This window comes from Rattus norvegicus, chromosome 4 (assembly GCF_021556685.1).
Source record: "Rattus norvegicus strain SHRSP/BbbUtx chromosome 4, alternate assembly SHRSP_T2T, whole genome shotgun sequence".
Lineage (NCBI taxonomy): Eukaryota > Metazoa > Chordata > Mammalia > Rodentia > Muridae > Rattus > Rattus norvegicus.
In genome coordinates this window covers 12,318,535-13,418,699 of record NC_141537.1, presented here as the reverse complement: position 1 = coordinate 13,418,699, position 1,100,165 = coordinate 12,318,535, and the positions used below count along the sequence as shown (strand labels likewise).

The 1,100,165-nt window shown below is 42.2% G+C and overlaps 4 protein-coding genes, 6 long non-coding RNA genes, 3 other non-coding genes and 4 pseudogenes across 91 annotated transcripts; 8 read left to right on the top strand and 9 right to left on the bottom strand.

Moving 5' to 3' along the window:
• The first annotated feature begins 63,632 nt into the window (after window positions 1-63,632).
• Window positions 63,633-63,694, top strand: LOC120102614 (U7 small nuclear RNA). Its single transcript, XR_015687315.1, has one exon. It is a non-coding gene; the product is annotated as a U7 small nuclear RNA (small nuclear RNA).
• Window positions 63,695-99,925: 36,231 nt separating this feature from the next.
• Window positions 99,926-99,982, bottom strand: LOC120102619 (U7 small nuclear RNA; annotated as a pseudogene).
• A 61,843-nt stretch (window positions 99,983-161,825) lies between these two features.
• On the top strand, window positions 161,826-702,462 carry Lhfpl3 (LHFPL tetraspan subfamily member 3). Of its 3 annotated transcripts, none has more exons than XM_087655492.1 (4): window positions 161,826-162,440; window positions 529,982-530,218; window positions 643,417-643,444; window positions 700,201-702,462. In XM_087655492.1, the coding sequence occupies exons 1-3, from the start codon at window positions 161,999-162,001 to the stop codon at window positions 643,431-643,433; spliced, it is 696 nt and encodes a 231-aa protein (XP_087511618.1). In that variant the 5' UTR covers window positions 161,826-161,998; the 3' UTR covers window positions 643,434-643,444; window positions 700,201-702,462.
• On the bottom strand, window positions 165,484-165,564 carry Rnu2-12 (RNA, U2 small nuclear 12; annotated as a pseudogene).
• Window positions 195,590-203,363, bottom strand: LOC134486548 (uncharacterized). Its single transcript, XR_015686314.1, has 2 exons — window positions 203,110-203,363; window positions 195,590-197,297 (listed from the first exon to the last, which is right to left on the bottom strand). It is a non-coding gene; the product is annotated as an uncharacterized LOC134486548 (long non-coding RNA).
• On the bottom strand, window positions 307,536-336,133 carry LOC148006229 (uncharacterized). Its single transcript, XR_015686313.1, has 4 exons — window positions 336,057-336,133; window positions 314,490-314,586; window positions 311,617-311,719; window positions 307,536-309,552 (listed from the first exon to the last, which is right to left on the bottom strand). It is a non-coding gene; the product is annotated as an uncharacterized LOC148006229 (long non-coding RNA).
• LOC147994688 (uncharacterized) lies at window positions 335,202-385,053 on the top strand. Its single transcript, XR_015686310.1, has 3 exons — window positions 335,202-335,300; window positions 337,732-338,041; window positions 384,418-385,053. It is a non-coding gene; the product is annotated as an uncharacterized LOC147994688 (long non-coding RNA).
• Window positions 569,410-569,980, top strand: LOC148006228 (macrophage migration inhibitory factor pseudogene; annotated as a pseudogene).
• A 9,488-nt stretch (window positions 702,463-711,950) lies between the features above and the next one.
• LOC147994687 (uncharacterized) lies at window positions 711,951-712,612 on the top strand (annotated as a pseudogene). The gene has a single exon (XR_015687190.1). The product of XR_015687190.1 is annotated as an uncharacterized LOC147994687, transcript variant X2 (transcript).
• A 37,848-nt stretch (window positions 712,613-750,460) lies between these two features.
• Window positions 750,461-750,525, top strand: LOC120102618 (U7 small nuclear RNA). Its single transcript, XR_015687319.1, has one exon. It is a non-coding gene; the product is annotated as a U7 small nuclear RNA (small nuclear RNA).
• A 16,795-nt stretch (window positions 750,526-767,320) lies between these two features.
• LOC120102473 (uncharacterized) lies at window positions 767,321-811,749 on the bottom strand. 8 transcript variants are annotated; one of them, XM_087659661.1, is made up of 4 exons: window positions 810,190-810,845; window positions 773,251-773,342; window positions 771,848-772,026; window positions 768,856-770,638 (listed from the first exon to the last, which is right to left on the bottom strand). In XM_087659661.1, exons 1-3 carry the CDS (start codon window positions 810,364-810,366, stop codon window positions 771,936-771,938), a joined length of 360 nt encoding a protein of 119 aa, XP_087515787.1. In that variant the 5' UTR covers window positions 810,367-810,845; the 3' UTR covers window positions 768,856-770,638; window positions 771,848-771,935. The 8 variants fall into 8 exon arrangements, 4 of the variants coding, with proteins under 4 accessions (XP_087515786.1, XP_087515787.1, XP_087515788.1 ...); XM_087659660.1 differs by lacking the exon at window positions 773,251-773,342 and having other exon boundaries at window positions 767,321-769,555; XR_015686309.1 differs by lacking the exon at window positions 773,251-773,342 and having other exon boundaries at window positions 768,835-770,638; window positions 810,190-810,316.
• LOC147994686 (uncharacterized) lies at window positions 794,754-796,833 on the bottom strand. The gene is made up of 2 exons (XR_015686311.1): window positions 796,489-796,833; window positions 794,754-795,601 (listed from the first exon to the last, which is right to left on the bottom strand). It is a non-coding gene; the product is annotated as an uncharacterized LOC147994686 (long non-coding RNA).
• On the top strand, window positions 811,399-880,360 carry Kmt2e (lysine methyltransferase 2E). 26 transcript variants are annotated; one of them, XM_087657143.1, is made up of 29 exons: window positions 811,434-811,754; window positions 824,183-824,255; window positions 825,834-825,883; window positions 827,501-827,685; window positions 831,636-831,811; window positions 837,617-837,731; window positions 839,480-839,709; window positions 842,716-842,796; window positions 848,913-848,971; window positions 850,598-850,770; window positions 853,843-853,881; window positions 855,806-856,036; window positions 856,138-856,268; window positions 858,125-858,242; window positions 859,431-859,540; window positions 861,803-862,067; window positions 862,766-862,864; window positions 868,630-868,794; window positions 869,598-869,906; window positions 872,525-872,779; window positions 872,942-873,086; window positions 873,476-873,726; window positions 874,061-874,117; window positions 874,245-874,808; window positions 875,864-876,150; window positions 876,791-876,879; window positions 876,987-877,112; window positions 877,262-877,347; window positions 878,084-880,360. In XM_087657143.1, the coding sequence occupies exons 7-29, from the start codon at window positions 839,687-839,689 to the stop codon at window positions 879,596-879,598; spliced, it is 5,178 nt and encodes a 1,725-aa protein (XP_087513269.1). In that variant the 5' UTR covers window positions 811,434-811,754; window positions 824,183-824,255; window positions 825,834-825,883; window positions 827,501-827,685; window positions 831,636-831,811; window positions 837,617-837,731; window positions 839,480-839,686; the 3' UTR covers window positions 879,599-880,360.
• On the bottom strand, window positions 865,425-868,323 carry LOC147994685 (uncharacterized). The gene is made up of 2 exons (XR_015686312.1): window positions 867,302-868,323; window positions 865,425-867,135 (listed from the first exon to the last, which is right to left on the bottom strand). It is a non-coding gene; the product is annotated as an uncharacterized LOC147994685 (long non-coding RNA).
• A 2,229-nt stretch (window positions 880,361-882,589) lies between the features above and the next one.
• On the bottom strand, window positions 882,590-1,072,664 carry Srpk2 (SRSF protein kinase 2). Of its 44 annotated transcripts, none has more exons than XM_087656378.1 (18): window positions 1,061,756-1,061,922; window positions 1,061,164-1,061,218; window positions 1,000,946-1,001,009; window positions 947,302-947,453; window positions 926,131-926,239; window positions 924,820-924,907; window positions 923,371-923,458; window positions 918,950-919,056; window positions 906,227-906,392; window positions 905,114-905,139; window positions 903,704-903,950; window positions 902,336-902,803; window positions 896,377-896,477; window positions 896,170-896,277; window positions 891,157-891,226; window positions 890,465-890,557; window positions 890,014-890,106; window positions 882,592-884,155 (listed from the first exon to the last, which is right to left on the bottom strand). In XM_087656378.1, exons 1-18 carry the CDS (start codon window positions 1,061,783-1,061,785, stop codon window positions 883,971-883,973), a joined length of 2,250 nt encoding a protein of 749 aa, XP_087512504.1. In that variant the 5' UTR covers window positions 1,061,786-1,061,922; the 3' UTR covers window positions 882,592-883,970.
• An 11,435-nt stretch (window positions 1,072,665-1,084,099) lies between these two features.
• LOC148006227 (uncharacterized) lies at window positions 1,084,100-1,091,024 on the top strand. The gene is made up of 2 exons (XR_015685903.1): window positions 1,084,100-1,086,662; window positions 1,086,730-1,091,024. It is a non-coding gene; the product is annotated as an uncharacterized LOC148006227 (long non-coding RNA).
• A 6,149-nt stretch (window positions 1,091,025-1,097,173) lies between these two features.
• LOC120102743 (small nucleolar RNA SNORD93) lies at window positions 1,097,174-1,097,244 on the bottom strand. The gene has a single exon (XR_015687342.1). It is a non-coding gene; the product is annotated as a small nucleolar RNA SNORD93 (small nucleolar RNA).
• Window positions 1,097,245-1,100,165: the final 2,921 nt, after the last annotated feature.

The following is a 1,100,165-nucleotide window of genomic DNA, read 5'->3' as shown; positions in this document are numbered from 1 at the left end:
CTGAGCCATTTCACTTCTAGATTTTTAAAAAAGATTTATTTTAAATTATCTGCAAATGTGTGTTTGTATAAGGTTGTATGCAAATTAGTGCAGGGGCCATGGGGCTATTGGGTTCTTGTAGGTAGAGTAGGTGTGATTTACTCTGCATGGTGCTGGGAACTAAACTTGGGTCTTCTGGAATAACAGTATTGGCTTTTAACCGCTGAACTGTCGTCTCTCTAGCCTCCAATTCTAGATTTTTAAGACACACTAAAATAAATAAATAAATAAATAAATAAATAAAGCCCTTATCTGCATTATTCATAGTAGTTTTATTTACAATAGCCCCCAAAGCATAAACCACCCAAATTACATTGGGTAAATGTTTGTTTATTCGTGCAATCAAGTGATTTTTTTCAGCACCAAGAGGGATGTGACAACTTTAATATCACAGATACATGGGGTGGGAGAAGCCAGCAGCACTGGCCTGCGAGAGTATGGTTGTCATTCCACACGCGCAGTTTCCGGCAGTGGACTCAGCCAACCTCAAGTCAGACATACTTGGAGGGCAATGGAGTTCCAGCTTAGGAGTTGGCGTGTGCTCTGCATACGTGAGGCCCTAGGTTTGATCTCCAGGACTTACACACGTTGTACAGAAATACAGACTTTTATCAGCCCTAAACACTGCAGCATAACAACTGTTGGCAAAGTGTTCGTATTTTTACATATTAGAGTAATTAATGCAGAGATATTTAAAGTATGTAAGAGAATGTGTGTGGGTTATATACAAATACTGGATCCTTTTGCATAAAGGACTTGAACATTTGAAGGTATAGTGTTTATGGAAGTGGCCCTTATAAATTCTGAGGAGTGGTAGTTGACATTATGTGTTTCCATTTTTATAAAATTCAGATATATAACCTGTAATTAAAGTGTGCACTGATTTCATGGTGTGATGTTTTGAAAAGATATGTCCCTCATTGTCTCAGCCATCTGAATGCTTGGGCACCAGCTGATGGTGGTGTTTTAGAAGCTTACGAGGTGTGGTCTTGTTGGAGTAAATATGTCACTAGGGGAAGGCTCCAAGATTTAAAACCCTCTTGTCATTTCCAATTTGCTGTCCGTTTCAGGCTCATAGTTTCAGATGTGAGCTCTCATCTTCCGCTGCCACTCTGCCCCACCTTGATAATAAACTCTTCCCTCTGGACCAGTAAGCTCAACAAACCCTTTCTAAAATAAATTGCTTTGGTCACGGTGTTACATCATAGCAATAGAAAAGTAAAGATGTATACGGTGATGGGGAGATAGATCAGGAAAGGGAAATTAGGAAGGAGCCTGAGAATACCGAGGAAAAGGTAATAGGCAATATGACCTTACATACCCAAGATCACGCTGCACACACCATTAATAGTGACTAGGCAATAAGGCTTACTTACAACCTTTAGGACAGATCATGTTCATCATTCCAGTGGCACTGAGATTTTGATAAGAGACCACAGGAAGATACAGAGACAAGGAGAGGTCAAATGGGACATGAAGATAGAAATGGGACGGAGTGACACCTTCGCAAGCCAAGGTATGCAGAAAGTTGTATGCCTTCACCAGAAACTAGGAAGTAGGCACGGGCAGAATCCCCTCGGAGATCTCAGAACATCCCAATATCGGAGTTGGAGACTTTTAGTCTTAAGAATTGCTGGGTAATAAATTTTGTGTGCTCCAAATCAGCCAATGTATGGTACTTTGTAGCCTACAAAATTATAATAGCTACAATAATCATTATGATGGATTTATGTTCGTATACTTATTGGAATCTGTACCTTGTACATGTGCTGATCCTTGCATGACAGTCATATATCAAAACCTAAATTAAAATTGTCAATACTGATCATGTGTAATGGTCTGTAACTGAGTAATTCTATTCCACATGAGATTTATTTAAAATCCTTCATTTAGGTTAATATTTCTTCTTTATCATTATTTATTCACTTCACATCTCACTGTCCCCCTCCCAGTCACCCCCTCTCACAATCTTTCCCCCATACCCCCTATCCTTTGAGTAGGTGGGGACCCCCCACACACACACACCTGGGTATCTCCCAACCCTAGCACATCAAGTCTCTGTAAGGCTAGGAGCTTGCTCTCCAACTGAGGACAGACAAGACAGCCCAACTAGAAGAACGAGTCCCACACACAGACAACAGCCTTTGAAATAGCCCCCACTCCAGTTATTCAGGACCCACATGAAGACCAAGCTGTACAACTGCTACATTTGTGCAGGGAGGCCTATGTCCAGCCCGTGTATGCTCTTTGGTTGGTGGTTCAGTCTCTGAGAGCCCCCAAGGGTCCAAGTTAGTTGACTCTGTTGGTCCTCCTGTGGAGTTCCTATCCCCTTAGGGGCTGCAATTCTTCCTCCTATTTTTCCGTAAGAATCTCTAAGCTCCATCCACTGTTTGACTGTGGGTGTATGCATCTGTCTGAATCAGCTGCTGTGTGGAGCCTCTCAGAGGACAGTCCTGCTAAACTCCTGTCTTCTAGCATAGCAGAGTATCTTTAATAGTGTTAGGGATTGGTGCTTGTCCATGGGATGGGTCTCAAATTGGGCCAGTTATTAGTTGGCCATTCCCTCAGTCTCTGCTCCATCCCCTGTCCTTGCTTTCTTGTAGGCAGGATAATTAGGGGGTCAAAAGTTTTGTGAATGTGTTGATGTCCCTATCGCTTCATATGGGATTCCTCCTGGGTGATAGGAAGTGACCTCTTAAGGTTCCATATCCCCAATTCTGTGAATCACAACTAAGGACATACCCATTGAGTCTTGGGGGTCTCACTTATCCCTGGTCTCCGTCTCTTACTGGAGATGTCCCCCACCTCCCCACCCCTGTCAGTTACAGATTTACATTCATTCTCATCGCCATCTTGCCATCACTCCTGTCCCTTCCTACACCTGACCCTGAACTCCCCAATTCTCCTCCCCATCCCCTCTCCCACCCAGTTCCTTCCCCAATCTCATACTTATTGCTATTTTACTCCCCTTTCTAAGTGAGATTCAAGCATCCTCACTTGTGCCTTCCTTCTTGTTTAGTTTCTTTGGGTCTGTGGACTGTAGAATGGGTACCCTGTACTTTATGGCTTATATCCATTTATAAGTAAGTACATATTTTGTATGTTCTTCTGGGACTGGGTTACCTCATTTGGGATGATAACCTCAAGATCCATCCATTTGCCTGCAAAATTCATGATATCTTTGTTTTTAATAGCTGAATAGTATTCCATTGTATAGATGTACCACATTTTCTTTATCCATTCTTCAGTTGAGGGACATCTAGGTTGTTTCTAGTTTCTGGCTATTGTGAATAAAGCTGCTATAACATAGTTGAGCAAGTGTCTTTGTGGGATGGTGGAGCATCTTTTGGAATACGCCTAAGAGAAATATAACTGGGTCTTCAGGTAGAACTATTCCCAGTTTTCGAGAAATCACCAAATTATTTCCAAAGTGGTCGTACAATTTTGCATTCCTACTAGCAATGGAGGAGCGTTCCCTGTCTCCACAGCCTCCATCATATGTAGAGTCAAAGAAGTTTTTTTCCCAATCTGTAGGCTGCTGTTTTGTCCTATTGACAGTGTCCTTTCAGTTTCCATGAGGTCCTACTTATCAATTGTTTATCTTAGAGGCTGAACCATTGGTGTTCTGTGCAGGAAATTTTCCCTATTCCAATGAGTTCAAGGCTCTTTTCCACTTTCTCTTCCATTAGATTCAATGTTTCTGGTTTTATGTTAAGGTCCTTGGTTCACTTGGACTTGAGTTTTGTGCAAGATGATAAATATGGATCTATTTTCAACTGACTGCCAGTTAGACCAGCACCATTTATTGAAGGTGCTTTCCTTTTATCACTGTGTAATTTTGGCTTCTTTGTCAAAGATCAAGTGTCGATAGGTATGTGAATTTGTTTCTGGTTCTTTGAATCAATTCCATTGATCAGTATGCCTGTCTCATATGTATCAATATTATAAAGTTTTTATCACTAATGCTCTTATTACAGTTTGAAGTCAAGGATGGTGTTTCCCCTAGATGTTCTTTTATTGTTCAGGATTGTTTTGGATGTATGGGGTTTTTATTATTATTCCATATGATGTTGAGAATTACTTTTTTCAAGGTCTATAAAAATTGTGTTGGAATTTTGATAGGATTGCACTGAATCTGTAGATTGCATTTGGTAAGATGATCATTTTCACTATGTTAATGCTGCCTATCCTTGAACATGGGAGATCTTTCTGTCTACTGATATCCTCTTCAATGTCTTTCTTCAGAGAACTGAAGTTTTTGTCATATAGATCTTTCACTTGCTTGGTTAGAGTTACACCAGGCTACTTTATATTTTTTGTGGCTATTGTAAACGGCGATGTTTCCCTAATTTCTTTCTCTGCCAGTTTATCATTTGTATAAAGGAGATCTACTGACTTCTTTCAGTTAATTTTTGATCCAACCACTTTGCTGAAGTCATTGATCAGCTGTAGGAATTCCTTGGTAGAATTTTTGGGGTTGCCTGTGTATGCAATCATATTGAGAAGCCAAGCATACCCCATCTTGGGACCAGACTCCATCTTAAAAGAAAAAAAAGCCTAAGAACTTGACCTGCATCTGAACCCAAAACCCAAGCTGCACACAAGCACCAGGAAGTACCCCACGGCTTGTCTGTGGCCCATATCCCAGAATTCCTCCATTGTTACCCCCTAGCAACAGTTAATCAAAGATTAGTATGATTGTTTTGGATGCACTTTCAGACCACTTGTGATTGTTCAAGGTCAGCTTACAATAGTCATTCAATTAGATGCTTGCCAGTTTGGATACCTCTCACTTACTCCCATTTCTGCTAAAACCTTGTCCCAGTGAGTGTTCTGGGTTTCTTCACCAAACCATCCTGCTGTGTCAGGGACAGTGAAGACCAAGCTCCAGCTTGTAAATAAAACCCTAATGCGATTACATTGGAGTTAGCTCCTGGTTGGTCATTTGGGGCCCTCAAACGGGACATAACATTATCATCCACAAATAGCAATACTTTGACTTCTTTTCCAGTTTGTAGTCCCTTGATCTCCTTTAGTTTTCTTATAGCTCTGCCTAGAAGTTAAAGCACTATATTGGATAGGGAGGGAGTGGGCAGCCTTGTCTTGTCCCTGATATAGTGGAATAGCCTTAAGTTTATCTTCTTTTAGTTTGATGTTGGCTATTGGCTTGCTGTATATTGATTTGAATATATTTAGGCATGTGCCTTGTATCTCTGATCTCTTTAATACTCTTAACACAAAGGGTGTTGGATTTTGTCAAAGGGTTTTCTAGCATCTAATGAGGTGATCATGTGATTTTTTTCATTCAGTTTGTTTATATGGTGGATTATATTGATAAGTTTTCATATGTTGAACCATCCCTGCATTCCTGGGATGAAGCCTATTTGATCATGATAGATAATGTTTTTGATGAGTCTTTACACCAATAGTCATAAGAGAAGTCAGTCTAAAGTTCTTATTCTTTGTTGAGTCTTTGTGTAGTTTAGATACCAGGCTGAGTGTAACTTCATAGAATAAATTTGGCAATATTCCTTCTGTTTCTATTTTGTGAATAGTTTGAAGAGTATTGGTATTAGCTCTGCTTTGAAATCTGGTAGAATTCTTCACTGAAACCTGGCTCTGAGCTTTTTTTTTGGTTGGGAGACTTTTAATAACTGCTTCTATTTTGTTAGGCGTTATACAACTGTTTAAATAGTTTACCTGATCTTAATTTAATGTTGGTAAGTGGACTCTGTCTATAAAACTGTCCATTTTGTTAAGATTTTCTAATTTTGTGGAGTACAGGCTTTTGAAGTAAGACCTAATGATTCTTTGAATTTCCTCAGTGTCTGTTGTTATGTCTCTCTTTTCATTACTGATTTTATCTATTTAGTACTGTGTCTTTGGTTAGTTTGTGTAAATGTTTGCCTTCTCAAAGAACTAGGTCTTGGTTTTGTTCATTCTTTGTATTGTTTTCTTTGTTTCTAACTGATTGATTCCAGCCCTGATTTTGATTATTTCCTGCTTTCTATTCCACTTTGGTGTGCTTGCTGCTGCCTCTCCTCCTCCTGCTGCTGCTGCTGCTGTTGTTGCTGCTGCTCCTCCCCCTCCTCTTCCTCCTCCTTGTTCTAGAGCTTTCAGGTGTACTTTTGAATTGCTGATATAAGAAATTTCTAATTTCTTTATGGAAGCACTTAGTGCTATGAACTTTCCTCTTAGCATGGCTTTCATTGTGTCCCATAAGTTTGTTTATGTTGTACCATCATTTTCATTGAATTCTAGAAAGTCTTTAATGTCTTTATTTCTTCCTAGACCCAGAAATCAAAAAAGAGTAGAGAGTTGTTCAATTTCCATGAGTGTCTAGGCTTTTTGGTGTTTTTGTTGTTGAAGTCCAGCTTCAATCTATGATGATCTGATAAGGTACAAGGCATCCTTTCAATTTTCTTGTATCTGTTGCTGCTTGCTTTGTGTCTGACTATATGTTCAATTTTAGAGAAGGATCCATGAGGTGCTGAGAAAAAGATATATTTGGGAGAAATATTCTATAGATATCTGTTAGGTCTATTTCATTCATAATGTCTGTTAGATTTGTTATTTTTCTGTTTAGTTTTTGTCTGAATAACCCGTCTGAAAGAGTCAGAGTTGGGATCAATCTAAGGCTAGTGGGAAAATTCCACCACAAACCTCCAAGCACAAGGGCCCCTCCCTTCCAGGAAGAAAAAAAAAGTTAGTTCCTGGAACAGCTGCAAGCCAAACTGTTGAACAAAGCCACCTGTGACTCACAACCAACTACCCTTGGAAAGTCTCAAAATGGTATACTGAGTCAGTTTGAAGGTTGCCTCACTTCATAGTAAGTAGGACATAGTTCTCTGCCTAGTTACCATTGTTCAAATTCTGACCCAATTGTTTAAATTCTTCCCAGATTGTTTGAAAAGTATATAATCCCCTGTTAGAGTCTGCTCAGGGTTGTCTCCCTCCCAGAGCAGGGTGACCCCAAAGCATTGGAACAATAAAACTCCTCTTGCTTTTGCATCGATCATCACCTCCATGTGTCTCATTCAAGAGGTCCTGAAAGAGGTTCAATTCGGACCTCATATTTGGTGCATTGGCCAGGAATCTCACCTCTTATAGGGAACCTGCAGGAGGGCGATGGATCAGAGGAATGGGTGGCTCAATCAGGTACTGTGGTTGTCTGTGTTCCGTTATCTAGCTTCTTTCTGTTCTGCTTTTGGTTTGTTTCATGCTTGCAAGTATCAGGAGGGCTCAAAGAGCCTTGGAACAAGACTTTTATTCTGGCTTGGGCTGGCGAGGTCACCAGGACTTTGGTTCCAGCTTGGGCTGGCAAAGTCACCAGATCTGTGTGTATTTCTCCCATGGCAGGGGCAGGATTTAGTGTGTATTTCACCCGTGGCAGGGACAGATTGTTTGAGTTATTCCATCTGTGACAGGAAAAGATTTTCTGTGTCTTTCTTGTGTCTCTTTGTATCATTCTGTCTGTGGCAGGGTCTGTGCACTCCGCCTGTGGAAAGGGCAATTGGTCTGTGTGCTAGCTATTTTGTGTTTTGTTTGTTTGTTTGTTTGTTTTTGCATTCTTCTTTTTTGTTGTGTTCTTGGACTTGGACTGACAAAATTTTTGGACATGGGACAGAAATTTTCTACCACCTGATCCTAGAGCATTTGGGATGAGGTCCAGGGACATGCACACAATTTGTCAGATATAAAGAAAATGAAACTCCAAACCCTGTGTGCATCTGAGTGGCCAGCTTTTGGAGTCAATTGGCCCCAGGAAGGGACATTTGACCTCCCCCATAACCAGGACAGTCAAGCATAAGATCCTGGGACATGAATTTGGATCTGACGGTCACCCAGACCAAATCTCCTACATAAATGTCTAGAAAGAACTTATAATTAATCCTCCTGTTTGGGTCCACCCTTTTCCCTCTAGCAGGGTTCTGACTTTCAAGACTCAATCTGATCCACCGGCTGTCTTGGGGAAGAAGACTGTTCTCCAGGAGTTGGGGACTGCAGATTTCCTGTTACTTGATCCTCCTCCGCCATATTAAGAACAAAGTCAAGATCAAGGCACTCTTGGAGGCTCTCCTTAAACCACTAAAGGTGAGCATCATCCATTGTCCAGGCCACAGAGACATTCATACACAGGGAAAACAGCTTTGCAGATAAAACTGTAAACGTGGTTGCTAGTAAACACTTAGGCCACAGTTATGGTCCAACTAATAAAGACAGAGAAAAGGTGGGTAAATGACTGGGCTAAGGGCTGGCCCTTTCTACAGTACTCATCAGATGAAATAGTTCAAATCTCTGGTTACCCTACTAATTATTACCTTGAAAAAGATTAACAATGGAAGATGAAAGAAGGAAAAGTTACTTTGCCTCAGGTCCAAGCAAGAGACCTGCTTGCTCAGATGCACCAATGGACTCATCTGGGCACCAAGAAACTAGTGCAAGCAAAGGTTCTCAAGTGTTTATCATAAACCTGAGGTACCTGGCAGAGTAAGTAGTAGAAAGATGCCAGGTTTATCAATAAGTAAGTGCCTGACACACCAAGGTAGGGAAAGAAAAAAGACCCAGGGGAAGCAGGCTAGGTGTCTTTAGGAAAGTAGATTTTACTGAGCTCAAGCCTGGGAAGTAGATATCTTTTCACGATAGGGGTAGGCCTTCTCCACCAAAAAGGAGACTGACACAATGGTGGCAAAGATGATACTAGAGATTTTTCCCAGGTTTGGAGCACCTAAGGTAATAGGATCAGATAATGGACCTGCCTTCATATCTCAGGTAAGTCAGGGGCTTGCTAAGGCCTTGGGGACTAATTGGAAACTCTGTTGTGCATATCATCCCAGAGTTCAGGACAGGTAGAAAGGATGAATAGAACTCTAAAAGAGACCTTGACAAAATTGACCTTGGAGGTAACTGAGTCATGCTCCTTCCCTTTGCCCTGTTCTGAGCCTGGAACACTCCTTACCAGCTGAATTTGATGCCCTTTGAGATTCTCTATGGGGGGTCCACCCTGTTGGTAGCTTCTGGACCTGACTTTGAAATTACCAACTGAGGCAACCATAAACTCATAAAGTGGTTGACAGTTCAGAGGGAGATCTGGTCCAATCTGTCTGCTCTTTATGCTCCAGGGACTATGGAAATACCCCATCAGTTTTGAACCAGAGACATTATGTATTTCTGCTGTCAATGGTGCTAGTCTTTAGAACCTCGGTGGCAGGGCCCCTACATAGTTCTCCTAACCATGCCAATGGCCATAAAGGATACATAGCCTCTCATGTAAAGCTAGTTACCTGCCCCACCCCCAGTTGACCATCCCTCCTGGAACAGAGATTGGAGCCTTTTCAGCATAGAAAACCCTCTAAAGATCAATTTCACTTGGCAGCCTATGAAAAAAATGGAACTCCTTTTCCTGCCAAGAATTATCCTGATCCTGATCCCGCTCCCAGCCAAGGGGATGGCCAGAGGGACAGGCCCTCACCAGCCAGGCAAGCTGACCTGGAGCATGACTTTGACCCTTATGAGAGATGAATTGATCACAGTAACCGAGAATCACGCCCCTTACCCATAGTGGCCAATGCTTGCCTTTGACCTGTTCCAATTGGCTGTGGGACATACACAGCCAACAGGACTAAGTTAAATGGTCTTCCTACACTCTTAAATACACCAAGGGCAGTCTAGGGTCTGGTGCTGCCTTCATAATACCTCAGTCTATGTCTGTCCATGGGACAGGCCTATCAGGAGAGATCAGTACAGGTGTGTGGGAGGGTGGAGGTTAGGGGGAGACTGACTACTTCCTACTGTGGTGGTTGGGGATGCAAGACTATTGGAGATACTTACTCGGGCTCATCCTCCTCTTCGGACCTGATTCTAGACAGGAGAAACCAAGGCCACTAATTGCAAACCAGATCTAATAACCTCTTCCTGTCAATCCAGGATCTGCAACCCCCTCCTTGTTGATTTCACTGAACCAGGGAAACAGGCTAATAGTAGCTGGCTTAAGGGAAAAACCTGGGGGCTTAGAATCTATAAACACTGGCATGATGACTGACTCCTTTTCACTGTCCAGCTCAGGATAGAAGTTCCCACTGCTTCAATGGGACCCAACAAAGAAATGGCCATTGTGTCACCAAAACTGCTGGACCACCCCCCCCCATGACTCATTCAGCCTATACAATGGTCCCCCATGTTTTAAGGGATCCAACCCAGTATCCATCTGACTCAGCCCCCTTGACTGATCTCATCAAGAAAACCATCATGTGCAGAATGAATCTAACCCTAGGACCACTAATTCTTGCTGGATCTGCTATGATATATTCTTACCCCCTCCCCGCCTTATTATGAGGGCATTGCTTTTACCTCCTCAAATATCACCCTGTCCAATGCATCATCTTCCTGCAGGTGGGCTCAAAAATCAGGAATAGGTCTTACCTTACAGGTGGTGAAAGGGCCTGGACTCTGCCTAGGGCAGGTCCCACAGTCTTTGTACAATTCTACCTATTCCCCAGGTTACCCAGCTTCATACATCATACCATCCCAGATTGGATGGTGGGCTTGTTCCACGGGTCTTGTGCCTTGAATTCACACACAAGTACTGAACTGGACAAAAGATTTCTGTGTCCTGGTACTACTAATCCCAAAGTTAGTATATCACCCTTTTGAGAAAATGCTAGATAGATGGGATGGAGACCACCAAGTCAAGAGAGAGCCTGTAGCTATAACTGTGTCTCTGATACTGGGGCTGGGGCTGGGAGCAGCAGGTGTGCCCTCTGGGACTATCTCCTTAGTACTCCAGGGACAAAGGGATCAATGACTTAGAATGGCTATAGATGCAGATATTGAAAGAATTGAGACTTCCATCTTCCATTTACGAGAGTCACTGACACCTCTCTCTTAGGCGGTCTAGACCTCCTGTTCCTCCAGCAAGTGGGTCTCTGTGCAGCCCTCTGGGAAGATTGCTGTTTTTATGTAGACCACTCAGGAATAGTTAAAGATTCCATGGCCAAAATTAGAGAAGGACTTGCTAAGAGAAAAGGAGAAAGAGAACAAACCAAGGATGGTTTGAGTCCTAGTTCAATAGCTCCCCCTGGTTCACCACCTTGATTTCCATCTTGCTGGGACCCTTGATAATTTTATTTCTACTTCTGACTTTTGGCCCCTGCATTTTAAACTGTGTAGTAGCTCTTATAAGGGAATGAATAAATACAGTTCAGTTAATGATTTTAAGGCAACAATATATACATTTGGAAGTGGGGATCAAGAATATGAACTTCAAGATTGAGGCTATGCTAAAAGAAAGGTGGGAAGGAAAGAGCCAGAGTTGGGGTCAATCTAAGGCCAGTGGGAAAATTCCACCACAAACCTCCAAGTACAGGTGCCCCTCCCAGAAAGGAAATAAAAGCTAGTTCCTGGAACAGCTGCAAGCAAATCTGTTAAACAAAGCCACCCTCGACTCCCAACCGACTGCCCTTGGAAAGTCTCAAAATGGTATACTGAGTCGGTTTGAAGGTTGCCTCACTCCATAGTAGTACATAGTTCCCTGCCTAGTTACCATTGTTCAAATTCTGCCCCAATTGTTTGAATTCTGCCTGGATTGTTTGAAAAGTATATAATCCCCTGTTAGAGTCAGCTCAGGGTCATCTCCCTCCTGAAGCAGGGCGACCCCAAAGCATTGGACCTCTTGCTTTTGCGTGGATCATCACCACTGTGAGTCTCATTCAAGGGATTCCAGAAGTGGTTCGATTTGGACCTAACAGTCAGTTGGTAAGTGGGATATTGAAATTTAACACCGTTAATGTGTTATTTAAGCTTTTGCAATGGTTCCTTTACAAATGTAAGTACCCTTCTGTTTTGGGCATAGATGTTCAGAATTGAGATATCATCTTGGTAGATTTTTTTCCTTGATAAGTATGAAGTGGCCATCCTTGTCTCTTTTGATCAATTTTGGTTGAAAGTCTGTTTGATTGGATGTTAGCATGGCTACTCTAGCTTGCTTCTTGGGTCCGATAGCTTAGAAAACTTTTTTCAGACCTTTACTTTGAAGCAATGTCTATCTTTGATGCTGAGGTGTGTTTCTTGTCTATTCTGTTAGCCTGTATCTTTTTATTGGGGAATTGAGTCCATTGATGTTGAGGAATATTAATGACTAGTGATTGTTATATCCTGTTATTTTAATGGTGATGGTGGTAGTGGTGTGTGTGTGTGTGTGTGTGTGTGTGTGTGTGTGTGTGGTGTGTTCCTGTGTACTTCCCTTGTTTTTGCTGGTATGGAGTTACTTATTTCCTGTGTTTTCTTGAAAGCTCCTTGGTTTGGAGTTTTCCTTCTAGTATTTTCTGTAGGGCTCGATTTGTTGATAGTCTTTGAATTTAGATTTGTTATGAAATATCTTGTTTTCTCCATCTATGGTGATTGAGAGTTTTACTGGGTATAGTAGTCTAGGTTGGCATCTATTATTATTATTATTATTATTATTATTATTATTATTAAATTATTTTATTTATTTACATTCCAAATATTTCCTCCCTTAGTGATCCCCCCTCCAAGAGTTCATCACTCCATCCCCATCCCCTTTGCCTCTGAGAGGGTATTCCCTACCACTCACCAACCCTGCTCATGTACCCAGCCACCCCACATTACCCCCACTCCCCAGAATCCCCCTTCCCTGTATTCTCTACAGGATTAGATGCATCCTTTCCCACTGAAGCCAGACAAGGCAGTTTTCTGCTACATATATGTAGATTGATGTCTATAAGTAGGTAAGGGCAGGCACAAGTTAACTCAAGGCCATGATTGGACAATAAAAAAGTAAGGCAGGGACAAAGTTTTTGTAAGGCAAGGGAGAAGGGAAAGTGGGGAGAATCAAGATGGAGACAGAGAAGGATGGCCCAGATCTGGGTGGTCTTGAATGGCCTTAGGTATTTATGTATATTTCTTAAGGGATGGATTTCTATAGGTAAATTTATCTTGTCTAGGTGGGTGGTTTATATCTTATCAATTGGTTATGAGTTTATTGTGTGAGTGTATTGTAGATTGAGAATTTAACATATAATTCGGATTAAGTTATAGTCTATTGAGTCTTGATTTTACAGGGTGATTGGGACTGTATACCTTAACTACCAGGGGGTAGTTGTTGGGATTGTGGGCAGAGTTCATGGCAGGGAACTGAAATAGGCCAGCCCATGCTGGACTTCTAGAGCTGTCGGGAGCCATATTGGGATGAGCTAATAACTATCGGGTAATCATCCTGAGATGGCCAGCCTCGGATTATCATATCGTTTACAACTGGTTTGTCCTTATTAAGCAAGGCTGTAAGGGATTCATTTTAGGAAAGATTCCTACTGTTAAAAGGCTTTTCCTGTTATTATTAAACACATATAACAATCATTAAATAAAAGCACACCCCTTTGAAGCAGATCTCTTCAGATCTACGAAGATGTACTGTCTTGTAGTGATGATATACAGACAAATAGATGACTTCTTAAGTCTTAATGATGATCCTATAAGAATTCCTAAAATTATAATGTGATTATTAAGCTATTTTATAGTGGAACCGCTATTAAGTCTTTCTCTGATAATTAAAACTGCAGTGAGAACTCTGCCAGTCTCTCAGGTGTCACCAGTTAATTGCTCTTAGATAGTAACCAGACTTTCTCCTACTCAGAACACATTTCAAGGGGTTGTAAAACAATTACCAAAGGACATAAAGAGGAAACTAATGATTTATTATAGGTGCAAGGACAAAGGGTAAAATATTGACTGGGTTTATCTATACAAAACTTCACTAACATCTTAGGTATGTTTTTAGACCTTCAGTGAACCTGTAGAGCTGACACTGGTGATGAATGTTTAGCCAGATAATTACTCCTGATGGATATTCATGTAAGCTTCTCAGTTGTAAACTTCTATTTCAATTTATGCTTTGATCTTTCATATGAACTTGTGATGAACTTTGTAACATGTGATCATGTATTCTGAAAGATGTTTAAGTGCTGAGGACAAAGAGAAGACACAGGACAGACCCAGAAGGACATACACAGAAGGACAGACACAGAAGGACAGAGACAGAAGAACTGAGATGGAAAGTGACTGAGGTGAAGAGTCAGGTTTGAGCTAAGGAGAACTGAGCTAAGTAGAACTGAACTAAAAAGATCTGGGCTGAGAAGAAATGCAGAGAGGAATAACTTAGAGACAATAGGTAGCATAAGAGAACAATGTGCAGAATGCAAAGGAAAAGAGGAAAAAAGAAGAAGCTAGAGAGAGCAGAAGGAGCAGACAGGTTTCTCCTTACCATGGGATAGAACAGGTCATTTCTTAATAGCAAGGCAGGCTTAGTCTTATTAAAAGGAACAAGTCTTTTCTCTTACAAACTTGGGTTTTATTCATTTAGCATTAAAAGGGTAGAAGCTAGTTCTTTCTCTATGTAATAAAGATTGGAGCTCATCTTTCATCCAGAATGAGTGAGTTCTTTCTGCACCGGTGCTTGGTCTTTTGCTCCATATGCATATGTAAGTATGGATGTGTGTGTGTGTAAGTATGTAATTATGAGAATGTATGCATGTGTGTGTGTAAGAATGTAATTGTGATAATGTAGGTAATCTGGACCCAAGTGATATAAGTGGAAATGTATAAATGCACATTTATGAATCTGTGTATGAAATCATATACACTTATGCATATTTGGCTATGTAAAAGTTTTTCCTTCTGCAAACGCTATTCACTTCACTTAGTTCAATAGAAGTTTATTGCTCCAAACTTCCCCCTAGCCTGACAAGCAAGAGGCATAGGGACAAAATGGAAAAGGCTCTAGCAATTAATCCTTTACTTTATCTCCTGTTCTTTTAGAATGAGGCTCTAGATGCCAGAGACTGCAGTTTCTAGCCTCAGAGGAACACAGAAGGCTGATCAGTTACAGTAGCAGAGCATAGTGACTGAGACATAGATAAGTAAATCAGCTACAGTAACATAGTAACTTAGACTTAGATAAGTAAACTTATTATTATACAGCAAACCTAAATATCTCATAAAACAAAGTCTTACCCTCCACCGACGCTCTTCTCCCTCCGCTGCCTCAAGAGGAACCAAGATGAGAGAGAAGACTAATGTCAGGGCTGGCCCCTGGCATAGAGCTCTGATTTTACTGGGTAGCTGGAACCAGAGAGTTTGTGGCTAGTAGAGATACTAACCAGAGATAAATTATGGTTAGTTCCATATGACCCCGCAGGTGCTGGAGCTGACTCTAGACTGGTGTGTCAAGGTGCCATGCTGAAACAGCTCAAGGACTGCCTGGGTCTGAGAGTACTTGGGGGCAGCGTGGAGCTGTTGAGATAAAGATACCCCACAGTGCCACGTGGCCCTACAGGTGCTGGTGCTAGTGCAGGATTAAAGGTTCCCCATTTTTAATATTTACCACAACATGTGGTGCCCACTAGAGACCACATACCAGCCTATGTATGAGGGATCCAGGTTAGTTGATACTTTTGTTCTTTCTATGGGCTGCCATCCCCTTCAGGGCCTTCAGTCCTTCCCCAAATACTTCCATTGGGGTCCCTGACCTCAATCTAATGGTTGACTGTAAGTATCTGCATCTATCTCAGTCAGCTGGTGGTAGAGCCTTGAAGGAAGGTCCAAGTGGGAATGCTTCAACCCCCACTTAGAAGGGGGGAACAAAATAACCATAGGATGCAGAGGGAGGGACCTAGGTAGGAGAGAGGTGGGAGAGGGGGAAAGGGAGCCAGGAGATTGGAGAGAAGACCAGAGGACCAGGAAAATGAGTGGAAATAGGCAGCCTCAGAGGGTGGAGGGTACCCTAGAAAGTTCCAGAGACTTGGGATGAAAGAGGTTCCCAGGACTCAATGGGGATCACCTTATCTAAAATGCCCAACAGTGAGGAGTTGGAACCTGATGAGACTACCTCCAGTAGATAGACAGGGACCCCAGTGGAGAGATGGGGCCACCTACCCATCTTCAAGATTTTGGACTCAGAATCATTCCTGCCTAAAGGAAATGCAGGGACAAAAATGGAGCAGAGACTGAAAGCCCCTCCAGTGACTTGCCCAACGTGGAGTCCAATCCATGAGCAGGCACCAAATCTTGACACTATTACTGATGTCATGTTGTGCTGGCAGACAGAAACCTAGCATGGCTGGCATCTGTGGTATTTTTAGAGGTCGAAAGATACTCATCCAAGCTCTTCTAGCTTTTAGTCTCTGTTGAGGAGTCTGGTGTAATTCTGATAGGTCTGACTCATGTTACCTGACCCCTTTTCTGTCTGTTTTTAATATTGTTTCCTTGTTCTCTAGGTTTTATGTTTTAATTATTTTTTGATTATTACATGACATGAGAATTTTTTCTGATCCAGTCAAAGTGATATTCTATCAGCTTCTTGTATGTCTACAGGTATCTTTTGCCCCTGTGATTTTGTTGAAAATATTTCCCAGGCCTTTTAGCTGGGACTCCTTACCTTCTTTTATTCCTGTTATTCGTAGGTTAGGACTTTTCATAGTATCCCTGGCTTCCTGGATGTTTTGTGTCAGGGATTTTTCAGATTTAACATTTTCTTTGGCTGATGTATCAATTTCTTCTATTGTGTCTTCTAGGAAAGAGTCTCTCTTCCATCTCCTGCACTGTGTTGGTGACACTTGTGTCTGTTCTTTCTATTCTCTTCCCTGAGTTTTCCATATCCAGGATTTACTCAGTTCATGTCTTCTACTTCTATTTCCACTTTTCAGGTCTTGCACAGCTTTATGAAGGAAATATTTCACCTATTTAGTTATATTTTCCTATATGTCTGTAAGGGATTTGTTTATTTCCACCTTACAGACCCCTACCTGTTTGATTGTATTTTCCTGTATTTCTTTAAGGGATTTATTCATTTCCTCTTTAAAGGCCTCTATTATCTTTATAAAATTGGAATTAAGGTCATTTTCTTGTGTTCAAGTTGTGTTAGGATATCCAGGGCTTGCTATAGGAGAGTGTGTGTTCTCTGAAGGTGTCATATTGCCCTGGCTTTTGTTGATTGTGTTTTTTTTTTTTTTTGAGAGCCTTTAGCCATCTGGATGGTTTTGGTCCCTGGATGATTCTGTTGGTAGTTGGTATTTGGAGGAAGGTTAACCTCAATGGCGCTGGTTTGCAGGCTTCTGATGGGTGTCTTTGGCCTGTATGGTTTCCAGATCTACAGGTCTGTATGGTTCAAGATCTGTAGATCTGATGAAGGTAGGCAGAGAGGTGGCAGGAGAGTGGAGGCCCTACTGTGCTAGCAGGCTGCTCTGGGCAGCTTGGCTTGCTCCAGAGGACTCAGCAAGCAGGGAAGACAGTTGGGGGAGAGAAGCTTACCTGTATGGTTTAGAATCCATAGATCTGATGAAGGTGGGAGGAAGGGGAGTGGGGAGAATGGAGGTTCCTTTGGGATAGCCAGCTGCTCAGGGCAGGTTGGCTTGCTCCAGAGCAGGTTAATATTTATTTGTTGTTCTGATATGTAACTGCTTTCCCACCTATAATATATATGTGTGTGTATATATATATATGAAATACTATATATATTGCTTTCTCACCTATAATCTCTCTATATATATACATTATATATATATATATACCATATCCAAATTTATTATTTATTTCTCAAATGAATTGTCTTGCCTTCGAGGACCATCAGAGGCTTATAATCTTAGCTGCTTGCCTTTAAACTCTACTTGAACCTGTCCAGTTCCACCTCTAAAACCTTCTACGATTAATATTAAGCTAGACTTTCCTAAACATTTTTTAATGAAAAGAAAAGGTTGTTTTCATACAACATATTTTGACCATGTTCTCCCTGCTTTCCCAACTCCTCCCAGATCCTCCGCACTCATTCGCTCACCTAGTTTCATGCCCTTTCTTGATCTTAAAAAAATAAAAAGCAACATGAAGAAACACACACACACACACACACACACACACACACACACACACACACACACACACAAATCCAAACTTGAAAAACAACATATACAAGCAAAAAAAAAAACCAGTTAGACAAAAAAGTCCCAAACAAAGCTCAGACAAAAAGTCAACGAAACTATCATCTGGTTCATTTCGTGTTGGCCATCTACTCCAGGATGCAGAGCCCGTGACAGAGCACCTCCTTATCCACAAACGTTTGTCTTTTATCAGTTGGATGAAGTGACACATGACCAGGCATCCTGAACAGCTATTGGAGGGGACAAGCCAGAAGTGATGGAAGGCGAGTGGGATTAACTTCGTTTGGTGGCACATTTAACCAGTCAGATCCAGTACATTGCAGGGCAGCAGACAGCACATTTTCTTCCTTTGAATCCACACGGTCACATAGATAAATGTTATGGGTGTGTCCCATGGGCTGCCCTGAAATTCTCAGTACTGGAAAATGTCACACAAGGAGGAGATGTCATGAATTTGAAGTCTCACTCCAAAAAAAAAGTGCTGGAGATCTAATTTCAGGGCATTACACTGAATGTTAGGCATTACATTGTTAAGCAAAGCAAGTGCTTAACAGACAACCATCCCTCTGGTCCCTGCCTATTGTTTGTATCCATTTTAAAGTACTGTTGGCCTTTTCCATGGAATTGGACAACATGCTTAGCTAACCATTATGCACATCTATTGCTTAAAGAACACTGCAAGAATTTAGTCTCCACATTCAAATTCTCTACTTTTATTGTAGTATTTTTTGTTTTTTGTTTTGTAAGGAAAATATATACTACCATTTTTGCTTTAAGTCAGTGTTATAAGTGGTAGAAAAGTGAAGAAAAGTGTTATAAGTGGTGGAAAAGTAAAGATATCTAGTTAGTCATTTGGCCATGGCTTCCATTTGCTCATTTAAATGTTGGTCATCATACTGATAGCCAGAATGTTTATTCTTTAAAATATAATTAAACGGTATTGCTACCCCATGACTTGTCTTATATATTGAACAGCATACATTTTGGTAGTTAAATACCTTGGAATGACTACAATGAAAACATTCAATGCATTTATATTAGCAGTTGTGTAACTGTTTCTGCATTTAGTTCCTTGTGCCAATCTGAGTGTTTGCTCAGTTGGTCCACGTTTTTCAATACAGATGTGTTGCTAACTGGTTCCCTCAGCTTCTGTTTGAGAAGAAACCAACTTTGATTTTCAGTTCTAGCATATACTTTAGCTGAGCTTAGAGTTTTGGGAAGACTTTTGTTTCCCCAGCATTTAAAATGATCATTTCTTTGGTTTCTGGTTGAATAGCTTGAAATGGAAAGTAATAATTATTTTCCCACATGATGTATATTTTTTAGCTACCTTCAAAATGTTCTTTTCGTGTGCTTTTTAAGCATTTTGAATATGATCAAAACTTTTAATCTCTTCTCAGAGATTGTGGGATCTTTAATTTGATGTTTCTATCTTTTAAAGGAAATCTATAGTCATTCTCTCTTCAAATTTTCTTTCTCTTCTCTTCTGAATTTCAGTTACACATGATTCTGCCAAATAGAAATTGTATGTTTTTTTTTTTTTTTTGGTGCTTTAACCCATCAATCACACTCACTAGTTTATGACTTTTCAAACCTGGTAATTTCTGATGGTCTATAATCAAGGTCTTACTGCAATGTTCTTCCTTCAGTTTATCAAATATGCTGATGAAGCCAGCAAAGGCATTCACTGTCTACCACGGTATATGTGCATGTTATTATTCTTCTGTAACCACGCACCTGACGGAAGCACATTTCAGGCTTGTTGGTTTGGGCTTAGGGTTTGTGGGTGCATTCTAAAATGGTGGGGGGAGCATGACAGCAGTAGCTGCTCTCAGCCGTGGAGGCAGCAACAGGAGGCTTGTATCTGAACAGACCAGAAAGCAGGGCTCACAGAGTTACATGACACAGGGCTAAGCCCCTCAGTGATCTACTACCTCCAATATCCCCCGTTTCCTAAGAGCTCCACAGCTTCTCAGTGTCAACATCTGGAAATGGACATTTGGTGACATTTTATATCCATTTATGATACAGATGGAGTATATTTAACATGTCCATTTCATTTTTTCCCCACAGTTTCTATTTCCCTTCAAATTTCCCATTTGTAGCTTATCTTTATATCATTTTACAAATTCTTTAGCTTATTAATCAGAGTTGTTATTTGTTTTGTTTACAATTTCATAGAACAATATCCGTCACGTTCTGAGCCGTTGAGATTGGAGTAAATGGTATTTGTGCATGAGGATTATTAATATCGGAAATTCAATCTTAGGATCAAGATTAAGTTAGACTACTTTCATTGTAGGCTTATAATGAGGAGTAAAGAATTGGAGACAAGGACTGTTTTTATGGAGGACAGGGGTTCAAGCAAGGCTTTCAACTTTTCTTTTTCTTTATTTCCTCTGTGTGTGTGTGTGTGTGTGTGTGTGTGTGTGTGTAAGATGTGCACAAGAATGCATGTGTCTGAGTACATGGGTGTGTATGGTTGTATGCATGCTCCTGTTGAGACCAGAGAACAGTCTCATGTGTTGTCTTCAGGAAATCCATCTGTCTCCCTTAAGACAGTATCTCTCATTGGCCTGCTTTGGCTTGGAGTTTAACAATGACTTTAGGCTGGCTAGCTATTGAGTCTCTGTTGTCCACTCCCCAACACTGAGATTAACACACATAGCTTTATTTGTTGTTGTTGTTGTTGTTAGATCTATTTATTTGATTGTTTTATCCAGTGTTTTACCTGCATGTATGCGTATGTACCATGTGCATGCTTCTTAGAGGTTAGGAGAGGGTGTTGGATCTCCTAGAACTAGAATTGTGGATGATTTCAAGGACAAGAACCTTGCCAGCTGAGCTAACTCCCCATAAGGTGACCAGTCATTCTTTTTCTTCCAGGCCTGCTGTGGTGGAGCCTCTCTTTTCCTCCATCCTTGATCTTTCTTGTGAGCATCCAGTGGAAGTCATGCAGATAAGCTGCTTGCTGTCTGTGTCTTTGTGGTAGCCACTGCTGACTGCTACCAACTTTAAGTTGAGTGCTTTAACTTGTCCATACAGCATGTGTTGGTCTCCTCTTCACCTCTTCACCACAGGTAAGAAAGTACCTCAGAATAACTCTCTTGCTGTTAGCCTGTTTATTTTCAAATTTTAAACCACTTCGTTTCTGCGTGATCTCAGTTCTTCAATGGACTAAAGAAGAAATGTAGCATTTATCCAGCTTTAGTTGTTAGGTGGCGGGGGGAATGGACTTCCCAGGATCTCACATTATATATAGCTTGACCAGCTATTTTAAATATAGGTTCATATGTCTTCTTTTGTCTCAGGTTCCCCTTTATGCATCCTTCTAATCTTGGTTGGTGTAGGCTTAGAGTTTTCTTTAAAACCTACCTTATTTAGGGTTCTTAAATACTTCAACTTCCCTTCCAGCCCACTCACCAGAGGTCGGGGAGAAAGAAGGCTTTTTTTTTTTAATTGAATTTTTGAAATTTACACTTCAAATGTTATCCCTTTTCCCATTTTCCTTCCTGTCCAAAAACACCCTATCCCATCCACCCTCCCACTGCTTCCATGAGCGTGTCCCCCACCTGACATTCCTCTAAACTGGGGGTGCTGGGGGAGTCCAGCCTTGGCAGGACCAAAGGCTTCACCTCCCATTGATGCCCAAAAGCTCATCCTCTGCTACATATGCAGCTGGAGTCCTGGGTCTGTCCATGTGTACTCTTTGGATGGTGGTTTAGCCCCTGGGAGCTCTGGTTGGTTGATATTGTTGTTCTTATGGGGTTGTAAACCCCTTCAGCTCCTTCAATCCTTCCTCTAACTCCTGGAGACCCCATTCCCAGTTCAATGGTTGGCTGTGAGCATCCGCCTTTGTGTTTGTCGTGCTCTGGCAGAGACTCTCAGGAAACAACTATGTCAGGCTCCTGTCAGTATGATCTTCTTGGCATCAGCAATACTGTCTGGGTTTGGTGGCTGTATATGGGCTGGATACCCAGATGGCCATACTTTGGATGGCCTTTCCTTCAGTCTCTGCTTCAAATTTGTCTTCATATTCCCTCCTGTGAATATTTTCCCCCCTTCTAAGGAGGACTGAAGCATCCACACTTTGGTCATCCTGCTTCTCGAGCTTCATGTGGTCTGTGGATTGTATCTTGGGTAATAGAAGCTTTGGGGCTAAATCTGCTTATCAGTGAGTACATACCATGTATATTCTTATGTTTGGGTTACCTCACTCAGGATATTTTCTAGTTCCATCCATTGCTTATGAATTTCATGAAGTCATTGTTTTTGATAGCTGAGTAATATTCCATTGTGTAGATTCACCTCTGTTGAAGGGCATCTGGGTTCTTTCCAGCTTCTGGCTATTATAAATAAGGCTGGTGTGAACATAGCGGAGCACGTGTCTTTGTTGTATGTTGGGGCATCTTATTGGTATATACTCAGGAGTAGTAGAGCTGCATCCTCAGGCAGTGCAAGGTCCAATTTTCTGATGAACCTCCAGACTGATTTCCAGAGTGGTTGTACCAGCTTGTAGTCCCACCAGCAATAGATGAGTGTTCTTCTTCCTCCACATCTTTGTTGTAAAATATAAAAAATAGAAAAAGTATGGTTATCTTTTATCCCGCTAGGTCCAGCACCACAGTGCCCCAAGATATCTGCTAGATACCTTGGCAGAAACACATCCCAACTCCTCGGCGACCCAATGTCTCCTGCCGCCACACACTTTCCTACACTCAAACTGTCACATAAAAGAACACACAACACAATAATCTGAGATCCAATTGATAAGATATAATTGCCCACTTAAACATACAAAGCCCAGTACCATCCATCCCTTAGGAACATTGATAACAACCTGTAAATACACAGAGTGAGATCTTTATGTCAGCCTCCATCGTCCTGCCATGGCTTCTCCCCCTACCCTCTCTGGTCCAGTCTCCTCCTCTTCCTTCAAATTTCTCTCCCACTCATGCTTCCTTCCTCCAATGACAGGCCTCCTTCTATCCTGTACCTGCCCCTCACCTGTATTTTACAAATTCAATGGGGAGACATTTCTGGTGAAGTTACCTGATTCCTGAGTCCTTGACTAGGCAGCTGTCCTTGGGGCAGTGAAATTAGCATCAAAATACAGATAACACCGGGGCAAACCACAACACATCTTTGCCTGCCTCTGCTGTCACAAGAGTTTTTGATCTTAGCCATTCTGACTGTGTGAAGTAGAAACTCAGGGTTGTTTTGATTTGCATTTCCCTGATGACTAAGGGTGTTGAACATTTCTTTAGGTACTTCTCAACCATTTGATATTCCTCAGTTGAGAATTCTTTGTTTAGCTCTGTACCCCATTTTTAATAGGGTTATTTGATTCTCTGGAGTCTAACTTCTTGTATTCTTTGTATATATTGGTTATTAGCCCTCTATCAGAGGTAGGATTGGTAAAGATCTTTTCCCAATCTGTTGGTTGCCATTTTGTCCTAATGACAGTGACCTTTGCCTTACAGAAGCTTTGTAATGTTATGAAGTCCCATTTGTTGATTCTTGATCATGGAGCATAAGCCATTGGTGTTCTGATCAGGAAAATTTCCCCAGTGCCTGTGTGTTCGAATCTCTGCCCCATATTTTGTTTCTATTAGTTTGAGTGTATCTGATTTTATGTGGAGGTCCTTAGTCCAGTTGGACTTGAGCTTTGTACAGGGTGATAAGAATAGATCGATTTGCATTCTCCTGCATGCCAACCTCCAGTTGAACCAGGAACATTTGTTGAAAATGTTTTTTTTCCACTGGGTGGTTTTAACTCCTTTTCCAAAGATCAAGTGACCATAGATGCATGGGTTCATTTCTGGGTCTTCATTTCTATTCCATTGATCTACCTGCCTGTCTCTGTACCAATACCATACAGGTTTTATCACTATTGCTCTGTAATACAGCTGGAGGTTCAGGATGGTGATTCCCCCAGAAATTCTTTTATTGTTGAGAAAAATTTTTGATATCCTAGGGGGTTTTTTGTTTTCCAAATAAACTTGCAAATTGCTCTTTCTATCTCTATGAAGAATTGAATTGGAATTTTGATGGGGATTGCATCGAATCTGTAGATTGCTTTGAGCAAATGGACCTTTTTACTATATTAATCCTGCCAATCTATGAGCATGGAAGATCTTTCCATCTGAGATCTTTTTCAATTTCTTTCTTCAGAGACTTGAATTTCTTGTCATACAGATCTTTCACTTGCTTGGTTAGAGTCACACTGAGGTATTTTATGTTATTCCTGACTATTGTGAAGGGTGTTGTTTTCCCTAATTTCTTTCTCAGCTGGTTTATCCTTTGAGTAGAGGAAGGCTACTTATTTGTTTGAGTTAATTTTATACCCAGCCATTTTGCTGAAGTTGTTTATCAGATTTAGTAGTTCTCTGGTGGATTTTTTGGGGTCACTTAAGCATACTATCTTATGATCTGCAAATAGTGATACTTTGACTTCTTCCTTTCCAATTTGAATCCCTTTGACTTCCTTTTGTTGTTTGACTACTTTGGCTAGGACTTCGATCACTATATTGAATAGGTAAGGAGAGAGTGGGCAGCCTTGTCCAGTCCCTGATTTTAGTGGGATTGCTTCAAGTTTCTCTCCATTCAAACGATGTTGGCTACTGGTTTGCTGTATATTGTTTTTACTATGTTTAGGCATGGGCCTTCAATTCCTGATATTCCCAAGCCTTTTAAAATGAAGGGGGTGTTGAATTTTGCCAAATGCTTTCTCAGCATCTATTGAGATGATCATGTGTTTTTTTCCTTTGAATTTGTTTATATAGTGGATTATGTTGATGGATTTCTATATATTGTGGCTTCATAGAAGAAATTGGGTAGGGTTCCTTCTGTTTCTATTTTGTGGAATAATTTGGACAATATTGGTATTATGTCTGATAGAATTCTTCTCTAAACCCATTTGGTCTTGGGCTTTATTTGGTTTAGAGACTTTTAATGACTGTTTCTATTTCTTTAGGAGTTATGGGACTGTTAAATGGTTTATCTCAACCTGATTTAAATTTTGTACCTGGTATCTGTCTAGAAAACTGTCCATTTCATCCAGATTTTCCAGTTTTGTTGAATATAGGCTTTTGTAGTAGAATCTGACGATTTCTTTGAATTTTGTCAGCTTCTGTTGTTATGTCTCCCTTTTCATGCCTGATTTTGTTAATTTGGATACTCTCTCTGTGCTCTCTGGTTAGTCTTGTGGGGCGGGGTGTTATCTATCTTGTTGATTTTCTCAAAGAACCAGCTCCTGGTTTTGTTTTTTGTTTGTTTGTTTGTTTTGATTCTTTGTATAGTCCTTTTTGTTTCTACTTTGTTGATTTCAGCCCTATGTTTGTTTATTTCCTGCAGTCTACTCCTCTTTGGTGTATTTGCTTCTTTTTGTTCTAGAGCTTTTAAATGTGCTGTCAAGCTGCTAGTGTGTGCTCTCTCCAGTTTCTTTTTAAAGGCACTCAGAACTATGAGTTTTCCTCTTAGCTTTGCTTTCATTGTGTCCCATAAATTTGGGTATGTTGTGCATTCATTTTCATTAATTTCTAAAAAAGTCTTTAATTTCTTTATTTCATTCTTGACCAAGTTGTTATTGAGTAGAGTGTTGTTCATCTTGCGTGTATATGTGGACTTTCTGCCATTTTTGTTGTTATTGAAGACCAGTCTTAGACCATGATGATCTGATAGGATGTATGGGATTTTTTCAATCTTCTTGTATCTGTTGAGGCCTCTTTTGTGACTGATTATATTGTCAGTTTTGGAGAAGGTACCATGAGGCACTGAGAAGAAGGTATATTCTTTTGTTTTAGGATGAAATGTTCTATACATATCTGTTAAATCCATTTGGTTCATAACTTGTTAGTTTCTCTGTGTCTCTGTTTAGTTTCTGTTTCCATGATCTGTCCATTGATGAAAGTGGGGTGTTGAAGTCTCCCACTATTATTGTGTGAGCTACAATATGTGCTTTGAACTTTAGTGAGATTTCTTTTATGAATGTAGGTGCCCTTGCATTTGGAACACAGACGTTCATGATTGAGAGTTCATCTTTGTGGATTTTTTTCTTACTCCAGATTGTTTCTTGGGACCATTTGCTTGGGAAATTGTTTCCCAGCCTTTTACTCTGAGGTAGTGTTTGTCTTTGTCACTGTGGTGTGTTTCTTGTATGCAGCAAAATGCTAGGTCCTATTTACATATCTAGTCTGTTAGTCTGTCTTTTTATTGGAGAGTTGATTCCAGTGATGTTGAGAGATATTAAGGACCTATGATTGTTGTTTCCTGTTATTTTTGCTGTTAGAGCTGGAATTATGTTTGTGTGGCTATTGGGTTAGTTGAAATTAGATTTCTTTCTTGCTTTTTCTAGGGTGTAGTTCCCTCCTTGTGTGTAGTTTTCCATCTTTTATCCTTTGTAGGGCTCGATTTGTGGAAAGATATTGTGTCAATTTGGTTTTGTCACAGAATATCTTGGTTTCTCCATCTATGTTAATTGATAGTGTTGCTGGATATAGTAGGCTGAGTTTGCTTTTATGTTCTCTTAGGGTCTGTATGACATCTGCCCAGGATCTTCTGGCTTTCATAGTCTCTGATGAGAAGTGTAGAATAATTCTGATAGATCTGCCTTTATATGTTATTTGACCCTTTTCCCTTACTGCTTTTAATATTCTTTCTTTGTTTTATGCATTTAACATTTTGAGTATTATGTAACAGAAGGAATTTCTTTTCTGGTCCAATCTATAGATATGGCCAATATAGGCAATTGGCATTCTATGGGCTTCTTGTATGTTTATAGCCATCTCTTTCTTTAGGTTAGGGAGGTTTTCTTCTATAATTTTATTGAAGATAATTATTGGACCTTTAAGTTGGGAATCTTCACTCTCTTCTGTACCTATTATCTTTAGGTTTGAGCTTCCCATTGTGTCCTGGATTTCCTGGATGTTTTGGGCTAGGAGCTTTTTGTGTTTTACATTATCTTTGATGGTTGTGTCAATGTTTTTTAATGGTATCTTCTGCCCCTGAGATTCTTTCTTCTATCTCTTGTGTTCTGTTGGTAATGCTTGTGTCTATGACTACTGATCTCTTTCCTAGATTTTCTATCTCCAGGGTTCTCTTTTATTGTGTTTTCTTTATTCTTTCTATTTCCATTTTTAGATCCTGGATGGTTTTGTTCAATTTCTTCTCCTGTTTGGTTGATTTTTCTCTTTTCTCTTTAAGAACTTTCATATGTTGTCCTGTATTTCTTTAAGGGAGTTATTTATGTATTTCTTAAAGTCCTCTAACATCATCATGAGTTGTGATTTTAAGTCAAAATCTTACTTTTCTGGTGTGTTAGGGTATGTAGGGCTTGCTATGGTAGGGGAACTGAGCTCTGATGATGCCAAGTGGCCTTGGTTTCTGTTGCTTAGGTTCTTGCCCTTGCCTCTCACCATCTGCTTATCTCTGATGTTAGCTGGTCTTGCTGTGTCTGACAGTGGCTTGTCCCTCCTGTAAGCCCGTGTGTCAGCATTACTGGGAGACCAGTTCTCTTCCCAAGGGATCTGGGTACAGAGAGCTGTGGCACAGGGTCAGTTCAGGGCGCAGAGAGAAACTGGAAGGATACTGTCTCAGACTGCTCTTCAATTCCTGTGCTCTGAGGGCTCTGGGTGGGTCCCTCTGAGCAGAAGTGGTGGTCTTACCACCATTCTCAGGTGTGGTGCTCTCAGGTGTGTCAGCAGTTCTGGGAGACCAGCTTTCTCTCAGCGGTTTCTGGGTACAGAGTGCTAAGGCACAGGGTGAGCTCTGGGGTGTAGGCAAAAACAAGAATGAGAAAGAAGGTTAATAGGAAAAGGGGATTATGAACCTGTTTAATAGTAGTTCTTTGGGGCAATTCCACTCTTTTTTTAATCTTTTTTTAAGCAGTCCAGTTCAATAGCAAACACCAGAGACGAATCAGTAGTGGTGGCTCAATCCAGCAGAAACAGCAAGGCCCTGCTAAATTGTCACAAGACAGCAGAAGTGGCCAGAATCAGTCAGAATACCATAAATTCTTTGGCATATTTCTCTCTACAAAGTAAAGACCAGTGAAGACAAGCAAAGACCAGTGAAGAAGTAAGGCTAGCAAAGAACCGAAGCCCTGCACAGTATAGCAATGCAAGAGCATTTTCTCACTGTTTGTGGGGTTTTATTTAGAGTCTTTCTAAATATCACATGACCTCTGAAGTGTCTGTTTTCAGCAAAACATCAGGAGCCCTCTCACAAGACAGCATCCAGAAAACATATCACATGTCCCAACTGAGTTGTTAAGAAAACAAAATTTTCCACTTCAGGTTGGAACTTTGAAATGTTGATCATTGATTAAGAAATCCTTTAATTTTTCCATTCACAATCCCTTTATTCTCATAAAAATTTTATGCTTTTTCTGTATATAGAATAGATTCACTAATAAAACATTTAGTGATAATGATAAATAAATGTATTTAAAACAATTCCTTGGTGTACATATAATCTTATCACCTTTTACTTTTTTTTTTATTAACTTGAGTATTTCTTATATACATTTCGAGTGTTATTCCCTTTCCCGGTTTCCGGGCAAACATCCCCCTAATCCCTCCCCCTCCCCTTCTTTATGGGTGTTCCCCTCCCCATCCTCCCCCCATTGCTGCCCTCCCCCCAACAATATAGTTCACTGGGGGTTCAGTCTTAGCAGGACCCAGGGCTTCCCCTTCCACTGGTGCTCTTACTAGGATATTCATTGCTACCTATGAGGTCAGAGTCCAGGGTCAGTCCATGTATAGTCTTTAGGTAGTGGCTTAGTCCCTGGAAGCTCTGGTTGCTTGGCATTGTTGTACATATGGGGTCTCGAGCCCCTTCAAGCTCTTCCAGTTCTTTCTCTGATTCCTTCAATGGGGGTCCTATTCTCAGTTCAGTGGTTTGCTGCTGGCATTTGCCTCTGTATTTGCTGTATTCTGACTGTGTCTCTCAGGAGCGATCTACATCCGGCTCCTGTCAGCCTGCACTTCTTTGCTTCATCCATCTTGTCTAATTGGATGGCTGTATATGTATGGGCCACATGTGGGGCAGGCTCTGAATGGGTGTTCCTTCTGTGTCTGTTTTAATCTTTGCCTCTCTATTCCCTGCCAAGGGTATTCTTGTTCCCCTTTTAAAGAAGGAGTGAAGCATTCACATTTTGATCATCCATCTTGAGTTTCATGTGTTCTAGGCATCTAGGGTAATTCAAGCATTTGGGCTAATAGCCACTTATCAATGAGTGCATACCATGTGTGTTTTTCTGTGATTGGGTTACCTCACTCAGGATGATATTTTCCAGTTCCAACCATTTGCCTACGAATTTCATAAAGTCATTGTTTTTGATAGCTGAGTAATATTCCATTGTGTAGATGTACCACATTTTCTGTATCCATTCCTCTGTTGAAGGGCATCTGAGTTCTTTCCAGCTTCTGGCTATTATAAATAAGGCTGTGATGAACATAGTGGAGCATGTGTCTTTTTTATATGTTGGGGCACCTTTTGGGTATATGCCCAAGAGAGGTATAGCTGGATCCTCAGGCAGTTCAATGTCCAATTTTCTGAGGAACCTCCAGACTGATTTCCAGAATGGTTTTACCAGTCTGCAATCACACCAACAATGGAGGAGTCTTCCTCTTTCTCCACATCCTCGCCAGCATCTGCTGTCCCCTGAGTTTTTGATCTTAGCCATTCTCCCTGGTGTGAGGTGAAATCTCAGGGTTGTTTTGATTTGCATTTCCCTTATGACTAAAGATGTTGAACATTTCTTTAGGTGTTTCTCAGCCATTCGGCATTCCTCAGCTGTGAATTCTTTGTTTAGCTCTGAACCCCATTTTTTAATAGGGTTATTTGTTTCCCTGCGGTCTAACTTCTTGAGTTCTTTGTATATTTTGGATATAAGGCCTCTATCTGTTGTAGGATTGGTAAAGATCTTTTCCCAATCTATTGGTTGCCATTTTGTCCTAACCACAGTGTCCTTTGCCTTACAGAAGCTTTGCAGTTTTATGAGATCCCATTTGTCGATTCTTGATCTTAGAGCATAAGCCATTGATGTTTTGTTCAGGAAATTTTTTCCAGTGCCCATGTGTTCCAGATGCTCCCCTAGTTTTTCTTCTATTAGTTTGAGTGTGTCTGGTTTGATGTGGAGGTCCTTGATCCACTTGGACTTAAGCTTTATACAGGGTGATCTTATCACCTTTTAAAGACAACAGTAAATCTGCACACTGATTCAGTAGATTTGTTTCTTAGTTTTGATATAAACAATTAAGTATTGACAAAACATTTGATATTGTAACACAGGAAGCATCTTTAACATTTCCCACGGTTAGAAAGCAGTCAAAAATTTGACCTTACAGGGTGTCAGTGCTGATATTGCCACTTCCCATATATGTAGTTCAAAATGGCAGAAATGTATCTGGGAACATTTCAGAAATTGTTGGATATTCTGTTCTTGTCCCAAGCTAAATGCATTTTATATTTTTTATATAGAAATAAAGTTTCTACCTCACATGGTAATTTTAAAAATCAAAATTTTCTGATCCAAAGTTATGTTAATTTGACACTTTCATGTCAAGGAATAGCAGAAAAAATATATGTTATTTTCAGTAATTAAATCATTTTGTTTCTATAAGAGCAGAAAAGTTTGTATGCACATTAAAACACCGCAGTACATAAAATAAGACATGTCAAATTTGAATGGAGGGAGTGTTGTAGATGCTGCATAGTGTGATGGCATGCTCTGCTCAGTGCAGATGGTAACCTTGTGTGCTGAGAGCCAAGTCTGCAGTGAGTTGAACTGGGCAAAGTGTGTGATTGCTGCCAGAGACCTCAGATTTATTGCATGCTTGATTTTGAATTTTTTTGGCCATTGCACATTCAGAAAGTTTACGGTTGGCATTTGCTTATGTGGCCCATATGGGTCATGACCTATAGTTTAAGAAGCTGAACTCTAGGAAACCAAATCTAAGAAAATTGCATTTCTTTTTAATGTAAGCTCCAGTGTCATGAAACTTCTCCAACTTCCTCAACAAACAAAACAACAAAAACAAATCTCCCAAGTGCCATAACTTGAGATTTTATATTCATATCACATCTAAAATTTTGACCTTGTGTTCTAAAAACTCAACTAGATCAAAACATTCTGATTTGTTTCCATACTCGTTAATGCAGCATTTGCTGAGGAACAAGCATATATTGTACTAGGATACATTGTAGCCAAGAGGGACATTGTAGCTGTTCTCACAAAACCTCCAGTCACGTGGGAAGACAGAGTGAAGATGGAGCAATGCTCGTTGTTGGCAGCTCCTCTTAAGCTCCAGTAAAGCACAATTGTTTAATCTGTGTGAAAAGTAAACCTTGTGTAACTACTTTCCTTTTCATTTTACATTTCACTTAAACATAGTGTTCCCCATCTTGTTATTATTTCAGATTTTCATTCAATGTAGTCTCGTAAAACATTTGTTTTGTTGAACAAATTGTCAAAATGTAGTTTTAAGTCTTGTATTCTTATTGAAGGACCGCAGTTTCCATATGTCATATTTTCTGAGAAGTACTAGTATTTATTAAAAGTCTTGTATCCCACTGAATAGTGAAATATTTTCAGTTCATCTTAAATTTATTTCAATGATAGTTCTTAAAAATTGAATCTCAAAGAAAGAAAGAAGGGAGTGCAATAAATGGACAATCAAAGTGATCTATTTATAAATAAATATAAAGATTCAGCATCAAAGTGAAATTGCTCACGTTGAAAAAGAAACTTAGTTATCTTTTTCACTGCAACAACTACATCAATTTTTAATATAACTGCTTTTAAGATCATTTAATATTGCATTTTTAAGGAAAGCTTGACAGGCTAATTTAACACGTTAAATTTAACACACACTGCACTTAGTTTTACTAACAAATACACATGAATATATTATTCAGCCAATAAATAACAAAGCATAGCATTTAGACTGCAAGAGATTTAGGTCACAATCCTGACGCCAGGTAGTTGTAACTTCTAGCAACTTTATTTTGTAAAGCTTGCTTCCTTATCTGTAAAGCCTGTCTCCCTTCCTCTCCCTCTCCTCTCTCCCTCCCTCCATGTGTGTCTGTGTGTATTCCCAGCATTCACATAAAACGTGAGCATCACAGGCAAGAATTGCACACATATCATATCATATCATATCATATCATATCATATCATATCATATCATATCATATCATATCGTATACCACACACACAACAATCAGATACCACCTATGGAGTGGTTTCTCATTTAAAACAAACAAACAAAAAAACAGGTCAATCGTCTTTGTCTAAACCATTTCACAGTTCTTTGTAGGTCTGAGCCCACTTCCAGGTTTGAAATCCTATCAAAATTTACCAATCCCTGGGCTTGTTTTAAAATCTTGCCAATCCCCAACCTGGAGTTGTCAACATGGGAAACAACTGTCCAAAGAAACATTACTGTATAAGCCTCTCCTGCTCAGTTCCCTGGTTCTTCTCATTCAAGCACAGACAGCCAACCTCTTGGGTGAGGTTTGCTGTGCAGTGGGCTCCTAACTGCCTGGATAGCTTCCCCTAAGAGCTGTAACCCTTCCACCAGGAAAACCTCTCCCCTCAGAGCTGTAACCAACACTTACATTGGTTCCATGACTCAGACAGAGTCTCCTGGTGCCTGTGCTCGCTCCCTGTGGAGTCTGAGCTGCACTGAGACCCTATCCCTCGTTTCCAGTCTGCCTGCCATTCAGAATCCCATCCACCAGTGGCAATTCAGCAAATTTTCCCTTTGTTCAGTGGAAATGCTTCCCTGAACCCATGGAAGTGACCGTTGGACAGCCAACTCCCCTCTGGTACAATATACTAATTAGGACCCTGAAACCACCCCAAATGGAGGACAACTTCTTATGACCTACTTCTTCTCTCAAACTTTCCCTGCTATTGGGATCAAACTTAAACATATAGAGAAAGGATCCCTGACTCCAGTCAGAAGTCTTAATGGTGGCCTTTAAGGTTGACCATGGGAGAGATGAGAAAGCCTGAAAACAAAATACCTGATGCCAGCAAAGGCTTTGACCATAGCAACTTCTCCCTGGCCTCACAAAGCCCAAGAACCTCCAGACCCCCACTTCAAATGTGGCCAGGAGGGTCATTGGGTGTGGGTCTGTTTGATCACTCATAAACCATTCTGCCCATACTGATGGTGACATCCAGAGTGCCACTGGGACACTGTCCTCATGTCCTGCACAGCACGGGGACATCAAGCCCAGATTACCCTCCAACTAACCTCCTAGGTCTGGCCACGAATGAATGAGGGGTCCCAGGTTCCCTTGGTCTGACCATCACCACCTTAACAATGAGCCTCCATAGTCATCCCAGGGTCAGGATGATCCCTCTCTTTCCTTCTGGGCACCAGGGCTACCTACTCAGTCCCTGAGGAAGTTTTGGAGATTTACCAACCCTTCCTTGTTCCTCTGTTGTTGGGGTAAGTGGACAGACTTACCAGCCTCACTAAACCTCATTTCTTAAGTGTATCTTCAGGGGCATCCCTCTCACTGACTCCTTCCTAATGGTACCAACCTGTTCTATTCTCTTGTTGGGAAAAGACCTCCTAGCCAATATGGGAGCTTCTATTTCCTTTGCTTGCCCCACCCACTTGATTCAGGCTCACCAATCACTGCTGGAGTGGATGGCTTGGTCAGGGTGCACATCCCCTTCTCATTAATTGAACTCTCTCAAACAGAAAAGAGATTGAGGTCCTACTCTGCGAACCCTTTCATCTTTAGTAAAGACTTTCAGTATATTACCCAGTTTTACAACTTCACCTTTCATGATGTTTATATCATTCTGACCAAAGACCTTCTCCCTGAGTAATACAGGTGAGTCTGGGACCAAGCAGATGAAATCCTTTAATCTAATGCTGACCAAACTGCTGACTCATCCCTGACTGAGACCCTGAATGGGATCACTATACCCCAGGAGGCACCCTTGCTAAATATGAATTTGTAACTTGCTTCCTGACCAGTCTCTGCAAGGCTACCATTAGAGCCTCCCAATCACAATCCCTCTCCTCTTTCTCATAGATGGATGGGCCTCTTTAGCGTCATTCTTAATATCCCAATTACTGCTAAGCTTGCTGGTTTTCCTCACAGGATTCATCTTTCTCATCTCAATCCCTTTATACCATCATCTCAAGATAATATTCAGCCCCAACAGGACCTTGCACCCTTAAATTTCAGAAGATACCAAGATTGACCAGCTAACCTCCAGTCTCAGAAGAATGAAGTCCCACACATCTGCTGAGTCCTGAGCTCGACCCTGTTGGTTCAATCCCTACCTTTCTTTCTACCTCATCCTGCTCACTCCCATCAGTAGCAGGATTTATGTTTGGAAATTTGAGGTTCAGGAAACTTATACTCACAATTCATCTAGATCACCCCCCATGTGGTGGGTCTGGAGACTGCTCACTGGCAACTTATCCCTATAACACCTACATCGACTTTTAAAACACCTGTCCTCTATGCTTGCTCTCCCTTTGATTAAACCAGATATTACTGTTGACGTTGGCCAGAGACCAATGGAGGCAGCTCTTACTCATCCTGTAAGAGATATAATGCACATTCAGGAAGAATTCTACCTTCTATGTCAGATGAAGGATTTTTATATCAAAGTTAAGGATCCATGGCACCCCAGATGGAGTCATGGGTAAGCTTTACGATAGCATCTAACACAGCCATCCATCCAGCATGATCAAAATACAAAGGGTATACACCCCACTTTTCTCAACCTTTAAGTATATACAAGGTAGAAGAAGCCGTCCAACATTCTCAAAGATCCTTACATCCATAGCATTACTCCTATCAGACAATACCAACCTTACCGCTCTGTCCTCATGGTCACTCCTTCTCTCGTTTCAGTCTTTAACTTCTACCTATCAGCTACTAAATAATGCCCTACATGGCTGCTTTGGAGAAGCGCTGGTTGTATGTTTCTCCTGGGTCAAACTAGCAACCAATCGTAGTGTCACCTACTGGACTACTACATTCTCACCTTGTGGCTCATTAACTGATCTGAGCTGAATGTAACTATCACCCCCTATCTCTCCCTTCTCTTTCTCTTCAGTATTGTAGACTGCTTTAACTGCTCAGGGACATACTTAATGGGTTACACTGGGCCCTAAGAATGCAGTAATATTTTGCTTCTGGGCACTGCCATCCAGCCTTTATGTTTGAATGTTCACAATGCCTCAGTCTTCTACCACTCCCTACCCCCTGGTGTTCCATTTCCCCAAATTAGGAGTGGTAGCTGGTGAGGAACCCTTGCTGGTTCCCATCTCAGGGCTTACAGTGTCAGGACATGACGAATAAGTGGTTCAGATCTTACCCCCTTTGTGGCCTGGGAATAACCCTGGTGTTCCCCCTGGAGCAGCCAGTCTAACTTACCTATGTATTATCAGATTTCCTCCCAGTTTATCCAGGATCTCCAATCGGCAGCTCAGACTGTCCTTACCCTTCAGGGTCAGAAAGACTCTGGCCATGATGGTGTTATGTAATGGTCAAAGATTAGATTTACTAACAGCAGAGAGAGGTGGTCTTTGCCTCTTCCACAGGGAGGAAAGTTGCCTTTATATTAACCAATCAGGTATAGTAAGATCCAACGACTTCAGATAGAAGGCCAGAAATGTAAGGAAAAGTTTGATGTCTCTGGCTAACGGACCTTTGACAGTCTACCATGGATTTGGATATTGCCTTTCCTAACTTCTCATTTCTTCCTTTTGTTAATCCCACAAGTCACACCCTGCTTTATAAATTTCTTGTCTAGATTTCTTCAACAACAGCTTCAAAATATTTCTAAAACTATATCAGTTTTTATTGCTGGATCACTACCCTTAGTTACTTAGCCAGATGCTCATGACTCTCAGCAAAGGTCAAGCTCACCCCGAAAGGCTTCAAATGCCGGAAGTCAGCAGAAAACACTCTAATGAAAATGCTGCCCCCTTTCCCAACCCCTGGCTGTTTATTAATAATAAACAAAAAAGGAGGGAATGCAGGGTACAAGGGGCCAGCACACTTCCAGGTTTGAAGACCTATCAAAACCCACCAGTCCCTTAGCATGAAATCCCACCTACCCCAGAGCTCAAATTACCAGCAATCCCTGGGCTCGGCTTGGAATCTCACCAATCTCTACTCTGGAAAATTTCTCCCCAGAGAAACCATACCCTGAAGCTCTTACTCAGCAAAGGCCACCACCCTCTTGTGTCTCTTTCGTGAGGTTTGTTGTTCTGTGTGACTTTGTTATTCCTAGGCTCTGGACGGATGAGATACTTTCCCTCAAAGCTGTAACACTTCCACTAGTAAGGAATGCCTCTCCTGCAATGAGCAGTGGGTGAAAACATCTCTATGTATAACCCATCTGTGTGGACAGACCTAGTTCTTGCCTCTTTGGGGAGTAGGATGGTGACTGTGTAACTCATGTCTCTCTTTTCACACCTTTTACGTGTGAGAGCAACAGGATGACTGAATACATTGTTCACTTCTTATTTGGGACACTAACTGGTGTTTCTTTCCACCCCTTTTAAAATCAGAAACAAAATATAGAAGTCTGCAAAAAGCCTCATGACTAAGCAGGTTAAAAAGATTCCGAAGAACATCTCTTTAAGTTCATTTATCAATTATTTCTGCAAATAATTGGAGAGTGCAGCCATTTTAGTGGTTTAATTAAGTCTTCTTCCTGTCAGACACATTCTTTAATTTAAAAACATTTAAATTATATATATATATATATATATATATATTGTGTGTGTGTGTGTGTGCGTGTGTGTGTTTTGTGTGTGTGTACACAAGCTTATGGAAGTCAGAGGACAGCTTATAGGAATTGCTTTCTTCTTCCACCCAGTGGTTTCTGGCATGGGAATGAGGGTTGTCAGGCTTGGCAGTAAGAGCCTTTACCTGCTGAGCCCTCCTGCTGGCCTCACAAGAAGGTAAAATTCTTACCTGACAACAGCCACAGAGGTGGCAGTTTCTGAGGGCTCCACACTCTTCCAGTCAATCCCACACCAAAAAGAGATTTGAAACGAAGACAAAAGCACACAGTAGAGAGCTATTTAGACGGCAGAATTGACTGCTTCATTTAAAGAGGAGACGAGAATGATGCCCAGACTTCTGAGAGGAGTGGTGACCACCATTGAAGGAGGGGATGCTTCAGAGGAGTTCAGTTTCTAGCAGGCAGAATTGTGGGGACCTGGAAGGCGTCCAAATGGTACAGTTGCCTTGGCTAAATGGTTCTAGGGCTTAGAGAAAGTCATTTGAGCTGAACACTCAGATCTGATTCATTAACGTTTAGTGGATTATTACACAGTAACTCACTCCTGGGGAGTGGATACACAGAAGGACAGGGTGGGAATCAACATGACACTTAGCTGACCTGGGGCTTCTGCTCTGAACCAGGGAGTGTGGAATGCAGTGAGCGGTCACAAGTCAGTAATGCTTCCCGGCTCCTGGTACTCTGTAAAGAAAAGCCGTCAAGATGGCCCCATGGATAAAAATGTTTGCTGCAGAAGCCTCATGGCCCAAAATCCCCAGCACCCACACATCATGAGCACACACATAATAATAACATTTTAGAAAAATTAAAACATCTGACAAGGACTCAATAGATTACTCTCAACCAGTTACAGAGCCTGCCACTGCATAAATGGCACCGTATGAGGCTGACCGCCGTGGATGGGCAGGCACACCAGCCTAGTTCTCCTTTTTTTTTTTTTTTTTTTTTTTTGGTTCTATTTTTCGGAGCTGGGGACCGAACCCAGGGCCTTGCGCTTCCTAGGTAAGCGCTCTACCACTGAGCTAAATCTCCAGCCCCCAGCCTAGTTCTCAAACTAGAGATTTTCAGCTTGAGGCTATGCTATCCACGGCAACTTGTCTAGAAATGAAATCCCCAAATGGAGGAGGGGGACCATTGAGTTTCTGGACCTGGGCCGAGTTCTGTGGACATTTCTAGGCGACCACAGCTGTAGCAAGGAGAAAAAGCACGGAAAGACCAAGAGAGGTTTCTGAGCAAGTGTTGCTGGGCTGGAGAAATAAGTGAGAAAGACAAAAGCTAGTTTTCAGAAAATCTGCCACCTTGTGGAAGGCCCGAGAGAAGGAAGAAGGTCATGAGAAAGACCTTCCACAAAGGAGGTTGAAGAGACCCAGGAACTCTGTCCCCTCAGCATGAAAGCACGTTGTTCTGGTCTTCCAAGAAATTGCTTCTTTGTCCAGGAAGACAATAGTAGCACGCTCAGATGTAGTATTGTTTTGCAAACTAGTGCCAGCCAGACAGCGCGAGGCTCCCCCTTGCTCCAGCCTGTTTAGACTAGAGAAGGACAAGAGTGGGGGTGGTTGTCTGCTAGACCCTTCTTGCATCCCTAAGATGTTGATGCTTCCTTCCTTGAGGTAATGAGAACTCAACTCAGCAGAAAAAGCTTGGCATCTTTTGGAATTGTGACAGTCACCATGGTTCCTAGACTTTTAGCCTGGAGAACTGTCTGCATGAAATGAAGTCTGAATTTTGAAGTAGTCAGAAACTCCTCCCCTGTATCCCATCAGCAGTCCCTGTCACCTGGGAAAGGAGACTTCAGCAGATAGCTTGAGGGACCGGGGCAGGGGAGGTAACCTTGCAGCTGTCCTTCTCTGTCTCTAGATGTCGCCCTTGGTATCAAGATAACAATTCCTGTATCCAAGAAGAGTTCCTTATTGCAAGAAAAGGCAGCATAAGCTCACCCCTGGAAACAAGAGAAAAGCCTAAACGCAAAGGACTTCCTTCTTTGCTTCCTAAGTCAGATGTGTGACAAGAAAGATTAGGATGTGGAAATGCAGCTGTGACATTAGGAGTCTTTCTCACGGGTTCCAATTAGGCCTGGAGCTACTGTGACTTCCAATCAAAGAGCATACAAAGTGTTAAGCTTCTCAGAAACTTCTGTAAACAGCTAGTGTATGAACTAACATTTCCTGAAAGCTCAACCGTTGTTGTTCACTGAGAAATTCTCAGGCTTGCCCTAAGAAGAGAGAGAGAGAGAGAGAGAGAGAGAGAGAGAGAGAGAGAGAGAGAGACAGAGAGAGAGAGAGAGAGACAGAGAGAGAGAGAGAGAGAGACAGAGAGAGAGAGACAGAGAGAGAGAGAGAGACAGAGAGAGAGAGAGAGAGAGAGAGAGAGAGAGAGAGAGAGAGAGAGATCTTCACTCCAACACATTTTGGCGCGCCCCATGGCCTCAGGACACTAGGTCTCTTGAATCAGTAACCTTGTTGCTTAGTCCTTAACCAGGCTATATGTTGTAGCAGAATTCACATCAGCACACTGCCAAATATGAACACAGAGATCATTAAAGCAGTAAGAAAAGAAAAAGCCAGACATCTAACCGAAGCCACAAATAGGCTATTAGTAGACCTTTTCCTAAGCAATGACTATCAGAAGAAAGGATCTGTTAAAGTGGAGAGAGAAAAATGCCCTCTCTCACTGTGTAACTAGAAGCACTTCTTCCAAAAATGACAAAAAATAATTACCTTTGATTAAAAAAAAAAGACCTTGATTACTTGGTTACCAACAGATCTTTATACACAGATCACATCAAAGCTGTACTTAAAGAAACTATCAGAAGTGTGGGAAGTACAAACGACCTTGTGAGGAATGAAGAGGCAGCGAAATGAGGACATCTAAACCATGCTAGTAGTGAGTACGTGCTGCCTATTTGGTGGGGCTTTAAAAAGAGCAGAATTTAAACAGGGGACATGGGTAATGTGCAGAGCGAGGCAGCTGTTAGGCTCTCAGTGAGTCTTTGGAAAACCATTTTCTGCAGGGCAATAAAGTTAAGATACTGACTTAGATTTGGCTTAGTTAAAAAAGATTTCCTGAGATCGATCAAATCTCTTTCTGGTAAACGTCTTTTCTAACAAAAAAGAAACTGTGCATAAGAAAACTTTGAAATATATAGAGCGTGATGTGGAAATCTGTGTCCTTTGAAGTCCACATGTTTTTGTTGCTGTTCCTTGATTACAGGCACTGATGCATTCAACATAGATTTCTAACTTCCGTTTGCTTTTCATTCAGAGAAAATCCTGGGTCCTGTTCCGATTGAGTACATGTGTATCTAACTCGTCCTGTTGAACACTGCATGGTATTTCATTATCGAATGATGAAGTATAAATATAGCTTTGATAATTTTATTGTTGCTACTATGTTTTTTAGAATGTTTATTCGAGCACTATTTGTTACATATGGCCTATAACAATTATTATGTAACATTAATTTGCTACGATAAACATTATGATACCTATATTTGTGCCTTTTGATTATTCCTACAATATAGATTCTTAGAAATGTATCAAAAGTACATTGAATTGTAATTTTCATAAATACAGAGTTTTCCTTCAATTCATAATTACACAGAAAACATGTATTAGTTCCTTCATACAACTTAACAATAAATATTAAATATCACCTGCCTTTTTTTCATGTGATAAACAAAACAAATTTTAAAATGCACTATTTTAGATTATTAAGGAAGTTACCTTCTTATAATTTATTGGCTATTGAATTGGCTATGCATATCTCTTATTTATTTTTATTTGTGGTTAGTCCTGTTCAAGTTCATTCAATAAGTTTTTAAAAGTAGAACTGACTTATTTGAGGTACGTAATTGGATAAATTTTGAGTACTGCTTGTGAATTGCTACGACAATCTATATAACGACTATAACTGTTACTTCATGATGATGATTTATTATGACTCTTCTGTATTGCATCCTGATATGTTCTGTTTCAGCTTAAGTTCACCACTGATCTGTTGCTGTGATTAAAAATTAGGTTGTATTTTCTGGAGTTATATATAAATAGACTTGGACTTATTTAATATAAATGGACCTCGGTTGTTTATAAAAATAGTCTCTCTCTCTCTCTCTCTCTCTCTCTCTCTCTCTCTCCTCTTTGTGAGTTTCGCATCATGCACCCCTACCCTATTGATTTCCCACTGTCCCTGTAACAGCCCTTGTAACTGCCTCCCTCAAAATCAAAATAAAAAACACAAACAAACAAAAAAAAAAAAAACACAGACAACATCTTGTCATGGAGCTGTAGTGTGTAGTGTATGGAGCACAGTGTGTTCCATAGTGTATCCCTCTGTCCACACATCTTCACTTGGGAATGTTGGTCTGGTTCAAGGTCTCTGGCTTCCGTGACGCCATCAATATTGGATCCTCCCCGGGCTTCCTCCCAGTTATCCTGTTGTTGTTGCCCTGGGTCATGGAGATCCTGCAACTTTAGCTCAGTAGAGCCTTCCCTTTCACATGCCCCAACAGTTCACAGATGGTGTAGCTGCTGGGTGGGCCAACTCAGAGCCTTAGATCTGAGCCTGGGTGGCAGCTGAGTTGGTCAGGCTGCAGGCTCTCCTGTACCTGCACCACTCTGTGCGCTCTCCAGCAGTGCTTGGCGAGGCCACCGATGCCTAGTATCTTTTGATCTGCCCTTGTGCGTTTAGCATAATTATTTTTAGAATTCATCCATGTTACAGTCGATGAAAGAGAGTGCTCCTTCTACATTATTAACAAGCATTCGTCTTTTTCTGTCCCACATAAATCACAGATGTTTAGGATTCCGTCTGTATCTCTTTGTGGTTTTGGGAAGTAGATCTTTTTTTTTTTTTCTATTGTAAGAGATTAATTTTTTTAAATAGTAACTTCTACTGGTATTTTTCCCTATGACTTGAATTGTGGGTATTGATTAATAATTAAAGTGACTATTTCATTACAAAATTTAAAAATGAGAAGCTTAGAGTTTCCTAGTTTGTTTCCATTGGAGTTACACGGCCTTTGTAGTTGCAGGGGGACTTAATCCCTGTAGAGCATTGGGCCTTGCTCTTTCCATCTCTTCACAGTCTTTCACTAATATATCCTTTTTTAAAATAAAAGTTCTTCCTTTTCATTTTTACTCTACTTATATGAATTATACTTTAGGATAATTATTGGTAACAATCTTCCTCTAGATTTTTTTTAACAAGCTAACTAATAAAGTTATGAAGTACATTTTCATCCTTCTCCAGGATATTTATAGATATCAGCAACACTCTAATTCAGGACCCAGTCCCTCCTTCCTTTGGACAGTTATCATCTGCACACATACCAGTTGCACACTTTATTTAAAAGCAAGTTTCCTGACAATCAGGCTCCAGTTTCCGTTTCCATGGAGAGTTAACGTGAGCGAGTGCACGCAGTGCGCAGTCCACAGTCAGTCCGTGAACTGTGGCCACAGACACACAGACATCGTGCTCAGCGGTCAACCAGGTGACCTCTTTCTGTGTCTGCTCACGACTGATGATTGTGCATTTGTTATTAACATGTACAGAAGGCCATATAGATGTATTTATTGCTTCCCAGTCTCCCAGTGACAAACCCACATGACATTTTATGAATGAGTGCTCAAGAGATGGAGTTTGCTCAACAAACAAGAAAGTGCAGAGAAGTGAAGTCATGGGTGAGAAGAAATAGTGTGGATGATAATGTTACTCAGGAGACATGAAGGCAATTCAGGCAGGGGAGGTCTGTGAAGGTGACTTACAGATACCAATAACGATGGGCAATGAAAAGTGTGGAGATGTCCCAGAGGAAGGGACACTGGTGAGAAGACAGACAAACAAGCAAACAAGACAATATCACTGCCTTTAAAGGAACACCCAGAGATGTTTCCCAACATTGAAAGCACAAAGGGTAAAGATCAGGAATGTTTTCACACAGCAGTAGCAGCATAAAAATATAATTTGAAAAGATACTTATGCCAAAGTGATAATGATAATGGCTTTTCAGCAATGTATTTAATAGGAAATTAGGAAGAATGTTAAACCATGAGCTCATCTGGAAACGAATATATAGACATAAATGCACATGTGAAAAATTGGGGGTGATTTGCTCCAGTTGAAGTCACTTGGAAGCGACACCTACTTAACCGTGGGGGTCATTTGCAGAAGGCTTGCTCTAGAGGATGAGAAGGTAGACTAAGAAGTCCTAGTACAAATCAGGACACTTATTCCCATGGGGGAATACTGGGATTATGCATTGCCCCTTGTTAACAGCAGTTCCTGGGTAAACATCTGTGGCCCATTAGGAATGTGGAGTGATAGCCTGAGAATCCACCGATGGCATCTTCACAGGCTACAAGTGTTTGTGACGTCCTGGCAATGTTCTGCCTTCAGACAGCTTTAATATAGAAATAACTGTTAAGGCCCAGCACTTCTGTCTTTGCCCTGAATATCTATACTACCTAGCAATGTGAGACATGGGGTATCCTTTCAGCTGTGGATTTATTGAAGAAGCATTGCCCTTCTTTTCACGTCTCCCACTGTCATTTGTTTGTTGTCAGCCCAGCATCAACAAGTATAAACCTACCAGTTGCCCAGTCTCATACTGGATTCCTGGAGCCACACTCCAGCCAAGCCAGAACCCCACGTGGGAGAGGAAACAGTAGCCAGTGGCCTCAAGTAGAAACATATACAATGTGCTTTACTGGTCTGTTTGGTTTACTGCTTTGTATTATGCAAAGTCAATCCTGGCTTTCAAATGTTCATCTAGTTTTGTCCTATTGGGTCATGTCAGTGTATTGTGAGAACGATTGCTCTTTACCAAGAAAAGAGATAGCGTAATAGAAGAAATAAAAAGAAGTGGAAAGTATAAAAAGTAAACATGTATGTCACTTGTGGGTTTTCAAAGTAGAGAGGTAATATGTCCGTAAATAAGCAGACAAAATGTTTTTTTTTTCTTTTTTTCCGGAGCTGGGGACCGAACCCAGGGCCTTGCGCATGCTAGGCAAGCGCTCTACCACCGAGCTAAATCCCCGACCCCGACAAAATGTTTTTTAAAGGCAAGAGACAGAGTTTGATAAAGTAATGACAGGTACGAGCGAGCCACATCGCCTCAGTTGGTTTTGAATATAACTGAACATCATTTTAGCTCCAATTAATAGATCCTTTCACCCCAGGCATACGGAAGTGCCTCATCCTCCCCATCCCTTGACGTGCACGAGGGAACCTGAGATTTAAGTGCAGGTGGCCCCCCTTTCTCTAGTCCATCCAGTTTACAACCAAAAGCCTTGTTGGACTTGAGCGAGACTCTTCTCATTCTTTTTTGTTCACTTGTATTTATGTATGTTTGTGTGTGCATGCGTGTTTGCTTGCTTGTGCATCTGTGCACCACGTGTGTGAAGTGCCCGTAGAGTCCCTTGGAACTGGAATTGAAGATGGTTGTGAGCCTCAGACTGGTGCTGGGAACTGAGCCTGGGTCCTCCGAGAGGGCAGAAAGTTCCTTTGACTGTTGAGCCGTCTCTTCATCCTCCGTATCTAATTTTTTGGACTTGGGAATCTCTGCCAAAGCTAGGCAACAAGGCAGAAAGACTCCCTCTCAGCTCCTATTACCACCCATAATCCAACCTCAAGTCCCTACTACTGAGCCTGTTGATTTCCAAATTTTCTCCTGGCTCTGCAGGGGAAATCCACCCCATTGTTCAGTCACCACCAAAACTATCTCTTTTCATCTATTTCCAAGTCAAGCTTTAATACACACACACACACGCACACACGCACATATATGCTCTGTGGGTTGTCTATACAGGCAACCTTCTTGGAACTGGGTTGGGAAATCTCTGAATAACATTCTAAGTTAACATCTCAAAAATACTGTTTGCATTAAAGTCAAAGACATGTTGCATAATCCAGCCAGATTCAACACCATAAGTAAGCCACCGGCAGATGACACAGGAATAGGTATTTAAGTTCCTCAGACTCCTAAGCACCGCATGGTGGGTGAAGATGCCCAATTACAGTGCTAGCTGCACAAAGCCCTTGGCAGACATTAGTTGAATCGCCAACCACTGCGACTGTCACCGGTCAGCAGTTCATCAGTACCTTCTGTCTGTAATACAGACCTACAGCTTAAAAGAATCCAGAGTAAGCTCTGAAAACTAAAACTTTATATAATTTGCAAGAAATAGTTAATCCGCCTTGAAGCCATTTATGTTCTCGTTTGATTTACTCCGTGTGACTAGTTTTCTATCTTGCTGGCGGGGCGGGGGCGGGGGGGAACAATGTGTTTTGTTATTATGTGCTATCCCAGACTTGCTGAAGTATTGAATCATGCATGCATGATCTGAGTGCTATATTTCTTTACACAGTCCTCAAAATTATGGATTTCAAAAAATTCAACTATAAAGATTCTAGAAAGAGAAGTGTGGAGCTATCCTTTTGTCTTTCTGGTTCACACACAGGACTGTTGTTCCAGATAAACTTCAGTCACTATTTCTAATAAAACATCCAAGCAGAGGTGAAGGATGATCTCTCTGGAGGTTTGTTAATTTGGAAGCTTAGGGCAAAATCTTGTGAGGGGAGAGGGTATGTGACTGGGCACCCTGGGCTCTCTATGGAGCAAATGGACCTACTTGCCAAGGAAACAGGACAGATCCGTTGGCCTGATTGTGTTCAGGCGGTGGCAACTGTAATGAAGACAGAGGTTACTCTGTGATGCTGAAGAGAGAGGCAAGGGGTAGGAGAAGCTGGCATTCAGCCACTAGGATCCAGCCTGAAGCTTGTTAGAAAGCAATATTTCAGGATTTGGAACAAAAATCTAGGGCTTGCCGCTGCTTTAGTGCAAAAGACCACACGGTTATTTTGTAAGAACAAGAAGCAGTACCTAGGAAAAAGAGACGACTGAAGAAAATTGAGTAGGACGGTGTTTCTGTCAGACCTAACATTCCAAGGGATGGTCCAAGAAGATGTACACAAGAACCCAAGAAAACCAAGGAGGGGATGCTGGCCAAGTGGCCCTTACAGCTGTTTGAGGGCGTGGAACCTAGGGATTACCCACATACACAGCTCGAGGATGTGCAATGGAGGCGAAGACCATTTTACGAGGAAGTTTTAATTTCCCTCCTTCCAATGCTCTGGAGAACAGGGTAGATATAAATAGACTCCATTTATAATTTAAAAATATCTACCATAACAGATATCATAATAAGCAAACAGTATGTTTCTTATGCAACAGCATTACTCTGTTCTGTAAAAATTCACCACAGAGTTGGCCAGCATTGGGCTTCTCGTCACCTAGGGATTCTCGTGAGCTCTATGTTCTACAGTAGTGTTTGCCACCACATGATGACCATTCTCATGAAGCAGGCAGAGAAAGAAGTGAGATCATGATAGGCTTACTCGCTGAGCATATCAGAGTAAGATTTAGGCAATGTTTCCATCTTCCTACCTTGGATGTATGCCCCTTCCCCCAGGTCCCTGGTGGGTTTCCAGGACAAGCTGTAGAATGGGCCCTTGACCTACTTTTACATGCTGCCAGGCTCTTGGCTGACCTTACTTCCAGTGTCTTGCTAACGTAATCACTTTCTGCTTCTGGCTGTTTTCTCACTGCCTTGGCTGCTCCTGAAATGGCTGTCTGCTCACCCCGCTTTGTGTTTTGCTCTCTGATTACCATTCTGTGCTGTGCTACCCTACCCAGTGCCTCCTACCTATTTATATATCTAGAGACCAGAGACTGTCATGTGATTCCCTTAAAGTCTGTACAATGCATACTACGTGACTCACTGGATTTTTGATAAATCGAGAATCAAACCAGCCAAATCAGTTTAAACATTGTCTCCAACCAGTTATCGGTCTTGAAAATGCTTTAATGAGTGAGGGCTGCACGTTTTTTAAACTTTTTTATAAAACGAATTAGGGCTCGATAGAGTGAAGGACGCCACAATTTCATGAGACCCAAGCTTCACAGAGGTTGAGTGTCATAGAATAAAACTCTCTAAAATGGCGGAGGCTGTAAATGAACTTTTGAAGACTGTGAAGTTTAATTTTGACTGTCGCTTTGATGGGGTCAGTATCCAACGGAAGGGCACGTCTCTGGGTTGTTGCGTAAGAGTATTTTCAGAAGAATTAACTGAGTGGAGGAGGTCCCTGGGGAATAGCACGTATGAGTGGGTGCTGTGGAGAGACATTGAGCGCAGCAGTGCCCCTTGTTAATTTTTGTTGGCGAACCCATCTAGCCATGTTGTTGTTGCTGCTGCTGTTTTCCTTTGCTGACATTAGACTCCAACCTCTTCAGCTTTCTCCCGGGAACCAAAGACTTCACTGGCCTCTCCTGACCTTTAGCCTTAGGTTGGCACTGCTGAGACACCCAGTTTTCAGAATGAAGCAGCCCCCAGGTTTTCAGCTCCTCCAGCTCGTAGATGACTATTATTAGGTTATCTAGCCTCTAGCACACTAGCCAGTCTAATACTCTCCATGCCCCTTACACAGACGTGGGTGCACACGTTAGCAGTTCTGTTTCTCTCTGGACAGTGTTTACTAATATACAGACCATGACTTATATTGCAGAGTGGGTCAGATATTAAGTAGACATTTGATCATTTTGTATATCTAATTTCTTGTCCTACTTTATTTCTGGTCATAGAACCCCTTATGAACATAATTCCTTAGACCATAATCCTTACCTGAGGAAGCCATATGAGAAAACAGTCATTACAGCCAGGGTCCTCCTTGGGATTTTGTGTGCATTGTGCTCCAGAGGATTAGGATCAGCCCTTTCTTTCCATAGTGGCTAAGATGATGAATTTGAGGTGAGTTTAAGGCTACCCATTGGTATATTGGACAGACTTGGCCAAAAATCCCAGTTCTAAGCATTATTTGGAACTTTTATATTACATTAGGAAAATCTAATATCTATCTATCTATCTATCTATCTATCTATCTATCTATCTATCTATCTGAACTTTTAAATGGTTTACTTCATATATTTTCCCCTTTGCAACCCAGAGTCCTAGTCAATATAAAGAACATGGAAGGAAGAGTTGGAAAATCTGGATTTTGGCTTCACAGTGCCTCACATTGGATATATGATTCATGGAAGAATCTCCAAAATCATTTTCATCCTCAGTCAACTTGTCTACAGTAAAGGAAGTGACTCAGGTTGGTGGTTCCCAGTTCTCGCAGTTCCCAGGTATTCCAAAACAAACCTGGGAGAGCAGAGATGCCAAGCTCCATGCTAGCCTTTTGGGAATCAAACGCTGTGCCAGTGTAGACAGAGCAGGCACTTGGAATTATTTTTTTCATTTTACGCCTACGGGATGTTTGCTTACACATGCGTCTTTGTATTACATGTGTGCCTTTTGCTCTTGGAGACCAGGAAAGGGTCTTGGATCCACTAGACCTGGAGTTCCAGATGGCCGTCAATTGTCAAGTAGGTGCTGCGAAATGAACCTGGTTCCTCTGGAAGAGAAGTCAGTGCTCTTACCTACTGAGCCATTTTTCCAGACCCAGGCACCTTACATGGTTTTGACCAATCACCAAGCTAGGTTAAGCCTGAACTATATTATTTCTATAGAGTTTCCACATGTAATAACACTCAGTGCTCTGTATTTCCAGAGATCACCCAGTTTGAATGAATTCTTAGCAATTGGTACAGTGACAAATGGAGAATATGAACTCTGTTTTTGTTGACTGACTTAAGATAAACGATGTAATATAGATGGTGATGATGACGAATGATGGTATGTGCTGAGGGTAAATGCTGAGGGTCTGTCTGAGGGTATGTCTCAGGGTATGTCTGAGGGTCTGTCTGAGGGTATGTCTGAGGGTATGAGCTGAGGGTACGTCTGAGGGTATGTCTGAGGGTATGTCTGAGGGTATGTCTGAGGGTATGTCTGAGGGTATGTCTGAGGGTATGTCTGAGGGTATGAGCTGAGGGTACGTCTGAGGGTATGTCTGAGGGTATGTCTGAGGGTATATCTGAGGGTATGTGCTGAGGATATGTTTGAGGGTATGTCTGAGGGTATGAGCTGAGGGTACGTCTGAGGGTATGTCTGAGGGTATGTGCTGAGGGTATTCTGAGGGTATGAGCTGAGGGTATGTCTGAGGGTATGTCTGAGGGTATGAGCTGAGGGTACGTCTGAGGGTATGTGCTGAGGGTATGAGCTGAGGGTGTGACTGAGGGTATGTCTGAGGGTATGTGCTGAGGGTATGTCTGAGGGTGTGCCTGAGGGTATGTCTGAGGGTATGTCTGAGGGTATGTCTGAGGGTGTGTCTGAGGGTGTGTCTGAGGGTATGTCTGAGGGTATGTCTGAGGGTATGTCTGAGGGTATGTCTGAGGGTATGCCTGAGGGTATGTCTGAGAATGTATGCTGAGGGTATGTCTGAGGGTATATCTGAGGGTATGTCTGAGGGTATGTCTGAGGGTGTGTCTGAGGGTGTGTCTGAGGGTATGTCTGAGGGTATATTTGAGGGTATGTCTTAGGGTGTGCCTGAGGGTATGTCTGAGGGTATGTCTGAGGGTATGTCTGAGGGTGTGTCTGAGGGTGTGTCTGAGGGTATGTCTGAGGGTATGTCTGAGGGTATGTCTGAGGGTATGTGCTGAGGGTGTGTCTGAGGGTATGTCTGAGAATGTATGCTGAGGGTATGTCTGAGGGTATATCTGAGGGTATGTCTGAGGGTATGTCTGAGGGTGTGTCTGAGGGTGTGTCTGAGGGTATGTCTGAGGGTATATTTGAGGGTATGTCTTAGGGTATGAGCTAAGAGTATGTCTGAGGGTATGTCTGAGGGTATGTCTGAGGGTATGTCTGAGGGTGTGTCTGAGGGTATGTCTGAGGGTATATTTGAGGGTATGTCTTAGGGTATGAGCTAAGAGTATGTCTGAGGGTATGTCTGAGGGTATGTCTGAGGGTGTGTCTGAGGGTATGTCTGAGGGTATGTCTGAGGGTATGTCTGAGGGTATGTCTGAGGGTATGCCTGAGGGTATGTCTGAGGGTATGAGCTGAGAGTATGTCTGAGGGTATGTCTGAGGGTATGTCTGAGGGTATGTCTGAGGGTATGCCTGAGGGTATGTCTGAGGGTGTGTCTGAGGGTATGCCTGAGGGTATGAGCTGAGGGTATGTCTGAGGGTATGTCTGAGGGTATGCCTGAGGGTGTGTCTGAGGGTGTGTCTGAGGGTATGTCTGAGGGTATGTCTGAGGGTATGTCTGAGGGTATGTCTGAGGGTATGCCTGAGGGTATGTCTGAGGGTATGTCTGAGGGTATGTCTGAGGGTATGTCTGAGGGTTTGTTTGAGGGTATGTCTGAGGGTATGTGCTGAGGGTGTGTCTGAGGGTATGTCTGAGAATGTATGCTGAGGGTATGTCTGAGGGTATATCTGAGGGTATGTCTGAGGGTATGTCTGAGGGTGTGTCTGAGGGTGTGTCTGAGGGTATGTCTGAGGGTATATTTGAGGGTATGTCTTAGGGTATGAGCTAAGAGTATGTCTGAGGGTATGTCTGAGGGTATGTCTGAGGGTATGTCTGAGGGTGTGTCTGAGGGTATGTCTGAGGGTATATTTGAGGGTATGTCTTAGGGTATGAGCTAAGAGTATGTCTGAGGGTATGTCTGAGGGTATGTCTGAGGGTGTGTCTGAGGGTATGTCTGAGGGTATGTCTGAGGGTATGTCTGAGGGTATGTCTGAGGGTATGCCTGAGGGTATGTCTGAGGGTATGAGCTGAGAGTATGTCTGAGGGTATGTCTGAGGGTATGTCTGAGGGTATGTCTGAGGGTATGCCTGAGGGTATGTCTGAGGGTGTGTCTGAGGGTATGAGCTGAGGGTATGTCTGAGGGTGTGTCTGAGGGTATGAGCTGAGGGTATATGTGAGGGTATGTCTGAAGGTATGTCTGAGGGTATGTCTGAAGGTATGTCTGAGGGTATGTCTGAGGGTTTGTCTGAGGGTATGTCTGAGGGTATGAGCTGAGGGTCTGTCTGAGGGTTTATGCTATTACTATTTCAACTTAACCTTCTAGAAAAGTAATATCAATAAACAAATTAAAATGTCTCAGTGTACCTAACCTGTAGAACGGTCTGCACAACTACAAACTTTTATTCATGGAGCAACATTATAGAAGCAAAGTTAGAAAGAACAGAGAAATTGGGTGGCTACATTTGTTTCGCATCATTACTGAGATTTATAGTATCCAGGGGTGTCACATTTCCTGTGTCAGACCATAAATGTAAATTAGAGATGTGAGGCACGCAATAATACAAGGCCTTGGTTAGCCTAAGTAATTTTCTCCTACCCAAAGTTTTCATTCCATATGAAAAATCACATATTTCTGTCATTAATTTAAGAAAATCCACAGAAAGAAGCCTCATTATCCCAATGGGTTTGTGTCTATTTCCCTCTGTAATATGTTTCAGGACAATTTATTAGTCTGTTTCTTTTTCTTTTTTTTTCTTTCTTTCTTTTTTTTCTTACAAGAACACTAACATGACAGGCAGACTTGACGCCCTTTGGGAGATGGAGGTCTCAGTATATTTTCATTATGTTTCTCTCTCTGCTCCCATTAGTGGAAACTGCAGAGTTATGGGATATCTAGAGACAAACGCACTGCCATCCAGAACAGAGATTCATCTCTTTCTTCTGTGTCCTGGGGGCTCTGAGATAGTGGCCACAGAGGCAGAAGAGTGTGTAGTCTCCATTTGTGAAGAGTTAGAAAAGACCTTGGGAGAAGAGAGGTGCACAGGGACATTCGAGAAGCAGGAGGTATTTTACACCTAAGAAAATAACCATTTTTGAAATATTAGAGTAGCTTGTCAGCTTTGACTATTTTTTTCAGCTTCCCAAGAAACTAGGATGAGCAATTCCAGGCAGTGACTGTCATTGTCAGGGTAGTGCCAAAATTAGAGAAATACAGAACATGTCTCACTCAGAGGCACCACAAATAGAGCTGCTTTGGTAGCTGTCAATTAGCAAAGGTTAATCAAGTCAGAAGAGCCAGATGGTGGAGAAGTTGAAGACTATAGATGTTCTGTCCTCCTTAAAACACAGGGCTTCAGCAAACCCAGGAGAAATGGGTCCTGAGTTCTTCTGTAAGTTGATGGGATCGCTGTGGAGATCCACCAGAGACCACTGCTTGGACATGGGCTTAAGCCAATACAAAGTCACATTAGCCTTTCTCTTGGGGAGCTTTTAAGCACAAAATCCATGTTCTGGGTTGACACACTTCAGTTAACAAGAACAGTTAGCCAGAAGCAGAACTACAGAAGCTAAAAAGCAAGGCTAGTATGTTTCGAGACTTTCCAAGAACTGTGGACTTTTTGATGGATTAGGCCTTGGTTTTAGTTTGGCAGGAGGTGCTGTCTACGTGCCGAGTTTTACAGCCTGAATGATACCTTCCATCATGGAGTCAGTCGTGCTAAGGTCTGGGGCCCTTTTACATGTTAAAATTTTTCCTTTAGATTCATAGAGCAGTTGGACTCCATCTTCACTTATGTAAATTTCACGAAATGGCTTAAACAGGGCACCTTGCTATCTTAGCTGCTTTTCCTGATGCTGTGATTAAAATATTGCAAAGAAAGCAGCCGCAGGCAGAGATGGTTTATTTTAGCTCACAATTTCCAGTAAAGTCTATTGTGACGGAGAAGTCTTAGCTGTCAAACTCCTCCAAGAAGGCTGGGGAATCTGGGTGTACTGCTTCTACAGTTAGAAAGGAGAGAGGGGCAAATGCTGATGGCCCTTTATGCAACTGAGAAGTTAAGCTCAGGGAAGGACACCTGCCACTGTTTGGATGGGTCTTCCCACCCCAGCTAACCGAATGAAGATGATCTAGTACAGTATGGCTGGAGGCCCTCCATTGGTGTACCCAGCAGCCAGTCACCTAGGTAATTCTCATATCTTGTTGATAATTAATATTAGCCATTACATTGTCTAGATCATTTTAATAAGTGGGCATTTAAAATGTTCTGCTCCCAATTTGAAAAATAAACCAGAGATCTTCATCTAAGGAAGTAAATACCTGTGAACCAAGGTGCAGTTTGGAATGATGTAATTATTTCCTTCACAAATAGGAGAAGTGGCTGAATACGGCTGCCTTCAGGCATCAAGTTCAAACTGCTGATTCTCAAATACACGCCCTGTGCGCCAAGAAACAGACATAGTCAGTTATCTGTTGCCTCGTGTGCATAGTTTCTCGTTTTATTCCAAAGCCTAGAAAAACCTCTTGTTTTTACCACACAAGTCACGGGAACTTAGGAGAACACATCTTCAGGTTTTGATACAACCATGAGCTCAAAACTCACATATTTGAAAAGTCCATTGTAGCTGAAGTTTGCTATATAGTCTGGCGTGATGATTTCTTCTTCCCTTTCAGGTCTCTCTGTTCCTTTGTGTTGTATATTTAGGATAGGGAGTCTGTATAAGTAAGATGTGAGAACTGTGTGAAAATTATATAAAAATAAAGTTTTGCTCAAGACAGCTTTATTCATCAGCTACAAATAGATGTGATATTTAAATACTAACAATCGTATCATAGTTTGCACGTAAGAATAATTTTAGAAGTTAAGCTTAAAAAGGAAACCCAATTGTCAAAATTTCTGTTGACAGAAGGGTATCTTCCTACGTGTAAATTTTTCCATTCTCATGAACTTTCGGGGTAACAGTGGCTGCTTTCATTCTATACGTAAGTCAATGACGACAACAGCACTCAGCTATCAGGTGATTGATTGACCTGCCAGGAGGTCCCTGCAGGTCTAGATGACTATTACTAAAGGTCAGTGTGTAATTGTGGTTGTGATTTTCAAAAACAGAAATAGCTAACATTTAAATCGCTGTGGCCCAGTGTGTTGATTAAGTTTAGCATCTCTGGTTCAAACAGAAATGTTAATTAATTGCAAAAAAAAGTGAAAATGGTGTACCTCGTAATTACAACCTTGTATTTGCAAGCCTTTGACATAAAGTACCTTTGGATATGTTCTATTTCTGCTGATTGACCTTCTCCACTCAGAAGCTGGGAAATGACATCTATAGATAGCTAAATAGAATTTCCAGGTTTTTCCATCTGCAAACACGGGGGAGCTCTTTCATTCCTCAGACATACACTGAGACACTGAGGCAGAAGAAGGAAAATACAGTGGTCTTGCTTGTTAAGAAGCCCCAACTTTAGTCAGGAAAGGCATTTGCAAATGTGTGTGTGTGTAAGGTCAAACACACATAGAAATTTATCTGGAGGCTGAAGAAGCCTAATTCTTGGTTGGTGGGCAGGGAGTCTCATGTTCCGGAAGCCTGTAGGGTTTGTGTAAAGACATGAGTATTTGAGAGTATTAAGAAGTTGAATTTGGTTAGAATGGGTTGAAGGATTAGGGAGGACCCAAAGAAGAGAATAGAAAGATGAACGGAAACCAGGTACCTTAGCCATGGTGCTGAGCCTCAGTAAATACACTTAGATCGGACCACACAAGCAAGATCAATTCTACTCATAGACTTTCTCCACATTTCTCACCTTCTGCCAGGCCTCAGGTTACCGACTACCGAGCTGCTGAAGGGAGTGTAGAGTACTGCAGAATTTCGAGGGATAATTTACAACAAACCTATGTGTCTATGACAGCGTGGAGACTGTTAAGTGATAACCTTTCAGGTATCAGGTTTGAAGAGGGACTGACTAGAGACAACAGATGTGCAGCGATACCACATCCGTTCAGAATTCTTCAATATGGCTCTTGTTTCCATGGGTAGCCAGGGCATTCAGATTACAGAGCACCTGTGTGTCTTTGTTTATAGCACAGTTTCTTCAACTTGCCACACCAATTGAAGGTCCTCCTGACCCCTAACCTTTTGAGTCACTGCCATTCCAATTAATATTTCCCATTTGGCAGGAAACGACCCAAGTAGTAATCAGTTCCAAACTTCATTTTGGCACAGCCTCGAGACTTTTCCCACCAGTGTGTTTGCCTCATGGCTGACTCACACCAGAGTTCTCTAGTCTTTGATCTGGTTCCTGATGGGAAGGAGGTGATCATACCGTGGGTTAAAGCCAGCACTAGGGTAAACAGACAGCAGTGCTGTGGGTTCTGCCCACTTAACTGGTAGAGCAAGACTCACCAACCGGATAGCGAGAATGAAGGTCGGAATGGCGAGGCTTGGTGACTCCTAGGTTGAGAGACTGAGAAAGGGAAAGGCTCTCCAGCGTATCAGGGTCAGGAACCATGTGCTGCTTGTCTGCTAAATACTTATGAGTCCTGTGGTCAGGTTTCTTGCCTTGTCTCATCTTTTAGACTTTGTGCATTCTTATAACTCAACCTTCACTGCTTGTATGCTGGTCTCCTTGCTACTCGAATGTTCTCACTCCATCCCGGTAGTAAGAACTCAATGAGTATTCACTGGATAAATGAATTGTGCTTGTGTTGCTCCACCTTACGTATTTTCCAATACTTATAATTCTAATACTATACACACACACATATATGTTCTCTCTATATATAAAATATGTATATATGTGTATATAAAATATAAACATATTCTAATGTAATATATACATTAGCCTATTTTCGAACATGGAGACATTTATGAGTCTGAAATTCAAGATTATAGTCATTTTTGAGTCGAGCATTATTGGTGGCAAATTGATGAATACAATATCAGCAATGGATTAGTTCACTCGTGGAAAATATATGGAGAAGAAGGGTAGTAGGGTGTCAATAATACTGATGAATTGAGAACAGGAAAATGAAGTTGGGTAAAGAAAAGAGTAAAGGGGAAGGCAAGAAAAAACCAGGGAATATGGATATGAACAGTTTAGATGAAAAGGCCTTTTTCCTCTGGCCATCCCCAAACCGCAGGGTGTTACCGTTTGAGTATAAAACATAGGCTTATGTACTTGAACACCTAGTCTACAAGTTGGTGGCACTGATTTGAAAAAGTTGAGGTGATTCTAAGAGGTGGAGCTTCATTGGAAATGGAGAGTCACGGAGGGCAGGCCTTGAGGTCGCACAGCCCATCACCTCTTCCTGCCTATGCTCTGTCTGCCCTGGTGCGGTATGACTAGCCACCTCATTTCACCCCTCTACCATGTCTTCCTGGTCATGCCAGACTGTATACCTTCTCAAACCGTAAGCTAAAACAAAGCACAGCTTCCTTAAGTTGCTCTTGTCCGGCGTTCTGTCACAGTGATAAAATGGAGAGCTGACGTGTGAAGTTGGAGTCTGTATTTTACAATGATTGAGCGCATAGGAGAATTTAATAGGCTTCTGTGTTCCCAGAAGGAAGGACAGATGGTTCTGACAATGGATAGGTGTGAGCGGGAGTGGAGTGATGGTGTTTGGCACCAGTCCTGTGTGACTGTCACCACTTTCCAGGTGAGTACTTTGGCGGGTCACACCTGTACAACGGAAATTTAGAGGTACTGATTCTGAGAGGGAAACTGTGTCCACTATAAAACAAACAAAGTCTGTTTTACCACAAACTGTGACTGCTATTTGCGCACCTCTGAGAGCACCCATGATGGAGAACCGCCATGTTTGCAGTTGACTCTGATTCTAGAAAAAGGTAATGCTGAAGAATTGGTGCATGGAGGGATGTATTTGAAATGTAGATGACCTGCTATGATATCATTTGGTACCTCCGTGCCTGTTTTAATGGTGAACGAAAAGCTGTAGCAAGCTCCTAAGAGCAGTAAACCAAGAGCAGCAGAGCTGCAAGCTGAGGATGAAGCCTAGGATGATAGTGAGGAAAGGCTGTGACGGCACCAGTGGCACTTGGAGACCAGAGAAGCAACATGGTCATGATTCATCAGTCTGGTTGTCTTGCTTTGTTTCCCCATGTGGCATAGTCCATCAGAGCTTAGAGGGCTGATTTAGAAACATGAAGAAGGAGGCCCAGGTGGTAGCCGTTGTCCACTGCGTTAGGTTCCTGGAGACACCGTTCATGTTGCTCTTTGGAGAAGGTTTGTTGAGATGCTTGCCAGGAATGCTATTTGAAGAGGGTGTTGATCGCTAGGTCCCCTCAAGGATTGACTCAACTGTCCTCAGGAGGGTCACTTAAGGTCATGACTCTCTCCAGTCCAGTTAATCATTAATTGACTTAGAAGTATAAAAGTCTGGACATCTTCACCCAACCCAGGTCATGTGGAAAGTCTGTTCTAGCCTCAGTCTTCCTTGTGTAGTTAGCCAAAGCTGACACTAAGCCTTCACCACAGCCTCAATCTCTGTCATTCCAGACCTGCTTCCTGCCTTTCCCTTCCACAGCTACTAATATCAAGGATTCTTTTCAATAAACCATGCAATAAACTGCCAGATTCTGCCAGGATGTCAAAGGATGACATTTCTGTTGTATACAGTCCTGCATGCAGCTTTCTTCACACCGCTGTTCCTCATACTCTCAGGGATTAGCTGTCCTCTTTAGGGATCCCCTGCTGTTGGTCTCCGTTAACAGGGTCCTTCAGGTCATCTTCTAGGTAGAGGTCCATCAGATCTGACATTGCCTTAGTCTCAATAATCTACATTTTCTCTGGTATTACTTCTCTTGGGTAGTGGAGTGCCAGAATGCACTGTTTCTCTCTGCAGGGGCTACATTTTTCTCAGATCACACAGAAGATGAATCAATTCCAATACATGCTTAGTGCACACCTAGTTCTACAGAAACATGCAGAAACATCATTAAAGAGTTTACAGAGATAATTTAAGTCTTTTCCCTGGAGAACTTACAAAGATGTGTAGAGGTAAGCAGTTTCCTCTATGAGCAGAAAACCCTTTCAGGTCTGCACATATAGCATGCTCCCTACCCTGGGAGCCCAGCTTCTGCTATCAGTTTCAGAAGTAACATTCAGAGAGGATGATTGATATGCCCCAGCACATATGTCCCTGATCTTCTCAGCCACAGAAGCAGATTCCCATCGCATCTTCCTAAATGTGCTTCATTCTTGAGTCTAGATGCAGAATAACATTTATTATCCTCTGAGCTACTCTCACAGACTGGCGTATGAGAATGGTATTTGTCAACTGAAATTCAGGAATAAGAACTAGTCATGGAGACAGTTCTATGTGTTAAGTAATTCCTAGAGAATGAGCGGCACTCAGAGGCCATTTCACTGGCCCCTATCTCATCACGGTGTGATGAAGGAAAGTCAGTATTCTGACTTTGGATGAGCAATGTTCCATATTGTACATTGCACATATTCTATCTATATAAGTATATTAATTATATATTATTTTTATGCTATAACATCACAGGATGTCTTTTCTGGAGATCAGCCACATTACTGATGTACATCTTAGGCTTTTATTTTACTAGAGTAACGGTTTTAATTCCGCCCAGGTGAATAGGGGGCTGCTAGAACCTGTTGACTAGTTGAAAAAATAAATATAAAAATGCAGCTTCTTGAGCTGGCCAACTGAAAGCGCGTGAGTTCATTTTATTACAAAAACAAAAACATAAAACTAATGGTCTTGATCACATAGTCCACAGTCACATGTGTTTTTGACAAAACCATGTTTTAAATTCTTTCTGAAATGAATGACAGTCCTCTATGGATCTAATGCCTGTCAGACTTCATTAATTTCCATAAGCTGCTCTTTTGACTTTCTTTGCTTAAAGAAATGTAAACTATTATTTTGCTATTATGTTGCTAGTGCTTTCTAAAGAAACTGTTACAATGATTCATGCAACATTACAAGTGTCTAATAAATTCTAATAAATTCAGAAATCTCTGTATGTTGACCTCAACTGCTTGCTATTTGTTTGCTAACTCACCGAGCATTGATGTAGTATCGTACTCCTTGCTTTATCTCAGAAGTCCAAGAAAGTGTCTGGGACATTGTTGATGCTCTGTAAGTATTTTCTGGGCCTAATTTAGCCAAATGGGAAAGAACGGAGGTCATTAAGATAGGGTGGATATTAAGAGGAAGCAGATACAGAACTGAAGAGAATAATCAAAGTAAAACAAACGTGGAGGTAAGTGGCCAAGTAGAACTTGTAATTAATCTCAATAAGAGAAAATAGAGACATTACACCATCTGGACAATGCATCAATTCCCAGAGCAGCCAAGCCTCCAGTGGAAGAGGTTCTAGGAAGAGAAATGGAATAAGGTTCTTAAAACCCTAAACAACAAACCACAGAGGGCACATATTAAGAAAGAAGAGTCCTGCGCCTCACCTGGTAGCACAGTACACATGGTCCTAGATGTGGGGGTCTGCAGGTTAGCTGGCACTGAGGGTGTGAGCGTGGAGGGCAGGCCCTGCCTCTTGCCTGTTGGGCAGTGGTGTAGATGAGGGAGAGATGCCATCCTCTCCTCCCTCATCCCTCTCCGTCTATGGCACGTGGGAAAGCTGCCCCCATGCACCTCGCTGACTGCCACACTTGGGAAAGAATGAGTCGTGTACTTCATCTGGGCAGCAAGGCAGAGTTGGTTTCAAGGTTTGCAGGTGAGCTGGCTCCCTGGGTTTGGAGAGCAGAAGAGCCAGTAGGCTGTCCAGTCTAGATACCTCTTAGGCCCAGATCCAGGGCTTTGAGTTGGCACACCCCAACATCTACCCCATAGATGAACCGCTTGAGTGCATGAAGAAGCCAGTCCTACAGATTCAAACCTAGGATCTCATGACACAGGTCAACAACAGGAAAGCCGAGAGGCGTTCCAGTAAGGATCCAGTATTGGTAGAGTAGTAGAAGCCTGTATCAGACCAACGAGTCATGACAATGAATATTTGCAAGCAAAGAAATGCAGACAAAAAGGTATACTGTGGGGCACCCTGGGACACACTATAACTTCCATAAAGAGTTTATTTTCCTCTTGGTGGAGAGGTGGAACGGATGGTGGGTGAGTATGAGGGGTTGGGAAGATGAGTGGGATTGGGGTTCATGATGTAAAATTCACAAAGAATCAATAAATAAACAAGTAAAAGCAGAACCTTTGAGTATTACTCTTTAGCAGACAATACCTGGGAATTTAGAGAAGCCATGTGCTACATGTGTGCACCAGATTGAGAATTATGACATCAGCTACCTGACTGCTGGCATGAGATGCCCGTTAGGAGAGGTTGCATTTGGTCTATTTCTGTACTATAAATGAATTGACTGGTTGGGATTATGTCACCCAATACAGCCTGGCCTGATGTGGGCAGACTAGGCAGATGGGACAAGTTTGTCAGCTTCTAAACGTTCTCTTGCATTTGGCTTCTCAGGGTCTTTTGATTACTCTGTGCATTAAGTCTCGACCTTGATTGAAGTATTGCTTTCCTCAAGCTACGCCTACACTACTAATCTAGCTCTCTCTCCCATCTCTTTCCACACGAAATTCATCTCTCGTTAGAGGCCCCCCACTTAAGTGTCAAGTCAAATTACAATTCCTACTGCAATGATCCATCCTGTGCTGTCATTCATGGCTATGTGTGGCTTCCTCCATCAGAATGTTCTCAGGCCATCAGATTGCACTTTTCCTGAAACTGGGCTTGCTCTTTTCCTCATTTGCAAGGAACTCTTCAGTTTCCCTAATAGTTATTTTTAGTTTGAAATCAGAGTGCAGTTTATGGAAGTCCTAGCATAGGGATGCAGCGACTCATTGTCCTAGTTAGGGTTACTATTGCTGAGGTGAAACACCATGGCCAAAAGCAAGGGGAAGAAAAACTTCAACTTCCACATTGTAGTTTATCGTTGAAGGAAGTCAGAACAGAAACTTACGCAGGATAGGAACTTGGAGACAGGAACTGATGCAGAGACCTTGGAAAGCCAATGCCTACTGGCTTGCTCAGCCTGCATTTATAGAGCTTGGGACCACCAGCCCAATGCTGGTCCTTTCACAATGGGCTGGACTCTCCCCCATCAATAAGAAAATGTCTTTCAGGCCTGTCTATAGTCCGACCCTATGGAGGCTTCTTTTCCCTGATGACTCTTGTGTCATGTTGACATAAAACTAGCTAGGACAGTAATGTTTGACATGTTTGCCCGGGAATATGGTTTCATACTTTCTGGAAGGTCATGCATCCTATAGTGAGGAAAAAGCAGATGCCTCCATATTCCACAGTATTGGTCATCAATTAAAAGGTTGGCTCTTTGAACCCGGACAGTTTATTTGTTTGTGCATTACTCATGACTGTTTTCATGTAATAGTAATGCTAAGTAAGTACCACACAAGCTAAACCATGTGGGCCAGAAAGCACGATATTAAAGCTATAAAGTCAAGCTCCGTATAGAAAATGTTTGCTGACACGGGACCTAGAGCTTTTTCATTTGTTTCAGCCTATCTGGTCTCTTCCATTAAAATGGAGGCTGCTCAAGGGCATTTGGATTTCTGCGCTGCAACCCATTACAGAGAAAATGTAGGGTTTCTGATTGAATGACAGGCATTCATCCTGACACATTTTTAAGTGTGCCAGTTGAGCAGCAAAATCTAGATATGATGCATATTTTATGTGATGGAAAGGGTGTTCCCCTGCCTCTTCTCCACACATTAATTCTTATTCCGTGGGGATACTGTCAAAAAAATTCCTTGAACTTTCTTGAAGTAGTTTTAAGGCGCTTCCCTCCTTGAGGGAAGGCTGCAGCTTCTGTCCTACTGTAGGACTTGGCACAGAGGTGTCTCTAGACACGAGTAGTGAAGTGAACACTGACTGAATGAGCATTCTTTTCTGGTTCAGATAACTTTATTTAAAATACGTTGTTTGAAAACATATGTAAACTTGAATTTCACAATGTTCATAGCTCCATGGTTAATTAAATAACACCCAGGCACATGCTTGTTTAGAGAACACCCTTGTAATTTCAGGGAGATTATCTAAAAGCAGAAACAGATACAAGGGGTTCACTGGGCAATTCTGGTACACTGCAAAGAACTCTAGTCTGCTTCCGAAGCAAGAGGAGCCTGAGGGTCAAGGGAAGCAGAGGCAACCTCCACATATAACACAAACCTGTTTCAGACATTGGCTTTGACCACATTTTTTCCTTCCTTCCTTCCTTCCTTCCTTCCTTCCTTCCTTCCTTCCTTCCTTCCTTCTTCCTTCCTTCCTTCCTTCCTTTCTTCCTTTCTTCCTTTCTTTCAGTTTCTTTTTCTTTTCTCTTTTTCTAAGGTATGTTTTTGGCTGTCCTAGAACTTGCTCTGTAGACCAGGCTGGTCTTGAACTAAGAAATCTGCCTGCTTCTGCCTCTAGAGTAGTTGGGCATGGTAAAGCATGCCTTTGGGAGGATCTGTGAGTTGACAGCCTGGTTAACTAATCGAATTCCTGGACAGTTAAGGCTACACAGAGAATCCTGTTTCAAAAAACAACAAACAAAACAAAATAGATATTTATTTTTTTATGGACCTATCTTCTAAGGAATGGCTAGATTCTAATACTGTGTGTGTGTGTGTGTGTGTGTGTGTGTGTGTGTGTGTGTGTGTGTTGGGGGGAAGAGCTTTGAAGGAAAGCAAGTCAGTCACCTTGGACAGGTTATTCTCTACTGTTGCATCTCTGGGCTTCTCTTGTAATTGTTGATTACATCTGAGAAATGGGGGAATGCTTTTGGGGTAAGTAAATGTGATTAAGTAACAAACTAATTTTGATTATTCCTGCCACAATACTTTTTCTTACTGTTTTTTCTCTTTTTCCAGGCATTCATGGTTTATATTTGAAATTCCCCCTAACTTTCTACATTCCTTTTTCTCCCCTATAGCTAAGGGATTTAAATAAATTCCAGGTAGATTTCTTGTCCCCACATACTCTAGAGAACAACCCATTTTCCATGCATTTGATGTCTGATTTTTGTCTATGTTAGAGAAGGAAAGTGATCTGGATAGACTTACACATGCTAAGATGTTAACAGCTTATCTTTCCCATTTTCAAAAATGACTATTTATTCACCCAAATGAATCAGAGATAAACCAGTCAGCCTCCACTTTAGGCTTGAAAGTCATCTTAAAGTAAAGAAAAACTAGGTTCATGCTTGTTTATTATTAAATCTGTTTGTCAGATTTGTCACCTTAACTACAAAATGTTCTGTGCTGCCAGTCCCAGGAAATGTCAACTATGCCTTTGTTTCAGAAGAATATTATGACCACCTGTTGTCATGACTGCCTTGTTATGTCCACCTTGTAACCACATTGTTGATCAGTTGTTATCACCACCTGTTATTATGACCACTTTGAAGGTCTCAGATACTGAGTTCTGTGTGACCACAGAAGGGATGTCATGATACAGTTCCCAGCCCTGGAGCAGAACCAGCAGGACATGGGGCTCCATGAGTGTTAACATTTGTTTGTATAATAATGTATATATTTTATGTCATGTTCTTCCTTTGGGAAATATGCTCCCTTCCAAGGTTGATGATTCTATGATAAATAGAAAGAGCATGATCCCAGGAAGCTAGAATGCTGAAACCTTCAAGACAGCTCTTAAGACTGTGGGAAACAACTCTGAAAACATGAGTCTAAGAATACTTAAATCAGTGTAAGAGCTGTCCTTTGCAGAATTTCTCAACTATGCAAAATATAAGGATGCAATGTGAATTGTATGAGGACAATCACTGACTTAAAAGAATAGAGACAGCTACACTAATTAACCTGCTTGTCAGAAAGATATTAGGAAGGAGATAAAGAGATTTAGAGAATGGTTATCTCAGGTCAAGATCCCACCCAGTTTACAAAGACAGGCAGATCTCTAAGTTCATTTGGTATGTTAAAAAGAAATGTATTTGCTGTCTTTTTCTAAGAATCCAGAGTCTAAGGCCATAAAATGCTGATTCATGGGATAATCAAAAGAGAACCTAGGGTAAATGACTGAATTAATACATAAATAAAAGACTGAGCTTTGGTCTTCAAGAGATAAGCTGTCTGGAGAGCAGTCGTAGTTCTTTTTTGGAATTTGTCTGGCAGTTTTTCTGACTTCGGTTGAAAAAAATGGTATGTAGAGAGCTAACACAGCTCTTTTAGAATTTTTCTAGCAAGTTTTCTGTCTTTGGTCAGAAAACCAAAAAGCTACTTAGAGATCTATCTTCAGCAAAGAGCTGTCTTGAGAGCCACCTGGAGCAGACTACAGAGCTGTCAGCTTGCTTCCCATCATTGACTTTGAGTTGTTTCTTCTGCCACTCCCAAACCCCCACTTCCTTAGGACCCCCTCTCCAAGGCAAGGCTGATTCTTGGCACACCCAGACAGCAAGTTCTTAGCACATAGGAAATTTTACTACCTGGTAGGAGACAAGAGGGGTGAGTTCCTCTAAGTTAGACAACAACATCAGCAAGTGTTTCTTTCTGCAGGAGTGTGGGTTTTTTGTTTGTTTGTTTTTATTTTTTGGAGAAAATGGGGAAGTCTGTGTAGGATGAGTTGATAGGTTCTGATTGGACATATTAGTATAGCCAAATAATTCATTTTGATTGCTGGACTGTTGTGTTTTGATAGTTGGACTTTGGCAATCAGCCTCAGGAATGAGTCAGGCATAAGAAAGAGGCTAAATAAATAAGAGAATAGACATTGGCTAGCTTTAGAAATATATTTAACCTTCTATCAAGGGAGAAGGAAGGGGTGAGGTCAAGATCACCTGGCACTATGTTTCCAATGTTTGGGCTTGTTAGAGAGTCCTTCAGACCTTGAATCGTTGTAAGGCATTTGGAATTTTTTTTGGAGAGAGAGAGAGAGAGAGAGAGAGAGAGAGAGAGAGAGAGAGAGAGAGAGAGAATGCAGAGGAGCTGTTTTTGGGATAGAATACAAAAGTTATGTTAGCTTTGGAAAGGATATCGCTTTTTAGTAAGGGGTGCATAGTTCAAGAAGGAAAGAAAGAGAGTGGAAAAATGAAATTCTGCTGAAGGGAAGTGGAGGTAAGATTATATCTACATCTATATCTTTATCTCTCTTTCTTTCTTCCTTTCTTTCTTTTTTTCCTTCCTTTCTTTTTTTTATTTTTCTCCTCTCCTCCTGCATCCTTTCCCACCTCCCCTCTGCCCCTCTACTCATTCACTCCTCCTCCATTTCTCTTCAGAAAAGAGCAGGCTTCCCATGGAGTGCAACCGATCCCAGCACATCAAGTTGCAGTAGGACTAGGTTCATCCTCTTTTATTGAGGCTAGAGAAGGCAACCCAGTAGGAGGTGACATCTCCTGCTCCCACTGTTAGGAGTCTCACAAGAAGACCGAGTTATACAATTGTAACATATGCACAAGGCCTAGGTCATATGCACAAGGCGTAGGTCATATACATGCCAGCTCCCTGGTTGGCAGTTCAGTCTTCGTGAGCCCCTATTGACTTAAGTTGGTTAATTCTGTGGGTTTTCTTTTGGTGCCTTTGTTGACTGTAGCTCCTATAATCATCCCTCCTCTCTTCTGTAGGATTCCTCAAGCTCCACCTCATGTTTATCTGTGGGTTTCAGCATCTATTTCCATCGGTTGCTGGATGAAGCCTTTCTGATGACAACTGGGCAAGGCACCAAGGCACCAATCTTGAGTGTTAAGATGGATCAGAAAGGGTAGTAGAAGGGAGGCAAGCCTGTAATCCTAGAACTCAGGAGGCAGAGACAGGTAGATCTCTGAGTTTTAGTGTTGGCTTACAGACAATTCCCCTAGGTTCCTCATAGGGACCTAACAATAGTTTGTACCCTTGTCTTACAGCCATTGTGGGCCAGATGCAAGCCAGGTGCAGCAGCAAAGGCAGTGTATAAAGAGGACTGCTCACTACCCTCCCCTTCATCCTCCTCCTCCTCCTCCTCCTCCTCCTCTTCCTCCTCCTCCTCCTCTTCTTTTTCCTCTCTCTCTCTCTCTCTCTCTCTCTCTCTCTCTCTCTCTCTCTCTCTCCTTCTATATCCCTACTTTATCTGCCCTCATGGCTGTATCTGCCTCTACACCTTCTCCACGTTCTCACTCCCCTCCCTCCCCTCAAATAAACCTCCCTTATACAAAGTTGTCTTAGTGTGACACCTTGCCATAGGTCAAATTCTAGGACAGCCATGGCCACACAGAGAATGTTGTAGGGTCCTGAAGTCACCCACAAACCATACAAACAAGATCTCAGTCTGACAGGGATGGTATATTGAACACATACCCTAAGACTGATCGCTCAGAATTTGGGACTGAGGCTACATTGATGACCATTTCTCATGGGGCTGGCTTGTAAAGAAAAAAAACCACAATGAGCTCATGTGTGAGTTCAGGAAGTGCTGCCTGGTGGTCGGCTCTGACTCACACTTTTTGGGCTGGCTTGACAGAACAGTTCTTATTGAACTTTATTCTGATTGGTCCTACATGGAGCTTACAGATGTTGAATTTCTTAAGATTAACAAACCTCAGAAAATATAGAAATAACAGGGTATGTGGTCAGCATGACCTTGCTCTGAATCAAGTTATTTTTCTGTGTCAATGACTGGCAGGCATATTATAGCCACAATATGAAATCGCTGTAACAGAAAACCTAGCCTTAGAAGACAAAAAACAAAACAAATAAACAAAAAGATGCACTAGTAATGTTGGCTGTGAATTGGAGTTTTTAGCTGCGATAGAGAGACTGGATTCCTTTGGCTATGGATGGCCAGGATCCAGGGTCAAGAGCAGAGGGCACCCCTAGGGTTTCAAATTGCCAATAAGGAGGTCTCTGTGAGGGAGAGGGTGTTACCCAAGCTATGTCACTAAGAGAGGGACCCAAGAGAGGATCTGAGGAGAAATCCAGGACCTGTTGACAGTATTTTCCAGTCGTTAGGAAAGGACACTGGATTCCTGCAGAAGGCCATCAAAAGTAAAAGAAAAATTTCCAACCAAGCAGACCTGCACAGAGAACCAAGGGAGTCTACTATGCCTACTGAGGGCTATGGTGAGGTGTATTATTTTCATCCTGACAAGATGAAGTGGGGATGACAGACAGGATAGATAGTAAGGGAAAACTCACCAATTAGCCACTGCCTGAAGACATGAACTGGCACTGGCTGGTTGGAAAGCTCAAGAACTGAGTTGGGGATCCTGTAGGCTGGTCTGAGTTATGATCTGATTCGAGTCACAACACCAATGTATGGGATTGTGTGGGTTCCTTGGAGTCAGTACAGGACATACCTAGACACCAAATTCTCAGCACAGAAGAGATTTATTACCCTGGAAGGACAAGTAAGGTAGAGAGGCTGTGTCTGGATCAGGCAAAGGCAGACAGTAAGCCACAATACCAGCATATATATATATATATATATATATATATATATATATATATGTATATATGTATATATATGTGTGTGTGTATGTATATGTATATATATGTGTGTGTGTATGTATATATGTATATATGTGTATATATATATGTTTTGCAGGAGTAGGTGTTCAAGGAGAGAAATGGATATGCTATACTAGGGTGAAATGGTAAATCCTAGCTGGACAGTTTAGCCAGTGTAGCCAAATAATGAACTTTGGTTGTTGGAACTTGGTGCTTTGTCTCAGGAATGAGTCATTGACCAAATAAGGGAATAGACTTTGGGGACTAGTCTTAGCAATGTAGTCTAATGGTATAGCAAAGGGGCGAGAAAGAGACAAAAAGGCAACACTTTTAGGCTATATTTGCCATACTGTGCTCAGGCCTGTTAGAGAGCCCTTCAGTTATGACCAACTTGTTATGCTTATGTTCTGCTTCTATAACTCCGCCTACATGCCAAATTCCCCATTTGGAAGCCCCCAACTCATGAACTATAAAAACCCTGCCTTACTCATGTTCAATTCTGATCTCTCAAGCCCCACCTTTAGGAGAGACATCCATATATGTGAATTATTTTTTACAAAGCTCACTTTAATTAATTTACTGTGATTTAGATCAGTGGTCTTCCCCCTCTAATCTGTTTGATTAACATCAGGAGCAATCAAATTATAATGCAAGCAGAAAAAAGAAAGTACCTCTTTAGTTCTACTTTTAAATGGCCTCCTAGGCTAGAGAGAAAGCCTGGGGCAGTGATGAAGAAGTCATCTCTAACCCCAGCTCCGGGGAAACAAATGGCCTCTTGGAATGAGCTGGGCAACCAGCCTAATCAATGAGTGGAAAACTTACAGAGGCTTCTTACCAAGACTACCTAACTCCTCCCCAATGCTCCGCTGGCCCCTACCCCCATGCTGTAGATAATAAATACCCCGAGTTTCAGGTTGTTGGTTCTCTCCACTAAAGTAAGCACAGCCCCATCCTCTGATCTTGGCTTTTCTGTACTTGTGTCTGTGTCTCTGATTTTCCTTCATTCCCTAGCTGCCCCTATCGAGGTTCCAGGACTAAGGCCTACAGTTCATGGCAGCAGAGAATAGAGGCAGACACCTGACACTGATCTCTGGTCTCTTCAGGTACCTGTGCATATGTCTGCACACACACACATGCACACACACATACATATAAACACATATGCACATACACATACACACATATACACAATGTGCATTCATACACACACCTACACAATGTGCACACACACACAACACACACACACAATGAGCACACATACACATATGCACACACATACATATAAACACAAATGCACATACACATGCACACATATGCACACATACACACACCCACACAATGTGCATACATACATACACCTACACAATGTGCACACACACACACACACACACACACACACACACACACACACACACAGACACGCCTGTGCGCACGTGCTGGTTTCTCTATTTCTCACTTCAGCATTGGATTGTTTTGTTTGGGAGGCTGCTTCTCAGTTCTATCCTTGATTTTCTGTGGACAAAGGGCTCTGGAAATGCCCTGATCTGTGTGTGAAGAATCAGAGGTGTTTGTTTCTGGGGAGAGGTCGTTAGCTTCTGTTAGGAATCCCAAGAGTGATAATCCACTGTACCTCCAGGATGGTTGTGAACCACGGCTCTCAGATGTAGATCTGTCTATACTGTACACGTTTAGATCTTCTCAGAGCTCCCCCGCTGTCAGCACCACAGTCTGGAGTACTCTTGGTGCTGAGAGATGGGAGCACAGACAGCACAGGGAAAGTACTTTCTATTTCTCAGGAACTTACTTAAAATGTAATGTTTCCATATTAAAGGTACAAACTCTCACTGGAGAAAATTTAGAAGCTGAGGAGACATAGGAAGAAACAAGAAAATGCGTGTGTGTGTGCCATTTTAGTAGCTGGGTGGCTGTGATTAAAAAGCACAGTTTCCTCACTTTCAAAGCGGGCATGCGAATAGCATCTATACCATATGGCGCTGCCTCTGCACTTGGCAGAGTCTGCTGTATGGTTGGCACTTAATACATTAACTACACTCGCACTCACATGCCTGGCTTCTTCTGTCTGTAAAGTTGGAAAATTTTTCCATAATCTGAATACCACTTATTATGTAGTACTTTCCCTCGTGTAGATGGTAATTTATAAAACGATTTCTTAATATCTTCTAAATTTCTTACAGGTTCAGATGTTCAGTACATTATCGTCAAAGTGGGAGCATGGCACCGTTGCTGTAAAATTATTAAAAAAAATGGCTTTCTTTTACCCAAACACTAGATCCGGCACTGCAGTGCCGCAAGATATCTGATAGATATCTTAATCTCAGTCAGCAAAGTGTCTCATCTGTTTGCTCCATCCCATATCATACCGCCAAAGCCATACCTCTCTCTGAGCCTGGAAGCAATCTCTCTACCTATCTAGTTCCTGAGGCAGATTTCCATGACAGAAACACACATCCCGACTCTGTGGCGGCCCAGTGTCTCCACCACCACACACTCTCTTAAACTTAAATCACTACATGAAAGAATACACAACACAACAACCTCTGATCCAATTGATAAGATATAATTTCCCACCTAAACATTCAAAGCCCGATACACATCCATCTCTTAAGAATATTCATAACAACCTGTAAATGTGCAGAGTGGAATCTTAACATCTGCCTCCATGTTCTCTTGGCCACTTCCTCTTGAGTCTCCTACCATTCCAGTCTCCTCCACTTCCCTCAAACTTTTCTCCCGCCCATCCTTCCTTCTCATCCAATGACAGGCCTCGTTCTATCGTGTACCTGCCTTCAGCTGTATGACATCATCCTACATGGCACCACCTACATGGCAGGTACAGTGCAGGAAGAGCTGAGAGTTCTATATCTTCATCTGAAGGGGACTAGTGGGAGACTGACATCTAGGCATCGAGGACTAGGGTATTATAGCCCCTGTCCACTGCGACACACCTCCTAGTAGCGTCACTCCCTGGTCCAAGCCTATACAAACTACTCCAACATTCATTTGCTTCTTCCTTTCCTCCTAACCAGAGAAAATGCTTTTTAATGACAAATGTATGGTCATGCTTAGGTTTAATCTTTTTATTTTAATCTTATTTTTTCCTTTTATTGAAAATTGATTTTTCAATCACATAATATATTCTGATTATGTTTCCCCTTACCACTCTTTCCAATTCCTCCCCACCTCCCTTTTCATTCAACTTCTCCCTGCTATTGTTCTGTCATTAAAAAAACAAACAGGTTTCTAAAGGATAATAATAAAATAGTGCAAAATAAACTATAAGATAAAACAAAAACTAAAACATTGGAATTGCACAATAAAAAAAAAAAAAAACGGGAAAAAGCCCACGAGAAAGCACGAGAAACGGAGACCCGGGGATTCCATAAAGACACTAAACTGGAGGGCATAACGCAGATGGGCAAGGGATGTGGTGCAGACCTATGCAAGCTGCCTTCATCTCCGAAAGTTCCTGGGAGCTTTGGTCATGATGATTTAGGAGATTTTTGTTTTCTTGGTGTCTTCCGTTCCTTCTGGCACTTACAGTCTTTCTGTCTGCTCTTCCTTAGAGGTTTCCTGAGCTCCTGGGGAGGGATTTAATGGAGACATGCCTTTTAGAGCTGAATGTTCCAGGACTTCCATTCTCTGCGTCGTAGCTGGCTGTGGGTCTCTGGATTCGCTTCCATCCGTGGCAGGAGGAAGTTTCCCTGATGACAGCTGAGCAATGGTATGGTATGGTTGACTAGGTACAGCCTCACAGACTCATGCTTAAGCCATACGGAGTGGCGCTATTAGGAGGTGGGTGTGGCCTCGTTGGAGGAAGTGCGCCACTGTGGGGGTGGGCTTCAGGGTCTCCTCTGCTCAAGCGCTGCCCATTGTGGATCCAGTCCTCTGCTGTTGCTTGTGAAGGAAGACATAGAACTCTCAGCTCCTTCTCCAGTACTATGTCTACCTGAATGCTTCTTTCCGTTATGATAATGGACTAAACCTTTGAAACCGTTAAGTCAGCCCTGTTTTCCTTTACGAGAGTTGCTGTGGTCATAGTGTCTCTTCACAGCAATGGTAACATAGCCTGGACATACTGCTGTCATAGGCCTAACCGTGCTTGTGCTTGGAGAAACATGGCCTTTGAGACTTTGGATTAGAAAAGCAGTTGAAAACTTGGAGTGGGGCTTAATGGGACATCCCAGTAGCGACACGGAAAACAGTGATACTGAGAGTGGTTTGAACCGTGGGGACCTGGCTCAAGGGGCTTCTGAGAAGAATTTCAGTACGTTGTCTAGAGATTGTTCTTGTGATATTTTGGGGCACTAAGAAGTGGAATGGAACTAAATCCTGTGTTTAAGGAGAGTAATAAAGACAGTAAATAGAATTAAGAGAGTGGTGTCCTTGGGGCAAGATCCCGCCCAGCTAAGCTTCCATCTTGCTTAAAGGAATCAAAGAAAAGCTTAGCAAATTGATGGAACTAGAAAATAACACAAAGCTTTTACAGAAGCTTTTCAATTTTATGAGGTCCCATTCGTTGATTGTTGATCTTAAAGCATAAGCCACTGGTGTTCTGTTCAGGAAGGTTTCCCTTGTGCCCAAGTAGTCTAGGCTCTTCTCAACTTTCTCTTATATTAGATTCAGCATATCTGATTTTATGTGGAGGTCCTTGATCTACTTGGACTTGAGCTTTGTACAAGCAGAAAAGACGGGATTAATTTGCATTTTTCATGCAGACAGCCACTTGAACCAGCACTATTTGTTGAAAATGCTGTCTTTTTTCCACCGGATGGTTTTAGCTTCTTTGTCAAAGATCAAGTGGCCATAGGTGCGTGGGTTCATTTCTGGGTCTCCAATTCTATTCCACTGATATACCTGTCTCTGTACCAATGCCATGCAGTTATTTTTAATCACTATTGCTCTGTATTATAGCTTGAGGTCATGGATGGTGATTCCCCCAGCAGTTCTTTTATTGTTGAGAATAGTTTTCACTCTTCTGGGTTTTTTTTTAATTCTAAATGAATTTGAGACTTGCTCTAACTCTATGAAGAGTTGAGTTGGAATTTTGATGGGGATTGCATTGAATCTGTAGATTGCTTTTGCTAAGATGGGCATTTTTCTATATTAATCGTGCCAATCTTTCCATCTTCTGAGGTCTTCATTAATCTCTTTCTTCAGAGACTTGAAGTTCTTGTCATACAGATCTTTCACTTGCTTGGCTAGAGTCACACCAGGATATTTTATATTAGTTGTGTCAATGTGAAGGGTGTCATTTCCCTAATTTCTTTCTCAGCCTTTGAGTAGAGGATGGCTACTAATTTGTTTGAGCTAGTTTTATACCCAGCCACTTTGCTGAAGTTGTTTATCAGCTGTATTAGCAATCTGGTAGAATTTTGGGGGTAACCCATGTATGTTATCATATCATCTGCAAATAGTGATATTTTGACTTCCTTCCTCCCAATTTGTGTCCTTTAGATCTCTTTTTGCTGTCTAAATGCTCTGGCTAGAATTTCTAGTACTATATTGAATAAGTAGGGAGAGAGTGGAAAGCCTTGTCTAGTCCCTGATTTTAGTGTGATTGCTTCAGGTTTCTCTCCATTTAGTTTGATGTTAGCTGTTAGTTTGCTGTATATTGCTTTTATTATATTTATGCACCTTGAATTCCAGATCTCTCCAATACTTTTAACATGAATGGGTGTTGTATTTTATCAAAGGCTTTTTCATCATCTAATGAAATGAACATGTGTTCTTTTTCCTTTGAGTTTGTTCATATAGTGGATTACATTGATGGATTTCTGTATATTGAACCATTCCTACATTCCTGGAATGAAACCTACTTGATCAAGGTAGATGATTGTTTTGATGTGTTCTTAGAGCCAGTTTGTGAGAATTTAAATTGATCTGTAGTTTTTGTTGATGGATCTTTTTATGGTTTAGGTATCAATGTATCTGTGGCTTCAAAGAAAAATTGGATAGTGTTCCTTCTGTTTCTTTTTTTGGGGGGGGATAGTTTGAGGAGCATTGGTATTAGATTTTCTTTGAAGTTCTGATAGAATTCTGTACTAAAACCATTTATCTGGCCATGGGCTTTTTTCGTTTGGAGACTGCTGATAACTGCTTCTATTTCCTTGGGGTTATAGGGCTGTTTAGTTGGTTTATCTGATCTTGATTTAACTTTGGTACCTGGTATCTGTGTAGGAAATCATCCATTTCACCCAGGTTTTCTAGTTTTGTTGAGTATAAATTTTTGTAGTAGGATCTGATTATGTTTTTAATTTCCTCAGTTTCTGTTGTTATAGCTTCCTTTTCATCCCCGGTTTTGTTAATTTGGATACTGTTTCTGTGCCCTCTGGCTAAGGGTTTATCTATCTTGTGGATTTTTCCAAGAACCAGTTCCTAGTTTTGTTGATTCTTTGTATACTTCTTTTTGTTTCTACTTGGTGATTTTAGCAGTGAGTTTGATTATTTCCTGCCATCTACTCCTCTTGGCTTTATTTGCTTCTTTCTCTTCTAGAGCTTTCAGATGAGCCATTAAGGTGCTAATGTATAATCTCTCTAATTTCTTTATGGAGGCACTCAGAGCTATGAATTTTCCTCATAGCACTGCTTTCACTGTGTTCCTTAAGTTTGAATATGCTGTGCCTTCATTTTCATTGAATTCTAAAAATCTTTAATTTCTTTTTTAAAATTGACTATTTTTAAATTACATTTCAAATGTTTTTCCTTTTCCCAGTTTCCCATCCATAAACCCCATATCCCATCTCCCCTCCCCCTTCTTCTATGAGGGTTTCCCCCACCCCACTCTTCCTACCTCCCCACCCTGACATTCCCCTACACTGGGATAGTCCAGCTTTGGCAGGACCAAGGCTTCTCCCTGCACTGGTGCCCAACAAAGCCATCCTCTGCTCGATATGCAGTTGGAGCCATAGGTCAAGCTTAAATAAAGACTCTAGTGAGATTACATCATAATCAACTCCTTGGTGGTCCTTTGGGGTTCCCAAATGCTTCCGAAATGAGCACAACAAAACTAGGAAAAATTACCTTGTGTGAGGTGATCCAGATCCAGAAAGTCAAATGTGGTATGTATTCCACATGTGTGTGTGTGTGTGTGTGTGTGTGTGTGTGTGTGTGTGTGTGTATGCTGTTAAGTCAAAGATAATCAAGCTATATTAAGGAGAACCACAGAGGTGAGATGTTATGTATAGAGTAAGGGACTGGAGGAGGGGGTTGGTGGCAGATAGAGTTCCTCTAGAAAGAAAAATGGAGTAAATAATTAGGACGAATGGGGGAGACTAGACTGAAAGGATCAAGTGGAGGAAGAGGGACAAGGGAGAGAATACTTTATGGAAAGATAGCTAAAATTAAGGACCATTTGAGGGGTGGTATAGAAACCTAATACCAGAGAGACCCACGTGACTTCCAGTTACCACTTGTACCAGGGACCAGAGACCAAGCTCAGGGCCAATACCACACAGTTCACACCCGAGTTGTTGCTAGACTCCCCAGGAATTCTGACACACCTAGATTCACAGGTAAGACCCTAAATTCTGCCCCCACACCAGGCATACCAGGAGCCCTGTGACCCCAGGAAGCAGATTCCTTGCCCAACCAGAGATCCTAAAACCTTCAGGTTCCCACCAGTGTTGGGGACCAGAGCCCTGGTGCTGGAACAGATCACACACAGCCCAAAACCCAGTTGCAGTTTGATTCCCCAGGTATTCTGACACATCCAGGATCAGAGGATCACAGGATCTCAGGCTCACAGGCTCACAGGAAAAACAGGCTCCAGTCAGAGACAGGAAGGCCAGATAACACCAGAGATAACAAGATGGCAAGAGGAAAACACATAAGTAACAGAAATCAATTTGACTTGGTAATATCAGAACCCAGTTCTCCCACCACAGAAACTCCTGCATACCCCAACACAGATATATGAAGCAAGATTCAAATCTAAACTCCCATTTCATGAAGATCATAGAGAATTTTAAGGACATAAGTAACTCTCTTAAAGAAATACAGGAGAATACAATTAAACATATAGAAGCACCTAAAGAGGAAATGCATAAATCACTTAAAGAAATACAGGAGAACACAATCAAACAGGTGAAGGAATTGAACAAAACCATCCAGGATCTAAAAATGGAAATAGAATCATTAAAGAAAACTTAAAGGGAGACTCCCTGGAGATGTAAGACCTAGAAAAGAGAACAGGAGTTATAGAAGTGAAAGGAAAATTATACAGATTTAAGGTTTAAAATATGAACTTAAAAGAGTAAGTTTCAAAATTTACAGACTCAGGGCTAAACACTGTGAAAAGCAAGTCCAGGCATCCCCGCCCTGCCGCTAGGACTAACAGACCATAAAGATAAAGAAAAGGAATGCAGGAACCAGCCCGAGTTATCAGGACTGACTCAAACCATCTGGCAGAAGGGCACCTCCCCCAGCTTATTCAGAGTCACACCTTAACCAGATGTCCTTCAAACCCTGATATGCCCCTAGCTTCTAAAATCCTGTATGCTCCAGTCAATACGTACTCTCCTGCTGTGCTGTAATCTCACTGCCGTGTTTAAATGAGCCAATCACTTATAGCCGAGCCAGAAATTAGCCTATTGTGTGTAACCGCGCCAAACCCCCTAGCCTTCCCTATATAAACCCCTGACTTTTGAGCTTCGGAGTTGACACCTCTGTCTCCTGCGTGGGATACGTGTCAGCCCAGAGATCCCCGTAATAGATCTCCGTAATAAACCTCGCCTTTGCTTATTACATCCAAAATGGTCTCTCTGTGTCTGGGGTCCGCGATTTCCCAAGACTTTAGAAAGGGTCTCTCTTCAAGGATCTTTCATTTGGGGGATCGTCCGGGATCGGTGTTTCCTGGGGCGCGCGATCCTGAGACTCAGCTAGGATCTTTCAGAAGCCAATCACCAACAGAATACAAGAAATAGAAGAGAGAATCTCAGTGGCAGAAGATACAATAGAAGACATCTACACAGCAGTCAAGGAACAAACAAAAGCAAAAAGCTCCTATCTCAAAATATTCAAGAAATCCACGACATAACAAAAAGATTGAACCTGAGAATAATAGGTGTAGAAGAGAGTGAAGATTCTCAACTCAAAGGGCCGGCTAACATTTTCAACGAAATTGTAGAAGAAACTTTCCTAACCTAAAGAAAGAAATGCCCATAAACACACAAGAAACCTACTGTACACCAAACAGATGGGACCAGAAAAGAAATTCTTCTCCTCACATAATAATTAAAATACCAAATGCACAGAAGAAAGAAAGAATATTGAAAGCAATAAGAGGGAAAGATCAAGTAATATATAAAGGTGGCCCTATCAAAAATGACACCAGACTTCTCAACAGAGACTATAAAAGCAAGAAGATCCTGAAAAGATTTCATACAGACCCTAAGAGAAGAAAAATGCCAGCACATGCTAGTATACCCAGCAAAACTTGCAATTACCATAGATGGAGAAACCAAGGTATTTCAAGACAAAACCAAATTTAAACAATATCTTTCCACAAACCCAGGCCAAGAAAGAATAATGGAAGGAAAATTCCAATACAAGAAGGGAAACTACACCCAAGAAAAAGCAAAAAATTAATGTTTTGAAAAGAAATCCAAAAGAAGAGAAACACACAAACATAATTCCACCTTTAACAATAAAAAGAAAAAAAAACAGGAAGAAAAAGTATTGGTTCCTAATATCTCTCAACATCATGGGCTCAACTCCCTCCAATAAAAAGGCATGGGCTAACAGACTGGATACATAAACAGGGTCCAGCATTTTGCTGCATTCAGGAAATACACTTCATATGCAAAGACAGACATTACTTCAAAGCGAAAGGATGGGAATTTTTTTCCAAGCAAATGGTCCCAAGAAACAAACTGGAGTAGCCCTTCTAATATCCAACAAAATAGACTTTCAACTAAAAGTTATGAAAAAGATGGGAAAGGACATTACATGTAAATCAAAGGAAAAATCCATCAAGATGAACTGTCAATTCTAAACACGTATGCCATAAATGCAAGGGCACCCACATATTGTAAAAAAAAACAAAACAAAACACATCACTAAAGCTCAAAATACACATTGAGCCTCACACAATAATAGTAGGAGATGTCAACAGCCCACTCTCACCAATGGATAGATTATGAAAACAGAAGCTAAACAGAGGCACAGTGAAACTAAAAGAAATTGTGAATGAAATGGATTTAACTGATATCTACAGAACATTTCACCCTAAAACAAAAGAATATACCTTCTTCTCAGCACCTCATGGTACCTTCTCAAAAATTGACCATATACTTATACACAAAACAAATCACAACAGATACAAGATTAAATTAATCCCATGTATTCTATCAGACCACCACAGACTAAGGCTGGTCTTCAATAACAACAAAAACAACAGAAACACGGAAGCTCAACAACTGAAATTTCAAAGCCTCTTTAAGGCAAAGGGCACTGTCATTAGGACAAAACAGCAACCAACTGATTGGGAAAAGATCTTTCCAATCCTAAATCTGATAGAGGGCTTATATCCAAAATATACAAAGAACTCAAGAAGTTAGACTCCAGAGAGTCAAATAACCCTATTAAAAATGGGGTACAGAGCTAAACAAGGAATTTTCAGCTGAGGAATATGATAATGGTTGAGAAGTACCTAAAGAATTGGAGGCGTTAGAGAACAGATTGAAGGAGCTGAAGGGGCTTGCAATCCCATAGGAACAACAATACCAACCAACCAGAGCTCCCAGGGACTAAACCATTACTGAAATAGTACACATGGACAAAGCCATGGCTCTGCATATGTAACAGAGGATGGTCTTGTTGGGCATCAATGGGAGGAGAAGCCCTTGGTCCTGCCAAGGTTGGACTCCCTTGTGTAGGGGAATGTCAGGTTGGGAAGGGGGAATTGTTGTGGGGGGGATATCCCCATAGAAGAAGGGGGATGGGGAATGGGGTGGGGGCTTATGGATTGGAAACTGGGAAAGGGAATAACATTTGAAATATAAATAAAAAATGTCCAATACAAAAAAGATTCTTATGTAGTTTTTGTCTTTCAGTTTGTCAACATGGTGGACTACATTTACTGACTTTTGTAGACCATACCTGCTTCTCTAGGATAAAGCTTACTTGATCATGGTGGGTCATTTTGCTTTGCTTTTTATGAAGAAGTTTTGTGTCTATGTTCATAAGGAATGTTGGTCTGTAGTTTTCTTTTTGGGGGGAGGCTATGTGGTTTGGATATCAGGGAAACTGTGGCCTCATAAAAGGAATTGGATGATATTCTTTCCATTTCTATTTTGTGGAAAAACTTGAGGCATTAACTCATCATTGAAAGTCTAGTAGAATTCTGTGCTAAAATCAGCTGGACTTGGGCTTTATTAGTTGGTAGACTTTTAATGACTACTTTTGAAAGACCCCAGCTTAGCAGCAGTAACGCCATTTTGCAAGGCTGTACTTAAGATGACTGGTTCAGGGAAAGGTTAGAACACTGAGTACACAGCGGCTGCCAAGCAAGATGTGTGTGGTTGAAGGCCTGGCAACAGGACGACTGTGGTTGAGCGCCTGACAATGAGAAAAGCCCCGGGAGAGGTCCCACACCCTGTTCCAGGAAGGTAGCTAGGAAACTTGCCCCCGGGCTGAACCCTTGGGGGGCCGAGTCAGCCGTTATGTTCCAGGAAGGTGGCTAGGGAACTTGCTCCCGGGCTGAACCCTTGCCACATTAGAATACACCAATTATATCCCTGTAACCATGCATCTGCTTCTGTATGCTTGCTTCTGCTCCCCAGAATCCTATAAAAAGCCCATCCTTGGTTCCGTGGGGCGCGCCAGTCCCCCGAGTGACTGAAGCGCCCACAGGTGCCTGTGTATCCCGACAATAAACCAAATCCTCTTGCTGATTGCATCCTGTGGCCTCGGTCTGGTCATTGAGTTGGAGGGTCTCCATCCCGAGGCAAAGTTCTCCCTGAGAACTTTTCACTTTTATTTCCCTGTGTTTAAATTGTGTAACTGATCTTGATTTAACTTTGGCAAGCAGTATTTATTAAGAAAATGATCCATTTATTTTAGATTTTCAGTTAGGTGGAGTCTGTTTTTAAGATGCACTCTATGACTCTCTGAATTTCCTCAGTGTCTGTTGTTATGCCACCCTTTCATCTCCAGTTTTAAAATTTAATTTCTCTCTCTGCCTTTTAGTTAATTTTGCTAAAAGTTTATCAATCTTATTGATTTTTCTAAAAAACAAAACCCAACTCTTTGTTCCATTGATTCTTTATGTTGTGTTCTGTTGCTAATTTGATTCTTTTATTTATTGATTTCAGCCCCGGGTTTGATTATTTCTTGCCATCTACTTTCTGGGTATGGATTTTTTTCTTTTTGTTCTAGAACTTTCAGGTGTATTACTAAGTTGCTCTCTGGTTTTCCAATGAAGGCATTTATACTATGAACTTCCTCTTAGACTTGCCTTTATTGTGTCCTCTACGTTTGGGTATATTGTATTTTTACTCAATTCTAGGAAGTCATTAATTTCTCTCTTAATTTTTGTTTTGACACAACTATTACTCAGTAGTGAGTTGTTCAGTTTCCATGAGTTTGTAAATTTCCTGTTGTTGCTGATATTCAGCTTTTTGTCTTGGGGTTTGATAGCTGTGAAGAGGCACCATGACCAAAGAAACTCTTAATTGTGGCTGGCTTACAGTTTCAGACACATTATCATGATTATAGCATGATGTGGTGCTGAAGAAGGAGCTGAGAGTTCTACACCTTGATTCAAAGGCAGCCAGAAAGAGACTGTCTTCCCTAGATAAGAGGGTATTGGAATTCTACACTGGGAAGAACTTGAGCATAGAACCTCAAAGTCCAACCCCACAGTGACATACTTTCTTCAACAAGACCACACATACTCCAACAAGTTCATTCATCCTAATAGTACCACTCCCCATGAGCCAAACATTCAAACACACAAGTCTGTGAGGGCCAAACCTATTCAAACTATCACAACAAGTATAAAAGCAAAATTTGGAGTAGTTCCATGAGGTACTTAAAAGAAAGGTTTAAAATCTATATTATATCTTGGCTAGCTTGTATACTATCTGATAACTACCCAATAAAATATGTATATTCAGAGTTAAATAGCCTAATAGGCTATGAGACTATAATTGGTCTTCAACCCTGTCAGATATCTGAGAATACACAAAGGAAGCCTAACACAGCTTCCAGAACTGAGAGGTTGTAGAGACAAATCTCCACTAACATAGTCCACTGTTAGCAAAATGTGAGCGCAAGTCTTCAGCCTTCTGGCCCAAAATCAACTGACAGACTCTTGAAATGCAGATTTTGAAGGGCCGATCACCCTGTCTTGGCAGAGTTTATCAGTCAACTATCTGCATAATCTGTCCTTTTCTGGACAGTATTAGTCTACAGATGAAACAGGCAGTTTTGTCTAGTGGCTGCCTCACCACAAAGTATTGCCTCATCTGGAGGTAGAGATGTTCAAATTCTTCGTTAAATCCGCCAAAGGGAAACTGTTAGGAGCAGATATGTCTCAATAAAAGATAAATAACTTTAAATCTTAAATTTTGTGGATTTCTGACGTTTTTGAAAACCATCTACCTATATAAGACAATCTGTACTGTTGTCTTTATATCTTAACAATTTCTTGAAAGTACTCTCACAAAGTCAGCAATATGTTTGCTATTTGGCCCTTAACTCACATGTTAAAAATCAACTCAGAAGTTCGAATGACATCAATAGAAGGACTGGCTCTAAACCTTTGTACTTTTAAACTCTTTTAACAAATAAATTCTATATCAAAACAAAGATATGATTTTAGCTTAGTTACCAAATGAGATTATGACTGTACAATTCAATCTACCTAATTCCTCCCTGTTAAATTACAACCAATTTTAAGTTCCTCATAAAAACAACTTTAGAATAACCACTTCCAGCCCCCCAAAAGTCCAGGGAATTGGCACAACGACTCCTCTATAACTTCTTCAAGTTGTACATGGACGTTGAGATATCCTTGGGGGTAAGGGGGTGGGAAGAATGAAGCAAATGCTGTAGCCGATGTGTCCTGACTGGACCCAGCTGAAAGTCCTTGAGACCAGTTATCCAAGTGGGCACACTCTGTAAAATACAATTCTCAAGACAAAAGTTTAGAATCGAGATATCTTGTTTGATTCTCCTGAATCAATTTTTCAGGTGGTCTACCTCCATCAAATCTGATTAGTATGACTCCGTGAGGTTTCCAGAGCCTAATCACACTTTTTAAAAACACAAAGACAAAATCTTTCTCCCAAAATACTGTGTTCATTAGTCTGTAACCAGAAAAGCTTGTATCTTGCACTCTCTCCCAGAGTAATAATACAACCATAAAACTCAAAGTCACACCCATTATGAAGATTAAACTTTTTTTTTTAAAGTAAGCTAAACAATGAGCCTGATAGGTTTTTGTACTCTGTGATATCAGGAAATGAACCCAAAATTCTGGTTAAGAGAATCTGAGCTTCCTGTTGTGGTAAATATCAAAAGTAACCACAAACCCTCGCTAGCCGGCATCAATGGGCCATATGGGATAATTCATAAAACAAACCAAATACCTTCTATCAATTCCAATATCAATAAGCAACATATCAAACCAGGACTTTAGCCCAAAATATATCCATCTGTTAAGCTGTCTACCCGGAGCCACAGATTTTCCTTTAACCTTAATACTTCTATAATATATGTCTGCATTCACTCTCCCTGGTGTTATAGACATTTATCACAACTCTCTACTTGGGAGTTAGTGACCAATTTTTCCGTATCTAAGTTTTGAACTGTGGGTGAAAATCCCCACCTGATTCAGGTAACCTTTTTACTCTCTTATTTCTAAAAACAAACTTAATCACTTTTTAATAATACCTGCAAGTAAGAAGTAGCTTGTCTAACTAGGATTTCAACCCAAAATTCCTGTGGAGCCCACGTTAAAAGGAATATGAGTATCCTGAAAGACTTTCTAAACAACTTTCTTTAAAAAGCAGCTTTTAATCTCTAACTCTCTGAGCTGCCATTACTTCTCACACAGCAGGGGACCTACAGCCTGCCAGCCCAGGATGCTTCCCTGTTTCTTTGTTTGAATTCCCCCCTTAAGCTATCACATGACTTAACATGGCACTGGCCTCCTCTTAGAAAATAAAAACTTTCTCTCAACTCTTAGGATTACTAGTGGATTCTTGCACATCACATTGGTTCACTATCTGTTGTTGTAAAACTATAAAAAATAAAAAAGTATTTGTGTCTTTTACCTTGCTAGGTCCTGCACCAACTTCGCCATGGTGACCCAGTGTCTCCAACCGCCTCACACTTTCCTACATTCAAACCCTGTAAATACACAGAGCAAGATCTTTACATCAGCCTCCATTGTCCTGCCATGGCTTCTCTCTCTCAGGTATATTCTTTTGTATTTGGGGAAAATGTTCTGTAAATATCTGTTGGGTTCATTTGGTTTATGATGTCAGTTAGCTCCATCATATTTCTGTGTTTTGATTCAGATGACTTGTCTAGTAAGAGGTATATATGAGGTCAATAGGTGATTTAAGCTATAGTAGTGCTTCTTTTACAAAGTGGCTGCTTTGTGAAGTGGGGCATAGAGGTTAAGATTTGAAATGCCGAAACCCAGCCCTGAGGAGTGACTTCAGGCCCGAGACCAGAGGTAAGACCAACTTTTCTGCTCCAAGTGATCTGCCTGGTGGACTCAGGACACACAAAGGTGAAACTCCTCTGGGAGTTTCCTAGCCCACCCCTCCCTGCTCCCAAACCCCGTGGGAGAGAGAGCTCATCGCCCATACCTGTGAGTACTCCTGAAACAGCAAGGCAGGAGAGACCACCACTTCTGCCCACCTTTGCCCACATCCCTGGCTAAAGAGGAAACTGTATAGGGCCTCTGGGAACAGGAAGATAGGGGCACTCAAGCTGCAGGAGCCCTGTGGTCCAGACTGTGACTGGATCTGAAGGGACCAGATCAAACAGCTCCCTGCACCCAAATCCCGTGGGAGGAAGAGCTAGACCTTAGAGGGGCAGACATGCCTGGGAAACCAGAGGAAACTACTCTCCGCCCACATTTCAGACTCTAGAGGAAAATGCCTAGTGCCATCAGGGCCCCCCATGCACAAGGATCCCGGAGAAGGAGGGGCAGGCCCTTCTGGTTGCTGCCCTCACAGAGAGCTGAAACCCAGCCCTGAGGAATGACTTCAGGCCAGAGACCAGAGAAGTGACCTGCCTGGTGGACTCAGGTCACACGCCCACAGGAACAGCTGAAAGCCAGTGGACAGGAATGACTACACGCCTGAAGCAGAAAACTCTGTTCCCATAACTGGCTAAAAGAAAACAGGAAAACAGGTCTACGGCACTCCTGACACACAGGCCTTATAGGACGGTCAAACCACTGTCAGAAATAGCAAGAGGCCAGCACAGGAACACAAGCAGCAGCAGAAACCAAGACTTCATGGCATCATCAGAGCCCAATTCTCCCACCAAAACAAACAATGAATATCCAAACGCACCAGAAAAGCAAGATCCAGATTTAAAATCACGTTTGATCATGATGGAGGACTCTAAGAAAGACATAAAGAACTCCCTAAAGAAAAATGCAGGAAAACACAAGTAAAACAAGTAGAAGCCCTTAGAGAGGAAACACAAAAATTCCTGAAAGAATTACAGGAAAACACAATCAAGCAGGTGAAGGAATTGAAAATGGAAATATAAACAATAAAGAAAGCACAAAGGGAGACAACCCTGAAGATAGAAAACCAAAGGAAGAGACAAGGAGCAGTAGATACAAGCATCACCAACAGAATACAAGAGATAGAAGAGAGAATCTCAGGGGCAGAAGATACCATAGAAAACATCAACACAACTGTCAAAGATAATGTAAAACAGAAAAAGCTCCTAGCCCAAAACATACAGAAAATCCAGGACACAATGAGAAGATCAAACCTAAAGATAATATGTATAGAAGAGAGTGAAGACTTCCAACTCAAACAAATATCTTCAACAAAATCATAGAAGAAAACTTCTATAACCTAAAGGAAGAGATGCCCATAAACATTCAAGAAGCCTAAAGAACTCCAAATATATTGGACCAGAAAAGAAACTCCTCCCGTCACATAATTGTCAAAACATCAAATGCACAAAACAAAGAAAGGCTCAAAGCACACATTGCACCTCACACAATAATAGTAGGAGATTTCAACACCCCACTCTCATCAATGGACAGATCACGGAAACAGAAATTAAACAGACGTGGACAGACTAACAGAAGTCATGAACCAAATGGACTTAACAGATATTTATAGAACATTCTATCCTAAAACAAAAGGATATACCTTCTTCTCACTATCTCATGGTACTTTCTCCAAAATTGATCATATAATTGGTCACAAAACAGGCCACAGCAGATACAGAAAGATAGAAAAAATCCCATTCCTTCTATCAGACCACCACGGGCTAAGCTGGTCTTCAATAACAATAAGGGAAGAATGCCCACATATACATGGAAGTTGAACAATGCTCTACTCAACGATAACCATGTCAAGGAAGAAATAAAGAAAGAAATTAAACACTTCTTAGAATTCAATGAAAATGAAGGTACAACACACCCAAACTTACGGGACACAGTGCAAGCTGTACTAAGAGGAAAACTCATAGCTCTGAGTGCCTGCAGAAAGAAACAGGAGAAAGCATATATCAGCATCTTGACAGCACACCTAAAAGCTCTAGAACAAAAAGAAGCAAATACACGCAGGAGGAGTAGAAGGCAGGAAATAATCAAACTCAGAGCTGAAATCAACCAAGTAGAAACAAAAAGGACTATACAAAGAATCAACAGAACCAAAAGCTGGTTCTTTGAGAAAATCAACAAGATAGATAAACCCTTAGCCAGACTAATGAGAGGACACAGAGAGTATGTCCAAATTAACAAAATCAAAAATGAAAAGGGAGACATAACTACATAATCAGAGGAAATTCAAAAAAATCATCACATCCTACTACAAAAGCCTATATTAAACAAAACTTGAAAATCTGGAGGAAATGGACAATTTCCTAGACATATACCAGGTACCGAAGTTAAATCAGGAACAGATAAACCAGTTAAACAACCCCATAACTCCTAAGGAAATAGAAGCAGTCATTAAAGATCTCCCAACCAAAAAGAGCTCAGGTCCAGATGGGTTCAGTGCAGAATTCTATCAGACCTTCATAGAAGACCTCATACCAATACTATCCAAACTATTCCACAAAATTGAAACAGATGGAGCACTACCGAATTCCTTCTATGAAGCCACAATTACTCTTATACCTAAACCACACAAAGACCCAACAAAGAAAGAGAACTTCAGACCAATTTCCCTTATGAATATCGATGCAAAAATACTCAATAAACTTCTTGTAAACTGAATCCAAAAACATATCAAAACAATCATCCATCATGATCAAGTAGGCTTCATCCCAGGTATGCAGGGATGGTTTAATATACGAAAAGCCATCAAGGTACTCCACTATATAAACAAACTGAAAGATAAAAAGCCACATGATCATTTCATTAGATGCTGAGAAAGCATTTGACACAATTCAACAACCCTTCAAGATAAAAGTCCTGGAAAGAACAGGAATTCAAGACCCATACCTAAACATAGTAAAAGCCATATACAGCAAACCAGTAGCTAACATTAAACTAAATGGAGAGAAATTTGAAGCATTCCCACTAATATCAGGGACTAGACAAGGCTGCCCACTCTCTACCTACTTACTCAATATAGTTCTCGAAGTGTAAGCCAGAGCAATCAGACAACAAAAGGAGATCAAAGGGAAACAGGTTGGAAAGGAAGCAGTCAAAATATCACTATTTGCAGATGATATGATAGTATACTTAAGTGATCCCAAAAGTTCCACCAGAGAACTACTAAACCTAATAAACACCTTCAGCAAAGTGGCTGGGTATAAAATTAACTCAAATAAATCAGTAGCCTTCCTCTACACAAAAAGAGAAACAAGGCAAGAAAGAAATTAGGGAAATGACACCCTTCATAATAGTCCCAAATAATATAAAATACCTCAGTGTGACTTTCACCAAGCAAGTGAAAGATCTGTATGATAAGAACTTAACTCCTCTGAAGAAAGAAATTGAAGAAGACCTCAGAAGATGGAAAGATCTACCATGCTCATGGATTGGCAGGATTAATATAGTAAAAATGGCCATTATACCAAAAGCGATCTACAGATTCAATGCACTCCCCATCAAAGTACCAATCCAATTCTTCAGAGTTAGACAGAACAATTTGCAAATTCATCTGGAATAACAAAAAACCCAGGATAGCTTAAACTATCCTCAAAAATGAAAGGACTTCTGGGCAAATCACTATCCCCAAACTCAAGCAGTATTACAGAGCAATAGTGATAAAAACTGCATGGTATTGGTACAGAGGCAGGCAGATAGACCAGTGGAATAGAATTGAAGACCCAGAAATGAACCCATACACCTATGCTCACTTGATTTTTGACAAAGGAGCCAAAACCATCCAATGGAAAAAAGCATTTTCAGCAAATGGTGCTGGTTCAACTGGAGGTCAGCATGTAGAAGAATGCAGATCAATCCATGCTTATCACCCTGTACAAAGCTTAAGTCCAAGTGGATCAAGGACCTCCACATCAAACCAGATACACTCAAACTAATAGAAGAAAAAGTGGGGAAGAATCTCCCCACATGGGCACTGGAGAAAATTTCCTGAACAAAACACCAATGGTTTATGCTCTAAGATGAAGAATCGACAAATGGGATCGCATAAAACTGCAAAGCTTCTGTAAGGCAAAGGACACTGTGGTTAGGACAAAACGGCAACCAACAGATTGGGAAAAGGTCTTTACCAATCCTACAACTGATAGGGGGCTCATATCCAAAATACACAAAGAACTCATGAAGTTAGACCGCAGGGAGACAAATAACCCTATTAAAAAATGGGGTTCAGAGCTAAACAAAGAATTCACAGCTGAGGAATGCCAAATGGCTGAGACGCACTTAAAGAAATGTTCAACATCTTTAGTCATAAGGGAAATGCAAATCAAAACAACCCTGAGATTCTACCTCACACTAGTCAGAATGGCTAAGATCAAACTCTGGCAACATAAGATGCTGGCGAGGATGTGGAGAAAGAGGAAGACTCCTCCATTGTTGGTGGGATTGCAGACTGGTAGAACCATTCTGGAAATCAGTTTGGAGGTTCCTCAGAAAATTGGACATTGCACTACCTGAGGACCCAGTCATACCTCTCTTGAGCATATACCCAAAAGATGCTCCAACATATAACAAAGACACATGTTCCACTATGTTCATCGCAGCCTTATTTATAATAGCCAGAAGCTGGATAGAACCCATCTGCCCTTCAACAGAGGAATGGATACAGAAAATGTGGTACATCTACACAATGGAATACTACTCAGCTATCAAAAACAATGACTTAATGAAATTCATAGGCAAATGGAATGAACTGGAAAATATCATCCTGAGTGAGGTAACCCAATCACTGAAAACACACATGGTATGCACTCATTGATAAGTGGATTTTAGCCCAAAATGCTCGAAGTACTCTAGATGCACAGAACACATGAAACTCAAGAAGGGTGACTAAAATGCGAAGGCTTCACTCCTTCTTTAAAAGCAGAACAAGAATACCCTTGGGAGGGGATAGTGTGGTAAAGTTTATAACAGAGGCTGAAGGAATGCCTATTCAGAGCCTGCCCCACATGTGGCCCATACATATACAGCCACCAAACTAGATAAGATGGATGAAGCAAAGAAGTGCAGGCTGCAGGCTGACAGGAACCAGATGTAGATCTCTCCTGAGAGACACAGACAGAATACAGCAAATACATAGGCGAATGCCAGCAGCAAACCACTGAACTGAGAACGGGACCCCTGTTGAAGGAATCAGAGAAAGGACTGGAAGAGCTGAAGTGCCTTGAGACCCCATATGAACAACAATGCCAACCAACCAGAGCTTCCAGGGACTAATACCACCCAAAGACTATACATGGACTGACCCTGGACTCTGACCTCATAGGTAGCAATAAATAGCCTAGTAAGAGCACCAGTGGAGCCAAGGCTGGACCTCAGTGAATGGGATTGTTGGGGGGAGGGCGGTAATGGGGGGTGAGGATGGGGAGGGGAACACCCATATAGAAGCGGAGGGGGAGGGGTTAGGGGGATGTTGGCATGGAAACTGGGAAAGGTATTAACATTTGAAATGTAAATAAGAAATACTCAATTTAATAAAGATGGAAAAAGAAGAATTGAAATGCCATCTTGGTGAATTTTTCCTTTAGTGAGTAAGCAGTCTCCTTCCTTATTTCTTCTGATTAGATTTGGTTTGAAGTTTGTCAGTTATGAAATGGCCATACTCGATTGCTTCTTAGGTCAATTTTCTTGGAATATCTTTTTCTATCCTTTTTTTCTGAGATGATGCCTATGTTGATGTTAAGATGTGGTTTTGGATTCAGCAAAAGGATGGATACTGTTTTCACACCAATTCTGTTAATGTGTCATTTTTGTTGGAGATTTGAGACTATTGATGTTGACAGACACCAATGAGCAATGTTTGCTGACTCCTGTTATTTTGTTGTTGGGAGAGGTGTGTGTGTGTGTGTGTGTGTGTGTGTGTGTGTGTGTGTGTGTGTGTGTGTTCCTTCTTATTTCTTCATCTGGGATTATTCCTTGGTTTTTTTTTTCCTTAGGTGTAGTTAACCTCTTTAGGTTGGAGTTTTCTTCTAATGCTTCTGTTGGGCTAGATTTGTAGAACAGATATTGCGTGAATTGATCTATCATGAAATGGCTTACTTTTTCCATTTATTTTCACTGAAAGTGTTGGTAAGAATAGTAGTCTGGGCTGATATCTGTGGTCTCTTGGAGCCTGTGTGGCATCTTTCTATGCTCTCTGGCTTTCATAATTTCCACTGAGAAGACAGGTCCTATTCTACTAGCCCCTTGGCTTTTTCTTCATGTAGATTTTAATATTCTGGGTTTGTTCTGTACATGTATTGTTCTGATTATATGCCAAGGGGAATTTCTTTCCTGACTCAGTCTATTTGGTGTTCTGTGTGCTTTTTGCACCATGATAGGAAACTCCTTCTTTAGCCAAGGGAAATTTTCTTTTATAATTTTATTGAAAATATTTTCTGTGTTTTTGACCTGGGTTTCTTCTTTTTCTTGTATTCCTATTAATCTTAAATTTGGTCTTTTTATAGTGTCCAGGTTTCCTGGATGTTTTGTTTCCGGAAGTTTTTAGAGTTAACATTTTCTTTAATCAAAGTCTCCAGGTTTTCTATTGTGTCTTCGAGGTCTGTGATTTTCTTTTCTCTACCCCGTGTTCTGTTGGTGAAACTTGTCTCTGAGTTTCCCATTCAGGTTTCTCAATTTTTCATTTCCAGATTTGTCTCAGTCTGGATTTGTTCTATTGACTCTATTCCCACGTTCAGATCTTGAACTCTTATATTAATTCCCTGCTACTGCTTATGTTTTCATCAAGGGTTTATTAATTTCTTCTTTTGTAACCTCGTCAATAGTATTACTAACAGCCATTTTAAGGTCTTCGTTTTGTGCTTCAACTATGTTGCATTTCTCATGGCTTCCTGGGATAGACTTGCTGGGCTTTACTGGAGACATATTGTCCTGGCTGTTATTGACTATGTTCTTATGCTGGCCTTTGGGTTCTGGGTTTGGAAAGATTGTAATTCTGGGTGCTGATAGCTGTTCTTGTCCTTTTGGGTTAGGTATTTGGTTCCCTGGTTTCCGTTGTCCTCTCTGGTTCTTAGGGAGTGCAGTGCTGGTTTGTGTTGCTTGGTAGAATTTGTTTCTGAGATCCTACCAGTTATGGCCTCTGAGGGAGAGGTGAAGATGTGCCTCTGAGGTCCTACCAGTTATGGCCTCTGAGGGAGAGGTGAAGATGTGCCATGATTCCACCACTTCCTGGGCCCGAGTGGCCTGAGAGTTCCCACTGAGCACCTTAGCTTTAGATATTTTTATGTTCACTCATACTCTAAGGGGTGCTCAGCAAATATTGTCAAGAGAGACTTATTTATGTAGTTCATAATTCCTAATGATTTTTTAAACAAAATAATATTTCTTTGAAATTGCCACAACTGTCCACGCACTTCTGGTTCAGTTGTTTTATGTATTAACTTTCTCTCTACTATAACTTATTTTTCCCTCTCAGCAGAATTAGAAATAACATATTCTGCCTGAAATTACATGAATAATAGAAGAGAAAAATTAGACTCCAAATCCAAAATAATCTACTTCTCTGATTTTCATTCATTGAAAGTAGAAAGAATAGAAGTAATTGGAATATTTCCAATTGTTTTACATAGATATTAATAAGTAGATTTCACTATAGCATATCCCAATGAAGCCAAAAGAATTGAGAATAAATGTCGGTAGCCAAGGAAGAGTTCATAATGGCAATTAATATTTATAATAATCACCATTTGACTATAAACTGTTACTGATTGTTTTAGCTAGTAAATAAAATCTAATTTACTTCCTCAGGACTAGTGCAGTACTGTCATAGTCTGAAAATTATGTTTTAAAATGGTAATCATTCTAGCCTAAATGGAAGATTTGCATCCAAAAATTCATCTAAATATGAAAATATTTTTATTTGGCTTAATTCAAGTGACTTCTCTCTGAATTGTGCATCATAAAATACTATTAAAATTGTATGAATAGGAATTAAGAATGGGAACATCAGTGGCAGGGCAGTCTCTGAGTTATAGGCCGGCCAGTTCTATATAATGAGACTGTTTCGAAAGACAGACAACAGGAAGGAAGGAAGGAAGGAAGGAAGGAAGGAAGGAAGGGAAGGAGACAGAAGGGGAGGAAGGGAGAGAGGGAGCGAGGGAGGGAGGGAGGGAGAGAGAGAGAGAGAGAGAGAGAGAGAGAGAGAGAGAGAGAGAGAGAGACTAGTACATGTGCCATCTATAAGTTATCAAAGACTACAAGGGTTAGTACTCTAAGTGTCTAGTTAAGCAGGAACAGATTTATGAGTTTCTGGAACCCTCCACATGTAAAGAGCAAGGTTAATCACTGTATTTGTGTGTTGATTGAATAATTTGTTCCATTAAGTCAGCTTCCACATTCTCTTATATTTGACTGCAAGTTTTCTATGCACCAAACAGAACGAAAACTTCCTGTTTCTTTCTGTATTTGCTACCCTTTCCAGGAAGTGTTTTGATGAAATAAAGGGTCCTCAAAACAAGGAGTTAAAATAGACCAAGGTTCAAGTCCAACTGCTGCATATTATTGTAGAGGGAGGTACTAATACTAAGTTCTGGTTCCCTAATTGGTTCTTGACTTGTTAATAAAGAAGGCCAGGAGCCAATTGCTGGGCAGAAGAGACAGGGGGCACTTCTGGGTCTCAAGGGGGAGGGGGAGAGAAGCTTTTTGGCCAGGCTTCAGAACAAGAAGCACGCACTCAGCAATCATGTAAGATCTCTGGGAAGCTAGTACCAGTGGCCTCCACTAAAGGCGGATGGTCAACGAAGTTGACAGGGCCTAGCTGATACAAACCACTAAGTTTAGGGCCAGAGGAGAAATGGAGATAATAACTGATGAGGGTATGCCTTTCCGGGCAGAAGCTTCTGTGCCCAGCAATTGTGCCAAGCCCATAAGTTCTAAATAAAGCTGTTTGTCCTTTATCCATGGAGTCTAGGACCTTGGGAGTGGGCTGGTGGAGTGGTCGACCCCTGGAATGTAAGGCGGGTAGAGAGAGAGGCTGGCCTGGGCTTGATTGAGGTCCATAGACCCCTGAGCTAAGGTGGATGGGACAAAGGGAGCTGGGAGGGGCTGGGTGCAACAGCTCTGGATGGGCTGTCACCAGCACTAATGGGGGCTTGCCTGAAAGCTGTTGTGCTCCGGCCCCCCCACCCGTTTTTTCACTCCCTTCCCTTGTTGGGCTTTACTAGAGAACCGGTGACTCTTCTTAGTGTTTAACCAAACTCCAAGCTTCTCAAACATATTTCCTCTAAATCCTTACACGTTTAATTTTCCCTTTGCTCCCAGGAGGACCAAGGTTAACACACAAAGTTGTTGAGCTTTGAGGGGAGATGGTGGCTATGAGGTCCAGTATCTAAACCAAAGCTTTGGCAGCGTTAGATGGTGAGATTCTGGTGTTCTGTTGGAGGAGAGTTGTACAGACAGACCGTTCCTTGCCCTGAAGTATATAGACCCAGGCAGTTTCCCTGTACTGTTAGCATCATGAAACTCATTCATCAGATTTTCATTATCCATAACAGCTTTCTCCTAATAAGTAGAAGCTCTTTATACAAAAATCATTTTAAAAGGCTCAAGTAACCAAACCACAAAACCAACTAAGACCTGGAATGGGTTTTATGTACCAGTTGGGCTGGTGACTCCTAAAGTCCACTCAGTCTAGAACAGGGACTGCTATCACATGGCACAAATACAGCCATCAAAGAGGTGATTCAATTAGTAAATGTAATTAACATCTACAGCCATTTAGAATAAAAGTTTAACTTTTAACTTTTTTTTTTGGTGGTGGTGGTAGAGGTGAGGTGATGGTGGTTGTGATGGTGGTGGTGATGGTGGTGGTAGTTGTGGTGGTGGTGGTGGTGGGTGATGGTGGTGATGGTGGTGGTGATGGTGGTAGTAGTTGTGGTGGTGGTGGTGGTGGTGGTGGTGGTGGTGGTGGTGGTGGTGGTGGTGGTTGTGCTAGGGATTGAATCCAGGGACTGTAGTAGGTAAACCCTTTATTATAGAACCATATTGTTTCTATCTTTTGGTGATTTCTAGAAAGCCAGACACCCAAATGAAATTATCTACAGAAGTATTTAAAACCTGAATACCTCAGCTCCACAAGCTCTCTGAGATTTCCTTCAAGAGAGGCACCACCTGGTCCCCTGACTTGAAGAGAGGAGGTGACTCTGATGAACTCCCCTCTGCTTCCCCCAGGAGAACCCAGTGGTCCTTCAGCTAGGACTGCACTGTTTCTCATCACCTGTGAATTTTCCCTTTTATTAGATCCCAGAATGCTAAGCTAAGCAAATGCAAAGTCAAACCCAAGAATTGAAGTATCACATACAAAAAGGACGAAAACACTTTACTAATTCGTGAGAGAGGAAGGAAGGGAAGAAGCAGGGTAAGGGGTCAGGGCAGGATCAGTTATCAGAGAGGACAGGAGAGAAGCCCTGGGGGCCAGGAGAATGAATGAAAATATGATGCAAGGGAAGAGTAGTGGAAGGGGCTGGGGTGAACCCTTAGAGAGTCTCAGAGACCTGGGATATGAGAGGCTCCCAGAACTCAGTGGGGTTGACCTTAGTCGAAATGTCCAACAATAGAGAGATAGAACCTGAAAAGACCACCTCCAGTAGAGAGACAGGGCCCCCAGTTGAGGGATGGGGCCAGCCACCCATCTTCAAAAATTTTGACCTAGAATTTTTCCTGTCTAAAGGAAATGCAGGGACAAAAATGGAGCAGGGACTGAAGGAAAGGCCATCCAGTGACTGGCCCAACCTGGGGTCCATCCCGTTCACAGGCAGCAAAACCTACACCATTACTGATTATATGTTGTATCTGCAGACAGGAGCCTGGAAAGACTGTCTTCTGAGACGCTTTATCAGCAGCTGACTGAGACAGATGCAGACACTTAAACCCAACCATTCGACTGAGGTCGGGGACCCCTATGGAATAGTCAGGGGAAGGACTGAAGGGGCTGAAGGGGATTGCAACCCTATAGGAAGAACCACAGGTCAACTAACTCGACCTCTCAGAGCTCCCAGAGACTAAGCTATCAACCAAAAGGCATAAATAGGCTGCTCTGTGCCCCTAGCACATATGTAGTGAAGGACTGCCTTGTCTGGCTTCAGTGGGAGAGGATGCACTTAATCCTGTTGAAATCCCCCAGGGAAGGGGGATTCTGGTGGGGATGAGATGGGTGCGAGTAGGTGGGTGGGGAAGCACCCTCTCAGAAGCAAAGGGGAGGGGAGAACTTTTGGAATGTAAATTAAAATAGTTTAATAAAAAGGGGGATAAAAAGAGACAGCCTTTTTAGTGGTCTACGTTTATTGGTATGGGTATGGGTATACTTATCAGAGTTTCTGGATTGATTGAAGAAGTCAAAGTGGTATAGTCTTCTGGGAATTCTTAGCATGTGCCCCACTAAAGATTCCCTGGATCACCAGGAAGACAAGGTAACCCATGTCTATGACTAAATGGGCTTACAGAGGACAACCAAGTCAGTTAGAATTGGGTTCTATCGTTTGAAGTTGAGAAATCTGGGCAAATTCAGCATGCGTTTTTGTTTGTTTCTTTGTTTGTCTACATCCAGAACGCTGCTGCACTCCAGATCTTTCCCTTACAGAGTCCATCCTCCCATCCCCCACCCCTTCGGCTCTGAAAGGGCGGGCTCCCTCTCCGCCACCATATCAAGTCGATGCAGGACTCGTGCATCCTCTCCCACTGAGGCCAGACAAGGCACAGGGACAGATGCTGCCCTAGTTTTGGGGGGACCCACAGGGAGACTGAGCTGCGTTTCTGCCACACTTCAGTCCAGCGCATGGATGCTCTTTGGTTGATGGTTCAGTCTCTGAGAGCTCCCAGTGGTCCATGCTGGTTGACTCTGTTGGTATTCCAGTGGGGTTCCTATCCTCTTCAGGGCCTTCAATCTTTCTCTTAACTCTTCCATAAGAGTCCCTGACCTTTGTCCAATGTTGCTAGATGACAATGGGAAAACCAAAGAGTAGATCATCCAGTTTGGTAAGGGACAAACACACAGATAGCATTTATTGAGGTTCAGAGAGTGATTTTTTTCTCTAGACAAATGGAGACTCATAGAAGAAAACATACTCTTTTCTTTGAATTTAGTCAATGTTATCCCCTCCCCCTGACGTTAGGGTGATAAAGGCCCTATAGATAATACTCATAAAAATTTCTGGCAAATATAAACTCAAGTGAGATATAGAAAGTCAATGAATTAAATTATACTCCTGAAAGCAGCCTCATTATAATAAAAATCTGTAGAAAAAGAAGAGTTATCTGTATGCATTATGATATAATTGTTTGACCTTCCTTGAACTGAGAATTTCAAGGACTCTAAAAGCCAGAGGAAAATCTATTTAGTCTCACTGAAGGCATTGTAAGGATATTTTAAAACTCAGCTTGGACTTAATGTTTAAAGTGATCATTATTCAGTGATTCAGAACAGGTTTGTGGCCACTGACAGCAGTGCATACTGGTTTCAAACCTTGCTTGGCAGGTCAGAGCCCACAGTCTTCACTCTGGCTTATGAACAAGGCTGGTTATTCTCAAAGCTGTCATAGCAGTAAATGTGTATTTTTGCTTATCTTTAATGTGTAATGTTCTCTAACAATTACCCAAATTACCCTCAGACAATTATTGTTTGAAACCATCTTCAGCCCTTTACTAATAGAGGTGGGTATGGCAGAATATGGCACTGTCTCTTGTATTTTATTTCCTAGTTCATAAATGTCCATGCAGTTTGTGACTTTTCCAGCAGATGGCAGTGTTTTAAAACTTCTTCCTTTCACAAACAGAACGGCCAGGCTATGTATATTATATATAGATTAGTCTATATTAGAGAATCATGCTTTCGCTTTCTCACTTGCTGCTTTCTGGGTAAATGATAAAGAATGGTGAAACTTACATTTGCTAACTTCATATCTGTTTGAGAGTTGCCAGATATTAGAGGGGGAAGAACAGGAGATTCTTGGGAGCTCGAAAGGTCAGAGTCAAATCATATTAATAATGGTTGTTAGTGAGATTAGGTAGAGCTCCGATGAATCTATTTAAAGTATTTTAAACATAGAATAATAGAGCCTTGGTAGCACTGTGGTTTTAAAAGAACCCAATAGTGATATACAGTTCAATACAAGTTAGATTTCATAAAATACTGGGCATTTATTAGACCCAGAAAAGGTAAACCAGTTCTAGTCATTGAAAAGTATTTCTAGCACTCAGGGTTACATTGGACATCTCTAAGGCATGCTTTTGGCTGAGTATTGTGCAGAACCAATCACATTTTATTTATTTTTAATGACCATAATAGATAAGTGTGTCCCTCCTTTTCCCTTAAAAGCACTTAATTATTATTGTTTTTAACTACCACGTTCGTTTTTTTAATTATATAACTATAATGAAATACAGATATCCATTATCTTCATAAATAGTTGAAGGGTTCTATAAAGACAGGGAAACAACTGATGAGGGTTTGTGGCAAGCCATCATGCCTGTCAATTACTTATTTGGCAGAGGTAGTTTCTTATTGTTTGAGGATATCAAAGATGTACATACATATTGTGATTAACCCTGTCCCCTCATGCCCCTTCCCATCAGTTAGGCATTTTGTGGAATCCATCTTTCTCTAATCTGGCATTTTATTCTAGCACTGCCTGTTCTTGCATGCAGAGTAATAAACATTTTGATAACTGATCCCATGTAGTGATTCTGCAAACTGCTCTATTCATACTCTAAATGGTCCCCCACCCCTGGTTTAAAATAAAATCCTGTGTTATGCTTTCAGTACCACTTCTTTCTGGTTTGGGAGAACTCTGCTTCCTTAATTAACCTTTCTGTTTCCTTTCAAACCTCTCATTCCTCATCCTTGAAAAACCAATCTTGCCAATTTTAAGTAATATTTTAAAGGCAATTTCTTGATATACCATCTCATTTTGGTTGTTGCCTCGATTGGACTTTGACTGCTATAACAAAGCATCATGCCTTGGGTGGTCTAGTTTTTTTGTAACTTTGGTATCTACATTGTCTGTCTGCACATGTGTGGCCTGCATGAGCCATACTGTGCGTGGAGGCCAGCAGACAACTTAGGGAAAGTGGCTCTCCCCTTCCACTGGGTCCCAATGACTGAACTCTGGTCTTGGGCTTAGCAGCAGATCCTTCTATTTACTCTGACTATTTTTCTGACTGAATGATTTAAGTAGTAGAATTTTCAGAGATGTAGAGGCTAGAGGTCAGAGACCAAGCTTATACCTTGAGTAGTTTCTTATGAGGAGTCATTTCCTTGTTCATTGCCCCCCCCTTCTCATTTTTTAAAATTAGATTATTTGATACATAGTCTCACTCTATATTTCATACTGGTTTCAAACTCTTGATCCCTTAAGCCTCCAAAATGCGTGTATGACGACTTCCACTCATTCTTTTGTTTTATGTACATTAACTTTATTTTTAACTGATATACAAAAAGACAGAAACTATACACACTACCCGATGGTTCAGTGCATGCAATCATTGTATCACCGGTTAATCATGCCTATGTCTTCAAACACCAATTATTTATAGCAAATATGTTAAAATCTATTCTTCTAGCTTTCTGAGAAGTGTAGTACACAAACACCATTTGGCCACCGAACCATACAATAGCACACCAGAACTTTTGATTCATATATACAGTTTAATACTCACTGGCCCACCACCAATCTCTCATTCTGTATGTCTACTAACCCTACCATAATCATTCTGGCTTTGTGACCCAATTTAACCTTAACTTTCTCACTAACATCCCATCTCCAAGTATCTTTACAGAGTAGCTTAGGGCTTCAGCACTAGTTTGGAGCTGAGAGGAAGTCAAATGTTAAGGTCACAACATTGCTCCTATTTTTCTTCTTCTGGAGCTTTTCAGATAATAATTTGGGATAAAAATAACCTTCACAGATCCCCTTTCTCACTTCTCATTTTCTCACAACCCTCCATCATATGGTCTATATATCCCTGAATTACTAATCACAAATGCCCTTGTATCTGTCAAGGCCACAGTCTGGGGTTCTTCTCTCTCTTGGCTGCCATCAATGCTGCTTGCTGTTTTATTCTGTCTTGGTATCTTTTTCTGACTTCTACAAATGATGCCGTCTCTCTTTCCTTTTAGATCGCCTCCCAGTTCTACATTTGTCCTTTCCAGTCACTTCTCAGCCTTCCCTCATCTCCCCAGGGTCAGAAGTCTATTCTCAGAGATCCTTTTTTAATCTGTATCCTTGCCTTCAAGTCACGCCTACTAACTGCACACATAATGTTGTGGTAGCCAAGTCTCACCTCTATTGTGATGCAAAGAATGCCTTCCCTTCCTGGCCATCCTTATCAATGACCCAAGTTCCTCCAGCATTTTCTCAGACTGAACTGAAGTCAGCCCCTTTCCTGATTTACTTTTTCCGTTATTTATGGCAACGCAAGCATTTTTGGTCTCTGATTTCTCTAGGAAAACGATTCAATTGTACGGTTTGTTGTTGTTGTTTTGAAAACATGTCTGACTTTCATGCTCAGGCTGCCCTGGAACTCACTACATGCTCCATTCAAAGCCTCTAAATCCTGCTGTTCCTCCTACCTTCCCCTCCCAAATGTTGGGTGTAGTGGTTAATAGAGCCACATGGCACCGGCGGGGTATTTTCATCTCAACCCCACACTACCACCAGCTACTCTCTGAGCCTGGCAGCAGCCACCCTCTTGCAACTCTCTTGCTGCAGACTCTGCTCACATTCCCGGCATCTGCTATCCTCCCCTCCCATCCCCCCCAACCCCCCCCCCCCCCCCGTGCTATAGTCACAACTCCCAGTAACCTGTTAAAATCAAAACTCAATCTATCAATCAGATTTATATCTTAAATTCTCATTCCACGAAACGTCAGTACAATAAACTCACAACCAATTGATAATGCTATAAACTGCCCACCTAGATAAGACAAATTGTCCTATAAAAATCCATCCCTTATGAACTATAACTACCGGCGGCCCTTTGAGGCTTCACAGATCCGGCCCTTTGAGGCTTCACAGATCCGGCCCTTTGAGGCTTCACAGATCCGGGTCGTCCTTCTCCTCCTCCATCTTGGTTCTTTCCCCTCTTTCTCCTCTCTCCCTCCTCTCTCCAAAACTTTGTGGCCACCTTACTCTTTCACTGCCCAATCACAGGCTTGTCTTATCTTGTGCCTGCCCTCACCTGCATATAGACATGAGCCACAGTTGGGCATACAGGCGTGAACCACTTTATAATCTTTGTGCTTTAAAATCTCTTTTTGGATATTTGTAGTTTCCCCCACACTAAGCGTTGCATTGCCTTCTGTCAGTCTTCAAAAGTATCATTTAAATCATGTAAGTCAAGCCTGGAGACTTCACTATCAATCCTTAAAATGTGATGGTAAGGGGAAAGGGGATGGTAGAAGGGGGAAAAGGGATAGCATTTGAATTGTAAATACATAAAATATCCAATAAAAAAAGAAAGAAAATATAGCTAGTATCATCAGTCAGCACTGATTGGTTCTGGACAAACTGAATAAATGTTCATCCCAGTTGAGACCTGTCTTCCTATTAAAGCCATACATTTAAAGGAAGGATGAACAAGCAAAGTAATATATATATATATATATATATATATATATATATATATATATATATGTATATATATATATATATATATATAAAGTATTTCTAAAAATAATCGCGATGGTAAGCCAGTGACACGCCATATTTCATATCTGTGCTCCTTAACCTGAAAGTTGAGATGATTGGTCATATGATCTTGACCCTCACGTGTAGGAAGGTAGCTACAGGTGTGTTCATGACTGCAATGGTTATGTCATATATCAAAAATACAGCATTTCATAACATTTTCCTCCATGTTGTGACTCTTCTAATTTTTCTGTTTTATTTTTTAAAGATAGGATGATTATCAAGGATCAGTTTTGGCTTGGAGAAGTTTGTTTGTGAGCAGCAGAAGAAATGACTCGAAGTCAGTCATGTGGGGTACAAGCTGATAGCTCTGTTCTTTGCTTGACCTGGTTCTCCAGACAGCTCTCTGCTCAACACAGCTCTTTCTTGCTACAAAAAAATCTAAAAACACTGGATAGCTCATAGGTTTTCTGACTAAAGTCAGAAAAGCTTCCAGAAAAAAAGTTACTGAATTTTTCTAACCAAAATCAGAAAAATTGATAGAAAAAAATTAATAGAAAAAATAGTGGATTTTTCTGACCAAAGCCTGCTAGAAAAATTCTAAAAGAGCTGTGTTCACTTTCTAAACAGCTCTTTCTGGGTAGATCTATTTCACAGACCAAAGCCCAGTTTTTATCTACATATCAAATCAATCATTTACCTCAGGTTCCCTTTGGTTGTCCTATAAATCAGTATTTTATGACCTTAGCCCTTGATTCTTAGGAAAAAACAGCAAGTACAGTTTTTTCTTTCAACATTGCAAATGAGTTCAGAGATCTGTGTGCCTTTGTGAGCATAAACAATAAGCTAACTGGGTGGAATCCTAACCTGAGATTACCATTCCTACCACTCGGACCTCTGTCCCAGGCTGACCTTGAACTCAGGAATCTGCCTGCCTTTGTATCTTTCTGATAGGCTGGCTATTTAGTGCAGCTATAAAGCCCCTCATACAATTCATATTGCATCCTTATATTTTGCATAGATGAGAAATTACGTAATTTTGTACTCATGTTTTCAGAGTTCTTTCCCACAGCTTTAAGGGGTGTCCTGAAGGTCATAGTATTTACCATTTTTCCTGAGGATCATAGACACACGCTTGACTCCCAGACTCATGTTGTTTCTAATTATCATTAGTGTCATTAACCTTGGCATGGAGTATATTTCCCAAAGAAAGAACATGAAATGAAATATATACATTGTTATATAAACAAGCCTCATGACCAGCAACCATCCACACTCGTGGAGGCTCATGCCCTGCTGTCTTTGCTCCAAACAAGAAACTGTGCCACACAGTCCCTTCTAAGTCAATGCAGGGCTTGGCAATTGGTAGCCTGTGAGATGTTTTGGGTCATAGTCATATCAATATATTTCCTAATGCTGATTCACACAAAGAATTCCCCTCAGTGCTAAACAGCTTGTTTCCAAGTCATACTTCCAAGTAATTTTTAAGTGATAAATACAGGGGTTGCCATTTATTTATATTAAATTTTTACATATAGATTTAAATCTAATGTAATTTATTTTGAATTGTAGCAATATAAATAATTTCATAATTGTCTTCTGTGACATAAGTTTTAACATTTGAAATAGGGCCACTTTTAATTTCTGGGACTTTACCAAATTTATTGATTTTTTTGGAGGGAGTTGGTTATTTCTACTGGGTAATAAACCTAGTTTTCCCAAACAGAAAATCAATGATAGGCCAAAAATCAATACTACCGCCAAACATTCTTAGCTCCAAATTCTTGAACTGAGTGAAATGAAGAGTCTTTCTGACATTAGTGAAGGGGCTGTCCCCCTGCAATGGTGTGGCTTTACTGAGGAATTAATTACTCACAGAGTGGGCTGGCAGACATGATGTCACTCAGAACACCAACTGTGCTTGCATGAGATCCCATGACTCATCATCAGTGTTGTCACATCAACAACCCATTCATGAGACTATTATGAAATTCCTCTTTGAATACCTATTAAAAACCTTGGGTATCAACACATGTAGTATTTCCATGCTCCACCAGTTTTATTTAAAAATTTATTTTAATATAACCATTCTTTATTGAACTCAATTTTACATCCAATGACCTCTCTAATTCCCAATTAAATATTCTACTTTAATCACACATTGTAGGCATAAATTTTCTCAATTTACTTTAATAAGCATTCAACCTCCCCTCTATCCCACTACCTACCAGAGGTAATAGAAAAGAAAAGTTATCAGGACACAGGGGAAGTAGAACTGTTTAGAAATTGTTCTTTGGGGGCAAGCCCAGTCTTTGTGGTCAGGATATCTGAAGTTCAGTCCAGTAGCAAACACCAAATAAGAATAAGCAGCTGCAGCCCACTCCACTTGGCAGTTACCACACAAACCAGCAAAGGCAGTTCAATCCAGAATAAACCACAAGCCTCTCCAACCAGCCTGAGGCTGCAGAAACAGTGAGAAGCTGCGAGAGTCTCACAAGAAGTTTTTTAGTGAGTTTTATCTCTACAGCGTTATCACAAATAAAGCTCAGCAATGCAATGTAAGGTGAACCAATTCATGCCTGTCATTAGTGAAGAGTAGAGAGGTGGAGCAAAGCAAACCAATGCTTGAGCTCCCACTGTCTTGGGGGTAACATTTATATTACTTCTGAACATCATAGATCATTTCACAGGTTTGCTATAGCAAAACACACTTTTACCTATGTCTGCTTCAGGAAAACATTCATGGGTCTGCTTTAGCAAAACATCCTTTTAACTGTGTGCCCCAGCAAAACATCAGTTAACATAACTGACTTTCCAAAGAAACCAGTTCAATATGTCTCACACTTTCCCCCTTTATCTTGATTTCCAGACAAATTATTACTTGTTTTTCTCTTTTCTTTCCATTTTTCCTTTGTAAGACTATTGTGATAGACCAGGCCACTGGCCAAGGGAATTTCTTCGTTAGGTATTATTTGATTCTGGAGTATTTTGCTATTTTTGGTTTTGTAAAGCTTTTGTACATTGAGCAGGCAAATGGTTCATGATATGATGGGAAACTCTTCATAACCTAACAGATATGGATTCCTCTTCTTGAGTAAGTCTTGCTACTATGTCACTCAACGGTCTTCCCCAAACATAAAACCTACGCTTTGATTGTTGTTGCAAAACAGCCTCACAAGTACAATAATGAGCTTTAGAGTGCATATTTTCTTCAATATTTTAATCTTAGACATATGGACAAGAACATATTCCACAAACTATGATTAGCTGTATTGTAAGTTTTTATCACACTCTGTTATGCCTATTACAAACACTTTGATTGGAGTATAAATGCTTAGCCTCAAGATTCATTTCTACATTCTAAAACATTGCCTCAAAATCAAAGCCAAAGAATCTCCTAATTGTTTTAACCCCTTGCAAAAGCACCTTAGCCAAGAATAATACATGTGTATCACCGTCTTTCAGTTAAATTTTCTCTTAACTTTTTTTGGCTTGATTTGACATTTGTGTCTTGAGGACCAAACATCATGAGGTGCTCTTTTAGCCTCTTAACACTTGCCTCCTTGTGAAAATTAATCCTTTCCTCCATCACTGACACATCATTGCTGGAACATCTTTCTTTTCCAAGCCTTCATAATCAACACCCAGGAATATCTAAACTCTCATGTATAAGGAAGTGTAAGTTTTAGATGTTTGCCCCTGGTTTGTAGCTATGAAACTTTCAATTCCTGTGAAATTAATTTTGAACTATAGCCGGCAGGTAGAATAAATATTTTTCTTAGGAGTTACTCTTCTCCTTAATCAGATTTTACCCAATGATATCCCAGAAAGTAAAGCTTCCTTAGCAAACTATTCAGTTTCTAAGATAAAGTGGTGCTTGCTCAGAATGGACAGTGGAGATTCTGGGCCAGGCACTTGAGGCTGAGTGGAAATAAAAATAAAAATACTACCATTCCTACAATATTGTTATATGTAGCATTTATTAAACCAGTCATTTTATTTGGGTGTTGACAGCCATATAAATTAAAAAGGTCTAGGAGAAGGAATAATAAAGTATCTTCAGAAGAGAGGAAACTAAAGTTACTATTTGATATCTAAAAGAGAATTAGACAACAGATGTCCCCTTCATGAATTAGAGATCCTCTTTAGTTACTGTACTGAAATTGTCATTTTTTTCACATATTCATGGGTGTAATGAGTTGTTGGGTAATGTTTTGAGCCACAGTGACTAAAGTTGATATTATGTGCCTGTTGGGGACATAATACAATATCATTTCTGATAGGATAAGTTGTAATTCTCAGTGATGCTTGTAATGACAAAAATATTGTCCCTCCTGACAAGTGGCCATGTTGAAGATCAAGAGATGATCCATTGTCCCTAACTAAGGTTCTGTTGCAGTACTCTATATGACAAGACATTGGTGATTCCGCATGCAAGACTAATCTTATTGACAAAAGAATAACTAGGAGGTATGGAAATAATCTTTCACTCATAAAAATCAGTCTATTGCTGAAACTCAAGTCTTGAAAAATGCACTATTTCATCTGGGAAAGTCAAATTAAACCTTCAAAATCCAATGTGTTAAAAAAAAGTGTCATGTGGATAAGGCTAACATTAAAGGAAACAGACATGCTTCTTTTGGTTTCTCAGTGTCTCAGATGTAAAACCCAACGAAACAGGCTCATATAAATACTAGAACAGATTTTCATAGTATGTGGGTGTCTATAACATCATGTTTAGGCTTGTATGTAGGTGTCTTTAATATCGTGTATCTTAAGCTTATCAAGCGATGGACTTCAAGTTGCGTAGTGTTTAATGACTCAAGTAAATGACATTACAGGAATTCTTTATCTTTAAACAATCCGTAGTCTGTTGATCTTAAAATAACTTAGTATTTCCAATAATCACCTAAGTTGGTTTTGGGGAGTGCAGAATTTGCATTGGAAGTGCATTAAAAAAAATACAGGATCACATTGTAAATGATGAAGGAAAATGTAAACCAAGCTCTTCCATAATTCCCAAAGCTATTGAAATCAACCTCTTGTTGAAATGATAAAAGAAAGAGTATATACTCCATATGTGTGTATATATATTTCTACTAATATTCCTTAATATTTCTATAACATGCATACATATACTTTGTATATAACTGTGCATTCAGCATTTGCTACTAATTGTACTTTAACCCAGTTGCATATTGAATAGCTATTACAGTCCTTCAAGATTATGTAACATTTACAGCAATATGATTTATTTGCAAAGAGCTTCTTTGATGTTCTGTTTAAGAGAGCCCAGTGAAGTTGTATGTCTTCCATCCAAATACTGTTTAATTTGAATTCCAAATTAAGTCCTGAAAACGAGTGTAAATAGTCAAGAACATCTGCCTAGGGTTTGGGACATGTATAAACCTCAAGTCAGCTGACCTCTTTGGGCCCCTTAAGGCTTCATATTACTGTCTTTTTATTACTTTGGTTCACTAAAGGCAGTATTGGTATATATCCTGTCATACTTCTATACATAGATCCAGACATTATTCTATCAATTATGTCCCAGTTTTGCTCTACAGCAATGCTTCTCAGGTTGCATATCAGCTATCCTGCATATCAGCTATTTAAATTATGATTCACGATAGCAGCAAAATTATAGTTATGAAGTAGCAATGAAATGTTTTTATGGTTGGGGATCACTGCAATATGAGGAACTGTATTAAATGGTTGCAGCATTAGGAAGGTTGAGACCTACTACTAGGATTATCCCTCTCTCACTGGGGACAGACATATTGGGTAGAATAGTTAATATGCCATGCAATCCCTTAGCAAAGAATGATATCCTGATATCTATGGGGTGACTCAGCCCAGGTCATTGGAGACTTAAGTTGAACAGAGACATATATAGAATTGAACTCTAACAGTGATAATCCTTTGAAGAAATTTCAACTGGTTCTTGTTAGATTGAGATCCTCACCATTCTCTGGACCCTCTTCTTCTGACATGCTTACTTCAATTTGTAAACCAACCTGTCAGTACTGCCTTTCTCCTTCCTTCATTTCTTTGTTCCTTCCTTCCTCCCTTCCTTCCTTCTTTCCTTCCTATTTTCTTCATGTATGGCTATTTTGCCTGCATGTATGTCTGTGTACTATGTGCATACCTGGTAACCACTAAAGCCAGAAGAGGGCATCAGAGTCCCTGTAACTGGAGTTACAGACAGTTGCGAGCCACCATGTGGGCGCAGGCAAACGAACTCAGGTTCTCTGGAAGAACAGCCCATGTTCTTAATTGCTGAGACATCTCTCCAGACCTTCTTTATTTTTTGATTAAATTACTATTTTTCTCTTCCTCACAAACAAAGAGTCTGAGTCCTGCTGCTCCGGCTGTAGAACTTTCTGGAATACCTCTTTCAAGCCCAACACTCTTTACTCCCTTTCCACTCTTTATCTCTTGATGGGTGGCCTGAGGACACAAAGTAGAGATCCTTCAAAAGAATACAGTAAGGACAGGGTAGGAGGTAAGTGAAGATCTTAGTGACAATAAGTTAAGATTTTAGGCGTCACTTTCCTTTTTTGCTCCTAAGCTTCCTTAAACTTCTGAATTCCTGATGTACCAAAATTAGATCTGACTTCATTAGTAATTCAAATAAGATGTTCATCATGGACCATCAGCAATTCAAATAAACACCTGTCCCAGTACCAGAGGAGTACCTGTCCCTGCTGCTTTTAGAAGTAATCCCTAGTTAATTTTCCTTAGCAAATTAGTAAATGTGTGTTGGTCAGGCTTGAATCAGAGGTGTCCTATCAGAGATGGTCTGCAACCACCTTTGTGAGCATGGAAATGTCTCCTTCAATGTTTTCTCCTTCCCTACTTTCCTTCCTAAATGTTCTTGTTTTTCAGTTTCTTTCTGTTTTTTCCCCCTCTGGATGCCAGGCTTGGGGAAGCAAAGCAGATTGCAGCTGCTTTTTCAGAGGTCTCCCTTTTCATTACTGTTTGAATTTATTCTTCCTCATCAGCCTCTTTGCTACCTAGCATATTTTCTGATGATGTTAGAACACAATACAACTTCACCACATTTCATTAGGAGTATATAATCCCCTGCAAATCTCAAAGAACATTCTTCAAACTATGGATCAAAAGCCATTTGCAGCTTGTGAAACCAATGTGGATGTATCTAGAATTCTGATAATGGGGCCTCCTTGCCAAGGACAACTTCCTTGCTGTTGTTGTAGCCAATAGAGAGCTGATGTGGACTTACTCTTCAGGCTATGGAAAGAGAAATCTGGATACCAACAAAACCCTCCACCTATAATCTGTCCAGCCTGCAAGATATGTTGGGGCAATGATGACACAGAACATGTGGGAGTGAGTGGCTAATCAATGTTTCAGTTAACTTGAGACCCATACCCTAGTCTGCCTGGATAACCCAAAACTGGGGACCACTTAGCTCAAAGGTACCCTTCAAGTTCAGCTCTAGGGTAGAACCAAACAAAAAATCAAGGAAATAATTCCTAATGATATCCTGCTATACTTGTAGATCAATGCCTTGTCTCATCATTATTAAAGAAGTTTCTGCCAGTAGCAGATGGGAGAGAGTGCAGAGATCACCATCCAGACATGAGGAGAGAGTCTAAATTGGAGATCTCTATTGGGTACTTCCTCTTGGAGAGTGGAAAAACTTGCAACCTTGCAGAAGAAGGGGGGGAAAGATGATAAGAATCAGAGGGGATTGAGGATAACAGGAGATCATGGCCCACTTGAAGTGGAAACTTCTGGTTTCTTTGGAAAGTCAATTCTGTCAAATGATGTTTTTCTGGGGCACACAGGTGAAAGGATGTTTTGCTAAAGCAAACACATGAAAGGACAGGTGATGAAGGAATATAAATATGACCCACAGACATGGGAGCTTGGGTGCTGGTTCACTTCGCTCCACCTTGCCATTCTTTGTTGATGGCATACATATATTGGTTTGCCTTACATTGTGTTGTTGAACTTTACTTATGGTGACATCATAGAAAGAACTTCTCGAGTAAAGCCCTGTGGCTTCCTGCTGCTTCCACAGACCTGGGCCAGTTGGTGAGCCTTGAAGTTCCTTTTGGATTGAACTGCTTTTGCTGGTTCATGTAAGGTGTCTGCTGAGTGGACTGGAATGCAGCTGCTGATTCCTGTGTGGTATCTGCCCAGTGAACTCAACTGCAGCTGCCGATTCATGTTTGGTGCTTGCTAGTGGACTGGACTGAGAACAGTGAAGATTGGAATTCCACCAAAGAATTTAACATAATTTAATTTTTAACTGGTTTTCTTCCCCCGTATCCTAATAACCTTTCTTTTTCATTATCTCTGGCAGGTGATGGGCTAAAGGGGAGGTTGAATGAACCCTCATTAAAGCCGGTTGAGAAAAACCTATACCCACTGAATCAATTAAGTGGTGCTTACATGGGCTCACGGAGACTGAGATGGCAAGCACGGGGCCTGCATGGGTCTCTACCAGTTTCTTTTCATGTATATTATGACTGTTAGCCTGGTGTTCTTGAGACTTCTAGCAGTGGAATATGCTGTGTCTCCGACTCTTCTGCCTAACCTTGAGAGTCTTTTGCTCCTGTTGAGTTGCCATCCAGCCTCATTATGAGGACTTACACCTTGTCCTATTGTATCTTGTTTTGCTGTTGTCTCTAGGAGGCTTGCTCTTTTCTGAAGAGGAAATGGAGGGGGGAATCTGTTGGGGAGGATAGGTGAGGGGGGGTAAGGTGAAGCTAGGAGGAGTAGAAAGAGGGAAGCTGTGGTTGGTATAGGTTGTATGAGAGAAAAAAAAACTATTTTCAATAAAAAAGTTCACACCCATACACAGAGACACAAAATAGAGTAGAACTGGATGTTTTCTTTAAAACAGAACCTTTTACAATGTTTTCTTTTGCTGTTGTTACCAGCACTATAGCCCCAGCCTTTCACGTCATTGGAAAAGTCAAACTTTCCAGAACAAAAGTTTTGTAATAATGCTGTGAAATTCAGTCTAGTCTGCTTGATGATGTCAAGACACAGGTGAAATATCTGACTGACATCTTTTCTGGCCTTCTCATCTTTCACCCAACCTGTCTGCCTTATCGAAGCTGTTGTGAGGCATTGTGAGCTGTGTGACAACAGGAGAACAGTGTAAGCTGAGCCCTTCAAGTTCAGTAGTAAAGTCTCTTTTCAGTAAAATAACATGGACAGCAAAACTATCATGTTTTTGCTTCACTTTAATTTACACCAGAAGTTAAATCTCCGAATGTTGCTTTGTTCATACCATGCATTCTCATTCTCTCAGATGCATGCCTGACAGTTGGATACCCAGGTTCAATGCAATGATAATTGAGAAAAATCACCTTAATCTAATATCTATTGTTAGACTCCTCAGATAAGTGTTACCAAACCGATAGTGTTGACATATTTCTCTGAAAGAGGGTTTTGGCATGATGGCCTCTAATTTCAACTCAAGCTTATTTAATTTTAAGATTGCACCATTTCTTCTTCAAGCTTCCCCCACTATAGCCTTCTCCACCTCTCTAAGGGCTCAGCACCCCTTTGCTGTTATTTTGGGTTTTATTTCTCTGATTAGTAACCCACCTGCACTTTTCATAGTCTTTTCTTTCTGGTGGAAAATTTGTTCTAAGTCATTTTCTGTCTTTAAAAAGATTCAATGCTGTGCTCACCCTCAATTTCCTCTTTCAAAGGCCCCATGGCTAACGCGACACATTAATCCTTGGTTTTCTTGCTGGTTGATCCCCCTTAGCTAGTCTTTACTTTCCTTACCTAGCCTCCATGAATTTACCAGTCTTGCATCTGACAGCACACACACTGCCTCTTGTCCGCCTATAAGCACTGTAATAGCCAAAGAAGTTTACTTGTCCCACTCTTCCTGCATTTGAAGTCTGACCTTTTTGTCTGGGCTCAGAGTTTCACCTTCCTTCACTGTTTGTCTTTCTCCATGTTTAAAACAACAACAGCAACAACAGCAACAACAACAACAACAACAGCAATAACAACAACAGCAACATCAACAACAGCAACAACAGCAATAACAACAACAGCAACAGCAACAACAGCAGCAATAACAACAACAACAGTAACAGTAACAACAGCAATAACAACAGCAACATCAACAACAGCAACAACAACAACATCAATAACAACAACAACAACAGCAACAACAGCAACAGCAACAACAGCAACAGCAATAACAACAGCAATAACAACAACAGCAACAGCAACAACAGCAACAACAGCAATAACAACAACAGCAACAGCAACAACAGCAGCAATAACAACAACAACAGTAACAGTAACAACAGCAATAACAACAGCAATAACAACAACAGCAACAACAACAACATCAATAACAACAACAACAACAGCAACAGCAATAACAACAACAGCAACAACAGCAACAACAACAACAGCAACAGCAACAGCAACAACAGCAATAGCAACAAAACAGCAATAGCAACAACAGCAACAGCAATAACAACAACAGCAACAACAGCAACAGCAATAACAACAGCAATAACAACAACAGCAACAGCAACAACAGCAACAGCAATAACAACAACAGCAACAACAGCAACAGCAATAACAACAGCAATAACAACAACAGCAACAGCAACAACAGCAACAACAGCAATAACAACAACAGCAACAGCAACAACAGCAGCAATAACAACAACAGTAACAGTAACAACAGCAATAACAACAGCAACATCAACAACAGCAACAACAACAACAACATCAATAACAACAACAGCAACAGCAATAACAACAACAGCAACAACAGCAACAACAACAACAGCAACAGCAACAACAGCAATAGCAACAAAACAGCAATAGCAACAACAGCAACAGCAATAACAACAACAGCAACAGCAACAACAGCAATAATAACAGCAATAACAACAACAGCAACAACAGCAACAGCAATAACAACAGCAACAGCAATAACAGCAACAGCAGCAGCAAGCACTCTCCGCAGCTACCAGACATAGATTGTTTGCATTTTTCTCCCAGTTTCCAGACATAGATTGTTTGCATTTTTCTCCCAGTTTCCAGACATAGATTGTTTGCATTTTTCTCCACTGTCTCCTTGATTTGGAACATAACCCATGGAAGCCTGTAAAATCACATGATAGTTTACAAGTCCTTTTGAGACATGAATTTGCACTTCAAGGAATATTGCACAGAATTTCACTTAATTTTTTATTTTCTTTGGGGGGCTGCTTCATATTAAAATTATAGTTTTATTCAGGTTTGATTCTTAACAAATGTGTCAGGGAGAAATCCCTAGGAATGGGCAAAGCTTCTGGGGGCAAGGTCTTCCCAGATGCCTGAGGAGGAATCATGTCCCCTCCCGCTTCCACTTCTCATCACCCTTAAAGGGGGTTGGGAAGATACATAGGCAGGGAAGGGGGGTGGTCCCCAGTCTGTACAGTGGTGCTTGGGGGGTGAAGGACTAGGAGAACAGGGGACCAGATTGGGGATGAGTGGGACAAAGGGCACAAGACCATTTTCCAGAATCCACAGCTTTCTGATTCTAAATTGATTTTAAAAAGAAAAAAGGAGAGGGGAGCCTAAATCACAGCAGTACCCAACTCCATTTGCCTCCACCAGGGCCTCAAGAAAAGAGGCAGGTAGCTTCACCAAGGCCATGACTCCCTCATTCCTGGCCAAGGGAGCTAGGTGAAGGGCAGGTTCTCTCCAACAGTTTGAGGGGGTGAGGAAAAGCAAAACAAAATGTCAAATAAATTGAATAGGAGTTCAGTCAAGGGCCCAGCCACAGCAGAACCTGTCTGGGAGAGTGGCCTCTGTAGGCTCACTGATCACTGCTGACCCACCACTACCCTGGAAGCCAGTTGTTTTGCCATGGCCTTGATTACAACAGCTGCCTCCTCTGTCATGGCAGACAGCACTGTGATCAGGATCTCTTATCCACAGTCATACTTCTCCTTGCCAAGGTCTCCCTCAGGCAGATGAAGGTCCCTCCCCACTGTTCTGGAGCAGGGATAGGTACCCATCCTGGATGCCAATCAGCTGGAAGTAATATCTTTGGATGTTGGGGACATCCATAGTATGAATCAACGGGCAGATATCATCATATTTCTTCCCAGTACAAAATCAATACCAACCAGATGGACCTTGGCATGGCCATGTTTGCGAGTCTTTGAAGTAGACATCTTGAGGATCTGACATGGCCAGACTTTGAGCACCACAAAACCATTCTTATGTAATGCTGTCTTCGAGCAGGAGAGGCCGCCAAACAGTCACACCAGGGTGAGGGCCTGTGGCCAGATACAGTAAAGACTCCTGTGCTGTTGAAGACTGGTACTGTGCTGTCATGGGAGTTGGAATTGAAAAGCCTCTTAAAATGGCAGATGACTTGGACTTCGAGACAGAAGATGCAGGGACCTCAGCCACCTTCCCAATGCAGTGTCCAAATTTTAATAGTGAAACTTTTGATATTTCTGTGACAGTAAAGAAACAGATGGTTTGGGCCAGAAAAACATCTGATAGCCCCACCCTGTCTCCATTTCATATGTGTGTGTGTGTGTGTGTGTGCTGATCTTACACTACAATACTTACCTTCCTGGAAAAGGTCTGATCTCTAGTAGGAGCAGCTTGTTTTGTGTCTCTTTACAAAAGCTGGAGCCCAAATCTGTGAAGCAGGTGTTAGAATACACTCATTGACTGATTTGTTCATTGAAATCTCTTGACTCTAAGCACTAATATGTATCCTTTATTGTTTTATTATTCTCAAAATTTGCAAACTATCTTTTAAGAAAAATTTATCCCCCAAATATCTTTCCAAGTGGTAATTATTGTGTTTTGATATTTATATGAATCTCTTTATCTAAATAGACTTGGAAGCATTTTGCAAACATTACCTATAGAGCGTGTCTAAGTCAATTAAAGTCAAATTCAATTACAAAGCAGCCAGCTCCAAAGTAGGGCTCAGCAGATGTTTAACAGCTACACCTCGCAGCGACACCTCACAGCGACACCTCACAGCATTGCAGCTTAAGCAGCAGTCGATGAGCAAAAAAAAAATGAAGAATTCCATTTTCTATTTAAGCCACAAGAGCCACAGGGAGACGGAGACGCAGAATGTAATTACCCAAATTAGAAGTTTTCTGTGACACTGAGGTCAACATCTCTGCTATTCATGGAAGGGCCAAGGGATATTTATTGATCACATGCAGCCAAGAATACTGCTTTATGTCTCTGCTGATGGACAACCCCCTCAGGCATTCAGCCTCTAAATACCTAGCAATGAAAATTTATGACATAGCCAGAAATGTTCTTCAGCATTTCAGAAAGGCATCCCCACCTCGTGTGCTCCTGCCTCTGACTTGAAAGAGGACTCAACCACTAGACTAGCTACCAAGTGATGGAAACAGGGGAGAGTGTAAGGGATGGTATTCATAGCATAGGGTAGCAGTGATTTTACAAGTGTTTAATTTGATCCTGAATCTGAATGTTTGGGAAACCTGATCATTCATTCATTTCATGATCATGGCTACCAAGACTGAAAAGGGGCAGTTTTTGAGGTGTGGAGATGATGTGGCTACCCAATAGAAAGTGACCTTACCAAGACCGATAAAGAAGAAGCAACCCCATCACTATACCAAAAGATGCTTATGTGGATAATTGAATATCCCTTCCTGCCTTTCTGCTGTAAGCCAGCTCAGTATTCACGAGCTGGTTTGATTGTCCTGCATGCACTGGCCTAGTGACTATCACATATCACTTTAAAATTAAGCATCAGATTAGGTTTCCAGACAGAGGGGAGAAAAGAAGTTAGGGCGTGGGGCTGGGGATTTAGCTCAGTGGTAGAGCGCTTACCTAGGAAGCGCAAGGCCCTGGGTTCAGTCCCCAGCTCTAATGATTTGCACTAAATGATCATCTTACCCAAAGCTACTTTAATTTGATAATTAATCTAACTCCAAAATCAGAAACACATTAATGGATTTATCTCTGGGTCAAATTTCTTGATCAGTTTGCCACCGCTATGCTATTATTTGATTCGTTTTTTTGCTAATGGCTGCTTACAAATAGCACGCGGAATTGAAAATGACTCTGTTCCTTCACACTGATAAAAGCACGTCTCTGCAGCCTGGAGAGAGAAGAGCCAGGAACTTCTAGAGATACTGTTTCATTCTAAGCCACAGGCTGTTCAGATGTCACTATAACCATTTTACACAGTCGAAATTCAATGAGGGATTTTTGATATAATGGTTCTGTCTCACCTATAGCATGTGGGTCACAGGGATTAAATACCAAGCTAGAGCGTTTCCTCTTCTGCCAGAAAAATAAAATACTTCATCAGGATTACAGTGACCTGTGCATGCACTGTCACCTTTATAATACACCCACTATGTGAACAAACCGGATGACTGCTAGGCAGGTAGAAAGATGAACATAATCATCTCTTGAACTCTTAGTATCTCTGGGCGTAAGGAAATAGGAAAGAGCCAACAGTAAGCAGAGGAGGGGGCTCCTCAGTGTCCCAGCATGCACCTGGAAGTGGTGTTATGCAGACTCCCTTTGCAATCTGTTATCAGCTCTTCAGGAGCAAAGTTTTAAACCAGGTTTAGAGAGATCAAGTTTGCAATAACACAAGGAATGATAGAGCTGAGGAGGGCACTGCCCTTTCAGACAGTAAAAGCAGAACCATCCCTGGTCGCACAAAGAAGATGCTAAATTTAGAGAATGAAGTAAGGGTGTTCATGTCTCATGCAGTAGAGTTTTCTTCTGTCATCTAATGTGTTTTCTCCCATCAACAATGCTTCTGTTCAGAACTACCTCCCGCTCCTGACCACTAGGTATCTCTCCATCTTTCTCTTTCTTCTCACGGCCAGACTTTGGGAAGGAGCTGCCTAGACTTACTGTCTCCGTTCATTAATTCAACTGTTGCCTCAAGCGCCACCATTTTAGTGCTGTAGGTCCATCCTGATAGCTTCCTCCTTCTTGAAGCTATTTCTTATTCCTGCTTCTGGGGCAACAACTCCCTCAGGCCTCTATCTCTTATGACCTGAGGTTTATTTCTTTCTCTGCTTACTGAGATCTTTGGGTTTCCTTTTCCCCCTAGGACTCTGTTGCCATCCACTTATTTGGTTAATTTCCCAAGATAGTATGGAACATAGAATAGTGTAAGGCTTGGACAAGGACATTGATCTACCCATTGATCCTACCACTCAAGAGTGTGAGCCCAGACACCGTATCTGACTTCTCTAAGCCTCTGCTTCCTTGTCCTCAATAAGATAGGAATGGACTGTGTTTAATTCCTCTGAAGAAATGAATGGGATACCATAAGGGAAGAGGCGATCTCAGGCTCGCTGCATGAGGTACGTGCTTATTAAAAGCTCACTCTGCGGTCACTTCTCCCCTTTGTGTTGCCGGTACACTAATTCATTTCTCTAGCTCAGCCTTATGCTGTTTCTATGGCAACATAATATCTCATCAAGGCCTGCAACTAACCTGGTAGATAAACCTTGTCACCTAGGGTCTCATTGTCCTAAAATCTCTTAAATCAACTGTCTTCTGAGTTCGTGGTAGCTTGGGCTGCCTCAATCCAACCTGTATAAATCTTTATTAGTCTTCTAGTGAGTGGATCTGCCTTCGTCTGTTTCCCCTCCCACCTACCCTCCATCTCCGTCCTTAGCTATGACTGGTGCATCCTCAGTGGAGGGCGTGTCTCTGCTCCCTGCTGTGTAGAGAACAATGCTCACAGAGTTCCCCTTACTCTAGTGACTCACCTTTTCTCCCTCTTTCTTCACAATGGTGTGCTTGGCATTCTGCGGCTAAATTAACTAGCTTGCTTGTCCTCACATTTACCCTGTCTTATGGACACTGAATCCTCTGTTGGCGTGCCTTGCTTATCTCTGTCATTCATAACTCTCAGCTCATGTGTTTCCTTTCCCATGGAGTCTTTCCTAACACGTCTGCTCATTACCCCACTTCTACCTGTTACGTATTCTTAAAATTTCAACGACTGTTTATTCTTATTCAATGCATCTTTATTGGATAACAGATTAGTTATTTACTGCTCCATAACAAATCATTCACAAACTTAATGGCTTGAACAAAAATTGATTAACTAGTGACAACTCCCAAAGCTCATGAATTTATAAAGTTTATCCAACTGCCACAAGCTAAATTAAGGTGTTTTCAGTGATGTGGCCAAGTTTAGACTTGACAGGGGAACTGGTCTTCACACTCACCCAGGGTGTCAGAATGGAGTTGCTGCTGGGAACTTGGACTGAGAGACCCATTTTCCTCGGGATGCACACTCCAAGGCTGTTCTCAAGTTCTGTTGTCTGCACCAGACTAGATCAGACCATGAAAGCATACTTCATCCAGGAAAGCAAGTAGAAGAGAGAGGGATGGGTGGTGAGGAACAAGGATCATAGACCATTTGGACTGTTGCAACACAAATACCATAAGCTGGATGACTTAAATTAATTAGTAATTGCTCATAGTTTTAGAAGACAGAAGCTTGAGGTCAAGATGCTACATGGTTAGGGTTTTGGGCAGGGTCCTATCCCCACCCCCAGGGCATTATTTTTACTATAATATTTTCATATCTGTATCTAATAGATAGAGAAAGAGAAAGTAAAGTAAAACTTATATTTATTATAAGGATATTAACCTCATTTCTATGGGCTCCATCTTCACAATCCATCTGCCTCTTAAAGGGCTTACCTCCTAATATGATATCATATTTGGGATGGACATTCCAAAATATGCATATTAGAGGGAAAACAAAATTTTAGTCCATTCCAACCTTTAGTAACCCAATCCCAGAAGTTATATCCTCTCATTTTCGTTATAAATTATCATGAGTAAGAAGTTACTATTTCCAGCACTCATCCAATGGTAGAGAGGGTTCCTATAACTAGGAGCAGGGATTGGTAGGCACTATGGGACCATGTACTGGGCTGTGCTTTCCTTGGAGTTAATAAACACCCAGTTTACTGAGGGGAAAAGAGATGAACATAAACGAGTAGTATTAACAGATGTACAAATCCAACGATATTGATTAGAAAGGTACTTGGCTGAAGTTACAGAAAACCTGGTAAACAGTATTACTTTTCCCATATAATGGGTTTTAATTTTCCCAAAGAATGGGAAATCTAGGAACAGACTGTTATTGCCACTGGTCCTTTGACACTAAATAAGGATTATCGTATGTCTCACGTTTTTGCCTACTTTTTAGCCCCATGATGACTACTGAACCTCCAGATATTTTATTTTGTTTTAAGGCAAGACAAAATGGGTAAGGCATTTTTTTTTTAGCTAGCTTTTCATCTCCAGGCATTGGATAGGTACCTCATCACCCTAAGATCAAGAGATGCCACCCACCTCCTAAACAAATTGGGCTCTGTTATCAAGGACCAAGGTGACTCTTGCAGAGGCTAAGATGACTTAGAAAGAGATGGGCAGTGTAGCACTCAAGTATGTTGATGTCCAAATCCCCCGAACCTATAAATAGGTTTTCCTTTACATGGAAAAAAAAGTCTTTGCAGATGCTATTAAATTACAAATGTTTAGATGGGAAATTATCTGATACTTTTCAATGAGTTCAGTATAAAAACATTGTTATAAATGAAAGGGGACAAGATAGGTAAAATCTAAGAGGAAAACCAGAAACAGTTATTGGGACCCTGTGATTGCTGGCCTTGAAGATGAAAAGGGAGTCATTAGCCAAGGACCATTGGGTATTCTGGAAGCTGAAACAGACAAGAAAATAGATCCTTCCCTGGATTTCTAGACTGCATGCAGGCTTGTTAATACTTTGATATTTGTTTACATTTTTTAGTGTCACTATGACCACTATGACCTCACACAACCAAAAAAAAAGAGAGAAAATGTTTATTTTAGCTCATGCTTTTAGAGAATTTTGGATCATGGTCAGTTGGCTCTGAGTCTGGACAATTGCTTGCAAAGTAAGAGCGGGGGGATATGAAACAGAGGCTACCCACCTTGGGATGATCAGAAAGCTGAGAAGGAGGAAGAGATTTTCAAGCACATAACCTCAATGACCTGTGTTCTGTAGCTGGGTTCCACCACTTACAGTTTCAGAACCCCCTAAAGTAGGGCTGCGGGCTGAAAGCCGAGCCTTCAGTGCATGAGCCTCGAGGGGGGGGGGCAGTTCATATTCAAACCCATAACAACTTTTAGTTCAGCGAGATTCATGCTGCACGCTTCTCCTTCATAATTACAAGGTAATAAATGGTGCTGCTCCGAGCCAGCAAGTGTGTGACGGTTTGTGGTGGAAGCATTAGGAAAGCAAAACATGTTGAAGATGGCGCCCCAAATCTGCTAGTTTCTCTTTTCCTTGGCAACTTGGAATTGCTTTCACCATGATACCAATACCTCCCTCAAACAAGAATTATTTTCTTTCTTTTTAAAATTTAAGTTGGATTATTTTTAACAGACTTTTAAAAGCATAAAAATTGTACATATCCGAATGTTTCACTCCTTCTTTAAAAGGGGAGCAAGAATACTCTTGGGAGGAAATAGGGAGGCAAAGTTTAGAACAGAGGCTGAAGGAACACCCATTCAGAGCCTGCCCCACATGTGTCCCATACATATACAGCCACCCAATTAGACAAGATGGATGAAGCAAAGAAGTGCAGGCTGACAGGAGCCGGATGTAGATCTCTACTGAGAGACACAGCCAGAATACAGCAAATACAGAGGCGAATGCCAGCAGCAAACCACTGAACTGAGAATAGGACCCCCGTTGAAGGAATCAGAGAAAGAACTGGAAGAGCTTGAAGGGGCTCGAGACCCCATATGAACAACAATGCCAAGCAACCAGAGCTTCCAGGGACTAAGCCACTACCTAAAGACTATACATGGACTGACCCTGGACTCTGACCTCATAGGTAGCAATGAATATCCTAGTAAGAGCACCAGTGGAAGGGGAAGCCCTGGGTCCTGCCAAGAGTGAACCCCCAGTGAACGTGATTGTTGCGGGGAGGGCGGTAATGGGGGAAGGATGGTTCTTGGTTTACAATTCTGCTCTTTCATGGGTCCTGCCACATAGAACAACCACATAGAAGGGAAGGGGGAAGGGCTAGGGGGATGTTGGCCTGGAAACCGGAAAGGGAATAACAATTGAAATGTAAATAAGAAATACCCAATTTAATAAAGATGGAGAAAAAATTTAAAACAGGAAAAAAATTGTGCATATCAACATGACACCATGGTACACTTATTTAAAGCAGGTTAAACTTATCTGGCACCTAAAAATCTGTCATTTTTGCATGCTGAAAACTTAATGCTCCTTTTACATCTCCATCTTGTGACCTAGAGCACACCAATATTTTCAAACAAATAAATTGAAGAAACTTTCAACTACATAAAAGTTCACAAAGTGCTTTAATAAAGGAAAAATCAAGATTAATTTTCTGACTGTAGCAAAGGAAATAGCGGGACCCATGAAAGAGCAGAATTGTAAACCAAGAACCAGATTCGCAGTGTGTTAAATTAGATATATCATTGTATGCTGCATGCACTTTTTTGCATGTATATGTTCCCTTTCGTGAATAATACACAATGCGAGCTGTGGAGTAGAGGGCAGAACAGATAATGAAGAATAAAAGCCTCATAGGCTCTCGGGCTCTTGAATGATGTTTAACCAGTGCAGTCGATAAGATGAGAGACATTTCTTGTTTAGATCATTAGGGCTTCCCTAGACTGAACTCACACATAGGGATTTAAAATGTTGACTATGTGACAAATAGGTTAAGTAAATGGCAGGTAGTTTCTATGGACTGGTGGTATCTTAATGGCTTCCAATTTTCAGGGACCAATTCTTTGAAAAAACTACAAAAGTACAAAAGTCGGATGCTCATTCTTTTGAGCATCCGACTCCCTAGAAAGAGCTGTTATTAATAGCAATTTTAGACAAGAACTATAGCGTTCAGCACCACCAAGCCTGGAATCTCAAAGCCTGACTTCCATCTGTTGTGCATTTAATTCATTTACTGGAACCACTTTAATTCTGTTGAGAATCTAGAATAATTACAATGAAAGGAAATAAGCCTCTAATTATTTGTAGAGAACATGATCATAGACTCGCATTGCCTCTGATTTGATTGCTCTAAAAGAACATTTGCTTAGCCAGTTTTAATTGGGTGGTGGTGGGACCAGAGGGGAAGATTTCAAAAAGTTTTATGTATCCCAACCAGAACCTTTTACTGTTTGTGACAAATGATTTTGATGTTTGATGTTTGAGCAGTGAAAGAATTTGGCACGGCTCCTATTTCCCTTTGTTGTCATCTTCTTGACTTTTTCTTTCTCACTGCTGTGTATCCCAAACGTAGATACAGATTGTACAGTTGTCCCTTCTGGTCATGAAAGAAGGTCCACTTTCATGTCACCTAAGAAATGCTTCCTATTGGACATGAGCGTCCTAAACCATGGGAATGAGTATCCATTTCTCTACGCCTCAAATTGTAAGAGCCTAGGCACTGTACTTTGACCCCTGCTGCAAGCTTTTCACTTGCAGAGTGGCCTCGTGCCTTGTGTGCCTGGCCTATAAGGTAGATAACTATGATAACTCAAATAGAGCCTGAGGCATAAGGGCTAGCATTGCTTTTAAATGCAAAAAGTGTTTGATAAAGCACTCAGAACAGTCCTCTATCTATAGTGGCTTATCGACAAGTTAGCTTAGTATCATCTATGACTGTTTTGAGTGGTTATTAAACTACTTGTGGTTTATTTCATTAAATCCTGGAATATTTGTGTTGGGATGGTAATCTTTAAAAAAGTCAAATAATCTTAGTTCATCAAGCTTACTCTATAATCTGTTTTCCACACCTGTTCCAGGAGGGATAGCATAGGGGGTTTCCGGAGGAGAAACAGGGAAAGGGGATAACATTTAAAAGGTAAATAAAGAAAATATCCAATAAAAGAAAAGAGAAAAGGAAGGCAACAACACCAACAAAAAGTAAAAATACCAAGATGGTGAATGACTCAATACCCTCAGGATGAAGACCGATCTGATATTGCCTGATTTTTAACTTCACCTACTCCCGCCCCAACATCAGCCATTGTCTTAGGTAGAACTTCTATTGCTGTGAAGAGAAATCATAATCACGGCAACTCTGATAACTGAGGCTGGCTTATAGTTTCAAAGGTTTAGTCCATTATTGTCGTGGTGGGAAGCATGGTGGCGTACAGGTAGACATGGTGCTGGCAGACATGGTGCACGTAGCTGAGAGCCCTACGTCTGGACTGGCAGGCAACAGGAAGGAAGAACGCCATCCTGGGCCCGGCTTGAGCATCTGAGACCTCAAAGCTCATCCTCAGTGACACACTTATCCCAACCAAGCCACACCCACTCCAACAAGACCACACCTCTTAATAAAGCCATACTATAAAGGCCTGTGGCGGCCATTTTTAGTCAATCAACCCCAGAGATCAATACTTCGAGTGTTCTATTTTGAGGAAATCTCCTCTACTGTGACTTTCCTCAGTAGCTGTTGCTTTGTGTGTGTCACAGTCCCCTTTGTTCCACCTTTAGGTGGGAACCCTTGTATGTGCTTGCTCACATGGAACCCGCTTACTTCATCCATCAATTCCTACCACATTATACTGTACTTGCCTGTCCTAGTCAGCTCTAATTGTCAATTTGACACACCCTCATGTCTCCTGAGAAGGGACTCTCATTTGAGGGATTGCCTAAAGCAGGTTGGCCTGTGGGGATTTTCTTGACTTTCGATTGAAGAACCCAGCCTGCTGTAGGCAACACTTTTTCCTGGGAATATAGTCCTGGGCTACACATATAAGGAAGCTAGATAATGCACACTAGAAATTACGACAGTATAGTTGCCTAAACAAGACCCCACAATGACACCACCAGTTGACATGCCAACGTGGATGGGAACATTCACAAGGCTCTACCCCTATGAATTATAGGTAACTAATGGATGCTGAGAAAAGAAGAATCAGTCTTCACAACCTACTGATGAGTTATCCAATCCCAGTAGTCAGCCCTAAACACACGTGCAGACACACCACACTAAACATATGCAGCAGGCTATATTTATAGCTACATATGTATATATACACACGTGTGTATAACAATATATATATGCATATATATGTAGCAATAATAATTAAAAGAGAGTTGTGAATTTGAGAGGGAGCTGGGGATCATGGGGAAGATGAGTTGGAGGGGAAGATGGTGGTATAACTGATATAAATACAGTATTTATATACACGATTCTCAGGAGATATATTAACTTAAAGAAAAAAATGAGCATGGACCTTTGAGGTTTCCTAGGGTATAAAATTCCTTCTTGGTTTCTGTTTCAAAATCTTGGTTAAGCTCGTGCTCTGACTTCACTCAATGATGCCCTGTAACATGTAAGCCTCCCTTAAGTTGCTTTTGGTCAGAGTGTTTTTACCATAGCAAGACAGGAAGCTAGAATAGTTTCTTTTGTCCAGACCAACTCATGCAACCAAGTTCTATGTGCGGGAGGACTATCTCCATAATTCTTAAATCTCAATTGAATGCAGAATGTGAAACTTAAGTGTTTGTTTTATGAATGAATGCTTTTAAACCAATGGTTCTTCTTATCAGACCACTCAAAGAAAAACAGACTTAGAGCGCAGAATTTTCCTCCATAGTTACTGATGGTCAATTCTCTGAAAACCTGGGAAGGCTTTTGAAGTTGTCAAGAGAAATATTTTTGTTATCCAAACCAAATACACCATAGGAAAAAAGCAACCAAGGTTATACACTAAATTTATTCTTTTTTCCTATGAGAAGTCTTTATTGTAGATTCTTAGAAATGTGAACATATTTTAATTCATCAAAGATTATAAACTTTCCACTTAGCAGATAATTGCCTTTTGTATCTATGTGCTCATATTTAATGGATCTTGGAAAAATAGGATAGTTTTTCTTAATAACTTCAGTTTCCAAAGATTCTTGTTACAGCCAAACATCTCTTACAGGATACTTTATCAGTAATTAGGAAAGGAGAACTTTTATGCAGAGGCAATGGATGCCCCACAGTTCCCTGCTGTTGCTGAGAGAAAGAGGATAGAATTGTGCACCTGCCTCTATAAATGTGCCAGGAGCTTTAAGTAAGGACTCTTCTCTCCCCGTGAGACTGAAGAGGTAATCTCAGAGCTTACAGTGTCTGGAGCTTGTATGTGATCTCTTCATTGGGACAGACCTTACTTCCACATTAACAAAAGGAAACGGCACCCACGCAGCATTCTGAAGGTCCCAGGCAGAGCTCTCACCCACCCTCCTCCTTGTCGTTAGCCTCTTCATCTCCAGGTTCAGCATCTCCAGCCTGCTCAGCCTTGACAAGTCCAGGGCTAATGTCTTTATCCTTGTTTTCTTTAGCAACCAGTAGTTCAAGATGCTACTTCCTAGCATGGCCTTTCCACTACTCTAACACCAAGGCTGTTGTATGTCTGGCTGTCCAAAGCTCTACCTCATTACTTCCCTTTTAATCAATTCTTGGAAACTTATGCTCTAGCTTGAAATTTTTCATTCTTTTATAGACAATTATTTTGCCCCATTGCTATCACTAAACACTGGTGATTTCTTCAGAACTCTCAGATGATGCCAATTTCCTCTTCTTCGTGGCTGTATAACTGGGAAATAATCCTGCTTCCCATCGCTAATATTTCTCTCTTCCTTCCTCCCACAGTACAGCAGCTCGCGCTTAGACTCTTCAGAATCTGCTACCTACTATTTCTCCTATTTGACATTAACTTTGGATCCCACTCATAATTTAATGGCATTACTTCAGATCCATTAAACTGACTCTCTGTAGATAGTTATGTGCAGTATTATGTAGGAAACTACACATGTGAGTGGTAGTGAAGAAGGCACAGTCTGGGGGTTGGGGATTTAGCTCAGTGGTAGAGCGCTTACCTAGGAAGCGCAAGGCCCTGGGTTCGGTCCCCAACTCTGAAAAAAAGAACAAAAAAAAAAAAAAAAAAAAAAAAGAAGGCACAGTCTGAGGACAAATCACTGTCTGTCCCAGTTGCAAAGAGGCCTCAGTTAGCTTATGAGAAGGCGAAAGATGGCATGTTCCTTCAGTGTGGTCGCCTAGAGACACAAGGGAAACTGGCTGAATCATACCACCACAATAACTCACCTTTCTGAGGTATTGTGCTTTGTGAAGTTTTCCAGTGCACTTAATATTTCCTATTGAACAAGTCTGATTAGTTTTTTATTGGTACTCTAGACTAATGTAATAGTGTATGGAATAATGTCCAGATAGTCCATTTCCTTCAAAACAGGATTGAAGAGAGTTAATAACATTCTTGATCAGGATACCAATGTGTACTATTGTCTAACCAACATTAACATAGATAAATCCTGATCTTCCTTTACCAAGAGGGATGAAACAAGAGAATTCACCAGACCAATGACTATAAACATAAGCCACATTAGTATTTTCTCAGCAGCATACTACATCTGGCATTGTACCTCCTACTTGGTTGAATTCTGGTAGCCCATTTTATTCACTGGGATATATCTAAGTGCCAGACTAATGAATAGTATGTGAATGGTGGGCTGTGTTCCTATATATTTAGGGGCACTACTAATCTCTGTCATTGTCTCTTGGCTGTGGTAAAAATTGTCCTTGGTTAGAGAAAGTAACAGACTTAGTCTTATTTTCATTTTCTAATGTGCCTTCCACCAAAACCACATCACCATTTGTGTGTGTGCATGTGAATGTGTGTGGGGGGGGAGGAGGGTAAGAGCTGACTACCAATACCTATGTCCAGAGAAGCAAGCATCGTGTTATAATAGCAGGAGTCTCAGATATAACTCCATGACAGAACATCTGCATGGCATGTGTTGGTGATGCTAAAACTACATCTAGCATGTGTCAACATATTTGGGGATTTGGAGGGACAGCTAGACTAAAAGCAAACAAATAAAACAAACAAACAACTTGTAAAGAAGTTAAAGAAAACAGAGAGGAATTGATCTAACACACAGTAGGTAATATTTTGAGAACTGTTGAGCAGAACAGTGACTTGGTAAAAGCAGGACATCATAATAGAACTATTCCGAACATGGAATGAATAGAACATAGCAAAGACCTGGCCTGGGATTCTGGAAATAGCACAGGCATGAATTAATAGGATTGTGAACCAAGATGGCACTGTGGCAATTGGAATGGTGAAATACGAAGACACATTTTAAAAAAATTGGAAACATCTTGATAATGTTAGAATCTGGAGTCTTGGAAGGAGAAAGGTATCTATCAGAACTGATGGGAAAAAGTTATTCTCTTTCAGCAGCTCAGGAATGGGAGTGGGTGGGGAGAAGAAACAGGAAACATTTAGAATACAGAACAGTGAATTTGGTTTGGTCACATCAAATGTGAGTTGATAATAGACCGGCACATTGGAATTGTCCCCTACCACACATAAATGTGAAATTATAGACTCAGATGAGCATTAAACAAAACTATAAAGCTTTAAACCTGGAGAAGATCCCCTTTAAGGGACTGATTAGAACCTATTCAAGTGCTTCAATAAAGGATGACAGTGGTGATTTTCAAGAACTTGTGGAGTGTTTGCGAAGTTCATGCTTGAATAGTATTTGGAGATGTTAGTGCTTACCTTTCCCACAGCATTTTCCTGTCCATTTCTTTCTATTAACTCAGCCTTGATTCTGTGCTTCATTGCCCATGAGAGACTGGAGAAGGCAAGGAAAAAGCCCAGGAGCTCTCTCTAGGATCTAGTACCACTGAATGCGCATGGCCGCTGGTAGAGGTGAAGGGAAAGACAAACAGACTAGAAGGAGAGAGGTCCCCTTCAGAGAAAATAGAGCCCAGAGATTCTGGAGCAGGAAGATTTTGTCCTTTATTTCCTCAGAGAAGAGACTGCTCAGCCTTAAAGAAAACAAATGTCCTAAACCGTGATGATCCACCACAGTGGTGCATCTGACCATCTGATTTGTTTCAGATTCAGGGAATCTGTACATATACCAATATCCAAGTTTTTCTCTGTGGCAGTTTGGATGAAAATGGTTCCTGAAGGCTACACTTGTGTATTTGCATACATGGTAGGATTGTTTGGAGTGGATTGGGAGGTGTGACAACGTTGGAGGACATGTGTTCCTGGAGATGGGCTTTGAGATCTCAAAAGACCCATGCATTTCCCAATGGGCACTCTGCCTTTTGCCTTGGGTTTGAGATGTGAGCTCTCAGGTATTTGTTTGTTTGTTTGTTTATTTGTTTGTTGCCATGCTCAGCCATCATAGACTCTAATCTCTGAAAACCTACATTCAATTAGGTGTTTTAACTTTATTTTGTAAGCGTCTCTGGTCATAGTGTTTTATCACAACCACAGAAAAGTACACAATACAACCTCCAAATATCTTGGGGTTGAATCATCTGGGTTGCTCACAGAAATCCAAGTGTCTCCAACAGCTTCTCTAGGTGATTTATATGGTAGCTACATTCACTTGCTTAGGGCAGGGTTTCTCAACCTTATCAATATTAATATTTGAGTGAGTAATTGGTTTTTGGCATCAGGGACTGGAAATAGGGAAAATACTTTTTTGAATTAATATTCCAGGAGAATTCTTGGCCTCTAACCACCAGATTCCAGAAACTTCTTCCCACTTTTAGTTGCAGCAATAAAAAAATGCCAAACATGCCTCGGGGTTTGAGGAGGAGGAGTACACAAAATTCTTCCAATTATAAACAAGTGTTCTACATAAACCACTGGGCCTACTTTTCCTGGCTTTAGTTATATAGAACAAAGAAGCAGCTGAGAGTGTTTGAAACTTGAGGAGACAGTGGCTGAAACAAAGAAAATGTCTGAATACAATGAATTACATAAACCAATGGCTGATGATCAATGAACCATTCTTTCTATTTCTCAAATGCAGGGTCATGCACTATGACAGCATCTGAGGTCTCAGTACCCTTTAAAGGTGAAGGTGGTTGATAGTATTGGGGGAGGGTCTGTGCTGTTGGAATTTATTGCAAGCATAATGGTATAAGGCTTAGGACTTGGAATACTAGCAGAAGTAGGAGACTGACATTTCTTGCACAACTGAGTTTGTGGCCTGATTTTTATGCCTTATACTAGCTCAGGTCGTCTTACCTTATGTTATCAGAATTTTATACCCTGTGTTATCCTACAGTGCACTCCAAGCATGTCCGTGTTAATTAGGTAGTAGACTAGATGACCAAAATGTCCTCGCTAAAAGGGAAACAGAGTAAAAATTCTATAAGTGACATCTCAATTTTGATGCTAGACATTTGAAATGCCATTGTAAAATAAGTTTAGGAGGAGGGGTGATTCTTTGTCGTCTTCTTCAGTAGCTACAGAGCCTCATTTTGCTTTCTGGGGCTAGTTAAACTCTCCTAACACCTAGAAAGGCAGTAATTTCAGGTGGAGAGCTTTAAGTTCAAGTAGACGACTGAATGAAAGCTGCAATTTTTGTATGAATAGTACAGCTGTTTCATCCAAGGTTCATAACTCCAGAATAAATGTCCAACTCAAAAGAAAATATCTCTTCCTTTTCTTTTTTTTTTTTTTTTTTGGACTTATTTATTTTATATAAGTACACAGACACACCAGAAGAGGGCATCAGATCTCATTACAGATGGTTGTGAGCCACCATGTGGTTGCTGGAAATTGAACTCAGGACCTCTAGGAAGAGCAGTCAGTGCTCTTAACCACTGAGCCATCTCTCCAGCCCTCATCTTTGGTTTTTATAAGTGGATTTGTTATCCCAATTGCCCTGAGAACCAAGGTATCCTTAATACAATCCAGCGAATGCATATGCCATTCTTTGATAAGTGGTGAGAACTATACTTGTCTGTGGGTACAAGAACAAAAACTCAGGATATAATTAGAGATTATACTGATTTAGTAAAATGGTTGTTCTAGGTTCTTCTCTAAGATTCCTGATTTCACTAGTTCTGGGTAGTTGGCTGCCATGAGTTTCCAGTACAAGATGGAGACCATTACAGAGATCTGCTAACAATCAAAATGATGAATTGTAGAGCCCAGTCCCAATGGCTACATCTGCCAGACAAATCCCACACTGCACACGATATGAACAATGACAGCAGTAGGCATGCCAAAGTGGACAGGCAAGCCCCGCGGCCTCAGCTCTGTGCAAAGAACTACCAGCAACCTAGGACTGGTGAAAGTGGGAGCAATAGTCTTTCCCAGGGAAGAGACACCAGCTGGTTTTCCAATACAAGTGGTCAGTGCTGAAAACACATACAAGTAACATATAGACTGTGCAAGGAAATATGTATGTATGAACATATATGCATGCAACAAGAATTAATTAAAAAAGAGGCCAAGAATTTGAAAGGGAGTAAGGAAGAGTATATAGGAGTTTTTGAAGGGAGCAAAGAGAAGGAAGGATGATGTAATTATATTATAATCTCAAAAAAACTAAGAGGTCTGTGGTTTAATAATGGAAATAGTATCCAAGCTAAATAGCCATGTTCAACACTGAGCACCTAGCATCAAGATTGGAGTTCACATCAAATGATAAATAAAACTGGTAGCTTTCATATTCAGTAGGATTCAAAAGTCTAAGTATAGAATTCAAAAATATTTTTTCTATTTACTCCTAGTGATTTAAAAGAGGGCAAGACAAGATGTAATATGTATAAAATACTATTAAATAAGAGCCTATTTAAGGTAGATGTCTTCATTCAAACACACACTGCACAACAGGGACAAGAAACAGCCCGTACACTTCAATGAGACGAAAATGCCTACATTTCCTAGGCCTATGAGGGGTGAAGGTGTTTACTACCCAAGCCTGTTAGCTCGAGCTCAATATTTGTGTCTTAGTAGAGCTTCTACTGTTGAGATGAAATACCATGACCAAAAGCAACTTGGGTTGAAAAGGGTTTATTTGGTTTACATATCTTGAATCACAGTGTAATCCAAGGCATGAATTCAAAACAGCAAGGAGCCTGGAGGCTGGAGCTGATGTAGAGGTCGTTGGGGAATACTGCATACTGGCTTGTTTCTCATGGCTTGCTTAGACCACTTTCTTATAAAGCACCAGTCCAAGGATGGATGTATAAGCCATAATAGGTGGCAGCTTCCCACATCAATAACTAATTAAGAAAGTGCCCCAGAGGCTTTGTCTCCAGCCCAAGCCTATGGAAGTATTTTCTCAGTTAAAGTTCTCCCCCTCAGATGACGACGTTTTGTGTCAACTTGACATGAAACTAGACAACACATCCTGCAATTGACTCTGCAGTACTGTCCTCTGTCCTCCAGTGGAGAACCATGGCTCACATTGCCCTTTTGCCACATCATGGGCATACACATAACAATGAGCAAGCAAGCAAGTAAGAACTCATGGATTTCCTGTTCAGGAGATAAATAGAAAAAAAAACATTTCCCCATCTCCATAGTCAAAGTTCATATACAAAAGAATTAGTGTATAAACTAGTGATCAAGAAAAGTTACTTTAAAAATCATCTGCACCTGTTTGCTTCTATGTAATATGTTTTCTTACAAGACGTGGAAAGGGCCGTGGGGAAGGCTTGGCTTATCCCCCTTCAGGGTATAACACCCCAAAAGAGAATGATGGTGGGGAGTTAAACGCATTGTAAAAGAAGTGGTACCAATAATGCAGAGAATGCATCTGATCAGGGACACATGTCCTCCTTCCAAGCGTAGGATGGTTTCTGTGGTGGTCTTCTGCAGCCATGACCTCATGGAACAGTTCTTAAGCTGTGGTGGCTGAACCCTTCAGGGACTTACTGCTTCAAGTGAACTCTCAGGATCACAGACTGGATGGCTTCATGGTTTCTAAAGCCCAATTAGCTGTGCTGCACTAGAGATTAAAGGTGTAGAAAGCTGTAAGCTATGCCAATTGGTGGTGCTGGGGCCAAAGTAGAGTGAATCTAGAGGTGGGCACTGCAGGTAACCTTCTAGGCTGAAGTTATTTTGGAATCAGAATGGAAAAGGGTCATATAAAAAGGTCCCTGAATGCAGCAGCACCTGCTGGAGAACTGATCCGGCATGGAGGACAGCATAATGGGTCAGCTGATCTGGCATGGGATGTGACAGCCTCACTGGTCAGCCGATCTGGTGTGATAACCTCACTGGTCAGGCTTCCACATGCTTTCAGTTAACCTTGTCTTCTGCAGTCCTAACTGGATCATTTTTGGACACCCTGGAAGTACAATAAAATCTGCTCTGTCCATTAAGTATTTAAGGAGTTTTTCCTTTACAAGGACATTTGCATTTTATAGTAGATTCTTTGTACCGCGAAGCCCTCATTCAGACTTGCTATCTTACGACTTGAAAGCAAACAAAACCAAAACTCCTAAAACTATATGTTTAAAACACTGAAGTATTGACAAAACTGTAGAGAACCATCCCTCGAAAGTCTGAGGAAAAGCCTGACCTTAGAGAAAAGAAAAGAACTGAGCACCAAGGCTGCCCTTGGGTTATCTGCCAATGTTAAGATAGATAGTAGGACTCTGGGGCTTTGTTCAGGAGTTTCAGGGGTAGGAGGATAGAGATCAAGTTTTTACCAAGAAAGTCTGCCAACCCATTTGGTGAAGAAAAAAATTAACCTGGCACAAACTCATGTAGAAAGTAGAAAAAGGGAACAAACTCTAACTGCTTTGACCAGATAGCCCATCCCGATTCTGAAACTCAGTAAGAATAACATGAGATGGGAAAATAGAGTCCAGTCTCATAGAGATATCTTTGTACCACCTGGGAATATGAGATTGAGTTAATATTAAAATTTAACCAAAATGTGACTCACAGCAATAAAAGACTAAAGTAGGAAAGTCATATAGGTAACTCAGAGATGAAGACAGTATGGCACATATATCCATTAAACAAGATAATAAAATGAATTACTAGTCATCAATGATAGTGAACTAGCAATATATAAATGTCACAGCATCAGTAGATTTTACAGACAGTGAAGGGGGCAGGGGAAGATGCAGAGGGAGAGCGAGTGGGAAGATGAATAGCAGGGTGGAGCAGAGGATGGACCATATGAACCATATGAACTTCAAAGCAACCAATGTGGCAAGATACGTACATGAGTGAAACAGTGGCACAGGTGTCATGGAGGTAACCAACTAATCTAATTGAATTTAAGACCCCTCTCCACAGGTAGAAAACTTATCTTATACTAAACATATGGTTCAGAACCCACAACCCCAGGCCTGAATTTGCTATTATTATTATTTTGCTAAATGAATATAGAATTATATTGACCTCTAAATCTATATGTCCATGTAGTCATAGATCAATGCAGTTCTCAGATCTCATCAGAAAAGTTCCTTAGTGCAATGATTGGCACAAGAGATCAGAGAGCAGAGAACAAGTATCTACTTGAGTAGTACACGGTCATAAATGGGACATCCATATCCCTCTCCTCGAGGTCCAGTTGCCATCCTGGAAAAGGAGGTGTAAAGATTGTAAGGTGGAGGAAGACTGTGTGAAACCATGTCCTCTGGCCATGGGAGGACAAGTGTGGTTGCTTTCACAAACCTGCACAATATCAAGTCACTCAATATTCCAGCAAGGACAGGGGGTCAGGAGCACTGCCCATAGCTGAGGAACCAGCAGTTGATAGCTACCGATGGAGAGAAAGAATATGTTTTTAAAGATGTGTCTCTGATAGGTGAACCATGCTCCAATGGATGACCCTAGTACAAATTGGACTCGATGGCTTGTAAGAGAGATGGAGAGATAGTGAAAGATCCGTGCTTGACGTTGGTACAACCATTTCTTTCTTTTTTTTTTTAAGAGTTAATTTTTTTTATTAACTTGAGTATTTCTTATATACATTTCGAGTGTTATTCCCTTTCCCGGTTTCCGGACAAACATCCCCCTCCCCCCTCCCCTCCCTAATGGGTGTTCCCCTCCCAACCCTCCCCCCATTGCCGCCCTCCCCCCAACAGTCTAGTTCACTGGGGGTTCAGTCTTAGCAGGACCCAGGGCTTCCCCTTCCACTGGTGCTCTTACTAGGATATTCATTGCTACCTATGAGGTCAGAGTCCAGGGTCAGTCCATGTATAGTCTTTAGGTAGTGGCTTAGTCCCTGGAAGCTCTGGTTGGTTGGCATTGTTGTACATATGGGGTCTCGAGCCCCTTCAAGATCTTCCAGTTCTTTCTCTGATGCCTTCAACGGGGGTCCTATTCTCAGTTCAGTGGTTGGTGCAACCATTTCTTAAAAATGAAGTTGGCCTCTGCTTAGCCCCTAGACGTTAGACCAGAAAGTACAGAAAGCACATTCCCACCCACTCTCCAAGAAGCTACCCAGACACAAGAACAGATGACATAGCTGTGGTTTTGTCTTGGCAACCCCAGGACAAAAAAATATTTGTCAAGTCCTTGGTACTGGAATAGCTGTGCTGATATGGTTGCAGCCTTGTCCCAGGAACTCCAGGATGAGAAACACCTGCCTAGTCAGATATCCTTGCCACCAAAATAGTTGAGCTAATGAAGCTGTGTGACCTTGTAGAGACTATATAGACTGTGTGTTCCTGCTGTCCCGGACTCTTCACATCCCTCCTGCGTGAGGACCGTGTGGAGCCCAATGCACTGGTATCCCAAGTAAAACTCTTGTTTTTACATCAAGACTGAGTCCCGTGTGTTCGTGGGGTGGTGGGTGTCCTCAGGATTGGAGTGAGAGTCTCCTATATCTGAGGGTCTTTCAATATGAGTGATCGTGAAGTTGGGGGAGGATGGAGTGGGTCTAGAAGGAATTAAAGGAAAGACTATGGATATTCAAAGGATAAGGAATATATATATGTGTGTGTATATATATATATATTCAAACAACAAAATAGTAAATTAAAAACAAATATAATACTGTACTAAAAAGCAACAATTGAAAGAGCACCTATACCATAGTTACCTTTGTGTAAGTTTTTTTAAAAATGGCAAAATATAATTGCATTGTTTAGGGATATATGTGTGCTGTTTTGTATGAGAATGGTTCCCAATGGCTCCCCAGTTGGTGGAACTGTTTGGGAAGGATTAGGAGGTGTGGCCTAGTTGGTGGAACTGTTTGGGAAGGATTAGGAGGTGTGGCCTAGTTGGTGGAACTGTTTGGGAAGGATTAGGAGGTGTGGCCTAGTTGGTGGAACTGTTTGGGAAGGATTAGGAGGTGTGGCCTAGTTGGTGGAACTGTTTGGGAAGGATTAGGAGGTGTGGCCTAGTTGGTGGAACTGTTTGGGAAGGATTAGGAGGTGTGGCCTAGTTGGTGGAACTGTTTGGGAAGGATTAGGAGGTGTGGCCTAGTTGGTGGAACTGTTTGGGAAGGATTAGGAGGTGTGGCCTAGTTGGTGGAACTGTTTGGGAAGGATTAGGAGGTGTGGCCTAGTTGGTGGAACTGTTTGGGAAGGATTAGGAGGTGTGGCCTAGTTGGTGGAACTGTTTGGGAAGGATTAGGAGGTGTGGCCTAGTTGGTGGAACTGTTTGGGAAGGATTAGGAGGTGTGGCCTAGTTGGTGGAACTGTTTGGGAAGGATTAGGAGGTGTGGCCTAGTTGGTGGAAGTGTTTGGGAAGGATTAGGAAGTGTGGACTTGTTGGAGTTGGTATGTCACTGGGATATAGGCTTTGAGGTTTTAAAAACCTCTTATCCACAATTAGCTCCTTCCTCCCCACCCCCGCCCTTTTTCTCTACCCCCTCTCTTGTAGATCAGATGTAAGTTTCCATCTACTGCTACAGTACTGTGCTTGTTGGCCTGCCACCATACACCCTGCCATGATAATCATGGACTTTAACCCTCTGGAATCATAAACACAAGACTTTCTATTTATAAGTTGTCTTGGTCCTGGCATCTCTTCACAGCAATGAAAAAGTATCTAAGATAACAGGATAGCTGGAAAGTTCTAAAGATAAGAAAGGATATTATAACTATAGAAATCTAAAGCTTTGTCAACTGTAGGAAGAACGAGGAACTGAGTTGTTCATATGACAGGTTTTGAGAGGACCACTGCTGTTTTATTTCTTGGTCATCTAAATGTTCAGTTAATAATTACTGTAATTGTTTAAATGTCATCTTTCACTGTAAATATCTAAATATGTGTCCTATGTTGTCACAATTTTTTTTAAGTAGAAATATCTTAGGAGTCATAGAAATAGAGCTCAAGCAGTGACATTAGTGGCGAGTAACAGGGGTCATGACTTTGAGTGATATGGGAAGGCTCATAATCCTTCTAGCCAGTCTCCACTTCCAGATAGACTGCACTCATCTAGAAAGCCTTGTCTGGGTCTCAATAAACAAGAAAGCTCTGATCTGGGCCATTTATACTACATTCTATTGATTTTGCCATAATATTTTAGAACCAACCAATATTATGAGCAGCACAACCATAACACAGCATAAATTTAAGTTGGAATCACCATAATAATTTTTGTCTTAAAAGTAATCTGAATTACACAAACCAATGCATGCGATTCCAAAGCAACAGCATAATTATTCACGCCATGTGGTTTGTTGGCCATGAGTCTTAAGAAATTAAGTTTAAAAACAAAGCAACAAAACAAAACAAAAAACACTGCAAAAGTCAATGAGAGAAAGTAAAACTGTGAAACTTACTATTGTTTTGAATGATAGTTATGGCTCCTGAGAGTCTAGAGATGTCATAGCAACAGTAATATAGGAAAATAAGCTGCTGCTGCTGCTGCCTCTTCTTCTTCTTCTTCTGCTTCTTCTTCTTCTGCTTCTTCTGCTTCTTCTTCTTCTTCTTCTTCTTCTTCTTCTTCTTCTTCTTCTTCTTCTTCTTCTTCTTCTTTTCTCTCTCTCTCTCTCTCTCTCTCTCTCTCTCTCTCTCTCTCTCTCTCTCTCTCCCTCTCCTAGGCTTTGCACTCAATAGTAGAGAATGGTCCCAAATGATGTGCAAAAGTCATAATGTTTATAAATTAGTTTCAGTTAACATGTGCAGAAACTTTGAGCTTTTAGACAAATAACAGGCCACTGAATGTTAAGAGGATAGAGACATCTTTGACGAATGTACGATGTATCTGGATTCCATAAAAATAAAATAGTATGGCACATGGTTGGTTTTATTGGTGGCTTTTCCATATCAAGCTTGAATGTCATCATGTACACTACCATCTCTGAATTTGTGCCATCGATTCGACACTTCCCTAAAATATCATGTCACTAAAGCCACAATGTGTACTGAACATTCACTTACCTTTTAGACAATAATTTGCAAGTGTATATGCTGGTAAGAATAGCTTGAATCAAATATACCTAAATTCGAATTCCAGCTCTGCTACTTTTGTGCTGAAAAGTCTTGGTTAAATTATTAAATATTTGATAATATTCTATATTTCAAGCTTCAAACATATCACATATAAGATAGAGATAATTATAATACCTAATTTAGAGTTTCTACAAGGTTTAAATGAGATAATCAATTTAAAAGTACTTCACTTAGCACCTAGTTTATATTGTATACTCCAGGTATTAATTTATTATTATTATAAGTTACACACTACCCATGGACTGTGGTCATAGACATCTCAATTTTCAAAAACCATAGAAAAGTTCTTGCAATTGTAATTTCCAGGCACTTTGTTCTACTTGTGTTTCTAGTTTTGTTTAGTTTTAGTTCTCAGGTAGTACTTGGGGACTTTACCCAAGAACATTATGCCACCATCCATATACTGCTCTCTGTGCTTTATCCTGCTTCTGCCTGGACTCCAGTCATATCCACAATAAGGAGTGGCATGTTGTGAGTGCCAAAGCACAGCATACTCCCTATTTTGGCTGCAGTTAGATAGGTCAGATAAATTATGGTATGTCTGGGAATATTAAAATGGGAGATTGAGGAGGAGCTGCCCCAAAGCTCAAGTCAATAACAAGAGTATGAGATGAGGATCCCCAGAGTTTGTCAAGAGTGCAAACAATACTTGGGAAGGTCTGAATAGAAATAGGATTATAGTAAGGCTAATTATGTCTGCTCATTCAAAAAAGAAACGTTTTTCTTAGTTACCCTGGTGCTCCGTTTGGTTGCTGGTCTCTAGGAGTAGACCCGAGGTGGATTTACAGAACCACCGATGCTCTCTTGACCCTAAAGCACAAACCTGCAGCATCAGCTTGTAGACTTGAGCTGAGCTGCTTGCTCTTGCTCCCAAGTTGGAGCAGACCTGTACAGGGGAAATCTGTTTATACACCAAGGTAGATCTCCCCAAAGTAAACATCTTTGTGTACTTGCTCCTGGGGTTAACAAAATACAGTTAACAGACAGGAAGTCTTCCTAGTCCTTTTCCTAGTTCTTCTCTACTGTTATTGTTTAATTTAGCTTCTTTATTAGGAGAATTATTACAACATGTATTTTTATTGTATTTCTCCTGTCTAATAACATGCTTGTGAATGGCTGGAGAGATTACTCTGAGATTAGCAGTGTGTACTATTGTATATGAACTGTTTGATCTTCAATACCCATATCAGAAGCCTCACATTTACCCGGTTCTCCAACTACAGGAGATCTTATATCCATGGGCAACTGCCCACCCCCATACACACATAGAATGTAAATGTATGAATATAGAAATACAACCTGCTCAGCTCATTTAGTGTTTCATATATATGATTTCAAGGCTTATCAGTTGGTATTGGGCTGACCAATTAGGGGGCTCATTTCTGAGGAAGACTATTTCACCAACTCCCAGCATTGCTTAACTACCTGGGTAGTTCTTTGGTTAGGGGTGGGGCCCAGTTAGATTTCTTCATTCCACGTTAACATGTCTATTGGTGTTATAATGGTTTAGACTTTGTTAAGGTAGTCATATTTTGAGTTACTGTCACACTCTTCATGGCTCCAGGGACTGATTTAACTGGGGCTGTGAAGGAGTGAAGAAAACACACAGGCACATATGGAAAAGCTTGGGTCCGGTGGTCTAGGCTCTCCAATGGAGAATCTGCAACATCCCAGAAGCCAAACTGTATTCAGTTTTATTAAAGATACATTAAATAAACAATGATGTTATTTCAGGATGGATATGGGTAGACAATCATTAAAAGGATATTAGGGTTTTCCTGTATGGACTACCAAAAGCAGAAAGCCACAGTAGAATCCAATGAGGTGTATATTTGATGCTTTGGACACAAGACTTAGAGTGAGGGCTGACATTTCACATAAGCATCCTGTGTTAAAACAAGCTGACCTTGACTTTCAGGGAATTAAATGAAAATGGCAGCACTTTCAATCTGAAGGTCCACAATCTTTCAGAAAAGGAAACACTGGTCTTCTGGGGAGCCATTCTAATGATGTCACTGCAGTGTCTAAAATGCAGACACACTGGTAAACGGATTTAGAGCGTCTCTGGCTTTAAGGAAGTTAAGTGTATGCTGAGGAGCAGTATCCAGTTTTGCCATTTTGTACCATGTGTGTTAGCCTCAGAAACTCTACCTGCCAATCAAGAGCAGTTTTTCAGAACTATCAGGAAAGGTGTTTCTCCCACATCAGTTTGGCTTGGAAGACATTTTATTAATGACACATGCTCTTGCCCAATCCCTATCACATGCAAAATACTAAAACAAAACTGAATTTTTATTAAACTTGATAAATAGTATTTCAAACTGTAATCGCCAGAAGTCCACAGTTATCAGAAAGGCACATGTTGGCCTGGCGTCTCCAGTACTTTGGCTTTCTCTGCCTGGTCTGTTGCAGAATACCCCTTCCCGACAGGGTTATTCCCTACATGGCAGGACCAGCATTTCCCTTTTCCAGTTTGGTGCCATCTCTTTCTCCTTTGCAAAGACCTCTTAAGGCTTCCACTCTGTCTTTGGAGGAGAAAATTTAATGAACAACCTCTTCTTGCAGTTCTTCTCTGTGGCAATCCCCCTGCCTCAGGTTTGTCTTCTCTGCATCCCTTTTAGTCTTTCTTTTGGTTATAGCTGCAGTGATGGGAAGGAGTGTCTAGGGGACACAGGTGCGGAATGCAGGTGTGCTAGCTGTCAATCTGACACTACTCAGTGTCATTTGGGAATGGGACCCGCAGTTGAGAAATACCCCTACCAGTTTGGCCTGCTGGCAAGTTGCATTTTTCCTGATGATGGCTATGACAAGGCCAAGCCCACTGTGGGTGGGGCACGCCTAGGCTGAGGAGGCTGGCTGTTATAAGAAAGCAGACTGAGCAGCTACAAGGAGCAAGCCAGTAAGCAGCACTCCTCTATGACCTCTGCATCAGCTCTAGGTTCCTGCCCTGTTTGAATTCCTGCCCTGACTTCCTCAGTAATGGACTGGAATGTGGAACTTTCAACCAAAATAAACCCTTTCCTCCCCAGTTGCTTTTGGTCATGGTGTTTTATCACAGCCACAAAAGCCATTGCTCAGCCTGCAAGAGTGTAATAGCTCAAGGTACTTGCGTAGTTGCTGGTTCCTCGTCACACGTGGTTATCCTCTTTATAAACATCCCATCCAAACACTCTGACCATTTCTCCATTGTCTTGTTCTGTATACATCTATACCTCTAAATATCTGCTATGTGTGCACACGATGTACATTGTGAATGCAGACATTTACATGCCGTGCACCATACGTGCATCAAAGTCAGAGGACAGCATTCGGGAGCTTCCTTCTTTCTACTGTGAATTCCAAGGATCCAACACGGGTCATCAGGATTGCACAGCAAGTGCTTTTAGCCACCGAGACATCTTGCTGGCTTGGAATACCCTTTCATAATAGTTATTTCTGAAAGACAGACAGTATTAATTTTAATGCAATACAAACTATCAACAACATAGAGATAAAGGAAAGCTCTGAGGTTGGAGGTTAGTACCACAGTTATGACTCCTCCTCTGCCTGTGTGACATAAAAAATTATTTTATCTCTGCAAGCTCAAGTTTTTGCACATACGAAATGAGAATGGCCGTCTTATCTTCTAGAGGATCATGTGCTAAAGATGAAATGGGATCATTTTCATGAAGCACTGAGAATGGATGATGTGTCAAACTGTGGCTGTATTATACTAGTCCATGGCACTATCAAAGTGCTACTCATTATTTTATCCCCACGTTGAAGTATGTGTGTGATAAAACTACAGTTTTAATAGGATCACATCATGGAGTAAAGGAAGTAATTTGCCACATTTACCGTCACATAGAAAGATGATTTTCTAACACAGATATCATGTTGAATCCTGCATCAGGGAATGCTGTTAAAGAGAAAAAGTCCTGTAAAAAAATAAAAGTAATGAAAGAGGAATCTATTTTCAACAAAAAGAAGAAAAATAAAATAAAGCTAAAAATATTTTAAAATGGAAGAAAATAAAATGTTCTTTTTGTCTAGAATCTCTGTGATTTAGCATTTAATTTATTAGCACAGTTGATTTGGAATATCCAGTCAGCATACTTTATAATTGATCAATCATGACATACATAATGAACTCCACTGTACAATGTAGACATGGCCATGATAAAAGGAAATGTCTACTTTGTTTTTCTTTCCACCTCACTAGGAGGTAATTCTTGTGATTGCATTAAGTACTTCATCATCTAGATGATCTAGATAATAAAACCTGAGTTTTATTAGCCAATGTTCTGAAAGTAAGGTGTGAGTTCTCTGAAATTTGTTGAAACTTCTGTTACTCTTCAGTGCTTTGAATACTTAGTGACTTCATAGTTCCTCAAGCTATACTTGAGTTAACTGAGTGAGTTGTCCTTTGGCTGGTGGAAAATTACAGCAAACAGGAAGATACCAATTGAGGTGGAAAAGTGAATTGATGGTTGGACATTGTGAGAGAAAGATTTAAAAATTTAAACCTTACGTGTTTGTTTTGAAATCGTCTCACTACATTTTAGAAATAACAACCATGCAAATATTGACCATTGACCATCTACAATAAAACTGTCAGTTGGAAGTCATGAGACAGTACATAGTCAGGCTGAGTACTTTCCACAGCTGTGGTCTATCTGCTGCAAACCTTGGTGAGCTATGCAAGCTGGGCTACCACTCTGTACACACTGAGCAGCTAGAGAAACTGAGCTTTCGGGACGACCAAGAGTGTAAACCCAAGTAGCCTTGATCAAGATCTAGAATGCTTTATCCATGACACACTATCTTCTCCTTAGAGTCTGTTAGTAGAAGGAGCTCTTGCAAACAGGTTAAAGTAGAGTTTATGAAGCTATTCTCCAAGGAAAAGGTTAGTTTTATAATCTCTATCACATCCATAAAATCTCTGCGGCTTAATCAACAGTCGAGTTGCAGCAAAGTTCCTCAGTTTGTGCCTATCCAGTAAAGCACATGAGACAGAGCAGGCAAACACAGTATCAAGAATGTCAACTCTACCGACACCTTTGTTTACAAGAGATGTTGCTGAAAGTTCTTTTGATCTCATAATAGTGCTAGTTCTTGGATGGTCTTTTAAAATGCTTCTCTGTCAATCATGACTTCAAGAAGGAGGCAAGTTAATAGATATAAGTGTCTGGGGAGAGACAGATGAAGGCAATGAAGAAGGACTGATGAGGAATGAGAGCTAGGTTATGATGTAGATTTGGTGAAAGACACACTTTTTTTTTTAACCTGGAAAGGATCTCACTGTGCCTCTATGATGTTACATTTGGATGATCACCCCTCTATTTTTATGGTGAAATGGTTGAATGAAGAACACTTTGAGGGTTGTTAAATATTCAATTGATGTGGTCATCATTACCACTTGATCTGGAGTATCCAGTTAGTTAATCTCTTTTTTTCCCCACATAGTTCTTTCTTGCTATGTAACAAATCACCCCAAACTCCACGATGTAAAGCAGTAATCACAACTTTCTTGGGCCCAGAGCCTTGCTGGTATGTCTCGTTGCTGCTGTGTATACATTACTACATGGAGTGGCTCAACTAGGTCTAGTGGATCCATTTGACAGATTGTGCAGACACTGCCCCAAGATGAGTGTTGTCCTTTGGGAGTATGGCTGAGCTGCGAACAGTTTCTAAGCTTCTTGTCTCACAGGCTTCTCTACAGACATTTGGACATTCCCACAACATAGTTCTAAGAGCAACAATTTCAAAAGACTCACACTGTAAGCTGTTGTCTTTTCTGCTTTAGTCCCAGAAGTTGCATAACATTGTATTCAGGTCATCGTTACACTCAAGAGCTGGAGGTAGCATTCCCACTGCCCATAAGGAAGAGCATCAGAGTTATAAGTGAAGTAAAACACGTTGAGTAGGAGACATCATTGGGCACTTTTGGAAAATTCCATCTGCCACACTACATGCCCATCAATTCACTCATTCAACAAATAAATGTTTTCACTCACTTAAGGACTAAACCTTATTTTCTCCGTGGTGAGGAAACATACAGTTACTGGCATTACAGGAGGAATGGTCATTAGAACAGTCATATAAATAGACACGTAATTACAGCAGTAAGAAGTGCTAGGTTTTTATTTTATTTTATTTTTTTTTTATTTTTAGGAGTGGGGGAGGGGATTAAATGGACATCTAAAGGACAAGTACTTCGTCGGGGTTTTCCATAAAACTGAGCCGGAAACTATTAAATGGGGATTTCTTAGATTGTTTCAATCTTATAGAAGCTGAAAAACCTCATTATGGTTTGCAAACTAGAGAACTGGGGGAACTGGTAGCTGCTTGGTCTTGAGAGGACAGAAGCTTCAGAAAAAGAGAGACAGTGGTGAAGCCCTGGCCCTAGATAAAGGCCTGGGTGCTGCTGGAGTACTGCTCAAAACCATCCGATTCAATCACTTAGGGAACAGGAGGGTGACATCCACCGGCGGCAGTAAAGGAAGTCCCATGAGAGAGACGAGTCTAGTGTGGTGATAGTTGCCCTCTCTCTCCTGGCTTTTCATTCCATTCTAGCCTATGGGATGATACCACCCACGTGGCCATGAATCTCCCTCACTTAACGCACGGACCCTCTGTGCCAGGCTCCTCAGGAAGTACTCTCATAGACTTATCTTTACCCGTTTTCCAGACATTCCTCAATCCAGTCAGTTGACAGCTGTTAACCATTACGAAAGAAAAAGCCAAAACTTTCAAAGAGCATTTTAAGTGCAAGGAAGAGCATTTGGAAAGCTCCGTAAAAGGAAACAGAAGATAGTGTGAGCAAAAACCCAGAGCAGGCTGATGTGGGGAAGGCAGGGCGGGGAAGAGATTGCTGGGTGAGATGGCTGAGGTGATCAGTCAGCAGGGTAAAGTGAAGGTCTACGAGTTATCTTTAGCCTCAGAGCACATAGAAAACACTCGAGTGTTCCACTCGACGGCCTACTCCAGTTTATATTTTAAAACGCCTTTAGTGCGAAGCATGAATAGGAGAGAATGAAAGCAGGAATAGTTGTGGCTTCTATAGAAATTCAGAAATTAGATGACAAAAGAAACTTCTGGGGTAAAGACGGATAGAACAACACAGACCAAGAAAGAAGCAGTTGTATGGGCACAAAATAGTCAATGTAACTTGCTATAAATTCCCAGAAATAGTTTAAGACTCAACAAACAGGAAGTTACAAAAGGAGGCATACTCCTAAGGAGTAATGATGTTGAAATACCAAGAAAAAAAAAAAAAACCCAGTGAAGAAAAGCCCAACACATTGGATTCGCTGGAGAATTCTATCGATGTCTAAAGATGAATTAATACTAAAATCTTTTCAAATTCTTCCAAGGGCTTGATAGAGAAGATTTTTTCTGGGTTTTTGGGGCTAGGGTCATTCTGCATGATCTTAATATGTAAAGACTTCAAAGACCCCAGCCATCTACACAATAATTTGTTGTAACTAATTCTGAGAAAGTAGGGGAAAAAATCAATATATAAAGCCAGACACATTTTAATAGTAAGAGCAGACAATCTGAAAAGGAAATTAAGACAACAACTCCAATTACTATAGTATTGCAAATGATAAAATATATCAGTATAAATTCAATTAAAGAGGTGAACCATTCATACACTGAAAACTACACACATGGGTAAAAGATTTCAAAGAAATAGGGGTATACTTATACAAATATATATACATATACATATATGTATATGAATGATGTCATCCTGTTTAAAAATTTATAAAGCTTAATTTTAGTGAATTTTCCATGCCGATCAGTGAAATCCGAAGATTCATTATAATTCCTATTTATTTCCTTATGGTATATTGTGCATAATATGGAGAAACTTTCCTAAAATCATGTTGGAATTTCAAGAGACCTGAAGTAATGAAGGAAAAGAATAATAAAGTTTAGAACCACATATTTCTTCATTTCAAAATGCACTATAAACCAAAATTAATTAAGGTAGGACGCTGGGCATAAAGACCTATGCATGGTGGCTACTGGAATAGAATAGATACCCAAGAAACCATCATTATGAGTAATTTTCAACAAAGGTACTGTCTTAGGGTTTTTTTTTAGAATAATAATCAGTTTATACTTAAGGGTCAATATGAAATATTCCATGTGAAAAGACAACATTGGATGGTGTTTGTGCTTTCCAGATTTTGAAAGCATTTCTTTTTTTTTTTTTTTTAGGTTAGAAATTTAATTCATTTATTCAAGAGAATACTTAATTTTCACATTAAAAAGAGCACCACTGTTTTATGTCACAAACATTTGAAGACTTTGTTTAAATAGGTTGCCTTGATTTTCACCTTCATCTGTTATATCAGGAAATGCAGCACTAAGTTCATTCAAATAAGCACAAGTGGCTCATAGTAGCCCAGGTGTGCTGGTAGCTACTTTCTTTCCCAATTTTATTTAAACTTTTACATATCACCTTTTTTTCTCCATCTTTATTAAATTGGTTATTCCTTATTTACATTTCAATTGTTATTCCCTTTCCCAGTTTCCAGGCAAACATCCCCCAACCCCTCCTCCTCCCCCTCTACATGGGTGTTCTCCTCCCCATCCTCCCACCATTACCGCCCTTCCGCCAACAATCACTTTCACTGGGGGTTCAGTCTTTGCAGGATCATGGACTTCCCCTTCCACTGGTACCCTTACTAGGCTATTCATTGCTACCTATGAGGTTGGAGCCCAGGGTCAGTCCATGCATAGTCTTTGGGCAGTGGCTTAGTCCCTGGAAGCTCTGGTTGCTTGGCATTGTTGTTCATAAGGCGTCTCAAACCCCTTCAAGCTCTTTCAGTCTTTTCTCTGATTCCTTCAACAGGGGTCCCGTTCTCAGTTCAGTGGTTTGCTGCTGGCATTGGCCTATGTATTTGCTGTATTCTGTCTGTGTCTCTCAGGAAAGGTCTACATCCGGTTCCTGTCAGCCTGCACTTCTTTGCTTCATCCATCTTATCTAGTTTGGTGGCTCTATATGTGTGGGCCACATGTGGGGCAGGCTCTGAATGGGTGTTCCTTCTGCCTCTGTTCTAAACTTTGCCTCCCTATTCCCTTCCAAGGGTATTCTTGTTCTTCTTTTAAAGGAGTGAAGCATCCGAATTTTGGTCATCCTTCTTGAGTTTCATGTGTTCTGTGCATCTAAGGTAATTCGAGCATTTGGGCTAATATCCACTTATCGATGAGTGCATATCATGTGTGTTTTTCTGTGATTGGTTTACCTCAGGATGATATTTTCCAGTTCCAACCATTTGCGTATGAATTTCATAAAGTCATTGTTTTTGATAGCTGAGTAATATTCCATTGTGTAGATGTACAACATTTTCTGTATTCATTCCTCTGTTGAAGGACATCTGGGTTCTTTCCAGCTTCTGGCTATTATAAATAAGGCTGCGATGAACATAGTGGAGCATGTGTCTTTGTTATATGTTGGGGCATCTTTTGGGTATATGCCCAAGAGAGGTATAGCTGGGTCCTCAGGAAGTGCAATGTCCAATTTTCTGAGGAACCTCCAGACTGATTTCCAGAATGGTTGTACCAGTCTGCAATCCCACCAACAACAGAGGAGTCTTCCTCTTTTTCCATGTCCTCACCAGCATCTGCTGTCACCTGAGTTTTTGATCTTAGCCATTCTGACTGGTGTGAGGTGGAATCTCAGGGTTGTTTTTATTTGCATTTCCCTTATGACTAAAGATGTTGAACATTTTTTAGGTGCTTTTCAGCCATTCAGCATTCCTCAGCTGTGAGTTCTTTCTGAACCCCATTTTTATTAGGGTTATTTGTCTCCCTGCAGTATAACTTTGTATATTTTGGATATAAGCCCCCTATCAGTTGTAGGATTCATAAGATCTTTTCCCAATCTGTTGGTTGCCTTTTGTCCTAACAACAGTGTCCTTTCCCTTATAGAAGCTTTGCAATTTTATGAGAATCCCATTTGTCGATTCTTGATCTTAGAGCATAAGCCATTGGTGTTTTGTTCAGGAAATTTTCTCCAGTGCCCATGTGTTTGATATTCTTCCCCACTTTTTCTTCTATTAGTTTGAGTGTATCTGGTTTGATGTGGAGGTCCTTGATCCACTTGGACTTAAGCTTTGTACAGGGTGATAGGCATGGATCGATCTGCATTCTTCTACATGTTGACCTCCAGTTGAACCAGTACCATTTGCTGAAAATGCTATCTTTTTTCCATTGGATGGTTTTGGCTCCTTTGTCAAAAATCAAGTGAGCATAGGTGTGTGGGTTCATTTCTGGGTCTTCAATTCTATTCCACTGGTCCATCTGTCTGTCTCATGCAGTTTTTATCACTATTGCTCTGTAATACTGCTTGAGTACAGGGATAGTGATTCCCCCCGGAAGTCCTTTTATCGTTGAGGATAGTTTTAGCTATCCTGGGTTTTTTGTTATTCAAGATAAATTTGCAAATTGTTCTGTCTAACCTTATGAAGAATTGGGTTGGAATTTTGATGGGAATTGCATTGAATCTGTAGATCACTTTTGTAAAATGGCCATTTTTACTATATTAATCCTGCCAATGCATGAGCATGGGAGATCTTTCCATCTTCTGAGATCTTCTTCAATTTCTTTCTTCAGAGGCTTGAAGTTCTTATCATACAGATATTTCACTTGCTTGGTTAAATTCACACTGAGGTATTTTATATAATTTGGGACTATTATGAAGGGTGTCATTTCCTTAATTTCTTTCTAGGCTTGTTTCTCTTTTGTGTAGAGGAAGGCTACTGATTTATTTGAGGTAATTTTATACCCAGCCACTTTGCTGAAGGTTTTTATCAGGTTTAGTAGTTCTCTGGTGGAACTTTTGGGATCACTTAAGTATATTATCATATCATCTGCAAATAGTGATATTTTGACTTTTTCCTTTCTAATCTGTATCCCTTTGACCTCCTTTTGTTGTCTGATTGCTCTGGCTAGGACTTCAAGAACTATATTGAGTAAGTAGGGAGAGAGTGGGCAGCCTTGTCTAGTCCCTGATATTAGTGGGATTGCTTCAAATTTCTCTCCGTTTAGTTTAATATTAGCTACTGGCTTGCTGAATATGGCTTTTACTATGTTTAGGTATGGGCCTTGAAGTCCTGATCTTTCCAGGACTTTTATCATGAAGGGTTGTTGAATTTTGTCAAATGCTTTCTCAGCATCTAATGAAATTATCATGTGGTTTTTATCTTTCAGTTTGTTTATATAATGGATTACCTTGATAGTTTTTCATATATTAAACCATCCCTGCATACCTGGAATGAAGCCTACTTGATCACGATAGATGATGGTTTTGATGTGTTCTTGGATTCAGTTTACAAGAATTTTATTGAGTATTTTTGCATCTATATTCATAAGGGAAATTGGTCTGAAGTTCTCTTTCTTTGTTGGGTCTTTGTGTGGTTTAGGTATAAGAGTAATTGTGGCTTCATAGAAGGAATTCGGTAGTGCCCCATGTGTTTAGATTTTGTGGAATAGTTTGGATAGTATTGGTATGAGGTCTTCTATGAAGGTCTGATAGAATTCTGCACTGAATCCATCTGGACCTGGGCTCTTTTTGGTTGGGAGACTTTCAATGACTGCTTCTATTTAATTAGGAGTTATGGGGTTGTTTAAATGGTTTATCTGTTCCTGATTTAACTTCGGTACCTGGTATCTGTCTAAGAAATTGTCCAGTTCCTCCAGATTTTCATATTTTGTCGAATATAGGCTTTTGTAGTAGCATCTGATGATTTTTTGAATTTCCTCTGATTTTGTTGTTATGTCTCCATTTTCATTTCTGATTTTGTTAATTTGGACACTCTCTATGTCCTCTGGTTACTCTGGCTAAGGGTTTATCTATTTTGTTGATTTTCTCAAAGAACCAGCTTTTGGTTCTGTTGATTCTTTGTATAGTCCTTTTTGTTTCTACTTGGTTGATTTCAGCTCTGAGTTTGATTATTTCCTGCCTTCTACTCCTCCTGGGTATATTTCCTTCTTTTTGTTCTAGAGCTTTTGGGTTTGCTGTCAAGCTGCTTATATATGCTCTCTCCTGTTTCTTTCTGCAGGCACTCAGAGCTATGAGTTTTACTCTTAGCACAGCTTTCATTGTGTCCCATACGTTTGGGTATGTTGTACCTTCATTTTCATTAAATTCTAAGAAGTCTTTAATTTCTTTCTTTATTCCTTCCTTGACCAGGTTATCATTGAGTAGAGCATTGTTGAATTTCCATGTATATGTGGGCATTCTTTCTTTATTGTTATTGAAGACCAGCTTTAGCCCGTGGTGGTCTGATGGGACGCATGGAATTATTTCTATCTTTCTGTATCTGTTGAGGCCTGTTTTATGACCGATCATATGGTCAATTTTGGAGAAAGTACCGTGAGGTGGTGAGAAGAAGGTATATCCTTTTGTTTTAGGATAGAATGTTCTATAAATATCTGTTAAATCCATTTGGTTCATGACTTCTCTTAGTCTGTCTATGTCTCTGTTTAGTTTCTGTTTCCATGATCTGTCCGCTTATGAGAGTGGAGTGTTGAAATCTCCTACTACTATTGTGTGAGGTGCAATGTGTGCTTTGAGCTTTAGTAAGGTTTCTTTTATGTATGTAGGTGCCCTTGTATTTGGAGCATAGATATTTAGGATTGAGAGTTCATCTTGGTGGATTTTTCCTTTGATGAATATGAAGTGTCCTTCCTTATCTTTTTTGATGACTTTTGGTTGAAAATCGATTTTATTCGATATTAGAATGGCTACTCCAGTTTGCTTCTTCAGATCATTTGCTAGTTGTTTTCCAACCTTTCACTCTGAGGTAGTGTCTGTCTTTTTCTCTGAGATGTGTTTCCTGTAGGCAGCAGAATGCAGGGTCCTCCTTGCATATCCAGTTTGTTAATGTATATCTTTTTATTGGGAGTTGAGTCCATTGATGTTGAGAGAGATATTAAGGAATAATGATTGTTGCTTCCTGTTATCTTCATATTCGGATGTGAGATTATGTTTGTGTGCTTTTCTTCTCTTTGTTTTGTTGCCAAGACGATTAGTTTCTTGCCTTTTCTAGGGTGTAGCTTGCCTCCTTGTGTTGTGCTTTACCATTTATTATCCTTTGTAGGACTGGATTTATAGAAAGATATTGTGTAAATTTGGTTTTGTCATGGAATGTCTTGGTTTCTCCATTTATGTTAATTGAAAGTTTTGCTGGATACAGTAACCTGGGCTGGCATTTGTGTTCTCTTAGGGTCTATATGACATCTGTCCAGGATCTTTTGGATTTCATAGTTTCTGGCGAAAAGTCTGGTGTAATTCTGATAGGTCTGCCTTTTTATGTTACTTTTTCCTTTAGTGTTTTTAATATTTTTTCTTTGTTTTGTGCATTTGGTGTTTTGACTATCATGTGATGGGAGGAGTTTCTTTTCTGGTGCAATCTATTTGGAGTTCTGTAGGCTTCTTGTATATTTATGGGCATCTCTTTCTTTAGGTTAGGGAAGTTTTCTTCTATGATTTTGTTGAAGATATTTACTGGTCCTTTGAGCTGGGAGTCTTCACTCTCTTTTATATCTATTATCCTTAGGTTTGATCTTCTCATTGAGTCCTTGATTTCCTGTTTGTTTTGGACCAGTGGCTTTTTCCGTTTTACATTATCTTTGACCGTTGTGTCGATGATTTCTATGGAATCTTCTGCTCCTGAGATTCTCTCTTCTATCTCTGGTATTCTGTTGGTGATGCTTGTATCTATGGCTCCTTGTCTCTTCCTTTGGTTTTCTATATCCAGGGTTGTCTCCCTTTGTGCTTTCTTTATTGCTTCTATTTCTATTTTTATTCCTTCACTGGTTTGATTGTGTTTTCCTGTAATTCTTTCAGGGATTTTTGTGATTCCTCTCTGTAGGCTTCTACTTGTTTATTTGTGTTTTCCTGCATTTCTCTAAGGGATTTCTTTATGTCTTTCTTGAAGTCCTCCATCATCTTGATCAAATGTGATTTAAAATCTAGATCTTGTTTTTCTGGTGTGTTTGGATATTCAGTGTTTGATTTGTTGGGAGAATTGGGCTCCAATGATGCCATGTAGTCTTGGTTTCTTTTGCTTGCCTTCCTGTTCTTGCCTCTCGCAATCAGGTTGTCTCTGGTGTTACCGTGTTCTGCTATTTCTGACAGTGGCTAGACTGTTCTATAGGCCTGTGTGTCAGGAGTGCTGTAGACCTGTTTTCCTGTTTTCTTCCAGCCAGTTATAGGAAAAGAGTGTTCTGCTTTCAGGCGTGTTTTCTTTCTTGTCTACTGGTCTTCAGCTGTTCCTGTGGGCGTGTGTCCTGAGTCCACCAGGCAGGTCGCTTGGAGCATAAAAGTTGGTCTTACCTCTTGTCTCGGGCCTGAAGTTGCTCCTAGGGGGCTTAGTTTCAGCTCTCTGTGAGTACAGCAACCAGAAGGGCTGGCCCAGCCTTTTCTCGGGTCCCTGTGCACAGGGGGCCCAGATGGCACTAGGCATTTTCCTCTAGAGTCAGAAATGTGGGCAGAGATTATTCTCCTCTGGCTTCAGGTGTGTCTGCCCCTCCGAATGTCTAGCCCTCCCTCCCACAGTATTTGGGTGCAGGGAGCTGTTTGACTGAGTCCCTTCAAATCCGTGCTCAGTCTGGACTGCAGGGCACCTGCAGCTTGATTGCCCCTATCTTCCTGTTCCCAGAGGTCCTACACAGTTTCCTCTTGGGCCAGGGATGTGGGCAAGGGTGGGCAGTACTGGTGGTCTCTCCTGCCCTGCAGTCTTAGCAGTGCCCACCTGTCTGGGCAATGAGCTCTCTCTCCCATGGGGTTTGGGAGCAGGGAGCTGTGGGCCAGGTGTCTTAGGGTTTTACTGCTGTGAACAGACACCATGAGCAAAGCAACTCTTGTAAGGACAATATTTAATTGGGGCTGGCTTACAGGTTCAGAGGTTTAGTTCATTATCATCAAGGTGAGAGCCTGGCAGTGTCCAGGCAGGCATCGTGCAGGAGGAGCCAAGAGTTCTACATCTTCATCTGAAGGCTGCTACGAGGAAACTCACTTCCAGGCAGCTAGAGTGAAGGTATTTTTTTTTCCGTCTTTTTTTCGGAGCTGGGGACCGAACCCAGGGCCTTGCGCTTACTAGGCAAGCGCTCTACCACTGAGCTAAATCCCCAACCCCGAGTGAAGGTATTAAATCCCACCCCTACTCTACAAGGCTATTCCTAAGCTAACAAAGCCTCAAAACAGTGCCACTCCCTGGGCCAAGCATATACAAATCGTCACTGGTGACAATCTTTTCAACAAACAGTTCTAGCCAAATTTCATTCCCATGAACAAAAGAAGGAAACCAGGCTATTAATTTACACCATACACAAAAGTTAAGCCAAAGTGGAGTAAAGGTATGCAAATATGACTCTAAACAAAAATAAACAAGCACCACCAACAAAAGAGACAGGGGGAAGCTTTAGGACATTGGATCTGGCAAGCATTCACATTGAGTACAACACCATAGGCACAGACAACAAAGCCAGTGCAGATATAGAGAACCACACCAAAACTCTCAACTCCTGCACGTCAGTGGAAACAATCAATGGAGAGGAAAGGTGAGTCATCAACAGGAGAAAGTATTTACAGATGATGTAACCGGTAAGGGACTAATATCCAGAATGTATAAAGAATTTCCACAAGTCAACAGCAAAATAACAAGTAAATTGATTCTACAAAAGACTTGGGTACACAGTCTTCAAAAAAGGTCCCTAAATGGTAGGTATGTCAATGGTCCTGCCCGTGGAAATGGAAATGCTATAGCCACTATAGACAGCACTCTGTAGTTTACTCAAAGAAATAAGAAAGACCATACAGTTGTGCAGTAGTCCCATTTGTTGGTGTATACGTGGAATGATTTAAATAAGAGTCTTGAGGAGACGCCCTCACATCAAGATTTATTGCATCTGTACTTAATTATGAATAATAGATGGAAGCAATCCAGATGTCTCTGGACAGATTAATGAACTAAGCATTAGTTCCAGAAAGATGGAATCTCGTTGGAGGGGGCAATCTTAATGAGTCCTCCAAGGCTTTCTGCTGTCTAAAGCAAGCTAGTCACAAAGGGACGTGTTGGATGATTCCAATCATGGGACCCATCAGCAATTGTCAAAAGCATGGAGACAGGAGCAGGGTGCTGGATGTCAGGGGCTGAGGGGAAGAGGCATGGTGGAGTGAGTGCTTCTTGAACATAGGAGTTCAGTTATGCAAGGTGAAATGCCTACAGATTTGTTGTAGAATGAAGAATGTAGTTAATACAGTACACTGTATGGTTAAAATGGCTGACTGGTGAATTAAATGTTAGGTGAAAATCTAACAACAGGAGTGCATAGGGGTCCTGTGTTAGTTGGCTCTCACATGATACACTGGATTCTTGCTTCTTTAGAATAAGAGGGCTTTGAATCCATAGCGCTTGGAACGATGACTGACATTTGACAGACACAGCTCTCTTGCCTCTGTGCCTCTTGCTTTTCACGCCATTCTTCATGCTTATTCTCACCTCTGTTCTCCACACCCTCATCAATCCACCCCTTATCAAGGGAGCTTCTGAGAGTCTCAGGAGACTTACATACCCCCACTCTATGCTCTCAGAGCTCTCAAATGTAAGAGCTTCCCTTACACACTGTGGTGCAATAGCTGATTTTACCTGTCTTTTATCCCTGGTTATGTGAGCTCTTTCAAGCAGGAGTTGAGTGTTTCCCACTAAGGCCTGTAATCTCAGCACCAAAAGGGCACACACCACAGCAGGGGCTAGTCAGTGTTCATTTATATCAGTGAAGGAAGCGTTGAGATTGCAAGTCCTGAAAAATAGGGAGAATGAATTGTCTTTTTGATGTTCTCTCAAGTACCATGTCTTCATTACCTTTTTTTCTTTATCTTTTTCCCCTTTTATTGGAAATAGATTCTTTTCTCACAGAATCTATCCTGATTATGGCTTTCTCTCCCAGGCCCCCACTCCCCATCTCCTCTCCCATCCAGATCCACTCCCTTTCTGTCTGTCATTAGAAAAGAGCAGGCTTCTAAGAGATAATAATAAAACATAACAAAATATATAATAATATAATATAATATGTAATAAGATAAAGCAAAAGGTATCACATTGAAGTTGGACAAGTCAAGCCAATAGAAGGAAAAGAGGCCAAGAGAAGGCTCAAAAATCAAAGATTCACTTGTTTGTATACTCAGGAGTCCCACAAAAACAATAATCTGAGGGTCTGCAGTGCAACAGTAGATTTTTCCCTGTCTTTTATCCCTGGCTATGTGAGATTTTTCAAGCAGGAGTTGATTGTGTCTCATTAACACCTGCAAGATGGCTCAGCAGTTAAAGGCTAGATTCACAACCAAAATTATAAATACCATGTCTTTAAAATGAGATTTGTTATGTAAAATCTTTGAAGAATTCTCTGATAATTTTCGAATGACAGTGCACTACTCATACGGTTTATTAATCTGTAATTCTGTGTGCATAAATTCCAAATTTAGAGCCAACATGCTGAGGACATTTTGCAATACACTTATTCTTCCCTAAAGGGCTGCCTTGTTTCTGTGGGGATGGAGCCAAGGTTGCTGGAGAGCAGCCTTCACTTTCCTTGACCTTCCCTGGTGTTCAGCCATCACACACACACACACACACACACACACACACACACACACACACACAGCCACCACACACACACACACACAGACACATACACACATATGCATACACATACATACACACACACACATATTCATGCACACACATACTCATGCACACACACATACACACACACACACACACATATATGCGTGTGCTCATGTGCACTCTCGGCGCTTCTGCGTTAGGATTAAGGAGTGCTTCGCTGAATTTTCTGTTTTCCTCTGTAAAATGTAGTAGTAAAAAGCTCATAATAAAAACATATTGAGAAGTAGGTGTTTTCAACAGAAGAGTTAATAAACAGAATACCCTTCGCGACAGATTAAATAGTTGAAAAACTAGTTCATGCTTTTAATGAGAATATTAATGAAAAATAATTACTTACAACATTGGGAAACAATGCAGGTAAAATGTGAATGGATTTAGGTCAGTGTTTCTTAAGCCAAGACCCAACTGGCACATGGCGCTGCCAGGAGAACACTGTAGTCTAGACATTGCCACCTTCTAGAAGCCAAAATCCTGGACCAGCTCACTGATGACCAAACTTACACTGACAAATGAGTCACGAGATAATCTTTTGGATATCGAAGTTTTGAACGTTAACTTGTGCATTATTTAAGCAAATAAATAATATGCAATAAAAGGTTTTTCTTAGGTGAGCCTTTGAATGTTATCAGTTATACTCTGTAATTATCCATCCAAATTTTATTAATTTGGTAGCTTGACCTAATGTAACTTGCAAATTTGGTGAGGGTTGATAGTTTCACAGATGGATTTTACAGGAAATAAACGTATTAGTTTAATTTTAACTTTGTAAGTAGTTTCACTGATGTATAATTCAACATAAAATTATTCTAAGATGCTGTTTAATGGTATCTTTGCAAATGTGCACTACTGTGGAAACATTACCACACCCCAGTTTCAGTACAGAATGCCCTGTTGTGCCACTTGGAGTCAATCTGTGCTCTAGCTCCAGGCATTCATTGATCCACTTTCTTTACAGATTTTCCTTATTTTAGAAATGTCATAAAACACAATTATAAAATTTTATTTGGCGTCTTCAGCTTAGCACAATGATCTGAATCCACTTTTCTTAAAAATCATTTTCTTTTTGTGTTGGACCAATCAGTTGTACTCACTGACATTTTGTTTATCTATTTCCAGCTGAGGAATAGTTTAGAGTTTTTTTCCCCTTGGCAGTTTGAAAATCTTTCATTTTAGTTTAATGTATTTGTTCCATTCATTTCCTTAGAATTACAATGTCTACACATTTTTGTTCTTTATAATGTCAGAACCTAGTCTTTCATTTGAGATAACTGTAAATTCACACGAAATCATATAAAAGGGTATGTGGAGATCCTTGGGTACCATTTACTCAGTTCCCTCCAGTTAGTAATGTTTTGCAAAACTCTGTTTCAGCAGAACTGGGCACAGGCATTGATCCAATCAGCATATAGACTAGTTCCACCAGCATGGAGCATCCCTCAGGCCACCCTTTTTTGGTCACAATCATTGTCTTCCAAGCTTCACCACTTATTGCCCCTCCACCAATAACTATTTATTGATTACCCATTTCTGTAATTTTGTCATTTCAACAATGTTGTACTTAACAATGTAGAATCTACTAGGATTGGCTTTTTCATTCAGGATACTTAGAGACCCATCCAGGTTCTTCCTTGCAAAAATAATAATTGTGTGTGTGTATGTGCGTGTGTGCGTGTGTGTGCATGTGTGTGTGTGTGTTATATGCATATATATGTATGCCTTTATGTCCCTTTTCTTCACAGAATAATTTCTGTTGATTTGTTAACTATGGGACTGCTGTGTTCTTTCTTTCCTTCCTTTCCACTTTTCATAGTTTGAGTTTCTCTATCGTGTTTCTCTATTTGCTGGGTGACAGTTATCAAGTTTTCTTTCAAGTCTTTAACTATGGTTTCTTTTCTTTCTGAATACATCTTAAGTAGCCGCTTCAAAGCTTTGTCTCAGAAATCTACCCAGGTCCACTCAGAATCACTTCACACAGAATGATTTTTTTCTCCCAATGAAAGAGGTGACTCTTTTTTGATATTCGTGTGTGTCTCATCATGTTTTGTTGAAAACTGAACATTTTAGATAAGAAATAATACCAGTTCCAGAGTCTCATTTTCTATCTTAAAGATTTTTTTTTAAGAAAATTGATTGAACTTTAACTGATGGTGCATGGCTGCTGATGTCTGTGCTCGTTTTTATAGTTACTATTATTTTTTATTTTATTTTACGTGTATTGGTGTTTTGCTTGCATGCATGTCTGTGTAGATCTAGAGTTACAGACAATTGTGAGCCACCATGTGGATGATTGGGAATTGAACTCAGGACCTCAAGAAGAGTAGTCAGTGCTCTTAACCACTGAGCCATCTCTCCAGCCCATATTATTCTCATCTTAAATCTTAGCCTGGTTTTTAAAGACTCCAAGTCTTCATACACTAGTAGTTGGAGCACATTATGCTGCAACACATCAAATCCTGAGGTCGCTATCCTCTGACATCCCCAGGGGCCCCTTAAGTCTGTTCAGGGTTTACCTTTTAACCCCAAGTCCTCTTTGATTCTCATCTCTCTGTTGTTGAGCTACGTGGAGGCTTACCTAGCACTTGTCACTTCCAGGATACCCCTGTTCTGTTTCTCATTGCTTGCAACCTTGGACCAGGAGAAGATGAGTCTCTGTGCTAATTCCCCATGAGCTGCCCATTTCCAGGAATACTCCTGTCTCTTTGTCTTGAGTCTTCTCCCTCCAGCAAAAGGTTCTCCTGCTTCAGTTTCGGTCCCGCCCTAGTTAAAGTGATCTGCTGACAGCACATTAGGTGAGCATAAAGGAAGCCATCCAAGCAAGAGACCACAGACTCCCACCTTGTAGAAACTTTTATTTTTTTTACTAATTAAATATATTTAATAATTCGATGCATATACAACAATACGTTTTGACTATTCTTACCACCTATGCTTTCTAGTCTCTTTTCTACCCTTGTTAACCCCTCTTCCTGAAAGAATCCTTTTCCCACATTCCTGTCCTTTTGTTTTGTTTTCTGACTTGAAGAGTTTAACCCAGGCCTACTGGATGTATGACAATAGGTCTGGATCCATTGGAGTAGAGTGAGCTCACCAGTGGGTACCCCAGCAGACCACCCGCAAGAACATCCCCTCCCTGCTGCCCCCACCTTTAGTGGAGCACAATAAAGCCAATTTCCTTCCCTGCATGCATTGATTTATCCTGGTCTCCAACTCAGGAGGCATGGGTGGGGGTGACAGCCAAGGCTACTGGGGCAGCAGGTGGATGAGTTAGCATCTTCACTCTTCCCTTTCCCCATATGCAGTTTTCCGGTCTTCTCTCCGATCTGCTGCAGACTGTTGTGGCTTCTCCTACTTACTCCCAGATGCTATTCTCAGGGGATGAGCAGGTTTTGGTGGTGTATCCCGTTCTCCTCCCATTCTAGCCTATCCTCATTCCTAAGTGCCAACCCTTAATACTTAGATATATATTTTGCTCCCCACAAACTGACCAAAAGCCACATCGCAGAAGGCAACAGCTACAGAACTCACTGAACACGGAGAAGTTGAGTTGAAACATACACAGAGACTTCACCCCTGAATTCTAACATCTTTGGTACAGGAAGGTGGTCTGTACACACCGAAGGAGAGGCATAAACAGCAACTCAACAACAAACCCCTTGATCTGCAATGGCGTGTGGCCTGCAAGCTGTGCTGGTGCAGTGGCAATACAAAGCTTGTGGAAGTGACTAGCCAATATGTGATGTAACTTTAGGCCCACTCCACAAGATGGAACCCTCACCTAATTCTACTTGAGTGACTAAGACCTTGAGACTCCACAGCCCAGGGACCTAGGGCAAAACCAAATAGTACTGATCTACTAAAAGAACACAGTGACTAAAATGGCCCTTAATGACATTCAGCCGCACCCATAGATCAGTACCTTTCTCAGTCATCATCGGAGAAGCTTCCTCCTGTAGCAGATGGGAAAACACACAGAAACTCAGCCAGATATTATACAGAGAACAAGTGACCGACCTTGGAACACTCTGTCCTAAGCAGGTTATCTCCATCAAATTCCTTCCCTCAGGAACCCTCGGGTGAAAGAGTTAGAAAGAATGTAAAAACCAGAGTGGATGGAGACACCAAGAAATCAAGACTCTGAGTCACAGGGACTGATGCACTCATGAACTCACGTGAAACTGGCAACAGGCACAGGGCCTGCATGGGTACACACCAGAGGGGGTCCTAGAGCTGAAAAGGGAGGTAGACACAAGCCCTCATCCCTGACCCAGAAGATCTTTCAATCCTTTAGAAGCCAGTTTGTTTTCTAATGAAAGGCAAAAAGGGGGTGGATCTGGTAGGAGGAGATGGGGAAGAACTATGAGGAATAAAAGGGGGAGAATCAGTAATCAGGGTATACTATGTGAGAAAAAAAAGCCAACTTCAATGAAAGGAAAAAATAAATGGAATTTTAACAGGCCTAATCATACGGCATGTCTGAATATTGTCCTTTTATCACCTTGTCAATATTATTTTATCATAAACCCCACTAAAGTGCACTTTCTCCTCATTCAGATGAGATATAATGGTTATTTAAAATAAAATAATCCACGGGATTTAAATAAAGCTTAAATATGACTATAAGTTTAGGAAATGCTTGGAAAGCAAGTTAAAACTAAAGGTTGTTAGAATTGAAAATAAATATAGTAGATTATATTAAACATCTCAGTTGTTCACTCAGCTCCTTGATATGACATACTACGGTTTTATTTATAGGCTCACAATTTGCCTGAGCCATTTCCACCTCTGTTCTCTTCCTGAAAACAGCATGGAGAAAATAGGAGCTTCTCTTTCAACTCAGATCTGGGGGATGTCAAGACAAATGCCCTGTCAGGGCTGCTGCGTGGGACAGAACCGCTGCCAGCCAGGGATGATCGTGCGGTGTAGATCAGAAGAAAACGGCCGTGATTATGAACTGCCGAGAGTTTGGATGGCTTCTGCAGCAGAACCCGAAAGGCATTAAAGTGTGCCCTCATACCCAGAGTACTGAATCATTAGTGTTAGCATTTATGTATGACTATGGTGAGAAACCACCTTACGAATAGGTTTTCTTATTATTCAGAAGGGCATTGGGATTGTAAGATCTTAAAATATGGGCTTTGTTAGTTGGAGAGATTCTTGAAAATCTGAACCTGAGATTTCAGAGACCCAAATGATTGCAGAACAGGGAGACAAGATATGTATTTAAAGATGCTCATAGCAGAGGATCCAAGTAGGAGTGCCTGCTAGTCTGATCCCCACATTGAAGGTGTGCATTTTCTGTGAGGTTTACCTTTTCTGGAAATGTCCTTAAGATGGTTTCAGAATGAAGGGTGGATTTTTTTTTACATATATGCATTTGTTTTACGTATGTTTGTTTGTTTGACTAGGGTGGCACACTCATGTCCAGTAGGTACACATGTGGAGATCAGAGGATATCTTTCAGGGTCCTACTTTCTCCTTCCACCATCTGGATTCTGGGAACCAACACAGGTCATAAAGCCTATTTATCTGCAGAGCCATCTTACCTGGACCTCAATTTGCTCTTGACTTTTTGAGAGCGCTGAGACACTCGGGTCATCTGATTGCCGCTACTAGCCCAGTGGTTAAGTAATAAGTTGTAGTCCTGATTTCTAAAATTCCCGAAGGAAACTAAAGGGCCAAGGGGAGAGAGGAGAGAGCATTGGGGGTGAAGAGAGCTTAATCATTAGAATCTTTGTATTCTGCGATGAGATCTAATGACCTTGGGCATAACTCTAAAAATCTATTAACCGACTGAATTTATCAATCCTCACTTTCTTTAGGACCGTGATCATAAGCAATGACTCATCTGAAAATGCTAGGCATCCACTGAGTACAAAATTACACCTATGCAATTTCAGAAAGTTTTAAATAAATTGTCCGCCTTGCCTTAATCTGATAAGTCTCCTATTTTTTCAAATAATGGTTTCTCTCTTTTACATTTTTTTTTTTTTTGGTTCTTTTTTTTCGGAGCTGGGGACCGAACCCAGGGCCTTGCGCTTCCTAGGCAAGCGCTCTACCACTGAGCTAAATCCCCAACCCCTCTTTTACATTTTCTAAAGAAGTCATTGTAGTCTTTGTAAAATAGAATTTTCTATAGCATGGACCTTAGAATGTATTTTCTGTTCTTTCTTCCTCACCACATTCCAGAGAGGGGAAAGGGAGCCCTCAAGAGCCTGGTCTGGCCAGCAAGGCTCCATCTTCTGTGCTGCAGCAGGGTAGCTTGTGATCAAAGAACTTGGTTCTTTATTTCACATCGGACCTTAGTGGGGGTCACACAACCCAACTATTGTTCGGTTTCTCTATCTCTTATAGTCCTAACTAGCATGTCCGGAGACAGTTTGTGAAGGCTGAGTTTCATTCCTGCACCTCTGTGGTAGTAAGAGAAAAGCATTTTCAACAGTGAGATTTGAGATTTGAGCATTCAGTGTTTCTAATTCTATGCTGTCAATGACAGACTTCTACCAGTTAATTTAACACTTATGAATCATACTATAGTTTCAAAATACCTTTCTATCAATAGCAACATTGTAGCATGAATCAGGCTAGTTTTGTTATTTCCTCCTCCCCCAAACAGCTATCCTGGTGACAGAGGATGATTTCAGAGTCTCACATATGTTTTGTTATTCAAACTCTTGAAGTCTGTCTATATCAGTGGTTCCCAGATGGCGGGTTGTGACCCTATGGGGATTGAACGACTCTTTCCCAGGCTGCATATCAGATATCCTACATATCAGACATTCATATTATAATTCATAGTAGTAGCAAGATTGCAGTTATGAAGTAGCAGTGGAAGTGATTTTATGGTTGGGTCACTGCAACCTGAGGAACTATGTTAAAGGGTCATAGCATTAGGAAGGTTGAGAACCACTGATGGATATGGAGCAAGTCAAAAGATTTTAGATGAAGGATGGGATCAATCTTACCTGTGGGGTTTCTAGGTGCTAAGGTCAATCGCCAGTGGCAGGGCAGGTTGAAGAATGGTAGAGAACTCATGCTTGGATGGCACAGTGGAATTTATCATTCTGGCTCATCCATAGTTCTTAGAGTCTGGGAAGACCCTACTTTAGCCCGAAAATCTGCTATAGTATAAGACGCTGTGGAAGTCTACTGCCATGGTCTAGTTCATGTCTTATTGATCCTAACTTGAAGGGGAAAATGATGAATTCTTCGGGGAATGCACGGGAGCACTTTAAACTAACAGCATGCCAACTCTGGACTGTTCTCAGTGGTTGTTGACAAGAGCGGACCTTTGAATGCGCCTGTTGGTATATGGATTCCGAGCACAAACCTGGAGGCGATCCCAAACCTGGAATAAGAATAAGGCTTTCCTTTGGCGTGCCTCAAATAGAAAAGCTCTTTGACTCACAACCTTTGAGTCTGAGTCATTCACCAGTCTTTTCTTTGTCCTGGAAGGCAATTTAGGCATCAAGATACAAACAGGCTTTTTCATTCGCAGCTTTCTCTTCTCAGCAACCTCCAAACTCAATCCCAGGAACAGTAAGGGTTTTTTCAAGGTATTGATTTCAAAGAAAGACCACTTTTTATAAGCATGGTTAGGGGAGTTGAGGGCTTGGGAGCATCATTAGAAATTACTGTCCTTTCTCGCCTTGAAGCTTTCTCTGCCCTAGGACACACTGCCTGCCAACTGGCCCTACAAATCTTATTACTGGCTTCTTTTCTCCCTCCCAAGTTAAAATGCTGATTTACCAGCAGCCTTAGGGGAATTCAGAAATGAAACCTAACAGAAGTTCTGACCCCTCAATACCACCAAGCACACAGATGTATCTACTTGAGTTATATTTTTAAAGACATAATGTGTCCTCATTTAGGTCACCCTCTATATCTGTCCTAAATCGCTTTGATATTTTAAAGGATTTCTGAAAGGTTATAGCTACACCTGATAGGAATTCTGGCTTACCTCAGCAACCACATTCCCTGATCTGCCTAACGATGTCCTCTTTTCAAAACCCTGCTCCACGGATCTTGAACTGTAATACCGCAGCTGGATGCATAGGAAACGCTCCCTGTGAAATCCCCACACTTGCGCTTTCAAATCTTCCACAGTTGCAGCAGAAGCTCCTTCGTTACCTTCTGTGTCCCTTATCCAAAGGCCTCTTCCCCCCCCTCCCATGATTGCACATCCTTGGGGTATCAGATCAAGAGCATAATTCATCTCCATCATTAGACTTTGCGTCCATTTTTACTGAACGGCCTTTTACATAGTGCAGACTTTGGGATGAAAGTCTATGGGTGCATTCTTCCATCTGCTCAAAGAATCCAGCACTCGCGGACTTTAAAATTACCCAAATCTATCCCTACTATTGAGCATTCTGGGTTCACTATTCAGTTCAGACGGAACAAAACAGTGACCGATGGCAGTAGAAGAACTAGAGATAGAAATGAACCACTCGCTTCAAAAGGACTGTTAAGAGAGCAGTGGCAAGAATGCAGAAAGGAAGGGAAAGAAGGAGACAGTACAAAGTACATGTTAGCTGTGCAAGAGATTGTTTGCAAACGAGTCAGGGAAGTTAGGCTAAAAACAATGCTCCGGTTAACCCGAGCTTTCGGTTGTGGGAGAGGTGGAAGTACTTCGCGTTAAGACACACATCCCTCTTTCTCTTTAGCACATGCTAGCTGCCAATGAGTATTTGTGCAATAAGTAGGACACCTGCTAAGTTATCCGATGTTTTCAAACAAACTCTAAAATCCGTGACAATTACTTCTGTACATGCAGGTCCCATCTATTGCAAGCTCCGTGGGAGAGAAAAGGGTTTGACTTCAAGAGAAGCTTGGGGGCTTCCATTGGCCATAGCTCATTTGGTTGCATAGTGGGAAAGTGGGACAAGAAACAATAGAGCATCACCCTCCAGGTGTGACTTCTACATTATTATGTGACAGACTTCTGCCCAACTTCTCCTGTCTCCATCTGTCAACCTGAGGTCACCTAAGAGTTAGCCAGGGGCAATTTTGTGGTTTTGACAGGGACGCCTCCCTGGGGCAACCTCATCTCCCTTCCTTTCTTGCCTACACCTGCCATACTGCTGCCTCTTTTTTTCTCTGCAGAGATGCAGAGGTCAAAGCACGTTCCGGTGCGGTGATGAAAAGCTCTCAGGATCAGCCTCGTGGCCCGCAGCACACCCTCCAGGATCCAGGGAGTGCCTCTAGGATTCCTGTGGGCGCGCTCTTAGATTCCCCCAACTCCAGGGCTGCTTCTCTGGCTCTGACACTTCGGGAGCATCTCCGAGTAGCTGCGGTCCCCTGCGCCCCGGGGCACCAGCAGATCCCTCAGGAAAGAGTCAAAGGCGGGAAGAAGAGTGGGGGTCGTGAGGGCTCGGAGGCTTCAGCTGCAGCGGCTGCAGCAGCTGCAGCAGCGGGCAGAGGAGTGGAGGGTGCGGAGCAGGGCTGGAGTCGGGGCCAGGAGGGAGGGAAGAGGCGGGCGGGAGGCTGTGCCTGGTGAGCCGGAGGGGTGCTCCACGTTCCCCCGCCCTCCTTCCGGGAGCGAGGATGCAGACTCTAGAACTGGTGCTTCTGGGCTGAGGCGGAGGCAGGGGAATTGCTACGCGCGCGGCTCGGCGAGTGTGTCTCCTGCGCGCCGAGAGGCGGGGGGAGGCGGAGGACCGGGAGGCGGAGGAGGAGGAGGGGGAGAATGCCCGGAGCCGCCGCCGCCGCCGCCGCCGCCGCCGCGATGCTCCCGGCTCAGGAGGCTGCCAAGCTGTACCACACCAACTATGTGCGGAACTCGCGGGCCATCGGCGTGCTGTGGGCCATCTTCACCATCTGCTTTGCCATCGTCAACGTGGTGTGCTTCATCCAGCCCTACTGGATCGGCGACGGCGTGGACACCCCGCAAGCCGGCTATTTCGGGCTCTTCCACTACTGCATCGGTAACGGCTTCTCCCGGGAGCTGACCTGCAGGGGTAGCTTCACGGACTTCTCCACGCTGCCCTCGGGCGCCTTCAAAGCTGCCTCCTTCTTCATCGGTCTCTCCATGATGCTCATCATCGCCTGCATCGTTTGCTTTACCCTCTTCTTCTTCTGCAACACAGCCACCGTGTACAAGATCTGTGCTTGGATGCAGCTCACCTCCGGTGAGTGCGCGCTCACCTCCACAGAGGCTGGGGACCCCTGGGTGTCCGAGCTCGAGGGAGGCTGGAGTGGGAGGGACCGCTTCCTGAGCTCTGCCTGTCCGGGACAACTTAATCCTCTCTCAGGCTGAGGGTGTGGAAGGAGGAACCCTCGGTTCCTCAACCTTGGCGCTGGCGCCAGATCCCCAGGCGTTTTCGAACCTTTTGGATGCTAGGAACGCCACCCAGAGGGACACCCCGGAGGCTGAGCTGTTATTGGGTAGAGTCCGCTCAGAACTAATGATGGGGTAGGGGAGCGGAGAAGTGACCGCTTAGAGGCCGGGCTCCGTGTGTGTGTGTGTGTGTGTGTGTGTGTGTGTGTGTGTGTGTGTGTGTGTGTTTATGTGTGTGCACGCGCGCTGGGGACTAGGGGCGACTGGTACAAGAGGGTGAAAAGAGGATTTAGAGACGTTGTAGTAGGAGCAAGCCAACCTGTTCAGTCTTTCCCTGGGATTATTTCCGCCTTTGCTTCAGGGTGTGTGCGTGTTGGGGGGGGCGTGTAAATTTGTCTTGGGCAAACCATAAATATTTTATCATCCATCTGGCGATGAGTAAATCCTAATTTTGTTTAGGCAATACCCCCACCCCCGTTTTTCTTAAAAAGAAAAAAAATGTAGCTTAGGGTGTTCCTTAGCAGTTCCCCAAATGCCACACCTCCCGCGTCTCCTTGCCAGCCAAGGTCCTTCCATTTCATCGCTAAACAGACAGGGAGTCTCGAGGGAATCAGGATTTCTTAAGATCTCATTTGGGAGAAGTGGTGTTCGGAAAGCAGGTGAAAAGAACACCCCTTTCCTCGGCAGGGGTGACCTCTCCTCCATACAGCGTAGGTAGATGGTTACCAGCTGAGGGATGTGAAAGGACACCCCTTCCCACTTCCGCCAGGAGCAAAGTTACTTTCAATTAAGAAAGAATGAGAGTGCCTTCTCTGCTGCCTTGAAGAGTCCGGAAACAAACCTGCTCTTTCTGCACTTCTGTTGCCCCTTTCTGTCATCTCCCTGCCTTGAGTCTAAGTCAAGGGTCCTTGGGTTTTGACACATTGATGAAGCCCTTTGGAATGGAGGGATCTCGAATGTCTCCAGCAGTTAAACATCTTCATTTATGATTTATTAGTATCATTATTTAAGTATCGTGCCCTTAAGGGATTGTTTACTCTATTTTTTCGAAAGCTTCCGGGAGAGATTTAATTACTGAGCTTATCAGAATGTGTAAGATGAGGAAATGCTTAAAGATGCCAGGCCATGCTAAAGTTCCCGTTGTCATTCTGTGAGCCTGGGTCCCTCTGTGCAACACAGGCTGGCCTCCAATTCCTGGTATGCTCACCTCAGCCTTCTAGTGTTGGGATCACAGGATCTATAACGGTGTGTGGAAAGGTTCTCGATCTGGTTAGTTTCATCATGGGGGCTTAACGTGGGCTGAAGGGCTTGTTTGTGCTTTGTCTCGCTAAATTGCATTTGCGTTCACTGTGGAAGTAAGTTTGTGAGAAGCAGGAAGGAGCGTTCTGTCGCCCTCCTGCATGTAATGAGCTTATTACCTTCCCTCTCTCCCCTCCCCAACTAGAGTAAATCCCTAGCTCTGTGTCTACACTGTCCTTAATCCCATCGGTGTTCCAGAGCAGAGTGACTGAGATTTGCCGTCGACCTTTTCATTCTGCTCCTCCAGGATACTTTCTCTGGTTTGACTTTGAAGAGAACGGACACACAGGCTGCAAATGTTTCAGGGAAAGACTTGACCCTACACTGCTAATTTTAATTCTTCTCAGTTAAGTGATGACCTATTTAGGCCGGTGATTGGAATTAGATTGTTTTTCAAAGGTCTCAGAGTTGTTTGTGGGTACTTCTCCAAAAACACATAGTTGAGTCTTTTATTTTGTTGAGGTTTTATATTCTAAAACTGTTTTTAAGTAAAAATAAAGGAAGCAAACTACCTTTGGAGAAAATGATCACTTTTGAAGTAGCATAAACTTCAGACCGTACAGTGTGGCCTTTTACTTTTCCAGCAGTGTATCACACAGAACACGATAAACCCTGCACACGTGCTGTGATGTCTGAGTATATGACATAAATGTACCATTTTCATTTCCATACCATTAAATGTGCTGAAAGTTTTTGTACTGCGGTGCGTATGAGGGAATTTTCTTCATCCAGAGAATTAAATATCCCTAAATATTATACCTTTAAAAGCCTTTGAAATTTGTTATTTTGCTCTGTTTTCAGTTATTAACCAACTATATTAATAAAGTAATCAATTATGCAGAGAAATCAATTAAGAAGTATGCGAATTGTATTTACAGATTTTAAAGAAATGTGATGAGACCTAGGAGATATTTTTGAAGAATGCTATATTCAATGTGGTTTTTAGTTTTTTGTTTTTTTTTTTAACCTTCAGGGGTGTGAGAAATGGGAGATAGTACATAATGTAATAAACATTGTCCGAGAGTGATGAACTTAGGATGTCTCCTTCTAGTGCTCTGTAATGTTGCATAAGCTTTTCATGTTTATAGTCTAACTACCCAGAATAATCTTAAGGGAAACTTTCTAAATATGAAAGGTGAGACTTAGTGTAGCATTTGATTATTGGATAACCTTTAACCTTAATTTGAAGCTAGCTAGCCTAGCTTGTGTGTGTGGCTATCTAATCATTTTAATATGGTAGCATTGGAAGTCAGGTAGAGTATCCAGTCCTACATGAAGGGATACATCAGATGATGAATGTAGACTGTTTTGAAGTAGTATGATGCCTAGAATGTTTTAAGGAGCCTGGTGCAGTGATGGACACCTCTAATTTAAGCACTAGGGACACAGAGGCAGGTGGATATATCTGTGAGTTGGAAGCCAGCCAGGACTACATAATAAGTCCCAGGACAAAACAAAACAAAACACCAAAAATGAACAAATCAAACCAAACCAAACCAAAATAATGAAGAAGAAGGAAGAGGAAGAGAAGGAGGAGGGGGAGGGGGGAGAATTATAAGCAACAACAACAACAATAACAATAACAACAACTTTATAATGGTTCTGGAAAAGGAACAAGAAATATATTTAATTTATTAGATCTGCACTTGATCTTAGCCAAAAGGCTGAGAAGCAATTAATTTATTAGATCTGAAATGGTAATTTCCACTTGTCTGTATATGTGGCACTCATATTGGTAAGGTGAAAAGGTTGTGCCTTCCCACCACACCCCTTTAAACTATTGCCAATCAGAAGCCAGAGACCAGGAAAAGCAGCGTTAGTAACTAATGATACTCTGCCCTTTGCAGTAATCTTAGATACATGGACTATACCTACTTCAAAGACTGGGGACGTAACATAATGTATGAGGTAAATCATGATAACCAGAGATGCAAGCCTTTCCCACATCTTCAGACAAGAAACTCTTTGAAAGGAAAAGAGAAACTTGTTTTTCTTTTTTGTGATTTCTATAACACTTAAAGGTGAAAGAATATATCTGTAATTGTCAAACGAGAAAATGAAGTCCTGTTTCTTCCTTAAATCTACAGAGAGGGAAACTTTACTTCCCAAAAGCTCCAGTCCCTGTTTTATTGTCTGTAGAAGTGTTTCAATGTTTCCAAGCCCAGGAGTAGTGGAATCTTACAGAGATGTTGTGTTTGCTCGTTTCACTGACTATAGATCCTATCTTAGGTTGTTTCTAGAAGCTTATGTGATCAAGGGAATATTTCCTTTCTCATCAACTAAGATATGATAGAATTTAAGGCTTTGCCTCTGCCGTAGACTTCTGGGAGGAAGAGAGCTAACAAGGAAGTATTCACTTTTATCCAGGATGTGGAGGAATCTCACCCAGGTTGGGTTTTCTTACTCTGCAGACTTTGGAATACAAGTGGGTTTCATTTCCCCCAGCCCATCTTGGGCTCATCATTCTGCAGGAAGCGTCACCATGGTGACAAGGCCGTGGAGTGAGGTGCTGGGTCGCTTGCTCAGTGCCTCCCAGCTTCTCTGCCTTAGTTTCCTCAAAAGGATTTAGGCACCTTACTTTCTCCACTCTTTTTTTAGGTGTGACAAGAGTCACCAAAGTTGGTTACTATCATTCCAAATCTGTATGGGCTTTGCAGTGTTATCTGTTCGCCATTTGAAATTAAAGATTGCCTGCGTGCTTGTCCCCTGTCTGTCTTCCCCAGAGCATTGAACATCAGACCTCACTTTTTTCTTTAAATGATAGAGAAGCCAAGAACATATACATCCATGCATGTTGGGATTAAAAGATCCATGGTCACAGCCTGGTTCTGGAACTTACATCCTTAGCAAGTAAACTTGTTTCTGTGCCTCCTCAGTTGCTCACCTGGAAGACTGATGTCATCGGGTGAACTAATGAATGTAATCACTATCTGGCTCATGGAAAACCAAAACAACACTATGTGATTGTTAGAGATGGCTGCCGTTAATACTATAAATGGCACACATTATATATTCAATAAGTTTTCTTCTGAGTTAATTGGTGAAGAGGAAAATGATTATTGTCTTGAAGAAAGAAGGAGGAGGTGTTAGACTTCTCACCTGCAGCAGTGAGGAGAAAATAGCCATGAGAGTCATGGTATTCATCTTTCTCTGTGACCTCACCGGCAAGTTCACTCAGAGAGTTCTCTTCTGATCTTTAATGGCTATGGTTGTGCCTTGGTGGCCTGTTTCCTGATGAGATTTTTTTTCCACATGGAGGGTTCTCTAATGGTCAGGTAGTGATCTTTATTGCAACAGCAGAAAGCACTCAATCATATGTCTCAGTCTTTGGCCCATTTTCTTCTACTACCATTTAGTTTTTCATGAAGAAAAACAGCGGCAAAAACAGCTGCAGGAAACAACCCCATTCAGAATGGTGGAATTCCATGAGAGTCTAGAGATTTGGCTGTCTTCGAAGAGCGGAATCTGTTCTAGGTTGGTTTCTTATGAACTCTAGGAGCATGCAGAAGAGAGCGTGTTCTCCAGGCGTTTGAGATCCTTCCTTTGGGGTACTGGTGCATACTTACTCACAGTGGACTCTGAGGGAGCTTTCGGAACCTGTTCCATGCCTGTTCAGATGTGGCATGTGCAGGGCTTGGAAGGGGCTGCTTGCAAGACAGGACAAGCTTAGCATTTTCTCAAGTGAAAGCTCAGTGTTCAGAGAAATCAAAGGGCCTTGCTCTTTGGCTAGGGCTAAGCATCTGAAAGGAGAAAGCTCTTGCCTCAAGGAGAAGTGAAACCATCCAAGTTCAGTGTCAGAAAATTCCCCCAAAGGAACAAATTCCCCCAGAGGAGCATGAGAAGTGTCCCTGTAGGTAGGGGAGGGAAGGGTGTGTGCCATAAAAGAGGGACATCTTCGTTTCCTAACAACGTCTTCTAGTTACATTTTACGTAGTGAACACACACAATTTTATCTGTCAATTTAAAAAAATTAACACCCTATAAAAAACACTTTCTATTCAGCACTCCAAACAGGCAAGAAAATGATTAGAAATAATTTTAGAAACTGTTTTGTTCCTTATATGTAGTATGACAAGGAAAGTGACAGTTGAATGAGGTTGTAAAAGATATTAATACATGTGTCAAAACAAACAATTTTTGTAACAGCAGGATTCTAAGGGAAGATGTGAGAAACATAACAGGTCCCATGTAAACCATATGACAGACATTCTGTCACGAGTCCCACTACTCTTGGTACGAAGCCGCACATTAGCTTTTCTATAGTAAAAATACCAACAATCTGTTTCTATGTTCATAAGTAACTAATACATATGACAAAAGCCTGACTAGATGTGAAATAACAGGAGCTCAGCATGAAGACACCTATCTAGCAGTTGCTGCTTTGGAAAGATGCCATGACCTGGGAAAGAGTCCTGTAGACAGATTGGCATGCTCTACTGTCCATATCTCAGAAAAAAATTCAAAGTAAACCATTTTTAAATGAAAAACAAGCACAGAGCCTACGGCTAGGTTTGCGCACAGTGTGTGATCCAGACCACTTCTGATTGGGGTGAGAAGAGATAAGTTTGGAACACACCAGCATGAAGCAAAGAATATTCCAGAAGAATTCCAATTTACGGGTTTAATGGCATGATAACTAGAGCAATTTTAAAGTAGGATTTCTATAATATAGTTGAACTTTTGGGGTCAGCACCGTCTTTAATTAATGTGAATTTTCCTTATCATAATGAGTCAACTGGAATTTTTATTTGATAGGGTGAAAGACAGATAGATTGACCTTTCCTCTTAATAACATCAGGCAGATATTAGTGCTGACAGAAAGAGGCTGTCAGCATTATTCAGATACAAATAGTAGATAAGCTATTTAATGACTTAAAGATAGTGCTGTGATGAAAATCACGGGAGCATTTGGAAGCTACATAAGAACAGTCCTCAACGTCCCGGGTGCTCACATAAGTTTCGTTGTAATTAAATACAATTTGAAATCATGACTTGGCTTCTGCTCTGTTTTGTGCCTATGGCCCAGAGTCCTGGCCATTCAAAGTTTTAATCATTCTAGATGTCATCTTAATAATCTTTCTTATATTTTCCGCTAGGATGAAATGGAAAAATGAGTGGCTTACAAGAGGAAGGACTTTTTGTTTTGTTTTGTTTTGTTTTGTGTTTTTTTCCCAACAGACATGAACTCTGACCTCTACCCAGAAGAAAAGGGAAGGCAGACATATTTGTTTTTTTAAGATTTATTTTTATTAATGTATACCATCTCCCACCCCCGTGTGTGTGCGTGTGTGTGTGTGTGTGTGTGTGTGTGTGTGTGTGTGTGAGAGAGAGAGAGAGAGAGAGAGAGAGAGAGAGAGAGAGAGAGAGAGAGAGAGAGAGAGCATCAGAAGGCAGACTTTTCTGAAGTAGATTTGCTGGTATGGAATTGGTCTCGCTTAATTCTGATCTTCCTTAGCCTAATGACATCACGATCTATAGCAACAAAGGGGCTGCCTATGTGTGAGCATGAGAGGAAGAACCTAAAGATTAGTCTGACTGACGCTACTTTACCAGCATTATATCATTTTGAGGTTATGGTTTATCAATGAAAAGACAATGAAGATTAAGGAAGGGTAATGAAATTAGCAGTTAATAATTGTAGACGTGAAAAATGCCCTTAACTCAGAAGTGGATCTGAAGAACTTAACTAAAACAACTTTCCCCATCCTTTGCCTTATTAGAAAGCAGTAGCTTAGAGTAATTTAAAGAGCCTGCGTACTTATCTAAACTATAGAATGTCATTGGCCATTGGGCTTTTGATTTAAAGATGTGGGAAGAGTGTTGTGCACGGTTCTTAGTTGGTTTCAAAGGAAATCAAGGTGCAGCACTGAGAACCTGAGGTGCGGGATGTGTTATATTCACAGGAGGTTCCGTATTCAACAAACAGGAAAATTGATCAAGCTGTGGTGGACGGCAGGGACATCAAAGAAGGATATCAAAAATAAGTGGATCATCAGTAAAAGGAGATGGTGAGGGTCAAGGTTGAATAGCCTGTGGGACTTAAGAACATCAGAGGCCTGCTAAGTTTGGTATCCATCACTTAAAATACGTTGGCATGGGACAGAAAGTGGGGAAGTACATTATGGTACGGAGCTGTGCGCAAACCCTACTTACCAAGAGAACACCTATGGCTCCATTCCTTGTATAAGGAGCTATGCTAAACTGTAAGATCAAGCTGTTCATGAGGAGAGATGGTCAGACTTCTTGTGTGGTAGCTGGAAATGTTGAATATCAAAACAAGGCAATATAAGAACTGAAAAAGTCACTATGGGATGCAACAACGTATTCCTACATAGTCTCACCTTGAAAAATCTAGGCAGAGGACTGAGAGGCTAACCTGATTGTTACAGGGTCTCCAAAGGAGAAGGAGAACTTAGCAAGTACTCAGATGAGTGTGTTCACAATACTTTGCAGAGCATGCAGTTACACTAGATGGACTTAATTAAGTCAAGATTATTAACAGTAAGTAATGCCTTGGGCATGTGTGTTTATCAACTTAGTTTTGACAAGTTGATGAATTTTCTATATTTCTAACGACTTATTCTATCATACAAAACCTTTATAGAGAAAAATTCTGTATTTAGCATATGAAAAGCCATGGGTAGTGATCCTTTGACAGTTATGACATCTGTTTAATAGATTAATGATCAATACTGGCACTTGATTAAAATAGAATGAAAATGCACTGCAAATACTAAGGCTCTTATTTTAAAATATTTTAAAACCATTTGAATGAGTACACACATGTGTGTGCATTAGGATGTACTGAAGCATACGCATACTGATAATTGTTGCCTATCCCCAGCAAGTCTGAAAGACACTTCCAGAAGTGTGAATGATTTAGTATGGTTTTAGAAAAAATAATTATCCCTTCCTTAGAATTCTTTGAAATATTTATAGCATTGATGTATAGTTATATGTTTATTAGAAGGAAGATTAGAAAAAATATACTTGACAAGAAATTTGACAATTTTTGGTATTCTTTTTTCACCTTTATTTAATATATTAATTGATTAATTAATGAATTGTTATATACCTCAGTTAGATTTTGAGTGGATTAAAAATTAGAACTATTTCCCCAGTTGGAAATATTTAATATTTAATATTGCACTATTAAAAAATTTATAAGTCTATCTTTGAGCAACAATACAGCTTTTAAAAAAATCAACTTAAACAAGTGTATGTAACCTTGTGTCAAACAGATATAGGTTCATAGACTTCTTTCTGTAAGGACACTGAAAATTAGCATTTTGTTCTCTTTTATTTAATAAAAAATAATGTTACACACTGTTGATCAATTCACACTTGCAAAACATTAGGCTTGTTAAATGTAGCCCACAGAGGAATCCTATGTTAGTATAACTACGATCATCTTTTTAGATGAGTAAATTGAGTTTTACACTGCTCAGTATTCTTCGGAGAGTTGTTCCTTGGTGGTGTGAAACTAGAGATGGTGACCATAAGTGTTAAATCGCAATCACAGTTAGACATCATTTGGGCAATTAAAGTGACAGAAGAGAATCAAGAATGTGGTCACAATATTTGCACCTTGCCTCGGTAACTTACTAGCCGAATGACTTTGGTTAGGCCAACTAAATACTTCTTCATTTTCTTGGCTTGGTTTTTCTTAGGCCTATACAACTGTATACATCTTATCAGATTAGAAAAATATTTCCAAAATTATGAACATTAAGAATATTTTAACCACTAGTCATGTTTTGTTGTGCATTTACCAAGAAATCAAATAGTAGGAAATCCTCAAATGTAGGTGAGATTAAGGCAGAAAGGGAAGAGGAGCCAGCTGTAGCCTGAGAGATAGGCAGCAGTGCCAGGCTCCATGGTCTAAGACAGAAACGTTTATCTTTTGGGTCCTTGGGACAATTGAATCGGACCATGAGAACTGGACCCTGAAGGAGCCCTATAGTAAGCTTTGCAAAGCTTAGCTGTCTTGGCTGTTTTATTGTTTGTACCGTCTCTGAAGAGCTCATAAATCATAAGGATTCAGTCACAGAATTCAGTGTGCAGAAACAATTGCAATCACAGTATGCCACCTAGCAGGTGACGATTAGGCCACATGTGTGATTGATCTACTGTGTCTGAGGATTAAGGAGGAAAATGGGGGATACATTGTATAGCATTGATTAAAAGCCAATGTGCTTCCTTTACTGAGTTTTATACATTACTAACAAAGCATATTCAGTTAAGAGTTTAACTTTGTGTTAGTAAGGCTAGTCATTGACATTTTATTTTTCTGGAGGAACAAGTAATGGGGGAGGAAAACATTTTGGAGATAATTGTGAACTCTTTCATAAACTTCAACTGGATAGACTTGAGAAAGGAAGGCATATTTTAAAAATTGTATTGAACATTTTTTAACTGTTCAAGACCTAAGCACCTGGGACTTTATATTAAGCTCTTCCAGATGATTAATACTCTTCACTGCTGTCAAAATCAAAGTTGAATACTTCGATCTTCCATAACATCACTTAACATCAATATTTTGGAAGTACAAAGTTTGTTTTCTGTGCTATTTTCAATGGAAAACTGGGTTCCTTGGTATATTTTGTATTTTCGAAGTGAAGAAGAAAATATGGTCAAATAAAGACTAGGGTTATTTATAAACATTTTAGTTCCTTGTATTTATTTTGCTTTTTGAAAAGTAAGCCAAAACAAACGTTTGCTGATGCCTCTTTCCACTTTACTTTGGAAATCATGAGGTCAGGGTGAAATGGAAATGTTATTTTGCTAGGACTGCGTCTCTGCTTGGGACCCAAAGAAGGGTTCAACAACAGATCATGAATGTTCTGTGCTCGATGTGGTGTCAAGGTCCATTGCGTGGCGACTGTCCAGCACTGCCGTGGACAACGGAGCTGATCAAATAAGCCCCACCAGATTGCCTTTGGGGCTCCAGGGAGCATGGCCGGATCTTAGTGCAAACCCTGTTCTTTCTAGCCTCCATGTTTATAGGGGCTTTCCAAGGAGAGGAGCTTAAACCAGGAGATGGGCCAGCATCAACCCGCCCAGTTGACTGCTGAGGACCCCTCTCCTGACCATAGGATGGTCTCTAGAGGGAGCTCCAGCCCTGTCATCCCTGTGCTTCAAAACTTTGCCTTTTATAGGGTCATCTCAACACTTTCTGATTGACATTACTCTCAAGGTAACACTTGGGAGGATAGAGAGCGCATAATGACATGTGAAAGCAGAGAAAGAAGAGAGAATGGGCCGGAATGTGTGCAGTAGTAGGGGAAGCCCCTTTACCTGCATAACATGTCTCCTCCTCTTGGGTATTCCTTCATTGTGTGTTCCTACATTGGTGTTAAAATTCAGAGAAACCAGTTTCTATGATTTATGAGAACTTTCAGTAAGCTGTTGCTACTTCTCATTGGCTGTCTTTTTAAAGGTATGATTGATAAAACTGTCCCCCCTTCAGGACATTTTGACAAGTCACTGAAAAACAGCCAACGAATTCAGAACTAGAACTCTGTAAACTGTCTAGGTGGTCCTAAGCTGCACGCTATGTCTGCACCTCTGCAGTAACCTTCAGCATGTATTTGTGAGTTCAGAAAACAGAAATTCCATTTCTTGAGAAAAAAATTGAAATTTTCAAATTGAAAATAAACATTTTTTGATAACTCAGGAACATTGATCTTAGCCACAGGTAACAAAACAAACAAACACAAAAAGTGCTGGCTTCAAGAGGAAAAGAATGAGTTCCCACTTTCTCCTTTGGATGCCACTCAAAGGAAACATAAATTCTACCCCATTTTTCCTACCCCTGCAACAGTTCCTGAACATTGGTTCCTATTTTATCTCTTTGGTAACCCGAGCAGACAGTTCTTTAGATGGAACCTCTAAGCCAACAAGCACTCTTTCTGCACAATGTCAGGCCTTTTCCTCCCATCGCATACCTGGACTATTCTAGTTAATCACAGCCAGAGTCCTTCTCATTAGCCTTGATGCCCTCCCACAATCCCAGAGCATCAAGAGCTGAACAAACCAAACAGAAACTCTGAAGCGACATGGATGCTCCAACTGTATATAGCACAGCAGCATAGCAGTGGAACCTCTTAGGTGTGTTTGTGTGTGTGTGTGTGTGTGTGTGTGTGTGTGTGTGTGCGCGCAAAATTTAATATGTAGAATAGAGGGGGAAAGTCTGCAGTCAGTGTAAGTTAATTTGACAAGGACTATACATTCCTCTGCCTGTTAAATAGTTGAGCTTTTAAGAAACATCTCTTAAAAAAAAAAAACCTAAAGATTACCAGGGATAGCCTTCATTGCTGAAATTTTAATTTTAACAGGTTTTTTGAGGGCATCAAAGTCTTATGCTAACACGAACAGTTTGTTAATTTTGTATTTATTCCCCAAATGTGTTAGAGATGCCCACGTTTAGTATAAAAATATGGCTTTTAGGAACTCAAGCTTGGACCTAACATCATGAGGGGATTTTAAATGTTGTTTTGGTAGTTATGTTATTTAGCTCACCCATCAGTTCTGTTTTGTTTGTCACTTAACAAAGTGAATTATTCTTTCAATTCATCTGCAAACAGACTATGAAAAACGTGCTTTATATTTGGAAGTGTCCTTACGATGTGTTTGTACACACCACACACACACACACACACACACACACACACACACACACACACACACACACACTCACCGCTCTTGATTCTCTGTGTGTGATTATGTTAGCATGTGTGTTTTGTTGGGAATTGGACTTAGGACCTCTTGTGTGCCGGGAAGGGCTCTGCCACTGAACTGTGTTGCCAGCTTTTTTGTGTATGCTTTGATTGTCTTTGTTTATAATTGTTGTTGGCTTTGTGTGAATATTGGTGGCACTGGGGATTGAAGTTCTTAACTCATGAATGGTAGACCAGAACTCCACCACGGAGCTCTATGGCCAGCCTCACATGTGGAAGGAAGCAATCATTTGTCTCCTTGCTAATCACTGTCTGCTTTCTCCAGTTTCAAGTTATTTAAACTTTGAGATGTAGTTTTATTACTAATATACTTATCATAGTAAATTACTTAATTTTAGAAAAATTATTTTAATATTTTACTATTCATTGTGACATATACTATAGATTTTTTTATAGATTATTATGTTTTTATAAAGATTGCCCTATGGATTGTTAGCAATCACTATTGGATTAAAGAACTTTTATATTCCTTCATTGAATAGAAAATGTGTATGTTCAGTTTTACTGAACACATTTTGTCCTTCTAGTGAGATGATTATGCTACTTTGAGTAATATGATTTGATGTGATGAGTTATGATAGTAGGTTTTCAAATATTGGAGTAATCATGCCTTTAAAAAGCAAAGTTTACTGTACAAAACTCAGACTCTAATGATTGGCTACTCTTTGTCAAACCATCTTTATTTGGTGTGAATGTCAAGGTTATGTAACATTTATAGTTAAGGCATCTTTCTCTTTCCTTCTTTGAAGCAGCTTGTATGTGACCAGAACATTTTGTCCTTGAATGTTTTAACACGGTTTTCATAAAGCCTCCTGGGCTGCTGTTTCTTTGTTGTGGGGTTTTAAACAACTGCCACTGTTTCTCTTGTTACAGAATCGTTCATATTTTTGAAAATTACATCTTATACAGATCTATTTTTGTAAAATGTATCAATTTATTTACATTTTCAAATTCATTGATATAAAGCGATTCACAATATACTCATAATTGTATGGGCTGATTCTGTCTTGATTTTCTTTTTTATATAATTTATTTGTTTTTATTTTATGTGCATTGCCTGCGTGTATATCTGTGGAAGGGTGTTGGATCCTGGAATTACACACAGTTGTGAGCTACCATGTGGGTGCTGGGAATTGAACCCAGGTCCTCCGGAAGAGCAGGCTGTGCTTTCAACCACTCAGCAATCTCTCCAGCCTCATGTCTTGATTTTCCCTAGATCAATTTGCGCCAAGACTAGTTTGATTTATCTTCCTAACAGAATCAATTTTAAGTTTGTTGTTCTTCTCTAGTGTGTTCTCATTTATGACAATGATTTTTGCTTTGGATTTTTTTCTTGATTTTCCTTTGGATTTTGTCTTTTGTACCTTTTGTGACTTCTTTATCTTGTTGCCAAATGTTTAACTTTGTAGTTTCTTCATATTTTTATTAGAAAAACAAAAAAAAATTCCAGTTGCTTACCAGTTGTAATATCTTTGAAAAGGACATCATTAGAAATGTCATGAGGAAGGGGCTGGAGTGGACACCCACAAAGTCTCATCAACACGGTTGCCCAAATGAGACCCAAACAAAGATGACACCATCAGGCTTGTTAATGTGGAAAGGGAACCCTTGAAGGACTCCAATCCTAGACAAAGAGCTATAAGCCAACTAAGGAATGCTGAGAGCAGGAGAAATAGTTTTCCAAAAGGAAGAAACCTCTAGTTGATTATCCAATATCAAGTGGTCAGCTCTGAAATCACATACATATAAGTATGACTATAGAGACTGAAATTATAGAAATTGATGAAAAGATGTCAAGAATTTGAATACTTGTGACAATCTAATGGGTAAAGGAAATTTTATTTTATTTTATTTTAACTTTAAAGTATAAAAAAGTTAAACTTTCATGCATATGGGTGTTTGGTCAGGATGTATATCTGTGGATCATGAGCGTGTTTGGCTCCTACAGAAGCTGGAAGATGTCAGATTCCTTGGGACTGGACTTATAGATCAGTGTGATCTGCCATGCAGTTGCTGGAAATTGAACCCAGATCCTATGGAAGAGCAGAGAGTGCTTTAAACTCTGAAATGGAGACATTTCTCCATTCCCTCAATCCTTTGTTTAGGAATTACATGTAACCATTTCAAGCAAAACATAAAGTAATAAAGATGTTCATAAAAATGTGATTGTTTTCATAAAATCATCTCTAAGTACTTCAGTGACATGATTTAGATAAATTAAATATGCTTACTGTTAAGTGTGTGCTCGCTATAGTTAACATTGATTAGATTCCATTCTTATGCTGTCCATAGTACATGCAATGTATGTTTTTACAAAATGGTACATGTTCATCTGCTTAATGTTATCATTTTCTGTGATACACATATGACAAATTCTTGGCCATTAATAATCATTCATTAAGTTAATGTCGGCTGTAATGCTTGATTACTTTTCTAGATTAAAAAAAACCTTCTCCCCCTTATGCCTCATAATTTATCACATTAAAAATAAACCTTGAAGTTTTTCACTTAGAAACCTTTGATTTTTCTGTTTGGCAGAAATTTGGGAGGATCATCTGGTCAACCTGCTTCCCAAACTATAAGCCCTTTGGCTTGTATGTAGCTGGTGTGCTACGGCTTCATTAAAAACTGAAAACACTGGGACATAGCCTGTTGGTGCCATTGCTGAAAAAGAAAGGATGGGAAACATGGGATGGTGTGAGCAAACTGTTGATAGTCTCTGAAGAGGCTACTCAGAAACACAAACCTACAGCCAAACAACATCATCCTTGTCTAAGGTAAACTATATTTCCAGCAACCACTGTATGGAATGGAGTTGACTTCTTTTAGTTTACCAGAAAAAAAAAATCAAATGAGATCAAAGAAAAACTTCACTTGGGTCATCAAGTTATTCATTCATTCATTCATTCATTCATTCACTCACTCACTCACTCATTCTTTTTTTTTTTTTATTAACTTGAGTATTTCTTATATACATTTCGAGTGTTATTCCCTTTCCCGGTATCCGGGCAAACATCCCCCTCCCCCCTCCCCTTCCTTATGGGTGTTCCCCTCCCAACCCTCCCCCCATTGACACCTTCCCCCCACCAGTCTAGTTCACTGGGGGTTCAGTCTTAGCAGGACCAAGGGCTTCCCCTTCCACTGGTGCTCTTACTAGGATATTCATTGCTACCTATGGGGTCAGAGCCCAGGGTCAGTCCATGTATAGTCTTTAGGTAGTGGCTTAGTCCCTGGAAGCTCTGGTTGCTTGGCATTGTTGTACTTTTGGGGTCTCGAGCCCCTTCAAGCTCTTCCAGTTCTTTCTCTGATTCCTTCAACAGGGGTCCTATTCTCAGTTCAGTGGTTTGCTGCTGGCATTTGCCTCTGTATTTGCTGTATTCTGGTTGTGTCTCTCAGGAGCGATCTACATCCGGCTCCTGTCGGTCTGCACTTCTTTGCTTCATCCATCTTGTCTAATTGGGTGGCTGTATATGTATGGGCCACATGTGGGGCAGGCTCTGAATGGGTGTTCCTTCAGTCTCTGTTGTAATCTTTGCTTCTCTCTTCCCTGCCAAGGGTATTCTTGTTCCCCTTTTAAAGAAGGAGTGAAGCATTCACATTTTGATCATCCGTCTTGAGTTTCATTTGTTCTAGGCATCTAGGGTAATTCAAGCATTTGGGCTAATAGCCACTTCTCAATGAGTGCATACCATGTATGTCTTTCTGTGATTGGGTTAGCTCACTCAGGATGATGTTTTCCAGTTCCAACCATTTGCCTACGAATTTCATAAAGTCGTTGTTTTTGATAGCTGAGTAATATTCCATTGTGTAGATGTACCACATTTTCTGTATCCATTCCTCTGTTGAAGGGCATCTGGGTTCTTTCCAGCTTCTGGCTATTATAAATAAGGCTGCGATGAACATAGTGGAGCACGTGTCTTATTTATATGTTGAGGCATCTTTTGGGTATATGCCCAAGAGAGGTATAGCTGGATCCTCAGGCAGTTCAATGTCCAATTTTCTGAGGATCCTCCAGACTGATTTCCAGAAGGGTTGTACCAGTTTGCAATCCCACCAACAATGGAGGAGTGTTCCTCTTTCTCCACATCCTCGCCAGCATCTGTTGTCCCCTGAGTTTTTGATCTTAGCCATTCTCACTGGTGTAAGGTGAAATCTCAGGGTTGTTTTGATTTGCATTTCCCTTATGACTAAAGATGTTGAACATTTCTTTAGGTGTTTCTCAGCCATTCGGCATTCCTCAGCTGTGAATTCTTTGTTTAGCTCTGAACCCCATTTTTTAATAGGGTTATTTGTTTCCCTGCGGTCTAACTTCTTGAGTTCTTTGTATATTTTGGATATAAGGCCTCTATCTGTTGTAGGATTGGTAAAGATCTTTTCCCAATCTGTTGGTTGCCGTTTTGTCCTAACCACAGTGTCCTTTGCCTTACAGAAGCTTTGCAGTTTTATGAGATCCCATTTGTCGATTCTTGATCTTAGAGCGTAAGCCATTGGTGTTTTGTTTAGGAAATTTTTTCCAGTGCCCATGTGTTCCAGATGCTTCCCTAGTTTTTCTTCTATTAGTTTGAGTGTGTCTGGTTTGATGTGCAGGTCCTTGATCCACTTGGACTTAAGCTTTGTACAGGGTTATAAGCATGGATCTATCTGCATTCTTCTACATGTTGACCTCCAGTTGAACCAGCACCATTTGCTGAAAATGCTATCTTTTTTCCATTGGATGGTTTTGGCTCCTTTGTCAAAAATCAAGTGGCCATAGGTGTGTGGTTTCATTTTTGGGTCTTCAATTCTATTCCATTGGTCTATCTGTCTGTCTCTGTACCAATACCATGCAGTTTTTATCACTATTGCTCTGTAATACTGCTTGAGTTCAGGGATAGTGATTCCCCCTGAAGTCCTTTTATTGTTGAGGATAGTTTTAGCTATCCTGGGTTTTTTGTTATTCCAGATGAATTTGCAAATTGTTCTGTCTAACTCTTTGAAGAATTGGATTGGTATTTTGATGGGGATTGCATTGAATCTGTAGATCGCTTTTGGTAAAATGGCCATTTTTACTATATTAATCCTGCCAATCCATGAGCATGGGAGATCTCTCCATCTTCTGAGGTCTTCTTCAATTTCCTTCTTCAGTGTCTTGAAGTTCTTATTGTACAGATCTTTTACTTGCTTTGTTAAAGTCACACCGAGGTACTTTATATTATTTGGGTCTATTATGAAGGGTGTCGTTTCCCTAATTTCTTTCTCGGCTTGTTTCTCTTTTGTATAGAGGAAGGCAACTGATTTATTTGAGTTAATTTTATACCCAGCCACTTTGCTGAAGTTGTTTATCAGCTTTAGTAGTTCTCTGGTGGAACTTTTGGGATCACTTAAATATACTATCATATCATCTGCAAATAGTGATATTTTGACTTCTTCTTTTCCGATCTGTATCCCCTTGACCTCCTTTTGTTGTCTGATTGCTCTGGCTAGAACTTCAAGAGCTATATTGAATAAGTAGGGAGAGAGTGGGCAGCCTTGTCTAGTCCCTGATTTTAGTGGGATTGCTTCAAGTTTCTCTCCATTTAGTTTAATGTTAGCAACTGGTTTGCTGTATATGGCTTTTACTATGTTCAGGTATGGGCCGTGAATTCCTATTCTTTCCAGGACTTTTATCATGAAGGGGTGTTGAATTTTGTCAAATGCTTTCTCAGCGTCTAATGAAATGATCATGTGGTTTTGTTCTTTCAGTTTGTTTATATAATGGATCACGTTGATGGTTTTCCGTATATTAAACCATCCCTGCATGCCCGGGATGAAGCCTACTTGGTCATGGTGGATGATTGTTTTGATGTGCTCTTGGATTCGGTTTGCCAGAATTTTGTTGAGTATTTTTGCGTCGATATTCATAAGGGAAATTGGTCTGAAGTTCTCTTTCTTTGTTGTGTCTTTGGGTGGTTTAGGTATAAGAGTAATTGTGGCTTCGTAGAAGGTATTCGGTAGTGATCCATCTGTTTCAATTTTGTGGAATAGTTTGGATAATATTGGTATGAGGTCTTCTATGAAGGTTTGATAGAATTCTGCACTAAACCCGTCTGGACCTTGGCTCTTTTTGGTTGGGAGATCTTTAATGACTGCTTCTATTTCCTTAGGAGTTATGGGGTTGTTTAACTGGTTTATCTGTTCCTGATTTAACTTCGGTACCTGGTATCTGTCTAGGAAATTGTCCATTTCCTGAAGATTTTCAAGTTTTGTTGAATATAGGTTTTTATAGTAAGATCTGATGATTTTTTGAATTTCCTCTGAATCTGTAGTTATGTCTCCCTTTTCATTTCTGATTTTGTTAATTTGGACGCACTCTCTGTGTCCTCTCGTTAGTCTGGCTAAGGGTTTATCTATCTTGTTGATTTTCTCAAAGAACCAACTTTTGGTTCTGTTGATTCTTTCTATGGTCCTTTTTGTTTCTACTTGGTTGATTCCCGCTCTGAGTTTGATTATTTCCTGTCTTCTACTCCTCCTGGGTGTATTTGCTTCTTTTTGTTCTAGAGCTTTTAGGTGTGCTGTCAAGCTGCTGACATATGCTCTTTCCTGTTTCTTTCTGCAGGCACTCAGTGCTATGAGTTTTCCTCTTAGCACAGCTTTCATTGTGTCCCATAAGTTTGGGTATGTTGTACCTTCATTTTCATTAAATTCTAAAAAGTTTTTAATTTCTTTCTTTATTTCTTCCTTGACCAGGTTATCATTGAGTAGAGGATTGTTCAATTTCCAAGTATATGTGGGCATTCTTCCTTGATTGTTATTGAAGACCAGTTTTAGGCCGTGGTGGTCCGATAGCACGCATGGGATTATTTCTATCTTTCTGTACCTGTTGAGGCCCGTTTTTTGACCAATTATATGGTCAATTTTGGAGAAAGTACCATGAGGAGCTGAGAAGAAGGTATATCCTTTTGCTTTAGGACAGAATGTTCTATAAATATCCGTTAAGTCCATTTGGCTCATGACTTCTCTTAGTCTGTCTACATCTCTGTTCAATTTCTGTTTCCATGATCTGTCCATTGTTGAGAGTGGGGTGTTGAAATCTCCCACTTAATTGTGTGAGGTGCAATGTGTGTTTTGAGCTTTAGTAAGGTTTCTTTTACGTATGTAGGTGCCCTTGTATTTGGGGCATAGATATTTAGGATTGAGAGTTCATCTTGGTGGATTTTTCCTTTGATGAATATGAAGTGTCCTTCCTTATCTTTTTTGATGACTTTTAATTGAAAATTGATTTTATTTGATATTAGAATGGCTACTCCAGCTTGCTTCTTCTGACCATTTGCTTGGAAAATTGTTTTCCAGCCTTTCACTCTGAGGTAATGTCTGTCTTTGTCTCTGAGGTGTGTTTCCTGTAGGCAGCAGAATGCAGGGTCCTCGTTGCATATCCAGTTTGTTAATCTATGTCTTTTTATTGGGGAGTTAAGGCCATTGATGTTGAGAGATATTAAGGAATAGTGATTATTGCTTCCCATTATATTCATATTTGGATGTGAGGTTATGTTTGTGTGCTTTCATTCTCTTTGTTTTGTTGCCAAGACGATTAGTTTCTTGCTTCTTCTAGGGTATAGCTTGCCTCCTTATGTTGGGCTTTACCATTTATTATCCTTTGTAGTGCTGGATTTGTAGAAAGATATTGTGTAAATTTGGTTTTGTCATGGAATATCTTGGTTTCTCCATCTATGTTAATTAAGAGTTTTGCAGGATACAGTAACCTGGGCTGGCATTTGTGTTCTCTTAGGGTCTGTATGACATCAGTCCAGGATCTTCTGGCCTTCATAGTTTCTGGCGAGAAGTCTGGTGTGATTCTGATAGGTCTGCCTTTATATGTTACTTGACCTTTTTCCCTTACTGCTTTTAATATTCTTTCTTTATTTTGTGCGTTTGGTGTTTTGACAATTATGTGACGGGAGGTGTTTCTTTTCTGGTCCAATATATTTTGAGTTCTGTAGGCTTCTTGTATGTCTATGGGTATCTCTTTTTTTAGGTTAGGGAAATTTTCTTCTATGATTTTGTTGAAGATATTTACTGTTCCTTTGAGCTGGGAGTCTTCACTCTCTTCTATACCTATTATCCTTAGGTTTGATCTTCTCATTGAGTCCTGGATTTCCTGTATGTTTTGGACCAGTAGCTTTTTCCGCTTTACATTATCTTTGACAGTTGAGTCAATGATTTCTATGGAATCTTCTGCTCCTGAGATTCTCTCTTCCATCTCTTGTATTCTGTTGGTGAAGCTTGTATCTACAGCTCCTTGTCTCTTCTTTTGGTTTTCTATATCCAGGGTTATTTCCATGTGTTCTTTCTTGATTGCTTCTATTTCCATTTTTAATTCCTTCAACTGTTTGATTGTGTTTTCCTGGAATTCTTTCAGGGATTTTTGCGATTCTTTCAGGGATTTTTGCGATTCCTCTCTGTAGGCTTCTACTTGTTTATTAATGTTTTCCTGTGTTTCCCTAAGGGAGTTCTTCACGTCTTTCTTGAAGTCCTCCAGCATCATGATCAAATATGATTTTGAAACTAGATCTTGCTTTTCTGGTGTTTTTGGATATTCCATGTTTGTTTTGGTGGGAGAATTGGGCTCCGATGATGCCATGTAGTCTTGATTTCTGTTGCTTGGGTTCCTGCGCTTGCCTCTTGCCATCAGATTATCTCTAGTGTTACTTTGTTCTGCTATTTCTGACAGTGGCTAGACTGTCCTATAAGCCTGTGTGTCAGGAGTGCTGTAGACCTGTTTTCCTCTCTTTCAGTCAGTTATGGGGACAGAGTGTTCTGCTTTCGGGCGTATAGTTTTTCCTCTCTACAGGTCTTCAGCTGTTCCTGTGGGCCTGTGTCTTGAGTTCACCAGGCAGGTCACTTGCAGCAGAAAAGTTGGTGTTACCTGTGGTCCCGAGGCTCAAGTTCGCTCGTGGGGTGCTGCCCATGGGCTCTCTGTGGCGGCAGCAACCAGGAAGCAACCACTGCACCGCCCCTTCCAGGAGCTTCAGTGCATCAGGGTTCCAGATGGCCTTTGGTGTTTTCCTCTGGCGTCTGAGATGTGTGTACAGAGAGCAGTCTCTTCTGGTTTCCCAGGCTTGTCTGCCTCTCTGAAGGTTTAGCTCTCCCTCCCACGGGATTTGGGTGCAGAGAACTGTTTATCCGGTCTGTTTCCTTCAGGTTCCGGCGGTGTCTCAGGCAGGGGTCCTGCCGCTCCTGGGCCCTCCCCCACGGGAGCCCAGAGGCCTTATACAGTTTCCTCTTGGGCCAGGGATGTGGGCAGGGGTGGGCAGTGTTGGTGGTCTCTTCCGCTCTGCAGCCTCAGGAGTGCCCACCTGACCAGGCGGTGAGGTCTCTTTCCCAAGGGGTCTGGGAGCAGAGAGCTGCTGCGGGCCGGGATCCGTGGGTTTGGGACCTCACTCACTCATTCTTATATTCCCTGTTGTATGCATATGTGTTACTAGGGAAAGTGGGAGGGTTAAAACACTTCCTACTCCTAGTGATCTTTTTGTGGTTAGTTCTTTTTCTCCTATTGTAAAAAACTTTTGCTTTACTGAGGAAAAATGTGGAGGTAGTCAACCATGTTAGATAAGGCATAAGTCAGTCCTGATATCAGAGTGTCTGGTGTCTGTCATGTCTTCTTCATGTGCATGGCCATTGCCTAACCTTGGACCACTTCCTTTGTCTGTCTCTGCCTCAGTTTCCTCCTTTCCAAAACAAAAATAAAAGTAGACTCTGTCTTGTGTTCATCATACACACACAAATGGAGGAAACATTAGCGGTCAGGGCCACCATCGCTGGTGCCTTCATCGCTACCATCATTCTAGGGCGCAGTGCAATGCATAAAGGATCCACCAGTTTGCTGTTCCATGAAAACTCTGGGTGACCTCAGTAGTTCCTTTAATTTTTAATCTTGAAAAGGAATTGTGTGCACTCTGGATTTATCCATTTGATGATTCTGTTATATCAAATGAGGCCATTGCTTTTCATCCTAGCCTTTTGGGGGGATTCAGTGGGAGTAAGTAGAAAACACAAAGAAGTGAACATCTCTGGGGTGGTTCTCTTTCATTCTTCTTTGGGGTAGATACCCACTGGGGAAGTGTAAGAGTGAGCCATTGCAACCCCTTATGACTCTTACATTGCGGCTTCCCACGGAGAGGATGTGTTGCCTGTGGAACACCATAGTAACATCTAACAGCCAAGGATGCTTGCTTTTCCAAGTTTGCATTTTCCTCCCATGTATGGAACACGCACAACTCAGAGTTCTCTCCAAAGCACAGCTCTAAAGACAGCTTCTCAGCGTTGCTTAGAGAAAAGATCAACATAGTGGATTATCCCACAGACTCTGTGCAAAAGATCTTATGTTTGGAGGAGGTAAACTGTTCAAGAAATGAGTTCTCTTTTCTTATTATTACATACTCTCTCTCTCTCTCTCTGTGTGTGTGTGTGTGTGTGTGTGTGTGTGTGTGTGTGTGTGTGTGTGTGTACAGGTATACCACAGCACTCAGGTGGAAATATAAGGACTACTTGCAAGAGTTGGTTTTCTCCTTCCACCGTGTGAATTCCAGGGATCAAACTTGGATTGCCTGGCTTGAGAGCAAACACTTGACCCACTGAGGCATATTGAAGGTTCCAAAGTTCTATTTTTAATTTAATGTTTCTAAGTGATGAAGCATGAAACAAACTCAATTATGTTTTAATATCTTGGGTACATGAATATGTATGCTGTGTATACTAAAAGACTCACGTTAATCAGAAAAAATGCACTGGAAATATGTATTTTGTTAAAATCAGATATGTGTATCCTGTGGTTCGTACATTTGACCTTAATATACAGAACCAGCATAGAACCAAGTAAACATTAACCTATTTGGGTATGAACCTTGCTTTTAAATAGATTATTTTCCAAAAGAGATTTTGTTCTTAGCCATCAAGGCAATGGCCACAACATCTGAGAGCTAAGAAGTGTGGGAAGCTCTAGAAGACAAAAGCCAAAGACAGAAAACCACAGAGTGCACAGGTTAAGGCACAAACAGAGGGGCTAACCTGAGACAGAAGCAACGGCACACTGAGCATGTGCTGAGCAGCCCCGACTGTCCCTGTGGCATTTGAGGACATTTATATAACGGATGTGGGGAAAGGCTGGCCAAGAGCAATGTAACCAGAAGCCAAAGAGCCTTCAAGTCCCTCGCCCCCTCGTCCTCTCAGGCTTCCCTTCCACTTCCTTCTTCCTTTTCCTGACATTCCCCTTCCTCTCCTCATCCTCCTCTTCTCCTTCCCCTCCTCCTATTTTTCTTCTCTTCCTCCTCCTCTTTCTCCTCTCTTACGTTTTCTTCTTTACATGCCTTGAAGTTCAAATTCTCACAGAAGACAAAACAAAGACAAAATTCAAAAGCCAAATTTATAAATGAAAGACAAATAAAGTGCTACATAGGTAAGGGACAAACATCCTACTTAGAAACTAACAAGAAGATACAAAGTCATAGAAAAACTTCAAGGAAACTTCAAAATACAAGATCATTTTGCTGCTATTAGGGTAGTAATAAAGTACAGCCCTGGAGATACTTCATAATCATTTCTCTTACACGTTATTTCCCCTTTTCACTGTTGTGAATCTTTAAAAACCAGACATAATTTATAAATAAAAATGTAAAGCACCTTGGGTATATTTATTCAATTTTATTTTATTTTATGTTTATAAGTGTTTTGCCTGCATTTCTGTGTACTACATACAAGCCTGGAACCCAGGGAGACCAGAAAAGTGTGTTGGCTTCCCTGGATCCAGACTTGGAGGTGGTTACAAGCCACTACACTGATGCTAAGAGTTGAACCCTGGTCCTCTGGGACCAACCAGTAGACCTAACCACTGAGCCATCTCTTCTGACCCTTTGGTGAATTTAATGTAACTGCAAACTAGCTCTGTTTGCCCTTGACTATACCATTATTGAGGGCTCATGTTATACCAAGTACCCTAGGGCTTCACATTTTATCTCATTTATTCCTAATATTAGCATTATGAGATGGTATTATCATTTCCCTTCACTGGAAAGGAAATGCAGGCATAGAGAAATTAAGCCATGTTGCTCAGGGTTACACAGCTAGATTTTGCTGTTCAGTACAGTATCATTTGGAATATGAATTAATTTCACTTAGACTTAATTTAAAGCTGTGTGATCCTGAGTAACATGTAGTTGGTACAACACAGAACATGGGCTCAACCTGGCTCCTTTTGTTTCTCATACAATTGTGTGCAATGGAAATTTCTGGAAAAAACAGAGAAACTCTGCTTTACACTCTCCAATATTACTAGCGATGGGCAAATGGAAGACTTGTAGTGTGGGCAAGGCAACCAATAAACTGAATTTAATTAGGTCTAAGCAAGCCCATGTCCTGTGGCGGCTCTGGAGTTCAGACTTGGAGTTATTACCCACTGCATTTCTCTCGTCTGCTGACAATTCAAGCACTTGTGTAAAGAGTCTATGATATATGTTAACCCACAGGATAAACGGCAAGAGGTTGGACAGAGAGTGAGTGGGAACTTTCTTCCACGAAGTGAACCTTATGACACAGGAGTGGACCAACAGGATGGGTTCTCTGGCCTCACAGAACTGTGATTTTATTCATGTTAGACTGAAATTTCCAAATCACCAACAACGCAATCTATCATGGAGTCACACCCATCCAGAGAAAGGCAGTCAGGGGAAGAACAATAGTAGATAGCAAGTTCTGATACCAAGGTTTCCTTGGTGAGACACATTTATAGAGGAGACTGAAAAGAAAGGACAGAGGTGGTGAAGAGGAACAGATGGTATACAACAGGCACATGGTACATAGATTCGGGGAACAGACGCTGTGAATTCCATACCACACAAATGGCCATCATGCTAAGCACCCTGCTTCTTTCTTATTGACATGCATCTCCTGTCTGGGCTTCCTCTCTCCTCCTTGGCCACTTTTCTCCTCCTGGCCTCTATTCATCCCAAGACTTTATGTACCTTCACTTGCACCTTGAGGAATGTCACTTTTGTAGTTTTCCAACTTGGTAACAATGCAAACCTTAACCTTCTGTTGACGGAGCTTGACTTGAGATTGCAGGCTACCTCTGCCTGACAGTCTGTGTTCTCAAGGACCCTGCCTAACAAGCAACTATGAGTCTATCAGCTCAGAGGTGACTGCATACAAGGAGATGCTGATAAGTTTATTTTTTAAAGAAAAATAAGATGAAAATCCACCACACCTTCTAAAACCAACTTGTGGAATTTAGGTTTTGGTTGTGAACACCTTGACAAAACAGACTCCTAAGGCTTGGAGCAAAGTCCAACTTTTCAATATGACAATACATTGATACCCCACACACATAAACTCAACTTTTCACTTGCTAAGCATTAGGAAAGTTTTGATTCTTAGGGCGATCTTTGGAACTCTGCATTGTGTCCTCCTTTCCTGGCCATCACTATTGGGTCTACATCATGTTTGGTCCAAAGTCTGCTTCTGGCTCTATTATGACATTGTTCAAGCAGATGACCTTTGACACCCTCTACCTGTCATCAAAAGAAGAAAAATGCATTAATGCATGTAGAATACTACACTGATGTTCTAAATATTTAAAAAATAAAGTGTTTTTTTGCATATAAAGTTTGGGGGATAGAATCATGCATATGTTAAGAACTCCAAAATTATTAGCTTCTATCATTTTTATATTCTCTGAAGCAGGTCTCTTCTAAACACACCATTCTGTACCTGACTTTCTTCTCCAGCCCAGCCTCTATTGTCCTGCACAGCTCAAGTGCAGTGTGTGTCTCCTATGCTAAGCATAATGCTAATGGCACTCCCACTCCACTCTGCAAACTGGAGTTCCCAAAATCTCCCCCCCACCTCCCCAAAAACAAACTTAAACTATTAACTAGACCTATTGAGATTTCTTCTCTTCACTACAAACACCTTATACTCTGAGAAAAAGGACTCGAGGCAGAGGAACGTCAGCCTCTTTCTCCAGGGAGCTGAGGTTTCTCCATCCTCTCCCTTTAGTTTAGGGCACATTTTGTGGTCTTGATCCACAAAAGCCAAGCATTCTGTGTCCAGAGAGTATGAGATCCAGGTAGACTCAGCCATGTGGTTTTTGGCTCCTCTTCCAATAACAGCGAGGGCTTCCCAACTCCACTTAAAAGCAGTCCAGAAAAACCAAAGAGTTGGCAGCTAAGGATGACTGCACTGTCCAACTGCACTGGGCAGGTGCCTGATTTCACTGGGGGAGCCTGTGACCCTACCCAGAAAGGCTATTTTCCCCTCTGCAGACCTGGATGGCTCACAGGAGCTCCAAAAGAGTTGAATTTTACTGAGTTTTGTTTACAATGCATTTGTGAGGAAGCATTAACTCCCTGAAATGGTCATAAAACTAAGCATTTTGTGTATTATATTATATGGACTAGCCTGCGAAGCGTCTTTGATTTTCTGCAGAGGCACACAGGCTGTAGGTATGGGCAGGATTCTGGCTGCTGATCTGTGATTATTATTGTTACACATCTATTTTTATTTTGCTAGATGATGCTACATGCTTTTCCTTCACTTTGCTATCCATTTATTTTGGAAAGGTGTCATGCAGCACTGGGTGTTGAAGACCCTCTCGCGTGGCTGCACAGACTTCTAGTGTGTTGCTGCTGTCGGCTGCATGGCACTGCATTTTCTCTGCACACCTGTTCATGGCCTTGTGTTTGCCTCTAGATCTCTGCCATACTCAACAACCCTGGGATGAACAGCTTGTGCACACTCCTTGATGAACGTGTATGGAACTATTTGGAACTGTTGGCTCATAGGGTGCTAATAGCCAGACATGGACTGTTGCAGACTTACTGCTACATGGCCTGACTGGTCAGGTACACATCGAACATTCCCTCACATTACATTGTAGCAGTGCAGGAATATACTTGCATTCTCTCATTCCCATGGGTATTCAATCTACACTCTTTTTGTTTTTCTAATTTTGATCAATCTGATCTGAAAGTATTCATTTCTCTAAATTATTGCTAACTTTTGGGTGGTTTTAAAAGTAATCTCCTTATATGCTTGTTAATTGGACCTCTGTTGCTACCCTGAGCTGCAGTTTAGAAGAAGATCATAAATAGAGCCCTTCCAGGGTTTCTGTCAACCAAAATATGTCATAGTGTGTAAATTCAAATTCTCTAGTATGCACGTTAGAAGAGAAAAAGATAAGTGAAATTAATTTCAATAATATATGGCATTAATAACATTAATTTAATATACCTAAAAGTTATCAATAAGAATTTTGTTATTTTCCTTTGTACTGTCTCTAAAATCTGAGTACGTATAGCATGCTTTTACTTTTCTGCTGCTGTGATAGAATGCCAGGGCCAAAAACAATTTAAGGAAGGAGGAGTTTCTTTTGGCTTCTGCTCCAGAGGGCTAGAGTTCTAATGGGGAGGAAGACCATGGCGTGCTCTCAGGAACAAGAAGCTAGGTCCTACAGCTCATCTGCACATAGGAATCGAAGAGAGGGCAAGTGGGGTGAGGCTGAAGAATCAAAGCATACCCCCAGTGACATAGTTCCTCCAGTAAGACCATACCTCCCAAAGTTTCCATAACTTCAAATTATATTCTGTACCTGGCTTGTTTCATTTGACATAATGATCTTCAGCTCCATCAATTTTGCTACAAATGACAGAACTCCTGTTTGAGGTTGAGTAGTATTTCATTGCATATTTACACTATATTTTTGCTATCCATTCATCATTGATGAACAGTCGTTGATTTAGTTTTTTTTTATTCCATGATAAAACAACCATGACCAAGGCAACTTATAAAAGAAAGCTTTTGATTTGGGACTCACAATTCCAGAAGGCGAGTCTATCACCATCATGGTGGAGAGCATGGCATTGGTGCAGTAGCTGAGAGCTCATGTCTGATTCACAAGCAAGAAACACAGGGAAAAACTAACTAGAAATGGTGTGGGCTTTTGAAACCTAAGCTCACCCCTAGTGACACACTCCCTCCAATAAGGCCACACCTCCTAATCCTTCCCAAACAGCTCCACCAGCTGGGAACCAAGCATTCTTTTTAATTTGATGTTGTCTTTTTTTCTACATTTGTTTTGGCTTCCTAAATTTTTAGGGGTGTTATAAGATTTTCTTGCCCACTCCAATGTCTGGAAGCCTTTCCCCTTTGTTTTATTCTAGTAAGGCATTGTTATATCCTAAATTCATTTTGAAATTGGTGAGAGATTGGTGAGAGCCAACCCCCACACTCCTTAGACATGTGGGTGCAGTTTTCCAGGCACCATTTATTGAATCCTTTTTTCTGTGCTTACTTTAAACAACTCTAATAAAAATAAATTGGCTGTAGACACACGTGCATTTCCTTCTGGGTCTCTCTTCTAGTCTGTTGCTCTGTGTGTTTGTATTTATGTTATGTCAGTAATATTCTGCTTTGGTTCATGTGCCAAGTTTTTGAAAACCAAAATATATGTGATGTTTTGCTTTTGCTTAATAAGAATGATTTTATGCTGTTTATAAAATTTCAAACATACCTGCTTATTAGAAGACCCTTCCCACATTGAGATGGAATCTCTGATTTGTACGCATTCACCTTAGTGCTTTCCATGACCACATAAAAATGTGTCGTCTGTGAGTTACTGTTATGACAAGTCCTTAAGGTTCTCTTTTCTCAACTTTGTCACCAACATCTCCATTTCTTCAAGCTGCAGTTGTGCCTCATATAACAATTCTTCCACCGTACTACACAAGGATCATGAATTGTGTATGCTGCAGACTGTCTGAATCTACTCCAAAATGGACACAGCCAGCATGGCGCTCTCTCTCAGTCTCTGTCTCTGTCTCTGTCTCTGTCTCTCTCTCTCTCTCTCTCACACACACACACACACACACACACTCTGCCTTTGTCTCTCACAGTGTGTGTGGTAACAAAGAGATGAGATTAAAAACAAATTCTTCCTTGTTTCTTTTTACTCTCTGGTGCTGTCTTGAACCTGCTTCTGATGGAGAACTAGAAACACGTGATGGAAAGGAATAACCAGGAATGGTGTGTATATATATATATATATATATATATATATATATATATATATATATATATACCTAGAATAATTCTGAGTTCTTTTATTTCTAACATTTCCAAGAATAGCTACATTGCGATTGTGGTGGCCAGAGAATGCAAATGTTAACTTTAATATATCTAGGAATAAAAAAATTGCATTAAAAGAAACAAATTCTGACCTTTGAAGATTAAAATTCACTCTGGCAAATGACCTTACAGATGACACTATGGCTCCTCTTGTTGGCCCTCACAGGTGAATGACATGTCCCCTGTGTAGTGTGGGGGGATCACCACCCCATGGATGGTAAAAATCGATAGTAGTACACCAAGCAGCATTTCGAAGGAAAGACTCCATATTTATTTGGGGGACTGGGAGTGAACTATTGAGTGACTTAGTCCTTGTGATGGACTGAAAGGGCAAGCTGTATTGCTAGAGGGGAAAAGTAAGCAGATTCATGAAGTCGTTACTTCAGAGGGACGAGCTAGGTGGTATTACATAGACAGGTACTTCTGTTTTCCTGAGAGGAAACACTAACTAGGAAAGGAATCTCTTTGTCACATGGTCAAAATTTCATGAAAATGTAAGATGGTTTTGGCTTCCCTACTATGGGGATTTGACTAGGTTTGGATCCCATATGCTCACGTGTTCAAATACTTGGTCCTAGAAGTGACAATATTAGGAGGTGTGGCCTTGTTGGAGTAGGTATGGTCTAATTGGAGGAAGTGCTTCACTGTGGGGGTGGGCCTTCAGCTCCTATGCTTAAGCTCCACCCAATTCAAAAGAGTGAGTCCCCGCTTGGCTGCCTTCGGATCAAGATGCAGAATTCTCAGCTACTTCTCCACCGCCATGTCTTCCTGGGCTCTGTCATGCTTCCTTTTATGATGATAATGGACTGAATTATGAAATCGTAAGCCAACTCCAATTAAATGTTGTGCCTCACAAGAGTTGCCTTGGTCATGTTGTCTCTTCACAGCAATAAAACCCTAAGGCATCTACCAAGTTTCATGTGGTCTTGGCAACAAGTTATAACTCAGCAAATATGAGCTGAGCTGAGGAGTGAGCTTGCTAATGGCAGCTAGTAGTTATTAACTGGGCTGTCTGGGTAGCTGGCTGCTGTGCTCGTTATTTTTTTTTCAGCTTCATACAAACTAGAGTCCCAAGGGAAGACAGAGCCTCTGTTGAGGAACTGCTTCTGTTAGATTGGTCTGTAGGCATGACTATGGGGGTACTGTCTTGACAAATATGCAAGAACCCAGCCTATTGTGGGCAGTGCCAGCCCTGGGTAAGTCCTTTTGGGCTGTATAAGAAAGCAAGCTTAGCAAGCCATTAGAAAACAAGACAGAAAGCAACATTTCTCCAATCTTTTCTTCAATCCCCACTTCAAGTTCCTTCCCTCACACCCCACCTCTGCTTCCCTCAGTGATTGACTGTTACTGGACAAATAAACCAAATAAATACTTTTGTCTACACATTTTTTGATGTCAATATTTTATCATAGTAACAGAGAAACAAACTAGAGAAACTACTTAAAACATCAGTATGATACAGGACCTCTTTTTTTCTTTTTCATATTTAATGTCCACTGTATTAGAACACCTGGCAATAGTCTTTTGATTTTTTTGTCTTGAAAACATATTTATATTGCTTTAAGACTCAAGCATCAAAGCCCTCCTCTACCTCTCCAGTCTGTAGATTCTCAGTCTTTTCCTCTCTAAGTAGCTCTTGAGCCACATCTCTAAAACTCTTCTGCATCTAAAAACACCCAATTGTGATTCACTTTATACTCTACTTTGTACTGTCTGTGAAAGACAATCTCAAAATGCACCGTCAAAATTAACTTTTGATAACTCAGAGTTAATGTTGAATGTTTGTTCCCTCCTGCTTTAGGTCTCCTGGGCTCAGAAGGCTGGCAGCTTTGCATGATATTGGCTTACCCAGTGCCACCTCATAAGATATGGCACTGGCCTATAGTGTCTGTATGCTCATCAGATAGGGTGCCCAGTATTTGTGATAACCAGATACAGGACCTCTTTAACTCCACCATGAGCATGAAGTTTGGGGGCAGATAATGTCAGTAATGAAGGGAAATTGTAATACCATACATTTGAGTCTGTTTTTTCTCTTGTGTCATGGCTTCATCAGGGAAATGAAGCCTGTGGGAGGTAGGGATTAAGGGATGTGGCCCAAAGAGCTGGTTTGTACTGTTGTGAAGACCAGGTAGGTAAGTGTCACATCTATAGCTCATGCTCTAGGAAAGACTACACTAGATTATGAGCACATGTGTTTCTCTGGAACAGTCACCACTTACTTCAAAGAGGAGCTTCTCTGATGAGGGGTGAGAGCTACATTTACCTGTGGACATAAGCAGAGAACAAGTGATCGGCTAGTGCCCATCCCCAGATGATTCATCTACAACACAACCCCTACATCTAAGGCTCAAGGTCCATCTCAGAAAAGGGGAGGATGGATTGTAAAAGCCAGAAGACCAGGATGTCTTCTGTGAAATAGTAATTTAGGAGAAAGAGGAGGGAGGAAGAGGAGGACAAGGAGAGAGTAGGATGAGTTGTCTGATTATAATCAAAATACATTGTAGCAAATTCTCAAGGAAATCATGAAATGTTTGTTATACTGGACAAAGCAATAAAAAAATAATAAAATCTTACTTCACGTGCCTGGGTCAGGGGCAGCACTAGAACACACTTCTCTGTGTGTTACAGCGGTAAATGTAGTGTTTGTCCTTACTTCAACAAGTGATGGCTGCTTCAAGCCTTAGCCTCTGTTTCTTCATACCACTGAGCGGGGCACTGAGTCCTGTTGTTTCGAATATCCAGCTCCTGGTGTGAGGGCATAGGTAGGCTTGACTGTGCCAATTCCATAACAGTTGAGTGGTAAATGTGCAGCAGGATTGGGTGCCTTTCACTGGGCTGCTGCTGAAGGTCCTAGACTTCAGAAGCTTGGCTTTGAGTGTGTCAGTTGTAAGGGTAAGCACGAATCTCCATCCCGTTAGAAAGAGTGATATTTTGGCTGGGCTGCTGTTCTTGGGTTCCTGGAAATATTTTACTGGTGTGGGTCCTTTCCTTTCTTGTAAGTTCTTGTTCCTTATTTAGAGCTCAGACACGTGGAGCCTCTCCTCTGTGTGTGGCACAAGCTCCCACACTGTGTGGTGGCTGGCAGCGTAATGATCCTTTTGCAATGGTGGCAGTTCGTAAAAATGATTTAAATTTGTTGCTACTGATAGACATAGATGAATTCCCATGCAGGGTTATGGATCACCGAGAAAAAAAGACCAAGACAATGCCACACAGCCAGGGAGTGACAGGAGCATCCCCTGTTAGAGGATCTGTGTGGCAGAGCTTCTGAAGACTGGGCTCTGAGGGACCCTATGTTGCCTCCTTCTTTACTGGAGCAACACACTGGATGGTTATTGCCCTAAAAATAATGATTTTACCTTAAGAATATTTTCAGCTCCTTGGGAGTAATATTAAATACCTGAGTGTATCAATGAGGAATTTACTTACCAGCGAGAATGAGACATTAGTTATCTGGAGATGAAAAGACTTTTGGAAAGTTAGACTTTATGTCATTTTACGAATGAAAACTGAAACTTAAAAATTTTTATTTACTCTTCTATATGTCACCGTTAGTTGGTTTCAGCAATTGAAAGACAGATACTAAGGGGGTTAATTTTCTAGATACAGATCTTCTCACTCAGAATGACTCAACAAAAGTGATTAAAGGACAGGATGGCTTGGTGTGGTCCTCTCTCTAAAACTGACCCAGACAGATATCCATGGTGCCAATCCTCTGATGTATGAAGGTTTCTGAGTCTTTCACATAGTGACAGCGCCTGCACCGCCAGTGTGGGAATATTGGGCATAGATCTGGGGATTGAAAGAAAACACGTGCACGGGTCACCCATTTTCAGAGAGTGCCACCAAGGCTTTATTGAGATTTCCTTATATACCCGAGGCAAAAGCCGTGGAAAACAACAAGGCAGGTGAAAATCCCCAACCAGGAAAACAGGAAAAGTCTGTGTGGTGGAAAGTTCCGGGCCCAATCAGGGGCATAAACAACTTCTTAGCAACAACAAGCTGGAAGGCTAGGTGGGGAGGAAGGGTGTCATGGAAAGTCCTGGTCCCAAATCAGGGGCTAAGAGCAGCTGCCAAGGGTGTAAACAACTTCTTACTATAGCAGGCTAAAAGGCTCAGCGAGGGGGAAGGGAAACACCCCAAGGTAGGGCCTGACAATTCCCCCTCTTTTATTTTTTTTAAAGTAGCGCCTATCTTAGGATCAATCTGGAGTTCCAAAACTCTCTTTCCCATTTCTGAAAACCCTGCCAGCCTCAGGGTTTCTGTCTTAGGTGAGTATGGTCCCAGAAGGTTGCCCGTCTTTGGCTAACCACTTGTCATATAAACTGAGCCTAATTTGGGCTGATGGATTATTCCCAGTCAATGAAAACCAAACCTGTTTGGTTTCAGCCTGAGACTGGATCTGTTGGTACTTTAAAATAGCCCAGGGGCAGCTGCTAAGAGCGAGCAATCAAGATAAGCATTCAAATCCCCAACAGCCTTGCTGCTATTAAGGACCTTAACAGGGGTTACACACATAGAATGATAAAGGTAGAACAAGACATAACATGGGTTTCCCAGAGGAAGTCCAATAGAGAGCAGTTTGTTGGTTGAGATTAAAAATGACCAACTGAATCTGAATTTTAACGCTATTCTGTACAGTCAATGTCGTGGTGACTTTTCCAGGGCGTATCCGCAGTCCCAACGATAGCTGTCAATTGAGATATGGCCACACCAACCACTGCAGCAGTGGTGGCTGAAATGGCGATGGCAGCAGTGGTGGCTGAAATGGCGATGGCAGCAATGACTGTCACAGTAATGCCAGAAGTCTCTTTTATGCCTGTAGAGTTCCACTGGGAATCAGCCTTCATCCAGAGGTATGGAGATCACACCAGGAACTCAAACAATCCATGCAGAATCTTCCTGTTCCCAGCAACTGGTCAGTAGGATAGGACCTGGAAGAACAATTGAGAATCTCCTCCCTTGACACTGCCTTAGTCCTATTCCGAACCAAAAAGAAAAAGGGCTGCCAACACGCGTGGCACAGATTTTTTTTCTCTTAATTGGGCAAAAATGTAGGGAGGTATCAAAAATGGCAAGGGGCAGTACTTAGAGGTTCAAGCCAGCACCTATGTGCTGGTCTAGAAGGCAGATAACTATCATTTCTAATAAGGCTAATGGGGTACAAAATATCTCTCAATCCTATTAACACTAGCATTGGTAACAGAAATATTAAAATCAGCTATGGAAACATTACTAAAAGTAAACATGAATGACAAAAGGAGCTATTTAACGAGGCTTTATAAAAATCTTAACAAAACATAGACTATCTTTTAAGATGAAAAGTAAGGTTAAGAATCATTCGTTTTACCTTTGTGTGAGCTGCCATTTTACCTGTTGCGTGGTTTGTTGTAATAACAGCAGGCTGTGCCGTGTTATGTGTTCCCCCTGGCATCAGGATCAGGGAATTCTTCACGAAGCTTTAGTATATCTCCAGGTGGACTGTCATCCACAGGACGCACACAATACTCAGGGACCCAAACAGGGGCCTCAGCATCCTTGGGAAAGATGCAAACTGATCCTCTTACCCTGATTATGATGGGGTCAGGTCCCTTTCAGGCTCCTGAGGCCAGATCTTTCCATTTAACTAAGCCATTATGTCCTCTGTCCTTCCTCCAGTGCCTGTCAGCTGCTGAGAGACCAGCCTTATCCACAATTAAAAAATTTAAGATATAAAGAGTAGTTGATAATTTAGGAGGGGCTTATACTCTCCCTCTTTTATTCTTTCAAGTTGGTTTGGTGAAATGGGTTCGCTCTACAATTTTTTGACCTTGAGAATTGTAAGGGATACCTGCTTTATGAAGAATATCGAAATAAACACAAAATTGTTGAAATGTTTTGCTGGTATATGCTGGTTCATTATCAGTTTTTATTTGCCTAGGCACATTCACAAAGGCAAAGGCTTGTAAACAATGGCTTTTCACATCTTTGATCTTTTCTCCACTGTGAGCAGAAGCAAAGATCAATCCTGAATAGGTATCTATGGACACATGGACATATTTCAATTTCCCAAAAGAAGGTACATGTGTGACATCAATTTGCCAAATGTCATTGGGCATCAATCCTCTAGGATTGACAACCAGACTAGGCGAGGGTATTAACGGAGCACACGAGGAACATAGAGTAACTATCTGAACAGCTTGCTCCTTGGTGCATCCTGTACTATGTTTTAAATATTGTGAATTTATATAAAATTTTCTATGTAATTGAAGGGCCAAATCATAAGAATCAAGAGCTGCAGCTACAAATTGTGGCCTAGTATACAGATCAGCAGCAGCATTACCTTCTGCCAAGGGGCCAGCCGATCCAGAATGACCTCTGATGTGCCCTACATAAATAGGCTCTCTGCGTTGCCACAATAACGCCTGCACTTGCAAAAGACAAGAGCAAATAGGAGACACAGGAGCAATATATGCAGCAGTTTCCAAAGGTAAAATAATATTAGATACATAAACATTATCTGTATAAATATTGCAGGGCTCTTCAGGAAACAAGGATAGTGCCAAAGAAGGGCCTTTAATTCAGCCAACTCTGTTGAGGTGGAATCAAGCATCATTTTCTCCACTTTGCCCTCTGAAAGAACCACAGCGTATCCCTTAGAGGAACCATCAGTGAAAACTAATCTAGCCTTACTTAAAGGCTGATTTTTTACTATAGAGGGAAAGATCACAGGATGTAACTTAAAAAACTGACAAATTTTATTTTCAGGATAATGGTTATCAAATTGACTAGTAGTGGAACATGAAAAAATAGACCAATCATCAAAAATTCCAATCAAATTATTTACCTGTTCTTGTTCGTAAGGTAAAATAATAAATTTAGGCTCCACCCCCAAAGACCTGAATACTCATTTTTTTGAGCTTTAAACGTAACTGCATCACTGCCTGATAATAGGCCATCACCACCTTGGCTGGAGAGATCTGAGAATGGACCCATAATAGGGGACCATCCTGCCAAAAAATTCCAGTTGAGGAATGTGAGGATGCAAAAATAATCAAGGAAAAGGGCTTGTTATAATCAATATAATTAAGATGAGCTTTCTCCAAAGCGTCTTGTACTAGTTCTAAATACTTACAGCCTTCAGGTGTTAAAGTTCTTAAAGAAGTTGGAGAAGGTTCTCCCTTCAAAATTTCAAATAATGGTTTTAGCTGTCCTGTACCAAGATGTAACAAGGGACGAAGCCAATTTAGATCTCCTAATAATTTTTGGAAATCATTTAAGGTTTTCAGATTATCTAATCTAATTTTTTATTTTAATGGTTTTATTCCCTTTTGCAATAATTGATTTCCCAAATATTGATAAGGGAAATTCTCTTGTATTTTCTCAGGGGCAAGGACCAATCCTGCTGATCGTAAATTCTCCCGAAGGTCTCCAAAGGCTTCTAGAACCTCACATTTATTGGTCCCTGACAGTAAGATATCATCCATGTAATGAACAATATACAACTGAGGACATTTATCTCTAAGGGGCCTTAGGGCAGCAGCAACATAAATTTGACAAAGGGTGGGGTTATTAGCCATACCCTGAGGTAAAACTACCCAATGAAAACGATGGGCCAGTTCCTTTAAATTAATTGAAGGCACACTGAAGGCAAATCTTTTACAATCTTTAGGGTGCAAAAGGATAGTAAAAAAGCAATCCTTTAAATCAATAATTAACATGAACCAAGATTTAGGAATTGCTACAGGGGAGGGAAGGCCAGGTTGTGTGGTCCCCACAGGTTCCATAGTCTTATTGACTTCTCCAAGATCTTGCAAGAGGCGCCATTTCCCTGATTTTTTCTTGATCACAAAGATAGGAGTATTCCAGGGAGATGTAGATGGACCTATATGTCCTGCTTCAAGTTGTTCCTGCACTAAAAGATGAGCAGCCTCCAATTTCTCTTTGGATAAGGACCACTGCCTAACCCACGCTGGTTAATTAGAATTCCATGCAATGGGTAAAGGTCGAATACTCAGAGGCTGTTTAGCAGGGGCCCTTAAGATAAATTTCCCAGGCCACTCTTGTCCCAGGGATGGTGTATAATGTTTTTCCTCACTAATATTGTAGGATTTTCCCCATAAAACATTTTTTTCCAGCGCCCTACCTGGGCTCCTCCCCATACTTTTCATCATTCTTTGGGCAGGTTGTGTAATCAAGACAGCTCCCATATCATGAAGAACATCCCTTCCCCATAGATTAACAGGAATATTATCGATGATAAAGGGTTGAAAATATCTTATATGTCCTTCCTCATCTTTTCATTTAAGTATTTTACTACCCTTTTGAGGGGCTGTAGCTGTCCCCACTCCTTGTAAAGTATGTAATGACTAATTACATTTTTAGTTGTTTCTCCTGTTAAAGCAGTTGCAACCAGAAAGTCTGAAAAAGTGTCAATCGTCACAAATAGATCTAGAAACACCAGACTATTGTCTCTAGCTATTACTATTCTGATGATGTAAAGAAAGAGATTATCTAATTGTTCCTATGCAAGGCCCAAAATCTGCCTGGTATATAAATTTATTGTGACTTTGCCCTCACTAAGGGGTCCAGGCAATCCAGTCAGAGTTCTTAAATGGCCTATAAAGGAACAGTACATTTTCTTAAATCAGTTGTATTAGCACAAATAGTTGTAAAAATCAAGGGTTAAAAGTATCTAAAAGAGGAAAATTTTTTAATCAATTATAAACCATAAGCTATACATTGTCTATCAGTATATGAATTGAAAGCTTGATTTTTTTTAACACTTTAACAAGAGTGGCTACAGCACGTAATTCAATAATCTGTGTTGAAGCAGGGTGAAAGTCAAGAGAATGAACATGTGATCCGATTACATGTGTTGCCTTCTCATTAAATAACCAATTTAATTGCTGGTTGGAATAAGGTATGTTTCATCAGGTTCTTTTTCTAAAATACTTCCTGACTCAATCTTACGATTCTGTACATCTAGCTCTCTTTACTTTCTATAAAGCTATTCAGTCACTCTGCAGTTAATTGTCTAGGGGAATAGAATTTGCATCTCCCTTGGGAATATCAAAGGCTTAAGTCCTCCTGTGGTAAACTTAAGGTAAGGTCTTAGCCAATTAACATATCTTAGAAGCTTTTAAAAATAATTTCAAGTAAACTATATTGAATTTTCTGTGCCACAGTTTGTTTAGGATATAACCAATGTCTCAAATATTGAAAAGGAATATTGAATCTTTTCTGGAGCAGCAGCTACTCCCCAAAATTTAAAGCACGTAAGAGTAAAGGCTTATAGTAAAATTAAAATGTCTATATAATGAATAATATACACTGAAAGATTCAAAGTCTTAGCTTCTTGTATTGAAGCAGTGACAAAAAAATTTTACATCATCTGGGGCCAAAAGTGATTCCTCGAGGCAAAACTTTCCAATGGTGTCACTTCATGGGCTCTCCAAAATTATAAGCACACTCACTAAATGAAAATCTTTCACAATCGCCAGGATGTAAAGAAAGAGCATAAAAACAATCTTTTAAATCTATAGTAATTGTATATGTATTTCTTGAAATAGCAGTTGGAGTGAGCAAACAGGCTGTAATGCTCTTATAAGTTCCATAGCGTCATCAACCTTTCGTAAATCCTGTAACAATCTCCACCTGTTTGATTTTTTTTAAATTACAAATATGTGTGAGTTAGAATCCTGAGCCTGTCTGTGATTGAACTGTAAACTGTGGCCAATGTAACACTGGCAATCATTAACCACAATCTTTAAGTTTCCCTTGTAACACCAGAGCACAACCATAACTTTGGAAAGCAAAACTCAACCTCCAACAAACCATCTATTCTCCAAAATCCAGTCTCTCCAAAACACCAAGTCCATTCCCCATGCTCCAAAGTTTGACTGCCAATTCTTGCATATGAACAAACGATGGTGTGGGCTCTAATTCCTCAACAAAGATACATTGCCCTAAATTCTTTTATAAGTGTGGTTTCTAGGATAACAATTATATTAAAATATTATTCCAATTTAGACCTGTTTCCCTGGCTTGGCTCATGCCACGTGTTGTCTAAAATTACTCCATCTGAATTATGAGGTTTAAGCCAACTTTATGTTACCAATGTTACAAATTTTTAACCATACCCTATAACTTAAAAGCCAGTAACCTATAACCAAGACATGTAGAGCATATTATACATTTAAAACCAATCAGAAACAAAAAATGAAGTGGCTACACATTATCTTTAATATTTAGATCAATCACCATTTTTACTTTTTCTAGCTGTAGTTTTAAGAGAAACACCTTGTCACCTGTTGAGTCCAATAATCAGAGTCAAAGATTTTTCTAAGAGAAACAGCCATCAGTTCCATTACCATAGATGCTGTGAAACTCCTGGTGCCTTTAGGATTGGCTAGTGTAAACATTTAGCCAGCCCCCTGGGGAGCTTGCCCAGTGGACTTAGGCTCCTAGCTACAGATGCAGGGCTCCAAAAGACAATTGAAACTGCTTTTTGTTTATTTGTTCCTTTCTTGAAAGGAGTTAAAACTACATCAATGGGTGAATCAACCAGCATTTAAAGTTTTAACCATTTTTTTTCTTTTAAACACAAAACATTCAAGCAACGAGAAGAAAAACCCAGACATAAATTGACATACATGGACATCTTGGTGCACCAAGGACAGACAATAGACATAGAGGAAAAGAACTAGATGGTGTCCCACCAAAGGGACCCAGATATCCTACCTAAAGGACCCAGAACCAGAAATAAGCACTTCTCCAAGAGGAGCCAGCAAGGAGGCAAGATGTCTCCCACCTTCTTCTGTCCCCAGGAGAGCTCCAAAAAAGCTTAAGCTCATTTTCTTCTTTTGCCAAAGCATCTGTGGAGAGTTCGGGAGGACTGTTTTTCTCAACCCCATTCTCTCTCTTGTCTAGGATGTAAACTGTCTCTAGTCAGGGTCCAAAGACTAAAAGCATCTATGAGAATTGACTTTGCTTCTCTAGACTTTAGCATAACTCTAAAAGAACACATACACAAAAACATTTTACCATTATTACCTTGTCCTTTTTCACACTTTTTTTTTTTTTGGAGCTAAGGACTGAACCCAGGGCCTTGTGGTTGCTAGGCAAGTGCTCTACCACTGAGCTAAATCCCCAATCACCTTGTCCCTTTTAACCTGTTTCCAATCCAGAATATTAAAACCGCCACTAGCTATAAACCAAGGACTGACTTGTTCTATAGTTTTAACAAAATCTTGGGCTATCTTTACCTTAATACCAGTACCTTGTTGTTTGAGTAAACTTACAAGCTGATCTATGACCAATAACTTGTAGTTCCCATGGCTAAGGCAAAACCTTTGTAGTGCTACTTACTTTTAGCTTTGCCCTGTGGTCACCCCTTGTCCCCAATACATTCCACTTCTTTGCCGGCCGGCCTTTTGGAATGATCCCGTCAGGTTGTCCCCTCTTTCCCGATCTTGGTGGAACCTCCAAATGACGGCGCCTGCCACCAGTGTGTGCATATCAGGCATAGATCTGCGGGATTGAAAGAAAACACGTATACGGGTCACCAGTTTTCAGAGAGTGAAACCAAGGCTTTACCCAAGGCAAAAGCCGTGGAAAACAACAAGGCAGGTGAAAATCCCCAACCAGGAAAACAGGAAAAGTCTGTGTGGTGGAAAGTTCGGGCTCAATCGGGGGCATAAACAACTTCTTAGCAACAACAAGTTGGAAGGCTGGGTGGGGAGGAAGGGTGTCATGGAAAATCTCGGCCTCAAATCAGGGGCTAAGAGCAGCTGCCAAGGGTGTAAACAACTTCTTGCTATAGCAGGCTTTAAAAGGCTCAGCGAGGGGGAAGGGAAACACCCCAAGGTAAGGCCCGACAACATAGGGATCCATGAGAATGCTCAATCTGTACGAGAAAAAGAATTCTACCCTAGCACAGTGTTCCCATACCCAAGCCTAGAACCTTCTGCTCAAGCTGGCCTATCTCTCAGACATAATAGGGTCAGGTTTATTTCTTAATGTGGTATAGTGTGCTGAGTATGTGAGCTATTGTGGATCTTTCATTCATGTGATTTCATTTTCCCAACAGTTTTGCCAGTATTTATTATATTATAAAACCAATGCTGAGACCAGAAAGTAACAAGTCCAAATATCGAGGGACAGAACTCTCTTCAAACTCAGAACAGTTTGGCTCTCAGGATTTCCTCTCTTCGTTGTTCTATATGACAAGGGCTTTCTGGATGGTTAGCCACAAGACTGGTCACAGGAGATGGGTCATGGGACAAGGAACATTTTGAAGGGATTGAAAAGGTAAACCTGGGAAGTTGCCAAGAGCAAGAAGCCATGTCTAATCTGCTCCATCTCCTCTTACTCAGCTCAAGTGTTACCTCTCTATATGTGGCTTTACTGCGCATGCCCAGCAGTTAGCGCCTGACCCCCCTGCACTTGCTATGATCTCCCATGTGCCTGTAATCACACCTCCTATGCTTTATGTGGCTGGCACTGAACCTTAAGGAATCCATCTGACAAAGGCACCCAGATACCTCTCAGAGAAGTGGAGGGAGGAGTCTGAGGAGGTGATGTAGAGGCCAGGCAGTAGCTAACTGGACTTAGAGACGAGCTTCCTGTTTCTTCGTTAGCCGTAGGAGAGACTCAGTGTGCACGCCGAGAGATAGGCATGTGGTGAAAAAGCCCGCACTTTGTAGCTGTTGTGTTTTCAGGATTAGCAAGCTTGGGTGGTGATTTTGTTATTCTGAGAATATGTTTTTTTATGTGTGTGTGCGCGTGCGTGCCTGCACGTGCACATTTAAAACATTTACATACATTCTTGCCAAAAATGCATTGAGAGAAAGACACTGAGGCAGAGTGAGACATAAGGAGATCACTGCTGGGAAGGTTCAAAAGAATCCACACTTCATCTCTAAGCCCGGGAGCCACAGACTATACAGCTCACAGTTCAAATCCCTTTCACAGTCTGTCTTCCTGAGTTAAGCTAGTTAGTTATATGTGTTTTCATTATCAAAAATAAAATCAAAAGGAAGCTATTTGGTGGCATAAAGAAAGAAGGTGGAATTCCCCTTTGCTGAGCCACGCCCCTTCACTAACGCGCTGCCTACAGCGGCTTTTCTCTTATTTACCACAGAAGCCCAAAACAGTTTCAATCTGGTTCCTCTCAGAAAAAAATTTCCAATCACTGCTTTAAGCCATAGTAGCGTCCCTCTTTGAGGCTGGGGAGAAAACAGAAACATTGTTTCCATTGTTTCAGGAGCCTCGCAGCCGAGTTTATAGATTTATTAGATTCCTCTTGAATTTTTGCTGTTTCTTTAATCTGTGTTGGCTGAAAGGTCTGGAATAATTGTACCTTGTGAAGGTGCATTCTAAGTACTTTCTGGAAAATCTCTCATGATTGATTTTGGTGAAGGAGTTTTAATTTTTAAATTGCCTTTGACTTTTCCATCTCTGACTGAGAGCCCAAGGGAACCGGCTAGGTGATCGATACCGACCATGGTTCTACAGCCCTCATGGCTGCTCTGAGGATTGATCAGGTAAAAATGTATGGGCGGCTTACTTGGGAAAGGGCACTCCATAACAAAGACAGCATTATCAATAACACATCTTTGATCTCTGACTCATAAAATAATGTTTACACAAAAATAACAATCTTGATTATTAAATGCATGCTTCTAAATGAGGCCAAAGTAGTGAGTGGTTTGGAACAAGGTAATCAAGGGATAATAAAAGAGATCATTGTGGTGACAGCACGCATTGGGCTATTCTTTCAAAAATATTTTTATTGAAAATAGTTTTATACAATATATTTTGATACTTTACTATGCCCCCAACTCTGCCCAGATGTTGCCCACCTCTGTATGCACCCAACTGTATTGCACCTTAACAAAGAAAAACGAAAAGAACAGAAAGCAAGAAACAATAACAAAACAGGAAACACAACTTCCCACCCTGACAAAGAAACCCTGAACATCTAAGCAAGCAAGCAAAAGCCAAAACAAAGCAAACTCTTTAAGTCCACATTCTGACACTCAACTGCTCCTGGGCACCGGGTAGGGTGAGGGGGGATGCCATGAAGTATGGTTGATCCACCCATTGGAGAAACCATACTTCCTCTTTCCCAGCAGGCATCAGTGCCAATAGGTTCTTGGTTAGGGGTGGGACCCAATGCCCACTTCCTCCTCCTGTCTGACTTAAACTTGCACAGTTCTTGTGAGTGCTTCCAGTCTCTGTGAGTTCATGTGTGCATCAGCCTTGTTTGTGTTGGGAAGATGCATAACAGTCTCTATTTTTAAGAAGACAAACTTTGTACAAGGCAATAAGAATGGGTTGATTTGTATACTTTTATATGCTGAGCCCCAGTTGCACCAGTACCATTTGTTGAAAATGCTGTCTTTTTTCCATTGGATGGTTTTAGCTCATTTGTCAAAGATCAAGTGACCACAGGTGTGGGGGTTCATTTCTGGGTCTTCAATTCTGTTCCACTGATCTACCTGCCTGTCTCTGTACCAATACCATGCAGTTTTTACCACGATTTCTCTGTAATACAGCTCGAGGTTTGGGATCCTGATTCCCCCAGCAGTCCTTTTATTGTTGAGAATAGTTTTCACTATCCTGGGTTTTTTGTTATTCCAAATGAATTTTCAAATTGCTCTTTCTAACTCTATGAAGAATTGAATTGGAATTTTGATAGGGATTGCATTGAATCTGTACATTGCTTTTGTTAAGATGGCCATTTTTATTATATTAATCCTGCCAATCTCTGAGCATGGGAGATCTTTTCACCTTCTGAGATCTTTCTCACTTTTTTTCTTCAGAGACTTGAAGTTCTTGTCATTCAGATCTTTCACTTGCTTGTTTAGAGTCACACCAAGGTATTTTATATTATTTGTGACCACTGAGAAGGGTGTCATTTCCCTAATTTCTTTCTCAGCCTGTTAATTCTTTGATTAGAGAAAGGCTACTGATTTGTTTGAGTTAATTTTATATCCAGCCACTTTGCTGAAGTTGTTTATCAGGTTTAGTAGTTCCCTGGTGGAATTATGGGGTCACTTCAGTACACTCTCATATCGTCTGTAAATAGCTCAAGCCGAGTTCCTTAAGGACCTCCACTTAAAACGAGGTCCACTGAAACTAATAGAAGAGAAAGCGGGGAAGAGCCTTGAACACATGTTCACAAGGGAAATTTTCCTAAATTGAACACCAGTGGCTTACGCTCTAAGATCAAGAATCGACAAATGGGACCTCATAAAACTGCAAAGCTTCTGTAAGGCAAAGGACACTGTCATTAGGACAACACAGCAACCAACAGATTGGGAAAAGATCTTTACCAATCCTACATTTGATAGAGGACTAATATCCAAAATATACAAAGAACTCAAGAAGTTAGACTCCAGAGAATCAAATAACCCTATTAAAAACTGTGATACAGAGCTAAACAAAGAATTTTCAACTGAGTAAAATCGAATGTCACAGAAGCACCTAAAGAAATGTTCAACATTCTTAGTTACCAGGGAAATACAAATCAGAGGGATTTGTACTTTACAGCAATCAGAATGGCTAAGATAAAAAACTCCAGTGACAGCAGATGCTGGTGAGATGCTGATGTGGAGAAAGAGGAAGACTCCTCCATTGTCGATGGGATTGCAAGCTGGTACAACCATTCTGGAAATCAGTTGGGAAGTTTCTCAGAAAATTGGACATAGTGCTACCTGAGGACCCAACTATACCACTCCTGGGCATATACCCAAAAGACGCTCCAATGTATAATAAGGACACATGCTTCACCATGTTCATAGTAACTTGTTTATAATAGCCAGAAGCTGGACAGAACCCAGATGTCCTTCAACAGAGGAATGGATACAGAAAATGTGGTACATCTACCCAATGGAGTATTATTCAGCTATTAAAAACAATAACTTCATGAGATTCTTGAACAAATGGAGGTAACTAGAAAATATCAAACTGAGTGAGGTAACCCAGTCACAAAAGAGCACACATGGTATGCACTCATTGATGAGTGGATATTAGCTCAAAATCTCAGAATATCCAAGATATAATTCACAGACCACATGAAGCTCAAGAAGAAGGAAGAACAAAGTGTGGTTGCTTCAGTTCTTAGAAGGGGGAACAAAAATACTCATAGGAGGAATTATGGAGACAAAGTGTGGATCAGAGACCAAAAGAAAGGCTATCCAGAAACTGTCCCAACTGGGGATCCATCCTATATATAGCCACCGAACCCAGACAATATCGAGGATGCCAAGAAGTGCATGCTGACAGGAGCTTGATACAGCTGTCTTCTGAGAGGGTCTGCCAGAGCATGACAAACACAGAGGTAAATGCTCACAGCCATCTATTGAACTAAGAAGGGGGTCCTCCAATGGAGGAGTTAGAGAAAGGACTGAAGGAGATGAAGGTGTGTACAACCCATAAGAAGAACAACAATATCAACCAACCAGACCCCCCAGAGTTCCCAGGGACTAAATCTCCATCCCAAAAGTACACAGGGATGGATCTATGGCTCCAACCACATATGCAGCAGAGGACGGCCTTGTCGGGCATCAATGGGAGGAGAGGCCCTTAGTCCTGTGAAGACTCGATGCCCCAGCGTAGGGGAATGTCCAGGCGGGGAGATGGGAGGCAGTGGGTGGGTGTGTAGGGGAACACCCTCATAGAAGCAGTGGGAGATAGGCACTTTCTGAAGAGGAAACCAGGGAAGGGGATAACTTTTGAGATGAAAATAAAGAAATATCCAATGAAAGAAAAAACTTCAAAATAATAAAAAAGGACAAATTTTTTTCTTCTTTCCTGACATGATTATCTCAGTAAGAATCAATGATGTTACTGATCAGAAATCATGTTGGGAGACCTTCTTCTGATGGGTTGGTCCCACACTGTACAAACAGCCCATCAGGTAGACTCTCAAGGAGTTAGAACATAAAAGATATAGATGTGGGCCCCTGTCTGGCCAGACGCACTGGTTCCTAGAGTTATCCCTGGAATCCTGTGTGGGTTTCCCTCATAGCAGATGCTGGGACAAGGACGTAGGTGCTTTCACTTTCTTTGGGAGACATTCCTCAGAATAAGGCTTGAGTGCAAGATGAGGAGAGTGAAGAAGAAAGCCAAGAAAGGTTGCATTCCTTGTCTGGGTAACCAGTGTACAAGTTGGGTTCTATCTGCTAGGAAGCCTAGGAGACACTGTGGGGGATTAGCTTCCGACTCTCCTTGCTACAGAGACTAGAGTTCATCAAGACACACTACTGCATAAATAACCATGGTCAGGTTCTGCATCGTGTGCTGTGTGAGGAGCTCTATCTAATACCTTCTGTTTAATTAAAGCAATCAAGATCGATATCATTAGTCGGGAAATTGAAGATGTTGATAGAGGTTCTAGTAGGTCATTGGTTCCATACGTGTTAGTCCTATGATATAGATCCAGGCTTTCTTCCAGAAAAAAAAAAAAAACATTGCTTGTTCCTCTGTGCTGTATAAGGATGCAGCTGCCTCTTTATTGGCTGGTACTTTTAGAGTTTTTAAATGTTATTAGTTTGTAATGATGTCGTATGGGTGAATGTCATGACGTTCTGCTGCGGTAACAAGGGACCTTTGTAGCTGTGTGGTTTAATTGCCTTCTCTCATTATATAACATGTAGGTGACAAGATGGCGCTTTGTTAATATGACTCTCTATTGAGAATCTAAGCTGAATGGACAGCTATTGTCCTAATGTTTCTAACTGCAGGTTATGGCAAGCGTTCTAAAGCCAACCTTGAATTGATATGGCCTTGGTAATAAACACTTAAGCAGTCTCAATTCAAATCCTGTCCCCTGGAGTCCTGTCACTCACAAGGATCCAATGAAGCTTTGATTCATGGGTAATTTGGTATTTCTGTTTACCTTTTACTAGAAGGACACTGAATGTTGGTGATCAGTAGGAAAGTCTCTCAGGGTAGGCTTGATTTAATTCATTTTTACCAAAGTCTTCCTTTTTCTGTTCATAGGCTAGCAAGTTTCAGTTATAAAGTAGATCATCATAACATGGAATATATTTAATTCTAGTGTTGACTTTGTTGTATGGACTCACGAAAATTCAGAGGAGTCAGTGCTGTGGGCATAGCCCCTGAATTTGGATATTAGAAATTAAATCAAAGGAGAGTGATACTCAAAAAGGCCTACCTCATAATCAGTCACCCAAAGCTCATCTTAAGATTGACCCATTTCTTGTATCACCATGAGAGGCAGCGCTCACATACACAATTATCACCCTAAGACTTCTTCTTGAATGCACAGGAAGAGCCTCGGACCATAGGCACAGTCTAAGAATATTAAAAGCACGGTGGGTGGGGACGACTGACTTCGGGGTAGTTCTCCTTTGCAGCATGAGGTTCAGAACCTCCTTTTGTTCTGCAACACATTTTCTCTTTGAGCTGAAGTAACAGTCAAGGGTAAACGTAAAGGGAACGGCAACTATTGACATACACATCTCAAAGAGGCACACTAGGAGCAAATGTGGCTTTGGTCAAGTAACAACAAAGCTGGGAGCAGGTATCAGATTTTAAAGTCTGTTCAGCCCTGTTCATGAGTTTCAAGTACTTCTACCAGAAGACTACCTTGTCTTAGGGGTGGGTTTTAGGAGTGGAGATCATGGGTTTCAGGGGTGGAGATGGAGGTAGTGTGGTCAGGAGAGGACAGGTTATTAAAAGGTGAGAGATTGTTGTGGTGGAAGCCTAGCACTCCTTTGTGTCTTGTTTACTCCAGCACGAGCCTGTCATATAACCCTGGCCATGCCATTAACCTCACTTTCCTCATCTTTAGGAGGAAGTAAGACAAGATTGTACATCAAAAATATCAATCAGCAAGTTTTAAAGTTTTTTCAATTCAGAGACATAGAAGGATGAAGACATTTTGATTTTAGACTAATAGAGACTTAGAATATTTGGACTTTAAGAAAGTAAGTCATTTTCCAGAGGTGCTAAAGATCCAGGGAAAGAGGATAGTCCCAGTGAAGGAGTAGGGATTCTTTGCTACAAGCATGTGGTATAGATTAAGGAAAGGAAGCTTGGGATACTTGGGGAATCCTGAAATCCAAACCACACTCATGACGGAGCCTAAGAACAGAGACCCGAAAAGGATACAAATAAAGCAGCAGTGAGTCTCCTGTGAGATGCCTGAGAAGGGACTGGGCTGGAGCTGGAGAGGGGGAGGGGCTCAAGGTCTGCACATTAGCATTCTAGCCATTAGCGTGTTGCCTGACAGGGTGTGGTCAATGAATCTTGTAAACAAAGATAAGTACTGTCTAGGATAGTGAAGGATGGAGTCCAGAATCAGACTCAGAAATGAGCAGGGAGTGACCTAGTTCACTCTGTCTAACACCCCATCAGGGGCTTTCCCTTCCTCTATGACTGATCCCACAAATAAGAGGTCATTGTCTGAGTGAGAGCAAGGTGAGCCCTCTGCATCTACAGTCAGGGTGTGTGTGTGTGTGTGTGTGTGTGTGTGTGTGTGTGTGTGTGTGTGTGTTTATACAAATGTATGTGAGATATTCTTATCTTCACACTAATGCAGAATTAAAACTTCCCAGTTGCCTGTAGGAATATATTTTATAGCTGTGTCTTGACTACATTCTTGATAGTCATTCTTAAAGAGCAAATGTAATATACAGGGAATGAAACACTAATGAGGCCTGGGCAATCTGCATTTTCAGGTTGCCGAGTTTAAAAGGTAGGCTGGACAGAAAAAACAAATAAATCAGCCAGCAGTCTTGAAGACAGTTTTTTTTTTTCATTTTGCCAGTATGCATAGTTGTTCATTACGTACTTATATTACTTCATAGCTTACTTATGAAGGTCCTGTAGCATGTTTCCTAGGTATCATGAAGTTTGGGGGTGCATGGGAACCTCTTGCTTCATTCTGCTGCTGTAAAGTTTTTTCTAAGGAGTTGTTTAAGATGTTATGCATGATAATGTTGGAATGGGTTTCGCCAAGTTGGAAGAATAAAACCTAAATATATGCTTAGCCTGTGAAAAATTCTATTTGTACCTTTGCTGCATGCTTATGACACATTTGATCATCAGAACCATTTGGAGATTGAGTCCTAAAGGCTGTGGGGGCCCTAAAGGTCAGTGTCACCCTTGTGGCTACAGAGATGACTAGGGCTCAGATATCATTTCGTTTGTAACCTGAGAGAGTATTTTTTTTATTTTATTTCTAAATTTTAAAAAATGCTATATTCAGTTAGAAAATTAGTATAGCCTGCCTATGAAAAGTCCGGATTCAACTTTTCCTATTACCTGGTATCGCTGTTGGTCAGATAAAATGGGTTGCTATGGTGTTGGGTTGCTATGGTGTTGGGTTGCTGTGGTGTTGGGTTGCTGTGGTGTTGGGTTGCTATGGTGTTGGGTTGTTATGGTGTTGGGTTGCTATGGTGTTGGGTTGCTATGGTGTTGGGTTGCTATGGTGTTGGGTTGCTATGGTGTTGGGTTGTTACGGCGTTGGTTTGTGCTTGTCAGGTGGGAAGCATGGAAGATGGAGCGGCTGGAGCTTTATTGGTGCTCACCACCGAAGGGGTGGATCTGGAAACTGTCAACGTGCATGTGTTTTCTCACTTGGAGATTCTGAGGCTACTGAGGTAGTGATAAGTTTAGAAGCTACGTGCATTCATTTCACTTGGCTGTGCTTCGGGAGTGTCCAAGTAAATTAAATTCTGAGTTGTGGTGACTTCAAGATGGCAGTGGCTATTGCTAATAAATTGCTAAGAATTTAGAAGGAGCGAAGTATCTCATAATGATTTTTTGGTTATTATTTCATCTGAAGGCAGAAAGAGAAAATTACAGCTCTGCAGCGGTTCATTGCCTGGAAGTTACTATGTCCCTCAGGCTTCCCCTCCTCCACTTCTGAACTTAAACCTTTAGCCCAGAGCGCTTAGAAATCTGCTAGAGTAAATGTTTGGCTCTTGTATCTTGCCCATAAGCCCAGCTCTTCTCTCAAGAGCATTGGGTACTCTTGATGTATTTTTTATACATAGAGAGCACTACTGAGTACGGATGGGGGCTCATTAGCAGAGAGATATGAGGTATGACTTGAGGGGACCCTCACCAGGCAGCCTTTGCTATAAATTCTATACTTGCTTTTCCCAGCATGAAGTTTGTATTTGAATCATATTTCCTTTATGGTTAAAATCTTTGCCTAGTCTTCCCTTGTGCTTGGTGTAATTGTTATAGGAACATGAATTTGAGATACATTGTCCTAACATAAAGTTTTAAAGGAAGGGTTCATGAGAGAGGAGAGGAAGGATCTGTGTATTTCAGTTTGGGAGTTTTAATACTCATTTTGTCCCAGTAAGAACCTCCAGGACCTTGATCAAGGAAACATGTCTGCAAACATCCAGCATTGGAACTTGGTGATTTGGGCGCCTTCTTTGCCTTGGGATGTGCTTGTTCATTTGTGTTCACCAGCGTCTCTCAATTCATTTGCTTTTGCCTTTACCTAAAACTTTCTTCTTTCATTCTACCACAGAATGAGTGATTTCCAAACAGGGTGTAAACACACACACTCTTTGTATGTTTCCTTCTTCTTTCTCTGCATGGCGCCCTTACAGAAAAGTTGTATGGATTTCATGCCTCATGGAACTATAGTGTTTGTACCTCTGTTCTGATCTCCTACAAGTTCCTGGTCAGTTTGTTCTCACCATTACTAGCTTCTAAATACCTACTGCATGAAAGCCATTATTTCAAGTAAATTTATAATATTATAAATTATAATGTGTAAGTATAATATTTAATAAGTATATTATACATAAACAAATAATATACTTAATAATTGTATTAAAATAATATATACAATTACAAATATATTTATAATATTTAACTTGTGATGGTACAGAGAAATAATAAAACACACTCGTACTACTTATTTATATGCCAGCACCATTCATATATGTACTGAATATTAATTTTTTAATTGGATATTTTATTTATTTACATTTCAAATGTTATCCCTTTCCTGGTTTCCCCTCCAGAACCCACCTATCCCATCCCCCCTCCCCTGCTTCTATGAGGATGCTTCCCACCCATCCCCTCCCCGACATTCCCCTACACTAGGGCATTGAGCCTTGACGGGACCAAGAGCCTCTATGCTATACATTATATTCATTGCATACACAGTTTGATGTACAAATGTATGTAGTGCAAGGATTTTAGCAACTTTAGAGAGTTATAGTTATCATCACATTATAGTTTTATAGCATGTCATAACCACCCATTGCCTCCAGCCTGTCTGCGGTCACTATTCCTCCCCATATTCCACAACACTGGTCTGCTTCCTATTTCCATGAGTTTCCGTTGTCTAGGGAGTTTATGTAACAGGTAATCCTTTGCACTTGTCTGTGCTCACCAACATGCTCCTCTGAACTCATACTTGGTACTGTGTAGTTCTTAGGACATTTTGTTTTCATTGTTGAACAAAATGTTATTATATATCATATTAATATATAAAATATTTTGTATAAATAGATATTTATACATTATATAATATATAATTTATATATAAATAAATATAGCTCACATTTTTATGAATATCTCAGCTTATGGACATGAATTTTTTTCCTACTTTAGGCTTTTACCAGTAATGGATGAATATATGTTTTAACGTCTTCTGAATAGATTCTTAAGACTAAAATTACTGAGTTGAATGCTAAGGTTATTTTTAACTTTCAAAGAAAATGTCAGATTGCTCTTAGAGTGAATATGTAGCATGGAGTTATGCTCCCAGCGGGTCACATGCTTCCAGCCACCCACTAAGGAACTCTTTGGATTCATGAATGAAAGACATGCACGCACGCACGCACGCACGCACGCACTCGCGCGAACGTCAGTTAATTATAAAATGCCTAGGCTACTTCAAGGACTGAGCACTCCTCAAAACTTCCCTTGATAACTCAGGCCCAATCGTGTACTTACCCACTGGCCTCCCACCTGAATTCTTGTATGGCTTGTTGGCTTCTCTCCTGCAGCTCTAAATCTCCTGTCACCACCGTCATGGCGATCCTCCTCCTCCTCCCCCTGCATCCTAGCCCTCACAACTCTAAGGCTCTTGCCTCATCTCCCTTTGCTCAGGGATATATTTTTTATACTCCCTTGAGTAATGCACAACAGGGACGGTTTACTCACACTTGATATCCCGTCTTTTTAGTTATAAGCAAACCACTAGGCGCATAGTAATATTTTACTTCGGTTTTGATTTGTAAATGAATAAACGAAACGCTTATCAGCCATTCATATGTCTGATTTGGGAAATTGACTACTTAAGCAGTTTAGTAGCTCTTTGACTTATTGGGCCTTTTATATATTTCGCATAGTAGTCTTTATCAAATACATAATTCACGAATGTTTTTTGTCGTAAGTGGCAGTTATATTATTCATTAAGTCTTTAAACAAAGGGGATTTTAAATCAAAGATTAACATGTTGGTGTACATGTTAATCATCTATCTATTGGAGAATCGGAAACACTGAAGGATTCCAAAGGCTCTGGGAGCTTGTCCTGAAAGAAAAGCTAACACCCCTAAGCATGGAGGAGCACAAGGGAGGGGCTGCGTGGTGAGACAGGGGTTCTTGTCCCGGGCTCTGACACTTAGTCCTCTGAAGAGGGGAAGCCATCAACTGCTAATGTTGCCAGGGTTGTGGCAAGACTGCTTTGGAAAGAATGAAGGACTGTGAAGAGGTCAGCAGCTGCCACTGCGGCTGACTGACAGAGAAGAGAGCTGAGGTCTGATGAGAAAGCCACTGAACCCTTTCCTCCTCAGCTTTTTAAAAAGGCTTTCTCCTCCCCTCCATCGACACAGCCTATCTAGAGCAGGTAGCAAAACAGAAATGCGTCTTTTGGTCCCAGCTCTACCATTAAAAATCTGAGTGCAAGGAAAGTGGTTTTGAAGTGAGAGACATGAACTTCACTTCAGTATAGGCAGATGTGACCGTCACCCTCGCTTTAAAGATGAAGAAATCCAGGCACCAGAAAGTTGCGGTGGACATTAACACACAGAAGTGCACGTAAGCTGGAGTCTGAGCTCACACGTCTGGCTGTGGGCCCACTTTCTTACTCATCATATTCTTCTGCCTCTCGAGGCAAACATACGCTGAAGTAAAACATACAATTTGTGAGCAGTGACTTGTTATGCTCTGTATTCTTGGATTGGTTTTGGATATGAGATGTTAATTTTAAAAAGGTTACCGCTGAGCCACTGAGTTCTCAACTATAGAGTCAAACTATAGAGTCGGAGATATCCCACTCTTCAAAGAGAAGCCAGACAATGAACGCTAGTTTCAGGCTTCAGGAGAAATCAACCCAGCTGGTTTACTCCAGTTTTTATTTATATTAATTGAGTGGTTCGAAACCTTTCTAATGCTGCGACCCTTTAATACAGTTCCTTATGTTCTGGGGACCGCCAGTCATACAATTATTTCATGGCTACTCTACAACTATGATTTTATTACTGTTATCAATCAGAACGTGGCCTGATGTGACCCCCCCCCAAAGAAGTAGTGAGAGCTACTGCTTTATAGCTTTAATTCCCATTTCATCTCCTTACATTAAAAACTTGCTTGGAAAGGGCCATGGTTCTTCCCTTCTGGTGGTTGGATGGGAATTATTTGAGCAGGGTTCTGTCTTGAGATGGGAGGCTGAGTCGCACGCTACTGCATGAGTCTGATTGTTTTCTTTTTCCTTGTTTCTCTTTTCCTGGTTAACTATGTCTTTCCTGCTTTCATTTTGGATGTGAACTTGGTGTTCTTATTGCTTACTTATGAGTTCTGGAATAGTGATAGCACCATGGCTTTCCACAACTCAGAAGCAAGGTGAATTTGGGGGCGTTTTCTACACGAGTCAGACTAGGAATGCTATGTATTCCTTATCAGTTCAGTTGGCTGTGTGTGTGTGTGTGTGTGTGTGTGTGTATGCACGTGAGTGTGCACAAGTGCATGTATGCCTGGGTTATGTGCACAGCACACCAGGACGTCCTCCTCTCTTACAAATGCACATGTATATGTATTTTTTTTTTTTGCTTAACAGACTTTTCCAAATTAATAGTCTTAGTCAGAATTATCTCACTGCAGATAGAAAACATTAGGCAGGATAAAAATGTTTGGAGAATAGATTGTTAATAACTAGTGAACTCACATTTCTTCTCCGTGAAAGTTGTAGTCTACTTAAGAACGACCTGGAGCTTCCAGAGCCATCATCTCTTAGGTGATTGTTGATGCTCTAAACAGACAGGACAAACAGTACAGGTACCTTGTAAATGTGAACAATCTTGTGTGTGAATTTTTGAAATAGCACAAATGCAACCAGAAAGGCTGCTACCTAAACATGACTATTATCTTGTAGCTGGAGGAGGTGCCCTATGTCTACCCCATAACCATAAACTAGTACCTAGCAGCTGCAATGGTGGAGAGAAAGCTATTTAATTGAGTATATTTTGACCTTTAGATGTCTGTCCTTTCACAGTCAGAAACCCTGTGGAATGAAAATTCAAGGTCACAGTTTTAAATATATGATGTGATTAGAGACCAGGAGAAGCAAGTAATCTAATTCTCTCTTCTAAGGATTAGAAGAGTTCTTTATACACCATACATCATGGTTGCTGCTTGCAGGATGCACATCCTGGTGCGTCTAGATCGTGTGGTTATGATCGGTATCGATGTGGGATTTGGTCTACAAGCTTGGAGTGGTTTCTGATACGTTGAGGAGACAACGTGCAGGGGTTATATGCCGGAACTTAAGATAAAGCTCTTTTATGTCAAGAGGTTCACATGCAAGCTGCACCCAGGAGATCTCCCTGAGCAGAACCTGTGAGATAGGTCCCAGATTCGTTAGTGCATTCTAAGGGCCAAGGGAGATAATATGACAGTAGTAGCAAATTTTGAAATATTATAAGAAGACATAGTTATAAATATCTTTGTATGGTAATTTATAAGTGTTTGGATAACCCACAGGGTGATGAGTTTCTTATTAGCTTGTTTTTGAAATGTTTTCCTGAGTTATACATGTAATAAACATTATACATATATATATATATATATATATATTTATACATCCAATAAACATTGCCCAGTGTATGGCCGAATCCTGAAATAATCGACATAGAACAATGTGCATATCTTTGACCAGAAAAAAACAATGCTTAAACCTGCATTTCCCAAAGATTTCCTGGGAAATCACAGTTCTGTGGAATGTCCAAATTTCTGAACCCCTGCACTGCACCTCCTGGAAGTTAATTCAGTATACTGATCTGTAATAAAAATTTTTGGTTAACTTTGTGGATGTAACTTTCCCTCTCATTTGAAGGTCTCTATACCCAGGTACTGCTAATGTAATAGTGTAACAGTGTAATATAATAGTGTAACAATGTAGTGTAATAGTGTAACAGTGTAATGTAATGACGTATGCATTTGATATATTCTTTTTTTTTTTTTATTAACTTGAGTATTTCTTATATACATTTCGAGTGTTATTCCCTTTCCCGGTATCCGGGCAAAAATCACCCTCCCCCCTTCCCTTCCTTATGGGTGTTCCCCTCCCAACCCTCCCCCCATTGCCGCCCTCCCCCCACCAGTCTAGTTCACTGGGGGTTCAGTCTTAGCAGGACCCAGGGCTTCTCCTTCCACTGGTGCTCTTACTAGGATATTCATTGCTACCTATGAGGTCAGAGTCCAGGGTCAGTCCATGTATAGTCTTTAGGTAGTGGCTTAGTCCCTGGAAGCTCTGGTTGCTTAGCATTGTTGTACATATGGGGTCTCGAGCCCCTTCAAGATCTTCCAGTTCTTTCTCTGATTCCTTCAACGGGGGTCCTATTCTCAGTTCAGTGGTTTGCTGCTGGCATTCGCCTCTGTATTTGTTGTATTCTGGCTGTGTCTCTCAGGAGCGATCTACATCCGGCTCCTGTCGGTCTGCACTTCTTTGCTTCATCCATCTTGTCTAATTGGGTGGCTGTATATGTATGGGCCACATGTGGGGCAGGCTCTGAATGGGTGTTCCTTCATTCTCTGTTTTAATCTTTGCCTCTCTCTTCCCTGCCAAGGGTATTCTTGTTCCCCTTTTAAAGAAGGAGTGAAGCATTCACATTTTGATCATCCGTCTTGAGTTTCATTTGTTCTAGGTATCTAGGGTAATTCAAGCATTTGGGCTAATAGCCACTTATCAATGAGTGCATACCATGTATGTCTTTCTGTGATTGCGTTAGCTCACTCAGGATGATATTTTCCAGTTCCAACCATTTGCCTATGAATTTCATAAACTCGTTGTTTTTGATAGCTGAGTAATATTCCATTGTGTAGATGTACCACATTTTCTGTATCCATTCCTCTGTTGAAGGGCATCTGGGTTCTTTCCAGCTTCTGGCTATTATAAATAAGGCTGCAATGAACATAGTGGAGCACGTGTCTTTTTTATATGTTGGGGCATCTTTTGGGTATATGCCCAAGAGAGGTATAGCTAGATCCTTAGGCAGTTCAATGTCCAATTTTCTGAGGAACCTCCAGACTGATTTCCAGAATGGTTGTACCAGTTTGCAATCCCACCAACAATGGAGGAGTGTTCCTCTTCCTCCACATCCTCGCCAGCATCTGTTGTCCCCTGAGTTTTTGATCATAGCCATTCTCACTGGTGTAAGGTGAAATCTCAGGGTTGTTTTGATTTGCATTTCCCTTATGACTAAAGATGTTGAACATTTCTTTAGGTGTTTCTCAGCCATTTGGCATTCCTCAGCTGTGAATTCTTTGTTTAGCTCTGAACCCCATTTTTTAATAGGGTTATTTGTTTCCCTGCGGTCTAACTTCTTGAGTTCTTTGTATATTTTGGATATAAGGCCTCTATCTGTTGTAGGATTGGTAAAGATCTTTTCCCAATCTGTTGGTTGCCGTTTTGTCCTAACCACAGTGTCCTTTGCCTTACAGAAGCTTTGCAGTTTTATGAGATCCCATTTGTCGATTCTTGATCTTAGAGCGTAAGCCATTGGTGTTTTGTTTAGGAAATTTTTTCCAGTGCCCATGTGTTCCAGATGCTTCCCTAGTTTTTCTTCTATTAGTTTGAGTGTGTCTGGTTTGATGTGGAGGTCCTTGATCCACTTGGACTTAAGCTTTGTACAGGGTGATAAGCATGGATCAATCTTCATTCTTCTACATGTTGACCTCCAGTTGAACCAGCACCATTTGCTGAAAATGCTATCTTTTTTCCATTTGATGGTTTTGGCTCCTTTGTCAAAAATCAAGTGACCATAGGTGTGTGGGTTCATTTCTGGGTCTTCAATTCTATTCCATTGGTCTATCTGTCTGTCTCTGTACCAATACCATGCAGTTTTTATCACTATTGCTCTGTAATACTGCTTGAGTTCAGGGATAGTGATTCCCCCTGAAGTCCTTTTATTGTTGAGGATAGCTTTAGCTATCCTGGGTTTTTTGTTATTCCAGATGAATTTGCAAATTGTTCTGTCTAACTCTTTGAAGAATTGGATTGGTATTTTGATGGGGATTGCATTGAATCTGTAGATTGCTTTTGGTAAAATGGTCATTTTTTACTATATTAATCCTGCCAATCCATGAGCATGGGAGATCTTTCCATCTTCTGAGGTCTTCTTCAATTTCCTTCTTCAGTGTCTTGAAGTTCTTATTGTACAGATCTTTTACTTGCTTTGTTAAAGTCACACCGAGGTACTTTATATTATTTGGGTCTATTATGAAGGGTGTCGTTTCCCTAATTTCTTTCTCGGCTTGTTTCTCTTTTGTATAGAGGAAGGCAACTGATTTATTTGAGTTAATTTTATACCCAGCCACTTTGCTGAAGTTGTCTATCAGCTTTAGTAGTTCTCTGGTGGAACTTTTGGGATCACTTAAATATACTATCATATCATCTTCAAATAGTGATATTTTGACTTCTTCTTTTCCGATCTGTATCCCCTTGACCTCCTTTTGTTGTCTGATTGCTCTGGCTAGAACTTCAAGAACTATATTGAATAAGTAGGGAGAGAGTGGGCAGCCTTGTCTAGTCCCTGATTTTAGTGGGATTGCTTCAAGTTTCTCTCCATTTAGTTTAATGTTAGCAACTGGTTTGCTGTATATGGCTTTTACTATGTTCAGGTATGGGCCTTGAATTCCTATTCTTTCCAGGACTTTTATCATGAAGGGGTGTTGAATTTTGTCAAATGCTTTCTCAGCGTCTAATGAAATGATCATGTGGTTTTGTTCTTTCAGTTTGTTTATATAATGGATCACGTTGATGGTTTTCTGTATATTAAACCATCCCTGCATGCCTGGGATGAAGCCTACTTGTTCATGGTGGATGATTGTTTTGATGTGCTCTTGGATTCGGTTTGCCAGAATTTTGTTGAGTATTTTTGCATCGATATTCATAAGGGAAATTGGTCTGAAGTTCTCTTTCTTGTTGTGTCTTTGTGTGGTTTAGGTATAAGAGTAATTGTGGCTTCGTAGAAGGTATTCGGTAGTGATCCATCTGTTTCAATTTTGTGGAATAGTTTGGATAATATTGGTATGAGGTCTTCTATGAAGGTTTGATAGAATTCTGCACTAAACCCGTCTGGACCTTGGCTCTTTTTGGTTGGGAGATCTTTAATGACTGCTTCTATTTCCTTAGGAGTTATGGGGTTGTTTAACTGGTTTATCTGTTCCTGTTTTAACTTCGGTACCTGGTATCTGTCTAGGAAATTGTCCATTTCCTGAAGATTTTCAAGTTTTGTTGAATATAGGTTTTTCTAGTAAGATCTGATGATTTTTTGAATTTCCTCTGAATCTGTAGTTATGTCTCCCTTTTCATTTCTGATTTTGTTAATTTGGACGCACTCTCTGTGTCCTCTCATTAGTCTGGCTAAGGGTTTATCTATCTTGTTGATTTTCTCAAAGAACCAACTTTTGGTTCTGTTGATTCTTTCTATGGTCCTTTTTGTTTCTACTTGGTTGATTTCCGCTCTGAGTTTGATTATTTCCTGCCTTCTACTCCTCCTGGGTGTATTTGCTTCTTTTTGTTCTAGAGCTTTTAGGTGTGCTGTCAAGCTGCTGACATATGCTCTTTCCTGTTTCTTTCTGCAGGCACTCAGCGCTATGAGTTTTCCTCTTAGCACAGCTTTCATTGTGTCCCATAAGTTTGGGTATGTTGTACCTTCATTTGCATTAAATTCTAAAAAGTTTTTAATTTCTTTCTTTATTTCTTCCTTGACCAGGTTATCATTGAGTAGAGCATTGTCAATTTCCAAGTATATGTGGGCATTCTTCCTTGATTGTTATTGAAGACCAGTTTTAGGCCGTGGTAGTCCGATAGCACGCATGGGATTATTTCTATCTTTCTGTACCTGTTGAGGCCCGTTTTTTGACCAATTATATGGTCAATTTTGGAGAAAGTACCATGAGGAGCTGAGAAGAAGGTATATCCTTTTGCTTTAGGATAGAATGTTCTATAAATATCCGTTAAGTCCATTTGGCTCATGACTTCTCTTAGTCTGTCTACATCTCTGTTTAATTTCTGTTTCCATGATCTGTCCATTGATGAGAGTGGGGTGTTGAAATCTCCCACTATTATTGTGTGAGGTGCAATGTGTGTTTTGAGCTTTAGTAAGGTTTCTTTTACATATGTAGGTGCCCTTGTATTTGGGGCATAGATATTTAGGATTGAGAGTTCATCTTGGTGGATTTTTCCTTTGATGAATATGAAGTGTCCTTCCTTATCTTTTTGGATGACTTTTAGTTGAAAATTGATTTTATTTGATATTAGAATGGCTACTCCAGCTTGCTTCTTCTGACCATTTGCTTGGAAAATTGTTTTCCAGCCTTTCACTCTGAGGTAATGTCTGTCTTTGTCTCTGAGGTGTGTTTCCTGTAGGCAGCAGAATGCAGGGTCCTCGTTGCGTATCCAGTTTGTTAATCTATGTCTTTTTATTGGGGAGTTGAGGCCATTGATGTTGAGAGATATTAAGGAATAGTGATTATTGCTTCCCGTTATATTCATATTTGGATGTGAGGTTATGTTTGTGTGCTTTCATTCTCTTTGTTTTGTTGCCAAGACGATTAGTTTCTTGCTTCTTCTAGGGTATAGCTTGCCTCCTTATGTTGGGCTTTACCATTTATTATCCTTTGTAGTGCTGGATTTGTAGAAAGATATTGTGTAAATTTGGTTTTGTCATGGAATATCTTGGTTTCTCCATCTATGTTAATTGAGAGTTTTGCAGGATACAGTAACCTGGGCTGGCATTTGTGTTCTCTTAGGGTCTGTATGACATCAGTCCAGGATCTTCTGGCCTTCATAGTTTCTGGCGAGAAGTCTGGTGTGATTCTGATAGGTCTGCCTTTATATGTTACTTGACCTTTTTCCCTTACTGCTTTTAATATTCTTTCTTTATTTTGTGCGTTTGGTGTTTTGACTATTATGTGACGGGAGGTGTTTCTTTTCTGGTCCAATCTATTTGGAGTTCTGTAGGCTTCTTGTATGCCTATGGGTATCTCTTTTTTTAGGTTAGGGAAGTTTTCTTCTATGATTTTGTTGAAGATATTTACTGGTCCTTTGAGCTGGGAGTCTTCACTCTCTTCTATACCTATTATCCTTAGGTTTGATCTTCTCATTGAGTCCTGGATTTCCTGTATGTTTTGGACCAGTAGCTTTTTCCTCTTTACATTATCTTTGACAGTTGAGTCGATGATTTCTATGGAATCTTCTGCTACTGAGATTCTCTCTTCCATCTCTTGTATTCTGTTGGTGAAGCTTGTATCTACAGCTCCTTGTCTCTTCTTTTGGTTTTCTATATCCAGGGTTATTTCCATGTGTTCTTTCTTGATTGCTTCTATTTCCATTTTTAATTCCTTCAACTGTTTGATTGTGTTTTCCCGGAATTCTTTCAGGGATTTTTGCGATTCTTTCAGGGATTTTTGCGATTCCTCTCTGTAGGCTTCTACTTGTTTATTAATGTTTTCCTGTGTTTCCCTAAGGGAGTTCTTCACGTCTTTCTTGAAGTCCTCCAGCATCATGATCAAATATGATTTTGAAACTAGATCTTGCTTTTCTGGTGTGTTTGGATATTCCATGTTTGTTTTGGTGGGAGAATTGGGCTCCGATGATGCCATGTAGTCTTGGTTTCTGTTGCTTGGGTTCCTGCGCTTGCCTCTCGCCATCAGATTATCTCTAGTGTTACTTTGTTCTGCTATTTCTGACAGTGGCTAGACTGTCCTATAAGCCTGTGTGTCAGGAGTGCTGTAGACCTGTTTTCCTCTCTTTCAGTCAGTTATGGGGACAGAGTGTTCTGCTTTCGGGTGTGTAGTTTTTCTTCTCTGCAGGTCTTCAGCTGTTCCTGTGGGCCTGTGTCTTGAGTTCACCAGGCGGGGTGCTGCCCAAGGGCTCTCTGTGGCGGCAGCAACCAGGAAGACCTGTGCCGCCCCTTTCGGGAGCTTCAGTGCACCAGGGTTCCAGATGGCCTTTGGTGTTTTCCTCTGGCGTCCGAGATGTATGTACAGAGAGCAGTCTCTTCTGGTTTCCCAGGCTTGTCTGCCTCTCTGAAGGTTCAGCTCTCCCTCCCACGGGACTTGGGTGCAGAGAACTGTTTATCCGGTCTGTTTCCCTCAGGTTCCGGCGGTGTCTCTGGCAGGGGTCCTGCCGCTCCTGGGCCCTCCCCCACGGGAGCCCAGAGGCCTTATACAGTTTCCTCTTGGGCCAGGGATGTGGGCATGGGTGGGCAGTGTTGGTGGTCTCTTCCGCTCTGCAGCCTCAGGAGTGCCCACCTGACCAGGCGGTGAGGTCTCTTTCCCACGGGTTCTGGGAGCAGAGAGTTGCTGCGGGCCGGGATCCGCGGGCGTGGGACCTCCGGCAAACACAGGACGTGCCCGGTCCTAGATGAACTCTGCCTCTGTGTGTCCCGATCTCACCAGGCAGCTCTCTTGCAGCAGACAAGTTGGTCTTACCTGTGGTCCTGAGGCTCAAGTTTGCTCGCGGGGTGCTGCCCAAGGGCTCTCTGTGGCAGCAGCAACCAGGAAGACCTGTGCCGCCCCTTTCGGGAGCTTCAGTGCACCAGGGTTCCAGATGGCCTTTGGTGTTTTTCTCTGGCATCCGAGATGTATGTACAGAGAGCAGTCTCTTCTGGTTTCCCAGGCTTGTCTGCCTCTCTGAAGGTTCAGCTCTCCATTTGATATATTCTTGCATAAGCTAGTATCCTATGACCATAGATGTCTGCACTTTAGTTGGAAAAACCTAAGCTGTTTTCACAGTGACAGCCATATTTAAATCAAAACCAGGGGCGTTTGCTGGATGAGCTTAGGAAATTTAAGTTCAGTTCCAAATAGGAAATGTATTTTGATTGTTTTAAAAAACTCAGTTTTCTCTCTGTTTGTCAATGGTCACGTGCTGGAATGTAGTGTCAGTTTATATCTTAGATTAAAGGAACTGTGTCTTGAGTATTTCAGATTTGAAAGATAATTCTATCATCCATGGAAACAGCCCGAGAATGAGGCATGTCTGGGAGATACAGGTAAAAACTGAAAATTAAGATAGCATTGTCAGTAGTGTGTGGAAGGTGCTTGTGGTATTTAAAATACGCAGAAGCTTGCCTCCTGTGGGAAGTTTTAGTAACAGTCCCAGACTCCATGGCTAACCTATTATTATTCCTGGGACCAGCAGACTGCGACTGACACTGAGGTAGTTTTAAGTCTACAGACTTAGGATCCTTTTAGATACACTGGGTAGGCGATGTGCAATGAAACTATTCTAGATTTCAGACAGATTTAAGTTGTGAACATCCACGTTCTGCCTGTGTGGTCCCCTGAGCATGGCACCCAGGGGACTAGCATCTATTTTGAGACAATTTTGGAACTCGATAGAAGAATAGCTTCGTCCACCAAACTATAAGCTTCTCAAAGCTGGCTTTATGCATCTTTCATATCCATTAATCCTTAGCACAGTGAAAGGTGTATGGGACATGTGAAATTATTCTTTGAATAGTCAATGAGCTAGTAGGATTGACAGGAGAATTATTTGGTCTCATCAGCCTCCCAGCACATATTTATTTGTGCTGTTGTCATGACATAGTTGTAACATAAGAGTGAGTGCAAACTTTATTTGAAATCAGTTTATAATGAATCTCGTCTGTAGAAATAATAATTTGGAGAAACATGGCACACTAAACATCCCGTGTGGTAGAATTGGGTGTGTTTGACAAGGTAGTTGTGAAGGTGAATCTGTTTAGTAGAACTGAAATCTGTGTGAACTGACCCAGGACAAGTTGGGCTTGTTGGAAAGTAATCAAAATATCAGACTAAGAGTCTCAAAATCACACATTTAGGTTTCCTACTTACCAGCAGCTGGCAGAAGAATGAGAGCTTAACATTTAGATTTGAAAAACTTGACCCTAAAAATAAAGAATTTGTAGAAACAGTGTATACCATGGAAACCTCACAGGGCCTACTCTTGATCCTCCTCTAAGCAGTGGGATTCTGAAGGCATGCCTGGATGCCTTAGATGGCTCTCACTTTCCTAGATGTTTTCTAGGATGCCTATTACTACAGTTCTCTGGCATTCTCTGTTGCCGTGCCTGCTAATTGTAGCTATCTGCCTTCATTGTCAGTATTAAACTATTTCACACCATACATTCCACACACCATTGGTTTTTAAGGGCTTTAACATCACGTTTGTTACCTCTTAAACATCTGGATTCTTCAGTGCCCACGTACCATTGAATTTGAATCTATTAAGATTTGGAACAGCGACCTATGTCTTTATACATATCAAGATGCTCTCATGAAAACTAAAGTCTGAAAGCTACTGTTTGATGATGTAGGAGTCACGATTTAAAAAATAAACACTTGGCATTTGACATGGGGAGGGACATAAATGGAACCATTGCTGGTGGGATGCCAAGATAAAACAAAGTCATTCATTTGTCAGTTTCTTCAGTCATTCAACACACTGTGAGGGTGTTGTATATGCCAGGCTCTGTTCAATTTGCTAGGAGTGTGGTGATCAAAAAGATGGAAATCTGATCTATCCTAATCAAGTCTACATTTGACTTTGAAGGAGTAAAAATGAACTATTTTCAGGTAGTGATTGTTGTAATGAACATACCCTAAGAAAGATTTTACACAAGACTTTGTAATGTATCTTAAAAGTCAAGAGTCCAAAAGAAGTTGGATACATTTAGCTGAAATATCCAGAGGTTAGGCATGGCCTCCCGTTGACGGATGGGGCCACCCAACCATCTCAAAATTTTAACCCAGAATTGCTCCTGTCTAGAGAAAATACAGGGACAAAGAGTGGATCGGAGACTGAAAGAAAGTGCCATCCAAAGACTGTTCTACCTGGGGATCCATCACATCTGCAGACACCAAACCCAGTCACTATTGCTGATGACAGGAGCCTGATATGGATGTCTCCTGAGAGGATCTGCTAGAGCCCTTGGAGCCTTACTGATACAGATGCGAATTCTTGCAGCCAACCATCAGACTGAGCACAGGAACCCAGTGGAGGAGTTAGGGGAAGGACTAAAGGAGCTGAAGGGATTTGCAACCCCATAGGAAGAAGAACAATATCAACCAACCAGACCCCCCTCTTCCAGAGCTCCCAGAGACTAAACCACTAACCAAAGAGTTCACATTGGGGGACCCATGGCTCCAGCCACATAGAGGATGGCCTTGTTTGGCATCAATGGGAGGAGAGGCTCTTGGTCCGGTGAAGGCTCAATGCTCCAGTGTAGGAGAATGCTAGGGCAATGAGGTGGGAGTGGGGGAGTGGGGGAGCACCCTCATAGAAGCAGGGGGAGGGGGTGGGATAGGGGATTTTTGAAGGGGAAACAGGTAAGGAAGTTAACATTTGAAATGTAAATAAATAAAATAACCAAAACATTTTTAAATAAAAGAAGTTGGATATTAGCAGAGACCTCCCAGGTCATTTATCTCCCCAGCAGAAGCAAACTCCCCCTTCTGTTCTTCTGATAATATACGTTCGTCCTCTCATAGAATGTTGGCTTTCATGGTGAGAAATGGGACTGAGTGGCAAGTGGGATCCTGACCAAGAATGCTCTAGGAAGGCTTTTGTCAAAATCTATTCCTTGGGCGGATATCAAGAAGCAAATGAAGTTGTTGACTTATCTACAGCCTCTGGGAAACGAGGGAGGCTTTGGCCAACACTGCTCCTTACCCTTGCCAGAATATACTGGCAAATCTCATTGCTGATAATATTTATACATCAAAAATTCATTATATATGGCTCTTTCCTTGAAAGTTGCAGGCATCTTGCAGAGAAAGTCAATGTTGTTGGAGCATTGAATTCTTTGTTTATGGCTTTAAAATTCTGATGCATAAGGAACTGTGAAGTTTAGTTTTCTAGTTGGAAATTTTGCTTGCTAAGGACAAAAAGGTAGCATTGCAGATTGGCTGCAGTTTTCCAAATATCTGGACAGTTTCCAGTGGCCAGTTCAGTTAGGGCCACAGGACGGTTGTGGATGGCAGAGGGCTGGGTGTCTTCTGACACCTTGTAAAGTTCCATTCCTTGTTAAATCACAGGACAAGGAGGAGAGAATTCGCTGACTCACTTATTATCACCACAGGTGTCTGGTTTAAACTATCCCAGGAAGGGTGCTGCAGAAAGCCGAATTCCTCAGGGAACACGTGGGCCTGCTCAAAACGCTTTTTCAGGCTTACTCATCATTGGAGGGAGGTTGTCTTCTATTCTTTGACATGAAAGGGGAAATCAGACCTGGATGTGTCACACAGACGCACGTGAACAAGGCCAAAGGGGGAAGCTACAGGAAAAGAGTCTTTTAAACCCGAATGTCTTTATTATAGGCATGCTTTGGGATAGAATTTTAAAGGCATAACAAAAGCTTCGCTGTTTAGAGTATTAAAAACCATCTAGAAGAGACAAGAATTTGCCTGTACCAGTGAAGAAGTAGGTCACCATTTTCTCTGGCAGCTGACAACACCACACCGTGACTCCTTTGCTGCCCACCTCACCCAGGCCAGATTACCACAGAACCTTCTTAGCCTTGCGCAACTCCTGAGAAGGATGAATCTGCACATTTTAAAAACTAATAATGTTTTCTAAGTTTCCCCATGCCTTCACAGTAAGCCTAGACATTATTTGCAGTTCAACTAAAAATCCACAGTTCACTTGCCTATGGTTTAATTCCCATAAAAACCCCATCTGGGAAAAGTAAAATATGTGTAATACTGCTACATGGTTTATAGCTCTCCCACTTGACCATTTCTTTTACCTTAATTTTTAAAATTAACTCTGTAGAGGTGTAACTTACACACAAGAAGACACATCCATTTCATGCATGCAGGTCACAGAGTTTTGAAAAAGCAGTATATCCATAAACACCATCATAGTCAAGAATATTTGTAACACACTTAAGACTTCTTTCTTGTCCCTTGACATCCTGCCACCACCAACTGCAGACCATCACTGATATCAATGAGTGTACTGTACCCAGAACTCCATCATGAGTGAACTACGTAGCATGAAGTCTCCAGTCTGTTTTTCCAGCATGCTTTTCAAACGTGCTGCTGTGTTCATTTGCTTTATTACTGAATAGTTTTCCATTGCATGGGTACAGCACACTTATTCTACTGTTAGTGGGCATTTATGTTCTCTTGGGTTTCAGCTATTAGGAGTAAGGCTGCTGTGAGCATTCTTTGCACAAGCCTTTGTGTTGACACACATTTTCACACTACTTGGACAAACATGGAGGAGTAGAATTTATTGGACATATGGCGAGTGCTTCTTGAGCTTTGAAGCAACTGCCAGACTGTTTTCAAAAGTGGCTGCACAGCTTTCATCCTGACAAGCCCATGGGGGTGGGCTTTACCTTCTCTATTTCTTTACATTCTGACAAGCCATGGGGGTGAGCTTTACCTTCTCTGCATCTCTGAACACGCTTGGTATTTGACAGAGCCATTCAGTGACTATACGGTGCTATTTCATCGCTTTCCAGTGAATCTCCCTGATAGCTAATGGTTTGGAGTCTCTTCATGTGCATAGCGGTTTGGTATGAAGCTTCTTTTGTGTCTTGAGTACAGTCTTTGATAGATATGTAGACCTGGAATGTTTTTCTCCCAGTCAAGCTTTGCCTCAGCAGTGGAAAAATGGACATTTAAGATAATTTATTCACCACTTTCCCCCTTTTCTCCCCTTTGATTGAGAAAGCTTTTCCCCCTTCACATAATGTACCCTAGTTACAGTTTCTCTTCCCTCTACTCCTCCCAGTTCTTCCTCATTTCTTCTCCCATCCGGATCCACCCCCTTTTTTTGTCTCGTTAAAAAACAATCAGGTTTGTAAGGAATAATAATAAAATACAAGATAAAACAAAGCGAATAGGTTGGAATAGGAGAAAACAAACAGAAGGAAAAGAGCCCCTCCCCCAAAGGCACATGAAACACGTACCGAGACCCACTTTTTGAGCACTTAGGAATCCCATAAAAACACTAAGCTGGAAGCCACAACATATACTCAAAGTATTTGTATGGTAGAGAGGGGAAAGGAGAAAGGAAGGGTGAAGGAAGGAAGAAAGGAGAAAGAGAAGTAGAGATTAAAATTAAAAAAAATAAGAGATAAAAAACCATTCTGGGACAAGGACCCTCTAATGGGTCCTTTGGGGCTTGTTTTGTGTTGACCTCCTGGAGCTGGGTGTGTGTCCTACCCTCTAGAGTAGTTTGCTTCCCTAGTGAGGCTCTGGAGAATATTACATTGTCATTTGCAAGTGGTTATCAATGAGGCATAGCTTCTGAATTAGGGATGGGGGAAGGTTCCCCTTTTCCTCTCAGCTCTAGGACTCATCTAGTACAGACACATGCAGACCCTATGAATGCTCCCGCAGTCTTTGTGAGCTCACTTGCCCATGGATCCTACTGATTTAGAAGCCTTGTTTCCTTGGTGTCCTCCATCCCCTTCCTCTTCAGCAGGGTCCCCTGGGTCCCGAGGGGAGGGATTTAATGGAGACATCCTGGTTGTAGCTGAGTATTCTAAAGTCTCTCCTTCTCATTCTCTGCATAATGTCTGGGTGTGGGCCTCTGTTCGTTCCCATCTGCTGCAAGAAGATGACTGAGCAAGGCACTGATCAGAGAGATTAGTATAGTGGCAATGGAAGCCATTCAATTGGACTTTTTTAAAAAAAGAACGGTAGTCTTTTGTAGTATTTGGTTTTACCCTAGGTCCCTGGGCTGTCTAGAGTCAGGTTCTAGATTCAAGCAATGTTGGGTAGGGGTACCATCTTGTAGAATGGGCCTTACATCACAACAGATATGTGTTGGTCACTCCCACAAGCTTTGTGTCACCGTTAGCATGTCTTTTAGTCAGGACACCATTGTAGATCAAAGGGTTTGTGGCTGGGCTGGGGTTTGTTTCTCCTTTGGTAGCATGAAGGATGCCTTCCTGTACCAAAGATGCTGGAATATAGGGGTGAAGGTTCTGTTAGACACCAGTGAAACTTCTCCGTGTTCAGTGAAATGTGTATGTGTTTTCCTCAGCAAGGGGGCCTTGCTATCAGTTTGTAAAGAGCACCCAACAGCCTTGCCAACAGTCTGAGGTCCCATTGACCCAACAACTCCATGTTACTCAAAGTAGATGTAACCCAATCCCAACACTTTAAAGCTTTATTTGGTGACAAGAGATGTCCAGGTGTGGTTGTTTCTCCCCTGATATTTGGCAATTTCATTTAGATCTCCTTTGTGCATGTATGCATTTTAATAAAATTCTGGGGTTTTATGGTTCCATCTACCCTCACATGGCCCTTAATGTTACCTGACTCTTACTGTATTACTCCCCCATATACCCCTTTACACTTGATGCTCTCTTTTCAGCCACCCTCATCCATCTATAAATATTCTATTTCCTCTTCCGGAAGAGATCTGCCCACCCCCATCTTTACTATATACCTAGCCTCTGTGGTTCTCTGTTGCTTATCAATAGCTAACATCCACATAAAAGTGAATATATACCCTTTGTGTCTTTCTGTGTCTGGAATACTTCGCTTTGGATCATTCTTTCTCTAGTTCCATCCATTTACCAGTGAATTTCATGATTTCAATTTTAATTGAGTAATATTCCTTTGTGTAAATGTATCCATCCATCTGTTCAGGGAAATCTAGTTGTTTTCAGTTTTGACTATAATAAGTAGAGCAGCAGACAGAGAACATGGCCGAGCAAGTGTCTCTGTGGTAGGATGAAGTATTCTTTGGGTATCTACCCAAGAATGGGTAGCTAGATCTTGAGATAAATCCATTCCAGTCTTCCTGAGTTACTGTCACAGTAATTCCCATAGTGACATACAAGTTTGCACTCCCACCAGCAATGGAGGAGTGTTCCCCTTACTCCATATCTCACCAACATGCGCTGCCATTTGTGTTATTGATCTTGGCCATTTTGACAGGTATCAGATGAAATCTTTGTATTTCCCTGACGATTAAGGATTTTCAGCCATTTGAGATTCTTTTTCTGAGAATTCTTTGTTTATATCTATTCCCCATTTATTAATTGGTTTATTTGTTTTCCTGATATCTAGCTATTTGAGTGATTTTTATACTTTGGATATTGACTCTCTATTGGATGTGTAGCCAATAAAAATCTTTTCCCATTCTGTAGTCAGGCGATTTATCCAAATGACAGTGTCCTTTGCTGTGCAGAAGCTTTTCGGTTTCACCAGGACCTATTATTGACTGCTGATTTTAGTGCCTGGTACCTGAGAAAGTCCTTTTCCATGCCCGTGAGTTCAAAGTTCTTTCCTACTTTTCCATCAGGTTCAGTGCACCTGGTTCTGTGGTGAGGTCTTGGTCTATTTGGAGTTGAGGTTTTTTTCAGGGTGATAAGTATGGATCTTATTGGATTCTTCTGCCTGCAGACATTCAGTTTGACCAGGACCATTTCTTGAAGACACTGTCTTTTTCCAGTGTGTATTTCTGGCTTCTTATAGATAAAGAAACCAGGTATCCATGTATGTTGATATATATCTGGGTTTTCAATTCGATTCCACTTATCAGGCTGTCTGTTTCTGTTCCAATACCATGTGTTTTGTCTGTTTTGTTTTTTTACCATAACTCCGTACTACAACCTATCATTGGGGATGGTGATACTTTTATTGTTCAGGATTGTCTTACTATTCTGGGCTTTTTGTTTTGTGTGTGTGTTTACTTCTGTAGCTGAAAATTGTCCTTTTAAGATCTATAAAGAATTGTGCTGGAATTCTGATAATGATTACATTCAGTCTGTAGATTGTTCTTGGTAGGGTGACCATTATTAATCCCATTGATCCATGAGATCTCTCCATTTGATATATTCTTCAATTTCTTTTTTTAGTGTTTTAAAACTTTTATCATATAAGTGAAATATATGTGAAACATGCTTGGTTAGAGGTAACCCAATATGTTTTGCATTATCTGAAGTAATTGTGACATGTGTTTCCCTAATTTGTCATTCGTTACTGATTATGGACTTGTGTGAGTTAGCTTTTTACCAGCCCCTTTGCTGTAGGAATTTTTCAGGTGGACTGTTTAGGGTCACTTACATATAGTAGCATATCATCTGCATATAAAGATACTTCGGTTTCTTCCTTTCCAGTTTGTAACCCTGTGATCTTCAGCTGCCTTATCACTCTAGCTAAGACTTTAAGTACTGTATTGAATAGATATGGTGAGGGTGGACAACCTTGTCTCATTCCTGAATTTAGTGGAATCATCTCAGTTTCTCTTCTTAAGTTGATTTTGGCTATGAAGTGTTGCTGTAAACTGCTTTTATAATGTTACGGTGTGTCCCTTGTATCCCTAACCTCCATAGGATTTTTTTAAAAAAAACATTATTTTATTTATTTACAATACAGTTGTTGCCCCACAGTCCCCTTCCCCAGTTCCTCATCTCATTCCTCTTCCCCTTTGCCTCCAAGTGGGTGCTTTCTCCCCAACCACACCTCTTCCTTTGCTAAGGCCTCAAATCTCTCAAGGATTAAGCACATCTTCTCCACTGAGGCCTGATCAAGCATTGACTTTTATAATGAGGGGTGTTGGATTTTATAAAAGGTCTTTTCTGTATCTTTTAAGGCTTATGTTCTAGTTATCCTTATCTCCTAACATATTATCCCATGCTTTTCTCTTCAGTGCTGAAACAGGAAGCAATCATTTAAAGTGACTGAGTTTATATTTTATAAGCACAGAAATAGGGCCAGGTGCAGGGATTGTATAAATCTAGGTTGTCTCTGCCCTATATAGTCCAACAAGGGCCAGTCTAAGGTTAGCATGGAAATCTGGATTGACTAGCAGACCTTGGACAAGGTCAGCCTGACAAATTAGTCTCCCAGGGAATTAAAAACAATTCCTGAAGAAGAATTTGCCTTTCCTGGGCCTTGCTCAACGAGAATCTGTTTAAGGCAAACTAAACTAATTGCCAGCATTCGGAGTTTCCCTTCTCTGTACTTATGGTACTTTCTCGAACATTCCCTCTATTCCATTAGATCCATAAAGAACTTTCTTAAAAATAAAGATGCATCTGAGAAAAAATTATCCCAAGCTGGCTCTGAAGAAGAAAACCATCTTAGAGGTGGGACAGTTTAACAGACGCACTTGGTGATGGACTTCTCTGTGGATGCACTGAGTAACTGTCCCAGTGCAATTGTCTAATAAAGCAGAGAGCCCCAAACCATTTGAGTGGAAGCTGCAAAGTTTCATGACTGCTTAGGCCCATCATTTCACAGTTTGCCTTGTTCTGGTGCATAGCATGCTTTTCTTAGGAATGTGCTGGTTAACCACAGGATTCTAAACTTTGACTTTCCACCACTTAGAGGTCTGCAACACAGACCGCATAATTGTATCTTTTTTAAACCATAAGTTTCTCAGCTATAAAATGGGAATATTATAGAGCCTATCTCATAAAATTGTTTTATGAAGATTCATTGAGATAATTCATGTGAGTCCACAATAAATGTTAGCTATTACTTTAAAATTCTATGTCAGATGAAAGCAATGGGAAGTAAGAATCCAGAGGGTAGATACAGTATTCATGGATATAAACTGAAACTTTAAACAAGCCAGCAAGCAAGCAAAATAACCACCTTTACAGGATTCAAATCAGACTTGAATCTGCTGTTTGAAAGATGTTGCCACGTTTTAGTAAAAGTTAATGCAAATAGTGGGTCATTTATGTAGATGCTGCTTAGTATATTTGTGTTCAGAAGTAAAGAAGAATTCTGACAGATATTCAGTAAAGCAAGAGCTCATGCAAAGCTTCAGACAAGGACAGGATTATGTTAGCCTTATTTCTACTCCCTGGGATGGGAGCCATGAGAGAAGGACCCTTTAATGACGTGAAACTTTTAAGCCCCAACTGCCTGAGTGGATCAGAAAGACATCGTCAGATCTGGAAGGCCTTAGATAACATGGTATTGACAAACAAGCTAAAAATTGACTTCTAGGCCTTCTGCAGGTAAAACAAATGAATAAAAGCAAGAGAAGGAATAGAGACTTCATAGTACAGAATTATTATTATAAGATTGAAATCAGCTCTGTACACTTAATACTTAAATGTTGAAAATTTGTTTACCAGGTACAGTAGAGCTATACTAGTCATTCTTACAAAACAAAATAAATGCTAGTTTGCTATTTAGAAAGTTGATTCAAAAATATTGTATTTTAAAATGTCAACTAGAGGAGAAGCAGGGGAAAGAACATATACGTTAATTTTTTAATCAGAAGAACAGGAATTAGTAAGTATCATTTTGCTCTTATGATAACTAGTATCATAGTTTCAATGTGTTTTTAAGCAGTGAAGTACTTAGAAGGAGGATCTGTTAAGGCCAACATAAAATATTAAGGCCTAAGTGACTGTTACTTGGATAGCCTGCCTTTATAAGGAAACTTTCCCATATGTTTCTGCTGCTAGTCTAAAGACAAGATTGATTACATATTCTATTATGTTCTGTCCCTGGAAATCAACCATGATAGATGTCAATACAGAAAACTGAAGAATTACCCATAATAATCCTGGGTCAGAACCACCTACCAAACAGCACTTGCTGCGCTTGTGTGGTGTAAGCCGCCCCTAAGATAGAGTCCAGCAGAAGAGAGACGCCTGCACCAGTATAGGAAACTGGAAAAGACTGCCATTGTGAGTAGAGGGTCAGAACAGTTTAAGCTCCCAAGAGCTCCCTGGAAATCCTACTTGGCAGAATGAAGCATGTGCCTGGGTAACTGACATCCTGGTTGGCAAGTTCAAAGTGAATATTAGACAAGCCCCATCTTGGTAGACAAGTTAGGACATGAACATTAGACAAGGTGAGTCCCCTACCACAGTTGAATACCCCAAGCAATGGGAGCAGTATTAATGTACAGTAGAGATATGTTCCTAAGGAAATCCCCCAGCCTGAAATCCTGATTGGTGAAACAACTTGGCTGTGGATTTTGAGCTTAAAAACCCTGTAGGGTCTTAACTCAGTGTCATGGTTCAGTTCCTGAATCTGGACCATGGCCCTTGTTGACCAGTTGGTCCTGTGGTGTGTGCTCAATAAACTGTTCTTATTAATTCTCTGAGATTAATAATAAAGACATGGAATTAATAAAGACACAGAAACTGAGATCAGTGTCCATGTAGTTTGTGAGGCAATTCTTGGACCCCAACAATGTCCTTTATATTTGCATAGAAATAGCAAATACTATAAAATATAGTGGGCCATTTAAAAATCATATAAATTATATTTACATAAAAGTGATTTTTAAGTTATATTTCAATAAAGTTGGTTTTGAAATTTTATTTTCTATTTAAGTATGTCTGTTTTTCTCTCTCTGTCTCTGTCTGTCTCTCTCTCTTGGTCTGTGTGTGTGTGTGTGTGTGTGTGTGTGTGTGTGTGTGTGTGTGTGTGTGTAAGTGCCCATGGATGTCAGAAGGGGCTAAAGTTGTAAATATGTGTGAGCTACCCGGTTTGGTGCTGGGAACCGAACTTCTAGTTCTTTGGTAGAGCAATAAGTTGTCTTAACCCCTGAGCCATCTATCCATTCCCCTAAGGATGTTTTGGTTTGGTTTGGTATTTTATGAGTAGAGAAGCATGGGATGTGATTCATGTTACAAAAGATAGACTGGGAAGAAAAGATCAAGATGCTACACAGACTAGATACAGGTAGACAAGATGGCAGTGCCAGGACCAATGCACTCATGAACTCACAGCATGTGTGGTGAGCCCGTAACAGTGTCCTGGATGGTGGGAAGGAGTTCCCGATGATAAGATTAAAATCTGATTGCTTTCACCTTCGGTTCTTGCTTGATTCCCTGCCTTGACCACTTTCAATGGTATATTGTGACCTGTAAATGCAAGCAGAAACAAATCATTTCTTCACCCAAGTTGCTTTTGTTCAAAGTGTTTTAGCATAGCAACAGAATAAAACTCGAATATTCCACTGTTGGTTTTTGTTAGGTTTGCCACAGATAAGTACGAGTAGATATTGCACATTTCTCAGATCACTCATTCTCTGCCTTATGTCATAATGAGAAATTAAAAATATAACCGTAAGAACTAAAAAAAAAAAGATTAAAATCTAATGATCATTTGTGTGGGAGGTGGCGGGCTGTGAAAGGTACCCTGATTCCTGGTTAAGATAGGTCGAATCCCCGGGGACCCTAAAGGGACAGCAGGAGCATTCCTAGTCTTCCAGGAGATCAGGCCCCTCTCATGTAGCTACAGCCCCCCACAGTCCTCTGTAGAGAGATTTGAGACAGATTAGTCATGTAGGGCAACGCAGGGGACTGACTAGCTGGTGAGGGGTACAGGAGTTTCTGGCAGCAATTTCAGGAGAGCAGATGAGAACATGACCACGTGTCACATAGGCTCAAGACAGATCAGTCGTGTAGAAGCAGGACCACATCCCAAATCTGTAGATGAGGTCTTCCCAAACTCTCAGGCCAAACCAATAGGAAGTACCTGCTCCCAGGCCTCACCCATCCCCAAACTGTATTTAAGAATCCTGTTCAGAAGGATTAAAGGTGTGCAGGAATTCTTCTGAGAGCTCCTGTCATAGGAGCTGTAACACCGCCTCTAGGGGAAGAGATCTGCTCTCCTGAAAGCCCCTGTTCCCCTGCCAGCCAGTCAGTCCCCTGCTGGGTCAGCCCAGCCAGAAGCAAAGGGGCAACAGAGGAAATGGAGGCAGAGCAGCACCAGCAGTGGAGGTGGAGAAAACAGTCTCCCCTCCCTACCTGAATCCTCTCCCCTTCACAGGAACCCGCACACCTAGCTGGACCAGAGGTCTCTGTGGAAAACCTCCTACACAAAACCCCACAACTTTCCCTTCTGCACAAAGCCCCACACTTGTAATATTTCCTTATATGACTAAATTCACTTAGGACTATAAAAGCAAAGTGGGTGCTATTTCTTCACGTACTGACAAAATACAGACCAAGTTGTGTAACAATTCAGCGAGATGCTATATGTATGGGCAACCATTAAACAGTGCGTCTCAAAAAAATCTCCTACTATTACTGAGCACCGAGCAGTTTTTGCTTCATATCATCAAAGTTTTCTTTTTTCATATATATATATATATATATATGAATCTTTTATTGAGAAGCATACCCTTTACTATATAATAATCCCCCTGTATTCTGTTTTGGCTCCTCTCGACATTTGAATGGTAGATCTTCTGGCTACAGGACAGAGCCATTTCCTCAGAAGGGAGCATGGCAGTAAAGAAAGACAGTTACTTTGACAGGCTTGCTATTCAGAACATACAAACTCTTGTTCTGAGGCTTGGCCTCAAACTGTGGCTCACTAGTACACGTAAACATCGGGATTATGAAACATTTGTCACCGTGAAGTTTCTGAACATGCTGTAGTAATTTTTTAAAAAGCAAATGTGCCATGAACCAGGGCATCTCTGGTAGAGCTTGTCCATGTTGCGTCTTGGGAGTTCACAGACACTTTAATTGTGTACACCAGGCAACGAGTTACACTCTAGAATGTTGTCACACCACACAACTCCAGCAACTCTGCCTCGAATGGCTCTGCTCAGACTCGAGTCTGTTGTCTGTTGTGAGGTGCAGTGTTTTTACTCCATGTACACAGATTTCTGCTGTTATGGAAACATATGGTTTAATTATGGAAAACAGAGACTTTCAATATTTTCCTACTGTCATTCCTCTGTATGTAAATATCAAGTCAGTATATCTCTGAGTGCACTGTGCTAGAATACTGGATTTTTAAAATGACCCAGTTGGTGATTCAAATTCCATAAGAATTTGTTAAATGCATTTTGGCTTTGGATTAGAACAGAATTTCCAACCATTTCTGAAATAACCCTAGGCATACTTCTGCCATTTTCTAACGGCTACCTATCCAAAGTAATATTAGCACTCATGATGATAGAATCAAAGTACCAATCAGCTCTGGGAAATGTCGAAGGCGCTCTGCATCCTTTGGTAGCAAAAACTCAGCCAAGATTTATTTTATGTGGAAATAAACAAGCACATTCATCTCGTTGATCTTTAATAGTGAAAGATTATGTATATCACATGTATATACATATATATATACATGAAATGTACATATATCAGATAATTGTGTTAAAATAATTTCTTTATAATTTGGCTTAAATATTTGATTTTATAACTCTTTTATATACAAGGTAATGTGAAAAACGTCTTGAGCTTAGCCCTGTCCTGAAGGGCCATCTTCCCAGGAGGCTGACTCAGGACAGGAAGTGATAGGTACCTGAAAATCACCAAGTGCCTTCTTGCCAGGGGGAGTTTGGGGCCATGTGACACACACTGGTTCCTAATTGCCTACCCACAGCTTTTTCTTTCAGTTCAGTAAATCTCAAAGCACTTGGCAAATCAGGGAAATACTTGGCCTGGGCCGCCTGAGCACCAAATGCAGGGCAATATAAAAGCAAACTGTACTTTCCCTGATGTTTATGAAAGAAGAGTGTGAAACTCAATAGGAAGCTGGAGAGACATGGCACTCAGCCCCCCTTTCCTCTCTTCCCGCCCCCTTCCTCCCTCCCCTTTTTTCCCTCTTTCTCCTCAGGTCGTTATTGAATATTCCTATGTATCAGGCACTATCCTGCTCTAGATACGAAGCTGTGAGTGGATCAGATTCAAGTACTTACTTTCCTGGACAATAATATCTAATGGCAAATTAGATAATTTTCATTATTTGCCTGACTAACCTTGGATGATCTGTTTGCACTGCACGTAAAACGTGCACAGTGTCATGGCTAATGAAAGTTGATTTTTGAATTTTTGAAAACACAAATCAACCAATTTATTTCATCAAAAGTCTCATTTGGGGGTGGAAAACTGTAAGGCATGGACACGGATGCATAGAGACGATGAGAGATGTTAATCCGATTTGAAACTGTCAAATGTGAGCATGGAAATAATGGAGGGCCACCATCTGAAACAGCTGCGGTAAAAAGTTGAGCAAAGGTCAGGAGTTTTGTTCCAAGTCCCTCTGATCAGTGTTCAGAGAAGGTAGCCATGTTACATTCATTTTCTACCTACAGTATTTTCAGGTTGCAATGATTGGTCTGGATGTACAGCTTTGCCTTAGGTGAAGGCAAAGCTTTGCCTTGCTGTGAAGAATCACCATGACCAAGGCAACTCTTATAAGGACAACATTTAGTTAAGGCTGGCTTACAATTTCAGAGGTTCAGTCCTTTATCAACATGGCGGGAAGCCTGGCAGCATCCAGGCAGACATGGTGCTGGAAAAAGGAACTGAGAATTCTACATCTTGATCTAACTGCATCCAAGAGAAGACTGACTGTCTCCCAGACAACTAGGAGGAGGGCCTCAAAGCCCACCCCCACAGTGACGCACTTTCTCTAACAAGGCCACACCTCCTAATAATGCAATTCTTCGGGCCAAGCATAGTCAAAGCACCACACTGTCATTAGTTGGGAGTTCCCTTTCACAAATGAAAACACAGAGGCAGTGCTAGTGCAGAGTCGGGCTTTAGATGAAGATATTGCAATTCTAAAGACCATGCTCCTGACCACTATCCCATCGATGACTGTCTTAATGTCAATGACATTGATACTTTATGGGGATTTTACATAATATACATGAGAATTCCTAGTAGTCATTTAATAGCTGCACCCTCTTCACCCATCTTTATCTTGTGAACCATGCACATTTGAGTGTCTATTTTTAGAGACTTCTACGCAACACTTCGACTCTGATGTGGTGACTTCCAAGTGATATAGGTACAGACTATAAGCAATGTCGTGGGCCGGGAAGGTTAGCAGTGTCCTGTACAAATTAATGACTTCCCATTGTCCTTAAATGTTAGCCTAGTCTTGTTAATCACCATTAAACTTAATGTTTAGCAAGATACATGCATACCAATCGGCTCCTCTAGATTTATTTCTTGTAGCAAGATATTCCTATGAGCCTGCATTTCACCACGGTCGGACTACCGATTTTTGCTCAGCAATGTTAGCATTGCCTTAGCATTTGCTGCCTGAACGCACAGCAGTGGCTTCTCTATCTGAGGGTTGCTGTGAAGGAAATAATGGTCTTTTCTGCTAAGAAGCCACATTTTAAATTTACTTTATTTCTAGATAGTGACGGCTTACTTTGCTTTTTTTTGTTCCCCGATGCTTTTTAAAAATGGTGTTTGTTCGTTGGTTAAAAGGGCAGCCTCTGAGGACCCAACCTGTGTTGGTGCCACCTTAGCGGAAGAAAGCTCAGCATATCCACTTGAATTGATTTGACCGAGAGAGCGCAAGTTTGAAGCCTGTACCTCTGTCTCCAACAGTCCATCTGTCTGTAGCTTGTGGCTTGTGGCCTATCTAAAGTCTGTAAGGGGGTGTGGCTGACCTGTTCTGACTACCCAAGTGTTGTCCCTAAAAAAGAGCTTTCTCTCTATTCATTGGTCAGTACAGGAATCATGGCATGGGAAATAAATGAGGGAGACTTTACAGAAATTTTAATGGAGTTTTACACTCAATTTAACTTACTGACCACAAAACACTCAGAAAACTAAATGCACCCTTTTCCAGCCATACTCATACAGTGTTTCCAACACTTACAGTGAGTATTTGTAGTAGACGTTACCTTTGACCTGTTTGCTGCTTTCTGGAAATGGCTGCCATGCATGCACGCAAACACATGTGCATTGCTCTCTGGTTCAGAGGCATGAAATAACGCACACTATGCCATAGTACAGCTATGCCATAGCTTAGGCTGTGCTTGCTAACTATATGGAAAATCCAGGGCGAATATAGTTGGTTACATTATTCTCTTAAAGGCAGGTTAAACAGGCAGCCTGAGCACAAGGCAGGATATCAGGTTAACTCTTAAATGACCCCCACACGTGGTTGAGTTCCCATCCCTTTGAACGTGAAAGATATTTTCATACAAATGCATTACCACACACTTGACATCCAAAAGGAAGATAACAGAGGTTTCTTGTCCTCTTTGAAACAGAAGGTGAGAAAGGGTACAAATTAATGGGAGAACTGTGAGTCCCTCTTCTCCCTTTCTTGGTCTCGTCGACAGGGAAAAGAGGGTCATACGAACACTCATTAAAGGTTACTTTTGATTCTTGGTGGTCAGTGGAGCTTGCTTCTTTACACACCTCGTGGAAATATTTCAGGGCTTCTCATCAGCTCTCTGACCTCTAGCAACAGCATTATTTCAGAGGAGTGAAGTGTCTTGTGAAATCGGGAAGCTCGGTGCGCCTGTGTATTGGCTACTTAACTTTTGTCCATTTTGCCAGCAACCTGCCCAGGTGGAAGAGAGGGAAATAGGAAAAAACATTGAATGATTGGAGCAGAGTGGTCAGGAGAATGAGTTAAGTAGAGTACAGTGGTACGATGATGCTGACTGGGGAAATGAAAGGGCAACACCCTAGGATCACTGAAGGTGGATGGGAGGAAAAACGCTGTGAGTGGGCGTGTCGGAAATTATTAGTAACTCCAGGAACTGAGGAAGACGGAACAAAAGATTCCAGAATTAAAGGGAGCTAGAAGACTGTTCTCTGGGAAAAGGAAAAAGAGGAGAATCTGGAGTATTTTTATGTTATCTGAATTGAAAATGTCACATAGCTTGTTTAACGTAAATAGAATAAATATAAAAGTTAGCAATAGAGGTAAAATGTGGCCACAAAACTGAGTTGACTCAGAAAAAGCATCTAGCTGTAAAGTTGATTTGAGGGACTTGAAGTCAAAGCTTTTAAAATACATCCATCAAAGGGTGCTGTCCAGGACCAGCCTGTCTAAATAAAGTCCTCCACAAGGAGAACACTATCAAGGGCCCCAAACCTCACAGAATGGAGACAGCACTGGCATCAGAGAAAAGGAGAAACTTAAGACATTCAAGTTCAGTCATGTTTTATAATGAGGGATCTTACACATTCTCTAATCCAAAGAAGTTGGACCTCTGGTTTTGACCTCGTGGTTTTCACTTTCAAAGCTGGAGAAGGACATTCGGGCACCTGGAACCTCTGGGCAGACAGGTGTTGCTCACTTTACAATGTTCACATCTCTGAGAGGGAGACACAGGCCTGTGCCTTTTGAAGGACCACTGTTGGAATACCTGTTCCCTTCCCATCTTTCTTAGCATCAAAGAAACTATGTCTTCTCAGGTTGAACTACTCCTTTTTAATGTCAAACATCACCCCTCCCCCACTCCACCTGAGAGACTGTACCAGCCTAGCTTCTCCTGAGACTCTCTCTTCTAAACAAAGACTGAGGAGACATAAGAAGAAAGAATAAAGAATATTCCCTCTTTCTCCTCCACACTCTCTTGTCAGGTAAGAGCCTCAGATATTAAATGGTAAGATAAGTTTCCCATTGTTTCCAGTCTCCTGTAAGAGAAGGAGAAATTAAAGTCTTAATGGATAATTGGGCCTTGCTGTCTCAATGCTACCAGGATTTTATAACAATTTTTGTTGTTTTGCTTCTGTGTTTCACCTAGAAAATTCTTAAAAGTGTCTTACCAGATTTCCTACATCAGGAAAGTACAGTAGACATGCTGGCACAATGGCTGTGGCCCTCATAGCGTTTATCATTCTTGTCATGAATTACTAAGTTCATATTCTGATCCATATGGTCTGGGTTAATGAGAATGTGTCTCAGAGATGTGGCCCCACTTAGGCTGTGACAGATGAATTTTAGCTGAGTCTGCAAAGCTGAAGGCCAGACTTGGCACCAGAGTAGAATCAGAGATAATGATTGTCTCTCTAGAAGGCATCTTGGTAGGCGGCCAACCTACCCCTCTGTGGCATCTGAGCTCCTTGAGAACATGGATAATCATTCGTTCATTCGTTCATTCGTTCAGTGGAGATTATCTCACACAATGCTATGATACAATTATATTATGAGGCCACATGGGTCTCTGCAGCAGATGAATAAATGCATTGTCGCAATCTGTTCATTAATATATAAGTACACTTTTAAACTCTGATAAAAGGAAGCATTTCCAGAATGGTTAGTGAGGACAGCCCCAAACTACTCCAGAAAAGTAAGAACACTTGCAGAAGTTATGAAAATAAACTTTTTAAAGCCTTATTTAAAAATATAAAATCTGAGAAATATCAGTGACCTTTGTGACATTTTTACTTGTCCTTCCATTTCTGTGTGTATGTGTGTGTGTGTGTGTGTGTGTGAGAGAGAGAGAGAGAGAGAGAGAGAGAGAGAGAGAGAGAGAAAGAGAGAGAGAGAGAGAGAGAGAGAGAGAGAGAGAGAGAGAGAGGTCTGTACGGTAACACTATCATTAGCAGACTCACTACTGTGAAAACAGCAGCATAACAGCTGCTGGCGTGAACTGGTTTTGAACTCTCCAGAAAAGTCCCTCCTCAGAGCATTCCCATTACTTGATGTGCCTCATAGTTCTCTAGAGAAGTCCCAATTCACAGGACATTGTTATTAATTAACCATACTTGGCACCCATTCTAGGATGCTGACTATATCTAGCAAATTTTTGAAAATAATAATTGGCAATTATTTAATATCTCAGGAATTGACTGAAACTTAGAGCAAGAAATATAGAGTAAGTAGTCACAGAGGTTTGGAAAAGCTCATCTATATTCCTGGCAACCTACAAAGTCATGTGCATGGGCTTGGCCCTGTTCATGCTCAGAGAATACCGGAGATATCCTACTCCCTTACCTCAGGATGCCCTCAACTCTCCTCTAAGCAGGACACAAAGGCACTGAGATGGAGCTGGAAACAGCTGGAGCTTTGCGTGTGCTCTCTCACACATGCAGACTGAAGCATTGCCTATGCTCTCTCACACATGTAGAGCCCTCTGCAAAGCAAGGGCGAGTCAGCACTAGGGGCAAGTGTGCATGGTTTGTTCAGCCATTAACAGACACTAGGATATCTGAAGAGAATCTCCTCAGCTGCACACAACCTAGATTTTAGTTTTCTCAGGATTATTCCAGGAATGTCTCTAAACAAACACGAACAACAGGAACAAAACAAACAAGTAGACCAGAAAGATAGGAACGGGAAGTGTCTGATTCACAGAGTTATCCCATTAGATCCCCTAAATTTTCAGTCTGACAGGAAAGTTAAAGGAAGCACAAAGAACCAGGCCACTATATTTCATATAAGCCTGACTCTGAAGGAGCTGTGATGCTGGATTAACCACACAAAGGATTTAAATTGGCTGCCACGAATACATCTAAAGAACCAAGGTTCCGTGTCTACAGAAGCAAATGAAAATAAGAAACGATGACATAAAAATAAAGAATGCCAATAAATTAACATAATAGACTACAAAACAGATGACTAAAAATTCAGGAGTTGGAAAAATTGAAAACGGAAATGAAAATTTTACCAGAGAGACTTAAAAGTAGAGTTGAGCTGGCAGCAGGGAAGACTGGTAACACTGAAGAAGGCTGAGGCCTGGCTCTGTAGTCTGCAAAACAGAAAGGAGAACAGAATAAGATAAGCAGTACCTTCGAGGCCTCCAGGGATCTCACAATATGCAGGATGAGGCCGGAGGATGAGAGAGGGGAGCCAGGACAGAAAGAGACAGAGGCGTATTTGAAAAACACAGACTGCCTGAGATGGACTCTACAAATTTCCTCTCCCCACTGTTGGACATTCTATCTCTTTGAGTCCTGAGAGTCTCTCACCTCCCAGGTCTAGGGTGCATTCTAGAGGGTGCCCCCACCTCCTACCTCCCGAGGTTGCCTGTTTCCATTCGTTCCGCTGGCCCTCAGGGCTCCAGTCCCTTTTCCCACCCAATACCTGATTGTGTTCCTTTTTTCCCCTCCCTGTCCCCTTACAACCCAGGTCCTTCTCTCCCTCTGCCCCCCCCCCACAATTGCTTTCTTCTCCCTCCCAAATGGGATTGAGACATCCTCACTTGGACCCTTCAGCTTGTTAACCTTCTTGAGTTCTGTGCATTGTATCCTGGGTATTCTGTGCATTTTGGCTAATCTCCACTTATTAGTGAGTACATACCATGCATGCCCTCTTGGGTCTGAGTTACCTCACTCAGGATGATATTTTCTAGTTTTATCCATTTGCCTGCAAAACTCATGATGTCCTCGTTCTTAAAAGCTGAGTAGTATTCCATTGTGTAAATGAACCACATTTTCTGTATCCATTCTTTTATTGTGGGACATCTGGGCCCAGCTCCGCTACCATAAATAAGGCTGCTATTTACACAGTTGAACACATGCCTCTACAAGTTCCCTCTGCCCACTTCGAATCATGGGGCATCTTTTGGGTATATGCCCAAAAGTGGTATAGCTGGGTCTTTCCAGTTTTCTGAGGAATGTCCAGATTGATTTCCAGAGTGGTTGTACCAGTTTGCAATCCCACCAGCAATCGAGGAGTGTCTCTCTTTCTCCATGTCCTTGCTAACATGTGCAGTCATCTAAGTTTTTTTTTATCTTAGCCATTCTGATTGGAATCTCAGGGTCATTTTGATTTGCATTTCCCTGATCACTAAGGACTTTGAACATTTCTTTAAGTGCTTCTCTGCCATTCGAGATTCCTCTGTTGTGAATTCTCTGTTTAGTTCTCTACCCCATTTTTGATTGGATTCTTTCCTTTTCTTTTCTTTTTTTCTTCCTTCCTTCCTTTCTTTCTTTTTATTTTTTGGAGGTTAGCTTCTTGAATTCTTTATATATTTTGGATATTAGCTCTCTATTGGATGCGGGGCTAGTGAAGATTTTTTTCCCCAATCTGTCCTATTTACTATTTACTATTTACTATTTACTATTTACTATTTACTATTTACTATGTCCTTTGGGGCATCAAGGGAAGAGATAGGGCTGCCATCCCACAGTCAAAACCTGTGACCCAGAATTGTTCCTGTCTAAAAGAACTGCACGAACAAAACTGGAGAAGAGACTGAGGGAAAGGAGGTTCAGTAACAGGCCCAAATTGGGATCCAGCTCAAGGGAAGGCTCCAAGGCCTGACACTATTTCTGATGCTATGGTGCGCTTACAGACAGGAGCCTAGCATGGCTGCCCTCCAAGAGGCCCAACAGGCGGGTGACTGAGACAGATGCAGATAGTTATACCCAACCAATAGTCTGAAGTCGGAGACTCCTGTGGTTGAATTAGGGAAAAGCTGGAAGAAGTTTAGGGCAAGGGTGACCCCATACGGAGACCAACAGTCTCAACTCACCTGGACCCCCAAGATCTCTCAGACACTGAACAGCCAACCAGGCATCACACATGAGCTAGTTCCAGGCCCCTGACACATACAGCAAAGGACTGCTGGGTCTGGCCTCAGTGAGAGAAGACGCACCTAACCCTGAAGAGACTTGAGGCCCAGGGAGTGGGAAGGTCTGGTAGGGTGGGGGTGGGGACATCCTCTTGGAGATGGGGGAGGAGGAATGGGATGAGGGACTATTGGAGGGAGGATCAGGAGGGAAATAACAACTGGACTGTAAAAAAAATTAAATAATAATGGTAATAATAATTATAATAATAAACATAGACTACAACTTTCTCAAGTTAGATGACAGACAAAAATAATAAAACAACTTCATGTGCTGTACCTAGACACAGAGGCTATAGGAGGAGAAAATAGGACCTTAACATACTCAGGAGAAGTCAACCAAGAGTATATGAAGGATTGCTAATAATAGAGAGGTCTTTTCTCTAGAAGCTGTTAACGTGGGGTAAGATGATGGTATATTCAAGGTGCTGGAGAAAAAGAACACCATGCCAGTGCTTTCCAAGCTTCCCAAGCAGAAGAAAAGAATGGGAAGCTTTTCAGCTCAGGCTGATAGAAAACAAAAAATCTAAATCATCCTTTATATACAAGCACAAGAACACCAGCAAAAGTCTAACGCACTGAGTGGTCACACACAAGATAATCATATAAACCATAAACACATGGCACTCAGGAATATAAAGCTTGCCAGATATGTACCAAGTACCGTATTCTTTGACTAAAAGACAAAATGCCATATCAAGACACACAGGACAAGAACTTGACAAAGGGTAATCCCCTTTTATCATACACACACACACACACACACACACACACACACACACACCCCAAATTAATACACTGGAATTTTCTCAAACTTGGAAAAAGATATCTATAAAGGTTTTCTGGTGACATAGTCCTCAATCCTGGAAGTCTGAAGTCTTTATTCTTAGACTTTAATGTGAAATAAGAATGCCCAGTCCCATTTATTACTGTTCAACACCGTCCCAAAGGCTCTGGCTGTGTAGTTCACCAAGACATATAACAGAAAGCATAAAGGTTGGTAAAAAAGAAACACCACTGTGTATTTGATTATTTATTTGTTTACTTATTTCTCTCCATAAGTGTGTTTACATACAGAAAATCATAAGGAATACACACCACAAAGGCCAACTCATAAAAAATAATGAAGTTTAACAATGTGAAGTCTACACAATTAGTAAACAATAATGAACTGTATTTCTGTATACTAGTAATTAATGGTATGAGAACAAAGCCAAGAAAATTATATCATTAAAAGTAAATTGAGAAAAAAATAACTGTAATGTTTATACATTTGAAACTGACGACACCTGTGCCGTCAGTGTGTGCATATCAGGCGTAGGTCTGCGGAATTGAAAGAAAACACGTACACGGGTCACCTGTTTTCAGAGAGTGCCACCAAGGGTTTTACTGAGATCTCCTTATATACCGGAGGCAAAAACTGTGAAAAACAACAAGGCAAGTGAAAATCCCCAACCAGGAAAACAGGAAAAGTCTGTGTGGTGGAAAGTTCCAGACCCAATCAGGGACATAAACAACTAATTAACAACAACAAGCTGGAGGGGGGAAGGGTGCCACAGAAAGTCCTGGCCCCAAATAAAGGGCCAAGAGCAGCTGCCAAGGGTGTAAACAACTTCTTGCTATAGCAGGCTAAAAGGCTCAGCGAGGGGGAAGGGAAACACCCCAAGGTAGGGCCCAACAGGAAACTACAAAATATTTTGAAAGAACTAAAAGACAACATTAAAATTCAGTGTAACCCCCATTAAAAGCTTAGGTGGCTTCTTTGAAGAAATTGACAAGATAGTCTTAATGGTGCCATGATCCCAAGTAGCCAATTATCTTAGGAAAAAGTTCAAAACTTACTGCAAAGCTCTATTTTCCTAGAGGGTGTAGCATTGCAAAAGGATTGAGGCATAGGTCAACAAACAGAGCTGAGAATCCAGATGTCTTTGCTCAAGTGAGTTTCCACCAATGCCCACATCATTCAATGGGGAAAAATAGTCTTCAAAAGTTCCACTGAACAACTGAGGGTTCACATGTAAGAGGGCGTTCAATGTAAGAGGGTGAAGTGGTGCCACAGGACTTGCTCTGTTTGCATGGGTTAACTCTCTAGCCACAGACGTAAGTGCTAGAATTTAAAGTTTTAAATTAATAGAAGAAAATGTTACTGAATGTTCCTGAATGAAAATCTCTAACAGTGTTAAATTGACAATAATGATGATATATATTTAAATAAGAGAATGGTTTCTTTAACATAATATCAAAAATATAAACAGCAAAATAGAGATGTTAGATTTCACTGAAGTTAAAATGCACATGCTTCGAAGGGTATCAATAAGAAAACCAAATGCAATCTACAAAATGAGAGTGACTGCCACTGATTTCTGATGTGGTGTCATGGGCCTTGTTACCATTTGTGATTCTATCTGCTCTTCAAAGTATCAGGCCATCAAACCAAGAAAAATAATATTATCAAACTATCAACTGTGATGGAATTTCAGTAATTATAATTTTCTTTTCACACTAAAATTTTTCTTGAGATTTTTGTTGTAACACTCAAAAATAACTTCCAGAAAGGGAAACAAACCCTTGACAAGCATATTTTAAAGTAGCATTAGCTTTCCAGTTTATATTCACTTTTATGTGAATTAATTTGTGTGGAGATACTGTACATAAAAACTTAAATATACCTTAATGTTGTTATTGATTTCATATTTCCTTTTAATTCATGCTGGTGGCATTATCAAGTTGTTGAGATTAGTTAGTTATAATCACTAGCTATAATTTCCAAAGGGTCAACATTGCCATATGCTATAACTTGTTCATGCCCAGTGAGATAACTTTAATTCTGCAATTACTCAACATCTATAAGCCTCACAGCTGTGAATGACCTAAAACACAGAGATTCTAAACCTCACAGAAAAGTGTGTGTAGCTAATAGGCATCAGGTAGCTTGCAAAAATAACAAGATTCATTGTAACATGATTAGCATGACAGGGATGGGCGGAGTTCATTGAACTTTTCTCTTAATGCCCTGTATCTACAGGCAATTGTGAAGCTCAACCTGTGATTTGTCATCTCCGAGGAGGAGTTTGGTTGGCTGGTGTGGTGCCTGGATGCTCCCTTCTGCTCATCAGTTTTCCGAATCCCAAGTGCACACACTCGGCACTCTGCCAGTTTGCCACTTAGTGTCACTTGTAGCATGATAAGTAAAAAAGTGATTTTTTCCCCCCTGAAGCTGACAGCCAGTTTCTTTGCCTCCTACACAGCCTGCCATCTCCACTCCTACCACAAAGACATTCTCCCCATTCTTATGTCCTTGGTTATTGGAAGGACTAACAGGAGAAGCAGTGGGAGGAGACGTGGGAGGAATGGTGCAACAGGTTGAAGAACTAAATTTCTTGCCACGGAGACACTGCGTTTTCTCAGCATTGTTCAGTCTCAGTGTCTGCGGTTTCCCAAACAACCAGTACTTTATGGAAATAAACTTTCTTACTGGGGGTCTTTCTAAGATATCAAATGGCTTCATACATTGGATGAAGTCATAATGACATTTATTCTTTGCTTTCTAGCCTTTTATGCTGTTCTTCTTGATTTAGCTTTTTTAGAAATCTCAGAAATAAAGCCTTCCTTTGCCTGAATGTGCAATAATCCAGAGATTTCAGGCTATAAATGACAGGAATAGACAAGTGTGCCTCAGCCCAAAAGATATGTAGAGGTATGCAATGCCCCTAGTATAAGAAGACCGGCAAAGAAAACTCACCATGCCTCCTTTTTAATCTTTTCTCTCTTCAGAGAGCTTTTCCTGTCCTTGGGTCCAGGGTGAGAAACATGGTTATTTTTGGGCATTCATATGTGATAGAATTTATCATGTGCTCTCTGTCTGTCTCTCCCTCCCTCTCTCTCCCTCCTTTCTCCCTGTTCCCTCCCTTCCTCCTTTTCCCTTCCCTTCCTCCCTTCCTTCCTCCCTCCCTCCCTCCTTTCCAGCCTTTCTCTCCTGTTCCAACCAGCTGCCTTATGGCAGGGGCACATATAGTGAAATGGTTGCCAAGGATCCATGACCAAGTCAAGAAGGTGGTCAAGTAGAGGGGCACAAGATGGCACAAAGCAGCATTAGTACTGCAATGGTTATGCTAAGATACAAAGACACTTTGTAATAAGCCATGGTAATGGGCTGAAAGCAGAGGGTGGCCACGAGGTTGGAACTAAAATGCTATAACTCCTGGTTCTGCAGAGGAAGAACCCACAGGGTCACAGTGGATCATCATAGGGACAGCAGCACTGTCTTCCTTTCTTCTGTTCTTGTCTTTAATCAGTTCTCATGCGTATTTGCCAAGTAACAGAGAGCAAAGCCCGATAGTGAAGAGCTCACAACAGAAAAGGAAATGTGAAGATGTTCATTCATTTTCTTATATTTTTAATTCAAATTAATATACCTAAGAAGTTGCTATGGAAAGTCAAAAAGCAGAGAAGACTGAAAATAGGGTCGAAAAGTACAAATAGTTTACAGAATTAGAATATATGTAATTAAAATGGTTAATAATTGAATTTTCTAAAAAGTACACAGATTTTCAGGTGAAAGTTATAGACTATAATTTTATGTTATGTGATATATTTATCTTAAGAAACATTTCATAGCTCTAACCCCAAATGTAGAGAATGTTAATACTATTTCTTGGGTTTCATCAATTCACTATATTCCTTTGAAAAGATTTTACTTGATTATTTTTATGTGTCTGTGTGTATGTGCACCATGTGAATGCAGGTACAAACACACAGAGGCCAGAAGAGGGCACCACACATCCAGGAGCTGCGATAAGAGTGCTTGTCAGCCGCCTGGTATGGATGCTCCAAGCAGAATTTCAGTCCTCTGGAAACACAGCCATCTCTCTAGCCCCAATAAATCATCATAGCCCTTTTAATTTCTCATTGTCATTAGTTTTTAAGTTTATTTGAAATTACACTGAGTTGTATTTTATTTTTGTCCTTTGACCATACTACCTAAGAAAATCGGGGAGCACAGGTCTTCCTGTAAATCCACGCCCATGTTTGCACAGTAAAGCATTGAAGCCCTGTAAAGATGGTTACGAGGCCCCCAACTGCACCATATCCATTCCCTTGTGGGTTTCGATAGGCACACTTCCTCATCGCTCCTTCCCCGGGAGCAGTGCCTGCAGCCCAGGGTATCAGAAGGCACATTCCTTACCTCCAGTGGTCCACCTCTTCAGCTCATACTTGCGGAGTATCTACTACAAGAAGGGTAGGAAAGGGTGCAACAGCCGTAAGAGAAGCAGTATGCAATGTCAGCCAAGGAGCGTGTGTTTTTAAACAGAGGTTACACTAGAGTAAGAATCCAGAAATGAACATTCCATTAGACAAACAGCATATGCAAAGGCTTTTGGAACACTGTGGAGGTGGACAAAAAAAAAACAAACAGAACAAAAGAAAACCTGTGTTCCTCCAGAGAGGGAGGGAGCCTTAACTTTGTCTTTTAGGACAAGAAAATAATAAAACAAGGAAATACATCTTATTTAATTTAACTAACTTTAATTTCCATCTCCCATCCATCCATCCATCCATCCATCCATCCATCCAATGTACCTCTTACTTTTTGTGACCTTTCCAATTCGTCCACAACTTTCACTTACTATTAAAGAGTGCCAAGTATTTACCGTTCTCCTAGGTTTCGTTAGCGGTGGGGTGTAGGGTGAACAAGTCAGTATGTCCTCATTGCCTTGAACAAGGTTCACAGCACACTTTCCACTCACTGTAGGCCCCTCCCCTTGGGAAGTGGCTCTGTCTTAACTTCCAAGAAGCGTGCGGGGGATGGGAACAGAGCCTCAAAGATCAGCAGTGGCATCCACAGTCCTTTCTTGCATGAGGAACAGGTGTTTCACATAACAGACGTAACCTCGCTAGAGGTAGAACTAGTTCTGTTCCATCTAGACAATTTTCTTCACGTTCTTCACAGAATTGTTGTCACTTTTCATGGAATCAAGACAAAATGGAGAACTAATGGCAAACCGTCTTAGTAAAAGAAGAAAGTGAAATGTGACACACTTTACAGTTTACAAAGCTGTGCTACATGAGTTTCCTGTTCTGCCTCTCACATCTAACGTGTGTTTATTGTCCCATTTTACAGAAAGGAGAAGTAAAACAGAGAAATCAGGAAACTTTCCAGGAACTCCCAGACATAAACAATGAGTACAAGGCCAAGTCTTCTTGTCTTTTCACTAGTACAGTTATTCCCACTCCCAGAGCGGTCACCTACCCTGTCCTTCCCTGGCAAAACTCTGTTGTTGTCTCCTTTGGGACGAATTCCCTAAAGCCCTCTGCCCCCTACCTATTTCCAGGAGTCAACTTGTCTGATTTGTTTGCTTGGCTTTCTCTTGAGGATAGACCATCAGGTCTTACTTGTTTTGCTCTCTGCAGAGTACTGCATAGCATCAGATGAAATGTAGCTATTTAAAAGCCACCTCATTTTCCTCCTAATGGCATGTTTTGTACAGCAACACTAGAGTATTCAGAAGTATCTATATTCTGCTAAAATGTAGCATAGTGGTGGAGGATGCCACCTTTCTGTGTGATTCTCTGGAGGCTGTTGTCCCCAACAACCTCTTACTTCTCCTGACATAAGTGAATAATCCCCTGGTACAGTCATAGCTTATGACAATAAGCAATTAGGAAAAAATTGTCCTAGATTACAATGGACGCAGTTGTAATTTCACTGAGTAATTTAAGACATTGATTTATAATTTATTATATTTCATGTGTTTTTTTCATATCTATCCTATTACTACAAGAGATCAAGATAAATTACCCACTAGTCCATCGTTCCCCTTTGTTCTGAAGGTAATTATGTTACACTGGAGTGTCTCCAAAGGGTCATGTTGAGAAGGCTGACTAAAGGCTCTGTGACAGAAATGAAACCTGATCTGCCAAGAATTTTGGAGGTGTATGTTTCTTACCAGTCACTGTGGTCACTCATGGCTGAGGGACTTAAGCTCAAAAGAATACAACATGCATTCTCCCAGAACGAGAAGATCTGAATCTGCTGTCATTATGAAACAGTAGGGCACAAAATCTACTGAAGCTGTAGTTGAATTTGGTAGATTTTTTCCAAATATGAAGGGTACTGTAGAATTCCATCTAGTAGATAAATTGTATCAATGTCCTAGAGGCATATTTGTAAGGTAGCAGATAATGATTGGGATGCCATGTTCCCAGGATAAAAAGAATCAAATCTTCTCCCTAGGACGCTCTAAGGTTTCATACTTGATCAGTAATTCTACTCCAGCTTTATATTAGCCATTACCTTACTTTTACCACATTGTACAAGCAATAGATAAGAGATCTAGACACATGACTCCCAAGATAGTATTCTTTCTACTCAGTCAAACTAGAACCTCATGTACCTTGCACTGTCTCGCTTCTTCTTGGCCTCTGTAGATGCTGCATGGGCCACAAAGATTGCAAAGATTTTACCCACGTTTTTACCTTACACTTTTCAGCCTCCCCCACCCCATTTCAAGCCTTACAAAAAGAATGACTGATTTGTTTAAAAAAATTATCCCTCCTCTAAATAGGTTCATAAATACTCCATGCAGACAACCACTATCTGTCCAGCTTTAGTGAACTCTCGGTGTATGCCTCATTACACTACTGGAAGTCATTTAAAGCTATACATTTTATTCGACACTTACACAGGATTCCTGTAGAAGTGACAAAAATATATGCAATTTTCTGGTTTACCAGGTATAGAGGAAGCCCTGAGACCATTTCTACCCTGAAGATTGTCTGAGAGTGGCTGATGTGTTTTTTACCTCTCTCTTGATCAGTGGCCATGCAAGTGACTTAGGAACTTACTGTAGGTTATGGTTTCCTCCATGTTTGCCCATTTTCATTGGCTCCTCTGTACCACGGCTAAGGCCACTCGCTGAGCTGATGGCCTGAGTTCAATCCCTGGAGCCAACACTTAAGAAGCTTGGGTAAACATGTATGTTTCAATGTCTTATTTCCCAAAGACCCATTTTTTTTTAACTAGGATCCACTTTCCACAGTTGAGCTACTTTCTAAACACCTGATTTTGATCCCTTGTACAATGGATTAAACCGTTGATTAGGTCAACATTCTCATAATCTGATCATCTCTGGAAACACTCCAACATAATTGGCTAACTGTTTCACCAATCTCCTGGGTTTATCTCAGTCCAAAAATCTCATCATCAAGAGTGACTGTCCTTATGACTAGAGTTTGCTGAGTGATTAAGAGCATGTGTTGCTCTCACAGAGGCCATAGGTTTTGTTTCCCCGCACCACAAGGTGACTCACAGCCATATGTAATCCCAGTTCCAGGGGATATTGCTGCGTCCTTCTGGCTTCTGTGGAAACCAGACACTGACATAGTTTGGTTGCTAAAGGACTTACTGTATAATCATGAGGATCTGGGTTCAGACAACCAGGTAAAAGTCATCAAGGTGGCAAATGCCTGTAATTCCAGTTCTGTAGAGATTGGGGCATCTCAGGGCTTCTCAGGCCAGCTCTTCTTACTGAATTGGTGAGCTAAAGATACAGTGAGAGAATCTAACTCAAAAATAAGGTGAACAAAAAGGAAGACAGTATTAACTCTAGACTCCTGTCAATGCTTTCACATATGTGCATGCACCTCAGACTCAAATATATGTGTGCATGAACATGTGTCGATGCCCACACTGACATGGCACTGAGAACCGGGCGTAAGCCTGTGGGATTAAAGCACACACACACACACACACACACACACCCCACACATGGGTTATTCGTGTTAAGAAAGAATGCCCATTCTGTAGCTTTATTTACCGAATATATATCCCAAGTTGACCAGATAGAAAAATCTAGAAAGCACAGTGGGAAACCCAATTTACTGGGGAGAAATCTAGGAAGACCAGCCTAAATCTCAAAAACAAAAGACTGGGAAGACAAAAGACAGGATTGACCATCACTCAGGTGTGTCTACTGGGCCAGACTGCTCCTTTGTTAGGAACAAGAGGCTTCCACATGCATCAGCAGGGCTCAGCAGGGGTCAAACCTCGCAAGGGACCCAGAAGGGTCTGACAAGGGGGGTGAAACACTGCAGGGGACCCAGGAGGCTCTGACAAACATGTCCACGAGCACATACAAAATTAACTACCCCAGTAACAAGGATCATTAAGATGTTCTCTACAGAGCAGTGGGAATAGCAGTGATGCACATGAGGAGAAAACCCGAGATGCTCATCCACAAACATCGCACACAGTTAAACATTGCTATTTAAGGCCCATTCTTCATATTTATGCAAAATTAACTTATAAAAAATGTGTTATTGTTTGTAGAAAATGAGGACTGAGAGAAAACGCTACTTTGTGAGTTTTTCAGAAGCTGTAGCTAACTATTTCATGTGTGTCTTGTAAACAATGACTGGAATCTTTCAAAAAATGTTTAAGCTCACATTTTCACAAAATGAAAACAGTCAAATCAATTTCAGCAGTGTTCCTAAAACCAGAAAGTAATTTGTATTTACCAAATAAAGAAGGACAACGACTAAGAGAGAGGAGAAAATATGAACATAACCTTTTGCATGACTTGGAATTTGAAGAACAAAAGCAGGAATTCTAAACTGAAATTTAATTTAAGGAAAGAAATGGTCGCCAATGCTAGATAACATTTCAAAAATTCAATTTAGAAAAAAAGTCGAGAATGCACCAGCCAAGACAAACTAGATTTCTTCTGAAAACAGCAAAACTTATTCATTATTGTGTTTTGTGGCTCAAATGTGAGCCTATTAAGAGAGAAAGATTGAGAATACTAAAACATGAGTCCAATGAAGAAAAACAATAATAAAAACTGTTAAGAGAATTTATGAGTAAAGATTGAACTAGCATGTTAAATATGCTTTGCTATTTGCCACTCGGGGGTTCATAACAACGTTCTACAAACATGGTGTACATGTGAAACTCTGAGAAGGCCAAGGTGCTATCCACCGTGAGGCCACACAGGCGTAACTAACATTCAGTACTTTTTAGAAGGGGGAATAAAATACTTACAGGAGGAAGTACGGAGACAAAATGTGGAAGGGAGACGGAAAGAAAGGCCATCCAGAGACAGGAACAAATGGGGATCCATCTCACATGCAGTCACCAAACCCAGTCACTATTGCGGCTGCCAAGAGGTGCACGCTGATAGGAGCCTGATATAGCTGTCCTGAGAGGCTCTGCCAGAGCCTGACAAATACAGAGCTGAATGCTTGCAGCCAACCATTTGTTGTTGTAAAATTATAAAAAATAAATGGCTGTCTTTTCTCCCCCACTAGATCCGGCACCTCAGTGCCCCCAATATATCTTTTAGATATCTTGCCAGAAACACATATCCCAACTCCCTGGCAGCCCAATGTCTCTGCGGCCACACACTCTCCCAAAGTCAAACCACCACACGAAAGAACACACAACCCAATAACCTCTGATCCCATTGATGAGATATAACTGCCCACCTAAACATACAAAGCCCTGTACACATCCATCCCTTAAGAACATTCATAACAACCTGTAAAGGTACAGCATGGAATCTCTTTTTTTTTTTTTTTGGTTCTTTTTTCCGGAGCTGGGGACCGAACCCAGGGCCTTGCGCTTCCTAGGTAAGCGCTCTACCACTGAGCTAAATCCCCAGCCCCAGCATGGAATCTTTACATCAGCTTCCATGTTCTCTAGGCGGCTTCTCCCCCAGTCTTCTCCCTCCTTCCGTTCCAGTCTCCTCCTCTTCCCTCAAACTTTTCTCCTGCCCATCTTTCCTTCTTATCCAATGACAGGCCTCATTCTATCTTGTACCTGCCTCACCTGTATGACATCATCCCACAACCATTGGGGTCCCCAATGGGGGAGTTAGAGAAAGGCCTGAAGGAGCTGAAGGGGTTTGCAACACCATAGGAGGGACTAAACCACCAACCAATGAGTACACATGGAGGATCACATGACTCCAGCCACAGATGTAGCAGAGGATGGCCTTGTCAGGCATCAGTGGGAGGAGAGGCCCTTGGTCCTGTGAAGGCTGGATAACACATGTAGGGAAATGTTAGGGCAGAGGCGGGAGGGAGTAAGTAGGTGAGTGGGTGGAGAAGCACCTTCATGGAGTATTTCCAGAGGGGAAACTGGGAAAAGGGATAACATTTGAAATGTAAATAAAAAATATTCGATAGAAGAAAAGGAAAAAAATGTGATCAATAAATATTCCAAACAACGAATAATTTAGATGGCTACTTATGCTCACTCATTCATCATGCTTCTCTATGCTACAATAGTTTAATTTGGAGTTTGTCAAGGAGATGATGTACGTTACAAGTAAAGTACCTCTGGTGCCAAGCCCTGCCCCATAGAGTTCCAGCCCACTGTTGACAAGAAGGGTATTCAGTGTTTTGGTCAACTCATGAAATGTCTACATAGTTATTTTTTAGAACTATTTAACAGGCACACCTGACTTCTCCATATTTTTTTCTCATCAGAACAGTGTCATCTATGAGATTCATGCTTGAAAATGACAAAAAAATCAAGAAATTCGAAGTGGACTGTTTTTTTGATTCAAATATGATTACATCTAGTCAAATGTCCCTGGGGTTAGATTTTAACCAAATGGAGCAGTGTTTTATAGTGCTCACATGATTCATTAGAGATCAATAATAATTTTATTAAAGACTCATTTTTATTGGAGTAGAATTTTTGAAATGTGACAGGCATATTTTAGAGACAGAACTAGGCAGTGATTGACTCGGATGCATAGTATCAAATTTTTCTGGTCACTTCTGCAGTCATGGAAGGAACCATAATTGGGCAGTAAAGTGTAAGACAAACTATGCAAACACAATGTAGCCATTGCGTCTCCCTCGTGTGCTGCTTCTGTCATCCCAAACTAGCATCTCTTCTTTGTGGAGTCCCAATCATTAATGATGTACAAGTGAGTGAAATAAAACATGTTCAGTGCTGACTTAGTAATACATTTAATACTTACTTTGTCCAATGACTGTCAAATTATACAAAAAACTCAGATATTCCTGAGAGATTAGTAGTTAATATGGAGAAAATATATGCTTGGCATTTTTTGAGTGTTTTATATAATGTTTCTCTTTTTTTCTTCCAATGATCTGGTGAGGTAAATGCTGTGATGAGCTGTGTTTTATAAACCAAAGCAGAAGGAAAAAGGCCAAGTTATCTAGCATCACCTAGTAATAGTAATGGTAGATTCGGGATTTAGATCCAGAGTGCTTATCATTGAGTCTATGATTAATCATGACATTCTACTGCCACTCTGTTATCTTCCTGTCAACCTTTAAAGTATAAATTTTCATATTAGAACTTTAGGACAAAGCAGAACACTTAAAGTACAACTATGTTGGAGAATATTGGTGTTTGGCACATATTAATAAATTGCTTATTTTGTGTTAGACCTTCAGTCAGAGGAATTCTGCTCCCATAACTCTAATTCTTATAATGGTGTTGTATACAGGATTTAATATTCTTGTTTTATAAACCAGGACATGGAAGCTTTAAAAAGTCACCAAATTTACCTGCATTAAACAGGCAAGATGAAATTGGTAGAATCCAAATGCAGACTAAGTATATCTTTCTGAGTATATCTGGCTAGGAGACCCTTTTCCTGCATCCTCCTCTAGACAGCATCTCATGCCTTCCCATAAGTGTGTTGTCAAGTTGCCGTCATTCATTCCAGTGAAGAGGTTTCCATTAATAACCCAGCTGCTCTGTACCAGAACCTGCTGGTTAAGGACATCCTGGCACTGGGGCATGGATGAGTGGAGCTGTACTTGTGCTGCAGATAGATGTTTGTCTGGAGTAGACTGTAAGTCTAAAAAACATGGATCTGAACCAGCAAATATCCTTTCAGAGGCAAGATAGAATAAGCACTGTAAAATACAGTCTGCACTGAAAATGTTTGGGGAATAGTTCTGGACCCCACATTAGCAGCTATCCAAGAAATGTCAAAGAAAGATGATGAACACACACTGCCTATCTAGTAGTACATGTCAAGAAATGAGAGTTTTTGTCATTTCTCAAATCATTCCATTTTTCTAATAAATGAATTAATGTAAAAAAGGTGACTGGCGTGGCAATAATTACGTGGTCAAACTCATACCCAGGTCCTCTGGCTCCAGAGCCCATGACTGTATTGAAAAGAAATATGTTTATTTATGACATGTAAGTTCATTTCCAGGTTCTAGTAGCATTTAAAAAAAGATTTATGGGGTTGGGGATTTAGCTCAGTGGTAGAGCGCTTGCCTAGGAAGTGCAAGGTCCTGGGTTTGGTCCCCAGCTCCGAAAAAAAGAACCAAAAAAAAAAAAGATTTATTTCATTGGTATTTATATATGTGTTGAAGTTCTAGGTCTAGTCCCCCTGACCTAGAACTGCAGGTGTTTGTGTGCTGACTAACGTGGATGCTAGGAACAGAACGTGGGTCCCCTAAAAGAGTAGCAAGCATTCTGAACGATTGAACTCTCTTTGCAGCTTCCTAAAGTTGTCATAGCAGTGTTCATTGCTGTTGCTGTTGTTATTGTTTGATATTGATAGGTGTGCTGATTACCCATCTTGATGTGTGGAAAACATTAAGAATGATAGCTATGGTATCTTGAGGTATTTCCTTTAAATAACAGCTACTTGTGCTGGGTAGATTGGAGTAGAACAACCAGAGAGTTGATTTGCATATCTATTTGACAAAAAGCGGCGGAGACATAGTTTATTTAACATATGTATAGCTTTAAATTTTAATATTCTTTTTTTTTAAAGATTTATTTATTTATTATATGTAAGTACACTGTAGCTGTCTTCAGACACACCAGAAGAGGGCATCGGATCTCTTTACAGATGGTTGTGAGCCATCATGTGGTTGCTGGGAATTGAACTCATGACCTCTGGAAGAGCAGTCGGGTGCTCTTAACCACTGAGCCATCTCTCCAGCCCAAATTTTAATATTCTTAACTCTTTGAGACTCGAAGGTAACATTTCTGCAAGAAGTCTACTTTCCACTTAAAACCACCCATTTTTCACAGCAATGTCCACACATACCCAAAATCTCAGAAAGTATAATTGCATTATAAACTCCTTTAATCTCCGTGAGTTTGCTCAACTTTCTTTTTAAAGATCATCAGCCTGTCAGTAGGACAACCCAGCTGATGCTCAAGCAAGGTTCAAGCTGAAGCCAGTGACATAGGTTGTTTTTGAGCTATACTGTAATTCAACTGTTAAAAATTTGATTGAAAACACATATTTAAGTTGTTAGCCATCTGTGGAGTTGGATATGCTAACTCCAGAAAGCATACAAGGAAAAGAAAAACAGAACTAAATATGTTTCAGAAGGGGTAAGTGTAGCTCTTTGTGCAAAGCTGTAGGATTTTGTGTTCTGTAAACAAGAGCAGAATAAGGACATTAGCATAAAATTCAGGTGGCAAGAACAAAATCCTTCCCATTTAACATGTCATCTCTTTTGACAAGTCACCAAATGCCACTTATCTGAGATTCATTGGGCTCTCCTTTACCATCAGTAAGAGTGTGCTTTAGACTTACCACAGTTTTATTACATATTATGTCATTTACGTTTATTATAGTGTTCATTTAGTTTTCACAACAACCCTTTGCGGAGGCTTGGTGGTCTGTGTTTAGGGGTGAGGGGGCCGTGGTAAAGACAGCCAGTGAATGGTGGACACACCAAAGCCTCTCTCTTCATCCATCCCCCAACCCACCTTCACGTAGAATTACCTTGCTATTATTTTTTTACAGAGGGGAAAATGAAAACAAAATGTCTCCACACATTTAATATGAGGCTAGATAACACCCGAATACCAAGTAGTAAAATTCATAGAAACACACACATAGAAAGCATGCCCAGAATCAGAGTTAGCTATTCATTTCAATGACATAAGTTACCGAGGCAGAGCAATGAACAGTCTAGGACCTCCAGTGTAACACACCAGCACTTCTCCTATCACAGGAGGATCTGCTCCTAAAAGTATCACAGGACAGGCCAAATGAAAGGTGCTGCTCATAGCACTCGTACAGAAAGAGAATCTCCATTTTCAAAAAATTTATTTTATGAGTTCTTCACCTGTTCTCCTTCATGCACATGATAAAATAAAAGTTATTGTAAATATGTTCCTTAGTAATACACTCCATGGAAGCTCTGAAGAAATGACACTTGCCAGTCTCTTCAAAATGGCATCCTTGGCTTGGGACGAGGACAGGCAAAAAAGGCAGAGACAAGCCTTGACTTGTTGCTACCTGTATGTTTCTCCCATAACGTAAAACATCAGTGTAACTTCCTGTCAGGTTAGTGGCCAGCATCAGCCAGGTCGGACCACAGCTAGTCTTAATTTGCTTCTTTACTGAAATGGATTTGGTGATGGTAAGCCGGCACCGACACTGGGTCTAGATGTTGACATAACACCTCCACCATGCCGTTGTCTTTGTCCAGCATGGACTCTCACTCTTTGGTTTTGCTCTGCTTCTTCAATCCCTCATTTCCCACAAACAACTGCACTGGCTAACACTCATAGAGAACTTTAAAATATTTTATTTAATAGTAATACTTGTATATAATGTGTTTGGATCCAATCTATCCCCCACTCCCTTGCCTCCACTTTCATCCACTTTTCCTTCCAACTTCATATTCTCTCTCTCTCTCTCTCTCTCTCTCTCTCTCTCTCTCTCTCTCTCTCCCTCACACCCATCTACTGGAGCATTTTCCTCTCAGGACTTGCATCCCTAAAGAAAACTGACTGTCCCTCTCACCATCCCCCCTCATTGGGCACCAGCTGCCAATATCTCTGATGACATTGCTGTGGCTTCTCAAATCCCTCTGCCAATCTAGGTTGTGAATTAGACTGATTGAATTCTGCAAGTCTTGTGCACATGTGAGTTCATGTGTACAGCTGTGCTGTAATGTCCAGCAAACATCATCTGGCTGCAGGTCCCCCTTCCTTCTGTGTTTTACAATCTTCCTATCTTCCCTTCCACCGTGATCTCTGAGCCTTGTGGGAGGGGGATGGGATGTAGATGTTCCATTTAGCTTTGCATTCTGTTGCCTCTTAGTCTCTGTATGTTGACTCATTGTTGAACTCTATTAATAGCCGTCTGCTGCAAAAAGAAGATTTTTCTGATGAGGGCTGAGTGGTGCATTAATCTATGTGTGTGAAGATAAGAATTTAGGGGGCAGTTTATTACCCTATTTGGCAGAATTACAGTACTAGGTTGTCCCCTAGTGCCTGTGACCTAGCCAGTCATGAGTATTGGCCCAGTTAATAGTACCAGTCATGAGGTCAATCTTATGAAGCAATCTTTAAATCTAATCAGAAAGTAGTTACTCCTAGAACATTTAATCCACTATTGTACCAGTGGGGATTTCTTGCCAGGCCCGTGATTATTGTAGCTCTCAGGATTCACAAGTGGCTATGATTCATTATGACTTTTCTTGTCTGGTAGCATGCACAGTAATTTCCAGCACTCCAAACCTAGCCAGTAGGAAGCCAGTTGAATTTCTCCTTGTTCCTTGACTTGAATATATGATGTCTTCAGCAATAGGACATTGTTGTTGTTGTTGTTGTTGCTGTTGTTGCTGTTGCTATTGTTACTATCTAGTTCTGGTGGACAACCAAGAGAAATGGCAATAGGCTCTAATGTGTAATAAGAGGTAAGACACACCTGGCACTGGGCTGTTTATTTGACAGCAAATGGTGTTTGGGAAGATATTTCTCTCCCCACTCTTATAAGTTAATTCCGTTTAAGCCATCACACTCACACACACACACACACACACACACACACACACACACACACACACATTTGTGGAGCTGCTATGGTTCTACATTTCCACATAGCACTTTCAAAAGCCTTTAGTGTTACTCATACTTCTCCATATTCTCTTCCTTTCTCAACCCATCATTCCTCTTTGTTCCACTATTTGCCTGACCCCTTCTTGCCAACTACATTCCATTCTCTTCCTGGTGACCCTCACCTTCATGGCCCTGTCTGTTTTCTTGCCTTCTGTGGGTTTTCCAATTTAAACACAAATATCTAAATTTTCAAAGCTACCATCCATATATGAGATAGAATATATGGTGTTTGCTCTTCTGGGTTACCTTATTCAAGATGCTTATTCCCGGATCTCATAATTCCATTTTTTCCTTACAGTTGGATAATATTTCATGTTGTAAATGAACTGTATGTTTGTCTTCTGTTGGTGGATATCTAGATTGTTTCTACTTTCTGGCAATAGTGAATAGAGCCATAATGAACGTTTTATATATGTATACACACACACACACACACACACACACACACACACACACACATATATATATTATATATATATATATGGAGAGAAAGAGAGAGAGAGAGAGAGAGAGAGAGAGAGAGAGAGAGAGAGACTCCTATGTGGGAATTGGCCCAGGAGTTGAACAGCTAGATTATAGTTAGATTATGTGGTATATTTCTTTCTGGGTTTTGAGGACACCCTACACTGATTTTCATAGCAGCTATGTCAATTTGCATTTCCTTCAACAGAGAATAAGTGTTCACCTTTCTCCACACACATGCCAACATGGTTTGTCACTTTGCTTTTTGTTTGTTTGTTTCTGATCTTAGCCATTGTGACTGGGATAGAATGAAATTCCAAAAAATAGTTTTAATTTGCATTTTAAGGATCCTACTTTCAAGGGCTCCTGAAATATTTTTTCCTTAACATTAGCTCACTTCATCCTTAAAACAACCCTGATGTTGTTTGGATCTTGGATGTTTCTATATGCTCATGTATTAAATAAAGTCTTGATCCCTAGACTCTTCGGAGGTGGTAGAGTTCTAGAATGTGTAAAAGGAGGTCCTCATGTCACTGGGAATGAGCCTTGGAGGGACACACTGGTATTCTCCTTCCTTGGTTTATTTTCCTGGCCATGAGGTTGAAGAATCTCTACTGTGAATTATAAACTCTCACATATATATGCAGAAATATTGTCTCTCGCTGGTTTTAGCATCCAGAATAAAGCATGGACCTTATCTATTCTTGTAAGAGTATGAAACACCCAGAAAGGCTCCCTGTAGATAGGATTACCTGAGGTTTGTTGATAACTTCTTACAGAGACTGTATTTCTCCTTTCCATTAGGCCACATGGCCAGATAATTTGTTTTCAGCAGAAAATGTGACTTATAATGGAAGTCTCTCAAATCCTACAAAAGACATGTTTCCCAATAAACATTGTGTTTCAGTAGAGACAGAGCATTTAATATTAATCCAGTCCCCTCTTTAAAATGTCACACTGTATAGTCTACTATTTCAGTCACAGAGAATTGTGTCATTCCAAAGCGTTCTTTTTTCTTTGAGACTGAAACATTGGCCTTTACTGTGAGTTTTGGAGAATCAGGGTTCTGATGCAAACAAATCACACAGTCACATGTAAGAAAGAGTGTCATAATTAGAACCCCCTCTTTTCTTTTAACTAACATGCAGTGTTTCCAGATTAAGAAGAGAAAATTGCCATTGAGTTGTTTAAGAGCTCAGCAACGGTAATTTCAGTGTGAATTCTTAAATGTAGCTAGAGGAGGAGAATATTGCTAGGTTCTTCCTAGAGTTTCTTTGGTGCCTCTGTATTCAGAGCACCACATGGTCATGTCCAGATCTGAGGACAGGGAATTCTGAAATGAAACACAGCTGGCCTGATATTTTTAAGAAAATTGTTAGGGAGACACTATGAGTAATCAGTTGAATTGTTCTTTTTCTTACCCTATTTCAGAAGACAGAAACAATTTGTAAATGCAGAGTTGGTGTTCAGAATGTAAATTGGCAAGAGAATCTGTTTATGCTGTTAGATTTATGCATAAGCTCTAGATGCACAAACAAGGTCTTATTGACCTCAGCAGCTAAGCAGTGATCCAAAACAGGCTCATTGCAGCCAATTCCACACTGCCACACAGCAGTGTTAGTATTTCAGTTTGAGGAGTGAAGTTGTATTCTTTTGCTGGTTTAAAAAACTCTTTGAAAAATCTCGGTGGTGAAAAAAAAATTCTTTGAGAAATATAGATTTATTGCCCTCAAAAATTTTTAGCCAGCACTTAAAAAATGTAGATCCAATATTTAATGCTGGCATTGCTCAGCATGGGATTGGATTGAATGGGAGTTAACATTAGATTTTTCAGGGTCATCCTGAAAAGAAAATGAGTTACCCCGTATAGTTACACCGCTGGTAAATGTTAACGCCAATTAGTGTATGACCGAGATCATGCTGAAAAACAAGTGAGTACACAAATGGATTTAAGAACATCACTTTAAAAAATTACCAACTGATTGCATCTGAGCTGAGCCCAGAAATTGGAAATATAAACAGAAGAATGAGAGAATGAATTTTTAAGCCTACCTAAAGGATATTTGCTTTCTCAAACAATTGTTAATAATTTACTGCTCAGTGAGCGCCTACCAGTTAAACAGGTTCTATCGGTAATGCCTGTGCCAAGAAGGACAGCAGAAAGCTTCACATGGAATTTCTTCCTTGAGAGCTTGAATAAGTGACTGCCACTTTAACCATACCATCAATGAGACTTTATTCTTTGTCTTTCGTACACCAAAATATTTCGTGTCTTGAAATATGAGGTTTCACATTTCTCTTAAGAAAGTTACCACTACCCGTCAAATATGTTTCAACTTCTAGTTTGTAGTTTCATTTGCGGTAACCAATACTTTTATGCTTCTAAAAGCTGTATGTCATTATTGGTTGAAAGAAACGGAGATGTATTCAATGTAAGTAGAAAACTGACAATAAACCAGAGCATGAAGAAGAAGGACATTTTATCACTATCAGCAAGGACAAGCAGTGACATTGCAGCTTGCAATAGACATACGGGCCCAGGTCAATAGATCCACCTGCTATGGGTTACACTGTGGCCACGATATAAAGGGATTTTGAAGTCCTAACACCAATGCTTCAGAATGTGACCTCATTTGAAATTAGGTACAGATGGATGACACTGACTTTTATTTGAGCAGGTAGTTCCTTTTTAAGATTTATTTTTTTATGTGGTGTGTGTGCCTGTTTTGTCTGCATGTATGCCTGTGAACCGCATCATACCTGGTACTTGAGGAAATGGTGAGCTTCCATGTAGGTGCTGGGAATCGAACCTGGATCCTTTGCAAGAATAATAAGTGCTCTTAACCACTAAGCCAACCATGAAGCTCAAGAATCAGGTAGTTCTTGATCCAATATGACCACTATTCTCTTAAGAAGTCAAGAGAAGTCAAAAGAACTGTCCATGGCGGCACATAGTTTTAGCCAGCATTCAGTAGGCAAAGACAAGCAGAACTCTGTGAATCTGAGGTCAGCCTGGTCTACACAATGAGGTTGAGGACAACAGAGACAAGGAGTAGAGAGTTAGTCTTTAGTTGAGAAAGTTAAAAGATTGCTGGCAAATACCAGAAGCTAGAAGTGCCATGGGATGACTCTTTTCTACAGGCTTCAAAGGGCAGCTCTACCAAAGCTTGACTGTGCTCATCAAAGCTCCACCACTAGAAGACAACAGATCTGTGTTTCATGTGTGCCCCTGAGTTTGTTGTGCCTCATTAAGGCAACCAAAGCAAATGAGGATCCCACCTGCTACCTTATCACCTACTCACCATCCCCCAACTACCACAGGGAGGGGAATGTCACCTGGCCTCTCTTTCTGAGTCACCAGTGCCCCATTGAAGGCTTGGTGAACCTTTTGAATGATGAATCTGTTGTATGTGTCCCTGTCCCAGCTGAAAGGAAGGCTGGGAGAAGGGATCTGGCATTTTCAGAAATTTATAATGTAGGGAATTTTCACAGAAGAGGAAGAAGCTCATATGCTGGGCAAACAACATTGGTGGTAGCTCTCCAGTAACACCAGTGTTAAAATTATAAATGTTATAGAGGCATAACAATCCATTATGTTAACATCACAATTATTACTGGAGTTTTTAGTCATTTAATTAGCAAATCGTTGTTGCATTGTGTGCTGACATGTGTGCACCTGAAAGTTTAACCCTCTGTGTTCTGTTCAGCCATCTCTTATCTCAACAGTCTTCTTACTTTCAACTTCCCTGTTCATGAGTTTTCAAATCTTTTTCCCAGGTTACGATTTTCCAGAGAGAATGAGAGTAGTACCCAAGCCACCATAACCCCTGTGTTGGGTGGTTTTATAAAAGTATCCGTTTAATGTACTTGAAAAATGGTACCTTTGGATTTATTTGAATGACATTTACTCAATTTTTTAGGAGAAAATACTATTTTTTCTACAAGAGATTCATACTTTCCGTTTCTTTTTGTTTTGAGTTATTTGAGTCTCATTGTGTCTTAAAGGACATAATTAACCAAGCGCTTTTCAGATTACCTTTAGAGGCACTAACTCACTGTGGTGGCTGTGTGTGGTTGTCAACTTGACTCTAGCTGGAATGAACTACAATCCAGAGATGGAGGGTACATCTGTGAGGATTTTTCTGCTTGTTTTGAAGTGAATGAGTCCATTCCTACCTCTGAGTCAGAAAGACACACACCTTTAATCCAGATCTTGAGGTGGGATAGCCCTGACTAATAAGTCACCATCACCATTGCTGACAAAGACCAACAAAGGTTTATAATTCAAGAAAATAATAGTTGTGAATGTTTTTTTTTCCTTTCAAAATAGTTTCCCAAGTTACATTAACTGAGAAGCGGTTTGAGGCAGTTCCACCCTTGAGCGTGAATAATACGTGGTCACATGCTTCCCAGTGCCTGGCCCATGATGAGAATATTGGTGAATTCAACAAAATCAATGTTACCGTCCATTGATACATTTTATTTTATTTGTATTTTCTATTTTTCTGCTTAAGAAAAGTGAAATCAAAGGTTCATTATTTCAGTAGCTCTTGAAGGCAAGAGGCTGCACCGGGCACGGGAGAATCCACAGTGAACACGGACCAAGGGTTTTAAGTCAAATGGAAAAATTGGCAAGTTTGGAGAGAACCATGACACAAAGAGATCAGCTCCATAGAAGTAACAGGAAAGATTTTTGTGGTTGTGTTTGGAGAAGCCACTTTAAAGGTTATTGGCTGCAGTAGACTGTTACTGTCTTTAAGGAAGAACATGATTAACAGGAATAAAAATGGAGCAGAATTACTGAAGGGCGCAGAAAAGCACGAGAAAGGGACAGATTGTAGCACATGAACTGTGTTCAAAGGTCAAGAAGTGATCCTAACTAATACTCTAGTTTGAAGACAGTGAATCCTTCTGGTATGTCAAGCACTGTGCTAATCCTGCGTTCACTTCCTTAACTGCTAAGAGCAGGCCTATGAGGCAGGAACCATTATGATTTTCTCTTCATTGGTAAAAACCTGAGGCTGTGGGAGGCCTTATACTTTATCCAAGGTCATACAGCTTAAAGTGGTAGAGTTTGTAGTTTGAATCTTGTTCATACTCAAATATGAGGAAATTGTCGGATATATTAAAATCACAAGTCTAATATTGTTACAGTTTAAGTTACAACTTGAATATTAAACTAGGAAATACATACATTGATGAAAAACTATGGATAGTGCTTAAGTATTAGGAAGAAAATGTGACATTCATTTAGTAGGGGCAAGGAACATCTTTGTGCTTTGAGCAGAAGAGTGACAGATTCAAGTGTTCTAATATCATACAGAGACTATGAGAGTAGATTTAAGGAGATTATAAATTTGATTTTAGCCATTGATTTCGAGATTTGAATCAAATATCTCAAGGGAAGAATGAATCTAACATTGATTTGATATTCTTCCAAGTAGAGATAATAGTTGAAGTGTTAGTAGTTGAAATCTTAGACACATGTTTTCTCCAAAGACAAAGGGAGGAGATGGAACCTAGAAACCAGGAAGAGAAGGCAGCAGGAAGCAAGGGTGCAGGGAGTTATACAAAGGAGTAGCATTGTACTCCAGGGGTTTGCCAGTGTAATGGGCTGGAGAAAAGGATCCAGAAATGCCCACTTCAGTCCCAGACAAACAAATTCCCATCTGTAGACTCCAAGGGTAAACTAATGTACTGAAGGGTCACAGAAAGGCATAGGAACGGTTCACTACTTAAAGCTCAGGTTCTGACACCATGAATTACTTGAGGGCAGAACCAGCTCTGTGGACCGCTCCCACCTCCCTTAGCTCAATAAGCTTAGTAGCCTAGACCAACACATAGTGAAAGGCATTTTATTGCCTTCTAAGAGTAATATCAGGTAATCCTAGTGATTTTGATGTACAGAAGGGAGAGGAGCAGAGGGTCTCAGGGGGGAATGATACCCTATCCACTGGCAAAGTGATTGATAAAATATACAAAACAACCTTCCTTCTCATCTAGGGGGAGTCTCGTCTCGACTGGGATGCAGCATGGCGATGGCTGTTGATTGGTTGCTTTTGTATTCTTATGAAAGGAAGAATGTCTGCAAAGGGAAGAGTTATTTTGACTCACAGTTCCAGAAAAATCTCAATAAATTATGTCAGGGGAGGCATTCCAGAATTTGTGGCAGCAAGAGTATGTGGTGGAGTTCCTTGATATCATTGCCGACCAGGAAACAGACAGCAGTTAGAACCAGGTGCTTGGCAATGACCACCAAAGTTCTACCTCTCCTGACCATCTTATGTTGGCCATGTTCTACTTCCTAAAGGCTCTACGCCTTCCAAAAGATCACCAGGGGACCAAGCACTGAAACGCAATCTGGTGGAGACATTTCATATTTAAACCAAAACAACTATCTACAGCCCTACGTTTAATAAAGAGACAGCACAAAGAGAAAGGTGGGTAACAAGGAGGCTGACTTAAAAGATGAACTTAGAAAGGGAGGTAGCTATACATTTTAAATTCAATATAAAAGTAGAAGCATGTGAAATGGGAGAATGCTGGTTTTCTCTTGGCTATGATGACCTTCTGGAGTGGAGAGAGTAGAGTAGTAGATTTAAAGCAAGCTGATGAGACTGAAAATGAAGCATGTGGCAAAGCCAAGGGAATAGATTAATGGACTACACAGTTTGGTAACATGAGTCAAAGGGAATTAGAAAAACGGCTAAACATGGGCACATTTAGGCTGAGAAGTTTCTAGTTGCTTTAATTGATTTCTTGGAAGATAAAGAAACTGTGAGAAAGAAGAATGCAGTCAAGCTAGAACAGTAGTCCATGCAAAAGAGAAAAATCACATATGTAATGATGAAAGCAGGAGAAAGGATCCACCACTAAATGTAAAGAAAAGAATAAATGCAAAAAAAGAAAGAAAGAAAGAAAGAAAGGAAGAGAGAGAGAGAAAGAGAGAAAGAAAGAGAAGAATGGATTTAAGGAAAAAAGACATGAGGGCAAGTTGAAGTAAGGGTAGGAGGGTATCAAGGACAAAAGGAAAAGGAGTTCTGGCCAGATAAGAAATTTTATGGCAGGGAAATCTTGTCATGTCGCTGCTGATATTAAGGGAATGTTGCATGAGAATTAAAGGTCCAAATGATCTCCTCAGAGTAGAGGAAATGGGTTCAGAGTGTGCTCTGTAATGAGCAGTAACAAGCAATGGGAGAACATCTTTGAAAAGACACTGAAGATGATTTTTACCATAGAATCTTGAGCAGAGAAAATGAAGTCCTCTTGAAGGCTGGAGAGCCTCAAGAAGGAGAGGAGAGATGATTACAGCTGTCAGCACTGAAAATTACTTACAGCCCAGGAAATGATATCTTCCCAGGGGAAAAAACATTACAGGAGAAAGAATAAGGTAATTCACCAAAACTAGAAGAGAAATGGATAGGAAGGGACTGTAAAAGGCTACAGGTTTGTGTCTTTCTCTGCTTCTAATGGTAATGGTTTTAGGAGATGGAACTCCTAAACTTTGGGAAGTTATTAACTCATAAGCATAGTGCCCTCAAAATAGGTCTAGTATCCTTTAATAAGGTCCCAGCCATCCTTCTGCTATGAAAACACACACAATAATGACTGACTAGAAGACGATTCACCAAAACCTAACCATGACGCCCCCTGCCTCACTCAGAATGCAAGCTCCAGAACTGTGGGAAATATGTTTCTGTTTATAACCCACCCACTCTAAGATATTTTCACAGTCCCTTACCTAAGATAATTGTTTTTGAATTTTTTTATTACCATCTACCACCGTGTAAATTATGTCAAAACATGTGGCTTATAGTGACTGACTTACTTTGACTAAATTTTGTTACAAAATGGCTCAGCATAGGTTTCTGATATTACACTGCTTGAAGTGAAGTCGCAAGCTTACTGTGTACAACCTTTATTTTATAAGCCAGTTATTCTTATTCTCCTTCAACTTAGCTGCTCTAGCCGTACAAAAGGTATTAGAAACATGATGCCAGGGGTTGGGGATTTAGCTCAGTGGTAGAGCGCTTGCCTAGGAAGCACAAGGCCCTGGGTTCGGTCCCCAGCTCCGAAAAAAAAGAACCAAAAAAAAAAAAAAAAAAGAAACATGATGCCAGCCTCATAAAGGATAAGGATTATGGTGCACCAAGAAGGGCCATAGAGAGGCAGAAGGAACACCCATTCAAGACCTGTCCCACATGTGTCCCATACATATACAGCCACCCAATTAGACAAGATGGATGAAGCAAAGAAGTGCAGGTCGACAGGAACCGGATATAGATCTCTCCTGAGAGACACAGTAAGAATACAGCAAATACAGAGGCGAATGCCAGCAGCAAACCACTGAATTGAGAATAGGACCCCCGTTGAAGGAATCAGAGAAAGAACTGGAAGAGCTTGAAGGGGCTCGAGACCCCATATGTACAACAATGCCAAGCAACCAGAGCTTCCAGGGACTAAGCCACTACTTAAAGACTATACATGGACTGACCCTGAACTCTGACCTCATAGGTAGCAATGAATATCCTAGTAAGAGCACCAGTGGAAGGGGAAGCCCTTGGTCCTGCCAAGACTGAACCCCGAATGAACGTAATTGTTGGGGGGAGGGCGGTAATGGGGGGAGGATGGGGAGGGGAACACCCATATAGAGGGGGAGGGGAGGGGTTAGGGGGATGTTTGCCCGGAAACCGGGAAAGGGAATAACAATCGAAATGTAAATAAGAAATACTCAAGTTAATTAAAAAAAATACAGGAAGAAAAAAATCACAAGAAAAAAAAAAAGGGTCATAGAATGACTACTAACACTCCTTTGTTAAATTTTCTTAACTTTGGCCCCAGTGATTACAGTAATGTAAAATATATTGAAAATTCGCAGATGAATAAGATCCAATGTGTATCCACAGGGAACTCACGGGCTATGAAGATGGAAATTAATGCATTAGAGAAAGCCAACAGTTAAAATAAATTAACTATTTGAAAGACTAGCAGTTGTTTCCCATACAATGTCTTAGTCACTGAGAACACATTCAAAGAGAAAGCCTACTGAGATACCCTGCCTTCATAGAACTTGGAGTCTAGTGAGAGGAGAGAGAAAATAAGGGATAAAGAAAAATCAGAATGTGGAGAAAGTGGTCAGAGTAGGGCTTTAGCATTGTTTTCAAAAAAGGAGAAGGAGGAGGAGGAGGAGGAGGAGGAGGAGGGGGAGGAGGAGGAGGAGGAGAAGAAGAAGGAGAAGAAGAAGAAGAAGAAGAAGAAGAAGAAGAAGAAGAAGAAGAAGAAGAAGAAGAAGAAGAAGAAGAAGAAGAAGAAGAAGAAGAAGAAGAAGAAGGAGACGATGACGACGACGAAGACGAAGATGAAGACGAAGAAGTTGTTTTGATGTTCCCTAACACTCTCGTAAAGCAAAACTTCATTTTAAAAATAGTCAAAGCCAATAAAAATCAATCATGGTTTTTATGTTTGGTTCCCTAAAACTGTAGTTGTTCTACCAAGTGTGTGTTACACCAGTGTTGTACCGTGTAACACCAGTGTTACACAGAAACTGGCTTTCCGACTGAGCTGTCTCTTCCCAGGCACTTGCTGTGCAAGAGGTGGCAGAACCCCACTGGACTGGAGGATCTTTTGCTGGGGAATCAGAGGGCTGTCTGTTGTGGCTCACAGAAGTGCTACTGTGTGACAGCACAGAGAAGGAAGGCCTTCCACAGAGGTACAGAGGAGCTCTTATAGGATCTGCTGCACAACTAGACAGCTTTACAATTTGTTTCAAAATGCTCACAGATTTCTATCACAGAAAAGGTTAAATAGGACCACAGAAAGATAGGGAAAGATGACTAACTCAATAAGCACACTGTAGCCCCCACATGATACATCCGAATACTGCTTTATCTAGAAAGGTTAACCAAACCAGATGATGTAGTTGTCACAGCTGGCTGGAGGATGGGACATGGAAGCTACTGAACTGACTGAAATAGGCAGGGCCGTCCCCCACCCCAAGAATTATCAGGTCCAAAATGTCCATTTTACTGAGTTCTGAAATGCTATTTGTTGCACAGAATTTTATCGGGAGAAAAGGGAGGTTGGAGCAGCTGAGGGAGGAGGAAAATGGTATAAACAGTCAATCACAGGGCCCAGACCCTGTTCCAAAGCACTGAAGGTCTTAAGGGGAAGGCGGTAGAGATGTGACAGAAAGAAGGTTTAGGAGCGGAAAGTAGGCATGCCTGACATTGGGATTCGGAATAGAGGGTTGTACTTACTAATACTGACGAAGGATGTTCACACACACATGCTCATATACACAGACACGCAGACATGACTGTTTTCCTATCGTGTAGCACCTCGACATCTGCTGTCCTTTCCCTATTATGGAGCACCATGACTTTGCTACCCTGTCTATTAGTGGTCTTTCCCTTTTCTATGGAGACACCGATGATAGGCAACTTGGAAAGGGGGGCTTTCATTTGGCCCATAGTTTCTTGGCAGGGAAAGTATGAGAGCATGTGGTAGGATTGTGAAGTTGGAGATCGGGATGCAGAGAAAGAAGTTTTGGCCAAACCTGGGGTTGGTTGTAACCCATGAACCACAAACCTTATGATTTCTGCCAGCTGGGTTCAATGTCAAAAAGGTTCCACGACCTCCCAGAACAGATCCACATGCTGGGGACCATGTGCCTGAGCCAATGGGAGACCATTTGCACCCCAATTTTAATAATTTTGTTCTCCTTTTTAAAGAATTGAGTATTTCTTTCCTTTGTCTTCTAAAAAGGTGAGAGGGGTTCATTTCTTCAGACAGTGCACCTTGATACATCCAAAACTTGTTCAACAGATACTGGCTATGTTTACGACTGTCTTGGTAATGACAAGGCAAACAACTTTAGTGACCTGACACTTTGAAACTCAAGGGGAAGAGAGAGTCAAAAACGGAAAGAAAAAGAAAACGGAAAGAGCAAATTTATTTTAAGTGCCATTTTTAGAGATATGCTTCTTCCTTGGTGTTATATTGCTTAATCACATTTCTAGTTTCAGGCCTTGATGGTGCAGTTGTATTTATATTTCCAAATTTGAGAATGTTTATGGGACTCCTTTAACCGTAAAGAAAGATGAATTGGTAGGGTGATTTCCTAGAATGTGCATGTGCATGCATGCATGTGTGTATGTGTGTGCATATGTGTGCACATGTGTGTACATGCGTGCGTGCACACATGTGTGTGCATGTGTGTACCTGTGTGTGTGTACACATGTGTGCACATGTGTGTGTGTCTGTATCTGTGTCTCTGCGTGTGTCTCTGTGTGTGTCTCTGCATGTGTCTGTGTATGTAAAAGGTGTGTCTGTGTGTGTAAAAGAGAGATTACCTGTATGTGGGATATGTTCTTCTAGCTGCCTTGTCTGGCCTCAGTAGGAGAGGAAGCACATAGCCCCACAAACATTTGAAGTACCAGGATGGGACGGGGATACCTGGGGTGCCTCTTCCCACACATAAGAGAAGGGAAGGCGGAAAGGAAGGATGTGTGGGGGGACGGTGACAGTGAGTGAAATGTAAGTGAATAAGAAAATTAAACTTAAAAAAAAGAGATAGAAAAGAGGGGAGGGAGAGAGGAAGACAACCTGACAGAGAGATAAAGAGAGGGGGAAGACAGTGAGAGGTAGAGAGACAGAGAGAACTAAATAAGGGATTTTATCTTTTAACTTTTACTTTCAAAATAGATAGCTCTTATCCCTTCTCGTCTGTCTCTCATTGGCCTGAATGCCTTAAACTATACATAGAATATAAACTTTCTGTGTCTTTTGACATGCTGTTCAGTCTATATTACCTATTACCTCTGTTCACAATGACTAAAGCAAAATCATAGCTTCACCCTCTGTGATGGATGCGGTGGCTTTGGGGTGTTTGCCTGTTAAAGGCACAAGATTTGCTGCCCTGTCATTTGAGCATCCTGCTGAAGCACCCGGTTCTGGCATATGGTGGAACTGGAATTCCTGAAGTTTATTCTAGCTGAAGTTTTGACCTGGTGTTCTATAGACTGCGTTTAGAAAACTAGTTCTGAAGCTCCAAAAGTAAAGAAAGCTGGTGTTGTAGAAAGGCCCAGAGTGAGAGCAGACTGAAGGCTGTGAAATCAGGTATAAGTCAAGGCTGCCTTTACCCTCACTGTCCCCACCTTGGATGCATTTTGTGAATATTTCTTTCCTCGAGGTTTATTATAGTCTTTGAAAAAATTTTCGGGTTTCGTGACCAAGGAAGGTTAAAACATTCTCATTGACATCTGGTTTCTGACTCAGTTTCTTCTGCCCTGCAATGCTGAACTATGTCTGATCTATCCAACTTCTGGAGAGGTGTGTTTTATTTGTAGTCTCCGTCTACCTCCACACGACTGAGCTGTCTTCATAGCCATGCATGGCTGTGACTGACGGGATGGGAGGAGACTTGGAGGAGAGAAGAGAGCAGTCATACCATGGTCTTTATTAGCTTCAAGGAGGTCGGTCTAGTTCCCAAATGAAACCTTTGTAAACTGAAGCTAGAATTGTGGATTCCTATACCATTCTTCCTAAATTTACTATGAATTTTCTCATTATCCACTCTGCACTAAACTGTCCAAATAAGCAGGTCTCCCAAGAAACTGACAGGTAAACACAGTCAAAGAGCTTCCCTCAGCCTCCCCAGGCTGTGCTGTTTCTTTCAGTTATTCATGACAAATAGAGTGCTGATGTCAAGGCATTTCTTAGAGTATCTGGGGCACTATATTTGCTTAAAGCTATTTTCTCACAATGCAGTTTTAATGGCCACGTAGGTTTGAAGGGTATCAGCCATATACTTTAAATGTCATCAGGTTTTGTGCTGCCCTAGCCTGACTCACTCTCTGCCTGTGTTGGTTCCTATTAGAGCTCCGTTTTTACAGTTAGTGTAAGGCATTTGCTCTTTCCCTATTTAAGGTTCTAAGTATACCAGTGATTGATATGGAACCAGAATTTCTGAATTCTATTTCAAATTCAAATTGTCTAGTTCTTGAAGTACTTGACATTTTTATACTCAGGGTCAAAAATAAAGTAACCCAATAGGTTCGATCAAGCAGCCACAACTGGTAAAGCCACACGCCTTAGGCTTTGCTAGTGATGAGCATCAGGCATTAGAACATCACTGTAAATCCTATCTATCTCCTCAAGATATGGAAGCCGTTATTATGTAGGATATGTTAAGATAGAACTCACCTAATTAAAATGTTCCAATGATTCAGATGATGCCTCTGAATCACAAAGTATTGTGCCAGGAACATAATAACATTTCACTTCTTCACTTAGCTTCTGAAGGTGATTTAGAAACTTGGCATCACAGTCACAACATCCAGTCTTTGCATAACAGTGCTCTAACACAGCAGTTTTGTAGGTGGCTATTCAGAATTATGCTTAAAGGGGCATACAAAACCTAGTGATATGGTCCCATTTGGCTAAACTCTCCTCCACTTAGGAAGACACAAAATAGTTCATGTATTGAAATTCAATCCTAGAATAATCACGAGTTAAGCTATTTTTCCATACCTCCAAACACATGCTATTATCCAAGTACCTATTCAAAAAATCTATATCCCCTCCCACTTTTATTCAGAGTTGACAATAACCAAATATTATTGATGACTTGGGGATTACTACAAAGTAAGCATTTTCTTTACAGGTTTGACACTTAGCACATTCTCCCAATGATAAGTGGTAAGTACGAATGGCTGACACACTAGTGGTCTTTGTATTACATACATTTCTCTGACTGTTGGTTCTAGAATTTTTACTTAGCCATAACACAGTGAGCTTCTTGTTACACTGAAATGGCCACATGAAACCAAAGTCAAGGCTTTGGTTTTCTTTTAGTTAGGAATTGTTAGAGCAACTGCTTGAGTTTATAGTATAATTATGAAACTCCAGAAACCAACTGTTTTCATATTTCCATTTTCCCTTCTTTAGAAAATAAAAAAACCACTTTCCTTAAAAAGGCTGGTCTCAAGCTTGTCGTGACCACTCATGACCACTGGTCATGTTGCAGCAGTGAAACTTAGGCAAGTGGTTCTGATTTTTTCATTGTTCTTGGTCTGAATACTAAGACAACAATGCACCCAGTTAGCTTGAAGATTGCACGGAATTACATTTGTATATGGATGCATATGCATACAACTGGGGGAAATCAGCCAGGAGAAATGCAACGTCTTTGAAGTCCAAGCCTTGACTGGAAGAAGGTGATAGATGTGAGCTTGTGCTTCCTCAAAAGCAAGTTACAGACACTGGCGATTGAGCTCTTCTTGAATGCAAGGACAAATCAAGGTGAAAACGCTCAAGGATCCCCAGGCTGAGGAGGCTGTTGTAATGTAATCACGGCCACTTAGAAAACATGATTTAAAAACAAAACAAAAATAAATCAAAAATGAAATAAGATGGGAAACTCCTAAATTTAAGACATTCTTTTAAAGCTGTGTACAGGAAGCAGTCTTCATCCTTTCAGGTTGGAGTAATGGATTCTTTACTGACTACTGAGTGGAGATCCACATGCCTGGGCTATAGCATAATAAGAAAAGCAGTACATGTCTGTATGAATATTTCCTTGGTCACTTAGAGCTGTGGACTATTTGCCTGTGAGCAACCTGTCTTAGACAGCAATAAATTAATGGTGGGGTCAGAGGACCAGAGAAAGCATTGCGTGGAAATTGTACACAAAACTTTTGCACATATGAACTTCTCTAATGAAGTGTGCGTCCCTTCATCTTTGAAAGAGAACTAGCATTCAGAAATGTTTAAAACCTCATTTCATAATTGATGAATTAGTCTCCTCGTATAATGGGCTATTTTATTTAAATAAAAAGTCACAGTGAACTTAGGTTGAAGATCAGCCAGAACGCCAGGTGCTTACTAGGACTGAACATTCTTTAACTTGTAGAGTTCTATACTGTATGAAATATAAACTTCCAAGGACGTGAAACTCTTTATATCAACCAGGCAGCTATTTTGCAATTAAACTTGAAAACTCGTTATAGACGAATCTGGACATAGATTTTCAAGCTGACCCTACTAAACCAAATTCAAAAAGACTTACATAAGGAAATCGTTATGTAGGATCAGATTTCTAAATTGCTGATCAATTCTATAGACATTTAAATATCTATAAATGTCAATGTCATTTTCATTTGGATAATCATTAACAAATTATTAGTCATTCCTTAATGTATCAATATGTTATTTTATTGCACATATTAATTTCATTGTTTTTCATCTTGTATAGACATATATGTGTACACACACATACATATATACATATGCCTCATGACTTCTTTTATCACTAGTGAAGCAGTTATTGAATATGCTGCTACTACCACTATGTCCTCCTCCCCCTCCTTTCTCTCCTCCTCTTCATGTATATATATATATATATGATTTTATATATATATTATATATTTGATTAAGTAAACATGTATACATATATATATGAAGTTGTGATCACCTTATTTGATAGCACAACATTAAGGAACAAAATGAACATAGATGAAAACAGGATCAAATGCCTCCCATCATCGTCTTTTACTATTCACTTATGAAAAGACAATACACTTTGATATTTTCTTTCTAGGTCAGATTCCTTTTCTTATTTTTCCTGACTCTCCCCACTTAAGACATGCAGCTCTTTTTAGTAAGGCTACTTTATTTAATGTATTAGAGGATGAAAGTGTCTTCAATCAATGGCCTTGGGCTTAGGTTATTATTTTCCCTTTTTTCCTATTTTGAAAGCTCACCTCAATAAAGTCTTTTTTTAAAGCAAGGTACTGTCTAAACATACATTTTCTCCTTTGTTTATTTCAAGTATTACCTTACTATGAAAAGAACTAAGTATTTATAGACTGGCCCTTTGGGCTGTAATCCAATCTAATAAGTTATCTTAATTGGCTTTGTTTTCAAACAACAGAAATCAGACTGTTTTTGAGATACTGAAAGATAAATAACAGAGCTTTAACTGCTGGACTTAATATGAGAAGTCTGGGTATCAGCATTTGAGTATGAAGCTATCTGGCTTTTATGTAACTTACAATAGTAGTAGTAGTAATAGAATATGTATATATATGATCCCACTGCATTCTGCAGCTGTACTGACTACTGTGTTTCCCTCATGGCTACTAAGAATTTGAAATAAATTCACATTACCTGATGAAAGAATAGCATTTTGCAGATATTTGATTAAGTGAAATGAATAATTAAAATTAGTTTCACTTCTAATTTGTATTTTAATAAGGTAACATAATTATTTAAAGTTAATCTTCTGAGGGTAACCCTGTCAGCATTCTGACCTCCATTCTTACAGCTACTCCATGAAGCATATATTTTTTTTCTTTTTAAAATTTTTATTAGATATATTTCTTTACTTACATTTCAAACATTATTTCCCTTCCTGGTTTTCTGCCCATAAGCTCCCATTTCTTCCCTCCCCTCCCCCATACAGATATTTGCCCTATATATTCCCATTATTACCCCCCATATTTCCCTGCACTGGGGGTCCAACCTTGGCAGGACGAAGGGATTCCCCTTCTACTGGTGCCCCAACAAGGCTATTCTTTGCTACATATGCAGTTGGAGCCCAGGGTCAGTCCATGTATATTCTTTGGGTAGTGGTTTAGTCCCTGGAAGCTCTGGTTGTTTGCATTGTTGTTTTTATGGGGTGAAGCATATATTTTTAATGTAGAAAGAAACATATCACCATGGAGACAAAATAACTCTTTCAGGTTATTCTTGATGGATCTATGAGTTCTACCCTTTCCCTGCAGTCTCTACTGCTTCATGGATGCCTCATGACTTCTTTTGTCACTAGTGAAGCAATGTGGTTTAATTTGCTGTTACTACCACTATGTATTCCTCCCCCTCCTCCTCTCCCTCCTCCTCTCTCCTCCTCCTGCTTCTCTCTTACTCCTCTTTCAATCTGAGTTTCTGACTGTGTACATAATTTAGCAACTTAAATTTTAAGGTTATTCATTTATATCTCTAATGGCCAAAATATATAGCCCCAAAGACATGGGTATTCTCACATTATGAGGAGGGCATCACAGACTGCACTTAGCATGCCCAGCATCTCTTAGTCTATGCATTACTACACAAGAATTTTACTGAAATTTAGCTAGTAGAGTTCTATCCATCCTGGTGTCATTAAGTTATTCTTGCAAATTTATTAGGTGACATATCTTAATATTTTTTTATCTCATGGTTTCTACTGAACTCTTTGTTTGAAAGATCCTTAAATATCGACTTTTTAAATGGTAGGGGGTATTTAGAGATGCGTATAATTTTTTTGTAGAACAAATGGAAAATTTCCTATTCTTATCTTTAAAGTGCTTTCTGCTCTCACTGCTAAAATTTGTACCTTTATGTTAAAATGTGATTCTTAAAATGCCTTGGTGCCGTGCACACTGTTCTCCCGTGTCATCAGATGACAACTTACTACATCTGATCTCTCTCCTAATGTGTACATTCTTACTTTTAAATGCCATCTTCATTTTTTTAATTTGACCAAGGAGACTAAAGGTACAATAGTTATAAAAACTATTTTATTGTAAGTATGAAAGTTTACATTTTATATATTGTTTATATTTATAGCTATAAAAGTTAGCACAATCATATTACAACTGATACAGACATTGTACAAGAGTCTACATGAGAATATGTACTGAGTTCACTCATTGGTGACGCTGTGTAGAAAAATAACAAATTAATTACTATCTCTTGTTATATTCTCAGCACAAAGCAGGATACTTTTGATATGATGTCCATCCCTCATTATGTGTCAGTTCTTTGGTAGACACCTACTGCGTGCCACTGAGTGTCTGTAATTCAGTTAATTCTCGTAGAGATTAGAATCGGCACAGATATCGCATTTATTGACTAGTCCCTAAGTTGTGTTTCTCTCCACTTCAAATTCCAGAGATAAGCAGTAACTTACCAGCTTACCGACACCTATCCAACCTGCTATGGTAGACTCTCATGATACCTCCCTTGAGTCTCATCCCTTTCCTCTCAGGAGAGTGTCTTATTTACTATTACTCATTGTAAAGGTATTCTTCAGAGAAAGATACAACTCAGAAGCACCGGATGGAAAGGACAAGGGTGTGCTGGGAGAGCTCAGCTTGCACACATCTGGGGACAGCGACCTTCCACCTTCTAAGTGCTCAACATGAACACTCTCCAGGTTACAATTTGACGTCCATTTTGTTGACTTAACCATAGATTATTATCTTGATACCCAGGACTTGACCTTTTTGCGAAGATTTAATAATTCATTGGTCCTTCAAGAAAGTAGTTCACACCCAGTAGCTGATGCGAGGTCACTGAGGAAAAAAAAGTACATTCCTATCACCTAAAAAGTTCAGGGAATTTTGTTAGGGGGAACTGGCCCCCAAAACCGAATACTAGAGCAAGTAATGTATCAAGCACCTCATCAATCAGGAAATTACAAGCATTTTAGATACCAGACTGGAGGCAGAAATCGAATATTCATTGTCTATTAAACCACAAGGTCACAATGAAAATTTGCTACATCATGCACTTTGGGCTTCTCTTGTTTACGATGTCAGCTTGGCTGTGCTGAGTGAATTTCACAGAAGATGCTTTATCTGTAATCTTAACTTTAAAAATAATTTTCTAAAAGTATTTTTCACCTATAGAATATTTTTCATCAAGCACCATTCTCAATTATGAGAGGGTAGATTATTTGACCAATATACATGTATATATGCTATCAACTTATAAAATTTATTTATAGGGATTTTCTTTATTGAAGTAATTTGTATATGAGATAAATCAGAATATATTTTAAATGAAATGATAATGAAAATGCAATGCACCAAAATTTGGAAATGCAGGTAAAGTGCTGGCATCATATACATACATATATATATATATATATATATACACATATATATACATACACATATATATATGTGTGTGTATATATGTGTGTGTGTGTATTACATGTGGAATATATATTCCATATGTGTGTTGAATCTATATGCAATTTATATGCTACATTTTATATTTGTTTATATATAAAGTAATGTATATACTATGTATAAAATATTTATATATATATAATATATTATGCATATATGTGTACTAGAAAAGAAGACTTTGAAGAATTCATGATTCACCAGACTCAGTAACAAAACACCATATGTTGTCTCTTATTTGTGAGTCTTGGCTTCTAGGCTTCGGTTTTGTGTTTGGCTTGGTGCATCTCTGGATGCCAATGTGCTAGAAAGACCTTTGGGGAGGGGGGACTTAGGAGAGGGAGGATAGTAAAACACAGATAGTATTGAAAGGGAATGCTGGGGGGTGAAAGGCTAAAGCAGTGAAGGAATTGGGGGATGAGGGAGAAGGGGAAGGGAAGGAGGGGGTTAGCCATGATTGGCTGTATGAAGAAGTAACGAAACCAAACCATCTGGTAACTGAATTTAAAAATATTAGAAGGAATTAAAAGAGAGATACTCAGCATGCCTAGTCACATCTTAGAAGCAGTAAGCTGCTGGATAGAGATCCACTGCCAGTGGGGAGTCTCCAGAAACCCCAAACAGTACAATTTCTTGCCAGCCTTCTGGCTTGTTTACTCACCAAAACTTAGACGTAAAGACCACAGTCCTTGTGCTTGATTGTTTTATGTCAACTTGACACCATCTGAAGTCATTTAAGAGGAGGAAACCTGAATTTAAAATACACTTCTATAAGAGCTGGCTGTTTGCAAGCCTATAAGATGTTTTCTTAATTAGCAATGGATGGGAAGGTGGGGCCACCCTGGGCTGATGGTGCTGGGTTCTATAAGAAAGCAACCTGAACAAGCTACAGAGAGCAAGCCAGTAAGCAGCACCCTCCATGGCCTCTTCATCAGCTCCTGCCTTCAGGTTCCTGCCCTGTTTGAGTTCCTGTTCTCACTTCCTCAACTGATGGGCTATGATCTGGAGGTGCAAGCAGAATACCCTTGTTTGGGACCCAGCACTTAGCTGTCATCTATTCTAAGCACACTAAGCAGCTGGAGATTCTACACCACTGCTTCTCATCTGGCCTTGAGGCTGAAGGGAGCCAACAGGAGTAGGAAAGAGTTTAAAAATGGTGGTCCAAAGAGCAGTTGGAATACATTTTATACATGCACAACATTGTCAACAAATTGAATCTTTAAAAAGACAAATAAAATCAGTAGTTTTTGTTCCTAAATAAGAAAAAAGATGTTTAATAAAATAACCCACAATTTTTTTTAAAAAAAGCAATACAAGTGAAGATCAATGAAATGAGCTATAAAAAGCAGAAGAAAACATATAAAAATACATACATATATATATTACATATATGTAAGCCATAGTCATGTAGTGCAGTAGGTCTCTTGGACCTCTCTTGTAATGACATTGTACGTTCATTTCTATTGTCCTTGGCAACCCTCACTCATCTCGTCTATGACTCTGACTATTTTACTTATCTCGGGAAGTAGAAACTGCAATATTTGTCCTTCTGTGACTGACTCAATTCATTCAGCATAATAACATCTGGGTTCTCTTACATTGCTACAAGTGGTGGGATTTCCTTCTCTTTCACAGCCAAATCATGTTCTTTTGGATGTACACTCATGATGGATATAGATTTTTGTATTTTAGCTACTAGAAATGATGCTAGAGTAACTGTAGGAGAGCAAACATCCCTTCAAGACCCCCATTTCCATTCCTGTGGACATACATCCAGCAATGATTGCCAGATCAAATGTAAATTCTCTCTTTTAAAAAGAATTTACACTGTTTTCCACAGCAGATAAAACATTTAACATTCCCGTCACCAATGGGTAAGTGTCCTGCCTTTTTCATGTCTTCTCCAATCCTTGCTGTTTTCTCAAATATTACTGAGAGCAGTCTAGCCAGTATGAGGGCACATAGAGGTGCACGTGCACATAAGCACTGGGCTTTCGATTTGAGTTTTCTCAATGACTATATCCTTGGAGACCATTTGCCATTGTACTATATTTGTAAATGTTATTTACATAGTTGGGAGATGTTAATTCCAGGTCCATTCAAATTCTCCTAAGAAAAGTGAAGCATCGTTGCTGTTCTCCAGTTTAGCCTTTATTTCAGCATCCGGAGTGAAGGGGGCCTTAGCCAATGTCAGCAGTCATGTCTGGCTAGTGGTAACATGGAGGTTTGGAACAGAAATTTGTTGTTTGTATGTTTGTTTGAGTGAGGGATAAATGGACTGGTATGTTACGTGTGCAATTGAATGGAGTGGGAAACTTACAGAGGCAAAGTAAAGACACATAACATCTAGAAGAGAATATCTACAAAAGGTAGACGTCTAAAGTTTATCAACTGTTATCATGAAAATGGAGCTATTCATATCTGAGACTCCAGCTTTGTGGCCCACTGGGTAGAGTCTGGGTTTTGAGGTTGAGAATTCCCTGAAAGTCTCTTCATCCAGATGGTTCTGCAGATGATGAACCATCTGACCAGGCAATGCTTAGTCACACCATTTAACTCTGCGCTCATTAAAGCTTGTGCTTTCTGGCAACATACTATATCTTTCTGAAGCCTTTCCTTGGCGAACTGCTCAGATTTGCATCATGGGTGATTTTTAGAGTGGTTGATTTCACAAGGATTACCAGAGAGCACTTCATCTTCTCCAGGCCTGTGGAGAGAGCCAAGAATTGGGCATCTGTTGCTTTGCCACACACTCGACCCCATACATAAACACAGCTGGTTTGGTCTGTAAGACTATGTCTGGATTGCTTTGGCACTAAGAGGTAGTAAGGTTCGTCAATAATCTTGCAAGTGATGGGTGACGCATGGGTCTGCTCATTGGCTTGGCTTATCTCAGGTGAGTAGCAATAATCTATGCCTGACAGTTGGTAATCAAGTCGGGATTCCATTTTCATAAAATGTAAGTGTTGTATTAACTTTAGAATAGATGGGGCAGTGTGATTGGTGGAAGCTTGGAAAGTTTTGTGGTCCTGTGACCAACTGAAGAGGATAGGAAGTACACAGCCTAAGTGTAAGTCTTTTTTCCAAAGTGTACATGAGAGCGTTATTGTGTAATATTACCATCCCCTAGCACGTCACGATCATCAACATTGGGAGGCACAGGTTAGAGTGGATGAAGTGTCAGAAAATATTGAGCATTATTTATAGTGCATGGATGTTTGGCCTTCAGGGTCTGTATTTGTCTGTAAACTCTGATCATTTTTCTTTTGTTACTAGACATCAAAATATTTAATTTTTTGACATGAAAACCCTTCCCGTTACCACTGCTACATCTACCAACAAAGATCAGGCACAGGCTTCGGAAATATCCAGAGTTAAAAAGACCTCCCTAACAGAAACCTCAGAAGACAAAGAAACAAAGAGGGGACAAGTGGCTCAGGCACTGTGTCACCAACAGGGACTTGCAGTTAAAAACCTTGTACTCTTGGAGCATCTTAGTCTCGATGTCTGGAACGTGGTTGAAGCAAATGGGTCTGTAATACCTGTTTCCATTTCGGAGTAAAGTTGTGTAACAATATTTTCTGTAGGCTTAAGTTTTTCAAAACCTACTTTAACAATACTTCAATGTCCCTTTGTAGCCCACCATCCAAAGGTAGGGGGAAAAGGATGGGAAATAGGACAAGGGGATGTGGACCTATTTAGAAGTAGTTCTTTGGGGCAATTCCAATCTCTGTTGTCAGGATACCAGCAGTCCAGTTCAAAGAGTGTCACCAAACAGGAATCAACACAGTCACCTGATCCAGCAGAAACAACCAGGCCTCTGCCAAATTGGCACAGGTCAGTGAGAGTGACTAGAGTCAGCCAGAATCCCAGGAGATGTTCTCTGCCATGCCTCTCTCAATGAAGTGAAGACCAGCGAAGAAGCAGGACCAGCGGTGCGTTGTGCGGCTAGCCGTGCAAGCACACCTTCGCTGTCTCTTGGTCCAACTTTTACTCCCACAGGTCTTGCTACAGCAAAACGTCACATGAGTCTGCACCGCATGACACAACCAGAAATTCCCACTTCAATTTTCTAAATGCCAGTGACTTACACTTCCTGCATGTCAGTCATGAAAGTCAGCCTGAAGATGTTTTTCAGGGGTCATAAAAAGCTGAACGGTGACATTTATTTTAGATGCTGAAAGTAATAGAGGGTCACATAAAGAGCAAGACAGAAATGCTAATAATAAAGGGATTATTTACTGTAGCATCATCACAGACTTACTGAACCGAGATGAAGAGTAATAACGCAGGATCCATCTCTTAAAAGTCAGTTGATCTTCACCACACGCAGTAGATTGTTTGCACATCTTATACAGGGAAGAAAAGCTGCTATGTGGCGTGCAGATACTCTAAAACTGGATTCCATCTGGGAGTTTGCCCTCCCAAATGTGGAATAGCACAAGAGTAAAGCAAGACTTGTATCACCCAAGGGGCCATTTGCAAGCAGGAGAGCAGCTGTCACAAGTCTGCAGTGTCACTTGGCTATTCACTGAAGGTGTCCAAGCCTGGTGACTCTAGCTAGAGGCATATTCCCCTGAGAAGCAAGTAATAACACAATAGGTGTGTGTGTGTGTGTGTGTGTGTGTGTGTGTGTGCGTGTGTGCGTATGTGTGTATGTGTGTGTATGTATATGCATGTGTGTGAGTGTGTGTATGTGTATGTGTGCGTGTGAGTGTGTGTATATGTGTGTATGTGTGTATGTGCGTGCGCATGTGTGTGTTATCAGCAGATTAATATTCATGTCAGTTGAGGAAGTGTTATGCTGTGGGCTGCTCTGAATTCCTTTGTACACATGTCAGAAGCCACTCTACTGTTTTCAGAGAGGTCTACACATGGCTTACGTTTAAAGGAATTTAAGAATGCTCTATAGAGCTTTGATTGTTTCCAGTGTGTTGCTTCCTGCCGACATTGCTTTTGTCCAATAATTCTAAGCCGTTATTTCTGAGTTGCAGCAGCTGTGTTTATTGGGTTACAAATATGCAATGGCAGATTGTAATTTGAGATACTCTAGAACTTGGTTTGTGAATAATGTGGTAGGTTTTTGAAGGAATATTTGTCATGAGTGTGACAAAATCTCTGTCTGACTATATTCTAAGGAATGTCAGCAGAGGTGAAGACCACTGGCAGCACCAACCTACAAGGAATCTCTCTGGTTCTCTGGGGACAGCCCTTGGCATCTATTGTTAACCCTGAATTTTATAGTGTAGGCTATTTTGTGGTTGTTTCTGAGGTGGTTCTTCCTGTCTTTAAAGCCTTGTCACTCAGACATGCAAAGATGTTTGCATGTAGTTGTCTTCTACGTGCATTTATTCTCAATCACGTGCAAATGTTTTATGTTAGTCAAACAAGGGGTATTGTTTTATGGTACTTAAAATAATCAAGTTTACAAGTGCCTGTGTTTGACATAATCATTAAGAGCATGCATTCTGAAATCTGAGTTCCCGAGGTCAGCCACACGTCCCTTCTTATCACATAAGCCACTTCGCTTTTGTTTCCTCATCATTTTTGATTGCTTGCTTATTTGCTCTGGGATAGTATCTCTCTGTTATGTAACCGGCCTGTCCTGGAACTTGCTATGCAGAGCAGACTGACCTTGAGGTCACAGAAATTCTCCTGCCTCTATACTGGGACTAAAGGTGTATGCCACCGCACCCAGCAGTCTTTGTTGTATAACAATATACTAAGAGCGCCTGCTCCTAGGTGTCTACGGTTTTTGTGAAGGTTAAGGAAGTCTGGGATGCAGCCTGTTTTTGGTTGATTTTTCCATCTTATCTGTTTACATACGTGAAGTACTGAAAGGTGGTATGTGTAAGTACACGGTTAACTCTCTTATGTAATTACTGGATTTCTGTGAAAGAAGAGTAAGAGTGTATACCGATGTCTAGGCAGGTGCCTTCTTTTCTTCATTATAACCAGCAAACTTGTGTCTAGACAAAGCTGAAGACCAGGCATTGGAAGTTCATCTTACTCTTTTGAATATGATTTTTAAGAGACTTTATACAGTGTAAAACATCTTCAGGCACCAGTGGCAGCAGACTAAGGACCAGGGCCACTTTCTGCACTCTGATTCAACCCAAGCCTCCTGACACAGAAGCATAAAGCAGGATAGTTCATCTTCTGCAGAAGTGTCAGAAGACACAGTTCTCATCGTTAGGAAGGCTTTCTGGCCAATGCCTTCTGAGGGACACAGAATTATTGTACAAAGCAGATTCTTGTTTGAGAAAAAAAAAACGCCTTGTGGATAAGTTTCTGTGAGTCTTTTCTAGAGATTCTTGGGAAATAGCCCAAAAATAAATGAGAAAAATATCTGTGAATTTGGCAAGTCATTTTCAGTGGAAACTGACTTGAGCTGATTCGACTTGAGAAGTAAGTTCCCCATGTGGTAAAGAGGGAGATTCTCTGTAGGGTTAGGAGGTAAGTTCTCTGTATGTTTTTCTTTTTGGCCTTTGTGCATCTGGAATAGTCACTTACATGAGGAACTGGTATCTCAGAAGGCAGGGGGCAGGTAGAAAGTCAGAGGCCCAAATGGTCCCAGATCCTGCAGAGCTGTGCGTGCTGTCTCTGTCTGTATGAACCCTCTGAGCAGAAGTTTTCAACAAATCAATCTAATCCATAACCACTGTTAGAACCTTAATACACACACACACACACACACACACACACACACACACACGAAAAGAACAGACTCCATCACCTAATGTCAGCCCCAAAGCAATAGTCCCACTTCAATGCACTGAATTCCTTAAGGAAATTTTCATAAACTCAGAAAACACGGTCATGGCAGGCACAGGGTTAAAGCCTGTGGCTAATTCACTTTTGATCTTGACTGAAGCCCTTACTCATTTCTGCACCTTTTGTTCTATCCTATTACCTGACCAAAGAGCAGATTATATACTCAGAACAAATGGGAACTCTCTCTGAAAGTTGTGTTGTTACATTATTCCTATTTAAAAAGGAAAAGTTATAATTATTCTTTGTCAACATCATGGGAGGTGTTGAAAACGCTTACTTGTTGGTCAACTAAAACATGTGAGGATGCCAGGTGTTGTCCCAGAGAACCAGAGAGATTCCTTGTAGATGGTTGGTCTTCACCTCTGCTGGCCTTCCTTAGGCGTTGTTCCTTTGAATTGTATCAAGCCCACAACAGTGTTTAGCAGAAGTGGCTACTTCTTATTCTGAGACAGGCGTTGCACCAAAGGCAGATGTCCCTTACATTTTGATTTCTACGTTCCCAAGAGATTTTTTCCCCAATGTGTCCATCTTAAACATTTAACTATTTCCTCTTCTATTTGAACATTTGAAATATTTACTAAAATGCTATTTTGTTGTGTATCTCCGTATACATCAATTTAAACATATAGAAAAACCATATGAAAGCAACAGACCAGGATTTATATTCTTTACTGGTTAGTTTTTGTCAAAGTGATATGGACTAGAGTCTTTGGAAAGAGGGACTGCCTCCGTCAGAACTTGCCTGGTGGGCACGGCTGTGGCATTTTCTTTATTGATAAAGGAGGGTGCAGTCTGCTGTGAGCTGTGCCATTTCTAGGCAGATGCTCCTGAACTGTGTGAGAAATAGAAGGACTAAGCCAGTGGCTAATGTTCCTCCAAAGTCTCCAGTCTCTGCTTCAGTTTCTGCCTGTGTGTTCCCCTTGGCTCCCCTGGATGCTAGGCTGTTACCTGTAAGCTAAATGAACACTTTTCTATCCAAGTAGCTATTGGTCGGGGTGTTTATCCCAGTAACAGAAAGAGATTATGCACTGTGTTAACTTGGACTGTATACCTTAGCACACCTGACACCATGTTAGAGGAACAAGGCACCATTCTGACCTAAGAGCCTAGCACATAGACCGTTCTCTGAAGGAGTTGCCTCTCACAATCAAATGCTGTCAGCTTTCTTTCTCATTTATGTTATTATTAATTTTCCCTACTCTTCCATGGAAAATCTATCTCTTAGGCAGTCTAAGTGAAAATAAGGTTTATCGTTAGTCTTCCAAATAATTTAAACTTAACGAAAAAGAATATCGTTTTCAACTAAACATTTATATGTCGAAGGTTTGCTTTCCTTTTCGAGCTGTGCGGACACCCTCCATCTTCAATGCCAGTAACACTAGAATCACGGTTTTAGCTGATAGACTCTTTGTCTTCACTTAAGGAGTGTTGATGACAGAAAAACCCGGGGACGCCTTTTTCCTCCTTCAGTCATTCATCGACATATTGTCTGCTCATTCTTGTCTGCTGTGCTAGAGTTAGAAATAACCAGAGCCAAGTTTCAAGGCCTTCCCCGGGTAACAGGTTCATCTCGCTCCTTGGCAGGCACAGACAGTACTTTATATGATGACTCCATAATTACCCAGTTTTGGTAAACACACATTATTTAGCCAGTGCAGGAAAATGGCTCCTTCAGCACCAGTACATTGCAGTTCATCAAGTAAATAGTCATTTAGCCATTTTCATGAAAAATGTGTGTTATTTTGTTGATAGCTTGTCAATCCACTGCATTCAGCTAATTCCCTCTACTCCTTTACGGGCATTCTACAGCGCTTTTGAAAAACCATTTCTGTACTGTATGGAGGCTGTTCAATGCTCTATTTCCATGTAAAACTCGGTTGATGTGATTGTTTTTATAGATATTTCTATTATGAACAGCCCCTCAGCATTGGAGCTAGCAGGAAACAGCACACGGGCTATTAGACTGAATAGCTTTGATGGAAAACAAGACGCTTGATTGTCCTTTCAAAATAGAATGAAATGATTTTATGCTTAGATTCTGGCAATAGTTTTGTTTGATCATTTAAACGTGAAGTAAGTTACTGACAAAATCGTAAGACGCATTGAAAACAATGCTCTTAGTCTAGTCTGTCCTCACGGTCTGCACTCAGGTGCGCACTCGGTGCTGATGGAATTGTCTCACAAATGTACTCTTTGGATTAAAACTAAGATGGTGTTTTACACATCTTTTAGAAGGACTAATCTCCTTCAGGACAGTATTACAATTGAGGGCTTCCCCAGAAGCAGGTGCCCAGAGGTTGACTTCTAACTCAAAGATAGAGTTCCATAGAATTCCATAGAATCTTCTCCCATGAAGAGAGCATGCCAGTTTGTTTTTCTAGTGATGCATGAAGCAGGGATCTCTAACAAAGCAGTACATTAGGATGGAGATGGAGTCACCACCCTCTGCCATACTGTGCTTCTGGGCCTTGATGGAAAACGTCACATTGTTTTTGTTTCTTACCCTGGTAACACTGTGTGTATGAATGAGTGTATAATCTAAGTATATTTAGCGAGTCTCAGTAGGACACAAAGAATTGAGAAATTAAAGCCCTCCTGCTTCTTATTTATGAATTAACAGTGGCTTGTAGATCTTTTTGGCTGTTAATAGAGTTTGTCTAAAATACCTTATTATATCCTGTGTTGCTAATCCATGTGTAGTTTACTCAGAGCAGAAGCCTGGGCTGGAGAACCACTTCTCCCTGTGGCTTTTCCATTATCCTTTGAGGAGAGGCCGGTGATGATTATCCCCAAACTCTCTTTCTCCAGTGTCTTCTGCTAGCTTCCAAGAAGCATTCAAATGGCGGTGAAATTTCCATCTTCTATTATCCACTTTTTGACAATCAGAGATGTCAGCCCAAATTCTCTTGTTTGGTGACACATGAGGAGGCTGATTCCCTATAGCATTTCAGCTCAGTTGCTCGGCTCAGACAACCTTCTCTGCTTATTTTCACAGTTTTCTGTCCCTGTTTAATATTGAACTCTCTCTCTCTCTCTCTCTCTCTCTCTCTCTCTCTCTCTCTCTCTCTCTCTCTCTCTGTGTGTGTGTGTGTGTGTGTGTCTGTCTCTGTCTCTCTGTCTGTCTCTCTCTGTCTCTCTGTGTCTATCTTTCTGTCTCTCTGTCCCTCTCTGTCTCTCTCTCTGTCTTTCTGTCCCCCACCCTCTCTCTCTCTCTCTTCCTCTTCCCACTTTCCCTCCCTTCCTTCTCCCTCTTTCTCTTCCTCCTTCCCTATCTATCTATCTATCTATCTATCTATCTATCTATCTATCTTTCTTTCTTTCTTTCTTTTTTATCAGTTTAAAACATTTCACTGTTTATCGGGAAATATTTAAATTGTTTTCCAAAGTGATGGTGTTAGACAGTGAAAACTCTTACCTAATTCTTTGGTTCATTACTTCCCCTTATTTTGAGAGAACATTTTTAACAGAGTTAACATTTTAATGTGTTAAGCATCCATTTGTATCTTTGCCCTTTAATAATATTTTGAGATTTACCCTTTTTATTTGTATTTTTGTGAGTTTCCTCATTTATACTTTTTCTCCATTGTAAAAGTTCTTTACACAGCCTATATTGGCCTTATATCTGTTATGTGTATTTCATGTTTGTAATGTTTTAGAATATATAGTAATTGTTGGATTCTTGATTTGAAACTCACGTGTTATGTAAAGGAAAATTTCTACTGGACCAGTTGAACAGCAAGGTAGATGTTACTGAAAGATACTGCGCTGAAACAGAGATTGAACTCAACTTGAAAAATATTTTTTCAAAGCAGAGCACAGGAAGGACCTGGAAAAGCCAAGCAGGGCATTACAGAGCAGGGAGTGTTAAGTCTGAGGTTGAAGAGTGAAGGACAACAGTGTTCACTAATTGGTGCTTACTAAAATTAGCTTCCCACCCTCATGCTGTGTACTGAGGCCACCAGGGCACTACCTTCTGATGATAGCATTTCAAAGAAATAGTGCTCAGGTCTCTAAGAAAGGCATTTCTAGATGTAGAACATTTTCATCTCTAAAGAGCTCAAAAGACATAGACTTGCTTTTTTTCTCAAGTAACTGTGTTAATAAAGGGGCTATTTAGAAGGGGCTGGAGAAATGGCTCAGCAGATAAGAGGAATAGATTTCAATTCCCATCACCCACAGTGCACTTCCCAGCTATTCCTCTCATGTCTTCAGGGCACCAGGCGTGTGCTTGCCACACAGGTATACTTATAGGCCAAACACCGATACACATAAAATGACAAGAGAAAAAATTAACAGGGAGGCTTAGCGATCTACAGTTAGGAATCAAAAAAGGACAGAGAGGCATGCTAGGCTGTTTTAATTCCTTGGGAAGTGATGTCATTCTCAGGACCATAGAAGCAAGTCAAAGAGAAAGGCCAGGGGAGAGCTGAGAAGCTGGTGTGTGCAGAGCCCTGGGTTTTGGGTTGATGTCAGGTGCTAACTGTGCTGCTGAAGTGAAAGGAACAGGAAAAGGGTGGGGCATATGTCTCATAGGTAAGGAGGCAAACTTTGTCTCCCTAAACCTGCCACCAGGTCAAGTGGTAAGTAAATGACAGCCCAAATATATACTGTCTTGGTGTGTTTGGGTCCTTACTTACAAGATATGAGGATTAACAGAGCACTGCTATGGAGAAGTCTGCTCGTCCCTACATGAGCAACACATCCTCACCTGTCAAATAGCCCTGTAGGGGAGAGCCAGGCCTGAGTCGCAGTTCCAGTGTTGCCATTTATTAGTATATGATAGAGAAGCAATTCAATTTGCACTAAGGACCAGTGGCCTCCCCTGTAAAATGTGGACAGTAACTCCATTCAGTATTTTTGGGACAACTTAGTAAGCTGCCATATGCGAACTATCTGACTCAAATCTTTCACCTAGAACAAGTCCATTCCATGTTCCTTCTCCTTCCCATCTGATCAGCTTTGATTAAAAAGCAGGAGGAGCAGATTCTCACTCCAAAGTCCTTGGAAACTCACTCTGTGTTATTGGGGCCATCCGGTCTTATTAGCTGTGATCGGTGAGGTAGCCTCGTCTCTTCGACTGCCGTTTGCCTCAGCCCTCCTGAGTGTTTTTCCTTAGAGGTTCATTTAATCTTCACATGCAAGTGAGATGAGGATCGTAGATTTTACTTCATCCTCAACACCAGCATTGATTTATACACAGTCCTGCTCACCAAAAGTCATGAAATGATTGTCTTGAGTCTATAACGTTCAAATTGGTGAGAAACGACCATTTGAAACCTTTTGGTCTAACATGTAGAGAATGTATGTATGGCATGTGTTTCCCAACTAAACAGAATCTAAAACCACAACTCAGGAAGGATTTCCACTTTTAATTCTCTCTATATATTTTTATATTACTTTAAAGCAATTTTCAGATCTACATATATTTTGATCATGTTCTTCTCCTCCCCCACGTGCATTCAAATCCTCTCAATTTTATATATATAATGAATACCCACTGAAGTTACTGAGAACTGTCAGCTCAAGACAGTGACAAAATACATTCCGTGTACAGCCATACAAATATTAAGAGTATTTGTAAGAAAAAATATTCAAAGTGTCAGAGCAAGCCCTATTTTCATAAATCATGGCAGGCAATTATTCAATTAGTAACTACTTTATATGTTGTCTCCATATATTAATGTTTAACTGATGATAGAGCTTATAGCTTGCTTTCTCTTCTCTCCTTTCTTCTTTCCTCCCCCTCCTGCTTCTTCCCACCCCCCACCCCCTCCACTGTGCAGTGCAGTAGAAGTATGGAGTCCAGGCCCTGCTCTTCTGTTCTGTGCTGCTCAGTGGCCTTTCTCTGGTTTGACTAGTCATGTCCTGCCTAGGTAAATGAAATGTTTATGCAGCTTTAACACCACACGGATGATGAAAGAGTAATGCCAATGTGTGAAACTCTTGCCTTCGAAGTTGTTTTTAAAAAGTGTGAAGTTTTACGATGGTGAGGGCTCAAAAATTGTGAACAGGTACCCCTTTTAACAGACTCTGGTGTTCATTACTTCATTCTCCAGGGAGATGGATCTGTATATGGTTCTACCTAGAGCTGGGTAAGAACAGTTGTTAGTCTCTCTTTGTCTTCCCTGTAGTAATGTTACAAATTATACAGAGGGTGAATCAAAATTTGGAAATTATGTACTTGTAGATGGAGCTATGAGATGAGTTATGAGAATTGTGAGAGAAGACATTTTCCTAGGAGTCTCGGGGTCCCCTTGGGTAGCCTACCCCCTACCCCACCGCAGCATGGAGTTTCTTTGGGGGATACTAATCCTTAGGCCCCTGCTTGTTACCACTGGCAGCACAGCTACTGATTCTGATGCTCTCCTTCAGAAGATGTGAGTCTGAAGTCAAAGAGGAAAATACCATAAATCAAAGATTAACAATGTATGGTTTTTAAAAAATAAAAGAGCCTTAGGAATTTTGAACCAAGAAAGAGACACATTAAATGTATGAGACTACCCAATGGTTCCCAGGTACCTTTCAATCTATAAACAGGAGGGAGGGAGTGATGCCAAGACTCAGTTTTATAAAGGGGCAATGCTTTGTGTAGGCTTTGATTATTCTAGGCCTGTTTTCACCCTTTGTACCCAACTGAGCTTAAAGATGTTTGTTTGTTTGTTTGTTTGTTTGTTTGAACTCCGCATGCTCTTCCTATCTACCCAGTCAGGTTATCTTCTGTAAATTCACAACACCCAACACTCAAACTGTATTTCTCAAATCTCATTGTCACCAAGCTCCTGTTAGACTCTGCTGATGAGAATGCAAGTGCTGTCATTAGAGGATTGAGAGATAAAGAGATGGAAACACCCAGTTTCTGAGATATCACCATCACCTCAGCCACAGCAACAGCACTGCCAGCCTTAGCCAGGGAGAAAATGGCCGGGGCAGCAGAGGTGTTAGGAATAGGTTCCTGGAATGAGACTCACCCAGCCAGGTATGGGGCAGAACCTTCTCTCCTTCAGCCCCGGACAGCAGCTTCTCCTGCAGTTACTGACCACTGCAGGACTCCATCTTGTTCTCTAGCATCTTAAACACTTCCAACACCCATATAGCCAATCCTTCATGAGACCTTGTTTTATAAATGCCAAGGGTGGCTTGTTTTCTGATGAGTTGCTAATACAATATATTTACTCTGCAATTAAATATCATTCAACATCTGATAATCTGTTTTGTGTGAATTTACCTAAAACAACTTCAACAGAAAACAAAATTAAAGAGGCTGGCATGGAACTTATTGTAAGTCTTCTTCAGAGAAGTCGATATAATGAGAGAGAAATGGCAGGGACACTGGTCTAAGATCAAAATTCACGGCACAATTAGCTACCATTGATCATCTAGAGTTCCTCTGTGGAAGATGTGGAAGGCAGGAAGAGAGCCTAAGTGTTGTTTTTATGCCTGGCTCTACTCCATTCTCTTCTTGGCTGTGTCAGACACCACTTGTGGACTGGAAAATCAGATGAGGGCGAAGGACCACTTAGACACAGGTGCCAGTGAGGACACCAGGGAAGTAAGTGGCTAGACGCATTTCTCCTTGGTTTTCATTTGCTTTGCATTTGTTTCTGGATTAATACTGAAATCTAGCCTTTGCACAAAGTGTATTCCTTTAGCATAACATTTCCAAGGACAGTGTCGACCATAAAAAGTGTCATCTTAATTATTTGGTCAGATTAGAGAAAAAAATTTGCCAGTGACCTTTTACCAATAACTGAAATTTTACATTGCTTTAACTATTAAAAAAAAAAAGCAAGATGGTTGGGCTATGTAGAGACATTTCTGATTTCGGTCTTTTAAACATGTGGCTTTGGGAGATCTGCAGTTGGCCAAGGATACTTCTGAAATGATGTGGGAGAATTGGGAAAGTTCATCATGTAAATGTGCTCTTACTGCAATCTTCACCCTTCTCCAGGGCAGGACATTTCAGCACTGGAAACAAGGAAGTGGCTTTCTGTATGTTTCGGACAACCGCATTCATGCTTCCACTAAAAGTCTCCAGGTAGCATGCAAAGAGCTCACACAGCTAACACGAGGCCATTGCAGCTCCACCGCCTCGTGCACTTAGGTCCGCCCCTACTTTGTTGGCAGCGCCGCCCAGCCACCGTCAGTCATGGCTCCCACAGCTAACACGTGGCCATTGCAGCTCCACAGGTTTACCCCTACTTTGTCGGCAGCCGTGCTTAGCCACCGTCAGTCATGGCTCAGTCACCAGATTAACCCAAGGGAAACAAGCGTGTGTGTATGTTTTGAAGTGTTTATTTATTTCACTGGACCAAGGCTTTCTGGATAAACATGATGGATGTTTGAACTAATTGTAATCCTGGCCTGTGGATTAAAGGGGATTTTAGCAGGAGTTGGAATCTGTTGCTGAGAATCAAGTAGAAGCGCGTTGCAGAAGTTCGCAAATGGCGTTTGCCCAGATTCAGCATCAGTGAGAGCTTAGGTTTTGATTTCATGTATTTCTTGGAACTGTATTTCTGATGCTTCCCTTTAAGTCTCCCTGTCATTTTTGACCTCCATCCAAAGTCTTCCTCACTGCAAGAGCAACTCACAATTCTCCAAGTGTTCGTTTCCCCCTTAGCCCCACATCGCTGCTGCTGCCTCCCAACATGCCTCCTCCAAAGATTTTATTCTTATTGTACCTGCTGAGTTCGACAGCAGTGTCTAAAGGGCAGAGCAAGGACACTGACCTTGACTTTATGGGTTAGTAAATCTGACTTAAAGCGGAGGGGAGCAGTCATTGTCCATCTGCCTCACGGAGTCAGTGTGACAGAGTGAGAAAGGATTGTAAGACCCAGAAGGGTCAAGGACACCAAACAAAAATCCACAGAATCAACTAATCTAGACCCACAGAAACTGAACTGACAACAGACAGCCTGTACACAGGGCTGACCTAATGCACTGTGGTTATGTAGCTTGCCCTTCATGTGGGACCCCTAATGGTGGGGATGAGGACTGTCTCTGACTCTTTTTCCCTGCTTTTGGGATCCTTTCCCTCTGACTGGTTTGCCTCATCCAGCCGGTATGAGGATTTGCGCCTAGTCTTGTTGTAACTTACTATGCCATGTTTGGTTGAGATCCCTGGGAGACCTGCTCTTTCCTGAAGAGAAATGGAGGAAGAGGGGGTAGGGGAGGGGCCTGAGAGGGGAGGAGGGGGAGATGCAGGAACACTGGGTATTGAGAAGTACCATGGGATGGCGGAGAGTAGAGAAGCTTAGTGTAACCATACAGTGCGGTGGGATCTCCAGCAATGTTAGTTCCTCCAACCGGGAGGCAGCGGTAGTGACTCCTAGTCATCTCTAAAGGCTACTCAAGAGAAAAGTCAATGTGTGTAAATGCACTTTGTGTACCATAAAGTTCCATAAAATTTGAGTTATAAGAGCTTATTTCTGTTTAGGAGAACAATGGGAAATTGATTCCGGGGGATTATTCATTTAGTTATCCATGCGCTAGACTTTGTTGCATAACAAATAGAGCATGTTCTATTATTTGGCACACTGTATATAGCTGCATATCCAATTTAATAATCACGCTTGGGTTGATTTCTCCACATCCAATCAAGAAATTAGATACATACGGACAAAGCTACGTCTGGGAATAGATAGAGAACTGAGATTGGCAGTGTTTGAGAATTTGCTTCAAAGTATTTGTTTAAGCATCCACAAAGTTGGTTACTTTCTTTCCCCCTCTCCTTACTTCTTCCTTCCTCTCTCTCTTTCCAAGATGGATCTCATCTGGTCCACTGCTTGTGCTGACTCAGAGATTCCCTTAGTTTCTGGGAGTTTTTCCTTCCCATGACATTAGTCTCTCTCTCTCTCTCTCTCTCTCTCTCTCTCTCTCTCTCTCTCTCTCTCTCTCTCTCTCTCTCTCTGTGTGTGTGTGTGTCTATCTCTCTGTTTCTCTCTGTCTGTCTCTTTGTCTCTCTTTGTCTCTCTGTGTCTCTGTATCTGTGTCTGTCTGCCTGTCTGTCTGTCTGTCTGTCTCTCTCTCTCTCTCTCACATGTGTATGTGTGGTACTCTGCATAAATGTGTACATACATGCATGTAGAGGCCAGAGGTTGACATCATCCTCCATCCATCACTTTCCATCTCGCTCATTGATGCAGGAGCTGTCAATTAAACCTAGAACCCACCCACATGGTGGTCTCACTAGCTGCCTTGCTCTAGGCATCTCCTCTCACTTCCTTCAAGACTGGACCAGCCACACTCATCCAGCATTTTATGTGGATCCTGGGGACCTGAACTCTTGTCTTCACATTTCTATGGCAACTATGTTAGCCAGGAACTGTCTCCCAAGTCCCAGGATAGGTTCTTTCCCAACTCTCACCCAGGAAAACATGTACCTGTTAGTCTTCAGTGTATGCTAGGCATTCAAAGCAGAAAATTTATTCCCAGTATTAGATGTTTGCTGTGACTTGTCTCCCTTCTTCCTACCTCAGCTGGCTGTTAGCCTCTGAAACTAGTGAGTAGACACTGTTATATGGGATCCAGTTCTGAGGTCGTGGCTACTTGTCTCATAGGCAATTAGGCATGGGCATTTATTTCAGTGGTAGCCACAATGCCAGCTGCTGGGGACCTCGGAACACTGCTCTCCATTTCCACCCTCGTGCCTATGGAGTAAGCATGGCAGCCACCGCCAACTGCTGGGAGCTTCAGCTCTGGATGCTGGCCGGTTCTCAGAAACAGAGGTAGAGAATAACTGACACATCATTTGCACCCCGGTGAAGAGTGGCAAGGATGTGAAGATCTGTTCCTGGGCCGGGAGCCCTACAGACATGTTTCATCATGAAGCAGTTTCCATGGAGAATGACAAATTTCCCAAGTAGTGAGGACTTGTGAAACTATTCCTACCTTTAACCATTGAGGTGCTTCCTGGGGAACGGAGCTTTGATTCTCTCGGTTTGAGTGTCAGTCATTCCACAGGAGTCTCCACCTTAACTCGTTCCACATCAAACCTTTGCCCTGCAGATACGTGGACCATTTGATCCAACCCGTCACTGAGGTACATAATGTTGACTTCAGAGCTCCCTGGTTTGTTTTGAAATAACAGCTACAACTTACTGCCGAGGCTGTCTGGAGTCAGCACAGCTTGTCATGAACGAGCATAAACACAGACTTCCGTCCTCTTCCCGGCTCACTGGAAGTTCTTTTATGCATGGCGGAAGAGGATTGGACTGTCTTCGTTCTCTGTCACATTTTGTGTAAAAGGCCCTTAAAAACATCAACACAGTTTAGGATGTGGCTTTGAAGTACTGGCCAGGGACTCATTGCTGGCCTACGTCCCAGTAGATATTAATTGAGAGATGCGTCTAACTAGACTTTATGATTTTTTCTCTTAATAAAAGCTTCCTTCTGAAAGGAAAGCCTATTATGCCATTCTTAATTTTATTTAGCAGATTCAGCTAACATGCTGCAAATCTAATCCAGGACACAAAGGTAGCTAACTAAAATGTGCGCGTACACACTCACACACACACTCACACACTCACACCACATGCACACACACTCACACACACACCACACACTCATACACACTCACGCTCACACACTCACATACACACATACACACTCACACACACTCACACACTCACACACACTCACACACTCACACACACACTCACACCACATACACATTCACACACACTCACACACACACTCACATACACACATACACACACACTCACACACACACTCACACACACCACACACACACTCACACACTCACACACACACACTCACATACACACATACACACACTCACACACACACTCACACTCACGCACACACCACACACTCACACACTCACACACTCACACACTCATACTCACACACTCACATACACACATACACACTCACACACTCACACACACTCACACTCACACACACACCACACACTCACACACTCACACACACACTCACACTCACATACACACATACACACTCACACACTCACACACACACTCACACTCACACACTCACACACTCACACACACTCACACACTCACATACACACACACTCACACACTTACACACACTCACACCACATACACACTCACACACACACTCACACATACTCACACACACTCACACACTCACACCACATACACACTCACACACACTCACACACTCACACACACACTCACACATACACACACTCACACACTCACACACACTCACACACACACATACACACTCACACACTCACACACACCCTGTTTACTCCACTAAAATTTAGTTTCCAGGGATATTTGGTACTCATGAAAGCTTCCCTTTACAAGTTATATTTGGCAGTAGTTGAACTCAGTTTCCCCAAACAAGCAACAAAGTCTGTTGCTGATTTCCAGAAGTCCATGGGGATGGGGACACACTCGTACGAAAGAAACTAGGATCAAAGTAGCACTTGGAATGGCATTTGGCAAAGGACTTATTTCTCAACTTTCAGAGCACAAGCGAAGCAAAAATATTAATTGTGAGATGAATTGTGTATTAATACCTACACCTAATCCGGCATTCCTTTTGAGCACAATTAAAGCACAATTTCAGAAAAGGGAGAGGAGGTAGATGGTGGCATTTGAAGCACCACACTCGGAGAACACCAAAATGCCAGGCAGGTGCTTTGTGAAGCTATGCCGTGTGCTTAGAACACACACTGCCTGGTGCTTCATCCTGAAGGAAAGAACAGTTAGCTATATGAGGTTGCAGGATGAATCAGGTGGGAGATGGGGCAGAATTGGGATGCTGTCCTCTGAGCTCTTTTTTTTCTCTTCATTCATTTGTACCTAGCCCCCTATTTTCCAAGGGGAAAAAGAAATCCGCTAAATAGCCTTACCCGAGAATTGGCTTTTCTTGATAATTCCGTTCTTCTTTCTTGTGGAATAATTCTGAGTTTGAGGAAATGAGCTATTTCACAAGAAGAGGTTAATCTCTGTTCATCCTCTTATTCTCGGTAGCCACTCATTCTTCGGGATCCCATGTCCCATGGGGTCCCACTCACATTCTGAGGGTAACAGGATTTAAGGTATTTGTAAGATCTCAATTCAAACAGAACTTGGCTGAGAGAAAGATTGTGTCTACTGACCCACGCCTGGGCCAGGATCAGTAGCAGCAGCACTCAGTCTGCAAACACTAACAGCTCTATAAGCACAAACACAATTCCTGGACTCTGCTAACCACCACACTTTTCCGTGCTGTGCAGTGCAGTAACTGGGAGATAAAGAGCATAGGAAAGTAAACCAGGCTATGGCTCGGGAGAGTCAGGTAGAAACCTGAATCCAGACACACAGCCCTCAGTCTATGTTCCCAAACATTGCTGAAGTCTATCCCAGCCACATGCAGCTATGCCCGCCATTCTTTTCATTGATGGTTTGTCTTTGTTAACCTTTGGTTTCTACATCTCTTCCCCTTTAATCCATCTCTGATTTCTACAGTTCAAATAAGACATTCCCTTGCAACCTACATACCCCAGTGAGGACACAGGCTTCCAGTAGAGCTGACTGGGTACTAATTTCAGTCTGTTTCCTTATTGAATCCACCAGTTTCCCACAAGTCCCAGAAGCACAGTTTTTCTGAAAAGACAATTTGTGCTTTAAGAAGACCATGCCTCCTTATAAATATGAGCGTCCCCTGATTTTTCTCATTTTTCATACTGCTAATGCATGACATGAACAAGTCACATAGTTCTTTCTGTAAAATGTGCCATGTGGCTTGAATGTGCTTCCCATGTTGCCACTGATGGTCACCTAAACTGCAGAAGGCAGGAGGCGCATTTGCACTTCAGAGCAGCCCTCCGACAATCACAGTAGCTATTAATGATGACAAGACAGAGTCGTGAAACGGGAGGGTGGGGGAAGATATTCTGTTGTCCCCATTGAAACAAAGCAAAATGGCTTCCTTTCTGTTGTCCCCTGCCATGCCCTCTACAGTTGTGACTGAATATTAACAGTGAAATCTTTCACTTAAGTCTCATCGCCAGTGTGAGATGGATTTTACAGTCATCACATTACACATGAGGAAACATTTTAGGGAGCTTGCCCTAGCTTTTGGATGGCAAACTCCATTCAAAGAAGGAATAGCCACCTTGAAGTCTGTGGTGCTGACAACTATGAAAATAGCTTATAGAAACCTCAGGCCAAAGGCTCTCTGCTGTGGGTCTTGAAAAAGTTATGCAACCTGTCAGTGTCTCATCTTTCCTGCATCTTGTTTTAACTAATAAAATCAGAAAGATGCAGTAAGCAGCTTTGTACTTAATATTTACTATTTGAATTTTTCCCTTGAGATGGAATTCTATTAATGCGTATGTACAGTGTGGTTGAGAAGTTGGACCGTGAATACCTCGATCAAGTATTTCAGCTTAATATAAGATTTTCATTACTCAAAAGTTAGTTAAAAAATTTTAGTCACTGTAATCAAAACATGTTTGTGTATGTTTAAAACTGGGTTTGTCTGTTATCCTCATATCCTAACCACCTCCCACCACTTTGAATTTTATAGACTTTTAGTAAACAAAGGTGAGATATGGAGAAAGCTGCAATTTTAAAGAATCCAATCTTCTTTGCCGTCAAATAGAGAGTGAAGTATTATCCTCAAGACTACTTTATTTCATTTTAAGATAATCTTTAAGAACTATGTGTGCTCTATGAAATATTAAAATGTAGGTGGTTAGTAAAAGAGGACAATGGGGGTGACTATAACCAAGTGTTGCATACAAACAGGAGAAGTCACCATGAACTCCATCATTCAGAACAATTAGTGTGTGTTAATAGACATGCCGACAAAAGGTACCTAGAGATCATCACCGATGCCTCTCCTCTTGAGCTGTAACCTGTATTTTTTATACATCACACATGTGTAAGCGTTTTTAAATATTCATATTTAATTAATCCACACATTGCCCTTTTGCATTCATTATTATGTGACCTTTACTTCAACTAGTAATTTTCTTTCTATTTAGATAAAATTTTATCTTCCCTAAAACCAAGTCCGTATTCTTATTTCTCCAGCTGACTAGTATTTTTCTGTGCATAGCATATTGAAGTTAGCATCATTACTTATTCTTATCACTCCATAAGTTCATTTTGCCTTGATACCGTTTCTTGGGCCTGGAGTGATGGCTTAGCAGTTGAAAACAGCCATTGTTCTTACAGAAGGCCTGAGTAGTTTGGTTCTGAGTTCTTCTCTGGTGGTAGCTCGCAACTGACTGCAACTTCAGTGCCAGGGCCCCTGAGATCTTCCTCTTACCTATGTGGGCACTAAGCATCTGACTGGTACACATGCATGCATGAAGGCAAAATACTGATGCACACAAAATAGAGACAAATACGTTTTAAAATGCAATTTCAGAAGAGGCCACAGCTCCGTGGGGAAAAAAAATGCTTGCCTTAGCAGGATGCCTGGGTTTCAGTCAGCATCATAAGAGAAGGACAAAAAGCAGTGTTCTATTCTAAAATACTACTGCCTAGTCCATGACTGAGAAGCTCGAAACTTAAACAAGAGAAATCCAGTGAGAAAGTGCAGAAGCCTACTGTGGTAGACCTTCCAGAAGACAGTACCGAACATGAATCATTAAAGTGTCCCTCAGCCCTCGAGTGAGTGACATTAACATTGCATTATTCGTGGAAGTAGGAACCAGTTTCAGGTAAGTAGTTTAGAGCCACCGGAACCCAGTCTCTGACTTAGGCTTTCTACCTATGTACTCTGTGTGAGAACTCCCTGACCCCACAGGGAAGAACTGCTTCTTTCAAATGATTTTGAGCTCATTAAAATGCTTTCCAAACACTTTATGATTGGCCTTTCTAGCTTCTTCTCTCACAGATTCTTCCCAGTTAAACGTAAAAGTAGAGTACCTACGGACCCTACCATGTTTTACTTGTGCGTACCACAGAATGAACAGCAAATCCCAGGCACATTCAGCACAATTATGTTAGGTTCCTGGAAACCCTTCCATCCCATGACTGCTTTCCTATTGCTCGTCAAGAGAATGGAGATATATGCAAGATGCTGCAAGCCTCTTCCCATCAGCTGTGAACTTAGGCTTGGAGATCAATCGGAGGGGCTGGCCTTTAAGCCCCGCCTCTGTTCTTGGATCTTGGGCAAGTTCCACAGCCACTGGGTCTCAGATTGTTTCCAGACTGTAAAAATTAGAGTAAGACTTTCAATCTCATGCTGTGAGAGTTACACGCAATGCCATATGAAGTGTGTATCTGGCACATAACAATCAGTAAAGTGCTTTCAGAATGAATTTGCTTTAAATGAAATGGAGTTGGACAAACTGCAAAGCGCTGCTCTACAAACGTTCTTTGACGCTGTCTCTTTATTATGAACTACAGTCCAGGTAACAGGTAAAACATCTGCTTGGGGTGAGTTTATGTAGCTGCATGACAGCCTCCTGTACTGTGTAGGTGTGTGCACACTTGATGTGTGCAGGAGCATACACACTTGGCGTTAGTTTATTCCCCAGTTAGAGGCGCATGCTATTGACCCTCACGGTCCCTCCCTGCCCTTGAAGCTGCTGTTTCCACCAAGCAGGAAACCCACCAAGCCAGGGCCAGGGCCACACATCTGTTCTGTAGAGCCATGAGAGAAAATCCAAAATTCTCCTGCCTCTACATATAAGATAACTACCCAGAGTTCAGTGTAGTCCTCCGTCTACCTTCTGGGAGATGGGGATCCCTGACCTCTAGCACCTTATCTGTTTCTAAAACATGCCAGATGTATTTGGAACTTCAGTTCTAGTCAGCTGGAAAATGAGTGTGTGTGTGTGTGTGTGTGTGTGTGTGTGTGTGTGTGTGTGTGTGTGTGCGTCTGCTATGAAAATACAGTGTTGGACCCAGAATAAGTAAAAGGATTAAGGAAGTATTATCCTTGACCTTAAAGATCTCAGAGCATGGGGAAGTAGACACCAGGCTGGTTTCAGGATGGCAGAGAGGTGGTTTCTTCTTAGCATAGAATGAGGAAGATGAACATTCCAAGATAAAGCCAGAAGAAGGATGGGAGGCCAGGGATGCAGTAAACACTGTGTTTATTACCCTGGCATGCACAGCATGAAGCACTGGTTTTCAGGGGGAAAAAAGGAGATGCCCAATCAGAAAGGACAATATTCCTGTAAGACCCTTTTTTTAAACATACTCTTTTTAAGGTAATTTCTTATTGACTATTTGGGAATTTCACATATGCACCCATGTAACTGTTACCTCCAAGGTCCACCCCCACATCCTTATGGCCTCCCCTCATGAAAAAAGCAAAGATTAAAATGTCAAATTTGTGTCAATCACATAGTCACTGGAGCGTGGTCAAATTCCCAGTGGCAAGCAAACCCCTTAAAGAAAAGTGAGTCCTTCCCATCCCTACCTCGGCCTGTAGCCTTGTGTTGTGGAGAGCTGTAGCCTTGTGTTGTGGAGAGCTGTAGCCTTGTGTTGTGGAGAGCTGTAGCCCTGTGTTGTGGAGAGCTGTAGCCTTGTGTTGTGGAGAGCTGTAGCCCTGTGTTGTGGAGAGCTGTAGCCTTGTGTTGTGGAGAGCTGTAGCCCTGTGTTGTGGAGAGCTGTAGCCTTGTGTTGTGGAGAGCTGTAGCCCTGTGTTGTGGAGAGCTGTAGCCTTGTGTTGTGGAGAGCTGTAGCCTTGTGTTGTGGAGAGCTGTAGCCCTGTGATGTGGAGAGCTGTAGCCTTGTGTTGTGGAGAGCTGTAGCCCTGTGATGTGGAGAGCTGTAGCCTTGTGTTGTGGAGAGCTGTAGCCCTGTGATGTGGAGAGCTGTAGCCCTGTGTTGTGGAGAGCTGTAGCCTTGTGTTGTGGAGAGCTGTAGCCTTGTGTTGTGGAGAGCTGTAGCCCTGTGATGTGGAGAGCTGTAGCCTTGTGTTGTGGAGAGCTGTAGCCTTGTGTTGTGGAGAGCTGTAGCCCTGTGTTGTGGAGAGCTGTAGCCTTGTGTTGTGGAGAGCTGTAGCCCTGTGTTGTGGAGAGCTGTAGCCCTGTGATGTGGAGAGCTGTAGCCCTGTGTTGTGGAGAGCTGTAGCCTTGTGTTGTGGAGAGCTGTAGCCTTGTGTTGTGGAGAGCTGTAGCCTTGTGTTGTGGAGAGCTGTAGCCTTGTGTTGTGGAGAGCTGTAGCCTTGTGTTGTGGAGAGCTGTAGCCCTGTGATGTGGAGAGCTGCACTTCAGGTTTCTTCTCACCACTTTCTCCTCAAAGGCTTCCTGTCTCAGTTGTTACTTTTGGAGGTGGGTGGCGCTTCCTGACACAGACGCTTTCTATGTCTTTCTCTCAGCTGTGAGTCTGCAGTCATCAGAACCAGCACAGAAACAGCTTCCTTGTTCTTTTCAGTCTTCGGTCAACAGAAACAAGGACCACAGACTTCCACATGGCATCTGGCTAAAACATGGACCAAGAACATCCACCAGGCCACCATGCATCGTACCTCAGCATGGTCTCTGGTGGCAGTACAGACCACAGACATCAGCACAGGGACAGGGACACTATCATAGTCCTCAGTATCAGCACGTACCACAGACCTCAGCATGGCCCCTAGTGGCAGCACAGAGCATAGACATCAACATGGCCTCTGGTGGTGCTCAGTCCGTGGACATCGACAGGGTTCAGGATCTCTCTACAGCCCCATTCTTCCAACACAAATTCCTTTATCATGGGAAACTGCAGCAACACAGTATATTTTTTACCCACACAGATCTGCACACAAATACTCATTGCTATGAATCTTTGGTCTGGCTCAAGGCCTCTGGTGTCTCAAGTACTACCAATACCGATCGTTGTGAAGACTTCTTTGATCACTGCCGTGCTTCACTTTTCATCTTCGGATCTGATTCTGCAGTACCCGCTCTTCCTCCCAGTCCAGAAGCTAGTAGACAGAATGAGTGTTGAGTTGACTGACTCAAATCACTAAATCTGGGCCCGGATTGCAGTTGAGTTGGTCCAGCTGATCTTCCTGAGGCAGTGGCCTCTTCCTGGCAGCTGCCCCACAGTGGCATATGCCGGTCCACCAGTTGAACAGTCTTCTGAGGCAGGAGTGAGTATTAATACTAGGTAAGACAGAAAGAAGATACAGAGACAAGAGATAGATTGAGGAGGGCTGTCCAGTGAATATTTCTCATAGCCTTTTTATACCCCACAGTGCCGTGAGAAGCAAAAAACACAAGTTAGCAGAAGCAATGGCTATGTGCACACAGGACATCTGTTCCCGTCCGGAGGCCTCCCTGTTCCTTCTACCAATGTTAATAGAACATACAGCCCCTCACCTTGAGCCTCAAGTGTATTTCCTCTTACTGTTCCGTGTGTCAGCATGCCAGGAACTCCACCTACCTGCAGAACATCCTGCTAGGCCAGCAACCCCTGACCTGTTTTGACCCAGCCTAACAGGCAGACTTGCACAGAAGCAGGCAAAATGGCTCCTGACAGAGGCAGGCTCAAGCTCTTTATTCTTTATGTAGTAAGTCATGTGATCTTTTGCAGTTTGTGTGTGTGTGTGTGTGTGTGTGTGTGTGTGTGTGTGTTTGAGAGAGAGAGAGAGAGAGAGAGAGAAAGAGAGAGAGAGAGAGAGAGAGAGAGAGAGAGAGAGGCAAGACACAGGAGAATTCATTTACCAATAGTCTTCTCTAAGACTTCCTAAAGAAAAAAGAAATCCCACTCCATGGGACTCTACTGTAATCTTTTTTTATTGGATATTTTTTAATTTGCATTTCAAATGTTATCCCCTTTCTTGGTTTCCCCTTCAGAAACTCGCTATCCCACCCCCCCCACTTCTCTGAAGGTGTTTCCCCCTACAACCACTCACCCCTTCCTACCTCCCTGCCCTGACATTCCCTTACACTGTGGGAAATATCATTAGCAATACATTTTGTTACCTTTAAGTTCTCAATACATATAGCAAATTCATTGTTTTCAGTAACATTTAAGCATTATTACCAAATTTTTATTCTCTAGTTAAAAATAGACAGTTGTGGGGCTGGGGATTTAGCTCAGTGGTAGAGCGCTTACCTAGGAAGCGCAAGGCCCTGGGTTCGGTCCCCAGCTCCGAAAAAAAGAACCAAAAAAAAAAAAAAATAGACAGTTGTGAGGGTCATGGCATAGACAGAATTGAAACCCATTAGTGTCGAACAAAAACACTAAATATTTCTCATTAACAATCTCTTTAAATATTTTCACATTATCGCTTGAAGACTCTGGTTCTTTGATAGAATAAAGTTTGTGCCGAAAAAGGTAGCAAGAAGATTGCCAAAGGCTGGAAGAGGAGAATGGTGTGTGTGGCTGGCTGAGCACCTGCCATTTAAGAAGCACAGAATTTCAGACGTACAAGTTCTATGATGTCTGGGTATCTGTTGCATTAGTGTGGCTGTGCTTAACACTGCTGAACTGTACCCTTGGAAATAGTTCGAGTGTTAAGTTATTTACTTATTTACTTTTATTATAATTAAAAATAAATGTGGCTGGAGAGATGGCTGCTCTTCCAGGGTCCTCAGGTTCAATTCTCAGAACTCACATTGGCTCACAGCTATCTGGAGCTCCTCTTTCAGGGTATCCAATTCCATCTTCTGGCTTTCATGGGCACCACACTCACAAATGGTGCGCACACACACATATGCAGGTAAACACACACACACACACACATACATACATAGTCACATACATACACCTTGCACATACACACACACCCCACACACATACAAACACAGACACACACACACACACACACACACACACACACACCAATTTTAAAAATCATAAAAAGGCATACCTTATGGGGAAAGCTTTCTGGTCAAGTATAGCTTTGAAAAAAATTCTGCTGATGATTTCATCTTGGGATTTCTGGTTCAAAAAAGCTTTGAGAAGCCTTGCAATAAACAACACCATTTAACTTTACTCAGAGCTTAATTCCCAAAAGCAATAGTAACAGATTAAGGTATCTTCATTGTCCCCATCTACACCATTCTAGGGGCTGTTGAGAGTCTGTTTCCTACTCTTTCTAGAACAGGACACGAAGTTCACTAAACAGTGTTAACTTCCCAATCTCCAGGTAGAAGCTTTTAACGCGTTCTGTTGCTGACATGGTGTATCTCACAAGTCATGCACCTTAAATCCATGCTTACTGAGCTTGGAGCACCGCATCTGCCAGTGCTTGTCCCTCGTCGGAAACACTTCTCAGCGGTTGTCTCAAGCTTTCTTCACAGTTTTATGTCTGGATACCACTAGCTAAAATTGACACACCCAAAGAATATTCTTTTTCAGATGTAGAAAAAAGGAATAAGCACAAAATCTCTTCACAGTCTTTTTTATAATTTAGAGACACTGCTTAATAAATAAAAACAACAAAAAGTAAAATAAAAAATCTGGCGAGCCATCCTTAGACAAAAAACATTGGAAAAGCAGGCTTCTGGCCAGGTCAACTGTTGCTTTTGTTCCTGACACTTTCACTTATAGAAGGCCCAAATATTAGGGGGTTGGGGAGGGAAATTATGATGCTTCCTTCTAGAATGACAGACTTCTACAAGGCCAATGGGCCAGCACTTCTCGTTATTACCAAATGATTGTTATTACCAAATGATGGGGGATGGAAAATTTTTAACTCAAGTCTTTCATTAAATAAGTTAGACCTTCCCTAAGAGTATACTTGATAGGAACACAAAACTCAAGCAATATTAACTGCTTTGAGCTTTGCAGATGATGTGTCCAACTTCTTGACTCTGTGATGAGATGTTGTTTACAGAATTCATGCTCAAGAATCATGCAATCTGCTTACCAAGATAGTCACAAGATGTTTTCATGGTTTCAATCAGTTCATGGGTTTTCATTACAGCTACCCCCCAGCTCCACACACCTAGCAGGCCTCATAGTAGACATGAGGCCTGATGCGATTATTTGATAAATTGCAATTGGTCTGTGTTGTAAACTTTATTGTGATGTCATTGTCTATGGAAAACAGTAAATAGAAAGTTTCATTATTAATTCGTTCCTTCAGTAAGTATTTACCAAGGGCTTGGTACACTCCAGGCACTGTGCATAACGGCCATCCACTATGAGCAAATTCAATATTTTGATGCATTCTACCATTGCCAAGAGGGGAAAATAATCTTTAAACAAATCATAGGAATAAGTTGATGGCGGTGGGCATAGTCATGACATTGGAGGAAAAGAACACCATGCTGCAAGTGTAATCAAGTTGACCTGATGAATCAAGACTCAAACAGGGCTTCTCACAGGAAGCAGACCCAACTGAGAGGAAGAAAGAGTAATGATGCGTGCTCAGAAGAATTGCTTAAGAAGAGGAGTAAGGGGGGCTGGAGAGATGGCTCAGCGGTTAAGAGCACCGACTGCTCTTCCAGAGGTCCTGAGTTCAATTCCCAGCAACCCCATGGTGGCTCACAACCATCTGTAATGGGATCTGTTGCCCTCTTCTGGTGTGTCTGAAGACAGCTACAGTGTACTTGTATATGATAAATAAATAAATCTTTAAAAAAAAAAAAAGAAGAGGAGTAAGGGTTAATCCCTGTGGAATCCCATCCTGGAAGAGTAGTTACTGAAATCCCTGGGGTGTTTTCTGTATTTGAAATGGGCTAGAAGAATCAGTGTAGAGCTATCAAGTGTGCCGTGTGTGTGTGTGTGTGTGTGTGTGTGTGTGTGTGTGTGTGTGTGTGTACACATACACATACACATTGCCTTTCTGGTCCTATTCTTGATTATTATTATTATTATTATTATTATTATTATTATTATTATTATCAGTAGAAATGTGTAGCAGTGAGTTTGGGCTAGGCTGCTTTGTGTTGCCGGCAGGTCGTGTGCTTCCAGCCATCCACCCATTGGATCCGTGAATGAAAGACACTCACACATTTACTTATCTTTGAAGTGCTTTGGCTACTCAAAGGCTGGGCAGTTTTAATCCTCCCTCGTCTAGCATACTTTTCCCTCCAATACTCCTGGCTCAACCCCTAAATCTACCTTTAACTTTGCTGCCCTGTTACCTTCTGTGAGGTTCATTGGTCTATGCTGCCCAAGATGCTTCCAGGCAGCCCTTCTGGGATCATTTTCCCTTACCATCTAAGCTTCAGATGATCTTCCCTATTCAGCTCTAAATCTGATCCATCTCCCCCAAGTCATAATGATTCTGCATCTCCTCTCTCCTGTGTCCTAGTCTGCCTGCCCCATTTCCCTTTGCCCAGCCATTGGCTTCTGGGAGTTCTCTTGGCCGGTCAAAAACCAATTGGAGGGGTTGGGGATTTAGCTCAGTGGTAGAGCGCTTGCCTAGGAAGCGCAAGGCCCTGGGTTTGGTCCCCAGCTCCGAAAAAAAAAAAAAGAAGAACAAAAAAAAAAAAAAACCAATTGGAGATGAGGACTTTCAGCATTTGGGAATACAAATTCCCGTTAGAATCAAAACATTAGAACCAATCTCCAACAAAGATGTAATATTTTACAGGCCAAAGCCCTTATAAAAATCTCCATAAATCAAAAGGACTTCGATTAGCTTGTCCCATAAGAACATTTTTTGAAACTTCTAATGTCTTAAGACTATAATGTCTGATAAAAACCCTAATTGGTTAAGAGATTTTTCTTCCCATTTCTACTGAATACTCGAACAGGAAATAGAGGTAGTCTGAGACTTATAGGCCTTCAGACACCCGCAATTCCCATATGCCATAGCTCCTGAATGGGAGCACTCCTCCTCCCCCTCTCCTCTCCACTTGCCACTCACTTAGACATATAAAATATTAATTAGTAACAGAGTCCAGTCCTCCAAAGACAACACTACAGGAAGTGGAGATGAGGACACCCAAGGCATCCAGTACATCTGTGTGCATCTGTGGTCGTCTTTTCACTTTTTTTATACCACCCTCTCCCAAAGGTGAAGACCCCAGGGAGCAGGGATTTAACATCTTCTATGTGGTACTTTACAGGTATGCCCTCTGTTCTGTTGTTGCGTCTTAAGTCAGATAAATACTTAGAGACTACTAATAAAGTACATTACCAAGTTTCAGACATGCTCCAGCTGCACATCCAGCTCTCAGCTATCAGGTCTTAACTCCAATGAACAGATGAAGCACACTGGGGCACAGAAGAGTGTCCTGTGAAGACAGGGAGTCCTGTCTGGAGAGGCGATAGCAGCAGGGTAATGCTGCCTCAGAATACAAAATAGAGAGCAACAATATGGTCAGCTAGTCTTTCAGAGGGTGTTTGGAATAACTGTCAAAACTTCATATGTGCTCTGTGACAAGAGAGCTGCTTCCTTCAAGCGCGAGTGGAACCTGAGCCAAGAAACCACAGCTTTCGTTAGTCTGTTGTCTCTGACTCACAAAATGGAGCTGACATCATGCCCAAAGAAACCCCTAACAGGGTCTCTTATCTGAAAGGAGATGGGGGAAGTCGTAGTTCAGTATTCTTAAATGTACTCCCCGTGAACCCCTCAGAAGTGTAACATACAAGACTAAAAGTTTATTATGCAGTTGTTTTTCCCAACACTAACTGTGGGACCAGTTTCCCAACCACTAACTGTGCTATCTCTACACAGCTCACTATGTTATCATGAGGTGTTGAGACAGTGTATGGGGCACCTCTTCTCCTGCTGACACTTGAATCACACAACTCTGGACAGCTTTTCTTTGTAAAGCCTCCCAGTCCCGGTGTTTCATTAAATTAATGAGAGTGGTCTAGTATGTGGTGCTAGTGAATACCGTACATACACGGATACTTTCTACTTATAGCACAGGATTCCACCCCCGCCAAAAGGTTTTCTTAGACATGTCTTTTGGTCTTCACAATTTGTATGTGAGATTAGTAAAATAGTTTTCATTACTTTTAGCAAACTAGAAGGGGGTAACTTTAGGATGAAAGCCATGTTTTAAGCTCTATGTATTTCTCACAGTTTTATATTAGATCAGATGATTGGAAACAGTTGTTAAGGATCCATCAAGTATCTTTGTAGGGATAGAAAGAAAAAGAGTTGTATCGTAGCTGCATTAGGGCTACAGACCCCATTGTGACTCTTAGTGCTGTGGAAGCTGTGATTAATCACTTAACCTCTGGGTATTCTTCACTGTCACAAAAAAAAAAATACTCCATATTTCAAGGACCCATCCTTACACACTGAGGTTATTACCATATCCTAGGTTCCATGTCTCCCATTGCCCTTCCTCAGATCTGTTCAACACTGAGAATGCTCAGAGTGCCGACCAAACTCATCAAGTCACTTTTTGATGTCAAGACTTTGTATATACTGGACTGAAGGATGTAAATGGTGTTTAAGGTCTTCATTCTCTTTCCTGTTTCACATCTCTTAGCCCTGAAGTTCTGATCACACAGAGTTGCTTAAAGCTCTTCAGCACACCTGGATAATCCCTTTCTGCCTCTAAGGACCCTCTGCTTATGATTATCTCTCTGCCGAGTGTTTGTCTATTCCTATAAATTTCCTTAGACGTTTCCCCCAAATGATAGGAACACTATCCCATAATTAAATCTGTCCCCTTGGGGCTGGAGAGATGGCTCAGCGGTTAAGAGCACCCGACTGCTCTTCCAGAGGTCCTGAGTTCAATTCCCAGCAACCACATGGTGGCTCACAACCATCTGTAAACAGATCCGATTCCCTCTTCTGGTGTATCTGAAGACAGCTACAGTGTACTTATATATAATAAATGAATAAATAAATCTTTTAAATCTGTCCCCAGTGGTAAGTTCTATGTCCTACATACCAATGCCCATTACTCAATGGAAATAAATGAATGATTGGGGTCTCAGTTGCAGACTTGCCCTTTACTCATGAGCTTTACGTTACACCGTAAACTGCTCCCACGAAAGCAGTTTTGCTTATGGCTTTGTTGGTAATTCTAAATACCAGGTTTTGTGGAGGTTAGTAGTATGGGGAGAATGCTTCTTCTGGTCACATTCTTCTCTTGTAGCAAGAAAACTCTAGGCTCTGGTGTGTGTTTCTTTCTATAAAGTAGTGGACCCATTGCTGGAAGAGGTAAGTACCAGGCACCAGGAGTCTAGTGTCCTTGGAAAAATGAAGTATGTCTGGAAACTGAGTATCAAAACAGAAGGTGAGGAAAGAAAGAGGGATCTTTATTCACCACAGGCAGAAGTGTAAACTAGTACAGTCATTATGGAAATCAGCATGGGGAGTTTCTTTAAATAACAAACTAAAAATATAGCCATGGTATGACCCAGCTTGGACCACTGCTGGCCATATATTCAAGACTCTATGTCCTAACACAGAACTATGTGGACATCCATGTCCACTGCTGCTGTGTACATCCTCGCAAGTAATTAACATCCAACCTAGAGGTCTACCAAAGGATGAATGGAAATTGTTCATCTGTAAAGAAAAGTGAAATTATGAATTTTGCAGGACCTAGACCAATCTAGAAAGTGCAGTATTAAGCAATGTGATACAAACTCAGAAAGAAAAACTGCATATTCTTTATCATATGTAGATCATAATGTATAATGTATAAGAGTGTGTGTGTGTGTGTGTGTGTGTGTGTGTGTGTGTGTTTAAAAGTGAAAAGAAAATAGGAGAATAAAAATAGTTCATGTTGAAGGACAAAGATGGTGGCTAAAAGGATACGTGGGATGTGAAGAGGGAAAAAGGAGGGGGGAATTACAAAGAGGGCTGGTGGAGGAGGGAGGAGAGTCTGCTTTAACACGGTTTGTTTGAAAATACCAGAATGTTATCTAATACCTTCTGTGATAATAGAGAAACGGGCGATGGACCTTTGGGACATGCTGAGGAACCCAGAACAGTCAGGAAAACATTCTGAAGGACAATATTACTGTACAGGATGGGAAGTGGAAATTTTTAAACTTCTGTCAGACACTCAAGAGCATATATGAGTGTTAATGCAAGGCATTGCTAGAACAGCAATCTTAGGAAGGATATAGGCTCCAGGACTCAGTGATGGATTCTGCAGACCAGGAACACAAATGTATAGTGGTGGCCACAGGGTCTGAATGCTACCTTTGCCCCTATTCCCTTTCAGTCCACTCACGTTTCCTGCTAATGGTTCACAGCTTAACTTTTCTCCAATGAATGACTCCTGATGAAGGCAAATTATCTTGCCTGGGTGATACTACTCTATTCACTAAAGGCTGTCCTGTGAGTGACAACTGGTTGACTCAGGAACTCAAAAGCCCAGATCCTTTTCTTTGAGGTGAAATAATTCACTGGTGCTTGCATTACGAAATCTCTCCTGGTGATTATGCTGAGGTCAGATTTCAAATAAATTATCTTGGCTTAGCTCTTTCCCCAGCCACTCTCCCCTTCCCCAAATCCCTGCCAAATTTGTCTCTTCCTCCATGAATCACTTACAAAATCACCTCTCCTGGACTCCCCTTCCAGGGAACCCCTGGAATCCAGGAACCCAGTCTAAGACACTCTGATAGGCTGGAAGCCTCCTGTGGTGTATGTTCCTGATTAAGGCGATGGAGATGGCTGTGGCCCATCATTTGCTTCCCAGAGAGAGCTGCTTTCCAGCCACGTTTTTTACTTTGAACAGTTGTTCCATCCATGAAGGAGTTGGGAAGGCTCTTCTCTGAGTCTGTCTTCAGGACCTTGGTGTATAGTCCTTGTGATCACCATCTTTTAGTGTTCATAGTAGTCAGTGACTCAGGCATTTGTCACCAACAGAGCTAAAAGAAGACACTGTCTGTGCCTGCTCCTGTTGTTTTTCTCCCTGCCTTCTCCTCCTGCTCCTCCTCTTCTTCCTCTTCCTCCTGCTCCTCCTCCTCTCCCTCCTCTTCCTCCTCCCCCTCCTCCTCCTCTTCCTCTTCCCCCCTTCTCCTCCTCTTCCTCTTCTTCCTCCTCTTCCTCCTCTTCCTCCTCCTCCTCCTCCCATTTCAAAGCAGCAGTTGCTTACATTTCATGAACATTGAACAGATTTAGAATCCAAAAGGCAACTGGCAAGCCACAGTGCGCCATATGTCACATTTACCCACTGCAGGTGTTCCGCCTCTAGACTGGCAGCTCGCAGGCTGGCTGTGGTCCAGTCTAAGAAGGAGAGAAGAGCTTGGAAACTGCACTCACCCTAAGCCTCCATGAGGGCAAGTCGGCATCTGGGTTTAGTTTACAGAATGGTGGTCATCATCTACACACATGCAATTATTGGAAATGTGTTTGTTGGTGAACTTTGGCTCCTCATTAAATACATACTCTTGGGCAGGGCCGCTCAGGACCCCAGTTTTGCAGAGTTGAGAGTGATTCAAGAATTGAGGTACTGACTCCAAAATAGATGGCAGCCAACAGATTCTGTAAAAATGTTTCCAATGTGATTAACTCTTTAAAGTTGGGTACAACTGCAGCAATCGATCAAGGTGTAGGACCCAGTCACTTCTTGTCACTCTTGCTCCTGATTTGTTCTACAGTATCAGTCAGTGTCCCTTACACATCTCTTAGTGCATCCCTTAGATGCTCTGTTCTTCTCAAACTGAGATGGGAAAAAATTCTCTGCAATGAATGATGATAAATTAATTGTTGATGAGCCAACCGTTTGGGGTGCTGAGCTTAAACAGGAGAGATATAAATAAGTATGACGATTTATATCAGTATGGAACTCTAACCATTCCATAAATTTTAATATCAGTTGTAATTTCCTTTACTGTCTCAACTAAAGAGTGGGATTTTCAAATAGATCTCCTATAAGCTTTTTAAAGTATTTATTTTTATTAATTTTATTTTTTAAACAGTGATGTAAAAGTAAACAGAATGTAGTTTTGACACATTTTGAAATATTTATGTTTTTGTAAAATGCTGAGTATTTTAGGCATGTAATCATTTCTGTACACCATGCATTTACACACTCGACGCTGCCTTTTCTTAACTGCCACCAAAGCATGGTGCTTCCTGTAAGTATGGAGACTGTGAAACACATGTCCAGTTCCTCTCTGGTTTTGGGATTAAAGTAGTCAGCCTACAGCCATCCCCACCTCCACTGTTGCAAACTGAGCTTTTAGCATCGGGAAATGTGTCTTCCTCAGTGCTACTGCCCCCCCCCAAGCTGAGTTCTTGTCATAGAGAGCTGCACTTGGATCCTTTCCAGTTCCTCTGTGCAACTCATGAGTAAGCTTGATTGATTTGAAAGATGCTTACAAATATTTTGGAAGTTTTTCTTCCCAGTTTTACCCCCTGCTCCCAAAAGTGCACTTTTGGGTGCACTTCCAAGGGAAGTGCTAAGGCTGAGTTATATATAAAACCATGAATATATCAAAACTCATTGTTGGTCCTTAGGGAGCAACTCTCTTTTCATGGGTTCCGTTTACCTTAGGGAGCAATAAGCTGTTTGAGATGAAAAGGCCAACAAGGCAGTCACATTGCTTTTCGTCTGGTGCACTGCAGTTATAATCCAGGATGCTTCTTTGCTAGGGCTATAGTTATGCAATTCCCTTTTCCCTTCACACCATCTCCAGAGCCTAGGAAATTAAAGGCACCGTACTCGAATTATATCTATTCTTCCCTGCCCTCCTTGAGAAATCACACATGATCATGAGAGGTCTGGATACCCAGAAGCTAGAGTATCTCAATGGAGAGCAGTGGAGGTCAGGAAGTAGTGTGGTATGGGGGAGACACACCTGCAGTGGCGTCTCCATTGAGAGAACTGAGCACTTGATACGGTCCTCAGCAGGCGATAAAGTCCATCAGCACTGTGAGATCAGATCTGGCACAAAGAATGAATGGGAAGACAGGGAAAGAAAGCCTGATCTGAGATTTTAGAAGGGGGGGCATTGTTGTTGTCTTGTTTCATTTTTTAAGCACAGGGGATCAGTGTGGTAGGCAGGGCAGTATTCACGACCACTCAGCCTGTGAAGCAATAACACGCACTCACGGAGCATCTGCCTAGTTAACTGATTTACTGCATCTCAACTATTTTCTAAGTAGGGGTGCTGCATTTGAATTTGCAGAGTCCTGAGAATTCCTATTGCATATACTGTGTATATAGCTCAGGAAAGAGTGAAAGGAAGCCATATGCCTGTTTTATATTTATGTTTAAATACATAAATGACCTCTGTTCTTCCAACACTTAAGGTACCCAGGTATGCATTTATTTAATATGTTAATGTACATGTTACCAGAAGGACAGGACATGGCCCAAGCTATTAATCTTGAGCTCTTTCAATACTCCTTTTGAGGTGGGGTAAACCCAGGTTACCCAACTCTAGGTTCTGAAATAGATGCTGACCCATTGAAGACCATTCGTGGCTGCAAACAGTAACAAGACTGGCAATATGCCCCCAATCACCCCAAATCTAGGAGCTATGTCCTTTAGGTTCACGGGGCAATATAAAGACAAGCATGCTCAGGGAGGGGATAAGCTAATGTTTTTTCCACGTGACTTGATAAGCAGCTATGTCACTTTCTTTCCCTCTCACAGCTGCCACTGTAAGCCTCCCCAGTCCATACCTCTCTAGTGGTGGTCCACTGAAGGTCTGCTGTAGTTGTCCATGAAGGAACATGCTTGTACATGCCAACACCCATGAGGACCGCATGAGAACCAGAAGGGCCCCCCAGCTAGAGTTCTATGCCTGCCTTATCATCGTGGCCTTATGATACAGTCATGTATTTAATTTCCAAGTAGTTTCTGGAGTTTTACCAGTAATTCCACTTTTCACCTTCAATCAGTCTGGATTCTTTTTATTAGATTATCCTCTTTCTTGTTTAGCTATTATCTTCCTACTGAAGCTCAACAAGGACACAACAAATAAAGCACTAGATTAAAAAAAATCTAGCTCTGCTCCCAGACCCCGTGGGAAAGAGACCTCACCGCCTGGTCAGGTGGGCATTCCTGAGGCTGCAGAGCGGAAGAGACCACCAACACTGCCCACCCCTGCCCACATCCCTGGCCCAAGAGGAAACTGTATAAGGCCTCTGGGCTCCCGTGGGGGAGGGCCCAGGAGCGGCAGGACCCCTGCCTGAGACACCGCTGGAACCTGAAGGAAACAGACCGGATAAACAGTTCTCTGCACCCAAATCCCGTGGGAGGGAGAGCTAAACCTTCAGAGAGGCAGACAAGCCTGGGAAACCAGAAGAGACTGCTCTCTGCACACACATCTCGGACACCAGAGGAAAACACCAAAGGCCATCTGGAACCCTGGTGCACTGAAGCTCCCGAAAGGGGCGGCACAGGTCTTCCTGGTTGCTGCTGCTGCAGAGAGCCCGTGGGCAGCACCCCACGAGCGAACTTGAGCCTCGGGACCACAGGTAAGACCAACTTTTCTGCTGTAAGAAAGCTGCCTGGTGAACTCAAGACACAGGCCCACAGGAACAGCTGAAGACCTGTAGAGAGGAAAAACTACACGCCCGAAAGCAGAACACTCTGTCCCCATAACTGACTGAAAGAGAGGAAAACAGGTCTACAGCACTCCTGACACACAGGCTTATAGGACAGTCTAGCCACTGTCAGAAATAGCAGAACAAAGTAACACTAGAGATAATCTGATGGCGAGAGGCAAGTGCAGGAACCCAAGCAACAAAAACCAAGACTACATGGCATCATCGGAGCCCAATTCTCCCACCAAAACAAACATGGAATATCCAAACACACCAGAAAGGCAAGATCTAGTTTCAAAATCATATTTGATCATGATGCTGGAGGACTTCAAGAAAGACGTGAAGAACTCCCTTAGGGAAACACAGGAAAACATTAATAAACAAGTAGAAGCCTACAGAGAGGAATCGCAAAAATCCCTGAAAGAATTCCAGGAAAACACAATCAAACAGTTGAAGGAATTAAAAATGGAAATAGAAGCAATCAAGAAAGAACACATGGAAACAACCCTGAATATAGAAAACCAAAAGAAGAGACAAGGAGCTGTAGATACAAGCTTCACCAACAGAATACAAGAGATGGAAGAGAGAATCTCAGGAGCGGAAGATTCCATAGAAATCATTGACTCAACTGTCAAAGATAATGTAAAGCAGAAAAAGCTACTGGTCCAAAACATACAGGAAATCCAGGACTCAATGAGAAGATCAAACCTAAGGATAATAGGTATAGAAGAGAGTGAAGACTCCCAGCTCAAAGGACCAGTAAATATCTTCAACAAAATCATAGAAGAAAACTTCCCTAATCTAAAAAAAGAGATACCCATAGGCATACAAGAAGCCTACAGAACTCCAAATAGATTGGACCAGAAAAGAAACACCTCCCGTCACATAATAGTCAAAACATCAAACGCACAAAATAAAGAAAGAATATTAAAAGCAGTAAGGGAAAAAGGTCAAGTAACATATAAAGGCAGACCTATCAGAATCACACCAGACTTCTCGCCAGAAACTATGAAGGCCAGAAGATCCTGGACTGATGTCATACAGACCCTAAGAGAACACAAATGCCAGCCCAGGTTACTGTATCCTGCAAAACTCTCAATTAACATAGATGGAGAAACCAAGATATTCCATGACAAAACCAAATTTACACAATATCTTTCTACAAATCCAGCACTACAAAGGATAATAAATGGTAAAGCCCAACATAAGGAGGCAAGCTATACCCTAGAAGAAGCAAGAAACTAATCGTCTTGGCAACAAAACAAAGAGAATGAAAGCACACAAACATAACCTCACATCTAAATATGAATATAACGGGAAGCAATAATCACTATTCCTTAATATCTCTCTACATCAATGGCCTCAACTCCCCAATAAAAAGACATAGATTAACAAACTAGATACGCAACGAGGACCCTGCATTCTGAGGACTACAGGAAACACACCTCAGAGACAAAGACAGACATTACCTCAGAGTGAAAGGCTGGAAAACAATTTTCCAAGCAAGTGGTCAGAAGAAGCAAGCTGGAGTAGCCATTCTAATATCAAATAAAATCAATTTTCAATTAAAAGTCATCCAAAAAGATAAGGAAGGACACTTCATATTCATCAAAGGAAAAATCCACCAAGATGAACTCTCAATCCTAAATATCTATGCCCCAAATACAAGGGCACCTACATATGTAAAAGAAACCTTACTCAAGCTCAAAACACACATTGCACCTCACACAATAATAGTGGGAGATTTCAACACCCCACTCTCATCAATTGACAGATCATGGAAACAGAAATTAAACAGAGACGTAGACAGACTAAGAGAAGTCATGAGCCAAATGGACTTAACGGATATTTATAGAACGTTCTATCCTAAAGCAAAAGGATATACCTTCTTCTCAGCTCCTCATGGTACTTTCTCCAAAATTGACCATATAATTGGTCAAAAAACGGGCCTCAACAGGTACAGAAAGATAGAAATAATCCCATGCGTGCTATTGGACCACCACAGCCTAAAACTGGTCTTCAATAACAATCAAGGAAGAATGCCCACATGTACTTGGAAATTGAACAATGCTCTACTCAATGATAACCTGGTCAAGGAAGAAATAAAGAAAGAAATTAAAAACTTTTTAGAATTTAATGAAAATGAAGGTACAACATACCCAAACTTATGGGACACAATGAAAGCTGTGCTAAGAGGAAAACTCATAGCGCTGAGTGCCTGCAGAAAGAAACAGGAAAGAGCATATGTCAGCAGCTTGACAGCACACCTAAAAGCTCTAGAACAAAAAGAAGTAAATACACCCAGGAGGAGTAGAAGGCAGGAAATAATCAAACTCAGAGCGGAAATCAACCAAGTAGAAACAAAAAGAACCATAGAAAGAATCAACAGAACCAAAAGTTGGTTCTTTGAGAAAATCAACAAGATAGATAAACCCTTAGCCAGACTAACGAGAGGACACAGAGAGTGCGTCCAAATTAACAAAATCAGAAATGAAAAGGGAGACATAACAACAGATTCAGAGGAAATTCAAAAAATCATCAGATCTTACTATAAAAACCTATATTCAACAAAACTTGACAATCTTCAGGAAATGGACAATTTCCTAGACAGATACCAGGTACCGAAGTTAAATCAGGAACAGATAAACCAGTTAAACAACCCCATAACTCCTAAGGAAATAGAAGCAGTCATTAAAGATCTCCCAACCAAAAAGAGCCAAGGTCCAGACGGGTTTAGTGCAGAATTCTATCAAACCTTCATAGAAGACCTCATACCAATATTATCCAAACTATTCCACAAAATTGAAACAGATGGATCACTACCGAATACCTTCTACGAAGCCACAATTACTCTTATACCTAAACCACACAAAGACACAACAAAGAAAGAGAACTTCAGACCAATTTCCCTTAAGAATATCGACGCAAAAATACTCAACAAAATTCTGGCAAATCGAATCCAAGAGCACATCAAAACAATCATCCACCATGACCAAGTAGGCTTCATCCCAGGCATGCAGGGATGGTTTAATATACGGAAAACCATCAACGTGATCCACTATATAAACAAACTGAAAGAACAAAACCACATGATCATTTCATTAGACGCTGAGAAAGCATTTGACAAAATTCAACACCCCTTCATGATAAAAGTCCTGGAAAGAATAGGAATTCAAGGCCCATACCTGAACATAGTAAAAGCCATATACAGCAAACCAGTTGCTAACATTAAACTAAATGGAGAGAAACTTGAAGCAATCCCACTAAAATCAGGGACTAGACAAGGCTGCCCACTCTCTCCCTACTTATTCAATATAGTTCTTGAAGTTCTAGCCAGAGCAATCAGACAACAAAAGGAGGTCAAGGGGATACAGATCGGAAAAGAAGAAGTCAAAATATCACTATTTGCAGATGATATGATAGTATATTTAAGTGATCCCAAAAGTTCCACCAGAGAACTACTAAAGCTGATAAACAACTTCAGCAAAGTGGCGGGGTATAAAATTAACTCAAATAAATCAGTTGCCTTCCTCTATACAAAAGAGAAACAAGCCGAGAAAGAAATTAGGGAAACGACACCCTTCATAATAGACCCAAATAATATAAAGTACCTCGGTGTGACTTTAACAAAGCAAGTAAAAATCTGTACAATAAGAACTTCAAGACACTGAAGAAGGAAATTGAAGAAGACCTCAGAAGATGGAAAGATCTCCCAAGCTCATGGATTGGCAGGATTAATATAGTAAAAATGACCATTTTACCAAAAGCAATGTACAGATTCAATGCAATCCCCATCAAAATACCAATCCAATTCTTCAAAGAGTTAGACAGAACAATTTGCAAATTCATCTGGAATAACAAAAAAACCCAGGATAGCTAAAGCTATCCTCAACAATAAAAGGACTTCAGGGGGAATCACTATCCCTGAACTCAAGCAGTATTACAGAGCAATAGTGATAAAAACTGCATGGTATTGGTACAGAGACAGACAGATAGACCAATGGAATAGAATTGAAGACCCAGAAATGAACCCACACACCTATGGTCACTTGATTTTTGACAAAGGAGCCAAAACCATCCAATGGAAAAAAGATAGCATTTTCAGCAAATGGTGCTGGTTCAACTGGAGGTCAACATGTAGAAGAATGCAGATTGATCCATGCTTGTCACCCTGTAGAAAGCTTAAGTCCAAGTGGATCAAGGACCTCCACATCAAACCAGACACACTCAAACTAATAGAAGAAAAACTAGGGAAGCATCTGGAACACATGGGCACTGGAAAAAATTTCCTAAACAAAACACCAATGGCTTATGCTCTAAGATCAAGAATCGACAAATGGGATCTCATAAAACTGCAAAGCTTCTGTAAGGCAAAGGACACTGTGGTTAGGACAAAACGGCAACCAACAGATTGGGAAAAGATCTTTACCAATCCTACAACAGATAGAGGCCTTATATCCAAAATATACAAAGAACTCAAGAAGTTAGACCGCAGGGAAACAAATAACCCTATTAAAAAATGGGGTTCAGAGCTAAACAAAGAATTCACAGCTGAGGAATGCCGAATGACTGAGAAACACCTAAAGAAATGTTCAACATCTTTAGTCATAAGGGAAATGCAAATCAAAACAACCCTGAGATTTCACCTCACACCAGTGAGAATGGCTAAGATCAAAAACTCAGGGGACAACAGATGCTGGCGAGGATGTGGAGGAAGAGGAACACTCCTCCATTGTTGGTGGGATTGCAAACTGGTACAACCATTCTGGAAATCAGTCTGGAGGATCCTCAGAAAATTGGACATTGAACTGCCTGAGGATCCAGCTATACCTCTCTTGGGCATATACCCAAAAGATGCCCCAACATATAAAAAAGACACGTGCTCCACTATGTTCATTGCAGCCTTATTTATAATAGCCAGAAGCTGGAAAGAACCCAGATGCCCTTCAACAGAGGAATGGATACAGAAAATGTGGTACATCTACACAATGGAATATTACTCAGCTATCAAAAACAACGACTTTATGAAATTCGTAGGCAAATGGTTGGAACTGGAAAACATCATCCTGAGTGAGCTAACCCAATCACAGAAAGACATACATGGTATGCACTCATTAATAAGTGGCTATTAGCCCAAATGCTTGAATTACCCTAGATGCCTAGAACAAATGAAACTCAAGATGGATGATCAAAATGTGAATGCTTCACTCCTTCTTTAAAAGGGGAACAAGAATACCCTTGGCAGGGAAGAGAGAGGCAAAGATTAAAACAGAGACTGAAGGAACACCCATTCAGAGTCTGCCCCACATGTGGCCCATATATATACAGCCACCCAATTAGACAAGATGGATGAAGCAAAGAAGTGCAGACCGACAGGAGCCGGATGTAGATTGCTCCTGAGAGACACAGCCAGAATACAGCAAATTCAGAGGCGAATGCCAGCAGCAAACCACTGAACTGAGAATAGGACCCCCGTTGAAGGAATCAGAGAAAGAACTGGAAGAGCTTGAAGGGGCTCGAGACCCCTTATGAACAACAATGCCAAGCAACCAGAGCTTCCAGGGACTAAGCCACTACCTAAAGACTATACATGGACTGACCCTGGACTCTGACCTCATAGGTAGCAATGAATATCCTAGTAAGAGCACCAGTGGAAGGGGAAGCCCTGGGTCCTGCTAAGACTGAACCCCCAGTGAACTAGACTATGGGGGGAGGGCGGCAATGGGGGGAGGGTTGGGAGGGGAACACCCATAAGGAAGGGGAGGGGGGAGGGGGATGTTTGCCCAGATACCGGGAAAGGGAATAACACTCGAAATGTATATAAGAAATACTCAAGTTAATAATAAAAAAAAAGAAATCCAGTATTTTATACAATTCTATAGATACGTTTATATAGATACATGCATCAATATAAATATATACACATATATAGGTAATGAATCTAATAAAAGTGCAAAATTATATATGTATGTATACATACATATACATTATATATTATATATAATAGAGAGAAAGAGGGAGAGAGAGACAGAGAAACAGAGAGAGACAGAGTGAGGGAAAGAGACACAGAGAGAGGGAGAGAGGGAGAGAGAGAGACAGAGAAAGAGAAAGGGAGAGAGACAGAGAGGGAGGGAGGAAGAGAGGGAGAGAGAGAAAAAAAATCTAATGAGTATAGATCTTGTTCATAGATAATGAACAAATTCTCAATGAACATACTATCTACAAAAATTCTTAGCAGAATGTTAGCAAATCCAATCCAAGGGCATGAGAAAGCTATCTCCAGTATTAGATTAATCCAGTGATAATATATAACTAGGTTTACCCCTGGGGGTGCTCAGGTCCAGAAAAGCAGGCTCCAGAGCCCAGAAGGCATAGACACTACATAATCTATGAATCTGGGATCACTTAGAGTTCCTGATAGATCACACAGTCTTACTTACTTCTGTCCTGACACCCGGTTCATACGTCACGTCAGCAGTGAGGAGAGCGAGAATTTTGTCATCACTTTATTTTCCTAAGGAATGCACAGTTTGGGGGAAACAAAGTGGGGGCTGGTCACTTCTGATCAACAGTGGGGAGCTGCATCATGGAGGCATGCTGTGCCCTCACCATGACAGATTCTAACTGAAGTCCCACGCTCACCTACTTTCTGTGTTCCTTTGTTTACTGTTAGAACTCAAGAGCCAACTCCATCACCTTTGGTGACATGCCAAGTCATTTTTCACGTTAAAAAAAACCACAATTATAGATGCTGTTGGGGTCTGAGCACCAAAGCAATATCCCTCTCGTCGTCTCACGGTGAGTAGGGAAATATCAAGGGAGTGCTAGACCCTGAAGTGCATATCAGATCACAGTAGGTGAGGATCCACTGCACAGATCCACTGGGGTCTCCTCCTATCCTGCTTCTTGCTGTAACTCCTAGGCAACGGGGCAGGAGGAGTGCTCACAAAATAAATTCCAAAGTACAGAGTTGTAACCCTTTACATTAGAAATTGATTTCCAGTGTAGGGATCTTCTATATGCCCCTGTATTCTTTGAATTAAACATTTAAGATATCTATATTATAAGAATTTCTATCCAAACTACACAGAATCAACACAGAAATAGATATATATATACAATTATAGTTGGTCTTATGTTCCCTTGGATTCATCCCATCACACATTTATCACAAATATTATCACTGAACAGTCATAAAAAAGTAGGCTTCCATTTCAAGAAGATGTTTGTATGTATTCATGTGACTGCACACCATGTACATGTGTGCATGTATATGTGTGCGTTCATATGTGCACACACCATATACATGTATGCATGTTCATTCATTCATATACCAGTGTTAGAAAGTCTGTGTGGAGAATTAGGGCTGACTGTTTCTCCCTTGTGGAATATGCACACTTTACTAATGGTTAGTTTATTTTAAAATTGTTCAAAGAGTCTCCGCTCTAGGATAATTTCTCATCAGTGGATAAGGACTAGAGAATTGCTTGAATAACAATGCTTTCGTAAATTGAGATTTTTTGATATTTCATGAAATGAGTGTTCCCCTTTTCCTATTTTTAAGAAGTTAGTTAAAAAAAAGAATCAGATTTCTTGATTTGGGTCACTTTTGTGGTCAGATACTGGCCCTCTTTTTTTCCTCACTTACAAGTTTATGTTTCTCAACCGTGTGCCAGTGGGAAGCCACACATCCAAGAATATTTGGGCAGCAAAAATTGGCCTTGATTGGAAACAGGGAGGCAAAGATACACAAAGTTCGGTGGAAAGGGAAAGGGGGTAGACCTGGGAAGAGTTGGGGGAGGGAGGGTAAACATGGTCTGTAAAATTCTCAAAGAATTAATATAACTATAATGCACGCATGCACACAATGCATTTTAGAGTTCTTCTTACCCACCCTTCCAACTGCTCCTAGGTCTGCCCCATTCCGGGTCTCCTCCCGGAATGTCCTTTAATGTCCTTTCGTTTTTTTTGCTCCAAGGAAGAGACTCTCCCTTAACTTTCTTACCGAGTAGTTTTAGGGAGAGAGGTTTAATTTCTAGTCGGTCATCTCAAATGGACTCATTTAGAGTGTGATTGGGGGTCTAGGTTTAGACCCTGTGTCAGGCTGAATCCATGCAGGTACCCTGTCCAGCAGCACTAGACAAGTCTACTTTTGTCTCATGTATCCTAACTGTTCTGTTCGCTATGCTGCCATCTGGAGCCTTGCACAGGAGAGCCTAATAAATACTGTATAATAATAAATATTCAAGGCGTATTCAGAATTTTTATGTAAATTCTACAAAAAAATCTCTTCTGTTCCCACATTCATTTGTAACTACTATGCCTACTAAATATAAGAATGCTAAGATTTCTTGTTTCCAACTTAGAATATCTGTATTCTCGTTCTCTCTCTCTCTCTCTCTCTCTCTCTCTCTCTCTCTCTCTCTCTCTCTCTCTCTCTCTCTCTCTCTCTCTCTCTCCCCTGCCTAAAAAGAGGATGCACACGTTCCCTTTGTTTCTTCTCATTGCACCATTGACCTGAGTTATCACTGTTGTTCCAGGGCTTTCAGTCACGCAGCACCATCCCTCACACACCCCTCCTGTTCCACCCGATTCCCCTCCTGAATCTTTACAGAAGCAGTGGAAACAAATCTCTCAGGTCCTGGAACTTTCTCTTTAAATCACAACAAAACCACATTATATCCTTATTAATTTAAGTTTCTAAAGAATAGTAATTGTATACTGCTTACTACATTTTCATTCATTATTTATTCTCATCTAGATCAAAGCTTCCTTTTCCTCCTCTCCACCCTGTTCCTCCCTTTTGCCCCTTTCCTCTCTCCTCATCCACCCTTCCTCCCTTTTTATTCAGAACAAAAGGAGTCCTCCCATGGATATCAGCCAACCTTGGCATAGCAAGTTGCAATAACACTGGACATCTGCATCTTCTCCAATTGAGGTTCTGTGAGGCAGCAGCCCATTTAGGGGAAAGGGTTCCAAAGGCAGGCAGCAGAGTCAGAAACCGCCCCTGCTCTCTCACTCTTAGGAGCTCCACATGAAGGCCCAGCTGCACATCTATTACATATGTGCAGACTGCCTAGGTCCATCCCATGGATTATTTGGTTGTCAGTTGAGTCTCTGTGAGCCTCTTTGGGCCTATGGTTAGTTGATTCTCTAGTTTTTCTTGTGGTGTCTTGGACCTCTCTAGCTCCTTCAATCCTTTCTCTCCCTCTCCCTGAACTCTGCCTAATGTTTAGCTGCGGGTCTCTGCATCTGCTTCCATCAGTTGCTGAGTGAAGCCTCTCAGATGACAGTTATGCAAGGCCCTTTCTGCAAGTATAGCAGAGTGTCATTAACAGAGACGGGGTGGGCTCCTCATAGCATGGGTCTCAAGCTGGACCAGTCATTCCTTCAAGTTTTGCTTCCTATTTACCCCTTCATGTCTTGCAGGCAGGACAAATTGTGGGTGGAAGGTTGTGGGTGTGGTTACATTGGTGTCCCAATCCCTCCACTGGAAGTCTTGCCTGGTCACTGGAGGAGATGGCTGTTTTAAGCCCATATCCCCCATTGCTAGGAGTCTTAGCTAGGGTCACTCCCATAGATGCCTGGGAATTTCCATTGCCCTAGGTTTCTGTCTCATCCCAGAAATGTTTTCCCATTCCAACTGTCTCTCCAATACTCTCCCTCAATCCTACCCTGTCCTGATCCCTCCTGCTACCATCCCATCCCCTTCCCAACCCAGTCCCCTCCCTCTATTCATTCCCAATGTCTATTCTATTGCAACCTCTCAGTGGATTCCAGAATCTCCCCTTGAGCCCTCCTTGTTACTCTGGGTCTGTGGGTCATAGCATGGTTATCCTGTAACTTTAAGGCTTTTGGGTGCATAGCATGCATGTCTTTCTGGGCCTCAGTTACCTCACCCAGTATGATCTTTTCTGGTTCAATCCATTTGCCTGCAAATTTCGTGACGTCATTGTTTTTAACAGCTGAGTAGTACTCCATTGTGTAGATGTACCACATTTTCTTTATCTGCTTTTTGGCTGAGGAATATGTAGGTTGTTTCGAGTTTCTGGCTATTGTGAATAAAGCTGCTAAGAACATAGTGAAGCAAGTCTTCTTGTGATTGGATAGCGCATCCTTTGGGTATATGCCCAGGAATGGTATACCTGGGTCTCTACGTAGATTTTTTTTTATCTTGTCATATTTAGTTAGCGTGACACCCTGGAATTCTAGAGGTGGTTAATTAACTTTTAAAGAATTTCTCTTATCCCTCTCTTTCTATAAACTGTGACCCCTCCCAAACACGTGGTTCTGTTTCTTTCACTGTTTTTTTTCTCCATCTTTTTTATCTCCTTCAACCTCCAAGTGTAGGTTATCCTTGGTGTTTTCTCTTTGTCCTCATGGGTCCTTCCCTGAAGTGTCAAACGGCATCAGAGCTAGTGTCTCTGCCTGTGATAAACTCCTCACCTAAGTGTCTCTCTCATTGGTTCTGCTTACTGTTTTTCCCCCAGGGATTCTTCCGAACTTCACAACTGAATCCAATGTCAACCAGCCCTTCACTAACACACATACATACCCTGGCTTGTTCCCAGGGCTACTGATGGCCTCTACTCCCACATCATGAAATCAGAAGCATTTGTGTGTAAAACCCTCCCCCCCGTTCATCTCAGTGTTATCAATTTTACTTCTGCAGTAATTCTCTTTTGTTCTTGCTTCCTCTACTGCAGTCTGGATTTAGACTCTCACTATCTGTCTCCTGGGCCACTAAAACAGAGACTTAGCGTTTTATATCTTTATGTCATGTTATAGACTTGTACTGCTAATAAGGAGCTACAGAGATGTAGGACACATGAAAAATGTGCAATTGGATACTTAATACTAGACCAATAATGTAAACATCTCATTGATAATTTTCCATCATTTACATGTACATTGACTTATTTTGTGATGCTTGGATGCTTTTACTTACTTATGGATCTTTGAATGCATTCCTATTAGGTAGCACCATTAACACAGAACCTGGAGAACCTTTGTTGCTCTTTTCAATGGTACGAACAGTTTCTCGTTGTGTGAAACGTCACTGACCACAGAAGCAATGACTAACATACATTACTTGTTAAATGTTTTCAATGTGTACCTCCTTTAATCTCAAACCAAAACCTATCAATTCCACATTCCATGGCCTGGACTATCTCATACCAACCTAGCTACAGCAAGAAGCAGAGACTAAGACTGCAAGTGTTTTTCAAATTTCCCTCTGTACTTTTCCCTGTCCTGTGGAGTTTCAATGATCTGTGAACCTCCATGGAGATGTCTGAACCTCCTTGTACTTCTGATCCCTTCTCTCCAGTTTGTTCTGAATACATGTTATGGCTCTCTCTCTCTCTCTCTCTCTCTCTCTCTCTCTCTCTCTCTCTCTCTCTCTCTCATAAGGTAATTAACTGTGATAACACAGAGAACCCAGGATTTTAATAAAGTCCTTCTGGTCCCTAAAATTATGTTTGACTGTTAGCCTGGATTGGTTTAATTTGGTTGTCTTAGGTAAACTTTCTAACAGTGCATTTCATTGTTACCAGATGCTAGCAAGACTACTCTTCCTGTACCTAGCATATAGGTTGTGAAGGGAAACCATTTATGAAGAGAGAGAAAAGAAAGCTTAATTTAAACTCTTGTAAATTCTACCAGAGCACCAACTGGTTTTCACTTGTCTTCATATAATATAAAATGAAATAGTCAAAGTGAAGAACAGTGTCTTTTGCCTTTGCTCCTTATTCCTACCCACACATTCCCAATCTCCCTAGTACCTGTTTCTGCATTAAAGTCCCGGATTGTGACAGGTGACTTGCAAGGAGGCTGAAATGCTGGGATAGTGAACTGATGGTTCATAGGGTTCAACCCCCAAAACAAAATATCCATTTGAACACTTTCCGCATAAACAAAATTGCTTACATGCATACATACAAATAGCTTGAGAAGATACATATTTTAAAGGTATTCCTAGTTATTTAATAAAGTGATTTTAACCCCCCCAAAAAATTTCCTTTCAGACATCATTAACAAAAGACATAAACCAGTGTATTATGTTAGCAAATGCAAGAATAGAATAATAATAAATCCAACTGGAAGCTGTATCAGATGTCTTTGTCTTCCTTTGTGAGAGCTGGCGGACCTGCCACTTTTAGTAAACAGCCTATGATGTGCATTTTGGGGGTGGGGTGAAATCTCATTTCTCTTGTTCTGCTGTTGCTATGGTTACCATCCTACAGAATCCCTGCACACACCAATAGAGAAGAAAGGAGAGGAAAGCAGACTACAAACAGAAATTTAAATATCTAACCACCCCTGCCAAACTGTGGGGACCTCTAAAAGAAATTGCCTAGCATAGGGTCAGGAACCTTCAGCACCCACATCCCAGGATTACCCTTCAGTCTGAGATCCAGCATCACTAAACTAAAGGAGAGACTGCAGAGTCCATTGTGGCCACAAACTCCTAAGTTACAAACAAGAGTTCCAGTCTGTCATAGATTGACAAGCAGAACATGAGAAGCCGAGGTCCAAAGGGTTAGTTTGGGGAATAGAAGAAAACATAGGAATGGAGGTAGGGCTAATGTAGATCCCCAGAACCCAAATGAGCTGGAAATGGATCTCAGTCCTCACTCATGTACTTCACTCTTCGTATACAGGAGCAGTGGTTAACGAGACATTCTCTTCTCTTGGTAATAACCATGATCAGAAATGACACCTCTTAAGAAGAAAATCAGTCCACAGCCCATGCAAAGCTACAAGTTGGAACATTAATGCAAAAATTTTAAAATACAAAGCTTTATACATCCCATCCTTTGAGAAAGAATTCTATAAACATTCAAAGAACTTTCTTCCACAAAGAGCTAATATTTTCATGGGAGGAATAGATAATAAATCTAAGTTTTAGATGGAAAATTCTCCAGCTAGAGTTATTTGTTTAAACTCAATAAAAGTGAGGCTTGGCAGAAAATATTTAAAAAAAAGAAAAAAAGAAACATACACAAATTTACCTTGTTCTTTCTCATGGGAGAGGGCAAGTACGTCATCCTATCTGCTTTATAATGAACAAAATACCTGAATGAAGCAAGAGATGAGGAATCCAGCCTTAACTCTGCCATCAGCTTAGTTGAGCAATGTTAGGAAAAAACAACTTCACCCATATTTGCCTTTTTTTATTTGCAAGTGAGCTACACTTTCATTATTCATCCTGCAACCATTTTTACTGTAAAATTGAAGGACTGAAAACAATGTGTTTTGAAGTACAAACGTTAAGACTATGCCAACATTTTGTTGCTTGAACTTAGTATTTGTTCCTGAGGAAGGAATGTTTATGGTTGTAATGAAATAGCTGAGATCTTATCCAGAAAGTGACCTTAGAACATCCGGAACGTCCCCCTCCTAGTCCGCCTCAGTGACCCCTGCTCTGGGCCTTTGGAGAGTGACTTTAAGAAGAGATGAAGGCATCTTTTGGTATACGAATATTGTGTCATGAATTACAGTGTTTTCCCTTCCCAAGGAGGCCTGGTGAGTACTATAATATGAATTAGCATAATCTATTACATTAGTTTCCTTCTAGTGGGAGGTTTAAGTCATTAAATTAATGATCTAATCCATATTTCTATGAAGTTAACAAAATGCATGCGGTTAAAGTTGCACTTAATCCCCAAATGATGTAGACCTTGATAAATGCCCACATAAGATTCCATTATTCCTCAATAAAGAAAATTCTGTGAGAATTAAAAATAAAAATAAAATTAGGCCAGCAGATTAAACAGGTATTTTACAACTTTGATTTTCCCACATGCAGCGGCTTGCATTAGACAGAGCTTGACTCACAACGTTGGCGGCTGTAGGTGGAGGGATCAATGTGTGTGCTGACTATATGTCACTATTGATTACATTGCTGTAACCGTTCAAGAAGAATTGGAAATGGGGGTGAAACCTCATAAGCCTTTTTTTAAAAGTGTGTTATAGCTCTTTTGAGATCTCTGTGTCTCAGAAACACTTGAGAAGGACAGAGAGTTTTGGTGACTGTCTAATCAGCCTGCTGATTTTATCAGTATCCCTAAGGTCAACGTTACAGAAACCACAAAACCAAACCAAGAAAAAAAAATTGTGCCTTAGTTCGTAATTTTATCAAGTATTGCCAGCTATTCTAATTCATAAATCTGGAAATGTGAGCATTTCACCTTCATGAAAATAATCCTGAAAGAAAGTGGGGGAGGTGGGGCAGAGAGACAGAGAAATAGCAATAACTTCACTACTGAGGGATTTCCATACCTACAAGACGCAAGCTGCCCCTGGATGGTACGGTGTCTATATCCATTCTCTTTGTCTTCCCTTTTCTCTGAACTACTAACTTTTTTTCTCCCCTAGGCCACTGTAATTAACCTCACCCTTGACCCTCTGTCTCATATCTTTTCTATTTCTATCGCTTCCTCTTCCTACAGAAGACTGATCGAATTTCCTGAACACAAATCAGGTCACTCGTGGTCTAAAATTCTTGAGACAGCCCTCACTTGTGTTCAGATGCAATCTGTGCCCTTCCTTAATGTCTCACAGCTTCCTCCACAAGTGATATCCTGACTTACCTTTCAAGTGTTTTGTCATCTGTCAAGGGTCACTTGTCTCTGAGATGTTCTGTAACCCTGCCCCATCCCTCTCTGTGTCTAGGTAACTCAGCCTGTCTACAGCGAACGTTTACATTACAACCCTGAACTTACCTCATCTCCATATCTCCATCCTGAACATAACCCATAGCTCATTACAGTGCCTTGTGCAAATAAATGTTCAATAAACACTGACTGAAGAAAAGACAAAGGGAGGAATAAGTTGCAAGGTTTGTTGTATCTGTTTGAATTTCAAATATTATTCCTTGGTTATCGTATGCATATTTTTACAGACTCCTTACTATATGATAAACCACACATTACTTTAATGCTGCTTTCCTTTCAACATTTTTTCTACTACTTTAAAAGCTATTAAGGCAGACAAATCTTTCAAAACCAGTCAGCTGAATTGCTACAGTCACTTGGGAGCTGTTAGCGTTCTGCACAATTGCAAATACAATTTAAGCTATAGGTAAATCTTTTTAGTTTTTAAGTTAAGAGCAAATAAAATGTTAATAAAAGCCGGTGCTCCACCTAACTACGTCCTTTGCATGTGTTTTTATAAAGAACTGAAGAGCTGGGGATGCACCTGTGTCCCACAAGCGTTCATAGCTCTTTTGTGTGGATCTAGGAAGGCTGTGTGTCTCAGACCCGATCTTCCCTGTGTTCCTCATAAAGTACCCTACAGTCAAAAGTCACTTGAACTGGGATAGTCTGGATTTCAATCATGTTAAAAATAACAATAAGTTGGAAATGTAGATATGGCATGTTCCAGTTTAAAATGGAGAAAAATAAACCCCTAAATAAAATATGTTCTATTAAAACCATGCTAATATTCTCCTATTCAGTTGAATCTACCAGAGTTGGTTCGTGTGTGTTTGTGTGTGTGCATGATGATCTAATGTCTTTTTCTGGATATATTAACTAGGTTCTGAAAAATAAATTAGATCAATTGTTGTCTGTTGGAAATCAAATTAGCTGAAAGAAACTTCAGAACAGATTGTAGTCCACTGACTGTAAATGCATTTGGACAAAGGGGTAATAAATGGCTTCCTAAAGATATGTATAAAAATGATTTCATGAAAATAGACACGAATTATCCAACATTATTCACATATGCAATTAAGAGTACACGTGAAGTGACCCATGGCTCCAGCCACCTTGGACCCATGGCCTTGTCGGGCATCAATGGGGGAGCACCCTCATAGAAGCAGAGGGAGGGGGGATGGGATAGAGGTTTTCCAGAGAGGAAACTGGGAAAGGGGATAGCATTTGGAATGCAAATTTTAAAAATCCAACGAAAAGAGATCTTATGACTATCAAAAATTAATTTTGACCTCTTCAAGTCCAACAGACTGTGCGTGAGTCTGCCCGCCACACGGTATATCGCTTTCTACGTTATGCAGTGATGCGAGATGCAGTCGGCTTGCTAACACCTGAAGTGGCTAAAACTTGTTCTCATCCTCCTGTGTTTTGGGATTGAAAATGAATTACGTTTCTTCCTAAATGAGTCAGAAAACACCGTGTGGTGCTTCACTTCTAAAGGAAGCAGAAAGGCGAAAGGAAATCAGTGATGAGCATAGAAATCGTGACAGTTAAGTGTGGGTCCATGTATGTGTTGTCTAAGCCATCTGAACTCCGACCACAGAAACAGCTGTAAGTTCCAATACTGAAAACATTTATAAGCTATTCTAGTTGTTGTCTGTGTGTGTGTGTGTGTGTGTGTGTGTGTGTGTGTGTGTGTAAAACACAGAAAAAATGACTCTAACTTGTGGAATTAGCTATAGACAACACAAATATCTCTACCCCCCCCCACACACACGTACATTTTCACCTTTCTTCCTTTCTTTCTTCCTTTCTTTCTCCCTTTCTTTCTTCCTTTCTTTCTCCCTTTCTTTCTTCCTTCCTTCCTTTCTTTCTCTCTTTCTTCCTTTCTTCCTTTCTTTCTCTCTTTCTTCCTTTCTTCCTTTCTTTCTCTCTTTCATTTTTAAGTTTCCTAAATGGTGTCGACTCACTTTATAAGATACAAAAGAAACATTTTCATTGGTACAAAGCAATGTTCTGGTGTATCCTGCTTCATTTCTTTCTTTTTTTTTTCCTTTTTTTTTCTTTTTTTTCTTTTTTTTTTTTCGGAGCTGGGGACCGAACCCAGGGCCTTGTGCTTGCTAGGCAAGCAGCACTTTACCACTGAGCTAAATCCCCAACCTGCTTCATTTCTTAACCATTATCACATTTACAGTTTTCAGCTTAAGTCCACCCAACAGGTCTGTAACGCTCACGTATGCGCATTTCTTTCTGTTTGGCTCTTGTCTTGTTTGTCTGACTGAGAATGGACAATAACCAGTCAGCACCCCTGCACAGTCCGTCCTGCATTTGAAGACATTAATCAAATCATTTACCATTGGTCTTTTTTTTCTCTCCAGACCAACTAGACTCCATTCCTTTCATCTCCTGTCACGAGCCCATTTTATATTCTTTTCATCTTTACTTACTGTTCACCTCCGAACAGCTGCTGCTTTCTTTCTGTAGAATTGGAATTGCCATGACCACACGGGTGACAGTCATGGAGAAATGTGGCTAAGGGGACAGATGACCAGGGAAGGAGTTACTTGTCACACGTACCTATGGAAGAGCAGTGTCCGTTTTGGTGGATCATTGTCAATTGTGCATTCACTTTAGCTTTATAACCAGTTACAACTTCTCAGGGTTGTATCCTTTTTGCTTAAACTTTCTTCATAGTCTTTGCTTCAGTTTTTACTGTCTGATGTTAGGTTTTTGCATAAATGTTTTTGCATTTATATGCTCATCCTCAGAACGTTTAATTGCATTTTTGATAGAAAATTTTCTCAAAAATATCAAAGTCATTTGGATTCCATCAGTGGTGTTAAAATCAAGGGTAATCCCTCCTGATTGGAAATTCTCTGCAGGGCTGGTAAGTGTATCGCTGATTCTGGGTCATGAATGTTGAATATGAATACTGTATGCTCAGAACTTATTCTGATAAATATGATATCACTTCCTCCTTCGGGTGATTTAGCTGTCTGATGCCATGCTCAGCAGCCAACCGATGAAACTTTTTTCGTATGACATTAACAAAATGCCCAGAACTCAAGATAAATAACTTGAGTCACTACAATTCTGTTTTATTGTGTGACAATGGCATAAATATAAACATAAAAAGATGCAGCGGGATGTAAATTCTACTCATATTTACCACAGAGGATTTTTCTTCAACATTGTCAATTATGTCAAAAATGGTGCTGGGCCCCAAAAATCAGCATTTAGAAAATGAAACCGGGGTTGGGGATTTAGCTCAGTGGTAGAGCGCTTGCCTAGCAAGCAAGCCCCTGGGCTCGATCCTCAGCTTCAAAAAAAAAAAAAAAAAGAAAAGAAAATGTAACCATAGAGACAATATAGCCAGTGGAATTTTTGCCCCCTAACTGTATGATTATATTCAGTCATGGACAGAGGAGAACATTGTACTAGGCCTGCACTTCTCAAAAGGCTGGCCTATTCAAATGAGCTACAGAAATGAAAGGCTTTCATATACCTGATGCTGAAAAGCAAATTAAAAGCAAATGGTGATAATTACAACGTTCAACCCTTGTTGTCTTCAGGCTTTGAAGCATAAAGGGAATGAGAAAGTGGAGAGGGGAAAGTTGGAGCTGGTAGAGATGGAGGGTGGTGAGCTGGCCGCGAACTCCCGGAGATGAAGGCAGAGTAACCGCGTTGTTGTTGCTTCATTTCACGAGAGAAATTGTTAGACTGTGGATGGCAGTGGTGTTTGAGAAGGGGAAAAATGAACTCATTGCGCGTATCACAATCAGTTAATTACTATATACATTAAGTATATTATATATTGAAGGAGATAGGCAAATGGTGAAAAATGATGATCAAGGTAGAAGAACTCACTCAATATGAACAAATACAATTAATGGAACTACTGTTAAAGTTGCAGAAAGCATGCGTTCGCAATGTAAAAGCTAAGCCTCCTCAGGTACGTGGATTAAAGTCTGTAGAAACGATTCTGCTCCATCCCCAAGCTCGACAGTTACAGAGCAGAAACCACACAGTGAAAGGACAGCTTGTACTCTCTCTTCCTTCAGGGGCCAGTCTAAAATGGACTTGATTACTCACATACACATTGCTTTGGAAAGGAATGCCATCAGTTCACTGAGTAGCACAAAAACTGGCTTTGTGAGGAAGGTGTTCTTCCCTCTAGTGCTTCAGTGAGGGCAGCACATCCCATCCATTGTTCCATCGATGACCTGCTCAGTCTGTAGAGGGGGCTTGATGCCTCTGCAAAGCCTTGTCCCAGCTCTCAGGTCTCTGAGTGTTCTCATGGCATGGATGTGTGTGTGTGTGTGTGTGTGTGTGTGTGTGTGTGTGTGTGTGTGTGTGTGTGTGTTCCTACTTCTTCCTATGGTTGTCAATTTCTCCTGGTCTCTGCCAGTGGAGTATGGCCGAGTCCCTGAATTTATGTTTTACTCACTGCTAAATACTCACAGCCTGACTTCGATTGGTGCTCATTAGATATATATGATTTTAGTTGGACCTCAGTTCAGCCCTAAAAAGCACAGATCAAAAGCTACAACCCCAGTTTTATAGTGAGTAAAATGAGGTCCTCAAAGTTTCTGGATTTTGCACAAGGTGAAAGAGCTGTCACTGGAAACATTTGGTCTTGGAAATCAAGGGAAATAAAATGTTAACAGGAGCAGCCAAATAATTTCAACGGCAGTAGTCATTTTGATTTAGCTAAAAGGAACAGGCTTGAGAACAACCTGTGATCTGTGAGAGAGGCATCAGCAGCAGACTGAGGAATGAAAGACATTTAGAGAAAACTTGAAATTACAGAGAAGTCATAGAATCAGCTAATTAACAACAAAGAAACAGTTAATTAATTGGCACCAAAATGTGGATGATCATTAAGACAGCGTGCTAAGGAAACAATAAAATTAAACAAAAAGAGGTTATCAACTTGAGAGGGGAGAGGCCAGTGTGTGTGTGTGTGTGTGTGTGTGTGTGTGTGTGTGTGTGTGTGTGTGTGAAGGACAGCAGCTGGGAGGGGCTGCAAGGGTGGAGAAGTGATGTAATTCTATTCCAATTAAAAACATAGTCATAAATGAGAAACCCCCCCCCTTTTTTATGAGGGAAACAGTATACATTCATAGCATGTTGGCCATTTCTATTTCTGGGAAGACAGAATAAATGTGTTTCCCTATTAATCCACAGCATTGCATACAGAAAAAAAAAGACATAAGCAGACTTTGATTATGGAGGAAAGAAGGCAGACAGGCAGGGGAATTCCTGCCTTAAAGTACAAAATTTCAGTAAACCCCTCTGTTTTCCCAAACTTGAACCTGAAAGGCTAGAGGTATATAAATATCCGTGGGCATAGATCAAACAAGAGACTAACAAAAATCAATTTCCTCTAGCCAATAGGTCAGGAAAGGGGGGACTTAGTATGACAGAATACTTGTAAGTCTCTCACGGCAAATACTACAGATAAAATGTGTGCACCTCCTTCTTCACACCAGTAACTGTCAAGTAAGAAGAATACGCCAACACTATCTTCTTCTGAGGGCATCTAGAGGCCGTACGAGTAACCTAGCCCTACTCGTACAGATGAAGTACGCCTTCCCCATTCACGGACAGTCAGGGAGGTCTACTGTGTATTCATAAGGTAGAGGTGAGGGAAGATAAAAGCCAGTCCAGTGAAATTGTGTCTGTATGGCTATATTTGAGTAGCATCCTTCAAATGACAAAGCCATAAACTAGAGAACAGATTAGTGGTCGCCAAAGGTAAAGGTGCAAGATAGGGACTTAGAGCTATCGAAGAACCATGTGGCGTGTTCTTGGACTGAGAGAAATGATCTTGCACGCATTGATGTCAACATCTGAGATGTCATACTGTCCTACAGTTACGTAAAATGTTACCTTCAAGGGATCTCTTGGTTATTTCTTCCAAGTGCATACACACCTACAATAATCTAAATATAGCTTTTTTTATTTAAGACACACAACTCTAAGAAAGGGAAAGAGGTAAGGAAGGTAGGGAGAATTCAATGTTGCTTTACATTTAGAGCTCTTCCTGGCGTCCCTGCAGTTTTAATTCCAATCCTGCTGTTATGGAGATGCTAGGGCACAAAGGCGATCCTCATCGTCGCATAGGGAGTTCTGACGCCTCAACCGGAGGCAATAATTAAAGACAGAGAGTGCCAAACTCAAATACAATTTATCTCTTCCCTCTCAAATTCACCTTGGTGAAGCTCTCAGCCTAGAATAACACTTTTTCTTGGCTGTACTTCAGGGAAATCTTTAACAAATACTAGTGTAAAGATTCCACCCCTAAAGATTCTGATTGGTCTTAGATATTTCTAGGGAATCTAGCAATTGCAAAATGCATCCAGTCGAAGGCCACTGGCCAGACAACAAGCCATTGTCTGTTTGACCCTCACTTGCGGTTACATGCCATGTGTTTGCCAAAGATAGAAAGGCAGGTTCATTTCGCCGCATGAGTGACAAGGTTGTTAGGTATGTGTTGGTGTGAAGAGTTGGCTGCTAGACCCCTAAGGACTTCCCTGCCTCATAAGCCCTTCAGCTTCTCAACATTCCATATGGTTCTTCTTTTTAGCACGTACCACCCTCCTAAGTAGATCAAGAATGATCTTCCTCTGTGGCTTCCACTCCAGCTCCTTTCTCTCTCCTTTCCTCCCCCTCCCTCTCTGCTTTCTCTGCCCCTCCTCTCTCCATCTTCTCTCTTTTTTTCATCCCCTGGGTCATTTCTCTAAGTCAAAAGACTTACCTATGATTTATCATTAAGATTCCATTCACTTATCACTTCTCTAGAGAAGTCATTTTCCTGTGACTGTCCCCTCCCTTATATGAATCAATTGTCTTATCGCTACTCCATTGGCAATTGATTCATCAAATCTGAATTCCATGGAGACCGAATCACATTTGTTATTGTTCACCATTTTTTTTCACACTCACAAGTCTGGTGCTGGAAAAACAGCAGTTGATTTGTAAATGAATGAACTGAGCAGTCTCTAACAGACCTGGAGAACATTTATAACTAAGATAGATGTCGTAGTTAAAATACAAGTCTGGGTGTGGTCCTTCTGAAGAGTACTGTGGTGCTTGGCCCAGGGATTGTCACTATTAGGAGGTGTGGCCCTGCTGGAGAAAGTGTCTTGCCGTGGGAGTGGGCATTAAAGCTCCACTCAGTGCAGAAGAGACAGTCTGCTCCTGGCTTCCTTTGGATGTAAATGTAGAACTGTCAGCTCTCAAACCACCACAAGTGGGAAAAGAAAGTTGCTAATGAGGCCTCGGGCAAGCCTCCAAGTCTTTATGGAATGTGTACATCTTGGGAAATGAATGACTCTCAAGCTTGGATGAGAATTAGAATCACTGGGGAAACCTTTAGAAACATTGAAGACTAGGACGTAAGCCATATGTGCTCATTTAACTGGCTTGAGGGCACCCAGACACTTTGAAATTCTCCAGGGTAACTGAAGATGCAGAATCCAAGAGCCATTGGATGTAGTCCATGATTGTCAACAGTCTGCCACAAGTACTAACTTTTTAAGATCTTATGCACGTCCTTTGGACTATTCTCTTTTCTTAGGATCATTTACACTAGAATACAACCACTTTTATGATAACTTGAGAACAGACACTGTGTAAAGGGTGTCAATGGCCTACCATGCCAGTGTTTACATGGTATTTTGTGAGATTGGAAAACAATGGTTGACACAGAAACAGAGCAAAGGGAAAAAAACCACTCTGCTGATTGTTAACATTCTCACTTTCAAAATAGCAATTAAAAACACATCTTTCTGCCCAAAGTCCCAGAGGGATTAATGTACATCAAAGATGACCCCCCCGAGATGTCTCTATCTTCAACGGTTTCTTGGTTACACTTTTAGTATTCAGTATTAAAAACAGTCTGGTTCCAAATTTATTTCTTGTCACCTTTGGTTGGTAATTGACTCTTGGGTATGAAGGAACTCATCAGATGCCACAGCCTCTGTCCCTCACGAAGCAGTGCTCGGTCCAAACAAGAGCTTGGTCTATGAGGTGCTGCTTCAGACGTGAAAACCTGGGGGACCCTTCCTCCAGCTCCTCTAACGTGCTGTCTTATTTTTGTTGTGTTTCCTGGGTTGAGCCATAAACCTTGTTTTATTTGATTATTTTGCTCTGCCCTATGACAAGGTCTCATATATCCAGATTGGTCATAAAACCACACAGGCAAGAGATGACTTTGAACTCCTGATCCTCTGGCTTCCATCTTCAAGTGCTAGACTAAGAGTGTGCACCACTCTCCCGGTATATATGATACTGGGATTTGAACACAGGGCTGTGGGCATGCTAAACAAGCACTCTACCAACCAAGCCCCATTACCAGCCCAAACCTCAGCTTATTAATAACAGCATGATGGCTTTTAGATGAATCGTTCTTTGGAATGTCTTATTTCATCTTGATTAGAAAAGCTAATAGACATGATAAACATAAACCATACAAAAGCAACATTGTGCCCACCTCTTTGTAGCCCCTGAAATTCAATCCACTTCTACAGCAGCTCATTTTGTAGGGTGCCTAAAAGCTTCGTGTGCAAGATGCCAGGACACTATAAATAGTGAGCTAGCCAATACACTGCTCAGGGATACATTGTATGTGATACGGACTGGTACTCAGGAACCTCTTCATGTACTTAAGACATTGATTCTCAGAGGAGAGCCAGGCCGTGCCCTCTACTTCTTGGAACCAATACTACATGAGCCCTTAGTGTTGTGATTTTGTTTCTTATGTGGAACCACCTTCCCTGGATGCTTCAGTTACTACTGTCAGATAGTAGCTCAACGTATTCATCATAGAGGACATGGAAAAGTTTTATTTGTTGCTGGAAGGCAAATCAGTTGCTGAGCTAAAATAAGGAAGCTTTCTATTCTTCATTTCCAACACACACACACACACACACACACACACACACACACACACACACACACACACAGAAACACAAATACAAACACCCACCCTGCCACATATATATATATACATACAAATACAAACAAGCACCCACCAACTCCCACACATACAAACACACATGCACACATTTACACATGCACACATACACACACGCACACACGCACATGCACACATGCACGAACTCATGAACACATGTAGGTTTATTGGAGCCCTGTCTGCTCCATCACAGGGCTCAGTTACTCAGGGAGGCAGGCAGCAGGAAGTTGACTGAACTTACCCCACACTGCCCTCAAGTGGGTGTTGGGCTATGAGAAGTTGCAGGCCACTGTTCTGGGGGTGGAGAAGCATGGTCTAAGGCATGGGACAATCAAAGCTGGCTTGGGTCTCTGGACCTGCAAGGGGGCTGGGGCCATCTGGTTCCCAGGCTCTCAGACACCCAGACACAGCTGGATGCTGCGGAAGAGATGAGAACAGAAGTGTGTCTTCTCGTCCCCCCACCCCCAGTAAGCTGGTTCTAACCCAGGGCCTAGGGAGAGAGAGGGGAGCTCCAGCAGGTCCCCATCCTTGGCTTGAGGGCTTGAAGCTGCAGGCTTGGGTTTGGCTTGGTGGTGGCCACAGCTGGGAGCACATTGAGGCCTTCTATAGGAGATTAGAGGGCGGCTCTTGTAGGTGAAGGGCTTCTCTACAGCTCCCCACAGCAGATCCCGATAAAAAGAGACAGTCCATGGTTTTAAGACATTTATTGTCATTGCGGAAAGTGGATGAGTAAAACTTCTCAGGGTTGGTCTGAGATTAAACACCTTTTGCACGGAGGTGTGTCTGGGAAGGGAAGGCTATTGGCTAAGCCTCTAGACCTTTTTAGGTCCTCATTATAATGGAGATCTGTCTTGATCTATGTGACCTGTGGTCAGGTCTTCTACCTGTGAAGGGGCTTGGGGCATTGCCCTTAGGTAACTGATGGTCACAAATCTATGGAGGGCTGCAGGCTAGTGACTGGCCTGGTTTCCTGGGAGTCAGGCAAAACACCTACCATCCCTTAGGGTCACCAGGGTTTCTAGCCTTAGCTCAACCAGGAACCAGGATGCTTTTCATGATCCCACAAATACACGCATACACATGCATACAAACTAAAAATCAAATACAAAAAGAAATGAAGTTTCAGAAGCTCTGGAAGGAATCTTTCATCAACCCCTCTTTTATAACAAAGGCAGCCTCATGGGCAGTGAAGCACTTAGGAAGCATGATGAAATTTAGGGTTACTTTCAGAACATAAAACAATGGGGACCTACAGTGGGAGAATCCCATAGAATCAGGAGCAGTCTGACAGCGGCTAACACTTGGATAAAGGAGAGAGGTATGGGGTTGAGCACATCAGACATGCCAGGTTGAAAGCCACTCAGAACAAACATTCACATCACCTAGAAACTGAGGGTAGCCGTTTAGTTATGTAATAATACAAGTTAAACTGCCTTTTAAAAATTACTTTCTGTATATGTCTGTTTTGCCTCCTTGTGTGTCTGTACTCCACATGCGTGCCTGATGCTCAAATATGCCAGAGAGTGTGTGGAAATCCTTGGAACTGAAATTACAAATGGTTTGGGGCTATCATGTAGTGCTGGGAACTAAACCCAGATTCCCTGGAAGCACAGCTAGTTCTCCTAACCACTGAGCCATCTCTCCAGCCCCTATACTTTCTTCTGCATGACTGTGTACATTGACGATGGCAGATAAACAAGTTTGACTTTTAATGCAATAAAACGGGAAGCATGGCTGACCTTGGAAGAACTTGTACAGTAGTAAAAGTGTAACCAACTCCTCTTGGCCCCTTCATCTGGAGATCAGAGGATGTTAATGCTGCCTTCCATCACCTTCAGTATCCTATGTCTAATGGATGACACATTGGGTTACAGTGATCTCAGAATCGAGACTATGAATGTCAGCAAACAATGAGGGAACTCATTTACTGGACTTCTCATCTGGAGGGGGCTCGTGGTTACCATGATCAGGCACTCAACAGAGTTTTTTTTCCTGCCTGTCCTTCCACAGACATGCTTCTTCTTTGCAAAAGAAACTCCTCTTTCCTCCCATCATAATCTTACTATGGTGACCCTCAGGGCACAAATCAAATGGATATATCAACAGCTCTTCCTGTCACAGGCCATGCATGCTGTCAGAAAACAATTGCTCAGGTCTTTATGAGCATGCTCTGAACTAATGGCGATGCTTTCTAGTTGAAGGATTTTATTTTCCCCATCCTCCTTGCTTCTCATCAAAGCATGTGTGCCTCATGTGACTAGGGCAAACTAAGAAGCACCGAGGGCAGCCATGTTTCAGGTCTTCCTTGCAATATAAGCTTGGCAGAGTTCTGTGCCCTCTCTGTCTCTGAGAATCCCATGCAAAGGGAGGGGACTGACACACAGATGTGTACTAATACACCTATGAGGGCGAAACATGAGACCAAAGTGTTTCTACAAAAAAAGTGAGGCTGTCAAGCCAATCGTTTGCCATCAAGGACTGACCTGTTAATTGTGTTACATCAAGAACATCCTCCAATCTACTGGATCTGATGCCCCAAGATTGTGACAAAAATTTAATATGTTGAAAATTAGTATGGAGGGTAAAGGTTTTTTTTCAAACCATTTCTGAGTAGTTACGTAAGTGCCTTTAAAGGAAAGAAAACTGGACACCAATGAATCACAAGTGCGAGCGCTCCCTCTCTCTTTTTCTCTCTCTCCCCTTTACTCACCCTCTGTGTGTGTGTGTGTGTGTGTGTGTGTGTGTGTGTGTGCGCGCGCGCGCATACGTGTGTTTGTACTTACGTGTTGTATATGTAGGATATGTAGATGGTATATGCACATATGTGCATGCATATATGTGTGGAGACCCAGGGTCAGCACTAGGTTTTTTTGTCTTTGTTGCTGTCTGCCTACATCTTGAGGCAGAGTCTTTCACTAACACTGAAGTTCATCAGCTGAGCCAGGCTTCCTAACCAATGGACTTGGGGTATCTGCCTGCCTTGGATCCCCAAGGGCGGGGATTACCCAGATGTACCAGTTTACCCAGCATTACACAAGTGTTCTGTGCATCTGAAGTCAGGCCAGTGCTTCTGCATAGCCCATCTCACCATCTGAGCCACCTCTTCAGTTCATCAAGAACTTTTAAAAGACAGTTTTTATCTTCTGAAGTTAATGAAAGGACTAAATCATTAAAGTGATCCTTAATCATTAATGTTAATTAGCTAAATATTACTAACAAAAGACAAATGGACATTAATTTTATTAAATAAAATCATAAATAATTTCTATGCCAGTAATGTAAATATATCGTGTTGATATATGATACCACTATGATAAATCAATAGTTGTAGAAATAGCTTGAAATAAATACATTTAAATTTTTCAATTTCTTTTTATTCTTTGGAATTTTATAAATGTATCCAATGAAATATGACCACATTCAGTTCTCTTGTTTTCCCCTCCAAATCCCTCTATATCTCTCACGGACTCTCCTGCCAACTTCATTCTTTCTGATTCTCATCCTCCTCATCACTGTCCTCTTCCTTCTTCTTTGAAGACCTACTATGTCCTGTTAGTGCTGCCTATATGGGTGTGGGGACGCCCACTGGAGCCCAGGGACCTATCAAAGACCACACCATGAGCAAAGAATGACTTCCCTCTACCAGCTTTGTTAATAGCTCCTTAGGAATGGGTACAACCTAGAGAACATCCCCCACATCTATACTGTGATTTTGGCTGGCTCAATCTTGTACAGTCTGCTATGTGTGAAGGCCATAGTACTCAGAAGATTGTTCCAAAACACTTCTCCTCATCCTCTAGGTCTTATATATGTTCTATTTTCTCTTCCAAAATGTTCTCTAAGCCTTGAAGAAAAGGGGTATGTATAAGAAAGATGTGCCACTTAGGGCCGAACACTTGGTCTCTTATTCTTAGCACCTTGATCAGCCTTGACTAGTGCTTATTGCAAAAGTAAGCCTCTGTGGTCAAGCTTAAGAGCAGCCAGGTCTAGGAGTATAAACTAAATACCTAGATGGCAATTTAACAACAGGATGACCTAGCAAGGTAAGTGTATCAGTTTCTACCATAGGGCCCGTGACTTCCATAACCATTATTTCCAGCTGGGTTTGCAATATCAGTCATGAAATTCTCTCCTGTGGAACAGGCATCAAATCTGATCAGGAATTAGTTAGTTCCACCATTAGGTAAGTCTTGACTGGCAGGTTTGGAATGTAGCATTCTGGGTCGGGGGCTGAGTAAGAAGAATTGTCCATCACAGTGCTTTCTGGCAAGAGGAAAATGACCCAGCAGGAAAGGTATTTCCCAGTTGGCTTTAGGATGATTTCTCCATGTCCTACCAAAGTATGTGATCTCTTCAGCAGTTGGGTCTTCCCATGTAGTGTGGTGGGTGGCCAAGGGTAATGTCAGCAGCCTATGTTATTTTCAAGACTCAGGGACCTCTCTCTCACTCATAGGCAGGAATCCTATGTCTTACACTGTGATTTTCATTGAATAACCATGTCTTCTGAGCATGGTATTGTCCGCCCATGCAGGGAAACTCTGTTTCAACTTTTCAAAATTACTTATATTTTGAAATTAGATTATTGACTAGTAGCTTTCCCCTAAGCCTTTCCTAAACATTTTTTAATTTTGGTCAACCTATCCACTATCTGCCTCTCATCCCTTCTCCAGGATTAACCTCCAGGATTCTCTTGATTAATTAGTACCACATATATCATAGAATTTCTCCAATCTTGCATGTGTGTGAAGGTCAGAAGACAGTTTTTAGGAGTTGATTTTCTCCTGTAAGTTCTTGGGATCAGACTCAGATTATCTGCCTTAGTGGTAAGTGCCTTTACCCACTGAGCTATTTCAGTCTTTTATACTTGGTATATAATTAAATATAAATCCTTAGTATTATTATGTAATGGATCACCATGATTCAGGGAATATAATTTTTAAAATAGTTTAGCAATTGATTGACATCATTATGAAGTAGGTGTATCTACTTATTCATGTAATCACCGTTCTTAGTGTAGGCCTGTAAGGCGGGAAATGAGGTGAAGAGATAGTGAGCTCTGCCCATAGGGAAAGATTACATGAACTCAATGAATCAGAACAAAATGCATTAAGACTAACATTCTCAATGAGGTTTCGCTTGATATTTTTTCAAAATGTATAATCTACATATATGACATTGTTCATCTATATGCTACCTGTACAGTCATAGTGTTAACTGCAGTTTACTACTGATAAGTGTAGTTTCTAATTGAGGAGAAAATTTTCAACTTTCTCAGGCTGATATAACTTGACATTTTAGAAATGTTTTTCTTTTCTTGGGAATTCCATACGGTACAGAATGAAATGCGGTCAGATCTTCCCCAGCGTTTCCCCTTCATCTGTCCCCTTATACTCCCCAAACATGCTCCTCTCTCAACCTCATGGTGTTGAAGTATGGATAACTCATGAAGTCCATTAGCACTGCCCATGAACTGTGTAAATTCTTACTTATTATTTTCATTTATTGTTTTGGGAACCAACATTAAATGTTCTCAATGCAAATATATTTGAATAATAGTAAGAGAAGAAGACAAACAAATTAAGGGGGAAAGGGAAGTTGGTTAGAAATTCTCATTAAGAGAACATAGACCTGGTTTCTGCTGTAGTGAGTAATGGCGGACATCCATTTTGTATAATTTAAGTTCCATTAGGCACATTAAAAAGAGTGATGACAAATTTTTATTTTAGAATATTGATGTTTCCTTTGCTTAAGTTTAAAATAAAATTTAGGCATTTCCTAGAAAAGTAAAGGTGAGGCACAGTAGACCAAAAATAAGGGAAGGGGATGGATGTTTGAGCATAGTAATATTTGCGGTTCATCCCAGAAAAACTGTCCCTCAGTTCCAATAGCCTCCTCAGGATGTGGGACAGCTGGCTTTGCAAGGATAACTGTTAAGTGCTTATGCTTCCTAAGGACACTGTCCTTGTTGTAGGTGCTCCTGGAAATAATAGTATAACCCAGGTTTACTGCTGCAAAGGGAATCATCAGGGAGGGACAGGGGCACAAGTGGGAAGAAGGGAAGCTCTGAAACATACACAGATCATGAGAGGCTTGCAGAGGAAGATTGTGAGGAAGGCCAGTCAGAGGAAGATGTGAGCTACTCAGTAAGTGGAGTTGAACTAGGGGGTCAATTTTCTTGTGACCGAAGCAGTTAAGCTCTCAATATTTCAAGATACTTCTGATGTAGTTTCTCTAGTACTTTGATAGGTATGAATACACAGTCAGAATATGATTAGAACCAATTTAGGAGTGGAGGCAGGACAACCAACACCTTTATGAAAGAAACATATCTGTCTGTATAATGTTATCTGACCCAGAGACCTATGATTTCAGAGCTGACTGATATTAGACAGCCAATTTATGTGTTCTTCCTTGGGAAAGACCAATCCTACTCTCTCGATATCCCCATAATTGATCATAGGTCTTTGTCTAAGGTCAGAGTCCCTTGAGCTTCCCTCCTTCTGTGTTAACATGCCCACTTGTGAAGAATGTGTGTGTGTGTGTGTGTGTGTGTGTGTGTGTGTGTGTGTAAGAGAGAGAGAGACAGACAGACACACACACACACACATAGACACATACACTCACACAGTGACACACACAGACATACAGACACACACAAATACACAAACACACAGAGACACACAATCACAGACACACAGATACATACAGAGAAACATACACAGAGACACACAGAGAGACCTGTAGACACACACATCAACATACACAGAGACACACATAGAGACATACAGACACACATACTCACACACACAGACACATACAGAGATACACAGATACAGACACATGTACAGACACAGAGAAACATACACACATACAGACACACATACACACACCCAGGCACACAGGCACATACAGAGACACACAGACACAATCATACGTACAGACACACTGAGAAAGACATACACACACTCACACACAGACACACACTCTGACACACACACACAAACACACACTCAGATACACAGACACATACCGAGAAAGACATACAGATACATAGACACAGACACAGACACATGCATACACACACACACACACACACACACACACACATACACAGACATATACAGAGAAAGACATACAGATACATAGACCCAGACACATGCATACACACACACACACAAACATATACACTCAGATACACAGACATAAACAGAGAAATACAGATACACACACACACACACACACACACACACACACACACCTCTCTAGTCTTTCTGTTGCAGTGCTGGCTTGTCAGAGAAGCAGAATGAGCCATGGCCATATGCATCCTTGTGGGAACTGAGAAGGTGCTGATGATGTAACAGTTCCCTCAGCTTGTGCTGGAGAACAGTTCTCATAAAGCTGTGGTGGGTGTGTTTGTTTCCCACCGAAGCCTTCAGTATGTAAAACACATCTTAAATCTGGACATGCTCCTCACTGCTTTAGTGCCCAAGCCCAACAATTTCAAATTGCCCAGAGAAGAGCAACTTCCTTAAATGCCTGACTCACCGTGTCCATTTGTAATTGCGTCGCTCATAATGGTAAGAAATGAAGTCAAGCATTAGATCTAGGGTGACCAAGAGCATCTCTATAGGCCTATATGTTAACATTTAAGACCCTCCTGAATTTGTGTGTGTGTGTGTGTGTGTGTGTGTGTGTGTGTGTGTGTGTGTTGGGGAGGTTTTTTTTTTGTTGTTGTTGTTCATTTGGAGTTTGTTGTTGTTTTGTAGGTTTTACTTGACTCTAAGATAGTGAATTTAATATTGGTTATAAGAGAAAAAATTCAAGTTAATTTACTTAGCACACAAAAATATGTCAGTTATATAACAGACAGGTAATCGCATGACTTAAAGAAGAATTAAGTAGCTGGACCTTGGGAACTAGTATAGAGGAACTGCCTCCAGGTCATCTCTTGTCTCTTCTTGACTTTCTCCTGTGGATGGGTGGCTCTGTCCATTTAGTGAATAGAATTACTGTTACATCTAGAGTCACACTTTCTGTGCTTGCCATTTTTTAATACAAGGAAAGCATAGTTCTCTATGTATCCATCCAAGAAAGTGTTTATTTTAGAGCAGTCTCACAGAAGCCCCGTTCCCAACTGTCTGATCAGCGTCGCACAGTTCTCACTACACATGACGAATGCCTCAGGTACTTCTGAATATTCATGTTCCCAAATAATACCACTAGGAATTGTTTATTAGTGACAGCAAACCAGACGCAATAGGATGAAGTGTGGTTTTATAAAGCAAAGAAAAATATCCAAATTAAAAGATAAGTTCATAGAACAGCTACATTCAGGATTTGTGGTTCTATGAAAATGTCGTCAGGTGTCTGTGTGGCATAGCCGTCGTGCTGTGATATAAATGTGACCAGGTGGTGTGGTCTGTGCAGAAGATATCACAAGGTTCCTGTCTATCTACATTTCAGATGATGGGGTCATTAATCACTTAGATGAACTACGCCTTTCTGCTTGCATGACCAAGGTCTGGCATCAGCTTGAAAAGAAGTTTTTAGGAGACCATGACAACATCAACTGCTAAATTATATTTCTTTGTGACATTACTTGGCATTTTTAGACTTTTAAATTTTTAGTGTGTGTGTGTGTGTGTGTGTGTGTGTGTGTGTGTGTGTGTGTGTGTGTGTTTGCCAATGTGAATGTCTGTGTACCACGTGGGTTTAGTGCTCTGGGAAGCCAGAAGAGGGGGCCTGAATCCCCCTGGTACTATGAGCTGCCGTGTGGGTGCTGGAAAACTGAACCTGGGTCCTCTGCAAGAGCAGCCAGTGCTCTTAACTACTGAGCCATCTTCCTAGTCATACGTGGCATCCTTTAAAAAGTCTGACGATCAATCATATTGCTGAATGTGAGAAATGTTATTTAAGCTTGCTAATTCCATGAAATTCCTACTAGCAAAGTCAAAGAATTACTCTTCGATCAGCTCTATCAGATACCAAATAAGTAATATGAACTGTACCAGTGCTAAGGAGGATTGTCTACCCTTGGGAGCTCATGCTCTAGGAAAGAGACAGACAGAGCATATACCTATAAGATGTTCAAGCGAAGCCAAATGGAATGAGGAGCAGGAACTGCTTCATAGATGAGGCCATGGTAAGATAACACAAAGTAGATAATTCTGGGCTTAAGTGAAAACTGTGGCCACAGAGACCTGGAAGGCAAGCACGAAGGCAAAGTCACTGAGGAAGAAGCAAGAGCCATGTGCTCACACTTGGGGAGGAAGGTGGGGCTGTGGCAGTAGGTGGACTGCAGTGGTAGACAGGCCGGAACCCATGTGGTCCATGGCTAGGGCCTGAGTCTCTACTCTGTGGAAAAATATTCTTGGAGGACTTGGTACCTGACTGTGGTGGTAATTGGTTCTCAAAGACCTTTTGGGTCTCTTAGGTGGGTGTGGGCCATGTGGATTGCTAGATTCCTTATAAACCTTGATCTCAGGTCGCGCATAGTGCACACAGTAACACATGAACGCATCTGGGATAAACATTCAAGGCTGGGCATAGAAGTTATGTAAATAGAGTCATTTAGCTTCCTCTTGGAACACAGGCAGGGTTTCAGTGAGAGGACTGAAGTTACTCTGGGCAAGTAATACTGGTTGCATAAAAGGTTCTTTACTTCCCTTCCCCATCTCTTTCTTACCTCAGGCAGGTAAACAATTTTAAAATGTTTCCTCCGTGCAGAGGATTGTTCAGAACATTCAAACCGATGGGCTCATCCACCAACAAGAGAATTAACAGTAGCCAGCACACAGGAACCAATGAAAAATGATCTAAAACAAAATATGGAATTAAGGGTTAAACCAGGTTCAGGAGACTATGTTAAAGAAAGCTTCAGTCATAGGAAGTTATGTCTGCTTCCTGAATACGGAGGATCTTTTAGGACAATAAAAAGTCAAAATGACTTCAGTTGTGATTGAGATAGTGGTACTTGATGCAGCTTCCTTGTCCTCAAACCACATCTTTTTATTTTTTTAGAGAAGCCCAAACACCTTAATATCTGGTATATACAGCTAAAACATACAACACACACACATGCATAAAATATATATATATGTATATATATATGCACATATATATTCCTAAGTATAACCTGTCAGGGCAGTATAATGTTTCTTGTTTTAGTGTGTGTATATATTTTCAGAGTTGACCATTTAGCTATGGACTACCATTTGGTGTGCATTTCCCTGGGGAAGACCATCTCTCCTGTTCCCAGCTTTCCTCAGTTGTGTATAGTTCTTCACATAGGGCTCAGGGCTCACAGACTTTCCCCTGTCCACTGTGGAATGTCATCAGTGCTGCCCTTGTTTGGCTTTCATTTGGACAGTCACGCTGGTGAGACCGCATGAGGGTAGCTTCTGATATCACTCAGACACAGTCTCACCGCACACTCCTCACTCAGACACGGTCTCACGGCACACTCCTCACTCAGACACAGTCTCACCGCACACTCCTCACTCAGACACAGTCTCACCGCACACTCTTCACTCAGACACAGTCTCACGGCACACTCCTCTGGCTCTTATAATCTTCCCAAATCCTCTTCCGTCTTGTTCCCTGAACCTTCGATCAGTAAATGATGGTTCACTGAGGCAGGCAGTAGTCTGCTGTTGTTCTAACATAAAACATAAAGATGACTTTGAAAAGACAAAAGAGAGCATATATTTTTAGTAGTCCTTAGAGAGAAGGGGAATTGAGTTGGTACATGAGTTAAATGCCATGTGTTGCAGTGTTAGATGCCACTACTATAATTGTAAGTTGACAGGTTTTTAAAAACTGGACTATGCAATACGCCTTAGACTACTTATTAATCAAGATAAGTAAAACCAAAAATGCTTCAGGTGACTGTAGCGGAAGAGGAATCTGAATGACTAAAGAACCAAGACTATGAATTTGATATTCAGTATCTGATCATCTGGTACCATTTTAAATAATGTCTGTATAAACTTTTATATATTATAACAAAATACATTTCAATATTAATATAAAGAAAAGATATGGTGCATGATGCTTTCATTGGCCAGACCCTAAGCATCAAAATGACAGTACCTTAAGCCCCAGAACCTGCGTGATTCTGACCTAGTGTCAGCTTCTGCAACTGCCTGGCCCCTATGTTCCAATCACATGGAGCTCTTCTTCTCTGGAAGACTTTTCCAGTACTATGACACTGAAGCTAACTATTTAGTCCCCAGTGCCTATAATACACTTCCTTTTATTCAAACAAAGCTAAGTCCTTTGATTTTTAAGACCCAGGTCCCTCCTGATATAAACTGCAAAATCATCCTCTGAGAAATGTAGTAAGAACATAGACTAGACATTGGCCTAGGGCACCCTCATCACTGAAGCATGTTTTTCTAAAGAAGACAGAAAATCATGTTGAACAATTAATCAATCAGATAGATTAATCAAGGAGGTGGCAGGTGCGGGTCAGAGTGAAAGTGGAAAGTATTTATTTAGGGCCATTCCAGCAAAGGCTGAATCAGCACAGGAGAAGGATGTGGCAAATGGGAGTCCAAGCCAGGCAGGTGTGGCTGGGACGAATTATCAAAGTCAAACCTGAGACTTAAGACACATTCTCCGAAGTGTGTGGACTTCATTGAAGAGGAAGGATGTTCAGGTCGTGGAGCCAAGACCAAATTGGACAAGTGTTCTCCATCTGAGAATGTAGTATGCTGTTTCTATCTTTCCAACCTATCTAGGCCTTAGTAAAGCTTCTATCCATGCTTACAGTAACGTAGTAACAAAACAAAGATCTGACATTTTAGAAGTAAGCGGTGTGATAACCAGTGTGGTTGTAACTCAGAGATTTGGCCATAATTCTGGATCTAAGTCATTTTAGCATTTCTGTAGACTTCTACACGAGTCATTCTACATCCCAGTGACTCAAATGTAGCCAAGCATGCTTTGTATGGAGGTTGCAGGCCCCTGCATAGCTGCAAATAGCAATCATCTTGCCTGAGAGCCCTTCCTTTCCCCAGCAGTCTTATTTCCAATACACCCAGGGTCCAGCACAACCTCAGATGCAGTTGATGACAGAACATAAGGCTGCTTGTCTGCTTGTCCTTGTAAAATGCAGAGTGACAAGACAATGAGGGGTGGAGTCATGCCTGTTGTTAACACATTTAGAATTCAAGAAAGGCACAGTGTAGATTCAAGCATCTGATTTGTGAAGCTCATAACTATTCATTCATTTTCTAACCATAGTTCGTTAAATTTAACAGTTGTACGACGCTGAATTCATGAGAGACAACAAGGACAAAGTTTGTGCAATAAATTACTAGCTGCTTTAAGGAACAAAACTGATTTCACATTGTATTGTGGAATACCAATAGAAACACTAGAGTCTGTCTTTCTACCTCCAAGGGGTTTGTTTTAAAGGTTTAGATTGCAATACTAAACATCCTCTAATCTTTCTCTCTGCAAGCAAGTCCACTTTCTGAAGCATCCATTGGCTTGCTTGGTAATAAACAGTAATTTATGATATGTGATATCGACTTACATCTGTGCTTTTTCTCTATGGCAGGGACATAATGCTCTTTGATTGTTCTAGTGGAAAGTGCTTTACAATTGTCTCACATCTAAAACAAAATATTGCTGGTATTTTAAAAATAAACAAGGCTCTGCCAGTTGGAGCTGGGCCTGGGATAAGCATGAGCTATGAAAGCACTTGCTGGTTAGCACCGAAGGAAGTCCACGTAACATTTGCTTCTTGAGCTAAATGCCACCCACATACATTTTTATGTTGATTGTTCATATTTTTCATTTAACATTATTTATAACAGAAACTAGCGGTCTTGTCTTCCCTCCACATATCTTTCCTATCCCAGGAGGCATCCAGACAAATTAGTTCATTAATTAATAAAAGTAGGATATAAGCAGCCATAGCGCACTGTAACAACAGCGTCTATTAACCCACTAAACAAAATAGGAGTTGGAAAGGCCACTAAGTCTGAAGTGGTTATTTTCTTAGTGAGAGGGTTAAATTCCTGCTGGTTAGCACAATGCAGATTGTGACTAACTTTCCAGTTTGGTGCTTAGGTAATCACGCTATTGATCTTAGAATAAAAACCTCACTGTCACTTACTCTTCAAGATACCATTGTTTTATTTGGTCCTAGATACTAAGACCCCACAAAGGCTGTCTACTCTGTTTGCAACCACACTATTGTTTCAGGATTTCCCTAAGGGTTGCATCCAGGCATATCACAGAGGGATAACGATACAGTTAAGTATGCACAAAGAATTATAAACTCAAAGGTACCAGAGGCATAATAACTCTGTATTTTTCTGTTAACAGCTTCCATTGAACTCTGACAGGTTGAAACCTCAGCCCTCTGCCCATGGTGGTCTTGCTAAGATTTAGTAAGCTAGAATAGGCTGCCTGAACATCAGGTATCCATCCTGACATTAAGTCTGTGTCATCAATACACAGATTGGTGACTTCAGGCACAGGGAAGCCATTCCAAGACCAGGAGTTATTGCTCTGAGGTTCTTTATCTTGCTGCTATCAGCGATAAGCTTGGAGATCCAGATGCTCAGGGACCATGGGTAACTGTCCATGTCCATCTTAGATAACCTGATTTTCCTTTCACCAAATCTGTCCCCTTGCCTTTGTCTTTCTGTCAAATGTATACATAGAAACCTCTCTTTCTCTTTTCATCTTGGGGAAACCTCTTTCTCCCTGCGTTTCCTCTTAAGTCTGACCATCTCCCTGAGTGCCATGAGATTTTGCTTCTGAAAACAGAAGTCAAAAAAGAGAAGTTTCTCTCTGTCACAACAAATTATCCTAGTATAGATATTTAAATCTATTTTAAAACTGCAAGGCTAAGTGATTAATTTTGCCCTTGGATTGTGTGAAGGCATAAAACATGTCACCAAAGGGACTGTAGGTCTTGTACATTGAGTAATTTATAATTTTGACAAAATGTCCAAAGTAACAGAAGCCATGTTAAGTTGAGCTTTACTGTGTAAAAGAAAGACATGAATGAAGAGGAAATCGACTTCCTAGGAGTCTTCCAGGAAACTTAGCTCCCCAGATCACACCTACACACATGATTATATAATCTTGTAGCCATCTTTCATCCATCAACATTAACCAAATATTTTGCCTCGTAATTGTTTTATAGAGACTCATTTTATACACATAAACAAGAGCACCAGCAGTTACTCTCCTGTCCTCTGTCTGCATGATAGACTAGCAACCTTTCTCTTTGAAATCTTGTTCTCTTCTAGATCCACAGAAGGACTCTCTCACTATTATTCTCCAGCCCTTTGATCTCTCCCCTGTGAAATCTTCCTTGTGTACCTTTTCCTTTATCTCTATCCAAATATTTCATCCATGTGCAACTATAACCCATTATTTTTCTTCCTTTTCTCTCACAGGATGACCTTCCCTGTTCTAGGCATTTAACCACCAGCAATCTGTTAATGACTCACTCCTGCCCAATTACCTTAATCTAGGACCCTTATATCCAAATATGTGCAAAACAGTTCTACTTGAACTTCCCACATCCCTCAATTCAGAATCCGTGCTCCCCCTTTTGGCTCCCTTTATTAATCACAGAGGTGTAATCTCCACCTCACGTCTTAGCCTTAATCATCTAGGCAGATCAAGATAATCTCTATTCTAAGTAGTTGCTTGAATTTCTCCCGGTTTATCCCCAGCGCAGTTGACCTTGCTTTTGTTCGGCCATCTCCGAGACGAGAATGACTGCTTGCTTTGCATCTGGGCCTGACAGCTGACTCTTCAGCCTTCCATCTTGCCTCTTGGACATCAGCTTCACTTTCTTTGCTTGGCTTTTCTGGTCTCTTTGATTGTACAATCTCAGGAAATTTTAGAAGAAAACTACCTTGACCATCAAGGCTTATCTTCTCTTCCCATCCTGATGATGGATTAGCTAGACATCCAAAGTCCTACCCCATCAATTTAACACTGCAGCTATCATTGGACCTGCTCATACCCTTGCTGACACGACTTTAATTGAAGCCCTAATCTTCTCTTTCCTGGATCATTTAAATACTTTTCAAGTGGTCTCTGGTCTCCTGCTCTTGGCAGCTAGAATGAGTGTTAAAACATAACACTAATCACTCCTCTGCTTAAAAGCTATCAGTGGGTATCTGTAATCTTGATATCTCCTCAGAAAAAAATAAAAATTCATGGACTATTTAAAAGGTGAGGCAGTTGGCTTTAACTCAAGAGGTAGTGACTTAAACGAGGGCTCCAACATTTATAGAGAGAGCTCTTTGGGGAGCTGAGATGCAGGCTTGCTCACATGGCCTGCCTCTACCCACATTTTCATTTCTATCTCCAGGAAAGCCAGAGCTCAGTAATATTAAATGCCACGGGACTCCTAAATTTTAGACACAGAAATGTACCTTTCTGAATCCCCAGGCCTTTATAGTGCCTGATGTTCAATGACGTTAACTGGATGGCCACAGGATGACAGGAAGCTTTTTCAAAGAGCCAGAGGTGTTTCTGAAATCGTTAAGGGCCCTGGAGGCATAGTTAAAAGAATCCTTCTGTGGTTGTTCACACTATAATTCAATGCATTCCTTTTCTTAATTCCCTGTCGGTGCTATTCCTGTAAAGTACTAGACAAAATAATTCCTCACCCTACTTGGTATTTACACCTTTAAAGTATTTATAGAGCACACGTGTAGTCGCACTTAGTCACCATTTAACTCAGCAGTATGCAGTCTGCTCCTACACTACTACTTCAGAAGTCTCTCCATAAGGGGAGGATTTTCCCTCAGTTGTTTCCCTTCCTTTCTAATAAGACTCTTAAGGTATAAGGCTGTGATAATAAATTGTAAGACCTTGGAAGATAGTTTTGACCGAAAATCATGTTGGCATCACCATTATTTCTCCTGTGCTTGACATTGACCTGGCCATCAAATGTGGGGTGGAGAAGAAAGAGATGATTCACGAGGAAGATATAAAGACTGTGCTGAGCAATCTCAGTTGCCAAGGCAACAAGGTCTAGAATTACCAGGTTTCTGGATATGCCTATGAGGAGTACCTCCAGTGAATTAATTGTAGTGGAACGGTCCATGCACTGAAGGTGGCACCATTTTCTGGTCTGGAGTTGTAGTTTGTGTTAAAAGGAAAAATAAGCTAAGTATAGGCAGCCATTGCTCTCTTCATCTGGCTTCCGATGTAACATGATCAACTGCTTCAGACTCCTGACATTTTGGCTTGCCCACAGTGATAGGCATACCCCAAAAATATGAGTCACAACAAACTCTTCCCTCCTCAAATTGTCTGTGCCAGAATAGCTCATCACAGCAGCAGGAAAAATAACAAAATAGCCAGTAATTTATGACTTCTTTCCTGGATCTTCTTCTTGTTGTCCTATTAACCCTGGTAAGATGATTGTTAGTGTTTCACGGATTTTTTTTTTTATAAATTCTCTGCGTTTCTCTGACTGAACTGCAAATAAGCTTATTTTGATACATTAGGAAAATCACGCTAGGAGGAAGAGAAATACTTGGCATTATTTTACATCCTTGCAAGCGATTGCTCACATATAACTTGATGAGAATTTGCCAAAATCTCAATGACACTTCCATCAGGCAGAGAAAATTCTCGTTCTGGATCTCTATTACAAGAAGTCATATTTGGCTACAATCCAACAAAAAGTATAACAGTACAATTTCCAAGACATTCAAAGCTGTCCCCGTCACTTGATTCTTTGCATTCCCAAATAGGAACTGGGAAAAAATGTTCATTAAGTGTCTGAATGACTTAAGTAACTGAATAGAAAACCAAGGATATAGTCCAGAAAATTCTTAATAGTCTGTATCCATTCTTCTTCCTCCTCTCCCAGCAGCCCCTCCTCACACAATCATCCAGTTATTTTCAGGCATATGTGAAAAGAAAACAGTTTTGCCAGAAAGAGAGTAAGTTTTGAGCCAAGCAACATTAAATTCCACAGAACTAAATTTCAGACACGGAATGTTATAACTGGTTTATGGGCTACAAAGAAAATCACTCTTCCAATAGAAGATGATCATTAAGATTAATCTAGTCTTGGGGCTAAAGGTTTAGTGGCTAAAGTACTAAGTCACATCCCAAGTTCCTATTTAAGATACATGGCACTGTAGTGAGCACTGGAGCTGAGCAAGTGGAGAAGGGAATTCTTTGGACTCATTGGCTAGCTAGTTTAATCTGGGAATGCTGAATTCACTGAGAGATCCTGTCTCAAAGAATCAAATGAAGAGCAATAATGAAAGACGAGTGATATCAACTTCCGGTCTCCTAGTATACCATAAACCTATTAACATGCATGTGCACACACATGTGCATGCACACATACACACATACACACACACACACACGAGAGATAGAGAGACAGAGAGAGAGACAGAGAGAGAGACAGAGAGAGAGACAGAGAGAGAGCTATCAGAACTGGTCTTGAGAGCTAAAGACATGGGAGAAATGTAGACATCCAAAGAAACAAGAAAGACTCTTCACATGAGAAGACATGGGAAGAAAAGTCAAAAATCTAATGGAAGCCCTGGAAAGGCAGAGTAGAGAACTGTTACTTGCTGAGAAAGAGAAACATGCAGCATTACCTCATGCCCTGGCCACTTGTGCAGCCATGAGAGTGCATGGTCTCACAGCTAGTGCTGCTCTGCCACAAACTGAAGTAGGACACCCTCTCCTTTTGTGGCTCAGGCTCTCTGCACCTGCATCTACAGCATGAACCCAAGTGTATATCATGAGAAAATGATGTATTCTTTTTCTCTGTGGAATAAAGCATCGAAGTAAATAGAACACATTAAAGATCTCTAAATTTAGAACATTGAATATAATATAAAGAAATCAAGTTAAATCAACCCCTAGGACCTATAAATTAATGTACCTGTAGATTAATACATGTCCTAACTCTGATCAGAAACTTTCTGTTTGTAATAGATGGCAGTTAACACAAAGACTCACAAGTGGTCAAGGAACAAAGAATAAGGACTATGGAATACTTAGCCCTAAGTGGGCCCTTATATACACTCTCTCCTCCCAATCAGGAATCATTGAAGAAGAGGAAACAGAAAGAGTGGCAGAGACAATGGATGACTACAAGGAAACCGTGTCTTGTACACATGGCCTGGGAGCCACACTTGTGACCTCACAGGTTGTGACACCATGCACAGGCCCGTATAATTTCAAGTCAGACAAAACCCCAGCAAGGGGGGGAAATGGGAAGACCCATTCCTGGCCAAGGAGCTATTGGTCATCCATAGCTCCTGGGAGAAAGAGAGTCAGTTTTCTATAAGGACATAGTCCCTAGTCAAATGACTACACCCAGTAGAAGGCCACACATCTAAGAATGTATGAGCCACACAAGTTGATGGACTTAAACTCAAAAGCGACAAAAAGTCAGATAGATAGAGAAGGAGAGGTTCTGGGAGAAGTTGGGGATATAATCAAAGCAAATTGTACAAAAATTTCAAAGAAATAATACAAATGAAAAAACTAGACTCAAAATTGAGGCTTATAACCATTTGATAAAATGTCCCAAATATGTAAAAATCAAGCATGAAAAGAAGCTTGGGCTCCTTCTACATTCTTTAAATATTTAATCCAACCCCATTCTTGAAGCAGTCCACCCCCACTTTAATACATATTATTTCACCCCCAGAGACATTTAAAAGTTTTTCTAAGTACAGTTTCCCCAGACCATCACAACAAGTTGTTCTATAAAACAAGATAAATGATTGACTCTTTCCCAATATTAATTAATTGATAGTTCTGTCAGAAAACTGTTGTTCAAGTCTATTGTCACCGAATCTCACTCAGGCACCAGCAGGTAGAGCTTCTGACCCCTGACTCCTCATGCTTCAGCCTCAGACTCTCTTTCATTTAATACTTTCATAGTGGTGATAAGATGCCCCTGCCTTGGCTCACTGACTACAGCTATAGGCTGCCTAGCTCAGAATATTTATAAATTAAGCTTGTATTTCCTACATGTACACAATTCAAGAAATCACATTTATTATAGAGTATGACAAAAGAAATTTCAAAGCATGTCAATAGTAGGGGACAGCACAATGTTTCCATGACCACTGAATTCGTCCTCCTCGTAGATGTCCCCCTACAGTCCTTGAGTAACAGGAGCTAATCTCCGCACTCCACCTTAACCTTTTCTGAGGTAGCATAAAAGGCATCTGTCATTCCCAATGTGAAGATTAAAAGAAATTCTAACCAGTAAACCCTTGCAGCTTCTTTAATGAGCCTGGCTGATCTTTAACCCAAGAAACAGGCAATCCATCTGCTTGAAGGAGCTCAGCGCCTGCAAATGGTTAGCTCTTGTCACAGGAGGCATTTCAGCACACTGCTTCCATCTGGCCACTGCTGCTTACTAATCTAAAAAGGGACTCGGGGATATGGGGGAGAGTGACATTTCCAGTTAACAGTAATTATTTCTAAAAGCTCCCAGCTTCTTTTTACTTCTCCTGCTCCTTCTGACTCTTCTGTTGCCCATGGAGGGCTTTGGAAAATGAGGTTATTGGTATAATCTTCAGGCTATTTATAAATAGGATATTCTTCTGCCAAATCTTGCTTTTGATCTTTCTTTTGTTTATATGTCAATTCCTCCTACTCAGTTGTTTGGTTTTCTGCCTTAATAGTTTGATATTCCTGGTACTTTGTCCCTCTCTGGAGAACATGTGTTGAAATAGAGCAAGCCTGATTATGACCCATAACTATGATCCTTATGCTATAAATCTTTAACTAGAACCGACTCTGATGACTGCCAATGGGCAGATCATGGAAATCCATGTCATCTTTGCCCAACTTACATACAAGCTTTTGATTCCCTACTTTGTGTTGCTCAGATGGCTCTAGGTATCGCATAGAGATGTACTTTAGCAATGCCACTGCCTCGCCAGCCTAATTCAGAGGTAGCATTCTTTCCATGGTGGTCTCTAGCCAAATGGATACAAGAAGTTGAAGAAACCCATCTAGGACAACTTGAATGTAGTCCTGCTTATTGATACGCAAGTCCTCTCCTTGGGTAGGTAAATGTGTTCTGGAGTCAAAGGTAGTTTGGAAGACTGTCCAACCACCTCGACAGATTATAGGTCAGAGCAAAGTATTGCCCAGAAGAGTTCTTCCTGAGAGTCTCTAAGAAAAATGAAACTCTAAAATTTGGGTTTCAGTTTGGTGGAAATTAGTGATGAGTTCTGCCACAAAGACAGTACTTAGCACACTATTATGTTAATGTCTTGAAGTACCCAAGGCCTGAGTCACCACTATATAATCAATTCTAATACTTTAAATAAAAATAGCCCTTTCCACTTTATATCAGTTTTTTGGATCTGAACAGTGTAACAGCTAAAGAGGAGCTTTAGAGAAGCATGTACTTAGCCAGTACCACAGAACACCCAACTTGAAGGTCTCAAGATGCTAAAGATATACTGACATGTAGGGATGAGGTTTGCCCAAATCTGCAGAGCTAAAGTATAAAAGTCAGAGCCTAGTTATGAAGAATTGGCCTTTCATATTCTTCATGGCTGTGTACCTTTACTGCGAATGCACACACCACGGGCTGAGGAAAGCATCAATACATTGTCAAATAACATCAGGAAAGCATCTTTTCCATTGTTACAGTTGTCACGTTATGTTTAGCCATTGCACATGGCAGTCAGCAGTACACAGGGCAAATGTGTTTGCCATTGTTTTCCTATAAAAATATTTTTTACACAATATATTTTGATCATATCCTTTCCCCTCTCGCAACTGCTCAGAGTTCCTCCTACCCATCTACTCAACAACAACTTCATGCTCTTTTTCTAGAACTAAAATGGAAAACACACAAACACACACACACACACACACACACACACACACCAACCAAAAAACAAAAGTCAAAACTAAAACAAAAGAGTAAAACAAAAAATCAAAACAACAACAACACACACCAAATATAGAGTTCATTTTGTGTTGACCAACTATTCCTAGGTGTAGGGCCTGATATGGGATATGGTTTGTATATCCAGTGACAGTCCACTGGAGAAAACTGATTCCCCATTCCCAGCAACTGTCATTGCACATAGTTTCTCAGGTAGAGGTGAGGCTTTGTGCCTATAACTCTTTCTTAACGCTAGGATTCTGTCTGGTTTGAGCTCATTCAGGTTGTATGCATGCTGCCGCAGTTCTCTGAGTTCATATGTGTATCAGTCCTGTTCCATAAAAGGATTTGGAAGTAGATTGGAGTTTACACAACATGTCTGCAAAGCTTCACTTTTTTCATTTATTATTTTTGAACTATGACTAATTTTCTAATGTGGAATGGAGCTCTCAATGAAGATAAAGTTTGTGTATTAATAAAGAACAGTGAGGATGGATCAGATAAGCAGACTGAGAGCCTTCAAAGATGTCCACAGCCTCATCTTCAGAACTAGGAATACTTTAACTTACCTGGTAAAAGTACCTTTGTGGGTGTGATTAACTGAGGAAGGAGGAGACAGACGGTCCCATTCTAGGTTCTCTAGTTGTCTCGGCCTAACCATGCAAGTACAACCAGAGAACCTTCCCTGTCCAAGTTCACACCAGCCAGAGAGATGACTATGGTTAGAGAAGTGCAATGTCACCGGCCCTTACAATGACAGGAATAGGCCAGAAGCCAAGAAATTCACACGGCTTAAGATGGAGAGATAGAAGAGACTGGTTCTTCCCCAGAGAATCCAGAAATCAGTACTGCCCGTCCAACACACCATTGAGGCCTACATCAGATGCATTGTCTACCTAACTGTAAGACGCTGAGTTTCTGAAGTGTTTAACAACTGAATTTTTACTCAAATCTGATGAAAGCAATAGGAAACTGAGAGAGTGTGTATTCCAAGTGACATAAACAGAAAACCCAAGCTCAGAGTCAACCACTCAGTTCAGCAACTGCACTCTTGGTGTCAATTGCTACATGGAAGGACCTTTTCCTACAAAGGTGGAGAGACGGTGATGGTTGTAACTGGTATAAAGGAACAATGGGTAAATTAAGCAAACTTAGCAGAGGGAAGGACTGCCTCTGGTTTAGGGCACAGAAATTTTCAGCGCTGACTTAGAAATGAGGAAGAGGTTTCTAGGGTGCAATGAATGGGGTGAGGTTAGGAGGGTGGGAGACCAGAGGACCCTGGGCTGACAGCTGCAGATCAAGGAAGAAAATACCATTGCCAGATCTGATAGGGCAGAAAATGAAAGCAGTTCCCAAACTGCTCTTCAGAGGGTGCACAAATTCGAGGGCCCCAACAGGCATGGTGATAGCTGCTGCTTAGTGAGGGGGAGGGGTTGGTTGCAATTTGTTGGTAGCATTGGTCAAAGAAGAAACAAAAGGAAGGAAGTGAGATTCTGTGATCTCCTCCTTTATCCTTGTTTCTCTCCTATCTAGCGTTATGGGGTGAAGCAGGGAATCAAAGGTGAAAAAAAGAAGAACCCACAAAGTAGCAAAGACCAGCTGTACATACCCACATGCCTCTAACTCCTCTAGTCCCAACACATCGACACTGGCTGTACTAAGTGCCATCCCAAATGATCTCAGGGTCCTGGGACATCATTGCCTTTCTCACTGTAAGTTACTTGAGAGCAATGACAACGTGACTCTCACTTGGGAACCAAGAACATGGCCAAACATAACGCTATGTTTCTCTTCCTTGGCACATAATGAGCTAGGGAGCTAGTGAGAGTCCTGACTAAGGTTTTTCACCAAGAGGAAGGGCAGGGAAGATGTGAAACAGTCTGTGAAAACGAGACCAGAAGACATGCTGACAGACTGACAGTATTAGTGCACACAGCAAGTTTATTGGAAAAGATTCTATTGTTGTTGTTAATTTTACGTTAGCATACACTGCAACGTTCATCATGGAATTTCTGAATATATGTTTTCTGATACTCCTCGAACTTACTCCCTTCCCCAGCTCCCTCTCCAGTATCTCATGTTCTCTCTTCTCCCTTTGGTATACGAAGCCCTGATTCACTTTCTCTAAGGAAATACAAATTGTGAAAACATAGCCCTCCATTTATTTTAGTGGTCTTAAAGAGCTACGAGACAGACAGCAAGGAGCTGACTGACAAGAGCAGGTCTGAGGGCTGATAGTTTTTAAAGCCTGAGATCCTATCTCAGACTCAGTCTGTCCTTTGAGACTTCTCAAACTAACACTGGTCAGAACATGCTCTAAGGATTACCATGACTCCACCTCTCCAGCATAGAATCCTGGTTGACACAGCCTGGTTCTTGATCAGAAATGACCCTTCCTCCTCTCAGGGGATGGGTTGGGCCATAAAACAAAATGTTCCGGCTTCCTTCTGCATCTTCTTTTCCCAGGATTAAAGGCCTTTAAATATCAGTCGGTGTCTGAAAGTTTATAATTCATTCAACCTACAGATGTGGGTATCATATTAATTCTCTAGCCAATTTAGGTACCATTCTGAACAACTAGATATCAGGGTAAGATAATTTACATGCTTGGGGTGGGGTGACATAAAGAGTCTACAACAACTGGAACTGTAATTCCTTTTAGTAATAATTACAATGGTTTTTATGGCCCTATGTGTATAAGACTTGATGCTAAGTCACACTGATAGTTTTGGAGAGAGACTCGTGTGCTGTCAGGCCCATTTGGAATGTGAACTGTGCATCATACATCACAGGATGCCTTTTAATAAATGGTTATTAGGCCTTTTAATAAATGGTTATTAGGCAAACCATCACAATATCATAACTGGCCTCCACAAAGACAGGAATTCAGAGCATCACAGGGTCAGATGCAGTTTGATGGGTAACATCTTCTTTTCCTATTAACCCAGAGCCCTGAATCATTTCTTTCTGCTTTTTCTAGGACAAGCAGGACTTTTAGCTGAGAAGGGATGGGTAAGCACCAGTGAGGAGGCCAGCTCTACCACCTCTCAGTCTCTCACACTGGATTCCCAGTGAGCCTGTAAAAATGACTCCAGAAGTACTTACACGGAAAGTGGGAATGACTGAGGCAGAGGAGAGTATACAGTTTGGGTCCATTGGAATCACAGACTCTTTTCCTGCTTCTTGAAGGAAGCGAGGCTGATTTAAAACTATCGCAAAGACAGACTCTAAAACACAAGAAAAGACCCTTCTTGGAAGTATATCTGATTTCATAAAGGACAGTAGCACTTGTGCTAAATGTAGCATTTCTGAATCAGATAAATTAGATAAACCTAATAGTTAGTCCACTGCGATTTAAACCAAAATAGAAATCCCCTCATTGCACCTTGAGTCCAAGACTTGATGCATCCCTTGCTCCTTGAAATGCTCTTGAATCATGTTTGCCTTTTAAGGTTATCCTTTTCTTTTTTAAGTTTGCTTAGTTCCAACTGAATGGTGTGAGAGCTGTCTCCCTTTCATTGTTCCTGTAAAAGACACCCTTACCCATAATCACCACCCTTTTGTCCTTTCTGTTCCCTGGCTTTAGTTACTCGAACAATAGAAAAGACTGAATATCAAGTATCACCAGATAGCAAATGCCCAGCATGGCCTCATGCATTAGCATCAGTGTGGCTTGTTCTTGACCCTCTCTCTTATGCTCCCCTGTCCTGCCTACCCTCCCAAACCACCTCCTGCTCTTACTCTCACCCATTGGCCTCCAGGGAGCATTCACATCTCGTTAATAATCTGCTCAGTACCTCTGTGCCTTTGCCTGCTAATTCCAAAACCAGTATGAAAGAGGGTCCTAGTCTTCCAGAACGTGAATTTGTGCCGAGTGAACCTAGTAGAGTACCATGCAATCCACACCTTTCTCCTCCCACTGCTATGTGTGGGTAGCTCTTTGGGATGCTCATGTGCTGGGAACGAAGACTTAGTTTAGGCATTTGATCTTTCCAGTCAGGGGTTCCTGCTCCTTATCCTTTGATAATCGTCCAACGCTACTACAAACCTAATTAAACTGTTACAAAATGAGGAAGCAGTCCTTTTACAGATCAGCCTCTCCCCTTCTCCCAGCCCCACCCCCAGACCAGGTAAGGTAGTATGGCCCACAGCAAAGCTCTCCTCTACGGATGGGCAGGCATCATTCCTTTCTTTCTCAGCTCATGTGAAAAAAATCCTGAGACTTATATGTTTAAAGGAGCATGCTGTCTATGAGTCCTCAATGAACTACAGGACTCAGGATAGTTGAAAACATAAAGCAAAATCAGGAAAAATTTGTGCTGATACCAGCAAGCTAAGTTTCTATTTCAAAGCCCCTAGTCCATGTGATATGGAAATATAAATCTTTTAGCTGTCTTTCTAAAGGACATATTTAATGGATCGTTAGTGAATCTACACTCTTTTGAGCCTGACTTTGAAAAAAGAATGGAGAAACGACTTAATACCTCATTTGTAGTTTGTATTTAATTGTATATTCCAGTAGGAACACAAGGATTCATAAAAATATTTAATCTAGCACCTTCAGATCTGTAAGCTACCTTATCTTCAAAGTCCTTTGATATATAACCAAGACAGTTACCAACTGCTTACAAATACAAGCTAAAGAGTGAATGCTGCATATAGTGTGTGTATACAGTATATACTGTACTAACACTGAAGGAAGGGAAAGAGAAAAGACATCCTTAAAAGGGACACAAAGAGTTAAACTCACGACTGATGTGAGGATTGTTTCCTTAGCCTCGGATCAGTCACTATAATGTGACTATGTAGGTTTCTTTAATTATAGCATGAGTTCTCTCTCTGCTATAATATCCTCAGTAACACATCGGATGTCTAACACACTGCACACCCAGGGAATCAGTGAGATCATTACCTACAGTAAGTGCCGGGATCTTCCAGAGGTTACCTATAAAAGCCCGTGCTTTGGAATTGGAAGACCAAGATCAGGTGCAGGCATCTTGGCATCTTCATGACTGCTCTTAGACAGTGGTGTGACCTTGTTTGCACCTTGGTTTCTTTTTTTCAAAAATTTGGGGGTTTTTTTGTTTGTTTGTTTGGGGAGATTTTGTTTTTGTTTTAAATTTTTATTGGTTATTTTGTATATCTTCATTTCAAATGATATCCCCCTCCAAAACCCCCCTATATCATCCCCTCTCCCCCTGCTTCCACAAGGCTCCTCCCCCACCTACCCACCCACTCCCACCCCATTTCTCTAACATTCTCCTACATTAGGACATCAAGCCTTCACAGAGCCAAGAGCTTCCCCTCCCACTGATGCCAGACAAGGCCATCCTCTACTACATATGCAGCTAGAGCCATGGGTCTGTCCATGCCCACTCATTGGTTGGTTGTTTAGTCCCTGGGAGCTCTGAGGGTCTAGTTGGTTGATATTGTTGTTCTTCACATGAGGTTGCAAACCCCTCCAGTTCCTTCAGTCCTTCCCCTAACCCCTCCGTTGTGGTCCCTGGAGCTCAGTCTGATGATTAGCTGCAAGCATCCTCATCTGTATCAGTAAGGATCTGGCAGAGCCTCTCAGGAGACATCCACGTCAGGCTCCTGTCAGAAAGCACTTCTTGGCAGCAGCAAGTGTCTGGGTTTGGTGTCTGCATATGGTATGGATCCCCAGATAGGTCAGTCTCTGGGTGGCCTTTCCTTCAGTCTCTGCTCTACTCCTTGTCCCTATATTTCCTTTAGCCAGAAGCAATTCTGTGTTAAAATTTTGTGAAGGTTGAGTGGTCCATCCCTCAACCGGGAGCCATGCCTACCTCTGTATATGGTCTCTACAGGGTCTTTCTCCCCTTTGTTAGGTATTTCAGCAAATGTTGGGTCCTGAGACCTCTTGCTTTTCTGGCATCTGGGACTTTCTGGTGTCTACCCCCAGTTCCCCATCCCCCATTGCTACACACCTCTGTTTACTTTTCTGATGCTCTGTATATCATCCCTGTCTCCTCCCATACCTAATCTTACTCTCCTTTTTTCCTCTCCCTCTCCTCTCTTCCTCCCAAGTTCCTCCTACTAAGAAGTTCCCCCTTCTAAGAAGTACTGAAGCCTCCACATTTTGTTCTTCCTTCCTGACTTTCCTATGGTCTGTGAATTGTACTATGGATATTTTGAGCTTTTTTCCTAATATCCACTTATCAGTGTTCTTTTGTGATTGGGTTACCTCACTTAGGATGATATTTTCTAGTCCCATCCATGTGCCTGCGAATTTCATGAAGTCATTGTTTTAATGGCTGAGTAGTACTCCATTGTGTAGATGTATCACATTTTCGGTATCCATTCTTCTGTTGAGGGACATCTGGGTTGTTTCCAGCTTCTGGCTATTATAAATAAGGCTGCTACGAACATAGTGGAGCACGTGTCTTACATCTTTCCAAGCTGTTAAAGGGACTTAGTGAGAAAAATTGTCAGGATTTATGGCACATAGGTCTGACAAAACTCCAACAAATTATGACTTTATGTGTAGTCCACATTAGTGAATCTCCTTGCTTCCTGATGGAATTGATCTATTTATCTGAAAGTGTAAAGGGCTACATTGGTTACTTCAAACACTCTAAGAATATAGCCCTGTTCCTTTGCAATTGTGTGTCTGCAGTTTGGAACTGGGAACATAGGAACATAGGAACCATAAGAAATATGAGGTCTCAGCTGTGGATTCTGAGGTGATTCTTATAAATGTCCCTTAAATCTAAAAGCCATTTTTATACATCTGCATAAAGTCATGATATCTGGTGATGCTGATATGGGCAGGGTTTCCTACCTGGCTGTAGGGCTGTGTATCTGCTCACCATCCCCGGGTTCATTATCAGACGACAAGCAGGTCAACTGGATAACCCTTTTCCATAGCACAGAACATGAGGAAAAGAGCAAAATGAAAAGGAGATTTAGATGTTATACTGGCCGGTTTCATGTGTCAACTTGACACAAGCTAAAGTCATCGGAGAGGAAGGAGCCTCTGTTGAGGAGATGCTTCCGTGAGATCCAGGTGTAAGACATTTTGTCAATTAGTGATCAAGGTGGGAAGGCCCAGTCCATGGTGGGTGGTGCCATCTCTGGGCTGGTAGTCTTGGGTCCTATAAGAAAGTAGATCAAACAAGCCAGGAGAAGCAAGCCAGTAAGCAGATCCCCTACATGGCCTCTGCATCAGTTCCTTCCTCCAGGATCCTGCCCTGTTTGAGTTGCTGTCCTGAATTCCACTGGTAATGAACAGCAATGTGGGTATGTAAGATGAATACCATTTTCCTTCCTAACTTGCTTTTTGGTCATGGCATTTCATCACAGCAGAGAAACTCCAATTAAGACATGTTTTGAGTTCCAGTAGCCTAAAGGGCCAGCCTTCTTCAGCCTTTATACATATCAAATGTATCTAGCCATAGGTAATATGGCAATCACATACAGCTAAAAACATATTTTTAAGACAAGAATGGGTTTTCTTTGTTCTTACAGTACATAGAAGATAAATCTCAGTTGTTTAAATCTGGAAAAGTGACACAGCATGACTTCAGATGTATGAGATGCGAGTGAGCAAATGTAAAACTGTACACAATCCACAAGTGTGCAGCTTAAGGAGTTTGTATATTTTAGAATGACATTTTGGTCCTGATCAGTAATTTCATTTTGCATTTAAATTTAGTATATAGCAAAAAGTCCTAAGCTGATTTTCTTATTTTGCAAATTTTTAAACTAAAATATGATACATGATCTACTCCTCAATGTCCTCCCATATTTTTCCTGTAATTCCTTTCAAATTAATGGCCTCTTTTTTCACTAAATATATACATAAGTGCATAAATATTTAAATAAAACTTGTTGGGTCCATATCGTGTTACTCATATATATATGATTTCAGGGCTGATCAATTTATATTGGATAAACAATTAGGAACAGTTCCCTGGGGAAGATGAATTGTTCCTTTTTCAGCAACCATTAGTTACCAGAAGTTCTTTGTCTAATGATGGGGACCTCTGAGATCCCCTTCCGTACAAGCATGCCACTGCCACCATTGCTTAGGTCTTATTTCGGCAGGGATACTGTTGAGAGATCATGAGGGCAGCCTCCCTACCATGTCTTGAAGACTCGGTCTCACAGCACATTTCTTGTTTCTCTGGCTTTTACAATCTTTCTCCCCAACTTCCTCAAAGTTCCCCGAGCCTCAGATGCAGGAGATGTGCTGCATGTGTATCAGTTGTGGCCAAGAACTTTACTTAAACATGTCTGTGTTGGCAAACTGCGCTCCATTATTTTGTTTTATTTTATTTGTCTATTAAGACACATCAAGTTTGATGGGTGGAGGTGAGGGTGAAAATCTGGGAGGAGCTGGGGGAAGGGATGAATATGAGCAAAATATATTGCATGAAATTCTTGAATAATAAATACAAACTGAGACTTTTTAAATGTGTGCATGTGTGTGCACGTGAGTGGTGTGTCTGTGTGTGTGTGTGTGTGTGTGTGTGTGTGTGTGTGTGTGTGTGTGTGTGTGTGTGTGTTTGGAGGTCATGAGAAACCATGAGGGACATTGCCCTCAAAATTTTATATCTAAAATAGTGGAATAATGGGAAGAAGTGACGAAATTAGGGGATGAAAATTAGTCCCTTTAATAATCTTCTGAATCAGTCTATTACAAAATATAACTTTTGCTTGATTTCTGGATTCCTGTGTCTATATGGGACCTCAGCTGTATATATTCAATAGTTTATGTTGGATGTGCACTGGATAGTATGGGTACCATAGAGTCATTAGTATGTTATCTGAGCCTCCTGAAACTTACCAGGCCAGGGGTATTTACCAATAAATACAACGAATCATCCAGATGGTCTATCTTGGGCCCACAAAGGTATCATCAAGATGTCAATTCCATAGGGATCCGCCAAGGAGTGGCATGGCTGGTTCATGTGGTAGACTTGTTTTTAGCTTTTGAGAGCTCTCCACACCAATCTGTAAAGGCAGCACCAGTTGAAATCCCACCAACAGTGAAGGAGGGTTCCCTCTTTCCCACACCCTCTCCAGTATTTGTTATTGATTTTTGCTGTTCTGAATAGTAAGACAAAATCTCAAAGTTGTTTTGATTTGCATTTCTCTAGTTGCTAGGGACAGTAGACATTTTCAAAGACATTTCTCTGCTACTGTTTTCTTCTTTCGAGAACATTTCCATTGCAAGAGCAATGAGTTTCTGTAAGATTTAACCTTGCTTCCTTGCCATGCTCTCTACCCTCAAACCACCAGCTCAAACTCTTCTTTTCTTAAGTTATATCCTGAGAAAAGACTTTTTTAATCACAGTGAGAGGCAAATCAATACAATTATGGAGAGCAAATTGCTTTACTCAAAGCTCAACTATTTAAATTGTAATCCTTCACCCTACGTCCCCAGAAACCTCACAGAAATATCCAGAATAATGTTTGACTAAACATCTGAATACCATTGCCCAGCTAGTTGACACAAAATTAGCTATCACAGCAATTACTTTTGCCCCAGTAAGAAGAACAAAGGGTAGGACAAGTCAATCAAGGGACAGTGTGATTGGAAGGGAAAAGAGTTTGAGTAAAGGCACAGTCTTCATGCTTTGTGGAAGAGGACACTGTTGAAGGGCATATGTTGTCACTTCAGGTCATGTGAAGGAAAGCAGCGGAAGACGACCCAGAACACACAAAGTTAGAAATGAAAAGCTGCAGTTGCCGAGGGGGGTTGGATTTTCTCCTACAAACCACTGCGAATCATTGAGGAGCTTTGCAAAACGTATCCTGGTCATCTGCGTGTGTTAGGAAGGTCACTCTAACCTCTGTTCTCACAAAACAGCATAAAATTGTCGGCTCTATTGAAACCTGTGAAAATGACTTAAGGTCCTTAGAGAAAAGAAAGAACACTGGAATACAGACAGCATCATTTTTATGATTTTTTTTCAAAAAGGAAGAAATTATTATAGAGTTGCCTTTAAAACTACTTGTATAAGAAATCAGAGTTGGCCTTGATACCCCTCTCTTTTTCAATTAAACATTTCATAGTGAACAAAATCTCTTCCAAAAAATGCTCTTATCTTCAAAACAGTATGAAAGCCTCCCAGAATTCCCCAGATTTCTCCTTGCTTGCTCCCTCACTGAGCTATATATACTTAGTCATGCTATAGACCTTGACCTTTTCAATAGACTGTAGGGCATGATGTACTCACTAATTGAAGCATTTCTTAATAGACTTGAATGAGGCTAGTGGACCTTGTACACACACACACACACACACACACACACACACACATTCACACATGCACAAATTCATTGTTGTTTGAGGCATTCTGGGAAATAACTGTCGAGTTAGAAGCCAAAGGAAAACAGATGTTTTATATTTTATAATTATGCAAACAAATTTAGCTTTATATTTTTTGAGCTCAGGGAAAGCATAGATTTGTATTTCTTCCTTTCCTGGGAAGCTTTTCTTCCTGTTTGAATAATATTGGCATTTTTCCAATTGCTGCTAATCTTTTGTTGAAAAGCTCTCCATTGATTTTCTTTCTCGGCTATGATTTGCTTTACCGGTGGGATCTGTATGCAGAAGCTAAACCTATAGGGACACAGTACCCTTCTTAGATGTGCGACCCCTCCCTCTTTTATGTTCCACAACCAAGCTTCCCTACATCAGGTAAACCAAAGCTTTACCTACATCAGGTAGGTTTGCTTTGCTTAAATAGGCTTCAGTGACTCCATCACAATATTTTAATGTAGAATTCAGCACAGCATTTATTATAGAATTATCAATAACACTAGTTACAGCACTGATGTCAAAGCAGTGGGCTAGGTAGGCCCTACATCCCTAGGTAACATAATTACTTAAAAAGATTATCCTAAACCAGAAAATCCTATTCAGATTAAACTAATTGATGAGCCTTAGAATTCAAATAAATAAATAACCGGGAGAAGCGCTAAGAATTCTCCCAGGAAGGAGAGTGAGAAGGAGAGGCAATTTAAAGCCCATTCATCTCACAGAGAATCTTGCTGGTTATGGTCAGCTGGGCCCTTGCTGCCTCCACTCTCAGTGTGCTTGGCTTGTCAGCCATGGTCTCCTCCACAGAATTCTCTAGGTCTCCCTGCTTCTTTTTTTGTTTGTTTTGTTTATTTACTTTACATCCTGATCTCATCTTCCCCTTCCACTTCTCCCAGTGCCTCTGCCTCCCCTCCCAATCACTGACCCTTTCTCCTCAGAAAAAGGGAGGCCTCTCACGGATATCAACCAGCCTTGACATATTAAGTTGCACTAAGACTAAACTCATCTTCTACTGAGGCTAGAAGAGGAAACCAAGTTAGGGGAAAGGGGTCTAAAGGCAGGCAACAGAGTCAGAGATAGCCCCTGCTCTCACTGTTAGAGGACTCCTGTATGGAGACCCTGCTGCATATCTGTTATGTGTGTGTACAGAGGGCGTCTTGCTATTTCTACTCTAAGCCTGAGTAGCTTTTTTTAGGGAGGGCTCTGAGGAGCTGTACGTCTTGGCAAGTTATTTATTCTCCCACGCCTCTATTGCCTAGAGCAGAGTTGTTAGTTGTAAGAACCACAGACCCTGATTCCACGGCTGCATCGAAGTTTCACCAGACACCTATCTAGTGAAAAAGACCTGAACTCCGCCATGCCTGTGTGGAAGACTGGCACGCAATAGAGGTCAGTCAGAACCATGGACAGCTCTGAGCAAGCCAGGCAGTGCCCCCAAAGGAAGACATTTCCTTTTGATTGCTTAGGTCTCCCAGACTTTCAAGGAGGCCATAGCGTCACCATGCATGGTGCTGAGGTGTTTAAGTCTCCTGACGGGACTGAAAAACAACTGAGAGTTCTGTGAGGCCGATGTAGGCTTCCCGGAGATCAAATAGAGGCAGGAAGGTATATCTTCCTCCTCTCAGAACAAATTCAAATCTTGAACATCGCTACGAAGCCTACACCTAGAATTAATCCCTTTTCTGAAATTTGCATGCAAATATTGAAATATTTTAGAAGCATCAGGTTTTTAATCTAATTGCAATGTCATGAATCCAATGAAGAAAATGGCTATCTCCTAATGAGAGAGTTTAGTCTCTTTTCAAATCACAACTTTATTATCTAGAAATATAGAATAGAAATTAAACACCCATTTTAACTCCTTATCTTGCCTTTCCTTCTCTGTGTAACTGCTGTGAGAACTTCTCTGTACTCTAGCTTTTTCTCTGTAAATGGGGATAAGAATGGAATGTATATTTATAGTGTTACTTTAAAGATTTGGTGGGTTAATATTCACAACGTACTTCGGCTGCTGCTTCATTAAATATTAATCTGTGTATGATTTTGATTATTTATATGTAACATTTCTTTGTTTAAGGTGCCTTCCCACTCTGCCAGCTCAATACAGTAGTTTTTTTTTTCTTTTATCATGTTGTTTTGATACTGAATCTAAAATAAGAAACAGATCGTGTTTTATAGATGTTTTTGCAATATAATTTCCCAAGAGGAACAACATTTTACATTCTGAGAGTTTACACCCTTTGAATTGAAGCCAGAGTCTGGCCTTTGGGATAGAAGACAGCCACATAAAATCTACTAAAAACACAAAGACATGTGTTCTCTCTTGCTGTTTTGCCCTTTTTTAAGGTTATAAAATATTTAATGTCTTCAGCCCGAGCAGCATTAAGTCCTTTTGCCATTCCACACGGGAGGGGATGACTTGGAATCGCATCACTTCTTAATCTCTGAGCAACTTTAGAAAAGTTTCTCACTCTAGGCCTCCTGGTGAGGTAGAAAATCACCTCTGCCCCCAGTACACTTAGGAATCCAAATATGAGTAGAAATCCTAAATTCTTAATTCTCCCTTTCAGTCAAACTTTCCCTCAGCTGAGCCTTCCTGATTCACGTCATGCTCCGGCAGCCTTGAGGCAATATACAAATTAAAAGCACAGAACATTGAAAACATTGCACAGTCCACAAGCAGGCAAGTCCATTGCACAGTCCACAAGCAGGCAAGTCCATTGCACAGTCCACAAGCAGGCAAGTCCGCTCTAGGCAGGACATGCATCTGCTGCCACTGCACACCAAGGAGTGGTCACCAGAGCTTAACTCACCAAGCTCCTGGGATCCCTCATTTCCAGGAACTGGTATCTGGCTGTGTGTGAGCAGAGTAGTGCTGACTTACTCTCTCCCTCTGAGATCCATCCCTAAGTCCTCCACAGATGACACTGCAATTCCTCATAATGTGACATCCTCTGGCCGAAAACAATTAACTCGTGACAAATTTCTGAGCCTTTACGTGCTACTGTATTGCATGCTGATCTTATAGAAGGTCATCTTTGGTCACTTTCATCTTAACAAACAGTTCAATACCTTGAGAGTGAGGTTGGTTTTGCCTGACTTTTGTTTTGCTTGCTATCTATCTATCTATCTATCTATCTATCTATCTATCTATCTATATCCCAAATGCAGCCTTCATTCCCCCTCAGAGAGTCCCTTTTCCCATCCCCATCCTCTTCTCCTCTGAGAGGGTCCCCCCAGCCCAGGTATCACCTCCAACCCTGGTCCCTCAAGTCTCTGCCAGATTAGGCACATCCTCTTCCACTGAGGACTGACAAGGCAGCCCTGCTGGAGAACGAATACCACAGTCAGGATACAGATTTAGGGAGAAACTCTGCTCCAGTTGTTGAGGGACCCAGATGGAGACTGGGCTACACATCTGCTACATAAGTGTTGGAGACCTCGTTCTAGCCCATGTAAGCTCTTTGGTTTGTGGCTCAGTCTCTGAGACCTCCCAGGGGTACAGGTTAGTTGACTCTGTTGGCTTTCCTGTGGGATTCCTATCCCCTGCAGGGCTTTCAATCCTTCCCCCAATTCTTCCACAAGAGTTCCTGCTTTCCCTTCAATGTTTGGCTGGGGGTCTCTATAACTGTTTCAGTTAGCTGCTAGGTAGAGTCTCTCAGAGAACAGTCATGCTAGGATCCTATCTGCAAGCACAACAGAGTATCATTAATCCTGACAGAGATGAGTGCTTGACCATGGGAAGGGTCTCAAGTTGGGTCAGTTATTGGCTGGTCATTCCTTCAGTTTCTGCTTTATCTTTGCCCCTGCATTTCTTTTACACAGAACAAATTTTGGGTCAAAAGTTATGTGGGTGGGTTGGTGTCCTTATCCCTCCACTGAGGGTCCTGCCAGGATATAGGAGGTGGCCTCTTCAGGTTCCATGTCTACACTGTTAAACATCTTGACTAAGGTCACCCACATTGACTCCTGAAAGCCTTCCCTATCCCAGGTCTCTGGAATTTCCTGGAGATCCAGCCCCCACCCCCACCCCCCACCCCCAGCAGCTACAGATTTCCATTCATTCTCCTGGCCCTCTGGGCGGCTCTCCTGTCTTTCCCCATGCCTGATCCTGCCCTAATTCCCCTCCTCCTCCCCTCTCCCACCTAGTTCCCACCTTCCCTCTGCCTCCATTGACTATTTTATTATCCCCCCTTCTAAATGTGATTCAAGTGACCTTTGGATCTGTGAGGTGTATTGTCATGTGTTCTTGTTTTTTGATTGTTTAGCTTGTTTTGGTTTTGGTTTGGAGGGGGTATGTTTTGAAAAATTTTTTCTAATCTGACTCGATTCACTCTAACTGGATCTCTAGCTAGAAATCTGATTGGAAGATGCTGGGGATGTGTTTCACCCTTTTGAACACAGCATTGTGTATACAAGGCAATCAATATAAACCAGGTCAGCCACTGCTGTAGAATGAATGTTTGTCTGCCCCTAAAATTTGTATCTCGAAACCATAACCCTTGAAGTATGATTTTTTTCAAGGTTCTTCAGAGAAAGGGCCAGCAAGCTAGACAGCAGATAGATAGAGAAAGAAAGGGGAGAGAAAAGAAAGGAAAGGAGAGGACTGAGAGGGGAGGGGAAAGGGAAGGGAGGAAGAGAGGGAAGAAGAGGGGAAAAGGAGGGGAGGAAATAATTCATAATTATGGGCATTTCAGTGCAGTCTATCTACCAGTTAGAGAACAGAAAATGACATGGCTTATTCTGCATCCAAAGACCTTGAAACCAGGGAACCAGAGAAAGTAAAATCAGTGCAAGGACAGAAAAGCCCAAGACAGCAAGGATGTGAATGTCACAGACCAAATAGAGGTGTCTAAGGGCAGGATAATCAGGTGTCTGAGTCCTGGGAAGAAAGAGGAGAACAGAATGGACTCACTTTCCATTCGGTTCCTCTTTCTACCTGGACAGTGGGTGACCAGAAGATTCACGGCCATGCTGAGGGTGAATTTCCCCACCCAGGTGGTTATCTCCCCTACAGATTCCCTCTGGAGATATTCCAACAACTACTCCCAGAAGAGTGCTTGACTGTCCACGTAGGTACTCTTTGATCCAGACAAGTTGACACTAAAATTAGTCCCAGGAGGTGATTAGGTTATGGGGACTTTTGGACTGGATCACTAACCTAGCCATGGACTGCAGAAAGCCTCTGCAGACCTTTCATCACTGGAGGGCACATGGAGGCTGTTATATAATGACCATGATGCTGGGGTTGCCTTAGAGCACATCTGCCAACATCTTCATCTTCATCTCCAGGTTCCCCTTTTTCTAAGCCATCTAGTCCATAGGATTCTGCCATAGCAGCTTGAATAAACTATGATAGATGAGTGGATAAAAATATTAAAATAGTTTTCAGTGAAGAAATTCATATGTGGGTGTTAAGAAAATGGAATTATAGTAACAGGTTGTACTGGCTGGTTTTGTGTGTCAACTTGACACAGCTAGAGTCATCAGAGAGGAAGGTGCCTCCGTTGAGGAAATGCCACATAAGATCCAGCCATAAGGCATTTTCTCCATTAGTGATCAATGTGGGAGGGCCTAAGCCAGGGTGGGTGGAGCCATCCTGGGCTGGATGTCCTGGATTCTATAAGAAAGCAGGATGAGCAAGCTGGGGAAGCAAGCCAGTAAGCAGAAACTCTCCATGACCTCTGCATCAGCTCCTGCCTCCAGGATCCTGCCCTGCTTGGGTCCCTGCTCCTACCTCCTCTACTGATGAGCTGGAATGTAAGCTGAATAAATCCTTTCTTCCTCAACTTGATTTTTGGTCATGGTGTTTCGACCCAGCAATAGAAACCATAACTAAGACACTGGTCTTCTAGCCACAGAAAATGTTCAATCATAATGACAATAACTGAGTCTGCTTATCATGTGTCATGTATACTATAAACACTTAACATACAGTACTGATCCTTTAAGAACATTATGACATGACTACTTTTATTTTATAATAGAGAATACTGAATGATAGGTACTAAATAATCTAAGATAGCATACCTGGTAGGATCATGATTTATAATTACATTAAAATATGTATCCATACCACCACGTTATGGGTTCCCGATTGATGCGCAGAGATCTGAGTTAGGGTCACAGCTTTGCTTAGTATGCTGTAGGCTCAGTAATTCTTGATGAAGGAGACCTCTTCTGTGGACTGTAACACCTGCCCCCAAGTTAGCGAAGCAGCCAGCCAATAGGAGCAGATAGAATGCAATTGATTCCATTCCGTTTAACAAATATTTATCGAGGCCCTGCAACTAGGAAGATCTAAAGCTGGCTGTTGCAAAGGATACAAGGATAAGGGAATAATATAATAAATTGACCTGGACAACTCATAGAATCTGAACTAAACAAACGTTGACTCTTTATATGAGAAGGAAACAAAACGGGCAAGTTTGGATGTAGAGTCCTGAGCCCTCTGCATCATTTGGCTGAAGTTCATAAAAGCTGAGTCCCCAGGGATGGATGGGTGCAGTGTAAAGGAGATGAGGATAGAAATTAACATTGATTCCAAAGCTACAGACCCTTGCTAAGGTGTCTGGTTCTGAAAGTTAAGAGTAGCATCCAAGACACTGGTCACGGCTCTGGGTAAAAAGTATTCCAGGGTGCCCTGAGGTAGAGCAGGCTGGGAAAGAAAACAGCAGCTCAGATGTTGACTGCACCTGACTGACCATGTGTACTATTCCCATCAGCATTGAGTTTCCGCTCATGATGATGAAATATGGACTGATGACTGCCCATGATGGAATCTTGTGACCCTGGAACATTAAGTAACCGCATGAGGTTTATGTTAATCTGAAAAGCCATCTGCAAATGACCCAATTTGTTATTAATAGAAAATAATAGTCTTAATAGAAATAGAATAATAGAAAATAATAGAAAAGATCAGTAGTCTTGAGAAAGGTACAGATAAATCTTTGAAATCATTTAAACACTCAAACACATGAAATGGCAGATACATTGAAAAACATTAAGTCCTGTGGAAATATTTTAGTCAGTGCAGTGGGTCATAGATATTTTGAAAGAAACTAAAGAGCTCCAGATAATCATCCACTTGAGTCCACTTTGAATTAAGAAATCTCTGCAGTGTAAATAATAGATTTAAAAGACTAATGCATAAGATAAAATGTTATTTATTTGAACACTATCTAAAGGTTATGTGTTTAAGAACCAGGACAAATAGTGACTATTAAAGTATGGTGTTAAGACAGAAGGAGAATTTGCAGGAAGTTGAAGTGGAAAAATAAAAGCTGTCAGAAGGTTTATGTCTTAGGAAAATACCAATTTGAAATGCAAGATTCCTTATGGCTTGGCTCTTTAATGAAAAAGACCTTTCAACAATGTGTGCACTTCGTCTGCTTAGAAAGCAGTTACTCTCAGTTCTCAGTTTTCTATTAGCAAAACTGGCCCCTCTGTTTTCTTGGCTCTCTGTATGTGCTTCTCAGCAATTTTGCTATAAAAACTTCCATACAACCAATTTCAGAACAACTGTAACTATGAGTCTATCTCTTGTAGCATTGCAATTTCCAATATAACCAGAAAATATAATAAGTGGATTTACATAGAAACAGAACCCATCGGGTATAGAAGACCTTTCCAAAGCTCTTCTCTATTGGTAGACATTCAAGTTTTATTCAGCAGCCATTCTGGACACCCATCTTGAGACTGCTGTGACTGAGAAATGACTGTTTGTGACTGTATGTGAGAGAGCCAACAATCATGGTGTGCTATTAATATTAAGATCTAATGTGATTCACTCACCATTAGATTCACTCACCTAATGTGTTTCCCACCAGAGAAGCCCACTGGAAGATCAACTCCAAATGATCCTGTGACTCAGATCACACCATCTTCCACTCTTGTCTCTGCTGCTTCCCACATCTGGCAAGATGATGATGATGATGATGATGATGATGATGATGATGATGATGATGATGATGATGATTCTCAAGACAAGCTACTTACGTTTAGAAATTGAAATGTAAAAATAAATATTTGTATAAGAGTTTACAGAATTATTTTTAATACTAAGACAGAAACAGGAAAATGGTGGGTTTTCAGGTGAGAAGCAAAGTCTTATGTTGCTGAGACTGACAGTGTGGAGAAATCTGTAACACAGAGTTTCCTCACTTCTGTCTTCCCATGAGTCCGCTCATTTCATGGGGAGTCAAACCTTTCCTTCCCAGTGAAGGATCTGAGGCAATTGTGTTACTTTTTAATGAAGACTAATTGCATTTTTTGGAAGGTGCAAAGTCTGAGTAAATGCTACATAAAGCTGATCCAGCCTGTCTGCACTAGTTCTCCGACTAGCCAAGCACCAAGGGAACGTACTATTTCTCTCTCAGAGGAAAGTATTCAGTCTAGATCTGTTTTGCACAGGGATTCATAAGAACTGCTACAGTCTTTCAAATAAACCAAAAAAAAAAAAAAAACCACCTCACCTCCGTTACTCTGTTAGGATATTTTTCTTTAAGCAATGAATGTGGCTAATTCTTAGATCCTCTCCGTTCCCGGTGCTTGCTGTATTTGCCTCCAACTTGATTTCATTTGCATAGTTTCTTGGGGGTAGCTATAATTTTTATGCAAAGCAGTCAGCTTTATATTAGACTACGTTTGTTGATGTCCTTTTTAACTCACATGACTTTTAGGAAAGCAAGTTTCCCAAGCAATTTCTACCAAGCGAGAGATCAGCCATATTTTAATTGGTTCCTTTATCAATGAGCTTCGTGATTAATTCCCATTAATTATATCTAAAAGACACATGTGCCAAGGAGGATGGTTTGTCATAGAGACTTTTAGATCCCACAAACTGGGTGTTGTCAGGAAATGTTTCTAATATAAAGGGAGTCATCTCCTGCTCTTCCTCCTTCTCCTCCTCTTCCTCCTCCTCCTCCTCTTCCTCCTCCTCCTCTTCCTCCTCCTCCATATCTCTGTTTCTCTATATGTCTCTCTCTGTTTCAGTCTGTCTTTCTGTCTCTCTCTGTCTCAGTCTGTCTTTCTGTCTCTGTCTGTCTCTGTGTCTCTGTGTGTGTGTGTGTGTGTGTGTGTGTGTGTGTGTGTGTGTTTATGTGTGGTATAGTGTGTGTGTGTGTTGTGTTGTGTTTCATTGTGTAGCTCTGACTGGCCTGAGACACATTATGTAGACCAGGTTTTGAGCTGACAGAAATGCCGTCCTCTGCCTTCCCAGTTCTGGGGTTAAAGGCACTGCCATTACACCCCACAACTTCTTATTGGAGAATCCTTCTTTAGGAGGCGCTAGGAACCTTTCATTCACCTCATTTCGCCCACACAGTCTGAGATGTAGACATTTTTATATTCTTTTCTTTTATTAAACGGGCATCCTCAAAGCAGGTGTGCTAGCCCACTGTGACATCAAATGAGCATCTGGGTGAGCTCTAGGGCCAAAACCAATGTGTGATAAGGACACAGGTGTTCTGCTGTCACACAGTTCATTAAGCCATTTCCCCTTTAGGGAGACATTTTTGTTCAGATGGTATGAGGAAGCTGTTTTCACTGAATTGTGTATTTTAAATGGGTGAATTTATAATCTGATGATTATATATCAACAAAATGGATGTAAGAAAGGAAGGGAGCAAGACAGCTACTTTGTCGGGTATATAATCCATGGTGATCAGGAGACAAAGGAAGTGAGGTTAAGGAATGTCTCTCTGTATTTGTTCATGATATTTCCAGTGACTGAGCTCAGCCTTGTACCTGCTCCTTCTGGTCCTGCCTTATTCTGTAAAGCTCACACCTTCAGTACAGACTAACAAGCACTGTGTTAAACACAGGCTCTCATTAGCACTACTGCCCTGACCACCTCCCTCATCTCCAATAACTGGGATTCTTTCCCATTCGACACTCACAGCTTTAGTCTTCCGATGGCTTCCCTGAGAGCTGTGCTTGGCTCTCAACTGGGTCAAAAGGTCACAACTGGGCCTGAGATGACACTCAAATGCCTTTGTTTGAATTACCCTCCTCTTCAACCACATCTTGTTATGCACCTTCAATGAACCCTGGAGACAAACATCGACAAAATGATTCTTAATACACAGGTACCCAAGAGTCACCCAGGGAAATTGTCAGATTCTCCAAACTCAGGCTCCTTGTGGAGAAACCAGCTTGCTAATCGTGAGAGTAGAATTCCCAGGGTGAATCTGACGTGAGTCCTGATTAAGCATCTTTTATAGCAGGCAGCACTCACCCTCTTCTGCTAAAGTACTTGTGTTGTGTTCATTTCCCTCTCCAAACTCTGAGCTGCTTGAAGGCAGACATCACACTCTGGTCATTATTGAGTCCTAGTCCTGGTATCTTATGGTAGCTTCTTGGTGTTTACAGAAGAGAGGTTGAACAGTAACCAGCCACACATGGTTGTCACCATGGCTCCAAGCACCCTGTTGCCAGCTCACTCTTCTCTCTGTGACTCTGAAACAGACTGTCTACGCTTATCTGGTCAGCTTCACTTTCTGTTCACAGGAAGATCTATTCTGCTCATGTATCGGCTGCCAATTCTCTACTTGTGGCGTAACAGAGATGTTTATCGCCCCCAAACTCACTGGTATTATCCCTCTCAGAAGTCAAGAAGTCAGCATTTATACCCCAAAGGATAAATGGCTTTATACTTTGTCATCAGATTATCCTTAATAAGCAATAAGTACAACACAAATATTCATGATGATGGCTAGCATTTTTAGATGTGCCAGGCACAATGCTCAGCGGTAGATACCATTTACCTCTGAAAGCAGATTCTACAGATGCTATAGATCACCATGCTGTGTGCGCAACGCAAAACCGGAGCTTAGTAAACTGAGTCACTTGTCCTGAGCCTGTAAGTAACAGAAATAAAATTCAAATTCGTCTCCTTTTGTCACCACAGACTATGTTCCCAGCCACTGTGCCAGATTGTCGCCTCTTCCTTCCCCTAATAGTCCTGATTATCTTCAAGACAAGCCATGGGAAGCGTAAATATTTGATAGAACAGAGATATGATTCACTGTGTTTTGGAACACTAGTCATATGAAAATGCTAATTTCTCCCAAATACAGTTGCTCTTACATATTTTAAAGCTGGCTTGAGTTAGATTAGACAGTTCCTATATTGAGAAATTTGTAATTCCACCAGGCATTGGGAAATTCTGGGGTTGTTGAAATGAGATTTCTCATCAGAGTAAAGAGGTAATCAATATTGATTGGTAGACAGAAGGCTTCTCATTTTTACCCTTTGCCCGATCTTTCTAGGACTGCTCTCCTCTCAGAAGGCCCTTGTGCTAGGCCCATATGTTGGATAACTGTGCCTTGTATGACAGCCTTCCATTGGATGATATGTATTTGTGAGTGCTGAACTCAAAAGAATGATTTTCTACAGTAGAACTTAAGATGCTCAACTAAGGGGCTGAAGAAATGGATCTGTGATTATGAAAACTGACTATTCTTCCAGAAGACCTTGATGCTAGCACCCACAACCATTTGCAACTCCAGTTATATGGGGATTCAACACCCTCCTTCTGGCCTTCATAATCACTGCATGCATGTGGTACACAGACAAACACGCAGGCAAAACATCCACATACAAAATAAAAATACATGTATCTAACCAAAAACAAACAAAAATATATTCAACTGTGAATGTCCTCGGTGACACTTCTGTCTACTCAACCAAGTTTACTTCCAAACACATCTTGGACTTGATGAGATAAACAGCATCTGCACTATGCTACCTTGGGGATCCATAGGTAATGGGTAGATGCTTTACTGAAAGCCAATTTGTTTCTGGTGCCTACTCCCTGTTCCTCTTAGAACATGTGCCTAGCAGCCATCTTGTTGGTTGCTAGTTCCCTCCGATCAGCAAATTCCAATCAAGTTCTATCTTGGTTTTGTATGTCCTCGTGTACACGGAGACACAGACGGCATCCTAATAACGCTGCTTTCGCACCTCTGGTCACTCGGGGATGCTAGCTGTTCTTGTCCTGGGAGGACGACACTGTTTTCCCATTATTTAGACATCCTGCTCTTAGTGTGTACTCACCTTGTGAAGAGCCATTTTAGAGAACTCGGCGAATGTGAGCAGGAGAAATGCTTAAATTAAATGTTAATTTGATTATGTTTTATACTTTGCTTGAATTTCTCTGGCCTCAATATTAAAAAGCTCTTATAAACCTTTTCAACCACTTCACCCTCAATGGCTTATGATGTCAGTGATTGATAATTCTCAAAACCCATTTTACATGATGTCCCAAAGTATCTAATTTAGAATATATAATGAAAAGAGCATCGAAATTAAAAATATTTTATTTAATGCAGTTGAGGGACCAAAATTGACATCTCCATTAAACCAAACTATCTCTTCTGTATTTTCACCCTGTGCTCAGTGGCTGATGGTGAGACGTGGGATGAGCTCAGTGTCTCCACCCACTGCCTGTTCTTCCTTATGGAAGGCCTACAACCTGCAGCTCCTCCCAGCTCCTCGCTCTGCAGCAGGGAGTTTCTAGCAAGTGCTTCCCAAGATTTTCACAAGCACATCAGTTAATAAAAGGAATTTTGTATTTAAAGACGCCACCTATAAGAAAAATGGAAACAAAAACCCATTCCCCCAGTCTGTCCATCAACACTGTACCCAGAAGAAATACCATGTGTGTGGCAGTCTCTTTGCCCCCTCCCGTCCCTAGCACCCTGTAGGAGTTTGCAGACCACCAAGTTTTCTTGAAGTTAGGCATCCTCCACACCCTGAGGTAAGAACCACTCTGATCCCTTTGGTAGATATTCTTCTAGCTACTAGTTTGTCTTCACATGAAAATTCCAAGTTAATAATTCTGTTCCCTTAAAAATATGTGCCATTTAAATTTGAAAAGAGCAAAGTTACCATATCAAAGAGTGTGATGATATTGTGAAGTATTTCCTTTCATTCCCTTACATTTTAATCTTTTTAATATTACTTTTTTAAAAAAATAACTTACAGCTAAAATTTTAATCTGACCTGTGGTCAGTCTTTTGGAAATGTTGCTATGGCTTAAAAGAGAGATATGGATTTAGGCTAGACAAATGGCCAAGTCTATTTTAGCTCAAAATAAGTAATAATCTGATGATGAAGAAGAATAAGAATTGTATATATTCTTGGCCTTAATTAGGGGTGTTTGTCAATTTTGTGCTCAGGTGACTAAACATCTGAGGTAGTCAAGTTAAAAAGAAAGAAGTTTTGTGTGAGCTTGTGATTCCATAGATTTCAGCCCATGATCACATAGTCATGGTGGCACTACATGGACTCAGAGTTCGCACTTTTATGCCTGTGCGTCTTTGAAGGGAAACGGAAGAGGGGTGTACCTGGGGGAGAAGTTATATAAGGGTGGGGCTGGGAACAGAGGAGGGAGAGAAAACTGCAGTTAGGATGTAATATATGAGAGAACAATTTTTTTAAGTTGACTACCTAACTAACAAAAAGCATTTCAGTATCTCTTGTTAAATTTTGATTTCTTAGAGGAAATCCCCTAGTCTTTAGAAAACTTATGAAGTTGCCTAGTGGCTTTTCCAGTAAGCAAACAGGAAAGTTCCAGGAGCTTCTTTAAAAACAAAATCTGTCTTTTTATGCCAATAAAGAAGGAAAGGAATTGGGACCCTTCAGGAACACAATTCCAATAACTTAACTTCTAGGTTCCATCTCCCTGGACTCCAGCACTGGCCAATAATGCCACAGGCTCATGACCAAACCTTCAACACAGGCCTTTGAGGTCTGAACCATAGCTGTGATATGACTAAAATCAAGCCTTTTGGGAAGCATTCTCTTCCCTTCTAACACAGGGGACATTCCTAATAACCTCCAGGTACTTTCGTATAACCCAACTTCTTAAATTACGTTTTCTTTTCTCTGAGTAGTTGACCTCTACAATGTCATAGGAGAAAGGGGCTCTGTGCTACTGAATTAATTAGCAATCCCTACTAATAGTCACTTCCCAGCAGTGCCCAGCTTTTAAGGATCAGTCCTCAGTGCAGATCACAACACACTAGTGTTTTCCTAATTCTGAAGCTTCGCCCCAGAACAGTCATTTTATAGGCTATAATGAGTAACATTGAATGCTAGGTGAGAAAGGTGTTTCCATTCACACCTATTAATTGAGAGAAAAACGTTGCCCCATGTTGCGGTAAAAATAAAAAATGGATCAGGCACGCGGATCTGCAGGAGCCACGCGCTGTGGCTGTTTCTCTGCCAGCCCCTTCACACAGTGTCCTATTGGCGGGTTGTTACCATGCCTGACACACACATCTCGTTCCGCCGGCTGTTCTAGGCGTGGCACCACACCCACTAGCCCCAGGCATTCTATAGCCTAGCACGGCTTCCAGAACTGAAACAGGTTGTCTCTGCCCCGCCAGGAACTTTGCCCACATCCCCTGTAGCCCTGTAAAATCAAAGCTCTAGAAATGTGTAGTTTAGCAATTAGATTTATATGTTAAGCTATCAATCTACAACACATCCACAGAATAAATTCACTGCCAATTAATAAAAATAGAATAAAAATAGAAACCTCCACTAGACAAGATAAAATTGACCTAGACCACCTGGATCGGAATCCTCCTCCTCCTCCTCTTCCTCTGTCTCCATCTTCCTTCACTCGCTCCTCCTCCGCCCTCCTTCCTAGACTTTTCCCTGGCTACCCTTCCTTCTCTTTCAATGATAGGCTTCGCCTTATTCTGGACCCACCTTGCTACAGAATCCTACAGCCATACTGGTATTACTATGACATAGACTATAACATTAACCAGATCCCCTTTGTCTAAAAAGATTAGGTCTGTGCCACCGTGGTGTTTGCCCAATGACAAGATTTATCTGGAATTAAGTAGTTATTTTACTTGCACTCTCTGCATTTGTCACGGTTGGCAGTCACTTCCCCTTAAAGGAGGCGGGAGAGGGAGGAGTAGAGGACATTTCCCTTAAGCCAACCCATTTGGAGAAGAAACTTGAATGCTGTTTTAAAATGGCAAATGGCGACCTTAAGAAACTGAGGAATAAATAGAGAGTCAACTCAGATGACTTCGTTTCCCCTGGGACTTGGATGGTTGTAATTCTTATTTTATTCACAGCTGCATTCACAGATTTTCAGTCACGGAAGCTATCAATCCTTTCCTCCCAACAACTCTGGCCTGAACGAGGGCTGGGCAAAGGCTGGGCGAGGGCCTCTTACTGGGCCAGCCTTTCTTCCTCAGTGGCCTTTGCTGCTTCCCCAGGGTTATGTGGAGAAATTCCCCTCCTGCCTCAGTACTCCATCTGTGCTTATCACGGGCTTCGCCTTGCTCAACCGCATGCCTCATTTTCCTCTCCCCATTACGTTTTCTCTTTTGTCTTCAAAAGCAACAAAAAAAAAGCTTCATTTTTTTTTTTTTTAGTGTCAGTGAAGATGACACCCATCCTCATGAGAGCACAGATTGGAACAGATCAGAGGCAGAAGAATTGACATGTACGATAAAAGATTACTGTGTGAAAGCTACTTACTGCTAGGTCAGATCTTGTGACTGTGTCCAAGCAGTACAAGCAGATATAAGAAATCGGTGACCAGATATAAGATCCAAATGAAGAAATTATGGAAGTTCCCAATAATACAAGTGTCCTGTCAAGTGAGCCTAATTGTATACAGCACTCATGATTGTCAATTTATGGAAGCCCAACCAAGAGGCATGGCTCAACTCTCAGTGCAGAATGCCACTACTTCAACTCTAACTGGAAAGATAATGTCTCATCACTCCATCAGCACCCATCCTAGCATACTAAGTTCTACTAAGGATCAGGGACAGGGGTAGGAACAGGCTGTGCTAGCAAAGAAATGAAATTGCCTTAAATATCAACGAATCATTGAGTTCTAGAAAAATCATAATAGAACAAAATTCCTTCATACAACTCTGCAGGAAGTATATCTATCACCGTTTTATTCAGAGAGGGCTTCCTTACACGCTAAAGGCTTGTTTGTGTGTTTTTATGTGTATGGCTGTGTTCCTGCATTAGGTTTTGTGTAGGACATGAATGTAGTAGTCCTTGGAGGCCAGAAAATGACATTGGGCTCCTTGGAACTGGAGTTATAGGCAGATGTGACTGCATAGCCAGTAGGGCTCAGAGCACCTAGTTCTAGGGGAGATTTCTAGGGAACTTAGGGGACTTCCTACAGAAGAAAAATAAAACAAAAAGTCCTGGAGGAACTTAAGAGTGACAAGCACACAGTGTGTCAAAATCCTTACTTTTTCTTGGCAAGTAGTAGTACACTAAATACCCTGAAATGGTATATGATAAATTTTTGACATCACGAATTTTACTTTACTTAAGAGATAAAGTGTTTTTTTCCATCCATGTCTTTTTCACGAGTAATGTTTTTCACATGCAGTTCTTAAAGCAAGAAAGGCAGAGCTGGGGGTAGAGGAAATGGACAGTGGAAAGCTGGAAGGAAAGTACGATACTCCACACAGAAAGGAGGAGCGAGAAATGGTACCTGGGCGTTGTGATCATAAAATAACCTTTAAGCATTTCACAAGGAACTAGTCAGGGCCTCACAAATGATGCCTGCTACATTAATAAACCAGTCGTGCATTTCTCTTAGAGAACGGAAATGCAGCACTTACAACAGTAAGAAGTCAATGCTAGTCCCGCCCCTGTAATATCAACTACAGGGGAAGGCAAAACAGTAGGACCACAAATCCCAGGGCAGCCTGGGCAACCTAGCTCGAACCCATCTTGAAACCAAAATAGAAGAAGAGTTCTAGGACCTCAGTTCAGCAACAGAGCACTTGTTTAGCAGACACAGAACTCTCCATTTAATCCTATATCCATATATCCATATAAGTAAGTAAATAATAGAGGGTGGACATACTTTGCAAGTTAACAATTCTTTACATTTGAAAACCTGGAGGAACTAGTGAGTCAGAAAGCTGAGCTCAGAGAGACGACGTCTGCCCTGATTACGCAGTGAACCAGGGTAGATATCAAGATTCCAGGCTTTCAATCAAATATTGCTCATTCTGTGGTCTACTTTTCCCTCTCCCTGACTTACACGGGTTCTCTTTGAGTGTCTGCACAAATTCTACTTACTCCAGAAAGAATGAATGTCAAAAGGAAATTTGAAGGTTATTTAAAAGATATAATGACAGAAATCGAGTATGACTAGCTAAATTATTCCAACCATAAATTTTACTGCAAGTGTTAGGTGCAAGTTTTATACATTATTAACAAATAAGTTTATTTTTAATGTGTGAAAAGCAAGTGGGCAAACAGCTGACAGTGCCCTGAGAGCTTTAAGGAAACAGACACAGGCAGGCTGCAGAGTGGGCTCCTTTCTGCATCCTTCAAATATGAAAAAGAGACTTGCTTCTCTCCTCTCCTTTGCCAAATGGTGGTTTATTTGTTTGAGACAAGGTCTGACTGCATAACTCTAGACTCATCCCCACTACACAGACCAAGCTGACGACAAACTTTCAGCGCCCCTCAATGCCTCTGCCTCTCAAGCTTAGAGTTACTGAATTGAGCCACCACCCTGTACCCCTGCTGATTTCTTGAAAGGCTTTTATGTTCATATATGCAGGACATCTGTGCAGAAGGCACTGAAGGGAGCAATCCTTTGGGAAGAGCAGTTAGGGAATTTGTCTTATAGCTGAGGTTGCAACCATGTTTGTATTCACTCCGCTAATTTTCAGTGGTTTGGAGAGAGAATTGATGGTAGTGATAGGTGACCCTTCATCCTCATTGCCCCTCCCAGCCATGGGGGGTGATCAATAAAGGATAGACTTGCCTACCTCAGTGCCATAGTGAGCACAGGTTGTCCTATTTAGTCTTTTTTCTATTGGAGATGGTATTGTTTTTGCTGTGGCCGACACTATTTCGCAGAATTTGGACCCTCAGTTGGCAGTCTTATATATTTACATCTTGACCTCAGGCTTTTAAAAGAAAGGGATTAATCTCAAAATCTCTAAAGCCATCAGTCCTGTCTGTCATGGCCCCCCAAGATCTTTCCAAATGTATTTAACTTCCTGTCAGTCCCACATGGGGTCCTTGTCCACAAAGAATCTTTCCCCAGAGGTTCTGTTTTTACCTTCCTCAGGCTTTCCAATGAATCTCATTATCATAAAATACTTCAAAGTCCAAAGAATCTAGGTAGCTTCAGCTTTCCTGTATTGCAAGAAAACACCCAATCTTCCTTTGATTTAGATGCTGGATAAACCAAATATAAACCAGGCACTGCAATTCTACGGATATAAAGACTCCATTCTTCCCCTTGAGAAAGAGACAATGCAGACTGGAGAGATGGTTGAACAGTTAAGAGCATGTTTTACTCTTGCAGAGGACCCAATTTTGTTTCCAGCACCCACGAAGGCCACTCCACAATTGTTACTCCTGCTCTAGGGTATCTGACACTCTTTTCTGGCTCCCATAGGCACTGCACACATAGGCACAAACCCACATTCAGACACACATATTCATAGAATTCAAAAGAGAGAGAGAATGTGAGGGGGTAAGAGAGGATTGGAGGGGAGGCTCAATTAATAATGTGCTTTCTATGCAAGCATGAGGATCTGAGTTTAAATTCCCAACTCCTTTGTAAAAGTCAGGCTCGGCAGCATGCCTCTGTAACCCCAGCACTAAGCAGAAGAGGACAGACAGGTGGGTTCCCAGAGCTCACTGACCAAGCAGTATAGCCAATCTATATGCATATATACATTATTCATATTATAAAAATATTATACGAGGAAGATACTTATTAAGCAGGAAAATGTGATGTCCGTATTAAACAAATAAAGAAGATATTGTGCACTAGGAAAAGCACAATTCTTTAGAGAAATGGTCAAGAACATGACTAAATCCCAATAAAATTTTCCTGGGAGAAGTCAATCATTAAAAAATTAAGAAATAACTAGGCAGGAAACAAATTATGAAGAAAATATCCAGGCAGAAGGGAAAACATTAGCAAAGAGCAAAGGACTGGATGCAAAAACTGGGCAAGAGCATACGGAAAATTTCAAAGGGTTTCATGTTAGAAGCATTACATGTTAGGAGGAGTGGGAAGTCGTCCCTGGGGAGGTAGACGATGGGGGCACATCAGAATGTGCTAGGAGGAGTGGGAAGTCATCCCTGGGGAGGTAGAGGATGGGGGCACATCAGAATGTGCTAGGAGGAGTGGGAGGTTGTCCCTGGGGAGGTAGACGATGGGAGTATATCAGACTGTGGTCTGTGCAAAGCATGTTCTCTAAAGACTGAGGATATACAAAGCTGGATTTAGGAAATAAATGAGGAAGCTGTGGATACCACCCACAAATAATAAGTAAAAATGGTATACAGGTCTGAACTGACTAGGGAGAAAGCTATTTGAAAACTCCATAAAAACCCAGAAAACCTTTGTGATTAACTGGCCTTGTGGTATACAAGAAAGAGGCAGGAGCCAAATTCGCACTAGACATCTCATGTGAAGATTGATGGATGGGGCATTCAAGGAGCTGTACAAGAAGGATAATGAATTTGGTTGGGTCTGAAAGCAGGGGATACTCAAACGCACAAGTGTAGCCCTCAATTAGGAATGCAGACAAGTTAAGTAATCCTTCATAATACTTGAGTAAGATTGCCAGAAAGATTTCAAAGATTTAAAGTGAGAACAAAGCCCTGGGAACTACCCACATTTGAAAACCAAATAAAATAAGATCCAGGGAGTGGTGGGAGGAAGGGAAAGGAGAGAGGGAGGGAGAGAGGGAGGGAGGGAGGGAGGGAGGGAGGGAGGGAGGGAGGGAGGGAGGGAGGGAGGGAGGGAGGATGGGAAAAGGAAGGTATAAGAAGTTTTAATCCCAGCACACCGGAGGCAGAGGAAGGAACATCATTGCAGGCTATGGCTAGCCTGGGCTAAACAGTGGGTTCCAGGCCAACCAGAGCTGTATAGCAAAACTCTATTTCACAAAACAAACACAAAGGTTGAAAAGAGAATGAGAGAAGCCAGAAGACTGCAGTAAGAAAGGCAAGAAGGTGAAGCAGTTGGAGAGTAGAAGCATCATCACCAGTTTTAAGTCTTACAGGGAGGTTCAATGTTTTGGAGAACCGAAGAGTGTCAGCCAATGTCAAGGTGTGGCTGGTAGGATTGGTTAGAGAACAAGTATGACCCAAATAGCAAGGGGTGTTACCTGCGTGTCTAGCTGAGTAGAAGAAGTGTGGGTGTGAATCTGGAATAAAGGTAAAAGACGGAGAATGACAACTAGAGAGAAACAGTAAATAGAAGGAATGGGGTCTAAGGGTGGTGATGATGTCAGAATGAGACTAATTTGGTTGAAAGTGACAGAAAGTCAGGCTTATTTTTATGTTGTTTTCAAAGACCTACTCCCAGTAACCAGTGACAAGACACAGCGAGGGGCCAACCGTCTAGCAGACCAGCCTCTTCGGCTCTTCCTTCCGACCCCTCCTTCTTTCTCATTTTCTCCCAAGTCCCTCATTTCTGGATCTAAATTTGGTCTGTGATTCTGAACTCCCTCTGATGGAACCATAAGAGCTTAAGCCTCCTTTGTTCTAGTGCCAATTCTATTTTAACTGATGTCAAAGAAAGCACTTGAGCTCTAGCAGTGAAGAAAGACTCCAGTGTCTGCCTCTGGGCAGCTGTTGACTTGGGCAGCACAGAGCACTTCCCTCCTGGACGGAGGAACTCATCGGAGAAGAAAGAAGATACTTTCAGTGTACTGCATCAGATCGCATCACTGGAGAAGTAAGAACACATGGCTTGAACATTTCTTTCTCTCGAGATTATTTTAAAAATATATACACACCATTATGTTGATTCTGTAGTGTGATCCTCATTCAGGATCAAAAGCAGGCCTCCCTATAGAGCAGGTTTCTTAAAGCCAAAATTATACAGACATATGTATGTGTCTATGATGTATATTATATGTATTGCTATGCTGACTCAGTTCAAGGTTCTTCACTACTAAAAATCTCTAAAAATGAAAACCAGAAGTGACATCATAGTCCTGGAGACAGAGGTCACTTTTGGAGCACTTGGTCTGGAAAGCCCATGGATATAGCACTTCCTTTAGTTTGTTAACTTCTCGAAACATTTATTTTATTTATTCCTTTTGAAATTTTCATACACATATGAATGTATTTTGATCATATCCCCCTCTTCCTTTCCCCAGGATGTGGCATAAACTCATATCCTCCATTAATATTTATTTATTTTCTTGGAACTGAGGCCAATCAGCCCTTCCCATATGTGTATGGGCATTGGGTCATCCAGTGAAACATGGAGAATCTTCCAGAGCTGCATTCCTAAAGAGATTTCTATCCCTCCCAAGACACCATCAACTATTCCTCAGCTATGAGTACAGCCTTGGAGGCCCTTCCCCTATCCATTCTGAAAAATTTAACTGAATTGACCTTGTACAGGTCTTCTGTAAGTAACGACACCTCAAATGGAGTGCTGTAGCTGTGTTGTATCCAGAGGACACATTTACAGTGCTCTTTGTCACTCTCCAGCTCTTCCACTATTTCCACCTCAGCTTTCATGATGTTTCCTGAGCCTGGTGGGAAGGAAGTTCATATAGAGTCCTACCTAGAGCTCGCAGCTGCTTGCTCTCAGCACTTGGACCATTAATGTGTCTCTTTGTTGACCACTACCTACTGCAGTAAGAAGCTTATCTGACCAATATTGGGATTAGCACAAGTCTATGGGTGTAAACATAAATATTTAAAGGGCAATTTGACAACATGACCATTTAGAAGAGCAATACTAATAGGTTTTCCCATGGGGCCTTAATTCCCTAGCCATAGTTTCTGGCCATGTTTACAGCATGAAGCATGGATTTCCTGTTATAGAGTTGGCCTCTATTCCAATCAAGAGAGCAATTGGTTGCTACCATAAACAGTTTTGCCACTGTTGTACCAGTAGACACATCATCATGTCAAATGAGTACTATGGCACGCAGGGTCCAGTGTTGAATAATACTATTGATGTAACACCCTTCAATAGCTTACATAGCACCTTCTCGCACTATAAAAGCTAAACACCAGGGAACGATTTCTAGTCAGTTCAAGATTGATTTCTCTTCATCCTACAACCAAAATGTATGCTGTGTTCAGCAAAGGGCCTTACCATCTAATTATGGTTGACAACCAAGGGCAATGGCAGCAACTTATCTAATCCGTTTCACAAGACTGTGGCTTCTGTCATTCAACAAGAGTTTATGAGCACCTAGCATGTATCCTGGCTAGTGCTAGGCACAGTCATTCACAGGGAAGCAGTCATGGAGAGCGTCTTCCTCATCACAGCAGCTTGTGGTGAACTCTGTCATATGAGGTTACTTTTGCCTAAGTCGGATTGGGGTGGCAAAGGAAGGTGGGGGCAGTGCCACTATCAGATTTCTGCTTTGAAAAGCTCATTCATGCTCAGGGATTTAAACGGTTCAGCCAGGAGTCATAAGCACCTGACTAATATCTTCAGGCAATTAGTAGCTCCTGCAGTCCAGAAATAGCAATGACAATAAATGTAACAGTTCAAGGTTTCTTTGCACTGAGTGAAAGGACGGCTTACACAAATTAGATTTTCTCAGTTTGTTTCAGCTGACAAAATACCCACAGAACCCAGAAATTATTTTTATTTTCAACATACCACTGATGGAAACTTTAAGGTCAGCCTTACAATCTCCATCGTTTCCATTCCCCTAATATAGAAATATGAAGAAATATAAAGTCATACCAGAATTCCCACTCTTGTATCCAAGATTTCGTCCCCTCTCTGACTCCATCCTCTGCGGTAGACTATCTGACCACGTGCTCACGTGCCTAACGCCATCTACTGTGGCAGCCTGCCTCACATCTCCTCAGCAGTGGGCTGCCTTCACTCCTCACGTACTCTGCATCTTGTCTCGTAGCCCAGTCACCTTGTGCTAATCACTTCCTACCACTTTTCCTGAAGTCACGCCAAGTCGTTCTTTCTTGACATCCTTTTGACATTGAAAGCTCTAGCTTCGGTTGAGAGTTATCATGCTATGAGAGGAAAATAATCATCCTTCTGCTGTGTGCAGAGACGTGGGGCCATTGTGTTTTACTATAAGATCACATGTAATTTGTTTTCTATCAAGGTTCTCAAATATCAAAGGTTCTTTTCAATGGATTCCCCTCTGTCCAGTAATTGCAAATTGAATTATCTGGTCCCCCTGCTCTAATAGTTAGTGTTGCCTGCTGTGTTGGTAAACTCCTGTTGAAAGACAAGCTATAAAAAAATTTAAATTAAGGTTTTCTAGACCACTTTGGCTGTGCCAGAAATTTTTCTTAGTACATTTCTGAATGATATTTTTTAGTAGTGAAAATTGACTCTCTACCCTGAATAGATTGTGACCAGTAATGGGCAATTTATGTGAGTGTGAGGTGAGGGAAATTTTCCACATGAGTGTGTCCTTCTGAGAGATTTAGAAGAGTGAAGAAAGATCTGTCAAGGCAGGGAAACAATGTCCCCTCACCTGCAAATGACCGGAGAGTCCTATCAGGAAGACATGGCGTGCACATGTGTGGTTATGTGAGGCCCAGCTCGCCTCACTAAATCTGCCCCTGACAGAAGCTTCGGCTCATACACACAGATTGTATTACACTTTTCCATTCTTGGAGTCTAGTGTAAAAAATGCTGCTGCCCACGGCCTTCACTTGCTCACTGTGTTTGTGGACTCTCCACGACTGTAATACATCAGAGAGAATCAACTGAGGGAGAGGAAAGGGTTTGCTTTGGCTCCTAACTTCAACAATTTCAATTCATGGTTGTCTGGGCACATTTCTTCAGGACTGTAACTGTTTATATACTATAGTGACGTAGCCAGGAAACAGAGAGAGAAGAGTGGGCACCAGGGTTCCAAGGTTTTTTTTTTTCAGGGATGTGTCATCAATGAGCAAACTACCTATCCTTGGTCTCATCTCCTAAATATCCCACCATCTTCATGGGCTAGAGACCAAGCCTTCCATGTATGGGCCTTTGGGGACTTTTAAGTTCCAACTCTAATATTTATGAAGGCTCCTGGGTCACATAAAACTTATATGAACTGTATTTATATATTCTTTTATTTTAGTCATCCAAGCAAGCAAGCAATGTAGATACAAATGATATATTTTCTTGTCCAACGTATTTAATCACTAAAAATCATTACCATTGGCTTTTTATTTGAAGAATCTAGTTTTGTTAGAAGTCTGACTTCTTATCAAAGATAGACTATTTCATGTGAAGCTTCCCCTTGAAAGAATTTTTCGGACATTCTTTTGAAGTCCCTTTGAGGGCAGAAAAAGGCTCAGTTTTGGATCTCTGCATGATTTCCTGTGTAAAAGATTGTCTTTGTATTAAAAGATTCACACAAAAACTGCAGGGTATCTTAGTGTACCTTTCAAGGGAAGAGGGAAGGAGCCTAGGCCTCAGTAGCTCTCCCCTTAGTCACACGACTGCACCAGGAGCTCAGGCCTGACCTCTACTCTGTGTCGTTTTATCTTCAAACTATCATGTATGTGACAGAATATCAGGAACACAGAATTAGCTGCCTGAACCAAGTAGGGCATTTTCTCTAGTTCTGTATCTGAAATAGAACCACTTAGCCCTTACAATGTCAACTTCGTGATAACTTTATAAAGAGCTGTTGAATTTCATTCAGCAAATGTTTGCCAAACACATACTCTGTGCTAAGCGGTGTAGCTGGTACCTTGTTTAGTCTTATTAAATAATGTGAAAACATGTATTTGATTTTGATCAACAGTTTGACTCAGCACCTTATGAAAAACCCACAAAAGTTTACAAGAACTTTCTTCAGTATATTTTTCATTTAAGTTGCTTAAATATCAATTATCTATGGCATCTATAATCGTTGTTAGGTTTAATGGGGCAGGCAGAATAGAAGATAGCTTTTACCATTCCACCATGAACTCCTCAACGCTCACCAGTCTGTGAAAGTGAGGCTCAGGGAACAGCACTGGAACAGACATAGCCACACTTGGGAGTAGACTGAGGAAATTTAACCCAAGAAGTATCTAAGTAAGAGTATGATTATCTGGTTTGTTTTTATTAAAATGTATATATAATACATGTGTGAGTAGGTGGTGCATGTGTATGTGTGTGCGCGCGCGCGTGTGTGTGTGTGTGCGTGCGTGCGTGCGTGCGTGCGTGTGTGTGTGTGTGTGTGTGTGTGTGTGTGTGTGTGTGTGTATTCCCTCTGAACAGAATGGATTATTTCATATGAAGGGCTTAAACCTGTAAGTGGGTTATCTTAGTGTCCCAATGATACTCACTGTTGGGACAGGAGTTCTCTTGTCTCATAAGCTATATCTTCTAGGGGCCAGAGAGCCCTCTTAACTCCCAACTCTTCTGAAGGACTGGAGTTCAATTTCCTGTATCCACATGATGGCTTACAACCATATGTAACTCCAGTTCCAGGAGACCCAACACTCTCTTCTGGCCTCCTCCGGTACCTCAAGCACATGGTGCATGGACATACATGAAGGCAAAATACTCATACACCTAAGCTAATGAAATTGTAAACGTTGATACCTTTCATACATGTCAATGGTCAAGCAAGAGATGGAGTTTAGTCTTCATAACGTAAGGTATGTTGAGCTTTGTCTTAAGTGGTCCCAAGCTGGCAGTCTCTTTATATAAAAGCAGCCCTATGCCTATTTGCCCAAGGTCCCTAATGCATTGTCTTTAGTCAATGCTTAGTTTTCCCACAGTCAGACAGGCTTCCCTTAGCTCCTCAATCACGGAGAAGTGAGAAAAATATATCTGGATCTGTTTCTCCATGGAGGAAAAAATAAACTCTAGTTGGAAATTCTGTCAGTCCGTCATCATTTATTATATAGATTATATAGACTATCAGGAAATTGTGTCACTGATAAATAAATAGAATAGAGGATATTATTTAAGATAGTTTTTCCAAGCCACTTGCATTGGTTGTTTTCTGGCCAATGTGTCAAGAAAAAGTTATGACCACTAGCATTTCCAGGAAAGAGGTTTGGGAACCTGTGGTTTGTGTTTTATAATCCAGAGTTATAGACTCATTCTGAAATGAGTATGGTGTGACTCCCACCGAGCCTCCCCTCCCCCACTGAGCTGCCTTTGATGGGTTTGATTCAGTTGGAGTCTTTGTCACTCTCCATCTACCTCACGAGGATTTCAACACTGGAGTTTCCTGTCTGGGAAGGACAGGCTTAACCTTTTGATGCCGTGCCCTACTTAATTCTTTTCAACACCAGGACTCCTATTCTCACAAGGTTCCAAGCAAGCATTCTTGGGTCCTATGAAGCCTCTGAAAACTGTGATTGGGCATGAAAATGCCCTATGGCTATGTGATTGTATCACACTATCTCACGTTATGCCCAGCATTCTGGCCAACTGCTATAGTCTAAACCCTGCTTCAGCTTCCCTGATATCCAGTCCTCAGCATTGTTCACCCCATGCAATCACCCAGGGTGCGATGGGTGCTGCTTCCCCTTTCTCACTGTGGATTCTAGTCTGCAGAGATTGAGAAGTCAGAGTCAAGTGTGTTACAGCTCTGTGGTATCAAGAATGAACAGTGTTAGTCTCTCCTTGGCTACTTCTGAAACTATTTTATTGAGTCTTCCAAACTTGACTTTAGGGCATTGTCATGATCTTATTAAGTATTTGAGAATTCTAAATAATGAATCTTGGAAGCATTTGAGAGACCTAATAGACTGAATCACACCACATGATCTCAGCTTACAGTTACCAGCATATAGCTTGGCTATGCCCCATTTTCTAAAGACCCTGATAAATTAGCTCATGGGTCAACATTAGCCATTGTTGTTGTCAACACTGGGACTTCACAAAGACTGATACCTGTATTTTACAGATAGCGGAATCTATTTAGATGTCAACCACATAAACAGAATTAGAACTCTAAGAAGAGATCTGAATCCAACTCATGATAGTATTTTTCCATTCAATTCAGTGAATATTTACCAATTACCTCCCAAGTGTAGGGCACTGTACAAGGGCTTTACACATAGTGAATTAAAGCAGACTTCTAGCACTGACTGTGTAACTGACATGGAGCTGAAGCTGATTGAAAAAGTTACATACTCAAAGTCAACTCTGTAATAAGGCATAGATTATTAATTATTGATGGTAGATTTCTGTGTTACAAATATAAGACCTTTTAATATTCAGTATTGGAAAGGTAAAGTGGCCAGCAGTGTTCCTGGAAAAGAACACTTGTAATTTCCTTGGGGAAATTACAGAAATCAAAATACTAAGTCATCTTTAGTTAAAACAAGTTCTAAGAAGAACAAACTCCTCTCAACTGACAATTCAGTTCCCTCTTCAGTGCTGATGTATCGACCTTATTGATAACTATTTGTGAAGACCTAGAACACAGTCTATCTTCAGTGTCAATGGGAGATCACATGCTAGTCTTTGCTCTTCTCAGGCATCTCATTGTGAAATTTTTCAGACACAAGAACAGTTGAGGGACTATGCCTATGCGCCAACCATCTTGCTACAGCCAGCTGTGCCTATGTGCAGACCATCTAGATTACAGATTGACAAGCGTGTCCTTCCTCCCATATCTGGTCTCTATCCATCCATCAATCTATCTTACTTTTTTTACATACACCAAAGTGAGCTGTAGGTGTAGTGACATTCAGCATTTGGAGCTCAGCATTTCACTGTATAAATAATGTGTGCATTTTAAGCATTCCAGTTAATGAGTCTTATTTGTTCCTATCCTATACATACCTCAGTACCATAAATACCTATAAATATCTGTCACGGTAGATTCCCATCCCAACATATGCAAAGCTATCACTTTTCTTGTTTTTTTGCACAAGTTAATTTCACATGATATAAAATTTGGTATTAACTGAATATTATTTCTTTGCATAAAGCATGTTTATGAGACTTATCCAAGCTGACACATGTATAGTAATTCTTTGTCTCAATAGGTAGCACTTAATGGATGAATAAACCTGGTATATTAATACATTCTTATGCTCATAAACATGTAGGTTATGTGTGATTTATAATTTAATAGATAATATTATTTTAGCTTCTTATGAGTACACCTTATTTCCTTGAATTACAAGTTAAAACACAGGGTCAATAGGTAGGTATGTGTTGCACATTTAGTTTTAGAAGAGATTGTTAGAACATTTTCCAAGGTGGTTGAACAATTTTATAGCCCTATTGGGAACATGAGAATCTTATTTGTCCCATATCTCTGACAAAATTTTGTGTTTTCCGCTTTTTTTAAAAAAAAATTCATCTATTCTGAGGATAAGAAAAATCCCCACAATATCTCACCATGAGCTTTCCTCTGATAACTCCAAAGACTAGCAACACTGAATGCTTTTATATATATTTACTGCCCATAATACATACTGTCTTCTGTGGAATTTTTCTCAAATGTTTTGTATATTTTTATTGTTTGAAAATATGCTATATATTCTGAACATGAGATCTTTTGCAGTTTTACATTTTATAAATGTTTCATCTCATTGTTTTTTTTCTCATTATGTGACCATACACTTCATTGCCTTAACATTATAATTGGATGAATACAGCTTTTGAATTTTGACTAATAACTTACCAAATGTTTAATGTGCTTGTTAATTTATGTATCCTACTTCATGGTTATGAAACTTTTGTCCATGTTTTTTCTCTAGTAGCTTTATAGTTTCGTCTTCTGCATTGAATCTGTGAATCTCAAGATAATTTTAGTACGTGGTGAATTTACTTTTTCTATATAGATATCAGGGGCTGTTTTCCTGTCAAAAACCAACAATTGAATAAGTGTGGGTCCATGCCTGGGCTCTCTATTCTGTTCTTTGATGTAACTGTATTTTTACAAGAAAAAAAGAGTAATGTATTTTTATTCTATGTATATAAGTGTTTTGCCTGCATGCAAATCTGTGAGCCATCTGTATGCATGCCCATGGAGGACAGAAGAGGGAGTTGTATCCCCTGGAACCAGAGTTACAGACTGTTGTTAGCTACCATTTAGGTGCAGGGAAATGAACCTAGACCCTCTGCTAGAACAGTACGTTCCATTAACTATCGAGTCATCTCTCCAGCTCTAGTTGTCTACGTGTATGCCAGAAGCAATGGTCTTTCCTTATTTTTTATTGGATATTTTTTACTTACATTTCAAATGTTATCACCTTTCCAAGTTTGCAGTCCATAGCCTCCCTATTCTATCTCCCCCTTTCTTCTATGAGGGTGTTCCCCTTCCACAACTACCCACCCTTTCCCGCCTACCTGCCCTGACATTCCCCTACACTGGGGGGGGGGGGTTTTCCAGCCCAGGCAGGACCGAGGGCTTCTCCTCCCATTGGTGCCCAACAAGGCCATCCTCTGCTACGTATGCAGCTGGAGCCACAAGTCTGTCCTTGTGTACTCTTTGGATGGTGGTTAAGTCCCTGGGAGCTCTGGTTGGTTAATACTGCTGTTCTTATGGAGTTGTAACCCCTTCAGCTCCTTCAATCCTTTCTTTAACTCATCCATTGGGGACCCTGTTCTCAGTTCAATGGTTTGCTGCTAGCATTCGCCTCTGTTTTTGTCATGCACTGGCAGAGCCTCTCAGGAGACAGCTATATGAGGCTCCTGTCAGCATGCACTTCTTGGCATCAGCAATATTGTCTGTGTTTGGTGGCTGTATGTATATGGGCTGGACCCTCAGGTGGAGCAGGCTCTGAATGGCCATTCCTTCAGTCTCTGCTCCAAACTTTGTCTCCATACCTCCTCCTATGAATATTTTTGCTCCCCCTTTAAGACGAACTTTAGTAGTCCTTCTTGAGCTTCATGTGGTCTGTGGATTGTATCTTGGGTAATTTGAGCTTTTGGGCTAATATCCACTTATCAGTGAGTGCTTACCATGTATGGTTTTTCTGTGATTGAGTTACCTCACTCAGGATGATATGATCTAGTTCCATGCATTTGCCTATGAATTTCATGGTCATTGTTTTTGATGGCTGAATAGCACACCATTATGTAGATGTACCACATTTTCTGAATCAATTCCTCTGTTGAAGGGCATCTGGGTTCTATCCAGCTTCTGGGTATTATAAATAAGACAGCTATGAACATAGTGGAGCATGTGTCCTTATTATATGTTGGAGCATAATTTGGGTATATGCCCAGGAGTGGTATAGCTGAGTCCTCAAGTAGTACTATGTCCAATTTTCTGAGGAATCTTCAGACTGATTTCCAGAGTGGTTGTACCAGCTTGCAATCCCACCAACAATGGAGGAATGTTCCTCTTTTCTCTACATTCTCACCCGTAGCTGTTCTCACCTTAGTTTTTTTTTTTTTTTTATTTTAGCCATTCTGACTGGTGTGAGGTAGAATTTCAGGGTTGTTTTGATTTGCATTTCCCTGATGACTAAGGATGTTGTTGAACATTTTCTTAGATACTTTTCAGCTATTCGATAGTCCTCAGCTGAGAGTGTTTTGTTTAGCTCTGTACCCCATTTTTAATAGGTTTATTTGACTCTCTGTAGTCTAACTTTTCGAGTTCTATGTATATATTGGATATTAGCCCTCTATCAGTTGTAGGATTGGTAAAGATTTTTTCCCAATCTTGATTACTATTTTGTCCCAGTGATAGTGTTCTTTCCTTATAGAAGCTTTGCAATTTTATGAGGTCCCATTTATCAATTCTTGATCTTAGAGCATAAGTCATTGGTGTTTTGTTCAGGAAAATTTCCCCTGTGCTCATGTGTTTGAGGCTCTTCCCCACTTTTTCTCCTATTACTTTGAGTGTATCTGATTTTATGTAGAGGTCCTTGATCCACTTGGACTTAAGCTTTGTACAGGGTGATATGAATGGATTGATTTGCATTCTTCTACATGCTGACCTCCACTTGAACCAGCACAATTTGTTGTAAATGCTTTTTTCCACTGGATGCTTTTAGCTCCTTTGTCAAAGCTCAAGTGACCATAAGTGTGTGGGTTCATTTCTGGGTCTTTAGTTCTATTCCACTGATCTCTATACCAATACCATACAGTTTTTATCACTATTTCTCTGTAATACTACTTGAGGTCGGGGATGGTGTTTCCTCAGAAGTTCTGTTATTGAGAATAGTTTTCGATATCCTGGGAATTTTGTTATTCCAAATGAATTTGCAAATTGCTCTTTCTAACTCTATGAAGAATTGACTAGGAATTTTGATGGGGATTGCATTGAATCTGTAGATTGTCTTCAGCAGATGGCCATTTTTTTCTATATTAATCCTGCCAATCCATGAGTATGGGAGATCTTTGCATCTTCTGAGATCTTCAATTACTTTCTTCAAAGACTTGAAGTTCTTAACATACAGACCTTTCACTTGCTTACTTAAAGTCACACCAAGGTATTTTATATTATTTGTGACTATTGTGAAGGTTGTCATTTACCTAATTTCTTTCTCAGCCTATTTATCTTTGGCTAGAGGAAAGCTACTGATTTGTTTGAGTTAATTTTACATCCAGACACTTTGCTGAAATTGATTAACAGCTTTACGAGTTTTCTGGTGGAATTTTGGGGTCACTTAAGTATACCATCATATCATCTGCAAATAGTGATATTTTTACTTCTTCTTTTCAAATTTCTATCCCTTTGACTTCTTTTTTGTTGTCTAACTGCTCTGGCTTGGACATCAAGTACTACATTGAATAGGTAGGGAGATAGTGGTCAGCCTTATCTATTCCCTGATTCTAGTGAGATCGTTTCAAGTTCCTCTCCATTTAGTTTGATAATGGCTACTGGTTTGCTATATATTGTTTTTGCTATGATTAGGTATGGGCCTTGAATTCCTGATCTTCCAAGACTTTTATCATGAAGGGGTGTTGAATTTTGTCAAATGCTTTCTCAGCATCTAGTGAAATGATCATGAGGCTTTTTTCTTTGAGTTTCTTTATATATTCGATAATGTTAATGGATTTCCATATATTGAACAATCCTAGCATCCCTGGGATGAAGCCTATTTGATCATGGTGAATGATTGTTTTGATGTATTCTCGGATTCAGTTTGTGAGAATTTTGTTGAGTATTTTTGTGTCAATGTTCATAAGGGAAATTAGTCTGAAGTTTTCTTTCTTTGCTAGGTCTTTGTGTGGTTTAGGTATAAGCATAATTGTGGCTTCATAGAAGGAATTGGGCAGTGTTCCTTCTGTTTCTTTTTGTGGAATAGTTTGGACAGTATTATTATTAGGCCTTCTATGAAGATCTCATAGATTTCTCTGCTAAACACATCTGGTCCTGGGCTATTTTTGGTTGGGAAACTTTTAATAACTGCTTCTATTTCTTTGGCAGTTATGGGACTGTCTAGATGGTTTATCTAACCCTGATTAACTTTGGTTCCTGGTGTCTGTCTAGAAAATTGTCAATTTCATCCAGATTTTCCAGTTTTGTTGAATATAGGCTTTTGTAGTAGTCTCTGATGAATTTTTGAATTTCCTCAGATTCTGTTGTTATGTCTCCCTTTTCACTTCTGATTTTATTAATTTGGATACTCTCTCTGTGCCCTCTGGTTAGTCTGGCTAAGGGTTTATCTACCTTGTTGATTTTCTCAAAGAACCAGCTCATGGTTTTGTTGATTCTTTGTACAGTTCGTTTTGTTTCTACTTGGTTGATTTCAGCTCTGGGTTTGATTATTTCCTGTCATCTATTCCTCTTGAATGTATTTGCTTCTTTTTGTTCTAGAGCTTTTTGGTGTGCTGTCAAGCTACAGTGTATGCTCTGTTCTGTTTCTTTTGGGGGCACTCAGAGCTATGAGTTTTCCTCTTAGCACTGCTTTCATTGTGTTCCCTAAGTTTGAGTATGTTGTGCGTTCATTTTCATTAAATTCTAAAAAGTCTTTAATTTTTTCTTTATTTCTTCCTTGACTAAATTATCATTAAGTAGAGTTTGTTCAACTTTCATGTGTATGTGGGCTTTCCATCATTTTTGTTGTTATTGAAGACCAGCCTTAGTTCATGCTGATATGATAGGATGCATGCAATTATTTCAATCTTCTTGTATCTGTTGAGGCCTGTTTTGTGACCGATTATATGGTCAGTTTTAGAAAAGGTACCATGAGATGCTGAGAAGAAGTTATATTCTTTTGTTTTAGGATGATATGTTCTATAAATATCTGTTAAATTGATTTGGTTCATAACTTCGGTTAGTTTCTCTATGTCTCAGTTTAGTTTCTGTTTCCATGATCTGTCAAATGATGAGAGTGGGGTGTTGAAATCTCCTACTATTATTGTGTGATCTGTAATGTGTGCTTTGAGCTTTAGTAAGGTTTCTTTTATGAATAAAGTACCCTTGCATTTGGAGCATAGATATTCAGGATTGAGAGTTCATCTTGTGGATTTTCCTTTGATGAATATGCAGTGCCCGTTCCTATCTGTTTTGATAACTTTTGGTTGAGAGTTGATTTTATTCAATATTAGAATGACTACCTCAGCTTTTTAATTTGAATCATTTGCTTGGAAAGTTGTTTTCCAGGTTTTCACTCTGAGATAGTGTCTGTCTTTGTCTCTGAGGTGTGTTTCCTGTGTGCAGCAAATTGCTGGGTCCTCTTTATGTATTCAGTCTGTTACTCTGTCTTTTTCTTGCGGAATTCAGTCCATTGATTTCAAGAGATATTAAGGAAAAGTTATTGTTACTTCCTGTTATTTTTATTGTTAGAGGTGGAATGATGTTTGTGTGTCTTTCTTCTTTTGGTTTCATTGCAAGGGGATTACTTTCTTGCTTTTTCTAGGGTGTAGTTTCCCCCCTTCTGTTGGTGTTTTCCATCTATTATCCTTTGTAGGGATGGATCTGTAGAAAGATATTGTGTAAATTTGATTTTGTCATGGAATATCTTGGTTTCTCCATCTATATTAATTGAGAGTTTTTCTGGATATAGTAGCCTGAGCTGGCATTTGTGTTCTCTCAGGGTCCATATGATATCTGTCCAGGATCTTCTGACTTTCATAGTCTCTGGTGAGAAGTATAGTATAATTCTGATAGGTCTGCCTTTATATGTTACTTGACCTTTTTCTCTTACTGTTGTTAATATTCTTTGTTTTGTGCATTTGGTGTTTTGACAGAAGTAATTTCTTTTCTGGTCCAATTTATTTGGAGTTCTGTAGGCTTCTTGTATGTTTATGGTCATCTCTTTCTTTAGGTTTGGGAAGTTTTCTATAATTTTTTGGAGACATTTACTGGTCCTGTAAGTTGGGAATCTTAGCTTTCTTCTATACCCATTATTCTTAGGTTTGATCTCCTCATTATGTCCTGAATTTCCTGGATGTTTTGGGTTAGGAACTTTTTGACTTTTACATTTTCTTTGACAGTTATGTCAATGTTTTCTATGTATCTTCTGCCCCTGAGATTCTCTCTTGTATCTCTTGTAGTCTGTTGGTGATGCTTGCTTCTATAACTCCTGATCTCTTCCCTAGGTTTTCTATGTTTAGGGTTGTCTCCCTTTGTGATTTCTTTATTGTTTCTATTTCCATTTTTAGATTCTGGATGGTTTTGTTCAACTCCTTCACCTGTTTGGTTGTGTTTTCCTTTAAGGGATTTTTGTGTTTCTCTTTTAAGTGCTTCTGCTTGTTTACCTGTGTTGTCCTGTATTTCCTTAAGGGAGTTACTTATGTCCTTTTTAAAATCCTTCTATTGTCATTATAAGATGTGATTTTAAATCCAAATCTTGCCTTTCTGTTGTATTTGGATATCCAGTATTTACTTTAGTGAGAGAACTTGGCTCTGATGTTGCCAAGTAGTCTTGGTTTTTGTTGCTTAGGTTCCTGTACTTGCCTCTTGCCACCAGGTTGTCTCTGGTGTTAGCCGTCTCTTACAGTGGTTTGACCCTCCTCTAAGCCTGTGTGTCAGCACTCCTGTAGACCTGTTTTCTTCCAGTGGGATCTGGATACAGAGAGCTGTGGGCCCAGGTCAGCTCCAGGCACAGGCAGAAACTGGAAGGATCCTGTCCCAAACTGCTCCTGGGTTTGTGTGTCCTAAGGGCTCCAGGTGGTTCCCTCAGAGCAGAAGTGGAGGTGTTACCTCTGCTCTCAGTGCTGACTCCTGGAGCCTGGCTTTCAGCTCTGGGTGCAGGCAGAAACCAGAAGGATCCACTCCACAATGGTCTTTCCTAATGTAACATGGTATAATAGGTTAAAAAGTCAGTTTTTAAAAGCTTTTATATTTAGTTATTTTTAGATCCTTTTGGTTAGTCTAAGTACTTTTTCCTTCTACATATAATTTTAAATAATCTTGTTCATTTTTATCAAAGAAATAATTGAGGCATAGTTTTCCAAATTGCACAGAATGTATGACCAATGTCAGAAAATATGCTGCAACCAAACCTTTCCCAATCAAGAACCTGGGATCTCTCTCTATTTCTTTAGTGGTTTTTCTTTTCTCTAGCAATACTGTGAGTTTTCAGTGGAGAGAGCTGTATGTCTTTGTGAAGTAGATTGCTCTTTGTAAATCATTTCTGAAGTCTATCAAATACAGCTTGTGTTGTTCATACACTGAGGTGTGGCCTTTGCTGCATTCAACTTGCCTGGGATCATACCCTTAAAGAAAACTGGATGACACTCGCCCAGTAGTTATCAACTACCAATAGTCCCTTAGCTAGAGATGGAAGAGTGTTCAACTCCCCCACATCATCCATGATGGAATTTTTCTGACCTGAGCCTACACAGGTTTTGTGCATACTATATCAACTGCCATGGATTCACATGTGCAACTGCTCCATGCATTCGAGCAATTAAACAGAAATGAAAGACCACTCAATCTTTCAGCAAAGCTGGGGCATAATTTTATTCCTTGCACAAGCAATTAACTAAAAGATCATAAAAAGTCCCTCTTTAGGGATGCAAAATTCAGTTTTCATCTATCGTATTGGAAGACAAATAACCAAATAAAGACATACACACCTCCTGTGAGTCCTTAATGTAGAATCTTAGGTAAATACAAGGAATATATTTTCTAAAGAAAAAAAATGTTACTTCAAAGGGAATAGTAATACTCAAAAGTCATCAAAATAAAGGAATCATTAAGGAATCCTAGAACAAGAACTCAGAGTTGAAAGTGGGGCACAAAATAGGTAGAAATGAGTAGAGGAGCCAGTGAACTTGAGTCTGTCCTGGGTACTGAGCAGGACAGTGCATGTGGCACTTGTTGGATGGTGTTCCTCTTTTGTAAACACATGCTTTGGTTACTTATGCATGAAAACCTTGTGGAAACATATGAGGGAGAGATTCTGCTTCACTGTGTTCTCTCTGCAGGGTAAACCCTGTAGCTCTCTGTCATGATCAACACTTTCTCCTCCTTCTTGTTCTCCATCCTTACCCTCCTCCCAACACCTAGCCTTCCTTTCCTCCTGCCCTCTGCCCTCTGTGTCACCATTTAGCATAGTTAATGCATAAATTCTTCAAGCTGCCATATTCTGTATCTACCAGTGCCTTGCAAATTAATCAAATCACTGTAAAGTTACTTGGTACCTGGGAATCCCAACAGGTGTCACTTCATAGAGAGAGGTGGATAGTACTAAAAGGAGCCTTGTAACCAAGTCTTTAGTGCTTCAAAAAAGACAGTTAATATTTATCAAAAAAAAGCATCACAGATTATTCTCCTCAGTGTTTTTATCTGATCACTATATTCCAAAATGATGCAGTTAATAAGAAAAGTGGAACAGATCAACCCCCCTCTCTCTGTCCCATATCACAGAGAATACGAGTCTTCATAATGGTGTAGTTTGGGAAGAATATATCACTCTACACTTGGGAAGGATATATCTCTCTACACTTTATTTGTTGATAACTCTTCTTTCCTCAGAGTCATTATATTTTCCCAAAAGACAAATGTTTACCAAGCTCTGAAAATACACAGGCTTTACAGAATTGAAAAGTTATTAAACCAAGATTATATGGGAATTTAGAGAAATGTTCTGCTTGTAATTCTGGGGGAAATAACTTAGAGTGAACCTTTGAAAGCTCAACAAATTTACTTAGAAATTTACAGGGAAATAATAAGTATTTTAAAATCTGACCTCCAAGGATTTCATTAATCTGTTAGATCTTGTTGCTGAAAAAATAGTTAATGCATAAATTCTTCAAGCTGCCAAATTCTGTATCTACCAGTGTTTTGCAAATTAATCAAATCACTGTAAATTTACTGCAGACGGTGAGAAGAATTAAATATGTTCAACGCTTCTATGGTAATAATTACAGATGAAAGGGTCAGTCAGCTGAGAATTAACTGAAAGTGAATAGAATGAGGGTCTGAACTAGGATATCAGTGTGCATAAATTGTGGAGAAAGTGAACCATGGAAATAAAATTCATTTACATTCATTTAGAAGAAAGAAATAATAGAAAGTATGTAGAAATTAGAGCTTAGGGAAAACTTAAGGATCAGGCAATTCTGGTAGAATAAAGGAGAAGAGATGCAGATAACTGGGAAAGCAAGTGAAAGAAAATAGGACATTCTTAGTCCAAGTGTCTAATTCAGGAAAAATCAGCCAAGATGACTCATGGGTTATTCCCCACACAAGTTTCTTCTCCCTGGTGTAACCAATATGCAAGCCTTCTGCTTCTTCCACCATAGTTTTAAATGAAGATAAAATGCAGGCTATCAATTTTGTTTATTCCTCAAAAAAAATGATGGAAAAATTAGGAAGTTGAGCTGATTTAAAGTAAAATGTGTTTTTTTTTTCCCTATTATCTATCATGTTAACCAATTCTCCTTTCCAAAAGTTAGAAAGGTCTGGGTGGTTATCTTTTAATGAAGTTACTTTAAGTGTTTTTTTTAATAATTTACAATGGATGAAAGCATCATTTGTACTTCTCAACTAGTAGATACATTTTCATAGAAGCCAGCTATAATGGGCAGTTTACTGACTTTAAAAATGAAACTCATTGGTTCAGTAAACACATGTGTATCTTCTCTGCAAAATGGTAGCAAAGATTTCCTAACCAATCATAATAGAATAATTCTTAGGGGCCTCACAGTTAAGTCTTGATGGTACAAAGCAAAGACGGTTCTAGGCCCATGAACTGTTGCAACAAGACACCACTCTCCCGTTATGTCCCAGCTCAGAGACTTAAATAGAAACGTTCAATGTATGAGGTTAAAATGACAAATAAATTCCCCCTTTTGATGTCATAAGACAGTCAAGAGGTGAACAGTTGAATTATTCATCTGTTTGACCTCCATGTTAATTATGTTTAGGAGACTATAGGCATTGTGGTTGGGATGTGAGACACAGAAATGAACGTGAAAGTATGGCTCCTGCAGCTATCAGAGAGGTCCAACAATTGGCAATTTCACATTTGTATATAATGCATTCTGACCTCATTTTGTTAGTTGCTAGGAAGGCAATGGTGTTGATGATTGACAAAGAGGATCCCTAGTGTTCTCCTGTTGCATCAGCACATCACACAGCAGCTAAAACAAGAAAAGGGTAGCTGCTTTCTACAGGGTACAGCATACAAGTTTTCAGATGGTTCTGTAGATTACTCTGTCACTCAAGACAGTTTTGTGTCAACTTGATACAAACTAGAGACATCTGAGAGGAGGGAATCTCAATTGAGAAAATGATTCTGTAAGATCTGACTGTAAGGCATTATATTAATTAATGATTGATGGGGAGGGCCCATTCAATTGTGGGTGGTATCATCCTTGGACTTGCCATTCTGGGTTCTATAAGAAAGCAGGCTGAGCAAACCATGATGAAGAAGTCAATAAGCAGCACCCTTTATGACTTCTTCATCAACTCCTGACTCCAAGTTCCCACCCTTCTTGAGTCTCTGTCCTGACTTCCTTTGATGATAGACTTGAAGTGATATGGAAGTATAAGCCAAATAAACCCCCTTTTCCACAACTCACTGTTTGATCGTAGTGTTTCATTATAGCAATAGAAACCATAACTAAGATACATGTTAATTTGTTTTTGATAACTAACAAAACATGCCTTTCAATCATATATCAGAGCCACAGTCATTACACAACTACCATCTCTCTTAGATTTTAGGGAAAGAAAAAACCTCATAGGGTGTGGTGTGGAATAAAGAATGACTTAGCCTAAAGAAGTGTCATTTTATCACATTATGCAGTTTTAAGCCTTATTGTGAAGAGAATATCAAACTATTTCTGGAAGGCTGAGTTCCTGACAAATATAAATCTAGAAAAATCTGCATACTACAATGATATGAACCACTTATTATGAACTTTGTTATCTGCATGACATGTGACTAAATTCATACCCAGTGGTACAACCTCTCCCTTGTATAGACTCAGTTTCAGGAGAATACCTTCAGAATATCTGGCCTACTCCCTGAAATTGAACTGCTCTAGAAGCATGATCCCTTAGAAATTGACTCTTACCAGTGAAAAGCGGTCTTCAAAAGGCTTCCTCCTGCCCCTCCTAACAAGAGGAAATTTCTTTTTGAAAATGCCACTGAGCTCACTGCAGAATTTCCAGCACAAAAACGTCGCAGTTATAACCTTGAATGTGTATGGCAACCTTGCCACTTTTGGCAGAGGACCATGAAGAATGCACTGTTATATCACTAATTGAACAAATTTGTATGCCGACCCCACTGTGCGGGTGTTAATTGTGTCTTACTCAATTGTATCTGAATGTGAAGTATCCTATGTTTCCCTCTGCAGAGTGTCCCATTCATTTGTTTATTCCCACAGCTGTGCACAGTCCCCAGTATGTGAAAAGTGCTCAGTAAATTCTGGTTGAATGCACTAAGAAGGGATGTCTAAGTGTTAGGGTATCAGGGATTGGACAACAACAGAGGAAGGAAAGGCATTATTGAAGAAATTGGGCACAAGAGAGGCAGTATTTCTCAGAGGAACCTAAGCCAGGAATTCTTGTATTCATGGATGCAGAGATTTATGGGGCTGTTGAGGTTTGGGCTTTTGCTATGTATTGTAATGCTAACTATTGGCCCCCAGTACCCGGTTGACCCCAAAGATGAGATAATCTTCAGGCCCAAATAACACTATATGACCTTGCCCTCCATGTTATCCCTGACTGGTTAATAAAGATGCCTATAGCCTATAGCTGGTCAGAATGGAGAAAGATGGGGCTTGGGGTAGGAGAACCATGAGGAGAGGGAGAAGGAAGGGAGAAGGAAGATGCCATGGATTAGGCAAGTGATAAAAGAATGGCCATGAGGGCTGACTGACTGACGAGTTGCCCAGACAGAACATGGAGAATTATAATTTGGGGTTATTAACTGAGAAGCAGATTCTCTAGTGTAGATTAAGGCTTATTATAATAATAAAAGTTGGTGTCTTTTATTCAAGAACTGAATTATCAAAGATGGGGTAGAAGCCTCCTGATTGAGATTAAATAATTTCTACAACAAATTAACAGCCAACATGAGGTGCCAATACGTAGTCGAACCAATTTAAATGTATCCCTATTTAGTTTATGAATGAATGAGACTCAGACTATGGTTATTTTAATTGGCTTTGACAATTACTGGGGGAAGGGTCACCCCTAATCTACTTTTCTAACTGCTGGCCTGGTTACCTCCCCAGCGGTATACCCCAGATACTTGCTGTTTCTCCTGGCTGTGAGCTCATGGTCTATCTCCCCTTATGGCTGCTTCCTCCTCTCTCCTTGTTCTTTCTCCTGCTCCTCCTGGCCTCTCTCTCCCTTCTGCACTCCCAATCATGTAACTTACACCACCCTACTCCCCAGTTGTGTTTTATAAAAGGAGAGTCAGGGTATATTTGGTAGACTTATGGTGTGGTGGGAGGGGTGCATCTGTGAGCCCATGCTGAGGCATCCCTTCCCCCTGAGGTACCAGCCATTCAACAGGTATAATATAAAATAAAGTCAGACAGAGAGAGAGAGAGAGAGAGAGAGAGAGAGAAAGAGAGAGAGAGAGAGAGAGAAACAGAGAGAAACAGAGAGAAACAGAGAGAGACAGAGAGAAACAGAGAGAAACAGAGAAACAAAGACAGAAAGACAGAGAGAGGAGAAGAGGAAGAAGAATAAAAGAGGTTGGTCAAAAACACATGGAGAAAAAGGGAGATGGGGAAGGGAAGAGAGGGAGAATGGGAGTAGAGAGAAGAAAACGAGAGAGGATAAGCAAGAGAGGAGGAGCTGAAAAATCCCTTTTATAAGAAGTCAGGCCTATCTGGCTGTTGATGTGTAACTGCTGGGCAGAGCACAGAAAGAATGCCAAGACCCCCTATATCTAATCCTTCCAGTGATTGGATTTAGCCAATTTAATCTAACCAGTAGTTCTAAACTAAGGAACAAAGTTTGCACAACAAAAGCTTGTAAACTGAGAATTCACTCAAAGGCCTAGACCTTCTAGTATAGGATTTAGCATTACAATACAAAGCATTAGGCCAAACCTCAACAGAGGGCTCAACTGGCCTGGTCTCTCTTGTTTTCCTTTTCAATCAACCAAAATGCCTCTGCCAACCGGAAGTCACTAGTGATTCATGTAAGACTACTTGATAACCAGTAAGTCTGAGCTGGCAAGGTACACCTGGGCTGTTCTCACTTTTGATTAAAACCCCAGGTTTCTTAACTTCAGATATCCCGAAGAGCTTCCTTAACTTTTCAACCCCTTCCCTTGGAGAGCCTTGTAGACTCACCATCCTGTACCCGAAGCCTTGGACAAGAAAGGCCACACTGCACCAAGTCTAATGTCTGTGGCTACTAACTACCCAGTATTCCTTAACACACTTTGATTTCAGTAAGACCTTGGACATCTGGGGCACCAAAGATCCATGATTGGAGGTGAGAGGTAGCACCTAGCCTGGGCAGCACAGTCAGAGGAGTTGTGAGAATGGGAGAGCCATTAGAACTATAGGGTAGTTTTAAAGAGCTATTGTATGGGTGCAGGAGAGCTCGCCCAGATGATGTGAGCATGGGAGAGCCAGTCCTGTCTTTGGAGAGCTGCTGTAAGCCCAACCCCATGTAGGCAAAATGGAAGAGCTGGCCCTGGTAACAGTGGCAGAGGAAAGCTGACAGGCTAAACAATACAGCCACCATGCAGGCCCAGATGCAGGGCTTTGAATTGGCCCACCCTAACATCTACCCCATCTATGAACTGCTGGAATATGTAGGAGGGCTGGTCCTGCAGATCCAAAGCTGCAGGATCTCCATGACACAGGGCAATAACAAGATATTCTTGAGGAGCTCCAATGTGGATTCAGTATCAATAGTACAGCAGAAGCCAGAGGCCTTGAACCAGACCAATGACTCATTGTGGTGATCATTTGTAAGTAAAGATATGTGGACAAAAGGGTATACTGTGTGACATACCAAGCCCTACTGCAGTTTCCATAGTGAGATTTTTGTTTTGTTTGTTTTTATTTTTGACCTTTGTTTTCTTTTGAGGGAGAAGTTGTAGGGGTGGAGGGCAGATATGGAGGGATGGGGAGATGAGGGGATTGGGGTGCATGATGTGAAATTCACAAAGATTCAGTAAATATTGTTTAAAAAGAGCTCTCTGGGCCGGCTGCTTTTGAAGAGTTTATCTATCACCTTTCCGTTCAGCAAATATTCATTGAGATTCTGAGCTCTGCTCAGTGAAGAATCAGACCCTCAGGAGCAAAGAACTTGCATTAATTCTGCAGACACTCTGTATCACCAGGTTAATCTCTACACTGTGACTGAAGACCATTGCAGCCCAGGTTCTACTGCTCAGTCAAGCTGTCACCAGGGCCACCAGGGCGGCCTTTTGAAGCTGGTGGCAATGATGACAAAAATTCTCATGTGTTCTCATGCTTTTCATTCCTACAGGCTGTTTTCTGAACTATTGTTTCATTTCGTGTTGGGGAGTGATGAGGTGGATTACACAGATAAGATCCACTTTTCTATTGGCAAAAATGAGACACCACACAGACTTTTAGCTCAAGGCAGGGGCAAGATTAGAGCTCCTTCAGGTTGATAAGAACCCTATAGGCCTTACATTATTTTATCATTCAGAATCCACAGTGACCTCTTAAGAGTGACCACCGTTTTATAGATAAGGAAGTTAAAGTGCACAGAGACACCATTGCTCCCCCAGGTCTTGAACAGTCACAGCTCCATTAGAAGAATTAGGCAATCCTTTTGACCAGGCACTCTGCTGGGTAAATCCATCTGAGATGTCTCATTTAATCACATTGCAGTCTCCAAGTGAGGAAAAATTATCCATATTTGGTGGAGAGGATAAGCAATGAATTGCTTCAGGCCACCTCTTACTGGTCTTGGAACCAGTCCCTAAACTCCTTTCTGGTGTTTTCTATTTTAAACCGGCAGTCCATGACCTTCCCTGTCTCCGTTTATCAGCTCAGCACACAGTCACCGGCTATGTCTCCTCTTACACCACAGAGATGTTTCACATGAGGTCTGTTCTCTTGAGGTTTATCAGAGTCTTCTTGGGGGAGGGAGGATAGATAGGAAGAGGAGCTCTCGTAGGAAGGTTAGTACTCCATGCAGTGGTGACCAAACTATATCATTTAATGACGAAGGTCCAGTTCGTCTCTGTTTTATCCTGCCATCAAATGTGTTGAGTGCCTGCATGGACCAAGTGCATTCTGGGTGCTATACATTCAGCACTGACCAAAACTACAATGTCCCAGCGCCTGCGAAGCATCTCCTGTAGGTAGTGACAGGAGCTCATTGGTGATGAATGGGAGTGGCTGCCACACAGAGTACTGAGGAAAGCCCTCTCTGAGGGGTACAAGATTTGGGCATCTTCACAACTGACCTTGACAGTCTACCTACACACACAGTTTCCTGTCGACCCCTCAGTGACTCATCTTCTGGCTCCAGTGCATTTCTTCACATCCAAAGCAGCCACCTGGCCTGGTCCTCACCAGCCTTCCTAATGCCCAAGCTTAACCTGACTCGGTCCACATACACTTGGGATCAGAGACAGGGTTATGTTTGTATCCAAAGCTCCTAAAATCATTAAGCTCTTTCCATCTTCAGCAACGTGAACTCCCAACTCACAGAATGATTGACTTTAGAATGTCAGACTTTAATCAGTCATTATTTTTTAATGTACAATCTGTCATCACTAAAGGTTTCCCTTTCCCCATCCTCAGGGATGTTATGGGGGCTAAAAGATCCCAGGAGGCTCCTTTAATTCCCCTACCTCCACAGGTTTCCCCAACCTCTACCTCATGTTTGGATGTGGGTCTCCGCATCTGTTTCCACCAGTTCCTGGGTGAAGCCTCTCAGAGGACAGTTATGCTAGACACCTGTCTGCAGCACAATATCATTAGCTGTGTCAGGAGGACTTGGGGATGGAGGAGGGGAGGGAAGGAGGAGGCAGAGCTGAGATTAGAATGTAAAGTAAATGAATTAATAAAAGAAAAAACATTCCAGAAAAGCATCTTAGCTTAGTATTCCCTGGCTAGAGTGGATACAATCCAAATAGGCCCACAAATTTTGCATGTACTGCGATTGCGATTGTGAGAAATAAGTTCTGCTCAGTATAGGCCACAGTAACGTTCCCTGTGATTAAATGGAAAAGGCACGGAGTCAACATTTCTCTAATATTCAGTAGATGAGTTTCGTGCAAATCAGTTGCTGATGTGGCTCGGTCTAGGACTTACGGCGAGTGCAAGTCCATGTTTCTATAAATGAAAACTGAACTTTAAACCCAACTCAGACATCAGTGATATGGGAAAAGAAAGGTCTCTCTTTGGAAAGATCTTTCAAATTAACACTACTTTCTTTCTACTTAGGAGGGAAAATAAACTATAACTGTCCTGGGGACGTCCTCTGATACGTTCTTGGCAAATCATCATGCTCAGCTCTAATAATGGTCAATACTGGAACAGAGAGAAAATTCGTGAATCGTTAAAGAGGTTTTCTGATCCTGTACCTAGTTTTATTGCAATCCAAACTTGAAAAGCACATACACCTGTAACTTATGGAAGCTGTTGAAGTTTGTTCTGGTTCTTCCTCCCAGCCCCATATTCCCAGAGATAAAACTAAAACTTAGCAGTTGACTTCTCTGTATCCATTTGTCCTTTCTAGACAGATTTGTCTGTAGTTGAAGCACAGACATTTTCTTTGCCCAGGGGCTACGATTGAAGCAACTCCAGTGAAGGTTATTGATGCTCGCCGTCTTCCAAATGGGAGTACTGTCAAGAGCAGACCTGCCTCATTATTAAAACGTCTTTAATAATGAGACAGCTTTAAATGCCATTTTCTGTGGATCTCAGAGGTTTTTGAAGATGAATCATCTATCTACAGTCAATCTGACTTGTCAAACATTACTCTTAGCTATTTACTACCCGAATAACCTGGAAAACATCCCATTGTAATTAACCAAACTAGTGTCTAATATGACCATATGTTTAACTGATTATTAATTTGTGATATATCCCTGATAATTCATAAAATCAGCTTTTAAAAGGACTCAAACTTTACATTGTATCTTTAAAAATAATGCAGGCATAATTTTTCACATAAAAATTTTAAATATATATTATGTATATCGAAATTGACTTTAAATTTGTATTTATATAATAACCCATACCAATATATCAAAAATAAACTTATTTCTGTATCAATATACAAAATTCTGTACCAATGCAACACAATATAATCTCAATTTTGCACCAAAATGCAAAGTTCTCTACCGATGTAAGTTTATGGCTATAAAATAGTTTTTAGTTCAAGAATAGATTCAGTAATCTATCCATTTTGTCTAATATTCTTATAAGATTTCTACATCCCCCTTTTCTTGTCAACCCCCTTCCCCGTGCCTAAGAAAGAAAAATTAGAGAAAGAAAAGGAAAGAAAGAAATCATTCAGTCTAAATCTCTAAATTTTGCTTTATCACTGTCCATGATTATAACTTTTGTAACCAGGCCCTATTAAAAGATACCAAACATCCAACACCCACTGAATGACCAAAACTCAACTATCCACCTCTTGAGAATGGGGCACAGTTTTCATAATTGCTTCCTGCTTATTTTGGACATAGAACTCCTTTTGGATGGCCCAAGAAAATTAGAAAAATGGTTAGGCTTAAGAAAGCTAACTGCAAAATGTGTTGTCTGGTCTCTACGGGCCTTAGTTCAGGGCTTAACTGAAGTCCTGATTGGAACAGTCAGTGGTGCTGGACAAAGTTAGGTAGCTGTTCTGAAGTCCTGGAAGCAAGTCTTTGGAGGAAACAGCATTGATGTAGTCTGAGGTAGGATCAGGCAGGGAGCTAGAAAAGTAAGCTTCAGCGTCTCAGCATCCTTCAGGATGAATCTTGTCAGGGCTATATTCTTGGTAGATTTTTTCTGTGCACATAAAACTTTCAGGGGTGATATATATTTCTGTATTAACATGATGTATGAATGTACAATGAGTACAAATCAGCTAGAGATAATTTTCTGTTCCTTATTTGAGCAGGTGAAAGACACCTGTCTTTCTTTATAAGTTAGTTTGGATTATATAACCAAACTGTAGTATAAGTCTCCATTCATGTCATATGAGGGGATGACGTGTAATAATCCATCAATTCTATAGCCAACAAGATTATTTTCACTGCATAGCTGAAGTTTTGTCTGGAGATATTTTTGTGTCTCAGTCAGTTTCAAAGTGATTGTCACCTGGAGGGATCAACAAATACATCGCCTATTTGTTTGGTCCTGATTTCTTTTTTCCTGTCTATAGCCAAGATCTTCTCTCTCTATCAAATCTGATCCTTATATGACTTTGGGAAGAATCCAAAGTCTTTTCTTACTTTTTGTTGACACAGAAACAAAACCTTTCTCTCAATATAACGTAACTTTGTCTAGCAGTTTGAATTTATCATAAGTATAGACTGATCTAATCTAGTAGTTCCCTTTTTATTCATGTCTGCAACCATTTTGACCTCTCACAAAACGGATGTACAACACCACCATTACCATTAACACATGACCGCATTCATGTTGCTAAATCAAGCAAGACTGTATGGAGTCCAAATATACTCCTCTATAATGATATATGTTTATTATTATTTATTGAGAAAGGGTTTCTCTGTGTAGCCCAGGCTGACTTGAATTTACAAGGAACCTATATGTCACTGTTTTTGTCTACCAAATATTGGGATCATTTATTTAGTATTAATATTGGGATTATTTATTTAGTATGTGTGTACCCTTACAAACATCTATATCGATTTTTATCTCCTTCTCCCTTCTTTGGAGATTTACTCTTCATGCGGATTCACTTATCCTCCTTTTCCTCTTTTTAACATTCTTCACTGTATTGTACTTTATTTAAATTCCTCTTCCTCTTGGTTCCCAAGCATACTCTCAAGCATATTATAAAACAGTATCACAAGGTCTCTATGGCATGTGTGTTTATTTGATTTATTTATCTTTTCTGACAAAAGGCATTTGTATTCTGTAATGCCAAGATGATAATTAACATGCAGTACAGTTAATAAGCTTATTCTTTATTCTCTGTCCAGTGGTTTCTGATTCCTTGCTTCGATTTTTTTTTCTCATGGGAAGATAAAAGCAAACAACTCTACCGTAATCCTAACTCCGGATCCTTACACTGACAAGCAGAAATTATCTTTCCTAGAGCAAAATGCTTTTTGAGAACAGAAAAGGGATTATCTTTCAAAATCCCCTTTCTTTTTATATAAATTTAAGATTTATATGTATTTATTGATGTTTATTGTTGACAGGTGTTATATCCATTCAGTCCCAAGATATTCTTTCTACAAGAAGCTGTTTTAGTTATTTCACTATTACTATGATAAAAACACCATGACCAAAGTAACTTAAACAAAAAAGAACTTAATTAAAAGAATTAATTTAGAGAGTTATAGCTCATTATGACAGAGTTAAGAAAATGTTGAATTAAGGAAGAATTCACATCTTGATCCATATTCTTGAAAAAGAGTAAGATACAGGGAAGAGAAAGAACCTTTTGAAACACCAAAGCCAACCCTGGGAGGCTCATTTCCTCCAACACCACATCTTCTAATCCTTCCCAAGCAGTTCCGCCAACTGAGAAACAAGTATTTAAATATATGAGCCAATGGGGTGAATCTCATTGAATCCACCAGACATCTGTCTGAAGTAAATGTTTGTTCACATCTTGCTGATACACAGTTGAAACTGACCCCTTTCTGCCCTTCTGAAATACATGGTGTGTAAGTAATGACTTCACATTTATAATGCATTTTACTTATGTAATCTTTCTTAATTAGAAATTTTGTCTCTGTTAGTTCATGGTGATGGCATGCAGTCATCTTTCTCTATCATCGTTCCCACAGTGTCTTGTACATAGACAATAAAGATTCATCACATAAAATTTGTTATATTCATTTTTCCTAACCCTGATATTTCCAATCTTAGCACTGATGTTTCTTGGCAAGCTTAATTTCTAAGATGAGTTTTCTCTGGGGGCTAAGACAGCAAGTTAGCTTGACCATTGTTTCCAGAAATGTCCATCAACATGAAAGTGTATTGAACAGATAAACTGTCCTTACGTGTGTGCTGTTGCCACTTTTGACATCCAAGTAAATCCAGATGTTTTAATTTTGAGGGTCTTTTGTTTTAAAGGTGTGAGGATCTCATCTGAATCCTCTCAGTTCGGGACACATTCCCAAACTAGCTCCTCTAGGATGACAGAGCAAATAGTGTCCTTCACTAGAATAGTACTCTTTCTGCAACTTTAGGGAAAATCAAATAGCAGAGAAATCAAATTCCTCAAATGATGGATTTTTCCACTCGATTATTCAGCTGCCGAAACTGCTAGGCCATGCAGAACGGCTCCAAGACTGCGCCACTGCAGGATGAAGTTATCAGGATTGTCAGTCCCCAGGGAGCTCAGGGAATGTTTCAAAGTGGTCACCAAGGACATCAGAATTAAATGTACTTTACTGAGGAAAGCAGTCATTTTCCTGCTGGGATTTTCCAGCAATATCCTCCATCATTCAAGGTTCTGAAATGACTTTTTGTTTGTTTGGGAGGGGGTGTTGTATTGTTTTGTTTTACTTTTGCACAGTTAACCAATATTTGAATGTTTATTTACTGACAGATACTTATCTAGGTATTTTCACATGAATTGTTTGATTTAGACCTTGAAAATAAATAGACAATTATGTTCAGGATCTCAGTATCAGAATATAGTTGATATGGGGTGCAATACTGATAGAGGGTTTGTTCAGTAGGTAAAAGGCTCTGAGTTCTATACTCATCGCTGAATAAATAAATGACAGAAAATTGTATAGAACCAGAGTCTATAATCTCAGCTCTGTTAATCAATAGTTGTATGGCCTTGGACACACGAGCACTTACTATTCATCCTTAGACTCTATTTAACATTTGAAACTTTCATAGTGGTGTGTGTGAACTTGTACATAGAAATCCACAGACAAACTATCAGAAAACGGTATCTATTAGTACTCAGAAAATAAATATCTCTTTGGAACTTTACATAAAGATATTAAAATATAGCCAATATACACAACCACTTCAACCCACATCGTTAACAGGACTAACTTTGCCTGTGCAAAAGCATGCATAGCTGCAACTGTCTAATTGCCGTGCTGTCTGGTGTTGATCTGAGATGAGGGGAGCTGAAAGCTTCAATTAGATACCTCTGAAATGGGGGGTTTAGATTAGAGACTTTCAAATGCTCGCCAACATTCCCCCTCCCAACATGTTTAGTTCATACTTGGTTATTTAATAACTACCCAAAGTCAACCTACGTAGCAGATTAAAACTGATTATACACAGACATGCACACAAAGCCACTGCCTAAGCTAGAGAGGTGGAACACCAGTGATACACACTTGCTGCTCTCATAGACTATCCAGGCTCAGTTTTCAGCACTTAAATAGTGGCTAACAACCATCTGTAATTCCAGGTCCAGAGAAATCAATGCCCTTTCCCAATGGACATAGTCATACATGTAGTAAACATATATACATGAGGGCAAAACACATATATACATTAAGTGAAGTGAATCTTTTAAAAGCACTGCCTATGATAAATTATTTTTAAAAGTATAGATGTTAAAGTGTATTGTCTTCCATTCATAGATATTTCTTTTTCTATCCCGATATTTCAGAGTTCGCATGAATTCAGTTGATATGGCTATGCTAAATAGATATCTAAAGTCCTAACCAACACTGCAATAGTCCTGCCACACTGTCTATGGCATTCTTTGATAACATTAATAGTTACATGGGCTACTCTTCTTATGCCTCCCAATACTACAAAAGTTATCGTTTAATCAGACTGAGTCCGTAGCTCTTGTACCTGCTCTCCTACCTTCGCCAGATGGAAAAGATATGAACAGGAGAAGGAATATCACAATGAAACATACTCAAAACCGGAATTGTTGAAAGACAATATTGATATTTTTCCTTGAGACCCTCAGTGTTCCAAACTCCACTGTGATCTCCCTCCCAAGTGTGAGTGACGACCACAATGGGCATTCTCCGGAATGACTTTCAGTGAATGTGATTATGTTTTCTTCAGTTGCCTAATTCATGCATCTATAGTGAAATAAATCGTAGGCTTGGATAGTCTGGAGAAAAATCTTTTTTTCAAAATTCATAGGAAGAATTCCACATTATCAAATAAAGGTCTTAAATCTTAAGACACCTTTAGTCAAAATGATTTCGCTTCTTCACTTTACATTGTCAACACTTGAACTTTCCTTTCCTTTTCAATTACCTGGTTATCCAAAAGGTCATTTCCTTACTGAAGGGCTAAAGAAGTAAAGAATCATCTCCTTTTAAAGTAACCACGGAAGCAGGGAACTAACCCGGGGTATCAGGGATAGCAGCATTTAAAAGACTCTATCTTTCATGAGCTTGGAAATTACTTGTCCATTTGTAATTTGGGTCTTTTTAAATTAAAAACTATGTAAAAAATGGAGATTATGAAAATATCAGTCTGACTGTCTCAAAGGGGGTTTGAAGAGAATCAAGTGACCTCCAAAATGATAGGAGGCTTTGAAACCTTAATGGTCTCCAAAGACCATCTACAAAACACATTAAGCCATCCCAAAACCTCAACTCCATGAGGAAATCATGTTTAGATCAGTCATTTCTGTGTCCACAAAAGGGTTCGCAAAACTTCTTACATAACATTATAGTTCGTCTACAAAACATCACCATTGACAGTCCAGCAAGTGTAAGGATTCAAGGATCACTTAACATCTGCTCCCACTGGCAGTCTAAGGCTGAGGGAGCTACGCCTGGCAGTTAAAAGGGGGCACACTTCCTTGAAGTAGGAACAAATTGTATATGAAATGTGTTAGATGTAAACTAGCCTGGTACATAATATTTATTTTTTCACGCATTCGTTTACTCATTCATTCATTCATTCATGGTGCTAGAGATCAAATCCAAAATCTCATTGAGGAAGTATAAGTGCTGTACCAGCTGAACTATACCCACAGCCTCTAGTACATAATTTTATAAATGATGTTCTAATTGCTCACCAAAGTGGGCAGACAAGAAAACCTCTCTGTGTCTCTTATTCTTCATAAAAGGACGTGCTAATAATGCATGTCTAATGATCTGTTTAAAGGACTGAAAGCAACAAGCAGTGCCTACCACAAAACAAGCTATATTCAGTCTTATTTTATATTTAATATTTTATTTATCTTTCTATTTTTATTGTTTTAAATTCCTTTAATTCTGTTGTCTTTCTATAACATAACTAAAAGAAAGTCCCCATTTCCTGGGAGGACAGGACTCTTTCTTATGGGTCATGAATACCTTTTGATCACCACAGAGACACTTTTTGTTTTGAGGGAAATTATTTTAAGAGACGCACTCTTTGGATGCAAGAGATTGGACACTCTAAGAGACCTCTTCCTAAATGAGAGGAAATCAAGCTTTGTTGGCAATGAAAATGGTGCAGAGAACATAAAACCCCAGAAGAATAGTAAAACACATTTAAAACGACAATATGGGTATCACACGGTGCCCATAAAACAGCTACACATGCAGCTGCTGCCAAGCTTGTCTGCCGTTGCCTCCTAAATTTGGCTGGTAAGCAAAGAAGACATCTGGAAAAATAGTTAAAACAAAACAGTGTCTAATTAGTTTTAAAATATTTTGATTTAAAAGTACAGTAATTAAATAATGCAATTCCGATGGGATAAAAGGAAGCAGTTATTCTGGGAAGATACAATATTGTGTTCCCAGACGTTTCCAATAGAGACATTTGGAGCTTTGAAGAGGAAACATGGTTATTTCTCGTTTAATTTGTAATTATGAGGCTATTCAAACTGGAATAAATTTCCAAAGTAACAAAATACCTTCTTTTCTCACTGTTAAGTTTAAATAGGCATCAATATCTGGCTTTACAACCATTACTAAAACCAAAATTATATTCAAGTATTATTTTATCTGACCTTCATTTTAGTACTATCAATGATAGTAACAAATTTTCTATGGCTAAGACTCAATGCAATATAACTAAGCCATGGCAGGATGTGAAATTCTGAGTCACAAAAGAGTCTCTCATTGACTCTTCTAAGAGGCTTGCTAAATATGTGGGCGATTTACTCAAGTTGGTTGTTTTATGTTTGGTTGGTTTTCATTGATTAAAACAAAGCCAAGTCCTCTGTGTTGGCCCAGGTCATATGTTACATATACAGGTTTGCCTGAGACAATTAGAGGGGAAATGGTGTTAGAATACTTGAAAGTGTCAATCAAAGGGCAAAGCTAGATGAGCCACCAAAAGTCAACTCAGAAAACTTGGCAGTGAAGATAACTTATGCTCTGAAGGAGGAAAAAGAAAAGAACAAACATATATATATATATATATATATATATATATATATATATATTTCCACTAAGATGAGTTAGTTAGCACATTGTGTGCTCACTGAAACACTGTGATCCCTTTATGAAGCTGAATCCTCACAACTTTCCACTATTAGATTGGAGTCTAACTTTTCTTCTTTCACAGTTGTATAGTATATGAAACATTAAGGGTCTTTACCTAAATTCAAGGCCAAAGATAAAGAAATGGACTTTAAAATAACAACCAGTTTTTAATCACAGGTCCTCCACCCATTAGCTCTGTAATGCTAAACATGTTGCCCAATCTCCCTAACTCTCAGTTGTTAACATATAAACTTATCTTTAAAGTCATCTCTAGTTGTTGTAAACATTGAATGAAAGATACATAAATCAAGTATTATCGAGACTCCTTGGTAAAAAAAGACATAGTAAAGAGTGGATGATGGAAACAGAAATAAAATATAGATACCTTAAAAAGAAAGGAACTCACTGGGCAGTGGTGGTACACACCTTTAATCCCAGCATTTAGGAGGCAGAGCCAGGCAGATCTCTTGAGTTCAATCAAGGACAGCCTGGTAAACAGAGTGATTCTCAGACAGTCAAGGCTACAAGGGAAATCCTGTCTCAAAAAATAAAGAAATGAATATACTTAAGAACATCCAAGACTGACTTAGGAAAAGCTCTGTGACTTTTAAGAGGGTACAACCATCTATTCCATACATATTAGTAGTGTTACAAATATTTCAATGACAGCGTGATGTGTTTGGCTTCTGAAATAGGACCATGAACTAGACAGTTTAGAAAGAGCTCTTGAGGAAAGCTGTGAGGATGCCTGGGCTTCCACAAGCTTCAAGTGATTAACTGTGGAACTCTGGGACACTATAGGGAGATTGGCACCTGGGTAGGAGAATGGCACTGCATACGCTGGAGAGACTGGCATTTCATTTTCCTATCTGTCTAGCCAAGTGAGTCCCTTCTCCTTCTACAAGTTGTGGTGTCAATCATGGCTGGCATACTCGGGAACTTCTCATATCAGTGATTCCCATGCTGCACCCAGCCCTCGTGTGCACTTCCGCCTCTTTTAGAATTGGAAGTGGAGCGATTCATTTGGAAAGAAATATGCAAATAATGGTATTCAGCAATCGAAGCACTTAAAATGAACGTCCCTCCTGAATGCAAGGGGGAGCTGGATAAGTGAGCAGCTACTCGGCGTGTGATGGATGTGCTTTCAGCGTGTCCCTCAAGAGGTGAAAATGGTCAGCTAAGGTGTCCCTTGCTAAAGCATTGCCCTGCCCTGTGGTGGCACCTTCAAAGACAGCCTTTTGCTCGCTTTACAGGAGTCTGTTCTAAATGGTCTCAGAACTCATAAAGCACAATGCCCCGGCACAGCCTTCCCACCGTCTCAGGTACATCTGCTTCAGAAGCAACTGAAATGTGTGTCTGAAGAATGAGAACTTTATTTCCTTGAATCCTTTCTTTCTTTTACTAATCTTTGGCTTTGAGAGTTTTTGTTTTTAATCTTCTGTTCTTTGGTTGGTTGGTTGGTCGGTTAGTGGGTTGGTTGGTTGGTTGGTGGATTGGTTGGTTGGTTAGTGGGTTGGTTGGTTAGTTGGTTGGTTGGTCGGTTAGTGTGTTGGTTGGTTAGTTGGTTGGTTGGTTGGTTGGTTGGTTGGTTGGTTGGTTGGTTAGTTGGTTGGTTTTGAAACAGCCCTTGATGTCCTGGAACTTGCTATGTACATCAGGTTGGCCTTTAATGGCCTCTACTTCCTGGGAGCTGGGATTAAGAACATGAGCCCTCTCTTACTTATTTCTTGAAGGTTACATTTCAAGTGAATGCCTCCCCCCACCCCACCCCACCCCAGAGAAGAACATTCCAGTGTTGTACAACTGACAAGGCACTGGGTGGGGTTTATTTCTCAAAGGGGTCAAGAGACAATTGACAACTTTTCTAAACCAGAGCAAATGACCTGAGAAGATCCAGGGCCACAGTGAGGAAGAAACAGGTCAAACTGAAGGAAACATTAAGGCCTCCAAGCCATCCCCCTCCCGCCGCCTGTTAGTTGATCTGCTGTCACTCAGTTTTATTAGAAATGGTTGTTTAGGCTGTAATTATACACTGTGTCTCTAAAGGTGGGCGAATTTACAAGCTTGATGAATATGTCATAGGCTCTGTGCTGGGCACTGCAACCAATTTGTTGAATGCCTGTCCATTTGGACAGAAATAATGTCTATTTTTCTTACCAGAATATCCCTTGTATGAACTAGATACAGAACACTTGGCACATACTCTGCACTCAGAAACAATTTATGGAATGGTGCAAAGTTCTAAAAAATTTATCTTTTTTTTTTCAGAATTTCTTCTGTTTTCTTGGCATCACACAGTTAAAAGATTCATTTGAAATCTGGCACAGTAGGGCCCACCTTTACTTAGAGTACTTGGAAAGTTGGGCTTGGAAAGTTGCAGGGAGTTCAAGGCTAGCCTTGGCTTCTTTAAGACCCTTTATTAAACAAAGGAAAAAGGTTTTATTTGACTATTAACTGAATGGACACCTGTCTACTGTTTCTTTCCTGATTTATCTTTTAGAGAAGTCAAATAAATACATTTTGTCAAAAATGTATGTAAGATTTAGGAAACGTTTTCACATGTGTGAGTTGGCTCAAAGACATGTGACAAATTTTTTTCATATGTTTTCTGACTTATGATGATTTAGGGGAAATGACTGGCATATGTCTCTGTGTGTGCACATACATATGTGTATACACTCATGTACCTGTTGAGGCCGGGACGTAACACTCCTGCCTTCCTCAGTGGCTCTTCTTGAACCGTGCTTACTGATTGGTTAAACTAGCTTTATCTATCTGCCACTCCCCTTACTCCCACATGTCATGGGCTAGAGTTATAAATGTGTGTGACCATGACTACACTGTCCTTTTACATGGGTGAGGTGCCCGAGGTCCAAACTCAGATTCCCATAGTCCCACATTAGTTGTTTAGCCCACTGACACAGGTCTCCCCAGCACTGCCATAGGTCTCTACAAAGAGTTATTTGGAAAAATTTGTACTAATACCACTTTCCCTCTCAAAAAAAAAATTTCTTCCAAAACAAGTTGAAGTGTTAACAAGCACTCCATTGATTGCTGCTTTTCAGAAATCATCAGTGCATTTCTATAAGCCTGTTAAGTAATCACTCCAGTCTACCTGGATGAGAAAAATGCTCATTATAATGAAATTTAAATATTTCAGAACCTCAAACTTTATATAAGAATTTCTCTAAATGTAATCATTCAGCTGTTTTGTTTTTCTTTTTATTGGATATTTTATTTATTTACATTTACATGTTATTCCCTTTCCTGGTTTCCCCTCCAGAAATCCCCTATTCCATCCCCCTTCTCCCTGCTTCTATGAGGGTGCTCCCACCCACCCCCACCTTACTGCCCTGGTGCATCGAGCATTCACAGGACCAAGGGCATCTCCTCCCATTGATGCCAGATAAGGCCACCCTCTGCTATGTATGAAGCTGGAAAAATGGGTCCCATCCTGTGTACTCTTTGGTTGGTGGTTTAGTCCCTGGGAGCGCTGAGGGGAGTCACACAATGGAGTACTACTCAGCTATTAAAAACAATGACTTCAAGAAATTCACAGGCAAATGAATGGAACTAGAAAATATCATCCCAAGTGAGGTAACCCAGTCACAGAAGAACACACATGGTATGCACTCACTGATAAGTGGATATTGGGCAAAAAGCTCAGAATACCCATGATACAACTCATCGACCATATGAAGCTCAGGAAGAAGGAAGCACAAAGTGTGGAAGCTTCAGTCCTTCTTATAAGGGGGAACAAAATACTCATAGGAGGTAAAAGGGGGAGGGACTTGGGAAGAGGAGAGGATAGGGAGGAGGAAAAGGGGAAGGATAAGCTATGGGAGGAGACAAGGATGATACACACAGGGTCAGGAAATTGAATAGAGATGTGTAGCAATGGGGAATGGAAACTGGGAGTAGCCACCTGCAAGTCCCAGATGCCAGGAAAGCATAGATTCCCAGAACCCAATGGGAATAACATTAGCTGAAATGCTCTAAAAAGGGGAGGAAAAACCTGTAGAGATCATATCCAGAGGTTAGGCAAGGCCCCTGGTTAGGGAATGGGGGTCACCTACTCATCTCCAAATTTTTAGCCCAGAATTGCTCCTGTCTAAAGGAAATATGGGTCAAAGTGTAGAGCAGACACTGAAGGAAAGGCCATCTAGAGACTGTCCCACCTGGAGATCCATCCCATATATAGACACCAAACCCAGACACTATTGCTGATGCCAAGAAGTGCTTGCTGACAGGAGCTGGATATAACTGTCTCCTGAGATGCTCTGACAGAGCCTGATAAATACAGAGACAGAGGCTCCTAGTCAACCATTGGACTGAGCATGGGGTCCCCAATGGAGGGGTGAGAGAAAAGACTGAATGAACTGAATGGGTTTGCAACCCCATAAGAAGAACAACAATCAGCTACCTTTCAAACAAAGTAAAAAAAATGATTGTAATTTGAATGAGGGTCCCATAAAAGGGCCTTGTTCACAATGAAACTGAGCAAGGAGTGGTGACTCGTGTCTATCCTCCCAGCATTCAGAGGCATGAGTTTGAGACAGTCATCCTGGGCTGCATAGTGACACTGTTAAAGAGAGGAAGGAGGATAAGAACAGTGGGAGATAAAGAGAAAACAAAAAGTGAACCCAACACATCTGTACCTTTTCTGGCTTCCAAAAATCACTCAGGTTTTCTCATGCATGATATGAGCAATGACCATAAATCCACCCATGCATGGTGGCACATATTTATAACTTAACTCCAGCATTTGAAAGACTGATGTATGAGTATCACGAGTTCCAGGCCAACTTGTGTTACATAGAAAAACAAACAGAATGTTTCCTGTTGGCCAACAACAATTTGTAAATGTACTATTAGGACAACAGTGTCCTGTCTATAATTAGTATGACCTCGCCAAAGCTTCACTGTGTAAAGTATTCCAATAACGGCATTGTGTATTTTGTTTTTTTTCTAGATAGAACTCATAAAGTACTAAAACAACTGCTTTAAAAAATCTAATATATTTTTCTAGATGGTCCCTAATGTTCAGGTATGTTCAATTTTCTTACCACAATAACACATGTTATCAATAACAAGTAAATGGCTTTATTTTTGACAAGTGGTCCATTTCCATCCAACCCCAAAGCTGACTTTTCTGTGACTTGAACAATGGCTTCAATTTCTGACTTCAGATTTTTACAGTTTTCTTTATCATAAATACAATAATAGTTAAATATTTAGTTTATCAAAGATAAAATCTGAGTCAGTGTCTGCATAACTAGGAATTTGCAGTCTAGATTATGGTGTGTCAGTCCCCTGTGATTGCCAAGTGTCTTAGTCAGCACCTATTGCTGTTAAGACAGTACACTGTGGGAACCCTTATAATAGAAAACCTTTAATTGGAGCTTTAGTTCATTATACATTTAGTCCATTATCACCATGGTGGGAGGCATGATGGCAGGCCTGGTGCTAGAGAAGTGGCTATAAGTTCTACAATCAGATCTGCAAGCAACAGGAAGAGAGTGAGATACTAAGCCTGGCTTGGGCCCTTGAAACCTCAAAGCACAAACCCAGTGAGTTTATGGTCTTCGTCCATAAGACCACACCTCCTGATCCCTCTCAATTAGTGCTACTCCCTGATGATCAATATTCAAACATCCCAATATTCAGACATATGAGACTACAGGGGTCCATTCTCATTCAAATCACTACACTAAGCCATAAAAACTCAAAAGCTTATGTAGTAAATGTTTCTACAAAGCTCCTTTCTGAAATTTACCATGCCCGGTATGATACTTTGACATACTGTGTGTTTTCTAACCAACAGGAAAAAAAAAGAAAGAAATATAACAGGGTAGTACACTCTTCTATCACTTAAAGCATGATGCAGGAGAATTGCAATTTATAGACTAGACTGGGTTACAGAATGAGATCTTCCCTAAAACTAAACAAACAAATATGCACAACACCTAATCTGATCTGTGCATGCTATGCACATACATTTGCGTATGTGTGTGCATGTGCACAGAAATTCTACAATGAAGAAATTAGCTTGATCGGTGCTTGGTTAGCCACTGTGACTCACCTCATTTTTAGCCTGTGCTTTATAACAGTTACTCTCATGGGGATCATCACGGCCCTGTGGGGAAGTTTTCGCTTTATTGTCCGTTTTATTGTCCCTTTTTAAGTGAGGAGACAGGGGTGTACAGGCCTTCCCCAAAGTTCCTCAGATGTTCAAGTGTCAGGTGTGCGATTCACACTTAGGACATCTCTCCCTGGAAACCCCACTTAGCTAAGTCCAATTGCTAGCTTTACAAACACTTTTTAATGAAAATCTTACCTGGATTGTGACATAGACGTAAGTAATCCAAGGAAGGCCTGAAAATTTCTTTTCAGCGAGAGAGAGAGAGAGAGAGAGAGAGAGAGAGAGAGAGAGAGAGAGAGAGAGAGAGAGAGAGAGAGAGAGCAGCCCTCTCCTAGGAATCTGAAAAGGAGGGATAATGTGCAGTTCACAGGATCCAAAATGGTCGTGTGCCTTGGCCAAGGTCTCATGGCCCCTCAGTGATACAATTTAAACTAGAATCTATCTGTCCTGGCATCTCTTTCGATTGTGTTCAGAACCTCAAGCAATGTCCTGCACATTAACTATGTCAGTAGAATGCAGGGCATCAAGGAATGGGCTCCTGTGCTTTCTCAGATGGTTGTCCCCATCTGGTAATTCTTCATTTCCTGACCAAACAAAGCTATTAACTGTGATTTTTTTTAGCAAAGGCTTTTTAAGGTGGTTCAAATGGAACTTTATTTTTAGATATGTGACTTTAGTGAGAAGAAAACAGTTTCTCATATTCACAGGGTTCTAAAGTCACAGCTTAGAATCTCCTTCATTTGTCACCAACACTGCTCACTTTTTGGACTATTTTAGGCCACAGTAGATAGCTATGGCTTTCCCTCTTCCTTCTCTCCATTTTTGACATTTTCCCATAGTCTTTTTAGAATGACTATTATAAAACTTTGTAAACTGCTGGTGGCATTATAGTCTTAGCTGTCAGCTTGCAATAATAATTCTTTTTATTTGTTTCATAATTTCTTTATCAATGCTCATCAGTCTTCGTTTTCTGAAAGCAGACTAACGTTATTATTCTCCTGAATGACTGGGATAAAAACTTTCTGGTTAATATAGTGATTGATTCTATGTTTATTCTAGTTGTCAGAATTTTACTTATTTGTTAAATCTATTGATTTAACGATCACTCGTGTATCAATTTTCAAATAATTCAAGTTAAACATACTCATTGTTTAATGATTCCTACAACCAGAAAATGTCTATTCGGTGGCTCAGGCAGAGTGTTCAGTGGTAGAGAATAATACCATCATGCTTTTGATCCTTAGGGAGTTTGCGAGCACATGGGGGTGCTCAACAATGTATGTGCACTGTGGTTAGGGTCGTGAGATAAGAATTCACAAACGCCTGTGACAGAGACTTTGGCCATCAGAGGAAACACATTATAAATTTAATTCCGTCTTAAACAATTCAAGGGGAGCTTGGAGGTCAATGGAAGTGACTTGTCTATGGATTCACAAAGGTTGTGTTGAGTTCGGGATGGAGCAGTGGTGAAGAAACTCTTGTGTCTCTTCACACTATGCCATGTCCCTGCTTCTCCCTTTGTTTTCAAGTGGGACCCACTTTGCTTCTGTTTTGATCATCACTGCCTGACAGTCTCCATTTTCTCTTCCCATTTGTGATTCATTGGATACTTTCATCAATCAACATCCATTTCACTCGATATGCACTTATCTGTTCTAACCTGACTCCTGGCCTTGTAATTCCCTGGCCTGGCCCCTTGTCACATACAGCACCCCTGGACAGATAGAAATGCATAGGCTTTTTGTCCTCAACGTGTCTCTTTCTCTAGAGATTTTCTACTTCTAGTGAGTATCTGCTCCGAGTCCAACCTCATCATTAGAGACCTTGAAATATCAACAGTTCCCATCTGTGGGAGCCCAGTTGGGAGGATTAGTGTTTCAAGTCTAGCAGCCAGAGTGCTAATACAGACAAAGATGCTGTGAGACCATGATGTTAACCTTTGATCCCTGAAGATAGAGGGGACCCTTTTTCTTGTTTTGTTTCTATCTCCACAGAGGAAGACTTCTTTGCAGCTCTGTCACTAATTTATATTCCCTTTAGGAAAGCTGCTCCCCTCTGTTCACAGAAGTTGGCCTTATGGACATTTATTATGATTTGGGAGTGGACTGTCCCCCATAGTCTGAGGTGTTTGGGATACTTGGTCCCCAACTGGAGAGCTTTTCAGGAACAGTGTAAGACTTTTATGAGAGGGGACCTCTCTGAAGGAAGTGGGTCACAGGGTAGAGGCTGAAGAACCCTCCGCTTCCTTCTTCACTGAGATGCAGAGAAGCTATACTTGCCCCATATCCACAGAGCCCCCTACAGTATGCCCTCTCTGCTGGCTCCTTTGAAATCATGATCCAGAACAAATCCTTCTTCTCTTATATTACTTTGAGTTAGGTATTTGGCCACAATGATGAGAAAAGTAGATAATATAATAATTTTATTTCACTGCTCTATTAGAGTCTCAGGCAACCCATAGGTCACAGATAGTCTGGCTTCTGAAAACTTCCTTCACCTTCTCACTCCTGGACCAACTCCCTAAGTCTCTATCCTTAGTCTCCTGTGAGTCCCCTTCTACCAACCCAAAATTTAATGAGACCCTATCCTGACAGTGAGTTGTGTAACTCTTGGGTCCTAATGGCATTGGAGTTTCACTCTAACAAGTTAGCAGAATCACTTAACTAAAACTCTGAGTGAAATTTTGCTGAAAATGCTGGCCACCTCAGACACGGTCTGTCAGGCTGTTCTATCATGCTCTTTTCTAAAAGTGTGATGCTGATAAGTGATCACCCAGAGATAGGCCGTGGCACACTGAGTTACCACCACACGGGACTCACTAAAAGAAGCAACTGCTACTGTAATATCCAACAAAGATGACTAAGGGGGGGGGGGGGGCAGTGGCAAACCGTTTCTACCAGAGCTTCCAGACAGAGCTACTGAAGTTGACATCTTTCCCTCCAGGGAGCTGAGGGATCAATTCATTGTGTTGCCATCTGCAGTGACAATGACATGCTTGGAAATTGTTGCCTGTCTTGCAAGAGGGTTGTAAGGAGCCTTTAGCTGTACATAGAACTAGGAAAGGATTAACAGTGTGCACATTTCAACTTAGTGCTCCTACTTACCACATCATTGTTCAAAGGAAGAAGGCTGGAAGAAATTACTCCTTTGCAGATAGACGACTGCACAAACCTTTAGCTTTGTAACAACTTTGATCTCAAGGTCACAAAGAAATAAAAAATAGGTCTTGCATTGTTCCACCTTCTGGCCTTTAGTAGCTCTGACAGAAAACATCATCTCCCCACCAAAAATTACTTTCCCCAGTTCCAAAGCTTGGGCTACATGTGGATAAATAAATTCTCTTAGTGCGGACTCTAACGTGCCACCATGTAGGTCTCAGTCCATACAGTAGACTCGTTTGTGATGGCCGTGACAATATCCCACATCACTCCTTTTTCTTTTCTGGGATATAATTCACACCCCATGAATTCTGCCCATCTAAAATATGTCACCCACTGTTTTTAAAACATTCAAAGGTTATAGAATCATATCATAATTGGTTTTCACTTGGAATATTTTCATCACATTCTTCAAGTTCAAGTTCTTTGCCCATTTTTTAATGAGAGGTTTTACTATTGAAGTTTAAATGTTCTTTCTATATTTAAAGTTCAAGTCAATATAACAAGCCCAACTAGTGAAAATAAAAGACTTTTTCCAAGTAATATCTGTGCTTTATAGATAGAGAAAGATATGCGACAAATTAGGAAACTTCTACAAAATTTCAGCCACTAAAATAATTTGTCAGTCAGTAACAAGTCATTTTATCTCCAGACAACCATTCTCTTCCTGAGCTCCAGAGTCTCCTAGGATACATGGAGATGCTCAGCTCCATTTCTGGTGGCCACAGAGATGGGATTGAAGACAAAGCCATGGCTGGGCTTTCTCATCCCCATTCTTCAGCCACAGCAGTTCTTCTTCCATATATTGTACAGATAAGAGACAAAGAAGTCCTTATCATAAAGGAAGCGAATGATAGGTGGATGGATAGAGAGGCAGAGTGTCTTGGTTAGAGTTTCCATTGCTGTGAAAAGACACATGACAAAGGCAACTCTTATAAAAAGAAAGCATTTAATTGTGTCTGGCTTACAGTTTCAAAGGTTTAACCCATTATCTCGACGTGTCAGGCAGCATGGGAGTGTGCAGACCAACATGGTGCTGGAGGAGCGGAGAGTTCTACATCTTGAACTTCAAGCAGCAGAAAAAGATTGTGTGCCACACTGGGCATAGCTTGAGCATTAGAGACCTCAAAGCCTACCACCTCAGTGACACACATCCTCCAACATGGTTGCACCTATTCCAACAAGGCCACACATAATACTTCCACTCTGTGTGGGCTAAGAATTCAAATAGATGAAACAACGAGGGCCATTCCTAGTCAAACACCACCCAGAATAGGAATAATTTTCTTAGACGAACCACTTAATGATATGCCTCTAACTAGAAAGTAAAGGGAACAGAGAAAGTGGCAAAGCAAGATGGGGGGTAATCCTTTCTTTGCCTATTGAAAAATATGGGATATATCGTCCATTTGCTATGTATGAGACTTACTTATTTCCAAAAACAATATTAAATGGCAAGAAGAGGAAGGTTTCTTGATTCATATTTTTAAATAACCTCTGGTTTTCTGGATATTAATTAGTGAGGTGGCTTACAATATAATCAGCATTGTGGTTTTCATCTCCTTAAAGATTGTAAAGCCAATAGATTACCTGTGAAGGGAGGGCCCCTCGAAGTCTAATGTATGAAAACATCACTGAAAATCATAGTCAAAAAGCTCTTCATTAATGCTGCTATTACAGTAAGTCCCTACTTATATAGCTGTAAGGGCCATGCATTTATTAAAAAGATAACAATTATCTCACCTATCTTTGTTAAACAAAATATAAAAAGAATGTACCCCTTCGGTCTGATTTAATTATGTCATTCATTCAAAAATAATGACCGTAATTACATCTGGTATTTATGGGCTTCCTATCACAGAAAACAGACAGTCAGAACAACAAACATTACCTCTTTGTTCCATGGTTGAAGTGCTGTGTAGCTCAGTTCCACAGAGTTGGAGACAGAGATTCTCCCAATCAAGGGCACAAGACCAACAGCAAAAAGCTGCAGAAAGAGAAATTAGTGCTTGGCATTTTCTATCATCTGTTTTCCATATCCCCCCACACACCTTTTGTACCATTGTATTTTAGCTGTAAAGGAAGGATAAGACCGTATCATATTTTTCAGCCTTTGTCTTTGAGACTCAACTAGTCATTTATGATGACCGTTCATGGAGTCAACTCAATCTTTCTGTCCCACTGGTTGCCTTGCATCTACAAATCACAAAAACTCTGCAGTCACCAACAGGTCAACTTAGAAGCTTAAGGGTACATTTTTTGCCAGTTCTTAGATTCTTCTGTTCAATGAAAATAATTTCACTAACCAAATGTAATCAAGGTTATTATACAAAGAAGGCACAGTTTTAAACCTTCACATGGCACTCACGTCACGAAATTCTTTAAAACAACACTGCAGCCAGCCAACTGTCATCTTCCCTCCCATGGCCCTGCCACAGCCAATTCGACTGACTAAGATTAAGAGGCTCCACGGTTACACTTGGCATATATTCAGAATAGACAAGCAGCACAATGCGCTGTGGTCCTCCCTGTCATACACATAAGAATGGAAGAAACATTTCTGAGCCTGTGCAATTTTTTCCTTTTAATGAAAATATGTGCTAGCTGCAAGCTTAACATTTCAGATAGGCGCCTGATTCTTACACTGTGTCTTACCAGGGACGGTGGTGTGTGAGACTCATTATCAACCCAAAGGATACTTAATGACAGGGCCCTGAGAGATGTCATAACAATAGTGTGTATAAGGTCCATTGTCAATCAAGCCTTAAATACTACACTAGACAAAGTCTTTACTAAATCCCTGTAATGCCCAGCTAAGACAAAGCACCAGAAGTCAAAAAAGCAAAATGGCACAGCTCTAGCATACATAATCCTCTGCCACTGAAAAATCTAGTTGTAGAATTGGACAAGTGAAAGAAAATCAAATGCTCAATGATTTTGTATCTGATGATGTAACAAGGGTATTTATCAAGTATGTCTTGGGGACTTGCCAGTGATGACATAAATAACATTTGCTTGGAGATTCTGTCTTAATAAATCTCTTCTTCAGTCTTAGGTGCAGTTGTCAAGGAGCTCCCTGTACGTGCAGGAAGAATTGTTAGATTATTTGCAAGAAGGGGCATTGTTGGCTCAGCATTGTGAATAAGTAGCAATATTTTATGAAAGAGAAAACTGTAGCCCTATTACTGAGATTTGCTCTGAGATAAATTTGGGTTTTCTCAAGTTTTTACAAGATTTTCCAGTGTGATGCGAAATAAAGATTTATTCTGTTCTTAAAGATATTAAATGTGGACTCCAATTCTATTTTCACTGATTAATGATGACATCTTTGGTCACTGGGTTGCACATTTTAGAAGCTATTCCTTACATGGTAGCTTCCTGATCTTGAATACAAAGCAGACTTCTCAAATCTAAGGGATTTATGCCTGTCTCCAACAGTGCTTATAGCAAACATTAACTTAAGATATTCTCAAACTATCATTTAACCAAATGTCTGAAGTGTTGCTTTAAAATACTACCTTGCTTTTTGTCAAATACATCTTGTTTGGGGGTTATTCCTTTCATTTCTTTTGTGTAAATGTAATACAGCTATTTATATAGCCAAAAATAGCTTATTCGTGTCACCAGCTGATAATTGGCAAAGCTGTCTTTTATAGGGTGCCGGTGTTCCTTATTCCCTGTCAGAGTGGCCTCTCTCACTCTGTCCTTTGTATTCAAAGGTCACTGCTGATGTCACTGAGATCAGTGCGGTGAATGCAGATCAGAAGCAATCTGTTCCTTGCATTCCTTTCTATAACTGGAGGATTCTCAAGGTTCAAAGTCATGTAATTTGCTTCTGGTGGCAACCAGCCAGTGTTGTTCACCTTGCAGTACTTACCGAGCTGTTAGCAACTCTTCTTCTTCAAGAGATCCTCATTGCATCTGTCCTGCCTGCCTTGCCCAGCTCTGCTTGGAAGCTCTTGAGCAAGCCTTCTGTTACCTGTCATTTTAAATGTCCAACCATGCAGATTCAGTGTAACACCAGGACTGGCTTCAGTGCTGATAGAATGGCTGTATTCCAGCTCATTACTCATGGCTCAGACCTACTGCATAGAACGTGTTGAGGAACTCTTTAAAGTTCTATTTATGGTAATTTCCATGGGCAGCATACATCAGTTAAACTGGCCTTTTAAACTGGCGCATATGTTTCTGTGTTTAATTGACTCCTGTGTTTAATGTACTGTTGGTTCCCCACTGGACAAGGTAAAAAACTTTTCAAGTGCACCGTGTATATTTTTAATGTTGCATATGCCTCAAGGATATGGTGATTCTTTTTACATTATACTTCTCCTGCAGCAGTGAGCCCCAATTCAGCACCATGCCTCCAATGAGCAAAGAACAGCTCCCTCAAGGAAGAAATACAGGAGACATAAAAGACAAAGCACCTGCTTTGGTGACATTAGTGACTTCCTGGAGGAGTCTTAGCAGTTGTGTAAACTTACATTCATATGTTACATTGAATATCACATTAGGGTTCCCGCACACATTTATGAGGAGGTTAGTAGATTGAGTCACATGACCACAGAGACTACAAAGTTGCGTAGGGCCATCGGCAAACCAGACATCCAGGGGAACTGGCGGCTGCTTAGTCTGAGAAGCTGGAAGCACCAGAAGAGGAAAAGGATGAGTGTCGCAACCTTAGTACAAGACTAAATGTACAACAGCCCTCAAAAGCAGAGCTAGGACAGACAGCTTACAAAGTCTGGCAGCAATAAAAGACATTGTTCAGATTGAGGAGGGAGAGCATGGGCAAGAGCTGCCTCTATCCTCTACCTCTGTACACAAGTAACTTAAAGAAGGGAAGTTTCAGTGGCAGAGCACTGAACCAGAATACAAAAGGCCTTAAACAGACTGCAGCACTGAGGAGAGGTGAAGGGAGGAAAGAGAAGGAGCAAGGCAAAGGAAGGATTAGCTAAATAGCAACCTGCTAAACGTGCCCCATCCTGCCCAAAAGTACTTTCCGGATTTCTCCTGATGCCGTCGGTGGCTTCCTGAACGATGAGAAAACTCAAGGAAAAGCTCTTCCCCATCTCCCAGGACGATGACCCAGGTCCTGTTGGAGAAGAGGAAAAAGCATTGACTTGTTGAATTGCATGTGGTTCTGTGTCGTGCTGTTGGATTTTCTGGAAATAAGCCTTTGGCTGCCTGGCAAAGTTATTAACAAGGGAGTTCTCCTCTTTTGCAATGCTTCTGCGATATTAAATATTTCATACATATATGAATTTATCATACTACTACTCTACAAAGGCAAAGCTCTTACAAAGGACAAGGTAAAAATTTTCTGAGCAAGCAAAGAAGTATGAATTCATGTTTAATAAGTGAGACACTGTGCTTGCCATTTCCCAAGCTTATCAATATCCTCTCTCAATATCAAACTGAATGTTTATCAATATCTTATCTTGATCTCACACTGAATGTGCTTTTAAACTACTCAACTATGTCTTATTAAGCCAACCATGTCTCTTTCAGAAACCCTATTTAGTCTTTGGGGAGAGACTGAGAACAGTGGTCTAAACTAACAGAATTATTTTCATTAAGACTACAGATCACCCTCTACACCAAGGGCAGAGGAAAATTCCTTTAACCATTTTATGAATTGGATAAGTGGGAGGGATGGCCATTAGTTTGCTGTTAGCAAACAATGAGCTCACGGTTTAATGTGACTCCTAACGAGGCAAACAAGATCCATTGGTATGAGTCAAACCAAGTTTTCAACCTCAACCGTGCCAGAAAGAAATTGCAGACAGCTTCAGGAGATAGAAATAACCTTTCCACAGGATGGAGCATGCACCTTTGGGTATATATCTTTCCTGGTCATTTTTGGGGTTCGTTGAGTAGAACAAGATAGCTTTGATAATCTTAATGCTTCTGCAAAGAGAAAAGGCTCAGCCTTCACAATTACTGTAATCTCTAAAACCTTTGTCCCCTGTGAGCCCATGTCTCCTTTAAGAAGAAAATAATGGAGAAACCTCCAAAGTCAGACTTCCAATCTTCCTTGAACCAGAAACAATTTTCTTTCACCATGGAACTAAGTATTGGTGCCATCTCTGACAAATAATTATATTCAAATAGCTAATTTCCACCATACAATTATATAGCATAGGATCTTTATCAACACCACCATCCTAATGTGCCCTTTAGGATAGAGACACTTTAAGTGGAGTTAAAGAAGTGATGGGCCGTTTTAAGCTGTTCTATAAAATTTAACCTACACACTATTATATTCTCTCAATGCAGACAAATTTTAATATAAAATAACCTGGTAATTTAAAAAGTAAAAAAATTGGTTATTTTATAAATGCTTTCTATAAAGCATGATTTGATTCTGCTTTTCTATACAGATAACCCTTTTAAATGGGGTGTTCCAGTTAGACGTCAAATTAAGGGTGGGTATCTGTGGAAACTATGACTCCTGTGAAAGAGATTGGTTGCCTTCAGCTGTGAGTTATGCAGCTTAGAATGAGAAGGTTTTCTAATGGTACAAAGGAAGACACTGATAATAATAACACTGGTGGTGACGAAGTCCAGAGATAATGTCTAGCTCTGTGAGAGGCTGTAGGAACCCTGTCAGCCCTCACTAAGGCTGCTACTGTGGTTGGCTTATATTACTCAATTTCTCGTTGTCAAATGCTCCCCCCATCCCTGAGCACATCGGTCAGTCCTAAGCACTAGTTATATACTTAAACGCAGAATTTAGTGATATGTCTTCCCATCAGCAATGCCAACTTTCTGAGGGAAGACTAGTCATACTTCTCTACAACTGGCAGTTGAACACCCACCTGATGATAAGGCTTTTGCTTGCCAGTTTCTCTTCGAGTGGCCAGGAAAACTGCCAGTAGATTACCCACACCCCCAATTTAAAGTCTAATTTTAGTTAGACCTTTTAGCCAAATGTTTCGAGCATGATGAACCAGGGACAATTTTCTTTGGATGTGGAACTAGCTATTGATGTGATTTCTGGCAACTTCCATTCTAAAACTTAATGTATGAGTGTCTTAGTCAGCATTTTACTGCTGTAAAGAGACACCATAACCAGCGCAACTCTTATGAGGACAACACTTAATTGGGGCTGGCTTACAAGTTCAGAGGTTCTGTCCATTGTCATCAAGGTGGGAACATGGCAGCATCCAGGTAGTAATGGTCCAGGCAGAGCTGAGAGGTCTGTATCTTCATCTGAAGGCAACTAGGAGAAGACTAGCTTTGTCTTAAAGCCTAAGCCCACAGTGACACACCCACTCCAACAAGGCCACATCTCCAAATAGTGTCACTCCTTGGGCCAAGCATATTGAAACCATCAGAGACAGAGTGTGTGCTTGTTCACATTCTGTTCTAGGAACGGTGGAGTCATATTCAGACACCTTCAGTTGATTGATTGGTTGTATAAATACTTTAGTGGAGAATCTTTCATCTCAGGTTAGCCGCGCTAGATGTAAGCTCTCATTGCAGAAGACTTCACTTTGCGTATTCTTATGTTTCATAGTTGGGTCCTGAAAAAGACTGATTCCCAACTTCCTGAGGAACTGTCACATTGTGTCCATTGTGGCTGTGTAAGTTTTCACTCCTGCCAGCAACAGAGGAGTTTCTGTTTCCCTTGTGCCACATCTTCACCAGCATGAGCTGTGACTTGCATTGTCGATTTCAGCCATTATGACAGTTTAAGGTGGAATCTCAAAGTTCTTTTGGTCTGCATTTCCCTGATGGCTAAGGATATTAAACACTTTCTTTAAGTGTTTCTCAGCCATTTCTCAATTGTAATGGAGTACTACACAGCTATTAAAAACAATGACTTCATGAAATTCACAGGCAAATGGGTGGAACTAAAAAATATGATCCTGAGTGAGGTACCCAGACAAAAAAGAACATACATGGTATGCACTGATAAGGGGATATTAGCCCAAAAGCTCAAAATACCCACAATACAACCCACAAACCATATGGAGTTTAAGAAAAAGGAAGACCAAAGTGGAGATGCTTCAGTTTTACATAGAAGGGGGAAAATAATCACAGGAGGTAGAGGGAGAGAGAGACCTGGGAGGGAGAGAGAAGAAGGAGGAGAAAGGAGGTAAAAGATCAGGTATTGGAAGGGACGGGGAGAAATACAGAGGGTCAAGAAACTGAATAGAAATGTAGCAGTGGGGGTAGGGAAGTTGGGGTGTCCTCTAAGTCCCAGACGCCAGGGAAATGAGGGGCTCCCAGGACCCAGTGGTGATGACTTTAGTCAAAATACCCAACATCTTTAGTCATAAGGGAAATGCAAATCAAAACAATCCTGAGATTTCACCTCACACCAGTGAGAATGGCTAAGATCAAAAACTCAGGTGACAGCAAATGCTGGCGAGGATGTGGAGAAAGAGGAACACTCCTCCATTGTTGGTGGGATTGCAGACTGGTACAACCATTCTGGAAATCAGTCTGGAGGTTCCTCAGATAATTGGACATTGAACTACCTGAGGACCCAGCTATACCTCTCTTGGGCATATACCCAAAAGATGCCCCAACATATAACAAAGACACGTGCTCCACTATGTTCATAGCAGCCTTATTTACAATAGCCAGAAGCTGGAAAGAACCCAGATGCCCTTCAACAGAGGAATGGATACAGAAAATGTGGTACATCTGCACAATGGAATATTACTCAGCTATCAAAGACAATGACTTTATGAAATTCATAGGCAAATGGATGGAACTGGAAAATAGCATCCTGAATGAGGTAAGCCAATCACAGAAAAACACACAATGGCATGCACTCATTGATAAGTGGCTATTAGCCCAAATGCTTGAATTACCCTAGATGCACAGAACACATGAAACTCAAGAAGGATGACCAAAATGTGAATGCTTCACTCCTTCTTTAAAAGGGGAACAAGAATACCCTTGACAGGGAATAGAGAGGCAAAGTTTAAAACAGAGACAGAAGGAATACCCATTCAGAGCCTGCCCCACATGTGGCCCATACATATACAGCCACCCAATTAGATAAGATGGATGAAGCAAAGAAGTGCAGACCGACAGGAACCGGATGTAGATCGCTCCTGAGAGACACAGCCAGAACACAGCAAATACATAGGCAAATGCCAGCAGCAATCCACTGAACTGAGAACAGGACCCCCGTTGAAGGAATCAGAGAAAGGAGTGGAAGAGTTTGAAGGGGCTGGAGACCCCATATGAACAGCAATGCCAACCAACCAGAGCTCAGGGACTAAGCCACTACCCAAAGACTATACATGGACTGACCCTGGGCTCCAACCTCATAGGTAGCAGTGAATAGCCTAGTAAGGGCACCAGTGGAAGGGGAAGCCCTTTGTCCTGCCAAGACTGAACCCCCAGTGAATGTGATTGTTGGGGGCAGGGTGGTAATAGGGTGAGGATGGGGAGGGGAACACCCATATAGAAGGGGGGGAGGGGCTAGGGTGATGTTGGCCCGGAAACCGGGAAGGGGAATAACAATCGAAATGTAAATAAGAAATACTCAAGTTAATAAAGATAAAAAAAATTAAAAAAAAAACAACAAAAGGTGATACCTAACAAAGAGAGATAGAACCTGTATTGGCCAACCCCCAATTGCAAGATGAGGCCACCCACCCATCTCAAAATTTTTTAACCCAGAAATGTTCATGTCCAAAGGAAAGATAGGGACAAAAAAATAATGGAACAGAGACTGAAGGAAAGGCCATCCAGAGACTGCCCCACCTAGGAATCCATCCCACCCGCAGACACCAAACCTATTGCTGATGCCAAGAAACTCTTGCTGACTGTAGTCTGGTATGGCTGTTCCCAGAGAGGTTCTTCCAGCACTTGACCAATACAGATGCAGATACCCACAGCCAACTCTTGGACTGAGCCTAGGAACCCCAATAGAAGAGCTAGGGGAAGGACTGAAGGAGCTGAAGGGGATTGCAACCCCATAGGAAAAACAATATCAATTAACCAGACGACCGCCCCCCAGTACTCCCAGAGACTAAGCCATCAATCAACAAGTACATGGAGGGATCCTTGGCTCCAGATACATAAGTAGCAAAGGATTGCCTTACCTGACATCAATTTGGGAGGAGAGGCCCTTAGTCCTGTGGAGGTTTGATACTCCAGCATAGGGGGATGTTACAGCGGTGAGGCATAGTGGGTAAGTGGGTAGAGGAACACCTTCATAGAGGAAAAGGGCACAGGGAAAGGAGGATGGGATGGTGGGTTTGTGGAGGGATAACTAGGAAGGGGGATATCGTGTGAAATGTAAACAAATAAAATTATTTATTTGAAAAAAGAATTATCTGTTTAGATCTGTTCCCATTTTTTTAATTGAATTATTTGAGGTTTTTTTTGATATTGCGTTTCTTGAGTTCTTTATATAGTGTGAATATTAGTCCTCTATTGAATTAGTAATTGGTAAAATCTCTTCCCATTCTATAGGCTGCTAGGTGTCCTTTGAGTTATCTCCTGTGCTAACATATTCAAGGCTTTTCCCCACTATCAGGTTCAGTATATCTAGTTTTGTGTTAAAGTCTTTGATCCACTTGATCTTAGTTTTGTGCAGGGTGATAGATATGGGTCTATTTGGATTCTTCTACAGTGTGAACAGCACCATGTGTTGAAGATGTCTTTTTTCAAGTGTATATTTCCAGCTTCTTTATAAAAAAAAACTAGGTGCCCATGTCTTTTGATTTATGTCTGGGTCTCCCATTCAATTCCATTGATCAACCTGTCTGTTTTTATACCAATACCATGCAGATTTTATTACTCTACCTCTGTAGTACAACTTGAAATCAGGAATGGTGATACCTTCTTCAGTCTTTTGCTGTTTATGATTCTTTTAGCTATCCTGGAGGTTTGGGACTTTTTTATTTTTTAGGTTTTTTGCTGGTTTGGTTTGGTTTGGTTTGGCTTCATATAAAGTTGAGTACTGTCTATTCAAGGTCTGTAAAAAATAGTATTGTAATTTTGATGGGGATTGCATCGAATCTATGTTAATCCTACTTAACCATGAGCATAGGAGATATTTCCATCTTCTGATATCCTCTTCAACTCTTTTCTTCAGGGATTTGTAGCTTTTATTATACACGTCTTTCACTTGCTTGGTTAGAATTAACCCAACATATTTTATATTATTTGAGGCTACTGTGAAAAGTGTTGTTTCCCTGACTTCTTTCTCAATTTGTCATTTGTATATAGGAGGGTTACTGATTTTTTGGTGGTGCTGTTAATCTTGTATTCAACCAAGCAGCTGATTGTTTTAGGAGTTCCCTGGTGGAAATTTTAGGATCTCTTGTAAATATTATCTTATCATCTGCAAGTAAAAATACTTTGACTTCTCTCTTCCTTTCCAATTTGCATCGTGTTTGTCTCCTTAATCTTATCTAGAGCTTTTAATGCTCTAGATAAAACTTAAAGTACTATATTGAAAAGATATGGAGAAAGTGGACAGACTTGTCTTGTTCCTAAGTTTAGTGGAAATTGTTTTTATTTTTCTCTCCACTTAATTCGATGTTGGCTGTAGGCTTCTGTAAATGTCCTTTATTGTGTTTAGGTATATCTTCTGTATCCATAGTCTCTCCAGGTCTTGTATCATAAATGAGTGTTAGATTGTCAAAGGCCTTTTCTACATCTGATGAGATGATCACATGATTTTTGTTTTTCAGTTTGTTTATATGGTAGATTACATTTACTTATTTTCATATATTGAATCATTCCTGCATCTTTTGGGGTGAAGCCTACTTAGTCATGGTGAAAGATCTTTTTGATGTGTTCTTACATTTGCTTTGCAAGTATTTTCTTGAGTATTTTTTAAATCTTTGTCCATAAGAGCAATTGGTCTGTAATTTTCTTTCTTTGTTGATTCTTTATGTGATTGAAAGTTTAGTTTGGTATATTAGTCTAGGCTAACATCTGTGGTCTCTTAGAGTCTGCAAGCCATCTGCCCAGTTCCTTCTGGCTTTTGACAGAACCAGAGTCCTTGAGAAATCTGTAATCTTTATGCTTTTACATGATTTCTGGGAAAGAGTATAGCTTTAGTTCCTAAATTATGATAATTTTAGTAGCCTACTTGATAACTGGGCACTTGACTGTTAAGTATTAACTAACTCTATTCAAGAAAGGCCTTTTCCCAGCAGCAAACCACTGAACTGAGAATAGGACCCCCTTTGAAGGAATCCAGAGAAAAAACTGGAAGAGCTTGAAGGGGCTCGAGACCCCATATGTACAACAATGCCAAGCAACCAGAGCTTCCAGGGACTAAGCCACTACCTAAAGACTATACATGGACTGACCCTGGACTCTGACCTCATAGGTAGCAATGAATATCCTAATAAGAGCACCAGTGGAAGGGGAAGCCCTTGGTCCTGCTAAGACTGAACCCCCAGTGAACTAGATTGTTGGGGGGAAGGCGGCAATGGGGGGAGGATGGGGAGGATGGGGAGGAGAACACCCAGACAGAAGGGGAGGGTGAGGGATTAGGGGGATGTTTGCCCGGAAACCGGGAAAGAGAATTACACTCGAAATGTGTATAAGAAATACTCAAGTTAATAAAATAAAATAAATAAATAAATAAATAAAATAAAAAAAAGAAAGGCCTTTTCCAGATAACCTAAAACACTGGATGAAAAAAACCTATCTTTGATATTGGGCTGTATCAGAGTACCTAGAAGTATGTCTATACTTTACATAAACTTTACTTAGGAAAACCAATGCTTAAGCAGGTTTTCCATTTTCTGAGAAAGCATATCCTGTAGGGGAAGGGTACAGAAAAGGTTAAAGAGATAGGACATATGATAAATAAGTGCATATCGCATGCTTTGGTAAAGTAAGTTTCCTAGACCACATATCTTCTTCCCAAGGGATGGTGAATAACTTAGGAGCAATCAGTAGCAATGGTGTTTGAATATCTAAGTATATCAGATATGTTATGTGGCAGGGAAAAAAATCTGGCAATGCCCAACTTTATATCCTTAACCAATGAGTCATGAGTAGCTTCTCAGTCGAGCAGGACTGTACTTAGCTTAGCACACCCATAAGGAGGATCACACACACACACACACACACACACACACACACACAGGGGCACATAAGTGGACTGATTTTGTTATTAAAGACAACTCAGTTCTGTAATAACTATAAGGAGTGATTATCTTCCAATAACATCTCTCTCTCTCAACAGTCCTCATTCGTTCTGTTTTCGTTGGGGCTCCTCTAGAAAACCAAAACTGATTTTTCTGGGGAGAGAGTATCTGAGGAAAGAATTCTCTTTCTGAGAAATTTTCCTTAGCTTTAAAAAAAATCAGAGGGTTTCCTTGCTAGCTGATCACTCTTTAATGGTGCAGTTTTAGTGACATTTTCTGTCTTACATTGAGTGGATAAAAACTTGGTGTGAATGAGGAATGGTAGCCACCACAAAGCTTTATGCCAAACTGCTGACCAGATCTCTACTTGCCTCCAATGGTGAGTTCCCAGACCTTTCTCTGTTGTTGTTGTTGTTGTTTTTGTTGTTGTTGTTGTTGTTGTTGTTGTTGTTGTTGTTGCTGCTGCTGCTGCTGCTGCTGTTTTCAAAGAGAAGAAAAGCAAACCAAAACTACCTCGTGGATTTGAAGAGGGTCTGTCCTCCATGCCTTTCTATAGTAACTAATGCTTTTGAATAATACATAAATGATTGAAATCAGCCCAAGTTTTGTTCGCAGACATAGCAAAACAAAAGCTAAAAATAGTAGTTTGGGATGTTGCTTCTTTGAAATTTCTTGGAAGCAGTACTTAAATTCCTTTGCTGTGGGATGTTCCATTCCCCCCCACTCCCCGGAGTAATCTGGTTGTTCCAAAATAAAAACAGTAGAAAACAAGCACAAGTGAAAGTCCCCTATCTAAAATTTCTATTTTCATCTTGGCTTCAATTTCCAGAACCCATTATATCTCATATTTACAAAATAGTGGCTCTTGTGAATTTCCACTTTCTTCTCTTCCTGGTAAAAACTCTTCTTTCTATATAAAAGTAAAACCCACTTCTTCTCTTCCATTAACCCAGGCCCCACCTCCCACCCAGGAGTGACAGGAGAGGATCTGACACAGCCTGTTCCTACATGCTGAAAATCTTATGATAAGGTGTCATCGGCTGGGGTCCCAGCTTCTGAAGGTCCCTTTACCAACTGGCACTCCTAGAGCCAAAGTCTACTGGCCTATACCCAGCCCTTGGATCTGAGTTTGTGCTGGCTTAGGGATGACTTTAATCTTGTAAGATTCAGTGATTTTCTCCAGTCGTGTATAGTTAAAGTTCATGCCTATTCGTTTCTAACATCAGATGCATGCAGCCAAAGGTTTAAACTTTTAATTTACTTCCTTTGTTCAGGGTTTTTTCCCATACAGATTCTTCTGCTTTGGGTTTGTTCTGCAGAGATGGTAAACATAGCTACAAGGGGTTGCCTTCAAAACTTTGTATAACATCTCATCAGGAAGGCATTGACTCAGCAAATCTCCATAAATTGCTCTTCTTGGTAAATCTTCTGAAAGGATCAGCATTGGCTCAGGACCCCCCAAGACCAAGTTCTCAGCACCGGGAGATTTATTTGCCCCAGAGGGGCAGAGGGCAGGGAATAAGAGGCAAAATAGGTTAGTAAAGGTGAGTTTTTGATTGCTGGTGCTTTGATAGCTGGACCTCTGAGACTGGGGTAGCCTCAGAAGGAGGAATTGGCCTAATAAGGGAATGGACCTGGGGAGCTAGCTTTAGGAATGTGATCCGATGGTTTATAGAAAGGTAAGGGAATGTGGGAGAAGGAGAACCTGTCAGAGTCATGCTTACCGTTCTCCAGCTGGCTAGAGTCCCTGAAGGAACTGCATAAACTATTGATACCTGGACTCCAACCCCAAAGGTATTAAATTATTTGATCTAGAATGCAGTATGGACCCTACAGAAACTCCTTACAAGATTCCAGTGGGTAACAGTGGCTAAAAGTTGCCGTTTCTGTTTACAATCCGGTTCAGGCCATTTCAGCAAAAGAATGCTACGTTTTTTACAATTTTAGCTTCTAAAGATCCCAATACATGGTGCAGGTCTTCTCACTTCCTGTTATGAACTACAGTCTTTTGGAAGAGGATGCTGACCACATGAACCATGATCTTCTCCATGGGAAACTGAGAAATCTGTTAATTGCCTGGTAAGCCAATGTGGCTCCAATCCAAGCATTATTAGTGGGTATCATTTTTGCTGGATATTACCTACAGCCATTGATAAAATATTTCGTATTTCTGAATTGTCAGTAGTCAAAATAGCCTGTCATTTATGTCACAAACTAGTTAAAATACTAATTATCAAGTGTCTCTTTCCCTATCAGATAACTATTTCCCTGGTGCCATCATAAATCACAGTTGTGGTCTTTACAGCTTTCTAGTGGACTAGGACCTCTGAACTGAGGTGTGGTTAATCTTATCGCCACAGATATTAAAACCTCCTCCATAACCTCTCACTCGGACCTCTTATCAAAGCGCTAGTCTGATAGATGCTGTAGCCTGCAAATGCTCAGAGTTTCTCTACTAAACGTCTTTAACCCCACAGCCCCTCCCTCGGGGAGCCCTTCTGCCCCAGTCACTCACAGCCACATAAACTGTGAAATGATTGTGAGAATTCAGGCACACTAAGGCAGAGACAAGCCTCTGTCCACTCAGAGAACGCAACAGCTGGGATCTGCAGGAAGACATTAGTTAGTACTATTTTCCTCACACACCAAACGGAGCATTGATGATGCCCAGGGCTACAGAAAGGCTCCCGGGTCCCAGCAGCATGACCAGCAGGAAGAATTTCTTTATCCTTAGCTGTTGGAGCCGCACTAAGAACTCTGAGGTATGGAAGCCCCCAGGGCACACTCTCCTACTGCCTGCCTCCCCTCAGGACTCTTCTGTCTTCCCATTCCCTGCTGCCCATATGTCAATCATCTCTCCTGGTGGGCTCACAACCTTGGCCAAATACAAACATCGCCTGGGGGAGCTTTTAGACTATAGGAATCCCACACTTCACACCAGATCAATAAAACCGAAAACTCTAGCCACAGGCATTTAAAAAAAACCTGCACCTTTGGTTTTAAAAAATATCAGTCATTGAGAATCGCTGACCTATATTTCTCCTCCATCATCCTACCCCATATCCCCTGCGAATTCCCAACCCGTTTTCACTCTGATAACACCATAAAAATGTGTTATTCCCATCATATGGTCTAGATTCTCCATGTGGCTTTGCCTGTGGAGACACACACACTCTGAGCTGTTTGTCCCCAGCATCTGCAGAGCACTCAGCAGGGCTAGGTGGGCACTCCGGAAAACATTACGGTAGTAACAACTGTGATGGGACTTGGGAGTTTTAACTCCCGTTTTATTTTCCTGATCTATTTTGATTCACAAAAACTTAATTTTGCTGAGCAATTATTCTAACTGATTTATTGTTCTTCCTACTTCTTTCCTTTTTTTTTAAATAAAAGGAAACAGGACAAAAAGGAAGTGAATTGTGGCAAGGGCGGGTTGTGGGCTGTGGGCCATGGCAAGGGTGAGTTGGGTGCATAAGATGCAGACGAATAAAGGCAATGGGCACTTGGCATAGCAGTGAGGCTGCAGGAGCATCCATTCCCCTACAGGACGTTCTGTCAGGGAGCTCTGTGCCTGTTTTATCGAGTGACTGTTTCGTTTAACACCAACTGCTGTGTGCACCCCTGGAAACTGAAGATGCTTATTTGAATAAGAAATAAGCCACCAGGACCCTCCAAATAACTTGAAAGAGTTGTAACTATAGCGTAAGTTCTCAATGTTGGGTGAGGGGTTACGGGCATGTGTATGTAAGGGTGAGTGAAGATGTGCATATGTAAGCACATATGCATGTTTTGTGGATAGGGGAACATGGGAGCGCTCCTGCGCATGCGCATAGTCCAGAGGTCCACTGCGGGTTGCCATTCATCAAAAGTCATCCGCCTTGAGTTTTCTTCTTCTTGCTTGGTTGATTGATTTGGTCTTGTTTGTTTCGGAGGCCGGATTTCTCATGGGAACCTTCAGGTGACTGAGTAGGCTGCGCTAACTGGACAGTGAGCTCCAGAGGTCATCTGTCGCCACGCCCCAGTACTGACATTGCAGGTGCATGCCACCACCCTGACTTTTTATGTGGTGCTGTGTACCGAACTCAGGACATCCTGCTTGTAATAGCAAGTTCTTTGACAACTAAGCTTTCTCCTCAGCCCAAAATTGTACCTTTAGTTCTTTCCTTGGGCTCTCTGCTTCCTCCAGCCCAAGTTTAGTGGCAGCATCCCCAAACAGCCCGGGGGCCTCAAGTGGTGGAATCTGACTCCAGTAAAGATCTGAGAACTGAAGCTTGGGGGTGGGAATAGAGAGAGGATTGTTCATTTGTTTTGGTAGCCAGGGCCGCTCCCTGTTGGAAACTAAGCCTTGTTGAATGGCTGTGAATCCTACTTGGGCTGACTAACTCCTCTGTCCCCCATCTCTTCCACCCAAGAGCAGGTGGCAAAGAGATCTGCTCCAGGAAGCCTGATGGCTACAGCAAACAGACCAACGCCAACCTCCAGGTTGGTTTAACTCTTCCCAGTGTCTCTCAGGAGGTAAGGGAAACAGAGCAAGCCCTGTAGCTACCTCTCCTGACTGAAACTTAACTTTCTCCGAACAGTGAACAGGCGACACATTTAACTCATCTTTGCCTTAGTGTCCACAGCCATAAAAGACGTTGACGTAGTGTGCGCGATGAATGAGACAACACGTAAAATGCTCAAACTCAATACCGATAAGTGTGCAGTGGGTGTTCATTGATGCTATTGGTAAGAATTGAAGAAACTCTTTTCAGTTGGGGAGGGAGGGTTCTGTTTCAGTTTCTCCATATTGAAGAATTAGGATCGATCATTTTGTATGGCAACATTAACTAGATGAGTTGAAGAATCAACTCACTGAAGCTGTTTCTCTTTCCCAAAAACACCACAAGACAAAATATTCAACAGGGTTAGGAGGAAGGCACGCAGCCTGGGAAGGACCAGAACATACATAAACAATCATACCAAAGAAAGTGAATAGAAAATTCAACAGTAGACCCAGTATATATAACATTTATATACAGCAAGATGACACTGTACATTAATAGGATGAACTAGTAAACAAATGATGTGTATAAATATGTACAATAATTATATGTTAACAAGAACACTTTAAATATTTAAGAAGACAGAATACTTGATCATTCAATATCATATCCATGTCTTAAAATTTCACAGTGTGCCTTATAATTTTGCAGAATTAAAGTAATAATTATTTTAAGTGGGGTTAAGACAATTTAGTGCAATTTAGAAAAAAATAAATTTGACTCCTGTCATACCATACATGTTCAAAGGATTAAGATCACATTTAAAAATGGTGTGTGCACAGCTGGAGGAAGGCTGGGTTGAGTGGGCAAAACACTCGCTGTGCAAGTGTGAGGACTTAAGTTCAAATCCCCAGACCCTCGGAGCTCACACAAAAGCCAGCACAATACAGTGAACATCTGTGAACCCAGTGTCTTTATAGTAAGACGGGAGGTCAAGACAGAGGAATCCTGGGAGCTTGCAGTCCAGCTAGCCTGGCAAACACAGCAGAGATCTTAAGCATGGTGGAAGGTGGATTTGCATGTTATAAGTAGGCATTCACCAGAACATACACACACATACCATAAACATGCATCAGACACAGAAAAATAGTGTTTACAGTAAAAAGTAATGTTAATTTTAAGAAGCATTTGCAAATAAAATGATCTAGACGTACATACACCAGAATCATAAGCTAGTGCATGGTTTCCTGTTTTTATTTTCTATGATAAACAAAATGGTGTCTTTTGATTAAGAAGAAAAGTAAAGTTGTGCCATTCTGGTACACACCTGGAATCCCAGCATTTAGGAAGTAGAGAGAACAACATATTAGTTCAAGGTCACCTTGAGACCTATAGCAGACTTTGACTAGAAAAAAAAGGAAAGTAGGTATGCAAAAATGTTTAGAGAGAACCAAAAGAACACCAAAAATAAACAATTAAACCAAGATTGTTAAACAAAGAGGTCTTGAAGTTTAAGAAGGTAGCTTGTGTTTTCTTTATGACAAAAGATAGTTTTCAAATATTAAATAATATCACAGCAAGATATTGTGAGTTTCTATTGTGAGTTTAAAAATCAATGAGTAATGGATAAAATGCTGATATAGTCAAATAAATGAAACTTGAAGAACTTCTCACAGGAAAATTACCTTAAGCGAAATCAAACTTTAAACAACAAAACGGGAAATTTTTGTAACTTATACCACAGACAAAAATCTATGTTTCAGTATATGAAGAGCTCCTAGGAACAAACAAGGAAAAAAGAGGTAGAAAAAAACAGGCAAAATACTGATGAACTAATACCAAAAAATAATTACTAGTGACTTAAAATGGATAGTATTCTAACTTACAATAAGAAGTAAATTCAAAATGCACCGTGAAAACATTTTTAACATATCAGATTAACAAAGCTTCGCAAATGTGTGTTGATAAGGCTGTTAATGAAGCCATGGAAAGATATTTCCATGTATACTTTATGCAGAGAAAATTAGCTCAATTTCTATGAATACCCTTGACTATCAGGCTGCAAGTACACACATCCTTTGGCAACTTTCTAGAAACTTTTCCTATAAAGATAGACTAGAACATCCACACAAGATACTTACTAATTTAGTTGATGGAAATGTTTTTCTCTTTCTTTTTCTAATTGGATATTTTTTATTATATGTTATCCCCTTTACCAGTATCCTGTCCATAAATCACTTATCCCATCCCCCCTGCTTCTATGAAGGTATTCCCCCACCCACCGACCCCTTACCACCTCCCTGCCCTGACACTCCCCTACACTGGGGCATTGAGCCTAGGCAGGACCAAGGACTTCTCCTTACACTGGTGCCCAACAAGGCCATCCTCTGCTACATATGCAGCTGGAGCCCAAGGGTCTGTCCATGTGTAGTCTTTGGATGGTGCCTTAGTCCCTGGGAGCTCTGGTTGGTTGGTATTGTTGTTCTTATGGGGCTGCAAACTCCTTTAACTCCTTCAATCCTTTCTCCAACTCCTCATCTGGGGACCCAGGTCTCAGCTCAATGGTTGGCTGTGAGCATCTGCTCTGTATTTGTCGTGCTCTGGCAGAGCCACTCAGGAGACAGCTATATCAGGCTCATATAAGCAAGCACTGCTTGGCAGCCACAATAGTGTCTGGGTTTGGTGGCGATATGTGTATGGGCTGGATCCCTCAGGTGAAGCAGTCTCTGGATGGCCTCTCCTTCAGTGTCTGCTTCAAACCTTGTCTCCATATTTCCTCTTGTGAATATTTTTGTTCCCCCTTTTAAGAAGGACTGACGTATCTACACCTTGCTCTTCCTTGTTCTCGAGGTTCATATGGTCTGTGGATTATATTCTGGGAAATCTGAGCTTTAGGGCAGATTAGTATCCACTTATCCGTGAGTGCATACCATGTGTGTTTTTTATGATTCGGTTACCTCACTGAGGATGATATTTTCTAGTTCCATCCATTTGCCTGTGAATTTCATGAAGTCATTGTTTTTTATAGCCGAGTAGTACTCCATTGTGTAAATGTACCACATTTTCTGTATCCATTCCTCTGTTGAAGGACATCTGGGTTCTTTCCAGCTTCTGGCTATTATAAATAAGTCTGCTATGAACATAGTGGAGCATGTGTCCTTGTTATATATTGGAGCCTTTTTGAGTATATGCCCAGGAGTAGAATAGTACTGTGTCCAGTTTTCTGAGGAACCTCCAGACTGATTTCCAGAGTGGTTGTACCAGCTTGCAATCTCACCAACAATGGAGGAGTGTTCCTCTTTCTCCATATTCTCGCCAGCACCTGTTGTCACCTGAGTTTTTTATTTTAGCCATTCTGACTGGTAGGAGGTAGGATTTCAGGATTGTTTTAATTTGTGTTTCCCTGATGACTAAGGATTTTGAACATTTCTTTAGGTGCTTCTCAGGTATTCAATATTCCTCACCTTAGAATTCTTTGTTTAGCTCTGTACCCCAATTTTTAAAAGGGTTATTTTACCTAGATTCTCTAGAGTCTAAACATCTTTTCTCAATCTGTTGGTTGCAATTTTGTCTGAATGACAGTGTCCTTTGCCTTACAGAAGTTTTGCAATTTTATGAAGTTCCATTTGTCAATTCTTGATCTTAGAGCATAAACCATTGGTATTATGTTCAGGAAATTTTCTCCTGTGCCCATGTGTTTGAGGCTCTACCCTACTTTTTCTTCTTATTTTTTTTCTTTTTTTTTTCTGAGCTGGGGACCGAACCCAGGGTCTTGTGCTTGTTAGGCAAGCGCTCTACCACTGAGCTAAATCCCCAACCCCCTACTTTTTCTTCTATTAGTTTGGGTGTATCTGGTTTGATGTGGAGGTCCTTGATCCACTTGAGCTTTGTACAGGGTGATAAGAATGGATCAATTTGCATTCTTCTACACGCTGACCTCCAGTGGAACCAGCACCATTTGTTGAAAATGCTATCTTTTTCCATTGGATGGTTTTGGCTCCTTTGTCAAAAATCAAGTGACCATAGGAGTGTGGGTTCATTTCTGGGTCTTCAATTCTATTCCATTGATCTACCTGCCTGTCTCTGGACCAATACCATACGGTTTTTATCACTATCACTATTGCTCTGTAATACAGCTTGAGGTCAAGGATGGTGATTCCCCCAGAATTTCTTTTATTGTTGAGGATAGTTTTCTCTATCCTGCATTTTTTGTTATTCCAAATGAATTTGAAATTGCTCTTTCTAAATCTATGAAGAATTGAGTTGGAATTTTGATGGGGATTACATTGAAACTCTAGATTGCTTTTGGCAAAATGGCCATTTTTATTATATTAACCCTGCCAATCCATGAGCATGGGAGATCTTTCCATCTTCTGAGATCTTCAATTTCTTTCTTCAGAGACTTGAAGTTCTTGTCATACAGATCTTTCACTTGCTTGATTAGAATCACACCGAGGTATTTTATATTATTTGTGACTATTGTGAAGAGTGTCCTTTCCATAATTTCTTTCTCATCCCATTTATCCTTTGAGTAGAGGAAGTTTGAATTAGTTTTATATCCAGCCACTTTGCAGAAGTTGTTTATCATCTATAGTTCTCTGGTAGAATTTTCGGGGTGACTTAAGTATACTATCATATCATCTGCAAATAGTGATATTTTGACTTCTGCCCTTCCAATTTGTATCCCCTTCACCTCCTTTTGCTGTCTGATTGCTCTGGCTAGCACTTTGAGGACTATATTGAATAGGTAGGGAGAGGGTGGGCAGGCTTGTCTAGTCCCTGATTTTAGTGGGATTGATTCAAGTTTCTCTCCATTTAGTTAGATGTTGGCTACTGTTCTCCTGTATATTGGTTTTATGTATGTTTAGGTATGGTCCTTGAATTCCTGATCTTTCCAAGACTTTTAACATCTAAGCATCTAATATGATGATCATGATTTTTTTGGAGTTTTTTGTTTTTTGTTTTTTTGTTGGTTTTTTTTTTTGGTCTTTTGAATTTGTTTACCTAGTGGATTATGTTGATGGATTTCTGAATATTGAACCATCCCTGCATCCCTGGGATGAAGCCTACTTGATCATGATGGATGATGATTTTGATTTATTCTTGGATTTGGTTTGTGAGAATTTTATTGAGTAATTTTGCATTGATATTCATAAGGAAAGTTGGTCTGAAGTTTTATTTTGGGTCGTTGTGTGGTTTAGGTATAAGCATACCTGTGACTTCATGGAAGGAATTGGGTAGAGTTCCTTCTGTTTCTATTTTGTGGAATAGTTTGGATGGTATTGGTATCAGGTCTTCTATGAAGGTCTGATAGAATTCATCTGGTCCTGGGCTTTTTTGGTTGGAATACTTTTAATCTATATCTATATCTTTAGAAGTTATGGGACTGTTTTAATGGTTTATCTTATCCTGGTTTAACTTTGGTACCAGGTATATGTCTAGAAAACTGCCCATTTCATCCAGATTTTCCAGTACTGTTGACTATAGACTTTTGTAGTAGGCTTTTTTGAATGTCCTCAGTTTCTGCTGCTATGTCTTCCTTTTCATTTCTGATTTTGTTAATGTGGATACTCTCTTTGTACCCTCTGGTTAGTCTGGCTAAGGTTTTCTCTATCTTGTTGATTTTTCTCAAAGAACTAGTGCATGGTTTTGTGATTCTTTGTATAGTTCTTTTGTTTCTACTTGGTTGACCTCAGCCCTGAGTTTGATTATTTCCTGACGTCTACTTCTCTTGGGTATATTTGCTTCTTTTTGTTCTAGAGCTTTCAGACGTGCTGTCAAGCTGCTGATATATGCTCTTTACAGTTTCTTTTTGGGGGCACTCAGAGCTATGAGTTTTCCTCTTAGCATTGCTTTCATTGTGTCCCCTAAGTCTGGGTATATTGTACCTTCATTTTCATTAAATTATAAAAAGTCTTTCCTTATTTCTTCCTTGACCAAATTATCATTTAGTAGAGCACTGTCCAACTTCCATGTGTATGTGGACTTTCAGTCATTTTTGTTGTTATTGAAAACCAGCCTTAGTCCATGATGATCTGATAGAATGCATGGGATTATTTCAATCTTCTTGTATCTGTAGAGGCCAGGTTTGTGATTGATTATATTGTCAATTTTGACTAAGGGACCATGAGGTGCTGAGAAGATGGTATATTCTTTTGTTTTGTGATGAAATGTTCTATAAATATATCTTAAATCCATTTGGTTCTTAACTTCTGTTTCTCAATGTCTGTATTTAGTTTCTGTTTCCATCATCTGTCCATTGATGAGAGTAGGGTGTTGAAATCTCCCACTATCATTGTGTGAGGTACAATGTGTGCTTTGAGCTCTAGTAAGGTTTCTTTTATGAGTGTAGGTGTCCTTGCATTTGGAGCATATATATTCAGGATTGGGAGTTGATCTTGGTGGATTTTTCTTTTGATGAACATGAAGAGTCCTTTGTTACATTTTTTGATAACTTTTGGTTGAAAGTCAATTTTATTCGACATTAGAATGGCTACTCCACTTGTTTCTTGGGACTATTTGCTTGGAAAATTGTTTTCCAGCCTTTTACTCTGAGGTAGTGTCTGTCTTTGTCAGTGAGGTGTGTTTCCTGTATGCAGCACAATTCTGGGTCCTCTTTATGTATCTAGTCTGTTAGTCTATGTCTTTTTATTGGGGAACTGAGTCCATTGATATTGAGAGATATTAGGAACCAATGATTGTTGTTTCCTGTTATTTTTGTTGTTAGAGGTGGAATTATGTTTGTGTGGCTATCTTCTTTTGGATTACTTGAAAGATTATTTTTGTGCTTTTACTAAAGTGTAGTTTCCCTCCTTGTGTTGGAGTTTTCCATCTATTATCCTTTGTAGGGTTGGATTTGTGAAAAGATAGCATGTAAATTTGGTTTTGTCATGGGATATCTTGGTTTCTCCATCAATGTTAATTGAGAGTTTTGCTGGCTATAGTAGCCTGGGCTTACATTTGTGTTCTCTTAGGGTCTGTATGACATCTGCCCAGGATCTTCTAGCTTTCATAGTCTCTGTTAAGAAGTCTGATGCGATTCTGATAGGTCTATCTTTATATGTTACTGATTTTTTTCCCTTACTGATTTTAAAATTCTTTCTTTGTTTTTTGCATTTGGTGTTGTGACTACCATATGATGGGAGGAATTTCTTTTCTGGTCCAATCTATTTGGAGTTCTGTAGGCTTCTTGTATGTTTATGGGCATCTCTTTCTTTAGGTTAGGGAAGTTTTCTTCTATAATTTTGTTGAAGATATTTACTGGCCCTTTAAGTTGGGAATTTTTTTCTCTCTTCTATACTTAATTATCCTTAGGTTTGATCTTCTCATCATGTCCTGGATTTCCTGGATGTTTGGGGTTAGGAGGTTTTTGCATTTTGCATTTTCTTTGACTATTGTGTCAATTTTGTCTATGGTATCTTCTGCCCCTGAAATTCTCTCTTCTATCTCTTGTATTCTGTTGGTAAGGCTTGTGTCTATGACTCTTGATCTCTTTCCTAGGTTTTCTTTTTTATTGGGTTTTTTAAATTTACATTTCAAATGTTATTCCTTTCCTGGTTTCCTGGACTTAAGCCTCCTAACCCATTCCCCTCCCCTTCTTCTATAAGGGTGTTTTCCTAGGTTTTCTATTTCCAGGATTGTCTCCCTTTGTGATTTCTTTATTGTTTCTATTTCCATTTTTAGATCCTGGATGGTTTTGTTCAATTCTTTCAACTATTTGGTTGATTTGTTGTTGTTGTTGTTTCCTCTTTAAGGGCTTCTAATTGTTTACCTGTGTTGTCCTATATTTCTTTAAGCAAGTTATTTATGTGTTTCTTAAAGTCCTCTAACATCATCATGAGTTGTGATTTTAAATCAAAATCTTGCTTTTCTAGTGTATGCAGGACTTGCTGTGGTGGGTGAACTGGGTTCTGATGGTGCCAAGTGGCCTTGGTTTCTCTTGCTTAGCTTCTTGCCCTTGAGTCTCGCCATCTGGTTATCTCTAATGATAGCTGGTTTTCCTGTCTCTGACAGTGTCTTGACCCTCCTGTTCACCTGTGTGTTACCACTATTGGGAAACCAGCTCTGTCCCAGTGGGATCTGTGTACAGAGAGCTGTGGCACAGGGTCAGCTCATGGTGTAGACGGAAACTGGGAGGATCCTGCTCCTAAGTTTCTGTGTCCTGAGGGCTCCAGGCAATTCCCTTAGAGCAGAAGTGGTGTTCTTACCTGTGTTCTCAAATGTGTCAGCACTCCTAGAGATCAACTCTCTCCCTGCAGGAACTAGATACAGAGAGCTGTAGCATAGGGTCAGCTCTGGGCACAAGCAAAAACCGGCAGTGAGAATTGTCTTAAAGTGTAATTGGAATGAGTCAGTAAGTTGATTAGCTGGGCATGGAGAGAGAGAGAGAGAGGGGGGGGGGGGAGAGTGTGATAAGAAAAAAAGTTGTTGGACATTTAAAATAGTATAAACTAATTTTTCATCAGGTGAGAGTAGTAATGTTTATGACACACTTATACACTAGAATATAGGGCAGCTGTGAATGGATGTGGGTCAAGTGGATGAAGATTATGAATGCTAGGAGTTGGAGGGGAGAGAAAAGAGGGACAGGGAAGGGGAGAGAGAGAGGGAGGATAGAGAGTGCTCCCACATACATTTGTAGTTTCTTGGTTTTGCTTTAAATCTCTCTGGGAAGCTAGAAACTTATTCCATCTGCTGTCACCTTATTAGTGAAAGAAGAGCAAATGGAACGATGAGCCCAGGGCTGGGAGAGAGGTATGCAATATCAGCATCTGATTTCATTTCTGAGCCATACAAAATATTACACCCTAACCCAAATCTCAATAGCTACATCATTGAAAACATAAACCTAGACACAACATGTTGGACTGAAGTGCATTTGCTTACATTTTTTAAAATAGAAAAAAAGGATCTGGGAAATGGGCACGCACAAATGGGAAGCCGAGTTTAAAACACAGAATCCATGCACAGTAATGCGTACCTGCAGTACCAGGGCCCTGACAGAGACATGGGAGGCAAAAAAGCAAAATCTCCAGGAGGGTGTGGACCAGCTCAGCAGTGAACAAGAAAGCAAGACAAGGTGGAAAGAAAGCACTGAATCCCAAGGCTGACCTCTGACCTCCACAGGCACAAGTTCACACATACCGAACATACCAACACATACAAATATGCACATACATGCACATCATAAGTACAAAATTGAAACAAGTGTCCATATGTATTTGTTAATTTGATCCAATCGTAACCTATTTTGACTAACTTCTCCACAGCCCTAACCCTCAATAAACTCTTTCCATATAAATCCATTCTTCACTTGATTGTGCAAGTAAGAACCAGACTGCCTTGAAGCCTGACTTCCTCACATAAAATATAATTACCTGATATTCAAAATTCCTTTATGAATTCTATGTCCCCTAAGAATCCCTGGAGGGGAGTGTAAAGTAATTCTGGGAGGGAAATGATTTATGAGCACAGCAGAGAGACATGTCTCCATCCTGGTAGGAAGTGAAGGAGCTCTCCTGACTGTCTATGGCATGGATTTCTTAAAGCAGAATCTTCTGACAGGCATGCTCTTTGGAATCAGGCTATTACTTGTTTGAAGAGCCTCTCTTCAGCTACCTGGGTAGGATCCAGGCCTGGGCTGGACTTCAAGCACTGCCTTTTACCAAGTAACCAAGAATGAAGTGGGAAGCCTCTCCAACCTCATATCCCAGGCATGGTGATTTATATTCATTAGCGACCTGCTTGGGTTTGAAATCACCTAGGAGACACACTTCTGGTTGTGTCTGTGCTTAGGGTCCAAAGAGTTTTAATGGAGGAAAGAAGACCCGTCCTGTATGGGCAGCACCCAAAGGGCTGGGGTCCCAGACTCAACAAGAGGAGGGGGCAAGTGGAATGCGGGCATCTCTCTCTGCTTCCTGAGGATGTGGTGTGACGAGATACCCCACTCCTCTTTCATCAAGCCTTCTCTGCCGTGAGAGCCCACAATCCCAAACTGCGAGATGGAACACATCCTTTCTTCTGTAAGTTGCTTCTATCGGGTGTTTTGTCCTAGCAATGAGAAAAGTATGTGATACACCTAGTTATATTTTTAGTACCTTAAAGAGGTAATAATGCTGGGACAGATACCACAGCCAAGAGCAACTTAGGAGAGAAAGGGAATTATTTAGCTTGAATTCTCAGGTCACAGGCTATCACTGAGGGGAGGGGAAGATCTGAAGCAGAAACTGAGGACAGGACTTCTTGCGAAACAGTACCCCCAACCACAGAACTCATTCACAGCCAAGGAAATACAGCAGAAACCATGGAGGAATGTTGCCTGCTGGTTTGTTCATATAGGCTTATGCTTGTTAGCTTCCTGATACAGTTGAAGAGCACCTGCCAACTGAATGGTACTACCCACAGTGGGTTGGACCCTACCTCATCAGTTAACAATCAAGACAGTCTTGACAGAGACTTACTCAAATTTCCAACTCACTGTCAATAGAAAGTGTTTCTGTTAGCCAGGTGGTGGTAGCACACACCTTTATTCCCAGTGCTGGGGAGGCAGAGATAGACAGATATCTGTGAGTTCAAGGCCCAACTTGGACTATAGAGCAAGCTCCAGGGCAGCCAGGGCTACACAGAGAAACCTAGTCTCAAAAAACAAAGAAAAGAAAAAAGGAAGGAATAGAAAGAAAAAGAAAAGCTCTTATTTTATTCAGTGTGCCTGCACATGAGTACCAGGACACCGCTTCTCCCACTGGCCTGCTTCTGTCCCATCCTCCAATCTCCAGGCATTCGTGATGCAGGACTACAAGGAACATGAGTTCTGCAAGCGTAAACAGGCAGTGTTTATCCCAGAACCATTCCTAGGCCAACTCAAAGGTGCCATAACCACCTTTCATACCTAGGACTGTTGTGACGTGCCAGGACAGATATGTCTACTTACTCATTTATTAAACCCTATTGGCAACACACCTAGATGCCTTTCTGCTATTGGCAACATACCAGTTGCCAATGGTCGCTCATTATTGGTCGCTCATTTGCTCATTTGAGTTCTCAAGAAAGGGAAATCCATCTGTAAGGATAACACACGCACTTTCGCACGTGCACACACACACACATACACACACAGGCACACACATGTTTAGAAATGTTTGTGTAATCTGAGCTATCACACACATCACTGCCAATGCAAAGCAGTTCTAGACTTCTGAACAGTGGATTTGGGTTGAGTTACTGCTTGCTACCTAAGGAAAACATTCTTTGAGCCTCCAAGGAAATGAAAGGAATTAGACTTGACCTACAAGCGTGAGTTCTCCAGCATCTGAAAGGAGCCTTGAGTGACTGGTCTGTCTTCCTTCTGCCACACTATCCACATCACACATTCATGTGCTTTCCCACACATTTAGCATGTTGTGCCATAGTATTTCAGAACGTATTCTCACTTGAGCAGCAGTCAATCAGGGAGACTCAAAGGATCTTAATAGTTTCCATTCCAAGAACTTCACATGCCAGTGTGGGGATTTTTTTTTTGTCTTCTTGTTGCCCTTATTGACCAGAGTTCCTCACATATTTCTTATGCTGCATCAGGAAAAGTGAGGAAAAGAAACAAGCAACATTTGAAACAGGAAAGCAAATCTTTCCTAGCATGCCTACAGCAGCCATTTACCAACAAACCCAGTAGCACACCTGAGGAACAGAGTTGAGAAGGGGGAAGAGTCGGACAACTACTTTCAAAACCCTAAAGAACTCCTGGTCCACAGGGCAAACTGGGTGGAGAAGACGCTGTCCATTCATCTCAAAGATGCTGATGGCTTTGAGACGGATGGGCAGTGATTGAATGAGATTGAGTTCCATTGGTAGTACTACCAGACCTCCCAGGAAGGCTCCAGTGAGCCGGCTGGAGAGAAATGCTTCTCAGAGATCTCAGCCTCTTGTTGAATCGTGGAGAAAATTACCTCTGAAGGACCATCTCCTCTATGCAGGGAACCATTGGCAGAGTACTGAAGGTGTATCATTCCAACTCACGGGCTGCTTATGTTCTCAACAGAGATGGCGACAGCTGTGTGCACTGTGTGCCTGCTGTCACACACTCCATTCAGGAGCTCCCAAGAAACTCTTCATGATCCCACTAAGCACCCATTCTTCCTCAGTTCTAAGATACAGCTCTCGGGTGAGGTGTTCTATTAATATCTTCTCTCTCCAGTCCTGCACAAAAGGGAAGTCTGCCCAGTAAATCATGAAGGATCTTTCATGATAATTACTCCCATCTCAGGCTATAAAGATATAAAGGTAAGGTAAGTCTTGGTAACATCATTGATGTCACTCCAGACACCGGGCTTCTTTTATGACAGTCTTTCTCAGAGGCATGGGAATGTGCAACACAAAGAAATACAGTTTGGATGGCACTTACATTATGCCAGCCCTGACATAGATGCTGGTCATGCAGCCTACTTCGGTCTCTCAACAGCTGCCTGTGTAATGAATCCTGTCATGTAAACAGGCCTTAAAATTAGCTTTGCTTACTCAGATCACAGCCACACCATCTAATCCACGGTGCCATTCTCTTCCTGGCAATGCAGTGCTGCCTTGCAGGGAACATGCGAGAATATGTCGGAATATGTCATCCTGCTGTGTTTAACACATCCTGCTAAGTGTCCCGCCAAGAAACCACAGGATCTGCAGAGAGAAATCCTGCTTGGGCCATCAAGTTCTGTCTTGGTTGTCCTCACCCCTTGGCTGCTAATCTAGTGAGCTGATGGACAGCACGACTGGAATGGTGCTCTCCTGCCCTTGCAATCTAGGAGTCAAGAGAGAGAGCCTCACTGAGCTGAGGAGCCATACATTTGCAAGCAGAATTCACTTTATTCCATTAATTTGAAGAGCTTAGAAAGGCTCTGCATTGTGGTCTAGGAATGAAATGTACCTTCAAGGACCCAAAGACCACATAAAGTGCAGGGTGCCTGCGGGAGAATGAAACAGGTAAATGAAGGAAATAAATCAGATCTGGCCGCACACATGCACACTAAATATGTTAAGTAATTTTTTTTCTAAATTAAGCATCTAAATAAGCAACTTCAAGGAGTCAGGGAGGTCAACAGGAACAGCATTTCCGTGTTCTGAGTTGGAATCTGGAGTTTTCATGAGGGACTCTACTTAAAATGCTTTCAACAATGTCATTGAATCCAAGGCCTTACATTCAGATGGGCAGTCATTGGTCCACATGGACAGAACTGAAGTATGTTTAAGAAACCAGAGTCTCAATCCTGTCTGAGAGTTACTGACAGCAGATCTCTCTGCAGAACCCTGCATCCTGCACTAGAGGGCATCCTGACTAGAGCTAAGAGCACTTCTCTAACACTCACAGGCAAGGGAGGAAGCCTTGTCATGGTGCCTTCTTTAAAGCTACAAAGCAATAAGTTCCAGTAGAAGGCTTGCACAGGGGCTGGTGGGGGCGGGGGTGGGGGTGGGGGACAGTAGGAAGACATGCTCACCGTTGCCCACATAGAGGGAATGGCTACAATCACCTGCCCTAAGCTATGGGCTGTGAACTTAGAAGCAGCATGTAAACCAAAGCCTATCATGAAGCCTCCATAATGTGAGAATGGCTTCATCAGGGACAGCTGGTGCAGTACTCCAAGTGAGGCCATATATTTCCAGTAGACTCAGAAGATGCTGGAGAACCCATAAATTTGGCCCCGCCATAGAAGAAGCACATCAGCAGACGATGCCCATGTGGAACCAGGGTACAAGGAACAACTGCTCCTCCATGCTTCCTCTTCTTTAGCAGATAGTCCTTTCTAGAAGAGTTCACTAATCCCCTGCTTACTATGTATGAAAGTGGTTTATACAGTGAAAACAATGACCACAGCTATCACTAAGCAAAATTAAAATAGTCTGTTATTGCAACCTGTGAGCTTGAGAAGGTCTCTACAACCCGATGAAGAATGCTCATGCTATAAGCTACTGGCTGGCTACCCTTTCCTTGTGTTTAAAAAGCAAAAATAAAACAGTTTGGTGAGTAGATATTCAAACAGGTAAGGATTGAATGGTGCCCTGGAATCCTGGAAGTGTGCAAAAGAAACCAACAGCAGAAGAAAGGGAAGAGCCCGTAAAAATGAAACCAGGCAACCACTCGGAGCGATTCGAACATTCTTTGGAACATCCCAGTAGAATCTGTCAAATGGATGATTCAAGTTGTCAGGGAGTAGTTTGGCTTTAAAAAAAAAAATTCAGTCTCCTCAGTGACTTGCTTCAGTATGAGACTGTCTCCGTCTTAACGGGCTTTTAAGAGTCCAACTAACCATCTTCATGTGACCTCAGGGTCACTTCGTTGTGAAGCAGTAGGGTGAGGGAGCAGCCACCACAAAAATAAGCCAGACTGAGTAGCCCAGCAGGGGTTGTGGGATGAGTGAATTTAAAGCAAGCCACAGAGAGGAGTTATCCAATCTTTGAATCGTGGAGCCAGGCTGCAGTTTAATGAGCCTGCTGAGAAGCATGGTCTGTGGTGACATGGCTTCCTTCCAAGACCTAAGACTTCAAACTTCGTCAAGCTCTAAAACGGGTAGACATTTGGACAAAGGTTTGATTGCCTGGAATGCTCACTGCCAGGGTTTTGAGATGAAGATCTTTAAGACTAGAGTAGCTACCTGGAGTTCACTCTGATCTGTGTGAACCCGAGGTGCTCAAAGGGTTAACAAGGCTCCATCCATCCCCCACCCCAGAACCATGACTGTATTCAGCCCCCATTCCCAGGGGCCTTTGCACCTGCTCCATGGTACATCTGCGCCTGGCAATAAATCAAATCCTCATCTTGGCACCTGCCCTTGGCTGACAGAGTATAAAGGAAATTGGGGTGGGTGCCTCCTTTGTTTTCCGTGCAGGCATGGCTGAGTTTCTGAGCGCTTCAGCAACATAATTATTTCATACAAACAGGTCGAGTGACTTGAGCCAGGTATCCATTCCCATGTCCGTCTGTGCTATAATGATACATTCCTGGTTTCACAGTCTGTCCTTCCAGCCTGTGTGATCACTGCCATCTTGCCTATGAAGCACATAGAAGTGAACATTCTAGAGTACCTCTACTCCTCATTAGTGGTGAGCTAGGAAAAGCAAGCATCCCGTCTGAGCCTCGAGTTGTTGATTTATAAGATGGCTCTTATTCTAGCCTCGGAAGTTGTTGTGAGGACTGATGATGTTACATATGTCAAGCACACAACACGGTAGAGAGAGTCAATGGGTGACAGCTATCCATATTCTCCCATAAGATACAGGGCTTTTTATAAGATATGGGAGAAGAGAAAAATCTGCATTTTTAAGTGTCTAAATGTCTAAGATGACTTCTAGCTTAATAAAGGAAGGAGGATTCAATAGGGAAAAAAGGACTGGGACAGAAATTGATATCAGTTTTTTTTAAGTGACTATACACCCAGAATGGGGATCCGGGGGGGGACCACAGAACCAAGGTCCAAAACCAGAGACTGCCCCTAAAGTTTTTCTCTTAAATTCCAGATAGTAAATACTCTAAGCCACATATGCTCATTTGCATAATCTTTCTATTCTCTTATCAGCCCTTTGAAAACGTACACATTATACCAAGCAAGATGATTCAACCATTAAAACACTCTCCACACAAGTAAGAGGACTGTGGTTTGGAACCCCAGAACCATGTCTGTGCCCAATGGGCATGGCAGTGTGTCTATAATTTCAGCCTTGTGACGCAAGATAGGGAATCACTAAAGTGGCTACCAGTATATGTGATACATGACCCTGACTCAAAGATTAAGGTTGATGAAGAGCTGTTAGGGAAGATTCCTGACCTCTCTCTCTCTCTCTCTCTCTCTCTCTCTCTCTCTCTCTCTCTCTCTCTCTCTGAGTGTGTGTGTGTGTGTGTCTGTGTCTGTCTCTCTCTCACACACACCTATGCATGTGTACAACTATACACGCACATCTGCCCCTATACATGTATACACATATACACACAAATACACACCACACGTGCAAGAATCAAAGAACGGAAAAGGGGTAAGAGCTACCAGACAGAGTAAAAATTCCAGCACCTGGGAAACTGAGGCAGAAAGATTGCCGTTGAGTGTGAGACTAGCCCTGGCTATCATGAGAGAGCCTGCACCAAAATCATTATTAGCCTATGGGTTGGCCCTTATCAAGAAAGGCTACAGCCGCTTTTGGTATCTTCCCCTTGCCTACCTCAGTTCTAAATTGGTTCGAAACAACGTATTTATGGGGGTCACCCTTCAAATCCCTCAGACTAGCACAGAACACTGTGACATTCCACCTGCCTGTGAGTCTTCCTCAGAATGTTTGCCCATGAAAGTTCTCCCCCTCCTTCCAGCCAGGAAAAGGAGATTACAGCCTCATCGACTAGATGCCGAACTAATTTGTCGCTTGGCATTGCCCCAAGTCCACAGGCCTGATTCACTCCGTCAAGCTGTGTGCCAGCAGTCTCCATTCAGAGCCAGGTGATGCTGTGTCTCTGGAGACAGTGCTTCTTTGCCCACTACTTAAGCTTAATTGGGAGCAACTTCCTGCATGACAATGCTCACATTAAAAATACCTTAGGATGGCACCTAAGGTCTGCCCATTCACTCCATGCCAAGAAATTCCTGACTTGCTTCCAAACGGAAACCACAAGCATGCATGCGGCTCCAGGTCTTCTCGGACTGCTATTCCTCGTGTGCTGTAATTAGCGGGCTTCTTACTCAGTTGCAGTGTCTAAGAATGGAGCTGGGAAGGCAGGAGCGCCATTCCGCTGTTTCCTCGCCATGGTAGCATTGGGGGAAACACCTGGCGTCTCCCACGTCATGGAACTGTCCAGATTTGGGGGGGGGGTAAGGAGGGGGTTGTTTTTTGATTTTTGCTTTTCTGTTTGAAGTATAAAGACATGTTTCCAGGAGTAGAGGGAAGTGAGTGGCCTGACATGAGCAAATGACTTTTTATAATCAGGACTCCCTGAAATGAGCTTCCCAGGAAGGCAAACAGTGTCTTATAGAAAGTATTGTGGTCTGATGAGAATGTACCTCATGGGGCTCAAGGATTGGATGACATGGTCCCCGGCTGGTGGAACTGTTTGAAGAGAATTAGGCAGCTTTGGAGCAGGTGTGTCACTGGGAGTGGTCTGTGAAGTTTCAAAAGCCCAGACCGTCCCCAGTTAGTTCTCTCTCGAAGTTAGTGTCTCAAGACTTGAACTCTTGGCTAGAGCTCCAAGACCATGCCTGACCACCTGCTCCTCTCCATGATGATCATGGACTCTACCCTCTGAAACCGTAAGCCAGGACAAACACTTTCTTTTACACATTGCCTTGGTCACGATGTCTTATAGCAGCAATAGAAAAGAGACTAAGGTAAAGGGAACAGCCTGAGTTGGAAATTGCATCTCTGTGTCAGGCCTGCTTGACCTTGGGCAAGTCAGCTGACTTCTCCAAAGTGTAGCTTCTCATCTGTGATGTGAGGAGAGCTGTGTCTGCCTCGTGAGCTATGAAGACATGCCATGTACTTGTGGCCTTCTGAATGAGGCTCTTGGCACCAGAAAGCACTTAGTAAATGTAATGACAACGTGTGTAAGAACATAGAATCTCATCTCAGATAATAGAAAAAAGAATGAGGTGACATTTACATCGAGTGCTCTGGATATCTGTCTGCCTAGAAATGACTTTTCTTAAAGTCCCTCTGTGTGTGTTTGTGTGTGTGTGTGTGTATGTGTGTGTGTGTGTTTGTGTGTGTTTGTGTGTGTGTATGTGTGTTTGTGTGTGTTTATGTGTGTTGGTGTGTGTGTGTGTGTGCTCTCGAGCTAGCAAGTACAAATTATACATGCTTGCACACATGAGTAAGTACAAATTGTTCACACTTATTTCTGAGAAATCACACCAACACACTTTCGGAATCTTGTTCCAGCTGCTTCCAGCCCTTCCCTCTTCCCTTCTTCCTTCAGCTCCTTGGGGATGCTACCCACGTACACAGGGACTCTTGTTCCACCCCCACCTACCCAGGCTCCTGGCTGGAAAGGCGCCGTGCCTATCCTTTTCCCAAAATCAATTTTTTGTCTCCCCTGCATGTTTGCAGTTCCTGGGCCCATGGTTCTGTTCCTTCCTCTTTATCTTCCTATCCAGTGGACTACCAGCTTGCTGTGACTGCTTTTGACTGGTAATTAAAATGGAGAAAGATGGCTGTCTAGACAGGCAGGTAGGTCTACATCTTGCCATAGCAAACTTGACAGTGCTAAATTCAAAGAGTGATGACTTGGCCATCGCCGAAGCAAGTCAGTGTTTAGACAGTGATTGACATCAGATATATACGTCAGAGCAGCAGTCCTATGAACAAAACTGGGGATCACTAAAGAGCCACAGACAGAGTGAAAAACCAAGTTGGCTTTATTATCACTATAACTCCAAAAGTCAAAGATATGTATTCTTTGTGCCATGGTGCTGGTAACTGTGGATTTTTTCCAGAGGAATAGAAAAAGTGTAGCTGGAACCGGTGCTTCCTCAATCCTCCCTCAGTGAGACGTCCCCTGCGGTGGGATTCTAACCTGAGTCACAGTATCTTCCTTCTGCCTCCTCTTATCTTGCTTTAAATGAGTTCTGGTGACACACAGCCATTTGCCACTGGTTTCCTTGGTTACCAATGACTTTCAGATTTTTCCATTTGGAAGTTTCTGGTGTTAAACAAAATATCTCTCTGCTTTTGTGTTGTATTGTGAAAGGTTAGAACGAGTGATTGTGCTTTTGTCTCCAGAAAAAGCATTGCATTTTGTTTTTTTCAATAAAATCACTGTGGCAACAAAAGCATAGAAAGGCCCACAGGCGTCTTCCTCTCACGAGAGGTTTCATTTCTCCTGTCACCGATTTCAAAAATTTCACATTTGACTTAAAACTCTGTATAACCAATCTGGTTGTGCCCAAAAAGAGCAATTTGAGCTTCTCTAACTAAATAAAATATACAGGATTACAGCTGCTAATATTTTTTTTAATTCAACGTCCTTGAAAGGGCTAAGTGTCCTTTATGTTAATTCCAGGGGAAACAAGTGAAACGGAAATGAAGGAGTGTGGACTACAAAGGTCATTCCACACAGGTTAGGTATGGTTATACAGTGGTACCACTGCCAAGTACCATTCTATACCATGGTGAGCTTGGATGAACTTTGCCCTAGTGAGGCCAGTGTGGACCACAGAGCAGTGAAATGAGACCTGGAATGGCTCCTCCTGGGACTTGGGAGCTGCTTTCTGGAGTGTGACGACGCTGACTCTCTCGACAGCCCCGGGGATCTGCTGACTACCACCCCAGAGGGATGCTGTACAGAGCAGGGTGTGGCACACATGTTGCCCCCACTCCCTACCTTGTGTTCCTGAGAAGATACTAAGGGCACCCTTTTGGACACAGTCAGCATAAGAGGGCCTGCCCCAAGAAGATCCATTAGCCTGGGACCAGGAGCTCTCACCTTTGAACTCCCCCAACTCCTGCAGGACTCTCATTGAGGGGTGCAGATATCTCTGGCTGAATACCTCCTAAGACCACTTGCAACCATGTAATTTCCTTTCAAGGTACATGAAGCTAGAGTGACTCTTGTCCTAGAAATAATGCTGGTGAGAAAAGGAGGCCTTGAACTCTGTGGGAAGGTAAATTAATACCGTTACCACAGAGAACAGCACACAGGTTCTTCAAAAAAAAAAAACAAAAAAAACCTCAAAATAAACTTCCAGCTAAAGTACGGGAGGTGTAGATCTAAAGAAAATGCAATCTATGCTGCTGCACAAGCACTGGTATTACAGGTATACAGCACAGGGGATTCGAACTCAGGTCCTCACGCTTGCTTGACATGCACTTTACCCACTGAGTGATCTTCCCACAGTCTAATATTTGAAAGAAATGGGATGACCACGCATTGTTATTCACTCATCTTGACATATGTGGGACACGCAGTTTTTGAACCAGGGTCTCCCTAAACAGTACAGGGTGAAGTTGAACTTAGAATTAGAAAAGAGTTAGCTGTGTATTGATGCACTATTTGTAACAGCCAAAATACGAACTCAAGCTAAGCATTCCTGAAAGAAGGAATAAGAAACAAAATCTAATTTTTGGACACATAATGAAGTACTGTCCACCCACAAGAAAAGAATAAAATTCTGTCATTTGCCACAAATAGGTGGAATTGGTGTCAGCATTTTAAGCGACTTAACACAGCTCCAGAGGATGAGTGGCTGTGGTTTGAATGTGCAAAGTCTCTCATAGGCTCTCCTGTTTGAGCACTTGAACCCCAGCTGGGGAGTTTCCTTTAAGAGGTGATGCCCAATTGAAGGATGTGGACCCCTGGAGAGCAGACCTTGGGAGCTCTAAGTCCTGGTCCAAATCTTTCCCCTTCCCTGTCCTTTGAAATGTGGGCAAGTTTTTCACCTGCACACCAGTCTATTTCTCTTTTAAGCAAATGTCATGGTAGATATCACCTCTCTTTGGAGCCCAAGTCACTTACATTCTCTAAATGTTTGAATACCTGTAAGTCCACATGTGAAAAATGTCTAGCTATTAAATCCGGGGCTCTCACCTATCTTTTTCAAAAGTACCTTTCCCCACCTCCTTAGCTTTGTGAGTGCTAGGGTTACAGGTGTGCACACCAAGCCTGGCCAGGCTGATTCTGGGAGCTCAGTCTCTTGACATAGCTCTATTTATTTATCTTTAGTCATGCATAGTCCAACTGTGAGAGTTAAGAAATGCTCTGTGCATACTAACTGATATTTGAACCTCTCCATGTGGTGTTTAAGCATCAAAATATCGTCACCAATACGTTTTTACAGCCATGAATACTTTAAATTAGTATCCATTTATACAGCCAGCCTTTGGAAACTTCAGAAGCAATGGGACTCTGCCCGCGAGCACTCTGCCTCTAAAAGCATGCTCTGGTGCTTACCCGTAGGTTGTATCAACTCTTTAAGGCCCGAGGAATTGGGAAGGTTAAAATCAAGTTTGATTCCTTAGGCAGAAAGCCACTGGTTAAAATTCACTCCAGGGATCAAAAATAAAACCAGTTTTTAAAAGGTTTCTGTTGCATGTATAGAATCTGGGTTTTTTTTCTTTAAGTGTACAAACTACACTTTGAATCCTCAGAGCAGCAGTGTGAGGCATTGCCAGTGCATGAAAAACACCTGACACTGTCTAGTTGACTTCTCTGCCAAAGCATAAAAATGTCTGGATGGCAACAGTGCCCTGCTTCCAACCCCACAGCCTTTCCAAGCTGATTCATGACCTGGTCCTCTTCTCTCCTTCTCTCTCTGTCCTCCTCTCTCCTTCCTCCTCCCTCCCCACCTCTCTGACAACATACACACATGCACATATACACATAAACACACACATACACATGCATACACATTCACACATACACACACTCACGCATACTCATACACACACATACATACCCAAATATATGCACACATACACACATACATATACACACACACAATCTAACACACATGCACTCTCATACACACTCTCACACACTCACACACACACTCTCACACACACACACTCTCACACTCACACACTCACACACACACTCTCTCAAACACATGCACTCTTACACACACACACTCACACACATGCACTCACACACATGCACTCTCACACACTCTCTCACACACATGCACTCTCACACACACACTCACACACATGCACTCACACACACACTCTCACACACATGCACTCTCACACACACACTCACACACATGCACTCACAAACACACTCTCTCACACACATGCACTCTCACACAGTCACACACACACGCACCTCCTCTTCTTTCTTCACCCTTCCTCCTGCCTCCTCCCTCGTTCCTGTTTATAACCCTCCACTCAATCACCCTCTGCCCCTTCCTTCTTCTCCAGAGCTCCTGGTTCAATCTCCTACAAACTTCGCCTTCCCACACCAGAGATGTCATAGTTTTAGACTCTCTCTCCCCAGCAGGTTGGGAAGGTCCATAATCACATTCAACTTGAACTATTGTAGCAATAGTAAATCCTCAGCCCTGACAACTGAATAATATCCCATTTTATTTGGCTAGTAACTTGCCAGGAGGGAGCAATTACGCTGATATGTGGGCCACTTAATCAAGTATTTTTCCGGAGATACTAATACAGCTTTTTTTAATGCTACGATTTTGGCAGGAAGAAATGAGGGCATAACATTAAATCATAGAGTGCTCACTGAAAGAAAATGATACAAGATTTCAAGTAAAATTATGGAGAGCTCTCCAACTTCTTGCTGCCTTGCAGTCAGGACTCCTTAGTATTTAGTGCTGACTTACATAATATTCATGTAACACTTTCTGCATCATTAAATATAGATGCGCACACATATATATTTATTCTTGCAAGTTCTCAGTCCTGACTTCTCTTAAATATGAAGTGCGTTTTTCAGTTAGAGCAGGAAAAGACTCGGGGGAAATACCTTTTCCTAAGACGATGCACATACCTCTTCCCATATTCTTTTTTGCTCCGGTAGAACTTTTACAGTCTAGTCCCTCAGCCACACAGTGAGTCTGTCAAGTCAGTGTGGCTCATCTCTGAAGTGCTCGGGATGCACACGGATGGCGTCAGTGGCCCTCCGCCTTCAGTATCTGAAACATGCATTTAAAGGCAGCTCGTTGGGTTGTACCCCAAGATTCAAGTTCAATTTATCTAGATTAGGTTCAAGACCCCCGATTTCTAGGAAGGACTACAGGCATCTCTGGCCCCAGTGGCCCCGGGTGCTGCTTTTACAAAGCTACTTGAGATGAGAGAACAAATCCAACAAGCTCTACATACTGGACTAAAGCAGGTAGAGCTGTCCTGAGGCTCAGAGAGGTCTTCTTCCTACATCAATCGTCTCACTTAGTCATGTGTCTTTCCTCATGACCTTCCCATGTTGAAACTGGATTATTCCTCTCTGCCTGGTAAAAAAAAAATTAACCTTCAGAAGCAGCTTGGGATAGGCAGAGTGTATCATCCTGTCCCTACTCAAAGCATCATGCTTTGCTCAGATATGTGACATGTGCCACATTGAATAAGACACCCGTGCTCCATTAACTGGTTGTTCCTCTCTTGTGGGCTTCATCTTATGTATACAGAGATCTTCCGACCCCAGTGCCTGGAAAACAGAAGTTATCTCCTATATATAACACTGTGGTTGTAGAGCCAAAATCTAGTCCGCCATCATCTTTCACACCTCCTCCTCTGATAACATAGCCCCTGCTTTCCCTAGCAGCTTTGTGATACCTCCCAGATGCCCTTGACATGCTGGATAGCCACGTGCTTTCTGCTTTTGTTTTTGGCTTGTTTTGCTGGATGCTTCTAGTGACCAAAATACACAGATTGGGAGGGGGGGTTCTTAACATAATTAGGAGAATTATTTGAGGATCCCAAACAGACTGTGTTTCTCAACACAAAAATTAAAACAAATAGCCTAAGTACCCTGGCGCAACACTTTAAATGAGCAACTGAACTGCACGCAAGGTGGCCTTCTCAGTTGCTGCTTCTCAAAACCCCAGACAGCATATCAGGGTCTCAAAGGCCGCTCTGCCTCATCCTGGTTTAGCCACAGTTAGATAGTACGTCTATTTCTTTTTTTTTTTCTCCATCTTTATTAACTTGGGTGTTTCTTATTTACATTTCAAATGTTATTCCATTTCCCGATTTCCGGGCCAACATCCCCCAACCCTGCCCCCTCCCCTTCTCTATCGGTGTTCCCCTCCCCATCCTCCCCCCATTACCACCCTCCTCCCATGAATCACGTTCACTGGGGGTTCAGTCTTGGCAGGACCCAGGGCTTCCCCTTCCACTGGTGCTCTTACTAGGATATTCATTGCTACCTATGAGGTCAGAGTCCAGGGTCAGTCCATGTATAGTCTTTAGGTAGTGGCTTAGTCCCTGGAAGCTCTGGTTGCTTGGCATTGTTGTACATATGGGGTCTCAAACCCCTTCAAGCTCTTCCAGTCCTTTCTCTGATTCCTTCAACGGGGGTCCCGTTCTCAGTACAGTGGTTTGCTGCTGGCATTAGCCTCTGTATTTGCTGTATTCTGGCTGTGTCTCTCAGGAGAGATCTACATCTGGTTCCTGTCGGCCTGCACTTCTTTGCTTCATCCATCTTGTCTAATTGGGTGGCTGTATATGTATGGGCCACATGTGGGGCAGGCTCTGAATGGGTGTTCCTTCAGTCTCTGTTTTAATCTTTGCCTCTCTTCCCTGCCAAGGGTATTCTTGTTCCCCTTTTAGAGAAGGAGTGAAGCATTCACATTTTGATCATCCATCTTGAGTTTCGTTTGTTCTAGGCATCTAGGGTAATTCAAGCATTTGGGCTAATAGCCACTTATCAATGAGTGCATACCATGTGTGTTTTTCTAGCACATCTATTTCAAGGGGAAAATTTAGAAATAGCCCCTTCGTGTGCCTGCTCTCCCCTGTCTCTCAAGAAGGGTCTCACTGTCCGCGTGTTCCACGACTGCAATGCGCCGTTTCACATATGTTTCTCTCCAGCCCCAGAGGACCTCACCTCACTTTATGTTATGGAAACTGATATGCAGCGAGTGATCGGTCCACCATCTGCTCTGTCAGCACAACCGGCCAACCTCATCCATCTCTGATTCCTGGCCACCATCCCTTCTGGATCAATCTCGGCTTGAAGAAATAATGAATTTTTCCCTCCACCGGGACCGGGAGTTTACTAGTCACGCAGGGCCACCTGTTCGTGCTTAGCTGTCTATTTCTATCACCTGGATGCAAATTTAACGGAAAGTTCATGGTTCGTGCGCCAGAGGGGGTTAGCCAGTTGCTACATGAACACGGCAGTGTGAGCTTCCTGTTTGCCTCCTGCTGTATGTGACAGCATGGGGAAGGCTACTCCTCAGTCAATGTCAATTGAATCACCCTTGGAGAGTTTCCGTCTTTGCCTGGAAGGTTCTATTTATAACCACATTTGCGTAGCTTTTTCTTGTTTGTTTTTCAAAAACTGCTACATTTGGCCTCACAACACAGCCCTTTAGGCATCCATAGTCACCTGACTTTGCATAATGTAGGAGTCTAATTGGTGGTTAAGTACACCGTCATACCTCTCCATTCCGTGCCTCTTTTCACTGCACTACACTATTTTCCCTACGAGTAGGTGCCACACAGCTTCCTAGCATCCTAAGAATTGAAGCTCAGGCGGTCTGCATCTTAAAACTTGAACACTTGAGCTGTTGTTTGCTGTCTAAGGGGAACACAGTTGATTTTCTTGATGGAAAGGATGTCTTGGGATCAGACTGTATGAACACTGGTATCGGGAAGACTTGGAGTGCACTGAAATAATGGTCCCTGGGGTTTCCGAGCCTGCGGTTCGGAAACACTAAGATGACGTCAAAGGAAATTTAGGTTCTTCTGAAGAGATGATGGTAGCTGGAGGTGCAGTTGTAAACTACGTCGAGAAACCCCACTGATCTCCAATGTTTGATAAACGTACTTACATTGCCTTTTATAAAATGCTATTGTTTGGCCTCACAACCTATCCCTCTGGGCATCCATTGTCATGTTGGTTTACATAGTGTAGCAGTCAGGCGTTTCCCAAGCACTCCATCGCACACCTTTACTCTGCTCCTCTTTTCTGGGAGGTGGGAATGTGGCTGCCCCACCCAACCCACCCAAGCATATTCTTTCTTAGAGACAATTTAAAAAGAAATAAGTGCAACGTCAATATTATGATATGCCCTGACTCACAATATGCAAAGAGAAGGGAACACTAAACCATCCTCCTGCATGCTTCTCCACTGAACTCCAAACGAGAACATCAGAAATGCAAACACCTAAATCCTGACCCTGGTCCCAGTTTACTTTGTCCAGAGAGACAAAGGAAGATTCGATACTGTTGTGCTACGTTCAGATGAGGACAAGGAACAATAGTTGGTGTCCTTAGCATGAAGGGCACTTTGAGAGCAGGTCACAGTTTGTGGTTTTTACCTGTCTACTTCTGATGACGTATCCAAACCGAATGTCCTTACAGATGGTAATTGCTACTTCAACCAGGTACTTTTCAAAGATCATTTCAGTTAGTCCATCTAAGGACACAATGATGTAGATGCCATTGCTTTTAATTTCTATTTTCCAAACGAAGACATAGGTCCAATGACCTTTGATACCACTCTAAGCGTCGCAGGGCTAGGAAATGGAGGTACAGAGAGTAGAGTTGAGGTGTGTTGAGGTGTCTGCCGAACAGTTAGTTTTGTGGCCGCGTGTAACTCATGAGATGCTCGGCTCAGAGCAATGCTGAGGCTTTTCCGGCCCTTGATGAAGTGCGTCAGCCAGATGACGCCAATCCTCTGGTGAAGAAAGTGCATGGATGCATGCACAGAGAGAAAACGAGTTCTGAGTTTGTGGGAGCTTTGTAATTCATACTTACTAAAGCTGGGGAAAGGATCTTCCCAAATACTGGGTTAACATAACTTAATAAAGGCATAAAACTACATATGGTTGCTGTTAGATCACTGATTTTCAACATTTTGAATCAAATAAAATGTTTCCTTTCCCAGAAACACTACAACTTTCAGGAATTTTATACTCTCCCTCCCCACCCCCCTTTCTCAGCTGCCATGGCCATCTCTGCTTACAAACACTTTCCTCTGTGTTGTAGTTCACGTAAGAGCAATAAGCCACTGGTGTGCACTTTCTAACTTAACCATGATTGACACTATAAAATAGTATTTTTTGAATGTTGGTTCTGCCAAAGTCAGCTACAGAATATAAAACAAAGTAGTAATTTGAACCAAATTTAGAAACTTGAAAGTTTTCTAGTTTATCCTCTCGCATTTCGAGTTAAATTCATTTGGGGTGCATGTAAGTTAGAACCTGAAATATTTTTTGTACAGTTTTTAACTTGGTTATTTTAGCTACACACTGTAGATAAGACCCACTCATACATCCCAACGAACAAATCAAAACAAAACCCCCACAAACATCCAAAGTAGTAAACTTCAGGAAAACATTTTACAAAAAAGAAAACAAAATGTTCAGGGAAAGAGAATCCTTTTCCCCAGTATCTTTGGGTAATACACGTTAGCATTCAAACCCAAGAAGAACTGAGCTTTTATGTAGAGGACCAAGCTAAACACCAGCAAGCCCCAGTGCTGTCTAGAAGGTCACTCATCACATTGATGTAGGCTCTGACCACAGTGAAACACGCCCACACCGTCTGGCAGAAGGCTCCCTGCTCAACATGCAGAGCAGTACAGAGTTATGGCTTCTGCCAGCATCCTCGCTGTCAAAAAGACTAAGAAGGTTTGGGAAATAAGCCAAACTGTCCAGGTAGCCATGTGGGAAAGTTTAGAAAACAATATAAAAACAGAGACTATATCTGTGCTATTTTGACTAAATTAAAATTTATTTTTATAGTACATAAAACATGAAAAGTTATGCTGTACATATTAGTGACCACGTGACGTTTACTATGTTTACACTATTTATGGCTTTAAATTAGTTTGATCGTATGTGTCTCCTTAAACATCTTTTCTCTGCTGTGCAAACATTCAAAATACTCTCTTCTAAGTACACACCACCGTCAGAAAAGTAAACTGAGAGCTAAAGATCTTATATTTTATATATTAGAAAAGTAAATACATCTACTGTTCCGGAATACCAGGCCTCTGCTTTAGGTCTGTGTGAACAGGAAGTCACTGGAAATGGGTCCTCAGCAATCACTTAATCACACCATTATTGTTCCAGTCCTCCTAACACCATCTACTTTAAAATGCACAAAGACTTTCTTCTGTGTGTGCTCCGAGACGATGGACTTAGAGGGGGCAGGTCTCCCTTGGGGTTCTCTTCTCAATGTGTACCCCCCCTTAGTTTGACCTGCTATTTACTGTAGACTAAAAAGGATACCAACATCCTGGAGGTTGATCGTGATAAGAATTATTCTAGTGTGATAATATTGCAGTAAATTTTATCCAGTACAAATAGAAAAATATGTGTCCTTTAGCATTTCCCATAGAAACAGGAACTAGAAAGTCATTATTTTTACTAACCTGGAACATTAGCCAGCTCGGTGCCCATAGCAATTCCACTCACACATTCTTCTTTTAAGTCACTCTAGAGATCTTTACTGCAAGGGCTGGATGAAGCAGCTTCTCAAGCCTGTAGCCCTAGCCCAGAAGGCAGCCATAGGCAATGACGGAGCGGGCTTCATCCCAGTAAAACTGTTTATAGAACTGTGTTCTGCCTACATGCTACGTCTTGCTGACCTCGGGTCTTTGCATCTCCTTTAGAACATGGGAAAAGATGTGCATACTTCCTCTACTAAAGCCACCTTGCCCCCAGAGTGTCACATGCATCTTCCACTGATGGCAATCATCGAACCTCATGACTCATCTTAAGCAATGGTTCCTGCAAAATGTGTGTCAATAAAAAGCCACTTCCCAAAATCGTCTCTACACCACGGAAGAGAAACAGAGAGAGATGTTTAGACACTTTAGCCACAGAGATCTCACACACACACACACACACACACACACACACACACACACACACACACGAGAGTCTTGCTGGTCCTATAAGAGGAGGGCACACTACTTTCAGATTTTTCTCAATAGCGATGCCATATTTTAGCATTTAATCACTACTTTGCTGGGTTTTATTGAAAGGTTGACATTAATCTATCAATGCGGTATCAAATAAAAAAGTATTATTAGCGTGATAAAATACCATTGACAAAAAAGCAACTTTACGGAGGAAATGGTTTATTTTACCTTACATCACAGAAAGGAAAAGGGGCAGTCGGTCCAGTGGAAGGCCAACCAGGCAGTTAGGACGCAGAGATGACATTTCATCTTCCCGGGAAAGCAGAAAGACAACAGGAAGTGGGGCCAGACTACAAGCCGTCAAAGCCCACCTCCGGTCCAACCTTCCTCTGTAGTACTAGGAAGCATTCGTGAACCCCAAAGACCAATCGGGAGCCGATTCAATGCAATCACACCAGGGTCTTTATTCGCAAACTCCATCTTGGGCTTAGCTCAAGACTGACCCACGGGACGGTTCCGGTGGAGAAAGCCCCGAACACTCGCTGGCACAAGGTTTTAGAGAAAATGGCAAGCGAGGAGTGTTTCTAGCCTGGCAAGCATCTAACTGGGGGCGGGGCTACTGTGGCCTTTAACGTAATTGGCTGGTCCTGGGAACCAAACCATAAATTTAACTTCTGATTGGTGGTTGTTAGGCAGGGGTGGGCTTGTAACCTGGGGGTGCAGATCTTTGAGGGGAATAACCTGGAGACTGGTGCTAGACGTTGGGTTTATTAGGGGTAACCTGGAAACGGGTGCTAGATACCAGTTTGTTAGTTTACTTGAGTTCAAACCTACGTCAGGTTCTCTAAGATAGAGTCTGAACCTAAAACATTTGTTCTCTCACCTCCAGCAAGGTTTCATCTCCTAGAAGTTCCATAACTTCCACACTCATCAACGTTTCTCATCCAAACTACTCCTGTAGTGGCTTGTGCATTTGTAATTACCAGTTGGCTTCTCTGTATAGTTTTCTCTAGGCTACTCAAAAGGTGGGGCTGAGAAGATCGTACATTGATGCATTTTTGTGACTCAAGTGCTTTCTGTCGGAGAAAAGGAAACTCTGTCTCAGACTAAAAACCTAATATTGGTTTCATTCAATTAAAACTATAATATTAAGATTTTTCATTTAAAAAAAAAAAACAAGAAGTTTTAAGTAGTTTGGTCAGTGACTGAAATGTCCCTGCACGTCAATCCTGTTTTGTATGACTGCAAAACAATTGCCTTAAGACCCGAGCTGTGTCTAAAGCAGCAAGAGCTGTGACCATAGACAACCGGTGCACACATATACCTTGGTAATGGTTTGTTTAGCATGAACTGTGACCTTTCAGTCACTATTTACATGTGCCTAATATCTACTCAAAGCCCGGCTTCTGTAGAGACATGAGGAAGCACTGACTTATCTCTTCTGGACTACAAGTGAGGGAAGAGTGGATCTGCTTTGTGTGGCTTTCTCCCTCGCCCTGTCTTCTTAACTAGGAAGGAAAACTTCCTGCCTCCAGGTCATGTCGTAGCTTCTCCACTGTTAATCTCCCACTCAGAGTTCCCCCTTAGACAGAGAACTATAAACCGCAAACTGCAGGCTTTCCTGGCAGGTTCTCCTTGCTTTACTGTTACAAATCTGATCCATGCCTTGAGATCGGTTCTGATGGACCATTTACAAAGGTGCACGTTTACAATCGTAGAGTCCTATAATTATGTGTTTCATGGGGGGTGGTTCTAATTGACTTATATGCTACGTGTTACGTAAGCGTGTATATCGGCTCCTGTGGGGGCTGTGCCCACATTCTTGTCACCACCAATCACGCTCCCGCTCACCGACTGCATTAAATACCACATGCCACGGGCCATTGCTGTCACTTCACGGATTTGAATTGTCAAGGCTCACGTCCCTGCGGCTGCTTCTATCCTCCTGGGTGTTTATGCCTGTAATTTCGATTAGCTGCTCCAGTGGGATCGGAACCGTCTGGGTGATGAACCTGTGGCTACGTTCCCTCTCTTCCCGTACCGTCGTCCTAATTGAGTCAACAGTTTGAATGGTTAATATTTGTTATCCAACATTAAACATCCCAACAGCCGAGGGTAATGATAACTCAGGTTAACGTAGCATTATATTTGCAATTTACGACTTACAGAGTGTTTGTTTGGTTGTTTGTTTTTGTTTGGCTTTGTTTAATACACATGCCCCTAACCAGTTTTATAAACTTCCCATTTCAGCCTCAGTGTCCTCACTGGAAAAAGAAAAGCACAGAGAGCCCAGATTTACTCAGGAATAAGCAAAAGGGGCAGCCTTTCTCTGGCCATTATTCAGTGTCTTTCTAAGATATTATTAGAATATATTACCTAGTACTATGTACATATATACATTGTATACTACATATTATATATCATACATTATACATGATCTATTAAGACATTATTATACTAGTTTTATAATTTATGTGGAAAATTGATGTTTGACTTTCACTTTTGCCATCAGTGCCATATTTTATTTACATTTTTACCTCCTTCCCTTACCTTAGGAGAGCTTAATGGACATACTCAGGGCTGTTGGTACAAGAAAGTGGAAGAAGGTTTATTTTTCATATCAATTAATTTTTTTACTTTAATTTCCAGCTTCGCTTATTGGGGGTGCAATAGTTGCTTATAAAAAATTCCAGAGCACGACTTCTATAGGATGGGTTCAGGACTGGCGCTCAGCTCAGCAGTAAGTGCCAGCCCGACAGAGTGGTGGACAGACGGTTTGGGTTTTCATAGCTTTATCCCGCCACCTCATCCATGTCATGCCAACTGAGAGGTCAGGTTGTTTTTATTTTGTTCCAGGATGAATGATCTGAGCTCCTACGGCTCCTCTCCTCTGTTTACACGAAGCATCTTACTTTGTAATCCAACTGCTGGAGAGCCTGTAGACAGATGGGGAGCTCCCGAGGCCACAGTTCGTATCCCATTTCATGGTCCTATTCTCTGCTCTGAACACAGTGAGTGTGTTTAAGAAAAGCTTGAGTGAGAGATCTGAGCCTGGAGAGTGACAAGAAGCCAGGTCTGAGAGCAGTGAATAATCTCCTCAAGGTCACCTTCCAGAAAGTGACAGAGACAGCTCAGCATCTCTTCTTGGTCTCAGGCAGGCAATGAGCGTTATAGAATGGTGACTCTGGCAGACATTTAGCCTGCATGTCAGTGACAGACCTTCCTCCTCCCTGTCAAGTTGAGTTACGCATCTTGGGCCTGAGGACAGCTCACATCATGGCGGATGTGAACGCCTTGCCCAACCACCTGCATTGTGGGGGTTTTCCAGTTCTCTTTCGCCTGCATCACACACACACACACACACACACACACACACACACACACACACACACACCCTGTGCATTGCTTTATACGTGCATATAAAGAAATAGTTGCCTATCATTGCCCTGCTTTAGAGAGCAGCCAAGCTCTCGGAATTCCTGCATCTTTCTCTCTGCCCACTCAATAACAGAAAACACAGTCACTTCTCAGCTATTCAAGTCTGCAAAATAATGTTCCCCACTTAACCTTTCCAGCTGTGCCTCACTTACTGATTAATTTATATTTATGTATGAATCTCACTGTGCCAGCCATGGAACCCCCTGTGAGCTCACAGCCTGTCCTTCAAGTTAGGGCTTTATAGTTTAAAAGGCTCAGATGCTTTGAAATCTGATGTAAATCATATTTTTGAATGCTAGGAAAATAGGGAAGATTTTATACACAAGCCCAGGGTAACTTAGCGACACCCTCATGAAGCTTTTGTTCGACTTAAGAAGTTCTGAAGCTAGAAGATTAAATATAAGAAAACTTGGTTTTGTCTCCCATGTATTCTCCCCTCACAGCGTCTGAAGGGCCATTGATTTTATACTATCTTATGCTTAAAATGGCCGGTGAGTGAGCAGAGATTCTTTTAATCAAAGGTGACGTGCAGGAACCTTCTAACTGATGGTTACTGCCCTTCTCTGCCCTTCGCTACATGCGCTGCATGAATGGGAATCCAGATGCAATGCTTTTCTGATGCTTTTTCCAAAGCAATGTATATTGGGTGGGAAGGGGAGTCTTTGTTTTTCTTTAGGGAAATAGATATCACATGTGGAACAAGGACACCACACTCCAGGACATGGTCCAGGTCTGTAAAGACTGTAGGTGCCACAGGAGCTGGAAGTCATCGTCCACGGAAAGCTGTGGGTGTTATGGGTTGAAGCCAGAACATTGTCAAGTAGTATGAAAAGCTCCAAGCTTTGAGAAAACAATAAAGACATATTTGTGTTTTCATGTTAGAGCTTACATTGTCCCTGGGAGTGAAATAAAAGCACAGCGCCTTTAGCCACCGTCTTAGAACCGGGTGTATGTGGCGCTTTGCTCGTCTGAATCAAACACACTGCCTGACGCAACTAAGAAATGAAGACAATGGACTGTTGAGGGTTTAGCAGGGTCCCTGGGGATGGAGACACACGGTACATTCTCAGATTTCACACGACCTTCTTGCAGTTGAGGCCTTTCTAAAAGCAGACAGAGCCCAACAACAGTTACTAGAATACAGCTGCTGCCAGGGCACCATTAAGAAAAGCTCAGGACATGCTCTGTCATTGTAGAATCAATAACGCATTCTGAAAACCCCTGGCTTCTCCATTTGGTTTGATCAGCACTCATATACTCACTGCCAATCACCACAAACAGTAAATGAGATTCCAAACAGGGCATTTTTTTAAGCTTGAAATTTTAAAAAATACATTTCTTGATTCACTTTAACATGGCAACATAACTTGTTGCCACCTGAAAATCAGGAGCTAAACTATGGATGAAAATGACTACACAAAATTTTAGTGTCTCTATACTCCAGAGAATATAATCAATCAAATTTAAATAAAAATATTTTTAATGCTCTAAGAAAATAGGAAAGACTTTAAGTGCAAGTCCAGGGTGACTTAGCCACACATGAAATGAAGTTTTTGTTTGACTTAAGAAGTTTAACTTGAAAAGGTCTCAGCCATATTTTCTCATCTACATTTTCTTGGGGGGGACATTGATTTTATACAAACTTATGCTTGAAATGTCTGTTTAAAAGTTAGAAAAACTTTCTACATAAAGAAGTTTTCTGTCAGTATACAAAATACCTGAGATGATAAACGTACAAAGGGAGAAGTTTTTTTTTGCTTGGGGGGGGGTGTTTTGTTTGTTTGTTTGGTTGGTTGGTTAGTTTGGTTTTAATTTTTGAGATAATTTTTCTCTGTGTAACCCTGGTTGTCCTAGAACTCACTCTGTAGACCAGGCTGGCCTTGAACTCACAGAAATCAGTTTGCCTCTGACTCCCAAATGCTATGATTAAAGATGGGCACCACCGACACCATGCAGAAATGTTATTTTAGTCCGTGGTTTTGTTAATCTGGTTCATGATCAGTTGGCACCTTTGCTTTACGTTGGTGGGGAAGTATTGTCATAGAGAAATGTGTGGCAGAAATGCGCGTATGTGCACACACACACACACACACACACATGAGAGAGAGAGAGAGAGAGAGAGAGAGAGAGAGAGAGAGAGAAAACGGAGTTACCCTGTAACAGGACAGCAATGCCCCTATAAGATACCAAGACTAACAAACAAAGAGCACAGTGCCAGGAACGAGTTACTTCTGTTGGAGTTGTTGGCCAGTGAGGTCCCATATACCTGTAGACATTAGGAACTATTGCTGTTGGTCTTGGTTTCCCCCCAGAACTTGACAGGAAGCCCCTATGGCTGAAGATGCCATATACTTGAGTCATGGAAGATAATTAAATCATGTGCGTGTAGACCTAAACGCTCCACTGGAAAGGATTCATAGTGCTAGGAGGTGCTATGTAAGCTACTGAAAGACAAAAGTAATTATCAATCTTTCCAACTGTGAACCCAGCAAGCTACGATAAAGACTGGCCTGGCCAGATGTGTCAGTTGGTGCGATACTGACATACACGTCATGGGAGGAATCAACCACGTTTTTGATTGTATTTGTCTCACTTCAAAAGATAAAGCCCATGCCTAGCATCATTATCAGGTCAATAATCTGTATGCAGACAGGCCATAGACCAGTACAGGTCGCAGGGAGAGCTAAGGGGACATCGTGTTATGTTTAACGACTTTTAGTTATACAAATGGATTGATGCGTCTCAGAAGCGTCTATTTGCAGTAGATGATGATGAACACAGAGATCCATAACTGGCCACGGTGCAGGAAATAAGAGACCAAGACTCGAAGATCATTGTGGAAAAGCGGTAGAAAGGTTATAAAAGCCAGAGATGTTGGGTGATTATAAGAAAATATCTTCTGGACAGCTAGGCAGCCTCACATATGAACACATGGCAGTTGGGGCAGCATACACAAAACCTGTGTGTCTTAGTTACTTTTGTACTTCTGTTAAAACACCATGAGTATAAGGCAACTTATAAAAGAAAACATTTAATTTGACTCATAGTTTCAGATGGTGGATTAAAGGAATGACTGAGAACTCACACCTTGATCCCCAACCAGAAGGCAGAGAGAGACACTGGGAATGGTGAGGCTTTTGAAACCTCAAAGCCTACACCTAGTGACACACCTCCCCAACAAGGCCACACCTCCTAATCCTTCCCAAACAGCTCCATCAACTGGGGCTAAGTATTCAAATACATGAATGTACAGTGGGCCATTCTCATTCAAATCATAACATCTATTTCCGGTCCCACGAGCTTATTCTCAACATAGTTTGTAAGTCCAAAGTCTTAAAGCAATCTCTTAATTGGAACATATTACATACATCCAATTTACATTGGCACAGAGTATAGATTACCATTCTCAAGCCAGGGTATTGGGAATAATGAGGAAATACTCAACAAACCAAAAACCAAAACCTAGATAGTCAAACTCCAGATCCTGTAGCTCCATGTCTGATACCAAAGGGCTTGATAGCTCTGCCCTTTCAGCTTTCTGCATGCCACATACTTCTATCTCTTGAGCTGGATCCAACACACGCAAACTGTGGAAGATATCGTATGATTCTGACATCTTCAATACCTTGAATATCCAGGCTTCATTTTTACAGCCTTACACAATGGCCTCTCGGGGCCTCTATGCAGGAGTTGCCCTGTCACATGCCTGGCATCAGCATCTCTTTTTACCTGCAGAGGAAGATTCCACAGCTGTGATGTAATTCATCACTATAAGCCAGAACCACATGGAGCACACTATCAAGTTCAATCACCCCTTTGGGTGATGTTTGGCACCTTTGCATCCTGTTTGGAGTTTTCCTTGGTTGTTGCTTTTTAGGAGCAGAAAACTACTCAGGCTTCTCTTTTTCATGAGTTGCAAAGCTTAGCTGGGTGGGGTCTTGCCCAGAGGACACCACTCCCTTTATTCTATTTTATATCAAGCTTCTCTTTAATCATCTCATCTCTTTCAGCACAAGCCCATCGACGTTCAATTTTCTAGATCTCCTTTTACTCTTTGAACTGTTCGCTTTGTATTTCTTTTTGCTCTACTTGCTCCTCTTCATTTCAAACTTGAATAAGAGTGATTAACAATTAACCACTCAAACATGGTCAGTATACTGTCTTCAAATCTCCTCTATCAAAATATTAGTCATTACTTTTCCCTGTAGCCTCAGGTAGATTCTCAAAAAAATTACAGAAAGCAGCCACAGTCTTTGCCAAAATATAAAAACAGTCACTTGTTCTGTTGTTAATATTCTTCCTCTCTGAAATCTTTTTTGCCCACACAGCCCATGTTGCTCTCAGTACTACTCTCTACCAAGACCCTACTAGGATGAGCCACTAATGAGTTCAGCTGTTTCCCTATTCCAAAGTCTTTCACATTCAAAACCAAACAAGCAAAGCCAGAGTGGACAGGCCTTATCACCACAGCAGCCCACTTCCTGGTACCATCTTCTGTCTTAGTTGCTTTTCAGTTGCTGTGATACAACAGCACTGTGACCAATGCAACTTATAAAATAGCCTTTAATTTGGCTTGTAGTTTCAGAGGGTTAGATTTCATAATGGTAGAGCAAAAAAAAAAAAATTAAGAGCTCACAGCTAGGAGCAAAGAGAAATATGGGGAATGGCACAAGTCTTCTGAAATCACAAAGCCTGGCCCAGTGATACTTCTCCTCTAACAAAGGCACACAGTCTAATCCTTCCCAAACAGTTCCCTCAACTAGGGCCAAGTGTTCAATTATATGAGCCTATGCAGGGTAGGCATATGCTGTGCAAGCCTAAACCAGATCAAATCCCTGCCAGGAGAGAAAGATTAGACACACAGTCTCACCTCACCCTAGAGAAGGAGCTATTAGCAATTGTTAGTTGTAGGAAGACACAGAGAGTGGGGGAGGGAGAGGGACAGGAAGGGGAAGAGGGAGAGAGTTTTCTCCAAGTGTAGCCCCTAATAAGTCAACTACTCTCTGGAGGAAGGAAGGCCATCAAGCCAGGGATATTTGAGCAGCACAAATTGATCTTGAAGGGTTTCCTTCCTTTAAAGAAAGAAATCTCATGAGGTTTCAACCCTAGACAAAAAACTACAGGCACCAAAGAAATGTTGAGAGCTAAAGTTGGTCTTTCTTAGGGAAGACCATACCAATTGGATCATCTCTGAAAACATACTTACAAGTAACTTAATACAACACTATGTGTGTGCATATGTGTGCACATGTGTATGTAATGATAATGTATAGAAATGAAGTCATAAATTTTGAAGAGATCGAAGACAATCAGGATAACATTGGAAGGTTTGGATGGAGGAAAGGAAGGGAGAAATGATGAAATTACTTTATTATATATTATATAATATATAATATGCATATATAATGTTTGAAGGATACAAACTACACAAGCTTGGATGGGTAAATTTAGAACACTTGAGGGAGGGGAGTGAACATAATCAAAGCATGTTATATAAAACTATCAAATAAGCAAATAAAAAATAAAGAGAACAAGGCCAAGGTCCCACAGATCACTTCAGAGAATGTCCTCAGTGATCCTAATATCTCTACTAGGTGTCACTTCTCAAAGTTCAACACCTCCAATAGCACCAGACTTTAATATGTAGTCATTTTGAATCCTAACTATAGCCATTTCCATTAACATAGTCAAAGTATAAATCAGTCTTATTGAAGAAAACCATTGCAGACTGGAAAGGAAAGAGAGTGGCTGATCCTGGGCAGTCCACAGGAGAAAACAGAAAAAATACTCATTATGCAACACTAACCATGCTGCAGAGGATTTCTCTGTGCCATGGGATATCATGGCAGACAGAAGAATTGGGGAAATATTTGATTTGAAAACTCAGATGAAGAACAAATTTTAAAAGTAAATAGATAATTTGTCAGAAAATGGTAAATTCCTTAGGGAACAACTAAGCAAAACAGAAAGAAGCCTGAGGTAGGCTGTGTACTTGGCTAAGAAGGTGTCGTTTGAAAGAAAGAAAGAAAGAAAGAAAGAAAGAAAGAAAGAAAGAAAGAAAGAAAGAAAGAAAGAGAGGGAGAGAGAGAGAGAAAAAGAAAGGAAGGAAGGAAAGAAAGAAAAGAAAAGAAAAGAAAAGAAAGAAAGAAAGAAAGAAAGAAAGAAAGAGAAAGAAAGAAAGAAGAGCATGCCAAGTCGATATAGATTTAATAAACAACAGCAAGTTCAAATATCCCAAGTCTGAATCTTGTAGTATCTTCACTATAGGAGTCGTTAGAGTCAACGGAGCAGAGTGAGTGGGGGAGAGCAGTGGCCAGTGACTCGGAAGGACAGCAGAGTAGTCCATTTCTCCCTGCTTCTCTGGAGCTTTCTGCCCTGACTGTGAAAGAGATATGAAGCCTAATCCCTCATTGAGCAGAGGAATGACAGAACATGGCCTCAGGTTTCTAGGGGTCACTGTTCCAGTTCCTGTGTGGGAAAAGAATGGAGGTGACAGACCACAGCAAGGACTGGGTAAGACACTGCAGCAGCTTGGGCGAGTGACAACAGGGAAGGTAAAGAGAAGCTGCCAACGGTGAGTTTTGTGGGCGGATCAAGAGCAGAGGGTGACGAGAGGTGTTTCAAAGAACGCCTGGGTTCGGGCTTTTTGCTTTTTCGCTTGAGCAGATGAATGAGGTTCAGGTTTGGGAAGACTTTAAGGTCATAACCGGTTTAAGAGACAAAAATAAATCAGAAATTTGTTAGTAGAGATGTTGTACTTGAGGTGTGCCCCCAAAGCTGTTGAATATGAGAGTTTGAAGCTAAGTGTGAGGGACAGGGTTGTAGGAAGGCATGAGAAATCCTTGGGCTATGGACGGTTTTAAAGCCTAGAACAAAAGATGAACTTTGCTCAGCGGTGAATACGGGGAGAAAGGCAACGCTGTCTAAGTCTGAGTCCAGCTGCAACAACTGAGAACCATGGAAGAGTGCCGTTCTGTAAGTCAGCTACGGCAGTGCTCGCAATGCTTCATTTATTCCCTTGATCTATGTTCCCTTAGCCCTTTGTGCTTAAAAGTATTTTCTACTACATGATAAATCCACATGTACAGGTAAAGACTGACATCGAAAGGAAAACTTTAAACAAAGGCCCTTGTCCATAAAGGACGCAAGATTCCCTAAAAGCATTATTAACACTTCAGTGGAGGCCTAGACATCCGAGCAAGTGTGAAGTCAGAAAATTATAGGCTGTAATGTAGTATCGTTTCAGAACTGGAGAGACGGTTTTGCGGTTAGAAGCACCGCTGCTCTTTCACACGGTCCACGTGTGGTCCCAGCACCCACAGCAGGTTGCTCACAACCACTGAAACTCCAGCTTCAGGGAAGCCTACACCCTCTTCTGGCCTCCATAGGCAAATACACTCAGATGCACACGCCCACATACAGACATATACACATGTACATAGTTGAAAATCAAATAAAAAATAAAGCATTTTAAAATTTGCTTTGGCTTCCAAATAACTAAGATATAAAAACTTCCCTAAGTATTCATGTAAAACTGAAGACAGAATGAAATGTCTCAGTGTTTTCCTGGATAATGTGTACATGGTATGCACATTCTTTTCTGGTACCATATATTTCATTACGATACCTGATCTTTTACGAGACAACCACATTAGATCAAGCACCTACAAATGCCATTGCTGAAGACTTAGAATACTTAGCCTCATTCATTAATAAATGTATATCAAAATGGCATAGAACCCAGAAATAGGCCCCCCCAAAAAAAATTTCAGAGTCGACTAGACACAAAAGTGTTCTTTCTGAAATAGTGCTGGTGATCTGTAAATGTACACATTCACCTGGAAAATATATATAAGTTGATCAAAACCCTGGAAACATGCAGTTTCTTTGATCCTACCAGTCAAATTCTAATTTGATTAGAAATCAGAATTCTGGCAGAATCAGTCATCACAGAATGAGGACACATGTTTACCCAGAAGAATATTATAATATCAATTGTCGGAAGTGGACAGAAGTTTGACACTGCGTAGTCAATGTAAAATTGCCTAATAAACACTAGAATGTCATAGGATAAAATGATACACAGTGGTTAAAAGCAGTATCACTCATGTCCTAATGTACTGAGCCCACTCGACTCATTTGTATTTGCAAATGCTTGGAGTACAGCCTGGGATAAAAGAAGCCAAAATTTTACCCACTAGTCTGGGTGGGAAAAGAGAAACGATTTTAAGTTTATGAGATTTGATTGTTCTGATTTCCCTATCCTCTGAGAGTCTAATACATGCATATAAAGTCCATTATGGTTTGCCTACCATATATTTAGTAATTACATTTGCATGTGGAGCAGTCACAGAGAAGGCTAGAGTTTTTGCAAAGACGACACAAAAGCAAGGCTTACTGGGTTGTTCACTGGAGTGCTCCACAGTGAAGGGAACATTCTAGGGCTGTGCTGACCAGAGCTATACCCTGTGCCTAGTGAGTACGTAACTAGCTCAGCTAAGAAACTGATCTTTTATTTCTAATGAACAAGAATAAAAACTCCTTATTGTTTTTCAAGACCAGCGTGGCATTGCATGCTTGTGGCAAAATGAGATTTAGTGAGCACGCTTCTTTGTTCAAGGAGACGGTGCTTTTAACCCGTTAGTTCACATTTATGGAGCACCACAGCCCACGAGGCTCCTGGACTTTGCATTTCTGTAGTGAACGGGCCTGGAGCACGGTGAAAAGGAGGAGCAGATATGGGTTTTATTTTCTAAGATTTGTTTGTGTGTTTCCTTTTTAATTTATTCTTCTTGCTGGGGTTCAGGAGCCACCCCACAAACCACATGAACACCAATCTCGGTCAGACAGGGATAGTTTATTGAACACACACCTAAAGACTGATGGATGAGGGCAACAGCTTCAGACTCTGGAGCTGAAGATGCCCATCGGTACCTTATCCAGGGTGAGCTTATGTAGGGTAAAAAGCATAACGAGCTCATCAGCAGGTCCAGGGGCGCTGCAGGGTGGTTGGCCTTTCTGCCACACTTCTTTAGATGTAACAGTTCGAGCTGACCCCTGTCCTGACTGGCACCGGGTAAAGGCTGCAGCTGGGGACTTTCCAAGGAGAGCAGTTCTCAAACTGCGATAACAAACCTCTGAGTGTAGCAGGATATATGGTCAGTTTGACCTCACTCTGAGCCAAATTATTTTTCTGTGTCTTATGGTCAGGCTTAATTCTTAATTTTTTTTATCAGCAATGTGGAATGGCTGGCAGGCCTGAAGCGAAATGGTTGTAGTTATTTCTAAGAAGTACTCTCAAGGAATGTCAACACTTCTCTCACATGCTACAAACTGACTCCAGTTTCCCCTCCCTCTCCTTCCCCAAGTCCCTCCACCTCCACCTTCCCTCTTCCTCCCACCCACCCCCCGCTTCATTTCCCCTCAGAAGAGAGCAGGCTTTCTGGGCACATCAAACAAATCTAATGTAACACATTTGCTTGTTATTTTTATGTGATGTGTGTGCCTGCATGCATTCATGTTCACCAGGAGTCCATCCATGGAGGTTGGAAGAGGGCATCAGGTCCCCTGGAGCTGGAGTTACAGACTGTTGTTAGCCGCCATGGGAACAGAGCCAGGGCCCTCTGCAAGAGCACTAACTGCCCGTGACCTCCAAAAGTGAACAGAAAAATGTTTCCTTTCCTCGTACCTTGCACTACAGTGTGTGCTTTAAAAGCTATTTTCTCCAGGTCAAATTTAATATATTTAAGAGCTTTAAAAAGTACATGCTACCTTTTCTTCACTAGAAAAGAAAGGGACACAATTCTTAATTCTTCTTAACCAGGATTATTAGATTTTTATAGCACTTAGGATAATATAACTATTATACTCTAATGAGAGAATAATGTTTTTGAAATAATGAAATTATGGCAGAACCATTTAGACATAATTATATAGCCAGAATAAAATTTTCAATTAGGCTTTCATTACATTGCAATTAACTCTGCACTTGAACACTAACATTAGTGTGGCTAGTTTTGCTTGTGTCTTGCATTTTTTAAAAAATAGCATTTTTTCTCTTTATTCACATTAGTCTGAGGAGGTACCTGAAAAATTAAATTAAAATATCAGTCATTTCTAAAGCATGAACAAAATATAAAAGAAAGCATGCCTCAAGTTATTTATTTGCATTGAATGAATTATCTGTTGCTGTGTGGCAAATTTATCTAAACCTTTATTGCTTAAAGTGCTAATAGTTGCAAAGTTTGTGAGGGTGAATATGTAACTTACTTTTCTCATCATTGTGCCAAAATATCTGACAGAAAATCTAAGCCAAAAGGGTTTATTTTGGCCTCAGATTTGGAAGTTTTGGTCCACTGTGGCAGAGAAGGCTTAGTGGAGTTCACGGCATAGGAGCCTGTGGTCCTCATATCTCCCTAGTGGACAGGAAGGTAAGAGTACAGAAGGAAGGGGCCAAGGATAATACACCCTCAAGGATCCTCCCCTGTGACTTCCCCGCCTCTTCTTGTTCTGTAGTCTCTCAAAATATCACCACAGGTTGGAGAACAAAGTTCAAAACATGAGTATGTAAGGAAATTTTGTATTGAAGCAGCAGCAGTGAGGATCCTAGCTTAGCTTAGTGGGGCAGGTCTCGTGCAGGCCTTGTGTAACCTTTAGTCGAGCTGTCAGTAAGTCAATGCTACCATCATCCATAGGGGTATCCTAAGCATTTCCAGTGTAGCTGATAGCAAGAAGACTCAGGTCCTTCTTACTACTGAAAATGTGATCTCAATACATGGGCCTTGCCACCACACATGACCTAGACCTTCTAAAGTAGAAAGGGAAAACCCTCAAGGTCTGAGCTTTAGGAAGAAAACTAGAAGACCAAATGCTCAGACGCTCTGAAAACATATATACAAGTAACATTACACAGACTGAGCAAGTGTGTGTGTGTGTGTGTGTGTGTGTGTGTGTGTGTGTGTGTGTGCGCATACCTTAAATTATATGACTTATAGATGGCTCTAGTCCATGGGCTGGAGGCCCAGAGTAAATAAAAAGAGAAAGCCATCTGAGTGTGGCTGTTCCCTTCTTTCTTCTTCCCAGTACTCCCAGATGTGACCAAGTAGCCCCATGTCCCTGCAGCCACAGTCGGGAGGTGTCATACCTTCTTGAGCACAATAGATCTTCAAAACATGAGGCAAAACAAATCCTCCTCTCCACATTACTTTGCTTTTTGTCACACATTTGGTCATGGTACCGAGTTAAACACCAATTCAGTTGTTTGCTAGCTTGGTGGATCAATCTTTACTATATTATAGACAAGTGGGCCAGGCCAAAGCTATATTTTGAATTAGCATAGAACTTACATTCTGAAATTTGGAGTCAAACTTCAGAGCTGAGCCATATCTGTTTGTTTCTTCCAGGTTTTTCTGAGGTCTGTCATACCATAGTTATAATATTGTCTGATTCACGTTATCCTGCTAGGAAAAATATACCTGTGGGAGATCAGGTCATGCACAAAAGTGTGCTACCCTGTATATACTAGGGGTTCTACAAGATTCTTCATGAATGAAAGCTTAAGAAAACTCAGATGTGTCTCAATTCTTCATGAAAGGGACAGAAAAAATGTGATGGTGTACACCCTGCACATCTGTGCTGACGGACACAGGCATCTGTGTGGGCTAACTCTTGTTCCTGTGCTTTCCCTGGTTGTCTCCCTGAGAATCTCATGCAATTCAGCGGCATTCACAGATTTAGCTGGAGCTTAGGGTTCTCCCTGACTTGTGTGGTACCTGATCAACATGCCATCAAGATGATTAATTGGCTTCTCAAACCCATCAAGTGTAGAGCAAGATATCGTCACTTTCAGAATCATAGCAAAGAGAAAAGGCAGTGAAATGAGCACAAAACCCTGACACCAAATCAAGGGCAGCACAAGGAAGGGGGACATAAACAGAAGAAGAAAAGGAGGCCAGGATGGGAAAGAGAAAAGGTGAGAATGAACAAGACAGTATTAAAGACAAATCTCCCAGGACCTTGTTTTTCCTACTTCATAAATAAAGGTATAGAAAGATTAAATAGATTGCCTAAAACTCTAACTAAGTGTTTTCTTCCAACATATATTTTCCAATATACATCATTCTTCTAATCTTAGAGATATAATACTAGGATAGACACAGGTAGACCTCAGAACGGAGTCCTGGTTTAGATCCTTACACATGCCTCTACCCAGTGCGAATCATCACAAGCGTCTTAAGTTAAATCCAGATTTTGCCATCAGATATGTAAAGGGTTTAGAGACTGTATACAGTTAACTGGACCATAGTGCACAGATGCTGACAGCTATCACTCTCTGAGAAAAGTTGGTAAATTAGCAAATGAATAGTAAGAGAAGGGCCTTGACGTCCTACCAAACTAAGTAATTGATGTGTTATTGGCAGCCTGTGTGGTTATGGGAAACTCTTCATGTAGACGTCACTGTTTCCCACCTTTTCATGTCTGTTTATTTTTTTGAATAGCAGTCAAAATAAGTAGAAAGTGATGATTCTCATCCCTATTTTTGTCAGCTGTACACCTTTGGATGACAGACATTCTTCCTATGAGCCTTTTTCCCCAAAGCAATGTCTCTGAACCTACAACTTAGTCTTTACCTGGGAGCTTGTTAGAAATGCAAACTTCAGGCCCATGACATACCCACTGATTTGCTTCCACATATGAAGGCATGAATGTGCACCTGTGTTCCTATGATTGGGGAGAAAGAAAGAGGCAGATTCTCAGAGCTCACTGGCCACCCAGCCTAGACAAATGGGGAAGCTCTATGAGAGACTTGGACTCAAAAAGTAAGGTGGGTGGAAGCCAAGGATGTAGCTGAATAGTAAGTAGAATATTTGCCTGGAGTACATGAAGCCCTAGGTTTGACCTCCAGTAATCACACACACACACACACACACACACACACACACACACACACACACACACACACACGGGGGAGGGGGGAGAGAGAGAGAGAGAGAGAGAGAGAGAGAGAGAGAGAGAGAGAGATCTATTAATCTATCCTGATTCAAAGAATTGACATAAGCATGACTACACATTTCCACATGAATACATATACAAAGATCCCCAGGTAGCTCATCACATGTTGGGTTTGGGAAAGCCCAGCTCTAACTTCAGTTACCTCCACTGATAAAAGTGAGCGCATCCAAACAGCTGACCTAGTACCTGAAGGTGCTCAGTGGAGCATTGTTTCTCAGACCTCCTCCTCTCGTGCAGTAACAGTAACCTGGGAATGTCTGGGGAAGACCCAAGTGTTCTTGTTAAACCGCTCTTTACTCCCTGGCTAGGGAAGCCTCATCCTACCTGCTCCAATGCTCTAGAGTCCCTGAAAGAAAGAACAAATGTGTAGCATTATTTTTAATATGTCTTAACTAGCTCATTGGCTGGGCCATTCAAGAACCTCCACATGGCTAACACACTCCTCTCCAATATTCTTGAGTTATTACTTTCGAAAATGTATACTTTATCTCTGATACATGAGACCCAATCAGGGGAGTGGCCCTTGGTGCCGCTTTTCCCTGATTCTTACTTACATGGTTGGTTCTCTGACTACCACAGCTCTCATGTTTGTATCCTCTTCCTTGCTTCTGCCCTAGGGAATCTCCTCCCTCTCCTGCATTTCCACTCTCGGAATCCTCAGTCCCGCCTCTATCCCTCTGACAAGCCATTGGCTGCTGGCTCTTTATTGACCAGTCAAGAAGCCAACTGTTGGCAGGGACCCGCAGAGGATATGCGAATTCCCATCTAAGCACAAATCGAATCCCCAACAACTCTGTATTTGCAAGTTTATTTTTATTCTATCAACTGCTGGGCCATTGTAAGGAATCAATAGTGCTGTGTGTTTTGACATTGATTTTTACATGCAAGCTTAAATTGAAGACTGTATTTTGCTTATATGGAATTATTTTTATATGATACTTATTTGTAGCTAAGTATAAAGGTAATGAATGCTTATCATGAACTAGTTAGAAAATTCCTACCGCTGATGCTAACATTGGCTTATTCTTACTAGTATTATGGCAAGCAAAAATAAGATTTTACCAGGAACTCTTTTTTAAACCTGTCTGAATATTATGTAACTTGAGGAAAATTAGATGATTCTCTATTGTTCTGATTCTACCAAAATTTATCTACCCCTAGTTGAGTGATTTTGTTCTAATTTTGTTCACTATTTAAATCATTCTTCATGAGTCTTTGTTATAGAAAATTTTTTAGCACGGAATCCCCAGAGGAAGAGATTACTTAACCAAGGAATGTTTGATACCTTTCCTGTCAAACAATATGCCAACTTCCAGCAAGACTTATGTTTGCCCATTTGTTATAATGGATATCACTATTCATATCACTATGCATAGAGGAAGGTAGGGGCCGGGGAGAGGCCTCCGAGCCCTCTCCGAGAGCACTTCCTTGTGCTCAGTTGCCAAGAGCGCTCATGTTTGCCATGTTTCCTTCACTGGGTAGGCATGACTGATGACGTCATTGTCCAGCAATGACCAGGTTAACTGTCTGTGCTTCTCCCCTCAGAAGGAGCTGGGAGGTAGACTCTCCTGCATCCTTTGTGATAGGGTGATGATCCTCCCTCACTCTGCAGCCATCTAGGACCTCAGACTCCAGTTGTCACTTTAACAAACAAGACATTTCTCAGGAAGTTCCAAGAATTTTAAGATCTATAAACCACAAAACTGCCCCAAACCGTATGTGTAACACACCTCAGATGAACACCTTCTCAAGAGGTTCTGGTCTTACCTGTTGGTTGTCCTGGCCTTTTGTATCCTCCATTTTCTAGGGAAAACTATCAACTGATCAATGGAAAATGCTGATAAGCAGGAGCAAGCTACTTAATCTATAAACAAGGACAGGAAGCTGCTGAGACTGAGAGAAGCTAAGGCTTTGCATCCAAATGTTTCAGACCATGTGGTCTACACATTGTCTGTTTGGTGAGGTCCACACAGATGAAATAAGGTGACAGAGGGAGTGGAGGTGTCCAGAGGAAGATTGCCACCTACACAAGGGACCCATGGGCAATAAATTTCCTAAATATAGAATGCATCTAGCTTAGATAAACAGAACAAGTGAACAAAGACAGACAACCAGCCTTAAGGATGTCTGAGAGCTCGGTGAAGCACCAACACAGGAACAATGACTGTAGGAGGAGGGTGCAGGTGGGCTCATGACCTGTCCACACACTCTACCTGCGCATGCCCTTTGCTAGCTGACTTGAATTCTGAATTTGAAGTCTTTCATTTGCAAACCAGGCTTGGTCACTACTTATAAGACCGTTTTGAGGATTGAATAAGGAGACATAATCTGTTGAGACCCAGTGTCTCTACTGTATCCTGGGTGGCATTGGGGGTTATAGACGTTTATTACATTTCACCTGAAAATGAGAGTTTGGGCACTAGGTGCAGTTAGCTAACTGTGTGGGGGGGAGGGGAAGGGGGGTGTTGACTTAGGGAAGATATAAAGTCCTTGTCCGACAATCACTAAAGCAAAGGAGCACTCTCTGCAATAAATGCAAGAATTCAAGGCCATGCTAGGAAAAAAATGGTGAAGAGCAATTCCAATACCTGGCATCAGGGGTTCTCAACCTGTGGGTCAGGACCTCTTTGGGGTCATATATCAGATACTTACCTTACAATTCATGACAATAGCAAAGTTATAGTTATGAAGTAACAATGAAATAATTTTATACTTGGGGATTACCACTACATGAGGAGCTATATTAAAGGGTTGCCGCATTAGGAAGGTTGAGAACCACTGTCCTACACAGTTCTGAACAGAGTATTTAACAGTTTATATTTGAGTAGTTTTATAAAGAAATAGATTAAAAAATGTCAAGGTGTGCCCAACTGTTTGGACCATTATCACAAAGCAAATCACCTCTGGCTAGGCGGCTTATAAGTGTAGAATTTATTTCTCGCTCTTCTTGGGGATGAGACGTTCAGAATCTAAGCAGCAGCAGATTTCCTGTTTGGAGATGGCTTTGGTTGCTGTATGGCAGTCTTCCAAGGGGGTCCTTCTATGGTGGAAGGCTAAAGAAGCCCCTCTGTATAGTGATTTTTATTAGGATGTGAATTCTTCTCAAGGGGGCTCTCTCCCCATGGCCCAATTTCATCTAGTACTCCTATTACTTTAGGGGATAGACTTTTAACATATGAACACATGGGGAGCACACACATTTGGTAAATAGCAGATAGGCTCTCACCAAAGATAAAAAATGGACATTAGCAACCAATGAAGCCATGATTTCTGAGCAAAGAGTGGAAAACAGTGTGAGTGTCAAAGCAATCTATGAGTCCTATGATCTGGCCAAGCCAGCAGACATACAGGGAGCATCACGTAAGCAATGTGTCACAAGCATCCACAAGAGGCAGCTGAACAATACGCTGCCTGGGTGTGTTAATAGCACAGGATTTAAAATAAATAAAATGCACACTGCTGCTTCCTGCCAGCAGGAGTATGGCAGCCTTCTTAGAAGTATACAATAAACAGAAAACAAAATGACTAAGTACAATAATTCATTTGACTTGTCAAAAATAAAAATAACAACGCAGAGGTCTGGGACGGTTATATCACATTTGATTTCCGAGCCTTACGAGAGTGTATTGCAAAGTGTTCATTTTGAGCTTTCCCTCTCACCTGTCTTCGTTATTGAGTTTTACCCTATACTGATATAATATTTGTTCTTTTTTTTTTTTTCCGGAGCTGGGGACCGAACCCAGGGCCTTGCGCTTCCTAGGTAAGCGCTCTACCACTGAGCTAAATCCCCAGCCCTAATATTTGTTCTTAAATATAAGCACAAATGCCTGTTTGACGCAGCACGAGCTGTGAAGAGAACACCCAATCAATGGATAGCATCGGCAGCTTGTAGTAAGGAAATGTTTTCAAAAACTGTTTGTCCTTTATGACTTCCATTAAAATTCCCACCCTTTTCAGGGCTGTATTATAGGTGTCTTACTCTGCTTAAATCCCCATAGTCACCATGGCCATCTGATGGGTTTCTTACTCCCAGCATGGTATTTTTTTTTTGTTTTGTGGGGTTTTTAACATATCATCTGTATTGATTCTGGGAATTTCCCATCATGCATCATGATCGTACTCATTCCCCAGTCCCCCATGTCTGAGCCACACTTGTAAACCCCCACAAACAAAAAAGTAAAATAAAAGTAAGAGGTTTTTGGTGGTTGTTGTTGTTGTTTTCTCTAATGTGTTAGCCATACATTCACTGGACCATGGCCAAACTCTCAATGGCCGCCATGTTAACTAGAGCTGTCTGTCCTTCCCCTCCCACACTGTAGCCAGAGGCCATCAACTGTGGAAAGGCACACTTCAGCATACATACAGATTTGCGGGGAGGAGTGGAAGGGGGCGCCTGTCCCGCGCTCGACTTTCCGCCGGCAAGAAGCACGCGAGACATTGAAATTCTTGCTATGACTGATACTTTATTCCTATCTCATGGAGAAGTCCCGCGCGCCGGCCAGGCGCGCCTATTTAACCCTCGAGCACGCATCCACACCTGATTGGTTGCTTACTCATGATCTCATCAGGCACGCCCCGGAATGGGCAAAGACCTGGCAGGAAGGCACTCTTGCACATGCGCACAGTTAACTACCTGAAAGTGGGGGCCGGCTGGCGCGGCGAAGGTTGGAGCCATCTTGCAATGGCGGAGTCTATCCTGACCTACCACGTGGGGCGCAGTGGAAGACAGCGCCAACTAGTGGTGGCGAACGTATTGCGGCCCTCTACAGGCACCCTTTGGTCTGTGCATTGAAACTGTGTTGTTTGTCTGTAGGCCAAGTTGACTCCAGGGGGCATGCTGATATGAGTGGCCTGTACTGCCACCAGAGGCCATGTTGGTATCTGCGGTCCAAGCTCCCTCCAAGGGCTTGGGTCCATGGTCCCACTGAAGCTGGGAACCATGTTCATGGCCTGAACTGTTGCCAGAAACCACCTAGAAACCTGTGATCCATTCCCCTACTGACTTGCAGAGCAAAGAGGTTGCTTTTGTTGTGCTGTCAATGACTGCAGATGCACAGTTGAGAAGGAAGAACATGGAAGACTTCTATAGAGCACTGGTGGTGTTAATGTGCTTGAGAAGAGTGAAACTAGCTTAAGTCTCAGACGCTCTCCTCCACCGTGGTCCAATAGAACACAATTTCATTCATCCTCACCCCTAGGCAGAGTCTCAGTGTGGAATGGCATCCCATGAATAGTTTACCTGAGTTCTTGTTCTATTATTATAAATTTTCTTTTGCCACCCTTTCAAGTTGAAATGTTTTTATTGGCTATTTTTTATTTACATTTCAAATGTTATTCCCTTTCCCGGTTTCCTGTCCATAAGCCCCATTCCACCCTCTTCTTGCTTCTTCTATAAGGATGTTCACCCTCCCCAACCAACACCCTCCTGCCTTTCCACCCTGACATTCCCCTACACTGGGGAGCCCCGCCTTGGCAGGACCAAGGGCCTCTCCTCCCATTGGTGCCCAACAAGGCCATCCTCTGCTACATATGCAGCTGGAGTCATGTGTTTATCCATATGTAATCTTTGGGGAGTGGTTTAGTCCTTGGAAGCTCTGGTTGGTTGGTATTGTTGTTCTTATGAGGTTGCAAGCCCCTTCAGCTCCTTCAATCCTTTTTCTAACTCCTCCAATGGGTACCCTGTTCTTAGTTCAATGGTTTGCTGCTAGCATATGCTTCTGTATTTGTCACACTCTGACTGAGCCTCTCAGGAGACAGCTATATCAGGCTCCTGTCAGCATGCACTTCTTGGCTTCATCAATATTGTCTAGTTTTGGTGGAGATATATATATATATATGCTGGCTGAATCCCCAGGTGGGACAGTCTCTGAATGGCCATTCCTTCAGTCTCTGCTCCAAATATTGTCTCCATATCAGAATAAAATCCAGTCATTCGAGAATGACAGAATGATAGCTTCCACTTTCTACACCTGATCTTGTCTACTATTCCTTCTTAGCAAAGCAAAACCAACTCATCAACCTGCCAACTAAAGGCTGCCCCTCTCTGGTGCTCACGCAGCTTGGGAATCCCAGCGTGGTCTGGGATTCTCAAGATCTCAGGCAATGAAAGACAAATGGGCACATTGGACTTTATAAAATTAGAACCTTATATTCATCAAACAATGTGAGCATCAAACTAAAAACAATCATGGAGTGGGAGACAAAATATGAAACCTTCATAAAGGTATTTACAGACATTGTATTCTTAGTCATCCCAAACTAGAAACAATCACTGTGTTCTCTGATAAGTAACTTAGTAGATCCACTGTAGTATACTCAGAGAATTCCATGTTATTCAACATAAAAAAGAGATGAGCTCTCAAACCACGAGAAGGTGTGGAGAGAATATAACTGCTTATCCTTACAGGATAAGGGACTGATAACTAGAAAAGCTACATAATTCCTATAATTCAGCAAAAAAATGATCTTTTTAAGTTGGAAAATTTCTAATAGACATTTCTTCAAATACAATTTACCAATCCACACATGAGAAAATAATATTACTAGCCATTAAAGAAATGCAAACCAAAATTATACTAAGGTACCACTTTATTTTCACTAGATTTACTATTGTCAAAAGCAAAAAATTATGTTCTGGCAGTATATATGTAAATCAGATCTCTTGTATATTGCTGGTGGCATTGGAAAATGATACTATGCTGTGGAAATTTCTCCTGTGAGGATTCTTCAGGAAATTAAATACAGAATTGCCAAATAATTTAACAGTACCATTTCTGGGTATAAATATTATATTTATATATAATAAAATATATTTATACCCAGAAATGATATATATAAGTTTTATATATATGTATATATATACCCAAATTTAATATGTGTCTGTGTGTGTATGTGAATATATGTGTGTGTGTTTATGTATGTGTGTATGTGTGTATGTGTATGGGTATATGCAGAAGTACAACTGTTAGATATGGCAATTCTGTATTTAATATACATGTATTATATTTAATATATTATTTAATTTTTATTTAGTATACTTATTACATATTTATTTGTATATATGTTTAATATATTATATATAACAATGTATAATACAAAATAATATATAAGTATACAGAGATAATGTAAAGACTCAAATGCTGACACTATCCACAATTGTGAAAACTGTCAAGCAATTCCAGAATCCATAGATGAGCTATTCCCAGGGTGACCCTGAGACACAGCTCTCTGTACCCAGATCCCATGGGTAGAAAACTTGATTCTCAGAAGTGCAGACAAACCTGAGAACACAGGGGAGACTACCACTTCTGCTCACATTCCTGGACCAAGAGGAATATGCCTGGAACTGTCTGGACACAGGAACCAAGAAGCAGACTGGAACCAGACCTGCACCCAGAGCTGACCCTGGGACACAGATCTCTGTACCAAATCCTGTGGATAGAGAGCACGATTCTCAGAAGTGCAAACAATCCTGAGCACACATCCTGCTGTGAGAAAGTCGGTCTCCAGGGTGCTGACACACAGGCTTTTAGGAGGGTCAAGCCACTCTCAGAGACAACAAGATCAACTAACACCAGAGATAAATACATGGCAAGAGGCAAGGGCAAGACCCTAAGCAACAGAAACCAAGGCCACTTGAAATCATCAGAACCAAGTTCCCCCACCACAGCAAGCCCTGGATATCCCAACACAGCCGAAAAGCAGAATTTTGATGTAAAATCGCAACTCATAAGAATATTAGAGGACTTTAAGATGGACGTAAATAACTCCATTAAAGAAATACACAACACGGGTAAACAGGTAGAAGCTCTTAAAGAGGAAATCCCTTAAAGAATTACAGGAAAACATAACCAAACAGGTGAAGGAATTGAACAAAACCATCCAGGATCTAAAAATGGAAATAGAAACAATAAAGAAATCACAAAGGGAGACAACCCTGGAGATAGAAAACCTATGAAAGAGATCAGGAGTCATAGACTCAAGCATTACCAACAAAATACAAGAGATAGAGAGAGAGTTTCAGGGGCAGAAGATAGCATAGAAAACATTGACACAACAATCAAAGAAAATGCAAAACACAAAAAAAGATCCTAATCCAAAACATCCAGGAAATCAAGGCCACAATGAGAAGATCAATCCCAAGGATAATAGGTATAGAAGAGAGAGAAGATTTCCAACCTAAAGTAATATCTTCAACAAAATCATAGAAGAAAACTTCCCTAACCTACAGAAAGAGATGCCCATAAACATACAAGAAGCCTACAGAACTCCAAATGGATTGGACAAGAAAAGAAATTCCACCTGTCACATAATAGTCACAACACCAAATGCACAAAACAAAGAAAGAATATTAAAAGCAATAAGGGAAAAAGGTATATAACATACAATATATAAAGGCAGAACTATCAGAATTACACCAAAATTCTCACCAGAAAATATGAAAGCCAGAAGATCCTGGGCAGATGTCATACAGACCGTAAGAGAACACAAATGCCAGCCCAGGCTACTATATCCAGCAAAACTATCAATTACCATAGATGGAGAAACCAACATATTCCATGACAAAACCAAATTTACACAATATCTTTCCACAAATCCAACCCTACAAAGGATAATAGATGGAAAACTCCAACACAAGGGGGAAAACTACAAAATGGAAAAAGCAAGAAAGTAATCTAATTTCAACTAACCCAAAAGAAGAGAGCCGCACAAACATATTTCCACTTCTAACAAAAAATAACAGGAAGCAACAATCATTGGTCCCTAATATCTCTCAACATTAATGGATTCTCCAATAGAAAGACATAGACTAATAGAATGGATATTTAAAGAGGACCTAGCATTTTGCTGCATACAGGAAACATACCTCACTGACAAAGACAGAGACTACCTCAGAGTAAAAGGCTGGAAAACAGTTTTTCAAGCAAGCTGGAGTAGCCATTCTAATATTGAATAAAATCAACTTTCAACCAAAAGTTATCAAAAAGTATATGAGAAGACACTTCACATTCATCAAAGGAAAAATCTGCTAAAATGAACTCTCAATCCTGAATATCTGTGCTCCAAATGCAAGAGTCCTACATTCATAAAAGAAACCTTACTTAAGCTCAAATTACACATTGCCTCTCACACAATAAGGAGACTTCAATACCCAACTCTCATCAGTGGACAGATCATGGAAACAGAAATTAAACAGAGACAGAAAGAAACTAACAGAAGTTACGAACCAAATGGACTTAACAGATATTTATAGAACATTTAATCCTAAAACAAAAGGATATACCTTCTTCTCAGCACCTCATGACACCTTCTCCAAAATTAACCATATAATCGGTCACAAAACAGGCCTCAACAGATACAAGAAGATTGAAATAATCCCATGCATCCTATCAGATCACCACGAACTAAGGCTGGTCTTCAATAACAACAAAAATGACTGAAAGTCCACATACACAAAGAATTGAAAAACACTCTACTCAGTGATTACTTGGTCGGGGAAATAAAGGAAAAAAATTAAAGACTTCTTAGAAATTAATGAAAACAAAGGCACAACATACCCAAACGTATGGGACACAATGAAAGCTGTGCTAAGAGGAAAACTCATAGCTCTGAGTGCTTCCAAAAAGAAACTGGAGAGAGCATACACTAGCAGCTTGACAGCACACATTAAAGCACTAGAACTAAAAGAAGCAAATACATCCAAAAGGAGTAAGTGGCAGGAAATAATCAAACGCGGCTGAAATCAACTCTTTAGAAACAAAAAGGACTATACAAAGAATCAACAAAAACAAAAGCTGGTTCTTTGAGGAAACCAACAAGATAGATAAACCCTTAATCAAACTAACCAGAGGGCACAGAGAGAGTATCCAAATTAACAAAATCAGAAATGAAAAGGGAGACATAACAACAGAATTTGAGGAAATTTAAAAAAAAAAACATCTGATACTACAAAAGCATATACTTAACAAATTGGAAAATATGGATGAAGTGGACAATTTTCTAGACAGATACCAGGTACCAAAGTTAAATCAAGATCAGATAAACAATGTAAACAGTTCCATAACTCCTAAAGAAATAAATGCAGTCAATTAAAATCTCCCAACCAAAAACAGTCTTGGACCAGATGGTTTTAGTGCAGAATTCTATCAGACCTCCATAGAAGACCTAATGCCAATACTGTCCAAACTATTCCACAAAATATAAACAGAAGGAACACTACCCAATTCCTTCTATGAAGCCACAATTATGCTTATACATAAACTACACAAAGACCCAACAAAGAAAGAGAACTTTAGACCAATTTCCCTTATGAATATCGATGCAAAAATCCTCCATAAAATTCTCCCAAACAAATACTAGACACATCAAAATGATCATTCTTCATGATCAAGTAGGCTTCTTCCAGAGATGCAGAGATGGTTTAATAGGAGAAACGCATCAACATAATCCACTACATAAATAAACTCAAAGAAAAAACACGATGCTGAGAAAACATTTGACAAAATTCAATACCCTTCGTGTTAAAATCTTGGAAAGATCAGGAATTCGAGGCCCATATCTAAACATAGTAAAAGCCATATACAGCAAACCAGTAGCCAACATCAAACTAAATGGAGAGAAACTTGAATCAATCCCACTAAATTAAGGACTAGACAAGGCTGCCCACTCTCTCCCTACTTATTCAATATAGTTCTTGAAGTTCTAGCCAGAGCAATCAGACAACAAAAGGAGGTCAAGGGGATACAGATCGGAAAAGAAAAAGTCAAAATATCACTATTTGCAGATGATATGATAGTATACTTAAGTGACCCCAAAAGTTCCACCACAGAACTCCTAAACCTGATAAACAATTTCAGCAAAGTGTCAGGGTATAAAATTAACTCAAATCAGTAGCCTTCCTCTACTCTAAGGTTAAAAAGGCTGAGAAAGAAGCTAGAGAAATGACACAATAGTCCCAAATAATATAAAATACCTTGGTGTGACTCTAACCAAGCAAGTGAAAGATCTGTATGACAAGAACTTCAAGTCTCTGAAGAAAGAAATTGAAGATCTCAGAAGATGGAAAGGTCCCTCATGCTCATGGATTAGTACGATTAATATTGTAAAAATGGACATCTTGATGAAAGCAATGTTCAGATTCAATGCAAAACCTATCAAAATTCCAACTCAATTCTTCATAGAGTTAGAAAGAGCACTTTGCAAATATATTTGGAATAACAAAAAACCCAGGATAGCTAAAACTATCCTCAACAGTAAAAGAACTGGGGGAATCACCATCCCTGACCTCAATCTGTATTACAGAGCAATAGTCATAAAACTGTATTGGTACAGAGACAGGCAGATAGATCAAGGGGATAGAATTGAAGATTCAGAAATGAACCCACACATCTATGATCACTTAATCTTTGAAAAAGGAGCTAAAACCATCCAGTAGAAAAAAGACACCATTTTCAACAAATAGTGCTGGTTCAACTGGCAGTCAGCATGTAGAAGAATGCAGATCAATCCATTCTTATAGCCCTGCACAAAGCTCAAGTCTAAGTTGATCAAGGAACTCCACATAAAACTAGATACACTGAAACTAATAGAAGAAAAAGTGGGGAGGATCCTGGAACACATGGGCACAAGGGAAAATTTCCTAAGCACCAATGGCTTATGCTCTAATATCAAGAATCGACAAATGGGACTTCATAAGATTGCAAAGCTTCTGTAAGGCAAAGGACACTGTCATTAGGATAAAACAGCAACCAACAGATCGGGGAAAGATCTTTACTCATCTGATACAGAGCTAATATCCAATCTATACAAAGAACTCAAGAAGTTAGACTCCAGAGAATCAAGTAACCCTATTTAAAATGGGGTACAGAGCTAAATAAGGTATTCTCAACTGAGGAGTGTTGAATGGCTGAGAAGCAACTAAAAAATGTTCAACATCCTTTGTTATCAGGGAAATGCAAATCAAAACTACCCTAAGATTCTACCTCACACCAGTCAGAATGGCTAAGATAAAAAAAGTACTCAGGTGACAACAGATGCTGGCCAGGATGTAAAGAAAGAGAAACACTCCTCCATTGTTGGTGGGATTGCAAACTGGTACAACTACTCTGGAAATCAGTCTGGGGGTTCCTCAGAAAATTGGACATTGCACTACCTGAGGACCAGCTATACCTCTCCTTGGCATATACCCAAAAGATGCCCCAACATATAAAAAAGACACGTGCTCCACTCTGTTCATAGCAGCCTTATTTATAATAGCCAGAAAATGGAAAGAACCCAGATACCCCTCAACAGAGTAATGAATACAGAAAATGTGGTACATCAACACAATGGAGTATTACTCAGCTATCAAAAACAATGACTTCATGAAATTCATATGCAAATGGATGGGACTGAAAAATATCATCCTGAGTGAGTTAACCCAATCACAAAAAAACACATATGGCATGCACTCACTGATATATAGATATATATATATCATATATATATCAAAGTATCACAATAAAACTTATTGTCTCTAATTAATATACACTATAACAAAAGAATCCCATAAACAAAGAAATAACTGGACAAAATGTGGTAGTTACACTCAATGAAATATCTAGCTTTAAAAAGTTAGGAAAAAAACAGATTTATGCTGAAATATAGATGAACTGTAAGTTAGTTATTTTCCTGTTATGCAACCAAGTCCTGTCAAGAAACAAGTTAAGAGAATAAAGATTGTTCTGGGGCTGCAGTCTATGTTGGCAGGGAAACCATGGTGTCTAGAGTGGGAAGCCACCTGTGACCCTGCTCTCAGTTTAGGGTCATAGAAAGATTAATCCTGGTACTTCTCAGGCTTTCTCCCCCTTACTCAGCCTGGACCATCAGCCTATGGGACAGTTCTACCCTCGTTTATGCTGGTCCTCTCTTCCTAGAGGCAGTTAATCCTCTCTGGAAATGTCCTCCGGAGCACACACACAGAAGTGTATCTCCCTGGCGACTCTAAATCCAGTCATGCTGAAACTGAAAATTAACCATAACCCTAAAGGTTTCCTGCTGAATAAACTAAGCCAGACACAAAAGGGCAAATGCCACATGGATGCTATTATATGGGGTTCCTAGAGAGAGCAGATTTGTAGAAACAGAAATTAAACAGTGGTCACCTAGAGCTGGGAGAAAGGAAAACAGGGGGTAGTGCATAATGGGCACGAGGTTTTAGTCGAGGATCATTAGAACATTCTGGAGGTGAATGGCGGAGGCAGTTGCATACCACTGTGAGTGTTCTAAGTGTTATAAAGCTCTACACTTAAACCAACTCTAAAGGTGCATTTAAGCTCTATGAATTTTTTCATAAAAATAACCCTCTAAAGGACGTTTTTCTCACTTGCCGATTTTTCCTGCTGCTTTCAGCCCCACCATAGCCCTTAGAGGAGAAAACTTGGTTCCATAACATTAGTTCCAGGCCCTGATTCACAGGCTGTCATCACTAGGAGTGCCTCCACCTCAGGGAGCTCTGTCCACACTGCCTTCAGCATTATGATATCTGTCTTCTTTCTCTGGATTGTTGCTCCCAAAGAAGTTGCCATCTTCCTCTGATTGGTTGTCCCACACACAGACACACAGACCCACAGAAACACACACACACACACACACACACACACACACACACACACTTCAGTAATGTGTGCTCTAGTGTCACCTGCCTTCTCCATTCACTCTTTGAGTAAGAGTCTTCCCAAAAGCCTTTGATTTTAAGGTCTCTTCACCCTCTCCTGCAGTGACACCTCCTGCTGGGAAACCAGGCAGTCAGCATGTAGGCACCTCCCACATGAGAGAACCACCCAGGTTCTACCAGACATACAGATGCACTAAGCCCTTCCTTGAGCTCTTTCTTAGTTAATATTCCACACAGCCATCTCATTTTCTCCTTCACTGCTCCATTTTGTCTCAGGGATACCCAGCTAGCAGGGAATCTATCCCATTCATGTGGGAGGGGGGCTTTCCTCTGAGCCTACCTGAGTTTCATACACCCCAGCTATGTAATAACCAAGGACATATTGACCATGCTCCTTGGTTCGTGGGGAACAAGAGCAAGATTTCGTTTTTCTTCATTCATAAGCTCTGGGTCTCTCTCCTGATTCCACTAGCAGGAAAGTGCCTTTGCTCCAGATATAGATACAGTGTATCACTTCAGATACAGAAAATAGGTGCCATCCTGTGAGACACGCGCTGTAAGCACGATCCGGTCATATGCACACTGTTTAGTAGTTGAATCAAAGAGTTGGAAGCATGTGAAGTGCTTGTACATTAGTGTGACTTGCAAACGTGATCTGAGTTGGGCCACGTGATATATTTGATTACATTTCCCTCTCTACGGGTGACTCAAAGTATTTTTAGCACTGTGGTTAATGGATTCATTTTTCTCCTGTTCAGTGTGTTGTTTAAATTCATGCTGCAGTCTAGTTTGCAGTCTTGATTTTCTGGTTTTAGTTGCTTCTTTGTCTTACATTATTCCATGTTACCCAGTGTCCTTCGTCTTTTCTGAAAATCAACACAGTCTGTTTCATCTAATTTCTTTTCTTAGAGCCTCTCACCCTATGCGTGTCATCTCCAGTTGCCTCCAGTTCTGCTGCTTACTCTGAAAGTTGGTATCCGTGAGATAATCTCCCCAGGAGGAGCACTGCTTCACATCTCGGGTGTCCCTCTTTGTCTTCACCTTCTTAAGTATGTCCTAAGAAGGGGTGTATGGGTGATAACCTCTGAGTTGTCTGCCTGGGTCTTTACTGTGCCTCCAAATTGGTGGACAGTTTGTGCAGGTATCAAATTCTGTGTTAAGAACATTCTTCCTTAGAATCTTTAAGGAATCTTTGCATTGGTCTGCAGCCCACACTGCTGATGCGGCTCATGTCATATGTCATTACCGTCTTCCTTTAGGGTTCCACAGTTTTGTGACACTTGTATCATGTATTTCCCATTCCTCCTCTTCACCACACTTCTAGCTTCTTCTGCCTAAGAATTCACATCTTTCTTCTCTGACAAGTTGTATTTTTGTAAACTCCTTTTGTTTTGGATCCTGTGGTATCTTTGTCTCTTTATAAGGTCTTCATCAGAAAGAACAGGTTAAAGTCTTTTCCATTGTGTTTCCTGATTATCTTATGTTTATTGTGTTAGCGCTCATTCTTTCCCCATCCCTTTTGTTGTTTTTGGTGTTGTTGCTGTTCCTCCGTTTTATTTTTCTTGCTCTTGCTCTTAGCACAAGCCTCCCTCAAATATCTTCTTATTCTTAATTTTTGTCTTTGGAACTCACAATAGGGAAGAAATTAATCCCCTGTGAACCTTGCATGTCTAAATGGGGTTTATTAATCGCTGGGCTTCTCTGCAGAATGAGCAAGAGGTATACTGGTCTGTGGGCTAAGGAACAAAAATGTCTCAACAAGGAGGCCTTTGTCTTTAAAGGACATCAGTACACATACTGATAGCCTTAATTCTCTAACAATTTGTTCAACTTCTAAGAGAATGCTCTCTAATTATCAGTCTTTCCTGGGACATAAACTCCTGATCAGCTGTCATCATGTAGCTGGAAAGGGAATGGCTCAGCAGCTCCTGTAGATATCTTTAATTAAGTCACACTTTCTACCGCAGATCTACCTGGCTTTCCTGTTGCCTGGGTCTGTCCTCACACCTAGTCACCTGTCACCTGTCTCGTGTTCTAGGGCATGGTCTCTTCCACAGTTTGATCAGTTGCCACTATGCCAACGGCTTCCAGCTTCATGAAAATCCTGAAAGTTCTCATGGATCAGTAACAACCCTCCCCTCCCATGCACTCCCCTGTTTGTTATGAAGGCACATCTTTTTCTCTGTTGTTGTCAATTTAATTAGTGTCTCAGGAGAACAGTGAAGTAAACATTTCATTCCTGCTATTTTATTTTCCCTTCAAGTATCTATTTAATTTCCAAGTGGTTTTGGGTCATCTTTCTATGGCTGATTTCTTGTCTTTTCAAATCAAGATGTAGCTTTTAAAATCCCAACTGTGATGAATTGATCTGGGCTCTTTATCACTACATTGATGTTTACAAGTCTTCTATAGACTTAGATCATCTATCCTCTTTGTAGAATTCTATTTGTGTCGAGTAACCTACCTTGTTGATTATGTCCTTCAAACCCTTTGAAATGTTTATCTTTAGACCGTTTATGTTACAAATGCTGAAAGAAGGTTATTAAAATATCCCACTCTGGAAAGCATCTTCCCTTCAAACTCTTTGGTTCATTTTAACCTTCCTTATTTATGCACAGAGTTTTTCTTTTGTGGACACCATTTTTATCAGCACCTGAACTACTTCACCCCATCGATGGTTTTTACTCTGAATGCTTCTGCTCCTATGTTATCTGTTTGCTAGGTTTTCTGGACCCTTTATTTTACATCTTACTTTTTTACTATTTAAACTCTGGTTCTCATTAAACAGTTAGGTAGAATTTGTCTCACAGGATATGACAATCTTTTGGTGAAGAAAATTCAAGATTTTAATATTTATTGTGATAACTTTCTTCTGCTTTTTTTCTTCATAAGTAATGATTAGCATATTTTGTTCTTTTTGTCTCTCCTTACTCTTGGGTCCTAGGCATTTCCATTTTGCCATGTTAATTTGGAAATTCTGGTTAACTAACTTCCGTTTTCCCAGGCTCACTCTTTGCTCCCACAGTTGCAATAATATCAGCATTTCTTCTGCTATGTATAAAAGTTAAAAGTGTCAGCCATCCCCTGTCTCTTACAACTTTTCTGCCCACTCTTCTGCAAAGATCATTGAGCCTCAATAAGAGGACGTGGGATATAAATATCCTATTTAGTGCTGAATCTTCTCTGCATCTTGACCAGTTGTGGGTGTGGTAATCCCCAAGTACTGCAAAAAGAAGCTTCTCTGGTGAGGGTCGAGAGATGCAACAATTCATGGGTAGAGCAATAATTCACTAGGAGTCAACTTAATTCTGTGTCTATGTAGTAGATTAGTACCTTCTCCCATAGACTTGTCTGGCCATGTGTTCTAAACCCACTAACAATGAGTTTCATATTCTAGAGTGGGTCTTAAGCCCAATCGGAAAATAGTTGGTTATTCCTATAGCTTTTGTAACACTATTGCACCAATGGGCATGTCTTGTCAGGCCAGTCATTATTAAAGCTCGCAGGGCAAAACTGATGGTGCCTGTCTCCTCTGGTTGCACAGCGTCTTCTAGTACGCTACAGGTTGCCTGGTAAGGATGAAGCTTCCTGGTTGGTATCAGCCTGGTTGTCTGGATGTAATGCCTTTAGCAATGGAGTCTTACCATCAAGGCTAGAGGGTAACCAAGAACATTGGCAAAAACCTAACCTATGGCAGGTTAGAACTCATTGACCAACAGCTCCCAAAGAGGTAAGCCACTCCTGACCTCAGATTTTGTATTTGTTAGCTTCTAGTGTCTAGTGGGGGCACAGTCACCCCATTATAGAGAAACCCCATTTAAACTATTTTTATATGTGTGTGCATAGACTTTAGAAAACTTCTGCAGTAGTAGATTTCCATCGAACTTTTTCAAAAGATCTGTACTATTAGTTAGCAATTACCATATTTCGTCCCTTCTCCCCTGCCCTCCCAATCACACCCCACTTAACCCTTTCTATTCCATCATTCCTTTTTATGCCTTCAGAACACTCATCCTTCCTCCCTTCTCTTGACATGCACTCATGGCCCCTTACTAATAGCCTGACTTATTTGTGTGTTCCAAACAAAACATTTATATCTGGAGATGCAAAGGTCACACCCACAAATGAGAGAAAACATGAAAAGATTTTCCTTTCAGATTGGCTTACTTTACTCAAAATGTTTGTCTGCAGCTCCTCCATTTACCCTCAAAATTTCAAAATTTCATTTTTCTTAACAGGCAAATAATAGCCCATTAGGTAAATACATTAAATTTTTTTATTCATTTCCAGGTCCTAACTATTGTGAATTGAGTGGTGGTGGCTATAAATGACAGATACCTCTCTATTAGGATATACAATCCTTAGTGTATATGCCCAAGACTGGTATAGCTGGACCATGTGATAGGCCTATATTTTTAGTCAATCATCACACTAAATTCTACAGTGACTGGGTAAGTCTGCACTCCATCAGCAGTAAATAAAATTTCTTCCTTCCCCCACATCAGCAATTTAATCATCTTGGCTTTTTTATCATAGCATCGAAGAATCACATTTGAAAGATATTGTATGCAATCTCCCCTTCTTCAAGTGAAAGAACTTACTGGATTAGGTTAGCTGGAAATTTACAGGTTAATTGCTACCTGGAAGTCAGCTTTCCTGATGAAGGAAAAACAATATTTACAAAACACAATAACAGCAACTTCCTTTCTCTATTAGCTCTGCAATGGGAGTAAGGTATCCAGTGGACAATTATATGGATAATATTTTCACGCTAATGATCAGCATTAATATTAGTTAATAGCATTGGAGATTAAGAAGCTCAGTAACAGATATTCTTGGCAATATCTATTTAAAAAGAAAAAGATGCTGGTAAGGCTGAATAACTTCAATTGTGACACATTAGGAAGTAAAAAGAAGTACTGTCAACGAGATCTGACCCGCAGATAGACTGAGCATATGATGCTGACCAGTAGCTAGAGGAGCAGTTACATCATCAGTCAGCCACATCAAAAGCACCACATCAAGTCAGATCCAATATAGGTATGTGCTTGACAGGCAATAAATGGAGACCTAGGTTCACGCTCCATTAAGCTTAATTCGCTCTAGAGCTCATCATTTAACAGAACACATAGTGTTCACTCGGGGAAGAACCAGAGGCCCAGAAGCCAGCTTTTCAGCTAGTACACTAAAAATATGTATTTTATCAAGTTTAGGGCTGTCAGCCAAAAGTAAAGAAAACCATTCCCACTCCCAACCAACTTGGGAAATTTCCTGTCAAGTTTGACAGAGGAAATGGAACCCTGTTGGGAACCCCAGAGTGTACTGACCACCAACTTGATGAGAATGATCTATTACAGTGAATTGTATCCTAGAAAGAGCCAACATGTAAACAGCCACATTTATTGCGAACTTCAAGGAGCCTCTGTTGTCTTAAGAAGTTAGAAATTCTTGACAGACACTGATGGGTCCTCATGAAAGATAGTCAGTGGCTCTGTCTCTTCCTCTGTCTCTCTACCTTCCTCACTCTTCCTCTGGCACAGGAGAAATTCTAATATGGAAACTGTGTCTTTTCTACTTTCTCTAGTCACGTTTTAGACTTTTTTATATGTGGTTCTATTCTGGGTTATAACAGCCATGTTGAGCTCTCTGCTGATCGTACTGAAAAGACTGAAAATCTTCCTATGGGATAGAATTAAGAAACCGATAGGATTGCTTACCCAAAGCAGAAGAAGATGCCCACAAGGAGAAGAGGGAAGGATTGGAGGGGGTATGGGGGCCTGGAGGAAGTAGTTAGCCACAATGCTATGAACCAAGTCAAATACAGCCACAGCTGAGATGCAAGAATAATATAAATCCATATAACAGTGTTTAATTACAAAACTAATAAGAGGGATATCCTGAGGCACATCAGAAAGGCCAAAGACTTAAAATATATCAGAAACTAAGAAAGAGCAAGAAGAAGGCAGATGCCTTTGTGTCTAGAATTCTTTTCCCTTGTTCTCAAGAGCAAGCTTGACGGGTTAATAGAAGCTAAACATCTGTCACTATACAGAAGGCCCAAGGGCAAGGTCTGTGCCATCTTGGCAATCCATGCATCACTTGAGTCTTCTAGGAAGTATTGGGGGACTTGGCATTAGAAAAATAGATGCAATTTCCTCATCCAAACTCAAGAATGCCAAATCATTTTTCTTGTTATCTGGAGGACTCCATCCAGGAAAAATACCCTGATGAGAGACAGCCACTCCTGGCATTTGCTACACATCGAGGAGAAGAGATGAACACTGTTGCTGATATAGGGAAATTAGATTTGAATGACTGTGTGGCATCCATCCCTAGATCTCCTCAATAAGACCATATTTCCTTTGCTAGCATTTCGTCTCCCCTTGAGGTGGACAAAGGAGGTAGACAGATGTACTGTACATTTCTGCTGATGCTGGATAGTGTCCTAGTCTAATTAGTTATCATCACACCTGTATTTTAATATCCACATGCTCTAATCAAACAAGTATGCCCCCACACTCATGTATTGTTTTCCTTTTCTGTAACTCAGTCATTAAGCCTCATTTCCCTTCCAACTCTTGAATCTGGTTGAAATAATAATGGTCTGGGACTAAATAATGGTCTAGGACTAGGGCTAAATGTCTCCAAGTACAATTTTGGAGTCCATCATATGTGTTGAAGACCACTTATTCAGTTCCACTTAAAACCTGTGTCTCCCTTTCCCTCATAATGCTACTCATTACTGCAGTTAAACTGGGCGCCACTTGACCTATAAGTCCTTTGAGAGAAGGGTTGGGTTTGTTTTAATCATCATCATCCCAAGAATTATAAATAATAGTTGCCTAACTAAAGTGGCTATTTACTATGGAGATATAAAATAACTTTATGTGTGTCTCGTCCCAAAAAAATGTTACTTTTTTTTTTAGAGTCTCATTAGCCACTGACCAGAATTTCATTAACAGAATATATTTCCCTTAGAGTTCAACAACAAAAATCAATGGAGTCCTGCATTTTGTTTTACTGGGATTTTGTTGCCAATTATTTCAAGAGTCCATTTTGACAACTCAGGATGCCAGCGCTTCAAGACAAGTTGACCTATTTCTTAGAGTCATGGAAACTGGTTTTGTTCCACCACAGGGCCATTTCTCAAGAATAGGCTCCAAGCCTTGTACTAAAATACCTAATTGTTGGGCAGTTCAGTGTCCACGTTTGTCCCAACCTGTTTTGTTCTTAATTACTTAATTAATAAAGTCATAAAGTCATAGACTAGCTGTTTTGTTTCGCAAGTTTCTTAGATGAGTCAGCTCCTTATTTTAATTTTACTGTCAGGAAAAAGCTCTGCATCTTCCAGGGAACTGTAAAAAGTGAATTCTGTGACTGTGCAATGGCTAAGAGATAAAACATTCACAGAGAAAGTTAAGCTCTACATTCTTGTTCATGCGCCATAAAATGGAGCCAATACAGTACCAAACTCATAAGCTATAATGAGATTTAAATGAATTGATTCCCTTCTTTTTCAGTTGACACTACAATGACTACATATTATAACTCCGGAATTCCATGAGTTTTCAGGTCATGACAACACACTACTGTGTATAACATGAAATGGTAGACAACCTAATGCCTCCTCAGAGAAACTCACAGTCTAACCTCTGAAGCTTAAGAAAGGGAAATTAAGGCTGCTGCTTCAGTTGAGGTTGCTAATGAGCAGGCCTTATGAGGGAGAGTTTATACTGTCTAAGTAGGCCTTTACAGTGGAATAAAGGGTAAGAGGGGTAGAGAATACATGAAACAGATGAAAATGCAATTTCTTTGTTCATTTGACTGCAATAACAAAGTACATTATATTGGACACCTTCAACTCTGAAATGTTTTATGAGTCTAGGGGGTGAGACGTCTGGTGGTGCTGGTGGATCCAGTGTTCAGTGAGGGTACCTGGTTTGAACATGGCAGTTTTTTTATTGCCTTGTGTAGCTTCTTTTCATAAATATATTAACCCCAATCATGGGAACTCCACCCTCATGGTTTAATTATTTTCCAAACACTTCATTACCACATATGGTCAGAAGAGGGATTTGATTTCTATGTTTGGTTTCAGAGAGCATTCATCCCCACCATAGCTACCAATGCTGCATTTGAAGTTGGGAATGGACACTCAAGGCCTAAGGAATGCTTGTGAAGCATTTGGAAACTGAAAAGTGAAAGGAATAAATTATACCCTGAAACTTCTAATACATTCCTATCAACATCTTGATTTTTGTCTATGAGATGCATGTGGAATGTTCTATGTGTACATAATGTTGTCGATCCCCTTTCCTTTGTAGCTTTTTGTACCCTTCAGACCCTTGTACTTCACTTCCTGTTCTCATGACACATGTGTTCTATTATCCCACCTCTTCTTCCTCAAAACCTATTTTCCTTCATGGTTTCATTTGCAGTTCCATGACCTATACCCACATTCACACCCACATGCACAAACACAGAGAACTAGTCTATGAGAGAGAACATGCAGTATTTGTCCTTGGGAGTCTGAGTCACTTCATTTAACAATTCCCAGATCCATCTCTTTGCCTGTGAATTGTAAGCTTCATTTTCTCTGTGTATGAATAAAATGCTATTGAGTATGTTAGCCACATTTTCATTACGTCTCATATCTTGATGGTTATCTAGGCTGATTTGGTTGCCTTGGTATTGTGATCAGAGCCTTAATAAACATGGATATGCAATGCAAACATCTTTGTGGTAAAATCCTTGAAATATTCCCAGGAATTGTATATCTGAATCAGATGGTAGTTTTATTTTTAATGTTTTTGGAAATGATTTCCACAGTGACAACCACTTCTTTCCCCATATCCTTATCAGCATTTGTTGGTTTTGTTTTCTTGATGATTAACCATTCTGCCTACATTGAGGTCCCAATGTAGTTTAAACTTACATTTCCCTGTTAAGGCTGTTGAATGTTTGGTTTTTTTTTAATTTTTATTGACCTTTTATATTTCTTATTCTAGAACTGTCTGTTAAGTCCAGTAGCCTACTCATAAATTGGAAGTTTTATTCTTTACTGTTTAATTTTTACAGTGTCTTGTGTAGTCGCGATATCAGGCCCTCATCTAAAGTAGAGCTGGCAATGATTTTCTCCCATTGTGTAAGTTAAGCCATCGTGTTTTCAGTGGGGTTTATAGCAGCAACAAAAAAATCGAAACAGATTATAAGTTAAGAAATGTTTAACCTTTATATGTTTGACGTGTTAGAATCAACAAAATCATAATGTATTTCTTTTATATATAAAACTCAACTTCCAGGGCTGGAGGGATGGCTGCTGGTAAAATGTCTGCTGTATAAGCATGATGACCTGAACTCATATCCCTAGCACCTATATGAAAACCTTGTCATGGCGCATATATCTGTAAGTCCAGCACTGGCACAGCCCTGGAGCTTTCTGACCATCCAACCCAGCCAAATAAATTATATTTTTAGGTTCAGTGATATACCCTGTCTCAAAAAATAAGAAACAATTAAGAGAAGATTCTTAACATCAAACTGGCTTCCACATGCGTGTGCGCGCACACACCCACAATCAACTTCCCTTTGAAGAGTACGAATTACACCATGGAGAGAGGGTATGGGCAGTATTGCACTATAGAAAATATATGTTCTGCTATCAATGTGGCCAGGTAAAAAGGAATCTAGACTATCTTTCTCCACTAACTGTGGAGCTTGTATCTGCACATGTGAGTGGGTGTCAGATCCTCCCCACACAGCCCAGGTTCTCGCAGCACCAGGAGAAGGGGTCCCTTTATTCAGGAAAACTGGGGCTAAGTAGCTGGACAGGGCATAGTAACTTTTCTTATCACCAGATACCACTTTCTAACTCTTGTCTTTGACAATCTAGGGTTTGTGTATATTTTCTCTTAACCAATTAAGCTATTATGTCCTTCACATTAAGACCCCAAGTTAAACGACCATACAAAAAAATATTGTATTTAAAGCCATACTCTTCCAGGATACATTTTTTTCCCTCAGCCACACTCTAAGCCACAGTATTTCATGTCCTGTGTCATCAAGTGACTCTATTTTCTGGAAACGAACTGACCCGTGACAGTAAACCTTTCTCCTGAGTTATAAATATTCTAGCTCAAAAATGACTGGCCGTGAGCTGATGGGACGCTGTGGGAGTGAGTCGTCCCTCTTTAGCAGGTGTTCAGAGTGCCAGTGCCAGTGTGAAGGTTTTCCCTCCCCAGCCCCGGAAGCCTCTGCTGGCATCCATTTTCCCAGCTACGGTATGCCCGAGTAATTGATAGAGTTTAGTGAATGCAGGTCTCTCTCTTCACTGTGTTCCTCCCGAGTGCTCCAGCATTATGAGGCAATTTATCTTGCTGTCGTGCAACGGTGCATAGGTTTCTTAAAGGGAGAATTCAGTTCAGAAATAGGCAGTTCTTGGGTTCTCAGCATTCGAAGTCTTAGTGGGACAGTGAGACCAGCCACATAAGCCGGCTCAAGAAAGCCCCCTTCTGTTACTTTTTCCATCTTCCTTCCTTTCCTTTGGACACAGAGCCTACTGCAAAGGGCTGTGGACTCTTCTAAGGATGTTGCCTCCTCCGTGGAAATTACATTCAGCTCTCTAACAAGAAAAATGTCACTGTCCTTAGTGGCTCCTGGGAACCAATCGTGAACTATTTCAGAAAAACCCATTGTGGGGTCAGCAGCCTTGACCCAGAGCGCCCTTGTAGAAAGTGAACACTTGTTTGCCACTTGGAACATGCTTTAAGTGGAAGTCAATTGAACCCCCCTCACAAGGACACAGTTGTTACATATTCTAGTTTAGAAAGTTCCATGGCGGCATACAAAAGGCTCTACGCTACCTCTGCATGCCTACCTCCAACCAATGAGCTTCCATTTCTCCTGGGCATTCAAATATGGTCTCTAATATATGCCCAGTAAAACTGTTGCCGAACAAGGAAGTTAGGCATTTTAATAAGAAAGCCATTTTTTGATAACTTACCAACTAGAATTTATTCTCCACTATCCCTTGTGGTTAGGACATCATGTGTGGATTAATCAGATATTTTGAACCCTTGTTTACTATAGCAATGACACTGTACCCTAGGGTTGATTGATTAACAGACAGTTACTACGAATCCAAGAAGAGCACTATTTCTTTTGCTACCAACTAAGGGATCTTGCAGGTACTTCCTACTCAGAACTGAAAAGACCTGTTTGTGTCTATGGCTGTACAAATCATGCAGATTAGGCAAGTCTGGCTAATAGAAACGGGATTTATCGCTGCATTCAAGCGCTGATTCAAAGAAGCTAACAGTCTCATCTATTTTTATGACTTAAATTAAATATAGTGTAAAATCAGAGGACCTTCCCCTTTCTAAACTGAAACAGCTAAGTAGAAGGAGGAAAGAAAAATATACATGTTTTGATAATGCATTAGTGCGGGAGCTTTTATTATATGAGAGCCTCCTTAAATTTTAAAAAGCTTTGGATGCATTTGCAGTATTCTTAATCCCACTTTACAACTTACAATTTAAAACAGATAACTTAGAAAATATCAAAAAATTGCATCAACAAATGGGGAATCAGGGTGTATGTAAATAAATTATGGCTGTGACACAGGGAGTATTATCATTCTGTGTGGTGTAATCCCATTTAATATCTCTCTCTGACTGCTCTTCCAGAGGTCCTGAGTTCAATTCCCAGCAACCACACAGTGGCTCACAACCATCTGCAATGGTTGAACCATCTCTTCTGTTGTGTCTGAAAATAGCTACAATGTACAGCATACAGCTACACTATACATAAGATAAATAAATAATTCTTAATATCTCTCATACATATACATATATGTACCTATACATATACATATATTTGTATACATACACAAACACACATATAGGAATACATATATAGATACATATGTATAGATACATATATATGTGTGTGTATTTCTGTATATATATGAATATACACATGAATACTATATATACATTTAAGCAAGCTTATAAAAGACCTTTTATAGAATCTTTCCTATGACCTTGTCAAACAACCTTATTTTTATTTATCCCTGCTTCCTGCCACTGCATTTGTTAAAGTTTTCCTGCTCTGTTTTTCCCTCTTTATAGCACCCATGCCCTACTGTCCTCAACTAGAGCATGTATACACACACACACACATACACACAAACACACACACACACTTACACACACACACACACACATACACACAGACACACACTAGGGCACTAGGATCCACAAATAAGAGAGACCATGAAGCCTTTGTCTTTCTGGGTCTGGGTTACTTCACTCCATATAATATTTTCCAGTTCTATACATTTACCTGCAGGTTTTGATTTCACTTTTCTTTACGGCTGAATACATTCCACTGTGAATTTGTACCACATGTTCATCAGCTATACCATCTCGGCATAGACCCCAAGGACTCCATCGCCTACTGCAGAGCTCCCTACTCAGTCATGTTCAATGCCGCTCTAATCACAAGAGCTAGGAGGTGGGAAAACTTAGATGTTCTTTACCTGAGGAATGCATATATTTTAAATACTCATGAAATAGTAAAGCAATTTAGAAGTTTTTCAGGTATGGTTTCAACTCAAGGACGTTCTGCATTGTCCAAAATAAAATTAATTTTGTTTATGGAAACTGCATTCTTTAAGAACACAGATAATCTGTGCTAAATAATGCTGTAGAGTATATGCTGTGTGCTAAGTGCTGAGAGAGGGCCAAGATGTGAAAATATTTTCAATTTACCAACTCATTGCATTTAAATCCACCCCAAGACAGCAATCTGTTGTCTGTTGAACGTGGCCCACAGAATCAACTAAGCAGGGCTCACAAGCCTCACAGAGACTTGTAACAATAACAAACTGGCTCTGAGGCAGAAGGAACACCCATTCAGGACCTGTCCCACATGTGGCCCATGCATATACAGCCATCCAATTAGACAAGATGGATGAAGCAAAGAAGTGCAATCCAACAGGAACCGGATGTAGATCTCTCCTGAGAGACACAGCAAGAATACAGCAAATACAGAGGCGAATGCCAACAGCAAACTGAACTGAGAATGGGACCCCTGTTGAAGGAATCAGAGAAAGGACTTGAAGAGCTTGAAGGGGCTCGAGACCCCATATGAACAACAATGCCAAGCAACCAGAGCTTCCAGGGACTAAGCCACTACCCAAAGACTATACATGGAGTGACCCTGGACTCTGACCTCATAGGTAGCAATGAATATCCTAGTAAGAGCACCAGTGGAAGGGGAAGCCCTGGGTCCTGCTAAGACTGAACCCCCAGTGAACGTGATTGTTGGGGGGAAGGCGGTAATAGGGGGAGGATGGGGAGGGGAACACCCATATAGAGGGGGAGGGGGAGGGGTTAGGGGGATGTTTGCCCGGAAACCGGGAAAGGGAATAACATTCAAAATGTAAATAAGAAATACTCAAGTTAATAAAAATAAATAAATAAATAAATAAATAAATAACTGGCTCTGAATGCCACCTCATCTGAATCTCTCTCCTTTTTTTTTCTTCCATTTTTATTAAATTGGGTATTTCTTATTTACATTTCAAATGTTATTCCCTTTCCCGGTTTCCTGTCCATCAGCCCCCTAGTCCCTCCTTCTCCCCTTCTATATAAGTGTTCCCCTCCCCATCCACCCCCATTACCACCCCCCCAACAATCCCCTATACTGGGGGTCCAGCTTTTGTAGGACCCAGGGCTTCCCCTTCCACTGGTGCTCTTACTAGGATATTCATTGCTACCTATGAGATTGGAGTCCAGGGTCAGTCCATGTATAGTCTTTGGGCAGTGACTTAGTCCCTGGAAGCTCTGGTTGCTTGGCATTGTTGTACATATGGGGTCACAAGCCCCTTCAGCTCTTTCAGTCCTTTCTTTAATTCCTCCAATGGGATCCCATTCTCAGTTCAGTGGTTTGCTGCTGGCATTTGCCTCTGTATTTGCCATATTCTGGCTGTGTCTCTCAGGAGCGATCTACATCCAGTTCCTGTCAGCCTGCACTTCTTTGCTTCATCCATCTTATCTAGTTTTGGTGGCTGTATATGTATGGGCCACATGTGGGGCAGGCTCTGAATGGCCGTTCCTTCAGTCTCAGTCCTCCTGGAGGACAGTCCAGGAGGTCTTAGCCATACACAGAAATCTACAAGCAGCTAAGGAAAGCTGAGAGTGAGAGAAATAATTTCCTCTAGGGAAGAGCACAGCAGTTGCTTATCCAGTCCCAAATAATCAGCCCTGAAATTCAATGTGCGCATGTGCACGTATGTATGTCTCTGTGTGTGTAGCATTATGGATACTAAGCAGGTTATATTTATGTATTTAGTAATATGTAATGATATAATATAAGAGAGGTAGATATTGATATAGATACACATAAACAATTAGAGAAAAAGAAATCAAGAATTTGAGAGCAAAGCGGTACATGAGATGTAGGGTTTGGAGGGGTGAAAGAGAAGGGGAATAGGATATAATTGTGTGTGTTTGTGTGTGTGTGTGTGCGCACGCGCGCACGTGCGTGCGTGTGTGTGTGTGTGTGTGTGTGTGTGTGTGTGTGTGTGTGTGTATGTGCGTGTGACTAGACTAGATAGTGTCAGTGTGTGCCACTCATGGTAAGGAGTTTCAAGAAATGACTAGACACTGGAGGTGGGAGCACAATGTTATTTTTCCAATGATTTAAAGTCAATATACACGCTGGTATTTCCCATGTTATCCTAATCCTTCATCTGGCTGCTGTCATCGCTCATCAATGCCAGCACTGAATTGTCATCCTGCGGTGTGATGCTTCCTTCTGGCCTATTTACAATGGAAGCCTTCCTGCAAAGGTGCACAGAATTTCAATTTCTCAGTATTCTCTCACAGCTAAATCTGCCTTAACTTACCTCAGATGGGTAGGCTCACTCTAAAGTAGAGGCTCGGAGTTTCTCTGCTGCAGAGTTCAAGGTCTGCTTACCGGGGTGGGGGTGGGGGTGAGGGGTGGACAGGAAATGGAAATGAGATTTGCTGCTCTCAAAGTCAAGAATTTGAAACGTCTAACAAACATTAGAAACATTTTTTAAATAAAATGCATAACCTTTTTCCTTTTGTCTTTCCGTCTTTAAGCTGCCTGCCTTGTCCTTGGCTGTATGATTTTCCCTGATGGCTGGGATTCAGACGAAGTAAAACGGATGTGCGGAGAGAAGACAGACAAGTACACTCTTGGGGCCTGCTCGGTCCGCTGGGCATACATCCTGGCTATCATCGGAATATTGGATGCCCTGATCCTCTCATTTCTAGCATTCGTGCTTGGGAACCGACAAGACAGCTTGATGGCAGAGGAACTAAAGGCAGAAAACAAAGGTAGGAGCTCCTACTGGATGACGCGAGCGCAAAGTACACCCCAAAACAGAATAAAGCAGAAGCCCTCTCACTCCTGCCCTGCAAGTCCTTTCTCCTGCATTCACGTGTGCATGTTGGTTGATGCTCTCGATTCTAAGACTTCCCCAAATTCAAGACGTTTGCAAGCCGAAAGTATAGCATTACAATTTCCCATCTTTCTAAGCCCCCTTATCTTCCTGGAACTCTCAAAGTCCTTTGTGACTGTTTAAGTATTTTTCCTTCTCTAAGGCCTTAACTGTGAGGAGTTAAGGACTAAGAGGCGACATTGGGGCAGGGGTGTCTATTGGATTGAATGGAGTATGCTTCCCCCCTGTGGATTCGGCTCACAACCGCGTGATTCAAACTCATCTGGGAGGGGGGATTCCCACCCCAAGTAGCTTTGGATACTCTAGTAGCTGCCCAGTTGAACTTTTCAATGTGTTATATGGGTAACCAACTCCTCAGATTTCCTTTCAAAAGAAAAATCGTCTCCTGAAATACAAGGAAACTTCGAGAAAGAACAGGACAATGACTGGTGATTAATACCTAAGTATATTAGAGTAGGTGACTAAGAATTAGTTCGTCATCGTTCAAGGTGAATCTTGTAATTTTTCTTCCATACTCCTAAATCTGTTCTTTAGGGTAGAATTTTAATGCCAAGAACTTACTATAGCCTTGGATTTATGTGATGAGTTTAATCTTTATATTATGGGGTTGGGAATTTCTTGGTAGCAGTGATGGTGGTTGATTTTTGAGACAGTGTCTTCTTCTATAGCCCAGATTGACCTCAAACTCTTGAGCCTCCTCTTCTGATATAGTCTCCTGAGTCCTCAAACTGCAGACATTACCCACCATGCCTGGACCTTCGTGTTATCATCAATCTTTATGAATTATTGCCTTTTTCTCCAAGTAGGTGCTAATTTTAAGCATGCCTTAGTATTTCTAACAGGCCTCTGAGGTAAATACTCATACTATCCTGGAATCACTCCATTTGTTTACATCTCCTGTAATGGCCACAGAGCCAGCTTCCCAGGCAGCCATCTTTGCTCATGCTTGTAAAACAAAGGTACATGGAGTGGCCAAGAGGACAGAAGACACCCAGGAGCTTTCACTCCCTGACTGGTAGATACAGCATGCATTAGTTTAGTTAATCCCGTCAAGAATGTTCCAAGCACAAAAATAACTTTCACAGGGAATGCTGCTGAAACATCCAAAACACAAAACTGCCTTTTCTCTCGGGGTTGACATTTCCAGAGTTAAAAAACACCCAACATAAAGATAATAGTTATAGTTTTGTTTATCTTGCAAATTTAGTACTTTTGTGCACTCATTAATCTATTTTTATAAACTTAATTATTTTAAAAAAGAACTTTGCAAAAAAATAAAAACATTACACACCCAAAGTAGCCAGACCCAAAGTCTATAAAACTTCCTGAACTCATATATATAGTTAGAATTAGCACTCTAGAAGCTGTGAAGCTTTGAATTAGATTTTACAATTTTAGTATTGAATATATGTTATATATTTATCTACCACTGAAAAAACCATGACAAAATTAATACTAGAAAAAAAGCTTTATATTATTTTTCATAACTTGCATCCACTACCTGTCTTCAGTACTTCCAAATTCCCGTTTTTAGCTTGACTTATATCTTTTGTTTCAAATGTACATATATTAGTCATGCACTCATTAATTAAATGCTCTGTTTGGAGCTCTCATCTGTCTCTGTGGCCTGTTGAATATACTCTGTTTTCTGTCTTCTTCCCTTCGTATTAAATGGTGAGGATTGTTCAAATTTGCCTAATTACCTTTCTGCAGGTAATCACAGAGTACTTTGTTCTGTACACATGCAAATCCTTGCAGCCTCTGGGACAGCCAGTGATGGGACAAAATGTTACTTCTTCCCTTTACTGTTCAAAGTTAAACTAAAAACTTCTCAGATCTTCTTTGACCACACCTACAAGAGAATTCAGAAAGATACAGTTGAAGTCATAGCAGGTCATCTGCCACAGATCAGAGTAAACCAAGGAAGCCCAGAAAGCATCAGACTGTGTGGTGAAACATTTCAGTTTCCCAGTCCACCCTTCTTAGTCTGAGACTCTGAGAATCCAAGCAGCTTTGCTCTGTACACTTGCTGGCCCTTGTGTTGTATAAATCTAGATAGTCTCTATAAATCAGGTCAAGATTTCTAAGCTTTGTATGAAATTTAACCAAACCTACATATTTCTGAAAAACAAACCAAGATTTACTGTTGTTCTAAAAAGCAGCCTTCATTGTTTGGTATTACTTAATAACTTGTTCAAGGCGGAAACTTCTGAACTCAGATTATCTGAGGCCAATCAATGATTCATATGTGATATGCATGTGCCTAATTTGCAATTATGAAACTGATTACTCATTAATAGATATCCGTGCAGTTGCATGGGTGTGTTAATATTGATGTTGAGTCATTAAAACATTTTCCAGTATTAATTTTTACTATTAAAACTACCAAGGTGTCTCTTGGGACACAAATGTTTGTTTGGGTTCCACGGTAAGACATTGATAAGGTGACAAATGTAACCCTGGCTCAGTATTTTAAAACTTATTCCAGGGTATTTGCTGGTGCTAAGGATCCAGCCATGGCTCAAAAGAGTAAAAAGTTCATACATTCCTGTATTAATATCACTGCACATTATAACCTCTACAATCTTTCAGCCTTTTAACCCACCGGTCATATCAACAGGCATCTTAGAAGTAGCAGATGCATAGCCAGGAACAACATATGATCATGACATAAGACAGCCCACTAAGGACCATATCTTGTTTGAGAGCTACTGCAATTAACTCCACAACACCCTTAACTCCACGACACACCCCTGCTTTACATCGAAGATCCATCATATAAATCCAGGTTCTCTATGTATCATTACAGCAAGGATGCTGCTTAGACCCATGCATCTTTCTTAGCAGCCCGCCCCCCAGTGGGATAAAACAAAATCACTGCTATATCAATTGAAGAATCTATTGTTATTAGAACCGTACTCTACTCATGGGATCTCAAGACACGGGGGAATGTGAAATGCTAATTAATCATAAATTAATCATCACCAAGATGCTATTCCGTGAGAAAACAAGGAGGGGTATGTAACTAAAAGTCCCCACCGCAGCCAACTCCAGCCGTCTCCCAAGAGTCATCTCCAGAGCATTCGCCCCAGGCCCCCTTCAGCTCATCCTCTAGTATTTCTTGAGGCTCTTCTTTCCCAAGAGCACAAACATCACGTGAAAGATACCTCACCTGAAACAGATCGTAATTTCGGAATGGAAAAAAAAATGAAAGTAGAGGCATGTTCATGTACCCTCAGCCGTAAAGAAGTAGCCACCTTTCTGTTCTCTGCTTTGGCCTGAAGTCAGGAGCAGTGTTGGTTCTGCAGAAGATCCAAGCGCTCTCACAGAGGGCCCCACGGTGGAGCTCGGTGGGTAATTTTTAATGAAAAAAATAAGTACCACTGAGAAACGAAATGAAGAAAAACTCTTTAAACCCAGCGAACCTTGTACCAGATTGGCCCATTTAGGTAAAATAAATTAATTAAATAATTAATTTTTAACAAAAACCTCCATCCCCTCGTCCCTGCTCTGACCTGGAGGACACGGGCCTGCAGGCTGTATAGTCCCTGGCCCAGGGATGACGACATTGCTAGGCAGGTGTTTCTTTTTTGGAGTGCAGCAGCATGATTTCTAAATGAGCCAACAGCAGTCAGCATTTAACCTTGATATGCTGTTTAATTGCATATTTTAACACACTGAACTGTGAAGTCAATTTAATTATGTAAAATTAAAGTTTCACCCAGATAAAAAGGATTTGAAATGAAAGCTCCAATTTCAATTTCTTTCATTAACTGTGAAAGGATAAATAATTACATTTTTCAGAGCTCCTCCGCCACAAATATTTCTTTCCTTGCCAGACATCACTTATAAAAGAGGTCTGTTTCTACGTGCGTGTATGGTCACTTATCAGATAATTGGGTCCTCTCGTGAATAGCTTTAAAGTCACTTTATCTGTAAGCACTTAAACAGCAAATAAGGAAACTTGATCCAGACGTGGCTCAGGCTACTGTTTCTTTATTAAGTGGTTTAAGCACTTTTTAATGCTGTAATACGGGAGGGAGAGTAAATTTACCTTACTTACCTAATTGAGAAATGCCTTTGGAATTTAGACTTCAGGTATCATGTGTGTAGTAGAAGAAGCTGCTCATGGCTTCAGGCTGCCTGGCACTGGTACTGTCCCTGACACTGGCTGAGACCAACACCTTAATAACTCCACAATTAGCCCTCCTCGGCTGTAAAATGCAGGGCTTACCCAAATAGCATCTGAGGACTCTGAGGGTGCTAAGGGCTCTTGCCCTCACAGCTATGAGTGTGTTACTTTGTGGAGCTGGTTGGCAGGCAAGAGTGTCAAGGAAAAGGAAAGTTCAGAGGTGTTGGGGGTTGAGGTTCTGGAATACCTTGAGTCTTCTTTTCTCTCTCTAAAGTGTGCTCTCCCTGTGGCCCACTCACCACTTGCCAGCTCATTCATACCCGCAGAGCAGAGTGAGTCAGAGTTAATAGACTGTGGTACACAACAGATGTGCCTCTGTGCCTACATCACTATGTGGTAAGCATGTGGGCACCAGGACGGTGACTTGGGTATCAGGACAGATACTTTGCCTCTGGTCTCGAGGCCAGCAGATGCCTTTAGTCCAGTCCCTGAGTATCTAAGAGCCTCCACTTCATCTCATTAAAAGGGGAAGGATGGGGGGAGGGTTGGGAGGGGAACACCCATAAGGAAGGGGAGGGGGGAGGGGGATGTTTGCCCGGAAACCGGGAAAGGGAATAACACTCGAAATGTATATAAGAAATACTCAAGTTAATAAAAAAAATAAAATAAAATGATGGCTTTCCTCTAAAAAAAAAAAGGGGGGGGAGGATGGTACCCAGTCTGCCTCTTATACTGACTGAAAGAGTTCAACCAAAGCTTGAGGGTGCAATCACGTATAGACCGTGAAGCTGGAATCAGCTTTAGTACGACCAAACATGTGCCACGTGAAATTTGATTTGATCTTTGAAATCACAGAGTGAAATAGTTATCACCACCCTAGCTCTTCATGGCCCAAACTGTGGTACAAGAAGGTTAAAGATACTGCCTAGATGTTCACAGCTAAGAAAGAAACAGACTTCTTTATTTATTTATATTAATCACTCCATTTTTTTACATCTCAAATGATATCCCACTTCCTGGTTCCCCCTCCACAAACCTACATCTGCCCTCTCCTCCCTCCCCCTTGCCTCTATGAGGGTATTCCCCCAACTACACACCCTTTCCCACCCCAGCGCTCCAGTATTCCCCTACACTGAGGCAGCAGACCTCCACAGGACCAAGGGCCTCCCCTCCTATGGATGTCAGACAAGGCCATTCTCTGCTACATATGTATCTGGAGCCATGGATCCCTCCTTGCACACTCCTTGGTTGGTGGTCTAGTACCTAGGCGTTGTCCAATGTTGTTCTTCCTATGGTGTTGCAGTCCCCCTCTGCTCCTCCAGTCCTTCCAACAGCTCCCTCACCGGGGGTCCCAAGCTCAGTCTGATGGTTGGCTCCAAGCATCCACATCTGCATTGGTCAGTTGCTGTCCGAACCTCCCAAGGAACAGCCACACCAAGTTGCTGTCAGCAACCACCTCTTGACCACAGCAACAGTGTCCGTTTTGGTGTCTGCAGACGAGATGGATCCCCAGGAGGGGAGGTCCCCAGATTGCCCTTACTTCAGTCTCTGCTCCATATATTTTTGTCCCTTTTTTCCCTTTCGACAGAAACATTTCTAGGTTAAAAATTTTGAGATGAATGTGTGACCCCATCCCTTGACCGAAGATCTTGCCTATCCATTGCAGCTGGTCTCTACAGGTTCAATCTCTGCTTCTCAGCTAAAGTTGTCCCTGTTGGGTCCTGGGAGCCTCTCCTTTTGCTGGAGTCTGGTACCCTCCATTGGCTATCCCAGTTCCTCATCCCCTACTGCTACACATTTTTATTCGATTTCCTGGCCCTCTGTACCTCTCTCCCACCCCTCCAGTACCTTATAATGCCCCCCTTGTTTCCTCCCCCTCCTTTCTCCCTCCCAGGTATGCCCCACCCTCCACCTTCCAAAATCATCCTGTTCCCCCCTCAATGAAGGAATGAAGCATCCACACCCGGGTCTTCCTTCCTCTTAAGTTCCATCTGGTCTGAGGGTTGTATCAGGGACATGGTGAGATTTTGGGTTAATATGCACTTACCAGTGAGGGCATACCATGTGTGTTGTTTTGTGTCTGCGTTACTTCATTCAGGGTGATATTTTCTAGTTCCATCCATTTGCCTGAGAATTTCATGAAGTCGGTTTTTTTCTAAATGAGTAGTACTCCATTGTGTACCATATTTCCTCTATCCATTCTTCTGTTGAGGAACATCTGGGTTCTTTCCAGCTTCTGACTATTATAAATAAGGCTGCTATGAACATAGTGGAGCACGTGTCCTTGTTATCCATTGGAGCATCTTTTGGGCATAAGCCCAGTAGTGGTATAGCTGGCTCTTTAGGTAGAATGATTTCGAAATTTCTCAAGAACCACCATATTGAATTCCAAACTGGTTGTACCAGCTTACAATTCCACCAGCAATGGAGGAGTGTTCCTCTTTCTCCATATCCTTGCCAGCATGTGCTATCACCTGAGTTTTTGATCTTAGCCATTCTGATTGGTGTGAAGTGGAATCTCAGGGTCGTTTTGATTTGCATTTCCCTGATGACTAATGAAGGATGTTGAACATTTCTTTAAGTGCTTCTCAGCCATTCAAGATTTCTCAGTTGAGAATTTTCTGTTTAGCTCTATAACCCCATTTTTAAAAGGGCTATTTGGTTCTCTGGAGTTTAACTTCCTGAGTTCTTTCTCTATTTTGGATATTAAGCCTCTATTGGATGTAGGGTTGGTAAAGATCTTTTCCCAATCTGCGGGATGCCACTTTGTCCTATTAACACTGTCCTTTGCCTTACAGAAGATTTTCAATTTTATGAGGTCCCATTTGTTGATTATTGATCTTAGAATATAAGACATTGGTGTTCTGTTCAAGAAATTTTGCCCTGTGCCCATGTTTGAGGCTCTTTTCCACTTTCTCTTATACTAGATTCAGCATATCTGGGTTTATGTGAATCCACTTGGACTTGACCTTTGTACAAGATAAGAATGGATCAATTTGCATTCTTCTACACGCTGACCACCGGTTGAACCAGCACCATTTCTTGAATTCTAGTCCATTTATTTGTCTGACTGACTCTGTACCAATACCATGCAGTTTTTAATCAATATTGCTCTATAGCACAGCTTGAGGTCAGGGATGGTGATTCCCCCAGAAGTTCTTTTATTGTTGAGAGTAGTTTTTGCTATCCTGGGTTCTTGTTATTCCAAATGAATTTGAGAATTGCTCTTTCTAACTCTATGAAGAAATTTTGGTGGAAACTGCATTGAATCTTTAGATTGTTTTCAGCAAGACGACTATTTTTACAATATTAACTCTGTCAATCCATGAGCATGGAAGATCTTTCCACCTTCTGAGATCTTCTTCAATTTTTTTCTTCAGGGACTCGACATTCTTGTCATACAGATCTTATACTTGCTTGGTGAGAGTCACACCAAGATATTTATATTATTTGTGACTATTGTAAAGGGTGTTGCTTACCTAACTTCTTTCTCAATGCACTTACCATTTGAGTAGAAGAAGGATACTGATTTGTTAGAAATAATTTTGTATCCAGTCACTTTGTTGAAGTTGTTTATCAGTTGTAGGAGCTCTCTGGTAGAATTTTTGAGGTTACTTATGTATACTATCATATCGTCTGCAAATAGTGATAATTCGACTTTCTCTTCTCAATTTGTATCCCTTTGACCTCCTTTTGCTGGCTAATTGCTCTGGCTAGAACTTCAAGTACTATATTGAATAGGAAAGGAGAGAGTGGGCAGCCTTGTCTTGTCCCTGATTTTAGTGGAATTGGTTTGAGTTTCTCTCCATTAAGTTTGATGTTGGCTATTGATTTGCTGCATATTGCTTTTATTATATTTAGGTATGGACCTTGAATTCCTGATCTCTCCAATACTTTTAAAATGAATAAGTGTTGTATTTTGTCAAAGGCTTTTTAAGCATCCAATGAGATGATCATGTGGGTTTTTTCTTTGAGTTTGTTTATATAGTTGATTACATTGATGAATTTCCATATATTGAACCATCCCTGCATTCCTGGTATGAAGGCTACTTTAACATGGTGAATGATCATTTTGATGTGTTCTTGGGCTAAGATTGCGAGAATTCTTTTTTTTTTTATTAACTTGAGTATTTCTTATTTACATTTCGAGTGTTATTCCCTTTCCCGGTTTACGGGTCAACATCCCCCTAATCCCTCCCCCTCCCCTTCTGTATGGATGTTCCCCTCCCCATCCTCCCCCCATTGCCGCCCTCCCCCCAACAATCACGTTCACTGGAGGTTCAGTCTTAGCAGAACCCAGGGCTTCCCCTTACACTGGTGATCTTACTAGTATATTCAATGTTACCTATGAGGTCAGAGTCCAGGGTCAGTCCATGTATAGTCTTTAGGTAGTGGCTTAGTCCCTGGAAGCTCTGGTTGCTTGGCGTTGTTTTTTGTTTTTTTTTTTTTTTTTTTTTTTTTTTTTTTTTTGGTTTTTTTTTTTCGGAGCTGGGGACCGAACCCAGGGCCTTGCGCTTCCTAGGCAAGCGCTCTACCACTGAGCTAAATCCCCAACCCCGGCGTTGTTGTTCATATGGGGTCTTGAGCCCCTTCAAGCTCTTCCAGTTCTTTCTCTGATTCCTTCAACAGGGGTCCTGTTCTCAGTTCAGTGGTTTGCTGCTGGCATTCGCCTCTGTATTTGCTGTATTCTGGCTGTGTCTCTCAGGAGAGATCTACATCTGGCTCCTGTCTGCCTAGTTTGCGAGAATTCTATTGAGTATTTTTGAATCAATATTCATAAGGAAAATTGGTCTCAAGTTCTCTTTCTTTGTTGGATCTTTCTGTGGTTTAAGTACCAGTGTAACTGTGGCTTCATAGAAAGAATTGGGTAGTGTTCCTTTTGTTTCTATTTTGTGGAATAGTTTGAGAAGTATTGATATTAGTTCATCTTTGAAGGTCTGATAGAATTTTGCACTAAGCCCATCTGGTCCTGGGCTTTTTTTTTTTTTTTTTTTTTTTTTGGTTGGGAGACTTCTAATGACTGTTTCTAATGCCTTGACGGATATGGGATGGTTTAGATGGTTTATCTGATCCTGATTTAACTTTGGCACCTAGTATCTGTCTAGAAAATATCCATTTCATCTAGATTTTCCAGTTTTGTCAAAGGCAAAAACCTTTTGTAATAGTATCTGATTACTGGGTTTCTATAGTTATGTCTCCCTTTTCATTCCTGACTTTGTTAATTTGTGTACTCTCTCTGTGCTCTCTAGTTAGTTTAGCTAAGGGTTTATCTATCTTGTTGATTTTCTCAAATAACCACCTCCTAGTTTTGTTGGTTCTTTGTATAGTTTTCTTTGTTTCTATTTCAGCCCTAAGATTGACTATTTCCTACCATCTACTCCTCTTGGATGTATTTGCGTTTGTTGTTGTTGTTGTTGTTGTTGTTGTTGTTGTTGTTCTAGGGCTTTCAGATGTGCTGTTAAACAGCTAATGCACAATCTCTCCAGTTTCGTTATGGAAACATTCAAGGCTATGAGTTTTCCTCTTTGCACTGCTTTCATTGTGTCCCAAAAGTTTAGATATGTTGTGCTTTCATTTTTATTAAATTCTAAAAAGTCTTTAATTGTTTTCTTTATTTCTTCCCTGACCAAGTTATCTTTGAGTAGATAGTTGTTAAGCTTTCAAGTGTATATAGGCTTTCTGTTGTTTTTATTGTTATTGAAGACCAGCCTTAGCCCATAGTGGCAGATAGAATACATGGAACTAATTCAATGTTCTTGTATCTGTTAAGGTTTGTTTTGTGTCTGATTATATGGTTGATTTTTGAGAAGGTACCATGAGGTGCTGAGAAGAAGGTATATTCTTTTGTTTTAGCAGGAAATATTCTGAAGATATCTGTTAAATCCATTTGGTTCATAACTTCTTTTAGTTTCACTGTGTCTCTATTTATATTCTGTTTCCATGACCTTCAATTAATGAGAGTGATGTGTTGAAGTCTCCTACTACTATTATATGAGACTCAATGTGTTTTTTGAGCTTCAGTAACATTTCTTTTACAAATGTGGGTGCCCTTGCATTTGGGACAGAGATGTTCAGAATTGAGAGTTCATCTTCGTAGATCTTTCCTTTGATGAGTATGTACTGTCCTTGTCCATCTTTTTTGATAATTTTTAGTTTAAAGTCTATTTTACTGGATATTAGAATGGCAACTCCAGCTCATTTATTGGGAACATTTCCTTGAAAGAATTGTTTTCCAGCCTTTTTTTCTGAGGTAGTGTCTATCTTTGTTACTGAGGTGTGTTTCCTGTATGCAGCAAAATGCTGGGTCCATTTTATGTATCCAATCTGTTAACCTATGTCTTTTTATTGGGGAATTAAGTTCATTGATATTGAGAGTTATTAGGGACCAATGATTGTTGCTTCATGTTATTTTTGTTGTAAGAAGTGGAATTATCTTTATGTGTTTCTCTTCTTTTGGGTTTATTGTAAAAAGATTATTTGGGGGGGGTAATAGTTTCCCTCCTTGTGTTGGACTTTTCCTTCTATTATCCTCTGTAGGACTGGATTAATGGAAAGATATTGTTTAAATTTGGTTTTGTCCTGGAATCATTTGATTTCTCCATCTATGGTAATTGAGAGTTTTGCTGGGTATAGTATCCTAGGATAACATTTTTGTTCTCTTAGAGTTTGTATGACATCTGCCCAAGATCTTCTAGCTTTTATATTCTCTGTTCAGAAGTCTAGTGTAATTCCGATAGGTCAGACTTTATATGTTACTTAACCTTTTTCCCTTTCCACTTTCAATATTCTTTTTTTGTTCTGTGTATTTGCTGTTTTAATTATCATGTGATGGGAGTAATTTCTTTTCTGGTCCCATGTTTGGTGTTCTGTGGGCTTCTTTTCTATTTATGGGCATCTCTTTCTTTAAGTTAGGGAAGTTTTCTTCTATAATTTTGTTGAAGATATTTGCTGGTCCTTTGAGTTAGGAATCTTCACTCTCTACTATACTTACTATTCTTAGGTTCAGTCTTTTCATTGTGTCCTGGATTTCTTGAATGTTTTGAGTTAGGGGCTTTTTGCTTTTTTGTATTTCCCTTGACTGTTGTATTGATGTCTTCTATGGTATATTCTACACCTGAGATTCTCTCTTCTATTTCTTGTATTCTGTTGGTGATGCTTACATCTAGGACTCCTGCTCTCTTTCTTAGGTTTTGCATCTCCAGGGTTGTCTCCCCTTTTGTTTTCTTTAATGTTTCTCTTTCCATTTTTAGATCCTGGATTGTTTTGTTCAATTCCTTCACCTGTTTGAGTGTGTTTTTCTGTGTTTCTTTAATGGATTTATGTGTTTCCTCTTTAAGGGCTTCTATTTATTTACCTATGTTCTCCTGTGTTTCTTTAATGGAGTTATTTATGTCCTTCTTAAAGTCCTCTGTCATTGTCATGAGATGAGAATTTAGATCTGAATCTTGCTTTGCAAGTGTGTTGGGATATCCAGGGCTTGCTGTGGTGGGAGAACTGCTTCTGATATTGCCAAGTAGTCCTTGTTTCTGTTGCTTATGTTCTTGTGCTTGCCTCTCACAATCTGGTTATCTCTGGTATTAACTTGACTCACTGTCCCTGGTTGAAACTCATCTATCCTGTGAGCCTGTGAGCCTGTGAGCCTGTGAGCCTGTGAGCCTGTGAGCCTGTGAGCCTGTGAGCCTGTGAGCCTGTGAGCCTGTGAGCCTGTGAGCCTGGATGTGTCAAAAATACCTGGGGACTGTGACTGGTGTGTGTGTGCTGAGTGGGTGGGGATCCAGAGAAGAACTCTGCTCTCAGCACAGGTGCAAACTGGAAGCAGGAAGGAACAGGTTTAATTCATTTAACTGACAATTTCAAGTCTTGTCTTTGGTCCAACGTCATGTAACCCATTTATAAGAGATACCTTCACTTTCAGCTTAGCTAGTCAGCCCTATAAAAGCAGTGAAGTTTATGCTTGTTTCCATTTGGTTGCTTTTAGAAAAGTTCTATATAACCAAAGGGTCAATGCACCAGAGAATAACTTATAAAATCCATGCTGCTACTTAGCTATAAAATTTTATTAAAAACCTAGTGAAGTAAGATCAGGGAACCCAGGAAGAAAGTATCTTCAACTGTTTTGAGTCACAGTGAAGTGTCTGTTTCCTGGTGGCAGCAACAGTCCATATTGCCTTCAAAGAATCTTAAAATGGGCATGAATAGAAACTGCATACATCCTGGTCCTTTTCAAAGGGACTAAAACTATGCAAGATACTAAGGCAAAGATGAGTGGTCCTTGTGGGGCCAGCTGTCACACTACATCTGATCGTTCTCCCCATCAGGTGTTTGTAACCATTTGGGTTTTACCCTCAGCCATTTCACAGACACTTGTCAAGTGTCCCTCCCAAGCCCCTGCCTGCTGGATCCCATAGTCCAGTTTCAACACTTACCATGTTTGTTTCACATCTTGAAGCTCTGACTTGATTGGGATCCTACGGATGACCTTAACTAAATTCCCCTGCCTCTGACCCTTCCAGCGCAGACTCCTTTGCTGATTTCCCCCATCTTCTACTCTCACTGAGGTATCTGTTGCGACACTTACTTCCTGTTGACCTCATTTGGCACCATACCTTTTAAGGCACATCTGTATCCTTACAAGTCCAGATTTAATTCCCCTGTACTCCTCTCCAATGAAGTCTGATCTCACAGATCCAATTCCCTATTTAAATGTATGATTGTCATTTCATATCTATACATCTTACAAAAAACTCCTCCCCTCCTGGTCTTCCTTATCTCAGCTTAGAGTACCCCTAACTTTGAACCATCCCACTTCCTCCTCTCACCACTTAAACCTAATCATCAAAAACAAAATTAAAAAATCCTACAGTTATAACTGCACCTGTAAAATAGTTTTCCTCCCACTTTCCTGCCATGCCTGCTGCTCCCCTGGTCTATACATTATCATTCTAGCTCCTAGAAACCCTGTCTTCTTGCAGTCTAACCTCAGAGCATCTAGTATAATGCACTTACTGGCAGTGATCACACTGTCCTCAGCCTGAGGACCTCTGGAGACCTGGAGATCTCACTATGGAAAAGCATAACTTTCCCATGTTTCAGAGCAGGTTTCACACAACTCTGAAAATCTATCTCCATCTTTGCCTGCCAGTTCTTCTCTTAACATTGGCATCCTCCTCCTTCCCTGCTCTTCAGACATTTAGAGCCAACTTCTGCTTTTGTTGTTCCTGCTTACTGAACTGTTCTCCAAAACCATAAGGCTTGTTTCCTCCCTCTCTTAGGATTTACCCAAATATCACCTCTGTGATAAGGACACTGCCTCTTCTTAATTCTTTTTTGTCTCCCAGGGAAGAAACAGGCTGCGAGTTTTCTCTTTTGCTTACTATTACATCCTCAGTATTTGAATAATATCTGGCACATGTAGACTCTCAATGGCTACCTATCAAATAAGTGAATTATTGAAGGAACTCCAGCACTCTTCTCGTAATATTGTTGATCTACGGTTGTCCAGATCCTAAGGGGGAAAAAAGTTTTGCTTTGCTGTAGCTGAAATGTGCTTCTTTATATATTTATTTCTACTCCTTCTACTTTTAATCACTGAGTTATTCAAAAACGGTTACTGCGTTTTGGGTATGATAACACATGCACTAAAATGCAAGGTGCCACAGTTTTTGAGCTTCATGTTGTCTTCAGAACTTGCAGTACTGTCTGCTAGCCATAAGAGGCACAAGGTATGAGCACCACCATCCGTGGGTGGAAGGAGTGAAGAGGAGAGGTGTGGTGGGAGGAAGGAGACTTGGAGAGAACAATCAAAGGTGTGATGGGAAGAGACCTTGGCAGGAGCTGCTTACAAATGTGCAACTGAAAATTGTCTTCTTCAACTTACTGTCTAGGCTACAGGCAACTTGGAAAATACTTAAAGGTAGAACACTGTGGTAGTTTGAATAGGTTTGGCCCCCATAGACTCCTGTATTTAAATGCTTGCCTACTAGGAAGAAGTGTGTCACTGTGGAAGAGGACTTTGAGATCGATCACTTCCTATGTCCAAGCTCTGCTTAATGCACATGATAGGCTCCTCCTGACTGCCTTCAGATCAAGATGTGGAACTCTCAGCTCCTTTTCCAGCACCACGTCTTCCTGTAGGTTGCCATATGTCCCACTATGATAGTAGTGGAACTGAGCCAATCCTAATAAAATGTTTTCTTTTAAATTGTTGCCTTGGTCACAGTGTCTCTTCACAGCAATAAAGCCCTAACTAAGACAGATACTATCATCCATTCAAAAGTTACGTGTCAAAATCATTCATATAGTGTGGTTTGCTCTAAGAACAATTCTAAGACTCCTTGATGACAGCATTTAGTGCTGTAGGTACTAAGTTGTATTTCTGGAATCTAATCCTGTTCTGACATTCACAGCTTCATAAAGGCACTTTGTTGGGCCATCTCCATGTAAAAGGAGTGAATGCCCTTTACTGACACCTGATGTACACCAGCATCAGTGAAAAATTAAAGCATAATAAGCAGAGACTCCTTTCCAAGGACAGTTAGACATGAAAGTATTCATCTTCTGGGATGTTTTTGAAAATTCAGCCTGTAGAAAAACATCAGCAAGTCTATCAGTATCACACAAAGCAAAGGAGGAACAATGATAAATACCTAGGAACCGTGATAGACATTGTTTAACAGAAACAAGTAAAACAGATAGCGGAGCGTGGGGAGTCTTTACTAGAAGCATTAATTTCAACAATAGACTACTTAACATTTTATCTCTATAAACTTCACTGGAGAAAGTTCTTTGTAACTATCAATGCAATGACTTTTTACCACCCATTTGAAGAAAGTCTGCAGCATACATGCAGGTGCTATATCCATGATTGCAGTGGCCTTTTATTCCTGCTTCACTGCACCAACACAGCTTGGCCTGAGGTGATAGCATCTTCCTGGCCTACTTGGACCTTGGGTAATGCACCTACTATAATCAAGAGGTAAAGGGTGAAGGCCAGCAACCCCTATGAGGTGTGTCTGCAAAGCACTGAGTTGTCAACATGCTCACAGGCAGAAGTGATAGCACTGTTAGAAGATGGGAGAGGCAGAATTCACCCAAGGCCAGGAGGGAGAGCAGCTGTGGTGTACATGTCAGCAACCCCGACATCTGTTCTGACAGAGCAGCTAGACATCTGGCTTCCTGGAGAGACAACAAATGGAAAAGGCCACAGCCAGGATCACTAAAACCAGATTCTGACCTACAGCCCTGGAATGACAGGGGAGGGTGTTCTTCAAAGAACATCTAAAATAACTACCCTTTGTACAAGAGAAAGTAAGTACAGAAGCTCCACAAGCAAACTTCATCTCCTAGCCTGGCATCTCTTCACCTGTTCTCTTCAGGCTATGTTTTTCTAGAAACTGGCCTTTCTCTGCTGATACACGATACTTCAGAGAATCTCTGTCAGTAAGAGAGATACATTTATGAAGCTCCCAGACTTTAATGAATGGGACACTAATGCATACTGTGTGTGTCGATCCCCAGTAACAGATGAAGGTATCTTCTCCCTCTTTCAGCAAAGTGCCCTAAAAACATGAGCAGCTACAGTGTTTTGGGCAGACTTGGAAGATTTTAAATGCCTTTCCAATGTATCATGATTAATTCAAACTCTTCTCACTTCTGTTGGGAACCAAGTTAAAGGTATGTTGATGATAAAGGTATTGTAAAACAATACTTAATAAATCCTAGCATGGTGTTTCTACCCATCTTAGACCATTTATGTTCCCAGATGAAAGACACACATAGCCTTGTATTTTTAAATATGCCTTAGGCAGCACAATAGCTGGATAGCTACCTACCACCCACGCTGTTAGTATTCACTTTTCTATCGATAACTCCAAGTTACTACTTACTAATTTCTATGTTCCATCTGGACTGCTCTCAACTCCAACTAGGCAGCTCTCTGGTCCCCATTCTCTTGGATCTAGCCCATGGAGGCTCTACTTTCTCCTTTCCTGAATGTTCTTCTCCATCCTATGGTGCCGTCATCTCTCTTCTCCTTGTAGTCCCAAGTCCAGGAGACCTAAACCCCACCTTTGTCCCTTCCCCATGCTATAAGCTGCTGGAATCTTTATTTGCCAATCATAATTAACTGGGGGTAGGGTCCCTCCATGTCTTATATGCTGCTCTCTCATATTTAGGGAAAACAGTTTTGGAGGACCCAAATTAGCAGGACAACCCACTACATTTTCCCTTTTTTGTCCAATTAAAAAGGCTCTTTTCTCTCAGATATAAATTAAACACAATTATAATTATGCACATTATAAAGTATGATATATGCTTATAACATCCAGTCCATTATACTTGGCAAAATATTCTATCATCTATCCTAACTTAAAGAGTTTACAATTTGGTACCTCAATCATGTTTGATTTCAACTTGTATTACCATCTGAAAAACATCCTTTCAAATCTAGAACGTCTTCAATACTCAACAACTTGTAACTATTCTTCAACCCAATCAGAGATCTCAGAAGGAATTAAATATTATGTGAATATGCAGGAAACACAAAGACATAGCTTCCAAAACTTAAACAATTGGCAGAGACGTCTGACTCCCTGGACAGTCCCCAATATTCCTTGTAACTTTGGAGCATCTATCTCTAGGTTTGGGGCCCAGAACATCTGACAGACCTTAAGTAAAGCAAGAATTTTGAAGGAATAATGTACCCTGTCTTGGCAGAGCTTAGCGGTCAACTTTCCTATGTCCATTTGTCCTTTTGGACGGCATTCTGTCTGCAGATGAAATTAGGGCATGTCTTGCCCAGTGGCTAATTGAAATAACTCCATATGGAGGTTATTGATGCTCATCATCTTCTTTGAAGTGGAATGGGATACTGTCAGAAGCAGATCTGTCTCATAATCAAAAGAACTTTTAATAGTGAAATGATTTTAAATGCCATATTCTGTGTATCTTTGACACTTTTGAAGACCATCTATATATAGCATAACTGAATTGTCAAGCATTGATTATTTTTAGCTATTCACTATTTGAATAACCTTGAAAGCACTTTATTGTAATTAACTAAATTAGAATCTAACTTGACCATGGGTTTCACTATCTGACTATTATCTTGCATTGCTTAATCATCCTAAACAGTTTGTAAAGCAGCTATTACAAGGACTGGGCCTAAGCCTTGTATTTGTGAATGAGTTCCATAGGCACAATGCCTATCTAAAAATAAGAAAATTAATTTTAAATTTTGTATCAATATACCAAGATTTGTACCAATGAAAACCTTAAACCTATATGAATATATAAATTCTGTATCAATGTAAGAAAATATAACTTCAATTCTGCATCAAAATATAAGGATTTCTGCCACAGAACTCAAACCATGTAACTATTTTGGTGAATTCAATGACAGTCACCAAGGAGAGCACTTGTTTTCCAGATGGAAATGTGACTTCTCACAATGTCACTTATTTTCAATCCAGCTGAGAATTCCTTTGCAGTACAGCCAGACAAATGAGGAACAAAGCCAAGCCTTTAAAAATGTCTAAAGACATATCCTCCAGAAGTAGTAGGAGAGAAATCCTTCCCAGGCAGAAACAACAATAAAGACAGAAACCCCTGAATGCAGGGGACAATCACTTTAGTTCATCCACAGGGCAATAAAAATTTAGTGTCAGCTTGTCTAGTAGGTCTCTGTTTGGGGTCAAAACACATCTTTATTTTTCCACCATAAACATGTCATATAAAAGCTATATGAAACAACTATAAATAATAAAATTTTTATTAGAAGTTAAAATAAATCCTGGGAGATTCTACCCCATCAAAACCTATTTCTCTTTGGCCATCTTTTGAGATATAATCTAACATGATTCTTTTCTCTCTAGCTAGTCCACTCAGTAGCACCTACATCATTATTATGATTAAGATAATAATTTTCAAGTAGTAGATATTACATTTCTATATGTATAGCATTTATCAGGGATACTTATTTTATAATACAAATTCTGTCTGGGCATTCTTGGAACCCCAGAACTCTTCAGTTAAAAACAAGAGGATTGAAAGTTCAAGCCCAGCCTAAGTCAATAGTAAGACCCCATTTTCAAAAAGAAATTGTTTCAATCATTCATTCTGAAGGATATCTCTGAAATCTGTTATAATTAATGAACTTTATTTTTTTATAGAACTTTTAGTTTTACAGTAAAGCTAAACAGAAACTTGAAGAGCTCCCATACATTTCCTTCCTTACCACTCTCACCAACAGTGGGCATCAGTGTGTCTACTGTTAGAAATATAATCAAGACTCTATGTTATGTATTCCATAAGTTGACTTTTTGTTTCTTTGTTGTGGTGGGGTTTGGGGTGAGTATATTTATGAAGCTAGTGAGATAAAGTCTTTCTGTAGCCTAGGTTGACCTTGATAGGGTATGAGCATACTCAGCCAACTGTATGACTTTTGACAAATGTTATCTTCAATTTCATCCAACATATTTAACATATGTAATACAATTTCTTTGAGGACTACACTTTAGACAAGAATGCTGTAGGTTATACATAATCCTATTAACACTGTGATTATAATTTAAAGATGCTGAAGCTAATGGCTGGGAACAGGCCAGAGTTAGTACCTTACAAATACTTGGCAACCTTCAATTTGTAAATAGGATCTGTTTCAAATTCCACTTCTAAATTGATGTTTGTGAAGTCAGAGCACATATTTTTCCTGGAAACAATTGATGTAGACAAAAGTGAAGTTCTTTGTGCCCTGTTGAAACCTTATCAAGGATTGTACTGGATCTCTTGAAAGAGTCTCTCATTTACAATATCATAGAATAAGACATTAAAAATGTACAAAAATTTACAGACAAAACTTTTTTAAAGTTCACAAATTAAAAATATGAAAGCTACACATATACGCCTCCCAAAAAATAACCTTTAATAATTAGGGGCAGGGAAGTCTTTTAAATCAAACTTCCCAGGTTCAAACTATAAAGCAAACATGTATATTCATTGAATCACATCAAAATAGGGCCCATGTGATAAAAACAATGAAGACTTGCTGATGAATTAGAAGCTCTCTAGAATTTTTCAAACTTAGGAGCACTTGTAATAAGCAAGAAATTCCTCCAAACCAATAAGAAGGAAAAGCTCATTTATGAATTACAGAATGAGCACATTATGAAGAGGTAATTTGTGGAAGAGGAAACTCAAAAATCAGCACCTGAGGTAAATTGTCCTGAAGCATTCATTATTACAGAAATACAAATTAAAGCAGCAATGAGTCATCAGCTCGCACCTGTGAGGCTGGCAGAGCCTAGGCAGGGTGATAGGCTGGGCTTTGCCTTCTCACCGTGCTAGCAGAGTGCAGACCATAGAAACCAGAGTCCAGTCCAACTGCTAAACAGCCCCTCTTACCATTTCTACTCCTGGGCTTGTGTCTAGAAATTTCTATCTAAGGCCATAGCAGACCGTGTATGATATTCTTCTGTGCAGTAATTTTGTAGCGTGTGGTGGCAAGAAATCTAGTCATTTGTTGAGAGGGGATAAAAGACTTCCAGGAGATTGGAGACCATGTGATACCATACAGCAGTTAAGGCACAACAAATTAAATGAGCACATAGCAACATCAAAGGATATAGAGGACAGGGTGCTTCACAGGAGGAACAAAACTTCAGAGAGAAGGTTAAAAGGCATAATCCAAAAAGAAAAAAAAAAAGGAAAAAAAACTACTCATTTCAGTGCTTAATCTAGAATAGCATTCAATAAATGTTAGCACCCTAGCCGCATTGTACAAGACACTGATGGAAACATTTAAAAAAAATGAAGACCAGGAAGTAGGGGCTGAAGGTCTAATTATCAGCCTGATATTGTTTATACTAGTATAGACAGCTACAGTCTAGCACCTAGAAAATATGAGTACAAAACTGTCAATTTCTAGTGAGGGAATACCTATTCACATTTTACATCTCCTTCAGAAAAAAAGAACAAATTTGTGTTCCAGGGTGAGGACATCTTAGTCTGAAATATGGACTAATATAATATGATAAAGGACTCACTTTTACCATCCAGGGAAACTCATTTATACAAAAGCCATTCCTGATTTGAACACCAACTCCAGATTGTGATGACTTCTTCCCTCTGGTGTATGCACAATATATTTTTTTGCTGATAACATGTAATTTAAATGTGGCTTTTAATTTTTAAAACTGTAGCACTGTTGTACCAACATGGTACCATCCAAGTAAAAAGAAAAGAGAGCCAGGAGCCAGGAGCCCTATAAGGTGAAACTCAGTAAAGTCATCATCAAGCTACACAAAGGGACTGACACATCTAGTTCAGTTTTGATCCAGACTAGAATAGGATTGTGTCCCCTTCTGGTCAGTTCCCACTATATCTAGCATTAGCAGGTACCCTATGTTTACTTGACTTCAACTAACTGGAAACTTTCTGTACCAACCCTTCCCATCATAAATAAACAGATAGATAAAGTAGGGCACAGGAGTGATAAATGATTTCTTGTGCACTATTTCTGGCATGCAGTCATCTGTCTTTACCATCTGGCCCATTGCTCGCGTAACAAATTGCTTTTCACAGTGTAGCATCATCCAAGCAAGCCATGAAACAAATTCCTATGATCAGTCCCACATGCTCACACACAGGGGCTTATTTCTGTAATTAGAATGCTTCTGAGTCTCCTGTAAGAGTTGAGCTTGTAAAATAAGACTAAATATTTAAAACACGGAGTACAGGTTCCTGTAATTCTAAAACCTTTTAAAAGATCATAGCAGATCTGTGTTGTCTTGACTAATTGAAGAAGTGAAAATAAGAAATTGTCATTTGAAACATCTCAACTCAGGTGATTCCTGAGTTTCTCTCTGTAATGTATTTGACTGACAGATGATTTGCACAGCCAATTTTTAAATCAAGCCAAGGACAAACAGACTTCTGAGAACTGCTGTTTCTTTGCTTTTCATTAAATGAGAGAAGACAAGCGGGCTGGGGAAAAAAAGAACTCTAAATGTCTAAATGTCTGAAGAGCTATCAAGTCTCTAGAGAAGAGCAGAAGGGCAGACATAGTGCAGAATAGACACAAGTTTGTCAGTCAGTGAACATCATTAAGAGCAGACATTTTTAACATCCTCAGTTACCAAAGTTAGCCCCGTTCTGCATTCGCTTCACCCCACTCCCCACCCTCTGGTTTGTTGTTCTTCCAAGATATTTTATTGTTCTGTGTGTGTGTGTGTGTGTGTGTGTGTGTGTGTGTGTGTGTGTGTGCATATGCCTGTGTACTTGTGCACATGCATATGCATATGCATCCAGTAGACTTAGAACAATGAAGATTGCTCTAATAGGGTTCCAAATTCAGCAGTGACCTGGCATATGGATATGTCATGAGGAATAATTGAATTGATGAAAACATTCTGGAACTCTCTGCAGCTACAAAACACTTCAAAGATAATAATTAGAAGAAAACTGTGTGGAGTTTGTGAACTCTTCAGCCAAGAAACTATTAATTCTTACAAATAAATCTTACTTTGTCCTGGAGTTTGCAATTAGGACAATGCAGTGACATTGTACCTAGACCAGTATTCCCCAACAGACACATGGTGTGAACCATGTACTTTCACTTTTCCTAGTAAACAATTTTTAAAGTCACAAGAAAGTGAGATTAACTTTAGTGATGTATTTGGTCTGCTGTTATCCCAAATTCCACTCTAATATGTATTCAATGCGTTAACGAGACAAGATCTTGGTTATCAAAATACCTGGGGTGTGGGATGAAACAGAAAAGATTTGTTTTGCTGTAGCTTCAGAGGATTTGGCCCATAGTGACAAGACAGGTTGCATCTTGGTATCTAGAAAGCAGAGAATACTATGGGAAGAAGCTAGAGACAACATATGCCCCAAGAGCCAACCCCAGGCTTCTACTTCTTCCAGAAGTTTCCAGAAGATCCTGAAATACCACAAACTGAAGATTAAGCCCCCAAGATATGTGTCTATAAATTATATATACTATTTAAATAAAAATAGTATACCCCTGGCCTCTAAACATTCATGAGCATCTTATAAGATTCATTTTGGTCCAACTCCAAAAGTACCCAAATACTAATAGTTCTAACACTGTTCAAGAATCTAATTTCAAAGTCTTTTCTGAGACTCAAGACAAACTCTTAGCTGTGAACCCTTATAAAAATGAAAAAGAAACACAGTTATTTTCTTTCTTTTTTTTATGAATGAGGTGTGAATATTTTTCCTCCATCTTTATTAAATTGGGTATTTCTTATTTACCTTTCAATTGTTTTTCCCTCCCCATCCTCCCCCCAACATAGCTATTTTCAAGCTATGAATAAATAGCATAGAATAAATAATCCCATTACAAGGGAGAAGAACAAAGATTTAGACCAATAGAAGACAGAATTCCTGTCAGGCAAACGCTAAATCCATAGTTCCCTGCCTGGCATCTGTGGCATGTGAGCACCAATGGGATTGGTTATCCCTGTCCCTAGGATCTTGACAATCATCCTCTCTCCTAGGTTGGTTCTACTCCCTACCTGTGGCTTTTCAGTAAACATTCTATATTCCTGGGTCTCTAACTTCCTGAGACCTGAGCTGCAGCTTAGGCTTCACGCATTGAGCTCATGAGGCCTACTATGTTTCTTAACCACTCATGCCTTTGTTTGAAATCTGAGTAGAAGGCTGTATTAACCCAAACTGTTGCCCTCTGCATGCCAACATTATGCATCACATAAGCAATACCATTTTCTACCATCGGCTCCTCGGGACACCGTTGCATCAGTCTCTGAGTTCCTGAAAGACTGGTGATAAGGTAAAATCCAGAAAAATAACTTTCTAGGTGGTCCTGCATATGCAGGACACTTATGAAACACTCTTTGTTGGGGGCTTTTTTTTAGGCCTTTAAACCCAGAGTGGATGAACGCCAGTTCCTGAGGGGTTCTCAGAGCAACTTTCCTATCTTTCTGGTCAAAGTTCTTGTCTTCTTTTTCATGGCACCAAAATCTTCAGAAGCTTTACTCCCTAGACACATCTTTACTAAGTAAATTGCAAGGGTTGGTTTTTTTTTTTTGAGTGTTTCTGTTTTTCTTCCCAGCTCTTGCTATAAATTTGTCTAAAAGCAGCCAACAATAACCATGCCACAACTCAAATGTCAGTCAACTATAGAATTTCCTTCACCATAGAAACTAGGCTGTCATTTTTAAATTCAATTCCACGCAAACTCTCTGGACATTGGCAGACTTTAGCCAAGTCCTTGGCCAAAATGTAGTCTGCTTGGCTGTCCTCCAATTTTGAATGGAGCTTCATTCCCATCTGAAATTTCAAAAGCCTGCCCTTCACTGTCCTTAGTCACATTGGCACTCCAGTTGTCCGACCTTCTAGCAAAAGTGCCCATAAAACTCTGCTTAGAGCATTCTTGCCTTTCTCTTCCCCACTTCTCTGAAATCTTCCAAGTTCCTCCTATAAACAATTCCTAAATGCATGTCCAGGTTTAACCACAGCAATGACCACACTTCTCTGGTGTCCATTTTCTGCTAGTCAGACTTTTCATTTGCTACAGCCAACATACATTCAAGATCAACTTAAAGAAGGTCTGCTTTGTGAATAATGCCATCATCTTAGAAGCAAGGACCTAACACTAGAGCCTAAAATAATATATAAACTTAAAAGTTAATTTTTCTCATATTATCCTTACCCAATGTTCAATATATACTTTAGTTCATCTCAATTCAGATATGGCTAATACTCCTCTGTAGTACAGCACAGGCACAGTAAACAAATACCACAAGGCTTCTGTTTCCATTGAGTAATATTCACAAGTTGATAACTCCTAACTCCTACATTCTTCAGCAGGAATCCAGCTTTAGGAAAAGAATAATGACAACTATCGAAATAATTGAATAACTATTATGAAAGCAAGGGCTATGCCACCTCACCTGCCCACAACACATTTAAGGTTCACAGAAGCAAGAACTTGCCATAGTCATTCAGCTAATGGTAGTTTAACTGGAGGGATCTCAGTCCTGGCTCCAGAGCCCTGGAGTTTCTCATCATGTCATGCTTCCTCTTCAGACACCACTGGGAAACAGTGTTCTCAGACTGGAAAGTTATAGACAGAAAAGATGTCTACAGAAACATTGGCTGCTAGACCACACAGGCAGAGTTTCTGATCCAGCAAGTCAGAGTGGAGCCTGCATTTCTACTAAGTTCCTGGGAGATGTTAATGCTATTACCAAACATCAGGCCACACTGAATGTCCACTGGAAAGACTGATATGATTACTTAAATGGGAGTCCATATGCTTTAATCTAATATTGATAATCATATTTGCTTTCAAAAACCAAAATTTGATGTATTGGTCTATTCTTTTCCCTTTGTATGGCCAAATTGGTTGCCATGTAGCACGTATGAGATGTGTGCACCCATAATGAGCCTCCATTTACAATTCACCATTGAAGTAAAATTCTTCATTGCAATAGAAAAGCATCCATCTCCTCACTCTCCCTCCTATAAGAAGAGATGGCTCATGCGGACGTCTTGGACCATGTGAACATTTGGAAGTCTTTCTCAAAAGTGTACACACTTTCAAGTCAGTACTACTTCTGGAAAGTTCGCATATCATTTTTTTCTAAGGCATGTGACATATTTTTCTAGGGTATGTAAACACATCATGAATGTTTTCCTGGTGGCATATTTTACAACTAAATGATAGTCATTGCATGGTGCCACAGTATATAAAAATTCTATCTGAGTGTTAAACGTAACACATTGTATTTTGATCTCCACTGCTGTGCCAAAGAAGCAACCAATTTCACCTAACTATAAGTTCCCTCGCTTCTTGATTTATTAAGTGGCTTGGAAATACTTTCAATCTTCCTGGCCATTGACCTCTGGCCCTCTTCACTCTTGCAAAAGTCATCCTTTTCATTCCTTTTATTTATTTCTAATAACTTTAAGCCTTTCCATTTATTCCAAGTCCCAAGCCTTGTCAAAAATAAAAATAAAAACAAAAGCAATTCAAACAGATTCCTTGCACTCAACATGGATGACAGAAGATTCAGGTGTGCCACTGGGACTGGATCAGGTCAAACTAATATGGGCACGAATAATGGAAGTCATCTTTAGTAGATGAAACATCAGAAACATGGGGAACATCTGTGTGTTTAAAACTGAAAAGAGAAACAGACTGGCTGTGGGTTTATTCCCCTCAGTCATCTAAATAACAATATAAATGGGAATGAAGTTGTGGGCATCAGCTGCAGAAGCAACTGAGGTTTGCTGAGCACATGCTTTAAGCCTGTTTCTTCACCAGAATGTGAAATGATTGATTGTGGAGGAAGACTAAGATTTTTATAAAAATTTCTTGTAGCTCAGCTACAAAAAAAGGGCAGATTTTTAATGTTTTGGTTACTTTTCTAACTGAAGAAATTGAATATATAATTGGATAGATAGATAGATAGATAGATAGATAGATAGACAGACAGACAGATACATACATACATACATACATACATACATACATACATACATACACACACACACACACACACATTGGCTCATGGCTCCAGAGAATTTTAGTCCATGAAGACAAGAAAGGCATGGTGGGACAGTTGGGTTCATGGCAGTGGAAACATGTGGTAGAGACCTTTCACATCATATCAGACAAGGAAACAGACAATGAATGAGACCAAAACGAGGGGACAGGTATAGCCTTCAATGGCCTACCACTGGTGACCTAATTCTGCCAGCTACGCTCAGTCTCCTAAAATTCTGGAGGATAGAAAATCCAGAATGTGATTCCTGTAGGAGGCATTTCCAATTCAAACCATAGCAGAATGCATTTAAATAAAAGAAACAGAGTAAGAAAAATGGTGTCACCTTATTGTAACACCTGCTTTGAATAAAACCTTCTGAAGAGCCTCCAGCTCAAATATGTCCTTCAAAGTACTGGACATTTGCTCTCAACGCCTTCACATATCTTTTGTCCACAACTACCATGTTCTGCTCTGTATTCAGGTGCTGCTTTCAGGGGAACTCTGGGAAGAGTATAGAAAAAATGAAAAAATAGGCTTAAAAATTAAATATCAAGAGTTCTTCCTCTACATTACATGGTTCATAAATGCAGAGTCCCTTCATTTGATGGGATTTAGAAACAGGTAGCGTAGTCTTGGAATGAATTTGCACAAATCAGTAGCCTGCCAGAGTTTTCATTTAATTCTACTTGACACAGCTTGGACTTCAGCCATTGAGCACAAAGCCTAAGCCCTGGATGAAAAGACATAGAACAACACATTCCAATTCTTTTGCTGTAACCCAGCAAGCCATGTTAGGAAGCGGCCATTTGTAGAGCATCATAAGAAGATGTGCTTGCTAACCTATCTACATGTCTTTGCTTATAGCAAAGTACTTTGCAAACATCCATGTTTGTCATCCACCTTGAGATCTTTGTGGAATGCAGACTGTGATTCAGGAAACTTGGCGTGTCTAATATGCTCCAAGGATACAAATGCAGAACATTGTCAGTAGCAAGCAAACAATCTGTTTCATATCTGAAAATATCACCTGCTGAAGTTCCAGGATCTCACAGGTAGTAGCCCAAGCAAGCAGGAGAGCCAGGATGTCATGGTCACTGAAGAAAGGGCATTTGCAGTGGAGACTCTCAAATGCGAGCTTTGCAGATAGGGAAGAGCATATGTGGAAACAGAAGAGGAGATAAATGAGGGATGGAGAGGACAGAAAAGAAGCATGGATCCTGATTAGGGCAAGAGTATGTTAAAGAACTGTGATATATATGAAAGCAAAGATAACCAGATAAGGATTCAGTTCCAAACCTGGAGCTGCCAAGTGTGGTGGAGCTCAGATATATGGAAACTCAACCCTAAAGAAACTTACATTAGCATGCATGCTCTGCTTTGCCAGCCTCTGTTACAAGGGCCTCTGTACACATTGTTTCATGTAATTTTTCACATATTTATACAGAAGACATTCTTATTGCATTTAAAGTCCTAAAGTCCTTACCTAGTAATAGACAGAACAAATGATTCATAGACTATGATAAGGCCCTGTGCCAACTGGGCAACCATGCAGAGTTACCTGAGTACCTGAAAAGATTCCTGCAGTGCCCCTCCCTAACCCAAATCAAGAAGGTGAATGAATAAACTAGTGAAGCTCTCAGACCTCATCAGAGAAGTCCTGCAGTGGACCGCAGCTAACACAGAAACTCACAGTTTGTCGAAGTGAAGAGAATAGCTGTCTGGAGAAGGCTCAGCCACAAATGGAACATTTATATCACACACCCTTCCCCAAGGACTGTCACTGAAGAAAGAACACAAAGACTGTAAGGGCCAATGATCTGGGAAGACCAGGGTGAAATCTGGATATGACAGGACTGCTGAACTCATGAACTCATAAAAGCTGTGGTTGTCTGTATTAGACCTGTACAAGATCCTTCTAATCAACAGTCCAGAATGGAGGCAAAGAGAGGCTCATGAGCTCCCATCCCCTGCTAAAGAACCATTGATAGACAGTCAATGGCTTCTACTGGAAAGACATTCAGGTTGGTTGTTTTGTTTTTCTTTTATGTGTTTAACCTCTGGTAGGTCAACTTGTACTCCAGTGGATACCCTACACCCATGGGTTATGAGAGAAAGAGAGAGAGAGAGAGAGAGAGAGAGAGAGAGAGAGAGAGAGAGAGGAGAGACAAGATTGGAGATTGGAAGGAGATAGCACTAAGGAGTGGATCTCAGTGGAGTTTGGGGAAAGAGTAGAGGCAAATATCAAATTTGTGTATGAAATTCTCAAAATATTAAAACAGTAAGTCAAAATAAATAAATTCATTAAAAATAATAACTAGGTTAGCCATGAGATATTGCTGAGGAAAGCTAAAAATAGGGAGTAGAGCCAGCGAAAGAAAAGGAATTGTTGTCTATCAGACATGACGATCCAGGATTTGGAGTTTGCCCCCTGGTTTTTGGTATTTCCACATTATGACATTTTGGAATGGTAATGTATAGCCTGTGATTTCAGAAGTATGTGATGTGCTTTTTCTTTTGATTTTATAGATAATTACAATTAAGAGATTGCATGGAACTTAGAAGAGACTTTGAACTTTGGACTTTTAATATTGTTGAGACTGACATAGACTATGGGGACTTTTGAAGCTGGACTAAATGTGTTTTGCATTATGCTCTGGCTAGGTATGGCCCCCATAGACTCATGTGTTTGAACAAGCCTATGGGTGCCAGGGAGTGGAATGTGATGATTTGAATGTGCTTGGCCTATGGGCAGTAGTGGAGGTAAGATCTTGTTGGAGTAAGTGTGGCCATGTTGGATGAAGTTTGTCACTGTGGGAGTGGACTTTGAGATTCTGTGCTGAAGCTCCACCCAGTATAGAAAGGAGCATCCTCCTGGCCACCTGCAAAGAGAGTTTCCTTCTGGCTGCCTTTAGATCAAAATGTAGAATTTTAAGCTCCTCCAGCACCAAATCCGGTTTGCTTCCTACTACGATGATAATGGACTGACCTCTGAAACTATAAGCCAGACCTGATTAAATGTTTGCCTTTGTAAGTATTGCCTTGGTCATGGTGTCTCTTCACAGCAATAAAACCCTAAGACAGGTGTTAAATATCAAAGTCCTCATTCTTGCAGAGCAAGCACTCCCAGCAGTCACTTGTGTACTTCTGTCTCCCTTCAACCAACCATCTTCACTCTTCTCTAGCAGTTCCCATTTCTCCACCAAGCAGTTCTTTATATGATAAACTTTAAGTTCTCTACTTGACACATACATGCACAGAATCAATGAATAATGCTTTAGAGACTCTGATGGGCTTACTTTGGAAACATAGGAAACTCTGGTTCAGTTAGGGATCATTTCAGTTGCAAAACTCTGTGAAGCTTTTTAGTAATTTAGTAATCCACATTTACAATTAGGTAAATTAAATTTTATGCAGTTTATCCAGCTTGTCTTAAGTCAGGCAGTGTTTAGTAGATGATTCAAAATTATTATAATCTCTCCTGATCTCAAATCCCAATGCTCAGTCTGCTGATCCATTACTGCTTTGCAATATTTATAATTTTATCCAATGAGTAAATTTATAATATGTGTCCATATTCTTAATCTTATTTGGTCCTTCCAAAACTCCATTATCATTTCTATATTGCTTGTAGGGAAGAGAATGGATATTCACAAAACTTGGGTGGCTTTTCAAGATTCTACGTTTCATTCAAGTTCAAACCAAGTTCTCGTCTCCATCTCCTGGTTCTTAGAGGAATCAGTGTTGGGTGAGCACAAGGGGTGCTAAAATAAAAGTCAAGCTGAATCCCTCAGGATCTCAAACAAAAGCTTCAAGTTCTCATCTCAGTTTCCAATGAGGTCTATGAAAAGAACACATGCATGACAACACCTTGTTTTGGTTTGAGTTTGGTTTTGTTTTGATGAAATAATTAGGGAAAATTCTGTTGGACATTTATAGTCCCATAAATCTAAAGAAATAGCAATGTAGTGGGGGAGTATTCCTCCTGCAAGCTAGAAGCAAGCATTACCTCTGCATGGTAAGAAAGACTGTGACTCTAGCAGGCTACTAAGAACCCAATAAACACATCAGAAATCGTGATTGGATGGCTTTTTTCCCACCCCAGAGTTTAAGACCTAGTGCAGAGTGTATACCACTGCCAATTTACTGTTTAACCAAGAAATTTCTGGTAGTTTTGCTGATCTATGGAGAGACACTCAGATGACCTCTAATCTTAACATGCCTTGGAAATTACTTCTTCTGAATAGGTAGCCTAAAGCACACGTCCTTGTTTCTTGCTATGACTTTTAAAGGTAATTATGCTTCCCTTTCAGCTGAACTTTTCCAAAGAAAGTCATTCCCCCGGAGAAATGACAAAAACATTCTCTGTCTCATCTTTGCCTGGTGTTTGTCGAGCTGCTATTATAAAGGAAGCACAATACCAAATGTGCAAGGGAACCATTGTTTCTAAGTTCTTGCAAGCTGTTCCATGGCACCTCCTGTAATGACTTGTGGCAGCAGGACTGCCCTAGAATCAAAGGCTATTACTGTAACGCTATCCCAGCAGGGCCCTTGGCAAGCATTTCTGCTTCTCCTCCACACCACCTATGCCCGGTGCAGATGCTGGCCACCGTATGGCACACAGAAGGAAGCTCTGGCCTTCTGAACAAGTTCCCAGAGCTCCTGGACAGTCAGCATCAAACCTTTCAAACCACTGCTCTTCTGACCATTCCTAGAGACGTTTTCAAAGTGTTTTTAAAACTCCAACATGACTAGTGGTGGTAGCCCACTCATTTAAGGGAGGAGGAGCAGGGGGGGAAGGGAGGGAAAGAGAAAATGAATGTGAAACGGAATCATTGCTTCCATCGTCTTTCCTCTTCCTGAAAATATCTCAAGTTTCTTCATTTTCTTCTTCAGTTTTCTGTACTGTGACCTGGTGTGGTTGACCGTGCAGTGCCCTGATCAGTTGGTTGAAATAGTCTTAGAAGTAGCTGGAAACACATTCTTCCTCAATGAGAAAAAGCTGACCTAAGAGAGCAACATCTCATTGACCTTGTGTGAACAGACCTCATACTCTCCTCTCTGGGGACTGAAAACAGCTCTCAGTACCTGTGTTTTCATGGTGAAATCGGGGCTTGGCAGACCGGGGCTTGGGGCCCTTTGACACACAGCCGAGGAGTTCTGTAACTGTGTGGTATAAGATATCAATATCCTAAAAGAAAGGTCTGGTGTTCTGTTCCTAGAAACAAGTTATCTTTTGTGCCATAGCATTTGCTGAACCCATTTCCTATTGTCTGAAATCAGCCTTCTTTTTCCCACACGTAAGATAATATGTGTGTACATTGTCTTCATGTGGCATCACCTTTAAAGAAATGGAAGAACACATTAAGTGTTCATCCTCCCTTCCTCTCCCCTCCCTTCCCCTCCCCTCTCCTCCCTTTCCCATTCTCTTACCCTCCCCTCCCCTCTCCTTCTCTTCCCTACCTCTTCTCTCCCTGCTCCTTTCTTTTCCTTTTCTTTGAAAAATTCCCAAACACATATGGATTGCAGGAAGCCCAATTGCAAAGATAGATATATAGATATCATTTCAAATGTTTCTCTTTAAACACTTTTTCATCCAACCAGCGAATGCAATAGAGGCTTCAGGTTATTTATAAAAACTAAGTTGAAGGCAACTAGGAATGCTCCTCATGTGAGGGGAAAGGGGTCTGTACACATCAATTCTTGCTGCCCTTAAAGGCTGACCAGAAAGTAAAGCCATGTTTGAAAAAATGAACAAGCAAAAGTAGCTAATTTTGTTTTTGTTAAGATGTCCCTAAAGGGATAGGAACTCCACAGGAAGACCAACAGAGTCAACTAACCTGGACCCTTGGGACTCTCACAGACTGAACCACCAACCAAAGAACATACACAGAAAAAAGAACATATACAGCTGGACCTAGGCCTCCCCACAAATATGTAACAGATGTGCAACTTGATCTTCATGTGGACCCTGAACAACTGGAACAGGGTGTTGTTGTAAAAATATAATAAATAAAAAAGTATAAATAAATAAAAAAGGTCTTTTACCCACTAGGTCTGGCACCTTAGTGCCCCAAGATATCTGCTAGATATCTTGGCAAAAACACATCCCAGCCACACACTTTCCTACACCCAAACCCTCACATAAAAGAACACACAACACTATAATCTTAGATCCAGTTGATAAGATACAATTGCCCACTTAAACATACAAAGCCCAGTACCATCCATCCCTTAGGAAATTAATAACAACCTGTAAATACACAGAGCAGAATCTTAACATCACCTGCCATGGCTTCTCACCCTCTCCTCTCCCCTGTCTCTTCCTTTCAGTTTCAGTCTCCTCCTCTTTCTTCAAACTTCTTTCCTACCCATCCTTCCTTCTCCTCCAATGACAGGCCTCCTTCTATCCTGTACCTGCCTCTCACCTGTACTTTACAAATTAAATGGGGAGAAGTTTCTAGTGAAGTCACCTGATTCCTGAGTATGTGACTAGACAGCTGTCCTTGGGGCAGTGGAATTAGCATCAAAATACAGTAACTTCTGGGCAAACCACAACAGCAGGGGTTATTCTAAAAGCTGCTGACTATATATGGGGTATGTCCCTCTAGCTGGGCTGCCTTGTCTGTCAGTGGGAGAGGAAGCACCTAGCCTCACAGAGACTTGACGTGCCAGGGTGAGGGGATACCCAGGGGGACCCCTACCCACTCAGAGAAGAAGGGAATGGAAGATGGGGGAAGGATTGTGGGAGGGGGCAGTGAGTGGGATGTAAAGTGAATAAGTAAAAAAAATAAATAAAAAAATAAAAGATTGCCTATTTTGAATGTAACTTTTTGATAAAAAGTATAAAGATTGAAGGAATTGGCCAATAACACTGATACTTAAAATAATTTTTACATTCACATGAATGATCCACTTAAATACTTCTCTCTTGTTGAGCTTTATAACATTCTCAAAAGACTAAAAGAAAGTAGGCCGGAATGGTACAGATAGAACATGGTCACAGGGAACCTGAGACTGACAACTAGGTAGCACATGTGCTTTGATCTCCACTTTCATAGCCCACTGCAGACATAATTAATCAATCCTGGTAGCCTTTCACCTGAGCCAGAAGTCTCAGAATCGTCCTCAAAATGTGAAAGCCACTACCAAGTACTCAGGAGGAAGCACAGAGGTCCAGCCCGTTTTCTAGACTACCCCTGAGGTCCCCTCCTATGTGACAGCTGCTATTCCTCAATGAAGTCTCTTTGCCTTTGCAACTTAATGTCCCTTCATTCACCTTTGCCCTCTTCTGTTATAGTGAGTTCCTTATGGATCCTCTTTGTGCTTGCCGATGAGCTCCCAGGACCCTAGAACAGTGCTTGCCGAGGACTGGGAGCTCAACAAAAACTTATAGGATAAATAACCTTTTTTCAATATTTTAAATCTTTTGTTTTATAGAAATTTGAGTGGTAACTCATATTTTTTGTAACAAAATCTCCTGGCCCTTCCTATCAAAAAGCTACTTTCTAAAAATATGTGTATTAGTTCTTTGAGAATTCCATATGATGTATTTTTTTCCATTTTTATTAAATTGGGTATTTCTTATTTACATTTCAAATGTTATTCCTTTTCCAAGTTTCCTGCCCATCAGCCCCTTAACCCCTCCCTCTCCCCTTCTATAAGGGTGTCCCCCTCCCCATTCACCCTCCTTTACTGCCCCCCAACAATCCCCTACACTGGGGTCCAACCTTGGCAGGACCAAGGGCTTCCCCTTCCACTGGTGCCCCAACAAGGCTATTCACTGCCACATATGCAGTTGGAGACAAGTCTATGTATAGTCTTTGGGTAGTGGTTTAGTTCCTGGGAGCTCTGGTTGGTTGGCATTGTTGTTCTTATAGGATTGTAAGGCCCTTCAGCTCTTTCAGTCCTTTGATTATCATATTCATTTCTACTTCTCCCTTTTAATTCCCAGACACATTCTGTGATAGTTTGAATAGGAATGGCCTCCATAGATTCATGTGTTTGAATGGTTGTCCCATAAGGAAGTGGCACTATTAGGAGGTGTGACCTTGTTGGAGGAAGCGTGGTGGGGGGTTGAGGTCTCATATGCTCAAGCTATTTGGAGTGTGGTACGCAGTCACTTTTGCTGCCCGCAGATTAAGATGTAGAACTCTCAGCTCCTTCTCCAGCACCAGGTCTGCTGGCGTGCCTTCATGTTTCCTGCCGTTATGATAATGGACTAAACGTCTATAAGCCAGCCCCAATCAAATATTTTCCTCTTAAAAGTTGCTGCAGTCTTGGTGTCTCTTCACAGCAATAGACTCTCTAACTAAGACACACTCTCACCTCCCTAATCCCCCAACTTCATGTCCTCTTTCTTGTTAAATAACCTGTGGAGTGCACTTTGTGCTGGCCAAATACTTCTGGGTATGGGGTCATCCAGTGAAATATGAATGACCTATCAGGGGCCACATCCTTAAAGAAATCTGACTCTCCTTCCTTGAGAATCTACCGACCATCCATAGTCCCTCAGGTAGTTAGGGGTAGCTCATGAACTTTTCCTCCTTAATGCTAGAATGTTGACTGACTTGATCCTATACAAGAGTCGTGCTGGCAACTACACTGCTGTGAAAGCCTAGGTGCATAAGCCCTGTCTTGTTCAGAAGACACTGCGTCACTCCAATGCTCCCTAACTAATGGCTCATATAGTCTCCCCAACTCTTCTATGATTGTCCCTGAGCCTTGAGGGAAGAGGTGATACAGATGTCCCATTTGTAGCGGACGACTCCACTGACACTCAGAATCTGCTCTTTGACCAGTTGTGAACCACACAACTAGTGTGATTTCCCGTCCACAAAGAAACTTCTCTTATGATGTCTGAGAGCTCTGGTAATCTGTAGGCAGAGAGACACACACTTAGAGGGCACTTGGATACTGTGTGTATACACCAGAGTAGTAGTAGTAGATTAACCATTAGGACTGTGGCTCCCCAACCATGAATGAGTTCTTGGGCAGATTTATAGTACCAGCCATGGGTTTCTTCCTGTGTAGTGGTCTATAAATCTAATCACACCTGCCCGTAGAGGCAAAAGGCAGCCTGGTACCTTTTTCTTTTAATAGTCTCAATTTTTCCTTTAAATTTTTGCTGGTTCTTTGTGAATTTCACATCATGCCCACCAATCCCACTCATCTCCCCATCCCCTTGTACCTGCCCTCCACCTTTTCAACCTCCTCTCCAAAAAACAAACAAACAAAAAAATCTCATTGTAGAAGCTATAATGCATCACAGTGTGTCCCACAGGATACTCTTTTGTCCACATTTTTCTTTTTTTTTCTTTTTTCTTTTCTTTTTTTTTTTTTTTTCAGAGCTAGGGACCGAACCCAGGGCCTTGCGCTTGCTAGGCAAGTGCTCTACCGCTGAGCTAAATCCCCAACCCCTTGTCCACACTTCTTTACTGGCAAATGTTCGTTTTAGTGAGTCATTGGTCTGGCTCAAGGCCTCTGGTTTCTGCTACACTATCAATACTGGAACCTGTCTGGTACTCCTCTCCAATCTCCTGTTGATGCTCTGTGCATGGAGATCCTACAGCTTTGGATCTACAGGACTGGCCCCTTCACACAATCCAACAGTTCATAGATGGGATAGATGTTGGGGAGGGCAACCCAAAGCCCTAGATCCGGTCTTGAGAAGTATCTGAGTTAGTCAGCCCACCATCTGTCCTACACCCACACCACCAGGACAAGCTCTCCAGCATTACCCTGGCTACCTCAGCAGCCTGGGTCCTCTCAGATCTTACAAGCCACACATAAATCAAGTCCCAATCTCTTGTTCAGAAGAAAGAGTGAGATGTCATGTAGCATAGATTACACATTAACTAAACGTGATTCTACATGAGGCCAGCTCTGCCCCTTCACTCCATCTCCTAAGAGACCTCTGAAAGAAGACCCCTCACTTTGGCTCTTCAGCCTGAGACTCCTACTTCAGACCCTGATATTTAGCTTCCATTTTTATAGTCCCTTACCATAAAAAAAAAGCCCAATTCAGCATCGCCTTCTTGAACCCTCCTCCTAACAGAGATAGACCTAAAGTCTATCATTCTTTCTGCTCAAACTTCATGGTCCCTCTGTGTTGTCTGGCAGCCATGAAGCTCTTGGGGTATCAAGTTTTGATTGCCTCCTCATGCCAGCCCTACAAGAACTCAGGATCCTACAGCCGTGGTTCCATTACCTCTTCAGTTCACCACAGGAAAGAGCAGGCTGCGTTAGATGGCACAACTGTGCTGCAAAGTGAATGAAAATATCAAGAGAGATCAGAAAGAAATCAGAATCCTCATTCCCCTGTTGCCTAGAGGTAGAGAAGAAACCATTCTTGGGGCTCCTCCTCCTGAGGGTGGGTTCACCTCCAGAATTTTAATGGCAGCCTCTTTCCCATGCTGTTTCTCACTCTCAGGCAGGCAGAACACGTTTGGTGAGTAAGACTCATGACTCAGCCTTTCATCCTGCAATCACATATATTTTTAATTTAAGTTCTGTGCAATTTGGCTAACATTAACTTTATTGGGTAATTTCCTCATTCGGAGTGCTTTCCACAGAGCTGTTGATAGGGATGCCAGTCTACAGAAGATGTGCTTGCTGACAGCAATACAAAAAGAGGCTGAGGTAGGTTTTCCTTTTAACCTATTCATTACATTTTTATAAGCCATCTCCCCTTGTGGGCTTTCCCTTGTAGTTTGCAAGGGACCACAGCTGTTAGAAAGCAAACGCAGACTCCCAATCTCACTGTTACCCAAGCCAGCTGCCTCTGAGCCAGAGAAATTCCCTGAAGGCTTTCTCATCCACACAGGAATTGTCAGGTCAGTGAGGCACCACCACCTGGCAAGCTAGCCAAAGACATCGGGGCACCACTGGGGAAGGACACGGGTGTGTTCTGCCCTGAGACAAAAGGACTGTCTGTGTAGGGCTAGGCAGACCTGGCTGTCCATATTCATGATCAGCAACCCCTAGGAGGGTATATAATCTTAACATGAAGCCCCACATGATCCTGAAGTTAAGTAAATATGTTCTCTTGTTAGGTACGTTTGCGATACATGAGGCAGACTTCATGCTTCTTAAAGAACAAAGAGGCATAGCCACATGCATAGGATTCTGAGAACTATACCTGGCTATTACTGATTGGATCATGTCATCCCAAAACATTTTATTTGTTGAAGTCTAATAGTGTGACCTCAGAATGTGACCTTATCTGAAAATAAGACTGTTACATGTGAAATCAGTTAAGATGATGTTGCAATGATGCTGTGTGAGCCCCTGATCCTTGCCTTAGGAAAAGAAGAAATGTGAGCGGGGCATGGTGGTCTGTGTGTGTGGTCCCAGCACTCTGGAGACTGGGGTAGGTTTATCCTGAATTTGTGGTGACCACAAATGGGATGCAGAGCGAGTTCCAGGACAACCCAAGCCTGGAAACACTGTCTCAGAAAAGAAAAAGGAGGTGTGGGCAGAGACCTACACTGGGACAGCACTGTGCAAACTTGAAGACAGAAGACAACATGAGCCTTCCCCAGCATGGATCCCTTGAAAGTTTCCAGCAGACCACCGGAAGCCAGGACACAGAGTAGAGCAGCTTCCCCTTGGGAGCCTTCAGGACTAACTGAACCCTGCTTCAGACCTCCAACCTCCAGAACTATGAGACACTCAGTTGTTGCTCTGTAGGTCACCAGGTTATAATATTGTGTTACAACCACCCTAGAAAACTAACAAGAAGGCCAGACAGGTTCCCTAAATGAAGCAGATAGTTAGCAGTGAGACCAGAAAGATAGATCAAACGTCCGGCCTGGGGTCGACCAGCAGGCCCAGTGTCAGCTCATCTGCTTCAGGTGGCAGAAAAATGACACAGAAAGAAAGAAGGCTGGCTGAAGAAACAGAAGATGAGAGAGGGCATAATGTACTCTCTCCTGTTTTTTAATAGAACTCTCGTGAATGAGAATTGAAAAGATATTGGCCCCCATTAAAGTTGCTAAGTTTGCTTTGTGAGCCATCACCTGACCTTAAGAGTGAATCCCCAGTAAATATACTGATGAGTAATCTAACACAGACATGACCAGTGTGTCCACCTAAAACTCAATGTAGGCAGAACTTGGCCCCTGGCAGCCAATCCAGACTCTAGTTCTAACCTCTTTGCTATCTCTTTCCTGGCTTTTACCCTGGGGATGAAAGCAACTGCACAGCACAAGGGCAAGTGATTTCCCAGATTTCCCAGTGATTAAACCCCAGTGAAGCTCTACGCAAAGGCTTATCACTGTGCCCTGATGTTTTTTCTACACTCTGGCTTTTTAGGGGGAAAAAAAAAGTACTTTGATTGCTTCAAATCTGGACACCAAGATACGATCCAATTTATTCAAGTATTTTTATATAGCTGGTTCTTTCTGATCATGGAGTTTGCTCTAAGGATCTCTCTTTGCAGTACAAAGAGCATGTGGGATTAAAAACCTCTTTGGAATGGAAGTCTTAGCATCTTCATACATTAGAGCAGACCCACTTGCCTTCCTCTTTGATGCAAGGCCAACGGGGAGTCTTCACCACTGAGGTAAAGCCTTCACAGCAAACTACTGGCTTTTCTGGGGCAGGTTTGATCCCAAGGGTCCTGCCCTGTGCTGGCATACAAGCCAGAGGTCCCAACCCACCAAGGCTCAAAAAATCAGGTTAACTATCCTATGCTACACATTAGGCAGCCAAACCCAGCTACTGATTTCTGTAGCTCCTAACCAGGTAATATCTCCAAGAGGACTGAGACATCTTTGTCTCCCGGTATTCCCAATGTGTGCCCCAATACAAAATATTTTTGTACAAAGAAAAAGAATTCCTGTCACTTGTGTGAGAACTGGGAGTCAGATGGAGAAAAACTAGGGAGTACAACCTTATATAATGTTAGAAATGGTTTGCAGGAGTGTAAAATACCCTCTCATGCTAGACAGAAGAATGTCATTTAAAACCTCAAAGATTTTTTTGCTTGCCCTGAAGCAAGTCGCTACTGTAATACTTTAACTGGAACCTTTTATTGCATTAGTCACTGACTTTAAAAATGCAAATCTTTTGAATATAAGCAACATAAAAGGCTTATTCTTCAGGGTTTCTTCTTCTAGAGTCTCTGAATTTTCGCTTACATCTTTTTTCTCAGCTTATCAGAACATGAAGAAATGCACGCCCATGTTTCTTTTGAATCTTCATTGTCCATGTGTATTCTAAAAGGCGTCTCACTTAGAATCTGAAAATGCATTGTTTGGAAGGGAAAAAATTAGTTCCAAAATAGCCTACACTCATACTTTCAAGTTTAGGTGTACAGATTGATTGGCACTAGATATTTTTTAAAAGGATGAATATTGAGTTTTTAATTGACTGGATGGAGAATATGTCCTAAATATAAACAAGTAGGAACTCAAAGCTGTTGGGGCTACCGCTAAAACTATATACCCATGTGGATAAAAAAATGCATTTAAAAATATGATTTGTGAGTTTGGGCCACACCGCTCTTTGCACCATCCTCCAGTCCCCGCTCGTAGTCCCTCTGCCACCATGCCGATGTTCATCCTGAATACCAATGTTTCCCACGCCTGCGTGCCAGAGGAGTTTCTCTTCGAGATCACCCAGCATCTGGTGCAGGCCACCGGCAAGCCAGCACAGTACATCACTGTGTGCATGGTCGCGGACCAGCTCTTGAATTTCATGGGCTTGAGTGACCTCTGTGCCCTCTGCACCCTGCACAGCATCGGCAAGATTCTTGGCGCCAGAACCTCACCTACAGCAAGCTGCTGTGCTTGCAGCCTGCTGTCGGATCACCTGCACATCAGCCCAGGCCGGATCTACATCAACTATAACAACATGAACACAGCTAACTCGGGCTAGAACGGATCTACCTTCGCTTGAGTTCTGACCTGCACCGCTGTTCTCAGAGCCTTGCCGTACATGGTGTTCAGTGTTCAGTGTTCATCCACCAATAGTGATGCCCACCTTCTGGTCGGGAAAAATAAATAGTTTAAGAAAAAGAAGTATGATTCATTGGCCTGGTACACATAGTTATAGTGACCAGTAAGGTTCTTTTAAATCACCAGAATCCAGCATGGAAAAACATCCCATGTCTAAAACATTGTGAAATCTTCGATCAGGAGGGAGAAGGGTTTCTCAATGTTCCTTCATTTCATGTCTTTCTAAGCCAGTGGTCCTCACAGATCAGCGTGCTTGAGAAACACCACTCAGTGGCTTTCAGTCACTGAGCTTCAGTGGTCAACACTGGCAACTTAGTTCTGCAGGCGAGGGTGAGGACCTTGAGTGTGCGCTTCTAACAAGGGTTGAGTTAGCAGGCTCTGCCATGGACAGAACCACGCTTGGAGAACTTCCCATCAGGAGAATAAGGGAGCACTACTTCAAAGGTCACAGAAATAGAGTCATTCGGGTGTTTTTCTTTTGTTGTAGATTTCTACTTGGCTTCTCTTCCCACAGACGGCATGGAAGGTGGCTATTTTGCTGTGATATCGATGCCGTGTTGTAAATCACCAGGACAGGCATTTACCATGGGAGAAACAAACACGCCCACTGCTGGCTGGAAACTCCTCACCCTGTCACCCCACTGCCATTCAACTACAAAAACTAGCAAACTCTTTCTGGGTCCCTTCAACTTAAGGAACATTGTTCCCATGCCATCTGAAGGGCACAGGCCCCTCTGGTCATCTCAAGATGTTTAGGCCAACAGCTAGCACACAGCATCACAGACAGATTCTCTGCTCTTAGAGTTTATTGTGTGGCCTGGAGGAAAAGCAGTCCTCTCTCTTGCCTTCATTTTCTGCCATGAAATATGGAAATATTATTGTCTGGTTCATTGGATAATCTCTCAAAGGTCAGTGCTGTCTGCATGTTTTTTACTGAGTCCCTCCTATTTAGGAACAAGTTTAGAGATCCACCAAACTTTGGTGTTTTACTCGCTCAGCTCCTAGAAAACCAGGTTTGAGATGTTAGCAAGCAAAAGCACTCTAACAGTCTCTGAAGCCCTTTGGCAGTTGCTCACCTCTGGCCATGTGGCTCTGAGGCTGTCAGGGGCACAATGCCCCTGGTCTATAACCCTGAGAGTTAGCATTGACAGCTTTCAATACCCTGTAGCTAATATCCCCGAGGCTGATCCAAGCCTCCTCAGAACACCCCCACTCTGTGCCTGATTGCCAGTACCTCAGAGGAAATAATGCTATCTTAACTACTCCATAGAAAGTGAGGGTGGCCAATTCACTGTCTTCCCCAGTAGTCAGCTGCCATCTCTTTCCTTGGCGGAGAAATTGACCTAGAGATGGAGATGAGATAGAAACGGGTGAGAAAGTTGTCTTTTTTTTTTTTTTTTTTTTTTTTCCGGAGCTGGGGACCGAACCCAGGGCCTTGCACTTCCTAGGCAAGCGCTCTACCACTGAGCTAAATCCCCAGCCCCAGAAAGTTGTCTTTTTAAGAAATTCTTGCAAGTTCGGGGAAAGGGAAATAGGACTTCCTTGGTTAGGTAAGGGAATCACTTCAGCAGCCCGGCCTCACCAGCTGCTTATCGGCCTGTGTGGATATTGATATTTTTATTGGATATTTTCTTTATTTACATTTACAGAAACCCACTATCCCATCTACCCCCCTGCTTCTATGAGGGTGCTCCCTCACCCACCCAACCACTCCCTCCCACCTCCCCATGCTGGTATTACCCTACACTGGGGCATCAAGCCTTGACAGGACCATGGGCCTCTCCTCCCATTGATGCCGGACAAGGCCATCCTCTGCTAAATATGCAGATGGAGCCATGGGTCCCTCCATGAAAACCCCTTCAGCTCCTTCAGTCTTTTCTTTAGATCCCACATTGGGGTCCCCTTGTTCAGTCCAATGATTAGTTGCAAGCATCCTCATCTGTATCAGTAAGGCTCTAGCAGAGCCTCTCGGGAGACAGCCATATCTGGCTCCTGTCAGCAAGCACTTCTTGGCATCAGTGACTGGGTTTGGTGGCTGAATATGGGATGGATCCCCAGATGGGGCAGTCTCTCAGTTTTTTTCTTGATCAGCCAGAATCAACTGACTCTTAGCATGGTTGAATAACTTGGAATTTATGTCTCCCTGGTATGGGCACGAACTCACCAGCAGTATATTTAATCACTCCACAGATTTACCCAAGAAACACCTGGATTGCCACACACACACACACACACACACACACACACACACACACACACACACTCATAGAAGAATCATTCCCATTCCAAAGAGAAATTAAAATATTTGCTCTGCTTCCCCAGTGGCAGACTAACATCCAAGATGTATTCCAAATGACTTTCCCCTACTTTGCCCAAATCTCTCTAAAACCTTCCTTCCCTCCCTACTCTCAACCATCCCTTCTCTGCCACAGAGTCTCCTAGGCTGAGGGCTGTGTAGCCTGACCCTGGATCCAGACTGCCTTGGCTAAAATCCATGTTCTAACGGCATGTAACGTCTATAGGAGTTTCCTTCTTCGGCACATACACACAAGCACGGCTCTGTCTGTGGGCAGAACTTCCTCATCTCAAACATTGGTGGCACCATCTACTCTTTAAGTCACCAAGAATCCATAGAAAAGAGAGCAAGAGTAGATAGGCAGCAGTTCTGCATCCTTTGTCAGCAAGCCCATGACATGTCCCATTCTATAGTAAATATATACCCAGTGTTCTCTCTCCTCACTGGATTTTCCTTCTGTCTCCTTGCCTCACCTAAAATCCAGCACTGCTATAAGACCTCTCCTTCTGTAGCCCTGTCCAAACAAGGTGGCACGTGCTTTGTAAGACAGTGGTGGCAGTGACCTTTAAATTCTTACTCTACTTCCTGAAAGGCTTCCCTCACCATCTGCTCTGCCACCTTTCTGAGCATGTATGAGCATCCACACGAATGTAAGCTCATGGACCTCTACTTTCCTCACTCTCAAGGCCTCTTCTCTACTCTGGCCACCTTCGTTGGACCCTGGATTCTCTCATTACCTAGAACTTTTAAAGAAGCAAAACTCAATGTCCACTCTCTGCCTTTCAACTTGATCAAGACCTTGACCCTTCGAGCTAGACTTCACTCCCTACCATCACTTGCTTTCTTACAAGGTCCCTCCCTATTTTTTCCCTTTTCTTACCAATATCCTCAAACATTTCCCCATGTATCCTCGTTGGAACCTAACAAGTTTCTACCCCTAGGTCCATCCCACTCTCTACCTTCTGCATTCTTCTGCTTAGAATGCTAAGTAGCACTGACAGGAAAAACACAAATGACCACAGAGATAGCTCCTGTTCCCACGAACATAAACCTCTGTTCCTTGGCTTGGACTCCTGATAGTTCCTGGCTATTTTGAGCATTCCCCTTGTTTCCTGAAGGTAATTAACTCAATCCTGTGTGTACAACAAAGCTTAAAACATGCTTATATTGTCTCTTTATAAAGTACATACGACCGGATTCTGTTGACTGAGAAACAATGCTTAAGATAAGGGTCTAGGGGGCTGGAGAGAGGGCTCAGTGGTTAAGAGCACTGACTGCTCTTACAGAAGTCCTGAGTTCAATTCCCAGCAACGACACGGTGGCTCACAACCATCTGTAATGGGATCTGATACCCTCTTCTGGTGTGTCTAACAGCTACAGTGTACTCAAATATATAAAATAAATAAATCTTTTTTAAAGATAAGGGTCTAGGAAGAATGACTGAGATAAACAACAAAGTCTGAGGGAGTCAGATGTGGCCTGTCCCTAGAGATAACACAGAGGTCACCTGTAAAATACATGTGACATCTCCCGTAAGGATGGGGTCTACAGACTGAGGAACATTGCTGAGAATAAAGACTTTGGAGGGAAGAATCTGGGATAAACACAATTGTCTGGGGCATTCAATGTGGCCTGGCAGATAGCACAGGTCACTAGGATAATAGCCACATCCACTCCCAGCCTTCTGCCAGAAAACAGTGCACATCTCTTCTACTGAAGAGACAACCTTGTATGTTTGATATCCTGTGTTCCCTGGTACTTATCTGTGAGTACAAGGACCCTGAATTCTCCACACCTTCCCTCACTTTCCCCATACTCCTGAAATGTGCTGGAGTCTGATGACTTAAAAACTACCCTTAAAATATTTCCTCAGTCTATCCTCCTTCTTCCTCATAAAGCTCCCTGACAGTCACTCCCATCAGCCCCCATAACTTGCACACTGTCTCTGGCTTGTGTACAAGACTAATAAATGTCACAAGTACCACCTGTGCCACTAAGTCCAAATGATTCTCTTCAGTCATATTCTGCAGACTTGACCCTGACCACTCCTACTTACTCAAAGTTCCCTGTTCTTTTGGCTTCCTCCTCTTTTTCGCATCCTCCTTGCCTTCCTCTTTTCTCGCCATTCTTGCTACATAGACAGACCTTGCTTCCTCTGTTTGCCACTTAAATATTTATATCCATTGTGATTCAATCATTGAAACTCGCTCCAAGTATTATCATATTAAAAATGAGTTGCAAAACCTAATGGCTGAAAGTAGCAATCCTGGTCAAAGACATCAGGGGCTAGGAATTTAGTCCAGATTCTGTGGCAACTCCTATGCTCCCTGAAACATTGACTAGATCACACATGTGTTTCAGTTCATAGCTGGACCATGGTATTGTGGCTCCTAGAACCTTGGCAGAAGTGATCAGCAACTTACAAAACTATTTCTCTCCAACTTCCCCACATGACTTTTCCAGAAAAGTTGCCAGCCTTGTCATAAGGCAGCTCAAAGATCCAAAAATAAACGTTGAAAGAGATAGGAAGAGAAGGCTGGCCTACCAAGGACCTAAGTGGGGTCTGGCACAGGATTCCTGAAGATTCCTGAAGAATCCTATTGGCCAAGGGCAGGATATAGAAACCTTTATTGAGAGGGAGATCCAGGAAACTGTGGTCATCTACACTACTACAGAAACCTTCTCAGAAAAGTGTCTGCTATGTTTCCTCCTATGAATATTTTTGTCCCCCCCTCTAAGAAGGACTGAAGTATCCACACTTTGGTTGTCCTTCTTCTTGAACTTCATGTGGTCTGTGGATTGTATCTGGGTAATCCGAGTTTTTGGGCTAATATTCACTTATTAGTGAATGCATACCATGTGTGGTTTTTTTTGTGATTGGGTTACCTCACTCAGGATATTTTCTGATTCCATCCATTTGCCTATGAATTTCATGAAGTCATTGTTTTAAATAGCTGAGTAGTAATCCACTGTATAAATGTACCACATTTTCTGTAGCCATTCCTTTGTTGAGGGACATCTGGATTCTTTCCAGCTTTTGGCTATTATAAATAGGGGTGCTATGAACATAGTGGAGCACATGTCCTTGTTGTATGTGGGAGCATCTTTTGGGTATATGCCCAGGAGTTGGTACGGCTGGGTCCTTAGGCAGTACTATGTCCAATTTTCTAAGGAACCTTCAGAGTGATTTCCAGAGTGGCAAGTGTACCAGCTTGCAATCCCACCAACAATGGAGAAATATTCCTCTTTCTCCACATCCTCACCAGCATCTGTTGTCACCTGAGTTTTTTATCTTAGCCATTCTGACTAGTGTGAGGTAGAATCTCAGGGTTGTTTTGATTTGTATTTCCCTGATGACTAAGGATGTTGAACATTTCTTTAGCCATTCGGCATTCCTCAGCTGTGAATTCTTTCTTTAGCTCTGAACCCCATTTTAATAGGATTACTTGACTCTCGGGAGTCTAACTTCTTGAGTTCTTTCTATGTATTGGATATTAGCCCTTTATCAGATGTAGGATTGGAAAAGATCTTTTCTCAATCTGTTGGCTGCCATTTTGTCCTAATGACAGTGTCTTTTGCCCAGAAGCTTTGCAATTATATGAAGTCCCATTTATCAATTCTTGATCTTAGAGCATAAGCCATTGGTGTTTTGTTCAGGAAATTTTCCCAGTACCCATGTATTGGAGGCTCTTCCCTACTTTTCTTCTATTAGTTTGAATGTATCTGGTTTGATGTGGAGGTCCTGGAGCCACTTGGACTTGAGCTCTGTACAGGGCTATAAGAATGGATTGATTTCCAATCTTCTACATGCTGACTGCCATTAGAATCAGCACCATTTGTTGAAAATGTTGTCTTTTTCCCACTGGATGGTTTTAGGTCCTTTTTCAAAGATCAAGTGACCATAGGTGTGTGGGTTCATTTCTGGGTCTTTAATTCTACTCTGTTGATCTACCTACCTGTCTCTGTACCAATACCATATAGTTTCTATCACTATTGCTCTGTAATACAGCTTGAGGTCAGGGGTGGGTGGTTCCCCCAGAAGTTTTTATTATTAAGAATAGTTTTTCGTTATCCTTGGTTTTTTGTTATTCCAAATGAATTTACAAATTTCTCTTTCTAACTCTAAGAAGAATTGAGTTGGAATTTTGATGGGGATTGCATTGAATCTGTACATTGCTTTTGGCTAGATGGACATTTTTACTATATTAATCCTGCCAATCCATGAGCATGGAAGATCTTTCCATCTTTTGAGATCTTCTTCAATTTTTTCTTCATAGACTTTTTGAAGTTCTTGTCATACAAATCTTTCACCTGCTTGGTTAGAATTATACCAAGGTATTTTGTATTATTTCTAACTATGGGAAGGGTATCGTTTCCCTAATTTCTTTCTCAGCCTTTGAGTAGAGGAAGGCTACTGATTTGTTTGAGTTAATTTTATATCCAACCACTTTGCTGGAGTTGTTTATAAGCTGTAGAAGTTCTCCGGTGGAATTTTTGGGGTCACTTAAGTATACTATCATATCATCTGCAAATAGTGATATTTTGACTTCTTCCTTTCCAATTTCTATCCCTTTGACTTCTTTTTGTTGTCTAATTGCTCTGGCTAGGACTTCAAGTACTATATTGAATAGGTAGGGAGACAGTGGCCAGTCTTGTCTAGTCCCTGATTTTAGTGGGATTACTTCAAGTCTCTCTCCATTTAGTTTGATGTTGGCTACTGGTTTGCTGTATATTGCTTTTAGTATGTTTAGGTATGGGCCTTGAGTTCCTGATCTTTCCAAGACTTTTATCATGAAGGGGTATTGAATTTTGTCAAAATGCTTTCTCAGCATCGAATGTGATGGTCATGAGGCTTCTTTCTTTGAGTTCCTTTATATATTGGATTACATCAATGGATTTCCATATATTGAATCATCCTAGCATCCCTGGGATGAAGTATACTTGATCATGGTGAATGATTGTTTTGATGTATTCTCAGATTCAGTTTGCGAGAATTTTATTGAGTATTTTTGCATGGATATTTGTAAGGAAAATTGGTCTGAAGTTCTCTTTCTTTGTAGGGACTTTGTATGGTTTAGGTATAAGCGTAATTGTGGTTTCAGAGAAAGAATTGGGTAGTGTTCCTTCTGCTTCTATTTTCTGGAATAGTTTGGACAGTATTGGTATTAGGTCTTCTTTGAAGGTCAGATAATATTATGCACTAAACTGATCTGGTCCTGGGATTCTTTTGGTTATGAGACTTTTAATGACTGCTTCTATTTCTTTAGGAGTTATGGGACTGTTAGGATGGGACTGTTAGTTATGGGACTGTTAGTTATCTGTTCCTGATTTAACTTCGGTACCTGGTATCTGCCTACAAAATTATTCATTTCCTCCATATTTTTTCAGTTTTGTTGAGTATAGGCTTTTGTAGTAGGATCTGATGATTTTTTGAATTTTATCTGATTCTGTTGTTATGTCTCCCTTTTCATTTCTGATTTTGTTAATTTGGACACACTCTCTGTGCCTTCTGGTTAGTCTGGCTAAGGTTTTATCTATCTTGTTGATTTTCTCAAAGAACAGCTCCTGGTTTTGTTGATTCTTTGTATAGTTCTTTTTGTTTCTACTTGGTTGATTTCAGCTCTGAGTTTGATTATTTCCTGCTGTCTACTCCTCTTCATTGAATTTGCTTTTTTTTTTTGTTCCAAAGCTTCCAGATATGCTGTCAAGCTGTCAGTGTATGCTCTCTCCAATTTCTTTGGGGGGGGGGCACTCAGAGCTATGAGTTTTCCTCTTAGCACTGCTTTCATTGTATCCCATAAGTTTGGGTATGTTATGCTGTTATGCCTTCATTTTCATTAAATTCTACAAAGTCCTTAATTTCTTTCTTTACTTCTTCCTTGACCAAGTTAGCATTGAGTAGAGCATTGACAACTTCCATGTACATTTGGGCTTTCATTCATTTTTACTGTTACTGAAGCCTTAGTCCCTTGTGATCTGATAGGATGCATGGGGTTTTTCAATCTTCTTGTATCTGTTGAGGCCTGTTTTGTGACCAAGTATATGATCAATTTTGGAGAAGGTACCATGAGATGCTGAGAAGAAGGTATATTCTTTTGTTTTAGGATGGAATTTTCTATAGATATATGTTAAATCGATTTGGTTCATAACTTTTGTTAGTTTTACTGTGTCTCTGTTTAGTTTCTGTTTCCATGATCTGTCAACTGATGAGAGTGGGGCGTTGAAGTCTCCCACTATTATTGTGTGTGGTGCAATGTGTGCTTTGAGCTTTAGTAAAGTTTCTTTTATGAATGTCAGTGCCCTTCCATTTGGAGCATAGATGTTCAGAATTGAGAGTTCATCTCGGTAGATTTTTCCTTTGATGAGTATCAAGTGTCCTTATATTTTTTAATAACTTTTGGTTAAAAGTCATTTTATGCAATATTAGAATGGCTACTCCAGCTTGTTTCTTTGGGCCATTTACTTAGAAAATTTTTCTCCAGCCATTCACTCTTAGTGTCTGTCTTTGTCTCTGAGGTGTGTTTCTTGTATGCAGTAAAATGCTGGGTGCTCTTTAGGTATCCAGTCTGTTAGTCTATGTCTTTTTCTTGGAGAATTGAGTCCATTGGTATTAAAAGATATTAAAGAATAGTAATTGTTTCTGTTACTTTTATTGTTAGAAGTGGAATTATGTTTATGTGGCTATCTTCTTTTGGGTTTGTTGCAAGAAGATTACTTTCTTGTTTTTTCTAGGATATAGTTATCCTCCTCATATTGGAGTTTCCCATCTATTATCCTTTGTAGAGCTGGATTTGTGGAAAGATATTGTGTAAATTTGGTTTCTTCATGGAATATCTTGGTTTCTCCATCTATGATAATTGAGAGTTTTACTGGATATAGTAGCTTGGGCTGGCATTTGTTTTCTTTAGGGTCTATATGACATCTGTCTAGGATCTTTTTGGTTCCACAGTCTCTCTTGAGAAGTCTGGTATAATTCTGATAGGTCTGCCTTTATATGTTACTTGACCTTTTTCCCTTACTGCTTTTAATATTCTTTCTTTGTTTTGTATATTTTGCCTTTTGACTATTATGTGATGGAAGGAATTTCTTTTCTGGTCCAATCTGTTTGTAGTTCTGTAGGCTTCTTATATGTTCATGGGCATCTCTTTCTTTAGGTTAGGGAAGTTTTCTTCTATAATTTTGTTGAAGATATTTACTGGCCCTTTAAGTTGGGAATCTTTGCTCTCTTCTATACCTATTATCTTTAGGTTTGGTCATTTTATTGTGTCCTGGATTTCCTGATGTTTTGTGTTAGGAGCTTTTTGCTTTTTGCATTTTCTTGACTATTGCATCAATGTTGTGTATGGTATCTTCTGCTCCTGACATTTTCTCTTCAATCTCTTGTATTCTGTTGGTGATGCTTGAGTCTGTGACTCCTTATTTCTTTCTTAGGTTTTCTATCTCCAGGGTTGTCTCCCTTTGTGATTTCTTTACTGTTTTTATTTCCATTTTTAGATCCTTGATGGTTTTGTTTAATTACTATGCTTGTTTTGTTGTGTTTTCCTTTAAGGGATTTTTGTTCTGTTTTGTTTTTCTTTAAGGGCTTCTTCTTATTTACCTGTGTTCTCCTGTATTTCTTTAGGGGAGTTGTTTATGTCCTTCTTAAAGTCCTCTATCATCTTTATGAGATATGATTTTAATTCCAAATATTGCTTTTCCAGTGTGTTAGGATATCTAGTATTTGCTGTGTTGGGAGAACTGGGTTCTGAGGATGCCAAGTAGTCTTGGTTTCTATTGCTTAGGTTCTTGTGCTTGCCTCTTGCCATCTGGTTTTCTCTGATGTTAGTTGGTCTTGCTGTCTCTGACTGGAGCTTGTCCTTCCTGTGGGCCTGTGAGTCTGTGATCTTAGGAGTGAGAGCACTCCTGGGAGACTAGCTCTCTCAGGGCAGGTTTTGGGTCTGGAGCGCTGTGGAAGCCTTAGCTCTGAGCACAGATAGAGACAGGAAGGGTCCTGTCCTAGGCTGCCCTGTGGCTCCTGAGCCCTGTGTGCTCCCTGTCGGTCTCTCCTTGGCCAGTCAGTGCAGAGAAAGTGGGATCCCACCTGTAAGCTTAGGAGGGAGAGAGCTCCTGGCCAACCAGCTCTCTGCAGGCAGTTTTTGGGTATGAGAGCTGTGGGACAGCCCCAGCTCTGGGCACAGATGGAGACTGGAAGGTTATAGATGTTTTTTAAGTGAAACATTAAGTAGTGTCTTCACACATTATACAACAGAGTTCTCAAAGTGTTTTGATTTTGTGAAACAGAAACTATATATTCAATGAACAACTGCCTTCCCTCCTCCTCAGCAGATAATTGTCATTATACTTTCTTTAACAAATTTGACATCTTTAGATCTTTGTGACATCATGTAGTATTTGTCTTTTTGTGAGTTAGCAAAATAGTCTCTAGTTTTATATCTCATATTATAGCTTGTGACTCTCCTTTCTCTAATATTGTATTAGTATATGTGTATGGTCTACTGTTCAAAAACGTTGTATTGTATGTGTATGGTCCACTGTTTAACAACATTATATTACATGAGTATGATCCAATGTTTAATAACATTTCATTATATGTGTGTGGTCCACTGTTCATTCTTACATCTATCATGGGCATTTGGATTATTTTTACTTCTTGGCTCTTATGAATAAGTTGGAGATCCCCCTTAGATTATTTTAAATATATACTTAGAAATATGACTGAATTACATAGCAATTCTGTTTTAGTTTATGAAACTGTCATGCTGTTTCCATAGTCTGTCTGTCTGCCTCTCTCTCTCTCTCTCTCTCCCTCCTTCCCTCCCTCCCTCCCCCGTCCCCCCCCCGTGTGTGTGTGTGTGTGTGTGTGTGTGTGTGTGTGTGTGTGTGTTTTAATTTTTTTTTGAGATGTGGTTATATAGAATCCAGACTGGCCTTGTTATATAGCCAAGGTTGGCTTTGAACTTCTGATTCTTGCCTCAGTTCCCAAGTGCTGGGATTGCAGGCATAAGTTCCAATGCCTATTGCTCAATTGGTACTTTTCAATTATGTTACTGTCTAGTTTTGCTTGAAAGGAACAGGGGGATAGTTCCTTTGCATATTAGCTACATGCTGGTCAAAGCACACGCAATGCTTTATTTCTTTTACAAGCAACACTTAGAAGAGCTTTAATTACTGAACTTTGAAGTTACAGAGCTGAAATTGGCGGGTCACAAGCACAGTTAAGGTCTAGGACATGTATTCAGCTCTCTCTCGAATTTCATTTCTACTTGAGAAGGGTCCATTCTTCCCCAGTTCTGAAACAATTGGTGAAATGTTTTTCATGATTTGTGGAGTGCTTTGAGAATGATACGGTTATATTTAAAAGGATACAGAGCCAGTAATTGTATCACTACACTTTGATGATTCTAGCCTCAGATACTTAAATGGTCCTGTCGCCCTAAGCAGAAAGGAGAGGGAGCTGATTCATTCCTCTCTTGATTGATAGCAGTAGGGTTTGCACCACACTGAGCCTCCCATCTTCAACTTAGTGTCTACATTGTACCCACCTGCCATTATTGGGCGGGATTAATGACTAGTTTGCAAACCAGCATCACATTTGTGAAAGTTGATGGACATGTTAATTATACCTATTTAAATGTCACAGAGGCATGACCCAGATTCTTCTTTTCTGCCAAATTTTGAAAGACTTGTTGGCCTTGTGGAAACTCCAGTAAACATAGTTAGTATATTAAAATGTAAGCATTGGAGGAATTGGCCATGCAGAAATGGGTGGCCTTGGCTTATCTGATTTCAGGGCTAAAGTCTTATGGCTCATTCTCAGGGCTTTTGGTAGAGTTCACAGCACACATTGCTGTCCTCTTTTGTAGTTAGATATTCTGCACCTACTCATCTCTCCCTTCTAGTATATGAAAGTCCATATAATGCAATGAATATCAGAGGTCCGCTGAACACTGATCTTAGTGGCTGGCTACAAATATTCTCAGGGCATGAGACTCTTGTCCTTGGTGTTTGAAGTGCATCTTTTTATAAGAGTAGGAAGAAGGGAGATAGGCTTCCCAACTTCTTACTGAATTATTACCGTGGTATGTATTATGTATAATGCTGATGACATAGCTGTAAACAGGGTAAAGCCTGTTTGTGACAGGGAAGAGGGAGGGAGGGGGTAGAGAGGCAGAGACTGGATTAATAAACTAGTTGTCAATTACATCAGCTTGTGGTAAGGGCTATCTATAATTAGGTGAAGGATGAAGACACAGAAACATACAAAAGAGTGGTAAAACACAGTCCATTATTTGATGAAGAATTAGAGTAGAGAAAGTTCCCTGGATGAAGTACTACAGACCTCTTCCTGTAAGAACGCACTGATTCTTAGATTCAGAGTATACCAGAATCAGCTGGGAACAATTGCTAAAAATCATGATTTCCATTTAATCCTTTATCTGTCCTTTACCTTTTGTTTATTCAATGCTAAAGATTTTTTACGAGAATATATTGTATGTTGGGTATATTTCCCCTCATACAAAATTATAACATCTGACCTCCACTTAAAAAGTTTTAAACTCATTCAGGAAATAGAGACTAGGGCCTGAGAATGTGCTTTTCTAAGGACTTACCCATGTACACTGGCACTGACTGCCCTGGGACTACATGATATTTAAGAGTTTGAAAGAGGACAATGTGTGTGAAGTGTGCATTTGTACTCACGCACAGGAGATGGATCATGGGACAGAGTGGATGGACGGAAGACTATCCCAAGGAAACTGAAGACAAAGGGGATTGGAACCAAAGGAAAGCATGGACCATCAGTGTCACAGACTCAGAGTTTAAGAGGAAGGTAGTGAAGGTGAAGATAGTGAGGGTGAAGGCTAAGGTACCAGAAGATCACAGGGACTCGTTTGCTGTGCTAAGGCAGTTGGCCTTTTCTATAAGGGAATGGAGATCTATTAAAGGGCTTCAGCCGGGTGATGCGATACAATGTGATGTGATGCCCATGCTCGGACTTTATGAAGATACCCAGAAGGAAGGGGCAACAGAAGCAGAAGACCGTGGGGTATTCCAGAAGGGAACTGACAGAGACTTTTTTTCCTTCCTTTTTTCATTGAATTTTTTATTTATTTACATTTCAAACATTATCCCCTTTCCAGGAATCCTGTACATGAACCCACTATCCCATCCTCCCTACCCCTTCTTCTATGACAGTGACCCCCCACCTACCCACCCACCCCTTCCCATCTCCCTGCCCTGAGATTCCCCTACACTGTGTGGTTGAGCCTTGATAGGACCAAGGGCTTCTCCTCCCATTGGTGCTCAACAAGGCCATCCTCTGCTTCATATGCATCTGGAGCCATGGGTCTGTTCATGTGTGCTCTTTGGATGGTGGTTTAGTCCCTGGGAGCTCTGGTTGGTTGGTATTGCTGTTCTTATGGGGTTGCAAACCCCTTCATCTCCTTCAATTCTTTCCTCTAACTCCTCCAATGGGGACCCCATTCTCAGTTCAATGGTAGACTGTGAACTTCTGCCTCTATATTGTCATGCTAAGCAGAGCCTCTCAGGCTCCTGACAGCATGCACTTATTGGCATCAGCACTATCGTCTGGGTTTGGTGACTCTAGGTATATAGACTGGATCCCCAGGTGGGGCAATCTCTGGATGGCCTTTCCTTCAGTCTCTGCTCCAAAATGGGCAACACAGGTAAACAAGTAGAAGCCCTTAAAGAAGAAATACAAAAAAATCCCTAAAAGAATTATAGAAAAACACAACCAAACAGGTGAAGGAATTGAAAAAAAATCATCCAGAATCTAAAATTGGAAATAGAAACAATAAAGAAATCACAAAGGGAGACAACCCTGGAGATAGAAAACCTAGGAAAGAGGTCAGGAGTCATAGACACAAGCATTACCAACAGAATACAAGAGAGAGAAGAGAGAATCTCAGGTACAGAAGATACCATAGAAAACATTGTCACAACTGTCAAAGAAAATGCAAAATGTAAAAATTACTAACTCAAAACATCCACGAAATCCAGAACACAATGAAAAGATTGAACCTAAGAATAATAGATATAGAAGAGAGCTAAGATTCCAAACTTAAAGGACCAGTAAATATCTTCAACAAAATTATAGAAGAAATCTTCCCCAATCCAAAGAAAGAAATGTCCATAAACATAAAAGAAGCCTACAGAACTCCAAATATATTGGACCAGAAAAGAAATTTTTCCCATCATGTAATAGTCAAAACACTAAATGCACAAAACAAAAAAAGAATATTAAAAGCAGTAAAAAAAAAAAAGTCAAGTAACATATAAAGGCAGACCTATCAGAATTATACCAGACTTCACAGCAGAGACTATGAAAGCCCGAAGATCCTGGGCAGATGTCATACAGGCCCCAAGAGAACACAAATGCCAGCCCAGGCTACTATATCCAGAAAAACTCTCAATTAACATAGATGGAGAAAGCAAGATATTATGACAAAAGCAAATTTATACAATATCTTTCCACAAATCCAGCCCTACAAGGATAATAGATGGAAAACTCCAACACAAGGAGGGAAACTACACCCTCGAAAAAGAAAGAAAATAATCTAATTTCAACTAACCCAAAAGAAGATAGTCACACAAACATAATTCCACCACCTCTAACAACAAAAATAACGGGAAACAACAATCATTGGTCCCTAATATCTCTCAACATCCATGAACTCAATTCCCCAATAAAAAGACATAGACTAACAGACTGGATACATAAAGAGGACTCAGCATTTTGCTGAATACAGGAATCACACCTCAGAGACGAAGACAGTCACTACCTCAGAGAATTCCAGTAGCGTTAGCCTACTTCGAAGCTTATTCTTCAGTCATGATTTATTTTCCTTTCTAAACAATAAATCTCACTATGTGCCTGCAGAGAGTCAGTTCCACACTCATAGGGTTTACAAAACTCCTGCATTCTCTACCCACACACAATCTTTTCTGGACGCCCTCCTCCCAGTGGCCCTTTCTGTAACTCCATGTACACTACAGACAGTCTCCGCAGCACCCCAGCCTTCTCGTGCCGTGAGTATTGAGTAGGTGTCTACCAATGAGCCATGTAGCTATGATGGAAGGAACTCAATCTGGAAAACTGTTCTTCCTTCGCACCTTCCTTAGCAAAGATCCAGCCACACGGCCTCCTCTTGACAGACTGAAGAGACTTTTGTAACATAAAGAGGTCGCAAAGAAAAGATTAAAGGGTGTGCGGCCGAGGTGGGAGCGGGCAGTTGTCATTAACATAACAGCTGTATCAATGTAGCACGTGTCTCGTGATGTCAACAGCATCTGTGGCTGAGAGGCCCATCTCCGCATTGGTAATAAGACTGTGAATGAGACCTCCATCCTACAGTTGTCAGACTTTGGATGAAATAATATGCTTAATGATTTCACCCAACACCTGGTGCACTGGAAATCTTCATAAATGGTGGCTGCTGTTACCATTATGGGGTCAGTCTTCCCAGTCCATTGTTGAGGTATGCAGCATCTAACAGACCTCATTATCGTCTCTAGTACCACTGTGCAATCGCCTGCAGGCAGAGAAGTAAGAGGCAGGAAATAGCAGGTGCCACCTTAAACATGCTAAATTGAAGGTTCAAGTTCAATAAGGCAAGACAGAAGCATGTCCATGTAATTATGCACACGTCACATAAATCCTCGGGAAAAGATTTATATAGCTAATCATCCTGTTGTATACAGTTAATTCAAGACAAATTCTGCTCATTGTTTTTAATTACACAATTAGGTTCAATTGCCCAGATCATATGGATGCATTTGTATTATTAGAAAAAAAATGGCAGTTAAAGAAACAAAAGGATCAATTTGCTGTCTTAAGGTTTTCACTGCTGTGAACAGACACCATGAGCAAGGCAACTCTTATCAGGACAACATTGAATTGGGCTGGCTTACAGGTTCAGAGGTTCAGTCCATTGTCATCAAGGCAGGAACATGGCAGCATCCAGGCAGGCATGGTGCAGGGGGAGCTGAGAGTTCTACATCTTCATCTGAAGGCTGCTAGTGGAAGACTGACTTCCAGACAGCTAGTAGGAGGGTCTCAAAGCCCACTTCCTCCAATAAGGCCACACCTCCTAACAGTGCCACTCCTAGCCACAGCATAATGTGAGTACATTTAATCCAACTTCAAAGGTCCCATAATCTATAACAATCTCAATAATGTTAAAAGTCCAAAGTTCAAGGTCTCTTCTGAGATTCATGCAATCTCTTTAATCTAATTCCCCTATAAAATCAAAATCTAAAAGCAGACCACATGCCTCCAACATCAGAGTATATACATTTCCATTTCAAAATGTCATGGTGAGGAAATACTGGGCAAAAGCAAGACCAAAAGCCAGCTGGGCAAACTCCAAACTCTAGATCTCCATGTTTGATATTCAACTCCTTTCTACTTTGCTCACTGCAACACAGTTCTTTCCCTTTGGCTGGTTCCTCTCCCTGTTAGCAGCCTTTCTCAGCAGGTATCCCATGGCTCTGGCATCCCTGACATCTTGGGGTATCCAAGGCAACTTCAACCTTACATATTCTTGTAAAAATGTCTGGGATCCACACATGATCTTCTGAGCTCCTCCAAAAGCCTTGGGCCCCCTCTGTAGCATTTGGGCCTCTGTTTGACTCCACTCTACTTCTGCTACTGTTCTTGGTGAGCATCTGTGGTACTGGCATCTCCAGTTTACTAAAGTCTTCCACTGTAACTAGGCTTCACCAATAACCTGTCATAGGCTCCCTTTATGAGACCACACCTCAGCTTCTTTGCATGACCCCTGTAGTACTGCGCTGTAAATGGAGCTGCACCTTCCCCCGTGTTCTTCCCTGGCCTCTCACAGTGTCAAGCCTCAGCCGCTCGCCATGACTCCTTCATGCCTCAGAGCCGGTATCATCTCAGTGATTCTTACATATTGCAACATCTAATGCAGCATGAGGTACAACCTTGGCTATCTCTGGAACACAGCTTCTTTGTGCTCTCAGAAAACACTTCCCAGAAGATTTCACCTCAGTGATGTTGGTCTCTTCTTAATCACTACTCACTTCTTAGCTCCAGCTGGCCAGCATCAATAGTCCCAGTAGTCCCTTCTGTTCTTGACTCGAAAGTCAGAGCCACATAGCCTAAGCTGCCGAGTTCTGCTGCTTGCTGGAGCTGGAACATGGCGCCCTTGTTCTATTTCATTATCAGCAGCTTTCTGTTTTCCAACTCCTTCACTGCCTCAGCTTGGCTGTCCTGGATCTTGCTCTGTAGATTAACCCTGAACTCAGAGATCTGTTTCCTGAATACTGAAATTAAAGGCATGCATCATCCATCACACCTGGATCTATGCTTTTTTCTACTTGAAAATTGCTCTGTACCAGGCTGGCCTTAAACTCAGGGATCTGCTTGTTTCTGTCTCCTGGGATTAAAGGCGTGCACTACCATGCCTGGACCTAAGCTTTTCTTGGCCACTCTTCCTCAAGATCAGGATCAAAAGTCTGTGTCTTCCAGCCTCAAGATATAGATCACAGGTGTGCCCTCCATTTCTGGATTGTAGTTCATTCCAGATTAAAAGTTGAGACTGTTCCTTATTCAACGGCAAATACATAAGCAATAAGCTTAGCCCAGTGAGATCTTGCCCCGAAGTCACCACTCCCTTAATTTGTTTATCTCCTTGAATACAAGATTCAGTTCCATTTCACTACCTGGTGCCCCTTTATTACTTGAACCATACATTTTGTTTTGTTTTTTTTTTTCTTTAAGCTTGCTACACTTCATCAGAACACTCTTCATAAGACTAAACCACAGCACAGAGTCTAAACTTGATTGTTTTGAGACTTCCTTTGTCAGTGCAATTAATCTGAGTCTCTTCACCTTAGCCTCAGACAGACTCTTCAGACAAGGACAAAAAGCAGTCACATTTTTCTCCAAAATATCACAAATACAGTCTCTAGGATCCATACTAATATTCTTCTCCTATGAAACATCTTGGGCCAGGTCTGCACAGTTCAAATTGTTATTCCAGAAATGTTCATGAATCCCAAAAGACCACCTAAGAGCTGATTCTGATGTGTCTCTTTATTCCAGATCAAGCTTGGGCTCCCTACTGACCCTGACACAGCAGGAAGGTGGCGCCCTGAGCCTAGTTTTAGGCAAGCATTTATAGAGGCAAGAAGGGTGTATCTAGCCTGGTGCACATCTGACTGGGGGAGCCATTACGACTGGAGCCAAACCATAGTCTTCTGTTTTCCTCCTAATTGGTGGTTGTTAGGATGTGAAGTGTCAGGGGTGGGCTTGTAACCTGGAGGTGCAGATTTGTTGGGGAACAACTTGGAAACTGGTGCTAGACGCTGGATTTGTTGGGGGAATAACCTGGAGATGCAGGTCTTGTTGGGGAGTAGCGTAGAAACTGGAGCTAGGCTCGGATTTTTTTTTTTTTGGAGGGTAACCTGGAGACTGGTGGTAGGTACCAGCCTGTTAGTTTACTTGAGTTCAAACTTAGGTCAGATTCCCTAAGATGGGGTTGAACACAAAAAAAATTTAGCCTCTCAAAATTGCCCTCAATGCCAATGTCTTCCATAGACCCGGGATGGTTCATTAAGCCCAACTAAAAGCATTTTATGGCTTTCCAAATCCAAAGTCCCCAAATGCACATTCTTCCAGTCAAAAACATGGCCAGGCCTATCACAACCTGACCCCAGTCCCTGGTAGCAACTTCTGTCTTAATTAAGGTTTCCATTGCTATGAAGAAACACTGTGACCAAGGCAACTCTTACAAAGGCCAACATTTAATTGGGGCTGGCTCACAGTTCAGAGGGTCAGTCCATTATCATCAAGGCAGGAACACGGCAGGCAGGCATGGCACTTGAAGGAGCTGAGAGTTCTACCTACATCTTGTTCCCAAAGCAAGCAGGAAAAGACTGTCATCCAGGCATCTAGGGGAAGGGTCTCAAGCCCACCCCCACAGTGACACACTTCCTCCAACAAGGCCACACCTCTAATAGTTCCACTCTTTGGGTCAAGCATATTCACACCAACACATTTACTAAAATTGCAAAGTTGTTCAAAACCAACCAGACAATGCTGGAAAATTCTCTGATTAAACTGATGGTGGTGGCCCATGCCACTATTAGCACTAAGGGGGTCAAGGCAGGAGGATTGCCATGTGTTCCCAGCCAACCTACACTGTGTAGTAAGCCCCAGTCCATTCTGAGCTACAGCAGTGGATCCTGTCACAGGGAGAAAGAGGGAATGAAAGAAAGACAAAGGAAAGAAAGGCCAGCCAGCAAGATAGCTCAGCAAGTGTAGGTATTTGCTACCAAACCTGAGGCCCTGCAGTCAGTCCTCAGAATGCACATTGTAAAAGAAAGAACTAATTCATACAAGCTGCCCTCTGACCTCCACACATATGCTATGGCAGACAAACACACACACACACGAGCAAACCAAGCAGCTGGAGAGATGGCTCGGCTGTCAAAAGCGCTGTCTGCTCTTGCAGATGACTCAAGATCAGTTCCCAACATCCACAGGGTAGTTCACAAGCATGGGTAACTCCAGTTCCAGGGCATCTAATGCCCTCTTCTGGCCACCATGGGAACTGCATGCATATACATACAGGAAAAATGCTTATATTCATATACAAAAGAAAAATAAATAAATATTTTTTAAAGTATTTAAATTCTTAAAGAAATATAAGAGAATGGGGGAGAAAAATGAAGGAAAATAAAACACAATTCTTTTCCTGCATCCTGGGTACAACCTGGCTTATTCGCAATTTGAAACTATTTCAGTACACCTATGCTATTGCAAGCCACTTCTGATTATGTTTGGTTGTTCTTGGTTTCTTTAACTTCCAGAATTTCCAACAGACAGTTTTCCAATCCCAAAATAAGCTGTTCTCACAGTGGTATTGGGAGCCCCTCGGGGAAAAACAAGTCACGACTGAAGCTCTGTTATTCTGCACATGTTCTCTGCCCCTGCGTTCATGAAGGCCTTCCCAGTGCCTTCAGTATAATCTAGGTGACCTGTGGACACAGTGCAGCTGTATGACACAAAAGTAATGTCAGCTCCTCCCCAGCGCAGCCAGCTTATGAAGCAGAGGAAGCATGAAAACTGCATTTTAGTCTTAGTCTGGATGCTGTGACAGAATACTACAAAGCAAGTGGCTTAAAATAACAATTAGTTTCTCGTGACTCTCGAGGCTGGGAAGTCGATAAGTTGCCAGCAGAGCCAGTGTTTGGTAAGGACTCGCATCCTAATTCATAGATAACCATCTCCTCGTGCCACAGGGGAGAAAGGAGGTAAGAGAGCTCTCTGGAGTCCGTCTTATGGAGACACTAATCCCATCCATGAGCGCTCCCAGCTCTAACTGAACCACCTCACAAGTCTCCACCTCCTAATATCACCGCTGGCACTCAGACTTCAATGTGTTTCTGAGGGACAAGCACATTCACACAGTAACAGTTACCCCCCTTGAGTTTGTTCAGTCCATCTTTGAGCAACTTGTACAAATCACCCCACATGACTAAGGAGAGTAGAAGGCACCTCTGACTGCTCAAATTCAGGGGCAATCGTAATTCCTTTATGAAGCTATTCTCGGCATATTTTCTGGTTCTCCTTCTACAATCTCTGGCATGTGATTTAAATCAATTAATTTATGGTCTCTTAGGTAAAGCAGAGTCACCCCACACATGACCACAAGGGTTGAGGACATGAATGCCAAAGGTTCGGAACAGACTCCCCAGACCCTTCCTTGCAGCATCTCTGACTGACTCCTCCCTTCACCCAGCTCACTCTCACTCCAGTCCATCTCATGCCTCACCTTCTCCATTAGTCAAAGGGCTTCATCCAACACAATCGTAAGAACCACAGCTCTGTTACTTTTACTCTCATCTGCTTGAGAACATTGCCTATTTCTATCTTCAATTATTCATCTGAGAAGGTAAACTCCATTTTGCAGTTCAGGGTTTCATGCTCTCTTGGAGACCAAGGCCCATGAGTAGACTCCATTACTTCCCTTGTTCAGTAGTGAGAAAGCTGGTTTTACCTCCCCTCCTCTTGTGAAAGGTTGTAAGAACTGTTGGAATCTGAAGACTCCTGCTGTACCCACTGGGGCAGATGACCACAGAGTAAGGGTGCATCGTGACCAGTGTGAGGGGGGGCTTATCCAGTCTCACTGGCCACAGTCTCACTGGCCACTTCCTTGGTCTTCAGTATTTCACACATGTGCTCTATCTCCCTCTCTCTCTCTCTCTCTCCCTCCCCCTCTCTCTCTCTCTCTCTCTCTCTCTCTCTCTCTCTCTCTCTCTCTCTCCCTCTCCTTCTCCTTCTCCCTCTCTCTTTATTCTGCAAGACTGCATTTACACAGGCTTGTAAGGTGAGTCTAAAGTAAGCAAGCAAGGGAAAAACTGCACAGAGTTGAAATCTCACCGAAAACCCCTGTTAAGAAGGTTCTGGCATTTCTGAATTTTAATGCGGCGAGTTTGTCTCTCCACTGTCACTGGAAGTGGTTGCTGCTTCTTGGCTGATCATCCTTCTTCTATTTGTAAACTGTTTCCTTCAAGTAAAAACAAAATACCTTTAAATTTAAAAATCATATCACAGCAAAACACACAGGAAAAGCACAGAAGAACTGAGATGGGCTGAAAAATAGTAGAACTCACAACTCCTTTCAGGTACTCACCATAGTGTTCTTGTCCACAAATAGAGCTCCCTCTCCCTCTACCTCTTCTCTTCCTCCCTCCATCTCTCCCTCCCTTCCTCTCTCTCTCTGGTTGCTTCCTCCTTAATAAGTACCTGGTGTTGAAGAAGAATACAGGAAGAGAACTCAACTCAGTATGGGGAGAAAGATCAGGGAACAGATTTCATAAAGATTCCAAGGGACCATCATTGCCTGGGTTGGAAAGCCACCAAGAAAGAAACATCATTAAATAACAATGGCTCCTCCAGATTTCCTGCCCCACTACCCAATCATGAGCTTAAAGTTTAGGCATCAGCCACCACACCTCCCCAATTTCCACTATTCCCATACAGATCTTTAAATAGCTTTGGACAACTTAAACAGTACTATACCAGCAGAGAGAAAATGCCCAATATGACCATCTATTGTAAGCTGTGTAGTTCCTTCCACTGCCAGTCTTCAACAAGGATTATTGCCAGAGCTGAGCTCATCACTTAGATGTTAGTCAAGAGAATTCTTCCCCACACAGCTTAGTAGAGGGATGCTCCCTTTAACAAGACATCAATATTCAGTTGCTTATGAATCACATCTACTTTCGCCACTTCTCTGCAAGGAGGACATGAATTAGTATTATATAATATGGAGTTTGCCAGCTAAGCAGATTCGTCTCTGGGTTCCCAGATTTTTCCACTGAGCACTCAGTGAAAAGTTCATGCCTTTGAAGACATGAACCGGGTCACTGGTGGCACATTGTGGGTTACACACAACAGGTGAAGTGTCCTCTCCAGGGCTCCATACACTTGCCGGGATACCCATTTACTTCTGAGTCCACCCCAAGTGTTGAGTATATTCTAAAGCATGGATTGGTGAGGATCTGCATAGCCTGACTTCGTGTAAACTGTCCAAGACACTTTCTGCTGATCCCCAGATCACCTTCCAAGGAGGTAGCTAGAGTTGCTATATTTTCTCCACAGAAATGATATCTACACTGCACTGCTCTCCCCAGACCCATAACCCCAGTTCATGTGGCTCCTGCCTCCTCTCTGCCACTCTCGTGCCTTCTTTCTGAACTGTCTGTCCCTCTCATCCTCTCCCTCCCCTCTCATTTTATTATATTCTGTTTGAGGTACCTTCTCATCTTGATTGTGAATCATCCTATTCTCGTTTGAAGCTCATGGAGCCCATAGCAGGCCAGAGTCACCTCAGTTACTATTTGAGTCACATCAGGATACCAAACCCATTAAAGGATTCATCCTTCTAGAATGTTTAATAGAAAAGACTTGGCTACCCTAACACACTGAAGTTTACACCTGCTAGTTGCTGGAAATATGGTTCGAATAGGTACATGTAAAGTCATCTATCTTTCTCTGCAGTGTTGCCATAGATAGATAGATAGATAGATAGATAGATAGATAGATAGATAGATAGATAGATAGATAGATGGATGGATGGATGGATGGATGGATGGATGGATGGATGGATGGATGGATGGATGGATAGAACTTTCTGGGCAATCTTCCACAAATTCTAGCCTCTATTACAGTTTCTATGTTTTATGTTCTATTGTTTCTCCAACCTTTTCTTTTGGACTTCGGTAGCTTGAACCATTTTTCTGAGCTGCTTTTTGTCTAATAATAGAAGCAATCACTACCATGTGCTCCAGTCTAGGGAATGGGGCTGTCAGACATCTTGACTTCTGGGAAACTTTCTGATTGCTCACAATGCAAACACAAAAGTACAAAGAAAATCTTAAAGGGCTTGTGGCCAAGTCTGCAGGCAGCATTTCTATTGACAGAGTTAATTCTGGCATAATTAAGAGTTTAATTAATCATGGAGTTAAGTGTAGAGAAAGGGCTCCTGCCAGCTTTGCATTCTCAGGGTGAGATCATTAGACCCCTAGCGGAAACGGATTCCCTTTTAGCACTGTAGGGCTCTTCGTATTTTTAGCCTTCAATCATGTGGCCTCTGAAGCTGAAGGTCCTTCTACCTGCATCTTCTCTGGGTGAAACTGCTGGTTACCTTGTCATCCTTGGAAGTCATACTTTCTTTGGACTACTGTCATTTCTCCCAAAGGATTTGTTTTTTTTACCTTTAGCAGTCTGGGTCTGGAGAAATGGTTTAGTAATTAAAAGCACTTGCTACCCTTCCAGAGGACCCAAGTTCAATTCTTCCCTCCCATGTCAAAGCAGCTTTCAACTACCTGGATGGCCAGGCTTAGAGTATCTGACACTCTCTGGCCTCCTTGAGTAGCCACACACATGTAGTGTGTACTGATGTAGACACGTGTGCATACATATAACGTAAAACCAAAGACCATAAGGGACAGAATCCCTGTTTACAAATATTATTTTCCCCAATAGCACAGGGCCTTTGTGTCCTGTGTGTGTGTTGATTCAGATGGTTCATCAGACTAAGACTTGACAGAGACACTTAACGGCCAGCTCTTAAGAGAGCTTCTAAGCTCGGAGTGGTGGTACATGCCAACAACCCCAACGCTCTGGAGACGTCAGCAGAAGGGCTGTTCCAAGTGCAAGAACACAGGGTGGAGCAAATCAAACATAGAAAAACCTTGTTTGCTTTGGCCAGGGGTGGTGCTAAATGCTTTTCATCCCAGCACTCACGAAGACCAGGCAGATCTCTGAGTTCCATCCAGCCTGGTCTACAGAGAGAGTTCCAGGATAGACAGGATAGCAGAGAAACTCTGTCTCAAAAAGAAAACACCAAAATGCAAGCAAACAAACAAAACATTGTTTAAAAAACAAAAAATTAAAAGGGTGAGGAAAGAGAGCAGGGGAGGGAGGGAAGGAGGAAGGGAGGAAGGGAAGGAGTGAGAGAAGAAGGGAGAGAGGGAGGGATTGAGGGAGGGGAAAGAGGTAGAGCCTTTGTTATGGCTACAAGGCAAATGCAGGTTTTTCTCCTTTAGAAACTATAATCCCCAGATCTTGACAGTTTGGGTGAATTTAGCCATTTCTGTGGGTCATAGAGAGGTAGTGTGTCTTTTAAAAGTTCAGAACTCGCATTTTAACCAGCAGGTTTGGAAGGGAAGCATCACATTCCTGCAGGAATCCTCTCACCTCCCATGACAGAGACATGCTGCCTTCAACCCTCTAACCGAGGGAAATATATCCAGGATCTTGAAAGGAAAATGGGAAATAGTATGTATTTCCAGCCTCCTCCTTAGCTAGAACTCTGACAGCCCTTCAAAACACATAGGAAAATTCTAAACAAACAGCCCATCCTACCAGTGTCTGGACCAGAAGTCATGTGTCTATCTCTCATCTGAGTCTACTGGAGTTCTCTGAGTCCAAACTCAGTAAAGGCTGAATTCATTTCCTCTGCCATAGCAGTTTGTGATCATCTGGTTGGAGACAGTGTTCTGTATAATAATGTGTGTCCCCTACTGTCTTCTACTCTTCCTTAAGCTCAAACGCTGCTTCTGTTTCTGGAAGAGGGTACACCACTATACACGTGCTCTCGGAGACTATCCAGACATGTTTTCAGCACTTGTTTTTATCTCTGTCACTCTGCCTTTAATTCATTAGCCCCAGACAGTCTCTTGTGTTTCCCATCTTCATTAACTGACAGCAAAATCAGATGATCTTGGATACACTGAAAGAGTTGGGGCAGCTTATAAACCTAGTCCTGTATCAATGTATCTTTTGGTACATTTTAAACACCTTCCTGTATAACATGAAGAGCAATAGAAAAACTATTTTAAAATAAGTCCCATTTCCCACTCAAAAACATAAAATTGAGTCTCTACTATTTAAATAGTATCTGCTTCCCTGTGGGCTACACTGATCTTGTGATAACCAGCTAAGTGTATAGAGAGCACAGTTAAGTCATAGAAGATGGGTAGTGGCGTCGGTGAGCTGTCTTCTTTGATTTTAATGTTATGGAGAATTCAAGGTTAGCCACATAATGTTGCTGTCACTCATTTATAGTCTGGTGCACTTTTTGAGCACAAAGGAAATGAAGTTATCCTCTAGGGTCCAGATTATTATGCATAACCCTGAGTGTGTCACACGGGCTTCCATGAGGAAAAGACTTGGAAACTTGGAAGTTAAAATCCCATCCTCATCTAGAGTGAAAACGTTATGCACTAAAATGTTAAATAAATCATTTACATACATAATTAGGAAAATATGCCTTGGGTGGTAAGGGTCTAACTGCACAGAGCAATACAAGAATAAAAGTAGCAAGTCTGACACATACCCTCTGAGCTGACCACTTGACCTGATCCTATTTGCCAGCATGTATAGATAGAATATCTATATATAGATAGAATCAGAACGCCACACAACTGGGATGCACATAAAGCCAGTGAGGACATATGATCCTTCCAGACAGGTGACGGTGTCAAACCGAGGAGAGGTGGGAAAGGTCTGTAATAGAAAACTGGGTGTTTAAATCAAAATGAAAGCAAACAGAATGGCTGGCGTCACATTACAGAGAATAAGGTGTAGACAGCAGGCTGTTCATTAAGCAGAAGATTTGAAAGCAGACCAATGATATTTCTGTCTCTGGTTCTACTAAGATGTCAGTGATGAAAAAGAGATATTGTCAAGAATAGTAATATGGGTAATATGTCAGAGTGAGAATCAATAGCAGTCACGAAAGAAAAAGGTAATCAATTTTTCTAAAGAATGATTCGATCTCACCCTTAAAGAATTGGAACTGTCAACAAGATAACCAGGTGGCACTGAGTTAGACCCGCCCTTGCCATGGCCCAGACTGGACCTGAGCTGTGTTGATCTGGGCAAGGTCAGCACTTTGTCTGCAGTGAAGCAGCCGTGTCTCTGATGACAAGAGGTCGGTGCACTTCAAAGCATGATAGAAATGTGCATACGAGAATGAATTCCCTTCTTCCCAGTCTCCAGAAACTCAACTCTTCTGTGTGTCTTCCTCAGGATAACGTGGAGCCCAAAGGAACTGCGGTAACTGAGGCAAAGATTGGCATAAAGTGATAGGAGTGTCTCTTGCCTCTGCTTCCTGAGCTGGGTGCTGATGAAACCAGAGTTCCTTCCACTCTGTAAACTCACGGAGCATTCACACAGGAGCCGCACACATCCTTACATATACTACACAAGTACTGTGTACATTAGACTTCAATTAAACTTTCGCCTCACGAATAGTTTCCATTTAGCCCACACACTTAGGGGCAGTTCCTCTGCATCCTAACGTGTTGCAACATGAGCATGTAGACAAGATGACCTAACCGCCCTGGAGCTGCTTCTCCAACCATCATTGACACATGATGAAAAGCACCAGTGCTCCTGCCACGAGACCAGAATGACAATCAGGGCATGGGCAAAGTCACCACCAGCCTTCAGGAGAAGGCAGTGGAGTACGGCTTTGCCACAGGAGGATGGTCCTGAGTCACTGGCACTGCAGGGTTGACAGCAAAGGAGAGTGAAGGTAGCTCTCTGTGTGGGCTCACACTTTAGACACAGTGTTTACAAAGAAGCCTGTAGTGGATTACATTCCTTAAATTGAACAGCCAGTGTTTCTCCTCAAATATAGCTGCTGGGAACTATGGCCTGGTTAACCGGATCATATAACTGACCATAGTTCCCAGCAGCTATATTTGAGAAGAAATTATCAGAGAATACTGGCTATTGAATTCTCCTACCAGGGCTGGAGAGATAGCTCAGCAGTTAAGAGCACTGACTGCTCTTCCAGAGGTCCTGAGTTCAAATCCCACCAACCACATGGTGGCTCACAACCATCTGTAATGGGATCTGATGCCCTCTTCTGGTGTGCCTGAGGACAGTGACAGTGTAGTCAATATACATGAAATAAATAAATAAATCTTTAAAAAAAAAAAAGGACTTCCCACCAATCCTTCAGTTCCTCATTTTAAGCAGGCCTTTTCTTTCTTGTTTAATACAAGTTAACATGGTCCACACAGTGATTGATTGTTAAATAAGGAAAGGTAGTATCCATATCATCAGTGACAAATTACCAATCACATCTTGAAATTTAAAAAAAAATTTTTTTTAATTAAAAAGACCAGAGCCTAGACTAGGGGGTGTTTGCTAAAGGTATAGGAGAAATTACTGCGACCTCCACTTGAGAAGTAAATGAACCGCAGGTCTGCTTGGGAGTTTTTCCTACAATGCTAGTCTCTCAGGAAGCAACATGCTCAGTAGGAGACAGGAAGGGAAATAAAAGCTGTTTGATTATCCACTGCACGAACAAGGTAGTCAGCACCTGCACACTGGATCATCCGTAGGGAGGGCTACAAGCTTAAGGTCTTTTTCCGGAAGTCACTGAAGTTCCCCGGTAAACAAGTCACATGACCCTGCTAAGCCACCTGCCTCCATCCCACTGAAAGCGGTTCTGGTAAAAGACAGCCCAAATGTGCACAGATGACCCTTTCTCTTGGAATCCCAAGAAAAACCCTTTGGTCCGAACATAGACCTGTATTATTTAGCCTTCCAGCAAACACGGAGGGAAACAATGAAACGAAGGAAATGCAAACCATGAGCTGCCACATGAGATCCTAATTACCATAATCTGACCCATCCCCCTTCCGCACTGCCGGAAAGTCAGCCTTCAGGATGAGATGGAGCCAAACAGGGAAGATAACAGCCTTCTGTTCTTCCTCGTCGCTGCTCGCCTCTTCCTTTCTTCCTCTGCTCGGTAAATGATGTTGATTCTTCCAACCGTTTGCAAGCCTCGCTTGTGTTAGTGAGAGCTTCGCATGACTTGATAAAATGAGCTAAAGGAATGGCAAAGAAAAGGAAGGGGAAAGAAGCCAACACAGGCGGCCCTTTTATTCCCTAAAGCAACTGTCAATCTCAGAATGATTTCATAGAACCTTCCAGAAATTTCTATGGACTCGTCCTTGTTGGATGCAAAGGCAGTAAGTGTAAAAGGTCCGAGTGTTCCTGGTGTGATTTAGAAAGTATTAATTCAGGAACAACCAATCAAACCCCCTGTCCAGTCACATCAGTAGTATCACGGTCCTTCCACCTGCACACAACTCCTACCATATTTCTTTTTCCTGGATTATTCCCAGAATTACCTTGTCTCTGACTTTCCCCAAACCATTTGAGCTAAGTTACCTTGGCATAGCTTCTTACATTTATGGTAGTAAATGAGCCAGACTGGGAGATGGACAAAATGACTTAACTACTTGAATTCACCTAAAAGACACTCATTAAAATCTAGAACTAAAATGTATGTCCCTGCCCACATTAGTGCAGGGTTTCTGTCTTTTGTCATGACAAGTATCACAAAAATAAAATCCTAGTCACATGTTGGCTCATGGATGGGTGCGATGGGATGTTTCCATGACAGCTTTCAATCAGCTCAATGAGGCCTTGGTAGTACAGCCCCAAGTCAGGGCTCAAGCGAGCGAGTCATTAAGTCAGTGACAGTGCATGCAGACACCACAGTAGAGGCTCAACGCCACTGGCCTTCGTGTCGCATAGCATTTGGCATGGCAGGCTGCAGTGATTTGAACCCGTGTGTAGGGGAAATGCAGGTTAGCACAAACGGGGCTATTTCTTCTTCAAGAAGTAAAGAGCCCGTCTCCTTGTTAGCACCGGGGTGGGGGCTGCTAGCCACGAAAGATCAGGAGTGGTCCGAGTAGATGGAGGAACCTGGCAGAGGTAAAGGATTATTGGACCATTTTTGAAGATCATAAAGTGAGGAGGAAAGGGGAAGGACACATATGTTACCAGGCCTTTGAAGTCCATATTCTATTTCCAAATGAACTGAGACAAGAAAGAAAAGGCAGCCAGGAAGGTAGGGATAATGAAGCCAACTTGGACGCAGAGTCTGCAAAGCAAAGAGGGGAAATGGCAGAACGTCTCTAAGAGATCATAGAATGCAGATGGTTTTGGCTGCAGGTAACAGAGGCCTCAGTTAAAGAGTCTGAAACGTTGAACATGCTTTGGGGCCAGGAAAACATGGCTGACACAGTTGCCATGTTTTATCAAGGACCTGATGTCTGTTCTTGCATCTTGGTTCATCATGCAGCTGGTTCTCTGCTTGGTCAGACGATGGCTACCGTTCTCAACTGAATTTCCATCTTTCTCATTAGCATCCAGGGGATGTGGGGGCGGTGGGGGTGGTCTTCTAGCAGAATGACCTTGAAGAACGAGTAGGACTATTTCCAAAAGTCTCTGTAAAGTTCTTAGAGCATGTCATTGGCCTGGATTATACACCGCGCCTCTCCCTAAAGCAACCACAACCAGGCACACACTTGTTTTTATCGGTTTGCACACATCAAAGTCCATTCCTGGGACAAGCTTTGCCAAAATGAATGAGCGGCCTACGAGAAGTAGATAAGTAATCAAAGTCAGGAAGAGAGAAGGGCGTGTGCATAAGGATCCATGATTCTCCAGAAATCTCCTGAGGAGAAGGGTGTCAGTGAAAGGGTCCATGATCCACTGCAGAATGACACCCCGGAATCAAATAGTATGCCAAGAGCATTTTATTCTGCAGAAGCCCAGCACGCTGAGATTTCTCATTCCAAGATGGAGACTACCAACTGAGCTAGCGGGCCAGATTTAAAGCATATTAGGGAATTCCGGGGTAGGCGACCTTTATCTTGCTCCATCTCTAGGGACTTTCCAGAACCATTACTGGGGTGTGGGGCTGTAAACTGTTGCTGGGAGGTCTGGAAACTGCTGCTGGGAGGTCTGGAAACTGCTGCTGGGAGGTCTGGAAACTGCTGCTGGGAGGTCTGGAAACTGCTGCTGGGAGGTCTGGAAACTGCTGCAGACCCATTGCCCTTGCTTCAGGCCTGGCGGCAGGGCAGTTTCTGATGGCCTGGGTTTTTTCTAGTAACTGACTTCCTGCCCAGTTCTTAGTAGGCCTTGTCTCCTGAAGGGTCAGTTTGAAGCCTGTCATGGAGTCAACCGAGCCTTCTCATGTGCTGAGTGAACATTTCTGGCCCCCCCCCCTCCCTGACATGTGATGTGTTAAACTCACTGGAGTAAGCAGTGCAAGTGTGTGATGTAAGACATGGGCCTGGAGTGCAGCCAGTGAGTTATGACAACCACTGGGCAGCAGCCAACAGCCACAGTGAGGTTGGAGGCTCTATCTCCAGTGCTGCTTCGCAGGTTGTTAATGTTCAAGATGGCAGCAGCCGAGTCGTGAGGAGATAAGCAGGAAATAAGCACCAGACATGGTGGTTCACACCTCGGGAGGCTAGAGCAAGAAGGTCGTGAGGTCAGTTTATTCTGGAGTGAGAGAGAGAGAGAGAGAAAGAGAGAGAGAGAGAGAGTGTGTGTGTGTGTGTGTGTGTGTGTGTGTGTGTGTGTGTGTGTGTGTTGGAGAGAGAGAAAGGGAGGTGGGGAGAGAGAGTGTTGGAGAGAGAGAGAGAGAGAGTGTGTGTGTGTGTGTGTGACTATGTATGAGAGAGTGTGTGTGTGTGTGTGAGTGTGTGTGTGAGAGAGAGTGTGTGTGTGTGTGTGTGAGAGTGTGTGTGTGAGTGTGTATGAGAGAGTGTGTGTGTGTATGTGTGTGAGAGAGTGTGTGTGTGAGTGTGTATGAGAGAGTGTGTGCGAGTGTGTATGAGAGAGTGTGTGTGTATGTGTGTGTGAGAGAAAGAGTGTGTGTGTGAGAGAAAGAGTGTGTGAGTGTGTATGAGAGAGAGTGTGTGTGTGTGAGAGTGAGAGAGAGACAGAGTGTGTGTGTGTGCGTGTGTGTGTGCGTGTGTGTGTTGGAGAGAGAGAGAGAGGGAGAGAGAGAGAGAGAGAGAGAGAGAGAGAGAGAGAGAGAGAGAGAGAGAGAGAATTCTTCCATCTGACATACTTTAGTCTATCCAACTATGGCCAACATGTATGTCACTGGCTGCTGTCAGCACCTCGTCCTGGGTTAGGAAACATGAGGAAGACATCACTGTCACATGCTTTATGACTCCAATTAGACACACGTATGTAACGGAAGCAAATTTTTAAGAGTGAGTTTCTCTGGGAGTTCTCTTCTATGGACAGAACTCACCTTAGTTCTTTTCCTCAAGAGAAGCAAAACAAAGATCATCCCTACTTTGTCTCCTTTATGTATCTTATGAACGATTTATCCTGAGAGTAGAGTGGGACGATGGGATTTTCCCAGTCACTGTTTCATTTGTTTAATAGGGACACCATGTAAGTAAGCGTTGTCCCAGAGCAGAGATACAGCAATGGAAAAGCCGGTTTGCTCCCAGCATGCCAGGGTGAGAGCAGTGTAGAGTGAGAGACTCTGACTAAGACGGTTGGCCGTTCCCACACCTTTAACCCTTGTACTTGGTAGGCAGAAGCAGGTGGGATTTCTGTGAGCTTGGTGGCAGTCTGGGCCACCAAGTTAAGTTCCATACTAGCCACACACACAGGGAGACCCTGTCTTAAAATAAAGTTTTAAAGCCAACTTGTATCTTTCCTCCTGCTGAATGAGGTTAATTACTACTGTTTGAGTGACCTGTAATATTGCCTGGTTTCATGACCCACATCAACAAAAACAAATTGTGGGAATGCCTTTGTTTAGCTGAGAATGCCTTGGAGTGCCCCTGCCCACTGTTTAAGATTCATGGGGTTTTTCTCCTATATATAATTTCTACTAATGCATTCAAAACATCCTGTCTTGTTGAGAGCTTCCAGCACAGAATACCTAGGAATTCTGATTAGGTCATAATCTTCAAAACATGTTATGATTGCCTAGTGACAAGACCCTCAGTTCCAGATGTTTTGTTTTTGTGCACGTGACTTTTTTCCAATGCAATCATAACTCCCTACTTGAGTCCTATTTTTACTATCCTCACTTCAGAGATGAAAATACAAAGGCATAAAATTGTTATTGAATGCACAGTTTTCAAAGGTTCAGACCCAGGAGTCAAGAGACTGAGGCCTTGGACTCTGGCTCTAGAGTGCATGCCTGGAGAGGTAAAATCTATAAGGTTTGCTGCTAAGAAAACTGAGTACACCTGCCTCATCTCAGGAAGGGATTACTTTTCCTTTGACAAACGACCTTCCTGGGTCTCTCTAGTCAATAGTGAGGCACCAGCATCACCCATGCCTTGGGGGGGGGGGGGGCAGGAGTGGGGAGCCTCTGCCAGGAGCAGCCTGGGATTGATAATCCCACCACAGGGGCTGGAAGCAGAAACCCTACTGACAAAAGAGCTTTCTGGACTGGGAAAGTGTGGGCATCTCTCCTAATGATTTCCATCATGCTACCCACACACTGTGCCCTGAAGCATCTCGTTTTCCTTTTGCTTTTTCCTTGATTAATGCCTTTCATAAATCTCCCTTCCCACAACTCCCTCCTCCAGCCGATGCTCACGCATGCGCTAAACTGCTGTGATCTCTGAGAGCCGCTTTTCATTTTTTCCTCTCACATCTACGCAGCAGCCTTCTTCCTCCTGACCCACGGACCTCACGGGTCTTCTTTGGCCTTTCTAAGAGATCGTTTGCTTAGCCATCACCAGATACAGGGCTAGCTTTCTCCTGTGCTGTGATATGAAGTGAAACTTAAAACTACAAAGGCAGACCTGTAGAATTTGGTGTCCCCAAACCAAAGATGTTTTTAAAACTAAGGCTTGCTATTGCTCTCTCTCTCTCTCTCTCTCTCTCTCTCTCTCTCTCTCTCTCTCTCTCTCTCTCTCTCCCTCTTCCTCTCTACCCCCATCCCCACCCCCCCTCCACCTCATCATCTAGATATCTTGGCTTATCTAGTGTTCCTTTGTTAGGCCAAAACCAAGATGACCTTTAAGGGCTGTGTGTGAGGTTTAGCTCTGTGGTCTCTTCCTACCTTCCCAAGCACGCCTCCTCGGTGCCCTACTGTTTCCTCCTGATAGGACCTTTCTTCCTCTTGGGGGTCCTCCTTAAACTCACCCATGTCTAACTTCTGTAACCGCCACCTCAGACCACCTTGATCTCCAAACCTCATTTCCAATTACCAAGTGCAAGCTATCTCAGAATACAGCATACATCTGTATCCAGAGGTTTTCCTTCTTGGATTTTATTTACCCACAATCAAAGTTCCAAAAGACTAAATCAAAAAATAATCCAGAAATAGACGATAAGTTTTAAGTTGTACACTTCTGGGATGAACTCTCACGTGTTCCACTCCATAGGAAGCATCCCTTTGCCCAGTCTGCCCAGACTGAGCACTGTACCCCCTCACAGTACCTACTGGGTACTCCCATGGTAACAATCCTGGTCATCATGGAAATATATATATATTTCCATGTATATTGTATATAGTGTGTATGTATGAGAAAAGGAAAGAGGGAATGTTTTCAGTTTCCCAAGTATTATGGAATCATGCAGGAGTCACAGAAGTTCCTGTTTTGTCACAGAAAAGATCAAAAGGGCAGTGAGCACACTAGCCACCTTCAACTGAGAGGATGTGACTGTAACCGAGGAAGTTGCAAGGATCAAACATGACTAGTGCACTTCAGGGATACATTAAAAGATGCTCAGAGCAAAGCCAGCCCAGCCAGGACACTCATAGTCAGGAAAGTTATCACCCCACCCCACCATAAGGAGACAGAAGTTTTCTGTGGCACTCACACCAAGGAAAATTAGCAGAAATACAACAGGAAAGGAAACGAGAAGTCCAGATATAACCTGAGGAGATGGAAGCAATCCTGAAAGCAAGCCTTTCACCTTGGAATACACGGAGGCTGCTCTGATTGGCACTAAGGCCTTTCATTGGTTCATGGTTTTTCTCCCAACCACTGGTTTAAATTATCAACGTAGAGGAGGAGGTGGGGATGGAGGAGGAAGAGGTAGTGAAGAGGATTAATAGAAAAACTGAGGAAAAGCCAAATTCCAAGGAAGAGCCTTGCACCAGCACGGCAATCCCTAGTTCAGAAAAATGAAGAAAAGAAAAAGAAAAGGAGGAGAGACACTGAGGACAGTGAGGAAGAAATTATAATCTGTTGGATAAGACTCAACTGGGAGCCTATCAAGTGCTCTATAAGAGAATCAAGGTTGAACCCTACAGTGATTATCTATAGCTTTTCAAACCTTTCTTGTGTCTTGACATCAACTGATAATCTAAGAGTTTTTGATACACAAAATCATTGTCTGTGTATTTAAAAAATTAGAAGAGTTAACAAAGATAATTAGCCAATCAATAGATGATTGTTTATCCCAACTTGAGTGGTACTAAGATGATTTTGACATTGCTATACTAAAAATATCATAGCTATCCTCTCTCCCCCGCTTCTTTGTACACAAATTTTAAATGTTAGAACATAAGACCAATGTGATAATACTAAGAGGTGGATCCTTTAGGACACTATTAGGCTAAAAGAGTTCTGCTCCCATGTATGGAATGAGTAGCTTATAATTGAAGTCAAGAGGATCTACCCCCACACATGAAGACACAGAGAAGACACAGCCTTTAAGGAACAGTCCCTGACCACTGAATTAACCAGCACCAATGAGAAATCAGTTTCTGTAATTAATTTTCCAATGTCTGGTATTTTGTTTAGCAGCCCCTGTGCATTAAGACTACCTTCATCCAGCACAGACTGCATCTCTGAACTATTTCACAGCTATGTGTAGCTCTCCCATTTCCAGTCCAAGCATCATCCTGGGTGTTTCTGACCTGTATGGCGTAACCTCAAACAGTACCCAGCCTCCAGTTACACTGGAGTCTATCTTTGTCCTCATTTCTGGATCCTTCCTGTTTTAAAATCTAAGCCAAGATCTAGAACAAATGTGCACTTTGTTGACATCTGTAATGCCATTCACTTCCCCAAATTCATCACCAATTTCCTTGTTCCCTTATCTAAATCTATGACAGAAAACCACCAGTTACCAATTTCAAATGTTCTGTTTCACTCACGGATTAGAAAGGGAAATATCTGTGAACTGTAGTCTTCAACTTATAGTTCTAGCATGTTCCACGTATCCCAGCATGATCTTTGGCTTTTATTACATTTTGGCATGCTCTTGAGTGGATACATATAACACTGCACCATAGTGAAACTCCTGAATTACAAGTCATATAGGTTTCTCTTCATGGCCACACTTTCCTACTCTGTTCCCTCCTTCCATACTCAGCTAAGCAGAACACATGGCCAGTTACCAACTACGGCACCCCGCCCAAGAACAATCAACTCTCACAGTGGACAAAGGGTTACTTCTTAGGTGTGTGCCTATGTGCAGTGTACTGTGGCTATAGGTGATAACCACGCAGTCTGTTCTTTAATATGCCACTGATAAATTACTGTTGGTCTTGGCCAGAGAATTACTATCTAATGATATTTACAGCATAGTTGATAAAATTATTGTAGCATACACCCAGCACAGGTATCCAATGTGTTTATTAAATATACCAGAACTAATATTTGAAATTGTACTGCAATTCCTTTAATGATTGCAATGTAAGTGTCAACTGTACCTTGTTGCTAAAAATAAGTGAACCTTATTCAAGGAGTAGATTTTAGATCCTAATTGACTATATCACAAAAATAACAGCCTAAATATTGGTGGCTTATTAAACTACACACTTGCTTGTTTCTTGCTAATGACTCTAACTCTCATTTTATGTGTGCCCCAACTCCTTACACAGCCTGTTCACTCACTCAGCCAACAGTATGCAGAGAAAACCAACAAAAGGCAGATGCAAGGTGAAATAAAATAAAACGTTAACATCGGCCCCCTTCATTTCAGGACCCAAAAAGGATACAATGTATCAGGACCTATAAAGGATACAATGTAAATCAGTAAAGACACTGCACTACAGTATCGCTTTGAATTAATAACATTGATTTGTTCTTAGGAATGTAAAATATACATATATATGTACATATATGTATATAATAAACACTGTCATATGCTCCTTCAATAACCCCCAAACTGTGTGTCTGTTTCTCTGATAACCTACTAAGTTCAATTAGTGCTGACAATCTTTGCACGAACATTGCCTTAGGGCCGTCATTGAAGCATAGAAAACCTACCAGTAGTCACACTCTCGAAGAAGAATAATTCTTGCTCCCACAGAAGTTACTACCTGACAATAACTCCTCAGAAAAGGGTAGACCTGGAGAGGACCTCCCCATCTATACTGGAATTTTGACTGGCTTTATCTTGTGCAAGTAACCACAGCTGGTTTGAGTATTACTTCTTAACAGTATATAACTCTAAAACAAACAGATAAATGTCTAGAAAACTCTTTGTGTGGAATATTGTTTTGTAACACCAGTATCCCAGGGCTCTTATACTTCTCTACAGTACTAAATTATATAGCAAAATCAAAGTAAAAACTGGAGTAAACATGGTAATTATGGAAGCAATGAGATATCTGATGGAAGGTGTCATAAATTTGATAGAACATTATTTGCCTCATTTTAGGAAAATTCTCTATCGGTTAAATATGTTAAGTATATCATCTTTGTAAATAATGTACATTATCACTAAATAAAATTGTGGTGGCTATGACTAATGCAATAGTGGAACTTATATCATGGAGGTAGCCAACAGCTGCCAAACTGGATTTAAGGCCCACTGACAGGTAGAGAACTCACCCTTGGTACTATAAGCCTAGCTGAGAAACCATGACTGAAGAGATCAGAATTCTAGGGGGAGAATACACCTTTTCCAATCAGTCCAACTTTTGTTTTCTAAATGCTTGTCCCTATACTATAACTGTAGCTCTCATACCTCATCCAAGACACCTTTTTAAAAAAGAGATTAAGGCTACTACAGAGATCCACAATTGGTTAAAATACGGAAAATAAGTAGCCACAATGTGCCCGTACCAACTGGGGCATCTACAATACCACCTGTGCACGTAAAGCTCAGGGGAACATCCTAAAAGGAGGAAGGGGAACTGTAAGAGACAGAGGACCAGAGCATTGGCTGCTGGGTAGTATCTTCAAGGCATGACAGGATGCTGTACTCACAAAGCCTCGACAATACAGTTGCCTACACAAGACCCACATGGTGTCCCACAACAGTCAACGTGCCAACATAGATAAGGGAAAATGTCACAGAGCCTCATCTCTTCTTGAAGATCTATAGACAGTGGCTTCTGAGGAAGGGACAATCGGTTTTTGTCAGCAATGAGCTCCCTGACAGATTATCCAATTTTAAGGAGTTAGCCCTAAACTCATGTACATACAGGTAACATTAGTTAGACTCAGTGTGTGTGTGTGTGTGTGTGTGTGTGTGTGTGTGTGTGTGTGTGTGTGTGTGAAACAATCATAACTATAATAGAAGAGGTCATGAAGTAGAGAGGAGCATATAAGTGAGGAGACGGAGTTAAGGAGGAAGTGGACAGGGTAGAAATGTAAATACCATGCATTTGTATAAAAAATTCTCAACAAAGCTAATTTTTTTTAAAAATTGTAGAAAAGGACTGCCACAGGCCAGCCCGCTGTCATGACACACAGGCAGCTGTAGACACACAGAACATGTGGGCAGAAGATACCCAGGTTGGGAAGGGGGAGCTGGTTTAAGAGCATGTGCACAGGAGAGCTAGCCCTCCCCTTGTCTATATCATGGAGAAGGGGGAGATACCCTTCCTGCCTTGCTGCCAGAGCAATTGGGAGTGCTGGCCCTGGGGTCATGAGTACCAGAGAGCTGGCCCTTCCCCTCACCTGCTACAGCACTTGAGAAAGGACTGCGCCTAGAGTGGGCAGCACATTAGAGCTGACTCTGGTGGTGTGGTTGCAGGTGAGCCACCCAAGGGTGTTAAGTGGAAGACCCGACCCTGCCCCTTGCCTGATGCAGAATTGGGTGAGCTAGCCTGGGCAGTGCTGAAGAGCTCATCCTGGTGGTGCTGGTACAGGAGAGCTGTAGGCTGACTAATTCAGTGACCAACCAGGCTCAGATCCAGGGCTTTGAGTTGGCTCACCTCAATATCTAACTCATCTATGAACTGCTGAAGTATGACACAGGGCAACAACGGAATAACCAAGAGGAGTTCCAGTGAGGATCCAGTATTGATGTGTGTATGCGTATGCCTCTCTCTGTGTGTCTCTCTGTCTCCCCCCTCCTCTCTCTCTCTCTCTCTCTCTCTCTCTCTCTCTCTCTCTCTCTCTCTCTCTCTCTCTCTCTCTCCCCCCATGTGTGTGTATGTGTGTGTGTGTGTGCTTGCCTGTGGAACAAAGAAATTGTCTTCCAGAGAGACTTTTCCAAAGATATGTGGACTAGACACACTGTCACATGCTTATATTCAAGTCTTTGAGATGCATATGCAAAGAGGATCATGAATTCAAGACCAGACTAGTCAACATAGGAAGTTCAAGGCCAACATTTTAAGATTAAAATGTAAGATACGTTTGAATTCCAGATCACAGAAAACTTGACTCAAGCTGGATTCAGTCCTTTAGTAATCATTCACTTAAACTATAACTGAATTTAAAACTCTTAGAATAATGGCATCAGGATTGAGTATCTCTCCTTGTCTCCCCACAATGTCATCTCCAACCTCTACCCCACATCATAACCAATGGGAGCAGCACATTCACCTCTTAGGCCCTCTCTAGTTCGTTGTTTGATTGTTCCCCCGGTCATTATAAAATATGTAGTATATATTTTAGGATTCCCGAGGAAGCTTCACTGGCTCTTGGCAGGTCATGTGTACACCTCTAAATCAACCTCAATGACCAGATAGGGGATGCCCTGGCCGGCTGCCTTACATCATGTGTCTACTCTGGAACGTCCAGGAACTCTTTGGCAAAAGTGAAGAAGCTGATGGAAATCTAGACATAATTGCTAGAAGAAGGATAAATGGGCAGCGACCAAGAGAAACCAGCAGATGGCCGCCAGCCTTCCCTCTTTCTTGGGCAGGCAGCCTCAAGGCAGCCCCAGGACTAACATCAACTGGAACTCTGCCCTTTTGCAATGTTCTCCCTTCTGAACAGAGCTCGGGTGTGACTTGCTTCTGTGGCAAACAGAATGTGGCAAAAGTATGAGATGCCACTTCTATGAGAAAGTTAGGTAAGATTGTGACTTCTGCTTGACTATTTTTCTTCTTGGCTTACAATTTTCAGTGATGTCATATGTCATGTTAAGGAGGATTGTATTTTGAGGAACTGGCTAGGAACTAAGACCGTCTTGTCCAGTGTCCGTCAAAGAAACAAATCTTGCTAACAACCTAGTTGAGTTTCAAGTGAGAACTGAGCCCTGACCAGTTCTTTGATTGCTTCTCATGAAAGATATTGAGACAATAGACTCAGGAAACTCATGACCATCTCCTGACTTAGAGAAACTAAGGTAGTGTGCGTGTGTGTGTGTGTGTGTGTGTGTGTGTGTGTGTGTGTGTGTGTGTGTGTGTGTGTGAAGTCACTAGGCTTGTGACAACATTATTACATATTAGTTGACAAGTAGCACAGCCCTTTCCCCCAGCATATCCCAGTCAGAGTCTTCCTACATGTGCTTTGGTGCCTATATCTAGCCCCCAGACCTAATCCTGGGAAGCCAGATTTCTCTGCAGGTCTCCAAGTAGGGTTTTACACTCTGGGAAAGGCCCAGCACTCCGTGTCTCTGAGTGTTGACCTCATGTTTTTAAAGGACACATCTAACAGGGCTACCATCACAGGGTCCTCATGTCTTCACCTAAGCAAGGATTACAGTGACACTGGCATTGATAGCATCTGGGAGCTTCTTAGAAAACCTTAAGTTCAACTACAGAGGGAAACGCCAGGTCACACAATGTGACATACAGAGCTACAAGATATGGAAGCATTTAGGAATCTAACATAACTGTTTCTTATGAAAGAAATAACTAAAACAGATATGTAGTCTTTCTTAATGGCAGTTGATTACTGTCTTTGGTGAGGTAGACAATTGCCATCTGTTAGTCTTTTTGAGGTCCTCTCCAACCTAGAAGTCGCCATGGAAGGACAACTTTAATCTACATAGTCCCTTCTTCCCGTGTTCCTCCTGCCCCTGATTTTCTCTCCCTCAGGGATGTACAGCTGTAGCTTCATAGGGCCCAGGCAGCAGATGCGCTCAAAGAGGTCTCCTGGGGCTGCACCAAAGCTTCCAACTGCCAGAGCAGAAAACCTTACTTCAACCTGGCTTCATGGTCTCCCACATCCTAGGGAAACTATCAGCAGCAGGCTCTGTCCTCTTTCTTATGCGGGTTTCTAGGCTAAACCCAAACTCGTTCTTTTCTCACACCCATCTCTTCTCTGATCCAAGCTAGCCCTCAGACCGGATCCCACTAAAGTGTAACCCTTAGGGAAGAGAACACCACCCCATTGTTTTACCTGAACTCTGGTCTCTCTTCCGTAGATCCTGTGACTCCGCAACTCAGCATAGTATTTCAATCTCATTGCACAGCGAACTGTGATGTGCTTCATGATCAAGCACTGAGCAGGAGACAGGTGGTGCATTTATGGGTAATTAAAGCCTGCTTCAGGCAGTGTTAAAACACAGACTGACAGTGCAGGAAGTCCAGAAGCCCCTAGTGAAGACTCAGCCCTCCCTGCCTGTCGAGAAGCTGGTGCTCCTGCAAGGTTTTACATGGAGACCAAGGGCTAAGGAAGCTGCCTAAATTCTTAAGTGAAATTTAAGTCATTTAGATGCTTACTTGCCACAAACAATGATTTCAATCAGACTTGAGTTAGAATCAATTTTGGAGTAAAGTTATTCATAGATTGCTTAAGTAAATGCATTACATCTTTTGAATTATTAAGCCCAGATAAAACCCCTCCTGTTAGGGGAAAGTATTCTATCACAATTTATCCAAAGAACCCTCAAATAGATCTTGCTCTCTGCAGATGACTTGGCTGATAAAAAAAAAAAAGGTTGCATTATTCCAAAGCTGCATTTGATTCATATGCAATTTCTAGATGCTGGGAAGTACTATTCCAGTCTTCTCATAGTCACAAGCTGCTTTGGCCTTGGTCATCATTTTCCCTTTAGTGTCTATTTAGTGAGGAGAGCCTTGGATTGCCTCAGGATGCATATTCATTAAGTCCTTTGATGTGAACATGTAAATGGTTTTAACATGAAAAGAAATCAGCAAATGGATTAAATTCTATTGATAGTTCTAGGACCAAGGTTATGAACAAGCAATTAGTGTGGCCTTCATTCAGTGTGAACAAAGTGTTTATGATGCCCCTGTCATGCTGGGCCTTGGAACAGATGAAAGGCTCGCAGTGAAGACTTGCTGCCACCTGAGATCAAGCCTTTGTTTGCACATAGCTCGTCTCATGCCTTGAGCATGTTTTAGAAACACTCTTCTCTTTCTCTCGGTTCTCTGCTTCTTCTGCATTGTTGACGACTTTGTTTGCTTCTATGAGCTGCTGTGAATTAAGCCCGTAAGAAAATAGTGAATCGTAACCCCAGCACCTCATAATGTGAACTTAATTGGAAATAGTCTTTAGAGTTGCCATAGGATCATTGCTGTAGACTCCACTGCTGTAGCAAGATTTTCAGACTCTTATGAAGTGATTATGTACCCTAATAATGCCATCTCAGTCTGTGGAGTGCTCACCTCGCATGCATAGGATCCTGAGTTGGAGCCCAGCGTTGCATAAACTAGGTGTAGTGGTACACACTTGTAAGCCCAACCCTCTAGAGGTGAAGACACAAGGATGAGGAATGCAGAATCCTCCTCAACTACATGGTGAGTTCCAGGCCAGCGAGGCAACATGAAATCTTGTCATAAAAGCAAAGAGAACAAAGAGTTAAGAGTGGCTGGTGCTGTAGCAGCTGATACCTTGGTGCCATTATCGTTTGGTAAGGAAGGCAAAGCTGCTGCTGGTGCAGACGAAGTGGCGGAGAGAAGAAAAACAGTGACAGCAGAAAGAAGAGGATGGATCTGCCAGCCTGGGTCCCCTCTGTGAGATATAAAAGATGCAGACAGTCTCAGCAGACACACGTCTTTCCTGTCTTTGCAATTCCTCTACCCACACACACCCACAGACCGAAAGCCCGAGCAGACTCATTATCGAATCCTTTCAGTGTTTATCCTTGCTGAACACGCTGGCGGACAGCTGGCATTTAGTCACAAACGGCTACTCCTGAGAGGAAACCGTGGTCCCTAGCCTCCTTTTGCATTTCATGTAAGAATTTACTGAGGTGGTTGGGTGCCTCGTTACTATCCCTGTGCTCCATCCAAGTCAAAGAAGATAAGGTGGCTGCTGAGTTCACACCACAGCTGTCCGGAGATTTAAGCAATGGTTAATTTACCATCAGATTCCTTCTTTGTTCTCATTTCTCCATTTAATCCCACTAAGCCTGTTTCCAGCATGAAAGAATCATTAGTAGTTTGTATTACTCCCATGTAAAAAATAACTAGGTGGGTGACAAGATTGGCTTGGCCAACATCAGGAACACCGAACAATCCGGACCTAAGATTTATACTGAGAACTGAGCTTCTTATAGCTAATGCTTGGAATTATGCCTCTGTGATCAATAAGGGTTTTGTTGGTTGGTTGGTTGGTTGGTTGGTTGGTTGGTTGGTGGGTTGGTTGGTTGGTTAGTTGGTTGGTTGTTTTTTTTGAGACAGTGTCTTTCTGTATAGTCCTGGCTGTCCTGGAGCTCAGTATGTACACCAGGCTAGCCTCCAACTCACAGAGATCTACCTGCCTCTACCACAATGCCTGGCAGTCAGTATTTTGGGAGGCTGGAAAGATGTCTTCAACTCTTTGAAGAGTAGCTAAGAGCACTTCTTATTCTTCCAGAAGACCAAAGTTTGTTTCCCAGCATCAATGTCAGGTTGCTAACAGTTGCCCGTAACTCTAGCTCTTCTGAACTCCATGGACTTTCCCATAGTAGCATACACTCACACAAGCGTACACATAAACAAAAATAAAATAAGTCTTTAAAAAAAAGAAAAGAATTTACTAAACATAAAATATGAGTCTTACCACAGAACAACTGTTCAAAATATAGAGAAACTAACCACTGGGTGCCCAACCTAGATAGAGACATGAACAAACTATTTTGTTCTTAAGCCTGTACTTAAGGCTTAGGGAACATCTCAGAAAAATGGCCCAAAGATGGTTAAGAGCCAGAGGACCAGGAAGAGTTCTGTGAGACTATATCTCTTAGAAATCACACAGATGCTTCAAGATAGTCTCCTAAACAGGCCCCTAACAGTGACAAGTAGTAGACACAATAATACGCAAGGAGGAACTCTCACAAGCCCCACTCCTAGACAAAGATCTACAGATGGCTAATGACTGCTGAGAGAGGGCGAGCCAGCCTTCCCCACAGACGAGCCTGTAACTGGCTATCCAACACCAGATAATCAGTCCTGAAATCATATACATGCAAGCAGCACTAAACAAATTCAACAGGTGGCACTTACATACTTACACATAACACACAAATACATGTAAGTAATGATGGGAAAAGGGAGGCCACAGGTCTGAGAGGGGGTAAAGGGAGGAAGATGTGGGAGGAGCTAGAGGAAATGACACCAGAGAGGTGGGAAGGAGAAAGGATGATGAGAAATGATGTAATTGTGTTTTCATTAAAATTAAAAAAAAAAAAAAACTTGGGAAAGAAAAAAATGTGGATCTTTCAACCTAGGGCAACCCAATAAATTATTCCTTATTTGACAATATTCTTTTCTTAAACATCACATCCTGAGATAGGCAAAAGATGCACACATGCCTTGAGAGTCTTAGTGTATGGTGAAAGACTGAGGAAGATGTGAAAGTGCTTTCTGCCTTCCGTCTGAGGGATCAGACAGGCTAAGGTTGTAGTAGGTACTGCACGGGCCATCCCGATTCTGCCCTTGAGAGTCTGTGACTAGACACAGAGAATTTTTCCACTAGGAAGGTCCCAAAGCCCTGGACAGGGAAGGCTGCATTTACTGATGCATCCTGATTCTTAAGCTGCATTGCCAACATCTTTGGAATAGCAAACTCCATTTTGAATTATTGATTGTCCTATATCAAATGAAGTTCATAATGTATATATCAAGTGAGTAGCTTAAAGATTTCATTCTGGCAGGCAAGAGAAGTCTGACCCTTAGAGAGCATACAGGGAACTCCCTTGTTCTTGAGCTTAAGTGCCCATTTGAATGTCAGCCATTTTGGGGCTTGTGGATCTTTTCCGTGCAGAGAATCAGGTGCTGGTGGCCAGGGTGAGCAAGTGCGACACAGCTCCACTAAGACGCAGACAGTCTACACAGACGCAACCCAAGTAAATGGTAATAGATGCTCCAATAGGAAAGAAGCAGGCCATTCCTGGACACAGCCTTTCCTGAGGAACCCAGTGCTTGAAAGGACAAGGATACAGTGAGAAGTGTCTCGAGAATTGACAGAGGGAATCCGTGACGAGGACTGCATTCAAGAACAACAAGAAATCATTGCAGGGATTAATGAGGGTGGTAGGACCTCACTGAGGCTCAGAAAAATGGAAAGTAAGTTGCAGAGAACAGGGCTAGATGTAAAGGCAGTGAAGGGGAGGCCACACTAAGTACCCTAGGAAGGAGAGGGTGGTGTGGAGAGAAATAGGTAGCAAGGACACAGAACTTGGTTTAAGAGAAGGCTCTGAGGTAGAGTCTACGGGCTTGATGGGAGAGCTTGTTCATCTTCTGAGGTTTGAGCCACTGGAAAGATGATTTGCTGGTGACTGGGAAATTGGTGTCCATGGAGCAGTGAGTTCGGGGGAGTAGAGGAAGGATACATGGGAAAGGCATAAGTTTCTGTTATGTAAGATGACACCATCATTTTGTCCAAATGGAAACACAGTTTTTGGAAATAAGATATGCTATTGGCGCTGCAGCAGCAACATAAGTTAAAGCCATCCCCGGCCAAAAAAGGAAATAGGTCATCCCAGCAGGCTTTATTGAAGAAGAACCAATGAGCCTCCACCGAAAGTCAGGGTAATCAAATGAAGATGCCAAGCAGACAGTAGACAGATGACTCTGCACTTAAGGAGAAATCACTGAAGTCTTTTCCTTCAGGAAACCATTTAAGGGAAGTGTTTCCAATTGCTTTGTGATGTTTAATTAAGGTGCGTTTATGGATGTTTTCATATAGATGCCAAAGAGTGCTGGCAGCTGAAGATCGGTGCCCAGTCCTTCCCTTGTAGCACACTTTATGTGCAATGGTCCAAAACACCCTGGGTGTGCCCGAGGCAACTATCTTTATTCTGAAGCTAGAGTCTGGATAAAATCTGGTGGAAGGCACCCTGCCTCTTTCTAGCAGAGGCCCACCAGAAGAGCAAAAGCTGGTAAACACACATCCACTCTCCATCCTCAAAAGAAAAATGGTCAAAAACAACAGTGCACTGATGCTGCATTGGTGGCATCACTTGCTGTGTGGATGGCAGCATCTTTTGCTGTGACTGTTACAGTCATTAGCAATTGTCATTACTGTTATGACAGATGCCACACTGGTGCCAAGCATCCGTCTTTGCCAGCACTCGCATAAATGAGTGCATACATTAAAGTTCTTTCCGCTTTTAGTCCACGATCATCTTGGAAGCGTAAACCTGAAGTAAAATGAAGGTACTTAATGCTGACACCTCCTGGCTGATTATATCAACATGAGGGAGAGCAACTGATACAACAGCAAAGGATTCTTACCATGATTCTGCAAATTAATGTTCCACCAATAAGAATTTGTTAGCCTAAGTGCAATAATACAAAGAATTGTTTGTGAAGGGGACAGAGTGGGCATTCAAGAGTGGCCATCGCAGTCCCTTAGGCTTCTCTCATGAGTCACCATGTGCATCCTGTCTGTTGTAGATGCTGTCTTATTTGGTGAGGGATCAATAACGCTTTCTCAATGACTGATGTTCATTGTGGTCTAGGATGCTAACCCCTGAGCCTCAGTTCATTCATTTTATTGACGAGATTGGCATGACTGCCACTAGTGGACAGTCAGCATTTGCTGGGAAGGCTGTGATCTCAACAGGAGAGAAAGGCAACCATAATGACCCAGCACTGTACACCAGAGGGGATAAAGGGACTGTAGATATCGACATTAGCATTGGGTGAGTGTATATTGCTTGGCGAAAGAAGGAAAATGCAAAGAAAACATACAGAAAAAAAATGGCCTTGGTGTGGTTTTGGGATGTGAACGTGGCTGGCCAACCCACAAGGAAATCCAGGTAGAAGACTGTCACAAAAATCAGGATAATGGTCACTCCATGAGAGAGAGATGGCCTGTGACTAGTATGGGACTAGGAGTGTCCTAACACTTGACCTGGCCAGTGGTTAGACAGATATTCGTTACATCACTACTTGTTGGACTGTGCACTTGTGTTCTGTGTACTTGTCTGAAAGGGTATTCCCCCCCCTCTCTCTCTAATAGATAAGAAGACCACATGACTAGGGATGGGGGGAACTAAATCTACACATTTTAATGTTCTAATTACAATGCTTTGTCCAAAGGCTCCAGTTGGGCACCTTTCTCCTCCTCTCCGGTGACCCTTTCTACTCTGTTAAACGCCTTGGAGTCTCTCCTGGGACTGGTTTCTAATGCACAGCAAGGTCATTTCTTCACAAATTGCAGGTCTAGCTTGTATGGGAATGTAGACACCACCTCATGCTGGTACTGCAGGAAGGAGGGTCCACAGTTGGGTACCTCCCATCCCACTCTCCAAAGAATGAGAGATCCATGTCTGGAACGGCTTTGTTCATTCAGGATGCAGATGCCAAACTCCTTCTTCCCATACCTGAGTACCTTCCATGAAGGACAGCCAACATAAATTAGTCCCACAATGTTCTATTACCTATTCTAGATGTACAACTTCACCCTCATTTGAAGTACAAGATAGAGGTCTCTGTCCAAACGGACAGCTTGAAGAACCATGTCTTACAGAAAATCTTTATTCTTAAACCTCTTTGAGGGTACTTTTAAGAGAAATAAGTTTGCCAATAGAATCTAAGATATTCCCCCAAACCAACCCACTCAGACATGAATCATCAGGCTGGGTGATAAGTGTACTTAAAAAAAAAAAACTCACATATATTCTAAACCTGATTTCTTTTCTTTTCACTTCTATGCCTAGCAGAATTCCACATTGTTACCCACAACCCTGCACTACCTCTAAGGGTGATTTGAACCACTATGCTGTGTGCTGCTACTGCTCCATAAAGAGATGCCTTTGCCAAAGAAAAGCAGGTAGTCCATTCAACGCACAGATGCCAGCTGTAGTTCAAGCCTATTCTGTTTCCTTGGATTTTAAATCATCACCTTTGATCTTAATTTTAGTCCTCTATAGTAACCATAGTAACTTCTTTCAATCGCTCTGGGCTATTGCATAAAGGAGATGTTGGGTTAATCTCTTAAGCCCCATCCAAAATGTCACATTGGTCCTGGTGGCAACTTCCATATAAAATGAAAGTCAGAAGCCACTCTCCAGAGCACGTGGTAGCCGTCAGGCCTACATGTGACGATGAGGTAAGGTCTGAGCAGACTTTTCCCGTGTGTGGAAGCATCTCACCTTGCCACAACTCCGCCCTCACACCACTCTTGACTATTTTAACGCCACTGAACTCGTCCAGAAAATATACTTCCCAAGTCTAACCTGTGTCTTCTGCCCTCCCGTCATCCTCTGTGTCGAACATCACCTCTGATCACGACCTAACTTTCAAAATGGCCGGCTCCTCCTGCCATGTTGGGGAAATGGTTTCTCCTTACACTTTCTGCTCAGTCTGAGCCCATCATACCCTGGCCACCCCAGCCAGCTCTTTCCCAGTTGTAAGGCTGCATGTCTCTATCCCGCTGTCTCTCTAAACACATCGTTAGATGTTCATTAGATGATCCTTTTGTATTGTTATTTACACCAACTGTGACGGGTTTGCCAGTCCTTGTAACAAGTGCCAGGTGCTACTTATTTTCAACCTCAACTCACAACATTCAACCCAGGAAGGGCTGCTGCCTTGATCCTGCCCATCCAAATCAGAAAAGACCAGGATTCCTTTCCTGGAAAGTTTTCTCATATAAACACACCTCTCTCTCTCTCTCTCTCTCTCTCTCTCTCTCTCTCTCTCTCTCTCTCTCTCTCTCTCATATAATGATCTTACCTGCCAACACAGTCTCTGTAACCCATCATTTTCCAAACCCCCTATAACACTTCAGTGCTTGTGTTTAGATTAATAGAATACTTTACTTTTTTATTCCCCTTTCTTGTTCTTTAGAGATCCCTAAGAAAAATAATAATGGTGTGTGTGTGCCTAAGGGTGCATGCATGTGCTTGTGTAATATGTAGTATGTACCTGTAAGTGTGTGTGTGTGTGTGTACATGCATGTTGGGGTGGAAATGTGCATGTGTACATGTGCAAGTGTATGTCATGTGTGTGTGCTTGTGTATATGCATGTGTGTGTGCTTGTGTATATGCATGTGTGGGTATATGTGTGTGCATGTGTGTATGAATTCACGTACTCAAGAGCGTGTGTGTGTGTGTGTGTGTGTGTGTGTGCTCATGACACTCTCACACTTCATAGAACACCAGACTTTTTCTTCTTGGCTCACCGGGAGCATCACAGAAGCCTCCCCTCTCAAAATCATTGTTGATTCAATTCTAGTGAATGAGCTTCCCCTCAATCCCTCCTTGCACCAACTGTTAACTGTTCTTTGAAATATGCCTATGGCTGACTCATCTTCAATATGTAGTTAAAACTCTATTCCAATACCAAGCACTTAGACCAGGGGTTGGCTATTTGAATTCCAATTTAACAAGTCAAAATGTGGTTCATTTCCAAAGCAGGCATGCTGGCTACATTTGAGGTATCCCATAAATACCCATGGCTAGTGACGTGCCATTTTGGACAATGCAGAATTGCATGTTCACTGGCATTTTTAAAGATGAAACCAGAGAGATGGCTTAAACGGGAAAGGTGATTGCCACCAAACTTAACAGTCTGAGTTTGGTCTCTAGAACCTATGTGGTAGAAGACGAGAACTGACCCCCCCCAGAAGTTGTCTTCTGACCTCCACACAGGCATTGTGACACACACATACATGCAAATAATAATGTAACTTTAACATTTTTTAAAGAAGGAGATAGAATGTTCCCAACATCACAGAAATTGTTTTTGATAACATTGACATGAATTTTGATAACATTGACAGGAAAGAGAATAAGGAAATAGCAAGAAAGCTGCATTGAACCAGCAAAGACCACACAAATTCATTTCAACACTCTTAGGAATGTGTGTACCTGAAGTCTCAGAGAAGTAGGCTGGGTCTTCTCTCCATTCTGCCACTTTCAAGGAGACTCTCCCTTCCACCCTCCCTGTAATCTACCCAAACTGTTGCAATCCACAACAGAAACCTCCCCTGGAGTCTAAGACTTGTCCTGAAGCCCTGGCCTACAGACAGCAGCTGGCTGAGTCACCTGAGATGTGTGCATCTTTGAGTATCTTGATGGTTTTAAACCAGTTGCTGCAGATTTGGCTACACATCACCTCACAGATATTGTTAATACATGAGCCAAGAGTGAGCATCTTGTCATAGTCCTCAGTTTATAAATAAAATAACCGGTGACCTAAATTTCAGGTATTCGAAAGAGAGAAACTGTAAGAGAGAAACAAGGGTAAAACCAGAGGACCCAAGAAGACATTCCATATCCTCCATAACATTGGCTTTTTGGTTGGCGGATTTGAGAATGTGTTTGCTTTGGTTAGTTTGTGTGATGTTGATGTTGTTATTTGAAAGGCCATAGTCTCTATCATCTATCTATCTATCTATCCATCTATCCATATATCTATCTATCCACATATCTACCTATCTATCCATCCATCTATCCATATATCTATCTATCTTCTATTTATCCTCTATCCCCTATCATCTATCTATTTATCTCCTATTAACAAAAAGGAAAGCTAACTTTTTTACACCAACTAAAACCTTTGCAATTTATATATAATTACGTACTTCTCAGCCTTAGCCTGTTTTTCTATCTCCAGTCATGCCATCATCAACTTCAAGATTCTTCCTCTCATCAGATGCATAGAAGAAATTGCCTGTATAATTTATAGCAATATAGAACTCTGAGAGAAAATAGGTCATGGCCCCCTTTCATCATTCATGATGTTTAATTTACATGGCTCCAGGCATTAAGCAGAGCCTCCAATCATTCTTAGCATTACTAAATGGATCTAATACCAACTTAATTTGATCCCTGTAAATGCAACGGCAAATCTTTCATCTTGATCCTGCTAAGAAAATAGTAAATCACGTGAATGATCGGGAATGTGTGCTCACTTCTCATAATAACACTGAGACAGATGGGGCCGACTTACAATCACTCCAACTGACATTTCACCACTAGGAACTCACCAAGACTCACCACGGTTCACTTTCAGACAAACATGGTCTCTTAGCCATCAGCTTTCACAGTCTCCATCCATACGTTCCTGGGAAGATGGCTCAGGATAATGTGCTGCTGTGCTCGCTCAAGTTCACATCCCCAGCAAACACATAAGAGGCCAGTGTGGGCGGGTGCTTGTAACCCCAGCACTGATGGGGCAAGTCAGAGACCAGCAGATCCTAAGGCCTCCCTGCCCAGCCAGTCTGACGGAATCTGTGAATTCCAACTTCACCCGAAGACCTTGTATCAAAAAATGCCATAGAAAATGTGGGGAAAAATACCACAGATGTCAGATGTCAACCATGTGCTTCTATATGTGTCCACATGGGTGAACACACCTGCTAACTTGAGCGCGCACACACACACACACACACACACACACACACTTTCATACCATTCATACTCATGATCACTCATGTATGCACACACATACATACACACCCTCTCACTCTGATACCACACACACACACATACACACACACACACACACACACACACACACACACACACACACACAACCACTACTACTACTACTACTACTACATTCTTCTTGCCCATTTAGATCCAAACAGGAAAATGGTATTTACTCATCCACTTACACTCAACCTTGCTCAGCTGTCTCCCACCTGGTTATACACAGGAGCTCTGACCATCCCTCAGGACTTACGTCTCAATATTCCAAGAGTAGAAATCCTTCACTTTCTCAAACCAAAAACGAAAACACCAGCAGTTGCATCTTCTACGTGTGTGATACGTGTGTCTTGGCTCCCATACCTCAGGTCCCAGCAGCCAGATAAGTCACTTTAAACGCCATTCACAGGGAAGCCCCTGCTGAAAAACAACACAACTTCAGGATTCCAGTCACTTACGCTGGTAATTGCTGGACTCTACGTGCTCTACAGACCCAGCACGGTAGCCTGTGCTTTGAAGGGCACTCAGACAGCTCCTTGAAGAACAAACAGTGGCAAATGCTACAGAGACATGCACGGCTTGGCTACCAAAACAGACCCTACTTCCACTAGGTTCCTAATCGGATGGATGAAAATGATGTTTTCTTAAGAATGAGCAGGTTGGGACTTTGATGAGAGAAGCAGCACCATCTACATCTCTTGCCTCTCAGTTTGAACACCGTATGTATTACAGAAAAACTGAGCTCACTGGGATATTTGCACCTTCTCGGTCACACACATCTGGACTTGTTATATCTGAAAATGGAAAAATGAAAGTGCGGTCACAGAGCATGCAAAATCCGGGAGTGGGAAGCGTCAAGCCCATTTATCTTTCTCAGTGAAAAAAAATTGTATAGGCGGCTTCTTCCAAAAAAAGAAAGAAAGAAAGAAAGAAAGAAAGAAAGAAAGAAAGAAAGAAAGAAAGAAAGGATGGACCAAGTGCTAATAATGTATCACGGCTCCCGACTAAAGCTCCAACCCTTCTTCTCAGCCTTGCATGGCTGCAATGCTTCTCTACATTTTGATTAGAGAAGGGAAAATACAGGAAGAGATGTGAGCTGCATACCCAGGATTTGTTCTCATAAGCCAACAACCACACCTCATCAAAGCAGACCAAGATTGTCTGGGCAGCATGTGCAGCCAGGCTGAAACCTGTGCCATAAACAGTCAGCTGACAACTAGGTGTTTCCAAGGATTCTAAGTCTCTCAGGTCATGCCCACCTTTCTTCAGTTGATAAGTAGAACACAAAGATCCAGCACATACAGAAATGCAATCCCAGCGTCCTTCAGCAGCTACGGAGAGCCCATCTCCCTCCAAGCAGCTCTTCCAACTCCCAGTCAGCCTGAGCCTCCCTGCCTCAGTGATCACAGATGTAGGGGAACCCCTTAAGCCCCACCCCAGGTAAAGAAGCAGAAACTTCTTGCTTCACATGTTCCAGGGGGGTCTGGGAAATACGTTCTGCTCTTTTAGAGTAAGCTCACTTCCTAGGAAAACAAACAACTTCACAACCAACTTGCCCTGGCATTGACCTTAAGCTTCTCCAGGGTCTGGAAGCCCAGAAGAGATTGCCTAAAAGGCACATCCAGTGTCTGTCCTTAAACTGTTTCCCCTTCCCCTGAGAACTTCAATACCTGGCAGGCACTCGCCTCCTGTGCTAACCCTACACTGCTTGCCCATTTACTGAATAAAACATCCAAAAACATCCCGAGACTAATCTTGATTCCATGTTTTCTACCTTTTAAAAATTCCATCATCAGAGTGCTCTTTTTTTAATATGGCATAAAGCGATCACCAGGGAAAACCCAAGATGTGGGTTTTAACAAGTGCCTGTATGTGGTGAGGACGTGGGTCAGCTGCCTCCCCTCCCCCAGGCTCTGTGGGTCACTCTGGAATACCGCAGTCCAGCTTCCTCTAGCAGCTAGGCCCTGAGATACTGTCTCTGTCCGGGAAAACAGGCAGAGAAGTGAAGAATTTCCATTCAGAAGTACTTGTAACTGTGAGCAAGAGACAATCTAATTCCAGTTCACACTGAGGGTAAGGGCTGAAGTACAGAATAGTTGGTTGACTCTAAAATCCAGTTCTGAAGTATCCCTTACAACGTTTACTTATGTCTGCTACTCTCCAGCAAGAACCGAACCTTCAAGCCCCAAGAAATAGAAATGTATAGTCCCAAAGTTCTAGAAAATGAAGATGCCCCTTTTAAAGGCATCCATGGGAGTGGGGTGTTGAAGTGTGGAAATCCGACATAATGTGTGTTTTCAACTCAGCTCACTGCTCTTACTGCACATGCTACCTTTAAAAACAAAAAGGCAGTACCAACACTTCAGGGTTAGGAAAGCAGGGGTCAACAGAGACTGAGTAAAATCACTTCTTCCAGGTTCAAGGGAAACATCTTTAAATGCAAGAAACTGCACAAGAAAGGGCATGGGCCAGGTACTTCACAAATGCACACTCAGTTCTGCAACCAAAGGCTAGTAAACCGACCAATAGTCTTAAGAGCTTCTTAGTTGCCCAGATCTAGCACGGAATAGTAACTGCCTGCTTATATTAGATAGTTAAAGGGCACTGGCTACTCTTCCAGAGGACCCAGGTTTGATTCCCAGAACCCACCATAGCAACTCACAACATCTGGAACTCAGGCCCAGGACACCCAATGTCCTCTTCTGGGCCTCTACAAGCAATGCGTATATGGGCTGCACAGGTGCATGTGCCCACACATGCTAAAGAAAAAATTTTTGAAAAAAAGAAACATCAATCCCTTGGAGAAAAGAGAGTTATTTCTTTAAGCTTAAGGATCTGTAACTTAGAATATTGTGACAGTGTCACCTGGATGAAGAAAGAGGCAGGGAGGGGGTCTTTCAATGATACGGCACGTTGAGCTTTGTATTCAATGTATTCAATGATGCAATGTGTCCTTTTAGACAGAAGGGGGGTAGGTTGTGTGAGACTGGTGACGGAGCCTCCTCTCAGTAGACCCTTTCTCATGCTGTGTCTCAAAGCAATACTATTGGAAATGTTTGTCTCCGAGGCAGAGCTGTTGGCAAAGCAAACATCACGATGTTGGTACATTAGACCAATACAGACACAGCCTTGGGTCAACAGATGGGCAGAGGACAGTCACTGTGAAGGTGGTGTTTAAAGGCAGGATCATAATATAGGCTTACACCTATGCCTGGATTCATTTTCATTGTTTGCTATCCCTGTGACTATGTTTGAGTGGAATGGAGTCCTGAGCCCAGAAAATAACAGCCTACATGATTAAGTCATGTTAAGCATGTCCAACAAGAGTCCACAGTGGTATGTGATTCTCAGAGGCACACGGTGTGTACCAGAGTACACTGTGGGACAAGGTTGTAGGATGATGTCATCACACAGGTGAAGGCAGGTACAAGATAGAAGTAGGCCTGTCATTGGACGAGAAGGAAGGATGGGCGGGAGAAAAGTTTTAGAGAGAGGAGGAGACTGGAGGAGGCGCGAGAAGCAGCGGAGAGAACATGGAGGCTGATGTTAAGATTCCTCTCTGCACATTTACAGGTTGTTATGAATATTCTTACAGAATAGATGTGTACAGGGCTTTGTATGTTTAAGTGGCAATTATATCTTATCAATTGGATCAGAGGTTATTGTGTTGTGTGTTCTTTCATGTAGTGATTTAAGTTTAAGAGAGTATGTGGCAGCTGGAGGGAGACACTAGGATGTATATTTCTGGCATGATGACAACCTGCCTTGGGAACTGGATGGTTAGAGAGATTGTTGCCAGGCTCAGAGAGAAGCCATCGGCAGTGTGATATGGGATGGGGCAGAGTAGGTGTGATGCTTTGCTGACCGAGATGAAGATGTCTACCAGATACCTTGGGTCACTATGGTGCCTTATCTAGTGCAGGATATAAGAAAGTCTTTTTATAATTTTACAGCAACACAAGGTAAGGCCCAGTATGAAGAAGGTTACCAGTAATGCCCAAGCTTGATAGTAATTCCAGACAAAGAAGAAATGGTTCATTCTATCTTTTTCCTATTGCCAAAATGTTTAGTGCTATAGGTAGGTTCAGTGCTATAGGTAGGTTCAATCTATAGGTATCTTTTGCATGGAGGGTTTGAAGCCCCAGGGTCTGGGCCAAGTCCTGCCCTTAGTCTCTCTGTGTCACTTACTTGCTCTAGACCTCATCCCTTCCATCTCTGCAATGAGAAGGTTAGGCAGGTGGCTGATAAGCCCTTTCCAGCTGACCTATGACTAGGCATCGTGGTTGCCTATCGTGTAATAAGTGTTGTGAGTTTCCCTCAGTTCTGAGCCTCATTCCCCATCCTACAATGTATTTAAGCCCAGAATGTCTTATATAAAATTACATCTCCAAGTTTGTAATAGCTTTGGCTTGAAATAGACATTCTGCCATAAAGATTACTACAATTTTATAAAGCAAAACTCAAAACATTAAAGAGCCCATAAATGCTTTAAAATTAATTTGTTCTTGAATGTGTCTGTGAATGAATGGGCTTGACATAAGCTTTTCAATTTTTCGCTCCATTTCAAAGAGCACATAAGTACAAACTGTAAATCAACCTATGTGGCTGTTGATGTGGCCACTGAAAAGAAAAGGCAGGATGGGAAAGAGAAAGAGAGGTAATGAACTGATCACACAAGATTTGGGAGCATGAAAAGCCCGATACCCCAACTCAAGACTTGTTTCCTCTTCTTTGAATTATTCTAGCTATGTGACTCAGATGTTATGTAGTTTATCCACTTCTGGCAGACATATATAGATCTGAGAGAGGAAGGAAAAGGGGAAACATACAGAAAGACAGACAAACACAAAGAGACTTACCATTAGAGAGACCTGGAACTGTAGCTAGAAGGATACAAATGTCTTAACTTCTCTACTCAAGATGGCTTGGGGCAGTCAACAGCAGTGAGCCAACGTACTGAAGCATGCTCAGACAGCAAGGGTCTGCAAAGAACTGATAGGGAATTTTCCATCACACAATAGCTATTCTCAAAAAGAGAAGTGGATGGAAGATCTTAAACTTGATATGAATGACCCAGGATCAGACCTCTGATGTGCCACTTTTTGTTCAGTGGTCCCAGACAAGTCATTTAACCCATTAGAAGCTGCTAAGATATGTTTTTGAAATTTCTTGTGATCAAATGAGATAACAGGTGTGTTTCAGGATTTAATCAGCTGTGTATAACAGAAAAGTCTAAATAACATGGTAGGGATTGGTTTTCATTCCTATAATGTGAAATCTAGTAAGAGAGGTTTAGCGGAAGGCCACACAGGGCCAGGAATGCTTTGGTTTCCTTCAGGATTTTGCTGAACTGCTTTAGTGCATAGCTGTCATGTCACTCTGATGATCATTTTGTCATCTTAAAAGGGCAAAGACCTTCAACATTAGCAATTCAGACAGAAATAAAAAGAAAGGCAAAAGGATGTCTGTCTCTCAATGGTGTGAGACCACTTTAAAGGTTTTTCTGGATGTCCCCACTCAACAATCTTTTATTTATGACTCTTTGGCCATTCCTATCTTCAAAAGGATCTAGAAAAGCTAAGACTTTAGCTGTACAAATTGGTACCCTCTGTTGTGTGTACTTTTACTCTACCAGTCTTTGCTCCAGGAAGTGGTCAGTCTGCCAGCCCTTTCCCAGCTTCCCTGAATTGGAGGATAAAAAGCACATGTACACAGTTGTTCCTTTTCAATTTGCCTTCTTGGCACAATTGTTGGGTGTTACTATCTCCTGCCTGGAAAAGCATGCCTTTACCAACTTCTTTTCTCTGACTCTCCCACCTGCCCTAAACTTTAGTTGCTAAATTCCCCTGACCAATAGGGAGCAGCCTGTGTGTCTACCCCATTAAGATCTCACATGGCTCTTAGTTCTTCTCTCTCATTCTACTTCCTTGCATCTTCCTACCTGCCTACAGGGAACCAGAAGTCCCACCTGTCCCTTCTGCCCAGCAATTGGCCCTGGCTTTCTTTGCTGACAGATCAAGAACCAATTGGGTCCAACAGGACCTTATCATCAGTGCCGCCCCTTATACCCCTAAAAACTATAGGGAGAGAAAAAAGATAGACATTAGGCCATTGAGTAATATGTCTCTGGTGGGTACAAGATGCCTACCAAACAAAAAGAACTTGAAGCATAATAACTATTAAGTTTAACTTATTATTTAAGCTATTTTGAAAACACTCAAATTACCTCAATACACTGATTTCCTGAAACTGAACATAGGAATGAGATCCTCTTCCATACAATAAGTCTGCAGAGTTGAGAGAAGTGTCCTGGGCTCATCAGAGCATCTCAACCTTAGACTCTCTTGTCATAAGTGCTGAACAGTCTTCTCAGGACTAGAACTTCCTTGGGCTATGGCTCCCACAATGATCATAACAAATCCGATCTAGAAATCAAGAGAATGCAAAAATGTCCTGTCAATTCCCTAGTTAAGGACTCTCTCCTTCTAGTTTTATCCTGCCACAGCTGGACTCTCAGCAAAGGCTTAGAGATAATCAAGTCTTGAGATGTCCTACAAAAAACAAACCTGTTCATCTGTGGGGGCTTTGCACCCTTAGAGCAGAGAAACAGAGGCCCTAAGTCTCAGTGCCATCATGTTAAAACTCTCAACCAGGAATGGGGTCTGGTCCCTGAATTAGCAAGTGAGAAGGTCAAGAACATGAGCTCACAGGAGAGGCAGGGGAGCACTACTGCCCTAACAAGTGCCACTGCCCTCCTATTAAAGCCAGGAGCCACAAAATGGCCTTTTAGCCAAGGATGAGTGTTCACAGGGCACAGAACAGGGAAACGTTATTCTGATACTCCTTCCCAGAAGGTGACACAACCAAAGCTCCTTGGGATAGCTCAACCACCTGGTCCTCCTATTCCCCCAACTACAGGAAACAACCAGAGCAGTAGAGAAGTCCACCAGCTAAATGATGGACCTGAGTAGGTGCAAGGGGACCAGAGCACTGCCACTGCAGAGGCTCAGACTCACACTAAAGACTGACTAGTTCCTTCCTAGTGCCAAAAATAAGCCTTGTTCTCATTCCTAAGGCAGATGGTCTGACAAATGTCATCTTAGATATCAAAAGGATGTCACTAAGGGGTGCATCATTGAAATGAGGCAACGTAGGTGACTATAAAGAAAAAAGACAGCAAAATATAAATCAAAGGACCTGTTTCCACTGTGGGGAATGCTAATGAGTCTAAGTGCCTCTTAAGCCATGGCCTTCTGGGCTTCTCATAAAATGTATAGGAGGGGAAACAGTGCCTTTTTCTTGCATACATTGGATATTTATCCTAGTTTACCTGAGACAGCCCCAGGATTTGGTATTATTATTAACAGAACCCATGTTTATTCTCCAAAGCAACTTAATTGAACAACAAATGAGATGGTGAGTCGATTTTGGAGAAACACTAGAAAGAATTTTAAAAACTGATTTTTAAAAAAACTTTCTCCTCTAACTCATAATAAAAAATGTAAATTATACTCTCATCTAAGCCATCTTAGTCAAAAATATATCATTAATCTGTGCTTTCATTCTTAATGAAAAATGCATTGTCCATGCATGATGTGATACTGAAATTAGCTAGAGACTCTTTCCATAAAATCATGGTCTGTGCAGTTCTTCCTTTTCCTGATGCTAGAAAATTTAATTCAGGCAGTTCCAACTTGTGTTAAGAAACTTTGGAGAGAATGTGGTTAGTCAGACACTCAAAACTCCTCTGTACTTGAAAGCATTCTTTTCCTTAAGAAAAACAGAGTTTGATTCTACTGGAAGAAAAACCAAATACAGTAGAAGATTAAGCATGAAGCAGCCTGGAGCTGTACGGCATCTTAGATATAACCATGTCCTGTGTCCAAAGAGAGCCTGAAAAAGAGAGCCTACAGCTCTCTCCCTCCAAAGCACCATTTCCTCTCTCACACCCAACCCCTACTGTCCTTATAAAATCACCAAGGACCACAGTAGGATCTCTAGGCTTTCTGAGAATCTGCCTACACAAGTTTCTCCACTGGAAAAACTAAAGATTCGGCCAGTAATTCCAGCTTCACAGAAAAGATCATGAAGATGCATGCCTTATAAGTGCCTTAACTACATCAGAAGACACTTCGGGTGGCACAGGGAGAGCCCATGTAACACTGTTTACAGTAGCTACAGCTGAGTTAGATGGTCTGGCTCGTGGAGTGAACAGCTTTGGACCCACAGTTTTCATCTGTCAGAGAAGAGGTAATGTTACAAGCTCTTCAGGACATCACAGAAGTGCCTACCATACAGCAGTCTACCTCAGTCCCTCTCCTTGACTCTCAGCTATGTGAAAGCTAGAGATGTAAGCACTGTGTGGAATTTTCCAGCCACTCCCTTTCTCTGACTTTCTTCTCTTGCCATTTAGTGACAGTGAAGCTAAAAGAGTGAACTAGGTTTGAAACGCAGGGAAACTCATAGAAATCAGAATTATCCTGTTAATTTTAGCTCTAGTAAAAAGCTTGATTCAGAAGCTAGATTTGACTATTGGAAAGACTGAAGATTTAAACACACTTAGCTAGTTGTCACCAACACTTTATGATAAAAACTAAGGCTGCTTATGTTGGCCATCATTCAATAAGGAAATGTTAACTCCCATAACACAGCACCATCCGTTGAATGCAAAGAAAAGAAGCAACTACAAAAGGTCAAATTTTGGAGACAAGGACATACTCTGAGACTTAGTTAATAGAGTTAGAGTAAATAAAATGAAGGAGATAGGTTTATCCATACACTGAAGTCATTCTGTCCAAATGCAGTAGAGAGTAATATCCCTATAAAGCATGTTTAACTAGTGGATTGAGTCCTAAAGCATCTCCTTCTGTTATTTCTTGTGTAGAATATGGTTTCCCCCACCTTACACAGTTCTTTTCCTCCTGTGACCCACCATTTTGCCTTAGGATCTTTTTGCTTAGTGCTTCTTGGTGAAAAGCTCAAATCAGATAGTGGGGATAACTCTGTCAACAAGCAGTCCTGACTCTAAATTACAATAGACCCAGCCTCCTCTTTCTGAACCACTCTCTACCCATCTTTTTTATGTCTTCCAGCTTTTGCCTCCTGACAAATATCCCATACCATCATTTACTCCCTGGAATTACCTATTTATGTCTGTTAGACGTCACTGGGGTCTAGCTAAGCAGGAGGGACCAAGATAGCAAGTCCAATTGCAGATAAGAAACAAATCCTTGTACAAGAGTGACCTCACTAAGTGAAACCTTAGGACCAAAGGTAGGACCACCATTCCATCAATCAATTCACATGTTCATGTCCATTCAGCAGACCCAGCCTGGCCCAGCACACAGAGAGGACAGTTTAATCCCCACAAAAATAAGACAGAACATGCCCAAGGGATTCCTGTATCAGAATTCTAGTGCTGGAAAGTTTGTTCATCTCCACTGATGTTTTCAAGTCACTGAATGCCCCTGTAGCCTTGGAAAGACAGAGATCCATACCTTTTAATTTGAAGCCAGTGAGAGATACTCAAAGTCTAATTTGTAACCTTATGTATTCATTAAACATTTAGGATTTGCATTTTCTCTCAGCCATTTGACCTACCTTGTATCTTCCCTATCACACTCTCATTATGATTTTATATAGCAGTTAACAGAGTAGTCTCTGGAGCCAGATAACCTAGGTTCAAAGCCTGGCTCTTCAATTTACTAACTATGTGTACTTGGGCACTTAACCATTTAGACTTCAGTTTACTAATTCTCACTAACATGAATGAGAATTGTGCCTGCCTAGCTCCTTGAAATGAGCTGGCGCATTGTAACACTACTCATTAAGTGTTGTCTAATTTACCCACATTGTCCGTGGTCTGTATCAGTAAATGGATTTCTCCCTGGTACTCCACACATTGCTTTAGGCAGCATCTAGAGCTGGAGAGTCTAATAGGCATGAATAGCACCAGCAAGAAAATAAGCATAGACTACTCTGATCCTGAAGTGGTACACCACATTCACTCACAAGTTCATTCATTCAGGTCATTTCAGTAAATACTAAACACCATCTGTGTGCTATAGATGGTTCTAGAAAATGAGGAGAAAGTAGTGAACCAAATAAACAAAAGTCTGATTCCACTGAAGTTTGTTGTCCAATGAGGGAGGTAGACAATAAAAACATTTCAGGAAGGCTGGGGAGATAGTTCGGCGGTTAAGAGTCTGGCCATTTTTCCAGAAGGTCATGGTTCAATTTCCACCACCCACATGGCAGCTCACCACTGTCCATCACTCCAGTTCTGGGGGATCTGATACCCTCACACAGACATACATTCAGGTAAAATACCAAAGCACATAAAATAAAATAAAGCTAGGTGGAACATACCTTTATTCCCAGCACTTGGGAGGCAGGTAGATCTCTGCGTTCAAGGCTAGCCTGGTCTATAGAGAGAGTTCTAGATAATCAGGGCTACACAGAACCCAGTTGTGGGGGACAGGAAAAACAGTTAAGGGGCAAGAACATCTCAGAGAATAAAAAGTTCTGTGCAGAAAATTTAAAGCAGGTGACTTGCTAGAGAGCAGCCAAATAACTGTTGTGGGTTATGCTCAGGGAAGACCTTTGAATTAGCCTCCTTTATCTGAAATGTTGAGAAGCTGGCTTGACAACATCAGATGGAAGGAATTCCAGGCAGAGGGGAGAGCAAGTGCTGCAGCCAATGACCAGTCAACTGATGATAGGTAAGGAAGAGGAATGTGAAAAGAATGTGAAGATGGTGGTGCACAGGAGGGAAAGGAGTGTGGAACGCAGCCACAGAGCTAGGTAAGGGCCAGATACTTTGATACCACGTCTCAAAGGATAACAGTCTACTCCTCAGGATAAATTAAAATTGTACTGATTCTAATATTTGGGTTCTGAAACCGTATTTAGAAATAACCTCACAGTTCTATAATAGTAAGGTAAACAAACATCTCTCCCAATAGTTCACAGTGACAAAGATTTCTGTTCTCTGAGGGAATGTTCACTGTGCACTCGGTGTGTAATCAGGTTCTGACCTCAGCTTTTCAAAGAGTTGGCTGTGTTTGAGAATGCACTTCAGCTCTGCCAGTCTTCTCATCTCTGCAAGAAAGAACTTGGATATTATCTTGGATCACTCTCAACCATCATTCCTAGCTGTCATTCATCATCACTCTGATTTCTTGGTAGTCCATATTTGTAGGATGACATGGCTAGACAGAGACATCTGGTCTACCCCAAAGCTGATCAAATCACACGAGGATTAGTGTATACCTTTGGTTTCCTGTAGCACCACCTTAATAAGTCCTTGATGGAGTGAGGAGTCTGGATTATTTTTCATATTGGGGATCAAACTCATGTTCTCATAGCTGCTAAGTAAGTGACTCCACTCCAGTCCCTAAATCTCTTCAGTTGTTCTGTAGTAATTAAAATTGACTATATTTTACTATGCATTTTATATCATTTAATTCTCATAATAATACTATATTTATATCCCAATTTAATGCAAGAAGCTGAGCCTTACCAGTAATAAATAATTTGGCTGAGGACACCCAGAAAAAGAACTACCAAACTTAAACTGAGGCTGACTGCAATGCCCATGTAAGATTTTAGCTGTCAGACTCTGAAACATGTATCATAGCATTTTACAAACATTGTTAGAAACTAAGCAAATGATATTTTTTGACACAAGATCTCACTATGCCACCCTGGTTTACCTAGAATTCATGATATAGACAAGGTCAATCTTGAACTCACAGAAATTCACCTGTCTCTCCTTCCCAAGTGCCAAGATTAAAGGTATGCACCACTGTGCCCAGCTATGTAATATTTTTGATATACAAAATCTTGCTATATAGCCCAGGCTAGTCTTAAATTCATGGTTCTTCTGCTTCTAAATAAGTGATTTTTGAATAAATGAATGTTTACTCCTAACTTGCTTACCACACTGCTTTGGAGAAGCCATGTAGTCTTACTAACTAGAAGTCTTACCCCCTCTAACAACATAGTATGGAACAGCCCTTAAAACCAATCCAAGAAATCAAAGCTTAACCTGTATAAGGTGTTCAGTACTTAACCTACATAAATAGCCCTTGTCTTTCTGCAATTAGCCATTTTAGATTCTTAGTTGAAGGAGAAGGAGAGAGGATACATAGGCTCTATGAAAGGAGCCTTTTCAATCTATGTAGAAGTTCCTCATGCCACACATTCGTTCCCCAAGGAACCAAATCGAGAGAGGAGAGGATATCTAGTTTTGTAAAGTTCCCACATATCCCAACCACATACACAGCTCTATTGAACAGAACCTCTGCTTTAGTGCATATCAGTTCTATCTCTTTATTTAAATAAAGGCTGATCTCCTGGGCTCTCAACTAAGGGATAAGGCACCACCGGGCTAATGAGACCATAAAGATACCGAGAATCCTAAGCATGGCTCTGGAAATAATTATCTTCCAAATTTATAGATTAGTTGTGCCCAAAGCAGGCTAGCATATCCTTATTTCATTGCTCCTTTTTCAGAACTCGATTTATGAGAATGGTGTTCAGTTTACATTCTGATTTTATTAAAGTGTAATCGTTGTCTTAGAGCAGTGCTGCCCTGCAGGTAATGATGAAAATCTTCTGTATCTAGTCTGCCTAATGTGCCCTAATCACACGTGACCCTTGAGTAAATGACATGTGTCTAGAGAAACTTAGGAACTGAAATGCAAACACACACCTGTGGCTAACGCCTACACCATTGGAAAGCACATATACACAGGAACACCCTTTTATATTTTTAACTAAAATCATATAGTCCATTATCTTTTTTTAAAATTACTTTCAAAAACAGCCAGGAAGAAATTATAACACACTTGTAGTTTCCATCAGGAGATGAATTCCAAAAGCAGAAGAGGACTCTGACCTGAGAGTAGATGAAAGCAGTTAGGCAGGGAAGGGAGACTCCCCCGGGGACCTCCCTGGCAAGTTCCTAGTCAGCTGTGAGACACAGAACAAAGAGAGACTGTCAAGGAGAAAGAAATGCCCCTCAGAGAAAAGTCTAAATGTGTTTTTAGCCACCTGTCACCCCAGAGAGAGGACAGGGTGGCAGTGTTAAATTGGTGATATTGTAAAACAGGCACGCTAACTAACCTCTGAGCCTGGTGAGATGTTTCAGGTACATTTTAAGTGACAGAACTTCATTTCCAAAACCCAGAGGGTGGTTCATGCCACCTATATGATAGACTCAGTACTCAGATCTTACAAGATAGTATTTTCATTAAAAACGTGACTCCATAAATCAGACTTACACTGAATTTTTATTGTCAGTTAAAGGTTATGAGAATTACAAAGTAACCCAAGATTTGGAATGGGATGGTGGTTGCAGATACAAGCCAACATGATGGCTCGGCATAGAAAGGGACTTGCTACCAAACCTCACAACCTTACTTCCATCCCAAAGAGAGAAGCAACTCCTCAAGCTACGCTCCGATCCTGACACGTGTGACTCATGCACTCACAAACACACTCATACATAGATGATTGATTGATAGATAGATAGATAGATAGATAGATAGATAGATAGATAGATAAATTAGATAGATAGGTAGATAGGTAGGTAGATAGACAGACAGACAGAAAGATAGTAGGTAGATAGATAAATGGTAGATGTAATTTTCATCTTATTTACTTAAAAAGATTTAGTACAGTATATTTTGATCATGTTTTCCCCCTAAACTTTTTCTAGATTTACTTTATGTTTACAAGTCTTCTGCCTGCATGTACCATAGATACAGAGGTCAGAGGTCAGAAGAAGGTATCAATCCCCAGGAATTGGAGTTACATGTTTATAAGCCACCTTATAGGTGCTAAGAATCGAACCCAGGTCCTCTGGAAGAGCAGCAAGTGCTCTCAATCATTGTACTGTCCGCTCATAAATGTAAGTGTTTAGCATAAGCCTTTAAATATACAGGAAGTAGGCATCATTATTATAAAAAACGTGAGGTAAGCAAATCCATCCCATATAAGAGAAGCGTCCACCTAACGTGTGGAGGTGGAAGACAATGTAGACCAAGGGGGAAAGAATTTCACAGACAAGAGAAGGCTACAGAAATACATTCCGGAAAGGCCAGTGTTCTTGGATTTAATTTCAAGGATGTACTCTGAAGAGATCTTGGCTCAATAAGAATGTTTTTTGTTTGTTTGTTTGTTTGTTTTTTGGTTTGCCTTACCAATTACAAGAATAAAATGTAAGATTTTTTTCAATGAAAATTCTCAGTTGAAAGTCACGTAGAGAATAAAACTTCAGATTTCTAAAGTAAATGTTTTTCAAATTCAAGTTGAGAAAACTTGTCAGAGGACTGTAAAGGAGTCTGCATTTTGTTTGAGTTTCAAGTGCCGTGATCTCAGCGGAGGGAACAGCACATATTTTACTTTCTCTTGTTGGAGGAATTGTTTTCTAACTCTACTCCTAGCCTCCTTACAGAGATGAAGCCTCTGTAATCTCAGAGGGCGAGCTGTGTGCATCACTCATCCCATACAAGTCCAACAGTCTTAGTGCAAATATCTCAAACCCTCCCAAAATCTGGCACGTCTGAGCATCAACTTGTGAAAAGTGGAAAATTTCTGACTTGACCTCATGAGATGAATCACAATCCAAACAGGCAGCTAAAACTGGTGTGCCAAATTACCTGGTTATGTGTACGTGAAAAAGAAATGGATTTTGTATTTAGAATTAGATTCCATATCCCAAGAGATCTCATTATGTACATGGAAATATTCCAAAATACAAAAACACTAGTCCCAGGTGGGGCTGGAGAGATGGCTCAGAGGTTAAGAGCACTGACTGCTCTTCCAGAGGTCCTGAGTTCAAATCCCAGAAACCACATGGTGGTTCACAACCATCTGTAATGAGATCTGGTGCCCCCTTGTGGTGTATCTGAAGACAGCTACAGTATAGTCATTAGATAGATAGATAGATAGATAGATAGATAGATAGATAGATAGATAGATAGATAGATAGATAGATAGATGTATATATTTCCTTAATTTTAATAAAAGAACTAGTCCAAAGCACTTATGATCTGAATAGCCAACCCAGTCACCAGTGTGCATCATTTGTTTAAATGCTCTTCTACTGAAAAACAGCAAACATCGTGACAGGGAATCGTAGATCCTAAATTAAGAAGTCTACCACTATCTCTTCCTCCAGAAGGGTGTGTCTGGGCAGGACTTCTGTTTCCCACTCTATAAAGTGAAATGAGCAGGTGGATACTTGATAACCAAGGTCTTGTCACACTGGAGGTAGTTCTCTTTGATTCCAACACTGAATTATAGCACCACCCAGTATTTCTTCCCTGAGGGACCATTCAACTGAAAATATGTTTCACGGGGACTTTATTTCATGTCTGTTCCTTTCACGGCTCCCTTCTACCCATGAACACTGAACACTGGGATGCAAGGCATTTGAAAGAAGAAAAATCAGTCAACAGCCATCTTTCTACCTATTATCTACTTCAACTTGAGAAGTGGAAAATTAAACCATAGAACCCAAACTCCCAGAGCATACAAATGCAAACAAATAAAAAAATAAAAACGTTCAGAGAGAGGTTTAGTTGTTTTTTCTAAAGTGTCAAGCACAGGGGGACGGCTGCTTACTCAAGCTAGTGTTAAATCAATGGAAACATAACAACTGCCTCTTGGATACCATAACAGATTCCAGTTAATAAATAGAATTTCAGCCTGTTAGTTTGTCCATAACAGTAAGGGTAATTATCATGTTTAGTGAATCATTTAAATAGCACAAAGGGCTACCTCTCAGATAATAACAAGAAAAACTGCATTTAGTGGGAACAAACCAAAACCCACCATCTCTCATCGTCCTTCCTAGAGAAAGATACAAAGCTGTGTGCCACTGCCTGTGTCTTAACTGGCATGTAGAAGCCTTCCAGTTCAGAAATGTCCATGTTTGACCTTATCCAATTATAGAAATGAATGATATCTTTGTCAGAGAGAATTCTTAGAAGTCCATAGTCTGAGGAATCAACTTTCAAGGCACAGAGGGGGATAGAAGAAGTTTATTCTGAAACTTGACCAGGTTTTCTTGTTATTGTCTGACAGGTAGGCCTTTTTACTATTCAAAGGATTCACTAAACATAATAATTAACCTTACCGTTATAGATCAATCAACAGGCTGAAATCCTATTTATTAAATGGCATCATTTATACTACCCAAGACATTTGAAAGACAAGTTCTTAGGCTTTAGACCATAACTAAAGCAGAACCTTCCTCAGTGTCCCTCAGTGTTCATTCAGCAGAAGCTAGAATCTACTCAACTTGCTTTCCTATCTCAGGAGCACGTGGAAAATGTTGCATCCTTCCTTGTGAATGAGACCAGCAATGACAGTGACTAAAGTCTTTTTTCCTCTTTAAAGTAATAGTGGGGATCAAATCCAGAATCTTCGATGTGCTTTCTAAGCCCTGATCTACATCCCCAGTCCTCCCTGAGGTCTAATATGCATTGCATATTATTCATGCATGCTGATGCACCTGATACAGCTGTTCCTAAGCTGCTCAGGGTCTCCTTTCCCACGCAGATCTTCCTGTGCACAGACTGTTCATGGTTATCCCTTCTCTGCCACTTCTGTGAATCTCACTGACTACTAGCTCAATGTACGTTCCAGATGCCTCTTCCTATTGGTGCTGGCAACGACCAACTTGATGTACTATTATAATTCAAAAAGTAGGAAATAGAGTGTCTCATTACACTTGCCTGATGAGATCCTCGTGTTCCTTCTCTTTGCTACCATTAGATCACAGGGAAAAAGTCTCGCTGTTCCTGACAGCAGAGAAAGCAGGAATGGAGATAAGAAAGGGCAGGTAGGGCGTCATCTATCATCCAACAGGGAGCAGAGGGATTGCTCCCTGATCTGCACTTGCGGCATTTATCCTACCTCTTTCCTCATCTCCTCAGGATCCTTCCTTCTGCACCATAAATGCATCTTTCTTACAGTGTACCTTTACAGAGGGCTAACAATGATTGTTTACTGTTCCCTCTCGATACCAACCAGCTCTCTTGGATTAATCTGCACAGACATATACATAGACATATATACACAGACACACACAGACATAGACACACACAGAGAAATACACAGAGACACACAGACACATACATAGACACACACAGACACACCGAAACTCACTTATACACATATACAAAGAGACACGCACATAGACACACAGAGACATACATATAGACACACACACACACACACACACACACACACACACACACACACACACACCTTAAAAGGTACTGAGTCATCATGAGACTGAAGGGATTCCTCAGAGGTTAAGAGCAACTGCTGCTCTTGCAAAGGATCTAAGCTCAGTTTCTAAATCCACGGCAGATCCTAACTGTCCTTTGCTCCAGTTCTGGGGCATCAGATGCCCTCTTCTGGCCCCACCAGCATGAAGCATGCATATGATGCCTATATATACATGCAGGCAAAACATGTGTATACATAAAATAAATAAATCTTTAAAAACAATAAAGTCAGTCATTGCAATGAGGCCATAGGACACAAACTAGCTGTCATGGCTACCCAGGCATCGGCCTCTCCTCTGCTGGTGGAGCCTGTTCTATCATTTCCTCCGTAGAAGCCTAGCCTATGCCTGCTGCTGTATTTTCTTTTCCTATTGTAATAATCTCAGGTGGGAATGCCCTGATGAAGGCAGCTTAAGGGAAGTCTTTATTTCAGGTTATTCCAGGTTACAATCCATCATAGAGGGAAGTCACATCAGCAGGAGCGTGAGAGAGCTATGACCATCAGAAACTGGCAGTAATCAACGCTCGCGTGCTTCTGCTCAGTTCCCTTCGTCATTCATTCAGTCCAGCATCCCAGGAAGAAAGCAGTGCCACCCACTGCTGTGTCTTCCCACCTCAGTCAATGTAATCAAGACAGTCCCCTGAGAGGCCCATCTCCCATGTGATTCTTGGTTCTGTCAAGTTCAGTTGATACCTGGGTAGACTCTTGGGCTTGCCTTGGCGATGGACTGCAACCCAGAACAAAACTCAAAAGTGATTACCATTGAATTCTACTAAAATATACCCTGTGCTCAATAATGATGCCCAGAGATGTCTTCACAGCATCAAGGGCTACAGACCTCCAGGACACCACCCCCCTGGGAGATGTGGCTTCTTAATCATCAACCACACAAGCATACCTATCTCCACCTCTTCTGCCTTCTACATCTGACGTGGACACAGGATGTCAGTGCAGGATGAAAACACCATGGTACAATGAAGGCTTTCTTCTAACGATTCCCTTTGAAATCGCCTATTTCCTGTCCCAACTGTAATTTGGGTTAATTGCTTAATAATTCTGTTTAAATGTCACTATTTCTGCAAACATCAATCCATCAGACCTGCTTTTTCAGGTCTGAAAAATCCCTTTGCTTCTTCGAGTAGTCTCTGTCTCTTCTTCCCATTGTTGCTGCCTGAATGACATTCTAATGGCACAAATAGAATCTTTTCAAAGGGGTGTTGGGCAGATCAAGGTGTCTGTGTTCTGCAGTCTGAGTGATGTAGTCCATGTCCTTGAAACAGTACCTGTGATTGGAAAGATCTAAGATTGTGTCTTTTAAAAGCTAGCGTCTGTGCCGTATACATGGAGCTGTGATCAGCGCCACCCTCCCACAGCAAGAGACATGCTGCACTTGACATAGTGAGAGACTGCATGAGAAATCAAAGCAGACTTGGAAGCCCATGGTTGCCTAGCAGTTCCTTGACTGTAGAATTTAACTCCAGGTTATAGTAAATATTAAAACAAAGATATATTAAAACCCTGTTCAAAGCAGCGGTCTTCTGAGGGCACCACAATATAGCCACAGATACTGTACAGTGGGAGAAGGTGCCTTGCTTAAAACTGAGAAAGACAGCCATGTCTGTTCCAGGGATCAAGCTTGCTTCCTACAACACTGCTTGTGCCTCACCTGTTCTGACAAAAGGGAGTTAGTTATCTAAGCCTCTAAACATATCCTTACATGTTCCCCATTACTAACATGTCCTAACATGTTCCCCATTACTAGCATATCCTAACATGTTCCCCATTACTAGCATGTCCTAACATGCTCCCCATTACTAAACATATCCTTACATGTTCTCCATTACTAACATGTCCTAGTATGTTCTCCATTACTAAATATATCCTTACATGTTCTCCATTACTAAAATGTTCCCCATTACTAACATGTCCTAACATGTTCTCCATTACTAGCATGTCCTAACATGTTCTCCATTACTAACATGTCCTAGCATGTTCTCCATTACTAGCATGCCCTAACATGTTCCCCCATTACTAACATGTCCTAGCATGCTCTCCATTACTAGCATGCCCTAACATGTTCTGCAATTACTAAATATGTTCTTAATGTTCCCCATTACTAATATGCCCTAACATGTTCTTCATTACTAAACATGTCCTAACATGTTCCCCATTGCTAACATGTTCTAGCATATTCTCCATTACTAATATGCCCTAATATATTCTCCATTACTAACATGTTCTCCATTATTAACATGTTTTAGTATATTCTCCATTACTAACATGTCCTAACATGTTCTCCATTACTAACATGTTCTCCATTATTAATATGCCCTAAAATGTTCTCTATTACTAACATGTCCTAGCATGTTCTCCATTACTAACATGTTCTCTATTATTAACATGTCCTAGCATGTTCTCCATTACTAACATGTCCTAGCATGTTCTCCATTACTCTTCCCTTCCATAGTCCACCAGCTGAAATTTTACAGTTTCTTTTTTTTTTTAAAGATTTATTTATTTATTATATATAAGTACACTGTAGCTGTCTTCAGATACACCAGAAGAGGGCATCAGATCTCTTTACAGATGGTTGTGAGCCACCATGTGGTTGCTGGGAATTGAACTCATGACCTCTGGAAGAGCAGTCGGGTGCTCTTAACCGCTGAGCCATCTCTCCAGCCCCTACAGTTTCTTTACATTTCATGTGCAGGATGGTTCTCATGTCCAACTTTAAAAGATCAAGTCTCTTCACCCAAATGCTCATATATCAAAAATGAGCCAGCACAGAAATTCCATGCCTTCTTGTCACATTGAAAAGGTTAGAGGGCAGGCTTAGATCTCTAAAACTTCCTCAGACCACTGCTATGTAGAATAGCAATAAAAAAGAATAAAGAAGAGAATCAAGAGTTACATAGGAAACTAGGGGGTTGAGAGTTCATGAACCCAGCATCATTGAAGAGGGAGGAACAGCATACCCCAGGAATATTGGAACAACTCTTCACTTTGAGATCCAAACTCTTGCTGTGTGTGTGTGTGTGTGTGTGTGTGTGTGTGTGTGTGTGTGTGTGTGTCCTAGCTTCTAAGGCATGTACGTGGGTGACTGCACCACTGGGAGGAGTAAGTGGCACTCCCTCAGAAAGTGAAGAGCTAACTGCACACCAGTGCTGTCCAGCTAGCACTTGTTCTGGGAGTTGTGGGAGTCTATTTCTGTTTACCCCCAGATAGATGGGAAATGGCAAATCAAATGACTCCACTAAGTTCAGCCTGGTGGCCCAGTTTGTTTGACTTCAGTTACCTGCAAAGCATGTCAACGTTAGCAATAGCTACAAACCCCACCAATCTCCTCGAGCTCCCCCAAACAGTGTATCCTAGAAAGAAGACTCTCTAGCCCTTCCAGGGCCTGGGGACTCCTCCGTTCCTCCCATGAGGGAGTGTTAGTGGGCACAGTCTTTTATGAGGGTAATCCCAGCTGCTCTGACTTCAATACAGCAACGCCATGCTCTGAGGACAAAGTTACACATCATGACCACAGAGCGTGGTCAGCAGGGGCACATTCCATCAAGGTCATCCAGGGCCACTTTTGCTTGAAAGTTGCCTTTAGACTAAGATGTCGCCTACCTCTCAGAGTCCCGTTTTTTTTTCTTTGGACCACAAAGCCCTGCCAGATGAGGTAAGTGCTGGATAGATGGCTCTGGGAGAGAGCGGAGACAGAAGGCTGCCCTCCTGTAAGATGGGTCAGCCAGAGGTACTCACTGCCACACAGTTCTTTACGCTGCAACTTTCTCCTCTGAGAGGCAGAAGACTCAAGCAATGGAAAATACTCAGAATGTGGTCTCATCTGTCCAGAGCACAGAGTCAAGGATACAGAGAGTTTGAGTTGCCGGGTGTGAGCCAAGCTTTTGGATTAATTGTTCTTTGTGTAAACAATTGATTTTTATTTATCATTCTTCAAATCCCACTCTGAATTGCTTTGGGGATGATCTAAAATTTGAAATGAGGCCCTCGAAAGCCCTCCAATAACACACAGCTGTTTCTCACCCCACATGCCTTTCTTACTTTGTCCTCTCCTGAGTTAATTTTCTTACGGAACAACTAAAATTTGCTGAGTCTTGGGCTTTCGATGCATTTTTATTCCTCTAGTCTCAACCATGTTGCTTAGGGAAATCAAAGATACCACTAACAATGACGTCGTTGTTTGAATACCTGGAGAATATTGGGTATTGACTAGGACTGTCCTGAGTGTTTTACGTGTGCCACTCAATAGTATCCTCACCACATGCTCATGAGGTAAGTGCTACTGTGAGAGCCATTTGCAGATAAGAAAAGGAAAGCACAGAATGATGATAGTCGTCCATCCAGGGTCAAACAGCTAGCAAGTTGCAGGGCCAAGGAAAGAGCCCAGCCAGCCTGGTTCTCAGGACTGAGCCTGAGCTGGTCACAAAGCTCTCCCCCGTAATGTCCCTGTACAGTGTGAATGGATTCTGCCTTTAGTCTGAGAAGAGAGTGCTGAGCTGTTGACTTACTTTACCTTTAACTATTCTGTTTTTCCCTCCCACACTCTCAGATGATGGAAATGCTTAAAGCAAACTAAGGTAGTGTGAGACCTCACCATGTAAGTGTGAGCATGGCTGCTTGTGGGTATAGCTTTGTTTTGTGTGCTTCGGGGCCGTCTACTCCCGCATGTCTGCTCGGCTGTTCTCCAGTTCCCGCTTTCAGCGCTTGGCACTTGGGCCGCATGAATTGTCTCTTTAAGCAATAGATTCTATGTCTTCGTTCCTGATTTTATACCTGCGATTTACCTACACACAAAGTCCGGCACAGGGTAAAGAACCAGAGAACACACGACTGTCTGCCTGGTATCTTCTCAGCGAGCTGGGAGTCCTGGAGAATGCAATGAGTTCTTATTCCCAGGCAATAAGCCTCGGATGTCAGCTTTCGGAATGCTGAGCACTTGCTGATGTCTGGCTGCAATGGTCCACTCCAAGGTGGAAAATACAAAGGCTGTTCTACACAGCCCATGACCTTCACCCAGTACCAGACAGCTTCAGTGTTCTCTGGGGCTGGGGCTCTTAAATGGATGACAGCCCTGTCATTCTCCATAGGACTTGATCATACCAGGAGTATGGACAGGGATGAGAATATTTTCATTTATGTTCTTTCTCTCTTTATATACATGTATGGTGGACAAGCATACACCCTTAGAGAATAAAACCTTATGAAAAAGAAAGAGCAGTGGGCTTTAAGCTAGATATGAGTAGGTTCATTGTACACACACGCACACACACACATACACACACACACATGCACACACTCTCATACGCACACACATATACACACATACACACTCACACATACACACACGCACACTCACACACACATATACACATATGCACACACATGCACACACACATATACACACATACACACACATACAGGCACACACACATACACACACGCACACTCACACACACATATACACATATGCACACACATGCACACACACACACACACACACACATATACTATTCCTTTTGGTGTTCCTTGATTCTATACAAATCGTATTTTCACTCTGAAGCTATTTAATATAGGACAAATTGAATTTCCAGAATAAGAAAATTGCTGGGAGGAGATTTCGTGCCTGACAGGGAATATCTGGGACACTTAATATACAGTTTGGGAGCTGGAGACGCAGTCTTTGATAAAATGATTGCCTGGCATGAATGAGCCCAAGCTCAATTTCCAGGACCCCCAAATAAAATAACGTATAATCCTGTCTCATTGTCTGTTCCCCACCACGCACCTGCGTGCCCACATTCGAGCACACACCTGACTACAATCTGGAGCTTGAAACTTCCTCATGTTCTCAGATTTGCTGAAGTGTTAGTGTGTGTTGAAGTTATTGAGTTGTATCTTCTGTTCTGAATAATAAAAATTTTAGGGCTGGGGAGATGGCTCAGTGGTTAAGAGCACTGACTGCTCTTCCAGAGGTCCTGAGTTCAGTTCTCAGCAACCACATGGTGGCTCACAACCATCTGTAGTGAGATCTGATGCCCTCTTCTGGTGTGTCTGAAGACAGCTGCAGTGTACTTATATATAATAAATAAATCTTTTTAAGACAAATTTTTTAAATCGAAGCTGCTCTCACGACAGCTGCCCAAACACTGCCCAAACAGTGTTTGGGACTCAAAATATGCAGCATTGAGACCCCCAGCCTACCATTTAGACATGCAGAGAACCAAAAGTTATTAGGGATAGATCGTCTGTTCTAGACCCCTTAACTTATAGACGATAACTGAGAGAAAATAGCTTGGAGTGGAAAGAGATTAAAATCCCATCCCCATCTTTCCCCAAAGCATCCTATCAAGAGCAATGTCTGAGCTCCCTTCTCTTTGGACAGACTTCATACCCAGAGTTCCAGCGCAACTTTGTAAAACTAAGAGTAAGTGAGTCTGCATCCCCAGAAAGACTCCAGCTTTGCTGCTGGAGTCATGAGTAAGCCGTGGCCTTCTAGACCATGGATTCCTCATTAGTAAACTCTGAGCAGCGGACTGCAAGAGGCGCATGGGCCAAGTTCGCACATAACTTGCTTACTTACCATGAAGTTGCTCATCAGCCCTCTTTAGAGTCAGCCTCTGCCTGCGTTGTGCACAGGAAGTTATGGGGAAAGTCAGTTCTGCTGTGCAAGTGGGAATAGCCTCAGGGCAGGGGAAAACGAGCTGTGCCCCATGTTCAGTCACTAACTGAAGAAAAACAAAGCCCAAGAAGGGAAGGGTAAAAGTAAAAGCGTAAGTGCAGAGCCTGCTTTACCTGGTCCTGCAAACTCACACTGCATGCTTCGGTCTAAGCATCCGATTTCTGAAATATGAAAACATTTCGGGAAATGCGCAGATAAGCTGGTGTCCATTTCCCAGGGCACCTCTCATTAACTGAGCTCTGGAACCCCATAGGTGAGGGTCACAGCCTTATGTATGTGAGTACACTGTGCTCTCTTCAGACACAGAAGAAGAGGGCATCGGATCCCATTACAGATGGTTGTGAGCCACCATGTGGTTGCTGGGATTTGAACTCAGGACCTCTGGAAGAGCAGTCAGTGCTCTTAACCGCTGAGCCATCTCTGCAGCCCCTCTAATGTGTTATTAAGGAGACCAGAAGCCCTGCAAAAGAAAATAATCTAAAAGCCAAAAGGGCAGCCATAGAAACACACACGTATTGTCCACCTCCTTTCTGTGCTACATGCCTTCACATGGACACAGTTATGAAAATACAGACCTTGACTAAAGACGCAAGGTCCTACTCACAGTCTCTCTTGTTCTGTAGCAAACATATGGCACCTTTTAGCGAACTTCTATAGAGGACAAAGAATCATTACTGAATTTTAACAATCTGATCCATTTGAGTCTTTTATTTAATTTATTTATTTTTATATTATCTGCATTTGGCGTTTTGACTACCTGTCTGTGTGAGGGTGTCAGATCCCCTGGAACTGAAGTTACAGACTGAAGTAAGCTGCCACGTGGGTGCTGGGAATTGGAAAAGTAGTCAGTGCTCTTAACCACTGAGCCATCTCTGCAGCCCCCACTTTGAGTTTTAAATGTAATTTTTCCCAAAATAGTCTGCAGGAATGACCCTTCCGTGGAACTCACAGTGACTCAAAGCTGACTGGGAGGAGCAGACCAGACACAGACTGTCACAGAGTTAACATGGTGTATACATCTTAGGTGCAGAAGCCACTGGGGAAAATACAGCCAAACAAAAACCTGTGACCCAGGAGAGCATTGCCGGGATGAATTTCAGCTCCACGGTTTTTGTCAAGTAGAGGCAGGGAAGCTGCTTGATGCCACCTCACTGAAGACTGGCAGATATACCCTGTTATGCGGACATGACAGCGACTAGAAATTGTAGAATCATCTACCAGTCTCCTCTTAGCCACAATCAATGTCCTAGCACTTAGACCTCCACGTACGACAGCTGTAACCCTGTCTAAAAAAGAAAACTGGCCCCTTCAGGAAGTCTTGCATGGCCAGTCGTCCCATTGAGGGTGCTGAGCAGACAAGTGGACAGCAGCCCCTTGCCCAGTACTTGTTTAACCAGAGCGCTCCCTGAACAAATCAGTCAAGCCAGATATGAGTTAGGAAAAAAATGATTTCTCCCCCACCACACACCCATCCCTCCCCCCTCCGGACTCCACCCACCCACCTACCCAGCCACCCCCAAGACTTGTTCCAAATCCATCCCAAGCAGAAGAGGGCTAAGAAAATCGCTGTCCTATTGAGCCCTCAAGTGGAGAAATTGGGAACTGCAGGTGAAGAAGGTGTGGCGGGGATAGGACTGGAGGGGATAGGAATAGAGGGGAAAGGAAAGGGAGGGAGGCTCAACTGAAAATTCCTCCTAGGTGGAAGAAAGGGGGCGCTGTGGCTAAGACCCCTGAAATGTCAGCCAGATGACTGCTTGCTGACTTTTCACCAAGGTTATATGCAGCCTCGTTTCGGAAATAGATTTCTCCAAAGTTAGCCATGCCACAGGGAAATCTGCATTTACAGTTACTCCAGAATAACTCCAGAACCTACTGGAGGGCTCTAGATTCGTCCAGTTCTTTGCTTCTTTTTCCTAGAGGAGGCCTAAAAACAAACTGAGCCTTCAAGAGGCAGCCCACAGAACCTGAGTATCGACCTACCTGTCTACTGATCCTAAAGAGTCCTGTGGGTGCCGGGTGCCTGGGCGTCAATAAGGTGCCCATTCTTGCCCTTCCACACGGACAGGCCCTGATCCTGGGGACTTCCCGGGAAGTATAAGTAGGCTGTCCCTGACAGACTGAAGACTTAATTGTTTTAATTGTTCTCCAAATGTAGCCTCCAGACAAGCAACACTCTCATCCAGAAGCTTGTCTGAAATGTAAATTATTGAGCTTCAGACCTAGGAATTAAACACACTTAGCAGTAGGCCCCAAATGCTGTCCTAGTGACAGCGTGAGGCCTCCTAGATTTTGAGAACCATTGCCAACACTGATTTGCAAATGTGAGAAGATTGCAACTCTGTTGATTTTAAAAGCGGCTTCTGGCCCCACCCCCACAAACATGTAGCAGGTCAGCAGCAGCCGAGGGAAAACTGTAACTAAATTTCTGATGAGATTCTGGTAAAGGAAACCCCCAAGCTTCCATTTAAACAAAGTTTACGCTGGAGAAAAGAAGCCTTCTCCTCGGTATCTAGCCTTCTCTCGAGGTTGGAAAAGAACATTATTCTAACTTCTTACTAGGCTTGGAAGAATCTGTTAAGTATCCAGGTTCTCCCTTTGAAAATTTAATCCTTGCAACTCCTGTAAGGGAACTCATAGTGACATGTGTCTCTAAGGCCAAAATTTAACAACAACAACAACAATAATAATAAAATTTTTAAAAGATGTGCACTCCTGGGAGAGCAGCGAGACAGGCCCCTGGAGATTTCTGGGCTCCCAGATCGCCGGCTCCCAGAGTCTGAATCTCCTGAGAGATCCTGAGAACCTCAACAGGCTGGAAGTCTGGGCTCATGTGTAGCAGAGCTGTAGCAGAATCTTTTAATCTGGCAGGAACCTGGAGTGACACTGACTCAGCATTGATGTAGCCTTTTATCAGTGATTGTTATGAGATTTTACAGGGTTAATCCTTTGGAAGGATTCTTGGAGCCTGTGCACTGCTTAGTCTGGAAACGGACTTGGCAAACCGGGAAGTCTTGCTTACCAGGAAGAATTGCTTAGGTGAAGAGTCTGTCGAGACAATTCCTAGATCAGATAAGAAGTTTTACTATGTGGAAACTGCCTTACTAAAGGTGCCTTTTGTATCACAATAAAAGAAGCTATCAATGTTCAGTCCTTCAGAGGCTGATCCTGGCTGCTGAGAAGGCTAAATTCATCCTGCCATGGCTGTCTTCCGTCAATGGTCCTGCATAACCCAGAACACAGGCACCCATGCGTGGCTGTCTTTCTTCTTATTCTCCCGCATCTACAGGCACTTTCCAGTAGGGCCCAAAAGTAGAGTTTATTGTAATGCCACTAGGAAAAAAATGGTTTTTAGACTTTGAAGTTATGGGCTGGGCTGGAGCTTAGAGGGTTTGTCTAGTATTCATGAAGCCCTGGGTTCAATCCCTAGCACATGGTAATCCCAGTGTAGAAGTGCACACCTTTAATCCCAGAGTTGGGGAAGAGAGGCAGAAGGGTCAGAAGCTCAGGGTCATCCTCAGCTACATAGCAAGTTGGAGGCCAAACCTGGGCTATATGATCAATGCTTTTTTTAAAAAGTGAATTGAGGGTTATAAATACACTTGGCCTTGGCAGCTATGGCATTCGTGACACTGGGGTAAATAAGTTCCTATTTGTGATGATCCTGTGAATGCCTCCGGGACTCCAGTGAAGACTCCCCAGTGTTCTGTTCCCTACGTCTCCAGCATCTAACCCTGCCCCCACCCCACCCCGCTCTGTTCAAGGTACCCATTCCTACTCAAAGTGCTGGTTCGTCAGGAAAGGCTTAGACCGTGTGTGGTCACAATTTGAGACATCCAGTGGGAGCAGAGCAAGGCTTACTGCTGACACTGGCAGTCACTGGGCTCCTGAGGGACTCCCACTGCGTTCAGCCACAGCGCTGCAGAAATGCTGTGCATCTGGACAGCGGCCTTAGCAGAGACCAGCCCCCGCGTCTCTACCCCAGCTTGGACAGCAATGAAGCTAGCCCCTCCCACCACCTCGGGTCCTGGTCTTTCGTCCCTTCTCTCCTCGGTTCCACTTCCTTCCCTCTCTTTGTTCTCCCTGCTTCCCTTATCTGTCTCCCACGCTTCTTTCATCCTTCTTTTTCTTGCTTCTGTGACTTTCTCTAGCTTTTTGCCTTCTGTTGGGATCTCTGTAGTCCTGGGAAATGAGCACTAACGAACACCCAGCTGGAAACCTCCCAGTACCCCCACCTCTACCTCAACCCTCACACATCCCCCCACCCTCACCCCCACCCCCGTCCTGCGTTCTGAGACCATTGCTTCTAGCCAGCACTTTTTTTTTTGGTGGGGGAGGCGGGTATTTTGTGTGTCTACATTTCAAATGTTATCCCTCGTCCCTGTTTCCCCTCTGCAACCCCCCTATACCATCCCCCCTCCCCTGCCTCTATGAGGATGCTCCACCCACCTCACAGCCCTAGCATCCCCCTACTATGGTGCATCAAGCCTCCACAGGACCAAGGGCCTCCCCTCCCATTGATGCCAGATAAGACAATCCTCTGCTACATCTGCCGCTGGAGCCATGGGGTCCCTCCAGGTGTAATCTTTGGTTGGTGTTTTGATCTCTGGGAGCTCTGGGGGTTGGGAGGGGCCGGCTAGTTGATATTGTTGCTCTTCCTATAGGGTTGCAATCCCCTTCAGCTCCTTCAGCCTCCTAACTCTTCCCTTGGGGTCCCCGTGCTCAATGGGATGGTTGGCTGCAAGCATCCATATCTGTATTGGTCAGGCTCTGGCAGAGCCTCTCAGGCAACAGCCATACCAGGCTCCTGTCAGCAAGCAGTTCTTGGCATCAGCAATAGTGTCTGAGTTTGGTGTCTGCAGATGGGATGGATCCCTAGGTGGGGCAGTCCCTAGATGGCCTTTCCTTCAGTCTCTGTTCCACTCAGTCCCTGTACTTTATTTAGACAGGAACAATTCTTGGTAAAAGTTTTGAGATGAGTGAGTGGCCCCATCCCTCAACCAGGAGCTGTGCCTATCCACTGGATATGGTCTCTGCAAGTTCTATCTCTCCTTTGTTGGGTATTTTGACTAATATCATCCCCGTTGGGTCCAGGGAACTGCTTGCTTCCCTGGCATCTGGGACTTTCTAGTGGCTACCCCCAGTTCCCCATCCCCCACTGTTACATGTACCTTTCAATTTCCTGACCCACTCTCCTCCCACACCAGATGCTGCCTGTTTTTCCTCCCCCTCCTCTCTCCCTCCCAGGTCCTTCCTTCCCACTACCCCCCTTAATTATTTTATTCCCACTTCTAAGAAGAACTGAAGCGTCCACACTTCGGTCACTCTTTTTCTTGGGCTTCATATGGTCTATAAGTTGTATTGTGGGTATTCCAAGCTTTGGGGCTAATATCCACTTATCAGTGAGTACATACCATGTACTTTTGTGACTGGGTTACATCACTTAGAATATTTCTTCCACTAGCCTGTGAATGTCATGAAGTCATTGTTTTAATAGCTAACTAGTACCTCACTGTGTAAATGTACCACATTTTCTGTATCTATTCCTCTGTTGAGGGACTTCTGGGTTCTTTCCAGATTCTGACTAATAAATAAGGCTGCTATGAACATAGTGGGGCATGTGATCTTATTATATGTTGGAGCATCTTTTGGGAATATGCCCAGGAGTGGTAGAGCTGGGTCCTCAGGTAGAACCATTTCCAATTTTGTGAGGAACCGCCAGATCAGACTGGTTGTACCAGTCTGCAATCTCACCAGCAATGGAGGAGTGTTCCTCTTTCTCCACATCCTCACCAGCATCTGCTGTCACCTGAGTTTTTGATCTTAGCCATTCTGACTGGTGTGAGGTGGAATCCCAGGGTTGTTTTGATTTGCACTTCCCTGATGACTAAGGATGATGAACATTTCTTTAGGTGCCTCTCAGCAATTCAAGATTTCTCAGTTGAGAATTATTTGTTTAGCTCTGTACGCCATGTTTGAATGGGCTTATTTGGCTCTCTGGAGTCGAATTTCTAGAGTTCTGGATATTGGATATTGGCCCTCTATCAGATGTAGGGTTGGTAAAGATCTTTTCCCAATTTGTAGGATGCTGTTTTTGTTCTATTGACGGTGTCCTTTGCCTTGCAGAAACTTTCAATTTTATGAGGTTCCGTTTGTCAATAGTTGATCTGTTCAGGAAACTTTTCCCCTGTGCCAATGTGTTTGAGGCACTTTCCCACTTTCTCTGCTATTAGATTCAGTGTTTTATATGGAGGTCCTTGGTCCACTTGGACTAGAGCTTTGGACAACATGATAAGAATGGATCAGTTTGCATTTTCTTTATGGTGACTACTTTATGACCGCCAGTTGAACCGGCACGATTTGTTGAATATGCTGTCTTTTATCCACTAGATGGTTTTGGCTTCTTTGTAAAGATCAGATGTGCACAGGTGTGTGGGTTTATTTCTGGGTCTTCGATTCTGTTCCGCTGATCTACCCATCTGTCTCTGTAGCAACGCCATGCAGTTTTTATCACGATTGCTCTGTAATACACCTTGAGGTTAGGGATGGTGATTGCCCCGGAAGTTCTCTAGATGTTGAGAATAGTTTCCCTTATCGTGGATTTTTTTGTTGTTGTTGTTCCAAATTGATTTGATAATTGCTCTTTCTATCTCTATGATAATTGAGTTGGAGTTTTTGTGGGGATTGCTTTGAATCTGTAGATTGCTTCAGCAAGACGAACAGTTTTACTATATCAATCCTGCCAATCCCTGGCAGGTCTTTCCATCTTCCGAGATCTTCTTCAGTTTCTTTCTTCAGAGACTTGAGGTTCTTGTCAGACAGATCTTTCACTTGCTTGGTTACAGTGACACCAAGGTATTTTATATTATTTGCGGCTACTGTGAAGGGTGGTGTTTCCCTAATTACTTTCTTAGGCTATTTATTCTTTGAGTAAAGGAAGGCTACTGATTTGTTTAATTTTATATCCAGCCCCTTTGCTGAAGTTGTTTATCAGCTGTTGGAGTTCCCTGGTGAAAATTTTGGGGCCACTTAAGTATACTAACATACCATCTACAAATAGTGGTATTTTGACTTCTTCTTTTCCAATTTGTATCTCTTTTTGTTGTCTAATGGCTCTGGCTAGGACTTCAAGTACTACATTGAATAGGTAGGGAGAGAGTGGGCAGCCTGGTCTAGTTCCTGATTTTAGTGAAATTGCTTCGTTTTTCTCCATTTAGTTTGATGTTGGATACTGGTTTGCTGTACATTGCTTTTACTATGTTTAGATATGGGCCTTGAATTCCTGATCTTTCCAGGACTTCTACCATGAAGGGGTGTTGAATTCTGTCAAATGCTTTCTCAGCATCTAATGAGATGATCATATGTTTTTTTTCTTGAGTTTGTTTATATAGTAGATTACATTGATGGATTTTCATATAGTGAACCGTCCCTGCATACCTGGGATGAAGCCTACTTGATCATGATGGATGATCATTTTGATGTGATCTTGGATTCAGTTTTCAAGAATCTTATTGAGTATTTTGACATCGATATTCATAAGGGAAATTGGTCTGAAGTCCTCTTCTTTTTGTTGGGTCTTTGTGTGGTTTAAGTATAAGTGTAATTGTGGCTTCATAAACTGAACTGCATAGTGTTCCTTCTGTTTCTACTTTGTGGAATAGTTTGGAGAGAATTGGTATTAGGTCTTCTATGATGGTCAGATAGAATACAGCACTAAACCCATCTGGTCCTGGGCATTTTTTTTTTGGTTAGGAGATTTTAATGACTTTTTCTATTTCTTTGGGAGATCTGGGACTGTTTAGATGGTTTATCTGATCCTGATTTAATTTTGGTACCTGGTGTCAGTCTAGAAAATTGTCCATTTCCTCCAGATTTTCCAGTTTTGTTGAGTATAGGCTTTTGTAGTAAGATCTGATGACTTTTTTAATTTCCTCAGTTTCTGTTGTTATGTCTACCTTTTCATTTCTGATTTTGTTAATTTGGATACTGTCCCTGTGCCCTCTGGTTAGTCTGGCTAAGGGTTTATCTATCTTGTTGATTTTCTCAAAGAACCAGCTCCCAGTTTTGTTGATTCTCTGTGTAGTTCTTTTTGTATCTACTTGGTTGATTTCGGCCCTGAGTTTGATTATTTCCTGCTGTCTACTCCTCTTGGGTATATTTGCTTCTTTTTGTTCTAGAGCTTTCAGATGTGCTGTCAAGCTGCTCGTGTATGCTCTCTCCAGTTTCATTTTGAAAACACTCAGAGCTATGAGTTTTCCTCTTAGCACTGCTTTAGTTGTGTCCCATCAGTTTGGGTATGCTGCGCCTTCATTTCCATTAAACTCTAAAAAGTCTTTAATTTATTTCATTATTTCTTCCTTGACCAGGTTATCATTAAGTAGAGTGTTCTTCAGCTTCCATGTGTATGTGGGTTTTCTGTTGTTTTTGTTGTTACTGAAGACCAGCCTTAGTCCATGTTGATCTGAAAGGATGCATGAGATTAGTTCTAAATTCTTTTATCTGATGAGGCCTGTCTTGTGACTGATTATATGGTCAGTTTTGGAGAAGGTACCATGAGGTGCTGAGAAAAAAGATACATTTCTTTTGTTTTAGGATGAAATGTTCTATAGATATCTGTTAAATCCATTTGGTTCATAAATTCTGTTAGATTCACTGTTACTTTATTTAATTTCTGTTTCCATGATCTGCCCATTGATGAAAGCGGGATGTTGAAATCACCCACTATTATTAAGTGAAATGCAATGTGTACTCTGAGCTTTAGTAAACATTCTTTTATGAATGTGGGTGCCCTTGCATTTGAACCACAGATGTTCAGAAGTGAGAGGTCATCTTGGTAGATTTTCCTTTGATGAGTAAGAAGTGTCCTTCCTTATCCCTTTTGATAACTTTTGGTTGAAAGTCGATTTTATTCTATATTAAAATGTCTACCCCAGCTTGTTTCTCGGGACCATTTACTTGGAAAGTTTTTTTTTTCTAGTCTTTACTCTAAGGTAGTGTCTGTTGTTGTTATTGAGTTGTGTTTCCTATATGTAGCAAAGTGCTGGGTCCTGTTTATAAATTCAGTCTGTTGGTCTATGTCTTTTTATTGGGGAGTTGAGTCCATTGATGTTAAGAGAGATTAAAGACCAATGACTGTTGCTTCCTCTCATTTTTGTTGTTAGAGATGGAATTATGTTTGTGTAGCTCTCTTCTTTTGGGTTTGTTTTGAGTAGATTAATTTCTTGCTTTTTCTTAGGTGTAGTTCCCCTCCTTGTGTTGGAGTTCTCCATATATTATCCTTTGTAGGACTGGATTGTAGAAAGATATTGTGTAAATCTGCTTTTGTCGTGGAATATCTTGGTTTCTCTATCTACGGTAATGGAGAGTTTTGCTGAATATAGTAGCCTGTGCTGGCATTTATGTTCTCTTAGAGTCTGCATGACATCTGCCCAAGATCTTCTGGCTTTTAGAGTTTCTGTGAAGAAGTCTGGTGTAATTCTGAGAGATCTGCCTTTATATGTTACTTCACTCTTTTCCCTTTCTGCTTTTAATATTCTATCTTTGTTCTGTGCATTTGGTGTTTTGACTACTGTGTGATGAGAGAAATTTCTTTTCTGCTCTCATCTATTTGGAATTCCTTAGGCTTCTTGTATGTTTATGGTCATCTCTTTGTTTTTTAGGTTAGGGCAGTTTTCTTCTATAATTTTGTTGAAAATACTTTTAGCCCTTTGAGTTGGAAATCTTCACTCTCTTCTATCTATATTATTCTTAGGTTTGATCTTCTCATTGTGTCCTGAATTTCCTGGATGTTTTCAGTTAGGAGCTTTTTGCTTTTTGCATTTTCTTCAACTGTTGTGTCAATGTTTTCTATGGTGTCTTCTATACCAAAGATTCTCTCTTCTATCTCTTGAATTCTGTTGGTGATGCTTGCTTCTCTGACTCCTGATCTCTTTCCTAGGTTTTCTATCTCCAGGGTTGTCTCCCTATGCTATTTCTTTATTGTTTCTATTTCCATTTTTAGATTCTGGATGGTTTTCTTCATTTCTTTCATGTGTTTATTTGTGTTTTCCTGTGTTTCTTTAAGGGATTTATGTGTTTCCTCTTTAAATGCTTCTACCTGTTTACCTGTGTTGTTCTGTATTTCTTTAAGGGAGTTCTTTATGTCCTTCTTAACATCCTCTATTATCATTATAAGATGGGGTTTTAGCACCCCTTGCTTTTCAGGTGTATTGGGGTATCCAGAGCTTGCTGTGTTGGTAGACCTGGGTTCTGATGTTGCCAAGTAACATTGGTCTCTGTTGCTTATGTTCTTGCACTTGCCTCTTGCCATCTGGTTATTCCTGGTGTTAGCTGTCGTTGCTGTCTCTGACTGGAGCCTGTCCCTCCTGTGAGCCTGTGAGCCTGGGATCCTGGTTATGTCAGAACTGCTGGACCTGCTGTCTCTGTGATCCTATGGTCCTGGATATTTCAGAAGTCCTGGGGGGGACATGCTGCCTCTGGGTGTGGGTGGAGTGGGTGGATATCCAGAGCCCAGGGTCTGCTCCTGGTCTCAGGTGCAAGCTGGAAGGAACGTGTACCTCCGGCTGGGTGGAGGTTCCTGCATCCCCTGAGTCCTGAGGGAGGGGAAGTCCCAATTTGTCCAGGTATTGGGGAGATGGAGGTCTCACTTGTGACCCTGGATTTGTCAGAAGTCCCAGAGGACAGGCTGCCTCTGGGTGTGGGTGGGTTGAGAAGAGCAGAGCACAGGCTCTGCTCCCCAGGGCAAGTACAAGCCAGAGGCCAGCCAGCACTTCTTAATTAACTATAAACAAGTAATTAAAAGACAGAGATAAAGAAAAGGAAAACAAGAAAGGAGGTCCAGAGAAGCTAGAGATGTAGGATGGGAAACATTCGTTGTGGCAATTTTATCTTAATTTGTATGCAGAAAAGCATAGCATGGAAACTTAAACACACACACACACACACACACACACACACACACACACACCTGAAAAAGTCAGTGGAAATGATGAGTCAGCAAGAAAGGAAGCAGGGAAAGAAGGAAGGAGGGAAGGAAGGAGGAAAGGAGAGGAGGAGGGAGGAAGAATGGAGAGAGGGACCAAGGCAGGAAGAGGGAAGAAGGAAGAGAAGAAGGGAGGGAGAGGGAACAGAAAAAGAGTTTAATGATGATCAAAGCAAGGCTTCCTCCTGTTCTTGCTTTTCTTCCCACTTCTCTCCTGCTACAGAGCAGGCCTCTGCCTACTCTCTTACATCAGAACCGTCCTGGTCTTCCTTCTCTGCACTTGCCTAGGAGCCACTGCCACCCGTTGTCCCAGGCAGGAGTCTGGCAGATGTGGAGAGAGTCTCAGTGGGATACACTTGTCCTGCAGCACCTCTTGACAGGGCTAACAGCAAAGTGGTCACCGTTGCCTGGTGCTGGCAGGACTGCAGTGTGTCTGGTGGACTAGCAGGATCCCACTGCTCAGTGAGAAGCCAGCCCATTGCTCACCTCTGACCCACTTACCCAGTATGCCTTTGGGGAACCCATCTGCTATGGGTTAGCAATACCACCCTGGTATTGCTCTCTGGAACCTTCCAAAACAGAGATTAATGTATTAGGCCAGTGGCTAACAGGAAGGTGAATCTGAGAAGCCAAAAATCCTGAGCAACAGGCTGGAGTGGTCTTCTCCATCCTGAGCCATGTAGAACATTCCTGACCAGCTTCTTTAAGCCTCTCTGTGCCTTGGAGGCACTTACCTTTTCTCCTCCAGACCTGACTGAGTCTGCTTTTTTTTTTTTTTTTCTTCGCTCATTCAAGACACCCTGTAGGGACAAAATATAGATCACACCACTTAGATTTAAGCAACTATACACATGAGTTAAATACGCTTGCATTTGAGGCAGGTGCCATGCCATATAAAGAGGAATGGCAGGATGAGTCTGAGAATTTCTTATTTTCACTTACTTTAAATGCCATTAAATAGAAAAAAAATAAGAATCTGTAACAAAGTGAAAGGCCACACAGAAAGGAGGGGAAGGCTTTTATAGTGCAGGAGTTCTGTAGCACTTTTTCCTGCTCTCTGAGATCATCATTTAGCACCATGTCAGCAGATTTTGTAGCTGGCACATGGTTGCTGCCTGTGCCCACTCTCCTCTGAACTGAGAATGGCTGACTGCATGTGTCCCTCCACAGTGCTGGAGGTGAGAGTCTCACCCTGGTGGGAATGTCTCCAGTTCCCAAATCTATGATCTGCAGGTCGTTTCAGTCTATTGGGCCTCTGTCTGTCTTGCCTTGGTTGTTGAGGCTTCTGTTTTGTTTTTGAAGGGGGCTTATTTTGTTGGGTTTTTCTTTTAAACGGAGCCTCACTACATTTCTCTGATTGGTCTCAAACTCAATGTTTAACTAGGTATAACAAGGCAACTTAAAATCCTCCTGTCTCAGCCTCCCGGATGCTGGGACTGAAGGAGGGTGCTGCCACACTTAGCATGTAAGTCATTTCTGTCTTACCTATCCACCTACAGGGAAAAAGAAAAAAAAGAAAAAGAAGAAAACTAGAAATGACAAATCAAAGAGATACCAGCATTTGGGAAAACCACATGGAATGAGAAATAATTTCTTTTATCACTCTGAACTCTTAGCTGAACTACACCTGCAAAGAAAAGGACAAATTAAGAAACAAAACATAAACAAGTTTATTAATGTTTACACCTTTGTATATGGGGAGTTCAGTCTTACCATCTTAACCTGGTAGGCAGTGACAGGGAGATGACCAGAAACCTTAGGAAAGAAGCCAACACTGGTTTCTATGCAGCTTTAAGTGCTGTCTAGGGTTTAGCTGTGTCCTTCTTCCTGTGGCAGAGAGGAGACTCCTCTTTTCCATGTAACTGAGCTTGCCAGAGGTAGCTTCTACCCTCCAGGGTGTCTCCTATATCTGAAGTGTCTCAAAAATAATTAGCTCAAAATATCTCTTATGCCAAGGAGGTATATTTGAAATTGAATATTCAAGTCTTCTATAACACCCACTTCTTTCTTAGGGTAACCCACCTCCTACATGCAGAGAGCAGAGAAAGTATTCCCTCCCATAGTGAGGCCAGTTCATCAATTATAAAAAAATCTATTTCTGTAACATAGTTTTGGAATTTTTGTTGTTGGTTTGGTTTGGGTTTGGTTTGGTTTGGTTTTGGTATATTTGGTTTTAGTTTGGGGAAATGGGCTTTTGGGATTTTGGTTGGTTGATTGGTTGGTTGAGTTTTTGCTTTGTTTTGTTTGGTTTGGTTTTTGGCTTTTTTGAGACAAAGTTTCTCTTTGTAGCCCTAGCTGTCCTGGAACTCCCTAACAACACAGATTCTTACACTTAATACAAACTGTAGGTTTCCAGTATATTACAAACAATTTGGGTCATTCATTACCTGAAGTCTGGCACATCAGAAGGCAACTAATGTTTCTAGATACTCACAACTTGAAGGAGAAAGAAGAGTAAAGCAGAATTGAGTGCAGAGAATGTCATTTCCATTAAATACTTAGCAAACAGCATTTGCTGTCAAACTGTACAGCACTTACATGCTAAATGAGATTTTGAAAAGAGAAACTAACATGGCTCAGCCCTTCTTTCCAGGTCAAGAAAACTTTATTTAAAGTGAGGCATACCATAGTTTATAAATTCCTCTTAATTATTCTCCATTGACTTAATAAGGCATCCACCCAAACACATCTTTCTCCGCACTCTCCTAAGCCCCAGTAAGCTCTTTAGACAGGTGCGGGCGGCTTAATGTATTTCCTGTAAAACTGTACCAGCTTAGCCCAGCTTTGCAAACTGAAAAAAAAAAAATTCATTCCTGGCATCAACAGTCTAAATGGGTTCTGATTAATAATTGAATCTTAAGACCCTTTCAAGACAACATTTGCAAGGATAGCTTAGTGGGGAGAAAGATTTGTGCCACGCCCCACCATGTCACGATGGTGCATACTGATGCTCTCAACTGGAGGTCAAATATAGAGTTCAGACTCTGGGGGACTTTAAGCCCTTTAAAACTCTGTCATAAAAATGCATGGGGATGGCTCCCCGGGAGACCGATGGCCTCCCACCTGCTTCCTGGTAATACAAGATCTAGATGCGTTTTTCTTGTACTTGGTGTGTGACTGCAGATCACATTCTTAATGGCTCATATTAAGCTCTCTTGGGTTTTGAATTATTTATGATAGTATTACGTACTATTTCTCCCTTTAATCCTGAAGCAGAAAATAATGCTGTCATCCTGAAATGTCACTGAGAAGCAAGAGAAACCCCAAATTTACCCATCCAAAAAGAGTATTCCTTCTGGATGGTTTTCAACAAACATATACCTAAGTTACTTGAGATCTTTACGGACCCCTCCAAGTGTGCACATCCTGAATCATATAAGACTATGTAATGTTAGCTGTAAGCCTATCATCGTCTTCCCATAGAAGGAAAAGAAAAGAAGGAAATAATGTTTAGATGAGTGACTGTCATCTTTTAGATAACCCCTTGCATTTCACAGAGGCAGTCTTGAGGCTTCCCTGAAGCACGCACTACGCCCCTCTAAGGAGTGGTGTTAAGTGCAGATGCCTGCACCTGACCCTTTGGGAACTTTGGAATTCATCAGGAGGCTGTTAATTCAACACAATTTGAGAAACAACAAACTGCCAGACAGTTTCATTCATTTCCGGGACTAACTGTGTTTGCAAAAAAACAAATCTAAGACTCTAAACATTCCAATCATTATACATGTATGATCTTTGAGTAATTTATATGCCTTGAAATCACTAGAAGTTGGAGGCAAATTTTTTTCAACAGTTCTCTTTGTAGTCATCAAGGAAAGACTCACCCACTCTCTGAGACCCCAACACTGTGCTAACTTGTAGAACTTTACCAATAGCAGTCTCTCTGTGAACACTGGCATCCTGATACATGTTTAATGCACACTGGCCAACCTCAGGCAGAACTAAAAGGAAGAAAAGATTTGACAAGATTTTTTAAAAAGAAGATATTGGGCTGGAGAGATGGCTTGGGGTTTCAGAGCACTGGCTGTTCTGGCAGAGGATCCAGGTTCATATGACAACTCATAACTGTTCCAGGGAGCCAATGCCATCTTATGAACCTGTGGTTACCAGGCATGCACATGGTGCACAGACATATATTCAGGCAAAATGTTCACACATAAAATAAATAAATTTTGTTTTTTAAAAACAAAAGAATAGGTTCTGGTTACTAATTGCATCTTAAGACCCTTTCAAGACAACCTTTGCAAGGACAGCTTGCAAGGAGAGTCCCAGCTCTCTTGCACTATTTTGGTTTTTCGGTGTGCTAGAAATTCTGCCTACTCTCAGAATAAATATGAAGGAACTACAGGCTCATCATTCCCATTTCACAGACGCCCAAAGCTTACATTACAACAGCTCAGTTTCAATTAATAGGCATTAATGGTCAGGGCGTTTCTAGCAGTCTGCTTTCAGCAGACTCAGTGCACCCCGCTTCTGCCTTCATTGTGTGCTCTCATGGGGCCTCCTAATTTCTAGTCAATGGCAATTAGGGAAAATCTGCCTTAAAGCCATGCAGTGGATGGTATGAACCAAGACTTGTGAGGCTCTGGGGATGCAAAATGAAGAAATATTTCTCAAGAAGCTCCAGGTCCAATGCTGCTCAGTCCCATCAGGTCCTGAGGTAGACCTCAGTATTCCAACCTTCTCACTTATCCTGAGGCCATGTAGATGCTGGCCTGCCTTCCTAAAATACTCCCAGGAACATTCTTGGCCAACCCTACTGCACTGCCCTAATGTCAGAATAATTCTACCAATTTGTCTCACTCAAGCCAAATCTCTCCTGTGTCAGTGAATTGCAGAACTGAATCCCCTTTGTCAAGAAAGGGAGGAAATGGCTTCCTATGCACCTTTCATTGTACTAAGGCTCCATCTTTTTCCTCCCTTCCGGATGTGAGAAAACTTTAGCAAGCTCCCCAAATTGGCACCCTCATTAAACAAGGAGAGAAACCATGTATAAGAGCAACAGGGACGACTCCTGGAAATTCTGCAGGACGGACACCAGCTGTGTCATCCACCATCATGACTGCACGGCTCCTACTAAAACTGAAGTAAAGTTGGTAAATTCTAGCCGTGTCCTAGACTGTGCCTTATTATGGCAGATGAATCCACACCAGAATGCTTCGCAGTTAACATGAATGCTGTTTAAGATGCCTTAAAGACCTGTTAGAGTTGTCCTGAGGAAAACTAACCGTAAAGATTTCTTTCAGCCCAGACAAACCTGTAAGGGTTTTCCTCATCATTATAGAATCCAGGACTACCAAGGGATTCCTAGGAATGGCACAGCTCCCATCCCCAGCCAAGGGCTCATTTCGAGGTTGCAGGATCTGGAGTAAGCTTAGCAAACAGATTTGAATGTCTCCTACCCATCACACATTGATCCCCATGAACAAAACTACTCTAAGGGACATCCAAATATCAATGTCTGTCTGGCGTGGACTTGGCCAGCACCCTGAAAGCCCTCAGCCCAGGTCAACCACCAACCTCTAGTCTGCTTCCCAGCCCATTCCTATGCAGCAGAGCATTGCTGGATCAGGGCTCTCTGCAAACGTGTCTCAGCTCTGCTATCATACTTAGCTGCCTATTGACAAGAGTTTCATTCATTCCTTCCTTATGACTTCCAGAAATGACCCCAAGCTTCCTCTGTCCCCAAACCCCCATGCAGCACACTTTCCCCTCTGGTAAATCTTAACCAGTAAAATTTCCCCAATTGCCTCTATTGCTTTATTTTGTATTTATTCTTACTTCTCTCTTATTCTCTCTACAAGTCCTGTTTCTAACCCAAATCTGGCATTTCCTCCCAAGTTCTTAAGCAGATCCTTACAGGGACTAGACTTAGCCAGATACAGTGGTATGCACCAGTAACCCCTGCACTCAGAATGCTGGAAGAGTGCCTTGAACTCAAGACTGGTTTTGGATATATAGTGAGTTCTGAAGCAGTCTGGGCTACAGAATGAATCCGTCTTAAAAAAGGACTTTCTTTTATTTTTCTGATTTCTAAATTTGTATATTACCTATTTGTTGTCTTTAGAAAAAATACACACACACACACACACACACACACACACACACACACACACACACATATATATATATATATATATATATATATATATATATATATATATATATATAATCTAGGTTTTTGTGGTATATCATGTAATCCTAGGACTTTGGGTGTGGAAGTAGGAAGACTGTGAGTTCAAGGTCATCCTCAGCCACTCAGTGACTTCGAGGTGATTCTAGACTCAAAGGATGCTAGGATCCTTTGTCTTACATTAGCCCCTCCCAAAGTGGATAGAGGCTGAGGGGGAAGAGCACACAGAACTTTAGGGCAGCAAAACGACTTAGTAAACATAATGGTGGGGACACGTCACTGAAGTAGAGTCTGAGCTCGTAATATATAGCTGAGAGTGAAACCTGTATAACCTACAGGTTCATCACTTGTCACAGATATGCTAGTTAGTAGATACTGACAGGTGTACATGTATGGGACCAGGCAAATTATTCTATCTCTCCCGACCTTCTGCTTAGTTCAGTTGTGCACCTGAAACTGCTTTAAAAAGAAAGTTTAATGTTGATGCCCACACTGACACGGCACCGAGAACCGGGAGTAAACCTGCAGGATTAAAAACTACACATATGTGGGTCATTTGTGTTAAGACAGAATGCCAAATCTGTGGCTTTATTCATCAAATATAAACCCCAAGTTCACCAGGTGGAAAATTCTAGGAAGCACAGTGGGAAAACCTGGCTTAAGGCTTCAGGAACAAAAGACCAAACACATGCCCCAAATTTCCTGGGGAGAAATCCAGAAAGACCAGCCTAAGTCCCAGGAACAAAGATTGAGAACAAAAGACAGGAACAAATGGACCTCGCCCAGGTGTATGCCCAGGTGTGTTGCTACCGGGCCAGGGCGTTCCTTTGTTAGGAACAAAAGGCTTCCACATGCATCAGCAGGGATCAGCAGGGGTCAAACATTGCAGGGAACCCAGAAGGGTCCTACAAGTCACCCTTTTATATTTTTTTATTAAGCAGTACCTGTCTTAGGACACTTTGGGATAGCAACCCCTTTCCTGTCTCTGGAAAAAACTCTGCCAGTCTCAGAGTTTCCTGTCTTAGGTGAAGATTGGTCCCAAAGAGTTGCCCATCTTTGGCTAAATGCTGAGCCCTATTTGGGCAGAGAGATTGTCTCCTACCAAGGAGAGCAACACCTGCTTAGTCACTGTCCAGGACTGGGAATGCTGCTTGCGCATGTGATAAGAAGCACAAAGCTGACTACTGTGGCTCCCTAGGGCCAAGACACTGAGGGCCTTAACACCAAGGGTCATTGTCAAGCTGTTTCTGTTTATTTAAATTTAGAATTCTCAATTGTCAGCAACTACTCCTGAAAGTTTACCCACTGTGCTTGCCTTAACATCAGATTGGGGGAGGGCAATTCCAGACACTGCAGACACAGTGGCTGCAGCAGCAATGGCTGCTCTAATAGAAGATGCCAAAGTCTTCCCCATGACAGTTCAGGATCAGCCATCATCCTTCTCCTGAACAACCGGCAGGCAATAGAACTATGCCTATGATCTGCACAACCAGAGAAAATTTCTCTGGTCCTCAGCAGCTTCATGCAGATGGCATTCCTGCAAAGCCACAGACTATGAAATGGCAACACCAGTTATGGCGGCGATAGCTGCCAGAGAACGGGGAGGGTCAGGGGTAAGGGCTGGAGTCCGGTCTTCTCCTCCAGCATGCAGCAGTGCACGGAGGGTTGGAGTACAGGCCGTGGTGGGACGGGACATGCAGTATTGGTAACAATGACTGCAGCATTGCCAAAATCTCCGTGATGACACAAGAGAGGGGAAATCCTCCATCTTCCTCCAAGGGCACAGGAATGACTCCAGGCACCCGAAACACGAGAGCTGAATCTTCCTGCTCCCAGCATCAGCATGTCTCACCAGCCACTCTGGCAGCTGGCACACTCCTGCAGCATCCTGTAGAAAAAACACAAACATGCCCTCTTCTCCATATAAAATGCCTGAACAAGATCATGCCATATGCCAATACGTGGATCCTTCCATTTCACCTAGGCAGAAGTATGCCTAGTTGTAGGGTGCCATAAACACTCAGAGAGTTCCTTGGCATCCAAATTTTAAAATTTAAAATAAAAAGAGCATTATTTAAATAATTGTATAACATACAGGGATATAACTCCCCCATTTTTATTTATTATAATATTGTTTTAAAGTTTTATAACACCTGTTTTATAAGGTATAAGTCCTCTAGGATTAACACTATTATGTGATACAGGAAGAAATTGAGGACACTGAGGACTTCTATTTATAATTTGACTTGTATACCAAATTATTGTCTCCAGCATTATTGTTCTGGTGATATAAAGAATGAGATTGTTTGACTAATTTTTCCTATGTAAGGCCTATAATCTGCCTGGTATCATTGCCCTCTCTCACTAAGGGGTTCAGACAATCTAATCTGAGTTCTTAAATGGCCTATAAAGGAATAGTACATTCTCTGGAAGAGTGGTTAGTGCTCCTACACAAGCTTTATTTACCTAAACATTAAACATTAGTTAGAAATGCCAAGTCCTGTAAATATTGTCCAGATTCAGCCTTAGAAATCCATGGCAGGGCGAGGCCAGGAGTTGAGAGTGAGCAAATGGAGTCTTCCTCTTTCCGTGAGGGTGTGCTATCAACTCCATTACCATTTCCAAAGAGCTAGGTAAGAGTCTATAATTTTGTTCAGTCAGTTGCCTGAGTCAGAGCTCTGAAAGGACAGTGAGTTTTCAGACATTCACACTGAAATCATCTCTCACTGATTTCATGTAGAAAACTTGTCTCCAATCAGTTGTATAGCATAAATAATTGTAAAATTTGAGGGTTAGTATCTAAAAAGGGAAAAATTTTAATCAACTGCAAACCATAAGCCACACATTGGCTATCAGTATATGAATTGAAAGCTTGATTTTTCAACATTTTTAAAACAGCAGCTATAGCATGTACTTCCATGACTCTATCCTACAATTCTGTATTAACACAACAACAGTTTAATCTCCCCTGAGGATATCAAACAAAAGCTTAGGTCCTCTGGTGGTAAGCTTAAGGTGAGGTACTTAGCCAATTAACATATCCATAGAAGCTTAAAATAAATTTCAAATATTGAAAAGAAATAGTGAAACTTTTCTGGAGCAACAGCTACTCCCCAAAATTTAAAGCTTATTGTGAAACTAAAGGTTTGTAGTAAAAATTTCCATATACACTGAAAGATTCAAAGTCCTAACTTCTTACATTGAAGCAGTGACAAAATTACAATATATAAGGCTATTAGCCATTTTTTTGTAAAACTTTTTAATGATAACACTTTATGGCTTCTCTAAAATTATAAGCAAGTTCACTAAATGAAAACCTTTCACAATCACCAGGATGTAAAGAAACAGCATAAAAACAGTTCTCTAAATCTATCTTGAAATGGCAGTTGGAGTTAGCAAACAGGCTGTAATGCTCTCACGAGTTCCATAACAATCTCTATCTGTTTGATTTTTTCTTAATTACAAATATGTGTGAGTAAGCCAATGTAACACTGGCAATCCTTAACCACAATCTTTAAATTCTCCTTATAACACCAGAGCACAACCACAACTTTGGAAAGCAAAACTCAACCTTCAACAAACAATCTAGTCTCTAAAATTCAGTCTCTCCAAAACACCAAGTCTATCCCTCATGCTATAAAGTTTGATTGCCAATTCCTGTATATGAATGTATAATGGTACAGCCTCCAATACCTCAACAAAGAGATTTTGCCCTAAATTCTTTTATAAGTCTGGTTTCTAGGATAAGAATTCCATAAAAATATTATCCCAATTTAGACCTGTTTCCCTAGGTTGGCTTATGCCACATGTTGTCTAGAATGACTCCATTCAAATTACCAGTTTCAAGCCAACTTTCTGTTACCAATGTTACAATTTTTTTAACCATACCCAATAACTTAAAAGCCAATAGTCTATAACCAAGACATGTAGAGCATAGTTATACATTTAAAACCAATCAGAAACAAAAATGAAGTGGCTACACATATCTTTAATATTTAGGCCAAACACCATTTTTACTTTTTCTAGCTGTAATTTTAAGAGAAGCACCTTGTCACCTGCTAAGTCCAATAATCAATTAGTCAGGGATTTTTCTAAGAGAAACAGCCATCAGCTCCTTTACTATAGAAGCTGAGAAGCTGCTGGCACCTTTAAGATCAGCTGGTGCAGACGCTCGCCCCTGGACAGCTTCTCCAGTTGACCTAGGCTCCTAGCTACAGGTGCAGGGCTTCAAATGCCAATTGAAACTGCTTTTTATTTATTTGTTCCTTTTTTGAATGAGTTAAAACTGAATCAAGGTGTGAACGACCGGCAGATAAAGTTTTTACCATTTTTTCTTTTGAACATGAAACATAAAATATTTAAGCAATGAGAAACAAAAACTACAGACATAAACTGACAGACATGGATAGCTTGGTGCACCAAGGACAGACAATAGACATAACTAGATGGTGTCCCAGCAAAGAGACCCAGATATCCTACCTATGGAAGCCAGAACCAGAAATAAGCATTTCTCCAATAGAAGCCAGCAAAGAGGTAGGACGTCTCCTGCCTTCCTTTTGTCCCTAGGAGAGCTCTGAAAAAGCTTCTCTCTTTCTCCAAAGCATCCACAGAGAGTCCACAAGGACTGTTTTTCCCAAACCCATTCTCTCTCATGTCTAGGGTGTAAACTATCTCTAGTCAGGGTCCAAAGACTAAAACATAGTTCTAAAATAACACATACGCAAAAATACTTTACCATTACCTTGCCCCCCCCCCCTTTTTTTTTACAAGTTTCAATCATGCTAGCCCAAATCACTGAGGCCTTTTCTGGCCCATTTACCCCAAAACGTCCCTCCTTCGCCGGCTGGCTTCCCGGGATGACCCGTCAGGAAACCTTCTCTTTCCCAATCTTGGTGGGACCTCCATTTGTCAATGCCTTCACCAACATGCCACCAAGAACGGGGCATAAGCCTGCGGGATTAAAAAACACACATATGCGGGTCATTCGTGTTAAGAGAGAATGCCAAATCTGTAGCTTTATTCACCAAATATATACCCTAAGTTCACCAGGTGGAAAATTCCAGGAAGCACAGTGGGAAAACCTGGCTTAAGGCTTCAGGAACAAAAGACTAAACACGTGCCCCAAATTTCCTGGGGAGAAATCCAGCAAGACCAGCCTAAGTCCCAGGAACAAAGACTGAGAACAAAAGACAGGAACGAATGGACCATCGCCCAGGTGTATGCCCGGTGTGTCCTACCCGGCCAGGGCGTTCCTTTGTTAGGAACAAAAGGCTTCCACATGCATCAGCAGGGGTCAGCAGGGGTCAAACACTGCAGGGGACCCAGGAGGGTCGACAGTTTAAGGTATAAATAATGATGAGTAACCACCATGTAATGAGGGAAAAAGCATTACCAGTGTCCTCAAGCTGGGCTAGGAGAGTTTAATTTTGTTTCTAATCCTTCCCCCATAACCACCAAATGTGTACAGACGTGTGCACATGCATGCACACACAATGGCCTTTTCTCCCAGGCATTCTTTGCATCCTCATTAGCCCCTCGATGCAGCCATCTTTTCTCACAGTTGCTATGTCCCTGGGCTCTGCTCCTCTATCACACATCTGATTCCTTCTTTCTCTGCCACCTTCTCTCTAGCTCCTTTCTTTATCTGACCTTTGACCCCTGCATTTCTAGTCTCCCTCCTCAGTGTATTATCCATTTCCACCGACTTTCCTCTCAGTGATTCTCAGCCCTTAGATCTCCCAGATATAGATTGCCAGCCTAGTTTTACCCACACTCTATTTCCAAACCTCCATCACATCATAGACAGTCTAAACCCATCCTAATAGCACCTCGATTATCCCCAGCCCTCTCCTGTTTATCATTCTCAGTAGTGGCTCAGGCACAGATGGGCGCTTACCAAATTCAGAAGGGCAGGGCTCTGTGGAGCACTACGGAATAGCTGCATAGCTGAATATAAATTTTAAAAATTGACAAATTGAGTCTAATAGAATAAAATTTTACAAAAATAAATGTAAAAACCTGACCATGACTCTGACATCCCAAACAAGTGCTTAGAGGGGTCACATGTCATAAGTTACACAGAGAAAAGCCACAAAGATAGAATTAAATGCCAAGGTCGTTGTAACAGCACATGAAAAAAAAATCAGGGCTGGAGAGATGACTTAAATAATAATGACATTTGCCACCAAGTCCAAAGATCTGAGTTTGAATCCTTGGCCCCATACTGTGGAAGAAGAGAACCAAATTCCAAGAATTTCCCTCTGACCTCCACATGCACACAATGACAACGGCAGGTACACACACAGACTAAAGAAAGGAAAGAGGGAGGGAGAGAGGTCTTTAATTTTTCTCAGCCCTAATTTTAATAACAGTTTTTAAATGCTTGAAACTCCCTTCTAGCCTACCACCCACCAGAGGTAGTAGAAAAGAAAGGTTATTAGGATAAGGGGGAAGTGGACCTGTTTAGAAATTGTTTTTTGGAGCGAATCCCATCTATGCTATTGGGAAATCAGCAGTTCAGTTCACAGGATAACAGCAACAGCTTCATCCACTCAAAACCTTTCACAAATATATCAGCAGTCCAGTTCCATAGAATCGGGATAGCAAACAGGAATCAGTAGCAGTGGCAGGACCTAGCCAGGCCTCAGCAGCATCAACATAGGGGGGACCAGTGACACCAGGAGTCACTGCTCTGCCTCTCTCAAGAAAGCAGAGATCAGCAAAGACGCAAGACCAACACACATCGAAAAGCTAGCTATGCAAGAAAGCCAAGCCTTCATCACTGTCTGTTGAGACCTATTTATACTCCCTCCAAACGTCTCCATGAGTCTTGCCTCAGCACATGAGTCTGTGTTAGCAAAGCTCCATGTGAGTCGGTATCAGCTGACACCACTCTGCCAATCAGCCCAGTCCTCAGAGGCAGCAAGAAGCTGACGGAATCTCAAGAGAAGTTTGGGTTTTTTTGTTTTGTTTTGTTTTTGTTTTGTTTTCTGGGTTTGTTTTGTTGTTGTTGTTGTTGTTGTTTTGAAGTTTGTTTTTGATGTGTTTCTCTCTATGGAGTCACAACAAATGGAGCTCAACAATGCAATGCAATGTAAGGCAGACTAATACATGTGTGCCATTAGCAAAGAATCCTTCATCATGAGTCCTTTCACATGCTTGCTTTAGCCAAACATCCTCTCTCCTGTGTCTGCTTCAGTGAAACACACCTTCACATGTTTGCCCCAACAAAGCACCACAACTGACTTTCCAAAGAAACCAGAAGTTTCCACTGAGAGAGAGAGAGAGAGAGAGAGAGAGAGAGAGAGAGAGATTGATTCCAGGCTGTGAAAGGCAAGATATCTTCAGCAAGGAAGCAAATGTCCTTAACTGACAGCCTGTGATAGTAGCTTCCGACTTTAGTTCTAGACACCATATTCAAAGAAGATTTGACAGGCTCAGGTAGGACCATGGTAGTGTCACTGTGGGCATGGGCTTTAAGACTCTCATTCTAGTTACCTGAAAGCCAGTCTTCTCCTGTTTGCCTTTGGATGGAGATGTAGAACTCTCAGCTCCTCCAACCCCATCAATCATAACAGCGCAGTTCAAACCCCCTGTGTTTGTCTCAATGCCGCTCATCAAAGAGAGAGCAAAGTACAAGTGATGTATGTGGAGATCTGGTTTCTTCATGGGGGAGCTAGCTCAGGGCAGCTTAGGATCAGGGTGGCAGGCTGCAGCCACAGAGGTCAGTGATACTGAGCACCTACTGTATACCTGGTACTCTACCGTGACTGTGCATTTAGTTCTCACCGATCAGCGCACAGTTGGGTCTGCTGTCATTACAGTAGTGGGGAAGACAGGCTAAGTAATGTCACCTGACTAGCACAGCTTCACACAGGGTCACCTGCTGAGCCAGGATTTGAACCCAGTTCTCTGACACTAAGCCCATTTTGCCTTCTTTCTGTCATGCTCTCTCGTTTGCTGAGCAGGCCTGATCCTGATGCAGACAGGCTTATCTCCCCAGGAAAAGAAAAGTTAGTCCATTTCAACTTCACTTTGTCCTTTGTGTTAGCCCCACCACTCTATGGTGCAATCTCATTTCCATCTCTCCAAACCCTTATCTTTCTTTATCTTTCCTATCTCCAATATCATTTCTCATTTCCCCTTTCCTCCCAACCCCGGAACAAGATTGCATTTAACTCAGCATTCCCTCAGTACAAATCACCCACAACATGCCAAAGACAGGCAGACAAGAGGATCAACTATGAAGGACAGACAGCCTCTGGGTCACAGAGAAGCAGCCAAGCAGGTCAGGGAGTAGATTCTTCATCCACGGTCGCCTGCCTCACTCACTCTTACCCCAACAGAATCTTCCACAAAAGGCTGATTGCTGTTCTTGGAAGGTGCCTATGTTATAAAGAGAAGCGGTGTGTGGAACTCAGGGTCATGGCTCTGAGACCACTAACTGTCAGGTACATGACCTGAAGCAAATTGCATAACCTTTCTATCCTTTTTTGTCTGTCATGTGGAGGCAGTAATAGTACCTATTAATGCTACTCTAATCAGCCCAGCTTTCCTGCTCCTCACTTGGAAGTGGCAATAACAGCTACCCAAAGCAAGGATTCCAGGTTTTAAAAATGTGTGAGGGCCTTTAGTACAGAGCCTACTTCTTGCACAGTAAAGGCAAAATCAAGAGCATTTTCTAACATCATAGTGTAAGGGGCCATGATTCACCAAATAATTATACCCAGACTCAAACAGTACGCAAACTCAGAGTGTTTTATTCTGCAGAAGTCCAGCACTCTGGGGTCTCCCATTACCAAGATAGAGAGACAACCAAGTGAGCTTGCAGGCCTGATTTAAAGCACACTAGGGGATTCTGGGGTAGGTGACCTTTATCTTGTTTCATCTCCAGGGACTTCCCATTACCAGGGATTGGGGGCTGGAAACTAAAGTCTGAAAACTGTTGCTGAGGAAGTCTGGAAACCCATTGTCCTTACCTCAGGCCAGATGGCCGGCAGCTTCTAAGGGCAGGGCAGTTTCTGACTAGCTACCTAAAGCCTGGGTTGTTTTGTTTTGTTTTGTTTTGTTTTGTTTTGTTTTGTTTTGTTTTGTTTTTTTCTAGTAACTGACTTGCCTGGGCTTGCCTGGACTTGCCCAGTTCTTAGGTCTAGTCTCCTAAACTGCTAATTTGAAGCCTGTCATGGAGTCATCCAAGCCTTCACAGAGGGCGTTGTCTAAAGTCTAAGACACTGACTTTGGGGAGCTTCCAGCTGATAGGAAAGCCCTTGGAAAACTCTTCCACCACAAAAGTTAAAAAAGAGACCTATGCAAGCGGAAACTTTACCGAAGAATGCCAGCCAGCTAATGTCCAGGAGAAGTTCTGATTTTTCTACAGATTGTAAGGTCTTCCTCTGTGGCATGGGGTTGGGGTTGGGGAGCCACTCCAAAGCTGCTGCAAACAAACAAGAAGGCTCTGGGTTCCTAGAAGTCTCCACTATGCAAAAGCCTCCAGGAAGATAGATAAGCAGTGCGTCCCAAAACATTCCAAAGTGAAGGAGCAGGTCTCTGAATGTAACTAACCTCTTATCTGGGTGGACATAAGGAAGAGCAGGCATTACACCAGGCAGTCACAGAGAGACACACATCACGGCAGGGCTGAAGTCATAAGTGTCTGATGAGGGTCACCCTAATCAGCCTGTTTCCCTTTACTCTGTAAAATATGCTAAACAGAGTTTTAATCCAATGCAGACTGAAGCCCCAGGCAGTCTAAGCCTTCAAAACATTGCAAAGATGTATATGGAAATGAGACTAGCAGGCTTGATCAGTTCAGTTTCGTGGAAGAAACATTTGTCAGGTAAATACACTGTTAGTAAAAGAAAAAAATTACAGCAGGTGATCCCACTAAAAGGAACCAGGAGACCAATCTCTTTGCTTTGTTTTATTTTGTTTTGTTTTCATAAATTTTTATTGGATTTTTTATTTATATTTCAAATGTTATCCCCTTTCCCGGTTTCCCCTCCAGAAACCTGCTAGCCCATCTCCCCTCCACTTGCTTCTATAAGGGTGCTCCCCCACCTTGACATTTCCCTGCACTGGGACATCGAATCTTCACAGGACCTAGGGCCTCTTCTCCCACTGACACCCAACAAGGCCATCCTCTTCTACATATGTGGCTAGAGCCATGGGTCCCTCTATGTGTTCTCTTGGGATGGTGGTTTAATCCCTGGGAGTTCTGAGGGGTCTGGTTGGTTGATATTGTTGTTTCTCTTATGGGGTTGCAAAGCCCTTCACCTAATTCAGTCCTTTCTCTAACTCCTCCATTGGGGACCCCGTTCTCAGTTCAACGGTTGGCTGAAAGCATCCACCTCTGTATTTATTAGGCTCTGGCAAACTCAGACTTTTAACAGAAACAGTGATCCTATGCATCTACATGTGGGTGCTGTAGTTCATTACCCTGCATTTCCAACAGGATTCTGTGCACAAACTGCCTATGTTGGACGCGAGGTGAAACCCCAGCAAGATCTTTCACCAGACGCATTTAATAGGCAATCCTGTTTGGTCTCAGAGTGTTAGGATGAAGTCTGATTTGCTTTTTAAGGAGGAACTCTGGGAGTGGGAAGCTGAAGGGAGGAGGCATAGAGAACTCCATGGATTTTGCATTACCAAGGTGAACACTGCTGTTGGGGTAGACAGGAGGGGAGCCCAAACTTGTGGTAGGTCTCCCAAGAAACATCATCTACAAATAGATGGCAGTTGCTCTGACCTCAAATCCATAAGTCTCTCTCTTATTAGAATGTTCGAAATGTTAATCGGACTCTGAATATCAAATTAATTTGGACAAATCGCAATTGGTACCCATTAGCAGCATTGGAAAGCATTCAGTCTTGATACTGCACTTCACAATCACTCCAGAATGGCACTCTGATTATTTACTTTAATTAATATTTGATTTCTATAAAAAGAAGTGAGTGAAATTATCAAAGCTATCTTTCTGCTTGAGAGTGTCTTACTTCTAGAGGGAAGCCTTCTGTGCAAAGTAATTCTTTCTCCTGTCTAATGGGTGGGTACCAAGCGGCTCCCGGAAGTGCAGCATGAGGTCACAGCCTATAATCTCAGTATGTAGGAGGCAGAGGCAAAGTATCATCGGTTCAAGGCCAGCCTGAGCTCTCAGGGAAAGTCTGGGCTACATGTTGAGACTTTATCTCAAATATCAAGATCTGCATGCCTGGATTCTCAGTGCTTGTGGGGTAGGAGCGGAAGAATCAGTTTAAGGTCATCCTTGGTATATGGTAAATGCAGAGCCAACCTGAACTACCTGGAAGCCAGTCTCAAAAAGCTAAGGGGAAAAAATGACCTAAGGATGTAGCTGAGTGGTAGAGCACTTCCCTGTAGGGGGAGATGCTGGTTCCCTAATTGGTTCTTGATTGTGTCAGTAAAGAAGGTGGGAGCCAAATACTGTGGGTAAAAGTGGGACTTCCAGGTCCCCAGAGGAAAGGAGACTCAAGAGAAGGGGCATTTTCAGCCGGGGTTTAGAATGAAAAGCACACAAAAGCCATGTAAGACCTTGGGGTAGCTAGAACCAGTGGCCTCCACCACCGGCAGAGGCTGGCAGATATAGATTAACTAATATAGATCAGTTGATAAGTTTGGGGCAGGAGATTCTGTGTCCAGCCTCTGTGTTACCTGGCAGGTTCTAAAATAATAAAGCACTCTAATGTTTTTCATCTGTGGTGCAAAGGTGGGCAGAGAAAGAAAAAAGCCAAGGTGGTAGCTGGTGGCTTTCGAGGGGGAGCCCACGGAGTGTGGACAACAGCTCCTGGCTTTCTCAGGAGAGGGGAGGGGCTGGCAGCAGCCAATCTCAGAACTAAGCTGGGAGCAAGGACAGAGGCCCCAAGCAAAGGCAGAAGCATGTTTTTAAAATTGCACGCAACATCACCCAGCGTCTGTAACAACATGGGTTTACTCTCTACTCCCATGGGGGAAGGAGGCCTCAGAGCCACAAGATATACATGTGGATTTAGGATTATTCATAGCTAGTGAATTATCCCTTTTGCTTTACAAAGCAAATGGTCATTCCACATTAGTGCAGCCAGCTTGCGTGTGGTCTGTCCCCTTCTGAGTTTCTTTCCATGGCCATACCAGTGCTACTCTGTTCCCACTCCCAAGTCCTCACCCACTCTGCCACCTTCCCTCGGATACAAAATAGCAGTAGCGATGTCTGCTGCATTCAGAACATGGGTCCTGAGCCTCCTGGTCATTAGATCCATCTAAGTGAATCTGTTCCTACTAAAACACTAACTGCTGATTGCTTGCTAATTCCTCCCATGGTCTCAGACAGTACAGCTCCATCTCAACTAAGACTTTTGAAGTCTTAGACGTGTTTAATGGTGATGCCAAGGTTACTTATATCAAGAGAGCCCCCTCCCATCCCCAACTCCACCCCACCGCCACAACTTAAACCAGTCTCTTAGAAGTCTTTCAATCACACGATGTGCCAAAAATAAATAACTTCACATTCAGCAGTCCATACTGGATTTCCAGGTTAGTCGGGTGCTGGTTCAGTCTTTTTTTTTTTTTTAAAGATTTATTTATTTATTATATATATAAGTACACTGTAGCTGTCTTCAGATACACCAGAAGAGGGCATCGGATCTCTTTACAGATGGTTGTGAGCCACCATGTGGTTGCTGGGAATTGAACTCATGACCTCTGAAAGAGCAGTCGGGTGCTCTTAACTGCTGAGCCATCTCTCCAGCCCAAGGTTCAGTCTTTATTTCAATCATTTTCACCAATGTGATGAGGTGGTGTGTTCTAAAGATAAAGCCATAGTTTATAATCATTCATTATGCACCAGAAACAAGAACCCAGAGCAATCTAATGCATAAGAGGACGAGGAAGATGACTTAGCTGCCAAAAATGCTTGGCTAACCCAAGTTGGAGATCTGGATCCCAGGAAAAGAAATCCCATTTCTGAAAGTTGTGCACATGCACGCACGCACGCACGCATGCACGCATGCTCACGCACACCCACAAACTCTTACAAACACACACAAACATATACTCACACACAAACACACTCACAAGCACACACACAGTCACACAAACACACACACACACACACAGTCACACACACAAACCAATAAAAATAAAATGAGGTTTAAAGGAACATTCACAAAGCTTTTGCTAAGACTATTGCAAGGTAATTTTAGGCAGATTTCTTCATAAAATGCTAATGTTTTCTCCTTTCCAAAGTACTTGTCAAAAAGCTCTTATTGGAGAACTCAAAAAAAAGCCTCAAAAAAAAAAAAAAAAAAAAGACGAACCTGACATTAATAGTCTCCTGAAATCATGTGATTTTTAAAGGTGCTTCATCGTGGATACGCTTAAATTGCACTCCTGGTATTGGGCCCATGCTGAACGGCATTGCAAACTGTTCTATTTATAGCCAACTGTTTCTGCAGCCCGGCTGTTAAAAATAGAAGGCAGCCTAGAGAAGTTCAGAGGCCTGAAGGTTTGTTTTCCTTACTGATGAATGAAAATGAAGCAGGATCTCCCGCTTTGACTGGAGGGAAGGCGTGTGGTGTGTGCCGCAGTGAGCCTAGGTTATCAGACTGAGTCCCGTACTTAGGAAATTCCCGTGCAAAGTGGTAACAAGACGGAGGCTGGGAAACACAGCGGAAGGGGGAGGGTTTGGGTGGCGGCGCTTCCTGTCATTGTTCGGGACTCCAGGTGATAGCCCCAAACTTGGTCCTAGTAAAAAAGTCTTTCCTTCCTCAGAACTATGACTCAGTTCCTCACTGAATACTCTTGCCAGGTCTTCTTTGCCCAGATCAGAGACCACCAGCGGGCCGCCAAAACCCTCTGGGGAAGTGGAGGACTGGTGGGGACATTATACACACTAGCCTAGCTCCATCACCCACCTCACCTCCTTTCTCCTGCATCTGGCCACAAACGCACTCCTCTTGAACATCCATACCTTGAGTGTACAGTGCACACAGTGGCTAAGCTGAGGACTGTGTTCGGGGCTGGCTTCTCTGTATGCAAACACAGATAGGGACCTACTTCCCTCGGAGTGCAAGCATTCCTAGACGCTGCCTGGACTTGACCTACTACCCAGGACTATACCTGCTGCATGCTAACTGCTCAGTTCTCAGTGTACTCCCACGAACGTGGAGCTGTAGTGGGTTCCTGATGAACCAACACTACCACGGAAAAGATATCTGAAGCCATTCCTTTCTGTGTCTTCTTGGTCCCTCTCTCCTTCCTCAGGGTCATTCTGAGACCTATTTGTCTGTTGGTACGTCTTTATTTTAGCACCTTCTCATCCAGGTCTTCCCCACACAGATCCCCAAAATTCTGTTTGTTCCTCCCTTCTTCAACATCCTCCAGAGAAGTTCACAGCCCTTCTGTGTCAGGGAGCCGTACAAGTATCTAGAGCCACAACATAGGAGTCTGTGCTTAATGGGTTTTCTAAATGAATCTTACGCATGGTGAAGAATCTCTGCTATATTCGCAGTGAGATTTTCAAAGTCTTTTATAGATGTATTTATGTTTGAGAGCGGGGGCGTATATGGATAGCACATTGCCAAGTGCATGTGGTAACACCTCTGGAGGTCAAAGGACAACTTGTAGAAGTCAGGTCTCTCCTACTACGTGAGTTCCAGAGATCAGATCATTCAGTTTGGTGGCAAGTACCTTTTTACTGGCTGAGCCACCTTATGGGCACCACAGTAAGATATTTTAAACTAAAATGTAGTGCTGGGTACTCTCAGCTAGCAGTTAGCTGGGACATTAGCTGATTATCTGATTAAAATAATTCACACTCTACAGCGAACAAATAAATGAACTCCACTTTTTGGAGAATTTGCGTTTTGGCATTTTGCAAGCTGTAATTTCCAATTAGTGAAATGTGTGGGAGCCCAGGCCTCAGGGAAGGAAGTCTTCCTAGGGAACGGGAAGACAGGTTCTGGAACTTGGCAGCACGGACAGGGCTGTCCTAAGCACAGCAGCCATTCAGCCTGAAAACAGCCATGGACGGAGCAGGGAGAAAGAAGGGGGAACCCACAGGGAATGGGGGTGGGGGTTAAGACATGGAGGAAGGATAGGGAGGGGCAGCCATCTAGTGTCCCTGCTCACACCAGTGCTGACATCCTGCTCAGATGGGAAAGGACCCAGAAGCTTTCCTTCCCATTGTGCGCTGCAGCAGATAAGGTTGAAATAATTCTACGTCCTGGAGGCTGGTTCACAACCTCAATGGTTTATGTTCCTGAATAAAAGACACGCAGACAGACAGACAGACAGACAGACAGACAGACACACACACACACACACACACACTCACACACAGCCTTTATATTTTAATATGTCTTAAACAGCATAATAGCTGGGCCACTGCCTAACCTCTATGCGCTTAATCCCGAGTTATTACTTACTAATTCTGTTTTATCTTGGCTGCCCCAGACCCAGTTGGACAGGCCTCTGGGCCTAGCTCTCCCGGCTCCTTCACATGGCGGCCATGCCTCTCTGTCCTGTGCTCTCCTCGGGTATGGTGTCTCTCCTCTCCTCCACCTCTCCCAGCATGGTGGATCGCCTTCTTCCTCTCCTGCTCCTGGTCCCAAGCCCAAGAAATCCTACAAACCTGGCCATTGGCACCTTTATTTACCAATCAGAACCAGCTGGGGGCAGGTTCCCAGAAGCTATGTGCACACGCTCCCATACGAACAGTTTTGGGGGGAGCATTATTAGCATTCATAATACAAGCGTCCCTGAAACATCTGTATGATGTTGAAGCTGCCAAGTTGATGGAGGGGCAGAAGCCCATGCTCTTTGCTGCTTCTAGGCCACTTCTACTCCCTCCAAACATTCACCAAGGGTCTGGGCCCTGTGTGCTATCTAGTTTTATGTTAACTTGACATAAGCTGGAGTCATATTTTGGGAGAAGGAACCTCAACTATGAAAATGCTTCCACCAGATTGGCCTGTGGTACATTTTCTTACACGCGCCTGGCCCTGAAGTGTGTAAGAAAGCAGGCTGAGCAGACCATGGAGCCAGGCAGTCAGCAGCATCCCTCCATGGCTTGTGCATCCACCGTGGCTTCCAGGTTCTTGTCCTGATTTCCTTTGATGAGGAACTGTGATGTGGAAGTATCAAGTGAGATAAACTTTCCTCCCCAACTTGTTTATGGCCATGTCATTTTAAGCAACAGAATCCCTAACACACCATCAGCTCCCCCTTCCTCTTCCTGCCTCCTTCAGGGGATTCATCTAATCTCGTAGTTTCTAAGTACTGGCTGTTCGACTAATGACTCCCAACTGCGTGTCTCCAGTCCTAAGTCTCCCCTGAATTCCAGATCTCTCTGTCTATCTATCCTCAGATATTTTACTTTTCCAAAGAAAAAGGACCAAGTACTCAGTAATCATAATATTCTCATTCTCTTACTCTCCTTTCCCCCCTCCCCTCTCCACCTCGCTTTTGCACACATTCACTCACACACACACACACACACACACACACACACACACCTCTACTTACACAACCTCTCACAAAATCCTACTGCTTATGACTAAAAGATTTAAACCTGCAAACTCATGGCCGCCCTGTTCCGCCTCAGCCTTCCAAGTCCCACGTCATCCCAAGCACGAGGCTTCCCACACAGCCTAAACAAGCATCCCGAAGCTGACCCCTCCACCACTACAGCTTGGTAGAAGCAGTAACATCTCTCCTAGACCACTTCACTGCCTCTGAGCTGCCCTTCCTGCCTTCCCCCTTTCCCGATAGGGTCTGGCTGCCACATAATCCCACAATGAACTTTTCTCATGACAGCTCTCTCCTCCAACCCCCTCTCTTGCAACCCAGTAGTTTCCCACTGCTTTTAGACCAGGTAAACACAGTGCCCAAGATGTAATGCTTGGATCTGGGGAGGAACGGAAAAGAAAAGCAATTCAAAGCATTCAAAGCACAGTAGCTCGGCCCAAAACGTCTTCCAGAATCTGTATGCCAACACTGACAGCTTCCTCCTTTTCTCATGCTTGCTGGTTTCATCCACGCCCCATGCCTTTGCCACGCCCCATGCCTTTGCCACGCCCCCTGCCTTTGCCACGCCCATGCCTTTGCCACGCCCCATGCCTTTGCCTTTGATGATGCCACATCTGGAAGGTGCTCATACCTTGCATCTCTAATGCCCTCACCTTCCCTGACCACCTGCCCTAAATAAGCTGTTATCGTCTTGCCTCAGTGTATTTTTCTTTATATCACTTTCCGTCACCTTATTATGACACATATTTGTTAGTGTCCTGCCGATTTGAATATGAACCTCGTGAAAGCTAGGACTTGCTCTTTTGTCCACCACTGCATGCCTAAGTAACGACGAGATGTAAGTAACGACGGCTGTTGACTGAACAGTTATGTGACAGTTCTGTCAGAAGAGCTGGAAGAAAGAACGAAGCCACTGCTTGCTCTCAAGGTCCCCTGTCTGCTGTTTTATGCCCCCATTTGATTCTAATCATTGATCATTTCAGAAGTTCTGGACCTCTTTGCACACACACTAGGAGGAAAAACTTTTTTCACACTGTAAGTGCTGGAAATTGTGCATTCAAAATTACCGAATCACACACTTGGCTTTTACCCATTTACTGAACATAAAACAGCGCTAATGAGATTACGCAATAGGAAGCTTTTTTATTGCAAAATTATATTAACGGAATCTCCTAGGGTCTAAACTGCTCTCGCTGAAAGTTAAGCAAATTCCAGAAATTGCATTAGAACCCTCTCAGTCTTCCATGAGTCTCTGGGGCCAAGACAGGGAAGACTGGATGCTCCCAGAGCAGCTCACTTGCTTTCCACACGTGAGTGGATTTGGCTGACTCTGTGTGGGGACTTCCTTCCTGTGCCTCAGAGAAAAGCCCTGTGTTTCCTCCGGTCATGCCTGTTGTGCAGGCAGTCGTTTCCTCCCATGTGTTACCACAGAGATGGCATTAACCCACTGCCATTTGTTGCCCAGCACATAGCTAGAGGCTAGATGGCTCCCTCATAGAGAATAGCTGAGGTGAAGGCTGAGTGTTGGTCTAGCTTATCCCCTGGAGCCCTGTGAGCTGGGCATGCCAGCATGTTCCTATAATCCCAGCCCTCAGATCTAGAATTCCAGTGATTCGAATGAAAGAAGCTCTTTAAGGAAGAAGTTCCAGAAAGCTGAGGGGAGATGAGCAAGAAAAGGCTCTTTCACCGAATCTGGGGCCAGTCCGGCAGGGGGATTCACGCAAGTTTGCTGGCCTAGTGAAAGGTTCAGTGAAAGGAATAAGGAATAATTATCAAAGGAATAAGATGAAGAGTGATTGATGAGGGCACTCAAAGTCATCCTTTTGCCTCCAATCACACATGTACCCTCCTGTACCCTGAATACACATACATTCATCACATGCACCCCATACACACATATATGCACCACATGTACTACACACACATATATATACACCACATGCACCACACACACATAATATGCACCACATGTACCCTGCACACACATATATATACCACATGCACCCCATACATACACCACATGCACTCACACATACACATGCACCACATGCACCCTGCACACACATATCTATACCACATGCACCCCATACATACACATATATACACCACATGCACTCACACATACACATGCACCACATGCACCCTACACACACATATATGTACCACATATAACACACACACACACACACACACACACACATGCACTACATGTACCCCACAGCATTGAGGATAGAACACCTGGTTCTTGTCGTTGAAGCACACAGTGTCAGTAAGGAAGACAGCATGTAAGGGATAGGGGTATCAGGCTACAGTGGAGTCAACACTGTATGTATGTATAATCATGTGCAGACATATGGAAGACACACATCTTAAACTAATCTTGAGAAAGTTTTAAAAACTTTTTATGTGTACATGTGTGGTGTGCGTATGTATGAGTGTGTGTGGTGTGTTTGTATATGTGTGTTTATTTGTGTGTGTTATCTGTGGTGTATTTGCATGTATGTTTGGTGTGTGCATGTATGAGTGTGTATTGTGTGGTGTGTGATTGTGATATATGTGTATATGTCTATGTGGTGTGTGTGTGTGTGTGTGTGTGTGTGGTGTGTGGTGTGTGAGTTGTAGTACATGTATATATGTCTGTGTGGTGTGTGTGTATGTGTGGTATGTGTATTTGTGTATGTTATGTGTATATATGTAGTATGTGTGTGTATGTGTGACAGGGGTGTGTGGTATGTGTGTGTCTGCATGTATTGTTGAATGTGTGTATGTGTGCGTGTATGTGTGTGATATGTGTGTGTATGTGTGGTATGTGTGTGTACTGGAGATCAAGCCCAAAGCCTCACATGTCTTAGGCAAGCACTCTACCATTAGGCTACACCCTTAGGCCCAGAAGATCAAGGTAAAAACTTGTGTATCTGTCTGAATACACAAAACTGTGATATTTGCAAGGGAGAAAAAAAATGGATGAAACTGAAAACCAAGGGACAAATACTGAATGTTTTTTCATGTGTAGAACAGAGATTCAAAACGTTTTGTTTGCTTGCTTGGTGTGGAGGAGTGAAAACTGAAAAGGGGCCCTTGAGAGGGGGAAGAGATCTTAAGGAAGGGAAGAGAGAAACAGGAATACTTATGATAAGAAAGCAGAAGAGAGCCCCTAAGGGTAGGGAGGGAAGCAACAGAAGCCAGATACAGGGTGGTAGGGGGAGACACAAAGGAGAACCAAGGGTAGAAACACGTGTCTGAGGATCCCATAACAAATCCATCATTACGTATTTTACTTGATTTTAAAACTTATATTTAAAACGTCAACAAAAAGAACAGGGAAAAAAGAAGCTGTCACATAAATAACAGCATCACCCCACATAGACACATGCCGAGCCTGCCGGAAGCCAGAGGGTGAGAAAATAAGACAGGGTCTGTAATTATTAAAACTCAGTGACAACCAATTCAAATGAGAAGGGAAGAGGAAGGATCCCTGCATTTCTAGCTGAGAGAGAGTAACATAATCTAAGACCACCGAAGTAACTGATGTCATAAAGCTAGGAACTACTACGAGATCATCATATCCAGTGGATGGGTAGGGAATGTGTCATAGTCTCTGTCCTACAGCTGTGGCGAGACACCATGACCAAAGTAACTCTAGTGAAAGAAAGCATATCCCTGGGGCTGCCTTGCAGTTTCAGAGGTTCAGTCTATTATCATCATGGTAGGAAACATGGTAGCATCCAGGCAGACATGGTGCTGGAGAAGGAGCCTCCAGATTCACAAGCAGCAAGAAGAGCTAGACTCTGGCCTTGGAATGGGCTTTGGAAACCTCAAAGCCTATTCGCAGTGACACACTTCCTCCCACAAGGCCACACCTTCTAACCCTCTCAAGCAGTGCCACTCTGGGGGCCATTCTCATTCAAACCACCCCAAAAGGATGCACAGTATTTAGAAGAATTGGATTCTAATCCTAGCTCTTCATCTGATCAGACATCTGGGTGTCTGCCTACCACATGCTGGGGCTGCAGGCATATCCAGTATGGTCTTTGCTCTCCTGCCAAGAGGATGAAGAGGGCTCTGGCAAAAAGGACTGGGCAAAATGGAAACTCAGGAAATGCTTCTCCAGGAAGCAGCTTGGGAGAGTGAGAGCATATGTAGTGTTCCCATTCCCAGCAGAAGGCAATAAGGGCCTCAATTAGGACACGATGGAGCACTCAAGAGACTGGAGCGTCACCTGAGGCTGGCACAGTGTGCTAGACACCCGACTACACAGGAGCAGAAGGTGCTTCTAGAGGTCTTCACGCTGAAGAATACTTGTCACATCTGCATTTTAGAAAGCCCTAAACCTCCGTAGGTTAGTGCATCCCAGGCCCCCTTTGATCGCGCCATCCTTTGTGGCTAACCCCTCTCTGTCAGCTGTGTGTGATTGATTACAGAGCCACGATGCATTCATTCTCCATTACGTCTCTAGTGGGGCACAGGTGGTGGATTGCATGAGATCTCGATTCTTATTTGCCCCCGGAACTCTATCGTCCACTTCTATTTATTCTATAGGGAAAGCATACACCATACTTGAAAGTCTTATTTTATTACAACAAATACCCATATAGGCAATTAAGACCAAGACTCTTAAACTTGTGACGATAAAGGCTCATAAATTATGATTCTGGACTCTCTGTCCACTCTGTGACCTGAGAAACCTTCCAGCATCCTGGAGGAATGTGTGGGAATTTTTAATTCAAATAGAATTACATCACTTGCTGGATGGTGGTAGCATGCACCTTTCATCCCAGCACTCAGGAGGCAGAAACAGGTGGATCTTTGTGAGTTCAAGGCCAGCCTGGTCTACAGAGCAAGTTCCAGGGCAGTCAGACCTATAGGGGGAAACCCTGTCTCAAAAGAGAAAGGAAGAAAGGAAGAAAAGAAGGGAGGGAGGGAGGGAGGGGGAGGGAGGGAGGGAGGGAGGACGAGAAGGAAAGGGAAGGAAGGAAGGAAGGAAGGAAGGAAGGAAGGAAGGAAGGAAGGAGAAAGAAAAAAGAGAGAGAGAGAGAAAGATGGAGGGAGGGAGGGAAGGAGAATTACATCACTTTCTCCTCTTTTCCAGCCCCTCCCACCAACCCTCCCTACAACATCCCCCATGCTTTTCTCTCAAGTTGATAGTCTTTTCCTCTATTATTGTGACCTGTGTATGCATGTATGTTTGTATGAATATATGTATGTATGTATGTATGTGTATGCACACATTTACATGAATACAACCGGGCCCCAACCAGTACATCTTCATCTCAGTGCCTGCATCTATGAACATAGTTTTGAAAAGCCATATATCTTACCATGCTATCCCTGAAGCTGGTAGAATACTTCAAAAGAAAAAGGAAGGAAATCATTTGGGTTTTTTTTTTTTTTTTTGGTTCTTTTTTTCGGACCCAGGGCCTTGCGCTTCCTAGGCAAGGGCTCTACCACTGAGCTAAATCCCCAACCCATCATTTGGGTTTTTATGGGTAAATTTCAGTCATCAATTTTTTTGATATAGTTCTTTAACTTTGATTGATTATAAATGTGCTGTTCATTGCTGGCCCTGTGACATTACACAACTCTATATGTCTAGAGAAGGATTTTAACTAAGAATGAGGTTTAGGAAGATTTTGCATAGGAAGATGCCTTTGTATTGATTTGTTTTAAACATCCTGACTGCAGCTTCCCTCCCTCCTCTCTTCCAAGCCGTTCCCCTGCCACCTCCCCTCCACGTACTCCCCCCACCCCAATCCACTCCTGCTGCATTTCTCTTTAGAAAAGGGCAGGCCTCCCCTGGATATCAACCAGCCAAGGCATATCAAATTGCAGCAAAACTAGGCACCTTCTCTCCTCTTAATGCTAGACAGGGCAGCCTAGAAGGAAAAAAGGATTCCAAAGGCAGGCAACGGAGTCAGAGACAGCCCCTGCTCCCACTGTTTAAGAGTCCCACAAGAAGACCAAGTCCACAACTGTCACATGTGTGGAGGACCTAGGTCACTCCCATGCAACTCCTGATTGGTGGTCTGGTCTCTGTTTCTATGAACTCAGGTTATTGATTCTATGAGGATTCTTGTGGTGCCCTCGACCCCTCTGGCTTCTACAATCCTTCCTCCCCCTCTTCCACAAGATATCCCAAGCTTCCACTTATGTTTGACTGTGAGTGCCTGCATCTGTTTCCATCAGATGAAAACTCTCTGATGACAATTAGGCAGGGCACCAATCTATGAGTATAGCAGAATATCATTAGGAATCATTTCATTGACTTTTTTGCCTATTTTGTTGTTGTTGCTGTTGTTCTTATTCCTCCTCTTCCTCCTCCTCCTCCTCTTCCTCCCCCTTCTCCTTCTTCTCCTTCTTCTCCTTCTCCTCCTCCTCCTCCTCCTCTTCCTCCCCCTTCTTCTTTCTTCTTCTCCTTCTTCTCCTCCTCCTCCTTCTTCTTTTCCTTCTCCTCCTCCTCCTCCTTCTTCACCACCCAGTCTCTGATTCCTGGTCCTCCAGGAAACATCAGGGCTGGGCTGCCTTTCATGGCATGGGTCTCAAGCTGGACCATTTATTAGCTGGCTATGCCCATAATTTTTGTGCCGCCTTTACCCCAGCACATCTTGTAGGCGCCACAAATTATACACCGACTGTTTTGTGGCTGGGTTGGTGGCCCAATCCCTTCACTGGAAATCTTGCCTGGTCACAGGATGTGGCTTGTTCAGACTCTGTGTCCCTATTGCTAGGATCACCTTAGCTAGGGTCACCTTCATAGATTCCTGGAAGTTCCCATTACACTGGATTTCTAGCTTCTCCCTGAGATGCCTCCCAATTCCAGCCGTCTCTCCCAATATTGTCTCCCTCCATCTTCCCCACATCTGATCCTTCCTGTTCCCATCCCCCCAGCACCTTCCTCAGTTCACCTGTGGTGTCTATTCTATTTCCCTTCTTGAGCATCCCCTCTTGAGCCCTCCTTCTTACATAGCTTCTCTGGGTCTATGGACCGTAGCATTATCAGCTAACGGTCACTTATAAGTGAGCACATATCATGTTTGTGTTTCTGTGCCTAGCTTACCTCGCTCTGGATGATCTTTTCTACTTTCATCCATCTGCCTGCAAGTTTTATGATGTCCTCATTTTTAACAGCTGAGTAACTGTCCATTGTGTAAATATACCACACTTTCTTTATCCAGTCTGGGGTTAAGGGACATCTAGGTTGTTTCTAATGTCTGGCTATTTGAATAAAGCTTCTATGAACAGAGTTGAGCAGTGTCCTTGTAGGAGGATAACTCATCCTTTAGGTAGATGTCCAGGAGTGGGATAGCTGGACCCATCCCCATCTTTCTGGGGAATCATCATATTGATTTCCATAGTAGCTGCACAGTGTGCACTCCCACCAGCAGGGGAGGAGTGTTCCCCTTGCTCCAAGCCCTTGCTCCACATCCTTGGCAGCATGGCCTGTGCCTTGTGTTTCTGATCTTTGCCTTTGATCTGAGAGGGGTAAGGCAGAATCTCAGTGTCATTTTGATTTGCATTTCCCTGATAATGTTGCACAACAATTCTTTAAGTGCTTCTCAGTCATTTCAGAGTCCTCTGTTGAGAATTCTCTGTTATATCTATGCCCCATTTTTATATTAATTATGTGGTTCATTATATTATATTAATTATGTCTAGTTTCTTGAGTTCTTTATATATTTTGGATATCAGCCTTTTGTCAAATATGGAGTTGGTGGAGATCTTTTTCTGGGTGAATATTTGTAGAATGGCACTTTGTCCTTTGTCAGTGTCCTTTGCCTTACAAAAGCTTTTCAGTTACATGAGGTTCCTTTTATTAATTGTCTTATTATTAAATGTATTCATCCACAAATGATATGATAGTATAGTATACATAAGCAACTCCAAAATTCTACTTTGGAATCCTGACAACTGATTAAAATGTTCAGTAAAGTGGCCAGATACAAAATTGACTTTAAAACAATCAATAGCCCTCCTATACAAATGATAAACAGGCTGAGAAATGAATTTGGCAATGTTCCTTCTGTTTCTATTTCGTGGAATAATTTGAAGAGTATTGGTATTAGTTCTTTATAATCTGGTAGAATTCTTCCCTAAAATCATCTGTCCTTGGGCTTTTTTGGGGGGTTGGGAGACCTTTAATGACTGCTTTTGTTTCCTTGGGGGCTATAGGTCTGTTTAAATTGTTTATCTGATCTTGATTTAACTTTGACAATTAGTATCTATAGAGAAAGTTATTCATTTCTTTTAGATTTTCCAATTTTGTAGTGTACAGGTTTTTGAAGGATGACCTAATGATTCTTTGGATTTCCTCCATATCTGTTGTTATGCCTCCTTTTTCATTTCTGATTTTATTAATTTGGATATTCTCTCTCTGCCTTTTAGATCATTTGGTTAAGGGTTTGTTTGTCTTGCTGATTTTCTGAAAGAACCAGCTCTTTGTTTCATTAAATTTCTTGTCTTGTTCTTTCTGGTTTGCTGCTACATTGCTAGCATGAGATCTCTCTAATTTCTTTATGAAGGCACTTAGTGCCTTCCTTAGTGCCTTAGCGAGTCTTGCTCTTAGCACTGCTTTCATTGTGTCCCATAAGTTTGGGAATGTTGTGCCTTCATTTTCATTGAATTCTAGAAGTCTTTCATTTCTTTCTTTATTTCTCCTTTACCCAGTGGCCATTCAGTAGATAGATGTTCAGTTTCCACAAGTTTGTAGGCTTTCTACTGTTTCCGTTGTTGCTGAAGTCCAGCTTTAATCCAAGGTGGTCTGAAAAGATACAGGTGCTTATTTCAATTTCCTTGTATCTGTCAACATTTGCTTTGTGACTGAGTATATAGTTAATGCCGGAGAAGGGTCCATGAGAAGAAGGTATATTCTTTTGTGTTGGGGCAAAGTATTCTGTAGATATCTGTTACGTCCATTTGAATCATCACATCTGTTAGTCCATTATTTCTCTGTTTAATTTCTATCTGGATGACATGTCCATTGGTGAGAGTGGGGTTTTAAAGTCCTCCACTATTAACGTGTGGGGTTTGATGTGTGAGTTAAGCTTTAGTAATGTTTCTTTGATGAATGTGAGTGCCCTTGTATTTGGGGCACAGATTTCAGAATTGAGATGTCATCTTGGCAGATGTTTTTTCCTTTGATGAGTATGAAGTGTTCTTCCTCATTCATCTCTGTTTATTTATTTTGGTTTGAAGTCTATTTTGTTATATACTAGAGTGACAACACCAGCTTGCTTCTTGGGTTTATTTACTTGAAAAAAATCTTTTTTTTTTACAACGAGTTTATGAAATTCGTAGGCAAATGGTTGGAACTGGAAAATATCATCCTGAGTGAGCTAACCCAATCACAGAAAGACATACATGGTATGCACTCATTGATAAGTGGCTATTAGCCCAAATGCTTGAATTACCCTAGATCCCTAGAACAAACGAAACTCAAGATGGATGATCAAAATGTGAATGCTTCACTCCTTCTTTAAATGAGGAAAAAGAATACCCTTGGCAGGGAAGGGAGAGGCAAAGATTAAAACAGAGACTGAAGGAACACCCATTCAGAGCCTGCCCCACGTGTGGCCCATACATATACAGCCACCCAATTAGACAAGATGGATGAAGCAAAGAAGTGCATACTGACAGGAGCCGGATGTAGATCGCTCCTGAGAGACACAGCCAGAATACAGCAAATACAGAGGCAAATGCCAGCAGCAAACCACTGAACTGAGAATAGGACCCCCGTTGAAGGAATCAGAGAAAGAACTGGAAGAGCTTGAAGGGGCTTGAGACCCCATATGAACAACAATGCCAAGCAACCAGAGCTTCCAGGGACTAAGCCACTACCTAAAGACTATACATGGACTGACCCTGGACTCTGACCTCATAGGTAGCAATGAATATCCTAGTAAGAGCACCAGTGGAAGGGGAAGCCCTGGGTCCTGCTAAGACTGAACCCCCAGTGAACTAGACTGTGGGGGGGAGGGCGGCAATGGGGGGAGGGTTGGGAGGGGAACACCCATAAGGGGGAGGGGGAGGGGGATGTTTGCCCGTAAACCGGGAAAGGGAATAACACTCGAAATGTATATAAGAAATACTCAAGTTAATAAAAAAAATCTTTTTTTCAGCGCTTTACTCTAAGATATCTATCTATCTTTGATATTAATGTATGTTTCTTATATGCAGCAGAATGATGGATCATGTTTTCACACATTCTGTTAGCCTGTGTCTTTTAATTGGGGAATTGAGTTTATTGATGTTGAGAAATATTTATGACCAATTGTTAATTCCTGATTTGTTTGGTTTTTTTGTTTTGTTTTGTTTTTGTTTGTTTGGTTGGTTTTTTTTTTATTGATGGCGGTGGTGGTGGTGGTGGTGGTGGTGGTGGTGGTGGTGGTGGTGGTGGTGGTGAAGTGTGTGTGTGTGTTTCCCTTCTTTTGGTTTTGCTGGCATGGAATGATTTATTTCCTGTGTTTTCTTGGGTGTAGTTAATTTCTTTAGGTTGGAATCTTCCTTCTAGTCTCTTATAGGGCTGAATTTGTAGATAGATACTTAAATTTGGTTTTGTTGTGGAATATCTTGTTTTCTCCATCTGTGGTGATTGAATGTTTAGCTGGGTACAATAATTTGGGATGGTATCTGTGATCTCTTAGAGTATGCAGGACATCTGTCCAGGCCTTTCTAGTTTTTAAAGTTCTCTGATGAGAACTCCGGTGTATTTATAGTAGGTCTGCTTTATATGTTAGTTGGCCTTTCCCATTGCAGTTTTGACATTTTTTCCTTCCTTCTACACACTTAGTGTTTTGATTATTATGTAGCATATGTAGCAGGAGGGGTTTTCTTTTCCAGTCTAATCTTCTAGATGTCTTGTAAGTGTCTTGTACACTTACATGCACCTCATTTTTAGGTTAGGAAAAATTTCTTGTATGGTGTTGTTGAAAATATTTTCTGGGTCTTTGAGTCAGATTCTTCTCATTCTTCTCTTCCTGTTATTCTTAGGCTTGGTCTTTTCATAATGTCCGAAATTTCCTGGATACTTTCTGTTAGGGATGTTTAGATTTAGTATTTTCTTTGACTGATATGTCGATTTCTTCTGTTGTATCGTCTATGCCTGAGATTCTCTCTTCCATTTCATATTCTCTGTTGGTCATGCTCACATCTGTAGTTTCTGTTAAATTACCTAGAGTTTCCATCTCCAGGATTCCCTCAGTTTGTGTTTTCTTTATTGCTTTATTTCCATTTTCATATCTTAAACAGTTTCATTCACTTCCTTCATTATTTTGTTTGTATTTTCCTGGATTTCCTTAAGGGATTTATTCATTTTCTCTTTAAAGGCCGCTATTATCTTCATAAATTGGATTTAAGGTAATTTTCTTGTGCTTCAGCTGTGTTGAAATATCCAGAGCTATTGCTGTGGTAGGATAGCTGGCCTCTGGTGGTGCCATATTACCCTGGTTGTTGATAGAGCTCTTACACTAGGCTCTAGTCATCTGGATTTAGAATTATTATAGGTTTAGGTGCTGATTTCTGAGTTTGTTAGATGGATTTTTCCCCTTGGTTTCTGTTTCCTCTCTGGTCTTCCAACCTAAGTGGCCTGTGGTTCTCATGATTAGCAAGTCTTCAGGTCCAGTAGATTGTCTCTACTGGGGTCTTTGTGGCCTGTGTGACCTCTGGAGTTTGAGTGCCAACATTGCCTCTGGGGTTCCAAGTACCTGTGTGTCTCTGGAGTTCTGAATACTTGCTTGGTCTGTAGGGTTCTTAGAACAGCATGGGCTCCAGTGAAACAGAAGTCTTATGCTGAAGTCGTAGGCTGGAATATCAGAAGTCTTATGCAGTCAGTGCTCTGAAGTTGTATGCTGGAATATCACTCCATCTGATTTTTAATAGTACTGATTCTAGAATTCTTTGAGAACTTTTTCAATCATAGCTTTCCCATTGTATTATGGGCTAAGTGAAGATAAGCATTCTTTAGGAAACAGCAAAGTAAAATTGAGTTTCGATTCCATCACATTCTAGTCAGAATGACTATCATCAAAAAACATAGATACTAGTTAAGATGTAAAAGAGAGGGAACATTTCTATACTACTTATAAGAATGTAAACTGGGCAGAAACTATGGAAATCAAGGAAAGCATCAACAATAACAACAAAAAAACTAAAAATAGAACTTCCACATTGCATAGCTGTTCCACTCCTGGACTTATACCCACAGGACTCTAAGACAACAACTGCAGAAATACTCCAATATGTTTACTGCTGCACTACCATTATTCACAACAGCCCCAAAATGAAGCCATCCTGGGAACCTTCCTAGCATTATAAGTAACAGCCTCTCACCTGGCCACCCAGAGGTCCTTAAGCAACAGATACAAAGTAGGAAACCAGCACTTTTTTCATAGTTTTAAAGACTTCTACTTTCTTCTGAGTTTTATAATGGCTTACTTTTTTTAAAAAAAGATTTAGTTAGTTAGTTAATGTATATGAGGACACTGTAGCTGTCTTCAGACACACTAGAAAAATGCATTGGATCCCATTACAGATAGTTTTGAGCCACCATATAGTTGCTGGGAATTGAACTCAGGACCTCCGGAAGAGCAGTCAGTGCTCTGAACTGCTAAGCCATCTCTCCAGCCCAACCAGTGCCTATTAAAGCACAAATCAGCATTTATCAGTACAGAACAGTAAGAGTTAGGTTTCCAGAGGCCATGAGCTTCTGGCCCACAGAACAGTAAGACAGAGTTACAAGGCCTTGACTTGTTAACTGTTCATTAACCAGAAAGAAAAGGGAAGAAAAGAAAGAAAATATTTTACATGGGCAATATGCACAAACATGCATGCACTCATGCACACACATTCTGGTCGAGCCTGACCACCTCTCTCATCAACTCCCTAAGTGTTCATGCATACTTACATACATACACATACACACACACACACACACACACACACACACACACATCACATAAACATATACACAAAGAGACATATACATATATGCATTTAATGGATCAGGTTGAGCCTCAAATGCCACACACATATAAATATATGGATGTAAAGAGCAGAGCCGCCCAAGCCACCACTTCATTCCTTTTCTATGGCCTTTTGATACCTTCTTAGACAAAGTTCTTTACAAACTTACCTCATAGATAAAATGTTACACAAAAGGGGAGTTACAGAAGGATGTTGATAGTAAGTTCAAAGCAGTTTTTCATTCTATAAGCTCATTATAAGTTCAAAGCAACAGTTTCACATGACCTTGCTTTATCATAGTACACACCTATGGCTTTATCCTTGGAACTGACCTAGAATGAATGTTTTTCCTTGATCACAAATCTTTCCCAAGCCTATTTCTCTTTTTAGGTGTAATTATGAAAACTCATTGCATTTCTTATTATGCAGTCTTACTTACTATTATGAGGAATGGGCACATTTTGTTCTTGATTCTATCTTTATTATATCTTTATGGCAAAACAACTAAAACCATCTCTTAAAACTTTCTTCCTAAAATTATTTGAATCAAATCAGGAGTTAATAATAACAGCATTAATTCATTAAATATAATAATAAACATCAGGATTCATCAAAGTTCATCTTTATGTTGATCTGCAGGAAATCTGCCAAATAGAGTGGGTTAATGACCAGGAACCATTAGTCTATATAACAATGACAGGGAAGGCATATCAGCAACAAGAAGCAATCCTCAGATGAAGATTCTTGGGACCTTGCCTCTCAGAGCTCACCCACCATAGGCCATGCAAACATGATAGGCTGGCTCCAGGAAAGTCACCTGCTAACCTAGACTCTCTTAGATGGCTCCTGACAGAGCCAACCTAGATGTCCATCAACAGATGAATGCTACATACACAAGAGATTTTGTTTCAGATGTGAGGAAAAATGAAACATTGATGCTTACAGGAGAATGGACGGAATTGAAAACACATTAAATGCAATAAGCCAAACTTTAGAAAGGCAACTATCACATAGTCTCTCTAATATGTAGAATCTGGATTTAAATTTTTATATTTCTATTTTTATTTCTCCAAAGAGAAGAGGAGAACAGCGAGAGGAGGTGGCAGAAGCTAGGCACTGAATAAAAATATCAGATGCACGAGTTCAGAAATATATATATACATTGTCCAGGGGATATAATTAAAAACAAAATATTGTGGAAAAAGGACCAAAATGTGTGTGTGTGTGTGTGTGTGTGTGTGTGTGTGTGTGTGTGTGTATTCTCTGTGTCATACTTGTAGAGGGAGGGTGTGTGTGTCATACTTATCAGGGAAAGGGTGTGTGTGTCACACTCTCAGGAGGTGTGTGTATAGGATTATGTGTGTGTGTGTGTCACACTCTCAAGAGGTGTGTGTATAGGATTATGTGTGTGTGTGTGTGTCACACTCTCAAGAGGTGTGTGTATAGGATTATGTGTGTGTGTGTGTCACACTCTCAAGAGGTGTGTGTATAGGATTATGTGTGTGTGTGTCACACTCTCAAGAGGTGTGTGTATGGGATTGTGTGTGTGTGTGTCACACTCTCAAGAGGTGTGTGTATGGGATTGTGTGTGTGTGTGTGTGTGTGTCACACTTGGTGAAGTAAGAATAAGATGAAAGTGGGTGTGTATGACAAGAGCACTCAGGCCAGAGGAGTAGAAAGGACAATAGAGAAATGAGAGAAAGCAGTAGCCTTATTCGCAGTAGGAAGGAAGAGTGGGGGAGGGGGCTGACTAGTCAGTGGCAGCAGAGACAGATTCGAGAGAACACAATCCAATTCAGATTTGGACTTGGCATGTGTAACACCCAGTTTGGGTTTGCTTTTGCTGACTCTTCTGAAGGATGGCCATAAACATGGTAAAGTGCTTGTGTGTGGTATAAACCACCAGATGGGAAGGCAAAGCGATTACAAAGATGGCAAGCGAGCGCCTAGTTAGTGCCCCATGATGTAGGCGTGTGGGACCCTTCAGATCACCTGAACACACACTGAAAGCTGAGGATTCAACACTCTCACCCTGCCTCGAGCCTGTCCTGTGAGCATCGTAGGGAGAGCCTTTTGACCCCCTAGATAAAAGATGGGGTAACTTCAGGCCAAACTGGACATCATCTCAACTCAGAAATCAGTATCCACTCAGCATGCAAACGAAAGGCCTACCAAGTAATTCATCCTGTTGTCCACTTTAACAGAGTCCACAGGCAGCCTTAGTGTGGATGAGAGAAGAACAGGGGAGCTTTCTGAGTCAACCTTCCCCTGAGCCACCTTGTGAGAAAGGTCACAGGAGAAAACGCTGTACCTGGCACCCAAATCTAATCACATTGCAGAACAGCCAATGGGACACAGACCTGCCCTCCCAGCAAAGTTTTCCCACAGTGGCCAGAAGACCATTTTAGTACCCACTCTGCCTGTGCTGACATCAGGACATCAAGTTCAAAGAAAATTAGGAGGCAAAAAATAAATAAATAAAAATAAAAATAAAAAAGACAGTGAAAAGGGCAGGAAAAAAATTAAGATTTTTAAAAGTATGACACTGATGGGATGGTTCAGTGGGTAAAGGCTCTTAACTCCAAGCTTGGCATCTTTAGCTTTGAGCCCCCAGAACTCCCCTCCCAAAAGCTGCCCTCTGATCTCCACACGCATGCCAAGGCATAAATCACCTCATACCCTCACAAACAAACAATTCCTATAATTTTTATTATAAAAAAATTGAACAATGAAAAGATTCAGCATAGGAGTGTCTGGGGTGGGGTTACAGATACATCACAGGGGTGTCTAGGGCGGGGTACAAATACATCATAGGAGTGTCGCAGGCAGGGTACAGATACATTATAAGAGTGTCTGGGACAAGGTATCATCTTATCCCATTCCTCCCATTCTTAGGCATTTCCTCCATGCCTATCTATACACACTGTGTAAAAGTTAATGTTCAAGCAATGGGAAAATATCTTCCCTAGTAGACCTAAGTTGAGAGAGCACACCCATCATTTTGCTTCCTTGGCTTAGATCTTTAATGGGTGCGAAAGGAAATTAAAGGAATTAATAATCCCAAAAGTTCTGAAGCAGGAGTCTTTCAGCCCTACTTATTGCTGAAGGTTTTCCTTACCAGATTGTCATACATTCCTTTGCATTTGACAAATGCCTTTGCTGGTGTGTGTTGTTGTTGTTGTTGTTGTTGTTGTTGTTGTTGTTGTTGTTTTCTTTTGTTTTGAGAAAGTTTCTCACTATGTGGCCTTGACTGGAACTCTCATGTAGACAAGGTGGCCTCCCACACAGAGATTTGCTTGCCTCTGCCCCCAGAGTGCTAGGATTACAAGCAAGTGCCACCTCCACAGATGTATTTTGATCACCTTATTAGGTTGGGAGTTCAATGATGAATAGCGCATTCTCCCTCCCAGAGTAAAGTCTAATGCCTCCCTTCTTACTGGCACCTGACCACCACCATCAATTTCAGCTGGGAGGTCTCTCAGCAGGCACTCTGAGGCCTTAAGCCTGCTCCAGACTCACTGAGTCAAAATCTGCCCATTTTGGACACCCAGGTGATTGTCCTGCCCACAGAAGTAAGAGAAGTGCTGACTTAACTGATGGAAATCGAATCTCCTGCTTCCTTTCTGCTATTGGTTCAGCGGTACTTAAAGATCAGGCGGCCTTCGAGCTGAGGGATGGGAGCACAGAAGCCCTTGGTGACAGATCAAAATCTGCTAAAGGAAAAAGAAAGCTTGTGAGGTAGTTGCTCATCATAAGGGGCTGCAATCCACCTCCCAGAGATGCCGGGAATCACAGGTCCCTGTCAGAAGTGTACACGGTTCCAAGAAGAGTGGGAGAAAATTGGCAAAACGTATTGAGTCAATGAGTAAAGGCAGTTGGGATCACCCCCTTACTCATTTTCACAACTGGGATTCGTTGGCCATTGCCCCAAAGAGCCTAGCCTCTCTCATTTCTCAGTGACTGTCCCCTCCTCCCACTTGTAGCTGTCCTGACTGAAGGGGCTCCAGACCCTACTACCCAGGAGACTTTTCAACACCAATAAGCACATAGAAAACTCAACAAAGTATCATTTAGGTGGTGTGGACCGTGTGGCTATTGTGTGTGCTGCTCTCCTGAGCCGTGATTCAAATGACAGCTTCAGAGAGGACCTCTTGGCAATGGAACACGGGGAGCTCAGAGCCCATGACATGTTACAAGGTCAAACCCGACTGAACAAAGATCTGAAGCAGTATTGAATAACTTATTTATTCAGCCCTGCTCTGTACAGACCTGGGAGAACGTGACATCTGTTAAGATACCTCCCCGGTGGGAAATATCCATGGTGCATGAAATGTTAGCAAATTTTTTGAAAAGAGCAAAATGTCTTGCCCGGCAGTACTAACAGTGTAGCCATACTGAAGCCTCTCTATGGTACTGCAAACTGCCCTGATAACACATAATCTTAAGTCAGAAGGGGAATGGCCACACAGGAGAGGAGAGCCTTGCCTTCTATTACCCTTTCTGTCAATGCCCTTCACAAATCTGTATGAAGAGCCAGGTCTTGCCTGGCTTTCAGGCAGAAATGGCCCACTGTGCATGCCGTGTAAACAACAGCAATAACATTTTACTATTACTCCTCAACCCAAGTGGCTTCCTGGTATGATGCAGGGACTGTTTATCTTCTGAGCCCCACTGCAACCAATATTCTGGCTATTTTCAGCCTAGTGATCTGCAGAACTATCACACGCTCCGCAGATGTCATTGCATGGTGATGTCATACACGAGGAAGAAAAAAACTACCAGGCATAGAGGTGTCTAAGCAAATCAGACACAGGCAAACATTCTCAGAAAACCTTATGAGGAGTAGCCTGCAGAGAACTGGGGCCAGGACCGAGGATAGACAAGTAGAACACCTGATATACAAAATGTGAGGCAGTCCTTACATCGACTGACATAGCCAACCTTCCAACTGTGATCCCTTACATTTGAAACGAAGGCACTGAACTCGCTTTGTCCCAGTCAGAACCTAGCTCACTGGCTTCATGCCATGATTTTCTCAATCCTTCCTAGCTCTCCATTGATTGATACCCTAGGTGAAGAGACCCACTATCCAACAAAGTCAAGAAAAAAAACCCAGATCATTTGGGAGAGAAAACGTGAGTGATCAATAGTGAGTTTACGATGAGGTATCCAGTCAAAGATTTCACTGAGTGAAAGCCACAGGCACCTCAAGAAAAGGGAGAGCCAAGACTTGTTGACCAGTGATCTGTCCCAGTCAGTACAGAGCCCATCTGTCAGATCAGGATCCTGCCTTGGGGTGTGGACCCAGAGAGTGGGGAGATGGGCACAGCTCCACAGCCACGGTGTTCTGTTTCCACAAGAAGCCTCAGGACCTTCAGAACACAGCAGCTGTTCTGTGGGTAGCTCTCTTCTCCCCCAGGTATGAGTGTCCTGCTCTAAGGGCTGATCAAAAGCCTTCCCAACACCCATTTCTCCCAGTGCAGTCCACTGAGACTCCATCTCACTCTGTGCACAGCATTAGACACTTACTTCTTCCCCGATAAGCTCATGATGGTCTCCATCCCAAAATGCCACGAACATGAAGCCAACCTGGGCAGCTTAGAGCTAAAGGAAAGGAAACAAATGGGCTGTGGCTCATGGTTGTTCACAGTGACTCCCAGAAAAGCCAGCTTCTCTATGCTGATTGGTGTCTTTGAGACCATGAAAGGCGTCTCCCTGCTCTTCTTCGAGACACACAAATACAGCCCTGAGCACTTCTGTCTGCCATTCTCTCTTCCACGTGCTGCTTTTTACCTTTTGGGGAGGAAGGGAGTTTGAAACAGGGTTACTCTGTGTAGCCCTGGCTGTCTAGAACTTGCTCTGTAGACCAGGCTGACCTCAAATCCAGAGCTCTGCCTGCCTCTGCCTCCCAAGTGCTGGGCTTAATGGTGGGTGCCACCACCACCCAGCTACATTTGTTTTATTTTATGTGTATAGTTTTTGTTCTGTTTTGAGTTTTTGTTTTTGTCTTGTTTTGGGTTTTTTGCCTGCACATGTGTCTGTATATGGCATGCATTCCTAGTGCCCATAGAGACAAGAAGAGAGGGTCCCCTCGGACTAGAGTTGCAGATGTTTGCCCTCTGCCATCTATGTGCTAGGAGTCGAACCCTGGTCCTTCTGGAAGAGCAGCCAGTGCACTAACTCCTGAGCCATCTCTCCAGCCCCAAGCACCTTCTTTTAAACACCTATTTCCATATTGTGCTTCCCACATTTCCTTTTCTGCCATCCTTGGCAGAATCCAGCTGGAAACCTCAGGCACTCATCTGTGTGAAATTAAAATAGAAAGGTTTTCCAAATGGGACATTCAAACTAGTAGAACCCTGGACCCACAAACCTAACTTCTGGGCTCTGTTCAAAGTGGCACAGCATTCAATGTTAAGGACTCCCTGCAGCACTCTATAAGACACACCATTCCTTGTGTAGTTTTAACACTGTCGAGAGACAGCGTTCCCTTCTGTGGTGTTTTTGCCAGTACAACTTATCTCACAAAATCATCATAGACAAATCATCATTATAACACGAACATATTTCGATTAACCTCTGTGTGTTCTGGGCACATTGAAATAACTAAACTGTCTTGCTGAGGCAAGGTCATTAAGATCACAATGTGTTGGAGATGCTTTCAGTGTGGCAGAAGTCAGGAAGAAAGCCCCACAGACGATAGCACAGCCTTTCAGGAGGGTGTCTAGCACTCAGAAACCAGAAGCTCATCTTGTGTTCTAAAGTACTGTGCTGCAAAACCAGGGAGCCTGTGGCCTTTTGGCCCAAGTCTACCACACCACAGATGGCTGGTCCATGGACCCAAACTCCCACACTATAGAGTATGTTTGAACCGAAGTCCAAGATGGTCATCCCACAAAGAGGGCTAAGTGAAGGTGTAGTTATGGTAACACAAGTATAATCGTCAATGTATTGGAGAAACCATCCACTCCCTGATGTGCCCTGAAGAACAAAGATTCTTAGATACAAAAAGGCCATTGTTCATATTAACAAATAAATAAAAATCTACATCAGCTGGGTGTGGAGTGAACATCCAAAGTTCTAGAGCTCTGGAAACTGAAGCAAAATGATCCTGGGTTTGAGACCAGTCTGGGCTGTACGGTGAGACTCTGTCTCCGTGAGCAACAACCTCCCAAGGCGAAAGAAATCAGATTTGCTTATACATCAGGAAATGATGAAATAGTGGAGAATGAAATGTTGAGTGTGGGGTGTAAAGGAGTGAAAATAGAGGAATATCATACAGCCATTAGAATTAAAGTAGAATGGAGTTCTACTTTATAAAGTTATACAATCATTAGCGTCTGGCACTGATTATATAGACTGTTTAATGTTTAAAATGTTAAACGGTGTCATCTGTGCTGTGGTCCCAACTTTATTAAGTGGGCATTTGCATAAGAAATACAAAGGACCTGGGAAGGGAACCGTTGGCATTTAAAGGTGACTGGATTTGTGGATGGTTCATACATACTCACTTTTTCGTACCTGTCACAATGTCATGTAAAATAAATAAAACAGCAAGAGAAGGGAAGGGGTTGAGACATTTTCTATGCCAGGCCAGATCCTGATGCTTGGGACAGATCTATCATCTTCCCACTCCTTTAAAGCAGCCACAGCTTCAACTCACACAGATATCTGCTTGTTGAGCTGACAGTGCTGTGTGTATTGGGACAGACTGCATAAAGACTTTGGATAATAAATCCACGGTGCCTTTGAACTATTTGTTGGCATGGAAAGGGTATTTAGTTGACATGAGGTACGGGTTCATGCAGCCAGAGCTGGCCTCAAACTCCCTAGGACCCTAAAGAGGACCTTGAATTTCCGACTTCCCTCTCTTCGCCTTCCACATACTAGGGTGACAGGCAGACAGGTGACAGGCAGACAGTCATCACTCCCGTGCATGCTAAGCAAACCTTCTATCAAGTCGTAGCCCCAACTGTGGTATTATTGTCCCATAACTAAAGCATGAAATTCTTGCTGACAAAAGAAATGATTTTTTTTCTCTTCCCCCAACCCTTTTTCTCTCCCCTTCCTACAGTTCTGTTAAGCCAATATTCTCTAGAATGAGCACAAAACAAGTCAAATAACAGCTAAACAAACAGCTTTGTACATCAGCACCAAGAAGGAAGACACTGGGGAGAGATCAGAGTCCAGAGATGAATACGCACAAAATCGAAACATCCACTCGTCAAAGCACCTCTGATTCTAGATCTGCAGAGACTCGAGTGGTTTTCTGGGAGGAGCTACGATCACGGACTAAACACCAGCTCGTTGGGAACTGTCATTAAGTAAGATCAGATCACATTCATGAAAATCATATTCAGGAAATAGTTTAAGAAAGAAGAATACAGCTGTGCTAGGATTAACCTGTAAAATACATATGTTCTGAGGTTTATAAGCTGTCCTTTTTAAATCAAACTGAAAACAAAACACACACAAAAAGCTTTAATCTTTCAATGCTATTAAACGAAATAAAAGGGCAGTTAGTTCTAGACTATTCCCGTCCCAGTAGCCAAGAGGCCCATGGAGTGTCACGTCTTGGGGAATGCCTCTGACCCTTCGTCCCTCATCACTACTGTCCACTCATTTCACTGTGCAATTAGTTACAGCCACGTGGTTATTAGGAGACTTAGCCCTTCAGACTTCTCAGCCACTGTGTGTTCAGTTTAATCTGTCTGTACAACTTATCACTAAGGAAATGTTCCTGCCACAACTCCATCAAACTGTGAATCACAGGAAGTACATCGAGACACCGTAGGTTCCCAAGCAGCAAGGATCTCCCTGTCATTGACAACACAGCATCAAGGAGCTCTGAACAATATAGAAAGTCTATTTTCACTTGGATGCTCTCTCATGTAATATATAGGCTGCTATCAAATAAACACTTTTTCTAATTCTCCCTAGTATATGCATAGGAATTTAATATACTTTATAAATAGATACCTAAAATATGAGTTTTCTACTTCCTCATTCTAAAAGTCTCTAGAAATCCACATTCTTTATTTCCTTTACTGACATATACTCATTTTTGCTTTGTCAAAAGAAACTCTTCCATTAAATCTACTTCTAAACGATAGTAAGTGGTACTAACAGAGTAAGTAAAAACTTAATAGCCTTAGAAGTAAATAACTATATACTTACATGTCAAAGGAACTTGATAGGGATAAGTTACCTTTTGTTTATTAATGTTGTTTTTGAAAATTCTCATACTTTTCCCCTTTTGGTTAGCTGGTACTTGGAAGTAGTTGCAACTAACCAGTTCTCTTCAAGAATCTTTTCCTCCCAGGATCCCCCAGCCCTTGCCCTCATAACACACCCTGCCTAAGTCCAACAACAGAGAAATACTTGGTATTAAAGTAGTCCATTGTCCGAGTATAAACTCAAGCCAAGGTGCATATAATGGGGGCTGGGTGTAAGCCAGCCCATGTTCTACACCTGAGCAAAAAAAAGCCACACAAATAGAATGACTGCAGCCCCAGGCTCAGGGTTGGACTAAATTAGCATTTCACCAGAGCATCCGCTGGAAGACAGCATGAGGATGGGGCTGCCCTCTCTTCTGTCCCCATAAGACCACGCTCACGATTTTAGCCTTGTTTTCTCGAATCAAGTGTTTCAAATGGCTGAAAGTACATCACAAATACACTCAAGTGCTCATGTAACTAAAACCCAGTTCACAGAGAGAGAACTCAGGCTTTCCCAGAGAAGTAAATCAAGGGGACGCTTAGCCTCTGCAAGTGTAGTTCTAGTCATCCTGGGGGCTGTTGTTGCTTTAAGTAGTAGTCATCCCGAGGCATTCAGAATACCCTCCTTACTGAATTTAATTACACACAACTTTTTAAAAATTCACCTTTTATTTCAGGGGAGGCATCTCTATATCTTCACTAAAATCAGAAGGTATTAGGTTCTTCTAATCCATGTGAATTGTGATTCTGTCTGGGTCCTACATCATTAGCAGTAATGTTTCAAAAAAAATAAAAGGTACTTCCTCTCCACGTGCAAATGCTTTTATGTTTTTGCCATGAAACCTAGGTGTAATTTAGCATATGACAGCGCTATGAAGATGGGCCATTGATGATATATCATTTGTACATAGATAACACACATGAAACCACTAAATGTTAAGTATAAGAAACATGTTTTTACCTTTAAAAAAAAGACTCTTTTTTCTCATTCTGTTCTATTATGTCCAAAAGTTGTGTGTAATTTTTTTAAGGTCCAGGAAATGTAAAGAAATTTGTTGGAATATCTGAATTTCTGTAAAAAAAAAATAAAAATAAAATTTTGTTACATAAAAAAATTATATTTGGTGGTGTGGTATACATTCATTTTCCTTCACACACACCCTGCCACCACCCCCCCCCCCCCCAGGGTTACTTATTTCTCTCCGTGCTATGATTAAATACTTGGCAAACAGTAACTCAAGGGAGAAAGGTTTTATTTTGGCTTAGAGTTTAAGAAGGACACAGTTACTCATGGGAAGAATGCCATGGCTGCTGCTGGATATATTGTATCCAGTTGAGAGGCAGAGCACAGAAAGGAAGTGGAGCTACAATGCAGAAACCCATAGCCTGGCCTCACCCCACACGTCCTCTAGCAAATCTGCACCTCCTAAAGGTGCCACAAACTTCCAAACAGTGGCAACAGCTGGGGAAGAGCGTTTGAACACATGAGCCTCCAAGGAACATTTCAAATGCAACCCAGCACACCAGGGTGAGTTACTGGTTTGACAGAAAGAACTGCCTTCAGAAATTCTCCTTGCATCTCATGATGCTGCAAGTGATAGGCACCAATTAAATATGCAGGACCCTCATGCATGGGACACGATCATCTCCAAGGCCTCCCTCTTCTACCCAAATACAGGCATACCCCCTCTGGGTCAGCTAGGTTAGTAGCTGAGCTGCTCCTAACACTTCTGCAGCACTCCACTCAAGGCACATATTAACTAGTTGAGTTTCAATCCCAGATGTTTGCTTATTAGACTGTCCTGTAAAACTCTGAACCTTGGGGGTGTTTTTCATCTACAAGATGGATATAAATGATATTAGTATTATTGTGACAATGTAAAATGATTCATAATGTTGCATTTGACAAGCAGGAGATTATCAACCTATGTCCATTCCCTCTCTTCTTATTATATAGGACACTCGTGGGGTGGGGCAGGGGGAGTGGAGAGATATCTCCATGTAGACAAAACATCCAAACACATAAATGCATCTTCAAAATGCATCTTCAAAAAAACAGGAAGAAGGAAGGAAGGAAGGAAGGAAGGAAGGAAGGAAGGAAGGAAGGAAGGAAAGAAAGAAAGAAAGGAAGAAAGAAAGAAAGAGAGAGAGAGAGAAAGAGAGAGAAGGAAAGAAAGAAAGAAAGAAAGAAAGAAAGAAAGAAAGAAAGAAAGAAAGAAGAAAAGAAAGTCAGGTGTGGTGACATACGTTTTTGAGGAGGGCACAAGGTAGGCATGTCTCTATGAGTTTGAGGGCAGTGTGTCTCCATAGGGAGTTCAGGCTAACCAGAGCTGTATAGTGAGGCCCATGCAGAAGCCTGGCATAAAAGGAGATTAATGAGATCAGCTAGGCTGGGACAATAACAGGAAAACATGGAACAACGGAGCCCTGAAGATCCCGGGTCCTGTCTATCTAAAGGGGATAAATAACCAATACTCAACAATCATATGTGCCAAGAGTTATTCTAAGCACAAGAGTGATTCACCTCCCTCCCCCTAGACAAAGCCCCTGCTTTCTGGTAGAATTTAGAGAATTAATGAAAAGGTTGTCTCAAAAGAAATGCCTTGAAAGAATCAAAACAGGGTAGCATGATAGACTGATATGGGCTTAGGAAGGTGAGCTGCATTTAGCGTGAGAGCCCTGCAGTGAGAACTGAGAACTGGGTGGCGCTGAACAAAGAGAAAGAATGTCAGGCTGAACCTATGGTCTAATGGCTCTCAGCTAGGATTAAACTCAGCACGCTGCAGCTACCGCTAGGTGGCAATAGAGACCTATGTAAACTGAGTAGGAATGAACTCTGCAGCTTTGAAGTCTAGGAGAGTCCGTGCTATATTTTTAAATGTGAGTGAAAGCTATTGGAGGATCTTAAATGGGAGAACAATGCAAGCTATTCTACATTTCTCTTAAAGATTATCCTTGGTTCTACTTCTAGCAATATGAAGTAGAAATTCTAAATCCTTCCTTTCACGGGGGACGTAGCTCAGTAAGCACTTGCTCTGGGTTCCTTTGGTGTAGGCCTGGAACTCAAGCACACGGTTAGTAAACGTAGGATAATCAGAAGTCATTCGGCCAAACAGGGAGTCTGAGGCCAGCCTGAGCTACAAAAGGCCCTAGCTTGAAGAGAAAAGAAAAGGAAAAAGGAAAAAGAAGAAAGAAAGGAAGAAAGAAAGAGAGGAAGGAAGGGAGGGAGGGAGGGAGGGAGGGAGGGAGGGAGGGAGGGAGGGAGGGAGGGAGGGAGGGAGGGAGGGAGGGAGGGAGGGAGGGAGGGAGGGAGATGTCAGGGCAATAAGATAACACAGCAGATAAAGGCATTGCTGCCAAGCCTAAGTATCTAAATTCAGACACACATACACACACACACACGCGCGCGCGCGCGCGCGCGCACACACACACATGCACGCACGCACGCGCACACACGCACGCATGCACGCAGGCACACACACGCACGCGCACACACACACACACCCCAAATTTTTAAAAAGCCCTTCCTTATAAGATGCCACTAATCTTGAATAAATTACCATGAGATTATTTTTAATACGTGGCTTAGCCTGCAAGGAAGTAAGAACACTGAAGACAAAGAGAGACAGGAAAAAGGCAGCTGAAACCCAAATGTGACTATGACAAGTGCAAAAGCCAAAGATAAATCTACCCAACAGAACAGGGAATGGAAGGTGAGCGTTGGACCACTGGGAGAGGAGAGCTAACCCAGAGTTCCCAGTGTGAGCCAGGAAGCTTAAAGATAATACAGCCTTAGGGGGCGACCCGGAAAACTCTCCAAGCCTGAAAGTGGGTTGACGCACTCGCGGTTTCGTGGCTGAATGGACTATTACAGAAGGTGTGCTACTACCAGAATGCCTTGAAGGGAAGATCTTGTTCCGGGAAGCATCTTCTCTGAGTCCCCCGGCTCTCAGCCTTCTGAGGTAAGCAGGTTACCCCCACCTTGGTCCCTGCCGTGAGCCTTTCTTTCCACGGCCTGCAAACAACGGAGCCCAGCTGAGTATAGTCTAAGTCCCCTGAAACCACAGCCCAGAACGAGCCTTTGAGTTGTTTATATTAGGTATTTGTCACCGTGATAAAACATACTGAACATGGAACGTAATTTCATCAATTAGCCTCAGCAAGATACGCACTCATGACTTTAAAATACTAAATGCACCAATAGATCATAAGAAATAATTGGTAGAAATAACCAATAACAGGTGCACTGCCCCACGAGTTTTAGAAGACAGGATTGCTGGACACTGACTATAAAGCAGCCACACTTTACGCACTAAGAAAATAAAAATGGCATCTGGAAGGTTCCGATAATGCACACAACACAGGTACCTCTTGTACATAAAGCTGTACACATACCCCACCCAAAACAATGGATAGATTTCTCCTCCCCTAACAGCCATTAGTAACTCCTGTTTTGTGGTCATTTTCCGTTCCAACATAGTACAGAACAAATCCAGGTATGGGAGGCAGGGGGAAACTTTGAGGAAACCGGTTTTGGGCACATGTATAAAAATATCAGCTGTGTCCTTTGAATGAATCCTTAGGGGAAACCCCCTATTTACCATGCTGTGCCTATGCATTGATTGAGCATGCTTATGATTAAAACCAGCTACATCATGGGAAGGGACATAAGCAGGGAGCAAAGGCCTGCCAATCATAACAGAGACCTACTCCTGACAACCCCCTTATTAGGCAAGCTTCTCTTTGTCTTCATTAGCAATCAAAATATGAATTGCATGTATAAAAATAATAGTATCTGTTTTGTTGGTGTATTAGGATTCCCTAGAGTCACAGAACTCATGGATAGTCTCTACATAGGAAGGGAATTTGTTATGATGACTTGCAGTCTACAGTTCAGATCCCCAACAGTGGTCAGCTGTGAATGGGAAGTCCAAGGATCTTGCTCAGTCCCGCAAGGCTAGTTGTTTCAGCTGGTTTTCTGTAGATGTAGATTCCAACTGATGTGCTGGCAAGTAAGTGCAAGCAGGCAAAGAAGAACGAATCTTCCTTCTTCCAATGTCCTTATGCAGGCCTCCAGAGAAGGTGTGTCCCAGATTAAAAGTGTGTGCCACCACACTTATTTTGTCCCAGACTGACCTTGAACTCAGAAATCTCCTTGCCTTAGTCTCCTGGGATTCACGGTCACTTCCTCAAGATCTCCATGCCAAGATCCCAGTGAGAAACTGTATCTCTCAGCCTCAAGATCTGAATCACTACACAATTCTGGATTGCAGTTCATTCCAGATATAGTCAAGTTGACAACCAGGAATAGCCATTGTGATAAGTATAAACTTAAAGTCTAACAACACCAAGCACTGGTGGGATCATTGAACATTTGAAGCTGGGGAGATGGCTCAGTGGGTAAAAGGGCTGGTGGTACCCAGCCTGAGCCTGAGTTCACCTCGCCAGAACCCACAGAAAAGCCAGACACACTAGCCCAGACCTGTAATCCCAACTCTCCAGGAGTAAGATTGGAGGCAGAGACAGAAGAGCCCCTAGAATCTCCTAAACCAGTTAATCTGGAGGACACAGACTATCCTATGATCTCCACAAGCATGCAATGGAATGCACATACCCATACACATACGTACACATATCATGTATGTGCAAATTATGTAAAAATAAATGAATGAATTTTTTAAATCCCCAGAATCCATGTTTAAAAAAAAAAAAAGACACTACCACAAAACCTCCAACCTACAGTTTATCCTGCCTGCAGGATGTGCTGGGGCAGGAGCCCATTAGAATCATCATCAGGGAGACCAGCCACAACTGATGGGAACAGATGCACAGTCCCACAGCCAAATATTAGGCAGAGCTTGGGAGTCCTGCAGGAAAGTGGGAGGAAGAATTGTAGGAGCCAGAGAGGTCAAGAACACAACAAAGTCATGGCCCACAGAGTCAACTGACATTGACTCAGTGGGCTCACAGAGATCAGGAAGCCTGTATAGGTCTGACCTAGGTCCTCTGGATGTGGTATTCTTGTGAGATTCTGATCTAACAGTAAGAGTGGAGGCCACCATGATGCTTTTGCCTGCCTTTGGGACCCTTTTCCTTTTACTGGGTTACCTCATCCTACTTTGATGTAAGAATATGTGTCTGGTCTTATTGTGGCTTGTTATGCCATATTTGGTTGACGTCCCTGGAAGGCCTTCTCTTTTTTGAAGGGATATGGGGGAAGAGGGGAGGGAGGGAGAGAGACTAGAGGGAAGAGAGGAAAGAAAATTATAGTCGGGGTATAATATATGAGAGAAAAATGCATAATACGTACATACATACATAATACAAACATATACAGATATACAAACAGGAACAACTCCACATAGCTGTGACCCCAGTTCTGTGAATACAGGAAGACCACTGGGGTTTACTGCCCATGAGCCTAACTCCAGTAGGTATTAGCCTTTCGAGCAGACCTCTGCAGATCTACAAAGACGTACTGTCTTGTAATTCTATATAGACAAATAGGTGACTTCTTAATTCTTAATGATGATCATAAAAGAATTCCTAAAATTGTATCGGTGTTTATTAAGCTCTTTTATAGTGGGGTTGCTATTAGATCCTTTTTGTTAGTCAAACCTGCAATGAGAACTCTATCAGTCTCCCACGTGTCACCAGTTAATTGCTTCTAGATAGTAACCAGACTTTCTCCTATTCAAAACACATTCCAAGAGGTTGTAAAACAACTAACCAAAGGTCATAAAAAGAGAATTAATGATTTATTATAGGTGCTAGAACAGAAGATAAAATAATGACTGGGTTTATCTATACAAAACTTCACTAATAACTTAGTTATAATTTTTAACTCTCGAAGAACCTTGGAGCTTGGATAGGTGATGAATGTTTAGCCAGATAATTACTCCTAAAGGGTATGTATGTAAACATTCTGTTGTAAACTTCTATTTCAATTTGTGATTTGATTTTATGTGTGAACTTGTGATGAACTTTTTTTTTTCTTTTTTTCGGAGCTGGGGACCGAACCCAGGACCTTGCACTTCCTAGGTAAGCGCTCTACCACTGAGCTAAATCCCCAGCCTGTGATGAACTTTTTAACATGTGATCATATATTCTGAAAGATGTCTAAGTGCTGAGGACAAAGAGAAGAGACAGAACTGGGTTGAGGAGAACTTTTTAGACAGAACTGAACTCAAGAAGAACTCAGAAGCATAGGCATAGCATTGGGAGGAAAGGCATTGAGCGTAAGAGCATTATTATGACATCAGAGCAGGAGGGGAGAGCAAGGTTAGGAGAATGCAGCATAGAATAACTTAGAGACTATAGGTAACATTAAAAAAAACTGAGAGCGCCAAGTGCAGAATGCAGAGGGAAAGAGGAAAAAAGAAGCTGCAGAGAGCAGAAGAAGCAGGCAGGCTTCTTACCATGGGACAGAATAGGCCCTTTCTTAATAACAAGGCAGACTTAGTCTTATTAAAAGGAGCAAAGTTTTTTCTTACAAACTTGGATTTAATTCACTTAGCAGTAAAAAGATAGAAGCTTTTTCTTTCTCTATGCAATAAAGATTGGAGCTCATGTTTTATCCAGAATGAGTGAATTCTTTCTGCACTGATATTTTGGTCTTTGGATGTGTACGTATGTAATTGTGAGAATTTATGTGTGCATGCGTGTGGTGTGTGTGTGTGTGTGTAACTGTGAGAATGTATACAAGCTGATCCCAACTGGTGTGAATAGAAATGTATAAATATGCATTGAAAACCTGTATATGAATTTATGTATTTATGCATATTTGCTTATGTAAAAGTTTTTTCCTTCTGTGAGTGTGATTCTCTTCTCCTGTTTCAACAGAAGTTTATTGCTCCAAACTTCCCTCTAGTCCAACAAAAGAGACATATGGACAAAAGGCTCTAGTAATTACTCCTTTACTTAATCTCCTGCTGTTTTAGGATGAGGTGCTAAGTGCCAGAGACTGCAGTTTCTGGCCTCAGAGGAACACAGAACGCAGGTCAGCTACAGTAGCATAGCAACTTAGATAAGCAAATTTATTATTATTATTATATTATAATCATTATTATTATACAGCAGTTCTAAATATCTTATAAGACAAAGTCTTAAACCCCTGTATTTTGTAAGACAAAGTCTTACCCTCTGCTGATGCTCTTCCCCCTCAGCTGCCTCAAGACAATCTGAGAAGAAAGAAGACCCTGCCAGGGCTCCTCCCCATCCTCCACAACCCTGACTCAAAGCAATAAGGAACAGAGTGACAACTACTATCCTTCTCTAGCCTCTGCATGTACACATAGACCTACACACACACACACACACACACACACACCACATACAAATAAACCACAAATATGCACACACCCAGCACACAAAAGTAAATAAGTAAAAACAAATTGAACATTTTCGTACATTAAATTTTTTGTTCTCTGTAGGTATAGATACTGGGAAAGTTCTTACAAATAAACACCAAAAAAAAAAAAAAAAACCTGTGGAAAAGAACAAAAGGAAGGAACAGACAGTCCAAATGTTTATCAACAAGGCATAGATTTATGTAATTAATTCATTCACACTGTCATAAGTATGGAAATGAGTAAACCTCAGTTACCAACATCAACAAAACTGATTATATTAGGTTGGTTTAAAGAATAGTCATTTTTAGAAAGTAAAATGGGTTACAGTCAGAGAAACCTACAGACTGCTCAGTACTCACAGGAGGGTTGCCATGAGCTTAAGATAACCTAGTGAGACTAGGCCAGCCTAGACTGCAAACTGAAGTCTTGTGTCAAAAAAAAAAAATAAAAAATAAAAAAAAAGAGTCCTGAAAGCAAAGCAGAAACAGAAGAGATCATTGGGAGATTACTGGTGATAAAATCTGTCTCCATGTAATTGAAACAAAAATAAAACCAATAAATTAAGGAAACTGGTGGAGACTAGACAGGTGGTTCAGCAGTAAATAACCTCTGCAGAGGGCTTGCATTCAGTTGTCAGTATTCCATGATCAGTCTACAGCTACCTGGGACACTAGTTCCAGGGGATAACATATTCTTCTGGCCTCCACAGGCTCATGTATACATGTGATATACATACATATTCTCAGGTGGGTGCACATACATACATATAAAATAAATCAGTTTTTAAATTTTTATTTATTTTTATTTTACATGTGCAGATGATTTACCTGCATACATGTATGTGCACCACATGTATGCCTGGTACCCCTGGAAGCCAAAAGAGGGGATCCCCTGGAACTAGATTTGCAGATAGTTGTGATCCCCCATGTGGGTGCTGGGAATCAAACCCCAGTCATCTGGAAGAGCAGCCAGTGCTCTTACTTGCTGACCCATCGCTTCAATTCCAAATACATCTTTTTTGAAAAATAGCAAGATAGATTGACAACTTTTACAATAAATCAATTGTCTCTGTTTGAATCTGAGAGATATAGTCTGCTGCCTTTCTAGTTCTCACTGTCTGCTATGACCACGATTGTGATCATGGCTGTGACCATGGCTGTTATCATGACTGTGACCATGGCTATGAACATGGCCGTGACTGAAAGAACCAGAGTTGGGGTCAATCTAAATGGAAAATTCCACCAGAAACTTCCAAGCACTAAGAACCCTCCCTTCCAGGAAGGGTAGAGCCAGCTTAGTTCCTGGAAAAACTACAAGCCAACTGTCAGACAAAGTCGCCTGTGACTCCCAACCAACCCTTTTCGGAAAGTCCCAAACAGTCCACTGACCACAAATCAGTTTGAAAGTCACCTCACTCCACCAATAGTACCTTACCCAGTTACTGTTGCTTGAATTCTGCCCTTATCAAATGTATACAATTCCCTGTTAGAGTCTGCTCAGGGCTGTCCCTCTTGAAGCAGGGTGGCCCCAACACATTGGCACAATAAAACTCCTCTTGTTTTTGCATTGACTGCCACCTCTGTGAGTCTCATTCAAGGGATCCTGGTGAGGTCCACCTAGAACCCCACATTTGGTGTGTTTGCTGGGAAGATCACCTCTTATGGGGGACCCACAGGAGGATGATGAATCAGGGGAACAGCTAGAACAGGTTCTATGGTTGTCTATCTCCTCTATTTTGCTTTTGTGTTTGTGTGCTGGTTTTGCTTTTGGTTTGTGCTTACAAGCATCAGGAAGGCTGAGAGAGCCACAGTAATTGGGATGGTCATTTGCAGCAGGCAGATGTGCCTCAACGGCATGACTAAGGGAGGCTGGGGGACGCTCTAATCACTCTGGAGGGCATCAGGAACACTCTGCTCCTGTTTGGTCTTGTAGACTTCGGACTGGTTTTAGCCAGCCAAGTTACCAGGTAACTTGTGGACAGGGTGAGTGGTCTGTGTACTAATTGTTCTTTCTTATTTTCTTGGACTTGGAACACCACCCCTCTCCCACCCCTCTGGGTCTGGTCCTAGAGCATTAAGATGAAGTCCAGGGGGGCTGGGGATTTAGCTCAGTGGTAGAGCGCTTACCTAGGAAGCACAAAGCCCTGGGTTCGGTCTCCAGCTCCGAAAAAAAGAACCAAAAAAAAAAAAAAAGATGAAGTCCAGGGACATGTCCATAACTTGTCAGTAGACATAAAGAAAAAAGGAGGCTTCAAGATGGCTACTCCCATGCATCGGCTTATAGCTCAGTGGCAAGCTGAAGCCAATAAGCAACACGTAAGATGTCAGAAATGCTTGGAATTTGGACATTGGACTTATGAATGCAAAGGGAAAGAAAGTACCTACACAGGTCTTCGAGAACAGCAGAGCTGAAGAAAGCTTTAAAAGAAAAAGAAAATAGATTATTGCAGCAAAGCGATGGAGAGAAAGACCACGAAGAGAAGGCCTAAGAGTGTCACGAGTTCCAGTACCTCTAGCAGTGACAGTTCAGCCAGTGAGTCTTAATCAGAGAGCGAGACATCTGCCTCATCCTCTTCAGAGGACAGTGACTCAGATGGACGCCTCTCTAGCTCCTCCTCCTCAGCCTATTCCTCCTCCTCATCCTCCTCATCCTCGTCCTCAGACTCAGACTCAGACTCAGACTCAGACTCAGACTCAGACTCCAGCTCCTCCAGCAGTAACAGCAGCAGTTCTGAGAGCAGCTCTGATGACAAGCCACCAAAGAAGAGGAAAAAGAAATAGAGCTCTCTCTCCTCTGGACCAATGGATGGAAAGGATTTGTGACTCCCAGGGAGTGAAGACATGCTCAAGCAAGCAAGTTAGCTGGTCAGACTTGTTAAAGTCCAGAACTTTCTAAGTATTCACCATTGTGTAGGATATTAAATAAAGATGTTATATATATAAAAAGATGTTTATTTTAGGAAAGAATATTGTGTTTTTGCTGTTGCTTTTCTTTTTGTAAAGACTGGGTCTCATTTTGTAGGTGTGGCTGGCCTTGAACTTGATCTGTAGCACAGGCTGACCTTGATTTCAGAGAGATCTACCTGTCTGCTTCTCTAATGTTGGGACTACAGATACGTGCCACCATGCTCAGCTTTTGGTGTTGACATTTTTTAAAAAAAAAAAAATTTGAACTCTATCTGTAGTACATAATCAAAGCTGAAAACCAGGAAATGTATTTCAGTGATGGACAAAAGTCATTTTTCTCCCGCCTATGAAATGAATGTTTCATGTGGTATATGTTAAGGTGTGTATGGGACGGTCTTTGAAGATACTGCATCAGAATATCAAGTTTCGGGGCTGGGGATTTAGCTCAGTGGTAGAGCGCTTACCTAGGAAGCGCAAGGCCCTGGGTTCGGTCCCCAGCTCCGAAAAAAAAAAAAAAAAAACCAAAAAAAAAAAAAAAACAGAATATCAAGTTTCTTGTACTCTTTTGGCTGTGTTTATTATGTGAGATTTTGTTATTGTAAGTAGTTTTCCTACTGTTAATAAATGTGCTCTATTTAAAAGAAGAAGGAGGAAGAGGAGGAGGAGGAGGAGGAGGAGGAGGAGGAGGAGGAGAAGAAGAAGAAGAAGAAGAAGAAGAAGAAGAAGAAGAAGAAGAAGAAGAAGAAGAAGAAGAAGAAGAAGAAGAAGAAGAAGAAGAAGCAGAAGCAGAAGAAGCAGAAGAAGCAGAAGCAGAAGCAGAAGCAGAAGAAGCAGAAGCAGAAGCAGAAGCAGAAGCAGAAGCAGAAGCAGAAGAAGAAGAAGAAGAAGCAGAAGAAGAAGAAGAAGAAGAAGAAGAAGAAGAAGAAGAAGAAGAAGAAGAAGAAGAAGAAGAAGAAGAAGGAGAAGAAGGAGAAGAAGGAGAAGAAGGAGAAGAAGGAGAAGAAGGAGAAGAAGGAGAAGAAGGAGAAGAAGGAGAAGGAGAAGGAGAAGGAGAAGGAGAAGGAGAAGGAGAAGGAGAAGGAGAAGGAGAAGCAGAAGCAGAAGCAGAAGCAGAAGCAGAAGCAGAAGCAGAAGAAGAAGCAGAAGCAGAAGCAGAAGCAGAAGCAGAAGCAGAAGCAGAAGCAGAAGCAGAAGCAGAAGCAGAAGCAGAAGCAGAAGCAGAAGAAGAAGAAGAAGAAGAAGAAGAAGAAGAAGAAGAAGAAGAAGAAGAAGAAGAAGAAGAAGAAGAAGAAGAAGAAGAAGAAGAAGCAGAAGCAGAAGCAGAAGCAGAAGCAGAAGCAGAAGAAGAAGCAGAAGAAGCAGAAGAAGCAGAAGAAGAAGAAGAAGAAGAAGAAGAAGAAGAAGAAGAAGAAGAAGAAGAAGAAGAAGAAGAAGAAGAAGAAGAAGAAGAAGAAGAAGAAGAAGAAGAAGAAGAAGAAGAAGAAGAAGCAGAAGAAGCAGAAGAAGAAGAAGCAGAAGAAGAAGAAGAAGAAGAAGAAGAAGAAGAAGAAGAAGAAGAAGAAGAAGAAGAAGAAGAAGAAGAAGAAGAAGAAGAAGGAGGAGGAGGAGGAGGAGGAGGAGGAGGAGGAGGAGAAGGAGAAGAAGGAGAAGGAGAAGAAGAAGAAGAAGAAAGAAGAAGAAGAAGAAGAAGAAGAAGAAGAAGAAGAAGAAGAAGAAGAAGAAGAAGAAGAAGAAGAAGAAGGAACTCCAGACCCTGTGTGCATCTGTATGGCTAGCTTTTCAGGTCAATTGGCCCTGGGAAGAGACATTTGATCTCCCGTAACCATGTCAGTCAAAAGTAAGTTCCTGGAACTTGGATCCGGATCTGCTGGTCACCCAGAACGGGTTCCCAATATAATTGTCTGGAAAGAGCTTATAACTAACCTCCCTGCTTGGGTTCATCCTTTTCTCCCTATCAGGGTTCTGACTTTCAAGACTTAGTCTGAGCCTCCAGCTGGCTCAGGGAAGACGAAAGTTCTCCAGGAACCGGGAACTGCAGATCTCCTCCTCTTTGATTCGCCTTCCCCATATCCCTCCCTAGCCCCTACTCTTGCCTTGAGTGTGCCACCAGATCCCCAAGCAGAGGCTGAGGCTCTATTATCCCTGACTCCAGCACCCCTTTACCTACACCCCCCCAGAAGAAGGCACAGGTCCTGCCATGGGAACACGGAGCCATAGAGCTGCATCCCCTAACACCACTGTGGCCCTTCCCTGTGGGCCTTTGCACCTGCAGAAGCAACAAGAATCAAGCCATGCAATACCGTCCCTTTTCTCCCTCTGATCTCTGTAACTGGAAAGCTCAGCATCCACCCATCTTAGATAACCCCAAGGGCCTCACTAATCTAATAGAGTCCATTTTTTTCACACACCAGCCTACTTGAAATGACTGTCAGCAGCTTTTGCAAGTCCTCTTTACCACCAAGGAGAAGGAACGAATTCTCCTAGACAGCAGGAAAAACATTCCAGGAAATAATGGGGTCCCAACCCTTAACCCTGCTGACATAGATGAAGGATTCCCCTCAGGAGGCCTGACTGGAACTACAAAGAGGCAGCAGGTAAAGAGCACTTGAAAGTTTATCACCAGGCTCTTTTGGCAGATCTCAAGCAAAATGACCCACTAATTTGACTAAAGTATGATAGGCACAACAGGACCCTGATGAGACAGCTTCTGCCTTCCAAGAATGACTTATGGAGGCTTTCTGCCAATATCTACCCTATGATCCTAGAGCTGAGGAACCTAGGTAACACTGACTATGGCGTTTATAGATCAGACTGTGAAGGACATAAAAAGGAAGCTCCAGAAGCTAGACAGTTTACAAGATAAGTCTTTGAGGGAACTAGTACAGGTAGCTGAGAAAGTTTACCACAATAGGGAAACAGAAGAAGAAAAGGAAGAGAGGAGGCAGAAAGAGGCAGAGGAAAGGGAACTACAAAGAGAAAAAGGCCAGGATAGAAAGTTAGAAAAAATCCTGTCAGTGGTGGTTAGAGAAAACAGGAGGTGACCCAAGCCTCAGCCACAAGTAAGGAGACAGAGAACTCCACTTGAGAAAGACCAGTGCACCTATGCAAAGAATGTGGTCACAAGACAAGAGATTGTCCCAACAAGGAAAGGCAGGGAGAGGGGGCCAGGAAGAAGGAAGATGGTTCACAGATCTGAAGAGTCTTAACTCTGGGAGAAGGGGGGAAAGGGGTTCAGAGCCCCTCCCTGAACCCAGGGTAACTCGGAAAGTGAAGGGGAAACCCAACCAGTTTCTGGTGGACACAGGGGCACAACACTCTGTCATCCTCCAAACAGAGGGTCCCCTCTCCAAGAAAAAGTCTTGGGTCCAAAGAGCCACAAGGACTAAAAAATACTCATGGACTAACCTAAGATCTATTGATCTAGGCGTGAGCCAGGTAGCCCATTCTTTCATGGTCATACCTGAGTGTCCTTACTCCTTCCTTGGTTGAGACTTACTAAAATGGGCACTCAGATCCACTTCCTCCCAAAGGGCCCTACCATCACCGGCCCCAAGGGGGAACCTATACAGGTTCTGACCATAAGTTTGGAAGATGAATACAAACTGTTTGAGATATCAAAGAGACCCCAAAACATGGGCTGGTGGCTCCAAAAATTCCCACAGGCCTGGGCTTAAACAGCAGGCATGGGAAGACAACCAACAAGGCCCCCATTCATGTAGAGCTAAAGGCTATGGCTACCCTGATATCCGTGTGCCAGTACCCCATGTCTCAGGAGGCTCGGGAGGGGATTCAGCCTCATATTAACAGGCTCCTGAACTTGGGGATCCTGTGAAGATGTCGGCCAGCATGGGACATGCCTCTTCCACCTGTCAAGATAGTCCTGGCACCTTGGACTATCACCTCATGCAGGATCTGCATGAGGTAAATTAGTGAACAGCTAACATACACTCCACCGTACCTAATCCTTACACCCTGCTGAGCTCATTACCACCCACCAGGACCTGGTACACAGTTTTGGACCTCAAAGATGCCTTCTCTGTCTAACCTTGACTCCCCAAAACCAGGAGTACTTTGCTTTTGAATGGACAGATCCTGAGAGGGGATCACAGGACAGCTCGCCTGGACCAGGATATCCCATGGATTGAAGAACCACCAACCCTCTTTGATGAGGCCCTACATCGTGAGCTCACCATTTACTGTGAGTCCAACCCACAGGTGACCCTTTTGCAGTATGTAGATGACCTTCTAATTGCAGCAGAGACTGAGAAAAACTGTCTCAAGGGCACTAAGCAGCTGCTGATAGAGCTGAGCAAGTTGAGTTATTGAGCCTTGGCCAAGAAAGCCTAAATCTGCCAGTGCAAGGTGAGCTACCTGGGGTACCTGTTAGAGGACAGGAGGCACTGGTTATCAGAGGCCAGGAAAGAAACCATCCTTCATATCCCTGCCCCAAAGACCCGCAAACAAGTGTGAGAATTTTAGGGGATAGCTGACATTTGTAGGCTTTGGATTCCCAGGTTTGCCAAACTAACAGCCCCCTCTGCCCCTTGGCTAAGACTGGACAACCATTTTATTGGGATGAAAGATTTGATGCCATTAAGAGGGCTCTTTTGGAAGCACCTGCCCTCGGACTGCCTGATGTCAGCAGGCCATTTAATCTCTTTGTGGCCGAGAACCAAGGGATGGCTAAGAGAATGCTGACCCAATCACTGGGTCCATGGAAATGCCCCATCGCTTATCTGTCAAAGAAACTGGACCCAGTAGCAGCTGGTTAGCCTGCCTGCCTAAGGATAATAGCAGCAGCGGCAGTCCTGATCAAGGATGCAGATAAGCTGACCCATGGGACAGGATTTAACCATGACAGTCCCCCATGCCCTCAAGAGCATAGTGCACCAGCCCCCTGACCAGTAGCTCACTATTGCCCATATGACCCACTACCAGACTTTGCTGCTGAACTCAGACAGAGTCACTTTCACACCTCCAGTGACCCTCAACCTGGCTACTCTATTACCTGACCTGATGCTGAGGTACCTGCCCATGACTGTCTGCAGGTTCTGGCAGAAGAGAAGGGTGGTGAAAAGATCTTTCTGACCAACCACTGCCCAATGTCAAGGTTACTTGTTCACTGACGGCAGCAGTTATCTCCTAGACAGGCAGCACAAGGCCAGAGCAGCTGTGGTAGATGGGCAACAAGTGCTCTGGGCAGAACCATTGCCCCCCAGAACATCAGCCCAGAAAGCAGAACTGATCACACTCACCAAGACCTTAGATCTGGGAGCTGGCAAAAAGATCAACGTCTACACTGATAGCAGGTATGCTTTTTTTTTCTTTTTTCTTTTTTTCCAGAGCTGGGGACCGAACCCAGGGCCTTGCGCTTGCTAGGCAAGTGCTATACCACTGAGCTAAATCCCCAACCCCCGCATGTATGCTTTTGGCACCACTTATGTACATGAGGCGATATACCAGCAGAGGGGGCTCCTGACATCCAGCAGCAGGGAGATTAAGAACAAAGCCAAGATGAAGGCACTTTAGAAGCTCTCATCAAAACACTAAAGGTGAGCATAATCCACTGCCAAGGCCACCAAAGAGGAAAGACTTTCAAAGCTAGGGGAAACAACTTTGTAGATAAAACTGTGAAAGAGGTTGCTACTAAAGACCTGGCCACCATCATGGTCCAACTAATAGAGACAAAGAAAAGGGGCGGGGGTGGATGACTGGACTAAGGGTTGGCCCTCTTCTACAGTACTCACAAGAGAAAGTAGTCCCAATCTCTGGTTACCCCACCATCTATTACCTTAAAAGAGATGGACAATGGAAGACACAAGAAGGAAAAGTTATTTTACCCCAGGTCCAAGCAAGAGATCTGCTTACACAGATGCACCAATGGACTCATCTGGGCACCGAGAAACTAGTGCAAACAGTCAAAGGTTCTTGAGTATTCATCATGGACCTGAGGTACCTGGCAGAAGAAGTAGTAGAAAGATGCCAGGTTTGTCAACAAGTAAACATCTGATACACCAAGGTAGGGAAAGGAAAAAGACCCAGGTGAAGCAGGCCAGGTATCTTTTGGGAAGTAGACTTTACTGAGGTCAAGCCTGGGAGGTATGGTTACAAATATTTACTAATTTTTGTAGATTCCTTTTCAGGATGGGTAGAGGCTTTCCCCACTAAGCAGGAGACCACTAGAATGGTGGCAAAAAAGAAGATACTAGAAAATGTTTTATCCAGGCTTGGAGTACCTAAGGTAATAGGATCAGATAATGGGCCTGCCTTCGTATCTCAGGTAAGTCAAGGGCTTGGTGACTAATTGGAAACTCCATTGTGCATATAATCCCCAGAGTTCAGGACAAGTCAAAAGGAAGAATAGAACTCTAAAAGAGACCTTAATGAAATTGACCTTAGAGACTGGCAGTGACTGGGTGATTCTTCTTGCCTTGCCCCTGTTCCAAGCCCAGAACACCCCTTACCAGCTGAACTTGACCCCCTTTGAGATTCTCTATGGGGGCCCAGCACATTGGTATCTTCTGGACCTGACCTTGAGATTACCAAGGTCAAAGACCTGGAGCATGACTTTGGCCCTCAAAGGAGATGAGGTAATCACAGTAACCAAGAATCATACCCCTTACACACTGTGGCCAACGTTTGTCTTTGACCTATGTCAACTGGCTGAGGGACTAGACTCTTGGGATATACCCACGGTCAATGGGACTAGGTTAGATGGCCTTCCTGTACTCTTAAATACGCCAAGGGCAGTCCAGGGTCTGGGAGGTTGGGGGCTGGGCTGCAGCTAACCCAACACCTAGTGCTGCCTTTATACTACCCTGGTCTACGTCTGTCCCTGGAACAAGCCTGCCAGGGGAGAACAGCACAATGGGGGGGGTGACTCCTTCTACTGCTGCAGTTGGGGATGTGAGACCACTGGAGATACTTACTGGGGCCCATCCTCCTCCTGGGACCTGATTGTAGTCAAGAGGAATCTAACCAAGGCAAATCAGACCTAGTAACTTCTCCCTGCCGATTTGGGGCATGCAACCTCATACTTGTAGACTTCACTGAAGTAGGGAAATGGGCTAATAGTAGCTGGCTCAAGGGAAAAACTTAAACTCTATAAATGTGGGTAAGATCATTGGTTCACTGTCCAGCTCGGGATAGAAATTCCCACTGCCTCAGAAGGACCCAACAAAGAAATAGCCATTATGCAACCAAAACTGCCAGAGCCCCCCTTCTGATGACTCAGTCAGTTCATATAATAGCCCCCGATACTTCAGAGAACCTGACCCTATATCCACCTAACCCAGCCCCCTTGACCAATCTCATCAAGTAAACCTTCCATGTGCTGAATGAATCTAACCCTGGGGCCACTCTTGCTGGCTCTGCTATGATACAGCGCCCCCTTATTATGAGAGCATTGCTTTTACCTCCTCAAATATCACCCTGTCTAATGCATCATCTTCCTGCAGGTGGGCCCAGAAGTCAGGAATGGGTCTTACCTTACAGGCAGTAAAGGTGCCTAAGCTCTGCCGAGGGCAGGTCCCACTGTCCCACCAGTCTTTGTGACCATTTCCCCAGGTGACTGAGCTTCACACATTGTAACACCCCAAAATTGATGGTGGGCTTGCACCACAGGCCTCAGGCACCCTGTGTTCACACACAAGTACTGAACCTGACGAGAGATTTCTGTGTCCTAGTACAGTTAATATACCACCCAAGGCTAATATACCACCCTTTTGAAGAAATGCTAGATAGATGGGACGGAGACCACTGAGTCAAGAGAGAGCCTGTAGCTATAACTGTGTCTTTGCTACTGGGGCTGGGGCTGGGCACAGCAGGTGTGGCCACTGGGACCACTACTTAGTACTCCAGGGACAAAGGTATCAACAACTCAGGATAGCTACAGATGCAGATATTGAAAGAACTGAGACTTTCATCTCCTATTTACAAGAGTCATCAACCTCTCTCTGAGGTTGTCTTGCAGAACTGACACGGTCTAGACCTCTTATTCCTCTGTGCAACCATCCTGGAAGAATGCTGTTTTTACATAGATCACTCAGGAGTAGTTAAAGATTCCATGGCCAAAATTAGAGAAGGATTTGCCAAGAGAAAAAGAGAAAGAGAACAGGTCCAAGGGTGGTTTGAGTCTTGGATCAATAGCTCCCCCTGGCTTACCACCTTGATTTCCACCTTGCTAGGTGACTTTTAGCCCCTGCATTTTAAACCGCTTAGTAGCTTTCATAAGAGAACAAATAAATACAGTCCAGTTAATGATCTTAAGGCAACAATATAACAGTTGAAAGAGCATTGGGAGTACAAGCGAGAGGACTATAAGCTTCAGAATTGAGGCTATGCTCAAAGAAAAGGGGGGAATGAAAGAGCTAGAGTTGCAGTCAATCTAAGGCCAGTGGAAAATTTCACCAAAAACCTCCAAGCATTAAGAACCCTCCCTTCCAGGAAGGGTAGAGTCAGCTTAGTTCCTGAAAAAAACTACAAGCCAACTGTCATACAAAGCCACCTGTGACTCCCAACCAACCCTCTTCGGAAAGTCCCGAATGGTTCACTGACTGCAAATCAGTTTGAAGGTTGCTGTTTGAATTCTGCCCTTATCAAATGTATACAATTCCCTGTTATAGTCTGTTCAGGGCCTCTTGAAGCAGGGCAGCTCCAACATGCTGGAACAATAAAACTCCTTGTTTTTGCATCGGTCACCACCTCCGTGAGTCTCATTCAAGGGGTTCCGGTAGAGATCCAACTCGAACCTCACATGACCACGGCTGTGACCAGGACTGTCACTATGGCTGTGACCATGGCTGTGACCAAGGCTGTGGCCATGGCTTACAGGTGTATTTTGGCTCCCTGGTGTCCTGAATGAAAAGAAGTTAGCCAATGTTTGTCCTTCAAATGCAATGTCCTGAAACATTGACACTTTGCAGGGAATAGCCAGCCTCACTTCTTGGATGATGGCTTCCTGTGACCCTTCTAGAAATGTCCACTAACTTCACATGACAGCTAGATCACATGACAGCTAGAACAGAAAGGATGTGAAAGTAGGCAGAAACGGGTCCAATAAGGACCAGTCTTCTTCCCCACCACTTCAGTATATGGATGCCTGCTAACACACGTTCCACCACCGTGCCTTCTTGCTATGATGCACTAAAGCTTCAGAACCATGAGCTTAGATAAATTGCCCTTCCCAACAGTTGATAGCTGGGGTACTTTAATCCCATCAACCCAAAAGTTACTGATACAATTATTTGGATTCTTCCTATAACTATCAAATGTTGGTGATCTGATACTTTCCCTTTCATTGCCTACTGCCATAACAACAACAACAATAACAACAACAACAACAACAATAATAATAATAATAATAGATTTCCTTCCAATGGAGAGATTCTATTTCATTATTTCAATCAAAAAAAAAAAAAAGAATTTCCAGAGGTCCAGATGTCAAAATGACCTGTAAGTCAATCTTAACTTCACAAATTAAACAAACTTAAGCACTGATTTCCCCTTCCATTAACCAAAAGGAACTTCCCAATAACTAAGCCAGCTGCTGTATCTGCAGCTTTGAACTAAATACTGATTCCTTGCCAAACAAAACTGGCAAGTCAAAGAATCTAAAAGGTGAGTGCATAATGTATCATTGCTGATACAAAAGCTCCCTAGTCAGTATGTTTGCTACCGCAGTTCTTGGCTTCCAACACACTCACCTGGGCATCATGGCACATCCCATAATCTCAGCACCTGGGAAGATATCCTCAAAATAAAGGCCAGCCTGGTCTATAAAATAAGTTACAAAATAGCCTATAAGTATCAAATGAAATCCTGTCTCAAAAAATGGAAACAACGAAATACAAATTAACAATAAAAAAGTCATCATCCTTCAAAGCAGAAATGTCTAAAACTGTTTAAAGCAGCTTTAATTAAAGCCTTGTATAAAGCAAAGAAACTGCTGGGCAATGATTACGCTTTAATCCCAGCAGAAGCAGAGCAGAAGGATCTCTGAGCCAACCTGGTCTACAGAGCCTGTTCCAGAACAGCCAGGGCTACAATGGAGAATCCTCTGCCTAAGAAAACTTGAGAGCCCCTCTGAGTCACAAAATACTTTCTGTGATAAATGAAATCGCCTCAATGATGTCAAAAAAATTATGAAGTCACTTAGTCCCTGCCCGGATCATACTGCCATTTGAAAGCCGTTGGGTGGATTAAATGTGATTGTGCTGCCATCTAGTGGTATATTTCTATAAACAGTATTTGGTTTTGGTTTTAGTTTTGGTTTGCTTTGTTTTTGGAGAAATTGTCTCAACTCAATTCTAAGCTGGCCTTAAGTTCACAATAATTCTACTGCCTCTGCCTCCCAAATTGCAGTGTTATAGAAGTGAATCACCACATCTAGCCAATAAACGAAAAGTTTATCGCTCTACAACTAGGTAGCCCTTACAAGCTGCAGAATCCTGCATTTTAAATAGCAGATTTACAGAGTGGAAGTCCTATTAGGTCTCTCAAAGAAGAAAAACTAGAACTATCATGCACCTAGCTACACCACTCTCACACATACATACAGATACCCAACAGACTCTGAATGCTACCCCAGAGACATATATGTGCCCGTGTTCACTGCAGCACTATTCACAAAAAGTAAGAAATGGAAGGATTTTTTAGCAGAAAGATGGATAAGGAAAATGTGGTACCTATACATGGTGGGATTTTAGTCACCCATGAAGAAAAGTGAAGTAGTGACATCTATAGAAAAATTAATGGAGGTCATTATTCTGTTAAGGGAGTATTATAGATTCAAACAACAGATGCTAAACTTTTTCTTGTATGTAAATCCTAGGTTTTAGTAGTGCATATTTATACATACGCACGTGCACACTCACATGAACACGCACATGAACACATATCACACATATGCACACACATGCACACACACAAAATGAGGTTGTATAGGTTATGAAACAAGAAAAGGGACCAGTTGAGTGGGAAAGGAGATCCTAAGGGCTCGCTGGGAAAGGGAAACAGAAAGAGGGGCCAAGCACAGTGTAGTATTCAGGCAGGTACCTGGAAGTTTGGGGTTAACCTGGCCTTTGTAGCAAGTTCTAGGATAGCCAGGGCTACACATGACCCTGTCTCAAAAAATAAATAATAATAGTGAGGGTAATCGGACACACACACCATGGAAGCAGGAGGGGGCTACTGAGGAGGGTGCAGAGAGACGGGGGAAGGGAGCAGGTAAGGAAGGACCAACAAAGCAAAAGACGCTGTCATGTAAACTCACTACTTTGCTCATTTAAAAAACATTAACAATGTGACAATAAGAGCTGGAGGGATGGCTCCACAGTAAGAGAAAAGCTACTCTTGTGGAATGTGCTGCTTCAGTTTTGTCAACTGGACACAGCCCTAGACGGATCTGGGAAGAGACGCCTCAACTGAGAAAAATGCATCTCAGACTGACCTGCAGGCAAGTCTATGGGCCATTTACTTGACTAATGATTAATGTGGGAGGGCCTAGCCCACTGACGGTGGTGCCACCCCTTGACAGGTAATCATAGATGCTATAAGAAAGCAGAGGGAGCAAGCCAGTAAACAGCACCCCTCCATGGCCTCTGTTTCAGTTCCTGCCTCCAGGTTCCTGCCCTGACTTCCCCTCAGATAGACTGTAAGCCGTAAACTGAAATAAACCATTTTATCTCCAAGTTGATTTTGGTCATGGTATTTTCTCATACCGATAGAAAGCAAACTAGGACACAGAAGACCCAGGTTCGGTTCCCAGCAAGCACGTCAGGCAGTTCACAACCACCTACTGTATGTAACTGCAGCTCTAGGGTGATGGAGACCTCTCTCCTTGTTGGACACCTACATTCATGTGCTTATGCCCACACACACAGATACACACACATGTAACTTAAAATAATAGAAACAAGCCTTTGACAATTGAAAGTAATGACAGAGTTCAGATTATACTTGCAGATATAGTTAGCTAACTCCTAACTGTGCTTTATAGACTAGGAAAAGTAACAGAATCCTCATAAAACCACAGAAACCAGTGGACTTCTCACCTTTTCTTTAGGTATTTGGTATTTACTATGATTGTCCCACATAAGTTTATTTCTCTAACATAAACTCAACTCCTGGTTGATGAATTCAATGCCCACTCTATTTGGAAAGGCAGAGATGTGGAAACATTAAATGCACAGCAGTAAGCATGGGTGCTGCACACACTCAAATTTGAGCTCAGAATTTGTGACCTGTGTGCTCTCGAGCTAGTTATGTAACGTCTCCATGCCTCAGTTTCCTAATCTGCTAATTGGACTGAACTAGTCAAATCTACCTCATGGGGTTATTTAAGAGGCACTGTGACTACCATAACGACTAGCACAGCATGTGTCAAGTCAAAACACAAGGTGTCATGCCACTGGAGGACCAACCACAGTAAGCCTAATCTGCAATGTTCCTTGGGATGCTGGGTAGCAGGGAAGTTTTGTGCACCATCCCACTGACAAAGAGATCCCTGAGGTACATCTCTGGATGCTGTGGTTACATAGGATTCAGCAATTACACTTCAGGACATAAGCCCTAAAGAATTGAAAACAAGACTCAAATAAACATCCATACACCAATATTCATAGTGGTAAGTATCTTTAATGTCTTCATTAAGTCTTTAACAGTTTTATATGCTTTCACATGCTCCTCCTCCTCCTCCTCCTCCTCCTCCTCCTCCTCCTCCTCCTCCCAGACCTGCCCCCTACTCCATACCCACCCATCTTTGTGTTCTCCTTTTTTTAGATCCATTGAGTCCCCTTTAGTGATATCTATGTACACTCTCAGCTGTCTGGCCATCCAGTAAGGTTTGTTAAACCTGGTGGGGGTCATCCCAGCAGCTATTAATGACCAATAGCTCCACTGGGAATTGGATGAGTGCACTGTGTATTCAGAGGCTGACTTCTGTGCCAACAAAGCTGTCTGCAGTCCAGATGATGCCATGACCAAGCATCTCTGGTGTCAATGTTATGTAAGCTTTGTTTCCTATGACAGAGGAGACAGGAAAGACAGACTTCTGATCACAGCCAGGAGGCAGAGGGTCCAGAAAGAGGGTCACCTAGGGATCTACCATGAGGACACACATGGAGCAAAGTAAGTCAAGGTGAGACTCAAACTGCAAGTAACATGGGACCTGTGGCTGGGATGTAGCTAGGTTAGAGGGCTAGAATAAATTAATTTCTGCCCAGTCGTGATGCTTGAAGCTTGTTAATAAACTTAATATGTTTTTGTGTCTGTTGTTTGGGAGCTAGAACAAGAACAGATGGGGCTTTCACCCATAAATTACAGCCTACATAGATCCTTATACCCACATCTCCTCTCCACGCTGGGATTTCGTTCGGCCTTATCGTGCACAGATCTTCACACTAACAACCATCTGAGTCCATCTGTGCCCTGTTGTGTGTATAGAAAACAATTTCCTTGTAGTCATCTACCACCTCTGGCTCTTATAGTCTTTGTACCCCTTCTTCAGAATAATTCCTGAGGCTTGGGAGGATTGAGCATCCCACAGTCTCTTGCTCTCTGCACTCTGACTAGTTGTGGTCTCTGTGTTAATCACTCCATAAAGAAGCTTCTCTAATGAGGTTTGCGAGGTTGTCTAACCCATGGGTATAACCCAAAATAGGAGTAGGTTTGAGTTTGAAGACAGGGTCTGGGGAACAGGCCAGCGGTATATCTTAATATGATATTTTAAATTGTTTAGAATTTCATATATGCATAAAATAATGTCATGTCGGTCATATTTATAAAGTTCAAAGGTGGAAGCAATCCAAAGGCCCATGGGGAGAAGAGTGTATAAACATCATAAGAGCACACAATGTATGACAACCATTTCACAGATAATGCTCTCCCTGGAAATCCTCCCAGATCCTTCACTAAATGCCCAACTTCATGCTCCATTTCTGTTTTTCTTTTTCATAACCCACTGAACCCAGATAAGTGCTGCTTGTATACACAGGATATGGGAAGTGCAGTCCACTGGAGCATCATGGTCAATATACCTTAGGGAAACCTGACCCTCACTCTCAGCTGCCAACAGCCCCTTAGGACATAGCTGCATTATTGATTTAGCTAAACACCCAAAGGTCTGTGGAGAAAAGAATGCACAAAACAAAATAATATCTTTACATCCGATGGGATATTGCTTAGCCTTTAAAAAGGATGAAATGCTAATACTTCTCACAATGTAGATGAACCTTACGAATATTATACCAAGTAAAATAAGTATTTTCTGTTGTCCCACTTATATGAGGTGACTGGACTAGCCAAGAAGTTTCGGGTGACAGACCTGAGATTACCAGAGCCTGAGGAAAAAGGAAATGGGGGTGGGGGAATGTCAGTGCTTAATGGAGAGTTTCTTTTATTGTTTAAGACAATGAAAGAATTCTGGATAAGACTGCAGTCATTGTTAAGCAGCAATGTGGATGTACTTAACACCACTGAACTGTACAAATAAAAGCCAGAAGTCAGCAAGGACCAGAGCAAAAGTATCTTCTGAACAGAGCCATTTCACAAAGGAGCTTGCTGTATAAGATCCTCCCACAATCAAGGCCATCAACATTCCAGAGTGAAGGAGGGAGGCATTTACAAGCTCCTACCATGAACTGAGGAACTTCTGACAGCTGATGACTTCTGAGTCAGCTTTCCTTAAGGGGATATGTAGTTCCTAGTAGGCTGAGCATGATCCCAAACCCAGGATCAGGAAGGAATTTCTGAAAAGGACTCAAATATCTCAGAGTGTAGCCTCAAAAGCTAATAAATGAAAATGCATGGAATGAAAAGGCTCTGGTATAGCAAACAAAACAAAACAAAATATAGTTAAGAGACAGATTATAAAATGGAAGAGAATCTTTTCCAGCTGAACATATGATAGGGGGACAATATATAAGAACTCCAAAATCAAACACCAAAAGAACCATGCAATCAATAAATGGACAAATGAATAAACACACCAGTCTCAAGGGAGGACAAATAGCTAATAACTCTGACAAGTCTATGTTTGCTTCCCAGATCTCACCTACTGGAAAAAACTAGTGACTTCCACACTCACACTGTGGCAACACCCCAACAAACAAACACATAATAAACAAACAAATGTAAGACTTTTAAATTTGCAAACATTTGTGTGCTCATTTGTTTTGTGTGTCTGTCTATATGTGGAAATATTCTACATGTGTCTGTGTTTGTGTATGTTCTGTGTGTGATCATGGACATGTGTGTGCTTGTGTGAATTTGTGTGTCTGTATGTATATGTGTGTCTTTGTGAGTGTGTATGTGCTTGTGTGAGTTTGTGTGTACTACTTGGGTGCAGGTGCCCTTGGAAGCCAGAAGAACAGCTGATGTGGGTTTTGAGAACTGAACCCTAGTTCTCTGAAAGAGTGGCAAGTGCTCTTGATTTCTGAGACTTCGGTCTTAGGGTTTTACTGCTATAAAAAGACACCATGACTAAAGCAATTCTTAAGGACAACATTTAATTTGGGCTGGTTTACAGGTTCAGAGATTTAATCCATTATCATCAAAGCAGGAGCATGGCAGCATCCAGGCAGGCATGGTGCAGGAGGAGTTGAGAGTTCTACATCTTCAGCTGAAGGCTGCTAGCAGAATACTGACTTCCAGGCAGCTGGGATGAAGGTTTTTTCTTTTCTCATCCAATTGATAATATATAATTGCCCACCTAAACATACAAAGCCCTGTACACATCTGTCCGTTAAGAATATTCGTAACAACCTGTAAATGTGCAAAGAGGAATCTTAACATCTGCCTCTATGTTCTCTTAGGGGCTTCTCCCTCTCTCTCACTCTGGTCTCCTCCTCCTCTCTAAAACTTTTCTCCTGCCCGTCCTTCCTTCTCGTCCAATGACAGGCCTCGTTCTATCTGGTACCTGCTTTCGCCTGCATGACATCATCCTACATTTCACCCTTTCAATCTAATTAGAAAAAACTTTTCTCTCAAATATAAGCTGAGCACAACTATTATCATTTTGTAATTAAAAGTATAAAATATACCTAACACCCAGTTCAACATTTTATCAGTTAAACAGAACATTTAGTTAACCATTCCAGCTTAAGAAAAGCTTAGAATCTATGTTATATCCTGGCTAGCTTGCATACTACCTGATAACTATCTAGCAAAATATGTATTTTCAAAGTTAAACAGCCTGATAGGCTATGAGACTATAATCAGTCTTCAGCCCCATCAGAAGTCTGAGAATGACCAAATATCTATAAACATGGGAAGCTTAATGTGGCTTACAGAACTAAGATGTTGTAGAGACAAATCTCCACTAGCATAGTCCTCTGTTAGCAACATGTGAGCACAAGTCTTCAGCCTTCTGGCCCAAAATCAACTGACACTCTTGAAATGTAGAAACCTCATAGGGCTGATAATTCTGACTCGGCAGAGATTATCAGTCAATAACTATTCTGCAAAAAGTGTCCCTTTTTGGACAGTATTAGTCTGTAGATGAAATGGGCAGTTTCTGTGAAGTGGCTGCCTAGCCACAAAGTATTACCTCATTGGGAGGTAGAAATGCTCAATTTCTTCATTAAATCCACCAAATAGGACTGTTAGGAGCAGAGATGTCTCAACAAAAGATAAATAGCTTTAAATGTTATGTTTTGTGGATTTCTGATGCTTTTGAAAACCATCTGTCTATATAAGGTAATCTGGACTGTTGTCCATTAACTTATCTTATTATATTATCTTGAAAGCACGCTAACAAACTCAGAGCCATGAATTTGCTATTTGGCCCTTACCTCACATGTGTAATTGTGGGATGATGTCACAGGTGAGGCAGGTACAAGATAGAAAGAGGCCTGTCATTGGACAAGAAGGAAGGATGGGCAGGAGAAAAGTGTGAAAGAAGAGGAAGAGACAGGAGGGATAGAAAGAGAAGCCATGGCAGGACAGCAATGGAGGCTGACGTTAAGATACCGCTCTGTGTATTTACAGGTTGTTATTAGTGTTCTTAAGGGATGGATGGTACTGGGCTTTGTATGTTTAGGTGGGGAATTATATCTTACCAATTGGGTCAAAGATTATTGTGTTGTGTGTTTTTATGTGACGGTTTGAGTGTAAGAAAGTGTGTGGTGTCAGGAGACACTGGGCCACCAAGGAGTTGGGATGTGTTTCAGCCAAGATGTCTAGCAGATATCTTGGGGCACTGAGGTGCTGGACCTAACGGGATAAAAGACAACTGTACTTTTTTATTTTTTATATTTTTACAACAACATGTAATCAACTCAGAAGTTTGTAATGGCTTCAATAGAAGGACTGGCTCTAAACCTTGTACTTTTAAATTTTTTTAACAAATAAGTTGTATACCAAAGTTAAGAGATGATTTTAGCTTAGTTATCAAATGAGATTGTGGCTGAACAACTCAATCTAGTTAATTCCTTCCTGTTAAATTATGACCAATTCTAAATTCCTCATAGAAACAACCTTAGAATAACCACTTTCAGCCCCTGAAAAGTCCAGGGAATTGGGACGACGACTCTTCAATAACTTCTTCAAGCTGTAAGTGAGCATTGAGATAGCCTTGTGGGGGTTGGGGTGGAGGGAGAATGGAGCAAATGTTGTAGCCTGAGGTGCCTGTCTTGACTGGGCCCAGTTGAAAGTCCTTGAGATCAGGAATCCAAGCAGGTACATTCTGGAAAATATAATTCTCAAGACAAAAGTTTAGAATGGAGCTATCTTTTTGATTCTCTTGAATTTAGTTTTTCAGGAGCTCTCCCTCTATCAAATCTGATCCATATGACTGTGGGGATGTCCAGCACCTAATCACCCTTTTAAAAGCACAAAGACAAAACCTTTCTTCCAAAATACTGCGTTCCTTAGTGTGTAACCAGAAAGGCTTGTATCTTGCACTCTCTCCCAGAGGAGTAATATAACCATAAACTCAAAGTCACGCCCATCATGAAGATTAAACAATTTTAAAGAAGGAAGTAAGCTAAACAATGGTGTATGGGCCTGTGAGCTTTTCTAATCTGTCATATCAGGAAATTAACCCAAAATTCCCACAGAGTCCATGTTAAAAGAACCTGAGCGGGCTGGAGAGATGGCTCAGCGGTTAAGAGCACCGACTGCTCTTCCAGAGGTCATGAGTTCAATTCCCAGCAACCACATGGTGGCTCACAACCATCTGTAATGAGATCTGATGCCCTCTTCTGGTGTATCTGAAGACAGCTACAGTGTACTTATATATAATAAATGAATAAATCTTTAAAAAAAAAAAAAGAACCTGAGCTTCTTATTGTGGTAAATATCAAAAATAACCACAAACCCTCGCTAGCCAGCATCACCAAGCCACATGGCCTTTAGCGGGTTAATTCATAAAACAAATTAAACACCTATCAATTCTAATACCAATAAGTAAGCAACTTATCAAACCAGGACTTCAGCCCAAAATATATCAATCTATACCCGGAGCCTCACACTTTATTAATAACTTTATAAGATATGTCTGTATTCACTCTGTCTGGTGTTACAGACTTTTATTTTCTTCTATCTTAGTTCCAAATCATGGGTGAAGTTCCCCACATGATTTGGACAAACTCTGTATATAAGTATTCTAGAAGCAAATAAACCAGCTTTTTAAATAAATATACCCTAATCAACATCTGTTAAGGAAGCAGACAGCTTCCATTTTTTAGCTCTCTGTGGCTAAGAGCACTTTTCACAGAAGGGGACCTAGAGTCTGTGAGCAAAACCCCCTCTATTCCTTTGTTGAAGGTTCCTAAGCTTGGGCCAACATGTGACTCAACACATGGCACTAGCCCCCTCTTAGAAAATAAAACTTTCTCTCAACACTTGGGCTTACTAGTGGATTCTCGTCCACCACGTTGGTTCACTACCTGTTGCGGTAAAATTAAAATAAATGTTTCTTTTATCCAGCACTAAGTCCAGCACCACAGTGCCCCAAGACATCTGTTAGATGTTTTCATCTCAGGCAGCAAAGCCTCTCACCACTTTGCTCCATCCCATATCACACTGAGGATGGCTACTCTTTGAGCCTGACAACAATCTCTCTACCGTCTAATTCCCATGCCAAACATACACATCCCAATTTCATGGCGGCCCAGTGTCTCCAGCCACCATGCACTCTCTTGAATTCAATTAAATCACCACATGAAAGAACACGCAACACAATAACCTCTGATCCAACTGATAAGATATAATTGTTCACATAAACATACAAAGCCCTATACACATCCACCCCTTAAAAATATTCATAACAACCTGCAAATATAGAGAGGGGAATCTTAACATCCACCTCCATGTTCTCTCAGCTGGTTCTCCCTCTAGGATGAAGGTCTTAAAGTCACAGTGACACACCTACTCCACTAAGGCCACACCCACTCCACTAAGGCCACACCCTCCAATAGTGCCACTCCTTGGGCTGAGCATATACAACCATCACATTCCACTCCCTGGGCCCTATAGGCTTGTTCAAATATATGAGTCTATGGGGGGCCCTACCAAACCATAGCATAATGCAAAATACGTTTAGTCCAACTTCAAAAGTCCCCATAGCCTACAGCAGTCTCAACAATGTTAAAAGTCCAAATTCAAAGACTCTTCTGAGATTCTTCCTATCACTTAACTGTAATCCCCAAAACAAGACAGGAAACCAGTTGGGGACTAACTCCAAACTCTGCATCTCCATGTCTGATGTCAAAGCGGCCTTCAGATCTCCAAATCCTTTTTCATCTTTGTTGACTGCAACAAACTTCTTTTCCTGGGCTGGTTCCCCTCCCTGTTAGCAGCTGTCCTCAGCAGATAGCCCATGACTCTGGCATCTCGAAAATCTTGGGATCTCCAAGGCAACTTCAATGTTATAGCTTCTTGTTTCAATGTCTTGGATCCACACATGATCTTCTGGGCTCCTCCAAAGGGCTGGCATCACTTCTCCAGCTCTCCCCTCTGTAGCACTCTAAGCTCAGGTCGATCCACTCTACTGTCACTGCTGCTGCTCTTGGTGATCATCCCATGGTACCAGCATCTCCAATGCACTGGGGTCTTCTGCTGCAAGCAGGCTTCACCAATAGCCTCTCATAGGCTCTCTTCATGGTGCTAAGCCTCAAATCCTTTGCATGAGCCCTTCAGTCCTGGACTGTCAACTGCAATTGAGGCTATACCTACACCAATGGCCTTCCATGGCCTCTCACAGTACCAAGCCTCAACTGCTCTTCATGACTCCTTCATGCCTTCAAAACCAGTAACACCTAACACATAACCAAGTCCAGCTTCAGGATGAGGTACAACCTTAGCTATCTCTGGAACACAGTTTTTTTGTGCTCTCAGAAAACACTCCCCAGAAGATTTCACCTCAGTGATGTTGGTCTCTTTTTAATCACAGCTCATTTCTTAATTCCAGCTAACCAGCATCAATTGTCCCAGTGGTCCCTTCTGTTTTTTCACTCTAAAGCCAGAGTCACATGGCCTAAGCTGCCATGTTCTGATGTTTGCTGAAACACCACACACACACACACACACACACACACACACACACACACACACATACACACACCTTATTCTATTATCAGCGCTTTCTGTTTCTGACTCCCTCTCTGCCTAAGCTTGTTTTTCCTGGAACTTGCTCTGTAGATTGGCCTTGAACTCGGAGATCTTCGTGGCCTGGCTCCTGTAATGCTGGGATTAAAGGTGTGTACCACCATGCCTGGATCTAAATTTAGCAGAGTAGGATCTTGTCCCAAAATCCCTTAATCTCGTATCTCCTAGAACATAGGATTCAGTTCAATTTTACTTCCTGGTGCCCCTTTAAAACTTGAACCACATATTTTGTATTTTTCCTTTCTAAGCTAGCTACGCTTGCTCAAAACATTCTTCATGAGACTTACCAGAGAACAAAGTCTCTTCTGGACTTTTCTGAGACTTCCTTTGTCAATGCAATTAATATAAATTTCTCTACTCAAGTAGACTATTCAGACAAAGGCAAAAAGCAGCCACATTCTTCAGAATACCACAAAAACGGTCTCTAGATCATATACTAAAATTCTATTCCACTGAAACCTCCTGCACCAGATCAGCACAATTCAAATCACTCACAGCAACAAAGTCTTCCATATTCCTACTAGGATATCCCATTAAGCCTCACTTAAAGCATTCCAATGTGTTCCAAAGGCAAAGTCCCCAAATCCACATTTAAACAAAAGCATGCTTTTGACAGCCTATTCAGCAATAACCCAGTTCCTGGTAACAACCTCTGGTCTTAGTTAGGGTTTTACTGCATGAACAGACACCTCTTGTCTGCTGTGACCAAGACAACTCTTATAAGGACAACATTTAACTGGGGCTGGCTTACAGGTTCAGAAGTTCAGTCTATTATTATCAAGGAACGTGGCAGCATCCAGGCAGGCATGGTACAAGAATTGCTGAGCTCTACATCTTCATCTGAAGGCCGCTAGCAGAATACTGACTTCCAGGCAGCTAGGATGAGGATATATATAAATATTTGCTCTCCAATAGTGATTAAAAACTGCATGGTATTGGTACAGAGACAGACAGATAGACCGATGGAACAGAATTGAAGACCCAGAAATGAACCCACACACCTATGGGCACTTGATTTTTGACAAAGGAGCCAAAACCATCCAATGGAAAAAAGATAGCATTTTCAGCAAATGGTGCTGGTTCAACTGAAGGTCAACAAGTAGAAGAATGCAAATCGATCCATGCTTATCACCCTGTACAAAGCTTAAGTCCAAGTGGATCAAGGACCTCCACATCAAATCAGATACACTCAAACTAATAGAAGAAAAACTAGGGCAGCATCTCAAACACATGGGCACTGGAAAAAAATTCCTGAACAAAACACCAATGGCTTATGCTCTAAGATCAAGAATCAACAAATGGGATCTCATAAAACTGCAAAGCTTCTGTAAGGCAAAGGACACTGTGGTTAGAACAAAACGGCAACCAACAGATTGGGAAAAGATCTTTACCAATCCTATAACAGATAGAGGGCTTATATCCAAAATATACAAAGAACTCAAGAAGTTAGACCGCAGGGAGACAAATAACCCTATTAAAAAATGGGGTTCAGAGCTAAACAAAGAATTCACAGCTGAGGAATGCCAAATGGCTGAGAAACACCTAAAGAAATGTTCAACATCTTTAGTCATAAGGGAAATGCAAATCAAAACAACCCTGAGATTTCACCTTACACCAGTGAGAATGGCTAAGATCAAAATCTCCGGCGATAGCAAATGCTGGCGAGGATGTGGAGAAAGAGGAACACTCCTCCATTGTTGGTGGGATTGCAGACTGGTACAACCATTCTGGAAATCAATCTGGAGGTTCCTCAGAAAATTGGACATTGAACTACCTGAGGATCCAGCTATACCTCTCTTGGGCATATACCCAAAAGATGCCCCAACATATAAAAAAGACACGTGCTCCACTATGTTCATCGCAGCCTTATTTATAATAGCCAGAAGCTGGAAAGAACCCAGATGCCCTTCAACAGAGGAATGGATATAGAAAATGTGGTACATCTACACAATGGAATACTACTCAGCTATCAAAAACAATGACTTTATGAAATTCATAAGCAAGTGGTTGGAACTGGAAAATATCATCCTGAGTGAGGTAATCCAATCACAGAAAAACACACATGGTATGCATTCATTGATAAGTGGCTATTAGCCCAAATGCTTGAATTACCCTTGATGCCTAGAACAAATGAAACTCAAGACGGATGATCAAAATGTGAATGCTTCACTCCTTCTTTAAATGAGGAAAAAGAATACCCTTGGCAGGGAAGAGAGAGGCAAAGATTAAAACATAGACAGAAGGAACACCCATTCAGAGCCTGCCCCACATGTGGCCCATACATATACAGCCATCCAATTAGACAAGATGGATGAAGCAAAGAAGTGCAGGCTGACAGGAGCCGGATGTAGATCGCTCCTGAGAGACACAGTCAGAATACAGCAAATACAGAGGCAAATGCCAGCAGCAAACCACTGAACTGAGAACAGGACCCCCGTTGAAGGATTCAGAGAAAGAACTGGAAGAGCTTGAAGGGGCTCGAGACCCCATATGTACAACAATGCTAAGCAACCAGAGCTTCCAGGGACTAGGCCACTACCTAAAGACTATACATGGACTGACCCTGGACTCTGACCTCATAGGTAGCAATGAATATCCTAGTAAGAGCACCAGTGGAAGGGGAAGCCCTGGGTCCTGCTAAGACTGAACCCCCAGTGAACGTGATTGATGGGGGGAGGATGGGGAGGGGAACACCCAAAAAGAAGGGGAGAGGGAGGGGTTAGGGGGATGTTGGCCCAGAAACCGGGAAAGGGAATAACACTCGATATGTAAATAAGAAATACTCAAGTTAATAAAAAAATAAAAAATAAATAAAAAAAAAATTTGCTCTCTACAGATATACCAGAAGAGGGCATCAGATCCCATTATAGACGGTTGTGATCCACCATGTGGTTGCTGGGAATTGAACTCAGGACCTCTGGAAGAGCAGTGCTCTTAACCACTGAGCCATCTCTCTTCCCCAGCATGAGGATCTTACATCCACAGGGATGTGCCAACAAAGCCATACCTACTCTAGCAGGGTCACACCCTCTAAAGGTGCCATTCCCTAGGCCAAGCGAGGAGGGGTAGGGGATGGTACTTGGAAGAACATTCCATTCTAAGATATATAATCCATATGCATGCATTTATATGGGGGTTATATGTTATTGGAAAAAATTAGACTGAGCTGCAATGTGGCATGTGCTATAAAGATTTTGAGGATGTAGTTTGGTAAATAGACTGTCGTTGTTGTTTTGGTTTGTTTCAGTTAGGTTTGTGGTGCTGAGGATTAAACCCAGGGGCGGAAGCATAAGAATCACTTGAACTGGACAACACAACTAAATCTTATCTAAAAATTGAGTCAGGGGTCTGGGGGTGCACTTGAACATGGTGGATTTGATTCCATGCTCCTCACTCAAAGAGACCAATGGTCCAAAAGGAGGAGAGGTGGTTCCAGATGGGAGGACCCAGCCTGTCTGACATACAGAGGAAAGGAGACGGCAAACACTAAGCTGGCTCGCCTTGCATGGTGCTAACCAACACTGTGTTTATTAGCTCACCTCAACCTCACAAAGCCAGAAAGAAGGATTCGTCACCTGCGCCATGGGAGTCAGCCTAATATTTGTAAGTTCATGCAGAGAAGAATAAAGCTCAGGGCACTTACATAACTCAGCCAAGAGAACAGCCTTGAACCCAAGCATAAGCTTCCGCTGGTTAATCAATGATTTCCACTCTGTACAACGTTTTCCTGACACCTAGCCAAGTCCCAAGCCACTTGAGCAGGAATCTCCTAGGAAAAATAAACTCAACTAGTTCAAGTTAATACAGTCAACAGAACATTACCCGAATTGACCCCAAAATAATGATGCTTAATGTTTATGGGCCAAGGTCCCCACTAATAATAATCCAGGTCTCCTCTCTCTCCAGAAAAAAATATATCCAAGCATAAAAATGCAAAAGTGTCTAGTATTTCAAGGATCTCTGAAAGTTCCAGGCAGAGTCTTTGTTGCGTGGTGGTTGATTTTCCCGGTACTGGGGATTGAACCCAAGGCTTCACAGGTTTTCCCTCCCTGACACCACAATTTCCAGAAGCAGACACAGCCCTTCCAAGCACAAAGGACTCTCCTCCCAGTCTGTTAATAAGTGATGCTAGGGTTGGAAGGAGCTCTGCTGATACACCTGTGTGATCTTGCGGGGTTGTGAAGGGCCAGAATTCTAATGCTTTCCTTAAGTCAGGAGAGAGCAGGGGGACCTCCTGGGGGAAGCCTATGTGGCCAGTTGCTGCTGCTGCCTCTCTCTAGCAACTGAGTCCTCTGAAGTCACTTCAGCTTAAAGACAAGAAAAATAGAATTAGCCTAACCAGGTCCCAGGCCCAAGTGGCCTCAAGCTTGCGTATGGGGTGGGGGTGGGGTGAGGAGAGCAGATCATTATGACTGGTTTTCTTACCCCTCACTACAATGAGCTACAACTTTTTCTAGTCTCATGTTCTGCTCTTCAGGGAACAAAGCACAGATTAAGAACCATAAGATTAAAGAACAAAATTAGGATAAAGGTTCCAATCTTTTATTTTCTCCTTGGTGGCTGAAAACGTGGGTAAGCTACATAGCTTCCCTGAACAGGTGTCTGCTCTAGAAAAAAAAAAATGTTGACACTAAAGCTTATATTGCAAATTTAATGCGAGGACACAATGACACCTTAATAAATACTTAATAAACAATTACTAAAAAGCAGACCTCGTAGTTGTTAGGTCTCAAAGACACTCAGAGCAAATGGCTGAGGTGCCTATTGAACTTATCAAAGCAGACATGGGCCAGGTTCTCCCAGCATCTCCCACACTGCAGGTACTGTGAGCAACCCGACTCTTCTCAGCACTTCTTACCCACCCCGCCCCACCCCTACCCTAAACCTCTCCAGCCCCTTCCCCCAGTTTCTTTCATATACAATCTCAGACATTTTGGCTATAAGCTCTCTTGGTGCTCTCAGGTCAGCTCTTGGCCTCTTGGTTCCTCTCTCTTCCCCTCCTGCTCCCCACCCCCAACCCCTGGATGCCCAAGTCTATTCTGCTAGCCTGGTTCAGTCTGTACCTTACCCAATACCCCTGGCTGAGCTCTCCCTCACATCTACAATACCTAGGCATGATCATGTCCTAATTTTCACTCAATGGTGTTTCTGGATATCAATTTCCAGTGATACTCTAGGACTGTACTCTCAAGTGGTGTTAAGACCACAAGAAAATAAGGACCATTAGACCATATAAGGATCACTACATCCTGACCTGGGTGAGTTATTATGGGGTCTTCACTTTGTCCAGCACAGGGTTTAACAAGGAACGAACATTGGCAGGTACTTGTGAAAACACAAGCCAAGGTGACTTTAAAAAGTGTAATCAGTGGACTTCCCACTATTATCAAAGTCAAATAGTGAAGGCTAAAGGCAGCCTACAGTTATGACTGTCCTTAAGCACTCTGAGAATGCTCCTTAGACAGCCTACAGTTATGACTGTCCTTAAGCACTCTGAGAATGCTCCTTAGAAGAAACTGACCAAAACCTCCACAGACAGGCATGTCTGGGAAAAAAATCAGATTTTGTTACATAGTTTAAATTCTTTATGTATTTATTTTTACGTCTGTGGGTGTCATTCCACAGGTATGTCTGTCTGCCATGTGCATGCCTTTGGAGGCCAGAAGAGGGCATCAGATCCTCTGGGACTGGAGCTACAAGTAGCTGGGAGCCACTGTGTAGGTGCTGGGAGTCAAAGCTAGGACTTCAGGAAGAATGGGCAGTGCTCTTAGCTCCTGAGCTATCCCACTAGACTTCCTGCATGTTTACAAGGAAAGGTTTTGAAGAGGATTAACAATTTTTAAAAAATACCATAGACTTAACAGATCGAATCCAGGACTTCCAAGAGAAGAGAAACGGACCTACTAGCCAAAGAATAAGCCACAGTTACGGGTAAATTACAATGTTTTGACTCATTTAGAAGGAGAAAAGTGGCCGCCATCTCCCAGTTGTTGGAATTACAGGTATGCATGCATATCACACTCAATTATTTAGCAACTGTTTAACAGCTAATACATGGTTTAGGGATGATGAGAGGATTCAGAGGGTACTAGCGCTTGCTGCCAACCTGAGTTCTATCCCTGCAACCCACATGCTGGAAAAGAAGCGACTCCTGCAAGCTGTCTTGTGACCTACATGCACATGTGGGCACACACACACACACACACACACACACACACACACATACACACACACATGAATTTACACATGTTTACATAAACACATACACAAATAAATAAATGTAAGTTTTAAAATAATAAATGGTTTATGTATATATGTGTGCTGTAATTACCTGAAAGAAAATAGTGTTGGGAAACCATGAATCACCCACATTCCAGAGCCAGTGCTCCCCCACCTCCAGCCCACCTTTACTGACTCAGCACCAGCATCCTCAACATCACCAGCAGTCAAGTCTCCATGGCCTGTTTTTTGCTATTCACATGCTCCATATTCCTTATAAAGCCCACACCATCATGGCCTCCTTCCTCTCTCTCTTTTGCACCCCTGCTCAGGCAGCCTCTTGCATACTTCTACCCTACACACACACACACACACACACACACACACACACACACACACACACACACACAGAGTAAATCCTTCACATGAAGTCCGTAGGGTGCTGTGATTGTGTGACATTCCTTGGCTCTCTGTTCAACACAAAACAGTTACTTTCGTGTCACGATCCAGGTAGGAGATCCTGCCCGTGCTCCTTTTAGGGGTCTGAGCTGCACTGGGACCCTTATTCTGATTACACCCAATAAATAGACTCGCCTTCCAGCTCACAGATCTCTGGGCACTGAATCCGCCAGTTGCAATTTGGTAAGTCTCCCCTTGGCTGGTGTCATTGATTTCAAGACCAAAGGAGTGACCGTGAATATCAGAACCCCTCTTGAGAGCAGAGGCACCCCTAGCTACCGTCTTTTTTTTTCCTTTTTCCCTTTTCCTATTGGATTTTTAAAAATTTATTTAATTTCTAATGTTATCCCTTTTCCCAGTTTCCCACCATAAACCCCTATCCCATCCTCCCTCCTCCTTCTTCTATGAGGGTGTACCCCCACCTACCCCACCCACCCCTTCCTGCCTACCCACCCTGTCATTCCCCTACACTGGGTGGGGGGTGGGGCCCAGCCATGGCAGGACCAAGTGCTTCTCCTCCCATTGGTGCTCAACAAGGCCATCTTCTGCTACATATGCAGCTGGAGCCATGGATCTGTTTATGTGTACTCTTTGGATGGTGGTTTAGTTCCCTGAGAGCTCTGGTTGTTGGTATTGTTCTTCCTATGGGGTTGCAAACCCCTTTCTCTAACTCCTCCAATGGGGACCCCATTCTCAGTTCTATGGTTGGCTGCTAGCATTTGCTGTATTTGTCATGCTCTGGCAAAGCCTCTCAGGAGATAGCTATATCAGGCTCCTGTCAGCATGTACTTCTCGACATCAGCAATATTGTCTGGGATTGGTGTCTGTATGTAGGTGGACTGGATCCCCAAGTGGGACAGTCTCTGAACCTAGCCACTATCTTTAAGGCTGATCCTCTTCCAACACTTTCCCTTGGGTGAGGCTTTGTTTTTAAGCTCAGTTTTTGCCTTTTGACTTCACTCAAAAACCCTAGTACCATGGAGTCTCCTGAAGATGTTAGTCCTAACCCTTGCTGAGTGCAGAGATGACCCAACGTTAGGGGGTAGTCTTCTGCCCTGAGTATTCAGATGCTGATTTCTACCCCCGGAGATCTGGTTGCAGACTGGAAATTGGCTAAGCATCTCCAGTGTCAATGTTTTCCATCACTTCTGATTGGTTAATAAAAAGCTGGTCAGCCAATTAGCTGAGCAGAAGAGATAGGGTGGGACTGTCAATCAGAGTTGGGGGTGGGGGGAATGTATCCTAAGAGATGACAGAGGAGAGAAGTGGAAAGGCTATGGAAGGACCAGAAGGATTTACCATAAGGTTGTGATGAGAGAGCAGCCATGAGAACACACATGGACCAGAGCAAACCAAGGCAAGACTCAAGACTTAGACCATAGGTAAAGGACCACATGGCTGAGATATAGGCAGCCTAGTCAGGTTAGAATAGCTCAGAATTTTCCCAGCTTGCAGCTTATTGGTACTAGTTTTCTGTGTTGTTTATTTGGGAGTCAAACCAGGCTAGAAGTGTAGGGTGTAGAAACACCTTACAGTAATTTGGGAGCAAAGGCATATAAGTCACAACACCCCCCCCCGAATTACATTTACAACCCAGTGAACAGCTTGTGTCTTCCCTGGTTGGTCTTCCCTAAAGGGTTAGGATATACCCCCCTTCTTCACCCCTGGGAACTATGTTGTTCACACCTTCTGGCTCCCCCTTGGCACTGCCTATGCCCTGAAATACTCACTGCTGACCCTACCTGCTCTTGGGGGTTGGAGGAAAGGTGGCACAGAATCCACGACACAGACTACAGGAGCAGGTGAGAAATGCTGCAACAAACACATCTGAACACTGCTGCAAGCCCCTTAAATATCCTCCATCTGCACTTCATTGGTCCCAAGAAAGCATCTCTTCTAAACAGCAGTTACCAATTGGCTGACATTGACTGACCAGCAATCCTTGGTCTCTCAGGAAGTCCTCAACTAGGTCCTCCTTCAAGAGATGCTTTGGCAGCTGCATGGCCCCCAGTGTTTATGTAGAGGTGGCAGCTGCCTTTCCTCCTTTATTTCTACACTTTTGTTTTTAGATATTGACAGCCTAGTGGGAGCCAGGGTGCCATTGCCTCAACATCGTTGACCCCACTTCAGAGGATTCCCATGTACTGGACCATGCCTGTCTTAGGTTGTCTGGTCTTCCAGGATATTACCCATCATTGACTATCAGCCGTCAAAGAGATATCACTCTGGAGGCTTGTCACACAACGGGGAGATGAGGAAGAGCCTACATGGTGGTCTCATGGATCTCTGACATCCCAGCTTTGATCACTTCCTTAGGGGACCACAATCAGGATTTTCGAGAGCCATCAGCACTTGGAAAGTCACCTTATTTATGGAGCACTGCCTGGAGATATGCTGTACGAGATGCTTAAACAAAATAATTTCATATGACAATTCCTCTCATGATAGCATAAGTGGCTATGCATGAGGGGGTCAAACAGCCTGTTAATATTGTCCCACACTTTTCCCAAGAATCTGGCATCTAGGGAGAGCACCTTGGTCGCATTTGAGGTTAGCTATGTTCTTCCTTAACATCACAGAATAGTTAAGGACTTTGTCTGGCCAGGTACCTTCAAGATATTGAGCCAACTATTACCAAGCTTGAGTGGCATTGTGTACCTGGTAAAGGGTGAGGCAGATGGAGTGAAACCTGGGGTCACATGCCAATAGAGACATGTCTAACAAGGGCCAGCAGTTCCTCCAGTAAGTCAATCTATTGTAAAATGAGTATGGCTTGATAAAGATGTTGATTTAGTACCTCCTACACCTGTAGCGCTTCAACTGACTTAGAGACTACAGCATGGACAGTCTCTGCTGTAGTGGCTCTCTGGGTCAAGGCAACAGCAACTGCTGTTGCCCCAGCAATGCCTGCAATGCTGGCCGCGATGCTGGCAGCTGTATTACCAAAATCCCTCTTTCCATGGTGTAGGTGTTGTAAGTAAGCTGGGTCATCAGAGTGACGGCTGAAAGTGAGTGGTGTTCACCACAAGCATCCAAATGGTGGCTGGTTCCCTCATCAGGATAGCCATTGTTGAATACCCCATCCAGCAGGCGGGCAGGAGACATTTCTCATTAAAGAAGATAAAGAAAAAGGGAGGTCGGACAAAGACTGAAGTGGCTCTCCATCCAACCTGGCTGCCAATGGTCACATTCACAAGGGTTGCCCCGGTCCACATTTTCGCCAACTGGTTTATATGGAAATATGTCCCATTAAAGAGACAGGCACCTTTTAGGAGAGTAAGGGGGTGCAAATCAAGACACTTAGACGGGTCACATAAATCCTAATTGCTCATAATGGAGTCATATCAGAATCTAATTGAATCCCTGTTAACATAGGGAATAATATTGGAAACATCCTGTGGGGTAAACCTCCACATGTCAAGTGTGAGGTTAGATGACAATACTGGGCAGTCTCTGGCAAATTTTATGCCTAGTGCAGTCTGGCAGTACTTCTAAGGTAGAAGTGGGCATTTGAGGAACCCTCGGACAGTGAGGCAGGGGTGGACATGATATGCTTGGGGGATCCTTTGGGGGTTTGAAATCAGTAAGGAGAATGTGAAGTTCCATGCCTAACATGGTGCCATAGGTCCCCCAAGGCCATATTGTGTCATTGGATACAAGGGCCGACAGGGGACATTGGTGGTAAAGGAGAGAATTTCCTCTGTGGGCCAGGTGCCTTCTAATCATCATGAAGGGCAAACCTAAACTCACATTGGCAGAGAAAAGAGTAGGCTGGGAAGTTAACTGCCACAGGCAAAAGAATGGGAGCAGGGCTCATCAGCCCTCCCAAGCTGAAGAAAAATTAACAAACACAGAATGAGCATTGCATCTCTTGGTCCTGGTCTTCTGGCTCCTTCATTGCCTCCTGTTCCCTAGCTGGGTGAGCATCTCTCAAGGGCACCCATATTGACGAAGTTGCCTCCTGGGGGGAAAACTTCGCCCCCTTGTCAGAAGCAGAGCAGGCGTTCGTCATTGAGAAGTTATTGGGTCCCTCCATCTAACCATCGTGAGGGGAGTGTCCCTCTGCACAAATGCCCAGTGTTTGTAAGCAGGGCTCAGCCCTTTTTCATTGAGGGAGAGAGAGCTCACATGAAACAGGACCTCCACCCAAGCTAGGTGTGAATGTCTTTTGGATTCTGGGGAGGTGACCTGAGCAAGTGCTCCCTTCAAGGAACAATTTGCTCTTTTTAGGATTACTTGGCCTTGAGAATTATAAGGTATCATACCCAAAGGAGTGACTGATTCTCCATGAGGATAGGAAGACACTGAATTGCTGAGACAAGTAAACAGGTTCGTTGTTGGTTTTGAGTGCCATTACCAGCATTGCTGATTTCATGGCCTTAATAACAGGAGAGGCCATTTCACCTGTCATAGCCACCCTGTATACAAAGGCGGAGCAAGTATCTACCAAAGGCTGGGTAATGGGTGACATCTATTGGCCAGATTGCATTGGGGAGCAGAGTGCTAGGGTTAACTCCTGATCTGCCAAGGGGACCTAGTGGTGCAAGAGGTGTGCAAATTACACAAGACCTTGCAAGATGTTTACATTGTGACATAGGCAATTCAGGCAAGAGCTCATGTAAATTCTGAGGAGAAAGGTGAAATTGCTGGTGTAACATTCTGGCTTGTTCTAGCAACTCCATGTCTACAGCCAGAATCAGGGCATCAAGTCTCTCATTTCCTTCTGCTAGTATGCCAGGCAACTTAGGATGCAATCTTATGTCTGAGATGAACCATGAATGTGCCCTATTCTTGAGAGCCTTCTAGTTAGATTGCATGCAGACATGTATGGGGCTGTTTCCCTCTTTAATATAGGAGGACAGGGTCTGTATTGCGTATTGTCTATCTGAGAAAATGTTAACTGGCTCCTGTTAGCAACACTCAAAAATTTTCAGGAGTCCAAATAATTCAACTAGTTGCACTGAGACAGGATTAGGGAGAATGTGAACTGTGTCCTTTTCTCCCAGGTCTTTGGATAAGAACTCCATATCTGGTGTTATTAGCATCAGAAAATGCCATAGTTGCCTTGGGAATGGGATGAGAGCTAGATATGCTATGGGGTTTAACAGTAATTGGCAGCTGGGACAAAGCAGTAAGACACTTGTCTGGTGGCATGCGATTATCACAAGCCTGTGAACCCTGCCACCATTTCCTAAAAGCTAATGCAATCTGCCCATAATGATTGAGGATATCGTAAGGAGAATGGTAGAATTATTTTGTCTGGTTCCCTGTTATAAGTTCTCCTTGATAAGCCTCTCACTTTAAGGGCAAGGTGAAAGACAATGTCAAACTCTGAGGTAACCTTAAGTAAACCAGAGTGGGCCTGGTGCAGCAATATAAGGGGCCCATTCTGGCATAACACCCCTAGGACCACTCAAGGGACCACAGAATTATGGCCAGGAGGGGTTTCCTTGGATCATGCCTTTTCAGAATTGATACAGAAAGGAACGCCATAGCTTTCTGTAATAGGTTGCTAGCCTCCTAGTCCAGAACAGGCAGGAAAGGTTTGAGCCAGTTAACAGTTCCACATAATCACTGTAACTCCACAAGGGAGTAGGAGTATTTTGACATGATGGAGAAGGCCAGGGCCTTAATCTTGTCAGAAGTAGAAAAGCCCAGGAAGGCATATGGGCAAATGCTCTGAGTCTCTTTGGGAGCATCCTTCAAGTTGAGTTTTCCTAAGTGAAGCAACAATTGAGAGGAGACCCTTTTCAAGATTGGGCAGGCTAGGGTATGCAAGCATAATATCATCCCTGTAGTGGATTACAAGGACAGCCCTGGGGACTTCCTGTATGGCTTCAGTCACATATATCTGACAAATGGCCAGAGAATTTTTCATGCCCTGAGGCAGACCATCCACTGATATCTTTTAGCTGGTGTATACATATTAAACTTCCATACTGTGAAGGCAAAACAGCATCTATCCTGGGGAGCCAGAGGGACCTGGAAAAAAGCTACCCTAATATCTAGGATCATCCATCCCATGGTACTTGGGTGGGATAGCACTAGGATGAGGCAGTCCCGCTTGAATGGTCCCCATTTTTTTATTGACTCTGAGTTCATTGCTATGGTAATGGCAAGATATTTTATTTAGAAATAGCTAAGAGAAGTTAACAGACAGCGGTCCATATTACTTTACATACATAGTTTTCAAAAAATGTCAGAAACCCACAGTATGTGACATTTAATGTTATTTATTCTTTAGTTATTGAGACATACTGAGCTCCTAACAGCTTCCCATGTGTGGATTCAAAGAAGCAGCTCAGCATCTCCATCTCAAGGTGAGGTTGTGCATTGTGGCTAGGTAGTCACTGGGCAGAAATTGCCTATTTCCCTACAGACCTGTACCGCTCATGAGAGGACACAAGTACAGGATAGGATAGCGTAGTTCTGCTGAGACTATAATATAATAATTCCTGTTTTACAAGGTCGGTCAGATGATCCTGGGCCAGAAGGCTGAAGACTGATGCTCCAACTTCCTGACACATTGGGGCTGTATGGGTAGGCAGCTGTCTCTACAACTTGTCTCAGTTCTGGAAGCTGTGTTAGTCTTCCTATATTTTCAGATAATATTGGTCATTCTCGGATTTCTGACAGGGCTGAAAGACTAGTTATAGTCTCATGGCCAACCTGGGCTATTTAGCATTGAGAGGACATATTTAAGATGGTTTTCAGATAGTCTACAAGCTAAACCAGGACATAACAGATATGGAATTATAAGCCTTTTTTAAGTTAGGATAAATAACAATGTTCTATTTATTTGACAAAAATAATGGACTGGATGTTAGGTGTATCTTATGCTTTATAATTTACAAATGGTAATAGTTGTGTTCATTTTTTTTGAGAGGAAAGAGCCTTTTAGCTGGACAAAAACAGGGAAATGTGGGTTGCTGTCTATACACACATAGGGCAGGTACAAGATGAGGCTAGAGCCTGTGATTGGGCAGTGGAAAAGAAAAGCGGGCTGAGAATTTTAGAGACAGTACAGAGTACAGAGAGACAGAGAGGAAGGAAGATGGAGGAAGTGAAAGACAACCCAGATCCATGTGGCTTTAAATAGCCACAGGTAGCTCTGAATATCTTATAAGGGATGGATAATTACAGGACAATTCATCTTATCTAGGTGGGCAGTTTATATCAATAGCAATTGGCTCTGAGTTCATTGTGTGGACATTTTGTGAGGGTGAGAATCTGACTGATAAATTACAAGCCTCTAGAGTTTCTATTTTACTGGGTTATAGAGATTTATGTCAGCTAACCACAGGGACGGATGTGTGGGAATGTGAGCAGAATCTGCCGCAAGAGATCCGCAAGATGGGTGGTCACTGCATGGGGCTAGCCATGGAGGCATTGGGACTGCTGGGGCCAGAGAGAAGGCGGGAATAGTGTGGGGTTCATATTTTTATTTCATGCAACATCAAGTAGTCATTTTTGTGGCCTGTTGGCCTCCAACTCCCGTAATGGAGGGACTGGACTGGAATCTCCAATAGGGGAAACCTCAGTGATTCATTTTTTGTTATTATAGTGATGTCTGCCCCTGTGTTAACCAACCCTGTAGTGGGTATACCATCTAAATGTGCAGTCCTCACCAGGGAGTGAGGAAATACAGGCAAGGTCCAAAAGACTCCAGACCAAGCAGGGGTCCCTCTTACTGGCGGGGCTGAAGGGTGCTCCTTATGGAGTATAAATTGTCTTCCTGTTTTTCAGAACAGCAATCCTTAGCCCAATGGAAACCTTTGTTACAATGAGGACATTTGATCTTTAGCCTGACTGAGAGGCAGTCCCATCTGAGGTGACCAGGCTTAGCATAGCCACATCAGATGCGATCAGGGGGCCTTTCAGGGGGCACATTTTCTGTCTATGCTCCATGACCAAGACATCAATGGAGGCAGTCAGGGTTGCAATGGGGTCCGTGCCAGGGTCCACATCACAAGTGGGAACAACCCATTTACAAATATCATCATTCCTTATGGGCATTGCGTACAGTATAGTTGGACCAGCATTGACACGCCCTTCCATTGCCTCAGTCACACAGGACAGGAAGTCCTCGAAGGATTCTCCAGACCACTGGACAAGATTTCAAAAATAAGAAGGGTCCCAATGGGGGGCAGGCCTTAAGGGCCTTGAAGGCAAGATCAGCAACCTAGTTAAAATAAGCATGCACTCCAATAGTGGCCTGAATGACAAGGTTAATATATGCCCCATGGCCAGTAAGCATATCAAAAGTAAAATTAAGGTGATATTCCAAATTAATCCTAGCCTGATTCTCAGTCAAGTCATGATACGCAGACCTCCAATTAAAAAACATGGCGGGGTCAAGCAATGCCCTAAGGAGATTATACCAATTGTGATCAGTCTGGAGGTTCATAGCCCATTGCTTCAGTACCTGTTCAAAATAATGGGAATCTGGGTGGGCTAGAATTATTGGCAACTTTTCTAATTGGTGTCAAGTCTGCCAGAGGGTGGGAATCCAGGGCCTAGTCACCCCATAAGGGCCAAGATTGACAGGGAAAGCTTCATGATATACCTGAGAAGAATGAGGCCCCTTGAGGAGTGGCAGTTCAGCAGGAGGGACAGGCATCGCAAGAGTGACCACTGTAGGAGTAACTGATGGAAAACAAAGTCCCCCTAAGTTACCCAAAGGGTAAGCTGGGGATAACCCCAATAGGGCCAGAGCAGAAGGGCTAGTGACTGAGGGGGGACCTTAGGCAGCAGTGCAAGAGGATGGCTTGGAGCCTGATGGCTGGAGGGTTGGAGCAGAGGTGCCCTCATCCTCATTGCTGAAATCAACCTGTTTGCCTGGAGAAAGTGTCCCGGGGTCAGTAATGGAACCTGATCCTGGCAGTGTTTGTTATGGGCAGCTACCACTTCCTCTGGGGAAGAATTCTTAAAACTGGTGATGACCGCAAGGAAGATGTGGACAAAGAACAAGGGAGGGATAATCCCAGACTCTGCCTTGTGCTTTAAGGCAAGGAAGAGAACACACATCCAGAGATCAGGGTCACACATGTTCTTCGGGGATATCCAGGGGGCCTCCTCCTAAAATTGGTCCAGGTTGTGAGTCTTAACCTTGAGACCATCAATAACATGAAAGGTTTTCAGAGCCCTAATCTGGGATAGAGGTAGAGGGGAGGGAATGACAATATGACAGAGGAGGTGACAAAAGTCACATACTAAGTAGGGGACCCTCTCAGGTGTAGCTCAAAGACCTTCTGTCTGCACAGTGTCCCTGGGATGAAAAGGGACCTGGGAGACCAGCCCCTATGTTAGGTACCAGGATGAATACAAACCAAAAGTGAAAAAGAGCTGACAAAGACAAAGAAGCCAGAAAAGATGGCCACTGCATGCTCACCCTTGCACCAAGACCAAAAGTGAAAATATGCCACCTAGAAGAACAGGAAAAAAAAAAAACAAAGAAGGCAGAAATGAGCTCCAGGTACTCACCTTCTCAGGACTCACAACATAAAACACTAAGGGGCCAACTCACCAAAGAGGCAACTGAAGGGGACACGATAGCAACACCTCAAGGACAAGAGGGTTTCTCTTTTTTAAAGGATTAATGATGCCTCTTGTAAATTCTCTAAAATGTCAGACCTCAACTCCATTTATTGCAAACTCTTTTTCTACTCACCAGGTCAGAGGTTGTTTCCCCAGAGCCAAACGGCAACTTGACTTTACCCACATGTGCTCAGTCAAATGTGTTAGGTACCTACTGGTCTTAGTGGATACCTTCTCAGGGTGGATATAGACATTCCCCACTGCAGATTCCTTCATGGCCTTGGAAGGGAAGGTGTGACACAGTATCCTACTCCTGGAGCAGAGCCAGCAGGATGTAGGCCTCCACAAATGTGGACAGTTGCTGGCGTGAGGCTTGTTTGTATAACACTTATATATATAAAATTTTGCTTCATGTTCCTCCTTCAGGAAATATTCTCCCTACCAATATTAATGACTCCATGATAATTAGAAACAGCATAAGTACAGGAGTCAAGAGTTTGTCTATGTTCCTCAGTAAAAATTATAAATGCTGTAACCTTCAAAACAGCCCTTAAGACTGTGGGAAAGAACTCTGAAAACATGAATTCAAAAATTACATAATTTCTCATCTATGCAAAATGTAAGGATGCAATATGAACTGTATGAGGGACTTCACAGACCTACAAAAACAAAGGCAGCTGCACAAATAAGCTATCTTGTCAGAAAGATACAGAGGCAGGCAGATTCCTGAGTTCAAGTTCAGCCCGGGACAGAGCAAATTTAGGTCCAAGCATGATGGGAATGGTAATCTCAGGACAGGATCCCTCCCAGGTAGCTTATTGTCTGTGCTTATTAGGGCAAACAGATCTCTGAATTCATTAGCAATATTTTTAAAAAGTGTTTGCTGTCTTTTTCTAAGAATTAAGGGGCTAGGGTGATAAAATGCTGATTCATGGGATAATCAAAAGGGAACCTGGAGTAAATGAATGAATTGGTATGTAAATAAAAGACTGGGCTTTAATCTGCAAGAAAGAACTACCCAGAGAGAATTGCTAGGAGAGTAAATACAGCTCTTTTAGAATTCTTTTCTAACAGTTTTTCTGACTTTGATCAGAAAAACCTAGGGGCTATATCTAGAGAGCCTTTAGAATTTTTTTCTAGTACAAGAGAGCTGTCTCTAGTAGAAATCTATGTCAGCAGACTACAGATCTGAGAGCTATCTACAAAGCTGTTGGGGTGTGGGGGACCTCGAGCAGAACCCAGAGATGTCTGCTTGTACCCACAATTGATTTCTGGTTGTTCTTTCACCAATCTAGAACATCCCTTCCTTAGAACCCCTCTCTAAGCCAAGGTTGGTCCTTGGCACCCTACCACCAACAAAGGAGTCTCTGGCCTCCTCCTCTGGGAAATGATTCCTTGTTTAGGAATCCTCACCTCCTCTAGCCAGACAATGACCTTGAATTCTCTTTGCCAACTTCCCAAATCCTATCCAAAGCCTTCAGCATCGCTTGGCATTTCCATATCCAATACCATCCCCAGTCCATAGGAAAAACAGAACCATCTAACTGCTCCTATAAAAATAGTCTTGTCAAACTCTCACAAGAACTTCACCTCAATTGAATGAAGCTCCTACTGCCAGCCCTTCTCAGGCCATGCCATTGGAACTCATGTACAGAACAACCCATTCTGACCCCTTATCTTTCCCTGATCCCCTATTCACTCCCTTACACTGTCATTACCACTCCCTCCTATGGAACTGTTCTAATCACTACCTACCCCAGCCATATGGCAACTCCTATCCATCCTCAGACAACATTGGGGACCTAGTCTTTCTCTCCCATCTGAACCAATGTCCTTCACCCTTCCTCCTAAATGGAAGGACCCCTTCAAAGTAATTCTTGTAACTACCACAGCCACTAAGCTTGAGTGTCTCCCTCATCGGACTCACCTATCCCACCTCAAGCCCTTTACTCCTCCACCTCAAGATAACCTCTCTTCCTATATATCAATCCAATAGGCCCCTGCTCCCTTAAGTTTCATAGAACACCAAGATCAACCATATTGTCCGTGGTTCCAGAAGAATAATGATTCACTCCAGCAGCCGTGCTCAACTCTACTGGATTGGACATAAGCTTTTCCTTCTTTCTCTCCTGTCTGCTTCTGTCCAGGACAATTCTTACTTATGAAGATTCAGAAGTCAAGAAATCCCGACTTCTAGCAAACAATCTTCCAAATCGGGTTGGGAAATTGTTTCATAGCATGTTGTTAGGAACCAACAATTTCATCACTTCCCTATCTTCCCCTCCTCCTCCAATCCATGACCTTTACTCCCACTTCCTCTGTGACCAAAAAGAAGACTTTTGTATAGAATGGCCAAACATATATGGAGGTTGCCCATACTGATCTTGCCAATACCACGTGCCCCCTGTGTAACCTTGCTCCGAGTCCCTCCTCTATATCGATGAAATGGGTCCTTCACCTCTATGTCATGGACCCATAGGATCCCAGATGGAAAGTAGACGTTACAAGTAAGTTCTACTGTTTCTTCAGCTTGTAGCACATGGTGTGCATGATAAAAATTCATAGAAAATATATCCTGATTACTCAGCCCCTGGAGATAGAAGAGAAGGAGGAAGTAACTCAACATTCCTCCAAGGTCATAACTTCTCTGACATCGCCTCTCTTAAATAATAAAAACTTGTCATTTCATCTCCTGCTTCAGACTCTGATCTCATCCTACCAGCTCCATGATGTCACTCCATCTGGCTGCTTTGGGGATTGCTGGCTGTGTGATCTCCCCCAGGAGTAGCTCACGACTGCCACTTACAGACTCTGTTCGTCAACTCTTCACAGACTGTCCTGCGTCCAACATTGCCACCATGTCCTACCTTGTTCATAGCTTTGACATGGCAAATTACTTTAAGACATCCAGGGCATTAAATTTCTTAGACTGCAATAAAACCCTGACCTTCAACACTACCCCTTAGCCAAAATGCCTTAATGTACTTGGAGTCAATGTCATAAACATAAGAATTGGGGGCCGGATATATGGCTCAGTGGTTAAGAGCCCTGATTAGTCTTCCAAAGGTCCTGAGTTTAATTCCCAACAACCACATGGTGCCTCACGATCATCTGTAATGAAATCTGATGTCCACTTCTCATGTGTCTGAAGACAGCTACAGTGTACTCAATGTACATAAAATAAATAAATAAATCTTTTTAAAAAATGTAAGAATTGGAGGTATTCAACGCTATAAAATGTAAGGAGATGTAGCTATTTGTAACACAGGAACATTGATGTTTCTGTGTGAAGAAAGTAATCCCAAGACATTTGAAGACAATTTAAGAAATCTGGGGCCTGGAGACGTAGCTCAGTTGATGAAGTACTTGCCTAGTAGCACAGGAAAAGCCCTGGGTTTATAGTCATAGGAGCATATAACCCAAGAATGATAGCCTATGCCTTTGATCTCAAGTTAGGAGATAGAAGGAGAGGAATCAAGACTTTGAGGTCATCTCCAACTACGCAGTAAGTTTGTGTGTAGACTGGGCTACAGGAGAGATCCTGCCTCTAAAATATGAAACAGGCGAGTGACCAGCAGGCAAGTGATCTAACATAGCTGAGGTGGAACCCTGTTTAAATCAAGGAAACTTGTCTCTCCAAGCTCTTAAATCTGACAGTGAAGTTAAACAGGTGTGTGTTAGACAGGTGAGAACATACAGTGTGTGTGTTTGAAGCATTTTCACAGTAAAAGGAAACACTAAGAAAAAATCCCACAAGGACACATACCCAATTAATGTGTGACAATTTGAATGAGAAATGTCCCCCACAGTCTTGGGTATTTCAATACTTGATTTTCAATTGGTGGCCTTGTTCAGAAAGTCTAAGAAGGTGTGGACTTGCAAGAAAACATGTCAGTGGGGGAAAAAATGTAGATTTTCTTTTTAAAATATTGAATTTGTAAGCCTTATTTTGAGTTTATTTTCTCTACTTTCTGCTTGTGATTTTTGAGATGTGAGCTCTCACTGGGCAGTGGTGGGGACAGATGTCTAAGTTTGAGATCAGTCTGCTCAGAGGAAGTTCCAAGACAACCGGGGCTACACAGGGAAACTCTGTCTCAAAACAATGACGAGAAGACCTGAGTCTCTCAGTGAGCCACATGCCTGCCATGCCCGTGATGGGGACAGACACTTAGTTTACCGTTCTTGAACCATAAACCCAAATGGGCCCTTCCTTCTATAAGTTGCCATGGTCATGGTGTCCTATCACAGCTAACATAGAATGCCAAGAAAAAAGCCTGAATGTACCCTGACTGCATTGGACTGAGTGGGATGAGCTTGTGATGTGAGTTGTTTGTCTCGAGACATTTATAAGCCACATTCCTAATGCCAATATCTCAGACAGTAACCATAATTCTAAAGGTAGGTTCAGTTGGGTTGGATTTTAGATGTTCTACTCATATTGCTCAGACTGACCTCCAATTCCCAGGCTCAACCAATCCTCTTGCCTCAACTTCCTGAACAGCTAAGATACATGTGCCACAGCACAAAATTTGAAGAGGTAACTCTTCATGGTGGCATGGCGCTCTGATCCCAGCATGTGGGAAAGAGCAAGCAAGAAGATCAGGAGTTTAAGGCCAACTTTAGCTACAAACTGTGTTCAAGGCTGAATGGCATGAAAACCTGTCTTAAAATAAAATAAGTAACTAAAAGGAAAACCAAAAGGCCACTAACCCTGTGTGACTGGCTTCCTTAGAAAAAAGAGGAAACTTAGCCATAGACATGTATTCAGAGACAAAGGCCTGGAGCAAACTCATAGACTTCCAAAAGAAGCAGCTGACATCTGTATCTTCTAGCCCCACAGCTGAGAAAATTAATTTCAGTTGTTGAAGACACCATTGTGCACTCCTTTCTTCAGGAAGCTCTGGGGTCTAAGTTTAGGTTACTATAGCAAATACCTAATGGGTTGGCTTATAAACAATAGAAATGTATTGCTCCTAACTCTAAGCTGGGAAGTCTAAGACAAGACACCAGCAGATTCAGGACTAGGGGAGGGCTGTTCTCCCCATAGCAGACATTCACATTCACACATGGCAACAGTGAAAAGATTCCTTCTTCAGCCCCTTTAATGAGCTTTAATCCTCAGAGCGAGGATGGCCTTATGACTTGAAAAGGCCACACCCTTTAATACTACGACAGTTGGTGTCAAGTTCCAATCTATGAATTTGAGGGGACACAGACATTCAGAGCACAGAGCGATACAGAACTCCTGGTTTGGCAGCAAAGCTCTGGGGTCTTTCCTCAACTTTCACTCTCCTACCCTAACCCCAGAAACAGCTGCCTGAGAACTGCACAGTATGACAGGCAAGCCCAGCCAGCTGGCATTTGGAGCTCTGGCTAATCTGAAAGCAGTTGTCTCCCAGGTCCCTGAGCACTGCCCATCTGAACATCTGGAATTCAGCTGTGACAATCGTGGGCCTTCACTTCCCTCTGTGCTTGCTGGGATTTTTTTCCCCTAAAGTTAATAAGAACTGGGCATGTCGGTGCATGCCTTTAATCCCATCCCTTAGGAAGTGGAGGCAGGCAGATCTCTGTAAATTGCAGGCCAGCCAGGGATACACAGTGAGACTGCCTCAAGCAAGCAAGCAAACAAACAGAAAAAGTTAATAAGATATAGGAGATAGGATTATTACGTCTCAAAGAAATTCAAGACAAATGGCTGAGGTGCCTATTTAAAATGCCAAAGCCAATGCCAGCTACCAGTCTTCCTCTTCCCTACATCAAGTCCCAATTACAGACACATCCTAGATGGCACAGCCGACTCCACACTCTAAACCTCTCCAGCCCCTGAGCTTCCCTTCCCTTCCCCAGCTTCTCGGCCACTCTCATGACCTTGTTCAGTGTCTTCAGTCTGGACCCTTCCCAGCCTCTGGCTGACCTCTCCCTTCTATCTACAATAAACCCTCTCTTCAGCCATACCTAGGAGCTGTCCTGTCTTCATTTTTCAGTCAAGGGTATGCTGGAGAGAAAATAATATCCCTTATGGTCTTGTAGAGGACTCAGATTCAGTTCCCAGCCCCAACATGATGGTCAAATCCAGTTCCAGAGGATCTTGGGCTCTTATCTGGTCTCCATAGGCACTGGACAAATACATAGCACACATATGTACAAACAAAAAATAAACTTTAATTTAAAAAGAATAAAAAAAAAAAGAATCGGGCTAGGAGATGGCTCAGCAGTTAAGAGCACCGACTGCTCTTCCAGAGGTCCTGAGTTCAGTTCCCAGCAACCACATGGTGACTCTCAACTGTCTGTAACTCCAAGATTTGACACCTTCACACTCAGGCATAAATGCAGGCAAAATACCAATGCACATGAAATAAAAATAAAGAATTAAAAATAAGACATAAAAATAAAAAAATAATTTTATCATACCCCTCCCCCACTCCACCGCCCCAAGCTCTTGACTCTGTGGGGGTGATCCACTGACAGAAGCTTTGAGATGGAAATCTAGTTTCTGGGCAACTTCACCTACATTAATTCATAATGACCATTTACTGATATTTAAATTGTAATCGTTATTCAGGTAGAGTGAACCCATATTCAATTATTGAAATACTTAAACAACATCAGATCTTCTAAATGGCACCTCTCTGTTCACCCAGCCTATCTCTGGAAAGAAATGGCTCACAATCTAGCAATTGCTGGGTCCTCTGGAACCTGCTGTGCAGCCTTGACCTTTCACCTGAAAAGAGGGACGCTGGGTCTGCTCTAACCAGCTTTTCCAGTTAATCTCATTTAGCATGCTCCCAGCACTGCCCTCTCAATTCCTTAGGACGCATTGCCTCACAGCCGTGCCAAACAATACTGTAAATATTTCCTTCTATGTAGGAAGAAACCGGGGCTCAGAGAGATTAACTAGCTCAGAGCCACAGGGCAATGGAAGGGCAGAGTTCTGAATCGCAGCTCGGCACTTTCCAGTCTCATCCCTAGCCCATAAAGTCCTTTGTCTTTAGAAGAGGAGGCCACCCAGGGTCCTGGGGTGTCTGGGGGTTCTCAGAGCTCCTCTTTAATTCTGGGTCAACTACTACCACTTGAAGACACGGAACTTACCAAGACCAAGCAGTACAGCTACTAAACAGCTGCACACGGGTTCCAGAGTCTTCTGGCGCTCCAGAACGCCTTGGAGGTCAGGGCTGCGTAGGCGGCTAAATCACTTCCGAGGTGAATCTTCACTATTATCTTGACTGGATTGAAGATCACACATCTGTGTTTATGAAGGGGTTTCTAGTGAAGACTAAAGGAGGAGGAAAAACATACCCTGCTGTGGACGACACCACCCTGTGGGTTGCTGTCACAGACCGAATGAAAGGTGGAACTTGGGAAAGTGACCTGAGAACCAGCTTTCACCTGTTTCTTGACTGCACACGTGACCGGTCACCTTGTGCTCCTGTTGCCACAGATGGACCTGTCCTGGCTGCCACACTTTTTTCATATGACAGACTGCACTCTAGAACTACAAACCAAAAGAAACCCTTCCTTCCCCGAGTCCCCTGCGTCATATAACTGATGGACATTCCAAACCTTTCAAAACCAGAGGCAGGAGCTCTTAGAGGAGCACCTGGGCTCTCCCTGCCACCATAGGCTTTGAAGGTTTTAACCAGAAATTTGCCAGGCACCTGTCTGACCCCCAGTTCAGAATGTAGACATTCAGCAAGGCCATGTCTTTTGACCCTTGCCCTAATCTCTTAATTTTTATTTATTTTTGTTTGGTTCTGGTGACCTTCTAACTTTGCCTTTGTCTTTCCCATGGTGCTTAACCCCTTTGTGACCTAAAGTCTCCATAGTCCTAAAAACCAGTCCTGCTGGCCCAGCACAACAATACTGGGAAAGCGAAGTCACAGGACTGAGGCAGAAGATACCCATTCATGAGAGGAGCATGGGCGGCTTGAAAACAGACAAGGTGAAAAAAGAAGGCAGGCCAGGCCCCGCCTCCTCCAGGATGCTTCAGCTCGAACTGCAAAACCAGTCACTCAGCCTGCCCCTTTCCTAATGAAGACTGCAGTTCTTAGCACAGCTCCCCCACCCTTCCCTGTGAGGCTCTATGGGGGTGACCCACTGACGGGAGCTTTGAGATGGAAAGTACTCCAGGGAGGGTAGGAGTGGAGGAATCCAGGCTCACTGTCAAGGATAGTCTTCATTGGTCTGGAGAGATGGCTCAGAGGTTAGGGTCACTGACTTCTCTTCCAGAGGTCCTGAGTTCAGTTCCCAGCAACCAATTGGTAGCTCACAATATCTGTAATGAGATCTGATGCCCTCTTCTGGTGTGTCTGAAGACAGTGGCAGTGTATTCATATAAAGAAAAATAATTCTTCAGGAAAAAAAAAAAAAGAATAGTCTTCATCTAATTCCACTCTCCAATTAAATATGAGAAATACCCCTAAGGGTTATGTGGTTTTGTTACATGGTTTTATTTTTTTAAGATGGCACAAGATAGAATATTTTTTTATTTTTATTAAAAAATCAGAAGTCACATTAACTCTAATACATATACATAATATATATTATAATAGGATTACATAATGTAATACATATATGCAACACAGGCATAAAATTACTTTCAGCATTTAGCATGCACACTTTTTTTATGAACAAAAAGCCAGATATTTTCAACAATAGAGCAGAAACATCTTTTTCTTTATCAAGAAATGTACTTCCCTGAATCATTCTAAGTGGCTAAGGTGTATTTCATTGTATGCATAAAAGATAATAGTTTAAATCAGTTCCCCATCTTTGTGCTTGTGAGAAAACTGAAATTCCCTTTGGAGTATCAAGCAGGAGCTAGAGGAGGGAATATCCCAGCCTATTTAAAAGTCCTTAACCCTTCATCCCACCCACCAACCTACAGACTCAGTCCACATGGGCCGTTCTGCGTTGCTATGTAAGTTTTTCTAGGCTCAACCTGGAGGACTTTCAGTTGCTTCATTGTGTGTGTTCCATCCATAAATATGTCACAGGGCTGTGTCTTATCTTACTAGCTCTTCCTCCTCTTACCTCTGGAAGGAAGCAGACCACAGCCAAGGCAAAACAGCTGGCTCCGTCTGGAGTGTATTTGCAGCATGCAGTCTTGTACAGTGGAGCTCAGTTTCCTTGTTACACTGTCCACACAGGCACAACACACACACACACACACACACACACACACACACACACACACACACACACTGGAATTCCCTGCCAGATTAGAGTAGGGGCCCTGGAACTAGCTATGAGGGAGTTGAAACACCTCTGCAATGAGAGGGTAAGACAAGGGTAAAGAAGAAATGATAAGATGAACATATGTACAAGTGCACATACACCACACGTGCACACATACATATATACAAGTGCACATACACCACACATGCACCATACATATTTACAGGTGCACATATACCAAACATGCACACATACATATGTACAAGTGCACATATACCACACATGCTAGTGCAAGCCCACTCCAGACCTTTGCACATGGGAGATGAAGAGTATATATAAAGAAACATAGTCATACCTCAGATCTTTCAGAGGAAGAAAACTTGAGCCAAGTAGGCTGAACACAAGGACTCTAATTGCTCTGTCTGACATTGCATGCCAATGTCAAGGGAGTCTGAGGGCACAGCCGCTGCTGCTCTTCCTCAGTTTGGTTTTTATTTTGTTTTGCTTTGTTTTGTCTTGTTTCAGACGGGATCTTGTATAGCTCAGACTAGCCTCAAACTTACTCTGACGTGGAGGACAGAAAGCTGGTGAACCTCCTGCCTCACTTCATGACTGCTACAGGTGTGTGCCACTATGCCCAGTGTGTGTGTTAATGTGGATTAAATTTTCTCTACCAACTGAGCTACACTCCCAGTCCACACACACAGCTTCTTTTTGATTGTGTCTGTAGGTGCAAAAGAAATGGACAAATTTCTAGATTCATCCAAACCACCAAAATTAAACCAAGAAGAAATCTATAACTCAAACAGACCCAAAACAAACATGATCGAAACAGTAGTAAAAAGTCTCGTGCCTAAAAAAGTCTAGACCCAAATAGACACATAGAATAATTCCACCAGACTTTCAAGGCTCTACAGCTAATCATTCTTATTTATTTTTTAAAAGAAGAAGAAACAAAGAAACAGAAAAGAGCATTGCCAAGCTCCTTCTGTAAGTCATCATCGCTCCAGTACCCAAACCAGGCAAAGACAACACAAGAGGGAAAAGTACAGTCATAGATCCGTGATCAACAGAGGCTCAAAATTCTCAATAAAGTATTCACAAGTCAAACACTGACATACGTCCAAAAGATTAGCCACCATCAACAAGTTAGTTCTGTCTCTGAGATACAAGAACATACCTCGGTATTATAACAGATGTATCTGAGAAACCTGTAGCCTCTATCATCCTAAACAGAGGAAAACTTGAAACAATCCCACTGAAATCAGGACGGAGACAGGGCTGATTGAGCTCTATCCTCCTTTCAACACTCTGCTCCAAGTGCCAGCCGCAGCAACCAAAGAAAGAGAAGGAAGTTGAAAGGAAACAAATAGGAAAAGAAGCCAAACTATCCCTGCTTGTAGAGGATATTAAACAGAAGAGACCCAAACTGTACCAGAGATCTTATAGGAATGATCAATAACTTCAGCAAAGTGACAGGAAACAGAACCAGCTAACGAAAACCAATAGCTTTTTAAAATTTTGTTTTTACTTTTTTTATTTATTGATTATGTTATTTATTTTATGCATGAGTGCTCTGCTGCATGTACACCTGCATGACAGAAGAGGGCATCAGATCCCTTTATAGATGGTCATGATGGGAATTGAACTCAGGACCTCTGGAAGAGCAGCCAGTGCTCTAACCATTGGGCCTTTTCTTCAGCCACACTAACTTTTTCATACAACAACAACAACAACACACAGAGAGAGAGAGAGAGAGAGAGAGAGAGAGAGAGAGAGAGAGAGAGAGAGAGAGAAAGAGAGAGAGAGAGAGAGAGATGGACACACTCCTATTCACAATAGCCTAAATGAAATATGTAGGAGTAAACCTAACCGAGAAAGTGAAGGACCTCTAGAATAAAACTTTTACATCTCTGAACAGAGAGATACAGAGAGAATCTAAAAGATGGGAAGACATGTGTAGTTGTAAACTGTGAAAATGACCATTCTGCCAAGAGCCGTTTACAGATTCAATGCAATCCCAGTCAAAACTCCCATGTCATTCTTCGCAGAGAAGAAAAGTAACTGCTCTCTTTCCACAATAGTTAAGGAGTGGGAACAACCCGAGCATCTGTCAACTGATAAATGGTAGTGGGATGTGGCACGTGTACACTATGGAATACTAGTCAGCTGTTATAAAAATGAAACTATGAAATGTGTAGGTAAATAGATGGAACATATAAAAAAGTCACAGCAGTTGTTATTATCTATCTACTTGAATTAAATATTGTACACACACACAGTTTAAAAATTCCACACCTGGACTGACAGTGCTTTCCCCAAGAGTCATATATTACCTAACAAACTCCAACTCCAGGCACAAGAAGCCCATTTTTAGCTGCCGGGTAGGGTGCCTGAGACTCCCAGAGTAAACTCGTTGTCACTCTGGGTTGCTTCTCAGAGGTTGGAAGCCATACAAGCATAGAGCTGAAAGCACGATGACTTCAGACACAGGATCTAGGAGGCCCTGAGCTGGATCTGACCTGAAAGCCTCCTCCCTGAGGCCTAGCTTCCATGGTAACAAAAAATGCTGTGCAAGCTTCCAAGGGAGGAAAGCAAGCAGCAGTCCTACCCAGCTATGATGTCCGAGAACAACAACGATGACCAGAAGAACCATACAATAGCCCTATGGGCGCACCAGTGGCAGAATATCCTGAAGGTAGCCCAATAGCTCTCTAACTAGACTTAAGACCTGTTCGACGAGAGAAAGCATGCCTGGTACTAGTAACCTAGTTAACTACCCCAGGTTAGTAAGGTCATGAAGGACAACCTGCAACTGCTACTTTACTAAGACAGCATGACCCCTAACTGCACTCTAAATATTTATCTTTATATCTTATATCCTTATACTTCATATCCTTTACTTACCCAACACCCAGACAAGTATAGCTCTGACCCTCTTCTCTATGTGACAGAGACCATTACAGAAAAACACAACTGATCAAAAGTCACCACTGTGTGGTGCCCAGACCCAACCCATACATCTACGAAACAACTCCTGCACGTAAGGCTCAGGGAACTTCTTGGAAGAGGAGACAGAAAGAATGTGAAAACCAGAAGAACAGGAAGTCGGCTGTGAGACCGGATCTCCTAGAAACGTCAGGGAAGCTACACCCTTGTGGTTTCAATATGGCTTCCCAAGCAAGACTTGAATAAGCACACCAACAGCCAGCTAACACGGAAGGGGAAAATCTGACAAGAGCCTCAACCCTAAACAAAGAACTGTAGACAAATTAGGAATCCTGAGAGTAAAAGGAATACAGGTCCCTAAGGACGAGCACAGCAGTGGGTCATCCAATACCAAGTGGCCAGTCCTGAAAGTGATGTCGCACAGACTGAGCAGGTCGTATTTATGTATGTAGGGCAACAATTAAGGAAAAGGCCATGGATGTGAAAGAGACGGGGGGTACACATGACATGGGGGTGTTGGGAGGGAGAAAGGGGAGAGGAAATGATATAATTATACTTTCATCTCAAAAAAAATCTAAATATATTAAGTTTAAAAGAAACGTGGAAAAAGAGAACTGACTCCCAAAATACTGTCCTCTGACCTACACAAGTGCACATACTTGCATTCACATACATGTGAACACACACTCACACATACATAAATAACATTTTAAATTTTTAATTAATTAATTAATTATGTATGTATGTATGTATATGACTACACTGTAGCTGTCTTCAGACACACCAGAAGAGGGCATTAGATTCCCATTATAGATGGTTGTGAGCCACCATGTAGCTGCTGGGAATCTTCCTCTGGAAGAGCAGTCAGTGCTCTTAACTACTGAGCCATCTCTTCAGCCCACATTACCTATTTTTTAAGTTTTGTCACAATCAGCCTTTTTCCTGCACTCCCAGTTGTTTCTCACCCTAGCTGCTTCTACCCATCTCCTAAACACGCAAGAGGTCCAGGCTTCTCTGGGTGACCTCCTTGGCTTTCAGCCTTTCCCATCCCCTCAGAAGAACCGCTCAGAGCAAATCTCCACAAATGTCCCTACGAGAAAGCACTCTTGCATATAACTTAAGTCTCTCTCTTATATAGATATAATATATAATATATAATATATATGTATATATATATTATACATATCACTGCCGTGTGTGTTCTAATGCCTAGTTAAAGTCTTCTCTCACCTGCTGAATTCCAGTTCTTAAAGAACTGAGTCTGGATTTTAGTGGCCACTATTCTGCTTGTAGCCCAGGAAATTCTGTTACTACTGGCCCTGTTGGGTATTGCCCCACAATTTCCCTGCAAGCTCCAGCCCTCTGCACTTGAGGCATCACGGGGGGTGGGGGGGGTCCACCTACAACCCAGACTCCTAGGAATGAGAGAAGGCTACGTACCTGTGTTTAGGCTGCTTTCATGGGTTGTACATTTGTTGAAACACTAGCTCCCTAGACAACATTTGAAAATAGTGTTTTTACCAAGATAAGCGATGCCAATTCAATTTGTCTACAGATCTCATAGGAGGGGGACCCTTCAACATAAGGATATACATTTGTGGGAAAGATATGAACGCACACACATAGCCATCTATATTCCAAGGAGTACATAAACTAGAAGAGAACCCTGAAGCATGTTTTCCTTCAACCCTGCTGGAACTTTGATTTTCAGACTCAGCCTCCAGAACCAAGAGATAATTCATTTGCATCGTTTTGTGCAGAGTCTTGCTGTAGTCCCCACATCAACCCAAACTCCTTACCCTGAGCCTCTCTCCTGTTCCAGCCTCCCTGGTAGCTGAGACTACGCATGTCCACCACCCTCCTGGCTTGGGATACTTTCTGGAAGCAGCTAATAGTGGAGACCTGCAGAGGTCGCTTAGGCTTTAGAGTGCTGGCTGCTCCTGTAGAGGCGTGGGCTCCGTTCTCAGCATCCACATGGTGGCACTCACAGCCATCTGTAAATTCAGTACCAGGGACTCCTATGCCCTCATCTGACCTTCCCTGGCATCTGGCAATACATGTGGTGCACAGTCATGCAAGTGAGCAAAACACTCATACACATAAACGAATAAAAACATTTTTCCGAAGACTTATTTATTTTTGTTTTATGTGGGTGAGTGTTTTTGCAAGCTCTTATGTCTGAGCCACATTTGTCCATTAGCAGAGGAGGCCAGAAGAGGGTGTCAGATCCCCTCAAACTGGAGTTACAGATGCCCTTTAGCCATCATGTGGGTGCTGGGATTTGAACTCACATATGTTAAAAGAACAGTCAGATCCTGTCTTTAGAAAATAAATAAATAAATAAATAAATAAATAAATAAATAAATAAATCACACACACACACACACACACACACACACACACACACACACACACGACAGGCAGGGCAAGGCCTATTGTTCCAAAGTTTCCGTGGGCCGTGGGCGTGCTGGTTCTGGGGTCTGATAATCAGAGGTGGAAAGGTTTCTAAAGGAGCAGAGACGTGGCCTTTGATATAGTTGCCAACAACCACATTTTCTATTCTGGGCACAGTGCCATCAAGAGCCTCAGCCACCCTCCCCCACCTTAGTGAGAAAGTTTATGCTAATGGTGGCCAGGTCTGTGAAGCCAAGGACTGGAGGGAAAGGGAGTTCTGAGCCTGGCTGGCCGGCTGCTCCCTCTGACGCACTCTGACGTACACCTTCCAGCTGTCCTCATCTTACTCCTCTCGTCTCTGTTCTCTCGTTGACCAAAGACAGCTCCTTCTCTGTTCCTTACTATTCAGGAGCTATTCAAAAATTACACTGAAAGAACTTCTGAGCCGGGCATGGTGGCACAAGGACACACCTTTGTGATCTCAGCACTTAGGAAGGGAAGACAGGAGGAACACACAAGTTCAGGGTCATCCTCAGCTGCGTGGCTGAGTTCCAGGCTAGGTAATGGGGACCCCTGTCATAAAAAAAGAAAGAAGAGAGAGAGAGAGAGAGAGAGAGAGAGAGAGAGAGAGAGAGAGAGAGAGAGAGAGAGAACTATGCCCTGACTCCAAATTTAATTCCTCCCCACCATGAGCAAGCTGTTTCTTTTCTGAGGAACGTGAAGGAGACTAAGAGATTTTGTTATGGCGACAGGCAATGCGAGATCAGTGGCAAAGCCCCTGTAGATTACATACCATCTGGGGATAGTACCTAGAAGGGTAGACCTCTGCACTAATTTAAATGATGTTTAGCAGGAATGCAGGTGCAGGTGAGCAAAAGGTAGTTTCCATTAGTTAGAAATGGGTTTTTTTTTCACTTCCTGTTTCTAGTCTCTTTTTGCAGTGTTCCTGTATGAAACCACCGAGTTTCAGAAGCAGATGAGACTTATCAAAGGCCTGCCCCAAGCTCTGTCAACCCTGCCAGGTTAAATGATGCTGATTGTTCTCAAAGGGCGGGCATTGCTCGGCAAGCAGAAAAGCCTGCTCGAGAAACACCACTCACCGCCCTGTATCAGTCTCAATATTGAGTCTGAATGATTTCCCGATGGCGACTTGACCAAGATGGAAAAAATTTTTTCCGTCGCAACTCCCCCGGCACTGACTGGTGTTTCATCCTCTTCCGGTCCTTGTGAGACAGCAAGGGCAGACAGAGCTCCTGCAGTGTAGCGTTGAGCCTCTGCTCAGAGAACAGAAGATGGGTGGGGTGCTGTGTTGCCATGCAACCAAAGGCAACACAGCTGCTGGCCTCTGCCAGCTGGGCCAGCCCATTCAAACCGCAGGGAGTTTCAAATGGCTGTGTCCCCTAGAGACCCGGCCTAGCTCCACCAGGGGAAAAGCCGGCATTAGAATGGCTTCTACGATGACGCAGAGGAAGCCAAGAGGACGCTGTCAAGGCCTAGTCATCACTGACTCGCAGTTAGAATGCTTGGGCAGGAAAGAACTGCCAAGATCAGACAGCCTGGACAGACACACACACACACACACACACACCCCTTTCTTTTAAACTTAAAAGTTATTCTCTAAAAAAAAAGTTGCTTTTTTAAAAGCTATACAAAGTTCTTAATGTTTCTTTGCCAACAGAGTATAATGGGATTTTACAACTATAGAAAATATTACCTTTGCCTAAGAAACAGTATTTACCGGTGTGTGCACAGCTGGCTGACAAGACTGTCTACCACCCAGCACCATAACTGCTGGAATAAGCTAGCTCATGTTACAGGATTCCAAACGGGATGAGAAGGCTACAGAGACTGGCACACTCAGGTACTCAGCCTTCTGTGACTCAAAGTCACCGTATCTCAGCTTATTTTCGACAACTCACAGTAATTGCCAAGTATTGTTAGTGATAAGGAAAGTCCTTCTAGGGATGAGAAGATACTTAGCAGCACCATTCGGCCCCTTTTAATTCAGCTCTACCCAAGGAATCTCAACCTTCTGCTACCTCACGTACCTTCGCGCTCCTGTTTTAAGAGGAGCCTCCCCGCTTCCAAAGAACTGCCCCGTAGCTGTGAAACGAGGCAGAAGACAGATAAATCCCAATGCTGGTGACAGACAGCAACTTCACTTTGACAAATTGGGGTTCCAAACCTCTCAGCCTAGCTCGGGATCCTTTATCCAGTATCACCGCAAGCAGTATTGTCAGAGAGTGATTTCATCTGGTCGCACTAGGCGCTGGACCTGAGCCGGCCTGTGCCAGCATCTCCATCACTGGTTAAGTACCAACCTGTGAGTCTCCTGTACCTTCACCAGCACAAGCTTCTCCTGTTTCTCAGGTTTCTCTTCTTCTGATTTCATTTTGCTATGGAACACTCCGTCTGTTTCCTCCTTGTTAAATTGTTCTTGTGCACTTCGTCTTTCTCAGATTTCACTCATGTATACCAAATCTTCCTCTGCCCCCTCGATGGCCCCCACCTCCTCCCTTCAGAACACAGGGACACTTGGGACTACAGACCTCTCATATAATTTCTTAGTTGTTTGTTTTGTTTCCCAGGCTGGGGGACTTTGTGCGCTTCAGCTTTCTCTCCCCCTTCCTCCCTTCCTCTCTTCCTACTCCTCCTCCCCCACCCCCAGGAATTCACTCTGTACGCCAGGGGAGAGGAGTCTGGCTGACCTGATGAAGAGAGTCTGAAATGCATGCTCCCAGTTCTCACCTCAAATCACCATTAAGAAGTCGCTCCTCATTAGAGAAAGGACTGAAGGAACTGAAGGGTTTGCAATCCCATAAGAAGAACAACATCAACCAACCGGACCCCCACCCCCACCCCAAAGCTCCCAGGGACTAAATTACCATCCCAAGAGAATACAGGGATGGACCTATGGCTCCAGCTGCATATGTAGCAGAGGATGGCCTCGACGGACATCAATGGGAGAAGAGGCCCTTGGTCCTGTCAAAGCTCAATGCCCCAGGGTAGGGGATTGTCTGGGTGGGGAGGTGGGATGGAGTAGGTGGGTGAGGGAACACCCTCATAGAAGCAGGGGGAGGAGGGATGGGATAGCAGGTTTCTGGGGCGGGGGAGGCGGGAAAGGGAATAACATTTAAAATGTAAATAAAAAAAATCTAATAAAAGAAGACATATGAGAGAGAGAGAGAGAGAGAGAGAGAGAAATTGCTCCTCTTCCAGCCCAGATTCTCTTCAGCCACCAGCAACACTTCCACCTCTCTTCCTGGAATCAGTCAGAAATCCTGCGGCAGAAGTTCTTCCACACGGAAGATCTGCCAGGGGTGAGGGAGAATCTTTACAGATCCTAACAACATGCATAAAGCACAAAAATAAACACCAAGTTTATCAGTTATTGTTCCAGCTGTAGTTTATTAATCGTGCCAGAGACTTTCCTACTGCACCATTGTGACTTCTCTGACTGTATCTGCCCTTGTTAGATGTTCAACCCAGGCATGTTACTAAACTTCTTTAAGTCTAGATGTCCTCCTCCTCACAACATATATAATAGTACTTACCCTCTATTAGGGAAAATTACATGTTTTTTTTATACAGATTTGGCATGGTGCCTGGAACCCAGTAAATATTTATTGAATAGTGACTATGGTAACAAAAAGAGCTTGGGAGTTCAAAGCAGAATAAATGTAAAAGAATAAGACATAATTGATTTAGAGAGGTGTGTAAAGGAAAGGTTGATTTCTGTCCTGGTTAAGGTTACCACTGCTGTGAGGAAATACCATGACCACCTTTGGGGAGAAAAGGATGTATTACACTTCCACATTGCTGTTCACTGAAGTAAGTCAGGAAGGAAAACAAACAAGGCAGGAAACCGGAGGCAGGGACTGATGCAGAGGCCATGGAAGGGTGCTGCTTACTTGCTTGCTCACCATGACTTGCTCAGCCTGCTGTCTTATAGAACCCAGGACCACAGGGGTGGCACCATTCACAATGAATTGAACCCTCCCCACCAATCATTAATTAAGAAAATAGCATACAGGGTTACCTACAGGCAGATCTTCAGGAGGCATTTTCTCAACTGAGGCTCCCTCCTCTCTGATGATGCTAGCTTGTAGTTGACATAAACCTAGCCAGTCGTTGCTAACCCTTAGAATCAGGTGATTACCTCCTTTGGCTCTACATTCTATATAGCTGGGAGGGGGGTTGCAAGTTTGCCTTTGGGAGTGAAGCCCTATCTGAAAGTACTAAACTTTATGGACTTTTTTTTCATTACTTTCCAAGAACTGAAGAGACGCAGAGTGAAGATGGCTATATAATGAAGCTTTCACTTAAAAAAAAAAAAAAAGGAGTAACTAAGAGATGTTCGTGTGTTGACTGAAATGGCTGAGCAGGTCAGTGTCTCAGCACCACTATCAGAAAGCCAGGAGAACAGACAGTTCCGTGTGCCATAGTCACTGCTTGTAGCTCACAGCATGGCGTCTGGAACAGAGTGCACACTTCTTCCTATAAGATTTGTCGAAGTCAGTGGAGCAGGAAGCTTCCTACACCACCGTGGGGACGAGGCACTCAAGCCAATGTGGTCTCACGCTTAGGATTGAATGGTGGAAGAAATGTTGAACCAAACAAGGCATTTGTATAATCCTGATTGGTTGTCTTAGCAAGGCAAGGAGAGGAAAAGGATTGCTGGGCAGCAGGGACACAGAGAGCTATAAGTCGCCGATTTCTCACCCTCACACCATGGGTCTTCCCTGAAGAGAACAGCTGAGTTCTTCTCACCATATTTCTTATGCAAAGTAGGATAACCATAAAGTAGAAGACCGCACTGCTCTAGCAATTGGTGAACTGTAGGAAGGGCCGGCTTTAAAACAAGGATGGGCGGAGGATCCTGGGTGGTTTTTTGTTTTTTTGTTTTTTTTTTTTTCCAGAGCTGAGGACCAAACCCAGGGCCTTGCACTTGCTAGGCAAGTGCTCTACCACTGAGCTAAATCCCCAACCCGATCCTGGGAGGTTTAATTCAATTTTCTCTTTTGTGCTTGAAAGCTACGAGCACACTTTACGCAGTAGCGAGAGACTGGAAACAACACAATTGTCCATCTGTAGAAGGCAGCCATGGTGGAATATCGTGGAGCTGGAAAAGGCAAGTCACTTTACATGTTCATAAAGATCCTGAGATATATTGAGGCTCACTTTCTGACTGATTAAATATATTTTAGCTGGAACAGAAAGTATAAGAACTGAATATACTAAGAGACACCACGCGATGTTTCAACATGTCTCTAACTATCAGGTAAAGCATCCATCTTCTCAATCACATGGTAAAAACCACCCACGTCTTCTCTTCTAGTGTCCTGAGACAGTGCAAACTTATTATCTGCCAGCAGCAGGAGCCATCAGGAGGCCTCGTCCTAACTGTAACTAGTTCTCAGTGATGAAACGGTGCTCCATGGGCCAATCCCCTCCCCCGCTGAGCACACTTTATGCAGTAGCCATCAACTTTCCCAGACTCCGTGTGGGAGTGAGATCACAAGCTGCTTGTTCTTGGGTGCTTGGCTTTTCATTGGTTGATGGACATTTAGGTCGTTCTCTGTCTTTTGGGCTTTTATCAACAGTGCTCAATGAACCTGGAATGTACACGTTTATTTAACAGACTGGTTTTATTTCCTTTCAATTTTATTTCTTCTTCCTCCCACTGAAATGGGAATTCCGGGTTAAACTATACTTCTATTTTCCTTTTTCCCCATCCCGCCCCCTTTGGCTTTTTTGAGATAGGGACACACTTTGTAGCCCAGGATGGCTTGAACTCACTATATAGCCCAGGATGGCCTCGAACACATGAAGCTCCGGCCCCCAGCTCCTGAGTGGTAAAATCTCAGTTGTGTACACTAGGTTTAGTTTTCTCAGGGACTGCCACAGTATTTCCAGGATTGTATTTGTTTACGTCCCCACCAAAGGTGGGTGCAAGGGCTCCTTCTCTTCATATCCTCTCCAATACTTGCTATCATTTTGTCCTTTTGATGAGTTATTTTTATTGGGGTGAGGTGGTATTTTGCATTTCCCCAATAATTAGTGATTGAGAAATGACACGTGTGTCCCCGAGCGGGCGTGTGGTTATGCTTATCACTCTAGTCTAGTTTTCCCCTTTTACCAGGACTTAACTGCTGTCTACTAGATCAGTTAATTTCATCCTTTCTCTTTGGCTGAGTGTAGGGCTGAGAAGACACTGGTCTTTTGGGGAGGGGCTTGCTGTGAAGTAACTGAATGCATGTTTAGGGCAGAGAGGAGAGCAGCATGTTCTTCTGTCCCAGAGCTGTTATCACTGGAGCGTTCCACAGAGTGGCTCTCATGTTTTGGAACAAGCCTTTCTCTCTCTTCTCTCACTTCTGCTGTGGTTCCTGCAAAGTTCAATTACTCTTTCCCTTCAGGTTGAAATTTATGTAGCTGAGCAGTTCTTCCCAAGGAGCCAACCTCCTGTAATCCCTATGCTATTAAGTCTCCAGGGAGCCTTGTTACAAATGTATGTCCTTGGTTGACTGCATATACTTGCCAAAGGATTCTTAAACTCTTGTACTTGTTTATTTACTTTGTGTACCACATGCATGCAGGAGCCCTCAGAGGTCAGAAAAGGTGGCAGATGTCCTGCACCTGGGGTTGCAGGTGCTTGTGAACCCCAGTGGGGATGGTGGGAACCATCAAGGCCAGGTCCTCTGCAAAAGCAACAAATGTCTTAATCACCGGCCTGAACTTACCTTTACTGCTAGCAGATATTTCATACTTTTCAGCCCCCGAGAAAGAGAGATTGCTACTAATTAGCCTTGTGATTTTAAAGCACTTATTAGAACTTCGATGGGTTTTGTACTTACCAATTATTAGATATATAAATAATATTATAGAAAAGAATGGTTTGGGTTAGCTATGGGGTTAGGCTCAGAGGCTGTCATGTCCCTCCAGAGGTATGGTAGCTTTTTTTTTTAAATTTATTTATTTTATGTATTTTATGTAGACTGTAGCTGTCTTCAGACACACCAGAAGAGAGCATCAGATCCCATTACAGATGGTCGTGAGCCACCATGTGGTTGCTGGGATTTGAACTCAGGACCTCTGAAAGAACAGTCAGTGCTCTTAACCGCTGAGCCATTTCTCCAGTACCGGTATGGTAGCTTTTATACACCCTATGTGCCCTCATTCATTGAGTATGAATACTTTACTCTTTATTTTTTATTTTATTGTTTTATATGTATGAATCTTTGGCCTCCATGTATGTATGTATGTATAACACTCACAATTCCTGTGCTCTTGAAGGTTAAAGGAGGGCATTGGATCTCTTAGAATTGGAGTTACAGAGGGTTCTAATGCCTTGTGCATGTCCTGGGAATTGAACTCTGTAAACACAGCTAGTGCTCCTAACCACTGAACTATTGCTCTGGTCTCCACTATTCTTTTTTTTTTTTTTTTTTTTTTGAGATTTTCATGCACGAGCACACTGTGTTTACTTCATTTCCATCCTTCCCTCTCCTCCTCCATATCCACTTTCAAATTCCTGACCTCTTCATCTATAATTACATGTGTGTGTGTGCGCATGCAGGGACACATACACACACACACACACACACACACACACACACACACACACACACACTACTAAGTCCTCTTAGTGTTGCCCATACATACATGTGTTTAACACTGACTACTTAGAACAACTTGTCAGAGGGCTTGTTCCTGAAGAAAGCTAGCTCCCCTCCCTTTTGTCAGCACTGGTTGGTTGATGGTGGCTATTCGACTAGGGGTGGAGTCTGTGAACCTTTCCCACAACCATGCTGTCATATCATTGGTGTTGAGAGCTCATATGTGCAAATGTTCCTGTTGTGCCCAGAAGAGACACCTCACCGCGATCCTCCCAGCCCTCTGGCTCTTACGGAGTTTCCGGTCCCTCTTCCTCGATGTCCCTGAGCCTTGGTTGGAGATACTGTTGCATATGTTCCATTCCGTCTGGATATTTCATGATCACATATTCCCTGACTTTGACCAGCCGTAGTTCTCTGTTACAGCTCCGTCTACTGCAAATCGGAGCTTCTTTGATGAGGACAAGAGCGGCCTACAGGTAAAGGATGAGAATTTAGAAGGCAGTGATATCTATATTAACTTACCAAGATGTCAGCAGTAGATTCTCCTTTAGGATCCAAGATCCCTCTGGCCACACTTTTGGCTAGGTTTATGGTATCAGGTGTGCCTTCCCCCCAATGCTTTGGTCCCTAAGTCCACTAGAAAGCTGTTGGTCATCCCCAAGAAGTTAGTGTTAATAACGCTGTTGCTTGTTCACCGGATATAAATAGCTAGTAACACTGTTAATAAACCCCATATATCCTTCCCTTAATAAAGTCATGGGCATGAAAAACCACATCTCCATACTAGGTAAGCCCTGTGATGATTGGTGTTGGTTGTCAACTTGACTAGATTTGGAATAGCCTAGGAGATACAGCTCTGAATGTAACTTTGAGGATGTTTCCAGGGAGTTTTAACTGAGGGGGAAAACCATAACAAATGCGTGTGGTATCATCCTGTGGGATGGGTTCCCTGGACTGAATGAAAAGAGGGAAAGGGGGATCTGCAGAACTCCAGCACGTCCTCTTCTCATGCACCAGCTGCATGTTCTTCCTTTCTCACCATAGTGGACAGTGGTGATTTGAATGAAAATGGCCTCCACAGACCCATAGTGAGTGGCACTGTTAGGAGGTATGGCCTTGTTAGGGTAGGTGCAGTCTTCTTGGAGAAAAATGGGGCTTTGGGGTTTCACTTGCTCAAGCCAAGCACAGTATCACTTGCTCTCCTGCTGTCTGACAGTCCGGATGTAGAACCTCAGGAACCTCTCCAGCACCATGTCTGCCTGCCTGTCACCACTCTTTCCACCATGACAAACATGGACTAAACCTCTAAACTGTAAGCCAGATCCAATTAAATGTCTTTCTTTCTAAGAGTTGCTGTGGTCATGGTGTCTTGTCATAGCAATAGAAACCCTAAGTAAGGCATAAACCATAGTCCCACAAACCATGAGCCAAAATAAACCCTTCCTTCCTTCCATTGCTTTGTCAGGCATTTCGTAAACTGTGAGAAAACTAATTTATACAACCCCCTTGAGAGAATCGTGCAACTAGTTACAGAACTCGTTTCCTTCAAAAACCACACTTTAAAGGATACAGTTTGCCTGTAGGACACTTGACACCCTGGCTGTCACACTGAATGTTCAAGGGATCTTCATATGCAAATAAATGCCTTGCCCACTCAAGTCCTCTTAGGACAAATAGCTCTAAGTCAAATTTACCTGGTGTCCTCAGCGTCATCTGATTTTCTCGGTTTAATAAGATATTTTGCCTTTATAAAAAATAATCTGATGAAATCGGATACTGTGTGGTCCTGTTTATAGAAAACGACATGGTGAGATGGTCTGATGGTTAAGGGCAGCTGTTGCTCTTACAGAGAACCCAGGTTCAGTTTCCAGAACCCACATGGTTCACAGCCCTCTGTAACTCCACTTCTGGTGAATCCAATGCCCTCTTCTGACTTCCCTGGGCACCAGGTATACATGTGGTGTACAAACGTACATGGAGGAAAAATACTCATATGCTTATTAAAATAAAACAAATAAATCTAAACCATTTTATTAAGAAAGTAAAATGTCGCCTGGCAGTGGTGGCTCATGCCTTAATAGCAGCACTTGGGAGGCAGAGGCAGGTGGATCTTTAAGTCTGAGGCCAACCTGAGTTTCAAGACAGCCAGAGCTGTCGGAGAAACCCCGTCTCCAGAGACAGAGATAGAGACAGAGAGAGACAAAGAAAGAGTAAGGAAAAGAGAAGAGAAGAGAAAAGAAAGAACAAGAAAAGAAAAAAATGTCTGGAATCAAATTCTGTTCCTGGTTCCACAATTCTGTGGCTAAGATAACTGTCCATTTTAAATGTGCAGTCTGTATGAAATGTGAATTGTATCTTCATAAAACTTTTTGTTTTGTATCAAGTAGCCTAGGCTGGCCTCGAATTAGGTACTTAGCCCAGGATGACCTTGCATTTTGGGTCCTCCTTTGTCCATCTGCAGCATGTTGCGATTACAGGCACGTGCCACCACTCCCATTTTTTTTTCAGTGCAGGGGCTTTGTGCATGCTAGTCAAAGAGTACTCTACCATTTGAGCTACTTCACGTGTGGGTATGTGAGGGTATTTGTGTCTGTGCTCACCAGTATATGACCACATACAGAGGCCAGAGGAGGATATCAGGCCTTCCCCTGCCACTGGCTTGCTCCTACTTTGAAAAAGAATCTGTCACTTAACCTGGAACGTGCTATTTCAGATAGACTGGTAGCCAGCAGTCTCTGGTAATCCCCTGCCTCACGTAGCCCAGGCCTGCCTCAGCCTCTCAGGGCCCTGGGCTGTAGCTGCCTGTGTGGCCATGCCTAGTTTTTCACATGATTTTGTAGCTAGAACTTGAAGCCTTGGCTTGCTTACATATCAGGCATTCTAACCCCCTGAGCCAACTCCCCAGGCTTGACATTGTTGTTTTAAAGGGCAGAGTCTGATAATAACACTTAGCACTTGGGAGACTGAGGTAGGAAGATTATGAGTTCAGGGTCAGCCTGGGCTGCACAGTGAGTTTGAGGCTGCCTTAGGCTAAATGTCAAAACCCAATGACAAAACAAAAGGAGACAAGCCGTTTTACCCCACCGAAGAAGAGTCCCTCATCCTCCAACTTCTTCTGTACACAGTGTCTATTTGAGTCCTTTTCATACTCTCTTAGAGTTAGTGAGCGACTGTGCAGTCAGAGGCCACAGTCAGGCCTTGGATACCAAGTATCCTTGTTCTCAGTCAACAGTAAACATGACTAATGTCACCATGGCTCAATTCAACCACACACATGGACACAGGAAGTTTGGGACATGGGGCTGGCACACTGATGAGCTGGAGAGGCGGTGCTTGGCTAAACTTGGATTTCAAGGCTGAGGTGTTGGGGGAGGTTGAAAAAAAAATATCTTCCCAGACCGTGGAGCGGAAAGTTACCGTGGAAGGAACTGAAGAAAAGGGGAATTCTCCAGTTTGGCATGAAGATAGCTACCAGCTGGGAATCTGTGAGAACAGATTTTTTTCAGCCCAGTGTTCCCTCAATAACTTCCAGCCCAGGACTCCTCTTCTACCTCACTCCTCTTCGGCATGAATTTCCTGTCATTATTTTGTTGTTTGTTTGAGACAGAATCTCACATAGCCCCAGGCTGCCCTCAAATTCATTAAGTAGCCTGACATCTGACTCCAGAGTTTTAGAACAGCAGACACATGCCTCTGAGTCCAGTCTGTGGGATGCTGGGGGATCAAGCCAGCACCTTGTGGGTACTCGATAGGCAGTCTAGTGCTGTCTTCATCCTCTTCTCTACAAGATTCAAAGGCAACCATAGAAGGGCAGGGGAGGGGGCACAGAAGAGAGGTCTGTGTGAAGACGATTGCACCAGAGGCTAGAGGAGCCAGGAGCACAAGGACAACCGGCACAAAGTTTGATCAAATAAGCCAAGAAGGTGGCTAACGACTTTTGTGTACCTCACCCTTCTGTATCGGTGACTTGCATAGCCATAACCGCAAAGACGTCTGGGAGATGTAATTCTAAACTTTTCAGCCTCTGGCCACACATAAGGGCACCCTAAAATGAAGTGTTTCCAGTTGTCTTTGTCTGGGTTCAGGGGTAGCCTTGACTTTTTTTTTTTTCAGATACACCTGAAGTCAACGGTAAGACTCACTCTCATTTATCTCCCCAATATACCATAAGGAGTCTACACACACACACACACACACACACACACACACACACACACACCATTTCCTTCCCATGGGTTGGTAAACAGGATGTATCGAGGAGAGATTTGTAAGACATAGTGAGAACTCAGTCCCAACACCTTCCGCCTGTCAGACAACAAAGAGAACGCCAAATAGTATCGAGTGGAAGCCTTCCCTGGACTCTTGCCAGGAGGCAAGGAGCACCGCATTTTAGCACAGGCAAGAGCTCCCTTGGGTAAGGTTGGTAGTCAGGTCTAGCCCTACCCACCTGTCCTTACGTCTGTATTATCACCTCTACTCTGTGGCAACCCTCAGCCTGAACAGTGTTTTTCTAGACTTCCTAGTGAAGTTTTCTCCAGGCCACTACAGGCCTAGAATAATGTTTTTTTCCAATTTGAGCCCTCTCTCCCGACCCCATGCTCATTCCTGGTTTCCCTCCGTCTCTTCCTTGCATTCATCTCTCGCATCCGTCCATCCTTCTATTCTGCTTTGGACACTTTGCTGAGCTGTGTGCACTAACCATAGTCGTTGCTCGTACTAGATCAACACTGAGCACGCACCAGACCTCCTCCTAGGATGTCCATATGCTCCCTCCCCACCCTCATGACACTTCCACAAAATGTCACATGTCTCATTTCACAGACGGAGTAGGTCAGAAGGGTCACAGCACTGAATCTGTTAGCTCTAGGATTTGAGCTCAGCCTTGTTCAGTTCTTCATCCCAGGTCCAGCTTTAGGACCTGGTACTGTGTTGTGATCCCAGTTCACAAAACAGAAACCTTCAATCAGACAACCCCAAAGAGCCATGGGTGTACAAAGAGCCTCCATGTCAGACGCTCATCTCTGAGTCAAAGTTTCCTGGAACTACAGGGCCATTAGTTCCACCCAGGGGTTCTTTCTCTCTCCTGATGTCTGGGACGTTCTTACTTTAGAAAACAAACTATGGTTTCATGTTGAAAAATCCTACCAAATTTCCAGCAAATGCGAAATTGTGTAGGTTGTAGGAAAGAGATGTTATTTTTGGCAGGAGTAGTCTAAGCCCGGCAGTAAACGTCTGAAAACACAATAATAAAAGTGATTTTAACATCCTGTTTCTTACCCTTTTGTTGATTTTTGAGCATTTCTTCCCAAGCAAGGAGTTGTGCAATGAGAATTGAAAACTGCCAAAGTTCATTGTTGGTTTTGTTTGGTTCCTTTTCCATGTGTCTGTGTGCCTCATGTGCTCTACGTCTCACCCTCAGCAAGAGAAACGATTGTGAAGCACTCTGAGTGTGGCCTAAAGACCACAGGGGCAAAGGGAGTTGGCATAGCTCACAGAGGTTCACCAAGGGCCATACTTAGTGGTAGCTACGACTGAGCATTCACTCATCTTTCTAGACAAAACGGTTTCAGATCATTCCATCTTCCTGAGCATCTTGAAGAAACTCCCAGTCTGGAGTAAGAGTTAGGGCTGTGGAGGCGGGAAGTAGACGGCTTCATCCAGACCCCAGTTCTGTACGTCTCTGTCTGGGTCACCTTGGATATGTTGTTCACCCTCTCTGGCTCCTTGTCCTCTTACCTCTGCTCCCTAGGCTCGCCATGTTCACAGCAGAGCTTCCCTGGAGCAGTCTGGCATGTAAAGTGTTAAATGAAGGTGCTCCCGTCAAGGATGCTAATGGTTCTTTTATTGTTTTGGCACTTTTTAAAAATTGGACCTTACTATGTAGCTGAAACTAGCTTAAAAGTTGTTATTGTTGTTGTTGTTATATTACTATTATTAAATTCTTAAAATTTCGTGTGTGGGTGTTTTGCCTACATGTATGCTAGTGCACTACATGTGTGCCTGGCGCCTGAGGAGGCCAAAAGAAGGCACCAGTTTCCCTGGAATTGGAGCTACAGAGGAATTATGTGGGCATTGAGAATCTATCCTGATCCCCTGCAAGTGCTCTTAACTGTTAAGCCGTTTCTCCAAGTCTTGCCTTCAGATTCTTGATCTTCGGCCTTACTTCCTGCATGCTGGAATTGTTAGCATAAGGTATTATATCTGGTTCCCCCAAACTGTTTTTTTTTTATTATTATATTGATTTTGTAAATTTGACCTGGCTGTAAATAAAATTTTACCTTGCAACTTCTCGGTGTTAGCTTCCGGTTTCTGGCACCATTAACTGAGAGTTCAGGGGTGGAGAGTAAGGTATTCTGGCCATACCCAGTAGAAGGTAGAATGTGAGAAGAGCTGGGAGAACCCAGTGCCAGATTCACTCTGATGTTACACAATCATCTCACCCATTTGCCCCATGTTTGAAACCTAGCAATATCTACACTAGGCTAGACTCTGGGCAAGCCTGTGAGAGATCATTTAGATTGGGTTGCAAAGGGAAGAGTCACCTTAAATGTGGATAGCACAATTCCATGGGCTGGAGTCCAGAACTGCAAGCTTCTTCTGCTTCTGACTGTGGATGCAATGTCAGCAGCTGCCTCACAGGTCCCACAAAGGAGCCCCGCCCCACAGTGAAGAACTGTATCTTGGAACCATGAGCTGAAACAACCCTTTTGTTTTTATTCTTTTACTTTTTATTGACTCTTTGTGAATTTCACATCATGAACCCCAATCCCACTCATCTCCCTGTCCCTTTGTACCTGTTCTCCCCTCCCCCAAGAAAATAAAAAATAAAAATAAAAACGAAAAACCAAACAAACAAACAAAAATTTGGTCATGGAAGCTGTGGTGTGTCCCAGTGTGTCCCACAGTACACCCTTTGTCCACACTTCTTTACTTACAAATGTTCATGACAGCGAGTCATTGGTGTCCAGCTTCCGTTATACCATCAATACTCGATCCTCATCAGGACTCCTCTTAGATATCCTGTTGTTGTCCTGTGTCATGGAGATCCTGCAGCTTTGGATCTGCAGGGCGGCCATTTCACATGCTCCAGCAGTTCAGAGATGATGTAGATATTGGGGTGAGCCAACTCAGAGCCCTGGATCTGGGCCTGGGTGGTAGCTGAATTGGTCAGCTCATCACTCTCCCACAGCCATACCACCAGGGCCAGCTTACTGGCCCCTTCACCACAGAGGCCAGCTCTCCCACCTGCTGCAGGTGACAAAGTGGGTGGGGAGGGCATCACTCCCTCTCCCATGCCACCTCATGGTACACAAGTGTCAGGGCCAGCTCTCCCATGCTCACGCACTCTGGGCCTGATCAACCTAACTTCTGTTACCAGGTCCAGCTCTCCCGTGTAACCCAGGCAAGGTGCAGGTCCCCTTTCCCAAGTAGTGCAGGTAAACCCTTCCTTGTGTTTGCTTTTACCATATATTTAATGATAGTAATTGAACAAATTATTAAAACGGTAGTTCTGCCACTCTTTGTAAAACAAAATAAATTACTTCTCTAGTTTTAGTTCTTAGTGCTGGAATAGAAGGCTTTGATTCAGAGTCTCCTGATTTGGGGCTTCTGAGATGCTAGGGAAGCTTGTACTCACCTGAGAGGTCTGACTATACTAAACAGTAACATTTGACAGTTGGCAACAGGGCATTTCTGTTGGCAGTTGTCCTGGTTAGTTCTCATTGGCTACTTGATGCAACCTCAAGTGGCCTGGAAAGAGGGAACCTCAATTTCAGAGCTGCCTCAATCAGATTGGCCTGTAGCCATGACTGTGAGAGATAGCCTTGATTGATGAAGGCTGTGAGAGGGCCTTGCCCACTGTGGGTGGCACCATCCCTAGGCTGGTAGGCCTGGGCTGTATACAAAAGCCAGGTGAGCATGAACCAGTGAGAGAGTCGGTAAGGAATATCTCTCTCTGCTTCCTGCCTCCAAGTTTCCCTGCCTTCAGTTCCTGCCCTAACTCCCCTCAAGGATAGAAGTGACCCAGAACAAGCAAAGTAAACCAAACTGCTTTTACTCCGTGCTCTGTTACAGCAAGAGGAGAGTAACTAAGTCAATAGCAAAGTCAGTTGAACTGTGAGTATGAGGCAGTGATCACAAATGCTTTTCTAATGAAGGGTACATAAAGCTCTGTCCAAGGCCTGCTGGGAAGCAGCGTAGCTAAGATTTGTCACAGCCTTGAGGGAAGCACCTGTCCGCGGTGCTGCACATAGGAAAGCGGCAGAAGCAAAGTGAGCACGGAGAGCCCTTGGCCCAGTGGTTAGGAACGCAGCGTGGCTGTGCTTCTGTGTGGGTGAGCTTGAGCAACTCCTGCATTTCTTCTTCGGTGAGTTTCTCCTTGCATCGTAGTCGTAATTAAAGGAATTTAAGTACACCAAGTACCCAAAACTGTTCTTGACAAAGCTCTTAATTAGCATTAATTACTGCCATCATCAACATTTTAACAACACCAGCGGATGGAAAGAGGGTGGATCCAGAATCAGGTGATGGATCTCTGCAAGGAGACTTACCCAGCAGGATAGACTGGCTTGGGGAAAGGATCCTCACAGACCAAGCTAAGCTGGTTAGGATAGTCTGGGTGCTGCACAGACATTTTAAAGAAGTTCCTGAGCAGCTAGCTGACTTATTCCAAAGTGAATCCCAGACACGGGCAACTGGAAAACATGAATAGGAAGACAAGTCTCTAAAAAAGCAAAACGGTATAAGTTCACCCCAGCCAAGGGACAAGGCTCTAGTCCTAAGGAGACCAACTAAGGCAGGAGATGGTCTGATGAGCTAGGTCCTCACAGGGAGGAAGGTCAGCTGAAAGGGAGGAACAGCGGCTGTGACAAGGGAGACCTGGCAGGTTCTCAAAGCTCTCCTGTAAACTGGGAGCTAATTACAAGCTCGGTGAGGATAAGCCTAAGCTCCTGCTAGAGCATCCGTGGCCTTCAGTGACTCACTGAGAGACTCCATGTGAGTGAGCTGTCCTCAGTCAGAGCACAGCTCCTAACTGGATGATAACCTGGTGTTCTGGGAGGTGCATGGGCAGGACACAAGGAACTCGGGGATTGGGGGAGGGAGTCATTTCTCAACAGTAACAAGGGCCTGAGTCTGGAAGAAAAAGACTTTCCTTGTCTGCCTCGGCTGTACGCATGGTCTGTTCTTGGAGAAAGAGAGCTCCTAGGTTTACATAAGCTGTCTCCTTAGTTTTATAACAATTGCCAAAACAAAACAAAACGGCAAGGTTGGAGTCTGAGACCAAAGCAAGCCCCTTGGCCTGCAGAGTTTGCGAAATTTCCCAAATAGTTTACCAAATATGAGAAACTCTGCACTCAATGGTTCTTTTGTTTTGTTTTGCTATGATTTAATTTAGAAGCAACCCCGAATACTTGAGCCTATTAGAAACTGTATTAGTTGCAGCCTGGAAGTTTGAATTTCAAATTTCCTGTTATTTTTCTTTTTCTACTTACCTGTTTTGGAGGCATAAACTACTCCTATGAAGGGGTGAAAAAAAGGTTCAAATAGCAATTTTTCTGTACTTCAGAGACATTTTTCTAATTGCTTCTGAGTTGTTTTTGTTTGTCTTAAAATTTCTATAGGGTATTGCTTAAAGTATCTGGTCTATATATGTATATATTGCTTTGCAGTTTTGACCTGTGCCTTTTTTTTTAACCTTTCTGGACCTTTTGGTTTATATTATCTATGAGTCGAGTGCCTATTGAAGCCACCCGAGTTAAAGGGTGCGCGGTGAGAATTTAGCAACGACTCAAGTTTGAAATTTGAGTTTCTTAAATGAATAGAAACGAGGACATGGCTGTTCCCAGTACAGGTGAGAAGACTATTGTAGCTCTGAGGGAGAGCACAGCCAGAGACATCTGGAAGGATCCAAACTGAACTAGGTATTGCAGGGAGGGTAAGGGGCAGAGCGAGAGAGAAAAAGAAGAAAGAGGGCAAGCGAACCAGGAGAGTAGTAAACGCTAAGGAGCACACGCCTGAAATGTCAAGTTTATAAAGGAATGAGAAGTTGGGAAGGGAAGCAAAGCCCAGTCCCTGGTCTGCAGGGGTTGCGGTTAGGGGGTCGGGTGAGACATGCTGGGAGGAGCCACGGGGGGCGGGGCTAGAAGTGCTGGGAGGAGCCACAGGTACTGATCCCAGGTGTCTTTCGGATCTGACACTAGAGGAAGCCATTCTATTGATTTTTTTTACTTCATTAGTTAACAACAGCAATAATCGGACACTTTATTTTTCTAATATGAAAGGGTGCAGATGACAGATTCGTTTCTGTTAAGTTCATCGTCTAAAGACTTCGAAATAATCTGTTGTACTTCTAATAATATAACTACATCCAAAATATCTTTCAACTTCCTCCCGCACAAAGGTTTGATCTTAGACACAAGATCTGAGGAGATGGTTTGGGGACAAGGGATTAAGATCACTCCTTTGTGGATTTATCAAAGCCCGTTTCAAAAACACCATCTGGCTGTTGTCGTTGGAAGAATAGCAATGTGAGCCTAGATGCTCTATATAAATAAGTAGAATTTATGTTTTTGTCCAGCGATACACAGATTTGATTTCATTACTATTCCATTACTAATGGAATACAGAGTGTTCTCAATGCTTATTTTGGCTTCAAGTTGCTTTTCTATCTCCATGATCTTTAGTAGGTTTTACTGGCCCAGAACCAGCTAGAAAAGATTCTATGCTAGCTCTGATATATTGGCAACTTAAAGCCTTGTTAAACATCTTGACATCGGTATTTTTACAGTTCTACCTTCAGAAATTAACACTGCAAATGGATTCCAGCTGGGTTCTGTTAGAAATCATGCTAGCTAGGAAGCATGGGTAGGTCTATTCTTTGATATTAACTTCTACTTGCAGATGATTAAAACAATACTAAATGAGAAAGAAATGCTTTCCAATTGTATCTTTTCATTGTTTTTGTTCATTTGTTTTTTTAGGTGTTGCTGTTGTTGTTGTATGGGGTTTTTTGAAGTGCCAGATTTGGAACCCAAGCTCTTGCCAATGCTTGGCAAATACTCAGTCCTTGGGTTTTTTGAGAGTTTCCCTGTGCAGTGTAAGCTGTTCTTGACTTTGCTATGTAGGCTGTCCTCAAACTTACCATCCTCTTCTCTTGCTTCAGTCTTCTGAATAGCTGGGGCTATATAGAAAAAGCCCACTGTACCTCACACATACATACATACATACATACAATACAATACATACATACATACATACATACATATATACAATACAATACATACATATAATACACATAATACAATACAATACACACACACACACACACACACACACACACACACACACACACACACACGGAGACACCCTTGGCTGCAATTCAGGCTAGGTTGGATGAGAGAGACTATCACATCAAATCAAAAAGTAGAAACATTCAGCTGGGTGCGGTGGCACATGCCTTTGACGCCAGTGCTTAAGAGGTAGATAGATCGCTGTGAGTTCCAGTCCAGTTAGGGATGGGAACACAGTGAGCTGAACAGCAACAACAGGACAAACATCCATCACTCTCTGCTTCCCAGATGTGAACAAGATCTGAGTAGCTGCCACCTGCTTCCACTGCCCTGCTGTCCCTGAGGACAGACCGGTCTTCCTGGACTTTAGTCCAAAATAAACCCCTTTAAGTGGCTTTTGTTTGGTATTTTCTCACAGCAACAAGACAGATATCTAGTACCAAAAAAACCAAAACAAACAAAAAACGGTCCAGTCAAGCAGTGGTGGCACACGCCTTTAAACCCAGCACTTGGGCAGCAGAGGCATGTGGATCTCTGAGTGTGAGTCCAGCCTGGTCTACAGAGTTCCAGGACAGCCAGGGCTACGCAGAGAAACCATGTCTTGAAAAACCAAATCAAACCAAACCAAAACCAACCAACCAAAAAAACCTGGAACAGAGAAATAGGAATTACTGTTGTGATAAGCCTGACCATAGGGATATTAGGCCTTTGTAACTGGCTTGCAGAAGGAATATGGAAGCGTTTGAAACTGGATCAAGTATAAAGTGGAGGACTGGTTTCTGAAGTCCCAGAGTGGGAAACAAGGACTCCAGTGGGAACTGGGCTAGACATCATCACGACAGCGTGGCAAAAAACCAAGCTGCGTTCTGGCTGTGCCTGGAAAGCTTAGGTGAGGCCCGACATAGGAGTGACGGACCACTGTGTTCGGTGGAGGAAATTCAAGGCAGGCGAGCAGCATACGGCTGTGATATGGTGATCGCTCAGCCTTCTTCTTCATAAATGCAGTGAAAAACAGCAACAAGTGGGGCAGGAAGAGAAAGTAGGCAGTTTTCCATGGAAAAGGGCTCAAGTATGTTTAAAGTTGCAAAAATAGAGGCTGCGGCTGTTAAAAAGAGAAGCGTCCAGCTTTGCAGGGGGTTGGGGGAACGTGGAGAGGAAAGACCATGCCCATTGGAATCTGAAAATGCAAATTCACTTGAAGGGAGAGGGGCTGAACTGAGGATGTTGCTGCTGTGCTCTGGAAAGGAAAGCAGCTACCTAGGGAAATATTTCCCCAGTGGCAGCACAGAGGTTACTATAAACTGTGATCCAAAAGGGTCAGGTTCCGCCTGAAGCTGACTTCAGTGTTACCCAAGTGGTACGGATTTGCAGCTATGAAAGATGCAGCGTTGAGGGGATCAGGAAGCCTTGTGCTATGGTTTCAGAGGGCTGCCGAGGTCGTGCAACGTACCGCAACTTTGGAATCCCTGCCAAGGAGGCCCTGTATGGCCACCGTAGCAAATCATAAAGGTGAAGCCCAAGTCACAACAAAGACCCCAAGGCATTAGAAATGCTGGAACCATCGCATGTTTGCCAAGTGCTGCACGGCTGTGCACAGCTGGCTCAAGAAGGAAGCTGATTGTGCTGTGGGCAGCAGAGTTGGAGGGGTGGGGCTCCTAAAGCACGTTGGTGCCCAGATGATTCCGTCAGACTCCAGCTACTAGACACGTTGCTGCAGGACTTGGTGTTTACCCTGCAGGCTTTTCATCTTAATTTGGCCCCAGCATTCCTTGCGATACCTCAACCCTTCTGTTTTGGAATTGAAAGTTTGTTCTGTGACTTTGTGTATTGTAAGAATGTAACTTGTGATTTTGTAGGTACTCACGGGTGAGGGTGTCTTTTTTTTTTTTTTTTTTTCTTTTTCTTTTTTTTCGGAGCTGGGGACTGAACCCAGGGCCTTACCACTGAGCTAAATCCCCAACCCCTGAGGGTGTCTTGAGACGTTGGACTGAAGCACATTTTGTGTATGATATCTGTGTTTGGGTGTTGATGCATACACACCATAGTGCATATGTGGAAGTCAGAGGACAACTTGTGGGAGTCGGTTCTCTCCTTCTGCCCTGGCTTCAAAGGGACAAGACTCAGCGTTGCACAACAAAGCGCTTTCCCACTGAGCCATCTCACAAGGCCCAAGGCTTTGGACTTTTAACTAGAGTTGAAAAAAGACTACAGCAACTTTAGAAGCTGGGCTGGATTCATTTTGTATTATGAGATAGCCTTGAGCTGGGGGCTGAAAGTGGTGTGTGTTTGGGTTTTGACAGAGGATGGGATTATGTTAATATTTCAAAATTCACAAGAACTGACGTCACTGAAGGGAAAGCTCTGGGCATTTTGGTGATGATTATCTAGATTATGTCCATCCAGGGGAAAGATTTACCCTATACAGGTGGACAGTACCAGGCTAGGATCCCTGAATGAAGGAAAATAGAAAGGGGGCCAAGCCTGGTGTCCAACAGTTTTAATACCAGTTCAAAAGCAGGCAGATGCCTGTGTTTGAGACCATCCTGGTCTACATAGCAAGTTTCAAACTAGCCAGGGTTACGCACTGAGGCCTTGTCTTTCAAAAAAAAAAAAATCTTAAAAGGTGGGGTAATTTAAATAAATGTAGATTGTCTTCAGTTATCAATTAAAAAAAAATTATTCTAGGGTCTGGAGAGATAGATCTACCAGAGGACCAGGACTTCATTCCCAGTACCCGTACCATAACTGACAACCCTCTGTAACTCCAGTTCCACGGGAAATGACGCCCTCTACTGGCCTTCAAAGACATGCATAGACCATGCAGATGAAACACCCGAACACATTTTACTTTTACTTATGTGTGTATGTGTGTATATGTGCATACGAGTGTATGTCCCACGGATGCTGGGGCCTGGGCTGACAGATCCCTTACGCTGAAATTACATGTGGTAACGTAACAGTTATGAAGTACTATTTGGGTACCTCAAATCTGAGAAGCCTCTAAGGCATAGAATTATACCAGAGATGGAAAACAAGTCAAACAAAACAAAAGCCCCGACACAGGGACTTTCCTGTTCTGTGCCGGAAAAATGGTGAAGAGGGTTTCTATCACATACAGGTAAAAGGGGTGGGGCTAGAGCGCAGAGAGGTATTCCTTCACAGTCTGACCAGGTGAGGAACGTAAAGTCGTCGGAAATGACTATAGCGGATCTCAACAGAGGGCTGCAGGACAATGCAGTCGTGTCAACCTAATACTGGGCTATTCAAATAGCTTGAATTCAAAGTAATGGCTGCTCCCCGGGCAGGAATTCACAATTGCCACATTGGAAGGGAGGATACTGTGTCGTTCCAAGGGGAAATCAGGTCTGGAAAAGGCCTCTTGGCTGGAGAACCTCATGTGTCCCAAAACAGCTCCAGAGCAGGCCAAATCAAACACAACAGTGGAGTCCCACCCTGTGAAGTAAGCTGGCTTTGGGCTCATCTGCATGGCCTTTACTCTCCTGCCTTTCTGGGGGATGACAAAATGTCTCCAAAGCGAGTCTAAGGCCCGGATCAGACTGTGGGCTGGAGGACTGGGGGGCACTGTCACACATGTGTGAACTGTGTAATGACGTAACTGATGGTGGTGATGACCTCAAGGTTTCCTCCCTGGCATCGGAACCCTCACCAGGAGTCAAGCGTGAGACAAGTGTAAGCAGAGGCTTCAGTCGTGTGTTTTGAACGGCTTTGGTGAACAACCCTTCAGGAAGTCTCCGGTTTAAAGCAAACTTTGTAGTTTGTTCTAAGAATGTCAGATGAATACTATCTCCCCCTTCCATTCAACCCCCAACATCTCTCTCTCCCAACCTCACATCCATTTATTCTTATCCTTTAATCCCTGAGTCTAATTAGTGCTGCCTATTGTGCGTTAACCCTTCCCTGTTTAAAATGTATCCATCTGTCTGTCCGTCCGTCCATCCATCCACTCATCTATCTTTATTGCACAAGAGGAAGGTGTGTGTATGAAGATCAGAGGACCACCTCATGCATTCACTTCTCCACTTCCACCGTTACACAGGTTCTAGGGAAGGAACTGATCGAGCAGGCAAAGTAGCAAGTGCCTTTACCTGGTGAGCCTTCTCGCTGACCCCCACAGCTCTTTAGATTTATGCTGTCATTACTTTACCATTAAATGTAGACAGTTACGATTTCGCTGTTTGAGATCTTGCTCTGTAGCCCAGGCTGGCCTCATACAGCATGGGTCTGTACTCCTGTTTCGGCTGCCTGAGTGCTGAGAGTACAGGCATGTGCCAGCCACCATACCTGACTTCTGGGGTCGCTAAAAAAGCAAAACAAAACCCCAGCTACTAATCCGTATGTTTCCAGAGACAAGCTAGGTCAGGTTTGCATTGAACTGTTAGCTCCGCTGGAGCTGCAAATTTATTATTTTAAACTAAGATTAATTAATTAATTAAACTCAGAAAAAGAGAAAGAATTGCCCGTGGAAAAAACCTTTCCATAGAATCTACCTTAAGTGGGGCAGACTGATGCTCACCTAAGGCCTGCCTGTTAGGACGCTTAGAGGATAGTTAAGAGTCTCAGGTAAAACAGGTATCTGATGGGGATCCCGGGTGCTCTAACATGTTGGAGTGCCTGTAGTTTTAAATGCTGTAGATGAGTCTCTGCTACTCTCCCCATTACGTGTTCACATGGTTCCTTGCCTCCTTGCCCGTTCACCTGTTCATCACAGCCACTGCGAGGCCGAGGCACAGGGAACGCGTATGAATTTTCTCCCTCCACAGCCAGGATGGTGGAGACTGAAGGCTCCACAATACTGCTACAAACAGCAGGGGCTAGAACCCGGGCTCTTGACCGGCATTTGTCACTGACCTCACACTACCTCCAGTCAGGATGGATGGTTCACTTAGCAAAAGCAACATATAAACTGGGGGGAAGCCAAACTCCTGTTACTGCATGGAAGTGTAGGCCAAACGGCAGCTTTTCTAGAACTTTCTGGGAAGAGCGAAGTCCGTGTGGAGAAAGCATGAGTCACACAGCGCTTGAATGAGCTGCTGAGGCTTTGCCGAGTTCCCTTGCCAGGTGGTCCTAATACCTTTCTGCTTCCGGAACTGTCAGTGTTCCTTTGGGGAGTGGCGGTTTGTATCCGATGGTTTCTCTTCTTATTCGCATTTCTCTTGGGATTTAAGTCTTGCTAAACGCAGGACGGACATGGTGAAATTATTTACTGTGGTTTCCTTTGAGTGGGCTCGTTTCCGCTCCTAAGAAGGGCCTTAACAAAACAGGAAGCTTTTCTTGGATCTAGAAATGGAACCGTGCCTTCTGACAGTCATTGTTTTACAGACTTCTGCAAATCTGTTTCCCTACTTCCCAGCTGGAGGTTAGACAAATAGAAAGAAGGGACAAGATAGAAGTTGGCGAAGCTGATTCCTAAAGTAGCAGGGTGAGGGCTGGTGAGTGTGACGGGCGGGTGGTGGTGGTGGGGGACACAACAGCAGCAGCACAGGCTAGACCACATCTGACACTGGCTAGAGCAGATGTATGAGATGTGAAAGGCCGGGGAATGTGAAGGGCACTTGGTAGCCCCTCCTCTACGGTAGCCGTTCACATGGGTATGCTAGCTGGGGTGGGTCGGACTTTGATACACTCTACACATTAGTGCAGATTCCAAGGGATGAGGAGCTTTTTTTTTTTTTTTTTTTTTTTTTTGGTTCTTTTTTTCGGAGCTGGGGACCGAACCCAGGGCCTTGCACTTCCTAAGCAATCGCTCTACTACTGAGCTAAATCCCCAACCCCTAATGAGGAGCTTTTTGTATCCTGTTTTCAATGCTGGTAATTTTGTGGGTACCCAAGAGTACTTAATGAAATGTAAAAAGAATTAATTGACTTCCCCAAATATCTCTAAACAAGGGCAGGGGCTGGAAAGATCAAATGGACCTATTTCCAACTACAGACATTGCTTCCTATACGTGGTCCTGCCACTCAGGATACTCAAGGTGGTAAGGTCAATTGAGCTCAGGACACAGAGATCAGTGTGCTAGACTCTATCTAAGCCAGCCTATGCTACACAGCAGGCCACTGTTTCAAACAACACACACACACACACACACACACACACACACACACACACACACACACTGTAACTAATTTCCACTTTGCAGGTTTTTAGAGAATTTACAAGCACATACCATACCTATAACCCAGGGCTCAGTAGGTAGGGTAGGGTTGCCACACATTCAAGGTCAGCTTTGGCGACAGCAGGCTGCAAAGGTCTTTCTTTCTGTGCCTGAGGCCCTAGGTTTGACTTCAGTACTGAAAATTGCTTCTTTGCTCAAGGTGAGGCTGAGGTAGAATCCAAAATCCAAATCCCCCAGTTTCTGCTTTCAGCTATAAGACAGGTTAAAAGTCCTAGCCTTATTCCAGGCTATCACAACAGTATCAGCCACTCACCACAGCCATGTAAAGGAAATCACCATGAAGAGATGCTGTTACAGAGGTCTGTGTTTATGTTAGGCAAGGCATGGAAATTCTAACTTCATTCTCACTGGGTGATAAGAGCTTCACAACCTGCTGGGCAGTGAAGGCTTCCCCTTTCCTCCCAGCACTCAGGAGGCAGAGGCAGGCAGATCTGAGCTGGAGGCCAGCCTGGTCTTCAGAGCAAGTTCTAGGACAGCCAGGGCTACACAGAGAACTCCCCCACAAACACACACAGAAACACAAAGCTTCATAATTCTTTGAAGATTTTTTCATTTTTATCCATGTGTGTACAACACACATGTATGCAGGTGCCCAAAGGGGCCAGATGAGGGTGTGGGGTTCCCTGAGACTGGACCTACAGGAAGTTAGGACCCATCTGATGTCAGGGCTGGGAACCAAGCTAAGGTCCTCTGCAAGAGCAGCCCTCAAGCACCTCGGGACAATAATTATTAAGCTATCTAAAATCAAGAGAAAGGAAGAGGACTTCCAGTGTTCAACACTTCTCTTTATGCAAGAAACACAATGGGCTTCTAAGTCAGCACTTTGAATCATTAATTAGGCCTGTCTGAAATGGCAAACCTGAGAACTGTGGCTCTTTTCCAAGGAACTGTATCCTTGTCTTGTTTTTTCTTGGGCCTGGGTCTTCTGTGTTACCCAGGTCGGTCTCAACAAGCCATCTCATAGCCTCCACCTCACAAGCAGTCGGAACTGCAAAGGGGCATCACCATTCTTAGCTCCTTTAGGTGGGCACATGCAATTTCTCTACTCCTTTGTAGCTAGCTATGGCCAGGAGGGAGTGGAAGATACAATGGAGTACACAGTCTGACAGAGGAGGAATGTCTCCATCCTCTCTGTTACAATGTAGAGGCAGGGCTGAACCAACTTGGACTGCAAAATAGAAGCCCTGTGTTGAACAAGCGATGGTGTCTCTGCCATTGCCTCACTGCCTCTATGTTGTGCCATTGGCCTCAACACATATCTGAGGTAATAACAGGTATAAACATTTAACAGAACAGTGCTCTGACCTCCTGTGCTTCTTCAGAATGTATAGTTCAGTTAATCAAGCTTTCTTTTTATGATAGGCACAAGAACCTGTTCTACTTCAGTAATGGAGTGTCTCCTGAGTCCACATTATGTGATGTGACGGGGAAGGGAAGGACACAGGAGACTGTATTTCGTTTTCAGTTCATATGCGCCTGGCCACACAGTTTCCAGTTTTTCCTGACTGTAAACCACAACCTCCTCCTCCAGACACAATGCACAATCCATGTACCTGGAGCAAAATGGTTTATGTAGGAAGGCTGCCCAAGGTGAGTCTTCTGGCTGCCTGGCCTCTTAGGTAATGTGGAGAACTGAAGCTACATGTACCTATGATAACTGAAATGAATTTGGTGGTTGTACTGCACAAAGACAAAACAAACTATGGAGCAGCAACGTTTTAAAGCTATCTTGAAATACTTAGTCCAGCTTTCGTGGGTCAGGACTGTAGCGCACAGCTTACCCAGGTGCCTGTAACTCAGGGCCACTCAGCAGGCTGTGGTCAAAGTGCTGAATCATTTCTCACCTAAGTGGCTATTAGAAGACCAGGTCCTCCATCCAGCAGTGACTTAACAGAAATCTTCAATTTGGGGGCTGAGTCTCAGGAGTACAAAATATATTTGCTTTCCTAGTTGAGGTGGCTCACTGGCCAGAGAGTTGTAGGTGAGACATTTTTGGATCTCAAAGAGCCTCCTTTATAATCTTCAGCCACAGTGTCATAAATTAAAGATGGGTTGATCTCAAGCTCTTCCATTAGCAGCTACAGTTTATTTAAGGATGTTTCCCAATTTCACTGCTATTAAAAATTGAATGCCAAATACAGCTCATGGCTTTGAGAATTGCCCCAGAACCTCTAGCTAAGGCATTCTTTGATCCTAGGGAGAAGTACTTGCTATTGTTTCATTTCCTCTAGTTTTCAAAGGAGAAATATGAACGTTGGCAAGGCACCAGGATTTAAAGCTCTGCACAAAGCCAAAGTTAGATGTTTCTGGACCTGAGTTGGTCCAGAGGCTGGAAAAGCCATTGGATAGCATTCCAGCCCAGTCAGCATCTTCAATGGGTAGCTTTGTTATTTGCTGTAAACAGTTGTAAATTTCCAGAACCACAGGCACACCCATATTAAAATGTTAATTACCAAAGTGTCTCCTTACCCCAAGTGCAAACGAACAGTGAATTAAAGGTCTCCTGGGATTCCGTCTCTGGACTTCCTCCACCAGCACGCATAACTGAACGCTCTGAAGATCTGACTTTTTAAAAAAGACAGTCATCTCAAAGCTGAGCCCATCCATCGTTCCCTGAAACTTCTAGAGTGTGGAGATAAAACCAATGGTCTGATCCTGTGCTGTATGTTATGAGAATACCAAACCTAGTCTGCTGAAGGAGAAATGAACTTAAAAAAAAAAACAGGGGCTGGGGATTTAGCTCAGTGGTAGAGCGCTTACCTTGGAAGCGCAAGGCCCTGGGTTCGGTCCCCAGCTCCGAAAAAAAGAACCAAAAAAAAAAAAAAACCAAAACAAACAAACAAAAACCCCGAGCCTTCCTTGGACACCAAGTTTTGAGGTTCTGGTTCTTTTTTTTTTTTTTTTTTTTTTTTTTTTCGGAGCTGGGGACCGAAGGTTTTGAGGTTCTGGAGATGGGAAACTAGTTCCTGTTTACTCTTTCTAAAAGTTCCAGAAACCCTAGTGCCCGGCCAAAACAGCAGACCGTAACAGCCCACAGAAGTCTTACTGGGTTGTGAAAGAGACTCATTTGTCCTCAGACTGTGGTCCCTCCACCCAGAGTCGTCCACCTCCATGCCAGTGTCTGCGGCTTTGACTGCTAACTAACCATTCACCCACAGAGACTCTAACATTGCTGGGATCCTTCAAAGAGGCCAAGGTGTAAGTAAATAAAGCAGGAGGAAACTTTTAAGGACAACAGTGTTAGGAGTTGAGGGTTGAATGTCAGAGAGAAAAGGCAATTAAAAGAAATTTCGTGCTTGGCCTAAGCTGAAAGGGAGCATGGGTATGGAGTGTGTGTGTGTGTGTGTGTGTGTGTGTGTGTGTGTGTGTAAAGTGTATGTGTATAAAATGTGTGTGTAAAGTGTGTATATGTGTAAAGTGTGTGCGTATGTAAAGTGTGTGTGTGTGTGTGTCCCGCTGTTGGAACAACGGCAGAATTAGCCCAAGACAGTTCATTACCCAAAACACTGTAACCAGGATGGCTGGCGTGTAAACCCTGCTCCTGCTTTGTGTAGCTTTCTTTTATAAGCTTGCACAGGCAGACTGAAGCTTTCCCAGCTGTAAGGCTTGGGATTTGCTGCCTCTCCCCTGGGGGATAAGTAACAGCAGCTGCCTTCTTGCTTTCCCCAGCTTAGAGGATCAACTGATGACACACACAAAAGACTCCCGAGCAGAGAAAATGTCAGAGCGCCTGTGCCAGCCTTCCAAAATGGTGAGGTGTGGCAAAACTACGAGCCATAATTACTATTACAGCAGGGTCAGAGAAGTGGGCTTTCTTGGAAAGCAAGAAACTTAAAAAAAAAAAAAAAAAAAACCCTCTGGGCTTAGTGCCTCAAGGAAGCTCCCAGAGTGTCCCTTCTCAGACTCTCAGAAGCTGCTCTCACGAAGCTTGCACTGCAGTGTTTCTGACAGCTGTGTCCACAGAGACAGCTTTAGGCTAGAAGTCTGACTGCCCCGAAGAGAGCCACTAGGCGTTTCATGTGGAAAATGGGACCATACTTTGCATCTTACTGATCAGAGCTGTGGAAATTGAGTCATGAGTGTTTAGTAGAATGTCCTAACATTAACTGGGGCTCAGTTAAAGATTAACCAATTCACAGGAAAACAAATTCGGGCTATCACTAAGAAAACAGAAGGGAATTTGAGACAACAGTTACATGTCTGACACATGGCACACAGGCACAATGGGCCCAGGGACCCCTGGCTTGGTCCAAGACTCCGGGTACTCACAAGTCATAATCACCTAATGATTTCCTGAAGTGCATGGGTTCCTGGGGTGTGGGGACCAGGAGGTAGAGGTGTAAGTCAAGTCCCTCAACTACCAATGTAAGCTAAGAACTACACGCATGGTATCTTTGGGGCTATTTCACGTACCTGCCTCCATTTATGTATTTTCCACCATTCTTGGTCTCCTGTTTTCTAAAATCCACCAAACGGTCAATTTAAACACTGAAAGGTCAAACTTTGATGTTGAGCATGTGCAATTTTAAGTGCTGTGACAGATTCAAATAGAACCGACATGCTCCCAGACTACAGAAGCGGTAGGAATTATCTCAGTCAGAACCAGCTTGTGGCATGGCTCTGCAGGTAAAGGCCTTGCAAGCCTGGTGACCTGAGTGTGAACCCTGGCATTCACATAGAAGACAGAGAGAACAGATTCCAAAGTGTCCTCTGTCCCTCCCCCAACTTGGTAAAGATGGTCCTAGAAAATGAGTTATACCCAGGAATTATTCTTACCATGAACACTGCTGCTCTTCTCCTGACTTTTTTTCCCCCTTTTTTCTTTTTTTCGGAGCTGGGGACCGAACCCAGGGCCTTGCGCTTGCCTTAGCAAGTGCTCTACCACTGAGCTAAATCCCCAGCCCCTTCTCAGACTCTTTATCTTCAGCCACTTAACATTATCTATATGAGGCCTCAATTATGTTAATACCCACAAGACCTTAGATTTGATCCTTAGTGTAGTGAACTGGGCTCCTACTGTGTCAGGCATCCACGTGATAGCTCCTTTAGTTTTAGACAATCCCAACCTGGCACTTACATCATTTTGCATTAGGAAACTGAAACCTAGAAATACTGAGGAGCTTAGCGCAAGGTCACAGCCCAGTTCATCTCTTGGTCAAGGGCAAAACTACTGTAGCAGAAAGGGATCTCTCTGGATGTCATGGAAAGTAAAATGAATTACACCATGGTGGTGAACAATTTACATCTCTTCAGCTAAAGAGAAACTATGCCTATGTAAAATAACCACTAGAGGGCGCTACACACAAACTTCGACAAGTGTTTTGCTAATGCCAAGTCCCACACTGGTACAAGATATATAATCAGCTACGGCTTCAAGCCAAAAAGGCTCTTCTCAAAAGAAGCACGATGCATTTTATGATAATTAAGATGTTGTGTTCTTATTCCTCCAACTAGGAAAGAGAAGAAAAACAACAACAAAAACCTTCAAGTCCCCCAAAGCCCGATGCTGTATGCCGGGCAATCAATAATCTGTCTTCTACGCGACAGTGTCTGCTGGTCAAGGTGCCTTGCACTTAGGTGTTTTCTTTGCTCTGCAGCATAGCTAGACAGTTAAGATCTCACCGTGGTCTCCGTACTCAAGGTGCGGTGCTGGGGAATACACATACTTTACTACTGAGCCCTAAGAACAAATCCTAAGAACTAAATAGAGACACATTTCATCTTTTATATTTTATTTTAGACAAGTAAAACACATACAATTTTTTAAAACAGAAGCAAACATGCATATCTAATTGAATTCTAGAGAAAACATCTCTACCCAGAATGCCTGCTTTCTGAATATTTTTATTCTTTGACTTATTGAGTGCCACCTTTCCTTTCCAACAAACAGAATACTCCTTTTATGTAAGCAACCAGATTTACAAAGTACATGTTATTCTTCTCCACTGCCACACAACATTCTCACCGAACATTAAGGTCAAAAATCGACAGGCCATGCAATTCAGCACCCTAACAGCTGCAGGGCATCAACACGGTAGTGAGTGCACACAAATACATACACTGGTACTTTTTTTTAGAGCAAAAACAGGATTATCTTGTGAATGTTACTTCAATGGCCTGCGACAGCCATCTTTCCACGTCATTATTTTTAAATGTCTGTCCTTGTACTGCTGCTAGCCCAGTGCCCCCGAGCCACATTTCCCTCTCTCCTGTTTCATTTCGTTTTGTATTTTTACTGTTAACATGGCTTACATAAATAGCACATCTTAAGTCTGTACTAGATGGACTCTTACATTATGTGCAGACACCAAGTGGCTTCGTCCCCATCAATAAGGCTTTAAACAAGGGTTAAAAATCTACTAATCCCGATCACAGACTGCATTTACATTTTACAGCTCATATATACATTTCCACTAAACGTTCTAATGTACAAAGAACTTCTGGTTCAATTGGTGTGAGGATCTGCCAGTGTTACTCCACTGTGTGAATTGTGGTTGTTGACTGTACTGCTCAGTCGTTATGGGCAACCGAGAACCAGCCTGAAGGGACCAGGGTTTGGTGTCCTGCAGATTTGCAGAAAGCAAGTGTAAACAAATCAAACACAAGGCTGAAATAAAGACGCTCCAGCTGTTCCCCAATATATATCAACTCAGTGGATTGGGGTACATCATGTTTGGGGTTATTTTTGGTTGAAGACAATAATCTACTGTTTAAATCGTCAGCATTGCCTCATAAGTTACCACAAACCCAGGCGGCTGCGACATTAGTGCACCTAAAAAGGCAAAAGCAACAACAACAAAACCCCAAACCACTTTGCTCTTGCTTTTGTCCCCTAATCTACACCTACTTCTAAACCAGCCAGTCAGACAATGAAGCAACATCCTAAACATACAAGGGCACATATGTGAAAACCTCTAACACCTAAAACCTACAATGTGCCTAAACTCGGTCTTTGTTTTTTCCTGTAAACTAAAATCATGGTAGAGCTACCGAACTTGGACCTTACAGTATATTTATTCACTATGGACCTGCAAAAAAGGTCACGTAAAAAAATAAATAAATAAAAAAGCATCCCTTAGAAACCAAAAGCCAGTAAAGTCTACTTTGGGTGGGTCCGCTATACTGAAGAACTGTCAAAACACATGCTGATGTGCTACAGCATGTCTCTCCGTACCTTTCCTCCTCATTTTTAGGTGGTGATACCCAGCAACGCATTACTCCCCCCACCCCCGTCCCTCCTTTATTCTGTTAGTTACTAGTGTATATCTGGTATGTTCGGACTCTGCATGCATTATATCATTTAATCCATCAATCTAATTTAAGTGAGAAAAGACTGGGCTAAAGAGATTAAATTATCTTTCAATCATTCACGAAGGCAATCAAGTAACAGGCCAGACCCACAACTGGGCCACAGCTTCTACCTCCCCAAACTAAGCATCATGAAACTAACCAGGCTTCATGTAATTCTGTAACCCAAGTCCTCAAAAGGATTGGGCCAAATGCAAGACCGCTTCAAAAAACAAAAAGTCATTTCCACTGGGCGCAGACTAACCACCATCAGCATTTCCGGAAGATGGCGACTGCACCTAGCTCGAAATGTAAGCGGAAAGCTCAGAAGACCGAGGAAAGCCGGAAGCTGCACTGCAGTCCTTTACAGCGAGGATTAAACAGAGAAGGAATAAGCTCCGGGGGCTGCAGCCTGCTCCGCTCCGCGAAGAAACCAGGGAAACGCCGCTCGGCTCACCGCGCCATGCACCGCAACAGCCCGCAGGCGCGGCTCCCGCAGCCGCTCTCCGGGCCGGAAGGGCAGCTGCTGTGACGCAGTCAGCGCCGGGGAAACGCCCTGCTCCAGGGTACAAGGGCTCAGTGATTGTGGGACTCAAGGCTTGAGGTCTAGAGCACAAGCCCACGCAATGCTCCGCCAAGAGTTTTTCCTCGGGTGTAAAATGGTTGGCAGCCACAACCGGGAAGCTTGGTTTTATCCATGGTTAGGACACGCCGGCTATAGATAGGTATTATAAAATTATATAGGTAAAAGTGCTATTGCTACAAAAGGTCAAAACTAAGCTACTGAACCTCTCACTTGTCAATCAAACCGTGTTCAAGAGAATGGCTCCTCATCACTTCTTACTAAAGCAAAATCCTTTCCTGCAGCTTTTCCCTCTGGTCACTTTTACTGGACTAGTTTCTAATGTCAGTTGAGGGAAGGGGTCACTCCATTGAAAGCTACAAGAACACTAAAAGCTAGAATAGCTGCGCGTGGTAGTGCATGCCTGTAATCTCAGCTAGAGACAGAAGAAATAGGTGTTGAAGGTTATCTTTGACAAAAACTGACTTATGAACCAAGCCTCGCCTTAAAAAAATAAAATCGCTTCGTCCCACCAGGGCACTATTAAGTCTACGCTTCCTTATTTGTCCGCCTTCTCTTAAGAGTCTCAACACCTTGCAAAGGATTTCTAGGCAGGAGTGTCCTGGGAGAATTTAACAGGATATGTGCACTATGCTATGTGCATTAACAGCATTCCGAGAAGGGAGCCACCTTTCAGAAGCACTAAAGATGGATTTCTGGTTAGGAACTCCTGCGGTGCTGAGTACTGCGGCAAGCCTGTAACCCTAGAGGAAGTGTTGAGTTGGTGGTCTCAGTCTGAGTCACCTGAGACCTTGTTTAAACTCTTGCCCACCCTTGTCTTCGAAGATCAACCGCATTTAGGTCATTTACGTTCACTTTCTGTGGACCATGGACTCAATCTTATTAGAAAAGCATAAACTATGTAAGAGCTAAGTCTCCAACTCCTTCCTTCCTGAAAGCCAGGGCCGCAGTGATTTCCCACCATGCCAACATTTTCTATTGGGACTGTTTTTCAATTATGGCTGGCTGCACAGAATGCTACCCTAACTTTTGCTGGGGATTGAATCCAGTGCTTTACCAGCACTATGCCTCAGCCCAACCCCTGCCCCTTCCTCAGTACTCAGAATCAAATTCATGCTGGGACTGATGAAGAATGCATTTAAACCCCTCACTCAAGGCAGATGATTTCCTATGTTCGAGGCCAGTCTGGTCTACCAGCCAGTGAGAACTTGTCCCCCGAACAAGCCAAACCCAGACCTGAAACAAGTACTCTACCAACAAGCTATAACCAAAGCCCTATACACTCTAACTGACCACTTACCCAGCACATCTGGTAATACTGAACGAAATCACTTAGATAGGCACTTTCTCTTCAGAAGTGTCAGTCTCTGACTTACAATGAGTTTACTTTAAAGCGTGCAGTTTTTCCACTCAGAGGTACATAGGAAGGAGACAATTAAACCTCAACTGTGATGTGGTTGTATGTGTTGCAGCAGCTCAGATCAGTAATGTCCACTACACAGGTCTCTAAAAGCCAGTGGCTGTTCAAAGATGCTCTGTATCAGTGTGTATCATGCTCTGCACTATTGTAATTGTGGTGTTTTCATAGGAAAATCTGTACTGCAAATGCTTTAAGACACTAAAGCTCTGAAACAATATACTCCCAAATCTATTAAATTCTCTACCACCAATTCATGATTAAAGCTTTTTTTTGAGACACAGTCTCAATATGGCTCTAGCTGTTTTGGAACTGAGTAGACCAGGCTGGTTTTCAAACTCAGAGACCTGCCAGCCTCTGCCTCCCAAATCCCACGGTTGAAGGCATGGGTCACTACGACCAGCTTAAAATTCAAAATTTAGTTTGGATAATACTGACTTGAGGGCTAGGTTGAGGTAACTTGCTAAAATCAGGAGGAAAGAAGGCAGGCAGGCAGGCAGACATTTCAGGATAAATGACTGGAATAAAGTGTGTGTCTGTCAGTAAAACTAGCTGGCTACATCTAGTGGGATGATCTGCAAATGTAACACTGATCCTTTCATGCAGCAGTGTCCCTCTCTGACACCTATGAAGCCTGAACTCACATGGTGGGACATCACATTTGCTGCTTCCGCATGCATACATTTGCTAAATTTGTATGCTGCTCTCAACTGGTAAAATGTTCTCCCTAAGGAAGGCTTTTTACTCAACCTTTCCTCCTTCCTCTCTCACACAGCACCTGTACAGAGGTAACAGACTGCGTGGAGAGGGTGTACTTATTTCCCAGGTCTCTGAAAAAGCAAGCACTTTTAACCACTAAGCCAGTCTCCAGGCCCATTTCTACAACTTAAACAATTGGCTCCTTTTGTGAAACAACCAGTAAAAGTAAAATGAAAAACCAACACATTGTTCTGACTCCCTTTGGAGGACCGCAATCAGACAGAAAGCCTTTGTCAGCGTCACCCCTAACTTTTCTTCCTATGTTAGTCCTGGCTGACCTGGGATTCACTATGTAGACCACGTGGGCCTTGAACTTGGGAGATCTACTTGTCTGTCTCCAGAGTGCTGGGATTAATATGGCCCGTACTACCAGGCCTGGCTGATAGAGTCTTTGTTTATAAAACTTCCATCATTGTCAAAGAACTGTGCAAGGAGAGACAATGCTTGTGGAATATGCACTTATGATCAAGTTTTAAGTTTAATATAGATGGCTTTTGCTAATTACTTTATAAAATGCTTATGTCACAGGGCCCACCATGTTATAGGAAATCTTTACCGTGCTTAACTCTATTAGTAGCCTGTCAGGTAACGAAGTATTTATGGTGATTAATAATTCTAGAACATTAACTTTGTAGTCTTATTTTTAAAGGTCAAATCTTCTTAGCGAGAAAGTAAACTGTTTTATATAAATGTCAGTTACCTAATTTACTAAGCCTATTTTAATTTCCATTTTTTCTAAAAAAAAAAAAAAGGATATTGGTAATAACCCCAGGAAATGTTGTACCACCCACTGTCTAGGTATGAGTTTAAACTAGACATGCTAAAGTTAACATGTCTGTATTATTCTCTAGTCACTACGATGGCATGTCTTTTCTTTACCCTTCCTCCTCTCTGTCAGCAAGATATGGGTATAAAGCCCCATATTGATAATATAGTTTAGACTTACTGGGTGGCTTGGGCTTGTTTTCAGAGACAATCTCACGTAGCTGAAGTTGGCCTTGAACTCCTGGTCCTCCTGCCTGCACTCAGGTACTGGTTACCCCACTTAACCTGATAAAACCTACTTTTGTGCATTGCTAAGAACTGAACCCAGGGTACCACACAAGATAGGCAATTGTTTTATCACTGAGCAAACAACAACCTTTTTTTTTTAAAAGATTTATTTATTTAATTTATGTATACAAGTACACTGTAGCTATCTTCAGACACACCAGATCCCATAGATGGTTGTAAGCCACCATGTGGTTGCTGGGAATTGAACTCAGGACCTCTGGAAGAGCAGTCGGTGCTCTTAACCACTGAGCCATCTCTCCAGCCCGCAAACAACAACCTTAATGATGACATGTTGCATCTAATGGCTGGGACATTATATGTATTATATACTCATTTTCTCCATACTAACAGATCCCTTGGCAGGGTTAGCAGGGGATTTGACTCATGGACAGTTTTTAGTTGTAGAAATCTTAAGTCCAAATAATTTAATCATTTATTTAAAAAAAAATTCACCCTCTTTTTCCTTATAGGGCTACATGGGAAATATTTTATAGATTGGAGGCCAGTCTCAGATATATTTATCATCCCACCCCTGCTTTTAAAAAAAAAAAAAATTAACTCGTAGTGTGCTTACTGTAGTTTTCTTATTATATTCCACTCCCTCAGAGAAGCCAAGCTCATGCACACATGAATGACTACTGGACTTTAGTAGTAATTGAACTTGGTCTTCACCACAAAGCTTTCTGGCATCTTAAACTTCTCTGCACTCTTTTGAATAGCCAATTGCTATAAGTACTAAAACATGCTCGCACTGTGACCTAGGAGAAGAGGAACTCAGTGGTTATAAGGCAAAAACAAATTCCAAACAAAAGAAAAACCAAAATACTTTATTGCAACAAGAACAAAAGAATCACATGCGTGACAAAAGCATCCATATAACATTATATTCCAAATAAAACATCTAAAGCTTGGCATTATAATTCCAGCAGCTAATATAAGTCACTATTTAAGAAACATTCCCAAAGAATTAAAAGTCAACACAAAAAAGGTTATCATTAAGTTTTCCAAACACCTTTAATTTAATTGGTTTTCTATAAAGTACACATGAAAGGAGTCACAAATCTAAAACTCCAAGGATCAGTTGCTACCCGGCTCATCCCTTTCTCAGTTTGTTTATGTTGAGGGACACAATCAATCTAGGGGAGTCTTTAAATTCAATCGAGGGGCCTAGAGAGAAAGAAGCAGCTGATCAAAATAACTGTTATAGTATAAAGATGCTATTTAAATAAAAGAGAGGAATTGGCTATACATCTTAAGAGGGCTTCAGGTTAATCTTAAACTCTGTGCCTCCCACTAGCATTTACTAAGCTTATGTTGAATGTAGCAAGACTAACATTTGTGATCATCTGCAGATACATCTTTCTTAAGATACAAACATTTGAGATAAAGTATCTTTAATTAGTGTGTGTGGGGAGCAGTCAGAGCACAACTGTGGGAGGGAGTAAGTCCTATCCTGTGGCTCCTCAGGATGAAGTACCTTTCTACCTGTGCACTGTCCGGAGGAGCTTTAACAAGGTGTTTTCTTCAGCTTATGTAATCGCCGGTCCTACCAACAGTGATACCTTACATGAGTCTCTAAGGACAACAGAAACATCAAACAAACCACAAAGAAGCAGGACATGGTGACTCATGCCAGTAATCCCAGCATCTATAAGGCAGAGGAAAGAAGATCATGAGTTTAAGGCTGGCCTGGACTACATGAGACCCTGTCTTGAAAAAAAAAAAAAATCAAATACCTCAAAACACAGTAATTCTATTACCTTTAATCAATTTTCTGCCCCTGGTGTTTATATATAGTACATTAATTTATTTACAGGTACTTAAAAGTTAGCCTCCACTGCTTCTTTGAAGGTGAATGATTATGTAGTGTCCTTAAGTATTAAAGCCCACACTTCACTCACCCCTTCAAGTCATGAATTAGCCTGAAGGATTTAACAGTCCTTTCAAAATTTCTCTTTGTAACCCACAATTTTTTTATCTATACATGTTTAAATACCATTAAATTCTTCTGCCTTTCAAGTTAAAAAATTCCATAGCTATGTGAAGTATGGTGGGAATAGTTTGAGGGTAGCCTGGCCTACACAGTGAGTTCCAAGCCAGACAAGGCCTCCACATAGTGATACCCTGTCTCAAAAACAAAAACAAAGGGCTGGAGAGAGCACACTGCTCTCCCAGAAGATAGTTGTAAGGCTTGATTCCCAGTACCCACAACAGGTGGCTCATACAACCTTTTAACTCCAAGTCCAGGGGATCCAATACCTTTTGCTTCCCTGGGCACCCGCACTCACAAGCACATAACACCCCTCATACACATGTGATTCCTATTGTCCCTACCTACAGAGACAATACAGTCCTTTGAAGGACTTCATAAGGTCCTGGGTAATGCTATGCATGCGTGCATACATGTATGTATATGAGATCCTTGGGCATGGTGGCATGTGCCCGTGATCTCTTCTGTCTCCTGAATACTGGCAATAAAGTGTGCACCACCACAGCCGGCTCCCATGATACTTTTTAAAGATTTTATTATCTCATGTGTATGAGTGTTTCACCTGTATGTCTGAAGGTAAGATGCCTGAGACTGGAGTTAAAGATGGTTATAAATTACCATGTGGGTGCCGTGAAATAAACCCAGGTCTTCTGCAAAGTGCTACTAACCAGTAAGCTATCTTCCTGCCCTCTTAGATGCTATTACTGAAAATTTCTACACATTCCTAGAGCTAATCCTACTTTTTATATTAAATGTCAGGACTCCTGGAAGTTGGGGGTGCAACCTAACTTTTCCTATTAACAGTCAATGTGAATGCGTGACTGTGCTGGAGAACTAACATTCCAGTGTTGGGGAGTATACTATCAGAGTCAGCATCAAAGGTAACTTGAATATTTTTAGGTTGGAAAAGTTAAACACACTAATACTCCCCAAAAAGAAATGGAAAAGGATGTGTCTCTGCATAGTATACCATGCACCTTTGGAAGCTAGAGGTTGACAGGCGTCTTTCTCACTCTTCGCCTTATGTATTGAGACAAGAGTTCCTTGAATGTAGAGTTCAACGACGGCTGGCCGGCCAGTGGGCTCTTAGCTCCTGTTCCTATCTTCTAGGGTTAGAATGCAGGCACACACTATTATGCCTAGCTTTTTAGGTGGGCACTGGGCTGTGAATTCATGTTTTTTAGTACTTTCTACCTAGTGTGCCAGCTCCTCAGCCCCTACCCAGGCATTTCAATACAACACTTAACCCCATTTATATGTCCTACTTGACACACAGTCTGGAGTTACCTTAACTGAGGGACTGCTCGGACACACTGGCCCTGGCCATGTCTGCAGAGGATCACTTGGTTACTCTGTACAGGAGGATCCTGTACATTCCCTGGGCAGGGCGGCCCTTCAGTGTGTGAAAGCTGGTTAAGCACGGGCCTCAAAGAATCAGCAGGCATCATCACTCCTCCATTGTTTCTGCTTCAAGTCCAGACTTCCCTCAATGGCGGTGTGTGACTGCTAATTGTAAGCTGAAACAAACCCTATTCCCTCCCCACCCCCAAGTTGCTGTTGGCTACTGTTTTATTATCAACAAAAGGCAATCTAGAACATAGTGTCTACATAGAAAAGACTCTATGAAGAGGATTTAACCATGTATTTTTTTACACATACAAAGGATCCAAGGAAAAACAAGACCTAAGCCTAAGAGTATGAAGTGAAAGGGTCTTGAATTTGGAAGGAACAAATCAAACTTGTTAAGAAATTATCAGGGTACTAACTACTACTACTAAGACAATTGTATAACTCAACAAAGTCTGTATATTATGATTATTAAGTACCCTGGTTCTTTTTTTTTGATTCTTTTTTTTTTTTTCGGAGCTGGGGACCGAACCCAGGGCCTTGCGCTTCCTAGGTAAGCGCTCTACCACTGAGCTAAATCCCCAGCCCCAAGTACCCTGGTTCTTATATAAGCAACTTTCCCCCAAGCAGCTTAAAGCTTTCTAATCTACAATACCTTCCTTGATTAGTATCAACTATCAAAAATAAACGAGACCAATTCTTCCTTAGTTGCCACAAAGTTCACAAAGTATGCCCTTGCAATATCAAAACTATCTAAAAACAAACAAGGAAGAGGGCTGGAGGGACATGATAATGTGGAGGGTTATGATGCCAGCAATGAGAACTTCACTCAATCAAAACTTTCCCTATTTGCTCTAAAGAAGACACCAGGGCAGGTGGAATTTAAGTGCCAAACCTCATGTTTGTGTAGCTGAGACTGGTACCTGATGATCCTCTGTCTTAGCTCCTAAGTGGTGAGAATGTACATTACACAGCATTCTAGGCTTAGGTTTTACTTTGAATCCCCCTCATGTACACCTATCAAGACAACTGTACTAGCAAATTAAATGCTTTCCTTTAAAAAAAAAAAACCAAACTTTAATTTCTTTTAGTCCTGAATAAAAGATTCGGAATGAAAGCTATAACCCAATACATAGACTGTCCCGTTTTCTATTTGGATGAGAACATTTTTTGAAGTCCAGGCATAGCTTTTCACTCATTACTCAAGACTGACGTTCTAGAGAGCCATTTTCCTATTGAAACTATGTAAAAGAAGAACAGTTTCTACTGTGTCACAATTGAGATTCCCTATAGTGAGGTGGAACTGGAGACTGGTGGTAGCGCACTTGCACTCAGATGTTCTTGGAGATGAGCCCCAGCAGGGAAAGACCAAAAGGCACTTCAATTCTTTTCACTCTCGTTTGCTTTTAAGACGGCCAAAGTGGGTACAGAGCCATAACTAAGAACACCTACTGGACAGTATGATCTATGTATGCAGAGACACTTAACATGGTTTCATACAACTCGGATTAATGATGTTTGATGCTGGTTTCTGAAGTGATTATAAATTTGTTATAGAATGAAAAACAAAACAAAAACTCCAACAAACTAATTTGATATTTCAAGTTTTTCTCATCTGATGAGCTCTACCCTAACCACAGCCCTAGTAATAAAGGCTAACCTTGAAGAACAGGTTCTTTCGTGACTTAAAAACAAAAAGCATGTCAGAAATACAGCAGGAGCTTGACATTTGACTATGTGTAGTATATATAATACATACATATATTATATAGGGGTAGAGTCCATAAAGAAAGCACTTTTCTGACCTAGCACCTAAGACTTCAAATTGTGCCTGGTGCCTGGAGAGGTCAAAAGGTACCCAATCCACGGGAACTAGTCTTACAGAAGGTTGTGACCCACAAGGGGGTACACAGAATTGAATCTAGGTCATCTGCAAGAGCAGTAAGTGTTCTTTAACCACTGAGCTATCTCTCCCCAGTTTTCTTCCTACTATCTTAAGGGCATTACGAGTCAGTTCATTGAAGTAAACTCTTTTCTGTTCTGAGCTCCAAGTCTTCAGACTGATGTTTAAACTCAGTGGTGAAGCACTTGCCCACTATTTGTGAAAAATAGTTCTGAACCTCAGCACTGCAAGAGGAAAAAAAAAAACATCCTAACTGCATAAAGAGGGGATAATAAACTGTGAGATCAGGAAGGCAGCCATTGAAATCCTTATCTGCCAGCTCGGGTAAGTAGACCATAGACTATATGCAGAAACAGGTCCCAGATCCCACCATTGGGAGACGGGTTAAGAGAAATCACAGTAGTTAAGATTTCTAAGCTGGTTTTTAAAAACAAAAGAATCATCAATAATCTGGGGTGGCTCACTTTGCTTAAAAAACAACAAAAACCCACAGAGGAACAATCAAGCAACCCCCAAATCTCATTACAAGATTTTACTTCAAATTTTCTTTCGCTTCATTCTTTATTGTTTGCACCACAGCAAACCACTGTCATAAAGAAACGCAAATGGCAGGAAAACTGAGCTATGGTGCAAATGTTTGGATAGGAAGGTTCCAAGTTCTCATTACTAAGTAGCTTAGCTTCCACTCAACCTAAGACGTCAGATAGGGACTAACCCATCTGTCAGCTGAGATCACAAGACAGTGCTGATTCCAGTGTCAATTCACACTGAGAGAAAAAAAGATCAAGACGCAAACATTTTAAATTACACAATATATAAACTTCATAATATTAATGGCAACACAAACATGGAAGGAAAAATGCCATAAAATACAAAACCAGAAACAATTCAACTACAAACTTAATAGGACAAATACTGACCAACTTGGTACATTTAGAAATTTTATTTTAAGTACTGCTCTTTCTTTAAGTAAGCAAAAGACCCCCAACAAGTATTCTTCCTCACTAGCTGCTTTAGGATATAAAGTTTACAGTTTATACTAGACATTAAAGGAATTGTCCTCCCTCTCTATTAACTGCCTATATAGTTAACTTACTACATAATGCTTAAAGAACACATATTTATGGAGGTATTAAACTTCAGAGTCACAGTAAGATATCAGTTTCCCTAAAATAACGTCAGAGAACTATGGGTATCTATGCTTTTGTTATGTTCTGATTTTGCTTCATTTAGTGAAAAGTGTGTAATACTGGTTTCTGCAGATGAAATTCCACTCTGAAAAATAGAATGGTCTAACCATTAAACAACACAGAGAGTAGGGAATTCACTTTCTGGCTAGCAGTATGCAGGAAACTTTCAAACTTGTTTTGTTGTTATTTGTCACTTTTTCTGTTTTAACTGTTTTTGAAGTAGGGTCTCATCTAGCCCAGGATGCTCATGAATCCCCACCCCCTTTATCCTCCCATCTCCATCTTTCTACTAGATTATATTTTCACTAAAAAAACAAAAACAAAAACAAAAAATTGCATTCAAGTTACCTACAGCCTATTTAGAATCTTCAGAGCCCTATCTACAAATGTGGAGCTGGGTGTTGTTATCATTAAAACACATTAGCCAGGAACAGGCATGTAACAGCAAATTCATTTCTTGAACAGACAATGTGCATATTTACTTGTAACTAAAATCGTTCAAGACAGGATCTCATGTAGCTCAAGCTGGCCTTGAACTTGTGATTCTTCTCACTGTACCCCCAAAATGTTAGAACTACAGGCACCTGCCACCAAGCCCAACAAACCATCTTCTTTGTCTATCAAATGATTTCAGTTCCATAATTTTCAGGTATGAATCTTTATATCCTTCTGCATTTTCAAGGACACTAAATGTCAGGGGCATGGGTGAAACAAATGGGAATTTCAAATCAAGACCACACATAAGTTAAAGTGGAACGTTGTCTCACTCAAATGTCTGTCTTATTTTGTAAATGTGTCAAATAGAGCAGTACAGGTATTATACACCCAAAGCTCTAGGAGCAGACAATGAGCAACCAGAATTCAGGCTTGATCAGATGAGTTTCCAGTCTCACATTATCTATCATGTTAATAAGCCCTGCTACCAGAAGGTCAATCTTCTGCTCACGAAAACCCACAGCCACTAGAAGCTGTCACATTGACAGAACTAAACAAGGTTACTACCAATTGAGTCTAATATTGGAGTAAACAGTGCTCTATACCTTGATAAGCTTCCAAACACATTAATGTATCATAAACCCATCCATTTAAACCACTGACTTTTATATACCACTGGTAAATTTGTAGATGAAATGGTCTTCTCTATTTAATAAGAACATCCAAAGACAGTTTTTCTTCCCAGCCTTCTGCAGAACCATCCCTGGCATGGTCATCAGCTGCTGCCAGCCCTGCTTGCCTACCACCATCTTGTCCTCTCATCTAAACTCTGATCTAAACAGCCTTCTGAAAAACTGGAGAGTCAGTTTTTTAGTTTACAAAGCATTATGACAATGTTTAATCTTATAATCTCTAAAGGAGCACATGTACACTCAAATTCTTATCAACTGCCTATCAGTTATTAATACCAACTGTGGCCCCAAGCATTAGAGTAGAGAAGTTTTAAGAGGCACAGAGGAGGTTAAAGCAGTGACATCTGGAAGTGGGAAGGGGTACTTCAGACTGTGGGACAAATGCACAGGTATTAGGAGATGGTATTTTAGCACCTCAGCAAACCTGTTGTGTAAAGTCCAGCTAAGATGACAAGCGAACAAGAGACAGTAATTTAAATAAGAAGAGAGGCTGTGTACCATTTGGTAATCATTTTGAGATTACTAGAAAAGAAAGTTCTTATGACTCAAGAAACAAGCTTGGGGCGTTCATGAATGTAGAAGTCCTAGTCCCTGCAGCTATAACCACCGATCTGGAGCCCTGGAGCTAGACCTCCAAGAGACCTGAGTATTACAGAATAGCCACAACTGAGAGAATTCTATGATGAAGGAGAATTCCAAGGCTGTGACAGGGTTTCATGCAGTCCAGGCTGACCCTGCAACTCACTGTGTAGAGAAGAATGGTCAGGAAGAATCTCATGATCCCCTGTCCCTCAAAAGCTAGGATTATGCTTGTGCTATCATGTCCAGCTCTTAAGAATTTGAAATGCCAGTTAAGAAAAAGTAAAAAAAAATTAAGAGTTTATGAATTTCAGGGAGTCAACAACTGGAAGGAATTTGGAAGCATACAAAGGATTCATTTCCATTCGACCAAAAAATGTCCTCTTTTCCTTAAGACAAACTGCTTCATATTTAGTTCTTTTTCTAAGGAAAAAAATGATGTAAGGATAAAGGAGCAAGGGAATTTACAGAGAAACAAAAAAGGTTATTCCACAGTTATACAAAATGTCCATTTTAATAGATAAGGAGCAAAAAGCTTTCAATTTGTTAATTATAAAACATAACTACATTAAAAATACTGTTTCTTTTAGCTCATTCACATTGTATAACAACAACAAAAAAAATCTACAAGGAATGCTACAAACCAATCTTGATTTCCAACTACAAAGGGCCTACCGCTAAAAAGAAACATAAATTAACATAACCATGACCCAGGTTAAAGAAGGTTCTAGGCCCAGCAGGCATTCATTTTCTCTCAGCACCAAATACAGTGTTTGGTGGAAATAGTACCCATGCAGTCTGTAATCCTAGCAATAGGAGGGTAGGCAGGAGTATGAGTTCCAAGCTAGCCTAGGTTATTAAGTAGCAAAACCCATTCAAACCCTCATTCCCATTCCTAAGTCCCACTAAAAATACATTTTGTGCTATTACAAATGTGCTTTAAAGACGCAGGCTTGAGAGCTTCAACGAATATTTACAAGAAAGCATTTGTAATTCTATCTTTTATTTTTAAAAGGACGACAAAATGCAATGTGAAGTATTGAGAATGACCTTTCACTTTCATACAGAAAACACCAGTAGCTGGTATTCTCCATTACTGAGCATACTTATATTTGAAAATACAACCCTCACCAATAAGATTAAACTCTCACGGGATGTACTGACAGGGAGGGTAATGAACACAAGAATGTAAGAAGAACGTTTAAAAGGGCCCTTACTTTCAGATTACGATAGTCCTTAACCACTTGTCTGTTCTAGGAAACTCAAGTGTTCCTGGGTGTTGTTCACTTGCTTTCAAACTCTGAGTATGCTGTATTCTTCTATTCAGACCCGAAAAACTTGGTGTTTTGTCTGAAATAGTCAACACTGCTAGCCCTGGTGCCTTCTGAGCCTAGCCTGTCCTCGTTACTCATACCAGTGACACTCAGGGCCTCCGAGTTGGCTTACAGAAGGGAACTGCCACCTTATGTAAGCACACTTTGCAAGGAGAAAGGCAGATAAGAAAATAGGGCGTCAAACCTTCTCCTCCACTAGCGGCTGGCACACCCCGAAAGGAGTGTCCTTTCGGGGGCTCCCCCACCCCCACCCCCGGCGCAGCTGTTCAGCTGCTGGGGGGAGGGGAAGCGCTTTCAAACAGTCATCTCTTCCTCTTCGGGCAGCCAACGCCGACCGCAACACCATCTCCTCCGCCCAAACCCGGTCCCCTCCCCCGCCCTGCCTGGGTCCCGGCCAAACCCCACAGGAATGCAGCCGGTCACATGCGCTGCGGCGGCGGTGGACGTGCCTCTCCCCCCGCGCCCCAAGGAGACCCAGCGCCATCTTGCCCTGACGCAGTTACAAAAGTCACTGGAGAAATTGCGCCTCCACGGCCGCACCAGCGCCCCAAAGTCTCGCAGAGGCCGAGCCAGGGCCCTCACCTCGCGCAGGAAAAGGAGCAAATGGTCGGGGAAGAGCCTTGAGACTTCCTTCGGCACTGCTTGGGTTCCATAGAAGCCGCGGCGACAACGATCACCGTCATCACTTCTCCCTCTCTGCCTTTGCAACAGTCTCCCCCGACGACTCTGGCCCCACCCGCTGCTGCAGCATGAGGTCATCGTCAGCCAATCCCTACGCGCCCGACAGAAATCACCGGGCGCCGATTGGCTGCCGCCACCGCCTCTGCCTCTCCCCACTCCTCTTACGGAGCACCCAAGGTCGTGTTGCGGGCCAAGAAGACGGAAACCGCCATTTCGGGGAAAGGCCCCAAAAGCCAGATCCGTAACCGTGTGACTTTAGTGGGGAAACCTGTTTTATTTCTTGGCCTCCCCTTTTTGCTTCGAGAAACCAGCTCCGCCCCTCCCTCGTTTAATCACCGCCACACAAACGAACTCCCGCTCCCCTCCCAGCACACTGTCCCGCGGCCGGGAATCCTTCCCCGGTGCTAAGAAGTATAGGAGGCGGCGGCAGCAACTGCACCGGCAACGGCAGCTTTTACCCCATACACGGTGGCAGGGAGGCGGCGCTGACGATGGCTGCAATTTTTTCTGCGGCTTCTCCCCCTGACCTCTTCCGTTTCTTGCTCCTCCATCGAGACGGCGCCGGACTCGCCCGCTCCGCTTTTATCCCGTGCCCGGAGCCTGCGCACTGGAGCCTCCTCAGCCACTAGTGGGCGTCGAGTGACAATCCGACCGGGTTCACCCAGCGCTGGCAGGCCAGGCCGGGGGGGAGGGGGCTGCCGGGACTGAGGCTGCTTGGGGTAGGAGCAAGTGCACCACCTTGGGAAGTGATGGGAGGGGGATCGTCCCCGTCCCTGCTGTCATCCTTCTACCCACTAGTGGCACCCTCAGGCTCACCAACATCCAGACTTGAGGGCTACTCGGGGACAGCGGGTAAAAAGCCAAGCCCACCGGCTAGCGAGACCTCCCCAACCGTCGGCGAATGGATGAATGCACCTGTTGTAAAAAAGACGGAGCGTCTGGCCAGCTCGCGGCCTCTAGCGTGACGTCTCCACGCCTCGGCGGAGAGGCCGCGTCGGGCCGCAGCCCATAACCAAGATGGCGGCGAGTAGCTTCGTCCCCTCCCCCCTGCCCCTGCGGAGCGGGGCGGGCGGGCCCCGTGCGCTTGCCGCCGCCGCCGCCGCCGCTGCCGCCGCCGCCGCCGCCGCCGTCGCCGCCATTTTCCCAGAGCGAGAAGCAGTGACACTGAGCGGGCGCAGGGGGCCGAGTCGGAGATCGAGCTTGAGTTCGGGAGCGGCAGCAGAGGGGGCATAGACACTCTGAGCAGCCTCGGCGTCTCCTCAGCATTCCTGACTGTGGCCCGCAGTGCCCGACTCCTGGGTTCTCACTGAAGACGCTGCGCGCTGCTGCTTGGGGAGGGGGTGTGGAGCCGGTTCTGCGACCGCAGTGGCTGTCGTCGGGGGTCGACCGAGCGCTGAGGTGTGGAGAGCCTCGCCCGGGGTCGAGCCGATAACAGGGTTCGGGTGTCTGGTGTGTGACCATCACAGGTCAGTGCCTGTCGTGTCTATGGGTGTCGTGGGGTCCGCGGTGGGGGGGACTTAGGGCTCCAGGGAGAGGGTCGCTGTCCTTCAGTAGCCGGGCGTCCACACTGAACCCCAGGAGCCTGTGCTGGGGCCAGACGTCGCTTGTGGAAATCGAATGTGTCCTTTCTCCTGCCTGTCCCTGGCACTGGGGCATTATGGCGGGTTTTGGGGTAGTGGAAGGGGAAACTGGCAGTTAAACCCCCTTGAGAGTGGGAGTTAGGGAGGGGGCGCCCTCCTCCCTGGTAGCGGGTTCAGGCCTCCGGGGTGAGGAAGGAAGCTTGTGACTGGTAGGGCTTGTGCCGGAGAGGTCCCGCGAGCTGCCAGCTCTCCCTCTCCCCTAGCTGCATCTTGTTCGGGTGCAGAGAGAAGACGTTTAGGCCCCATTTTCTTCCTCCTGCCCTTGTTCCCTGCCACTCGATGGCATATTCTCTTAAATGTGAAAGGGGTTAAAAGAACGCCTTGGGCATCTCTCTTTGTAGGAGAGAGACCGCTCCTCATCCTCTCCGGAGAGGGTAAACCCGCCCCTAAGGTGGTCACCCCAGTCAGTACCCAGCCTTCCCAGTCTCCTCCCCCGCTCTTCTTGCATTACTGCCGTCCTTTACTGTGCCAGAGCCTTAGAATCCACAATATGGCTCATTTCAGGAGAGCTTATTTTGACCGAGAGATTGGCACCGACGCGGTGGCAGTAGACAGAGATGTGAAACAAACGGTTCCCTGTGCTAAACGGGGGAGGAGGGAGAGAAAAAACAATCCTGGGTGCTTGCCTCACTGGCTTTAGTTCCGCCTAGATCCGCCCTATCTAGACTGTCTCTCAAGAATGATCAAATATAAAGTCAAAGAGAAACCACTGGAGTTAGTCCTAGAGTAATTTTCTGTTGCTTATTTTATTATTTTACTCTTTAGAGATGTGGATAATATATATGGGTTTGGAGTTCTGGAGACCTTGGAGAAGAACGAAGTGAGGTGCATTCAGCTCTAGGTCGAAGATAGCAATACCTAATTGGGAAACAGTCTCCTTTTCCCTTTAATTCCTGAGATGGAGAGTAAAAACTGTAATTTCCCTCTTTTGTCCTTTACAGATTCTAAAAATGGCGGCCCCAGGCTGATGTTGTGGTAATCTAATCAGCTCGGGTCCTCCACACCCCATGCAGTGCGTTTGTCTGCAGTGTATTACAAGCTCATTATGTTTACATGGAAAAGATTGGGCTCCCCCCTTCTCCAAGCCATTTACAAAAATTCGTCAGTTTTATTGCAAATTACAGTACTGTGTTTTAGTTGATTAATTTTATTGGTTTTTCCTAAGAGGCAAATAAAACAACACTTTTGAAAAAAAAATAGACATTTGGCCTTGAAAATTTCATGGTCAAGGGGCTTTTAAACATTAAAGATTTATTAACTCCAGATAATAGTTTATGTTGCCCTTAAATCGCCCATTTTAAAGTAATATGTCAAAGTAAAATGTTTTGTTTAGTAGCCCATTTTGCATGATTGGGAATTTTTGTCTTCAGTTAAACATTCCCCATAAAACTCTTAACTAATTTTGTATATTTTGGTTCTTAGAGTCTGTTTCAGAGTAAATTTAGGGAGCTGTACACACAGACCTAAAGCTGTTACTCACTGGATCTAAGGGTTCCTTTCTTCCCAATCCATGCTTGCCTCTGGTTTCTCCTGTGTTCTAAGCCTTCCTAATCTTCACTTGGTTGTGTGCTTGGAAAGTGACACTCCTGCTCTGCCGCCTCTTATTTGTTGTATTGCATACTATCATCGTTATGTAAGTTAAAGTAAGGCTTTGCTCTTCATTCATCCCCCATGCCCAGTTGCCTATTGGATTGGGCCATTTGTCTTAATAGACCTGAAATAAAAGCATTATCACAATAAGGTCTTGAATCCTTTTTATGCCATCATTAAAATCTTAAAAGTCTGAGATAGAAAATTAAATGTCAGGTGGCATTTGGCTGTACTTTTAAAAGTGTGATTGATTACAATTTATTTGCATTGTGGGAGGGATATCTTTTTTCAGGGTTGAAGTAAATAGCAAGGTATGAGTGGGTCATTAGTGGGGTTTAATGACCATTCTGATTGTGTAGCAACTGAACGATGAGTGCCTTTCAATCCAGAAGTGCTTAAAAAGGTTGGAGAGCACACATTGTTTCACAAGTCTTTCTCCACTGTATAAACCTCAGAGCAGGCTGTACTTTATATTGTGCTTATATGAACTAGCTGATGTTAAGGTGCACTCTACAAAATAATTGTGGAAATAATGAGATAGGTGATTTTACATGCCAGTGCGTTTCATCTTTGAAGGGTACTTGGGCATACAACTTTACTTAGGATCTTTGAAATATTATACAATGAATGTTGGTGGGTAGTGGGCGAGTTTGCATAGGAATTTGGAGTCACTTATTTACGTAACACTCTTGACTTGAATACGTGAGTCTAGACCCTAGATACAGTATATGGGCTTCATGGTTAAGATTTGTGATTTAGAACAAGGTTGGTACTTTTAACGACGTTTGGTATTTGAACTTCCTATCTAGTGCATGAAATTAGTGTTTTATAAATTTATGTAGCAAAAGAGGGAACGTCATCTATACATACTGTGGCTGTCTTGATATTGGTCAGGTCTGGACACAAAATAATTGGCTAACTTGGTTTCACATAAAAAACATCAAGTTAGAAATTTAAAAAGGGGGCTGGAGAGATGGCTCAGCCATTAAAGGCTAGGCTTACAACCAAAAATATAAGAAATTTAAAAAGGCCTCCTTTCGGTTTTTGTTGCTCTTTTGTTTTGAATCCTGTAAGATAAAGAGTAATTTTGTACCTTATTTTAAGTATAACTTTATAAACAACACACCTCCATTGTACAAGTTAGGGTGGAGGAGGCAAGTATATTAACAGGTTATGTGTGATTTCTGTTCCCAGAGAATTTTGAAGCATTTGAACTCTTGGAAGGAAACTAACAAATAGTCTTTGTTCCCAAGGATCGCTAAGTTTGAAGGACCACACGCTTATCTCTTTATGTTGATTTATAGAAAACCTGTGATTGGAGAGAGAAATTATTTTTAAAAAATTTATGTTTAGAGACTGCAATTTGATGATACTTGGTTTTTGTTGTCATTATAAAGCATCTTTTTGATCCCTGTTTGAATTGAGAACTTTTGTCCTTCTCTTTCCGTCAACTCTGTAGTCCGAGTGGCTGTAATAGCTGCTCCTGGTGGTTATGGTCAGCACTAATGCTTCTGTGATTCTAACTTATCCTCACTTCCTCTAGCCAGAGAAGCTCCACTTATATATCTTATTGATGAGGGCAGCTATTACTTCTTAAATTAGTATCTTAATTTAGAAGAGTATTGCATTAATTTTTGAGTATTAATTTCTTAAACCTATAGTTTTATTTTTAAAGATGTATGAGAAAGTTCTAATGGCTCTGGTATTCTGGAAACTGATATGGAAACAGATGTGTACCACCATGGTGATATTTAAATATAAAAAAGGTTTGTTTTTGCTTAGTTATGAAGTAGTTATACAAATTTACATTTATATAAACCATTTTCTATGTTAAATTTTACCTTTTAAAATTTTTATAGTTATGGAGTAATTATGCAAATTTACATTTATATAAAGCATTTTCTATGTTAAGTTTTACCTTCTTAAATTTTTATATATTCTTTTAAAGAGCAATGGAATTTGAAAGCTTATCAGAACTAATTAGAGAATATTAGCATGAGTAGTATGCAGTTTTTTGAAAAGATGATATTTTATTTAAAACATTTTAAAGTATAATAGCTTTTATTTCTAAAAGGTTTATTCTTGGCGGATGATAAATGCTCATCTATATGTTGAATTTAAAGCTTTTTAAAAAAGTGAATATGTACTTCAAAATGGGTTAATTGGGGACTGTTTCTGGTTATATCTCAGAACAAATGTTAAATACATGTGTTTTTTGAGAATTATTTTTACTTTATGTCAAAATACATTTTTTAGTTACTGCCTCAATAAAAGAAAGGCTCTGTCTACTTCAGATATTGCTTGTGTGAATATTATTAGCTTTGGGCAGAGTTCAAGAATCTGAGTGACTCTTTTGTTATGAAGAAATATCGGAAGGAGCCTTATTTCCTTAATGGCAAACTGATTGTTTTCATATTAATTAAATATTGAATATGAAAGAGCAGTATTTGTGGTAGAAATTGTTTTGCACTGTTAGAGGTAGATAATATTAACTAAGGATTTACCTAGTGCTGTTAAGCTATGTTATAGAGAACATATTATGAGGCAAAGAAATTGTTATTCTTTTAGCTAAGTGCTAAATTAAAAATCAAATGGTGGTGATCCAAATTGAGATCTTATTTGTATCATTAAGCATATGAAAATTTTTTAATAATGTTTAATGTCTATGATGCTTTTTAAATAAGCTAAGCATCAGAAAATCCTTGTTAAATTCACATGATACAAAATCAGTTGTTTTTCTCTCTTGGTTAATTTATTGTAGATCGTTTAAGAAAGCCATTTTTCTGTTGTTGGATTACAGCTTTATTAGAAATCTCATTTTGTTATTTATCCAGAGTGTTTAAAGTCTTAATTTTTGAGGCAGGGTACCATGTATCTCAGACTGGCTTGAACATGCTATGCGTAGGATGACCTTGAACTTGTGATGATTTGCCTCCACTATTAAATGATGGGGATTACAGGGATGCACCACCAGACCAGGTTGATCTGTTAGGGGTTGAATCTAGGGCTTCACATATGCTAAGCTCACTAAGCTACATCCTCAGGCCTAAGAGCTTTTAATTTGTAGATAATGACGTGTAATACATTGATTTAATTAGTAAATAATCAGATACTTATTTAACATTTTAAAATATCGTTTGTTTTCTTAGTTCTTAAAGTGAAGTGTGAGATCTGGGTGAAAGAAAATGGGAACCAAGGGATGGGGAAAGAGTAATTGAGTCCATGAAAACAGAATGGGAACTGTTGGAGGGAAAGAATGAGCCAGAAATGGACAGAAGTGCCGGGGAGAGTGCGAGGGTTAGAACAAGTGTCTTGAACACACGTATGAACGTGCACTGGAACACACTATGCTGGGTTTACATGTAAAGAGCTAATTAAAAATAATAAAGTAAAGAGGGCTGGGCTGTAGCTCATTGTCTCCCATCCGTGAGCTCTCAATCCCCAGTTCAATCCCCAGTTCTGCTCCATGCCCACCCCCTTCCAAAGAAACAGCCTCGCTCATTTTACAACTGGGGAAGAAAAGCAATTCCTAGTAACTCCTAGATTGCTTAATAAAGAATTAATCCAAAAGAAGGGGCACTTTCAGTCCTGAAGTTTATTATTGAGAAAGAATATTGGGTAATCAACCTGTATCATTGCCAGCATAGTTGTACTTAAGGTTTGAGCTTTAAGGACAGAAGGCTAAGATATGACAGTGGGAATTAGTGATTACAATTAGGGATAATTATAGAATAATTTTTTAAATTTATTTTTTAAAAATTTAAGGTGATTTTGTAAAGTTTTATTTTTGGTGTGTGTGTGTACACGCACACACATTCTATATGATTGAGGGCACGTGTATGCCTTAGCATGCTTGTGGAGGTCAAGGGACAACTTTTAGGAGCTGGTTCTCTCAGGACTCAAGCTTATGCAGTATTTTCCTGCAGAGCCTTCTATATCAATGGTTGTTGGCCCTGTACCCAACATTTCATTTTTTTTCTCTTTTTTTGAGACAGCATCTCTCTATTAGCCCTGGGTGTCATGAAACTTGCTATGTAGATCAGGTTAGCCTCTAACTCTGCCTTCTGAACCTGTAAGATACTTTTAAGTTCATAGAATTGTGTTGTTAAATGTTTTATCTGCAAACATTTAAAAAATTTTATGTTTCTGGATATTTTATTGTAATTTTAAAAAGTTAAATTGTTACTATTTTAAAATAGGGTCTCTCTACCTAGCCCTAGCTGTTCTGGAACTCACTATGTACACTAGGCTAGCCTTAGACTCACAGAGATCTATTTGCTTCTGCCTCCTGAATGTCGAGGTTAGAGCACCACCATACCTAGCTAATTATTTATTTCCTTTGGTCCAGGGTCCTGTTATGTAGCCCTTGTCAGCCTTGGAGCTGGTTATGTAGATCTTCTGTCCCACCTCTGCTCTGTTTCTGAGTGCTGAGATTATAGGCATATGCCACAATGCCCTTTTACAGCGTAAACGCTATTTAAAACTTAAAATTATGCTTATGAGTTATTTTAAACTTACTTGATTTAGGTTCAAAGGTTAAATATGTTTTCTGACTTCTTCCCACTGGTGTAAAATGAAATGAACAAATGCTATTTATGATAATAACCTCCACTGTTTGGGATAGTGTCATGAAATCAAAACACCTTTTTTTCTATTTCTTTTTATTGAAAATAGTTTTTTGTCATGCAGTGTATTCTGATACAGTTTTGATCACCCTCCCCCCGATAGGTTCATAGAAAAGGACAAGATATAAGGAAAATATCCTCTTATAGTTTTGTTTTCATTTTTTACACACTAGTAAAATGCAGCTTGCTTGTGAGTTTTCATAGGTATCTGAAATGGTACAAGATTTGAAGGGTCTTAGTATGACTGTCTTCAGTGACTAGAGCTATGCTTTAGTAGCCAGGAATTGATAAGGGTTTGAGGTTGGTCGAATACATAGATAATACTCATCCAGAAAATAGGATTATTTTATTTGAAATTATTCTCTGCTGCTGCTTTTAGAACCAAGATGCTTGATTGGTTGAATTGACACAACCTCTGTTGTGAAGCCTCCCCTAACATTGTTGAAGGCTAGACAGCAGATGAGTTTGAATAGCTCCTCTTTTCTTGGCACTAAGTATACAGAGAGAGGTAAGCTTGCTCTCCCTGGAGGAGCCACAGCTTATTTCTACTTCTCATTAAGTCTACTATTTTAGTTGTGACTTTGTTGCAAGGAACAGATACCAGCTAAAGCTAACTTACGTAAAGGACTTATTACATAGGGAACTCTTAGGATTTATTTATTTGAAATCTGGTTGATCTCACAGAGTAGCAAGGTGTCATGGAGCTGACACCAGTCTCCATCTTGCTCCTTGTTACTAGCTGTGCCTGGTTAAGGGGGTGGTGTCAGGGAAGAAGGTGCTTCTGATGTGGTGGGAGGAGAGCAACAGGAAGGTACCTATAATGTAACCCTAAATACTTGCTTTTCTTTTTTAATGTATACGAGCACACTGTCCCTGTCTTCAGACACACCGAAAGAGGGCATCGGATCCCATCACAGAGGGTTGTGAGCCACCATGTGGGTGCTGGGAATTGAACTCAGGACCTCTGCAAGAGCAGTCAGTGCTGCTAACTGCTGAGCCATCTCTCCAGCCCAATACTTGCTTTTCTTACTATAATTTTTAGTTAGAAAACAAAATCATAGGTCATCTCATATGTCCATGCGTATTTGTCGTTGTGCATGGCTCATCTGCTGCTCTCCATCCCCCATCTCAACGTGCTTTTTTCTTTTGGTGGGGGAGAGGGGCAGAGTTTAAAGGTACTTGGCAGCACCTCCAGAACTAAGTCACTGATACTTCAAACTGGTGGCTTTTTATTTAGAATATGAAAATTGCTCTGTACACATGTATGTTAGAGCACATACAAACTAGATTAACAAATATGCAAACATATACTTGTACCGCATGTGCACATATTGAGGAATGCTTACAAAGGCAAGTTTTTTTTATGAAGATGTCGATTATTTGTCTATTATTCTGAAAATGTAGATTATTAGTATACACAATTCCAGGATTCAATTCCAGGATTACATAAACCGGCTGTGGTTTAAAAAACAACACAACTTTTGTTGTTGTTTATTATTACACACTGCATTGCTATAAAGACCAGGCTGGCCTTCAGTTTGGAGTAGCTTTCCTGCTTCTGCTTGGGTTATAGGGGATGTTACTATACATGGGTTATAGGGGATGTCACTGTACATAGGTTATAGGGGATGTTACTGTCCATGCATTATAGGGGATGTCACTGTACATGCGTTATAGGGGATGTTACTGTACATGCGTTATAGGGGATGTTACTGTGCATAGGTTATAGGGGATGTCACTGTACATGGGTTATAGGGGATGTCACTGTACATGGGTTATAGGGGATGTCACTGTACATGGGTTATAGGGGATGTTACTGTACATAGGTTATAGGGGATGTTACTGTACATGGGTTACAGGGGATGTTACTGTGCATAGGTTATAGGGATGTCACTGTACACGGGTTATAGGGGATGTCACTGTACATGGGTTATAGGGGATGTCACTGTACATGGGTTATAGGGGATGTCACTGTACATGGGTTATAGGGGATGTCACTGTACACGGGTTATAGGGGATGTCACTGTACATGGGTTATAGGGGATGTCACTGTACACGGGTTATAGGGGATGTCACTGTACATAGGTGATAGCACTGCTTGGTTTGCTTTGCTTTTCTTTCCTCGAAACAGGGCTCTATGTAGTCTGGGCTGAGGATGAACTTGCTGTGTGATGAACGATGATCTTGAACTTCTGATCTTCCTGCCTATACCTCCCAAGTACTGGAGCTATAAGTATGTGATAGCACACACATGTGGTATTGGAGATCAAAACCCAGGGCTTTTTGTATGCTGGGCACTAACAACTGAGGTACATCCTAGGCTCTAATTTTATTACATTTTGAAATAATAATATTGTTGTCATAATCTGGGGAAGCATATGTGTAATACTAAGAATTTCTTCCATTCTTTAGAACAAGGCTTGTTGATTGTTGGAAATTATTTAGGTGATGGTGATGGATAACTATGAAGATTAAGGAAGAATTTTATTTTTTTGTAGTGTGGATTGAAGCCCAAGTGGTTCACACATTAGAGAGGCAGAAAAGGCTAAGTGACTCACTGTAATAGAAGACTGAAGAAAGAAGGATTATGGAGAACTGAGAGCATGGAATCCTGATTTTTAAAAATTGAATGAAGGAAAGAAAACAAAAACTAAAAAACAGAGCAAGTGTGGTGGCACACTTGATCTTGGCACTGGGAGCCAGAAGCAGGCAGTGTCTGTGGGTTTGAGCCCAGCCTGCTCTACATAGAGTTCCAGGACAGGGAGAACTACAAAGAGAGACCATGCCTCAAAAATAAGTAAATTAACAAATAATTACTCAAAGAATGGAAGGAAAGGTGTGTAAAAGGAAGTTGCACATTGAAGGTTTGGTTTGTAAAGTAATGATGGAATATACTCTAGAAGATTGGGGATAGAAAACCAGACAGATTAGATGGTTGTTGATTTTAAGGTTGAGATTAATAATGAAGTGAGTGATCTGAGCCTTCAGGGACAGCTACGTTAGCAGCATGTCTCTATGGCAGGTTTCGTATGTGTTAGCAGCAATGAGTTTATATTTGTCTAATGTTTGCAAGGACAAGAGAAGGAAGTTGTGGTTTACTTCACTTAATTGGATATTTTAGCCACCAAATTCCAGGCTTTGAGGGCAAATGTATAAATATCTCAGTTTTTTGGTTTTTGGTTTTTAGATATGAGGTTAAGTTAATGATCTAATTGTGAAAACTACATGTTTCATAGGTGTTTCAAAATAATGTGACAAAATATAAACTGGTCATTCAGAAATATAAGTAATATATTCTTTGGAGCTAAGAAAGTTGAGAAGATTGTATGGAACAGGTTTCATATATCTTCTGAAATAATATTGTTAGGCTTTTTTATGTGTATCATCAAGAAACGGCCCTCAGGAGGGCCCCCCTTGTGTTCCCCCCCAAGTAGTTTTGTGGCACACAGTTTTAAGTTTGAAAGTGGAGAAGGCTCAGATGTTCCTGCAAGTTTTGTACTCTCTTTATTGAGAGGGAAAGGAAAACTTAGGAAAATTTGCAGAATGATTGCCAACCGCCCCCCCCCCAAAACCCAGCCACAACAGCAAAAAAAAAAAAACAAAAACAAAAAACTAAAACAAAAAACCCCAAGAACCCCTCATATTCCCAAAGGATTTATATATTAGAATATTATTAGTAGTATTAATAGTATAGTGCCAGGGTAACCTGATAGATTATCAAGTAACTTGACTGAGCTCTGTGTGTGTGTGTGTGTGTGTGTGTGTGTGTGTGTGTATCTGTGTGTGTGTGTGTGTATTTGTGTGTGTGTGTCTGTCCCCAAGTGCCTGTGGAAGTCAGAAGAGACTGTTGTGTCCAATTGGCTGGATTTACAGGGAGTTGTGAGTTACTAGGGTGAACTCTAGGAATTGAACTTTAGTTCTCTGTAAGATGAGCAAGTCCAAGTTATCTGTTTAACCTCTTGTATTTTAATTGAGTTGGGAGGATGTGCAGAGATATCTGGACACTCTCCTACCATCCATTTTTAGCCACAGAGATAAGGAAACAAGGCACAGATGGTACTATTTGCATTAACAGACAGCAGTCTTTTTTTGTAGCCCAATCTGAGAACCGAGATAATAGGCATTTGCTACCCCTGTTTTATGTGATGCTGGGAATCAAACCTATGACCTTTGTGCTAGGCAAACCCTCTATTAAGCTACATACAGCCCCAGCTCTTTGATGAAACCAAAAATTTCCACTAAACTTTGCCCTTGACATGATCTTAAAAGCAGCTTCAGTCTTCAAGGTTTTTAAAAAAATTAATTAATAAACTATCTAACAACTCTTCAGGTTAAAACTGACAAACATGAGGAAAAGTATAGAGTAAAACCTTTTCATTTTAGAACCTAAACTTTTATTTATATTTCTGCCTCTCTTTCTCTGTTTTCTCTTGTGCATATGGCACATGCATGGGTGCCTGGTGGAGCTCAGAGAAGTGTTGGACCCCTGGTATATACTAAAGGCAGTTGTAAGGCGCCTGCTGTGGGTGCTGGGAGCTAAGGTTAGGGCCTCAGAAAGAGCACAGGCCTCGTAGCCACCGACTTCTCTCTCCAGCCCTCCTTTTTTTTAAACTAAAAATTTAATTTGCAGATGATTATAGATTCTTTAAGTAGTTGTAAAAAGGATATAGAGAGACTTCCTTTCCTCTTTAACAACATTGCTAACATTTTAACATCAGTGGTAACATCTTGCAAAATTATGAGTTCGACAACCAGAATACTGACCTTGACATAATATAGCCCATTGCAAAATGGTAATGAAGCCAGAATCCTGATGTAGATAGAGCACCCATTTTATTCAGGGTTCCCATTTCACTTGTACTCCTTTGTTGTGTGCATTTCTCACTACATCTGTGGGTACCTTTTCCCACCATGGCTGTTACAGAAAAATTCTATCTCAAGGATGCTTGGTATTTTCTTATGTAACTGTGCCCACTTCTCTCCTCCCCCTACGTATCTGTTCTCCATTTCTATAATTTATTATTTTAAGAATGTTATATAAATGAAATTTCACAGTATGTAATCTTTTGGAACTGAATTTTAAATTTTATTTTAAGATTTAATTATGTGTTGAGGGTGGGGCCTCATGTGTGTGGGTGACCAAAGAGACCAGAGATGTCAGATCCCCTGGGAGATCTTGTTATAGATAGTTGTGACATAGATGGTGAAGACTAGGGCCCTTATAACTATGTGCTTGTAACTGCTGACCCATGCAGCTCTTTACTGTGTTAGATAGGGTCCCATTATGTACTTAATGCTAACTTTGAATTCAAGAAAACCCTTTTGTCTCAACCTCCTGAGTGCCGAGTGACCGATCCTAGTTACTATGTCTAGGAATAAGACAGACGTTTTAAACACTTCGTATAATCCCCTTGAGATTCTTCCACATGATGCATGTGTGTTCCAACAGTTTACTGCTTTGTGTTGCTGAAAATGTCCAGCTTAATGTGCTCTTTACATTGGGAAGCTATGTCATAGACTCTTTCCCTAGCCCCCATGTCAGGGTCTTATGTATACCAGACTAACCTTGAACTCACTGTGTAGTCAAGGATGACCTTAAACTTCTGACCCTTTTGATTACAATACAGGAATGCTCCACCAGTCCTGGTTTAAGTGATGATGGAGGGCAAGCCTGGGACCACCTTTCTGCTAGGCAAGCAAGCGTTCTGCTTAGCTCGAGCCTCGGCCTCTGCCCTTTGGCATGACCTTAGCAGCCCCCTTTGTCTTGGCAGTTTTTCCAGTAGACTATTTTGTGGGTGTGTGCTTTTAGTTCTTATTTTGTTTTTGTTTATGAGTGATTTCCCAGTTTCTTTTCAGTTTATTTGGCATTTAATTATTACATTTGCTTGTGCTTATATTCATTTGTTTTTAAAAATAAGAATGAATTTATTTTGTAAGTTTTACTGCTTTTTTTGTTTGTGGGTAGCACTTTAGTCAGAAGTACCTAGAACATAGACATTTAACATTAGCTCAATACTCCTATGTTCACTTGGTTTCTAGGTCTATTCTGGATAGCAGGTTTTGTGAAGACATTTATTCTTTCTTGGACCTCAGATTTCCCAGACATCTCATGGTATTTCCTTTTATATTATTCTTTATTGGCTGCTATTTATTCTCCATGTATTTTGTACATATCTGGCTGGCCAGTTGGTGACACCAGGTTTTTTAACTTCCTACCTGGAAGTTTGGAGTGTTTGGATTGTGTTGAAATTATTTATTCCTCTTTTATTCCTATGATAAGATGATTTCTTACTACATTGATCTCCCTCCCTCATTCCCTCTCTTGTCTGTCTGTCTGTCTCTTTTCTCTGGCACTTTTGATTGATTCCAGAGCCTTACACAGGTTAGGCAGGTGGTCTCTCATTGAACCATACATTTCTGGCTTTTTATATCTCTACACAAAGTCTCCTTACTATGTAATTCAAGCAGATTTTAAATTCCCTATGTGGTCCAAACTGGCCTTAAATTTATGGTCCTCTTGTCCAAGCCTTCCCCTCTACTAAGATTACCATTACACTCCAGCGTGTGTGTGTGTGTGTGTGTGTGTGTGTGTGTGTGTGTGTGTGTGTGTGTGTGTGTGTGTCTTTATCACCCATTTTGGCCTAGAACCTGGAGTAGTCCTGCCTCAGCTTGCTGCATGTAAGACATTCCAAATTTTCATCCTGAAAAGATTGTTTTAGAGATAATGATTTGACCCTAATGAAGTTACATTTTTTTGTTATCAACTGATTTTTCAGATGTGTGAATTATCTGGCTAAACTTTTAGTGATAGAGATAGTAAAATACTTACATTTTGTAGTCTCATGCTAACGTGACTGAATTGTTGAGATCTTCCCTTTAGAATGAAGCTAAAGGTCTATACTTCTGTTTCCCATTTGTTCACATGCTTATATCCTGAACACGAGTGTTTCTAGAGACATGCGGGTCTAGGTATGTCACGTGGTTTTCGCAGCTCTTCAGTGTAGGATGCTGGTTCATTTGGTTCATGCGGCCAGAGCTGCAGTTTACCCAACCTTCCCTAATTCATTCGCCAGTCTGTAGACAGCAAGAGGAGCACAGATGGGGACCATTGCTTGAAAGAGGCTAATTACATAAAAGTTTTGTATTAGGATTTGTTTATTTTCATTGCTATTTAGAACAGATCAGATATATTTAGTGAAGATTGTATATTTATATTTAAAATAATATACTAAATTATAAATCAAATACATCATTTTAGATTAGAAATATTACTCCACTAAATTAAAATTATGCATAATGACTTGATTTCAGATTTCCACTTCTTGCCCCTGGTAAACAGTTGTATATTGCTTGCTCTTTTGCTTGTAAATGTATTGTCTAGTTAATAACCAGAGCATTGGGAGGTAGCTCTAGTAAGGTCTTAGGTATAGAAAGAAGGTCGGACAATGCTTTCTTCTGTTCAGTTGGCTTTCGTTGTTTTGAGGAGAGTCTTCAACTGTGAATCAAATGAGTAAACACAGGGCGACTTTATTTTCAAGGTTTTAGAAGATTCTTTAAATGGGAATGATGTTTGTCTATCCATCAGTGTTTGCTGACGGAATAAGAAGAGCAGTTCTTGTTTGTGGTCATCAGTTATCTCTTACCTGAAGTGCTTGTGACCAGAAATCTTTCACCGTTTGAATATTTTCAGATTTGCAATATTTACAAATTGAGCATCCTTAATCAACAACATTTGAAATTGTGAGTATATTTTACAGCATTTCAGATGTTTAAAGTTAGGAATGTATAGTCTGCACTACACACTATTCATTATGTCATCTTCTCCCCAGAACTCTGATTTTAAATTTCTATTTTGTAAACAAGGAATCTGATACTGGAGAGGCTAAATGACCCGCTTAGTCTCACACATCAGGGGACTGGGAGAGGCAGGTCCCAAAGTTTTTAATTTTAAGGTAATTGCCTATTTTGGATCTGTTATTGGTGTTGTTTTGTTTTAAGCTGGGCATCACTCTGTGTCCCAGGATAGTCTCTAACACTCCTAGGCGGTTCAGCCTTAGGCTCAAGTAGAGAGTCCTACAGCATGGACTGTGCTATGTCTTGTTATTTTTATATCAGTAGTTTGAAATCTGGTAGCTTTCTTCCAGTTACACATGATTTAAAAGTATGGACAAGTTTTTGTATAAAATTCAAACTACTCACTTTCATTCTCCTCAGAATTTACATCATCTGTGGCATGAAAATTAGAGTAGGTATGCTGAAGGTTCTTTGGAAAAATTAAAGGGAAATGTAGGAACTACTATCTGAGGACATACTCATCCTGTTTTTCAGGTCTAAGAACAAGGATGCAGAAACCTAACTGCTCTTCTATAGTATAGGGTTGTTTGCTTTGTTGTTAACTTGAATTATGTCAGTATTGGATAGACTTTGAGTAGATAGTTCATAAATAATACATATAACAAGTACAGAGGAGTGAAGTTAGATCAGAAAATTGACGTTGAAGCCCAGAATTTTTTACTTGTTCTTGTAAATTTGTAGTTTTTAAAGTCACTGTTTTTCTTTTTACTAGTAACCTAGTCTTCATAGGTTGTTTAGTTTTGTGCCTTACAGGTAAAATGAAGACACCTTTGGGGTTTGTTTTTTTTTTTGTTTTTTTTTGTTTTTTGTTTTTTTGAGACAGTTCTGTAAGTTATGTAACTCTGGCTGACCTAGAACTTCCTATATAGACCAGGCTGGCCTTGAACTCACAGAGATATGCCTGCCTCTGCTTCCTGAGTGCTGGGATTAAAAGTGTGTGCCATCATGCCCAAGCTTCCTTTGTTGGAATTTTGAAGATTAATAAACTACTCATATAGAAAGTTAATTTGGTGCATAATGCTCAATTTGTAAATATATTGTTAGATCACAACCAAAAAAACTTGTTTTTGGATACTTGTACTATAAGAAATTCCATTTTGACTTTGAAAATAAACAATGTTCGCCAGCCATTCACTAGCTAGTGTGCCGTAGTAACCCTTCTGACATTCTAGTTTCATTCCCTAAGATCGGTAGATTGAGAACATTCTTGTTTTCTTTCCTTCCTTAATGTGCTGGACTTGAACCCAGGCCCTCAAGCATACCAAGCATACATTCTGAGCTGAGCTGTACTTCTAGAAACTTCTCTTTTGATCACAAGCATGCAGCATGATTCCAGGAGGAAATAAACAGCTGCTCTGTGAGCACGTTTGCATTTGTATTAGGACCTTAAGAAAGAAGGCTTTCTTGCCTTATTTATTTACCATTGTTTCTGTATAACTGGTTGCTGCTGTGCCTTGCTGGTTAGATGCCTCTTAACTCTTTTGTTTCCATTTCTTTAAACAGGGTTTGTGGATGCACTTAGATGTTTGCAATGAGCACTGTGGCTGGCATGCCCCAGTATTTTGGATACCAATGCATAGGACTCCATAGTAATCGGATTTACCAGAGGCGAACGTCATGAGCATAGCGATCCCATTGGGGGTTGATACAACAGAAACATCCTACTTGGAAATGGCTGCAGGCTCAGAGTAAGTATTTAAAACAGGTATTTTAGATAGGGGAAGGCAAAGTATTTCATGCAGTCGTCACATCTAAATAGTGTTTATTTGCATATGTCGTTTTGCATTTTTGGCTAAGACATCAGAAATTAAAAGGGCAACATTCCTTTAAGATTGCTTTTAATAAATAACCTTTGTTCCAAAATTCTGTCTTTTGGGAATATGTTTTTTGTATTTTCCACTTGCAGAACTTCCCCATTTTCAAGAAAATAGTTTTTCTTTTGTGTTGCCTGAAAGTATATATCCTTAGGCATAATTTTCCCTGAGTAAAGAAACATAGTGGGGTTGGGGATTTAGCTCAGTGGCAGAGCCACTGGGTTCGGTCCCCAGCTCCGAAAAAAAAGAAAAGGAAAAAAAAACAACAAAAAAACCCCCAAAAACATAGTATAAATGGTATCTTTTTTCTTTTTTTTTTTTTTGAAAATCACCAGAATTTTTGTGGTTTACTTCAAACTTTTAAACTCTCCTTTTTTACATAAGACCTTGAGACTTGAAAAGACAGGTAACATTTATTTCCTGTTTCACAGAAGCATTTTTATATTGTTTTCCTAATTTGATATTTAAAAAAATAACTACCATGTTGCTGCCTTCATTTTCAATTCACTTTCAAAAGACCAAAGTATAACTGTGTAAGATGCTAGATGCTGGTGGGTAATGTGGATGCATGTCTGCAGCCCTAAGCTACTTGGTACTCAGAATAATTGCCTGGTCCAACCTGGGCTACATAGCTAAACATTGTCTCAGAAGAAAAAGCAAGGTCAAGGAAATGTGTTTGGGATTCTACTTTCCTGAACATGTGTTTAATAACTGCCTATGAACTGATTTTATTTTTACTTTTTTTTATTATACCCATGTAGTAGATATAGAATTTTAAATTATGTTTTATTTTAAGAAAGATTAGATTGCTAAAATACAATCCACTAATAAACTTAAATATAGAAAGTACTCACTGCTTAAAGAATTAATAATAGATCAAATTTTATGAGGCCAAAGGTTTGTTACATTAGGCATAGTTATTCTGCCAGTCAAATTCTGAAAATAAATGGTTTTATAAACTCTTGTATCTCCATTCCCTGTAACATCCCAAGATCTTTCAAACAAGTGTTATTCCATTAAGTTTTTTTTTGTTATGTATTTGTTATCCTGTCAACACTGTTCTTAGAAAAAAATTGTCATCTTTTTTTGTTTTTCTTGTATTTTACTTCTTATATTCTATTCCATTGCTTAAAAGTTGGCTCTTCTTCAGCCTTTGGACTAAATATAATTTTATAACACTTTAAGAATAATTGATTAGTCAGGATAGACTGTTGATCTATTAGAGATATCTACTACAATAAGATTTTGTTTGATGAGCTTGTTTTTAAAAAGTACTTATTTTGTGATCACATTTAAATAAAGTCATTTTTTTCATAAAGTCACTTAAAACCTGGGTATCGTGACACATGCCTGTTAGAACTCAGCACTCAGGAAGTTAGGGGTGAGAGTATTTCTATAAAGTCAAGGCCAACTTAATGTACATAGTTCCAGGCCAGTCAGGGTCCCATAGGGAGACACTAGCTCAAAAAAACAAAATCTAAAGAAACCAAAGTCCTACACCTTTTTGTAAAAATGATTTTATGTGTGTCTGCTTGTGTGCTTATATGACATCGTATGCTTGCATGAACCTTGGGATATCAGAAGTGGGGATAAGATTTTAAACTGGACTTAGAGGCTTCATGAACCTCCGTATGAATACTGTGAAACAAAACTTTGTCCAGTAAGTGCTTTTCACTGCTGAACCATTCTGTTCAGCTCCAGCATAACTTTTTACTGTACATAATACTGATATTAATGAAAGCAATACTTAGATTTTGGTGACTAGAAACAAAATTGAAGCCAGCTACTCGGGGCTTGTTAACAGTCACAGTGGACATAGTGACAGTCTTGGCTTTCTTGCTGTTTCTTGATATAACTCTTGATCCAGATTTTATAAATAGAAAAAGTAATACTGTATTTAAGGAAAAATGTAACTAGGTATAAGTAACAATTTTCAAAAACCTGATTAGCAATAATTTTTTAAACTAAGAAGCCGTGATTCCCACTTAGTTCTTTAACTAGCTGTATGCTTGTAAGTGCAGATAGGATAATTTTATAGAACTCAAGAGGCAGCGTAGACTCAATTATTACAAGTATCCCATGTATTCACAATCCGTGTGAAAAATTTTCTTAGAGACTGTGGTTACAAAGGTGAAATATAAAATGTAACCTATTGTTGAAAATATTCTGTTTTGTTGGGAAGTCACAACATCAGACCAGAACTGTTAAATAGAAACTTAATGTGAGTCACATGTATAACATCACTTTCTTTCTTAACTTTTTTAAAGATGTATTTATTCATTTTATGTAAATGAGTGCTCTATCTGTGTATACACCTGTGTGCCAGAAGAGGGCATCAGATCCCAGGATAGACAGTTGTGAGTCACCCTGTGGTAACTGGGACATCTGGAAGAGCAGAGCCATCTCTCTTAACCACTGAGCCATCTCTCCAGCCTGTTTTTTTGTTTTTTTTCCTTTCTTTGTTTGAGGCAAGGGTTTCTTCATGTAACTTTTGTTGTTCTGAGTACTTGCTATGTAGATAGACAAGGTGAGCGTTGAACTGAGTTCCTAGATCAAAGATATATACCAAATACCTGATAAGAATTCGTTGGCTTCTAAATATTCATATATTTGTTATATTTTTTCTTAATATATCTAAAATATTATTTTGACATGTAATGTAAAACTAGTATTGAGATATTCCTTTTATTATCCTGTTTTTGAGCTCTTATGGATTTTGTTCTTACAACACATCCCAATTCAAAAGAGCCATACTTCCCGTGCTCATTTGCACGTGTGTCTAGTGACTACTGTACTAATAAATAAATCAACTCTTAGACAAGTAAGATAGAGATATCGGAGGAGAAAAGAAGAGAAGAGGCTACTTAGGGAAGCTGTAATGGTCTATTCTAATCCTTTGTGCATGAAAGTTAAGATGGGAGATTAAAACCTTTTGTTACAGATTGAAGAAACCAAAGGCAGAGCAAACAAGTGGTGGCCGAAGCTCCTGGTGATGCACGTGTTTTTAGGCTTTTCGTGTCACAGCACTGTTAGTAATGGTAAAGCAGTGACTTATGTAATGTCGGTGTTGTGCTTTGAGATATGATGTGTGTATATAGGGCTTCTAAAGGGGCTTCTGTTCTAGCAGTGGTATATTTAGTGTAATAAATTACTGAATAGGGCTGGAGAGATGGCTCAGAGGCCCTGAGGTCAATTCCCAGCAACCACATGGTGGCTCACAACAGTCTGTAATGGGATCCGATGCCCTCTTCTCATGGGTCTGAAAATAGCTACAGTGTACTCATATACATAAATAAATCTTAAAAAAATTATGGAGTAGTTTTTTTGTCTTATAACAAGACAGAGAGTTGAACAAAATAGAGAAGTTTTCGGAGTTTTATTACAATTTCATTTTATTTGCTTGTTTTTGGTTTTGGGGGCAGGGTTCCCTCTGTGTAGCTCTGGCTTTCTGTGGACCAAGTTAGCTTCAAATTCAGAGATCCATCTGACTCTTCATCCCAAGGGCTGGGATTAAGGCCCAGGCCACCACTGCCCAGCATTTTATTTATTTTTAAAATATTTTTCTTCTAATTCTATGTAGGTGTTTGTGCTTGCATGTGGGTATTTGCACAGGATGGAACTTGCCTGTGGATAGCAAAAACATCTGAAGCTTTGGAGCAGGAGTTAGACATGATTTTGAATCACCTGACATGGGTGCTGGGAACTGAACTTGAGGCATCTAGAGAAACAGCAAGTGCTAGTAACTGCTAAGCCATCTCTCTAGCCCACTGTATTTTATAATAGGATGTCTTGTGTTCTTTCTATACTTATCTCTGTTACTCCAGCCATCTCAACCATGTATTCATTACATGAGCAAATAGATCAAAATAAAAGCGCAGAAAGGAAGTGCTCCTGGAGCTAGGATGTAGGAAGAGGTGCAAGTGGGAAGAAGAGTCCCATTGTTTCCCTCCTGGTGTTTACAAAAAGAAGAGCTACTGTTCCTCCAGAGACTGGAAACTTGGTGATTAATATTGTGTCTTCTAATTACTATTATTAATTTTTTTCTGTGCTGCTTGTTAGAACTCATAATAAGCTGTTACTTTTTTTTTCCCTAATGAAATGAAAGTTTGAAAAGATGACTTAGAAATGAAATACTGGGCTGGAGAGATGGCTTAGCAGTTACAAAGCACACTCTGTTCTTATAGAGAACTCGAGATTGGTCACCAGTAGCCACACCAGTGGTTCCCAACTGCTTGTAACACCAGTTCCAGGGGATCTGATACTTCTGGCCTGTAGAAAATCCTGTCACAAGACAGACAGACAGACAGACAGACAGACAGACACACACACACACACACACACACACACAATTAAAAATAATAAAAATAAATTTTATTTGAAAAGATTATACTGGAGGAGGATTCCTTATCCTGTGTCCAGTAATTCTGTCAAAACTGAATAATATGAGTAAGAACACTAAATCAGGCTGGCTGGGTTCTTCCTTCCTTTTCAGTCACCTAACACACAGTGGGCAGCTCTTACAGCCAGTAGTTACTTTATAAGTTGTCTCATTTGCAAAATAAAGAAGTTTGAAATTTGGGGAGGTAAAACTTTCTCCAAATTTGAGACTCAAATTTCTTTTTGTTTTTTGTTTTTTGTTTTGTTTGCTTGCTTTACTGTAGTCTGTGACATTTCAGTATCACTACAGCCACCTGCTGACAGAATGTATTAATTTGTTGGTGCCTGGATGCTCTGAGTTTAATATGTATAATTTAAGGTGCTTGTGCCTACACTCAAATGTTGACAGTAAATTTTATCCACTTTCCATCAGTACTTAACTGTTTTCTGATTCTTTACATTTTTTTCTTACACTTTCAAGTGTACACATGTATGGATACACACATGCCACAGCATTGGTATAGAGGTCAGATGATAACTTACAGGGACTAGTTCTCTTCTCTTATCCAACTTGAGCACAGAGTGTAGAAAAAAGTGCTTGCCGATCTTCTGGAGGACCAGAGTTTGGTTTCCAGCACCCACATCAGTTGGCTTAAAACTGATGGTAAACCTATTACTATTTAATAACTTAAGAGTACTTAAATTATTAATTATTACTTAAATCACTATATCATAGGTAGAATTAACACACTAGTAAATTTTATAGGAATGGTGGGAACAGTGTAGTTTAATGGGAAGAAATCTGGAACAATTTAAAAGATCTAGGCTGTTGTAATTTTTGTTATTAAATGTGTTGTGGCTGGAAGACAGCTTAGTAATTAAGAGCACCGGCTGCTCTTTCAGAGGACCTAACTTAGATACCTTCACTGATTTTACAGCTCACAACTTTAAATAACTCTAGTTCCAGGGGTCTCTTCTGGCCTCAGGTACCAGGCATGCTCGACACACAAACAGATGTAGTTAAATTACCCACACACGTTTAGGACATCCTTTTACAGATGTGAAAATTGAGACCCAAAGCTGTTATGTGGTATGATAACTAGTGCCTTAGTAGAAGGGTTACAACTTGAGAGTTTGTAACATTTAGAACAGATTACTTAATTTGTAAAGAGCTGATATGGGACTCTGGTCTTTAACTATCTCCTGGGTAGCATCTGAACAACACTAGGAACAGAGACAGGTCTAGTGTCACTACCCTCAGTCCATACCACTAGGACTCAGCACCTCATCTTCATGATAGCCTGGTGAAAGCATTGTAGCAGGAGTCCATTATCACCAGTTTTAGATCAAGACAGGGCTACTTTCAGTCTCTAAGCCATCTGAGAGAAAGGAAGCCACACCCTGAAACTCTTCTAAGGCCAGATGCAAACTGGCCTCACCACACACTGTTATATGTAACTTTGCTTACCAAAGTTTGACTTAGCAAAGTTTGTGCACCTTTTCCAGACCCCACTCCCATCTCAAGAGTCAGAGAGAGGTAAGCCTGTATGACTTAACTGTGTTAACCCTTGATTTTGTGTCATTTTTTTTTAGAGATTTTATATATATATATATATATATATATATATTAACTTGAGTATTTCTTATATACATTTCAAGTGTTATTCCCTTTCCTGGTTTCCGGGCAAACATCCTGATTTTGTGTCATTTTATTTATCTTTCATTTCTACAGTTCCTTGGTCACGTGTGCAAATGTAGATCTATACAAATTCTTGGAACCTTGCATATTTTCCATACAATTGGGCTTTTTCTTTTAACAGTGCCACTGTCACATTAAATCTACTGCCTAATCTTCTCATTTGGGGGAAGGAGGTGGGTTGACTCTAGGGCCTCACTTATGCCAACCATGTCATGTGTCACTGACCGGCAACCCCAGCCCTAGACTGCCTGGTCATGTGGCTAAGTTCTCCACTTTTGCCTTTATTTCCTATTATGATAAAAATAAAGTGTGTTTTTAAAAATCTACCTTTAGGTGTATAGTTTCAAGTGTCATTAAGTGCATTCAGAATATTGAGGAGCAGTCACCAATTTCTAAATGTTTTGCCTCTCCCTAAACAAAAACTTCATTAAATAATAATTTTTCTTCCCTTTATTTATTCCCAGCACCTTATAAATTCTATTTGGTGTCTGTCTCTGCCTATTCTAGGTCCTTCTTATAATCATAAAATGTTTATTTTTTTGTGCCTGGCTTATTTTACTCATGTGAGTTTTAAAACCATGGGTGCAGGGTTGTGTACTCATGAGTGCACTGCCCTGCTGAAGACAGAGGAGGGCATCAGGTCCCTCTCGAGCTAGAGTTAAAGGTGCTTTGAAGCCACCCGATGTGGGTGTTGGGAACCAAACTCTATTCTCTTGGAAGCAAGCACTCCCTCCCCCTTCAAGTTGGATAAATTAAATACTTTAAAAAACATTTTTTAATTTTTTTCTATTATAAAATAATTAGATCATTTGCCTTTTCCATTTTCACTTTCTACAGCCTCCCACATACCCCATCTCTTACTCTCTTGAATTCATGGCCTCTTTCTGTTAATAGATATTTGTGTAAACACACACACACACGCATGCACGCTTATTTTTAAGTATATAAATAGAACCCACTCAGTGTATATATAATGATATTTGTATATATATTTTTTCAGGGCTGACCTTTTGGCATTGAAAAATCAGTTGCTCTCAGCATTCCTTGGTTGCCTATAGTTGTTTGTTGAAGCCCTTTGGTCTTTCCTCTATCAACTCTGGCATGTTGTCTCATTCAGCTCATATTTAAGTATTAATCTTGGTAAGACTTCATGGTTGTAGCACTGACATTACTTGGAAATGCTGTCTTAGAGAACTGTGACCCTCTGGCTCTTACAGTCTTTCCGTGTACTCGCCCTCAGTGTCCCCCAGCCTTGCTTGGGGAAGGTTTGTAGATGTGTCCATTGCACTGGGCTCCATAGCTCTGCATGCGATTGCTTGTGCTTTTCTGTAATGATCTCTGTCTATTGCATAGGAAAGTTTCATTGATAGGGGGTGAGGACTACACTCATCTTTGGTATAAGGACAAATATTTAGAAAGTAGTTAGGGATTATGCTGGCTTAGTAAAGTGGTGGTTATATGTTCCCTTCCAAGATCCATGACCTTACTAGCCCTGTTTTGTTGTTAGTTTGTTTAAATAATTTTTTTTAGTACATTCACTTATTGTTTGCTTGTGTATGTGCCTGGGCTCCAATGCCATCATGCGTCTGTAGAAGTCAGAGGACAATTATTTTAAAAATCACTTGTAAGTACAAATATTCAACACAGAGATCTGCTTAAAACCTTCTGTTTTCTAACATAACCTTTCTTTCTTGTCATTATTGCAGCCATATTTGAATTGTGATATTCTGAAAAATACTTGACTGTTTCATGTACTTGAACTTACCTGCATTTACATGGAAACTTGATTTTATTTCATTAGCTATTCCTCATTGCCAGCTTTGCCCACATCCTGCAGTAACAGTGTAATTTGATTATACACTCAAGAGTGAGTCTTCTACTTAAGCCACACTTCCTTCATAGAGCTTTAATGATGGTATTGTAGGATCATTGCTAAGATTCAACTTTTTTTCCAGTTTAGGCAGGCATGATGGTATATGCCTGTAATCTCAGTATTTAGGAAGCAGAGGCTGGAGGATTAGGAGGTCAGGGCTAGGCTTAGCTCGGTAGTGAATTCTAGCTTGTACTACATGAGATTATTGCCCACCCCCACAGAAGGAGGGGACAAGCATGGTGGGTCATTCCTGTCATCTTAATAGTCAGAGACCTAAGGCTAGAGGCTGGAGAGCTGGCTCAGTGGTTAAGAGCACTGGGTGTCCTTCCAGAGGTCCTGTGTTCAAGCCCAATATACACACGGCAGCTCACAACTGTCAGTAACTCCAGTTCCAGGGACTCTGTCCAAAACCCTCACACCTACATGCAAGCAAAATACCAGTGCACATAAAATGAAAATTATTAAAAAAGAAACCTGAAGCAAATAAGCAGTTATTATAAGAGTAAGATATATATTTAAGTAAATATAATATATTCTTAGTTTTTTAAATGTATAGATGTGTTTATAACATTAATATTAGAAAGGACTACATGAAGTAATTGTTGACATGGTAATGGAGAAAGACAATATTTTGTGTTTATAAGTACTTTTGTATTTAAATTTCTTACATAAACATGTTCTAATTTTGAAACTATGAAACAAATTTAACAGATACTAGTTTTCAGAGTGTCCTGAATGTATTGGAGATTGTAACTGACTGCATGACTCAGCAGTCTCATTCTGGACACTGGGTCTTATGACATCATCCATTGGCACTAACTTGAGCCTGTGTGAAGGTAGGCTAAGAAAGTATTAACTGTAAAAGTTGGTTTTATCCTACTGGTCTCAGGACCAATTCAGGGAAGGCTATGGGTAGGAAGTAGGATGAAGATTGGGATAAAGGCACAGAAACAGATGTGTCCTGGATTTGAAGAGGAGAGAATTGACTTTGACTGTTCTACCATTATTCTGATCAGTAGCCATTAGACAAAATTAGGCTGGGCTGAGGGATGTCGGTATGAGTGAAGTTGGGGAATGTTATATAGGTAAAATGCTAGGGCAAGGAGCTTTCAAAGCTGCAACATTGGGGGGTTGCTGCTCTCTGTACCATTAGCAGTTGGATCATCACTGTCACTTAACTCTCAATAGGCCAGACTTAAGAGCTACTCATTACAGGCAGCTGCTTGCATTTTTTCAGGTTTAAATCTGGTTCAATGTAGGCTCCCTTTTCTTTAATTTACTGACATTTCCCAGAGTCTGTTCTGCCCCAACACAGGCAACACATATTATCTTGACCATTGAAATGCATACTTAACATTCAAGCCAGAGTCTGCATAGACTCCATCCATCTTTAATTTTGCTTAAAACCATTTCTGCTACTCTGGCCACCCCTTTGCATATTTCTTAATGACACTGGGTAGATGGCATAAAGCTTCGTCTCTAGTAATTTTGAGGGTTTTTTTTTTAACCATTTTTTCACTTGTAGCCCATGCTGATCCTGAACTCTTGATTCACCGTCCTCAGCTTTCCACAGCGCTATGAATACAGCATACACACCATCATCCCCAGCACTGGACACTTTCTAAATGATAGGCAACTGTGACTGAACTTGGCATGAGGATATTTTTGACACAATCTGCATAGGATGAATCTACTCACAAGCTGTGCATGTACTGTAAATAGACATTGTATTTGTTGTAACAATATTTTAGTATAAGCACTTGACCAATTTTAATAGATTAAGTAATTAAATGAATTTAATAGTTTAAAACAGAAAAATGAATGGAATTCTAATTGATGGACCTTCTTTCCCCTAGACCAGAATCCGTAGAAGCTAGCCCTGTGGTAGTTGAGAAATCCAACAGTTATCCCCACCAGTTATATACCAGCAGCTCCCATCATTCACACAGCTACATTGGTTTGCCCTATGCGGTAAGTGTTAACTGTCTGTTCAGAAGGCCTTCTGTAAAGCTGGGAGTTGAAAGTAGACGTGTGTAGTATGTGCTTCATATTTAAAAAGCACAGCTGGTTCATATTTTCTGTGTAATTAAGTGTACAGTTTATACTTTAACCTAACTATGCTGTTAAGGGAATAAAATTCTGTGAAAGTCTTTAGTTATTTTTTTTAAGTTGTTCTATTTTGGTATATTTTTAACCTTAATGAAAAGATTATGGATAAGGTTACATTGTATGTACTATTTACTATTAATTCTAAATTATATAGTAATTAGTAAAGTATGTAGCTATTTTTTTCTAAAGGTTTATTTTATCCTTTTCTGTTTGTTTTTTGTTTTTTTGGGACAGGGTCTCTGTATAGCCCTGGAACTAGCTGTGTAGACCAGGATAACCTCAGACTCAGAGATCGGCCCGCCTTTGCCTCCGCAGAGTTGGGAGAGGCACACACTTGGCTGTTGTTAGCATTTTTAATTACAGTGTGCCTGCACGTGGGTGTGTAGCGCATCTGCTTAAGGAGGCGCTGGGGTCTCTGTAGCTGGAGTTAGTGGTCATGAGCAGCCTGGTGTGGTTCTAAGAACCTAAACTGGTTCTCTGGAAGAGCAGCATATGCTCCTTCCTAACTGTTGAGCTGTCTCTTTGGGTCCGGCTTACTGTTATGTATCACTTTATGTTGAAAAAAATATATATATATTACATATATATATTACATATATAACATATATAAAACATATATGTCTATATAATGTATAATAGCTCATTTAATCTTTAAAACAAACTCTTGAACTTTTCACCCCTGTTTTACAGCTAAGAGGATATAAAAACTTATTCCCTTAATTTCTTTTTTTTTAAAGATTTATTTATTTATTTTTTGTAAGTACACTGCACTTACATTGTATGTAAATACACTGTCACTGTCTTCAGACATACCTGACAAGGGCATCAGATCCCATTACAGATGGTTGTGAGCCACCATGTGGTTGCTGGGGTTTGAACTCAGGACCTCTGGAAGAGCAGTCAGTGCTCTTAACCACTGAGCCATCTCTCCAGCCCTTAATTTATTTCTTATTGAGGGTCCTGTATATTTTGATTCAGAGAGTTGCAGTACTGGTAGATACATTTGTGAGTACTAGAAAAGTACAGTTCTGAGAGATTATTTAGATGAGAATAAAAATTACCAGAAATGAAATCCCATATTTTATATTTTACAGTACTATTTTGTTTGCTATTTAACTACATTTGTCAGGAGGATAGGGTGTGTACTGTGATTCGTGTATAGAGGTCAAGTGGGTTCTCTTCTTCCCTCACATGGGTCCAGATACTGAACTCCGGCTGCTGGGTTCTGTGGCGAGCAAGTTTGCCTGCTGAGCCATCTCTCCAGCCCAGTCTTTGCTGTTCTTTAACTTTTCTATTCCTGGGCTTTTTACCCTTATTTCACATCATAGACTTGCTCTGTTCTTGAAAGTGAAACTGTGAACACAGGAAATGTAGTCTCTGCTGTGGTGGGGGAGAAGAAATGTCATGTGATGTGAAGAAGGTGACTTTCATCTACTAGAAAATGACATTAACTTACCCCGTGATTTAATTATTAGTCTTATGTCATTATTTTAACAGTATTAAGGAAGAAACGGACCAACTATGTTATTAAGTATTCAGATTGTATTTAACTTACCTAGTTTATGTCATTGAAATGTGTGTCTTGTGCTGTTGTCTGTTCTGTTATTTAGGACCATAATTATGGTGCTCGTCCTCCTCCAACACCTCCAGCATCCCCGCCTCCATCAGGTCTCATTAGCAAAAACGAAGTAGGCATATTCACCACTCCTCACTTTGACGAGACTTCCAGTGCTACTACAATCAGCACGTCTGAAGATGGGAGCTACGGCACTGACGTGACCCGGTGCATATGTGGCTTTACACACGATGACGGCTACATGATCTGCTGTGACAAATGCAGGTAATACTTCACACCACTAGTTCATGCTGCTTAAATGCTTTTAACCTTCGGTTATTAATTTGGAAATGCTAGTTAGGTCATTTTTTGAAGGAATGAATTACTTTTTTAGGTAGGATGTCTGCCTCCCTTATTTAAAAAAAGGTATTTTAGAGCTAGAGAGATGTCTCAGCAGTAACAAACTAGTCTTGGAAAGGACACAAATTCAACCCCTAGCACCCACATGGGGCAGCTCAAAACGATGTGTAGGTCCATCTCCAGGACACACACACACACACACACACACACACACACACACACACACACACACACACACGAAATAAATACATTTTTTAAAAAGTAAAAGAAGTGCCTTATAGTTTATTAGAAATCCCTTAATTACATATGAATTAGCCAATAATTAGTCTTGAACTATACTATAGGATCCTAATCAGTGTTTGATCTTATTTTCTCACAAACTTTGGCTTGAACCTTACAGCACTCTGGAGTCTTCTTGAACCAAAATCAGTCTCTCCTCTCCTACCACCAAGAATGCTCAGTCTCCTTTAGAGAACGTGATTAAGACTGAAAGTGGGGGGTTGGGGATTTAGCTCAGTGGTAGAGCGCTTGCCTAGGAAGCGCAAGGCCCTGGGTTCGGTCCCCAGCTCCGAAAAAAAGAAAAAAAAAAGAGAGAAAGAGAGAGAAAGTGGGATTTCTTCCCTTCCTCCCCACTTTCTGTTCTCCCTCTCCTTCTCCCTCTGTCTGTCTGTCTGTCTGTCTGTCTGTCTCTGTCTCTCTCTCTCTGTATGAATGCAGATGGAACAATAGGATTTCAGCTTAAAGTTAATAAGTGCATTCCCTGAATAGGATGGGGAGCACCTTGTAGAAGGCAAGAAATTTTATGGCTTCCCAAAATTTCCTGGTCCTGGTCCTTAGAGCATAGCTTCATTATCTGATTTGATGTAGCATGGCTTTATAAATTCATATTCAAATGTGAATTAAACTGCAACTGAGAGCCAACTGTAAATTTTTTTGTTTGTAAATTGTTCCATAAATTGGATTAAATGATTAGCCTCTAAGTGTCATTGATAGAAATGTGTGTGTTTCAAAAAGTTTCATTTATCTCTGTCAATAAGTAGGAAATTAATTTAGAATGTGAAATTTGGTTTTCTTAAAATAGAATATTATAAATAATTTTAATAATAACATGCTGTGGTACTTTTAAAATTTAGAAATACATTCTCATTACCTGTGTTATTTAAGTAATAACTGGTAAAAAAATTTAAAAAAGTAATAACTGGTAAATTTATTGAGGAGGCAAATTTACAAAAGTAAATGACTTTGGAGATGTATTCTCTGCCTTCTATTTGAAAATATCCATTTTTATTGTAATCACTTACATAAAAGATCTCTAAATGTGATACATTTCTATGTAGCTATATTTTTATTGAATGCATAATTAACATTTGGCTTTTTTTTTGATCTAGTTACTCAGATTAACATATAATAAATGGTTATCACTATTTGGTATTCATGCAGATAGCCCTAGGGGTTTTTGTTGCGTTGTTTTTATTTTTTATAGCTACCTACACACTCTTGAAGGCACAGTATTTGGATTTTTTTTTTCTTTTTTCTTTTTTTCGGAGCTGGGGACTGAACCCAGGGCCTTGCGCTTGGTAGGCAAGCGCTCTACCACTAAGCTAAATCCCCAACCCCGTATTTGGATTATTTTAGGTATTTGGCTTGAAGTGACTCTCGTACTATGACTATTGTCTATTTCTGTCACCTTACCCAACCTCCACTTTTCTACTCAGCCTATTTTGTTCTCTAATCTTTATCTCTCTTCTTTTGTTTACATTGCCTCTTTTTATTTTTTCATGTTCCTATTTCCCATAGTCACTGTTTTGACTTCTGACATCTAGAACACTGCTTTTTAATTTCTAGCTTTGCTTGTATTTCCTGTATGACATAGCCTCATAAATTTGACATAATCTGTTATTTAAACCTTCTAAAAGAATCTCAGTTGAGAAGTAAAAAGTAACAGTACCATTTAGTTTAGTACATTTGTGTTAGAAGTGACATTGCACAGGGCTGGGAGATGACTCGGTGGCTGCCCAGCTGACAAGCTTGAGCTTGTTCTCTAGGACCCACACGGTAGGGGAAGAGGGACCAACTTCAGAAAGGTGTGCTCTGACCTCCACACTTGGGATATGGCTCGTGTGTGCACAGACATTCATAATACACAATGCAACTTTAAAAAAGTGCATGGAATAGGTAGTACTAATTCTTTTTCTTCTTTTTAAGATTTCGGTTTTGAAGTTAAAAAAAATCAAATTCAATTTCAGGTGCCTGAACTTTTGTCAATGACAACATATTAAGAAGTTCACCTCATACTTGTCCATATATTTTATTCACAGTAACTAAATTGAATTCCTTTCCAGTAGAATGCCTGTTTGATTCTTTGGTGTCTTTGGAATTGCTATAATTCTATTCTTTTTTTAAGTGTGAAATGACTTTGTTATTCTTTCTTTCTGTTTCCTTAGCTTTCTGTTAACACTATGCAACCAAAATTGTTAAATGTTAACAGAAGATATGATTTATCTTTGCTCCTTTTCTGATTTCACAGAAGGAACAGTTCTCTTCATGTATGTTGACCCCCTTTGGTCATCTTTCCATAGCTGACAGTTGGTAAATGTACAAGGACACATTTTCTTCTGTTTCCTCAGACTGTTGGCAGGCTGATTATTCTGTAAGGGCTTTAGCATGGGCATCTTCAAATATTAATAATGTCTTAAACTATTACCTTTTACATATTAAATTGCATTTGCTTTAGAAATTTATTTTATGCATTTGGTAGTTGTCCTATTTGTGCACCTCAAAATTTGTCTACCCAAAGACACATGTCAGTGTGTGCTAAGCTCCAAGCAGCCATTTCCTAAATGAGAATTCAGTAAACTATTAAGTCACAGTCAGTGAGTGGTTTCAATGCTTTCTGCTCTTTTTGTTATATTTTGTTTTTTTCTTTTTAAGTGTTTGGCAACATATTGACTGCATGGGGATTGACAGGCAGCATATTCCTGATACATATCTATGTGAACGTTGTCAGCCCAGGTAAGTTGTTATACCTGGTAAGACTTTCAGTTAGTTCACTGAAAATTCAAGAACTTTCTTTATTATAGTATATTACTGTTTACCATGTATTTTCAGCTTCATTAGTTATCAGTATGAGAGGGTTTTTTTAAATTTTTTAAACAGTTGGCAGTTTTTGGCAACATCATTAAATTTGGTATGATTGTGCAGGTTTGTAATATAAGCCATTCGAGCAGCTGAGGCAGGTGTATTGAAAAGTTCAAGGTTTGGTAAATAGAGTATTCAAGTCCAGTCTAGATAACTTAGTGAGACCCTTGCTCAAAATAAAAGCAGAAAAAAAAAAAAAAAAAAAAAAGATGGCCTGGAGGAATGTGGTCAAGTACTTAAGTACTTATATAGCACACATAGCCAAGGCACTGAGTTCCAGCCTGAGTTCCCCAGAAAAGGGGGTGAGGAATGTGAGAGGCACTGAGTTTAATCCCCAGTATTTCTCTTCTAACCCCCAAAACAAACTATTACTGTATATTGCCCCTCAGTTACATGCAGAATTTGGTGGGTCTGTTTGTAGTGTGTAGATTCAACCCATTTCCCCACGTGTGAGTGTGCGTGTGTGTGTGTGTGCGTGTGTGTGTGTGTGTGTGTGTGTGTGTGTGTGCGCGCGTGGGCATGTGCGTGTGGTTGTGCTTCTTGTGAGGTTCTGGAGAGGTCAGTAGGACTTACAGGAAGAGAGCCACTCATCCTTGCCACAGTGTATTCAAGTGTAGACTCACACGGAGTGTCTGTTACACAGCAGAGACTATGGTAGGGAGGCAGGCAGCTTCCCACGTGCTGTTTTTGAAGAAGGAGAATCTGAGGTAGGGCAACATGAATGAAGCAAGACACAGAAGTATGTGTGCAGCAAGAGTGGGTGACCAGAGGTCCAAAAAATAGACTTAGCAGGTCCAGAAGTGCACACATGAAGAAGGTAAGGGGAGCAGAAATTGGAGGAGATTCCGTGGTCTCAACTCAAGGGAGGAGAGTGAATATAAAAGATTGTAACAGGGCAGAAAAACCAGATGTTCCTGGGCTCTTGTTCTCCTCTTGGTTTCCTACTCTTGTGTTTTCTGTCGAATGAAATCAGTTAAGATGGTGGAGTGGAGTGTAAAAAACAGACAACTTATTTCATAATTAATTGAGGCACTCTCAAGGATGAGAGTAAGCACCGACCAAATAGGCCATTGCCTGTGTTGTTTTTAAAGTCACTATGAAGCCAGGCAATGAGGGACCATGCACCTGGAAGATGGAGGGAGATGGATCTGGATTGAAGGCCCAGCGTGGCTGCACACATTTGTTTGAGGTCAGCCTAGACTACGTGAGATTCCTGTCTTAAATGACACCGTCATTAACAAGGTTTTATTATAGACATTTAAAACCCAATTAAAATAAGGCTGTGGGAATGGCTCACTTGGTAAATTGTTTGAGCTATGTATTAAAAAGATGTACATTATCACATGACTTTTGACCGAGCCCAGGGGGCGTGCAGAAGCAGGAGCATCATCCCTGGGTGATGATGGCCAGGCCTGTCTAGGTTAACTGGTGAGCTGTAGGCAAATGAGAAGGTCTTATAGGAAGTAGTGCTCCTGGGATGACACTGGGACTTGTTTTCTGCCCTCTACACGCATGTACACCTCTGTGCTCACAAACGGATGTGTATAACGCTGAAGTAGTAACTGCAAAACACACCTCCTACTACAGCAAAAGAGCACAAAGCTCACGTGTGCTCCTGCTTCAGTAATTACCAACAGCTTTGTCTATATAGATCAAGATAAAATATATGCAGGTTTGACATGGGGCACACACCTTTAATTCTAGTACTCGGGAAGCAGAGGCAGGCAGATCTCTGAGTTTGAGCCGAGGCAGTTTACAGACCAAGTTCTAGGACTGCCACAGCTACACAGAGCAATGCTGTTTTGAAAAACAAAAAAGCAAAGTATAAAACACATGAATTTATATTTATAATTGCAGTTCAGATTAAGAATATAAAATTCTGGGGTTGGGGATTTAGCTCAGTGGTAGAGCACTTGCCTAGGAAGCGCAAGGCCCTGGGTTTGGTCCCCAGCTCCGAAAAAAAAGAACCAAAAAAAAAAAAAAGAATATAAAATTCTGTTTTTCATCATCTGCATATTTTATAGCACATTTGGATGTATATCTTTTTATCCAAGGTCTCAACAAGACAAGAATTATTTAATTAGAATGTCATAATTACTCACTTGATTAATTCCATAAAATAATTATAGTAACTACAACACTTAACACATTAATATAATTATGTAAAGCAGTTTAGAACTTTTATCCTTTGTGGACCATATTACAAAGGGATATTGTATCAACCTATATGCTGCCAGGGGCATGTTGATGGCTGTGCTCTGTGCTGCTACTTGAGGTCATGTTGATGATGTCTGTGGTCCATGGGGCCATGTACATGTCCATGTTTTATGCTGCCGCTGGAGGCCACGTTGATGTCTGGTGTCTGGTGTCTCTTACGGTCGGTGATGCCACTGGGGACCACAAAAACTTAGTAGCTGACATGGCCCATGCTGCTTCTGGAAGCTGTGTAGACATCCATGGTCCTTGCTGCCCTTGGCTGTGACAGGCAGGGAATCTTCCTCTGTAGTCTCAAAGGAAGACTCAACTCATAACGGAGAGTGAGAGGAATGGAGGGCTTCTGGGACAGCCTCTCTTCATTCCCCAAGAAAAGGGGACACTGCCTATCCAGGAGGCCCGTAAAGAAAGTACTTACAACGTGTGACAAAGATACTTAGGCGCGGCTCTTCACAGTTGATGCCTTCTGGCAACAGTGGGGAAGGAAGAACTCAGTTATCTTTAAGGGGCCAGCCACTGGGAGTTGGATCATGCTCCAGTGGGCAGAACAACTTCGACTTGTATTTTTTTCTCTTTTGGTGGGAGGGTACAAGAGTGGGCAGCAGTGGAAAGCCTGTGTGATTAGGTTGCTTTTATGAAGTTCCCAAATAATCAATAAAATATTATGCTGGGAAAAATCATTTTATTGTACTTAAAGTCTCTTGAAAAGAATGTCACTGTGTAGTTATGATACTAACTAGTTACACACTCAGGTTGCTTAGATTATTAGTTTCATTTGCACCATTAGTCTTATTTTGCATTTCTAAATTTAACTTTAATTGCAGATTTACATAAAATCATACAGATAACTTGTGTATCCTTACTTACCTGTTTATAGTAAGACCATCTTGTGGAGCTGTTTGTGACTGTTATCATTAGCTGTTCACGTTTGGATATCACTAAATAGAATAGTCAGCATTGCAAGGGTTCTTCATCCTGCCCTTATCCCTCTCTTCCTAGCCTCTAGCACCCACTAACTGATACTCATTTTCATAACTTTGTTATTTTAAGAATAGGAATCATATGCTTTTGTACTCATTGTAATTCCCTGAGAGCCATTTAATTTGCTTCATGCTCCATTACATTCTTTCCCATTGTTGGTATATTATCTGGTATGTATGTATCATGGTCTATTGACAAACTAGCATGGGAGTTTATTTCTTTTGCTTTCCTTTTGAGTGCAAACTTAAAATTTTTCCATGCCAAAACAAGTATAACTCAACTGTATGAAAGTTGTGTTTAGTGCAACAGTGTTTAGAATGTGTTTTGTTGGGGTTTCCCTTTAATCCCAGCATTCGGGAGGTAGACACAGATGAATCTCTGTGAGTCTGAAGCCAGTCTGGTCTACAGAACAAGTTGTAGGGCAGTGTGTTGAGACACTGTCTCAAACAACAAAATGTTTTTTAAAAATAGAAGAAGAAATTATAAGGACTGAGTGTGGGTAGAACATTTATTTAGTATGTGCAGTGCCCTGGTTCCCAGGACTGACTGGATGAATGAGTGAATGAACGAACGAACGAACAAATGAATGAACACTAAGAATGTGTGAAGAATCCTATTGGGTTAGGCTGCTTTCTTGAGAGTCTTTACAGGCTAGGCTGCTTCTACCTCACAAGTACTGAGTTATAGAGATACACTATTACCCATGGGTCCAGTTATCCAGTTAGTTGTTAGTGTTAAGAATTGCTCTTTAAAAACTTAACTTTTGGGTTGGGGATTTAGCTCAGTGGGCTGGGTTTGATCCTCAGCTCTGGAAAAAAAAAAGACTAAAAAGAGAATTAAAAAAAAAAACTTAACTTTTGCAGTTACACAGTTCATTTTAAGAAATAATTGTACTAGAGTCAAATATATAACAGAGTATTCGAGTAGGTGTAAATTCTGACTTAGCCTTTCTACTACAGGCCCTCTTGAGACTTGAGCTTTCCTTCCTCTGCTTCCTTTCTTACTTACAGACACAGGTTTGTGTAGGCTCTTTTCTTACTTAGGGAAGCAGGAGTGTTAGATACAGAGTATTTGCCACATTTCCATTCTTCCAAACATGCTGAAGAGCACTTCATAGCAGGATAGAGATTAATTTCTCTCTTCAAGAACTCTTTTATATCCCGTGATTTATTCTAGTCATTTTTGGTGACCGTTTGTTTCTAGTCTTTTATGATAATGTTCATCTATCTATAAGCTTGCTTGTATATGGCTATACCCCCTCCAGAATAAGTGGTGTAGTTTTGTATGCCATCAACGTGGATAAACAAGCCTGTTTTCTCAATCTTCTCAATAGAGAATTGACAGGCTTGGAGTTAGTCGATTTACTTAGGTAAGAAATACTAACTTCACCATGGTTTTACTTGAAATTTCTTATCATGAGTAAAGTTTTTGACTTTATGGTAACTGTTAGTCTTTTGATAGACAGTTTTACCTAATTATTTTTTGTTTTTCTGAGGTAAGAGTATTAACAGCATATACATGTCAGCCCTGAATTCCCTACATAGCCCAAGCCTACTTGAAACTTGAATCTTTCTGCTGCAGTTTGGAAGGGCTGGGATTACAGCCATGTTTGACCTTGTCTACCTTAAGGGATTTTGATGGAGCAGTGTCTGTTGATTAATTCCAAAAGAATTAGTTACAACTCACTTAAGCTGTGAATTAAAAGGGTAGTCAGCTGGGAGCTTCTTACTGCCACGCTGTGGCTGTGGCTGTGGCTGTGCTGAGAGCCTAGCCACAGGTCCTAGTGCATATGAATGCATATCCTTTGTGACTTTATAAATAACACTCTAGTCTAGAGCCCTACAGCCCGGCTGCAGTCCCTCCTACGAGAGTAATGTAGTGTGTGTGGTTTCTCTGTACAGTAGAGAATTAGCTCCTTTTGTCTCTTCTCTTTCTCCTCTTTCCTTCTTTTGTTAATTTCATCCTTTCTTTCCTTCTTCCCAACTCTTCCTCTCCCCTCCTTGAGATATGGTCTCACTGTGTGGCTTGGCTGGTCTGGAACTTCCTTATGTAGACCAGGCTGGCCTCAAACTCACAGATGTTCTCCTAGCTCTGCTTCCCACCATGCTTGGCAGTTCTTATTAAGAGTGGAAGTGATTATTTTGAAGGAATTTTTAAAAACTGGTTATACTGGTCTTAATTCAAAATAAAAACCATGGTAAGCTGTGGCATAGGGGCATCCGCCTTAATCCTGGCACTCGGGAGGCAGGAGCGCACGTGCTAGCATGCCCTTAATCCCAGCACTGGAGGCAGAGGCCTGCGGGTCTCTAAGGACTTCTAAGAGTGGAAATGCATGGGGTGGCTTACAACTGTAATCCCAGGACAGAGCAGCTGAGACAGAGTTAGAAGCAATTTGGGCTACTTAGTGAGACCCTGAGACCCTATCTAAAAGTAAACAGTATAAATAAATCATGGAAGTAATTTAAGGCATACTAATATACTATCATACATTTACTTAAAACATTTTGTGGTTTTTAATTATAGTTGCTAATTGGATTTATTTTAAGATCTTTTTTGCTATAAATTAAATGTGCTCACTTGGTGAACATTTTCTTAATAGAAAGGAATGGATTAACACTGGTACTACTGTTCTAGTGTGTGTATAGTCATATATAATCTATCAGGCAAAGGGTGCTGCATATACTTTATATCCATTCACTAAGAACATAAGAAAGATTGAAATTCATCACATGTAAACATCTTCATAGCTAAGCTTATGGCAGTTTGATGAGTAACGCGTTACTGTTTTGATATAGGAGTTTGGATAAAGAGAGGGCAGTGCTACTGCAACGCCGGAAAAGAGAAAATATGTCAGGTATGTAAAAAAGACCTGCTGTAAATTCAAATTACTGTGTTTAGAAACTAAGTGGTCTGAACATTTTTAACTAGATATAAAAACACTGATTTTAAAAAATTAAAAGAAAATTTTTTATGTGCATGAGTAGTTTGCCTACATGTATGTTTGTGTAGCATGTGTGCCTGGTGCCCACAGAAACCAGAAAAGGAGGGTGCATTGGGTGTCCTAAAACTGAAGTTATAGATAGTTATGAGTCCCACACGCATGCTGGGAATTGAACCTTAGTCCTCTGGAAGAACAGCTAATACTCATAACTCAGAGCTGTCTCTCCAGCCTCCAATGCCTTATTAATGTATTTTGACTGTGTATCTTCATTATAATCTTGGTATAGACCTTCGAGTACAGAATATGCATGCTCATATTTTAAGAACATAACAACCAGAGCAAGTAAATAAAAAGCTTAAATCACCTTTTGTTCTTACATCTTTAAAGAAGTAAAATATGTTGGTTGGAATAATGATCCATTAACATACAATGTAAAATAGTAATTTTTTTTAATTTTTAGGATACCATTTTTAATACTCTGTATATGCTGTAATTTTTATGTTTAGGGTTCTTCTTTGAATTTGTTTTTGCTTTTGTAGATAGGCTCTTCTATGCAGCCCATGTTGACCTGGCTCCCTTGCCTAGGCTGGTCTGATCGGACTTAGTTATGTAATACACAATGTGGGCTTGTCTCACAACATGTGATTCTTTCTCTCCCCCTTTTTTGGGGGGGGGAGGCAGGGCAGTGGGGGTTGGGTTCTTGTTGTTGTGGTTTTGGGTTTTTTTTTGTTTTTTGTTTTTTTTCCCGAGACAGAATGTCTCTGTGTAGTTCTGGCTGTTCTGGAACTCTCACTATAGATCAGAGAGGCCTGGAATTCACTCTGCCTCGGAGTGCTGGGATTAACGGCATGCCAGCATGTGAACTCTTGCCACCCAAGTGTGGGGGTTAAAGCAGATGCCACTATGCCACACTTGCCGTGTTTTAACTTTGGGTCAGGACAACAAGTTTTAAATAGTTACTTGTTTATTCGGCCCTTACTCTTTGGTGGACATTGTGGGTTGTTTCTAATTGTTTTGTTTTGTTGTTATGAAAAGTTCCTTTGATTAAGCAATGGTGCTTAAGATTGCTTTTGTGCTATAGAATGGCAGGGTTAAACTTTTAAGTGAATATATAATTTTTATAGGTATGACCCTAAAAAATTTGAGTTCTGTTAGTAGTGTGTACTAGTACCTGTTTCCCCAGAACAGTGGGTGTGTCCTCAGACATCCTTTATGATTTAGTGTGTCTAAGAAAAGCATTTAGGCCCTGGAGAGATGGCTCAGTGGTTAAGAGCACCAACTGCTCTTCCAGAGGTCCTGAGTTCAAATCCCAGCAGCCACATGATGGCTCACAACCATCTGTAATGAGATCTGATATCCTCTTCTGGTGTGTCTGAGGACAGCTACAGTGTCTTTAAAACAAGCATTTAGTTTGTATTTTGGTTTCAAGTGATTGACTGAAGTGAGAAAATGAATTTATGCTTTTCGGGTGGAGTGTTGCTTTCTTATTCTGCTTAAAACAGGAGTATTAAAGTGTGCTGACTTTGTTTTTCATTGAAGATGGTGACACCAGTGCAACTGAAAGTGGCGATGAGGTCCCCGTGGAATTATACACTGCATTCCAGCACACTCCAACTTCAATCACCTTAGCTGCTTCCAGAGCCCCCAAGGTCACTGATAAGAGGAGGAAAAAAAGTGGGGAGAAAGAACAAAACTTTCCAAAATGTAAAAAAGTACGTGTTTGCCCTTTTATTTCAGATAAGTAGATAAGAGCTGGTAGGAAGCTGAGCGACAGGCAAGGCAGGAGTGCATGGAGAGCATGCACGGCAGGAATATCAAACAAGTTTGTATTTTAAAATGTTAAGCAATCTTATTTAAAAATTGCAGTGTATTTAAAGACTGGCATGGACGACAAGAAACATTGCTCATTGCTTTGGAATTACTGTTCTGATGAGACGAATGACAAACATTGTAAATGCTTAAGTGAATCAAAACAGACTGAAAACAGAAATAATAGCCTTACATTTAATAATTTACTAGGTAAGGCAGGCAGCATATGATGATTACTTATAACTGCTTGTAACTTTGAAAAATGTCCATTTTTAATAAAGGCTTCCTAATTGCTGAATGCTTTATTTGATATGGGACCACAAAGATCTAATGGCAGGCAACCTTTATACACTAACGTGTCATTAGTTTGTTAGTAACACATCCTCTGTGATGGCAAGTGAGGTCACAGTAAGACATTTTATCAAGTATTTTTCTGTGTTTTGATGTTGAAACATACACTATTATTACTGTCATTCAAACATACCCATCATTAGGTTACAGTTGCCTACAGGAACATAGTCTGTAGGGTTTTAGCCAGGATCAGGAACTGTGCCATGTGTAGCATAGGTTAGACCAGATCTTGTAAACCTGTGTACGTGTACTCTGTCCTTATACAATAAGGACACAAGAGCTTAGTAGTGCAGCTCTAGTAGCGTGCCCCTGCTAACCAGTGTGAAAATGTCTTCACATAGGTAAGCGGACTTTTCCTATCGAGTCATTGTTAGTGAAGGATGGAATTGCATTTACCCGGCGTACACAGCTGTTTCTACTGTCACCAACAGTTGGTTGCCCCATTTCTACCACGCTGCTTATCTCACCCTTTGAAACAGGCTTGCACCTTTTTCTCTTTTCCACTGAGCCAACAGGAGTGTTGATTTTTCTCCAGCAAATACAAATACAGTCTGGCAGTGGCCTTGAGCCTTTTTATGTTAATACTCAACCCCATTTTACCATACTTTGCTCATCTCTGCAGTTCTCACAAGGGATGGCATGTCTTTTCCTGGCTGTGTAGGTCCGAGCTTTGTTCACAGTGCAGTAGCTCACGGATGGCGTAGTTAACTGAGCCTGCGGGCACTGTGCTTGCTGACACTATCACTTTGTTATTGCATAAACGTTACTTAGACATTTGATCTGACATTTATTTTACACAGTTTGGTTTAATAAAGCGTAGATTGTGTTTTCTTTGGGTGAAATCACAAGTGAATATTCAAAATTAATTAAGCCTGGGTCTCGGTTGTATCATTTATCTTAGAATTTTGCTGTATATAATATTAAGTACTTCCCCAGACATTGTCATTAGTACTTGACAGCAGTTATAGAGTTAAGAAAATCTAAGAACCGGGCATAAAACTCCTCACTGTGTGTTAGGTTTTTTTTTTTTTTTTTTTTTTTTTTTAGTTTTTTATTAGATATATTTCTTTACTTACATTTCAAATGTTATTCCCCTTCCCAGTTTCCTGTCCATAAGTTCCCATCTCCTTCCTTCCCCTCCCCCCATACAGGTATCCTCCCTCCATCCCCCTTACTCCTCCCCCCATATTCCCCTGCCCTGGGGGTCCAACCTTGGCTTCCCCTTCCACTGGTGCCCTTACTAGGCTATTCTAGTAATTGTATAACTATTCTAACTACCTATGCAGTTGGAGCCCAGGGTCAGTCCATGTATATAGTCTTTTGGTAGTGGCTTAGTCCCTGGAAGCTCTGGTTGGTTGGCATTGTTAGCTTTTAATATGGGGTCAGTGTCCAATAAAAATATGTAGCAAAAGAATATAGGTTACTTTGTACTCAACCCACTCTTATTTAGTTCATTTATTGAATTAGTTATAAATTTTTGAAGAGTTAACTGTTTTAGAATATTTATAAAATCCAAATAAGGTATTGTTAGTACTTTAGTAATTCTAGTTTGATATGAAGTGTTAACACTGACACACATTAAAGGTGTTCACTGTGACTGCCTTATAAGGAAAGGTTCAGTGACAGAGAGCACAGATTATTTTTTGAGTGTCCCCATATTGAAAATCTGAAATAATTGTTAGAAAGTTTTAAAATTACAACATTCTAGATTTTGAATTATGATTTTCAAATTACAGTTTAATCTAAAATCTGTCAATAGAAAAACAGTCTGAAAGACTTCTAGGCTCAAGGATAAGAGATGCTCAACCTGTATCATTTTCCTTTTCCAAAGAGTCAACAGAGAAGTAGCTCTTCCCCAACAGACAGTGTTGTCTTGGAATTTAACCCAGTGGTTAAGTAAGCTAATGAGAAGAACTTGGGACATCCCACCTAGTTTCAAGTCCTCACTCTTTTTGTTGTTTTGTTTCTAAGACAGAATCTTACTGTGTAGTCTTACCTGCCTCTGCCTTAGTCCCGAGATTCAAAGCTCTGCCATTGGGTGCCTCAGACAGCATTCTCCTTTGTGTTTCCTTCTACACCACACTTGTCTTATCTTCCTTGATATTGTGTGTGTGTGTGTGTGTGTGTGTGTGTGTGTCTGTCTGTCTGGTGGTCTGTCTCAGCATAGACAATATAATAATACTTAGACTCTGAAATCTGTAATCGAATTTAGTCTTTGATAATCAAATTTATTCTCAATAGCTCTATTGAGTTTTCTGTTGAAATATCTTAGTATTATCTTTAATCTTTTTGTTATTTCAAATTTAGTCCAAGTCCCCACTGTCGTGTAGTATAGCAATCACCTCACCTATATAATTGATACCTGCAATTTGATGATTATAATATTTAGCACATAGAATATTTGGAAGTTTTTATCTTAGCACTTCCTTTTGTTCTAAATAGTTAAAATTATATTTGTAGTAGACTTTTGGTGTAACTGTCTGTTCACCTCATCTTTGCCATTGTTCTAGCTTTATTGTTCTTGCCAGGTTATTTCATTTCAGCAGAATGCTTTAATGAACAGTTGATTCTTACTATTTATATTGAAGGTGGAAAAGACTAATTCAATCCCATGCTTATTTTAGGCATTTCGTGAAGGATCTAGGAAATCATCAAGGGTTAAGGTAAATATATTAAATTAAGGCATTCCTGTTAACTCGTGCTAAACCAAGAGCTTTGTAGTCGCTGCTTGTTTATATTGGGCTTTCTATGCTGTGTGGTCTGGTAACTCATTGCTTTTATAAGAAGTAAAAGACCCTTAAAGTTCTGAATAGATTAATAAATCAATTTTTGATAGTTTATCGATGTTGTTACAACATTAATAAAAAGAGGGTGAAATATAAATGTAAATATTACAGTTGGAATAATTGGAATTCCATTTGTCATTGTATTGCACTTTTCTGGTACTACAAAAGTGTAGAGGTGCATTGAAAATTGCACAACTGGATTTCTGAGTTAGTCGAGCTGAACATTGTGCTCTAAAACCACCATAACCTCTCACTGTGAATACAGACTAGTCACGTGGACCTTGAATTAATTGCTAGCAGACATCCTCAAGGTTTTGGATGTTCAAATGACCACCAGAACCAAGGCTCTTCATCCCTACTTTTCCCCATAAACATAGGTTTTACTTAGAAACAGTTAACCTTTATTATATAATAAAGTGACTGGGAATTTGGAAATTTCGTCAACCTTAAATAACAACCCTTTTAGCTTGAAAGCATTACAACTCCAGTAATTCTTGAATAAAATTTACAAGACTGAAAAGCTATAAAAGAGCTGAATTAAATATGTATTATATATGTCAAGTTATTAATATTTTATTGCAGGCACAAAGATAATTTTAAAATGTAAGATATTTCTTTAGCACATAATGTGACTCACAAAATCTTTTCTTTGGCAAAGAACTGATCAATAATGAAATAATATATATGTGTTTATATATATAAATGATAACCATTTAACATATTCTAATATATTTTTTTGTAATGCTGGTCATTTCAGTTAGGGCCTTTTACATACTAGGTAAGCATTCTGTCGCTGAGCTCCATCCCCAGTGCCACATAAAATATCAATTGACATTTTCCCATCAGATAGATGATTAGCCTATTACAGTGTATTGTTCATTGTAGAAAATAACTGTGATAAAGATTATATTTCTGAGGCACAGTTTTAGTAATGTACTGTTCGGGTACTCTTCCCCCAAAACCCATTTTCCCCAGTGCTGGACACTGAAGGATGCTTTGTGCATGCTAGAGAGACACTGACCACTGAGCTGTACACGCGCCCTCTTGTCACTTGTTATTTTGGGGACAGGGTCTCACTATGTTACCCACGGCTGACCTCGACCTCACTGTGCCCTGAACTTAATCCTGTTACCTCAGCATCCTTAATAGCTGGAGTTTGCAGGCCTGCCTTACCAGACAGAATTGATTGGTAAATAGAGAGATGGCTCAGTGTTTTAGGAGTACACACAGATTTATTGACATTAAAATGAACAAGTTTGCTTCTATGAAGTGGGTATTGGAAGTCTGTAGAATCTGAAGTTTCACGTGCTGGCTGTTTTTTGTTGTTTTCGTTTTGTTTTGGACACTAGCTGAGATTGATCCAAATTTTAAGTGTTTAATCTGATGTCCTTAAATCGGCTACCATAGTGATATTGACATGTGGAGTTTTGCACTTTCAGTGTCACTCGGTTTTTATCAGTTTCCATTTTATGTTCCTGGTGTGTAGTATAAAATTTTAACAGGCTGATTTATGACCTTTTAATTTGAATCAACTTAGGCGGTCATTATAGCTTTACATTCTTTTTTTTTTTTTTTTTTTTTTTTTTTTTTTTTGGTTCTTTTTTTCGGAGCTGGGGACCGAACCCAGGGCCTTGCGCTTCCTAGGCAAGCGCTCTACCACTGAGCTAAATCCCCAGCCCCTACATTCTTTTTTTTATAAATTGAGTGTGTGTGTGTGTGTGTGTGTGTGTGTGCGCACGCGCACGTGAGCGTGTGCCTGTGCTTAAATTCAAAGAGTAATCCTGTTTTCCTATGACTTTAGGGTTCAGCACCAGAAATTGATCCTTCGTCTGATGGTTCAAATTTTGTATGGGAGACAAAAATCAAAGCATGGATGGATCGCTACGAAGAAGCAAATAATAACCAGTATAGCGAGGGCGTGCAGAGAGAGGCGCAAAGACTAGCGCAAAGACTCGGCAGTGGGAGTGACAGCAAAGACATGAGTAAACCAGAATTGAGTGTCAACAGCTCCCTCTTCAGACCTCCTGTAGAGGTGCGTGTCACCTGTCAAAACCGTAGAGCACCGCCTGTGTGTCATGCGTATCTTTAGACAGACTGAATAACTGATTTAACTCACATATTTACTGATTCTAGAGCCATATACAGAAGAATAAAAAAATTCTGAAATCTGCCAAAGACTTGCCTCCTGATGCACTTATCATTGAATACAGAGGAAAGTTTATGCTGAGAGAACAGTTTGAAGCAAATGGATATTTCTTTAAAAGGTATATTCAGTTTTTCATGTTCGCTTTTGAGAGTTAAAAGTTGGGGTTTTTAGATGTTTTCATTTTATAACCCCATTGGCCTGGAGCTTTTCCTTCTTACGGCTTTGACCTCTGAATTCTGCATTTACAGAGATGAGTTACCAATCCCAAGAAAACGAATATGTCTGTGTGCATGCACTCACATGCAGGATGTTTCGTGTATCTGTGTGTGTGTATTCCATGGCATCTGTGTGGAGGTCAGATGTCAGCCCTCACCTACCATCTTGTTAAGACAGACCGACTGACCAACTGTCTTTGTTGTTCACTCCAAGCTAGCTGGCCTGCCAAGCCTCCAGGGACTGCCCACCCTACACCTTTGATAGAGAAGCACTGGGATTCTACCTTGTCCTGCTGTACCTAGATAGCTTTGTAGATTATAATGAGCATTCCAACTCATAGGAGGGTCCTTACAATTGCATAGCAAGTATGTTTTACCCGTCAAACCATCTCTCTCATCCATCACTGAGGTTTTGACTGGGCCGAGATGCCTTGCATGACCACCCCCCCCCCCCCACAACCACTCCCACCATGATCATTTCAGTATTTTAAAGTATAGTATGGTTGACACGGCAGTGATAACTTTTGAAGTATGTCAACATGTAAAGATCTATTTCATAGCCTCTTGCTTGTTTCTATATTGCTGAATTTAAAGTAAGCCACGTTGAATAAGTAAAAGTAGATAGCTTATAGGGTATCGGTCAGGAACTTTCATTCTCTAAGACTTTCAAGAACCTTGTCTCCCACTACCTAAGTCATAACACACACGCAACTGAAAAGAACGTGGCGGCTGAAGCTGAAACCCTTATCAGACAGGGTCAACTATGCCCCTGTGCCGATACTGCCACTCTTAGCTCCTGCTCGGCTGGTGCTGGGGTGTTTCCAGAGGCTTCTTTTGAGGTGTGGGATTCTTATGGAGAATTGATTTGATCTTCTGACCGCCATTCTTCTGAGAGGTATAGAAATGTCCTGCTGCCTTTAGGGAAATAAAAGTCTGTGCTGTTTACTACAGTAACATTATTAAAACATTATTAGTTTATTTATAATTTGAGTATTTTAAGCCACAAAAAATACATAAGACCTATGCCTCTTACATAGTGTATTTTATCTGAAATCTAGTATAAATCAGTTTTAACCACACCAGGAAATGGGACTTCAAATGCATGTAAAGGGAATGGGTTTTTGTTGGTTTTGTTTTTTGTTTTATTAATGTCTGCCAAAAAGGGGCTGGAGAGACAGCTCAACAGTTAAGAGCACTGGATGCTCTTCTAAAGGACATGTATTTGATCCCCAGTGCCCACATGGTGGCTTACAACCATCTAGAACTCCAGTTCCAGGGGATCCAAGGCCTTCCTCTAATTTTGTAGGTACCAGGCACACAGATAGTATGCAGATCTGTATAGGCAAAATACCCATACACAGCAAATAAAAATAAAGATTAAAAAACTTATTTTAAAAAATTTCTACATTCATTGCTTTTGATCAAGCAACTTGAGGTAGACACAAGTCTTATTTGTTTAAAGTAGTGAATTCTAGAGTCAGATTGCCCATATTCAAGTTCAAATGCTTGCTTTATTACCATGTCTTAGAAATGTCTTAATCTATTGTTTGGGGTTTTTTTGATCTTGTTTTATTTTGGGTTTTGTTCTTTTTACTTACTTGCCTCTAAAAGAATAACAAAAAAGTTTTGTTGTAGTTTGCTTGTCTGGTGACACTGGGGACTAAGTTGAGGACCTTGTTCCTGCAGGGCAAGCACTCTACAACAAGAGTATCTTCTCTAGCCCTGTTACACTAAGAGGTTGCAATATTTCTGTCTGTAGGCCATACCCTTTTGTTTTATTCTACTCCAAGTTCCATGGGCTAGAAATGTGTGTTGATGCAAGGACTTTTGGGAATGAGGCTCGATTCATCAGGCGTTCTTGTACACCGAATGCAGAGGTAAGCCTTATTGACATCTCAGGGGAAATAGGAGCACAAAGTATAAGTCTTCTTGCACATAAACACTCTTTAATCATGGGTGTATTTTACTTTATCCAATATTTTTCTGTTGTCAGTATTTAGGTGACAATCTTTTTTTTTTTTTTTTTTTTTCTTTTTTTTCGAGCTGGGGACCGAACCCAGGGCCTTGTGCATGCTAGGCAAGCACTCTACCACTGAGCTAAATCCCCAACCCCTAGGTGACAATCTTTAATCTCAGAATTACAACCCATAAGCTATGGTTGTGCACGCACTTCTTTGACCTCTCATGTGGCAGACACAGCGAGAACTCAGAGTTCACAGCTGGCCTCATCTATACAGCAAACAAGCTCTAGGCCAGCCCCTGCTACAGAGTGAGACCACGCCTTCTTACTCTCTGTGTCTATGAATCTGTGATGTGGCTTATAAGAGGAAATACTGAATTTCTTTTGATATTGGAAGCTCTATTTGTAGGTCAGATACATTATTTTATGAACTTTTATGACATCTAAAAGCTAAAGCAGATATATTTTTATTTTTTGTTTTTACATTTAGTCAGTGTGTGGGAAGGTGGGATGGTCCTGGAGACTAAACTAGGACCTCACACGTTAGGCAAGTTTTTTACCACTGAACTCCATCCCCAGCCTTCTGTGCTTTACTTATGTATAAATTAGTGCCAAGTGTGGGAAGTGAAATGAACGCTGTGTCAAAGGAATGTATTCTTAAGTGTACCATTAGAACATTCTCATATATGTGAAAGAACCTCCAGTTTGAAACACAGTGGAAAGGTATAAAAGTACGTATGCTCAGATGAGAATGCACTGTTGGTAGAGGTAGGCTGTAGGGTAAGTAGGTGTTGGCAGTTACCGTTCAGGTGATAACTACGGATTCATAACTCTTGCCATGAAGGATATTTTTCCATGTCATGTTTATAAAATGCTTTTAAGAATATTTTTTAAGTCAGCCATGGTATTCTACCACCTTTAATCCCAATACTCAGAAGGCAGCGGCAGGTGGATCTCTATGAGTTCTAGGCCGCCCAGGGCTACCTAGTAAGACATTGTCTAAAAAACAAACCACAACAACAACAATGAATAATTATCTTAATTGCAAAATAAACTTGGTCTACAGAGTTTATAGAAATGTAAAATTATTCTTCGTAATTAACAGGTGAGGCATGAAATTGAAGAGGGGACCATACATCTCTACATTTACTCTACACAGAGTATTCCAAAAGGGACTGAAATTACTATTGCCTTTGATTTTGACTATGGGAATTGGTAAGTTCAAGTCTGTAAATGACTTATGTTGTTTCAAAGTAGTTTACTGTCTTCAAAATAGTTTAGACATTAAAAGTCCCGGGGTTAAGAGTGCAGTTTTAGGTTCCCGCCCTTGCCCCTTATTTCCAGACTTCACGTGAGTGTTCACACCTTCCAATTAGTAGCTCCAACTCAGCTCTTCAAAACTGACTTTATTATGTGAGGATTTTTCCCGTCCTTTCTTCTACTTCAAATTGTTACTTACTTCAACTTGTTAAACAACTTGCTTGGTCACTTGATTATTAATACATATTTTTTTTCTTAATAACAAAAGACACTTCACCAAATTTTCTTTGCAATGTAATAGAAATGGTTTGTTGGGAATCCTACAGTAAAACTTTAAGAACTATTACTTTGAAATGTTAGGGAGGGGAACCTATTAATTTTGAGTAAAGAAGAATTATTATACTTTTCAGACTATAATCTGAAATACAAATAACACAAATACCCATGTACTTATTATCCAAATTACGAAATAAAGCAGGAGATGCAGCCCATTGGTTAGTGTTTGCCTAGTATTTGTATGATCCCCAGGACTGAGAGAAAAAGTCAGGCATGGTGGTACAGGCCTGCGATTCTCTCTATTGAGGGTAAAGAGGAAGATTTAGGCTACCCTCAAACTCCCTTGAATTCTGTTCTTTCAGCTTCTGCCTCCTGATGACATTACAGATGTACACCACATGCATAAACATTTTAATTTCCTCCTATATTTTACTTTTTTTTTTTTGAGGTTTTTGTTTATGTGTGGGGGACAATGTATACCACATGTGTGTGGATGCTGGAGGCCAGAAGAGGATGTTGCACCTGGAGCTGGGTTGGGAGCCATCCAACTATGGGTGCTGGAAACCAAATTTGGGTCCTCTGAAAGAACAAGTGCTCTAAGCCATCTCTCTCGCATCCTGTACATTTCATGGGACAGTTTTTAAGTATGTAGTATGTCCCTTTACCTTCAATATGCAACTCTGTGATTGAGTCAGATTTATCATACCAACTTGGCCTTTTCTTTTCTTTATGTATGTGTCAGTGTGCATGTATGACCTTTGTGTACTTGTTCTTGCAGCTGCCAGAGATGTTGCATCACATGGAGGTAGAGCAGTGTTGTGAGGGCCCTTCTGTAGGGATGCAAATTCGGATTCTCTGTAGCAGCAGGAAGTGATCCTTAACTGCTCAGGAAGTTCTCCAGCCCCAAGCCTTTTCTTTTGAAGGCGTATTAGTAAAAAAAGTGTATGTTTAACATGTGGTGCCTCTTTTTTTAAAAGACAGGGGCTTACCTGCTGCCTTATCCTCTCCCACTTTTGTAAAGCCTTTTTAAAGCTTCAGAAGGGAGAAATTTATTATAGTGGTTTATGCTCACTGCTTTAAGAGGTTGTTATCCCATAGTAGTTCATAATATAAACTCTTCCTGACTTTTCTGACTTGATATCTGGCTTGGTTACTCATGTAGCGGTACACCAGTTTCTGCATCTCTCTGTAACTCCTTAGCTCAAGGCTGACAATACTGTCCACTTAATGTTTTGAACTTAATGTAATCTGTTTACAGCAGTTGCTGGCATGGAGGAATTGCTATGGGAAACACAAGTTGATGCAGTTAAGTGTAACCCTAAAAGGAGGCCTCTAAAATCGTGTGAGCTAAACTTTAAGGTCATCTGTAAAATTGAGAGTACTAATAATTACCAAAGAAGATGAGAAATAGTATAGTTTTTCAGACCCCCATTTAAAAGAAAGCTCATAATTAAGTTTTCTTCAAGGTATATTTTAGGGAAAACTGATTATTAAAATCACTCCTTGAAGTGTAATATGAACTAGGTAAGATCTGGTATTTATCATAGTTAGCATTTTTTTAATTGAAGTCAAATTTTTAGTTGGCGTTAACACTTTCAGACACAGTAAGGGTGGGTTTTGCTGTAATATGTTCTCTTGCATAAACTATAGAATCATTTTACTTTAAAAGACTGTGTTCAGATAAACCTCTCCAGGTGGCACAAGAGCGCAGTCGTAGCGCACTCAGCAAGCTCAGCTGAAGTACTGGTCTCTCGGTTCAATCCCCAGTAGCATAAAGCAGTGAAGCAACAAAACCGGTATCTAATTCTGTGTTTTTATGAGGAAATACTTTTCTGATACCAGAAATTCAAATTAGTAAGGTGTTAAGGCTTATGAATTTTATGGTGTTACAACTTAAAAGTCTTGTTTGATATATTAATAGTTACGTGGTTATCATTTCAGTAAATACAAGGTGGACTGTGCGTGCCTCAAGGAAAATCCAGAGTGCCCTGTTCTAAAGCGCAGCTCAGAATCTACAGAAAACATTAATAGTGGTTATGAGACCAGAAGAAAAAAAGGAAAAAAAGAGAAAGACATTTCAAAAGAAAAAGATATACAAAATCAAAATATTACTTTGGACTGTGAAGGAACAAACAACAAAATAAGGAGTCCAGAAACAAAACAGAGAAAGCTTTCTCCATTAAGGCTGTCAGTGTCCAACAACCAGGTAACCAACAGCCCACTTCTCACAGGGTCATTTGAGAGAGGGAGAGATTGTATTTAACCTTTTTTAAGAATAAAATTCTTTAACAGTTTATTTTTCTCCCAGTGCAGGGGTTGGAACATAGGGGCTAACATAGGCGAGGCGCGTTCTCTGCAGGTGCTCCCCAACCAGCCCTGCTCTGCTGCTCAACTCCTCACAGACCCGTCTCCTACAATCTATGCCACACTAGTAGGACATGGTCTCACTGACTGATCTTTACAGAAACTGAATGTTTTCCTAAGACTAGGTCATTAAAGACATCGGTTGGCGTGGGTTTTTGTAGTTGTTCTGAGACAGAGTCTCAGAGTGGCTTGAGCTCCCTGATCCTGACCAGGCTAGCTTTGGATTCAGATCTGTCTACGTCAGCCTCCAGAGTACACGGTTAAAGGTGTGTGCCACTGTCTTGTGTCTGACCATCTTAAGTATTAAACTGAACAAACATTGGAGATTTCCTATCAGCAGGTTTGGTGAAAATTTGTTTTGGCCACACTACTATATTTGACAGGAGCTCCAGAAAACAAAATTACTCACTAGTCTGAATTTGAAAATTTCACAGATTTTGGTGGGCTTATTTCAGAATTATATTCCAAAGGTACAGTATATAGTTCCCAGTTTATAGATGGGGCAGTGTGTTCCATAAATAAATCATGGTCATTTTTCAGGAACCAGATTTTATTGATGATATGGAAGAAAAAACTCCTATTAGCACTGAAGTTGAAATGGAATCAGAGGAGCAGATTGCGGAGAGGAGGAGGAAGATGGTAAGCGGGGGGGAGGCTTGCGCTTGCCTGTGCTACCTTGGGCCGGGGCAGCTACTCTTCCACTAGTTAAGGACCTTTATGTGGGCATCTGTCCTGCAAGGTAGCAAATTTGGGATATGTGACATTGAACCGTTTTACCTGGCTTTGCCATTACTATTTAACACACTTAACTGGGGCTTTTTGTTTGTTTTGTTTTTGTATTTTTACTGACTATCATTAGGTATTTAAGAATGTATATCATCTTTAAGAAGTAATCTTTTTGAAGCTAAGAATTGTTAATAAATTTAATGCCACAATTATTGTTCGGTATGTCTTTTCATTAGCTAAATAATGTAGTTTCTTTTCATGATTTAAGACAGAAACAAAACCATTTGCATTATTATTAAGTCAGGTAGGGTACATAGCCAAGTCAGTAACATAGGAAGACTTGACAATCCACCATGACCTAGCAGCCTCCACGTCTGTGCTCACGCCGTTACCCGTTACCAGAACAAAAGTGCTGTGCACCTCATGATTTATCTGTAAGTGTTTGCTCAGTACAAATGCCAGACAAGAGGTTGTAGGTCACTTCTATCAGCAGAGTCTGTATCTCAGGATCTGCAGGGCTGAAACCTTAGGACTGCAAGCAGATGAGGACATGAGAACATGAGGAGACTGCAATCCCGAGTGGCTTGGCAATAGAGCACTTGCATAGCTTGTAAGGACCTGGGTTGATCTGCTGTGCCCCACCACCCAAAGTTACCATGTAAAGAAGTATGAGCTGCCATGTGGGTGCTGGGAATTGAGCCCAGGTCCTCTGGTAGAACCCATTGCTCCAGCCCCTCTTTTGTTTCTAGATGTAAGGGTATAGTGTATGCCGCTGTGTGTGTAGCTAAAACGGTTTGGAATTCTTCTTGTGAACCATTTGCCTCTGCCTCCTGATACTCTCAATGGCCTATTACAGTCACATAGCACAAACTGGAGCCATGGAAACTGGGTGATACTGGTGCTCACATGAGGGCATGCATACATTGGAGAATCAGTGAAAGGAAATTATGAGGTCTCTGGCGAGGAGTGTCCAGAACTGTGCTGTCAAAGACTTCTGAAATCATTTATGTACCCTTTTAACAGAGTGTACAGTTTGAGGCACACATATGGAGCTGGTTGGAGTGGCTTGGAAGAAAGGGTACATTAGACTAAACATCCAGATAAATCTTATCAATCCTGGTCATCAGTGAGGTGACAGATGTCTAAGCCAGAGTTTTCACATACTGACACAAACTCCTTATGAGAACTCATGTCATAACCCCATGTTATGGGGAGAAAGTTTTTAGAATAGTGGTATTATTTAATAATGAGTAGACTAAATGGACAGCACCTAGTTAGAAAAGATAAGCTAGGACTATGAACTAAATGAAGCTTCTTCACAGTCCAGCTAGTATCTGTAGCCTTTACCTAGAATCATACACAATTCTCACAATTTTCTCACACACACAAAATATTCCACATCACAAAATATTCCAAAGATGTCTAATTTGATGTCTGTGAAAAAGTATGTTATAGTTAGCTAGGTCAGTTCTATTGGTTCACCTTATCGGTGCTTGAATACCTTACAACTTTTGGGGTACATCATCCTTCTGGCATTCCTAGTTCTTATTTTGTGGAACAAGTACCCTGGTGAGACCCTATTGTTCAGAGTTTGTGCTGTTACTGATACATTTAGAAGTGATGAACTCAGCAAGCCAGATTTCATAAAGTCGGAGAGCAGATCTGTTGTCAGGAAAGTCTGATAGATGTAGGATGGGGCTCATGCTCTCACCTTTCTCCTTATCGCACGGCCAAACTGATGCTAATTACCTTTCTCACTTTCTTATCCATGAGGAACCATTTTTGTAAAAGTGCATGGCAGAATGGAATGTTTATTTTTATATTCTGTCCAAACAAGATTCTCATCTTGTTATGCTTTAGTTACTTGTAATAAATATCCAAAGCCCTCAAGTGCTTCCCAGCACACCTCTAGGTATAGCAGTGACATGCTTTCTACAGAACATAACAGTTCTCATGTAACAGAGACCTGCGTGCTTGCTCTATGGGGAGAGTATGTACTGGGCAAACAGAGAAGGCAGATAGAGTCACTCATAGAAGATGTTACTCACAGAGGATGGCTGTAGCAAGTCACGAGTACCAAGAACCAGGACTGTGAGGGGTGCACCGGACTGCCTCATGGGATGGAGGAAATGGGAAGGCCACGCAAGCCAAGCTTTCTACTTTGGAATGATTTTCATTATTAATAGTCTAAGTGATCTTTAAAGTTCTTATCAGTTTTGTTTTTTGGGGTTTGTTTTTTCAAGACAGGCCTCTTTATGTCTCAGCCCTGGCTGTCCCAGAACTCCCTTTGTAGGCCAGGCTGCCCTCAAATTCATAAGAGATCCCCCAGCCCCCAGCACCCCAGTCCTACCCCTCACCTCCCACCCTGACTGCGGGGGTTAAAGGTGTGCACCATCACTGCCCAGGTAGTTATCAGTTCATTGCTGTCTGAAAAGGGTTGGGCGAGACTGTGTTTACAATGAGGAGTCTTGTCTTCAGCAGATGCTCTCTGGTTTCATTTCCTTTATTTTACAGGCAGTTTGTGCTTCTCAGTTTATTATCGGAATGTCCTCAGCACAGCCTCCCCAGCCCACTCTTGATGTTGCACTCAGGTTACTCCAGGCCAGGACGACTGCTTTTGAGATTCAGGGATCACTTTAAGAAAGGCACTTGATAGCAAGGTAGAAGCAGATCAGGAGGAGCATGCACTTCTTCTAACCCCGGCGTTGCCTGTAAAGCTGCATGTGGTGCTCAGACTTGAGGCTCATTTCCTGTTTAAATGAGTTACAGCCTGATCAGTAGCTTACATCCACAGCAGGATGGCTTAGTGGGTAAAGTCATATGCTGCCAAGCCTGATGGCTGAGTGATCTCTAGGACCTGCATCATGGAAGGCAGGCGAGAACTGGCTCCAAGTTGTCCTTCCCACAGACATATACATGTATACACGCACGCGCGCACGCGCACACACACACATACACACACACAAATTAAAAAGTTTAAATTATCAAAAGAACATCTGAAATGGGAAGGGGTCCAAAGCAGGTTTTTTTTTCCTTCTGCTTACATGAAATTGTAATACTAAGAAATAATGCACTAACGTATATCACAAGAACAGTGAACCAGGAAGGTCACATGGGATATTTCCACATACTCTGGTTAATACCAAAAACTTCAGCACAACAGTGTATCAAATCCAACTCTGAATTGGAATCTGTCAGTTTCCCAGCTCACAGATAATGAAGTAGCTTTGGGCTCAGGATAAAGCCATGGCTTGTATCACAGTTCTAAACTAGAGTCATTACAACTATTATCTTATGAGGGGTTAATTAGGATGCCCAGTATCTCTCATCCCCTCACCAGCTCCAGTTCCCCATAAACTCAAGTTAACATCTTTTTCAGAGATTGGTAAAATGGTTGCCTCTTTACATCTGACCATGTATCAAGGGTTACAGTAGATCCTGTGGTGAATAAAAGCCTGGCTATAACAGTATCAAACCTGGGGCTGGTGAGATGACTCAGTGGTTAAGAGCACTGGCTCTCATCAGGTCCTGAGTTTAGTTCCCAGCAACCACATGGTGTCTCAAACCCATGTATAAGGGGATATAATGCCTTCTTCTGACTGCAGATGTATATCATCAGAGCACCATACATTAAAAAATTAAAAATAAAACGTAGGCATGGTAGAACATACCTTTAACCCCAACACTCAGGAGGTAGACAGATCTCAGAGTTTGTGGCCAAACTAGTCTACATGGTGAGTCCCAGGTCAGCCAAGACTACTTAGTATACAGACCCTGTCTTAAAAAAAAAAATTGCTAATTTTTTTAATCCATATAAGCAATCATCTCAAACATCTACATACTTCAAAATAAATCTGGGCTAAAGTTATTAGGAATTGGTGCTTTCAACTTTATTATTATATGGTAAACACGTGTAGAAATGTAAAATTTGTGCTGTATCAGCAGTTAATTAGATGAGTGAATTAGCAGTCAGGAAACTGGTAATTTATGCAAATGCCCTAATTTTGAGTGACCTACATACATGTAAATTTTTGTTCCATCAAGAAAATAGTAATTTTTTTAAATGAATTTCAACAAATACATAGTTATGGTGATTTTTCACTTAAAATTCCATCTTTTTTTTTTCCATTTATTTATATATATATAAGTATATTGTCACTGTCTTCAGACACACCAGAGGAGAGCTTGGATCCCATTACAGATGGTTGTGAGCCACCATGTGGTTTCGGGGAATTGAACTCAGGACCTCTGGAAAAGCAGTCAGTGCTCTTATCTGCTGAGCCATCTCTCCAGCCCCACATATTATGGGGGCTGCTTTTCCGGGTCTTGAGTTCAGTTTCCAGCAACCACATGGTGGCTCACAACCCTCTATAATGGAGTCTCATGCCCTCTACTGGCATGCAAGTGTACATGCATATAGAGCACTGATACACACAAAATAAATCTTTAAAAAAAAAAATCCCAGTTCTGGTGTGAACAAATAAAAATCTTAATGTTTTGAGTTACCCATTCTAGATTTTGAGGAAAGACACAAGATTGTGCCTGTGAACAAGTAACTATTCTGTGAACCTCAGTTTCCTATGTATAAAATAAAAAGGGTGAAAATTAGAAACTCCTTACAAATCGATTCCAGCTGAGTTCGTGAATATCTTTTGTTCCCTATGTGTTTACTGAAAACACAGGAAAGAGTAAGAAGAGTTATCTGTCAATGCTGAATTCTCTGCCAGCAATGACTGGCACTAAAGCTGAAGCTCCAGTGTTGAGACGTGTATGTCAGCCAGATCTTGAGTTTCTGATCTTTCTTTCTTTCTTCCCCACATCGATGACAATGAAGGAGGAAAGACAAATGGATCTGAGCCTCAGGACCTGGTTCTTTCATTTGGAGAACTGGACAGTTGGTGGACCTGCTTCCTGGTTCTGGTTGAGAGCTGAAGCATTTGCCAGGCCCTGTGCTCAAGGCTCTGGGTCTTGTCCTTAATATTGTCTACCCAAGAGTGTCAGTGTAAGAAAGGAAGAGCAGAAGGTAGAGGAACGGACGCCTTAAGAGAACTCTACTGGAGGGCCAAGGGCTAAAGCAGACATGACACTGAACCTTTTGTTTCTGGAATGTCTACCATTTTTTTCCAAGTTGTTTTTAAAAGCTTCATGTTTTCTAATTGAACTCAGTAACAGTCCAATTAAAGTGTTTAAGCATGGTATGCTTTTATACTCCTAAAAACTCAGAAGTATTTGCTAGGGTGACAAAACTGTTTACTAAAAACGACTGGTAGGACCATGGTTTGAACCTAAGACTATGCCTTGCCTCCTTAAATGCATATGAGTCATTTTGTTTCAACATACTGTTTCCTTAGGGATATTCTGCCCTTTTTTTTAAAAAAAAAAAAAGGCAAACTTTTGGTTTTATAAAAGAAGTTTTATTTTTGTTGTTGGTTGTTCTTTTCTTTTTTGGCTTTTTTGTTTGGCTGTACCATTGTCCTTTCTTGGCATACACTAAGAACGGCTCACTGAGATGACGTGTGGGATTCACACATGCTGAGTGGCTGTAATCTGCTCCCACACCTACCTGTTGACTTGCTATGCTAATCGTATCACAGCAGTTTTAAAAAATCTGTCATGAACATTTGACATTTAGAATTTGTTTGGAACAATGATATTTACTTCAAATTTAAATTCCATAGACAAGAGAAGAAAGAAAAATGGAAGCAATTCTGCAAGCTTTTGCCAGACTTGAAAAGAGAGAGAAGAGACGAGAACAAGCTTTGGAAAGGATCAGCACAGCCAAGACGGAAGTCAGGCCCGAGTGTAAGGAGTCGCAGGTCATCTCTGACGCTGACGTGGTCCAGGTATCTCACTCAGGGTCTCTTTCATTGTCCCAAGTTAAATGCCTTAAAGTCTCTACACCGTATAACCCGTAACCCATAGTTACACCGATAACAGCGATGCCTGGGTTCACATGCTACTGTGTTCATGTGGAAGTCTGAGTACAACTGAGTCAGGTCTGTCCCTCTTCAGTCACGTGGGTTAGGGCCTCAAACTGGTCTTTAGGCTTGTGTGCAAATGAAACCATCCCACTACCCCAAGAATTTTAAATAATATCCAATTATTTGTCTTTTAAAGCATTTTCAAACCCTATGGGAAAGCATTTTCAAACCCTATGGGAAATTTAGAATTGAAATGAGATTATATTTGACTTGCCTTGGAATAAGAAAGTATTGAAATGTTTTGATTTGTTACTAGAAATTGGTTAATTCAGTTACTGCTGCACGCCTATTGACTTTATCTCAGTCTTCAGCACCTATGAGGCTGAAAGAGAAAACAAGAGCCTACATGCTGCCCTCGGCCTCTCAATGCACACATGAAAACAGACTTTTTTAGTTTTGGTTTGGTTTTTTGAGACAGGGTTTCTCTGTGTAGCCCTGGCTGTCCTGGAGCTCACTCTGGACCCCAAGCTGTCTTCAAACACAGAGGTCTGTCTCCTTCTGCCTCCCGAGTATTGGGTTCAAAGGAGTGCACCACCACACCCACCCTAAAATACATAAATTTTAACAAGGACTCTGGAAATCTAGTTTTTAAAGTAAATAGGGCTATATTTCGACGTAAACATATCTATAAACATCAGAAGTTCCACTGTTGTATTTTGAACTAGGAACAAGTAAAGGAAGAAACTGCTATCAAGCCAACTGCTGCCAAAGTGAACAGAACTAAGCAGAGAAAAAGCTTTTCTCGTAGTAGGACTCATATTGGACAGCAGCGTCGGAGACACAGAACCGTCAGCATGTGTTCAGACATACAGCCATCCTCTCCCGACGTTGAAGTTATGTCACAACAGAATGATATTGAAAACACTGTGCTTGCTATAGAACCAGAAACTGAAGCTGCAGTAGCAGAGATAATCACTGAAGTGGAAGCTCCAGCACTTAATAAATGTCCCACAAAGTACCCCAAAACAAAGAAGGTATGCGTCCTAGTAGCAGTAAGCACTGTTTGCAGCAAGTGTCTCCTAGCTGAATAGTTATAGTAAAAGTTCAGCCTACACCCTAGCGTGATTAGGAAGCATCCTATCTACACTTGCACACAGCACATTAATAGTTTGTACTGTGAAGATTAAATATATGAACCCCTTTGGTATTGTATTCATAATTTCTCTAAGGTTGTCTACCTGTGTATTAAATATCCATTTCTCTGAAACTGGTTTAACATACGTCCTCTCTCCCATGCCTAGGGATCTAATCCAGGGCCTTGTGAATGACAGGCAAGCAGTCTACCCAGAGCCACACCCCAGCTCTTGTTCAGCTCTTGTTTGTACATCTTACAACTGCTTTATGTAGGTAGAGTGTAAGAATTAAACAGGAAAAAGGTATGACTTCACTAGAATGTACTAAGAATGTAGATTTAAGAGTGTGTGTGCCAGAGTACACACGCCAGGGTTATAGGAATCAGGTCTCTCACACACTCCAGGAATTCCAGAAGTAGAAGACAGAGTGTCCACCTGCACAGCAAAACACCCTTACCCACTAAGCCATCTCACTGAAGCTCCTGGGTTTATGAGGAAGATCAGTGCTATATCAGATTATTAATAAAAATTGTTGGAAAACTCAGTTAATGCAACAATTTACAGGAAACAAACCGCTTATGAATCTGACTAACTTGAGCTTTTCAGCTTAAAAATAACAGCATAACCTTAGAGGGGGCTGTTTTTGTCTAGTAAATGACAACACATAGGGTCAAGTGACTTAGGACTAAACCTTTTTTTTTCTTACCTAATTCATAGTTTTGTAGACAGGCTGCTAAACAATGAAAAGCACACTTAAAGAACTCTGTGAGCTCAGGAGTGTAAGTCAGGGGCACACTCTTAATTTCTTTGCCAGACAATTACAGGTTTTGTTTGAAATTCCACACAGCCTTTAATCCTTACAACCTGTGCGAGACGTACCTTGAACAAGTGGGTACCCGCCTTGATGTAAGTGCAATGCTTATCCACATTTGGGAAGGGGGAAATTAAGTTTCTTTTTGAAAGGAAAAACACTTGAGTTTTTAAACTATTTTCTCAATTACAAATATCACATTTTTATATTTGTTGAATATGAAATATAAGTGTTAAAATATCAGTATTTGTTTTTTTTTTTGGTTCTTTTTTTCGGAGCTGGGGACCGAACCCAGGGCCTTGCGCTTCCTAGGTAAGCGCTCTACCACTGAGCTAAATCCCCAGCCCCTCAGTATTTGTTAAAAACAAATTTCGTGTTACTCACAGTATGTTTTATCATTTAGTGCTAAAATAGCATGAATTCTAAAGATGCCATAGACTAGTTTGTCCTGCAAAGGCACACAGAAGCTACACAGACAGGAAAGGAAGAGGGGTGCAAAATAAGATTAAGGACTATGTATGTCTGTATGTGTATGCGCACATGCGATACCTGTTCAGGAATTCACATTCCAGCGAGGATATTCAAACCCAACAGCAAAAAATCACATTCCTAAATGCCTAGCTTTTTAAACAGTGAGGAGGCACCATTACTCTTGAGGACCAGGTGTGTTCGTAGGTGGCAAAGACTGGATTATGAGGGCCAGGGTGTGGCTCAGTAGAACAGCCCTTGTGCATGTGCAAGGCCCCAGGTACAACCCTAAGCATTTCCAAAAGAACAATGAAGGCTGCATTCTATACATGGTGGATAATAAACTTTCAAAAGGCTAGGATCTTTAAGAGGTATTTCCAACCTCAAGAATTGTCAGTGTGGACATACTTTTATCTATTTGCTGACCTCATCTAGCAACTGTGATGGGCACCTTGGCTAAAAATAAAAAAGCACTGCTTGAGAACATCAGACTTCTTTCCTAAGCAAACAGTCTCGTATAAAATACGGAACAACATATCTGCATTGTTTGTGGTACTTGTTGGTATCTCCTAGATTTTACTATATCAAAACATTTTTTAAAGTCCCTTTTCTTTTTTTCCTTTGAAACAGTCTGGCTATGTAGTGCTATTGGCCAGGTACTTACTATGTGGCCCAGGCTGGCCTCAAACTTGTGTCAGTCCTCCTGACTCAGCCTTGGATTATAGACAGTGCTCCACCATAACCTGCCATATTATTAGTGGGGTTTTTGTAATATAATTTTTCTACATGTATCCATGTATTTTATCCCTATAAAATATCATAATCCTTAGAATAACAGTAAATAAGAAAATGAAAATACTGATTAGTGGGGTTTCTTTTTTCACCACATATCATGAATAATTTTTTGTTAAACATTTATTAACTATGCGTGTGTGTCTGTCTGTGGGTATATATGCACATGAGTGCAGGTACCCATGTAGATCCCCTGGAGCTGGAGTTACAGGCGGTTGTGAGCCACCTGACACGGGTGCTGGGAACCGAACTTGGGTCCTCTCTCCAAGAGCAATACAAGCTCTTAACCTCTGAGCCATCTCTCCAGCCTCGTGATGTGAATAATCTAAATTACCCACCTTCTCGTCCTAGACGATGTGCCAGTATCTAACTTAATAGTAGACTATTCTGTAGTGGGATAGGATGTGTGCAATTACTATATAGTGATCCAAATGTTTCTGTTCTCTAGCACTTGGTCAATGAATGGTTAAGTGAGAAGAATGAGAAGACAGGAAAACCTTCAGACAGCCTTTCAGAAAGGCCTCTGCGCATAACTACAGATCCAGAGGTGTTAGCTACACAGCTCAATTCTTTGCCAGGTCTCACTTACAGCCCCCATGTATACTCTACTCCTAAGCATTACATTAGATTCACATCACCATTCCTTTCGGAAAAAAAGAGAAGAAAAGAAACTACTGAAAACATTTCTGGCTCATGCAAAAAGGTAAACTTTTCTTTGGATATAAAATCTAGGAGAAGCCAAATGCAAATCTCAGTCCTTACTGCAGCTCCTCACAATGAGATGCTTTTGTGATCAGCTTTGCATTGATAGGCTGTCTAAACAGCCGCACACTGACCCTTATCATCTATTTCCTCTTCTACTCAGCGATGGTTGAAGCAAGCCCTGGAAGAAGAAAATTCAACAGTTTTACACAGATATCATTCACCGTGTCAGGAAAGGCCCAGGAGCCCTACAGTTAATGGTGAAAGTAAAAGTCCCCTGCTGCTGAGCGACAGCTGCTCCCTCCCAGGTACTGCTGCTGTGTGGCCAGTGTGAGCAACTGTGGCAAGGCCAGGCCTAGGGCCGCTCTGTGAGGGGAAGCCCTACAGCCACAGGCTTGCATGAAGGAGGTTGTAAAACCATAGTTGGAAATACTGTGTATGTAGGGATTCAGTGGGGGGCAGCTGCTGAGACAGCAGCTCCAGTAGCTCCAGTAGCACCAGTACGGCCAATGAGACTTCTGCATGACTTCTCAGTTTCAAACAAGGTAGCGTTTGCTAGCACTGAAGCTTCTGGGGGTCTAGGGGAGATTTCAGGTTAGTAAATCTTTAGTTTGGAGGTGAAAGTGATAAATTGATCACTATTTCTGATATAGCAAACAGCAGTATGATTTCTTACAGATTATTATTTCATCAACAGATTTAACCACACCACTAAAAAAGCGAAGACTTTACCAATTGTTAGACTCGGCTTACTCAGAAAGCTCCACCCCTACTCCTTCACCATACGCCACCCCAACTCACACGGACATCACTCCTACCGACCCAGCATTTGCTACTCCCCCACGGATCAAATCAGATGATGAAACTTACAGAAATAGTTATAAACCCATATATTCACCAGTGACCCCAGTGACCCCTGGCACACCAGGAAACACCATGCACTTTGAGGTGAGAAATTTCATTGGGGGTAAAAAACTGTTCATCCCTGGGACTGAGTGTTTTTTTATCAAACTCTTCTGGTAAGCCCTTTTCTGGCCCTATTAACTAGTGTGATGAGAAACTCAGAGAAAATTGGGTATCTACAACTACATAAATTTAAGCATTTGCATTTGTGCCACAGTGAACATTTTTTTTTTTTGGGTAGTATATAGTGTGACCTAAAGCTAGTGTCTTCACAAGGCTTAAATCTAAAATCCATCATCAGTTTTTTCATTTTAATTCTTCATGGCTACAAAGTACAGTTTATTGTATTTTAATCCCTAATTTTATTACTTTTATGTAGAATATTTCTTCCCCAGAAAGTTCTCCAGAAATAAAGAGATGCACTTACAATCAAGAGGTAAGGAATTATCAAAAAAGATGCATTTGCTGCTTTTCTCATCATAATTTTGCTTAAATTGCTGCTAGATAGTAATTTGTCCCTAAATGGCATTGTTTGTGTGATTTCCCCTCCCTACCACCAACAGGGATATGACCGACCTTCAACCATGCTAACGCTGGGGCCTTTTAGAAATTCCAACCTAAATGAGCTAGGCCTGCAAGAAATAAAGACCATTGGTTACACCAGCCCCAGGAGCAGGACTGAGGTTAATAGGCCTTGCCCAGGAGAAAAGGAGTCTGTGTCAGACCTTCAACTGGGACTCGATGCAGTCGAGCCAGCTGCCTTACAGAAAACCATGGAAACCCCAGCCCATGACAGGACTGAGCCCAGCAGCCAACTGGATTCGACCCACTCTGGACGAGGCACAATGTATTCATCCTGGGTAAAGAGTCCTGACAGAACAGGAGTTAACTTCTCAGTAAACTCCAACTTGAGGGACTTAACACCCTCTCATCAGTTGGAGATTGGAGGCGGCTTCCGAATCAGTGAGTCCAAGTGCCTGACGCAGGATGATGCTAGAGGCATGTTTATGGAGACAGCTGTCTTTTGTCCCTCTGAAGATGGGCTTGTCTCTGGTTTTGGACGGACTGTTAATGACAGTTTGATCGACGGGAGCTGCACGCCCCAGAATCCACCACAAAAGAAAAAGGTTATAATTTAACAACTTATAGTCCTTTTAAGAAGTGGGTTTTTTTTACTGTGCTCTTAAGGGTTATTGATAGTTACAGCATGTGTTATGTGAGGCATTTATAACTTAGTTATGTAAGTTAAAATTTTCATATGTACATTTTAAAGCTTTTTTTGTAAATAATTTGATGTTCCTAAGAAAGCAAAAATGATGGTGATATGAAATGTAGTCTCAGATAAAAGCCTCAAGATGGTTTTTACATGTTTTAAAAATAAACACCTCCGCCAAAACGATAGGTAGATAATACTCATTCTTATATTTTTGGTTGTGAGCCTAGCCTTTAACGGCTGAGCCATCTCTCCAGCCCGATAATACTCATTCTTACTTCTCTTATTCACACTGAGCAGGCGGCCTTGGAGAGAAGGAATCCCTCTTCACCATCTCTAATACTTACAGTATTTAGGCCACGCATGTAAAAGCGCTTTCAAAGTAGGACACTGCTTCCTCAGAGCCAGCTTAACGCAGGAGTGTCTGTGTAAGCCTGAGCCTGACTGACCGTTAAGAGAGCCTGACAGTTAAGAGTGCCTGACTGTTAGAAGGGGAGACACAGTGCGGATTTGTTAATAGGCTTAACTGCGTATAAGTCAAAGCATTTTAGTGATATGTGCTTTTAATTTTTATAACAGAGTCCAGTTGGCAACTTTATGGGAAGCAATGTAGTATAGTGGAAAGAGCACGGGCTTTCAAATAAGACCTAGGTTCGAATCCCGGCTCCAACACTCACCAGCTGTGTGACCTGGAGTGAGTGAGTTACTCAATTTCCTCATCTGTAAAATGGGGATGATAATATACCTATTTTCTTAGGGTTGTTGTGAGGATTAAATGAGATAATGTATATAAATCATCTAAATACAATGCCTGACATATAGTAGGCATTTAATAATTGTTAATTATTTATGGAAAATTCAATTATTTTATAATTTTTCTAATATAAATGCTGCAGTATCCTTTTTAGAAAATAATAAATTGATTCTGATACACAAACAAGAATATTCACTCTTTCTTTCTTGTTTAAGGTCTCTCTACTAGAATACCGTAAGAGACAACGTGAAGCTAGGAAGAGTGGTTCTAAGCCAGAGAACCTTGCTTTGATTAGTGTGTCACCTCACCCAAGTGGGACTCTAAGCAGCAGTGGCGATGGCTGTGTCCACAGCAGTGAGAACGGGGAGCAGCCAGAAAACCGGGCTAGCTTGCCTTTAGCACCGCCAGCTGCCGCCTGCACCGCCTCCTGTGAAGAAGGCAGCAGTGACTGTCCTGTCAGAGACGCCAACCCCACTGAGAAGACAGACCCAGAAGTTCAGTGGTAAGCCCTTCACAGTGCGTCACTGTCCAAGGGGAAAACAGAAAAGCAGACTGTTAGAGAATCCGTCTTCCTGTCTGCTGTTTGGAATGGGAAACAGACCGCAGTTGATAGCTGTGACCTCAGAAGCCTGTTGCTGTGAAGGTCTCATTTCTTCATCTGAGCCCTGTAGATATTCCTTCCTATACGGTTTCTTTACCTCCCCTACCAGTTAACTTTGGATGAAGAAGCAGTTTTGCTATTTCAGTAAGACCGAGGCAGCTGCATTTAAGGTGGGTCTCAGTAGCCATGGGAAAGCCCGCTCAGTCCCCAGTGCACACTGACACAGGCATTTGGATTCTGTTGGAGGGGTTTTGCTCCCTTTGGCAACTTAACATGTCCTTAAAACCCTTAACACAAGATTTCCAGCTTACCCTTCTCTTCACCAAGAAATCGCCAAAGACAAGTTAGTCTGGTTTCTTTAATTAAAATCTCAGTTGGAGCATGATTAGCAATGTGAGAGGCTGTTTTCAAAGCTTAACCCCAAAGTTTTGTCTCAATATGGCAAAAATCCTTCTTCCGAAGGACATTTTGCTCATCAGGAGACAGAAGAGTTACCCTACATGGTGGCAGCTTTTCTGACTGGAGATGTTTTATTTTAAAGGACTGCTTCCACCTCAGTGGAGCAAGTGAGAGAGAGAAGCTATCAGAGAGCGTTACTGCTCAGTGACCACCGCAAAGACAAAGACGGCGGTAAGCGCGCTTGCTTCTGCTCTCCCCCGTGGTTCTGCCTGTTTGTGCGCTGCTCCCTGTGAGCGAGCGCTAACGTTCTCTCTGGGTCTGCTCTGCTTCATCCATAGGGGGAGAGTCACCATGTGTCTCATGTTCACCGAGTCATGTTCAGTCTTCACCTTCATCTCATTCAAACCACATTCCCCAGGTGCCCGCTCAGAGCCTAGCCCCTCCTTTGACTGAACCTATGGCAGGTCAGTAAGCAGATGACCTATCATGGCGATTATTTTAAAGCTCTTTATAGTAAGAAAAAGAACTGTGTACAGCGAGCACTGTGTGTCTACAAGAGGCAGTATGTTGTCTCGTGATCTTCCATTTACTGTAGGTTTCTTCTGCCTTACAGACCTTGATCCTGAAGGTACAGAAGCCACAAGTACAAGTGAATGTCCATCCCCTGACACTTCTCAGAGCCCTTCTAAAACAAGCAAGGTAACTTCACACACTTCTCTCCTGCTACATCAAGTATTAGTCTGTGACCTCTCTACTCTTCCTGTTTCCTCACTCTTATGTTGAACCATAACAGACAACCCTGGCTTAACCTTGCAGTTTTCTAAGTACCCTTCCATAGTCGCTATTTCTCACTGAAGTTTTACTCCTGTCTTTGTGGGATTCTCTTTAGGATCAGCCAAGCAGCACTCTGTATGCCCAAGCTCAGGTGACATTCATTCAGAAGACAGCACTTCCCATCCTGGTCTGAGATGGGCTGACGGCTCAGTGGGCTTGGTCTGCAGACCACTGAAAGACTGAGTGCCATGACTTTTGAATATGTCTTACACTGGGGTCACCCTTGCAAGTGAAAAAAGTATTTTAAGGCTAAATGATTTAATGGGGCATTTTTGTTTATACAAAGCAGTTTATCTTAAATTGGTAAAGAAATTGGTTATGATTGGTTATAAAATCAAAATTTGTTAAGTTTTAAGGTTGTCAGAGGCTGAATGGCAGCTGTTTGAAGAAAATGCAAAATAGAGACTATAAATTCTGGGTTATCTTCATCAAAAGCTAGAGAATTCAGTTTAACCTCACAAACTCGAATAACTTACACAATTTACTGTGAAAAGCTCGCCTTGCAACATCGTAGGCATCCTTACACTGCCTCCTGAGTCTGATTAAATAAATAACGTTAAATACCGCTAACATTTTCTCATATAATTTTTTTTCTTTGTAGCCTGGTTCACCAGGGCCAATCAATCCTGCTCAGTCACATGGGAAAATGCTCACAAAACCAGATTCCCACTGGGAGGCAACTGCCACTGTATCAGAAGCTGAGAGCAGTGTTCACCTAAAACCAGAGCTTCAGCAAAAACAGCTGTCAAGTAACACCCCAGCACTTTCAAAGAACCATCCTCCTCAGGCCCACGTTCGAAATGCAAACGATCAACTTCCGCAAAAGCTGCCTTCTGCACCAACAAAATTGCACTGTCCTCCGTCCCCTCACACAGAAAACCCTCCCCAGTCCTCCACGCCTCACACGCCTGTGCAGCATGGTTACCTCTCACCAAAGCCTCCTTCACAGCACCTAGGATCTCCCTTCAGGCCTCACCATTCACAGTCACCTCAAGTCGGAACTCCTCAACGCGAGACTCCGAGAAGTTTGTATCCAGCGGCACAGAACCTTCAAGCTAATGCTCAGCAGGCACCTTGTGGAGCGTTATTTACCCAGACACCCTCAGGCCAGTCCTCGGCAGCATACAGTCCGTTCAACCAACAGGCTCTGAGCAGCCCGGCCCCGCCCCCCCCACCCCCTCCGCCTCCTTCAGCATACTATCAAAACCAGCAGCCCTCTGCAAACTTTCAGAACTACAATCAGCTAAAAGGTAGTCTTTCCCAACAAACTGTGTTTACATCTGGACCAAATCAAGCACTTCCTGGCACCACAAGCCAGCCATCCGTTCCTGGACACCATGTTACTCCGGGCCATTTTCTGCCGTCTCAAAACCCTACCATTCACCATCAAACTGCTGCTGCTGTGGTCCCACCCCCGCCTCCACCACCGCCTGCTCCAGGACCTCACCTCGTACAACAGCCAAACTCACATCAGCAGCACTCTGTAGCACATGTAGTTGGGACAGTTCATGCTGTCACCCCTGGGTCACACATTCATTCTCAAACTGTTGGACACCATTTACCACCACCTCCTCCACCTCCTGGTCCTGCCCCACATCACCATCCTCCACCCCATCCTTCCACAGGACTGCAAAGTCTGCAAGCACAACACCAGCATGTAGTAAACTCAGCACCCCCACCGCCCCCTCCTCCTCCTCCTCCAGCCAGTGTTCTGGTTTCTGGGCATCATTCAGCATCAGGTCAAGCCTTACATCACCCACCTCATCAAGGACCTCCACTTTTTCCTGCGAGTGTTCATCCGGCTGTACCGCCGTACCCCTCACAAGCCACACATCACACCACTTTGGGACCGGGACCCCAACACCAGCCTTCCGGAACAGGGCCACATTGTCCATTACCAGTTCCAGGTCCTCATCTCCAGCCCCAAGGACCAAACAGTATTCCAACACCTACTGCTTCAGGGTTCTGTCCTCATCCTCACCCTGGCTCTGTGGCCCTGCCACATGGGGTGCAAGGACCTCAGCAGGCATCGCCAGTGCCTGGACAGATTCCAATTCACAGAGCACAGGTGCCACCAACATTTCAAAACAATTACCACGGTTCAGGGTGGCATTAAAATGGACTCCAATAACATTTTTTAAAATGTTCTGTAAGATAAACTGTATATTTCATATGTACCTGTTAAGGTACTTTTTAAAGCTTGTACATGAAACTTTGTATAAAAAAGACAAAAACAAAACAAACAAACAAAAAAAAAAACAAAACACCAGTGCTCTTCCATTGTATTTTTCCCATTTTTGCTTTTTAAGATTCCGTATGAAATGTGCTAAGCCAGTCGTAGGCATCTTAATTCTGTAAGTGAGCATTCCAACTGTCTTTTCTGACCAGAGAGCTGATGTACATGACCTTAAATTTCATTGTTGCAGTTAAATTCATTTAGTGACTATTTTCTGTATTATTTTATACATATGCATTAAGTATACAGCTAAAGAAAGCACTAAGGATTTTCTTTTTTATGGTCAGCAGTTCTTTGAGTGCACCTTAGGTCTGAAAATGCAATACAGGTTTTTATAATTTGGTGTGGACATGGCTCATTTTGTTTTATCAGTTTTTTGCAAGCAAAATGTAATTTAATGTGTAGATAATTTCTAGTGTCTCCTGACAGATGTAAATACTGCATTTCTTTTGCGTGTATAATTGCTTCCCACCCTTTTCATTTGGTATATAGCATTGTACATATGCAAGTCTTTGCAAAAGTGTGATCTCTGTGGAGTAGTACAGCACATGGCCTTTCCTTTTTATTTCAGTATGCTGTCACATTGAAGCACTGGCTGGGCATTTTAATTCATGTTAATAAACCACAATTATGTCAGTTTTACTAAATTGTTCTGTACATCTTCTGAGATTGAGGTCTGCTTATCGATTTTACAAAAGTTACGATTTTCAAATATAATTTATAAGTAAAGAACCATCCATTTTCTTCAGTAGCTGCTACCTCAGCTGCACTGTAGGCTGCCAACAGCCGGTCTGCGTGGGTCCCACAGCCCTTCCTCTCTGACCACTTGCCTTTTCTTTAGTAGCACGAATCACAGGAAATTAAATAGTCATACCATGCAACTTAGCTGACAATCTTAGAATCTAACATTCACCCACATCACTGACTCACTGCACACTTCAGTGAGTTGCACACCACAGTTTACTGCACTTTGAAAAGGAGTAATTTACTTAAATCACGGGGAGATTTAATTTGTACAGTTTAGAATATGACTCAGATACTTTTACTAATAATCAAAGCTGATACTAAAATATAATATTTAATACCTAGCTTTAGGACTTTTTTTTTTAGTTGTAGAAAATAGATCTCTTTACACAAAACCAAGGGGGAAGGCATTATTCTGAAATACGCCAAAAACAATGAAAATGATCCTCAGTGAATATTTTATTACTGAAAGAAGATACATCAGTTGTGACTTCTTAACCCTATTTACCTTCCAAATATGTGACACAATTGGGCAGTGTGTGTGTGTGTGTGTGTGTGTGTGTGTGTGTGTGTGTGTGTGTGTGTAAAATGCATCAGGAAAAACAGTAAACTCTAAAATTTAGTGACTTAAATCATGTTTTATCATTCAATTCCCATTTGAAAGTTAACTTTGGTGGTATTTGAGAAACAGCTCATTCAGGGCTTAAAACCAATCATCTTCAAGTTTTTGAAGAACACCAGTTACCATGCCATCTTTGACTTGCCAATGTTCACCTTAGGACATTTAATAAAGAAACTTAGTCTGAAAACTGGATGGGTTCACACTGTTCCTCCTTGATAATTTCAGACAGACCAAAGAAGCCAGCAGTGTTCATCTGTAAAGTCACCTGTCCACAGACTTTCCAAGTTGCCAGCTATAAAGTAATTCCACAATGAAAGCTCGTGTGCAAACTGAAAGACATCAACTAAATATAATCTTTAATGGACACACTCTACAAACTTAATTGAAAGAGAGAGGGTGTGTGTGTGCGTGTGCGAGGGATAGGAGGGGGCTAGAATGCCTAGGTAGGCAGATCTCTGAGTTAAAGGCCAGCCATGGCTTGAGAACTTGCCTCAAAAAACAAGAAAAGAAAAATAATCTGAACATGTTTTCTATTCCAATAAAAGTTTTACTCATACCTGTTAAATCACGCACGGTGCAGGGAACATGGAAAAACAAGCAGCTATCATCTAAAAAGTATACTTCTTTCAAACTCCCTAATGCCCACTTTGTCTCTGTACAGTTCTGCGGATTTTGAGATTAGCTACTTCTGAATCTGTTTAAGTCACATAGAAGACCCACTGCTTCTAATTGTCCATAAAAATTTCACAGGGTCTTTCCCCTAAAAAGACTGAGTTGACTATCATGTTCCAGATAACCAGCGGTTCACTTTAAGCTTTTATTCATTTCCTTCTTCCTCTTTTTTTTTTTTTTTTTAAGGCTTTCAATATGGGATCTCACTATATAGCCTTGGATGGCCTGGAACTTCTGCAGACCAGGCTGGCCTCAAACTCAGATCTTCCTACCTCTGCCTCCCAAGTGCTAAAGGCGTGCACCACCACAGCCAACCTTTAATTCTTTATCATCCTGCTACCAAGAATCTGATAGAATCACCAAGGTTAATATTCTAGCTTTCTTTTCCAACTTGATATTTCTAACTGCATTAGACAAATTTCATTCAAAAACTAAAAGTTCTTTCAGAGGTAGGGAAGACATAAACATACTCTGTGGTTCTTATAGGAATGTTTCTATAGAAACCATGACTTAACAGCCACCATCTAACACAGGCTCCACAAGGAAACCCACAGGCTCATTAGAAAAACTCAGCATGCATAGTTTATGAATGAGTGGTACCTGCCTCACTTCAGTGTGTGACGGAATAAAGTTAACTCCTAGGAGGGATATGTGTCTTGTCCCCAGAAGGAAAGACTGGGGGCAGGGGAGAACGCCCCCCACTTATGATGAAACATATAACTAAAGCCTGGCTCATGAAATCCATTCTGCACCTCCTTAGCTTTGTTGGCGCTCTACTGACAGCAGTGTATGTTGATTCTGACTCTTCAAATGCAGGGCAATAACCAAGGCAATGTCTGGAAAAACACCCCAAAACACTTTAATTTTTAAGACAAGTGCAAGCACCCCAAACAAAGGATTATTGTTACAACACTTGTTAGCTTTTCACAATCTAATTATTGCAAAGGCAAATGGATAAATGTTAATGGACAAAGTCAAGAAAAAACGAGGCACCTTAATGAATAAAAATTTTTTAAAAAAGACATTCAATCCACTGACTTCTAAAAGAGGTTAAATACACCTCCTATGAGACACTCTAAAATAGTATTGCCTACTAATGTCTGCGTCCTGGATTCTACAGTTAATTTTAAGGAAATGCATAAACTAAAACTGTATGCGCTCTGCAAAGGGGAAATGACCTTCTCATTCATGGGCGGTAATGAAAAGGCAAGGGGAGCCGCAGTAGCAAGTAAAGCTGCCGGTGGAATGAACATGATCACGGCTACCTGTAAGCTGTGAGGCGTGTTCTGTCCACTGCGCTGCAAACTGTAGAAACACACCTTGTGTTTTAAACAAACACTGATCATGCTTTTCCGAAAATATATTATTTTTTTCATTCCACACACTGAACATATTTCTCTTGTCCAATTTAAACAACGCATTTAACTTACAGTGCTGGGAAGAGGCAACACTAGATGGTACTGGGCCATCACATGTTTTTAAACATAGTTTTAAAAATATGCAAAATACAAATGGAACTGCTAGATTATAGTGTCAATTTTAATGTTTTTCTCTCTTGCTGGGCCACAGAGGGCATGGCACCTAATCCAGAGCCACTCGGACTGCTACGGGATGAAAAGTTTGTGCAACTTCTTGAAGCAGTGGGAAACCCGAAACATGCAGTGGAGGCTAAGAAGCTCAGGGCGGGCGGCTTTCCGCGCGGGACTCCTCGCCCTATCTGTGCAGATGAATGGTTACATACATATAATACAGGGGGACTGACTTCCCCTCGCCAGAAGAGAACATTGTACATTCCCTTGCTCTTTCTTGGTTCCAACTGATAATTTCTTAAGAGTGTAAATTATAGAATACTCAGCTAAAATGTGTCTTCATAAATAGTTAACGAACCTGCCAAAACACAAAGGGGAAAGTATTTTTCGTTCAAAAAAAAAATGACATTTGAATGTCACACAACACAAGAAACAATGCTTAGAGACATGTTATTGTTTCCAGGAGAAAATGGCGAGTAAACTACTTAGCTGAAGACAAAGACCACCCTTCCCCAGGACCGTGGTGCACAGGAAGCGAAGTGTCAAACAACAGTACCTCAAAGCAAAACAAAGGTCTGGGTGGAGCCCGCTCACTTGTAATCCTGTTAAAGAATGAGAGCCACTGTTTAGGTCCAATGTACTGGGAAAAATTTGCTAGCTCAGAATGCTATATTTGTAGAATCTGCTAAGAATTCAACCAAGGATGCCGAAGGCATTCGCCAGCTGAGGCTCGTTTTTCTGGAACCATCTCTAACATTGGGATCAGGAAATCTGTAAACTGTGCAGCATCTTCATGGGGCCAGCCATACTTTTCCACAAGAACATCAAAGAGGCTCCAGGGCTTCAGCTTGGTGATGTGCCGCAGTTCTCCTGGAGAGAGAGAAAGACGCACAGCGTCACAAAAGCTCCAGATTTGCACACCTCACACTTTCCTTGATTCACACCGCCTTTTTTTCATTGACGCAGGCAAGTTACCTCTCAAAACCTGATGGGAACAAGGACAGCCAGCTTGTCCCCTAGGCAACGACGGCAGTTAGCTGGCTGTTCCCTAAGCAAGTCTCACTGAGGAGCTGATGACTGAGTTGAAGCAAGCTCAGTGGATGTACACGGACTAATAAGTCTGAACAAACCATCTCTGTGCTCCGTGTGATGCAGAAAGCACACAGGGTATTTCTGTTTCCCACGTGAGAAGCGCTCGCACGCCAGCTTTGGTGGTGGTGCAGTCTGTACGTGGCTCAGGAAAGCTGCATGACGTACACTATTGGAAGTCGTGTCACTGCATTTTACCATGGCGAGAATAAGTCTGTGCTTCTACCTCAATGCAAACATCACTCTGTCTGGAGGGACACATGTCCTTTCGAACTGTGCTGTCCACCGTGCTTACCCTTTGGCTCCATGGGGCTAGTAGGTACACAGTTAATATACCTCCAGAACACAGTCACTTTAATGTGTCTAAATTTAAAGAAACAGCCTCAAACAGCTACTGGCAACCCCAAACAACTAATTTTTATCTCCACCAGTTTTCTGTAAAACATATGACCTCAAGGACAATTTCTTATAAAACCTTAAGTTAAAAAATGTTCTACAGTGTCAGCTGTAGTACAACAGCCAAAACCAGGAAGCTCTGGCCTAGCAGAAAAACGAACAGTATTTTTATTTAAAGGCCGTTTAAAAAAAAGTTACTTTTTTCCTTTTCCTTCCCCCCCCCCCCCCCCCCCCAGAGCTGGGGACAGAACCCAGGGCCTTGTGCTTGCTAGGCAAGCGCTCTACCACTGAGCTAAATCCCCAACCCCAAAAGTTACTTTTAAATGTAAAGTTTTAAAAAGTTACTTTTAAGTCAAACTGCCAGGTGAGGATAACTTTCATTTCTCTGTGTTAGAAAATGTTCACAGAATATCTACAGCTGCCGATAAAGTGGCCTTGGGCAGCCCTGAGAGTGGACCTCTCTGTGTATCACACATCGAGGACCTGCACCTGACCGACAGCTCTTTCTCAGGCCTGCAGTGGAGGCTACAGGTGAGTGGAGCCCAGCAGCCCAGCCCTGGCACTACAATGGTGTCTTCCCTTCATACACTGCCATAGAGCCTGCATGAGGGGCCGGAATCCGGGGACCTCTGCAAACACATTTAGCAATTCCTCAACATTCCAAGCATTACTTACAAATGTAAAAAGGAAAAACAAACCAACCAACCACACAAAAAAGGAGAAGTCCCAGCAATCCTGCCCACCCATACCCTTTCTGTATACTCTTCAATGGCCATCCTTATCTAGGTAGAGAATTTCCACCAAGCTGTACACAGGGTTCCATAAGGAAACTGTGAATGCTTCCTGGTTGAGGAGGGGAGGTGACTGATGAGAAGAGTCAAGCACTGCCTTGAGGTCTCTAGGTCCAATAAAGAAACAGACCAGCAATTTCAGCACTGGAAAAGGAAGGCCTGGGAATGAAACAGTTTGTACAACTCAGGTCCAAACTCAGGTCCAAAGGCAGGTGAGATTGGTAAACAGAGCTTGCCACTTACCAATGTAAGCCTGCTGGCCTACGTCTGATCATGTGAGGTGGAAAGAGAGAACTGACTCCACAAAGTAGTTCTGATCTGATCTCCACACATGCATTGTGGGACATGACACCCCATCACACTTCCATACACAAAACAGCAAGATAATACAAATTTAAAGACCCATTTGAGCAATCACTGAAGAGTCTAGCTCCAGGGACCTAGTCAAAGAATATAAACCATGTCGCCCCTCCCCTGAATAAGGCCAATATTTAGGGTGGAAGCTAAAAAGCCAAACACGAGAACATATGGGGCAATGCTATATAGTAAGTCTAAAGCTATGCCCTACAGAGTCAGACTGACTGACAGACGCCTGTGGGCAGGGACAGCAGGCGCTCAACCCCAGCTCTGCAGCAGGCAGCAGGGCCCTCCCAGTGCCTTTCAGTGCGTCCCAGTAGACTGATTAACGACGCGGACAGAGCCACAGCCACCCTCATTCCAACAGTTACGACAAACCGCCACTCACACGTGGCACTGAGATAAGTTCTCTGGTTAAAGCAGGAACTTCCTTGACATTTAATTATTCTGTCTTGGCAGAATCTCATTTGCACATGACTATGAAGACTGGCAGGCACTGTGGGCCGGAAGAGAATCGACTGGGGGAACCTCCCACCTTTTAGGCTAAGATGCTTCAATGAACACTAAACTAAGTACATTCTTCCCTTTGTACACAGAAACTGGTTCAGGACTGCACCTTCACCAACAATCCAAGGACATTCAAATACCCAAAGGAAACGAGCACAGCATTTGTATGTAATCTGTGCTCACATCACAGTCCTTTTCCCCTTTCCCTTTTTTTTTTTTTGGGAGACATGGTCCTCACTATGTAGCCCAGTCTAGCCTGGAACTGGCCATCTCCTCGCTTCCACATCCTGAAGGCTGGGACTACAGGACTTCACAGGCACACGGGAGACAGACAGACACACACACACACACACAGACACGCACACACACACGCACACACACACACGCCTCTCCACTGTAACTGGACCCAGCGAGCACCACAGAAGCAGTTATGTCCTGCTGTGTGGACAAAGAGAACAGTACAAATTCTTATAAATGCATTTGTGTTCTGATGCCCACTAAATTCTTGGATGTGGAACAAGAGAAACTAAAAGACTCACCATGGCATCTTCTGTGAAGAAGCGCACAGGGGATGGAGGAGGAGGGACTAGTGAGCTTTATAGCCCAAGTCTGAAAGCTACAACCCCAGAGGCAGTCATGACACACAAGGACATTACACAATGGGTGGGTGACATTCAAAGCTAGCTGTGCTGGCATTACCTCGAGCTCATGAGTCCTTGAAACAGTTCCATGTTTAGACCTATGTCCAATGTTCATCATGTCAATGTGAATATTCCAAAATCTGAGGAAGTCAGAAAGTGGAAATTTCCCATCCCAAGAATTTTGGGGCTGGAGAGATGGCTCAGTGGTTAAGAGTACTGTCTGCTCTTCCAGAGGCCCTGAGTTCAAATCCCACCAACCACATGGTGGCTCACAACCATCTGTAATGGGATCTGATGCCCTCTTCTGGTGTGTCTGAAGACAGCTACAGTGTACTCACATATATAAATAAATCTTAAAAAAAAAAAAAAGAATCTTGGATAAGGGATATTCTGCTATATGATGGAAATTATTTCAAATTTATAGTACCCGAGTACCAAACGCCTTAAAACTTAAAACCAGAGCTAGAAAATTCCAGCAGTTAAGAGCACTCCTTGCTCTTACAAAGGATCCAGGCTCAGTTCCCAATGTCCTCCTGGTGGTTAATCATCATCTGCAACTCCAGCTTCGGAGATCTGATGCCCTTTTCTGATCTCTGCAGGCCTCAGGCACATACACTCTGCACATAAATGCATGTAGGCAAACTACTCAAATACATCTTAAACAACAAGAAAAGCCACCACCAGCATGCATGCAGCCTACGGTGAATGCTGTTTTCCGTGGCAGCACTCTGCTGCCTTCGAAGGTACTGTCTACCATATACTTGTCTTGTACTACACCTCAGCAGCCTTTGTCCTTCTTCTGCTAGGCAGGACTGTGTGGGCAAGAGAGATTGCTAGAGCAAGCACACTCAAACTGCTCTAGGCTTGTCTTTATTTTCTCCTTCATTGTCTTGGAGTCAGCCTATACTCAAAGCTTCAAGGGAGGACCATGTTCACCCTTCCCAGAGATTACAAAGACAGTAGTAAGGCCCTCAGAGGACACTCCTTATGTTCCTAAAGCACTGTGATGCCCACAGTCTGTGCAGCTGTAAAACTGATGTGAAAATTTTGTGAGTCTTTTAAATGTGAAACTCATGCGTTGAACACAGCAGGGCCAGCATGAAGCCTGTGAGCCCCAGTGAGCAGACACCATACCAACAGCAGGTCCTCACCACACCCACGGGATCAGTAATCCTGGAAGTTAGGTTTAAAAAACCTCAATCTCAGCTCCAATATTTAAATTCAAAATATGGACTACAAAGTGGATTAGGATCACACTTTGATTTTGAGGCCAGCACTCAGAGATGTGTACAAGACCCTGTGGTGGTGTCAGCAAGGAGATACAGTATTTTCTTTAAAACTCACTATGATCCCACATTCTGTTTGCAAGGCTTCCTCGCTATCTCACCTCACCTCAGAAGATTAGGGTGCTGGCCCTCACATCAGGAGTTTATATTGTCTCATGGAAACTTCTTTTATTGTACTTCTAAATATTCAACTGAATTTCATCAAATATTTAAAAGTTTTTTTTATTAATATCTGTCTTATGTGTATGAGTATTTTGCTTGCATGCATAATTGTGCACAACATGTGTGTGTGGAGTCCATGGAGACCAGATGAGGATGTTGAATCCTCTGGAAGTTCAAATACAGTTGTGAGCCTCCACAAGAGCCTCATGTTCTCAACTGCTGAGCTGGGCTACCAGACTCTCGTGTGTGTGTGTGTGTGTGTGTGTGTGTGTGTGTGTGTGTGTGTGTGTGTGTGTACCAGACTCTCTATTATATCTGCGTGTGTGTGTGTGTGCGTGCGAGAGAGAGAGAGAGAGAGAGAGAGAGAGAGAGAGAGAGAGAGAGAGAGGGAGAGAGGGGTGAGTGTTAGCAGAGGACAACTGAAGAGTGTTTACTCCTTAGGAACCATTTACCTTTTTTGAGTTCAGCTCCCAGTCCAAATCCAGGGCTTGGAGCTGGAGCCTGGCATGCCAGGCTGGTTGGCGAGCCCCGGGCTCCAGTGTTGTGTCTGCAGCCCCAGGATTACAAGTGCACACACCAATGTGGCTGGCTTGCTCATGTAAGCACTGGGTTGAGCTCAGCCCTTTAGCTCAAACAGCCTTTGCTTTACCAGCGCTCTCCCAGTCCTTAAGCAACTGAATCTAAGCTGGCAAAGCAGGCTCCCAAGACAATGGCACCTGAGAAGGGTTTTGTTGTCATCAGGCAGGATTTCACATAGCCCAGGTTAACCTCTAATATTCAGTGTAGCTGAGGATGACCCTGAGTTCCCCACCCTCCTACTCACAGCTTTTTCTGAGGATTTCTTTTTTTAGGGTGAGAGGAGAGACACACTGCTTGGAAGGATGTTTAAGGATTGGTATAACCGGCGAACTGCCCAATGACATTAACACCAGTCACCCATGGGGCTGTCTACATAACCCAAAGTACATGTCCACAGGATTTCACAGGTCTACACAATGCCAAACTGCTCAGGCATGGACACAGTCAAGAAAATGCCCATGGTCATCTATGAAACCCATTTCGAGGCTGTCTCTTCAAAGACTAAGAACAGAAAGAGAAGTCTAGCTTCGCCAGTTTATAACCTATGCTGGCCTGGGACTCTAGATTCTCCAGTCTGAGGCTCAGAGTACTGGGATACAGGGTAGGTCGTCACACCCAGCTCAATCTAGTTCTCTCCCAAAACTCCACTGAAGTCCTTTCTACAAGTATGGAATACACGCACTGGTACTTGGAGTGCGCTAAGAGGTAGCTGTTTGAGAAAGGACTGCTAGGAAGCCTGCTTTTTTATAGAAGTTTCAATCCATAGATCCCAGATGGCTCCAGATTATTTTGTGAGTACCTTCTTCAGCAGAATCCCCCAGTTGAAGTCTTGATCTTTTCCACTGCTCAAATATGAATGCACGATTTCTCCTCTTGGGAGAAGATCATGCTGAAAATTAGTGTCACATAAGTACCGTTACCTTTTCTGGTGAAAAACTCCTTGGAATATTTCCCCAACATAGCGTATTTTCGAGGGACTTTCCCCAGCAGTTCAATGATCAATGCTATGTGATCTGCATTGGGAAACATTGCCAGCAAAACAGAAACACACGACAGTTTAATCAGTACACTGCATGCAGACATGGTCACTGCCCGCACAGACAGAAACGGAGCACAACCTGAACGGCTTTTGTCCAGCTGAGTTAGAACTCAGAGCTAAGAGCACCCTGGGCACCAAGAAGGGGCCAGTGGACAGTGTGACCCCATCACAGCCCACTCAGTCTTCGGTCAGCATTTAGAGCAGCACGGATATTCTGCTCGGCTGGGTTTGGAATTTAGAAGAAGTGCTTTGGTCGCGTTAGCTGCAGTTGCTGCAGCGGCCGTTCCATTTCTGTCTGCATCGTGGCGCATTTCAAAGGGAAGAGGTACTACCTCTGCGGTTGAAGAACTCCCGGGAGTATTTTCCAGACAGAGCAAAGTGCCTTGGGATACTGCCTAGCAGCTCTATGATGTGGGCTATGTGGTCTATGAGGAGAGAGCAAAAGGGACATGGGAACGGGGAGGGGGCAAGGGGGGGAGAAGAGGGAAAGGGAAGTTAGTAAAACTCAGAAACCGATTCAAATCAACAATGTCTGCAGCACACTCATGCAGAGGTCTGTGGGACTGGCGGGCCTCAGACACCGACTGGAGCACCACGAGTAGCTGACACCAACGTACCCCAGGCCACCCCAGCATTGCAAGCAAGGAAGCACGGAGACAGTCGAGTTCACAGGAGGAATTCAAGCCTGAATTCCCTGGTTCTCAACTGAGCTCCCAGACAGAACAGCAGAATGGGCAGCAGAACTGTGGAAAAGAAACCACAGAGAGGCCCTGGGGCCTCAGGAGTCAGTCCTCACCCACCAGCTGGGCCCCTCTGACCGACCAGGAGGCCAGCAAAGCTGTCAGGTGGGTACTGCCCATTCCCCGGCACTGCAGGGGCTTCCAACTCAAAGGAAAAGCAGCTGAATTTTGTGTTTGAAAACCAAAGCACAGCTCTGTTTCGGTAAACAATACAAATAGAACTCTCTAGAAGTCCTGGAGGAGCAGACCCACATCAAGGGACTTAGCAGGCAGCCAGCACTCACCTTCATCTCTGGAATAGTCTTCCCCAGAATGCGGTTCGAACAAATAGTCTCCTGTTGCCAGCTCAAATGCCTAGGACATAAAGATGACACGCTCAGCACTTCAGAGCTGCTCAAGAGCCCGCGGCTGTCTACAGAGGAAGCCTGTATCTGCAGAGGACTAGAGTGCATTCCAGGACAGTTCAGCCCTCGGTTTCCTTTCTTCCAGAAAAGTCCACACAAGCCGCACAGGTATTTTTATGTCTTCTAGCAGGGGAGGGAAAGCTATGGCTCTCTATGCTGCAGAAGTGGGGCAAAGCTCTGGTGGCTGCATACTGCATCTGCTACCGGAGAGCAATAGGGAAGGCTCAGGACTCAAGCAGGCCCATCTGCATCTGAGGCCCTCAGCAGGGCCTGCTGTGCCTTCCCCATGCAGGGGTCAAGGCCCAGCAAGCTGCCAAGATGTTCTTCATCATTTCATTCCTCTCTGACTCAAGCAGAGGACACCTAAAAACAAGAGGCCTTTCCCTTCTGCCACATGCAGCAAAGCACAAGGCAGGCCCTCCTTAGCCAGCAGAGAGCACCACTCACGCTGGCCCCACCCACCGCAACCCCAGTACTTAGTGTGGGAAGAAGTCCACTCAATTTCACTCCCGAAACTTCCTTTGCTCAGCACCCCATTTGTAAGATGTACGAAGACAGCAGTTGCTAGTGTGCGGATCACCAACTTGTCTTTTAAAGGCTTTTAAAGACCAACCTCTGATAATGGAAAGACAAATTTTACTCCCATTCCAGCTCCCCAGACTTAATGCTCTCACCGTGTGTTCACCTGTGACTTGGTGGCCACGCCATCCCCTCTCCCCCCGTGGGACGGTTTTCCCATTTCTGCAGAAGAGCCATCACTGAGCTCTCCTGGTCCTCCTCTCTTTCTTCCTCCTAAAGGCCAGGCCAGGATGAGGACGCTCCTTGAGATGCACTGACTGGGAGCAGTCGTGTTTAACTAACAGCAGCCATGTCCCTGACTTTAAAGACACGTTAGGTGATTACACGCTGACTGAGGAGGAGAAACGAGATAGCAAAACTGCGATCAGCTGCCTGTGTGATGAGTACACACGCAGGACCCCTGTCCTGAAGTGGACTGGGGTCTAACAGGGCACAGCATTGTCATCTCAGCAGAAGGCAGCCTGGCAGCCCAGCACTGCAGCTGCAACAAGACACCCGAGGAACAGCCAATACTCAGTAACACTTAACAATCACGGCAGCCAGACCAACCTCTGATAATGGAAAGACAAATTTGACTCCAAGTGGATGAGAATGTTCTGTGTCTGTAAAATAATTCAATAATCTGCAAGCCGGAAGGCAGATCTGGAAGCCTTCATAGGATGAAAGGGAAGCTGGGTTCCCAGGACGGCCTGGCTGTGCGGTCTTAAGTCTGTGTCCGTCCTTCTCATTACAGTTGCTTCTCCCTGCTCGACAGCGAGGGCATCGGACACGCTCTTTAAAGACACTTTGAACAGCACTTGGGTTTCCAATGGAGTGTTTAAAGAAGGCTATCAATGAAACTGTGGAAGGGAGGGAAGGAGGGAGAGAGGGAGGGAGAGGCTGGAGAGATGGCTAAGGAGTTAAGAGCTCTGGCTGCTCTTCTAGAGGACAAGGGTTGAGGTCCCAGCACCATGTGGCAGGCTCACAACCATCTGTAGCTCCAGTTCCAGAAAAGTTGACACCATCTTCTGACCTCCATAGAACCTGCCTGTATGTGCTACACAGATATTCATGTGGGCAAAGCACTCATACACATAAAATAAAAATAATTTTTTTTTTAAGAGGAGGGAAACAAAAGAGCAAGAGTCGGTAGCAGCAGAGGGCAGGAGAGCCCTCTTTGGACAGTGGTGGGACTCCTCGTTATGACCGAAACAGGGAAAGCACACACTGGCATTTGATGGGGGGTGGTGTCACAGTATGGTAAGGTTAGCAGCGTAGAAACAGGAAACATTACTATCTTCTACTTACTAAGCTGTCCCCTGAAGCAAGCTGCATTGTTAATATTCAGTGTTTGGCAACTTTGGAGTTTTTCTCCTGGTCTTTCCCCTAGGTCACTGTCTGTTCTCAGCTCCAGGGCAAGCAGGTGCCTCTTTCTCCCTGCCTAACCAGGTCATGATGTGTAGTGCTAAAGGCCTAGTAAAGCATGGCAGAAGTCAGGTTGATTTTTATTCTGATCATGGTCAGGACTCATCATGGACCCTTACGAGCTTGCCCATTTGTACAAGGACACATGCACACAAAGCAGTGGCCCTCAGTACTCAAGCTGTGTCGAAACGCTCTACACACTTACACTAGGAGACAGACACCCAAACCGGTGAACTAGCAGATCTGCTGCCTTTCCTCACCATTGTACTTTTCCTGCCACGAAGGCCACCTCTCCTCTGGGCAGCAGCTGGGACCCATCACCACCCAGACCCTCTTGTCTCCAGGGCAGCCATATGCAAAACTGAACAGGCGATGGATTCAGCAATCCAGGGCACTGTCGATGCTAAGGCACTGTGAGCACAAATTTAACCTCAGGGTATAAAGGTGGGCAAACGTGGCTTCTCTACGGTTTGTTCTCTGGGTAGAGCAAGTCAGCTCTCAGACACAACCTTGCAGACAGGAAGTAAACACGCGTTCCTTTGAAAAGTACCTATCTCAGAGCAGAGCCACTGGACTGACAGACAGACAGTGCTAAGCAGCCCTAGGGGCACTTCGGTCACCAGCAGCGTCTCCTGGAATAGGGAGGCAAAATGAGACAGAAACAACAACTCCTTGGTGTCTTCTGATGTCTGCAACAAGAGCATAGCAAAAGGACAGAAGACGGGACATAGCACAGGGACAGAGAGCCTGGTGACAGCAGCCACATTCGTGTGATGCTGAACTACCTTCCTGGTTTATATCACCAACATTAAAACATAAGACTTCAGGGTTCAAAGAGTTCACAGAGCCTGGACCATGGCAACCTTAGCACATGACCTTCTCTAGTGCAGAGGACAGACAGAAATTGGCTTTGCCACCACCCGAAATGGAGGTTGTGTATGCTCGTGCACACACACACACACACACACACACACACACACGCACACACACAGACCACCCACCCTGCTCTCCCTCCGACCAGGCCTCTGCCTCCTGTGGTCTGAGCTTCCACTTCCCTTTACCCTCTCCCTGAAAAACAAGAAGTCTGTCCATGCAGTGTCCTCAAAACTCAAAGTGACAGGGACAGTGGCTTTTCTCAGCCACAAAGAACTGGATTGTTGGTTCTTATTAAAAAACAAAAGTTTTTAATAATTTTAAATTATTCTCTAGAATTATCAGGACGACAGTGTAGGAAGGCACAGTATTTTGCATCTGGCTGCATCGATCATCTCGGATGATAACTTGGAGGACGAAAGCATCTTGTGTTTTCCCTGTCACCCAGCATCACCTGGTTAGGCAGTGCTGTCACACATGCTGCTCTTGCAGAGGACCTGGGCTCACATCCCAACATAAACATGGCTGCATAACACCATCCCAGGGAGCCAGAGCTCTCTTCTCACCTCCAGACACCAGGCATGCACAATGCACACATACATGCAGGCAAAACACTCACAAACACACTATAAAAATTTAAATGCTTAAAATGCTTTTACATTACAACAAACACAAAATATAGAAGACTGAAAACAACTGCTATTGAGTTGAACATCTGGTCACCATCATTATTCTGCCTTCTCTCTTCCATCCCATCTACGCCCTGCCCTTTCCTCCCTAAGCCCTGCCTTCCACTCAGAAGACACGTACTAGGCCTTGAATAGGAGCCCTTCCATTTAGATAGCCAAGGACAATGTCTATAAAAATGAATACAAGATCTGAGGATGACTCATTGGAAAACACTTGCCTCGTGTTGTGTTCTGGTCCCAGCAAACAGGAAAAGTGTGGCAGCACTGAAAGCCACATGCACACACATGCTGCCTTTTCCACCAAAGAACAGCAGAACCCCTGAGAGAACATGCTGAGCTGGCGTGGAGACGGCGTGGAGACACTGCCACTGGCCCCGAGTGCGGGGCTGCTCGTGCTGACCAACTCACAGTCCAGAGCTAATGACACAGAGATGCACAAAGCCCGGGACAGTGCCATGCCTGGACCCCAGCACTCAGGAGGCTGAGTTTCAAGACCAGCTTGGGCTACATTTCAAAAATGAAGCAAATAAACAGACATTAGGCTGAAAGACAGCTCAGTTGTTGAAGTGCCTGCCATGGAAGTCAATGAGAGCAGCATGTGCTTGCAAAACCAGCACTGCAAAGGCAGAGACAGACAAACCCCAGGGCTCAACTCACCAGCCAACCTAACCTAATCAGGAGCTGCCACGAAAACACGGAAGGGTGAGCTCTGTTCTCTACATCCATGTGCATATATGTGGACATAGAAAGACACGAACTCAGACTGCCCAAGTCAAAGGGATGTTCCTCCTGCTGTCAGGAAAGCACCACTTATGTTCCTAGAAAAACAGACTCAAACCAAGAAAGCTTGTGTCACCACTGCTATCTCAGGAACACTGGCACATGCCAGACAAGCAGCCAGGACACGGCATCTGCATTAGATAACGGCAACTGTGCATGGGCAGACAGAGAAATCTCTTCTTGGCAGGAAGGAGAACAGAGCCTGCCCCTGGAGAGGCCACATGCCAGTGGTGTGAACTTACGAGTACTGTCACCGTCTCCTGGAAGATGACATCTGACTTTACCCCAGGATGTGACAAGGAGCCTGAACCGCCTACAAGTTTCCAGAGACTAAAAGCAGTTCCTCTGATGGGTCTGATTCTTGTGGCAATGGTCTGCACGGGGCCTGAAGAAGGGACTATGTCTCATAAGCCATGCACACCTGAGAATCCTCCCAGTGCTTAGACACCTAGACACAATCTCCATCTTCTCACCCATTTTAAAATGCAGGATGATCTCGAACAAGACTCTGCCCCATCAAGAGTATTAGAGAGAGCCAGGTTCTAGAGAAGAAAGTGGCCATTCTTACCATGCATGCTGTACTCCAAATGTCTGCAGGTGTACTGTAGCCTGCTCCTATCAAAACCTCTATGGACCTATACTGACGTGTTTGGATATCCTCTGTGAAATGTTTATGCTGAAAAGGAATAGATGTGATTAAATATTTTTTTTTTTAAAGAAAAGCATCTTGTCACACAAAATCACAATTAAAATGTAAAAAGAAAACACTACTTACCACCCAACAAGCATTTCCCAGGTCAGCAATTTTTACTCTAATTTTATCTGCATTCTGTGGATCCAGAGGGTTCACCAACAGGTCAGCTGCCCGGGTTTTTGCTGCCGTGAGCAAACAGCAAGAGCGTTAGCACTGGGGACAAGAGGTTTGCATGTGTGAGCACAAGGCTCGCCAGGTGGAATGACAGGATAGAGGAGAATCCTGCAACTGAGACCACTCCCTCCTGGGCTGTACCCAGCTCCCTGGTGAACAGTAAAGCCACAGGAAGGTGAGCACAGATGTGTGACCATCACTTCTGGGCAGGCTGCCTGATGCCGTCAGAGCATGAGTAGCACCTAGAGGCTGACAGCAGCCCTTACCCAGCTTCCTCAGCTAAGCAAGCCCTCACATCAAGTGTCAGATGACAACTGCTTAGCAAACAAATTATAGGCAGAGGCTAACCTTTTATGACTTAAGCTTCGAACAAGGAAAATATCAAACTAGTGTTCTCCGGAGTTGAAGTGGGCCATAAAGGCAGGCTTTGGGGCAATCCGTTATCAGTTCAGATGCTCGCCTGCAGGAAGGGCCTGAGGGAGCCTCTATGGCAGGTCCAGGCCTGGGGGTTTCTCAGTCAAGTCCTAACTGCACTGTAACTACACTCATCTTCATACTTAACCGGAGCCCCTCACCCTTACAATTTTGGTCAGACTGAAATTGAACTTACAGATTAAACAGGAAATCCAGCTCAGTGTAGAGCATTAATGCCCCCGTTGGGGACCTTTCTGTTCATGCCAAGTTGCTGCTTATGGACACTAAGACTCTCTCAGGGCGTACTGAAACTGAGACACCAGTGTTGGTGGATCCCATCAGGAAGTAGGACCAGCTATGCTAACTGCAGTGCAGGCTTCACGGGGCTAACAGGCCCTAAGCCATCCAAGGAGCCCTGGGGAGGCTCCAAAGTCCCCAGTCGGCTCATCCATGCTTGACCTCTCCAGGCTTCCCCTCAGATTAGAGAGCAACTTGGGCAGAAAGGCACAGAGGTCAGACAGAGCCTGCTTATGCAGGGATTACCTTTCTCAGCATGTGCTGGGATCCGGGTGAGGGGAGGGACTGACTGCAGAAACACTCAAAGGGCCCATGTGGACACAGACATACTCACGCCGGCTGCACAATCACTCTAAGTGTGCCTGAAACCAGGCTGCCTCCTTAGGTTAAGTCACCCCATGGTGACCTGTCACAGTGACCACCAACCTACCGGCAATCTTTAGCTTCCAGAATGAAAAGCCAGTAACTTTTCTCTGCTTCCACTAGAGCACGAATCAAAGTGGCAGGTTACATTTAGGAAGCACTGGAGCTCCCTAAAACAAAGGCGCAAACGGCCTCTGCCTAGACGAGGGCCAGAGACTGAACAGTTGCTGACAACCCCTCACCCACTCCTTGGACAAACACTTACCAACACCTTCCATATGCCATTTTGGTGAGGTAAGTCAAGAAAACAACACACTCAAATTAGGAAAGCCATGCCATGCACTGATCGACAATGTATGTCGAAGGGCTGGGTGCGGAGACGCCCACCTTTCGTCCCAGCAACAGGGAGGCGGAGGCAGGCAGACCTCAAGTTCCAAACCAGCCAGGGCCACACAGAAAAACCCCATCTTGATAAACTAAAGAGAGAGAATGAAGAAAGGAAGGGGAGGGAGGGGGGAGGGAGGGGGGAGGGAGGGGGGGGAGGGAGGGAGGGACAGACCGGGAAGGAAGGGAAACATAAGCAATACTGTAAGCACACAAGCAAGTCATGTAACATGTCAGAAAACTAGATATGCCTCAAAGCAAAACAAAACTAAGAAGAGAGATGGCTATGAATGCAATGTTCAAAGTCTGCTTTTCCCTTTTCACATTTATTTATGTGCTGTGGAGGGAGGGGCACGGCACTTGCACGGGGGTCACACAAATCTGTGTGTTCTGGAGATTGAATCAGGTTTGGAGGCAAGTGAATTTACCTAATGAGCCATCTTGCCAGCCCTAGAAAAAGGTCTGGGGAAGTGGCCCTGGAAGAAAGCATGAGAAGTTCTGGGCAGGAGGTAGGTACTGCACAGAGAGAGCGGTGCCCACAGTCCAGCACGCAGCCTGAACACTAGAAGCAGCCCGCCACCCAGGGTGGTGCGGGGGTCAGCACGCTGTGAGGGAGCAGGCGGGCGAGCTTGGCGTCACTGGAGGGGTGCTCAGGGTATCATGCTATGAGGGAATGAGCTACGCCATTTGGGGAAGAAGGAAGGATGACAGGCTTGTATTGAAAGAATACAGATGTAAGGATCAAGAGCTAGAACACAAGGACCACGCTGTGGCAGCCCAACACGACTGACAGAGAGGAAGTGAAGTGAGGGCTCCACGTGGACCAGGCAGGCACACTAACAAGCCCATTCTGCTCGGGGACATCTTCTGATGCCATGTAACAAGAAACATTTACTAGCTGCTCTAGCAGCCGATGGCCTAAGGTAGATCCCATCTCACCCTTCAAGGGCGTCTTCCCAGTCTACATCTTGTCACCTGGAATCTAAGTTCTTCAAACAGCATAATGCGCCCCGCCTGTCTTCTACTGTTCTCACACCAAAGCATGTGGTCCACTGCTCTATCATACCCAGGATCAGGGAAAGCAGAAGACAATTTTCAAATTAAAGAGGAGAGCTGACTAGGGACTGAGTAACAAAATCATCTTCAGTTCACTCCTGTGACGATGAATGCTTAAATATTTACTTAAAAAGTTAACTTAAGGGGCTGGGGATTTAGCTCAGTGGTAGAGCGCTTACCTAGGAAGCGCAAGGCCCTGGGTTCGGTCCCCAGCTCCGAAAAAAAGAACCCCCCCCCCCAAAAAAAAGTTAACTTAAAAATTCAGTATCCTATTATCTATGACATACAGTTTCTATAACACATATATCATGGTAAAATGTTAATACAAAACATAGGTGGAGGATATATAGGTATTTATTGAGCTAGACTTTCAAAATATCTATTTTAAAACACAGAGGTTTCCTAATAATCCCTTTGTGTACCTCAGTTGATTGCTCTGTTGCCAATAGGCATATGTACCACTGTGGAGAGGACCGCTGGGCCCCATGAAGAGCTGTGAGGAACTAGGACAAGGGGATTTATCTAATTAGTGTGATTTAAAACTCTAGCAGCAAGCTGGAAGACATTGTGGAGGCAGCTAGGAACAAGACAGAGAGAACAGCAGGCTTCTCAAGCAGTGCAGCCAAGCCAGGCCTGTGCCTCAGGGCCAGATCAAAGAGGGGCCTGCTTTGAAAAAGGACTAGCAAGAGTGTCCTAGACTGCTTTCCGCTGCTATAACAAAACACTGAGCAAGCCCACGTGGGAGAGGAAAGGGCTTACTTGGCCAACGCTTCCTCAACACATACCATAACTGAAGGGCATCAGGACAGGGACTCAAGCAAGAAGCCAGAGGTAGAAACTAAAGTGAAGACCACAGAAGAATGCTTCTTACTGACTTCTTCCCTATGGTTCCCTAACTTTCTTGTACAGCCAGAACCACCTGCTCAGGCAGGAGTGGTAGCACCCACAGGGAGGTGAGTCACCTCATGTCAATCATTAAGAACACGCCCACAGCCACGCCTACAGGCCTACTTGATGGAAGCAATTCCTCAGCAAGGTAAGGTTCTCGCTTGCTAGGTGACTTGTGGCAAGCTGACACAAACCACCACACAGGGCTGTGACAGAGAAGAACAAGCGTGCACACGATAGTCCACCCAAGACAGCAGTGTTCTGGTAAGGACCCAGAGAGGCCCTGCACACCATGGCTCACTCCTTTCTTCTTGGGACTCCCTGCTACTGGGGCTCAGTAGTTCTATCGCTTGGGGAATGAAGCAGCAATTCACAGAAGCCAGTGGAAATCACGGGCAGGTGCAGATCCGTCAACAGGACGAGTTCAGCAAGACAAGAACAAGGAAGAACAGAGGAGGTAACGCACACGGAAGATGCCTAACTTCCCAGAGGGACAGCAGAGCAAGCAGCAATGGCAAAAGAAAGGCAGGGCTACTGGAGGAGCCGGCAGGGCCCAAGGACAAGTTGCTGTCCGCTTACTTCCGCCACGACACAGCAGGCAGAGCAACCACGGCCTCCTGACAATCACCAGTAAGATCGCCTCTGTCACAGTGCCCAAGCCTTCTTTAATGAAAACCATGAGTTTTGAATTCAATAATCTTTCTGCACTGGAATTTTAGATTTTGCCTAAGTTAGAATACCTCCTCACACACTACGATTATAAATTCTCTCTTCTTTTTTATGAGGATTTCTTTCTGAGGGCCAGAGAGACGGCTCTGTGGTTGAGAGTATTGGCTGCTCTTCCAGAGGACTGGGTTCAGTTCCCAGCACCCACACGGCAGCTCCAACTGTAACTCCAGTTTCAGGGCACAACACCCTCACACAGACACACATGCACGCCAACACCGAAGCACATAAAATCGTTCTAGAAAGAATTTTTTTCTTTTCAGGTTTTAACCTGTATCTACCTATCCTGGCTCCCCAGAAAGAATGAATGATGATGTGGGAGACGGAATAAATCGAGAGATCCCTGAGCTCTCGGCAAGACTATGCTGAGCAGTCTGTCCACAGAGCCCGGGCCGCAGGCACTGCTGGTGTGACAGGGCAGTAATGAATGTGCGTGTGAGGAGGTGTTGAACAACCGAGGCACACGTACCGAACTTCTCACACACAGTTCAGTATGTAGCATTTGCTTCAATGGCCATTTGGTGTGGCCACTGCTTTCCTTCAATAGAAAAAACAAAAGCAAACAAAAATGGGGCATGAAGAGGTTAAGAAACTGAAGTCCCATGGTTATTCTAAGTTTAAGCTGGAATTCAGTTTTCTATATTTAAAACTACTGTTCTAAGTTATCACATGAAAAATAACAAGGGGTTGGGGATTTAGCTCAGTGGTAGAGCGCTTGCCTAGCAAGCGCAAGGCCCTGGGTTCGGTCCCAAGCTCCAAAAAAAAAAAAATCAAGTTAAGAAAAATAAGGAAAAGCTATGGTAAAAATTGCTTTGTGTGAAAATCAGCTGCAACAGAAACAATAAATGCAGAGAAGGTACAAGTCTCTGCCACCTTTGCCCAGAAATGAGCCTATATTTTCTTCTGGTCAGACCAAGGGTGAGGTGTAAAGCAGCCACCGCCAAGGGAGCAACACCACGCCTAAGACAATCCAGCACAGCCAGCAGACAGAGGCAGCAACTAAAGAGGCTACAGAACGGGTCAGGCTGGCTCAATTGTTTGTCATGTACTATGGGCATAGCAAAGTCACTGAACTTTTCCCCTAAGGGTCGGAATAAAAATCAATTGTGATATTCAATTTTCCTTCATGGCACTTGCACAAACTATGTGTTTGAAGATAGGACCTCATGGAGACCAGAATGTAGAACCAATGTATAATCTGTTATTGTGCTTTCTCAGAAGCAGAGTTATAGAGCCAGGCAATGGTGGTGCACACCTTTAATACCAGCACTCAGGAGGCAGAGGCAGGCAGATCTCTGAGTTTGAGGCCAATCTGGTCTACAGAGAGAGTTCCATTAACAGCCAGGGCTACACAGAGAAAACAGGTCTCAAAAAAACAAACAAAAACTAACCAAACCAACAACAAAACAAAACAAACAGAAAGAAAGCATGGTTGTATAAACAAGGGCAACTATCAAATAAAACACAAGGCGTCTCAGTATGGATGAAAACAGCCAGGGATCCCTTGAAAACCCAAAAACGACTGCTCTCAGCTGCAAGAGGGTGTATCTAGAAAGCTGTGAGGTTGGTAATGGTGGAAGGCCATTTTACCTATCTGATGTCATTTAATAATATGCAGTAAATGAAGAAAGGCCAGGGATAGGACCTCGTGGCTCTCGCCTAGTCAACTCCCTTCACAGTACGTCACAGGTGTAACCCTACCCAGAGCCAGCAGACAGAGATGCAAAATGGCACTTACTTTTTGGCAAGTCTCCAGTACTGGAGGCTGAAACTGTCCTGCTTCTGTCACGGGACGGACTGCTTTCCTCTGGCTCGGTGAGTGGTGATCCCTCTGACAGCACAGAGTCAGAGGCCACAGGTTCTAAGGGCCCAGAAAACAGCGGTGTGGGAAACTCTGGACTCTTAGGCTGTCCGTTTGGCAATTCACCATTGAATTGTTCATAGGAGCTGCTATACGTATAATCACTCTCCGCATTTGGTTCATCCAGGTTATACTCCTCGGGGTTTGCACAGTCATCTTCCTCATCCTCTTCATCCTCCAGCTGCTGCTCCAGTAAAAACAGGCCATTTTCAATATGGCCGTTGGCCTTAGGGGACTCCATCCACGTAGGGTCTATGTTCTCAAGTTCCTGTTCAACATCATCTTCATCCTTCTCAGTGTTTTCCTTCTCTGTGTCTTCTTTCTCTTCCTGGTCTTCAACTTCACCTTAAAGAAGATGGGGTTAAGACTGGAGTCGACTCTCCATGCACAGTAGCACTATAGGCCTCACACAGGAGAGCCTCTTCTTTAACTCAGATCCGCCTGCCTCTGCCTCTGCATCCCGAGCTCTGGGCTCCTTGATCCTGAGCATGCACCACCACACCCGGCTAGGAGGCAACTCAGACAGATCCCAGAACACGCCTTTTGCTTGTCAAGGCAAGGCGGCATTCTAAATCTTGTTTCTGTTTATTCAGTAATGAGTCCTCTAGTCAGGGACAGGTTAGCTCTGGGGAAATTACAAGTAAAGCTGGATTTTCACTTTAGTCCCTTCTTTTTCAAAGAAGCTTACTGTACCTGATCTTTAAGGTGCTCACTTTTCAACTGTGTGTGAACACATTCATGAGCCCTCACAGCTACAGTTACAAGAGGCTGTGAGCACCATGACACTGGAGGAACTGGGAGCCAAGCTCCTCTGCACTACTGATCCATTCTCCAGCCATTAACCCTCTCTTCTGTCGCCTTAGAAGATCTGTGCTCCCCAGCTCCGAAAAAAAGAAAAAAGAGAGAAAAAAAAAAAAAAAAAAAAAAAAAAAAAAAGAAGATCTATGCTGCATTAAAGTTAGGCAAAGGCCTAATTACAGAATAAGGAAAGGGTCATCATTAACACTAGGGTGCTTCTCAGACATCCTCCGCCCCTTCTCACACCCCTGCTTTGTGACGTAACATGCGCTTAGCAGAGTTTCACAAATGAACTATGCTGCCCCCATCATCCCCAAGGAGAGGTAGAGAAAGCCGTCCTTAGTGACTGAGGTGGCAGCTCAGATACTCTCAGACGCTCTCAGAAATGACCCCGTGTGCAGCTCCCGCACGCGACCAGCCCTCCCTCCTGCTCTGAGTTGGACTAACCATTGTCCTTTGCTGTCTCTTCCTCAGTTGTGTCCTCTAACTCGGCCTCTTTCAGTTTCACCTCAGGCTGGCATTCTCCATCTTGCTCACTGGAAGCTTCTGCAGAGGTGGTGTTCTCTTCTAGGATTTTCCTTTCGGCTTCTCTCTCCAATTCCTCAATCTCCTGCAGGCGCTTCTCCAGCAACTCAGCCTGCCTCTTCTGTTTCTTTTTTAGCTTTTTCTTTTTGTTTTTAGATATTTTTCCTATCTACAACATGGTAAGAGAGTATGTGTCAGGCGGGAGTATGACACCTTGGATCAGAAAAGCACTCTTTAAAACACTCCTTACGAGTTGAAATGTTGGTAACACAGTAACTGCTTTTCCAGGACACACTCAGCTTTCCTCACTAACCCAGCCACGAGAGCCACCTCAGGGGAGGACTGTGCTCACACGGTTAGTCTCCCCTAACTTCTATGAGGAAAGTAGGAGAGCTGAGCTCCGTGAAATACCTGGCTGTGAGCAAGAATCTTCTCTTGCAAGCTTTCCTTGCTGCTGGCTGTATCCAGAATCCTTAACGACAAAAACAAGCACCTGCCCAGACCAGTGCCAACAGCACTGTGTCTGCATGTGGCTCTGACACCAAGCTGTGAACACTTTCAGAAATCAGTAGACGATAGAAAGAAGGGAAAAAAGGAAAAGCCACGGTTTTCTGTGCCTCAAGCTACAGCCATAAGTCTTGGAAAGCCCTGGCTAGGAGGGTCTGCAAAGTTTCTCAGACCCATAAACCCAAACCTAAGGCTCAGGGGAGAGCTATGAACATGATCTGGGGGCTGGAGAGATGGCTCAGTGGTTAAGAGCACTGCCTGTTCTTTCAGAGGTCCTGAGTTCAATTCCCAGCAACCACATGGTGACTCACAACCATCTGTAAAGAGATCTGACGCCCTCTTCTGGTGTGTCTGAAGAGAGAAGACAGTGTACTCACATACATAAATAATTTTTTTAAAAGTGATTTGGACTCCCCCGTAACAATTCAGACTTGGAACTGTCTTGATTTGACAGGATCACAGAACAGATAATGATCCTTCTCACTTAAACAGCTAGCTATAAAAAATTAAAATGTTTTTTGGCAAAACAGGATACTTGGAGGCCAGGCAGAAGTCATTTAAAAAAGATTCTGGAACAATTAGATTTTAAATTTGAACTAAAGCCTTGCAATTCACCGAACTCAGCCAACAGCAGCCAAGAGAGCCCAGGGGGAGACTGGCTTTGACTGTTCCCGTCCACAGCAGGAAGTCATGCCCTATATAATGACAGAGCATTTACAAACATGCGCCTCTAAATTAGTGAAGACTATGACATTTGCTACACAGTTTGTGCAGCTCAGGAACAAACAGTCCCTCCTGACATGCTGATCACACGTAAATACTTACAGGTTTCTGCTGTGGAGCCGTACTCACTAAAACAAAATAAAACAAAACGGATGATCAGAGGAAGACAGGCACTGTTGGGTAATTTGATTTGCAAACTGAGATAATACTGCCTTTTAATAACTACCCAACTTTGAACAACTTTCACCTCAGAGATTGCTAAAGATAGGAACCTGGCAAAAGCTTATGCAATTCAAACAGACTGCGCAGCTCCAGGCCGCAGGAGACGCTGTGCACGTGAAGCACTTTTCTTGCAAACAGCCTCTCTCAAAGCACTGACAAAATAATTACAGAGGAAAAGAAAAAGAAATGGAAGAGCTTACAAGCCAGTCACATAACGGAACATGTTTTGCATATGAGGCAATGGACATGCTAGCTAGCGAAGAAGGTGCACAGCCATGTCTGAAGACTACACGGAAAGCACCACACACGTGAACTAGGGCACACAGTGCAGCACACTGTGCAGTGGCTCCAGAACTCGGCCTGGCAGCATCAGAAGCTTCATAAACGGGCTGCGTGAGGTGAGGTGATGACATCACCATGGTGCTCGTGATGAGGCGGCAGCGCTTCTTTCTGGAGCCCTGTCAGTCAGCCAGAGGGAAGCACACCCACTCCAATCTCCATCCCAATCTCCCCAATGAAGCCTCTCAACTTCCCAAGAGAAACGACGCTAGTGCTCATGTCCCTGCTTCCCTTTCTAGCTCCCCACCCTGGAGCTTCCACAGCCAACACCAAACTATTGGCTAAACTGAGATGGAAGCAGGTATAGTAGTTAAGGAAAGAAAACATTTGTTATAAAACCCAAATCAGGAAAAAAAAAATCAGAAGTCTGCAGGTCGGCTACAAGAAACTGGTCGTATACTCTCCATAGAAACTTGGACCACACGGGAGCGTGCACCTACGTGATGAAGCCTTTGAGAACGAGCAAAGGTAACAGAAGACAAAGAGTTAAAAGAATGAACTCAAACCTCATCTTAAGCAAAAGCATCTTCAACATCTAAACTCTTAGAAAAAGTTCCTAATGCGTATGTGCACGTCAGACACACGGCCTTCACTAAAGAGCTTTAGAAGCTCACAGCCCCAAGCAGACAGAGCAATGAGGGCTCAGCCCCTCACCTGCAGACCCAGAAGGAGGAGGAGCACCTGCTTTCTGCCACTCCGTAGCCTCGGCCGCCATTCTCCGCACGTACGCGCCGTCCACACACATCAGGATGTTCTCCGGCTTGATATCAGTGTGGATTATCTTGCACTTGCTGTGTAGATAGTCTAAGCCCTGAAGGACCTGGTCACGGTAAAGCAAACAGGACCCCTAGTGCTTCAGTCCATGACTTACTAAGCCTAAGCCATGCAATGCCTCCATATGCAGCTGGAATACACTTTAGAGACATTTACTCTAAAAATGGAGTTTCCTCACAGGCAACCAATGTCATCACTTCAGAATTCAGTTATGCTCGCAGACATAATGCCCTTGATAAGAATTTTATATGCAATAAGTCCAGGGCTTCAGAGCTTTGCCAGAGGCCTTAGGGTCACATGTATCTTACCACTGTCTCCAAGCCCAGTTCCAGTATACCGGTGTCACAGTACACAGTGCCCAGTACACAGTGTCACCTCTGTGGGCACAAGGTACACAGTGTACAGACCCCACAAAGGCAGACATTCATACATAGAAAATAAAAGCGAATGCATCTTTTAAAATTTCAAATCTACATTATCGCGTTTATTAATATGATACTACCTAATTCAGAACATCTTCGTCAGTCCATAAAGAAATCCCACAGACATGAGTAGTGGCTTCCCCTCTCCCTCCACCTCTGACAGTCCTAACCACAAGGCTATGTGCCTGACTCATGTAAAGAGGTCTCTGTGCTCGGGTAAACATGTCCAATGTCCATGCACTCATGAGCCTGTGAGTGACCCAGAAATCAACAGTAGATGGATTCCTTAAAGGCTCCCCATCCCCCTACCCACTTTTTTTAAATTGAAAAATACTGGTTTTTCTTACTGAACCTGGAACTCACCAATTTGGTTAGAATGGCTGCCCAGTAAGCCTCAAGAAGCCCTGTCTCTTCCTCACCAGTGCTGGGATTTCAGACACACACCAGCACACCAGGCCTTTTAGATCTAAGGGCCCGAGTTCCGAGTCCCAGAACCCTATAAAGGCCACCCTCGTCCCAAGTGCTCTTTTCTACCTGGCATCATGACGGAGGCACATGCTGGGTAGCACACACCAGCTAGTCACTTCCTGTATTGCTGAACAATGTCCCCTCTGCAGACACATGGCACTCTTTAAGGATTACTCCTTATTTAGTATGTGTGTGTTTTGTCTGCATGTATGAATGTGGCACCACATATATGACCCAAGTTAAAATGGTCATAAGCTACCACGTGGGTGCTGGGAAACAAACTCAGGTTCTCTGTAAGAGTAGCCAGCGCTCTTGACCACTGGGCCCCAGCCTGCAAATGGCATTTTCTTTATTTATTTGCTCAATGGGAATCTCAACCGTTTCTGCTCCCTGACGATTGGAGGTAACACCTCCATACACATCCACGTGCACATTTTCCTGTGGCTCTTCGTGGTGACATACTGAGGAGATCAGTGCTGAGCTACATGGCAACTACGGTCAGCCTAACGACAGGCTCTACCGTTTACCGAGACAGCAGAGCCAGCCTACCAACCTACAGTACAAGCTGTGTGTAAGAGTTCTAATCCCTTCATCTCATCCGAAACTATGGTCTTCTTAAGTTGTCTCTGCTCTCCTGGGCACAAAGCTGTGCTTCATTTCTGCTGGGTTTGGCGCTTTCCGGGTTTGTGTTTCTTTTTATTTTTGCTTATTTTTGAGACAGAGCCTCACTGTGCTGCCCAGACTAGTCTTGAACTTGTAAGTTCAAGCAAACCTTCTACCTTATGTTTATTTTCAATGCTTCAGGAAAGGAAAATTTTTATTTAAGTAAAAATAGCCTTAGTTTCTCTACAACACTGCAAGCTTAAGAACAATCCCTGCTCAACGGAGACGACAGCACTGAGGAGTTAGAGGAGCAGACCAGGGCCTCCTCAGCTGCTTCCTGACTCCACGGGGCTGCATAAAACCCCAACTTCAAAAAACAATCTGAATAGAAACATTTAGAGCAAACCAAAGCTTATTTGGTGCCACCTGACATGAAAGTAAAGCCCACGTTTTCTGGAATTATCCCCATTGAAGAAGAATCCTTAAAATAATTTCCAAAATTAAAATCTATTTTGAAATGTTTCCAAGAATCAGAAAACACTCTCGACAACTAGTACCACCACTCAGGCTCCTTGTTCCCAAGAGATGATTAGTGCAGTGTCAGGCTGAAGACAGCACCAGAATTAACAACACGGGCCACTCTGGAAGCGGGCCCAGGGCCAGTGTCAAGCACACAGCAGTCACCTAGTTCAGTCCAGTTCTGGGGATCTAGTGCTCTTTGTGTCCTCCCTCTATGGGCACTGTATGCACATACACATAAAATAAGCAGAATGAACCCAAAGGAAACAAATAAGAACAAAACATATTTTTCAAGTACAACCCTGGGAAGTAGGTGCAAAAGTAACGTTCCTGTCCATCTTAAATACCTAGTGCGCTCGTTCTCAGAGACAGTGCAGCAGTACAGCAGAGCAAAGAGGGAGGAGTCTTACCAGGGACATCTAAGCAGAGGTGCTTATGGTGACCTCTTAACCCAGAATGAAGGAAGCATCACAGTCCCACCTTGGCATCTGAGCACCCACCCCAGCCCGTGCACTGTCTGACAAGTCTGATACAAACAAGAGAGAAGCCCCCCGCCCCCCGTCTTCAGGGCGCACACAGTACTCACAGAGCCGACTGAATCAAGGCAGTAGCTGGGAGGAAGGGGAACTGTTCAAAAATTCCCCCAATGAATTCCAGGTGCAGTAATGCGACCTGATGAGCCACCAATGAGTTGTTAGTAAAGTGAACACGTGAAAACATTACACTACAAACAAACGACTTTTTTTTTAAGTAAGAATATTTACTGTTCAACATGTTAGCTTGGGTTGGATATGTAGCCCATGGTAAACACTGTCTAAGACCCTGGTCAGTCCCTGGTACCAGAGAAAAACCAAACCAAACAAACCCCAAATGCCATGATTAAAAATATAATCAAAAGACTTCCCAGTTAAAGTAAACTTAACTGGGTTGGGAAGATGGCTTGGCTCACAAGCCTGATGACCACAGCCTGGGTCCCTAGAAACCCACGCACTTGTCAGACAGGAGAAGCGGCCCCTCCTGTAACGCCAGTTCAAAAGGCAGAACATGGAATGCCCCAGAGCAGGCTGATATCAAGATTAGCCACACTGGAGAGTTCTGAGTTGGTCAAAGAATGGCAAGGTAATTTCTGACAGCAATTTCAGGCCTCCATATGCCTGTGAACCTGAGTGTGAGCATCACACACACACACACACACACACACACACACACACACACACACACCTATGCATCCCAAACACATAGGTGAAGAATGGAAAAGGGACCCAATGCACTTAAACCATGGATAGAATACTACAGGAACCATAATTAGAAAGACAGCATTATCTATTTTCCTACAAAGAGCAAACATTGCACTTATCCAAAAGGCCCACCCAACCCACTGACATGCTCCTCTGTGTAAACCAAATGGAGTTTCCTATTTGGACAAAAGTCTTACAAGTACAATAAATTAGGATGATTCCCATTACAGTCTCCACCAAATATTAACCTAAAGTAAAAATATTAGCATCTTCTTTCTTAGATTTTCTTTTGATCACATTTTCATGCTATGTTATCTCTGCACTGGAGCCTCTCAGGTAAAAGACCTGACTGTGTGGGAGGCTTTTCAGGCAGGAACAAGTATGACTCACTGTGGAAACGGATTAACATTCGTCTCCCCTGGCGAAGATGTGTCCCAATAAGGAAGGTGTTCTCAGGGGACTCTCTTAAAGTGATGCCTGCTTGCACCTTGATGAGGGATGATGGTTGGAACCTGGGACAATGTAAGCAAATGAACTGAGAAACACAAGGCAGACAGCAGAGGAGCAGCGGGGCAGACAAAGCTGCCTGGGGCAGAACCCAGAACCCAGAACCAGCAAGGCACTGCTTTCCTTGCGCAAGTCAGAGAGGGGCGCTATAAGACCAGGAGCCAACAGGAAGGCTGTACAACATGCATGGGTAACTAGATCTCATTTGTCTTCCCCATAACCCCTAGCACCAAAAGGGGACACAAGGCCTTTCTAACCAGGGCAGCTGTGCCAGCAACTCACTCTACAGATTAGTCCTGCTCTGGGAGAGCTGCCTTTTGCAGGAGGTAGTAGACAGTACACAGGCTCATCCTGGTTTAAGTGCTGAACAAGTGACTGCTGAATGTCCTGTCTTCAAGGTAAGCATCCATTATGCTCATCAGCACTGCCCCACCTTCCCAAGGCTCAGGGCACACTGAGGAAGGAGAATGGACAGAGCTTACAGGCTGGAGTGCAGGGAGGAGGAGAGAGAGGAGGAGGAGGAGGAGGAGGGAGGAGGAGGAGGAAGAAGAGGAGGAGGAGGAGGAGGGCTGTGCAACACTGTCTCTGGACTTCTGACCTCCCAACGACCAAGGCTGACTGTCTTTACAAGATTCAGTCATGCCCACACCCTCACAACACCCCAGCATGCATGGAAATAGGTGTGTTTGACCCCCAGAGGGGCTGCTACTGGGGGATGTGAGGTAATTTTCTTCAGGGGCAAAGCCACTGGTAAGTTGCCCCTTTCTCATTAATTACCCCACACCTATGCACACACAAACAACCCTAGTCAAACTCAGCACAGGTGGTGGCTGTTGTTGTTCTAAGACATAAACAAAGAATGTGGATTTGTTGGGGCAGCACAGGAAGTGGGTAAGCAGGGAATGGAGGTGAATATGTTCAAAATGCATTATAAAAGTATACGTATATAAAACTATCAGGGAGTAAATCTAACAGGCAACCAATATAATTTGCCTCCTTGATGTCTCCACCAATGAACTGGGAAGGCAGAGAGACACAGCACAGGGCAATGAAAAAACTCCACCTGTCACTCAAATATTCACTCACGGTGTTATCAGACGAGGTACTTAACTTTTATAAACTTCCACTTCTTTATTCTTTAGGGATAGGGAGTATTCAGAGGTGAGTGTGATTGTGTGTGTGTGTGTGTGTGTGTGTGTGTGTGTGTGTGTGTGTGTGCGCGCTCGCAGGAATACACAGGTATGCACATGTATGTGTATATGTGTACAGGTGTGGGACTTAAAGTGAAGCTATCTGATCCACCTTATGCATTTTGAGACTTAGTCTCTCACAGGGACTTGGAGCTCACCAATTAAGCTAGGCTGGTAAGCAGGCCCCGGGCCTCCGTCCGTCCCTCCAGTTACTGGAATCACAGTGGGCGGCAATCCTCACTCCTAGCTCTTATGTGGGTCCTGGGGTCAGACACAGGCCCTCACATTTGCACAGCGAGCACTTTGTTTATCGATTCAGGCTCCTATCTGAATATTTATGTATAAAAGCTAGGCTCCTATCTAGTAAGCTGGTACGTAGTTAAGAACTAGAAATAATCTAGAAGACAAAAACAAGGTCCAGCACAAGAAGCTCAAGACAAGAGCACTGACGAGGCCGGAGCTGCGCTGGGTCTCACTTTGACCTGGACTATGTAAGAGCCTGAAAGCTGCTCTGAAGACTTTAGGAAACGTTTACCTTTGGTGCACCGTTTACCACACTAGACAGGAAGCCAGCACAAGTCCCCCCATTTAGAATTTAGAAGTGCATGGTGAAGCCAGTCACAGCATAGAACCTACGATTTACAAGGCAAAGGAACAGGAGACAACAAGACTCCATGACTGAGACCAGAGAAGCTGTCCAGGCCAAAGTCTGAAAGCAACACAGAGCACCTACAGGCAGAGGCTTGCAGGGTACCCAGGACTGCAAAGACTGACTAAAGGGTGTGACACAGGCTAAGAATGCAGCTTGCTAACAGGGTGCTGCTTAGCATGAACAAAGTCCTGGGTGTGATTCTCAGCAACCACCCAAAAGTTCTCACTCAATTTCTCTAAATAAAGTGCCAGTTATCTAAAATGTTCCTGCTTCTGTTTTCTCTCTTCACCCAAACCCCTACACCCACCCAGTCCTGAGAACTGAACCCAGAGCCTCCCAAACATTAAGCACGCAGCCTGCCACAGTCATCCTTAGCCCTAGAAAGTCATTTGTCATACAGTCATGCAAAAAGCCTCAGGATACCCTACTTAAACATACCAACTTTTTATTTGTCTAAGGTTTTTCAGTCTGGGGGATTGGACCAGAGTCTTACATGTTAGATAATCTCTCCACCACTGAGTTGTAGCCAACAAGCCCTTTACAACACATAAAGATCAATCATTTTGCAAAGAATAAGAACATACGTTGTGAGAATTTTAGTTTCTTTAAAAACCCAGTTATGGTATGTGAATATATTTTTGTCTTAATCCCAGTTGTGGGCTATGGGGCAGGGTCAGTTTGTCCACAGCTGCTAACTACACCTGTCACTGGCTCTCTGGAGTGGGCGCTGCTTGCCCTGGTGCCACATTTGCAATTACTGGGGTGCTAAATATTCTGATGATGATGACTGGATGCGCCCCAAGAAGAAGAACCTAATCAGCAAGATGCAGTCTAAAGAGACCTACGCCCCCTTTCCCTGGAGCTTTCCTGCTCTCCTGCCTAGTACTGGGGGGGTTGGAAGGGATTAAGGTAGAATAAAGTTTGAAGGGAGAAGGAGATATAAGAACCCAATAAAACTACAAAACACATACACCAATAAACATGTTTCTGCCTTACTTAAGGAAATACCAACCAACTAGAGAGCTCCCTAACACATGAAAGAAGACACGGAGAAGCATGGATCACAGTGACTGACAGCTCCGAGGAGGGCACGGTAAGGTTCTGCTTCTGTAATGGATGCTCTACGGACAGTCTCATCTTAACCTCCATAGTAAAGCCACAAATTACAAATGACTCCAAATTCATAAAGGAGTAAAACAGAGTTATAAAACAAGAATTAGCAAAAGCAGACAACAAATCTAGGTAAGAGGGAATTCTGCCCCCAGGAAACAAACAAGAGGACGAGAAGGTACCACACAAGTCCAACAATCCCTAGAGGCTGAAGGATAGGGAAGACGCTGTTAACCATATCATTATAAGCAGAGCAGACCACCTCCAAAAAGTGAAAGCAACAGATTAGCTAGCCCAAGACAGCAACTACGCGGGAACTGAGATGGCCTGGCATGCATTATAAAACCTGTAATCAATTCAAGGACCAATGTGGGCTGCAGCATAACCCAGAGGAAACAACAGTCTAGAATGGCTTATGACAGACACCCTTGGCACAGAGAAAGAATTCAGCCTTGAATGCTGTGGTGGAGAAGCCTGAGTTGGGGAAAACTTCCAGCAGCCCAGGACAAAGAGGAGATCAAAGGTCAGGATATAAAGGGAGCAAAGGGCAGTTGGGATCAACAGCACCACTGTGGTCAGCCCTCTTCTCTGACCTCCGCACACAGGTAAACAACAGTGTAAACTAAAGTCTCACGGGACTGGCGTGTGTTCTAACTGCTTAGGACATCTTCAAATACTAAATATCCAATAAGTCAACAGGAGGGGTGCTAGATAGTAAGTTGTGTATATGAGAGGAAAAAGGGGAAGATTTTAAACCCAGAACAGAGGCTTAACTTTTACTGGACACAGGCTGGGCACAATTTCTAACAGCATTTTATCACATAGGAAAAAAGAAGTAAATCTGAGCTCCAAAACTAGACACTTCCTGTGCCCTCCTGCTCTGCTTTCCCGTGTCACCACCACCACATCGTATTATTATTATTATTAATATTATTATTATTACTACCACCACCACTACTACTACTACTACTACTACTACTACTACTACTATTATATTTATGTGTGTGAGTATATTTCCTGTGTGTGCAAGTCCCAGTGGAGGTCAAAAGAGGGTGTCAGAAACCCTGGAGCTGGAGTTACGGGCAGCTGTGAGCCCACCCCCATGTGGGTGCTAGGAACTGAACTAGGATCCTCTGGAAGAGTGAGGAGCAACTCTTAACCATTGAGCCAGCGCTCTAGTAGCAGTCACTATTTTTTATTTACTTCCCAACTCAGGATAAATTACTAAGCTCTGTATACCTGTGTTCAATTCCATGAAATTAAGAAAAGGACTATATTTTATGGAGTTGTTATAAGGTTTCAGAGGACTAAAGTGTGCCAAGTCACAGCAACATCAACAGTAGGACAGTCATCTTCATGGTAATCTAACAAGGACAGTGCGGTTATTGCCCACACCTTACTGCTAATAAAATGGTGGCTTAAGATTGTATCTAAAAACTCAATCATGCAAGCAAATGACAACAAGCAAAAAATCCAGAATCAACACTACTCCAATCCCACAGGCGCCCCAACGGCCGCTCCCAGAGCCAGAGCTCTGTCTCGCTCTCTACAAAGAATTCATTGAGACAAGCAGTGTTGAAATCAATGATTTATACAAAGCATTTACAACACAGAAGTTCCACTAAACTCAATTTCTCCTTTCAATTTATACACCATTTCCCCACTGTAAAACAGAATGCAAGCATCAATGGTTTAACCGGCAAAGCCACCTTCTTACTCAGCTAAGCCTGAATGGCAGTGGTGCTGTCAATCACCTACGGCAGCAATAGACTTGTTTGAAAGCCCAGATTCAGGGAATGACAGAACCTCTGTGAACCGAATGCAGGCAATTATTTCTGAAGTAATTTACTCTGTTAAAATATGTAAATCAGAACTGTGAACAGCGGCTCAGTGGGTCAAGTGAGCACAGTGAAGGCAGGAAGACCTGCGCTCAGTCAGACTGCTAGCCTCCAGGTAAAAGGCTGGGCAGGGTGGAGCACGCCTGTGATCCTAAGGCTGCAGATGTGTGCAGGGGCAGCCCGGGAGCCTGCTGGCCACTAATGGAGCTGAGTCACTGAGCTCCTCAGTTAATGAAAGAGTGATATCCTCTCAGAAAACAAGGAAGAAGAGGTGGGCATGGTGGGGCATGCCTTAAATCCCAGCACTAGGAAACAGGCAAGCACAGCACCAGGCCAGGAGAAACCACACACCAATACCCTGTCCCAACTAAATAAAAAAGGCTTAAAAATAAAAGTGGCTCTCTTGCAGGAAGAGAAAAACATTGGTGAAAATGTCTAAAATTTATTATTTGAGCTTATGAAATTGCATTATAAAATAGGAAAGATATGGTGTATAACAATCATCAAAGACACTGAGACCTGGCCTCCAGATACACAGCCACAGGCACATACAAACCATGTGGGCCTATACAACCCATACAGAATAAAGCAAATTACGTGTGTTTCTGTCTTGTTTCCTTTTTGTTGTCATTTGTTTGCTTGTTTTTCAAGACAAGGCTTCTCTGTGTACTCATGTGCTGCCACCACCTGGCACAAACTACATCTGCTAAGCCTTTAATATCTCATGATTTATCCTAGATAATTAACTAAGATTCTTCATCTGTTTCAATAAGGTTATTTTTTTTTTTTTTTGGTTCTTTTTTTTCGGAGCTGGGGACTGAACCCAGGGCCTTGCGCTTCCTAGGCAACCGCTCTACCACTGAGCTAAATCCCCAACCCCAATAAGGTTATTTTTAAAAAGCTTTAGTCGTGTCACTAAAAGTCACAAACATGAAGCCTGCCTGCGGAGGAAATGCAGGGACCACAGCATCAAGCTCAGCCTATCATGTATCCTCTTCTACACTAAGGACGGTGTTGCTTGTTAACACACTGGCACGTCTCTAAGGGAATCATACATTACAGAAGAGCCACGAGCCTTCGAGCTGGCAAGCATGTGCCCCTGGCCTCACTCCAAGCAGGAATATCTCATCCACGTAAGATAAAACAGAGCAAATGGCCTTCCCTTCACTCTGTAGTCCCTCCTAAAAGACATTCATTTTATGTGCATGTGCTATGTGCCATGTGCATTATGACCATGAAGGTCAACACAGAGCATTGGCTCCACTGCGACTGGAGAAATGGTGCTGGGGAGCTACCACAGCAGTTTCCTTAAGTAACACCTGTAATATGACAAGAGGCACTGCCAATGTGTGACACAGGAGGACAATATGAAGAGGTGGCTACACACAATCTAGAATGCTTTCACTACACACATTTAAAATCTATAGATCTTATAAAATGGATTTCAAAGCCCAATCATGATTCATAAGCACAACCTTTCTGCACTGATAAGGAAGCCACTGTTTCTCAATTAACAAATCTATGAGAATCATTGTTTTCCCTTCTTACATTCACAGAGACTGAGACAAAAGCAAGCACACATGTGTACAGGTGAGGGAACAACAGGCAGAGTCTCTCCCTCCACTACGAGAGAGGCCTGGGGACTAAACTCAGGTCATCAGGCCTGGAGGCAGGAGAAGCCACCACAGGGCATCTCACCAGCCCACAATTCTTTTGCTACTGGAGAATTCTGCCTCTTGCTCCTGCCTTCTTGTCCCCACCCCCCCCCCACCCCACCCGTCTCTCTATGTGCTCATTGCCAGCCTCTTCTCCTCCTCCACTCTTCTTCCTCCTTCTCCTCCTCCCTCTCTCCCTCCATCCCTCCCACCCTCTGCCTTTCTCTGCCTCTACTGCCCTCTTAACTCCCCTCCCCATGCCCTGAATAAACTCTATTCTATTAAAACAAAAAACAAAAAACAAAACAAAAAAAAAACCCCACTGACTCCTCTTCCAGAGGTCCTGAGTTCAAATCCCAGCAACCACATGGTGGCTCACAACCATCTGTAATGGGATCCGATGCCCTCTTCTGGTATGCATGAAGACAGGAACAATGTACCCACATACTTGAAATAAATAAATAAATCTTTAAAAAAAAGGGAGGGGGGGTTTGGGGATTTAGCTCAGTGGTAGAGCGCTTGCCTAGCAAGTGCAAGGCCCTGGGTTCGGTCCTCAGCTCTGGAAAAAAGAAAAAGAAAAAAGAAAAAAAGGAGACAGAGGCAAGTGCATCTCTATGTGTGAGGCCAGCCGTGCTTTCATAAAATGTTTCAGGCAAGCCAGGGCTCCATAATGTGAGACCTTGTGTCAAAAACAAACAAAACGGGGAGGGAGGCGGGTGGTGACTTTGGACAATGGCTGGGCCAAGTGCTTACTGGGTAAGCGTGAGGAACCAGGTCAGTGCTGCTGTCCACACAAAGCGGGAGGTGGCAGCACACCCAGGGCCTCAGCACCTGACACCAAGAGCAGTGGAGCCCAGAGCCCTGCTGGCCAGCCAGTCTGTTCAAAACAGGAAGCTTCAGGTTTAGTGAGAGATGCCTCAAAACGAAGGGAAAGAAGTGATTGAGGAAGAAGTAAGTCCCCAGCGTCAATCTTTGGCTACCAAAAGCAGCAGCACAGGCAAGCACACACATGTGCTGTGGTGGTTTGAGTGAGAAAGGCCCCGGAGGTTCACATATTTGAAGGTCTAGTCAGCAAATGGTAAAAACGACCGGGAAGGATTAGGCCTTGTGAAAAGGTGTGTGTCATGGACAATGGGCTTTGAGAACTCTTACTATCTCCCCCTCCTTCCTCCCAGCCCACCCTACCCTACCATTCTCTGCCTCATGCTTGTGGACCGGATGTTAAGCTCTCGGCTACTATTCCTGCCTGCTGCCATACTCCCCACCATGATATTCACAGCCTCTAATCTCCTGGAACCATGAACCCCAAAATTAAAGCCTTTATTTTTGTAAGTGGCATGGTCATAATGTTTTGTCACTATAGAAAAGTAACTAAAATGTGTGCGCATATGTGCATACAACACACACATACACAGCGTTCTGAACTGAAGTCTATATTTTGTGTCTGGAACCCCTTGGGAGGCCTAATCTAAGCTTGAACCAGGTGACTAAAGGACTCCTAACCTTTCTCACACAAACTAAGCTAAGCAACATCACCGATAGTGCCAACCTTAACCAGCGAACCCACAGTACCTAAACATAACTAAGCTACAACTGAAGCGCCTTAAATCGGGCAGTACAAGCCACAAGTAGTTTGCAGATGGAATAGACCAATGGCAAACCTGGTGAGCGACGCACGGTGGGAACGTCTTCTGTGTTTACACACGTTCATCCTACAAGTATTTATTAGAGGATCTTGTCTAAACCACTCCCTCGATAAAGGTTCTCAGTTGGTAAGACAACCGAAGTCCAATCTCATAGGACATCCATTGAGTCAAATTGCGCTCTTGTGTGGAGATGAGGATGGGGTCTCAGAGTACATAATAAAGCAGTCGTGGGGTTGGGGATTTAGCTCAGCGGTAGGGCGCTTGCCTAGCAAGCGCAAGGCCCTGGGTTCGGTCCCCAGCTCCGAAAAAAAGAAAAGAAAAAAGAAAAAAAGAAGAAAAAAAAAAAAAAAGCAGTCGTTAGCCACACTCGCCACACTGTAGCCAGGTCCTCAGGACCTGCTCCTCCCTAGCTTACTCTATTCATGGTACTTCAAATAGCAAACAAACAAACTCCACAAAACAACATAATAAATTGCTCCTTCTTAATTAAGCTCCCAAGAACAAGAACTAAGTAGATATTTTCAAGTAAATATACTGAATGCAGTAATTTCTGATTATTACTATTAATGCAAAGATATACATTACTCATCTTTTAAAAGGCTGATATGCCAAAGAAGTGTACATCAGATGTTCACATGCTGCTCTCTTCTGCTTACTAATTCCTTCACTATAAACTGAAACACACATTGAAAAGCAGCCCAGCTGGCTACTAGAGCTAAGCCTGCCCTCTCCGGGGCTTCTTTCTGACGTCTCACCTGTCGAATGATACTCTTCACACAGCGGACTGGGAGGCCTTGATAGTTGGACTTGATGATCCATTTGAGGAGATGGTGACCAAGTACTTCGAAGACCATGCAGACATCTGGGAGATTGGTTAAGGCACATCTAACAATGTACTTCCTGCAGTCAGGCAGTTACTAGATGTCCCTTGTAAAATATTGCTTTCCTAATAAAATACCGTATTAATACCTTCAAGGTGATCACTTGCTGTTCATCACCTACATATACGAGACCTGACTCTTTCCACTGAGAACATCACGTAGTGTACACTAGACAGTGTGTACACTAGACAGTGTGCATAGCAAGCACCACAGGGAGTACACACCCGCACCACTGCTGAGCAGGGAGTGCACACCCGCACCACTGCTGAGCAGACGTGCAGTGCATTGTGCCCTCCAAAGGCCAAGCCTGAGTCAGACCTACACTGTGCCATGCTCCCCTGTCAGCTCTGCCCAGGGAAAGTGGACAACAATGAACAGGAGGGTTTTACACCACAGGGTGGACTAAGTAAGAACGTGAGCAGTTTTTATTCCCTGAATTAATGTCTATTGATTACGTACATTATAACAGAGAATACTGTCAAATATACTAAAGTTGTATCAATAACCTTTCTGTTCGATCATTACTGTTCATCTACACATGACGGCACGCCCTGTGACACAGTCCTTGGAAGGCAACAGAGCATCAGAAAGGCTACCCTCATCTACAGAGTGAAGATAAACAAGCCCAACCTGGGCTAATGTGAGACACTGTCGCAATGAAAGCCGGTTAATGAGTATTTCAGTGTACAACTGGTAGATATGGGGTCAAGATGTAATTATGAGCACATCACTATCATTCAAGGCCAAAGGAACTGAACTCAAGATTTCAAACAGTGCCATGAGCAGTCAGGTAGAGAAGTGACCTAAATGCCCACCACCAGATGAACTAATGGAGAACGTGTGGCACGTGCATACAGTGGAATAGTATTCTGTGGAAAAAGCACTTTATTTCTTTTTAAAAATATTATTTATTTTATGTATATGAGTGCACTGTAGCTGTCTGCAGACACACCAGAAGAGGGCATCAGATCCCATCACAGGTGGTTGTGAGTCACCATGTGGTTGCTGGGAATTGAATCTGGGTCCTCTGGGAGAGCAGTCAGTGCTCTTAACCACTGAGCCATCTATCCAGTCCAGCAGTTTATTTCTTAAAACAAAAAGCCTAAATTTATTAGAAATGTGTGCTGCCCAAGTTTTTCTTCTCCAGTAGCAGAATGAAACCATCAGAAAAGCCCCACCAGACTGTATTTGCTCTAGTTCTGTGGCAGTGGACTGATTAATTAACTTATTTTTAGGCAAGTCCTCACTCTGTAGACCATGCTGGCCTCAAACTCAGAGAGGCACCTGCCTCTGCCTCAAGTGCTGTAGGACTGAAGGTGTGAGCCACCGCGCCAGCTCCACCTCGGTTTTTAAGACAAGGTATTGCACTGACTAGAGTTCACTGATTCAATTGGACTAGGTGATCAGTGGGGTTTTTATTTTTTATGATTACTTTATATATGTGTGAGTGTTTTTGCCTGTATACATGTACCTATGAGACGTGTGCTTGGTGACTACAGAGGCCAGAAGGCAACATCAGATCTACTGGGAATTACAAGGTACAGATAGTTGTGCTTGGCAATGTGAGTGCTGGAAGTCAAACGTGGGTCCTCTGGAAGAGCAGTCAGTTATCTTAGCTGCTAAGCCTACTCCAGCTAATTCCTACTCGGTGGATTGTTTAAAAACAGAAGCTCTATGCCAGGCATTGTGGAGCATGCCTTGGAGGGCAGTTTGAGGCCAGCCTGGTCTAAACAGTAAGTTCCAGGACAGTCAAGACTACAAAGAGAAATACTGTCTTAAAAAACAAAAATTAAAAATAAATAAAAATAAAAAGAAGAAAGAAGTAGAGAGGAGGAAGAGGAGCTGCCCTAGTCCAATCGCTGACCTGCCGAGTCAGTGCTTCTCAACCTTCGGGTTTAGAACCCTTTCAGGTCCTATATATCAGATATTTACATCATGATCTATAATAGTAGCAAAAGTATAGTTATGAAGTAGCAACAAAATAATGTCATGGCTTAGGGCCATCATGAGGAACTCTATTAAGGCTTGCAGCATACGGAAGACTAAAGCCACTGCAAACAGTCAGCAAACAGACCACACATTAATGACAGTCACAGGGGATTTCTAAGCAGCTCTGAAACTCTTTCAAACATCTGGTTCATGACTAGAAGCTTCAGTTAGTGTCAGGATCACAAAGGGGCTGACGCATTAGCTTTTACAATAATATCTGGATTTATCATATCACCATGATTCTATATTTTAATGAAAAATTTGTAAATGCTTTTGCTCTGTGGATGACCCTACATACTCCAGGCTGCAAAGACAACAGTTTACATCCTGATCTCATTTAAAAAAGCAGAAATTAAAGCCTAAAGTTAGTGGCAGATACTGGGCTAAATCCTGGGATTTCCAAAGAGTCCCAAAGCTCCCCAAAGTATTGACACATCCAGACTATGATAGCTTCTTATCATTTTACTCAATAGTAAAAAGCTACTAAAGTGTGTGTGTGTGTGTGTGTGTGTGTGTGTGTGTGTGTGTGTGGTGTGTGTACAAAAGAGCCTTACAAGTCTAACACACAATGAATAGAGCTTCTCTGTCCTACACAGAAAAGCTCACACAGGCACATGGGGTGTCATACTACCTATCTGCCTACCTGCTTGCCTACCTGGTGAAGATTGAACTTATTGGATCCCAGAAACCATCTGGAAGCAAACTTGGATCCAATGTGAGCACTTGAAGCAAACGCTGTCACGATGTCAGCAGGGTTTCGGACTTCCTAGCATCCCTGACTAAGCTGCTTACTTGTTTGGGTTTGGTTTATTGAGAAGCTATCATGTAACCCAGGCTACCCTCAAGCTTGCTTCCTAGTGAAACTGACTGTGAACTCTTGCACCTTCTGTCTCCACATCCAGAGTTGTGGAGACTGCAGGCATGAAACGTCACGGTGGGCTGAGAATTCTAGGAGGAAAAGAAAGGTCTGCTGCGGGTTGGGGATTTAGCTCAGTGGTAGAGCGCTTACCTAGGAAGTGCAAGGCCCTGGGTTCGGTCCCCAGCTCCGAAAAAAAAGAACCAAAAAAAAAAAAAAAAAAAAAAAAAAAAGAAAGGTCTGCTGCAATGACAGTCTTTACCTAAAAGATCATGGAGCAGGCACGGGTACTGGATGTCATTCTTGGGCTTAAGCTGACAGGTGGTGGTGGTGGTTGTTGTTGTTGTTTTTAAAGATTTATTTATTTATTATATATAAGTACACTGTAGCTGTCTTCGGACCATCAGAAGAGGGCATCGGATCCCATTATAGATGGTTGTGAGCCTCCACGTAGTTGCTGGGAGTTGAACTCGGGACCTCTGAAGAGCAGTCAGTGTTCTTGACCACTGAGTCATCTCTCTAGCCCTGAAGCTGAGACTTTTATCGTATGAGATTTTATCATATTTTCATACCTTGTCATTAAGGTTTCTGAAGTTTAAAGGGTTAATAGATATGACAGAAAAGGTTGGGTCTGCATCAAGAAAAAATAACCAAAGCCCCAATGAAGGAGAACACCTTAGCCATTCACAGGCACTAACATTCACGAGTCATGGGACTATAAAGAAATATGTATTTAAAAAAAGAAAGAAAAGAAATAGTGTTAGAATACTTTTCCATCTACCACTGCAAAACAACTATAATTACTTTTAATAAATCAATATTAATATAACCAAAATTAAGGTTACTCAATCCAAAAATCAAACAAGCAAACAGTAACCGGGGCAACAGGAATGAGGACAGTGATGTGAGAACGAATGCAATCTCACTACATTATATACATGTATGAAAATGATAACGTCTCTCGCTGTGAATAATTAGTGAGTACTACCTCAAAAAAAGTAACCGGTTAGGGCTGGAGAGATGGCTCAGCAGTTAAGAGCACTGACTGCTCTTCCAGAGGTCCTGAGTTCAATTCCCAACAACCACATGGTGGCTCACAACCATCTGTAATAGGATCTGATGCCCTCTTCTGGTGTGTCTGAGGACAGGTACATTGTACTCATCATATAAAATAAATGAATAAAATCTTAAAAAATAAAAAAGTAACGGTTAACTCCATTCCCAATCAAGGCAGCATTTTTTTATATTTCTAAGATACTAAAATATCCAAAAGAGGCAAAAAGGAGAAAAGAACAAGGCACTCACTTAATAAACTTTATAGAGCCCTTATACAGAGGAAAGACTACAGCAATTAAAAGGTTACAGACACCTGAAATCACACTATTTTTTAAAAGGTGACACGCACCCCCCATAACTGGTTATACTTCAAAGACCACACGTTAAAGGATACGTATCCCATTCATGCCTGAGATCTTGAAGTCATCGATTAGCTGGACTACCATGTCTTTGTTTGGGTCACTGGGGTCACTTTCTCGAACCTATACAGAGAAAAACACATAAAAGAACAATGGGGTTGTCATACTGACTTTCATTTTTGCTTTTCCCAAACCAAAAGAAATGTTAGTATCAGCCCCAGCTGCTCTGAGGCTCAGCCAGCCGTGTGCCTCAACTCCCCTGCATGCTGGGTTCCAAGTGTACACCACCATGTCCTAACACCGCCATGTCCTAACACCACACCAGTTTGAAATGGTGCACGGTGCTGAGGAGCTGACTCAGCAGTTAAGAACGTGGGCTGCTTTTCTAGAGGACTTGAGTTCAATTGCCATTACCCGTGTCACATGCCTGGGACTACAACTCTAGAGTCAACGTCTCCTCTAGACACTGCGTGCATGTGTGTGTGTACACACACAAACAAAATTAAAAGTGAATAAAGAATGGAGTTCTTTTTTCATTATACCAATCAACAAGGTGATTTTTTTGTTTTCCAAATTAAACTTGGATTTGGCAGGAGAACCTGTCCTGTTCCTCACTCAGCAAAGTGGGACCTAGGCCTTGCCTGGGCAGCAACTGGCTCTAGCCCTTGCAGGCTGCAGCACTTGGTTAACTAGCTGGGGCGTGCGTGCGTGCGTGCGTGCGTGCGTGCGTGCGTGCGTGCGTGCGTGCGTGCGTGCGTGCGTGCGTGCGTGCGCGCGTGCGCATGCTGACCGACTCAGATCCAGGTCTTTGAGGCGGTCCACCCCAGCATCCACCCCACCTAGGGACTGGAGCTGAAGCATAGGAAGAGGCCGGTCATGAGGATTCAAACCTGCAGGAGCGCCAGGCACAGGGCACCAAAAGGATATTGTAGTGGCATCGCAGTGAGGACCCCCTGATACTGTAGCCGAAGCCAGAGGCCTCAAACCGGACTAACAGCCACTGAAGTGAGCGGTTGCACGTGATCTCAAAGACTAATGGGTGCATGGTGAGACCCACTACAGCTTCCAAGGGATTTCTGTTTGATTCCTTTTGTTTTTGTTTTATTTTATTTTGAGGGGGGAGATGGCAAGGGTGGAGGACGGATATGGAGGAAATGGAGGATGAGTGGGATTGGGGAGCATTAGGTGAAATTCACAATGAATCAATAAAAAGTTAACAAAAAGTAGAATTAAACTTTAATTTAGTATCATCCAGAAAAGCATGCAGCCAAGCAGACCAAGAGCTGTGCATACTTAATAACTTTACAATGATCCTACAGACTTTATACAAAGGAATATAGCAGCAATTAAATGGTTACAGGCACCTGAAAAAAGCACTATTTTTAGAAAGTAAAAGCAAGGAATGTGTTCAGAGATGACAGAGTAAGGTATATGCAGTAGTTAGCCATTTACTTTTTATTACTCAGTATGTATTGCTTACTTACACATTTGAGCAATTTAATTTCATCCAAGGCTGTCTCTGTATAATGCTGTGCACTTTTTACAACTTTCATGGCGACAAACCTCTTCCCTCTTTAGATAAAACAAAGCATGGTTATTGATGTTACCAGTGTAAGAAGTGATTTGTACAGTGGGTGTAGCCAATTAGCAGGCAACAAATTGACCCTTGCAGTAAACTTCCCCTTAAAATAGCATTTTGGGGCCATTCTACAAAGTTGTCCTCATGCTGCAGCAAATGCACCATTACACACCCCACATATATCATGTATTCATACATACAGTAATAACATTTAATTAAAATCACACTTTTCAAGTTTGGGCAACACAAATAAGTGTTCATGGGTTAGACAATGCCTTATGTTTGCTGTTTCAATTCTAATTAAGACAGGTAGACAGGAAAACTGTCAGCTAACAGCACTGAGGGAAAAGTATTCCTTTATATTGCTTCATGTATGTTCATATGCACACACAAACACACAACTACACATGAACGGGTCAGCTGTGCAATAATGAGGCTTCCTGCCTTCGTCCATGTGGCTTTTAAACAATGTCACAGAACACTGAGTTGAAAGACCTATACATTTTCAATTTGTATCTGGGTTTTTTTTTTCCTGATATGAATTAATGAATAGAAAAGTAACAGGCTCTGATGTAAAGCAATTTTTAAAAACTGGCTCACAGGGGTTGGGGATTTAGCTCAGTGATAGAGCGCTTGCCTAGCAAACGCAAGGCCCAGTTCCGAAAAAAAAAACTGGCTCACAAACTACAATTAGCATTGTTTAAAAATATAAGTGAAGGCATGTAAGAGTGGGGTGAAGATCTAATACTGCAGGGCCTGTGCTAAGCAGCGCCTCACACGCCACCAGGTAGCATGACCCTTGACTACATCCTCTTAAAAGCGGATGTGGTGGTTTGTATATGCTTGGTCCAGGGAGTGGCACAATTAGGAGGGTAGCAATGTTGGAGTGGGTGTGGCCTTGTTGGAGGAGGTGTGTCACTGAGGGGGGTGGGCTTTGAGATCCTATCCTCAAGTTCTGCCCAGTTTAGAAAAGGTTTGCTCCTGGCTGCCTTCAGATTAAGATGCAGAATTCTAAGCTCCTTCTGCACCTGCCTAGATGCTGCCATGCTCCTGCCATGTTGATGGACTGAACCTCTGAACCTGTAAGCCAGCCCCAATTAAATGTTGTCCTTATAAGAATTGCCTCAGTCATGGTGTCTGTTCACAGCAGTAAAGCCAGTAAAGACGGCAGATGTGCAGCATAACTCAAGAGCACATGATGACAAAGGATACTTACTGCATATCCCAGCATAGCCAGACGGTGGAAAAGTGCCCCCATCCTAGCTTCCTAATGACATGATAGCGACCATTGAAGAGGTCTCCGATTTTCACTGGATGATAGCCACCTGAAAAAGAAAACTAAATATCTCAGGAAAACAGCAACACATCCTGTCATGCCCTGTGTCTGTCCCTAATGTCCTTAAAGGAAGCACTAAAGAACAATTAGATTAAAGATTACTCTTTTAGAAGTGAAAAATTCCTATACATACTCATTAGACTGTTTTTTGCTTATTTTAATAAAATTTGAAGCAGTAACAAAGCATGCAGAGCTCTGACAACTTGACAGTTTGTAATTAAGTCAAGGTGTGCAGACCAATGTACATGGACTCATCACTGAAATACTGCTTTCTTTAAAAACTCAAAACTTCCTATGCATACCAGAAAGCCAGCTGAATTAGATTTCAACTCTGCATAACTTTGTATACACCAATAGTTTATGGATAATTGTGTGCTGCACATCTTAATTATTCCCCAACCAGCCCTGTTGCTCTCAATACTCTTCCTCCAACCTGAAACTCTGCCAGGAAACACAATACCGAGTGACAGTGCTAAGGTGCTGTCGAGGGAGGGAGGTAGCTCATTGGTATCTAGGTAAACAACAAGAAAAACATGTTGCCTTATATTTTTTCCTCCCCCCTCGCCCCCCTTGAGAACAGGTCTTACTAAGTAAACTTGGATGGCCCAGAACTCACTCTGTAGACCAGGGTAGCCTCAAACTCAGAGACCCTACCTGCCTCTACCTTCTAGGCGATAGGAGATAAAAAAAAGGCAGGCTCAACCATGCCCAGTTTTGCCTTGTGTTTTAGGTAAGCTAGGCTAAACAGCAGTATTGTGGTATCCTTTTTATGACAGATAAGAAATGGTCTAGGAGGACAAGAGGTTAGCCATGGGCAACCCTGATATAAACTCATCACCCTAGTCTTAGGACAGAGAAGTCCTGAGTAGCTTAGTTAAAAAGTTCTATGCACCCTGAAGGCCAGCAGAAAGAATGGGAGGTAGGAGGTGGGGGGACCCTCTAGAATGTACCAGAGACCCTGGAGGTGAGAGACTCTCAGGACTCAAAGGGAGGAACCTTAGATGAAATGCTCTACAGTGGGGAGAGGGGACTTGTAGAGTCCACTTCCAGTAGAAAAACAGGGCATCAAGTGGAGAGATGGGGTTGACATCCCACAGTCAAAAACTCTGACCCAGAATTGTTCCTGTCTGAAAGAACTGCAGGGACAAAAATGGGGAAAAGACTGAGGGAAAGGAGGTTCAGTGACTGGCCCAAAGTGGGATCCAGCTTCAGGGGAGGCCCCAAGGCCTGACACTATTACTGATGCTATGGTGTGCTTACAGACAGGAGCCTAGCATGACTGCCCTCCGAGAGGCCCAACAAGCAGCTGAAAGAGTCAGACACAGATAGTTACACCCAACCAATGGACAGAAGCAGGCGACCCCTGTGGTTGAATTAGGGAAAAGCTGGAAGAAGCTGAGGAGGAGGGCAACCCCATGTGAAGACCAGCAGTCTCAACTCACCCGGAACCCCAAGATCTCTCAGACACTGAGCCACCAACCAGGCAGCACACACCAGCTGATATGAGGCCCCCAACACATATACAAAAGAGGGCTGCATGGTCTAGTGTCAATGAGAGAAGATGCACCTAACCCTAGAGAGACTTGAGGCCTCAGGGAGTGGGGAGATCTACTGGGGTGGGGGAGGTATGGGATGAGGTCAGAGGATAGACTTGAAGGAAGATAAATACTTGACTGTAAACAAAATTAAAGAATTAAAAAATAAAACGTTCTATGCTACTTAGGTGCACATCATTGTTTGCACTGCTATCTCTAGGTGACATGGCTGACAAACAACCACCACTAGTGAATGTTTTACATTCAAGTCCTCAGACAGCCAGAGCACGTTTTGTGAGCAGAACTGCAAGGAACCATCTCTCCTGGAATCTCACGCAGGTACCACAGCTCCTGTTTTCTAGGGGCCCTGGGTCTAGAGTGCTGAGAGAACACTGAAGTTCAAATGTTGTCTCTTAAAAACAGACCAGTTACACAAAAGCAGCACAGAAGTATTTTTTAAAACAAAGAAAAACACATTAAAAGCATAAAATAGTTAACATTTTCCTAAAGAGACAGCACATAATACTTCAGATCTGCAGTCAAACACCCTCAGACCCTAACTCCTACATTTTTTCATAGAACAAGGGTCTCTTTGCTGATCATTTTTTAACACTTCATTCCCTGGAGAGGAAATCCTGACTAACAGGGCACCTGCTCAACCCACTATGCTGCAGGAAGACGGGAGTGCCGTCTCCCCTCACAGCAGGCCCGCGAGGAGGAGGCAATGGCCGATGATGGACTCAGTGACTATGTTTCACCCTGTGGCCTGCATGCCAGCCGGGCCAGCTCTTACACAGTCAACACGGAAGGGGCCGAGGGCAGGTAAAGGCTCCGCATCTCTCTGAAGTCACTTGTGTAGCTCCACCCAGGCTGATGGGGGCTGGGGGTGGAGGCGATGGAACAGATAATAAACAGTGCGACACACTGGCCCAGCATGCCACGAGCACAGCTCGGGAGAGGTTTGGCCCACAATCTGTAATCCACTCTCACAGTAACATTTTCATTTAGATTTTCTTCTCCTATTGCTTCTCAGGCTTTTGACTACAAGTTTTCCTTTCTTCTCAAATCAAAAAAAAACATTTATATTAGATTATAAATAAAAAGGGAACAAGAATGAACTACTCGATAACCATTCATTTCATTACTACGGCTTCTTCTATTCTTCTTGGTCTCTGTTACCTCAGAGCAAGAAGCAACACAGACACAGTAAGAGGGAGGGCGTCCATACATAAACAAGTGCAGAGTGTACCGTCCCTTTAACACATTAGCTAAAATCAGGCTCCGTGCCAGTCTTTAACTGCAGCACTTGGAATGCAGAGACAGGGGAGCTCGAAACTAGCCTAGTCTGCACAGCGAACAGGTCAGGCCAGCCAGGACCACACAATGAGACTCTGTCTCCAAACAGGCAGACAAACAAATAAGCAAGCAAAAATCAAAACATTTTAGGTTACTGTTGTGACAGAGGGAGAGAGGAAAGCCTCATGAAGAAGTCGTGGGTAGGCGTCCGTGGGGTACGACTCTCGTAAACAGGTGTCCATAAAGAAAACCCAAGCCGCAGTCTGAAGCAAGGCAGCATCCAAGCCCTACTTAGTTTGCACTGCCGTCCACACACCCACCATTAGGCACATTTTTAATGAACCCAGGGGAGGTGGCTTACGAGTTCTAAAAAATGCACATTACTTAACATCAGTTCATAGATGGCTAGTGATGAATTTTTTTAAGTCCTTGTCTATAGATTCACTTGAATCTCATTTAAACAAAATAATTTATCTTAAACCAGTCTCTACTCTTCCTCATGTAGACACCACACACTAAACTGTGGCCTAACATGATATGGAGCCAACTGCAGACCAACGTATAAGTGTTTCCACATAACAGAGCAGTTGGGTCTCAGCCAATCAGAGGCAGACACTCCCCAAACATGACCATATAAGGCCAATGGCAACTGCAGGGCCAGGTTTCTGCTTACCCCTCCCCTTTCTTCCCAGTCTGAATACAGCCTGCCTATGTGACAGAGTAGGGCAGGATGTACCACATTCAGTTTGGAATGCTGCCCACGTCTAGTCTCTTTTTTGGGCCAAATAATCAATGCAGATTCAACAGTTTTCCAGGCTTTTGGTTGTTGTTTTTTAACCCAGTAATTTAGGTTATAAGCTTCTTATATATGTCTACATACAATTAATGTCAGATTTTGCTGACTGTTCAAGTATGTTAATTCCCTCCAAGTCACAGATTAAACAATCAAAAGGGTCAATACCAACATTTCCCTTTTATTTGTTTTTATTTCTTATTGTTTCTTAAATACCAAACACAACCATTTCTCACTTCAGGATTTCTTTGTCAGAATAATTTAAAACACTGCTCCATGAGATACCCTGTTATACCAGTATCCTTCCCGCTGACTGAAAACGTCATCTTCAGAAACTAAATACAATGGGAGGTGTGCATGCATGCGTGTGCGTTTTTACACTACAGAAAAGTCTTCCAACAGTCTAATATATAGTTACACCATCTTTATGCTGAAGGTTTATCTACTCACTATTTGTGAGTCCTTGAGAATTTTTATGTGTTAACATCCCTGTGGGATTTTTTAGGCTTATGCCTGCATGGATGTGAACCGTGTGTATGCCTGGTACTCACAGAGGTCAGAGATTTTATAGAACTGGAGTTACGGGTGTCGTTGGCAGCTAGTTGGGTTCAGGAGCTGAGTCCAGTGCTCTGCAACCCCAACCGTGACCAAAAGCACTGAGCCATCACTTCCGCCTCACCATTTGTGTTTTTCTTACTGTCACCGTGGGCAACAATGGAACAGCAGCACTATATGAGATCATTAATTTTACATAATTAAATAGCCTCCCATAGTTAAGCACCTGATCACCAATTGTTTAATTAAGAACATATGTTTTTAAATATCAACTTGGACACTGGCGAGCTCAAATACTTTCAGCTCATTTCTTAGTTCTTAATTATGTTCTGGATAAATAAAAAAAGTACAATATATCAAATTATGAACTGGGAAAACATAGCCAACGTTAGAATAAAAAAAAAAATCAATCTAGTTCAGAAGCCAGAGTCCACATAAGAAATAACGGGATTTTCTTTTTAGCAAATAAAAATATTCTTTTAATAACTAAACTTTTATAATAAAAGGAAATATTAAAACATCTTCTTGGCTATTTCAAGCTAAGAATGACACTGAGTACACTCGAGATATTAAAAGTGAACTAAAAACTAAACCCTGTCATCCAGTCCCGATCTCTTGCTGCTTCCAAGCTGCCCTTACTCTGAGGCAGAAGAGTGGATCAGAGTGCACAGCGGCTCACCAGTACCGACAGGTCTGCTGCTTAACTTTAACTGTCAACTGCACAGCCTGAGTCTCCTGGAAAGAAGGACATCAATGACGGACTACAAACACTTTCTCGATTGCTGATTGGTATGGGGGAGTCCGACTCACTGTGGATGAAGTCACTACTCCACAGGCGGTCTGGGGTGTATAAAGATGTGGGGCTACATCAACCCAGCTACATCGCTACTACCGTGAGCTAGGAAGCAGCAGCGCTCCATGGCTCCTGCCACTAAGTTCCTGTCCTGGCTTTCCTCAGTGATGGACTATTACACTTGCCCACAGTGTTCATCAGAACAACAGAAAGCAAGCCAGAATAATGTCAGCACTCTAAAGCACATTTTCATTTATTTAAGAAATAAAAAGCGCACACGCACCTGTGCATGCACGGAAAATAAAACTAACTTTGAAACTTGTTCTAGTTTACCTTTTAGTTCTATAAGACAGACCATGGCCAAAGGCCGCCTGGAAGGAGTTGATCTGACTTGTGGATCTTGTGTCACAGTCCACCCAGGAAAACCAAGGCAGTAGCTGGATGCAGGAACCCAGAAGCAGGAACCGAAGCCAAGGCCATCCATTAAAAGCCTGCTCCCTGGCTCACTCACAAGCCTTCCAAGCTCCCATACAACAGCCCTCTAAGTTCTAAGCGCACTACAGCTTTGTTGGCCCAAAGTTCCAAAGTCTTTCCACAATCTCCGCACAACAGCAAAGCTGGTCTGCCACAGCAATACCCTGCTCCCAGCACCAGTCTGTGTCCTAGTTTACCTTTCTACTGTGCAATAAACACGTAAGGAGCAAAGGTTGGTTATGCAATACAGGCCACCATACATCAGCAAGGAAAGTCAAGTAAGAACTCAGGCAGGAACCTAGAGAAGGAAGCTGAAGCAAAGGCCAAAGGAAAGCTATTTGCTGGCTTGCTCTCCATGGCTTTCTCAGCCTGCTCTCTTATACAACCCACACTAGCTATGAAGGGGTTGCAACACCTACAGTGCCTGACCCATCCCACATAAATCAATAAAAGAAAAGCCCCACAAATTGGCCTACAGGCAATCTTACCTCACAGCTGAGGCTCCCTCTTCCCAACACCTCTAACTTGTGTCAAGCTGGGACGTGACATAAAACTGTCCAGCCCATTCTTAAGCCCTTATCTTATAATCTAAAATTAATTAGTACTTCCCAGTTTAATTATCATCTGTTGGGAGCATAGGACAAACACCCTTGTGCCCACAGATCTCCAGGAACATTATTCACACAGGACTGGCCTCTCAAAGGAATGGACAAAAACTCTGTCCTTCCATCTAGAGAACTGAGAGGTAACTTGAGGATCCACACTCTATGTTGGTCAGGCCATACCAAGCTCCTATAACCAGGACCGTAAATGGCTAGTAATCTAAATGACCCTTACAGGCAGGAACTCCCCAAGTCCTACTACATTATCTGACTAGCCAAGGGTTTCCCCAAGCTGCCACAACCAGGACCAGAGGCTGCCAATAGTCCGAATGACCTCTACACTATATGTATGACTGAGACCAGGCCAGAGTCTTCCTCTGGCCCTTAAACTAGTAGAGGCAGTGCATCTCTAGAGGTCATTGTCTGGGAAGAAATGATATGTACTCTGATTTGGGTTTCAATGTAATTACATAATGTAATTATGTAATAATTATGCCTGCTTGTGTCAAGAAACTTTTTCCAAATTACACCATGTTTAAATCTGTTGAGAATAAGCTGATGGGAATCACTTTCTAAAGGTTTGATCCACACGGACAAAGTCAATCTGACCTATGCTTCATTCTTACCTACTGGCAGTTCACTTTCCTGCCTGACACCTACAGAGACCGCCGCCATCAGAAAGGTGACACACGTACTAGCTTCTATCCGTGTATCTGGTACCCAATACTGTTAATGATATGGATATACTTCTTAGCAGACATCAGAAGTTAATTTATGCCTTAAGGAAGGGCTTAGTTGGCAGTGTCTACATGTAAACGACACATATCGGGAGTCTGCACCATTCTTTTACTGAACTCTAGGCCTATATTCTAACATATTTTCAAAGAAAGCCAAACATAATAGCATCTTTTAGACTACCTAATCTTCTGGAATCCTGACATTTTATCCAATAAATAAATAAATAAATAAATAAATAAATAAATAAATAAATAAATAAATAAAATAAAACCCAACTCCATTCTTTGTATGAATGGGTTTCTGATGTGTTTGTTATGAATGGGCTTGTGATGTATTTGTATGAAGGAGCTTGTGATGAGTTTGTTATGAATGAGCTTGTGAAGTGTTTGTATGAATGGGCTTGTGATGTGTTTGTAAGCAACAGAGTAGGTGAAATAACCATGTTGTTGCTGAGGATAGCTAAGAAGTTACCAGCTTACATATGCATTTGTCTTACAACTCAGTTTCCAGGTAAGAAGTCTGATAACTCTGAGGTCATCGTGCTATGAAACTTGGCAAAGCACATAAAGAAAAAAAAACTATATAGATAGATAGTTAGATAGATAGATAGATAGATAGATAGATAGATAGATAGATAGATAGATACATAGATAGATAGTTCCCGTTGGTAGGCCTGGATTTAAAGTCCAGCAGAAAGAACTGAGCGCTTTCAGATAATTCTGTACCCTAGCCAGAGTTACATCCACGTGTGAGAGGCTCACATGAGATCACAAACAGTGTAAGGTACAGGCAAGTCACTCCAGCTTGTGAGAATATCACACATACACTCATGCACTAAGTGCAAGGTCCTCAGCTCACTGCTCCAACTTTGTGAGGTGCTGGGAACATTAGGGCAGGAGAACCTAGTTGGAGGACACTGGACATGTGCCTTTGAAGGTGGCATGTAACCCCCCAGTCTCTTCCTGTTCATCATTAGGTGAACAGGCTGGCTCCTCCTCACCAACCCAGCACAACAGAACCAAGGATATGAACAGACACCTAGGAAACTGTAAGCCAAAACAATTCTCATTAAATTGTTTGTGTCACGTATTTTAGCCACAGATATACAAAGAAGTTAGTGTTCCTGATACACAGAATCATGATCCAAACAAAGAGGTGGTTTAAAGCTTCCCTACAGGCAGTTTGTCACGTGATGATAACCAGAACTGTCCTAACTAAAACCATGACAAAGGCCACACACGGCTGCCTCACTGATTCAAAGTGAACAGGTGCACACAGCCCTTAAAAGTCAAAGTCAGTATTTCTAAAACTTACTAATATTTTACTGTAGGCTTTTCAGTTATCATATCTCCTCTGCCTAAAAACATACTCAGACGTCCTACCATAAAGACATTACTCCTTCCTCCTATCTGACCACACACATCGCTTTACTGCTAAAGCTCTCTGAGGACACTCCATGCTTTTGCATAGGTTACTGTCCCCCACAACTGGCCCTCATCTCATGAGTCACCAGCTGCTCCCTAACAAGTGCCCTCTGAAGGGACTAGCTGGCCTGAGTGTGACAGGAGTGGGCCTGGCAGGTCTTGTTCTCCCTCATCCCTCTGCCTTGCTAAAAGCCATTCGCTCACATTCCTAAAGCTAGACACTGAGGGCTACTCCCTTAGTTGGCCACTTCCCCCTCCTGAGCCTGATGACCAAAGTCCAGCTATCAAAGTATTACAGTACAACCCCCTTTGGCTCACCTAATTAACACGCCCAATTATACTTAAACACCTCATCTTAACACGGGGTTTTCCCTAGCCTTTATAAACCCCTATTTTCTTATTGGGAAACATCTGCCTCCTCTCAATCCAAAGGCAGTATCCCTCTCCCCTCCCTTGTTCCCTTCCCCCTGCCCCCATCCTCTATCTTCTGTCCTTGTCTCTTATTCCCTGTCCTTTGTCCTCTGGGGCAAATAAATCTCCTTTGTGCTGAGAACTTGTCTTGAGCCAATATGAGCCATCCTCCCCAAACTGAGGCTACATAGGAGACTGCTGGTATAAATTCTGTCATTTGGAGAACTTTGCTTTCATTTTATACTCCAGACCATGCAGTCTTAGAAAAAACTTGGTAAATTACCACTAAAGACAAAAGCAGTTCCACCCTAAAAAGACTTTGAGAGTTAATGAGAGTCAAGCTAAACACACAGCAGGCTGGGTATGCCATAAACTGAGCTAAGGAAAGCTAACAGAATCAACAAAAGGTTTTCACTAGAAGGAAAAGGTCTCTTAGAATTAGACAAGTCACAAGAGAAATTACTTCTAATAGGACAAGAGAACATAAAGGACAGTCAAGTTACACTCATCGAGAAGCTGAGAAGGCGGCTTGCAAACACAGTACAGCAGTAATTTAAGAAGTTGAAAAACGGGGCTGGAGAGATGGCTCAGCGGTTAAGGGCACTGACTGCTCTTCCAGAGGTCCTGAGTTCAATTCCCAGCAACCACATGGTGACTCACAACCATCTGTAATGGGATCTGATGCCCTCTGCTGGTGTGTCTGAAGACAGCTACAGTGTACTCACATATATAAAATAAATAAGAATATATCTTTGAAAAAAAAGAACTTGAAAAACATGGAATTACATCATAATATCTATCTCAAGAGCAATGAAAAGAAATGTTTTGTTATTGGTAAATATTCATAGTCAAGCATGAAAACAACAGTACTGTCTACCACTGGATGGGCAAGTACGTCAAAGATGAGACATAGCCAATGGAGAGCTGTTCATTAAACTAATGAGTGAGTGACACGGGGCACAACTATTTCTTGTGAGAGCAACTACAACAGCAGACTAAGTTAAAGGCAGCCAGACTCCCTGGGATACCTACTATAAACCTTACTGCACCAGGTTTCCAGAGTACAGAAACACAGAGAGAGACTGCGGTTGGTAGGGTCATGACGATGGCGAGTGGAGGTTAGTAGATCATAATGAATGCTTCCATCAGGAGGTCTAAAATGGCAATAGCTGTACATTTCCAAGGATGTAGTTAAAACCACTGACTTTCCCTTTATAGAGAGGAAGTTATGTATATATTATATCTCAAGGAAGTCTATGAAACTGAAAAGATAGCAAGCTTGTTGTTACAGCCTCATATAACCAATGCTGGCGTTCAATCTGCTATATGCACTAGCCGAGGATGACTTTGAACGCCTGACCTTCCCCCTTTGTCTTCCCAGTGCTTCCCCACAGGCCACCAAACCTGCTACTACTCATCACAAGGAAAATGCCAAATGCTATGTGGAGCTGAAAACAAAAGGCCCTGTCTCAAGCAAGGGGAAAGGTAGGTCGACACCAAGGGCCTCCACACAGGCAGGTATAAGAGGATGGCTTTTAAAAGGAAGAAAAATAACACATACTATATTCCATTTTCTCATCGCCCAAGAGAAAAACTAGAGAGAAACAAATGAATCCAGAAATTATAGTATTACCAGTCTATTTATGGATGCTTTTAAATCACTACCTGACACCCCCAAATGAGAATCGAATATGCTAGTCCTTCTGGAAAATTGGTAGATCTCCCAGAGGAATGGGAATAAAAACTGATTTGCTGGGGCATCTCCAAAGCAAAATGAAGCAGTTGGTTATGGTCCAGTGAGTCTATAGGAAAAATGGAGGGAGGGAGAGACAGGGAGAAGGACCATGGAGGACTAAAGCTACAGTGACCCACTGCTGTGGGCTCTAAGCAAACATTAAGCAACAGTTTGAAAGGCCAGTAACATGGTGGCTGAAGGTGGGCTGAGGTACACAGCCAACTGAAGAGAGCTGAGAAGTCCTGTGTTCTGTTCCTTTACTACTGCTATGTCTTACTCTGATATATGCCCTAAAAGCAAGGCAGGAGTGAGGAGCAGGAGGATTATATTAGACAGCATAAGCTGACCTAAGCCCAAACTGAGTAGAGCCTCTTCTGAGGACTATAGGAGAACAGGAGGGGGAAACAAGAGCCTCTGGCATTTAGAATAGCCAAGGGAAAAAGCAGTCAAAATACAACAACAACAACAACACACACACACACACACACCATCATAATGCACATTACTTTGAATACTAACGATATCATCAGCACTACCATCATCATCGTCGTCATCGTCGTCGTCGTCGTCGTCGTCGTCATCATCATCATCATCATCATCATCATCATCATCATCATCATCTTCACCTTCACACAGGAGTACCCCTACAGTGCAGTATTACTAGGAAATAAGTGATGACCTAACCATGCATCCACATAGGAAACTGGTGAAGGTGGTAATTCTTAGAAGACCTAGTACCCATGTTGGGTGGCTCACAAGTGCCTAGAACTCAGCCTCCAAGAGAATACAAGAGATGGAAGAGAGAATCTAAAGTGCAGAAGACACCATAGAAAGCATAGACACAACAGTCAAAGAAAATGCAAAACACAAAAAGCTCCCATTCCAAAATATCCAGAAAATCCAGGACACAATGAGAAGACCAAACCTAAAGATAATAGGTATAGAAGAGAGTGAAGATTCCCAACATAAAGGACCAGTAAATATCTTCAACAACGTTATAAAGAAAATTTCCCTAACCTAAAGAAAGATATGACCATAAACATATAAGAAGACTACAGAACTCCAAATAGATATGACCAGAAAAGAAATTCCTCCCATCACATAATAGTCAAAATACCAAATGCACAAAACAAAGAAAGAATACTAAAAGCAGTAAGGAAAAAGGTCAAGTAACATACAAAGGCAGATCTATCAGAATTAAACCAGATCCTGGGCAGATGTCATACAGACCCTAAGAGAACACAAATGCCAGCTGAGGATACTATATCCAGTAAAACTCTCAATTAACGTACATGGAGAAACCAAGGCATTCCATGACAAAACCAAATTTACACAGTATCTTTCCACAAATCCAGCCCTACAAATGGTAATAGATGGAAAACCCCAACACAAGGAGGGAAAGTACACCCTAGAAAAAGGGAGTAAATAATCTTCTTCTAACAAACATAAAAAGAAGATGGCCTCACAAACATAATTCTACCAATAACAATAAAAATAACAGGAAACAATCACTATTCCTTAGTATCTGTTAACATTAATGGCCTCAATTCCCCAGTAAAAAAGACATCGGCTAACAGACTGGATACGTGAACAGGACCCAGCATTTGCTGCATACAGGAAACACACCTCAGAGACAAAAGCAAGCACTACCTAAAAGTAAAAGGATGGAAAAATTTCCAAGCAAATAATGGCCCAAAGAAACAAGCTTGAGTAGCCATTCTACTATCTTAAAAAAAAAAAAAGACTCTCTAGCAAAAGCTACTGAAAATGATAAGGAAGGACACTTCATACTCGTGAAAGGAAAAAATCCACCAAGATGAACTCTCAATTCTGAATATCTATGCTACAAATGCAAGGGCACCCACATACATAGAAGAAACCTTATTAAAGCTCAAAGCACACATCGTACCTCACACAATTAATAGTGAGAGACTTCAACATCCCACACTCAGTAATGGATAGACAGATCATGGAAACAGAAACTAAACAGAGACACAGTGAAACTAACAGAAGTCATGAAACAAATGCACTTAACACATATCTATAGAACATTTCCTCCCCAAACAAAAGAATACGCCTTTCTTCTCAGCATCTCATGGTATCTTCTCCAAAACTGACCATATAATCAGTCACAAAACAGGCCTCAACAGATACTAGAAGATGGAAATAATCCCATGCAACCTATCAGATCATCATAGACTAAGGCTGGTCTTCAATAACAACAAAAACGACAGAAAGCTCACATATACATGGAAGTTGAACAACACTCTACTCAACAACAACTTAGTCAAGAATGAAATAAAGAAATTAAAGACATTTTAGAATTTAATAAAAAATGAAGGCACAACATACCCAAACTAACGGGACACAATGAAAGCAGTGCTAAGAGGAAAACTCTGAGTGCCCCCCAAAAGAACATAAACTAGCAGCTTGACAGCATCACTAAAAGCTCTAGAACAAAAAGAAGCAAATACACCCAGGAGGAGTAAAAGGCAGGAAACAATCAAACTCAGGGCTGAAATCAACCAATTAAAAACAAAAAGAACTATACAAAGAATCAACAAAACCAGGAGCTGGTTCTTTGAGAAAATCAACAAGATAGAAAAATCCTTAGCCAGAATAAGCAGAGGGCACAGAGACAGCATCCAAATTAACAAAATCAGAAATGAAAAGGGAGACATAACAGAAACTAAGGAAGGTCAAAGAGATCCTACTACAAAAGCCTACACTCAACAAAACTAGAAAATCTGGATGAAATGGACAATTTTGTAGACAGATAACAGGTACCAAAGCTAAATCGGGATCAGCTAGGCCATATAAACAGTCCCATAACTCCTAAAGAAATAGAAGCAACTCATTAAAAGTCTGCCAACCAAAAAAGCCAAGGACCAGACAGGTTTAGTGCTGAATTCTATCAGACCTTCACAAAAGATCTAATACCCATGATCTCCAAATTATTCCACAAAATAGAAACAGAAGGAACACTACCTAATTCGTTCTATGAAGCAACAATTATGCTTCTATCTAAGCCACACAAAGACCCAACAAAGAAAGAGAACTTCAGACCAATTTCCCTGAGGAATAGCAATGCAAAAATACTCAATAAAATTCTCGCAAACCGAATCCAATAACACATCAATACGATCATCCATCATGATCAAAGAGGCTTCATCTCAGGGATGCAGGGATGGTTTAATATACGGAAATTCATCAATGTAATCCACTACATAAACAAACTCAAAGATAAGAACCACATGACCATTTCATTAGATGCTGAGAAAGCATTTGACAAAGCTCAATACCCCTCCATGATAAAAGTCTTAGAAAAATCAGGAATTCAAGGCCCAAAGCTAAACACAGCAAAAGCAATATACAATAAACCAGTAACCAACATCAAGCTAAATGGAGAGAAACTTGAAGCAATCCCGCTAAAATCAGGGGCTAGACAAGGCTGGCCACTCTCTCCCTACCTGTTCAATATAGTACTCGAAGTCCTAGTCAGAGCAATTAGACAATAAAAGAAGATCAAAGGGATACAAATTGGAAAGGAAGAAGTCAAAATATCACTTTTTGTAGATGATATGATAGTATAATTAAGTGATCCCAATAATTCTACCAGAGAACTCCTAAACCTGATAAACAATTTCAGCAAAGTGGTTGGATATAAAATTAACTCAAACAAATCAGTAGACTTCTTCTACTGAAAGGATAAACAGGCTGAGAAAGAAATTAGGGAAACAACACTCTTCACAATAGTCAAAAATAATATAAAATACCTTGGTGTGACTCTAACCAAGCAAGTGAAAGATCTGTTTGACCAGAGCTTCAAGTCTCTCAAGAAAGAAATTGAAGAAGATCTTGAAGATGGAAAGATCTCCCATGCTCATAGATTGGCAGGATTAATATAGGAAAAATGGCCATCATGCCAAAAGCGTTCTACAGATTCAATGCCCTCCCCATCAAGATTCCAACTCAATTCTTCAGAGTTAGAAAGAGCAATTTGCAAATTCATTTGAAATAACAAGAAAAAAAAAACAAAAACCACACCCACACACAAAAAAACAGTATAGCAAAAACTATTCTCAATAATAAAAGAACTTCTGGGAGATTCACCATCCCTAACCTCAAGCTCTGTTACAGACATAGGCAGGTAGATCAATGGAATAGAACTGAAGACCCAGAAATGAACCCACACTCCTATGGTGACTTGATCTTTAACAAAGGAGCTAAAACCATCCAGTGGAAAAAGGATGGCATTTTCAACAAATGGTGCTGGTTCAACTGGAGGTCAGCATGTAGAAGAATGCAAAATGATCCATTCTTATCACCCTGTACAAAGCTTAAGTCCAAGTGGACCAAGGACCTCCACATAAAACCAGATACACTGAAACTAATCGAAGAAAAAGTGGGGAAGAGCCTCGAACACATGGGCAAAGGAAGAAATTTCCTTAACAGAACACCAATGGCTTATGCTCTAACACCAATGGCTTATGCTCTAAGATCAAGAATTGACAAATGGGACCTCATAAAATTAAAGAGCTTCTGTAACGCAAAGGACACTGTCAACAGGACAAAACGGCAGCCAACAGACTGGGAAAAGATCCAATCTTACATCCAATAGAAGGTTAATGTCCAATATATACAAAGAACTCAAGAAGTTAGACTCCAGAGAACCAAATAACCCTATTAAAATATGGGGTTCAGAGCTAAAAAAGAATTCTCAATTGAGGAATACCAAATGGCTGAGAAGCACCTAAAGAAATGTTCAACATCTTTAGTCATCAGGGAAATGCAAATCAAAAAAAACCCTCAGATTCCACCTCATACCAATCAGAATGGCTAAGATCAAAAACTCAGGTGACAGCAGATGCTGGCGAGGATGTGGAGAAAGAGGAACACTCCTCCATTGTTGGTGGGATTGCAGACTGGTACAACCATTCTGGAAATCAGTCTGGAGATTCCTCAGAAAATTGGTAATGGCTATTCAACTCCTGTACCCAAATGATGCTCCAATATATAACCAGGACACGTGTTCCATTATGTTCATAGCAGCCTTATTTATAATAGGCAGAAGCTGAAAATAACCCAGATGCCCTTCAACAGAGGAATGGATACAGAAAATTGGGTTCATCTACACAATGGAATACTACTCAGCTATTAAAAACAATGACTTCATGAAATTCATAGGCAAATGGATGGAACTACAAAATATTCTCTGTGAGGTAACCTAATCATGAAAGAACATTGTATGCACTCACTGATAAGTGGATATTAGCCCAAAAGCTCAGAATACACAACATACAAGTCACAGACCACAAGAAGCTCAAAAAGAAGGAAGACCAAAGTATAGATGCTTCAGCCCTTCAAAGTTAGAAGGAAGAACAAAAATACTCACAGGAGGAGATATGGAGACAAATGTGGAGCAGAGACTGAAGGGAAAGCCATCCAGAGCCTTCCTCACCTGGGGATCCATTCCATATACTGCCACCAAACCCAGACACTATTGTGGATGCCAAGAAGTGCGTGCTGACAGAGCCAGATAAAGCGGTCTCCTGAGAGGCTGTCCTAGAGAGGATGTGCACAGCCAACCACTGAACTGAGAATGGGGTCCCCAATGGAGCAGTTAGAGCAAGGACCGAAGGAGCTGAAGAGGTTTGCAACCCCTGTAAGAACAACAACAAGGTCAACCAACTAGAACTCCATGAGCTCCCTGGGACTAAACCACCATACCAAGAGTACAGAGGGGTGGGCCCATGGCTCCTGCCGCAAATGTAGCAGAGGATGGGAGGAGAGGCCTTTGGTCCTGTCAATGCTCAATGCCACAGTGTAGGGCAATGTCAGGGCGAGCAGGTGGGTGGGGGAGCATCCTCATAGAAGCAGGAGGAAGAGGAATGAGATAGGGGGTTTCTGGAAGGGAAACCGGAAAGAGGATAGCATTTCAAATGTAAATTTAAAAAATCCAATAAAAGAAAGAGAAGTTTGTAAAGAAAATACAGAAGACCAAAATCCAGCCTGTTTCCACTCCTAACAGACAGAAAGCAGGCACAGAGGGGAATTGTCTGCATTCAGAAAGAAAGTCTAAATTCATAAATTAGTGTTATAACATTCTTTTAAGATGCCACTCAAATTTCTAGAGAAGCAATGTCTGTATTCCACTAAAATGTATACCACTTCTAAGAACTCTGGAATACCAGGGGGCAATTTTAAGATTTAATGCAGAAATGAAAACCCTGGATTCTACAGTTTATAGGTCCTTGAGGTCCACTGACCAGATCACACCCCACCGTGTCAGACACATACTGCTTTCTGTGGTGTTTGTTTTGTTTTTGGGGACTGGGTTTCTCTGTGGAGTCCTAGCTCTCCTAGAACTCTCTGTAGACCAAGGTGAGCTCAAACTCAGGGATCCATCTGTCTCTGCTTCTTGAGTGCTAGGATTAAAGGCCTAAACTACTACCACCTGGCCCTGTACTGCCCATTTTAAGAGATTCCTTTGTCAAGACAAAAAACTATTTACTGCACCAGGATACTTCAAATGTAGTCATATTAAAAAAACACACAGCTTCTGACACTAACATTTCCTATTGGTAAAAAGGAGAGACATGGACGCTGAGTAAATGTCGAATATATGGTAACAAAGCTGTGCCAGGAGAGACAGCTGTGGGGGGTGGGGGGGTCCAAGAGTTGATAAGGGTTCATAAAGACAGTGCCACGTCAGAGAGCCACTCTGGAATCCATGTCTCTACAATGGCACAAGGATAAAGCGTCCCAAAGCTGCCAGCTCATCAAAGAATGACGGCAACACCAGAATGAGAGCCAGGAGCTCTGAAGCAGATGTGTGAGGTTCAGAAAGGACCTCAGATCAGGTCATTCATGGCAATTCGGTCCCTTACATCCGTGGTTCTCAGTCACAACCCCTTTGGGAAGGTCACAAGTCAGATACCCTGGTTATCACTTATTTACACTGCAATTCGTAACAGTGGCAAAACTATGAAGAAGCAACAAAATAATGTTATAGTTTGGGCTCATTACAACATGAAGAACTAGATAAGAGGATCGCAGCGTTAGGAAGGTTGAGAAGCACTGTCTCTGACAGTAGCTCACACACACCAAGTCCAGAGTGGAATGAGGGCCATCACTCAGTTGCAGCTCCGGAATGTAAGCACGGTACCTGGGCTGAAGCAGTGGCTCCGTGGGTAGCCTGTCTTGCTGTGCAAACATGAGGGTCTGAGTACAGTCCCCCAGCAACCACGGAAAGGAAAGCTATGGCTGTGTGCATCCACAACTCCAAGGGAGAGCAAAGGATGAGGCTGGCTGGCCAGGCATTTAAGTGGAAAACAGTGGCTTGTCTCAAAAGAATAAGGCAGAGTGACAGATCAGGACACTCAGCATCAGCCTGTCCTCCTAGCATGTGCAGAGGGGCACATACAGATGAGCACAGCTGTGTGTGTGTGTGCGCGTGTGTGTGTGTGTGTGTGTGTGTGTGTGTGTGTGTGTGTGTGTGTGTGTGTGTATGACATACAAAGGAAAACAACCAGTGCTGACAGCTAGAGACTAAGGAAATCCTCCTACATAAGACAGAGAAATGCAATCTAAGGGAACCAGTTATCAATGGGGAGACCAGAAAAATACAGTGCCACACACTTCATTTCTATCTCATTTTAACCCCTGTAAAATCTTAAGATGCAAATACTACATATTACATAGGGGATGGTATTATTACATTACGGCTAAGTAAGCAGCACAGAGCTGAGAGCCCAGTCTGCAGTAACAAAGACCACAAAGACGGAGAGAGAACCAGGCTGCATCTTCTGCCCCTGCACAGAGCTGGAACCGAGGACCCGGTAAACTTATCAGCCTAGGGTGACGTTAATTACTTTGTTAGCAGTGACAATTGTCATTTTTGCTTCCAGAACTGTGACAGAGCTAAAGGTAGACGCACAGCTTTTATGTTTACTTCTATCGGATTAAGCCCAATACACACATAAATGTGCAGGGAAGGATATGGAGGTGACCGCCGTCCCTTCAGACAGTCTCTGCCCATCCCTAGGGTTGTTACAGTTCAAGCTTCCATGTAGCTCAGGGCCAGGGGTGGAAGGCTTCACCACCAGCCCACAGTGCCACTGCGAAGTAGCAGAACCTTGGGAACATAGACCCTAACCATGAGTCCGGTTTCTGTGGGGCTCTAACTTCTGCCTTTCCTTTCTGGCCACTTTCTAGACGTGCACTGACACAATGGGGCGGGGGGGGGGGAATGTGTGCACACTGGAACCTAATGCGATGATTAAAATAAACCTGTTCTTCCTTTTGAATATCTCATGTAATCCTGTTACACAACAGAAATCTGATTTAACAGACAGATTCCTTGAATGCACTTCTATCATAACTTGAGACAAACTGTTGGGTCATATAACATTTCAGAGACATTTGACACACACTAGTTAAAGGCACAAGTTACTCATTCTTACAAGGATGTGCAAGAGTCTCAGCCTGAGAATAACAATGAGAGAGGGAGTAGAACAGGACACCAGCTTCAACACACAACTATGAAGGTACACACACAAGCAAAAGGTGTCACTATCTCTAATGTACCTTATTGAGATTGACATTAATGCCCTTAAGATGTTTAGAGTTCCATAAATTTTACCTAGAATCAGCCCTAACAGGAGGATGCTTCATGCCTAGTCCTCTATTTGGGAATGAAATGCCCCCTAGGTTGGTTCAGAGGTCTGAAGAAATAGGAGAATTGGCTTTATATCCTGACACACACTGTGAACAACACACAGCGTTCATGACAACAACATAGAACTTCTCCCTGAAGAGAAGGGCTCCTAATGACTCCTACAGCTCCACAGCACACAGCAGTGCACAGCTCACACAACTGCAAGGTCATAACACAGCACTGCATAACTCCTTGTAACAACTGCATTTTCAAAACCAAGAAATACAGACACATAGGGAGGATGATGAGCTCCTCTTTCTGTCTTTTCCCATCTGAATTTTTTTTTCTTTTCTTTTTTTTTTGGAGCTGGGGACCGAACCCAGGGCCTTGCGCCAAGTGCTCTACCACTGAGCTAAATCCCCAACCCCTCCCATCTGCATTTTTATCATTATCTGATGTCATAATAGTATCAGATGCTGGGAAGAGCCATTCTCTTTTCTAATGAAAATAGTGACTCCAGATGGTTTAGTGGATAAGAGCACTAGTTGCTCTTCCAGAGGTCCTGAGTTCAATTCCCAGCAACCACATGGTGGCTCCTAACATCTTATAAGTCCAGTTCCAGGAGATCAGATGCCCTCTTACGACCTCTGACGGTACCAGGTAAGCATGTGGTGCTCATGCATAGATAATTAGGCAAAACATGTAGACATAAATTTTTTAAAATCTTTTTTAAAAAAAGGAAATGTTAATCTATGAGTAAACATCTGTCCTATGAAGAATAAGACTACAGGAGCTTAGTTCTTTTACTTCCATATCAGAATAGCCCCACCTTATTCTCAGCAGATAACTGGATTTTAACAGCACCAAGACGGCTTCCATTAGCTGATGAAAAATTACTAAGACACGACAGGCCTAGAGACTCACGAGGGGCTGACAGTTTGTTCATGCTCCATGTTCTGCCGTAGCCTTATGTTATACAGAATCTGAGCTACATGCTTAAAATCTGCAGTAGGAAACTATTTACCAACAACATAGCAGCTCAGTCTGCAAGGAATAAGAATCTAAGTGAGCAAGATGAGTAACAGGGACAGTGATAGATGAGCATTTTCGGGGAGACCTCCAGACTCCAGTCTACACAAAGGACAGCCAGAGTGTAGCCCCTGGGGTGCTCCATACTCACCACACAACACGCTGGCCACTTAGGAGTTCAACTGCACACTTTCAGCCTTTTTTTTTTAAGATTTAATTATCTTATGTATATGAGTACACTGTCCTTGTCTTCAGATACCAGAGGAGGGCACCAGATCCCATTACAGATGGCTGTGAGCCACCATGTGGTTGCTGGGAATTGAACTCAGGACCTCTGGAAGATCAGTCAGTGCCCTTAACCACTGAGCCAGCTCTCCAGCCCTACACTTTCAGTCTTAAGATCAATAAAAGAAGATTCTAATTTCCCAGGCAGTGGTGGTACATGCTTGCCTTAAACCCCAACACCTGGGAGACAGAGGCAGATGAGCTCTGAGTTCCAGGACAGCCTGAGCTACACAGAGGAACTCTACCTTAAAAAAAAATAAAAATAAAAAAACAAAACAAAACAAAACAACACTAGTTTCTGTGTCTTCTGTAGAATCGTAGACAAAAAACAAAGCCAGCAGACCCATAGAAAGTCTTTTTCATTAAGTACAACGCCATGAAAGTCTCTCTGTGTAATAAATGTGCATGCCTTCTTTCCACAAAAATGAGTACTGTTTACTGTCACACTCTACAGGGAAGGGAATGTCTCCCTTCCAGCCACATGAGAGCTACAACTGGCTTCTGTCAGGAGTCTGGTGCCTCCTCCGCCCATGCTCCTCTTGGATGACCTCTGTCTGTAATTATGAGGGATGAAATGTGTCTGAGCACGCCTACAGTGTGTGCACGCACAGTTTCCCTTCTCTCGCAGTTCTCTAAGACCTTCTGCGCTTTTGGCATCATTCTACAGTCAGCTCCTAAGGCTGATTTAATGATCAGTGACCCCGTGCAGCCCAGCACGTTACCTTTGCAGTAATCCGCGGGGTCCTCCTGCTCCTCATCATCTGACCCCAGAATCTCCTCCTCTGGCTCTGGAGGCACGGGGTCTGGCAGTGGTGGTGGCGGTGGCGGTGGTGGAGGAGGAGGAACTAAAGGAGCTTTCTGTTGAGGCTCCGGCCTGAAAGAGCAGGAAAAAAATCTATTTACAAAAGGAAACCATGCATTATGGGCAAACGAGTTTCTTGGTTTAAGGAAAAACAGAACTTGTTGCGCATTAAGAAATGCTAGTTAAGGGGTTGGGGATTTAGAGCGCTTGCCTGGCAAGGGCAAAGCCCTGGGTTCGGTCCCCAGCTCCAAAAAAAAAAAGGAAAAAAAATGCTAGTTAAATTCAAACAATGTTTATCACACGGGCAGGAAGGGTAGCAACTGTTCTGTTCATTAAGGAAGGAGTGTGTTACACTAGCACCTACTCACTCAGGAGTTCAATAATTTTTAAAGCTTGACAATGCTATAAAATTTTATTGTAATGAAAGAGTACCCTAGTCCAGAATACACAAGTTTGTAAGTTATAACAAGGTCAGCTACTACAGGAAGGCTGCTAGCGTGTCCTGGGATGGTATATAAAACCAGGGCCAGAGAAACTGCCCCAAGTGCTCGCTCACTCGCTCGCTCACTCACTTGATCACTCACTCGCTCACTCACTCACCCACCCACCCACTCGCTCGCTCGCTCGCTCACTCACCCACCCACCCACTCACTCACCCACCCACCCACTCGCTCACTCACTCACTCACTCACTCAATCACTCAGTCACTCACTCCCTCACTCACTCACTCACTCCCTCACTCAATCACTCACTCACTCCCTCACTCACTCAGTCACTCGCTCGCTCACTCACTCACTCACTCCCTCACTCAATCACTCACTCACTCCCTCACTCACCCACTCACTCGCTTGCTCACTCACTGAACCTGAGAGCCCGCCAGCCTCTGAAACACTGTTCTTAGCATGAGTTTGCCATAACTAATGAACGTAACTTATCAACACCAAAACAAACTGCCACAGTAATAAAGGGAGGAAGGACGAGTGGGGATCAGGAGAAATCCCAGCATCCTAGAATGGAGCAGAGCTGTGGATAACCTGAAAGAAGAGGACAGACACAACCCAGTAATGGTGCCATCAGCAGGACAACTAAACAACACCTAAGTAAGTCCCCCCTGCACATCCTTCCTCTCACTAGAGTGCAGGGGCACAGACGTTAGGATCACAGTGGGATGCAGACAAGGACAATCAACACAGCCTCACTGCCAGGAGGGGGCTCAAATCCCAGTAAGGACATGGGGAAGTGCAACATTTCCCTGGCTGCTTCAGAGACTGCCCTGAAGAATAAACCATCCCAGGAACAGGGACGCAGGGACACATCACTCACAGCTTCTCCACGTCCCCGTTCACTAACAGGTGGGTCAGAGAGGCAATCGTCACACATTTCCTCAGGCAAACAGCCCAGAGAGAGCAGAATCCATCTGAGGAATCTGCTCACTACATTTAGGAACCTGCTAGAAATCTATGAGTGTAGTCAGATTCCTTGAATGCACTTCTATGTGGTTTTACACAGCTAATGTCCATTTCAGAAACCTTCACAGATATCTGCCACATGCAGTGCTAGTTAAAGGCACAAGTTTCTTACCTAGTTTACCACATGCCAGGAACATGCATATGCATAAATGTGTGAGCATGCATGCTGCAACCACCAGGAATGCACCAACACACTGCCAACGACCTATCAAGAGGGCTGGCGCTTCACACACACGACCTCTCCTCAGCAGAACGGAAAGCACCTCTGACCCTCAGGAACCTGTGTCTCACTCTGATACCCAACTGCTGCACTGCCCACAGAGCTTAACAAACTTGCACACTTCTATTCTAGGAGGAGAGGCAGCGAGCACTTGATCGTCAGATGGCCGGTGTACCGTGGTAAGTATCTTAATGTCCATGGGAACTACTGCTCATTCGTCCACCACATCAGGGCAGCTGGAACTTGCTGCACAAGGCAGCAACGGCCACCGACCACAAACAGCAGTGGCAGCAGGGAGTGGTGTTGAGAACTGAGGTGCGGGATGAGGTACACACTGGAATTCTAAAGCAGTGCAAAAACGGTAAAACACTTAGCATTTTTATGTCTTCCATTTTAAGATACCCTATACATGAATTAAGGTCTATTACTAACATTAATTCCCTTGATTCTTTCTACTTTGTTTAGTGTAGCCACTGAAGTCTTCAGTTACAAGGAAAGTACCCACTATGTTCCTACTGGGTGACAGATAATGCCCTGAGCAGAACCGCAGCTCGGCCTCAGTCACCCTGATGTTCTTCTTAGGACCCCCCACACAGTAAGGGACACCTCTGCTCACAGAGTCACAGCACGTGCCAATGCACTATCTACACACATGCCCCATGAGTCTTCTTGAATTCACCTGAACTTATTACCACTGCTACATACAAGAAGGCAGGGAAGACACACTGAGCCATGCCCTATATCTGAGGGGAAACAGGTTTGCTCCTTTCCTGAGTTGAAAACAGGGCCTTCCTGCAGAGAAAGCTGGCCTCAAACATGCTGTGAATCTGAAGGAGGGCTCGAACTGCTGATCTTCCTGCCTCTGTCTCTCAAATGCACGGACTACAGCACGTACCACAAACCAGCTGATACAGTCTTCTTCTACAAAGTCCCTACGATTGCTGGGAAGTGTGCTGAAGTATCAACTATCTAAAAGATCAAGGGAAGACAGGTTATCTCAGAAGCACAGGCTGTGAAGGGCACCAGCAAGTCAGAAGACTATTTCCATCTAAGCTGATGAATACCATCAAGAAGCTATTCCAGGGCCAGGGCCAGGGCCAGGCATGGTGACACATGCCCAGATCTTGCAGAGGCAGAGGCAGAGGAGGCGGAGGCAGAGGAGGCGGAGGCAGAGGAGGCAGAGGCAGAGGCAGAGGCAGAGGCAGAGGCAGAGGCAGAGGCAGAGGCAGAGGCAGAGGCAGAGGCAGAGGCAGAGGCAGAGGCAGAGGCAGAGGCAGAGGCAGAGGCAGAGGCAGAGGCAGAGGCAGAGGCAGAGGCAGAGGCAGAGGCAGAGGCAGAGGCAGAGGCAGAGGCAGAGGCATCTCTGAGATTGTGGCCAGCCAGAGGTATGTAGAGAGACTATGTCTCAAATAACAAAACAAAAAAATCTATTCTATAGAATATTAGAAACAAATAAAAAAGCAGAGTGGGGAGGAACTATAAATATTTTCTAAGAGTGTCAGGACAAAGGGTTTAAGAGAGAGATCTTCTGAACAAATAAAACTGAGATAAATAAAAGGTGCACTGGAGTGGAGCGCGGGGAGACTCATGTGTGGTTACTGCTTGTTGAGCTTCCAGAGGACCAGAGCTCACATCTATGTTTAACTCCAGCTCCAGGGGCTCTAACAACCTATTCTAATCTCTGCAAGCAACTAGGCACATGACATATATTCATATAGGTGCATACAAAAGTAAATATAGAATCACTTTTTAGAAGAAAGTTGAATGTCTAACACACCATATAGAGATATTATTCTAATGTGGATCAAAGACTTAAATAAAAGATCTAGAACTATATTAAACTGTCAGGAAAACAGCACGGGGGTGATGACCATGATCTTGAGTTAAGCACTGTTTCTTACACACAATACTAAAAACAATCAATACAAGAAAAAATAGATAAACCACACTTCATTATAATTAAAACTTTTAAACAGGCAAAGTGGCTCAGAGGGTAAAGGTACCTGATGACCTGAGTTCAAATCCAAGCACCCATATGTTGGAAGAGAACAAACATTGCCAAGTTGTCCTCTGACCTCTAGATAGACAGACAATGTGGCATGTCCTCCCACCTCCTATAAATAAATGCAATAAACTTTTAAAACTAACACTGTGGGGGAGGTGGTGTACACAGTTATAAAATCCTCCCTTAAAAGTTGTTCATCCTACTTTCTGAGCCATAGTTTCTCCCTGGGACCTGTGGCTAACAGATTTAGCTAGACTGGCAAGCCACTGAGCCCCAGAGATTCTCTTGCCTACTCCTCAATACCGCTGGGATTTTCAGCCCCCACCATCATGCTTTGCTTTCAAAAGAAAAGCTTCCATACCCACCCCCAGACCAAACAAACAAATAAACAAACAAAAAGGCCAAGTGGCAGTATTGCACACTTTAATCCCAGCACAAGCAGGTGGATCTCTGAGTTGAAGACCAGCCTGGTCTATAGAACAAGTTCCAGGACAGTCAGGGCTACACAGAGAAACCATGCCGCAAATAAATAAATAAATAAATAAATAAATAAATAAATAAATAAATAAATAAATAAATAAATGCATCATCAAGAAAACAAAAGAGTTCATTCAACAGGAAAAAATATTTCAAAATTATGTAACTAAAAAGAGACAAAAGGAAGTTACTGAATCCTGGATTATATAAAGAACTCTTATAACGAACATTAAAAAGACACACTGATATAAAGATGGATAAAGAAACCAAGATGTAGTTCAATGTAGGACACTTGTTCATCATTAACAAAGTTCTAAGTTCACTCACAAACACCAAGAACAGAGGATTAGGATGGATATTTCCAAAGAATAAATATGAATGACAAAAACATAAAGATGGCTAATGATATCATTTTGGCTGTTCTAATTGTTAACTTGACATAAATAATCTAGAATCAGATAGAAAGAGCATCTCAACAAGGAACTGTCTATGTCAAGCTGGACTCTGGGGACTCAGAGAAGGGAGTCTCTTGATTATGTTATCACTGAAGAAAGACCCAGGCCACTGTGGGTGGTACCATTCCCTAGGCAAGAGATGCTGAACTCTTAAGTGCATAGAGCGGGCTGAACACTAACAGGCATGCATCCCTTTATTTCTCTTTGATGCTGACCATGTACATGATATGATTAGGTGCTTCAAGTCTCTGGCCTTCGTTTCCCTGCAATGATGGACCATAACTTGGAATTATGATCTAAAATAAACCCTTTCTCCTTTAGATGCTTTATGTCAGGGAGTTTTATCATAGCAACAGAAATGAAAATAGAACGGGCGTTCAGGAAAGGGAAATCAAAATTGCAATGAATTGCCTCCTACACCAAGGCAGCTATAATTAAAATATCCAACATTAACAAATGTTAGGGAGGATGGAAACATGGGGCCCTCATATACTGCTGGTGAGAATATAGCACAGCTATTTTATACAGCATTCTGGAAATTCCTTTAAAACTGAAGGGAAGGACTTGAGAGGTGGCCCCTTAGTTAAGAGCACTAGCTACTCTTCCAGAGATCCCAGGTTCAGTTCCAGCAGTCCGAGGGCAGCTTATGCCTGCTTTCAGCTCAGTCCCAGGGAATCTGATGTCTTCTTCTGGCTTCTCTGGGCAATGAACACTGGTGTGCATACACACATACAGGCCAAACCCAAATAATACAATATTTCAAAGCTTAATTTTTTTAGAAGAGTAAATGGAGCGAATGAGAAGGCTGAGTGGGTAAAGGACTAGGCACAGCCTGATGACCTGGGCTTGACCCTCAAGGCCCCTCACAATGGAGAACTCCGGCAGGCAGGCTTCCTCTTACCCTCACGCACACAACAGCAGCCCCTCCAGTCAACATATCAATCAATCAATGCAATTTTTAAAAGGTTAAACACCATTAACACATTCAATGTCCAGTGCTGGGAATATACAGAAAATAAATAGCTCCACACAGAATCCTGTCCAGGGTGTTCCCTGCAGTGCTGCCACCGACAGTGAACCGTGTGCAGGCGCGTGTGCAGGCATCCAGATGTTTCTGACTGTTAAACAGATAACATGGTACAGACTCACAGTCTAAGATTACTCCAGAATAACAAGAATGAAGTACGGTGGGTGGCCTTTGACTGCACAGCAGTCACTGTGACCACAGGGCCTGTGGCTTCACTGTGAAACAGGTATCCCAAACACAGTCCACAGACAGAAGACATCAGCAGATCTGCTGAGAAGCGGGGGGAGACAGAGCTGCACACACTAGAGTGGTGGTGATTTTAAGCTAGTCATGGTGATAGAATGGTGGTGATTTTAAGCTAGTCATGGTGATAGAATGGTGGTGATTTTAAGCTAGTCACTTAAGTCTAAGAATTACATTACATGAAAAGCACACAATTCATTGCCCCGCACAGGGCCTTTTAAAAATGTGGTTCTAAAAACTAAGCATTTCTTTCGGCACTAGGCTTCCGGGCTATACGCATCATCTCTGTGCGAGGCTTTGCATGCATCCATGCTCTAACACAAGCCAGGGGCCTGAGCAAGTCACCCTGGCAATCAGTCGGGCCCAAGCCCCTTCCAGTTCACTAGACTTTCGCTTTTCTTCCTTTTCACGGAGAAAATGCACATCTGAACTACATCTGCCAAGGAAAAGGGGCCTTGTTTATAGCTTGGGTGGTAACTGATATGAATTTAAAAAATATAATTCAATAATCTTCAATCAAAATTCAAAGAGGAGTTACAGACGGATTTGTTCAGTAGTATTAATATTTCAGCTGATTTCACATGAAATAAAATCCTGATTTTAAGTCTCTCTCTTCCTCCTCCTTTATCTTCTATCTTAATGGGAATGTTAGGTTAGGAAACATCCAATTGGCATTTCTACTTACAGACGGAATCAATAAATAATACATACACTTGTTCCCAAAATAGTTTGTTTAAAATGTTAATACTAGGTAAAGCGACAAGCGAGGCAAGAAAAAGAATAATTTCATTTATTTTTTTCCAATGAAAATGTAATTTCTAAGTTTCTTATAAGTCAACATAGATGTGAACGTTTGTGGCAAGCAGAAAGCTAACATGAACCCCGGTGGCTGTCAGCATGTGAAACCCCTGCTCCGCTGGGAGTCGGTAGATGGGAAGGTAAGACGTGACAAAGCTCTATGGCCAAGGAAACGTGACTTGACTGAACAACCAGGAACTAAACAACCAGTGCTTTCTTTATTTGGTCACAGGAAAGTAGAGATGTGGTCAAGCTAGCCCAGAAGAAAGCAGACAGCCATCTGTGAATGGCCAACGAGGGCCACAAAAAAGCTGAGCATCTGTCAGCAGTGTGTATGAGTGATAGCAGTGTGTGTGAGTGACAGCAGTGTGCATGAGTGACAGCAGTGTGCATGAGTGACAGCAGTGTGCATGAGTGACAACAGTGTGTGTGAGTGACAGCAGTGTGTGTGAGTGACAGCACTGTGCATGAGTGACAGCAGTGTGCATGAGTGACAGCAGTGTGCGTGAGTGACAGCAGTGTGCGTGAGTGACAGCAGTGTGCGTGAGTGACAGCAGTGTGTGAGTGACAGCAGTGTGCATGAGTGACAGCAGTGTGCATGAGTGACAGCAGTGTGTGTGAGTGACAGCAGTGTGTGTGAGTGACAGCACTGTGCATGAGTGACAGCAGTGTGCATGAGTGACAGCAGTGTGCATGAGTGACAGCAGTGTGCGTGAGTGACAGCAGTGTGTGAGTGACAGCAGTGTGTGAGTGACAGCAGTGTGCATGAGTGACAGCAGTGTGTATGAGTGACAGCAGTGTGTGTGAGTGACAGCAGTGTGCATGAGTGACAGCACTGTGCATGAGTGACAGCAGTGTGCATGAGTGACAGCACTGTGCATGAGTGACAGCAGTGTACATGAGTGACAGCAGTGTGCATGAGTGACAGCAGTGTGCGTGAGTGACAGCAGTGTGCATGAGTGACAGCAGTGTGTGTGAGTGACAGCAGTGTGCGTGAGTGACAGCAGTGTGCGTGAGTGACAGCAGTGTACGTGAGTGACAGCACTGTGCATGAGTGACAGCAGTGTACATGAGTGACAGCAGTGCACATGAGTGACAGCAGTCCCTAGCGGTCTGCTAAAAGGATGGAAGGGCAACAAGGACCTCCATCCTCTCAACAACTCTGGAGTTGCAGGAAGTTGAGACACACGAGAATTGCAGGCTCAACTGACACCTTCATTTTACTCCAAGGACAGAGCCAAGTCCCCCCCCCCCCCCCCCCCCGGAGCTGGGGACCGAACCCAGGGCCTTGCGCTTCCTAGGCAAGCGCTCTACCACTGAGCTAAATCCCCAACCCCGAGCCAAGTTTACCCTCATCTCCAATATATAAAACTAAGTTAATGGATGCATATGGTTTGAAGAAGTTGTGTGTCGTTATCTGCTTACTGGAGAAGTTCCTCAAAATGTACCACAGCAGCTCATGTAGAAATAACAGACCTTGTCTCAAGAGAAGACTAGGGTTCATTTAACATAAATGAAAGAGCAAAAGGGCCTCAACTGGGTAAGCAGGAATGAGTCAGTTCTTTTTCAGACACTGAAAGAGACGGACACGTTCGAGGGAGGTTAAAGTCTGAACAGAAAGGAACAATTAGCTTCATATTTAGAACATACTAGCCTCCCTGCTGCCAAGGCCATTGTTTCCTAGCTGGTAGATGATGAAGATGTCAGCAAACCAGACTTGCTTCCCAACTTAGCTACATTTTAGCTCTGAAAGGCAGTTGTTTAGGAGCAAGAGACACTTTTAATACACATTAAAAGTATTGGCTGTTCTTTCGGAGGACACCAGTTCAATTCCCAGAGCCTACATGGTAGCTCAGAGTAGCTAAGAAATCTAACATCTTCTGGCCACCAAGGACACTGCATATATGTGGCACACACACATATCCAGGCAGAGCATCCACAGACATCAAACAAGACATCCCAGGCAATGGTGGCTCATGCCCTTAATCCCAGCACTCAGGAGGCAGAGGCAGGCATAACTCCACGTTCCAGGACAGTCTGTGGAGAGCAAGTTCCAGGGCAGCAAATGCTATAAAGAGAAACCCTATCTCAAAAAAACGAAAGGTATGGAGGTTTGTGTTGCGGGGAGGAAGAACCTGCTGTAACTGCAGACGACTGCATCGTGCTGCTCAGGAAATAACGCAACAGTTGCTACTCTGACAGAGCTTCTGCAAAAGCTCAGAAGCCGCAAACCTAAGACACCTACAACTGCTAGTAAAATTACTTCAATGGATTTCAAATATAATTTATATAGATAATTGAATTATCTATACTCTGAGATAATTCAAACTGCATACAGGAAATAAGTGAGATCCTAGAGTGCTGGAGATAATGTGTAGTCAGCAAACAATTTCAATTTGTTACAACTTGATACAGTTCAGCGGTTACTCCTTCGCCATCTCAGGTCCTCAAGAGTCACATGCTCCCTGATGACAGTATAATATGGGCAGAACAGAACATTTCTATCACCAAATTCTGGGATCTCCTGATATATTCAATAATATAATTAAGCTATAATGAGTTATAACACTTTTCTCTATAGTTTGTTTTAAATAACTTGAAGTTTAAAAGTAGAAAGTAATATGGTAAGTAACTAGACAACCAGGATAGAGGATTCCAGTATCTAAAAGCCTTCGCTTCAGCTGCCTTCTTACGGAGATTCAACCCAGTGAGAACAGTAACCCTGGAGCATCACAGTTCGACCTCAGAAGAGCAGCATTTCCATCCCACACTGTGCCGCCACACAACACCACCGCCTGAATGAATGAAGCAATAGAGAGTAATAGAGAGGCTGAGGCAGGAGGATTGCTGCAAGTTGGAGGCCAAACAAAAAAGAGTGATCCTCTGCTTCAAGAAAAGGGAGGAGGAAGAGGAGGAGGAGGGGTAGGGGAGGATATGCCTTTAATCCCAGAATCCACAAGCAGATCTCTGAATGAGGCCAGCACAATCTACATGGTTGAGTTCCGGAGCAGTCAGGACTACACAGAGAACAAACAAACAAAGATTTGGGCAAATAATAATAGTAAGATAAAATTTTCATTTATAATGACATTAAAACAAAAATACTTAGAAATAAACTTAAAAGAAGTTCAGAGCATAGGATGAGAGCTGTAAAACATGGTGGGAAACATTACAGAAGACCTAAATAAACAGAAGGCCACCTCGTTTCTGACGGGAGAACTACTACTGTTAAGAAGACAGCATGCCCCAACTAATCTGTGAATTCAATGTGATCTCTATGAAAATTCCGGCTGCCTTCTTTGCAGACGTCGAGCCTCCGGGTTAGGCTTCCTGTGGAAATACACGTTCCAGAACAACCCACAGAAGTTGGAAAGTCAACAGCCCGATCATTCGTACTCTCCAATTTCAAAGCTTAGAGCAAAGCGGCAAGGACCAGCACAAGAGTGTCGCTGTGCAGGAATGGATACATGGAGCGGTGCCATCCAACTGGACACTCAGAAGTAAAATCTTACGGTAAGGTGATTTTTAACAAGGGTGCCAAGATCATTCATATAGGAAGAGAATAGTCTGTTCAACACATGGAGAAAAGAATAAAGCTGGACTCCCATTTTCTGTCTGACACAATACTAACTCACAAGAGAACGAGGCCCTAAAGCTGTTAGCTCAACTATGAAACTCCTAGGGAAAATGGTTTCAACTATTAATAAAGTAGAAATCAAGCCACAATAAAAAAAAAAAAAAAAAAAAAAGCACTCCACACCCACAAGAACAGAAATAATAATAAAGATAAGGAACGTGTTGTGGAGGATATGCAAAACCAGAACTGTCTAGCAGTTCCCCAGAAGGCTGGGCTGCTGCCATGACCTCAGCAACTCCAGTTGATATGACCTCCAAAAGTAAAAGCTCACATCCACATAACAGCCGCACGTGGACGCTCACAGGGATACCCGTCCCACTCTGGTGCTGAGGACGAGGAGACCCATGTGCTTTATATTACACTTTCGTCACACAAACCCTCACCAAGAGCGTGGTCCTAAAACAGTCATATAACTATGTGGAGTGTCCTGGGGGCGGGGGTCTCAGATTTCTCACAAAGAAAAGTCATATATAAAATGCCCAGAATAAATAAATCCTCAGAGACAGAGGGAGATCAGACACTGCTGAAGGCCGAGACGGTGGGGAAGCAGGTGATCTATCCAACTCCAACGAAGAGTCTTTGGGGGTTGATGAAAAGGTTATCGGCAGTTGATGGCAGAACTGAGCGTCCTGAACAAAACCAATGACCTGCATTGTTTTAGATGTGGAGGATTCAATGAAAACCATCATAATACAGCCAATACAAGAACGACAAAGTAGCTGCACGCCTATGGTTAATAAGTGAGCAGGAATAGCAGCAGACACTGCATGTCACTTGCTTACACAGCGTGTGACAGAGTGGCACGCAGAGAACACCTGGATGGAGGATAGGCACAGCAGCACTGGGTCTTGCCAATAAAGAGTTAACGTCTCAAGAATGTCCTATACTCCTTCCACACCGTTTCAACTTCCTGTGTATGCCTACAGGAATAACTCATTAGTTTATACACAAGGAAGAAATCCTTCTGTATAAAGGACGGCTAGGGTGGCTCAATCAGCAGGCATGAGGAGCTGAGTGGGGCTGTTCAGGACTGGTGGGAAGAGCCAGGCTGCCACGCCCGCCCCGCCCCGCCCCGCCCGTACATTTCAAAAATGTGCGGTGGAGACAGCATGACAGTTCTGCTGGTAAAAGACACTCGATGCCAAGCCTGACAGCCTGAGTTCAGTCACACAGTGGAGAACCAAGTCCTTTACAGTGTCTGCATGAAAACCATGGCAGTACTTGTACACACATTCCCAATGAACGGGATGAATGAATTAATGTTTTTTCTTTTAATGTGGCAGAGAAAGGGTTGAGGAGAACATGCTAACAACCACCTCTGGCTGCTGCAAATGCTCTCAAAGGTGACTGCACACCTGTGTTCACACAACAGCAAACCAAGAACAAAGTACTCATAAGGTAGACAGTGAGAAAAGAAAACCCACCTTTGTGTACGCACTCAAAACAGCCACACTTTCAGACCCTGACATAACCTCAAGTTTTAGATCAAGTGTAGATTGGAGATTATTCTTCCTTAGCATTAACATCAAGCAAAGAAACAGAGGGTGCATCTCTAACCTGCAAGTGAGCACTATTGCTCAAACTGGAGACGGTGAGCACGAAGAAGCAACAGGAAACCATTCAAATGGGAAAGGCTGAACAAGCTAAGATTCCAGCTCCACAGCCCAGACAGAGTGGCTCAAGAATCACAGAATGAACTCTCTCCCACAAGCGGCCAACAAAATGTACTCAGAAGACAGTCTACAGCTCTCTGAGTTAGAGGAGCAGGGGGAGCTTCCCTATAAATCCCAAACGTCCTCCCTTGGAAAGTGTTACTGTTTAAATTTACAGCTGACTGCTCAGTATTGAAATCCTCAAATCAAGAAATTAATTTAGGGTAACTAGGGGTTGGTGACAACCCCAGGGACCAAGTAAAAACAAAGCCACTTAGGAGAAATACACCACCGCCTGGGACAGATACGAAGCCCACACTTAAGAGCAAGCTAACATGCACATAAAGAGTAAGAGCGGGCAGAACCAGACATCAGCACTGCAAAACATGACTGCAGAAAGGACAGTGACTCCCCACATGCAGGACACCTAACTGCAGACGCTCCTCTCTCACTATACACTAGCTGCACGCAGTCTGTGCATGTCCTAAGCCATCTCGAGGCCTCATGTATGTCTAATAACACAGACACGCCATGCGAGTCGCTATGCCACACTGTCTGCAAGTGCTCGGAGAGATACTGTTTGCCTCCTACCCAGCAACTTCAATCCACAACTGGTTAAATCAGCGATTATGAAATCTACAGATAAGGGGGCCCTTAATTTTCATAAAAATAAAAGTAAACCAATGGATTGCTGAGGGACAATGTCTGTTAAATATGAATTATCTGGACAACAAATCCAACTAGAAAGTGAATCTGAAGACACTATCTAGGAGAACACTGAATCAGAAAATAAAAATACAAAAGAAATGCTGACGCCAACATAGAGTTGGGGAGGACAGTTGTCACCTAGCAGTTGGCAGGGGGAGCACAAAGATCGAGCATTCAAGGCTGACTGGAGTTACAGAGGGAAGTCTGTGTCCTGCACACCAATTACATGAAATAGGAAAGACCGCCTGCAGGAGAGGCCCAACTCTGCTGACCTTTTGGAGGCTTTAGGAGACAGACAACAGAGGCTACGATGAGAAAGAATGACAGCTGAGAAATGTTCAGAAGTAAAGAACACGCTTTCTCAGATTCAGAAAGCACAAAACAGGCTTCAATGTCAAAGTCACCAATGTAATCATAGAAACAATAGCATAGGGAGAGCATTTGCCTACCTAGTGAGCTCAGTGAGCCATCTGCCTAACATTTGTGTACACAATGAAAGTGTACTTTCAGGGAGATTAAAAACTAAACTATCATCCACAGACCTCTTCTAAAGGAACAATACAGACTTCAGGTAACCAAGAAATGATCACGTCACAAGGTCTAAAGCCCAAGAAAGCCGCAAAGCCGCAGACTTGTAAATGGTTTCATGTTTTCCTATGTGAAAGGTGTGCCTTCAGGCTGGCAGTAATACAGAAACGCTATGCCAGTATGCGTCTCCCTCTCTCCTCCCTCTCCCTCTCTCCCCTCCTTTCTCCCCCCACCGTGTGTGTGTGTGTGTGTGTGTGTGAGAGAGAGAGAGAGAGAGAGAGAGAGAGACAGACAGACAGACAGACAGACAGACAGAGACAGAGAGAGACAGAGAGAGCCCTTTAGCACAGTGCTGTCCTAGTGTTTCACTGATTCAGTCTTCACAGCACCTGTGAAGCAGCACAATTATCCACCCTATTTTCTATTTTCTGTCTGAGAAATGCTGGGATTGAGGAGGCGGTGAACGGTTTGAGTTATTAGGTTTGAGGACGCTCTAAGTGAAGAGGAAGGACTGAGCTTGCCTTAAGAAGAAGCTCACCTGGAACAGAGCAGTATTTCTAGGCCAGCAAACCGCAGGACAGAACAGTAAGTGGCAGGTTGCTGGTGCTGAGGCAGGAGGACCAGGAAACATGCAGGAGGTACAGTGGGACGAAGAGAGGAGCCACTGCAGTCCACAATCTCTTAGGACCTAGGCTCTATCACACAGCATAACTGAGTCTGAGGGCAGGCCTGCGATTTACACTGCGGGAGACTCTGATGCAGGTGCTTCTGAAGCCACAGCAAATAGTAACAGGCACGTGCACCCACCAAGGCCAGTATGTACAAGTTCTTCCTTCCAATTGGGCTGGTGTGTTTAACTCTAGCACACTCTTAAAAGATGACAAGACAGAGGCTCAACCGTTGGGGTGCTCGCTGCTTTTCCAGAGGACCCACAAGCAGATGACACTGTTCATAAAACCAGTTCCAGGGAATCTAGCGCTGTCTTCTGGTCTCTGCAAGCACCAAACATGCATGTAGTGTACACACACACACACACACACACACACTCACACACACACACACACACACACACACACACACACACACACAAAATAAATTACGGCAACTGGATAAGGAAATCCTAGTCAGCAATAATGAGTGACAAGCATAACATGAATTCAAAAGCCAAGGAATCAAAGCACAAAAACCTACGTATCATAAGATGCCCTTTTGAAGAATGAAGTTTCAGGAACACACACAACACACACAAACACACACACACAACACACACACACACACACAAGGTTGATAGGAACCAAGAAGCCAGAGAGATCACTGACCACAAATGTGTTCTCATGATTGTGGTTACACTGGTTATTGATTATGACCTGAAAATAATAACCTTGTTGTTATATAACCGGCGGGTCGGGTAGCGCAATCAGTGGGTTATTTCCTATGAGTGCTGATAATGTTTACATCACATGCCAACTAATTTAATTTAGCACAAATGAGAAGGGGGAGGAGGAGGAAGAGGACAAGGACTTAAGCTATTCACAGTAATTAATTAACATTTACACATGGGAAACTTAATAATGACTTTCTCCCTAATTATAGAGCATTTACTACCTCGCAAGAATAACAGATGAAGACAACAAACATTTAAAGTCTGACTTCAAACGACCTTCGTGTACACGGCCAAAGACTTCTACAGCCCCGACACTCCAGGGCCAATGGAAAGGGCGAGCTATATAAAGTGTGTTCCAGCCCAGCCAGGGAGATATGACAAGACCCTGTTACTTACTTACTTACACACACACACACACACACACACACACACACACACACACACACACACACACACACTCGGAAACTTGCCTCACTTGGAACAGGAGTTGAAAGCATATAAGGCAGTGCTGAGAATGGTGTGCACAAAATCAAACCCAGCTAATTTCTGCCTCCTACATCACAGTACAGACATTCTCTGTGAGCACCAGTCTGTCTGACAATTGAAGGATCCCTGAGAGTTTCCAAACCATGTACTTGAAGGACAAGAACTAAAGACCTCCTTTCTAAGCATCCCATCAGCGTGTGTCAAGTGAACTCTTGACGCTGACTACATCAGAACTGTGCTGTTCTGTCTTACAGTCATGGATCCTGGTATTCTGTCCTCCTGGTCCACATTCTACTTGATTGCCACAGTATAGGAAGAGTCTTCATTTATTTGTTCAAGAAATATTTATACAGCTCAAACTACACCACTAAACTGAGTAGCTTCTCTGTCATGCAACCAGGAAGTCAAAGTGTTAGGGGTGACAAATATATAAATACCAAAATAAAATAAAGCAGAAAATGTTTAATATATTATTTTAAGATTTTTCTTCATCTTTAACCACAGCAGAGGTGGTTGGGGTAACCTGCATCAGAGACAGGAGTTCACCTGCACCTAGAGCTTCCCTGACATGACAAGCCACTGTTCAGCCATCTCTCCAGCCCCACGTATTCCTTAATTACCATACAGCCCCATCGTCCAGTTTCTAGTGCTTGTCATAAGGTTTATATTAACAATAAAACATGGTAAGAGAAATGTCCACTTGCTGGTTAAAAAAGAATATAGAATTGAAAGGACACAAAAAAGGTGTCAACAGCCTGGCTAAGAGAACTTCTCCTCAGGAGGCACTAGTCTATGAGCATATATGCAACAGAAGCGCTCCATATACCTTCATTGCTGATACACTACGTACCATAGGAATAGAAGCAAAAACTGCTAGAAAGGTTGGGGTCATGTTTTAACATCCAAATAATGAATCTCAAATTCACCTGGGCAGGAAGGAAAATGCAACATAACATTAAATTCAATCAGAAAGCTGTTCACAACAGGGCTAGTTAGAATTGTCCACCATGATCTACAGTCTTTACAAAACACAAAAGAACAAAACCAGGGAGAGTCTGACTCCAGCACGTCTGGAATGTGGTCTGGGCACTTGTCACTAGAAGACCCAGACGGCAGATTAGATGTCACCCTGAGTCATAGCCTAAGAGCATGGAGACCAACACCGGGAAGGCACAGAACCTGAGTTGATGCAAACCTGGCCTTCAGAGAAAGTTCCAGGGCAGTCACAGCTGTGGTGAGATACTGCCTCTCACCCCCAAAGAAATGAGAAAAATCATAATCATCTCTAACAAAATCTACTAGCAATCTATCAAAGCATGCCTGAGATGCATAAGATACAAACAAAAAATAAAAATATAAAAACCAGACACAGATGCAGGCAAGAAAAAGCTGACAGAAACATGACAGACCAAAGGATTTTCAAAGCAAGACTTTTATCCTTATCAATATATATTTCTTTAAAATTAATTGTGCTGCGTGGCCAGGCATGCCTTCAATTCCAGCGCCTGGGGGGCAGAGCCAAGTGGCTCTCTATAGTCAAAGCCAACCTGGTCCTAAGTTCAAATACAGCCTAGGTTGGTCTTGAACCCTTGATCTTCCTGACTCTGGTACAGTTATTAAAGGTGGATACCACCATCCTCAGCTGCAATACTGCAAAATGAGCACAGACAGTTCATCGAAAAGATCCAAACCACTTAACCATGTCTTCATAGACTCTAGCCAAAGACTGCGCATAACGTAAAACCATCTTTTGTCATATGCACATCTTTGACAGGAAGTTTTTCCTTATGGTGACTTGTAACTTTATTAAAAAGCAATACATTTATAGAAATATTAAAGACCCATAATTGATAACACTTGAATCAAGTCTGATCAGCAAATGAAGACAGTATTCTAAGAATTAAGTGCTTTAGGCAGGAAGTAAACTTTTAGCAAATTTACTAGGAAGTTTTAAGTTTTCTGTGTTTGCTTATTTCAGTCTCTGTCCTGAGCAAGTGCTAACTAGGAGAATCTAAAATGTAGTTTGGTCTTAATTCCCATTTTCCTGGCATTCAACTATTAAAATCCGTGCAATTTCCAAAGCAGTCGCTGTTTACTAGTCTGTTGGCAGATAGCTGACAGCCCTCAGGAGCTTCAAGATGGGAAGTTCTGTCAGGGAAGGACCAAAACATACTGAGGCCGGGATTTTGTCCAAAGTCTTGTAGGGTGGAGATGCGGAAAGGTTGCTTTAGAGGATTCCCAAAAAGGCAGTGATTTACTGAACCATGCATGTGCTGTACCCTCTAGAGGGTGGCACAACCCACTGAGAAAAGCATGACGTCCCACACCCACTCCTCCACACTTCTCTTCATGCATCTTCTCATCCGATATTGAAATACTGCTTATAATTAACTGGTAAATGTGACCATTGCACTGAGTTTCCTGAGTCTCGATCGATTCAACTGAATGATAGCAACTGCAAGGGAAAGTCGGACACACGGGTGAAATAACCCAGCATTTGCACTGCCACCTGAAGGTGGAGAAGCATCTTGGAGCCAAGCACCTCGAGCTGCAGGTTTGCGGTTCTCGGCAGACAGTGGCGGAGCTGAATCAGATCAGAGCACAGACGGCTGGTGTCCACTGAGCAGATATTTGCTTGCAGGCAAAGACACCCATACACATGGTTTCAAGAACAGGAGTATAGAACTGGGTTTAGTACTGGGTTTAGTTTTTCTTATCTCTCTTCAATCCATTACCCCATCTTATTCTATAAAAGCTTCTCACCATTGCTTGCAAGTGTAAGAGGGTTTCTGATATAAATGCCAAGAATAAATTGACAGTAACATCATATTTCAGAAGGACATCTAAGGCCTCTACTCCAGCCCAGTCCAGTGCTTTCACTTGGTCCACCTCGACACCCATTCCACCTACAGCTGCTGGAGCGGGTGAAGGAGCTGGTCCTGAGGCCAACCAGCCCACCTCGTGGAGCTGCCGCTGCTACTGCTGCAGCCTGGGCTGCTTGTCCTGCTGGGAGAAGGAGAACGCAGGCAGTGGTGCTGCCTGCAGGCTACAGGCATCAAGGTCGAGCCTGGGACCTTGCAGATGGGGAGGTGTGTGGCAGCCTGCTCCTTGCATGGAACTTTCAGGGGAACCCTGATTCTATGGCACAGCAGCATGTAGGATCCGAGACAAGTCTCGGCATGGTCCAGTATTTATGGTATGTCAGAAACCAGAAACCCTGAACCACACCAACAACTCATTGCAATGAATATTTGCATGTAAAGTTGTTTGGGGGAAAAAATATTGTGTGACACAATGCAGTTTTCAATGTCACTACAACGTTCAACCAAATACGTAACGGAGAGAATGGGAAGACAAAGGAAGGGAGCTGTGCGTGCACTGTGGAGAGACAGAACTGAGACCTGACAGAGGTGACAGGGGTGTGAGGAGGCTGCAGTTGACGGGGGACTGTGTCACTGACCAGAAGTGTAGGCAGAGTGGTAGGCAGCAGCATGGAGCTTGTGCTGACTCAGCCTGAACGAGATGAACAAAGGTTCATTTCCTGGATTGGGCCTCCTCAAAAGATCTCCAAGGCCCATGCTGACCCCAGAGGCCATGTTGATGTCTGTGATGCCTTGTTAGCTACCATGCAGCTGTCCGTGGGCTGTGTGGCCACCAGGAGTCATGTTGATATGAGCAACCTGTGCTGCCACCGGAGACCATGTGGATGTCTGTGGTCCAAGATGCTGAAGGAGACCATGCTGGGGGCGGGGGGGTATGTGGTCCTCTGCAGTTGGGGACTGTGTTGATGTCAGTGGCCCCTGTTACCACCAAAGTCCAGACAATGTCCACAGTCTGCGCTGCTGAACCCACGTTTATGTCCACGGGCAATGTTGCTACCATGGGACTTGTTAGTGGCTGTGGTGTGTGCTGCCCAGAAGACCATGTTGAGGTCTGTGGCCTATGCTGCTACTAAGGGCTAAGAGGTGTCCATGGTCAGTGCTATAGCCAAGGGCTGTACTCGTGTCTGTAGTCTTGGCTGCCATTGGAGATCACTTGAGGTCACCAGTCTGTTCTGCCAATGGAGTCCATGTGGCTCTCCATGGTCTGGGCTCCCACAGAAGGCCTGTTGTCTGTGACACCACCAACGGCCATGTGGCGGCTATTCCACCACCTGAAGCCATACAGGACTGCTGCTGAGGATCATACTGGTATCAAGGACCATGCCTGGTGGCCATGTTGATTCCCATGGGCTGTGCTGCTGCCGAATGTAGGAGTAGTTCAGATGCTTTGATTTAATCGGAAATCTCTGAGTACTGACGCTGAAGATCCTTTTCCCCAGTTGGTTCTTAGTCAATCAATAAACATGCCAGCATCCAACAGCTGGGCAGAGAGAAAGAAGCTTGACTTCCAGGTTCCCATAGGCTAGGAGCGAGGAGAAGGAGAGCAGAGACACTGGGAGGAGAGAGACAGAACAGGCTTGGGGCTGCAGGGAGGTCTTCCAAAATGCAGGCAGAAGGGGAAGTGGTCCAGGGAAGGGCAGCCCAAAAGAATCTCGAGCAGCAAGACCAATGGGTTTCACGGAAGGTAATCAGGCAGCTAAGATGAGGGCAGAGTTAGAGGTGTTGATCTAGGAGTAAAGGTAAGGGCACGCTAGCCACAGGAGGCTTAGAGGAACCCAGCCATTGAGATAGTAGCAAAAACTTCCACTACATTCAAAGGCCATGATGGTGTCTATGGTGTGTGCTGACACAGGAGGCCATGTGGATGACTGTGGTCCATGCTATTGCCAGAAGGCATGAGGAAGCCTAGGATCCTTCCCCAGTGGTATCAATGACTGCAGAATCAGTTAAGAAAGAGTCATAGAAGGCTTCTGTGACAACCCCTAACCTATCCCTACCCCATCTCACTCCACCCCAACCCCGAAAAAAGGGATTAGACAGGAAGCTATTGGAGAGAAGCTTTAAATTTTGGATAAAGACACTGGTGTGTCTCTACACAGTTGATGGCTTCTGGCAGAGGTGGGTGGGGAGAACGCACTTTTCTTTAAGGGGCTGACCACTGGGAGTTTGACCCTGCCCCAGTGAGGCTATAAGCAACACAAATTGACTTGTGTTTGGGGTGATTTTGGGGGTGGGGTAGGGTTGGGATCATGAGAGTGGGGAACTGTGAAATGAGTGTGATTGGAGTGCGTTATGTGAAATTCCCAAATGATCAACAAAAATATGTGGGACAGACATTTTTGACTGTTCTGGGCAGTTTTGTGTTTCCTTCACTGTGAACCAAGTGACATGGCCCCTGAATTCAAGGCACATTATGTTCACCTATATTGGAAATAAGACACGTTTATTTTTTTTTTTTCTGGTGGATAAAGCCAGTAATTGCTATGGGCCAGATTTTATTTATATTCATGCAAATTAAAATATTTTAAGACAAACTAATTACTAAAAAGACAAAAGTAACCCAGACACTGATGAAACAGTAACTCAAAAAAAAAGGGGGGGGGGAGGGCATAAACCAGCCCTGGCTACCATGACTGCCCAGCCTGCCTCAGGCCCTGGGTACCTGTCCAGCCTCCCCTACCTCTTTCTTCCATCAAAAAAAAGTCCATGTTGAAACCACATGATCTCACAACTTGGCCCACTTCCCCAGGCTGGGGTCACTAAGAAATAATTCTAGAAAGACATATCTCTTCAACTTTAAAATAAATAATAATAATTTATTATTATTATTATTATTATTATTATTATTATTATTTTAAAAGACACACATAGGGAGGGACCTGTCAGTTTGTCCAAGGTGTGCATTTCCATCTAAATTTAAAGCTCATGCTAACATGTCAGATCGTGAATATGCACACACGGTAGGTAAGCTTCTCCAAGGCAGTCTTTGTTAAGCTACAGTCAGCATCCCATGAACTCACACTAGATCACAGACTTCTTCTTAATGGAATAAAGCAGAAAGGCCCGAGTGAACTGCGTGCTGTACAAGTACACAGGTCAGTGTGTGCCGTGCTCACAGTGATGGATAACAAGGATGCACAGCCATAAGTCACCAAAGGAGGTCACGCTAACCATCAGGTCTGCAAATCGAGGTGCACGCTCCACCTGCAGCCGCACCGACTGCGAGGCAGAACTCTCGCTTATTAACGCTGTGTGGAGAGCAATGTTCAGTCACTACCTATGCTTAGATTAGATTATAAAGTTACTCATATCTGCTGAACTTAGATATTTTTGAAAATAAAATAGGTATTTTTGAAAAGAAATGACATTTGTATTAATACATCTAACAAACATGCACACACACACACGCACACACACACACACACACACACATGCATGAGACTTTAATGTTTTAGAATAGTTAACAGCACAACCAGCTGTCTATTGGGTTTTTATTGTGCTTGTTTTTGTGGTATCGGGAATTAAACCCAAATGCTTGTGCATGCCCCATCCCCTCTCTCTAAAGCCTTTTCCGTGTTGACCTGGCTGTTGCCTGGACACCCTGTTTTCTCATTACAGTTCGTCAGATTACGAACTGTAGGAGGGGGGGGGGGGTAAGGAGTACAGCCCAGTGCTTGGACGCCCACCTGGCACAGCTACGCGACCAATGCCATCAGTGTGCCCACTGGTCAGACAGTGGCAGGATGGTCATGGGAACAGCAGTCCGGCTGCACTGAAGCCCACTCCACAGGACAAAGCTCAAGCCTGATGCTGCAACCCTGTCCAAAGTCCATAGGAGAGGAGCTCTGGGCACCGATGGAGAACAGACATGCTCTACCAACCTAACTGTCCTTACGACGTGTGCGTTCATGCCCACACTTCAGTGCTGCCATCAGCCTTCATCAGAGCAGCTTCGTGTTGCAACAGGAAACTGATCAAGGTGCCAAGAGCCAGTGACTACTTAGAGTGCTCAGCCCTAAATGGACATTTATATCTGAGACTCAAGAGAACATCATGGAGGGAAAGGAGGAAACGATGATGAGTCAGAGAGTGGGATGGAGCTCTGTAAAGCATTATATTCCAGGAACAATGTGGTCACTGTGCTCAGAGAGTCAACAGCAGGTGTAAGGTACGCAAACCTCGGCCTATCACCACTCTGCCACGGACAGGGGAGGGGCTCACCAGGCCCCTCCATATCCGAAGCATCTACAGGCATTTATCAGTTGCTGGGGAGGCAGACACACTGTCTTCAGTGGTATAACCTCTGCTAAGTTTCATATGCTCCTGTAAGAAACCTAATTAAATGCAGGATACACGGACAGGAACAAGGGAGAGGGTGCATATGGAAGTTGAAGCAGGACTAGTTGGCAAGAAGGGATCAGCAGGAGTGGGAGGTTAATGAAGTAACCGGGCGAGTGTGAGTAAAACTCGTGAGAACAGAAGAATGTCACCCACTAAGGCAACCTTAAACAGAACTGTATCCACCCTCACTAAAGGGCTCACGAAGGGACACTGTGCACTCCTCAGATGTGAAAGGCGGACCTGGAGATACATAAAAAGATGACAACAGTCTGTTTTTAACTCTGGGCTCCAAATCCTACACTCAGGGCCGTGTCATTTTCACCCCGAAACGTCTCCGTGTAATCACAACCCTCTGGCCCCGCTGCAGTAACCAGCATTCTCGTCTCAGAAGCAGCAAGCTCCCCAGCCCTCTTTACTGTGAACTGGAGCTCAAATGGCAGTGGGAACCTCACAACTGAAAACCCAGTGCCAGCCTAAAAGAAGCTCCGAGCAATAACAGACAACCGCACAAAAGTCTGAAGATAAACTTGTTTTCAAAAAACAAAACAAAAAATTGAAGCTATATCATAATCATTATATTAAACAGAGGCTTAATCCTTGCACAACCAAGGTACCTCCCTCACCCCACTACTCCCTAAACTAGAGAGGGAGCCCACAGGGGTAAATGTGGAGTCGGTTTGCATGAGCAGAAAACAGGAGTGAGTCCTGATTGGATTATGTGTGGTCAGTGCTGAGCGCGGAGGTGAAGCGCTGAGTACCTGTCACGCCCACCGACGGCCAGAGACCTTGATGCGGTCAGGACACAGCCGGGCCTGAAGCTCAGGGGCTGACAACAGACAACCATAAATGTAGAGACAAAGCAGACATCTGGGGACGAAATCAGAAGCCAAGGCAGAAACTGCACACGGCTTTTAACGCATGCGTGAAGGTGTACTGATCCAAGTATTATGAAGTAAGTAGCAATGATGAGGAAGAAAGGCTGTAAGGGCGAAGGAACCCATCTTAAGGCCTTAAAACACTAAGAGAAAGCCAGAGTGGTTAAATATACCTAGAATTCCAAGAGCTGAGGTAGAGGCATTGCTGGGAGTTTGAGGGCAATCTGGCTACACAACGAGCTCCAGGCCAGCCTGTCTGCAAAGTAACATCAAAAGCAAATGAACACTGCACACCCCACAAGGTGTATCTAGGCCACCATGTTTTCCACCCTGCTCAGGCAAATGGAGATTATCTGAGGATAGGAGAAAAGGTACAAACAAGAATGTCCTGAAAATAGATCAGAGGATATGCTGGACTCTGGAAGAGACAGAGCCTGGGACAGTCTGGGTAAGGAGGGCAATATAAGAGCAAAGGTCTTTTGTAAAGCATTCTAACAACCATGTGAAACATACCTACCCAGTAGTAGTATGATAGACACAAAACACAAGCTCAGCTGCAAAGACGGTAAGGACTGCGGGCCAGAGGCCATCACTGCCAGCTCCAAAACTCACGGAAGGCTGCACAAGCCTTCAATAAGCAACACAGGAATGGTGACACCATCTACATGCCTTAGGACGACACAGGACAGCAGGGATACCAACGAGATCTACACTGAGAGGATTTCCTTTAAAAATCACACACTAATGAGATGCTGACGGCTCACCTTTCTGTCTGTCCCAATTCTTCAGAATCATCAACACAAAGGCACACTGGACAACTAGGAGGCTATCGGATGAAAACTGCTAGAAATAACTGGGTAATACATATCAAATACCAAAAATAAACACCTTAGAATTCTTTTTTAGGAAGATAGATATGGGGGAAGAGAGAAATCTATGTGTTTTTTAGTTTTAAAAAATGTATACAGATACTGAAGATGGCTGTTAAGTGTTTGCTATGCAAGCACAATGACCTGAGCTTAATCCCCCCAGAACCCAGTAGTCCCAGCACTTGAGAGCTGAGGACAGTGCGTAGGCTTCTTAGACGGTGTAGCAGAAGGGCTCGCTCCAGTTTCTCTAAGAAACGAAAGGTGGAGGGGCTGAGGAGCTTGTTTATCAATTAAGATAACCCAGGGCTCAGTTCCTAGCACTGCACAGGGCCGCCCACAATTACTTATAATTCCAGCTTTCTGGTACCTGACAGCTCTGGCCTCCATAGACACCTGCATTAACGGGAATATATTCATACAAAGATACAAACACAATCAAAAATAATAGAATAGAGGCCTTGTCTTACAGGGTTTCTATCCCTGCACAAACATCATGACCAAGAAGCAAGCTGGGGAGGAAAGGGTTTATTCAGCTTACACTTCCACATTGCTGTTCATCACCAAAGGAAGTCAGGACTGGAACTCAGGCAGGTCAGGAAGCAGGAGCTGATGCAGAGGCCATGGAGGGATGCTACTCACTGGCTTGCCTCCCCTGGCTTGCTCAGCTTGCTCTCTTACAGAACCCAGGACCACCAGCCCAGGGATGGCACCACCCACAATGGGCTGGGTCCTCCCCCCCTTGATCACTAGTTGAGAAAATGCCTTACAGCTGGGCCTCATGGAGGCATTTCCTCAGGGGAGGCTCCTTTCACTGATAACTCCAGCTGTGTCAAGCTGACGCACAGAACCAGCCAGTACAGGCCTATAGAATGGCCCAAAGGATAAAAATACTTGCTGCTCTTCTAGGGGACTTGAGTTAGTTCTCAGCATCAACGTCAGGCCCATAACCACCTGCACCTCGAGCTCCAGTCAATCCAACATCCTCTCTGGCCTTTGCATACAGATGTTTATATATTTAAGTGAATAAAAATCTTTAAAATAATACATTCACAAATATGGTGGAGGGCATTTGATGAAGATAATCAACATTGACCTCTGGGAGACCTAGGTAGGTAGGTAGGTAGGTAGGTAGGTAGGTAGGTAGGTAGGTAGGTGTGTGTGTGTGTGTGTGTGTGTGTGTGTGTGTGTGTGTGTGTGTCACACGCGGATGAGTAAAGAAACAAAGAACTACCCGGGGTACAGGGCACAGCTCCGCGGCAGAACAGTACCCTACTAAGCACAGGACCCTCGGGTGCCGTCCCCACTAGGGCAGGAGCCCACAATTCCAGCAATGGTGGCACACGGCTGGCAGTGCTGACTACGGCAGGGCAGCAGGGTCTCTTGATGCCAAGGTGGGCAGCACTGCAAAACACTGGCTTCAAAAATTAAAGAGGGAGATGTAGGCGGGATCAGTGTTTACAGCAGGAGACATGCTTTAAGGCCCTACACATAACAATTTTATAATTGATTATGAATGAATTTTATTTTTATTTATTTAAAAATAGAATGTGCAGCTGGCTAGTCTCAGCTCACAGCACTCTTGCTGAGCCTGAGCCACCACATCCAGGAAGTAAGGCAGTGACCACAGCACCTTTGGCGAACCTTAATGCTCTTACAGTTACCACGCAGACCGGAAGCGGCATTACAGCTGTGAGGCAGCAATGAACAACCTCACGTCGGGAGTCACCGCACCGTGAGGACTACACTGAAGGGTCCCAGCGTCAGAAGGGCTGAGACCTGCTTAGGTAGGGGCTTCCCGCCATGTCTGAAGACGAGTTTGATACAGTGAAATCACACTGGAACTACATAGATGTAACTCCTGTACACTGTTCCTTGACCGCCACAGGCACATCACAGCTTGTACGCCACGCCCTGCCCCACCCTCACCCACATAATGAATGAATAAATATACAAATAAATAAAATTTTATTTTATTTATGAATGAATGGTTTTCTTGACATAGCGTCTCACGTGGCCTGCACCGGCTTTGAAATCCTTACTTTCTTGCCCACACCTCCCAAGTGTTGAAATTAATAAGCACGCATCATGATAACCAGCTTTAAAATTTGACTTTTTTAGACAATATTTGCAAAAAATATAGTATGGGGGCTGGGGATTTAGCTCAGTGGTAGAGCGCTTACCTAGGAAGCGCAAGGCCCTGGGTTCGGTCCCCAGCTCCAAAAAAAAAAATATATATATATATATAGTATGTCATTAAAATAGAAATAAAATTTGTATCTAGGAGACTATATCCAAACATTGTTGATCCCAGAAGAGAGCCGACAGAAGGACGTGAGGACAGCAATAAAGTACCAAGCTAAGTGTACAGCACACACATGCCTTAGAAACCTCAGGAAGCAGCGGCAGGGTCAGATTTCTACCTCAACAATGAAAAAAGGAAACCTAAATGCTATATGAAATGTTCATTCATAAAACTGATACTTTTAAGGATCTCCATTTTAAAGGATCTATTTACCAGAAACACAAATTAAGGTCTTTCACTGCGAGTAAGCATGAGAAAATAGAACGTAGCATACTTCTAAAGACTTCACTGTATGACAAATAGTTATTGACTAACGAGAGAAAAAGCTGCCAACCAACGGCACAACAGTGCACTACAGCAGCCTGCTGACAACTACAATGTGACGTCCTGGCTCGCGCCCAGCCAATCATCCAGATGTTCTTCACAGCAGAACCCACAAGTGAGACAACGCCCACAAAACAAAGCCCTTTCTTTCCTATCAATGGGAAATTAAAAAAAGCATACATACTTGTAAAATACATCAGGAAAAGTGTTTGCATCACTCTCTGTTCACTGTGGAAACTAGCCCATAACAGCTCCAACAGGAAATCTGCAACTATTCTTACGTCAAAATAAAGATGAATTGAATTTTCAATTTATTGTGTTTGTTTTGCTAGGAATCGGGCCCAGAGCCTAAAGTGTGCAGAGTGCTACAGCAGAGCCACGCCCCAGCCTCCATGGAAGATGCTCCTGGGGAGAGCTGCTGCCTCGCTGTGCTAAGCAGGGTAAATTAACCACCACCTACCTCCACCACCACCCCAACCCTGTGCCTGTTTCCTGAACAACTGGGACTACAGGGACACCCAACTTTGCCCAGTTTTATTCCTTGTTTTAAATAGATTCACAGGTTGTATCATTAAACGATGCACTGATTAAAATGGGAGGAGATTGTATTTCAGTATTTCAAGTATAGTAAAAGAAATACAGGCTGAAAAATATGCTGCAAAGATTTATTGATAGTTTTTATAACGGCCAGAGTTGGGGCTGCGTGTGTGCATGTATGTGTGTTTCTCATAATAGATAAAATATTTACCATGCAAACTTGAGAACCAGAGTTCAAACCTCCAGCACCCATACAAAAACCTGAGGGAGGGAGATAATGGCACCTCGCCCGTACTTCCCAGCACGTGGAGGGCCCTAGGGCAAGCTTGCTAGTTAAGACGACCTGCATCCATGAACTCCAGGGCCACCCAGGCTCACCGTAAAGAACGACTGAGGGAAAGATGGTCAACCTGTGGTCCCTACATGTACAAGAATATGAACATACACAAAGCACATACATGCATGAATTTTAACATGTTTATAGTGACATTTCACTTATGAATAAGTTACTTTTAATCAATATCTAGATAATTAAAGTACTACATTATTTCATAAATATTTATAGGGTCTCTGTGGTATTCTAAACACTAAAGCCAAAATGATACTAAATGCCATTTTACTCAATCCTTAAAATAATCCTATAAACTACCAATTTCTTCAAACTGAGAAAGATCAACAGAGGCAACAATAGTAAATTTGCAATTATTTCAAAAGAAAGATGAATTAAAATTTCAATTCTTACACAACTTTGGGTGTGTGTGTGTGTGTGTGTGTGTGTGTGTGTGTGTGTGTGTGTGGGTGTGTGTGTGTTGTTGTTGTTGTTGTTGTTGTTGTTGTTGTTGTTGTTGTCAGGAATCAAGCCTAGAGCCTAAAGTGTGTAGAGCATGGGCTCTACTGTGAGCTGTGCCTCTAGCCTTTATGGAAGAGACAGAGTAACTTGGCCATGATGCAAAATAAAATAGCTGATAAGTTGTCCTTTTAAAGCAAGATGGCCTACAAAGTCTGTGTTCTTTTTCTTTTTTTAAGACCTTACATATTTAATACAGTGTGTTACCCCTGTACAAATGGAAAAAACTTAAGTTCAACATTTCTAGACCAATATGGCTGTTAATTTCTGTACAGTGCCAACTCAACACAGTAAACGGGGATACTTTTTTCCAAAGTTGACAGCACAGCTAAAGTTTCAAAAAATTCAAATTATATATCTGTATATATATATTTATATTTATATAAAAAGATCAATAATAGCAGTGTGTTATGCATCAACAGCAGCAACAGCTTTTCCAGGTTCTGCAGTCATCTGAACAAAACTGTAGAGACATCCAGCACACTCCATTAAAAAAAAAAAAGTAAAAAAACAAAACCCGAGAAAACAGCACAGTTCTGTTACTCTTGTGGTACCTGGCACCATTTTTTTTTTTAAATTAGCTTCTCAATCATCATCTGGAAAGAAAACATTCTGAGCAACATCATTAAAAACAGCTCGATAAAGCACGGTCACTACTACGTATCATAAAGCAGGTACAAGCTATTTTACATCCACAGAGGTATGATACAGTACTGTCCTACATCTATAATACTAGCGGATACAATTTAAAAGGCATTATTTGAGACTTGATTCTACTTTTCCAGCAGAGGGCCCAAAGGATGGTGTGACACAGCTTTGTAAAGAAACATACTCTAGACAGGATTTCCTTTCACTAGTGGCACAGTTCTAAGGATTCATTCTCTCCATGAATGTCAGCTAAAACCGTTATTAAAAAAATGAAATATCCCTAGAACAAAACCGTATAACCACCGGATTCACATGAAGATGACCTGGTGGAGACAAGCTGGACCTCACCTTACCAACAAGCTATCAAATCTGTTATGTTTAAACAGTGAGACCTCCAAGGAAGGAGATGCCAAGTAGTGCTTCAAAGCTTCGGACCACAATCAAACACAGCATCCTTTTCAACAGAAGCAGAAGCTCATCTGAATATGCTCAAGGATGCTGACATCAACATTTAATCATCTCCTCACTCATCCAGGAAGAAGGGGAGATCAGTTACTACTGTACTTTATTGTGTTCAACCAAATCACCATGTTACAAAAATAGCAAGCTGCCATAATAAAAAATAAGGCTCCTCTATCCAGCACCAGATAGCATCATTTTACTTTCAAGCCTAGAAATTGCACACTTGTATATAAACCAACCGAAGATGAGGATTGAGAGTTCATCTTGGTGGATTTTTCCTTTGATGAATATGAAGTGTCCTTCCTTATCTTTTTTGATGCAAAGTCTGTGTTCTTAATTATTTACCAATGCTCGGGCTGCTTTAAAGAATAACTTACACAGTGATGGAAATGATAAAGTAAATCAACCAAGGCCATCTAAGTGCACCAGACACTTCTGAAGGCAAGGAGACAAAGGGGGCGTCTTTAACCTGCTTACAAGGGACGAGAGGCAGCAGAACACACAACTGGTTAACAGTTTCCAAGAATCCTGCCAAGCATGTCCAACCCATGGCCTGATGGGTACATAAGCTCTAAGTAGCCATGAACATAGTCTATAAAACATAAACCTACTTGTGATTTTTGTTGGTTTTATAACTTGACTGTGTGATTCTTAAGCATAAACTCTGTAGATGAGACAATTTGTTTCTCAAAGCCAAAAGATTAAATTCCCCGGGCAGACAAAAAGGCAGTAGACTATTCTCAGCAGACAGGACAACTAAGGTTTCTGGAAATAAAGAACTAACAACTTCTTACCCTAAAGTCCTCCTCATTTTTAAGACTACAAATGAAGTCGTCAATGTTTGTGATAAAATAAATTTTACGTACGTGTGTGTGTGTGTGTGTGTGTGTGTGTGTGTTTATATTTTAAAGTCAGGCCATATGATTTTAGGTGGTTTTATTTCACAATGAAGAAGCAAAGTTTCCTATGCATCAACCGTCGCTACAACACTCCCCAGTAAACGCCATCAAGCTAACTCTACCGATTATGGTGTCACTGATACAGCACCTCCTAAGATGAGCGATCCAAGAGCTTTCTGTTACCGTGCAGCATATACAGTATTCGCACCCACAAGGCACTGGGGGTAGGTGATCAGGAAACACAGTTCCTCTAACAACCAGCCTCGACCTCGGTGTCCAGCAGAGCCTCCTCCAGGGCTGTAAGACGCACCCAGCAGTTTGTCCTGGCATCTCGGGCTCCACAGGAGCTGAGCACACCCTGGGGAAGCTGAGCTGGGGTGGGGAATTTGTGTCAATGCTCAAGCGCTGCCACACAGTCTGGGCTGAGTTACAGTCCTTCTTGAGGATCAGATTTTATTACCGAGGAATTTTAGGCAGGAAAAATATATCACAAAAGTAGAGGGTTTTAAAATACCGCCCTAAAACCAACATGGAGAAGGCTAAGAAGGTTTTAGAGCACCACAAACAGAACCAGTATGCACACATTTCAAGTATTCACATGTACTTTTTATATATACCTTTGTTAATGATGCATCTTCTAATCTGTGTTGTATCACACACAGCTAAACTGATAATGACTTACTTTCTGAGACAGAGACAATGGTGTAAATCATAATTTACATACTGCTGATCAGCACAATACGCCATTACTCCTTCCAGGGCAAAGGCACCATGAAAGGACAAAACATTCCAAGTGTGGAAATGGATCTCAGGACAATGCAGAGGCACTCACAGTCACACAGGGTAAACACCAGGTCCATGATTAGAGTTTAAACCCAGACCTTTTGCCCTTTAAACCAAACATCTTTCCAAAAGATAATGCTCCTATAATGGTCCATTGTGTGGCTCCACAAGCAGAAGTAATGAAAGGAAAAGGAAGCCAGCGCTTCAACAGAAGCAAGAAAAGTAACTACAGATATTCACAGACACTGGATATGATCTACTAAATCTAAGCAAGTAAGACTAATCAAGACTCAATTAAGAAATGCTTGCCTTTAATCCCATCCCGACAATATCCACATAAAATCAGGGTAGTAGCTTATGAACACTGGTTCACTCTGCTACTTCAAGATTCAGATTATGACATAATGTCTTCAAAGAGACAGACACTGGCTGGATGATTCATTTTCAATTCTAGGAGGTGATAACATGAAGTGAGGTCTGTCCCACCACAGACACTGGACGTGGAGAGTGGTCAGACAGCGTGTGTGACCAGCATCCCCAGACACAGTCAGAATGTTAAGTGTCTGGGGCACAGCCAACAGAAGCGGCACCTCTCTAAATGCAGCAACACCGCTTCTGATGCAGGATGACTTGGAAAGGTGTAATTTCTGGAATGAAATTCTTTAGGATGCCAAATGATTTTAGTTTTAAAAAGTCAGATGGAAAGTCTAATAGATATTACTCGTCATAACACACTGTATGCATAACTCTCTGCTGAAAAGTCTGCTGATGAAGACTCATTAAAGTAGGAGCTCTACTCCGCATGTTCAGAAAAGCACACTGCACCTGCCTTGGCTCAGTTAAACCTTCTCCCTCCTGGAATAAGAATGTGCAAATACTCTTGTTCATCTAACTGTCCTCACTAAAACACTCAGGTGTGAACAGTCTAGGCTGACCACTCTTCTGGGGCCTGATCTTCGTATCTGAAAGAAATGCTACATCTTGAATCTTGCTTCAACGTCTGTGTGGGGGGAGGGGGACTCTGAAGGAAAGTCATGGACAGAGCTTTTGCTGTGACCACTACACATCCAAACCTCAAATACTGGAATAAATGAAGAGTCATAAGTCTTATGTCCTATTATCACACTCCAAATATTACACTTTCAGGGGTCAGCTTACTACAGGAATTTGTGAGAACCACAGTTGATAAGTATTAAAGTCAGAAGTAAATAGTCTATATATTTATCCTTTAATGGGTCAATGATAAAGTAATAACTTTATCTGAAGGCAATGTGGAAAGGGTCTAACATGTATTAGAACATTTAAAACCACCAAAGAAGTACAGAACTCATGTGAGGCACCATACATGTTATCCTACTTATTAATTCTGCACAGTAATTATAAAAAGATAAAAAAAAATAAGGCAAAGGAACAGAGAAACAGACTAAAACATAAATAAATGACAAAATTCTAAACACAAACATAATTGTGATGACAACAAGCACAAAATAAATTTAACAACTTTGAAAATCATTAACTACAAGACGGAAATGCCTCTGAGCAATGAGGAAGATGCCCAGCAGTGAGAGCACTGGCTGCTCTCCAGCAGACCTGGCTTTGATTCCCAGCACCCACATGATGGCTCACAACCATCTGTAACTCCAGTCCCAGTGCCCTCTTCTGGCTTCTGTGGGCACTGCATGCACACGCACTGCATGCATATAGAACATACAGAGAGGCAAAACATCCATTTACATAAAATACAAAGAGGGTAAAAGTAAAGTAAGCTTCTCTCCTGCAGGCAATAGGTAGTTCCTCTGGGCCTGCACTTGCGAGACAGGGGCAGGTAGATCTCTGCAACTGTCTGTACAGTGACTGTCCCGCCAGCCAGGGCTCTGCACAGTAAGACCCAACTCCAAAATAATACCTTTTCCTCCTCAGCTCCCACGTGTTGCATTTTAAATAAACTTTTGGATTCTTGTGGGCCTTTAACTTTCATACATACACAAAGATATCAAGCAGTCATTCGCCAACCATCAACTGAACCCACGGTGCTGTCTGCAGATACTGCTCTCAGCACCTATCTTCTTTGCTCACTGATTGTGTTCAAAAATAATCTGTGCCAAATCAGGAAAAATGATGTAAAGGCAAAAAACAAACAAAATAAATAAACAAGCAAATAAACAAATGCCAAATTAGAGAAAAGAAATGGTATGAGAATCAAACGGGAGTTAACTTTTTACAAAAGGATTGCACAGTAGAAAAGGGATGTAAACTTTTTTTACTTTTACTTCTAAAGAATTCTAATGCCGATACCAAAATTAGCCAGTGACATATTGAGATATATAACAAGACTGAGCTAAATTTAAGATGTTCCTTCTCTGAAGCCTTCGCCAGCTCCCAGACTACTTATTCAATAGCTTCTTACCCTAGATACTGCACACACACTGTTTTACTTAAGCACCACAGTGACTCGGCTACTGTGGATTAACACAACTGCTGACCTCCAACTCCAGCTTACCTAACTGCCCAAGTTAACACTGCAACTCAGTAGCCAAGCTCGGCTGAAGTCGAGGTTGGCTCCACAGCACTGAGACAGACCATGTTGAGCTGCCTCTGCCACCCACCACTCTCGTCAGCAGCCACTTTATACACCACCTCCTTGGCTACACTTCCTCCTGAGTGACACAGACATCAGCACTGCTATTTCCATGATCCGAGACTGAGACTCGCAGAGGTCCCAGAGTAGCAGGAGTGGCCCCTGAAGGCCCTAACTCAAAGCCCATTTGGTCTCAGCAGCCTTTCCCTTACAAGAAAAGGAGGATTCTGTGTGTGCAGGAAGACCAGGTCCCGCCTGACTTTTTATTGGGATAAAAACTTGAGGCTGGAGAAAGTACAGAGAGCACTTGCTGTCTTTGCAGAGAACCCAGTTCAGTTCCCAGCAAGCAGAGTGGTTTACAGCCCTCTGCACCTCCAGCTCCTGGGGCCCCAATGCCCTCTTCCGACCTCCATGGGCATCAGGCAGACCTGTGGTGAACACACAAAACACTAACAAGTGAGATGGATAAATCGAACTTTTAAAAAGAGAATATCTATAATTAAATTTTCACTTCCTCAAGAAAAACAACAATTTCTCATGGTTTTGCTTTAAGTCCTGGTTAGACTTAATTGCCAATTTGGCAGTCTGGAGTTATGTGAGAGGAGAAGACTCAGCTGAGAAATGAGCTAGATCAGATTGGTTTGTGGCCATGCCTGTGAGGATTTATCTTAATAATTGATGAGGCCCAACCCACTGAGGGTGCTACAATTCTTCAGGCAGAGGTGCTCCTGGACTTTTATTAAAAATCCATTCAAGGCCAGGCATGGTAGCATATGCCTTTAATCCCAGCACAAAAGAGATAGAGGCAAGTGGATCTCTGTGAGTCAGGGGGCCAGTAAGGGGAACAGGAAAGACAGCCTTTTAAAACAAAAATAGTTTTGTTAAAGCTAGTTATACACAAGCTAGAGTGAGCAAAGTGGCATCCTCCAAGTTTCCTGTCCTGAGGTCCTCCCCTAAAGGATGTGCTGTGACCGACCAGAGGATGCCTTCCTCCCAGGTCACTCCATGGTCACATCGCTTTGTCAGAGCAACAGAGAAGCAAACTAGACCACTTAGCACTGCTCTCAAGCAGACGATCACCAACAGGAAAGGAGAGTAAACCTGCCTAGGAAAAGGACCATCCAGTGTTATGTCCTGCCACGATCGGCCTGTAACATAAGCCAGGGATGAGGTCAAGCTCTGTGCACGCCTTAAATGTCCACTGTGTGGTCTGCATTCTTTTCTACTGGTAGCATTAATCGATCAGTTCTACCTCACCCACAAAATGAACCATCTCAATAGTATCTGGACAGGTGTCCCCTCTTTCTGTCTCTGGTTCTCATGAGGAAGAGGCTAGTGTTACTCATAAAATAAACCAAACCCCACACTGTAAGTACAGCAACTGGGTTCTACCGTTCATACAAAGACCCATGTGCTGGAACATATGCCAACACACATAAAGCCCAATCTGAAAGGAAAAACTACATACAGTTTGTGCTTTCACAACCTAAAATGAACCATCCGTTTTTAGTTCACACCCACTCAAGAAAAGCCCTGGGCTAACCACAGCAGCCAGCTGTCTGAGGCTGGGAAGACTTTTGAAGCAAGTCAATCTCCAGTCTGCAAATGTGACCTCAGGCTTGGCTGCAGCTACAGGCTGAATGTGAAAGCAGGAAACCATGAAAACTAATGAAGATTGCCAAGGAAGCAGCATTCCAAATATAAACCTACGTCACAACACCATTTATTCTGGTGGAAGGTAGGTATGACTCAAAAACATGAGAATCTTTATATTCCAATCTTAATTTCCTAAGTCTACCTAATGTCATTTACGATTGAAGAGAGAGAGGTCCAAATGTGGCCAAAAATGAAAACCCTAAAGAAATGTACAAACAGCTTTAAATAATGGGGCTATCAACAAGACTAGTAAAATATATTTGAAAAGATAAGAAAAAATTTAAATCAGCTATAAAGGCTCTTTTATCTCTAAATTAGCAGATACCTGCAGTTCAATGAATAAACTGGTATAAACAGGATGCTCCTCCAGGCTAGGTAGCCCCTGGGCAGCAATTGCCTATTTTATATACAGACAAAAAAGACACCTACAGAATGGTGACTGATAATCTCTGCCAAGTCAGAATAACCAGCCCTTCAAAATCCTACGTTACAAAGGTCTGTCAAATGGTACTGGGTGAGAAGGCTGAAGACTGACTCTTACCTGTTGCTAACAGGGGACTGTACCGGGAGACAGTCATCTCATCAACTTGCCTCAGTTCGGGAAGCCGTATCAGGCTTCCTATATTTTCAGATAGCACTGGTCATTCTCAGATTTCTGACGGGGTGGAAGACTAGGTATAGTCTCACAGCTCACCCAGGTCAGGTCATTTAACATTGAGAATACATTCTTAATTGGATAGTTTTCAGATAGTATACAAGCTAACCAAGATATAATACATAGATTTTAAGCCTTCCTTAAGCTGAGATAGATAACAAAATACACTATTTAATTGACAAAAATGATGAACTGGGTGTTAGGTGTACCTTACACTTTGTAAGTTACAAAATGGTAATAGTTGTGCTCAGCTTACATTTGAAAGAAAAGTAATTTTTTTAATTAGACAGACAGGGTGAACTGTAGTTGATGTCTATATGCAGGTGAGGGCTGGCACAAGATAAGGTAAGGCCTGAGATTAGGCAGTGAAAAAGTAGGGCAGGAGAGAGGGAGAAAAAAAAGAAGATCCAGGGACTAAGCCACTACCTAAATACTATACATGGACTGACCCTGGACTCTGACCCCATAGGTAGCAATGAATATCCTAGTAAGAGCACCAGTGGAAGGGGAAGCCCTGGGTCCTGCTAAGACTGAACCCCCAGTGAACTAGACTATTGGGGGAGGGCGGCAATGGGGGGAGGGTTGGGAGGGGAACACCCATAAGGAAGGGGAGGGGGGAGGGGGATGTTTGCCCGGAAACCGGGAAAGGGAATAACACTTGAAATGTATATAAGAAATACTCAAGTTAATAAAAATAAAAAAAAAAAAAAAAAAGAAGAGAAGAACCAAGATGTAGGTAGAGAAGGTCAACCCAGACCCATGTGGCCTCAAAGGGCCACAGGTAGTTATATTTCATAAGGGATGGATTTTTATAGGACAATTTGTCTTATGTAGGTAGGCAGTGATATCATTATCAATTGGTTCGGAGTTTATTGTGCAGACTTTTGTGGAATTTGAATTTACTCATATAAATCTAATTGCTAAGTTACAAAAACAAATTCAGATGTCCCCAGGGCAGTGCACTGGCTACTGACCCGGTTACCATGAAAAGACCGCAGTGCCGACCTGCAGCCCCAGTGCACCACGCCTGGCTCACGTTGGGGGGTCACAGGCAGCTCCATCAGTAAGTAGATCTAAAATAGGAAAAAATCAGAAGGAAGACACTGGAGCAAAAGTGCAAGCAGAGTCGCTGGCCACTGGGGGTCAAGAGAATCTCCAAACACCCTTTCCTACCCAGACAAAATGCCTGAGCCCTGGGAGACCAAGTAACATCACTGTGGAAAGAAACAATTCACCAACCAGTTCAGAAGATAGTAAAATATTAACCAATACTTCAGACGGAAAAATAAAGTATTAGCATTTTTTCTTTGTGAATACTTTATGAATTAGACAAATAAAAAATCTTTATTCAAATAAAACCATATCTACTACAATGGTCAGAGATATGCTAGATACCAAAGACACAAAGATAAGACAAAATTCGACCTCTCACCGATGAGGTGGGTAGCAGGCAATGTTTCTTTAGATGGGAGCCAAGGGTATATGACACAGAAGAGGAGTCTCTGTAATAGAAGGGCAGACACAGGGAGCAGAGTGAGGAAGGAATTCAGACGAGAAGCCAGACTGTGGAAGACAAAGAGGTGCCAACGTGAGTCTTCTTCAGGAGTAAAGCCTAAAGGGAAAGCAGACAGCAGCACAGGACACCAGCAGACTAGGGACCAGCAAGAACCTGAGAGCGGCATCTGTGGGCAGCACCGGGCATGCCGACCAGAAGCAGTGCAGCAGGGTTAGACCAAGGCAGAGGACTGGTGCAGGCCTTTACACAACAGTATCTGCTACCAACCAGATGTGGACCATGAAACAAAGATGAGTAAACGGCCGGATGTTGTGGCCTTCACCTTTAATCTCAGCATTGGAAGGCAGCGGCAGGAGGGTCTTTGTGAGTTCAGGGGCCACACAGAGAGAGACCCTGTTTCAGATTAGACAGACAGACAGACAGACAGGGTATTTTTAGGGGCAAAGAAGAGATGAAATAAATCTGAGACTAACTAAACTGAGATAGGACAGAGTTTAACTAGCCAGGGGTCAGATCAAGGTCATCCTAAAGTGAGAAGACATTGACCTGGGGCTGGCACAAACAGTAACAGTCAAGAAGCCTGGGAGGAAGGAAGGTACCTGTGGCCCCAGCAGGTGCTGCCAAAATCAAAACTCCTTACTGGGGTTGGGGATTTAGCTCAGTGGTAGAGCGAGCGCTTGCCTAGCAACCGCAAGGCCCTGGGTTCGGTCCCCAGCTCCGAAAAAAAGAAAAAAGAAAAAAAAAAGAGAAAAAAAAATTCTTACTGCTTGTTGCTAGGCTGAAATCAAACAACTTCTTTCTACCCTTACATAGCCCTCAAGAAGGTTTCCTGCGGCCTTCTACGTTCTCTGGAAGACATTTACAATGTCCACTTACACCTACAGGCACAAGTTACACCAAGCAACTTTTCTCACTTGCCACAAAGTCCCTAAGGACAGCCATGAATCCAAGGAATCATTTACTCCTTTCTCCCTCCTCCTACAACATTTACAAGACAGAAGAGTGAGTGCAGAGCATAGAACTGTCTGTCACTCCAGTCGGGAGGGATTATTGAGTTTGGTTTAGCTCCATTTTAAGTCTGAGCTCTCAAAAGACGTCAGTGGTCTGTGGTAGGAGCTAACATCTGCAGATCAGATGGAGATCTGCAGAGATGAACGCAGCAGCACCACCGCTGTGCAGGCGCTGTTTAAACAGAGGTCAGCGTGGGAGAGTCCAGACAGGGAGAACAGAGACCCCAGCGAAGGACCAACATCTAGAAAACGCTAATGTGACACAAGCTGAGAGGTGCTGTGTCTTACTTTTCTATTGCTGAGAAGAGACACTATGACCAAGGCAACTTATAGAAGAAAGCACTTAATCTGCGGGTTCACAGTTCCATAAGGTTAGAAGCATGACCACAGGCTGGGGTGGTGCTGAAGCAAGAGCTGCCCTACAATGATCCATAAACACAGGCAGACAGCCAACTGGGAATGGCATAGGCTTTAGGAACCTCGGAAGCCCGCCCCCAGTGACACACCTCCTCCAACAAGGCCACTCCTCCTCAACCTTCCCAAACTGGGAACCAATTACTCAAATATATGAGCCTATAGGGGGGTGGGGGGTCATGGGAGAGGGGTAGGTATTCTAATTCAAACCACCACATCCTGCTTTAATTTTAATTTTTACTTTAGATTTGGGGACGAGGATGTGTGTGTGTGCACGTCATCTCATGGCATGTGAAGGTCAGAGCATGACTCTGTGGTCCCTTCATTCTGCCCTTAAGCAGACCACAAGGATTAAACTCAGGCTGCCAGGCTGGGTGGCAAATGCCTGCTTTTAGTTCATCTTTCTCCCAAATTCCTCACTAACCAAAAGCAGAGACCTGGGTTATTAAAGGATGGATGGAGATGTCCGGTATTCTGAATACTGAAGACAGTCAATGCATTTTACCAATTCTGATTGGGGGCAATAACTTCTCATTTGCCCATTCTGTCAAGAAAAGCAGGATTTCATTTATGAGACATTTCCAGATTAAAAAGCAAGGCCTTTCCCATGGGAGATTTAAGTTCAGACACCTTAGAGTCAAGTGGATGAGGCAACACCAACAGAAGACACAGGGCCTGTGCTGTCTTGGCATGTTCTGATGCCTCTCAGGACAGTCAAGTTCAGTATTGTTCAAGGAAACAGAGGGCTCTGCTACAGGCGAGAAGTAGAAATGAAGACCACACTCTGGGTTGGAGAACTCCTGAACACACTTTTCATATAGTAATTGAATGCCAATAATACAAAACACCAAATCCAAAAACATCCAAAAATCTGAAATGTTTTACAGGCTGACAATTAGAAAATGTTACACTGTCAAAAACTGTTTCATGTAGGAAATAATAACATATTAATTACTTTTAACAGGTTGTATAAAGTCTACATGAAACAAAATGAACTTCATATTTGGGTCCCATGACAAAAATGTGTATATATAAATATTGCAAAACCAAAAATATCTGGTTGCAAGATTGCAAAGAACTGATACTCAAATTGAAGATAACATTTCCAAGGCCATTTCTTTAGTAATTCAGTTTTTTTTTTCTATAGACAAATATTTTCTTTACAGACAAAATGGCAAGGAATTCTGTGTTGTAAAATATGGATGGGATTTTTGCTATCTGTGTGTAATCTGCATGCATGTGAATGTATGCATTTGTAATGTGAGAGCATATGAGCAGGCATGGGCATGTCACAAAGTGTGCATGGAAGCCAGAGTCCAACTCTGGGTGTCAGCCCTGCCTTCTGCTCTCTTCAGAGCAGTCTCCTTGCCCTTCACTACTGCCTGTGACAGGCCAGCTGACCTCTGAGTCAAGGGTTGTCTGGTCTCATCATGTCTCCATGCAGGGATGGACAGACGGGATGAAGTACACACACTGGGAGTTCAAATATTTACAGGGGAAGTCTTGTGCGCACTGAGGGGCTCCTCACCCGCATCTTAACTGTCAGCTCTGTCACTGGTAAGGCATTTCCAACCCTCCTGATGCCACCGGAGGATGAGCACAGTACAGCACTGAAGACTGGCGGGCGGGGGAGAAAGGCTTATTGACTAACATGAGGGAAAAAGAAAGACCAAGAAAAAAAATTAATTACTCCGTTGTTAGAACCTTGGGATTTACTATTGTCACAACAGTTAAAGTTGACCCTTAAGTTTTCAGAGTAGTGGGAAAAAGTTGGAAACTGACTTCTCAGAGCAGGGAAGGGGAACTTGTACATGGAGAAGAGACCCCAAGAGAAGGAAGATGAGGGACAGAGGATAATGAGAGGGAAAGAGGGAGAAACAAAGTCAGGAGATGAGGGAGTCAGAGAGGGTAAGGGAACAGGGAAAAGAGAAGACCGGCTTGAGTTGGCTTGTACAGCTGTGAGTTGGAAGAGGGACAGCACTGTCACCCAGGCACCTCCACGAATTTGACAATGTAAGCACCCACACAAGTGTCGGTTTCATCAGTGCCACAGACAAGCTTGTCTTACCATTCAACAAAGGGGAGCTATCAGGCTTCGCCTTATACATGTAACAGAAACCTTTTAGAACCCTGAGTTTGGAGTTGAAGAGATGGCTCAGTGGTGAGAGCACTTGCTGCTCTTCAGAGGACCTGGGTTTAAGTGACTGCCAACACTCGACAGCAGCTCACAACTCTCGCTAACTCCAGTTCCATAGGACCTAATGCCTTCTTCTGGAACACACAGTTAGTTACCAGGCATACACACGGCATGTAAACAGACACACAAATGTGACTTCCATACATGTAAAATAAGATAATAATGAGTACGGCTTACATTGATTCCAGGTATTTACTTAACACTGTCTTACTGCATGGCATTTCAAAGATTAATAAAAAATATTATTTAAAACTTGATTTGCCAAACTATCATGATGCACTGATGCAAAGTCTTTTCTATAAGCTAAGATAGCATGAACATGTTATCTGAAAAATGAGGAAACCTTTAAGGTCCTCTATATAATCTCGGCTCCCTGAGCAGGCATGAGCAGCACGACGATTCCACAGCTATGATAAGTGGGGCTCCATCCTTGTCACTCACTATTAAATCCGCACAGAAGCTCTAGGTAAGATCGATAATTACTTTGCTTTTCTTCCAAAGCCAGTTGGAAGGCCACATAGACACTACCCTACGACTGTGTAGCAAGAATAAACTGAAGTTACTTTCTCTTCAGTGTGTGAGTGGGTAGGTAGGTGAGGTTTGGACACGAGACTATGATCTATCTATGAATCTTTATCTCATTAATCAACTTTACAGTTGAGGTCTGTATTATTATATCTTTGCCAGCAAATTTAATGTTAAGAAATCCAGGGGTTGGGGATTTAGCTCAGTGGTAGAGCACTTGCCTAGCAAGCACAAAGCCCTGGGTTCAGTCCCCAGCTCTGAAAAAAAGAAAAAAGAAAAAAAAAAAAAAAAATCCAATACATTCTGTTTTCAGCTGGCCAAACAGCCCGAAGAGGAGCTGCATTCTGAGGACGCCATGTGGGACGCTAACCCGAAGGAAGCAGCACTCGGGCTCTCCTAAGAAATCTCAAAAATCATCTATCAGAAACCAAGTCTTAGTGACTGGCATGTCCTGTCCATTACTAGTGTGACTTCCACCCATACAGTGTGATGTGTCAGGACAGAGAGCAATGAGTCAGACAAAGGACAGTCAGGGACAGCCAGTCCTTCCTAATTGAAAACTGCACAGAGAAGGTAACCAGCAGTGGCGGTGCCTGTGTGTAACCTCAACCCTTGAAGAGGGACGATCATGAGGCTAAGCCAGTTTGAGCTACAACATAAGTTTAAGTCCAGCCTGGGCTACACAGAGAGAAGAAGTGGGGGAAGGGGGAAAGAAGGACAAAGAGAAGGGAGCAAGAGACCTCACCATGACGACCATCTGTGTTGAAGGCCTTGCCATATGTCCGAAATTAAAAGTGTGGACATAACTTCTTGAAATGCTTTCAACCGTGGCAGCCATCTTCCAGTAACTCACCAAAATGACGAACACAAAGGGAAAGAAAGAGGAGGGGCACTCACTTACGTTCTTTAGTCACATGGAGTTGTTCCTTCGGCCACATACATGTGCTCTACAAGAAGAGTGATATTGTAGACATCAAGGGAACGGGCAGTGTTCAAAAAGGAATGCCCCATAAATGTTACCACAGCAAAACCGGAAGAGTCTACGACGTCACCCAGCATGCCATGGGCATCATTGTAAACAAACAAGTTAAGGGCAAGATTCTGGCCAAGAGGATCAATGTGTGGATTGAGCACATCAAGCACTTGAAAGCAGAGACAGCTTCCTGAAGCAGGTGAAGGAGAACGGTCAGAAGGAAAAAGAAGCCAAAGAGAAGGGCAGCTGGGTTCAGCTGAAGCACCAGCCTGCGCCACCCAGAGAAGCGCACTTTGTGAGGACTAAGGGAAAGGAGCCTGAGCTGCTGGAGCCCATTTCATACTGATTCACAGCCTAATGGACACAAAGGAAATAAAGGGTCCTACTGAAAAACCAAATGCTTTATAAATGTAAGACTCGCTAGCACAAACACAATGCCCACATTTTTCTCATTGGCTAGGTGCTTCATTGACAGCTGACAACACTGGGTACAGTAAGGACACCACTAAGGACACCTCAGACAGTTCACATACGCATGACTCAACACATGACTGCTACTGAGGTCGGTTACACTGACTATGCTTTACGTACAGTCTTTCTAGAGCGACATCTACACCATTTAGGGCATTCATTGATGTCGCTATTCCACCCAAGAGCAAAGTTCTAGAACTCTCCAATGAGGGTGTGCAGGATCCTGCTGTGTACCGCCAGAGACAATGTACGGCGTCCTCTTCTGAAGGACAACTTAGTATTACAAACTAGCATTGCAATAATCCTACACCTACACCAACAGCAATAATCAAAGAGATGACAGCCATCACCTGTGCTCAGCACAACAGCCTTCCAAAATCACACTACATGGGCTGCAAAGATGGCCCCGTGGTTAAGGGCACTTTCTGCTCTTCCAAAGGTCCCATCTGTTCTTAGCACCCACATCACACAGCCCACAACTGACTGAAAATCCAGCTTTACGAGCTCCTACTTCCTCTCTGGCCTCTGCAGGCACAGGCAGGCACACACACACACACACACACACACACACACACACACACACACACACACAAGACACACACACACACGATACACAGACCACACGAGATACACACACAGACCCAAAATTTAAAGATATATATTTTAAGACAGAATTTCCTTTTTAATATTTATTTTCTAAGTGTGTGCGTGTGTGAGTGGCTGCAGGTACCAGCAGAGGCTGAGGCACCAAGCCCCTGAGTTATGGTAGTTATGACCTACCTGACATGAGTGCTGGGACTCAAACTCAAACCCTCTGGAAGCACAACATATGCTGCCAATCACTGAAGCATCTGCTACGCCAAAGAAAGGATAAAGCTTTAAAAAAATTAAATATTCTTTATAAATATAAAAAATGTATAAAGACAGTGAATGAGCTCCAAGTGTCACTCAATGCTGTTTGCTGTTGGCAAAGGTGCTTCTGCTAACATATATATGTGATTTTTAACTGACAGGAAAGCCTCGCGATCTTAGAATATAGTTCTCGGCAGCAGTTGCCAGGGTCAGCATGCCTGAAATGTTATAAAAACCTGGAAATCTACCCTTGGAATGAAAATAACTTAGCCACACAGCTTTAATCCTAGAACTTGGGAAACAAAGGCAGGCAGATCTGAGTTTAAGGCCACCCTGGTCTACAAAGTGAGTTCCAGGACAGCCAGGGCTACAGAGAGAACCCCAATCTCAAAAAGAGATAAAAGAAAATGACTTGACCTGCACACCTTCTACCTACGGATGATGCGTAGTGCTCACAGGACTTGGAACTGTTTCAGCCTGCAGACCTGGGTCACTGACTGTCTCTCTCTCTCTCTCTCTCTCTCTCTCTCTCTCTCTCTCTCTCTCACACACACACACACACACACACACACACACACACACACACACACACACAAACGTACACACTGGTTTACCATGATCTGTACATGAGTGTCAAATGCTCTCTCCCTGAAGAAATTTAACATAAAAATCCAAAAATTAAAAAAAAAAAAAGTAAAAGTACTGCTGGTCAGTTACGGTACAACTTTTAAGCCCAGCACCCGGGAGGCAGAGGCAGGAGAATCTCTGTGAGTTCTACGCCAGCCTGGACTACAGAGCTAATCTTAGGACAGCTGAATCTACAAAAAGAAATCCTGTCTCAAAAAAGTAAAATAAATGCATACTACATGCACACATACTACTTACATGTACACACACACACACACACACATACATACACACTGACACACACATACACATACACACTGACACACACATACACATACACACTGACACACATACAGACACTCACACACACACACACTCACACACGCACACTCACACACGCACACACACAGATAAAATTAAAGGCAGAAAAGCTCAAGCGCCTCCACAGGACCAGGAGTCCTCAGGTGCTGTGGCCTAGATAAGCAGATATTTGTACCCATTTGCCATATACACCTCTAATCTTTTAAAATACTTTGTCCAGAAATGTGATTTTATGGCAGGAGAAACAGCTCAGTAGTTAGGAGCACTGGCTGCTTTTCCAGAGGACCGAGGTTCAATTCCCAGCACTTACGTGGCAGCTCATAACCAGCTGCAGCTGCAGTGCCAGAGGACCTAACACACCTCGGGGGCACTGCTCACATGTGGAACTCAAACATATGTGTAGGCAAAACACCCATACACATAAAGATAATCAAAACATAAAATGTTAGAAAACGGTTTTTGAAAAATTAAATGCAATTACTAGTTACATGTAGTACTTTTAAAGACTGTCCAGGGCCACCCATTGCAGTACCATCCATGATACAGTGCTCAGCACTGAGTGCCCAAGGGAAAACCAATCATGGACAAGCACTCACTAACATCACCTTCTATCTAAATGGTATACATCAGTATTCTGTGGAAATTCTACAATTTCCTGCTGCCTTTGGGGTATGCAGATTTCTGAATCATTTAGTGACTGGTTCAGAGCAAGTGAACACTGGATGAACAGATAGTTGATACAATCTATACCAATTAGACCTGACTTTTTTTCTCCAGCCCATGCTACATAAAGAACCTGCCACAACATCACTCTGAAGGATGGTCACTAAGTAGTGGCTTCTCTGTCACTGCTGTTTGCACTATGACAGATACTGAGCACAGTGTGTTCAAAACTGCTCCTGGTTAAGTCAGATAACTTACCAATTAAGAGAAGACTCATGATGGGCGCTTGGTGTCACAGCCTGAAGCAAGAGGATCTCAAGTTCCAGGCTACTCTTGCTTACATAGAAAGACCTCAGTCTCAAGAACAATACTGAGGGCTGGAGAGGTGGCTCAGCGGTTAAGAGCACTGACTGCTCTTCCAGAAGTTCTGAGTTCAATTCCCAGCAACCACATGGTGGCTCACAACCATCTGTAATGGGATCTGATGCCCTCTTCTGGTGTGTCTGAAGACAGCTACAGTGTATTCATGTACCATGTACATAAAATAAATAAATATTTCTTTTTTTTTTTTTTTTTTTTTTTTTTGGAGCTGAGGACCGAACCCAGGACCTTGCGCTTGCTAGGCAAGCGCTCTACCACTGAGCTGAATCCCCAACCCCAATATTTCTTTAAAGAACAAAACTGAGCCAGGAAGGGGGGTAGCTCCATGAGGGAAGTGCTTGCTGTGCAGGTCTAACGACCTCAGTTTGACCCCAGAACATACGAAATAGTGGAAGAGAACAGGGCATCACGCTGTCTTCTGACCGCCATATATTCACCATGGCACAACAGCACCACATGTGCACATCATGCACACACACACACACACACACACACACACGCACACGCACACACGCACACGCTATCTTTGTAATGAATAAAGAACACAGAGAAGGTTCTGAGAGAAAAGGAAACGGTTCGGCAGAAAGATGGTAACTAGCTGGTACCTAGGACTTGGTAACAAACGCTTGGTAAAGCAGAGCCTCAGTTTTCACTCTATGAGCCTTGCCGTTGAGCCTCACTGTCACAGTGAGGCTGGGGCTTGGGCTGTGCTCTCTCATGCAGGAGAGACTAGACAACTGTGACACCACGTCTTAGGATGAGACCCACTTGCTCCATTTCTGGTGGGAATAGAAAATTTTCTTTTGAAAAAAAAAATAGGATTTAGAATACCATTAAATGTGATACAGCCTGTATTTTACTTCAATTAAGTGTAAACAAAATGGCAAGATATTAAGTAACCATTAGTACTGTGTAAACTATGTGACCAAAAAGAACAGATGGCATCAAAACACTGACACTGTGGGGAAATGTTTGGTTTAGTGTTACTTTGGGCGTGCAGAAATAGAAAGCATTCAGATTTATTTTAATTTCTATTTCACATTAAAATAAATGTAAGCGATTAGGGATTTAGAGCGCTTGCCTAGCAAGCGCAAGGCCCTAGGTTCGGTCCTCAGCTCCGAAAAACAAAATGTAAAAAATGTAATAAACTAATGAGACAAAAACCTAACATTTGTATACTTGATAGTTTATAAGAGTTAATATAAACTACTCGTGGCTATAATTTAATCTATGCCTGTGGCAAAGAATACATTATATTGAAAATCTTCCTACAAAGTTCTTAATTTATAAACTGCAAATTCTTCACATACAATCACAGGTTGAGTCTAGAACACGGTGCTCACAGCCCAGGCCAGAGAAGACCTGGGTTATCCTGAGAACCATGGCAAACAGGTGAGGAGCAGAACAGCCCTCCCAAACAGATCTGGGTTTGAAATGGTTTGTACAGTCTATGATGTGAACAACCTTCCTTACATCAGAAACCACACAGAATCAAGGTTTACGTTGATAACGAATATAACAGTGCGGGAAGGGAAGCAAAGGGCAGCTCAGATAAATGCCTGCTTTTTTTTTTTTTTTTAAACCAGAAATTACATGGCCAGACTACACTTTTACATTGGTTCAAGAAAATTTTAAAAGTAAGTACAACTTAAAAAGTTAACAGTTTAAAAGGTATAAATATGTCACAAGACGGACTCATCCCCCCAGGTCCCCAAAGCAGGCTCTTTCTTACATGATTTACAAGGTAAGCTTTTAAGAGGATTTACCTGAGTAATGATTCTGCTATGGAAAACAAATCTGAAAGCTAAAGTTAACAAACATGCATGCCCTCTAGGACCTATTAAAGATGATAATCGGTGGGAAACAGTGCCTCAGAGGATGGGCCCTGTGACTGGCTGCATTATAACACCTACCCTGGGCAACACCTCCCACAGCTGCTTATAAACCTAGAATCAATAAAAATGTGGAGAGGTTCACTTACCAACTGCATGCATGCAAATGCTCATATCGGCACTATTCCTTCCTAACCAAATAGCCACAAACAAGAAACACCCCTAACACCCATCCGCGGGTGAAATGGATAGACGGAGACCCAAGATACAAATATTGGAGTGCAGAGACCAGATACATGAACACATGTGTAACACTGGAAGACCAGACAAAGGACACCCATGGAACTGGGAGGGGGTAGGATCATGTCTCCTGTCTTTATTCACCTTGGTTTTGGGGGACAGAGCCAGAGGTCCCACACATGCCAAGCACATGCCTTCCCACTGAGGCATAGCTTCCTTTCCTCACCGCCCTTCTCTAATCCCCCCCACATATCACTTCCCTTACTACTACACTTAACTTCTGAATGCCGTCTCCACTGCATTCTGCTCAAGGGTCCCTGCAGGGAGGGCCACACAGAACATTTTCAACCCCTCAGTTCTTCAAGCCCAGAAGTCTAGTGCTTATGCAGTGCTCCACATCCTTATGCACTGCTCCACATCCTTATGCAGTGCTCCACATCCTTATGCACTGCTCCACATCCTTATGCACTGCTCCACATCCTTATGCAGTGCTCCCCATTCTTATGCACTGCTCCCCATTCTTATGCGATGCTCCACATCCTTATGCACTGCTCCCCATTCTTAAGCGGTGCTCCACATCCTTATGCGGTGCTCCACATCCTTAGTTCACACCTGCCAAATGTCTGTTTTCAGATGTAAGCTTTCAAACTGCTCCCAGAGTTCTCTGTCCAAGCAAACGAAGCTCACTGCTTTCATTCTACAAGTCTGAGAGGAGGCTCTCCCACTCCTGCTTAATTCATCTCTCACACACAAAACACAAGCAGAAAGGGGCAAACCATACAATCTACTAGTGGAGGCTTTATCAAAAATCTCAAAGGATGTTGTACCATGTATTTAATGCCATCATATGAGCATCATACATTTTCCAACATCCAATTTGGCTTCCTGTAACCAAGCATGGAGTTTTTTGTTTTTTGGGTTTTGTTTTCTCCCCCCCCCGCCCCAGGGTTTCTATTTATACAGTATTCAAACAGAAACTGAATAGCCATATGCAAAAATGAAATCAAATCCTTATAAACTTCTAAATCCTTACATCAATATTAAAACCCAAAATGGATCTGAGTCTGACATCAGCCTGGTCTACAAAAGTGGGTTTCAGGACAGCCAGAGCTACAGAGGAACCCTGCCTCAAAAAACAAAACAAACACAAAACAGGAGGAAGAATATATAACTTCTTAAAAATAAGCATAGTACAAAATCTAAGTGGACCAGGCTTGGTAAAGATCATAATGTGTGATACAACATTATAAACTAAACTTTAAACACACACACACAACTGTGTTTCATATGGTTTGTAAAATCCCATTATCTTCAATAAAAATACTAATATAAATACTAAACATAAATTAAAATAAGTACTCAGCCACCTCTGACTCAATCTACCATCCAGAAAGAAAAGTCTATATCCTGTCAAGAGAGAAAGTAAGAAGGCAGTATCAGTGTAGGGCCAGGGAAGGGGAAAGTGCAATCGTCAGTGATGGCTGGGAGACATCAGTGAGGACGGAAAGGAAGCTGTGACTGTGTCCACCCTCACTGATCAGACCATGGCGCACAGCCTAGACGAAGAGCACGCCCTGCTCTGCACCCCTGCCATCAAACACCCCCCTCGCTATTTGTCAGGGTGCCTGTGTGCTCTAGAATAAGAAAGACACACGTGCACAAGCTGTATACATGGCATGTCCTTGTCCAGAGGTAGGGACAACATGCCATCCTGTCGCTTCTCAGCAAGGCTACTTATTCAGCACTGGTAACACAGGCCACAGGATACTGTGCATGACTTCTCTCCCTGATTTCTCCACTCATGATTAAGGTAACTAGTACTATGGACTCGGTGTTTGCTGATTACTAGGATGCTACGGAGACCCTCTTTACAACATTAAAAATGTTGTACTGAAGTACAATGAGCTTGTCCTTTTAAGTCTTGCCCTGAGGAAACGTAAATCCCCACTAGAGCACTCAGTGACTACAGGCTCATTCTGCTCTCCCTCCCTCGACCTATTAAGAAGCAGTATCTGCTTCGATTCCCAGCACCAACAAGCAAGCCACCATCAGGAGAAATGATGCCTAGGTTGGTTAGTAAGTAACTGCTACCGGTTTCCTAGCCATGATCACTATTCCTCCTCCTCACCCCGTGTTCCATCCCACAACCTCCGGAAGTGCTACAGTAAGGCAAAAGAGGTAAAGAGGAAAAGGTAAGTTTTGCCATTAATTATTCAGTTTGCTTTACTACACTAAACGGGAGTGAACAAAACACCATGTCTAGGCAGCGTCATTACCACGCTAACACACCAACATGCTCACCACGCTAACACACCAACGTGCTAACACACCAACGTGCTCACTCATTTGCAAGCACTCAATCCGACGAAAGACACACTTGCAGTGGGGTTTATTCCTGGACCCTCCCGAGGACTCTCATGCAGCAGAGGCCCCCTCCTAACTGGCTACAAGACACATCACCTGTTTTAAAGGTATCATTCACTCAGTAACATTCTCTGCTGTTACTCTTTAAAGAAGTAAGCGGAACATTTTTTTCTCTCTTCAAGACACAACATCTAAAACTAAACTGTAGCTAGGTTGAGCTGCATTAATTCTGGTCTCTGAGCGGGCCTTCCAAAATGGGGCATGTACATGGGCTACACATCTCTTCTACTGAGGTCCATTCTTATGGGTCTCCACCATTTTATCTAAGCTAAATGTATTAAAACTATTCTCAAGAGCTATTGTGATCTGTTAGTAGTCTCCATTATAATTTTACTTTGGACTAATTAATTTTATTTTCAAGGAAGAAGTCCTCAAAAGTCTATAAAATTAAGCTTAGTTTTTATAATGCTTTTCCTAGTTTAGGAAAGTATATCAACGACAACAAAATCCAGCCAATATAGCTTTTTCCCACATAATGGGTTAAAAATGTAAGAAGAAAGGGTTACTAAAAACACCCCAGCACAGATTCCACACTTACTACACTCCGTATTCAGAAACACTGCCCTTGCCAAGAGCACTCACTCTTACAAGACCCTCTTAGAACACTACAGGGACAGGGTACAGGAGTGATCCCTTCTGGTGACACAGCTTCTCCCTCTATGGAAAAAGAAACCAGGCTGCTCTGCCCCACCTCCCGACAGGCATCTGGAGCCTTGCCAAAACCTAGGAAAATCTCAACGATCTTAAGCTACTGTGAAAAAAACTGTAACCCATTTATTTTTCTCTTTTTTTTTAAACCAAGTCATTTTTTAAGAGTTCAAATAAAGTATTTTAGAAGTATAATAACTGGCTAACACTAATTGAAAAATGTGATGAGTGCTATCATGACACTACAAGGTATTACATCCACATCCTGGATAAGACATCGGTATTAGATAATTTTTTTTAAAAAAAATCTTTATTTGTTATATACATTGTAGCTATCTTCAGACACACCAGAAAAGGGCATCAGATCTCATTACAGATGGTTGTAAGCCACCATGTGGTTGCTGGGATTTGAACTCAGGACCTTTGGAAGAGCAGTCGGTGCTCTTAACCACTGAGCCATCTCTCCAGCCCCCTTTTTTTTAATAGGCTTTTTTTTTTTTTTTTTGGAGCTGAGGACCGAACCCAGGGCCTTGGGCTTGCTAGGCAAGCACTCTACCACTGAGCTAAATCCCCAACCCCTAGATAATTTTTACACTTGAGATTATTCTTTTACGGGTTTTTTTTTTAATTAGCAATTCTCAACCCATAAGTCACTAGCCCTTTTCACAGGGTCACCCAAGACCATGAGAAAACACAGATATTTACATTATACTTTGTAACAGTAGCAAGATTAATGTTATGCAACATTAAGTAGCAAAAATAATGTTATGGTTGGGGGTCTTGAGGAACTGTATTGAAGGGGGCAGCATTAGAGTTGAGAACCACTGCTTCAAATAAATTAAAAAATCAAACAATACAGCTTTTAATGAAATGGAGAGAAAAGGCACATTTTGTTTTAATATATTTAAATTAATTAAACATTTTATGCTTACAAAGTTTTTAATTGATGCATAAATCATACTCATCACCTCAGTGAGACTATCACACCTGCTTAATACAACTCAGGCACCTACTAAAACCAGCAAGGCAGGCTGCACAAAGTCACCGTCAACAACACTTGTCTCAAAACTTTGTAGTTATGACAACAGGTGCTCTCTTCTCTTTCAAATAACCACATAGCCTAAGTAAAATCATGGAAACACTGTAGAGCACGTTTTCATAGACTGAGTTTTAGTCAGAGAAAAAGTTAACTTGTTTTTAAGAGAGAGCGATCTTCTGTATTCCCCCATCAGTTTACCAATAAAAACTCACGCTACCCGGGAAGGATGCATAATTATGTGGTCATCTCATTAAGTACAGTGCTAGTAGCAAACTCTCCCTCTGTAGCTGATGCTTAGCCGGCTCTCAGCGCACTCCCTTGTCTACGTTCCCATCCGCAGCAGCTTTCTGCAGGATACTCCCCAAGCTGAAGGCCCCTTTTGTAGCCCAGCAAACAGAATGAGTGAAATCAGGTGGCTAGCCACAAACCAGAAGTTACAAGGGTCAAGAAAAAAAGCACAAAACCTCTTAGTTACCTTTTAGTTTCAGTCTCTACAGAATGTAGTTACATCCTCACGTGTAACCAAAGTTGTAACAGAAGCTCTTCACCTAATAACACTAAGAAGTCGGAGTCACCTCTTTCCCTGCAGAGCTGGCCTCCTGAAACTAGCACACATTCTGCCTCAGATGATCAGCTAGTTTCTAGTTTGGTTTTAACAATATTTTTCCTGTATTGTTTCTTTACCACCAACTTAATTTTCCACGTTATTTTCCTAAATTTTCAATCTACGAACAACAATGCTGAAAAATTAGCCGTAGAAAAGATAAATCAATATGGCTTAAATACAGTTGTCAACATTAACTATAAATTGGTAAGATAGGGAAAAGGAAAAGGTAACCATCAACTGTCTGCCTGAGAACCTCAATCTCAAACACTCTGAATACATACTGTATACTCACAATTTCAATAAACACAAGTGAACACAGAATTTACTTATCAAAATACGGAACTTTAGTCTCATTTCTTACAGCAGATATTTTTATCTTAATTTTGCTTATGAGGCAAAACGGTAATTTTCATGAAACATCTCGTTACAGGTATAATCCTAAGAATGACAGATAAAATAACTGCTTTAAAAATACTTGTGAGTCATTTTGTCCTTACCTGCAGGCGTGAACCATCACTGCATGCAGGGACTCTTCCCTGGCAGACACTTGAAGAAACATCAGATCTCTTTTTCAGATGTGACTAATCTGTGGGTTTGCATTCCTAAGCTACGTACAAATGGCACTCCCTTTGTTCATTAAAAATATATATAGACTTATTACAGGGAAAAAAATCAACTGTTTAAGCTAGATATTTACAAATAACCTTGGGAATTCTATATACCAGCAACCTCAGAATACAAGAACAAAAATCTCATTACGTCCTTTAAAAAGCAAGATTTTTTTTTTTTTTTTGGTTAAATTATTTTTTAAGCTTTCAGCAGCTGCCACACTTGAGCCAGCGATCTGCTGTGTTATGGTGCGCATGCTGCAGCTGATTAGACTGACTGTTTTTCTAAAAAAATCAATTTCCCCTCGCAAAGCAGAACGGCTTGCCCAAATACACATCTTCAATCCAGCACAACGCCAGCATGCAGTACAACACGTTCCATAGCAAACTTGACAAGGGAAAGGTAAGTCCTGTTTGTTTCTTGGCAATGTTGCCCCATTAATTGTTCATGCAAGAGATGTAGCTGTACCTTTCTGAAGAGGACGACTTCTCAGAGTTAACTGACATCAGCAGCTCAATCTTCTGCTTGATTTCTGGAAAAATCAGAAAATATTCACAACCAAGATTGCCCGCCCTTGCTTACAAGCCTTATATCAAGAGATTTTTCTTCCCTAATCCCTTTTGTTCAGAATGAGGCCACAGGATTCACAGTACTTCTGTCCGGGCTGGGATTCAATGGTGCTGTAAAGGGACGGCGCTCCAGAGCACAGGCCTTGCTAAGCTATGCACATGACTGTTTATGAAAGCAGGAAGCACCACTTCCTTTAAGCAGAGGGGTGTCCTTTTTTTTTTAAGGTAGAACTACCCGGGTTTTATTAAAAGGTTTCAAATTGAACAAATTACAACACAAACATGAAATGCTAACAGCTAAACGCAATATACTAAATAATTTGAGAAGCCTAAATTACAATGTTTCAATCTGCAATGAACAGATATGCAACCCCTGGCTGCTTCTATTTGATTGGCCCTAAAAAATATGGCTCAGTGAATCATTTCTGTCACTTAAGAATGAAATATTAAGCCAAAACCTCAACTCAATGATTAAAATGTTATAATTTCCTGATTGTTTTTAATCAAATTTAACATCGGTCCCTAATGTTCTCAGAAAGACTTCTTTACACCTCAGTTTCCCCTCCTCCTTCACAGAACACAGTGAACAGCAACACCCAGGTACCGTGCAGAGAGGATATTCTTGTCCTTTTAGGAAGGACTGGCAACGCCACCTACATCAGAAATTTAAGTGCAACTTCAATTTAATTAAAAGATGGTTGTTGGAACCAAGTTAGGTAGGAGAAGAACTTACAGGCCAGAGTGAAAAGAGCACAGCAAAGGCAAAAGACACGGTAAATATAGCGAGCTGCCTTAAACCACACCAGCAACTTAGTATCTCCACTGAGTAACCCCGGTGTTCTCACTTCGTGGGAAAGGCTCTTTTGTCTGTTCTTAAAAAGTATTTTCACTCTATTTTTTTAATTACAATATACATTTGTAATAAAAAGTCCACATACTAAAATTAAAACTGTTATCACTGGAAACCTGTAAGATGTCAGAATTTCAAAGCAGACCTCAATAATGTCGGGGGTGGGAGGGTAAGCATGCACACATGCACGCATATTTCCTAGAAACAAAACAATGGTTTAAAATGCTGACTACAGCAACAGAGTTAAAATATGAAAAAAACGTAAGGAAAAAATAAAAGTAGGAAAGTTCTCTCCCAGTGTTAAGGGATTTTCCTAATTTAAGCATATATCCTCATCCCATAGACATAATAAAATTAAACTGCTAGAATAATAAAACTTACCTTGAGAATTCTGAGGTAAATTACAGGGCCCAGCGCAGGGGCTACAGGGAAACTGTTTTAGTAAAGGCTCCCCTCATTTCAAAAGAGAAACATCTCTGCATGGGACTTAGAAACACTTCACTTTCAAAAACCATGGGCTCTTCAGGAAACTGCCCATACTCTCTAAAGCCTCTATTTCCTCATCTATAAAATGGGGATAAGTATTTCTACTTGTGGAGAATTAATTAAATAATCCACGCAAAGCCCAGGCGAGTCAGGCATGGCATGTGGGGACCCTGGGAGCCTGTTCCCACCGGCTAACACAGCCCTTCTCCCCTTGATGCACACTTACTGAAGGACCCAACGAGGCACAGGCTGTCCGCCTTACTGCTGCTTCCACAATTTTAAGCCCACTTTCTTGCCCCGAGCATCATCAGTGTCGCCATGTGCTTTAATCAGCGTGCTACTGTAAGTGGAAGCTCACTCCACACCCCAAGCACGCTACGCTTTTTGACTGGATGTTTCAGAATGAGATTGTGCTTGAACCACCATTATTGCAAAAAGAGTCTCTTTAAGTTCTTACTTTACTATGTCTAGATAAAACCTGAGGTAAACACCATGTTAAGGCAGTGGAGCCGCACAGCCTGTCGCAGTGATGCAGGAAGGATGTCCATGTTCTCTCCAAACCATCACGTTTGTTTAGTTCCGGAAACAGTGAGCGATTCCGGAAGAATTTTATACCCACTGTCAGTGTCACTCCTTGGGAGGCCTACATGCCTTCCCTTCTATAACATTACCATTGCTAGGCCTGGTTACCTTTTAAAAATCCCCGAAACAGCTCGGCACCGTGATGGCTGCCTTTAACTTGGGAAGCAGAGGCAGGCAGATCTCAGTGGGTTCAAGGGCAGCCTGGTCTACAGGGCAAGTTTCTAGGCCTGTTATATAGAAAACCCTGTTGAGGGGAGAGGGGGTGAAGTAAGGATGTTCAAACAGGAGGAGCGTCAGAAACGTTATATCTTTTGTACAGTTAGGTGGTTCCTTTCACTCAGTCTTCTGAATGACAGAGAAGGCCTCCTCACCCAACTGTCATTTGTTAGTTAATTTTTACCAGCTTTCCTGTCCTGCTTCGCAACAGTGCTCCTCATGCCTTTCTAAACTTTAATTTCATCTATAAAATGGTTGAAAAAATCCAATCTGCTTTTACCGTCACCGTTACCACACTATGCCCCACTCCACCCCACCACTTGGCTCCCTGGTTCCCACAAACAGCAGCCGTACAACCAACCCTGCAGAAACCTATTCCTCCATCAGTCTCCATTTGTATTTCTTTTTTTTTTTTAATATGTATTTATTATGTATACAGTGTTGTGCCTGCATGTCTGCCTGCAGGCCAGAAGAGGGCATCAGATCTCATTACAGATGGCTGTGAGCCACCATGTGGTTGCTGGGAATTGAACTCAGGACCTCTGGAAGAGCAGTCGGTGCTCTTAACCTCTGAGCCATCTCTCCAGCCCTCCATTTGTATTTCTATACCAACAGTTTTTGTTTTTAAAGTTCATCAACCTAGGGCCCGGCTTGATGGCTGAACAGACAAAGGCACCTACCATTAAAGTTGACTACCTGAGTTCAACCCTCAGGGCCCACATAGTGGAAGGAGAGAACAAATTCCTAGAACTTCCTCTCAAACTTCCAACTACACACAAACCATGGCATATGCAGAACGCTACAAATACAAAATGGACAAATGAAAATATAATTGCAAAAACTTTTTAAAAAGTCCGTCAACCGACTGTTTTCCTTCGGGTTTATCTGTATCCCTGTTAATCTGTCTTCCACGTGCTGCACTCGACAGTGCTACAATCAGATCCTTCCGCCTCCGAGCCTCTAACTCAGCCTCTGGCATGGCCCATAACTCTGTCTCTACTCACACCATAAAGGATGCTTCTTTACAGAGAAAGTATGTGCTTATTTTAGTTTCTACACAAAATTTAGGGGGATGTAAGTCTTGTCCATTCTCCAAAGCAGTGGGGTCAGACACTGTTTATTCTTTAACTGCTTTTATGTATGTAATTCTCTGCAACTGTAGGTCTTTCATGGGATTATCCTTACCCACACTATTCTTATATATTGAGGATACCTACAGAACCTGTATCATTCATCAAACACGTCTATACCCTATGGGGCACTATTAATAACCATATATGAACTGTAACCCAACCTGTACATTCTCCAATCTCCCCAGACAGTTTCCACTGAATTGTCACCAAATGTGCACGATATCTAAAAGTGGACTCGGCAACTCCGTGGCCCCATGTCTACTTTATCTAGGCCTGGAGACTGCCATCTCCCACTCCCGCCCACACCACAGGCCTTCACAGTCGAGCTCCAGGAACAACAGGACCAGTCATCTTCCAAGCCACCAATGTTTGAAGACTCTCAAATGCACCCCACTGTCTCTCTTAGGAAGAATTCCCACATTCTCCCTTTTAGACAGGCTATCCTCTCAACGTACTAAGTTCTGATGGTCTGCCTTCTCTCCCACACCTTCTCACGCTGTTTGCTTTCCTTAAAACATCACGGGACAGTTCATCTCTCACCTACGTAACTCACTAGCTTGTTTGTTTTGTTTTTCTCTCTCTTTTCTCCTCCCCCCTCTCTGGGAGGGAGAGAGAAGGGGGAGGGGGAGGAGGGGAGAGAGAAAGGCCTTGTCTGTCCTGAAGTCTATAGACGACCAGGCTGGCCTCAAACTCACAGAGATTCCCCTCCAGAGTGCTGGAATTAAAGATGTGTGTCACCACACCCAGCCCAATAACTCATTTTTTCACTCTGGACCACAAACTCCTCCCAAACGTATCTTCCAAGATAGAATTAATCTCTTTTGTGTCTCTATACTTGAACACACTGTGACCAGAAACCAACCAAAAAAACCCACAAGGGAAACCAAAGATGATTCCTAATAACAGCAGCCACAGAAGATGTGACTGTGAGACGCCGCTCCTGATTTCATTACAAACCTAGCATGAGGCCCTTAACCTTGGTGACACAGTAAGTTAGGAATATAGCACTTCCTAGATTCCAACAAAAACTTTCTTTTACTTGACAAATCCTTTACATAGCCATCTGTACACCTGGTTTTACTTGAGGTATGTTTTTATTTTATGTATATGGTATTTTACCTGGATGTCTGTGCACTGTGCTTATGCCTACACATGCCAGAAGAGAATCCCTGGGGTTGATGGTCCACACTACTGTTAGCTGCCATGTGGGTGCGGGGAAGTAAACCCAGAACCTCTGGAAAAGCAGAGTTGGCTGCTGAGCCTTCTCCAGCCGCGTAAGAACTATTTTTAAAAATTAGTTGCCGGTGCTGGAGAGATGGCTCATGAGGTTAAGAGCACTGGCTGCTCCTCCAGAGGACCCAGGTTCAATTCCCAGCACCCACATGGCAGCTCGAAACCGTTTGTAATTCCAGGTACAGGGAATTCATATATCCAGGCAAAACATCAATGCACATAAAACAAAAATGAATCACAAAAAATGAACTGCTGCCTTATATTTGTGTGGAGCCATGCTGTGTTTCCATCCTTCAGACCATAGGGCGGTAAGGATATACCGAGTCTAAACCTAAAGGTGACTTGGTGGTAAAACTGCTTGTGCCACACAAGCCTGAAGGCCGGAACTCAATCCTGGGATTAGCAGGAGAGGACCAAACTCCTAAAAGGTTTCCTCTGACACACAAGCCTGAGTATACAGACATATAAACATACAGGCACACACAATAAAATAAATTTCTAAAATTAAATATTGAGGAAGAGTAATAAAGTCTGGAAAGTGCTAACAAAAAAAAAAAAAAAAAGATTCCCACAAGTCTAGGCATACTAAGCATCCATGATAGGGAGTCCATGTGGTCTCACTCCTGAGAAGCAACAGGAGTTAATGGTTGCCAGGCTGGAGCCACTGTGTCACTGCCTTAATCAAGTAAATAATCCCTCACTCATGCTCATGCAAACCCCAAAAAGACATGAAAGTAGGAAGGAGACTTAGAAGGAGCATAATCAAAATAAATAATAAAACTGTGAAATAATTTTTAAATGTTTAAAATTTTTAAAAATGTATATTCATCTCATGACTCTGCCCCAGAAGGCAGCGAGGCTCTGAAAGTTAGTTCCCGTTACCAGGTGCTCAGAGGCAGTTCCCCCCCCCCCCCGCCCCCCACTGACACACTCTCTCCAACGATGGGCTTTCCTATCTCCCTGACTCCACTTCCGTTTCTGCAAGCAGTACAACTGCCTCTGTTTCACAGACTGTGCTGATCTACTCTCCCTGTGCTCAGCTTGGGCCTAGGAGTCTCTGAAGGTCTACAGGGCAGACCTGCAGTAGCTTTGCTGGTGCCATGCTCACACTGATGCTACTCCCTTTCAAGGCTAGGCCCTTACTTGAAATTGAAGGAGACATAGAAGAGACTCTTCACAAAGGTACCAAGTAAACCCAGCCCTCTGAATTATGAGAAAGCTGAGGCCTGCTTAACTAGCCAGCGCTTGAGAGGCCAAAGCCTTAGGAGGGGGTGGAGGGAGGGGCCAATACTATTCTGACTATCATGACTATCTGTCATGATAATACAAGAAAAAACAACCTTGGGGTTGGGGATTTAGCTCAGTGGTAGAGTGCTCCCCTAGCAAGCCCTGGGTTCTGTCCTCAGATCTGGGGGGAAAAAAAAAAAAACCTTAAGGCAAAATTTGTACTAATACAAAGAGAATAAGTGATGAACTGAGCAGAGAAACAACCATCCTTAGTTACAACTGACCTCCATCCACTCTCCAAACCAGGACAACGCAAATCCAGAGCAATGCAGAAACAATCTGCAAATGACAGCGAATTCATAAACAGACAGAGAACACAGCTACTGAGCTACAATCCCAAGGAAAACCCTGAGAAGAGACCGAGGTTAGAAGGTTTTAACAATCAACAACATGGAAAGCACCAGGAATAAATTACTCGTCACACACTAAACACCAGAAACAATAAGGTCCTTCTGCAGTTTGCAGATGCTCTTCAGCACGAGCTCTTACCATCCAAAAGACATCCAGTAAAGTGTGTGTCAGGGAATTTTACTTCCACTCTTGCCCTGTCCTCTCCTCCTGCTCCCCCTCTCTCCCCATTTCCCTCCCAACCTCTCTCCACAAGCTCATAGCCAGCCTATACTCCCCTCCCTCTTTCTCTCTCTCCTACCCTCTCAACTCCCTTCCCTCTGCCCTGAATAAACTATTCTCTACTATTAAAAAAAAAAAAAAAGAAAAGAAAAGAAAAAAGAAACTTTATTTTCCGGTTGTAACCTAAAATTTGTATCCCAGCTCCATGCCACCACACCCCCAACCCCCAAAAAAACCAACAAGGCAGAGAAGTGTGGAAATGGTTAGAGGCACATCCGGCCTCCACATCTGCATACTCACAATCCTGATCACATAGAGCTGTATTACTCCACAAGATGATGGTACTTTTATTCTAAACCTAAATGAAACAGGAATGAGGGGCAGTGGGGGCAGGAGGGAGTACCTCACCCTTGTTAGGTCTCTTTGGTTGACTGTTTTAAAACTATCATGCTTTCTGTTTGTGTTTGGTGGTGTGAATGCCAAGGTGTGCGTGCCTATGGAGGTCACAGGACCCCGTGCAGAAGTTGCCTCGCTTCTTTTACCATGTGGGTAAATAAACTCAGGTAATAAACTCAGGGCTCAGTGAGCAGTGAGCACCTTTACCAGTGGCCATCCTGCTGGCCACTGACTGTTTTTATAAGCATCTGCAGCTTCATCATCATCATCAAGGGGGACTCAGGTGTTCGGCTGTGATTGGTTCTGTCTTTCTACTGTGGGTTCCAAGCACTGAGTCCAAGTCAGCAGGCTGGCATGGAAGCTCTTTACCCCAGACGGCCGTCTGGCGGCCCGAGGCCTCCTCATTTCTGAGGAAGAATTTCCAAAGCAGATGCTGTGCCACTCATCATTCATTAGCGAAAGCTTTTTCCTTCTGACACGACTTTTGTTGTTGAAGACAGTTTATATAGTCCAGGCTAGCCTTTAGTTAGTGTGTAGCCAAGTACAGAGATTACAGAGTATGTAGTCCAGGCTAGCCTTCAGTCAGTGTGTAGCCAAGTACAGAGATTACAGAGTATGTAGTCCAAGCTAGCCTTCAGTCAGTGTGTAGCCAAGTACAGAGATTACAGATAATGTAGTCCAGGCTAGCCTTCAATCAGTGTGTAGCCAAGTACGGAGATTACAGAGTATGTAGTCCAGGCTAGCCTTCAGTCAGTGTGTAGCCAAGTACAGAGATTACAGAGTGTAAGAGCCATGCGCAGCCTTGTATAAGTAGGAGAAATGGCTGGCATTAAAGATTTTCGTGCTGCTTTTTGAAAAGTGAGTCTAGCCACATCAAATGTTAACCCCTAACCTTCACACCCCCAAGAAAGAAGATGTGGTTGTAAGAAGTAAACAGGGGGAAAAGACACTGCCCAGCTAAATGCTGCACAGGTAACGTAAAAAGTTGCCCTTCCTGGGTCAGCTCACTTCAGTGTACAAGGACAGAGACGGTAAGATGGGTGCTGCCTGCACTGGGCTTCACTGCCCCTGCTCTTAGTTAGCATTGAGGTGTAAGGAATCTAATCCTTGAAAACAGCTACAGGTTTCACACCACAGCCAAAGTCATGAATAGTTAATCGTCTCTCACTAGCTCTCCTCTGGACAAAGGCATCTGGCTCTGCTGGTTAAGACACAAGTTCTCTGATAACTGGGATCTCTTACACTCAGGCTGACAGCAAAGATGGCCAAGTTGAAACCAAGTTTAACACACTCTCTGCACTACTCACACAAAACGTATTAATTGTGAAGTTTTGACATGATACAGTCTTAGAACTACTCAGAAGAATGTATTATTTTAATGAAGTTCTTTTGCAATAGATGTTAAACAACTAAGATTATTCTTAATCTTCTCTAACACCATGACTACAAAGACGTAAACTACGTCTTAGCTACAATCTTTGCATAGAAAGAACTATGGGCTATTAATTTATCTTAGCGGTGCAAGGCTGTGGTGTAGCATAAGACTATAGAGTCAAGGTCCACAAAAAAATAAAAATAGATAAATAACGGGGGGGGGGGGCAGAGAGAAGGGACAAAACTCACCAAAGCAGTAAACACCCACTTCCAACAGTCTTATTAAGCCAAAACCACTCATTATCTCAAACAGAAACACTCCTCTAACAGGTGACAGCATTGTTACAGAAAGGCATTTATCTATATGTTACACTTGTAATAAAACAAATCCTATCAAAATAAGCTGCCTTTAATCCCAGCCCTCAGGGTACAGAGGCAGGTAGATCACTGTGAATTAGAGGCCACACTGCATAATCAAGTTCCAGGTCAGCCAGAGCTATATGGCATCTCAAAAATGGAGTGGGGGTGGGGTGGGGGAACCTTGCTTAAGAGAATAAGGAGGAACAATTAATTAAGTGCTCATAACCGGCAATTCCCATTAACTTTCATATTTTAGGGAAGGAACACGACACTGTAAGTTTTCCATCCAAGTACTACCAAGCTATATATGACCCTATATGGGTGGCGGACCATTGTCACAACCACAAAGCCATTTTCATGAGCTCACTGAATCCTCTTAAGCAACTGCACAAGTGAGACTGCTTTCTTGAGTTTCTTTTTTATTCTTGCTTTTTTTTTTTTTTTCCCGGAGCTGGGGACCGAACCCAGGGCCTTGTGTTTGCTAGGCAAGCACTCTACCACTGAGCTAAATCCCCAACCCCTTCTTTTTTATTCTTTCAGATGGTCCCATGTAACCCAGGAGCCCAGGCTCATCTCAACTCCCTATTTAGTCAAGGCTTTCCTTGAACCCCTGACTCTCCCTTCTATACTTCCCAAGTGATGGGGTCACAGGCATGTGTACAAACAGTATATTCTTAGTATAATTCCCATTTAATATGAAACTCTGTGGCCGGAAGAAACTTGTTCAATATTCTAGACAAACAACTCCATCATAACAGCCTCAGAAGAATAGGGGTGCATTGCTACTCTTGCAAAAGACCTCCGTTTAGTTCGTAGTAATTCGGTGGCAGCTCACAGCTACCTGGACTTTTCATAAGCTCACTGAATTCCAGTCCCTCAGTAGCCAGTGCCCTCCTCTGGTCTGCATGGCCTCTGGACACAAGTGGTCCACTTAACACATGAAGAGAAAGCACTCATACGAGCATTTTAAAAAAAGCCAAACATGATGCATGCTTTCATCCTCAACAATTAGGAAGCTGAGGCAGGTGGATTTCTGTGACTTCAGGGATAGCCTGGTCGACATAGCAAGTGCCAGGCCAGCCAAGGCCATATATAGTGACACCTGCCTCAAAACAAACAACAACAACAACACGGACTGCTTAGTAACAATCCAACCAAGAAGGGGCAGCTGTATGCTGAAAACTGTCAAACATGTTCTGAAGAAATCAAGGCCCCCAAATCAAAAGATCTGGTCACAGAGTAAATGATTCCACTAAGGCGCCAGGGCTGGAAAGGTGGGATAGTAGGTAAGGGAGCTGCTGCCAGGCCGCACCATCCACCCTTTGTCTCTAAAACCAACCTGGTAGGAGAGAACTGATCTCAAGCTGTGCTCTGACCACCATGCTACACACGTGTGTACCCGTGTGAGCATGCACACACATGTGCAAACACAAAATCTCAGTGCGGGAAAAACACTAAAGGCAGGAATACTACTCCCATTTATCAAAAATTCAATGTAATTCCTACCAAAGTTCAAGTTACCAATTTTATCAGAAATAAATAGCTAAGTCTTAATCTCATATGTGAAAATACACGGGACAATGACTAACCAAAATTTAAAAAAGAAAGAAGAAACCAAGTTAATACAAAACTATAGTGAGGAAACTAAGAGAGCACACACAAGCAGTGCTCTGAGTCCATGAAATAGACCTGATACCAGAAAAATTTTAGTACAATCAACCAGTTTCCCACAAAGACACCAAGATCATTCAATGGGAAAACAGGTTTTCTTAACAAAAGGTGTTAAACAAGTGGAGAGTGGCATGTAAAAAAAAGTGCAGGTAAGTTCCTAGTTCACACTAAAAAATTACCTAAAAATGGACCTGCAAGATGGCTGCCTGGGTGAGGTGTTTCTAGGAGGCACCACCTCCTGCAGGACAGCAGAAGAGCTGTCCTGGCTTCCACACACGTGCAGCACATGTGCCTGCACACGGCACTCCTAACGTGCTCACACTTACACTCTTTCCTTGTGACTGGAGCACATCACTGAGCTTACTAAACCTGCACCTTGTGTTCCCAGACAAAAAGCCCGGAAGGGCAGACTACTTCCCAGATGAGCAGTTAAGCATCATTTCGAGCCAAGAGAGCAGCATCATTGTGGCAGCAACACAGACCTTCTTGGGACCATGCACAGGGCTGAGAGCTGAGATGGTGACCATGCAGAGACGGTGACCGCTCAATTACATCCATGACTTGCTTCAATTCTTCCTCTCCTCAGTCCTAAAAAAATGCATCCATACCAAAGAAACTCTCTCCCTGCTTCTCACTATTACTGGCCTCTTAGGGAAGCGGTCAGATGAAGTTTACAGGCCTGCAGGATCCCAATCGTACTTTACAAACTCTACTTTTCCCAGGGCATGGTTGTGCATGCCTTTAATGCCAGCACTCAGGAGGTAAAGGGAGGTGACTCTGAGACCAGAGTGGTCTACATAGTTGAATTCCAGGAGAGCCAGCAGAGCTAGAGAGAAACTTTGGAGGGAGGTGGGAGGGAGAGAGGGAGTGAGGGAGGGAGGGAATACCACAGGTGAGGCCTTCAAGATGATTCAGCCAGGAAAGGTATTTTCAGCCAAGTCTGGTATTTTATAGTTTGATCCCTGAAACTCATACACCTGAGAGAACCGACTCTGACAAACCGTCTTCTGACCTCCACACAGCAAGCACTGTGGCATGTATATGCACACATGCATGCACATACAATAAGTCAATCAACGTAATTCTTTAAAAAAAAAAGTTAGGTGGCAAACACTTATACTCCCATCACTTGAAAGGTAGAGGAGAGCATCCCAAGTTCATGGACATCTTCAATTAAACAGTGAGTTCCAGGCCAGCCTCAGGGGTAAGGGACCAAGCTGCACAGTAGAGGGAAGAAACAGCACATATATCAACTGATGAAGGATGGTTATAAATGTGATACATATGTACATATATGTATAAAATCAAATACACACAGAACAGAAAGGGTGTGATTACATGCTACCACATAAACCTTGAAAGCACTGTCCCAAGTAGAAACATTCATCTAGACAAAGTGTTAGCGTGATCTTTGCATTACAAAGGAGTTTCTGCTAAAATAAGGAGGTTTATTTTTGAGGGATGAAAATATTCTCAAGTTATATAATGTAATGATTGTACGACACTGGGAATAGCTTTTTTAAAACTACTAAAGTATAGTTTTAAAAAATAACAAGTCATTTTAAATTTTCTCAATTAAAACAATAAAACATAGATTCCATAGCAAATGTGGGCAGTTAAGAGAATAAAAAGCCAGAGGCCTAGATCCATGGCTGCAGAGAAAGGATGGCTCTGCTCTAACTGAGGAAAGGGAGTGGAGTCCAGAGAAGGAAGGCTCCACCCTGTGAGGAGGTTACAACAAAAGAATGCCCAGGCATTCTGTGGACAATCAAGAGTTAACAAAGCAGAGCTAGGGGTGTAGCTCAGAAGAGTGCCTGTCAGATAGAAACCCAGCAAGGCAAAAACAGAGTGGTGGCACCACTAACTAGGACTCACAAGTTCAAGACCAGCCTGGGCTAACATGAGACTCTAGAGAGTGAGAGAGCAAGACAGAGACTGACTGGTAAAGTAGTTCTTTCCTGGCCTCTCACATGGCAGATGTAATGTAACAAACTATAGTCAGTCCTAAAAGATTCAACAAATGAAAAAAACTCAACACAAAGTTTTCATTGTATGTCATGTTTGAAGAAAAATATTAAACTTTATAGAGCTATTTATAAAGCCTGTCTATTTACCAAGATTCATTTTATGTCACTGCACTCACACAGAACTCCTCAGGGACTTCACCAATTATCACTTCTCTCACTTGTAAATCCTAAAACTCTCACCTCACACATCAGTGGCCCCTTCTATAAAAACCTTCCTCAGCAGCAATAGTAAAAACAACTTCCACAGCTTTGCTGCTTTTACAAGATATTACTAAGTACCACAAATACCTCAGCCAACAGTCTGCTTTGTTGTCCTGTTGGCTGTGGAGTCTGGCGTCTGAAGCAAATTGATGAATGGCATGAAACTCATCCTGCCTTGGTCCCCAAAATGCTGGGACTACAGATAAATACCCCCACACACAGACACACACACAGACACACACACATACACACACACAGACACACACACATATATACAGATACACACAGACACACACACATACATTCACACACACGCAGCAGAGCTGATGGCTCCCCATTGTCGTCATCTTCAGCCTTGCGTTAAGTTGGGTTCCAGTCACATAAAAAACAGCATTTTAGGCAGATATGGCTAAGACAGACAGGTCTTTGACAATTTTGTAAATGTCTGCAATACATTCCTATTACCCTCTCTTCTCCTCCTCTTTTAACTCTCCCACCCATCTGTCATGTCCCCCTCCTCCCTACCAGTCCCCTTCCCAGATTCATTAACTTTTGGGTTTCTTAACTCACCTTCTTTACCAGGGCCATATGTGTGCCTGACAGATTGGGGCTATCTACTGGAGCCTGGTGAGGTCATCAGTGGGCGCACACTGGAGGCAATGACTCCTCTCTCCCTGAATCATCTGTCAATCTTAATCATGTTGAGTGTTAACACTGCTAAGTGTTATGTGGGATCACAAATTCTAATGATTCATGGACCTACTAAATCGTCCTCTTGGGAATAGTGATGCCTACAGTCATATATATATAGTTGTAAATCTGTGGAAGACTCTTATTCTTCCTATTTCCCAAATGGATTATAAATACGAGAAACAACAACGAAACACCTCACTTTAGAAGCACAATAACTAGCCAATCAAGTAAACATTACTCATTATTGAATTCAATGTGAAGGATGCCAGGTGTACTAGGTAAACTATATATGTTCTCAGAATTTCACTTCTACCAAATTCACCCTAGAAACACATTCCCACTGCTAGAGTGCAGCAGTGCAAAGCTTTTAACAGATACAAAACCCTAGCTTTGCTGCCTGCTACCTTGAGAGGTGGGTGGTGGGCAGAATATTCAATGAGACTCAGGTAAAAGCACCAGTCACCCAGCCTGATGACCTGCACGTTTGAATTCAATCCCAAGCCCCGAAGTGGATAGAGGAAGCCAAGGCCCCACACTGTCCTCTGCACTCCAGACACCACAGCCTGCACATGCTCACCCACTTCCACACACAGTATGATCTTAAAAGTCTAGGAGTTGGAGTGTATCTAACAAGCAAGGGACACTCACTGTAAGTGGTCTACGCTCATACTCAGAATATACAGCATAGAAAGGAATGAAATCGATATCATAAACATGTCTAAAGCATAACTCTCACCAAAGCAAAATGTATAGCTTTCAAAAAACAAAATGACACTATCACTGTGATTAATATGCATTGCACGGGCGCGCGCGCACGCGCGCACACACACACACACACACACATATATTTAAAGTAAAAGCTATAGAGGAATATATCCTAAAGTATTATAAAAATATTCAACCCTTTACTTTTTCTTCACAGGCATCATCTGTGTAAATTAAAGTCAATGTTTAAATATTAAGACCAAAGCATGTCCCATTTAAACCATGTACTCAATTGCACAGCTCTCAAATGGACACTAAGCAAAAAGACTGCCATCACACCATTATAAATAGCTCTCAAAAGGCCAATTTTCACTTTCAAATAAAATTCACAGTTTAATCAAGGTCAAGGCAATGTTCTGTTGGAATTCTGAACGTGTTATCCTGAAGGAAAAGAACAACTAGATTTTCCTGACACTGTTCTGCCACAAAAAAGGGCAGCCATGTGGGACTTATACATCTGACCTTTCTAAAAAGACAGACTTTAAAATCTAAATCCAGGCTGTTCCTTCTAATTCTATCCACTGCAGGCTCTCAAACAAACCAGAGTACATCAATGAACTTTAAAAAAAAAAAAGTAGGGGTTGGGGATTTAGCTCGGTGGTAAAGCGCTTGCCTAGCAAGCGCAAGGGCCTGGGTTTGGTCCCCAGCTCCAAAAAAGAAAGAAAGAAAAAGAAAAAAGAAAAAAGAAAAAAAATACAGGTATTGATTAAGCGGCCTCCAAAGTGTCAGGTCTCTGTCTGCTATGCTACATAGGCTTTTTACATAAACGCAGCCCGGGAGCTGAGCTCATAAAACCTACTCTGAAGGCTACAACACACATCTTCTCTTTCTAGGCCAGGAAGAGGAAGAAGACAGGCTTAGGATGCTGGAGTTCGATGCTTGCTAAACAGGAAGGAAGAACACAGACCACAGAGCAAGTACCATAACAAAGGGTAAGACGTTCCCGTGCCCGGACGGACGCAGGGCGCTGAGGCAGGGAGCAGATCCTAGAGCGAGCAGGTGAGCACAGTGGCACACACATGGAGTCCCAGCACCCCGGAGGAAGAGGATGGTCAGGAGCTCAATGCCAGCTGAGCTCTCTATCGAGTTCAGCCATGTAGCAAGTCTGAGGCAATCCTGAGTTACATACATGACACCCTGGAAAGGAGGAGGAGAGAGTGAAAAAAAGAAAGAGAAGATCACTTGTGTGGTCATGAATAAGGTAAGCCTTGGATATATACTGACATCCTGCCTCCAGGTAACAAATAGAGAGAAATCGAGTCTTTTGTTTGGTAAGAACCTTATTCCAGGTACATTGTTATTATATGCATTCCAATAATTAAACTCGCTGATGTATATACATGGAAAACTTCAACTTTTAAATTACTTTAATGAGAAAAACGGGCGGGTGTGTTGAGACAAACAAAAATAGGCATCCTCAAATGCCAATCCAGCCACCTCTGACTCCACTGCTGCCGTGGTAGCCATTTCCAGATCTGAAATGCAGACAAGACTGCACTGCCAAGGCTTAGCTAGCTACGTGGATGGGAGAGTTGAAAGACAACCTTCTTAGTTCTACGGCATTCTGGATGGAAACACTGACATTAGATTACACATAAAGAGGACATCATAGGTTTTTTGGTTACCTCAAAGCCCTCCATCCCAGGCACTGCGTGGATGTTCTCAGGACCTCCGAAGCATACCTGAGGGCCAGCTGCTACACCAGGACCTCTGAGGTATGCCTGAAGGCAGGCTTCTACACCAGTGGCCCCACACTGAGGCAGTTCTAATTTGCTCTCTATGGTTTTTTTTGTCCAATTTGGTAAAGACCACTGACTTCCTCTCCAGTCCTCTTACAGTGGTCTTTTCTTTTCTTTTCTTTTCTTTTCTTTTCTTTTCTCTTCTTTTCTTTTGGAGCTGGGGACCGAACCCAGGGCCTTGCGCTTGCTAGGCAAGTGCTCTACCACTGAGCTAAATCCCCAACCCCTCTTACCGTGGTCTTAAAGCAACACCGTATAACAAACTTTTAGTAGTTTATAAGCTTTTGAGTCACCCTTGTCACTTAACATAATACACTCAGATGTTACCTGCCTTTATCGATAGTTCATCTCTTTTTACTGTTACATAAGATTTAGCATCTAGATGTATCACTATTCAGCCATTCCATGGTCAAAGAAACTGAAATAGCTTTTACATCTTTTATTTAAAAAAAGAAAGGAAGAAAAAAAGGAAGGAAGAAAGAAAGAAAAAAAGGAAGGAAGAAATCAAATTTGTTTCAAAAAAAAAAAAAAAAAGGCAGAGGCTGGAGAGATGGCTCAGCGGTTGAGAACACTGACTGCTCTTCCAGAAGTTCTGAGTTGAATTTCCAACAACCACATGGTGGCTCACAACCATCTGTAATGGGATCTGATGCCCTCTTCTGCGTTAAATGTTTGAAGACAGTGTACTCATAAAGTAAATAAATCTTAAAAAAAAAAAAAAAGTCTGCTACAAGTTTCTGAATGGACTTGTTTTTTACTGTACTTATATGAACACTAGGGTCACGTGGTACACAAGTACACATGTGAAGACGGCCCACTTGCTTGCATCCCCACCCCCACCCCAATAACAGGCACAGCATAAGCTTCTCAAGTGTGCTCCTCCTCTTTACTAAGGCTGTTCGTCCTACCTTCTTCTCTTTTTTTATTAACTGTATTACTTACATTTCAAATGTTGTCCCCCTCCCCAGTCCCCCTCCTTGAGCCCTCATCCCATCATCTTAATGACTTGTTTACTCTTACTCTATTATGTCTTGTGCGCATGTGTGTCTGTGTGAAGATGTCTGGTCCCCTGAAGCTGGACAGTTGTGAGCTGAAAATTGAACCCAGGTCCTCAAAAACAGCAGCCAGTGTTCTAGAGTTCTAGATGGCCATAGAGCCATCTCTCCAGTTCCTCCCTCCATTTTTTATAAAGATTTATTCATTTATCATATATAAGTACACTGTAGCTGTCTTCAGACACACCGGAAGAGGGCATCAGATCCCATTACAGATGGTTGTGAGCCACCATGTGGTTGCTGGGAATTGAACTCAGGACCTCTGGAAGAGCAGTCGGGTGCTCTTGACCACTGAGCCAGCTCTCCAGCCATCCTCCCTCCATTTTAAACTGATGTTTTTCTTGTTGTGGAGTTTCAAATATGTTTATATAATATAGAAAAGTCTTCTCTCTTTCTGCCAGTCTGTGACTTCTCTTTTATGTCACAAATACCTCTCCAAAGCATCGAGACTTTGGAGGAGTCCGGTTTACCTCTTTTAAGGTTTCTCAATTTTTTATTATATATTCCAAGAGATGGTAAGACTCTCTTTCACTAGCTGGGTAGTCCTGAATAACCCAGTCTAGTAGGGTCACTTATTCTGACGTAATTAAGTCCGAGTCCTTTGTGAACAGATGGGAGAAGGGCTCCAAGCTGGCACATCCTGGGATCAGATCGGATCGGATCAGATCAGACTGCAATGGTCTATCTAAACAGGCACAGCAGGACCAAGAGGCCTGGCACAGCTCTCCCGGCCACTGCAGCAGAGCTGCTGGGACCTACACGCCTTTAACACGCCATTTCCTTTTGTGAGACAGGGCCTCGCTCTGAAGCTCAGATTGGGATGGGACTCAGGGCCGCCTTCCTCCCTTGGCCTCCCAAGCACTGGAATGGAAAACAGAATTTTTATGCAAAAGCCTCAGCAGCCCCAACAGATAAGGTTGGCCAAGTCCAACATACAAATTAAGGAGTACCGGCAGCAAGCAAAGAGAAAGACTTCTTCAACATGGCCACAGGGAAAGGAAACGCACAGACAGGTGCAGTCACAAGCCCGTCTACGGGTCCTGGCATGAGCTGGGGCTTACAGAGGATGGAGACACAGACAAGAAGTAATTAAGCAAAGGTTGATCTAGGCGATCACCTTGGTCATTGTCTGTAAATTATTAATATTAATATTAAGCACTGCTATAACTGGGAGAACTGATCTGGCTCCATTCACCCTCTCGGATGAATGCCCTGAGGAGGGAGACACTGTGCTTGTCCCAGAATCTAGAGACTGCAAGCTTAGGAGGAAGACTTGGGCCTTGAAGAAGAAATGAAGTAGGAAAGGTCCAACACCTGACCCACCCTGTGCTGACAGTTGTCAGAAAGTTGTTAAGTCCCTGTGTCAGGGTCACTCACTGTGCGACTGTTCTTTTTCTGTTATGTGTCTCATGGTACCACACCTAAAAACCCTTTGCTAAACCTAAGTCACAAAAACTCTTTTTTCTGATAGTTTAATCCTTTTCAAATTAATTTTTACCTATTATGCAAGACATACAAAGTATCAATTACCTTTTTTTAATTTTTACTACTTGCTCCAAAGTGGTATTGGATTTACTGGTGTTGATATAAAGTTTGGCTCAGACCTCAACAGGAAAATCAGATTGTTCTGAGCCAGGTATGAGTGCCCAGACTGGGAACACAGATTTAGGCTATCTTGAACAACAAGTTTCAGTGAAAATGTGGATGTGCGAAATGTTTTTGGTCAGAGCCTAAAGCAAATACCCAAAGCATTTCCCCAATGTGCTTCAGGCAGTGGATCACGGCCAAATGGGTAACATTTTCCTGTGGATCTCAAGGTTCTCTAATGACAGTATTAGCTTTGGGGATAGTAGAAGCAGGTGATCTGATAAGGTAACATATTTGAAAGGTTACTACTGAGAGTTGAGAGGATGTTAGTAAAGCTACTGAAAGAGGCACTTAAGAAAACAATAAAATTGAACTAGAGAGATGGCTCAGCGGTTAAGAGCACTGACTGCTCTCCCAGGGGTCCTGAGTTCAGTTCCCAGCAACCACATGGTGGCTCACAACCATCTGTAATGGGATCTGATGCCCTCTTCTGGTGTGTCTGAAGACAGCGACAGTGTACTCATGTAAATAAAGTAAATAAATCTTAACAAAAAAGAAAAGAAGACTGAAATTCTGGCTTCGTATCTGTGGCATTCCAGCTCTACAACTGTGGAGTTCCAACTAGTCAATCTGCCTTATAAAATCTTCAACATGGGTATGGCGGGGCTGGGGGTCAGATTTCAATTTACACTAAACAAATATTTTCTGAGTATCTATACCAGCCTGGGATGTAAGAATAAGAGCATGAAGAAACAGCAAACAGCCACATAACCAACCAACTCACTAAAATATAGGGCAACTTCAGCTAGTAAAGGAACTCAGCAACCAACAGCGGAGAGTGGGGGAGACGCTCCTGAGTGCTAGCAAAGATGAACAAAAACCAGACACAAGTACAACCTTAGAGAGAAGAGGAAAGCACAAGTTATGAAGTATCAAGCTCGTCAGGAAGACTGGAACAGGAAACCCCCATGGGCTCTCCATTAGCAGCCCATGATCCCACATGCTCATGGCTTTTAGTAGGAGGTTTGAGTGAACCAAATGCTTTTTAAAAAATAAAAACATCCCAATGCACTCACTGCTTCAGTGTCTATAAAGCAAAATGACAAATCTCTCAAGAAGCCTGGTTCAGAATATGCTGTAGCCCTGTCAGGCAGAAGCCATCTTACCTGCCCAAGCTAACTTTGCACCACTGCAGCGGTCAGCCCAGGTCTCCAAACAAAAAGGACTGCCTCCCTCTAGTCCCCTTCTGATGACAGCCCCTTCCTGAAGAGATGATGAGGATCAGGTCTTCACACTCAGCTCAGCTCAGCCCAGCCCAGAGCCAGAGCTCAGGTGGTTTATGTTCTTTCACGTGCTACTTCCGCCACCATCAACAACCCCTTCTTGACCCACAGAGGTTCCTCATCTAACCGCTGATCCTAAGGATCTGCCTAGTCTCTAAGAGGCCCGCTCTATGCCCCCATAGGACCGCTCACTTGAACATGAAATACTTTGTTCCTCTGCTCTCCTGGGTGTACCACCTAGTTGGAGGTGAGAACCACACACTTCCTCATACATAGTCTTAATCGCGAGTGGAACCCAAGTGGCAGCTGCCTATAACTTTAGCACTTGGGAAGTGAAAGAAGGAAGATCAAGAGTTCGAGGCTATGCTTAGCTATATTCAAGGCCAACTTGCACAAATGAGAGTTGAGGGTGAATAGTTTTCATTCGAGAAGGGCCTAACACTATACACTACCATGCAAGCCCAAATTCCCATCTTTTTTAACTAAAGACATAACATTACTTGCAAGCAAAACACCCACATACATAATGTTTAATACATTTTTAAGAAAGCAAAAAATCATGGTCTATCCCTGTGAATTTGAAGCAGAGGTAGGAGATGGAGGTTCAGTGCCAACCATGAACCTCGGGGAGTTTGAGGCCAGCCTGTTTTGTGGTTCTATGTCTCAAAGAAACAAAGGGCACTCACTACACAAAGGGCAGGTTGAAAGAGCTGCTTGCCCGTCACTCCATCCACCACAGAATGAGCTGCACGTCTGAGAGTTCAAAAGGCTGTGTGGTAACTTCATGTGACACTTGTTAGGAACTTGAGGGACAGTTTCTAAACATTTCTCAACAGGCAGTGATGGGCCACCGAAATGTGCGGTCAACACAGACCCCTTTCCCATCACCCCTAACAACTCCTGGAATTCTACATACAGCCCATGTTTGCTCAAGGGTTATCCCACAATGAAGGGAATTTTATAATATCTACCAGTGTAAATAATGAGCCCGTGAAGCTTAACAATTCTCTGGATGTGGGAAGAGCAAGGTTCAATCCTGTCCTAACCAGTTATGCGGTCCACACAGTCACAACAGTAAAGACAATGAGGCAGAGCGTCCTCTACGATGAGGACGGAGGTGTCTGGACCAGGACACGTTATCTCAGGCACAGTCTGTGCTCTCAGCTGTGACACCAGCAGCCTGAATTTTACCTGGCCCCACCCTCCAATACTGCTTGCATTAAGGGAAGTTGTCATCAACCTATGGTAGAGACATGGAAATCCTGACATTCCATTTCTCATAAGTAAATTTACTCATGACTGATCTTACCTAGTCCAATTCCAATAAATCCTAGAATACAATGGGAAACTATATACAAATTCCTAAAATAATCACTTCAAGTCACAAGCACAAGGCATCCATCCATCAAAAATGATACACAACAAATACTTAGAAAGAGAAACTTTATGCCTGAATCAAATTAAAATTAACCTGTATGTGGTGGGTGTGGGGTGGGTGTGGGGTGGGTGTGGGGTGGGGGAGGTGTTTCCAGGTATGAGTGTACATCTAGAGAGGTCAAATATCTTCCGTTGTTTCACATGTGACTGTGTGAAGGAATCTTTCACTGAGCAGAACTCAGCAGCTGTGCTGGCCTGCAAACCCAGGCTGCTCTAGTCTCCACTGCCCCTGCAAGAATTAGGCACATCCACTGTACCAGGTCTGCTGTCTGTACTTGCATAGCAAGCACTTCACCAGCCGTGCCTTCTCTCCATCCACAAAATACACATAGGAATTGGTCTTACAGCATGAGCTGCTTTCCATAGTAACCCTGAGATACGGATGCGCAGACATGCATCGTCTATGACTGACAGACACAAAAGATTCAGGAGAACACAGATGCTGTCTCATCAACAGACACCTTTCCTTCTCTGTGTTCCTCCTCAGTGTGAATTCACTGTACACGGTTCTGTAACTGTTCATGTTCACACTCCTCACAGCCGGCCTGCCCTTCAGCACCACTCTCACTTTGTCTCTGTATTGCCTGACAAGGTCATGTGTGTCTTCCATCATAGGAACATACATATACACGGTTCCAGTCATCTACATAAAATCCAGAAACCACACGTAAGAAAAAAATATTCATTTTTCTAAAACTGACTTAACTGGATAATTATCTCCCATTTATTTGTTTCCCTACAAACAACACAATTTTGTTTTTACTTATGGCTAAAATAATCCCATTATTGATTTGTGGCTATTGTTTATGGAAACAAAGGAGCAGGCACAACAGAATGCACTGTAAAGGTTTTGTGTGCCTCAACTATCCTTAGGGCCAAAACACAAGTAGCTAACATAAACAGACTTAGAAGCTTACACTACATAAGATTAAAGACCATGCCAAGGACTAACATTTAATTCTGTGTGGCATCAAATCTACATGTGAGCCATGAAGAACGAAAGTCTAAAACCTCTTATTTGCCTCAACTCACAATCCCATAATTCTCCTCCTGAACAAAAAAACAACAACAAAAAGATTTTTTTGTTTTTTTCTCTTTTCTTTTTTTCGGAGCTGGGGACCCAACCCAGGGCTCTACCACTGAGCTAAATCCCCAGCCCCAAAAACAAAAAAATCTTAATTTTCATACTTCTCTAAGAAAATTAAAAGTATAACCAATATCTATACTACAGCAGAATTATGTACTGAAAGCAAATTATTTTGTCAAAGTTAAGATTTTAATCTTAATATTCCCCAATGGACAAAAATACTGTTGATAATTTTATTCAATTAATTACTACATAGGAAAAACAAATATTCCAAACATTTTCACTATAGAGAAAGAAAAAATAAAACTTGTTCTTTAAGGTAGGTTTACAAACTGGAGAAATACCATTTTGAAAAATTTGGTATAAGAATTTAATAAAGGGGCTGGAGAGATGGCTCAGCGGTTCAGAGCCCCGAACGCTCTTCCAGAAGTCCTGAGTTCAGTTCTCAGCAACCACATGGTGGCTCACAACCATCTGTAATGGGATCTGATGCCCTCTTCTGGTGTGTCTGCAGACAGCTGCAGTGTACTTATATATAATACATGAATAAATCTTTTAAAAAAAGAATTTAATAAAAAGGTTTTAAAGTCTGAAAAGAAATTCAAAATGAAAAACTTTATTATAATCCAAACCCAAGAGGGCACCCATATCGAAATCATGTCAGGGGTAATGTCAGCTGTTTGTCTGCTCACAGTGGCACAATGGGGGCACGTCATGAAGCTCGGGACTCAACTGGGCTGGCTCATGGTTCACAGGGCTGGATGTGACACACGGCCAACTGTGGCTCAGAGAACTCCTTCCATTATCACAAACTCCTCTTCTTGGCTCCAAGTCCATAGGTCAAACGCAGTAAACCTAAGACACTAAGCACCCGAACCCCTGCCCCGGGTTATTGAGGGGACTTGGAACCCGATGGCTTTGGTCTAATTCCAAAGCCTGACTCTCTCCTGACAGCATACAGAGTTGTGAGCAGTGAAAATGTCCAGAGGTGGGAGACGGTGAGGCAGCATCAGGTGCACTCCGTTCACAAGCAAGAGGCATCTCCTCTCAGACCACAAAGCCTTCCTCATCAGGGCTACCTCGTTAAATCCTTTATGGGACCAGGAGAAACATGCACGCTTGCATATTAAACACCAACAAGTTATCCACAGAGTGAACTCTTCCTTTCTCAGTTGATGATACAATAAGATGGCCAACAGAGAGAGAAGAATGTGTAAAAGTCTCTTCCGCTTTTCGTTCTATGTTCAGAGCCTTAATACAAACGACCCACACAAGCATGGTGGAGCAGAGCCACCCCAGCTACCATGACTGACTGCCACATCTTGACCACGCCCCGAGAACCAGGACATCTTTGCCTAAGAGCAACACTAACAGCTTTCCTAGAGTTAAATCAAAAAGTGCGCCATTTTTTTTTTTTAGTTCTTTTTTTCAGAGCTGGGGACTGAACCCAGGGCCTTGCGCTTCCTAGGCAAGCGCTCTACCACTGAGCTAAATCCCCAACCCCAAAAGTGCGCCATTTTAAAAGACCAACACTCAGCTAAAGATGAGAGATGAACTATCAGCTATCAGTGTGGTCTAGAGATGAACTATCAGCTGTCAGTGTAGTCTAGAGATGAACTATCAGCTATCAGTGTGGTCTAGAGATGAACTATCAGCTATCAGTGTGGTCTAGAGATGAACTATCAGCTATCAGTGTGGTCTAGAGATGAACTATCAGCTGTCAGTGTGGTCTAGAGATGAACTATCAGCTGTCAGTGTAGTCTAGAGATGAACTATCAGCTATCAGTGTGGTCTAGAGATGAACTATCAGCTATCAGTGTGGTCTAGGGATGAACTATCAGCTATCAGTGTGGTCTAGAGATGAACTATCAGCTATCAGTGTGGTCTAGAGATGAACTATCAGCTATCAGTGTGGTCTAGAGATGAACTATCAGCTATCAGTGTGGTCTAGAGATGAACTATCAGCTATCAGTGTAGTCTAGAGATAAACTATCAGCTGTCAGTGTGGTCTAGAGATGAACTATCAGCTATCAGTGTGGTCTAGACCCTAGAACTTAGCAAGAAACACTGTTCAAAATGGTTTAGGCCAAATGTCTATTTTCATCTCTCTATTCTCTGAGTTTCTGAAATCCTTGGATAAAGAGAAATAGGATATTTATTTAATAAAACTCCTGCTGCCTGCTAGTTCATCACATTATTCCAAAGGCCATAGCCATAGCCACCAGCTTATCTTAGACCAGCAGCTCTTTGGGGGGGGGGGGAGCACTGATTGCTTGGGTTCATTAGTTGTTACTAGTAGGTTTCACTCAGTGCCTGTGGCCCCTCCCAGACTTTCCACCCCATCCCTACCCTTCCCAGGGTCTGGGTTTCTAATTCACCTCATTTTCTAAAAGTCAGCCATTTTGGCTCTGCAGGTGTCTTGTTATGTCCAGTCCCCTACAGCACCACCCCATCTCCCCACCCCAAGCCGCCCATTCCACTCCCTCTCCCTTTCCCTCCTGTTCTGTCCTCTCATGGCCCTATTTAGTCTGCCGTCCATGTTCAGCCTGGACTTCTTCCTCTGCCTGCTTCTCCCTTCTGTCTACAATAAACATCTTTTTGCTGCTTCCACAGGGTCACATCCCTGCTGTCTTCATTTTTTCATTCAGTTGGCTGGTTTTGTTGTTTAGACAGGGGTCTTACTATGTAGGTTAGCCTCAAACTTGAAGCAATCCTGCAGCCTCAGCCATCTGAGTGCTGAGTGCCACTGGAAGCTCTGAGAAACAAGTGTTCTTAGAATATCTGCAGACAAACCTAGGATCTTCTCCATTCCTGTGTCACCTAGCCTGTTTTGTGGGATTCGGGGGAAAGTCGGGACTCCCTGCTGCAGGACTCCAGCCAAGGGCAGGACAACAGGAGGACCAGTTTATTCACAATGCACACAGGCCACAGTGACACTGACCAGTTCCCTCCCGCAGAGCGCTCTGACACACTGCTGCAGACTGAAAAGAACAAAAAGGAAGTAAAGGTGTGGAGAAAATGCTAAACAAGGAAGTTTGGGCTTCAGAGGAAGCAAAATTTGTGGGAAAGTAAGAGTGGAAATACTGGACAAAGAAAGGTAGTTTAATAGGAACATATTACATGTGGAAAGTGTGCATCTTGCTTTTAAAACAGGAAGTACAAAGAGCTAACCTGTTCAAAACCAAGATCCTGTGCCAAAATGGCACTTCAATGTTTTGGTAATAAACGTTTTAAAGAGGGATACAAAACACCACAGGCTGAGGGCGTGGCTCAGAGAGAGAAGACTGGCCACCTGGTACACATAAGGGCCCTGGTTTCCATCCACAGCATCTGGGGGTTGGGGGGTGGGGGACAGATACTTTTTATAAAGATACTGATATCTGACATTTCTGAAACCATTAGAATCATGACAACTCTCTTCTGTACTTCTTGCCTTTTCTCACTTTTCAGGGGGAAAAAAAGCAAACACTGTCACTTTGTTTTGTTAGGTCTTGCGATTCTAATGGATGTAATCAGACCCTGGAGGGCCATCTGCCTCTATACACTTCCTTGAGTACAGCATAAATAAAAGCCATAGGAACTATGAATTACTGTTGCAAATGACATTTCCCTAGAAACAATCTACTTAGGTGGAAATGTCCAAAGATTTATTTATTTTATGTGTTTGTACGCGTGCCTGCCTGAGTTTAAATATCATGTGTATTTAAGTCCCCATGGAAGCCAGAAGAAGCCATCTGGTACCCTAGAACTGGAGTTCCAGGTGGTCATGATATAGGTCAGGTCAGATCTATATCTGACTGGGAATCAAACCCAGGACCTCTGTAAGAGCAGTCAATGCTCTTAACCACTGAGCCATCTCTCCAGCCCAAAGGTAGAAATTGTGAAACATACAAGCCGAGACCCATCATCTTCTGCTCAAAGCAGAAATAAATAAACCACACACTTGGCATTCATTTGAAATCTGAGAACAAGGGGAAGAGTCACAAAGAGAAGCTAACTGCTGCCCTCTTGCTGGTAAGGCACCGTCTTCAGATAAAGCATTTAATCCAGTCCTTCAAAAATGTCTTCATCTGCAATCCATTTTGACAATTTAAATTTCTCAAAATCAAGCTAGCATTTAGTTAAGAGAAAACAATATCAACAAGAGAGAAACATGGTTAAACATTGAAAAGAGAAATATTTGACCATAAACTGAATCTGAACATGAAAACAAATGCAGTGTCGTGGCCTCTGTAGCCCTAACCCTGAAAAGGGGGCATCTTCCTCCCATTTACAGCAACTGGTGCTTCATAAGGAAGAGACACAAAGGAATTCAAATGAAGAGTCTGGTGTCTTAGAATCTGCTTCAGAGGGCACACGCATACTCTTAAGTTCCTTTTTCTGTTTGTTGGTTTATAAGGAAGGTGGCAGGCGGCCTATGGAGCTTCCTCAGACGCTACTGCAGAGCTCAGGACTCTCTCCTCCCACCAAGTGGGCTCTGGGGTTTGTCTCAGGCCTTCTAGTTGATGACAAGCTCCTCTAATACTGGGCTCATCTTGCTGTAAGATCTTACAGGGCTTACTTGTCTGTTTCTTTGTTTTCATTTTTTATATTTTGTATTTTCAAGCCAGGGGTCTCACTATGTAGCTCTAGCCTGCAAAACTCACTGTGTAGATCTGGTTAGCCTTGAACTCAGGGAGCTCTGCCTGCTTCTGCCTCCCTGATGTTGGGCTCAAAGGTGTGTGCTGCCATACATACAGTCAGTCTTATCTTTTAATGTAAAAGAGATGATAGAAGTAGGCTTACCTAGGTCTTTTTCAAGATGAAGAAAATGTAACTAATAAATTACTGAAGGACATGGAGCATCACCTCATAATATATCTTAAGTTGGCCTCGAATACCCAGCAACTTCCCTAGTATTCAGACTGCAGGTGTGAGTCATGAGGCCCTACCTCCTAAAATAAATTTTACTGCAATCTTACTACTGAAAATTTTATAAGTAAAAATACCATTCCACGGGTTGGGGATTTAGCTCAGTGGTAGAGCGCTTGCCTAGGAAGCGCAAGGCCCTGGGTTCGGTCCCCAGCTCCGAAAAAAAGAACCAAAAAAAAAAAAAAAAAAAAAACCATTCCACCTGCTAGGGTGAACATGATGAAGCTTTTCTTAAAACAAGAAAACCTTATTACCAGGTCACCAAAACCTGCAAGAGTTCAAACTCCTGGGACCCAAGGTAAAAGAAAAGAAATTGACTCCTTAAAGTCCTACTCTGACTTCCACGCAGGCACCATGTCACATGCCTACACATAGGAACATACACAACATACATAATACATGGAACATACACACATAAACACACATAGTAACAATGACACATAAATTAAAAAAAGAAAACCAGGGGCTGGAGAGATGGCTCAGTGGTTAAGAGCACCAACTGCTCTTCCTGAGGTCCTGAGTTCAAATCCCAGCAACCACATGGTGGCTCATAACCATCTGTAATGAGATCTGATGCCCTCTTCTGGTGTGTCTGAAGGCAGCTACAGTGTACTCATATACAATAAAATAAAATCTTTAAAAAATAAAAAAAATAAAAAAAAATAAAAAAAAGAAAACCAGTCTTATTGCCAAGTGTAAAGAAAACACTTGGGAGGTAGGAAAACAAGAAATTGATCCCAAAACCATCCTTACATTTTAGGATATTTCAACAAAAGGAAAAAGCAAAAAACAGGCTTTGTGGTTTAAAGAGTTAACATAGGGTGCATAGAAGCAGCCAGCTTCCTCTGTAAAGCAAGGCACGGTAGTGCCTCTGGGAAGCCTGTGGCCTGGGACTACAGATGAACAGCAGAGGGTGATGGGTAAGACACCGACTACACTGCACCGAATCCTAACTCAGAGTGCGTCTGTCAGTGCACATAACAGACACCGTTCCCTCTCATCTGTACCTTCCAGGTTACCTCCGTTACCATACTGTAAACAGAAAAAAAACCCTTAGGGAAAAAGTGTCAAAGAGGTTGCGCTCCCTGTAATGCTCAATGCATGTCTTTCTGAGGCCTTAAACATGTCGATAGTGTTCTAAAAGATTCTGGGTGAACTCGTGCTCAAAGCAACTGCACATTAGAGACCGTACCTTTTCTCTACTGTTCTGAATTTACTCAAGTTCGATATAAGCACTCCTTTTGTAAGCAGAAATTGTATGTTCTCATGGCGTGCTTATAATCACGTGGGCCATGCCATGGTGATTGGGACTGACGGCTCTGGCAGACTGACTGTACCCACAGCAGCCTGTAAAATTCAAACTGTGCGCTACACCTAATCCTAGATTCTACACATACATCTACCATGTACAAACTAAAGTATCATTAAGTACCCAGTACTGTAACTAGCTGCACACACCGTGTAAGGGCATCCATGGCTGCGCATGAGGAAGTGCTGCACACAGGTACACAGGGGATTTACGACTGCAGCTGCGGCTCCTCACCACCACCAACGAAGTCTGAAAACTGCCCGCTGGCTGCTTCTCTCCTCAGAGCTCAAAATAGTCTGTCATACTATTTTTTTGAGGAAAATAAATTCTGTATCAAGTCAAATTTTAGAAAGCACTACTGAAATCACTCCCAGCAAATCAACTGGGCGACCGGCTGGGCGTCTCTCCTGCTCCTCCACACACGCAGAGGCTCACGTTCCCTGAGCGTGTAAGAACACATTCTTCTGCAGAATGGACTTTTGTTCATGTTCTTGTTCTCTGTCATTTATTATCCCTTGACAATTCCAAAGATAAATTCTCATTGTTTTCACCCCACATTATCCTCTCTCTTCTACTGAAACCTTCTGTCACATAAGCCCGTCTCTGCTCTGATGTTTTTTTACTCCGGCTTTGCATGCTGGCTTGGAGCTCTCTATCTGGGTCCCTGCCTCAGCCTGAGTGTCCGGTGTCAGGACCCAAAGAAACACAGGACAAATGGCTGAGGTGCCTATTTCCACACCAAACCACAAGCTGGCCTCCTGGCTCCTTACATGCCCTCCCTCTGCTCCCCCACCCCCCATCTTCCCACACCACCCCTGCAGTAAAGTTCTGCAGCCCAGGAGCTTCTAACAAAGTGACTTTGCCCATGTGTCCTCTTGTCCTGCCTGTCTGTCTGCCCCCTACTCCCATCACTCCTCTCTCTCATGGCACAGTTCAGTCCTTCAGACCCTTCCAGAAGCCTCTGAGGGCTATGTTCTCCCTCATAGCTACAAAAAAACCTTCTCCTCACCTTACCTACAAGTGCTCATGTCCTCACAGCCATTCACACAGCTCAAAATGGGAATTTTTATGTGCAAAATAATGTTCACACACAGGTAATCAGTAGAAACTAGAGGACAGTGTGGCACTGCACACCTGTAACCCTGAGTCAGGGGAGCTGAGGGGAAACCGGCATCAAGCCGAGTTTAACACTTGCTGGGGCAATGCAGGAGAATCCAAGGGAGGCAAAGGGTGTGGGGAGGGGATTACCAAAGGGTAATGCAAATGTCTGCATCCTTTTATTTAAACCTATACAGTATATTCCCAGTATTATAGAGTTCACTAAGAGAGTTTCATAACCAATCTACATGGCTAAAAGGCTTGAGTTTTCTATTAAAAATAAACAGTTCTCACCTGTATTCTTCCATCCTAGCGGGCGGATGAATCCTGACCCAGCACTGCCTCCCACTGTTCTAATCCTGGTTCACATTCCTGCAGAGCCAAGTCTCTGAAAATAACTGATCCCATTACTGTCCTGTTTGAGGACCTTCTGTGTTGCCCCATTTCCCACAGACACAGAACTTGCACCTTTGCGGGAGGAGGGTCAACCAGTACCCTGTGAAAGAGAGTTCTAGGCCTATGTTCTCAAAAAGTACATTTCAGTTTTACAAAAAGAACCCAACTTATTTAATGCTTTTAACATTTCAATCACAAAATTCCATCTTCTCTTAGAGCAGTTGTTCTCAACTTTCCTAATACTGCAACTCTTTAATACAGTTCCTCATGTTGGGGAGACCCCAACTGTCTTAGTTAGGGTTTCACTGCTGTGAACAGACACCATGACCAAGGCAAGTCTTATAAAGGACAGCATTTAACTGGGGCTGGCTCACAGGTTCAGGGATTCAGTCCATTATCGTCAAGGCAGGAGCATGGCAGCATCCAGGAAGGCATAGTGCAGGAGGAGCTGAGAGTTCTCTATCTTCATCTGAAGGCTGCTAGAAGACTGGCTTCCAGGCAGCTAGGGCGAAGGTCTTAAGAGCCCACACCCACAGTGACACACTTCCTCCAAACAAGGCCAACCTACTTCAACAAGGCCACACCTCCAAATCGTGTACTCCCTGTGCCAAGCATATTCAAACCATTACACTAACCATAAAATTATTTTTGTTGCTCTTTCATAACTGTAATTTTGCTACTGTTATGAATCATAATGTAAATATCTTGTGTTTTTCGATGGTCTTATGTGACCCCTGTGAAAGATTTGTTTGACCCTCCAAGAAATCATGACCCACAGGTTGAAAACCACCAACATAGAAGAACTGAAGATTGTTTCAGGCAAGTCAATAAGCATTTGCTGAAGATACGGGGTGGCCACGCACTAAAATATGGACAGTATATCAAGTGTTTTTTTGGAGGGGGTGTGTGTTGTGACAGGATTCTCTATGTAGCTTAGACTTGCTGGAACTTGCTTTGTACACCAAGCTAGCCTCAAACTCACAGAGATCCACCTGCCTATGCCTCAGAAAGTGCTGGAGTTACAGGAGTGGACCACCACCCCGCAGCTACATCAAGTCATTTTTTAAAATGCATAGATGCGCTGAAACAATAAACCCTCTAGTTAACCCAACAGCTCATTCCGTGCAAGCCGGTGTCAGCAGGGTTCCTGGGTGAGCTGCTCTACTGGAGTTCCTGGTGATTCAACTCTTCAGAACTTGGTGCTTCAGTTTTATGTGAATGGAAGTTTAAAGCTCTGAGCCATCTGTTAGAGCTTTCACTGGAAACTGCATAAATATGTGCATGATCTAAGTCCTACCGTCTTCCACGAAAACCAATACAACGTATTTTTTGTAGATCAATAGATCTGGTTGGTGAGCAGAAATTCACTGTTCCTCTGCCTCAGAGAGAAAAGCTTAAATGTCTCAGGGTTGAAGAAGGGTAAAAACAGGTCCACTGGTATAAGGACTAAGGAAGATTCTGACAATCAACCTGAGACCTAGCTATGAGGAAAACAGCTGATTCGAGGATTCTAAACTGTCTCATGTTTTTCAGACTTTAAGAATAAAAATGTCTATATAGAGTGTTACCCACTCTAAAGCAGACCCACATAATCGCATCCACAAGCAGAGTCTTTCCCTACCCACCCGGCTGCACCCTGCAGCAAACAGTTCAGATACTTTTATTCCTATAATTAATGCAATGATGCCAATCCTGAACCACATATTCTGCTAGACGTGGGACAGTGAAGACATCTCCCGCTGTACCCGTGAAGACACAAACCCATGGAGGGGAAAAGCAGACAGACAATGCCATAAGCACTGTGGTCAGCACAAGCACAGAGACAGGAGATCAGTCCCACAAGGACCAGGTAAACAGAAGGAACAAAGAGGGCAGACAGCGTTGGTGAGGCCACAGGATGCAAAGACTACAGGGATGAGCCTTAGTGTCCTGGAGAGACAAGACAATGGCCCTCAGTTCCTGTGGGCACATCAGCACATCTGAGAAACACATTCAGAACTGCAAGATCCTGTAAGATTTTCTCTTAATGTGTCAATGTAAAAAAAATTCAAAAAGTTACAAAAAAAAAATCTGTATATAGCCCACATCCTACACTATTGCTCCATCTTTCTACCTAGAATTACCCAAGAAGAGTCTTTTATACAGGCTGAGGAGGGTACACTTATCTATTTAGGGGCACACGCACATATCCATATACCTATATTACATACACATGCACTTTGCTCTGTGGCCCTTCCACATCCCTAAAAACTTAAGAAGCAAATTAATGATTAGCAAGTTTCATTTTCAAAATCCACTCCTATGCATACTGTGTCGTAGTAAGGTGCTTTAGGGACTGGAGCGACTAACCACACTACCAGATGAAAACACTCTTGCAGAAAACCCATTTGGTTCCTATCTGTGGTGCACAACCATCTGTAACTCTGATTCCAGGGGATTCAACCCCCTCTTCTGGCTTTCACAGGCACACGTGTGGTACACGTACACACATGCAGACGAAACACTCACATACATAAAAAGTAAACCTTTTTACAAGATGCCATGTATTTTTTTCAGGTAAGCCGGTGGTCTCTGCGCAATCTTGCTCATCTGCTTGAAGCTTACTCTTACTTCTCTTGCTTTGCACTGTGTCAGGAGTGGTTTTACATTTAAGGAGAAATATCAACTCCTATGCTCTCAAAAGACAGTCTGCATTCGCTCTTCCCTCCCCGAGAATCACCAACACCCACACATCGCTGATGGCATAGGGGAGCAAGGCACAGAAGCTAATGTTCTATTTTACTCAGCATCTCTCGCCTTAATGCTTCTAACACAGCGGTTCTCAGCCTGTGGGTAAGCAGCCCCTTTAGGGGTTGACCAGCCTTTTCACAAAGGTCATCTAAGACAACAAAAATAGCAGATATTTACATTACAATTCATAACAGTAAGAAACTTAGTTATGAGACAGCACGAAATAATTTTATGGTTGGGGTCACCACAACGTGAGGAACTGTATTAACGGGTTGCAGCCATAAGAAGGTTGTTCTAACACAATGTTTCAACCAGCTTAGGGATGGGAAGATGGCTCAGTAGACAAGGTGTTTGCCATGGAAGGAAGCATGAGGACCAGACCTCAGACCCCAACACCTACACAGAAGCCATGAGAATGTGCGGCCTCACTGCAATCCCAGAGCTAGGGGAGGAAACAGACCATCTCTGCTGGAAACTGGCAAGACAGGTTCCGCTGGAGTTCCTGCCTCCATAAATAAAGTGGCAGCAATCAGGGAGGACACCCAGTGTCAACCATTAGCTTCCACTCACACACACACACACACACACACACACACTACACACACAGGCATATACATCATACACACACACTCAAAATTTTTCCAACTCAATCACTTTTGTAAAATGAGCTACAAGTATGAAATAAACCAATTTTTAATGTATTTAACAAAATATAGAAATTTTATCAGTAAAATTTCTTTAGCATTTCTCATTTTATAAAACATGCTAAGAGCTAGCAAAGCAGCGGCTTAAGATACTCGCTGTTGAGGCTGACCATCTGAATTTGATCCTCAAGAAAAGAACTGACTCCTGCAAATCAATCGCTCACTCCTTGATCTACACACACATACACACACACACACACACACACACACACACACACACACCTCTCACATGCTCACATGTGAGCACACACAATAGAGAAATATAGAAAAGGAACAATATTTGGTAAGAGTAATGTGAACGCATGTCTACAATTTCACCAGCCGAATGACACGTTTACAACCCCCCAGCTAAAGCCCGGGTACAGGGAGCCAGAGGACTGAGATGCCTGCTGCTCGGCAGTGTCTCCATTACAGGGAAAACCAAGCCCAGGAAACCTCACCAATATGGCTGCCTTAGCAATACCAGTACCCGTGCCAAAGCAGATGAGGGAAGTCTAACAAGACGTCGCCCATAAATAGAAAGCTATAATCAATTAACTTTGGAGAGAAGGAGACTAATTCTCCAGGAATGAGGAGGTCCCTGATATGTTTATACACCCCAGCAACACTGAGTGTGCTCAGCAAGCTGTGTTATGCATGGATGTGTGTGTTTGTCTGTGAAGCAATAAAAAGGTCCTGGATTTGAGAGGAAGTTGGGGGATGCCAGAGGAGTCTGAGAGGGAAGACAGGAGAGGAAGTGCTATAAATGCAGTCCCCATACACAGTCTATGCTCTACAATGAACCTTAGACACATCGTGTTAAGTGAAAGAAGCTACAGCGTTGCTATTGTATGTTACTATTGTATGACTCTATAAACATGAAATGTAGCCAGTCTTAGCTACTCAGTGGGTTCTTTTCCAACCCTTTATCTCCCTGGTTTCACCTTCTATAACTAGACAGGAAAGGAGGATTGGGGCTGGGGGGGGGGGGGGGGCTGCAGAATCTCAGAATCTAATTTCTTTCCTTTTTCTTCTTCTTTGCTTTGGCTGTGGGTTCTTTTTCTCACCTTTTATCCTCCTTCCCCATTCACTCTCTATCATTAAACAGAGGGAAACAAGGAGAGAGCAAAAAGATAGATCTCTGAATTTAATTTCTTTTTGTTTCTTCTTTGAGCATCACTACTAACAACTGCAACCAACCCCCCTGAACAACCAACAACCACCCACCTCACCCATCAGAGCTCTACCATTACATCCCACCTCACCCATCAGAGCTCTACCATTACATCCCACCTCACCCATCAGAGCTCTACCATTACATCCCACCTCACCCAAGAGCTCTACCTTACATACCCTCTTCATAGGTATATAATTCCAAACACCACACAAGCACGGAAACTATCTGCAGCTGGCAAGACACCGCTCAGCTAGAGCATGAGGCAAATCAGAGTCGGCTGCTGCTTCGGACAGTCCAAAGCAGTCCCCCAACCCACACCTGGGATTAAAATGAAAACATATTCTTATAATACTTCTGGTTTTTAAAGAAACCAAAATTCAGGAATTCTCCCTACCATGCAATGTGCAGAAGAAGACTCAATGTAGCCTGGTAGTCCCCAGAGTATAGAAAGAAACTGTGCAACTGCCTAAGGGTAAAGCTGTTTCTGGACAAAAAAATGTTAGAAACTAGATTCACATGATAGCTGGCCAACCATGTCAGTGTACTAATTGCCAATTAATTATTCACCATAATAATATACAGGTTATATCATGTTGTACACATTAATGTCAAGGGCCTGCCTGTTTCTCTTCCCTCTCCAGTCTTTCTTTTTAAAGACACTACTGTGTAGTCCTAGCCTCAAGGAGAGATCTGCCTGCCTCTGCCTCTCGTGTGCTGAGAGTAAAGGTGTGCACCACCGTTTGTCTCATTTCCTGAAAAATACTCTTGCCAGGCCAAATATTCTCTCTCAGACTCTGAACCTCCCTGATGCAGATGGTGAGAAGCCACTGGGTCAAAGTGCATTAGGCAAAGCTGGGAAAGGGCTCAGGGGCTGAGAGCACTGACTGCTCACCTCACCATGGAGAAGTTCCTTTCAGCCGGGAATGGGGCACACAACTTTGATCCCAGAGAGGGAGGGGAAACGAGGGGCTACCCAGGGAAACCCTGTCTGGAAAAATGAAAGAAAGGAGGAAGGGGTGGGGAGGAAGTGTAAGGGGCCTCCTTTAAATTGGTTACTTATCATTAGCACCTTTCAAAGGCACGTGTTGAATTTTGAGGACATACAATTACAGAATCCACAATCTCCAGTTGTTCAACAGGGTGTCACCTGAGGTCATCCCAAGCCTTGATGGAGTTAAGACCTCATATCCTAGACCCTGGAGGGTCCCGCTGTAGAGACTCTACTCAAGCTGCCCCGTGCACCCAACAAAGCTCAATGCCAAGACAGCCAGGCCGTCATCCCTGCACTTAGGGCAGAGGCGGCAGAGGCAGCAGCCGCACCTGGCCTAGCCTACACAGTAAGACCTGTCAGTGAGTGAAAAACTGGACAAGTGAATGAACAGCACAACAGTGAGGGCCGAAGATGTCAGGACGATCCTTTGACTTAAAACCAAATAAACTTTATTAGCCAAACAAAGAGAATCAGACCTAAATATTGATAAATACTAGTTAATAAATCACGGGAGTCATGTAGAACTGTTTGTGTACTTTTGGTAAATCCTAACGTCTAGACTCCTGTAAAACTGGATGGAGGAGGGGCTCCTAAGCCCATGACAAACCCTTTATAGTCACCAAGTAATAAACCTGACAGCTATATCATCACTCGGTTTGAAAATGGAGCTGGGGGCAGTGGCACGTGTGTGTGATCCCAGAAGCTGGCAGCAGAGGAAGGAAGACAGTCAAGAGACCCAGGCAACCTTGATCTACCTCATGAGTTTCATGCTCTACATAGGAAATGTCCTGTCAACCTCAGAACACAGTGAGGCACTGGCTTAAAAAATAAACAAAACAACAGTCAAACTCTCAAAAACCCATCCCACTTTTAGGATGCACTGAGCAGAGCTGGGTGTGCCGGCCCACACCTTTGAGCTCAGCATTCGCTGGCAGATTTCTGTGCGTCTGAGGTCTACAGCCTGGTCTGCACAATAAGACTGTCCTTAGGGGGGAAAAAAAGAGCAAAAACGGCCCCACGGCACACGCCTGTACTGTCAGCATCCGGGAGTTCACTGTCAGCTACTTAAGACATTTGGGGCCACGTTAAGATACACAAGAAGACCAGGTGTGACAGTGTGGGTCTTTATATACCTGGCACTCAGGAGGCAGAAGCAGGGAACATCTGTGAGTTCCAGACCATTTCATTAATAAATTCTATATCCACTTTTTAAAAAGCATATATTATAAGGGCATGAGCACACGATTGTTTACTGGTGGGAAAAATAAAGTGTATCTTGCTTATTAGTTATACTACAAAATTAAATATTGATTTGTGTTGCCACCTGCTGGTAAAATTCATTATTTGAACATTAATGAACTTGAATTCATCATTTCACATAAAGCATTGCCATTGTTAAAATTAAACACACACACAACTTACTTGTGCTTTCTCAATATTGTCTGCTTTGTAACATTTTACCCAACTATTCTAGTAAACTTCTCTTTGGGGAAACTTTTAAAGTTACATCAGAATTAATGGTGACTGAAGCCAGAAAGTGGCTCGCACTACATTTTCGGCCCTTGGAAGACTAAGGGAGTAAGATTATTAAAAGTTTCAAGCAAACTTGATCTATAGTCTGAGGTCCTGTCTAAAAATGGAGCGGTCAGGATGATCAACCAAAACTAGCAACCTGTAGAAAAGTCCTACAGAAATCTAATACCTGATAATTAAGAAATAAAACACTTGGGCTAGAGAGATGGCTCAGTGGTTCAGAGCACCGACTGTTCTTCCAGAGGTCCTGAGTTCAAATCCCAGCAACCACATGGTGGCTCACAACCATCTGTAATGGGATCTGATGCCCTCTTCTGGTGTGTCTGAAGACAGCTACAGTGCACTCATATACAAAATAAATAAAGAAATCTTTAAAAAAAAAAAGAAAAGAAAAGAAATAAAACACTTTTAAACATACCCTGTACAGGTAGGTAAAGCCATTCCAAGAAACCAGATTATTTAAAAAAAATAATAAATAAATAAATAAATAAACCTCATGCCAAGAAAGGAAGCTACCTCACTATAAGCTGTCCGTCAGCAAGGCCCATGCAATCCCCAAAAAAAAGACAGCAGCTATCACTGCTGCTGTTTGTCCTCCAGAACCAGATACTGTGGCCTTAGCAGCAATGATACCTACACCTTTGTCTCAGAACGGAGAAAATCAAGCTGGAACTGGGCTGAAAGAGTCCTTGCTATAAAGGCTTGCTAGGTAAAAGGTGTTCTTAGACTTGGCTGTGGACCCTCTATGCAGTGACACCAATCTCCAAGAAAGACTCACCTACTGGTACAACAAGGAAAAAGTCTGTCATGCAGGTAACCAACTGCACACTTCAAAGACAGAGTTTTATCTGCTATGTCAACCCAGTCAAAGGCCCACAGTTGGAGGTTATAGGACTTCCTGCACAAGATGTCGCTGTTACTTCTCTGAACAGACAGGATGTGCCCATCAAACTGCCTTCCTCAGGCTTGTGCTTATTCCCAGAAAACAGTGGCAAGGCTGCCTTTGCTCAGAGAAGCCTCTCAGAAAATGTGTCAGCAGTGAGTGCAAGGAACCAGCTATCCAGTTCTCAGCCACCAGCTCCCCCAACCCCACCACCATCCAGCACCCAGCCAGTGTCTCAGAAGAGGGCGCAGAGCACCTGAGAGCGGGAGGGCAGGAAGTGAGATGCTAATACCTGCATAGCACTGCTACACACTCCTACAAGACTGCCACCATAAAGGGCCATCAACATCCCGCAGAGGGGGGGTCAGGGGGCCCTCTGCTCTTCTGAGGGATTACACCACAAAGCCTGAGGTCAGTGAATGATCAGAGACATTTTCTACAGTGATACAGCCACTGGTAAGGTGGCTCCTGCAACTCTCACCCACTCCTCTAACAACTCCAGTGAACCCTGGGTCACCAAAGTGGGAGACTACTTAGGAAAAAAAAGAATTTGTGGGAGAAAGTAACAGGAGGTGAATATAACCAAGCCACACTATGTATGTACACTATGAAAATGCTAAATTTATGGAATTAGTATATGCTAACAAAAATATGGATATTGTGACTTTTAACCTCACAGAAATCTGCATCAGTATACGGGATAGTTTTTAATGACATAATAATTTGTGGAAAACATAAAAACCTTATTTAATAATATTTCCAAATGTTATTCTTTTTGTAAACAACTCAAATATTTGCTTACATCAGAAGAGGGTTTTATATCCAGTGTCTTCTAGTCCTAACAGGATCAAGCCAGTGACCACTCAGCATGAGGGGAAGGGGCAAGGCCTCCACTACAGCTGAGGAGCTACTGACACTGGTGGTTCTGAAGGAAAGAAACCGGTTCTTCAGCCATGCGGCCCTGGCAGGCTGACCACCCTCCAGGAGTTACAGATCCAAGCAGCGGGGCAACCGCAAAGGGACTGGCGGGTCACGGAACGGACAGCCCGAAGAGCCGAGGCCACGAAGCAGAAACACAGGTTGTGACAAATGGTGCCTGCCAACTGAACAGTCACAAGCAAAACAATCTAGGTAGTCATTACACCCTCCGAAAAAGTGGACTCAAAATGCCACAGATCTCAATGCAAAACACACAGCTCCCAGAAAAAAGAGGAGAAATTCAAATATGCACCACCAAAGGCATAATCCTTGAAAGAATAAGCTGGACTTCACTGAGATTACAAACGTCTCCTGTGAAAAACATTGTCAAAAGAATGACAAAAACCAACAGAGCAAAATGTTTACCAAAAGGACTCTGATGGCAAAAGAGGACTGTGGTGGAGAACTCTGGGCCAGCCCAGGCGGGCGTGCACGCCACACACTTGCAATAGCTGCTGGCAGAGGCAGGACAGCTAAGAACAAAGCCCAAACGGCTGTGATCCAACATATATGAGAAACTCTTAAAACTCACCCATGGGTGGGAGGATCAAGGAGGTGGGAGTGAGGCAGATCTGGGAGGAGTTAGGGGAAGAGCAGGAAGTAAGATCTAAATACATTTCATAAAATCCTCAAAGAATAAAAATGTGATCCAAAGATCCTTAAGAGGCACTTCATGAAAAACTACACACATCAAATGGTCAGCACACACAACAGACAGGCAGTGCTCCACATCACATACATTTAAGGGACTGTCAGAGAAAACAAATGAGAGGGATGGGCCTGGGCAGATGGCTCTGTGCTTAGACACTAGTGCTGCACACACGCATGCACACACACAGAGCTACACAGCAAGTCATTACTTCAGAAAGCCCCAAACAGCCAACATATTGAAAAGGAATAGCTCTGTCAAGATTCAAGAGAAGAAGTGGGGGACCCAGGGCTCTTGCTCCTGGCGGTAGCGAAAGTGAGTGACACAGCAGAGCTACTTAGAAAATACCCGCCGCTCCTGACTATATGAGTCCACAGGAGAAACAACGCAAATGTCTACTAACAAACCAGATGCTGTAGGATAAACGCTACCAGAAACAATTAAAAGCATAGACCGACGTTAGAGAAGCCTGACAATGGTCACGCTAAGCGACAGAGGGCAGGCAAGAAAGTACTTGCTGTATGACACAAAGTACTCAAGTGAGAGAGCAGCAAGACGAGGTCTCTACTAAACTAGGGCTGGGAGAGAGTCTGCCAATGGGCAGGAAAAAACACTTCTGAAGATAAACATGTCTATTAGTAAGGCTATATAAAGTTTCATTGATGTATGCGTGCCAAAAACATGCCCTCTATTCATGTTAATTACACACCAACAAAGTTGGTGAACACTTCTTAATTTTTTTAAGATTTATTTATTATGTATGAGTACACAGTAGCTGTCATCAGATCCCATTACAGATGGTTGTGAGCCACCATGTGGTTGCTGGGATTTGAATTCATGACCTCAGGAAGAACAGTCACTGCTCTTAACCGCTGAGCCATTTCTCCAGCCCATGAATACTCCTTAAAATGAAAGCAACCAGCCTAGAAGGAATTACAGACAGGAAGCAGGTGAGTACTGGGGATGCTGGTTCACTTTCAACCTCGCTTTTTAAATATGGCAACAAAAAAATTCTGCTATCGGGAATGTGACATCTCCATCTCTACACTCCAAGAGCATGTACATAGCGGGAGCCCACACACACACACACACACACACACACACACACACACACACACGGGAGCCAAGACAGTCAGGGCTACACAGAAAAGACCTGAGAAACAGGCAGAGGACACAGGTTTTGTTCCTAGAATCTACATGGTAGCTTTCAACTGCCTGTAACTCCAGTGCCCAGGACCAAAATGTTCTCTTCTTTTATGGCCTGTTTGAGCTCCTACATGCATGTAATATACACACTCATGCAGGCACACACACACACAAATAAGAATAAATAAATCTTTAATACTCAAGGCCTTTTGGCAACAACAAAAAGAAAGTTATGGGACAGGTCAAACACTGATGACAACTGTCGTACCTCTCTCGTGTCAATATTCAGTGTGATGCATTTCAGATCTCAGCTGCCACCATTTCTCTTCAGATTCAAAATCTAGAAACTAACGAAGCTTTGCAATTTTATGACAGTATATTCCTTTTGGTTTGTTTGTTTGTTTGTTTTAAAGACAGGGTTTCTCTGTATAGTCCTGGCTGTCCTGAAACTCGCTCTGTAGACCATGCTGGCCTCAAACTCCTGGAAATTTGCATCCTGAGAGCCAAGATCAAAGGCATGCACCACCTCCCAACATGACAGAATAGTCTAAACTCATTTTCACACTTCATTAAGGCAAGATCAGATTAAAGAAGTTAGCATAACCAAGTACAGACAAGAAATGAGAAAACATCCTGTGTTGTTTAACAATTAGAGGTTCTGAAAAGAAGGTGAAACAATCTTATCTTTTGAAAAATAAAAAAAAGGCAAAACTATGCATATCATATGTACGGTCGGTACCCTCAGAGCCAGAGGACAAGTCAGATGCCGTGACACCAGAGTCACCAGTGTGAGCCTCTGGCCTGGCTCCTGGGAGCCAAGCTCAGGTCCTGCAGAAGAGGAGCAGACTGTCTTAGCAATCCAGTCATCTCTACAACACCACAGAAGGAACATATGGTAATGGTATGTTGTGTATTACATGTGTGTGTGTGCACATGTGTGCTGAGGGCACCTGTCCATGCATGCGCACACAGAAGCCAGAGGAGGGCTCAGTCAGCTGATTCCTCTGCCTCCTCCACCTCCCTGTCAGAGACAGGGCAGTCAGGAGTTTACATCTATCTCTCCACCATATGCTCCAGACAGGTCTCTCATTCCACCGCAGGCCAACAAGCCTCCAGATCTACCTATTTCCACCTCCCAGCAGTGCCTAGCTTTTTACATAGGTGCCAAAAACTAAGGCAAAACCTCATGTCTGTTAGAAAGGACTGTCAGCCACTGAGCTGTCTTTTCAGCACAGAATCTTTCTTAATGTATTCATTCCTAAGCACTTACTTTATGCATGAAAAACTCAATTTGATTAGAATGTAAAATTACCTGCCTCCAAAAAGGAGTGCCCAGAGGCTGAAGACAGCGGTTAATTAATCCACGGTTAATTAATCCACGGTTAATGGTCAATGCACACAGTTTTTGCAAAAGACTTAAGTTCAGTTCCCAGCTATGTCAGGCAGCTCACAACTGCCTGTGAACCGAGGCCCTCCTGTAGCCTCCTTGGGCACTTTCACACATGTCACATATACATTCAAACATACAGGTAAATAAGTAAAAATAAAAAATTACAACAGTGATATCACACACACACACACACACACACACACACACACACACACTTCGTGTGTGTGACCAGAGTGCCACGCACATAAACGTGTGTGGGCACTCAGGTGTGTGCATATGTGTGTGTGTGTACTCAGTCTGGCCTTAAACTCAGTGTGTTGCTCAGGATGACCTTGAACTCCTGATCCTCCTGCTCCCGCCTTCCAAGTACTCTAAGTATGGCTAGGCACGAGTCACTCTACCAACCTTACAAATCAAGGCTTGGAAAGGTCTCAGCAATAAAGAGCTTCTATAGGGCGTAGGTTTTATTCCCAACACCCACAAAGCAGCTCAAAGCCTTCTGTAACTCCAATTCCAGGGAATCCAATGATCTCTTCTGGATTCTTTAGACACCAGGCACATGTGTGGTACACAAACACAAACACTCTATATTATTATAAAAAATAATAGTAGTAATAAAATTTATTTTAAATTTTTTAAAAGAAAATGTTTAATGTCAGAGCTTGCCAAAAGCATATAAAAAAAACAATAAAGAGAACCCTTTAACAGCTAAAACTACAACCAACACTTAATAATGTCCTATATAATCAACATCCTTATAAAAATCCCTAAGAAACATCCAGACATAAACTAAACCCTAGGCCCAATACTCGAAAAACACAGTAGAATGAACACGACCAGGTAGAGCCCTAAAGCTACTACTTTTTAAGTCATGCTTAATACATGCATGCATCATGCTAAAAGAATTCCCATTTACTCCTCACAGCAAGTCCATGAGACAGACGCCCATGATCCACTTGGAAGAATGTTTAGACTGCACGGCCGCTGCTGAGCCAGCTACAAGATGGACCAGGAAGCTAACTGTCGGCAGCGCTCAGCCCTCTCCCAGCTTACAGGCCCGGGTGCTTTCCTTATGCAGTGGCTGACCCCTTCCCGTCCCACTGAGGAGACTGCTGATGCCCTCAGGCTCTGGGAGGAGCAATCACACCTTCCAGGGAGGGTCCCTGGGAGAGAAAGGCCGAGTGGCTCTGACCCAAGCCTTCTCCCCACTTACCTACTGCTGTGTTTTCTCAGGGTGCTTCATCCGCTGGAAATGTATTTGAAAAATAGGTTCATAAAGTATTGAATATGTTTCTTTCCAAAGAACAGAACCAAATCCTCTCAAGTGTGGGTTGTGTCCCTCCAGGTTCAAGTGTGTGTTTCCAAGGGCGAATCATGAAAGCTGCTGCTCCTGCTGCCTCCAGTCTGAAGGCTCCCCAGGAGCACAGCTCAACAACACTCCAAACAAAGCCAGCTGACAAAGACTCTCAAAGGCAATCCCACAATAGGGTGCAAGGCCTCCCCAGTCAAGAGGCAGGAAGTAGATCACCGGGTTCAGCTACCAGATCCAGAACAAACCTGCTGGGCCACTTTCACAGTCCTAGTACACAGAACCTTGGAGAGAAGAGTGCTGTCCAGTTACTGCGTTTACAGGGATCTGACTTTGCTTTGGCCTCCTTAGCCCACGCGAGCAGCCCTCTATCTTGCTAAGTAACTGGAGATGGCCGGCCTTGAATCCTGACCTTCTTGCCTTTCACTCCTGAGAGCTGGGATTGCAGGCATCAACCCCAAGGCCTAACTGTGGTCATTTGTTCCCTGACAGTGACCCCTGAGAATATATCCAAAGTCATTAAATCCCTTCCCTCTGTGCTTGCAACAAACATTATTAGGTACAATGGCAGGTGCCAGGTGACACACAGGACAAGCCTGCTGCTTCCAAGGAACTTTACGTCACTCACAGACTCTAAGGGCTGTCTAACTCTAGTGAGCCCACTCATGCCAAGAAACCTATCCATCCATCTCCTGTCCATTCTACCACAGCTGAGTCTCACCTTAGGCACTGCGATAACATCCCCACACTTTCTATAGACTGGGTATTTTATGACTCGCTTCTGTCATCAAGGATTTTTAAATTTATTCTTATTTTATGCCTGCCGGTGCCTGTCTGTAAGTATGTCTGTGTAAAGGTGTCAGAAGCCCTGGAAGTGGAGTTGCAGACAAGTTTGAGCTGCCCATGGGTGCAGGGAATTAAACCTGGGTCCTGTGGAAGAGCAGCCAGTGCTCTTGACCACTGAGCCACCTCTCCAGCCCCCGTTAGCATTTTTTCAAGTGTATCCCTGTTGTAGCATGTAACTGCATCTCATTCTTTTTCTTGGTAAATAATAGTCCATTGTGAGCGATTACATTTGTTTGCTCATTCCTCAGGTAAGTGGGTTGCTTCCCCCGGCTACTGTGGGCAATGCTGCCCTTCTAGTTCTAAGTCGTAGAAGATACAACTCAATTCTGCTTGACTATATAACACAAACCACAGACAACAGCTTTTGTCTTATTTTTCCTATGTATGTGCATAATGGGCACTGAGCCTGGAACCTGGAACAAACTGGGCAGGGGCTCGAAAACTGCCCAAACCAGGTAACTCACTCTTATTGACCCAGACTGGTCTAGAACTCACTACATCGCCTAGGTGAGCCTCACTCTCTTATAACTGCTGGGAAACTGTCATGTCCTCATTTTTTTCATTTACCTGGCCCACAGCAAATGTTCAGAAAATGCTAGTTTTTTAGTCTATCAGCTGTTATTTGTATTAGTATGAATCATGATATTTGATATTTGATTTCAGGGGGAAAATAACTATTTCATATAGTCCAACGTCATATATACTCAGCTCAAGATTAAAGCATGTTCAACACATATCTGCTTTTTCACAGTGAAAAAAAAAAAGAGGACAAGGCTATTCTCAAAGCATTTTAAGCCTTAGTTTAAAAGATCATAGTGGTCTGTCCCTCACTGGAGAAGTCCACAGCCTTTGGAAAACACAACAGTAGCAAGAACAGACAAGGAGAGCCTGAGACCAGCCAGCCCGTAAAGACACCAAGGCCACAAAAGCCCATGTGTTCAAACACTCTAAGCTTTTCTTAGCCAAAGCTACACCTCAACCAATTAAGAATCTTCTTTCCCAGTGCTAGAGATCAAAGCCAGCTTGTGTAGCACTGCATGCTGAATACAGCACTGTAACACTGAATACACTCCAACCCTGGGAAACCTTTGCATTGGAAAATGACCCTGATTTGACTTTGATTGACTGATGGACAGACTGACTGACTGATTTGTTGCTTGGTTGTCTTTTTTCCCAAACAAGATCTCTCTGTGAAGCCCTGAATGTCCCAGAACTTACTCTGTAAACCAGGCCGGCCCCAAGCGTAGAGATATGCCTGCCTGTCTCTGAGTGCTGAGATTAAAGGTGTGCACCAGGACTGGAGAGATAACTCAGTGGTTAAGGGCACTGAGTGCTCTTCCTAAGAATCTGGATTCAAGTCCCAGAACTCACACGGTGGCTCACAACTGTCTGTTAACTCCAGTCCCTGGGAACCCAACCCTTTCACATAGACACACATGCAGGCAAAACACCAATGCACAGGAAATTCAAATAAATGACTTTTAGCTGGGCGGTAGTGGTACACCTCTAACTCCAGCACTTGGGAGGCAAAGGCAGGTGGATCTTTATGAGTTCGAGACCAACCTGGTCTACAGAGTGAGTCCCAGGGTAGCCAGGATTACTACACAGAGAGACCCTACTTGGATTTAAAAAAAAAAAAAAAACAAAACACGGTGGACCACCACACTGTACTGTGACTTATTTTTACTGTTAGCTACACTAAGATTCCTTATCAAGACATCACATTTCAATCTTGCCAAGACTCCATTTATGACATAAAACAAGTAACACAAAGAGACATCCACCATTTAGATCCTTTGCGTACACAGAACTCCACAATGGAGACCTCTATTCCTCTGCTGCTCCACTCGCTACGGAGAGCTCCTGCCTAGGACAACAAACACTGCTTCAAGACTTCTAGATCTGTTGTAGTTGTGTTGCTCAATTCATTTTGTGAACTTATGCTCAGGTGACACAGATATAAAAATAACATGCAAAAAGTTGTGAAAAAAAGTTTTAAGCTACACAAGCCAAGCCCAGTGGTGGCACACACCTGTAATACCTCAGAGGCAGATCAGGAGTTCAAGGGCATCCTTGTCCACTTTAAGGACAGCCTGGGGGACATGAATCTCTGTCACAACAGGGAAAAAAAAAAAAAAAGAGCTCTTTCTCTTCAATGAGGTGGCCGAGCGGACGTCAACACGCAGATCTTTGTGAAGACCCTGGCGGGCAAGACCATCGCTCACCCCATGGAGAATGTCAAGGCCAAGATCCAAGACAAGGAGGGCATCCCTGGCCAGCAGAGGGATATTCCCCGGCAAACAGCTGGAGGATGGCCGAACCCTGTCTGACTACAACATCCAGAAAGAGACCTCTTGCACCTGCCTGCGCCTGCGCAGTGGCATCATGGAGTCGTCCCTTTGTCACCTTGCCCAGAAGTACAACTGTGACAAGATGATCTGTCGCAAGTGCCACACACGCCTGCACCACCACCACCACCACCACCACCACCACCACCACCACCACCACCACCACCACCCCCGTGTATGATCTTCTTATTTGGCAGGTTTTTTTATTATTTTAGGATAAATGACTGAGCCTCAAAATACTTAAATTAATCACCTAGCACCCTGACAAGAGGGGAGGAGGGCGGGTCACACAGTTGCCAAGCTCCAGGCAAGTGGCTCTTAACCTTCCAAATGCTGCAAACCTTTACTTCAGTTCCTCAGGTTGTGGTGACCCTGAACCATAAAGTTATTTTCACTACTACTTCAAAACTGAAATGTTGCTGCTGTTGTGAGGTAATGCAAACATCTGATGTCTCCAATGGTCTTAGGTGACCCCTGTGAAGCCAGAAGTGTAGAAATGGGAGGCTATCACCTTGTCTCTGAAGCATGGGACAGGACATAGCCATTGCTCATCTAAGGGAAAAGCAAACCTGCTACTAAGAGGATTAACGGAGCACAGAGTAAAAACTCAGTGTTCTAAAAGGCCAACTTGTGACCACAGGTGGCTAGCAGTGGTGGGACTGCTCCTGCTGCTGCAGTGACAGCTAATATAGAGACAGCCCGGTGGGCACGAATGAGAGCCAGCACTCAGGGGAAAGCACCAGAAGGAAGGTAAAGCAGAACCAGCTACATATCCAGGGTTAGGCCAGTCTGCGTCACAGAACCTTTTTTTTTTCTTAAAATAAATAAATAAAATAATTTATGGCATCTATAAAGTACAATTTAAAAATGTAAAGCAACTTAAGATTTGAAAGCTAAGGTAAAAAATATTACAGCCAAGAATGGTGGCACATGCCTTAGTCCCAGTGCATGGGAGGCAGAGGTGGCAGATGTCTGAGTTTCAGGGCAGCCTGGTCTACACCTGAAGTTTGAGGACAGCCTGGGCTGTTACACAGATTATTTTTTTCCAAACTTTCTGAACTTTGTAAATATTAACTTCTACACACGCGCACACACACGCACGCACATGCACACACACGCACACGCACGCACGCACGCACGCACAAATCCATACTTGGGTTGCGAGTAGTGATAGACAAGCAAGATAGCAGCAGAGCTCGGTGAGTTCCAGGCCAGCCTGGTCTAACAGTGAGTTCCCTGAGAGCCATAGAGTAAGATGCTCTCTGGAAAAAAACAAAAAAGTATCGCTACCCACTCCACCACCATTATGTGTATGCATACACATTGATACACATGCACACACACGTGCACACACGCACACACTCACGCTCACAACACAGAGTTCAAAAGTAAGGCTATTATAATAATCTCTCTCTGAAATAAACGACATTTTTCTTATCAGTCCCAGCATGGTTTGTTTTCCTACAAACGAAATCCTATATATCAGGATGAATCAGAATTTAAGACCAAGTCTAAACTCAGTCTGTCCTTTCCCTCATCTGATCTAATAAACCAGGCCAGGTCGCGGGTCCATCTACCAAATCTCAGCACAAAAGAACCGACACCACCCTGCGGTGAAGGACAGGGAGGTGCATCGGCCATTTAAGTGTGCTTCTTTCGCTCCTTCTGGCCTTGTGCTCACTTGTACGTTCCACCTTCTAAGATCTCTTTTAAACAACTTTTACATTAAATATATACAAAACACGGGCTAGCAAGATCGCTCTTGATGAGGACTCGGGTTCAGTCCCCAGCACCCACATGTAGGCTCACAATCACTGTACTACAGTTCCAAGGGATCTGAAGCCCTCTTCTGGCATTCACAGACACTGCACAAATGTGGTGCACTTACATACATGCAGTCTAATGCTCATGTACATAAAAATTAAACAAGTAATTTAAAAATAGATACACGGGGTTGGGGATTTAGCTCAGTAGTAAAGCGCTTGCCTAGCAAGTGCAAGGCCCTGGGTTCAGTCCCCAGCTCTGGAAAAAAAGAAAAAGATACAAAACAGCTCACCTTTAATTCCAGCACTTGGACAGAGGCAGACAGATCTCTGAGTTCAAGGCCAGCCTGGTCAGTAGAGGAAGTTTTTTTGTTTGTTTGTTTGTTTTTTTAAAGTATACATAGCTTATTCAGGGCAAGGGGAGGGGAGTTAAGAGGTTAGTAGGGGCAGAGAAAGGCAGAGAGGGATGGGGAGGGGGAGGGAAGAGAAAAGGGGAGGGGGCAGAGTTAGAGAAGTAGAGGCCGGACATGTGCACATGGAGAGAGAGGGGGGAAGGGAGTGGGGAGAGAGTGGGGGCAGGAAGGCAAGACCAAGAGAGGAACAGAGAGCAAGAGCTAGAGCAAGTTTCAAGACAGCCAGAGATACACAAAAACCTTGTCTCGAAATAACCAGACCAAAACAAAACAACAAAATGCATTAGAGAATTGGCAAATTATTAATTTTATGTCAAATTTTATGTAAAACAATATATATTAAACTAGATATGTGTTAAATTTTAAGTATATATTAATAATACTATATATTAAATAACACTATAATAAAATAATTTGATATGGATTTAAACAGAAGCAACAGGGGAAATTTCCATGATACATGACTGGTCACTGGGTATATGTGTCAAATCAACCCACTCAGAAAAAGTGACTTTAAAAAAAAACTTGTTTAAGGGAAGGGGTTTTGTAACCTGATATTTTTAAATATTTAATATTTTACTTATTCCTTGAGAAATGCATGCATGCATACAATGTGTTTCATCATATCAATCCTATACTCCTTTTTAATTTTCCCTGGGCTCCTCCCAACACATCCCCCAACAATTTCATGTCATATTTTTTTCCATTAAGAACAAGTAGTGCTGGGCTGGAGAGATGGCTCAGTGGTTAAGAGCACTGACTGCTCTTCCAGAGGCCCTGAGTTCAATTCCCAGCAGCCACATGGTGGCTCACAACCATCTGTAATGGGATCCGATGCCCTCTTCTGGTGTGTCTGAAAACAACAACAGTGTATTCACATATATAAAAAAAGAGGAGTGGGAACCAAGGATCACTGTCAGCTGGAGAAAACAGGCTGAGCCTGGGAGCTCGCTAGGACCACGTTCCAAAACAAGACAAGACATAAGGGATCACAACACTAAGACCTCACTGTATAAACTGGCCATGGCGGCACACACCTGCACTCACGATTCTCCAATCTTTCAGCACGGTAAGGGCGGAGATAGACAGACAAGCAGAAACAAAGCAATGGGAATACAGTAATGCCAGCCTCCCCGGTAATCAATAATACCCTGAGAAAGATCATTCCTCAAAGAACATGGATTAACGGCCGCCTCATCAAATGGCTGAACTACTCAGAAGTTCAAAGAACTCGAAAAATTCTAATTTGTAAGGCTTACATACATCAGCAAACAACATCCATCCAGAAGATGCCAGGGAAATGTAACATATTTCTGAAGTTTCTTTCTAAGGGTCTGCCCTCATTAATGCTGTGCACTGGGCTGTTGTTTGTTTTCCACAGAATCATTTTAAAATAGCTATTAATCATTAGATTAAGAGTAGAAACATCCTATCCCACAGAAAGAAAGAAAGAAAGAAAGAGAGAGAGAGGGAGGGAGGGAGGGAGGAAGGAAGGAAGAAGGGAGGGAGGGAGGGAGGGAGGGAGGGAGGGAGGGAGGGAGCGAGCGAGCGAGCAAGCAAGCAAGCAAACTAACTTGCAGCTGGCTGGTGGTGGGGTGTGCCTTTGATCCTGGCACTGGGGAGGCAGGGCAGGCAGATCTATGAGTTTAAGGCTAGCCTAGTCTACAAAGCAAGTTCCAGAACAGTCAGGGCTACACGGAAACTCTCTTGAAAAACCAAAAAGAAAAAAGAGGAGGAGGAAGAAAGGAAGAAGGGGAAGAAGAAAAGAGAAAGAGGAAAGAAAAAAAAAAAAGGAAGAGAAAAGCTTGGACCAGACAGCCAGAAGTACACAGTGCAGTGATGCAAAACAAGAGACCCTGCCTCCAAAAGGAGCTGGAAGAATCCAGCCCTCAAATCCCCAAAGGCGTCTTCTGACCTCCACCCAGGCAAGATAGCATACAAGCTCTCACTCATACCACACACAGAATGGTGACGAGGAGGAGGAGGGAGAAGAGAAGGAATAAAATTTTTTAATCCATATTTTAAATATGAGTGCTTAAAATACAGGCAGAGGGCTGGAGAGATGGCTCAGTGGTTAAGAGCACTGCCTGCTCTTCCAGAGGTCCTGAGTTCAATTCCCAGCAGCCACATGGTGGCTCACAACCATCTGTAATGGGATCTGATGCCCTCTTCTGGTGTGTCTGAAGACAGCCATAGTGTACTTATGTATGTAAAATAAAAAAATTAATCTAAAAAATATAGTAATAATGCACATCTTTAATACTAGCACCTGGGAGGCAGAGGTAGGAGGATCTCTGTGAGTTCACGGCCAGCCTGCTCTACATAGTGAGTTCCAGAACAGCCAGGGCTACACAGAGAAACTCTGTTGCAAAAACAAACAAAAAATTTAAAAAGTCTCATCTATGAGCAGTTTCTTCCAACTCTCTCTAAATTTTTTTTTCTAAATTTACTTTTATTGTTGTGCTGTTTTGCCTACAAGTATCCGTGACTGTTTAAGTCCACGCAGTAACACAGATCTGCTGAGTCAGTACATGCTCCTACACTGAGCCATCTCGCCAGCCCCTCCCATGTTTACTTCGTCTTAGCTTAGTGCATGCATGTGCATGCAGATGCTGTCACACTCTAGTGGAAGACACAAGGCAACCTGCGACACTCTGTTGTCTCTAGCAGTGGTTCCAAGGATACAGAGATAATCAGGCTTGGAGGCAGGCGAGCCATCTCCCATCCTCCCAATGTCACTGCTTTAAAGACTTTTTTAAAGTAGGTGTGCTTGTGTGTGTGTGTGTGTGTGTGTGTGTGTGTGTGTGTGTGTGTGTGTGTGTGTGCTTGTGTGTGTGTGTGTATACACGCACGCACGCACGCACGCCACACATGTGAATATATGCATGGGTGCAGGGTCCCACAGAGGCCAGAAGCCAGGAATAATGGTTAAGGAGGTAGTAAGCCATGTAGATGCTGGAAATCAAACCCCAGCCATCCCCACACACGCTCCTTGCCACTGGGCCACATCTCCCTCATCTCTCAACGTTCTTAGCCCTCATTAAATATAACATTCTAAATAAACTTGTGGCCAAAAACTAATTTTGTGATTTTTAATTTCTTTTCTCTTTCATTTCCCAGGATCAGTGCTGGGCCTACTAACTCTCCTCTAAGAACTTTCCCGTAAGGGTATATACATATACTTGAGAGTTCAAAGCCAGACTGGGCCACACAGTGAGTTGAAGCAAGACCTGTCTCAAAAACTAAACTAATTTTCCTCAATTCGGGTGTCCTAAAAAAAAGGACCACTGTCTTTGACTAAAAGCTTTCATTTGCAGGATTCTTTTTACTCTATAAACATGTAAAGTAGACAAAGATATTCACTAGTGCCAGAGAATGTAACACTGGAAACATGTCAAGTAGTAGGGGGTGAAATAACCTAGACAGTTAGGATGCTGCCGGTATCAATCTATAAAGCTTTTTTTTTTCTTTTTTTTTTTTTTTTCGGAGCTGGGGACCGAACCCAGGGCCTTGCACTCGCTAGGCAAGCGCTCTACCGCTGAGCTAAATCCCCAACCCCAATCTATAAAGCTTTTAAGGGTATGGAAATTACTTTAACAACTGTAAAATAGACTGTATATAAGCTCACAGATAATAAGTTGGGCTCAGTGGAGCAGACCCACAGAAGGCAAAATGTATCAGAGTTCTCCAAAGAAATGGAACCCATAGGAGGAATATATATATATATATATATATATATATGTATATACATATATATATATTCCATATATATGTATATATGGAATATAGATATATATGCTACATGATATTTTTAAACCAAAAAGAAATCATCTTCCTAAATATGCTTTCAATTCACAACGTCATGCAATCCTTAATTTATAAATTCAGCCTATTCCAAACAAAGAGGCAAATGAAAACCTGAGGAGTTGAAGATGAGTTAAGAAATATGCAAACCCCCTCCCCCGTCCCCCAATCCTAAAACATTACAAGTTGTGCTTCTGTGAAACAACTTTCTCCTGGTTTCCCAACTCTTGGGCACCTCTTATAAGCAACCCCTCAACCCCAGGAGCCTGTCCTTCAGTCAACACCTTAGCCAGGAGCTTGTGTGAGCTACCTGTCAGCTCCAATGACAAAGCTAGAAGATAGCTGTGCAGTCAGAAACTGATGGAAGTCACAAAAAGACCTCCGAGCAGTCCAGGAGAACTGCCCGCCATTCCGTGCTCTCCCGGGCACTCTGTACAATCAGTGTAGTGAGGGGGTAAGTAAAAGCATCCACAGGCTTCCCTAATACAGAGACTGGCATTCCTCCCGGACCCTCCCACGTCACACTGGATGTGGATTACAGTGAAGCCTATCCCCTTCCCTCGGGACCGTCAATCTCTCGAATCTTCTGCAGGCTTCTCAGGGACCCTCGGCCACTAAATCCCATCCTACTGAAAAGCTAGGAAATGCTTTGAAATGTCAATCTGGCGCACATGCACTCTCCAACTCCTTGTGACCTCACCAGCACCCCACCCACTGCTTACTGGCCCCTGCACCCCAACTCACCAACTAACACCTCGGGAGTACAAACATGCCATTGTGTGACAGGCTCCATATGTGGACACCCACTGGGGCTGCTTCTGCTCTAGGCTCAAGCCCTGCCTTCTCCTATTGTAGCTGGTCTTACTATTACTGGTCCTTCTACTCCCAGCTAGAGCAGTCTCCTGGGTTCCTGTCCATTTTTAGATTACAAATTATACTCATAATATGTCAAGAATCAAATGTACAACACACATCTAATAAAGAACAATAATTCTGAAAATCTAGGGAAATAATTACACTGCTAGAAAATAACTTTCTAGGAAAGGACTAGGGACTACTTTAATAAGATTATAAAATACGCCCGGTAAAGGAAGAATAAGCAAACTGTAGCATATTTACTCAACGGGAGACCATAAAACAGTAAAAATAAACAGAGTAACGGTAGTTGCTGCATACCTCAAGGAGAAGAAGTCTGAGAACAGCTGAGGGAGAAAACCCATGCCAGTACATACTGTGTGCTTTATAGCAAGCTCAAAGCAAACAACACTAACGTTTTGGTGGTGGTGGTCAGATTTCTCTGTTGTTTTGTTTTGTTTGTTTGCTTGCTTGTTTGTTTTTGTGGGGTGGGGATGGGATGGGGAAGGTTCTACCAGGGTTTCTCTGTGTAAAAGCCCTGGCTGTCCTGGAACTTGCTCTATAGACCAGGCTGGCCTCAAACTCAGAGATCTGCCTGCCTCTGCCTCTTATGCAATGGGATTAAAGGTGTGCACCATCACATCTGACCCAGAAAGAGAGGCCTGGAAGAGCCTGCTGTGCAGTTAAGAGCATTTGTTGCCTTCCAGAAAATCCAGGTCTGATTGCCAACACGCACATGGCAATTCACAACTGTCTGTAACTCCAATTCCAGAGCGCCCAATGCCTCTTCCTGACATCCTCGGGCACCAGGCACGCAATGCGGCAAACATCTGCATGCAGGCAAAACACTCAGACACAGAAAGTAAATCAACAATACCAGATGCTAAAGAGTACAGAAAAGGGACCTGCTGCACACCGGGGGAGCATAAGTGTCAGCATGAGAAGTGGAAGACAGGTGGACTCTTACATGATCCAGCAGCCAAACAAAATTAAATCGTGCTGGATTCGTCTGCATTCCTGTGTTTACTGCAGCACTATTCCTAGCAGCCTAGAAATGGAAACAACCTAGGTGTCTACAACTGGTGAAGAGCTGAAGAAAATGTACACACAGTGGAATGCTGTAAGTCATAAAGACTGAGACCCTGTCATCTACTACAAACCAGGCGGACTGCAGGTCAGTACTCGAACATGCCAACACAGAAAGACAAGCAGTTAGGGAACTTCCTCACGCATGGAGCTTTAAACAGCTGATCTCAGAAAGCTGAGTACAGCAGGGAAGCTTACCGGGTGCCAAGGAAAAAGCCTGGTTAGAAGGTACTAAATCATCCATGAGGCCACAAACCGCAGGTAATAAAGATGACAAAGTGCGGGGCCACTCCAAAAGCTAGGGACACAGGAACAAAACGATAAGTGTTTAAGCAAAGATAAAGACAGATATATTGATGGGGCAGGGGTGCACACTCTCATCCCAGTACTAGGGAAGCAGAAGAGGCAGAGCTCTACAGATAAAATTCCAGGCACCCAGGACTAAAGAGAAAAACTCTCTCTCAAAAACAAAGAAGATAGGATATATTTAATATGATTTAATCATACACAGTTTATATAACACTGAAACACTGACATGGTACTTCATTACTGTTTGGTTTCAGACCTGGAACTGAGGTGCATATCTTACATATCAAAGCAGATATGGCCACCAGGTTCTCCAAGCATCCCTCAGTTCCTACCTGGCATACCCTGCCCCCAACCCTCAACTTTCCAGCCCAGGGACTAGACTGCCATTCCCCAGAGGCTCTTCCCTATACAGTCCAGACATTTTGGTCTCAGCACCACCACCACCTTCTCTCCCTCTGTCTAAGAACACACATTCTTTTCTTTTCCTTCCTCCCCCCACCTCCCCATGGTGACTTCCCTGGCCTTGGTCCTTGGGGCCAGTGAACTTGCTTCTCATTAAACCTACATTTAATATATTCTAATCTGGCTTGAATTGGCTCATTTCATTGGCAGAGGAATAACCTATCAACTACTACATACAACTTTTTTTAAGCTTTAAAAAAACCTTTTATTTTATATGTATGGGTGTTTTATCTGTCTGTATAGTCTCCCCCACCTTGTCTGCAGTATCAAAGGAGGCCAGAAGATGGTGTCCCACCTGTGACTAGAGTTACAGCCGTAAGCCACTATATATGAATGCTAGGAAATGAACCTGGGTCCTCTGAAAGAGCAGCCAGTGCTCTTACCTGCTGGGCCGCCTACTTCTCTCCAGCTCTCCGACTTTAATATGCCCCTATACAAGGTAAACAAACTTAGGGTGCTGAAGAGGTGCCTCAGTCGTTTACTTTCTTGCCGAAGACCCATGCTTGGTTGCCAGTACTACGTGGTAATCCACACCCTCTGATGTCTATGAGCTCCTGTAGGCATGCAATGCACACGCAGACACACAGACTCAGGATGCTGTCTACAGTTAAACTCAGGCTAGCAGAATGGCTCATCAGATAAAGGTGCTGGCTGGAAGGCCCAGGCACCTAGGTTCCTAGGGACTATCGGGAATTCAAGGTCATCCTCAACTGCACAGCAAGTTCATGGCAGCCTGAGTTACAGGAAACCCTGTCTCAAACTCAGAGTAGGGGGCAAGGCAGTATTGCTACGTGTTCTGATGCTTTGTTAGCAAGCTAAGACTCTGTTTTCATGCCAAGCACCCACAAAAAAAGGAGCTGGAACTACTGCTCTAGACAACACTGTGGAAAAGCCTCGAAGACGTGCAGAGAGTGCCTGCTTGGAGGTACAGAGCTTTAGTCCTGGGAGGCAAAGATAGGCTGGTCCCATTGAGTTCCTGACAAACCCAGTATACATAACACATTCAGGCTACCAAGGACTAAATGGTGAGGGCCTGTTCAACAACAACAAAAAGGTATGCAGAGAGAAAAAAAAAGTCTAAGTGTCAAAAAGTTACATCTTGATACTGTATAGCTTTGTTTACTAACATTCTCAAAGTTTCAAAAACATCAGTGCTGCAGGGACTGCGCACTGAAACAGATCTGCCTGCTGCTTCCGGTGCCTACACAAATCCACACAAGTGATAAAACATAACACTAAACAGTAGGAAAGATTCATTTAGCAACAGTGAAAGCCAAATACCTTCTTAGTGTTGTCAGTCCTTCGCTTATTTTAAGACAATGCCTCATTAACAAACTGCAGGTGCCCTGAAATACACCCTCCTCGGCCTCTGAAAACCAGCCCAGCTCCCAAGGAGATGTCTTTCCTACACAATATTGTTTACAAGCTGGGAAGATGGCTCAGTGGGTAAAGACCCAACACAAGGGAGGGAGGGTGTGTGCACGTGTGTTTGGGTGTGTGTGAGAAAGAGCATGGTCAAGCACTACTCTGTGATATTGTGGAACAGGACCAAACGATGGTTATATAAGTAGAACTCAATCAATAGGATGTACTGTTGTTGGATATATAAAGAAGAGACGGGGTTGGGGATTTGGCTCAGTGGTAGAGCGCTTGCCTAGCAAGTGCAAGGCCCTGGGTTCGGTCCCCAGCTCCGAAAAAAAAAGAAAAGAAAAAAAAAAAAAAGAAGAGACATGCCAAAACAGGACAGGGAAGTACACTAAGTGAAAGAAACCCAAACCAAAGTCACACTGACAGTAAGACTTGACCTATACCACCTTGTACAAAAGGATCATAAATGAGGGTGGATGAGGCCCTGGGTTCCATCTCTCGCACCAAAATGTTAAAAACAAACACCATGTTTTTTAAAACCAAGTCTCCTTGCTGCCCAGGATGACCATATACTTGAGGGTTTAAGAAATCCTCCTGTCTCAGCCTCCATAAGCACCTGGGCCTATAAGAGCATACCACCACACCCAGATCTCTAAAAGATGTTATACTTTTGTTGTCTCAGTAAGTCATGGGACTGGACACACAGTCCTTGGCAGAGCACGTGCCTACACTCAGGAGCCTCTGCAGCTTGTGCAATTGAAGTGTGATGGTGCATACCAGTAATCTCAGCAATACCCAGGCTGAGGCAGGAGAACTGTGTCATGGAGACTCTGTCCCAATCAATCCATCAATTAATCAATAATTAATGCAAACAAAATCTACTTACTGACTGAATGGCAATATAGTAACTCCATGCTCCCCATACTGTCAAAACAGCAAAATGACCAGGTGCACTCATTGGAACACTCTGAGATGGAAGTTCGACTCAGAAAACACTCCTGGCAACTACCAGTTCTGAAGTACTTAAGAGTAAGCTCTTACCACAGCATGGTCCCACACCTCAAGGCCCACAGCAGGGAGGGTCAAACGAGAGACAAGCTGGACTTTATAAACATTGCATATGAGTGCAATTCACAGAACCAAATGAACTAAGATCAAAGAAGTCAGTTTGCACATAAGGAGGAGATAGTGACAAATGCAGAAAAGTCAGTTTGCACATAAGGAGGAGATAGTGACAAATGCAGGTCACACTGCATCAGGCCAGGCCCTGCCACATCGCCACATCGCTCAAGTTTGCCAGTCACCACCACAGTTTGAAACTCATCTCCTCCAGACTTAAAATGCAAAAACACTCACCATCAGGACTCCTGAATGTGGATCCAAACAAGGCGGGTGATTCTAACCTGTCTGGGGAGCCTGTGAAGTGAAGAGAGCCTAAGACCCCCCCAGCTTCCTGAAGTCCCTTCTCCCCAGGGCTATTCAGTGAACCTAGAAGGCAGTTTTCCATTTACCATGGATGACAGGCTGCTCTCACCCCCACCCCCACCCCACCCCAACACTGACAATGCCTTGTGCTAAAAGCTACAATTAAGCCCCAGCATTCACTCAGGGATCTACTGAATTTTGATGGTTCACCGAAGGGAAAAAAAATAGGGTTTTGAATAGTTTGAACCAGCACTGCTTTTTAAGGTTTACTTTTATGACTCTTGCCTACATGTTTAACACATGTATGCAGCTGCCCATCAGAGCTGAAGGCATCAGATCCCCTAGAACTGGAGACACAAACGGTTGTGAGCCATCATTTTGGTGCTGGGAACTAAACCAGGTTCCACTGCAAGAGCAGGGAGCTCTTGACCATGGGGCCATCTCTTCAGCCCTGTGATAACACTTCTTTTTAAGGACTGGGGAAGGTGAAACAGGGCTTCTCTGTGTAGCCCCGGCTGTCCTGGAACTAGCTCTTGTAGACCAGGCTCGCCTCAAAACTTCAAGATTTGCCTGCCTCTGCCTCCCCAATGCTGGAATTAAAGGCTGCACCATCACTGCCTCAGAAATAGTGCTAGTTTTTAAAAAGCATCTTAAACTATCAGAAGCCTACATTGAGTTCAATTTTTAAATATCCCATATCTGATATGGGAGCCAGGGAGACAGCTCACAAGTTAACGATGCTTATCACCATACCCCAGTCGATCACCCAGTCCTACACATAACAGAGAATCGATTCTTTTTTTTTCCTTGAGCCTACAGGCCCAGTATTCCCAGGTAGTCTCCCATTTGAGTACTAACCAGGCCCGACCCTGCTCAGTTCCCGAAGGTCAGAGAAGTAAATGCTGAAAGTTGTTCCTTGACTTCCACAGGTGTCAAGGCTCTTGCACATTCAAACCCAAACACACACACAGAATAATAAAAACTTTTTTAAATTTTCAATTTTTACCTTCCAGTTTTCAAGTCTTTTTGCCTAAAAATATTTTTTCGTATATATCCACATCTTAAGAAGTCCTATAAATAGACTCAAGTTATATTCTATTTTGAATTAAAACAATCCTGTTGTAAAATACCTCCAAACCATCAGTTTTCCTAGATGCCACCAAATGGGTGGGAACTCCCCGCTGGGCTGAGACTAGGGCCAATGCGGATTATAACCACCGCCACCTAGGCGAGCAGAGGGTTATCCCACCCCTTGCAAAATAAAGATAGACAAATATTTCGGAATTTTATTAAAGGTGACTCCATAGTACCAAAGATACCACACACAAATTTCTTGCAAAAGGAACAGCGAGGCAAACAATGTGAGCAAAGATGTTGATAGCTGGTCCAGGAGACCCAGACAGGAAAGAGGAACACGCGGCGGCGCTCTGACGCCTAGGAAAACCCAGCTCTCGGGGAAAGGCTTCTGCGACAGCAGCTGCCCAGCTGGGCTGCACGTCCAGGCTGGAGGTGGCTGGCGCTGGCACATTTGAAACATCATAGCTGGTGGATCCAGTCCCGAGCACCACGCGGGACCCGCCCGCGCACACACCCACCGCCCACTGCAGCGAGCGACCTAGGCGCAGCCGCAGCACGCAAGTAACGCTCGACCCGAGCAGAAAGTTTCGAATGAAAAACCCGAGCGCAGAAACGCACCGGTCCGGGAGCTGAACTCGCGCCAGGAACACGCCCGGAGCCAAACCACTTGACAAGCAGCTCCGGTTTTCACCTGGCTGGCCCGGGCAGGACCGGAAGGTGGCAGAGGCGGCAGCGCACTGGGTCCCACAGCCCAGGTGTCAAGCCGCGCCGCCGCCTCCCTCCCGCGCCTACTCTCCGACCAGTGCCGGGCAGGAACCGGGGTGCGGATTACGGATGTGGATAAGGGGCTCGGGGTACACATCAGGGACGCCGATCCGGGGCGCGGGATGAGGATCGGGGCACCGGGCGCGGGGTCGAGTGCAGAGCCCGGGAGGCTCGCAGGCCGCCGGGCCAGGTCGCGGCTCCGGAACCCGCGGCCGCGCGCCCCTCCCCCCACCCCTCCCCCGCCGGGGCACGCAGAGCCGGCGCCGCGTCCCGGGAGACCCACCGCCCGCAGCCCGGGGACCGGGAAGCTCTGCCTGCGCGGCCGCAAGCAACCCTCGGCGGGGCGGGGCGGGGTCGGGACCGAGCGCCCTGCGGACTCACTTTTTCGGATGTTTCTCTCTTTTCGGCCTCCGCTTTCGGGCCTGAATGGCCAGCACTGGGGAGAGAGAAGACACATTAACGGTCGGGCCGGCCGCCTGCGCGCCGCGAGGAGGGGCGGGGGCCGCGCGCGCCGCTCACCTTTCCTGGAGCTCATTCCGACTCGGGGCAGCCGGGCGGGGGGCTCCGCGGCAGAGGCGGCGGCGACGCGACAGTCAGCCGCACCGGGATGCAGCCTCCACTCGCTCGCCGGCCGAGGAGGCGGGAACCGCGCCTGCGCCGCCGCGGCCGCTCCCGCGGGGGCCAATGGGACCCGCCCCCGCGGCCCCGCCCCACGGCCCCGCCCCCTCCGCGCCCCCCCCCCCTCCGCATCTCCGGAGCACTGGGGTCCCGGACCCGGGCCGCGCCCGGGTCGCCCGCCCCGCGACCCACCTGTGCGGGAAGACCATCGCGCGCCCACGGCCTCCCGCGCCCACGGCCTCCCGCAGCCCGCCTCCGCCTCCTTGCTCGTACGGCCGCCGCAGGCCACCAGCTCCCGGGCACTAGGCCCAGCCGCAGACCCTTCCTCCTCCCAGCCACCGCCTCCGCTCCGCACCCCAGCTGGTCGTGCTGCACGCCTCTCCATGGGTCCTTCCTTGGCCAGCGCCTTGGCGGGGCTCTCACCAGCTCTCTAACGCGGCCTCTTCTATCCCTTTGCGCCTCTACATCCTTGCATCCCTGTGAGCGCCGCTTCCTCCTCTCCGGCAGGCGTGGAAAGGGCACAAGACCAAGAGCTGGGGAGCCTGGGTCCTTGAGTCTGTGTGACCTTGGAGAAGTGATTTCCTCTCCTTTGCCTACTTCGCGAGTTTAATGAGGGAAAGATGCACACAGCTGAAAAGGAAAGTTTGGCGCAGGAAGCCTAGTTTTCTAAATACCATGAAATGAGAGCTTAAAACACCTATCACACCTATCATGCCAAGCCATGATCTTCTCTTCCTCCTTCAGTGGGGAAACTGAACCCTAAATAGGTCAAACCGTTCTACCAGCCTGTACCTCTATTCAGGCCTGGCTGGTTTCTCTTTCTACCTTCCAAGGCTACCTAGGATGTGAATCAAGCTGACTGGCACAAAGTTACCACTTTAGCGTTCTCTTGTCTCTTTAAACAATTACGGTATCTTGACGATAAGGGTCCTGAGCATTCAGTTCTTCTTTGGTTACAACTGTATCGTTGAGTTACAACTGTATCATTGAGTCTTGCTCCAAAGCTGTCCCAACAAATAGGAAAGGCCGCTCTGAATTTGACAAGATCTCATTTTCTCCATTTGTTTTAATTTTCGAAAATCTCAAGCATACAAGAAAAATGCAGTAATTGGCACTATTAACCCACATTCACTAGTTTTTTAAAAAAAAAAAAAACATTTCTCCAGGTTTGCTCTCTATGTCTGTGCACGGTGTATTTTGCTGAGTCATTCGGTAGTTTGCAGACTGTTACCCTCCACCCCTAAACATTTCAATACATATCTACTAAAAACAAAGATATTTTTCTGCATAATCAGAACGTCATTATCACTCTAAGAATCCAATAGTATTGTTTTTATTTCTGAAATATTCCAGTGAACTATGTTTGGTGACTTTTTTTCCCAACCCAAGGTGCCCATGTGTTTTTTTTTTTTTAAGTGTGTTTAGAATAATCCCTGGTTTATTTTATTTTATTTTATTTTATTTTAAGACTGAGTTTCACTGAGTTCCAAAGCTGGTCTTGAGTTTACAATGTAGCCAGTCTAACTGCTCATTTGTTGCAGGCTCACTACTGCCTTAGCTTCTCAAGTACAAGGAAGACAGTCATGCACCACTAACAGTAGCTGTTCTGAAGAATCTAGTTCTGTTTTGCAGAATGTTCGTCAATTTTAATTTTGTTCACCTAGTACTACAGTCAAGTTAGTATTTTAAGTTCGATGTATAGATGGTGTCAAGATATCAGTATCTTCCCATATGGATGATACATTCAACCTCTCCATCAAAACACAAAACAAAACTTTTCCACTTAGTATTATTTTTTAAAAAGTCTCTTTTTTTTGGGGGAGGGGTGGTAAAGAACTTGAATAGACATTTCTCCAAAGACATAGAACTGGCCAACGAATACATAACAAGATGTTCAAAATCATTAATCATTACAGGTATGCAAAGCAAAATGAAATCCTATGTCACACCTGGCATGACAGTCTTTAAAACAGAAAATATAAAGTCGGGCTGGAGAGATGGCTCCGTGGTTAAGAGCACTGCCTGCTCTTCCATAGGTCCTGAGTTCAATTCCCAGCAACCACATGGTGGCTCACAACCCTCTGTAATGAGATTCGATGCCCTCTTCTGGTGTGTCTGAAGAGAGCAACAGTGTACTCATATACATAAAATAAATAAAGATTTATTTTAAAAAAAGATTTAAAAAAAAGAAAATACAATGTCAAGCACGGTGCATACATGTGATTAAAGCACTAAGGAGATAACAGTCCTATTCTCTCAACAGCCAAGATTACATAGAACATACCAGGTCAGCCTCAGCTACATAACAAAATCCTAGCTCAAAGAGAAAGAAAGATCCTAGCTGAAAATATAACTTAGAGGTAGAATGTTTACCAGGATGCAGTCAGGGGCTCTCCCCAGGTTCACTTACCAGATACCAGAAAAAGAAAAGAAAACAGAAAAAATGCAGGTCACTGAGCATTCTGGAGCGCTTGCACATTGGAAATACTAAAAGCTCTGTCAGCATCTCATGGAACTACAAAACGGGACAGTCACTGGGAAAAGCTGGTCAGTTCCTCAAAAACTAATCATAGACTTACCAATAATTCCACCCATAGGTACATTTCCACAGAAGTTAAGAACAGATGAATCTTTGACCCAGGCCTGTGAAGCCAGCACAGATGAGTTCAAGACTAGCCTACATTCTCTGCAGACAGTGTTAGGGATTTCGTTTCTTCTTTTTTTTTTTTTTTTTTTTTTTTCTCTTTTCTATTTTTCGGAGCTGGGGACCGAACCCAGGGCCTTGCGCTTGCTAGGCAAGGGCTCTACCACTGAGCTAAATCCCCAACCCCTCGTTTCTTCTTACATAGGAATTCGCATATCTGCTACAAGTCCCTGACAACAGTTGATTTTTTGGGGTTGGGGATTTAGCTCAGTGGTAGAGCGCTTGCCTAGCAAGCGCAAGGCCCTGGGTTCGGTCCCCAGCTCTGAAAAAAAGGAAAAAAAAAAAAAACAGTTGATTTTTTGACTGAGCAATAAAGAGCCAATGGCCAATGGCTAGGCAGAGGCATGGAGGTGGGACTTGGAGGAAAGAAGAGGCAGAATCACCAAGACAGGGAAGATCAGACTTAAGAGTTCAGGACAGACATGTAAGAGTCAGGGAAGCAGCCCCAGGAATCACTCCCCTGATTGGGTCTAGAGTAGCAGAGATAAAATATAGATTTAGCAAGAATTAACTCAGGAATATCAGAAGGGAGTGTGTTAGCCACGTGAAGATTCAGGAATGGCCCAGCCATTGAGCTAGTTAAGGCATATCAAAATACAAAGGTTTCGTGTGTGTGTGTGTGTGTGTGTGTGTGTGTGTGTGTGTGTGTGTGTGTGTTTTCATTCTTGAATCTAGAGAACTCTGGTGCGAGGAGAGAAACATGATCACCCAATGGGAGCTCAGAGCAGTTTAACCTATTACTGTAACAAGCCAGGGCTGGAGAGACAGATCAGTGGTTAGGAGCACTGACAGCTCTTCCAGAGGTCCTGAGTTCAAATCCCACCAACCACATGGTGACTCACAACCATCTGTAATGGGATCTGATGCCCTCTACTGGTGTGTCTGAAGACAGCTAGAGTGTACTTATATATAATAAATAAATAAATCATCTCTGGTCATGATGATTAATATCTACAGTATAACAGTGACCAAAATGTAGGAAGTGTGATGTCAAATGCCTGTAATATAAACACTCAATAGGAGATTGATTGATATATATATATATATATATATATATATCAGTCCAACTTCAAAAGTCCCCATAGTTTATCATCATCTCAACACTGTAGCCCTCCCTCACCTCCCCCCCAACTTAGGACCTCTGGAAGAGCAATCAGTGCTCTTAACCACTGAGCCATCTCTCCAGCCCTGGCTTCTTGCAATAATCTGTAAAATCAAAATGAAAAAGCAAATCTTGTATTTCCAACACACAATGGCCCAGGATATACATTACTATTCCAAAACGGGAATGGGAACACAATGAGAAAATGCTGGACCAAAGTGATACTGTAAACCAACAGGACAAATTTTAAACTCTACACCTTTATGTCTGATGCCAAAGTGCCCTTCAGATCTCCAACTCCTTTTTGCTTTGTGATTACAACACATTTCTCTCTCTTGGACTGTCTCCTGGTCTGCAGCTCTCCTCGGCAGGTATCCCACAACTCTGGCATCTCCAACATCTTGGGATCCAATGAAATCCAGGCTTCACCTTCACAGCTTGACACAATGGCATCTCTGGGCTTCTATGCAGGGACTCTCCTGACACATGCCTGACTTCACTAACTTTCCTTAGCCCTACACGACTCCCCTTGTTTGTATCCTTGACTCTGAAGCCAGAACCATGTGACCAAAACTGCTAAATTAATCTGCTTGTTGGAACTGAAACCTGCCCTCCTCCTTCAACTACACCTGCATCCACTTTCTGCTGTTGATGATTTTGGTCAATCCTAAACTCTTAATTCCTTTTTACAAATTGGCAGATTAGCTGGGTGGGGTCTTGCATTGAAGTCATCATCCCTTTATTCCACTTAGTTTCAGGCTTTTCTCTAAACTTTTTATCTCCTTTTGGACTTGGTATTAACATCACCTTTCCTGGTGTTCCTTTTCTTTTGAAACTGTGCATTATTTTTTGTTCTCTTCCTCCAACATTATTTCTTCCTTTTCATTATAAATCTGCATAAGAGTGGCCACTAGTAACAATGTGACAGTGCCAATGCTACAATGTCTTGAAATCTCCTCTTCCAGTGCCACAAACACAAAAGTCTTTAAATGTAGCCTTAGGAAGATTTTTAGGACCAGGGCAAAGAACAGCCTTATCTTTTGCCAAAATATCAAAGAATGGAATCTAGGCCACATTATATTTTTCTACTTCTGAAACCTCTTGAACTGAGCTGTTAAAAATTGATACAGTTCTCAGGACTACCATCTTCCATGCTCCTACTAAAATGGCCCATAAACCCAACTAAAGCTTTCAACTGATTTTCTAGCCCAAAGTCCAAAGTCTTCCAAATTCCTCCAAACAAACCCATGGTCTGGCCTATCACAGCAAAACCTGACTCCCGGTACCAGCTTCAGGCCAGTTGCTGTTTTATTTCTCTAAAGGGATACCAGGACCCTTATAAAAGAAAACATTTAATTGGGTCTGACTTACAGTTTTAGAGGTTTAGTCCATTATCATCACAATAGGAAGCATGGCAGCATGTATTTAGTAACTGAGAGCTACATCCTGATCATCAGGCAGAGAGAGAAAAAGGATTGGAGAGGAGAGGAGAGGAGAGGAGAGGAGAGGAGAGGAGAAGAGAGGAGAGGAGGAGCAGAGACAGAGACAGACTGGGCATGGCCTGGGGCTGTCCCCAGGGACACACTGCCTAACCTAATCCTTCTACTCCCTTCAAAGAATTCCACTCCACAGAGACTCAGCATTTAGCTGGGAGGTGGGGGTGGGTGGGGGGGTGGAGTGTGAGGGGTTGGGGGGTGGAGGGGCATTCTTACTCAAACCATCATGCCCTGTATGAAAAAAGAAACCAGAAAAACTAAAAAACACAATACGCCTGTCCCTCAAAAAGGAATACAATACTGATAGATACTACAACATGGATGGATCCTAAAATACTTTGTAAATGAAAAAAAGCAAGATGCAAAGGGCCAAATACTAGATGATTCTATTGATGAGAGAAGAACCAGATTCTAGGTGAATTAAAACTCGAAGGCAGACTGGTGTTTTTCAGCTATTTGAGGCACTAGGCACAGAGAAGCAACTGCTTAGAGGCTAGATAGCATTATGTTCTCTCCTAGCGGGATGATGCTATAGAGCCAGGTAGAGAAGGCTCAACCAGCGTGTCAATATGCTCGGTGCTGGTCGCTCAATAGTTGGAGATGGTTCCTCGACGTTACAGGGATTTTGCCTTACTTCCAACCACAAGGTCACATATGTAGAGACTGCACGAATAGTCCTTAAGGACAATTTGTAATTCCTTTGCATCAATGTTGGCTATGAGCCTCTGCTATCTTCCAAAGGATTTCTGTTATTGCTACTTATTGTGTTTGTTTTACCACCATCCTGAAGAACTATCCAGAACCTGTTCCACGTGATCCCGTGAGTGTTGTGTGTGTGTTTATATGTGTAGTGTGTACTTCAGATTCATCTGCAGTAAGCTGAATACAGCTCTTCCACTGGATGGTGCCTTGAACTCAAACAGTCCTATGGCATTTTTTGGGGGGATGGCGGGGAGAAGTTTTTTCAAGTCATGGTTTCTCTGTGTTATAGCCCTGGCTGTCCTGGGACTCACTCTGTAGATCAGGCTGACTTTGAACCCACAGAGATCCACCTGCCTCAGCTTCCAAAGTATTGGGATTAAAGACATGTACCACCACTGTCTGGCTTAGGTCAAGCTTTTATTTCTCCATCTACCAATGTGTTTGATCTTTATTTTTTATATAGTTTTTATACTTGGTAGTCATATTGTCAGTTAACCTTGTCAATTTTCCTCTTTTGTTTGTTGGGTTGGTTGGTTGTTTGAGACAGAGTCATATGTAGCCCAGGGTAGCCATGAACACTCCAGCTGTTTTTTTTTTTTTTTTCTTTTTTTCAGAGCTGGGGACCGAACCCAGGGCCTTGCGCTTGCTAGGCAAGCGCTCTACCGCTAAGCTAAATCCCCAACCCCGTTCCAGAAACTCTTGTGCCCTCCCTAATTCAGTGTCAGAAGCAGGCATATCTCTATGCTTTCTTAGAGATGATTGGAAGCTTTTGAAATTAAAGAGAATTTGAAACCAGTTTCTTTTGTTATTTTAAGTAGTTTATTAACAGTTTAGATGACCATTTTATTTAGTCTGTTTTTTACCACATAACTTGACCACTTTTTTTTTTATAATTTGACCATTTAATGCAAACATTTTAATAATATTTAGTATATTCATAAGATTGGGGAACCATCACCAACATCTGATTTTATTGTTTGTTTTGTTTTGTTGGTTTTGGTTTGTGTTTGTTTGTTTGTTTGTTTGTTTTTTGAGCTGGGGTTACTCTACATATTCCTGAAGGCTATGCTGGAACTTTCTACGTAGACCAGGCTGGCCTCAAACTCACAGATTTCCCCTGCCTCTGAGCCCTGGGATTAATGGCATGTGCCACCATGCACAGCTAAAGTCTAATTTGTAAACATTGTTTGTGAAGCATGGTGATGTGAACCAGTCATTCCAGCATTTGGGAGGTAGAGGCAAGAAGATCGCCACAAGTTCAAGGCCAACTTGTTCTGCAGAATGCATCCCCCATATCAAGGTTACAAAGCTAGACTTTGTCTCAAAACAAACAAACAAACAAACAAACAATAAATAAATAAATAAATAAGGGCTGACAAGATGGCTCATCAGGTTAAGACTGAACAACCTCATAAATTTAGTTCTATCCTAGGGACTCACATGGTATGAGGAGAAAAAGCAATTCCCCAAAGTTGTCCTCCACTGTCCACACGTGTGCTCACACATATACACACACAAAATAAATTAAGATAATGGTGTTTAAATTAATAACAATTTAAAATAAATGAACTATGTTTGTCCCCCCTAAAAAAAGAGCCCCACCCCATTAGCATTCCTCCCCACCCTCCTGCCCCAGGCTGAAACAAACCCTCTTTCAATCCTGTCTCTATAGACCTGCCTGGTTTGGATGGTTCAAATGAAAATCATATGACGTGTATGTAGCCTTTGATGACTTGGTTCTTTCCTTTAGTCTAAGGTTGAAATCTGTTTCTGCTATTTAATGTTTATAGAACCTTGCAACTTTATTGTAACATCCGAAAAATGGAAATAATATTAATACCAATTCTCATGGGTTAATATAATAATCAAAGGAGTGAGTCTTCAAAAAAACGATTAATTATTAAAATTAACTGGAAGCTGAGTGTGACAGAGCACATTTAAAAGCATACAACGTAGGAGGCCGAATCAGGAGGCTAAGAGCTCCAGATAGGTGGCACATGCACACTCTTCGACATTCGACTTTTAAAAGATCTACTATTAGTGCTTATTCTTGAGTGTCTATATATATGAGAGTGAAGGCAGTCTGGGTGCATGTTGGCATCAGATGCTTTGGAGCTGGAGTTACCGAATGCCATGAACCAACCAACATGGATGCTGGGAAATGAACCTGGGTCTTAACCGATGAGCCATGTCTCCAGCCTAACACTCAATTTTTAAATAAATGCTCATTGAATCACTCTTGTACAATATGCATTACTTAAGGACTGTGTCTACAACCGTCAGGAAAGCATAGGGAAATCGCCTTAGGGGACCTCACTCTTCTGCCCCACAGCAGAAACTAAAGCAAATGAATATGCACTATGGTTAGTGATAGGGTCTTTGGGTTGGTCAGCTAGCTGAATTAGTTGCTGTGGTGGTTGTTTTGGGGAAGTCCTGGGACCTGAACCCAGAACCTTGTATGTGCACTATCCAAGCACGCTGCCACTCAGCTACCAACCACTGACCCGAACATTTATGAAAACAGAATCAAGCCGAAGAGGAGAGGGAAGAAACAAAGAAATCAGCTGAAGGTGAGCATGTGTCTCACCTCTACATTCCCAGCACTGGGACTGGAGGGACTTGGGGAAGCAGGAGGATTGTCACAAGTTCAAACCATCCTGGACTACATGGTGACTTCGAAGAAGCCAGCCTAAGCTGCACAAGTCAAGACCTTACACAAAATAAAAACAGAGCTGGCAAGACGGCCCAGCAGGTAAAAGTTCTTGCTACACAGGCAACTTGAGTTCGATCCCCAGAACCCACGGTGGAGAGGAAGACCCTACTCTGAACAGTTGTCCTCTGCCTCTGACTCCCTAAGTGCACTGCACATGCGCACACTCCGACTGCTTCTAACGTGAGTGAAATATTCTAGTGTCTCACAATTAAGACTGATGTCTCTTTAGATGTATTTATTTTACTTTATGTGTGTGATTTTTATGTTTTGGTCTTTCGAGACAGAATCCCTCCATGTAGCCCTGGCTGCTCTGGAACTTACTCTGTAAACGAGGCTGGCCTCGAACTCAGAGATTTGCCTGCCTCTTGACTCTCGAGCGTGCTCCACGTGCATGCCTGTTAGAATCACCTAGAATTGGGGTTGCTGGTGGTTCTGAGCTATCATGTGGATGCTGGGAATCAAAATGGGGTCTTCTCCAAAAGTAATATGCTCTGAACTGCTGATCCATCTCTCCAGCCCCCCTAACAATGACATTAAAAAAAAAAAAACTTTTTGGAGAGAGAGTCAGAGAAGTGGGGGGGGGGGGGGGCGGACTCTTACCATGTAACACTGACTGGCACGGAACCCACTTCTCAGAAGTTGTCGTCAAACTCACAGAGGTTTGTCTGCCTCTGCCTCTAGAATGCTGGTGTTAAATGTGCGTGTCACACCCAGACAGAAGGAGCTTTTGCACTATCATTTGCACTTCCTTCCTACAGTCCCTTCTTGACACATACTTGCCAGTCAGTGTTACATGGTAAGGATCCGTCTCCCCCCCCCCACACACACACACACTTCTCTGACTCTCTCTCCAAAAAGTTTTTTTTTAAATCATGTTGCTATAATGGATATGGTCAAGAGTGAACAGCTGGACAGTGGTGGTGCACTCCTTTAATCCCAGCACTCGGGAGGAAGAAGTAGGCAGATCTCAGAGTTCAAGGCCAGCCTGGTTTATAGAATGAGTTCCTGGACATCCAGGGCTACATGGAAAAACCTTGTCTCGATGATGATGATGATGATGATGATGATGATGATGATGATGATGATGATGATGATGATGATGATAATAAAAGGACAGAACGTGTCGTTTTAGAATGTGAAACTCAGGACATCTACACATTGTTGAAGGTCATGCATGTGCAGGCCTTTCCTCTCCTCCCCAGCCCAAGCCCAGTGAAATTCATGACATTCACAGTGTTCAATTTTACCAAATCTAATAGAAAATGAGCATCATAAAACCATTTACATTCAGCTATTTCCAAGTGGAGTCATTAAATCACAATGTAGCTTAAAAGGTATTTTTAGTATGTGATAGAATGGGACTCGAATTCCTAGAATCCATCTTGCTCTGGGGCTTGTTGCATGAGAACCAAGGCTCCTCCTATAACATTGTTGTCTCTATCGCATAATTTCTGTGGTGACGCTTACGCCTGTCTTTTATTACTTCAATGGATTATATGTCCCAGTAATGCCGACACCATCAGAACAAAAGTGTGACAGAGATGTTAACGCACAGACAGCATGGGCAGACCACCAATTCCTCTTCTCCCTCTAGCCACCTGAGGAAATTTGAATAAGATGTCATCTGTTTCTCAGTTTCCTAACCCATAAAATGTAGTGAGCCATGTTACCTACCTAATTTGATACTGAATTAGCACATGTATACCCACACACACACACACACACACACACACACACACACACACACACACACACATACACACACACATACACACACACACACAAAAAAAAATATCCACTTAAAGAACACTGAGTGTGGTGGTACCGACCTATAACACCCCAACACTTGGAGCGCTGAGGCGGGGAACTACTTATTGTCAAGGCCAGCCTGGTCTCCATAGTGAAAATGTGTCTCGAACCAAGCAAGTAAGCAACAAAAAAAAACCTTGGAGATGTAATCTAGTCACGTTTGCTGTGAGGGTTAGATCAGAACACACAAAACAGTCAGGTGTCATCTCAGCACTCAGTAAGAATTAGTTAGTCTCATAATAGGCATTATGGAGTGTATTAGATGTCTTTAGCTATTGCTATACAAATTATCATTTTAAACGGCAAATATTTAGGGTTCAAAGTAGAGCTCCGAGGCTGAATGTGTGCAAGAACTCAGGTTTGAACTTCAATACCACTCAGATACACATCCCCCCACCCTCCCCTCCCCCCCAAAAAAAGCCCTAAAATTACAAGGGTAATCTCTTATCATCTCACAGAGTCTGTGGTTCAGGAGCACACAGGCAACTGAGCTCCTGACAGGAGACGCTGCCCAAGGCTTCAGTCATCCGGAGGCTTCAGTCATCCGAAGGCTTGAGGGAAGCTGGAGGCCGTGTTCCTAAGGCGACTCATTCACATGGCTGTTTAACAGAAGGCCTCCTATGCTAACAGGCACTGGCAGATAGGTCTCCTCCTCACAGCCTAGCTCTCTCCATAGAGCTGCTGGACTGGCTGGGTTTTCCCATAGCGAGTGACCAAGAAGGAACAAGGCAGAAAGTTCAATGCCTTTTATGACCTACCCTCGGAAGTCACAATCCTTCATTTCTGCCACATTCTAAACATCAGAAGCAAATGCAGTGTGCTCAATGGAAGAGGGTGGGAAAAACCCCCCAGAACTCTGCTTCTGTTTGGTTGCCAGGGATTGAGCCCAGAGCCTCACAAATACCAGGCAGGCATTCTACTACTGAACTTTATTCCCAGCCCACCCCAAATCCCCTTTTGAGCCAACCGTCTCTTAACAGATTGATCTCAACACTGCTGTGCAGCCAAGGCTGACAGACTCTCAATAACCTTCTCCTTGAATTTGCTTGGCACTACAATTTCGCCCCATCATGCCAGATCCTGTCTTCCTCTTTCCTACGCATTATTTTGAAACAGAGTTTCATCGAGGCCAAACTGGTCCGGAACTCACGACAGGTCACAGGCTGACCTTGAGTTCACCGTGATTCATGTGTCTTACCCACTTGATAAACTACCCCTTTCCATATCACCCTCGATAACTCATAAAGAAAAGAAATTGAAGCTTGGACTCATCATTCATCTCTCTGGAAGCAGGGCTGAGTCTAAGGCCAGCTCCCACTCCAGAATGAAGCATTGCCCTTCCAAAGAAAAGGAAGAAAAAAAGAGGTTTACTCCCTCACAGTCTCAAAGGCTATAAGTCTGAATGGCATCATGCTAGTTGTAGTAAGGAATGTCCCTCCAGGGCATACACGTGTATATGAAAGCTTGGGTCAGCCTTTTGAGGCCCAGGCTAGACTCAAAACTTCCCTTCTTCTCTTTTGGTTTTTCAAGACACAGTTCCTCTGTGTAGCCCTGGCTGCCTTAGAACTCACTCTGTAGACCAGGCTGGCCTGGAACTCAGAGATCTGCCTGCCTCTGCCTCCTGAGTGCTGGGATTAAAGGCATGAATCACCACCACCACCAGGCTGAGAGCCAGACTCTTAACAAGGGGGAAAAATAAATAAGTTGACAAGGTTGAGGCTATATAGCTTAGAAAGTCCAGTTATTATGTGGCAAGCACAAAAACCTTCTTTCTTTGGTTACTGTCCCATCAAGATAACTTTTATTCTGACTTCCAAAGACATGAAACCATGCACTTTATTTCTTTTAATTTTATAGAAATAGAATGACAAAATAATATTTTATTTTATTTTAAATTTTTTTAAGATTCATTTATTTATTATATTTAAGTACACACCAGAAGAGGGCATCAGATCCCATTACAGATGGTTGTGAGCCACCATGTGGTTGCTGGGAATTGAACTCAGGACCTGTGGAAGAGCAGTCGGTGCTCTTGACCACTGAGCCATCTCTCCAGCCTGCATTTTTAGTGAAAGGGAAAAAAGGTTCATATTGTCTGAAACAATGTTTTCTTGGAAGTTACATCCTTGCAAATCCTTCTGACATGACAAATTGTCATGCCTGATTCTTCATCCAATCTATTGTTGCTCTATGTCATGTAGTCTCCCGAATTCCTCACTGTACTCTGAGAGGAAATGAAAGCTAACATAAAAGACCAAAGCTCAGTATCACTATGACTTTTTTTTTTTAAATAATCTTCTGGAAAGGGTTTCTAGACCTTCAGGACTTCCTAGGTAATACATCAAGAAATGTAAAAACAACCACAGTAGACCCTTATGTGTAAGCATGAGACTTAGGTCTCAGTGAGTAATAGGGACTTCTGCTACCAAATATTTTAAGATTTATTTTGTTCTTAATTGTATGACTGTTTTTCTTGCATGTGTTTAAGAGTTTCACTTGTGTGCAATGCCAGTGGAGGTCAGAAGCCAGCTTCAGACCTCCTGAAACTGGAGTGATAGATGGGTGTTAACAGCCATGTGTGTGTCGAGAACTGAACCCAGGTCCTCTGCAAGAGCAGCTAATGTTCCTAGTCATAAGCCACCTCTCTAACCCCTGAAATACAATTTTGAGAGAGATTTAAAAAAAACAAAACCTACTCGTGTAGGAGATAGCCGGGTGGCATATGCCTTTAATCCCAGTGCTTCAGAGGACAGAGGCAAGGCAAGTAGATCGTGGTGAGTTCCAGTTTAGCCACAGAGACCCTGCCTCAAAACCAGACACTGCCCCCCCCCAAGAAAACACAAACTTAGGTGTATGCGTTATTGATTTAGCATAGGCTAAAAACCATCCTGAACATTAAAAAAAAAAAGATTTAATATAGGAATGAACAGGCCTGGAAAAACTGATGTAAAAGCTGCTACTGGGATTTGGTTTGATCTAACACTATGTAACTGGAGTTCAAAGATTAGATACCTCACCTTGGGAACTAGTGATTGGATTTGAGACTCTACCCAGCTACCTCAGCCTGGGAGAATGGGGGAGGTTCCATCCTGTCTCACCCCCATTTTCTCCCTCCACTAAACCTTGAAGATAGGATTTAAGAATTCATGTCACACAGAACAGGCACTGACTGGCACGGTGGTGTGGGTTACTGGAGCATCGAGCGGCACTGGCGAGGAGCTGGCTTTCCAGTTATCTAAACTCAGGGTCTCTCTGGTGCTGCCAGCCCGAAGGGTGCAGGAGCTGGAGCCAGTAAAGGAAAGAAGCCTGGGGGGTTGTTAATGCACTCCAAACTGAACTTTTTAACTACCCAGGTATAACATTGTCTACCATTTGCCCAGGACCTGTGCATTCGAATATTTTCCAGAATTACTGGAGAAGTCACTAAGGATGATCCAGATGACGATCATCGCAAGAGGCCGCACAAATAAGGCTGCCTAATTCTGCACTTCCAGCCATCAAATGGATAGGAGCCTAGCATGGCTGTCCTCTGAGAGGCCTGATGAGCAGTTGACTGAGACAGATCCAACACTCAACTAGTGGACTGGAGTTGGGAACCGCTATGGTTTCGAAAGAAAGTTGGCTTCAAAGTCAGAACCGTCCTGCCATAGCCTCCTGAGTGTTGGGATTTTAGGGACCTGATCCTCCACGGTCCTCCATTTTAATCTTTGATATTAACTTTTTTTGATCTGAAATAAATAGACAGTAAAATATTGCAATGAATATTGAAAGAATGGATAATTATACTACATAATTAAATAAGATGACATTTAATTTAAGAACTAAAAGAATTCATGGCAAAGTAAATCTGGTAAGCAAGATGGGTAGCTTTCGAGCCTCTCCAAATAGAAAACAATGGAAATGCTATTGAGAGACTTAACACAAGGGCCCACACAGGTAAAGAATCATTTAGGCTCTGTACTGTCATACTAGAAACCGTTAAGTGGTGTGTAGTGGATCAAGTATGCTTGGCCCATGAAAAATGGCACTGCTAGGAGGTGTGGCCTTGTCAGAACACGTATGCCCTTGTTAAAGGAAGCGTGTTGCTGTGTAGGTGTGTCGCTTTGAGGACTTTGCGGCTGAGGCTCCACCCAGCGTGAAACGGAGCCTCCTATTGGCTCCTGTGGATCAAGAAGTAGAACATTCCGCACCTTCTGCCTGAATGCTGCCATACTCCCCACCACGACGATAAAGGGCAGAACCCCTGAAAACTGCAAGCCAGCCTCCATTAAATGTTGTCCTTGTTAAGAGTTGCCTTGGCCATGGTGTCTCTTTACAGCAATGAAACCCTAACTGAGACACGGCATTAGGAAGGAGTTAATGAAAAGAGACTATGCTAAAATCTATCCTTGGGTCCTCGCTGTTCCAAGTCCCATAGTTTTGGTAAGAATTAGTTTCATCAGAGTACATAATAACATTTCTAAATCAAGTAACAGGTTCCTAGAGCATGAGTTCAGGAAGGTACCGTTTGGCCTAATGTAAGCACTGTTTTGGTTTATTTTGCTTTCAGTTTGTTGTTTGGGATCAAACTCAGCTCCCCCCACACAGGAGATGGGGATTCTACCACTGGGGAACTGGAAGGATGGCTCTGTGATTGAGAGTACTTGAAGCTCTTACAGAGGATCTGGGTTCGGTTCCTGGAACCCTCATGCTGGCTCACGACATTTACAATTCTAATTCCAGGGCGTCTGATGTGCTCTTCTGACACGCACCAGGTACAGATGTGAGTACAGATAGACGGGCAAGCAAAAGACTCACACACATAAAATTAAATAAACCTAAGACAAAAGAAAAAAAAGTCATCCTATGCCACACCCCTACTTGGCTGTGACACAGTGTTCACAACTGTGATGGCTCCGAGAGGCCAAATCTTTTAAATTCAAACCCATTTTAGAGACTCTGACCTAAGGTTGAACTCTGGTAAACTAACAGGTTGGTACCTAACGTTAGTTTCCAAGTTACCCCGAACAAAACCCGAGCCTAGCTCCAGTCTCTAGGCTCACCTCTAACAAGACCAGTGTCTCCAGGTTATTACCCCAACATACCCGCACCCCTAGGTTACAAGCCTAACAACCACCCGTATAAAGGGAAATAGAAATTAAGTTTAAAACTGGATTCCCGGGCTGGGGTGATGGCTCAGCCAGTTAAGAGCACTGACTGCTCTTCCAGAGGTCCTGAGTTCAATTCCCAGCAACCGCATGGTGGCTCACGACCATCTGTAATGGGATCTGCCCTCTTCTGCTGTGTCTGAAGACAGTGACAGTGTACTCACATACATAAGATAAATAAATAAATAAATCTTAAAAAAAAAAAAACTGGATTCCCAGCCCCAGCCAATTATGCTAAAGGCCACAGCTTTCCAATTAGATGCTTGCACGCTCACTCGCTGTTCACTGCTTATATAGCCTTGCCCCGATATTCAGGGCTCCTCTCCCCAACAGAAACCATCTTGCCTGTTGTTGGTGGCCCTGTTGTGGGTTGCATCAGATCAGCCCTGTCTATTTGGGGGGGGGATCGCTTTGGGGGGGGGATCGCTTTGGGGGGGGATCGCTTTGGGGGGGGATCGCTTTGGGGGGGATCGCTTTGGGGGGGGTCGCTAATACTTCCCTGACAATACATTTCCACATTCGCAAGTCCTGCTAGTGAATTACTTGGAAGCTAAACAGCAATTGGGCTTAAATAAGCATGAATATGATCTATCACAACATCCCAAGAAGCCTGCACTCCATTTAGACCTTTGAGTAGTCACATAGCACGAGGGCGCTGCCTAACAAGGAGGCCCAGCATGGTACCTTGTTGGTGTTTTAACTATATTGGGTTAGGTTAGTGCCTCATCCTAGCACTGGGTGAAGAAAGAGGCTGATGAGTTTGCTGCCAGTGTTGGCTACATAGTGAGTTCTAGGATAGCCAGAACTATGGGCCTCAACAGAGATCTGAGGGCTTTAAAGTCTACTTTAAAGCCTTGGCCTGAAATCAGCAGTGATAGTGTGTAGTCCTACAATCTGGTTGACCCAATAGTAAGGCCATCTATCACCCAAGGCTGCAAAGCCAATGAGTAATGATGCCACCATGCCCAGACCTAGTTTTTAGTTTATAAAGGAGGAGGAGGAAGAGGAGGAGGAGGAGGAGGAGGAGGAGGAGGAGGAGGAGGAGGAGGAGGAGGAGGAGAAGAAGAAGAAGAAGAAGAAGCAGCAGCAGTGGAAGAAGAAGAGGAAGAGAAGGAGGAGGAGAAGGAGGAGGAGGAGGAGAAGAAGAAGAAGAAGAGGAAGAAGAAGAAGAAGAAGAAGAAGAAGAAGAAGAAGAAGAAGAAGAAGAAGAAGAAGAAGAAGAAGAAGAAGAAGAAGAAGAAGAGGAAGAAGAAGAAGAAGAAGAAGAAGAAGAAGAAGAAGAAGAAGAAGAAGAAGAAGAAGAAGAAGAAGAAGCAGCAGCAGCAGCAGCAGCAGCTATGTTTGCTGTGTTGAAGTGCTACCTGAGACTGTAACCTCATTTGGAAGTAGAGTCTGTGTAGAAGTTATCTGGCTAATTAGTCAGGCTGGTATAAATCCTAACTCTAAGTCAATGACTGTGCTTCTTTAAGGATATTGGCAGAGGCACATGGATCTCTGCGAGTTCAGGACCAGCCTGGTCTACAGAGTAAGTTCCAGGAAGGGCTACAAAGAGATACCCTAGCTCAAAAAAACAAACAAACAAAAGGATATGGAATGCAGAGTTAACAGAGGATACCTCAGTGCCAGGGAAGGCAATTAGACCACTAAGGGAAAAATTGAGACATGAGGTTTTGGCAGACATGAAAAGTTAGGTTAAAGAGCCAGGAAAGAATTTCAGCACTTTGAGAGTAATCACCTACTGACACACCTGGATTTCTACTCTAGAGCTGTGAGAGAATAGTTCTCTGTTCTTTTGAACCTTCCAACTCATTAAAGACAGCCTAGGAACAAATGCAGATCCTCAAGGGAGGAGCCTTTCTCTGTGATAACTCCAGCTCTTATCAAGTTGACACCCAAACCAGCCAGTACAAAAGCCCTGGACTGTATCTCCAGAACAGAAAAGAAATAAATAGAAAGGAAGAAAAGGCAGTAACTGTGTGTGTAGACACAGACACATGTACGTGCAAAATAAATGTTTTTAAATTCTAGCTAAATTCTAATTTGGTGTTACATTCTTATCAGCTAATGAATTTCCATTTTGAGATTCTGGGGTCTGATTATTTGTGTGAAATTAAGTAGTTTGGGTTTTTGTTTATTTTGAGATGAGTTTTCTCCATGTAGCCATGGCTGTCCTGGAACTCTCTCTCTGCAGAACAGATGGCCTTTGAACTCAGAGATCCACCTGCCTCTGCCTCTGCCTCTGCCTCTGCCTCTGCCTCTGCCTCTGCCTCTGCCTCTGCCTCTGCCTCTGCCTCTGCCTCTGCCTCTGCCTCTGCCTCTGCCTCTGCCTCTGCCTCTGCCTCTGCCTCTGCCTCTGCCTCTGCCTCTGCCTCTGCCTCTGCGTGCTAGGATTAAAGTTGTGTGCCATCACCACCACTTTGCAAGGTTTTGTTTTGTTTTTTAAATACAGTTACTAAAGCATTTCCACGCAAGTATGTAATATACTTTGAGCATACTCCCCTCCAAACCTTGAACCTTTAGTAATTGGTGTTACTTATTTTATGTGTGAGGGTGTTTTGTGTATATTGCATGCAAGTCTGGTTCCTATAATGCATGAGGTCCTGGGTGAGACCCTTAGTACCCTCTCCCCAAATTCCTTGAAATTTGTAATCAATTTTGATGGCATTCAGGATGCAAGACTTCAGGGGGAGGTTATTTGATCTTGAAAAATATTGTGTGACTTTTAGGGTCCCTCTTGAATTTAAAGACTCAGATAGGATAAGGCTGTTGGCCTGCTTGCTGGGGCAGTCCCTCAGCTAACTTAACTCACGGTATCTATCCATGTGACTCTCTCTGCCCTGCTCCAGTTCTGCCTCATCCCTCTTCTGCTTGCCCTCCGGCCCAGCTTCAGTCCTTGGAACTTTATTGCTCAAATTCATATTTCTTTCTCACACAAAAAAGCTGTTAGCATAATAAGAGATTCCTCCCCTAGGGAAGTTTGCCTTTGTGGGAGGGGGCAGTTGAGGAAGGAACAAACATTTACATATCCTGCCAACCTGGCATTCTCTCTAACACCAGCAAACTCTATGAGAACCATCAAGGGAAGAACTATATTCCCAATGTCCAGTCCATTTGTCCTATCTTGGAGAGTCCAAAGTTCTGTGGAGTGTTTGTGTCAGAAGAGCACAGCGAGACGTCCCTTTTAAGTTTATATTTAGAAGACAATCAAAGAAAAATTTTAAGAGCTCGAGCTTGTGATTATGATAATTATCAGAACGCCACTGATTGTTAGCTCTGAAGGTAAGTCTATCACTGGTCTAGTCTTCGAACCCATCAGAGACCTGAGAAGGATAAACTTCGCCTGAGTAAACAGGAGCAGAGCAAGCAGTTTCAGAATCTAATAAAAATGGCTCACTGGCTAGTCACCCAACCTTCCAGTGTCAGTGGGGCCATGCAAGTTTGCCTGCCAGACCCAAAAGATTTGACTGCTTTTTTGTTTGTTTGTTTGTTTTTTTGTTTCTGTGAAGCAAGAGCTTTTGGAAGACTTTGCTATCTTGTCTAGGCAAAGTGGGGCAACTGAGTCCCCAGTGTCCGGCTTGTCCAGTTTGGACGGCATACTGTCAGCTGTCCAGGCGACAAGCAGTTATAACCCTCTGGCCAGGTCAGCCACGTTTGAAGTGAGCTCCAGGTGGAGGAGGCTAGGGGTGCTTTCAGGACCTGATATGTTGGTCACAAAAAGTCTTTTGTTAAACATTTTAAATGACATATTCTGCAAATCTCTGAAGTGTTTGAGGACCAACTATCTATCTGAAGTATATATAAATAGAAAAACTTGCTTGTTTCTAGTTATTTAACTTTGAAAAGACAAGCAGCTAAATAAACCTGTTACGCCCAGTTCTCAGGGCGTAACCCCAGAAGACCACCAGGAATTGCGAGTCCGAGTCTGATGCATGAACAAAGAGAGTCAGATACCCTCCTTTGGTGGGTCTGAAGCAGTCACGTGTACTCATGTGCATAAAATTTATATATAACATATATTATATAAAGCAGACTGTGACGAAGCCCTTCCTCGGTCACAAATTCCTTCCCCTGACTGGTAACGCTCAAGCTCTCCGGATCAAGGACGTCTTCTTGAACACCACAGCGGTGACCTTCCAGCGCGTCCACTCTAGTCACCTTCTGCCGGTTATACAGACACCTTGAGGCGTTTCCAACCCCTAAGCAAGAACAGAACAGACACAGACAGTACAGGAACGCTGACACTACCACACAAATGCCAGCACGGGACTCTCCCGATTGCAGATTCCAGAGATCTGCTGGGAAATCCCAAACGAGCCCCCAGAATGTCATGCCCAGTTCTCCGGAACCCCAGGAAACCACCAGGAATTGAGAGTTCGATGCAAGAACAGAGAGAGTCTTTATGCGTCCAGGGACTTGAGATATATATGAGTACACATAAGCTGGCATCTTTGAGTTTTGGTGTTACATGATTGGGGAGGGGGATAAAGGGATGCTTTCCTTCAAACCTGATGTTTGTTCAGACATCAGGCCGATCCCACAGCTAGAAAGGGACCTTCCTGATATGGGAAGTAATAACTCTTTGCTTTATCAGAAGCTATCGTATTTTATAAACTGGTCACAGCTGTCTGGGAACACTAAATTGCCTCTTTCCCATAGTCCAACACTGGGATTTTATCTTTTCAGGGATATTGTCTCCTGCTTCTTTCAAGGGGAGGAGCCATCTGCATCCGAAATGCTGGTTGTTAATCGGGGGAGGGAGTAGGAGTCTCAGCAACATGGAGGCTAGGGTAGGCTGCCTTTTGTCTGCTCCCATGGCTGGCATCTGCCTGGGAGTGGGAAGTGGGGGAGGGAGTGCTGGTCACTTGGGCTCAGCGTTGGAACAGGGGAGTGCAGGCCAAGGATTAATGTGGAGACAGGGCAGGATGTCTCTTCAGTGGCACAATTGCTGGGCACAGGTATCCCTCCTGGAAAAGTGTGCCCTCATCAATTTATTAGCTCAATTTCCCTTTCTGCCCTAAGCGTAATGGTTTGCCCATTTAGCCCGTCAGACATCTTCGTCTCCCCCCTTGGCAGAGGCCACAGGCTCTAGCTGTACCTTATATGATTGCAGTGTCCTCCTTCCTCCAAAGCATGGCAGAAAAAGGTCCTCTCTCCTTCCCTGCATCACCTTTTCCTCCTGGCACCCGGAAGTCCCACCTGTACCTTGTGCCCAGCACAATTGGCTCTGGGCCTTCTTTATTGACAAATCAAGAACCAATTAGGGCAATAAAGGCATTTCTCTATAGTGGATCTTAAAATCTCAGCCTTTCTACCCCCCCCCCCTTTTTAAAAAGAAGAGCATTGATTAATTGGAATAAAGGCAGCATCCTTGCTCTGAAAAAAAAAAAAAAAAAAAAAGAACCAATTAGGGAACTAGAGCTTAGCAACAGCACCTCCCATTACACCAGGTAGCCAAAAATATTTACCAGATACGGTGGAGACAACAATGTGTCCTCAATTTACCCCTCTGATAGTCTGAGGGTTGGGAATATAAGGTTTGAGCCTTGTACCTATGAAGTTACCGTAGATACCATAACCAGGAATAGGTTTGCAGCATTCAGAAGTTTTCCGCCTGATGAACTGTAACATGTCCTCCCTCAGATAGTCTTTTGAGCTGTTCCTATGTACGGGATCAGCATCCATGTAAGCGGCTTTGCTATCATTCCAGTCTCTTCCCTCACACCACATCAGCAGCCAAGATTTGCAGGACGTCTCTCACAGTCAAATCTAATCTACATTAACTTGGAAGGACTCCATAACTTTACATTTCCTGTGGAAATAAAGGCCTAGCTTCTCCCCCATTGGAACACGTTTCCTGACTTCCATTCTGAAGTTAACATATCCGTATAGGCAGATTTGGTTCGTCAGTCCTTTCTCAAATCTATTGTTTTTCAGCAGCTGTGCTATCTGTCTCATTGACATTTAAAAACTGTAAAGCTAATAAATTATTGTGTAATTTAACCCTGGGAGATCTCATATCCCCTTTTTGCTTTACAAGCATCTCCTTTAAAGTATTGTTAAGTCTTTACACAATTGCTTGACCTGTAGGATTGTATGCTATACCCACAGTATGTTTAATGCTATAATATATAAAAGAGAAATTGTTTCATTGTACTGGATACCTGCGTGAAAGCATTATTAGTTTTAATTTGTAAAGGTATTCTTATGATAACCGTCACTTCTAATCAATGTGTAAACACAGAATCAGCCTTTCAGAACTCAGTAGAAGCCCATTGGAATCCTGAATAGGTATCAACTGTTTGAGACACATAATTTAGTTTTCTAAACTCTACAAAATGAAACACGTCCATCTGCCAAATTTTATTTGTGTGAATTTAGAGTTGCTTCCAGCAGGTAATGGAACTTGATTAAACAAAGAACAAGTCGGGCAACTTTTTATAATTTCCTTGGCTTGTCACCAAGTTATAGAAAAAGTTTTCTTTAAGCTTCTACTATTTACATGATGCCTATTACATAATAGCATATATTTCTAAATTTTGAACAGAAGCATATGGGCTTTGAACTACTTTATATTTTCTGAATTATAACTTGCCATTCCTGATGTATATAAGGTTCTCACAGTACACGAAGAATCCAATTAATTCTTTATAAACAGTAGTTGCTTGTTCTTCAGGGTGCACGTTAATTTCTCCCAAAATGCTATTGCAAGCTCTTTGCCAATCCTCAGTGATTACCCACAATGAGGTAATTTCAGCATTAGTAAAAGTCACTACAATCTCTGCTGGGTTTATTCCTGGTAATTGGCAAAGTCTTAGTCTTCTTCTCATAATCAATTCAGAAACCTTTTCTATAAAGGTCTTTCATTCTTCCTTTATTTCTTTCTTTTCGGGAGCTGGGGATCGAACTCAGGGCCTTGTGCTTACTAGGCAAGCGCTCTACCACTGAGCTAAATCTCCAACCCGCCCTTTCTTTCTTTCTTTCTTTCTTTCTTTCTTTCTTTCTTTCTTTCTTCCTTTCTTTCTGTTTATGTACTAAAAAATATGCATCTAAAATATTATTGCCTGTGAGAGAATGAGTAAAATGCAACCTAGCTTTGGATCTAGGCGATCCATGTGCTCATCCTGTAATCTTTTTCCTACCAGAGCCAATTCTTCGGCTTCAGCTGATAATTTTCTTGTATAAACCTAAATCACCTTGTAAGGTTTGAAATAAATTACTTAAGTATTGAGTAGTTAACCCAATTATGGGCTGTAGTCAACTAGTCTCCCAGTAAAATTTCAAATAATAAAGTTTATAATTGGCATCTTCTGATCTGTACCTTTTGTGGCTAAATTTTCTGTAAACCTATTTTTATAATTAATAGACTCTCCTCTTTGTATCTTTTCCAGGAGCAATGTGTAATCCCCAATAAGGCAAAATTATTGTTACTTCATCAAACATATTTTTTAATAAGGCAACTCCATCTGGGTCAGCCAGCAAGATATCATCCTATGAATTTTAGATTGAGAAAACTATTAACAATTTACAAATTATTTGTAATGTCTGTTGTACAAAATATTGACAGAAGGTCAATGTCCACTGGTATCTCTTAGTTGGTTTTACATGGTTAAATGTGGGCAGAGTGAAAGCAAAGCTTTCTCTTGTTTCTCAAGGGCTATTGAGAAAAAACTATCTTTACTATTTGGGGGACTTTACCCCACATTAGATCATTTAGTCCCCAAATAAAGACAAAGCCAACAATACTAACCGGAAAGTATGAGAGCTGGGCAGACTTATCAACCTCTATGCTACTTTGTCTACTTCCCTGTCAATAACCCCAAAATATCACTTGCTGTGTTCTGCCTGGGCTGCTCCTATTCTAACTCTCTGCCCTTCATGGCCATAATCCACCTACACCATACAGGGTGCCTTCTTCCCTGAAAGCCCAGGAACTCAAGTCCTGCCTATCATTCTTCTGCTCAGCTACAGGCTGTAGGCATCTTGATTAACCAATCATGGATAACTTGGGGGGGGAGGTTTATACAACAAAATCTGGTATACATGAGGATCTGCCTGTATTGGAGCAACCAGATCCTGGGGCAAAGAATTTACTTGAATACAAGCAGCACCAGACCAACCCACTACAGTAGGGATTCCAGGTTGTAAGGAATCCATAGGCAGAATTACTTTATTGATTGTTCTCAGATCTGTCAGCATCCCTCATTTTCCATATTTATGACAAATATAGAATTCTAAAGGCTGGCAGAAATGTTGAGCCTTCAGCCGCTCTTGAACCAGGTATTAGTGCCTGTAATTTTTCCTTCTTTAAGGATCACTGCTCCACTCAAACAGGCTTGTCAGATAACCTTGTCTTAAATGGTAGGGTGGTTTGTATTCCTATTAGTGGTCTCCTTATAAATTTGGAGCCAACTTCTGCTGTGTTCTGTTTAAGGATAGCCCAGTCTGTAACTGTTTTGATAACATTTTTTAATACCTTCGTTTGAAACATCAATTTTACAGCTTGTCCCTGAAGTTGAAGGAATGCTAATCTATCCTTCCCACCGTTACAATACATCTCTTCCCCATAAATGGATGACTCTATGGCACATATGGCCTTAACCTTCCAGTCCGATATACTTAGTCCGTTTTAGACTTAGTTGTACCCTAGGAGCTGAGAAGACACCCTTTGAAGTAGCCAAGCTGGATTCTGAGAATCTTGTGGAACTGTCACATCTGCTCCTGTATCCATTAGGACTTCAATCTCAATCCCATCTGATGTAATCTCTTGTTCTATTAGAATTGCTCCACCCTTATTAAATGGTTTAGAGCAGTGCTGGCTGTCATTTCAGGCTTCAACGTTTTAGCTGTGGTCTAAACAGCCTTGCCTTGGCTGATAGGGAACACATGACTCACGTTTTTTGCAGGGTCCAGCAAACCTTTGTCAGTTTTCCAACAGTTGAGGAACATTTGTATCTCTGAATGATGCACATTCATAAGCCCTGTGCCTGATCCTTGTACATTTTATATATCCCAGGAAGCATCCTCCTCGACTTATATTAGAGAAAAACTTATCCTTAATGTAAGGTTTCCAGAATAACTGAAAGAAGAGCCCAGACTCAAACAGTATGCAAAGACAGCATTTGTTCTGCAGAAACGGCCAAGGGCCAACCATCCAAGCAAAATGGCGATGACTGCGGGAAGCTCGTTTTAGAGTCAGTTGGGGGTTCCTGGTTAGTGTTGAGTCACCTTCACCAGGATTGGTTGAGTTTATGGTATGGGATATTTGTATATTTCTTGTTGGTTTGTACCTCGAGAGAGGGAGAGATTGTTACCTTATAGGGACTCTTTCTTTTTTTGGTTCTTTTTTTCGGAGCTGGGGACCGAACCCAGGGCCTTGCGGTTGCTAGGCAAGCGCTCTACCACTGAGCTAAATCCCCAACCCCTATAGGGACTCTTTCATACCTGTTCTTAGTCCCTGGTCGGATGTCAGGGCAGTCGCTGATTGGCTGCCCTTTCTGTGTGGTTTCTACAAAAAGCTGTGCTGTACTTCTGGGAAACTGAAGTTTAAGGCCTAACGTGGCTTCCTGTTATAGAAAATGGAGTTAGAGGGGTTGGGGATTTAGCTCAGTGGTAGAGCGCTTGCCTAGCAACCGCAAGGCCCTGGGTTCGGTCCCCAGCTCCGAAAAAAAGAAAAAAAAAAAAGAAAAAAGAAAATGGAGTTAGGTCCTCTCAGGTACTGCTTGCCTTCAGCACTTTGAGCTGTGTGCCACAGCTAAAAGCAATGGGGACTCAAAGCACCGTTTGCAATTAATTGCCTGTCCAATCATAACTGAATTGGAACATTACATCCAATATCCTCAGTAGTTTTAATCCATAAATAAATACAGTGACGTTTGAAAGTCTAATCATTTTTTTTTGCATTCAGAATTAGCATTCTAAAGCTAAAGATTTAACTGAAACTCTTTAACTCTAGCACCTGATATTGCTCTATCTACAGCTTAGGTTACTTTGTAAACACTTAGTTTACACATTTGTTTCACATAGGCTGTGTTCAGCAGACTACCACTGCCTCCTGAAATCTCCTTAGAGCTAGTATCTCTTCTTTTGCCAACCAAATTCATTGTAACATTGAGTTTCTCTCATTTGTAGGTAACTTTTGTGAGTGGGAAAGTCATTGCCCGCTTTCTAATAGGCTTGGACTGCCATCCTGCAATCTTGCCACAAGTTGGTGTAGGATCCGATGGGGAGGTCCCACTCACGAAAACACAGAGACGGAGAGCAATGCAATCAAGCAAGAGGTTTAATGATCCAGTAAGCTGGGGCCGTCCTGCCCATAAGACAGTGGTGACCTCCCATAGCTAAAGTACACACTTTTTATACATCTGGGGTACAAGGAGCTTCTATTTGTAACTTGACGGTGAGCAGTAATCCCACATCATAACCGTCTTTATAAAACCTAAGGCCCCAAGTATATCCTTTCACCCATTCTTTGGCCATCTTTCCCGGCTCAGTGAAAGTGACACAGAGTGGGTGGCACCAGTTATAGGCACATTCCGGCACGGATACCCCACCAGGAACGTAGGGTTCCAAGGTATAGTTTGCTACTACCTTAATATAGTCCCAGCTCGAGGAGGGCTTCCAGGATGCCTCCCATGACATCTCGCATCCCCAATTTTTGCAAAAGAAGTCAGCCCCACCTCCACATTTAGGGTTGAGGGACCTGCCCCGGTGATACCCGGGGCAGACATAGAACTCCTGCATTTGGAGCATACTTCTCCAGTGGCCATTACAGCAGCCTCCCCACTGGGGCGTCCAGTGTGTCCATTTGTCTGAAGCGCAGGTTGTGGGAGCTGTCTGAAGGCCAGTATGTCCTTCCAGGTCCCAGTCTGTGGCCCTAACAGCCAGGGTACAGATGTCAGGGTACAGGTCCGGCCACCATGAGTTTGGTGTAGTGACCTTGGTTAAGCTCCACACCACATCACCGGCCCCATTTACCACCAGCCAGGCAAGGTTGCGTGGTTGGTGGGGGCTGGAGTCAGCAGGACACAAGGGGAGGGAGCTAAGGCACAGTACCAGTGCCAAGGGGAGGAACCACATCTTTGGACTTCCTGGTGATCATTAGTTTCAGGGGGTTCTCTGTGGCCTGGACTTTCCAGCTAGAGTGATCCTTTTCCTTATCCTCCATCGGGGGCAGGATGGGCTGCTTTCACATGTGAGGCGTGGATCCAGGTAGCTATCCCATCCACCTTAACAGCTGTTGGCGTAGTCAGCAGCACCAGGTAGGGCCCTTTCCAGTGGGGCTCAAGAGTCTGGGCTCGGTGTCGCCGCACGTATACTGAGTCTCTCACTTGGAAGTGATGTCTTAAGGGTCCCTGGCTTGTAGGCAGCTGCCCACTGTGACCATACTTCCTTCTGTACCACCTGTAGACCTTTCAAACTAAAACAGAGATCATTATTACTAGGACAGGTTGGTTCAATAGTGTCCCCCAGCAAGCTCAGGGGCACTGGGGTCCCATACAGGATCTGAAAAGGGTTAGACTAAAGCAGGAGGGGGTGTTCCTACCTCTTAATGAGGTCAGGGGATAGGAGCACCACCCAGTCTGTGCCAGTCTCCACGATCAATTTAGTCAAGGTCTCTTTTAGAGTTCTATTCATCCTCTCTACCTGTCCTGAACTTTGAGGTCTATAAATGCAATGAAGTTTCCAATCAACCTCTAGGTACTTGGCCACTCGTGGCTTACCTTAGGGCACCTCAAATTGGAGGAATATTTCTTCCAATATCTTCTTCACCACCACTGTGGCAGTTTCCTGCTTGGTGGGGAAGGTTTCTACCCATTCTGAAGAGGTGTCTATAAAGACTAGAAGGTGTTTATAGCCACACTTGCCTGGCTTTACCTCAGTGAAATCAACTTCCCAGTAGACTCCTGGCCTGTTGCCCCGGAATCTCCTGCCAGGGTCATTGTATGCAGGCATTCACTTTGACAGGGCCCACAGCTGTGAACTACCTGCTCCACCAGACATTTCAGTCCTGGAATGTAATACTTAGATCTTCTAAGGCTGATTGAGTTAATTTGCTTACTCCTAGGTGGGTGGGTTCACTGGTACATTTGTTTCGCCATTGTCTGTGCTTGTTCCTGTGGTAGGATTCTTTATCCTGACGGAGCAAAACCAGAGTTTTCTTTTCTGAGCAAAGCGTTATTGGGGTCCTCTGAAATAATTGCCAGGTCTTCAGCCGAGTACTGGAGTCTTGGCTCTGGTGGTTCGGGGTCCCAGACCATCATCACTCTTCTTGGAGGTTCAACTCCCAGCACCCGTAAGGCAACGGACAACTGCAGCTCCAATTCCAGGGGGATCTGATGCCCTCTTCTGGCTGCCATAAGCACTGCATGTACATGGCACAGACATGCAGGCAAAACAGATAAAAGTAAAAATTTTATAAATAAAGCCAAATTTCTCAAAAGATCTTTTATGTTAATATTGTAGCAAGATTCACGCTAGGGCTGATACACAGAAAACTAAATAATGGCACTGAATTCTACAGGTAAAAAAATTCTCATGTTCTCTATATGCAATGGGACTGCCTCAAAATTTATCTGTTTCCACTGTGAGGGGGACAAAGAAACCTAAAACCTTTGAAAGATCTCTGTAGGGAGACCCTCCCTCAAGTATCGAGAAGTCGAGGACCCCAGACACACAAGAGACCGATCTTGAATGTAATACGCAAAAGGTGAGGTTTATTATGGAGATCTCCGGACCAACACGTATCCCACGCAGGAGACAGAGGTATTGACCCCGGGTGGCTGGGAGAGGGGCTTTTTAAAGGGCCAGGCTGTGAGCCCCAGGGGATGAGGGGATGTCAAAGGGGGAATGCCAAAGATACCAGGAGTTACAGGACTGTCCGAGTTACAGGACTGTCCGATTGTTTTATGGCCCCGGGAGATGAGGGGATGCCAAAAGGTTTTATGGCCCCCTGGTTCCTGGAACATAGCTACTAAATCAGGAGAAGGGTTGGGTCCTCAGGTCCTCATTATTCCGAGAGCAAATCTTATCCCTTGTCCTGTCGGAGTAAATGTTTGTCAGAGTTGATGAAGCATCTGCATCTGAAACACATCTGGTTAGGCTTCGGGCCAGCCGGTTTCCTGGAATGCTCTCTGCAAGGCACAATGGGGGCTTAAACAAACTTCACAGGGGCAGAACAGCTACTCACACTGGTGATTAGTGTGTCAGCATTAGTTCTTCTGCAATTTCAGCCATCTGTCTTCCTGAGTCAGATCTTGTTGCTGTGTTTTGAGCTAATTTAAAATTCTATCTCTCGTTCCCCTCTTCTTCTACTAAGAAAATTCTAATCTTAGAATTTTAGTGTTAAGTTTCTCACTCAGCATCGCCAGTCATCCTAACTGACTGGTATTGTTGTCTTAGGACCATCAATTGAACAGCATTTACTTGGTGCTTGACAAAAGTAATCAACCTATTTGCTACATGTGGGCCAAAAATTAAAACCAGGCAAATTATTAATATCGGCCCGGCCAAGGCAGAGTAGGGTAGTCATCCAAGGGGACCGAGTAAACCAAGATTCGAACCAACCCTGTTGGGCGTCTCTATCCCTTTGCCTTTTGTCTAATCTTTCTCTGAGTTTCTGCATGGAGTCTCTCACTACTCCAGTATGGTCAGCATAGAAACAGCACTCTTCTTTAAGGGCAGCACATCCTTTAGAAATAATAAGTCTAAGCCCCTCTGAGTCTGAAGTACCACCTCCGATAGAGAAGTCAAAGATTTTTCTAAGTTAGTAATGGAGTTTTTTTAATATTTCTAAATCTTCATTAATGGCACTGTTGAGAGCATTAAGACTTTGTTGTCCAGTAGACAACGCAGCAGCTCCCGTCCCTACCCTGGCAGCAATGCCTACTCCTAACAGTATGGCAAGAGAGAGAGAAACGGGCTCTCGTTTGAATCTTTTAGGCGAGAGGTCGAACTCATCTTCAAAATCATCAGCAGAATGATAGTAAATCCTGGGGATTAATTGTATTAGCACGCAGAAATCCATTGCTGGCCTGAACACACTTGTGGACACACATGGGGTGAGTCCGGTATTGCATGCCCACCATCGATTATGCCCTGGTACTAAGTAGTGGGTGGTTGCTGTCTTAAACCCAATTACTGTTTGGTTACACAGATGTTTGTGGGAGCCTGGCGGGGTTCCCAAGCAGAGTCCCGATCCAGATACCTCAGTTAAGGTTAGTTTTTTTTTCTGTCCCCCAGGAGCATGAATGATGGGTAGTGACATTATAGAAAGTGTCATCCATGGCTATCTCTTCATAATAAGGGGGGACTACACTCAAACACAGCCAACAAGATTCGGTGGTGGGTGGACTCGTATCATTTAAAGCATGGAAGGCACCCTCGACCAAATTGAGCAGTCTTCGGCCGGTAGAGGGTTCAGAGTGGGGAAGGGGGGTCACAGAAGCTAGAGCATCTGAAGGGGAGGTCGACATCAATGCAGGTAAGGCTCGTGCACGTGTTTCCCGAAGAACCTGGTTAGGTCCTATGGGCATGGGGGATGGATTGGTAAAAGTCAGCTTAATCCTTACGATAAGTCCAGGATCTTTTCCCACAGCGTCTAGCCGCAGTCCCCAGCAGTTTCCTCTAAGCCAGCTCCGATGGTTGCGTCTTCCTGAGTCAGTGAATCTTATGACTATGGGGTTGCAGTACTTGTTCTTACAGGGGCCGTTGGGGCTGTTCCAACGGCGCCTGTTGCTATGGGCACACCCGCTTTCTGAATATTTGGAGCTGTCTCTCTCCCCGTGATTAGGGCGGTCATAGCTACTGTTCCTTCTTACTGTAATTAAATCCCATGTGGAAGTGGGGTTCCAGTAAGCCTCACCAGTAGTCTCGCAACCCCATGCAGCACAGAAAAAGTCGGGGGCTCGGTAGAATTGTCCTGAGCACCCAAAAGTGCTTCCTATCCCGTTTGGGACACATTGCTCTTCAGCTGGTGGTTTTGAAAGATCAGAGTGGTCGGGGATATCCCAAGTGAGTGATCCGGCCGCCAGTTTACAGATATCTGGAGTTAGGTCTGGCCACCAGGTCCATGGAGGGTGCACTGCCGTGATGGACCATATAGGGTTCCCCTCCTCATTAATTACCTCCCAAGTCTGCTGTACTGGGGCATGGGGATTGTTGTCCTGACTCTCGGTTACGCTGGCGGTATAGACGAAGCTTAAGAGGACTATGAGTCTTTCCCAGGATCCACTCATCTGTAGCTGAATTTGTGGCCTTTTTCACGTGGGAAGCGTGGATCCAGGCAGAGATCCCTTCAACCTTGACTATGTATGGTCCTTTCTACCTAGGCTCGAGGTTCCTGGTTCGGTGCCTGCGTACTAAGACAGTGTCACCAACCTGGAACTGGTGGGGGACTCGGGTGTCTCCCGCTTCAGAGGCCTCTCTCAGCTCATTCCAGACCTGTTGTCTAACCGTCTCGAGGGCCTTTATGGGAACATGTAAGGATTGAGAAAGAATAACATCAGAATCAAACACACTCCCGGCCTCAGTGAGTGGCGGTGGCCCTCCGTGGAGAATTTCGAAAGGGATCAGTTTACACCTGCCTGGGGAGTTCCGAACTCGGAACAGGGCGAAGGGGAGGAGGGCCAACCAATCGCTTCCGCCGATCTCTAAGGCTAATTTTGTCAGGATCTCTTTTAGAGTTCTATTCATCCTCTCTACCTGTCCTGAACTCTGGGGTCTGTATGCACAATGTAATTTCCAGTTAATCCCCAATTGCCTGGCCAATCCCTGACTCACCTGGGCAACGAAGGCGGACCCATTGTCCGACCCTATTACCTTGGGTACTCCAAACCTCGGAAAGATCTCTTCTAAAATCTTCTTGGCCATCACACTGGCCATCTCCTTTTTCGTGGGGAATGCTTCTACCCATCCCGAGAAGGTGTTTATAAAAAATTGTAAATATCTGTTACCGTACTTGGTAGGTTTTATTTCGGTAAAGTACACTTCCCAGTGAACTCCCGGCCGGTCTCCTCAGAGCCTTTTTCCTGTAGTTCCTTTATAGGCTCCTGCATTCACTAAAGCGCAGGCTTTACACTGCTGAACAATCTCTTGAGTCATCTTTTGGAGCCCCAGTACATAGAACCTGGAAGCTTTGACTGTGTCTATTAATTAGTCTTTTTGTCCCCAGATGGGTGATATAATGCAAATTGGCCACATACTCACGGCCCTCAGCTTGGGTTAGGATCAGTTTTCCTTCAACTGTCACCTTCCTTCCTCCGGGGATGCTTGGCCTGGGTCCCAGTTCTGATGCAATCTTCTGGGAATCTTCCGGTGGGTATTGGAACTCGATCTCATCTTGAGTTGTACACATGGGCAGGATCTGGACTCCTTGGGCTGCTCGCTTAGCCACTACATCTGCCGTCCTATTCCCCCTAGCTACGGAGTCGTGTGACCTTTGGTGGCCAAGGCAATGTATTATGGCCACCTTTTCTGGAAGGTGGATGGCTTCGAGGAGGCTAAAGATTTCTTCTCTATTTTTTAACGTCCTTTCTTGACGTCAGCAGCCCCCTCTGCCTATAAATGACCCCGTGTACGTGGGCAGTGGCAAAAGCGTATCTACTGTCTGTGTAGATGTTCATAACCTTCCTTTCTGCCAGCCGCAGGGCTTGGATCAGGGCTATCAGCTCTGCCTTCTGCGCTGTTCCTTCTGGTAATTTGCTGGCCCAAATGGTCTTTTTCCTGTCCACTACTGCTGCCCCAGCCATCCGTTTACCTTCGACCACAAAGCTGCTGCCATCAGTGAACCAAGTGGGTCTTCCTGGCTGGGGTTGATCCGTCAGGTCCTGTCGTATCCCGGTCTCTTCAGACAGGATGTCAGAGCAAACATGTACCGGTTTTGTGTCCTCAGTCTCTGGCAACAGGGTGGCTGGATTTAGGATGGCTGGAGGGGCAAAAATGATTCTCTCAGTCAGTAACAGGCTCTGGTAGTGGGTCATGCAGGCATTGGTCATCCATCGATCTGGTGGTTGTCTGATGATGCTTTCTAGGGCATGAGGTGCTACCACAGTCATGGTTTGTCCCAAGATTAGTTTGTCAGCATCCTTAACTAGCAGGGCCACAGCTGCTATAGCTTTTAGGCAAGAGGGCCAGCCGCTGGCCACTGGATCTAGTTTCTTCAACAGGTAGGCCACCGGCCTTTTCCAAGTTCCCAAAGCCTGTGTCAGCACTCCACGAGCCACCCCAGCTCTCTTGTCCACAAACAGGACAAATGGTTAGGTTAAATCAGGGAGGGTTAAGGCTGGGGCAGTCAGTAGGGCCTTTTTAATGTTGTCAAAGGCCTGTTGTTGTTCCTCAGTCCAGACAAATGGTGCCTTTTCTTTAGTCAGGGGGCACAGGGGGGCAGCCAGGGTGGCAAACCCTGGGATCCAAAGTCTGCAAAACCCAGCAGTGCCCAGAAACTCTTACTTGCCGTGGAGTGGTTGGTGTCGGGATCTGAGTCACTGTCTGCTTCCTGGCTTCAGTGAGCCAGCGTTTCCCATCCCTAATGACATACCCTAAATAGACAATCTCAGTCTGACACAATTGAGCCTTCTTGGCGGACGCCCGATACCCCAAGTCGCTCAGTTCCTTTGATACAGTCCGATTCCGATTCCGCCGCTAGGAGCAAATCATCTATGAACTGAAGCAGGGTTAAATGGGGATTCTCAGCTCTAAATGGGGCCAAATCAGGTGGAGGGCCTCGTCAAAGATGGTGGGTGAGTTTTTGAATCCCTGAGGTAATGTGGTCCAGGTTAGTTGGCCAGCCTTTCCTGTTTCTAGGTCTCTCCATTCAAAGGCAAAGATAGGCTGGCTGGAGGGATGTAGTCTGAGACAGAAGAAGGCATCTTTTAAATCCAGGACGGAATACCAGGCTCTCTCCGGAGGCAGTGAGCTGAGGAGGTTGTATGGATTAGGCACCGTCAGGTGGATGTCCTGAACCCTTTTATTGACTTCTCTTAAGTCTTGGACAGGCCTATAGTCATTAGTCCCTGGTTTCTCTACAGGAAGAAGTGGGGTGTTCCATGGGGATTGGCATGGAACCAGGATGCCTTGTTCTAACAGTCTCTGTATGTGTGGCCTGATGCCTTCCCTGGCTTCCTTGCTCATGGGATATTGTCGTACCCCAATAGGGGTAGCATCTGTCTTTAACATTACCACCACAGGGGGGAACTTTACTGCCTTCCCCATACCTCCAGTTTCTGCCCGGGCCTTGGGGAATTTAGCCAGCCAACCTTGAACCTTTGAGTGCTTTTGTGTCTCTTTTTGCTCATGCATCCGATATTCCTCTTCTAATCTTAAGGTCAAGGTGAGAGTAGATGGAGTGTCCCAGGATACCATTCGTCCTCTCTGAGTGAACTTAATCTGGGCCTTAAGTTTAGTCAGCAAGTCTCTACCCAGCAAGGGGGTCGGGCACTCAGGTATCACCAGGAAGGAGTGGGACACCTGTCCCCTGCCAAGGTCTACTGTCCGAGAAGTGGTCCAGGGATACAATCTCTGTCCAGTAGTTCCTACAACCAAGGAGCTTTTGCCCTTAAGTTTTCCTAATGGCTCTTTTACCACCGAGTGTTCCGCTCTGGTGTCAATCAAGAAATACATAGGGGTCCCCTCCACTCTCAACGTTACCCTAGGCTTGGGGACGGGGTCCGAGCCCCATCCCCTCTAATCATCTCCCAGTGTCAAAACCTTGGGGTCCCTGCTCCTCTTTTCAGGATATTCTATGGCCCAACGGCCTTGTTTCTTACAGTATGCACATTGGTCCCTTCCCAAGGAGGGTCTTGGAATCCTTTTTCGGTCTTCTGGCCTCACCCCTTGTCTACCTGTCTAACCACCCCCCTCTCTCTCCTCCTCTGTCTCTCACTACTGCGGCTAGGATCTTAGTCAGATTCCTCTATCGCCTTTGATCTTGTATATCCTCTCTCCTCTCTTTTCTCTCTCCTGCTTTTCTTCTTCTGTCTCCCTCTTATGATATACTTTCTCAGCTTCCTTTACTAAATCTCTCAGGCTATAATCTTGCAGCCCTTCTATTCTCTGGAGCTTTCGTCTGATGTCAGGGGCCGACTGCCCTATGAATGCCATAGTCACTGCTGCCTGCTGCCCTTCTCATAAGGGGTCAAAAGGAGTATATCTCCTGTAGGCTTCCATAAGCCGTTCTAGGAACACAGGGTGGCTCGGCAGGCCCCTGCATCACTTCTCTTACCTTGGCCCCTCTGAGACCTGCCACTAGAGCCCAGCGGGAGGTGGTTAGCCACTCCCTACCTTCTGCCGTGTTGAAGTCCCAGTCGGGTCAGTTGAGGGGTTGGGTCCTCAGGTCCTCATTATTCCGAGAGCAAATCTTATCCCTTGTCCTGTCGGAGTAAATGTTTGTCAGAGATGATAAAGCATCTGCATCTGAAACACATCTGGTTAGGCTTCGGGCCAGCCGGTTTCCTGGAATGCTCTCTGCAAGGCACAGTGGGGCTTAAACAAACTTCACAGGGGCAGAACAGCTACTCACATTGGTGATTAGTGTGTCAGCATTAGTTCTTCTGCAATTTTAACCACCTGTCTTCCTGAGTCAGATCTTGTTGCTGTGTTTTGAGCTAATTTAAAATTCTATCTTTCACCTTTTCTCTCCACACGGCTGCTTACCTTCTCTTCTGGAAGTTGAACCAGTTCACCTCAGACTCCAGAGCTTCAGAAGAAACACCAGAGGTGATTAGACCCGAAACCATTAGAGAATACAGCAACACGCCGACGTGCAGACGATGCTGACATTACCAGTCTTTGTATAAACAGAATCCTTACAGCACTACCCAGCACGCTGGGTACGTCTACTCAGGAATGTTTTAACAAGACTTTAAATGCAAAGCCATCTCTCTAAGTATTAATCCACGCACCAGTACTCCCATTGATTATTTATTGAGTGTGCACACAGGTGTGCTAGCACACATGACGTCCAAGAAGAACTTGGACAGTTGGCTCTCTCCACCAGACCCCAGAATCAAAGGCACTGCTAAGCCCTCTCACTACAGTCCCCAAGCCCCTCATCTAATTTAAAAAGACGTGGGTGGGGTGACTGCATTAAATTCCTGCCTGTTCTGTTGGCCTCAGGTAAATCCTTTAACCCATCACAGCAGCATATCCAGTCAGGTTAGAGTCCTCATCCTTGGCCAAGAACTGTTTCTGGGATTATGCCTGGAAAGTCAAATCTTCCCATCTGACACATACCTTGAATTCATTATCATCCTGGACACAGCGCCGGCCACATCTGCTCCAAAAAAAAAAAAAAAAAAAGTCAGCAATGCAACATGTACCACGTCAGAGCTTTTTATATTAAGGACCTTTCTGGTGGCTACATTTGATGTTGTAAATCCTAACTCTGAGGAGCATTTACTCCAGCACAGGGCTCTGACCTTCACACTGCTGACAGCTGGGAGTCTGTTTTATTCCCTCTGGGATAACCTTCTGACTAAATCCACCTCAGAGGCATAGGTTCTTAATGTTTACAGACAAAAAACACTAGCTATACAATTCTGTTAGGAAAATTGAACGACTTTCTTTGATTTCGAAACCAGAAGCAGCACCAGATGTGTCTGCTGAGGCTGAACAGGGAAGGGAAATGATTCTTAACCTTAGAAAGTGGTCCACTCCAGGCACAGACTTCTGTGTAACTGGCTCAACAAAAAACTAGCCTCTAAAGGAAAGAAAACTGCCACCCAGGGAACTTGTTTACAAGAGCCCACGAGCCTGTTTTCCTTCTTAAATGTCCTTCACCAGGTACGGTGGCTTATATCCATAAGTGCCAATACTTACGGTCTTAGAGCAGAAATATTCTCTGGGCCAGCATGAGAATCTGTCTCAATAATCAAATAATCTTTTATTTTATATGGGTACACTGTCTTCACATAGACCAGAAGAGGGCATCAAGTCCCATTGCAGATTATTGTAAGCCAACATGTGGTTGCTGGGAATTGAACTCAGGATCTCTGGAAGAGCTGTCAGTACTCTTGTTTTTTGTTTTTTTTTTTTTGTTTTGTTTTGTTTTGTTTTTGGAGCTGGGGACCGAACCCAGGGCCTTGCGCTTCCTAGGTAAGCGCTCTACCACTGAGCTAAATCCCCAGCCCCAAAACTGTCAGTACTCTTAACCTCTGAGCCATCTCTCCAGCCCTGATATTTAATTTTTTTTCTTCTTTTTTTCAGAGCTGGGGACCGAACCCAGGGCCTTGCGTTTGCTAGGCAAGCGCTCTACCACTGAGCTAAATTCCCAACCCCCTGATATTTAATTCTTAATTGATGTTGCAACCAGCCACCTAATAAACAAGGACACCAAGGTGCTCACTAAACACCTATACCGGTGTTAGGAATCATGATTCCTAAATCATGGCTTAGAAGTTGCCTTGCTCAAGTGCAAATCCAGAAATTCAGATTTCTCCAAGGATCCAAAACCCAGATAGGCTGGGTCTGTGTCAGCGGAAGGGAAATGAGGATCTGTAGGCAGAGGTCCCTGATAAACTAGCTCGTAGTTATCGGTTCTGAAGATACTTTCAAACCTTAAAACAAGCACAAAGCAAAAAAAGCCCAAGCGGCAGTTGAAGGACACGTGCGGCGAGGACGCGCCTGCGTGGGCAAAATTTACCTCCGTCCTTGCTAACATTGGCATTATCCTGCTTCTTGCTACTTTTTGATCTCTGATTTCATCCGCTTCACAAATAGGCGATGTCCCCGTCGCCGGACTACCGGACAGGCGAGAGCCCCGCGTGTGCCCAGGCCCCGGGGCCCCACCCCGGAGGTAACAAATCCGGGCTGCATGAGATCGATCGCCTGTTCCACACCGAAGGGACGCGCAAGGGCAGGGACTGGCGCGAGGGGCGAGCGTCGTGGGGACCCCCGAGGCCACATGGTGGGATCTTGCGATCCGCCTTGGGAACAAATCCGGACTGCATGAGTCCTATCGCCTGTTCCACCCCGACGGTACGCTCACGGACAGGACCGGCGCGCAGGGTGAGCGCCGTGGGGACCTCCGGGGCCAAGTGGTGGGATCTTGCGATTCTCAAGGCGGACCTTCCTTACCAAAACGCGCCGCGGCGGAAAAGCAGGGTGCTAGGGCGGGACTGAGTTTAAAACGGACCGGACATTGAGCTCTCGGGCTCAGCCAACCAGAGTGGCCCAGAGCCCCTCCTGCCCGCCCCTTCCCCGGGTCCCGCCTGACTCCTGCACGGGCCATCGTGCGCCCCCTGGCGGCACCAGAGCTCCCAATCGGTCCCTACCCCAGGGCAGCTGTCCCACTCTCTACCCTGACTGCAGTCTGTCACCTCCCTGAAGGTTAGAAAGGAGATGATCTTGGTGTCACAGCAGTGTGGGGATTTCTTTTTCTTCTCCCCGTGCTTCTTAAAGTCATATACTGAATTTGGTACTATTCCACACCCTTCTGTGCTTGTTTTCATTTGAAGACCTATGTCTAATGGATTTGCTCCTCTTCAGGAAACGGTAGGGGTTGGGGATTTAGCTCAGTGGTAGAGCGCTTGCCTAGCAAGGGCAAGGCCCTGGGTTCGGTCCCCAGCTCCGAAAAAAAGAAAAAAAAAAAAAAGGAAACGGTAACATTACGTTGATGTGGAGTGGACTGTCTTAAGAGGGCTGGTGCAAGGGGAGGACCCCATGCCTAGAAATCCCACTACTGCCTGTGCACTTCCAATGCTGGCCAAGATCTGTAAACATCCTGCCCTGGAGCCCTTCTGTGACCCCGGAGGCATCTGTGCCTGACACAATCAGGCTGGCCTATTTGGGGTTTTGTCTATTTTGTTTTGTTTTGTTTTTGTTTTTGTTTGCCCCCCACACACACACACACACAATGTTTCTCCCTGTAGTCTTGGCTGTCCTGGCACGTTCTCTTAAATCAGCCTGGGCTTGAACTCAGAGAACTTTTGTTTAAAGAAAAGACTTCAAAAAATACAAAATTGTGTCTGTCTATGATTCTGCATGTATGTATTCTGTACCTGAGGAGTCTAGAAGAGCCCAGAAGAGGGTGTCAGCGACTTGCAGTTGGACTTAACAGACAGCTGTTAGCTACCTGAATTGGGTGCTGGGAACTACATTC

Bases quoted from the DNA above. Each gene is read 5' to 3' on its own strand.
- LOC120102473 (XM_087659659.1), bottom strand. From the start codon at position 811,749: ATGGTCACACACCAGACACCCGAACCCTGTTATCGGCTCGACCCCGGG.
- Kmt2e (XM_087657124.1), top strand. From the start codon at position 827,615: ATGAGCATAGCGATCCCATTGGGGGTTGATACAACAGAAACATCCTAC. The intron at 859,541-861,802 runs GTAAGTTCAAGT...TTATCATTTCAG, and splicing joins GATTTTGACTATGGGAATTG to TAAATACAAGGTGGACTGTG. The intron at 868,795-869,597 runs GTATCTCACTCA...ATTTTGAACTAG, and splicing joins CTGACGCTGACGTGGTCCAG to GAACAAGTAAAGGAAGAAAC.
- Srpk2 (XM_087656374.1), bottom strand. From the start codon at position 1,061,785: ATGGAGAGGCGTGCAGCACGACCAGCTGGGGTGCGGAGCGGAGGCGGT. The intron at 1,061,219-1,061,301 runs GTGAGCGGCGCG...CTCTCTCCCCAG, and splicing joins CGGAATGAGCTCCAGGAAAG to TGCTGGCCATTCAGGCCCGA. The intron at 906,393-918,949 runs GTGAGACGTCAG...TACCGTGACCAG, and splicing joins TGAAGAGTATCATTCGACAG to GTCCTTCAGGGCTTAGACTA.
- Lhfpl3 (XM_087655492.1), top strand. From the start codon at position 161,999: ATGCCCGGAGCCGCCGCCGCCGCCGCCGCCGCCGCCGCGATGCTCCCG. The intron at 162,441-529,981 runs GTGAGTGCGCGC...TCCGTCTTTAAG, and splicing joins TTGGATGCAGCTCACCTCCG to CTGCCTGCCTTGTCCTTGGC.